The following is a 1,153,433-nucleotide window of genomic DNA, read 5'->3' as shown; positions in this document are numbered from 1 at the left end:
CATGGTTCCCAGAATTGCCCCAAAATGAGTTTGCCTGGCAGTAGAAGTGATTGTCTGACAAGAGGAGACAACCCTATCCCCAAATGTGCCACCATACACAAATTGTTTCATAGTCTCTCCTCTTTGTTGCTCTCATTGCCTGTCACTTTTTCCTGCTAGTCCAAGAACTCCATGAGTGTCGGAACCTTGTCTCTCTCATTCTTGACTGTGTATGACTGTTTTGTCTGAATCTAGAACAGTGCCTGGAATATAATTGGCCCCATAAATACTTGCTGAATGAATGACTGAGCCTCCTTCTTTTCTATTACTGTTACCATCAGGGGCTCTCCTGGTGCTTCGCAGAAGCACGAAGTATGATGGAAACCCCTGACCATGTGTTCTGGCAGTGGCCTTATATATGGGTCACTCTCCTTGATCCTTACGATAGCTTCCCAGCTGTTCTCCTCAGTTCCACTCTCTTGCCTCTCCAATCCATCCTTACTGCTGCCTGAACTACTATCCTAAAGTAAATTTGGGTCATCTCTTTTTCTTAATTGTTGTATCCTCAAAAACCTTCCATGCATCCTCAGTGCCCACAGGATAAAACTCAAACTATGTTGCTGTTCTAGACCCTCCATGAGTTGGCCCTGACATATCTTTCCAGTCTCATGTTCTACTTATGTCACATCTCCTAAGCCCCAATCATAGTGGACTTCCCATCAATCCTCAATTATGCCCTTCTCTCTCCTCTGCCTATTTAACATGTGACTTGGGAAGCGGATATGGCTCAGATGACTGGGCTCCCACCTACCACATGGGTGGTTGCTGGTTTGGATCCTGGTGCCTCCTAAAGAAGACAGGGAGCTGGCATAATGGGCAGGTGTGGCAAGCTGACACAACAAGATATACAAGAAGAAAAAACATAATGAGAGACACAACAAAGCAGGGAGCAGAGGTTCCCACTGCCTCCTTAAGAAGACAGTGAACTGACATGACAGGCAGGTGTGAAGAGCTAACACAACAAGATGATGCAACAAGATGACACAACAAGAGACACAGGGAAGAAAAAACATAATGAGAGACACAACAAAGCAGAGAGCAGAGGTGGCTCAAGCAGTTAGGCTTCTCCCTTCTCCCACATCAGAGGTCCTGGGTTTGGCTCTTGGTGCCTCCTAAAGAAACAACGAAGATGAAGACAAAACAAGTGAAAAACAACAAGGGGGTGGGGTGAAATAAGTAAATAAAATGAGTCTTTTTTTTTAAGTGTTTAATTAAAAAAAAAACCACAAAAATCAAACAACAACAAAAATAACCATTGTTCTTTTTACTCTGTTTCCATAGCCCAATGGCAGTTCTCAAAGTGTGGTTACTGGGAAACGGACTTTGGCCCAGTGGTTAGGGCCTCTGTCTACCATATGGGAGGTCCGCGGTTCAAACCCTGGGCCTCCTTGACCCGTGTGGAGCTGGCCATGCGCAGTGCTGATGCGCGCAAGGAGTGCCGAGCCACGCAAGGGTGTCCCCCGCGTGGGGGAGCCCCACGCGCAAGGAGTGCGCCCGTGAGGAGAGCCGCCCAGCATGAAAAGAAAGAGCAGCCTGCCCAGGAATGGCGCCGCCCACACTTCCCGTGCCGCTGACGACAACAGAAGCAGACAAAGAAACAAGACGCAGCAAATAGACACCAAGAACAGACAACCAGGGGAGGAGGGTGGAATTAAATAAATAAATAAATCTTTAAAAAAAAAAAAAAGTGTGGTTACTGATCAGCAGCAAATTTGCTAAATAAGAAACTTTTCAGGCCCCACCATACACGTACTGAAAAATATTCTGGGTTGGGTCAATCTATGAACAAGGCTTCCAGCAGATTCTAAGGCACAGAAAAGTTTGAGAGCCATTGCCATAGGACCTGCTTTAGGATATTAGACTACCTTAACTTCCGGTTAGTTATTTGCTCTTATTAGAATGCAAACCTGAAGATAACAACCAGATTTTATCTTTTATCTTTTTTATCCCCACTACAATGAAGCGCATTGAAAATGAAACAAATTACTTACTAGTATGTTGGGTAGTTGATTCTACTTCTTCAGTCAATAAAATTTACAGTTTCCTCCTCTGCAAACAAAATTATTTTATTTATTTGGAAAGGAAGAACATGCCTACTCTAGATCATATTATATCATCTATCACATAGGCTTCAGTTCACCTGCAGCATTTCTAAATGATGAATCCTGGACTTGAATCGCAGAAACCCAATAAGAAGAATGTGTTCAAAGGGGAGACTGATTTGTGGAACTAGTTGCCTAGTTAGGACTTAGGATTTACAGCCATGCCTCTCAGACTTTAACTTTGCTAATGAATCACCTAGGAATCTTTTTTTTTTTTTGTCTTTATTTTTTTAATATTACATTAAAAAAATATGAGGTCCCCAAATACCCCCCACCCCCCTCACCCCACTCCTCCCCCCATAGCAACAATCTCCACCATCATCATGAGACATTGATTGCATTTGGTGAATACATCTCTGAGCACCACTGCACCTCATGGTCAATGGTCCACATCATGGTCCACACCATAGCCCACACTCTCCCACAGTCCACCCAGTGGGCCATGGGAGGACATACAATGTCCGGTAACTGTCCCTGCAGCATCACCCAGGACAACTCCAAGTCCCGAAAACGCCCCCACATCTCATCTCTTCCTCCCATTCCCCACACCCAGCAGCCACCATGGCCACTTTCTCCACACCAATACCACATTTTCTTCGATTACTAATCATAATAGTTCATGAATAGAATATCAGTAAGTCCACTCTAATCCTTACTCTCTTCCTCCGTCCTGTGGACCTTGGATTGGTTGTGTCCATTCCACATCTATATCAAGAGGGGGCTTAGATTCCACGTGGGTGCTGGATGCACTCCTCCTGCTTTCATTTGTAGGCACTCTTGGCTCCCTGATGTGGTGGTTGACCTTCTTCAACTCCATGTTAGCTGAGTGGAGTAAGTCCAATAAACCAGAGTGTAGGAGCTGAAGTCTGTTGAGGCTCAGGGCCTGGCTATCATATGGTCAGTGCATAGATTCAGATCCCCTGGGTATATATTAAACCCCAGCACCAACTACAGTTCTGGTAAAAGTAACAGGAGAGGCTTATGAAAAAAGATCACATCTGAGTCCAGCTCCGCCACACAGAAACACAAACTCCAAAGAAGGGCCAACTGACATGGCACTGAACTCCATCTGCCATGACCACAGAACCTGTGGGTCTCTGTAGCCCCACCTGGGAATCTTGTTTCACTGCTGTTTCCGGTTCCGTTTGCAGATTCAGTAGGTCGGCGGAAGGGCCTGAGAGTGCAGTTCTCAGGCCTTCCCAGGTGAGGCTGATTTCTGCTGGTCTGAATGACCTCAGAGAAATTTTTACACATGACCTATCATCCTGCAACTTCCTGGTATGCCGAAAATGGCACAGGGGCATTTTATGTGCAGTACAACTTCTTTGTTTCACTTATATTCATGCATAGGCCAGAGGCCCTGGCCAACAGGGCCTGAAATTCGAATGACCTGGGGGTGCTTTTATTTTTTTAATATATTTTTAATTTATTTTTAAAAGATACTTAGATTACATAAATGTTACATAATAAGAATATAAGGAATTCCCATATGCCCCACTTCCCATACCCCCCACTCCTCCCACACTAACAACTTCTTTCATTAGTGTGGTACAGTCATTGCAATTGATGAACACATTTTGGAGCATTGCCCCTAAGCATGGATTCTAGTTTACATTGTAGTTTTTGCTTTTAAACACGAGCAATGCCCAGGGAGTCTGACTGAATTAACCACTGCCCTAGGCGATGAAGCAAAAGGGGCTTCAATTGTTATGCTCTACACAGCGTGGCTATTAGTCTGCCCTTGAGAAATTTCCGTCTCAGTGCCGAGATGGAAGGATGCCTAGTAAGAAAAGATTTATCATCATTAAAATTATTACGTGAAAAATAAAAGCAAACCTCGATTTTGATCTGAAGTATGACAGGGCACTTCTTAAGATGGAAACTAAAGAGGCCTGCGGATGCATTTACCCTTCCCTGGAAACAGTCCTGTGCCTAAGGCAGCTGTCACTAGGAAAGGGATGGAAGCGCTTGCTTCCCAACCTGTGCGATGCTTATGACGGCAACAACGACACACTTTCAGGAAATACCCTGCAGTGGACGGAAGTATTGCTCCCACTTCTTCATTCCCTCCTAGGAATGGAGTTACAGGTATCCACGCCCTTGCTATGGGACTTCGTCGGCCCACAAGAGTGTGTCCTTGTGTCATCCCTGCTGGGCGGGGCCAGGCGACTTGGCTTGACCAATGGAATGTCATTACTCCAGCAAATGTCATTACTCCAGGGCCTAAATGTGCCCGAGTGACTTTGCTTGGCCTCTTGCGTTGCTGCCATTCCACAACAAGATCGCACCCAGGGCTGATTCGCAGGAGCTGGGGAGCAGCTCAGGTATCTGCATTTGTTAAATACCACAGACCTCCTGGTTTGAAGGGCTGGGAAGTTAAAGAGGTCCCGGAGATGCATTTTGTCCAAATCGTTATGCGATCTTAATTAAACATCTAGAAACGTTCTTATGGAATGATTTCTGTGATGTCACTGTCACCATTTAATTGTGAAACACGAATACTGGTGAGTGCTTCATAAAGTCAAAGGTATTCAGTTTACGGATGTCTTTATTCTCATATCATGGTATTTCCTCCTTTTTTTGGTTAAAATGGTTTTTATGATTGTGGTGATAGCTGATTAACTATGCTTTTTTTTTTTTTTCCTAACTCAGCAAAATTAAAAGTCAGACGTCTTATGTCTATCTCTGATTTTGAGGACTCACGGGGTGAGAGCACAATACTGTTGGTATCTGAACCCAAAAGCTGGGGGAGCCCCTTTATAATCTATTAACTTTGCCCAAGTGGATAAACTGAACATAGAGGCTGAGGATTACACCAACCCACAGTCTAGGGTCCTTCCCAGTGGCTGGTCATATTAGCAAAATATCCCTTAACAGAAACCTATACTAATTAGTTGCTATAATTTAGGGATATAATTTGTCATCATTTTTGTTCAGAACAGCATCTCAAGTCAGTGAGACTTCGCAGAAATCAAGGATGGAGAAAACAGATTTTAGCTAAGCAAATGCAGGGTTTACAATGAACCACACACCAAATCATACAAACATGTCAAAATCCCTCTTCCTAACAGTTAATGCTCTGAGATGTTCTAAAATGATAAGCTGTTAATCCCTTCTTCTGGGGGTTCTAGTGGACTGTCAAAATCCTGGTAGTATCACCTGATGCGTTTTCAATATTAAAAGAAAACAATTGGCGACATCTTCACAAATATGTCGTACTGCTGACCTGAGACAAGCTGTACCAGTTGGCCGTGAACCGGTCGTTCAGGCTGGGAGTGGCATCAACCCCTTCAGTCCCACAAGGCAGCTGTGGTGCAGCCGAAGGCCCTGGGCTGGCAAGGCCTGGGCCCGGTCCTGCCTGTGCCTCTTGCACCTGCATGACCTTGGCCAGGCTGCCTGGGCCTCAGTTTACTTACCTCTACAAGGAAGGGTTTAGCTTACGTGGCTTCAAAGGAGCTTTCCAGATCTGAAATCCTATGGTATTACTTACTTTAGTATAATAACATCTCCAAATAGAGAGGGGAAAATGAGGCCCATTTATTTCTCACCATATCCTTAAGGCAATGTGTTTGCAAATGAGGAAACAGACCCAAGGAAAGATTAGGTAACTTGCCTAAAATCACAGACTTCGTACTTGATCTTTTGAATCCAGAAATTAATATATAGAGATCTACTTTTTTCAAAAAACCATTGTCTAGATTTTACTTTGGGCAGATATTAAAATTATTTTTGCCCTTTTAAATGGATTGTTAGAGCTAGGAGAATTTTTTAAAAATTTGTAATTGAAATAAACTATACCTAAACACTAAGTGCCCTGACTTTGGAAAGTCTTTAAATCTTCCCTTCTAGAGAGAGAAATCAAAACCAGTTCAATGAGCCAAAGGGTGATGGAAAAATGTTGATGATAGATGATGGTGATGGTAGCATAACACAATGAACTAACAGCACTGAAGTATGTATTTCAATGTGGTTAAAGGGGGAAATCTTAGGTTGTATTTATGTTACTGGAATAAAAATTTAAAAACCCATTGGACTACACAACCCAAACTGGGAACCTTAATGTAAATCACGGGCTATAGTTAATAGTACAACATAATAAATTTCATTCATCTGTTGTAACAAATACACCACACTAATGCAAGGTGTTAAAAATGGGAGGAGTATATATGGGAACTTTGTATTTTCCACATTATTTTTCTGTAAACTTACAACTTCTCTTATAAAAACAAAAAAAAACCACAATTCAATGAGCTAAGCAACTCCTTGTTTCTCTCCCCCATGTTACTGTATGCGTGTGGATGTGTACATGTGGAGAAAGAGATTAGTAAATAATCTTGTTTTAAGCCATCATTTTTTACTCATACTCATTATGTTATAGAAATTATCTGTGATTTGTAAAACCTTGCTCAGATGAAACCCTGCCATCCTGAGTTTAAGGAGATTGAAGCACAGAAGGGTTAATTGACTTTCTCAAGGTCACACAGAAAATTACAGTCAAGGGTAGGATTTGAATTTAGGTTTCCTGACTCGGATGCTTTCTCCCACAGTGTCAATTTGGATTACCCCTTCCTTTGAGAGACTTGAGGACTCTTAGGAAATGCATCACTAATAATCACAGCACGCTTGGACATGGGCTCAGGTGGCATTCCCAGGTAACAGATGATGGGTTTTGAACAGAAAGTAGGGTGACTTAGAGCATAAGTTCACAAGCAAATAAACTGTGAGGGTTACCTGGGTTTTTACTAAAAGTCAATCTGGGGGTTCCACACTGGGATTCCATCTTTTTACCTGGACTGACCATTCCCAATGGCCAGCAAGCATTTGTGGTTTTTTTTGTTTTTTAAAAGATTTATTTATTCCCCTCCCCCCCGCCCACCTGCGTTGTCTGCTTTCTGTGTCCATTTGCTGTGTGTTCTTCTGTGTCTGCTTGTCTTCTCATTAGGTTGCTCTGGGAACCGATCCTGGGATCTTCCGGAGTGGGAAAGAGGCGATCACTCTCTTGTGCCACCTCAGCTTCCTGTTCTGCTATCTCTTATTGTCTCTCCTCTGTGTCTCTTGTTGCATCATCTTGCTGCACCAGCGTCCTGTGTCAGCTGGCACTCCTGTGGGGGGGCACTCCTACGCAGGGCAGCATTCCCGGGGTAGCTCTCCCACGTGGGCCAGCACTCTACGTGGGCCAGCTCTCCACATGGGCCAGCTTGCCCTCCCCAGGAGGCCCTGGGCCTTGAACCCTGGACCTCCTATATGGTGGATGGGAGCCCAACTGCTTGAGCCACATCCATTTCCCAGCATTTGTTTTTAATGTGGTGCTATCCCTGGGACTAATACATTCAAGGGCATAAGGACTTTATCCCTTGTGTATGATTTTTATCCCTTTTCTTTTTCTTTTTTTTCTTTTTTTAGTAGAAACAGATTTTGGTATATTTTATAAGAACTCCTCTGATGGTACTGCGTATATCGTATTCAAACAAGTCTCCACAACCCTAATTAGAATATTGTTTTATTACACTGCACATTTCCTAAATCTCACACTAATTAAATGTATATTGTACTTCATTATTACTAACAAACAACTATCTGCAGTCAAGATTTATGGCTGTGTACTGCGGTGGTTGACGACTGTATCAGCATTTCAATTTCAAATGCGTTTCAGGGGTTTAGAGCTTATCTGGAAAATTAATTGCAGCTGAAAACCTGGCACAGCCCATTCCTACTCAGACCAGCCTGGGGCCCCCTGTAGCTCGCAGCTCCTTTTTCTGGAACAGCTGCCAGGGAAGTGGAGTTAGGAGTGGAAGAGGGGGACGTAGAAGGGAGGTGGCTGGGAGCCTGCCATGGCGGCTCTTTCTCAGAGCCCTCCCACCAACCCCTGGAATCTCTCTGGAGGGGAGATGGGAATCCTTCTCTGCCGAATGCGCACGGTAAGTGGATGGGGTCCTACCATGCCCTTAGCAGGCCAGGCAGGTGTTGGCTGCTGGATTTTTGGCATATCTTTTTTCCTTTGTTTATTCTTCTTTAAGCAAAGATTTCAGAGATGTATTGTTTGGTTGTAGCTGATTGCAGCTGTAGGTTTCCAAGCTGTGGACGCGTCTGTTGGCTTACAGGCAGATGGATGACTCTTGAAGGCAACTGGGCTCTTTCCTGCCAGCGTGTCCCTTCCACTTTTCCAAAGGGAAGCAGGAGAATAATGGACAGCGACTCCCACTAGTGGCCTTACAACCCGGCCATTTGACATTTCTGCTTTGTGAGTGTGAGCTCACCCAAAAGCATGAAAAAGCAGTTTTCCAAAGAAGATCCAGAAAGCTTACCTTTTCTTGTTTTTATTAGTTTACCAGAAAGGTCCCTGTAATAGACTAGAAACCCTTTTTACTCACCCTGACCACAAAAAAAAACAAAGAATCCCTGGGTAATTCACAGGCCATTTGTAGCAAGGAGCAGAAGCCCACACAAACCAGCTTAAATAAACCGGGCCTAAGAACTGCGAGTCTAACTGAAGCTAGTTTGGAAGTGGTACCAAGGTCCCTTTTCTTTCGATCTCTCTCCCTGTCCCTCCCTCAGCTTCTCTCTCTCTCTCCAGAGTATTTCAGTTCTCCCTCTCTCAGGACAGGTGCTTTGCCCTCCGCTTGCTCACCCACCCACACGGCCCCAGAGCCACTCCAGCCTGGAGTCCATGCCACCCTCCTATCCCAATAACCACCACTAGTTATTACAGTTTTGCTCTCTCAGTTTAAATGATTAAGAAAGAGACTCTGATTGACTCGACTTGGGTCAGCCGTCCATCAGCTGTAATGAGCGTGGTGGCGCCCCGGCCACTAGCTGGGTACTTCACTTCTGCTGGGGCTGCGTGAGAGGCATTGCCAGAGAAGAGGGAGTTGGCTGGGCCCCACCCCGGGTGTGCATGGATGTGTGTGTATAATACATATGTGTGCACATACATATATATTTGTTGCTGGAAATGGCTTAATGACAAGGACGTGTTGTGTAGACCAATAGCTAATGTAAAATAGCTCAATTCAGTGGCTCTTAAACATTAGAGGGTGTACGTACCCACGGGAACCTATTTAAAATGGAAATGCCAGGGCGCCCCTTAGTGACCTGATTCACTAGGTCTGGTGGAAGCGCTCCCCATGACCTCCTCTTGAGAAGCGCTGCTGGCTGAGCTGAGGGCTTCCTCGCCTCCAGGTGTCGCAGGTGATAAGGGGCGGAGAGGGCCTTCGGGAATGCTTAGCGGTGGTCGCTGCAGAAGGCCTTCTGACTTCCCGCAGGGACTGGGACAGGTCAGGGGGCGAGCTTGCAGGGCACTGCCTCCCACACCTCAGCTTCCACGGGGGTGCTGTACGGCCACGGTTCAGGAGCCTGTTCCGAGAAACCCCAAGTGTTTTCACTACACTAGAGGAGGTTCCTGTCGGAAAGAGAAAGGGTAAGTTAATTAGGAAATAGCATGCTATTAGAAATGCCATCCCAGGCAGCGCTGCGGTGAAATAGGCGGGGCTGGTGGCGTTCGCTTCCCGGGGGCACTGACGATCCGCTGTCACGCGTGACGGGAGAGGAGCCCCTGTGCCTCCATCCCCACCGCACGGGAGCATCGTCGGAAAAGACCATTTAATCTCATTCCTTCTGGTTTCCAGGGTTTCATACCTGGCTGGAAATGCGAATTTTAAGATTATAGACGGGTAGATACATACAGATGTACAATTTTTCATCCCCCCAAGGAAAAAATCCACCATGCTTGCAAGCTTGCCACTTCATGCATGTTTAAAAACAGTTGCAGGTTGACTGCTGGGGCAAACATCTACCCCACAGAGGCCAGGGTTCAGCGTGTTTTATTGTGTGGCATGAACAAAGCAGTCGAGGAAGAACAGAATTAAAAAGAAATTAAGAGACGAGGTTTGTACAGCCAAGTCCATCATCTTCTTTCCACACGAAGCACAGAGGGTGGTTTCTCCAGGAGTACACAGGCGCGTGGCACCTGCGTTCATTTAAATGATCACACATGCAACAGGATTTGAATGTGCGAGGTGCAATCATTTGCATCGCTCATTATGCATTAAAATACACTGACACAAACATGAATCGTTCTCTGCTGCTTTTGAGAAACCAAGTAAATTAAATGAAAGAACAAAACGAAGGAGATGCTAGGCTGAAGAGTTGACATTTTTAAAAAAGTCAGAAAATTCAGAATTGTCTTTGACCAGGATGGGATGACTCTCAGCCCTACCACGCAGGGATAAGAGCAGCCAAAGGAAGGAGAGGGTCTCCTCCCACCTGGACCCCTATACCTGGGACCCCCAGACCACTCGCATCATAGAGGGCTTGGGACACCTAGCCAGTGTACCAAGGAGCCCAAGAGGAAAAGAGGCAGTGGAAGGAGGGACGGGAGTCCTCCGGGGAAATGCTACTGTTTCCCCAGCTTCCCCATCGTGATTGTCCACGGTTGCTCTTTTTTCAATGTTTCACAGCTAACAGTTTCTACAAGCCACCTGAAAGGGGTTTCAGTCCACTAGTACTGTGTTTTCAAGGTTTTCATCTTGCCTTCTTCCTTCTCTTCCTTCGCCTGTCTGCACTTGAGATGGCTCGCCTTTCTCCTCTACCCATAAACCTTCTTCTCTTGCCTTCTGTGATACCACTCTGCTGACTTTCCCCTTTCCTCGTTGAAACCCCTTCCTCCTTCCCTGACCAATGTCTAAATATTGGCAAGTGCCCGATCTTGGTTTTGATGGTTGTCCTTTAAAAAAAAAATTGGGACAGCATATATAGAACATAAAATTGACCATTTTAATCTTTGTTATGCACACAATTCAGTGGTATTAATTGCTCTTACAGTGTTATGCTACCTCACTACCTTATATTACTGTTTTTCATCACTACAAAAAGAAACTGCATCCACTAAGCAAAATCTCCCCCTTCCCCATCCATGAACCCGTGGTAATCTCTGATTTACTCTGTCTCTCTGAATTTGCCAATTGTAGCTATTTCATATAAATGAAATTATAAGAATATTTATCTTTTTGTGTCTGGCCTGTTTCACTTAGCAGAATGTTTTCCAAGGCCTATCCATGTTGTAGCATGTATCAGCTTCATTCCTTCACACTGAGTTAATATTCCATTGCATGTGTATACCACAATTTGTTTATCCATTACCTCTTCATGGACATTTGGGTTATTTCTTCCTTTACGTTATTATGACTATATCTGCTATAAACATTGCTGTAAAATATCTCTTCAAGTCTCTGCCTTCAGTACATTGGGTTATATAGCAAAGAGTAGAATTGCTGGGTCACATGATAATTTCATGTTTAACTTTTTTTAAGAATCGCCAGTTTTCTACAGTGACTGCACCATTTTACATTACAATCAGAAGTGCAATAGAGCTCCAATTTTTCCACATCTTTGCAAACAATTGGTTGTCCTGTTTTTATTTTTTTATTTTAAAAAATTTTTTTGTCTTTATTTTTTTAATATGAGGTCCCCATTTACCCCCCACCCCCTGCACCCCACTCCTCCCCCCATAACAACAACCTCCTCCATCATCATGAGACATTCATTGCATTTGGTGAGTACATCTCTGAGCACCGCTGCACCTCATAGTCAATGGTCCACATCATAGCCCACACTCTCCCACGTTCCACCCAGTGGGCCATGGGAGGACATACAATGTCCAGTAACTGTCCCTGCCCCCACATCTCATCTCTTCCTCCCACTCCCTACCCCCAGCAGCCACCATGGCCACTTTCTCCACACCAATGCCGTATTTTCTTCGATTACTAATCACAATAGTTCATGACTAGAATATCAGTAAGTCCACTCTCATCCATACTGTTTTTAAAGTAATACCCATCCTCGTGGGTATGACACTATCTCATTGTGGTTTTGGTTTTTTTTTCATTATGGTTTTGATTTTCATTTCTGTAATGGTTAATGATGTTGAGCATCTTCTTATGTGCTTGTTGTCCATTTGTATATCTTTGGAGAAATATCTATTAAGTCCTTTGCTCATTTTGTGATTGTGTTGCCTATTTTTTTGTTGATGAGTTGTAGCGGTTCTTTATATATTCTGGATATTAAACACTTATCAGATATGTGGTTTCCAAATATTTTTTCCCAGTTTATAGGTTGACTTTTCACTTTCTAGTAATGTCTTTTGATGCACGAAAATATGTGCATTCTATTGGTCTATATGTCTGTTCTTATGCTATTTTTTAAATTATGGATTGATTTTTATTAAACAAGAGGTTATTGTAAGACTCAATTTGAAGGATTAGGGTTTTTGTGTATGAATCATGATACACTCATGTATTTTTAAATTTTAAGGAGACATTTGACATACAGTAAACTGAACATATTTGAAGTATTCATTTGATGAGGTGTAGCATGTGTACATCTGTGAAGCCATCGCCACAATCAAAGTAGTACAGCAAACACATCCATCACCCCCAAAAGTTTCTTTGTGCCTCTTTGAACTGCCTCCCTGTCAATCCCCCTCTTTCTCTGGACAGATCTGCTGTCTGTCGCTATAGATTAGTTTGTATTTTTTAGAAATTTATATAAATGGAATCATACTGTATATTTTTTTATCTGGCTTATTTCACTCAGCCTAATTATTTTAAGATTCGTTCACATTGTCTGCATCAATAGTTCACTTCTTTCTATTGCTGAGGATTGATTGTATGTCTATATCACAATTGGTTTACCTCTTTTTCTGTTGATGGATATTTTTGGTTGTTTCTGGTATTTTTAGTATTACCAATAAAGCTCCTATAAAAATTTATACACAAGTCTTTCTGTGAATATATGCTTCTGCTTTTGCAGGTAAATACCTAGGACTAGAATGGCTGGAACATATGGTAGATGCACATTTAACTTACCCAGTAACGTCCAAACTCTTTTCCAAAGTAATGTATGAGAGTTCTGGTTCTTCCACATCCTGTTCAGTACTTGGTCTGGTTGGTCTTAATGTTTTTTAAAATTTATTTTATTCCCCGTAAGATGGCTCTCTCTTCTGTCTGCTTGTCTTCCCCAGGAGGCACCGGATACCAGACCCAGGACCTCCCACGTGGCAAACCCAGGACCTCCCACGTGGGTGGCAAGTGCCGAAGCACTTGAGTCACTTCTGTTCCTGGCTCATTGCAGTTCGTTGAGGCTCTTCTTTAGGAAGCACTGGAACCAGGGCCTCCCGTGTGGGAGGCAGGTACCCAGTTGCTTGAGCCACATCACTCCCCTCTCCTTAATTTTTGTAAATATTTTTTAGAGAAGCTGTGAGTTTACAAAACAATCATGTGTAACATGCAGAATTCTCATACGTCACCCCACCATGAACATCTTGCATTGTTGTGTAACATTTGTCACAAATTATGAAAGAACATTATCAAAATATTACTGCCAACTGTGGCCCAGAGCTTACGTTTGGTGTCTTTTTTCCATAAACTACCCTCTTATTAACACCATATGTTGGTATTGTACATTTGCCGTAATTCATGAGAGAACACTCGTGTTTGTCCTGGTAACAACAGTCTACCACCACCTGGTTCGCTGTGCTGTGCAGCTCCATGCCCTGTACGTTGAATCCAAAGTGTACATTCAGTGGCTTTCAGTTTCATCACAGGATTGTGCTCTCATGACTTTGGTCAATTTTAGAAATTTTCCTTACTCTGATAGAAAAAAACCCCATATCCCTCTGTTACTGACCCTTAGCATTGATATAGTACCTTTTTTGCTATTGATACAAGAATATTACAATATTGCTGTTAACTGTAGTCCATACATTAATTATATTTTTCCAATGTATTGCCAGCTTCCTAACACCTTGTAATAGTGATGTACATTTGTTCTAGTGCATAGAAGAACATTCTTATCATTATACTATTAACCACAATCCTCATACACCACCTAATTCACTGTATTATACAGCCCCTAGCTTCTTTCAGTTGACATTTATGTCCCTAGACTTCCCCTTTCAGCTACAAGCACATTTATAAATCCACAGTGTTAGTTATACTCACTATAATGTGTTCCCATAAACTCTACGCATTTCCACACATGTCCAATCAACCTAGTTAAAATGCTATACACGTGAGCATCAGTGCCCTTCCTGAGTCCTCATCTATCACCTAGTAACTACACTCTAGATTTAACTCCTTGTGTCACTCAGCATATTTAGTTCATATTGGTAAGACCATATGATATTTGTCCCTTCGTGTCTGATTTATTTCACTTAACCTAATGTCCTCAAGGTTCATCCACTTTTTAAACACTTTAAAAAAATTTTTTTTTAAAGAAGTTTTAGATTACAGAAAAGTTACATTGAAAATATAGGGAATTCCCATATACCCACCTCCCCCTCTCACATTTTCTCTATTAATAACATCTTACATTAGTGTGGTACATTGGTTATAACTGGTGAACAAATACTGAAGCACTGCTAATAACCGTGGTCTATTGTTTACAATTTGGTTTATCCTTTGTAACACACAATTTTATAGTTTTTGTAAAATATATAATAGCCTGTATCCATCATGGCAATAACATGCAATACAATTCCAGTGACTGAAAAATGCCCAATATTCCACCTATTCTTCCCTCTCCGTCCCCTCAGAACCTCTAGTAATCACATATTTATATCAATGTTGCAAGTTCTTCTGTTACTACAATAATAAGACTACTTTGGTTCATAGTTGCATTTCCCTTCCCACCTCCTAGGGGAGAGAGGCTACCTTTGGGTGTGTGCGCTTTAAAGTTTTATTTAGCAACATCATATTATATTTTATAAAATAATATCCTCTTTTATTTATCCTGTACTTCTATAATATAGAAATTTATTATAATCTTAGTTGGTAGAGTAGAAGTATTGTGATAATCGAGTCCTACAAAGGTTTTTAAATGATGCATTTTTCTGTGAGTGAAGAGAAACTTTGATTTTTTCTCCAGGGGAGAAACAGGAAATGTGTCTGAGGGGGAAAGCTCTAGGTGGGCAGTTGGGAGCTCCTGATCCTAGCTTCTGCACTGACAAGCTTCGTCACTTTTGCTTTTATTAATTCTATTGTTTTTTGTTGTTGCTCTCAATTTCATTTATTTATGTTCTGTTCTTTAATTCTTTCCTTCTGTCTACTTTGGCAATAGTTTGCTGTTCTTCTAATTCCTACAGGTATGTAGTTAGGTCTTTGATTTTAGTTTTCTTCTTTTTTTTAAATTAAAAAAAATTTTTATTGAAGTATATCATTCATACATGAACACACATAAACAAAGCTCTTTCTTCTTTCGTATTTTAAGCATTGAGGGCTATAAATTTCCATCTCAGTGCTGCCTTTGCTGCATCCCATAGCTTTTGATATGTTGCATTCACATTTGTCTTGAGATATTTTCTGATTTCTCTTGCAATTTCTTCTTTGACTCACTGATTATTTCAGAGTGTGTTATTTAATCTCCATATATTTGTGGGTTTTTTTAAGGATTTATTTTTATTTATTTTACTTCCCTTCCCCCCTGTTGTCTGCTTTGTGTCCATTTGCTGTGTGTTCTTCTGTGTCCGCTTGCAATGTCAGGTAGCACTGGGAAACTGCATCTCTTTTTGTTGTGTCATCTTGCTGCATCAGCTCTGTGTGTATGTGGCGCCACTCCTGGGCAGGCTGTGCTTTTTTTTCATACGGGGTGGCTCTCCTTGCGGGGTGCACTCCATGTGTGTGGGGCACTCCTATGTGGGAGCGCCCCTGCGTGGCATGGCACTCCTTGTGCACGTCAGCACTGCACACGAGCCAGCTCACCACACAGGTCAGGAAGCCCTGGGGATTGAACCCTGGACCCTCCATATAGTAGGCAGACGCTCTATCAATTGAGCCATGTCCACTTCCTCCATATATTTGTTAATTTCCCTTTTCTTATGCCTGTTGTTCATTTCCAGCTTCATTCCATTATGGTCAGAGAAAGGGTTTGTATATTTCAGTCTTTTTAAATTTGTTGAGATCTATTTTGTGACCCAACATTTGGTCTATCCTGGAGAAAGATCCATGAGCACTTGAGAAGAATATATATGCTTCTGTTTTGTGGTGCAATGTTCTAATATGTATATTAGATCTAGTTCATTTATCATATTATTCAAGGTCTCTGTTTCTTTATTTATCCTCTGTCCAGATGTTCTATGCAATGGTGAGAGTGGTACATTGAAGTTTCCAACTATTATTGAGGAGACATTTATTTCTCCAGTTTTGCCAGTGTTTGCCTCATGTATTTTGGGGCACCCTGGTTAGGCATATAGATGTTCATGATTGTTATTTCTTCCTGGTGGATTGCTCCTTTTTTTAATATATAATGTCCTTCCTTGTCTCTAATAATGGCTTTACTTTTAAAGTCTATTTTATTCAATATAGTATAGCTACTCCAGCTATTTTGTTGTTGTTATTACTTAATGCATAGAATCTTTCACTCTCAACCTATTTTTATTCTTGGGTATAGGTGGCTCATCTTTTAAAAATCCATTCTGCCAATCTGAGTCTTTTGTTTGGGAGTTTTAATCCACTTAATCCATTAACATTGAATGGTATTATTGTAAAGGCAGTACTTGATCAATTTTGCCATTTGGATTTTATTTTATTTTTATTTTTATTTTTTTTAAGATTTATTTTTTATTTTATTTCTCTTCCCACCCCCTCCTCCCCAGTTGTCTGCTCTCTGTGTCCATTTGCTGCGTGTTCTTCTGTGACCGCTTCTATCCTTATCAGCGGCACGGGAATCTGTGTTTCTTTTTGTTGCATCATCTTGTTGTGTCAGCTCTCCGTGTGTGCGGCACCATTCCTGGGCAGGCTGCGCTTTCTCTCGCACTGGGCGGCTCTCCTTATGGGGCACACTCCTTGCGCGTGGGGCTCCCCTATGCAGGGGACACCCCTGTGTGGCACGGCACTCCTTGCACGCATCAGCACTGCGCATGGGCCAGCTCCACACGGGTCAAAGACACCCGGGGTTTGAACCTTGGACCTCTCATGTGGTAGGTGGACGCCCTATCCGTTGGGCCAAGTCCTCTTCCCTGGATTTTATCTTCACCACTCTTTTTATACTTTTATTTACTTTTACTGATAATGTTCATTTCTAAATTCTCTTCCAACCCTCTCTCTCTTGTCTTTTCTTTTTAGGCTGCATCACCGCCTTTAGTATTTTTTGCAAGGTCAGTCTCGGTGACAATATCCCTCAGTTCTTGTTTATCTATGAATAAGCTAAACTCACCCCTGTTTTTGAAAGATGGTCTTGCCCAATATAACATTCTGGACTACTGTTTTTCAGTATCTTAACTATAGCATACTACTGTCTGCTTGTCTCCATGGTGTCTCCACGCAATCTTATTGGGCATTCCTTGTATGTGATGAATCACTTTCCTCTTGCTGCTTTCAGAATTCTCTATCTTTGGCATTTGACATTTGTGTGTATCTCAGAGTAGGTCTATTCAGGTGTGTATTGTGCTTCTTGGACATGTATATCTATGTCCTTCAAAGAGTTGGGAAATGTTCACCATTGTTTCCTCAAATATTCCTTCTGCCCGTTATCCCTTCTTTTCTCCTTCTGGGACACCATGACATGTATGTTTGCATGCCTCTTGCCATATTCAATTCCCTGAGACCCTTTTCAATATTTTCTATTCTTTTCTTTATCTATTGTTTTGCATGTTTGCTTTCAGAGGCCCTGTCATCAAGCTCACTGATTATTTCTTCTGCCTCTTTAAATCTGCTGTTATATGTCTCCAGTGTCATTTTTCATTTCATTTATTGTGACTTTCATTCCCATAGGATCTGTTATTTGTGTGTTTTCAAATTACTCTTTGTGTTCACCCATTGTCTTCTTGATATTCTTAATCTGTTTAGCTGTCTCACTGAATTTATTTAGGAGATTCGTTTGAACATCTGTGATTAGTTATCTCAACTCCTTGATGTCATCTGGAGGTTTAGTTTGTTCCTTTGGGCCATATCTTCCTGTTTCTTAGTATGGCTTGTAATTTTTTGCTAGCATCTCAGCATCTGCTTCTCTTGATGTGTTTATTCTGGGCCCAGTTTCTCTCTTTAGCATAGGGCTTTCTTGTTGATTGGGTTTGTGATAAAGCCCCTCTTTGATAATTGGTTCGAGTTATTTTGGAACTTTATAATAGCTTGTGTTTTGCCAATGTGACTCTTTTCAGCTCCTATTCGCCTGTTTCTTGCCCTTTCTTCCTTGCCAAGGGCAGAGTAGGAGGGGGGGGTGTGGTTGGTCCTGTAATCTGTGCAGGCTGAAGCTGCTCCTATTGCTCTGGGAACTGATGAGACTCCACCCACTTTCTCCCCTGCTGGGGCAGGAAGGGAGCTGCAGGGGGCAGTGGAAGTCTAAGCAGTGTGGGGCTGACCCCCACAGCAGTTGCCCTGAGAGGCTGATGCAGCTCCACCCCCTTCTTCCCCGTCAGGGGCAGGGCTGGAGCCACAGGTGTGGGTAATGGTCGAAGCAGTGGTGGCCAAAACTGACAGCATGTGCCCAGCAAGACTGATGGAGGTCTGCCCTCATTCCTCCCTGTCAGGAGCAGGGCTGGAGCCCAGGCTGGGGCAGCAATTTGACCTGAATGGAAGGAAGGTACTGTCCAAGAAGTCACTGAGTTTCAATCAGCCCCACTTCCCCTCAGGCCAGGGGCAGAATTAAAATGGAGGCTACTGGCCTCTTTCTGACTTGGACAGATTTGAACATTAGGATTGGACTTTAGCCAGCCAAATTAACTAATCAATAGCCGAACTCAGTGCCTGGCTGTCTTTTCCTTCCCTGTTTTTAGGCAATGGAGCTTCCAACTCTGGCCAGGAAGTAGCTCCCAAGGCATCCTGCCCTGCCTGTGGGGGATAGGCACCAGCCTCCCAGCATTGAGGGTTCTACTCATGAATCTTCACTGCAGGTGGCCAGTCTCCGCCTCTGTTCTTCCAAGGATTTTGCAGGATGCTCTTCTGGTCTCCTGAGCCCCCAAACAGGTGGCGTAGGTAGCTTCTGGCTGATTCCTAGGCGTACAGTAGATTGAGCTGGCTATTGCAACTCCCTACACGGTCACCATCTTGCCTCTTCCCCAGTTCTTTTTTATTTTAACCATTCTAATAGGTGGGTAGTTGTGTTTCATTTCTATTTCAATTATTTTCCTCATAGCTAATGATGTTAAGAATCCTTTCAAGTATTTATATTTTTCTTTGGTTAGGTATCTGTTCAGATCTTTTTGACCATTTTTACTGCATTGTTTTCTTACGAGTTTTGAACATTCTTTATATATCTATGTACAAGTGATTTTAACCTCCAAATATCTTGAGAGAACGAAAAGTCTGTGGCTTGTCTTTTACTTTTCTTAACTGTATCTTTCGAAGAACAAAAGCTTTAATTTTGATGAAGTCCAATTTATCAATTTTTATTATATTGTTATGTCTAAGAGATCTTTGCCCAACCAGGAGTCAAAGATTTTCTCCTGTGTTTTGCTCTAGAAGTCTTATAATTTTATATTTTACATTTAAGTCTGTGATCCACTTTGAGTTAATTTTTGTTTGTGGGGTAAGGTATGGCTCCAAGCTCATGATTTTTTGAATATGAATATCCAATTGTTCCAGTACCAAGTGTAGAAAAGAATATTCTTTCTCCGCTGAATTTTCTTGGCAGTTTTGTTGAAAATCAGTGGTCATATATATATGGATCTATTTCTGAACTCTACATGGGACCACATATATGAGTCTTCATTAGACTCCATAGATGTAATTTTCTATCTTGATGCCAATAACAAACACTTTTTGTTGTTGTTGTTTTCAAATTATTAGATCAGTTGTAGTTTCACAGAAAAATAATGAATAAAGTACAGAGTTTCCATATCCCTCCTCCCCCATACACACATGCAATTTTCCCTATTATTAACATTTTACATAGTGTGGTGCCTTGGTTACAATTAGGGGGATAATTGTATTGTAATTAAATTTTTTTAAAGATTTATTTTATTTATTTCTCTCCCCTTCCCCCACCCCCTGCCCCAGTTGTCTGTTCTCCGTGTCCATTTGCTGCATGTTCTTCTTTGCCCACTTCTGTTGTTGTCAGTGGCCCCGGAATCTGTGTTTCTTTTTGTTGCGTCATCTTGTGGTGTCAGCTCTCCGTGTGTGCGGCGCCATTCCTGGGCAGGCTGCGCTTTCTTTCGCGTTGGGCGGCTCTCCTTACAGAGCACATTCCTTGCGCATGGGGCTCCCCAACGCGGAGGGCACCCCTGCGTGGCATGGCACTCCTTGCGCGCATCAGCACTGTGCATGGGCCAGCTCCACACGGGTCAAGGAGCCTGGGGTTTGAACCGTGGACCTCCCATGTGGTAGACGGACGCCCTATCCACTGGGCCAAGTCTGCTTCCCTAAATTATTAACTATAGTCCATGATTTATATTTTTTCACTCTTTGTATCATACAGTTCTATAGTTTTTGTAAATTTTTATTTGGTAATATATAACTTTGAAGTAACCATTTAATCATTTTCAAGTACACAATTCAGTGATGTTAAATACGTTACAATATTGTGCTTCCATCACCACCATCCATTGCCAAAACTTTTCCATCATCCCAAACAGAAACTCTATGCCAATTAAGCATTAACTCCCCATTCCTTGCCCCCATTCTGCCTCTAGAAACCTATGTTCTAGTTCTATGAATTTGCATATTCTAATTATTTCATATAAGTGAGGTTAAATGATATTTGTCCTTTTGTTTCTGGCTTCTTTCACTCATCATGATGTCTTCAAAATTCATTCATGTTGTTGCATGTATCAGAAGTTTATTCCTTTTCATGACTGAATAGTATGTGTATGTATATACTGCTATTTGTATATCCATTCATTTGTTGATGGACAGTTAGATTATGTCCACCTTTTGGCAACTGTGAATAATACTGCTGTGAAATCAGTGTGCAAATATCTGCTCGAGTCCCTGCTTTCAATTCCTTTGGGTATATACCTAGAAGTAGGACTGCTGGGTGATATACTAATTCTATACTTAATTTTTTGAGGAACTACTAAATTTTTTTTCCACAGTAGCTACACAATTTTACTTTCCCACCCACACCATAGAAGGGTTGTACTTTCTCTACATCCTTGCCAACACTTATTTTCTGGGTTCATTTTTTAAAAAATAGTAGCCAGTGTATTGTGTGAACTCATCTCTCCTTGTGGTTTTAATTTGCATTTCCCTAATGGCCAGTGTTGTTGAGCACCTTTTCACGTGCCTGTTGTCCATATGTATATCTTCTCTGGATAAATGTCTATTGAAATCCCTTGCCCATTTTTTCATTGAATTGGCTTTTTGTTGAGTTGTAGGAGTTCTCTATATATTTTGAATATTAAACCCTTATCAGATATTTGTTTTCCAAATATTTTCTCCCATTCTGTAGGTTGTCTTTTTACTTTCTTGATAATATCCTGTGTACAAATGTTTTTTCCTTTTTTTCTGAAGTCCCCAATTACCATTTTTTTTCCTTTGTTGCTTATGCTTGTGGTGTAAAGTTAAGAAAACTGTTGTCTAATGCAAAGTCCTAAAGATGTTTGCCTTTGTTTTATTCTAGGAATTTTATGGTTTATATTTAGATCTTAGATTCATTTTGGGTTAATTTAATGTGAGGTAGGGGTCCACCTTTATTTTTTCCAATGGAAGTCCAGTTTTCCCAGCACTGTGTATTGAGACTATTCATTCCCCATTGAGTATAATTGTCCAAATCAACAAATTTGGCCATGGATTTGTAGGTTTATTTTGAACTCTCAAGAGTATTCTGTTGGTCTATATGTCTGTCCTTATGCCAGTACCACTCTTTTGATAACTGTAGATTTGCAGTAAGTTTCAAAATTGGGAAGTGCAAATCCTCTAACTTTGTTTTTATTTTTCAAGATGGTTTTGGCTAGTAGGGGTCCCTTCTGATTCCATATGAACTTAATGATTGACTTCTCTCTTTCTGCACAAACAGCTTCTGGAATTTTGATTAGGATTGTATTGAATTTGTAAGTCTCTTTGGGTAGTATTAACTTCTTAAACATACTGTTTTCCAATCCATGAACATGGGATGTCTTGCCATTTATTTGGTGGTTATTTTATTATTTTTTCAGCAGTATTTTGTAGTTTTCAGTGTGCAAGTCTTTTACATCCTTAATTTTTCCCTAGATAATTTATTCTTTTAGATGCTATTGTAAATGAATTGTTTTCTTGATTTCCTCTTTAGATTGTTCATTACTTATGTAAAAAACAACTGATTTCTGTGTGTTGATCTTATAACCTGACACTTTTTAAAATTTGTTTCTTAGCTTTAGTAGCTTTCTTGTTGATTCTTTGAAATTTTCTATATAAGGAATTATGTTGTTTTTTGTTTTTTAGAATTTTTATGCCTTTTATTTCTTTTTCTTGCCAAATTGCCCTGGGTAGAGCTTCCAGGATAATGTTGAATAGCAGAAGTGAAAGTGGGCATCCTTGTTTTGTTCCTAATCTTAGGGAGAAAGTTGCATTCTTTCACCATTAAGTGTGATGTTATTTGTGGGTTGTCCCTTTATCATGTTGAGGAAGTTCCCTTTTCTATTCCTAGTCTTCTGAGTTTTTTGTTTGTCTGTTTGTTTTTTTAATTATGAAATAGTGCTGTATTTTGTCAAATAACTTTTCCGCATCAATTGAGATGATCATGTGGGGTTTTCCCCTTCAAAATATTAATGTGGTGTATTACAATGATTTGTGTATGTGTTTGTGTGTGTGTATGTGTATGTGGTACCAGGGATCAGCAATTGAACCCAGGACCTCATATGTAGGAAGCCAGCAATCAACCACTGAGCTTCATCAGCTCCTCTGAGTTGTTTTTTGTTTGCTTGTTTGCTTGTTTGCTTGTTTGTTTGCTTGTTTTCCCTAGGAGGACCTCCCATTTGGGAAGCAGGTGCTCAACTGCTTGAACCATATCCACTCCCCCGATTTTTGTTTTAAATGTTAAACTGTCCTTGCATTCTTGGAATAAATCCCACATGATTATGTGGCTTATAATCATCTTAATGTGCTGTTATATTTGGTTTGTTAGTGTTTTGTTGAGGATTTTGCATCTGTTTTCATAAGGGAAATTGGTCTATAATTTTCCTTTCTTGTGATATCTGTGTTTGGTATTAGAATGATGCTGCCTTAGAGAATGAGCTATGAAGTGTTCCTTCCTCTTCAGTTTTTGTTTGTTTGATGACTGGTGGTAATTTTTTTTTTTTTTCAGTATTTGGTAAAATTCACCAGAGAAGCCATCTGGTCATGGCCTTTCTTCATTGGGAAGTTTTTGATTACTGATTCAATCTTTTTACTTGTTAGGTGTTTATTCAGATTTTCTCTTTTTCCTTGAGTCAATTTTGGTAATTTGTGTCTAGGAATTTGCCCCTTTCATCTAGGTTATCTGGTTTGTTGGTGTACATGTGTTCATGTTATCCTCTAACAGTCCTTTTAATTTCTGTGAGGCAAGTAGTGAATTTCCCCTTTTGTTTCATATTTTAGTTATTTGCGCCCCTCTCATTTTCTTTGTCAGTGTGTCAATTTTGTTGATATTTTAGAAGAACCAACTTTTTCTTTCATTGATTCACTCTATTGTTTTTCTGTTCTCTATATCATTTATGTCTGATCTATCTTTTCCTTCTTTCTCCTCATGTTGGGTTTAGTTTGTTCATATCTTTCTAGTTTTTCCAGGTGTTCATTCATGTATGGCCTTATACATTCCTCTGTATACACTGATATTTCAAAGCCAGGAAATCTGCAGACTTTCCTCACAGTCCTGGTATACTACATAATATGTCTGAACCCGTAATCCTGTGATCCAAGTAGCTGTGGTTTGACTGTTTTCTTACAGTGTTTTATTGACCTTTCCAGTTACTTCCACATTCAGAGTAAGTTCTAGGACAGGCAGGACAAAGATGAGCATCTTGGATTACTCCTTCAGGCTACTAACAGACAGATTGGTACAGACATATATGCACCCCAATATGCACATACAGTTTCCTCCACTTTCCCTGGTACCCTTAATCAGAGACCCATACTGGAAGTGCAAGATGGCACCATACCAAGCCAGGGAGGGGGTGAGGGAGAGGCTAGTAGAGGAATCATTAGGTTTTCCTACCATTTTAAGTTGCTCTTTTTCTTGAATGGTTATTTGCATAGCTAAGAAAACCCTTTGTTTTCCAGAGCTCTGAGAAAGTTGGTTCTGCCGGTTTCTGCTTGTTTGTCCATTTTTCTATGTCGGAGACGGAATTTTGGAGCTCCTTTCTTGCCTTCATTTCGACATCACCTGGATGGTTTTCTTTTCTTTTTCTACATTTCCTCCCTGGTAATCACATCTAGTCTTATGCATGCAGATGAATCCAAAGTTGAAAGTCAACTCAACTCTACCTTCAATATGTTTCCCAAACATCATCGCTCAACTTGATGACTCTGATAGCAACAGGATTCTCTGCTTTCAGTAGCAGCCAAAATGCTCTTTTCCCTCAGTTTTCTCTGTCTTTACTGACATCACCTTTTTGTCAAACCACCATCATCTTTTTCCTGGCTACTGCAATTGCCTCTTCCCTTATCTCCTACCTCCATAGCCAATGAGTTCTCTAAAAATACAAATCAGGATGAGAGTCTTGGGTGGAAATCTGAGATGGGGAGTTTGGGGCTCTTTCCGTGGTGCCTGTCTACTGTTCTTGTCCATGACCTGGGCTCAGCTGTCATCAGAGAAGTCCTGAAGAGGCCAATGTGGCTCCAGAAGAGGGGTCTGAGGTCATATCGGACATATGTTGGCAGCAGGATGCAGGTAGAGTCCCACTGGGCAAGCTGGTGTGGATGCTGGAATCCCTGGTACTGTTCCAGCATGGGGCTACCAGAAAATCTGTGGGTCAGGCATAAAAGCTGTGTGCCTTGCAGCCAGTCAGTCAGAACAGGAGACTCCAGCATTGTGCTTGTAGGAGGCATGGGGAATATGAGCCAGGCTCCTCGCTTGGTTCACTTGAGAACAGGTATAAAGATGGGTGAGAAGTCACTCATTGTATCCTCTGTCATGGTCTTACAGATGCATTTTGCAACTATCATGTGGATGTTACAGCTGAAAATGTAGACAAAAAAATGGCAAGTGAGTAGAGAAGGTCAAGACAAGGCTGCAGTTCTGTCCCAGAACAGGACAGAGAGTGCACAGAAAGCTGGCTGTTTTGACAAAGAGATTGTACCAGTTTAGTACCTTCCAAAAATGTCCCCCTGAGATTTAAAAAGATGAGCTTCCTTACCACAGAAGCAACATGTAAGGTATGTCCAAGCTAAAGCCTTACTTTCTTACAGATGGAACAGGAACAGTTACCCCAGCTAATGCTTTAGGAATAAATGCTGCTGCTGCAGTTGTGGTTCTTGTGAAGAAGTCATAAGCTGTTACTGTGGTCTTACACCTTTGGCACAGATCATTTCCTGGTTACAAGTAGGTGTGGACCCCTCCGTTGTAGAAACTAGACCAACTTGCAATAAAGCGAGCTTTTGCTAAAGCAGGTTGGTCAGATGAGGATGCTGATGTATTTGAAATCAGTGAAGCCTTAGCAGTTGTCTCTGTTGCAATAGCTAAAGAACCTGGCTTAAACCCAGAGAAGGTCAACATTCAAAGGTCAACATTCGTGGGGAGGACTATGCCTTGGGCCATCCTCTTGGAACATGTGGCTGTCAAATTCTTCTTAGATTTGTTTTACTTTATTCACTACTCCCTTGTTTGTGCTCACTGTCAGCTCTCCATGGCAGGGCAGGCCATCAGCGTCCCATGGTGGAGCAGGCCAGCTTCTCTTCACCAGGAGGCCTGGGGAATCGAACCTGGGTCCTCCCATATGGTAGACGGGAGCCCAATTGCTTGAGCCACATCTGCTTCCCTATAGGCTGTTGAATTCTTGTCACCCTGGTACACGCAATGGAGCGAACTGGTAGAAATCATGGTGTTCCTGCCCTGTGCCACAGGGGTGGGATGGGAATAGCAATGTGTGTTCAAAGAGGATGAAATTGTTCTAACAATCCGTGTAAGATAAACTTGAATCTCATGTCTTTTTTTTCCCAAACAAATAAATTTTATTGATACATGTTCGTTGTACCATAAGGTCAAGCCTGGGAGGGCTGACAAAATACTTCTGATATTCTAAAGAAACCCCAGTGCAGGCCAGCAGCAGCCATGCCATTTATTTACTCACATGTCCTGATGACAACCATTGGGTAGCAGCAGCACCCACGGAGTGGGGAAACGAAGATTACATAGGGCTAGACAGCACAAAGAGGGGGTCTAGTTAATGCACAGAGCAGCTCGAGGGCGAGCGTAGTCTAGTAAATGATTAACAGAGTACATGCATATGGGGGGAATCATGTGGGTTCCCAGAACAGTGATGGGCAGCACATACACAGGTTAATGATTACTATGCCGACGGTCCTGTGTGTGCCTCAGCAGAACCTTCCAGGGTGGCTTGCTCGCCCATTCCACCCCACTCTTTCCAGCAATCTATACAAATAACTAGTGGGAGGGGGAAGCAGGCATTTCATGTCCCCACATTCACATTTCTTTTTCTTTATATTTTTAAAAGATTTTTTATTTATTTATCTCCCCTTCCTCAACCCCCCCCCCCCCCCCCCGTTGTCTGCTCTCTGTGTCCATTCTCTGTGTGTTCTTCTGTGTCCCCTTGGATTCTTGTCAGCAACACCAGGAATCTGTGTCTCTTTTTTGTTGCATCATCTTGCTGCGTCAGCTCTCCATGTGTGCAGCGCTTTCCTGGGCAGGCTGCACTTTTTTCACATGGGGCAGCTCTCCTTATGGGGCACTCCTTGTGCACGGGGTACCCCTGCGTGGGGGACACCCCTGCGCGGCACAGCACTCCTTGCGTGCATCAGCACTGCGTGTGGGCCAGCTCACCACATGGGTCAGAAGGCCCTGGGTTTGTACCCTGACCTCCCATGTGGTAGGTGGACACTCTATCAGTTGACGCAAATCTACTTCCCCACATTTTTTTTACCTGTACTAAGTAATAATATGTGAAAACAGAGGACCAAACTGAAAATGGTAACCATCTTCCACTTCACAAGAACCCAAGAGACGAGTGTTAGTAGAGCTCGTTGTACTTTAATGTGTATATTCAAGGTACAAGACATTTCCATCTAACACTGTTATAAACAAAAGAAAAAAAATCACATCAGAAAAAAATATACAAATCAGATTTTAGCAGTTCCTATGGTAGCTGCCCATTACATTTAAAATAAAATTTGAACTTATCAAGGTCTACAAGGCCCAAAATGATATGATTCTCTATTCTGTGACCATGTTTTCTACAGTTCTTAACCTCACAGTGTGTTCTTTTAAAAACTTAAATCAGATATTGCCATTCTGGCTCCATGTAATGGAAAACCTGACTAATGGTGCTTTAAACAAAAGGGGATTTAGTTTTCTCACAAAACAAGAAATCTCTGGTAGGCAGTTGGTGGTATTTGTGCAGCTGTTCAATGATTCCAAAGAAGTACTCAGAGTCCCATCTTCTCTCTCAGTTGGCTTTTGATCCCAAGCTTGTTGACTCATAGTCCCAAGATGGCTCTTACAGCTCCAGGCATCACATCCGCATGATCCATGTTCAAGACAGGGAAAAGGCAAGCGATAAGAGCTGCCCCAGCAAACTCATTCCTGCTTTATATCCCTTGCATTTCTCATTTCCTGCAGTTGGAGTGCATTTTCCCCAGACTTTCATATGATTTGCTCACGTTGCAAACTTCATCTCAGAGACATGATACACTAATCTAAAGTAGCACCTCCTAGTTGATTTCCATCACTGTCCATATTTTCTTGTAGGACTCCAATATCGAACACTATTTGTTTATTGAATTTCTGTACACACATACCCATTAGAAGAAAATTTCATGATGTCACTGATCTTGCTTGCCTTGCTCACCACTTGATCTGTATAGCCTAGAATTGTCTATGGACATGGTATGTGTTCAGTAAAGAAGTGCTGAATGAATGGATGACTTTTAATCATAACCACCACTTACTGAGTCTTTATAATGGCTAAGTGCTACATAAAGCACATTATATATCCTATTTCCTTTATCTCCCACGATAACCCGACAGAATAGTGCTACATGTATGCCCTGTTTACAAGTGAGGAAATTCTGGAGATGTAGTAAGTGGTATAGTAGTATACCGTATATAGAGAGTAGTATAGCAGAATGCTAACTACCTTGGAAAAAAACAAAGACTAGGATGGCACTAGCAAAATAGTGAGGAAAAAGTCCTTTGAGACTCTTGATTATCTTCGGTCAAATCAGATCATGACTAGATGAGAAGACTGAGAAAAAGAGCATGTTCTCAGGTTTGGCAAACTTTCTTCCATAAAAGGCCAGATAGGAAATATTTTAGGTTTCCAGGTCAAATGGTCTCTGTTTCAACTACTCAACTTTGCCATTGTAGTGTGAAAGCAGCCATAGACAATACATAAACAAATGACTGTGGCTATGCTCCAATAAAACTTTATTTACAGAAGCAGGTAGCAAGCCAAATTTGGCCACTAGACTATTATTGTGCCAATGCCTGGATTAAAGAAATCTTCACTTTGAATTTCTTTGTTTTTCTTCAAGGTAAATTAATTTTGAATTTAGAAAAGTTGTGCTAAATTGCTGCCTGTGAAATGACCAGTGTTTGCTTCCTGGCGATGCTAAACCATTCAAAGCCTAAGAGAAATGCTCAAAAGAATGTCTGCAGATGTCTTCTGTAATGTTCTTTCTCTCTGGGAAATTCTCATGTCACCTCATGCCGCATGTTACAGTATGAACTTACTTCCTCAGTGACGATGGAAGAGAACTGCTGAGATAAGGAGAGTCAAAGGGTCAGGGACAAAGTCTGTCGATGCCTAGTTTAATTCCTAGCTCAGAGGTGGACAAACGTGTATCTTTGGCTCTAGTTATTTCCGTTCTCTATGAATTGTTGTCATTTCTGATGTGGTCAGAAAAAAATCTTACTAATGAAGGAATGTAGTCCTTATTACATCTAAGTGGGAATCTGGATAAAAGCACTTGATAAGTAGGCAGGAAAAGGGTAACTTAATCTAGGGGTGCCAAAAAATTCTACCCCTTTGCTGAACATTTCTATGGTATTTTCAGTTTGTAAGTCCTGATGTGTTTCTTGTATTTTCTTCTGATTATGGGCTGCAAGAACTTAGCCTGACTTTTTCTATTCTCACTATCTGCCTTCCCCAACTGTAGTCCTTGGGGTTTTTCTTTTTTCAGTTCTGAACTCATAGCAAGATGGAATTTCCCATCTCTCTCACCCTCTAGCCCTAGTAACAATGACCTGTGGACCTGAATCTATTTCATTTTAAGTAGAAGCTCTGGGAAACAGATAATAGCAGTAGTGAACATGAGAGTACTCTTCTGACAAAGATTTTACAAAAGTGGATCCTGGTCTAATAGTCCTCCATGTTTTAATTTTCTACTTTTAAGGAAAAAAACCCCCAAAACTTGTTTTCATGTTACAAGAGTAACACATGGGCCTCTATTTTTTGGAAATATGGTAGACTAAATATCCTGAAAAACACCCCAGTACAAAACTCGTAGGAATGCTAGATAAAATCGTTTAAACACATACCTGAAATCCTAAGAAAGTAAGAGAAATCCCTAGTGGCCAAAAAACAAAGGAGTTGGAAACCTGTGTGGCAAGTTCATCTGAAAGCAATGACTTCACTGGAAACATTCATCAATTTTAGAAATCAAGAGATGTTCTTTTTTTTATTTTATGCTAACATGTATTATCATAAAATTTGCCATTTTAACCGTTTTAAGTATACAATTTAGTGGCATTAATTACATTTACAGTGTTGCACTACTATAAATATCCATTACCAAAACTTCTTCATCAACCAAAACAGAAAGTCTGTCCCATTAAGCAATAACTCCCCTTTTCCTGTTCCCCTAATCCCAGTAACCACTAATCCATTTTCTTTCTATGAAATTACTTGTTCTAGATATTTCATATAAGTGGAATCTTACAGTATTTGTCTTATTGTATGTGGCTTATTTTATGTAATGTTTTCAAGGTTCATCCATATTGTTTCACATATCAGAAATTCATTCCTTTTTATGGTTGGATAATTTTCCGTTGTATGTATATACCATGTATTGTTTATTCTTTCATCTGTTGATGGACACTTGGATTGCTTCCACATTTTGGCTATGGTGAATGATTCTGCTGTGAACATTGGTGTGCAAATATCAGTTTGAATCCTTACTTTCAGTTCTTTTGGGTATATGCCTAAGTGTGGAATTACCAAGTCAAATGGTATTTTATGTTTAAAATTTTGGGGAACTACCCAACTATTTTCCACAGTGGTTGCATCAATTTACATTCCCAAAGGCAATCTACAAGGGTTCCAATTTCTCCACATCCTTGCCAACACTATTAATTTTTACTTTTTGAAAATAATAACCACCCTAGTGAGGGCGAAGTGATATCTCATTGTAGTTTTGATTTGTATTTCCCTAGTGACTAAAGATGTTGAGCATCTTTTTCTGTGGTTATTGGCCATTTGTATATAATTTTGGATTAATGTCTATGCAAGTCCTCTGCCCATTTTTGAAATTGAGTTGTTGTCTTGTTGAGCTGTAGGTGTTCTTTATATATTCTGGATAGTAAACCATTATCAGATATACAATATCCAAAGATTTTCTCCCCATTATATAAATTTACTTCTCAGTTTCTCGATAATGCACAAAAGTTCTTAATTTTTATGAAGTCTAATTTATCTAATTTTTCTTTTTTTGTCATGCTTTGGTGTCATATCTAAGAATCTACTGCCAAATTCAATGTCCTGAAGAGTTTCTCCTATGTATTCTTCTATGAATTTTGTAGCTTCAGCTCTTATATTTAGGCTGTTGATTTACCTTGAGTTAATTTTTGTAAATGGTGTGAAGTAGGGTTCCACATTTCCATGTGGCTATCCAGTTTTCTCAGCACCATTTGTTGAAGTGACTATTCTTTCTCATTGAGTGGACCTGGCTGCCTCGTTGAAAATCAGTTGGCCATACCTGTGAGGGCTAAGGGGCTTTCATTTTAAAGGCTGAGGAGGAGGAGGAGATAGGAGATGAGGTTTTGGATATATGCAGAGAATGGAGTTGGAACTTAGAGACACCTCTAAAGCCAGGAACCTCAAAAGATGCATCCTGAGCAAAAGAATAGACTATTTTAAAAAACCCACCTGCTGTCAAAGGGAGATAGCAAGGACACTGGTCTGTCTTGGCCTAAGCTCTAAGTTGGAACTGTATCTTCCCTGATGTAATCAAGGCTTTTCCATGTATGGGTTTGGGGTTTGAATTAATACTACCTGAAAGTCTAGCAAACCCTAGCTTAAGGAATTAAAGTGGCCCCTGTTTGGAGCATCCCAGGACATGTGGCAAAAACAAACGCACAGGAGCCCTAGAGGCATGCGTCCTTAAGTCAGGGCTTTCCCTCAAATCAGACCAAACTCCAAATAAAAGTTCATAATCCACACATGAATCACTATTTATGACAATGTTAGCAAAAAGGACAGACTAAAATTAGATTCTTAAGACCTTCCAATATTGAAATTATTTGCTATAGGATATAAATTAATATGCTTAATATGTTGAACGAAATAAAAGATGTAACAAACATGGAAGGAACAGGATATTATAAAGAAGCTAGGCAGGTTAGGGGAAAAAACTAATAGAACTTTGAAAAATAAGATGTGTAATCATTGAAAACAAGAACTTAATGAAAAAAAAGGACTTAATGGGTGAATGAAATAGCAGATAGGATCTAGCTGATGAGAGAAGTAGTAAACTAGAAAATAGGTCTACGAAATTTATACAGAAAGCAGGATAGAGCAAGAAATTATAAAAATAAAGTACATGTATATAAGAATTAGTAGCATTAATTAATATGTTTAAAGATATTTCCTGAAGAGAATCGAGAGAGTAGATATATTGGCTGATAATTTTACAGATTTTATGAAGGGCTCGAATTTTTACATTCAGGAAACACAAAAAACAAACAAAAGTCATACCTACTTTTATATCAAGAAAAAAAAACACAGGACATCAAAGGAAAAGTGGCCAGATATAAATGACTGTTTACAAAGAACACAGAGACAGAAGATTTTCACCCCTGATAATAGAAGTCAGAAGACAAAGGACTACCTTCAACATGCTAAGAGAAAATAACCCTGTAACTGAATGATTTGCTTGATTAAAACGACTACTTAGGGAAGCAGACTTGGCCCAATGGATGGGGCATCCGCCTACCACACGGGAGGTCCAAGGTTCAAACCCTGGGCCTCCTTGACCCGTGTGGAGCTGTACCATGAGCAGTGCTGATGCGCGCAAGGAGTGCCATGCCATGTAGGGGTGTCCCCTGCGTAGGGAGCCCCACGCACAAGGAGTGCATCCCATAAGGAAAGCCACCCAGTGCAAAAGAAAGTGCAACCTGCCCAAGAATGGTGCTGCACACATGGAGAGCTGACACAACAAGATGACGCAACAAAAAGAAACACAGATTTCCCAGTGCCACTGATAAGGATAGAAACAGTCACAGAAGAACACACAGTGAATGGACACAGAGAAGCAGACAACTGGGGGGGGGGGGAGAATAAATAAATAAATAAATCTTTAAAAAGAAAAACTACTACTTAAGGATGACTGTGCAACAATCCTTCCTTTGAGCTATTCCTTTCCAACCTGGTCCAGTGAGAATGGCTCCTGCAGAAAAGGGTGACGAGAAGAAGAAAGGCCATTCTGCCATCAACAAGGTGGGGCAAGGGAGTACACCATCAACATATATAAGCACATCCAGGGAGTGGGTTCAGGAAGCGTGCTTGGGTACTCAAAGAGATCCAGAAATTAGCTGTGCAGGAGATGGGAATGCCAGATGTGCCTAGTGACACCAGACTCGGCAAAGATGCCTAGGCCAAAGGAATAAGGAATGTCCCATACCAAATCCATGTACAGTTGTCCAGAAAAACAGGAGGAGGACGAAGATTCAACAAACAAGCTATGGTTACCTATGTCCCTATCACCACTTTCAAAAACCTACAGACAGTCCATATGGATGAAAATTAGCAGTTGCTTATCAAATAAAATTATAACAACAATAAAAAGAATGAAAATGGCATAAAGGCATTGCACATAAAAAAACAAAACAAACAAAAACCAAAGCAAGAAAACTTAAGAAATTTTATGCAACCAAAGAGAAAAAAAGAATATATATGTATACACACACACACACACACACACCCCATGTAAAATTAGCCAAACAAAAACTGGTGTAAATACATGTATATACAAAAAAAAAGATGAAAAGTGAGACCAGTATTAGTGATGAAGAGTATTGCTACACAATGATAAAAGATTCAATTGAATAGGAAGATATACTTCTAAACTCATGTGCCAAATAAAATAGGTCAAAAATATGAAGCAAAACTGTACAAAACCCAAGTTGAAATTTAAAAATCCATCATCAAAAGGAGAGACTGCAAGATTTAGGTGTCCCCAAAACCACCTTTACTTCTACACCAACTGTAAATTTGGGGGTTTCCAAGACTATCCTCAGGTTTAATAATTCACTAGGATGGACAGAACTTAGAAAAGCCATTATCCTCATGGTTATAACTTACCACAGCAGAAGGGTGCAGATTAAAATCAGCGGCAGGAAGAGGCGCACAGGACGTGGTCCAGAAGACAGCAAGGGGCAGAGTTGACAGTTGTCCTCTCGCAGTACAGTCATGTGGACAGCACCTATTTCTCCAGGCAACTGCATGTGACAAGAAGGAGTATTGCCCACTATGGAAGCTTACTTAATCCCGCATGTCCTGAGTTTTTATTGGTCAAGTAGACCTGTTGGCCACCTGCATTGCATCCTTGTGTCCACTCCTTCCGGAGTCCAGCTGATACCACACAGCTCAAGTTCATTCTACGGTTTCTTGTACTCCTCAGCACACTGACGCCAGTGCGAGAAGCATAGACATTGAGAAATTCACAATGCTGAGTAATGGGAATGATTAAGCCCCATATTACTGTTTAGGAAATTAGAGCTTAGAGAGGGTAAATAAGTTCTAAAGTTCTGGAGCTAGTCAGTGACAGATGCAGGTCTTGAATCAAAGTCCTTTATTTCTGAATCTTATTTGCATTTCCACCCCCAGGCAGGCTACCTTGAACCTGGGTGAAATAGCCATCAGCACTGTCCTCCTTCCAACTTGCCCCCATTTTTAGAGCCTTTCATTATACCCAAAATGTACCTGTTGGCTCCATTTAAAACTATGCTATAAATATAAATTGACACATACTATATTCTTGAGATTCTTAGCTAAGTAGATTAAAATCTCTACTTTCTACCCCAGGAAACTTTTTTTCCCTTTGTCTTATTTACAATATGTGGAGCGGATGGGGAAGGAGAGGGAATCCATTTGCCCCAGGCCCTGGTTCAAAAATGACAAAGATTTGGTTTAGTTTGGATGATGAAGTATAGTCAGAGAGTTCCAAATAAAATTACTGGAGAACTGAAGAAATGATACATTTCTAACAGACTGGTCATTCAAGCAGAAATGGCCTGCCTGATGGTGGTTTGTGGGAAGGACTCTGGTATGTTGCCTTTCTTGTATCAGGTGACGCAGTGTCGTAGAATTTGAGAGAGGTTCAATTATTTGTGTATAGAAAGGCCAGGACTTGGGAAAGATTTTGAGAAGGAAACATGGTTTATTGATGGCTGGCTGGACTCGGGAGCTTTCTGTTGCAAACCCGAGCCCGAACAAGAATTTTGAGTTCCTTTTATGCAGAGGAAGGGCTAAATTGTTCTTTGTTTCAGTGCTAGATAGGTTTGAATTAGCAAATGTCTTCCACATCCTAGGTAAGCTTTTAGCATGGACTTCATACATTCTAGATAAGCTTTTAACACATTCGGTTTGCATTTTCCCTGAATATTTAAAGTTTATAGAGTTTGCATTGATAAACTGGTTCCTGGGATTGGAGTCATTGCCATGGTTACCAAGGGCAGGGCTGCAGCCTCTTACCCTTCCACACCCACAAGTCAGGACAGACAGTTTAGGTTAAGGTTATCTCCAAAGAGACAAAGAGCCTCCTACTCATAGCCCACATCAGCAGCTATCAGAAAGCAGGGGAAATTATATATCCTGCCATAACCTACTGAATGGATGGGAGAGAATGTAAACTACAATGTAAACTATAATCCATGCTGTGTGGCAATGCTCCAGAATGTGTTCATCAAATGCAATGAAGGTACCACCCTAATGAAAGAAGTTGTTGATATGGGAAAAGTGGGGTGTGGGGTGTGGGGTATATGGGAACCTCTTATATTTTTTAATGTAACACTTTCTGTGATCTATTTATCTTTAAAAAGAAATAATATTAAAAATAAATTTAAAAAAGAAAACAGGAGAAGTAATACTTAGCAGTTTGGGTGCTGGGGAATGAATGGAGACCAAGATTTGGAAAACAGGGAAACAGACTTTGGCCCAGTGGTTAGGGCGTCCGTCTACCATATGGGAGGTCCGCGGTTCAAGCCCCGGGCCTCCTTGACCCGTGTGGAGCTGGCCATGCGCAGCGCTGATGCGTGCAAGGAGTGACGTGCTACACATGGGTGTCCCCTGCGTAGGGGAGCCCCATGCGCAAGGAGTGCACCCATAAGGAGAGCCGCCCAGCGCGAAGGAGGGAGCAGCCTGCCGAGGAATGGCGCCGCCCACACTTCCCGTGCCGCTGACGACAACAGAAGGGGACAAAGAAACAGACAAAGAAACAAGACGCAGCAAAAAGACACAGAAAATAGACAACCGGGGGAGGGGAGGGGAATTAAATAAATAAAAATAAATCTTTAAAAAAAAGATTTGGAAAACAATGATGGCAATGTTATTGTTATTACACTGCAAAAGGTTGGAGCTTTGAGTGCAGTGGAACCCATGGAGAGAGACTTAAAGAGACATCCAAGGGCCATTCCTTTTATATCATGGAATGTCTTGATTAAGGTATTACACTCTTCACGGTAAACAGACAGTGGAGCTCCAAAGGGAGATATGGAATGATATTATGTGAGAAAAGTTTCATTCCAGGCTTTCAGTGCAATCTACTAGATTAAAACAAGGCAGATGATGAGTGATTTATCCTTGCAAAGGAAATTGAAGAAGAGATCCTAAGAAAAATGGGTATTTGTCATGTAAATGTAATTGTTTAACCAAAAGCAGATTGAATGGAAAGTAAATTCATCTCTGGAAAGCAGATTCCATAGGACCATAGTTGAAGGCTCAATGCAATTTATTTGCTTGCATAATTAGAAGCTGCCAGCACAACCCATATGCAAAAACCTGGTCAAGGACCCACAAAACATTTAAAGGTGGAGGATACCAATTTCTAAAATCCATTGGCCTGAGGGCCAGGAGAAGGCAGAGAGGTTCTTTAATAAGGGGTCAAGAGCTGGGCGCCAGGAGGCATCAGTGGAAGTTCCAAAGCTGTGGGTGGGAGGCGCTGGGCACAGTGCAGTGGCTTCAGAACAGCACAGCATTGGAGCTGGAGGCAGAGGGACCAGGTGTCTGCCTGCCTCAACCGGGCGCTCGCCTAAACGGCTTCTGCCCTGGGTTTTTATGTCTCAGTAATATGGCCTGTGCATGAATTCAAACTTATCTTATTCTACATCCAAGTTTGCCTAGTTTCCGGAGAGCCAGTTAAGTGATATAGGCTCTGTAGGCTTTGGATATACAGGGAGGATGCAGATGGAATGTGTATTCAAACTTACATCTAGACGGAAGGTGGGGGAGATGTCAATTCAAGCTTACCTGAAATGTGGGTGATATGTTAACTCAAAACCTATCTGGTATCAAAACTTAAAACTCTGAGAAATTAACAAAGAAAGTCCTTTTCTCATACAAGCACTGTTTGACTCCCCACTCCTACATCCTCTTTATAAAAGGGACCCCAAGACCCTATTCCGGGCTCTGCTTTTTGGACAGGAGTCCACTGGGCCTGGCTGGTTGTAATAAATCTTCCTCCTCAGAGATTTCTCATGTCGTGGCCTTCAATACTGTGATCCCCCGACTTCTCTCTGCCGCAACATCAGAGCTCTGTTCTTCGAAGGGAGTGCCCTGGCAGACGTCACATAAGTCCACATCCTATCCTTGGGTAACGGAGAACTAACTGCGTATGCCTGCAAACCCTATGTACAGAAGAATACTCAACTGTAACCCAGGTGTCTTCCCTTGTAAACCCAAAGGAAGAGATCATTGTGTGACCTTGTGCCTTATCCTGATTTCATAACTTAGTGGTCATGTGATTCTGCCAACAGCCCCTCGTGTTTATTCCTAAGGAAACCTGAGTCATCCCACCCCAGTTCTGGCTTCTCTCCTATGTAAAGCCAGTTTCAGTCAGAACTGGCTCTCTAGACACACAGAGTAATTCAGAGCTGGAGCCTATAGTAAGCTACACTTCGTTATACTACTAAAACTCCTGCCCATTCATTCTCAGTCCAAGGCTGCCGTTTTCACACGTGTCCTAGGACCAAGCATGCCACTAGTGTACACATGTTGTACCAAAACTCCACCCAGATTCTGTTGCCTCAGACCTCCATACTCATTATCATAATCGTGCTGTTGAGCAGGATACTCTAAGACCCTCAGTCTCTCCGGTTGGGGAAACAGACCTGAGGCTCGGCTTTTGCTTCCCATTTCCTTGCCCAGGGCTCTGTATTAAAGCTCTTCTCTCTCTATGAAACCCCAGTCACAGCCTAGCGTTGGTGCATATCAGGCAGGGCACCTGCGTTAGCAACACTTACACAAATGTCCAGTTAGCACTTGGTTACAGAAACACATTTTCTCAGTTTGTTTACCTTCATTTGTGGTCAACATGTTTACAATATTTTGGGGATTCACAATCCTTAATATTATTTCAATACACAACGGTCCTTCTGGATATGAGCCAGAGCTCCTGCGGTCGTGACTGTCCCTCAGCAAGATTTACTGTCCCCTTGCCCCCCCACTCAGTGCTCCTTTCATATGTTTGCTTTTAAATATTTTGGGTGCAAACAGTGGTTTTCTGCATAGCAGAAATGAGGAACACAGAGCCTTCCCACTACTTGCTGGAGTCTCCTGAGAGATTTTCCTCTTGCTTTGTCTTTATTTCTTTGGACTCTGTGTTGCTTCCTTCCTTCATCTTCTATGCAGTCTCGGAAAGAGTGTTGCTTTATGTTGATCTTTATTTTGAAGCTAGAGCCAAGGGACATTGGATATTGATTGTTCCAGAGGAACCAAAACAGTTCAAGGTATTGTCACATAGGAAACATCTCAACTTGGCAAGGAGAGACTTTATCAGAGAGGATGATGCAAAGAGAGAAAGGAGTTTTTGCAACAGAGGGAGGGGGATTTTGCAATAAGGAGGCCACACAGACCACGAGGTCTCCGAGTGTCACCAAAGTTAGGCAGACAGGGTTTTTCTTTCAGAGAGGAAAGAACTGGCTGTAGGGGAAGTGGTATCAAGGGTTGGCATGATCAGATAGTACATCTGAGATTACTTTATGCCAAAGTAGCCAATTTTCTGGGAGGTACCCTGAAAGGTCAGACGCCTGGAGGAATGAAGGAGAGAAACTTAACCAAATTTTGGTTAGCAAGCATTTTATTCAGATTGATCTGTGGGAACAAGCAGTTCAGTAAATCATTAATGAGGTAAAGGAGGAGGATTTGGTGGGTCTGTGTCCAGCCTTGTCATAGGTAAATGGCGGGGGGTGGGGGTGCCTCCGTGGGAGTTTGGTGAGGAAGGGGAGATCTTTATAGGAGGCTGTTTCTTAACCTTCTGTTTTCTAGATCACAGGCTTCAGCTAAAACTTTTAACGTGGCTGGTAACATTTGGTTTGTTGATTTAAAAACAAAGCAGAGGGGAATGATCAGAGAACAAATTTTTCGTGCAATGTAGGATCTCACAGCTTGAGTAATTCATGAATTGAGTCGCAGCCCATTCAGAATGTGGAAGGGGCGCTCCACCGAGGGGGCGAACGGGGAAGACCCTGTAGGGCTGTCCCTGACGCTGGTGTGGGGAGTTCCCTCCCAGGGTTTGGTGTGGTCGGTGCTCGCAGCTCTTCTGGACCGCAGAGCAGGTGGTCTAAGCTCGGTTTCACTGAGAACCATGACTCATCATCACCCTCGCTTCAAGCGACACTGAGAAGAGAAGAAGGAGTGGTCGGGGATTCTGTAGCCATAACTGTGCCTGTCCGGGCTGAACACCAGCGATCACAGTGCACTTGTTCTGTAGTAGTAGAGAGAAGTCGGTGATCGCGGTATGGAGGGCCAGGACAAGAGACTTTTCTGAGAAGGAAGGTTTATTAACGGCCGGCCCGGTGGACTTCTGTCCAAAGACCGAGCCTGGAGCAATATTTCCAGGTCCTTTTTATACAGAGGACCTAGGAGTGGGGGTCAAGGCAGCTCTTCCATGCAAAAAGGACTTTCTTTGTTAGTTTCTTAGAGTTTGGGGGTTTGTTTGGATACCAGGTAAACTTGAATTAACATATCACCCACATTTATCTGGATTTAAGTTCGAATACACATGCAGTCTACATCCTGCCTGAATATTCAAAGCCTATAGAGCCTATATCACTTAATTGGCTCTCCAGAAACTAGGCAAATTTGGATACAGAATTAGATAAGTTTGAATTTATGCACAGGCCATATTAGCTCTAGGGTTCTCATGTGAAGTGGTTCTAATTGCAAGAACTAGGCACCATCAAGGCCAAGTGCCCCACTGAGGAATGAGTTGGGCCAGGGGATCTTGGAGGGCCATTCTGGTAGGTTAAGTGACAAGAAATCAAATCACTCCAGTCCTGCAAAAGATCCCAGGTGTTGGATAGTTTTAGCAAACAGGAGGCAAGGGGTTTTTAAGGCCATCTGCCATATCCTATTTTTTGGTGGGAGATGGAAATGCTCTTCTTTTAAAAGCATTTGCAAAAATCTGTTTCACAACAAAAGGAAGACTTCTCCCCAAAGAAAATGAGCTGCCTCAGGGTCACAGCTGGTTATCCCAGGATTGTTTTTCCTCAATTTACACTTGAATGCCCTTTGGAATCTCCACCTCTCCTCCCTACCCCTCTGGAATGCTGCAAAGCTGCCACCCTACAAGAGAAGTGTCATCAAACTCCTGGAATCTGAGGGTGCCCATGCTCAAAGAGCACCCCAGAGGAGCAAGAGCTTGGAACAGATAGGAGATGACCCTTTTCACCAGGGGCATTAATCAGATTCCTGCTTCCCCTTTGCCTGTCAAATAAAGGCAAAGTTCCCCTGCTCCATTTCTGAAGGTCCAGTCTATATTTCCAGATGATTCATCAGCCATAATTGTCCCAAAATATGACTCAAGGGCAGGAGTTAGCCAAAAAACAGCTTCCCAATGTTGGTCCTACAAGCCCATCACACATCCACCCCACCCCCAAACCTTGCCTCCACAGTATTGAAGGATGGCAAGGGGGAACGCGCAGGCGTTTTAATGACCTAAACCGCTTTCTGAAAGGTGTCCTCTAGAGAGAAGGTAGTAGAAAAAGAATTGGCACTCCAGTTAACACCCTCCTCAGTTATTGTTGGTGGGGAAATGGAAGAACTTAAAAAGGAAATGGGATACACTAAACTTGTCAATGCATTTCAGATATTTTAAAGCATTTCAGTTAGTTTGCCAGTGGAACCAAACCTTCAAAGGCCCTTAAGAAAACGATTGGTAAAATATGCTCAATGGACAGATGGATTAGGATTTGGGCTGAACTTGAAAGCTCTCCTGCTCTGCAACTTGAATACACTGTGATTTTTTTTTTTTTTTTTAAACCAAAGCAAATTTCTGAATAGCGTTTTCTGGGCACAAAGGCCCCAACTCACAATTTTGGGGCCCTCTGGGGAGTGGTCTGGGGCCTCGGGAAAGACTGGGGTTTAGCTTCCCCAGCACCGATCTCTTCTACAGTTTGGGATTATTTTAAAATCATGTTGTGCTTCTCTTATCACCAGGCACTGCTTTTATACATTTTTTTAAAAAGGCGTCTTAAAGATTCTCTGCAATAAAACCACTTTGGCAAGGAGATCCTGAGAAAACACTGGGCACAGTGCAGAGCGGGTGTCAGAAAAAATACCAGTTATTTAGGATCCTATCATTCCCACCAAATGAGAAGGGGAACTTTGCTTAAGAAACAGACTTCTAACTGCCCCTTTGCCAGGCTCATGATGCTTGACGGGAGGAGGGACTTGATCAGTTCCAGTCCCAAGCACTTCACTTAGTGATCACAGAGGCTTCCTGGTGACCCAGCCGTGGAATAGGAGACTTACCGTTTTACGTACTGATGAGATTTAAGAGGTTAAGAAAATCAAAAGATTTAATGAGTTAAGATCTCGATTATATATTTAGAATTTGTATATAAAAAAAAGATTTTTGTAATGAGATTATCCTTGATATTCCTCTGCTTTGCACCTGCCACTTCAGGTCCACACAGAATCTTGGGATGCTGCCCCCGTAATCATGGCTGGGCAAGCAGAGGGCATCTTTATGCAATTAGGAAAGGCACCCCTACCTCCCGGCCGAGGCAGCCCCTCTCCAGGGGCACGCTGAGCAGAGGTGGCTGCCGCCTCCCGGCCTGGCCCCCAGGCTTGGGGCTGTGCCCAGGGCTCGAGCCCAACCCCTGCTGGCAGCAGGCCCCAGCCGAAACCCCATCTCCAACTTTCCTGGGAAAACCACGTTCCAAGGTAACTGCAAGCGTGAAAAATATAACTATTAATGCCCCTGAAGTGTACACTTAAAAATGATTAGAAGAGCAAATTGTCATGTTACCACAATAAAATATAATATATAATATAAAATATATAATTTTAGATAAAATCTATACAGAAGTGCACCTCTGTTATCCAAGTGATACGTAATTGATCACTAGTAAACAGCAGAGCTATTTGCCCTCTCCCTCAGTAAACCTTAAGATAATTAAGTGCCGAGCAGACCACGGTAGTGTTTGTAAAAATGAATTTATTAAAACGTTCACAATTATAAAATATTAAAATGCACAGAAATTAACACATATTAAATACAAACTTTATGAAAAGCATCATGAATATTTCGGTTAAGCTGCTCATAACATTTTTAACTTTTCAAAATCGTGAGATATAATAGGAACATGGAAAAATGGTACAAGTATTTCAATAATAGATAACATGGATTGATGCTTTCTGCAATCAAGATGCACATGCAAGAAAAAGGGAAGAGTCTGGTGGCAGTTTACAAGATGGCCTTGTTTAGTTTTCAAACAAAAAGGACAGTTTCTAATACCTACTATCTGAGGGCTATTTAAGGGACAGTCTCCTGAGAATTTAGGTCTAATGTTTCAAAGGATACGAAACTGAAAAAACTGAAACGTCTCCAGCCGTGGTGAACACCGGGTAGGTCTGAGGCCAGATTCCAGACTCTCCTCCCTCCGTCCACCACCACCCCCAGTCCCTGGCCTGGGGCTTTGGCTCCCTGGGAGCTGGCAGACCCGGCCCACCACTGCCTGCAGGCGGAGCCCCAGGGTGCCGTCCTCTCCAAGGAGTCAGCACCAGACCGCAGCAGCCCCGCCCAGGGCCTGGGCCACCCAGCAAGTGTCCCGGCCCCCACCCCCCACCCCGCCCGGCAGCTCAGCAGTGCCTAACAGTACGTTGGCTCCCTTCAAAAACAAGAAGTGATTCTCTCCTGTCCATGGCAGCACGTTTTAAAGTAGGGAGAGGAGGTTTCTTTCAGCTAGGGAATATGAAAATACGAATCTGCATTTCTTTTGACACTCTATGCTAGATACAAGGAGATAAGGGGGGAAAAGCACACATTCCTTTTCTCCGCTGACATAGTGAGTAACTGAAATCAAACATAGGAGATAGTCATACACTTCAGAGAGAAGAGGTACAAGGAGAGGAAGCTACAGCCGCTTCCAGGAGCAGGACCACGGAGGAGGAGAGAAATAACAGCGGCACTCCATCTCGGCTGTGCGGGAAGGAAGCCATCTCTCCCGCCCAGTGCAGGGTCAGATCCTGTCTTGAGTATTCTCTGACCCCAACACTGGCATTCTCAAGAAAGTTAGTGAAATGTCCCCAACCGCTGGCAAGTTCCAAAGTCCAGGAGCTCATCTCGAGTCCTACATAAATACTGTTTTAAAAAGTGGGTACATTAATGGCAGGCGCACAAAACTGTGATCTGGATGGAAGCTACTCTATTGTTTACAAACTGTCAAAATGTGTTTCACTTTTCTTTGAAACCTGTTAGGCTCTGGAGTAGCTTCAATCCCTGGCCCCTGAGGATTTATTAGCATCACAGAGGTGGCGCCCCATCCAGGTACACCTGGCACAGATCCAGAGCCTCCCAGAGGGCAGCAAAGAGCAGGAAATGCCGCTAGGGGGAACAAAACTGAGTACAAGGCAGGCATGGGGCAAGAGTGGTGGAGGACATGACCTCCAGAGGCTGGGGCCTGGGACCCAACCATTCTCTTTTGTTTTTGCCCTGAACTGCCTGATGGACCCGAGAGGAGGCTAGAAGCTCAGATGAAACCCAGGTCGTCTTTGGATTAGGACTCATCTGGGTATACTCCTGTCTCTGCTGCAGTCCCCGCTCTCCCCAACACTTCCCTTGTACAAAAACATAATGACAAACCTGTACGGGGCCAGGAATAAGAGCACGGAGTGTTCAAGGAGGCCACGTGGACTTTGGCAAATGCTTTGGTGCGTTGGTCGCCTTGGCACACGGCAGTAAAGCCACGCCAGGCAGAGTCGCTGGTGAAGGAAGCTCCCCGGACAGGGACGACAATCAGTGTGGGCTCCCACCAGGGACCTGCCCTCCCTGTACCTCGTACCGCAGCGGCTGTGCAGGGAGCAATGCGTGAGAGGCTGGGGGATGTGTAACACGCTTCATCCTGTGTCTAAGGAGTGAAGGTCAACTGATGGGAGACTGGTGGGCTTATCTCTTCCAGGCCATTAGGTTGATAAAAATGTAACTTCAATCACTAGATTTCATTTCTCTTTTCCAAGAAACTATACCTCTGTAGAAAAGGTAAACTAATTATCCTGGTCAACATGAGTTACGATTCTATGTGAATCTGTAACTTTCCCCACTTTTGGGATCTTAGTCCTCTGAGGTTTGCAAAGCAGTCAATATTGATTAGGCATGGAACATTCTAGGAGTGCTCCTGGAAGGTAAAAGGTGTCACAGTGGGACAGCACAAATATGCCCCAAAACCTTCCTATGGCCATTCTAATCCCATAAGAGTATTATTGCTTTGAGATGGGAAGGCCAAAATGAAGACTGAAGTGAGTTCCTCTTATTAACTGAGGTTTCCCTTTTGGTGGGGAAATAATCATCTGCCTAAATATTGTGAACTCTTGAGTCTATCTGCTACTTAATAGGGAATTCAAACTCCATTCTGAGTTAGTTACTTCTAATCACACAGAAGCTATCATGGTGGTAGCATGTCTGGTCTTTGATGATGGTACTATAAGGGCAAGAACTCTGGAAGAGATCTGACGAAGTGAAGAAATGAAACACTGCCTTAAAAACAAAGGAGATCATGTGCTTGAGGAGAGAATAGAATGAAGAACAATCAAACAGAAACAAAGAGAATTCCTTTTGCTCTAGGAAGGGAGGGCACGTTAAAGAGACTTTCCTGTTACTAAAATTCCAATGTATCAGAAAAAAAAAAAGGTAACATTTTAGGATTTCCAGGTGATTAGTTTTATGTCCTTCTTGATCTAAATTTTGTATTTTCCAGTTCCTGCGTTACTAGCTGAAACTGAAAAATAATCTACATCAGAAGGCAATAGTTAAGACTCATATTTGCCAAGGTGATTTAACCTAAAACATTCCTATTAGTGATTCAAAATATATTTCATCGGAACTAAATTCTTTAAAGTGCGTCTCAGAACATAAAGCTCTTATTCTGATTTTGGTCGTAAATTGTTATCTACACTTTCTATCACCTTGTCAACTATGTATTTTTTCACATCTTTGAGGTGATTTTCACGAAGAAGCTTTTGGGTCAGGTATTTTTCTCTCTTGATCTTGCTCTTCGTGCTTTTTGATACATCTGGAATTGCGTATGAAATGAAAAATTTCACAGAGTAGATGATATGCTGAGAGAGAGAAAAAGGAAAAAGTCAGTCACAGTGAAATGAAGGGAAGCAGTTTCATTCAGTTTTGCTAGTGATGAGGGCAGGATATCTGGACAAGGCTGTGGACCTTCTGCTGTATTCATTAATAAAATAACTGCTCAGGCCACATTGTGCCTAGGAGTTAGAGTTTGTTACTTTATAAATGTAAAAGAATACTATTTGATATGGAGAAAAGAACATATCTAGTACCTTTAGTAGCTATAAAGGATGAAAAGAAGAACAACAAACCCATGATTAAACTTAACAACTAGTAAACACAGAATTACCATGACCTGGCAATCCCACTACTAGGTATATGTCCCAAAGAAATGAAAGCAGGGACTTGAACAGATATTTGTACACCAATGTTTGTAGCAGCAGCATTCACAATTGCCAAAAGATCAAAGCAACCCAAGTGTCCATTAACAGATAAATGGATAAAAAGAATGTGGTATGTATATATAGACAGTGGAATATTATTTAGCCATACAAAGGAATGAAGTTCTGATACATGCAGCAACATAGATGAACCTTGAAGACATGTTGAGTGGAATAAGCCAGGCACAAAAGGACAAATATTGTATGATCTCACAGATATGAAATAATTAGAATAAGCAAACTCGTAAAGTAGCATAGGGAATGGGAAGTTAATGCTTAAGTTGTACCGAGTTTCTTTTTGGGGTGATAGAAAGTTTTGCTAAAGGATAGTGGCAATGGTAGCACAACATTGTGAACATAATTGACACCACTGAGTTATGTATCTGAATATGGTTAAAAGGGGAAATCTTAGGTTGTCTGTATGTTACTGGAATGAAAATGAGAAAATACCACAGGATTATACAACATAAACAGCAAACATTATTGTAAACTAATGACTATAGTTAAAGTATAATCATAATATTCTTTTATCAATTGTAACAAAGGTAGCACACTAATGCAAGGTGCTAATGGGGGGGCGGCATATGGGAACTCTGTATTTCATGCATAATTTTTGTGTAAACCTACTTCTCTAATAAAAGACAAAGGATTTTAAACTTAAAAATCAGGACACTGATAATGCTATTATCTTTTTTTGTTCTCCTGTCCCATCTCATTCCCATACCTCTCCCCAAAGGGTAAACACAGTTCTGTCTGTGCAACGCTTTTTGTGCAACATTCTTTTATTTTTAAAAATAGTTCAACAAAATATATAAAAATACTATTTTTTAGCTTTGCTTGATTTGAGTTTTATAAAAAGAGTATGCTCTTTGTATACAATCTTTTGAAAACAGTTTTTCATTCAAAACTCTAAGATTCATCAATGTTACTGCACATCACTGCAGTCCGTTTTCCTTGCTAATATTCTACTGTGTGAATATACTACAATTATTTCACCTGTTCTCCTATCAGTGGGCATTGGGGCTGTTTCTAGCCTTTGCTATTATAAACCATGCTGTTGTGAATGTTCTTGGGCTTGTATCTGGAGCGCATCTGCAAGAATTTCCCAAGAGTGTACCCCTAGGACTGAAACTGCTGAGATAAATGTTATGGTCATGATTGTTCAATTTTACGAGATAGGACCACAGTATTTTTCGAAGCACTGAAACCAACTTACACTCTTACAGGAGGTGTGAGAAAGTTTCAATTGCTCTAGATCCTTGCTTCTTAATTACTAAGATCTGCTAATTACTTTATACTAATCTAGTGGTTAAGAAATGGATTCTTGCTCTGGTATTACTTTGCATTTTCTTGATTATATTGAGCATATAATTCAACCTTTTCATTTGTTTAATCACCATTCAAAAACCCCTGTCCTAGCAAGGGGAGAGAAACAATATACAATAAACAGAATCATACAATAAATAGGATGAAAAGCAAATCAGTTATACATGGTGTTAAAAGGTGATAGGAAGAGATGTATTCACCAAATGCAATGAATGTCTCATGATGATGGAGGAGATTGTTGTTATGGGGGGAGCAGTGGGATAAGGGGGGTGGGGGGGTATATGGGAACCTCATATTTTTTTAATGTAATATTAAAAAAATAAAGACAAAAAAAAAGTCATAACCAAGACAAAGAAAAAGAAAAAAGAAATAAGAGCCATTAGGATCAGAAAGAAATACAAATGCCTTATTTGCTATAATACAATTACCTGTGTAAAAAATTCAAGAGTATCTACAATTTATTAAACAAATAAAAAACTTCAGCAAGATTGTTGGAATCAAGCTCTGTATGTAAAAATCAAGAGTTCTTGTATGTCAGTCGTATCTAATTTTAAAATGTAATGGAAGCATATACTATTCATAATAAAAAAATGTGCATTAAAAAAAGGTGATAGTAGCTATGGGAAGAAAAGCAAAGCAGTGCTGAGTTAATAGGAGTGCCTTGGTGGGAGGTAAATTTTATATGGATTAGTAAGGATGTGCCTCACTGGGCAAAGGCTCTAAGGAGGTGAGGGAATGAGCCAGGTAGCTATCAGGAGGAAAGACCCTGCAGGCAAAGGGAATGCTGTGCAGTCCATATGTGGCGCCTGCACAGTGTATTCCAGGAATGGCCGGTCTGGAGCAAAGGAAGGGAGGAGGAGAAGGGACATGAGAGAGAAAGGAGCATGGCTAGATTGTCGAAGTCCTGGCCCACCATTGTAAGGACTTTGACTTTCACTCTGAGTGAGATGAAGGAGATGAGAAGAAGTCCAGTTAGGAGACCAATGCCCAAATCCAGCCAAGAAAGGATGGTGGCTCCAATCTGAGAGTTAGCAGTAGGACTGGTAAGAAGTGATCGGATTTATGATCTATACCAAGGGGAAAAGCCTACAGTATTTCTGGTGGGATTGAATGCAGGATGAGAGAGAACGCAAATAAACCAGAGGCCTTTGGGGCCTGGTTAACTGGCAAGATGGAATGGCCGTAACTGAGAAGGGGAAGACTGTGGGTGCAACAGGTTTAGGGCAGGGAGGGAGGGAGAACATTAGGAGTGAATTTAAGAAAATATGGGAGTGTGGGGTAGGAGATTTGATATATCAATTAGATATCCCAGCAGAAATGTCAGGCAGCAGTTGGATTCATGGGTTGAGTCTAGGAGGCAGGTGCTCTGGAGATATCCATTTGTGAGTCATTGGCACACAGACTATTTAGAGCTGGGAGATTGCATGGAATCACCAGGAAAGTAAAGAGAAAAGAACACCGAAGGAATGAGACGCAAGGATCATTAAGAAACAGAGAAGGACCAGAAAAGAAATTGATAAGGCATAATCAGTGAGGTAGGAGGAAAGCTAAAAAAAAACCAAAAAAACAAAAAAGCAAAAAAACAAACCATGTTCTGGGAGTGAGGAAGAGTTTCAGAAAGAAAGTGTCCAATGCTGCTAAGTGAGGCAATATGAGAGTGGAGAAATGAACATAAGAGTTTACCAACAGGCTAAAATGGCTTTGGAAAGAACCATTTCAGTGAGGTGGAGGGGTGAAAGCATGCCTGGAGCAGGCGCAGGAAAGAAAGAGGGAAGGAGGAGTTGTAGACTGCAAGCCCTGACAACTCGTGCAAGAGTATGTGCTGGAAAGAGGAAAAGAGAAGTAGGTATATCTGATGAAGTAAGCAGGAGCAAGAGAATTTTGAGATGAGAGAGATTTGAATGATGGTGGAAAGTAACATAGTAACATGGGGAAATCTGATGTTGTAGGAGAGGATTTTTTTCCCATCTACTTCTGGGTAAGTAATTTTTATAGATATGTAGGTTTTCTGTATTATGCTACCCTTGAATTTTTGGCATAAAGCCAATCTCTTCATGATGTTATCTTTTAAAAATCTATTGCAATGGAAGATCTTATCAGTGATGTAAAGGCAGTGGCCACCAGAGGTTCTGAGGGATGGAAGAGGGAAGAATAGACATAATATGGGGGCATTCTGGGGACACTGCATTTGTCCTGCATGACGCAGCAGAGACAGATATAGGCCATTATATATTTTGTCATAACTTATAAAATAGTGTGGCACAGAGTGTAAACTATAATGTAAACTGTAAATCATGGTTAGTGGCAATGCTTCAATATGTGTTAATCAGTTGTACCACACTAATAAGGGAAGATGTTGATGTGGGAAAGTGTGTGTGGGGGGGAGAGAGGGGGACATATGGGAATCCCCTATATTTTTTTTCTCTAATGTTTATGTAATCTAAAGCTTCTTTAAAAACTAAAAAGAAAAATTATTTTAAAAATCTTTTGTTAGATTCAGTTTGAACATTTTAAAATGAATTAAGATTGCCTTATAATTTTCCTTTCTCTTTCTGTTCTTGTCTGGTTTTAGTAGGTAGGCCTATCTCTAGAAATGATCTGTTCTAGAAAGTTTGGTAAAATTCTCCTGTTGAAACCCTATAACCTGGTATTTGCTCTTAATTCTAGGCTTACAGTTAGGTTCTTTAAGTACTTTGAAGATACTAGACTGCTCTCTTCTGGCTTTCGCTGTTGCTGTTAAAAACTCTACTCCTTGTCTAATTTTAATTTCTTTGTTGACCATCTTTCTTTTTTCCATCGTTAACACTTAAGGTCTTCCCTGCAGTGTGCTGCATTTTCATTACAGTGTGTTTAAGTGTGGATTTCTTTTTTTTTTAATTTATTTTGACTGATATGCTGTGTGTTCTATTCTGTGGACTGATGTCTTTCATCTATTCTGGAAAATTTTCACACATTATCTCTTCAAATATTGTGCCTCATCCAGGCTCTATTTTCTTCTACGAAGCTTTAAGAGTTAGTCCTTCTTATTCTGTCTTCCATATTGCTTAACCTCTTTTTCATGTTTTCCATTTCCTATCTCCCTGTCATATATTAGGGGTAATGTATGCAGCTCTATCTTCCAGTTCACTACTTCTCTCTTCAGATTTGGCTAAACTTGTTTAAGTCACGCGTTGGAATTATGTAAAAATACATAATTCCAACAATTATGTATTTTTATTTCTAAAAGCCCCATTTATTTCCTTTCCAAAATTGCTTTGTAATTTTTTTATAGTTTGTTAGCTTTACTCCATTTACTTACATAAACATTTTTTCGCATGTAGCTAATTTATATTCCTTATCTGATACTTCAAATTCTTGAGGTTATTGAAGGTCTAAAAACGGAGGGAGGGAAGGTGCGAAAGTGAAACTCTCACTCTTTCTTTGCTATTTCCCCTGTCACTGTTGGTCTTTGGCTGTGAACTCATATTTAATTATCTCCATCTGAGAAAAACCTGGGGTCTAAATTAAGGGCACTTTTCTCCAGAGAAGCTAATGCACTCCCTTCTGGTGGGGGCCAGGTGGGGCCACTGACCTGAGCTGGCCCCTTTCTGGGTCCCTGGGCTGAACCTAGGAGTCTCTCACTCTGCTCTCCCACCGACAGGACAGAGGCACGGCTAGCAGCCTTTGTTCCAGGGCACACCTGCCCTTCAGGGTGCTCACTGCTCACTTCTCTCTTTTAGCCCATCATTATCCCCCCCCCCCTTTTAGTAGATTCTCTTTCCCTCAGGGGAGCTCAGAAATGCAAGAGGATTGCGTTCTCAACTAGGTCCAGATGTTCTGTAGCCTTACGGGCCTCTCAGTATTTAGTTCCCCATAATGTCAAAAACCAAAGTCTAATACCATTTCAACTACAAATTTGAATGCAAACTAGTGACTCCTGTGGAAATACCAGATACTGTGATGCAGGAATCCACTTAGGATGGTGAATTAACCATGAATCACTTGTCTTCCCTGTTAATGTTTGGTATAATAGCTATATATATTTTAAGAACCCAAGTCAATATGTCAAAGCCAGGTAGCCTGTCCTGCTTCTTCCTTGATAACATACTGCTTTTATTCAGAGCAAACAGAATACTTCCTGACTTAGCCTCTCTTGGCGGCTGGTAGGACCATGTGCTATCGATCTAGCCAATGAGGGGTGGATGGAGGTCTGCTGTAGGGGCTTTGGGCAGAGCATTTGCTGCCCTGACAGTAAAGAACAGATACGGCTAGTACTGCCCTTCTCCTTCCTGCACTGAAGGTAAATGTGTAACTGGGAATTGCAGCAACCATATTGCAAACGTAAGGTAACAAGCAGGAGAAAAAAGTATAGAGAATCAGAGATATAGGTCCTTACATCGAAGAGCTGATATTGATTCAGGAGCAACTGCTTATTTCTACTGAACTTTGGTTGCGTGAGAAAAACCAACCCTCATTTGTTCAAGCCACCATAGATGGGTCTTTTGCTTCGTGTAGCTAAATGTAATACTAACTGAACACACCAATCAAGCTTCTCAGGCTTTGTAATTCGGTGGTAATTCACACAGGGTAAGAAGTAAAACTGGCTACGAAAATTGCAAATTTATAGCATTTTTGGTCATTTTTCAGAGTTGGTTAATTTTAGAGACATAAAAAAGCTCTTCTAAGAAGTTGGTGTATTCTGACTATTTAAAAGAAATAATAATAACAAGAATAAAACTATTAGAGCAACAAAGTTCCTCAAGGGGAGATAACATAGTATTCATCTTGAATATGCCCCTTTTCCACCCAATGTACAGCCCAGTGTCCCTAATAATCAAATCAAATTAAAAAAAAAAAAAGCACACAATACTGAATTGAATGGAAGTGAATCCCTTTGCACACAACATGCTTTTAACCTTAAAACAGATTACCAACTTCATGTAATTAATCAGTGTTGTAAGTATCTCAGGTCCAACCTGATTAATGCCCTAAAATAATTTTTAGCAAGAGATAAGAAAAAAAGCACACATTTTAAGTATAGAGTTGGCAAGACTTAACGTTAACAGAAGTTCTGCAAACATTCAGCCTCATAAACCATTTCAAAGTATACTTTGCGTACCTCCACGACGATGATAAAAGCCAGCTTGGCAGCGATCACGTGCCAGTAGTAGATGTTGTGTTTATACTCTTGGGGGTGTCCAGGGGGGTACCGGAAATCACGATACCTGGAAACAACACGGGGGCTTATCAGGGGGGAATTCTTCATGACCAAATACGGCAGGCAAGGGCCCACTTAAAAGGAAGCCATACTGGATGTAATGTTCCTTTAAACTGCACATCATATACGTGTTCTTCTAGAGCTCAGTTGGTAACTACTTCAGTAATACTTCACTTAGCAGCTAACAGGAAGATATGATGGATTCTACCCTTGTACAAAGAATCCATCTTGCTAAAAGACAAAAGGTCTAGGCTTCTCTTTGTGACAGAGTTTTATTCCTGCTTTCTTAGGAGTGTAACTAAAACAATTGAGCCTATTTTCAGGATATTTATAAATTTGATTATTTATTGATATCATGGTATCATCAGGGTACACTCAGTTGTATGGGGCTATCTGGCCCTTTACGAAATCGCCCCAGACTACTATTTGCTTTTTAGAATTGTTTGCCTAATTCCTTGTCAAATGTCATGTGTTACTGCTGCTACCATATGTCCCTCAGGCAGCACATCTCTAATTTTCTTCCTGTAACCTATGAGACCTAGCAGAATTATTAGAATTGTGTTAAGTAATAAGCAGATGTGGGGTTCTAAGAGACTCTATGACATGTAACTCTGAACAATTTATTCTGGGCTCATTTTTGGTTTCTTGGTCACATTTTGAATTTTGAATCATTGAAGGCTTTGAGGGGTGGGACTACATGAATTTAAAACCTCCTTTATCTTCAAAACTCTATGACTGAAAAAAAATTTTATGAGCTATAGTTCGCAAACTTTACCCATTGGTAATTTAGTTGATAAACACTAGTCATGGCTGATTTCACCAGCCATGAAAATCTATACAGAGACCTTTGGAATACTTTTAGAGAATACCACTATTAGGATGGGGTATTTACACCTTTGTCTTTGTATTTCTTTGCCAAGTGAGGGTGCCAGTTGGCTGACATTCAATATCTTCCGGTTGTGCTAGAATAGCACCTTTGTTACAACATTCGAATTATCTTTTTAGAACTCTTGGAGTGTCTCCATTTCTAAGGTATAAGACTCTTCTCCCTGAAACCACTGAAACTCTCATCTCTAAATCTTGCTTTGACAGTTCAACCCCATTCTTTTATTAACTTTTATATTTCATCCCTTTTTGAGCTTGACTGAAAAGAAAGCTAGGCAGAAAATGCCTCTAGCACTTTGACTCCACTGATACCGAATAGGATGACATCACAAGGAAAGTCCTAAAGATGAGGTGCCTTTTCAGACACCGGCAAGAGGCACTTGCCTGCACGTGGTATGGTTGCCAAGCCCAAAGTACGGGTTGTCCCTGCTTTTGTTCTTGAAGTCCACGATGTTGAAGATGGACAGGGTGGTGTTGATGTACCCGTCCATGGTGTAGTGGGTGTGCTCCCCATAGGGCGGGACGGAGAAGGACCAGTAATACACCAGGCGGGGGATCATGTCGGAGGTGAAGGCGATGATCATGGCCTGTGCGGGGAGAAGACAAGATGGTTAACAGGTCAGAATTACTGTTCTCGCCTCGTTGGAGTCTTTCCTCTTACTTAAAGCATCAGAAACCTTAATTTAACTGTGAAATGTATACAGTTAGGACTGTCCTAAAATCTCTGAGCAGCTACTCCAAGGTAGAGTGGTACTTTTCTTTTGGTCTTCGATTCTAAGGGAATGTCCAGGTATCCGCCTGCAGGACAAGGGCAAAGGCCTGATGGTTGCCTGTTAAGGACATGAAACGCCCATTCACCTGCAATGGCTGTAGGAGAGGTTCCTGTGGGTTACTCCAGAGCTGCTGCACAGGCTAGTATGTCAATTATTATTTAAAAAAATTACAACATAATAAAATTCAATAAGCCTTAGAGTTTTATATAATTCCTTTGTGAATGAATAAATGACACAACATTATTTTTTTGGTCACTTGTTTCTCATAAAAATCGCCTGGAAATGGTATATTTTCTTTGGTTTAAATGAACTAAATAGCTGCCATCAAATTTACACTTTTTTCCCTATAGTGTCTTGACTTCTTTATTTTAAATCCATATCCTAATCTATTTTAAACTTTCAGCGTATACTTACATCAGTTACTTCCTTAGGGAGCGATATTTTAAAATTAATTTTAATAAAAATGTATGTAGCAAAAAACTATATTGGGATTATTCCATTCACCTGAGTCAAGCAATGATATGTCTTGTTAAATTCAGTGTCAAGCCTCTAAACTTTCAAGAGATTAAATAGATAGTTATGAAAGTTATAAATAACCAAATAATGAGGAAACTTTCATGTGTTCCCAGATAAAAGGAATAAATGAGTTCATCTGAAACCTGAGTTTGGATCAGGCTGACATCTTTTAAAATGTAAAGCTATTATGAATTAAATAAATTTTCTCTAAAATTAGTTAATTTGGGCTTTAAAACTTTCCAACGTGTAAAACTAGGATGAAGGAAGGAGAAAGGAGAGAATATACTTTAAACCAAATTCTATGTGACTAAGCAAAGCTACATGATTCAGTTTTTAATTAAAGCAGAAGAACAGACAAGTTTTTGGCTCTACATGATTTCTTATTATTATTCATGTGCACATACGGTTTAGACACAGTGAGACCATAAACCAAAAAACACAATCTCTGCAAAGCAAGAACAACTAAGGGGCTTTTCTGTTGCAAAATTCCCCCCCTTAGAACCCAGTTTTGTCATTTCCTCTGCAGTGAAAAATTCATGTGTGCGAATGTGTGGTGTGAGGCAAGAATATTTCACTTCTTTACAGATATGAATAGATTAAGGGTCCCTGTTATCCTTTAACTCAACACTATCTTTTTATTCAATCACCTGCAGATGTGCTTCAGGAAGCTACAAAAAATACCAATAAGGTAATTCTCTTGTCTCCTGACAAGATACTTTTGAGTTGCTCTGAGAGACTTGCTGCAAGAGTTCAACTAAATGCAGTGCGCTTCGTTTCCCATGCTGTTTGGAACACAATTTTCCACTTCTATCAAAATAAATTAAAATTGGTCTTCAATAGCAGATACTCTGGCCTGACACAATAGTGTCAACTCGGCATATTTACTGAGCCAGCAGGTTTAAAATGAATGATTTTAGAGCGAACCCTTGCTTGATGCCCACTCTCATTGCCAAAGGCTATTCTCTTTTTCCTAAAAAAACAAAACCTGTCCTCTTGCAAGTTAACCTTTTTTTGGGTACACATTTGATTGTGGAAATGCACATTAGATTTGTGAAGGGCTGAGGCTATCAAGGTGAGGGGATACGAGGTGCATATTTACTTCCTGCATATGGATATATGACTTACACACTTGGAAAGTGTTACAAAATCCTAATGCTATGAAAAAAGGACTGTCCATAGTCTAATCGATGTCACAAATCCGATGAGCAAGTTTTCCTAGGGTATAATAACGTGATGCTTAAGGAATAAGAAAAAGATGGACAAGAATCAGTATCACCAATTAGCTGGTGTGTTTGTATGTACACACATGTAGAGCAGCCTTAGAAAAACAGCAAATCTTCCACCTGTGCGCATGGAACTCAGCCATGGCATGGATCCTGGAGGAAGGTCCTTATACAAGCAAACTGGAATGCCAGAAGAACAAGGAGTTTGTCAACTGAATTTTCTAGTTAGCTGATGGTCAACGAAAGCCCCTTCAGTTTCAAATCTTGTTGCTGAATGTTTTCCTGAAGCACCCACGTCCACATTCCTGCCTTACTTAGTGCAGTATAGCGTATCGAACAGGACAGACTCATTCTTTTATGAGTTTGGAACTTGAAGGCTTCACTGTCTTATTTCTGAACATCAGTCTTCATTTCACAGCACAGTGGATATTTAAGGTGTGGGCTGTTGGGGCAAATGGAAACCTACATACTCAACCAGTTGGTTTTGTGAGTGATTTATACCTTTCTCTAAAAAGTACAGAAATCATGCAATTCAGAAAAAATAAGAGTTCTTGGGTGACAGCTGGCTTCCAGATAATGTGTTTTATGGTATAAAATGGTGGCCATGGTTCAGACAGTGGCACATTCTGTAATTCTTCAGCTTCAGTTGAGGCCCTTGCCAGACGGAGTCCACTGAGTCATTGTTGGTGGATGATGATGATGATGATGAATAATGAAGAGGACACAGTTAACAGCAGCTAACAAACATGTAGTGAGACCAGGCTCCACACATTAACTCATTGACGTCCCCCAACCACTCTCTGTGATAGGCACTATTCTTATAATACGTGGTAGGGAATTACTCATTTTGTGAATGCTAAAATGAAGCTCTGAAATGATAAGGCCTCCCCAAGATCATATAGCTTAGAAGCTGCAGGGCTTAAACCCTTTCTTCATGAGGAGCCTGACCTACAGGCACTGCCAAATTCTGTTCTGCTTCTGCAGATGCTCAGGGGAGAAGACTGGGGACCTAGGGCAAGTGTGGCTTCATTGAGAAAACACACTGGAAAATTATGCTGTTTGGGAAGCTGACCTGGAAGCAAGACTGGTAGTGAAATGGGAGGAACTGGGCCTGGTTGTAAGGACAAGGGAGGGAGGTACTGCAGTGCACGGTGTGGGAATTGCTCCTGCAAGAGTTGTTTGGCCGGTGCAAGAAGAATGAGATTGCTCAGGCCGATCCCGAACTCATGCAGGTGGTAAACAACGGAGTTCTGTCCCCTCCCAGCTTGGACACATGCAGGGCATGAGGCTGCTTCAGCCAATGACATTGATGTGGGTAGCAAAAACCATGGGGTGGGGGGACAGGTAGAGAGATGGGATGCTCCCTAAAACTTCTTTCTTCACTCTCTGCCCTGGAGGTAACAAGGAAGATAACAAATACCCAGGAATGAGCAAACTGTTTACATGGCATCAACAAACAGTTAATGCTTTAGGTTGAAATGTTAGAAAAGACACTAAATTATAGCTTTTTTTGTTTTAGGGCTCTAAAACTCTCAATGTACAGATTTCTATTCACATTATAAATGCACTATTGAATAATTTTTAGTCATCTGAGAAGTGAAAGTGTTAGTATTATTACTATTACTATGTTTCTATTGAATAAAAACTTGAGCAAATGAGGAAGAATAGTACAATGGTAGCTTTTTAGCAACTGCCTCTGGAGATCTTGACTTTGCAAGTCTAGAATAACAATTATAAACAAACAATTAAAATGATATTAAAAACAAGAATAACAATGACAGCTAGAGCTACTATGTTGTTTATATGGATGACAGTCTGGGCATCTATGTCCCGCTTTAAGAAACACCAAACATTTGATTCTTCAGGTAGCAATCTTAAAGCATTTGTGGACTTTGCAGGATCTTTACCCTGTGAAGCCTACATCTACTCACATTGGTCACCACAGCCAGAATTGCTATTCCTTGCATGATGGGCTGCCACGCTCCGATGTCTTGGGCTTTTTCTGGCACCATGCGTCTATACTGGGTAGTCAGTTTCCACGCGTCCACTCTTATTTCCAATATATTGTTCACCAGGGCCAAGAGAGGTGCCAGTGGGAAAGAGGCCACAAACAAGGTGACGAACCCAAACTGAATAACTGTCAATGGAATGGACACACATCATGGGTGGTGGGTGGATGGAAGGACAACACTCTTCTTTACTCTTGTAAAGAAAGAGAACGGCAAACACAGAACTAAATCCCAAAGAGAAAGCATACCCAGGTCAATAGCAACTTAACATTGAACAGTGGAAGAATTCAAACAAAACACAGATATGAAATCTCTGGAAATGAGACTAACTATAGCCTAGTTCTTTAACATGTATACACTTAGTACAAACAATCTATTTTACACCTTTCATTGAGCAGAATTAGTTGCTGGTAAGAAACTTGAGATTGCGCTAAGCATATTTTTGTACTCAGTGTTGAACTCATGGAATGTTGGAAGGCAATTTGTGATTTAGGATCAAAAAAAGGAAAGGAATACTGTGAAAGTATCTAACAAGTTAAAAACACACAAGAAATATACCTTAAAAAAAAAAATAAATATACCTTTGGGAAAGTTGTAGCTTATAGAACGTTTGAGGAAATATGCTGAATGCTGAAAATAGGCAAATGTGTGAGCTCCCCTGAGTCTGTGAATGCAAATGTAGCCTATTCAGAGAATTTATGTTGTTATTACAAATCACAGAAACATATTTGATAAAAGTGCTTCCTAAGTCATAATATAATCCTCCTTCTGGAATCTTTATCTTGACGTTGTGGCAGTCCAATGTGGTCACAGTAAATCAAGATCCTTTTCTCCATATCTGTACTTTACGTGGCTTCACTTACGTGGGACAGCAGAGATTTGGAGTAAACTATACCACAGGGAGAAGAAGTTAGCGATAAGGCCAGCTATCTATTAATACCAGAATCCCTGCTGGCTATAGACCACCCCCCCCCAACTGGCAGGCTGGGAGGTATGCAGAAAAGGGCATGGCTGAGGGGAACTCTGCAGCCCCGTTAGCACTTAAGCTCAGACAAGGGGCAGAGGCCACTCGGCCATGTAGGCAGTGAGTGGCCAGTCTGTGGGCCAAGGGCAAGCTGCAAGGTGAGGGCTGGAAGGAGCCGCGGACCCCATGGGCCAGGTAGGAGCAGCTATTCAGGGAAATCAGGCAAGGACCAGGGTTAGTGATGGCAGAGTCAGCAGGAGCCACAGGCTGTGCTGGCCATGTCTATGACTCATCCGATTCTAGGTACACAGCTCATCCACCTACAGGGGCCGAGCAAGTAACAGAGATGCATGGAGTGGTGCAGACCTGACCCTGGTAAACTGGCAAGTGCATGCCCTACTGAAAGGGGGGAGAGGCTACTTGGCTCCAGCTCACTGGTACCATGTTGGAATGAGGGCCCACGGTTGTCAGAACTCCTGATTGCTCAAGAGAAACCTGATTTGGGGATTTTATCAGCAAACCCAGTTAAAAACCCAAGGGAGAAAGATACCATGACAAAGTATAGACAATTTAGGGAAAAAATGAGAAATGACAGAACTGTTAGGAAACTGACTGAAAAAGTAAAAAAAAAATGAGTGATGGATGGACGGATGTACCCTTGATTGGGCAGACTCAATTTTGGGGCATATCAAGTCCCCACCCCACACCCTACAAAATAATTTCGAAGTCTAAAGCAAATCCAGTTAATAACCCCAAATGGACTTAAGAAAAAAACTCCGAAAGGTGATCAATCTTAAAGTTCTTCAAGAAGTATAAACAAGTAAACAGGTAAAATAATGGGGAGGGATGTTACAATTATAAGACACAATTGTAGGGACATTCTGAAAAAGAATAATAAAATGGGACTAGCTCTAGGAGACACTAAAGTATATTGTAATGCTGTGGCAACTGACACAGTTTAGAAATAGTGCATGGAGAGACAATATGAATTAAACAGGAGATTTTGAGAATAAGATGCAGATATTCATACGATTTTAGTATAAAAGTGATACTTCAAAATCAGTGGATTCAAGTATTGAGACAACTAGCTAAATCACTAAAAAAAGTGGTATGGAGCTTTCACTTTGACACCAAAATAAATCCCAGCGGGATTGAAAGTTTAAATTAAAAAAAACAAAACAAAACACCAGTAAAAAGCAACACGGTATAATCTGTTCTCATAGTTAATTGAGAAGAACTTTCTATTTAACAACTTCTGAAACCAAGAACCGGGCCTCCCCCCCCCCCCCCCCCCCCCCCCGCCCCATGCAATCCATTAATCAATAAAAGGAAAGAAGAAAGCAAAGACTGATCAATTTCAGCAAGCCAAAAAAATACCTATTTGAAAAACAAAAACAATTCTCCGTGATTCTCCACTGCCCTCCAATTACTTTCTAAGCTTTCTTTTATGCTTTATGGTTAAATTTCTTGAAAGAAATCTCTTCACTGACTTCCTCTTTTTCTCCACCACTCATTTCCTCCTCAAAACCCTACCTCCTGCTTCGGCCCTTGCCATTGCATTGAAATGATTTCCGCTCACTTTGCCAGCAAGTTGCACACTCCAAAGCCAACGGACATTTTCAATCCCTATTTATTTGATCTCTAGGCGGCTTTTGACCACTGTCAAACATTCTCCACACTTTTTTCCTTGCTTTTTGTTTTACTTCAATGAATTTAAAAAGCCAAGTTAAATTATATACTGGGGGAGAGAAGAAACACTACCTATCTGTAATACTTCTTCCACTTTCCCCCCCAATTCCAGCAATTAAGTGTGGACTTCAGCTCTACCTCCCGCTCCCCTGTATTTTTCATTATGCTCCTTTCTGTCAATGTTTCAAATCCCTCTTAAGCAACTCTATTGTCCTCCAAGCCTTCCCTCGGTTGACACAACGCTCTCCTAGACTTCTTCCAACTGTTCTGTGGTTCTTCCCTCTCTTTGTGGGCTACTCTTTCCCCATTCATCCTGGAAATGCCCCCTTTCCCCAGGGCTTCATCATCAGTCCTCTGCCAAATCTCTCTTGAAAGTCCTGCCCAGCATGCCAGATGCATTCAGGCTTCACCATGTGTGACTCCTCGGAACTCCTGATTTCTATATCCCGTTTTCTAAGGGACGATATCTCTCTGATGTCCTGTAGGTACCTCACACTCCAAATATCTAACACTGAACCATTTCCTCAGAATCAGCTCTTCTTATATTCTACCTTGCATATTCTGTCTCTGGGAAGTTACCTTAGACAATTCTATTTCTCGCCTGTGATAGGACCAGGCTATCTCTTTGATGCTAATCAAATCTGAATTCCTTATCTCTATTCCTATGCCTGAGGCTTCCATTTAGGCACTTATCACTTGTCTGGGTAGCCTCCCGTACCCTCCTGAAATAAATTATCTCCCTTCCCACCAAAATGTCCTCCCTTCAAAATATTATCTTTTGCTGCTAGAATAATCTGATCTTCCATATAAACATTATTTGATTCTCTTGCTTACAAATATTCTAATGCATCCTTATTTCTTTAAGGATAAAGTTCAAGACCCATCATGATATAGCTTTTGCTTACCTGCTAGTCCCACCTATGGATTCTTTGTTCTGGCCATACTTTACTTGCCCTTCTTTGAGCTTGCCAAGCTGTCTCATGCTTTGTGGTCTTCAATATGTCCACCTCTCTGTATGGAATATCTCTTCCCTTTACTATGATTTAGGTAGCTCATTTCCATTCACCCTTCAAAATCCAGTTCAAATACCACCCGGTCTGGGAAGTCTGGTTTGCACTTAACCTTCTCAACAACGCGCCAAGTGTTGACCCTGCGCTCTTGGCTCCTTCGAGTCTTACTTGTCCTGGCATCATCAACAACTGATACACTGTTTGGCACAAGCTGTTGCTTAATAAAAGCTTACTGGAGGAATGAAGGGAGAAAGGAAGAGATGGAAGGTCTGCAAATCATCCCTATAATTACTTGGTTTCCATTTTGGAAAGGTCATTCTGCAAAGGCTAGAAAATGTCACTGTGAGTTGTGGACAGGAACGGAGCAGAGATGTGGGAATAGGGGAAGGAAGACTGAGTCCTGGAGAGCTCATGGGGTACTTTGGTAGCACAGGAAAGAGAGGAAACAAAAGAGGTGGGTTTGAGGAGATGGTGAAGAATAGTTGATAGTAAATATAGTAAATGAAACAGAAAATAATAGGACAGTTATTGTTTTAGGTTGGAGAATGTAAGGTCAAGTTAACACAGCAAGGATAGAGGAAGCAGTACCAGACATAAACGGAGCCCTCTATGTCACTTTATAATTAATTATGACAGTTACCCACCAGGTTCTCAAGCTAACTGCTTCTGAGCTGTGTAATACTTACTCTATGTATAAAACTGTGTCTTATGGTTTCCAGATTTTAAGGTTGAAAGACTATTTCTCTTATGCTCTGTGTCGACATTCTTGGAAGTCAAAACCAAACACCTGGGGAGGTAATCTTAGTTAATACCCCAAGGTCATGCTAATAATCTCAAAGGATGTGGTGAAATTCACTAAATAAGCACAATTTCCACTCAAAATAAAAAACATATGCCACACAGAACTTTGTGGGGGTGGGTGGGACGATGCTATAAAACCAGTCAACAGTTATGTGTGTGTTGAAACTCCAAATTCAAGTCACTTAAATATGTACAAGCACAAGGCTCCAGGCACTGGTGTTTAGCTGAGGAGTGACAGTTGCAGAACACATGGCAGCCACCTTCCAGGGGTCCAGTTAGGCTGGGACAGAGGCAGGCATGCAATCATGTGCCACGTGCTAAGTACCAGGATCCACGTAGCTCTCAAACATACTTAACGCCCAGAGAAACGAGCAGCAAATCCGTGTCAAGAGTTGAGGAATTCACTGGGTAGAAAAGAGCGGAGAAAAGCGTAAGCAGAGGTGGACAGCTGGATGGCCAGGTGCACGGCCTAAGCAAGGCTGGTTGCTGAAAGATGTTTCCCTTAAGCCACAGGGGGCCGTGATTAAAGAGGTGGAGGGTGGTATCGCTAATGGCTATGGGTGAATGCGGACGAGAGGGCCGGGTGGTGGCCTAAGACCATTATCAAAGGTACTCGGTATTTTTAGAGGAACAAAAATAATTCAGAAGGCACTTGGAAATTCTCTTTTCCAGAGACTAGGACAAAAAATAGATTTCACTCTATGGTTGCATACGGAATAATGGACTTCCTACTCTTAGAAACTGATGAATTTTCTAAGTCATTAAGTATTATTTGGATAATAGAAAAAACAATAAATCTAAACATCTGTATATAACAGCTGTTAATCCATCCTTTCTTGTAGGGTAGGATGAAACCAAATTATTTAGTTAGTAACTATTTTAATGAGACTATGAAATTCTAAAAACCATATCCACTCTCCCCCAAAGCATGACCACATAACTTTTCCTCTAAACACCATTCGTTTGACTAATCAACTACAATAAAATAATTGTGGGGTTTTTTTGGGTGCTATAATAGAAAATGATATTCTGCCACAGGATGGTATAATTATTAATGCTGATAAAAGCTCTAATAAGAAACATTCACAATTAGAACTCATTTTAGAGACATCAGGTAATTGTCTTCCAGTCCTTTTGAAAATAAACGGACTTAGTGTTGCTTCTACAGCTACACCCTTAATAGAATCTAGTCATGAAACATAAAAGCAAAACTGAAATTCAAATCAGACTCCAGGCTGCTGCAAAGTATTGTTGACTGAAGAAGCCATGAGACGAACCTTTCACTCACCAAAGGAAGCAGATGTGCTTCCAGGGGTAATGTATATTTTTAAAAGCAATTATTTTATATATAGAATGTGATTTAATAAAACCACCCTATCTCACAAAGGGGAGTCTCTGCAAACACTCAAACCCCCATGCATAGATATAAGGCCTGCCAACCAAAATGTTTTATCTCCTTTTCTATTCTTCTAAACTGAAAAAAAAGGAAAAAAAAAAATAAAGGAATTAAATGCAGTGGTTAGCTGAAAGGGCACAGACACTAAACATGTAAATTGTTCACCTTCTGTTCGATATAAGAGTGTTATGCATAACAGAGAAATGGTTTCCCATAGAAATCTATTTTGAGATGCATCCATTGAAAGGCAACTTGGAGTTCAAAATCAAGTTGAACTCAAGAGAGATACAGAGCCCAAGCAAATAATACACAAATGGACAAAGACATTCCGGAATGAGGGGAGTGTGCCAAGTCTTAATTCCAGACCGGCAGAATCGTTCTGAATTTAGGTCATGAGGTCACTGAAGGAACCAGACAGAAAGCACTGGCCAGAAGAAACAGACAAGCTGTCAAAGGTGGGAGTGAGATGTGGAAGGGGGGACCTTGCGACCAGTTCTGCCACAAAGCAGTGTGCTCCTACAAGCTTTCTTAAATCCTGGTTCAACGTGTATCAGCCGACAGCTGTGCTGCATTTATCCAGCCCCAAGCTGTAAGCACATCTAATCGTAGTCACGGAGCGCATTCTCAGCATAGTTGGAATGTTTTGAGAATTAATGGTTAAGCTATACCTCAATGAATATTCTGTTTCACTGCTTGGTAAAAAATCTGTAGCTTTGTACAACATCAATATTGACAAAGACACCTTATTTGAAAGCCTGATTATGTAGTTTCACCTGGTGCAGAAACATGCACTCATTATTTCAACATACTAAACAATTAACTCCTTAACAGAGGACTTGAATATTTCGACACGTCTTCTGTCACTCAAAACTTCAACTAACAACTTACTCATTTCAAGATATTCATAAAATAATCCCAGTTTGCCCATGAGCTGTAGATGGTAGTCCTGTTCCCATCGAGGCGTTATCTTTTCTGATCCTGAAACTCTGCGACATCGTCCAATTATATTCATGACCCAGCTGCCAAAGAGATAAAATTATACATTAGAATATTATCTGGTCAAGGCTATAAAAGCATTTTGGCAAAACCTCAAAACCGAATATGTGATCTTCCCCCAAAATTAATTTCTAGTTTGCATGCTAAATGTAGAGCAATAAAAAAATTCCTCCCTCGTTTTGTGGTCCCTATCTCAAAATATTTTGGAAAGTAGAACTATGTACCTGTTTTTATCAAAATTGTAATTGTTACTATTTTTCTCCTACCTCATTTCCATGTGGGCAATTTAATTTTTATAAGATACTTCCCCCTGCATTTGATGAACTTTAGTTTTTTCCTTCTTTTCCATGACCCCCGTTATTCAAAATGGTCTTTCCATTATAAAAATCACCAAGGTTGAAGGTTAGTGATTTTGCTCCATTTGTGAATTCTCAGTCCTGTTAGTGTCATTGATTCTCCTTGTCCTTCACACCCCAGTTTGGATCAAAGGCACGAGTGAAGTAGATAGAACAGGACAAAGCGATTCAATCTAAGAAGAAATAAAGTGCACAAAGGGGAAAGTCCACTTTTATACTCCCCAGTGGTGGAGAGAAGGTGTATATTGGAGTGGAAGGCAAGGCACATGGCTGTAGAAATGGGTTCACTCCTGGAACTCAAAGCTAGACAATGTGAACTTTTCTGAAAGCGAGTTAGCATTACTTATCAAAAGCCTGAAAAGTGGTCACAATTGTGCAGTTTCAATGGTAGAAGATCTGATTCTAAAAAATAAGCAGAAATATAAATAAGGAATATAAAATCCTTACATACAAAACTTTCATTGCAGTATTCCTTATAATAGCAAAACACTGGGAAAAAGAAATGTTTGGCAATAAAAAAAAACAGCACATCATATTACAAAATTTCAGGTAGCCATTACTTTTTCTCCAACAACTTTTAACCACAGGGAAAATGTTCAGGACATACTGTTCAACAAAAAAGCCCATCAGCCAGGTAGTATTTACTTGGCACTCACTGTGTGTTCAGTGCTGGGAAAGGAGCTAGGGACACAGCAGTAAGTGGTCTCCACTTAGATCCTAGCTAGGGTGATAAATGCTAAGAAGGAACTGCCCTGTGCTAGTATATAAAGGGGACCTAATGCAGCCTGGAGAATCAGTGAAATTCCCTGGCGCAGTGAAACTTAATCTGAGACTTGCAGGATGAGCAGGATAAAAGAAAGCACAAAGATCATGATCTCATTCATTCATTCATTCATTCATTCATTCCAGTATCACACCTGTTATACAATACTACTGCTTTCCAAAGTCCTCCTGTTTGAAATATTTCTCTTTGCTCCAGGGGCTCCTCCCACTCTCGCTCTTCTAAGTGCTCCTCGCCTAGATAATCATTCCTCCTCTTGTACCATTTCCCCAAGCTATTGGGCAAGATCTTCCAAAGATGCAATAGTATCCTGACTCCCAGCAAGCACCTTCTTAGTTTTGGGGGCCCATGTAAACCCAAGAGCAGCAGATGATGGCATTGAATAATAGCAGCTGAGGTGGAGAAGAGGGCTGAACCTTTTTTAAAAATTTAAAAAAATTTTTTTAAATTTATTTCTCTCCCCTTCTTCCCCTCCGCTGCTCCAGTTGTCTGTTTTCTATGTCCATTTTGCTGCATGTTCTTCTTTGTCCGCTTCTGTTGTTGTCAGTGGCACAGGAATCTGTGTTTCTTTTTGTTGCATCATCTTGTGTGTCAGCTCTCTGTGTGGGCGGTGCCATTCCTGGGCAGGCTGCACTTTCTTTTGCGCTGGGTGGCTCTCCTTACAGGGCGCACTCCTTGCGCGCATCAGCACTGCGCATGGGCCAGCTCCATACAGGTCAAAGAGGCCCGGGGTTTGAACCACGGACCTCTCATGTGGTAGACAGACGCCCTAACCACTGGGCCAAGTCCGCTTCCCGAGGGCTGAAGCTTAAGTCAGGGGCTGGTTCAGGTTCTAAGTTTGTCCCTTCCAAGCTGTGCCTGGCGGTAAGTCCCTTAACCTATTGTTTTCAGTTCCCTCTTTGGTAAACTGGGGCTAAAACATTTGCTGCATAGGGCTGTTGTCAGTTTTAATTAAAAGCATGACTGTGGTTGTGTTTATAGCCCAGGGCCTAGTATGTAGTTATATTTTAGGCTGCTCAAGCAAATACTACGAAAATGGTCAGGTTAAACAATGGGAATTTATTGGCTCACAGTTGGAAGCTGGGGAAAAAGTCCTGATCAAGTTGCCATCAAGGCTATGCTTTCTTCCTGAAGCTTACAGCACTCTGGGGCTGGCTGCTGGCGTTCTTCGGTCCTTAGCTTGTCACATGGCAAGGCACGTGGTGGTGTCTGTTGGTGTCTTCCTTCTCTTCTAGGTTTCGTTGATTTCAGGTTCTTGCCTCCCATGGCTTTCTCTCTCTCTCTCTCTGAACTTCATTCTCTTATAAAGAACTCCAGTAACAGGATTAAGACCCATCCTGGGCCATGCTGTAACTGACATAACCTCATCAAAAGGTCTACTGACACTGGATTCTCACAATAGGAGCGGATTAGATTTAAGAACACGTTTTTGTGGGGGTCCATGCAGCTTCAGTCACATTACACCGTCTGGACCCCCAAAAGATATGTTCTTTCTATATGCAAAATACATTTGTTCCAACACAATATCCCTAAAGCATTTCAGAAACAATGCTGAGTACAAAGGCTTCATCAAAAGTGGTTATCGGTGTGGTCCATCCTGGGGCACAATTCCCCTCTGTCTGTGGACCAGGGAAACCAGGAGAACAAGTTATCTGCTTCCAATAAACAATGGAGGGACAGGCAGAGGATACACATTTCCAATCCAGAAGAGATTTGGAAGGAAAACAGGGGTCATGGGTCCCAAACCATTTTGAAACCCAGCAGGCAATCATTAGATTGTAAGGGCTGACAGTCATCGATGGACTGATGTTTGGTCCCCCAGGCCTGATGAAGCAGCACCCCCACTCCCTCCCAGCACGTGTACAGCTGTGCTGCTCTTCCAGGCCCAGGGGTGAAGGCTCATCCCATCATCGGGTTGGTGGCCAGGTGGCCACAAACCCAGGGTCCCCACCCCCTGCACACCGGGGTGCTAGCAGTCTTCCTGAACAACTGCTGGAAGGGCTGTGCACCCTCTAAGCACTGGGGCAGACCAGCCCTTTCCGTGCACACGAGTGTGCCCTCTTTCTCCTGGCCCGAGGAGATGTCTTCGGGGCAGGCCTCAGCTTCCTTGGTTCTGCCAGTGAAGCCATTCTTTTCAGTTTGTTCCTTCTCTCTTCCTTTTAGACTGGCCTGGCATTGGTTCTGCTTATAGAAACTTTGCAAAGAAACTTGTTGGTTTTGCATGTAGTTTACTGAAGTCCAAACCATCAGACAGCAGAGCCTTCCATGGATCTTTCCGCACAGCTGCATTTCCAAACTTGACGTCCTATGAAATGGGTGACTGGTCCCATATTCAGTTAAATCCTCCCAGAGAGCACTAATCTCAGGGGACTCACTTTCCAGAAGCTCAGGATTTTCTAAACCATGCAGTCCTGGTTTCCTTATGCCCAGGAGTTCAGTTCTCAGTGTATTCCTTTCCTCTCCTATTTTAGTATAAGCTGCAGTGAGAAACCAGGCTGCATTTTCTGCACTTAGCCTTGAAATCTCAGCTAAACATCCAATTTTGTCACTTCAAGTTCTGCTTTCCATCTGACGTGAGAACTCTATTTCACCACGTTCTCTGCCACTTTAAATCAAGGATCACCTTTCCTCCAGTTTCCAATAACATCATTTCCATCTATGGTCTCCCTGGAAGTACCTTTAGCATCCATATTTTTACCAACCGTCTTCTCAAAGCAATCTAGGCGCTTTCTATCAAGCAGCTCCCGATTCTTCCAGCCTCTGCCCATTACCCAGTTCCAAAGCCATTTCCACCTTTTTTTGGTTATTTGCAATATAGCACCCCACTCTCCTGATACCAAAATCTGTTTTAGTCTCTTAGGCTGCTCAAGTAAGTACCATGAAAATGGTCCGATTAAACAATGGGAATTTACTGGCTCATGGTTTGAGGCTGGGAAAAAGTCCTGATCAAGTCATCAAGGCGATGCTTTCTTCCAGAAAACTGTGGCTTTCCGGGGCTGGCTGTTCTTTGGTTCTTAGCTTGTCACATGGCAAGGCACATGGTGGTGTCTGCTGGTGTCTTCCTTCTCTTCTGGGTTCCGTTAATTTCAGCTTCTTGCTTCTGCAGCTTGCCTTCTCTCTCTCTCTGAATTTCATTCTCTTATGAAGAACTCTGTTAACAGGATTAAGACCCATCCTGGGCCACGCCTTAACTGAAGAAACCTCATTAAAAGGTCTACCAACAATAGGGTGACATCACAGGCATGGATTATATCTAGGAATATATTTTTGTGGGGTACATACAGCTTCAAACCACCACAATTAGGACATGACAAATGTCAGCTGTACCCCAAGGAACGCCTGCTTTTTGCTCTCTCCACAACCTAGGGCGGCAGCTGAGTCAGAGGAAGAGAGGCTGCAGAGGTGGGAGAACCCTTCCCAGGCATGCAGAGTGCCCGAGGACTTCACATCTTCTCTGTACGGACAAGAGCAGAGCGTGGAGTGGGGAGGGGCCAGGCCCTGGTCGACAACAGCATTGCGCCCCCCAAGGAGGGAGAAGGCATTCTATCCTGGCCCCTCCCCATGCAGAGCTCCCGGCAGCTACGACCAAACCCAGCCATCCTTCCCTGGACAGGCACTGGTGAGAAGGTCAAACTCTGCCCTCGCGGGGCACTGTTCTGGTGAGGCATCCAGAAAATAAAATAAATGTACAGTACGGTGAGCTGATGGCAAGTACTGTGGCCAAGAAGAAAGTAGGGCGAGGAATGAAGAGAGCGTGAGTGGAGAGGAAGGAATGGGGGTGGTGGCCAGGGAAGGCCTCATTAGCAGTGACATTGGACGTGAAGGAGATAAAGGGGTGGGCCGAATCGGGGAAGGGCACGCGAGGCAGGGGCTCCTAGCAGGAACCAGGTCTTAGGAGGTTTTGAGAGTGGGCAGCCTGAGCGAGCACTGGGAGGACTTGGGGTTTTGATCTGAGGAAAATGGGGACCATTGGAAGGCACTGCGCAGAAAAGTAGCATCATTTGATAGTAGATAAAACAGGTCCACGTTCCCATTTCAAGGCCTGGAGAAGTGAAACAACCTTCTCAAGACCACAGCGCAGAGGTGGGAGAAACACAGCTTCGACTCCTGGCCCCGAGCGCTGCCCGCTCCCGGGAGCTGCCTGCACGGAGCTGTCTGCAGTCTCTCCTTACAGATTAGGTTTCCTTCCCTCTCCAAGCCTTGTGGGCCAGGTAACTGCTTCCCATTTTCATGGCAATTTGTCCTGAAAAGAAATCCGAGTTGGCAGCGAAACGAGGCGTGTGCCCGTAAAGAACTGCTGTCCCCTGAAGCAAGAGCCGGCTTGCAGTTTACTTGTGGAGTTCACCCGAAGCAGATGAGAACAGCAAACACCTTCAAACGCAGATACAAACGTCTGGCTGAGCCTCGGCGGATTAAACGTGCGAGGGTGGATTTCAGCTATGGATAGTGAGAAACCCGCAAGACAACGGAGCAGAACCCCACGCTGGCCACCGCGGACGTCAACTGTAAGACACAGACGGCAAGTAGTTGTCTACGCTGGGTTTCCCTCGGCTCCCCGTCTCGGTGTGAACTTTTCACTGGGCACTACCCAAGCTTTACTAAGGGGAGACTTCTCTAGGAGAGGACACGTCCCCGGCGCCACACTCTTCTGCTCCTTTCTCATCTCGGACGTTTGGGAGGCAGCAGGAGGCTATGGAATCAGACACCCCTGAATTGAATCCACACGCCATTGCTTACTAGCGACTTAACTTTAGTGAAGTCACTTAAACTGCTTTCCCACCTATGAAGCGGGGGTGATAAAACCTTCCCTCTGAGGTAGGTGGCCCCCGGGAGCAAGCATGTTTAACACGACACCCAAATTGGTTTTGGTTTTTCTGGCTGTTTTTCACAGCCTCAGCCTCTTGCTGAATCATCACCAGGGGCCACAAAAGCAATTACTTTTCTTTCTGGGCCCTGAACCCACCATGATTTGGATTCAGATGAAACTACTGACCTGGCAACCCCTTGCTGCCCACTCCTCTGGCGTTTCCTCCCATGCCGTAGGGCCTCCCCACCTGCCCAAACTAGAAGCTCCCGATGGAAGACTTCCTGGACCCCGTTCTTTGCAGAGCTCCAGACTCGCAGTCTCTCGCTCAGTTCTTCTGAGGCTCACCACACGGGGGTGGTAGGGTATCCGGGATGTATTCCATCCACTCTGTCCTTCGTCTTCTGGGCTGTCTACTGGGCTACGATGCTAGCACAGGGTCTCAACCTTGACTGCACATTGAAGGCACCTGTAGTTGCCCAACTCTCCTTTGGAAATTCCAACTCTGTGAGCTTGGCAGGAACCCTGGCCTTCGTATTTTGACCTGATCCCTTGTTGGCTGCTCTTCCAAACTATCTTTTCTCAGACTTTCAGTTCCACTAAACTGCCAGATAACTCTACCCCTGGCCAAGCCTAGCTAGGCGGTCATTTCCTGAGGCGTTCATCATGCATGTTAGCATAACAATTCATACCGTAAGTAGCTTTGTGCAAAGCACCGCATGAGGTACCATACACCCTTTCCTCTTTGCATCATCGTCATTCTATTTAATCCATAGACTAAAGACAATCACCATTTCCGTTCAGGACATTCCGTTCCATTCCCACTTATTAACTTCAAAAATGCAAGTATCCCTAAGTATTGAAATCTATTTACAATTCCTGAGTTTAAACTGCTCAGAGAATGGGTACGTGGGACTCTCTTCTTGCATGTATCTGGCTTATCTCCTATCCAAATCATATCTTGAAAAAGGGATATTTTCTCTCCTAACAGATACCTTTTCTTATTATATAAATAGTACACATTCATTACGAAAAATATAGAAAATATGTAAAGGAAGAACATATCCATCCATTATGCAAATTCCAAAGAAGGATGCTATTGACATTTTGGCACATTCAATTCTAATTATTTTCCTTAACATTTTATCATAAGTATTTCTCCACAGTTGTTTAATGCAGCAATTATACCAGCCTCTTTTGGAGTACAAAATAAAACCAGGAATGCCTCAAACATCAAAATCCTAGGCAAAGAGACGTCTTACTTTTTCAGCTGTGCTAAGGTCAAAGGGCTCTGAGCTTGTTCTCTGGGCTCAACAAACAATGCTACTACATGACCGATCTTGTGTATTTGAAGCATAGGCCTCATTCCTTTACTCAATTGGTTCTTAGTGAGTACCTACTGTATGCGTAGTACTAGTTTAAATGCTGGAGGGATCTCATAAGCAACCTGTATCACCCTGCTAACAGGTTTCTTCCCCTTTTCTGAGAATCCTCAAAGGGGGGGAGGATGGAGGAAGGTAGGTTTATGGTGAATACATTTTATCAGGTTTCTTTTAAAATACTTAAAATGCACACAAACAGCTGCCGAGTTATAAGGCTCTCACACGGTACCTGGCACTCAACAAATGACTATTCGTCTTTTTTTTTTTTTTTTAAGGAGGTATGGGGGATTGAACCCAGGACCTTGTACTTGGGAAGCAGGCACTCCACCACTGAGCTACACCTGCTCCCCTATTAGTGGTTTTTAAATGCTTAGTATAACGGGAGGAAGCAGCTGTGAAGCTGTGAGACTAGCTGGTCACAGCTCTAGCTTGGGTCATCTCTCAATGTGCAGTGATCAGCCACCAAAGACAAGCTAAGAGTTATAAGCTAAAGGAGGTAGGGATTTAAGCAAAATATAAAGGTTTTTTTTTTTTTAAACGCTGGATATGTCGACATTGTTGCCTGGATGAGCTTCTCCGGGGACTTTTATTAACTGTAGATTTTAATATATCCATGCAGCCACATAGGTAAATGACTCGGATGGGCCGGATGATCCATCTCCAACCCCAGTCCTCCAAGATTACAGAATTTAACACTCACGGAAGCAACACTTCTTGTATATTATTCCAGATTGCTTTTCCTCCCATGATTATTATCAGCTGAGTTGTCAGTTCCAGGAGACAGCCACCTGGATCACACTGGAATTGTAAAAAGAAAATCCCATTTAAATTTTAGATGGGTCTAATTTGAAATAGGTTCATTAATTTTATTTTTCTGATATCTGTTTAGGCTTTAAAAAACCTGGGGAATATACAACAAAGGAACTATTCCTCAGGCAACTGAGAAAAAATATGAAGGAGCTTAAATTATCGAGAGAATGTAATTCTACATCCATACCTCTTCATTTCTGTATTTTCCCAGCCAATAAACTGGATCTCCTGGATAACCTACAAATTTGCCCTTAAAGAACGCTATGTAGAAACATGAAGAGTAGTAGTTGACAAATTGGAATAAGAACATCTTCATGGTGAGGCTGTTCTCATAATCAGTCTGGGTCCTTGGGAGTTCTGCAGTTAAAACCAAGAAAAGTAAGATTTTAAAATGGTGGGCAGCTTTGAGATCCTAATCAAAGACACTGATACCTGAGTTAGCACAGTTTTCATTTAGGTTGAGTTTTCATTTAGGTTGAGTTCTTTAACAGAGTCACTGCATTCGTTCTAAGCTTACACATTGTTATAAGAGTATTTCCCTGCCATGAACAATTCACCAGGTGGCAAAAATAGTCAGCTGTTCCTTAACATTTATAATTACAACGTTATCACTTGGATAAGAACCATCCTCTCTCAGGTCCAAGCTGATAGAAAATTATTTTCGACTAGCTTGCTAAATGATATTCTCTTGCCTTTCTGAATTATCATAAGATAGGTTTGCTGGAGAAAACAAACAAAATGAAGGGTGACTTGCTAAAGGCATTTGGGGAAGACAAGACAGGTTACTCTCCCAGTTTGGAATTTAAATTGGTCTGACCATTTTTAGAAGCTGACCACTGAGCAGACAAGCAGGGAATGACCCAGGCACATGCCAAGTGTGGGAAGTGCTTAGCTTGGCCACGACATAGCTGCCGGGGATAAAAGCCAGGCCTGGTGGGAACGGGGCTACATTAATACACACAGCATGGGGTTGCTTGTCCTCTCAGCAACGGACAGGCATATCTGCCACGGGAGCCGTGACCCTGTTCCACTTATTTGCAATAAAGAGACATTTACTTTTAACAGTAGGGCAACATGATCTAAGGTAATTGAGAATATTAATAGGCACTGATCTGTTGACACAGAGCTTGGGACATCATAAGGATCGTCTGCTTTGTTCCTTTGACCAGGGCAAAGCTGTAGATAATTCATTTCCCATAGTCTAGAGAAAATATGTTTTCACTTGAAAAGGTCTAAAAATTGTAACATACTGGAATACCTAAAAGATACAGTCTCTGTTTTCACTAGGTCCTAAAATGCATCGGAAATTAGCACCTGTTCAGACCTTACCGAAGTTAGTAATCATGATCGCCACTCTCTCATAAATGGTGTTCAGAATCATGATGATGACGAAGCTGATGATGGAGGCGGTAATGGACGTGGCCGTCTGTGGGGTGATGTACTTCTGGATCGTGTCTGTCGCATTAAAGTGCCTGGGAAGTTGGGTAGAGAACACGATGAACACGGAGAGCCTGTAAACAATGATTCCGATGACCGAGGCGATGATCAACAGGATCTGAAAGCACAACACACAGCGGCATGAGACGCACTAACGGCTACATTTTTTTCCTGTTAAAAATTGGCCCTGTGCTGGAATTGACAAGGTGCATGTGGGAAGTGAGATGAATCTCACATCCCTGCCACCGGAGAGGGGGAAAATCAAGCATATCAAATTTCAAAGACAGGAAAAGGAATGGTGGAAATCAAGAGTATTTTCAGACGAGGTAAAAATGGGGTACCTGATAGACACTTTTCCTTCTTCCAGAACAGTCTGTGATAGCAGCACCAGTGAAAACATCCCTTCTACAACTACAAATTATTTAGGTTATGAATTAGTGGGGATTTTTTTTTTTTGCTCAGTTATCATCTATTAAAGGAATATGTTTCCTTCCAATGAAGACCATACTCATTTGGAGGTACTAGCTCCACTAGTACTAGTACAGCAGGTACTAGCTTCTGCCTTAATCCCTGAGGCAGGTGAGATTCTGAACAGGTGCAGTGAAGCTGTGGCAGGGAGGGGCCCTGAGTTAACCGATGGTACCAGCTGCGTGTTTACACTAAAAGCTCACACACTTTTCACACTCAGACCTTCACCTGGGAGCCATCCACCCTCTGCATTTGCACAAGATTCATTTCACTAATGTGTTTGGGAGTATCTGAAGCACAGCCTGTATGCAGGAGAAATTCACTTCCCCATGGGCAGGTTTTCTCTGGCCACTGGACAACGCACATTAAAGGTCCCGTTCATTTCTTACTCGATACACGGGGATGGCTGTTAGACCTTGCAGGAGAGGCATATTTAAGTTGTGTGCCCCCAGCAGCATGCCCTGCACCTACTTTTGGGGCATATCCAGAACCACGTAGTCATGGATCTGACGCGTGGGCACACTGCGCTGAGAGAGAAAAGCTAAAGAGAATTTCAGGATCAAGCAAACCACAGCCTGTCCTGCACAGCAGGGGGGCACTGTTCACCTGGGCGATTAAAAGCTTGGACTCCCGAGCCAGAGGTTGGCATCTGAAGCCCAGTTCAGCCACTAGCTGCGGGACCTCAGCCAAATTCCATAACCTTCTGGGCTCCCATTTCTTCACCTGCACAATGGGGATAATACTAGCACCTAGCTTGTAGGACTGTTGCGAGGATTTAATGAGTCAGTGTAGGGAAAACACTTAAAATATTAAGCCCGGACACATGAAAAGCACTACGTAAATATTTGCTATGATTAGGGGGACCAAAAAAGATTTTTTCTTATTTTGAACCTATCAGTTTGTAGACAAGGCATTTTCCCCTGTAATCTTTCACAGGTTTCCTTTCCCTCACGGTTAGGGCTTAATACTTTTGAAATAAGTAACGTTTTGTGTTTGTGTATGTGTATGCATGAAAATTAGCTAAGGCTGGGAAAAATCTATCAGAGGAGATACAGTGAGTCTTCCTCTCTCACCACAACCCACGGAGGCCTTTTAAATCGTTTTAGTAATCTACACAAATATTTTAATAACTATTAAAGTCATCATGAGAGTTCACATGCTTTAACTGCTTCCTCGTCACCTGGGTCTGGCTCAGCCCTTTACCTGTATTTTTTTAGTCCTCACAACAACCTTGAGAGACAGGTAATATGACATCTCTTTTTACGGATAAAGAAATAGAGGCGCAATGAGATTAAGCAACTTAACCTAAGATTAAGCAACTATTAAGTAAAAAAAACTGGGACACCCAAGTGTATCAGACTCTAAAAGGCGAACCACCCACTTTGTGGCACTGCCTCCCACGTGGCTTAGCCTAAATACTAAGTCATATCAGAGTGCTTATAAATGGCCTCTTTCAGAGTGCTTGATGTGTACAATACTTCTTCATAGGAAGCAGGGACCTTTTGAGTCTCCTTTCCCCAGGTTGCAAAATTTCCTTTCTAATTACAGCTGTAATCCCTATAACACATGGTCACTACAGAACATCTGAAAGCACCCTCTAACGGACATGGGTCAGCTTTGCTGCCATGGTTGTGATTCCCCATCCTAGAGATGAAATCAGCTTTGGGGGAAGAACCACTTCTCTCTTTTTAGCCCTCTAGTCTGGGTGGGATTACCCACCTCACCCCCTGCCCGCTGTGCTCCTGATGTAGATGCAGATTGTTTTAGGCCAATGGTATATCTTATTCCACGGGCCTCAGCAACTAGTTCAGGGATTGACTCAAGAGCCACTGAGATGTGAGGAGACATGTGCTAGTGTCTACAGGAAAGAGCAGCTCTTCTCTATCAAGAAAGGGCCTCTCTCTGCTTGGATGGGATGTGAGGGCTGGAATGTGGCAGCCTTTGTCCCACCATGAGGGGAGTGCCTGGAACCAGGACTGGAAGCCACTTGGGGGCAGAATTAAGACTTGATGTCATTTGGGCTGTCGTAGCTAGCCTTAACCAAAACCACGTCAGTCTGGAATTTTCAGTTACAGAATCTATCTATTCCTTAAAAAAAGAAAAAAAAGAAAAACCACAACTGGAGATGGATCATCTGCCATCCACAACTGAAAGACTCCAATTTATAAAAATAAAACTCACAACCTTCCCCCTGACATGGGGCATGACTCCCGGGGATGAGTCACCCTGGAACTGAGGGATATTACCAAGTGCCAACCAGCGATGCATGTGGAAACAGACCTTGACCAAAAGGGGGAAGCATTAAATAAAAAAGAGTTTTTAATGGCTAAGAGATTTCAAAAAAGTGAGTTGTGAGGTCATTTTGGGGTTTATGCTTACGCAGGTCTCAGGCAGATTTCACTAAATGCCACAATAAAACCTCACACAAAAGTGCTCCCGAGGGCTCTGGGGACGTCTGAACACTACAGGCAAGGCACACAGCCACAAGAAACCAACACTCCTTCGGTGGCCCTGTTTGGGAATATATGATAATCTACTTCCCAACAGAGATAGACTCATTTATAAATTCCCTCCTCATGATTCTCCTACCCCTTTTATTTGAACCTATAATTAGCACTATACCTGTTAAATATATGTCTCAGAGATAAATCTTTGGTCTGCTCATATGCTGGTAGAGCCCTGAATCCCAGCAGAGTTGAATCCCAGCAGAGTTCTTCAGATTCACCCAGGACAACTGACTGACTGGTGATGATGGACAAGACCCACTCCCCCAAAACAGGGAGTATTTACAACTGCAAGTAAAACAGTTCCTTTCATCTGCCCCATAGTATCTAAGGCCCCTCTCAATCCAAAGCAGTCAGAGAGAACATCATCCCAAGTTCCTCAAGATTGAGAAATGAACAAATGTAAGAGGGGAGGGAACCATGGACCAATTTAGATTTAGTGTTATTGTAGGTATTATCATGTGGTAATGGAAGAACTTGTAACACTGACATAAAGGCAGTGGTTATCCGAGGCTCGCGGCAGGAGGGAGGGCAGGATGCAGAGGTGGAACACAGGGCAATCTCAGGGCACTGGAACTGTTCTGTATGATGCGGCAGTGACAGATATATGTCCTTATACGTTTGTCAAAGCCTATAAAGCTGTACAGCACAAAGTGTAAACCATAAACTACAGTCCTTGAGTAGTAGCAATGCTTCAATTTGGTTCATCAATTGTCATAAATGTACCTTATTAATGTGAGATGTGAATAATAGGAGAAAACGTATATGTGGGTGAGTGGGGGTCATATGGGACTCCACTATTCTTTTTTATTTTTTACCCCCACCCCCACCCTTGTGGCTTTTTGCCGTGCTGTGTACTCTCTGTGTCCATTCACTGTGCGTTCATTTTGTGTCTGTATTTATTTATTATTTCCCCTCCCCACCTTGCGGCTTGCTTGCTGTCTGCTCTCTCTGTCCATTCATTGCATGCTCTTCTATGTTTTTGCTTGTCTCTCTTTTTTGTTGCACCACCTTGCTGAGTCAGCAACCCACAGCGTCTGCAGGCCAGGAGCGCCCCACAGTATGAGGGCAAGCCTGCACTCACAAGGAAGCCCCGGGACGCGAACCCAGGACCTCCCACAATGGTAGACGGGAGCCCAGCTGATTGAGCCACAGCCACTTCCCTACCCTAGTCTTTTTTTTTTTTTTAATTTATTGAAGTATATCACCCATATGTAAACATACATAAACAATAAGTGTATAATAATAGTTGTGAACCTACAAAACAAACATACATAACATCATACAGGACTCTCATAACTCACCCTACCACCAATAACTTGCATTGCTGTTAAAACTTTTTAACTAATGATTAAAGAGCATTGTCAAAATATTACTACTAAAGTATTTTTCCCCCAACCAATCCTATTATTATTACCTTTATATCATTTATATATGAACATACATAAACAATTGTGTATAGTAAAAGTCGTGAACTTACAAAGCAAACATGCATAACATCATACACGGGTCCCATACATCAACCCTTCACCAACACCTTGCATTGTCATGAGACGTTCGTTACAAATTATGAAAGAATATTGTCAAAATCTTACTACTAATTATAGTCCTTATCTTACATTTGGTGTATTTTCCCCCCAACCCACCCTATTATTATTTTTTAAATCTATCTTTTTATGACAGAAGTTGTAAACTTATAAAACAATCATGCACATGTGCAGAATTCCCAAACAACACCCCTCCATCAACACATCAATAAGTGGTATGTCATTTGCTACAGATAAAATAATATCATGTCCATAGTGTACATTTGGCTCACATTTTCCATGCTGCCTCAGTATCAACAAAGTACATCTTTCGCATAGATGCAAGAATATTATTACTACTAACCACACTCCATAAGTCACTCCAGCTGTATTTTTCCCATGCTTCTCCACATTCCCAATGTAGTGATATACATTTGCTCTAGCTAACAAAGGACACTCTTGCATCTGTACCATCAACCACAATTCTCATCCACTTCTTGGTTTACTGTGCTATTCAGTTTCTAGATTATTCTCTAGTATTCCATCAATTGGCATTTACATAACTAGACTAACATTTTCAGTCATATCCCCATTTATAAACTAGCTGTTACTCATTGTGTGTTACCATCCACTCTACACATTTCCACACTTTTACAGTAAAGTTAATTAAAACTTCTACATACATTAAGCATCAGTAGTCCACTCAGTCCTCCTCTTATCTCCTGTAAGAATCCACCACCTACCATCAGGTCTTGAAGATATTTTCCAATAATTTCTCCTAGAAGTTTTATGTTTCTTTTATTTTTAGTTTATTTTTTATCCATTTTGAGTTAATTTTTGGATGAGGTGTGAGATAGGGGTCCTCTTTCCTTCTTTCAGCTATGGATATCCAATTCTTTCAGCACCATTTGTTGAATGGATTGTTCTGCCTGAGCTGTGTGAGTTTGACAGGCTAGTCAAAAATCACTTGACCATACCTGTGAGGGTCTGTTTCTGAACCATAAATTTGGTTCTATTGGTTTATTGTGTTTGTCTGTAAGCGGTTTTTACCACTATAGGTAAGGTAGGTACTATGATTTAAAGTCTGGAGCTGAGGATTCACTTTTCCTTTTTATGATGTTCCTGGCTATTCAGGACTCCTTACCCTTCCAAATAACTTTAATGATTGTCTTTTCAATTTTTTCTTTAATGCTGGTAGGATTTTTATCAAGATTGCATTAAATCAAATTGCAAATATCAATTTGAGTAGAATTGACTTCTTAATAATATTGAGTCTTCCAATCCATGAGCATGGAATGTTCTTCAAGTTATTTAGGGCTTTTTTGATTTCTTTTAACATTGAGTTGCAGTTTTCTGAGTACAAGTTCTTTACATCATTGGTTAAGTTTATTCCTGACTATTTGAGTTTTATCTGTCATATTTTATTTTCACCACTCTTTTGACACTTTCAGTTACTTTTATTGATATATTCTTCATTTCTAGACTCTCTTCCAGGCCCCTCTCTCCTGTCTTTTCTTGACAGGCTCTAGCACACCCTTTAGTATTTCCTGAAAACCTGGTCTCTTGCTTAGAAATTCTCTCAGTTTCTGTTTATCTGTGAATATTCTAATTTCATCCTCAATTTTGAAAGACAGTCTTGTTGGATATAAGATTCTTGGCTGGACGTTTTTCTCTTATAGTATCTTATATATATCACACCATATTTTCTTGCCTTCATGGTTTTTTGTGAGAAATCAGCACTTAATCTTATTGGATATCCCTTATATGTTATGCATTGCTTTTCTTTTGCTGCTCTCAGAATTCTCTCTTTGTCTTTGGCCTTTGACATTCCGATGAATATGTGTCTTGGAGTTGGTCTATTTGGATTTTTTCGGATGGGAGTACATTGTGCTTCTTGGATAGGGATATTTATGTCCTTCAATAGGTTTGGGAAATTTTCTACCATTATTTCTTCAAATATTCCTTCTGCCCCTTTTCCCTTCTCTTCTCTTTCTGGGACAACCATGACACGTTTGTTTGCACACCTTTTGCTGTCATTTAGTTCCCTGAGACCTTGTTCAATTTTTTCCATTCTTTTCTTCATCTGTTTTTTTGTATGTTCACTTTCAGAGGCCATTTCTTCAAGCTCACCAATCGTTTCTTCTGCATCCTCAAATCTGTTATTATATGATTCCAATGTTTTTTAAATTTCATTTATTGCAACTTTCATTCCCATAAGATCTGCTATTTTCTATGTATGCTTTCAATTCCTTTGTGCTCACCCAGTGTCTTCTTTTTTTTTTTTTTTATTCAACCCCACCGCCCCCGCCCCCCACTCCCCCCACAGCAACACTCTCTCCCATCATCATGCCAGTGTCTTCTTAATATCCTTAATCTCCTTAGCCATCTCATTGAATTTATTAAGGAGATTTGTTTGAACATCTATGATTAGTGGTCTCAACTCCTTTATGTCATTGGGAGGCTTATCCTGTTCTTTTAACAGGGCCATAGCTTCCTGTGTCTTGATGTGGATTGTAATTTTTGTTGGTGTCTTGGCATCTGGCTTATTAGAGTATTTATTCTGGGTGCAGTTTTTCTCTTTAGTTTAGGGCTTCCTATCGTTTCTCCCTTGCTGGTTATGCAGTAGGAGCTAAGCATGTAGTCGGTGCTGTAAGCTGTGGAGGCTCAAGTTGCCCTCATTGCACGAGGGACCAATGAAGCGTCTTCCAACTTTCTCCTTTGCCAGGGGTAGGGACAGAGTCACAGCTGTGTGGAATAATCCATGTGCAGGCCTAGACTATAGTTGCCCAGAGAGACTGATGAAGCTTCACATCCCTTTCTCCCCTGCCTGGGGTGGGGATGGAGCTGCAGGTGTGGGCAGAAATCTATGCAGTGTGGGTCAAAGATGACTGCAGTTGCCCTGGTAGACTTATGATTTTCAGTCTATGTTAGCCAAAGTTACCTGCAGTTACCTGTATAGGCTGGTGCAGGGCTCCTCAGGCTCCTCTCCACCAGAGGTGGGGCTGAAGCCTAGGCAGGCTGCAGGCTGATCTGCATGAAAGAAACTGGTTCCTGCCAACACTGAGAGTTTCAGTCAGCCTGGCTTCCCCTTAGGCTGGGGTGGAGTCAGAATGGTGGCTTCTGGCCTCTTTCTGACTTGGGCTGGTTCACATCCCCGTTCCCAGGGTTAGCTCTTAGCCAGCCAAGTCTACCAATCAGTAGCTGAAATCGGCACCCAACTGTCTCTTCCTCCCGTTTCTGGGAAATGGAGCTTCCAATTCCAGCCACAGAGCAGCTCCTGGGGAGGCTCGTGCCACCAGAGTAGGACAATCACCAGCCTCCGCTGCTTGGCCAGTAATTTCCCGGAGAGGCTGGCGTGGGTTCCCCCAGCTTCCTCCCTGCTGGAGGTGGCACTGGGGCCTAGGCTAGAGCTGCAATCTGACCTGGATGGAAAGAAGCCGGTCCCCACCAGCCCTGGGATCCTCAGACGCCCCGCTTCCCTTCATGCCAGGCGTGGAGTTAAGATGGTGGCTCCTGGCCTCTTTCTGACTTGGACAGTCTCATACTTTTAGCTGTTCTCAGGATTATACTGTAGCCCACTGAATTTCCTCATCAATAGCTGAAGTTGGTGCCCAAATGTCTCTTTCTCACACTTTTTTGGTAGGTGGAACTTTAAATTCCAGGTGTGGAATAGCTCCTGAGGCGGCTTGTGCCTCCAGTGGAGGATGGGCACTGGCCTCCGGGGCGTGGAGCCTCTACTTGTGAGTCTTCTCTGCAGATGGGCATCTCCTCCTTCCACTCCTTCAAGGATGTTGCAGGATGCTCTTCTGGCCTCCTGGAACCCCCAAACAGGTGCTTCAGCAGCTCCAGAGAGCTCTGGGTGTTTGCTAACTGCCCTGTAGCAGGAGCTGACCCTAGGAGCTCCTTACTCCACCATCATCTTGCTGGTTCTCCCTCCCCTATTCTTTTGCTGTAACTTTTCTGTAATCTAAAACTTCTTTAAAAACCAAGTTTATAATGAAGTGAAAGAAAGAAAAAGAAAAACAAGAACTGCCTACTGTCTACATATAGGCACAATTCCTTTAGAACAATGCATTATTTACATATTTAAAATCATTTTACATATTAATTTATCCTTTTTTTTACTTAGCATAAATCATAAGCATTTATACCCCACAAACCACTTTTCATGAACCTACTCTCTCGTGGGTATCAACATATCACTGAATGGAAGTGTATGGAAATAGGCTATTTATTTACATTATTTATATAATAAATAATGTGATAAATACGTCTGTAAATAAATCTTTCCTCACCATTTTTAAATATTTTCTGAAGATTTCTAAAAGTCAAATTAGTGGATTCATGCATATGAGTATTTTTAAGACTTTTTTTTAAAAGATTTATTTTTTATTTCTCTCTCTTTAAGACTCTTGATACTTGTTGCCAAACCTCTCTCTAGGAAGATTGTACCAGTACAAAATTCCAGTAGCCTGGCATGAAAATAGCTGATCACTGCACTTTACCCTCACATGCTGAGTCAGATCACTTAAAAATGGTTGCTAATTTGAGGTGAAAAATGGTATCTTGTTTTAATATGCCATGACTTAGTGATTTCTGAGACCTGACATTTTCTTGATGCTTACTGGCCATTGCACTTTTTCCTTTGTGAGTGTCTATTCATGTTATCTTTCTCTTCAGCTACTGAGATCTTTGGTGTCATCTTGGAAGTGATTTGGACTCTCTATTTTAAAGGTATTAGCCCTTTGTCCTATACGCTAAATATTTTCTCTGGTGTTTTGCTTAAACTTAGGAACTCCTGAATTATGGAAGTCTTTAGATATTTTCCTTTGAAACTTATTCCATTGTTATTAAGTTTAGAATGTTTTTCTACATTTAGAGATAATACATTTATCATTACTTTTTTCTAGTTTTTATGGTTTTATTTATGTAGTGTTTTAAACTCCCCAGTGCCCCAACTGGCTAACAATTGTTCCATTACCATTTATAGAATCATCTTTACTTATCTCGCTGATTTAGTGTACCTGCTTTTTCTCGTAGGATAAATTATCACTGATATCAGGGCCAATTTCTGGGCTTCATCTCCTGTCGTTTAATCTAGTAGACTGTTCTTGAGCCAATACAACTTCACTAAGTTATCATCTTATTGATATGATTTTATTAATAACAAACCCCATATTCATTTGGTAATATCTGATATTTTAGAAATATCCTCTTCTCATCTTATATCATTCAAGACTATTTTTACATCTTTCTTTAATTTTGAAGTTTTTGTTAATAGTTTCTACATCTTTTTGTTAAGGCAATCCCTAGACATTTTGGTTGTTGCTGTTGGGAAAGTGTAGAATGTTTAACGGCTTCCATTTGTTCTCTTCACCAGAAGCTGGAAAATCATGAGCCACTGAGACTATGAAAACATGAAGTAAAATAAACTAGAAAAACTACTGTGAACAGATAAAGAACCCAGAATACTTTGAAACTTCAGGAGTTGCTCTTAAGTGGTGGCTCAGTAGTTCTCTAAAACTAACTCTCTCTATGAGACTGTAGTTTCCAGGCTCACCTTCTAGTTTCCCTGACATATAAAACTAGGTATTTTTTAAAAATTGACACTCTTACCCAGAATAAGACAGCACTTGTACAAAGGGCTGCACGTATACATTTTCCCCAAACAGTAAATGGAACACGTTCTTCTTCCTAAAAAAAAAAATTAGGCAAACAAGGGATTACTCCAATGAAATTCTATTTCCTGATTTGTCAATAAATCTTAGACTTCATTTAATTTTTTAAATATTAGTTTTTAAACATAGTCTTCTTATTTGTAATTATTAAAAATTATTATTTATAATTAAAATTCTTATTTGTAATAAAAAATTAAAAAAATAATTTCAAGTACACACACCTAACGTGCAATATTAATTTTTAAGTTTCTTGAAAATGCAAGCACAAATAAACCATTTGATCTGCCATGACCTGAGCTCAGGATTCTGGGTGTCTGACAATGCCAAGCTATAAAGCTGCAGTCTTGATCTTTTCTGAGGTTTTAGAAGTTATTGCAAGGATAGAGTGATCAGGCAGGACAAAAAGTTTCACAGATGTCTTCAACTATTAGTTATCCCCTCTTCCTTTCTTGATTAAGTTTTATACATTAATTTTGCATACCTTCAAATTTTTGCCATTTCCATCACTGTTATAAAAGAGTATTCTTAAATACTTAAGAGAAGAAATCATAAATTCTCATGATTTACCTGGATTTTTAAGCAGCTATTGTTATCTGCTTTGGCAGATATTATATTTGGCATTTACTTTGTATCAGGTACTATTTTTTAAAGATTTATTTTATTTATTTCTCCACACCCTGTCGTTGTTTGCACTTACTGTATCTGTTTGTCTTCTTTGTTTCTTTAGGAGGCACTGGGAAGTGAACCCAGGACCGCTGATGGGAGGGAGGCACCTAATCACTTAAGTCACTTCCATTCCCCATTGTGTGTGTCCCTTATTGTGTTCTTCCTATTGTGTCTCTTGTTGTGTCATCTTCTTGCGTCAGTTTGCCATGCCTGCCCCTCGTGTCAGCTTGCTGTCTTCTTTAGGAGGCACCGGGAACCTATGCTCCCTGCTTTATTGTGTCTCTCATCAGGCTTTTTCTTTCGTAATTCTCTTCTTGCGTCATCTTTTTATGTCAGCTTGCCACACCTGCCAGTTGCGCCAGCTTGCTGTCTTCTTTAGGAGGCACAGGGAACTGAGCCCACGACCTCCCATATAGTAGGCAGGAGCTCAATTGCTTGAGCCACATCTGCTTCCCAGGTACTATTCTTTTTTATTTTTTTTAAAGATTTATTTATTTATTTAATTCCCCCCCTCCCCTGGTTGTCTATTCTCTGTGTCTATTTGCTGCGTCTTGTTTCTCTGTCCGCTTCTGTTGTCGTCAGCGGCACAGGAAGCGTGTGCGGTGCCATTCCTGGGCAGGCTGCACTTTCTTTCGCGCTGGGTGGCTCTCCTTATGGGTGCACTCCTTGCGCGTGGGGCTCCCCTACGGAGGGACACCCCTGCGTGGCACGGCACTCCTTGCGCGCATCAGCACTGCACATGGGCCAGCTCCACACGGGTCAAGGAGGCCCAGGGTTTGAACTGCGGACCTCCCATGTGGTAGACGGATGCCCTAACCACTGGGCCAAAGTCCGCTTCCCCCAAGTACTATTCTTAATAGGTTATATATATTAACACAATCCTTATTATAATCCTATGATTATACTCTATCATTTCCATTTTACAGATGAGGAAACTAAGGTTCAGAGAATTTAAATAATTTTTCCAAAGTTACTCAGCTAGTAACTTGCAGTGCTGGGGTTTGAACCAAGACCATCTCATTCCCCAGCCTTCACCACCACACTGGAGGCTTCTCTAAAGCGATAGAGGACAAATAACACTAAAGTAAGATGAAGAATAAAGATAAACAAAAATTAACCTTCCTCTTCCATTTCCTAAAAAAGCAATGCTTCCATGGAAATTTAACTTATTTATCAGCATTTAACTCAAACCAAAGTGGTTTTCTTTGGTATTTTCCTATATTGCTGCTATTTAAAAGCTCTTTTTTTGTTTCTCTGTACTCAAATGACTTTTTGAATATCAAATGTTGTTTAAGTTTCAGCTTTCATTTGTGAATACATAATCTTCCAACACATATGCTTTGACAATGCCTTCCCTAGGAAACAGGAATTAATCACAATGGATTATTTGAAGTTTATTACATTATAAAAGACAAATGCCACCTTCTATTGATAACTGAATCTCGTTTTTTTCATTTGTAAAATGAGGAGGTTGAACTGCTCCCTCCAGCCTCCTTTTAGCTCCAACATTCTATAAACTTTGATTCAATTTATAAAATCTATAGTTGGGGACATTTTCAGACACTCTTGGTAAAAAACCATTTTCTTTCCAAGAACTTTTTGTATTCAGAAGCTAATGTCCTTATGCTGATGATTGCAAGTACAGTCAGTTTCAAATTTTCTGTGTTGATGGAAAGAAGTGGTAATGCAGAGGATTCAAAAATCATCTTTCACTGGCTTTAGAAAAGATAAATGATTTTATTTCATTTTATTTGGTACAGCAGTAGCAGTAGCAGCAGATTGCCCTTTCCAATTACATAAAATGCCTATCCCCGTGCCTAACCATAGTTGGACCTCAATAAACGTTTCCCTCTTGCTCTGTCCCTTCTCCAACTTGAGGCTAAGAGCCACATTAGTTGTGCACATCCAATCCAAAGGTGGAGCAGGACTGAGGCCCGGCACTGGATGATGGGGCAGCTAATCCAGGATGGAGAGGGGGCTGTAATAATGAAGGTGCGTGTGAAAAACTGAGACTCAATCATAAAATCCAATGTGCCTGTCTTTATACATCTATTTCATAGTCTTTGTTGTTGCTGATCTTTTAAAAATTTTTAAAAATTTCTCTCCCCTTCCCCACCCCGCCCCCAGTTGTCTGCTCTCTGTGTCCACTCACTGTGTGTTCTTCTGTGACTGCTTGTATTCTTGTCAGCAGCACCAGGAATCTGTGTTTCTTTTTGTTGCGTCATCTTGTTGTGTCATCTCTCCGTGTGTGCGGCACCGCTCCTGGACAGGCTGAACTTTCTTTCACGCTGGGCGGTTCTCCTTGCGGGGCACACTCCTTGTGCATGGGCCAGCTCCACACGGGTCAAGGAGGCCCGGGGTTTGAACCGCGGACCCCCCATGTGGTAGACGGACGCCCTAACCACTGGGCCAAGTCCGCTTCCCTGTAGTTGCTGCTTTTGTGTTTTTGCCGTTACTACGAAAAAAGGCACCACATTTGTTTCCAGGCCCGCTCCTGTCCTGAGTGGTGCTTCGCCTTGCCTGCACATCAGAATCATCATAGGAGCTTCAAAAAAAATCCATGTCCAGATCACACCCTAGACCAGAACCTAAGCGTCAGCAGAGATGGGACGCAAGCACGAGAATTTAAGTTCCCCGGGTGATGTCACTGTGCGGCCAGGTTCGAGAGCCGCCGCCCCACCCGCCTGGGCCGCACCTGCGCGCCCCCTGCTCACCTGCGTGATCTCGTTGATCACCACGTGAGTGCACCGAGCTTCGTACTCCGGGCGGGGCTGTTCTTCCTGCTGTAACTCGACAGTGTCCCACTCATACTCCAGTTCTGCCTGGCGCCGCTTCCAGAACTCCAGAAACAAGGTCACTAGACAGAGAGACAGACACAACAGCACGCTGCAGACATCAGCCCTGATTCATCCGAATTACGGGTGAGACTCATATTTAAAGGGGAGAAGAGCTGATTTAATGCTTTTTGTTGTTTGAAGAAAAAGTTGGTAAGTTACACAGCTCGTGAAGACAGACTAGAGCTTCCTGGAAAGGGCCGTTCTAGCACTTCATGGCCACCTAAATAAACCCTAAGGAAAAGCAGCTCATGGCGCACCCCCTGGCCTGCCATCCCCGTCACCTGCTCCTCTCTCCCCCATCCCCGGGGCCTGCGGGGCAGGGGAACGCTTAGGACTCCCCAAATCCCCATTTGCCAGCCCCCAAGCCAACCCAAACGGAAAGAGTAACATTCTTCCACATGGAAAACGGCTCTCTTTTTGCACTCCTGTGTGAAGGATAAATCAATTTTAGAAATCTTTATTATTTTTCAGAATTTGTTAAAGTACCAAATCAAAACAACATCAATCAAATATTAATTGAAAATGGAGTCTCGGGATAAATCCCCCCGGCCTCCTTCCGGTCAGACGAGGACCCCTTGGTGCTTCTGACACGGAGACTGGCATTACCAGAGTTCTGGCCACAAGTAATTACGGAGCGTCCACTATGTGCCGGGAATAAAGATTACAAAAGGCAAGTCCCTGCCTCCAAGGGGCTCCTGGGGGCATGGCCATGACCTGACAATGACGGTGCACTAATTTACAGGTGCTCTGGGCGCACTAGGCAGGAAGCTTGAACAGGGATGGCTTGGGGAAGGTTGTCCCAGAGGAGGGGGCCCTGGGGTGAGTGGAGCTGGCAGGGGAAGGTGTGGGAGGGGAGGGAGCTGTGCAAGCAAGGACAAGCAGACCAGAGAGAGCCAGGTGCTTTCCAAGAGCAGCCTGGTAAGGGGTGTGCAGTGTGAAGGGGAGGGCGGGGTAGCCCTCCAGGGGCTCTGCGCGGCTGGTAAGTCACCTAGACCTAAAGGCAACGAGACCACGCCATGTCGGGCAATGAGTTCTACAGTACGCCGCAGCAAGGGTGTTGAGAAAGATTTCCCTGCCTGGGTAGGGAAAGAGTCTTAGTGGAGCGAGACTAGAGGCGAGGAGCCCACTAGGCAGGTAAACGCCCGAGGCCTGCCGGGGCAGGGAGGGAGGGAGGAGTGGCCCAGTGAGGGCTGCTTAGCAGGCGTGCTGCACAGGGCGGGGGAGGTCAGTTTCTGCCTTGGGCGCTATCCTGCATCCTAGGGGCAGTGCTTGACATAGAAGATGCAGCAGGAGGGAGAAGACAAGCTGCTCAGGTATGGTCAGGTACCTGAGGGCCAGTCCAGGAGAGATCCCAGGAGGCAGGTAGAAGCCTAGAGCTCGGGAAAATGATCTGGACTCAGCTGGACTTTCCACTGGTGTAAGTGGTAACGGGAGCCATGAGGGGTGAGACTGCTGAGAGGTAGGGAGGTGGCTGCACAGGAGAAGCACCTGGGGAGATTTTTGTAAAAACTGGCATTAAAAAAATACTGGGGGTAGCGGCTGTGGCTCAACTGATAGAGCGTCCGCCTACCATATGGAAGGTCCAGGGTTCGATGGCCAGGGCCCCCTGAGGTGAGCTGGCCCACGAGCAGTGCTGCTGTGCACACAAGGAGTGCCGTGCCGTGCAGGTGTGTCCCCCGCGTGGGGGTACCCCATGTGCAAGGCATGCAGCCCACAAGAAGAGCCACCGCGTGTGAAAAAAGCACAGTCCTCCCACGAGTGGCACTGAACACGTGGAGAGCTGATGCAGCAAGACAATGCAACAAAAAAGTGATAGTTTCCCAGTGTCACATGACAAGAATGCAAACAGACACAGAAGAACACAGCAAATGGACACAGACAGCAGAAGGGGGGTGGGGTGGGGGAATGAAAAATAAGTCTTAAAAAAAAAAATACTGATGCCCAGAACACACCCCTGAGATTCTGGCCTAGTCTGGAATGGGGCCTGAGCACTGCCACACACATATGGTAGAGAGAGAGGAGCAGGTGCGAGGAAACACTGCAGACACTGCGGTGGGCAGCCTGAGATGCAGGAGAAATCTTGGGCTGTGGCTGGAAGGAGCATGAACTTAACTTTCCCTGATGCTGAAGACAACTGAAATATTTAAGAGCATCCACTTCCTAGTAGAGTTTTGATTTTACTAATTTCTCGATAACAATGGATTGGAGTAGAAATAACCTGGGTGTTGGGATTGGGATCAAATCTGGGTTGTGTGTGACTACTGGGTAAAATGGCTCATCTTTCTGAGCCCAGGGAGGGCAGAATCCACAGAGCCCTGAGGTGTGCTTTCCTTATCATCACATCACCAAATGCTCCAGGCAAACAGCTTGTGTGATACATCTGTGCGAGACTTAGCCAGCGCAGCAGCATCCTCCCGACCCGGATGACTGATGTGTGCCGCTGCTCCAGGAAGGTCTCCCTTCTCTGTCCGTGTCTCTGTGCGTTCCTCTAGAGCTTGGGGAATCACACTGGGTACCTCCCAGACTGAAGGAGCCTGTTGCTCGTCCACGGTTAAAAGGGTACTTGTTCTCCCCAGCCAGAGCCTTCAGAAATAGACGACGTGGTGAGAAGGGAAGCGGGGTTCTCCACGTCTCATCAGCTCGGCTTCCCCACTGCCTCCTGCCCTCGGGCCCAGCCAAGGGAAAAGAGCGTAACTGGGTCCGGTGCGTGGAGCCATGACATTGCCGTCCGTTGTTATGTCCATTGTGCTGAACGGTGCTTAGTGTCCACGCGGAGAGAAAGAGGCCCTGGGTGACTGTGCAAATGATGGGCAGGGCTTTCTGGCTCGCTCTCTTTTGCTCCCTACAATACAATCATTAGTAGAACTCTAGTGGTGAGCACTGCACTTAGGTTCTCTGGCCAAACCGCACACCACGAGGCTCCAGGTGATTTATGGAAAGAGTGAAAACTCTTACACCAGCAAAGAAGAGGCAACTTTGCCTGGGCCCTGGGGACTCAGAGGAGCTTCTTCTCTTACTCATGGTAATCATGGTATTACCGCATCTGGAGAAAGTAAGCATCAGATGAAGAAGATGCCCATATACAAATAAGGGGTCCAGAGCAGTAAAGCTGTGGCAAGGTTACATCCCTAGGGATACGGGGTGTGCTCTGTTAGATGGGAGTTTCCTGGTTGCAACAAGAGTTTGTGGGGAAGGACTGGGATGTTTTCAACATGCCTTGAAACCATCCTCACCTCTTTACTCACAGAGATAGACTATGGCAGATTAATTAGCTCTGCATTTATTCCAACTTTCTAATTAAAAGGTTGGAAAGTTAAAAACTACATCTCTCAGACTCTCGCAGCTAGCATTACAGATGTGATTTTAAAATAATCAACAGGAGCATTTGTGTGCCATAAATTAGAAACCAAGTAGAGGGAAAGCTGGTAGTACCACAGGCGTGAAGTTTACCTTTGTGGCTCCAGGAGGAGTCGTACAGCTCTGGAGCAAACAGTTGAAACAGCTGTTTTCTGATCCCCAAGTGTGACCGGCTGGGCTAATGCTTCCTGACTCCCAGGTCCCTAAGAGAGCCCGTTTTTCCGGAAATCTCGAGACTCAGTCTAGAACTCATCCCTCCAGCATGTCCAATGGTTCAGTAAGCAGGTAATTTTCTGAATTAAATCCTTTTCTAAGTACAACTGCTGAAGTAATTTCTGATATCTACTACTAAATCCCAACCAAGCTTCTCACTTTCAATATGTACCTCCCATGCCATGGACAATTCCAAGGAGTGCTGGGTAGGAAGTGTTTCATTCAGCCACTAAAATGTATTCCTCTCATTGTTAGTTGATACAATCTGGCTTTCACAATGATCTCATGCTCTAGATCACCAAGAAGGTTTATTATTTTGGCTGTCTTATATGAAATTGAGTTTCTGGGTCAGCAAGGCTGGAAATATGAACTTGAACTGTGGTTCATGCAATAAGGTAATACCGCTCCGTCAAATATTTTCACAGCCAGCCTGCTGACTTCCCAAGATGGGAACAACTCCACTGTGCCTTCCTTCTCCCCAAGGCTTCAATCACCCTGATTGTGAGAGACATGTCTCCTCCAGATGTCGTTGCTAGCAAGCTTATCCTGCATGACTTTTCATTGTAATGTGTTAATTTATCAGTCAAGTCCTAAAAGAATGAAATGCATGCATCTGTGGGACAGCAAAGGTAAGAAATAGCTTCGTTTATTTTTCTAGTCTCTAATCAGACACACAGTTATTAAAAAGTTAAACTAGGTATTTAAGAAGGAAACTTTTAGTCTACTTTCCACCCCCTCCCACCCGATCCCGCCTTGTTAAGGGGTGAGGAGCGAGAACCAGCCTCAGGCTGTGAGCAGCCTGGGGGCTGGGGTGGGTGGATGTGGAGCCTTGGTGGGCAGGCAATAGGAAATCTGGGAGTCAGGGGAATGGCCAAAGCCAGAATTGGCAAAAGAAGGCCCGATGCTGTGAAAAGTAAAGATGAATGCCAAGTATGGGAGGTCAAAGGTGGATATTGGAAGTTACAGTCCCGCAGCAAGAGCTTGGAGCCGGAGAAGTAGGTCAGAAGGAACTGGGACGATCACAACAGCACTGTTGACAACAGCCAAACGGTGGAGGCAAGCCAAGTGTATCAAGAGATGAGTGGATAAACAAAACGGGGTATACAATGGAATAGTGTTCAGACATAACAGGAAGGAAGTCCTGACACATGCTAACACAGACGGACGTTGAAATCATTATGCTACGTGAAATTAGACAGCCACAGGACAAACAGACACAAGCCACTGAGCTGGAGAAATCGGTCCTACACAGCTCAGGGAAACACTAGGGAAGCAGAGGGTACAGAGAACTGTATGTTGGCAAGAATGATGCATCTGTGGGCAGCTCCAAGTTGCCAAGTAGACCTGCATTAGTAGCAGCAGGAGGGAGGCGGTGTTACAAAGTCCTTTCAACCTCTCGGGAATGTACCACTGGAGGCTTCTCAGGCCTGTGGAGGCCAGTGAGGAGGAGCTTTGGCATGACTGAGGAATGCACTGTTCATTTAAGCTCCACGGGCATGTTTAGCAGAAAAGTAACAATAACAATAACCATCCCCTACATTTACAGGAGATTGTATCCTGGACGTCCTTTAATCTTTACAATTCCGAGAAATGGGCATTATAAATGAGGTTCAAAGAGGTTAAAAAAAAAGAGAAAGAAAAAGTGTATGATTCCACGTATATGAAATATCCAGAATAAAAAATTTCAAAGAGTCAAAGCAAATTACAGGTTACAGGGGGCTGGGGGAGTTATTGTTAATGGGTACAGAGTTTCTGTTTTAGGTAATGGATGGCAGTATAATGGTAGCACAGCATTGTAATAAACTTCATTAACACCACTGGATTGAAGACTTAAAAATGGCTGAAATGTCAAATTTGATGTTTTATCTACGCTACCACAATTATTTTTGGAACGAAGGAACTGGGGAGGTGGGGGGGGGGGGTGTTCAGAGCCTTTATTTCAGCCATGGGTTGGTGTTCAACACCTTCGAGCAGCATGAAGGGTGTGGGCTGGCTTAGTCCGAAAGGGTGGGACGATTTTCAGGCAATTACAATGGGTACTATATTTACTGTAAGAGGTTTTCCAGTCTCAACTTTTACAATTCCTAGGGGGGTAGAAAAATACTCTAAGTGCCACATACACCTGGACACAAAAGAGATGCTACGAGAATATGACGGTGGTGATAGGAATAATTTTACACCGTCCTCCCACCTGTTCAGTTCTGCAATTTCAGACTCCGTAATGAGGTTCACAGCAGGGGTTCCCAGAAAGCAGAGGTAACAAGGAAGAGATAGAAAGCACTCAAAGAATTCATCGCCCCTACATGTCCTCAAAGGTTTGCAGATGGTGCTCAGAGCCTTGGTGAAGTGTTTTCTGCATTCTAAAACCTGATGACATCAAATCACCAGCCCAGTATCTAAGCCAGTTCTAAAAACAAGGTGTACTCAACAATTACAGAAAGGAAGGTCAGCGAGGAAATTCAAGGTTTGTCTTTCTAGTGTCAAAATTAATTTTTTTCCTTTAGAATGTCTTCCTTAATTAGGGCTAGCAGCAGCCCATTAGCACACGGAGTTCAACAGATGTGAGAGAATTTTAGGAATTATGAAGCTATGCCGAGACTAAGGATTAAGGCAATAGTTACAAGTGCTGACCTATATGTCCAGCACATATGCTGTTACTGGGGGAAAAAAAAAAGATACTTTACAATGGCAGAATACAGAGAATCTTATTCTACCAATAAATGAATCTGACCGGGCTGGATGGCAAACCGTGGGGACCGTCGCTGTAATGGCTCCCCGGGACCCACACCGCGCCGTGCCCAAGCCTCCGGTCAGTCCTTCCACCTCCCCACGCTGAGGACAGCTTGGCCATATGACGTGCTTTGGACAACGGGACATGAGCAAACTTGACCATGCTTTGAAGTTGTACATGGAGCTCTAGGGGTGCCGAAGTTTGGGCAAGCCAAGATTCTAAAGAGTGGGTTACTTTGATGGCCTATAAAACCGTATAACAGTATTAAAGGGGGTGCATTTTGATCTTAGATTTTTTTATGTTGAGGCAAAGTCCTACATAAACTGAAAAAAAGAAGAAAAAAGAACAAAATGACTTACCCCATATTCCCATAAATACTGCAAAGACTAAGGTTCCAAAGCTGTCAAAGATGCACAATTTCTGTAAAATGCAATAATTACATATATGTGAATCATGTTCTCCGTTTACTAGATTTCACCAAATATGCAACGCTTTGTGAATTCTACAGTCTGAAGTTCTACTGAAAGCTGATATCTAGTTTACTAACCACATCTACTATATACTCACAGAAGATTTCTCTTTCTTTCAAAAGCAAACAACCCTTGCTATATTTACCAGAGCACGTTTTCTAACAGAATTATTTCACGTCAAAGGAACATAGCTGTGTAGCTGCGAAGATGGCCCTCTGTTTAAAGCCTCTATCAGGATTTTGAATAACGGCCTCTCCAAAGACTGACATTGGGAATCTGAGGAAGGAATATGGCCTTTACGAGTCTCTCTTCCTATTCGACATCTAAGCTACCTTTGGAATGGACTTACTCATCACCAGCTTAGCCTGGTGGGGAAAGTTTCAGAATTCTTTCTTTTCTAGTTGAGGGAAGTACAAAGGTGGAGTTTGCTCTGAGCGAGCTCTGCACTCCCCACCCCCCAGAGAAAACTCACAGGAATGCGGTTTCCTTAAACCCAGAGGTGGCTTCCTGCTGTCACCGACATGTTCCCATTGGAACAGGAATGCACAGATGCTTTTGCTAACATTAAAACGAGTACAATGATCATCAATGAAATGACAAGCTTGGGTGAAGGAAGGGCTATCCGCCAGTTTGGACAAGTTTCATCCCATCCCATTGCCCACTATGGCTTCCTAGAAAGTCTTTGATTAGTGGGCATTTTTACACAGCCTAAAAAAAAAAAATCAATAAAGTCAACGGGTAAAATGGCAAGCATATATTATAGCAGCTTTATGGTAAATCATATGAAGAAGACAGGGACTGGGAAGAACAAGAAACTACAGGTGAGGAAAAAAGAAACCTTTTCAAATGCTAAAGAAAACTCAAAGCTGCTTCTCAGGAAAATTCTATTTTGTTTTAGGTAACTTTGTGTGTTCCATTTATATTGATGTAAAGTGGGAAAACGTCCATCGAGGAAAAGACATTAGATTACTTTCAAAAAAAGGAGATCCATTAGCCACCTTCTCATCCATTTGGTCTCTTAACAGAAAGCACAACCGCAAGTCATCTTGAGGTTCCAATTCCTCTCAAAAGTTCAGTTCAAGGAAGAGAAAATGAATAAATCAGTGGCTGCTCTGGGGAACAAGGCCTGGGAGTCCATATGCAGAACATTTCTCTTACGGAACCATCTTCTCCCAAGTTGCTTTTTAATGTTATTCTCATCCTTTATTGAAAATTATGACAAGTTCTTTTAAAAAGTCTGTATATGTTATAATGCTATTACCATTTTCTGTCCAATGTTACTCCTTTTTTAGGAATCAATGCCAGCCTCTATTTCATGCCTCCCTACTTGCCCTAACTGGGGGAAAAAAACCTGTTTTCCGTCTTATTATATCTATGTTGAGGGAAAGTCAATGGAAGTATAGTTGTCAAAGCCAGAGAAAAAGCAGGTGTGGCAAGAAAGAGTGTGTTTACTGCCAAGGCCAGCCAACTCGAGTAAGAGACAAGTCTTAACACTCCTGGTTGAAATTACCATTTTTGCTGGAAGTTGGAGGATGGAGGGTGAGAGGGAAATAATGAGATGGCTGGCCTCTTTGCTCTACGAGTCCCATGGGCTACACGGAAGCAGGAGGTAGAGGAGAAAGCAAGCTTAACTTGCCTGGCAGGATGGCGTAAGAGAGGGCAAGACAGCCATGTGAAGAGGGCAGCATCATGGGGAATGGATGTAACTCAAGTGGTTAAGCACCTGCTTCCCAGCTATGAGGTCCCGAGTTCGATCCCCGGTACCTCCTAAAAACAAACAAACAAACAAACAAAAAACCCTCCCTGGAGAGCAGATATAGCTCAGGGTTTGAGTGCCTTTTCCCCATGATGAGGTCCTGGGTTCAACCCCTGGTACTTCCTCAAATTAGAATACTGCTTTATTCACAAAGAGTAAGAAAAAGATTTAAACAGGAGGAGGACGAACCAATAAGAATCTTAAAAAATGACCATTTGTTATACTTCCTCCTTGGAATGGAGTAAAATTAAAATTTTTATAACTCAATATGCTTCTAAGAACTAGTCAGAAAGCTAAAGTCCTTATTCAATGCTCAATCCAAAAAAAAATACATATCCCTATTACTTGTACAATTATTTTTCAAAATTTCCTTGATCCTGATTTAACGTTTCTTTTCTACTTTGTTAGCACTTTTAGCATGCATGTCAATTAGTGAATATCTCACCTCTTTCCTAAAGAGGTAGATATGAATATATAAATACACGTTTGAAAGGAGGAGGGAAGGAAGAAATGATTTGAATTAATCAATAAACAGAAAGCATGAAAGAGTACTCTTCTCCTTTCCTAACATATTTTTCACTTCATCCTTGTATTCATACTCTTTTGTAGTTCAAATCACACTGGCAAGACTGGAGGGATCCTTCAGGGAACTGGAACAGAATCAAACTTACTGATTTCTTCCAAAACAGTGGGGGAAAGAACAGACAAGGACATATTTGGAAGTCATGTGCCTAGGGATGGGTTGGACAGACAGGAGCAGAAGAAAGGAGGAAGAAGTGTTGTGTGGAGAGGGAGAGAACTTTTTCAGGGAAATAGAATTTCCACTTGTACTTATGTGGGGTATCATCTGTCGGGGTGTTATCTTTGGCATTTGCCTTAAATCCAGTGCCTTGGGATGCATGGCTAACTAGTGACCTTAAAATTTATGAGTCATCATCATCGGAAGGCAGCTTCTCTCTTCCTAGCTTTTAAGTCTTTCCTGATGTGTGATCTATGAGAGATATTTATAGCCTAGGATATTTTTTGGTTTGGGAAAGGGCAATGGAAGCTATTTTAATTCATAAATTAAGCATAAAAGCCCACGTTTGACAACACCCAGCAATTGTCTTAACTGGCTGAACAATTTTTCAAGCATAGGGCTGGATGGAGAGCAAAGTGCCTGGTGCCTTAGTCAGCGGGTGAGGAACAGGGTAACGGCAGGAAATGCAGATTTGCTGTCAATTTCTGGCTTTGTCAGTTAGTACGTGGGTGACCTTGGGCAAATTAATCTAACGGTCTTTAGTGTTTTAAAAGCAACAACAACACAAGAACAGGAACTTTGCAAAGTATAAAATATACAGTGGCACAACTTTATATCATAGCAGTGTGTTCAGTTAACGTCTCCCAGGCTTATGTGGAGTAATCAGAACGTTCCAAGGGCTTAAGGATTCCAGACAGAACAAGGGGATAGAGAGATCATGATGAGGTGGAAGAGAGTGTCAGTGTTGTCAGAAAAACTCTTGGATGGAAGCAGACCATCTTTTTTGCTGACTAGAAAGAAGATGGTCTGCTTTTTTAGGAAGCGCTCTCCCATCTCAATGTTTGTCCTAAACCTCTTGGATTTTAGGAAATCGTGGAACTCAAAACCATATGCATGTTTCAGGGTAGCCAGATGGATTCTGTGAGAGTGTTTTGAGGCAGAGTATCTATTATCAGTCATGTACAAAACTTTTCTTATGTGTATTTACAGACACAGTCTAAATCTGACCACCAAACATTTAGGGGCTTTTAAAAATCCAAGCATAGTCTCAATACGTTTTGAAAGTGGGGAACACAAGTACAGATTTCCTCTCACTTGAATTAAGGAAAATCATCGTAGTGGCAATCTTAAACAGCGTTCACAAGACTCAGGTTTGAGGTTTCTGCTCTGAATACTTGCAATACACAAAGAGTTTTGATTCCAACCTCCCACACTGACCCTCCATGAGCCTAGGATATGGCTTTTAATCTCAATTTATTATTTGTAAAAGGAATAAACACATGCATTCTATATCTATCATCAGACTGTTTTGAAATTTAGGTGAAAAATATCTTTCTGAATTGCTCAGAGGGAAAAAATATATAAGTCCTATGTTGAACTAAAGTTACCTTTAGAAGAAAAACACATACAGGTAAATGTTAGGAATGACAAAAAATTACCTTTGAGGACTCGCAAGTGATATTGAGTTTCCAGAATGGACAAAGTTTGTCACACTGAGGACACATTATGATCTGGCCACCAATATCAGGATCACAAACTTCTTTACTATAAGAGAAGATAAAAGTTTAATTTAAAAATATTAATACATCGGACTTTCTAATGGTATTGTAAGATATGACATCCATTCATGATAAAAGCGAAACTAAACAAAACCTCTTAGAAAGCTGGGAATAGAAGGAACTTCAGGAAGCTGGTAACTACCTGCTACATAAAACCAACAGAAAAATGCTGAAAGTATTTTCTTTGATCAGGAACGAGGAAAGCCTACTACCAGCACCACTCCTTTAGGTGGAGGTCCTCCCTAGCACAGCAAGTCAAGGAAAATGAAGATATGAGGATGGGCAAGGAAGAAAGTCAAATTATCAACTAACGATTGAGAACACTGGCTACAGAGACAACTCCGTACAGTCTACAGGTAAATTACTAGAATGAATGTGAGCTCAAAAAGTTTCCTGGACATGAAATTAACATACAAAAAGGAATTGTGTCCCTCTATGCTTGAAACAATTAGAAAACAATTTTTTTAAAAAAGATACCATTTACAATAGATTAAAAATTATAAAAAGCAAGGAGCGAGTTCAGTACATAGGCACTGAGTGGCGTGTCCAGCTTCCAAGCAGGGACCTTTGTGTCGTGCATGATGAGAAAGTGAATTCGAAATGCGTGATGTTAAGACAGGCAAGAAGATTTTTGTTCAGAGGTGTGCCCAGTGGGGAAGGGAGGCAAGCACAAGCATGGGCCAAATCTTATGGTCTGTCTGGGCAGGGGTCAGGTGAGGCCCTGGGATTCTCCTCCACAGGTGCCAACGAGAACAAAAGCATCACTAGGGGAGAGGAGATGCCGATGGAGTACTTGGAGAATTCCAAGAAGTCCAGTCCTGGAACAAAAATGATCTTTGGCATTAAGAAGAAGGCAGAAAGGAAAGGTTTGATGGCATATCTCAAGAAAGCTACTAATGATAATAGTTGGCCACTGTGTTATTTATTACAAAACAGAAATGTCCTGTGGCTTTCTTACATGTACCAAATTTAAATTGATCTCAAACACCAGAATTCAGATCACGAATGGCTGACAGGATATTTTTGTTGGACAGTCCTTTGTTCAAAAAAAAAAAAATTAGCTTATAGTTAAATGAATATTACCACGCTTATTGTCTTTTTAAGTAATTCTGGTTCAGCAAGTGATATCACTATTTCCCCCTTCAAAGGATATAGCTGGACACGAGGCTAGGGTGAGTTAGTAATGTGCAACTTTTCACAAAGATGAGGAATGCCTACTTACAGCCTACGGAAGATTGGTTTTACGTTTAGATTTATGTAACTGGTTTTATGAATATATCTAAATACTAGGTGTAGCAGTTTGGCATTGTTTGTCAATTCTAAAAATATATATTGGATTACGGTTGTAAACTGGTCTATTCCTCTGGGCATTTTAGATTGTATTCAATTCAAGGGTTTCACTTTTACTTGATTAAATTATGATCAAAGCTTTGATTTGGCCATGCCAGTAGGTTGAGTCCATGCCCCCTGCCCCAAGGGGGCAGGGACTCATAGAGAAAATGACAGGGCAAGGAGAGAGTTTGAGTTTTGATGCTGGAGCCCCAGGAAGCAGATATGTGAGGAAAGAGAGAAGGCTCCATTAGATACGGCAGAGGCCCCGGGAGAAGATTGAGCCGATAGTCTACAGCTGACCTTGTGAAGAAAGTAGCGCAGCTGAGCCCAGAAAGACAGGAGCCCTGGAAGGAGAGATGAGCCTTATGTCAGTCTACAGATGAGACTGGAAGAAGCTGGAACCATGGAGCCTTAAGAGGAAGAAGGCAGGCTGAACCCTTGCAGACGTCGCCCGCCATCTTGCTTCAACACGTGGCCAATGACTTTAGGTGAGAAAGTATCTCTTATGGCATCTTGAGCTGGACTCTTTAGGGTCTTGTGACTACAAGCTTTTACCCCAAACAAATACCCTTTATAAAGGCCAACAGAGTAATTCTAGTACTTTGCATCAGCACCCCTTTGGCTGACTAATACACAAGGGAAATCACTTCACTGTCTCATAGAATAGAGCAGACCCATCTGTGTTTCAACGGGTATTCATCAGCCTGTTTAAAGGCCGGTATTGAAAATAAGGTAGCTATGTCGACTTCATCTTTTTGGTTTTAACCACGTCAATCAAATTAAAATTCCCTGTATCTGAAATGTTGCCTTTTAATTAACAAAAGGCATTTTGGGGGAGGGGAGAGGAAGCTCAGTGGTTGAGCGCCTGCCTCCCATGAATGAGGTCCTGGGTTCAATCTCTGGTATTCCCCCCCCAAAAGGCATTTTGGTGTGGTGTATGCACAATACCAAATAAAGAATGCTGAACACTTTATTTATTCCTATACGATAGGATCATCTATATTTATAGATGATCTATGAGGTTGGATATTTTTTAAAGTCTGTGACAAGATATAGTAGCTAGTTAAATTTTGCTTTTTAAATTCTTTACTAAGCCAGACTAAGTTGTAATTCAAGGTAGTCTTTAAACTGCTATTCAAAACCACATAATATAGTAGAGTCACTAAATTATGTGTGGTTGGTCATGGTGCTTTTGCCAACTTATTATAAGGATTTAAGTGGAGGAGACAGACCCTCAGCACAAGTTTTTAAATTATGCGACTGTAAGATTTAAGATGATTAAAAAAAAAAAACCACATCAAAAAAAATTATGAAGACCATAGGAATAAATCTAATTCAAGATGCTTAAGATTTATATGGAGAAAATTATAAAACTATGTCTCTCAACATTGAAAAACTGTATAAATGGACACATAATCTGTTCATGATTTGCAAGAATCAATATTTAAAGATGTCAGTTCTCCTCCATTTGAGATGTTATTGCAACAGAAGAGCAAAGAACTAAGAACAGTCAAAACACTCCTGAAGAACCAGGTGCTATTGGCATAGGTTAAGAAGAACTGATCAACAGAACAAAATGAAGATTTCAGAAACAGATCTCTGCATATACAAAACTGATTTATGGCAGAGATGACACAGTAAATCAGTAAGGTGCAAAAAGACATTTCAATAAAAGGGGCTCATACAATGGAATATCCAAAAGGAAAAACATGAAAGTGAACATAATCATACATAAAAATCAATTCAAGGTGAAAAAAGGCACTGTCAAAGTATAAACCTATTAGAAGAAAATATAAGAGAATAGCTATATAAACTTAGAGTAAGAGAAACTTCTTAAGAGACACCAAAAAACAAATGATAAAGGAAAACCTTGAAAATTTCAAGAACTTTTCCAAGTGTGAATTTATTAAAAGACACTGTAAAGGGAGAGAAAAAAACTAGCAACAAACTGGTGTAAGGTATTTGCAACACATAAAAATGACAAAGGATTATTAGCCAAAGTATTTGCAGAATTCCTATAAATTAATAAGAAATGACAACAAATTAAAACAATAGGTTGCAGATTGTTCCTTCCTAGAAAACCATTCTGGAATTGTGCAGTTAGGTGGCCCTGCAAATAATCAGTAAAATAGAAACGGGCATGGGAAGCATTACTGGAAAGCCTGGATAAGCATGTCTGAAAATCTGTTCCTCTGTAAAAACAATGAGAACACTAATAAAAGTTCTCAAAAATCAACATTTTCGGAACTCTGGAAATTAAAACCAAACACTTAATAGTAATCAGAGAAAAACAGCTGAATTTCTGTAAGAACAGTCAGCTTTGTGGTGTTTTAACTTGCCCTATTTCTATCCCATCTCCCCAGCTTTGCAGCAGCCTTAAAAACCAACAGCATAGCCACCATGGTAGCTGTTAAATAGCAATCTGCCATTGAAGGGGGAGGAAGGGGTTTGAGCTACCCAAAATGCCCATCCCCGGGGAACTATCACTATTTGACCTGCCTGACAGCTCCCTAGAAAAGCTCCATTCCCTAGAAAAGCTCCCTAGAAAAGTTCCATTCTCCTGACCATCACAGAGCTCAGCCTGTGTAAAAAGACTTAACCCCAGCTATCTGGTGAAAACAATTAGCAGGAATTGTTTAACACCACAGCTGCCCGAGGCAATGATGATAATAATAGGGGATAATGAGAGGCTACCAAAAACTTAAAAGGAAAAATTGGAGAATGTTATTGTCCACAGGAGGTTCTAAAGAGCTCTGGCATATTCCTGGGACTGAGGAAGGACACGTGCACCTGTAGGGCTGTATACATGTCCAAGAAACACCTGAGAAAGCCTGAACCTCTCATCCCTGTTTGCTCTTTGCACAAGGAATCAAGACCAAGGCAGAGCTGGAAACTGTACCCAAGATCATTTAAGGCAAGATTCAAAATACATGCAAAGCCCCTTGGCTGAGACAGAACTGAATCCAGGCATTTAAGGAAATAATTGTCCAATCATTAGCTGACAAAATTAAGTTTAACGAGCACAGACTTCAGTGGCCACTCAGGACAAAGCATGCACATTTTACAGAATGAGTTCAGAAAGTTACTAAACAAACAGCGGTAGCAACAACAAGAAACCCCGAGGAGGGGGGAAATCTGATTTCCAGAGTTGTCACATATTGGCATTTTAAATGCTCAGTTTGCAATGACAAATTATGAATGGCCCAAGTATAGGAAATGAAAGGATTCAACAGAAACTGCCCCTGAGGAAGCCTGGATGTTGGAAGTTGGAAGTACTAGACCAAAATTTATAAATAAGCAATTATACATATGCTGAAAGAACTAAAGGAAACCATGTCTAAAGAAATAAAGTATGTAAACAATGTCTCATGCTATAGACAGTATCAATAAAGAGACAAAGTATTTAAACAAATACAAATTCTGGAGTTCAAAAGTATGATAACTGAAATGAAAAACTCCCTGGAGGAGCTCCTCTAAAGTATTGAGCTTATAAGAAGAGTCAGTGAACTTGAAGATGGGTCTACTGAGATGATCAGGTCTGAGGAACAGAAAAAAAAAGAATGGAAAAAAAAAATGACCACAGAGTCAGAGATTTGTGTGACACCATCAAATGTACCAATGTAAATATAATTAGAGTTCCATAGGGGAGGAGAGACAGAAAAGGGCAGAAAGAATATTTGAATAAATAATAGCTGAATACTTTTGAAATTTGAAGTAAAACAATCTGTATCTTCAAGAAGTTTAACAAATTTCAAGTAGCATAAGTGCAAAGTGATTATTTTGAAACCCAGGCGCATCATAGTCACAGTGTCGAAAGACAAAGATAGGGAGAATATCTTGAAAGCAGTCAGAAGGAATCGACTCATCAGATACAAGGGATCCTCAGAAAGATTAACATCTGACTTTTTATCAAAAGCCACAGTGACAAGAAGGCAATGGGTGATATGTGCAAAATGTGGAAAGAAAAAGACTGTCAAGTAAGAATTCTCTATCCAGCAAAATTATCGTTCAAAAACGAAAAAGAAATGAAGATTATAAGTTTACTAAAAGGGTTAGAAGACAGATAACCAAAGGATAAAATAGATGAAGTAAATAATGCCTTTATAGTAATAACATTGAACATTAATGGATTGAACTCCCCAATCAAAAGACATAGACTGACAGAATGGATAAAAAAATAAGAGCCATCTATATGCTGCCTACAAAAGACCCACCTTAGATACAAGGATACAATCAGGCTGAAAGTGCAAAGTTGGAAAAAGTTATTTCATGCAAATAGTAATCAAACAGATCTGGAGTATTGATGGATTTTAAATGCAAGACTGTTATAAGAGATGAAGAAGATCACTCTATTTTAATAAAAGAAGCAATTCACCAAGATGAAATAGCAATAATAAATATGCACCTAATCTAGGTACCACAAAATATATGAGGCAAACAGTGGCAAAACTGAAGGGAGAAATAGATGTCTCTACAATAATAGTTGGAGAATTCAATACACCTCTCTCAGCATTGGACAGAACATCTGGACAAAGGATTAATAAGGAAACAGAAAGCTTGAATAATATGATAAAAGACCTAGACCTAAATGACATTTATGTTAATAAAACATTATACCCCAATATAGTAGAATATACATGCTTCTCAAGGGTTTATGGATCAAGGGTTTATGGATTCTTCTCCAGAGTAGACCATATATTGGGTCATAAATCAAATCGCAGTAAATTTTAAAAGGTTGATCTTATACAAAGCACTTTCTCTGATCATAACAGAATAAAGCCAGAAATCAATTAACAGGCAGAAAAAAGGAAAATTCACAAATACATGGAGATTAAACAATACACTCTTAGGTAATTAGTGGGTCAAAGAAGAGACTGCAAGAGAAATCCATAAGTATCTCAAGATACTGAAAATGAGAACATAACATATCAAAACCTATGGGGGGGGGGAAGCAGATTTGGCTCAACAGAGCATCTGCCTACCACATGGGAGGTCCAGGGTTCAAACCCAGGGCCTCCTGACCCATGTGGAGCTGGCCCATGTGCAGTGCTGATGCGCGCAAGGAGTGCCCTGCCACGCAGGGGTGTCCCCCGCGTAGGGAAGCCCCACATGCAAGGAGTGCACTCCATAAAGAGAGCTGCCCAGTGAGAAAATAGTGCAGCCTGCCCACAGTGGCGCTGCCCACACAGAGAGCTGATGCAGCAAGACGATGCAACAAAAAGAGACACAGATTCCTGGTGCTGCTGACAAGAATACAAGTGGACATAGAAGAACACACAGCACATGGACACAGAGAGCAGACAACTGGGGGTGGGGGCGGGGAAGAGGAGAGAAATAAATATTGAAAAAACAAAAAACAAACAAAAAAAAACCTATGGAGTACAGCAAAGGCAGTGCTAGGAGGGAAATTTATAGACCCCATGCTTACATTAAAAAAATAAGAGGGGAGCACTTACAGCTCAGTGCTTGAGCAGCTGTTTCCCACATATGAGAACCTGGGTTCAATCTCCAGTACCTCCTAAAAAAAAAGAAGAAGAAGAAGAAAGAAGAGAAAGAAAAAGAGGAAGAGGAGGAGGAAGAGGAAGAGGAAGAAGAATGAGCTAAAATTAAAGACCTTACTGCACACGTGGAGGAGCTAGAAAAAAGAAGAGCAAACTATCCCAAACCAAGTAGAAGGAAAGAAAGAAATAGATTAGAGCAGAAATAAATGAAATGGAGAATGAAAATCAATTAAGAGAATTAACAAAACCAAACATTGGTTCTTTAAGAAGATGACCAATTTGATAAGCTCTTAACTAGAGTAACCAAGGGGAAAAAAAAGGGAGAAGATGCAAATGAATAAAATTAGAAATGAGAAAGGGATATTACCACTGACTCTGTAGAAATAAAAAAGAGGATATTATGAACAACTGCACACCCAAACTAGACGATGTTGATGAAATGGACAAATTTCTAGAAACACACGAATAGCCAACACTGACCCTATAAGAGAAGACCTCAACAAACCAATCACAAGCAAAGAAATTGAAATAGTCATTAAAAGCCTCCCCAAAATGAAAAGCATAGCACCAGATGGCTTTACAGGTGAATTCTTCCAATAATTTAAATATCTAATACCAATCTTGCTATAACTCTTCCAAAAAACTGAACAGGAGGGAATGCTACTAGACTCATTCTATGATGCCAACATTATTCTAATAACAAAACTAAATAAAGATATTATGAGGAACAGATGTGACTCAAGCAGTTGAGCACCCGCCTCCCACAAGAGGTCCTGGTTCAGTTCCAAGTGCCTCCAGAAAAACAACAACAACAAACAAAACAAATGAAAATACCAATTCGGGGAAGCTGATCTGGCTCAGTGGTTGAGCACCAACTTCTCACATGAGTTCCTGGGTTCAATCCCCAATATTATGAAAAAAGGAAAATTACAGACCAATTTCTCTAATGAGTATAGAGGCAACAAAATATTTGTGAACCAAATCCAAAAGCACATTAAAAAAAATCATACAATACCAGCAAGCAGGTTTTATTCCAGGTATGCAAGCATGGTTCAACACCAGAAAATCAATCAGTATAATATACATCAAAAGACTGAACAAGAAAAATCACACAATCATCTCAATTGATGCAGAAAAGGCATATGGCAAATACAACATCTTTTCTTGATAAAAATATTCCAAAAGATAGGAATAGAAGGAAATTATCTCAATATGATGAAACGCATATATGAAAAACCCACTGCTAACATTGTACTCAACAGTGAAAGATATACAGCTTTCCTGTTGAGATCAGGAATAAGTCTGCCCACTGTCACCACTGTTACTCAATATTGTGCTAAAAGTTCTAGTTAGAGCAATTAGGCAAGAAAAAATAATAGGCACCAACATAGGAAAAGAAGAAGTAAACTTCCATTATGCCCTGATGACTGATCCTATACCTAGAAAATCCTGAAAAATCCACAAGAAAGCTACAAGAACTAACAGACAAGTTCAGCAAAGTGGCGGGACTCAAGATTAATAAGCAAAAATCAATAGCATTTTAATAGACTACTAATGAGTAAACAGAACAATGTCAGGAAAAAAATTCCATTTACAATAGCAACTAAAAGAATCAAATATTGGGAAGTAGACTTGGCCCAGTGGTTAGGGCGTCTGTCTACCACATGGAAGGTCCGCAGTTCAAACCCTGGGCCTCCTTGACCCGTGTGGAGCTGGCCCATGCGTGGTGCTGACGTGCTCAAGGAGTGCCGTGCCACGCAGGGGTGTCCCCCGCGTAGGGGAGCCCCACGCGCAAGGAGTGCGCCCGGTAAGGAGAGCCGCCCAGTGGGAAAGAAAGTCGGCCTGCCCAATAATGGCGCCGCACACACGGAGAGCTGACAGCAAGATGATGCAACAAAAGGAAACACAGATTCCCAGTGCCGCTGATAAGGATAGAAGTGGTCACAGAAGAACACAGCGAATGGACACAGAGAGCAGACAATTGAGGGGGTGGGAAGGGGAGAGAAATAAATAAAAAATATATCTTAAAAGAATCAAATATTTAGGAATACACTTAATGAAGGACATAAAGGACCTACATTCAGAAAATTACAAAACATTACTAAAAGAAACCAGAGAAAACCTAAATAAATGGAAGAACATTCCATGTTAATGGATTGGAATACTAAATATCCTTAAGATGTCAATTCTACCTAAACTGATTTACAGATTCAACACAATCCCAACAAAAATTCCAACAGCCTTATTTACAAATTAGAAAAGCCAATTATCATATTTATTTGGAAGGGTAAGGGGTCCTGAATTGTCAAAAATACCTTAAAAAAGAATAAAGTTGAAGGACTCTCATTTCCTGACTTTAAAGCATATTACTTAGCAACAGTGGTAAACACCTCATGGTACTGGCATAAAGACAGACATATTGACCAATGGAACCGAAATGAGAATTCTGAAATAGACCCTCACATTTATGGTCAAGTGATTTTTGACAGTTGGGTCAGAACAGTCCATTCAACAAATGGTGCTAGGAGAACTGGATAGCCCTAGATTAAAGAAGGAAGGAGGACCCCTATCTCACACTTTATATAAAAATTAACTTAAAATTGTTCAAGGATCTAAATATAAAAGCTAGAACCATAAAATTCCTAAAAGAAAATGTAGGGAAATATCTTCAAATCTTGTTGTAGTTGGTGGTTTCTTAAACCTTACATGCAAAGCACAAGCAATGAAAGAAAAAATAGATTAATGGGACCTCCTCAAAATAAAATATTTTGTGTTTCATATGACTTTGTTAAGAAGGTAAAAAAGCCACCTAGTCAATGGGAGAAAATTTTCAGAAACCACATATCCAGTAAGAGTTTGGTTTCAATGGTATATATAGAGATCATACAACTCTAATGATAAAAAGACAAGCAACCCAATTAAAAAAATGGTCAAAATGCAACCAGCAAGATGCTGCAATGAGCAGATGCCACAATCAGCAGATGCCACAACTGCCACACACTGCCACAAGCAGATGCTGCAACAAGCAGGAAGTGGAAGTGACTCAAGTGGTTAGCCACTCACCTCCCATATGGGAGGTCCTGGGTTCGTTTCTTGGTGCCTCCTAAAGAAGATGAGCAAGACAGCGAGAAGACAGACAAGGGAGCCAAGGGTGGGGGTGGGTTAAAAATACAAAAAAATGGGCAAAAGACTTGAATAGACATTTTTCCACGAGGAAATACAAATGGCCAAAAAGTGCATGAAAAGATGCTCAACATCCCAAGATATTAGGGAAATACAGATCAAAACTACAGTGAGATATCACTTCCTGCCTTACATAACAGTCATTATTTTACAAAAACAAAACAAAACAAAACCCAGAAAACTTCAAATGCTGGAGAGGATGTGGAAAAACAGGAATACTCCACACTCTGCACTGTTGGTGGGAGCGTAAAGTGGTGCAGCCTCTGTGGAAGACAGTTTTGCATTCCTCACGCAGCTAAATAGAGAACTGCCATATGATCCAGCAATTCCACTACTAGGAATATACTCAGAAGAACTGAAGGCAAGGATGTGAGTGGACGCTTGTATACCAATCATTCATACGTGCTAAAAGACGGAATCGACGTAAGTGCCCGCCAACCCATGAATGGATAAACAAAATGTGGTGTATGCCTGTGATGGGTAATAAGCTGTAAGAGGTAATAAACTTGGGGTACATATGACAACACAGATGAGCCTGGAGGATATTATAGTGAGCGAAACAAGCCAGACACAAGAGGGCGAATATCGTATGGTCTCACTGATAGGAATGAAACACGATGAGTGAAATTATATATGGAGTTAAATACAGAGTATAGGTAGTAGGTGACAGAACGTGGGTTGAGAAGGGGAGGTGATGCTGATGTACGTACAATGTTTAATAAGGTTGATGGTAAATATGTGGAAATGGATGGGTTTGATGGTAACACATTATAATGAGTATAACTTACACTGTTGACTCGTAAATGTGATTGTAGTGGAAAGTGGTAGTCTAGGAAAGTTAATGTTAATTGAAAGACACCTAGAGGGGAATCTAGGGACCATATAATATCATGATTTCAGTGGTAGAAAAGGATTGTGGCTAATAATACAAATATAAGCATGTTCCTCTATTATAATGTGTTAAAAATATGGTGATACATGGGAAAATACAACTGATGTCACACTGTAATATCTTTGTAGTAAATGCAAAGAAGGAAATGTATCAATGTTAAATGTGAAAAAAAAAAGAACATGGAATTTAGTTTTAGGAGCTGTGAATATGAGCAAGCATTTTTTTTTTTTTTTCCACTTTCTTCATTAACAAGGAGACCTTGGTCATGACATTTAAATACTCCACGCTTACTTATTCATCTTTTGGCACACTTGTTTTTAGAATTAAATAAGATAAATGTGTCTGGATAGGAGTTTTTAAAACAATCCTCCATAATTTGTTAAGCTGACCTTTATCTGTTATTTTTTGAAGTTGAAATAAAGTTAAAAAAAAAAAGAAAGAAAGAGAAATTAGGAGTCCCAGAGAAACAAAAACTGAAAAAAGGCTGGCACACCTTCCAAACAAGAAACACTAATAAGGTGTCTTTTGGGCTTAAATAAAAATAGACAAGACAGTAACTTGAATCCACCTGAAGAAATAAAGAGCACTGGGCTAAAGGAAACTACATAGGTAAATATAAAAGAAAGTATAAATACATTTTTTGTATGTAACTCTTTTCTTCTATCTGATTTAAAAGACGACTGCAGGGAAGCGGACTTGGCCCAGTGGTTAGGGCATCCGCCTACTGCACGGGAGGTCCGCGGTTCAAACCCCGGGCCTCCTTGACCCGTGTGCAGCTGGCCCATGCGCAGTGCTGATGAGCGCAAGGAGTGCCCTGCCATGCAGGGGTGTCTCCGCGTAGGGGAGCCCCACGCGCAAGGAGTGCGCCCCGTAAGGAGAGCCGCCCAGCACGAAAGAAAGTGCAGCCTGCCCAAGAATGGCCCCGCACACACAGAGAGCTGACACAACAAGATGATGCAACAAAAAGAGACACAGATTCCCGGTGCCACTGACAAGGATAGAAGTGGTCACAAAAGAACACACAGCAAATGGACACAGAGGGCAGACAACTGGGGGGGGGAGTGAAGGGAAGAGAAATAAATAAAAAATAAATAAATCTAAAAAAAAAGACAACTGCATAATGTAATAATTATAAAACTGTTTATAGACTTATGATTTATAAAATTGTAATTTGTTCGATAACAATGGCAAAAGGAGGTGGAGGAAATGAAGCTATACCAGAGCAAAGTTTTGACATACTTTTGAAATCAAGTTGCCATTAATCTGAACTAGATTGTTTTAAATAAGTGTTCTTTATAATCCCCAGTGCAACAACTGAGAAAATATCTTTAAAAAAAAAATAGGGTAAAAGCAACAACAATGGAATTACCATGGTATATTAGAAAACATCTATTTAACACAAAAGACAATAATGGAGGAACAGGGAAATAGTAAAGACATACAACATGTAGAAAACAAACAGCAAAATGGCAGTCATAAATCCTACCTTATCTTATTAAAATGCAAATAGATTAAAAACTCCCATAAAAGGCAAAAATTGGCAGAAAGGATACAAGCGAATTATGAGTTGTTTAAAAGAGACTCACTGTAGATTCAAAGACAGAAAGAGGTTGAAATAAAAGGAGGAAAGAAGATATACTATGCAAATAGAAGCCAAAACAGAGCTGGAGTGTACAGTAGTACCTTTAAGAAAATGTTTTTAAGAAGGACATTTTATAATGATAAAAATGTCAAGCCATCAGAAAGACATGGCAATTACAAACACACATGCATCTAAAAAGATTCTGTCAGCAGAACCTGACAGAATTAAAGTAATGGACAATTCAGCAGTAACTGGAGATTACAATATCTTACTTTCAACAACGGACAGAACCAAGCTGAAGATCAACACGGAAACAGACGACTTGAGCAACATTACAAACCAACTAGACTTAACGGGCAGCTCTACAACACTGTTCTCAAGTTCACAAGCTTCTATAAATCTAAAGGATTAATGTCCTATTTTCTTTGACCATAATTAAAAGAAATTAGAAACTGGTAACAGAAGAAGGAGACTCAAGAAATCCACAAATATGTGAAACTTGAACAATACACTCCTAAATAACCAAAGGTTCAAGGAAAAAATTAAAAAGGAAATTAGAAATACTTTGAGACTAAATTTAAAAAAACTAAATAAAAAGAGGATATGCCCAAACTTATGGGATATAGTGAAAGCAATACTTAAGAGGGAAATTAATGGATATAAATGCTTACATTAAAATAAAAAGAACTGAAATCAATTAGTTAAACTTCCATCTTAAGAAATTAAAAAAAGAAAACTAAACACAAAGCAAGCAGAAGGAAAGAAATAGTTAGCCTTACAGTAGAAATAAATAGAAAAACAATAGAGAAAAAAATCAACAAAATTTACAAACCTTTAGCTAGACTGGCTAAGGAAAAGACAAGATATGTATAACTAAAATCCAGGAGGAAAAGGGGTACATTGCTACTGACCTTAAAGAAATAAAAAGGGTCATTAGGGGTACAATGAATAATTTTATGCCAACAAATTAAGTAATCTAGGTGGAATGCGTTAATTCCTTGAAAGACATAACCTACTGAAATTGACTCAAGAAGATGCAGAAAATCCACAAGCACCTATACAAGGAAGAGAATTAATTAGTAATAAGAAACATCCCACAAATAAAAGCCCAGGCGTTGACATTCTTCAAAGGAGATATACAAATGGGAAATAAGCACAGCAAAAAGATGTTCAACATCATTAGGCACTAGGGAAATGCAAATGAAAACCACTTCACAACCCCTATATGCACACCCCCTAGGATGGCTAAAATATAAAATAGACAGTAACAAGTGCTGACGAAGATATGGAGAAACTGGAACCCTCACACAGTGCTGGTAGGAATGGAAAATGAGAAATCCATTCTCAAAAACATTTTGGCAGTTCTTCAAAATGTTAAACATAGAGCTACCTTATGTCCCAGCAGTTTCATTCTTCGGTATAATCCCAAGAGAACTGAAAACCTATGCCCACAAAAAAATTGTACTCAAATGTTCAAAGCAGCTTTATTTATAATAACTAAAAAGGTGGGAGGAACCCAAATGTCCATTAACAGACGGATAAACAAAACATAAAATCAAATATTAATCGGCCCCAAGAAGGAATGAAGTACTCATACACACTATGATATGGAAGAACCTTGAAACCCTTATGTGAAGCAGAAGAAGCCAGTCACAAAAGGCCACATAACACATGATTTAATTCATATGAAATGTCCAGAACAGTCAAATCCATAGAGATTGAAAGTAGATCAGTGGTTGCAGGGGGCTAGGAGAAAAGGGCTTTGGGGGTAATTGTCCTGGTTTTTTGGGGGATGATGAAAATATTCTAAAATTAAACAGTGGTGATGGTTGCACAAATATGTGAATGTACTTAAAACCCCTGAATTGTACATCCTAAAAGGTATTATTTTTTTATAGGGGCATACAATTTTAAGAAGAAACATCTATAGCATTCTCCACATATGCATATATATTTTCAAAAACAAATAACTATGTGATAAAAATATAAGTAATGGAATGACAGATAAAAAATTTAGTATAGTTGTTATTTCCAAAGTGTAAGGGAAGTGGTGCAACCAGGCAAATCACTTCAAAATTATCAGTACTGTTGTTTTTCTTAAATTGCTTGGTGGATCATTATCACTTATACTTTAAACATATTTTCTATTCTCATGTATCTATTCAATATCTAATAGTTAACTGAATGTATTAAAATATTGTATATTTTAAATATTGTTAAATGTTTAAATAATAAATATTAAACATTCGAATATTTGAGCACAGGGAATATATCTCCAAAATCTTACCCCAGTTTTCTGTAAATTAAATTGTGCGAAAAGGAAATATGCGATGGGGCTTTCACAGTGATCTTAAAAATGTTATTATAACAAGAACAATAGTCATTCAAGAAACTTATAAAAAATGTAACTTTTACACTTTAAAAGTGTATTTTTAAGATGGAACAATACCCAAAACAATGAAGAACCCAAAGACAAATTAGGTAAAATGTATCATATTCAGCCTTCAAGCCCTAAACTAAACAGTTTTTTAGTGATGAGGGGAAAATGTGCAACTTTCTAGCTAAAAGCCATAATGGGTACAAAATGCCCAGAATCCTCTGTTTAAGTATAATGGATAATTAGGTCTATACATCAGAGCTGCCATGTAAGCATTCTGCCCTGGGAGCCAGGCTGATATGCTCAGAGCTTGAAAAATTTGGTCATCAGCTCATCCATCTCTGTGCCCAGAAATTTTGATCTGGCTGTCACACTTGAATAGAGGCCATATAATCAAGAGAAAATGCCTGGTTCAGGGATGCAGCCCTTCTAGAGGCTGAAAACACCAAAAGCAGTGAAATAAGCACAATACAGATTAGAGATGGCGATATTCAGAGTGCTCTGGCACAAGGTACTTCCTTATAGACAGTGCAGCTGGTGTTTGAATTCTAACATCAAGCATTCATTCTTTATCGCTTTTACCCCTAACACTGTATACAGATAATTTTTAAAAAGGAAAAAAAAAAAATCGAACAAGTATTGTCCCCTTGAGTTGTTAAATATGCATTTCTTAATACATATCTTAAAGTTACTTTCAAAAGAAGAAATTTGGGCAACTAGAAATACCGGTATCTTTGTACTGTAATTTTTGGCATTACATGCCTACAGAGGCTAAAATGCAAATACAAAAATAGTAATGATAAATGTATGGTATTGAACAAACAATGTAGGAAGATAAAATTTGTAATAAATGCAAGAAAAGGTGGGGGATTGGAGGGATATAGGAAGAATATATATATATGCTATAGAAGTCAAGTTGGTATCACGACAAATATGATTGTTATTTATTTCGGATGGTCAATTTTAACCACAAGGAAAATATATGGATAATATCCACATAGAAAAAAAGGACCCAAAATGGTGAAGCACAAAACAGCAAATAAATATGAAAGTAGGCATTAATGTTAAAATTAAGGGGGGAAAAAAGCATAAGATATACAAAGACTATGTTAAATACCAAAAGGCAAAAGAAAGTCCTGCATTATCAATAGTGACTTAAATTAAAAATGGATTAAATCCTATTCAAAAGGCAAAGATTGTCAGAATAGGAAAAATCATGACCTGACTATATGCTGTCTGCAAAAGTCACCTTAAACACAGATTTAAGTACAATGAAAGTGAACAGATGGGGAAAAACACACATATACACACAAAACAAGCCATGGAAATAATAACCAATGAGCTGGAACAGCTACACTAATACCAGATATACTAGACTTTAAAAAAATAAAACCTGTTACAAGCAACAAAGATGGTCATTATATACTGATAAAAGGGTCAATTCAACAAGAAGATGAAACAATTATAATACGTATGCATCTAACAGCAGAGCCTCCCGCCCCCCCCAAAATATATGAAGCAAGATGATTCTGCATTAATAGTAGCAGACTTTAATATACCACTTTCAGTAATGGACAGAGCATCTAGACAGAAGATCAATAAGGAAATACAAGACTTGAACAATACTGTAAACCAACTAGACCTAATAAAAATATATAGAACCTTTCACAAAAAATAGTAGAAAACACATTCTTCTTGAGTGCACCTGGATCATTCCCCAGGATAGACCATATCTTAGGTAAAAATGAAAACAAAACAAAGCAAAAGTGGTTCAATAAATAAATAATGAAATATACGATTGTATCTTTTCCAACCACACAGAATGAAGGCGGAAATCAATAACAGGAAGAAGTAGAAAATTCACAAATATGTGGAAATTAAACAACATACTCTTAAATAACCAACGGGTTACAGAGGAAATCACAAAGCAAATTAGGAAATACACTGAGGCAAATGAATGTGTAAATACAACACACTAAAACTAATGGGATGCAGCAAAGGTAGTACTGAGAGGGAAATTGATAGCTCTAAATGTTTACTTTAAAGAAGAAAGACAGACCAGGTGTAGTTCAGTGGTTGAGTTCCTGCTTTGCAAGTATTAGGTCCTGGGTTCAATCCCTAGTACCTCCTTAAAAAAAAAAAGGGAAGTGGCTGTGGATCAATCAGATGAGCTCCCGTCTACCATATGGGAGGCCCTCAGTTTGTGTCTCGGGGCCTCCTTGTGAAGGCAGGCTTGCCCGCAAGCTGCAGAGCACTGCCCAGCGTGCAGGCCTTGCACAGCGCCGCCCGGCCTGCAGATGCCATGGAGAGCCGACTCAGCAAGGTGATGCAACAAAAAGAAGGGAGACAAACGAGAACACAGAAGAACCTGCAGCGAGTAGACACAGAGAACAGACAGCAAGCAAGCTGCAAAGGGGGAGGGGAAAATAAAAATACAGACAGAGAAGAACATACTGGGAATGGACACAGAGAGCAGGCAACATGCAAAAAGTCACAAGGGGGGGAGGGCGGATAAAATTTTAAAAATAAAGGAGAAAGATTTCGAATTATGGACCTAATGTCAAAACTGGAAGAACTAGAAAAAGAAGAGCAAATTAAATACAAAACAAACAGAAAAAATAAAGATTAGAGCAAAGATGAATGAAATAGAGAAAAAATAAAAAGCAATAATCAAGAAAAACAAAACTTGGATCCTTGAAAATTTCAATAAAATTGACAAACCTTTAGCTAGAATGACAAAGAAAGAAGAGAGAAAATACAAATAAATAAAATTAGAAATGAAAAGGGAGACATTACTACTGACCACAAAGAAATGAAAAGTACAATGAGGACACTATGAGCCACTGTATGCTAACAAATTAGATAACCTAGATGAAATGGACAAATTCCTAGAAACACACAAACTATCAACACAGACTCAAGAAAATATAATCTCAACAAACCAATAATTAGTAGAAAGGTTGAATTAGCAATTAAAACACTCCCAACAAAGGAAAGCACAGGACGAGATGGCTACATAGGGGAGTTTTACCAAACATTCCAAGAAAAATGAACGCCAATCCTCCTCAAACTCTTACGAAAAATTGAAGAGAAGAAAATACCTCTTAATTCGTTCTATGAGGCTAACATCACCATCATACCAAAGCCACATAAAGATACCACAAGAATCTATAATTTTATAGACCAGTATCACTTATGACTATAGATGCAAGACTCCACAACAAAATATCAAATCAAATCCAACAGCACATTAAAAGAATTATATACCGGAAGATGGCAATGGACTAACAGGAAGAGCTGCATGCTCTCACAAAAACAACAGAGAAAGAGTCAAAAGCTGTCTGAGAAACTTGCTTTGGGGGTCAGCAGATCAGGACACTGCTACACAACTCCCAGAAGGGTGAGGGACAGAGAGATGAAGAAGCCGAAAGAATACGTGAGTTACCAAGCCCCCATGGTAGCCGGGCAGGGCTCCCCTCGCCCACCTGTAAGGTATTAAGCTGGGGTAAAACACCTAGCTCACTGTAGCCCACTGACAGGGGAACAGACATTTTCCTCCATCAGCTGTTTCAAGGGAAAAGGGAAGGAAGTCGGGCTGCCATTCTTCAGTGAATTTGAACAAGCGGAGTCTGCTTTGAATCTCGGATCTGGAGACTGAACACAGGAACACAGGAAAGCCAAGACTGAATGAAACACCTCAGTGGAAAGGTGTGCTGACGAGCACCATCTGCTGGCCAGTATGGAAATTGCATGGACAAAGCTGTTCTTGCTCTCTGTCCAACCCTGGGAGAAAATCTGTTCCCCACTAGTGAATCCCTGGTTTGATTTTGAAAACTTAAGCCAGGAAATTTTAAGACTGAGAATAAGTTGAACCAAAAATCAAAGAAGATCTGTGAAAGCAAACAAACAACAGGCAAGAAAGAAATATTAGCCATCAGAGTAAATTCACCCACACATTCAGATGCCTAGACATCAGCAAAAAATTACAAGCCATCCTAGGAAAACAGGAGAGATGGCCCAGCCAAAAGAACAAACCAGATAGCCTCAAGAGATTCAGGATTTAATACAATTAATCAGTGATAATCATGCAACTCTCCTAAATCACTTCAAGGAATTTAAAGAAAATATGACTACAGAAATAAAGGATATTAAGATGACACTGGGAGAGCATAAAGAACAATTTGAAAGCCTACAAAGAAAAGTAACAGATCTTATGGGAATGAAGACACAATGGATGAGATTAAATATCCATTAGAGGCACATAAGAGCAGAACGGAATTTTTTGAAGACAGAATTAGTGATTTTGAAGACAGAACATCTGAACTGGAAAAGGCAGGAGAAAGAGAACAGAATGGACAAAATGGAACAGAGTCTCAGGGAACTTGATGACAGTGTGAAACGCACAAACATTTATATTATTGGTGTCCCAGAAGGAGAAGAGAATGGAAAAGGGGCAGAAGTAATATTTGAGGAAATAATGACCAAAAACTTCCCAACCCTTATAAAGGACATAAATGTCAATATCCAAAAAGGACAATGCACCCCAAACAGAATAAATCTGAATAGACCTACCCCAAGTCACCTACTATTTGCAATGACTAATATCAGAGATAGAGGATTCTGAAAGCAGCAGGAGAAAAGCAAAGCATCACATACAAGGGAAACGCGATAAGATTAAGTGCCAACCTCTCATCAGAAACCATGGAGGAGAGAGGAGAGTGGTAAGATGTATTTAAGGTATTGAAAGAGAAAAACTGCCAGCCAAGAATTCTGTATCCGGCAAAGCTGTTCTTCAAAAATGAGGGCGTGTTCAAGGTCTTCACAGATGGCAAGAGATTCTAAAGGGGGTGCTGCAGCCTGAAAGGAAAAAACAAGAGCGCGAGAACCGGAGAAGAGTTTAGAAATGAAGACTATTAGGAAGGGTAAACTAAAAGATAAGAAGACAAAACGATGTGACAACGAGAGTCAAAGGCAAAATGGATGAAATAAGTAATGCCTTTACAGTAATAACACTGAATGTTAATGTATTGAACTCCCCAATCAAAAGACACAAACAAATAGAATGGATAAAAAAAATATGAGCTGCCTAGATCTCATCTATAAAAGACTCACCTCAGACGTAAGGACACAACCAGATTAAAAGTGAAAGGTTGGAAAAAGGTATTCCATGCAAATAGTAACCAAAAAAAGAACTGGAGTAGACCAGATAAATGTAAAATAACAACATTATAGAATATGAACAATAATTAGTGCAACTGGCAAATTGTTCCTGTGATCAGTATTCTGTAATTTTTTTCCATACAAAATAATACTTGCTTTTAATTGAGGAGGACTGGAGAAGAGATACATTTTTGGATACTTCATTTTTCTTTAACCCTTTCTTACTCATACTCTTTAATTAAAATAATCTATTGGGACCAATAATGATTTAGTGTGACTAATGTTGAACAGGATTTCAAGGTTTTCTGCCCCATAAAATTATGAGTTGGCAAATTGTTATCCGCTGTAATTCATTTCAATAAGATGTGAAGAATTCCCAAATAGGAATTTGATTATCTACAAAGAATTATGGCCTAAATGGAAATTAAATAACTAAACCTATAATTTATTTCATTCTTAAGAGATTATGTCCAATAGTTAGAGCCTTAATATAAAAATTAGAATTGTTATAATTAACTTATATTTGAATTATTTACATTTATAAAGGCTTGTTGCTATAGTATCTATTTTTTATAATTGATTACATTAACTCTAACCTGACCTTGTACTCTCTTTCCATGATCAAGTGGGATTTATACCAGGTATGCAAGGGTGGTTCAACCTAAGACAATCAATTAATGTAACACACTACATTAACAGAATGAAGGGGGAAAAAATCATGTGATCATCTCAATTGATACAGGAAAGGCATTTGACAAAATCCAGCAACCATTCTTGATTAAAAAACAAAAACAGAAAACTATGAATAGAAGGAAACTTCTCACCACGAAAAAGTGCAGCTATGAAGAACCCACAGCTAACATTATACTTAATGGTGAAAGACAGAGATTTCCATCTAAGATCTGGTACAAGAAAAAGATCCCAACTACCACCATTATTATTCAATATTGTACTAGAAGTTCTAGCCTAGACAATTAGGCAAGAAAAAGAAAATAAAGGCATCCAGATTGGAAAAGAAGAAGTAAAACTTTCCCTACTTGCGGATGACATGATGCTATACAGAGAAAATCCTCAGAAATCCCCAGCAAATTGGGGGAAAAATACACCAAATGTAAGATATGGACTATAGTTAACTGTAATAGTTTGATGATGTTTTTGCAGTTTGTAACAAATGTTTCACAACAATGCAAGGTGTTGGGGGTGGGGTGACATATGGGACCCGTGTATGTTATGCATGTTTATTTTATAAGCTCCCAGCTTTTACTACACACTTATTGTTTATGTACGTTCATGTAGGAATTATATACTTCAACAAAATTTTAAAAAAAGCAAAAACAGGAAGCAGACTTGGCAGAGTGGTTAGGGCGTCCGTCTACCACATGGGAGGTCCACGGTTCAAACCCCAGGCCTCCTTGACCCCTGTGGAGCTGGCGCATGTGCAGTGCTGATGCGCGCAAGGTGTGCCCTGCCATGCAGGAGTGTCCCCCGCATAGGGGAGCCCCACGTGCAAGGAGTGCGCCCCGTAAGGAGAGCCACCCAGCGCGAAAGAAAGTGCAGCCTGCCCAAGAATGGCGCTGCCCACACGGAGAGCTGACACAACAAGATGATGCAACAAAAAGAAACACAGATTCCCATGCCACTGACAACAACAGAAGCAGACAAAGCCAACGCAGCAAATAGACACAGAGAACAGACAAGGGTGGGGAGGGGAGATAAATAAATAAATAAATCTTAAAAAAAAAAAAAAAAAGAGGCAAAACCAGAACAAAAATCCCCAGCAAAGCTCCTAGATCTAAAAATGAATTCTGCAAGGTGATGGGGTACAAGATCAACAGTCCAAAATTAGTAGTCTTTTTATCCCTTAGTAATGAACAAATTGGAAGAAAAAAAAATCAAGAAAAAATCCCATTTGTAACAGCAACCAAAAGAATAAAATATCTAGGAATAAATCTAACCAAGGATATAAAGGACTTGCACACAGAAAACTATGAAACACTGCTAAAAGAAATCAAAGAAGACCTAAATGAAGGACCTTCCGTGTTAATGGATTGTAAGAGTAAATATTGTTAAGATGTCAATCCTACCCAAAGCAATTTATAGATTCAATGCATCCCCAATCAAAATTCCAAGAACCTTCTTTGCAGAAATGGAAAAGCCAAAATGAAGGTAGATCCCTATGTCACACCATATACAAATGTCAACTCAAAATCTATCAAAGATCTTAATATAAGAGCCAGAACTATAAAAGTCCTAAACAAAAATGTAGGGAACCATCTTTAGGATTTTGCATTAGGCAATGGTTTCTTAACCTTTATACACAAATCACAAGCAGCAAAAGAAAAAACAGGTAAAAGGAACCTCATCAAAATGTTAAAATGTTTTGCCTCAAAGGACTCTGAAAGTAAAATGACAGACTACAATGGGAGAAAATATTTGCAAGCCACCTATCTGGTAATGGTTTAAATCCAAATATATGAAGAAATTCTCCAACTCAACAATAAAAACCCCATTTAAAAATGAGGGTAAAAAAAGCAAAAAGAAAAAATGAGTAAAAGACTGGAATAGACATTTCGCCAAAGAAGATACACAAATGGCCAAAAAGCACATGAAAAGATGTTCAACATCATTAGGCATGAGGGAAATGCACATCAAAACCACAATGAGATACCATTTCACATCCACTAGAATGGCTACTATTAGAAATAAAAAGAAAGATTCAAATGTTTAAGCAGATGTGGAGATACAGGAGCACACATTGATTATTGGTGGGAATGTAAAATGCTAGTGTTGCTGTGAAAGATATTCTGGCAGTTCCTTGGAAAATTAAGTATGGAATTACTATATGATTCAGCAATCCCACTTCTAGGAATATACCCAAAAGAAATCAAAGCAGGGACTTGAACAGGTATTTGCACACCAACATTCATAGCTGCATTATTCACAATTGCCAAAATATGGAAATAACTCATCAAATGATGAATGGATAAGCAAAATGTGCTATAAACAAAAATGGAATGTTATTCAGTAAAAAAAAAAATGACATTTTGATCCATGAAAAAACATGGATGAATCCTGAAAACATGCTGAAGGAAATAAGCCAGACACAAGAAGACAAATATTGTATGATCTCACGGATATGAAATAATTAGACTATGCAAGCTCACAGAGTCAGCATCAAGAATACAGGCTACTAGGGGATGGGTGGGATAGGAACAGGGAGTCAAAGCTTAAATGCTATACTAGATTTCTATTTGGGATGATGGAAAAATTTTAGTGATGGATGTGGTGTTGGTAGCACAACACTGTGAATGTAACAGCAATGAATCCCACATATGAGTGTGGTTAAAAGTAGAAATTTTAGGTTGTATATATGCTACTAGAATAAAATTTTTTAAAAAATCCACGGAACTGCATAACACACCCAGGGAACTCTAAGTTAAACCATGGGTTTCAGTTAATGTGTACAATTATTAAAATGTGCTTTCATCAATTTTAACAAATGTACCACACCAATGCAAAGTATTAATAATAGGTTGGTATATGGGAATCCATGATTGTTTTGTAATCCCACAACTTCTCTAATAACAATAATTTTTTTAAAAAGAAGGAGCTCGTTTTACCAGTCTTGCCATTGAATTCCTGAAGAGACCAGAGCTGCACTTGTCAACATCTGCAGTGTTGCGTGATGCACTCCTCTGGGAGCCAAAAGTTCAAGGACAATCTTGCCTCCAGACCTCCTTTCTTTTTCAAACTAAGTATTGTCTTAAAATATTGGAGTGTTTCCTAAGGATAATATTCTTGTCAGAGACTGGGCCAGATTATCTAAGAAAAATTTTTTTCCATTTCACTTAGTTATTATACTCAGCACAAAGGAATATATCATCCCAAAGCAGTAAGTGTTCAGTAATGCATCTTCTTTTACTAAAACAGTCTTAAGACCCCTGAAAATAATTTTATGTCTAAACAGCATTTCAGCATGGCAACAAGGATGAAACAGAGTTTACCTCCATGTACAGTTATCTTGATTAAAAAATCCATAGAGAAAGCAAGCCACTCCTACTACTGCCGCCAGAAGCAGCATCTGAGTGTAATAGCCCAGCCAAGCAAAATAGATTCCAATCTTCTCTCCGTAATATTTCCTGAAAAGAGATAGAAATTATATTTAGAAGACACAAATAATCACTATGTAGCTTCATCCTGTTATTAAATTCATTTCAAATAAAGGAAGCTTTAAATTTAAACCTCTGATTCAATTCACACTTAAAAGATATTCATTTCTAGAGCAGACTCTGAATTCCACTGACGAAACAAAAAAATGTATTACATAGCATGCATGTACCGATCACTGGTTAACCTACTGAAGCAAAATAAATTAGAACCAAGCAAGGGAGGGGAAAATGATGAATATGGAGGAAACAGGACTATCATCTTCGCTCTTTGAAAAGACAAGCACAATTTTGCACATTCTCCAAATGATTATTCTTGATATGGTTGAAACAAATGAACATGAACAATTTGCTCGCAGCTATATGCTTTTACTTATCTTTAAAGAACTTCCTTGGAGGAAAGATGTAATGTGAATCACAAATAATAGTAAGAAAATGACAGATAATATTAATTAGTAGTGGAATGTTTCTGTGATCATATTATTTATAAAACTCACTGTGAGAATGGGAGAAGGATGGGTATGATTGAGAAATCCTTCTCTCTTTATTCCTTATACCTAGCACTTCTATATTTTTAAGTTTTTAAAACTTAAAAACTTAAGCTCTGGATAATTTGGGCACAAAACAGAAAAGGCCAGATAGGTGGGATTTGGAAGAGATGGAAACGTGGGCAATGTCCTGAGTGACATTGCAATGGCAGATACAGGCCATTATATATCTCGTCAAAACTTACAAAACTGTGTGGGAGTGTAAACTACAATGTAAACTATAATCCACACTTAGTGGCAGTGCTCCAAAATGTAGTCATCAATTGTAACAAACATACCACACTAATGAAGGATGCTGCTAATGTGGGAAAATGTGGGAGGGGTCGGGAGCAGGGCATATGGGAATCCCCTATATTTTTTATATAACATTTATGTAATCGAACCATCTTTAGAAATATATATATATTAAAAAATATATTGAAAATTAGATTTAAAAAAAGACAGTGAAAGAACTGGTCACGAAAGGGAGACTACACACAGTTAAGCAGAAAGGAAGGGTTTACAGATGAGAAGAAACAAATAATGACTGTTCAGGAGAGCTGCTGGTGCTAACAGTTACCTAGACTTCTGGCTCAGTTCTGGCTCAGTTTTAAGCCCACCAGCAGACTGAGTTAGCTCACAGGCCTCTAGGAGGCTCCAGGAGAAGCCCTGTGCGGAGCTGGGCTGACCCTACTAGGTACAGTCTACGGGACCTGCTCAGAGAAGAGCCGGGGGCCAGGGGGCTCTGACATGAATCACTGTGGTGTGGTAGACCAGAGCTTACGGGGTACTGGCAGGCTGGGGTGGAGGCTTCCTCCGTGGGGAAGGAAGAGCTGGGGTCAAAACGAAACCAGAATACTGTAAGAACACACACACGCAAAACAAAATAAAATGAACCCAGGAGCGGGAGATCCAAGTGCATTATTTTCATGTGACTGAGGCTTTTGGCCTGGTTCCTGGATGGCAGGCTTAGGCCTGGGAGAGGAGAGCCAGGGCAGTGGGTCTGAGATGTCTTGGTCTCTTTGCCGTTTTCCTTTCTGCTGTGACATGTTATAAATCACCCGTCCTGGAAATGCCACACTTAAAACTGGAAATTATCTTAGCGGTTCCTGGTCCAACTTTCCAAGAGTGAAAATATCCTGGCACAGAGCTGCCGGGCAGTTTCTGCTTGGATAGTTACAGGGTCAGGGAGTCCGTTGCTTCCTTAGGAATCCCCTAATTAATGCAGGCAACATGTTCAGAAAGACTTTTCTAATCTAGAATGGAAAACTCCCTCCTAGTCCTTGCTACAAGGTTGGGCATAATGAAGATACCTTCAAATGCAATGTCCTCTGATCGCTGTCTCTATCTGCCAGAAACATCACAACTCTTAACATCAGTTTTTAAAACTTGGTTTTAAATTTATCGAAGTTATAAGTATACGATGACGAAAGAGTCAAAAACTCTACAAGACTATTAAACCGAGTTGTCCAACCACTGTCCCCTTTCCCACTGCCCAGAAGCGCTTCCAGCCCTCTTGGCTGGTGGTTTGACTATTTACCTCCGTATCTCTAATGCCGTGAAGGACTGCTTACTGCTTTCTTCAGTTTTAGATATCAACCATTGACTTTCTACTCTGAAAGCTGAGGATTAAGCTCTCTTTTAACCTCCAGCCTCATCTACCCAACCAAACCTTCATTCTCCCATTTCGCCAACCTTATGATTTTGGTTAGATCAATATTCCTAATTTACATGGTTATGACTCTGTAAACACTATTCGCAGCTGAAATCAAGCCATCTGCTACGATTGCTCTTTTTTCCCTTGCCCAATATTTTGTTTTCTTTGGAATCAATATTGGTTTTGTGTGTTCATTACTTAGTTTCTGTGTACTTATCACCAATTCAACCCCCGGCTCTCCCCCGTTGTGTAACTCTCCCAGCGTGTTCAAGCACAGGAGGTGTTCTATCAAGTTCACCTCCTCCAGTAACTCCCTTGAGACCTCCACAGACCTGCATGAAAGGGCTCTAGTCGTGCTGCAGAGCTGTCCTCTTAGAATCACCCTGCCCCTCTCTTGTGTCACATTCCCTGTTTCCTAAATCTCTCGTCTTCCTCCATTTGAAGGAACACTTCGCCCATCATCTCGCACACCTAAACTGTAAAAATTCCATTCTCACACTTAATTGCCAGTGTGGCCACAAAAAAGATTCTAAATTGAAAAAAAATCACATTTCCTCAGAAACATGAAGATTTCACTCCGTTTTACTCTAGTGGTTTGCAAGTGCTGGTGTTGAGATCCACAATCCTCCGTGTGAAGCGGCTTTCCTCTCTGGGGCGTTGCAGGACCTTCTCTCTGGGCCCGGCATTCTGAGATTTCCTGTTGAGCTGGCTTGATGGCTCCACTGTCATCCTCCGTGCCACACACTCAATAGGCTCTTTCTGTCCGGAAACTCACAACACTCTGTTCTGAGAAATTCTCTTGAAGTGTTTCTTTACCTTCCTCCCTACAGTTTTCTCTGTTCTTGTTTCTGGCACTCCTATTATTTGTTCATTGGACCTTCCAACTTATCTAATTTTCATTTTTTTTCCTCTTTATTTTTTTCTGATTTTCTGCTCCATGTTCTGTACAATGTATTTTACTTTTTTCCTACTATGTTTCTAATTTCCAAGAACTACTTTTTATTCTCATATTTTTTCTTTTAGTAGATTCCTGTCTTTGTCTTATAGATGAAATATCTTCCTTTATTACTCTGGAGGTAATAACGACAGTTTGGGGAGGAAGTTTTCTTTCTTCCCGGGCAAGGTCTTATTTCGTCCAAATTGCGATTTCTGTTTGGTTTGTGCATTTTCCCCTGTGGTCATCCCTGGAACCACAGATGGAGCCAACAGAATAAGTGCTCAAGGGGTTACTAATGGGAAGCAATAAAGAGAAGGAACATAAGGAAATGTGGACCAGCAACTTGTTTCCATTCTTTGAATTGGGAATAGTTAGCAAAATACACTTACAATTGTAGGTAAATTATTTTCTTTACCACAAATCACAAAGAAACATTTAGAATCTATCAGTCCACCACCCAACCATCAGGTGTTATAGGCTTATCATAAAAGGGAATTAATGAAAGGAAAATTAAGCATGAACATTAACTTCAAATATTTACATAGATAAAAATATTCTCCTTTTAAAATCTTTTTCTGCATGGCTCCCAAAGAATTAATTAGAGAAAGTATTTCTTTATGCAGGAAGTCCAACTAATAAATGAAGAAGGAAGGAATTAGAATATCCCCACTTGGCAAATCCCTAAAGTAATCAATCTAGGAAATGGCCATTAATAGCTGTCATCGCAAAATAGAGACAGTTGGACATTATGTGCTGCCTGACAGAGGAACACAAACGCACACTCAAGTGAATCAGATCACAACTCAATATGGGAATCAAATTCCTTATTTAAGGGGAATACATAGAACGTAGGAACATGTTCAATAACACCACATGGCTGATAAAATCAGCAAAATAGAGAATGGGAAAACTAATAAATTGTAAGAGAAAAAGAAGAGGCAAGGGAAATTTAAAACCGACAGAGAGAGGATATGGTTCAAGCAGTTGAGTGCCTGCTTCCCACATAGGAGGTCCCGGGTTTAGTTCCTGGTACCTCCTAAAAACAAAAAACAAACAATGAGCAAACAAATGAAAGGACCAACTCAGGAGAGCCGATGTTGCTCAGTGGTTGAGCACCGGCTTTTCATACACAAGATCTTGGGTTCAATCCCTGGCCCCAGTACCTCAAAAAAAAAAAAAAAATTGAAAGGCATATTAGTTGCACTGTGGACCTTGCTTGGATCCTAATTTGAACCAAAAACTGAAAAATAATTTTTGAGCCTATCAAGGATATTTGAACACTGATTATTTGATTATATTAAGGAATTATTGCGTGTTTGTGTTTTAAAGAGTATTCTGGCTGTGTCTGAGAGAACTTATCAGTTAGGAATTCATGTTAACAAAATGATATATTTGGAATTTGGGTCAAAATGATGCAGTGGAGGGGGAAGAAAGTAGGTGGAGATAAAGAAGAAACAATACTGGCTATGACCTGATAGCACTGGGAGCTGGACAGTAAAGTGCAGATTTGCACGGCTTTTCTTTCTACTTTAGCATACACTTGAAAACATTCCGTAATTAAAACATAAAAACAAAATAAAAAACAACTATTCAAGTGTCTAAACACTCCCACGTTTAAGGTCAAGGGGAAACCAAGTAGGCAAGCACCTGCACGGGACATTGAGACGTTGTGGGAAGAGAGCACGGGCTCCAGGCTGACACGGATGACTTAACTCTCCTCTTCACACCCTCCACCTCAGTGCACAGCCAAATCCTCAAGTCTACTTCCAAATTACACTCCCCATCTTCTGCTCCCACGATCTCTCACCTGGAGCCTCCTATCTGGTTTTGCTGCTTCCTGTGGGCCCCCTACTCCATTCTCCACACTATCTTCATGAAATACAGAGGTATAAACTGCTTAAATGCTTAAAATATTGTACCTCCTTCTCACTGCATTTAGAATAAACTTATAAACTCCTCAGCAGCAGGACCTGGCTCCTGCTGTCCCTTTAACTTCATGTCTTACCCTTAAGACCTTGTTCTGGATTCTTTAGAAGCCTCCTCACAAGGCCTGGGGACCGAGCTCGCTGGAGTGATACCACATTCTTGGAAAGAGGCTCCTGCGGTGCCTCTGCTGCTTTGCTTCTCAGCAGGAAGGGCTGGGAAGCGTTCCTACACCTGCAGGGCGGGCTGGGAGCGGCTGTAGCTCAGCACTGCCCGTTCAAAGCAGGGAAGACACCCCACAGAACATGCAAGGGGGCGTTCTCCTGCCTCCCATCGGGAGCCCTCCACAACTCACCTGATGAGGTCCAGGGGCTGTTTTTTGTAGATGCTGCGAGGGTGAGCCCATTCCCGGTACAGCAGGTACCGCTCGTTAGGGCAGCTGGGATCCTCGGACGGGTGACGGAATTTGCACTGGGAAGCAGAAGGGGAAAAAGTGAGCATCACAATAATCATGTTTCTATAAATTTATGAAATCTCTGCTCCTTTGGGGAGTCTTTGGTACTAACGTTTCACAGTCAATTGTTAAAAAAAAAAAGGAGGGGGGCCCTTATTTGCTGAAGGGGATGGAGCCACCATTTAATTCAGGGACTGTCAGCTGGGAGCGCTGCCGCACGCCTCGAGGGCCGTGTGCGCGGGGGTGGGCGAGGTGGCTGGCTGTTACACTGCTGGGAGCACTGCAGGTATTTGTGAGAGCCCAGGATTGTTCAATGGTCCACAGCGGGGCAGTCCCAAAAGTGAAAAATTGGGCCATACCAGTGCTAAAATCACCACAATAGAAGAACACATAGTCAAGACCGCTTCTCAGACACCTGGGGAGCCAGGACTTTTGCTGGTTGGTGCCGTCCATTCAAAGACCCACGCTCCCTACCCCGTCCCCCTGCCCCAGTCAGCAGCTATTCTAGGACAACCTGCAGAAAGAACAACCAAGCAGCTCCACATCAAGTTCCTCATTTCGCTCACTCAAGAAACAAAATACAAAATCTGCTTCTGCTTAAATTCAGTCCCTCTTTCCCCCTTCTGACCTGTTTTTCTTCTTCCTGCCCCAGAACCAGATTACCACCCAGGTAAGCATTAGCAGGGCCGTGACTTCCACTCACCTCCCTCCCAAAACGCCGCGCAGGCGCCTCCCCCAGCCTGGGCTCGGGGCCGCCGCACATCTCAGGGGCCTTAGTGGGAAGGGCCTGGGCGTGGGCATGTGTCCACTGAGCGCTGTGGAGCCTCCACATCCCTGGCCAACACTCACGATGGCTATGGGCAAGAGTCCCCGAAGTTCATGTCATCCTGTCATCATAATTTTGATGGGGCACACATAAAAAACACACTGCAGCTCCTATCCAGGAACTCAGCAACTGCTTCTGCTCCAGATCTCCTAGTTCTCCACTTAGCCAGGAGTCTCAAGTAGCTGCTTCCTGAAGAGGCTTGCTGAGCTGCTGCAACCAGACTTTATTCTGCTTCTGTCCTAATCTGATATTATCTTGGACATTAAATATTGTCTTATCCACAAATACATGTACTATTAAGTGATAATTATCAATGTTAGTCTCTGCTTCCTTTGGACTTACAGATTCAGGTGGATTGACAGTGAATGTGAAAGAGTAATGAAGTAATATAGTATAGTATTTATTTCAATGACATAATTTATTTTAAAAGCTTAAAATATGATGTTTTTGCATTTATGGAATCATTAAGGGTCTAAGATGACCACATTATCTTTTTATATTACAGAAGCTATAGAATATTCACGAATGAAATACAAAGTTCCCACAGCCACCCTATAATTAGCACCTTGCAGTAGTGTGATACATTTGTTGCAAGTGATGAAAGCACATTTTTATAACTGTACTATTAACTGCAGACCAGAGTTAACAGTAGGGTACAATGTGTTTCACAGTACTACATGCATTTTATTTTTAAATTTTTATTCTAGCAAAAAATATACAACCTAAAATTTTCCCCTTTTAATCACATTCAAATATATAATTTCAGTGCTGTTAATTATGTTCTCAATGATGGGCTACCATTCCACCAGTCACTACCAAAACTTTTCCATCATCCCAAACAGAAACAATGTACCTTTTAAGCTTTAACTCTCCATTCCCTTCTCCCATCATGGGCCCTGCTAACCTATAGTCTAGTTTCTGGTTCTATCAATGTTTATTCTAATTATTTCATATCAGTGAGATCATATAATATTTGTCCTTTTGTGTCTTATTTCACTCAAAATGATGTCTTTAAGGTTCATCCATTTTACTGAATATATCAGAATGTCACTCCTTTTTTTCGATTGAATATTCCATTGTGTATATAGACCATATTTTCTTTATTAATTCACTAGCAAATGGACACTTGGGTTCTTTTCATCTTTTGACAATTGTAAATAACGACACTACGAACACTGATGTGCAAATGACTGAGTCCCTGCTTTCAGTTCTTTGGGATATATACCTAGAAGTGGGATTGACAAGTCATATGGTAATTTTATACTTAACTTTCTGAGGAAATGTAAAACTGTCTTCCCCAGTGGCAGCACCATTTAGTATCCCAACCAAAAATGGCTGAGTATTCCTATTTCTCCACATCCTCTCCAACACTTGTAATCTTCCATTTTTCAGTAGTACCCATTCTACTGAGTGTGGTTTTGATTTGCATTTTTCTAATGGTTAATAATGTTGAGCATTTTTTCATGTGCTTTTTGGCTATCTGTAGATCTTGTTTTTTTTGGGCTACCTGTATATCTTGTTTGGAGAAATGTCTAATTCTCTTGCCCACTTTTTAACTGTGGTTTTTGTCTTTTTATTGTTGAGTTGCAGAATTTCTTTATATATTCTGGATATTAACTCCTTATTAGATATGTGGTTTCTAAAAATTATAGGTCGCTTTACTTTCATAATAAAGTCCTTCAATATGCAAAAGTTTTTAATTTTGATGAGATCCCATTTATAGTTTTTTTCCCTTTTGTTCCTTGTCCTCTGGGTATAAAGTCTAAAAACCAATGATTATTACAAAATCCTGAAGATGCTTCCCTATAATTTCTTCTCGGAGTTTCATAGCTGTGGTTATTTTTTTTTTTTTTTATTCCATTTTGAGTTGATTTTCATATATGGTGTGAGGTCGCGGTCCATCTTCATTCTTTTGCATACGGACAACCAATTTTCTGAGAACCATTTACTGAAGAGACTTTTCTTTCCCAATTGAGTGAATGTCACATTCTTGCCAAAAATAATTTGGCAATAAATATGAGGGTTGATTTCACTTCTGAATTTTTCATTTGTATCCTCTGTCTTTTTTTTTTTTTTTGTCTAGCTAAAGGTTTGACAATTTTATTGATCTTTCCAAAGAACCATTTTTGGTTTGTTGATTCTATTGTGTTTTTTGTTTTTGTTTTTTATTTTCTATTTATCTCTGTTCTAATTTTTATTATTTTTTTGTTTCCTTTGGGTTTAGTTTACTCTTCTTTTTCTTGTTCCTCCAATTTTAAAGTTACTTATTAGTTAATATGATTTGAGATCTTTCTCTTTTTAAATGTGACATTTATAACTAAATGTTCCTCTTAGCACGTCCTTTGCTGCATCTTGTTTTGTTATATGTGTTTTCATTACTTCCTAATTTCCCTTGCGACTTTTTCTTTGAACTATTGGTAGATTAAGAGTCTGTTATTTAATTTCCACATATTTCTGAATTTTCCATTTCTCCTTCTGTTACTGGTTTATAGCTTCATTCCCTTATGGCCATAGAAGGTACATTGTAGGACTTCGATATGTTTGAATTTATTGAGATTTGTTTTGTATCTAATCCGTGGTCTCTCCTGGAGAATGATCTATGTGCACTAGAGAAGAAAGTACATTCTGTTGCTGCTGATTGCTGTATTTCCACTGTGATAAGAACCATGACGTAGGCCTTAAAAAGCCCTGGGATATTCCAGGCTATAGTTTGATAAACAGTATTTCAGAAAGGGGTTTATGTACAGAAAAGATAAATGAGGTCTAACATGTATTTTGCTTACAAATAATTTACGCTTCTCAAGTTGACAATAACACCTGGCAGTAATTATGAAAAGAGCTAACAACATTATACAGCACTTGTTATATACCAGAGACTGCCTTAACATTTCACATGGATCAATTTAATTAATCCACATAACTCTATGAGGGTGGTACGATTATTACCCCCATTTTACGGATGCAATAACTGAGGGACAGAGAGGTTAAATGCCTTTCGCAAAGTGAGCCTCCTAGAAAGCAGTGGAGCAGGCAGTCTGGTGCCAAAGCCCCTGCTTTTAATCTGTTTATAATTGCTAACCTATACAGCTTCACGTGTTAACCGAAGTAGACAGAATGCTCATTCATCCACCCACTTGCTTAAACTGAGTTCCTTCTCTACGCTTGAGATTCAGCAGTGAACAAAACGACACGGTTCCTGCCCCCAGCAAGCTTGTGATCTTACCCTGCCCTAGTGTCGAGGAGGCTAGCTCCCTCCCACTGTCAACACTGGAGTATACAGGAAGCATTTTATCTCATTTTTGCCACTTGACTTACGTCATGGAGAGGAAAAGCTGCTTTGTAGATACCAGAGCTGACAAGTTTGCTAATTCCAAACTTGGGAACGTTGTTGGTTACTTGATACTTGATCCGAGACAGGATGAAGTAAACCTAAAAAGATTCCAAAATAAGAGCATGTAGTGTATACAGTATAACTAACCAATCATTATGTACTACTGTAACAGGAATCTGTGGACGTATTTATTCTTTTCCCCACCCAGCTATTAAAAAAATACAACCATATAAAACCACTAATTATTGAACAGAAGGTTCCAAATCACCCCAAGAGTAACTAATTTTGGTCTAGACTTACAATACGGCTCCTAGTGGCTGGGTTAAAGAAGGTATCTCTATCATGAATGTAAAAATCATTCATCCGGTCCTTCTGAAATGGGGCAGTGAAAAACTCTTGCTCTGGCTTGATGATGTTTTCATCCACTCTGAGAAGTTTGCCAACCCAGTTGAAACCATGGAAGGCTGAGAACCGAGTTTTCAGATCATTGGGTTTCAGAGGCAATTTGATGTGCATTATCTCGGCATATGTACATAATACCTCCCAAGGTGCGTGTACTTTCACAAATACAAGCTTGTCGTCCAAAACCTGTATTAGAAGAATAAAAACACAGATGAGGATGCCAAATCAACTACTTCCACAACAGTTTTAAAGTACATAGATTTTACTTTTGTTGCTGAGAGTTTAGAAAGAAAAAAATACATATAACATGGTAGAAGTGAAGATACAATGAAAAGAGATTTACAAACCATCATAAACTTTGCCCTTAATTTCTCAACTGAAGAATAGTTTCTTGGTTTGAGTTATTGAAAAAGTAATTCAAATCTTTATCGTAATTCTTGCAGGAAACTACTAATATTTTAACTGAAGTCAAACTTGTTAATTTGTCCACTACTTCATCCAAATGAGTGACTAAAAATAAAAGCACTAGGTTATTCATTGCAGTGCTACGATAATGAAAACATTTTAATTTCTTAAACCTAGAAAAGGACTGTTTAAATTATTGTGTCTGTTCCACAGCATTTTATGTAGCCATTAAAAAGAATGTTGACAATCTGTATTTATTGATATAGAAATGCATTTACTAGATCATTTCTATAAGAAATACCTATGATATATAAAAAACTGTGAAATGATAATTCCACTTTTTTAAAGGAAAAAATGTATACATTTGAGCAAAAAAGTTTAGAAAGACTACAAGGTTATTTAGAATAATCTACAGTATTTCTGGATTGTTAAGAAATAGATGATTTTTATTTTTATTCTTTTATTTTCTAATTTTTAAAAACATAATCTGTATTGCTTATGTAATATAAAAAGAAAACCAAAAAAAAAAAACCCCACAAAACTTACTATTTATCAGTTCTTAGAAGAAGAAAACAATCATTTAAACATACATTATTACATTGTTTGGCTATTAAAAAAGATCTGCGGGCTTCTAGAAGCAAATATACATCCTTTAATGCAGATTTTGTTGGATTCCCCTCCCCGTCTCATGGTAAAGGCCGTGTGCTGGGTGGCATGCTTCAAATGCCATCTAGCATTCCAAGTGGCTGGCAGGGTCCAAAGAGCTATGGTCAGCCAAGGGTTCCAAAGAGACAAACATTTACCGATCTTGTTGCTTCTAGCTGCAGGCCATCACAGATGAGGTTAGATTCATAGGCTTGTCTTTTTCTCTGTCAAAAGAAATTGGAATATATCTTAAACCTTTAGTTAATTCCAAGACAGAACAAAGCAGGGCTTTGTTTAAGAATAAAAAATAGCAAGGCCAAACCAGTTTAGACCTGATGAAGAGATGCACCTGCCCCAAACGGAACAGAAGCAATGGACTGGCTCTTGCTTTGGGTGCCTTACGGACACTTGAATTCTCACGTGGAATGCTAAGGTCCCCATCGATTTCTGGCCTTTTGAGGAGCTTAAGTCTCCTGCTTTTGCACAATCCCAGGACCTTTTTTTGGTTCCTGAGAGGTTTTGAACACAAATGGAGCTTTCTGAATACCACGCATGGATGTCATTTTCCAAAGTTAATCAAAGCCCACATCTAACATGCCAGATTTTTAAAATTTTATTTCCATTCCAGACATTCAAATGACTCAAATACTGTGTGTGTATATTTCATCTCTGCATGCCCTGACCAAATACAATTTAATAATACAAGACAATTTTGGCAAGATTCAAAGGAACTTTTCTCCCTAAAAGACTGATATGTTCACAAAGCTATTATACAACCATCAGAACCTACAAGAGTAAGGAACTAGAGAATTCATACTATCTGTTGCAATGGCATATTACACAGCCATTTAAAAAGGCAGAGGCTTGTTTGGCCTTTTAAAAGAGGCCTTTGGATGATGAAGCAGATACGGCCTTCATGAAGTGCAGAACATGGCTGATCTTCAGGGTTCAGAACACCAGCTCTGAGACCAGACTGCTTGGGTTCAAATTCTGGTTGCACGAGTGATTAGCTCTGTGACCCCTGGCAGGAAACAAACTCCTTGTACCTCATTTTCCTCATCTGCCAAATGGGGAAGACTCATTACTCATCTTTTTTAGGTTCTCATGAGGATTACATGAGTTAAACCAACATATAGACCAGGACTTCCATTTCTAGTAATATCAGAAGGTGAACTGGACTAATCCTCCAACTGAAGACAATGGAAAAGCCTGGATGACTTTTTTTTTTTTTTTAACTTCATCAGTTAAAAAGATAGAATTACTGGTGAAGGTCTGGGTGACCGAGTGAGCCCCTGTACCCAAGGAGCATTGGCCAATTGTGAAGAGCCACGGGAGGGGCTGAGCCGCTTTGCCATAAGGAAGACACTTAAATGCTGAAGAGGTGGTGCTTTATGAAGAAGGCCAAAGGTCAAAAGGTGTAAGAAGATACCTGGTATTTGGGTAAATCTGAGCCCAAACAGAATCTCTAATATCAGAAATAGGTATCAGAGGTATCAGAAATAGAATAGTGCATTATTTTCATTTATTTCTATTATAATATGTAATACATAAAAATTTTAAATATATTCTATTTATTTCTATTTATTATATAAAGCACATGTCAGATGTTCTAAGAGATTTACAAACATAACACATATAACCGCTTGCTACAATTTAAGCCTACAATACAGAAACTTAGAGAAAAGCCAGCAAGTGCCACCACTTCCACAAAAATGAAGACACAACTTGCCTAGACGTGCCCGAATCAGACGGGAGTGAGGACAACTAGAGGTACAGCTGTCCCATTCTGCTCCCAGCAGGAGACCGTCCCTTCTGCCTAACCCCACCCCTGCCATCCCTGGGATTCGTCCAGGGAAGCGTTCCAGCCTTTTCTACCCCTGACCCGCCATGTTCCCAAACTCAAATTGGGAAGCGGAACCAGCTTCACCCGGCTTTGTGCCTAAGCAGTATTTCTTCACTCGACATGATGATGATTCTTGCACGGGAGCCCAGAACTTGTTCTTAAATGATTCTTTCTCGACTAGAGTGCAAAAGCACTTCTGACCCTACAAGCAGCATTCGGCATAGCTTGGCACAGAGTAGATGCCCAATACATGTCGGTTGAAATAATATAGTCACCACACACGTAACTAACTCATTCAGCCCACATTTCCAGAGAGCCCACTATTTTCCAAGCATCCTGCCAAGGACTGAAAATGCACCGACGAGTTTGAAATAGTCTGCTATAGAGGAACTACAGAGAAACTTAGCCTCCAGCATCCTGGGGCTCTGATACAGAAGGATGGAGTCGTTTATGCACGTTTCTCTGGCACCATAAAGGACATCTGTCGTTTTCACAGCCCCTCAACATCTGCGCTCCCACCAGTGCCCAGAGGAAAACACTCCCTTTGCTGGCGTCCCGTGGAGTTCGGCCACTGGCACGGGAAGGAGGTCCCGGCTATCACATCACCCACTCTGGACTCCGACTTGGGAGCTGGGATGCAAAGAAGCCAGGGCAATCAGAGCCCATGCTGGGGGGACTGGGAGCGTGGAGGCCACTTGCAGAGAAGGCAGAGGGCAAGGCCGGGGCTTCCAGGAAGCACTGCAGCTCGGCGGTGCCAGCAGGGCTGTGTCCAGGGCGGCAGCTGTGCTTTCCCTCCCAGGCTCGTTCTGCAGTGAGATTTGGGGCACTGTTTCTGTCCATTTGTCCAACTCTTCAGAACAATCGGTGAGCTCCCTATCATTTTTTTTTTAAATTGTGGCAATATAAATAAAACAAGGGAAAGGGACTTGGCCCAGTGGTTAGGGCGTCCGTCTACCACATGGGAGGTCCGCGGCTCAAACCCCGGGCCTCCTTGACCCGTGTGGAGCTGGCCCATGCGCAATGCTGATGCGCACAAGGAGTGCCCTGCCACGTAGGGGTGTCCCCCGCGTAGGGGAGCCCCACGCGCAAGGAGTGCACCCCGTAAGGAGAGCCGCCCAGCGCGAAAGAAAGTGCAGCCTGCCCAGGAATGGCGCCGCCCACACTTCCCGTGCCGCTGACGACAACAGAAGCGGACAAAGAAACAAGACGCAGCAAATAGACACAGAGAACAGACAAACGGGGGAGGGGGGAATTAAATTTAAAAAAAAAATAAATGAATAAATAAATAAATAAAACAAAATTTCCCATCTCAACCATTTTTAAGCTTACATTGTGGTGGGAATAATTATATTGCCAACGTGGTGCTACCATCACCACCATCCATTACCAAGACTTCTATGTGATCCCAAACAGAAACTCTGTACCCGTTAAGCAGTAACTCCCCACTCCTTCCCCTGGTAAGCTGCAACCTACTTTTTGTTTCAAATATTGTAGGATCCTTAACATTCTTTGGATAGGCTCCTTACACCAGAGCTCATTTCTTCTACTCACAAGCAAGAATCCTTACCGCTAGAGGAGCCCCAACTGGGAAAACGTGTACCGACGCCAACAGTGGAGGAAGAAGGTGCTCGGAATGGCCTGGGCACGCAGACGTCCTCTCCTCTGGGGAGGGGAGACTCGCACCCAGGCTGCACAGGAGGCAATCCAGAGCGCTTCACGGGCAGGACGCCCGGCTCCATCCCGCGTGCCTTCTAAAGTGGGAGCGATTTTACAGTTAGAATGGGAAGACTCAGGCACAAGGATTTAGCTCCGAGAGATGCGTCCTTCTAGCTAGGAAAGTAGGGGAGTACTCCAAAGTAGGGCTTCTCCTGTGGCTTAATGAGTATTTTAGCAATTAAGTGCTAGTGGGAAAAATCACAGAAGTGTGTTAATGGACCTGAGCCATTGCCTCCTTCCTGGCCCCTGCTCCAGGCTTTCAGGATGCTGCTCAAGCTCCACACTGCACTCCCAGACCACCATCCTCCGCAGGTGGCCTTGCCTCCCTCCTCCAAGGCAAAATGGCAGCCACTGGCTGGGAACTCCAGCGGGTCTCTTTCTACCTATCGTTAGCTGGGCTCCATCTTCCTTCATGGAGCCAGGTGTCATGCTTTTCACACCGCTTCTTGGGCTTGCTTCAGCAATTCCTTCTCTTTTCGTCTTCATCCCCTTCATTGCTTACCCCTCAGTCAACACAGGTCTCAAATGTTTACTGCCCTTAAGAAAATGAAATCCTTCCAAGAAGAATTGCTTGCTGCTCTTTAATTACCACACACCATCCCCCCAAAGAGATGTCTGCCATTCGCTCTGGATATCCTGAGCTTTCAGAACAGACCTGTACCATAGCAGGCATGCAGTGATGCCCGATCTGTGAATGCATGCAGCGGGGGGATGGATTGATGGCTGCCCTGTCATGTGGGAATGGACAGAAGGGGTATAAATTATCACAGCGTGGCAACTGGGGACCCCTCTCCTGAGTAAAACCCCATGTGCTTTACTTATGGGCATTATGGGATATGACAGAAGGAGAGACGTAATTTAATTCTGCAGAGTGCTAGGACCAGATAACTCAGGGATGTCCAGACACTTCAGACTCTGAATTACCAGATGATAAAAGGGGTAAGGTCCAGAGGGCCAAGGACGAACCAGCCCCACAGGAGGGGAGCTCTAGCCTCAAACATGAGGAGCACAAACCACTGCCACCTTGGTCATAGCAACTCCATCAGCCGTGACCGTGACATGTTCAAGAGTAGAAGACAGACATGTTTCTTGTCTCTATGAGATTTCTACCTTGTGGCTATAAGCCTTATCACCTTCTTGGCATCCTCTCCTCTCAGGTTTGGCTCTACCAAATACCTCCTGGAACTCCTGCCATGTGGGGTTTCTTCTCACTCCTGAGCATGTAGCCAGGTACATGGAGTTAAAATTCAAGTCCTGCCCCTAGCTCTGACACTGGCTAAATTAAACTCTACAAGCATCAGTGACTTCATCTAAAAAACGGGACAGTACATCTTGGGGTTCTTTTAAGGATTAAATGTGATCATGGGTATAAAGCACTCAGCATAATGCCTGGCATGAAATAAGCCCCATGGACATGTCAGCAATTATTATAATCCTCATTCTCTGACTTCGAACACACACAACTTCTGTTAGTATTTTTTGTTAGAACAGTCATAGGTTTACAGAAAAATCATTCAGAAAGTACAGCACTCCCATAACTCTACCACCAAAAAAACTTTTCCATATTATTAACATTTTGCATTAGTGTATTACCTTGGTTACAAATGACAAAATAATATAGCTATATTATTAAAATAGTCCATAGTTTTTATTTGGTTCCCTGTGTATTATACACTTGTAAGGATTTTTTAAAAATTTTTATTCTGGTGACATAGGTACAATCTGAAATATCCTATTTTAACCACTTTCCTGTATACAGTTCAGTGGTGTTAATTATTCACAATGTTTTGCTACCATCCAGTACCAAAGCTGTTCCATCACCCCAGCAAGGACTCGGTACCATTCCCACTCCCACTCCTCCTCTGTTACCTGTATTCTAATTTCTCACTACGAATATTTTTATTATTTCATATCAATGAGTTCACACAATATTTGTCCTTTTGTGTCTGGCTTATTTCATTCAACACGATCTCCTCAAGATTCATTCATGTTGTAGCATGTATCAGAATTTCATTCCTTTTTATGGCTAATAATACTCCATTGTGGGTATATACCATATTTTGTCTATCCAGTCATCCACTGACGGACACTTGAGTTGCTTCCACCTTTTGTTAACTGAATATTGCTGCCATAAACATGTGTGTACAATTATCTGTACGAGTCCCTGTTTCAGTAATTTTGGGTACAAACCTAGAAGCGGGATTGCCAGGTTACACAGCAGTTCTTTATTTAACTTTTTGAGGAACCACCAACCTGTTTCCCAGAGCAGCTACACCATTTCACATTCCCACCAACAATGTAGGAGGGGTACTACTGCTTCCCATCCTTACCTCTTAGAATCAATCCTCATTCTGTGCCTTCAAACATGCCCTTGTTCTTAAAAAAAATCCCCTCCACACTGCCGATCTTGGAGGCTCACCTGCCTTTTTGGAGCTGAACATTTAGGCAATGACACCTACTTTGAATCCACACTGTGCACCCATCGAGCCCTTCATCTCCCCAGGGGTGCCATGGACACCACCGAACAGGAACTCTAGGAAACGGAGGTACATGCTGAACCCTCCCTGCCTCTTGACTCTTCCGCCTCTTGGTCCTTGACTGCTCTGGTCCTCAGACTACTTCCTCTGATATCTGACGGCTATCTATCCTTTCACTCTCTGGAGGATAGGAATACACCTTTATAGGTCCTCTCTGTTGCCCCATTTCTATGTATTGTAAGGGAGGGCGCTGATGAGAGTGTAACACACATGAACACCATAGACGCAGAAAACAGCAGAAATACTTCTCTTCAATCTTACTTTAATGGCTTGATAATATTCTATCATAGAGAGGAGGTGCAATTTATTTAATCAACCTCAAATTGTTGGATACTTAGGTTGTTTCTAATTTTTCACTGTTATGAAAATCCTTATACAGCAATTTTGGGGTATGCTTTATTATTTCCTTTATTATTTCTATGTCTATACATCCTAGGTGTAGAATTATTAAATCAAACAGTACGTGCACTTTTAAATTTTTAAATATGCACTGCCATATTGCCTTCCAGAAAGGTTGTACTAATTTATCCTATTTTAGTTCTTATCTGGTTCTTTACAAAGAACTCCTGAGATATTTACTTGATTTCTCTCAAGATAATTGGTAGACCTTGGAGTTGGTTTATAGTGCCCTCTATTTTACCACTAACTATAAATACTTAAACAGTAGAATCAAAGATAGGACATTTTTATTTGCTTAAACATGCTAATATATCACCTTGGTGTTACTTTAATAAGACAATCCTGGATATTTCCCTTTGGCATGGCTTTTCACAAAGAGCAAGTGAGATATTTTTAAAATTGATCAAACCAGTTTCCTTGGTTTGTCAGGAAGCTAAAGTAAATTTGCATATGTACTATATTTGTCAAACAGGCATATATCAAGAAAAGACTGCTTACTTAAGAAAATATTGCTTAAATCTACTTAATATGAAATCATCATCTTTAATTCTCTGTAGAATTTACACTTGGATAAGTAACAGTGCTCTTGACATTTCAAAAATTAAGGGAGAGCTGTCTTCCATGTTAAAAAATGAAAAATAATTAATACGGCATATTGCCTGACATAGCTATTACTCAGCAAATATATGAAGAACAAATGAATATCTGAGGTCACAAAATTTTTATTTAAACACTATCTAGGTGCCTTGTTGGAAAGCTTCACATTAAGAACCTAAACTATGTTCTATAGTCTATGGTCAGTTGCTAGCAGCATAAAATGATTAAACTATCCTCATTGGTTAAAAAAAAAAAAAAAAAGAGCCCAGTCATAAAATAATGTATACTGTAAATTCCTACATCTCTAGGGGAACAGATTCATCTGTATGGCAACCTGGATCTATTTTATATACACACACACCTATTTTTAGCAAAGCCAAAATGACGGTAGCCATCTAAGACTCTGTATATCACAGAAACATGCATATGATTCTAGTACTATCGGTAGAGAATGGTAGGGGTTCAAAGTTAAAAGGGACAAGGGCGCCTATCAGTCTAGAAGCTGAATTTTATTCATATCTCTTCAGAGAGGTTAATAAAGCTGTCACAGAAATAAAGAATAAAAGCAGTCAAAACCACAAAGGACAGGCTGGCATAATTAGGGACGCTTTCTGTCCCAAAGCACCTTAGGTTGAAATCTCATTGGGTTTTAAAAAGTCGTGGTTGTGAAGGACTTTGTTGTGAATTATACTGTAGTCATACTGATTGTAAACACCACTACCTACCCTTTTCTTTGTGTCGCCCAGCCTAAAATGTAGTTGTAACCTCTTAAGAAGAACTAAAACTACTGACTATACTGTGATGATAATAAAGTACAAATCAATTGGAATTAATGAAATATATGCATAGATAAATTTCAAATATTCTTGCAGCTTTCTTAGGCAAAGTACTGATGTTGCTGTTGTTGTATTTAAAACTTGCCAGTCTTTGAGAAGCCTACATAGCTGCCTGAGAAATAAGTGAAAAGTACTTAACTCACACAAAAATTTACTGTCAAATTATTCTAAGTGCTAGTAGTTATATATCGTGTGCTCAAGAAGGATTGATAAGTGGAATAAATTACTTAATGGGAAATTAATTTAAATTCGCATGTTGGTGTTAAATCATTTAATGTTAGTGGACTGGTCTGATGAAGAATTTATTCAAGTGGGTAACGTTAGTTCATTCAGGGAAAGAACACATGAGCATTTTAAGTGATGTGGAGTGGAAGTGAGTATTTAGCTGAAGTTCACTTCCAACTTTGTTTACATTTTCAGTTAACATTGTTGGTTAAAGGACAAAAGAAATGAAAACTCCCTGAAAAATGGGTATTTTCAGAAAAGAGAGGAAAAAAATCACCAATAGTCCACTGCTGAAATAACCACTACAAACATTTCAGTAGAGTGTTTTCCAAACTTACCTGCTCTTAAGAACAACTTGGAGAGGCTATTTAAAATATAGATTCTTGGGAAACGGACTTTGGCCCAGTGGTTAGGGCGTCCGTCTACCATATGGGAGGTCCGCAGTTCAAACCCCGGGCCTCCTTGACCCGTGTGGAGCTGGCCATGCGCAGTGCTGATGCGCGCAAGGAGTGCCCTGCCACGCAAGGGTGTCCCCCGCGTGCGGGAGCCCCACGCGCAAGGAGTGCGCCCGTGAGGAAAGCCGCCCAGCGTGAAAAGAAAGAGCAGCCTGCCCAGGAATGGCGCCGCCCACACTTCCCGTGCCGCTGACGACAACAGAAGCGGACAAAGAAACAAGACGCAGCAAATAGACACCGAGAACAGACAACCAGGGGAGGGGGGGGGGGGGGAATTAAATAAATAAATAAATCTTTAAAAAAAAATAAAATAAAATAAAATAAAATATAGATTCTTGGGACCCTCCCTTTCAATTCTGACTCAACAGAAGGTGCCTGGACAATCTAATTTTAACAAACAACCCAGGTGATTCTTACTATATAAGTTTAGGAAATAGTGATTTTTACAACACACACCAAATATGTACATGCATGTATATGCATGCACACAGAGCTATTTTTTGTGTGTGGATCCTTTTCCCCCTTCAACCCAGTTCCACATGAGGATTCAGTATAGTTGATTTTACTAAATCTTACACCCTTTTGTAGATAAACCTTTAAAGAGTGAGACACAGTCACTGCTGGGACCGGGTAAATGGCAGTTTCTTCATTCAAACCTACAGCCAGATCCCAGAAGGACCAATGAAGAAAAGGGTTTTCTCTACCTCACGTCTTTGTGACTATGTGGCTTAAGCCAGTAGTGAGATGAAGTGAAAGCATCAGATTTCACTTTCCAGAATTTCATTATTTTCTGTGTTTGCTTGTTTGTATGTCTGCTTTTAAGGTTTGGACCAAAAACACTCCCCATTTTGGAAATAAGTAGCAAGACAGATTCATTAATGTCACACTGAGTACTCAAAAATAAAACCAAATATGCTTATACCAGCAACACATTTCAAAGCCGTAATTTAAAAAAACTGGTTCTAATTTAATTTATTCCTTTTAACCTACAGTCGAAGTGTAAACAAGTAGGATGTAAAGGAAGCAGATAAAAACATAAAGAACTCCATGCCTCAGTCTAAAATATTAAGGAATTGAAGTTAGATCTGAAGTGAGCCACTCAATACTGGATATGATATCATATTCACATATCTTAACATGAATCTCAGTTTTTTAATTAATGGATTATCTGTAGCAAATAAGTAATTCCCAGGAAATGTTTTATACTGTTTTGATTCCTCAAAAAAACCTTGTATCACCCTTTTATTTCTTCAAGTTGGACACTGTAGACCAGTTTTTAATCTATTCAATCATGGCTTCCCTATATGACAGCCCAGGGAAGAAATTTCTCTCCGAAGTGTCCTCACACCAGAAAAGCGTATTTCTTTTGAACAACCAGTTTTGTTTTTACTTTGTTGAAACTTTGGATCATGTCATCAATAACTTCCCCTATTTGTTCTGGCTACTAAGAAACTCAAAAGGCGAATTTGCAGCTGATCTCTAAACCTCAGAAAAAGATGTTAATGGTCTATAATAAACCATTTTGTTGATTAGCCTGACATATAGCTACATTTTATTTGTCTGATCTTTATATTTCTTTCATCCTGATTTCTTCATTTAATTATTTTTATCCTCCCTGTATTTCTGTAAGTGACCTCAAATGATTTTTAATGAATTATAAACAAATAAACCTTTTTTAAATGTACTGCTAGCATACATATAAACAGGGACCTAATGACTATGAAAATCACACATTGCATATTAAAGTCAATAAGGAATGATTTCTGGATTATCCAGACTGTGAGTTACCATCTTAGCCACACATAACCATATACTAACCGCACACAGGACTTACTGAGGACTCAAGCCATGTGATCACCTCAGTAGGGACACATGCACAAAAAGAATTTGATAAAATTTAAAACCCAATTATTAAGAAAACATTTAGCAACCTAGTAATAGAGGAGAACTCCTTTACTTTTTTAAAGGTATCTACTAAAAACTCATAGCAAGTGTGATATTTAATGGTGAAATTTTAGAACATTCCCATTAAAATCAGGAACAAGACAATAATGACCAAGTATGTTACTGTTTTTACCGAAAAGGTCTTAGCCATTTCACTTACAGAAGAAAAAGTATAAAGATGGAAAAGGAAGATAAACATTGTCATCACTTGTAGACAACATGGTCAGCTTTTAAGGAAACTCAAAAGAAGTATTAGAAATGATTAGCACTAAAAAGAATTTATCATGGTTACTAGACCTTATAAAAATCAATAGACTTATTTTTTAGACACAACAATCAATCATAAACTGCAGTTTAAGATGCTTCTGATAACAACAACAACAATTTAAAATAACTAAGAGCAGTCGATAAAAATGTGTAAGATCTTCATGGACATTATTATATCCTTTTGTAAAATTTTATAAGACCTAAAATAAATGGAGTGTTGTGCTATATTCACGTTCCTAGAACTTTTTGATGAACTTTTAAGCTGTCTTCAAGAGATCTCATCTAGGTTCTAAGTTAAAAGTTCTAGTGTTGGGGGAGAGGGTAGGGTAGATGGTATATTTTCAATGTAACTTTTGTGTAATCTAAAACTTCTTTAAAAATAAAGAAAAAAATTGTAAAAGTACATATAAATATATAAAAAAAACAAAGGTCTAGCCTCATGATGATTCATTTGAAACAAGAGGTTAAGAATTTTAAAAACTCACAAGCTCTGTAGCCAATTAAGCAATTGCCTCACAGTATTTGAAAGTTTGGATATAATTTGATCACTAATTTAAAATAAAAATCCTTATTCTACAGCTTCCATTAGTCAGATTCTTCTGCCACATGCTAAAAATTCTTAAGGTCAGTTATGAAATACAAATTTATACTTTCATATATAAACTTTTCATTGACTTCTAGGAAATAAATTGATCATCAACTTCTAGGAATGGATCCAGCTGATAAAAACTAAATAAATAAAACATACTCAGGGTTGCTTATACTATTTTTGTGCTATCTGGAGCACTCCACCCTCTTCACTATGCTCTGAATTATACCATTTCTTGGTCAGGAACATATCTGTTTGAGGGAAGGTAAGTGTCAGCCAAAAAATATCAAAATAGATCCACTTTTGCCACTTGTTAGCAGTTCTAGCAAAAGAAAACAGGAAGAAGGAAATGACTGCTAATGAAAATGAGCTGGAGGATTTGAGGAATAAGATGGGACCTGCTTTATTTAAACACCTTTACTCCTCAAAATACAGATCAACCCTATTTAAATATATTTAATCAGTACTATGCCAGACCCTATTGGATGCCTACACAAAGCCATTCTCCCCTTTTTCATTAATAAGAAAGGCCTGATTTTTTTCAGGTATTGGGTGATCACTGACCCCAGGAAAGCAGGGCTAAGCTGGATTAGTCTGTGATAATGACAGTAATTCTACTCACCTGTCAGTGGTTGGTTTAGGAACAGACTTGCCATATAGTTCTAGAGAAGAATTGTGAAGGCAAGGCGAGTCTGCTAGGAGAGCTTTTTTCCCTCTTAAAAAAAGGACGAGAGGGGAGGAGGTGTAGCTCAGTGGCTGAGCGCCTGCTTCAAATGTATGAGGTCCTGCGTTCAAATCCTCATAATTTCTTAAAAAAAAAAAAAAAAGACCACAAGAAAGGACGAAAGGATATTCCTTCTGCCTCTGCAGCCAACTTGTGCCCATGTCCAGCCAGTTTATGACTAGCCAACATATTGAGGATGGCAGGGCAGAAGGATGGAAGGAACCATTATTCCTGATGACCGCATAAAGCCAACACTGAGTTGACCCAGAATGGCCCTATCTCCAGGCTATTTGTTAATGGAGAGAAAATAACTGTTGCCTCTATCATTTAAGCCATTTCCTATTCCTTGTTGCAAGGGGAAAAACACATTTAAGCTGGTTCAGCCGTCGAGCACAGCAGAGCCCTTGTTGCTGAAGCCACTTACGTACACCCCCGGGAAAAATCCAAACATAAATGGCTTATGCTTTTTACGGGAAGGTGGCATTCATGAAGTTTTCACTAACATACGGCGACAAAGGTGCACGCTACTTGGGAGGTTTTGCTAGAAAAGTAATTTCTCCTGTTCATGGGAGGATGCATTCTTTCACTCCTGTTTCTGAGATTTGTGGCCGTGACACTTTTTTCATTCCTCAGCCCTAAACAAATGTTTAACAATAATCTTTAAATCAGCCCCTGTCACTTTAGGAATTCAATATGACTTAGACATCAAATTTTTCTCTCAGAGAAAATAGGATTTTGACAACAGCCTTTCTTTGGTATTGCACCAAACCCTGAAAAAGGCCTGACAAAAGAGGGTGATGGAACTCACAAATGCTTTTCCAGTTAGTAAAAATGTGGCTCCCAAGCTGAGCTTTGTACTTGAGCAGAGTCTAAGTTAAGTAATTTATACAAACACAGACTCAAGACACTTCACAGCATGGCTGATAAAAACCAAATTCACAGTATATCAATCCATGAGTTCAAGGATTGCCAAAATTAATGATGCTCTTTTATTCCTCCTGATTTATGAGCGTTATCCTGGGACCCATGTTGCTGTCTAAAGCAAATGCGGAGCTTATTAATAATGTAAGCAGCTCCAGGGCCCCTTCGCCATGGCAGTTAAGCTCTTGTCTAAAACCAGAACTGTTTCCTTTATACTTTAATGGATTAGAGCTGTTTAACTTACTTTATAAAGCGTTCAAACCAGCTCCGTGGCATATGGACACTTAATGAATATTTGATGATGGCAACTACGCCGACACAGACTATATCCCAGCGTCCCTAGGAAACTGGTAGAATACGATAAGCTATTTTACTCTGGTGATAAAATTGTATAACAATGGAATGAGAGTCATGTCTTTTCATATATGGTGCACTACTTTAAGAAAACATCAAACAAAAGGGAAAGGTCCATGATGATGGAGGAGGTTGTGGTTATGGGAGGAGGGGGGTGGGGGGAGTGGGGGGTATATGGGACCTCATATTTTTTTAATGTAACATTAAAAATAAATTAATTAATAAAAATAAATAAATAAAAAAGGGAAAGGTACAAGAATTACCATTTATCATCTAAGGTGTGCCGAAAATTTATGTAACAGCTATATAATATACCCTATTTCATTTAATCCTAACTGTATTCCTACAGACTAGGTATTGGGGTTCACATTTTCCTGAAACTAAAGATGCCTTGGAGTGTAAGGTGAACCATTATTTTACCTATAAGAAGAAAAAAATCAACCAATGAAATTATGACACACCATTAGTAAGATGTACCCCCAATTTGATTTCTAAGACGTCAAAATGTGAAAAACTATGCATCTCAAAAAAATAAAATAAAAGACAATATTGGTAAGAAACTGCACTCAAGTCAGTTAGGTGGCTTGACAAAGACAAACGAGCTGTTCACCAAATGCTCACGGTCCCCTCCCACGGGGATCCTTCCTCGGGGAAACGGCTGTCTGGGCAGAAACTACACTCCTCACCCTTCTGACCAACAGACGGTGAACACAACTGATTCAGTCCCTTCCAGGAAAAAGTGGTAAAGAAGCACATGTCCCTTCTCCATGCTCGCTCTTATCCTATCTGCCATTTCCGTGGACGCCCAGGATGACTGTGTCAGCCTGGGTCCCAGCCCAATGCCCACCCCAAAACCCTATGCCCCCTTGGACTCTGACATGACCAATCAATCCACTTTCATTGTGTTAAGCCACTGTAACTTGGGGATATTTTTGTTACAGCAACTGGAATTGTTCTAGCTCATAGAGCGGGGGAGTGAGAATTCAAAAGCTAGGTTCCAGAGCCCGGGCTCATTCTGCTGCACCACACAAATGTAAAGCTCCAAGCTCCCCCTTCCCAACGAAACACCCAAAAGCAAAAAAGTAATGGCCGCTTCCCTTTTCAAAAAGTTTCATCACTTGGTTTGAAAGAATGGGCAGAAATACATAGATTTAAAATGGGTACATTTTAAGGGGGGAAATGCAAAGATGGATAGTTACAATTGTGTGGGAGAGAGAGTGTAACAGCACACATATGAGAAAAGAACAAAAAAATGAGCAGAGGTAGCTCAAGTGGTTGAGCGCCTGCTTCCAATCTCTAAGGTCCCAGGTTCAATCCCCGGAAACCTCCTAAAAACAAAAGAAAACCAACAAACAAAAGAAAAAACCAACTCTCACTGGGGACTGAATGCAGCTTGGTGATAATAAACACCTGCTTCCCATGTACGAGGTCCTGGGTTCAATCTCTGGTACCTCCTTTAAAAAAAAAAAAAAAGGAAGCAATTTCCAAAGTGGACAAAAGTGATGTTTATTTACATGTTATTCTCCATTTTCTTGTTCTCTTTCAGTTTAAAGCAGTTAAGAGCTCAGGTAAAGAAGGTCAAAGCAGTTGTTATAACCCTGGTGGTACAGCTTTAATATCTCAAGATAAAGATGGCCCAGTTAACTGAAAGAGCTTACGATAAAAGGAAAGGGAGAACAGGCAGCTTGACTGAAGAGGATGAAAGGTGGACACAGAAGACAGCGGAAAAACTGAGAGGTTCTGAGCACAGGTTCTAGAGTCAAGACAAGACTAGACTGAACCGAGCTCCACTACTTCCTACAGGAGTCCCTGGTCTTGGACATTTAACCTTTGTAGCATCAACTCTGCCATCATAAAATGGTCTGAATTATAGAGAACACCTCTTAGTTGTAATGAGAATTTTTCTAAATGCATGCGAAGTGCACACACTATGTCTCAGCGAGAGCACTCATTGAATGCTAGTTGTTGTTATACTTATTTTTGTCATTATTAATCATTAGCTTCCTTTCCCCTGTGGTTGCAAATAGGCAAGCGTAAATCTCTTCTACCCCACACAAAGTGGAAATTCTCAAAAAAACTCACTTCAGCTGTGAAACCAGCTGAAATTAAGATACCTGAGGGTTTCTGTTTCAAATTTAAAAAAATTTTTTTTCAATTCGGGGCGCAGATGTGGCTCAAGCTGTTGAGCACCCACTTCCCACATGGGAGGTCCTGGATTTGGTTCCCTGTGCCTCCTAAAGGACAAAAAAAACAACGCACAAAAACAACAAGCAAGCAGACCAAGGAGCCATCTGGGGGGAGAGGGGGAATTTGTTCACATGCCTTGAAGCAATGAAAGTTGAGCAGAGAAAATAAAGTATATTTGGTAGATGATATTTCAAACACCAGCATTCATTTTATTGCTGCAAAAAACAGCACTTTTTTTTTCATGTCACAGTATTATAAGGATTAAAAATAAAGGAAAATAGCATTGACACTTACCTTCTGTTTTTCATTTGAACCCTTTTTATTGTTCTCTCTCTTACTTTCATCTTCATATACAAGAACGAAGTCAATTCGTCGCTGACCATCATTAAAATAGAGGGAGTCAGGCTTTCCATTGAATTCTTCCTGTGTGGATTAGAAAAACAAATTGGAATAAAAAAAGTTTTTAAGTGTCAATTTATAAGTGTTTATTTTCTAGCTCAGCGCGTTCACTGGTGTCACAGACCACACCGAAGGTCAGGGTTCTCCTGAGCTTTACAAGCACTGCCTGTTCTTGGCAAAAGGAAGTCCTTGCAGTGAGCAGTTCAGCACTTCTCTACAAATGCACAGGTACATATCAGAACAATGGACACAGAATCACTCCCACCTCCAACAGTAAAGGGAGTACTTCAAATCTGGAAATGAACACAGTAAAGAGTGGTGTCTACCTGAAGGACTGAAGTTCTTGAAAGAAGAAGAAAAATCGAGGACAAAGATTCATTAGGAACAGGCAGCCCCTGGCCGTACAGAATTCTAGCTACCCTGTCAGTTAGAACTCTGCTTCATCTTCATTTTTGAGGGCTTAACACGGGCAATATTTCCAGCTCAAGGTCTCTCTCAGGGAAGAAGGTGACATAGAAATGTCAGGGTATAATTTTTGTGTTTACTTACAACAAATAGAATACACAAGATCATCTCCCTATGCTTTGTAATTAGAAAGCTATTTTCAGCAACTTCAAAGTTAAAATAGTCTTATTACCCCTTTCGACAATTCACTACTTCTCAGAATATACTTCCCTGCAAAGGGAAAGAGGATGGTGTCAGGGAAGTTTCCAAAAACCTATGTGGGATGTCGGCATTTTTATTTTAAAAAACAATCGAAAGAAAAGTACCCCAATATTTCTTCAGCTTTGGGGTCTATGCAGAAGATCAAATGAGGAAGCATCAGATTATGAGGGTTGAAAACTCTTCTGGTCTACTCTGTTCTCACTCAGTGGTTTTCGTAGGATCAAAACCATCAGCCAGGCAAATGGTCACGGGGCACTGGGAATCTTTTCCTAGCTACTGACATTCCTTTCAGAGACAGAGCATTAAGCCTAGGCACCAAACAGAATTTCTAGAGAAGAAATAAAGATCACAGTGACAACAGCAGACTGGATGACATCCATACTCCACAAATGTTTGCGCTGCTGTACAATTTCTGTAGGTTATTACGTGGAAGTGGCATCTCACCATGGTTCAAAGCCTAGGTTTCTTTAGCCAGGCTACCTGATTCAACTGTCAAGTACACAGTCGGTGGCTGTGTGAAGCAGGAAAGTCACTTAAATTCTGCAAGCCTTAATTTTTCACAGCTGTAAGTTGTTAATAACACCTACACTTCATAGGTTTGTTGTAAGCATTTAAGGAAATAATTCATGTGAAGAGCTTAGCACAGCGCCGGGCATATATAAACTATTCTGACTACTGATCCTCCACTCTTCTTGGTCACATGCTACATATAGTCATTCATTCAGCATGTATGCATTGCCTTCTATAGGGCAGGCACTGTTCAAAGCACTGGAATTACAGCTGCAAGACACAAATGCCTTAGCTTTCATAGAACTGATATTCTTGGGGTAAGAGAGCTGAGAAGGAGGGAGGGGAACATTCCCAGCAGAGGGATCAGTGGCTGCCAAAGTCTTAGGATGTGACGGGTTTTGCTGTAACCAACAGACAGAGAGAACAGGTAGGTTACAGAGTGGTAGGGGAGAAAGAGAGAAGCTGGCCAGCCGGATATGCCAGGAAAGGCATTTAGATTTGTATTGAAGAGCACTGGGAAGCTTGGAAAGTTTTTTTTCTTTCTTTAAAGATTTATTTTATTTATTTCTCCTCTTCCCCGCCCCTGTCCCCCATTCCCATTTCCCCCATTGTCTGCTGCTCCCTGTGTCCATTCGCTGTGTGTTCTTCTGTGTCTGCTTGTCTTCTCGTTAGGCAGCTCGGGGAACCGATCCTGGGACCCTCAGGAGTGGGAGAGAGGTGATCATTCTCTTGCGCCACCTCAACTCCCCGTTCTGCTACGTCTTCTTATTTTCTCTCCTCTGTGTCTCTTGTTCAGTCTCCTGCTGCGCCAGCTCTCAGCATCGGCCGGCACTCCTGCGTGGGGCAGCTTTCCAGTGCTGGGCGGCATTCCCACTCAGGGCGGCACTCGTGCGCGGAGCAGCATTCCAGCATGGGCTGGCACTCAATGTGGACCGGCTTGCCCTCACCAGGAGGCCCTGGGCATCGAACCCTGGACCTCCTATATGGTAGACAGGAGCCCAATTGATTGAGCCACATCTGTTTCCCTTGGAAAGTTTTAAATAAAGGCAAGATACCCCTGACCAGGGTGTGGAGAAAGTTGCAGGACAAAGTGGGAAGCAGGAAGAGTCAGAAGACCATGGCACCAGTACAAGCAGGTCCAAATGGGGGTTCTGGACAGGGTTAGCCGCAGAGAGAAAGGAGAGAAATAGAGGCTGAGACCGTGCACTTCAGATGGTGGTTGGCGGATTTGCTGAAGGTCCACATGGACAGGTACAGAAAGAAAGGACTCCAGGATGTTTCCACCTTCTTGGCTGGAACAATCCAGTGAACTAGGATGCATTTTACTCAGAGGGAGAAGACCTGGAGGGAGAGCCAGTTTTAGGGGTCTGGTGGCGGTGGGGTATTAAGACTTTCCACCTTGGATATACGTGTTTTCAAACATGGAAGAGGAGTGCAGTCTAACACCAAGGGAGCGGTTTTCTCTTGGGAGAGAAGATGGAGAATGGGATCAAGGAGGTACAGAGTGGGAACTCCACTACACCTGTAACTCTTTTATCTCTCAAAAACAGAAAGTGCATGTGGTAAAATAATACGATTAAATCTGGGTGGTGGGCAAAGGGTCTTCATTGTGTTATTCCCTCTAATCTTTGGTAGGTTTAAAAGATTTTATTTTTAAACCAGAAGGGAAAAAAAGAGTTCCCATAGCTCTGGGAAGATTTTCTTAAGTTTATCTTTTTTAATAAGTTAGTTATGCACTAATAGGCAACAAATTATAGTCAGTTTGCTGCCCAGAGGCAAAGCCCCTTTCTTTCAGAAAGACAAGAGCTTTTTGTTAGTTCCCTGAGTTTGCGAATATCCCAGTACCCAAAACTCCGTAGGCTCCTGTTTCTGATTATGAGGAGTAGTTCTGTCTAACCAGCTGCATTATGATGCAGAAGACTTGGAGGTGCTGAGGCCGGGAGGATGCCTAAAGCTTGTTCTGGAACGATCCCCCAGAAGGAGGCTGGCGTTCAGCTTGTGACTGACCTCACACCACAGCCAGGCTTCCTTAGTCTGAAAGGTGCATTCTCAGAGCCTGGGGGGCTGCGGCTGGGTTACCGGCTCTTCTTTCTCCCTTTTGGACTTTTAGACTGAATGCACCAGAAAGAATGCAAGAAAGACCTACGGGTTCTTTTCAGAATTATAATTCTCTACAAGGCAATGTTGTCACTGTGCTTTGTAACATCCTAGCCATATTTTCTGGCCACTTTTGTTTTCCATATTCATAGCCTCCTCCTGAAAACTGCTGGTGGAAATCTCATCTTTCCTATGTCTTATTTTTCTAGACTTCTAATCATTTGTCATTATTTCTCTCAGAACTGCACCACTTTATAAAATGTAAACAAATGCCAGAAGATGTTAGCTAGGAAAGCTAGACTACTGGTTGGTCTCTGTCCCTAAATCCACAATCAAGACCCTCTCATCCCTAACAGATAAATAAAACAAAGCCATGATCCTTTAATTCAAAGCTTAAAAGGCTTACAGGCCTTACAGCTTAAAATCAAAGAGTGGGGTGAACACAGACCTAAAACTGTTTCAAATAATCTCTATTCCCATTTAGATGTGGATAGAATTGTTCTAATTTGCTGAGGAAAGACCTGGGTTTGTGTTCTCATGCAGCTTTTCAGGATCCTTATTTTAATTTTGTTGTTGAAAATTCAGACTGCTTTTTAACGGGAATTTTTTTTTTTCAATTTTTTCATTAAAAACTGGTGGGAAAGCCTGATGGGCAGCGGGGCTGACTGGAAATTACAGTGACTGTAGGGATGAGCTTCTCTCACGCAGATCGGCCTCAGCCCCGCCTCGGACAGGGAGGAGGCTGAGGAGCCCTGCACCAGCGTATCTGGGTAACTGCAGGTACATCTGAATAATCGGAAGTCACATGACCAGGCAACTGTGGCCATCTTGGACCCACACCACCCAGATTGCTGCCCACACCTGAAGCTCCATCCCTGTTCCAGGCAGGGGAGAAAGGGGTGTGAAGCCCCATCAGTCTCCCTGGGCAACTACAGTCTAGGCCTACACGACTTGGATTATTCCACACAGCTATGACTCTGTTCCTACCCCTGGCAAAGGACAGAGTTGGGAGAAACTTCACTGGTCCCTGGGGCAATGAGGGCAGCTTGAGCCTCCACAGCTTACAGCACCAACTACATGCTTAGCTCCTACTGCATAACAAGCAAGGGAGAAACGATAGGAAGCCCTAAACTAAAGAGAAAAACTGCGTCCTGAACAAATACTCTAGTAAGCCAGATGCCAACACACCGACAAAACCTTATAATCCACTCCAAGAAACAGGAAGCTATGGCCCACTTAAAGGAACAAGATAAACCTCCCAATGACATAAAGGAGTTGAGACCACTAATCATAGATGTTCAAACAAATCTCCTTAATAAATCCAATGAGATGGCTAAGGAGATTAAGGATATTAAGAAGACAGTGGTGGGAAGCTCAAGTGATAGGGCTTCCACCTACCATATGGGAGGACCCAGGTTCGATCCCTTGGACTCCTGGTGAAAAAGAAGAGAAAGCATGACTGCATGGCGAGTCAGTGCCTGTGTGGTGAGCCAAGTACCCTGGTGGCGGCCGAGTGCCTGGGTGGCGAGCCAAGTGCCCGCGTGCTGAATCAGTGCCCACATGGTGAGCCAGTGCTCACGCAGTGAGCCAAGTGCCTACGCAGTGAGCCAGTGCCCATGCAAGTGAGTCACACAGCAAGATGATGACACAACAAAAAAGACAGACAAAGAGGAAGAGGGGAGAGTCAAGATGAAGTGCAGCAGAGACCAGGAACTGAGGTGGTGCAGTTGACAGGGAACTTCTCTCCACATCAGAGGTCTCCAGGATTGAATCCTGGTGAATCCTAGAGGAGAAAAAATGAGAAGAGAAAACAAAAAGAGAAAGAGATACAAAAGATCACACAGCAAATGGACACAAACAGCAGAAATAGCAGGGAGGGGGAAGGGGAAGGCAAGGGGGAAATAAACAAAAAACAAATCTTTAAAAAGAAAAAAAAGAAGACATTGGGAGAAGCAGATATAGCCCAAGTGACTGGGCTCCCATTTACCATATGGGAGGTCCTGAGTTCGATTTCTAGAGCCTTCTGGTTAAAGCAAGCGGGCCTGCACAGAGAGCTGGCAGCCCGTGCAAAGAGCGGATACAACAAGATGACACAACAAAAAAGATACAGAGGAAAAAGACAATGAGAGACATAAAAAACCAGGGAGCTGAGGCGGCTCAAGTGATTGAGTGCCTCTTTCCCACCTTGGAAGATCCCAGGATTGAATCCCAGTGTCTCCTAAAGAAAAGACAAGAAGAGAACACAAGCAGACAGAGAAGAACATGCAGCAAATGGACAAAGAAAGCAGAGAGTGAGTGCAAGTGGGGGGGGGGTTAATAAAATAAAATGACTCTTTAAAAATAAAGACATTGGATGAGCACAAGGAAGAATTTGAAAGCATACTTAGAAAACAGATTTTTTTGGGGAATGAAAGGTGTAATAAATGAAATTTAAAATACACTGGAATCATATAACAGCAGATTTGAGGAGGGAGAAGAAAGGATTGCTGAGCTTGAAGAAATGGCCTCTGAAAGCGAACATACAAAAGAACAAATGAAGAAAAGAATGGAAAAAAAATTGAAGGTCTCAGGAAACTAAACAACAGCAAGAGCAAGAGACATGCAAGCATACGTGTCATGGGTGTCCCAGCAGGGGAAGAAAAGGGAAAAGGGGCAGAAGGAATATGTGAAGAAATAATGGTAGAAAATTTCCCAATCCTATTGAAGGACAGAGATATCCATGCCCAAGAAGCACAACATACTCCCATCGAAATAAATCTGAACAGACTAACTCCAAGGCACATACTAATCACAATGACAAACGCCAAAGACAAAGAATTTTTAGAGCAGCAAGAGAAAGCAATGCATAACATATAAGGGCTACCCAATAAGACTAAGTGCTGATTTCTCATCAGAAACCATGGAGGCAAGAAAGCAATGGTATGATATATTTAAGATACTGCAAGAGAGAAAATTCCAGCCAAGAATCTCATATCTGGCAAGACTGTCTTTCAAAAATGAGGGCAAGTTTAGAATATTCACAGATAAACAGAAACAGAGAGTTTGTAACCATGAGACTGGCTTTGCAGGACCTACTCCAGTGTGTGCTTCAGTCTAAAAAGAAAAGAAAGGAGAACAAGGCTTGGAAGAGAGTCTAGAAATGATTATAACAGTAAAAGTAACTAAAAGTGTCAAAAGAATGTAAAAATAAAATATGACATAGAAAACCTCAATATTTAGGAATAAACTTAATCAGCAATGTAAAGCACTTGTATTCAGGAAACTACAACTCATTGCTAAAAGAAAATTTAAGAGACCTAAATAATTGGAAGAACATTCCATGCTCACGGATTGGAAGACTAAATATCATTAAGATGGCAATTCTACTCAAACTGACAGATTCAATGCAATCCCAATAAAATTCCACTAGAATTTTTTAAATAAATGGAAAACACGATTATCAAATTTATCTGGAAGGGTAAGGGATCCCAAACAGCCAGAAGTATCTCAAAAAGGAAAAGCAAAGTTGGAGGACTCTCACTTCTGGACTTGAAATCATATTACCCAGGTACAGTGGTAAAACAGCATGGTACTGGCATAAAGACAGACACATAGACCAATGGAAATGAACTGATGGTTCAGGAACAGAGAGGACCCCTACCTCACACCTTATACAAAAAGTAACTCAAAATGGATCAGAAACTTAAATATAGAAGCAAGAACCACAAAGCTTCTAGAAGAAAATATACCATCCTCAAGACATAGTGGTAGGTGGTAGATTCTTAAAGGGAATAAGAGAAAGACTGAGAAGTTTAATATATGTAAAAAAATTTATTAACTTTACTGTGAAAGTGTGAAAATATATAGAGTTGACAGTAACACATTATAGTAAGTAAGAGCTGGCTTATAAATGAAAATGTGGCTGAAAAGGGTAGTCTAAGGATGTAAATGCCAATTGAAAGCAAGAGAATAATCTAGGGACAGAATAACACAGTAAACCTAGAGGTAGATGAGAACTGTGTTTGATGTACACATACAAGAATGTCCTTCGTGAGCCAATGACAGATGTATATCAGATTGCAGAGTGGTGGGAATGTGGACAAGCACAGGAAAAATACAACTGGAGTAACCTATGGACTGTAGTTAACAGCAATACTGTAATATTCATGCATCTGTGACAAAGTTGTACTGTGCTGATAATAGGGGAGTATCGAAAGTGTATCAAATGTACACTATGGACCTGGTAATAATCTGATTATATTATCTCATAATCTGTAACAAAGTTCCACCTGGTGTAGTTTCTTGATAGAGGGGAGTTGTATGGGAATTCTGGACGTGCGTGACTGTTCTGTTAGTTAACAACTTCTGTCATAAAAATACATTTAAAAAATAATAACAGGGTGGGTTGGGGGAAAATACACCAAATGTAGTAAGATAAAGACTACAGTTAGTAGTACGATTTTGACAATATTCTTTCCTAATACGTAACAAATGTTTCATAAATGCAAGTTGTTGGTGGTGGGTTGATGTCTGGGACCCCTGTATGATGTTACCCCTGTATGATGTTCACAGCTTTTACTACATATTTATTGTTTATGTATGCTCATGTATAAATGATATAAAAATAATAATAGGGTGGGTTGAGGGGCAAATATACCAAATGTAAGATACTTTGGTTGGTAGTAATATTTTGAGGATGCTCTTTAATCATTAGTTAAAAATGTTTTACAACAATGCAAGGTATTGGTGGTAGGATGAGTTATGACAGTCCTGTATGATGTTATATATGTTTGTTTTGTAAGTTCACAACTATTACTATATACCTATTATTTATGTATGTTTATGTATGAGTGATATACTTCAATAAATTTTAAAAAAACCAATGGGGAGATTGTGTTTTACAGTCATTGGGTAGAACCATTTGTATAGTGACATCGTAACATACTTATGTTCATTAAATGTATTTAAAAGTAGAACTGATTCTGCATTCAGCATCACTTAGTACATCACTAATTTTACCACCACCATTTCCTCCCACTCTTCACACTTCTGAGATGTATTTTTTGCTAAGCGTATGAAATTTGCTCTTCCTTTCCTCTTTTCCACCAAGGAGCACGTGAGGGTTTATCACCCCATGGATCCTGCTGATGTAACCTATCTCAGTGAGCATTCATCTACTCTCATTTAATTAGGGATTCCACTTTGCCTTCAGACTTGCCTACCCAGGGCACAGAGGGGCCAGGCAAGCAAAGATGCATCAGTGTCTTACACGCATGCCACTACCCAATTCTTTACTTCTCAATTTCAGACAACCTTTAAGAATATTTAAAGCTATATAAAAATGCTAAGCCCTATCTTTTGAGTTTCAGCCACAGCTCTTTATGCCCCCTACCACTTCTCTTTCTTTCAATTAGGCTTTTACTAATGGTGACAACCAGGACAATTTCTAGAGGAATATTTTTTTGTGGAGGGAATAAATAATAATTTCTCAGAATAGCAAAGGGGAGATAGAGTTGGGGGGAATACATGCACAACACCTGGTGATCATTGCAGATGTCTGAGAAGTATACAAAAGCCACTTGTTCTCTTTGGCCCGCATTCTGTTGCCTTTGGTAGAGTCCAGCAGGAGGTTCACTGAACTTAAGTTCTGAAGAATTAGGCCTGGAATGAAAACCACATCTGTACAGAGCTCGAGGCACTCCTCCCCTGCACGGCCATTCCTCAGCAGCACAGGCTGGCAGCTTGCTCCCAGGTAATCTGGCGGGCGCACGAGGCTTTCATGTGTGATAGAAGACCGTGGCCTTTTGTTGGAGGAAAACCCCATGGAGCTGGCAGGAGTTGTTTGTGTGAAATAACTGGGTCAAACTCTGATAAAGCATTATTAGAACGCGATGTCAGGAAGAAGACGGCAACTTTCCTACTGCTGTGAAATCCGGGTTTCCCATCTCTTGGCCGGAGACATTTTACCAGGAAATAGGGAAAAGGGAAAAACTAAATGCAGGGTTGGAGAGAATTTGTAATAAACAAGGGAAGTGGCCTAAATAGACTGATTTACAAACAAAAATGTGGCAATTTTTTAAAAAAAGTCCAGAACTGGATTTTTCAGTAATAACTTCCATTCCACCATAGGCCTAACTTGCCCACCTTAGAACATGAAAATGACAGAAAACTTAAAAGTATGTACATATTCCTCTGCTAAAGTTTTGCTTTGTATGAAGTAAAATTTTAGTAATTTCTCAGAATACCAACAATCTTACATAAATTACAGATTACTCATAGATGAATTAGTCCATAGACCTACATGCCTTCTCTTAGTATCTACTCAAAATCTGATCTTTAGTCTTTTCTACAAAGTCAAATGGCACCCAGAAAAACCCACCCTGAAACTCAGTTAGCAACTGATATTTAAAAAACACTTGAAGTTTTAGATATTAGGTAAAATTACTTTAGAGATCAGAGCTTATGGGTGGTTACAGACTTTCCCTTTGAGAAATCTATTCTTATTTCTTTTTTTTTCCCAATTAATTCTTAAAATCACCAGAGTAATTGTTACCTCGATAGTCTTAGGCAAATGTCCTCAATGCCAGGGCAATAAACAGATTCCAGTTGTCAATGCTTTCCTTTCTTCTTGGAAAAAACATCAAGCAAATTTCTAATTACCGTCCAGAGTTTCGGTACGTCATGTCTGTTTCTGGCCCCTAGGACACCAGACCCCACTGGTCTAGCAATCATTTACTCACTGGTGACAACATGACCTGGCGTGGTTCTAAAAGATAAGAGCTGCAGTAGGCAAAAGTCCACCTATGCTCACTCGTCCCAACATCAAATAAACTCACGCCACACTGCCAACCACTGGAGAACAGACCTGACCGACTCCGTCGTCAGCTGTTTGGCTTTGACATTTCACACGTGGGACACGGGGGCGAGCAAGGAGGTATCTGAGCAATGAGAGCTTAGCTGAACTATATAGGAGTAAGGTAACTAAAGGAGGTCAGCTAGGATCTACCTATGTAGCGCGTCCCAGTCCTCCCTCCTCACCTGGTGTAGTAGTTTGGCATTGCTTATGAATTCCAAAAATAGGTATTGGATTGTGTTTGCAAACAGGCCTGTTCCTCTGGGTGTATTATTAATAGATTGCATTCAATTCAAAGGTTTCACTTCTCCTTGAGTAAATAACGACTAAGGCTTTGATTGGGCCACGTCAGTAGGACACTGAGTTCCGTGCCCCTGGTGGGTGGGGACTCACAGAGAAAAGACATGGCAGAAGACAGAGTTTGGAATTTTAATGTTGGAGCGCTGGGAAGTAAACACACAGAGAAGCAGATAAGTGAGGAAAAGAAGGAAGGCTCCGTGAGACATGGCAGAGGCCCCAGGAAGAGTGAAGAGCCGTTCGCCTGATAGTCTACAGGTGGCCTTGAGGAGTGAGCAGAGCAGCTGAGCCTGGAGAGAAACAAGCCCCGGGAGAGAGAAGAGACTTATTCCAGGCTACAGCTGATATTGGAAGAAGCTGGGAGAACGGAGCCTTAAAAGGAAGAGGAATAGGAAGCGGATGTGGCTCAGCTGCTAGGGGGTCCACCTACCATACAGGAGGTCCAGGGTTCGAAGCCCCAGGTCTCTTGGCCCATGTGGTGAGCTGGCCCAAGCACAGTACTGCTGCGCGCAAGGAGTGCTGTGCCACACTGGGGTGTCCCTCCCCTAGGGGAGCCCCACATGCAAGGAGTGAGCCCCGCAAGGAGAGCCACCCCGTGTGAAAAAAGCACAGCCTGCCCAGGAGTGGTGCCGCACACGTGGAGTACTAACGCAGCAAGATGACGCAACAAAAAAGAGATACAGTTTTCCAATGCCACCTGACAAGAATGCAAGTGGACACAGAAGAACACACAGCAAATGGACACAGAGAACAGACAACAGGGTGGCGGGGAAAGAAATAAATAAAAATACATATTTAAAAACATACATATTTAAAAAAAGAGGAAGCCTGAACCCTTGTAGACATTGGCAGCCATCTTGCTCCCACGCGTGTCAACAAGCTTTGGTAAAGGAAGTACCTTACGCTCTGTGACTCTGTAACTGTGAGCTTCTACCCCAAATAAATACCCTTTATAAAGGCTAAGAGATTTCGGGTATTTTGCATCAGCACCCCTTTGGCTGACTAATATACCTGGCTTCTCTCCCTTTATTGTGAGCAGTTCCTTCAACTAAAGAGCCCCAGATGACAAGATCCTTCTGACCCAAATCTGGACAAAAATGCAAAATTAATCTGCCCCTGCTTTCAGGCTAGAGTTGTGAGTTGGAGAACACTTTCTATAAATGTTGTTTTGCTCCTAGCTAGAGGCGTATGTGTGCTTTCCTGTCCCTGGAGCTGACTGAGACCCCCAAACTGTAGGGGAAGTAGTTGAGAAAGTATGTCCTAGTGGACAGAAAAAGTCTAAAGATGAGCATTTTCCAGGAATCACTTGGATTTCTTGAATAAGATGCCTCACTTATTTGAAGGGAGAGATTCTATGCTGGTGAGGTCTGCCTTCTGGATGAAAGACAGGGGCTGGGGTAAGAGAGGGTCTAGGAGAAGAGCTGCCTGAGGCTAGTGGCTTGGTGGCATCTAGGTGGGGTACAGCTGAGCACCCCACCTTACTAAACTCCCTGCGGGGATTCTTCAGGGGGGCTCTGGAATCGGCACTTTTTGAGTCCATGAAATGACCTGCTGCTTAACATTCGTCCAATCTCACACTTCTCAAGCATCTCCGAAACGGGTCCTCAAACCACCCTGAAAACTAGGATTGGAAGTTCCATTTTACAACAGAGAAATCTATTCCCATGGTCAAAAATGCTGAATTTAAATCACTTGTCCAAGAACTAGAGAACAATCAGATTAGGATTTCTTACTAAACTTTTGTCTATGTACGGGAGCACTGAAATATACCATTGGAGAGCAAATGGTATTGTCTGATTGTACCCCTAGAATTTCCAAACTACTGTCCTGATACGGCTGTCATTTACTATGAAACTGGAGAGTATTCCAGGCTCACATGGGTTAATTAATGGTCTAAACCTTTACACACAGTATGCTGCAAGAAGGATTTATTGCCAAACAATATAAAGAAATAAACATAATCAAAATAATTATATAAAAAACAACTGAAATATAAACATTGAAAAATACATGACTTTCTACAATTTTTAAGACTAGTAAAACAAAATAGTCAATTCCAAGAACACAAGGAAAGAAAAATTTTAATCATAGTAAGGAACTAAAATGAAAATATAAGATCATCTTCGATTTTACAATAAACCCTGAATCCATGTACACAGTAAGTTCTAAAGAACAAATTAAAGGTTTAAAGCAAAAGCCTTTTGTAAATATTTAGCCCTCACAAAATATGGGATATACTAAAGGGAGTTTTATTTACATGGCATGCAGTTACAAATACGATACATTCCTCAGTGTTTTCCCTGACTACACAGTTTGGGTAGCCTCAAAGCAAAAATGATTAACCGGAATTTTTCTCTCTTATATAATTGTGCAAAAACATAGCAGAGATAGGAAAAACCGGGTCAGATTTTAGTCCTCTTTTATTTAGATCACCTTCTCAGCCTATAAGTACACCCGATAGTAGGAAAACGCAAAGTGCAAAGAAAAATGCAAGAAGTGAGACAAAAAAATGCCAAGAACTGAGCCGCCGGAATATCGGGAAAGATAAGTGCTGTGAGAAGCAAGGAGGAGGTGAGGAAGTAAGAAATTAGTAACTGGGATAAGGGCACAAAGGGGAGCCACACGGGAAGCCTGTTCCAAAAATGCTGTCTTTTGTGGGAGCGAGGGAGAGGGAGGGAGCATATTTTTGACAGGACCAGGCATTCAGAAAAGCAGCAAGATAGAAAGCAGCCCATTCCAGAAGGGGAGCGTGCCCTGAAGTGAGGACTCCAAGTCTCCTGGGGTCAAGTATCTCAGGACGCTGCAAGGGCATCACTGGTGGTGACCATGGCCGTCAGCCTGAGGAGGATGGAGGAGGATTTCGGACAGATCACTCTCTCCTTCCCCACTCGGGGAACCACCCTTCTGAAGGTCTGAGGCCAGGTCTGGTTCACCTTTGAATTCTCCACTGTAGCAGGAGCTCAGTTTATTCTTTTCTTAGAATAAAAGTTGCTACATACTTTTTCTGATTAGAAAAGTAACACGCACTCACAAAAATATTCTGAAGATACCTAAAATATAAAGAAAAAATAAAAGTCCTATTATCCCATCACATGGAGATGAGCTGAGCCCACTACTATTTTGGAGTACCTCCTGCAGGGCTTCACACGCTCACACTCTAACCGAATGCATCATGCTTAACAGCTGTTATACCATTTAGCTAAACAGCCCTTCACCATGCATACAAGTTGCTTCCAATTTTCTGCTTTTACAAACACTGCTGCAACGAGCATCCTTGTACATACATATTCGTGCGCACGTCTCATCACTATTTCCTTGGGCTAAATTCTAGAAGCAGATTTTAAGTGGCATGCCCTTTTATTTTAAAAAAGTATTTGATATCCAGGTTGCTAAACCGTCATCCAAAATATTTACAACAACGAGCACTTCCACCAGCAGATTATGAGAAGGCTTCGTTCTACCCTCACCTATTTCAGTCTTTTTCACTTTTCCCAATATGATTATCAAAATGGGTACCTTTCTTTCATTTGCACTTACTAGAGAGCTCTCACCTATTCATGCTTACCGCCCAACTGAGCTACTTCTTTTGTGCCATGCCTATTAATAGCCTTGACCTAACTGAATTATCGTATGATTTAATCTCTTTTCAGTAGATTCCCTTGGGGTTTTACTGATGAGATCCTGAAGACGACACCAATGAGGCAAGTGGGTGAGATAGAAGAGGCCTCCAGGAGTCGATGCTGTCCAGCCAGGGACCCCTGGCTGCTAGGAGAAGACAGCTACGGAGGGGAGTGCTGCAAGAGCAAGCATTCAGTGTGAGGTCTGCAAGGAGAAACAGTGGGGGGTCCTGGCAGCCCCGACGGATGCACCCACCAAGCCATCTAATGCATTTCAGCAGGAATGGAGATGACGCACAACACCGTGGACCCTGCTATCCATTTGAACAGGCAGAATATGCTGCAGAGGAGACACGACCAGAAGGGGCAGCCACCGCTGGGAAGGGGAGTCCCAGTGCCCTTGTGGGTTGTGTGCTGGCTCAGGAAAAGAGGAGGAGGAATAGTGTCTACAGTGACCTTTGCATAGTTAATATTTACCAAAGAAATTCCAAAAGACAAAGGGACAAATATTCCAGGACACTGTCAGTCAGCCTGGCGTTCAGCAGTGTCAACATGTTTCTGAAATAGAGACTTTTAATTGGATGAGCCAGGCCAGTTTTAGAGGGCACCACCCCCTGCTGATGGACTTCCTGGCATAGTTTACATGCCACCTGGGTAACTGCCAAATACCAGGTATTTACTTTGACTCATACATTTGTTTTTAAAACCTATTACTGATTTAGTTTCTAAATTATTTTTCCGTTACAAGTCAAAATTGATGTACAAAGTCTTGAAAAAAAAGAAAAGTCTTATATGGCTATAACTAGTTCCCAAATAGCTCAACTTGTTATTTTGAGTAATTTCTCATCCAGATTATTGTTCATGTAAAAAATATATATATTTTTTTTAATATTTATTTTTCTCTCTCTCCCCTTCCCACCCCTCAGGTCTGTTCTCTCTGTCCATTTGCTGTGTATTCTGTTTCTGCTTGCATATCAGGTGGCACGGGAAACTGTCTTTTTTGCTGCATCATCTTGCTGCGTCAGCTCTCCGTGTGTGCAGCGCCATTCCTGGGGGGGCTGCGCTTTTTTTTTTTTTAAGATTTATTTTTTATTTATTTCTCTCCCCTCCCCCCACCCCGCCAGTTGTCTGCTCTCTGTGTCCATTCGCTGTGTGTTCTTCTGTGTTCGCTTGCATTCTTGTCAGCGGCACCTGGAATCTGTGTTTCTTTTTGCTGCATCATCTTGCTGTGTCAGCTCTCCGCGTGTGCGGTGCCATTCCTGGGCAGGCTGCACTTTCTTTCACGCTGGGCGGCTCTCCTTACGGGGCGCACTCCTTGTGCATGGGGCTCCCCTACGCAGGGGACACCCCTGTGTGGCACGGCACTCCCTGCACGCATCAGCACTGCGCATGGGCCACCTCCACACGGGTCAAGGAGGCCCGAGGTTTGAACCACAGACCTCCCATGTGGTAGACGGATGCCCTATCCATTGGGCTAACTCCGCTTCTCCGGGCTGCGCTTTTTTCATGCAGGGCGCACTCCTCGCATGTGGGGCTCCCCTACACGGGGGCACCCATGCATGGCACGGCACTCCTTGAGCACTGCAGTGCTGTGCATGGGCCAGCACACCACACAGGTCAGGAGGCCCTGGGTATTGAACCCTGGACCCTCCATATGATAGGCAGATGCTCTACGAGTTGAGCCACATCCGCTTCCCTGTTTATGTAAAATTATCATTAAAGGGGAGCAGATGTAACTCAGTGGTTGAGCATCTGCTTTCCATGTACAAGGTCCTAGATTCAATCCAGTACTCTTAACAATATATATACGTGTATATATGTAAATAATTACATATATCATATATAATTATAGCAGGTATTATATATGATATACAATTATATGCGCTGTGTCATACATAATTATATATGATATATAAATACCATTAGATCATGTCATAAAAACGCGTTTTTGTGTGTTTTTGTTGTTGTTACACATACAAGGGAATGTTCAGATGCCAAAGGCCTCCTGATTTGGTGTATGCATTTTGCCTTTGTTTCCCTTTGCCTGTGTCAAAATAAACTCTAGATTTCCATTATTTGAACATCATATTTGAAGGGCCTGGTGAGAGTGAAGGCATAATGCTTCAAGCATAATTATTGCTAAATATTTCTCCTAGCACATGCCAAGGAAGCAGTCACTGTAGCAAATGGAGTGCTTGTATGATTTTAAATATTATATTCTTAAAATTTTTGAACTAGCTAAAGGAAATATAAAAATAGAACTTTGAAATGACCTTTAAAAGAAAACTTCCTTAAAAGGAGTTAAGATACGAGGGTAGATAACAAGCTTTCTATTGCTGGAAGATGCTAAGTTAGGAGCCGTCTCTTAGGGAATGGATGCTTATTTAACCTTTTTTCTTACACTCACAGAGTTGGGACTGGAATTTTTATTAGCACGATTTCAAGTTTCTTTGCTCTCCTGGTTTCTCCACTGACTTTCCACCCTTTTAAAATCTCACTTTAGCCTTCCTTTAAGGTGGTCTGCAGGAAAGAAGGGGAGAGGTGAAGAAGAGCCAAAAAGCAAAAAGAAAAGTAAAAGTGTGAAAATGCCACTAGTGGTTGTTTTGTACTTTTCCTTTCTTGAAGCCACCACCATCATTTGTACTGTTCTCACCTGGGGGTTGCACTGCTGGTAAAAGGAGCTGGGGAGAAATGAAGCTGTAAGGTATTCCTGACGAATAGAAAAGATGAAGTGAGGGATGTGATAAAACAGGACAGTGGTACAAGAGGACTTTCAAGGGAGAGCATTATCTTCCTCCTTACGGCTTACATTTCAACGTCCCAAAGGGGTCTTGCTTTGCCTTAATATCCTCTTCTGGGTTTAGCATCCATCCATTCACCTAAAACTTTTTTGGAACCTATCAGCATTTTCAGTTTCTACCACATCCTGAGAAAGAATGTTCTGTAAGTTTGCCACCTAGACAAGGTAGGTGTCCTAAATTACATTTCTGGACCTATAGGAAACAGTTCCCAATATTATATTCTGGAATCAGTTAAACCAAATATTGCTACCACCAGATTCTTAATGATCTAATGGGCTTTCATGATAGTCTATCAACAACTTTATTTTAAGCTGTCTAGTTTCAAGGAACAATAATTTTAGTGCTGCACAACCACGGGTTCCCCTCTACCTGCCCTCTCGCTGCACTTTGCTAACCATATTTCAACTGTCTTTAGCGTATTTATTTTGAGTTCTTAGAAGCCCAACTGGTTATGACTCAAAAAAGACTAGCGGTTCTCATTTACCATATCCATATCTGCAAAGTGACCCCTTTTCCCAGTCACCTGGGTCACACGTGAGCCAGGGTATCAGCCCCTCAAATTTCATGCATTTGAATAAAGGGCTGCTCCGACAGAAGGAGACTATAATCTGAGAATGAACAGAAAAGGGAGTTTCATGCACTAGCTATCCAGACTGCTGAGCTGAAGAAGAGAAATAAGGGGTAACGAGGGGCACAACCAAGGTAGCAAGTCTTAAATTCTTTACTCGGTTCCCACAGAATTCTTCTTCTACAGATTCTGTTAATGTCCCAATCCATCACCCCATAGTGACACGTGTTTGACAGTCATCTCAGGGTCTTCCTGGTACAGGAAGGTTTCCTCGGTGAGCTCTTCATTTTTCACAGGAGGTCTCCATTTACAGTCTAAGAGCTGCGCAGAGTTATTTTTAGCTTTTCGGCTGTCGGGTTTGCAGCGCCAGAGCAGAGCCATCACCTGTGGCGCCCTCGTCTGTTCTGTCCTGCCACGCCGCCGGCCACCGCCTTCTCAGACTGCTGCTCTGGGAAAGATGTCTGTGACCCGCTGGGAGCGAGAGGGAGGATGACGAACCAGAGCACCTAGCACTGTATCGGCTGGTTAAGGTGGTTTTTTAATGTAAGTTATTTATAGTACTGTTTCTCCTTTTACTCAAGAAGCAGTTTACAAGAATGCCTGTTCTCTGTGGTATGAAAATGAGGAGGCACAGATGTTTCCAAAACAACAACCAAAAGCCCAATTGCCTCATTGAAAGCAACAGCTCAGAAATGACTTCAACGGACTCTACATAGTAGATAAATAAAAGCGAACAGAAACCCTTCTCCTATTAGTTGACACTGTCAAGAAATGACGTGCTCTGAGGAACTGAATGTTCATAGAGTTAAATTTTGTACCAATCGAAGCACAAAAGAAATTTAAATTTTCTGTGCACAAAATCTTAAATAACAGTATGTAGGGTTTTTTAAAAATATCTTAAAGAGAGGATATTAATCATAACTTAAGCTATCAATTATTATATTATTATTATTATTTAGGAGGTATAAATGAAAGGAGTACAAAATAAGGATAAGGAACAATGGCTCTGGTGTCTGGCAGAACTGGGTTCAAATCCCAACCCTGCCAAGCAAGCTATCCGTGTGTGTGCCTTTGTGTGCATATTTTATCTCTTTAAGATCAATGTGATTTATCTGTAACAAGGAAGGAAACATAGAAAGAAATTCAAGGTTATTGTGGAAATTGAAGAGATAATAAATGCAAAGCAATAGCACAGAACCTGGAATATAACAAAAGCTCAATAAATAAGTAAAAACTGTGGGTGTTCTTTATTTTAACATTTAATAGTTCTTTATTGATTACTTGTTGTGTTGGGTATATTCACACATCTTATAATCATGTATCTTGCTTTTTCTCTCTTCCATCACTCAATCAGGGACACTTCTGGCTACCAATTTACCTGTCTTTAAGATGTATTTCACCACCCTTTTATTTGCTACTTCTAATCTGCTTTGAATTTGGCAATCAGGTTAACTAAATTTGTTGAATTTCTTGAAATTAAGCTTTATTGCTTTGGTTTTTAGACATCAGAGGCCTTTTAGATTTCTTCAAGATCGGAAAACAATTTGATTAAAGTAGAGGGTCCCATTCCACAGATGATTAAAAAGTCTGGTGTTAAGCTGAATTAACACAATACGATCAATGAATTATAAATACAGAGACTGAGGACCAGAGAAAAGTCTGAGGAAGAAAATGCACTAAACCACTGGGACAACTGTAATTGTGATTTTAACATGACGTTTGGCACAAAGCCTCCTGGCAGGAGGACAAAAAGGAAATGTGTTCAATGCCAGAGTCCTTTTATCAGAAGAAAAGGAAGTGTTCTGATTTTTTCTGGGAAGACAGTCTCATGTGCAGCCTCATATCGAAAACACCCAGCTTTTGTGCATTTCACTCACGAATGGGCAATGACCTTGGCAAGAAACTGAGTTATAAAATATAATATACAGATAACCTTTGACATGTCCCCCTTTTTCAGCTCTCATTTTGCTTCCACCTTTGAAGCAATTAGCCCATATTTCACTCTGTTCCCATCCACTGCCACCACTTTAATCTGCGCTCTTGACGGTTACTAATTAAGAGTACAATAAATACCCCAATCAGTCTCCTTGCATCCAGGTCTTCCATTCATCAGTTGCCTTGTAGACTGCCCCCATATGGATTTTCCTAAACCAACGTGTTCATCAAGTTCACAGCATGGGTCAAACCTTCACTATTCCCAGTGACCTCTGGAGAAAGCCCACTCTTTTCAAGGGCCCCCACAAACTAGTTACAGCCTACTGTGAACTAACAACAACTCCCCAATCCCAACCCTCCAGTCCAACCAATCCTCTTTTGTTTTGACTCTGCTATGCCTTTTCCTGTTTCATGTGATTTTCCCTCCTGAAACAGCCTTCTTACCTCTCCCTGCCACCTCCCCAAACCTTTAAGATCCAGCTCGGTTCTTCCTTCATGAAATCTTCCTGTCAAATTGGATCAAGTTTCCTTCACCTTCGCTATACTATCGTCTGTGCCAATGGGTGTGGGTTCCGCAGACCTCGGAGCTCGGTTCAGGGTCACAACCATTTTCATAATACTATGATGTTATCTGCCTTTCTCACTGTTGTAACATCTGCACTGATGGTGCAAACGCCTAGTGGCTAAAACTGCTAAGCCTGAGAACAAACCAAAGCAGAGGCACCAAATTTTACTAACAGTCACTGCATTCGCCGCCTCTGCATGCTCATGCACATGCACAAATAACATATCACTTAAGAATGTTCTTGAGGGGCGGCGGACTTGCGGCGGACTTGGCCCAGTGGATAGGGCGTCCGCCTATTCCGGGCCTCCTTGACCCGTGTGGAGCTGGCCCATGCGCAGCACTGATGCGCACAAGGGGTGTCCCCCGCGTAGGGGAGCCCCACGTGCAAGGAGTGCGCCCCATAAGGAGACCCGCCCCGTGTGAAAGAAAGTGCAGCCTGCCCAGGAATGGCCTTGCACACACGGAGAGCTGACACAGCAAGATGACGCAACAAAAAGAAACACAGATGCCCATGCCTCTGACAACAGAAGCGGACAAAGAAGAAGACACAGCAAATAGACACAGAGAACAGACAACCGGGGTGGGAGGGGAAGGGGAGAGGAATTTTTTTTTAAAATCTTAAAAAAAAAAAAAGAATGTTCTTGAGGAAGTTGTGACAATTTTATTAAATCTTGACCCTTGCGTACACAGCTTTTTAATATCTGTGTGACAAAAAGGAAGTACTCATCGAGCACTTCTGCTGCACATCCAAGTACAAGGGTTGTCTCAAGGAAAAGTGCCTATGCAATTGTTTGAGTTGTGACCTAAACAAATAATACAGCCAACTCCTTCACAGAGCACCATTTTTTACCTGACAGATGACTGACACAAAATTTGGTTATTCAGACTGGTATATGGTAGACCTTTTCTCAAAAATTGAAGAATATACTGATATTAATTGCCAAAGGTAAAATTCAAAGGGTTGAGCAAGTACTAGAATTTAGGACAACTTGCATTTGCCACTGTGAACTTAAGGTTTCCCAATATTCAAAGACTTTTCTGATGAGAATGGAGGTTATGTCAGTGAATGCAATTTTTTTTTTCATATTGTACAATGAAATAAGTCAACATTTGGAAGATCTACTTAACTCAATAAACCAGTATTTTCCAACTCACCAACAATGCACTGATTAAAATCATGCATGGATAAAAGATCTGCTGAAAATGCAAGATAGTTCCACGGTTTTTAATGGACAAAAATTTCACTGATATGTTTTCACATTCCACATTGCAACTAACTTTTAAGAAACTGCCACTTGTCTAGTTTTAGGGTGGGATCAAAGAATATCCACAATTATCTGAAAAGTCTTTAAAATACTTCTCCCTTTCCCAATTACATATCTGTGTGAGGCTAAATCTTCTTAATATACTTCAACCAAAACAACATATTTCAACTTTTGAATGCAGAAGCACTCAAGAGAATGCAGCTGTCTTCTCTTAAAAGAATCTCCAAAAATATGTAAAATAATGCCACTCAATTCTTTTCTTAGAAAATTGTTATTTTTCATAAAGCATCATTAACTGAGTAATGGTGATTGTTACTGGTTATGTTTAAATGGATTAATAAATATTTTTTAAATTTCTCAGTTGAGATTTCTAATATTGTAAATATCAATAAATATACCCACACAAAAAAATCCTTTGGAGTTTTCAAAACTTTATTTAGTACGTAAAATGTAAGACAATATAAAGTTGAGCAGTACAGGGAAACACTATTCATTTTGGCTCTTTATGCATTTTATGATATAATCTAAATTATTATAGTATGATACACTACATATACAATATAATGTTGCCTACTTTTGTCTATTTGTATGTTTTAGTTTGCTGAGGGCTGCCAATGCAAAATACCCGAAATGGGTTGGCTTTTATAATGGGAATTTATTAGGGTAAAATCTCAGTTTTGAGGCTGTTAAAATGTACAAATGAAGGCATCCTCAAGAGACGCTGTCTACCAAATGCCAGCTGCTGGCAGTCCTGGACTCCAGCCACATGGCAAGCCAGAATGGCAGCTGGTCTCTGCCTTCTCATCCAGACTCACTTTCTCCCTGAGCTCAGTGACGGGTTATTAGGCATTTGGTCTCCTCTCTGCCTTCGGGACCATCTCTCTCTCTCTCAGCCTCTAGGCTAGAGGCGAACCTGGAGTCCTCTCTCACATGGCAGGATAAATGCTAGCTCTCTTTCTCTGTGCGTCTCTGCATATTTCTCCCACTTATACAGGGCTCCAGCAAGAGGGCCGAGACCCACCCTGGGTCATGCCTCACTGAAGCAGTCCAATCAAAGGCCCCACACCTGCAGGAACGGATTAACCCCAAGAACATGATCTTTACTGGGAGTCACAAAAAGCTTTAAACCATCACATCATCTTATCATCTCCATTGGATTTTAAGAATGAAAGGGGAAAAAAAACCTGTGGTATGTGTTTTTCTTTTAACCTTTAATACCTAGGAAGGTAACAGATACTTGTTGAATTGACTTGAGTTAATTTATTAAGAGTCAGTGCTTAACATAAACTTTAAAAATATGTATTTTTTTATTTAATCATTTTTTTAAAAGATACATAGATCACAAAAAATGTTACATTAAAAAATATAAGAGGTTCCCATATACCCTACACCCCACCCCACCCCACTCCTCCCACATCAACAACCTCTTTTATCATTGTAGCACATTCATTGCATGTGGTGATTACATTTTGGAGCACTGCTATACCACGTGGATAATAGTTTTTATTGTAGTTTACATTCTCCCCATGTCCATTCAGTGGGTTATGGCAGGATAAATAATGTCCAGCATTTGTCCCTGCAATATCATTCAGGACAACTCCAAGTCCCGAAAATAACCCACATCACACCTCTTCTTTCCTCTCCCTACCCTCAGCAACTACAGTGGCCACTGTCTCCACGTCAATGATACAATTCCTTCCATTGCTAGAGTCACAATAGTTCTTTAGTAGAATACATTTTTGTTAAAGTTTTACAACTAGGTTGCAACAGACTATTAAGGTTGGTTTATCTTGCGGGTTTCTAGAAGCTACTCCAAAAGACTTGGAAATCCAAGGTCCCACCCCATTCCAATAGAGTAGTGCCATTAAAATTGACCATAGCTATACTGCATTTCATCAAGGTAAAGTAGTTACTTCCTATCTTTGTGCAAGTAGTTCCTTTTTCCAAGACTCTCCAACTCTCCTTCCTTCCCCGTCCCAGGCTAACTCCTCTTCAGGGAGCCCTTCCCAGAACTCCCTGGCTGGCTTAGGTCTCCTCCTTTTATACTATCAGAGCACCCTACATTCTTCCCTATACATCGCTTCTCACAATTTTAGTTGTCTAGGAATTTGTACAATTATCTGATTCATATCTGTCTCACACTAGAATCTGTGCCCCAAGGGGACACAGACTGCATCAACTTTTCATCGTTGTTTCCCAATTGAACCTACGTAATAGGGTTTCCACAATATGATGGATAAATATTATTAAACAAATCTACTGAAATTACCCCTTTATCTGGTAACATTTTTATAATACTGTAGATGAAGCAACAGGGGAAAAAATCCATCATACATCCAAGAAGGAATAATGTGATATCTGGTTTTAAAGTAATTGTTTAGAGAATAGAGTAGTGGGTGGCAAAAGTGGTCATGGGAACGATGAGAGAGCAAAGGAGAAAGGCAGTAGCCTATTCTGAGAGGGTAGCAAAGGAAATGGGGAGAAAGAAACAGACGGAAGCTGCAATTTACACTTAAAACAACAAATGAACGGGTGTGTCAAGGGGGTGACAGAAATAAAGTGGTAAGGAGGATTCTTGGGTTTCCGTCGTGAGCTGCTGATAGAATGACAATTACACTTGCCGAAATTCAGAAAACTGGAAGAGAACAATTAGAAGGGGAAGACTAAGAGATCATGAGATTTCCAAGTGAAGTCACCAGGGTTTTGAAGTTGAGAGGAAAGATCTAAGACTGCAAACATACACTTGGGAGCTGCTAATGTAGAATGAGCTTATCAAGGAAGATAATGAAGTTGGGGGTGGGGGAAGACAGAGAAAAAAGGACCAGGACTGAATTCCGAGGAAGTTAACAGAGGGCATGCGCAGAAGAAGTAGGGCAAGCAAGGGAGGTAGAGAAGGAACAGCCCAAGAGATTTCGCATCTCTGCCTCTCTTCCTTTCCTCTTTGACTGCTCCTATCCACCCCACACTGGGATGTTTATTTTAAGTCTACTCACTGGGCTGCTTGCTTTTTCTGTTGCTCCTTCCAATTAATCCTATATACTTTCACCAGATCAATTTCTCTACAGCCGTGCTGTCCAATATAACAGCCACTAGCCACATGCGGCTATTTAAATCTACATTAATTAAAATGTAGTAAGTTACAATTTTAGGTCCTCCCTTTCACTAGCCACACTTCAAGTGTCTCAATAGCTTGATGTGCTAGTGGCTGTGCTGGATAACACAAATAGAGAACATTTCCACCATCACAGAAAGTTCTCCTGGACAGTGGTGTTCCATCATTACTTTGTCTATTCAGCTCAATAGTCCAAACTCTTTAGTTCAAAACTTCCACATTCTGACTCCAAACTATCTTTCCAACTTCATCTCCTCCCACTCCCCTGGACCAACTCTATACTCAAGGCAAACTGGGTACACCTCACTCATTTCCACTCCATTTATTTGTCCATAGAGTGCTACTTGGATACCCTCCTATAATATCTCCAACTACTGAAATGCATTCCCCAAGGTTGAGCCACATACCACCTCCTTCAAAAATAAAACCTGATCACCTAAGACAATGATTCTTAAGCCTGGTTGTTGCATGAAGAGTTACTTTGGGAAGCGGATGTGGCTCAAGCAATGGGGCTCATGACTACCATATGGGAGGACCAGAGTTTGATGCCCAGGACCTCCTGGTGAAGGCAAGCTGGCCCATGTGGCGAGCTGGCCTGTGTGAAGAGGTGGCCCACGTGGAGTACTGCCCCGTACAGGAGTGTTGCCTCTCGCAGGAGTGCTGGCCCACATGGAGAGCTGGCGCAGCAAGATGACACAACAGAAAGAGACACAGAGGAGAGATAATAAGAGACACAGCAGACCAGGGAGCTGAGGTGGTGCAAAAGAATGATCGCCTCTCACCCACTCCGGAAGGTCCCAGGATCAGTTCCCAGAGATGCCTAATGAGAAGACAAGCAGATACAGAAAAACACACAGCAAATGGACACAAAGAGCAGACAAAGGAGAGAGGGGGAGAAATAAATATAAATAAATAAATAAATAAATAAATAAATAAATAAATAAATAAATAAATAAGTTGCCTTTATAAAATTCATTTAGATAAACATGCTTGGTTCTAACCAAATCAAAATTATCACACAACGATGGAGCTTGGGCCTTTCTTTATATTTTAAAAGAGCTCTCTAGGCAAGTCTGATGCACAGCAAGGCTTGAGAACTCCTGCACTAAATGAACTCCTCCAGAACTTTGTGAGCGCCTCTGGAACTTACCATCCACTACACAAAGTCCAGTATTTGTTCATTCAACTACACCTACCAACCAGCATCAGCTGCACAACTAGCATTTGTCAGACAATATGACATGTGCAGAGGACAAAGGTCAACATTCTTGGCCTCGGCAATGTGTTCATTAGTTCCTGAGGCTAAGTCTTGTGATATATTGCTTTGTACTCCTTGAAACACCCTGATTAATAAATATTGAATGAGGGAAAAGACTGAATAAATTAAAATTTTCTTGGAAATCTTAGTCAAGCTGATAGTGGTTTACTTAAAATAGTACATAATTTAAATAGCTTATTTCTAGTTGAATTGAAAATTCTATTAGCAAGCATTGGCAAGAGCATTATTTATATACTGATAGAATGTACTAGTGGTATTTTATAATATTGCTGGGTATGATTAATTCTAAGCCCACTGATAATCTGGGTGGGCACCTAAGTACTGTACGGGCACTTTCCCAGCTGCATGAATCACAAGTGATCTCCTCTGCTCCTCTGACAACAGAGCCAAATTCCTGATAGCAGCACAGTCTGACTTCGTTTGAAAGGGAATAAGAAGAGGTATGGCTGGGTTTAACAACGTAGTGCTACAGCCATTTCCAGGCTGGCCTGATCTCTGCAATGTGCTTAGCCGACTATAAGCATCCATAAATGTTAGATAAGACTCCTCGCTCTGTTATTATTTTATGAATATGCTTTTAAGATCGCTAAAATGCTTTTCAATCACTGTGCAGTCACTGAACAACACTCTGGAGAGGAAATCTGCTGCTGATTTTTCACCTTTTTATACATGAGGGAACGGGTCCTAAAAGAAAAAGCAACTTGCCCACAGGGGAATGAGAGCAGAGCTGTGATGGAGCTTCTCATTTCCTGGAGATCCACCTTGTGCTAACACGGTTTCCTTGGGGGGGACCTTCTGGAATGATTTTCGTTAAAAAAATTTTTTTTAATAAGTAAAAACGCTTTTCCAAGTCTCTGAAGTACTTCACCTCACTCAACACAGTCTCTTCTGCAACCTTCTTACTTCCTATTTCACAGGGCATTATATTTACTTTTTAAAAACACGTATGGCTGATAAAAGTACATGAAAAGGCGGAGATACCATTAGCATGTGCTAAATGATCTCTCAAAATTTCATTAGGCGTTTTTATTTTAGAGGATTCGGACTTAGCAATCAAATTTTACTCCAGCTACAATTATGGCCCTGACTCTAATTCATACGAACATCATAAAGATCCATATTATTGGTTTGCCATAATTAATGAAAATGCTCTTTGATAGCTATTACAATCTGTCGGGTCACATTAATCTACATTTCAAAAAGTAACGTGGGAGAAGGAGCTGCAAATTCATTTTCCTCTTGATGGAGCCACTGGGGTTGTCGGGATAAAAGCATATTAGTAGTTTCTTACCAGAGCCAGACTTAAATATATTTGAGACTTAAGAAAAGATGTACTTTTTCATTATTATTTGTTGAAGTAAGGAAAACAGTTAAATAGTGGGACTTTCAGAAATAAAAGGATTTCAGATTCTCTCTCCAAAGTCCTTAAATCCTTCCAAATTAATTTAATTAAGAGTTCAAAACGTGGGGGCAGCTGCAGGTGAATTTCCCCTGGTCGTCCCTTTCCAAGTTCCCAGGAATCCTGCTAATTTATATTATATGTACTTTCCCAGCCAGTTCAATGTTTCTCTTTAAATTTTTATTACAACTTTTTACATTAATGATTTTTTTTAGGTCATAGCATGGCCAAGTCATTTACCAGCAGACTCTCAACTTTAACTCAATACTTTTGCTTCTGTGGGGTTCTCTGGCCATTATTGTAGCACGCTTCTAGAAGACATAATTAAATGCCATGGTAAATTCTGATATCACATCTTTGTTCGGAATGCCCAGGGATTCCTGCTGTCCTTGTCCATGTTTTTGTCAAATTAACTTTGATATTCTCCAAATAACAGAGAACTCACGGTATTTCTTCAACTCAATATGGATACTTTGTTGGGGCAGGACGCACAAAGCATTTGCAATCAAGAGTTTCTAAAAATAAGGGAATAAAACCAGGTAGAATTAACATCTTTATATGGAGGAAAGAGTTTTAATCAATTACATAATAACTTGGGAAGCAGATGTGGCTCAACTGATGGAGCGTCTGCCTACCATATTGAAAGGTCCAGGGTTCGATACCCAGGGCCTCCTGACCCGTGTGGTGAACTGGCTCATGCACAGTGCTGCCGCATGCAAGGAGTGTCGTACCATGCAGGGGCGTCTTCCATGTAGGGGTGCCCCATGCACAATGAGTGCGCCCCACGAGGAGAGCTGCCCCACGTGATAAAAGCACAGCCTACCCAGGAGTGGCGCCACACACACAGAGAGCTGATGCAGCAAGATGACGCAACAAAAAGAGACACAGATTCCCAGTGCTGCCTAACAAGAATGTGAGCCGACACAGAAGAACACACACAGTGAATGGACACAGAGAGCAGACAACAGTGGGGAAGGGAGAGAAATAAATCTTTTTTTTTTAATTACATAATTTGGCCAATTATGAAAACAATACGTTGAATGAGGAAAAACAAATGGCGGCAACTCAGATTCATCCACAAGGCACATTTAACTCACTTGGGTGATAAATTCACAACTTATCTTCCCTTTCCCTCATTCTCCAATTTCCATCAATTACCAAGTCCTGCTGCCTAGAAAACCCAGGACCCTTCTGTGTGTCCATACCGATGTGTCCTGGTTGGAGTGTTCACTATTTCCTGCCTCGACAGCTAACTGTTCAATCTGCTGGTATGTGAATTCCCCAGTGAGAAGGTATTTAGGAGAATATCTTTCTACTGAAATGAAATATGTCTGCCTATATGTACGTTCTAGTCACGGATTTTTTTTCTTTAATCTGGTTGCATCATCATCTTTTTGGTGCACCGCTTTGCTGCATGGGGGCCTGCACCTCTCCACCTCTCCATGCAGGTCTGGACACCTTTCTTCTTTTTTTTTTTACCAGAAGGTCCCAGAGTTCGAACCTGGTTCCTCTATACGCTTTTTAAGCAGCTCAACAGCTTGAGCCACAGTCACTTCCCAGTCATGGATTTTAATACCATCTTTTGCATTTCCACGACCAATTGCTCTCATTTAAATCTTGTTCTCATGTCCTTGCCTAAGGATCAGGCAGCTCCTCCAAGCTCTCTTTCTCCTCTCAACCTGTTTCCAGTCAGAATGGAGCCCCCCAGAATGGGAGAGGGCTTTACTAAGACTAAACTATTCTGGACACATGGTCCTGAGCAACCTAGATGTGCCTTAACTTTTTGACACTGTGATCACATGCTCAATTCAGACTGAGCTTAATTAGCCAAATACCTAGCCTTTTCATGCGATGAGTTGTTAGCCTTGTCTCTTTCGTCTCTACTTAAGGAACTGATATTTATGAATTGGGGGCAAGAGTTTACTTTAATTCACATCGATTTTTGTCTCCTCTAGAAATTGATTTCAATCCATTATTCCACTAAAAGATCAATCACCCAGACATACATTTTCACTAGGCCCACATTTTTTACTTCTGTATTTAAATGCAATTTTTCCACACACTGTGCCAATCAAAACACACGAAAATACCTATGGCTTTCTCCTGTCTTGCCGATAACCCCATTTAAAAAAAAAAAAAGTAATGTGCTCAGCTTGGCACGTCTTATTTTTATTGACCCAAGTTGGCATCTGATGACCTTTTTCTAAGCCCTTTTCAGATACCATCTGCCTAAAAACCTCATTCTGTTATATTCCTGGAGATTAATCTTCCAGCTTCAATGTCTGCATTTACCAGAATTTAGCCTGAACCCAGCATCTACCCAATCCTTTTTGAAAACTCCATTTGCCCCTCTCACCTTTTTTTTTTTTAAAAGATTTATTTATTTATTTAATTTCCCCCCCTCCCCCGGTTGTCTGTTCTTTGTGTCTATTTGCTGCGTCTTGTTTCTTTGTCCGCTTCTGTTGTCGTCAGCGGCACAGGAAGTGTGGGCGGCGCCATTCCTCGGCAGGCTGCTCTTTCTTTTCATGCTGGGCGGCTTTCCTCACGGGCGCACTCCTTGCACATGGGGCTCCCTACGCGGGGGACACCCTTGCGTGGCACGGCACTCCTTGCGCGCATCAGCGCTGCGCATGGGCCAGCTCCACACGGGTCAAGGAGGCCCGGGGTTTGAACCGCGGACCTCCCATAAGGTAGACGGACACCCTAACCACTGGGCCAAAGTCCGTTTCCCCCCCCCCTCTCACCTTCTAGCACCTGTCCCAGATCCCTTATCTCCTCAAGATTACCAATTGTGTTTCCATGAGCAAATCCACAAGTTCTTTTAAAACCCTGGTTGGTATATAATTTTTCTAGCCAGGATATTTAAGTTAATTTTGAACAACTATATTCTTTTCTAAGATAATCTCCATGCAACATGACCTCCTATACCCCCTTCACCAGGGCTAGAACCATTTCAACCTAAAATTCACCCTCATTAGCAGAAAAAACAAAAGTAATATATAACCAATAAGCTGTTTTCTCTTGTTATTTCTGACCATTCAACTGTCTTCCTTGAGCTGTGGGCCTATCACTGCTTCTTCATGGCCTAACATAGCTCAACTGCTTGCTCTTTATTTTTCAGGCTAAGCATTTTTCACAAGCCCAACTTCCCTCTGGCCTTTAGTTTTACTCTCACATTTTTTCGTAATATTGCAAGATATAAGGTTAGTGGCATGTTTCAGAGTATCATTAGTACAAGATGATTATCTGTTAAAATTCTTGAGTTAAACTGGCTTTAGTAGGTCTAGCATGTCTAGACCTGAAAGCCAGTCTGTTTTGACTCTGTTTCTCTGGGAAAATACTTGCTTATTCCAAAGAAGTGACACAGCAAGAACTTCCTGAATGAGATGCTTGCACATTAGACTATTTTTGCTCCTAGCCCCAATCCACCAATTTAGCTTCTGAATCAGCGGCATAAAGCAAATGACTGGTCCCCTCTCCCCCACGTTCGAAGTACACTTTTCATCACCTTTTATTCTTGACACACAAAAAGCTTTCAATATTGAAAATGCCATGTGAATTCCTACTATAGCAAATGGGCCCATTTAGCAAATTCTGTCTACGAGTTTATCTTTGACCTCGTTTCCTCACTTGGCTCTTTTGACAAATTAATGTGCTTTTGTTTGGTTTCCTTTTTTGGTTGCCTTTCTTTTATCTTTGAGTTTGGTAAACCTAGTGCCAAAAGATACAAGACAAACCGTCATATTTCTGTGTTTACAGAAGTCACGGGAGCGCAAGTCCAAGTAAAGAAATGCTTCCCGCAGGAAAGTCCTGACATATTCCAAATCCTCCGGATTCGAAGACCTTGGGAGGTACAGGCTGAACCTGGAACATTAGTCAGGTTCCTTCAGATGACTGTCTCATACCTTCTCTCTCTTCTGATATCCTCTTTTCTTCTCCTTACTCTCAGCTAATGCCTTGGCTTCCCTAATAAAAGAGAAGCAACTGAAACAAAACTTCAGTCCCACTAGCAAATCTTCTCTTCCACCTGGGCTCCAACACTCTGGCTTTCCTCCTACTTCTAAGAATGAACTGTCCTTATAGCTCTCGCCAACCTCTCCACTTCCAGACCAGAATCCACCCCCTTCTTATCTCAAGGACATTCCAGAAATTCTTCCCTCTCATTCCTGCACCATCAGATTCTCTCTCCCTACTGGATCATTCCTATCACCTTACAAAGAAAGAGTAATTCCTGCCATCTCATTTATTTATATAAATAAATAACTAGCCAAAAAAACCCTCTCCTCACTCTAATTCCCCTTGCAGATACTACCTGTTTTCTCTTCATTATTGTACAGGAAAAAAAAAAAAACTTTGTAGGTGTTATCTTGAATTCTGAGCACTTATTCTCTCATTCTGTTTTAAATCCTCTCCAATGAGGTTTTTTGTTTGTTTGTTTTTACTTGTTTTTATGAGTAACTGGGGATTGAACCTTGTACACCGGAAGCAGGTGCTCAATCACTGAGCTACAGCCACTCCCCTCTAATAAGGTTTTGATCCTACCCCTCAACTGAGACTTTTCTTGTCTCCTCCATATTGCTAAGTCCATTTCTCCATCCTGATCAGTAGCATTTGGTCTCTCTCTTCTACTTTACACTCTTTCTGCACTAGGTTTTCAAGACTTCCCTCCTACCTTGCAGGTTCCTCCTCCTCAGCCTCCCTTGCTGATTCTTTCCCGTCTCTATGACCTGGAAGCATTAGTGCCGGCAGGCCCCCGTCCAGGGTCTCTTCTTTCCTCTGTGGACACTCACTCCCTTGCTGCTCCCACTCACTCCCATGGCTTGAAAACCATTTGGGCGCGAACAAGATCTCTCGCTGAACCCCCTCTCTTTAACTCCAGAGTTACACATTCAACGGCAAATCAACATATCCATTTTGATGTCTCAAACATTTCTAACACAGAATTTTTATTTTCCTCTGGATACCCTCCACTTAAAGTGCTCCTTTGTCTTCCCAGCCAAAAACCGTGGAGTCATTCGTGACTGCTTTCTCTCTCACACCTCACATCTGATCCATTGACAAATTCTATATAGTCTACCTTCAAAATACATCCAGAATTTGAGTATGTCTCATGACTCCTATACTCAACACTCAGGACAATGCCATGCTTATCTCTTAGAGTCGAGTAAAATGTTTAACAGCTGTCCCTGATTCTGCCCTTGCTCTCCCAAAGTCTGTTCTTACTACAGCCAAAGGGACACTGTTAAAATAATAAGAGAGGTCACATGGCTCTGCTCAAAACCTCCCAGTTGATCTTCCAAAGACTTACCCTCCAATGACTTCTCAACTCAGAGAAAAGCAGTGTCTTTACAATGGCCTAAGAGGCCCTCTGCTGCTTGGCTCCCTGCTCCCTACTGTTCTCTTCCATCCTTCACTCAACTCCACCCACACCAGCCTCCCTGCACTTAGACCTACTCTATGCTCTCCTATCTCAAGACCTCAGTCCATGCATGTTCTGCACGGAACGCGCTTCCTCCAGATTTCCAAATACCTTATTCCATACCCCCTTCAGATGTTTTCACGTGCCACCTTCTCAATGAGATGTGCAATCACCCACCACACAGACACACACACACAATCCCAATTTTATTTCTCTCTAAAGGACTTATCATCTGACACACTATGTATTGAGTCTTCCTTGGAAACCATGTATTTTTACCTGCTTAAATATAATAACATTTTAATTTCAGGGAATCAAAAGTATTTCCTGTAAAGCAGTATCTTCTCTCAAAAAGGGAGCCAGCTGCAAAAAGAAAAAGAAAAAAAAAATAAAGAAAAATTTAAAATGGGAGCCAGTTACAGAAAATCCCGAACGGACATAATTACTCTGCCATGTCCAGTGGAGCCTTCTCTCTTTCTTCACGTATCTGCTTCTCTGTGTGTTTACTTGCCGGGGCTCCAGCGTCAGACCTCTGACTCTCTCCTTGGCCGATTTCTCTGTGAGTCCTCGCCCGCCAAGGTGGCAGGGACTCAATGTCCTACTGACATGGCCCAATCAAAGCCTTAATTATAATTTAACCAAGGAAAAGTGAAACCTCCGAATCTAATACAATCTAATATGCCCAGAGGCACAGACCAGTTTACAAACACAATCCAATACCTATTTTTGGAATTCATAAATAATGCCAAACTGCTACGACATCCCTCTCCCTTCATAACCATGAGCGCTGCGTGAAGGATACATATACTTGTTCCACATCAATATTCATCATCCTGAGTCTACTTTTCTAATTTAGTCTTTCTAATCCTGTGGTTTCTCACTGTCTTCCCTGGTTTATCCTAATACTCTTTTGCCAGCACAAACTCTCTCCTATTATTTACTCCAAATATGACAGAAACTAAATACAAGAAAACATCATCAATAGGCAGGAGATAAGGGATGGTAAGAACCTTCCTACCTCTAAAAAGCAAGGAAAGGTACACATAAATCAGAAGTTCTGGAAAGGCCTGTAAAGGGTGTATTACCAGTGAGACTCAGACCATGAAACTATTTCTTTAGCCTTCTCTTTTCTTCCATCACGTGTTCTCATGTTGACCACAACCTTGGCTCCAGCCTGGGCAATATCTCCCAGCGTGCTGCCAGCAGATTCACCACTGTTAGATCCGAGTCATTCCCCTGCCCAGCCCCTCATCCCTGGGTACTCAGGAGTCAGTGCAACACAGGCAGGGGTTCTGAAAGAGCCTGACCACCTCCCAAGCCCCTCTCGCCCATGTGGGCCCTTTAATCCCCTATTTTTTCCCATTCCTTGGGATGTGGAATTAATCTGGTGACCCCTGGGCCTGCCGTGACTGCTGAGCCCCTGGACTGACTCCTCAGATCTCCTTTTCTCTTAACCAGACCTGGGTTTGGGAGCAGCGGGTAAAGCCTCGATGCCCCACATCTGCACTCAACCATGCTGCACAGCAACCCGCATCAGCTCCATCACCACGAGGGCGCCTGCCCCTGCTCAGTTCTAACCCCTTACTCTCTACTTCGGTAGTATCCACTTCTCAGTCAACTCTGCAAGGTTCTCTGGGTCTCTGGGACTCAGCTCCCAGCCTCGCGCTGGCCAATCCCCTTCGCAGGATCGTGATAATCTGTGTTCAGGGTCCGTATACCAGAATGATGGGGACACTCAACATGGTTCCCTGACCATATGGCCATTCCCCTGACAGCATCCCCCTTGAATTGACTGCTTTGAAAATAAGGTTTCACAAATAAATTATGGGGAAGCAGACTTGGTCCAAAGGATAGGGCGTCCGCCTACCACTTGGGAGGTCTGCGGTTCAAACCCGGGCCTCCTTGACCCATGTGGAGCTGGCCCATGCGCAGTGCTGATGCACGCAGGGGTGTCCCCGCGTAGGGGAGCCCCACACGCAAGGAATGCACCCTGTAAGGAGAGCCGCCCAGCACGAAAGAAAGTGCAGCCTGCCCAGGAATGGTGCCACACACATGGAGAGCTGACACAAGATGACGCAACAAAAAGAAACACAGATTCCCAGTGCCACTGATAAGGATAGAAGTGGTCACGGAAGAACACGCAGCAAACAGACACAGAGAGCAGACAACTGGGCGGGGGTGGGGGGGGAGAGAAAAAAATCTATAAAAAAACAACAACAAATAAATTATGGTTCATCAATACAATGGAACTGATAACATTAGAGAAAGTAAGAGAAACGTCAGTGAAGAAAAAAAACAGGGAAAAAAAATGTTCATGATAGAATATTAAGTTAATAGAGCAGGCTACAAAAAGTCCACGAAGTATGTCTTTTGTTGTGCTTAAACAAAACCTGAACTGGGATTGAGATGGTTTCCCACCAAAGCAGGACCACCAAGTTGCTCTCTCTGAGGCCAGCATTTAGCCAGGGGTCTTGCACGCTGACCCCCACCCATACATCCGCCTTATCTCCACGCGGATGTCTAGACTCAACATGCTGGCTCCTCACAGGCTATGAGTTACCAAGAATCCACGTACCTTCTAGCCATCCCTGTTCACCCCTTAACATTTCAACCTGACTCACTTAAACGCACTCGCCTCAGCAAGGTGGGAGGTGGAGAAAGCACCCCAGGGGCAGAGATCGGGTCACAGATCGTCATGGACAAACTGCACTAAGCTAAAGCCAGTGTGAACCCTGTCCAAGCCACAAAGAGGGCTGACAGTGGCATTTATTTGCTCACGATTTACAGAGCCACCAGGGCTGACTGTCTAACTCGTCACAGGACAGATACCTGAGCTGTGGAGGAAAACCTCAATGTGCTGATCAGTCCTGTGACCAAGGCTATTCAGCTCGCACTGCTCTCTGAGGACTTGTTTTAAAGCAAAGAAAAGCAGAAATCCTGCGGGAAACAAACTAATCATGTTAAACATTTTTTCCCTCCCTGTTGGCCAAACTATCTAAATACACTCTGTTGTAGAAAAACACTGGGCTCTTGATCCTTCTAAAATGCGAGCTATTTGAGGAGAAGGCCTCAGTAAACAAAGTTCATGGCTTGCTTTATTTCAGTTCCACTCTGCAAACTGCAGGTGGACCTTCCACAGGGCCAGATGGGAAAAAAATAATAGAATTCTGATTTTTCTGCTCCTATTATTCTCCTCATTCTCCATTCTGTTGTCAGTTTTGCTTAGCCTTTGGCTTCTTTTGCTCCCAGGTTTGTACTGTCATCCTCTGTTTCTGCATTAAGAAACTTAGCTTGGATCAACTTACCCGATTTTGCTCCGGCATCTGCCTATTCCGCTTCGCTATACACCTGGAGCCACCCGCTGACACTGATGCTGTAACCTTCTGCCTACAACAACGGGCACCCTTAAATATAATGCCTGACTCCCTCGGGTGCCCTATTCTCCAGGCACCTTTTCTCCATCTCCTGTTTGTTTACCATGGAGACAGAGTTTGGGTAATGTGTGTTTACTATGGCTGGGAGTACACTGGCTGTAGTGACTCTGAGGGCAGATTATGAGCTGCTATTTAACAAAATACGAGCAGCTCTTTACATGCTACACTGGAAGAGGCATGTCATGAGCAAGAGATGTGAAAATCCATAAAGCACAAGAAAATCACAGATTCCTTCCTAAAGATGATGGGAACACACCATTAAGCGATAGACAACAGCCAGGACATAGAAATCTGATGGTGGCTATACATAAAGGCAAACTGTCATTAACAACCTACATTCTTACAATTCCACCAATGTGGTCTGAGAAATGACTCGATATTCTTAAGGCCATACATTAAAACTAAGGATCTACACCCATCTTGGGTGATGTCAGATTTTTTAAAATTTTCTCTGACTGTGCCATTTTAGCCATTTTTAAGTACACAATTCAGTGGCATTAACTACATTTACGCTGTGTTACCATTGCCACCATACCTTACCAGAACTTTTCATTACCCCAAACAGAAACTCTGTACCCAAAGCACAACTCCCCATCCTACCCTCCCCCAGCTCCTCGCAGCAGCCTTTAGTCTACTTTCTATCTCCAAGAATGTGCTTATTCTAGAAATTTCATATTAGTGGCTGCAGCAGTTTGATATGGTTCATGAATGCCAAAAATAGGTATGGGATTACGTTGTAAACTTCTGTTTGGAGTGATGGGAATTTAATTATGATTTAAATTATGATTAGGGCTTTGACAGGGCCATATCAATAGGGTGTTGACTCCTCACTCCTTGGTGGGTGGGGACTCACAGATAAAAGGCATGGCAAAGGACAGAGCTGGAGTTTTGAGCTGGCACAGGGAAGTGAACACACAGGAGAAGAACAGAGAGGAACAGAGATGGCTCCTTAGACATGGCAGAGGCCCTCGGAAGAGAGAGAGCCTGATAGTCTACAGCTAGATATGTGGAGAGAGGCAAAGCCTAGAGAGCCTCATAGTCTACAGCTGACCTTGTGTAGAAAACAGAGGAGCTGAGCCCAGAAGAACCCAGGAAGCCTGGACCCTCACAGACATTGGCAGCCAATCTTGCTCCAACAGTGGAAATAGACTTGGTGAGGGAAGTAACTTATGCTTTATGGCCTGGTATCTGTAAGCTTCTACCCCAAATAAATACCCTCTATAAAAACCAACCAATTTCTGTATTTTGTATCAGCACCCCTTTGGCTGACTAATACAGTGGTATCATCCAATGTTTGCCCTTTCAGATTAATTTTTAAAACAGGTCTCTCGAAAGGGTAAAAAGTATCCTGTCATCCTTGAGTTTTGCCTTTGATCATTCGAAGACTAGTCACTCTTCACACCCTGAAAACTGTGAATGTGTTAAGTACCACCACTGAATGGTATACTTGAAAGAAATTTAATGATTAATACCAGGTTGTTTGTGTTATGAGAAAAAAATTAATTAATTAAAAACCCATAGTAAGTGTACAATATGAGCAAACCCTAATATAGACTATGGACAAAAGTTTATAAAATAATTATGATAATATTGTTTCATCCATTGTAACAAAAGTACCATGCTAATGCATCATGTTTATAATAGGGAAACCTGTGTGCTGGGGGATGTGATGAAGGATTGAAACTCTGTACCTTTCTGTATGATTTTTCTGTAAATCTACATCTGCTCTAACAAAGAATAAATACCAAAGTTGAAGTACAATATATCTGCACAGTCTGTGGCAAAGGACACTGCTAAAGCACACCAATCTCAATCATAATATACTACAAGCTGTTCTTAAGAAAAATACTTTGATTTTCAGATAAGTAATTGGTATAGACTACATACATGTTTACAAGGCACACCAATACGTTAATGTGCACATCTCTTTTTGGATCAGATATCTGGCTTAAACAGTACTAACAAAAAGCAACTGAATAAATAACAGAAAAAAAGGGGACGGGTTCATGAATCTGTACTAATATCATACTCAAATATGAACTCTCTCTGTCCATTCTGCTTTGGGGCTCTCACTGCTGAAGTCAGAAAAACTGCAGACCTGTCCTACTTTGAAATGCAGGAATATTAGTGAGCATTCACAATTTTCCTTCACTGAAAATCTCATTGAATATAATAGGGAAGTCATTGAATACTATGTCTTTCTATTATGTCCAAGTGATTTTCGCAGTAGGCAATCTGCTAGTACACCACGGGAGTCCCGCGCTTTGAAATAAAATGGCACTGTGGATACAGTTTTATGTGAGATACTTTTTCAGCCCAGAGTATTGCCTAGTTTCCTTACTCTTCGCTGAACTGAGAGCAATCTATAAAAAGTGAGTGAGAAGAGGGAAAGCTTTTTCTGGCTTTATCGATAATACAATTGTTCTCGTCCAATTATAGGAGTGGTGACTGTACATCACATTTTGAAAATAAACCAAAAAAGATCTTTGCATTGCTAAAGTGGCAGACAAGTCATTTGCAGCAGAGGATAAAAATCAGTAAATCTAGGTGGATTCTGGCATGTTTTTCCTACACATCTGGCACAAGAGTCAGAGAAAACATTTCCTTCCAATACCCCTCTCCAAATAAGACTAATACAACATCTATTAGTAAGGCCATTTTTCACAAAACATCCTATGTGCTTAATTTTCTTTAAACAAGGCATTAATAAAAATCACAGCAGCATCTAATAAGATTTTTAATTCCTTAAGGGTAGGAATCATGGCTAATCTTTAATGAGTCTAATTTAGCAGAAGCATTTAGCTCCCCTCTTGGTAGGAACAACCACTGGAATATCCCCGGCCCTACAAGATATGTCTATCGAGCTTGTGTCACCGAAGGCTCCAGAAGGAAACAGGAATCAGTCTGTGTCCACCACTTACGACTAGCACTGGCCACTGTACCTACAGGAGCTTCGTGAAGACCACTTTCCAGAGTTACTATCAGTAGACACTGATAGAAATGGCATCAGTGAATGGAGGGGGAGTTTTAGAAATATGACGCTGTTTTACTGCAGAATGCGGTATGAAGAAGGAGCCTACAGAGCAGGATGCAGAGCAGCTGCCGCTTTGTAACACATTTTTCGAGGACACTGGGGCTTAGAACGAAGGCACTGCCAGCAGGACCCGTGCCAAGCCTAGAGCCACTGACGACAAGAATTTATAAAAAGCCTTTTTCTCCGTTTTAGGAATACTCTCAACCAAGCAACACCAATTTAAGACAGAGTAGTAGTACTCACAAACTCTGGTGTTCGGAAATCCACCTGACTCTCCAGCGATCCAAAACTGGTGACGATTGTCTGGTCACACAAGTTTTCCAACACTGAAATAAACAAACAAATAAATCAAGCAAGCTTAAGCTTTCATTGACTCTTATTCTTTCTTGCCTTTAAATCAGCAGCACTACATTTAGCATTTGTGATGCACTGACAGTTTACATTATTTAATAGTTCACTATCCAGAACACCCAAAATCTTCAGCAGCTGCTTCATCTACTGGACAAACACCACGGCTGGAGAATATTACATCTTAAAATGCTCCAGGCTAGATTTATCATGGAAAATCATTTGGATTCTATATGGAAATTCATAGGTACGGAATGTTATAAAAATGCTCCCCAAGGACTGCTGTTGCTGACTGATGTTCTTTTTTCCACTACATCTCAGGGAACTGATAATGGAGTCATTTCGGGGTAGCAATTTTCTATTTCAAAATCTGTTAAAAGAGCACTGTCTGACAGACATATAATGTGAGCTACATACATCATTTTAAATTTTCTAGTAGTCATGCTAATACATAAAAAGAAACAGGCAAATCTATACTTAATAATTTATTTCTACAATCCAATACATTCAAACTATTATTTCAACATGGAAGCAATGTAAAAGTTAATCATATATTTCACTTTTTTTCCTACTAAGCCTTAGAAATCCAGTGTGTATTATACTCATAGTGTAGCTCGACTCAAAACTAGCCATTTTACAAAGGTTCAATAGTCACATGTGACTACAGTTACCATTGTGGACAATCCCGTGATCCAGGGACAGAAGAAACAAACCCAGAAAGTGGGTTGATCTACAAGACAATGGTCTTACCTTGTTTGGTAAGTTTTTGACACAAGTAAAATAGATTGTTTCGAATTAAAAGCTTCTGAGAGAACAAAACCATTTGCAATGTGTAGTTATACAATGAATCTAGGTTTAAATAAACAAGATGTAAAGGACAAATGGTGGGGGGAGGGATTTGAATATGGATTATTATATAAAGGTATTTATTAAAAATAAAAATATTGGTAAGTATGAAAATAGAATTTTGGCTATGTAGGAAAATGTTCTTACTTGGATTTAAATAAACATTCTTAAATATTTAAACAACACTCAAATTTTTAGGTAAGTTTAAATATGGATTATCAAATGCTTAAATTTAAATAAAATTCTAATTTATCAACAAGTCTAGATTCTTCAACAAGCCAATGACAGAGACTGTTATAGATTTAAAGAGAACTAAGGTTGTTGATGTGGGAGGAGTTGGGGGGTGGGATGTGGGGTAGATGGGAACCCATTATATTTTTTAATGTAACATTTTTTGTGATCTATCTTTTAAAAAATACAATTAAATTTAATTTAATTTAAAAAATAAAAATAAAGAGACCTATGGGACATAATAACCATTAGTAATATGTACTCCTCGACTGGATCCTAAATTGGACAAATCAGCTTTAACGGACATATTTTTTAAGGTGGAGAGATCTGAAGATGGAATAAGTATTAAATTATATTAAGGGATTACTTTTAACTTTATTATGTGCCAGGTGATTTTGGTTTTATAGGGACATGTTCCTTTCTTTTTTAAAAAATGTATACTAATTTTAAAAAGAAATCTATTAAAATTTTTTGTGAAAGAAAAGGCTGGGTTCCTAATGATGCAGAAAAAATCTCCTTCAGTGGCCCAAAAGAGGCAAGCTGGGCAGTTAGAAGGGGAAATTCATAAAGATCTAAATGATTGTTTACAAAATCAAAATAGCAGAGTTGAGCCAATTCAGCCTACTCCCTGCGTTTGGTAGTACACTGAGAAGCCATCCCAACATCTGGATTCGATTTTGAGTTCAGGCAGATTCTAGGAAAAACACATGTATGTCTCCGCTAAACTCACATTGTTGTCTGCCTATGATCTGAAAGGAAATGCCAGTGGAGATGACCGGCACAAAACAAGTGATTCGAACTCTTTTATAAACAGAATTTCTCAGGGTACTCCCTACGTGTGAACCAAAGCAGAGGAGGGGAGCGGAGGAGGCCAGCCAGGTCTGAAGAGCTGCAACCAAGCCAAAACCAAGAATTTGCCTCTGAGAACTCCAGGAGGGCGCAGCAGTTACTACACGGTCTGTTTCACTTACAGCTGTAACCTAATAAACTGGTTATTCTAGTATCGCAACAACAGAAGTCCAAGATAATTATCTTTCCACAGACCACCTTTAAAAACTTGCTAAAAACTGGAAGAAGACCTTGAATAAAAGGGGGAAATGGTAAAAACAAATGAGTTTATATGGCCAAGAGACTTCAAAATGAGTTGGGAGGTCATCATTTTGGGTGGCCCTTGTGCACATCTCAGCAGGATCTCAAAGACAGCCGAAGTAGATACAACCCCTGGTGGTGGTGCTCCTGAGGGCTATGGGGACACTGAGGTCCTTTGGCCAAGGCAGATGGTCAGGAGTCTGGTGCCTTGCCAGTGGGCCTGACTTTGGAGATTGTGCTCCCAGGCGTGACAGAGTTGGACTCAGATGTGACTTCTTTACACATGCCTCTTCTGTCCCTTTCATTGAACCTATCGTTGGTGCTAGAGTTAGGTGAAAGTCCAAGAGACTTGACTCTCTAGGCTGTCCATGTGCCTTGACTCAGCTGGGCCCTGAGCCTCAGCAAAGTTGCAACACCTACTCCCCAGCTCATTGGACTCACCCAGGACAGCTAACAAGGAGGTGAGGATGGACAACCACCACACCAAGGAACCAAGAGAGTCTACAACTGCAAGCAAGAGAGTCCCATCCATCAGCCATGTGGGATCGAAGCCCCCTCTCAATTAGAGGCGGAGTGGGCATCACCATCCTAGAATTCTCAGGATTGGGAAATAAAATATGGACTATAGTGGACTTACTGGTATTCTACTACAAAATTATTGTGATTCTAGCAATGGAAGAAATTATAACATTGATGTAGAGGCAGTGGCCACAGGAGTTGCTGAAGGCAGGGGAGAGGGAAAAAGATGTAATATGGGGGCATTTTCAGGACTTGGAGTTGTCCTGAATGATAGTGCAGGGACAGAGGCAGGACATCATATATCCTGCCATAACCTACTGAATGGACTGGAACAGTGTGTAAACTACAATGTAAACTATAATCCACGCTGTGTAGCAGTGCTCCAAAATGTATTCATCAATTGCAATGAATGTACCACACTAATGAAAGAAGTTGATGTGGGAAAGTGAGGGGTATGGAAAGTGGGGCACATCTAAATCTATTTTTTTTAATATGACATTTTGTGTGATCTATGTATCTTTTAAGAATAAACACAAAATATATATTTTTTTAAAAACCCAGCTTGCTAAAATGTCCTTATATACTAGGCTATGAGAGTTTGTTGTCAATTGATGTTTTGTACCCTGGATTACATTTGCAAGAAAAGACCTAACCTTTAGAGCAGTAAGATAGATATGGAATAAATTGGATCTTGGTATTTATGATACATTGTTTTACAGCAAAATCAGCAAGTCAATGAAACATAATACTGCAGATTTTTTAAAATGAGTATTGTAAATCTGATGGAGTGATATGACTTTCATATCTGGGTTCCTTTATGATTAGATACCCAATTTATCTTGTATCTGGCTGGGGTCAATAGATGAGACAGAGCTACTATGAATAATTTTTTTTATTTTAATTTTTAATGAAAGTACAGGCTTTAAAAGTATGCATTTTGCTTAAACACAGAAGAGAAACAAAATGTATTACCCAAATGTTCTATCGAAGTAAAGGCTTCTATGCAGCTTGAAAAGATTTGTGAGAAAAAATACAGAACTATTTATAGTTTTAGTTATTCCATTAGTAATGGAAACTAATAGATTCACTGGTTAATGTCAACACAAAGGAGAAACTGTAAATTTAAGTGAATAGAAACAGGAATGGCTTTATTGAAACATCATCTAGGTAGAACAAAGCAGCAGCTGTTGCTCTCACGACCTAATATAGTACTGAGAAGCAAATGATTTATGATGTTAATATGATAATTATACTTGCACTACAGAGGAGATCCGGTTATGGCTTGATAGTCTCATTTCTGGTAATCTAACACAGCTGAAAAAGTACATTTCTCAGCAATATAAAATAGTCAAAATGAAGGTGACATTTTGAAGGCTCTTTATTAAAATGGGTACAAGGGGGAAAGTCTGAAAAAGCAAAATAACAGTGATTTTCTAACCTTTATATAAATACTTTGTTCCCTAATGTAATACTTTGAAATGCACTGTAACTATGCATCACTGTACATAACAGAATCACTACCTTGAATGACAGTGGATTAATTCATTTAATTTTAGCACTTGGAATATAAAAATTATTTGGACTTTTATGTTATCTGTTCATGGAAAAGACTGACTAAAGGACTAAGAAGTAGTTATTCTAATCTGATGAAAAAAGCTTTGGTCTTGATATGTCAATGGAATTTTATATGGATGCATGATGAGAGGGCAAGTGAGGGTCAGGTTCAACAACATTCACCGCCTGCTTTATGTTTTGCACAGACTTTGTACTGGAGACACCAAGAACTAGGGAACTCTCTTCTTAAGGAATTAGAGATATGAAAAATGTTGTCTTCAGTGTAACTCAGCAAATTCCATAATTAGTAAAATTAATAGGGCTTTGTAAGAATACTGAAGAAAACACTGTATACACATATATTGGTCAGTTTACTGGGGGTAAAGATCAAATAATTGAGGATGTTAAGTAAAAAGAAACCCACAAAGATCTTGTGATGGTTAGGCTAAAGTGTCAACTTGGCCCGGTAATGGTGCCCAGTTGCCTGCTCAAGCAACCACTGGGCTAACTGTAATACAAGGGCATCTCATAGACTTTAATCATCAGTGAGCTGATTGCATAGATGGCTGGTTACATCTATAATCAACTGAAGAGACTGCTGTGAGCAATGAGTGACATCTCATCCAATCAGCTGAAGGTCTTAGAAGGAGAAGTGAATTCAGCATTCAGAGAAAGAATCCCCATCTCTACTTCAGATAGCCAGCATCTCATTGGGAACTCAAAGAGGACCTCATCTAAGTCACTGGCTTGCAGCCTGCTCTACAGAATTTCGACTTGGGATTCCCCATGGTCGCATGAGACAATTTTATAAAATGTCATACTATTTACAGATATCTCCTGTTGATTCTGTTTCCCTAGAGAACCCTGACTAATATAGCTTGAAACTGGGAGGGCTTCTTCACAAACAGAACCTTGAAAATGGGATTTCTGAATTGGTTCTGGGATTTCTGCAATTGGCTCTCTACTCTGATTAGTTCTAATGATTCTGTTTCCAATAATTAAGAGGCCACTGACAGTCCATGGCCTGGGTTGGCAATACAGATAAGCAAAATATCACCACTGTATACAACTGTTTTCATGCTTATAAGAGTCAAGGATCTGGGTGAGACTGTTTTTTAATACCTTAACACAGTTTTGTGGAGTTAAAAGGTAGAATGTCATTGGCTGACTGTTCCTAAACATGCTAAATACAGTTACAAAAGAAAGGGATGACTGAAGGCTTCAAATCTGCAACTAAAGCACCACATAATGACGTGAAAGTTTCTATGAGTGCTCTGAAAGAAAATCTTGTTCCATGCAGCCAAAAAATTGGATTACTAAAAAATAAAATCTCAACCTTGCAGGGTATCTGCTATTAAAGTGAGACAATTGACTGGAAAGGAGTTGATTCCTGAGGATTGGAATGGAGACATACCAGATGACGATGATGACAGAGGAGATACAGAAACCATAAATTCTGCTGACATTTTGCCAGGTAAATCTGTAATGATCTGCCCTGCCCTGAGGAGACAGTCACCTGGTCTCCTCTGTGACCTGAGAAGATGATAACCCAAACTCCAGCCTGCCTCAAGGAGTGATTAATATCTTCAGATGGGGTTGGATGGTAGACTCCTTTACCATCCAACCCCACCTGAAGATATTAATCCTGTCTTACCTGATAAAACTGCAAAGGAATGTCCTGAGGTAACTGGTTGCATGATACCTCTAACGCTACTCCTTACCCACTACCACTACCCCTCTTTGCTTCCAGACCTATAACTTGAGTAAAGTCAGAATAAATTCCCAAAAGTGAAGTACAAAGTATGACCCATGAGGAAGTTTATCATATTCCAAAAGAATCGCCTGAATTTTCCAATTTATATATACACAGAAATCAGAGGAATATATGTAGGAACAGATATTAAGGGTGTGGGATAATGGTGAAAGGAATATAAAGTTGAAACAGGCTGAATTTCTTGACACGGGTCCACTAAGCAGAGATCCTGGATTCAGTGTTATAGGCCAAGGGGTTAGAAAGGGCTCTAATGGTTTGTTCAGGTGGCTGGCTGAAACATGGACCAAGAGAAGGTCTACAATGCCTGAGGTCAAGATGCCCCATTTACCCTGATATACTATAGATGAGAGGATCCAAAGGCTTTGAGAGACTGTAATGCTACAACACAGTCACCATTTCAGACCTGCCCACCCACCCCAGGAATGTCCAGGGGACACACTTTAAACTAGGACTATAAGGAATAAATTTGCAAGACTAACTCCACCTTCTCTGAAGAGCTCTGTGGTTGCTCTTCTTTGTAGGTCAGATATTACTGTGGGAACTCCTGTCACAGAACTAGGATCCTTAAACACTACGGGGATGATCAGATTCCAGGCAGGTGGAAGTCAAATAGCAGTACTTAAATGCCAAATACAAGATAGGTGTGGCCACCACAATGAAAGGCAGACTCAAAGCAGCAATCAGAGAAGTCTGAGTCACATAGACCAATGGCATTGGCTAATAGATCATGGTATACAATAGATAGGCAGTCTCCTAAATTCCTACTTGATCAGTATAAGCAGAAGAGTTCTAGGTCCAGTGAACAAAACCCTGACTTGAATTACAGAAACAGAGTCACTGACCCTTACTCAATTCCCAGACTTGAGACAGTTTACAGACACACAGCCCCTCGAATGAGGGGAAGGCTGGGTCCCCTTAGAGAAGGATCCTGTTACACTACCATAAATTTATACTATTAATCTTACTCCCAACTTTTCCCAAAGAGACCCACATCCTTTTACCAGGGTAACCATGCACTGGGGAAAAGGAAATCATCAGACATTTGGAGGATTATTAGACACTGGCTTAGAAGTGACTTTAATTCCAAGACACCCAAAATGTCACTGTGGTCTACCAATAGGGGCTTACGGAGGTGAGGTGATCGATGGAGTTTTAGTTCAGGTCTGCTCAAAGTGGGTCCAGTGGGTCCCTGGGCCCATTCTGAGGTTATTTCCTCAGTTTCAGAAAGCATAATTGGTATATACATATTCAGCAACTGGTAGAATTTCCACACTGGTTCTCTAACTTGTGGAGTAAAGGCTATTTATGGTAGGAAAGGCCAAGTGGAAGCCACTAGAAATGCCCCTACATGGCAAAATCGTAAATCAAAAGCAATATCAGATTCCTGGAGGGATTGCAGAGATTAGTGCCACCATCAAGGATCTGAAGGATGCAGGGGTGGTGATTCCCACCACATTCCCATTCAACTCTCCTATCTGGCCTGTGCAGAAAACAGATGGATCTTGGAGGATGACAGTGGATTACCATAAACTAACCAGGTGGTGACTCCAACTGCAGCTGTTGCTCCAGATGTGCAATCATTGCTTGAGAAAATCAACACATCTCCTGTTACCTGGTATAAAGCTACTGCTCTCACAAATGCTTATTCTCAATTGCTGTTAGTAAGGACCAGAAATAGTTTGCTTTTAGCTGGCAAGGTCAGCAGTATACCTTCGCTGTCCTTCCTCACAGGTATATCAACTCTCCAGTCCTATGTCATAATTTTGTCTACAGTGACCTTGATCACCTCTTCCTTCCATGAGATATCACACTGGTCCATTATATTGATGATATCATGCTGACTGGACATAGTGAGCAATACGTAGCAACTACTCTAGTCTTATTTATAAGGCAATTGTGTGAGAGAGAAGGAAATATAAATTCCAACAAAAATACAGGGGCTGTCCACCTTGGTGAAACTTCTGGGTGCCCAGTGGTGTAGGGCCTGTCAGTATATCCCTTCTAAAGTAAAGGGTAAGCTGTTGCATCTGGCCCTTCCTATGATCAAAAAAGAGGCACATGCTTACTTGGCCTCTTTGGGTTTTAGAGACCACATATTCCCCATTTGGGTGTGCTACTCTGGTTCATTTACTGAATGACCAGAAAAGCTGCTCATTTTCAGTGAGAAACAAGGTACCAGAACAAGAGGAGATTCTGCAACAGCCCAGACTGCAGTGCAAGCTGCACTGCCACTTGGGCCATATGATCGAGGAGATCCAATGGTCTTACACCATGGTCCCCATCATCCTGATGCAGCTGGATTGATAAAAGTGTGGGATGGCCTTTTGAAGATTCAATTACAGCACCAACTAGGGGGCAATACCTTGCAGGGCTGGAGCAATGTTCTCCAAGAGACTGTGTATGCTCTAAATCAGCATCCACTCTATGGTCCTGTTTCTTCCATAGCCAGGATTCATGGATCCAGGAATCAAGGGGTGGAAATGGGAGTAGCACTACTCATCATTATCTCTAGTGATCCATTAGGAAAATTTCTGCTTCCTGGCCCTGCATCCTTAAGCTCTGCTGGTCTACAGGTCTTAGTTCCAAAAGGAGGAGTGCTGCCACCAGGGAACACAACAACGATGCCATTGAACTGGAAGTTAAGATTGTCCCCTGGCCATATTGGGCTTCTTAGGCTTCTGAATCAACAGGCAAAGAAGGGAATTACTGTACTGGTTGGGGTGATTGATCCTGACTATCAAGGGAAAATAGGACTGCACCTACACAGTGGAGGTAAAGAAGAGTTTGTCTGGAATATAGGAGATCCCTTAGGGTGTCTGTAATTAAAGTCAATGGAAAATTGCAACCACCCAACACAGGCAAGGACTAACGATGGCCCAGAATCTTTAAGAATGAAGTTTTCGGTCACCCTTACCTGGCAAAGAGCCACGGCCAGCTGAGGTGCTTGCTGAAGGTAAAGGGAACATGGAATGGGTAGTGGAAAAGGGTAGTGGTAAATACCAACTTCACCCATGTGACCAGTTAGAGAAACGAGGACTGTAATGGTCATAAATACTTCTTCCTTGTTTTGTTATGAGTATGTTTGCATATGTTCACAAAACAATTATTTTTGTTTTCTTCTCTATTCCTTCCCTTTACCATATGACAAAAATTGTATTAGTTTCATGTTATATTTAAAGGTGTCAAGTTTAAGAGTGAATATCACCCAATTCTAGAGGGATTTAGTGTGCCTCCAGCTGTATGCAGGATAGCTGAGTTTTGTTAGGCAGGAAAAAAAAATGTATACACATACACACATATATGTTATTTTTTTATTTACAGACCAAGTATGACTTCAGGTAATGTTTACGGCTGTCAAGCTGACAAGAGGTGGACTTTAATGTGTCAACTCTGCTAGGTAATGGTGTCCAGTTGTTGGGTCAAGCAACAACTGGCCTAATTGTAATACAAGAGCATTTTATGGACTTCAATCTTCAGTGATTTGACTGCACAGGTCAGGGTGTTCTTAACAAGGGGTCCGTGAGCTTGACCTGAAATTCAAAAAAACATTTTTCTCGTGGGGACGTGTTGATGGAGGTGTGATATATTCATTACAGAATCCACGGTATAGTGTGGACTCCGTAAGGGGTCTGTGGTTCTCACCTGACTGCCACTAGGCGTGACCATCTCATCCAACCAGCTGGAGGCCTTAGAAGGAGAAGTGACTTCAGCATTCCAGGAGAGCATTCCCATCTCTACTTTGGACAGCCAGTGTCTCCTAAGGCACTCAAGGAGGACTTCGTCCGAGTCCCTGGCTTACAGGCTGCCCTGCACAACTCGGACCTGGGCATCCCCACAGTCACGGGAGTCAATCTTCTAAACTCTCAACCTATTTACAGATATCTCCTGTCAGTTCCCAGAGAACCCTGACGAATACAGATCTCCTTTTCCTAAATTTAATAGCAACCATATAACAGAAATGAAAGAACGAGAGAACGTATTTTAAAACTTATCAATACAGTCAGTAAGGTTAGCACAATAAAGTCCTTGATGGCAGCTATTCTGACGTACCTATTCGTTAGGATAGACTGAAGGGCCCCATAAAAGGAGCTGGAGGCTGGCCACGGCAACTAACAGCACTGGACCTCACCAGGAAGCTCCAGTTCCCGTGACCACTCACCTATCAACTAGAAACGGAGTAACTGACACTTCCTATTTTCACGATTGTGAAATAGGGGGGTAGCTTTTAGAGCACAACTGATTGAGACTTACGTAAACTGGCCAATAAAAGGAGCCCATTATCTCTAATTTTATAACTTAGACCATCTATTATTAACAGAAAACACAAAAGGACCTACTGGGAAATGCATGGGTTGAAAACTCAAAGCACCTGATGAGTGGGGCCCTAGCAATAAAGACCATCAGAATTAGGAGCACCATAGCGGCAGGTGGCTGGATCCAACTGACAAATTTATGATGGTGACTGGTGGCCATTGAAATTATGAGAGACGTAGTGGATATATGAAAAGGAACATGTGAAAATGGACCAGGGCCTAGTACAAAGGGCACTGGGTGAGGACTAAGGGGATTGGGCTGGAGTCCTGATTCTGCAACCTCTTAGCTGGGTTATCAACTTGTCCTCGGTACCTGAAGGCTGATGATAATATTACTTACCCTGCTTATCTCACAGGGTTATGCAGAAGATACAGACGACAATTCAAAAGCATGTTGTAAAAAAATAAAGCACGATATAAACAAATTAAGTACACAGGCTCAATGACATGAAGAAACGGAAATGGGAATTTACTGAGTAAGTGACTTTTTACCTGGCACTTTTAAAAGTCTGATTCTATTTAATCCTATTTTTATCCTTGTTTTCACAAATGAAAACTCCCAGAAGTGACAGAAAGGCAATGTGAATGTCTGCAATTCCAAAACTGTACATCTTTCTGATTAAATGCATTTGCCTCTTGAGATGTTGTGAAAAATCCAAAGGGCCCATTGATGTTAAATGTAAGCTGATAAGGAATTAAAATAGCATTATAAGTATTAATGAAATGTCAGCAAATAACTACTTCAACATACAACCACATACTGATATAACATCCTGATAAACAAACAATGAAAAACACAAGGCGGTGGAACTATAGCTGCCATGAGTAGAATAACTAACAGAAAAGTTCCACAAAATAGATACGGTATCTGGCAAGTGGCTAAAACACATTCGTGTGCCAGGGATGGAGCTAAGTGATGTGAAAACAAATGCCAAAAAGGAGGAGGTACAGAAACTGCCCTCAGGATTTCCACCATCTAGCGAACGCACATCTAAAGAAACGCCACAGGAGCAGCTCAGTGGCTTATCACCTTGGGAATGAGGATGTGTGCATATGGCCAGGTTGGGTGGGAGGTCTAACCATCTTCCAGGCTGCCTTGTACTTGACGCTCTCTCCTCTCACTTGGTTTGAGGTCTCTGAAAGCTGTATCTCACACGTCTTAGGTTTGCCTGAACGGCAGCACTCACATGTCACTGCTCTAAAAGCTACTATTTTCCTATGTCCCATGATTCTAGGTATCTTGCTCAGCCTGCCTGGCCTCATCTCAGCTGCCCGCTTCCCAGCATCCCACAGGGGTCATTTTGATCTCCAGGTTCCAGTGCCTCTTTCTCAGGCATCTAACAGGATCTACTGTCTTTTGGGTGATAATTAGGTAGGAAAAATTCAACTTCCTACATTATCAAGAGGTTGTAAACCCATGGATTATAGGCCTTGTACTATTACAATGGGACTATTCAAAAAGCCATAAATGAAAGTAAAGTCAATAAGGAATCAGGCAACAGAGCTTTTATCAAGGCTGAGATGGGTATGTTTCCCTCAGAGGGCAGTGGTCATTGTTACTGTGGTTAGTCCCCGTTTGCCACCAATAAATGTAGAGTGTAAGACCTACTTCAGAAAGTCATTGTGGAGAATAAGCTAACTCACACATCAACGTCAACTGAAAACTGTGAAGGACGATATAAATATTCACGATTATTTTTACTTCAGTCTTTAATAGGTTCTGGCATTCTTAGCCTTGTTAATTCACCTATTTCTCCTTCTTTTTGCCATCTTGCCTTTTTTTATATAATAAAATGAACATAGCTAAACATAGGAAAGAATAACATGAATTTAGCAAAAAATTTTTTAATAGTTTCAAAGTCGTAAGCACTGTTGGTTGCTGTTTTTCAAAGCAAAGAAATGTGAATCATGAAATGTCTTGTCTCAATTTTCTGAATCTGGGTGGATCAGTATCTTACCCCAACTTGTTATAAGCATGTAAATGCAATGACTATAATATTTTAAGTGAAAAAATTACGACAGTCTCCTCTAATCATTTTTGGGATGCAAATTCCAAATTCAAGTTAGTACATGATTTCCATTAGCGTTTTTTATTTTCCCATCTTGAGAAAGACAAGAGCTTTATCTCTCACTCTCTCTTCTTCAAACAGATTATTCTGGAAGGGGAGCTTTAATGGGAAGAACATTCAAGAAGATGCAAACTTTGTAGGGTAAGAAAACATTTGACTCTTGGCCAGGGCCCAGTAATACCCATTAGGCAAATCAGAAAATTAATAAACATTCTCCCTACACTATGGTTGAAACTACTTTCTACCCAAAGGTTCCTCCAGTTGTGCTTCCCGTCTTGATTAATGAGCTACCTGTCAAGCCCAGTCAGAAGCTAAGGTGATCCTGGACTTTTCTCTCTCCTTCATTATTGACATGTCATCAGTCACCAAGTTTTATCCTTTTTAGTTTCAACCTCATCCTAAGGTTCTTCTACTTGGTATGCACAGCCTCCCAATCCCTATTTTACCCTTTCTTCAAACTTTTTTCCATGTCACCGCTTATGTGCCAGATTAGGTTACTTGCCTCGGCTTCATACTCCTATAGCACTTCGCATGTCTAAGGAAATTTTTTGCATATCACAATAGTAGGACTCCAAAATCCAAACATGTAGAATACAGGGCTGCAATATTAGTTATTAAAGTTTAGTATTTTTCCATTGGTCTTTCATGAAAGTGTGGGGAAAAAATGAGTGATTATCATAGAGAAAATTTGCAACGTACACTCAACAGAGTCCCAAAGAGCCATATGGTAGTTACTTTCTCACATCTGCCCACCACCAGAGAAGATAAAAAGCTGGGAGAAAGACAGGTGTCAATCCCTGTTATCACATCATCTAGTCATTATTTGTTTTTCTTTCCCACTTGTCAGGAGCTCCTGGAGAGCAAGGAATTGTCTTACTGTACTTGGTGTTCTCAGAACCTGAAATGATAGCGAGATGCTCAATATATGTTTGGTACATAAATAAGTGGATGAACGAATTAATGATGGAATGAACTATATGCTCTTTTTCACTCCAGAAAAGTTACTGCGCTCTCAATTCCTTTGTCCAAATGCAAACTAATTACCTATGTAACTATAAGAAAGTTTTCCCAGAAACATACGACATCGGGCTGGAAGGAGACATGCACACACACAACGCAGGCCAACAATGTGGTGTCCCCTCAAGACCATACTCTGCAAACGTTTGGAGAACACATACAGGAGGCAGGTCTGTCAGTCTCCCCTCAGCTCCACCCACTGCTCCAGCAACTTGGCAAACCGCATATGCTCAACAGAGCAAAACACTCAGGCACAACAGAACAAAACACTCAGGGACAGTTCAGTGGGTCCCTCAGGGGGCTTACCCCACAATCCTTACCCCACGCGGCAACTCTGAGGATTTCTTCCATCCACAAATGGCAATTTCCCGGAGAAGAGCTCAGGTAACCACAACGTTCTGTCCACATTGTTACACTTCCAGTGACAATGAGTGTGGCTTTAGCTCTTCTTATAAACTGCCTTTTCCTGTTCTCCCAACCTTCCAGACTCCCCAATAACTCAGCTCTAAAATACACCTAGAAGTTAAACATCTCCTTCTGAAAAGCAAGGAGCAACACAGTACTCATTCTCATACCTCAGTCAGGCTGGCTAATGCTTTTCCAGTTGCAAACCTGTCAGCGTCACACTGGATGCAATTTCTTTGCTATTTAAGTAAATTTTTCCTTTGTGTTTGAAAAATGAATATGTAACATCAACGACAATCCATTACATAACTAAACAGTGATTTCATTTAATTTTACTAATTTGGTATTGTTTTTCAAAACTTGGCTAAAACCGCTGGAGTTCTATAAAGAACTTATGGTACAAATTACAGAAATACTTTCCAATAACATCTCTAGAGGCTATCACTTCACGGTCCAGCTGGCTCAGGCTAAGACCCCTGGGTTCCCAACGGATCGCCACCCTGCCTTTGCAGCGGGCTGTGGTCCAGCTGAAATTTGGTTCTAGTCATTGACCGGTCAGTTCCCAGATTATAGGGACGGTACACGCCCTGGGACTGAAAGAATTCACCACTCTTAAATTTCTATTGTCTTTAAACTTAAGAGACCCTTGAGTCATAACTCAGTGCTTACCCTACCAGAGTAGCCCAGAATTAAAAATCAGCCTCTGAAGCTTGAGGGGGGTGGGGATATAAAAACACAACAACAAAAATCACAGGTCCACATTCCTTTACCCAAATCTTCGATCAGATGAGTTTTAGAATTCAGAATTTTTTTTTAGAATTTAAAAAGTAATTAATTCTTACATGTATATATTATATTTTACTACACACAGAGTCTGGGACAGTTGAGCCTGGGATAGACACTGAAACGTTCCTATTTCTACAGCCCAACATGAAAATTCACTCGGGGGGAGGGGGGAAATAAGTAAAAATATAAATAGCATCATGTAGGTCCAGGTCAGGTTTCTCCAAATAAGTTCAGGTATGTCAGGTTTTACAACCAAATTAATTACCAAAAAAGTTTTTCCAGCATTTTTGGATTTCTGAGCTATGGAAAAGGGACTGTGAATCTGTAACAACTAAGAATGGATTCAGCACACAATCACAGAAAGCTTCAAAATTCCATTGCATCCATCAACAAATAAATGGATAAACACAATGTGGTATAGACAGAAAATGGAATATTATTCAACCATAAAAAGGACTGAAGTTCTGATACATGCTACACCCCAGATGGACCTTGAAGACATCATGCTGAGTGAAGTAAGCCAGGTACAGAAGGACAAATATTGTATGATCTCACTGATAGGAAACAGAATACTCAAATTCACAGAACCAGAAACTAGAATGTAGGTTACTAGGGGTGGGGGTAGGGAATGGGGAAATTAACGCTTAACTGGTACAAAGTTACTGTTTGGGGTGATGGAAAAGTTTCGGTAATGGATGGTGGTGATGGCAGCACAACACTGTGAATGTAATCAATACACTAAATGACATATTTGACTGTGGCTAAAAGGAGAAATTTTAGAATATGTTACTAGAAAAAATTTTTTAAACTACTGAACGGAACAACACAATGAACTCTAACATAAACTATGGACTATCGCTAACAGCATAATTATAATAGTCTTTCATCCACTGTAACAAAGGCACCACACTAATTCAAAGTGTTAATAGTAGGGAAAGGGGGGGGTGGACTCAGTACTTTCTGTATGTTTTTCCTGTAAACCTACGACTTCTCCAAAAAAACTTAAAAGCAGCTTGTCATATACATATAGAACAAAAAACTTACAGTTGCCATACATCAGGGGTTCTTAACAAGGGGTCCATAAGCTTGAATTGAAATTCAAAAACATTTTTTCGTGCGGGGATGTGCTGGTGCAGGTGTGATCTATTTATTAAATAATACACAGTATAGTGTGGCCTTAGTCAGGGGTCCATGCTTTTCACCTGACTGGAAAAAAAGTCCGTGGAACAAAAAAGGTTAAGAAGCCCTGACACAGAATGAGAGACTGTTGGAAGGAGAAGGACCCATGCACCGTCACATCCCCTCTTCTCACAGGCTGAGTATTTACCTGATCAATATGGCTTTCCCCAGTAATCAGCTTCAAATAAATCCCAACTCTGAAAGTGAACCCTAAATTTGGATAAAATGTAAACCAAAATTATGATATTTTTTCATTAACATTATCAATTTGACAGAAGGTATTGATTAATGCCGAACATTAGCAAACATGTAGGCAATACACACATACAGTGCCAGTGTCAGATGATATGAGTTTTCTGGTGGCAACGTGGCAAATGTAACAAAAGCTTTAAAGTACAATATATTTAAGGAAAACGGACTTGCCCAGTGGTTAGGGCGTCTGTCTACCACATGGGAGGGCCGCGGTTCAAACCCCGGGCCTCCTTGACCCGTGTGGAGCTGGCCCATGTGCAGTGCTGATGTGCGCAAGGAGTGCCCTGCCATGCAGGGGTGTCCCCCCGCGCAGCGGAGCCCCACGTGCAAGGAGTGCGCCCGTAAGGAGAGCCGCCCAGCGCGAAAGAAAGTGCAGCCTGCCCAGGAATGGTGCCGCACACACGGAGAGCTGACACAACAAGATGATGCAACAAAAAGAAACACAGATTCCCATGCTGCTGATAAGGATAGAAGCGGTCAGAGAACAACACACAGCAAATGAACACAGAGAGCAGACAACTGGCGGGGGGGGGGGGGGGGGGGAAGAAGGGGAGAGAAATAAATAAATCTTAAAAAAAAATAAAATAAAATATATTTTTGTGAAAAACTCAATTATGAAGCTGTATTTATAGTGTGATCTCAAAATTATGTGGGGGTAAAAATAGCTATAAACAAAAGTCATATGACTTTTATTTTCTTTTTAATACTTGTCTATCTTTTCCAAATTGTCTGCGATGAACATATACAAAACAAGAACATGTCAAGAGGCACCTCAATCCCAAGCTTTGGACTTCTATCCTCCAAAAGAGAGATTTGCTGTCCTCCAGGTCTTCCCCATCTCAGGAAATGGCTCCAGCATCCACTAAATTAATCAGACCAAACATTCTGTCATCTTTCTTGACTCCCCTCTTTACCACATAACCCCACAACCAATTCCTCGCGAAATCCAGGCAGCTGAATGCTCAATCTACCTTGAAACCAGCTACTTCTTACCATACTCAGAAGGCCTAGAATAATAGCAAATGCATAAAGAGCGATCATATATATGCCAGTGCCCATTATATATCAAAGCTCTTTTCATATATGAACTTATTTCATCTCCTTAATAGCCCTATAAGCTAAGATAAGTACTATCATGGGCTTTACATCACAAATGAAGAGGCACAGAGAAGTTCAGTACTTTAGCCATGATCACACAGCTAATGAACAGCAGAATTGGAATACGAACTCAGAAACTCGTAGGTATGCTTTTATCCATTATACTATACTTGGCCTTGAGTAGTTGGCTTTCTCACTATATTCAGGTTTCTTTTTTTTTTTTTAATATATTTTTTATTTATTTTTAAAAGATACATAGATCACACAAAATGTTACATTAAAAAATACAGGAGGTTCCCATATGCCCCACTCCCCACGCCCCCCACTTTTCCCACATCAACAACTTCCTTCATTAGTGTGGTACATTCATTGCAACTGAGGAATACATTTTGGAGCACTGCTTTTTAATATCACTGTGTCAGAGAGGCCACCGCTGAACCCCTCACTTAAACAGCCCCACAACTGCACCATCATTCGCTATCACCTTGCCCTGCAGCAGTTTTCTTTAGTGCTTGCTTAGTAATTACTTAGCTCTTACACATCGAGCATGTGAGCTCCATGAAGCAACTTGCCTTGTTTACTGCCTGTACCCCAAGCACGCAGAGTAGTGCCTGGCCCAGGCTGGGAGCTCCATAATGATTGGTTGAATGACCAAAGGGATGCATAATTCTTAAAAGCTGGCTGCCGAGTCACCAGCCTTGAACTCAGCCCAGGCCGACCACTTCCTGACTGTGGCCCTAGCGCAGCTTACGCGGCCTTTCTGTGCCTCGGTGTCGGCCCCTGGCACATGGGGACAGCAAGAGTCCTTCCTCTCAGAATTGTTCTCAAGATGAAATGAACTGTGGCATGTGAAGTGTTTAGCACCACAGCAGACCCCAGATAAATATTTGCTGATATTACATAATGACAAGGAAAACAAAAGTTATTTTTGAACCTTCCTGAAGATCTTTTCAGTCTTCAGGAGAGGTATAGTATGTTGAGAAATAACGATGTGGACAGCAGTTTATTAAATGCTTGGTTACATTTAAAATACCAAACAAAACAGGATAGCTTATTTGACTTCAGTCTACTCCTGAAAACTAATGGAACAAGAAACATGTTCGCTCTGTCTAAATCCCGTTTTCACACATTTTCTACTGTATGGTTATTTAGATATTTCTAAACCGTGCCCATTACTTAAATTTTGAAGGTATGGGAGCATTTCTAACCCATCAGTTAAATAACACCCTGAGATGACAATTGTTTTCCAAATGTATCAGCTTTATTAGCTCAGGTATTATTTCAGGCTATGTATAACTGAACGCCTAAACTGTCAGGACGACTTCAGGTCATACTCAGCCACCACTGACTGCCACTCCAGGGACAGAAACCAAGCGCGACATCCTCGTCCACCAGACAACAGCCCAGGTGACTTTTTGGAAATAGAGCACCCAGACCTGGCCCCTTCATTCCCTTCTCCTGAAGAAGGGGTTGGGTGGGGAGGGGGATGGTGGTGGCCACCCCAGCTGCTGGGGGTGTCATGAACATGCTAGGAGTACACCGAGGTCTCTGGGGGCACTCGGCCCTTGGCTAGGGGAGGAGTCGTGATGAGAAGCACCCGGCACGGTGCTGGCCGCCCATGGGACAGAGCTCCCTCCTCCAGGACAGCCATGCTCACAGCCACCTCCTCTGCAGGCTGCCGCCTCGACTCCTTTGGCAGTCTGTTGACCTCACTTCTCAGCTATGGGACTAAAGCTTTAGAAGGTTGAACCCAGGCCATTTGCTCCACAGAAAGATAATAAACTCCTTGTGTGCTCTATTAGCTTCCCGTGGCTAAAACGAATACCATACAATGAGCTGGCTTATCAACAGGACTTTATTGGCTCTTGGTTTTGAAGCTGGGAGAGAAGAAATCGAGACCATCGGCAGGACGGTACTTCCTCCTTGAAGGCTGTGTCGGGGCTGCCCGCGTCCACCCTGGAGCCCTTGGTCTTTCCGCCACACGGCAATGCACGTGGTGGCACCTTCTCCTTTCTCCTTACAGTTCTGTGGACTTCCAGTTGCTTTCCCTACGGCTTTTCACCTGGGGCCTTCTCTACAAGGTCTCCAGTACCACAATTACGACCCATCCTGATTCAGGTGGCCACATAATAACTAGAAACAGGAGCATGACAAGAGGTCCTATGGCCAACGGGGTCACACCTCCAGGAACGGATTCAGAACGTAGTTTTTCTGGTGCACATAACTTCATGCCACCGCACGTGTCTTCCTTTATTATGCTTTGATTCTGTAACTTAAATTCTTTTTAAGGGGTCAGTTGGTAATCACCTCTTATTACTGTCTGCAGTAGATGGGGTGGGGGTGAGGGTGACGGGTGGTGATAGAGGGGAGGCAGCAGGTCCAAACGGGGATATTCCATCCCAATTTGGGAGTTCTTTATAAATGGGTCAGAAGGCCATTTCTTCTGGAATCCCCTCAGGGATTGCATTCTCACCGGGAAAGCCTACAATATAATTCTTTAATTGAGATTTAAAAATAAACAAACACTTGAAAACAGCCAGATTACCGTATAGATTCAAGGTATTTAAATGCATTTAACACGTTAATAACAGAAGTAACAATATAAATGGCATTTAAATCAGACTGCCCCTCCCTAAGGAGTAAGTAATAAACCTGAAGTTTGTTCTAGGATCAATGTCTTAAATTACTGGCCCTTTATGGCTTCATCCAATGCATGCTTTCCTCCGTGCCCTTTCTTTTCAAGTCACAAGTTTAAATAAGCACCAGACTTGCACACATAAAAATAACAGCTATTATTTATTCAGCATGTAATGTAAGCGAGGCACTATAGTAAGTCTTAGAAGTATAAAAATGGCCATTAAGTCATTCACATGTGAAGGCATTAAGTAAATAAAACAAACAAATAACTACCCAGGGAGAAAAAATGCTGGCATAGAGCTGGCAGAGCCCAAGAAGAGACTCCTAAACCTGCCTGGGTTGAAGGAAGTGGTCCCTAAAATACGAATCCTGATGAATGCACAAGAGGAAAGGAGAGGCCATCTAAAGGCTCTGTGTTAAGGAAACACAAGCTGTGTACTTTCAGTGGTGGTGGAGGTCAGGATGAACAGAATCCGATGGAGCCCGGTGATATTAAGGATTAAAATCAATGGGTTTGCAGACTGATCAGAGAGGAGGTAAGCGACACCTACACGAGGAGCCCTGTCTCCCTGGGCAGCTGGACTCTCTAAGCAAGAGCGACCTTGGAAATTTCCAGCTGCTCCTTCACCAGCTTCTGCAGAAGTCCTTACCTCCTGCTTTGCAGAGAAAGTAGAAAAACAGATGCGATCAGATGGAAACATCAAAAGCTCCACTGCTGAATCAACCAAACTACATTCACCTGTGCTTTCAACCAGCAGGCGCTTTGTGGGTCCCTGACATGTGCAGACACTGGGCGAGGCTCTGGAGGTGCAGGGGAGCTGGGGACCCGGACCCCAGCCCCCACCCTTCCCAGAGAGGGCAGGAGCTGATCTCAGCCCCGACCTCCTCCTGTGCTGTGGTTCTCGTTCCTGCTGTCTTTCATTATAGATGAGTCACCTTTTTCCCTGGGGCTTCATCCTACTCTTATTTCCTTTTGCACCAACATTTTTACATGCTCAAATTCTCCATCTTAAAAAAAAAAGGCCCTCTTTTGAGGGAATGTGACATTATTAAAATGTCAAACGTGTAAAACCCTTTGACCTTACAATTCCATGTTACATATGCACAAGGAGGATGAGGATCAGTGCAGTAATATATGAGCAAAAATGTCTAAATACAACACAAAGATGCAGAGAATCCTACAGCACAACACAATACTTTGCTTCCACTTGAAGTACTATGTCTAAAATAAACAAAAATACAAGCTTTAGCAAACCGTATGGCATATAAACCCTATTTTTGTACTATGTACACGGTAACATGTGCACAGAAAAATCCTGAAAGATATACCTCAATTATTAGCAGTGGCTATATGTAAGGGAATGAGATTGTGAAGACATATGCATCCTCAGTCATATTTTTTAACGTTTAAAACATTTACAATGAGTATATACTGTTTAGGTAACAATAAAACAATAAAGATAAGAGGTGATCATAAAGAGTAAAAACTTCCATCAGTCCTTTCCACTGCATCCACTGCATTAAAACATAGTCAAAAATCCTTACTACCACTGGCAAGGCTTGAAGGTGAGCTGGCACCCCGCCACTGTGAATTCCGTCTCTACTACCCCCGCTGTGCTCTGGCTAAGGTCATCAATGACGTCCATATTGCTTAATGTCCATTTTACATTTTTGCATAACTTGACAATTTTGGCACAGCTGACCTTGACTTCCTTTGAAGACTCTCTTCTCTTGCTTTCATGATCCCACTTTTCTCTGTTCTCCATCTCCCCAGTCTCCTCTGTGGATGCTTCCTCCCCACATAGACATCTAAAGAGGGTCTTTCAGAGACCCTCTTCTCTACACACCGTCCCATCTCTAGGTTAAAGGCTCCACATTCTGCTCTCTTTTGGATATCTCCTTTGAACTCCCCATTCATATGTCCAGTTGCCCATTGGACACCACCACTTGGAAATCTCCGGCATCTCAGACTCAGTGTTCAAACAGGACTTACAAAGCTGCTATTCCCTCTCCTTTATTTCCCGCCCTCAGTAAGTAGCCATCTCACTAGCTAAAGAATTTGCCGAGCTAGAAACCTGCATGTCATCCTCACTCTCGTTCTCCCTCATCCCTGATGGTCAAATAGCCACTATCCTTGGGTGCTGAATATTCCTGGTACGGGTCCTCCTCTCTCCACCTCCCCCTGGTCCAAGCCCCCAGCAGCTCGTTCTGGACTACTGCACTCATCTCCTCACTGGTCACCCACCAGCAACCTTCTCACCCTTCCAATCCATTCTCCCTCGCAGCCAAAGCGACCTTTTACACATGAAATTCTGACCGGGGCCCTTTTCCGCTTTAAACCCATTAAGAAGTCACTTTCAAATTTATGAGAACAAGAATGTGTTATTTCTGTAATGAGGAAAAATAAGATAAGAAATTTTTAGAGGAACCTGGCTATTAAGAGAGATAAGCATCATGAAAGCGGGGGGTATGTTATTTAGTTTGCTGTAAAATCTTAGGACCTAGGAAAGGTCTTTACACAGTTGACCCCAATAAATATTTACTGAATGAATGAATGAGATAAGGCAGGGCTTTGGATGGCCATGGGGTTCAGGAAGGAATGTTTCTGTTTGTTTTGCAAGATGAAATACATAATTATACATATATATACTCACATACATGTGTGTATATATAAATGATTGTTCACAGAAGAGTGAAAAAATACATTGGAGGGGTTATTGATGGAGAGGCACAGGTGCAATGGGGTAAATGATGTCAAAAACTTCTGAAATTAACTACAATGCTATTCTTTTTTTAAATTATTGTCTTTTTTTAAGGTACATAGATCACAAAAAAGTGTTACATTAAAAAAATATAAGAGGTTCTTACATACCCCACACCCCACGCCCCCACTCCTCCCACATCAACAACCTCTTTCATCTTTGTGGCGCATTCATTGCATTTGGTGAATACATTTTGGAGCACTGCTATACCGCATGGATAGTGGTTTACAATGCAGTTTACACCCTCCCCCAGTTCATTCAGTGGGTTATGGCAAGGTACATAATGTCCAGCATCTGTCCCTGCAATATCATTTAAGGCAACTCCAAGTCCCAAAAATACTCCCACATCTTATCTCTTCTTCCTTCTCCCTGCCCTCAGCAAATACTGTGGCCACTGTCTCCACATCAATGATACAATTTCTTCCATTTCTAGTCACAATAGTTCTACAGTAGAATACCAGTAAATTCACTCTAATCCACATTTTATTCCTCCATCCTGTGGACCCTGGCTTGGTAATGTCCACATCACCTCTATATCGAAAGGGGGCTTAGATCCCACATGGATGATGGGCGCAATTCTGCTTGCGGCTGTAGGCACTCTTGGTTCCCTGGTGTGGTGGTTGACCATCTTCACCTCCCTGTTAGCTGACCTGTGCAAGTCCAACAAAAAAGACAGTAGGAGCTGCAACTCTTTTGAGGCGCAGGGCCCAGCTGGCACATGGCCAGTTCAGAGACTGAAGTCTCCTGAGTATACACCAACCCCAGGAGTTAAGCCACACCCCACAGGTCAATGGCAATCCTCTACGAGGCTGCCCTTCAGACAAGAGCTGCAAGTTTGGCGATTCCCAGGCCACCTGCGCTTCCGACCAAATGACCACAAACTCAGGAGTTCCCACTACTCCCTCAGGTTCAAGAGTTCACTAGAATGACTCACAGGACCCAGGAGAGCACCAAACTTATGATTTTAGTTTCAGCGTAACAAAAAAGGACACACAACAGAAGTCAAAAGTCACAGATGAGACAAGATCTGAGAGGGTCTCAAAGGCAAAGCTTCCACGCCCTGTCCTGTGGCGCTGACTATGTTAGGCTCCCAGCCCATCAAAGCAGGTTATCAAGCATGGACTATCAAGCATGGTTATCAAGCATGGAAGCTCCCGCGCGGTGGGGAACCAGCTTTTATTGGAGTCTCATGTAGGCATGAGTAACTGAATCAAAGACCATGCGGTTGAACCCCTATCTTCAGCTCCCTTCCACTGCCAGAAGGTAAGAGATCTGGCTGATAAGACAGCTCAAAGCCCCAGGCCCCTAATCACATGGGTGGTATTGGGTATTCTAGCATGGCCAGCCCCCTACCCTAGCATAAACTATCAGGTGTGGTCTGGGGTCCACCATGAATAACAAAAGACACTTCTATTAGGGGAAATTCCAACAACATAGAAGTCACTTCCCAGGAACTGGGACAAACCAAGTTCTTTGTTATATTACAAGGAGTTAACCTTAATCAGAAAGCTGAGAGGAGGGAGAAGCAAAGATGAGTGCAGCTATAGTATTGTACGTATCATAGTGTGAAGGTAGAGAGAAAAAAGAAGGCAGGACGATGGTCTCTGAGGTTCCCATTTCCTTGATAATCAAGAAGATCTGTGAAGGTGAGGGAAGAAGGTATGGAGTAGATACTTGAAAAAAGCAGTACAAGTCTAAAATGTTCCTTTGACTGAGACAAAAGCATCAGCTGACTGGCGATGCTGGGCTCAGGTTCCAGGTTCCAGGTTCTGCTCTGCTGCTTTTTTTTCTGAGTTCTGCAAATACTGAGTACTTCTGGTTTTCTTCTGGGCATCCTATCCCTAGGACAAAGGCTCCTCAGGTCAGTCCTTGAATCAAATGTATCAAAACAACAAGGAAAACTTTGATAAAATGATTTCAACGACTTACCCCACAGAGAGTCTGCTTTACTAACTTGGGGGTAGAGGTAGAGGGACAATTAAATTCGTGAAGCACTGCCTTAAGGACCCCCCCATATGGGCCTCCAGGCCACAAGTTCAGTGGCCTCACTGATCACGTTTTCTCCTCAGTCATTGTACTGGCCACTGCTGGGCAGCCTGGATTAGGGATCAAACCTGCCAGTGACTGCGCAATACCCACACTCACTGAGAAACAGGATCTGACTGAGAAACAGAAGTTGGAGGAGAGATAAAAAAGGACGGGGCTATTATCTACTCAGCCATGGCTTTGATGGGAAGGGCACATTTCCTGGTGGGGTGCTACCAGGACCATCGCAGCCAGAGGGTAAAAAGCAAAAAAGACCTCTTTCTCTATTATCTTTTCTGTCTTTCCTACTTCAAAATTTCTACTTTAACTATCATGTACTTGACTCCAAGCATGCCTTGGAGATGAACTGCTATTAGCTGAAAATAGCCCAGGTGGAACAAAAAAAAAAACAACAGAATTCTCAACCTTTTAAAAGTGTCCTGTTCAAGATACGTGAATTGCAACTTTACCCGAGACTTTAAAGATGTCAGTGTTACAAAGACCTAACTGACAAATAAAAGGAGAAATTTAAATTTCACGTTTCTTCAGTTGCCTGCCACAATTCTGCTTCCCACTCTGGTACTGTTACTAGGATTACCCCAAGGTCTTGGAAAGAAGAAGCCTTAAAGTCATCAATTTCAGTTCCCTGGTCTTATAAATAAGGCAATGAAAAGAGGATTAAATAGTCTGTAGCAAAATCTGTAGCAAAAACAGTTTGTAGCTCAGGATTAAATAGTTTGTAGCAAATCTGGAAACAGAACCCAAGTCTCCTAACTCCAGGTCCAGAGAACTTGCCACCATATCCCACCCCAATCTGTATCAATAGGTAGAAACTGAGATCAGTTTATACAGAAGTCTGTTTTGAATATGTGATCAAATGCCTCCTAAACAGCCATTAAAAACTCAGTGGAACTTTTATTTAAAGATGGTGTATTTAAGCCCATGCATTTAGCTCTGCTCCCCCCTCAAATACTACTAGAACAGAGAGAATAGAAGAGGAGACAATACACAATTTTGCAAGCTGGGAAGCAAATAGACAAGTGGCATTTGGATTAGCAGACTGGAGAAAACTTAATCCTAAACTAGGAAAGCCTAAAAGCCATTTCATTAAATTGGAGAACCCACAGGAAGTTGAAGGACTGGCAACACCAGGTACCTCAAAGAATTCGGGCAAGAGAATCTGCTGAAAGTCTGTTTAAGTAGTTAAAGACTCTCAGACTCACTTCCTGAAGACAAGTGATTACCTCCAGCAAAATACCGGCCCCTCTGCCCACCTAGGATATTAGAAACACATTCTCTGCAGAGTCAAGAGAATCTCCAGGCTGGAGGATGATGGAGAAAAGGGAAGATGAGAATTCCACACTGAAAAGAGAGATTAAATGAAAGATTACTGCTGAATGGTCAGATCCCAGATTCTTGGCTTCCTAACTGGTCACATTTCCTCTGGGGAATCTGACTAGCCCAGAGGAAAAGACCCAAAAGTATCAACACCAATGTCACCTTTAACAGTGATGGAGCTGAATGGATGGAGCATGGGGCACTTTTTAGGGCACTGGAATTGTTCTGCACGATCTTGCAATGACAAGTACAGGCCATTATGCATGTTGTTAGAATTTATAAAAGTGTACGGTCCAGAATGGGAACCATGGCATGAACAACTGGCCATGGTTGGTGGCGATGCTTCAGTATTTGTTCATCAATTGTAACAAATGTGCCATACTCATGTAAGAAGATGTTGGTAGGAGTAACTGTGAGATGGGGAGGGGTTTGGGTGTATGGGATCACACTGGGGAACGCACAGAAGAATTTGTCACTGTACATAAAAGACAACAGATCTTACGGGAATGAAAGGCACAACGCAACAATTTTTTTTAATGTGTATATATACTTTTTTGTATTTTTAATTTTTTAAAAAAAGATTTATTTATTTCTCTCCCCTTCCCTCCACCCCACCCCAGTTGTCTGCTCTCTGTGTCCATTCGCTGTATGTTCTTCTTTGTCCGCTTCTGTGGTTGTCGGTGGCTCAGGAATCTGTGTTTCTTTTTGTTGCGTCATCTTGCTGTTTCAGCTCTTCGTGTGTGCGGTGCCATTCCTGGACAGGCTGCACTTTCTTTCGCACTGGGCGGATCTCCTTACAGGGTGCGCTCCTTGCATGTGGGGCTCTCCTACGCGGGGACACCCGTGTGGCATGACACTCCTTGTGCGCATCAGCACTGCGCATGGGCCAGCTCCACACGGGTCAAGGAGGCCCGGGGTTTGAACCGTGGATTCCCATGTGGTAGACAGATGCCCTATCCATTGGGCCAAGTCCACTTCCCTATTTTTAATTTTTATTTATTTACATTTTTCAAAACTTAGAAAATTGTGCAGTACAAAGTGTAAAGTATAATGTACACTATAGACAATGGTTAGTAGCAATGCTTCTATATTTGTACATCGCTTGTAACAAATGTACCACACTAATGAAAGATGTTGTTAATGGAAAGTGTGGGGGTGGTATGAGGTATATGGAAATTCCCTATATTTTAGATGCAACATTTATGTAATCTAAAGCTTCTTAAAAAGAATAATAATAAAAGAAAAAATAAAATGAAGCCAGAGAATGAGAGAGATTGTCATGTGATGAAAGAACTCCAAGGATTTTGGCAAGCCTACCAGCTACAGATGCTGGTAGAAAGCATGGCCAGTGGAGACCTAGATTTTGGACTTCTAGCCTCCACAACCAAAACCATGAGACAATAAATTCTTATTGATGAAGCCGGAAAAAAAAATACACAACAACCCACCTAACCAGGTTACCATGGAGTGAAGCCCATAATTGCCAAACTCCATCCACTATCACAGAATCTTTTTAGATTTCTACTCTCAAACAGGAAACAGCATGATTTTCTAGACATTAAGGAAAGCAACTAACAGCAAAGCAACCTGGAGAAGACAGAGATTCACAAGAAGAAATTTAAAACAAGCAAATCAAAAACCTCTAGCATCCTTAGAAATAAGTACATCCATGAAATGAGGACAAAATGTATACAGAGAGGCAAAAAAAAAAAAATTAAAGCGCTATTAGAAATTAAAATGATAGCAATAATTAATAATTCAATAGAAGGCCTGAAAGATAAAATTCAGGAGAGTCCAAGAAATTGAGCAAAAAGAAAGAACTGGAAAATAGGAAAAATGTAAGATCTGGGGACCAATTCAGGACAGCCAATATTCAAACAGAGGATTCATAATCAAAGAAAATGGAAACATAATTGTTAAAGAAAAAAAATTCCCCAGAAGTAAAGGATTTTCCCTCCCTCCCTCCACCCCCAGAATTAAAGAACATTTGTTTTCCTTTTCCAAAAACGGGGTGCACCAGAGGTGAAGTTTTCGAAGTGAAAAAGCCTACAGTTGTTACTGATCTTCAAAGCAGGGGCTTCTCTGTCCAATGTGTTCAACTGACCAATTCCTGAGACACCAGGGTTCTCAAAGGGAGAGTTTATCGCTAAGCACAAACCAAGGATATCATATGCTTATAGGTCTAAAATCTGTCTCCCTGAATTCCAGGGATTCTGGTAGTTTTATAGTACCAAAAGATAGGCAGATTTATGCTAACAAGTACAGTGGTTAGAGATGAAGTTAGAGATGATCTAATTATTGAGGATCCGCAGATTGATTACTTGCCTAGTCACAGAACTTAGGTAAGAAAATGGCAGCTTTATTATGATGATGGATGGTTTTCAGTATTGTAATAAGATAGAGGTAATTTGTAGGTTAAGGCTTGAGCTCCTATACATGTCATGCAGGCCACTTTTGGTAAGATCTAGCTTCGTCTAGTAAGATAAGGAACTGGAGTGGGTGAGATCTGGGCTGAGCCAAGCTCCTTTTTAAATACATTAGGGGGCTGTCTAGTGATCATAAGACTCACAAGTTGTAAAACAGGAGAAGGGGGTACAAGAGGGGCCTGTCACAAAGTTTTACAATCACAAGATAAAGGTCATACAGTTTCACAACCATTACCAAAGATCAAGGCATCTGGGTTCCAGTTTGGTGAGTTTCAGTAATTTTGGGTATTTACTTTTGGCTATTCTACAATATAGGAGAAATTTAAAAAGCATCTCTCTATATTTAATACGATTCAGTAATCATAATCATTTATTAATTCTTAATGCTCAGTTACACCATGTTCCCAGCATATTAAATGGAAACAGACCTTCGCCAAGGCACATCAGTTTGGAATTTCCAAACATTGAGTTTGAAAGGAAGAGACTAGGAAATTCCAAAGAGAAAGTGAGTTTTCATACAAAGGATCATAAGTCAGAATGGCAGGGACTTCTCAACAGCAACTTTGAAAAGCACAGGCTTCAAAATTCTGAGAGAAGATGATTTTCATCTTAGAATTACAAACCCAGTTGAGCTATCAACTCAAAATAGCTATCAACTAAAAGTCAGGGTATAATAAAGGCACTGGTAGACCGGCAGGTCTCAAAAAATTACCTCTCCTATACTCTTTCTGCATAAGGCATTAGAGAACGTGCTCTGCCAAAATGAACTAGTAAACCAACAAAAAAAGAATACACAGGTTCTAGAAAATTTAGGGGTCCAATAAAAAAAAAAGCAAAAGGAATCCTCAGGGATTCCTAGCTGTGCTGCATTCTAGAGAGCAACCCAGACATATTGCAGAAGGTCAGAAGGTTCTGAGAGGAATTTCCTCAAAGGTGATAAATTCAAATATTCTCTATGTGGCTGACTATATTGAGAGATTTGCAACTGGGGAAAAGCTTGAGGTTGAATTATTTATAAGTACATCAAACACTAAGAAATTTTTTAAAAATCAGTATCAGCTGTGTGGAAGAGGAAAAAGTAATCAATCTATATTACATAGCTCATCTCAGGACAGTATTATATAGTTAAAATAAACACTGAATACTGATCTTATCAAAATTAGTGCAATTAAAATTGGGAGACTAGAGGTTGGGGAAGTTTGTGTGAGAAGGGGAGAGTGGCAGGGGTATAGGAAAGAGAACTGAATGCTCACTTCTGTGTCAATAAATAACATCTAAAACTGAAAAAGGTAAGTAATTATGTAAATAGGCTGAAGATACAGCAGAAATTACTTTAAAAAAACAACTAAAATAAAAAATATTTGCCTTTGGAGAACAGAAAAAGGGTAGATGCTGCTGTTTTTTCATAAGAAATCTTGCAATGCTTTTTGATTTTTTCCTTTTTTACCTTTTTAATAAAAGGGGGGTGGGGGGTGGAAGGGATAACTCATGTCAAACATGCCATGACATGAATACATCTAAACAAAAATTCCTGTTCTGAGTTTGCGCTTATGCATGTCTCAGCAGGATCTCACGGAAAGTCAAAGTAGATACTACCCCAAATAGCAGGGCTCCTGAGGGCTCTGGAGACAGCCAGACAACTGTAGGCAGGGCTGACAGCTCAGTCAGGAGTCTGGTGCCCTGCCAGTGGGCCCTACTTTGAAATTTTATGCTCCCCAGTGTGACAGAGTTGGACTCAGTTGTAGTGTCCCTATGTATGCCTCTATTCCTTCTATTTGAACCTTTAATTGGTACTAGAGTTGGTAAGTGTACGCTCAAGAGACTTAAATCTTTGGGCTGTCCTTGTACCAACTAGGCCCTGAATCTCAACTGAGTTGCAACATCTACTCTCCCGTTCATTGGACTCACCCAGGACGGCTGACAAGGAGGAGATGGTGGACAACCACCACACCAAGGAACCGAGAGAGTCTGCAATGTCAAGCAAGAGAGTCCCATCCATCAGCCCCGTGGGATCAAAGCCCCCTCTCAATTAGAGGTGGAGTGGGCATCACCATCCCAGAATCCTCAGGATTGGGGAATGAACGATGGACTAGAGTGGACTTACTGGTATTCTACTTGGGACTTATTGTGAGTCTACCAATGGAAGACATTATATCATTGACATGGAGGTTGTGGCCACTGAAGGTTCTGAGGGCAGGCTGAAGGAAAAATAGGTGTAATAGGGGGGCATTTTTGGGGTTTTTTGGAATCGCCCTGAATGACACTGCAATGGCAGAAACAGGCCGTTATATATCTTGTCATAACCTACAGAATTGGGTGGGACAGAGTGTAAACTAAAATGTAAACTTTAATCCATGCATAGTGGCAATGCTCCAAAATGTATTCATCAATCTCGATGAACATACCACACTAAAATAATAAATTAAATTAAATTAAATTAAATTAGTAAATGAAAGAATCCCTGTCCTGCCCTACTATGTGACAGGTTCTGTACTAACTACTGAAAGTACATCAATGAACAAAATAATGAAAGTTTTTCAGAGAGTTTATACTCCAAATAGAAAAGTAAATTTCAATGCTTTTTTCCATTACTATTTTTAGTGATAAGGAAATAAAGAGACTGTTATGATCGAGAATGAAAGAGGGAAGTATTTGGGGCAGGGTAGTCGGAAAAGACTCCTTGGGACGTAATATTTAAGTCAAGACCTGGAGGAGGAGATGAAAGCTGGCCAAGCAGGGGTGAAGCAAGAGCGTTCAAGGGACAGAGGAAGAGCAAGCCAATGATTCAGAGGCAGAAAGTGACCTTGGTGTGCTCAAAGGATATGGCAGAAGGAATGATGCCGGGCCTTGAAAAGATGAGAGGCAGGTACAAAACGAGGTTAAAGAGGAGGTGCCACCATAAAGTGGGATGGCATGGTAGCACCGCATCACAGAGTACTCTGCTGTGGCTGGAGTGGAAACTGCAGACCAGTTATCAGCCTGGGTCCAGGAGACAAATGATAAGTTGGTTTAAGATGTGGAGGCGCCTTTGGGACTTGGAGTTGCCCTGGATGGTGCTTCAGGGGCAATCACCGGACATTGTAAATCCTCCCAGGGCTCACTGGATGGAATGGGGGAGAGTGTGGGCCATGATGTGGACCAATGACCATGAGGTGCAGAGATACCCAGAGATGTACTTACCAAATGCAATGGATGTGTCATGATGATGGGAGTGAGTGTTGCTGGGGGGGGAGGGGTGCGGTGGGGGTGGTGGGGTCGAATGGGACCTCATTTTTTTTTAATGTAATATTTTTACAAAATAATAAAAAAAAATAAATGTTAATTAAAAAAAAAAAAAAGATGGGAGGAGAAGAGAAGACTAATTCAAAATACACTTTGGAGGCATAACTGAAAGCAATTGAGGCCAAGGACAATGAAGAAGAAACTAAGTATGATACCCAGGTCCTTTTTGTTTGTTTTCACTTTTTTCCTCATTTTAGAACATTTGCATGTTTACAGAAAAATGCAAGAAGGACAGAGTTTCTATAACCCACACACACATATACAGATTCTCCAATTATTAATATTTTGATTAGTGTGGTATCTTTGTTACAATTGATAAAGCAATATTTTTATAATTATTCTATTAATGGCAGTCTATAGTTTGCAATTCAATTTATTCTTTGTGTTGTACAGTTTTATGTTTTGGTGGTTTTTAAAAAATTTTTATTCTGGTAACAAGCAATTTAAAATTTCCCATTTTAACCACTTTCAAATATACAGTTCAGTGGTGTGAATTACAGTCACAATGTTAAACCACCATCACCAAGATCCATTATCAAAACTCTTTCACTACCCCAAACAGGAACTCTGGACCTACTAAGCATTAACCTCATCAAAAGGTCCTACTTAGAATGGTTCACACCCACAGGAATGGTTTAACTTTAAGAACAAGTTTTTCTGGGATACATATATCTCCAAACCACCACAGATAGATACGGAAAGCAAATCGAGAGTTCTCCCTTGGGCATGAGACATCCATGGGAGCTGTCAAGGACGCAGTTGGATGTTGAAAGTTCAATATTGGAGATACGCCTTTGGGTGTTGGCAGATATTGTGTGGAATTAACAATTCGGGAATAGATAAGCACTTAGATTTCTGCACACCCTATAGAAATCTCAGAAAAATCTCAGAAATCAGAGAAAGAATGAAACACCATCCAAGAATCAAGGAATGGCTAGTAAGGATGGGGTGGAGGCAAGTTAGGAAGAAATTTCAAGAAGGAAATGAAACCCTTGATTAAAGCTACTCAGACATCCAGTAGACAGGACAGGAATGTATCCACCAAAACAGCAACATGCAGATCTTGAATGAACCTGAGGAACTCGAAGAGTAGTTGGAAACCACAACAGATTTTGACAGATTGAAGAGTAATGAGTATTGAAGAGGCTATGGTACATGGTAATAACATCTGAGATGTTACATTTCTAATATTTTTACAAACGCACACTCCCTCACCTCCTCCATCCTCCCTCTCCCCAGTAAACTGATTCGTTTTCTATCTCCATCAATCTATTTCTGGTCATCTCTTGTAAGTGATAAAATATTGTCCTTATGTTTCACTGAGCATAATGTTTTCAAGGTTAATCCATGTTGCAGAATGTCTCATAACTTCACTTTTTCTTATGGCCAAATGATACCCCATTTTGTTCATTCTTTCATTGATGGACACTTGAGTTGGCTTCCAGCTTTTGGCTGTCGTGAAAGATGCCACTATTAACACTGGTGTGCAAATATATATTTGCAACCCTTTTTCCACTCTCTTTGGCTATATACCTAAAAGTGGGGTTGCTGGGTCAAATGGTAATTGTATACTTAACTTTTTGAGGAACCGTTTTATTGCTTTCTACAGTGGCTGTACCAATTTTCATTCTCAGCAACAATGCACAAGAGTTCATTTCAATTTCTGCACATCCTCTCCAGCACTTGTTACTTTTTTATGAGCTTGCTTGCTGTTTAAGTAACAGCCATCCTTGTGGATGTGCAGTGGTACCTTTGCAGATTTAATTTGCATTTCCCTAATGGCTATTGATGTTGAGCATCTTTTCAGGTGTTTATTGGTTATCTGCTTCTCTTCTTTGGAGAAATGTCATTCAAGTCCTTTGTTCATATTTTAATTGGGTTGTCTTTTCATTGCTACATTGTAAATATTCTTTATAGATTCTGGATATTAAACCCCTATCTGATAGATGGTTTGAAACTATTTTCTCCCATTCTGTTGGTTGTCTACATTTGAGAAGTTGTGCTTTAAAAGGGAGAGAGAAAATGGGGTGAGAGATGGAGACAAGGGGCAGTGGGAGGCTGGTGAGGCTGATGCGAGTGAGAGAGGAAGGAGCCAAGAGGTGAGGACAGAGCGAGACAGGGGAGCCTCACATTACGCGGCGGGGATTTGGGATTTTATACAGTCAGTATAAAAGTATAAACCAGAAGGATTACTCTGGCCATTGGATGAATCAGAGATCATGAGATGGAAGACTGGAAGGAAGGTGATTCAGGGAGCGACTGCAGAAGCCCAGGCAAGATGCGGTGGTGGCTGGGCTAAGATTTAGATCTGGGGTTGGGAGACTAAGAGAGATTGGATCTGGGCTGGATCCTAACAGATCTAATACAAGGGGTCGGAGAAACGGGAGGCATCAAGAGTAACTTCAGGTGTTTGGCCTAGGCAATTGGGTGGAGTTACTGCTGAAATGGTAGACAATGGAGGGTGTGTAGGGTTTAGAAAAGAAGTCAAGAATTTGGTTTTGGACCAGTTACTTTTGAAATGTGTACTGCCAGTCAAGTGAAGAAGTTAAAACAGGCAGCTGATAAGCAAGAGAGAGGTAGGGATTGGAGATAAGTATGTGGATGTCACTGACACACAGATGGTATTTAAGGTCCGAGAACTAGGGCCTGAGCGCTCCAAAGTTCAGAGGCCAGGAAGAGGGGGACAAGGATCCAGGGGAAGAGACTGAGAAAGAGCAAGTAAGCTGTGACCAGAGTGAAGATGTAGCTCTATAAGGGAAGGAGAACTAAAAAGGAATTTCAGGAAGGAGGGTGTGGTTACCGGTGCCTGGTACGGCTGAGATAAGCTCCTGGAGAAAGTGCCAAGGGCTGACTCATGATGAATGAACAATGCTCTGAGATAACATTCCTTCCCCCGAAGTATATTTGGACTTCTTAGTTCACCCTCAGTTCACTTAGAACACCCTCCCCTTCAGGATTCTCCTAGGAAGCAACCCAGAGATCCTTACGTGTGAAAAAGAAAAGCCATGAAAAAATGGGAGAGCAGTGCTCACGCCAAGACAGCCACATTTTTTGGGCAGGACAAACTCTACTCCAGGTTTCTGCATTTTTCTAACTCAGCCTGCTAGAGGAAATATAAGGACATTATTCCTCCTGTTTTATATAGTCCCTGAAACTGCAGAAGAGTTGCTGTTCTTGCAACTTCTGATTACTAGTTGTTTCTTTTATTTTAAAAAAGGTTTATTTTTTCATTTATTTCTCTCCCCTTCCCCCACTCCTGTTGTCTGCTCTCTTGTATTCATTTGCTGTGTGTTCTTCTGTGTCCACTTGTGTTCTCAGCGGCACCGGGAATCTGTGTCTCTTTTTGTTGCGTCATCTTGCTGCATCAGCTCTCCGTGAGTGTGGTGGCACTCCTAGGCCGGCTGTGCTATTTTCGCATGGGGCGGCTCTCCTTGCAGGGCGCACTCCTTGCACATGGGACTCCCCTACGTGGGGGACACCCCTGCGTGACAGGGCACTCCTTGCATGTGGCAGCACTGCGCATGGGCCAGCTCACCACACGGGCCAGGAGGCCCTGGGTTTGAACCCTGGACCTCCTATATGGTAGGCGGACACCCTATCAGTTGAGCCATATCTGCTTCCCTACTAATTGTTTCTAACTCCTATTTCTTCAACTATCCTATGTATACATTGCAGCAACTGGCTTTTTTTTTTTTTTTTAACCCAGGATCATTGACATTTAAATGTACATATAATAAAAGTCACCCTTTTTAAATATATAGTTTGATGAGATTTGACAATCATGTACCCTCCACCACAATTAAGACAAAGAGTATTTCTATCACCCAAAAAAACTTCCTCCTGTACCTTTATAGGCAATCCTCTCGCCTTATTTCAAGCCCCTGGAACCACTGATCGGATTCCTGTCCTATACAGGTTTGCCTTTTCCAGAATGTCATATAAACAGAATCCACAGTTTGCGGCACATCGGCACCTCCCACTTGGTGTTAATACTTCTGAGATTGAGCTGTGTTGGTGTCCGTTATCAATAATTCTTTTTTTTTTTTTTTTTTTTTTGCTGCTGATCAGTATTCCATTGTATGGCTACACCACTGCGATTCATTCACCAATGGATGGAAATTTGTGTCGTTCCTGGTTTTTCACTATCATGAATAAAACCCCTATAAACTTTCATTTCCCTTGGGTCAATACCTAGGATTGGGATTCCAGGGCCATGTACCATCCAGCTTTTGTCCACTAATAACACCTGACATTTACTGAACACTAACTTTGCACCAGGAAATGTTCCAAACTCTTTATATGCCTGTCATTCAATTCTTAAACAGTAATCAAGTAACTATTGTTCTTCCCATTTTACTGATGAGGCCGAAAGCAGTTAGGTGGCTTTCCAAAGACCACGCATTAGTGGGTAGAAGGACCGGGACTCAAATTCAGGAATTTAATGGCCAAGTGTGAATTATCAATCATTTTGCATTGCTGCTTCTCCCAAATCCAATGCATGATTTCTGAGAAGCAGATCACAAAATTCTACTTAACGCTAGATTACCTCTGACCAAAACTGGCATTGCTGACTATTCCTTTTCTCCCTTTAAAAATCATGACTATGCTAAACTGGTACTCTCCAGGGCTCATCACAAGAACACGTTATTTGGAAATTAGAATATTATAAGGAATGCTTTTAACTGTTTCACACAAGTTTACAAACATTAACCTAATGTGTTTAATAAGAGAAGCAAAAGTTGGCCAGAATAGTAAATACCCCTAGAAAAAGCAAATCTCAGAGCAGTGTGAAGAGGCGGCAAGAAAGACCCTGGACAATCAAAGCACGCTGGCCACTGCACCCGGCATCCTGCGCCACCGCCGCCACCACGCCCGAGAGAAGGGCTGAAGGGGACGTTAGAGGAGATGAAGCCAAGCTAAAGGACAAACCACAACAAGATCTGCACACTTACCTGCTAAACCTGCTCTCCAAAGCCGGAACCCCTGCAAAGAAGGGAGAGGAGGTCCCCAAGGAGAAAAAGGGAAAGCTGAGGCTGGCCAGGGTGGGAAAACCCTGCGGAGAACGGAGATGCCACACAGACCAGGTGCAGAAAGCTGAGGGTGCTGGAGACCCAGGTGAAGAGCGTGCATTTTTTATAACTGTGTACTTCTGGTGACTGCACAGTTTGAAATACTACTTTTTATCAAGTTTTATAAAAATATGGAATTTTTTTTTAAGCTATGTTGTTAGCCCACCAACATTTTAATATTATTTTGGGAGAAGGGGCAAATGTCACTAATAGAATGTCTCCAAAGCCGGACTGATAGGGAAGAAAATACCTTTCCCCTCTAGTTTTTTGAGAGATTTCCTCTTTATCCCCAAGAGAAGGGAATCCCTGATGCTGATAAGCATTATTTGCCTTGGCACAGATGCCTTGTGATGTGGAAAAACTAAAATTTGTTTTTAAGTCCTCACGACCTCTTCTCTCTCTCTCTGCCTTCAGCATACACTTGACTCTCTTAAATCCAGAAACCTGTTGGGGTCTCACCCAAAAAAAATTGGCTACCAGGGTGTCAGGCAATCTGGACTTTTCAGTGATGCCATCGAAATGGCATCCCTAAAAAGAGTAGCAATTCCTCCTTTAGACTGTGGATAATTCTGCTGGTTTCATTTCATTTCCCGAAAGTCGGGGTCGGCCTCGTGAAAAGGTGTTAAACAGCAACATGCTAAATGTGAATGTCAACCCTCACTCTAAACTTCCCCTGTTCAGAGCATCAGACGAAGACGCCACTGGGTTTTCTAGTGGCTTTCTGATTTGGGTAGTCCATTGAAGAAGGGAGTTTAAAAGGTGTACACTGTTAACGACCGTCTGCCCATGTCCTGCCTGAAATGTCATGATTGTTTATGAAAAGTACTTTTAATAAAAGCTGGATATAGTATGGTTTGGTAAAAAAAAAAAAAAAAAAAAGATCTCTTCTGGAAACTTCTCCCCTCTCAAGACGTAAGAATTTGGAAAAAGACCTAGACCAAAAGGGGGAAATACTAAATACAAACAAGTTTTTATGGCTGAGAGAATTCAAATTGAGTCTGGAGGCCATTCCAGAGTCATGCTTATCTCAGAAGGACCTCACTACCGGGCACAGCAAGCAAAGCCTCAGGCAGAGGTGCTTCTGAGGGCTCTAGAGACATCTGGACACTGCAGGCAGAGGTGCTCCTGAGGGCTCTAGAGACATCTGGACACTGCAGGCAGAGGTGCTCCTGAGGGCTCTAGAGACATCTGGACATGCAAGCAGGGACAACCCCAGAAATCAGGACCCTGCCAGGGGCCTCACCTTGGGATATATGCTAACCCATCTCCCCAGTGGATCAGTGTTGGACTCATTTACAATTTTCCTGCACAAGGTTCTTTTGCCCCTTTTATTTGAACCTATAATTGGCACTATACCCTTTAAGTATTTGCTCCAGAGACTTAAATCTTTGGTCTGTTCATGTGCCCTGAATCTCCGCAGAGTTGCAGTCAATACCTACCCACTCTCCAGTTCATTGGACTCGCCCAGGACAATAAAAGGATGATGATCGACAACGCTCATTCCACAAAAACTGAGAGTATCTACAACTGCAAGCAAGACAGTTCCACCCATCTGCCCCATGGGATCTAAGCCCCCTCGCAATCAGAAGTAGAGCGTCGCCATCCCGAAATCCTCAAGACTGAGGAACAAACAAGCATAAGGTGGGAATGCAACTATGGACCAAAGGAGACATATTATTCTAGTAATGGAAGAACTTGTAACATTGATATAAAGACAGTGGTCACCAGAGGTTCTGAGAGGAGGGAGAAGGAAGAAGAGGTGTAACATGGGGGATTTGGGGGACACTGCAATTGTTCTGCATGATATTGCAGTGACAAATACAAGTCGTTATACATTTTGTCCAAACCTATAAAATTGTGCAGTACAAAGCATAAACCACAATGTAAACTATAAACCATGCTTAGTAACAAAGCTTCAACATGTGTTCATCAATTGTAATGAATGTACCACAGTAATAAGATATTAATGGGAAAAGCGTGTGTGGGGGGAAGACATAAGAGACTATGTTTGGTGGGAAGAAAACACAGGGCCTTTGAAATCAGACAGTAGGATTCAAATTTTGGTTCCGCTCCCTAGTGAATTGGTGCATATATATTTCCTCACATGTAAAAACTGGTATGAACAGTGAATAAGCCCTAATGGGCAGGGTAGTTAAAAAGATGCAGTAGCATAACATGAGTGAATACACTGAACACTGAGCTTACATACTAAATAAACCCCTCCTTTGCCTCCGTCCCCTTCTCTTCCCTCCCAGAATGCTCTGCTGGGACTGGAGTTAGTATGAGAGGAGGTGGTTTCTGTTGGAGAAGAGGGGGCGCTCACCGGGACACGGAGACTGATTGCAGGCAGGAAGTTGACTGGGAAGCTCTGCCAATGGAGGGCTCTGAAGAATAGACTTCAGCTCCCCGCTGACATGGCAGGGTCTGAAGACAGACTTCAGCCCACTTCTGGAAAGGGGGATTTGACTTTACACAGAACTTTCCTAGGCAGGGAAACGATAGAGTGGGAGGGGGTGCAGGGGCCGAGTGAGGTGCAGGGGCCAACAGGAAGCCCTAGAGGTGAAGGTTTTACCTCGTAGGGCTAGAGGGTGGTAGGCTAGGGAGTTAGGTTTTCTTGGGATGCTGGAGGCACAGGTGTTGTTTTGACCTGCAGGGAGCGAGGGTCTCTATCTCCCTGTACTCCCATTTCGGCGTAGTTTCTTTGTTCATCCTTCGGGGAACTGCCCTGCTTTCAGACACGTAGGCTATGGGGTGGGGTGGGGGGGCTGTCTTTCCTCAATGCATGTCAGGAGGAACTGAGTCACATCTTGTTAATTATTGCAAACACAGACAGAGGGCACCTCTAACAGTTAAACCTTTTGTTGGTTTTACTTTTATTGCTTTATTAAATGTTTCACCCAACTGGCAGCAAAGGGAAGAATGTATAGAGGGAGTTGTTTGAAATGTCCTATTTATGCCACCTTATTTCATACCTTAGAAAGTCATCCAAACTTTGCTTGGTATTCCACAATACAATCAAAATGATTTGATATAAAAATGTTTTACATATATGTCCAGCTCAATTACTTAGCTTTCTCCTGAAATGTTTAAGAACCTTTGTTTTTGGAGTACTTTTTTTGATGGCCTCACTTCCATCCTACACAGTGCCCCCTGGCCTGGAGATAAGGTTCCTGCTTGGAAAGCCTGAGCCTAAGAAGCGTTTAAAATGATTCCCCACACACTGATTTCTCCTGTCTGCAACATCTTCACATTCTGGGATCTACCTTACAGTGCAGCCCAGTCTGCAGTGTTGGCTCAAAAAAAAGTTTTAACTCTGAGTTCTCAAACCACAAAACAGGCTACTTCCTAACACCCCCATAAGGAGCTAAAGAGATAAATCTCTGTTCTAGCTATAAGAATAAGTATAAATACTGAAATTCTGGAAATAGTTCTCAAATAAAAATAAGACATTGACCAAGCATGATCTGAAATAAACTGGGAGGGCAGAAGGAGATTGATTTTTTTTTTAAAATCATCTAAAAAGACTTAACATATTAATCCAAAGAAACCAAAAGGTTTAATTCAGCTATCCTAATGGAACATGGCTGATCAGAATTATATATGCAATACAATAAATAACTTGGTCCTTATAAAATATTTTCATGTAATAGCATTATTTTCATCAGAAAACTTTTTGTCTTAAGGTGCTGTCATCTGCTTCCTTTAACTTATGCCATACATACTTGTAAGTATATTACTCCAAGGTCCCTAGATGTTATAAATAACTTGAGAAACATATTACGTTATTGAAATATTGTTTTCATTATTTTGTCATCAAAAATAGCCTTGCCTAGATCATATGGTATGTGTCTATATCTCAATAAGACTGCTTAATAAACAAATAAATAATTGTGCAAGAACAGCCATTAATAGCACCTATGTACAGCAGAGGAAAGAGAGACTGAGAGGTGAGGAATTTTCTTCTTTGTCTGTTTTCTGTTTATGATCAAAATAATGAAAATGGGTTATGAATGCACAACTATGTAATTATATCAAATACCACTGATTGAACACTTCGGATAAATTGTATGCTTTATTAATATGTATCAATGAAAATGAATTGTTTAAAATAATACCCTTGCAAGACATTTCTTTTTGCCAAAACTCTCTCTCCTGGACGGCTAGGATGGGAACTCCTTCTTGGATATGGAATCCTGGAAGTGGCAGTGGGCCACAGGCAGGTAAGAAATAACTTTTGCTTTCAGAACCCAGCACACAAGAACGGACTATTTTTAGCAATCCACACGGACTAAGTGATGAATAAAAAAGTAAGGAACTTCAGCTCAAGGATCACCTGGGACCCCACTACACTCCAGTGAGTGACAGAAGAGGCCGAGGACAAAGAAGATGCATGCCCCAACCTCCTGGAGCGGACAGCCCAAGGAGAGAGGTAAGGGTGCTGGAGGAAGGTAAAGACAGGGCACCTTACCCAGACTGGATGTGTGCACAGTGTGAGGGGTCAGTAAGGGCCTTGCAGGGGCGGGCACGGCGGCGGCACCTGAGGGACGAGGAGGCATCAACAAGCACGTTAGGCAGACAGACGGCGGTGGTGTTCCTTAGACCAGCCACTGGCGGGGCTTAGTTGTCACCAGCTGTGATCTGGGATGACTAGCTTATGTCACAGGATCTTGTCCCCGGCTCTGCACCAGAATCATCTGGGAGCTTTCTAAACAAGCAGGCTCACTCCCCCAGAAATGCGGTTTCAACTGTGGGTGGGCATCAAGGTTTCTTTTAATAAGCTCTCCAAGCAATGCTAATATGAAGGAGGCTGAAAACCACTGCGCGAGATGATTCCTCAAGGGTCTGACATGTTGGGTCTGTGGTTCTCAACCCTTGGTGCACAAAATAACATCCTGTGAGGAGCTGCTAACCAGCCCAAGTACAGGCCCCACCCCACCCACGATGGGGAAGTGAGAGATTTAGAGCTCCACACCCAACTCCCCGAAGCTTTGAACAACCAACAAGAATCAGAAACATCTTTCTCAGAGCTCCAGAAAGCAGTTAATGGACTGCAGAAACAGGGTGAGCACTGAACCAGGAGAAAAAACGCACTTAAAAGCAGGAGGCAGTGGCATCACCATCCCAGAATCCTCAGGATTGGGAATGGACAGTGGACTAGAGTGGACTTACTGGCATTCTACTATAGACTTATTGTGATTGCAAGAACTTACATCATCGATGTGGAGGCAGTGGCCACTGCAGGTTTTGAGGGGAGGGAGAAGGAAGAATAGGGATAGTACAGTGGCATCTTCAGGACTTGGGAATTGTCCTGAATGACACCGCAATGACAGATACAGGCCATTATATATCCGTCATAACTTAGAAAATTAAGGGGGAAAGAGTGTAAACTACAATGTAAACTATAACCCATGCTTAGTGGCAACACTCCAACACGTGCTCATCAATTGTAACAAATGCACCACACTAAAGAAGGATGTTGCTGAGGTGGGAGAGTGTGGGAGGGGGAGGGAGCGGGGCATATGGGAAGGCCCTATATTTTTTATGTAACATTTATGTAATCTAAGTTGTTGGGTTTTTTTTTTTTTCATTTTTTAAAGTATATATATATTTTTAAAAAGCAGTAGGCACTCCTGGTGCCCTGGCCACCCCCCACCTGCACCCCCACCCCTCACGGGCCAGGTGCAGCACCGGCCCACACTCCCAGTGCAGTCTGCTGGTCTTGGAGGGAGCAAAGCAGCCTTCGTGAACACTCTGGCAGCACCTCTGTCTGGCTCAGCCTGTCTGCTGGAGGCCTGGGGGACCCGCCATCTCAGAACTTGTCCTGTGGGGGGGGGGGGGGTAGTTCGCCAAGCTCTCCTACAAAATGCTGTGGGACAGCAGCCAAGGGGCTGCCCGCTGCCGGACACACAGGGCAGTGCCCAGGACCGTGAGGGACAGGGAGGGACGGTGAGGGATGGTGAGGGACCATGAGGGACCGTGAGGGACCGTGAGGGACCATGTGGACGGTAAGGGACCATAAGGGACCGTGAGGAAACTGTTTTGGAGGGGAGAGGGGACATTTCGAACGGTGCAGATGGGGGCGTCGCAGGGCCACATGCATGTGCCCAAGACAGCCACCTGCAGCAGGATCAGCGAGGCCCCCCACGTGGGGCTGGAGCTGTGCTCCAAGCTCACGGTACCGGTAAGCCCTGTGCACTTGCACAGATCAGTCTGCAAAGACTGTGAGAGGAGTTTTATGTTTTTCCTTCCTTTTTTCCCCCCCAGTTACCTCATGGCATTCAATGAAAGCTCTGTCATAACATAAGCTAGATACAAAACAAGCTTAAGGAACAGATGCCTCAAAGTCTGAAGCACACATTAAAATTATCAAAATGTCCAGGTTTCAACAAAAGGTTACAAAACATACAGAGAAACAGCAAACAGTGGCCCAGGTAAAGGAGAAGATTAAATCATTAGAAACCATCAAAGAAAAGAACTACACCTGGGTCATTCCAAAGACTTAAAAAAAAAAAATAGTCCTTAATACGCTCAAAGAGCTAAAGGAAAGCATGGTCAAAGAACCAAAGTACATCAGCAAAACAAGAGATGAACACAAAGAGAATATCAATAAAGAGATGGAAATTAAGAAGAGGAACCAATAGAGCTGAAGACCACAGTAATGGAAATTAAAGGTTCCCCAGAAGGGTTCAACTGCTTGGAGCTGGCAGAAGAAAGAGTAACAAAATTTGAAGATAAGACAATTGAAATCATCCAGTCTGAGGTACAGAAGGAAAGAAGAGTGAAGAAAAGTGAACAAGGTCTGAGGAACCTGTGGCACACTCTCAAGCATGCCAATCTACACACTGTGGGAGTCCCAAAAGGAGCTGAAAGAAAGGGGCACAGAGATAACTCAGAGAAATAAGGGTTTAAAACTTCCCAAATGTAATAAAAGGTGTGAATATACACATCCAAGATGCTCAACAAATTCCAAGCAGGATAAACCCAAATAGATCCTTGTCGCAGCGTATGATAAACTGCAATGGCAAAGATAAAGAGAATACTGAAAGCGGCGGGAGCCTCAGTAAGATTAAGTGCCGATTTCCATCAAAAACGATAGAGACGAGAAGGCAGTGGGATGACTAAGCACAGAAAGCAAAAACTGCCAACCGAGAATCCTGTATCTAGTAAAAGTCTTTTACTAGACAGATTAAGACATTCCCAGGAAAACAAAAGCTGACTCAGCTCGTCAGCACTAGACTGTCCGTAAAAGATGCTATAGAGAGATGTGCAAATTGAAAGGAAAGGGCAACAGAAAATAGTTCAAAGCCTCATGGAAAAAAAAAAAGATCTCCAGGGAGGGTAATGACATGGGTAAATATAAAAGGCCAGTGCTATTCTATTTTTGGTTTGTAACGCTACTTATTTTACTTCCTACAGGATCGAAAAGGCAAATGCATAAAACGTAGTGATAAATCAGTGTTTAGGGACTCATAAGGAAAAACCATGTATGTTATAACAAGAACTACATAAACATAGAGGGAGGAAGGGGTATAGGAACATAGTTTTGTATTCTATTGAAGTAGGTATCACAACAAACGCGATTGTTAGGGGTTTAAGATGTTCAATTTAAGCCCCTTGGCAACCATGAAAAAATATGGGAGAGTATGCAAGCTCACAGAAACAGAAATTAGAGAACAGGCTGCCAGGGATGGTGGAGCAAGAGAAATAGGTAATTAATGTATAACGGGTGTAGGTTCCTGTTTCAGGAGACGGGAAAGTTTAGTAGTGGAAGGTGCTGAGGGTACCGCGGTTTTGTGCATATGATTAATGCATTGAATGGGAAGCTTGGGAGGGTTTGAGATGGGAAAGTTTATGTTGGATATGTGTTCTCACAATTGAAAAAAAAAGCAACTAAAGAAACAATGACAGTTAAGTGCAATACATGCTATGGGATGGAATCTAGCAAGGGAGGAAGAAAGGCTCAAAGGGACATTTTTAGGACACGTGAAAATATTAGAATATGGAGTGTTTTATATCCATGATAAATTTCTTGAACTTGGTAAGGTGGTTACATAACTGAATATCTTTGTACATTGCAAATGTACACAGCAGTGTTAAGTGTTCAAGGAGCACGATGTGTACAACCTACACTCTAGTGTTCAGAAAAAAGACCGGCAGGTAGATGGACAGATAGAATGATACGGCAAATGCGGCAAAATATTAAAACTCGTAGATCTGGGTATGGGGGCGGGGTAGGGGTGTGTTGAAGTTCTCCGTATGGGGTTGGTATTATTGTTGTAACTGTCCTGTAAGTTTGAAGGTATTTCAAAACAAAAGGTTCAAAAGGAAAATCCCAGTACAGGCTGCATTCCTGACAGACCTCTGGGCGGGGGGCCCAGGCACCAGCACTTTCAGAGCTTCCCAGCTGATTGCAGGGTGCAGTCAGGGTGACAGTCACTGCGCGAGACCCTCTTAGTGCTGCATTCCCTGTACTGCCCAGTGAAGGAGGGAAGGCGAGAGGGAGGAGACGCTCATGAGTTTCTCCCTCCCCATTCCTCATGTCAAAGCAAAAGAGAAGGGAATACCAAAAGCGTCCGATGGATTTTCAGTGGGGTTGTACCACACGCTGGGGGTGATTTTGTACATATGCACGATTCACACTGATGCAAGACAGGTGGGAAATGCCCGCGCCAAAACGCTCTCCGTTCTAAATATAAAATTCAGTGGAAAACTTCTATAAAATGGCTCCACGGGGCATTCCCTGAAATACTTTTAGTTAGAATGTGATTTGCATGGTCGACTATAATATGAACATTACACTCCCTACCCCTGAGGTTACTTAAATCCACTTATTAGGCAGTGGTGAACTAAACAAACAGTAATTAGAAACACTCCAAACTGCCTTTTAAATCTGTTGCTAAATTATATTTTTCCTGCACCAAAGCCCGTGCACACAGCATGTCCACAGGCATCCCAAAACCAAAGGCTTAGAAATATTGACATTAATAAGGGCAGCAGCTACCTCTGAGCCATCCCACTGCAGTCTAGAGGGAAGGCAGGGCCCCTGGGAAGAGGCCCTGTCATTACTGCTATTTCTCACTTCTGAGTAAATAAAGTGCTGCCCACATGTGGTTAGAAATCCCCGGTGAACACGAGCCGGGGGGCAGGGTCTGCAGAGGAAGGACACCTCTGCTCCACTGCCTCGTTTCCTGAAATGTGTCAGAAATGAAAGCAACTTCAGAAAAGGACATCTGCTCTGTGGCGCAGCTTCCAAAATGACGCCAGATGCTACCTGCGGCTGAGAGGCTGGGCTGGGGAGCGGGACAGGTTTCTGGGCCCTCCCTCTCGGAGCTGCGGCTGTGAGCTTGGGGGGCCTGCAGATCCAATGAGAGGGGGCTGGGGGCCCTGGGCCGGGCGGTAAGTCTTGGTTAGCAGCCAGGCTGCTCACATTCCATTAGAAAGCTGGCCCCTCTCCAAAGGGTGGAGGCAGCCAGAGAGGATCCAGGCACAACTCTTACAAGAGAAACTGTTTCACTTAACTGAAAGTCATCCATGCCTGATAATGACTCAGAGGAAGAGTACTGTGTAGCAACAGCCTGATGTCACCTAGGGAAGCCTCTTTCACCTTACCCGTGACGGAGGTGTACTGGCAGATGGTCAGGAGCTAGAGGGTAACAGAGCCCGATGGACCTTCCACAAGGCTACTCTAGAAAAGAACAATCAACGGGTAAGTGAAAAGCCAAGCACGTCTCACCAGAATCAGGGCCAGTAATTTTTATTAGGTAGGCACATCACTTTTCTTTCCATCTTGGATCTTTTCATTGTAATGGGGGGTGGGGTAGGAGCCTGAAAACAACCTAAGAGCCCCTTGATAAGTGACTAGTTAAATTAAAATCTTGTATGTCCACAATGGACTACTATGTAGCCATTTAGAGGACGTCTATCTGGGTGTATGGGTGCTGACAATTATTACACTGATACCAAAAAAAAAATGCACAGGGATTCTATGTATGTGAGATTCCTCTTGTCTAAGTGTCTGTAAAGAGGCTGTCTTTCGGTAAGAAGGGGGGCTGGGAGGGACGGTTATTTTTCTATCTACCCCGCCCCCTTTTAGTGGCAATGGGTATTTTTTGTTTTCTTCTTTTCGCTAGTCCCTCCATATAGAATTTAAAATAAATGCTCTTTTAAATAGATACATAGATGGGTGCAATTCAACATAACATGGAGATGGGCACCCAAAACGGCCTCAGAGGAACCAAAGTCCCCCAAGTCTGCTACACAGGCAGGCAGCCTCATTTGCCACAGGAAGACACGGGGCTCATGGTAACTTGACTCAATTAGGATCACTCCACTAAGTGGCTCGAGGCAAGACTAGTCCTGCCCCCTCCCTGGGGACTTTCTCTGCTCATACCACTTATCTTTTACAGTTTTCTTAACAAACCCCATAACGCTAAGGACTAGAGCCCAAGAAGTTTTGTTTATCTGTGCCTTTTTAAGGCTTAGCTTAGATTCTAAAGGTTTTCTTCCTGTGCTGATAGTTACTGAAGAGGAGGATATCAAAGCAATATTATTAGCTCAATACAAAGAAAAAAAAAACCTGCCACTAGGGTTTAAAAAAAAATCCAGAGAAACAAATCATATGCCATATTTGCATGCCAATCTTATTTTTTATACAATTTTATATAATTGGGTCTCAGACCCAATGCAATATATTAAATGAACTATAGTAGGTCAAGATAAATGTCTTTATGAAATTTTACAGATGTTTACAGTTAATTAATTTTCCTTTTAATAACTGGAGGTTGGAGATCCAAAAATATAAAAATCCATAGACTTTGCCTATGGTTGCCTAGGGTCTATTAATTAGGAGAGGCTAAGAATCAGGCATATGAAGAAAAGATCAAACCTGGAAGATAAATATTTGGTAGAGTGAGGCTGCAGGTTTTCAGGCAGAATCATTTTTGCCTTGAGTGGTTGTGAAGATTCAGCAGGGGTACAGGCCCTATGCCAGTCTGGAATTAGACAGCTAAAGGTTAAGGAAATGAGATTTTTGTCCATGTCTGAGTATAAACATTTTGAAGGCAAGAACTATGTCCATAAGAGCCCAACAGAGTGCCTGGAAAATAGGCTTTGGCCAGGGAAACAGGTGGAAATGCACATCATATAGTCACATTAAGGTAGGTCTGTAGTACAGTATTCGTATAAGGAAGTTGTGGAATAGAAGATTAAAGTTGAGACCAGTCTGTACAGATATTGAAGTTTAGGCTTTATCCCTACACAGCAGAGTCTACGAAGGTGTTTCTAAAGGAGAATGCTGTAAAGAACACGGATGTATGAGAAGTGATGTACAGAATGGACTGCAGGTGGAAGGGCAGCCACAAGAGTCGGGGTCACCAATGGCCCATCAGTTGGGAAAAGAGAGGAACAATTCATAAAAGTGGCGATCAGTTCTGAGAGCCTTGCAACTCAAAGTAGCAGCTGCACAGCCATCACCTGGGAGTCTGGAAATGCAGACTCCCATTCCCCCAGCCCCTACCCTGACCTATGGAACCAGAGCCCCAGGAGAGTCTTCCACCCGTGCCCATTTGAGAAACACTGTGTTACTTTGTTTCTACAACTCTAAAATGTTAGCTGTGCAGGCGTCCCCTTCCCAAAACATTTCCAGAAAACTGTCATTATAATCAGGCAAGTTAAATTTGCCTCTGTGTCTGAGTCCTACAATTCGACATGTTTTTAGATAGAATGTATCATACACGTATATGTATCGTTATGCTGTTCATGTTTGTTTTCTTCCTGTATCACCATGTCTCCTAATAGCCCTCCAGAATATCCTACACTTAAATAACTTCCCACAGCAAAACACGAAAGGTGAAGCAGGTCCAGGGAGTATTTTGAATCAGAGGACTTTAGCTTTGCAAAGGATACTGGCGATCACCTAACACAATCCCTTCCTTTTACAAAGGAGGAAACCCAGGCCAGAAGGAAAAAGGCTCTTCCAGGGTCACAGCAAGCTGCTCAGAGTCTGGATTAGGAACGGGGTTCTTCATCCCAGACCAAGATACAGGGCACAGAGCACAGCGGGCCGCTGAACTAGCTGGGCTCAAATACCAGCTTCGCCCCTAGGTTTCTTTAGCTCTTGAAGCTTCAGCGTTCTAATCTGTAAAATGGGCATCATCATACCTGTCTTCATAGGCAGCTGTGACTACCGAATGGGATAAGGAAGGTGCATTCTGACAGCAAGCACTTACACTATAACTGCTGTTACCATCCCACACTCTATAATATAGAAGCAAATGATTATGAGTACAAATGTAAGGCGTAGAGGCAGGGTAGAGGTATTCTTGGGGTCTCTTCAAGTCCTTTAAAACAGAGACAGGAATGTGGTCTATTTATTCCTTAGCTCTGTGAAGTTAATACATCATCAATACAGCAGATCCAAGAGGAAAGGAATGGATGTTTGAAGCGATCTTTAAAATTAAGATATTTCAAAATCTATTTTAAGGTGCTGATATATAAAAGTCCCATTCAGGCTAACACCCATGAGTTCTGAAACACTACGTTAAACAGACTCAGCCAAAAATTAAGGAAAACCATTAACATAATGAAATCGCCAATACCTTTTAAATGGAGTTGCCAACACAGAAGACTGAAGATAAACGAGGAATCATTCCTTTCACTCATTACTGAAAGGGCCTGATAACTCTCAATTGTTTTTGAAATTTTGATCACTAAAGATTAAGAATCTAAGCAAAATGGGATTTTCCAACTACGCAATGATTACTTGATGTTGGGGCTCAGAGTTTATAGTCAGATTTATTGCTGTGGTCTTTTAAGTTCCTTTCACTTATTATTAGGGGCCCCACGGTCCTATATTTAAAGTCATGTAATGACACGGAGGAAGCTCTGTGAAGACAACGGCACCTTGTCGAAAACAAAGCAATGCTTAACGTTTTTGTAAGACTGACCTTAAGGAAGATTTACTACACATTTGAAAAAAAAAAAGGGGGGGGGACATGCACTGCGATGGTTTGAATTCTGTATATCCCATAAAAAGGCTGTGTTCTTGACCTAACCCATTCCTGCGGGTGTGGGGCTCTCTGATTATATTAAATTCAGTTGGGGGAGGCTTTGAATAGATCACTTCATAAGACCGATTTAGGGCTTTTGATTGGCCTATGTCAGTGAGGAGTAAGCCAGCTAGGGTCTCTGCCCTCTTGCTGGGACTGGTATAATCAGAGACACAGGAAAGCGAGCTCTGCCATTTCTGACCCTGCAATGTGAGGGGAGCAGCCAAAGCTCAGGCACCAAGTCCCCAGGAGGCTGGGCCCTGGAGCAGCTTGAGGTTAAGGAGATGAGCCATATGCCTGACAGCTCACAGATGAACTCAGCAAGAAGCCGGAGCAGCCACAGTGAGAGAGGAGGCCCAGGAAGAGACAAGGCCCATGCCAGGCTGCCCACAGCTGGGCCCCGGGAGATGGCAGATTCTGGAGGGGAAGCAGGGACCTCAGCAGAGATCACGGCCATCTTCGCCACCAAGTAGGATCCTGAGAAAACATCTCTGACGGTGCCTTGATTTGACATTTCACAGCCTCAGAACTGTAAGCTTTAACCCTAATAAAGGTCCCATTATAAAAGCCAACCCATTTGCTGTACTTTGAGCAGCCCTCTGGCAAACTAAAAACACGCACCTTTAGACAAATACATACATATGTATTCACATTTGCAAAGCTTTGCCAACCAACTATTATCTATCAGCCATCAAAAAATCAATACATCAAAGGTCTGTGCTAACAGTCATATTCTCAACATTAATAGTCTAATTAAAAGTTGTTTATTTTTTAGTCCAGGGACAGAGTTCCACATTTACTATATTACTAAAGAGTGTATGACTTCATAAAATTAATTAAAAATAAATAAATAACAAAAAGTAGAAATAAAAAACAACCCAAAAAAATTACCTGAAGGGACTAATGATCAAAATAAGTCTTAGCTGATTAGTTTTGTCAAAATCAGCAGAAACACTCCAATGAACTCGGGGGCCAAGATGAAAAGAGAAGTCAGCAGTTAAGCAATTCATAGGCTAAGGACCAAAGTGGAACAAGGACCACAAACTCACCGGCGATGTGTTAGCCAACACATCCATGTATTCAATACCAAAAACCAGTAACATTTTATAGTACAAGGAAACAGCAGAAACCACCAATTAAAAAGCAAGAAGAGGGGAAAACCAGCAAGACGGCGCTGGAGTAAGGGAGGAAGAGACGGTTGGGCACCAACTTCAGCTACAGATGAGGAAATTCAGTGGGCTAAAGTATGATCCTGAGAACAGCTAAGGGTGGAGCCTGTCCAAGTCAGAAAGAGGCCAGGAGCCGCCATCATAACTCCGCGCCTGGCACGAGGGGAGGCGGGGTACACTGAGGATCCCAGTGCTGGTGGGGACCAGCTTCTTCCCATCCAGGTCAGATTGCAGGTCTAGTCTAGGCTCCAGCCCCACCTCCAGCAGGGAGGAAGCTGTGGGGTCCTGCACCAGCCTCTCCAGGAAATTACCAGCCAAGCCTCAGAGGCCAGTGATTGTCCTACTCGGAGGGCACGAGCCGCCCCAGGAGCTGCTCTGTGATGGGAATTGGAAGCTCCATTTCCCAGAAACAGGGGAGGAGGAGACGATTGGCTGCCGATTTCAGCTGCTGAGTGGTAGACTTGGCTGACTAAGAGCTAACCCTGGGAACAGGTGGGGTGAGAACCAGCCCAAGTCAGAAAGAGGCCAGAAGCCGCCATCCTGACTCCACCCCAGCCTGAGGGAAGCCGGGCTGACTGAAACTCTCAGGGTCCCAGGAACCAGTTTCTTTCATGCAGATCAGCCTGCAGCCCGCCTAAGCTTCAGCCGCGCCTCTGGCAGGAAGGAGGCTGAGGAGCCCTGCACCAGCCTATACAGGTAACTGCAGGGAACTCTGGCTGGAATAGACTGAAAATCAGAAGTCTACCAGGGCAATTGCAGTCATCTTCGACCCACACTGCATAGATTTCTGCCCACACCTGCAGCTCTATCCCCGCCCCAGGCAGGGGAGAAAGGGATGTGAAGCTTCATCAGTCTCTCTGGGCAACTAGTCTAGGCCTATATTTGGATTATTCCACATAGCTGTGACTCTGTCCCTACCCCTGGCAAAGGAGAAAGTTGGAAGAAGCCTCATTGGTCTCTGGTGCAATGAGGGCAGCTTGAGCCTCCACAGCTTATAGCACCAACTACATGCTTGACTCTTACTGCACAACCAGCAAGGAGAAATGATAGGAAGCCCTAAACTAAAAATAAAAACTGCACCCAGAATAAATACTCTAGGAAGCCAGATGCCAAGACACCAACAAAAAATTGCAATCCACACCAAGAAACAGGAAGCTATGACCCAGTTAAAGGAACAAGATAAGCCTCCAGATGACATAAAGGAGTTGAGACAACTAATTATAGATGCTCAAACAAATTTCCTAAATAAATTCAATGAGATGGCTAAAGAGATTAAGGATATTAAGAAGACATTAGATGAGCACAAAGAAGAATTTGAAAGCATACATAGAAAAATAGCAGATCTTATGGGAATGCAAGGTACAATAATGAAATTTTTAAAAACACTGGAATCATATAATAGCAGATTTGAGCAGGCAGAAGAAAGAATTGGTGAGCTTGAAGAAATGGCCTTTGAAAGTGAACATACAAAAGAACAGATGAAGAAAAGAATGAAAAAAATTGAACAAGGTCTCAGGGAACTAAATGACAGCAAAAAACATGCAAACATACTTGTCATGGGTATCCCAGAAAGAGAAGGGTAAAGGGGCAGAAGGAATATTTGAAGAAATAATGGTAGAAAATTTCCCAACCCTACTGAAGGACATAGATATCCCTGTCCATGAAGCACAACATACTCCCATCCGAAAAAACCCAAATTGACCAACTCCAAGACACATACTCATCGGAATGTCAAAGGCCAAAGACAGAGAATTCTGAGAGCAGCAAGAGAAAAGCAATGCATAACATATAAGGGATATCCAAAAAGATTAAGTGCTGATTTTTTACCAGAAACCAAGGAAGCAAGAAGACAGTGGTCAGATATATTTAAGATACTACAAGAGAAAAACTTCCAGCCAAGAATCTTATATCCAGCAAGATTGTCTTTCAAAAATGAGGGTGAAATTAGAATATTCACAGATAAACAGAAACTGAGAGAATTTCTAAGCAAGAGACCAGAATTTCAGGAAATACTAAAGGGTGTGCTAGAGCCTGAAAAAAAAAGAAAGGAGAGAGATGCCTGAAAGAGAGTCTAGAAATGAAGACTTTCAATAAAAGTAACTAAAAGTGTCCAAAGAGTAGTGAAAATAAAATATGACAGATAAAACTCAAATAGTCAGGAATAAACGAAACCAATGATGTAAAGCACCTGTATCCAGAAAACTGCAACTCAGTGTTAAAAGAAATTAAAAAAGGCTTAAATAACTGGAAGAACATTCCATGCTCATGGATTGGAAGACTAAATATCATTAAGATGTCAATTCTACTCAAATTGATATACAGATTTTATGCAGTCCTGATAAAAATTCCACCAGCATTAAAGAAAAAATTGAAAACACAATCATTAAATTTATTTGGAAGGGTAAGGAGTCCTGAATAGCCAGAAACATCATAAAAAGGAAACGTGAACCCTTATCTCCAGACTTGAAATCATAATATCTAGCTATAGTGGTAAAAACAACAGGATACTGGCCTAAAGACAGACACAATAGACCAATGGAACCAAATTTACGGTTCAGAAACAGACCCTCACAGGTATGGTCAAGTGATTTTTGTCAAGCCTCTCAAACTCACATAGGTCAGGCAGAACAATCCATTCAACAAAAGGTGCTGAAAGAATTGGACATCAATAGCCGAAAGAAGAAAAGAGGACCCCTATCTCACACCTTTTCCAAAAATTAACTCAAAATGGACCAAAAAACTAAAAATAAAAGAATAAAACTTCTAGAAGAAATTATTGGAAAATATCTTCAAGACCCAGTGGTAGGTGGTGGATTCTTAAAGGAGATAAGAGAAGGACTGAGTGGACTACCGATGTTTAATGTATATAGAAGTTTTAATTAGCTTTACTGTAAAACTGTGGAAATGTATAGACCGGATGGTAACACACAGTGAGTAACAGCTAGTTTATAAATGGGGATGTGACTGAAAATGGTAGTCTAGTTATGTAAATGTCAATTGACAGAATGCTTGAGAATAATCTAGAAACTGGATAGCACAGTAAACCAAGAGGTGGGTGAGAATTGTGGTTGATGGTACAGATGCAAGAGTGTCCTTTGTTAGCTAGAGCAAATGTATATCACTACTGCAGTGTGTTGGGAATGTAGAGAAGCATGGGGAAAATACAGCTGGAGTGACCTATGGACTGTGGTTAGTAGTAATATAATATTCTTGCATCTATGCAAAAGATGTACTGTGCTGATACTGAGGCAGTATGAAAAATGTGAGTCAAATGTACACTATGGACATGGTAACAATCAGATGATAATATTTTATCTGTAGCAAATGACACACCACATTGTGGTGTGTTAATGGAGGGATGTTGTTTGGGAATTCTGCACATGTGCGTGATTGTTTTATAAGTTTACAACTTCTACTATAAAAATATATATTTAAAGGGTTGGGGGAAAAACACATCAAATGAAAGATAAGGACAATTAGTAGTAAGATTTTGACCATGTTCTTTCATAGTTTGTAACAAATGTCTCATGACAATGCAAGGTGTTGGTGGAGGGTTGATGTGTGGGACCCCTGTATGACGTTATGCATGTTTGCTTTGTAAGTTCACGACTTTTACTATACACTTGTTTGTTTATGTATGTTCATATATAAATGATATAAAGATAATAATTGGATTGGTTAGGTGAAAAAGACCTTGTTTAGTATTAATATTTTGGCAATGCTCTTTAATCATTGTTTAAAAAGTTTAAAAACAATGCAAGTTATTGACGGTATGGTGAGATGTTATATATGTTTGTTTGATGTTATATATGTTTGATTTGTAAGTTCACAACTATTACACACTTATTGTTTATGTATGTTTATGTATGAGTGATATATTTCAATAATTTCTTTTTAAAAAGCAAGAAGAAAATCATTTAAGAATAACAAAGGCTAATACAAAATGAAGCATGAGGATCACCACGTTAATCAATACATAGGACTTTTCATCTTCTGTATCCCAACAGTTGGTTTCCCTCAGAAGGTTTTCTTAACTTTTCTAAACTCAAAACCTTAATCTGTAATTTGAGCAGGGAAGGTTTTATTATATCCAAAGGTAGAGTCTTGCAGCTCTGATAATAGACCAGGAGTTTCTGTTCAGATGATAAACAGATTTTTTTTTTTAAGTTATTATAGGCTACTGTTAAATTAGAGTGGCATTCAAGTTCACAAATCATGAATTTTACAGAAAGGAGTCAGTCTCCATCAGCACGCACACAGATCCACAGCCCTAAAAACCATGAGTCAAATCAAGGCCTCCGACATGAGTAAAAGCAGCTAAATGGTGTGTACGTGCCACCCGTGGTAAAACATCATCAGCCCCAGCCACAATCCCTTTGCTTCCGTCTTCTCCAGCTCTTCCCAGTTGTATAAACTTATGTCTCAGCCCCAATTCTTCACACAATCCTCCCGGAAGCAAGTTACACACAAGTTTACATGAAGTCAATAGAATTCATTAGATGAAATAAACAGGGGAAATGTTTCATGGCAGCTCTTAACCTTGAGAACTGCGTTGTGGAAAACAAACTATAACTCCAGGGTTAGGCTCCCCTCCTATGTACTCCCGTAATTCTTGTGTTTATCCCTCAACAGGACTGCTTGTTGGCCATTTCTTCCACCAGATTGAAACAGGAGGGCAAACACCATGTTTTGTTCACTCTCACGGTCGTAGCTCACAGCAGGCACAAAATATGTATCTGTTGAATGTCTGCTAGTCAACGCTGTCAAGCAAATCTACGTGAAGGAATGTTATGTGGCCATTAAATATGGCTTGTGAAGCATTTTCAAAAACAGCAAATGTTCAGGAGCCAAGTTGAATGAAAAGGGAGGATACAGTATCTATGTAAAACTACATTCTGCACAAAGAGAGGCTGGGAAAGAAGCACACAAGTATTCAGAGTGGTTTACCTTTGGGCAGAAGCATTAGGGGTGCTTTTTGTCTTATTTACAGTTTCCTGTATTTTCCTTGCTTTCCACAATGATCCACATGTAACATTTACAATCAGGAAAAGATGTGGCACAGCAGTGGTCAGGGACAGGAAGGTTTCGTTACCAGCAGGTTTAGTCTAGACCGGAATTACTAGTCTTGCTATGATCGTTGATGAAGATTTATGTTTCATATCATTTGGGTTTAGCTTCACTATAGAGACAGTCCAAAAGCATGTCATTTGAATCAAAATTTTATCTTTACTATATTGAGAGACAGTTTCCTTCTTTTTTGCTAGGCCAGAAAGCATACATTTCAGAGTTGTTACCCCTTAAGTATGCTCCGTCCAGACTGAGAAGTAGCAATAGATGGCTGTTTTGTACCTAGAAGCAGCCAGCCTGGACCAAATGCACACTTGTTCTCAGAGGTAAAGGTTTTCACAAACCTGTGACGAGCCAGTCTGCAACCCTTGGAGCGATGGAGGCATTCTGACAGGCTCAGTTTACACTGATTGGTCACACACGAAGATAAATTAGAAGCCAGGGCTATGGAGTCACACAGATTCAGGATCGAAGAAACAGGCTTAGGATACCCACTTACCACCCACATCACCTCACGTCACCTCGAGCGCTGCTGGTTTCAGTTTTCCTGCAAATTAACGAAAATAATTATACCTACCCCTTGAGTGCTATGAGCAGTGAAAACCCAAAGCCTGCTTTCAGTACTCAATTAACGTCCTTAGTGACCTCCCTTTCCCTCTTTAGATCAAGGGTCCAAATTGGGAAGGCAACCATGAAAATAACATGAATGCTAAAAATGAGATCAACAAGTATCTATAATTTAATAATGCTAATATGATAGAAGTGTGGGAAGACAGGAATCCTGTAATTCCTCCCTGAGAAGCCATCATAACAGAGCAATTTCCCTATCCTCGGGGCCTCAGTACAAGGAACATAATACCCACTATCCTCTGCGCCCTTCTTTACCCGGAGACTTAAGTCACCCTTCAGTTTTGTCTTGACCAATTCCCATTTTTTAATCTTGCTTCATTCCTCTGACACGCTGGCAGCTCTTGAGGTGTGTGCTCCCCTCTGCCCCCACATTGTTAGTCGGTAATCTTCTGGAACCAGAGCCGGCTTGAGCGCCGCAGCAAGGCTGGTGCCCGATTCCTGCATCCCAGGGTTAAGCTTTGAAAACTAAAACTAATTTACCAAGCCCGTGAAGGGCCCTGACCCTGCCGACTGACGGGGCATGTGGGTGCCCCTGAAAAAGATCCAAATGGGACCAACAGTGCCCTCCACGTCGGCTCCTGCCGCCTTCGTCCTCTGCTTTGCCTACAGGCCACCAACAATGTTGAACCAGCTGATATCATCCCAGACGGCACCAGATTCAATCATGCACCACCTCCCTCGCTTCAAAAGAAAAGCCTCTTATCGCTGAAAACTATCTGCTCCCTTCCTTGAGGAGCTCTTCTGTTCCAGCGCCCGGCTGAGCGGTGCACCAGGAAAAGAGGTAAGCCTTTGCCCCAAGCCACCTGCCTCAACTCTTTCTTACTCTGCTTCCTCAGCTGAAACGGCTTTCTCCTGGGGGCACATTCTGGGGGGGGCAGCCAGGCAGGAGGAGAGGAGCTTCCCACGTGGGGGTTTTTCCAGCCCGAACAAGGCCAGGGACCCAGTAAGGGAGGGTGGGTCGGTGCGCTAGGAGGACGTGAGGGAGGGCAGGGAGCGGCGCGGGGAGCGTCCCCTGGGTCCCCAGGTGTCCTCCACAGCTCGGGCAAGCGTGCCATCTGCAAATCTCCTCCACCAGGGCCAGGGGGCACGACGGCCGCCCTCGGGGCATCCGAATAGCTAATCGAAAGCTGTGGCCGCCTGTGCCCACCCCCGATCTTGGGAACGTGCATTTTTATGTCTCTTTCTGGCACGAGCCAGCTCCGCCAGGGGCCACACGCGGCGGCTGTCCACCGCGGGGTGGGGGTGGGCGACGGTGCGGCCGTGCCCAGACAGCAAGTCACCGGTTGGCATTCATGGTAATTTATCAGCCTCTTCCTCCCGCTCTTCCCAGGAAGCTGTACAGTGTTCTACTGGACTCCTGAGGTTCAAAACAGTTTTTCCGACAGCCTCTGCCTGTTGGAGAGTTTTTCTGGTGGAGGGACGGACACCTGGCGCTTCCTACTCTGCCATCCCTCCACAATCTAGCTCTGTAATCTTTTTTTTTTCCTACCTGGTTGCATCATTGTCCCTTGGGTGTGTCGCTTCCCTGCACACAGGGCCCGCGCCTCACCTTCCAGGTCTGGGACACCTTTTTTCTTTTTTTTTTTTTTTTTTTACCAGGAAGTCCTGGGGATCGAACCCTGGTCCTCCATATGGTAAAGGGGAGCTCAACTGCTTGAGCACAGCCGCTTCCCTGTAATCTCCTCTTAAGAGGAAGACACAGTCTTCCAAGTCCAAGGCGTAGCAGAGCTGAGATTCAACACGAAGTTTCCTTACAACGCTCCTAAACATTTTTTTTTCTTACTTATTCACACGTGTTCAATTTCTCTCAGGAAAGTCCTCCTGGATTTTGATCAGTGTTGTAATAAACCTAAAAATAAGTCCAGAAGAACGAACACCTTTGCAGCATTGTCTTCCCGTGCAGGAAGCACAGCACAGCCCTGGTATTTCTTCTAACCTTTTTGTAGTCTTGGTAAAAGGTAGCGTTTTCCTCCTTGACACTTGTAAGCAGCAGGGTGACACGTGTTTTGGACAGTTACTCTGGCGTGGAGGAGGAAGGGGGATGGATTTGCAAGGACGAGATGGAAGGCTAAAGTACACACTAGAAATGACGACAGTCCAGCGGAGACACGAAGGCTGGACCCAGGCAGGGGCATATGGGACAGAGCAGAAGAAGTGACAGGGAAAGCACAAAGAGAATCTAACTGGTGATGAAAGGAAGCAGGGTGGTGTGAGGAGAGAAGCAAGTGGTCGAGGCCGTCCCTGGGCGGACGGTGGGTGCCACTCACTGAGAGAGAGTAGGAGGGCGCAGAGGCTGGAGGGTGGGGGCAGACAACGGGTTCAACTAGGGACACAGTCCAGGTGCCTTGCTGGGTGCAGGGCCACCGGTGGTGAGCCAGACTGAGGAGGCCAAGGGAGAGAGAGAAGGCAAGGCGGGGACCCGGCAGACGGCGGGCACGTCTGAAGTTCCAGGGACGAATAAATGAGATTGCTCAGAGAAAACACGAACAGGAGAGAAAGGGACAGAAGTGGGACGCGGCTGGCGCTCTCAGCAAGCCCCGTATTCTAAATCCAGCAGAGCAGAAGGCAGGGTCAGAGCCGAGAGAGCCCAGGTCCCGGAGGGCAAGAGGAGACAGGAAGGAATAAAAACTCATGCCCAGATCCTCTTGTCCTTGGACTTCTCAGGAAGAGTGATTTTTTTTTTTTAATTCAAAGGTCGCTCAGTCAATTTTAAAAATTAAACAAAATCACATAAAAGGTCCATGGCGAGGGTAAGAATTTGCATCCCCTGGTACCTCTCAGTGCTTTATCCACCAGCCATATGGAGTGGATGGTTAATATTCAGTAGGAAGTAAATTTATAATCGTGTGCCTGCCATTCAAACAGGAAATGTTTTTTCTTCCTCATACCCAGTAATACATTAATATATCTCCACTTTAAAATACATTTATGAATAAATTTATACATTTTATAAATTTTCTGGTAAGAATGATAATGGAACAATCTAGTTCACTGCTCTATGAAACAAAAAAGAGAAATGAAAGGCTCAGTTAATCAAGGAATTTAATATGCTTTATAATAAATATCAAACAGTCATTACGTGGGCTGTACAAAGGGTGGCTAAGGTCAAAAAATGATTATAGTAGCAAGAGTTTGGGCCCATATTTATTCTGTCAGTTACTTACATTTGCATAAGAAGTTTCCTCTTTTCATGAATTATTTTCCCACATCTGAATGCTAGAACTCAAATTTTTTTTCCTGATATATGAGCAGTAATAATAAGATTTTGTAATGATTAACAGCAGTAACCACCAAATAAATGGAAAACACTAGCCCTTCCAAAGTACCATGCAATGACAAACCGACAGATAAGAAAATAAATTACCTGCATTGCCTTAAGCAAATGTGGTTTAGAAAGCCAGGAAAGCACCAGAATTTGAAATGCTTACTGCACTGGCAGTGTTTGAAGAGGCCAGCAAAGGCAAGATACTGTGTCTTCTTCATCTTTCATCTCTGTCAACAGTGTGTATGCATATGTATGTGTACACACACACACTGAATTTTAAGGCACACTGATCATAAAAAAGAGATGCAAGTGCTTCAAGAGTATATACTGCAGGGACCTGGGGCCAGAAGCAGAAGCAAGATGTAGCCATCCAGGTAGAGCCGACAGTCGGCTTTCCTTCCAACTCGCGCTGCCAGTTAAGATGTAAGCTGGGACAGTTCCATTAATTCTGCTATGGTCTCCGCTACTGATTCTAGCTCTGGGCAAAGAAAAAGCTTTGTGCTAGGAAGCGGCTGCGGCTCAACTGATTGGGCTCCCGTCTATCAGAGGGAAGGCCCTGGGTTCGAGTCCCGGGGCCTCCTGGTGAGGGCAGGCTGGCGGGTGCGCCGCGAAAGGCCTGGGCGCAGCAAAGAGCTGCTGGCCTGCGATTTGCGGACAGCTGGTGCAAAAAGATGACGCAACAAAGGGAGACAAGCAGACACAGAAAAACGTGCAGCGAATGGACACAGAGAACAGATAACAAAACAAGCCGCGGGCAGGAGGAAAATCAATCAGATCAATCTTTTTAAAAAAGCATTGTGCTAATAAAACAAAAAAAGACTTTGGGGTGAATCTTCTGAAATTAAGGCAGGCCCTCCGATTCCATGACGGTTTCTTTGGTACCAAGGAAAACTGCCCACTGCCACCTCCTCTAACAACATGCCTGCGCTTACGGGAGCAGCAGAGAGAATGCTGTGCTGATGGTTTATCTTCTCCAGTAGGTAACCACGATTAAAAATGTCAATAAATACCAGAGTAACAAAAGAAAGGAAGGAAGGCGAGAGAAGGACAAGGGATATATGAATACATTATGGAAAATAAGACACTATAAAATTAAGAACACGCTGGTCAACAGGAATCAATTTTGAGTTTGGTAATTTGGGCAAATAAAAATTAGGGTAACTTAATTTTTTAGTTACAATGTAAGAGATCTGTATTTACCAATGGTGAAATTAAGACAGCTATTCTCCATTATAAAACAGATGAGGGACTTAAAAATTTGACGAATCAAGTTTTTGATGAGGGTTATGTTAAAATGTGACTATTTCAGGAAGCGGATGTGGCTCAAGTGATTGAGCTCGCACCTACTACAGGAAGGCCATGAGTTCAGTTCCTGGTGCCTCCGGGAGAAAATAAGGAAGACAGCGAGTAGGCGCAACGGGCTGGCATGGTGAGCTGACATAACAAGATGACACAACAAGGAGACATAAAGAGGAAACACAATGATAGAGACAACAAAGCAAGGAATGGAGGTGGCTCAAGCCATTGAAAGCTACTCTCCCACATGGGAGGTCCCAGGTTCGGTTCCCAGTGCCTCCCAAAGAGAAGACAAGGAGAAACAGAGAGCACACAGTGAACAGACACGGAAAGCAGACAGCGAGCACAAACAATGGGGGGGAGGGGATAAATAAAATAAATCTCTTTTAAAAATATGAATATTTCACATCTTGATATTCAGATAAAAATATGTAATAAACAACAGTACCAGGAAAACTTGCTCTTATGCATTGAATGCATGGCGTTTTTGTTTATAGAAAAACCTAGCCATGATGCATAGTTCTACTTCATTTTCAACAGATAATTAGGTCTAACCTTTTATGTTTTTGAAATTTTGGGGGAATTTTTACCATCTCTTTAATCATACATACAGGTAGTAGAAAAATTAAATGTCACCATTTTACGTTTATTCCACCAGAGTGTGACACACAACATTAGCCAAATTTTAAAACACACACAAATCACTAAAACTAAAACTGTATTTATATAATTTTCCAAAAATAAACTTAAAATGTGACAGCAAAGAGTAGATTCTTTAAGTACATGCAATTTAAAATCCACGAAGTCTTCCACTGGGAGACAGGGCTGCACAGCGGCTAAGGACATAGTCTGGTGCTAGGGGTCTCAATCCAGCCTCCACTCATACGCTTGCTAGTTACACGCCTTGGTCAAGGTACTGACGCTGTCTGCACCTCAGTTTCTTCATCTGTTAAAATGGGATAACAGTAACTATGCAGCCAGGTAACAAAAATCAACTCGGGTGTGAGTACATAAAACAATTTTCAGTTACTTCTAAATTCCTTTTTTTTTTAGCATACTACAATTAAAGTGTAAGGTCTGTGCATGCCTTTGGTGAACTGCAAAAGTTAATTATTGGTGTGAAGGCAGTGAGGAGCAGACAAGAGGAGGAATGTTCTCAGGTCCTCTGACACACGCTGCTGCTGCTTCACCTCACGGTGGCCTCCAGCCCCAGCAGGCTTTCAAAAAACAAACACCTCAGGTTCAAAAATGAGGCAAATGAATAAACAGCCCACCAAGTTAAATGTTTTCCCATAGAGCACAGTAAAAACAAAGGAGATCCATTCAGAACATCCAATTTCACAGTTTTGTGACCTACGTTCTTTGATCTGTGTTAGCCTTCTGAAAACATAACCGAAGGGAAGCGGACAGGGCTCGAGTGATTGAGCGCCTGCCTACCACATGGAAAGTCCTGGGTTTGGTAACTCCTGGAGAAGACACACAAGACAGCGACCTGGCATGACAGGCAGTCATAGTGAGATGGCACAACAAGGAGACACCAAGAGGAAAGACAATGAGAGACACAACAAAGCAGAGAGCTGAGGTGGCTCAACCAACTGATTGCCTCTCTCCCATAAGGAAGGTCACTGGTTTGGTTCCCAGTGCTTCCTAAAGAGAAGACAAGCAGACACAGAGAGTACACAGCAAATGGACACAGAGAGCAGACAGCAAGCACAAAACAATGAGCAGGGGAGGGCGGGGGGGGGGGGATAAATATTAATAAAATTAATCTTAAAAAAAAAGATGACAAGAAAAATTATCTTCTTGGGTCAGAGTCATGGATCCAGCAGGGACAGCCTTGCCCAGGCAACAATCAACAAAATCTCTATCTTCTTCTCTCCCCTTATTTGTTGGCCTACCTTCAGGAAGTATGGACAATTATTTTAAATTCTGTGTTTCCTGAATCTTGGAATAACCATCCTTTGGACCTCCAAACTGTAGTTCAAAAGCCTTTCCCTACTGCCGCTTCCTTTCTGTGCCATCCCCTTACTCTTCAGATCAGGGAACGTTCTGGAGAGTTCTAAAGAGCATTTACAAATATCAAGCCTAAATCAAGCATTCCTAGCCTCATTCTAAGGATTAATAATATACAATTAGGGAATCATCAAGTTGGGAGGAATCTTGGCTGGAAATCCATCCAAATCACTAAAGGAAAATCATGATACTGGGGATCACCGATAACCCAAATAACAGACTCAAAGTAACGCATTCATAGATTTCAGAAGAACACCTCAATGATCTGTTTCCACGTTTTGAGATCTTACATCTTTGTAGTAAGAGGTTAATCATTTAAATCCAGGTTCTCGATACTGTATATAATCTGACTTATAATCATGGGCAGATTTAGGGGAAATACTTAAGACTTCTTAAATCCTGTGCTTCTTCCACGGATCCCAATTTCATATTTCATTATCATTAAAGGCATCAACATTACTACCATAAACTATTTTTTAAAAAGCGTTTAATATTTCCGCCTTGTGGTTCCTCTTCTCTGCAGTTGGATCAGTGGTGGGGGCTTGGAGATGACAGGCAAGCTCTGGAATCCCACTGACTTCAAGTCCGCTGGGAATGAGCAGGATGAGGATAATTTAAGTATATGTATCTTTTCAAGAGATGTTTATATTACCTTACATTTACTAAACTGAAATCATCCATTATTTTCAGTTTAACAAGCTAAGTAAAAAGTAATTTCATGCACAAACCAGTAAACAAACCTACTTTTTAAAAAAATTCTGTGGGCTCAACTTCTATTTCTCATTCATAGATTTAAGTTGGTAGCATCAATCTATGAGATCTTCCAGGAGCTTCAGGATTGCCCAATGTAATAAAACTAATTGTTTAAAGTATATACCATGTCAATACATGCGTGGAAAAATATCCAGAGAGATATTACCCAAGACTGACTCTAGGAGGAAGGCATGACTTGGGTATTGGCAGTATCTATTCTGTGTGGTTGGTACTGGGCCTTCTTGGCTGTTAAATATTTTTATTTCATTCCTACCACAAATCAAAATGTTAACAGGCATTACTAGGTGTCGAATTTCTTTTGTTTGGGTTTCTTTTTTTCTTTCTCTGTATATTACCGTTTTCTTCCAATGACAAAACTTGTGCAATTAAATACATGTGACATTAAATAGCCCAAATTATACAATGCCCCTGCTGCCTGTTAAGATATTGATATATGTTATGCTGGTCTGAAAACACCTCACCATCAATAAAGTAAAGGAATTTTTCAGCAAAACAAGAGGAGTTGACAGTTCAAGAAGTATACACAATAAGTCTTTAATAAATATTGCATCTGCAGAGAGTAAACAAGAAAATACAAGGAAGTCTCAGAAGAAAGATATTGTTGTGTGACAGTTTCCACAAATCCTCAAAGTTAACTTAAAGAGATTAATTTAAGACCATATTCTTATTATGATTTGCTCCTCACAGCCCATATCTAAACCTTCATGTAATTATGCTGATGATCAAACTATTTTATACAAATTAAATGAATAACATAAAAAATATACAGAAGTTAAATGCTGTTCGCACCACTACCCCTTCAACTGACTTTGAACCTTGGAAAGTTTCTAAATTGTTTTGGCCTCATAAAAGGGCAAATTGCCTCCTGCAAAGGCTATTTCCAACCTCTGTCCAAGTGCATCACTTTTATAATCTTTTTGTGCTCCAACAGTGCTAAGCTTTATGGGCCACGGTAGCAAAACTCCTTCACAGTAGTGAAATGGATATTTAATGAGAACACGAACTATGGGCCAAATTTCAGCATGTGTCTCTAAAAAACAATGGAGATGTGTCATTTTTATAAACAGATGCTAATTTTTAAAGTGGTTAAAAGAAATCATCCAGACATTTTAAAAAATGATTATGCTTCTTTGGAGATGCAGATATGTTTGTGTTTGGAGTTTTCTGGCAACCTTCCCGTAATATGTGTAAATAATACCTCTAAACCCTTTACCATGCCACCTGTCATATTCAGGATAAACAGTTCTCCAGGAAAAATGAGTTCAAAGTGTTTTACTTAACTTCAAAAATATGGAAATATGATGCATGGAATCAGGTTGTTTCATCGTAAATCGCTATTCTGCTTTCCAAATGCCGATATGTTCTAGTTTTTTGCGTGTGACTATCTGTGTGCTCCGCCAGGTGGAGATGGCACTAGCATCAGCTTCTTTATCTCAGCAACCACATATCAGAAACGAAAATGCTGGAAAATATGCCATGCCCTTTATCCCAAGTCAAGTCCATGGCAAACGCTCATAAACTCTGCTTTTCAAGACTGCAGTATTTTTTATGTTAAATAACACCAATAATAATAATTAACCAAGCAGTGATTAAAGGACCCTAAGATGGAAGCTGAATAAAATGTAAGCTTAAAAAATTAAATATAAAAATTAACTCAAATGGATCAGTGATCTAAATATAAGAACTGAAACTATAAAACTCAGTGAAAACATAGGAAAGTATCTTCTGGACCTTGTATTAGGCAAGAGATCTTTAGACTTTACACCAAAAACATAAGCAACACAGGGAAAAAAATAGTTAAATTGGACTTCATCAAAATCAAAAACATTTGTGCATCTAAGGACATTATCAAGAAAGTGGAAAGACAACCAACAGAATGGGAGAAAACACTTGGAAACCATACATGAGATAAGAATTTAATAGCAAGAGTATGTAAAGAATTCCTACAACTCAACAGAAAGACAACCACCCAATAAAAACATGGGCAAACGACTCGAATAGACATTTCTCCAAAGAAGATATACAAATGGCCAATCGGTTCATGAACAGATGCTCAACATCATTAGCCATTAGGGAAAAGCAAATAAAAGCCACACTGAGATACCACTTCATGCCCATAAGAATGGCTGTTATTTTTAAAAACAGAAAGTTAAGTCCTAACAAGGATGCAGAGAAATAGGAACTGGGGTGCGTTCACTGTTGATGGGAATACAAAAGGGTGCAGCTGCTGTGGAAAACAGGTTGACAGTTCCTCAAAAAGCGAAACACAGCACTACCATAGTACCCAGGAATCCCACTTTGAGGTTCATGCCCAAAAGCAGAAGCAGGAACTCAAACAGATATTTGTGCACCACTGTTCACAGGAGCATTAATCACAACAGCCAAAAGGTGGAAGCAATCCAATGTCTATCAGCAGATGAATGCATAAACAAATTGTGGTATATATTATATGTACATAGAATATTACTAAGCTTTAAAAAGGAATGCCAATACATTATGAACCTTGGAGACAATACTGAGTGAATAAGCAGCATGATTCCACTAATATGAAATAACCAGAACATCCAAACTCTTAGAGACAGGGTTGCCAGGGCATGGGGGATGAGGAGTTTAAATATGAAGTATACAGGGTTTCTGTTTGGGATGACGGAAAAATTACGGTAATAGATGGGGTGAGGAAAGCATAACATTGTGAATGTGATTAATGCAACTGAATGCTATGCTTGGAAGTGGCTGATCTGGGAAAGTTCATGTACTATGTGTTTCCACGATTTAAAAAATATAAAGCAACTAAAGATTCAGTGCCAATTAATGGAATATACATGATCCTGGATGGGATCTAACCACAGGGACTTAAAGGGACAGTACTGGGACAAGGGGGAAAAAATGAGAATACAGACTGCAAGCTTTGTAGTAACGGTATTTACATTAAATTTCTTTAACTTGATACACACTGCTTTAACTTGATAACTGTATCTAAGGTGGTTCTATAAGGAAACATCCTTGTTCTCATGACACTATTGTGTCAAAAGCATGATACATGCAACCTACTCTCAAACGTTCAGAAAACAGACAAAGAATGGTATGGCAAATGTGGCAAAGTGTTAAAACTGGGGGATCTGGGTTTCGGTGGGGTGGAGGAGGCGTGGTACGTTTGAGTTCGCTGTATGTGTTTTGTATCGTTTTTGAGAGGCCACATGTGAGCTCTCTAATGAATCCCCTCCTTTGAGCTCAGTCTCCCAGACATCCCTGTCCAGGTCGGAGAAACATGACTGAAGCCACCTCACACCAGCCCATCTGCCAGCCGAGTACCACTCAGCCGCTGCCAGATCACGAGACATGTTAAAACGGAAGGACAGTTTGCTGTGCAACAACAGAGAATCCCAGAATCCAGAAGGGACTTTAAAGAGCTGCTGGTCAAGCACTTTCGACCTGCTTTTGAGGAAATGGAGACCCAGACTGGCTAAGTGCCTTGCCCAAGGTCACGAATTACCAACAGGTTTAAAACTAACACCTAATGGAGGCACCTTTGGGACTTGGAGCTGCCCTGGATGGTGCTTCGGGGGCAATCACCGGACATTGTAAATCCTCACAGGGCCCACTGGATGGAATGGGGGAGAGTATGGGCCATGATGTGGACCATTGACCATCAGGTGCAGAGGTGCCCAAAGACGTACTTACCAAATGCAATGGATGTGTCATGATGATGGGAATGAGTGTTGCTGGGTGGGGGAGAGGTGGGGTGGGGGTGGTGGGGTTGAATGGGACCTCATATATATATTTTTTTAATGTAATATTATTACAAAGTCAATTAAAAAAAATGCAATTTGAATTAAAAAAAAAAAAAAACTAACACCTAGGTCTCCAGGCTCCCAGCTCTTTTCTTTCAAAGAGCCCATCCCGCCCCCACCTTTTCACCATTACATTTTACCACATGAACTCAAAAAGAACTGGGGCATGTTTTTAAAGGTGTATCTTCTCCCTCTTTTTAAAAGTTACTCAGGATAATTCTGACTTTTTCTTTTCTTAAGGCTGCATCTTACGCATTTACCTGCGCTGAAATTAGGGGAGTATTACTATTTGGAGAGGAACAGAATTAAAACTGCTGACCAAAATTTGCTTCACTGATGCAGACAAGCGGTAGTTACCTCAAAAATACAGGTAGGGTGGGCAGCGGACTTGGCCCAGTGGTTAGGGCGTCCACCTATCACATGGGAGGTCCGCGGTTCAAACCCCGGGCCTCCTTGACCCGTGTGGAGCTGGCCATGCGCAGTGCTGATGCGCGCAGAGTGCCGTGCCACGCAGGGGTGTCCCCCGCGTAGGGGAGCCCCACGCGCAAGAAGTGCACCCCGTAAGGAGAGCCGCCCAGCGTGAAAGAAAGTGCAGCCTGCCCAGGAATGGCGCCGCCCACACTTCCCGTGCCGCTGACGACAACAGAAGCGGACAAAGAAACAAGATGCAGCAAATAGACACCAAGAACAGACAACCGGGGGAAGAGGGGGAATTAAATAAAAATAAATAAATCTTAAAAAAAAAACAAAAACATAATCCTTGGGGAGCAGATGTAGTTCTATGGTTGAGCACCTGCCTTCCATGTAAGGAGGTCCCGCGTTCAATCCCCAGCACCTCCCCCTGCAAAAAAAAAAAAAAAAATACACACAGACACACACATAGACAAGTAAGATTACTTCCACAGTCCTGTTCCATGTGAATTATCTTCAAGTGAACATTACTTTTTTCTAGTACTTAGGTGGCCAATACTTTGCTCCAATTCATTAAGTTCTAGTTTTAGACGAGTAAAATAGTGCTTTAATTTTATTTCCTCAGTTAGCTGAAAGGCAACATTAAGCTTCCCAAGTGTGTTAGTCTGCCAAAGGGGTGCTGATGTAAAGTACCAGAAATCTTTTATACAGGGAATTTACTAGGGGTAAAATCTTACAGTTACAAGGCCCTGAAGAGTCCAACTCAAAGTTGCTTTCTCACCAAAGTCAGCTGCCACGTGTTGCAGCAAGGTGGTGGCAGGTCTTCCAGTCCTCTCTCTTTCCTAGTTAAGGCTCTTCTCTCTGGGCTTTCTTTATCAGTCTCGGCTGTCTTCCCAAGGCCAGCTGTAAGCTCCCAGACAAATGATCCATCTCTTCCTGGGGCCCCAATATCAAACATGACAGCTCTCTCTCTCTTCCTGGGTGTCTTCTTGACTGACTGTTTTTATCAGCCCACCAAGGGGTGGGGACTCAACCTGGTTGAATCAAAGCCTGAATCTTAACAGATAATTTAAAAGACATCTCAGCTGAATCTAATACAATCAAAGGGTATCACACCCAGAGGAGTAGATTGGTTTACAAACCTAATCTCTCTCTTTTTGGGATTCACAAACACAATCTCAAACTGTCGCACCAAGGTTAGCCTTCTGCGTGAGACAGCTGACAGCAAGCATTTCAGGTCCTCTTAAGGCTCACCACCAACTTGAAATTGCAGATTAATGGTCTGCTCAGGAAGCAACTTTCTGGTTAAGTACTGAAGTCTTTCAGGCATTGTGTTCATTAAAGTATTAATTAGTAAAGAAGACAATTTTAAGGATACAGAATTAAGTTCTGCAACTGTTTAAAAAGGAAAAGTAGCTAAACTATCAGCATGTACAAAATTACCAGTGTCTACTATTTTCCTCCAGAAGAAGGAAATATCAATATCAAGATTTTTGAAAGTCAACTTTATTACCTGATGGATACCTTACTCTTTTATCCTCCTGTCCTAGCCTCAACACAACAAAGAGGTCCCTGAAATACTTTAAAATGAGAAAGCTTTGCCCTGCCAACAAATTAGTCCTCAGCAAAGCATACTGATTTTCCAATGGATGACAGCACCTTAGAATTAGACGGGTTCTATTAAGCCAAGGATTTTCCAGGTTTGCACACCTTTATAAGCTTGCATAACATTTTATCAACTAAATACAATTAGGGAGACTGTAATCCAAAGGAATTACAATTACCTCAGACGAATGACTCAAAATGCTGATCACACATTAGGAAATAATATTTGTGACTATCTCAGGAACATGATACAAATTAGATAAATTTCCTGTGTGATGCACTCTCCCCGATTATCAGAGAACAAATTTTAATCATGTATTTTGAAAGTCTCCTTCTTCGATAGGAAAATTACTGTGTTTCAGTTCAAACTAAGGTCCCGTATTTACAAAGCATTCCAGGTACAAGTGGGGGTGAGCCTCTCCATCCCTGGACCACACATATTTTAATATCAGCTTGCCAATCAAAATCTTTCAAAGGAGTTTTAACATCTCCTCGACCATTTCATCTTCACAAAAGTCCTATATGCAGCCACCAAAAGATAACATCACGATTATAAGACAATTCGAGGACCAGAGAGGTCAAGTAACATGCTACATCATTGAACTACAAACCTGACTCGGGGAAACAGCTTCCACTTCCACAGCAGACTCTTTCTCCAACAGCAGGCCTCACTCTGGGGCGAGCCTATCCCTGAACTGGAGCAGCATTCCAAGACTGACTGAGTGGGGACAGGTGGTGGCACGAGCCCTCTTGGTTTAAATGGCTTTGGCCAGGTCTTCCTTACGGTCAATGGACTGCAAATTCCTGGTTTTATTTTTGATTTTCTAAAACGTTTGCATCTTCTGCCGATACATTGGCTATGCTACCTCATCTACATTCCCTCTACACATAAAAGAAAATTCGGCCCAAGGTTTCTAAATCACGTAGCAGAGCAGTCGAACGACAAAAGCGCAGCTGGCTGCACTTGTTCTCATTCATAAAATGGATATCCTGCCAACTCGTTAACATGACTGTTGCAAGAATCAAGTGAGACACAAAGTGCTTTGTTAACGGTGAAGTGGTTCAGCTACACAGTATGAAGTTATCCCACCCACGGGGGTGGGGGACACGGGCAAAGAGGAGTAACTTAAAGGCAACATTCATTAAACTGTTCTTTCAGAAACTCCAAGAACTCCCTGTCATAGGCAGACCAGCCTCTACCTAGGGAGAGCCTTCCAAGACTTCCAAGTCCATAAAGAAAAATTGATTGAAATGAGATGCTACAGACTGTGAAATAAAATTCATAATCCCACAGTATATTAGCTAATCAAATATTAATACTGTCCATTATTATTTTAGTTACTCATATTTGTCTCCTTAACTAGACTATCTGCCCAGGAAACAGCTTCGTGCTTGAGCCAGAGTTGCAGTGCTGCTCTCACCCTTCCCTTGCTGTGTGACTGCAGGCAAATAACTTCCCTAGTCCTCAACTTTATCTTCCATAAAAAGATTATAATAATGGTGCCTACCTAAAAGAACTGTTATGACTATTAAATGTGCTAATATATATAAAGTACTTATAATTGTGCCTGGCACTTACTGAATGTAGCTCTTTTTATGTACCTTCTTAGTTTTTAGCACTGTAAAGCATGATGCAGACAATTTACCCTGCACTGATGGCTTTCATTAAAAGGTATGCTGGAATTGGCCCATTGTAGTCATCTGGTCTACCCCAATCTGAAACATCTTCATCAAAACACTCAGATTACTCATTGCCATGTCTACTTTTAAACACTCTCAGGGAAATAAGTCTATATGTGAACCTAGTTAAGTGCTTAATAAAATATATCATTAAGCTAATTATAAGAATGAATTCCCTGAATCTTCTAGGTTTCCTTCAATATCCACTTCTGTTTGAGAACAGCTGGCCTCTCTACATTATTTGTCTACTGGTCAGCTTTCTCTTTCAAAGCCCAACAAATTCCATCCCACTGCTCTTTCCTCGCAGTTACCAATGTTTATTTTCATTTGAATTCCCGAGCGTAAAAACTTTTAAAGTACTATATTGACCCAGGTTTAAAAAAATCCTGAAGAATTCAAAAAGGATTACACTGGAAAGTGCGAGAAAACCAAAAACCACAAAATAAACTTTCAATAGGTTTCAGTCTTTTACTCAATAACGCCAAAGAAGGTTGCTGATTAATGATTCTAATTGAAATTATTTATTGTAGAAGGTTAATAAATATACTCATTTTTATTCATTCCTATTATAATATTATGAAGAGAGAGCCCCAGGTTTAACTGAATAAAGTCACAAGAGGAATAAAATAAATTAAAAACATACTGTGTACTTATACAACAAACAGACTTGGAAATTCAGTGCTTTAAGCTAATTTCCCTCTTGATAGCTTCAGACCTAATTCAGCAACACAAGTAATGCTTATTAACAATAATAATGTACCATATGCTATCTCTGTCAACTTAATAATCTTCTTGGCTTTTTTAACGAAAACGTCAATCTAACCTCTAAAATCCCACCCAAGAGACTCTGCACAAAATTAAAGTTAACAGATTCATTCTATAAGCATGGTAATTAGCGATGGGACCATTTATGAACTCCCTACTTAAGTTATTTTACATATCACAATTTTACCTGAAATCATGAGATTTGCATTATTTGGCTAATATGAACAGCTACCAGTGTCAGGAACTATACTAAGGTGTAAAATGCATTATCTCATTTTAACTTTATGATGAGAAAAAAGGCTCAGAGAGATTCAACCGCTTAAGATTAGGAAACAGCCTTTTAACATCCTGTGGCAATTCTAACATCAGAGAACCCCCTCATAAGTCTTTTCCATTGCTTTATACTGGAGAGATATTTGGAAAACAAGTAGATTACATCAGGGAAATATCTGTTCTTTAAAGAGAGAGCCACCAATCCAATCCAAGGGGAGGGAACGCCTCTGAAAGACCCCATAAAAAGCAATCTTAAAAATCAGTTGTAATTTTTTCTTTTAAGACAGAACAATGTCTTCCTCCTCCAATTTGTATATTAGGAAAACAGAAAATTATTAAATTATGGATACTGAAAATCACATTTCAGTACACTTAATTGATAAATGACTTCACTGCAGATTTAGTTCTTTAGGAAGAAATAATACCAACGTTCAAAAGAAATGTACCCATTCACCTTTTTCAATCACGTGGCATAAGTGACTCCTCTCCCAGCTAGGGCCAATCGAAATACCCAGTAGCTCCTGTTCACAATGATAGTTTCAGGGGTCGATCGATACACAACCCCATCTGAGCTCTGTGCTGAGCTCTTCCTGCAGACGGCACAGTGGAAAGGAATGAACAGGTAGCAGCAAACTACCACAGCCACTGTGCTCCCACAAGAGGAGAGCTGGCGCTTCCCGGGTGCCTTCTGTGGAGCCTGAGGGCAAGCTGGACCTGAAATTTGATCTACCTCTGAAGCTTTCAGGTCCAGCATCGTTCAGGCCAGTTGATTTGGGTTTTCTGACCACTCCCTGACTGAAGATTCCTAAGTAAAACAGGAGTCATACATTTTACACTCGACCCCCCTTTTAAAAAATTATCGCAATAATAATATTATATGCTTTTTAAGAAAAAGTCAAAATGTTGAAAAAATGGAAAACTAAATCATTCTCCTTCTCTTGTCTTCTCCCAATATCTAGAGGAACTGCTGCACGGCTCATCTCAAAGCAGGTGAACCTTACGAAACATCACTGTAGGAGCTTATGAGGAAAGCACAGGAAAACATTTCTATTTCAAATACAACAGTGTTGGTTAACAATTTTACAGCACTATGCAGTTGACAAACTTTAACTCTTATGAGTTCTGCATTGTAATTATTCCAGTTTTACAACACTTGACAGTTCAGTCCTTTCGAATCAAGCCCCTTTGAGTATCTGATGAACACTATGGAATTCTTTTCAGAGAGCTGCAAGTATGAAAATAAATAAAACATTTGCCATATATTTTGGGGGTTCAAGAACACCCCCAAATCGACACTGTAGATCCATACGCCCCAAGTTAATGACCGCTGTGTGGTACCACTGCGTGTGCAACGGAGCAGCAGTAAGGAAAAAACAATGGGGCAGCCAGCACCTTGTGAGGCAGTTTCTCAAAACGGTTATTGGCTATCACTAGGATTCCTGCGAGTTTCCTCAAAATGCCCAGCAGATATTCTTCTTAAAAAGAGCTTTTCTGCAGATGAGCAGTCTTGCGACTGCTTCCCATATGGGGGTTCCCAGGGTGGTCCCCAGTTCTTCCTAAAAACAAACAACAAGAAAACAGATGAAAAAACCAACTCAGGGGAGCCAATGTGGCTCCGTGATTGAGCACCGGCTTCCCACATACAAGGTCCTGAGTTCAATCTCTGGCCCTGGTACCTTAAAAAAAAAAAAAAAAAAAAAAGCCTTTCTGAAGTCCACAAAACCATGAAGGCTTTCATTCATTCATCTTCTATTGGTGACAATAAAATCAATACCATTAAGGCAGGAATCATAAAGAAAAGAATATGAAGAGAAACTTTTTCTATTTTGTCATCAAATGAGGATTTATATTGTTACTGTGCTTCCCTACTCAATCAGGTTTTTAACTATTTGGAAAGCACTTATATTTGATTAAAGTATTTGTAATTATTTCTATAAAACACAGCAAAAATTAGGATAATTTTCTTTTAAACACTGTACCTATGAGAAAATGAGCTTCAATTTAAGTCATTTTCTCCATTCTGCACATTTCCAGGAGTTAACAGCTGTAAATGAGAAGGGAATCTGTACTATATCTGAACTCCATTTAATCTGCAGCAATTAATTACACTGAAAAAAAAACTTATCTACAAATATCTCTAATGAGACCAAAAAGCAGGTAAATTCAATCTCTGCTTTATATATCAGGAAACAGAGATATGTAGAAAAAAAAGTAAACACTTCAATCCAGGTTGTCATGGCTAGGAAATACTGTGGAAGCGGTGCTTTTAAAAGTTCAAAATGCATGACCAAGGTGACTTCTATATATTAATACAATGAATTAATTTAACCATTACAAAGCTACAAAGCAATTCATCACGATTATTACTTGTTATCCAAATACGATCTCTCACTACTTGCAGACAAATCAAATAAACAAGCAAGAAACAAGCAGAAATTACAGATAATGAATTTTCTCCATATATTTGCAAAATATGAGCACATATATTTCTATTCTAGTTGCAGATGAAAACTCAGTCACTTTTCAGTAAATACAAAGCATGTGAAAAAACTGTAAGCTTCCTTAATTTTTAAAAAACATATATTCAAAAAAGAATCTTTTTCAATCCATTTTGAACTTCATATATAAGAGCTCGTGAAACATAAAATTAACAATAGCTGGGGAGCGGATGTAGCTCAAGCTGTTGAGCGCCTGCTTCTCATGTTCGAGGTCCTGGGTTTGGTCCCCAGTACCTCCTAAAAAGCAAACAAACAAATGAAAAAAAAACTATCATTGGAGAGCGGACGTAGCTCAGTGGTTGAGTGCCTGCTTCACATGTATGAGGTCCTGGGTTCAATCAGCTACCTCCTAAAAAAAGAAAATCAATAATAGCAGCATACACACCAACTCTCTTGGAAAACTGATAACAAACCCCAGCTTACCTTTCACAGCACTTATTACTCCTTTTAATTAAAATGTCTTCTAGTTCCTGTTAAACAGGGTGAGGCTCTTTTGTCTGTGCATCGACCTATAGCTAATTCCCTCTCCTAATGCAGACCTGGTTCCCTTCCCTTCACAGATAGTCTCCTTCACTCCCAAGGGCAGCTCAGCCCATCCGGTGTGGCCCCAGGATGGGTCTTGGAGGATGCCTGAGAGGAACAAGCCCTGCCCCACGGGGGGAGCAGGTGCCGAGGAACAAACCAATCCAGGAGCAGGACCTGGTGACGGAGAAACGAGAGACAGGTGCGAAATTCGGAAGTGCCGTCACCATCGGAGAGGGAGGGGGAAAGACAAGAGTGGTTCTCAACTTTTTGGGTTCTCAGCACATGTTCAAACACTGGAATTTTCCACTAGGAGACTTCTTCTGAAATTGTGCTTGCACAAGACAGAAAATATCCACTTTCCATACTGAAGAATGAGCAGGGGGCGCGGTTTACAGCCTCGCTCCAAAGGATTAAAAGTCTGGAAATCACCAAGCCCTCAAGCACCTTCTTGCGAAGTGCTAGCTCTGCTCAGTCAGCCTGCTCAACCAGGTCACTCCTCAGGAATTCTGAAAAGAATTGTTTACAGCCAGGACAGATTTCTACTGTGCCCAGGAGGTGGTTTCCCCACATTCCATTAAACACTTGATCCTTTTTTTTTTCCTTAAAAGATTTATTTATTTATTTCTCCCCACCCTCGTTGTTTATACTTGCTGTGTCTTCTTGTTTCTTTAGGAGGCACCAGGAGCTGAACCTGGGACCTCCGATGTGGGAGGGAGGCGTCTAATTACTTGAGCCACCTCCACTCCCAGCTTTTGTTGGGTCTCTCATTATGTTTTTCCTCCCCGTGTCTCCTGTTGCGTCAGCTTGCTATCTTCTCTAGGAGGCACTGGGAACCTCTGCTCCCTGCTTTGTTGAATCTTTTGTTATTTTTCTCTTCTTGTGTTTCTTGTTATGTCAGCTTACCATGCCACCCCATCACCCCAACTCACTGTCTTCTTTAGGGGGCACCAGGAACCTCTGCTCCCTGCTTTGTTGTGTCTGTTTTTCTTCTTGTGTCTCTTGTGTTAGCTTGCCATGCCTGCCCATCATGCCAGCCCACTGTCTTCTCCAGGAGGCACTGGAAACCGAACCAAGGACCTCCCATGTGGTAGGCAGGAGCCCAAGTGCTTGAGCCATATCTGCTTCCCAACTCTTGATCTTTCTTAGGTTACAGGCTGAAGTTAAGCCTCGTATCTCTTAGTGCAGGAAATCATACACCACTCTTATTCACAGCTCTACGTACACAACCAGTATTGTATGACTAATGAAGTGTGGTAAAAAATATGACACTCAGATCACAATTTAGGGCACCAGATTTACGGTATAAAAGCTAAAGCAGGGAAGAGAGATACAGCTCACGTTATTAAATTCAGGGACTCAGGGAGGCCACCGCTGCCAAAGTCTGCTACAAGCAGGGACAGCTGGGAGCACGTTATGGGGAGGAGTTTATTTTCAGGAAAGAGGGTCATTAGGCTATAATAAGGCACACAAGCCAGAAGCTGAACAACAGAAGAGACTGGGATTCTAGGCATTTTTCTGAGACAGGAGTCTGAACAACTAGGGGGGAAAAAAAGGCAATCCAAATCAGAGCTGAAACGCAAGGTTAATACTGGACTGATAAATAAATGCTGACTTCTTGAATCCCGCCTCCACTCTGAATTGGCTCCAGGGCCAGGGTGTGGCTGAGCAAGGAGGCGGGAGTCAGTCCAGGGCCTCCCCAGCGGGGGAAAGAGTTCGGTGAGTGCAGAATCCAGACAGAGGCTAAAAGCCCATTTCAAACCAGCCAGAGAGGATGACTAATAGTGGAAACCAGACTCAAGAAAGTGTGAGTCAAAAAAAAAAAAAAGAAATCATGAGTCATCCTTAAGGGGAAACAACACTCTGAGTCAAAAACTTCTCTGGGAACTTGGAACACATGTGCTTGAGCAAATATTCAGGAATCTAATATCCTGCACAACCCTGAACCGTACCTTGCTTTCGGATGGGGCTCTCTTACTTCTCCATTCTCAGGGCTCTTCAGTTACCGAATGGGGTTAATATTTCTTTAAAATATTTTTACCAGTAAAAAACATCAAAAATTCCAGGAAAAAAGGTGACTTTCTGCAAAAATATATTACTATGCCTGAATCCATCACGTGGAAGGAAGGTGTCCAGAAACTGCTGGCCCTGGATTACTGCCTTACTCATTAGTGAACTTGTCAGTGGAATAATTCTCAGACTCAGTGTGTAGCTGAGTTCTACCATCAGAGCAAGGCAATTAAAATCTGAATTTCTATATAATGGGATAAGAGCTAATTTCCCTCACACATTCCCTTTTGACTTAAGAAAATATGTGCTCATTTCCCATTATAGGGAAGGTATTGTGTGAACTGCTAAAGGGATTACAAAAATAAGAGCCCCCCTCCCCCCCAAAAAAAACAACTTGACTTTAAGGTAAAAAATAGAATTAACAGGTTAAGGGTTGTTTAATTTGCTCCCTAGCAGGGATGTAACACTTCAAGACTTAATTCAAAATACTTTTCTAGACATTCTTATAGTTAAAGTACTACTGGACTATTACTAAGAGACTCAACACAGATGGAATTCCAAAAATATGATGTGAAAGCAGCCAGACAAAAAAAAGACTGCATTCTACATACTTTTATTTGTATGAAGTTCTAAAACAGGCAAAACTAATCTATCGCAGTACAAGCCATCAAGTGTTGCTCTGGATTGGGGGGGAGAGGCTGTGACTGGCGAGGTGAACGAAAGTGATGGAACTCTTCCCTGCCTTGTTTTGTGCAGTGGTTATTACAACCGTCAAACCTTACACTGAATAATTAGCTGTGCATTTCACTGTATATTAATATACTTTAAAATGTTAACAGAAAATAACCACTGGACTAAAGAATCACCACTAGAAAGAAAGGGTTCAGATAAAAGTGTGTCACAGAGCAGTGGCACCTGACACTGGGCCTCAATGACCTTTACAAAGAAAATATTCCTAATTTGGAAAGAATTCGGTGTCATGGATATGATAAATTTCATAATATAGTCATATCACCTGCTGGGTTTCAGTCATTCATGCAAGGTCCTAACACAGAAAAGTAACTAGATGGAATTTTTAATGGTAAATGAAACCAGAAACAGAAGGTGCATCTGTTTCTTTCTGTCCTACCAGCTGAAAGCAAAACAAGTTTGCATTTGCATCTTCCCTATTCTCAGAGCACTCTGGCTAATCAAAGGAAAGAAATTCCAGGCAAGGGCTTTCAGGCTTGGCATCTCTCAAAGGAACAAATCCGAACCACCTGCGTGGCTCTTTCAACCTGGGGATTCACACCCCAGGAACCTGGTTCCTAAAGGAGTCACCCGGCAGGAAGGAAGGGAGCGGCGCCCCTGAGAGCAGGGGAGGAGCCACCCGGGACTGGCCCCCGGGCAGAAGCGCCCTCCCGACCCGGCTCCCCAGCCCCTCGCAGTCAGAAGAGGGAAAGGTGGCGTGAGCGACAGCTGCACCCGCTCCAGCTCGCTTTCCTCCTCCCTTCTCACCCCAGGGAAACCACACAGAAGGGCTGGGGTCCAAGCGCTCAGCTGCCTCTCCTGGAAGGACAGGAGACCCGCAAAGGAAGAACGAGGGCGACTGGGAATGACCAAACTGCGGTGCTTTCCAACCCAGTCCTAAATTCTGTATCCTAGCTCCCAAGGAGCAGAGGAGCAGAGGACCATACCGCAACAAGACTACTCGCTTATCTTTGCAAGGCGTGTTAAGACCAGGTCAAATCAATATAAGCAAACCCTGTACAGCAGGGGTCCTTAACCTTTTTTGTTCCACAGACCCCTTTGCCAGTCAGGTGAAAATTCTGGACCTCTTACTAAGTCCACACTATACTGTGTATTACTTAATGAATGTATCACACCTGCACCAACAGGTCCTCACAAGCATGTTTTCTTGAATCTCAATTCAAGCTCCTGGACCCCTTGTTAAGCACCCCTGCTCTCCATGGTGGATTCCCCCAGCATAACTGGAATTATGAGCCTGAAAACATGTGCACAGCTTATATACAGTACAGTTCATATCTTGCCTCCCCATCGCCCTGTTTAGTAAAAGAGATTATACTCGAAGGCTAATGATACTCCGGGATTATGAACATAACAGTGGCACTTGTCAGCCATCCTCCAGTAAGGGCTCATCCCCTTGAAACGGCTTTGGATCCTCCCGAGTGCTGTTTTCAGCTGTGCATTCCTGGTCCGGTTCTCTTTTCCGTCTTTAAATACAAGCTGCTGGTATTCTTTACTGGCATGTTTGTCTTCCCCGCCAGGCTGCCTGCTCGTTGACGACGGAGACTGTTTCTGTCTTGTTTATTGCTGAATTCCTGGTGCCTGCACAAAGCCTCGTACCTCGAAAGTACTGAATAAACACTACTCTCTAACGAGCAGAAGTTATGTGTGGGTTTTGGGTTTTGACCATCACGTATCAGAATATAAGTTCCACTGCAATAGTATCCTCTCTGTCTTGTTCTGCATGTCCCCATGCACATGACCCACTGGAGGCCTTCAATAAACATTTCCTGAATTAAATACTGAGATGAGATCCACCCAGCGCTCTGGGCTAAAAGAAATCTCTAAGTGCATGACTTTTTTAAAGAGCAGTGGACCTGATTTATGAGGTCACTGCTAGCAAATTCCACGGTCAGCTTGCAGAGGAATGTTTTTGCCAAATAAGTCACGGTTGTGTCTGATCTCTTCCCAGTAAGTATTCTGGAGGATAACACAAGCCACTAGCCACAGTTTGGGCAACTGTAACTCGGGAAAACCATCATTACCCCATTGCTCAAAAGCCATTTTCGGTGTTTGCAGACCTCACCATAGACGCCAAGGCCTGTTTGGAAATGTTCACGTCTTCGCTAGGATTTTTGTAGGCTGCGCTGTGTCTGTTACAGGAGCATGTACCTAGGGGGTACTAAATACAAGTTTAAATCTAAATGGAGCCTGAAAATATGAGATGGACTTCCTCTGGATGTCGTGCAGGCGGAAAATCTGGTGGACAAGAACTGCAATTCCAGTGCAGTAACTCAAGGATGGAATCTGGACTTCTATAATACCCTTAAATTCTACTTAATTAGGGAGGTTAAAAACAGCCTTCTTCCCTTCGTTTTGCTCTCACCTACCAAAATATAACAGACTATCTAAATTTTTCTCAGGTCTGATGCTGTCAGATGGGGCCTGCCGACGTTTCTTAAGTTCTAAGGATTGTATAGAGACTGAATCGACCCCCAAACTTCCAGCACACAAAATGAGAAACTTTATTTCAGATATCTATTTTGCAAATTAGTTAACAACGGTTTCCATTTTTATATCATTAAATTTAAAAATAATTCAAGCTCTAAGGGTAGACGCTGTGGGTTATGCCTTCCGTTTTATCCTTTTGTTCTCTATCATAGTCACCTCTTCTTTAAAAAGATTTATTATTTATTTATTTCTCCCCTCCCTCCCGCCCCCGCGTGTTGTTTGTGCCCACTGTCTGCTCGTCTTCCTTTTAGGAGGCACCGGTAACTGAACCCGGGACCTCCCACGTGGGAGGAAGGAGCCCTACTGCTTGAGCCACCTCGGCTCCCTATCACAGTCACCTCTTAGGGTTTAACTGAGCTCAAACTTTTCAATAATCCTCAGTGATTATTGATTATTTTGGGCAAATTAAGTATTTTATCATTTCTTTTCCTTTTAAAATAACTTAACCATTCAAATAAGGAAAAACCAGATTTTTTTAATTAAAAGTTCACATGATCAATATCAAGCTCGTTACTCTTTAAACATTACTACAAAATTTAATTTTTACTAGATTAAGAAATGTTATTTCTTAGACATTTGCTTTAGTCAAAATATTTGCTATTCCATGAAATCTTTATACTTTATTCTCTTACCTTTCTCACTAAAATTAAGCTTTCGAGTGATTTCTTTTGTGAGATGCATTTACTGGAAAATCCAAGTTAAGTCACCCAAGTCACTTGTACTTCTTCCTTTTTAGTGTTTTATAAAGACTAGAACTACTATTTATTGAAAATCAACTATGTGGCAGGAACTGCCCTTTGTATTTTGTATCTATTCATATCTTAAACCTTACAACAATCCTGTCAGGTATCATTATCCCTTCTGTAGTATTAGTCCTACTCTATTTCTCTGATATGAATCCCAGGGCTCCAAAATTACAAGAACCTATCCAGGGACTGATCTTTAAGCCCTTCCATCAAACCACACAAGCTCTTTAATAATCAATATCTTTCATTCAATTACTTGTTCATTCAACCACATTTTATTTATAGCCTAGTATATGCCTGGCACTACACTACTGCCTGAGGTGACAGTTCTCAAGAAGTTTACAGTTTAACGGAAAAGTCAAAAAGTTACAACGGACTGTTGAAATGGAAGGTGTAAACGCAGGAGAAAGGAAATACCTCTAACAAAGAACAAAAAAGGAAAGGCTGAATTAAGATCTAGGTAACAACAGCTATCCTTAGAATGACTAACATCACCTTATAATCACGGAGGGCTAAGTGCATCAGGTACCACACTAAGCAGTTCTTAAAACACATCACGCGTTTGACACAACTACCCTATGAGGCAGGCTGTACGTTACAGATGAGGAAACCCAGGCTCGGGAAAGTTACGTTTCTCACTCAAGGGCAAACTGCTAAAGAATGCCTGAGCCAGGCTTGAACCCACTTCTGTCTAAGCACTGGTGGAACCCACCTCTGTGCAGAACCGATTATCTGAGGAGAATATTGGGAAAGAGGATGAAGGACTCTAAAAAGAGGAACAGACACTCGGGGTACAGGAAAAGGAACCGATGTGGGATAAGTGGGATAAGCGGAAAGGCCACCGGCCAGCATGACAGCAGACTTCTTCCTTGCCACAGACAGCCAGTCTACGCCCTTGGCAAAATCCAGGCGAGGCGACCTGTCGTGGGTGGCTGAGATGGTCTCCCAACGCAGGGTCTTCCTTTCCTTTTACTCTCCAACGTAGGTACCTCTTAATCTCGCTCAAGTTCCATCCTCAAACCCAGACCTCAGGAAAAGCTCGCCTACCCCCTGACTCCCGCTGCCTCCACCTACCCCCATCATGGAGGATGCAGGTGCTCTCAGGAAGAAGGCGGAGGAGAGGCCAGGACAATCGACCCTCTCCTCCTCTCCTGGGAGAGAACCCCGGCATCCCAGAGCCCTCAGGGTGGGTGCAGGGTGGGCCAGACGGCAGGGCGGCTGAGAAGGTCCTCTCTCAAGAGAGGCAAGATAACTTCCAATAATAGAGACATTCAGAAAAACGAGGGCCACAGCTGACACCACCTGCATACGCAATGGTCAAAAACTAGAAGAGGGAAGGGGAAGGATGGGGGAAGAAATGAAACAGGTCTTCAGCATCAGGTCAACGGTCCCCCCGCCTGACCCCTGACTGCCCTCTCTCCACTGGAAGGTGAACTCCAAATGGCTCCTCCGCATTTCCAGAAGTAGCGACGGAATCACGCAGAACCCTCATCACGGAGGACCTTACAGTTAATCTTCCTCTCCTCTTTCCTCCTGAGGTAGTTTAGATTTATTTTAATCTCTCCCCACCCCTCATTGCTTTTGTACTTGCTGTGTCTGTTCTTTCTTGTTTCTTTAGGAGGCACTGGGAACCGAACCCAGGACCTCTGACGTAGGAGGGAGGAGTCTCATTGCTTTAGCCACCTCAGCTCCCTGCTTTGCTATGTTGCTCAGGTTTTTCTTCTTGCGTCTCTCATTGCGTCGTCCTCTTGTGTCAGCTTGTTGCACCCACTCATTGCAACAGCTTGATCTCTTCTTTAGGAGGCACTGGGAACCAAACCAAGGAACTCCGGTGTGGTAGGCAGGAGCTCTGTCATTTGAGCCACGTCCACTTCCCTCTTGAGGTATTTAAAGGCTCACTTTGTAATAAAACTATTCGCTTTTTGCTGAAAAACCTCCTTCCTCCCTTCTTGAATACACGATTAGTCTGCGATACACTGGAGGATGCGCTTTGGTTGGAACTGGCCAAGGGCAGCGGTCTCAGGAGGATGGGTCAAGCCCCAGGGAAATCCCTGGCCCCAAGTGCCACTGATGGCTCAGCAAGCCCACATTCACACATGTGCGAGCCTACTATGCCTGAGCCTCTAGGCCCTTTCACTGGGATTCCCTGAAGGGGTCTCCCTGAAATAGGTTTCCTAAAATTTGGAAAATACCCCCTTTCTGTCCAGAGGTCTGAGAGAGTACAGGGAAAAAACATTCCTGCACACAATAATTATCTCTTCCCCCAAACCGCATGTTCTTCCTCAGCGCCTTAAACTTTAAATACATGTGTCCGTCACTGTTATAATCGTCCTTAACCTGATACTTATCGAGCAGTTCCTGACTCTTGGGGAATGTTCCACAGAGCAACACGAAACGGACAGCAACGCGAGGGGGAAGGCTGGGGAGGTGGAGAACCCGGAGCTCGCGGGGGTCAGCAGCAACTCTCCCCGCTCCTTTCCAGAAAGGACTTGAAGACGACGACATTCTACCTCTCCTGGAGGGTCTATGGAGTGGAGAGACCCTGCGCTCCGCGCTGTGCATAACCACAAAGGGTTGAACAAACAGGCTCAAAGAGACCAGGAAACGTGCCTTAGGTGACAATTCCAGGTGACGGCACAGGCTCCCAGCTCAGGTTCTCTAACTGCAAAGCTGGTCCTTTTCCCTGTGACACGGCTCTGCAGCAACAGCGGCGAGATGCCCTTTACTGGCTTTTCTTTCCTCCTTTACACACACATAGAGAGAGAGAGAGGGTCCTCTTTAGCAATTAATTTCCCCCCAATGAAACCAAGCTCTTCCTTAAAAGCTCCTAGTCTTCTTTCTTCCCAAGCAGCATCTAGAGCAAGTGACCTTTTATCCTGTTTCTTCACTACTTGCTATCACTAAGAAAATAATGATTTTGTTTGTTGTTCTTCTTTTAAAGAGAGTATGCTACGTTTTGCACAAATTAAGCATTCAGGGATTGTTTAATAAGTGATACCAGGACACAAAATGAAACCACAAAGGAATGCAAATATTTCAAATCAACAAAACTAAAAATAGTTCAAGGGTCTCACTGAGTTTTACATGGGGGGGCTATATTATTTTTGTTTAGAATTCAGCGAGGAATATTTTTTTCCTAAAACTTGGCACAGATCAGGAACTTGGACAATGTTAAGATTGTGTCTATATTATGTCAAAACATCTGTGTGACACAGAAAGATTTAGCCTTAATTTTGCCTGTGTAAAGCCAAAGATTATTTTTCAAACATCTGAAGAAATCATGAAAAATTCAGTTACTTACATACAATCTTAGCTTACATAAAACAAGCTTTATAAACAAGTCTATAATCTGCATAATTGCACTTTGTGAAAGAACATGTATTTACATGACTTTGACCCAAGGCCAAAGTTAAAATAAAAATTATAGAAAATAGAATTTTAAAGACCAGTGTCCTTTTTTCCCATTTTATATCAAGTCTTTGTACTTCAAAAAAAAATGTGGGAAATAGTAAAATGCTAATGTCCCTTAATGAAAGCATTAACTATAAAAGCAACAACTGTACTTCACAAAAGAATATATTTTCTTTCACTTGTTTTTTTGACTGCTGAATTTAACTTTATTACAGCAAGTTCTTTCAATTAGTATTCAGACATGTAACCAGGACAATAATAAATACCACAGCAGAGAAAGTTGCCTATTAACCCTTCAACTTTTTTTCTATAAACAAATTCCATCTGATATGTTTTATCTGGATTGCATCTGAATTGCTCTTTGGTGCATGTCAAGAGAGTCTATTGATGACACATTCAGCTAGTATTCTTCAAACTGGCTGCTTCCTGGGAAGGATGCTAACTGATTGTAGTTGTAGTATTAAAAAGCAAAACTAAATTAAAGGAAATACAAAAAAATAAGAATTATTTAACTGCATTAAATTCACACAATCTCTATCTTTACATATGATTTATCAATCAGGCAAGAAATAGATTTCCTTGGTTGAAGGTAATTGGAAATGTTTTTCTGTTCTAAAACAAGACTTTTTCGCACAGACCCAGTTCTGACTGCATTATACCAAAAGCAAATTCAGAGTTTAAATCATATGTGGCACACAAAGCTTCCAATTAAAATCTAAAACACAGTCCCTTAAATATCTGTGAGGTATCTCCGGTGTGAAAAAAAAATGAGATGTCAACTACAGGGTACAAAGGTGAAAAAGACAGAGGCTTCGCCCCACTGTCACCTGGTCCCTATCTTGATTACAGCATTATCACAGATTACTGCAGGTATCTGTTCACCAGCGTGTCTCCTTCCTGGAGAGCAATGTCCTGGCGGTCAAGGACCCCAGAACCCAGGAGACTGCCGAGGACAGCGTGTCCCCGCAGCACTGCCAGAACATCTGCAGAACAGATGAGAGAGCACCAGAGACGAGAAGGCTGCAAGGACCACAAGACCACCAAGCATTATGCCCATCAAATCATTTAAGAGGTAGCAAACTAGCCAAACCCATAAACTTTTTGTTAAAACATAGTGAATTGGCTCTAACACAGAAAACAAACCAATAGGTATGCGGATGAAAGAAAACCTAAAGTATTACCTAAGGTAGAGCAAAAACTTACCAAAAGAATCATTTTAATCTAATTTGCTGCACATACCATTTTGAAAGTTGAATAGCAGCCTTAACTCAAAGCTAGACTGTGGGATTCTTAATAGTACATTCTGGTCCAAATTTCTTGGTCTATAAAAGGGGGAAAAAATATTAATGTAGAGCCATCAACAAACGTGATTGCTGCAACCCCTCAAGAACACAGAAAGGGGTGGGTGTGTAGCAGTTTTATTCTTTTAGCGCTGGGTTCATGTCACATCTAAAGAACAATGTGTCTTCTAAGAGGAGACTGGGGAACCTTTCGGAAAGCAGTTATTTGACCTGAGAGCCAGAACATGGAAGATAAACTGCGACTGTGGATTTGAAACTGAAAATAACAAAAGATTTATGAAAAAGGGTGAAACTATGCTAATATAAAAAGGCTTTAAGGGCGGTTTGCTTTTTAACTGCCATCCCGCTGGAAGAGAATACATCATTGGTGACAAGCCTGCGGTAGTAAGACAAGGGTAGTAGCATCAGCATTAGCATTTACTTTTTATAAAATGACAGCCCTTGAGGCGTGCTCAGAGCCCTCCCCTCTGCTATCCCCATTCCCTCACCTGCCTTCCCAGGCCTTCAGGGTTGGCCCAGCGCCAGCTCTGCACCAACCCCCCCCTCCCCCCCCCCCCCCCTCGTTGGACTTCCTAAGCAACCTTCCGTGCTCTCGCCTCCGCGCCTCTCACGTCATCTGGTCCCTATCTTGATTACAGCATTAATCGCAGATTACAGCAGTATCTGTTCACCAACGTGTCTCCTTCCTCAATAGGAACGTCTGGAGGTCAAGGACCCCAGAACCCAGCAGACTGCCTAGGAGAGCATGGACAGGCAGCACTGCCAGAACATTTGTAGAGCAGATGATGGGGGGACTCTCAGAGCACCACAGAAGGGAATGCTGCAAGCGCGAGACCACTGAGCGTCACGTCCATCAAATCATCTAAAGAGTCGTTCATTCTCTCAGCCGTTACCTGGTAGGGTCCTGCTACGTCAGCCACCATACTCTAGGCACTGGGGATACAGCTTAGAACCAAGTATACAAGGCGTCATCTACCCTCAGAGAGCGTCCATTTTAGAGGAGAGCGAGGAAAAGACACCTGCTTAAAAGTACATACATAATAATGGAGTATCTACAACATTTGGGGATTTTACATGCTCCCTAGAGGATCCAAATGATATAGTTCCAGTCCCCAAGGATTTACAAGCTAGTTGTGGGAATTACAAACACAAAGATAACGAACAGAGACAAAATACAGGATGAATGCTAATCACACAGAACAGGAAAACAAAGACTGAGAATTCACTGGGGCGCACTTTGTGCTAGGAGGCTCAGTTAACCAGAATGGCTGCCTAGGCTTGTGGGGGGCTTGGAAAGAGGGGGAGCCACTGAGAAAAAGAGGAGGTGAGTCTGTTACGCAGAAGGGGAATGGTCTGAGGCAAAGCAGAGCAAATTAGAAGACTTGTTGTAACAACAGAAAATTCTCCCATCCTGCACACCTACCCTCCTCCTCAGCTAATGCCTCCACTTTCCAACCCAGGCTCCAAGATCAAATCAGCAAATCACCCCAGGCTCCTCTCTGCTTACTGGAAGCAATCATTCTTTGAGGCCTCTTTCATGAGCTCTCAGACCCACTGTTCTCACTCCTCTGGTGGCTGGTGAGTGTTCAGGCTCCTACCATTTCTTTTTCTTTTGTTTGGGGTTTTTTTAGGGGGCGTAGGGGGTTCTGGTTGTTTTTTTTTTAGGTACCAAGGCTGGGGATTGAACCCTGGGCCTCTTATGTGGGAAGCCAACACTCAAGCACTGAGCCACATTGGCTCCCCTGAGTTGGCTCTTTCGTTTGCTTGCTTGTTGTTTGCTTTTTTGTTTTTAGGAGGCACGGGGGATCAAACCTGGGACCTCCCATGTGGAAAGCAGGTGCTCAACTGCTTGAGCCACATCCGCTTCCCTCCTAACATTTCTGAACCCGCCGACTGGAAAGGCTCAGCTCTCCCATCTCTCCTCTCCAACCCATTTCCCAACATGCTGCCAGGGAAATCTTTCCAAAAGCAGATTTGATCTTACCACTCTCTTCCTTCAACTCTTGCAGACACTGTACCTCACAGAGTGAAATCCAAAGTCCTTGAAACGTAGGGAAGATTCTTCCCGGTGCAGCCATTCCCTGCCTTTCCAGCCTCGTGACCGCTGTCCTCAACCACGGACAACTCCTCCGTGCTCCCTGACCCTCCTCCTGCCCTCTGTGCCGCTGCACCTGCGTGGTTCTTCGACGCCTGGCCCAACAGTGGCTTCTGTGAAGTTCTCTCGCATCCTCACCCATGGTTTTTATACACCATTCTTAAAAAGGGCACTTGCTGCAAATGTCTGGTCCCTCACAACCAGAGGGGGTGTCTTACTCGTTCTAGTCTTTGCACCTAGCACTGTACCTGATGCAGAAAGAATGCTTAATGAATGCTGATGGTGCAGCACGGGGGCAAAGATCGCGACTGCAGGTCAGGAGGCATCAAGTAGGTCGTGAGGGAGTGGCGGTGGTGGTCTCTCCAAAAACGTGACCGTGAGAAGGCAGCCAAGAAAGAGAGACGCTGCGGGAACCTCGTCCCTCAGAGGGGACGGGCCCAGGCCTCTCTGTCCAGCCCCTGCTGAGAGGTCAAAGAGTAACCTGTGCCATAAAGAGACCGGAACCCAGAACAAAGCACCCCACAAAAACCTGTGTGGCCTGAACTCTCTGGCTTGTTTCTGGTAGCTCCCTACTTTTCTGGGGTCATTTCCAACCAAGTCTGAGCCATGGAGAAGGCACAGGCCACAGCCCGCTATCGGAGGTTCCATTTCTACATTCCGGCTGCAAAGGCCGTTCCATCACTTCCGACGTCACGGAGAGAAGACGGTGACCTCAGTTCCCTGACAACGAGGGGAGGAGGGAGGCTCGAACGCAAGGCTGCCCAGAGCCTCTTCCGCACACCAGGCAGGGCGCAGGGAACACGCCCTCTGGGCTTACAAGGACACAGGAGCTCTGCCGGGGGAGCACGGGACAAGCTGTGCATTTCCCGCCACTGCCCGGGTGGAACCTCACAGCTGGTGGTGGGAGCCCATTGAGGAAACAAATGTCCTTGTGCAAAAACGGGCTCCTGCGAGCAGGGCATCCCTCCCTAGCAGATCTCTGGATAGAGCTTCTGGTGGGCAGGAGTTAAAATAAGGAAAGGACGGCCAGGGTGAAATTTGCCACCCTTAGTTCTCGGCAGTTCATTCCAGACAAGGAGGCAACCCTGACACTGACACTGCTTCAGAAGCAAGGAGGAGCCCACTGCTGAAAGGCCCTGGAGTCCCAGGCTACCAGAAGGCACACTTCCACAAATTAAATAAAATATCCCTATGAATAACCAGAGACCACACCTGCTTAGAAAAGCTTTTCTGTCTTGCGACTATAGCCAATTATGTCAAATGTTTTGGAGCCAGAACTTTTTTCACAATAACTCTTCTGTTCTGAATTATAAAGCTAATATAGAGAGTTCATCGAAATCCTGAGTGAGTTTTAAATTATTATACAACTACAGGTAGTGACAATCAAGTGCTAGGAGAAATGTCAGTCCGTAGCTGTAACCACAGCCCTGCATTTCAAAATTGAGGCGAAGGTTAAAATTACAACCTTTATTGCACCATCGTCTCCTCTCCCATAGTTGGAAATTATAAATATTTTGAAAAAGGCTGTGCACCATTATCAGCCTATTAACCTTTAAAAAGGCTTATTGCTTTACAATAACAAACTTTCCATTGGCATGGTAAAACATTTTCTCTTGATGTACAATCACTGCAACCCACATTAAATTCCTTCCCAAAGATAACAACCAAAAATTACTGAGACCAGTTTAGATAATACTTGTAGGTTGACAAAGCATGTTGAGTTGACCCCCATACACACTACAAGGTACTAATATCAGTAGTGTACAAAGGGTGGGGGTAGGGAAGCGGACTTGGCCCAGTGGTTAGGGCGTCTGCCTACCACATGGGAGGTCCGCGGTTCAAACCCCGGGCCTCCTTGACCCGTGTGGAGCTGGCCCATGCGCAGTGCTGATGCGCACAAGGAGTGCCCTGCCACGCAGGGGTGTCCCCCGTGTAGGGGTGCCCCACGCGCAAGGAGTGTGCCCCATAAGGAGAGCAACCCAGCATGAAAGAAAGTGCAGCCTGCCCAGGAATGGCGCCGCACACACGGAGAGCTGACACAGCAAGATGACGCAACAAAAAGAAACACAGATTCCTGGTGCCACTGATAAGGATGGAAGCCGTCACAGAAGAACACACAGCGAATGGACACAGAGAGCAGACAACCGGGGGAGAAGGGGAGAGAAATAAATAAATAAATAAAAATAAAAAATAAAGGGTGGAGTGAAAAGAGGTAGAGGTATTTAACTTTTTTTTACTAAACATATTTATACTGTTTGACTTGTTAGAACCAGTGTGAATTACACCTATAATTAAAATTAAAAGGAGCGTATTGTCATACACCTAAGATAAATTTTATGATGCCTCATCAGGTAAACACACAGGCTAGACCAAACTAGTCTTCATTCTAAACTGAGATCTACTGATGGCACAGTGGAACAAACAAAGCTCAGAGCCTCTTGCTTCCTTCTATTTCCATCTGGGTTTTTACCCTTATTTATTTACAACACTCAGCATAAACAGCCACACCCCACCATAACGGGGAAGAAGAGTTTCCTATGAAACAGACTACACCAATTTCATTACAACTTTTTAAAGTTTCCTTCTGTGATTTATATTTTTATGCAATCACCACTCAGTACTAGATCCTGGTAAATGACAGCCTAATATATTACCTGACAGCCAAAGTGATCCAGCAGAAGTGTGAGTCTGAACCTGTCTTGCAAGTCAGAAAACTTGGGTTTGAGTCCTAACAGCTGTGAGAAGTTAGGCAGGGAACCCTGGAAGCTTCAGCCTTCCCTCCTTATAAAGGACAACACTATTTGCTCTCTTCCCAAGGACAGACACCTAAGAAACGGTTCTCGATTGGAAGGTAAAGCTAAACTGTAGATTGTAATCGCCTCTATTCAATTCATCCCTGGTCAACTAGGATGTTATCGAGTTCTCTTGATATAAATGAATGCCTAGAATGTGAAAGGAAGAAAAGCCACACCCACCTCCTAAAATTAAGTTACTTTTAAAGTTATTAGGGAAGAACCGGGCTCTCTGACTTCCGCGGCTGCTGTGATGTTTTTAAAACCAATCTGGCCTCCAGGACAACGGCTGGGAGTCTGGTGCACAGACATGTCCTGGTAATTCAATTGCCAGTCTTCTGGAAGGATACGATGCATCGTTCCCAGACCGAGTTCTCTTTAGGTTTGCTCCCTACTCGTCCAATTCCTCCCACCCTTTGTGTTTGTGTTTGTCTAAACAAACAGCTCTCTCTCTATTCCATCTACCACTTTTAGGCGTTTTTAACTCTAACTACATATGGAGTACGCAAAGCTCATTCCCCGAACTCCAAGGCCCCTCTGGAACTGTTGACTCCGAGTCCACCACGAGTAGGAAACCGCCAATGGTCCACCCAGACCGCGTGCTTCCCCCTCTGAGCACCTCCCCTGCGGGCCCTGCGAATGGAAAAAGGATCCCGGCCCGGGCGCGGCTGTCCCACCTCAGTTCCCCGGGGCCGCCCCGCCCGGCCCCAACTCCCCCTCCCACGGCTGTCCACGCGCCTCACCAGACGGAGGATTCGGGCGGATCACACTCCCCGGCTCTCTAAATCCGGTCCCGCTCCCCGCACCCCGCCTACAGGCTCGCAGCCACAGCCCCGGCGCTCCGGAATTCCGAGCGCTGCTTCAGGGCGGAGGAAATGACCCAAAAGTTGCCGCTCCCGAGTCAGTACTTCCGCACCTCGAGGCGCCCCCTTACCTAAAGTGCCTGCTCAGGGGCTGCCCTCCCGGCCCCTCCGGAGGCAGCTCCCCGGGGGCCCTAAGCCCCCGCGCCTCCGGGGACGCTCCTCGGGCCGGCCGCGCCCGGGGCTGGGCCGGGGAGGAGCCCGGGTGGGCGCAGCCGGCTCGCGCGCCCTCGCCCCCGCCCGCGGGCCGAGGGTCCCCGCAACCTCCCCTCCCGCAGGGGAGCGCAGCGCCCACGCGCAACCCCGGGACTCGGCGCTGGGGCTCGGGGGCTCGGGGACGGGCGCGGGGCCCCTCGCCAGCCCACCCTGGCCGGCCGCTCGCTTACCGATGTCCCCCTCCTCCTCGTCGTCCTCCTGCTCCATGTCTAGCAAAATGTCCCTGTTCATCATCGGGAGAGCCCCCCGCAGGCGGCCCCGGGCTGGCGGCGAGCTGGGGGGCGCCCGGGCTGGGGCGCGCGGCGGCGCTCGTGGCGGGGTGGCGGGGGCGCGACCCGCGCGGGCTCCGGCGCCGCAGTGCCCTGCCCGCGCTCCGGGAAGCCTGGCCGCGGCGGCCGCCGACTAGAGCACTGCGCCAAAGGCCACCCGCGGCCCCCCGAGCGCGCCGGGCCACTGAGCATGCCCAGTGCGGCGGGCTCCTGCGGAATGAGCGGACTTCCCCGGGCGTTATCAGCGCGCACAAGGAAGTGGCCCTGGAGAGGGAGCCGCGGCGGGGGCGCGCGGGGGCACGGGGGCGCGCCCCGGCCGGGCGCCCCGAGGCGGCAGCCGCGGCTCCGAGCGCTGCCCTGGGCACGCGTGGGGGCCGCTCTTGCTCGAGGTCTGTTACTGGGGAGGGGGCGAAAAGCGCCGCCGCAGCGCGCGTGGGGAACCCCGAAGGCGCCCACGATTGAACGGGGTTCAGAGGCCCTGCGGAGCTAATGCAAGTTATTACAGTCGATTACTCGGACCCCCAAGGGGGAGGAAGCGCTTCCTTGCCGAAGCGGGGCGTGCCGTTACCCGAAAAAGAAAAAAAAGAGGCAAAAGCAAGTAGATGATAAACAGAAAAAAGAGAGATCTGAAGAAGGTAGGATTTCCGCGTACGGTGAGGTTGAGGAGGCGGGAGAAGCGCCCCCTACCTCCGCCCACGAAGCGAACGCAGCGAGGGGTCGCAGCAATCCCCGAGGCCAGCGGTCCGTTCCATCCAGGAAAACTTAGTCCTCCCTGTCAACGTGGTTTCGGAAGCCAGCAGACCTCCACTGCGGTTAGGCGTGTGCCCTATGTTTTATTAAGATTTTATGATTTCTCCCTCCCTCGTTGTTTGCGCTCAGTGCTCTCAGTGTCTGTTCTCTGCTCGTCTTTTTTTTAAGAGGCATGGGGAATCAAACGGTATCCCCCGTGTGGGAGGAAGGTGCCCAATCGCTTGAGCCACCTCCGCTCTCCGCTTGCTGTGTCTCTCATTGTGTTTCCTCCTTACATTGGCCAGTCCTGTCAGCTCACTGTCTTGTCTTTTTCAGGAGGCATGGCGAACCAAACCCAGGACCCCCCTCATGTGGTAGGCAGGCACCCAACTGCTTGACTCCCACCCACTTCCCTCTATTCTAAAGTAGTGTGGGAAACTGTAGCAACCAGAGGAAACGAAGGAAGTAATGGAATAAAATTAAGGCAAAGGTGGGGCATATGGAAATCCCCTCTATTTTTTACATAACATTTATGTACTCTAAAGCTTCTTTAAGATTAAAAAAAGAATTTAAGGCAAAGTAAAAGTATGCATCCCTGGAGATGTAAAGGAGTAATACGACAATCACAAAGGGATTTCTATTTTTAAGACATGGGGTGGTTTAAACTGCAGGCTTCTTCTGTTGTGTATCTGCAGGACTTTCTTCAAAGGAAGCTGGTGACTGGACCCTGACCCTCAGCAGAGTTGCAACGCCTACTCTCCAGTTCCCTGGACTCGACCAGGACAACTAACGAGGAGGTGAGGAGCGACAACCACCACACCAAGAAGCGAGCGAGTCTACAACTGCAAGCAAGAGCCTCCCACATCAGCCATGTAGGATCGAGGGCCCCTCTCAATTAGAGGAGAGTGGGCATCACCGTCCCAGACTCCTCAGGATTGGGGAATAAAATATGGATTAGAGTGGACTTACTGGTATTCTACTGTAGACTTATTGTGATCCTAGCGATGGAGGAAATTATATCATGGATGTAGAGACAGTGGCTATTGGAGGTGCTGAAGTCAGGAAGAGGGATAAAGAGGTGTAATATGGGGGCAATTTCAGGACTCAGAATTGTCCTCAGTGACATTGCAATGGCAGATACAGGCCATTATATATCCTGCCAGAACCTACGGAATTGAGTGGCAAAGAGTGTAAACTACAATGTAAACTCTAATCCGCAATTGGTGGCAATGTTACAAAATGTGTTCATCAGTTGCAATGAATGTACCACACTAAGGAAAAGAGTTGTTGAAGTAGGGAAGGGTGGGAGGTGTGGGGAGTGGGGCACAAGGGAATCCCTTATATTTTTTAATGTAACATTTCATGTAGTCTAAGTATTTTTTTAAAATAAATTAAAAATGTATTTTAAAAAAGCAGCTGGTGAAATCAGGTGAATCAATTTCCCAAGTGTCAGAAGATGTTTTTGAAATCTTGTTATATCTCAACCTCTGTCTTTAGAACACTTCTCGTGGAAACTTTTTATCTTTTTCCTCTGAAGTACCAGGTTTATATCAATAAAACTAAATCTACCATGCATTTTGTTCTCCCATATCCTTATTTTTAATGTTGTCATGTGGAAAATAAAATGTTGAATCCAATTCAGGTGGGAACATAGCCCTGCATATGCATTAGAAGACATGAGAAGGAGCAGGCGTAGCTCACTGGTTGAGTGCCTGCTTTGCATGTACGAGGTCCAGGTTCAATCCCTGGTACCTCCTTAAATGAATACATAAATAAATAAAATGCATGAGAAAAAAATTTTTAAGAAAATATCTAGGAAACGTTATACTTGCTTCTTAAGGTACTTCTAAAAATAAAGACAATTATTTTTAATATAAGAAGAGGGAAACGGACTTGGCCCAGTGGTTAGGGTGTCCGTCTACCACATGGGTGGTCCACAGTTCAAACCCCGGGCCTCCTTGACCCATGTGGAGCTGGCCCATGCGCAGTGCTGATGCGCACAAGGAGTGCCCTGCCACGCAGGGGTATCCCCTGCGTAGGGGAGCCCCACGCACAAGGAGTGCGCCCCATAAGGAGAGCCACCCAGCGCGAAAGGAAGTGCAGCCTGCCCCGGAATGGCGCTGCACACATGGAGAGCTGACACAACAAGATGACGCAACAAAAAGAAACACAGATTCCCATGCCGTTGACAACAACAGAAGTGGACAAAGAGGAGCACGCAGCAAATGGACACAGAGAACAGACAACTGGGGTGGGGGAAGGGGAGAAAAATTAATAAATCTTAAAAATAATAATATAAGAATAATGCAATACAGTATTCTTAAGATAGAAAGAAAAAGCAAAATAAAGAAAGAGGACAAGAGAATTTTCTTTGTGCATTTTCCCTAGCGCTTGCTTACTAGAGTTGAAATTCTAGAGCTGTTTTGGTTACATGATCAGTTTTCACAATTGGTTACATGATCAGTTTTCACAATTTTTATTTAACAAGTGCTTATGTTGTGCTAAATGTTTTACAAATATTCAGTTATTTAATCCCAAGAGTTATTACTGTCCTATATTCTCACCTAGGATTGTTGAATAACTTGCTTAAAATCCTACAAGGAATAAGTGGCAAAGTTGGGATTCAAATCCAAGCAAACCTATCTACAACCTGAAGTCTCAGCCACTTCCTAAACCACCTCCAGAGACATTTCTGCATCCATAAAAAGATGTCACCATGACACCTTTTTTCTTTACCAGTTCTAAACTCTCAAAGCCCCAACTCTGTGCCACAGCTCTCTTACCAAATGCTCTGTGTGTTTTTTTAAGACCTAAGACTTCATTTAAAGTTATTTGGTCGTTAGAAAATTCTTGTGGTTGATTTTGCAACAGGTTTCGATGAGTCATTTGACATTCTTTCCAGATTTTAGACATCACATTTTTCTTGCTTGATAAATGTTGCAGAGAGACATCAATGACCTGAAATGTCAAGGTGACTCTTGCTGGAAGGGAAATGAATTATTGACTTAGGTGAGCTATGAGTCTGTTATTAGTAAATTCCAGTCTTCCCTTTCATCCACCTTATATCCTGCAGGAATCTCTCAGGCGTTAGTTTCCAACTGAGCAACATAGGCTTAAAAAATAATCATTAGTGAGAACCACACCCCTGGCCCTGAAGAGTTATCCCCCATGTCACAGATGGTTTGTGAAAGAAAGTGTTCCTAACAATACATGGCAAAGTTGCTGTGGGTTGTTTTGTTTTGTTTTGTCTTTGTATTTACAAAGCTTTTCCAATCTGGGCATTACAATTCCGGGATTTTCACGGGACTTCTGATTAGTTACCTTTGTCTCGACACAGGTTGCTCTTCTCTGCCCCTCCCTTAAAAGTCAGTGCTTCTCTGGCTTTCGTCCTCGGGCCTCTTCCTCCCATCCTTCCCATCAAGGTCATTCGGTCCTATAACTTTAGTTACTATCTACTAGAAGAGGACCAGGTTCACGAGCAAGTGAGTAAAGTTTAATCGTCCTGAAATTCTTAATAACACCACCTTTGGTTTTTTGTTTTGTTTTTTTTTTTGGTCAGTGAAGTCCAATGAGCCAACGGAGCATGCCTCAGCAGGTGCAGTCCTGCCTCCCGCTACCTCTCCACCTGCCTGGGATGGTTCCTCAGCGTCTGCTCTCCCACTCGCTAGCACCTCAGCCCTGTCTGACCTCCTCCTTCTCCTCGCCCCATCCGGGACCCCTGTCGCCTGCCAACTCCCCTCTCCATGGGGTCTTCTGCAAAAGCGCAACAAAAATCGAGGTGGGGTGTGTGCAGCCACAGCGTTTTGGGGCAGGGCACAGTCACGGTCCTCCTGCTCTGGACTGGCAGGGCCACCGTGTGCTCGGGGGGAGTCTCTGAGGATGAGCCTCCTGCCCATTCTCTAGGCAAGCGTATCCTGACACGGAAGTTGCAATGCCTTGGGGGTTGGCCATCCATTGTGGCTTGGAGCCATGGTCCACTGGACAAAAGAGACCTGGCTCAACTTCGCCTCCTTATTTAGAGCATGGTTTGTCAGTTTCACACCTGGCAGGAGGGGAACCTGGCAGCTGAGTCTTAGGGAGGACCCGTGGTCACCTGTGAGGGTCTGCATTTGCCCGACAGAGAGCAACATTAAATTTAAAACACCATGGTAGGTTAAGAGAGAAGTGGCAGAAAAAATTAAAAACTTTTATATTGTAGTACCTTTTACAGAACTTCTTCCTGCTCCTTGAACAAGGGGCTCTGCATTTTCATTTTGCACTGGACCCTGCAAATTGCATAACCAGATTCCAAGATCTCTATGGCCAGATCCAGGTCTCTCTTCTGTGTTGCAGTTTGTCAATTTGGGTATCTCCCACACATTTCAAATTCAGGAGGTCCAAAACAATTTTTGTAAAAGATTTATTTTTTATTCCCCCCACCCCCCGCCGTTGTTGTTTTTTTTTTTAATTGTTGTTGTTGTTTTGCACTCACTGTCTGCTCTCTGAGTCCATTTGCTGTGTGTTCTTTGGTGTCTGCTTGTCTTCTCTTTAGGCGGCACTGGAAACTGATCCTGGGACCTTCCAGAGTGGGAGAGAGGTGCTCAATCTCTTGTACCATCTCAGCTCCCTGGTCTGCTACATCTCTTATTGTCTCTCCTCTGTGTCTCTTTGTTGCATCATCTTTCTGCTCCAGCTCTCCATGAGGGCCAGCACTCTGCACGGGCCAGCTCTCCTCTCAGGCCAGCTTGCCGCATAGGCCAGGATGCCTTCACCAGGAGGCCCCGGGAATTGAACCCTGGACCTCCTATGTGGTAGATGGGAGCCCAGTCACTTGAGCCATATCCCCTTCTGCAAAGCTAAATTTATAAATGCATAATCTCTGCTCCAAACCTAATGCCCTAATTCTAGGAAAGACACCAGTTAGTTACACGAGCCAATAATTTAAGAATCATTTTTTTACTTTTCCTCTCCTATCACCCACATCCAATCATTTGCTAAATACTATGGCGTCTACCTCATGGACATCTCAAACACCACCTGTATTAGTTGTCTATTGCTGCAGACGGTGGCATTTTAGCTAAGACTGGAAGGGAGTCAAAGATAAAGCCATGCAAATATCTGGGGGAATGGAGTTTCAGGCAGAAGGAAAAGCAGGTGCAGGAGGCCCAGAGAGGAAAGCAAAGAGGTCATTGTGGCTGTGATATAGGCAAGTACCCCAAATCGTAGCAGCTTAGAACAACAATAAATATTTAGTATCTCACACAGTTTCTACGCGTGAGGAATTCGGGAGCAGCTTAATCTGTCTTGGGGTTCTCTCACGCAATTGTGGTAGAGATGCTGTCCCAAGCAGCAGGCACTTCAAGGATGGACCTAGGTTGGAGACCAATTTCTCATGATGGTTCCCGTCCTGGCTGTTAGCAGGAGCCTCTGTTCCCTCCTGCGCAGCCCTCTCCACCGGCTGCTTGAGAGTCCGCATGACGTCACGCTGGCTTCTCCCACAAGCAGTGGGAGGCCGTGGCAAGGGGAAGCTGCGTGGCTTTTAGGAGCAAGCCTTGGAAGTCCCACACGGTCATTGCCTCTGCTGGTTACACAGGTAGCTCTAGTCCCTGCAGAGGGGCCTCTACGAGGGTGTGAACACCGGAAGGCGGGGGTCATCGGAGCCCTCTTGGAGCTGCTGCCACCCGCCTCCACCGTCCCTCGCCTGCTACACACCACCACTCTTCACCAAACAAACCTTTCCTGAGAACTAATTGGCAGGCACTTTTCTGGGTGTTGGGAATGAAATAGTGGGGAGAAATGTGTCCCTGATCTTCCCTTCTAGTGGACAGAGCCAAATAAAGAAAGACACAACAGGCGAGATAATAGGTGTGCATAAGGAAAATGAAGCAGGGAAAAGGGATATAGAACGATGGGTGGGGGCAGGACCTTACGTGGGTGGTTGGGGGAAAGCCTCTCGGATAAGGGGACATTTTAGCAGGAGCAGAGGGAACATGTTTTAAGAGGAGGGAAGTGCAAGTGTCAAAGCTCTGAGCAGGAATCGCGCACGGTGTCTTCCAGGAAAGCAAAGAGGCCGTGGTGCCTGAGGCCTGGCGGTGCAGCGGGAAAGTGTTAGGTTCAGAGCCAAGCCGAGGAAGGGAGGCGTCTAGAAATCTCACTGATTTAGTTTAAACAAAGGTTGGTTTAAACAAAGCCTTTTATGAGAGAAGGAGTGAGCTTAGCCGGCAGTCTGAGTCAGAATGGACCATAGCCCTGAGGGAGGAAGAGAGTTTTAACCGCCTGTTCTGCGGCAAGACGCCGAAGGGCTAGGCTGTGATGATTTGGGCTAGCCTTGTAGTTTAGGGTCCGGTGATGATAGCTCCTGTGGACTCCGTAGTTCCGCCTGCCTTCTAGGTGTCATCATCCCGCTGGCGTGGGTTGCTACCTTCCCACAGGGAAGTATGCTTCCATAGGTATGCGTACCTTCCTATGCTTAGGGAAGCAAGGGCAGGCAGGAACTCTGGTTTCCTCCCAATTAGGGATACACAGCTGCAGGGAGGGGGGCGGGTGAAGTGGGGTACAGCACCGGAGCCCTGGGCCTAACAGAAAGTAGTATGAGCTCTGTTGGCAAGAGAAAAGAAATGGTGAAAATGCCCTGGGGTTGAGTGGGCCAAGAGAAGGACTTTTGGCTTTTACTCTGATTAATACGGAAAGTCATTAGAAAGCTTTGATAGACAGTTGGCATGATTTAACTTATATTTTAAAAGGATATTTCTGGCTGCTCTGTGAAAAATAGACTGTATAAGAGCAAGTGTGGAAGCTGGGAGACCAGTTAGGAGACTAGTTGTATAATGCAGACAAGAGATGATGATCTCTGAAATTGCAGTTGATTTTCCAGTTTTCATTTAGATTTGTTGTCATTCCTCAAGGTCCATCTTTCTTCTGGCCAGAACAATGTGGTAAGTGAAATGGGAATGTCTTCTTTGATGGGGACAATGATCTTCTTTGAGTCTATGGCCACCTAGGTTCTAAGGAGAAAGGGAAAGAGAGGCTTCTAATTATGAGAAGGCAGAATTTTGAGATCCAAATTTCTTTTTTTAGAAATTTATTTTATTTCTTTCTCTCCACCCCCTTGTCGTTTACATTTGCTGTATCAATTTGTTGTGTGCTAGTCATCTCTTTCTAGGAGGCACTGGGAACCCAACCCAGGACCTCTGATGTGGGAAGGAGGTACCTAATTGCCTGAGCCATCTTCACTACCTGCTTTTGCTGTATCTCTCATTGTATTTCCTTGCTGTCTCTTGGTTATGCCATCTTTTTGTGTCAACTCACTGCACCAGCCTGTAGTGTTAGCTTGCTATCTTGCTCATCTTCTCCAGGAGGCACCAGGGACTGAACCTGGACCTCCCATGTGGTAGATGAGAGCTCAATCACCTGAGCCACGTCCACTTCCTGAGATACAAATAAACAACAACAAAAAAAGAATTTAGGCCAGATTACCTGTAGTCCTGCTTGAAAGGAATAACCAAGTCCATATAATCAGAATTAGGTGTTTTGTTTTTGCCAGGGAAGGTTGGCAAACTCACTCCCCTTGAAGAGTTTGGAATAAAGACTCATCATGTTAGGCACCTTCACCACTCCACCTTGGGGTTTTATTAGGTAGTAACTGTGCAGACTTCTCTGCTTGAATGTGAAAGGCGTAGGATCAAGCCTGACGGCGATGCCCATGTTGTTGGCCAGAACATGGACCTTCCCTTCCCCCTCCAGACTCCTGGTGGAGGAAGTCGTGCAGGGCGCAGGTGCTCTGCCGGTGGTCGTTGTCCAGCTGGTGGAAGCGCAGGCTCAGGCCTTTGTCCAGGAACTTCTGCACGGCTTCCAGATCCTCACCACCTCCTTCCTGGTAACCATCATGTCCCCCAAGAACTGCAGTTCCCTTGGCCCTGGTCACCATGGCCAGGAAACTGCAGAACAGTCATCAGCAGGGACAGGAGACAGGAGAGCACTGCACCTGCACAGAGAGCAGACCCAACCCTGTTTTCAATTATTTCTATTTTCTCAGTAACATAGTAAACAAGGTCATTAGTAGGGGATGAGGAGATAGAAGGAGGTTTACACAGAGAAAAGGTGTGGAGATGTGCAAAGTAAATGGCCTAGGGAAATAGGAGAGCCCCAAAGAGTCACAGGAGGTCATGAATGAAACGGAATCTGTCAGTGTGGTCATGTATTTTTTTTTCCTAGGTGTATTCAGCTAGTCAAGTAGGTACATGGATGAGGTGAGCCATTGCATATAAGTAGGGCTGAATTTTGGCAGGGGAGTTTAACAGAGGGAAGGAATGGAAGAGAGATAAGTATGTGCAAGGGAATGATTCTATGATGTATTATGGGGTCAAAGAGATAAAGAGAACAATGAGTACATGTGGAGTGTGGTGGTTTGAATTATACATACCCCAGAAAACCATGTTTTTAAAGCTAATACATTTCTGTGAGTATAAACCTATTGTAAGTAGTTTCCATGATGTTACTTCAGTTAAGGCATGACCCAGGGTAGGTCTTAATCTTCTTACTGGAGTCCTTTATAAACAGAATGAATGCAGAGAGAGAAAGCCACAGAAGCTGAAAGCAAGGAGGCATGGAAGAGAGGGGAGAGACCAGCAGACACCACCATGTGCCTTGCCATATGGCAGAGGGGTCAAGGATCACCGGCAGCCAGTCTTTGGGAAGACAGCATCGCCTTGATGATGTCCTGATTTGGACATTTTTCTCAGCCTCAAAACTGTAAGCTTGCAAGCTAATAAATTTCCATTGTTAAAGAGAACACATTTCATAGTATCTGCTTTCATCAACCTATCAAACTAAAACTGGGAGTGAAAAGGTGGTAAGATTGGGGAGTGGATGTGGCTCAAGCTGTTGAGCACCTGCTTCCCACATGGGAGGACCTGGGTTCAGTTCCCAGTGCCTCCTAAAAACCAAAAACACCACACAAACAAACAAAAAAACAACTCAGGGGAGCTGATGTGGCTCAGTGAATGAGCGCTGGCTTCCCACATATGAGGTCCCAGGTTCAATCCCTGGTACCTAAAAAAAAAAGGTGGGAAGATCAATCAATTTAGATTCTGATGGGATGGAGTTTTAGAATTGCTGGAGATATTTGTCGTCCGGATTTCTGCTGAATCCTCATTAGTCTTCATAACTCTTTCCAATTCATTCACCTTGCTGTGGTCAGAATGATCCACCTGTTATGAAAATCTGATACAATCCTCATGTCAAACTCCTCAAGAGTTATCCTTCCCACTGCACTGTGGACAGTGGCTAAACCTTTTCATGACTTGAGGCCCTGTCTACATCTCCAGCCTCACCCTCAACACTTCTTTAGCATCTTCAGTACCTCCAGCATCTTCAGTGATGGAAGGTTTCATTCTCTATCCTAGCCTCAATAGTACACATGCTGTGCTCTTTGCTGGGATCACTTCCCACCATCTCACCTGTCCTTCATTTATCTATCAGGTCTCAACTTAAATTTCACTTCTTCCTGGAAGCCTTCCTTGATCTTCCCCTGTCTTTATGAAATGCCCCTGATTTATACTTGCAGAGCATCATATATTTCCCCATGCTAGCATTTGATAGACTTTACTGTTAATGCATATTTGTTTAATTATACTTTATATTTTTATATTATCTGTTGAAGAGAGGAGCCCTGAATGAATAGTCCATCCTGTATATGAAATACCTAAGTGGTTTGTGTGTGTGCTTTTTAAATATTTAAATCTTAACATATAGAAGATGCTTCTTGAAAGTAATCCTCCCCCCTCTTTAAAATTCATCTGATTCCCTCCACACTCAAGGGGTATTTCTCCTCTACCAGACCACTAGTCCTCTAATCTATTTCCTCACTTTCCTGAGGTTATTTCATCTGGTCTCATGGTTTTAAAATATCAACTGTATCTTTTTTTTTAAGATTTTTAAATTTATTTATTTTTCCCCCCTTCCCCCCTGCTCCAGTGGTCTGTTCTCTGTGTCCATTTGCTGTGTGTTCTTCTATGTCTGCTTCTATTCTTGTCAGTGGCACCGGGAATCTGTGTCTCTTGTTGTTGCATCATCTTGCTGCATTAGCTCTCCATGTATGCAGCACCACTCCTGGGCAGTCTGAACTTTCTCTCATGCTGTGTGGCTCTCCTTATGGGGCACACTCCTTGCTCATGGGTCTCCCCTATGCGGGGGACACCCTTGCGTGGCAGGACACTCCTTGCATGCATCAGTACTGCATGTGGGCCAGTTCCACACGGGTCAAGGAGGCCCTGGTTTTGAACCATGGACCTCCCATGTGGTAAGTGGACACTTTAACTGTTGAGCCAAGTCCACTTCCCATCATCTGTATCTTGATGACCTCTAAATCTATATCTCTAGCCCTCTAGCCTAAACGTCTCTCCTTCTTACTCTTTTAGAGTTTTTATAATATTTTTATAACTTTTTTTGTTGTAAGTTGTAACATATGTACAATGTAAAACTTCCCAGTTTGACTATTTTCAAGCCTACAATTCAGTGGCATTAATTACATCCCTAACTTATACTACCATTACCATCATCCATTAGGAAAACTTTTCTATCACCCCAGCCTGGACCTTTCTTGAGTGCTTCAGATTCTTATATGCAACTGTCTATTCTACAATCCTGCTTGGGGAAAACAGAGTTTTTATTACCACTCAAATTCCATTACCCAAGTCTTCCCCACTTAGTGTATAACATCTAAGGCAGATCGTATTTTCTAAACATTGTTGCATCAATATACTTATCTCATTTCCCGTACTCATCTTACAATGTGACTAAAAGGTGGGGTCTGTGTTTCTCTTTGAATCCAGGTAGGGTTTGCTGGGCAATGGAGTACAGAGGAAGTGATTCTATGTGACATCTGAGACTAGACCAACGAAAGGATAGAGTTTCCTCTATCTGGCTTTCTATAGCTCTCAAGATGCTCACCTTTTAAAGCTATGATGTGAAAAAGCTCAGAGCACATGGAGAGACCCCGTGTAGGTTTTCCAGCTGATAACCACAGGTAAGGGTTAAGCTGATGGCCAACACCAACCCTTAGATATAACAGCTGAATGGTCTTCAGATGGTTCACATCCTCTAGCCTTTGAGGCTTCTAGATGAAGCTCCAGATGTAAAACAGAACAAATCATCTCTGCTGTGACCTTTCTAAATTCCTGATCCACAGAAACCATGAAAGATAATAAATTTTTAAATTTTGGGGCTATGTGTTACAAAGCATTAGATATTTAATACAGTATCAAAGGCTGGTCAGTTGCTCAAACATTGGATTTGTTCTTCATTCTTCTTTTCCTTTGTGTCTACAACCAATCTAACCCACAAGTTGAATTCACTCTATCTCCAAAACACAGGAAGCACCTGCCCCTTTCTTACTTGCCTGATACTAGCATCACTGGCTATAACAAGCAGCAACCTCTTCATTAGTCTTCCTCACGCTCCTCTTTCTCCCCCAAAGAGATCCTTTGGAAGTCTCTGTTTCTTCCCTGCTTAAAACCCTCCACACACAATTGAGGAAATTTGAATATCGTCTAGATATTTGATGATGTTAATAAACTATCATGAATTTTAAACGTGCTAATATTATTGTAGTTAAACATTTTGCTATGCATGTAGAACTGTTTATAGATGAAATGATGTGATTTCTGGGATTGCTTCAAAATAATCCAGAGAGAGGAGAAGAGGCTAGGGGTATTGATCAAACACAGGTGGTCACAACTTAGGAGATGGACACATGGAGAGGGGTCAATATACTAGTCTATTTCTGTATGCTTTAAATTTTCCATAATAAAAAGTAAAACAATAACAAAAAAAATCCAATGGCTTTCTCTTCCTCTTTCCCCCCCTTCCATTCCCTTATTTTCTCTTTAAAAATATTCTATGGCCTTCATCCTTTTCCTTTCCTTGACGGAGCCATTACTGGCAGGGCCTGGGGAGCTAGGGGTGAGTATGGCTGAGGAGAGGGTGGGGCCAGCATTCCAAGGTTGAGAAAGTCGCAGGTGGGGTTAAAAGATTCCTTATATGCAGGAGGAATGAGCAAATAAGTAAATATGTTAAGGATAATGGAAGACAGGTTTCTCACTTCTGATAAATGAGGTACAAACATGAAAAGGAGGAAGGCTTAAATGAATCCTGTGGTTTGGATTGGAATTGGAAATACATGGTTTTAAAAAATAGTTATAGCTAGCTAGCTATACACATAGATATATGTGTGTAGGTATGTTACGTGTATATGTTATATACTTAAGTTTTCTATGTTTGTGCATGTACCTGCTACCTCAGTCCACTGAGAGGGCCAAGAAATAATAACCCCCCAAGTAGGCTATGACCATATGCAGCATCAAGATCTTGGATTCTAAATACCATTACCCATCAAAAGGAACCAGGGCTCCTGGGAGAAATGGCTTGTTCCAGTGCTAGGGCAGAGAAAGCACAAGAAGAGGCTGAAACATTTTTTTAGGCCAGTTCAGTTCCTGGTACCTCCTAAAGAAGATGAGAAAGATAGCAAGCTTATGTGATGGGCAGGTGCATTTTGCTGACACAACAAGATGACACAACAAGAGATACCAGAAGATAAACATAATGAAAGACACAACAAAGCAGGGAACAGAGATAGATCAAGCGATTAGGTGCCTGCCTCCCAAATCAGTGGTCTTGGGTTTGGTTCCCTATGCCTCCTAAAGAAACAAGGAAGACAAATAGATACAGCAAGTGTAAAACATTGAGGGGGTAGGGGAAAATAAATAAATAAAATAAATCTTTTTTTAAAAAATGATAGGGACATGTCAAAAGGGCACAGAAGACTGTTTGCAAGGCTCCCACTGGCCAAATCTGGGACAATTTGAGCATCCAAAGAAATAATAAAGTAGCAGATTATAACCCATAGTGACAGTCTGAAGCTTTTGTGACTCCCAGAAAAGATCAAATCTCAGACCTAATCTATTCCTGTGAGTGTGGGACCCTTGATTGCACTATCCAGTTAAGGGACCTTTTGATTAGATCACTTTAGGGCCTTTGATTAGACTACATAAGTAAGGCATGACCCAAGTTGAGTAATGGCCTCTTGCTGGAGTCATAATTAAGTGGAGAACAGAAAGAGAGCTGCCATTTTTACCCTTTCATATGAGGGAGGATTCCAGGACAGAGAACCGCCAAGAGGCTGAGAGAAAGGCTAACAGTTGGAATCAGCAGAGCAGTCTTTTGCTGAAGAGACTAGCCATATGCGTGATCACCCACAGTTGAGCTTGGGGAGAAAGTGAACCTGGAGGCAAAAGCAGAGATTGGCCGCCATTTTGCTTTGTCAGGTGGCAGGAGTCCAGGATCACCAGAAATTGATCTTTGGTAAGAAAGCAGCACTGATGATGCCTTAATTTGGACATTTTCACAGCCTCAGAATTGTAAGCATCTACCCTAATAAATTCCATTTGCAAAAGCCAACACATTTCTAGTATATTGCATTGGCAGCCTGTGGCAAACTAAAATACCCACTGAATAAAATAGGAATCCATGAGTCCACACAGATATAAACGAATGAATGAATGGATGAATGGATGAATAGGGGAAAAGGGAAAACTCATTTTTACAATAGAATGTAACTAATAAATAATGAAGGAATGATGAATTTAGAAAACAATCACTTGACAACCATCATAATAATAACTGATTCAGATACAAAGCTGGATGCTAAAGCCAGTGGGTATAAGTTTGATAAGGAATGAATTAATTTATATAAACTCAGTTTTTCCCCATAAAATAATTCATTATCAAGGTAAATATAATAACTTTAGAGTGGAGAATTCTGATAGACACCACCTTAATCAGAGTTAGCATCACTAGAAATAGGGCAAATTAACATCATGTGCATTTCTGACATGTCACACTGAGAAATTCCTACCAAATATGCACAATCTGAATTTAATCAGGAAGGAACACCAGAAAAACCCAAATTGAAGGACAGTTTATAAAATAATTAGGCTGCAATCTTAAAAATGTCTAGGTCTCAGAAGGCAAGGAATTAGACTGAGAAACTGTTCCAGATTGAAGTAGACTAAAAAGAGATAGGATAATTAAATGCAACCCATGATTCTTGACTGGGTCCTGGGACAAGAGGAAAAAAATTATTATAAGTCATAAAGGAAGGGTCATGTTACACTTTTATATTTTCTCCTCTGTACTTGCAATTCTGAAACTTTGTTTTGCTGTATGCAACCTAGCTTCCTTCACTAAATGTAAGCTCAAAGAGGGCAGACTTTGTCTCTATCATCATGGATACGGAGGACAGTGTCTGGTGCATAGCTGGTGCTTGATAAATACTTCTAATTGGATTAGTAAACATTTGTTAAATTAATGAAATACAGAGCCTTTAAGGAAGTCTTTTGGTTTTCTCCTTGGAATTTTAGTCCTTTGACATGACCTGATTAAAAGGAAAATGAAAAAAAGAAAGAAAGAAAGAAAAGAAAAGAAGGAAGAAAAAGAAAATAGAATTTGGTGACCAAATATATTTAGGAAATGTCCCACACTATATCTTCTCTTTGGGAATCACAAAGCCTCTCAGAAGCCCTCCTATAAAGAATCCTGCTTATCTTTGTTCAAAGAAGCATTTTAAGGGAGCAGGTGTAGCTCAGTGGTTGATCACCTGCTTCCTGTGTATGATGTCCTGGGTTCAATCCCTAGTACCTCCTTAAAAAAAAAAAAGAATTTAAACTATATTTGAACTTGGGATTCTCTTTTCCATTTCATTTGAAAATATACAACACTGTGCTAGAGTCCTCCTACATCCACACTCTGATCAGAGAGACAGAAAAACGATGTGGTATATATTTGTGGAAAAGACTAAAAATCTCTACACATATCAAAGTGTCTATAGTTTGACAGGAGAATGAAGTCATGGAAACCGATTATGTTTCCTGCAAGGTAGGGTTGTCCCGCCTTCTTATAATCAGGTGTGTCTTTTCCCTCCCTCTTCCAACAGCTCCCCGAGTGAAGACTGGCTCTTGAGACAAGGGGGCGTGAAAGCAGGCTGTGGGGTCCAACTCTGCTGCTGCTGCTGGGGAAGAATGGTGTAGCCAACAAGGGACTACTGCAAATTCCTCGGATTCCAGAAATGAGAGCTCAGCTCTCTTAGTCTCCCAGGCTGCTATGACAAATACCACACAATGGGTTGATTTAAACAAGGGGAGTTTATTGTCACATGGTCACAGCCTGGAAGGCTTGTTGCTCCGGGGTCGTAGCCTTCTGGCTTGCTGGCAACCCTTGGACTCCTTTTGGCTTTCCTTGGCTTATCCTCTTCTTTCTCTTCCCAGGTCCCTTGACTTCCAGCTCCTCCCTTTGGCTTTCTCTTTATAAACCCTCCAGGAACAGGATTAATCCTGCCATAACACACTGAATGTACTGGGGGAGAGTGTAAACTACAATGTGAACTATTATCATGTGGTGCAGTAGTGCTCCAAAATATTCACCAAATGCAATGAATGTGCCACGATGAGGAAAGAGGTTGTTGATGTGGGAGGAGTGGGGTGAGGAGGGTAGGGGGTATATGGGAACCACTTATATTTTTTGAATGTAACATTTTTTTGTGATCTATGTATCTTCAAAACACTACAATTAAAAATTGATGGGGGTGGGAAGTGGGGTATATGGGAACCTGTTATGTTTTTTTAAATTATTATTTCTCTCCCCCCCCACCCCAGTTGTCTGTTCTCTTTGTCTATTTGCTGCATATTCTTCTTTGTCTGCTTCTGTTGTTGTCAGCAGCATGGGAATCTGTGTTTCTTTTTGTTGCATCATCTTGTGTGTCAGCTCTCCGTGTGTGCGGCACCATTCCTGGGCAGGCTGCACTTTCTTTTGCGCTGGGTGGCTCTCCTTACGGGGCGCACTCCTTGCGCGTGGGGCTCCCCTACGCGGGGGACACCCCCTTGTGGCACGGCACTCCTTGCGCGCATCAGCACTATGTGTGGGCCAGCTCCACACGGGTCAAGGAGGCCTGGGGTTTGAACCACGGACCTCCCATGTGGTAGGCGAACGTCCTAACCACTGGGCCAAGTCCACTTCCCTGTTAGGTTTTTCAATGTAACGTTTTGTGTAATCTATTAACTTTAAATAAAGATAATTAAAAAAAAGAGAGACCTATCCTGATTCAGTTGGCCACAACTTAACTAAAAGTAACGTCTTTAAAAAAGGTCCTATTTATAATGGGGTCACACCACAGTAATGGGATTAAGAGCATTTTTTTTTTCTCATTTCAACCTATCATATCAGCTACGAAGTATAACTGTAATGTATTATTTAATTTTTTAATCAAAAAATATTCATCTTATAATTTACGTAATGTTTAGTGTTCCTAGACCATATAAATACAGGATTCCTTTACGTTTGAATGACCTCTGAGAATATTCTTTACCTTTCTACATGTGGATTATAATTCTTAGTAAGGAAGTTTACTTTGCATCCATTTTGTACCATGTTTAGCCTGGCTTGTTTTTTTCCATGCATTTGGTGCTATCAGACCTCTTCTACCCTCCAAGTAGAAGATTTGACTAGATTTTTAAAACTGGGTGTATGGGAAGTGGACTTGGCCCAGTGGATAGGGCGTCCGTCTACCACATGGGAGGTCCACAGTTCAAACCCCGGGCCTCCTTGACCCGTGTGGAGCTGGCCCATGTGCAGTGCTGATGCGCGCAAGGAGTGCCCTGCCATGCAGGGGTGTCACTCCCGCATAGGGGAGCCCCATGCACAAGGAGTGCACCCCATAAGGAGAGCCGCCCAGCGCGAAAGAAAGTGCAGCCTGCCCAGGAGTGGTGCCACCCACATGGAGAGCTGACACAACAAGATGACGCAACAAAAAGAAACACAGATTCCCATGCCACTGACAACAACAGAAGCACACAAAAGAAGAATACACAGCAAATGGACACAGAGAACAGACAACTGGGGCGGGGGGGGGCGGGGTGGTGGTGGTGAAGGGGACAGAAATAAATAAAAAATAAATCTTTAAAAAAGAAAAAAAAAAAAACTAGGTGTAAAAGGAAGAAATTACATAGGAATTTCTCTGACCTAATTCTGCTCCCCTCCACTCTTCTTTCTTCGGGCTGCATCCAACCTGCCCTGTCCACCCCTCCCTGCCACCCTCTCCCCTATACATATAGTCAAAACAAAAGCAGAAAAGAAGTTGAGGATTTTTATTAAAGGCACGGATATTCCAGGAGACATTATTGGCTTCGTGATACATTTCCTCTCTGTTCACTATGTTGCCAATTTAAACCCCAATTCATGCCCAAAACACCCCCTCCCCAAGTGCATTTTTGTTCCCTTATTATGTTTCCTTATATGTTCTAATTTTCTATAAGATCTAATCCAAATCTTTGAAGACACCAAATTCAGATGATGGAAAGTTGTGGTGATGGTGGTCGAAGCATCTTCCTTGTTTCTGGATTTCCCTCCCACTGGAGTAGACATGGGCGTGAGCGTCCATGTGGAGAAGCAATTGTGACCGCTGAGAACAAAGCTGGGCTGAAGGCAGAGTCTACTAATCTTCTTTGTGGCTACAGGTTCTCACAAAAGAATATCTACAGGGAGCAGATGTGGCTTAAGCAGTTCAGGGTCTACCTCCCACATGGGAGGTCCCGGGTTTGTTTCCTGGTGCCTCCTGAAAAAACAAAAACAGGGCGGTGGACTTCGCCCAGTGGTTAGGGTGTCCGTCTACCACATGGGAGGTCTGTAGTTCAAATCCTGGGCCTCCTTGACCCGTGTGCAGCTGGCCCATGCGCAGTGCTGATGCGCACAAGGAGTGCCCTGCCACGCAGGGGTTTCCCCTGCGTAGGGGAGCCCCACGCTCAAGGAGTGCACCCCGTAAGGAGAGTCGCCCAGTGCAAAAGAAAGTGCAGCCTGCCCAGGAATGGCGCCACACACATGCAGAACTGACACAACAAGATGACGCAACACACACAGATTCCTGTGCCGCTGACAGCAACAGAAGGGGACAAAGAAGAAGATGCAGCAAATAGACACAGAGGACAGACAACCGGGGTGGGGGTGTGGGGGGAAGGGGAGAGAAAAAAAGAAAGAAAGAAATCTTAAAAAAAAACCTCAAAAACAACAAGCAAAACAAACGATAAAATCAATTCAGGGAAGCTGACATGAGCACCAGCTTCCCACTTACAAGGCCCTGGCTTCAGTCCCAGCCACAGTACCTAAAAAAACAAAAAAGATCTGCAAGTTTGGTTCCAGGATGATAAATGGAGGAGCCTCTTTCTTCCCCACATCCGGGGAGAGATGGGAGAGCAGGAAGGGAACAGACATGGCTTCTAAATGCCCGCTATGAATGGTATCCATTTGGTGTTTCAGGTCAGAGATAAAAAGGACCAAGTGGTAAAAGAAAGAAGTAAAAAAGAATAAAGAAAAAAAAAAAATATATATATATATATAAATGGGAACACACACAAACACGCACGTGTACTCATGTGCATGTAATACGTAATGCAAATAAATACTACTTTTTTTATTGGAGGTGAGTGGGCCCTGAGGAAAAAAACAGGAAGGAGGGTCAATGTCAGGTTTTCATTTTTCAGAAGTCAGTCAGCAGTTCAGATACCAAGGAGAGAGCATTCGGAATGTAAACAGAGAAGAGGGGTTGTAATAGGGCCCCTTTTCTCATACGGAATTTCATTCCTACCCGCTTTTTAACATACAAATAGCTCTGTAGAAACATTGACCTTAGAAACTAGTCAGCTAATACCATTATCAGATAGTTGCTAAAAACAATATGCCTTTGAAAGCAGTAAAGGTTCAAAAGTGGACAGGCTGGGAGGGGAAGATGTGCTGGGCAAAGGGCAATGCAAATCAGCTACAGTAAGAACAAGACAGGTCCACAGACTACTTTCTCTTCTCTTCTCCTCTGTAGTTTAAATACCAACCAGGGCTGAAGGCTGAAGATCTGTTGATCTGGCAATTTAGCGAAGAGTCTTTAAAGAAAATTATTTAAACTTCTTTTCCGTAAGGATGAAAAGTTCTAGCTATGCCATTGGCTGGTGGAAGAAAATGCAACAGGTACGTTAGAACAGTTTACATGCTCTAAGAAGCAAGGCCTGGGAAGCACTACCACTGAAGTAGGCTAGTAAGATGGGAAGTTAAGAGGTGGACCTAGAACCTGGCAGAGAGCCCACATGGACGTCAGCAGCCCCAAGAGGGCGGCCGGAAGGCCTTCCCCAGGATTCTGCCACTCAGAAGAGGACTTCTTCCAGAACCAGGGGTAACTCCCGACACTCCCCCAAGGACTTCATCATTGGGCCCTCCTGGGAGACTGATGGAGGAAATTAGCATTCAAAGTAGCGAACAGCTGGAACTCCTCCCCTACCATTAGCAAAAGGGAAATGATGGAGATAAAAATATCTAATTTGGGAGCAGGGAGATGGTGTTGGATTAGGTACACACTCATCATCTCTCTCACACAAAATGGCTGAGTGGTTGCAAAATCCTGACTGAGTGAGCTGTTTTGGGAACCCAAAAGGCAGGAGGCTTCAGGGCATCAATTTGGAAAGAGCACGACAAAAATTTGATTGCTCAAGGTAAAACCCGGACTTTCCGGGGCTTGAGGCTGGAGCTGTGGGATGGCTAAGCTCCCCCTCAGAGCAGGAAGCTGCAGCAGCCTCAACTCTGCCCAGGAGACCTACTCCGAGAGTAGGAGGGCTCTGGTGGAGAGAGTTCTCCCCTGTGTGGGTCATATTGCCTGGACCCTCTTTTTCTGAGCTTTGAGGAACATACCAGCTGGCTCGAGGTGACACCAGGAAGAGGGGAGAGGCCAATCTGCTGAGGCAGCCTGATTTACCTAACTGCCCTGGGATAGGGAAAACTGTCCTGGAAGAAGGCGGAGTTAGAAAATATACCAGCCCACTGGGGAAAACTATCAACATATTTGTAGGAAGTGCTTAAGAGGCTTCTGAGGGCATATTTGGGGTTCTCTGTGAGGAGCAGGTGCTCTCGAAGAGGGTCGAGAGTCATTTTTTTTCTGCAGTGGGTTAAGTCATCATGGATCCATTTCAATTTCAAAAGGGAACTCTCAGGCAGGCTGTTGTGTCCCGCTGCCCTGGGAGAGAATGCAGTAAGTACAGCAAGGGGGCAGGGATAGACAGACTCCTAATCAGCAAGAATTTATCCAGTTACAGAGTCAAACCTACCCAAGGGCTAGGGATTGGTCTTCTGAACAGCTAATCAACCCAACAAGAAAGTTAAGCTCAGTGGAGGAGTTTCAGCCTTGAATATACAAGGTCTCTAGTTTGATTCCTGGCTTCTCTAAGAATAATGACCCCCAGTCTAAGTGTCTAAATAAATGTCTAAAACATAGACATTATTCTTGTATTAGCTTCTCTTGGGTCTCTTAATTTTCCTTAAGGAAAAAAAAGGTTACTTTTGTTTTATAATTTAACTTAGTTTACTTGCTAAAACCCACTTCAAAATCTGCAGTGGGAAGGCTCCAGGGTAATCGATAAACACTGGCAACCTGAGACGCTCCACAGGGAAGGGGGGAAGGCTGTTTTTTCTTAGTGTTTGTTTGATGGCTTGTTTGTGCGTCTGTCTGTTTTTGTTTTGTTTTGTTTTGTTTTCTTGTCTTTATTTCCTCTACCCCCCTCCCCCTGCCTTTATTTTTTTCTCTCTCTGTCTTTTTAAAATTAGGTGCTGCTGGCTTATTTCTTGTTTGCTGTGTTTCCTTAATTTCTTCTTTCCTGTGTATATTGATTTTGGCTACCAACACTATCTTTTTTCCTTCCTACATCTTTCTAACTTCCACTTTTTGTTGTTGCTCTTACATCCCACCTTTCTTTGTTTAGTCTCCAATTTTTCTGTTTTTTTAATTTCTAGCTCTTCTATTCTGTTTTCTATCTTTTACTGACTTTTTCTTTTTGTCCTTTCTTTTCTCTTTCCCTCCCTCCTCATCCTTCTGGCCTTTTATTTTATTTTATTTTTAAATGTCTCAGGAATTGGCTTTATTTTTTTAGATTTTATTATTTAGTTATTTATTTCTCTGCCCTTCCCCACCCTCCCCCCAGTTGTCTGCTCTCTGTGTCCATTCACTGTGTGTTCTTCTGTGTTGGCTTGTAATTCTTGTCAGGGGCACTGAGAATCTGTGTCTCTTTTTCTGTTGCATCATCTTGCTGTGTCAGCTCTCTGTGTGTGCAGTGCTACTCCTGGGCAGGCTGTACTTTCTTCACTCGGGGTGGCTCTCCTTGAGGGGTACACTCCTTGAGCATGGGGCTCCCCTACATGGGGGACACCCCTGTGTAGTACAGCACTCCTTGCATACATCAGCACTGCGCATCGGCCAGCTCATCACATGGGTCAGGAGGCCCTGGGTTTGACCTTGGACCTCCCATGTGGTAGGTGGATGCCCTATCTGTTGAGCCAAGTCTGGTTCGCCATTCTGGCCTTTTAATTCATTCTATATACTTCTCCATATTTGGTTTCCCATTCATTGTAGGTACTCTGCTTTTTTATTCATATAACTCTACGCTGCTTACATGAGTTAAGTACACATTTTCCTAGATGTTATATGGTTCCTTTGCTAACTTTTACTATCAGTATTACTATTACCCTTTTTCTTTTCTTACCTCTTTGCTTTATCTGGTGCTAATCTTTTTCCTTCAAAGGAAATTATATAAGAGCAAGAAAATAGAATATAAGGAACAAACTGTAAAAAAGAAAACTCACATGTGAAAACAGCAACTAAAAAAAACCCTAGACTAGAGGGAGAAGCTAATCAACTGAAGAAACCCATCAAAATAAAAAGATGACCACACGGCAACAAAAAATTTCAAACCATACCAAGAAACAAGAAGACATGGCCCAGTCCAATGAACAAACTAAAAACCAGGAAGAAAGCAGATCACTGAACCACTAATCAAAGCTGTTGAAACAAATATCATGGGCCAACTTAATGAAGTGAAGGAAGGGATTAAGGATTTTAAGAAAAAACACTGGGAAAGCATGCTGAATAAATTGTTAATATACATAAAAAGATAACAGATACGATGGTGATGAATGTCACAATCTAAGAAACCAAAAATACACTCTCAGCGAATAACAGCAGATTTGAACAGGCAGAGGAAAGAATTAATGATGTGGAAGACAGTACATCTGAAATCAAACAGATAATAGAATAGATAGATAAAAGGATAGAAAAAATCCAGCAGGGACTTAAGGATTTGAATGCTAACATAAAACACACAAACATACACATTATAGGCATCCCAGAAGGAGAAGAGAATGGAAAGGGGACAGAAGGGGTATTGGGGAAAATAATGACTGGAAACTTCCCAAACCTATTGAGGGTGATGGATGTACATGTCCAGGAAGTGCAGTGCACCCCAAACAGTATAAATCCCAACAGGCCTACTCAAAGACATATACTTGTCAAATTATCCAACGCTCAGGACAAAGAGAAAATAATGAAGGCAGCAAGAGAAAAGAGAACCATTACATACAAGGGAAGCTCAATAAGATTAAGTGCTGATTTCTCATCTGAAACCATGGAGGCAAGAAGGCAGTGGTATGACACACTCAAGGTACTAAAAGAAAAAAATTTCCAGCCAAGAATACTCTATCCAGCAAAGCTGGCATTCTGAAATGATGGAGAGTTCAAAATATTCACAGATAAACAGAAACTAAGAGAGTATGCCAATAAGAAACCTGCCCTTCAAGAAATACTAAAGGGAGTCCAACAAGTTGAAAGGAAAAAACAAGAGAGAGAGAGTTGGAAGAGAGTGTAAGAACAACTAAAAAGTCAAAAAGAGAAATAAATACAAAATATGACATATGTAAACCCAAAAAAAAAAAAATATGGCTAACGTAAGTAATTCCTTAAGAGTAATAACACTGGATGTTAATGGATTATTAAAGGCACCAGTCAAGAGACAGACTGGCAGAATGGATAAGGAAATATGACCCATCTATATGCTGTCTACAAGAAACCCACGTTAGACCCAGGGATTCAAGGAGACTGAAAGTAAACAGCTGGAAAACAATCTTACAAGCAAACAATAACCAAAAAGTGGTGGGAGTAGCTATACTAATTGGACAAAATAGACTTTAAATGCAAAACTATTATAAGAGACAAAGACAGACACTATATAGTAGTAAAAGTGGTAATCTTTCAAGAAGAAAGAACAATCATAAACATTTATGCACCTAACCAGGATACCTCAAAATACATGAGGCAAACACTGAAAAAACTAAGTGGAGAAATAGATACCTCTACAATTATAGTGGGGGACTTTAATACACCACTATCACCATTAGACAGAACATCTCAACACAACAGAGAATCAATAAAGAAATAAAGACTTTGAATAATACATCAGAGGATGTGGACCTAATAGACATATACAGAACGCTATACCCAAATACAGCAGGATACACATTCTCCTCAAGTGTACATGGATCATTCTTTAAGACAGACCACATGCTAGGCCACAGAGAGTCTCAATGAACTCAGAAAGATTGAAGTCATACAAAGTAATTTCTCTGACCACAGTGGGATGAAGCTGGAAATCTGCAAGGGCCAGAGAACCAAATTAGGCACAAAGATATGGAAGTTTAGCAACACAGACCTAGACAAACAGTGGATCAAGGAGGAAATCTCAAAAGAAATCAGTAACTACCTTGAAACTAATGAAAATGACAACACAACAGATCAAAACTTATGAGATGCAGCAAAGCTGTAATGAGAGGTAAATTCATAGTCATACATTCATATAGCTATCAAAAAAGAAGAAAGTTCTAAAATCAAAGACCTAGTCACACACTAGGAGGAATTAGAAAAGGAACAACAAACTAACCTTAAAAAAAGTAGAAAGAAAGAAATAACAAAGATCAGAGCAGAAATAAATGAAATAGAAAATAAGAAAGCACTAGAAAAAAACAAACAAATCCAAGAACTGGTTCTTTGAGAAGATCAATAAAATTGACAAACCCTTAGTTAGACAAACAAAGCAAAAAAAGAGATAAGATGCAAATACACACAATAAGAAATGAGGAAGGGCATATCACCACTGACCCCACAGAAAGAGTATCATAAGAGGATGTTTTGAAAAATTATATGTCAACAAGAAGGACAATTTAGAGGAAATGGACAAATGCCTAGAAACACACAAGCAGCCTACATTGATGGAAGAAGAAATTGATGATCTCAACAGAACAATCACAAGTAAAAGAATCAGTTATTTAAAAACTTCCAACTAAGAAGAGTCCAGGACTGGATGAATTCACAGGTGAATTTTACCTAACATATGGAAAGAACTAACACCAGTCCTGCTTAAACTCTTCCAAAAAATTGAAGTAGAAGGAACATTGCCTAACTCTTTCTATGATGCCAACATCACAGTAATATCAAAGCAAAACAAAGATGCTACAAGAAAGGAAAATCACAGACAACCTTTCTAATGAACCTAGATGCTAAAATCCTCAACAAAATACTTGTAAATCATATTCAACAATATATCAAACAAATTATACACCATGACCAAGTGGGTTTCATCCCTGGTATGCAAGGATGGTTCAACATAAGAAAATCAATCAATGTAACACACCACATAAACAGATTGAAAGAAAAAATTACATGAGCATCTCTATAGATGCAGAAAAAGCATTGAACAAAATACAGCACCCTTTCCTGATAAAAACACTGCAAAAGATAGGAATAGAACGAAACTTTCTGAACATGATCAAGGGTATATATGAAAAACCCACAGCTAACATCATATACAACGGTGAAATCCTAGAGGTGAAATCCTAGAAGCTTTCCTTCTAAGATTGGGAACAAGACAAGGATGCTCACTATCACCAATCCTATTTAACATTGTGTTAGAGGTACTTGCGTGAGCACTGAGGCAAGAAACAGATATAAAAGGTATCCAAATTGGAATGAAGTCAAAATTTCCCCCAAATTGAGGAAGAAGTAAAAATTTCACTATTTGCAGACAACATGATCCTATACATAGAAAGCCCTAAGAAATCTACCACACAGCTTCTAGAACTTATAAATGAGTTCAGTAAAGTTGCAGGTTATAAGAACAATGCACAAAAATCAGTAGCATTTCTGCACACCAATAGTGAGCAATCCGAGGAGGAAATCGAGAAAAAAATACTATTTACAATAGTAAATTAAAAAATCAAATATCTAGGAATAAATTTAACTAAAGATGTAAAAGACTTATACACAGAAAACTACACAACACTGTTAAAGGAAATCGAAGAAGACTTAAATAAATAGAAGAATATTCCCTGTTCATGAATAGGAAGACTAAATATCATTAAGATGTCTATCCTACCCAAACTAATCTACAGATTTAATGCAATCCCAATAAAAACCAACACAGTATTTTTTACTGAACTGGAAAAACTAACTATGAAATTTGTTTGGAAGGGAAAGAGGCCCCAAACAGCCAAAGACATTGAAAAAGAAAAACGCAATCAGAGGAATCACATTACCTGAATTTAAAACACTACAATGCTACAGTGGTCAAAACTGCAAGGTATTGGCACAAGGATGGACATACTGACCAATGGAACTGAATTGAGAGTTTTGATATAGATCCTCACACAAACACTCACCTGATATTCAACAAGGCCACCAAGTCCACTCAACTGGGAGAGAATGGCCTCTTCAACATATGGTGCTTGGAGAATAGGATATTCATATGCAAAGGAATGAGAGAGGAACACCATTTTATACCTTATACAAAAATCAACTGAAGATAGATCAAAGATCTAAATATAACAGCCAAGACCATAAAGACCTTGGAAGATAATGTAAGGAAGCATCTACAGGACCTTGTAATAGGAAACAGCTTCATGAACTTCACACTCAAAGCATGAGCAGTGAAAGAGAAAATAGATAAATGGGACTGCCTCAAAATTAAAACCTTTTTCACCTCAAAGGAGTTTGTTAAGACATGAAGACAGCCTACCTACACAACAGGAGAAGATATTTGGTAACCATATATCTGAAAGGAGCCTATTATCCAGCATATGTAAAGAAATTCTATATCTCAAAAATAAACAGACAGACAACCATTTTAAAAAGTGGGCAAGTGATTTGAACAGATACTTCTCCAAAGAAGAAATACAAATGGCTAAAAAGCACATGAAAAGATGTTCAACATTACTAGCTATTAGGGAAATGCAAATCAAAACTACAATGAGATATCATCTAACACCCATTAGACTGGTGGTTATTTAAAAAACTGAGGACTACAAGTGTTGGAGTGGATGTGGAGGAATGGGAACCCTCATCCAGTGCTGGTAGGAGTGTAGAATGGTGTAGCCATTGTGGACAGTTTGGTGGTTCCTCAAAAAACTAACTATAGATTTGCCATATGACCCAGCAATTCCACTGCTGCATATACACCTGGAAGAACTGAAAACAAGGACACAAACAGATAGGCATATATTGTGCATATGCACACCAATGCACAATGATGTTCATAGCAGTATTATTCACTATTGCCAAAAGTTGGAATCGACCCAAATGTCCATCAACAGATGAATGGATAAACAAAATGTGGTATATCCATACAGTGGAACCCTATGCAGCTGTAAGAAGGAATACATGAGATAACATGGATGGGATGTTATCCCAGACACATGGGATAACATGGATGAATATTGAGGACCTTATGTTGAGTGAAGCAAGCTAGGCATTGACGGACAAATACTGTATGACCTCTCTGATATGAATTAAGCAAATCAAGCTATCTCAGAGAGCTAAAGTCTGGAAGATAAGTTTATTGGAAATAGAAAGGGAGAAGAAGTTTGTCAGCCAATGCCCACACGGGCAAGATCTATGATAAGGTGGGATTAACTGTGCAGTGAAGGGATATGACTGGGGTGTAGGGATACTATTGAGTTTGGCAGTGCAAGCTTGATGGCGCCAAGGGTTGGCAGGATGGGTCAGATGTCCATGGAACTGAAGTGAGGAATGGGGGAGGGAGCATGTGAACACAGGGGATTGGTGGGTATGTGGTTGAAACGATAGTGTTCAGAAAACTCTTTTGGCAGTATGATAAAGATGGTTTACTGGTTTAGGGTGTTCAATGGGGGAGGGCATTTGGCATAGGGCACACTTGGGGCAGGCTGCTAGGGAGTGTATGAGTGCTCATCTTGTCATAGTGTGTTATATTGGTGGGTGGAGACCCATACAATGAGCAGGAAGGTGTTGTATCCCCATCCTGGGGAGGCCTGATGTGTTCTCAAACAGAGGGGAGTATGTTTCTCGAGAGCAGGGTGGCTCCTAATAGGGGAGGACAGACTAGTGGGTGAAGCCCTCAGCATTGTTGCATGTATCTATGAATCTTGCCCTTCAAGCAGTGAAGCCTGGTGGTCACTATGGGCCTTGAGGGGAGGGGAAGGGAGGAATAGTATAGATGGAAGAGGGGGTAATTAACGGGCAATGGAAGTATTCTACATGATCCTGCAATGATGAATACAGGCCATGCTGAATTTCACCAAAAATTTATAAAAGTGTATGGTTTAAAATGTAAACCATAATGTAAACTACTGACCATGGTTAGTAGCTATGTTTCAATATTTGCACATCAGTTGTAACAAATGTAACATCCACATGTAAAAAGACCGTTAATAGGAAAGGGGGAAAGGGGAGGATGTTGGGTATATGGGAGTCCCATATATTCTGTATGTGACTTTACTGTGTCCTAAAACTTCTTTGAACACATAATGAAACAACAAAACAAAAAGATAAGACACTGAGGAAGAAATGGAAGAAATTGCCACTGTATATACAGGACAACACCTATTACAGCAATGAAAGACAAAATGTCAAAAAAACTTTTTTTAAGAATATTTTTCACTTTTTTAATACTCCAATTTTTTCTTTTAGTTTTTCTAAATTATTATGTATTTTATTTCTTATATTTAAAACTATCATTACTATTTTATTTTCCTATTAATTGCATTTGGCAATATATTAGGTTTCATTTGAAGAAATTTTGGATCACAGAGGGGTTCAACTATAGCAAGGGAAGAGCATTGGTGTCGGGTGTCATTGATGGGGAATGCAGGGGAGGGAGTTTGCCTGGGTATGCATATAGGGTGTATAGATATGTTTGGATGTTCATTGGGTATTGACATAGTGGTTAGAGATTCACATGACAACTGAGGGAGTGCTGGGCTTCCATCCTGGGGAGCTCTGTCACATTCCGTAATGCAACAACAATCCTGCTAGTACAAGGGCAATGACCAGTGAAGGATGGTCCAACAATGGGTACTTGATACTGATAACTATGCTTATGAATCTTTTACACTTGAAACTTCAAATTGGCCTAGTGTTGTAGGGTGCCTAAGAGATGCCTTCTGAGAGCCCCATGTTGCTCAAATGTGGCCACTCTGTAAGCCAAACCCAGCATGTAAATGCATTACCTTTCCCACTGTGTGGGACATGACTCCTGGGGATGGGCCTCCCTGGCACTGAGGGATTACTACCAAGCACCAGCTCCTGATGCAACTGGAAAAAGACCTTGAATAAAAAGGGGAAATGGTAAAGACAAATGAGCTTACATGGCTAAGATACTTCAAAATGGGTCAGGAGATCAGCAGAGGAGTCACGCTTATGCATGTCTCAGCAGGATCTCAGAGACAGCAAAAGTAGGTACTATCCCAGGTAGTGGTGCTCCTGAGGGGAATGGAGACACCCAGGTTGTATGGTCATGGCACATGGCTCTTGAGTTTGGTGCCTTGCCAGTAGGCCCTACTTTGGAATTCATGCTCCCAAGTGTGGCAGAGTTGGACTCAGATGTGACTTCTCTACCCATGCCTCTTGTTACCTTTTATTGAACCTGTGGTTCACACTATGTTGTTGCATGTCCAAGAGACTTGAATCTCTGGGCTGTCCATGTGCCAGCTGGACCCTGAGCCTCAGTGGAATTGCAACACCTACTCTCCAGTTTATTGGACTCACCCTGGACAACCACCAAGGTGGTGAGGATGGTGAAACACCACACCAAGGAACCAAGAGAGTCAAAACTGCAAACAGGAGAATTCTATCCATTGGTCACATGGGATTGAAGCCCCCTCTCAATTAAGAGGTGGAGTGGACATCACCATCTCAGACTCCTCAGGGCTGAGGAATAATATATGGACTAGCATGGACTTACTGGTATTCTACTACAGAATTATTGTGACTCTAGCAATGGAAGAAATTAAATCATTGATGTGGATACAGTGGCCACTGGAGTTGCTGAAGGCAGGGAGAAGGAAAAAGAGGTATATTATGGGGGCATTTTTGGGACTTGGAATTGTCCTGAATGATATTGCAGGATATTATATATCCTGTCATAACCCACTGAAGGGACTGGGAGAGAGTGTAAACTACAATATAAACTATAATCCATGCTGTATAGCAGTGCTCCAAAATGTATTCCAAATGCAATGAATGTACCACACAAGTCAAAGAATTTGTTAATGTGGGAAAAGTGGGGGGTATGGGGAGTGGGGCATATGGGAATCACCTATATATTTTTTTTTTAAGATTTATTTTTATTTATTTTTCCCCCCTCCCCCATTGTCTGCTCTCTGTGTCCATTCACTGTGTCTTCTTTTGTGTCTGCTTGTATTCCCATTAGGCGGCTCTGGGAACTAATCCTGGGACCTTCTGGAGTGGAAGAAAGGTGATTACTCTCTTGTGCTACCTCAGCTCCCTGTTCTGCTACATCTTCTTATTTCCTCTCCTCTGTGTCTCTTGTTGTGTTATCTTGCTGCATCAGCTCTCCACGTCAGCTGGCACTCCTGTGCAGGTCAGTATTCCTGTGTGGGCTGGCACTCCACATGGGCCAGCTCACCACATGAGCCACCTTGCCTTCACCAGGAGACACTGGGCATTGAACCCTGGACCTCCTATATGGTAGACAGAAGTCCACTTGGTTGAGCCACATCCGTTTCCCTCTCCTATATTTTTTAAGGTAACATTTTGTGTGACCTTTGTATCTTTTAAGAATAAATAAAATTTAAAAAAATCTAATTCATATTTTATGCTAAGTTTCTCTCCTACAACAAATATCTGCTTAGTTCTTACAACATCCTGGGCACTGGGCTGGTACTTGGGATACAGTGGTAAACAAGACACCCAACCAGCCATCACGGAACTCATAGCTGATGAAAACTTTCATTTCAGCGCCAATTACACAGATTTTGTGTATTTGCTAAGGACTTTCACATTGGTTACCACTCAAGATTTCTGACCACTTGCTCACAATCTCAATGACAAATGGTGTGTGGCTGAACAGTTATTCTTTCAATAAATATTTTTTAAAAAGATTTATTTGTTTCTCCCCATCCCCTCATTGTTTGCACTTGATGTGTCTTTTCATCATCCTTGTTTCTTTCGGAGGCACAGGAGACTCAACCTGGGACCTCTGATATGGTAGAGAGGCACCTAATTGCTTGATCCACCTTCATTCACTGCTTTGTTGTATCTCTCATTGTTTTTCTTTTTGAGTCTCTTATTGTGTCATCTTGTTGCGCCAGCTCACTGTCATCTTTGGGAGGCACTGGGAACCAAACCAGGGACCTCCCATGTGGTAGGCAGGAGCTCAATCACTTGAGCCACATCCATTTCCCTCAATAAATATTTATTTAAAGTGTCTACCTACTATATGGCAGGCATTGATAGGCACTGAAGATTTGGTGGGAAACCCTGATAGATTTGACTGGATGTCATCTGATTTGTATGATTATTTCCTGAGTTCATTCAAATGACCCATGGACTGTCTTCGAGTGGGGAGTCACCTGTACAGTGAAAGTCATATTTTTCAGCTCCTCAACATTCAGTTTCTGTATTTTCTAGATTCATTGAAAAGATACATGAAAAACACGTTTCCTAGTGGATAAAGGGAAGAACTCAGATTTTGTTGTATACCGCTCATGTGCCAGGCCTTGGTCTTCCACATGCTTTTTCTCTTTTAGTTTTTATACCAGAGACACAAGGTAGGCAGTGTCCCCAGCTTACAGAAGAGGAAACGGAAGTTCAGAGGAGTTAAACATGAAAAGAACACTTAATAAGTGTATTTGCGAGGTTATAGCCTGAATTAATGTAATAAAGAAACCACAAATAGAGTGCCTTAACTCATTAATTTAAATGTAAGTTTGCTTCCCTTTTTAAAAAAGATTTATTTCATTTCTTTATTTCTCCCCACCACCTCATTGTTTACACTTGCAGTGTCTGTTTACCTTGTTTGTGTCTTTAGGAGGCACCGGGAACTGAACCTGGGACCTCCAATGTGGGAGGGAGGTGCCTAATCATGTGAGCCACCTCCGTTCCTTGCTTTGCTATGTCTTTCATTATGCTTTTTTTCCCCCCTACCCCGCAGCCTGCTGTTTTTGCTGTCTGTGTCCATTCCCTGTGTAATCTTCTGTGTCTGTTTCTTTTCTTTTTGTCTTCTCGTTTTTCTCCTCTAGGCTTCACTGGGATTCAATCCCAGGGACCTCCAATGTGAGAGAGAGATTCCTTGTCACTTGTGCCACCTCAGATGCTGGTTTCTGTTACATCTTGCCTTGACTCTCCCCTGTGTCTCTCTTTTGTTGTGTCATCATCTTGCTGCATTACTTGCTATGCAGGCATGACTTGCCATGTGGGCAAGCCTTTACCAGGAGGCCCCGGGGATTGAACCCAGATCCTCCCATATGGTAGACAGAAGCCCAATCACTTGAGCCACATCCTCTTCCCTCATTATGCTTTTCCTCCTGTGTCTCTTGGTGTGCCATCTTGTTACGTCAGCTTGCCACAACTGCCTATCGTGTCAGCTCACTGTCTTGCTCGTCTTCTTTAGGAGGCACTGGAAACCTCTGCTCCCTGCTTTGTTGTGTCTCTCATTATGTTTTTCTTCTTGTGTCTCTTGTTGCATCATCTTGCCGCATCAGCTAACTGCACCTGCCTTTCGTACCAGCTTGCTGTCTTCTTTAGGAGGTATTGGAACTGAACCACGGAACTCTCGTGTGGTAGAAAGGAGCTTAATAACTGGAACCACACCCAATTCCCTGCATCCCTCTCAAGCAGCTCCAATATAAGCATTCAAGTTTCTCAGGGTAGCTCTAGTCCATGATGTCATTCCAGATCCCAGGTTTCCAACATCTTGCCTCTGCCATCTCCTGCCAAAGCTTAGCTACCATCATATCCATGTTCCAGCCTGTGGGAGGGAGAAAAGGCAATATCCTGAGAAGGTAGCATTGCTCTTAGGAGATGACTTGGAAATCGTGGAAATATCTCTGCTCACATCCTACTGACCTGCACTTAGTTGCATGGTCATATCTAGCTTGAAGGAAGGCTGGAAAATATAGCTTCTGTTTGGTCAGTCATGTGCCCAGCTAAAACTTAGGAGATTTTATTCTAAATTTAAGGCAAGAATGGCACAGCTTATAAGTGATGAAGCAGGAATTCAAACCCAGATTTGCTTGAATCAACTTTTGTACCACTGCCTCTTAGAGATGAGAGCTAGAAAACTAGCTCTGTATCCATTGGTCTGCATGTAAAATAACAATTATAACATCAATAAGAAGAAAACTTTTTTATTATTACACTTTAGGAGGAAGGAATTGGAATTGTATGTCAACCCATTAGAAACAAAGGGAAATTGTTGTTTTTAACTTTTCTTCATGTAGATGTCAATATTATCTTCTAGTTTTCTTGGAAACCCCTCAAATATCTAGCAACCTGGGCTTGAGACTCATGGGACTTACAGGCATTTGTTAAATAAGTTGAGAGAGAGAGAGAGAGAGAAATACAGCCACTTTAAGAAAGAAGAGTGCCATCCTCTTCCCAAATCTATAACAGGAGATATTTTTAAGTCATGTAGTATAGAAAACTATACTTTTGGTTAAAGCTGGCTAATGCAGGAAGAGTCAATCAGGAAGACTAAGTAAAATGTCTTTTTTTTAAAAAAAAACTTTATTTTCCCATTACCAGAGATCTTTAAAACTAGATTCTAGGAAGAAAAAGCAACAAACCATGTTTTCACATTCTTGGCAAAGAAAGTAAGTGATTAATTTTTTTTAAAGGCTCTTTCTAGTTCAGGACAGAAAAAATGCCATGTCCATTTTAAACTACTGTTTTTACAAAATGGCAAGTTTTTTGTTTTCATCTATACAAGTAAATTCAGTTCTTTTGTAGAATGATGTATAGGGCTAAAGGATAACTCAAAAACATGGGTTCCTTAAAAACTGGCCTTATTGTAAAACAAGCACTTTTTCTTTTTTCTCCACACAATGGGTAGTCACTGAATGTGGTTGCCTGGACCACAGTCAACCGTTCCACTTCTTTCATTTGTTTCTTAGTCCCTAAAAACTTATATCCCTGATCTTTGATCCAATCCCTCCAATTGCTTTCTTAAAGCTTGCTAAACATATCCTAATTGCCACATCCAGGGCTTATATCATCCTAGTACTTCGCAGTCTTTGACTCTACTCACCACTCCCTTCCTTTCTGAAACTGTCATTTTTCCAGATCTGAACGTTTTCAAAAATTTTGCATTTCCAGCTCAACATTTATTTGGATGACTCTCCCAAAAGCAACAAGCATGACAGTGAGCACGTTATCTTCTCCACCAAAATCAGTTCCCTCTCTTAACCATAACCCAGGCTGGGCCCCTTGATACTTGGATCCGTTGGTGGACCCATCACTGATCTGTCTTTACCTTAGTCCACATTTCAGAGCAGTCACTGAGCCCTGTCAACTCTTCCTTTGTGATGCCTCTCACATCTGCCACGCCTCATCCTTTCCTTTTTTTTTTTTTCTGCTATCACTACTGTTGAGGACTCAGCATCTAATTTCTGAACAGTAGCAGGAATGAACGTGCTACCTTGTCTCCCTGCCTCAGATCGCTCTCCCTTTCCTGAACACTGCTCCCACATGAATCTGCTTTAAAGCATTATTTTCATTCTATCATTTCTCTACTTAGGGAATCTGCAATAGCTTCCTGATGTCTGAAGATCCCATACCTTAATCTGCCTTTATTTCAGCCCAAACTAGACAGTTTCTAACTGTTGGTTCAGCCATCTCTGCCAAGGCACTGGGCATGTGAGCAACCATCTTGACCGCCTCACCCTAGCGGAGCCCTCAAAGAACTGCAGCCCAGCTGACCTCACGGGAAGCAGAAGTGCCACCACGCAGAGCCCAGTTAACTCACAGAGCCGTGAGAGAGAACATGTGGTTATGGTTTCAAAACACCAAGTTTGTTATGTAGCAAAAGAGAACCGAAACATTTAGAAATGAATCCATCTATCTGGACAGTGGCCTACAGGAGCTCTGTGATCTGGCTGGTGCCATCTTGGATCTCACATATGATTTCACTCATGCATCTTCTTTTCCAAAGAAACAGAATCTCTCTCTCTCTCTGTCTATATATCTATATCTATATATTTATATCTCTATATATATGTTTATATTTATATAAAGAGGTATATTTTAAGGAATTGGCTCATCTAATTGGGGCTAGCATATCTGAAATCTGTGGGGCAGATGGGCAGGCTGGAAATTCAGGCAAGATTTCATCTTAAGGTTTTGTGTCTGACATCCATAGGAGAAGCCAGCAGGTTAGAAACTCAGATAAGAGTTGATATTGTAGCCTTGAGAGGGAATTTCTTCTCCAGGAAGCCTCAGTTTTTTTTTTCATTCTTAAAGCCTTCAACTGATTGGATGAGGCCATCCCCATTATTGAGGGTAATTACCTTCATTTAAAGTCATCTGATTATAGATATTACTCTTATATACAAAAATACCTCCACAGCAACATGGAGACAAGTACTTGGCTAAATAACTAGATATCATAGTCTAGGCAAGTTGGCATATAAAATTAACCATCACAATTTACTATGCTCCACTCTACCAGCTTGTTTCTCAGACATGACAAAAGAGCACCTCCCCCAGGCCCTCTGCCTGTAATTCTGTTCAGTTACCAAAAAGCCCAACAGAAGCTGCTTTCTCTTTTTCCCTCCTCCCTCCACAGGAAAGACATTCTCTATCAGGTTATTTTATTTCCCTGGAAGAACTCATCACACTCTAAAAAACAAAAGTCCAGGAAGATGGAAGATTAGAGAGACACAGTTCTCACTTCTCTCCCAGAAAAATAACTGGAGGATAGGCAGAAACTGCCTGGAAAAAGATTCTAGGGCTTAGGATATCAGGAGAAGGCTGGACACCACCCAGAAGAGAGAGGGGCAAAGAAAAAGCCTTGGGAAAAATCTGGAAGTGAAAGCTGCAGGTCTTGGAAGCAGGTTTGCAATCCATTCCTGGGTCCATGGCCCAGATTTGAGCAACTAAATAGGGATAATCCTAAAGAGCTAGAACAGGTTGAACCAAGAATCAAAAAACAGCAGTAACACACAGCCTCCCAACACTAAATCCCTACACAGGAGAGAGAAATTGAGCATCATAGTAAACTCACCATCCTAATCAGATGCCTAGACATCAGCAAAAAATGTCAAGGCATACTAAGAAAAAGAAAAATATGGTTCGAAGCAAAGAAATATATCAAAGCCCCAGATGAGACACAACTAAATGAAGGAGGTTTATACAAATCTCCTAAATCAAATTCAATGAGTTGAAAGACATTATGGCTAAGCAGATAAAGGACATTAAGAAGACCCTGGGGGAGCACAAAGAAGAATTTGAAAACCTGAATGGAAAAATAGCAGAACTTATGGAATGAAAGATACAATAGGTGAGATTAAAAGCACATTAGGGAAGCAGATGTGGCTCAAGTGATAGGGCTTCCACCCACTGTATGGGAGGACCCAGGCTAGATCCCTGGGGCCTCCTGGTGAAAAAGAAGAGAAGCGTGACTGCGCGGCGAGCCAGTGCCTGTGTGGCAAGCCGAGTGCCCACATCGTGAGTCAAGTGCCTGCACGGCAAGCCGAGTGCCCACGTCAGTGCCTACGCGTTGAGCCAAGAGCATGTGCAGTGAGCCGAGTGCCCGTGTGGTGAGCCGAGTGCCTGCGCAGCGAGTGTACAAATGTGTCACTCAGCAAGATGATGATGCAACAAAAGAGACGAAGGGGAGAGTCAAGGTGAAGCACAGCAGAGACCAGGAACTAAGGTGGCACAGGTGACACATCAGAGGTCCCCAGGATTAAATCTCGGTAATCCTAGAGGAGAAAAATGAGAAGAGAAGACAAAAAGCAAAATAGATACAGGTAATCACACAGCAAATGGACACAGCAGGGCAAATGGACACAGCAGGGCAAAAAAACAGCAGGGCAAAGGGAGGGGGAGGGGAATGAAAAACAAAATGCATTAGAGTGAGTGGATGAGCTCAAGCAGTTGGGCTTCTGCTTCCCACATGGTAGTTTCCTGTTCAGTTCCCGGTGCCTCCTAGAAAACAAAAACAACAAGCAAAAACAAACAAAAACAACTCAGGGAAGCCGATGTGGCTCCATGGCGAGCTCTGGCTTCCTGGCTTCCTACATGGGAGGTCCTGGGTTCAATCCCTTGTACCTTAAAAAAAAAAAATGAGATCATAGGATTTTTGGCAATTGCTGTCATTAATTGATAAAAAGTAAAGTATGATTCCAGTAGGGAATCTTGAATAATTCTAGCCTCCCACATCCTATTCTGGAATAATCCCTTAATATTTCATTTATTTTCATTTATTTTCTTTTTATTTTATGATCTTTTTAGAGGCAGGTTTCAGATTTTAGCAATACAACTTGAAATATTAGGGAAAGCATTGATAAAATATGGGTGAAAACTTGATAAACATCTGAAAGTGATGTTTTAGTTAAAAGATGTTTGAACTGTGAAGTGGCTGTAACTCCATTGATTGGGCTCCCGTCTACCATATGGGAGGCCCTGGGTTCGCGTCCCAGGGCCTCCTTGTGAAGGCAAGCTGGCCCATGCCTATGGAGAGCTTATGGCCCGTGCCCACGGAGAGCTGGTGCAGCAAGATGACACAACAAAGGGAGACAAGTAGACACAGAAGAATGCACAGCAAATGGACACAGCACACAGCAAGCAAGCTGCAAGGGGGGTTGGTTATTTAAAAAAAAAGATGTTTCAACTTGGATTGATTTGGAAGGCCAAAGATTAAAGGGAACAGAAGATTCTCAAGACATCAGGAGTAAGTTGAATGATATAGTGTGCATTTTGTGTGTATGAATGGGAATAAAACAATGTTGTGTTCTAGGCTCTGACAATCATTCAACAGACTATCAAGCTGTAGATATTTATGTTTTAAGGCATAAATTATTATAAAGCTAGTTAAATCTAACAACTAGCTTTAATATTCATGGGTACCTTTTACTTAAGTTACCTTTCATGGTATGTATAAAAGATTGATTTTATGCATAAATTGTTTCAGCAAGATTCTAAAAATTGGCTGCTGGGGAATGCTGAGGTTTCTTATGAATTTCTCATCCAGTTTTTTTAGACTAGAATGTTATATGTAAAAATATGCAGGAAATTAAGCCCCATATTATTGATCTATAAAAACAGTGTTACTGGAAATTGAGCAGGACTTGAGGCCTTCCAGAACATAAGGTCTTGTCAGGCCAATATTAAGTACTGAATCTTAATGCCATGTATTTGTATTTATTGAAAATTGTACTAATGAAAAGCATATTGGTAAAATCAACTTCTGCTCCAGGTCGGAGTTCTTTATTTGAAAAACGTGATATTTTTATGGATGTTTTAGTTTTCTCAGTCTACTTCCTGAAGAACTGAAGGTAGAATATTCCATTTGATAAAGAAGCAACAACAAAAATGAGCATGTTCCTTGTAAATTGAATATTAGTAATTAGTGAGAACTTGATATACTAAAATACATTATAAGCCTAATCCTAGGTAGTCTTACAAAAATGTATCCCTTATAGTCATCTTTGAACATACAGTCACAATGTTTTTTAAGATATTTTGAGTTATTTTTTCCCCCTCTTTTTCAGAGCTGCTTCTTCCTTTTGGGGCTACATTTTTCTTTTTCCTTTTTATTTTTTTTAAAGAGGTGAAATTTACAAGGGGCTAGGTGTTTTGGTAAGGCTTTTTTTTTGGTAAATCTTATAATGGGGTGGATATTCTGCTATAGCCTTCCTGGAAATATTTGTATTTTTTATTTTTGAGTCACTTAAAATGTCATGGTTGAGACAACCAGCAAGATGGTGGTGGAGTAAGGAGCTCCTAGAGTCAGCTCCTGCTACAGGGCAGTTAGTAAACACCCAGAGCTCTCTGGAGCTAGCTGAAGCACCTGTTCGGGGGCTCCAGGAGGACAGAAGAGCATCCTGCAACATCCTTGAAGGAATGGAAGGAGGAGACTGCCCCTCTCCAGAGAAGACTTGTAAGTAGAATACTCCTTGCCACGGAGGCGGGTGCCCATCCTCCACTGGAGGCACAAGCTGCCTCAGGAGCTGTTCCACGGCTGGAATTCAAAGCTCCAGTTCCCAAAAATCGGGGAGGAAGAGATCGTTGGGTACCAACTTGAGCTACTGATGAGTAAATTTAGTGGGCTAAAGTATAATTGTGAGAACAGTGAAAGTTTGAACCTGTCCAAGTCAGAAAGAGGCCGGTAGATGCCATCCTAACTCTTTGCCTGGCACAAGGGTAAGCGGGAGGACTGAAAATCACAGCACTGGTGGGGACCGGCCTCTTTCTGTCCAGATCAGATTGCAGCTCTAGCCTAGGCCCCCGTACCACCTCTGGCAGGGAGAAGCTTATAGCACCAAGTACATCCTTGGTTCCTACTTTACAACCAGCAAGGGAGAAAGGGCAGGAAGCCCTGAACTGAAGAGAAAAACTGCACCCAGAATAAATACTCTAGGAAGCCAGATGCCAAGACACCAACAAAAAATTACAATCCACACCAAGAAACAGGAAGTTATTGCCCAGTTAAAGGAACAAGATAAGCCTCCAGATGACAAAGGAGATGAGAAAACTAATCATCGATTTTCAAACAAATCTTCTTAATAAGTACAATGAGATGGCTAAAGAGATTAAGGATATTAAGAAGACATTGGATGAGCACAAAGAAGAATTTGAAAGCATACATAGAAAAGCAGCAGATCTTACAGGAATGAAAGGCATAATAAATGAAATTAAAAAAACATTGGAATCATATAATAGCAGATTTGAGGAGGCAGAAGAAAAGATTGGTGTGCTTGAAGAAAAGGCCTCTGAAAGTGACCATACAAAAGAACAGATGAAGAAAAAGAATGGAAAAAATTGAACAAGATCTCAGGGAACCTAAAGACAGCAAAAGATGTGGAAACATATGAGTCATGGGTATCCCAGAAGGAGAAGGAAAAAGGGGCAGAAGGAGTATTTGAAGAAATAGTGGTAGAAAATTCCTAACCATATTGAAGGACATAGGTCTCCATGTCCAAGAAGCATAATGCACACCCATCCAAAAAAATTCAAATAGACCAACTCCAAGACACATACTCACCAGAATGTCCAATGCCAAAGACAAAGAGAGAATTCTGAGAACAGCAAGAGAAAAGCAATGCATACTTATAAGGGATATCCAATAAGATTAAGTGCTGATTTTTCACCAGAAATCAAGGAGGCAAGAAGACAGTGGTATGATATATTTAAGATACTACAAGAGAAAAACTTCCAGCCAAGAATCTTATATCCGGCAAGATTGTCTTTCAAAACTGAGGGTGAGATTAGAATATTCATAAATAAACAGCAACTGAGAGAATTTCTAACCAAGAGACCAGATATTCAGGAAATGCTAAAGGGTGTGCTAGAGCCTGAAAAGAAAAAGACAGGAGAGAAAGGCTTGGAAGAGAGTCTAGAAATGAAGAATATATCAATAAAAGTAACCCAAAGTATCAAGAGTGGTGAAAATAAAATATGACAGATAAAACTCAAATAGGAATAAACTTAACCAATGATGTAAAGAACTTGTATTCAGAAAACTGCCACTCAATGTTAAACCAATCAAAAAAGTACTAAATAACTGGATGAACACTCCATGCCCATGGATTGGAAGACTAAATACCATGAAGATGTCAATTCTATTCAAATTGATATACAGATTCAATGCAATCCAGATAAATATTCCACCAGCATTTTTTTTTAATTGAAAACATGATTATCAAATTTATTTGAAAGGGTAAAGGGTCCTGAATAGCCAGAAACATTTTAAAAGGGAAACGTTAACTCTCATCTCCATACTATAAATTATATTACCTAGCTATAATGGTAAAAACAGCATGGTACTGGCATAAAGACAGGCACATAGACCAATGGAACCAAATTTATGGTTCAGAAACAGACCCTCACATCCGTGGTCAGGTGATTTTTTGACTAGCCTGTCAAACTCACACAGCTCGTGCAGAACAGTCCATTGAACAAATGGTGCTGAAAGAACTGGATATCCATAGCCAAAAGAAGGAAAGAGGACCACTTTCTCATACCTTATCCAAAAATTAACTCAAAATGGATCAAAAACCTAAATATAGGCGGTGGACTTGGCCCAGTGGTTAGAGTGTCCATCTACCACATGGGCGGTCCACGGTTCAAAACCCGGGCCTACCTGATCTGTGTGCAGCTGGCCCATGTGCAGTGCTGATGCGTGCAAGAAGTGCTGAGCCATGAAGCAGTGTCCCCTGCATAGGCGAGCCCCATGCGCAAGGAGTGCACCCCGTAAGGAGAGCTGCCCAGCGCGAAAGAAAGTGCAGCCTGCCCAGGAATGGTGACGCACACACGGAGAGCTGACACAACAAGATGACGCAACGAAAAGAAACATACAGCTTCCCATGCCGATGACAAGAACAGAAGTGGACAAAGAAGACGCAGCAAATAGACACAGAGAACAGGCAACCGTGGTGTGAGGGGAGAGAAATAAATAAATAAATCTATAAAAACAAGCAAACAAACCTAAATATAAAAGCAAGAACCATAAAGTTCCTAGAAGAAATTGTAGGAAAATATCTTCAAGTCCTGGTGGTAGGTGGTGGATTCTTAAAGGAGATAAGAGAAGGAATGAGATGGACCATTGATGTTTAATGTATGTGAAGTTTTATTTAGCTTTAATGTCAAAGTGTGTAAATGTATAGAGTGGATGGGAACAAATAGTGAGTAACAGCTACTTTATAAATGGGGATGTGTCTGAAAATGGTAGTCTAGGTATGTAAATTCCAATGGACAGAATGCTAGAGAATAATCTAGGAACTGAATAGCACAGTAAACTAAGAGATGGATGAGAATTGTGGTTGATGGTACAGATGCAAGAGTATCCTTTGTGAGCTAGAGCAGATGTACATCACTACTGCAGGATGTTGGGAATGTGGAGAAGTGTGGGAAAATACAACTGGAGTGACCTATGGACTGCAATTAGTGGTAATAATGTAATATGCTTGCATCTATGCCAAAGATGTACTATGTTGATAATGGGGCAATATGAAGAATGCATGCCAAATATATAGTATGCACATGGTAACAATCAGATGATATTATTTTATCTGTAATGAATGCTCCATCACAGTGTGGTGTATTGATAGATGGATGTTGTTTTGGAATTCTGCACATGTGCATGATTGTTTTATAAGTTTACAACTTGTCACAAAAATACATTTAAAAAATAATAATAGGGTGGTTTGGAGGAAAAATACACCGAATATAAGATAAGGACTATAATTAGTATACGATTTTGACAATATTCTTTCATAATCCATAACAAATGTCTCTTGACAATGCAGGGTGTTGGTGGAGGGTTGATGTATGGGACCCCTGTATAATGTTATGCATGTTTGTTTTGTAAGCTGACAACTTCTACTGTACATTTATTTATGTATATTCATATATAAATGATATAAAGATACTTATAGGGTGGGTTGGGGAAAATTTTTACTAGTAGTCATATTTTGACAATGTTCTTTAATCATTAGTTTAAAATGTTTAACAACAATGCAATTATTGGTGGTAGGATGAGTTATGAGAGTCCTGTGTGACGCTATGTTTGTTTTGTAAATTCACAACTATTACTATACACTTATTGTTTATGTTTATGTGTGAGTGATATACTTCAATAAATTTTTTTAAATGAAAAAGTCATGTGGTCTTTGAACTTTGGGGACTGTTTTGCATGTAAGTGTTGATACGGATTTAAACTTAAGTAAATTGATAGCATGTCACCCCATGAATGTTGACTCTGGAAGGAATACCTTTCTGGTAGGAATAGTTTCATTTCTGGATTGAAAAGTGGGAGCTGAAACTTAATTTTGTTCTTTTTTGTATAAGTTGGCAAAACTTGCACCTGTATGCCAAGTTTCCTTGTTGACCTCAGCAGATAAACTGAGCTGATAGTGTTAATTCAGATTCAAGGAGTTACCTGAGTCTGGGCTTGTGTAGATTTGCAATCTACATGCAATATTATGATAGATTTTACAGTTTTACCATGGTAAGTTACCCATTCCCCTTTTCCCATACCATATTCCTTAGTTACTGAAATTTGTAAGCTGGCATTGAAACATTACAACAGTGTTTTGTTGCACCAATTTAAAAAACTTTTACAGTGAAATATGTGTTATTTTTCTGAAGCAAACCAAAGGGAAATTTCTCATGGTTCTTGCTGTCTGGTATAGCAGCATTTGAAGGAAAATCTTTTATACATTTGTAATAAATTAAAAAATAAACCTGTTTATCAATCCTTTCTTTTAAACAAAAATCTTAAACCATGTACCAAGTTCTTGGTTCAAATTGTATAGCATAAGTTAAACTTTAAATTGCATTCTATTAATCAATATGAGTGTATTTCTGTAAACATAGGTATGTTGAAACAAACTTTTAAAAATTAAAAAAACACATTAGAGACATACAACAACAGCAGACTCAAAATCATAGAAGAAAGAATAAGTGATGTAGAATACAGAACAGCTGAAATTAAGAGAGAGAAGTACAGAGAGAAAAGAATAGAAAACATTGAGCAGGGGTTCAGGGAGTTGAATGATACCATGAAGTGCAATGACATCCATGATGTAGGAGTTCCAGAAGGAAAAGAGAAGGGAAAAGGGGCAGAAAGAGTATTTGAGGAAATAATGGCTGAAAATTTCCCAACTCTCTTGAAAAAAATAAATTTACATGTCCAAGAAGCACAGTGTACTCCAATCAGAATAAACCTGAATAGACCTACTCCAAGACACACACTACTCAGAATGTCAAGCCAATGATAAAGAGAAAATTCTGAGAGCAGCAAGGGAGAAACAAACCATCACATACAAGGGGCTGCCAGGAAGACTTAGTGCAGATTTCTCATCAGAAACCATGGCGGTGAGAGGACAGTGGTATGATATAATTAAGATACTGAAAAAGAAAAATTGCCAGTATAGTATTCTTTATACAGCAAAACTGTCTATCAAATATGAAGGTGAGTTTAAAAATATACACAAATGAATAAAGTAAGAGAGTTTGTGAAATATAATCTGGCCTTGCAGGAAGCACTAAGGGGAGTCCTACAGTCCAAAAGGAAAAGGAGAGAGAGGCTTGAATGAGAGAGTAGAGGGGAAGACTACCAGAAAGGTAACCCAAAGGATAAAATGACAGATGAAAATAAGATGTGATATATGAAAGTCAAAGGATAAAATGGGGAAGCGGACTTGGCCCAGTGGTTAGGACGTCCATCTACTACATGGGAGGTCCAGGGTTCAAACCCCGGGCCTCCTTGACCCGTGTGGAGCTGGCCCACGCACAGGGCTGATGTGCGCAAGGAGTGCCGTGCCACGCAGGGGTGTCCCCCGCATAGGGGAGCCCCATGCACAAGGGGTGTGCCCCGTAAGGAGAGACGCCCAGCACGAAAGAAAGTGCAGCCTGCCCAGGAATGGCACTGCACACACGGAGAGCTGACACAACAAGGTGATGCAACAAAAAGAAACATAGATTCCTGTGCCGCTGACAACAACAGAAACAGACAAAAAGAAGAACATGTAGCAAATGGACACAGAGAACAGACAAGTGGGGTAGGGGGAAAGGGAAGAGAAATAAATAAATAAATCTTTAAAAAAAAAGAATAAAAATGGCTGAAATAAGTAATGACTTTACAGTAACATCATTGAATGTGATTGGATTAAAATCCCCAATCAAAGGATATAGGCTGACAGAATAGATGGAAAAAAAAAGTGAGCTATCCATATGCTGTCTAAAAGAGACTCAGCTTAGATCTACATATACAAATCAGTTGAAAGTGAAAGGTTGGAAAAAGATACACCATGCAAACAATAACCAAAGAAGAGCAGGAGCAGCTATATTAATAATGGATGACCATAAATACAAAAAAAAAAACAAAAACAAAAAACTTATGAGATGCACAAGGCCATTGTATACTAATAAAAGGGACAATCAACCAAGAAGGAGTAACAGTCATAAAAATCTATGTATCCAAGCATGGTGCCCCAAATATATGAGGCAAACTCTGGCAAAATTCAAGCAAGAAGTAAACAGCTCTATAATAATAGCTGGAGACTTCAACATGCTACTCACAGGAATAGACAGAACAACTAAACAGAGTGTCAACAAGTAAGCAGAGAACTTGAACAACAAGATAAATGAGCTAGGGCTAACAGACATATGCAGAACATTGTACCACAAATCAGCAGGTTATACATTCTTTTCAAGTGCTCATGGATCTTTCTCCAGGATAGACTACATATTGGATCTCAAATAATAATAAATAAATATAAAAATATTGAAATTATACAAAGTACCTTCTCAGATCATAATGGAATGAAGCTGGAAATTATTAATAGGCAGGAAAGGGGAAAATTCACAAATGTGTGGACGTAAAACAATACACTGTTAAACAATCAGTGGGCCAAAGAAGAAACTGTAAGAGAAATTAATATAATAAGTATCTCAAGATTAATGAAAATGAGTACACAACTTATCAAAACTTATGGGAAACAGTGAAGGCAGTGCTGAGGGGGAAATTTATAGCCATAAATGCCTATATTAAAAAAGAAGAAAGACCTAAAAATCAAAGAATTAACTGAACACCCGGAGGGCCTAGAAAAAGAACAGACAACTAATCTCAAAGCAAGCATAAGGAAAGAAACACTAAAGATGAGAGCAAAAATAAATGAAATTGAGGGGAAAAAAGAGAGAGAGAAAATCAACAAAACCAAAAGCTGGTTGTTTGAGAGGATCAATACATTTGACAAACCCTTAGCTACACTAACAAAAAAGAGGGAAGCTGCAAATAAAAAATCAGAAATGAAAGGGGGGACATTATATTTTACCTTACAGAAGTAAAAAGGATCATAATAGGATATTATGAGGTGAAGGCAGCCGGTCGGCTGCAGCTCGTGGACCGGTTCTGATGGGGGAGAGGGCCTTCCTCACGCTGCTGGCTTGAGATATGGGTTGTCGGGGCGACTTCTCTTGCCTTGCTCCGGGAATCGCCGCCGGGCCGCAAACCAGCTACGGTGAAGACTGCGCTATGAACTCACACGAACACCGGCCAGAAGAAACAGGAGACTTTAATGGGGGAACCAACACATGTGAGCTCACGCACAATCTGCAGATGAGTTGGGGGAAGAGGAGGGGAAGGAGGAATATATAGGGGTATGGTAATTTAGGGGAGGCGCATGTGCCTTGGCCTTGCCCCATGACTCAGCACTCCTGACTCATCATGACTCAGCACCCCTGACTCACCATGACTCAGCACTCCTGACTCATGAGTCAGCACCTATGACTCAGCATTGTGATGGCACCCAGGCCCACAATATGGCCTAGGCTCCCTACAATGAGGGAAACTCTATGCCAACAAATTGGAAAACCTGGATGAAATGGACAAATTCCTATAAATGCATAAACAGCCTGCATTGACTCTACAAAAAATATAGGAACTCAACAAGCCAATCATATTTAAAGAAATTCAATTAGTCATCAAAAATCTCCCAAAAAAAGAAAGGCCCAGGACCAGATGGCTTCACAGGTGAATTCTATCAAGCATTCTGAAAAAAATTAACAACAAATCCTGTTTAAACTCTTCCAAGCAATTAATAAGGAGGGAAAATTACCCAACATATTTTATGAAACCAACACCCTGCTAATACCAAAGCCAGATAAAGATTCTACAAGAAGAGAAAATTATAGGCCAATCTCTCTAATGAACATAGATGCAAAAATTCTTGACAAAATACTTGCAAACAGAATCAAACAGCACATTAAAAGAATTATACACCATGATCAAGTGGAACTTATTCCTGGTATGCAAGAGTGGCTTTGCACAAGAAAATCAATTATTAGCTAAATATACCACATTAACAAATTGAAGGGGAAAAAAACCACATGATCATCTCAATTGATGCAGAAAAGGCATTTGACAAAATTCAGCATCCTTTCTTGATAAAAAAAAAAACTTCAAAAGATAAGAATAGAAGGATATTTCCTCAATATGATAAAAGGCATATATTAAATCACACAGCCAACATCATACACAATGGGGAGAGGTTAAAAACTTTCCCTCTAAGATCAGGAACAAGACAAAGATGCCCACTGCCACCACTATTATTCAATATTGTGCTAGTAGTTCTAACTAGACCAATTAGAGGAAGGGGAAAAAAGGCATCCAAATTGGAAAAGAGAGAGTAAACTCTCACTATTCACAGATGACTTGATCCTGTATTTAGAAACTTCTGAAATATTTAGAACAAAACTACTTGAGCTAATGTTTAAATGAGTTTAGCAAAGTGGCAGGATACAAGATCAACCTGCAAGAATCAGTAATGTTTCCATACACTAGTATTGAACAATCTGAGGAGGAAATCAGAAAAACTTTTCATTTACAGTAGCAACGAAAAGACTCAAATACATAGGGATCAGTTTAACCAAAAACGTAAATGACCTGCATTCAGAAACCACAAAACACTACTTAAATAAATCAAAGAAGATCTAAACAAATGGATAGACATTCCATGTTCATGGATTGGAAGATTAAATATCATGAAGATATCAATCCTACCCAAATTGATTTAGAGATTCAATGCAATACCAATCAAAATTCCAAAAGCCTACTTTACTGAAAGACAAAGGGCAATTACTAATTTATTTGGAAGGGAAAGAGGACCCGAATAGCCAAAACATCCTAAAAAAGAAGGTGATTGGGAGGACTCTCACTACCTGACTGTGGAACCTATTACAAAGCTACAGTGGTCAAAACAGCATGGTATTGACTCAAAGACAAACACAGTGATAAGTGGAATAGAATTGAATGTTCAGAAATAGACCCTCACATCTATGGTCAACTGAATTTTTGTATAAGCCTTCCAAGTTTACTTTTCAGGGACCAAACAGTCTCTCTAACAAATGGTGCTGGGAGAGCTAGCTATCCATATATGAAAGAATGAAAGAAGACCCCTATCACACTCCCTACAAAGGATCAACTCAAAATGGATCAAAGGCCTAAATGTAAAAGCCAGGACCATCAAACTACTAGAAGAAAATGTACAGAAACATCTTAAAGGCTCTGTGGTAGGTGGTGGTTTCTTGGACCTTATGCCCAAAGCACACGCAATGAAAGAAAAAATAGATAAATAGTACCTCCCCCAAATTAAACACTTTTGCTCCTCACAGGACTTTGTCAAAGGGTGAAAAGGCAGCCAGCTCAATTGGAGAAAACATTTGGAAATAACGTCTGGTAAGGTTTTTAATTTTTTTTTAAGATTTATTATTTATTTATTTCTATCCCCCCCACCCCCGCTCTGGTTGTCTGCTCTCTGTGTCCATTCACTGTATGTTCTTTGTCCACTTGAATTGTTGTCAGCAGCACTGAGAATCTGTGTCTCTTTTCCTTGCATCATCTTGCTGCATCAGCTCTCCATCTGTGCATCAGCCTCCACTCCTGGGCAGGCTGTGCTTTCTTCATGCGGGGTAACTCTTCTTGAGGTGTGCACTCCTTGCGCATGGGGCTCCCCTATGCGAGGGACACCCCTACAGGGCAGGGCATGGCACTCCTTGCGTGCAGCAGCACTGTGCGTGGGCCAGCTCATCACACAGGTCAGGAGGCCCTGGGTTTGAACCCTGGACCTCCTATGTGGTAGGCAGACACTCTATCAGTTGAGCCAAATCCGCTTCTCTGATATGGGTTTAATATTCATGATATATAAAGAAATTCTACAACTCAATGATAAAAAAACAAACAACCTAATAAAAAAATTGAGCAAGACTTGAGTAGACACTTGTCCAAAGAAGAAACAAATGGTGAATAAACACATGAAAAAATGTTCAACATCACTACCGATTAGGGAAATGCAAATTCAAGCTACAGTGAGATCTCACTGGCCACTATTATAAAGAAAACTGGTCATGCCAGAGAAGATAACACTATCTCTCCTAAGCACCCCTTTGCCTCTGGACTTCTCTGGGGCCAGCAGTTGCCTCACCAGGGGCCGGGGGCTGCAGGCTTGGGCAACGACCATGGGCTCCATGTCCAACCAGCAGTTTGCAGGTGGCTGTGCCAAGATGGCAGAGGAGGCCTGGAGTACATGGCCCCGTTGGCAGAGGAGCCACAGCTGCTGCATGGTGCCGGCCTCTGTAAGGGGTTCAACGTGCACATGGGGTGCAGCTTCTTGTCCATGACCGCTGCCCAGCGATCGTGCTGGGTACCCCAGTGGATGTCTTGGTGCATCAGAGTAAGCCACATGAGAAGGGCTTCTGGAGCCTGAAGATGGGCGAGGCAGTGGGGTTCACCTTTAAGAAGACTGCCAACGACCTGGAATCTACCCGTGTCACCGCACCTGGTGGGGTGTTCTGTACTGGCAGTGAGAGGCGGCCGAAGAGGAAGAAACTGCAGAAGTGCAGATCCAAAAGGCACCGGTGCTACAACTCTGGAGGTCTAGACCACCAGGCCAAGGAATGCAACTAGCACCCCAGCCTGCGAAGTGCCACTTCTGCCAGACCATCAGCCAGATGGTGGCCTCATGTCCACTGAAAGCTCAGCAGGCCCCAGCTCCCAGGGAAAGTCCCCCTACTTTCAGGAGGAAGAGGAAGAGATTCTCATCTCTGCACTGCTCCCAGAGGCCCAGAATTGAGCCACAGTGGGGTTGGGGCAATCCTTTTGCCATCAGGAAGTTCTGGGAGCAGGCATCAATCAGCAGAGTACCAAAAGTAGGATTGGGTGGTAGGGGGTCAGCTGGCACTGCCATGGATCTAAGGCGGGGGTCCACAGCATCACCCCCTCTTCCATCTTGGTGGGGGTAAGGGGTGAGGCAAAGGAACTCTAACTATGCTCTATCCAAATGCAAGTGAGGGCTATCAGGAGAAATACCTCGAAAGCCTGCATGAAATAGCTACAGGATCTCTGACTTTTTGACAGTGGACTGGAGAGGGAAGTTGTTTTCCTTTGAAAGAAAGATTTATAAAAATATTTCTCATGCCAGAGTGAAAAGATTAAGTGTGAGAGCAGATTGATGGACCCAACACAGGAGTCACTACATTCTGTGGGAGGGAATCTCAGGGCTGGGGCAGGATTTTACGACGTCTTGTCTTCTGATAACCCATTCTGGGGACAGTGTGCAGGGAACTATCCCAAGCAGTGGGTTGCGGTGACAGCTCCAGACCTGCGGCTCCTAAGCTCATGCCTGCCCCACTCTGGGCCAAAACAATTTTATTTATTTGCTCTCTTGGATCATTGCACCTTGGGCCCGACTTTCTCCAGGATGCCAACTGCACTAGCTGTGTGCAAATGACATAGCTTGTGCCGCCTTTTTTTTTTTTAAGGAAGTACCCGGATTGAACCCGGCACCTTGTACATGGGAAGCAGGTCTCAAATCACTGCGATACACCTGCTCCCCTCTTGTGCATTTTTATACTTTTTTTCCTTAATACAAATATTCTGGTTTTGTATTTTCGTGTATTTTAATCTAAGGCCCTCACTCCAGCACTCTGTTCTCAGGTACATGATCAGTCTCTGGCAGAAGTCGGCAGCAGCTCCCAGCGTGCTCAGCAGGAACACTTTGTTGTTGCCTCTTTATCACCACAAAGAACAGCTATTTGAACTACCTCATTTTTGCCAATTAGCTGGCTTTCCTGCCACAGTGTCCTCTTGAAATCCCTCCACCTGGAATTGCTTCATGGGAGACTAGGTTTTTAATTGGGTCACCCCATGACTTGCTCTCCTACTAGAAGACTGGAAATTAGTCTAAACGGGAAGGTGGTTCAGAGAGGTTAGGAGAGGCTGGGCCAGGTCCAAGTCAAGAGAGGAAGCCACAGGTGAGAGCTATCTAGAGATGTAATAGGGATTCCTGCCCCCAATCTCTGCATCCTATGGCATTGGACTAGCAGGGCACACCAGATCCATCCTTCACTGGGTGAGGCTGGGCTTGCCATGCACAATGAGGGTGTGTGTGTCCAAGAATGGATGTAGGAAACAAAGACTAAAACCCTTAGCATTTCAAAAACCTGGACTTTTCCTGCTTGGCTTCCAGAGAGACCATAAGTGAAGGCTAGTTTGTGGTGCCGGGAGCCAGTGTCCTCCCATTTCGATAGTGATTAGTGTTGTGGAAGCTGAATGAGAAACGGGGTTGTGTTTACATGCTGTAGGATCTCTGCAAACCTACCTCATAGTGTTGAAATGGGGCAAATGCAATAGGATGCATTCGGTGATATGTGTCTGATTTTGGGTTCTTGTCTCCCCCAAATCCTGCCCCCTTCTAGCTATTGTATTTGTCTGGACTTCGTAGAGCTTCATGAGTCACTGATTTGGTGATTGCTAGGTAGTCTAGTTGGTACAAATATAATGTGTTGGTCTTTCTTTGTGTTCTTTGTGTTTTTTCTACTGTTTACAAACTTCTTTTTTTGTGTTGAAAGAAAAATTGCCAAAGCATCTTTGACAGAAGGTTCTGCACCAGGCAAAAAGATCTGAAACATATGCTTGGGGGCCCCTTTTGAAGCAGGGATCTCAAGCCATACTTTCTTTTCTGTTCCCCTTCCCCAGTTCCTATTTTGGACTAGATCTTCTGTCCTGGAAGCTTACCCTATCACCCCTCTCCATCTCCTCCTCCACAACCCCACATACATTAATTTTGGGGGTATCTCCACAACTCTTCAATGATTTGCACAAAAAACCTGAAGAATCTAGGAACATTCTGTCCCTCATCCCCAACCTTCTGAGTAAAGACGATTTCTTGACGTGATTTAAGCCAAAAGACTGACCCTCCTGTATCTGGATGGACTAAATCTACTTAATCATGAGTCCCAGGACAGAAAGAAACAATGGGGAGATCAAGAAAGGGAAGATAAATGTATATACAGATCACTCAGGAACTTTTATGTGGGTGCACAAAACTTTTGTCAAAGTGGCCCCAGGATTGTTTAATAGAAGACTGAAGACTGTAACCCACGTTCACTGCTAGAAACCAAAGCTGTATGTGGAATCTTGAATTTATAGGGAGGAAAGAAGGGTCAGAAGGCGTGTTCCTGTCCTTTCCCTCTGCTATCATTTTGTAACACATGCCAACACTTTCCCCTTCCCTTATTTTCCCTGGGATAATAAAATGAATAATTAAAGACTTATTGGTACCAAAAGAGAGAGAGAGAGAGAACACTACTAGTGTTGGAGAGAATGTGAAGAGATAGAAACACTTATTTATTGTTGGTGGAAATGTAGAATGCTACAGCCACTGTGGAGGACTGTTTGGCATCTGCTAAGGAAGTAGAATATAGATTTGCCACATGACCTGCCAATACCACTATTAGATATATACTCAGAAGAGCTGAGAGTGGTGACATGAACAGACATCTGCACACCCATAGCTGCATTATTAATGATTGCCAAAAGATGGAAATGACCCAGGTGTTCATCAACTGATAAACAGATAAACAAATTGTGGTGTATGTATATGATGGAATATTTTTCAGCTATAAAAGGAAATGAAGTCTTGAAGCATATGACAACGTGGATGGACCTGGAGGACATTATGTTGAGTGAAGCAAGCCAGGTACAAAAGGACGACTACTGGATGACTGTGCTATTGTGAACTAAATATATTGTGTAAACTCATAGAGTTAATAACTAGAACATAGGTCACCAGAAAATAGAATGATGTTAGATTTGGAAAGCTGAAAGTTAATCTGTGCAGAATTGGTAAAAAGTTGATCATAAATCTTTGGAAATGAGTAGAAATGGTGAAAGCACATCACAGTGTTTGTAACTAGCAGTGCATATATGGGTATAAGAATGGTTGAAAAGGAAAGTCTAATATCAGGTATATTATTTAATACCAGAAGAAAAACTAAAAAAGGTAACATGGGATAGTATAGCATAACAAAACCTCATTTGAAACATGAGTATGGGCTATATTGTATATATAAGACTAATTTTCTTTGAAACAGAAAAATGTACATTAATGGTACAATATGTTAATATCAGGCAAAAATCCAACCAAAGCAAACTATGGGCAGAAATGTATAGTAATATATTACTAATTATCCACTAAGGGTAAAAAAGGAAATATACTAAGTGAAAGAAACTAGACAAAATGTGGTACATATTGACTCCATCTATACAAAACATAAATACAAATAAGTTAGAACGACAGAAACAGAATGGCAGGTAAGTATGATAGAGGAAAGATAGAGAAATTGAGAGGTGGTTATTTAGGGGGTAGAGTTTTTTGTTTGTTTTTATTATTATTATTGGAGTAATGAAAACACTTTAATATTGATGGAAGTGATGAATGCATAACTGTGATTATTACAAATACCATTAATTGTACACTTTGGATGGATTGTATGCTTTATGAATATGTATCAATAAAATTGATTAAAATTTTTTCATTTTTTGCTTGCTTATTCCCCATCTCTTCCTCCACCCCCCCCCCCCCAAATCCCTTCTAGAATGTAGGTTTCAATAGAGCAGATACCTCATCTGTCTGTCAGCCAGATGCAGGTCTGCCTTACCCTAATGATGCTTCCACTCTGGGTCCCTCACTTGCAGGGTCCTTACCAAAACCCACATCTAATTTTATGTGTGTAAACTTTTTTTTTTTTTTTTTTTTTTTAATTTTTTAATTTTTTATTGACTTTGTAATAATATTACATTAAAAATATATATGTGAGGTCCCATTCAACCCCACCCCCCCACCCCCCCTCTCCCCCCCCCCAACAACACTCGTTCCCATCATCATGACACATCCATTGGATTTGGTAAGTACATCTTTGGGCACCTCTGCACCTCATATACATTGGTTCACATCATGGCCCATACTCTCCTCTATTCCATCATGTAGGCCCTGTGAGGATTTACAATGTCCGGTGATTACCTCTGAAGCACCATCCAGGGCAGCTCCATGTCCCGAAGACGCCTCCACCTCTCATCTCTTCCTGCCTTTCCCCATACCCTTTGTCCATTATGTCCACTTTTCCCAATCCAATGCCACCTCTTCTATGTGGACACTGGATTGGTTGTGTCCATCGCACCTTTATGTCAAGAGGAGGCTCAGATTCCACCTGGATGCTGGATGCAATCCTCCCATTTTCAGTTGTAATCACTCTAGGCTCCATGGTGTGGTGGTTGTCCTTCTTCACCTCCATCTTAGCTGAGTGTGGTAAGTCCAATAAATCAGATTGTAGGTGCTGGAGTCTGTTGAGGTTCAGGATCTGGCTATCACATTGTCAGTCCAGAGATTCAAATCCCCTAAATATATCTTAAACCCCAACATTAACTGCACCTCCAGCACATTAGCATGAAAGTCTTATGAAGGGAGATCCCATCTGAGTCCAGATTCATCACACATAAACACCATTTCCAAAGAGGGGCCATCTGCCCTGGTAGTTAACCCCATCGGCCATGACCATAACTCCCATGGGTCTCTTTAGCCCTCAAAGGAACCAATATCTGGGGGTTGTATCTGCTTTATCTGTCTCTCTGACTCTGCTCAGTTGTGCATGAGGGCAATCCTTCTGCCAGCCTCCAGACTCTTTTTTAGAAACTCGTAGCCATATAAACTCATTTCTCCTTTCCATTTCCCCCTTACTTTAGGTCAAACAGCATTTTAAAGTCATGGTATTTTATGTAGACATGGATATTCTGCTGATCCGCATTGAACCTTCCGTATAAGGTCATTTTCCAGTTGCATCATCAGTTGGTAGTTGATAGTGGTCCCTCGTTGCCAGGGAGGCTCATCCCCGGGTGTCATGTCCCACGCTGGGGGGAAGGCATTGCATTTACATGCTGAGTTTGGCTTCGAGACTGGCCACATTTGAGTAACATGAAGGCTGACAGAAGGAAATTCCCAGGCACAAAGTTGCTCTAGGCCTTGTTATTATTTTGGGTTTATCAGCTCACAAGCATAGTCATTAGTATCAGGGGCTCACTGTTGAACCCTCACTCCCTCCCGGTCCCCACCACTGTATCTGGGAGACTGTCGCTGCTCCCCTAGGGTATGTGTGTAAACTTTTTATTCTTATTCTTAAAGAAGTTTAAGCTTCAGGTCCCACAAAATATGGATTCACCCTTGTTAATTATCATATCCACATAGCCTGAAATGGTGCCTAAGCACTGATTACATACTCAGTAAATGCTTGTTAAGTAATGAATGTTCCTGGCATATTATCAGAATTCCTACTATGTCTTCCAGTTCTAGGGTAGGGATTCCCATTCCATTTACATTCCTATTTATCTTTTTAAAAAATGGTAATTAAAAAATTTGCTAAAAAAATTAAAAAAAAAAAAATTTAAAAAGAGCCACTACACAGCTACTGCTACCAAAACATTTAAGTAAGACATGAACATAGGACAATGGAATAAAATAAAACATTCAGAAATAAACCCATCATCTAGCTAAATGAAAACAAAAAACAAAATACACACAAAAAAATACCACATATATCCAGTCACTTCCCTATTCCAGAAATCTTCAACAGAGAATAAAGTTCAAATCTCAGCCTGTTATTCAAGGCCTGCCACAACCTCTTTTTTCAACCTTACCAGCCACGTCCTGTCTTCAAACACTCTACCACAACCAGACGGGTCTATTTACTGCTCCATGAACATTCGCTGTCCCTTCTGTCCGCCTAGCCTTCACGTTAGCTATTCGTCTCATCTGGAGATGCACTTTCCTCCAATCTTGGCCACTTGGACACCTTATCCCTACTTCAGCTCTCTTCTCCATGAAGCTTTCCCATAGACCCAGTGCTCTCTCCCTCTTGAACTCTGGCCAGGCACGACATTCATTAGAACTGCCTCATTTTACTAGTTATCTTCTCTTGTCTCTGTGTCCTGCCTGCCCGTCTGTATTTTACAAGTACTTTACCCAGGGACCACAGTCTCATTGGAGCCATCCCAAGTTTAGAGACTCCAGGGGAGATTGAAGAGTTCCTTGGAAGGTCAGTTGGGCCATATATTTGGAGCAAATTGGAAAAAGAAACAAAATTCTACAGCTTCCCTGGAACCAAATAAAATCACCAGAAAAGAGAGAAGAAATAAAGTCATATAAGAATGGCAATATAGTATTTTAAAGTTAAGTTCCAAAATCATAAATTCTTCAAGGGCAGCTCTCTAATAGTTGCCAAAAAGCCACTGGCTTAGGGACATCTGATGCAAGATTGCATTCCTGAAGGTTTTTATAGCAGAGTAATTGATAATGTGGTGATAATAGTGGTGGTGACAATGATGGCAATGCAAAGAAAGCTCTGGTTCTATAAGGTGGGTGGAATGGTATTCTTTGATGGGATCCTGTGTGAGCAGAATTTATTCCATTACTGCATTCTATGTTTGCAAGACTGAAGAAAGCCGAGTTTTTCCAAAGGGAAGTATAATTTATATTTCATTTTTAAAAAATGGTTACATTTTCCCTAAGGCATAAAGAAAGAGTTGCCTTCACACAGTATATTTCTAGAAAAGAAAGTACGTTCAAGAAATGGGGAAAGCTATTGTTTCCTGCTAGCATCAGGTTTCTTTGTCTTCTTTTGTGTGTGTTGCAGTGATAGGGAAAATGACAGTCCTTTAGTAGAAGTTAAAATTATAGTCCTAAAAAATCTACTCAAATACAGTATTTTATTTCAGTTTATGCTCATTTCCAATTGTGCTTAATCTGTTCCAGGCTTGTTATTGCTTTCTCTTACAGTTTCCATTGTGAAATGACATTTTTAGTCTCTCTTGCCCTCTATTGAATTGCCCTGGTAATAACAGTAACTAGCAAAATGCTAGTTCTCTAGAATGTAAGGAAGACATAAATATTTGATCTCAGATCAGTGGTGTGTGTAATTGTTGCTATAGAAGAAATCTTTGCTGCCCAAATCTGGAGGCCTATTAAAATTTAATTTCTAGGTCCACTCCATACATATAAAACTCAAACATTTCATAGCATAAAGGTTAACTCTTTTCTGTTCCTATGGCAAACAATTCTCCATCTCCGCTATCAAGATGAAATGTACCTCACGGATAGAACCAGGATTTAGATATTAGAGAGCAATTCCTTCAATGAAGGCTGAAAATGTCTGGAAAGAAATATCAAAGGACATTGTGAATTGTCTTCCCTAGGAGTCATTAAAAATAGGGTAGATTCTCATTTTTGTGTATATCTGACAATTACTACCTTTACTAATTTCTACAAACTCATAAAAAAAGCAAAATAATAGCAAAAAGTAGATATGAAAGCAATTAATATACTAGCTTGATTTTATTAGCATTCTAAAAGCTGAGATGATACAAAAAATTGAAAGAACGATGGCTTCGTAGCAATTAAATACTATTTATAAACTGTATTTACAGAATTCCAAAACCATAAAAAGGAAACACAAAACAAATGTTTTAAAAGTAACAATGGCAGAGCGATAGCCTGTGAAGTTTTTCCTTCTAATGCTTTCATCACAAATACAAGTGCGATTTAGCTTCTGGCTGACTCATCTCATTATATCCAGATGAGTGAAGTACTAAAGAAGTAGATAATCCTGCAGCTTAATTTTATACATTAGTTTCAAAGTCTCTCAGCCATCCTGAATGCTGTTTGGTAACACAATTAACTGATCTATCTTTCACCTCTTAATTTCCCTCCCTCCCTTCTGATAAAAAATTTAACATGAAGGTAGGTGACCCAAGAGGGTTAAATATACATGTCTGCCCCCACATAATTCAAGATTGACCAAAGGGTAAATGTAAAAAAAAAAAAAAGCACTCTAATGTGTGCTTATAATCTAAGGGACAGGGATTCTCTTGGTGGCATGCATTATGCAGTAATTTCCCTGTTGAAGACCTGAGAGGCTAAAAGTACTAGTTAAGAAATGAGACTCTGGAGTCAAACAATGCAAAAATCTAATTCCAGTAATACCACTTAATTGCTGTGTGAGTTTAAGCAAGTTCCTTAACCCCTCCTGGCCTCAGGTTTCCCATCAATATAATGAGAAAAATAAAACCTCATAGAGTTCTGAAGATTAACTGAGACAATATCTGTAAAGTACTAGGGAAAGCACTGGCCAGAAGAGCCATTTGATTAATGCTAGTCAGCATTAGCATCATCACGACGATTAGAGTTCTCAACAGCATCTCCATCATCCTTAGCATTAATAGTAAAGATAATTTTAATAACCTTAAACAGGTAAAATTTCCCTAAGCATTTGCTGGGAAAGAAAGCCAGGAGAAGCAGCCTGACTTCCATGGGTGTGCCTATCGGGGGCTGCTGTCAATGTCCCACCCAACGCGATAATGTGTTTGAGGCCGTGACCCAGGCCAGGAAAGAACCGACAGCAGGCTCTTTTCTTGGCATCACCCATGGCACGCCTCTGTGGGCCCCTGTACTTTCTCAGCAGGGTTCAGAACTGTTTGGAAAATTGGTCAATCAGGGACCATGGAAGCCTTGAGCTGTCAGTTAGGCGGTTTTTGTTTCAGGTGACCACGGTCCTGGTTTGGGCCACGAATTAGCATGAGAGATTTTTTTTTTTAAAGATTTATTTATGTATTTATTTATTTCCTCTCCCCCTCACCTCCCACCCCGGTTGTCTGTTCTCTGTGTCTATTTGCTGCGTCTTCTTTGTCCGCTTCTGTTGTTGTCAGCGGCAAGCGAATCTGTGTTTCTTTTCACTGCATCATCTTGTTGTGTCAGCTCTCTGTGTGCGCGGCACCATTCCTGGGCAGGCTGCACTTTCTTTCGCGCTGGGCGGCTCTCCTTACGGGGTGCACTCCTTGAGCGTGGGGCTCCCCTACACGGGGGACACCCCTGCGTGGCAGAGCACTCCTTGCGCGCATCAGCACTGCATGTGGGCCAGCTCCACTCGGGTCAAGGAGCCCCGGGGTTTGAACCGTGGACCTCCCATGTGGTAGACGGATGCCCTAACCACTGGGCCAAGTCCGCCGCCCAGCATGAGAGATTTAATTGGCCTTATAACTTTGGTATGGGGAAAACTATTGCTCAACTCTGGGCCCCAAAAAGTCCCGCAGGATGAGATTTGTATTCAGAATAGGGGGATGGGGATTTATAAACTGGAGGTAAGAGGTTCTTTTTCTTTCCAGCTCACACCCTGGTGGTATATCTGTCCCTGATGGGAAAGGAGAGGGCTCCTCTGCTACAGCACACAAACACAAAATAGGGTCTATGTGTAGAAAAATGTGTTGGCCATGGAGTGGGACCTGCTGGCTTGGGGAAACCATCGCCCCCCAGTGAAGCTGACCTTGCTCTGTCTCCAGTCTATGTGAAAAAATATCTTTCCATCAGAACCTGCGTGAGTTGTGCTTTAGCTGGTGACCCCAACACCTGTACTGGAGTGGTTTGACATCTCTTTATGTGTCTCTTCTTTTGACTGACACCTTGGGGTGGTTGGCAGGATCACCAAGAAAGAACACCATGACATGGTGGAGGCATAAGGGATCACCAGCTCCCCATGGGAGGTTGGACTGACTGAGGTCCCTCTGGCAAATGGGGACAAGTCTCCCTGTTAACGGGGATGAAATGGCGCAGGGGATAAGGGTAGAGATGAGGGAAGTGGGTTCCAGGAAGAGTAGGGAACCAGCTCAGCTCCTGGCCGCCTGTGCTCTCCCTCACCACTGCCAATTGCCACGGTGTCTCAAGAGCAGCCGAGGACTCCAGAGGAGAGTCTGGGGTCACCGTGCAGGATGCCTGACCTGGTGTGGGCTGTTTGCAGGCCCAGGTTAGGCATCTTGTCGCTCAGTGCACAACTACGGATGGCATTGCTGAAAACCAAACTATTGAAAGGAGGACTTCTTCTGAAGGTGAAATATGGAAGTTAAAAGAGATACGGGCAGAAGCCAGGGGATGGTTATATGGCTTGGTTGGGGCATCTGTTCGATGAGGAGCCCTGCAGAGTTAGGTGTCCAGGGCTGAGGAAAGTTAACTAGAGAACCTCTGCTCAGAGCATTTTTGCCTGAATCCAACAGAACAACCAACAGGATAAAGATAGAGACACACCCATGCCACTTTTAGTCTTTGTTGCTGGGAGTGTGAAAATGGTTTTCTCAACTGTGTGAGACTCCCCAAGAAGTAAAACCCCATGGGAAACTGTTCGTGAGGCTCCAACCGCCCAGAGGGTGAAGTCGATAGACACTTGGTCATATGACAGGACATGGATGAGACGGACGGCATTGGGGGTATTTGCAAACTGGGGGTCTCCTCCTATGGAAGACTCCCTGTCCCTTTTGTCACCCCCCCCTTACAATGGAGGAGAAAGATGTAGAAAAGCTCCAGCACGATGTCCTGCTCTGCGATGGAAAGCAGGGAGGTATCCGTCATCTTCACCAAGGCTGGTGAAAAGCCCCCTCCCCCCACCAAAGGGCCATAAGGAGCCGCAAAGGAGAATGGGAAGACAAAGGGAGGCATGGGTCCACCCACCAGGCAAGGTGGCTTTTTTACCAAAACAAGGCATAGATAGAGCAGAAATCTATTGGAGTCCTCAGAAGAACACCAATGCAGAAAGGGGTCCCTCTGAGTTAAGGCCCTGGTGTGAGGCATAGAGGGGCAGGAGGAGGAGAGCTCAGCAGACTGGACTTCGACTCCCACATCGCCATCCTCCGAGCCCCTCAACAGCATCAGGGGAAGGGGCACCAGGTGTTGAGGCCACCCTGCACCCCAACCAGGACAGGGAGGAAGAGAATTACGACTGTGAGTGCAATGTGTCGGTTTGGGACGATGATCCTCCTTGCGTGTACCCCAATCTTACCCCTCAAAAAGAATGATTAGGGTTGCGGCCAAGGTCTCTGGGTCACAGCTAGGGAACAGTGGCCCTATGCTCCCATTTGGGTAGAAGAGGCAAAGGGGGGGTGGGAATCCAGACCATCACAGGGCCCTTAGATCCAGGTACCCAAGTGACAGCAAACCTGGGCCTTCGCAGGGTCAAAGGCAAACGCATGGTGGTGCTGAGGAGTTTTGAGCACAGGCAGTGACCCATGGCAGGCAAGGATGCATGCACTTGTGGGAGGCCCTTTGAGCCATTTGGACACCAGTGATCCCGGTTCCCACTGTTGAATACATTTTGGGAATTGACAATTTGGCGACTTTGGCACCACCATTGCCTAAAGGAGTGCGCTCCCTCCTCATGAGGAATACAAGCCATAACCGTGGGCTGTGTCCACTCCTGCCATTCGTCACCAGAGTTGCTGGAGCCCTGTCAGATTGTTCAGCAAAAAGCAATACCACCTCTCAGGTGGAGAAAAGGACATTACTTTGTTGGTTTGGGACTAGCTGCAGGCAGGAATTTTGAGAACTGCCTGTCACAATTTAACAGCCCAGCCTGGCAGGAAAAAAAGATCTCAGGAACCTGGTGATTGCTGATAGATTACTGCAGATTAAATACTAAGGTGCAGCCCTGGGCCACTGCAGTACCTGATATTGCTGTCATCGTGGCAGTGGCAGCTCACACAGGGGACAGGTACAGTGTTCCACTGACACGCCATATGTGACTAAGACCATCACTGCCCATCTCACTAATCTTACTAATAAAGGAGAAGAGGCTGAGCCAAGTGCCATTATTAAATTGAAATGGTATATCCACGACATAGCCCAACCGGTGTCTTAGGAAGTCAGCTGACTCCATGGACAAATGGTTGCTTTGCTGGAGTTGCTGAAGGGCCTGAAGGGGTGCTTCTGCCCTCCCCCATTGGCTAAGTGGAGCCCCCAGTATGGGTATGCTCCAGCTTGATGGTATGGCTTTGTTCACAGGTGAACCTGCAAAAATAATCAAGGCTGATGGAGTCCACTGGGCTGCTGGGGTCATCTGTTCCCAAGGATGGCCACCTACTGACAGACTGGATGAGGGTGCTCTGCCCAATGGGCTGAACTCCATGCATTGTGACGGCTGTGCAGGACACTCCAGTCACAACCTCCTGCGACATATTTTGGACTCTTGGGCCATTGCAAATGGGCTAGCCCTATGGTCTGGTGACTGGAAAATAAAAGATTGGACTATTAGAGATTACACCATATGGGGTCAGGGCAGCAGTTTATAAGCTGGGAGGGAGACCTTTACATCACCCATATTGATGCCCATGGCATAAGGTTATTTGAAAGAGAACATGAACGGAATTCCCCTGCTGACCAAGCATGTGCCCAACAGGTTGACATGATTGCCTATTGGATCCACACAGAAGCCTACCTCAGATGCAAGAGTGGGCTAAACCACAAGGACTCACCCTAGAGGAAGCAGAAGCCAAAGACTCAGTGCAGTTGTTGACTCCTGCCGATGAGACCAGGCCATACAACGTGGTCAGCTGGGCCACATCAGCTGGGGCTAAGGCCTCACACAGGTATGGCAGCTCACCCACACAGGACCACTGCTCCCTAGTCACAGTGGTGTTCCACTGTTATGGCCATGTTCCACTGTTGTAGACACATATCCAGATATAGGACAGAAATTCCCATATATCATGTGGATGCCAGGACCATTGTTGCAGCCTTGGAAATACACCTGTACCATGTATTCGGATACCCAACTGGACTCCAATCAGGGTACCTCATTTACAGTAAGCATATTTCATGGTATAAGATGGACATTTCATGCTTCCTATTGCCCCCAGGCAAATACGGCAATAGAATGCTGGAAAAGAAGATGCAAACAGCAACTACACAAAGACTACCAGGAAGGATAACTTACTAGTTGGGACCCCTATCTAACTGGAGCTATTTGCACTTAAACAATGCTCTCCAGAGGAAGTAAAACATGGCACTGTGGCATATGTTGGGAAACATTGAGTTCAGAGGGGATAGAAGAGCAGGCAGTTGCCTGATTAGGCTATGCCTGAGGAATCCCAATCCCAGGATTTCCAACTGCCCATCTCACGAATCTTACTAATAAGGGAGAAGAGGCTGAGCCAAGTGCCACCATTAAATTGAAATGGTATATCCACGACCTAGCCCAACCAGTGTTTTAGGAAGCCTGCTGACTCCATAAACAAATGGTTGCTTTGCTGAAGGAGGCTGAATGGCCTCTTTCACTTTTTCCTACTAGAGAGCGCTCCCCAGGACCCTAGAGGTTGTTTGTGGTCCTGACGGCAGTAGTATCACAGCAAGGGCCTCCTGATTCCAACCTGGAGGTGATGCTACTCTCAGGTACCTCCCTCTTGTGGACTCCATGGGAACAGGAGAAAGGGTGGCAGAACACTGAGGCACGAGGACTCCTCTGGTTATACCTGGGACTCCCAACACTTCGGAGCAGGTGGGCAACATTATAGGCTATGCCCAATTTGCTCACGTGGCCTCGGGGCTTGGACAGACAGCCTAGGTGGCCATGGGCAATCTTCTCCTCAACTTGGTGGGCAAGAGAATCTTCACTCCCAGGAAGTAAGGGGAGGAAGAATCAGCAAGGTTGTCTCTTTCTCTCCGTAGGCTATCTCACGGTGATGGAGGACACCATCATCCATGGGCCTTAATCATACAGGCTTTTACTAGAGCTACCAACCAGACTAGCTGCTGGCTCTGTTCACCTTTGAAGTGAGATGACCAGCCATCTCTCCACATCATTCCAGCCAACCTGTCAACATGGTGGAACACACTGACCTGCTGGATGTAGAACCTAGTGTCACACCGAAATGACTCTATAGACAAGTACAGTCTACTCCACTGGGCATGGAAGACATTTTTCAAAGTCCAAGTGCTTTCCATATAGGGTGCCCCAACCTTGAAGAGAACGTCTCCTTCTGTACTGAAAACATGATTGGTGCCCCGGGCCCTACTGGGAGAGGTTCCCAAGGATACGGCAACCAAATAATGTAGTTTGATTCTGAGGATAGTACTCTTGAGCCTGAATTTAAAGTTCATATGAGCCACAACACCATTGCAGCATATGACATGGCAGCCCAATGTACAATGGCAGGTGTCTGCTGCTGGCACACTGGGGAATCGAGCATGAGTAGTACTGCTGGGGTATAGAGTGCCACAGGGTTCCCCTAGGACTGGAATACCACACAGTCGCTTGGGGAGACCTTAAGACTGGGCTTACTTGACCTGGCAATGGCAGCACCCTATCTAGGTGCACTGCTAGGAGAGAGAGCCTTCCATACCACCTACCCTGAAATGTATACTATTCATAAAAAGTGATGGACTTTTGCTGAGGGTCATGGATGCTGATGCCCAACTAACTAAAAAAAAGAGAGATGCCTGTTTAATCACTTAACTGGCAGATCAAGGGGACTATATTAACCCTGGCATTAAGGGAAGCTAGACTCTTTATTATATATGGGGATCATCTAGATGAGGCCTTTTGCCCCACAACGGTGGGGGTGATATGGCTTAGTATATGCGGCTCCCAATATCATTCAGGAATGAAACATAACACTCCCTAAAATCCCCAGCCTGGGCCCTTTTCCACATCACAGCTGTTACACAACAGTCAAAGCCCTCCTACAATGCAGCACTCCCTTCTACCTGGCACTAGGTATCCTGGAACTGGGATACATGAAGTAAAAAAAGGCTATATATAGTATGTTCCGTATTATAAAAAGGGCATTTAATTCTACATTTGATTCATTGGGTAGACAGGACAGTGCCCACTGACCTCCAAAACCAGAGTGCTGGGCATTCTGACAGCACAAGCTGGGGGTACATGTGCTATTCTAGGAGTGAAACGTTGCTTTTACATACGTGAATCTGGACAAGTTGTAACATAGAGGCCATAAAAAATGCAGTTCAAGTCCTCCACAAGATTGGGAAAACACAGTCCTTCAACTTATTCACTGGTTTGGGCTAGGCAATGGGTGTGTGGCTGATTGTGATCTTTCTCCAAGAAGGCTGATCACTCTGTTAAGGGTGATATTATTAATTGCCATCCTCAAATATTGCCCAAAGACTTCAGAAAAATAGCGTACACAAGTGACATCCATCAGAGATGTGCACCATACGTCAGAAATGCACTTACCATCTGAAATGGATAATGGGCATACCAAGAAACTTAGTTTTCTACTGGGGCCCCAGGAAAAGTTGGAGGTAGACCGTGGTGGGAGGCAACATTAGTGCAGCCTGCTGCCTTTCCCTGGGACACACAGGACCAGGTGTATAAGCCTGATGTGTACCAGGTGTATAAGCCTGAAAGCCTGGCGGGATAAAACATGATCCCCTAGTAGATAAGGGCACTGCAAGTACATTCTTTGCCCTTTTGTACCAAGCATATGTAAATAGTGACTAGAGACAGTCTGGTTTTGGTGGGCTTACTTTGTGACATTCAGTTCACACCCTGGTGGCAGGGAGGGAGAGAAGTTCCTCCACTACTGCACAAAAACACAAGAGAGGAATGCTGTATGTACAGCAGCTCCCTCTGTTGGCCGTGGATTGAGACCCAGGGGCTATGGGGACCTGATACCATCAGGGAAACTGGCCTTGCTCTGTCTCTTTTCTATGGGAGTAAAACATATTTCCATCGGTGCCTGTGTGAGTTGTACTTTTTTTTTTTTTTTTTATTTTACATGCAGTTTTATTATGCTATAAGCCCATGTTACATTTTTTAGCTTTCCTTCTAGTAATATACATGACCTTAGACTTGCCTTTAAACCACAATCATACCCACATAATAGTACTACTAGTACCAAATTCTATTGTGCTTTCACCTTTTCTTTTCGTTTCCAAAGATGAACACAAATCCTTTTTACCATTCTGCACAAGTTAATCCTCAGCTTTCCATTCTCTAGTGAGTTGTACTTTTGATGCTGATCTGACACCTGTACTAGAGTGGGTTGACAACTCTTTAGGTGTCTCTCCTTCTGACCAACAACTTGCATATATGTAAACAACAAAAGTTGTTGAAAAATAAAATATGTCATCCAAATTCTAGTTGCTGTTTTAGGCAGCTCTAATACTAAATATTTAGATCAGTTTGAAAATAACTTTGAATATAAATGGAAATTCTTAGAAGATAAAATGATATGCCTTAACTGTTTTATGCATGCACACACACACACGGCAAGGATGAAAATATGCATGGATAAATAAGCACATTTTGGAAGGAGAAAGATCTCAAATGAGAGCCCTAACCTCAGAACAGAAGGATCTAGAAAATGATGAGCAAACTAAACCCAAAGCAATGAGAAGGAAAGAAATAGCAAAGGTTAGAGATAAATTTAACCCAGAATAAAAGCACCATAGTGAGAATCAATGAAACCAAAAGCTGGTTCTTTGAAAAGTTCAATAAAATCAACAAACCTTTAACTAGACTGATAAAAAGAGAGAAAAAGAAAGAGAAGATACAAATAACAATAATTAGAAATGAAAGTGAGGCATTACTACAGACCCTATAGCAATTAAAAAGAGTATAAGAGGATACTATGAACAATGTATGCCAACAAAGTAGATAACCCAGATGAGAAGGACAAATTTGTAGAAATAATAAACTACCTATACTGACTCAAGAATAAATAGGAGATTTCAACAGACCAGTAATAAGAGCTTGAATCAGTTATCAAAATTCTCCCAACAAAGAAAAACCTGGGACAGATGGCTCCACAGGTGAATTTTACCAAATATTCCAAGAAGAATTACCAATCCTGCTCATACTCTTCCAAAAATTTTAAGAGGATGGAACACTTCCTTAATCATTTTCTGAGCCCATTATCACCAAAATATAAAGCAAGATAAAGACACCATGAGAAAAGAAAATTAAAGAATACAGATGCAAAAACTCTTAAACAAAATACTAGCAAACTCCAATCCAACAGCACATTAAAAGAATTATACACCAAGATCAATTGGGATTTATTCCAGGTATGCAAGAGTTAACATAAAAATATCAATTAAAGTAAAATATCATGTTAATAGAACAAAGGAAAAAAACACATGTTTATCTTAATTGATGTAGAAAAGCCATTTGACAAAATTCAGCTGCACTTCTTGATAAAAACACTTGGAAAACTAGGAATAGAAGGAAACTTCCTCAACATGATAAAAGGTATATATGAAAAACACACAACTAACATCATACTCAGCAGTGAAAGACTGAATGCTTTCCCTCTAAGATCAGGAAGAAGACAAGGATGCCCACTGTAACCACCATTATTCAAAAGTATATTGGAGCAATTAGGTAATAAAAATAAAAGGCATCCAAATTGAAAAGGAAGACATAAAACTTTCTTCATTTGCTGATGACAGGATCCTATATATATAGAAAATCATGAAAAATCCACAACAAAGTTCTTAGAGCTATATAAACAAATTCAGCAAAATGATGGGGGTACAATATTAACACAAAAAAATCAGTAGCATTTCTGTAAATTACTAATGAGCAACCTGAAGGGAAAACCAAGAAAAAAATTCCATTTACAATAGGATCTGAAAGAATCAAATATCTAGGAATAAATTTAACTAAGGATGAAAAGGATATGTAAACAGAAACTACAAAACATTGCTAAAAGAAATGAAAGAGGACCTAAATAGGTGGAAGGACATTCTGTGACCATGGATTGGAAGACTAAATTTTGTAAAGATGTCAATTCTACCCAAAACAATGTACAGATTCAGTGCAATCCCAGTCAAAATTCTAACAGTTTTACCTGCATAAATGGAAAAGCCAATAATCACATTTGTGTGTCAGGGTAAGGGGTCCTGAATAGACAAATTCATCTTGTAAAGGAAGAATGAAGTTTTAGTTGGAACCCACATATCCAGTAAGTGTTTGATATCCATGTTATATAAAGAGATCAAAGAGAGAAGTGCATGTGACCAAGTGATAGAGCTTCTGCCTACCATATGGGAGGACCTGGGTTTGATCCCTGGGGCCTCCTGGTGAAAAAAAGAAGAGAAACTGTGACTGCATGGCAAGCCAGTGCCTGCGCAAGTGCGCATGTGGCCAACCAGTGTCCATGCGAGTGCCCACGTGGTGAGCCAGTGCCTGCGCGAGTGCCACCTGTGCCTCTGCACAAGTGAGTCCTGTAGCAAGATGATGATGCAACTAAAGAGAGACAAGGGGAGAGTCAAGGTGAAGTGCAGCAGAAACCAGGAACGAGGTGGTGCAATTGACAGGGAACCTCTCTCCTATCACAGGTCTCCAGGATTGAATCCTGGTGAATTCTAGAGGAAAGAAAATGAGAAGACAACACAGACAGCAAAAACATCAGGCAGGAGGAGGGGAAGGGTGGGGTAAATTAAAAAAAAATAGAGAGAGATCAAACAACTCAATGATAAAAAGACAAGCAATCCAGTTAAAAAATGGGCAAAAGATTTGAATAGATATTTTTCCAAAGCGGGAATACAAATGGCCAAAAAGCACATGAAAAAATGTTCAACATCATTAGCTATTAGGGAAATGCAGAACAAAACTACAATGAGATATCACTTCACACCTCACAGAATGGCCATTGTTTAAAAAAAAAGAGAGAAAGAAAACTACAAGTGCTGAAGAGATGTGGAGAAATAAACACTACTTCATTGTCGGTGGGACTATAGAATGGTGCAGTGTCTGTGGAAGTCAGTTTGGTAGTACCTCAAGAACTGCCTTAGAGTCCAGCAATCCTGTTACTAGGAATATATTCAAAAGAACTGAAAGCAAGGCTGCAAACTGACATTTGCACACTGGTGTTCATAACAGCATTATTCACAATTGCTATAATAAAATATGGAAACAATCCAAGAGTTCATCAACTGGATGAAAGGATAAGCAAAATGCCATATATAGGAGTGCAGATGTGGCTTAAGCAATTGGGCATCCACCTCCCACATGGGAGGTCCCATTAGTTCCCGGTGACTTCTAAGGAAGACAAATAGGCACAATAAGTGACATGATACAACGAGCAGATACAATGAGCAGGAAGTGGATGTGGCTCAAGTGGTTGGGCACCTACCTCCTCCCTCATGGAGGTCCTGGGTTTGGTTCCCAGTGCCTCCTAAAGAAGATGAGCAGATGATGAGCAGACAGAACGAGCAGACAACAAGCAGACAGTCAAGGAAGCCATCCTGGGGGCAGGGAGGGATGCCATATATACTTACCATGAAATACTATTCAGCTGTAAGAAAAATGAAATTGGATGCATATGACAAAATGGACGAACCTTGAGGACATTATGTTGAGTGAAATAAGCTAGACACAAAAGGACAAATATTGTATGGTCTCACTAATTTAAACTAAATATGAGGAGTAAACTCACAGGTTAAACTCTAGAGTATAGGTTGCTAGGAGATGGAATGTCAGTTGAGAATGGGCGCTGATGCTTAATGTATGTAGAATTTTTAATAAGGTTTATTGTGAAAGTGTGGAAATGAATAGAGTTGATGGTAACACATTATAGTGAGTATAACTAATACTGTTGATTTATAAATGTGATTGTGGCTGAAAGGGGGGGTAGTCTATGGATGTAAATGTCAATTGAAAGGAAGCTAGAGGATAATCTATGGATTATAACAATGTTTTCAGTGGTGGATAAAGATTGTGGTTAATAGTGTAAATATAAGAATATTCTTTTACAAAGTGTTAAGAATACGGTGATACATGGGAAAATTATGTCTAATATAATTTACGGACAATAGTTAAGAGTAATATTGTAATATATTTGCAACAATGGCAAAAAAGTTATATCAATTCTAAGGGACAATGATCGGGGTATAAGGGATATGGGATGTTTTTCCATTACTCCTTTTGGAGTAATGAAAACATTCTAAAATTGAGGTAATGGCAGCACAACTCTGTGATGAAAATGAGAGCCACTCAATGTACCCTTTGAATGGATTGTACAAGGCATGGGACTGTATAACACAGTGAATCCTGTGGGGGAAGATGGACTGTAGTTAACAGAAGAAATATAAGAATGTTCTCTCATGAACTATAACAAATATATAATACTAATACAGAGTGTTAATAATCAGGTGGGTTGGAGGAAAAATATGTCAAATGTAAGATATGGGCTATAGTTAGTAATAATATTTTGATGATGCTCTTTTATTGTTTATAACAAATGTTTCGCAACAATGCAAGGTGTGGATGGTGAGGTGCTGTATGGGAGCTCTGTATGATGATACAGATGTTCCAGCAGTCCTGTTGCTAGGAATATATTCAAAAGAACTGAAAGCAATTCTGTGGTGCTGCTATAGTAAAAGTTTTACTATACCCTTAAGCTGACAACTTTTACTATACCCTTATTTTGTATGTATGTTCATGTATGAATGATATACCTCAATAAAAATTTTTAAATAAAAAAAAAAAAGAAGTTGGAGGCTTCATACTTCCCAATTTAAAACATGTTGCGAAGAAACAGTCATCAGGGGAGCAGGTGTAACTCAGTGGTTGAGTGCTAGCTTCACCTGTATGAGGTCCCAGTTTCAATTCCCGTTATCCCCTAAAAGAACAAAACAAAAAACAAACAGCATGATACTGGCACAAGGACAAACATACAGACAATGTAATTGAATTGAGGGTAGAGATCTAAACCCTTTCGTCTATGGCCAAGTAATTGTGGACAAGGATGCCATGTCCACTCAATGGGGAAAGAATAGTCTCTTCAGCATGGTGCTGGTAAAACTGGATCTCCATATGCAGAAGAATGAAGGTGGACCTCTACCTCACACCATATACAAAAATTAACTCAAGATGTTCAAAGTCCTAGATCTAAGAACCAAAGCTATAAAACATCTAGAAGAAAACATAGAGAAGCATCTTCAGAACCTTCTGTTAGGCAATGGTTTCTTAGACTTTATACCCAAAGCTTGAGCAACAAAAAGAACAATGGATAAATGGGACTTCATTAAAATTAAAAACTTTTTTTTTGTATCAAAGGACTACATCATGAAAATAAAAACTATGGGCAATACCTGGAAACCAGAATATCCAATAGGGCTTAATTTCTAGAATATATAAAGAAATGCTACAATTGAAAAATGAAAAGACAATGCAATTAATAAATGGGCAAAAGACTTTAACAGATATTTCTCAAAAAATATATAAATGGCCAATAATAGCACATGAAAAGATGCTCAACATATTAGGGAAATGCAAATCAAAACCTACAATAAGGAAAGCAGATGTGGCTCAAGCAATTGGGCTCCCACCTACCACACGGGAGGTCCCTAGTTTGGTCTCAAGAAAGCAAGCTGGTGCAACAGGCAGGCATGGCAAGCCAACACAAGATGATGCAACAAGAGACACAAAAAGAAAAACATAATGAGACAAAACAAAGCTGGGAATGGAGGTAGCTCAAGCAATTAGGCATATCCCTCCCACATTGGAGAACCCAGGTTTGGTTCCCAGTACCTCCTAAAGAAACAAGAAAGATGAACAGACACAGCAAGTGCAAACAGTGAGGGGGTAGGGAGAAATAAATAAAATAAATCTTAATTTAAAAAAACCATAATGAGATACTATAGTAGTTTGGCATTGTTTATGAATTCCAAAAATAGATATTGGATTGTGTTGTAAACCCGTCTGTTTCTCTGGGCATATCTGATTGTATTAAATCCAGAGGTTCACTTTTACTTGATTAAATAAGATTAAGGCTTTGATTGGGCCATGTCAGTGGGATGCTGAGTCCCTGCCCCCTTGGTGGGTGGGGACTCACAGAAAAAACTACACAGTAGAGAAGCTAGTTGGAGCTTTGGATGCTGGAACCCCAGGAAGTAAACACACAAGAGAAGAATACAGAGGAGTAGAGATGGCTCCACAGACATGGCAGAAGCCCCAGGAAGAGAGATGAGCCATTAGCCTGATAGTCTACAGCTGACATTGTGGAGAGACCAGAGCAGCTGAGTCTGGAGAGGAATGAGCCCTGGAAGAGAGACAAGACTTATTCCAGCCCACAGCTGATATTGGAAGAAGCTGGGACCACCAAGCCTTGAGGAAGAGGGAGGCTGAACCTTCGCAGATGATGGCAGCCATCTTGTTCCAACCCGTGGCAACAGACTTCGGTGAGGGGAGTAACTTACTCTTCATGGCCTTGTAACTTTAGCTTCTACCCCAAGTAAATACCCTTTATAAAAGCCAACAGATTTCTGGTATTTTGCATCAGCACCCCTTTGGTTGACTAATACAGACACCATTTCAAACCCACTAGAATAGCTACTATTAAAAAAAATGGAAAATAAGTGTTGCAGAGGATGTTCATTGCTGGTGGAAATGTACAATGGTACGGCTGTTTTACATGGATGGTTCCTCAGAAAGCTAAGTGTAGAATCCCCGTATGAGCTGGTAATCCACTTCTAGGTATGAACCAAAAAGAATTGAAAGCTGAGACTTGAACAGATATTTGCACACCTGTATTCGTAATGGCATTGTTCACAATTGTCAAACCATGGAAGCAATCCAGGTGTCCATCAAGAAGAATGTTTAAACAAAATGTGGTATAGGCATGCAATGGAATATTTTTCAGCCTTAAAAGGTAATGAAATTCTGATACATGAGGCAATATGGATAAACCTTGAAGACATCATGTTGAGTGAAAAAAGCCAGACACAAAAGGACGAATATTGTTGTATCTCACTGCTATGAAATAATTATAATAAGTAAATTCATGAGTCAGAAAGTTGAATACAGGTTACCAGAGGCCTGGGTGGGGAGCTAATGCTTAACTGGGGAGACGAGAAAGTTTTGGTGATAGATGGTGGTGATGTGAGCACATCACTGTGAATGTCATTTACACCACTGAACTATATACTGAGTGTGGTTAAAAGGGGAAATTTTAGGTTGCATACAAGTTACTGGAATAAAGTGTTTTCAAGAAACCATAGGATTTACAGGACAGACACGGAACTCTAATGCCAACTATGGACTATGGTTGATAGTATAATTATAACATTTTGTTTAATCAATTGTAACAAAGGTACACTAATCCAAAATGTGACTAATGGGGAAAACTGTATGTGAGGGAGTATGTGGGAACTCTCTATTTTCTGCATGATTTTTCTTTCAACCTACAACTTTTCTAATAATAAGATTTAAAAAGGAGTGGCTATAATCCAACATTTTAAAAATGTATTAAAACAACATCACACAAACTAGGCTTTTTATTTTCCAAATTTCAAGAATTCATCTTATATTTTTACTAATTTCATATTCTGAAATTACCCAAAGCATTGATCTAAATCTAGCCATGTCATGATAAATTTCACAAAAAGTCATCAAGTCCTTCACAAATTATTTATTTATGTAAAATTTAGTATTATATTGGCTATTATATTCTCTAATAAATCCCATTATCGATTATTTGTTCAAATGATTTACACATTTAACTACATTTTTAGCTTGCTGCCTATTAAGTCTGAAACCCTTAAAAGATGAGATTATAATTATTTTAGGTAATATATTTCCGTGAATTGAATTATTAAAAAACAACTGCAAAAGTAGCAAATCCAACTGAATCTATTTAGAATCACTAAATGAGTTCCATTTATATGGCTTAAAATTGCCCTTTATTTTTACTTTGTAAACTTTTACCCAGTACTCAGCTGACCCTACAGAGGGAATAAGAATAAGATAGCACAAACATGACTGAAACACTTAGGCAGGAAACATGTTGGCCTTTGCTGATGCATACAGAAAGATCCCCTGAGCCTTGCTTTTTCTGGCCTCTTTTCCATGGCACAGTCCTGGAAGTGGTCAATAGGTTTTCCTTCCTTTAAAGGCCATGACTAGTTTAAAAGGACTTCAACTCTAACATGTATTTATTTTGTTTATACCTAAAGAATACATGCTCTTAATGAAAACACAACAGCCATGTTTTATTTTAGCATTGTAACTCATCACAATAATAATAGTAACAATAATAAAAAATTGGATGTCAACTAACTAATCAACATGTGGATATTAAACAGTGTTGTAACACCACAGTTATGGAGCACAGAAGTCATAACTTTTGGTAGACATGCTAAATAAAAAATAAACTGCAAAGGAAATGGGTAAGCGCATCATCGAAACTGCTAAAATGTATTAAATGCCAAGTGCTCTATCAAATGCTTGATGGATATTAACTCTTTTAATCATCATGGCAACTTTGGAAAATAGATACTATTATTCTCCCCATTTTAGAGTTGAAGAAGATAAGAGTTGGGGAAGAGTAAATTGCCAAGCTGGGATGCAGGAGATGGTTAAGACCTGAACTCACGCCATTTGGCTCCCATGCCAGATTCTCAAGGTACACTACTGCTTGGTGATTCCTCAGAACCACGGGCATTAACAGAGAGGAGAAGCCAGGTATCATTTATTTGAGTTTTTTTTAAAGACACAAACCACCGCTTTCCCAGCCTGTGAGTAAATCTGCTGTCATAGTATCAGTGCGCAGTGCACATCCCACTCCAAGAGAGGAGAGGAAGGTTCAGCTACCAGCCGTGAGACGTCCTGGTCCCAGCACCAAGACCAAGCCTGTGGGGAGATGGATGGGCCATATGCTATTCGACAGTCGTCACCCAGCCTCCTTCTGATTATGACTGGACTGTTCATGTGAGTCCGCCTAATGGGCGAGAACGTGCGGATCCCAGGGATGCGAGTCTTCTGATCCATGAGGCAGCGATGGGTCCATGTGACGTAACAGACTGAGTTATCAGCCTGTGTCCTGATCAAAGAATTGACCCCTTCAACATGCTTCTAGCGCCTGGCATTCGTTTGAGGGGGAAGCTCAGGGCCTGTGAGAAGCACATCCCCTGCTGAGCTCAGTCTCCCTTTCCCGCCCCCACTGTGTCTGGACGTACCCAGGTGCCCTGGATTGGGAGAGTGTCCAAGAGGCTTCCTCATTCCTCTTGCAAGTAGACCTTTCCTGCAGCCCCCCTCCCGGGAGCCCAGCCCATGCTCCCCAGCCCTTCAGGTCCATATTGTCACACACACACAAATCCTTAAACGACCATAATAAGTCTATCAGAATCCTGGCACCACCCTCCGAGAGGTTAGGTGACTTGATCAGGGAGACGCAGCTAGAGCCTCCTGACTCCCAGTCCCACGCTGCCCCCCAGTGGTCCTGTCAACGGCGCCGCTTCAAAGTCGCCATGGTGGAAACACTCTCCCCTTTCCTCCCTTCTGGCCTTCGCTGCCAGACCTGCTGTATCATGAACCGCAGACTGGGTGGCTTGAACAACAGGGATTTACTGTCTCACAGTTCTGGTGACCAGAAGTCCAAAATCAAGGAGTCGGCAGGCCAAAGGCTTGTGGTGGTGGCCCGTCAGCCATCCGAAACTCAAGCACAGCCTCCATCTCACCACCCTCTTGTCCTCTCTCCTCCTCCTTCCTACCCTGGGTTCAAAGTTCCTTTGCTTATAAAGACTCCAGATACACTGGATTAAGGTCTACTCTGATTTGGTTTGGCCTCATCTAACAGGATCTTCAAAGGTCCTATTTACACATGAGTTCACACCCACACGGCAAGGGGTTAGGACTTGAACATGACTCAATCCATAACACTTTCCTCCCTCAGAAGAAAAAACAGAAGAAGAGATAAACTACCTGAGCCACGGCATAACTCAAGAGTTGAGTTAGAACTAAATCTTTTAGACCAGGTCTTATTTTTATTTTTATTCAAGAAGCTTTAGATTACATAAATGTTACATTAAAAAATATGGGGGGGGGGGGGGAGAGGCACCCGCCTCTCACATGGGAGGTCCCAGGTTTGATTCCTCGTGCCTCCTAAAGAAGATGAACAAGTGCGAAGAGCTGACGCAATGAGATGATGCAACAAAATGTCACAACAAGGAGACACAAGGAGACAAAACAAGCAGGGAATGGATGTGATTGGGCACCTCCCTCCCACATGGGAAGTCCTGGGTTCAGTTCCCAGAGCCTGCTAAAAGAAAATGAGCAGACACAGAGCACACAATGAACAGACACAGAGAAAAGACAGTGAACACAAGCAATGGGGGGGGGGGGGTGGGGGGGGGGTGGGAGAAATAAGTAAACTTTTCAAAAAAATTTTAAAAACATAGGGGATCCCCATATACCCCCCCGCCTCCATATACTATACATACTTTCTTACCTTAACAACATCTTTCATTACTGTCAGACCAGTTTTCAAACGAGTTCTCCCAAATCTTTTGAGGAAAGATGACTATAAAATATTCTTCTGATTTAACTAAAATGCCAAGACTGCATTACAAATAAATTTTAAAGATCCAGTTAAGGGTCATTTGCTACTTTAAAAGATGAGAAAGGAAGGATAGTGGTTTTTGAAACATGTTGCATTATATGCCACTGGCAAAATTATTAACATTTTTTCTTTCCTTTTTAGGAGGTCCTGGGGATTGAACCTGGAAACTCATATATGCAAAGCAGGCACTCAACCACTGAGATACTTGTGCTCTGTGCAAATTATTTTTGAAGACCCTGGAACCTTATAATTTGCATTTCTAGACTATATTGTTTGTAAGTTCATTGACATGAAATTTCAATGGCAAAATAATAGTGCCACATAAAAGCATTGTTTCTCTTTAAGTATTTCAAAGGAATAGAATGCATTTGGTATGCTTTCTTTCCATTCTCTCCTGACATGTTCCTAATAATAAATGTGCATATAAACATCATGTGGCAATATAAGTGGAATTGCAACTTTCAGTCTGAAGCCTTGAAGGTAAATGTTCAGAACTTGATGGTAAGTATATATTCTCACACATGTGTAATTATATGAGTGTATAAAAATACCTACATATGTATATATATATGTATAATTATATATTCTTTACTGTATTCTATTAAATATTAAAAAGGAACGTGAAGGGAAAGATGTTCTTCTAAAGCACAAACCCATATTATTGTAATTCACAAAATTCTAAGCATAACCTTAGAAACCCTCCTTCCAAATTCTCAAGCCAAGAACAAAGGGTCAATGCTCTGGTTTTTTGTTTTTTGTTTTTGTTGTTTTTGTTGTTCAGTTTACCCTTAGGCACAAAGTTCTGGTCTCAAAATGGCATCTTAAAACACCGCAAAATTTAAATTAAGTCAAGTTCCACAAAGCACTTGCCACAGCAATGAATTTGAACCCAAGAGGAAATAGCTGTTCTGTAAATGCCAACTCTTGTCTTCAATGTGGTTTCAGGACCAACTGTTCTCCACAAGAGGTGCCAGAGATGGCATCACTCGCCAGCGGATGAGGACAGTGAACGCTTCCTTCTGTGAGTTGCGTTCACCCTCTCGAAGGGCTTGAGTTTTGTCTCCCTTTCCAATGGTCTGGTTGCCACTAGTAGAGAGCCCAGGAATTATTCAGGCCATGCTGCTGCCTTCAGGCAGAAGGAAGAAAGAACAGATAAAGTTTTTGCAGCGAAGATCTGGGATTTGTTAAGACACATGCTGGGCTTTGTGGTTTTCCTTTCATAAAATCATCAAAACATGATATCCTCTGCTTTGGAAATTGTGAGAGCTGTCCTAAAGGAGAAGAGACATTCCACTTATTGTCATGGTGATGTCTCCTGTATGCCCTGAGAAAAATCTTCCAAAGGCAGTGACGATGAAAATATTTAGTGAAGGGAATCCAACTGAGCAGGATACAAAAATCCAACCACTTGCTCAATTGTGGAAATCACGTAAGAAAAGTGAGTGGAAGTTTAGAAACAAGATCTATTAAAAAAAATAGGAGGATTTAGAATCCCTGATTTTAAGACTGAAAGAGTTGCCAAATGATTTCAAATGCACGTTTTGGTCATGTCACAGATGTGGACAATCACGAACTTTCTATTTCCCTTACTTGTAAATTATAGGATGGCTTTAAGTTAGAAATTATGCAAAGAAAATCCTTCTTACCATAAACAGTACTATACTTCAATGGTTTACCAAACGAGCAGTTAGTGCAGGGGCAAATCATGATTTTATGATTGTTAAAGTCCCCAGGGAGTTCATAGGAATCCCTTATATAACTTGCCTCACAAACGCTTTCAGTAATAAGAAATCCACTATCTCAGAAGACATGTCATTCTTTTTTTTTTTTTTTTTAAAGATTTATTTATTTATTTAAATCCCCACCCCCACCCCCGGTTGTCTGTGTCTATTTGCTGCGGTTGTCTGTGTCTATTTGCTGCGTCTTGTTTCTTTGTCCGCTTCTGTTGTCGTCAGCGGCACGGGAAGTGTGGGCGGCGCCATTCCTGGGCAGGCTGCTCTTTCTTTCACGCTGGGCGGCTTTTCCTCACGGGCACACTCCTTGCGCGTGGGGCTCCCCTACACGGGGACACCCCTGTGTGGCAGGGCACTCCTTGCGCGCATCAGCACTGCGCATGGGCCAGCTCCACACGGGTCAAGGAGGCCTGGGGTTTGAACCGCGGACCTCCCATGTGGTAGACGGACGCCCTAACCACTGGGCCAAGTCCGTTTCCGACATGGCATTCTGTTTTGAACAACTTGAATCATTAAAATGTTCTTTCTCGTTTTAAGGTAAAATCCCTCCCCTGTAACTTCCACCCTTTAGTCTATAGCTCCCTGGAGCTATAAAAACAAAATTTGTTTATCTCTTCTATATAATAACCCACTAGATCAGGGGTTCTTAATAAGGAGTCAATGAGCTTGAATTTAAATGAAAAAAAAAAAACTTTTATTTATGTGGGGATGTGTTGGTTTGGGTGTGATATATTTATTAAATAATACAGAGTGTAAGTGTGGACTTAGTAAGGGGTCCGTGGTTTTCACCTGACTGGCAAAGGGGGCTGTGGAACAAAACAGGTTAAGAACCCCTGCTCTAGATATTTAAAGTTCACTGTGGTATCCTGCCTAACTTCTCCTTTCTGGACAACTAGCCCCATTTCCCCAAAGCATTCATAATATAATCAATAATCTTTCATTCCTGATTGTGCTCACGTTTGCTCTTTTGAAAACTCCAGCACCTTCATAGATCTTGCAACTCTCTTTTCCTCCCAGTGTTTTATCTCTTAAAACCTAACAAGCAGGTTTATTTATTTGTAGACACACTGCACTACTCTCTAGTTTTCTTTTTCCCCCGTCTTCTTTCTCTCCTCTCTCTTTCAAAGTCAAAGCTTTTGAAAAAGTATTTTGTGCTCACTTTCCCCACTTCTCACTTCCAAAACCTTTGCAGTCTGGTTTCTGTCTTCATGCTCGAAATTGTCTTTTATAATATCACTGGTGATCTTTGAAGGTGTGTTGGCAAAGTGGCCTGAGAAAGAGGCTGGGAGCCAGATAGACGAGGTTTCCTTGCTCTACCAGGAATCTGGTAGTTGTGGAATCTTAGCAAGCTATTTACCTTCCCTGAGTCTTGGTTTCTGTTAGAGGTTTGCAATAATTAACAAGCTGTAGCTCAGTTTCCCCTGATGTGCACTGGGGAAAGGCTAACCCCATCCCCCATAAGGCTACCTGTCCAAGGGCACGGTGCTTCCCCACAGGTTAAATAAAGAAACCACGTAGAGACAGGGTAAAGGGAAATGGAAACCTTCCCTACCTGCCTATCAGAGGGAGATAAAATTCCTACAGAACAAAGAAACATCTGCTCCTGCAGCATGCCAAGAAACCAGAACTCCCTAACCCACTATCTCCTAGTCACTGTCAGGGAAATTGTTCACCTCTAAGGCTTCCCAGTGGCCCCTGCACCTCACTCGGACCCTCAACCCCCTCCCACCAACTATCATTCCCCCGCCCAGGAAAGTTCTGTATAAATTCAAGTCCCCCCTCCCAGGAGTGGGCTGAAGTCTCTCTTCAGACCCCCACCATGCTGGTGAAGGGGCTGGAGTCTGTTCTTCAGACCCCCTCCGTTGGGAGAGCTTCTCCATAAATCTTTCTTTGTCTATAGTCAATCAGTCTCCGTGACCCAGTAAGCGCCGTTTTTCTCCAACAGTTTCCTGATTTGCAAATGGGTTGTTAGGATCAAATGAGGTAAGGTAAGAAAAGGGGTGAGGTGCCTGGCCCCCACGTGGCGACCCACATCACGTGGGCTCATTGTTATTATTTTTGCTCTAACTAGTGGCTCAAACTCCAGCTTGTATCAGAATCACCCGGTGACTGTGTTAACCCACAGCTCGCTGACCCCCCCACCCCAGCGTTTCTGATTCAGTAGGCGTGGAGTAAGGGCTTCAGAATTTGCATTTCTCACAAGTTCCCGGAGATGCTGACTCTGCTGGTTCAGGGTCTGCACCCTGAGAACCACTGCCACTTAATCCTTGGGTTCTGCAGGCGGATCAGTGGCCCCGCATCACCTGGGAGCCGTTTAGAACTGCCCCTCCGCGGACTTTCTGAGTCATCGTCTGCGTGCTGAGAAGACACAAAGGATTCCTATGCTCGTTAAAGGTTGAGAAGCCTACCACTAGACATCACTTGATTCAGTAAGAGCAAACGCTTTGTTTCTCACTTCTTCTTTTTTAAAGATTTATTTATTTATTTATCCCCGCTCCCTCTCTTGTCTGCTCTCTGTGTCCATTCACTGTGTGTTCTTCTGTGTCTGCTTGTATTCTCATTAAGCAGCTCCGGGAACCGATCCTGGGACCTTCTGGAGTGGGAGAGAGGCGATCATTCTCTTGCGCCGCCTCAGCTCCCTGGTCTGCTGCGTCTCTTATTATCTCTCCTCTGTGTCTCAGCTTGCTGCACTGGCTCTATGTGGGCCAGCACTCCTGTGTGGGGCGGCACTCTGAGGAGGCCAGCACTCTGCGTGGGCCAGCACTCTGCGTGGGCCAGCTCGCCACACAGGCCAGCTTGCCCTCACTAGGAGGCCCTGGGCATCAAACCCTGGACCTCCTATATGGTAGACGGGAGCCCAATTGCTTGAGCCACATCTGCTTCCCTCTCACTTCTTTTGGAAACTCTTCTAACTGATCTGATTTAAATTTCCTCCCACCTCTTTGATTATTCCTTCTCAATCGTCTTTCCCTTGTCCATAACAAATATCCTCATCTGGATTCTGTTTTTCTCCTGTTTCCACTCGGCATGCCTGTATTGTTTAAGATTAGATTCAGGCAGTGGACTTGGCCCAGTGGTTTGAACTGCAGACCTCCCATGTGGTAGACCCAGGGCCTCCTTGACCCGTGTGGAGCTGGCCCATGCACGGTGCTGATGCGCGCAAGGAGTGCCCTGCCACGCAGGGGTGTCCCCCGTGTAGGGGAGCCCCACGCGCAAGGAGTGCACCCCATAAGGAAAGCCGCCCAGCGTGAGAGAAAGTGCAGCCTGCCCAAGAATGGTGCCGCACACACGGAGAGCTGACACAGCAAGATGACGCAACAAAAAGAAACACAAATTCCTGTGCCGCTGACAACAACAGAAGCGGACAAAGAAGACACAGCAAATAGACACAGAGAACAGACAACCGGCGTGGGGGAGGGGGGAAGGGGAGAGAAATCAATCAATCAATCAGTCAATCTTAAAAAAAAAAGATTAGATTTGACAGCTAGCAATAGTAAAACCGCAAATAATAATGGTTTAAAGAAGACAGAAGTCTGTTTCTGAGAACGATGTGGGCAGCCCCGTGCTGATAACGATGATTCGTGTCTGCAGAGTTTTTAGTTACCCAGACTCCTTCTCCTTTGGCTCTTCCTTGTTCAAGGCTTCCATTTCCAAGGTTACTCGTGGTTCAAAACAGCCACCTGCAGTCCAGCCTCCAGGACAGACGGAGGGAGGCAGGAAAAGGGGCAAAAGGCAGCTGCCGGCTGTGTTTTAAAAAGGACAGCTGGAACTGCCATCTGATACATCTGATTATAGCTCCTTGGCCAGAACTGAGTCATCTGACCACACCTAGCTGCAGAGAAGGGTGGGAATCCAGTTTGGCTGAGCTAAAAAGCAGGGATTAATTTACTATGGAAGAAAGTGAAATAGCGGTATGCTGTAGTCCACCATGTATTATCTATCTTACCAGACATACAATACACTCAACTCCTCCTCAGGGACATAACCCCTATTTTCTATCCAGTTATGGAAATTAAACCCAAATGTAGGGTCTGGGGTCAAGTGCCCATATCTGTTGGGGTGCCAGAAGGGCATGGGGGGGGACAAGTTACAATCATAATTGCCCGCATTTGCCAGGGGGACAGTAATGATGCTCTAGGTGGCTTCCCTCGGAAGGGACAGTGGTTGTGTTAGGAACATTTGTTCTGTAGATGCGCCTGCCGAATCCTCCATCCGTGCCTCACCGCCTCCTCACTCAAACACAGCCTCATCCACCGCACTTGCTCCTACCTCTGCTGACGGCAGCTTGGCTCTGCGGGTTCACACGGCTCTCTCAGATTCTGCTCAAATATCACCTTCACAGAGAGGTCTTCCTGGACCACCCCCTTTGAAGTAACCCACTCCTCTCCCCTCTCACCGTCTAGCCCCTTACCCTGCTGTGTTTTTCTTTCGTGGCACTTATTATCACCTGGAATTCCATCAAGCCTGTCTTCGTTTTATTCTCTGTCTCCTTCACTAGAAGGTAAACTCCATGAGGGCAGGGACTTTGTGTATTTTACTCACATCTGTAACTCTGAAATCTAAATAAATAAAGTCTTCCAGGTTTTGTTTATTTGGCCTTACACAGATCTCATCATCCGTAGATGAAAAATATTCTGAGAGCAGGAAACTGAGTTTTCTAAATTTTGTCTGGGCTGATGCTTCTATGGTTTTATGATTCCATGACTTGTGAGTTAAGTAAGTATATAGATATAATGGCTGTTTTCGAGGCTTTGCCTGGTTTTGAGGATTCCACTAAAATTTCCCACCTTCTGTGATCTGCCCACTCTAAGCCATAGGTTCAGTGTTCTCCCTGGAGCCGTGTTTTAGATTGTGGGATTAGAGGTCAGCAATTAATTTAGTGGATCCCAACCAGCATTATTTAAAAAGAAAGAAAAGAACTAGACTAGACTAGATGTCTAAGTTTGTCATGTTTCAAGAGTAAATAATGTTTTGTGAAATTTCAGTTTTATATTTCGATGTATGTACATCCATGTTGCAATGTGAGATGTATTTCTTGCTAGGGATCATGGTCAAAAAAGCTAGTGCTTTTGTCTTTAGGGAACAGAAATACAGAGAGTTTATCTAAGTGCAATTTTTTCAGCCATTGAACTTAAAAAATTTTTTTAATTAGAGAAGTTGTAGGTTTCCAGAGAAATTATGTAAAAATCCAGTGTTCCCATATACCGCCCCCATTGTTAATGCTTTGTATTAGTGTGGTGCCTTTGTTACAATTAATAAAATACTGTTAAAATTGTATCAATGACTACATTAGGGTGTATCCCCTCCCATTATATCACCCTATTATTAACACCTTGCATTAGTGTTGTCCATGTGTTATAATTCATGAAAGAACATTTTTATCATTGTACTATTAAAAATCACCCATCATTTACAATAGGGTTAACAGTACAGTTATATGTTTATCTTTTAATTTTTATTCTAGGAACAGCCATTGAATTTTAACTCATTTCTTCAGTTCTTTTGAGGAGAGAACAACCAATTTAGCTAAACACTAATTTGAAAAACTTATTCTAGCTGGGAAAATAGTAATACTACGCAGTGTGGGAGATTCAGCATAAAGCATACTCTTACTGGGAGTCCAGAGCAGGGAACAAATAATTTTGTCAGGATTGTTTCCTAAGAAACGTGTTCACAATTAGATTTGGGAGATGACCATATGTAGTGCTGGTGGGAAAAACACTGATGACAAGTTTTGCCTCTTTTACACTTTTCCTTAGTTCTAGCCTTGGTGGGAAAACAGTCTTGGAATACCAGCTACCGAATCTCTTTTGCTGAAAGCTTGATAATATTTGGATGCATTTTAATATCATATATATTTTTTCCCTTCATAGTTTTGTATATGAAATTCTCCACAGGAGTAATCAGAGAGCATATATTTGTTCTGGCACCCCTAGGAGTATAATAACAATCTTAATGGAGATCTTAGGCACTGTGGTTTAACCCATTTTATCAAAACATTTCCCCCCCCCCTTTTTTTGGAGGAGTAGTCCAATTCTGTGTCTTTCCAAAAGCTGTCTATTGTCTTAAGCACCCTAGATTATGGCACCCCATTTTAACTCAGAGTATTCTGCCAATACATAATTTTCTTCCTTTTAAAAAAGATGATAATATATTAAAAACCATTGAGTGAGTTGTACAGTATGTGAACTATATCTTTTTTTTCCAAATGATTAAGCAAATAATGTTTGAAAGAATATACTTTGGCAAGTCAGGGATGATATTACAAAATACAATTCTTATCTATAAAATATATTATTAAAATGTGCCCGTTTTAGTTTCCTTGGCTCCTTCAGCAAATAGCATACAGGGGGATGGCTTAAATAAGAGGAATTTAATGGCCCGTGGTTTTGAGGTTAGGAAAAAAGTCCAAAACGAGGTATATCATCAAGGCAGTGCTTTCTCCCTGAAGACCGTGGCACTCTGGGGCTGGCTGTTGGCCACCTGTGGTCCTTCGTTTGTCACATGGCAAGGTGCATGGTGACGTCTCCTGGTCTCTCCGTTCTCTCCCAGGTTCTGCTGATGTTCAGCTTCTGGTTGCTCCCTCTGTGGCTTTCTCCCCTGTGTCTGAATTTCATTCTGCTTCTAAAGGACTCCAGTAAGAGAATGAAGACCCATCCTGAGGTGGGCCACATCTTAACCGAAGTAACCTCATGGGAAGGTCCTCCTTACCACGGGCTCACGTGCCCAGGAGTGGGTGGATTACGACCTCCCTTCCGAGCAGAGACAGGGAGGAAAACCATGGGAGCCTCTCATTTCAGGAAAGTGATATTTGATGTGATATATAGCAAAAACAGCTTCCCTCCCCCCCCCCCCCCCCTTATTGCATGCAGAAGTGTGTGGAATCCATGCTGGCCCTTCAGAAGACTCTCTGTTTTTTGAATCACAGTGAAGGACTTTGCCATGGGGAAGATCGTAAAATTGTCTTAAAGAAAGGTCCACCAGAAATAAAAATTGCTGATATGCCTGTGCATTCCCCTCTCTCCAGATACCAAAGTTCCGTGATTTCCCATGGTTTCAGGAGGCCACTGATCCAAGATGTGGATACGGGCATCCTCCAGGCAGAGAGATCGAATTATATCTTAACAAAGCTGTTTTTTTAAAAATACGGTATGTTACGTATTTTACAAAATATCATTTAGCATTTAGACATTTGTAAGAATTTTCATATTGCAAAACCCACAAATGTGAAAAACTTGTTTTCAGACTAGGAGCCCAGATTTGGGGCTTCTAAAATGTGGTCAACAGACTCAAGGTGTTTTTCATTTACTAAGTTTATGTGTCAGCATATAGTAGTCAGAACTTGGGGTTGCAAGTGACAGAACCCAGAAACTCAACTGGTTTTAGGGTCAGCTGGATATGGGCTTGATGCCCTATCTCTCTTCTCTCTGCTTTTTGCTTTCTGTTGGTCCGGTTCTCTCACCCTGGCTTTGACTACACAGCAGGACTCGTAGATGCCAGCAGCTTTCCTCCTCATTCCGCCTGATGTCATCACTGAGGAAGGACCAAAACTCTTGAGTTCCAAGTTAATAAACAAACAAACAAACAGAAACTGTGCTAAGGAAAGGTTTGAATTATCTCAACAGAGGTTGGGAACCCATTCAGACCAATAAACCATGGCCAGGTCATGGCACGCTGTGTTGGATGAGCCTCCCTGAGCAGTTAACCGTGTGGTTAGCTGGGATTTGTAAGAAAATGGCAATTTCCCTTTTACTCCTATGGCTAAGGAGAGTAACCTATCCCAGAAACAGGTGCTATTTTGGGTGGATCAGATTATAAACATCCACCGCCTGGGCATAATGTTAGGTACAGATAATTTTAAGATTAATAAAATCCAGCCGTGGTATGCAAATAATCTTTAAGACTCAGCTCAGTTTACAACCGGATTGTTTTGTCCCAGTGGTTTGGGACCCATCTATGTGTACATTCTTGAAGGGAAGCCTGATGAAATCTGGCTTTCTGGTCTTGTTTGCTCATGGTTCACAGTGATGGACCAACAGGCTTTAAATATTATAGATCCTACAATGAAAAAGCTCAGCAAGTAGGTTTACGTTGAATTATTCAGTGTGAAAATGCCGATTTGACCTACTCTCCCCATATAGAAGGACCCTCACTCTCTCCTGCTCCTAACAGCTGCTCTGAAGGTTACAGAGCTTGCTGCTTACACAGCTGCTTTAGCAGAGAGTGGCCCAAGCCTTCAGAGTGTTTGTTAACCCCTTAACAGCTATTTAAAAGCCTGATGAAAGACGCTTATTTTATAGAGGAGCTTCTGTTTCATCCAGTGGGATTAATGATCTGGAAGCCTCTTCCCTCCCTCCCTCCCTGCCTCCCTCCCTGCCTCCCTCCCTCCCTCCTTCCTTCCTTCCTTTCTTTTTGCTTTTCCCCCTCCTGCCTCCTTCCTTCTTTCATGGCAATTACTACAATTCCTTGCAAATACGGGATAACGGGTTGATTAAAAAAAAATTTTTTTTAAAGATTTATTTATTTATTTAATTCCCCCCTCCCCCGGTTGTCTGTTCTCTGTGTCTCTTTGCTGCGTCTTGTTTCTTTGTCCGCTTCTGTTGTCGTCAGCGGCACGGGAAGTGTGGGCGGCGCCATTCCTGGGCAGGCTGCACTTTCTTTCGCACTGGGCGGCTCTCCTTAGGGGCGCACTCCTTGCGCGTGGGGCTTCCCTATGCGGGGGACACCCCTGTGTGGCAGGGCACTCCTTGCGCGCATCAGCGCTGTGCATGGCCAGCTCCACCCGGGTCAAGGAGGCCCGGGGTTTGAACCGCGGACCTCCCATGTGGTAGACGGATGCCCTAACCACTAGGCCAAGTCCGTTTCCCTTTAAAAATTTTTTATCATTAGCTGGCATCCCTTCTTCCCCATCTTCATAACCCTGGACTCAACTTCAGATGTTTTCACTCTACCCTTCTCCCTTAGCAATGTTTTAGCTTAAAAATGCTTTTACATTAAAAAAAAAAAAAACAAAACCAAACAAACACCTCTGGCATGTTATAATTTCTTTTAATATTTTTGTTTACAAATGGGGTATCACAATTCAATTTGTCAAATGTTACTGCTAGAAATACAACAGGGAAATGGTAGATTACAAGCTGTCATTTTAAACCGGTGACACACTTAGATATATTATAGTGACAAGTATATGAGAAGCAGACTGGATTCTAGAAAGACAAGAAAATTGTCTGCTCAACCAAAACAAACTGCTATGGAAGGGCTCTAAAATAGGATGGTTTTATTGACACCACTTGCTGCCAGATAAACAGTGGGTAAACACTGTTTTAGTCTGCTCGAATCAAGGAAATATGAGTGACTTAAGTTGTTTAGTCAACAAGTATTTATCATGTCAGTCATGTGCTAGTCAGGAAGCGATGGAAGCAAACAAGACCGACATTGTACCTGATACGGAGCTTACCACCTAGTGTAAGAGGCACTAAACAGCTATTTCCTCAAATTAATAAATTACAATTCTTATGAGTGCTGTGAAAGGAATGTGCAGGGCAGGTGGCACTCTATAGGGGGATGAGTCCTTGCCTGGTGTTTGTGTGAGGGGGTAGGGACATATGAGGATAGATGGACGGTGAGTGGAAGAAAGAGAGAAATAGCTCCCCTGCCCGGAGAACGTCATGTGCAGAGATGCCAGGCTGGGAAAATGTTGGCGTCATGGCCTATCTGAAGAACTGAGAGTGGTTAGAAAACTGTGTAGAGAACAAGAGGCGGGAGCACTGCCTAAGGTGAGGAGGAAGAGATCCATAGTGGGTATGTTAAACCCTATTAAGGATTTTGGGGGGGAGGGTACCGGGACCGGGAAGTGAATCCGGTACCTTGTATGTAGGGAGGCTGGCACTCAACCGCTGAGCCACATCGGCTTCCCTGAGTTGGCTCCCTCATCTGTTTGCTTGTGGTTTTGCTTGTTGTTTGTATCCTTGATTGTTTTGTTTTTCTTCTTTGGGAGGCGCCAGGAACTGAGCCTGGGACCTCCCGTGTGGGAGGCAGGGGCTCAACTGCTTGAGCCCCAGCTGCTCCCCAGCTATTAAGGATTTTTAAGTTGATTTCACATAAAGTTGGACAAGGCATTTATTACGGCATAACAAACAACCACCAGATCTCAGGAGCATAAAACAATAACCATTTCTTTTTTCTTAAATCCAGGTTGGCCTGGATTCAGAATGTAGGTTTGAGGGTCAACTCTGCTCCATATGTATCTTCTGGGGCCCAGAGGGAAGGGCTAGTAGCTCCCTGGGGAAGCTTTTCTCATGGTAGCAGCAGAAGCATAAAAAGAGCAAGTCTGAGAGCCTGCAGCAGGCTCAGCTTCTGCTTGTGTCACAGGAGCCATCATTCCATTGGCCAAAGCTAGTCACTCGGCCAAACCCCAAATCCATGGGTGGAGAAGTACATTCATACGAAGCAGGCAGGTAGAGGAGGGTGGGAGCATTTTTTTCTACAACAATCTAATCTAAGGCACTTAGGGTTTTTAACCCAGAAGTGGGAGATATAGGTAGGTTTGGTTTTAAAATGGGCATATAAGCTGGTGTGAAGAATGGACTAGAAGATTCAAGAATGATTATAGGGAAGGAGATAAGGAGAGTAAGGTGTTCTGACAAGACAGAGATCATGGTATCTTGGACCAGATGCAAACGGAGACGGATTGGATAGGTTCAAATATGTGTGTGTGTATATATATACATCTATCTATCTATCCATCTATATACTGTGTGTGTATATATATGTGTACACTGTAGACAGGAATAACAAGCTATGCCGAGAAAAAAGGAAATGTCAACTCACTGGTCTTTGATGTGAGTTCCTGCATGAATGGAGATATTAGTCACTGATAGAATGCAAAAGAGAAGCTTTAGTTGGGGAAGATTTTGAGTTTAGTTTTCTATTTATTCAATTTGGGAAGGCAGATATCCAAGTGCAGAGTCATCTGTCTCATCATTATCAATATTATCTTACACACTCGGTGCTTATTTTCATAATTTCTCCATTATAATATATATTGTCATACTTTCATTTGCTAGAAACCAGAAAGACTACAAGTGGATATTTCAACAACAAGAAATACGGCTTGATGGAGCTCAGAGATAATTTAATCTAAACCCCTCATTTGACAAATAAATTTAAAAAGACCCATAGAAATATTTGATTACTTCTTGTACAGATGTGCTATTTTTAAAAAACATATGTGGATCAATCCATAAAATGTTTTTTACAAACATTTGTGGTATGTTCTATATTATATTAATTGATGCAGGGTTTGCAATATAATTAATGATAATTATAACACCAACAGTAGCAAATATTTCCTAAGCATTTGGAAATTACACAGAGTATTTGTATTTTATATGAAGTATTTTTCATGCATCATCTTATGTCTTCATCACTAAATACCACGAGATTATGAAGAAATTGCAAATTAAAAATGGTGGGAATTTGCCCAATACCCATGTTCTTAACCACTATATTTTATTACTTTGGGCCCTGGCTTCAAACCATCAAAAATATCATTGGAAGGTACACAGGTATTAAAAAACATTATTAAACAGGAAACATTATTAAACACTAAATTCGGGTGTTATAGACTAGAAGCTCCTATGAAATTTTCTAGATTTGAGAATTCAAACTAGAAGGACAGTAATGTCGGTTTTTGGATGGTGATGTTCATTCCTCTTAGGAGCAAGAGAATAATCTTTTCCTGGTTAGAAATCCTAAGGGGATTGTTGAGCATGATACAACTGGGACCTTTTTGCATATATAATTTCTTTTGAGACCACCAGTCCCGTGAGCCTTCTCAGAGCTCCTTGACTCCTTCCTGCTTTCTCTTGTTAGATGCACCAGCTACAGCGGGTCACCTCCACTTCTGAAGTTGGGTGAAAGTCCTCACTGCACAGCCCGGACTCCATTGTCCTGAGCAACTGCCCAGAGAATGGAAGTGTCCAGGAGTTAGATTCCCTGGGGGTAAGCTCAGGAGATAGGAGATGGATAAATTCTTCCTCTCACCCATGGACTGCTCCATGGTCTGATTTCTACTTGCTCCCCTTCCAGAGGGCCACCATGTGCGGAGGGAATCCATCCAATGTTTCCTTTGGGAGTATCATCCTGACCGCTGGAAGGTAATGAATTGCATCGTGCCTGACTGCAGTTTCTCCCTCACCCTCCTTGCTTGTGGCTTGTATCTCCCATATAAAATATTAGCATCTTAATTCTGGCTTCAGGCTCTGTTTTCTACAAGACCTGGGCAAAGAAAATATTTAAGGTTTCAGCTCTTTGAAAGTGACATAATGGCATTCATCTGCAGTAATTCCTAATTTTATTGAGGTAAGAATTTGAATCATGTGTCCATCAAAGTTGGTGGATGGGATCAAGCCATTTAGCTAGTGAGCCTGGAAATGCCACATCGCAGCTTGATTAGCCTATATGCATTCTTCATCACATGTTTTGGACATAAATCATACTATAAAATAGCGTTCTCAAAAAGAATCAGGGTATTAGTGTTGTCTATGATAATGCAAATGTCGATATAACTTGATTGGTGATTGACCTTGAAATCCCTCCCCGGCTCCCCAGAATTCCCAGCCCTGTGGGCTTGAAGTGTCATTTCAATAATCTTGGAATAATGTAACCCTGCATTTCACATAATAGAAATTTTTGGATCCCACTTATAGCGTTATGGCTAGGTTTAAATATGTTTCATTCATTGCTACATATTAAATTAATGGATGCATTATGCAGTGCAATGCAAAAATGTATGTGAATTTTAGAAAACAAAACATGAAGCTCCGAAGAAATAGTGTGCTTGCCATAGGCTGCTTTGAGATAACACACCAGCTGCTCCTGAAGTTGTTACTTGTTTAGATTAATTATGTTGGAGAATTTCAGAAACGCTGCATGGATTTATATATAATACCCCCCCACACCCTGTTAAACATATTTATGCGTCTATAGAGTAAATTAAAAATATTATTTCAAAAACTGCCTCTATATCTGTGTTTTAGGAGGTGATAACCAAATTGTCTTTCAAAAGAACATTTCTCTTTAGTTTGGGAAAAACATTTTACCAGATCTTCTGCTTTGCAAAAGTCAGTACATCCTACAGACTCATCTGGAAGGGAAAGGTTGGAAGGAGGAGTGGAACTCCCTCCTCTAGTAGTGTAAACAGCTGTTGCCAAGTTGCGTACATTGGATAAGTTGGCCACTCTGTTGTGGGTCTACCTAGCTTAGCCCAGGCTGCTGGGGAGTGAGGAAAAAGGAATGTCTGGGCTCTAGGGACAGGAGAAGATGTTGGGCGAGTACCAGACTCATCTGAAATGACATTGGTTCTAACAACACAGCAGCTGGCTGGGTGTTAAGGAGAAGACTGCCAACAGAAGACCCCACTTGAAGGTGATGGCTGATTGCAGAGAGTAGGAGTGAGAGCAATGAGAGCTGAGACCTAAAAATAGGCTGCTTTTGTTCACTGAAATGCTAATAACATTCCTAAGTCTTCAGTTGTGTTTTGAGGCCTTGTGGTCCTTCAGACTGATGGGGTACCATATAAAAATGATGATAAGACCACCAGAAGTGATTAGGGAAATCTGGGGAGCAGCAGTTTGGAATAAGAGGAAACAAAAGATAAGAGAGGAGAGGAAGCGGTCTTGGCCCAGTGGTTAGGGCGTCTGCCTACCACATAGGAGGTCCGTGGTTCAAACCCCGGGCCTCCTTGACCCGTGTGCAGCTGGCCCATGTGCAGTGCTGATGCGCGCAAGGAGTGCCCTGCCACGCAGGGGTGTCCCCCGCGTAGGGGAGCCCCACGCACAAGAGTGCACCCCATAAGGAGAGCCGCCCAGTGCGAAATAAAGTGCAGCCTGCCTAAGAATGGCGCCGCCCACATGGAGAGCTGACACAACGAGATGATGCAACAAAAAGAGACACAGATTCCAGGTGCCGCTGATAAGGATAGAAGCAGTCACAGAAGAACACACAGTGAATGGACACAGAGAAGACAACTGGGGGGGGGGGCGCAGAGAAATAAATAAAAAATAAATAAAACAAAAGACAGGAGAAGAATGTGTCCACTTCCTAAGTACCCTCAGAAGGAATTATGCAGGGCTCTGGATATTGTGGGGCATGGGAGTTGAAATTTGCTTGTTTGGACATTATGGGTATTTAACGATCACAGAGAGAGGGAAGTCCTGAGAGCTGTTACAGATGAATGGTGCTGTAAAGGAAGATATGTCATGTTTATCATTGATAGAGTACGTGGAGTAAAAGAAAACCATGAATGAATGAACGCTTACGTCAAGGTCCCCATCAAGGAGACAGTGGTGCTGCCTCCTGAGGGCGACGTTGGGCATGCAGGAGGGTCATGGGATTTTGACTTAATCAAAGATATCTTCAAGACAGAACACTGTAGAGCAAGGAAAGAGGGGAACAAAGAGTTCAGGACAAAAGGAAGATGAGGAGAACGAAGGCGCTGCTCTTTAGCATCAGCTACAAAAAATTCTAAAGCTAGAGGGATCTTGTAGAAATATAAATGTCATCATGTCACTCATCTACTGAAACACTTCACTGATTTTCTTTTTTTTTTTTAAGATTTATTTTTTATTTATTTCTCTCCTCTGCACCCCCCTCCCCAGTTGTCTGCTCTCTGTGTCCATTCGCTGTGTGTTCTTCTGTGACCGCTTCTATCCTTCTCAGTGGCACAGGAAACTGTGTGTCCTTTTGTTGTGTCATCTTGCTGTGTCAGCTCTCCATGTATGTGGCTCCATTCCTGGGCAGGCTGCACTTTCTTTAGCGCTGGGCAGTTCTCCTTACAGGGCACACTCCTTGCACATGGGGCTCCCCTACGCGGGGGACACCCCTGCCTCGCAGGGCACCCCTTGTGCGCATCAGCACTGCACATGGGCCAGCTCCATACGGGTCAAGGAGGCCCGGGTTTGAACCGGGTAGACGGACGCCCTAACCACTGGGCCAAGTCCGCTTCCCTTTGTTGATTTTCTATTGCCTGTCAGATAAAGTGCAAAAGCCATAGCTTGGTTGATGGACTTTCTGAGCTGGCTTGCAGCTACTCTTCTGGCCCCATCTCTTGCACTCTGCTCCATGCGCCATCAACCTCAGCCATTCTGGGTATTTAGTTATTTATTCATTAACATTTAGTCCTCAGTGGAACTTCAGTTGAACATCTGGGCCGACGACAAGGTTTTCCTTTGCTTGTATCACCCATTCCTGGCATCTCTTCCACTCGTTATTTAGGTAGCAGCAAGAATGCCATTTCTTCAGGATGACGTCCCTCAGCTCCCCGAGCAGGGGCGGCTCGCCGGGCATGCATTCCAGAGCACTCCGTGCTTGTCCTTCGTGCGTTCATTCAGCTGGTCGTTCAGCAGACACTGAGCCGCTACTCTGTGCCTGGCACTGTTGTATGTCTGAGAGACAGAGCAGTGAGGGCAGTACAAAAACCTCTGCCCTCACGGAGCTGACGCTCATCACTCTTGGCGTTACATGTGTAACACTTGCTCTCTCTGTTCGGTTCTCAGGTCCGTGAGGGTGGAGAAATCCTGTCGTCTTTACCGTTTTCTATCAGGATCGAGCACACTGTAGGTGCTTAGTGACTGTTTGCTAACCGAATGAATGCTGTAGAGGTCAGAGCTTCACGGGGGTGGGTATGTCTGTAACCCAGAAGTCTCCAAGGGTCTGATAGAAGGTTTGGGCATAGAAGGGTAGTCAATGGCATAAAGCTATTCACAAAGCTTGGAAAGCTACAAAACTTACCAGGAATTATGATTGACATAGAAAGATGGCTGGACCTGTTAGGTGAATATATTTCAGGCTTCCCAAGCCAAGTATTGATTTTAAATGCTTTAAAAGATCTTGCTATTGAATGGTGTGGGATGGATCAGGGGGTAAAGCACCATGACCCTGGTGGTTTGTCAGACGTTCTGGCAATCGGCAGGCCTCCGTAAATGCTTGTTGCAGGAAATATTTGAAAAACGATCTTACTTTGTTTGGGGGCCAGCCACAGTTGTAGAATTGTTAGTTTGTAGGACGTTGATTTCTTTTACATCCATATCTAGTAGCATGAGAGAACAGAAACGAGTGGGAAAAGGAATTTTACTTTATAAAATATATTCTTTTTCAAATTAGTTTTTAATTACAAATAAATACTAGTGCTGAATGAGAAAAGTTTGAGACAGTGAAAGAGCTTCCATTTTAGACAGTAGATTCCTTGAGACAGGCTCTGTACCACATTCATCTTTTTAAATTTATTTTTATTATTTTTTAAATTTTTTCCTGTATTTGTTTATTTTTTAATGTTACATTAAAAAAATATGAGGTTTCCATATACTCCCCACCCCTGCTCCTCCCACATCAACAACCTCTTTCCTCATTGTGGCATATTCACTGTGTTTGGTGAATACATTTTGGAGCACTGCTGGACCACATGGATTAGAGTTTACATTATAGTTCACACTCTCCCCCAGTCCATTCAGTGGGTTATGGCAGGATATATAATGTCCAGCATCTGTCCCTGCAATATCATTTAGGAAAACTCTAAGTCCCAAAAATGCCCCCATATTACATCTCTTCTTTCCTCTCCCTGCCCTCAGCAATCCTCAATACTGAGTACAGATTCTGGTACATAATAAATTATCCAGATGTATTTTTTTTTCTTTTCATGAGCGAAGAAATACAGTCTCTTGAGAGGAAATGAAACGTCATTTAAATTGCTTATTTTAGTATTATAGCAATCAAAAAGTATTAATTGGTTAAAGTTTTCATTCTTTGTAGATTATTTTGATATTGAGATATAGCCAGGAAAATGCAGTCAACCAAAGCCAAAAGAAAATATTTCAAGTAGATTGCTTTATAATACTTATTTACAGTCTACCTACCTCTATAAGAAAATCATAGCTACAATAAAATAAAACATACAAAGCAAAAGCCAAAGAACAGAAAAACTAGGGAAGAAAATCACAAAAAGAAAACATTTTTGAGAAAAGCCGTAGCTATTTAGCACACTTAGCTCCGAGTTTCCTGTCAGCCAACGCCAAGAGGAAAACATGATGGATATATACTTCTTATAGTTCAGTAGAAGAAAACACTGCAATTCATCAGGAGAAACCTTCTCCTGGCCTCAAGATCTGAGACAATTTATCATAATGGATTTTATAGAGAAGACACCAGGCAAAATATGGACAAGACTGTTAATGTCAAGTTTACAAATATAGATGAAAAGGTGAATACGGGTGAGGCACTTCTTTTTTTCAGCAGTGTGTGACGGAGCGATGAGGACAAAATGGTAAGCCATGGTTCAGCAAAACTATTCTCTGAGAGGGAGATGAGTAATTTTCTGCTTCTCTGGAATGATATGGGATAGAACTTGGGGTGCATTAAGAACTGAATATTTTTTATCACCTGCCCTGACCAAGCACTCCTGATGCCTATTCTCTGCTCTGCTTTTCTCAACATGGACCAACGTTTAACTGACTGTATAATTTAGTTTTTGACTTTGTACTTTACTCAGGGTTACAGCAGGAAACAGCATCCTTGCACTGGGCAATTTGGAGAGAATGTAATGAAAGCACTATTAACAAAGATGTGGGCAAGGTTTCAGGCAGGGGTGCCTAACCTTCTTTGTTCCACGGACCTCTCTGCCAGTCAGCTGAAAACCACAGACCCCTTCTCAGAATGTGGCAGCAGATAGTTTTATGACACTCAACATCGGCATGTCTTTAAATTAACTTTTAGGATGATTCAAAATTACGTTTTAGGAAGCAGCTGTGGCTCAAACAATTGGGCTCCCATCTACCATGTGGGAGGACCCGTGTTCCATTCTCAGGGCCTCCTGGTGAAGGCATGCTGGCCCAAGTGGAGAGCTGGCGCAGCAAGATGATGCAACAAAGAGAGACACAGAGGAGCGACAATAAGAGACACAGCAGACCAGGGAGCTGAGGTGGGGCAAGAGACTGAGCACCTCTCTCCCACTCCGGAAGGTCCCAGGATCGGTTCCCGGTGCTGCCTAAAGAGAAGACAAGCAGACAGAAGAACACACAAATGGACACAGAGAGCAGACAATGGGCGGGGGGTGGGGGGAGAAACCTATCAATCTTTAAAACAAAAGATGTTATTTAAGAGAAAATCACATTTTACAACTTTCTCATAATTTCAATACCTGATAACCTAACACAGTTCAACATCTGTTCAAAAGGTCATTTTCAGCAAACATTTAGAAAGTTGAGTTTTCCCACAGTGTCATTAAACCATCTCCGCCACCTTTACCAACCTTATTGCAGGCAGTTACCCACTGCACCCAGAACAAAACAAAAACCCTGCTCAGTCCACACTCTACTACTGTGTATTATTTAATAAATATACCACGTCCATGCCAACGTGATCCCACGAGAATAATGTTGTTGTTGTTTTTTTAAAAGATTTATTTATTTATTTCTCTCCCCTTCCCCCCCACCCCGCTTGTCTGTTCTCTGTGTCTATTTGCTGCGTCTTCTTTGTCCGCTTCTGTTGTTGTCAGCGGCACGGGCATCTGTGTTTCTTTCTGTTGCGTCATCTTGTTGTGTCAGCTCTCCGTGTGTGTGGCGCCATTCCTGGGCAGGCTGCACTTTCTTTCGCGCTGGGCGGCTCTCCTTACGGGGCGCACTCCTTGCGCGTGGGGCTCCCCTACGCGGGGGACACCCCTGCGTGGCGGGGGACACCCCTGTGTGGCAGGGCACTCCTTGCGCGCATCAGCACTGCACATGGGCCAGCTGCACACGGGTCAAGGAGGCCCGGGGTTTGAACCTTGGACCTCCCATGTGGTAGGCGGACGCCCTAACCACTGGGCCAAGTCTACCACGGAGAACAATTTTTTTAAAAATTTTCATTCAAGCTCACTGACCCCCTGAAATCTTTCCATGGACGCCGGGCTCTGTGCACCCTTGGTTAAGATCCCTTGGTTTAGGGAGTCCAGCAAGGGCTATTCTCACCTTGGGACCAGAGCAAAACCGGGGGGGGGGGGCGGGAAGAAGGGAAGCGGTTGCCACCCTCGGGCTGGAAGGGGTAAAGCGAAGTTGGTTGCTGCCCTCTAGGGGCACAGCAGCGTGGAGAGCGCTATCTTCGGGAGGGGGCCGCAGGTATCCCCTGCTGAATTAACTCCACCTCCCTTCTCCTGCTCTCTGATCCCTGGCGAGCGGCCTCCTCTGCCCAAGTCTAAGCAGAAGCGAGAGGGCCAGCGTGCTCGCCGATGCGGCCCATCGAGAGGCGCCGGCGGGCGCGCAGGTCGGGGAGAAGATTGACAGGGCCTCGGGCGGAGCTTGGGGAGGACACCTGCTAGATCACGTGCACTGCTTCCTCACCCCACCAGAGCGGAAGCCCCACGGCAGCTGGATTTTATCTGCTTGAGTTTGAGTTCCTGCTGTATCCCCTATGCCTGCAACCTAGCCCCGGGTGGGTACTTAATTCATATTTCTTGAATGTAGGAATATCTGTTGTTTTAATGTGCATTAAAAACCTCAACTACAATGGCACAGCAATCAGAAGCTGTTTAATAGATCAAGACTCAAGTTGGTTCTTTTTTGTCCTCCTGATTTACACAAGTAATAAATGGTTAATACTTAATAAGTGTTAGCTATTTAGTTAAGGATATATATTTATAATTAGTGTGTGTGTCTGCAGGCCCAGACTGGCATACTGAGAATTATTTTATGATTAACTCCTTCGAAATGGTTTTCAACTAGATTTTAAATAATAGCATTTAGAAGAAAAACCTACTGCACAGGCATTTTCTGTATATGAATGTAATTCAAATCATTAAATCTTCTTTATTTCATATGCGTCTCATAGAGCCGAGGACAGTATTATCTTCTTAAGTCCTGTACATTTCAACGCAGAAATAATCACAGCATAAAACAAGTACCGTAACATTGATGCTACTAAATGGGCAAAGATTTATTATGGAGGCAACAGTTTTGAACTCCCTTCTGCTAGGACAGAGTAAGAAAGGTTAATGATTTATTTGAATGGACAGATGGGTCCTAATGTATTCCTTCAAAGTGATCTAATTCGGTCTCTGACAGGCTGTGACAAGCAATGGCTCAGAGTACCGTGTCCTTCTGTGACACAAATGTGGAGCTCCAGGAGAGGAGCTTCCCTGCCTACTCTATCCCAGGGGCTGCAGAGGGGTTGAGACCTGCCTCTGTAGGTAATGGATCAGATAGCCCAGGAATGACACAGACCAGGGGTCTCTAGGAAACCAATGTCAACAATGTCAAACAAACTCAACATGGCAGGCAGAGCTGAGAAAACGAGCTCCTCTCTGCCACCCGAGCAGAAGCTTGTGAATGGTCTTTGAGACTTGGGCTCCAGAGATGACATTTCCTTCTAAGAAAATTTGGTGATGCCATGGCAGGTCTCCATCAAAGTGAGTGGGATAGATTTTACTACTGTTCAAAATGTCTGCTGCCCCTCTGTGGACTGCTGCTCCCTGAAGGAGGATTTTATGTTCCCTCTCCATTGATAGAAGGAGCAGCCATGCGACTTGCTTTATTAGTGAACTGGGAGACAGATCTTTTATGAACTAGCTTGGAGATGCAGATGTGGCTCAAATAGCTGGGCATTTGCCTACCACATGGGAAGTCCTGGGTTTGGTTCCCAGGGCCTCCTAAAGAAGATGAGCAAGACAGCATGCTGATGCAGGGAGACCATGTGGTGGGCGGGTGCGGTGAGCTGAAGCAATGAGATGATGCAACGAGATGATGCTGTGAGTAGACACAATAAGCAGAGAACAGAGTTGGCGCAATCGATTGGGCACCTCCTTTCCACATGGGATGTCCTGGGTTCAGGTCCTGATGCCTCCTAAAAAGAAGATGAGCACACAACAAACAGACACAGAGAGCCGACAGCAAGTGCGAACAATGAGGTAGGGGACGGGGCGGGGGAGGAGAAATAAATAAAATAACTCTAAAAAAAAAGAACTAGCTTGTGCTTTGTCATGTTTCATTTTCCTCTGCCATAAACTTAATGTTCCAGAGAGGGAAGCAGACTTGACCCAACAGATCGGGCATCCGCCTACCACATGGGAGGTCCACGGTTCAAACCCCGGGCCTCCTGACCCGTGTGGAGCTGGCCCATGCTCAGTGCTGATGCGCGCAAGGAGTGCTCCATAAGGAGAGCCGTTCAGCATGAAAGAAAGCACCGCACACACGGAAAGCTGACACAACAAGATGACACAACAAAAAGAAACATAGATTCCTGGTGCCGCTGATAAGGATAGAAGTGGTCACAGAAGAACACACAGCGAATGGACACAGAGAGCAGAGAAGTGGGGAGGAGGAGAAGGGGAGAGAAATATAAATAAATAAATAAATTAATTAATTAATTTAAAAAAAGAAAAAAAGAAAAGGCTCTGCTGGCATTAAAAAAAAAAATTCCAAAGAGAGATTGCTCTATCAGCCTGGATACTGGAGTGAAGACAATGTTTGCAGAGCTGAGGCCAACCCCAATGGACATGTAATGTGAAGGAGAAATAAACCTTTGTTACTGAGAGCCACTGACATTTTTGGGGTCGTTTGTTACCACAGCATACCTAGCATATGCCCCCGGATACAAGGAGATCACATCTCTTACTGCTTCTATTCAACTAGTGCTAGAGCAAGCCAGTTGGTTTTCTGAGCACACAGTCTGCCTGCAGAGCTAACCAGCCATGTAGGGTGATGAGGCTGATGAAGGTAAATGGGGCCTGTCACGTTAATGGGAAGTGACGAACACGCAGTGCTTGCCTAGTTTAAAACAGTAACTTTTGCGTGGCCTGAGTGAGGGAATGTTGCTTCTTTCAGTGACTGGCCCGTGCTTCCATTTGGGGCTTCCTGGTTAATAGGGAACGTGATAACTACATCCAAGACGTGGAAACCACTGGCATGTTTGGAAAAAGTGCTGCACAGTGTAACAGTAACATTTGGAATTGGCATTCCAGAAGAAGAAACGCTGGAAGCTGCAGGACGGGGAAGCATTAGTAACTGTCAAGTGCCAGCCGGGCAGGCTAACGGAACGGCGAGCTCGGTCCACTCGGGCTGCTAAGTCCTATCACTCTCCTTCCCACAGTCCCTCTTCCTAGGAGACATATAAATCATATCCAATGACCCAATAAAATAATAAGGTTTGTCTGAGTCTTGACAACAGAAAATAATAGAGGGCCTCAAATTCAGAGGGAGAAAAATAGCAGGCATTTTAAAACGGTTTTCTCACCAGAACAGAGGAAATCTAGAGAGGGGAAAACCGCTATGTGCCATCTACAAGTTGTTAGTCTTCTGAAAGTACCCACAAATCTAAGACACTTTATAGAGCCCCAGAAAAGAGTCAGGTTCAGTGGGATTGTTTTTTTTCCCTCCCAGACATTGTCGCTGGAAGGTGCTTAAATGACCCCTTTCAACAAGACATAACGTTATTGGAGATTAAACATTCCTTTGCATTGTGGCTTGTGAAAAGAGTGGACTCTCAAGCCAGGCGGATCTGACTTTGAATTCCAGCGCTGCTTTCCAGCCCCTTGACCTCGGCAAGTATTTACTTTCTCTGAGTCAGTTTCTTCAATAACCCAGTTGTGAGAAATTAAATGAAACTGTGTTAAGGCACGTGGCACAGAGCCTGACACTTAACTGCTCACTCCTTGCTAATTTCCTTCTTTAATCTTTTAATAATGCTTCAAGGTGGGAGGGGACACTGCTGCAGCTAGCACAGATTAGTCCTGGAATGTTGTCTAACCAGGCACAGTCACTGCAGACTTGGTAATCATTACCATTTTTTAAAGAAAGAGTGCCTACTGAAGATTTCAATTGGTCTGTAGTCAACTGCATGCCTACCCAACCCGGTGTCCTGCTCTAAACACTATATCCGTTGGGAAGCAGATGTGGCTCAAGCAGTTCACTACCCAACTACCACATGGGAGGTCCCAGGTTCAGTTCCCAGTACCTCCTAAAGAAGACAAGCAAGACAGTGAATTGATGCAATAGGCTGGTGCAACAAGATGTCACAACAAAGAGACACAAGGAGGAAAACACAATGAGACACACAACAAGAAGGGAGCAGAGGTGGCTCAAGTGATTAGGTGCCTCCCTCCCACATGGGAGGTCCCAGGTTTGGTTCCCAGTGCCTCCTTAAAAAGAAGATGAGCACACAATGAAAAGACACAGAGAGGAGACTGAGCACAAAGCAGGAGGGGAGAAATAAATAAAATAAATCTTAAAAAAAAATTTCCATGGAGCTGGCTGCTGGGCGATGAGCTTCCATGACACCTTTTCTTGCTCACCAGGGTCTGCTGGTTTGTTCACTATTTAATGTCTGTTGAATTCAGTGAGTACTGGAGCTCCTATTATGTTCCAGCACCAGGTAATTTATCTATGGTTGTCTGTGCTCCCTGTTCTCCCATCGTCTTGGCCTCAGCTGCAGAAGAAGTGTTGTATTCCTGCCCTGAGTTCTCAATTCTAACCTTTCCAGATCCCTTGGGAGCCTGCTTTGTGAATTATTTCTACACTTGCTTGTTGTCAACCTCCTCCTTTCTACCATCTCCTCCTGGTCGGCGCTGAAAGGAGATTCATAAGCACCACCCAAAATATTGATTACATTGAGAAATTCTTGCACAGAAGTAAGGCTCCTTTCTCAGGATGCTTCAGACCTATTCCAGCTCAGGGCCAGCTAATAAGTACAAAGAGCATGAATGGGGAGGGTGTTTGGGGCAATTACCAGGGTAATTAATGAAAGGACTGAAAGGCGCTGGCCATTTGGTCCCCTTTTCCTATCCCTCACACTGAGCAGCTTGTAGCAAGTTATAAAGAAGTTATAAAAGTCATAACAACTTCTTAAATAAAGTGAATGAGTGCTGGTCTAGGATGAGCTCTAGGGCTAGAGACGCTTCTGGAATTCTACAACAACAGAAAGAGGAAGAGGAACGAAAGACAGCATGTTCTAGTAGAAAACCATCATCGAGATCAGTGGGCGTTCTGCCATGGGGACATTTCAGGGGTCCTATAACCAAGAGGGCAGGGAGCCCTTACTTCTAGAAGGCAGATCTCGTGCTGTCAGTTTCTTTCATGACAAGTAAAGAAAATCATCAACCGTGGCCAAATGCTCTACCTTGTGCTATTCGCGTTGTCTTATTAAAAATACCGGTATCTTATTTTCCACGTATTTCAGTCCTAAAGTGGCAGATTCAGGTTATTCAAGATAACTGCATGTAACTCACAAACCATTCAGCATCGTAAAAACGGTTGTTTAAATTCACAAAATACCTTCCATTCTTCATTCAAGATAGTTTTGACTGTTCTAGGGTCTTTACATTTCCTTATACTCACCATGCCAATTATTACTCTTACTCTTTAATAGAACTCTCTTGACCCAATGATCCATTTTATTGAACTTGAGCTACGACAGAAAAATAGCAAAGTACAAATAAAGCAAATATAAACAATCGCATGCAAATAATGTGAAAATAAGCTACCTGAGAAAGGATTTAATTCTATTAATGTAATATTAGCTGCGAGGAATTGACTTATGTCCTTTGAGTATTTGCACAATTTTTAAAAGCACAATGTTTTACCGGGCAGGTTTCACAAACTCCCACGTTAAACAAATACCCAAACAAAAGTGCTCCCGAAGGCTCTCGGGATGTCCAGACACCAGGGGCAAGGCACACGGCCTCAGGAAAGCAGCATCCCCTCTGCGGGCCCGATTTGGAAATATAGGAAAATCGATTCCCCCAATGCAACACAGTTATCATAGTTACATTCATCTATAATTCCCCTAGTCATGATTCTTCTATTCCTTTTTTTGAACCTATAATAGTCAATATACCTGTTAAATATATGTCTCAGAGACTAAAATCTTGGGGATGTTCCTATGCCGGCGAGCCCTGAACCCCAGCAGAGTTTGGCCAACTCTTCCTCTCCAGTTCTTTGGTTGCCCTGGACAACCAACAAAAAGATGGTGATGGACAAGTCCCATCCCCCAAACAAGGATTATCTGCAGTTATAAGCAAAACAATTCCTCCCCTCTGCCCCATGATATCGGAGACCCCTCTCAGTGGGAAGCAGTTGGAATGGGCATCATCCCAAGAGCCTCAAGACTGAGGAACGAGCAAATGTAAGTGGGGAGTGTCACGACCTAAGCAGATGTATTGCGGTTGTAGCTATTATCTTTCATTAATGGAATAACTTGTAACATTGATACAAAGGTAGTGGTTGCTGGGGGCTCAGAGGGGAGGGGGAGTAGTAGGTGGAACACGGGGCATTTTTAGGGCAGTGAAACTGTCCTGTAGGATACTGTAATGATGAATACAGTACAAGACAGTATACACTTGTCAAAACCTATGAAACTGTACAGCACAAAGTGTAAACTATTGACTTTGGTTAGTAGAAATGCGTCAATATTGGTTCGTCAATCATAACAAATGTCCCACACTAATGTAAGGTGTTAATAATAGGGGAAACTATGGGGTGGAGGGATGATAGGGGAATTCTCTATACTTTAGGTGTAAATTTTTCTATAAATCTAAAACTTCTCTAAAGATAAAAACACAATAGGAAGCAGATGTGGCTCGAGTGATAGGACTTCTGCCTGCCATATGGGAGGACCCAGGCTCGATCCCTAGCTCCTGGTGAAAAAGAAGAAGAGAAAGCGTGCCTGTGTGGCAAGTCAGTACACAAGCGAGGGCCAGCGTGGCAAGCCGAGTGCCCACGTGTGAGTCAGTGCTCACTCAAGTGAGTCACGCAGCAAGATGATGGCACAATAAAAGAGGGACGAAGGGGAGAGCAAGGTGAAGCACAGCAGAGACCAGGAACTGAGGTGGTGCAGCTGACAGGGAACCTCTCTCCACATCAGAGATCGAATCCTGGTGAATCCTAGAGGAGAAAAAATGAGAAGAGAAGACAAAAAGAGAAATAGATACAGAAGATCACACAGTGAATGGACATAGACAGCAAAAACAGCAGGGCAGGGGAGCAAAGGGGGGAGGGAAAGGGGGAAATAAATGAAAAAATAAATTTAAAAAACAATGACTATTAAAATGTAGAAGGATTTCTGTGAAAATCATTATTAAATCTTTTATTTCAAAGTGGTTAAATGTAAGTGAAAAAAATTGTGTCATCACTTTTTCCTCTAAAATTGTCAAACCACCTGCAGACCATTTGCCAGGTCCCTGGAGACCACCAGGTGTCAACGACCCACATTTTGGGTACCATCAAAAGTTTAGCGGAGGGTGTTAATTTCAAGCAAGGTGGAATTTAAAGTTGAGAAATGCTGTACTGGAAGAACAGAATTAAGACATATAACCTTCAAAACTAGAGGGGTAAATTGAATGAAGGAAACAACTTTATTTCATAAACATTTTCTCATGTCATAAAAATTCTTCAAACCTTCCCCTTTAATTGGTTGTTTAATATTGTATTGTGCAGTTGGACCAACAGACTAAATTCAGGTGTATAGTAAAAGAATCTTCCACCGCAGTGATGAAAAAAATGATTTATTAGAACATTTATTAATGCTATAAATCAAATCAATGGATTCATAAAAATAATATCAGGCAGTGAAATGGCACTTCATAAAATTCAACACTGATTTCATGTTTTGCAGTGTTCTCTAAAAATATCCTGTAGCACAGAGATTTATATTCTCCTGAATGTTTGAAAGAACTGAGAAAACCCTTCCAAAAGCCTTTTTTTCCCAAAGGTAATGACTTAATAATATTGAATTTCCTATGACCCATCATTCAGATTTTCCTGAATTTCTTAAGTCAATTTCATTGATTTGTATTTTTTATTAAAAATTGTATATTCCTTAAAACTAAACTTTATAGGCATGGAAGTATAAATGGGCCTATACCCTCCTTTCTTCTTTTCTTTTCTAGTTGTTTTGATATTCCTTTTCTGTACCAGGGCAGTAGGGAGGGTGTTTGAAAATGCCCTTAGGCTGTCAGGGCAAACAATGTTGTGGCCACACCCAGACTGGAAGTGTGTACCCCACTGAGGCAGTAGACCAAGTGTGTTGGCCAAAATAGGCTGTGACCACCCCCCTCCCCATCTTGGGCAAGAGGGCCCCTGCAGCCCCCTTGGTTTGTGGCTGCCTGCCTGGGGCTGGAGAACCCAGTGCTGTTTGCTCTGAAGGTGGGGATGGGCGCCAGCTGCTCCTGCTGCTGCAACTTTACTTCTGGGATTTTTCCAGCCAACTGAGACTCTTTTCTTTGCCCCTCTCTTGGTACATTTTAAGCCATAGCTCTCTCATTTCTACACCCACCCCATACTCTGGTAACCTAAATTCTAGATTATGAAACTATGGGTTTGCATATTCTAATTATTTCATATCAGTGAGATCATACAATATTTTTTCCTTTTGTATGTGGCTTATTTCACTCAACAAGATGTCCTCAAGGTTCATCCATGTTGTGACATGTATCAGAGCTTCATTCTTTAATATGGTTGAATGGTGTTCCATTGTGTATTTTTATCACATTTTGTTTATCCATTTATCAGTGAATGGGCACTTGGGTTGCTTTCATCTTTGGGCAATTGTGAATAAAGTTGCTATGGACATCAGCATGCAAATATCTGTAGGAGTCCCTACTTTTAATAATTTTGAGTATATACTTAGAAGTGGGATTGCACAGCTGTATGGTAATTCTATGCTTAACTTTCTAAGGAACTGCCAAACTGTCTTCTGTGGCAGCTGCACCGTTTACATTCCCACCAGCAATGGATAAGTATTTTGATTTCTCCACGTCCACTCCAACACTTGTAATTGTCCATTTTTTAAATAGTAGCCATTCTAATGGGTGTGAAACTATATTGTGGATTTGATTTGCCTTTCCCTAATGGCTAATGATGCTGAACATCTTTTCTTGTGCTTTTTGGCCATTATATATCTTCTTGGAAAAATGTCTATTCAAGTGTTTTTACCACTTTTTAAATCAGGTTGTTTGTCTTTTTGCTGGTGAGTTGAAGGATTTCTTTATATATTCTGGAAATTAAACCCTTATTGGATGTGTGGTTTCCAAATATGTTATCCCATTTTGTAGACTGTTGTTTTACTTTTGTGATAAAATTCTTTGAAGCATAAAAATTTATAATTTTGATGAAGGCCCATTTATCAATTTTTAACTAAAAAAAACCTAGCAGAATAATTTTTCTTAAAACTACAGAAAAGAGTTAAAAGGTTGCAGTAACTGGGTGATTTCTGAATCAAGAAAACAGAGTTTTAAAACTGATAAAAGCGAAGTGCGGTGGCTTGCTCGGTCGGTAGAGGTGGGGTCTGGCTGCGGACAAGGGGTCGGTCCAGCTCGGGACGAGGGGTCGGTCCCGCTCGGGACGAGGGGTCGGTCCCACTTGGGACGAGGGGTCGGTCCGGCAGCAGACGAGGGATCGGTCTCACAAGGGGTTGCGCGGTTCGGCTGACAGGGTCGCCTGGCGAAGCCGGCGACGAAGGGGTCGCCTGGCGAAGCAGGCGACGAAGGGGTCGCCCGGAGAAGCAGGCGATGAACTGGGGACAAGGGAGGCCAGGCCCTTGTCGGGGGCTCTCAGGACTGGAGGGCGCACGGCAGAAGAACTACCGCGGAGACAAGGTAAACACGCAAGTCCACTTTATTGAGGGAGAGGCAACAGTTTTATAGGGGCTGGGGAAGGCTGATTGGTCGAAGCCACGCCCTGTTCTGATTGGTTGCCGGCAAAAGGTCAGTGGGCGGTACTGGATGGGGGAGGGGTGGTGGTTAGGGATTGGCTGTCGCTGTTGCTAGGGGAAGGGGCAGGGTTTAGGGATTGGTGGCTGCTGTTGCTGGGGTGGAGGGCAGACTTGAGTTTCCCGCCCACGCCTGGCTGTTGCTGCTGTCGGGGGAGGGAAAAGGGCAGACTGGATTTTTCCGCCCTGCGCCTGCGCAGGGAGAAGGAAGAAGAAGGGTGCCGCCCCACAGGCATCGTATGGCGCCATCCGGGAGGAGGGGCGGCCGCGGAAGCATGGCTGCCGAGAAGGGGAGACCCGAGGGCACTCTGCGCCCATGCCGAGCTTCCTTCAGGGGTGGCGGTGGGCCCGACCAACCACCCTATTATGGGGGCAGCGGAATTAGGCCTACCGCGGCCGCTCCCCTCGCCAGGCCAGCAAACCACACTTCAGCCCAAGGGGTGACCGCAGCGAAGATCTTGGGAAGGTGGTGGAGTGGGAAGCTCCAGGAATCAGTCCCTCCACCAGAACAATTATTAAATAGGCAGAAACTCTGAATCAACTAGTTTGGAACTCTGGCACCCTGTAAAATTCTGCATGGCCTCCAGGGTACAGCGGGAGGAAGAAGCTGTAAATTACCATAAATACCAGTAAATTGCAGTTCCTTTTGCCCAGACCCCACTCTCACGGCAAGCAGTAATGGGGTCCTGTCCCTGATGTAACTTGCTGAAAGGGATGTAAACACTCACTTCCCCCAAGATATGGGGTGGGCACAGGCCAATCACTGATCACAGAGAGTTTGATCGGCCACTTCAGATCACTGGGGACCTGGCCTGACGGCAGTCTTTGTTACCACCTGCCTTGGACAAAGGTGGCAGAGGAAACGTAAAGGTGGCATACTTGCTCAGGGCTGCAGAGGACAGGCGAAGGGCAGATTGCTGGATAGGACAAGAAAATGCAGCTTTGGGGAGGTGTGGAAGAAGCTGCTGTGCCCTTCCTGGCCCCTCCTCATCTCCTTTCCAGGGCAGTTTGGAGCTGGCCAGCCCTCCCTTGTGGATCCCAGGCTGCAATATGGTGGGAAAGACTGACGTGGGAAACTCTTCTCTGGCATAACCCCCCTACCACAGACAAAATTTGCCTTTCAGCCAAAAGCAGCTTGAGACAATGAAAGCAGTGTCATAACCAATCAAGGAGGACAGCCTGGGATAAAAGTTTACATGCTTAAGTCTGTCATTGGAATACCTGTGAGAGGGAGAAGGTCTATTTCCTCAGAAATAGAAGAGGCATTCTATCTCCCATAAACCAGGGAACTCCTAAGCCACTAGCAAGCACAAGCCAGAAAAGACAGGGAGGACCTAGAACTTTGCATTTGCCTTGGACAGACCTTCCTGAAGGCAGGGCTGACACTCGAGAAAATCTCTTGTCATATCACCAGCTGGTTACGAATTCATGAAGCAGACATCTCAGGGAATAAACCCCAGAGCTAACATTTTAAAACATCAAAATGTATAGTGTGCAACAAAAGATTACCAGACAAGCTAAGAAATAGGAAATGATGGCCCATCCAAAAGTAGAGGATAAAAATTCAGAAAAAAAATCAATGAAGACCATACTATAGACATTCTAGACAAAGACTTTTAAAAAAATGAGCTTTTATGTGCAAGAAGATGAAAGAAATATAAAGTACTAAAGGATATCAGGAAAACAATAAAGGAACAACTTGAGAATCTCAATAAAGATAGAAATTTTAAAAAGGACCCAAACAGAACTATTGGAGTTGAAGACCATAATAAGTGAAATGAAAAATTCCCTGGAGGGTCTCAACAGGACGTTGGAGCTGGCAGAAGAAAGAATCAGTGAAGTGTAAGAGAAGAAAACGGAATTGAATCTGTATGAGGAGTAAAAAGAATTACAAAATGTGAAACTAGCATGAGCCCTCTGGGACATCATCAAGTATACCAACATACAAATTACGGAGATCCTGGAAGGAGAAGAAAGAGAGAAAGGGGCAGAGGAAATATTCAAAGAAATAATGGCAAAAATCCTTAAAAACTTAGCAAGAAACCCAGAGAACACCAAAGAGGATAGACTTGAAGAGAAAATAGGCCCCATCACATACTGACCAAAACTCTCAAATGCAATGCACAAGAAGAGAGTTCTGAAAGCCTGAAGAGAAAAGAAACATGTTACATAAGAGGGAGTCGCTGTTAGATTCAGTACTGATTTCTCATCAGAAACCATGGAAGCAAAGAAGGCAGAGGGTTACTATACTTAAAGTGCTGAAAGAAAACAATTGCCAACCAAGAATTTTATATCAGGTGAGATTTTCTTTCAAAAATGAGGTTGAGATTAAGACATTCCCAGATAAACAAAAGCTGAGAGAGTTCATCACCACTCGATGCATCCAACAAGCAATGCTAAAGGGAGTTCTTCAGAATGAAGAAAAGGACACTAGACAGTAGTTCAAAGCACCATAAAGAAATAAAGAGTTCTGGTAAAGTTTACTACTTGGGTAATTATAAGTCCAGTACTATTGTATTTTTTGATATGTAAGTCCACCTTCTTTCTACAAGTGCTAAAATGCAAATGCATTAAAAGTAATGATAAATCTATGGCTTTGGACATACAATGCACAAAGATATAATTTGTAACAGGTACAAAAAAAGTGGAGATGGGGTATAGGAATAGTGTATGTGTATGCTATTGAAATCAAGTTGCTGTCAAATCAAATAAGATTGCTATATATTTAAGATGTTAAATTTTAGCTCCATGGTAACCACAAGGAAACTATATGAAGACTATTTTCAGATAGAAATGAGAAGGGGCTCAGTAAGGTACAATACAAGAAATCAAGTAAATATGAAATAGGTATTGAGGGATGAATTGAGGGACAAAAAAAGTGATGACTTATGAAGACTAGATAGCAAAATGGTAGAAGAGAGCCTTGCATTATCAGTAGAGATTTTAAATGCAAAGGTATTAAACTCTCCATACGAATGTCAGAGATTGGCAGAATGTATTTAAAAAAAAAAAAACACAACCCGACTATAAGCTATTATTAGAGATTCATCTTCAATTCAAAGACATAAGAAGGTTGAAAGTGAAAGTTGGAAAAAAATATATCATGTAGGTAGCAACCAAAAGAGAATTGGGGTAGCTATATTAATATCAGATAAAATAGACTTTAAGTCAAAAACTGTTACAAGGGACAAAGATGGCCATTATTTACTGATAAAGGGGTCAATTCAACAAGAAGATGTAACACTTATAAATATATATAAACCCAATAGCAAGCCCAAAAATATATGAAGCAAATACTGACATATTTGAAGGAAGAAATAGATAGTTCTACATTAATAATAGGAGACTTTAATACATCACTTTCAGTAATGGATAGAATGCTCAGATAGCAGATCAATAAGGAAATACACAACTTGAAGTACACTCTAAACCAACTAGACCTAATACATGTACATGGAACACTGTACCCAATAATAAATAGAATACATTCTTCTCAAGTACCCATGGATCATTCTCCAGTATAGACCATATCTTAGGTCACAAAACAAGTGTCAATACATTTAAAAATATGGAAATCATACAATGTTTATTGCTCAAACACAATGGTATGAAGCTAGAAATAATAATAGAAGGAAAAATGAAAAATTCACAAAATGTGGAGATTAAAAACCATACTCTTAAACAACCAATGGGTTAAAGAAGAATTTACAAGGGATATTGGAAAATATCTTGAGGTGAATGAAAATGAAAACACAACATACAAAAACTTGTATGCATGTAAGGCAGTGTTTAGAAGGAAATTTAAGCCCTAAATCCTTACCTAACACAAAACTGGAAGGACTAGGAAAACAAAAAACAAAACAAAAAAACAGCAAGCTAAACCCAAAGAGAGCCAAAGGAAGGAAATAACAAAGATTAGAGTGGAGATAAGTGAAATAGAAAGCAAAACAAATAAAAAAAGTTGAGATTCAACAAAACCTAAGTTGGTTCTTTGAAAAGTTCATTAAAATTGACTAACTTAGAGCTAGAAGACAAATAATAAAAGAGAGAGGACACAAATGACTAAAATCAGAAATGAAAAGGGGTATCACTACCAACCCCACTGAAATAAAAAGGAGTATAAAAGGATACTACAAACAAATGTGTGAGAACAAATTCAATAACCTAGATGGAATGGACAAATTCCTAGAAACACATAAACTACCCACAATGACCCTTGAGTTAATAGATCTCAACAAACCAATAACTGTAAAAGAAATTGAATCAGTAATCAAAAACCTCCAATGGGGAAGCAGATGTGCTCAAGCATTTGAGCGCCTACCTCCCACAAGGGACGTGTCGGGTTCAGTTCCGGTGCCCCCTAAAGAGAAAACAGACAGACAATGAGCAAAAAACAAGGAGCAGATGAGCACAAACGACTAGCAAACAGACAAGGGAGTCATCCTGGGGGTGGTGGGGGGGTGGAGAAAGTAATAAAAAACCTCCAATAAGAAAAGCCATGGACCAGAAGGCATCACCATGGAACTTCATCAAATATTCCGAAGCAAATTAATACCAATGCTGCTCAAACTCTTCCAGGAATTTGGAGAGGAGGGGGCTCTCCCTAATTCATTCTGCAAAGCCAACCTCACCTTCATACCAAAGCTAGATAAAGATATGACAAGAAAAGAAATACAGACCAATATCTCTTATGACTATAGATGCAAATATCTTCAAAAATACTAAAAAACAGAATCCAACAGCACATTAAAAGAATTATACACTGTGATCAAGTAGGACAGAATTAGTAAGATATATCTAAGACATTTACTGAACTTCGTACCTTGAAAATAGAAACTGAAAAATAACAGACCATGTATTAGACCATGAAGAAAATTTTAATGAAATAGAGGACAACTTACAATGTGCAATACTCTGCAGTCATAACACACAAAGTAATAGCTTCTATTAAACAAAATAACAAAACAAGAAGCATACAAAAAACAACATAATTTTAACTACATCAAATTTAACATTTGGGGAAATGGACTTGGCCCAGTGGTTAGGGCGTCCGTCTTCCACATGGGAGGTCCGTGGTTCAAACCCCGGGCCTCCTTGACCCATGATGAGCTGGCCCATGCGCAGGGTTGATGCGCACAAGGAGTGCCATGCCATGCAGGGGTGTCCCCCGCTTAGGGGAGCCCCACGCGCAAGGAGTGCGCCCCGTAAGAAGAGCCGCCCAGCGCGAAAGAAAGTGCAGCCTGCCCAGGAATGGCACTGCACACACGGAGAGCTGACATAACAAGATGACACAACAAAAAGAGACACAGATTCCCGGTGCTGCTGATAAGGATAGAAGGGGTCACAGAAGAACACACAGCGAATGGACACAGAAAGCAGACAATTTGGGGGTGGGGGGAAGGGGAGAGAAATAAATAAAAAATAAATCTTAAAAAAAAAATTTAACAATTGCTGCAAAATCATAGACACCATAAAAGAAAGTTTGAAGACAAGCAACAGATTGGGTGAAGAATTAGTATCCAGAATATATAAAGAATTTCTCTAAATAAGAAAAGAAAAAGACAAAAAACTCATAGAACAATGGTCCATGGGTATAAATAAGCAAGTCACCAGAAAATGAAACTTGCATGGCTCAAAAAATATATGAAAAGGAACTCAGCCTAATTTGTAATTAGGGGCATATAAATTTAAACAATGGGATTCCGTTTCATCCTCAATAGATTGGCGAAAATTAAAAGAGATATTTCCAGATGCTGTTGAAGGGAGAAAACTTCCATACATTACTGAGTCAAAGTGTATATTAGCAAACTCCTCTGGGAATTAATTTGGTATGTGCTGTAGTTGAAGTTGAAAATATACATACCCTCTATCTCAGCAAAACTCTTTCTAGATAGACACACTTTAGAGCAATTCTTGCATATGTGCAAAAGGAAACATTTAAGGATGTTCACTTCATTATTAATAGTAACAGCAAAAAAATTGGAAACAGTCCAATGTTCATCAGTAGGGCGGCTTAAACAAACAGGATTTAGCCATACAGCGGGACACAAGAGAGCAATTAAATTGAATTAAATAGTTTTATATTTATCAACAAAGATCGATCTTGAAAACACTGAAAAAAGAGCAGTTTGTAAAAGCATGACACTATTAATACAGACTTTTAAAAAAATGTAATAAACAATGTTGCTTGTGTATACACACATAGTAAAAGCCCAACACATAAACCGAGCACTCACCAAATTCACCAACGGTATTTTACTTGAGAGAGAGAGGGACTTAAATTGAACTGCAGAGTAGTACATAGGGGCTTCCCATTTATCTATCTTTTATTTTTTAAAAAAGACTTGAGAAAATATGACAAATTGTTGAGAGTTGTTCATTCTGAATGGCAAACATACAATTTTTAATTTATCTTTAGAATCTTTTTTCTTTTAATTACTTGAAATATGAGAATAAAGAAAAACAGAATCACCAAAGTAATTAAAAATATGCCTACATATGCCTATACTTATGCCCTCAAGAAAAAGCTAAACATTTTAAAAAAAGATTTATTTACTTTATTTTTTCTTTATCACTCCTCTGCAAACGGTTCTCTCATCTGTGTGCTCATTGTTTGCTCAACTCCTCTAGGAGGCACCAGGAACCAAACCCGGGACCTCCTATGTGGTACGTGCCACCCAACTGGATGAGCCGCATCTCCTTCCCAAATTGAAACATTTTTGTAGCTTCTCATGGGTGATCTCGTTAATACAATATGTAAGACCCTCAGGTTCACTCTTGCCCACCTTCCAGCCTTCACGCCCATGGACACCTCCCTTACTCTTTTCTGCCAGTGGTCTCCAAGCTTCTACTGATCACACAATTAAGAAAAATAAATTTGAACTTACATCTCTTTTATCTTCATATTTAGTTATTTAAAATTGTTACACATGTACCACTGCAGTAATAGATTACACAAATTTAGAGCATACAAAAGTAGAAATGAGATATTAAAATAAAGATTAATGGGAGTTCTAATATTCTCCTATGAGCGCCTTGGGCTGTTAGGCTAGTTGCCAGGAACTTCAGCATTCTTGTTATCTAGGATATGTGGCTTCCCTTGTCCCCTTAAGTCCATTCAAAACCTAGACTGTCTGTAAACCTACCCAAGTACCTGAGACAAACTACATGATTCAATAATCACTCATTCCTTTAATCAATTAGCAAATACATTTCTTAAGCCAGACCCTGCTGGGTACTGGATAGACAAAAGAAAGCAAGATAAGACCCTCAAGAACTTTTCATTCCAGTGGGAGAGGTAAAAAATTAACAAGCAGGTACATAATAATCTAAAGTAACTGTGAATTACTGTGCCTGCTTACAGGGAACAAAAAGGGTGTGGCGCTTATAAATTACAGGGGTAGTTAGATAAAGGCTTTCGGAGCATGTGGCATTTAAATTGATACTTAAAGGATGGGAAGAAAGCAGTCAAGGGAAGATGTAGCATGGCAGGTCCAGGCAGGTAGAACAGCAAAGGCAAATGTCCTGTGGTGGTAAAATTTTCATTTTTTAAGGAGCTACCATGGGACCAAAAGGATTGAAGTGTTGTAAGTGAGGGAAAGTGTACCCTAGATGAGGAAAGGAGGATAGTAGAGGCAGATCCTGCAGGTCCTAGAAGACCCCAGTAAAAAGGCTGGGTTTTATTCCAGGTGAAATGGGAAGTCATGGAGGTTTTCAGCAGGAAAGTGACATCTGATGTAGGTATTTAAAGGGCCCTCCCTCTCTCCATCACATCCCACTGTCTGTCAATGACTCTGCTATTGTTTATGTTCGCTGTCTGCTTGTTGTGTGCTCGTCTTCTTATTTTTTTTCAGGAGGCACCTTGGAAGAAAGAGTTCAATTCCTGGTGAACTGAATCACCGGAGCCACCTCTGCTTCCTGCTTGTTGTGTCTCTCACTGTGTTTTCCTCTTTGTTTCTCTTTGTTGTGTCATCTTGTTGTGTCATATTGTTGCATCAGCTCACTGTGCCAGCCCATCATGCCAGCTTGCTGTCTTGCTCATCTTCTTTAGGAGGTACTGGGACCTCTCATGTGGTAGGCAGGTGCCCAACTGCTTGAGCCACATCTGCTTCCCTACCATTATTTTTACATGAAGATTTATTAAGCCATACATCACTCATGCTTTGTCAATAGATTGATTTGAAAATTGCCAACAATCAACACCATTTATAGTAGGACAATTACATAAATAGATTCCATGGCAGAACAGGGCAGCCCCTCTGGTAAGCTTAGTTGTAAATGGGGCCTGTCCTCTTGGGGCTGGCCTGCCATTTTCTAGCAACTAGGGAATAGGACGCTATAATAATTCTAGATTTCAGTATTGAAATATGTCTATGCTACCTATACAGATCTACCAGTAATACAGCATACCAGGGCTCCAGTCTTCCAGTTGGTGTTTATATCTTGTCTTCTGCCTGGAGGAGACCAACCAGGCCTCTGCTTAATCGTTTCCAGGTGGCTTCCATCTCATACCTGGGTGGCTCTCTGTTGAAACTGTTAATTTGTAATCTTGCGTGCTTATTCTCATTTGCTGTGAGCTTGAGAACTTGTGAGTGTGCACGGATAGCTGGAGGAGACAGCATTTGCTGTGCAAACTGTGATCACAAGGAAACACTTCAAAAATCACTTCATTACACTGTACCTGTTCCTTTCAACAGACTCGTGAAGTTATTAGAATCCCTATTTTATAAAGGCAAAAGCTGCATTTTAGAAAAGGTGTGTGCCTTGCCCTCCGTTTCACTGCTCAAAATGGAAAGGAGCAGAATTCTAAGTTGTTTTCTTACTTTTAGTCCTGTGCTCTGTCCATATAACAAAGCCTCATTTTTTCAAAGTTTCTTGATTGGCTACTCCCTTTCTCTCGAGACTGCAGATGAGAGAAGATAATGCCAGAGTCATTCTTGAGGCTAGAAAGAGAAGAATGGCCTTTTGTGTGTTTCAGAGAATCTGTGTAAAGGTATTCCAGCAGTTAACAGTGTGCGTGCATTCCTTGTTTAATGGTGCTATTATCTTCTTGATGTACAGTGCCCGACAATCCACATTTGGGGTTCACTTCTCTGGGTGTTGACAAATGGGTTGAAGGAGGAACATGCAGTCCACTTCCTGCAGATTCTTTTTTTAAAATTCATAAATCTCCCCGGGGAGGACAGACATTATTTCCATTAAGACTTGGGGAGAGTAGCTTGGTAAATATTTTTCCAAGCTGGAAGGTCTTAGTGCTAATTTCCACGTCATTTCCACCTCATTGACACCCTTACCTGGGCCCGCCTGCCTCAGCTTGAGGCTCAGCCTTGCCTCTTCACAGAATAATCTTTTTAAAAAAATTCATCAACTAGTTTTTTTAATGGTATTTTTTTCTTAATTTCCCCCTCAGATTGCTCATTACTAGGGTGTAGAAACACACCTGATTCCCTCCCCCCACCCTAGTTTTTAAGAAAAAGGTATTCGAAATTTCAGTCATACACACAAGTAGAATAGTACAATTCATGCCCGCATACCCATCAGTCAGAACCAACAATGATCAAAATCAAGCCCCACAGCAATATATAGATAGCTTTTAAAGCACATCCTAGACCTCGGGGCATCTCACCCCTCTATACTTCAGTATGGAGGTAAGCTGTTAAACCAGGTCAATGTTTTTCCAAGTATGAACTTCATTCTGTAGGGGATGATTTACCAAATTATTTCATCTGTATGGAATATTTGATGCCCGGATCCTTAAACTCAACTATACAGATGTATTAATGAATGAGTTAATATGATTAATTGAGTTCATAGATTGCGCCCAACCCTAGTATCTAGAAAGAAAAAAAATCGACATAGCTTTAAAAAGGGACCAGTTGCCTTAGTGTTTGGATGGAGATGCAGGGGAGCGCAGGTGGGACGGCCGCGGCCCCAGCGGCCCCTGCTGTGCAGCAGGACGCCCTGCCCTGCCCTTGCCCTTGCCCTGACCTGCCCTTGCCCTTGCCCTTGCCCTTGCCCTTGCCCTTGCCCTGCCCTTGCCCTGCCCTTGCCCTTGCCCTGCCCTTGCCCTGCCCTTGCCCTTGCCCTTGCATTTGCCCTGCCCTTGCCCTTGCCCTTGCCCTTGCCCTACCCTTGCCCTGCCCTGCCCTTGCCCTTGCCCTGCCCTTGCCCTTGCCCTGCCCTTGCCCTTGCCCTTGCCCAGCCGCCCAGCCAGATGCGGCCGGCAGAGGGCGCGCCCGCGCTGGACGAGCTGCAGCCCGCCGCGACGGGGCGGTTCTGCAAGACCAGCTCTCCTCGCAGAGGCTCTGTGACGGCCTCTTAATTATGGCTTCTAGGCGCACTCTCTTCGCACGCAGTTCAGTATTTGCTGCTTCGCTTCTCTTGTTCCCTCAGGTGGACTGCAAGGACGTCGAGGGTACAGGCTGGGTTCAGCCTTCTTCAAGGTAACTGACGGCGCCCGAGAACTAGGGCATGGCAGGTGCTCAGGCATTTACTGAATAAGGAGCGCGTGCAGCTCAACTGGAGCTGTCATTGAGGCTGATGTTGTTAATGCCATTTTTAAGCTCAGAATCAAATCATAAGAAGAGAAAGAGAGTGGGGGGGGGGGGGGGGGGGGACAAACCAACCCTGGAGGGGAGAGGCGTTTCGGTCTAAGAATGTAGGTAAAAGGCAAGCAGGGTTGGCTTTCATCCAGCCACTCGTTCAACCTGCCCTGCGAGTCCTCTTAAATCCTGCCCGTTTTGTCTTTGCTTGGACAACCTACAAATCCCTTTTTCTTTTTCATCCTTTGAGCAAATGACTAGGGCAATTGTCTGTTTTTGGCTGCTGCTGAGGTATGATCACGTGTTTAAGAATCAGGAAACCCTACGCAAGAACGCAGTCCCTAACTGAACCTATACCCAAATCAACAGGCTCGTTCCTGCAGCAGCACCACGGTGCCACCCAGTGGACGGTTTTGGAACAATTTAAATAAGCGTCACCTGGCAAATCGTTTTGCAACTGGTGTGTTTGTGGCCAGCTCGTTTAATGAGAGGCAGACTTTATACTTTGCATTTTTATACCTTGGATGTTTGATGAATTCTAATCCTTGTTTCACTTAAGGTCCTTAGAATGTTATTTTTGAAACTCCTATTTAGGACTTCTTTAAGAAAATTCTTAAAGCATTTTGACATACAATAACATGAGTGCTGATCTTTTTATTTTACTCTATTTTGAGAGAAAACAAGTCCCTCATTATCTCTGGGCGAACTCTTGAAAATTTAATTCTATTTCCTAGAGAGGTCTATGTGTAGGGAAAGAAAGTGGGCTTATGCAATATGTGCATTCCCTACATGCAATTTTAGTGTTTGGGATTTTCTGGATGCAGTCTCATGTTTTATTATTCAGAATATCAAAAGAATGGTGCTGGAAAAATTGGACATCCATATACAAAAAAACCTACCTCAACTCTTACCTTGCTCTATATAAAAAAATTAACTCAAAATGGTTCTGATCATCATGAACATACCAAGCCCTTCCAATTTGAGAAAAACCCAAAGTAACAGGGCAGCTCCAGCCTATCTTACTTTCTCCTACTCACCTAAGGATTTCTCACCTGCCTTGTCTCAGTTGAGGCCCCTTACGATGGATTTTCTTTCTTGAAAAAAAAGGGTTTGCTTAATTTAATATTTTAGTTTTTGAAAACCTATCATTATAACTTAAGTCTGTGCATATTATTTTTTGCTCTAAATGGGGAATTACAAAAGTTTTGAATTTATTATAATAAAAACAACTGGTAAAAGGTAGCCAGCCAGGAGATCCCAAGTCTGTCACTCACAGGCAGAGTGGGTACTCACAAGACACAGAATACTCTCTCTCTCTTAGTCCCCACATTTGTAAAATGGGGTAGTACTCCCCTCCCATTTAAAAATACTGTGTTTTTAAAATTTTTCCTTAATGAGCTTGTGTTTTGCTGGTAATAAGGAGGTTGGGCAGGATCTCTTGGGGTTCTTCCATGTCTGGTATTTGATTTTTTTTCATAATTGTGTATATTTATGTCAGTATCCTGACAATATGACACTTCATTAAAGTATGGCTGTTCTTGAGATGGCGGATTTAGTGTTGATGAATGCTTATGGAAGTTTTCTCAAAGCTGTATATGTCCTTCAAGTTTGCTAAATGCACATTACAGCAAACATATTTGTATATTTTCACCAAGTTTCAGGTCTGTTTAAATAAGAGTTTTGGACCATATACCCTGAATGTGTCGTTTAAATAGATCTCTGCTATTTTCCAGAAAAGGCAGATTGGCTCCAGTGACCTGTGCCGTGGGAGCAGCAGGGGATTACACAGGTGCTGTAAGGAGCCAGCAAGATGGAGTGCGAAGTACTTGAACAAGCAGCCAGAAGCCTTGGGTATGAGTCTGAGTCCCTCACCCTGCAGGTAACTGATTACGGGGGAAAGCATGTAATGTTCCTGAGCCTCTGTTTCCTTATCTGCAAAGCAGTGATACGTTCTGTCTGACACACTTGGTTGTTCCAAGGTTTAAGGTGGCATCCCGAAAACTCTCAAGGGCAACTCTGGCAGGAATCCATCATTTAGTAGAAAGAAATTAAGGATGTTAGGAAGATGGGGGATACACTGGGACAGTCAGGAAGATTTGGAACTAGAAGGAAAAACTGATGGGTCCTCTTGTGGAGCTAAACTCTCCAAATATGACGACAGCAGAAATGACAAAGAAAGGCTGCAGAAATGTTCCAGATTAAAAGATGCTAAAGAGATGGGAACACTAAAAGCAATATGTGATCTAGGCAGAGTCCTATATCGGAGGATGAAAAAAAAGAGCTTTAATGGACATTATTGGATCAATTGGCAAAATAGGAAAATGGAGAGCAGATTAGACAAAAGTGCTGTGTCGATGCTAAATTTACACAAATCGAAAACGGCTATGGTTTTCTGGGTATGTAAGCAAATACCTCTATTCTCAGGAAACACACACAAAAGTAATGAGGAATTTTGGGTCGTGATGCATGTAAACTATCTTTGAATGGTTCAGGGGAAAAAATACATATCAGGAAGGGAAATGAGGGGTTAAGTCTTATAGCAGTTGAAACTGGGTAAAGGGTATATGGTTTTCTTTGTGCTTTGCTTAATTTTTCTCTAAGTTTGAATTTCCTTCCCAATTAAAAAAAATATGTACAAAGATATTTTAATTTACTGATATTTTATTTAATATTTAATGAATGAACATTTCATTAAACATTGTAGTCATTATTCTTTGTTATTATAACATTTCACATTGGCATGGCTTTGCTCTTTACCATTTAAAAATACTTTAATATACTTTATTTAACCCTCATTAAAAAGCCCCATTTCACAGAGAAGGACACAGATGCAGAGACTTCTTGTGAGATCTTGGTAAATCATCTTTGCATATTCCCTAGAAAACATGACATGCACTAAATGGGATGGAGTGAGCACAAAGTTCTATGGCAGAATTTTTGGTAGGTACCTAACATCCTGCAGTAGGAACTTTACCTCTTTGGGATCAGAGAAGGCTAACGGAGGGAGAAAATAGTTAAGCAGAGCATTGAAGGACACATGAAGGTTAGACAGACGGGAGGAAGGGAATTCCATATGGAGGCGCTAAACTCTTCATGGGTCAGCTGGGTAAAGAGAGCATGGTAGATTTGGGGGATGTAAGAAGGTGGAATAGCTGGCACTAAGGAAGGGCCAGATCCTGACGGTCCTCAAATGCCATGCCAAGAAGTTTGGATTCTTATCCTAGCATTTCTAAGACATTGAAGGGTTGTAAACAAGGAAGTAAAATGATTGAGAGAATGGAGAATGGGTTGACATGGGTGCGAGTCTGGAGGCAAAGATTCTAGCTCAAAAGCTACTGTAAAAATGCCAAGTTGAGGGAGGCAGACTTGGCCCAGTGGTTAGGGCGTCTGTCTACCACATGGGAGGTCCCTGGTTCAAACCCCGGGCCTCCTTGACCCGTGTGAAGCTGGCCCACGCGCAGTGCTGATGTGAGCAAGGAGTGCCCTGCCACGCAGGGGTGTCCCCCGCGTAGGGGAGCCCCACGTGCAAGGAGTGCGCCCTGTAAGGAGAGCCGCCCAGCGCAAAAGAGAGTGCAGCCTGCCCAGGAATGGCGCTGCACACGCGGAGAGCTGACATAAAAAGATGATGCAACAAAAAGAAACACAGATTCCCGTGCCGCTGACAAGGATAGAAGCAGTCACAGAAGAACACACAGCGAATGGACACAGAGAGCAGACAATTGGGGGGGGGGAGGGGGAAGGGGAGAGAAATAAAAAATGAATAAAATCTGAAAAAACAAACAAACAAAAAATGCAAGTTGAGGAGGATGGTGGGGCCAAAACTCAACTCCCAGCATGGCCTGCCTCCTTACAGCTGTGTGCAATGGACAGAAAGGGAGTGAGACAGAGACCAGGTTGCTTTTTTTTTTTTTAATAAATAATAATAAATTTGAGTTTTTAGATTTACAGAAAAATAACACCAGAAGTACAGGGAGTTCTGATCTACCCTGCCACCCCCCACCCCGACACACACATAGTTTCCCTTATTATTAACACCTTAAATGAGTGTGGGACATTCGCCACAATTGATGAACCAATACTGAAGCATTGCTACTAACCAAAGTCTGTAGTTTACATAGTGGTTTACACTTTGTGCTGCACAGTTTTAGAGGCTTCGACAAACACATAATGAAGAGACCAGGGTTTTGAACCCAATTACTTTCTTCGCCCTTCTAAGAGTTGTTCAATCAGGTGCTTTTCCTCTTTAAAGAATCACACACCCAGAATGGTGTGGTCTAAATGATATAATTTGATGGAAGAAAAGCATATTCATGTTATGCAACACTGAAACACTGAGTACTGACACCTGAGCAGGGGATGAAACAAGCGAAGGCACTCATGAGAACTGTCGGATTTCATCAATAATTGCTATTTATAATCTTCATGTTCATCTTGTGAATTTTACACGAAAGGAGTATACACAAATAAACATACTTGTCAGGTAGAGATAAAAATCTCTCCTTTATTATTTCTCAGTGTCAGAGTTAAGAGAAATGTATGTTTTTATTTTGGCAACATCCGGTATGTCAGACAGATAATAAGTATTTAATAGTCAAACATCAAGAATTAAAACCATGCCAACCAAAACAGATTTTCTAGGACATATGATAATTTTCATGAAAATCTAAGAAATTTCTTAACATACAAGCAGATATTAATAGGATATAAAGATAAATCAATACCATTTTCACTTGAGATAAATGTAGCTTCAGATGAGTTTATACAATTTGAAAAAAATCAGTGGGAATTGTGTGGGTGTATCTGAATGAGGAATTTGGTCTTTCAGAATTGTGAGCTGTTTGAAATGAGAAGGACTAAGTGGTTTAAATATACGGAGGGTTAATGGCACCCCCCAAATTCTCTTCTCCTGACTGACTGCAGAATGAGTGTTTTCTAATTTTTTCTTTTTTAAAAAAAAGATTTATTTAATTTCTCCCCCTCCTCATGCCCCCCCATTGTTGTCTGCTCTCTGTGTCCATTTGCTGTGTGTTCTTCTGTGTCTGCTTGTCTTCTCATTAGGTGGCTCTGGGAACCGATCCTGGGACCTTCTGGAGTGGGAGAGAGACAATCATTCTCTTGCGCCACCTCAGCTCCCTGTTTCTCTGTGTCTTCTCTTCTCTGTGTCTCTTGTTGCATCATCTTGCTGTGCCAGCTCTCTGCATCAGCCAGCACTCCTGCATAGGGAGCTTTCCCGCACTGGGTGGCATTCCCACGCAGGGCAGGGCGACATTCCCACATGGACTGGCACTCCGCGTGGGCCAGCTTGCCCTCACCAGGAGGCCCTGGGCATCAAACCCTGGACCTTCTATATGGTAAATGGGGGCCCAATTGGTTGAACCACATCCATTTCCCTCTAACTGCCCCTGAAGATGACGCCAGAACAAGGACGGGGAGGGTCCCTGAATGTAAGTTTTGGAAAAGCCTTATATGGATCTGTATACCTACCCCTTGATTGTGCCCAAATTTTGAGATGCAAATTATAATTTATATATTACTTTATTTAGTTCACATAATTATTTATATATTATAATTTATAAATTAAAACTATTTAAATTGTAAGAAAAATCACATTGTATACTTTAAAGATGCTAGTGTTTCACTTTTTTCCTGGTCATTTGAGTGGTGCTCTCATAATACAAAATCTTTATTTTTGCAGCAAAAGCAAAATATTGCAGCAAGTGGAGTGCAAGTTATACATTTGTACTCTCATTCATGGAAACGTATTTTGCCAATCAAATTCTTTACTAAATCCACGCTATCCTTTCCTTTGCCCTTAAAATTAAAAAAAAAAAATGTTTAGTCATCAGAGTGCTGTAGATGAGGAAGAATATTTTCATAGCTCTCTCTTCCTTGATGTTTAATGGAGACCAATCACTACCAATGCTGCCCCTTCTGTACCTTACCTTTGTAAGAAATGAAGATTAGTTTAGTTTTCACATAAAGGAAGAAAATATTAATTAATGTAACCTGGCAGCCTACTGCCTCAGTTTCCCACTCCCAGGTTAAGCAGGGACAAAGGAAACCAGCTTAAGCCAGTCCTATAGGCAGTGAAAAAGGTGCCCAAGAAAGAGCTAAGTCAATACCAATTCAGCACTAAATTCCATTCCTCATTTGGCAACGGGGAGCAGGTAAAAACTGAAATGGTTGGAATGTGATGGGGGAAGCGGTTAATCACAAACTTTTGCATGGGAAAGTTAGATCTTCTCAGATAGGTTGTAACTTCTGAAGTATCCAATCTGTGGAGAAACAGAGGAAGGGCTTGCGGGCTAGGCTTAGGGATATAAATTGTGTCATTTTTCTTTGTTTGGGGCGCCAGCCACGTTTTCTGGTTGTGCGCCCCTTCTTGCAAGATTGAGAATAAATTCTTTTCTTCTCCACCATCGGGTGAGCCTTATTTTCTTCCAGAAGAAGATTTCTTTCTTAACCTCCAGAGCATCTGCCTTTCCGTCTGTCATTCCAGGTTGCCTTTTTTCTGTTAGAAGATGGCATTTTGCTTTGTTTTAAATTTGTTCCATGCCTCAAAGGAGATCTATTTCATTTTCTTTTTCTTCTGCCCATTCTATGTTTCAGTTTATTTAACAAGAGTTTCAAGTAGGAAAAATGGAGTTTTGGTTTAGGTGGAGATAACGGGATGTGTATTGGCAGCCCTATCTTAATTTGCTTTCTGTGGCTCGTTCAAGGAGGGCTTGGATTGAAAGTGATCTTTATCAAATTGAGCTTTGAGGGGCACTTTGAAAACAGAATGTTTTAAATCAATTAGAAGTACAATAACAAAACTTATATTATATATACATACAGCAAAGCAAGAACTTCATTTTAAGAAAACCAAATAAATAAAATTCACAAAAACAAATGGGTTTAGGAATGGTATATTCACATAACAAAAAACTTTTCTTTCTTTCAAAACTACTACAAAATCCTTTAAAGAGTGAGCATTTCTATTGAACTCAAAATTTGATAGTGACATTTTTTTATGAACTCCACAGCAAAGCATGGCAATTCTGTATAATAGTAGAATGCTTTGCATTTGATAGCTTTTATTTACCCCAGACCTATTACTATCCCTAAACTCAAGTGTGTCTTCTTCCAACCCAGCAAAGGAAACAGAAGGTTAAAAAGGTATAGTGAATTGCCAAACTCACAATCTAGTATAGAACTTTGGACCTGTAACTTTTAATCCAGTATCATTTTCACAAAACTTCATTCCTATGAGGATAGTTTTTTTTGTATCTTAAAGTGGGGACATATGTCTACTGCAAATAAAGTAATTGCTTTTGACACCTGACTGTATACAAAGGTTGAATTTAGTGCATTGTATTCAGGTTTATCTTGTAAATCCTTAAATAATGGACCTTTTGTGTCACATTTAAAAATAGCCTCCCTTTTACAGAAAACATTTTAAGCAAATCTAATATACTCACATTCTGTAAATTTAAGATAGATTACAATCTTAATATGTTGATGAATATTTGACTGATATTTCATCTTACACTCTGGAATAATAATTTGACATTACTTCTCTCTATAATGAAAACTATTCTTTCATCAGTTTCTCATGCCCATTGATTTATTTTGAGGAGCTGTGATAAGCATGCTTTTGATCCAATGGTTTAAAGAAATATGCATAACACACAAGTAGAATGAGTAGAAAAATTTACATTCAGTGTCACCACTTTGATTTAATACAAGGGGCAGAATCTAATTTTATTCTGACAAGAATAAAAGGGGATGAAGATACATGGAAAAGCATAAGGCATTCAGGTTATGTATGTCCAATAGCGTACTCTTAAGCGGAGTAATTTTGTAAAACTAACCAGCAATATGCACATAGGTGATGCTCAGTAATATCAAATTGATATTGAAAACCTATTGATTTGACTGGCTTGTTCTTTTTCTTTTAAAGATTTATTTTATTTATCCCCTCCCCCCCCCCCCTTCCCCTGTTGTCGGCTCTCTGTGTCCATTCCTGTGTGTTCTTCTGTGTCTGCTTCTATTCTCATCAGGCAGCTCCAGAAACCGATCCTGGGAGCTTCTGGAGTGGGAGAGAGGCAATTACTCTCTTATGCCACTTCAACCCCTGTTCTATTATGTCTTCTTATTTTCTCTCCTCAGTCTCTTGTCACATCATCTTGCTGCGCCAGCTCTCCGCATCAGCCGGCATTTCTGTGTGGGGTGACTTTCCCACACTAGGCGGCATTCCCACGCAGGGGCACTCCTGCGCAGGGCGGCATTCCACTTGGGCCGGCACTGCACGGGGGCTAGCTCGCCCTCACCAGGAGGCCCTGGGCATCCAACCCTGGACCTCCTCTATGGTAGATGGGGGCCCAATTGGCTGACTGGTTTGTTCTTTTTCTGTTTTCCTATTTGCTGCATGGTGGGTCCATCTGCTCTAGTTTCCAAGTTCAGGCTAAACCCTTCCCTTGCAATGAACTTTCTTATACTTCTTTTATTTCATTGTTTGGAAATATTCTGGAAAGGGCTCTAATTTTGAGCAACAGAGATGACAGGCTGTGATGAGACTTCTTGTTAAGCTATGTTGTGATAGCTCTGAGGGTGGGAGGGTCATTGAATAGAAACGCTGCTTTGACATGCAGTGATGGTTTCCATATCTTTGTAATGCAGTAGTGATTGGGCAGAAGTTAATAGCCTGAAGGAACATGTAAAATAATTGGTATGGCCCTATGCATTTCCTCTACCAAATCTCCTGGCCCTTGGGTCCTTTTGAGCTATCTGCTTATCAAGTCCCTGCACCCTTCCATTTTCCCTCAATCTCTGATATTCCATTTAACCTAGTCTCTCAGTTGGTGTCCCATTTTCCAAACTATTCCAATCTCCAAGATCAAATTTTAATTTCAATAGGGAGTTTATCAGCAAGCTGTTAGGAAGAAAGTAGCAATTAAACCTATTCACACAAATATGTGCAGTAAAATTTATAAGGGTGTTTGCATTTTAAAAGAATACACTTTAAACCAAAAAAATGAATCCATAATGGCAGAATTTTTATCAGTAAAGATATGTTTGAGCCAGGATTGTCCCAGGTATTTATTAATGGAAGTTTATTCTCATTCTTATTCCACCTAGGTGTAGCAATTTTTTGTGAATTCCAGAAATAGATTATGTTCTTGAACTAATCCATTCAGTGGGTGTAGGGCCCTTTGATTACATTAAATTTGGTTGAGGGCCTTTGATTAGATTGCTTGATAAGATTGATTTAGGGCTTTTGATTAGACTAATTAGTGAGGTATGAGCCAGCTTGGATCTCTGCCCTCTTGTTGGGTCTAATATAAAGGAAGACACAGAGAGAGACAGACACAGAGAGAAGAGAAGCCACTGTTTTGACCCTGCTGAGTGAGAGACAACTCCAGGATTGCCAGCAGCCAAAGCTCATGCATGAAGCCCCCAAGATGCTGGGCCATGGAGCAGCTTGAGGCTGAGGAGCAAAGCCCTATGCCTGGTTGCCCACAGCTGAGCTCCAGGATTTGGAGGGGATCCTGGAGGGAAAGACACAGACCTTGGCAGAGATCTTTGGCCATCTTGCTTTGCCATGTGGCAAGACCCTGAGAAAGCATCTCTGATGGTGTCTTGCTTTGGGCATTTCATAGCCTCAGAGCTTACAGTTCCAACCCATTTCTGGTACTTTGCGTTGGCAACCCTATGGCAAACTAAGACACTAGATCTTTTAAAGAATGAGAAACAATTTATTTGGGTAAAAGCTAATAATTTGGGACTTCTGGTTGACCAAGATGGTACCTTAGGATGCTCCAAAGTTCAGTCCCCACACAGAATCTTTGAACAACTAGCAAAGACTAGCAGTGAAATCTTCCTCAAAACTCTGGAAAACAGTTAAAGGACTTCAGTGACAGGGTGACCACCAAATCAAGAAAACAGCTTAAAAACAGTAGGAGAGGGAAGTGGCTGTGGCTCAATCAGTTGGACTCCTGTCTACCATATGGGAGGCCCTGGGTTCATGTCCTGGGGCCTCTTTGTGAAGGTAGGCTTGCCTGCACACTGCAAAGAGCAACTGGCCTGCAAGCACCACGGAGTACTGCCTGGCCCACTAGCACCACAGAGAGCCAACTCAGCAAGGTGATGGAACAAAAAGAGGGAGACAAGTAGTTGTAAAATTTGAGAGAGGTTCAATTATTTGTGTATAGAGAGGCCAGGACTCAGGAATGATTTTGAGAAGGAAAAATGGTTTATTGATGGCCGGCCAGACTCGGGAGCTTCCTGTTTCAATCCCGAGCCCCGAACAAGACTTTCAAGTTTCTCTTATACGGAGAGGAAAGTTTAAATGGTCCCTTTGTTTCAGTTCTCAATAGGCTTGAATTAGCATATATATCTTCCACATCTTAGGTAAGCTTTTAGCATGGACTTCATATAGTCTAGATAAGCTTTTAGCATATTTTGTTTGTATTTCCCCTGAATACTTAAAGTTTATAGACCTTGTATTGTTAAACTGTTTCCTAGGACTGGAGTCGTTGCCATGGTCACCAAGGGCAGGATTGCAGCCTCTTACCATTCTACACCCACAAGTCAAACAGCTTAGGTTATCTCTGAAGAGACAAAGAGCCTCCCACCCATAGCCCACATCATTTCCCCCCTTTGCCAAAGTTTAACTTGCCAAGCTTTGGCATAATTATTGTTGGAGCTGTGAGGTGGATGGCTGTTTGTTGTTTTGATTGATTATTTATCAATCTTTAGTGTAGCATCCAGGACTGTTTTTAAGAAGTTTAGAAGTTTTCATTCTGGACAGCAGAATCCTGGGGCAGGGGCCCCCTGCAGTCATCCTGGGACCACCGGTGCTCACGTGGATTTCCAGTCAGGCTCCAGATCCATCTATTAATTTTATTTTACCCTTAAAGAGTTTACACCTTTAATCTAAAAGGGGTGCTGAAGGGAGAGGATCTCTTTTCTGTAACTGCTTCCTGCTGGCCATGGGCTATAGTCACTGCCTAACAAGGTGTAAAACTCTTATTTTATTTTAACTGGAGAAAGATGGATCTGGCATTCTGTACAAAGTTGGATGAAGTTTTCATATGGTTAATAAGATATTCACTCTGAAAGAAACAAACTTAATTAAAAATTTGGAATACCCATTTTTAAAAGAGGACATTGGATTACAGAGGTAGACAAGGTTAGGTGCTTATAAAGATGGCACTCCTTTTAAAAACTGGTGGGAACAGTATATATATACTTTTTAAAAGTTATTTATCTTTAGAGAGAAATTGCAATAGATACTTAGCTTTGTTTGAAGACACATTTCAAGCTGTTTAATGATTGGCACTCATGTGCTCTGTCAGACGCTCCTGGTGAACTGGCACCCCTTGGGCAATTGGTTTCATTCAGGATTAGTACACCAAGTTGGAAATTTTCTTAGTTTTTAGCTGTGGGAGTGATCAGAACTACAGAATAAAGGTTTTTTACATTTTGATTTAAATTGTACAATTTCTAGTAATTTCGACTTGTTCAATAAGCGACTCATTATTAGCAAGCAAGCCTCATTTTTGCTACACAGTGGAGTGCAGTAGAATATAGTAAGTTGACTGAGCCTGGCTGAGACTGCCACCTTATTCTATAGACATGTTTATTAACTGTTTAGAAAATGAATTTACTAGGAATTTAACTTGTCTAATATACTTCTGCACTTGATCCAAAATAGAAAAGATAACATTATAATTATTAGGCATATATTTAGTACAGGATTAGAGTACAGAACTTAATATTTATTAATGTATTACTTAATGCAAAGGATTTAGAGTTGCAATTAATAGTTTTAAGTTTCAGGTTTGTAATACTTTACAGGTTATCCCTCCATGAGAGCAGGCCATAATGCCAATTGTGTTTAAGTTTTACTTACAGTATCCTGGTATCATGGCTCCACTTAGCATGTTCTTCACGCAGTGAGCAAGTCACAGCATCCTTGATCCTAGAGAGATTTTCCAGTATTCTACTAGCCTGGTGCATAGTGCTCTCTCTGGCACTATGGAACAGTGCCAGTCTGGAGGCGATATCCATTGTACACTTGGCTGTACCGAATCATCATTGGCTCCTGCAGGAGCTTGAAACTGCAACGTAGTTTCCATTGACTTTAGGAGCAGAACCAGAGGCTGATATAGCAAATATTTTTAATTGAGGGGTCAGTGACCCACCTAGCCAATAACTCACATGGAGAGGCAACCTGCAATGTATTCAAGGCCTGGTTTGAATGCACAAACGAGTTTGACAATGTTAAGGTTTATTCCTTGTTTTTATATATATTTTAAACAATTTAATGGAACACATATATCAAATGACTGTTTACTTATAGAATTTTACCATGAAGATAACAGTAGGTACTTTATTTTAGTAATAGAGGGAAAAAAATATTTTTCATTGTTAAAATGAAAACAGAAGATTCCCAATAGAATCAAGATAACTTTTTATTACCATTTATTTAAATATGCACCTTGTGGTGGCCTTCAGACAGGTTTCATTACCATGAAGTTATTTTTTGCAACCAATACCAATCCAAGTTTTTGTTAATAATGACTTTTAGAACTAGAATTATTTAAATGTTTTCAGTTTGGAAGATGTTTTACAAACTTTTTATAATTGACTATAACCACATTGACTAGCCAACTCATGTTTAAATAAACTTATTAAATTACAATTACCAACCAAAGAAATTTACTTTATTTATTTAAGAGAGCATATCTACAATCTTTTTTCTTTAGCCTAATTTCACCAATGTGAACTTACAATTTCCATTACTCTAAAGATTTTGTACATATAACGTTAATTTAGTTTATAAGTTAACTATAGGAGATTACACTCAAGTTAAATAAAATTGAAACTATTATAGTTTATGCAAGGAATGTTCTCTTTTTTCCTTACAGGAAGCTAAACACGTCTTTTCTTTGTTTAAGTTATGAATTTGTGAATAATTTTTAAAAGCATACTGACTACCAGGTTTTAAAACACATTACACAATTACTTAATTTGTTTAATCATAATCCAGGAAAGATCTCTCCATAGTTTTTATGGACTTTTCTTTACTTACTGATATTTGTCAACAGAGCCACTAATTACCTTTATTTTTGTTGGAAAGAAGTCTTCTTCTGGAAGAAAATAAGGCTCGCCCGATTGTGGAGAAGAAAAGAATTTATTTTCAATCTTGCAAGAAGGGGCACACAATCAGAAAATATGGCTTGTGCCCCGAACAAAGGAAAAAGACACAATTTATACTCTTAAGCCTACCACACAAGCTCTTCCTCTGTTTCTCCATAGATTGGATACTTCAGAAGTTACAGCCTATCTGAGAAGATCTAACTTTCCTGCGCAAAAGTTTGTGATTTAACTGCTTCCTCTATCACATTCCAACCATTTTAGTTTTTACCTGCTCCCCTTTGTCAAATGAGGAATGGAATTTAGTGCTGAATTGGTATTGACTTAGCTCCTTCTTGGGCATCCTTTTATTGCCTATAGGACTGGCTTAAGCTGGTTTCCTTTGTTGCTGTTTAACCCAGAAGTGGGAGACTGAGGGAGTAGGCTGCCAGGTTACATTAATCAATATTTTTCTTCCTTTATGTGAAAACTAACCTAATCTTTGTTTTTTACATTTTATGGCTGAAAAAAGGTTTAAACTGGGAAATTACAGGGCAAACTGATTCTTACTTCTCTAGCCTAGTAAATAGGTTTAACCTGCCACACTTAGTCTTGCCTTTAAAGCCCTTGCAAAGAGGAGGCCCTTTCCCAAGAGTTTCTATAATCAGATTTCTATATGACTTTTTCATCCTGCTTAGTTTAATTTGGGCTTCAAGAATATTTATTCACATATATAACTGTATATTTAATTTTTAACAATTTGAATAGAGCTCTTTTAAGAATTTTCACTTGTTAATTTGATATTATTATCCTGATGTATGAAGACATACACTGAGCAAATGGGCAGACACAAAGAGTTAGACACAGAAACACAACTCATTGATGTTACTTATCATTTGCATTATTTTATATACTGTTTAGCTTAATTTGGGGTCCAGAAATATATATTACTTATATAACTGCATATTTAACCTCAACAATTTGAGCAAATAGGCAGACATGAATAGTTTGACACAAAAACATAACTTTAGTTACTTAAAACTTCCATTTTTTCACAAAATAAGTGTGACTGCAAAACATTTCAAAGACTCCTGAAACTTTTCTTAATCTGCACTGTGACTGTGCAGTTTTACACAAGAATTTTGTTTCTTAACTAATGGCTTATAACCAAAATGTTCCCAATGCTCCAACACAATTTTCTTTTGTTTCAGAACTTTATATTTTACTTTGAATTTAGCAGAATTTTGATAAGCTACAAGACTAATTCTAAGTATATTCACTGAGGCTATTGGAAGCCTCAGGGAGACAAACTGGTTTCTCTCATGAATTTCCACTCCTAGGAACACTGACAGTTAAAGCAGGAGACTTCCTTTATTCCCCCCAGTCCTTGAAGATAATAAAACTCCAGTGGTCATTTTATCTTATGGGCTAAGAATTCCATCAGGCAGCAATTTATTTAGTTTACACTTGAATTCATGAGAGAAAGGGTTACCAATACCAGGACAGGAGACAGTGATGTCCTTGCTCTTGTCTGGCCTGTAGGGGCAGAAGCTATTATGAAATAACCATAGGCAAAGGCAAGGGGTGAGGTTAGACTTGAAGTAACCATAAACAAAGGAAAGGTTAGTTTAGAATTTACACTTAGATAATAGTTTCAGGCTAAATTCACCCAGCTATAATTTCAGTTATTATCTTTTCACTGTTTTATAATATAAATGCATTTATAAATGATCTTAACTCAGTTACAGTTTTTATTAATTTTTTTAACCTCAAGGTGAATTGGATACCTTTATTAATTAAGCTACAAGAATTTTATTAATAACAATTCTTTGAAGTCCTGCCTTTTCTTAGTAATGGAACAAATTCTCATCTGTAAGTTATGCATTTAATTCACCAGCAAGAGAGTATTGGCATTTAAAGATTCATTTTAAACTACCTTTTTACCATGAATTCTTAGGTGCCAGCAACTGACAAAATCCAAATATAGATTTTAAAGTGGCGTTTCATTCCTTTTCTTTTTTTTTTCCTTTGTAGTTTCACAACTCTGAAGTTTCCAGCCAGGCCATTGAAAAGGCTATCAAGTGATTAGTGGTCTATTGTTTCAAGCCATAGCCTCTGTTCTTCAGACAGTTTTACAGTTCTAAAACATTCCAAAGTATTTCTACAGTCTTACAGAGAGAGAGATTTTGGCCTTGACACCCTAGGGAGGGAATTTTACTGCATTTATTTTGATTCTGCTTTTCACCCCCTTCACTTCCCCCCTTCCAGGCAGTTGAGTGCACAACAATCAAATAGGAATGCAGCTTATGAATAGAAGGTGTGGACTCACTCCCTCTTTCCAGCTTTCTGCCAAAATGGGCAGACAGAACCTACTCAAATTTGGCAACTCTCCTGGAGACCCAGCCACCCTGACTGGGGCAGCCCCAACAAACTTGGGTGCATGGCAGGGACACAAATGGCCTCCAAGCCTCAGCAAAGGGGCAGACCAGAGACAAGACAGCAAAGCATGCACAAACATCTAGACTCTGCAAACATCCAGACTCTTCAGTTTTGCCCCATAATCATTTCATCCCCTTGCCAATGGCAAGGGAGGGTTCCAGCTCAACTGAATTCTACTTTACATAACTATACAACTCCAACACTAGCATTGAGCTGACACAGACAGAAGCACAAAGGTTACTAATCTGACCCACAATTTCTATATATATTTTTTCAGCATGACTGCCCCCACAGCCATCACAAACCTTAGAACACTTAACATTTGGTATAAAGTGAATTCATTCACAATTTAGCACCATAACAAAAGATTTCAGCAGACCTTTTTCACTGTTTAACTTTATACCCAGACCATGCTTCACTAGAAAAGCTGATCCATTTTCCTGTAACCAAGGTTTTTTTTTTTTTTTTTTTTTTTTAAATCTAGACCAATTTCCAGGACATTAGGACTCGAACCTATAAACAACCCTTCCTATTATAATCAAGCCTCCACTCCTTTAGTGGATATAAGACCAGTACCAGATTCTAACATGCAGTTAGACAAACCCAAAACACCAGGGTTTTTTCCCAGTTTTTCTCCAGGACATTAGGACTCGAACCTATAAACAGCCCTTCCTATTATAATCAAGCCTCCACTCCTTCAGTGGATGTGAGACCAGTACCAGATTCTAACATGCAGTTAGACAAACCCAAAACACCAGCGCTTTTTCCTGGTTTTTCTCCTTTTTCCAGACCTAGAGAGAATGGCTTCCCCCCAATTTTCTGGGGCTACTAAGGTTCTCTCAGGAGGTGCTCAGACTCCCCCTCCTAGCAATTAAAGCTAGGGCTTTCCAGACTGTGCTCACCCGGGGAGTCTTACCTTCTTCCATGTTCTGAGTTCTTTTACGTTCCCAGAATCTTTCTCTTCAGACCTTCCATTGCCCTCGATTTTCATCGGGAAGATTCCAGTGGAGCCCACATCTTTTTTGGATTAAATTTAACCCAGGGGTGCCCAGATTTGTGGTTCACCCAAGTCTTCCCGGCTTCCTCGGGGAATTGGAAGGGGCAGCAAAATGCTACCATCTCTGGCCTTCATTTGCAATCCCGGATGAGCCCCCATAAATGTTGTAGAATTTGAGAGAGGTTCAATTATTTGCGTATAGAGAGGCCAGGACTCAGAAATGATTTTGAGAAGGAAAAATGGTTTATTGAAGGCTGGCTGGACTCGGGAGCTTTCTGTTTCAATCCTGAGCCCCGAACAAGACTTTCAAGTTTCTCTTATACAGAGAGGAAAGGTTAAACGGTCCCTTTGTTTCAGTTCTCAATAGGCTTGAATTAGCATATATATCTTCCACATCTTAGGTAAGCTTTTAGCATGGACTTCATATATTCTAGATAAACTTTTAGCATATTTGGTTTGCATTTCCCCTGCATAGTTAAAGTTTATAGACCTTGCATTGTTAAACTGTTTCCTGGGACTGGAGTCATTGCCATGGTCACTAAGGGCAGGATTGAAGCCTCTTACTGTCTCACACCCACAAGTCAAACAGCTTAGGTTATCTCTGAAGAGACAAAGAGCCTCCCACCCATAGCCCACATCAAAGTGAAAACACAGAATAGCACACAGCAAATGGACACAGAGAGCAAGCAACAAGCAAGCCACAAGGTGGAGGGAAATAAATAAAAATAAATACAGACACAAAGAAGAATGCACAACGAATGGACACAGAGAGCAGACAGCAAGCAAGTCATGGGTGTGTGTGTTAAAACAACAACAAAAAAAAAAAAAATAGGAGAAGCTCTAGGCAGCATGCTGGCTTCTCCCTTAGTAGCCTCCTAGCATGGTATTGAACCAGCCTGTACTCTCACTGGGGTACCTGAGCCTGAATTAAAGGGCTGCTCTGATTCCCATAAATGGGGGAATTCCTAAGGGAAGCCCAAGAAAGAGTGCATGCTCAGGAAAGATGAAGCAGACTCTGTCACTTTTGCTTTGGGATGATTTTTTTGATAGGAGGGCTACATTCTGAAGGAGAGCACCAGTCAATACAGAGACAATTTTCAAAAACTGTTAAAGATGTTCTTTGCATTGGACTGTGTGTTTTTGTTGACTCCTACCACTCAAGGAATTTGGTCACATCACTATCTGGATAGAAACTTAAGTAACAGACAGTTCTGGGTCTAAATTTCAGAACCAACACATTAAAATATTAAAATATACAGTGTATAATAAAAGATTGCAAGAAGAACCCAAACAAAGGAAATGATGGCTTATCCAAAGGAATACATTAAACTCCAGAAACAATCAGTAAAGAAAACTGGACCTTGGACATACCAGGCAAAGACTTAAAAATAAGATTTTCGGTAGCAAAAAGAGATAAAGGAAAATACAAAGAAAGAACTAAAGGATATCAGGGAAACAATAAATGAACAAAATGAGAATCTCAATACAGATATAGAAATTTTTAAAAGGAACCAAACAGAAATACTGAACTCAAAGAATGCAATAACTGAAATAAAAAATTCCTTAGAAAGTTTCAACAACAGATTGGAGCTGGCAGAATTGAGAATCAGTGAACTGAAGAAGAGACAATTGAAACGGTTCAAGTGAGCACCAGAAAGAAGAAAAAAACAGAGAGAGAGAGAGTGTGAAAAAAAATGTGAACAGAGCCTAAGAGACCTGTGGGATACCATCAAGCTTACCAAAATATGCATAATAGGAGTACCAGACAGAGAAGAAAGAGAGAGAGGGGCAGAAGGAATATTCAAAGAAATAATGGCAGAAAACTTCCTAAATTTAATAAAAGACATGAATATTTATATTCAAGAAGTCCAAGAAAACCCACAGAGGATAAACTCCAGGATAAAAAAGTCCAGACACATTGTAGTCAAACTATCAAAGGCCAAGAACAAGGACAGAGTTCTGAAAAGTGCAAGAGAAAGGCAGTGTGTTATGTGCAAGGGAGCTCCAACAAGAGTAAGTAACAATTTCTCTTCAGAAACTGTGGAGGTAAGAAGGCAGTGGAGATGAAATATTTAAATGCTAAAAGTAAATAATTCCCAACAAAGAATTTTATATCTAGTGATGAATCAGGCTAATAAGATAGGGAATTCATAGATGGATCTGGAACCTAACAGAGAGTCCATGTAAACATCAGAAACCCCCAAGATGGCTGCTGGAGGACCCCCACCCCCAGGATTCTGCTACCCAGAACAAAGACTCCTTCCTGAGAACAAGGAAAAGCCCAGATGTTCCCTGGAAACTTTATCATTGGGTCCTCACTAAGGAATTGATGAGTGGGTAATTAATCCAAACAGCAAACAACTGGAACCCTCTCCCCTTCCATTAGCAAAGGGGTGGAATAATTAACAGTTTAAAAGCCAGGCACAAACCAGAGTGCCGGCTTTTTCGCCCTGCTCTCCTGCCTCTGGACCAGTTCCCTGCCCTCTTTGCACCACTTTCACCATTTTTCCTTTGCCACATGGCCACACGGGAAACCCTGGGGATTTATAATCTATAATTGGGAATTGTAGCCCTCTTCATCACTTTTCAACCCCCTTCCTTTCTACCTGGGACCCTTTCTGTTATTTTCTCCCATTTCTCTTCCCTCCCTATCTGAATAAATTACTGGCCTATCTTACCCGGCATGCTCTTGAAATTCATTTCTGCAGCATAGCCAAGAACCTAGAAAAAATCTGATAACAGTGAGACTATCTTTCAAAAATGAGGGAGAGAAGAAAATGTCAAAGGACTTATGGGAAAATGGAGGATTAGAGAGGTGGAGGAATCATTTCTCTCACAGAAACAATAGCTGAGGAAAGGCAGAGACTGAATGGAGGGCTGCCCCGGGGCTCAGGACACTAAGTGAAGGTGAGACACCACCCAGAGGAGAGAGTGGCAAAGGAAAGGAGTCTCAGCTGACTGAAAAATTCCAGAGCAGAGCTGCAGAAGCAGCAGTGGGAGCCCTTACCTCCACCTATGCAAATAGCAGTCATCTGACTGCAGCGGTTGTGGACTACGGTGGCTGTGGACTGTGGGGATCCTCCTCCCCAAGAAGGGGGGGAGGGAAGGACACGGCCTAGAGCAATTTCAAAATTTCGGCCAGTGAACTTGGTCTGCTGCTTTGGAGGGGACACACACTTCCAGGGAGGATGGGGCCATGACATTGTTTGCCCTGAGAACCAGCAGGGAGCTAAAGATTATTTGCAATCTCAGACACCCTCCTTACTGCCCTAGACTGGTTGCTGAAGAGGCAGAGGGAGGAGGGTGTGGTTGGCCAACGGTGGAGAACAGTGTCTGAGAAAGTTTGTTTGTGAGGCTTGACCAGCCCTGAGGATATGGCTTCTGCTCCAGCCACCCCACCCCTAAGAGTTACACTGAATGCACTCCCCGCCCCTAAAACCTGAAGTCTGAGCTGAGAGGCCTGCCAAAGTATGGCATCTGCTGGCCAGATCAGAAAAGTACATGAAAAAGGAAATAAAAGAAAAAAATAAGAGAGACAAGCAGGTGTGTTTACTGCCCCCCCGATCCAAGGCCCTTGAGTACTGGCCTGCACCCACTGGGTCCTTAGCCTGGTTTAAGCAGTTAAGCAGGGGCAACACTAAATATCTAGAACAAGTTGAACCAAAAGTCAAAGAACAGTGGCAGCACACAGCTACTTAACAGTAAATCCCTAGGCAAGAAAGAGAAACTGAACATCAGAGTAAAATCAGCATCAGAATCAGATGCCTAGACATCAGCAAAAAAACTACAAAACTATAAAATATTAAAAAAAAACTATAAAAAACTATATATATAAAAAAAGGAAGACATGACTCAGGCAAAGGAAAAAAAAAAAAAAATCAAAGCTCCAGAAGACACATAGGACTTGAAACAACTAATCAATGAGATTCATACAAATCTCCTACATTAAATCATAGAGTTGAATGAAAACATGACTAAAGATCTAAAAGACATGAAGAGACACTGAAGGAGCACAAATAAAAATCTGAAATGCTGGACAGAAAAATAACAGAGCTTATTAGAATGAAAGAAAGAATATGTGAGATTAAAAATACAATAGAGGCACAGAGCAAGAGATTTGAAATCATGGAAGAAAGAATAAGTAACATAAAGAACAACTGAAATTGAAGAGAAAGGTGAATATAGAGAGAAAATAATGGAAAGAGTTGAGCAGAGACTCAAGGAGTTGAATGATAACATGAAGCCTACCAACATATATGTTATGGGAGTTCCAGAATGGAGACAAGAAGGGAAAGGGTTTTAGAGGAAATAATGGCCCCAAATTTCCTAACTCTCATGAAAGACGTGAATACACATGTCCATGAAGCACAGCAGGCTCCAATTAGAATAAATCCAAATAGACCTACCCCAGGCATAATATGCAGAATGCCGAAGACAAAGAGAAATTTCTGAAAGTAGCAATGGAAAAGTGAAACATCAATAAAAGGGATGTTCCATAAGACTTAATGTGGATTTCTCTTCAGAAACCATGGAGGCAAAAAGACAGTGGTATGATATAATTATGATACTGAAAGAGAAAAACTGCCAGCCAAGAATTCTTTATCTGGCAAAATTGTCCTTCAAATATGACAGTCAACTTAAAATATTTACAAATAAACAGCAACTAAGAGAGTTCATAAACAAGAATCCAGCTCTGCAGGAAACACTAAAGGGAGTTCTGCATTCAGAAAAGAGAGAGGGGAGGAGAGTGTAGAAGTAAAGACTATCAGAAAGGATAACCATAAAAGGTAAAAAAGATGGAAAAAAATAAGATATGATATAAGAAAACCAAAAGATAGCATGACTGAAGTAAGTAATGCCTTTACAATAATGACATTACATGTTAATGGATTAAACTACCCAATCAAAAGATATAGGCTGACAGAATGGATAAACATGAGCCATCCATATTCTGTCTGAAGATTTCATCTTAAATCCAAGTATGGAAATAGACTGAAAATGAAAGTTTGGAAAAGATATTTCACACAAATAGTGACCAAAAAAGATCAGGGCTAGTTATACTGGGTGTCAGACAAAACAGATTTTAAATGCAAAACAATGATAAGAGAGGGAAGCAGATATGGCTCAAGTGATTGAGCTCCCACCTACCACATGGGAAGTCCATGGTTTGGTTCCTGGTGCTTCCTAAAGAAGACAGCAAGCTGGCAAAATGGGCAGGCATGGCAGGCTGACACAACAAGATGGTGCAACAAGAAACATGAGAAGAAAAACTTGGTGAGATATACAACAAAGCAGGGAGCAGAGGTTCCCAGTACTTCCTAGAGAAGATGGGCAAGATGGCAAGCTGACACAACAAGATGACACAAGAGACACAGAAGGGGGAAGTGGATGTGGCTCAACCAATTGGGCTCCCATCTACCATTTAGGAGGTCCAGAATTTGATGCTTAGGGCCCCTGGGTGAGGGCAAGCTGGCCTGTGAGGCAAGCTGGCCCATGCAAAATGCTGTCCCACGTGGGAGTGCCACCCTGCATGGGAATGCCACCCAGCATGGGAAAGCTGCCCTGTGCAGGAGTGCCAGCTGATGCTGAGAGTTGGTGCAGCATGATGATGTGACAGAGACACAGAGGAGAGAAAATAAGAAGACGTAGCAGAACGGGGAGCTGAGGTGGCGCAAGACGGTAATCGCCTCTCTCCCACTCTGGAAGGTCCCAGGATCAGTTCCTGGAACCACCTAATGAGAATACAAGCAGACACAGAAGAACACACAGCAAATGAACACAGAGAGCAGACAATGGGGGGAACGGCAGGAATGGGTGGTGGGGGGAAATAAATAAAATAAATCTTAAAAAATAAAAGAGACACAGGAGGAAGAACATAATGAGACACACAACAAAGCAGGGAATGGAGGTGGCTTAAGCAATTAAGCACTTTCCTCCCACACCGGAGGTCCTGGGTTCAGTTCCCAATGCCTCCTAAAGAATGCAAAGAAGATGAACAGACACAGGAAGCACAAACAACAAGGGGGTGGGGAGAAATAAATAAATTAATCTTTTTTAAAAAGTGATAGGAGATACAGAAGGCCATTATATATTAATAAAAGTGACAATCTACCAGAAAGGAGTAACAGTTTTAAATAACTACACACCTAACCTGGGTGCCCCAAAATACATGAGGCAAACCCTGGCAAAACTGAAAGGAGAAATAGATGTCTCCAGAATAATAATTGGAAACTTCAACATGTCAAATCCCATCAATATATAGAACAACTAGATGGAAGATCAACAAGGAAACAGAGAACTTGAACAATATGATAAACAAGCTGGACCTGACACACATACACAGAACACTGAACCCCAAATCAGCAGGTTACGTATTCTTCTTAGGTGTTCATGGCTCTTTCTCCAGGATAGACCATATGTTGGGCCACCACACAGTTCTTAAAAAGTTCAAGAAGATCGAAATTATACAAAGCACCTTCTCAGATCATAATGGAATGAATCTGGAAATCAATAATAGGCAGGAAAGGGGAAATTTTGCAAATGTGAGGAGGCTGAACAACACTCTCTTAAGCAATTGGTGTGTCAAAGAAGAAATTGCAAGAGAAATTAGTAGATATCTTGAGACAAATGAAAGCAAGAACACAATATATTAAAATTTATGGGACACAGTGAAAACAGTGCTGAGAGAGAAATTTATAGTCCTAATGCCTATATTTAAAAAGAAGAGTTAAAATCAGAGTTAACCAAACAACTGGAGAAACTAAAAAAGAACAGCAAATCAGTCCCAAAGTAGGTAGAAAGAAATAAATAATGAAGATTAGAGCAGAAGTAAAGGAAGTTGAGAACAAAAAACAATAAAGAAAATCAGCAAAACCAAAAGCTGGTTCTTTGAGAAAGTCAATAAAATCGACAAACACTTAGCTACATTAACAAAGAAAAAAGACAGAAGATGCAGATAAATAAAATCAGGAATGTAAGGGAGGGATATTGTGACTGAACCACAGAAATAAAAAAGGATCATAAGAGGATATTTTGAGGAACTGTATACCAATAAATTAGACAACCTAGATGAAATGGACAAATTCTGAGAAATGCACAGCAATCTACAAGAAATACAGAAACTTGGGAAGTGGATTGGGCTCAACTGATAGAGTGTCTGTCTACCACATGGGATGCCCCAAGCACATGAACATGGGTTCAAACCTAGGGTCTCCTGACCCGTGTGGTGAAGCTGGCCCACGTGCAGTGCTGATGCGTGCAAGGAGTGCCCTGCCATGCAGGGGTGTCCCCTGCATAGGGAAGCCCCAAGCACAAGGAATGTGCCCCACAAGGAGAGCAGCCCTGTGCAAAAAGAAAGCACAGCCTGCCCAGAAGTGGCGCTGCACACACGGAGAGCTGATGCAGCAGGATGACACAACAGAAAGAGACACAGATTCCTGGTGCCACTGACAAGAATACAAGTGGACACAGAAGAACACACAGCGAATGGATGTAGAGAGCAGACAACTGGGGGCAGGGAGGAGAGAGAAATAAAATAAAATATAAATCTTTAATAAAAGATTAAAAAAATACAGAAATTCAACACAAGCACAGAGATTAAATCACTGATCAAAAATCTTCTAACAATGAAAATTCCAGGACCAGATGGCTGCACAGGTGAATTCTTCAAACATTTCAATAAGAATTAATACCAATCCTGTTTAAACTCTTCCAAAAAACTGAAGAAGGAACATTACCCAACACATTTTATGAAGTCAATATCACCCTAATACCAAAGCCAGATAAAGATAATACAAAAAAAGAAAATTACTGACCAAGAACATAGATACAAAAATTCTTCACAAAATACTTGCAAATCGAATCCAATACTATATAAAAAAAGATTATACATCACAATGAGTTTTTTTTTATTCCTGGTAGGCAAGGGTGTTTCAACATAAGAAAATGAATTAACACAATACACCACATTAACAAATAGAAGGAAAAGAACCACATGATCATCTCGATTGATGCAGAAAAGGCATTTGACAAAATCCAGTATTATTTCTTGAAAAAATACTTCAAAAGATAGGTATAGAAAGAAAGTTCCTCAGTATAATAAAAGGCATATATTAAATTCCACAGCCAACACTGTACTCAATGGGGAGAGGTTGAAAGCTTTCCCTCTAAGATCAGGAACAAGAAAAGGATGCCCACTGTTACCACAGTTATTCAACATTGTGCTGGAAGTGGTTTATACACACAATGCTATATTACTCAGCTGTAAGAAGAAAGGTCTATGGCAAGGTGAATATACCTGGTGGACATTATGTTGAGTGAAGCAAGACAGACACAAAAGGACAAATATTGTTTGACTTCATTATTGTGAATTAAATATAATGAACGAACTTATGGAATTAATAGCTAAAACATAAGTCACAGTGAAAATAATGTGGTTAAAGAACGGAAACCTGAGGTTGAATCTGCAGAATTATAAAATGTTTGTAAATGAATAGAAATGGTGAAAGCACACCATGGAATTTATAATTAGTAGTACAAGCACATGGGTATGGTAGTGGTTTTTTCCCCCTAATGAAAATGTTTTAATATTGACCGAAGTGATGAATGCATAACTCAGTGATTATACTAAATACCATGGATTATACACTTTGGGTAAATTGTATGGTTTATGAAAAAAAATTAATACTGTAGGTTGGGGGAAAATACACAAAATGTAAGATACAGACTGTAGTTAGTAATAATGCTCTGATGATGTTCTTTCATAATTTGTTGTAACTGTTTCACAATAATTCAAGATATTTTGTGGTGGGGTGATGTATGGGAGCCCTGCATGATGTTACGCATGTTTGTTTTGTTTTTACTTTACACTTACTGTCTATGTATGTTCATGTGTGAGTGATTTGCTTCAATAAATTGTTTTTAAAATGAACAAAAAAACTGAGGGAGAGGTTAAGACATTACCAGTTAAACAAATGCTGAGGGAGTTTGTTACCATTAGACCTGCCCAACAAGTAATGCTAAGGGAAGTTTTTAGATTGAAAGGAGAGGACAATAGACAGTAAATTCAAATAGCATAAAGAAATGAAGATCTCCAGTAATGGTAACCATAAATATGAACAATATTGTATCATATTTTTGATAATTAACTCCACTTTCTGTTCCTCAAAGGTTCTAAAATGTAAATGCAGAAAAAGTAATGATATATCCATGTTTTTCACAAAACATATAAAGATAAATTTTGGAACAAGTACTACAGTAAGGTGGGTCAATGGAGGAGCATAGAAACATAGCTTGTGTACACTACTGAATTTAAGTTGGGTATCAAATTAAATAGGTTTATTAGAGATTTCAGATATTACATTTAAGTCTGTATTAGTCAGTCAAAGGGATGCTGATGCAAAGTACCAGAAATCTGTTGGATTTTATCAAGGGTATTTATTTGGGGGTAGAAGCTTATAGTTACCAGGCCATAAAGTGTAAGTTACTTCCCTCACCAAAGTCTGTGGCCATGTGTTGGGGCAAGATGGCTGCCAATGTCTGCAATGGTTCAGCCTTCCTCTTTCTCCTAAGGCTCCATGGCCCCAACTCCTTCCTTTTTCAGCTGTAGATTAGCATAAGGCTTGTCTCACTTCCCGGGCTTGTTCCTCTCTGGGCTCAGCTGCTCTGCTTTCTCCACAAGGTCAGCTGTAAACTATCATGTGAATGGTTCATCCCTCTTCCCATGGCCTCTGCTGTGTCTAATGGAGCCCTCTCTCTTTCCTCATGTATCTGCTTCTCTATGTGTTTACTTCCTGGGGCTCCAGCAACAAAAACTCCTACTAACTCCTTTGTCATACAGTTTTCTCTGTGAGTCCCTGCCCACCAATGATGCAGGGACTCAATATCCTACTGACATGGCCCAATCAAAGCCTTAATCATTATTTAATCAAGTAAAAGTGAAACCTCTGAATTTAATACAATCTAATATATTCAGAGGAACAGACCAGTTTACAAGTATAATCCAATACCTATTTTTGGAATTCATAAACTGCTAACCACAAAGAAAATATCTGAAAAATATACACAGAAGGAATAGAGAAAGAGCTCAAAATGGTTCACTACAAAAATCCAATAAATTTGAAAGTAGGCAGTAATGGAAGAATTGAAGGACAAAAAGTGTATAAGACTTATAAGACCAAATAGAAAAATGGCAGAAGAAAGTACTGCATTATCAGTAGTTACTTGAAATGTAAATGGATTAAACTCTCCAGTTAAAAGGCAGAGGTTGGCAGAATGAATATAAAAAGCATGACCCAACTATTGCTGTTTACAAGAGACTCTCCTTAAATTCAAAGACATAAGTAGGTTGAAAGCAAAAATATAGAAAAAAATATATATATATACCATGCAAATAAGTATTCAGAAGAAAGACAAAGTAGCTATACTAGTATTAGATAAAATATTAGTCAAAATATTTTTTGTCAAAAACTCTTATGAGGGACAAAGAAGCTCATTATATATTGTTAAAGAGATCAAGTAAACAATAATATACAATGATTAAAAACATGCGTGTATCTAACAGAAGAGTTCCAAAGTATATGAAGCAAATATTGACAGTTTTGTAGGGAGAAACAGATGGTTCTACATTAATAGTAGGAGATGTCTATAAACAACTTTCGATAATGGATAGAACATCTAGACAGAAGACATTTTTTTTTTTAAATTTACTTCTCTCCCCTTCTCCCTCCCCCAGTTGTCTGATCTCTGTGTCCATTCACTGTGTCTTCTTCTGTGTCCGAGGAATTCTTGTCAGTGGCACTGGGAATCTGTGTCTCTTTTTTGTTGCATCATCTTGCTGCGTCAGCTCTCCATGTGTGCAGCGCCACTCCTGGGACAGCTGCACTTTTTTTGAATGGGGCAGCTCTCCTTACAGGGCACCCTTCTTGCGCATGGGGCTCCTCTACATGGGGAACACACGTGCATGGCATGACACTCCTTGTGCACATCAGCACTGCACATGGGCCAGCTCCACACGGGTCAGGAGACCCAGGGTTTGAAACCTGTACCTCTCATGTGGTAGACGGATGCTCTATCAGTTGAGCTAAATTCACTTCCCCAGAAGATATTTTCTGACTACAGCAGAATGAAGATCGAAATCAATAACACAAAGAGAAATGGAAAATTCAGAAATATGTAGAAATTATAGAACATACTCTTATAAAATCATTTGTCAAAGAAGAAATCACAAAGGAAATTAAGGAAATCTCTTGAGGTGAATGAAAATGAAAACACTACATACAAAAACTTATGGGGTAGCAAAGACAGTGCTGAGAGAGAAATCTATAGCTTTAAAAGCTTATATTAAAAAAGAAGAAAGATCTCAAATCAGAGACCTTACCTCACAGCTGAAGGATCTAGAAAAAGAAGAGCTAAAAGGAGCAGGAGAACAGAAATAACAAAGAAACAGAACAGAAATAACTAAACCTAAAGAAAGCAGAAGAACAGAAATAATAAAGATTAGAGTGGAGATAAATTTAACAGAGAATAAAAATCAATATAGAGAATGAATGAAATCAAAAGCTGGTTTTTTGGAAAGATCAATAATCTCAACAAACCTTTAGCTAGACTGACAAAGAAAAAAACCAAGAGAATAAAAATAACTAAAATCAGAAATAAAAGGGGGTCATTACTACTCAACTCAGAAATAAAATGGGTTATGAAAGGATACTAGGAATAACTGTATGCCAACAATTAGATAACCTAGATGAAATGGAGAAATCCTAGAAAAACATGAACTACCTACACTGACTTAAGGAAAAATAGAAGATGTGAACAGACTGATAAGAAGTAAAGGATGGAATCAATCATCAAAAACTTCCCAACAAAGAAAAGGCCAGGCCCAGGCACCTTCACTGGTGAATTTTATCAAACAGTCCAAGACTAATTAACACCAATTCTTCAAAAAACCAAAGAGGAGGGGACAATTCTTAATACATTCCATGAGGCCAGGAGCACCCCAATACTAAAGCCAGATAAAGATATGCAAAGAAAAGAAAATTATAGATCACTATCTGTCATGAATATGTATGCAAAAGTCCTCAACAAAATACTAGCAAATCATACCCAATAGCATGTTAAAAGAATTATACACCATTATCATGTAGGACTTATCCTTATTATGCAAGGGTGGTCAACTTGAGAAAATCAATTAATGCAACACACCACATTAATAGAATGAAGGTTAAAACACACACAAACACCACATACATGATTATCTCAAATGATGTAGAATAGACATTTGACTAAAATGCAGCACCCCTTCATATAAAAACACATAGAAAACTAGAAATAGAAGGAAACTTCCTCAACGTGATAAAGGGCATATATGAAAAATCTACATCTAACATCATACTCATTGGTGAAAGACTGAAAGATTTCCCTAGAAGATCAAGAATAAGACAAGGCTGCCCACTGTCATCACTGTTACTCAACATTGTACTGAGTGTTCTATCTAGAGCAATTAGATAAGAAAAAGAAATAAAAGATATCCACATTAATGTAAAGATCAACAATAGGGGGCTATAGAGGAACATTGTATTTTTTACATGACATTTTTGTAAACCTACACTTCTCTAACTTAAAAAAAATAATAATACAAAGTACTATATATTTTATGATTCCATCTATATAAAATGTAAATAAAAATAAATTTATAGAGACAGAATTAGATTAGTGGTTATGTAAGGCTGGGAAAGGATAGAGGGATTGAGAGGTGACTGCTAAGGGGTTTGGAGGTTTTCTTTTTGGAGTTGATTGTGGTTATGAATACATAACTCTGTGATTATAACCATTTATTGCATACTTTGGATAGATTATATGCTATGTGAATATATCTCAATAAAACTGCTTTAAAAATAAGAGGAAAAAAACACATCATCCAAATTGGAAAAGAAGTAAAACTTTTCCTATTTGCAGTTGACATTGTCCTATAAATATAAAATCCTGAAATATCCCCAACAAAGCTATGAGAGCTAATGAATGAATTAAACAAAGTGCTGGGTACAAGATCAATGGACAAAATCAGTGATGTTTCTATACATGAGTAATGAACAATCTGAAGAAGAAATCAAGGAAAAAATTCCATTTACAATGGTACCTAAAAGAATGAAATATCTGGGAATGAACTTAACCAAAGATGTAAAGGACTTGCATGTCAAAAAATAAAAAATATTGCTGAAAGAATTAAAGAAGGCCAAAAGAAATGGAAGGACAATGCATGTTTATGGAATGAAAGAGTACATATTAAGATGTCAATTCTACCTAAAGTGATTTACAGATTCAACACAATCCCAATGAAAATTCTAACAACCCTCTTTGCAGAATTGGATAAGTTAATCGTCAAATTTATATGGAAAGGTAATCCATCCTGAATAGCTAAAACCATCTTGAAAAAGAAGAAGAAGTTTGGAGACTCACACTTCCCAAATTTAAAATTATTACAAAGCTACAGTAATCAAAACTGCATGGTCTGGCACAAGGACAGACATAAAGACCAATGGAGTCTAATTGAGAGGTCAGAAAAAGACCCTCACATCTCTGACCAACTTATTTCAGGCAAGGGAGCCAAGTCCACCCAATGGGGAAAGAATAGTCTCTTCAACAAATGGTGTAGGGAAAACTCAACAGCCACATAGAAAAGAATGAAATTGGATTCCTATATTACACCATATACCAAAATTAACACAAAATGGATCTAAGACCTAAATATAAGAATGAAAACTTTAAAACTCCTAGAAGAAAACAAAAAGTCTTTAAGAACTTTTGTTAGATAATGGTTTCTTAGACACTTTACACTGAAAGCATGAGCAACAAAAGAAAAAGTAGATAAATGGAATTTCATCAAAAGTAAAAATGTGCCTCAAGTACTTTATCAAAAGAGTAAAAAGACTACCTACAGAATGAGAGAAAACATTTGGAAACCACGTATCTGATAAGGGTTTAATGTTCAGAATATAAAAATAAATTCTACAATTCAACAACAAAAATGCAAACAACCCAATGAAAAATGGACAAAAGACTTGAATAGATATTTCTCCAAAGAAGATATGCAAATAGTCAAAATGTACATGAAAAGATACTCAACATCATTAGCCATTAAGGAATACAAATCAACACCGTGATGAGATACCATTTATCACCAGCTAGAATGACTACTATTGAAAAATGCAAAACAAGTGTTGAAGAGGATCATACATTGTTGGTGGGAATGAAAAATGGTGCAGCTGTTGCTGTGGAATACAGTTTGAGAGTTCCTCAGAAAGTTAAGTATGGAATTAACATATGCTCCAATAATCCCACTTCTAGGTATATTTGAAAAGAATGAAAGCAGCTATTTGATCAGAGATTTGCACACCGATGTTCATAGTGGCTGTAACAGTTTGATATGGTTATGAATTCCAAAAATAGATATTGGATTATGTTTATAATCTGGTCTGTACTTGGGTGTGATTAAGTTACAACTAGGGCTTTGATTGGGCTACATAATTAAGGCATGAAGGGGTGGGGTCTCACGGATAAAAGGCATGGCAAAGGACAGAGTTGGGGGCTTTTAATGTTGGACTTTTGATGTTGGAGTTTGATGCTGAAGTTGGAGCCCCAGGAAGAGAGACAGAGCCGTTCACCTGATAGTCTACAGCCAACCTTGTGGAGAGAGGCAAAGCCTAGAGAGCTTCTTAGTCTACATCTGACCTTGTGGAGAAAACAGGAGTTGAACAAAGAGGAACCCAGGAAACCTGAACCCATGCAGATATCAGCAGCCATCTTGCTCCAGCACGTGGAAATAGACTTTGGTGAGGGAAGTAACCTATGCTTTGTGGCCTGGTATTTGTAAGCTCCTACCCCAAATAAATACCCTTTATAAAAACGAACCAATTTCTGGTATTTTGCTTCGGCACCCTGTTGGCTGACCAATAAGTGGCATTATTCAAAATTGCCAAAAGGTGGAAGCCACCTAAGCATCCATCAACAATGAATGGATAAATAACATGTGGAATAGTATTCTACTGCAAAAAGGAATGAAGTTCTGATGTATGCTACAACACAGATGAGCCTTGAAGATATATTGCATGAAATAAGCCAGACACAAAAGGACAAATATTGTATGATCTTACTTATATGAAATAATTCAAATATGCAAATTTGAAGAGTCTGGTACTAGAATACAGGTTATTAAGGTTGGTTGAATGCGGTCACCCCTCGGGCTGAAGTGTGGTTTGCTGGCCTGGCGGGGGAGTGGCCGCGGTAGGCCTAATTCCGCTGCCCCCATAATAGGGTGGTTGGTCGGGCCCACCACCACCCCTGAAGGAAGCTCGGCATGGGCGCAGAGTGCCCTCGGGTCTCCCCTTCTCGGCAGCCATGCTTCCGCGGCCGCCCCTCCTTCCGGATGGCGCCACCCGATGCCTTGTGGGGTGGCACCCTTCTTCTTCCTTCTCCCTGCGCAGGCGCAGGGCGGAAAATTCCAGTCTGCCCTTTTCCCCTCCCCTGACAGCAGCAACAGCCAGGCGTGGGCGGGAAACTCCAGTCTGCCCTCCACCCCAGCAACAGCAGCCACCAATCCCTAAACCCTGCCACTTCCCCCAGCAACAGCGACAGCCAATCCCTAACCACCACCCCTCCCCCGTCCAGTACCGCCCACTGACCTTTCGCCGGCAACCAATCAGAACAGGGCGTGGCTTCGACCAATCAGCCTTCCCCAGCCCCTATAAAACTGTTGCCTCTCCCTCAATAAAGTGGACTTGCGTGTTTACCTTGTCTCCGCGGTAGTTCTTCTGCCGTGCGCCCTCCAGTCCTGAGAGCCCCCGACAAGGGCCTGGCCTCCCTTGTCCCCAGTTCGTCGCCTGCTTCGCCGGGCGACCCCTTCGTCGCCGGCTTCGCCGGGCGACCCCGTCAGCCGAACCGCGCAACCCCTGTGAGACCGACCCCTCGTCTGCTGCCGGACCGACCCCTCGTCCCAAGCGGGACCGACCCCTCGTCCCAAGCGGGACCGACCCCTTGTCCTGAGCTGGACCGACCCCTTGTCCGCAGCCAGACCCCACCTCTACCGACCAAGCAAACCGTCGCAGTTGAATGTGGGGAATTAAGAGTTATTGTTTTTGGTACGGAGTTTATGCTTGGGATGATGGAAGAGTTTTGGCAATGGATCTTGAGGATAGTAGCACAACATTGTGAATATAATTAACACCATTGAGTTGGATAATTGAAATTGGATAAAATGGGAAATTTTTGGTTTTATATATATTACCAGAATAAAATTTTTTTACAATAAACAACCACAGACCTGTACAATGCAAGGAATAAACCCACATGTGAACTCTGGATTATAGTTAATAGTATTATTATATTAATATTGTTTCATCAATTATAATAAGTTTACTATACTAATACAAAATGTTAATTGGAGGGAAAATTGCATATATGGGGTGGGGCAGTATATGGCAGCCCCGCTATCTGTGTCTGACAAGCTGGAAAATGTTTAAGCTGCTATGTAGTTAGTTGAAATAAACTCAGTGTTTTAGTTTGCTAAGGCTACAAAGGCAATATACCAAAAATGGGTTGACTTTACAATGGGGACTTATTAGTTTAAAAACTTACAGTTTTGAGGTTGAGAAAAATGTCCAAATTAAGGCTTCATCAAGAGATGCTTTCACCCCGAGCTGCAGGTGTGAGTGGTCAGGCACGTGGCGGGCACAGTGGTGGCTTCCCTGGTCTTTGCCTTCTCCTCCAGGCTCTGTTGCTTTCAGCTTCTGGCTGCACCGTCTGTGGCTTTCTCTCTCAACTTCCAGGAGTTTTTCTCTGTTTCTGCAGCATTCTCTCTCTGTTTATTAAGGACTCCAGGAAGAAGACCAAAACCCACCCAGGGCTGTGCCCCACTGTAGCAACCCAATCAAATGGCCCTCACTGGAATCCAGTCGAATCGCAAGGTCCCACACGCCCTGGAATGGACCAATAACAATCACCTGGAGTCCACAAGAGAATCAACTACCACGCTCAATTATTTATTTAATCATTTTCCCTTTTCAGATATGAATGGAGTGATTAAGGTTGTATATTTTACATCAGAGAGATATGGACTTAAACCAGTTTCTGCCATTTACCAGCTCTGTGGCCATGGGCAAGTTACAGAACCTCTCTAAGATGTATATTTCATGTTGACCTTGTGTGGTTGATACATGTGATTCCTGGATATGAAGCCTTAATATCATTAATATCTCTAAATTTTGTAAATAAATGTAGAGACTGTTGGATCAGAATCATATTGTTGTCATTGTTGTTGCTTTTATCTTGTCAAAATAATTCCAAAATAAATATAGGAGAATAAATGTACTGATATTGTCAGGAAAATTTTGAAAGAAAACAGATAGTGAGGGGGACTTTGCCACATCAATTATTTAAACTTCCTCTATGGCTAACAATGTGAATATTGGCTCTGGAACAAACACATTGATTAATAGACAAACAGAGAGCATAGAAAGAGATTAAAATATTCTTTCATATAAGAACTTAGTATAAGATAATGCTGACATTTCAATTTAGATGGAAAAGGAAGAACTACTAGTAAATAGTGTTAAAATAATGGAATTTTCAACCTGGAAGATAAACAATTCAATTTGTAACTTACAACAAATATAAAAAGAAATTCCAATTCATCCAGTTACCTAAAAGAAAAAATATAAACTACAAAATATTAGAACATAATTAAAGAGACAACAAATAACCTCAGGGATAGGACAAGGTACTTCATGGGCAGGACAGAAAATCCAGAAAACATAAAAAATTGAAAGACTTGACTACATAATCTAAAATTTCTTAATGGCAAAGGCAACATTACAAAGCAGAAAGACAAATGATAGATTGGGAAAGATTTATTTGCAGCACTATGATAAGGTGTTAATTTCCTTTATACCCACTGACTGGCTGGAAATGGATAAAAGACAAGAAATATAATAGTAAAATGGTATATGGGATGACCTAGCAATTCCCAGAAAAGGACTACACATAGCTAATAAACAAATCAGGGATATGCATATTTAAAAATTAATAGTATTTTTCATGTATCAGAGGCACAGAAAGTTTTAAAAAATCATCAAATCCACTTTTGGTAAAAGTGGGGAGAAAATTGATACCTCTTAGGCACTAATGATAAGCATACGAACTGCTAGAATATTTCTGAAAGTTACCTGGTAATATTAAATTTAAATGTGAACATCTTTTATCTAGAAATGCCACTTCTAGGAATCTAGTTTGTATAAGTAAAAGCACTAGTTTTTAAGGAAAAAGAGGAATTAAGCTGTGAACTCATTGACTTAGAAGAGTATCCATCATATGTTGTGTAATGAAAAAGCTTCTAAATACTATGTAGGCGGCAGACTTGGCCCAGTGGTTAGGGCGTCCGTCTACCACATGGGAGGTCCGCGGTTCAAACCCCGGGCCTCCTTGACCCGTGTGGAGCTGGCCCATGGGCAGTGCTGATGCTCAAGGAGTGCCCTGCCACACAGGGGTGTCCCTGTGTAGGGGTGTCCCCGTGTAGGAGAGCCCCACGCGCAAGGAGTACGCCTTGTAAGGAGAGCTGCCCAGCGCGAAAGAAAGTGAAGCCTGCCCAGGAATGGTGCTGCACACACGGAGAGCTGACACAACAAGATGACGCAACAAAAAGAGATACGGATTCCCGGTGCTGCTGACAACAGAAGCAGACAAAGAAGACACAGCAAATAGACACAGAGAATAGACAACTGGGGTGGGGGGAAAGGGGAGAGAAATAAATAAATCTGTAAAAAAATACATATATGATTTAAGTCTTATAAAAAAGAGATTATATAGATTTGCAGTGTATATATATAAATATTTCTATATTAATATTACTGTGTTTGTGTAAGTGTAGAAAGTCTTATGGAAGAATACATTCCAAGAGGTTAGAAAGCAGAGTAATTCAGCTTGGATTGGGGGAGAAAGAGATCATTAATTTTTTTTTTATATCTCTATATTGCTTGAATTATTACAGAATACCTTCAGTACTATTGTAATTCAAAACCAATGAAGTATTTTTGAAAAATGTGAGGAATAAATAAACTATTTTGTAGGCTTATACATTCAAGAAACATTTATGAAGCACCTAAGATGTGCCAGGTATTCTGTATCAATTATTTAAACTTCTAGAGATGCTAGATGATAAGAATTAGAATCTGTATTTTACAGATAAAGAAACTGAAGTTCACAGAGGTTCAGTGACTTTTCCAGCAGCTGACATCTTGGCCTGCACTGTGCCGCTTCTCTGTGCTGAATCCCACTGCTGAATGCCTGACCTCTTCACTGTCCATTTCAAATCTTTAATGAGCACTCCGGAAAAGATAGTTCTTCCTTTCCCCCATGTCTATAATGTCAACATGAGGCACAGAATAAAAATGCTGAAATGACATTGCCTATAATACATGATACCCACTTGGACCTGTTGTAGGGAATTGCCTTTTTATGTGTTATGTTGAAGGGAAAGACAGTGAACAATGGTTATAACCTTATCTTAGCTGTTCTCCACATTTCATGTTCATTTTTATTTTGCCAAGTTGTCTAAGCTAGAGAGCTAAAAAAAAAAAGAAGATGGAAGAAAGGGATATTTCAAAATTCCTATGACTTAATCATAGATGGGCGGTTTGGCTCAATGACATATTTTAAAATTTTATCAAAGATAATCTAATAGAAAATACCCATGACCTTATGAGATAGCTGTTTTACTTTCCAGATCTTTTAGTGTAGTGCAGAAGATTTCTTTGCTGCTCTAATTACTTGGAAAGGGCACTTTGATTACCTTGTCTATTAAGGCTAGTCAGGGTAATTGTGCATGTTGTATGCTTGTTATTTTTTTTGCTATCGTTTATGAATAAATTATTTTTCATCCCTATTATGCAGCTCAGTTAACACTGTCTATCACAATCTCTCAGGTCAAGTTTTTGCATCCTCCTCTTTGAATCAGTAACACCTTTTTACATACAGAATTTATAATGTATTAGTAACAACATTATCATCCTGTATTATTTATTTTTATATCAGAACCTCCTGCTAAATTGTAAATTCCTAAGGGTTTGACCCCTCAATCTGTTGTATCTTCACCAGCATCTCAAAACCTGGCACAGAATAGGTGATCAGGAACCGGAAGAGGATTCTGGGTATCGGAAATGGAAGTATGGTGGTGAAAAGTGCCTTCACCGTCTGGACCTGAGACAACCTCACTCTTCATCTCTCCCACATGCTTGATCCCGGTGTGCAGGACCATAGCTCCGTGGTTTGCAGGCTATTCCCTTTTCCAAATGTACTCTCTTCTTCCCATGCTTCTGTCTCCTCTCTCCCTGGCAAAATCAACTTTACTAGCTGGTAATAGCTAACCCTCATACAGCACTTACGGTGTCAGACACTCAGTTCTTTACAAAGACTAGTTTAATCCTTAAAATGAATCTCTTTGATAGGAGCTGTAAACGGATGATAAACCTAAGGTACACAGCGATGAAATAACTTGCCTAAAGTCACATATCTCTTGAGCGGTGGTGCCATAATTCAACCCAAACGATCTAGTTCAGTCTTTGCTTTTAACCACCATGTATTCTTAGCCAAGAAACTCAGCCTATAATTGATAGGGTGATAGCAAAGAGAATTAATAAAAGATTATATAAGTAAATATATACATATATACATATATACATACAAATATGTGTGCATATATTACTGTTTTCTTTAAAATAAAGGTATCATTTAGTTGTCAAACTTTTAATGTAGAGGCACGACATTTTTCTTTGAGAATGAGCCTGCTGATTGGAGTTTCTTATAATCTACCTGGCATTATCTATGCCCGTTCCAGTTTTGAATTCATTAATGAGCAGCAGAAACCTAAAGGCCCTTGCAGATTAATCTGAGTGCAACATCCATCTAGATGTTTATTTGTCCTTTTCTTCTATTTTTAGGCATTTCACATATACATAATGCAACAACAATTTCAATTTTTTTACAGTGACTAATGTATGGTGCCTTTCCAAATGTCTCTTTTTCAATGAGACCAACAAATCTCTTTCTTTTCATACTAGAATAAAGTTAGTTTACGTAATCTTTAATTTGGTCAAGTAATTGCAATAACAACACCGACTGGCAGAAACATATTTAGGAATCAACACCTCTGATTCTTGATGGGCACAGTCTGAAGCATGACAGAGGGCAGGCTATGACAACTAGCAACGGAGAGCCAGTGGCCATCAAGCAGTATGTCAAACATGGGTGTCTGATGATGTCATGGGTTGGTTAAGTGTTGGTTGATTGACCGAGCTCTAATGGACTTTGTACAGCCCCAGTCGCATGTCCCTCGACTGTATGTCTTCTCCGGCCATCTCCCTGCGGGACACCAAGGTAATTGCTTTCTCTCCTGTGACTCAACAGTACATTTGCTTATTTTTCAGTCATACACATAATTTTTTAAATGTAGTTTTTTTTAATGGTGGCTCCTCCCCACTAGAATTTGAACTGAATAAAAATTTATGTCTTCAATGGCTCACACATTTCTGGCACATAGTCATTAAACAAAGGCTTGTTAAATAGGCTCCACAATAACTAGAAGTTTTCTCTAAGAATGACGTAGAGTTGTAATGAATAACTATGCAATTTGTACTCTGAGAACTACTCAAGCCTGAAGTAAAGTTGTTTGGTGAACTCCGCATGATTCTAAAAGATTGTGATTCTCTGAGGCCTCCTCCCTCCCTCCCATCCTCTCCCTTTTCCCAAAAGTAATTGTACATAGAGTGGTACATGTTTTTGCCCTAGAGCTATGGCATCTGTTCCATTTTCCTAAATGTAGATTCCTGTATTTAAATTCTAGGAGACAGAGTTTTCCTGTAAAACCACAAATCACCATCTATTTATAAAGGAGTCTTTAGTATGAAAACAAGAAATCTCATATTTTTTTTAGGCTTTGATGCCAAGTTTTGGATAACTGCTGAGTGTTTATGTCAACTAACTGATTATCATTACCACTATTAAAAAGTTCAATTTCCAAAGCTTAAAAGAGTGTATGAAACTTTTCTGGAGAGACTATAATTTTTAAAGTAATAAAAAAAGAAAATCCTTTGAAGCTATTGGTATAGGCATATCTTAAGGAGTTGAATGAATACATATTTCAATAGGAAAAGGGAATCAAAGTTTGAAGAGGTTGATTATTGGCTAGGATTGTTTCAAGTAAAGTTCTGTGTTATTAGGGAAGTGTTATCAATAACCCTTTTAATGGAATGAGTACTAATTTTCTGTCCTTCACTGCTATTATATGAAAGTTATATATTTTTATAATGATGACTTCCTTTATGTATTTTTTACAGATATAGTCTACAAGCGAGGGATTCAAAGAACGAGCGAGAGAGACTAAGGGAGTGGAAAAAGAAAAGAGGAAAAAGAAGGCCCTGGAACTAATGGGATAAAGGCCTTGTATTTATGAGAATTCTTCACTAGCAAAATCATTTTCTGGTTGCATTTAGATTGGAGTTTTCTAACTGATTGTTTTTCTGTTTTAGTTTTATTGGGCTGGGACTATGTCCTTATTCTTATAACTTTACATTTTAATATTCAGGAAACATTACTATCACATAAAACAGTTGGAAGGGTAAGGTCCGGGTGTGGTCTTGTGTTTATGCCCTCGTTCAAGGAAGCAAGCAGCAGGGGCCACAGAGGGTAAGGAAGGCCTTCACTGGAAGCTGGCTCGGGGTTTCCAGGGTTCCTGTCTTCCAGTGGGAGCCAAACCACGGTAATGACCAGTGCCGGTGCCGGTAAGACCTCGGAGACCTCAGTGTAAATTATTTGCTATGGCTTTTACAGTTCTAGGATTTTAGACTATTGACCTAAAATAAGGAAGTCTAAAACCCTGAAAGAAAAAAAGAAAAGAAAAAGAAAGGCCTTCAGAGGGCTCCCTCAAGTTCTCAGTACAGGAAACTGAAAGAACTCTGCAAATAAAGCCTGGATTTCTCAGTTCTCAAACTACAGTCCTACCAGAAGCTCCCCTTAGCTTTAATTGTAAACCTACAAATAGGGAAAAAATAGAATTTTATAGTATTTGGGCGAACTGCCCCATGGCAACAGAAAATTGGGTCATTCTCTTGGATTCCTTGCATTATCTTCTTTCTGGCTGATGCCTAGAAACACACACATACCCTACACACACACACATTTCCCAACAGGGATCTAGAGAAGGAAGAAGAAAGGAGCTTTTACTTACAGAGTATTTATATACCGAGCTTATATCCTCGTTGGAGAGACAGACAATAAAAAATTAATAACTAACATGATGTCAGGTAGAAATAAATACTTTGAAGAAAATGAAATCAGGATGAGGATTAGAGAATCTTAAGGGCCTATTCATGTGTGTAGGACATTGCATACATGTGGAGGCACATGTGTGTATGTGAGTGCATGTATGTGTATTTGTGTGTAAATGGTGGCATGACAGAGAACTGAAAGAATTAAAACGAGTGAGTATTTTAATACCACCCTTAGATTCAGGCAAGTGGGCTTCCCTCATTAGCAGCCCCCACATACCACACACACACACACACACACACAATTTATTAAAGAACATGTGGCCTCTTCTGTCACCCAGAGTCTGGCATTCCGTGCTGGCAAAGCATGGCCATTTACTCTAAACATCTTATTTAAAAAAACTGCTCAAGCCCCAGGGAAATACTTGTCAAAATCCCTTGGGCTGTGACCTCAAAACAGAAGGCCACGGTGCGGTAATGCCAAAAGGGTGCGTTCAGGTTGGAGAGGATATGAATAAAAGAGGTGCAAAGACAAAAAAAATTAACTCAAGTGTGCAATCCTTCCTCTCAGAATGGAATCGATTCTTTGCATTTTGAAAAATTCTTCCCCAGTAGTGATGTGTCCATTGACATCCTTCTCCTTGGGTTCTGATTTGTGGCTTGGAGGTACTTACAAATTAATTCGACTGATTACATTGAAAATTAGATGGACATTGTCTTAGTGTCCAAAGGGCTGCTGATGCAATGTACCAGAAATGAGGTGGCTTTTATAGTGGGAAATTGATTAGGGGTCAAAGTTTACCATGCTGAGGCTGTGAAATGGGTCCAAATCAAGGTTCTCTTGCTAAAGTCAGCCCCTGGGGTCCTGCCCTATGGCAAAGCAAGATGGCCGCCAGGCTCTGCTGAGGTCCCTGCCTTCCCTCCAGAATCGACTGTCTCCCAGAGCTCAGCTGTGGACAGCCAGGCATAGGGCTTGTCTCTTCAGACTTGAGCTGCCCGATGGGCCCAGCCTGCTGGGGGCCTCGTGTTAAGCTCTGGCTGCTAGCCATCCTCGAGTCCTCTCTCATACGTCAGGATCAAACGGCAGCTCCCTTTCTCTGTGTCTCTCTCTCCGTGTCTCCATTCATATAAGATCCAGCAAGAGGGTGGACACTCAGCCCGGGTTACACCTCACGGGCGTAGTCCAATCAAAAGGGTCTCACACCTGCAGGAATGGATTAGTCTGGGATTCATAAAAGAATTTCAAATTATCACAGACACTGAACTCTAGAACTGTGCATGGTTTTATATTTGTAAAAATAATTACTATGACATGAATTTTGTACATTTTCACCATTACATTTTCTTTTTAATCCTTTAGATCCTTATTGTCAAAAAACACACACATTGCATAAATATCTTGATAAAAATCTAATTAGTGACTTTGTTGAAATGAGAGTGAGAAAAAAAGTTTAATGGATTAAAACATACAATAATTTTTAAATCATGTAGGTCTTTATTTTGAAACTCATCTAAGCATTACTAGTCTGTCCAGACTGGTACAAGAGTTAAATTTAGAAACTGATATTTTGCCTACTTTATCATTAATAACCATATCTTTACAGTTAAAAATTGTTATCTTGGAGGTTTATTTGTCAAGGTTAGAATATATTAACAATTTGTTGGCTTGCTTTATCACTTTAAACACAAGACATATGGACCTCTATTTTCACTCTTGCCCTGGACCCTGCAAATGTCAAGGGCAGTTCTGGAACCCTACAAAGATTGAGGGAAAGAATGTTCTGGGCTGAGGAAGAGCAGGTGCACAGAACCTGATGTGAGAACAAGCGTGGCATCTTTGAGAATTGGCAAAAAGTCCAGTTTTGGCCAGAATGAAATAAGCAAAAGGTGGAGAGTTAGGGGACAAATGAGACAGGTAGGCAGGGGCCAGATAATCTGGGTATGTCATAATAAGAAAAATGGATTTCATTCTTAGTGTGATAGGAAATCTTTGGAGAATTGAGGGTACTGAAAAAAACGACAACACTCAGGCTGCTGTGGAGGAACAACACAGAAATAGGAGAATAGTCAGTAGCTATTGTAGTATTCAGACAAGAGATGATGGTGATTCGAACTAGGGAGGTAGTGGTGGAATTTATTTTGAAGACAAAGTTGACAGGACCTGTTGGTGAGTTGATTGTAGAATGTGAGGGAAAGAGAGAAGTCATGGGTGACCCCATGGACGGAGCAATTGGGTGAATGGTGATGCTGTTTACTAAGCTGAGAAGTCTGGGAAGAAGCCAGTTTTGGGGAAGAAAATCAAGAACATTGTCTTAGATTAAATTTGAAATGCCTTTTAGACATATGAATGTAGACGTCTAAGAGGGGGTTGGATGCGTGGGTTTGGAGTTCCAGAGAGAAGTCAGGGCTGCTGAAAATCAGTCTTGGGGCTCAGGAGCTGTAGATAGCATTTAAAGTCTGGGAATGAATGTGGCTAGAGAGAGGAAGATGGAGTCCTGGGTGCCTTCAGTGTTTAAAGATTGAGAAGGTGAAGGAGGAGGAACCAGAACAGACAACGGAGAAAGAGCAGCCAGTGAAGGAAAACCAGAAGAGTGTGGTGTCCCAGCAGCCAGGCCAGTAAAGTGTTTCAAAAACAGGGAGTAATTTACGTTCATTATTATAACAATACATTTTTACAGAAATGGCAGGATTTGAATTTCAGTTCATCTCGATGCCTGAAAACATACTAATGGCTGTTCAATGTCCCACAAACATTAGGAGAGTTGGTTTGATCTGACTGTTTTCATTAAGGATGGCCTTCATTTCTGCATAGGGTTTTCTATGTTCTGGATTCATACCTACATGCAGGTTAAGTAATCTTTGCCTGGTGTGTATATGTGTGTGTGTGTGTGTGTGTTACGGGGAGAACAACTTTATTGAGATACAATCCACATACTATACAATTCATCCATTTAGAGTGTATAATTCAATGTCTTTTTTTTTTAGTACATTCACAGAATTGGCAACCATCACCTCTATCTAATTTTATAACACTTTCATCACCTCAAAAAGAAATGTGGTACTTAGGAGCAGTCACTCCTCATTTCCCCCAAATTCCTCTTAGCTCTTGGCAACCACTAATCTACTTTCTATCTCTATGGATTTGTCTGTTCTGGACATTTCACTTAGCCTGGTATATTTGAAAGAAAAAAAAAAAACAACTAAAAAAACAAGCCATAAAATGGTGATAATTACATCAAATTAAAATGTGCAGACATGTTACGTTCGACCGTAAGAATTACTAGGCTGATGCTTTCAGAGTATCCCCAACTGTCAGTGCAGGAATTTCTCATATTCATCCACATTTCTCCATCTCCATTACCACTCCCCACGTTCAGTCCACACTCAACTCTTAATTCAATTACATCATTACTCTTCCACCTATTTTGACTAGTCTTTCCTCTCTGATCCATTTTCGTTTAAACTTCAGCTAAATGACAACCTAAAATCTTCAACTCCCTATCGTCTGTAGAATAAAGTTCAAATTTCTTAACATTGCTTAAAAGCTTTATAGTTTTGCCCCTGCCGGCCTCTTGGTCTTATCTTTTATTTTTTTTTAAAAGATTTATTTATTTATTTTTCTCCCCTTCTCCCCCACCCCGGTTGTCTGTTCTCTGTTTCTAATTGCTGCATCTTCTTTGTCTGCTTCTGTTGTTGTCAGTGACACGGGAATCTGTGCTTCTTTTTGTTGCGTCATCTTGTTGTGTCAGTTGTCTGTGTGTGCGGTGCCATTCCTGGGCAGGCTGCACTTTCTTTCGCACTGGGCGGCTCTCCTTACGGGGCACACTCCTTGCGTGTGGGGCTCCCCTACACGGGGGACACCCCTGCGTGGCAGGGCACTCCGTGCGTGCATCAGCACTGTGCATGGGCCAGCTCCACACAGATCAAGGAGGCCCAGGGTTTGAACTGCGGACCTCCCATGTGGTAGACGGACGCCCTAACCACTGGGCCAAGTCCGTTTCCGTAATTGACTTTTCTACTTCTGTAAAGTCTGCTGTTTTAGCCTTTCAGTCTATGAACATGGAATGTCCTTCCATTTGTTTAGGTTTTCTTTGATTTCTTTTAGCAGTGTTTTGTACTTTTCTGAATACAGATCCTTTACATTCCTGGTTAAACTAATTCCTAGGTATTTGAGTCTTTTTGTTGCTATTGTAAATGGCATTTTTTCCCTCTTCAGCTTGCTCATTACTAGTATATAGAGCAAAATGCTACAGATTTTTGCATGTTGACCTAGTACCTGACACTTTGCTGAACTCATTTATTAGCTCTAATAGCTTTGCTTTAGATATTTCAGGATTTTCTAAATATAGGGTCATGATATCTGAAAATAGTGAGAATTTTACTTCCTCTTTTCCAATTTGGATGCCTTTTATTTATTTATTTATTTATTTTTCTTGTCTCTCTCATTGCCTTAGCTAGACCTTCTAGCACAATGTTGAATAACAATGATGACACTGGGCATCCTTGTCTTGCTCCTGATCTTAGAAGGAAAGCTTTCAACCTCTCCCCAGTGAGTATGATGTTGGCTGTGAGATTTTCATATATGTCCTTTAATATGTTCAGGAACTTTCTTTCTATTCCTATCTTTTGAAGTGTTTTTACCAAGGAAGGATGCTAGATTTTGTCAAATGTTTTTTCTGCACCAATTTAGATGATGGTGTGTTTTTTTTCCTTTGATTTGCTAGTGTGGTTTATTACATTCATTGGTCTTCTTATGTTGAACCATCCTTGCACACCAGGGATAAATCCCACTTGACTGTGAGGTATAATTTTCTTAATGTGCCATTGGATTCGACTTGCAAGAATTTTTTTGAGAATTTTTGCATCTATTTTCATAAGAGCGATTGGTCTGTAATTTTTTTTCTTGTGTTATCTTTATCTGGCTTTGGTATCAAGATGAATTTGGGTTCATAAAATGTGTTGGGTAAATTTTCCAGGGGTGTCTTACTGCACAGTAATGGCTCCAGTAGTAGAAATTCTACACACCCTGACATGTTGGTGGGGGTGATACGTTTAGGTAGGTCAGAATTTTGATGCTTCTGTATCACACATTTGGCTGGACCTTAGTGTCCCTCCTGTAGGGTCAACCTTGTCAATAGATAAGTATGTTTGGCTTTTCCTTTATTAAGAAAAATTGGTTAGTTTCCATTCCTAAATTGCCCTATATTTTCTTTAAAAAATAAATAAAAGTAAAATGATTAATCACTCTTTCCATCCACATTAAAGAGAATAGTCAATATTTCAATGATGTTCTTTAATAATCTGTAACAAGTGTTCCACAACAATGCAAGGTTTTGATGGAGGGGTGATGTATAGGAATTCTGCACATTATGCACAATTGTTTTGTAAGCTCACAACTTCTCTGATAGAAAATACAATAAAAAAATAAAAAGTAAATGACTGTAATTAGCCATGAAACTTAAAGAGCCCAAGAGCATTTTTTTTACGTTTCCTTTGTTTTATGCACTTGAACATTCAAACTAGTTATCTGAAACCCATAAGATTAAAAAAAATAGATTTTTTATTTATCTTAAAAATATATATATATCACACAAAATGTTACCTTAAAAAATATAGGAGATTCCCATATACCCCACTCCCCATACCCCCCCTTTTCTCACATCAACAACTTCTTTCATTAGTGTGGTACATTCATTGCATTTGATGAACACATTTTGGAGCAACACAGCCTGGATCATAGTTTACATTGTATACTCTCTCACAGTCCATTCAGTGGGTTGTGGTGGGATAAGGTTTTCATCTATTAGAACATGGCCTAATTTTACATATATAACAGTAATATTCAAACAACCTTAAAAAATTAGTAGATAGGTCAGACCTCTGGAAACCAAATTAAGAATGCAAAGTAAAATGGAACAATTGCTGCTGGAAGCTCATGATCACATATGTTAGCTAACTAATTTGACAATATACTCCCTGAGTTTCCTATAAATGCCACTTTTCCACTTTTCTGACAATCAAGCCATGGAAAAAAGGGAAGTTGACAAGTAAACAAACAACATTTCTCATATATATATAGATGTATATATTATAAACACACACATATCCATTATGTGTAGAGTGTTTAGAGAATGCCATGGCTATGTGTTGGGGTTGGGGGATAGAAATTTAATATAGCAAAAGTAGAGACAGAGTCCTTGTCCTCAAATACTTTCTAACCAACTTGAATTAGTTCCAAAGAAAAGTAATTAACCCACAGAAAATAAAAACACGGAAGGTGAGCAGCACACCATTATTTTTGCTGGCCCGTAAGGCATACCCTCAGATCTTCCATTCTCATCCCGGTGAGAAGCGACGGTGCCTCTAATGTTAGCTAATGAACACGAGCACGGATGCGGTGATTTCTGACCCCAGGTCTGGGGCTCACGTTGCATCACTTGAACTGAAGTTTCACTGTAATCCCAGACTAGGCTCACTGTGATGAGCCTACAGCTTCGTGGATGAAGGCGTCTGGGGGAAAGGGTCCTATATTTACACAAGTGGTTCTGCCGTATGATCTCATTCTCAGCCGGGTTATGTTTTACTCACTTCAAAGCAAGGGACATCTGTCCTGTCGTAAAGAAACCAGACCACTACGGGAGAAAAACCCTCTGCTTCGTTTGGAGAAAATGCACATTGAAGTTAACAAAACAGGGTAATCAATAGGAAGAATACACCACATTTCCATTATATGAACATTAGATGCTGACAGTATCCCACATATTTACTTCTATGGGCAAGAGAGTTTCAATATCTAAACACTATTGTAAGTACTCACAGCAGTAGCATAGCTTTCTACTGATGTATTATTTGCTGTTAGAAAGCAAATTTGTTTATTGTAACCTAAAGATGTGTTACCGATTTATTTCATAATGGGAGATTTTCAAAGTCCTGCAATGCTGACATTGATATAGTACCCCTACTCTGTTACAACCTTTGTATATTATTTAAGCGTAACAAATACTCCATTCATTGCCTGCCCCAAACTTTGCATTTGGTGACATTCTTGCTGCTGTGTTAATATCAGGTCTATTAAGCTGGACCTCATGGTCCATTACCCTTTCTTTAAGTCTGACCCCATGAAGTTGAGGGGTCTTGAGCACAGTGTGAAAAGGCAAAGGGTTTCACTCTCACCCAAGGAGCTCATTAGGACTTTATAGAAACACAATAAATACTCACACAGTACTAACATTTGCACTGAGGGATGCTCGCCAGACACACAGCCTGGTGTCAGAAGGTGTTCATTGTTCTGTTTTCCAGGCTGCACACTGACTGAGCCCTCTAGCTACAGAGCGTGCTCATTCGCAGTCCCGCATTTTTTCCTTTGTAGGAAAGATTCATTTACTGGTATCTTAGCTTTGTGGGATTTTTTTCCACCTCTCTGTCTGGATCCATTTCTTAATACTCCCACTTAGATTTAATATTGCATATATTTTAAATAGTCTCCATGAGTAGAGTGCACGAAAGAATTCCAATGCTAACTGCTGACAGCAATGTCTGGACTGGAGGCCTTTATTCTCCCATAAACTACACTGTAATTTATTAATCCCATTTGCTTTATTAAGTTCAGTTTATAATGCAAGTAAATATTGTTAGATTTGATTAGGGGAAACATGCCACCCACAGAGCAACTTTAGTTTTAATTTTAATGTCTTGTGTGCATTAACCCTGATATATCTTAAAGTATTTTAAAATTTTATAATAAAGAGTTATGTCATTACACGGACCAGAGAAAATTTACTTACATCTTATTACTACATCCAACCAGCCCTAAAGGCAAGCTTACCTCTTAAGACAAATTTCAGGGTAAAAATCCTGAAATACTTTCTGCCAGGGTTGTATAGGAAGCATGAAATGGGATTTCTATCCAGAAGGAGAAGCAGCTTGTTACTGTGAAGTCATTTTTCTCTAGGGATGGCTTTTATGAGGTACGGTTGGAGACTCAAACTCTACTATTCAAATTAATCAGATTTTCTTGGGTAGAATGCTCTTAGAACTCCCTACAAAGACTCTTTTCCTCCCTCCATCCCCACTCTGCAAATTACTCAATGAAAACACTGGATTATACAAAACAAAAGGGTTTTCTGCTTATGTCAATCAAGCTTTGTTGGTTCTGTTTTTGTTTCTAAAACACGAAAACCAAGGGCCAATTTTGTTCGACAGAGTCTGGATTAATCACCTTACCTCTGCATAACTCTCCACGCAAATCTCACTGAAGACTTGGGAAAAATATTGGCAACTCAACAATCTCCAATTCAAGACCATGTGATAATATAAATACGAGCCAAAATAATCATCCTATTTTACCAAGCAGCTACCTTTTAAAGAGAAAAGTGCCATAAAACACAGGGTATGCCTTGTTTTAGTGTCTGCAAAGAGCATTTACTTTTTACTTTGTGTTAGGAGCTCTGCTATTTATGTTATGGATTATTATTTCTATTATGGATACAAAAATGAGCAAGATTACTCTAGGAGTCAACAGCCTGGTGGGGCTGACTCAGCTAACCATCACACAGGACAGCAACGTGAGCTAGTAATGGAAGTTGGGCTGGAAGCGTGAAATAAGGGGAAGAAGGCTGATTTCCCTAGGCAGTTAGTAAGGGAAAGACGTGCTCATAAGCACCTTGCATAGTGTGGACAAAGACACACAGATGTGAAACTTCATTGTGCATTTAGGAAATAGGTTATACTGAGATAGCTGAAGTAAGAAGTCAGGAGTTGAGAAAATGATGATAAATGTACTTGGAAAAGCAATTTGGGGCCAGAATGTGAAGGGCTCTGGACACCATGCTAAGAAGGAATTTGATATTTCTCTTGATAGCACTGAAGGATTTTAAGGTTCCATTGAAAAGAATTAAAGAAACAACTAATATGATAAGATCGATGCTTTAGAAAGATAATTGATGGCAAACTGGAGGATAATTTGGAGAAGAGGGTAAATGAAAACATGGAGAACCATAAAGAGCCTATTGCAAGAATCCATATAGGAAATTTATGAAGGCCTAAACCAGGGAAGTAGAAAAGGATAAGAAATCCTATATTTAAGAGACATATGGGAAGTAGAATTAGTGTAACTTCACCCACTATACACAGTGGTGGGTAGTGAAAGAGGAAAGTGAAGAGGCGGGAAGTCTTATGGCTGGGTGATTGTGTAAATAGCAATGCCTGAGAGCAGGTTTTATGGGGAGTATGACGACTCTGGTTTTGGTCAAGCTGAGCTTGAAATACCTGTAAGCATCTAGGTGGAGAAGGCCCATAGGCTATTGGAAATATAAATCTAGAACTCAGGAGAAACAGGTTCATTCCCCTGTCTCTAAAATTTGCCAGACCTTTCTTTCTCAAGTCAATTGCATTGCCTGACTCCATACTGTGCACCGACTAAAGCTGTGCTCTTCTTTTAAGGCTCAGTGCAAATCCTCCCTTCTCCAAAGAGGCCTTTCTGTCCCTCTTCCTTTCTCCAATAAAATAAATGTGATTTCTTCTCCCTTTGTACTTTCTTATCTCACCGTATTTATCATATCTGCTGAATATTTTAGTTATTGGTGTTTTTGTCTTAGTGCTTGCTCCCATACCCTACGACCATCCCACCCTATGACGTGCTGCAATCCCAAACGGTTATTCTTAAAGGATAGCAATTCCATACCATTTGCTCCTAAATCCTCTCCATCCTATTCTTTATCCTGCCACACATCTATTAACAGGTTGACCAGTGTTGTACTAATAATTTTGAATGGATGAATTGTTAATTATTTTTAGACTCCAATTTTAGGGGCAAAGTTTCTTCAAATACAAAATACCTGCTTGCAGAACAGTGGTTTTTACCTGCCCACAGCAAGTTGGAAGCATTTGATTGATTTTCTACATTAGGGAAGTAGATGGAGATGTCTTTTGAAACTTGAAAATTTCCACTTTGGAGTGTAAAAGGGAGTATTAAGGTCACTTTTATCTAGATACCTCCCAAATAGTACCTTTCCTTCATTTCCATTTTTTTCTTTAACCATTATTCTTCTACTCCTAATTTCTCAATTATATATTCTACATCAAATCATACAAACTTTCACCCTGTTATTTTTTTTTCCTGTAGCATCATTCCAAAGTCATTTTCGTACACTAGAAAAATTCTACATACTTACTTGAAAAGTGGGAAATGGCATGCTCTTGTGAAGAACACTAATTTCTTTAGCCTAAAGTACTTTGGGACTGCTGCTGACTTTTTATATTGCTCCAATTTGCAGTCTAGTTGTTAACATGACTTTACAAGCTCATGCAGTCCATCAAATGTTTATTGAATATGGCATCCCAGATACTGAATTGGGCACCACAGTGCTATGTACTGACTCTTTTTCCTCCTAACTCTGACTGTTTTTAGTATGTTTTACTAGTACCATCCCCTAACCATGAGTCTCTTCCTTCTCTGTATTGGGAATGTCTGACAACTCACACAGGAACTAAAACTTTCCCTTTTGGAGCCAATGGTTGATACAATTTATTTGTGGTGATCTTTCCCACTGTGCTTAGATGTGACCTTAAATTTCTTCTCCAGGATGGTCAACCTCCACACCAAGGAACCAAGAGTCTACAATTGCAAGCAGGAGAATCCCATCCATCAGTCATGAGGGATCTAAATACTCTCTTAAGATGGAGAGGGCATTGCCATCCCAGAGTCCTTAGGATGGAGGAATAAAATATGGATTAGAGTGGACTTACTGATATTCTACTCTAGAACTATTGTGACTCTAACAATGGAAGAAATCATATCACTGATGTGGAGACGGTGGTCCCGGGAGTTGCTGAAGGCAGGGAGAGGAAAAAAGAGGTGTGACATGGGGGCATTTTCGGGACTTGGAGTTGTCCCGAATGATATTGCAGGGACAGATGGTGGATGTTATATATCCTGCCATCACCCACTGAAGGGACTGGAGAGAGTGTAAACTGCAACATAAACTATAATCCATGCCTCCCTGTCCTCCCTCTGAAGCTGAGTGTCTGGCAACCATTTTGAGAAATCTGACTCTACCCTTCAAGAAAAGCTTTCAGTCTCTGTGGGAATGAATTGACCACAGTATGGTGGGATGCCACATTCCAGCATGGAGATTTGGAAGCAGAGAAAATTGGTAGAAAAAGAGAAATGAGAATGAGACAAGAATGAGAAGAGAGTTGAGAGACAAGATTGTGGATCGGCTAGACATTTCCATCTTCGGAACCCGTTCACCTGTCCTTTCCTTGAATTCTGAGATAACTAAGTCTTTGTAATAAATTCGTCTTTATTTCTGCCTTTCAAAGCTGGCTCCAGAGGGTTTCAGCTCTTCAACCAGAGCCTGACGAGGACTCCACTCATAGCTGGGGCTTCCCAGCGTCAGGGTGTGGAGACTTGTCCTGGCAGAGGGAAGGCTGTTCGCGTTTCTAACAGAAGGCTCTAGAAAACCCAGGCACAACCTCAATTCCGCTTACCTAAGCAGCCAGTGTCCCTGCAGCTCCTTCTGTATCCATTAAGAGTTGGCGGGACTGACTAAACTACAGTTGCTGAACTGGCCAAAGTCCCAGGCTTAATTCTAATGGCAGTTACCTTTTCAATATGTTTTATGGCCAGAAACGTATTCGATGCTCTTAGTCAACTGTATAACTTTAAAAACGTGTCTGCAGTTCTGTGGGAGATTTTTTCCCGCCAAAGCCGTGGTCTTCTGGGAATTTCTGTCTGCAGAAGCAGAGGGATAGAGATCTGACAGAGGCCAGGCTTGAAGAGCGTAAGGATTTCATCTGAATGGCCGACAAAGGAATGATGAGCGCCCTCTTCCGAGGAGTGATGTGTTCTGTATGGGCAACCGGGAGCTCAACTTAGGTGTGATTTGGATAAATGTAAAAGTAGTTTGTAGTCAAAATAGTGAAGCCTGAACACGCCAGTTACACGTCTGCAGTAAGAGAGATTCTGCTTAACTCAGCAGCAGACAGCTGCTGACATAATTTGATATGAAGACTACTCCAAAAAGTAACTCCCTTGTACAGTATATCACCCACTCCTACAGGAAATTCCAATCCTCTTTGATCAGACAACTAAGGGGGAGCTAGGAATTGTCCCCAGAAGGTTAAAATGCAGATGTTATCTAGGAGCAAAGGAGAATCCTGGGAGTTCTATTGATTTCCTCACTGTGCACTGGCAAGCACTGGTTTATTAGACCAACAAATTGTTGCCTAGGAAACCAGAGAAGTGAAGAGCTGGAGGTGAAAGGATTAGGGTGGGGGATAAAGGGCAGAGCATGTTACCAAACAGCTTGGGGTAGACATGGATCCTCAGAGCTGTGCATGGAAGGGTGGCACGATCAGACAACACCCAATAATGCCACTGTGCCTGGGATGGGGAGACAAGAAAAGAGATGAAGGGTGATATAAAGAAATAGCCTCGGTGATGCTACAAAAGCAGAATGGCTCAGGGACATCAAAGGTTTACCTTGGCTATCTTGTTGGCCAGACAAATGACTATTGGGAGAATTTGTATTAATACTTGGAATTATTTTGCTGCATATATCCACCATATTTTACCCGTGAGAATAGAAAGATCAAGTTATCTTTGTTCACCAGCATACTTTCCCCCCAAATATTATTTTCTCCTTATATAACGGCAAATTCACAATGGCAATATATCCATCATGACAGCAGAACTGGGTGGGAACAGATTTAAACCCACACTAATTCACCGTTGCCCAGAAGTTAACCCCGACAATGGTGACATTGGCATGTCTCTGGACTAGGGTTGCCAGATTTAGCAAATAAAAATACAATTATGCCCAATTAAATTTGAATTTTAAATTCAAGTTAAAATTTAACCATGCATCCTGTATTTTATCTGGCAACTGTACTTTGAAACCAATGGGGGGGGGTGTCTTTTCTCACAGTGGAACATGCCATATTTATATGGAAAGCAACTGAAACTGGTAACTTGAGTTTCAATGGAAATTACTGGGAACCTCCTATTTGCAAAACATTGTGCTGGGCTAAGGGGAAAGCAAAGATGGTTAAAATATAGTCACTGTTTCTCATGGTGTTTATAATCCAGTGGGAAAGACATTTGTGTAAATAACTATCAGTAATACAAGGGAGAAGGAAACATGCCAAGCAGATCAAGTGTGGGAGTGATTAAATTCAAAGGAAGAGTCTGAGTAGGTCTTTTGAGGACTATGTAGGATTTCTGTCAATGGAGATGGAAAGAAGGGGCATCCCAGGGTCAGGGAACAGCAAATATAAGCAAAAGCTTAGAGGAGTAAATGCTCATGGTCCATGTTTGAGAAGTAATGAATAGACTAGAGTCTGGATCAGAAAAATGGGGTGAAGACAATGCTAAAAAAGGTGTGTGAGCAGGATGCAGGAGGATCTCAAACGTTATGCCAATGGTTAAGACTTTATTTTATGAATAAAGGTAGGGAGGTGTCAAAAGATCCTAAAATATTCTAAGACAGGAAGAGCATATTCACCCTGTGTTTTAGGGTAACAACTCTGAAGCAATGCTCTGATGGATTGGTGAGGCAGGAGTGCAGAGGCAGGGGGTTTAGTTTAGCAGGATGATTGCAATTATTGCCAAATGAAAAATTAAACCAGTAATTTTATAAAAAATAATCACTCTCTCTTTAATGTGCTGCAAAATTTACTCTCTGGTTTTGAAGTGGAGCAAGAGCCCTTCCATGCCCCCGCCCGGACCTGCACTTTTCTCCCTGTAGCTGGCAGCTTCTGAGCAGTACAGTCTACGGCACTCCCCCTCCTACCCGATAAGTGCACAGGAAACTTCTTGGGATAACAAATATCCCTGCATCCTATGGATTGAGAACTTGCATCCAAACACTCTGTTTGCAAAGTGATGGGAAGTACGAGTATTAGTGATTATGACAGTTATGGGGATTGGAGGGGGCTAGGATAAATTATTTATTGGGCGTTACGTCTCTCCATAGAATTAAAATACCAAGTTCTCCCTGGGAAGGCCAATTGTATTGTAGCATAAATAGTGTAACTTCTGAGTAACAGTAATGTCTTCATTTAAATTCAGTTTCCTTATTGCCATATTTATTTTTCAGATACTAAGAGAAACAAATTAATAGTCAAAGTTTTAACTGAAAGTCATTAACCAATATTACTTAACATTCATGGTATTAAGAACTTTATGTGATTATATCATTTAATTTTCCCACCACCCTTGGAAGGATCAGAGATGGGATTAAGAAGCATTCCATAGGAAAAAGAACAATGAAAGAATCACAAATGTTATTAAAAATGGAGACGTTTTAGTTTGCTAAAGGCTACCAAGGCAATATACCAGGGTTGGCTTTTACAAGGGGGATTTAGTAACTTACAAACTTATACTTCTGAGGCTGAGAATAATGTCCAAATCAAAGCATGAGGTGAGCTCTCTCCCCAAAGACATGGCTGCCTGTGATCCTGGGCTCCTGTCACCCGGCAGGGCACAATGGAGGCATCTGCTCTCTCTCCCTTCCCCAGTTCTCCTTGCTTTCAGCTGCTGGCTTCCTCCAGCTTTCTCATTGCTCCTGTGGCTTTCTCTCTACTCCAGGGGCTTTCTCTCTCCCAGGTCCTGTTAATTTCAGCTTCTGGTTTTGGGGACAACTTTCTCTCTCAGTTTCTGGGTGTTTTTTTCTCTGAGCTCCACCGGCTTTTCTTTCTGTGTCTCTCCATTTATAAAGGACTCCAGTAAGAGGATTAAGACTCACCTGGATCATCCTTACTGAAGTAATCTAATCAAAAGCACTTAACCAAAGTAATTTAATCAAAAGGTCCCACCTACAATAGGCTCACACCCCCAGGAATGGATTAGTTCCAAGGACATGGTCTTTTCTTGGGTAGATACAGTCTCAAACTACCACACATGTCAAGGAAATGCAAATTATTTTTTAACGATGCCATTTTCACTTAATTTGATACAGATTAAAAAGAGATAACACCAAGTGCTGGTTTTGATACAATGTCATATGGTGCTGATAGTAGTGAAAATTGATAAGATGCTCCTGGAAGGCTGTTTGTCATAGTGAAATGTTAATGACCTATGATTTAGAAATTATATGTGTGGGAATTCATCCCAGAGAAATAATTACAAATATGCACACATATTTTGGTATAAAGATGGCTGTTACAATACTGTTGCTGGGAATGAAAAAGACCTGCTTGCTCAACAATTGATTTGTGAACTGTTTTATTTTATTTCAAAATTTTGCATATTTGATTAGGATGATGGGATATGACTTTCTTAGTTGAGCCATTACATTTCCTTGGAAAATGATATTAAAACGTTTAAAAAATGCTCTTCAGGTAACTAAGATATTACAGATTATAATATTTTAAAGATTATTCAAATTTCCTTATTTTTCATTGTACTATACTATACTATACTATACCTATAAAGTGGAAGAATAATTATGGCTTAATAGTTTAGTAATTTTTTTGTCTCCTCAGTCAGCTATTAATAGTCTTCAAAACATTAAAGTAATTATTATATAATAACCTCTGTGATCATATCAGTGTAATTCAGTCCATCAGATAAGCTGTATCATATTATCAATGAATCTTTCTCTTTTTTTCTATAACCTTAATTTAGGTTTTAGGGAACCAATATTTTAAAAACTTTAATTTCTTTTAAAATTCATTTTATTTTTGAGTGAGAAAAGAAGAGATTTGAACACTTAAGCAATTCATCACTGTTTTCCATGTTTAAATGAAATTTTTAAAAAATTATCTTGAGCTCCCCTGCTGCTTTTATTTGCTCCTGTTAATTCTTTAGATTTTATATCTCCCTCAATACAGTTTTTCTTTTTTTTTTTTTTTTTTCAGTCTAGTGGACCTCTAAATTATTTTAGCTACCTGACCATCAAAGGAACTCCTGGTTTCTATAAGGATTAAGTCAGGAAGCCGCCGTTTTTAACTACAACAAATTGAAACGTTTGCACAAGGAAGTGTTGCTTTTATAAGTGATGGGAAACCTCAAATTTGATTACAAGCAACCTTTGGCTTCCTATCTGTTCAACAATAGGCCATGTTGTTAAGGGCAATTTCCATGCACAGCATGTGGGTCCCATTTTTTAATCCTTAGACATGGTTGTTTACTGTTCAGAACTGTTTATGCATTTTAATCAGGCTTTTCAGTCTCCCTTAATAAATCACTACAAAGCAAATGTACCAAAACAAGAACCATTATGCAGTATTGGTTGCCCTTACACATTATTTGCTGCCCTGGAGTTTCACTCAGTACCCAAATTAAAATTTAAAAAAACACAAAAAACAAGAACAAAATCCACAGCCAAGAGTATAATATCTAGAAATTCTGGCTAAATACCCTCTTTGAGCTCCATTCTTTAACAGTAGGAGCCTGACTTTAACATTCAGTTCGAGCAAGAATGACTTAACAATTGGAACCTGCCGTCAGTCCTTGGGACTGAAAGTCTTTTTGACGGGATGAAGCTGACAGCCTAGTTCCTGCTTGGCAGGCAGTCACACGAAATGAGGCTGTATTACTGCAGATAATGTTTAGACATTCAGGTATCTTGCTGTCTGAGAACAGTATTACTGGTTTAGGCTATGGTAGGCAGAAAAAAAGGGGTTTTCAGGCACTTATGCCTGAGTGAGAAAGGACAATGGCTTGTTAGCATCATCTGGCAAGCGGGCAAAAGAAACCAAGTTTGATTTATCTCTCCTCCCTCATTAAAGCTAAACGTTCATTTCATTTGAAATGAACTAAGAAGAAATTGTATTTTTTTTTTCCCTCCAAGAACGTTTTTGTTGTTGAGTTAAATGGATTTTCTTAATGTTGGTTTCTGGCATTAAAGGTAGATCATTGTAAGCTATGATATTTCTAAGTCTGAGCTTAGAGGTAAGAATGCACTGAAGGCTAAGGCTAAGGGTAGATTACAAGGTAGATACAAGGTAGATTTACTTTTTTTTTTAATAAAAATTTTTTCCTTGTTTTTTTTTTTTTAATTCTTCTTAGATTTGCATTTTGAAACATGACTTGGTATTTAGAATTTAGATCCAATAATTGAATGGACATATTTTATAGTAGTTACTGGAAAACAGATAGCATAAATATGTATCACGATGTGAGGTTTAAGGGAGAGTTTACCAAATACAGGAATATTAGAAAAATATTTTAAGCAAATAGTTGGTCCCCAAACCAAGCAATTATTTGGAAAGGTCCATGCTAAACTGCTTTGCAAAACATCTTGCATTACACTTTGGCATCACTTTGTAAAGTCCTCTGGGGTCACATGGAAATCAGCAGAAATAGGTGCTATGCCTAATTCCTCACAAACCCAGCCAGCCGAAGTGCTGGTTGGACAGGGCCAGGAGAAAAACATTTCATGAATGAGAAATCACATTGTCAAGTGTTTCAATAAGAAGTAGATACAAGTGTTTGAGAACTTTTTCTGAATGTACTCTTTGCACACATTTGGAGGTTTCTGATTTTAATTCCCATACATCTAATGGTATAGTCGAAAAATACTCCATCTGAAAAATATGAGCTTAGCATTTAATTTACATGTTTCTGAACTTCATTCTTCACCTATTATTATTATTTTTGCCCACAAACGTTTAGTCTTTTTTTAAAAAAATCATATTTCCCCCATTTCTGTTCTCAAGCTCTGATTCCTTTCTCAAGATGTCTCCCATGTTATCATCTGCACTTGGGGTTAAATGGAAAATGTGGTCTTTGCACAACTGTTTAATTTATTCTTTCAGTAAATTCACTACAACTCTATTTCTTAGTTTAATACCCTTTGACGCATAGACTTCTTGGTACCTCCTAATATTGATTTACCCCTTCCACTTTAGTGAACCTTAATTTTAATTAGGAAAATTTTGCTCAGGTAAAAAATCACACTTTCCAACCTTTCTTGTGGTTGGGTGGGATGATGTGCTTATCTTCTGGCTAATAAAATGTAGGCAGAAAGATTGTGTGGAACCTCCAAGAAGTCTTAAAAGGAAGGAGGAGTGTCTTCCTTCAAACCTGCTTCCGAGTCCATAAATTCAACTGTGAAATGTAGATGGAGACGTTGTAGCTTTAATATCCATTTTGAACCGTGATGATTAAGACCACAACCTAGAGCTAGCAGAGCAATATAATGGAAGGATCCCAAGTCTCTCATACTTTACAAAGCTGTCATTCCAGTCCTGAGCTGCTGTGTTAGGTTCTCTGTTATACACAATTGAAATAATCCTCACCCTGATCCAAGTATGAGAAAAACTTATTTAAAAAATGGAGAATTTTACATGATTAGTAGAAATGTATTAAACCGTAAAAACAAAAAAAGTTACAAGAAATAATTGACATTTTAACCCAATTGGAATTCTTATTTTCAGCAATATTTCCTTTTGGTTAGTTTGTCTTTTGATAGCTAAGTATCTATTTGAACATATAAAAAAGATTGCAATTTTAATAAATTCTTCCTAGGGCTTATGATAAATCATTGACTGACAAATTGTGCACAGACAACTAAGAAAGTTGGGAGGGGGATAAATCATCTAATTGAAAGTATCAGACTCTGATGAGGTAGTAAATAATTAAAAATCCATAAGAACACAGAACTACAGAGTTGGGTTTAGCATTTATGGGGTGTGGTGGTTTGAAATTGTATGTATCCCAGAAAATCATGTTCTTAAAGTTAATCCATCCCTGTGGGTGTAGACCTATTGTAAGTAGGACCTTAAAAGAAAAAAATATATATATATATGTGTATATATATATATATATTTTAAAGATACTTAGATTACATAAATGTTCATAAAAAATAGACGGGATTCCCATGTCCTGCTCCCTATACCTCCTACATTTTGTAGGCTATGGCAAGATATATAATGGCCTGTATCTGTCATTACAAGGTCATTCAGGACAATTCCCAAGTCCTAAAATACCCCAGTATTACAGCTGTTTTTCCCTCTTCCTGCCCTCAGAACCTCCAGTGGCCACTGCCTCCACATCAGTGATATAAGTTCTTTCTTTGCTAGAATCACAATAAGTCTATAGTAGAATACCAATAAGTCTACTGTGGTCCATAGTTCATTACCCAATTCTGAGGAATCTGGAATGATGATGCTCACACCACCTCTAATTGAGAGGGTGTTTCAATCCCATAGGGCAGATGGATGGAACTCTCTTACTTGCAATTATAGACTCTCTCGGTTCCTTGGAATGGTCGTTGTCCATCATCATTTCCTTGTTAGTTGTCCTGGGTGAGTCCAATGAACTGGAGAGTAGGTGTTGCAACTCTGTTGAGATTCAGGGCCCAGCTTTTACATGGACAGCCCAAATATTTAAGTCCAAGAGGATGTACACCTATCAACTCTAGTACTAATTATAGATTCAAATAGAAGGGTCAGAAGAGCCATGTGTAGGGAAACCACAACGGAGTCCAACTCTGTCACACTGGAGAGTGCAAATTCCAAAGTATGGCCCACTGGGAAGGCACCAAACTCCATAACTATCTACCCTGACTATAGTGTCTGGTTGTCTCCAGAGCCCTCAGGAGCCCTATTATTTGAAGTAGTATTTACTTTGGCAATCAATGTGATCCTGCTGAGACTTGCATAAGTGTAACCTCTGGAACAACCTCCTGACTCACTTTGAAGTCTCTTAGCCATACAAACTCATTTGTGTTTGTCTTTCCCCCTTTTGGTCAAGGTCTTTCTCCAGTTGCATTGCTAGCTGGTGCTTAGTAGTAATCCCTCAGTGCCAGGGAGGCTCATCCCTGGGAGTCATGTTCCATGTTGTGGAGAATGTAATGTATTTATATGCTGAGTTCAGCTTAGAGAGAGGCCACATTTAAGCAACAAGGAGGGTCTCAGGAGGTAACTCTTAGGCACCCTATAATAATAGGCTAAGTTTCAATTTCAAAAGTAAAGTTTTGTAAGTACAGTCATCAATGTCAAGAGCCCATCAAAGGACCATCCTACTTCACTAGTCTTTGCCCTTGTACACAGGGGATTCTTGCTGCCCAATTAGAGAATGTGACAGAGCTCCCCAGGATGGGAATTCAATATTCTTTTGGTTATTGTATGAATCTAAGTAGACCTTTTGATTAGGTTACTTCAATTCAGGCATGGCCCATGGTGAGTCTTAGTCTTCTTACTGGAGTTCTTTAAAAGAGAATGAAATTCAGAGAAAGAGAAAGCCATGGAAGCAAGAAGCTGAAAGCAACAAAACCCAGAAGAGAAGGAAAAGACCAGCAGACACTGCCGTGCACCTTGCCATATGACAAAGGCATCGAAGATGTTGGTTTCAGAAAGAAACCAGAGTCTTGATGATGCTTTGATTTGGATATTTTCATGGCTTCAAACTGTAAGCCAGTAAGTTAATAAATTCTCATTGTTAAAGGCCAACTCATTTCTTAATGTATTGCCTTAAGCAGTCTAGCAAACTAAAACATGGGGGTTGGGGAGAGGTATGGGGTATGCAGGAAGAGGAGCATATTTGTCTTGTGGGAGCTTGAAAATTTAGGAAAGATGGCTGAGAAGCTAAGGAGTGATTTTAACAAGCTCATAGAGCTAGGGCAACAAAAGTAGAGGTTTAGAACTTGCCAGTGGTAGAGGTCCTGGTAAACACATGTGGGGTTGGAACCCTGAAGGGTTACATTTTAGCAGTAAAGGTGAACTCTATATAATCTAACCCTCATATCTGTGTGCCCTAAAATACTCAGTTCTTATCCCCATGTACCTGACAAAAGCAAGTGAAAATCCTCTCTCTAGAGAAAGCTAGCATATCTTAGGGCTCAAGTTATTTCAAAAACACATTTTTATTATGATATCTGGCAACAATCAAAGATAACCAGACACATAAGGAGACTAGTTAACATAAAGAGAACCAGTAAAATCAACAGGCAATATAAATAGAACACCAGGAGTTCCAGGTACTAAAATTATAAGACAGTGAGTTAAAAACAATTTGCTTGCTAACTTCAAGGAGATAAAACTGCAAATTTCAATTGTGAGCCAGGTACTACAAAATATGACTCACAGGCCCACCCAAATATAAATTTTACAACTGAAAATGGCAATAATCAAAGTTAAGAAAGTAGGGGATGGAATAAAGAGTATATTGAACACAGATGAAAACCATTACTCAACTGGAAGAGATTTCAGAAGAAAACATGTAGACCTCAGAAGGAGAAAGAAGACAAAATGTGGGGAAAAGAATGAAATATAAGGATAGAATAAAATGGTCTATTTTACACTTAGTTGTAGTGCCAGAAAGTGATAAGGGAGATAATGGGGGCAGAAAAAATATCTGAAGAGATAATGGCAGAATCCCCCCCTTGTCAGACAACAAATCACAGATTCAAAAAGTTCTATGAATCAGATTCACATTAAATAAAGTAATACCCTCACCTAGACATATCATAATAAAATTAAAGAAAACCAATGAATGTAAGGAAAAAAGCCAGGGGGAAAAAGAGATTACAATCAAAGAAACAACAGATAGTCTGAGAACTGATCTATTAAAAGAAACAACAGAAGCCAGGCAACAATAGTATGAAATTTCTAATGTGTTAATCTAGAATTTTTTATCTACTCAACCATGAAGGTTTGAAGCTATATGGACCAAGAAAATCATGTTCTTAAAGCTAATCCATTCCTGTGGGTGTGAGTCTATTGTAAGAAGGGCCTTTTGATTAGGTTACTTCAGTAAGGCATGGCCTATGGTGGGTCTTAATCTTCTTACTGGAGTCCTTTATAAGAAATTCAGACAAAGGGAGGGAAAAAACCATGGAAGCAGGAGGCTGAAGCAACAAAATTCATAAGAGAAGGGAAGAGACCAGCAGACACTACCATTTGCCTTGCTATGTGATGCTGGCAGTTGGTCTTTGTGGAGAAAGCACTGACTAATGATGCCTTGATTTGAACATTTTTCTCAGCCTTTGAACTTTTAGTTTGTAAGCTAATAAATCCCCCTCATAAAACCAACCCATTTCTGGCATATTGCTTTTGGCAATCTAGCAGACTAAAACACCAACCAAAACATCTTTTCAGAGTAAAGTGAAAATAAGCAAAAATGGAGAGAATTAATTACCAGCAGATGCACAGTAAATGAAACCTAAAACATTCTTCAGGAAGAAGAAAAATGATGCCAACTATAAAATAAGTTCTTAAGTGGTTAAGAAAGTGAAGAAGAGTAACAGAAATGGTGGAATGTGGGTAGATATAAAGAAATAATGACTGTATCAAACAATGATTAATCATGACTTATGCAGTTTAAAATATATAGAGAATAAAAATAAGTGACAACAAGAGTATGCAAGTTGGGAGGAAAATTGATGGTGTTAAAATATTCCAAAGTCCTTTCATTGCCTAGGAAGATTATAAAAACATTAATTAAGAGAAATTTTCATAAGTCAAGTACACAAGTATGTATATTGAAATCCCTAGATCACCAGTAAAGAATAACAAGAGTGAATAACTAACTTCCAAGCTAACAGAGGAAAATTATGGAATAACAAAATTGAATCAACCCAAAAGAAGGGATGAAAGGGAAAAAAAGAATAGAAAACAGATGGGACAATTAGAAAAACTGAGTAAAATTCAAATAAATCAATATTTACATTAAATATTAATAGATTAAATGTTCCAGTTAAAAACCAAGATTTTAAGGTTGGATTAAAATATTCATCTATATGTCTTTAAAAGAGACACATCTAAAACATGCATGCCTACTTGGAAAAGCTAAATGCGGCGGCTTGCTCGGTCGGTAGAGGTGGGGTCTGGCTGCGGACGAGGGGTCGGTCCAGCTCAGGACGAGGGGTCGGTCCCACTTGGGACGAGGGGTCGGTCCGGCAGCAGACGAGGGGTCGGTCTCACAGGGGTTGCGCGGTTCGGCTGACGGGGTTGCCCGGCGAAGCCAGTGATGAAGGGGTCGCCCGGAGAAGCAGGCGACGAACTGGGGACAAGGGAGGCCAGGCCCTTGTCAGGGGCTCTCAGGACTGGAGGGCGCATGGCAGAAGAACTACTGCGGAGACGAGGTAAACACGCAGGTCCACTTTATTGAGGGAGAGGCAACAGTTTTATAGGGGCTGGGGAAGGCTGATTGGTCGAAGCCACGCCCTGTTCTGATTGGTTGCCGGAGAAAGGTCAGTGGGCGGTACTGGATGGGGGAGGGGTGGTGATTAGGGATTGGCTGTTGCTGTTGCTGGGGGAAGTGGCAGGGTTTAGTGATTGGTGACTGCTGTTGCTGGGGTAGAGGGCAGACTGGAGTTTCCCACCCACGCCTGGCTGTTGCTGCTGTCGGGGGGAGGGAAGAGGGCAGACTGGAATTTTCTGCCCTGCGCCTGCGCAGGGAGAAAGAAGGCATCATGTGGCGCTATCTGGGAGGAGGGGCGGCCACGGAAGCATGGCTGCCGAGAAGGGGAGACCCGAGGGCACTCTGCGCCCATGCCGAGCTTCCTTCAGGGGTGGCGGTGGGCCCGACCAACCACCCTATTACAGGGGCAGCAGTTTGGAATAGGCCTACCACGGCCGCCGCCCCCCACCAGGTCAGCAAACCACACTTCAGCCCAAGGGGCGACCGCAGCTAAAGGTAAAAGGATGGAAATTGTTTGATTCTGTAGGAAAATGCAACAATTATAAAAGTATATAGGGGAGGATCTGGGTTTGATTGCTGGGGCCTCTTGGTAAAGGTGTGCCCACATGGTGAGTAATGCAGCAAGATGATGACACAACAAAAAAAGAGAGACGTAGGGACGAGTGAAGGCAAGATGCAACAGAATCCAGGAAGTGAGGTGGCGCAAGTGACAGGGAACATCTCTTCCAAATTGAAGGTCCCCAGGATCAGATCCTGGTGAAGCCTAGGGGCAAAAATGAGAAGACAAAAAGAAACAGACACAGAAGATCACACAGTAAATGGATACAGACAGCAAAAGAGCAGAGTTGGGGAGAGGGGGAGAAATAAAAGTGTATAGACTTAATAATGTGATTTGAAAATATACAAAAAATATTGACAGAGCCACAAGTAAAAAAGAGACAAAACTGCAATCACACTGAGTAACTGTTATAAAGAGCAAATCAAATCCAAATCAAAAGAAAATAATTTTTGAAGAACACAAATTACAGATGATTTGAAGAACACAATGATCTAGATCAGGGGTTCTTAACAAGGGGTCTATGAACTTGAATTGAAATTATAAAAAACATATTATTCTTGTGGGGCTGTTTTGGTGCAGGTGTGATATATGTATTAAATAATACACAGCCTAGTGTGAACATAGAAGGAGTCAATGGTTTTCACCTGACTGGTAAAGGGGTCCATGGAACAAAAAAGGTTAAGAACCCCTAAGATAGATATAATGAATATATATGTAATACTCTACCAAACAACTGAAGATTATACATAATTTTCAATATTGAACAGATTATTTATAAAAATTGACCATAGCCTGGATCATAAAACAGGTCTCAACAAATTTCAAAGGATGTTTTCTGACCAAAATACAATTAAGCTAGAAAATAGTAAAAAGGCAACTTGAACTTCCCAAAAGATTAGGCAACTAAAGATTCACTTATAAGTAGACCATCAAAGAATAATTAGATTGGAAATTATAAAATATTCTGAACTAATTGATAATGAAAATACTATGGCTCAAAACTTGTGGATGCAATGAAAGCCATGCTTAGAAATATAGACTTAAGTGCAAATACATGGAAAAAAGAAAGGCTGACATTAATGATCTAATCATCTATTTCAAGAATTAGAAGAGTAGATAAATTTAAAGAAAATAGCAGAAAATAATATATATGAAAGCAGAAATTAATGAAATATAAAACAAAGAGACTGATAAAGAAAAAATAGAGAGGGCATAAATAATATCTGCCAAAAAATAAGAAAAGGGCACATTCCTAAAGATCATGGAGATGTTAAAAAGATAAAAAGAAGATTTTATAAGCAAATTTATATCCATATATTAAAAATATAGATGAAATAGATAATTTCTTGGGAAATATATATTGTCCAATACTGGCCCTCCCAATAAAACAAAATCTGAATATTTAAAAAGCTATTAAATAACTTAACCTGTAATTTAATTTTTTTTCCTATAAAGATCTCTCTAGGCCCAGAAGGTTTAACTGGCAAATTCTAAAAAATATATAAGGAAGATATATTTTCACACTTGCAAAACTCTTCCAGAAAATTGAAAAAAAAAGGAATACTTTACTTTTTTTTTTCACACTTACGAACGCGTTTTATGAAGTCAGCATACCTTCAATACAAAATCTGAGAAGGACATGACAAGAAAGGAAAATTAAAGGCCAATCTTATTTATGAATAGGGATGCTATTAGCAAATAAATTACATCAATATCTAAAATGGATGATACATTAATGACATCAAAACAAAGTTGGGGTTCCAGGAATTCTAGGTTGGATATAATTTGAAAATGAATTAATATAATTTATCACATTAACAATATAAAGGAGAAAATTTATGTGATCATTTCAATAGATGCAGAAAAATTTTAACTCCATTTATGATTTTAAAAATCTTTTAGTTAACTAGGAATGTTTTTCTGATAAAAGGTATATGTAAAACTCTAGATATCATCATACTTAATTACTTATGGGTAAAATGTTGAAAGCTTTCCCTTGAATTAAAAAACATCAAGTATAACAAATGTACCACACTAATGTAAGATGTTAATAATAAGGGAAACTATGAGTATGAATGTGTGTGAGTGGTTATATCGGAATTCCCTATACTTTCAGTGTAATTTCTGTCAATCTAAAACTCCTGTAAAAATAAAGTTTATTATTACAAAAAAAAATCACACACACACAAAACAAAAAACAAGACAAAGTGTTATCTATCTTTTCATCTATGCAACACTGAACTGGAGAGTACATTATTTAGGACACTTTCATGTGCAAGTAATAGAATAATCAAATAAATGAGGACTAAATATTGAGGAAACTTATTATCTCAAAGAACAGGAACTCTGGTGGTAGACTGTTCCAATATTTGCCCAGTGGCTCAGTGATTTCATCAAGGACCCAGATTATTCTGTTTTGTTCCCCTTCACTGGGCGCTTCAGGTTGTGGTTTCATATTTCCCAAGACAGCTGTCATTTCTGAGGACCTGCCAAACTGTCTTCCACAGTGGATTCCCAACAGCAATGTAAGAGTGTTCCTTTTTCTCCATTTCCTCTCTAACACTTGTAATTTTCTGTTTTCTAAATAGCAGCCACTGTAGTGGGTGTGAAATGATATCTCATTGTGCTTTTGATATGCATTTTCCTTAACGCTAGTGATGTTGAGCATCTTCCCATGTTTTTTTAAAATATATTTTTATTGAAGTATATCATTCATACATGAACTTGTAAAAACAGTAAGTGTATAATAAAGACTGTGAACGTACAAAATAAACGTGCATAACATCATACAGGAGTCTCATACATCGCCCCACCACCAGCATTTTGCATTGTTGTGAAACACTTGTTACAAACTATGCAAGAGCATCGTCAAAATAATACTAACTATAGTCGCTCTCTTACATTTGGTGTACTTTCCTCCCAACCCACCCTATTTTTAAAAATATATATTTTTATTACAGAGGTTGTGACCTTACAAAACAATCATATGCATGTGTCGAATTCCCATACAACACCCCTTCACCAACACACCACATGATGGTGGAGCATTTGTTACAGATTATGAGACAATATCATCAGACTATTTTTTTTTTTTTTTTTTAAGATTTATTTATTTATTTAATTCCCCCCCTCCCCTGGTTGTCTGTTCTTGGTGTCTATTTGCTGCGTCTTGTTTCTTTGTCCACTTCTGTTGTCTTCAGCGGCACAGGAAGTGTGGGCGGCGCCATTCCTGGGCAGGCTGCACTTTCTTTTCACGCTGGGCGGCTTTCCTCACGGGCGTACTCCTTGCGCGTGGGGCTCCCCCACGCGGGGGACACCCTTGCGTGGCACGGCACTCCTTGCGCGCATCAGCACTGCGCATGGCCAGCTCCACACGGGTCAAGGAGGCCCGGGGTTTGAACCGCGGACCTCCCATATGGTAGACGGACGCCCTAACCACTGGGCCAAAGTCCGTTTCCCGATCATCAGACTATTATCACCAACCATGGTCCATAGCATACGTTGGGCACACTTTTCCCATCCACCTCCATTACCAACACAATATATCTTTGGCATTGATGCAAGAATATTATAGTATTGCTGTTAACCACAGTCTATAGGGCACACCAATTGTAGTTTCCCTATGCTTCTCCACATTCCCACCACCCTTCAATAGTGATGTGCATCTGCTCGAGCTCACAGGACACCCTTGCATATGTACCATAGACCACCATTCTCATCCACCTCTTGGTTCACTGTGTTATTCAGTCCCTAAATTATTCTTAAGCTTTCTTTCAATTGACATTTACTTCCCCAGACTATCATTTTCAGCCACAATCCCATTTATAAACTAGCTGGTACTCACTATAATGTGTTACCATCAACTCTAGTTATTTCCACACTTTTACAGTCAAGTTAATTAAAACTTCTATATACATTAAGCATCAGTAGTTCTTCTCAACTCTCTTCTTATCTCCTAACAACCTGTTGTCCAGATTTTAACTTCATGTGTTTATTCTTTGTATTTAGTTCATATTAATGAGCCCATGCAATATTTGTCCTTTTGTGTCTAGCTTACTTCATTTAGTATAATGTCTTCAAGATTCATCCAAGTTATCATATGTGTCCCAATTTTATTTCTTCTTATTGCAGTATAGTATTCCATCATATGTATATACCACATTTTGTTTATCCATTCATTGGTTGATGGATATCTTTTGGCAAATGCGAATAATGCCACTCTGAACATTGGTGTGCAGATGTCTGTTTGTGTCACAGTTTTCAGTTCTTCTGGATATATTCCTAGTAGAGGAATTGCTGGATTTTCACGTGTTTTTTTTAGCCATTTGTGTATCCTCTTTTTCAAGCCTTTTACTCATTTTAAAATTGGGGAGTCTGACTTTTTCTTGTTGAGTTGCAGGATTTCTTTATATATTCTGGATATTAAACCTTTATTTGGATATGTGGTTTCCAAGTATTTTCTCCCATTGAGTAGGTTGTCTTTTCACTTTTGTGATAAAGTCCTTTGAGTTACAAAAGATTTCCATTTTGAGGAAGTTCCATTTATCTATTTTTTTCTTTTGTTGCATGTGCTTTGGATGTAAAGTCTAAGAAATCCTTTGCTAACACAAGATCCTGGAGATGCTTCCCTACATTTCCTCTAGGTGTTTTATAGGCCTGTTTCTTACACTTAGGTCTTTGTTCCATTTTGAGTTAATTTTTGCATATGATGTGAGATAGGGGTACTTTTTGTTTCTTTTGGATATGGATATCCACTTCTCCCTGCACCATTTATTGAACAGACTATTCTGACCCAGGTGGGTGGGTTTGACAACCTTGTCAAAATCACTTGACCTTAGATGTAAGATTCTATTTCTGAACTCTCAATTTATTGATATATCTATCCCCTGGTTGATATACCTATCTTTGTGCCAGTACCATGCTGTTTTAACCACTGTAGCTTTATAATATGCTTTAATGTCAGGAAGCGTGAGTCCTCCAAATTCATTTTTCCTTTTCAAGATGTTTTTGGCTTTTGGAGACCCCTTACCCTTCCAAATAAATTTGATAATTGGTTTTTCCATTTCTGCAAAGTAGGCTGTTGGAATATTTATTGGGACTGCTTTGAATCTGTAAATCAATTTGGGTAGAATTGACATCTTAATGATATTTCACCTTTCAATCCATGAACACAGAATTTTCCTTCATCTATTCAATTCTTCTCTGATTTCTTTTAGCAATATTTTGTAGTTTTCTGTGCACAAGCCCTTTACAGCCTTGATTAAATTTATTCCTAGATATTTGATTCCTTTAGTTGCTATTGTAAATGGATTTTTTTTCTTATCTTCAAATTGCTCATTACTCATGTATAGAAGAAACACAACCAATTTTTGCATGTTAAGTTGTACCCTGCCACTTTGCTGAACTCATCTATTATCTCTAGTAGCTCTGTTGTTGATTTCTTGAGACTTTGTATATATAGGATCATGTCTGCAAATAGTTCAAGTTTTAATTTTTCCTTTCCATGTTGGGTGCCTTTTATTTCTTTTTCTTGTTTAACTGTCCTGGCTAAAACTTCCAGTACAATGTTGAATAACGGTGTTGACAGTAGGCATCTTTGTCTTGTTTCTAATCTAAGAGGGAAAGCTTTCAACTTTGACCCATTGAGTATGATGTGGAATTTTCATATATGCCCTTTATTATGTTGAGGAACTTTCCTTCTACACCTATCTTTTGAAGCATTTTTATTTAGAAAGGATGCTGGATTTGATCAAATGCCTCTTCTGCATCAATCGAGATGACTGTAGTTTTTTTCCTTCAATTTGTAATGTATATTACATTAATTGACTTTCTAATGTTGAACCACTTTGCATACCTGGTATAAAACCCACTTGATCATGGCATATAATTCTTTGAATGTACTATTGGATTGGATTTGCAAGCATTTTGTTGAGGATTTTCGCATCTATATGCATATGAGAAATTGGTCTGTGATTTTCTTTTCTTTACATCTTTACCTGGCTTCAGTGTTAGGGTGATGTTAGCCTCACAGAATGAGTTAGGTAGTGTTTCCTTCAATTTTTTGGAAGAGCTTGAACAGGATTGGTATTAATTCTTCTTGGAATGATTGGTAGAATTCACCTGTGAAGCCATCTGTTCCAGTGCTTTTCTTTTTTGGGAGTTTTTGGATGACTGATTCAATCTCTTTACTTGTAATTGGTCTGTTGAAGTCTTCCATTTTTTGTAGGGTCAGGGTAGGTTGTTCATGTATTTCTAGGAATTTGTCCATTTCGTCTAGCTTGTCTAATTTATTGGCATTCAGTTGCTCATAATATTCTCTTATGGTTCTCTTTATTTCTCTGGGGTCAGTAGTAATGTCCCCACTCTGATTACTTATTTGCATTGTCTCTATTTTTTTCTTTGTGAGTCTAGCTAAGTGTTTGTCAGCTTGATTGATCTTTTCAGGCAACGAAATTTTGGTTTTTAATCTCTATATTGCTTTTTTATTCTCACTTTCATTTATTTCAGTCCTAATCTTTGTTATTTCTTTTCTTCTGTTTGCTTTGGGATTTGTTGTTGGTTCTTTTTCTAGTTTCTCCAGGTGTGTGGTCAGGTGTTTGATTTTAGATTTTAGTTCTTTCTCCTTTTTTTTTTTTAGGAGGCACCAGGGATTGAACCTGGGACCTCATACATGGGAAGCAGGCACTCAACCAAGGCACACCCACTCTCTATTTCTTCTTTTTTATTTTTATTTTTTATTTTTTTAAAGATTTATTTATTTATTTAATTCCCCCCTCCCCCGGTTGTCTGTTTTCTGTGTCTTTTTGCTGCGTCTTGTTTCTTTGTCCGCTTCTGTTGTCGTCAGCGGCAAGGGAAGTGTGGGCGGCGCCATTCCTGGGCAGGCTGTACTCTCTTTTGCGCTGGGTGGCTCTCTTTACGGGCGCACTCCTTGCGCGTGGGGCGCCCCTACCCGGGGGACACCCCTGCGTGGCAGGGCACTCCTTGCACGCATCAGCACTGCGCATGGGCCAGCTCCACACAGGTCAAGGAGGCCCGGGGTTTAAACAGCAGACCTCCCATGTAGTAGATGGACGCCCTAACTACTGGGCCAAGTCCGTTTCCCTATTTCTTCTTTTTTAATGTAAACATTTTTGGGCTATAAATTTCCCCCTCAGGACTGCCTTTGCTGCATTCCATAAATTCTGTTCTCATTTTCATTTGCTTCAAGATATTTCCTGATTTCCCATGCAATTTCTACTTTGACCCACTGATTAAGATGGCATAATTTATCCCCCATATATTTGTGGATTTTCCAGTTCTCCATCTATTGATTACTTGCTTCATTACATTATGGTCAGAGAGGATGCTTCATATAATCTCAAACTTATTAAATTTATTGAGACTTGTTTTGTGACCCAACATGTGGTCTAACCTCAAGAATGATCCATGTGCACTTGAGAAGAATGTATAACCCGCTGTTTTGGGGTGCAATGTTCTGAATACATCTGTTAAGTCTAGCATATTTATCATATTATTCAAGCATTATGTTTCTTTACTGAGCCTCTATCTAGAAGTTCTATCAGATGATGAGAGTGGTGCATTGAAATCTCCAGCTATTATTGTACAAGTATCCATTTCTCCCTTCAGTTTTTCCAGAGTTTGCCTCATGTATTTTGGGGCACCACAGTTATGCATTTATGATTGTTAGATCTTCTTGATGGATAGTCCCTTTTATTAATACATAGTGTCCTTCTTTGTCTCTCTCTTTTTTTTAAAGATTTATTTTTTTCTCTCCCCTTCCCCCCGCCCCACCCCAGTTGTCTGTTCTGTATCTATTTGCTGCATCTTCTTTGTCTGCTTCTGGTGTTGTCAGCAGCATGGGAAACTGTGTTTCTTTTGGTTGCGTCATCTTGTTGTGTCAGCTCTCCGTGTGGGCGGCACCATTTTGAGGCAGGCTGCACTTTCTTTCGCGCTGGGTGTCTCTCCTTACGGGGTGCACTCCTTGAGCGTGGGGCTCCCCTACACAAGGGACACCCTTGCGTGGCACAGCACTCCTTGTCCGCATCAGCACTGCGCATGGGCCAGCTCCACAGGGGTCAAGGAGGCCCGGGGTTTGAACTGCGGACCTCCCATGTGGTAGATGGACACCCTAACCACTGGGCCAAGTCCTCCACCTTTCTTCTTTGTCTGTTATAACAGCTTTTGGTTTAAAGTCTATTTTGTCTGATATTAGTATAGCTATCATAGCTCTTTTTTGGCAACTATTTACATTGAATATCTTTGCCAATCTTTCACTTTCAACCTATTTGTGTCTTTGTGTCCAAGGTGAGTCTCTTATAAACAACAAATACTTGGATCATGCTTTTTTATCCATTCTGCCAATCTTTATTTTTTGATTGGGAGTTTAATCCATTAACATTCAGTGTTATTTCTCTAAAGACTATTTATTATTTTGTCCTTTCTTTTTATAAGTCTTATCTTTTTTGTCCCTTTTTTCCCTTTATTGCAATCTCCTCTTATGATCATTTGTGATTTTTGTGATGTATCTGACTGACCCCTTTCTTACTTCTGTTTCTATATTTAAAAAAAGAAAAGCTCTCTGTGTTTACCCTCAGTGTATATTGTACAACCTACATTTATAATCTACTTACTTACTAACTTAGCTTCAATAGCATACAGGTTTTCTGAATCTCCCTTTCTTCATACTACTACAAATCACTCTCTCCTGTCTTTTCCTTTCAACCTGCAAAACTTCTTTTAGTAAATATTGTAAGGCAGGCCTTTGGTTGACAAAATGTCTTAGTTTCTGTTGATCTGTGAATATTTTAAACTCTCCCTCATTTTTGAAGGACAGTTTTGCTGGATAAAAAATTATTGGCTGGCAGTTTTTCTCTTTCAGTATCTTAAACATGTACTGCTACATTCTCACTTCCATGGTTTCTGATGAGAAATCATCACTTAGTCTTATTGAGGATACCTTGTATATAATTAATCACTTCTTTTTTTTACTGTTTCAGAATCCTCTCTTTATCTTTGGCATTTAGGTTTCTGATTAATATGTAGTAGATCTATTAGGATTTATTTTGTTTGGAGTAAGCTGTGCTTCTTGGACAAGAATATTCATTTCTTTCGTAAGAGTTGTGAAATTTCTGGCCATTTTTTCCTCAAATATTCTTTCCGTCCCTTTTCCCTCTCTCGTCCTTCTGGGATTCTCATGACATGTAAGTTTGTGTTCTTTGAGCTGTCACTCAAACCCCTGAGACAATCCTCAATTTTTTCTATTCTTTTCTCTATCTGTTCTTCTGACTGTATGGTTTTAATTGTCCTTCATTCTAGTTTGTTGATTTTTCCCTTCAATTTGTTAAAATCTGCTATTGTATGCTTCTAGTGTATTTTTAATCTCTACCATTGTGCCATCTTGCCCATAATTTCTGTTTTTTAAACTTTCAAATTCTTCTTTATGCTCACAGATTGTCTTATTAATACCTTTTAGTTCTATATCCATATTTTCCTTCATCTCCTTGAATTGATTTAGGAGGTTTTGCTTGAAATTCTTTCTTGAGTTCTCCCAAATTCTGTATCTCCACTGAAGTTCCAATTTGTTCCCTTGATTGAACCATATCTTCATATTTCTTAGTATGGCTTATAATCTTTTGCTGATGTCTAGGCATCCAATTATCTTTATGAGCTAACCTGGAAGGTCAGTTTATTCTTGCTGCATAGGGTTGTATTTTTGTTTGACTTTGTGTTAAGTCACAGCACTTGGTCCAACATGTTCTAGATCTTTAGACCAGTCTGAGTTTAACTGATCAGATTTTCTGTTTTTCTTCATCTGGTTCCTGTCCTGGATATTTGGTATAATTTTTAAGATTGCAGTTTTTGTGTAATTGTTTCACCTCTAGAAGAAAGCTTCCATTCTTTTGTTCCTTCTCTGGGAATCTTGATATGTTCTATTTGTTTCTTACAGAATTTATTTAAATTCTCTCTTCCACTCAGTGCCCCATTTTCCTTGCACTTTCAGTTCTGGCATCCTCCAGTCTTACAGCAATTCTGCTTAACCTCACCTTTTTTTCTGTGGGGTCTTTTTGCCTCTTGTTTCTTCCCTGTTAGGTTCTCTCTTCCCGGGGAGCCAGATCGGATCAATCCAGAAAGGTGGTCACTCCAGAAAAGTCATTTTGCATTTTGTGAGTCCTACAGACAGTAAATGGATTGAGTTCGCTTGGCTGCCACTGTTCTGCTGCATTTGTTCTCTCCTCCATCCATGCGGATCCTTTCGTGTGCAGCACTACTCAGTAAGTGGCTTGAGCTCCACCCTCGGTCTCTGTGGACTTAGGTTCCTGTGCCTGGATATGCATGAGGTTCTAACTCACTGCTGTGAGTGCCTCTGTAGCCTGTGTCCTGATGGGAGGCACCTGGTCCTTTGCCTCTAGAGAACTCCCAAACTTTGTGCAGGACTGAGTGAGGCGGGGGAGAAGAGGACAAGCCAGTCCCAGACCAAAGTTTCCTACCTGAGATTTCTTTCTTTCTTTGAGTGCTTCTCCAGTCTCCATTGTCCTCCACAGTTTTAACCAAGTGGAACTTTTCCTTATAGTTGCTGAATCTCTGTGTATGCTCTTTCAGGGGATGTCTTACTTTGCCATGTTGATGACATCACCTGCATTGTCTCTTATTCTTCTCTATTCAGTAGGGAGGAAAATCTGTCCTAGAATATCTCTGGCAGACTTTCTTCATATCCCACAGGATAGATTGGGTCACAGGCCAATAACGTGACTTCAAGAGAATTCAGGAAAACAGCTGGCATTTGGCCTCTGTAGGGGTGTGAAGGCTCTGTCAACAAGGGAAAAGACAGGAAAGTAAGTAGAGGATGTCTTTTGTTAGGGAATAATAAATATTATCTACCAGAAACAGCTTATGTAACAATTTAAGGTCATTTTAGTAAGTGGTAGAGCAGGGATTTGAACGTAGACAGGCTGACCGGAGAGACCACACTCTGCACCCCAGTTGCATTTTTAGCCTAGGGTATGATTAAGTTTAACTTAGTTCTTCACCCAGAACCATAAAATAATCTCGTCACATTGTCTCTCAAGGTCACGCTTAGAATCTGTATTACAGTATTCACAGCAAACAAATTGACAATAACTGAGGAGCTTAAATAAGCTAAAAATTTGTCAGTTTTCCACAGACAGTTTTTAATTTCACATAGACTTCTTTTTAGAAATAATTTATAACATTTGGGAATTTAAAAATCAAATCTCTAATGTGTGTTTGAAAGAATGTGAGAACAGCTCATCAACTTTGAAAAGTAGTAATATGCATACAAATCACATAAAAGGTTTATAATAAGAAGATTAAGTGTCATTAAGCAGAAAAAGAAACACAAAATACAAGGACACATTTAAAAATAAAGTGGGTACATCTCAAAATAAATCGTTTCAGCAAAGTAAAAACTGTAAAATATGCTTATGTAGGGAAAACATTTTTACATTGTGAAATGTCACATTTTCACTTCACAGTGCATTTTAAATTATATGCAGATTATTAGATTACAGTATAACAGAACAATTATACCTATTTATCACCTGCTGTAACAAAAACATATATAGCTAATTGATTCAGAATGTCCTTATAATAGTTCTGATTATATAAACAAAAAATTAGTTTTTATAAGTATATGAATGTATGTATTTGTGTATGTGCATGTATTTAGACTTGGTAAACAAAGTAACTTTGTGAAATTAAGTTACCCATAGCTGTAGCCATGATTATGATATCAGAGTTGTTTGGCCTCCATAGTTTTATTTTTATATTTAAAAATGAGCTTTTAAATAATAGGGTTTTCCAGTTTTCTGTCCAAATCAGGCAATATTTAGTTTTCCCAACTTGCATGGATACTGCCATGGTTCACAAATCAAAAATGACCATTCTAGGAGAGGATGTGACTCAAGCAGTTGAGTGCCCACCTCCCACATGGGAGCTCCTGGGTTTGGTAAAGCAAACAATGAGCAGACGATGAGCAAAATCAAACAAGAAGGGAGCAGCTGTGGCTCGAGCAGTTGAGCATCTGCCTCCCATATGGGAGATCACAGGTTCAGGTCCCGGTGCCTCCTAAAGAAAAACAGACAATGAGCAAAAACAATGAGCAGACAACAAGCAAAAAAGAAAAAGAGAAAAAGGTGGCCGTTCCAGCCCTGTGCTGTTTGTCCCTGAAAGGCACTGGCCAGGCTTGTTTGGGACTGGGGGAATGAGGTAGAAGCAGCAGGACACCTCCCTTGGGGTCTTCTGTGGGTGGTCTCCCACCGTCTGGAGTCTGGAGGTCTCAGGATGAAGAAGGGGGAGAATTTAATTAATCGCAATTTTAGTGACCTCTGAGTTCCTATTGTAAGGCACAGTGCTAGGTACTATGGGAAATATAAACCACCCCATTTTGCAGTACAGAAGCTCATCTATTGTGGGAGAAGTAATCATACATAAATTATGTAATCATGCATAAATTAATAGGTAAATGGCAGATTATGTTAGGTGTAAGAGGTGTGAGGAGAGGTGAACTCTGACTGGGTGAGATTTTTTAGTGGAAACAGGAGAAGGGAGGGAGTGGTAAAGGCTTATGAAGCAGAAAGACGAGCTTGAGCAAAGGCTGGGCCTTCAGGACATTTTTTGGCAACTGGTGGGAGATTTTAAATTGAGTGGGTGTCAGATTTCAGGGGAGAAGCTGAGCTCAGACTGGAAAAAGTAGGCACTAAATCCTCTACCCAATTCCTCTTATGCCATGGTTCCTCGGTTAGGGAAGTAACCTGTGTTTTATGGCCTGGTATCTGTAAGCTCCTACCCCCAAGAAATACCCTTTCTAAAAGCCCACAGGCTTCTGGTATTTTGCATCACCACACCTTTGGCTGACTAAGACAGCCTCTGAGACTTCGAAGAAACCACTGGCAAACTCCTGGGTTTGGAGGTGTGATAGATGCCCCTACCCCTTTTTTACTCCTCATTGCTGTTTTCTAACCATTGTTATTATTGCTTTGCTTTAAAAATTTCCTGTTCCTCTGAAGCATGATTTTTGACTATCACTCTCCACCCCACCATGTTGCAATCCTCCACCATCCTATCCTCGTGGTCACTTTTCTGCATTCATTGAAAATTTTAACACTTCCCTTACTGCTTTTCCTTCTGTCACTAGCCAGCTGTCATCGTCTTGGTCATTTCCATTCCCACATGAACGCTTCACTCAAAACCCTGGGCCTTTAGTCCCTTGACCCCTTACTTCCAGTGACCTTGTTCTTCACTCCACTCCAGTGACTTGCTTGTACACGTATTGTCACTACCAATAATAATTTTAAAAAGCACTCCAATGGTTTCATAGCAAGCATCCCAATCTCTAGAGAGTAATGTTTTCCATCATGTTAGCTCAGTTCTTCTAATACTCTGACTTCAACAATTCTTTATCCCACGGGGACTTCCAATTTATTGACCCAGCCAATTTTTTTGGTATATCATCCATTTTATATACTGACATCTTGCTTAATCCAGCTTAGACCCCATGGGTCATCACTATCATCACTCATTCCATCTAACTCCAGCTCTCCCTACCCCATCTTTTCCTCTGACATTCTCACTGGGAAAACCTCAACTGTGATTAGAGCCAACTCTCTGCTTGCTCTGCTCCTTCTCTGGTGTAGCTAAACCCACACCTATATAGAATGTTCTCATTTTACACTTATTAACACAAATCTCAAGGGTGGTTTCCAACATTTACCTAGCTAAATTCATTTTCCATTCTCTGAGAATACTTTTTTTAAAAAAATCCTTTACTTTCTCTTTGAATATAACATTAACTTTCTCCCCACTCATTCATCATTGATATCTTTATTTTACTAAACAAAAAATTATGTATTCTATTTCTAATCTTTAAACCTATCATTACAATTTCATTTTCCTATTAATTGAATTTGGCAATATATTAGACTTCATTTTTTAAGATGTTTTGGATCACAGAGGGGTCCAACTATGGCAGGGGAGGAGCATTGATGTGGGTGTCTTGATGGGGGATGTATGGGTGGGAGGGAGTTCTCCAGGGCATGCACATAGGGTATATAGATATATTTGGATGTTTATTGGATATTCACATGGGGGTAGAGTTTCACATGACAACCAAAGGAGGGCCGAGTTTCCATTTTGGGAAACTCTGTTGCGCTCCCCAATGGAGCAGCAACAATTCCCCATGTACAAAGGCAAAGACCAGTGAAGAAGGATAATCGAATGATGGGTCCTTAATACTGTTGACTATGCTTATGAGACTGTGTGTTTGAAATTTCAACTAGGTCTAGAGCTGCAGAGTGCCTAAGAGTTACCTCCTGAGAGCCTCCATATTGCTCAAATGTGGCCTCTCTCTAAGCCAAACTCAGCATGTAAATGCATTATCCTTCCCCCAGAATGGGACACAACTCCCGGGAAGGAGCCTCCCTGTTGCTGAGGGATTACTACCAAGCACCAGCTGGTGATGCAACCAGAAAAACATCTTGAATAAAAGGGGGAAATGGTAAAGACAAATGAGTTTATATGGCTAAGAGACTCCAAAATGAGTTGGGAGGTCATCAGAGGGGTCATGCTTACACACATCTCAGCAGGATCTCATAGATAGCCAAAGTAGATACAACCGTAGAGAGTGGTGTTACTGAAGGCTATGGAGACACCCTGGTTCTATGATCACGACAGATGGCTCTGGATTTCTGTGCCTTGCCAGTGGGCCCTACTTTGGAATTTGTGCTCCTGAGTGTGATGGATTTGGACTCAGATGTGACCTCTCTACACATGCCTCTTCTGTCACTTTTACTGAAACTGTGGTTAGAGCTGGGGTTGACATATGCTCAGGAAATTTGAATCACTGGACTGTCTATGTGCCAGCTGGGCCCAGAACCTCAGCAGAGTTGCAACACCTACTCTACGGTTTGTTGGACTTACCCAGGTCAGCTAAGAAGGAGGTGAGGATGGTCAACCACCACACCAGGGAACCAAGAGAGTCTACAACTGCAAGCAGGAGAATCCCATCCATCAGCCATGTGGGATCTAAGCCCCCTCTCAATTTAGAGGTGGAGTGGACATTGCCATCCATAGGTCCTCAGGGTGGAGGAATAAAGTATGGATTAGAATGGACTTACTAGTATTCTACTATAGACTTATTGTGATTCTATCAATGGAAGAAATTGTATCATTGATGTGGAGACAGTGGCCACAGAAGTTATTGAAGGCAGGGAGAGGGAAAAAGAGGTGTGATATTGGGGTATTTTCGGTACTTGGAGTTGCCCTGTATGATATTGCAGGGACAGATGCAGGACATTATATACCCTGCCATAACCCACTGAAAGGACTGGGAGAGAGTGTAAACTACAACATAAACTATAGTCTATGCTGTGTAGCATTGTTCCAAAATGTACTCATCAAATGCAATGAATATACCACATTAATGAAAGAAGCTGTTGATGTGGGAGGAGTGGGGGGTGTAGGGAGTGAGGTATATGGGAACCTCTTATATTTTTTAATGTAACATTTTGTGTGATCTATGTATCTTTTAAAAAAAAGATAATAAAAATGTTTTTTAAAAGGCAAAAAATAATCAGGGAGCAGATGTGGATCAAGTGCTTGAGCACACACGTCCCCATGGGGGGTCCTGGGTTCAGTTTCTGGTACCTCCTGAAAAAACAAAAGCAAACAAATGAATAAACCAATTCAGGGCAGCTGATGTGGCTCAGTGGCTGAGCTCCGGCTTCCCATACACGAGGTCCTGGGTTCAATCCCTGGCACCCAGTACCTCAAAAAAAAAAAAAAGTCATTAGTTAAGATGATGTTAATTATCAGTTAAGATGACTTTTTCACCTATTAATCTACAAGCCTATTTATATATGTACTCATAGTCTCTTTCTGCTTGTTCAAATGGATGAACTGTCCATGCTCCTATATAAGCCTAAGTAATTCATTTGTGTAGGCACCTTATCTCATTTAACCTACCCTTGGATGGTAACTATCCCTATTTATCCTGAAATAGCATTTCATTCTTTTCATTGGTTATTTTTATTAGCTCTAAGAGGTCCCTTTAAAAAGAACCCTCACATATTTCCACTAAAGTACTGCCCCATTTCTCTGCTGCCCTTTGTAGCCAAATTCAAGAAAGTTCATTAAACTGTCCCTGCCTTAATCGCCTATACTCTCTCAACCCATTCCAATGAGGCTTTCATCATTATTAATTATAATTACTAAAATAAATGTTAAGATTCTTAAAAATCTCCATTGTGCCAAATCTAATAGTTAATTCCTGGACTTCATCTTACTCAACTTTCTGTAGCAACTGACAAGTTGATTCTCCTCGCTTCTTGAATCAGTTTCTTTACTTGGCTTCTGGGATGCTACGTGGTCCTGATTTTTCTCCTACCTTACCTGCAACTCCTGTCTCTTTTGCCAAATCCTCTTGCACTTCTTGACCCCTAAACGTTGGAGTGCTCTGTGATATGCCTTCTTTTTACTATAATCCTAACCAGTGTAAACACGTGGGTCATAAGTAATTCCAAGATATAATTCCTGGAGATTCTGAGCCATCACCTTTAGCTTCAGGAAGCTTTGTCTGTTTACCTCATCAAGCTGTACAAATATTATAATTTTCTATGTGGACCATGTTGTGAAAAAGATTGGAAAGGACTGCTCTGGATGATCTCATCCAGTTGCATGACTTTAAAAACACTTATATGCTGATGATTTCTAAATTTATATTTCCAGGTGCACAGTCTCACCTCCAGTCCAAATTCCTCTATCGAATTCCCTAAGCAGTATCTGCATCTGAATGTGTAACAGACATCCCAAACCAAAAATATCAGAAATCGATCTCATAGCATCTTATGTCATGTTGTTGCATTCAGGTTTAAAAAAAGGGGACTAATCTTGAATTCCTAATCCATCAGCAAATCTAGGAGCTGCACTCTGATCCGACCACTTCTCATTGTTGCTACCACTTCTACTCTAGTCTAAGCCACACTTTTATGTTACTTGGACCACTTCAATTCCCTCCTAAGTCCCCCACTTAGAGACCAGAGTGATTGTTCTACAACATAAACCAAATCATGTCACTCTCCTGCTCCCAATCTTCCAGTGGTTGCCCAACACACTTGCAAGAAAACTCAAAGTCCTTTCGATGAGGTATAAAGCGCTAAATGATCTGATCCCAGGCTCTTTCTCCAACATTTCTTCCTTCCTCCCAGCTAGTCATGCTCCATCCACAATGGCCTCTTTGTTGTTCTTCGAACCCACCGAATATGCACTCGCTTCAGGCCCTTGTACTTGGCTGCTCTTCAGGTTTTAATTATCTTCCTCCTATGTTTTCATGACTTGCACCAAAATCATTCCATTTTCTGCCTGAATATTACCTCCTCAGAGTGGCCTTTTTCTGAAAAATCCCAACTCAAACAGAAGTCCTTGACACTCTATTCCCTTACTCTGCTTTATTTTCTTCATAGCAGTGATTTCTCCCTGCCAATACAATTTATATTTATTTGTTCATCTCTTTGTTGTCTGCTCCCTGGAGAAAATAAGTTCTGTGAAGTCAGAGGAGCACTTGTTTTGTTCACTCCTGGGCCCTTAGAACCTAAAACAATACCAGGCACACAGGGGCTCAGTAACTATTCATTTACTGAACTTCGAATGAATAAATGTTGGAAATGTATATGATATACTGGCATGGTGAGGTGGTTGGAGAAAACAGACAAGAGGCAAGGAAAATGGCTGAGAAGTGTTTGCACTAATTCAGGTCAGTGATAAGAACCAGTGCTGAAACAGTGCCTTGGGAATAGTTTTCAGAAGAAAGCAGAGGAAAAAGGATGCAAGCTAAAGGACACAAGAAGAATCATTCTGGTGTTTTCTTGGGAGTAAAATTTAGAATAAGGTCTAATCAACCATTACAGATTGCATTCAAAACATTTGTTAATCATTTATTCAGCATGTGTTTACTGAGCACCTAAAATGTGGCATATATGCCAACAAAGAAAGAAAAAATATGAAATCAGAAAGATGAGTATCCCTTTAAGTAGTAAACCAGCTTTCATAAAAGGAGGACAATGAAGAAAATCACTTGAATGAAAGAGTACTTTGTTTATTCACATGCTTTTTTGTAAAATGACTGTATTAAGGTGGCTAAATTTGGTTAGCTAACTAAATACATTTTAAGATTAAATTTTACTTTCTCTGTGCTTTATAATAAATGATAGATTTTTTTGTTGTTGAGCTACATTGTCATTCAATGTAAAGAAAGGGGACTTTAAAAAATTAGATAGTATCATTATTCTAACAATGCCTATATTAAAAGGAAAGTATTTGTTAATATTTTTATGCATGTCAAGATTTAGGAAACAGAACATATAATAAAAAATTATTCACCTTGGCCAGTGTAGGCAATAGTAATAGTTTATAAGTTTTACCTATCATGGATTACTTCAGAAGCAGTGAATTTACCTTGAAATTACTACTTTAAGAAAATATTTTCCTGCCTAGAATTCACCGACATTCTAAAACTTTCAATGCAATGCCTTGCATTTGAAACTAAAGTTTAAATTTCCCAATATAGCTCTTTGCAGCAAGCTTAAATGAAATAAAAGTACATCTGTTTGTTTCAAAACAAAATACAATGGTAAGCTTTGTTTGGTTTATTCTTCAGCAGAGGCAATGGGCTAATTGCTAGGAATGAACAAGGCTGCCCTAGCCTCATTCACATGGGGCTTATTCCGGTCAAGACAACCAATGAATCAAAGGAATTTACGATAATGATTTAATTACAGTTAAAAGACATCCTGGCAGTGCTCTGAGAGTGAATAATAATATGAGACTCTAACCTCCCTCTCCCTGTCCCCCACTTCTCTAAGGGGCACCCCATAGCCCAGGGCCCCTTCGGTTGTATTGAATTCAGAGGTTTCACTTTCACTTGATTAAACTATGACTAGGGCTTTGATTGGGCCACGTCAGTAGGATGAGTCCCCGCCCCCTTGGTGGGCAGGGACTCACAAAGAAAATGACAAAGTGAAGGAGACAGTAGAGTTTTGATATTGGAACACCGGAAAGGAAACACATAGAGAAGCAAATATGTGAGGAAGGAGAGAGGCCTCCATTAGACAAAGGCAGAGGCCACGGGAAGAGAGTCGAGCTGTCAGCTTGATAGTCTATAGCTTGCCTTGTGGTGATAGCAGAGCAGCTGAGCCTGGAGAGAAGTGAGCCCCAGGAGAGCGATGAGACTTATCCCAGCCTATATTGGAAGAAGCTGGGATCATGGAGCCTTAAGAGAAGAAGCCTGAACCTTTGCAGGTATCAGTGGCCATCTTGCTCCAACATGTGGCAACAGACTGGTGAGGGAAGTAACTTAAGCTTTATGGCCTGACAACTGTAAGCTCCTAGCCCAAATAAATACCCTTTATAAAAGCCAACAGATTTCTGCTTCTTTGCATCAGCACCCCTTTGGTTAATATATACACACACATAAAATTTGCCATTTTAATTCTTTAATGTATGATTCAGTGGCATTAATGACATTTACAATGCTGTGCAACCATCACCACTTTCTATTTCCAATTTTTTTCATCATATCAAACCAAAACTCTGGTACCCACTAAGCAATAACTCCTCATTCTCCCCTCCCTCCAACTCTTGGTAACCTCTAATCCACTTTCTGTCTCTATGAACTTGCCTATTCTAGCCGTTTCATACACATGGAAACATACAATATTTATCCTTTTATATCTGGCTTATTTCACTTAGCATGTTTTTAAGATTCATCTATGCTATACCATGTGTCAGAACATTATTTCTCTTTATGGTTGAATAATATTCCATTGTATTTATAGATCACATTTTGTTTATCCATTCATCTGTTAATGGACACTTGCGTTGTTTCCACCTTTTGGGTGTTGTGATAAATGCTGCTATGTACACTGCTGTGAGTCTCTGTTTTCAATTATTTTGTGTATATTATATATATCTGGAAGGGGGTTGACTGTGTGTACATTTCACTTTTTGAGGAACCAACAAACTTATTTTCCACAGTGACTATGTGATTTTACATTCCTACTAGCAATATAAGAAGTTTCCAATTTCTCCACATCTTCTCCAACATTTGTTATTTTCTGGGTTTTTTTTTTTTTTTTAATTATAGCCATCCAAGTAGGCATGAAAGGATTATCTCATTGTGGTTTAATTTATATTTCCCTAGTGATTAATGTTGTTGAATATTCTTTCATGTGCCTATTGATCATTTATATATCTTTGGAGAAAGGTCTATTCATATCTTTTGCCTAATTTTTAATTGGGTTATTTGTCTTTTTGTCATTGATTTGTAGGAATTTTTTATTTATTATGGATATTAGATCCTTAAAAGATATATAATTACCAAGTATTTACTCCCATTCTGGGTGCTGCCTTCTCATTCTCTTGATAGTGTTCCTTCATACATAAAAGTTTCTAATTTTTTCTTTTTTGAGGAGGTCCTGGGGAATTGAATCTGGGAACTCATACATGAAAAGCAGGCACTCAACCACTGAGCCACACCTGCTCTCCCAAAAGTTGTTAATTTTATTGAAGTCCAAGTTACCTATTTTTTCTTTTATTTCCTGTGCTTTTGTTGTCATATTTAAGAAACCATTGCCAGATCCAAGGTCATGAAGATTTCCCCCTATGTTTTCTTCTATGAGTCTTATAGTTTTAGCTTGATCCACTCAGAGTTAATTCTTGTGGACATCCAGATTTTTGTTGGAGAGATTGTTCTTTCTTCATTGAATGGTCTGGAAAACAACTCACCATAAATGTGAGGGTTTAATTCTGTGCTCTCAATTCTATTCCATTGATCTATATTTGTATCTATCAGTATACCACACTGTTTTGATTACTGAAGCTTTGTAGTAAGTTTTGAAACTGGGTAGCATTGAGTCTTCCAACTCTTTTGTTTTTCAAGATAGTTTTGGCTAGTTTGGGTCACTTGAAACTCTATATGAATTTTAGGATGGGTTTTCCATTTCTTTTAAAACACTTTTGGGATTTTCATAGGGATTGCATTGAATCTTTATATCTCTTTGGGTAGTACTGTCATCTTAATATTGTTACAATCCATGAACACAGGCTGTCTTTCCATTTATTTCGGTCTTCTTTAATTTCACTCAGTGATGTCTGATAGTTTCCAGTGTATGAGCCTTGTGCTGCCTTGGCTAAATTTATTCCTAAGTATTTTATTCTTTTTGGTGCTATTGTGAATAGAACTGTTTTCTTAATTTCTTTTTGGGATTGTTCATTGCTAGTATGTTGAAATTCAACTGAGTTTTGAATGCTGATTTTGTATCCTGTAAATTTACTGAATTCATTTATTAGCTCTAACAGTTTTTTGTATGGATTCTTGGGGATTTTTTAGATGTAAGATTATATCATCTGTGAATAGAGATAGCTTTACTTCTTCTTCTCTTAATTTTTATGTCTTTATTTCTTTTTCTTGCCTAATTGTCTTGTGAGCATTTCTACTTATGTTATTTTAAAGATTGAGGAAATGAAGATTATAGTTTCTATAGAACAATGTATAAGCCACTGTTTAAAATTTATAAAAATTTAATGTCAATTATCTGTATATTATAAATATATGACTGAACAGTCTGGAATTTTTCAACTTTGCCTCAATTAACAGTTGTAGAAAGCAAAGTAAGAAAAATCAAGACAATAGATATAAAAAATACCTACAAAGGTATCTGAGTCAATAATTTAATTGCATCTAATTCGAGCCTTGTTACGGTTCAGCCAAACTCCAGATAATTCCTTACATGATAAAACAGAATCTATTGTTTTATATCATTAAATTTTCCTTTAATTTTACCACCCAGTTGTAGCGTATTCATATTCTTCTTTCTACATGATGCACTATATTCTTTCATTAGGCATAGTAGAAGACTCTGTTACTGTTTGCAAATATACAGTGTCTCTCTCTGTGGAAAGATTTTATTTATTCCTATCTAACTCAGATATGGACATATGATTCACTTTATCCAACAAAGTGAGAGCAGAAGTAACAGGTGTCACTTCTGGGCAGAGACTCTAAGAGTCAGTGTGTACTTTGCTACATTTTCTTTTCCTTCTACCAAAAAGTTAGAAATGTTTCAGATAGAAGTTACTCTGTAAGTCTGAGTACAGGAATGAATGCTATGTGGAGTAGTGGTAGCCAATCCAGGATGGACATAAACTTTAATTGCTTTAAGTCATTAAGATTTTGGAGTCGTTTATTATGAGAGAAAAATCTAGTCTATTGCTACCTTTGAACATTATACATATTTGGAATAAGTATAGTAAAATTTTCCTTATGATAACTATTGATGGGAGAAGGCATTTCTGAATTAATAAAAAGTCAGAGTTGCAGAATATTTTGAAGAAATGAAAACTTAACATTTTCAAATATAACAAGAACCCCAAATGGAGGGTTGGAAAGCATTGCCAAGTACAAACTATACTCTGTTAAAAAGATAAGACACTTGGAAACCCCATCTAATTAAATAATGAAATCTGTTAGATGCAATATTACAATCTAACAAGAAATGAAAGATAGTGGTGTGCCAATCACAGAAGCAGGGCGATGTTCAACAAATCCATTGTTGAAATGACTGGTCAGGGTGTTTAGGCCAAAAGAAGAAAGCACAGTTGAAGCAGAGGTGTTAGGCTGGGACTTGGGGAAAGTTAGTAGATGAAATGATGATGAAGACGACAGTGGAATATATGTACAAATTTTAAAAAAAAGGAGAAGGTATTCAAGTGACATAAGGAATGTCACTTGAGAATTACACCAATTTTAAATAGGTGACTGCCAAGCAAAGCTTACTTCCATAGCTTTGTAATATTACTCTAATGTGTGATTAATAAGTAAATCAAAACTGTAAAAGGTTGTGCACTAGGGACTAGAAAGAAGCCCTAGGGCTGCATATTTGTTTGTGAGCCTAAAATGCCTATTGTATTTCACATGAGGCAAATTCCGACCCGAGACAGCAAGCGAACAGATTAACACCCCTAAATTCAACCCAGAAACTGGATTCATATCCTCAGAGCAGAGTTCACAAGGGATTAATTCTGAGTGTATTGCGCAATTCTGTTAAACACTTTTCAACGTTCATCTGAAGGGCCTCTTCTGGGGTAAAATCTGGGGACTATGACAATATTCATTATGCAATGTGCAACCTCACTTTTGTCCAAAGCAGTAATGCGGGTCAAACCAGAAAAACTTTGTAGGATTTCAATACGAATGCAAAGCACCTGTGACTCTGACGAGACCAACAGTGAGAAATGGTTGAAAAGGCTGCTGTGCAGCAGTGTCCAGAGTAATTTCCTCAAAATCTTTCAGTAGTCTCACATTTCACTTTGGACCAAGCCGTACAAGTGGAAAAGTGGTTAGAAATGATCAATGAGCAAGTAATGCCAAAGAAGCTGAATGGCCTGGGGAAAAACTGGGAAGTCTCCCAGTTACAGAAGAAAGTCGATAAAAGAGAACTTGAAGGTAGAATGCAGGGCACGGAGATGAACAATGCTGAGGCATGGCAAAATAATACACAAAAAGCCAAACAGGGCCAGCCAGAACAGACATGTGCAGGAAAAGCAGGACAATAAGAGTATGAGTCCTGCCAGAGTCAAATTGAAAACATATTTATAAATGTCTTTCAGAGGTGAGCCAGATTTTTAGAATTTGTTTCAAAGATCTGAAAGAGTATTTGGGGGTGGAGTGGGGTGGAAGGAATGAGAAATGTTTAAGAAAGTATAGAATTTAACTGATCCATGATTTCTCAAATGCTTGAATATACTTAGCTCTTAACACGATCCCATACTTTTCTTTAAACTATGACTTTTTCCCCCTCTTGAAGAGAAAAGCACTCGAAGACTAGGATATAATCTGCCCAAGGTTCTGTCCGGTGAGCGTTGGACTGTGGAGAGAATCCACACAATAGCAGTTACTGGGAAATACTTGTTTCCCCCTGAGGAACCATGCAGCAGGCGGATTTCCAGTGGGTTTCTGAAAAGGCCTCAGTGATTCCCTTGAATCTTCTTCTTGCAGTTGAGAACAGAAGTTAAATCAGGCGTTCTTAACCAGGGGTCCATGAGCTTGAATTGAAATTCAAAAAAACATTATTCTTGTGGGGATGTGTTGGTGCGGGTGTGATGTATTTATTAAACAATATACTGTGTAGTGTGGACTTAGTAAGGGGCCCGTGGTCTTCACCTGACTGGCAAAGGGGTCCATGCAGAAAAGGGTAAGAGCCCCTGTACTAGATGCTCCCCATCTCATCTTTTTAGAAAAGGCTGATGGTTGGAGCAGGTGTGGAGGCTGCAGGTAGAAGGTCAGCAATGCCTCCCTAGAGTTCACCCTCCAGAGTGCTAAAGACAGGGCTATGAGAGCAGGTGCTCTCTCCATCAAGTACAGAGAAGTTTCTGCCCAAAGGGAAGAACTCAGCTGACTTTGGAAAATAGGGAAGAGCTTCTTCAGATTCCATTACAGAAGGTCAAGTCTTAGAGGAACTATCGTGCGCATGTGCTGTTTTAGGGGAAAAACATCCAAACAGTTTGTTGTACTTGCTTACTACTTACAGGATTTGAGAGGGGACCTCTTAATGGAGGCACATACAATAGAACCATCAAAATAAACATAAAAGATCTAAAGTGAAATAATGGAGAGGATAGAGATGAAAGAAATACAAGCTACAAGAGTGGCTACAACTGAACTCTAAAATTACCTCCACTTCTTGGCAGACAAAACACATCACGAAACTCAATGGGCTACAGAGTTCTCACAGTCTGATAAAATTAAGCACAATGGTTCTTTGCAAGAGACAATATTTTCTTAGATCCTAAATTCACAGAAGATCCTATCAAATTCATTCTCTTTTCTCTAACACTGCTACAAGCCCAGCCCCAAACACCAGGATTTCTTTAACAGTCTCCCACCAGCATCTATTCCAGCTCCAAACATAGTTTCCACACCACAAGAATGGTCTTTTAAAATGCCAGTCTGGAGAAGTGGATATGGCTCAAGTGATTGGGCTCCCATCTACCATGTGGGAGGTCCTGGGTTCAATTCCTGGGGCCTCCTGGTGAAGGCAAGCTGGCCTGCACAGTGAGCTGATGCAACAAGATGATGCAACAACAAAAAAAGAGACACAGAGGAAAAAGACAATGAGAGACACACCAAACCAGGCAGCTGTTGTGGCTCAAGTGATTGAGTGCCTCTCCACCACATCAGAAGTTCCCAGGATTGATTCCCGGCACGTCCTAAAGAGAAGATGAGAAGAAGACAAGCAGACACAGAAGAATGTGCAGTGAATGGACACAGAGAGCAGGCAGGGAGTACAAGTGGCAAAGGAGGGGGGAATAAATAAAATTAAATAAATCTTAAAAAAAAAATGCCAGTCTGATCATATCTCATTGGTCTAAGGATAAAAATCCAAAATCCTGAGTGCTGCACACAGGTTCTGCCTGCTCTGGCCCCAGCCTGTTCTTGAGCTCAATGAAAACATAAGTCTAGGCATTGCTTTGCTGGGAAAGCTCTCTCCCCTGTACTCCTTCCTTTCCATTGCTCTCCTTTTTAATAGGTAACTCCCATTCCCTATTATTTCACAGCTGGCTACCTCATAGTTTTACCCAACTGACCCTGAAGGCATTTGAGTTGGCAATGGTGCTCTGTTTGGACCAGATCCCAGCACAGGCCAAAGTGGTTCTTTAAGGAATAAAAACGTTGCAGCAAAATTACCTGTTCAGACAGTCTCAATTCTGAGGTTCTTTTTCATAAATACCCGTAGCCTCTAATAGTTAACGATAACTAAGGGATAGAGGCCCCCACACATAACTCCCCAATGAGTTGTGAAAGCAAATGTTAGACTGAACTCGGTGACACGTTCAGACATTTTTGTACAAGCAGGCACAGAAACAGTCATTTAACATGTTTTGTAAGGTCAATGATATCCCAGCTCTCTGGGCTTTCAGGTTCACACCCTGTCTGAAAGAGTCACTTGAAGAAAATGTGACAGTATTCCAGCCCTGGGATGCTGCTAACATCACGGCTGGAGTTAGGCAACAAAAATTCTCCAAGTCAGGGGCTGAACACAGGACCTTAGCATTAAGCCTTGGGCTCGGTTCCACCCACCCACCTTGGGCTCTGTTTTGGAGGGTTTAGGCTTTTGGGGAAAGGTGGGAAGGCTCTTCTCCACATCTTTAAACACCACTCATTTTTCCAAAGAAAGAGTCTTTTTCTTTTTTTTTTTTTAAGATTTATTTATTTATTGCTCCCCAAGCCCTTGTTGTTTGCACTTGCTGTGTCTGTTCATCTTTGTTTCTTTGGGAGGCACTGGGAGCCGAACCCAGGACATCTGATGGGGGAGGGAGCTGCCTAATAGCTTGAGCCACATCGTCTTCCAGCTTTGCTGTGTGTCTCATGTTTTTTCCTCCCCGTGTCTCTTGTTGCATCATTGTTGCATCATCTTTTTTTTTTTTTTTTATGTTACAATAATAAATTTTTTTTTATTTTTTTATTTTTATTTTTATTGACTTTGTAATAATATTACATTAAAAATATATATGTGAGGTCCCATTCAACCCCACCCCCCCACCCCCCCTCTCCCCCCCCAACAACACTCGTTCCCATCATCATGACACATCCATTGGATTTGGTAAGTACATCTTTGGGCACCTCTGCACCTCATAGACAATGGTCCACATCATGGCCCATACTCTCCTCCATTCCATCCAGTGGGCCCTGTGAGGATCCACGATGTCCGGTGATCACCCCTGAGGCGCCATCCAGGGCAGCTCCACGTCCCAAATACGCCCCCACCTCTCATCTCTTCCTGCCCTTCCCCATACCCATCGTCCACCATGTCCACTTTTCCCAATCCAATGCCACCTCTTCTATGTGGACATTGGATTGGTTGTGTCCATTGCACCTCTATGTCAAGAGGAGGCTCAGATTCCACATGGATGCTGGTTGCCATCCTCCCATTTTCAGTTGTAATCACTCTAGGCTCCATGGTGTGGTGATTGTCCTTCTTCAACTCCATCTTAGCTGAGTGTGGTAAGTCCAATAAATCAGATTGTAGGTGCTGGAGTCTGTTGAGGCTCAGGACCTGGCTATCACATTATCAGTCCAGAGATTCAAATCCCCTAACTATATCTTAAACCCCAACGTTAACTGCACCTCCAGCAGATTAGTATGAGAGTCTCATGAAGGGAGATCCCATCTGAGTCCAGATTCATCACACATAAACACCATTTCCAGAGAGGGGCCATCTGCCCTGGTAGTAAACCCCATCGGCCATGACCATAACTCTCATGGGTCTCTTTAGCCTTCATAGGAACCAATATCTGGGGGTTGTATCTGCTTTATCTGTCTCTCTGACTCTGCTCAGTTGTGCATGAGGGCAATCCTTCTGCCAGCCTCCAGACTCTTTTTTAGAAACTCGTAGCCATATAAACTCATTTCTCCTTTCCATTTCCCCCTTACTTTAGGTCAAACAGCATTTTAAAGTCATGGTATTTTATGTAGACATGGATATTCTGCTGATCCGCATTGAACCTTCCATATAAGGTCCTTTTCCAGTTGCATCATCAGTTGGTAGTTGATAGTGGTCCCTCGTTGCCAGGGAGGCTCATCCCCGGGTGTCATGTCCCACGCTGGAGGGAAGGCATTGCATTTACATGCTGAGTTTGGCTTCGAGACTGGCCACATTTGAGTAACATGAAGGCTGACAGGAGGAAATTCCCAGGCACAATGTTGCTCTAGGCCTTGTTCTTATTTTAGGTTTATCAGCTCACCAGCATAGTCATTAGCATCAGGGGCTCACTGTTGAACCCTCACTCCCTCCCGGTCCCTGCCGCTGTACCTGGGAGACTATCGCTGCTCCCCTAGGGACCACGACAGAGCACCACTGGCCAGGAACCCAGTACCCCCCCTGCTGGGTTTTTAATTGTTGCCACTATGAGTATATCCAATCGTTACCATGCACCCTGGACATATGTTCTGTACAGCTCCCTGACAGCCATATATCACCTGTCATTGGTATCCCATACCAGTATCCCTCCATTGCCATTGTTGAAACACTCTGTGATCCAGAACTCCCCGAAATTTGAAGCCCAATATAATGTCATGGTCCCTTACTAGGGAATGGCATATAGCGATGGGTTTAAAGGATAGATAAAGAACTTGGATAAAGTTAGATAAAGAACTTAGATAAAGAATGTTGACTTGAAAAAATTCCACATCCTATCCTTTTCCCCCCCCCCCCCTAATTATTCAGCGTTTCTTCGTAGGAGTCCTAGACCACAGCAATGCATATATATAATATACAGCACTCCCATACATCCACCACAACACCTTTTTCCTTCCACAGCGATACTCTTACACCCTATTCACATCATATTTACTTAAGGTGATGTACAGAGTCTGAGATATTAGCTTTCTAACATAGCTCACTGTCTTCTCTAGGAGGCACCGGGAGCCTCTGCCCCTGGCTTTGTTGGGTCCCTCATTTTGTTTTTTCTTCTTGTGTCTCTTGTAGTGTCAGCTTGCCACACCTGCCCATCACACCAGCTTGCTGTCTTCTTTAGGAGGCACCAGAATCTGAGCCAGTGACCTCTCATATGGTAGGCGGTAGCCCAGTTGCCATAGCCACATCCATTTCCCGAAAGAGTATTTCTAATGTCCATTTCGTTAACTAAAAAATCACCTCGTATTAATTGAAGATACACATAAATGAAGTGCTTTAGTAGCCCCATCTGGAGTGTTGACTTTTGATTAAATGCCAACTAACAAGCCTTGAGGAATGGATAACCAACATCACTAGAATGTAGGTTAGAACCAAATAACATATATTTACATATGACAGTTTCTTAGGTTCAAGAATTTTAAAATAATAGTTACAGACCATGTTACAGAAACATAGCATTCCAGAGAGCTAAAATAATGTCAGACTAGAACTTAGAAAATACAGAGAAATGGAGTTTTCCTTCTTAGGCACACTATCCAATATACTTTTTCTCATCTACAATTTTGACAGAGTTTGGAAAGCCATCCATTCAAAACTGAATTCGCAAGGAGATATTCTGCTCTATGTGGCGAAAAATGATTTGTTTGCTTTATATACCAACTATGCTGGTAGTAATGTTGATATTTAGCTATACAAATCTAAGAGAATGATTTGTACTTTTGACTGAATAGAGGGCTGAGCTATGAGCTACAAGATTTTCCTACAGCAACAGGATGATATTGCTCAAGAGCTTGTACCAGTAATCAGGCAGCACAGACATCTGAGCGATGGGGTATGGAAGACAGGTTTGGCCTGAACTTTTAAATTGTTTTTACTTGAAGAAAAGTATTAGAGAAGTTGTAGGTTTTGCCTGGACTCTTTTAAGAGCGAATATTACACTTGGCCTTGGTAAATAAAGAAGCTTCCTGTGGTTTTCAGAGAATGTCTGATTTTGAACAATGTTGCTTCCAATTGGATGATTTGCTGTCAAGTTGATTTTGCCATGCTGGTCATTACATAAATTACTTAGGACCTACATTTTCTTCTCTTCCTCTTCCTCCTCCTTCTCCTCCTCCTCCCTCCATCCCCCTCCTCAACTTCACGCTCATTATCAACTTCATATCAGATGTGATGACCTATTTATCAAATGCTTCCTGAGTATAGTGCTATATATATAGGTTTGTATAGAGCAGGAGTTCTTAACAAGGGGTCCGTGAGCTTGAATGGAAATTCAAAGAAAACATTCTAGTGGGATGTGTTGGTGCGGGTGTGATATATTCATTAAATAATACACAGTATAGTATGGACTTAGTAAGAGGTCCATGGTTTTCACCTGGCAAAGGGGTTTGTGGAACAAAAAAGGTTAAAAACCCCTGGTATAGAGGTTTACAGAATAAGCTAAAAACATGAATTTTGAGGGACTTTTGGTAAAAGCACATTTAAACTTTTGCTTCCTCAAGCAAGTATTTCAGAACTCTCCTACACACAAGTATCTATTAAACAGTTATTTGGTGGTAGGAAAATATCCAAACCCTGTTTTTATGAATCCAAACTATTTATTATTTAATTTTTAAAAGTATATATATATAGGGAAACGGACTTTGGCCCAGTGGTTAGGGCGTCCGTCTACCATATGGGAGGTCCGCGGTTCAAACCCCGGGCCTCCTTGACCCGTGTGGAGCTGGCCATGTGCAGTGCTGATGCGCGCAAGGAGTGCCGTGCCACGCAAGGGTGTCCCCCGCTTGGGGGAGCCCCACATGCAAGGAGTGCGCCCGTGAGGAAAGCTGCCCAGCATGAAAAGAAAGAGCAGCCTGCCCAGGAATGGCGCTGCCCACACTTCCCGTGCTGCTGACGACAACAGAAGCGGACAAAGAAACAAGACGCAGCAAATAGACACCAAGAACAGACAACCGGGGGAGGGGGGGATTTAAATAAATAAATAAATCTTAAAAAAAAAAAAAAGTATATTTAAGGTTATATACTTAAGCTATTCTTATTAATGAAAAAAATAATTCCATTGTATTTTTGAAATCACTAATCAAACCTGAGAGGCTATATTTATAGATGTCAACGCTGTTCCTCCAAAGAATCCAATATACTTATATTAATGTAAATATTCAGATATTTGATATTATGTAGACAAAGTCTTATGCAGTATGATTCCGTCATATTAAAAATTATATATACCACATGTACATATATACCCACACACAAATTTGCCTTGTACATGGAAAATGGATGGAAAATATATAGGAAACTATTAATGGTGGTTACTTCTGGGAAAGAGTTGATGGGTGATAAAGGACTTTTCTGGATTATTTTTAGTATGAAAAAGATATTTTAAACCATTTTAAAGCTCAAGAATCTACATATAGACAACAGTATAATCTTATGTATGTGGTGGGCAACCAGTTTTTGTTTGTTTGTTTTTAGCGTACCAAGCCCTACCTCATTCTCCTGGGAAGAGCATCCCCACCTTTCTCTCACTCCAATCATATGTCTCTGTAACTGTACCCCTGCCTCTGGAGGTCCAAGTGCAGGGATGTCAGTAAAGTCCTCTGCCAGCAGCTTTTGAAATGGAACTGGAAAAGGAATTAGATTACCAACAAAATTTTGAGAGTGAGGCTCTGGAGTTGTCATTGGCCACATGTTCTGCCAGATGTAGAAAGCTGGTTTGATGTCCTTGGTAACTTCAGGGTCTATGTGGACATTCCATATAATAACTTGGCCTCAGGTAGCTCTAATTTCTCAAACTTCCTGCTACTTTAGCCTCTCATTCCCAAAGCTCTAATCTTGGAATGTTTCATCAACTGGAACTGCTCTGTCTCTGAAATCTTAACTCTTAGAGCCCTCTCATTGAGCACAATGATTTCTTTCATAGTACTGTCACTGTGGTATTCTTAATACACATATTCTCATAGGAGATTACTAGTCTCCTAACCTCTAATCTTAATACACCTCCAGGTGTGTTAACTTCCTCCTATGTTTCCCTCTCCAGACTAAATTATAAGATTCCTACTTTTAGCTATCCCTATTGCTCCTTGGTCCTTTGACCACAGTCTACCTGCAGAACTGTCATTATGAGTCAGTCCAACTATTTCCCTTTTACTCAGAGATCCTTTCAGAGAAAATCAGACAACAGTATGTGCCTAATAAGGAGCCACCACAATTCATGGTCTGCAGCCTTAGCTAGATAGATCTTCAGTGCTGCCTGGCACTTTACTCTCCTATTCCTGCAATGGCTATTCCAAACCTCCCCCTAATTCCTTTCCTCAAGCCCTGTCTCTCCTCTTTTGTCCTCATTCTCAGCAAACTCGTTTATAATTTTGTGTTAATAATCATTCTATCCCCCGAGCACATGGGCATGTCTAGTGACAGACCCTTATACCAGACCCTTGATATTGAAAGTTGTACTTATGAACCTTGTTCTTGTGAAATTGAAACTTAGGCTAGTATTATAAATTGTCTAAGAGTTACCTTCCAACAGTCTCCTTGTTGCTCAAATGTGGCCTCTCTTTAAGCCAACTCAGCATATAAACACATTATCTTCCCTCCAGCATGGGACATGACTCCCAGGGACAAGCCTCCCTGGCACTGAGGGATTATTGCCAAGCATCAAATAGCAATGCATTTGGAAAAAGACCTTGACCAATAGGGGGAAATATTAAATACAAATGGGTTTTCATGGCTAAGAGATTTCAAACTCATTAGAAAGTCATTCCAGAGGTTACGCTTATACACATCTCAGCAGGATCTCATTGACTGCCATGGTAAACAGTGCCTCAAAGAGTGGGGCTCCTGAGGATTCCAGAGACTTTAGACACTATATGCAGAGCAGATAATCTCAGGAATTCTGCACCTTGTCAGTGGGCCTTACTTTGGAATACATGTTCCGCAGTGTAGCAGAGTTAGACTCATTCAAAATTTCCCCACACATGAATCTCTCTCCCTACCTTCAGCAGCTACCGTGGCCACTTTCTCCACATCAATGCTACAATTTCTTCCATTACTAATCACAATAGTTCCATAGTAGAATATCAGTAAGTCCACTCTAATCCATACTCTATTCCTCCATCCTGTGGACCCTGGGATGGTTATGTCCACTCCACCTCTACATCGAGAGGGGGCTTAGATTCCACATGGATGATGGATGCAATTCTCCTACTTGCAGTTGTAGGCACTCTTGGCTCCCTGGTGTGGTGGTTGACCTTCTTCACCTCCCTGTTTGCTGACTGGGGTAAGTCCAATAAGCCAGAGGTAGGAGTTGCAAGTCTGCTGAGGCTCACGGCCTGGCTGTCACATGGACAGTTCAGAGATTCAGGTCTCCTGAGTATACATCAACCCCAGTACCAACCACAGGTCCAGTAAAAGTGAGAGAAGAGGCATGTGTAGAAAGGTCACATCTAATCCAACTCCATCACACTCAGGAACACAAATTCCAAAGAGGGTCAACTAATATGGCACTGAACTCCAGAGCCATCTGCCATGACCAAAGAACCTGTGGGTCTCTGTAGCCCAGGAGAACAAGTACCTGGGGTTGCATCTACTTTGGCTATCTCTGGGACCCTGCTGAGGCATGCATAAGCACAATCCCTCTGAAGACCTCCTGACTCTTTTGGAAACTCATAGCCATATAAATTCATTTGTCCTTTCCATTTCCCCCTTTTATTCAAGGTCAAAAAGCAGTTTTTAACACCTGATATTACATGAAGGCTGAGATATTTTGCTGGTCTGAGTTGATGCTTTTATTCAAGGTCTTTTTCTAATTACATCATCAGCTGGTGCTTGGTAGTAATCTCTTGGTGCCAGGGAGGCTCATCCCCAGGAGTCATGTCCTACATTGAAGGGAAGGTAATGCATTTACATACTGAATTTGGCTTAGAGAGTGGCCACATTTGAGCAACATGGAGGCTCTCAGGAGGTAACTCTTAGGCACCCTGCAGCTCTAGGCCTAGTTCATATTTCAGGTGCACAGGCTCATAAGCAAATTCATCAGTATCAAGCGCTCATTGTTGGACCATCCTTCTTTATTGGACTTTGCCATTGCACTTGGTGGATTGTTGCTGTTCCATTGGAGAATGTGATAGAGCTCCCCTGGCAAGGAACTCAGCACTCCCTCAGTTGTCGTTTTTAACTGTAACCATTATGAAAATATCCAAACATTTTTAAGTACCCTGTATACATGCCCTGGAGAACTCCCTTCCAACCATGTGCCCCCCATCAAAAGATTCTAATTTGATTCCCTATTAAGTGCTAGGCTTTAGGCAAGATGCTTTGAATACACTAATTCATTTACATGTCACAACAGTTCTATGAGTTAGGGATAATATCCATTTTGCCAAGGAGGAAACTGCTTCTAAGAGAGGTTAAATGATTTGCCCATGATTGTTTAGTGTATGAGTTATGTGTTTTTAAATAATGAACCATCCCAACTCATTGGCTTAAAATTAACATTTACTATTGTCCACAAGTTTTGGGTCCATTGGCTGATTCTGCTGCTTTGGGATGGGTTCACTCATGTTTCTGTTGTCATCTGGCAAGTCAGCTGGGATCTGGTTAGTCTAGGATGGCCCAGTTCAGACAGTTCAGCTGTGCTCCATGTACTCTTTTTTCAGCTACCCTAGGTTTATTTTCCTGGGGATTGCAGGGGTCCAAGAAAGGAAGTGTAAACACATAAGTGCTTTCTCAAGTCTCTGCTGGCTGTCCCACAGGGCAAAGTTAAGTCACATTTGCACCCAGAGTCAGAGTAGGATGGGACTACAGAGTTGCAAGGCAAAGGGAACCCATTAATCTGGACTATGAGTGAAACCAGTCTACCACATATAGCTAATAAATGGTAGAGATGAATTTCAAACCTAGATCTCTCTTAACATGGAGTCCACTTTCTTTCCTCTATTCTTCACAGCCTCTTCACCAAGAAAATTGAAATTACTAGGCAAAACTCCATGCCTTTTCCTCCCATCACCAACAAATCTATCTGCACCCACCCATTCTTATCTCCTTTCCTCTCATCTCAGGGGAAAAGTTGTCTCTTCAGTTTTAATGGCCCCACGTGGATCCTGGATCATACCTTCCTCCTGCTTCCTCAAGGACTTTGCTCCATCAACCATTCCCATCTCTCCTTTATCCTTAGCCTCCTCTTAGCAGTACTTCTTTTCTCTCATCATATAAATATACCCTCTGAGTCCCTTAACTTTACCCTCTCTGTTTCTTCAGTCCCTACTTCCTCACTTTCTTACCACCTATTGACCCTCAACTCGCCACAAACTGGTTTCTGCTTCCTTCCCCCCCACCAAAAGGTTCTTGTCCAAGTCACTAATGATCAGGTTACTGTTTTTGGTCTTAAGCATTTACAGAATTAGTATATTAGTTAAGGTAGGGGACAATAACCTGTGGAAATCAATTCTTATATTTCAATGGCATACCCAATGAAAGGTTTTTTACTCTATGCCATGATCTAATCATGTACTTGTTTCTTGGCTTTCCACGAGGTGATTCATGAGACATGCACCTCTTTTATCTTGTGGATCTACCAGGCCCTAGGAACTTTGGGTCCTCTGTTCTGCATTTGACAGCTGAAGAGCAAAGTGTGTGGAGGCCTGTATGGACTGTTAGTAGAGGAGGGATACATGTATCACTTCTACTCTTACTCCATTGGCTGGAACAGAGTCCGCGAGGTAGTCAGGTAAATCTATTGTCTGTGCAGATGGAAAAAACTGCAAACTGCTGAGTCTCTTAACCATAGAGTGCCATCCCTTCTGTTCTCTCCTTTGTCTTCAATGACATTATTCTCTTAGTTTGCTTCTTTTCATCCTGCTTGTTTTTTGTTTGTTTGTTTGTTTGTTTTTGAGGTACTGGGGCCAGGGATTGAACCTCGGACCTCATATAAGGGGAGCCCGTGCTCAACCACTGAGCCACATTGGTTCCCCAGAGTTTTTTCATTTGTTTGTTGTTTTTTGTTTTGTTTTGTTTTGTTTTTAGGAGGCACTGGGTACTGAACCCAAGACCTCCCATGTGGGAAGCAGATGCTCAACCACTTGACCCAATTGGCTCCCTCATCCTTCTTGTTTCCATTCTCCTTCTCAGCTCCTTTTTCTTTCCCCATTCCGTTAACTGTTGCTGTTTTCTAGCATTCTGTCCTTGACTCATTTCTCAAGAACTACAGCATCTATCTCTATGTTTTTGTTTGTACCCTCATGTAAAACCTGCTCCTTTTCCCATAAGTCCCCATCTTAGTAAATGGCATTACCATCCATCCAGTTACTAAGCCAGAAAACTGGAAATGTTCTTACATTCCTGCCCTCATCCTCTGTAAGTGAGGTTTCTCAACCTTGACATTACTGACATTTTGGGCTAGATAATTTTTTGCTATAAGGAGCTGTCCTGTGCATTGTAGGATGTTTAGCAGCTTGCATGGCTCCTACCTACTAGATGCCAGTAGAATATCCTCCAGTTGTGATGACCCAAAATGTCTCCAAACCTTGCCAGATATCCCTTGGCTGGAGTGGGGGTTGGGTGGCAGGGATCCCCCCCTGGTTGAGAATGATTGCTCTATATCATCATCAAGTCCTAGAGATTTGACTCTCTCAACATCTATCCCCTCCATTTCATTCTTCTTGACACAAATTTTAGTAAATCTCACATTATTTTGTGTCGGGACTTCTCCAACAGCCTCTGGCAGACCCAGCAGTCATTCCCAATTCACACATCCTTGCCACCTTCCACTAAGGAAACGTGGAGAACTTGTTTTTCTCCTTTGCATCTAGGGATAGCCAGGTGACACAACTTAACATGGAAAACCAGGGTCTTGAAGAGGGAGAGCGTTTAACTTGAAAGCTAAGAGCCAAGCTTTGGAGTCATCCAGGCTGGGTTTTATCATCGCCTCACCACTCTCACAGCTATGGAGCCTTAGGAATGTTCTTAAATTGCGTCCCATTATTAACACTAGGATAAGACAACAGCACCTACCTTACAGGATTTTATGAAGATATACGAGTTACTACATGTAAAGTGTTTAATAGTGTGCCTGGCTGAACAGAAACAGTGGACAAATGGTGGCAGTGATGATGGGGATGATAGTGCTTTTACATCTATCCCAGCCACTATCCACCTTTCAGGACTTCCTAGAAGTTCTCTCTCACACATGTTCCTACCAAATTAGAAGCCAGGTGTTCCTTTTCTTCTCCCCCACTAACCCCTTCTTCTCTCTCTCTCTCTCCAGGAGCACAGCACAATGACCAATAAATATGAAATGCTGATTAAATGCTGACGAAGTGAATGATATTGGTAGTATACATCAGCCTTGAAAATAACTTCCTTTTTTATTTAGCTGGAAGCAATAAAACTGTACATCAGATTAGAAAAAACTTCTAACTTTATTGATTTAGCTACCCATGCTCCTCTTTGGGAAGGATGGACCTTTAAAAAGCTTTGGACAAAGCTAGTGTAAAATTAAGTGATTCATCAAAAGGTGATTTTTTAAAACGGAAATTTATTTCATCTGAAAGTATCACGAGCCTGGCAACTCCAGTCAGTTGGTAAGTAAATTGAAGCCAAGGACCAGATTTTTTCTTCGAAAAAAGAGGGAAAAAGAGAAAAACATACATACATACATACATATATAATGCCTCCCAAATATTCTTAAAAATCGTATTCTAAATAATTCACCTAAATTTGGAGAGGAGAGTGATAATTGGGAGTGTTAACTGACAGAGATATCATAGTTTTAACACTCCATTGACATATATAGACTTTCCAAAAGGAGGAGCTTTTAAAGTTGCCTTGTGGTTAAAAGGGCTTTTAATTGACTGCACACGCACACACTTATGCTTTTCATCTATCCAGTCTCCATGTAATGAACTGTTACTAATACATTGAAAAATACGTAAATTACCAGAGGAGAAAAAGAACAACTGTAATAGCCAGTAAAGCAGGATTTCCGTCTCCCCGCCTGTGGGGAGGAAGGAGTACCCAACCATGGCTGGTTAGGAGACTTTGTTGGGCTTTCCTTCTTGGATTTTGGACCTACCGTCCTATGGCATTTGCTCAGCCCCCCTTCTCTAGATCAAAATTTATCGGAGCACCTCTTTTGGAGTCAAGGAGGTGTAGGCATCTCTCCAGATTCCTTAAACAAATATTCTTAAACGTAACGAAAAATCACCGAAAATTTCTTATAAGGTCTCCAGGAGAAGCACATTTCCATTCCTTTTTTAAAAAAAAGAGGGGCCCCGTTTAATAGGCAAACAACCCACTCTTTTAAAAGGCACCTTTCATCCAGCAGGCTCGATGATACTTGGAACTTTCCCTGATGACAAAAGACTTTCAAGACCCTAGCGACTCTGCTCATTTCCTGCCGTCGGTTTCTGCAGCACTGACACTAACACGAACGAGCAGGGGTCGCCCACGCGACCTTCTGAGGCGAGGGTCGTCCTTGCGCACAGCGTCCCATCCCGGCGTCCGCGCGACATCGCGCGTCGGGGGCTGCCCAGGCTGCAGGGTGAGGGCCACCGCCCGGCGCCGCCTCCGAGAGGGCCGAAGCGCGCCTCGTTCCCGGCGCCTCCACGCCCACCCCCTCCCGCTGCGAGTCCCCTCCCCTTGCCAAAGCACGGACTCCCAGGGCAGCACTTATTGTTGGCCGCGTCTGTCACTTCGCGGGCCGTGTGACAGGAATGTATGGGCTGGACACACCTTCCAGCCTCCCAGAAGAAAGTGGTCCAGATCTGCATAGAAGGCGTCCCCAGAACCTACTCCCGGGGGCCGGGGCAACGGACAGCGCCCCCCTCCCCGCCTCACTCCTCCCATCCCTTCGACAAACGCCCAATCCCAATAAATAATATCGTCCCCAGCCTCCCGTCGGTCCCCTCTCCTCGCCTCCGGCTCAGCGCGCTCCAGCCCCGCGGGAGGCAGCGGACACAGGCTGCGGCGCCGGCCGGGTGCGGGAGCGCGAGCCCGAGGCGCGCGCGCAGCAAGCCCGCCAGCCCCGCACCATGTTCCCCAGCGCGGTGGCCGCCCACGCCGGCGCGTACTGGGACGTGGTGGCTTCCAACGCCCTCTTTAATTTTCCCGCAGCGCCAGGCTTTGGCAATTTGGGCAAGAGTTTCCTCATCGAGAACTTGCTGCGCGCCGGGGGCGCCCCGCCGCCCGGGCTGCAGCCGTCCCCGCCGCACGGCCCGGCCGCCGCGGCCGCGCACGTCCGGCCCCTGCCCGCCAGCCCGGTTCCCCTCAAGCTGGGCCCCGCGTCCCAACCAGTCAGCCCCGCTGGGGCGCCCTACGGCACGCGGTGGGCTTTCCAAGTTCTCAGCCCCTCGGCGGAGAGCGCGAGGCTGCCGGGCCGGCCTCCGGGGGACCGCGCCTGTACCTTCCAGCCTTCAGCTCCAGGTGAGCCAGCGGCCCCCACCCCGGGCGCGCCCCGCACCCTCCCAGCCCTCGGCCGCGGGCTGCGGGCGCGCCGCGGGCCGTGCGTAAAGCACCGAGGGCGCGGCGGATTCCTGCGCGCAGAGTTCGGCGAGGGGAAGGGGTGCGCCCAGGGCATCTTGGGCTCTAAAGGAGGTGCCGTCTTTGGAGTCAGGAGGGCACCACGACTTGTAATTATTTTCCGCCACTCCATACCACCAGCTTCTTTCCTGTCTCCTCCTTTCCGGGAAAACCTGGGGCGCACGCCGGAGTTGGTGGGAAAGGGCCGCTCCAGCCCCGAGTTCCGTGGGCTTGCTGGAGCAGTTTCCCGGCCTTTCCCCCCTGGAGCATTTCTGGGTGGCGCGCCGTCGGCCCGCAGGCCGCGAGACCCCCGCTCCCTGGAAGATTCTCGCGAAGGAGAGCCTCGCGCAGCCCGCTTTTGCCTCTCTGGTCGTAGGGCGGTGGGAGCCACTCAGGAACGCGCACGGATCCGCCGAAGGAGAGTTGCGCAAAGTTTTGGCTGCGTCCTCTTTTACATTTCGGATTGCTTAAAGCTCAAAGAAATCAAGGCAGACTTTTTCTTCGTGCACAGCAGAGATAGCCGAGTTGGCAACTGGATTAGGAAGGACACCAAGAAATAGGAATTTATCGACAGAAGGGCCGATTTGGTTTGATTTAATTACTGCCTAAAGCTTAACCAGAGGGCCTGGGCAGAAGGGATGCTGGCCGTTTAGACAAATATTAGCCAAAGCTTAAGGAGGGACTGCTGAAGTTAGCTATGATAAAAGGGAAGAATCGCTTAGAGACTCAGAAACCGAGAGCCAGTTGTTTTTTTTTCCTTTTCGCTGCGTCCTTAGACGATCTTAAACTCATTCTCTTAATCCCGATAGGTTTGTCCAGAATGACTTAACAGACGCTTTTCCAGCACATTCCAGCATCCCTGCAAACCGCCAGATCAAATCTATTGCTAATGGCTGTATATAATTTAGCATGTTAAAAACTGCCCCGTCTTTCATTTTGAAGTGGTTGTTGCTAATAGAATGAAACAACTATAATCTAATTATATGAGCACCGGTCTCATTCATATAGTGTAAAACTTAAATTCTCCGAACCCTTTTGCACCCCGGGAGAGGGAAAAAGTTAAGGGAAATTTTTTGTGCCTCGAAATTTTGGCCATTCGTCTCTTTTGGAAGTGTTAGGAAAATGAGAACTGTGTAAGGCAGACTCATGAAGGGAATAATTAGTAAATAATGTTGTCTCACAAAAATAACATTTTCAAGATAATTTGGGGATTTGTATATCTTTTTGGTTACTTGCCATTGTGTTCATAGAAGTTATTTTTCGAGAATTCTTAAATTGTAACTAATCAGGATTGGCTACACAACAGTGAAAAGTTTTAACCTATGAAGATTTTACAGATTAAATTTAACTAAACCAAAGGTGAAGCAAATGTAGGTGTTTCCATAATCCTCAGAAATAATTTCATATACCTATTCATTTCATTCAAAATACTTAAATTAATGGATAAAGCACTTCCTAACTGTGGTCTTTATTTTGAAGAACATATTCATTCTTGTACATTTATTAAAGATGGTTTCTTGGAATAATTAGGAGTATATAATGAGTTATATTATTTTGCTCAACAGTTGAAGATTAGATGTTCTCCTAGGTTTAATTTTCATTCGAATAGCCTTTTGTTTAAAAAAAAATCATTCTTGTAAAGAATGTATAGTTTTTGAAACTAGAAAAGTATTTAAAGAAAATGAAAAAGCCATAAATTTGTGCCCACAAATATTTGGCTTAAAACCTGCCTTTACATTCATTTCTTCTTATAATTTAACAAGAGTATTTTCTGCATGTTACCTCAGTTCATTTAAATGATAAATTCTTGTCTTACTAAATGTGGGAATCTTTTTGTAGTGTAGAATTATGCCAGCAATTTTAGCTGTCATCTGGAAATTAGGTGAAGATGGTATAGTGATTGATGTGCTATAGGGAGTAGAAAAGAGATAGAGAAACTGTTGTTTTCAGATAAATAATCTCTCTCTGAAATGTCTATGGGCAGTCAGTTCTGATTTTTTAAGCACTAACTTGGGAGAAGGTCACAGAATGACATTTTAATTTTAACACTGACTACTCATTTTTTCCTCTTTAAATGCACCAGTTTAAGTATTAAATAAGATATATAATAAACCCCCAGACCAATGATGGAGTCATTTTTAAGTTCATCTGTGAAACGGAGCACCATTTATCTATGTGTTCTGTGCCTCCACATGCATTTCGGTGTCATTATTTTCGTCACCCACTATTAATTATACCCTCTTTCATTCATTCAGCAAATGCTTACTGAGTTTCTCTTCTATGTCAGGCTCTGTTCTAGGCCTCAGGATAGTATGTTAACAAAACAGATACTTTCCCTGCCCTTGTGGGGCTTATATTCCATGTTCTGTACTACTTGGGAGTTTACCAAGGATGTCACAATTGCTGGCTTCTTTAGACCTCATAATAGGCTGATGAGGTAGCTATTGGGAACCCAGTATTTTTCTTTAAAGATTATTTCAGCTGCTAAGTTTGTTTCTTAGAAGTATCAGTATAAATTTCTGTGGACATGTGCAAGAGAAAAAAAAAATGGCCCCAAATCTTCATGCTTCTACCTTAGATTAGTCTTTCATTGCATATGAGCAACTAATAAGGGATGATGGGATAACCAATTACATATTATCACAATAATAAGTGGGATTGTGATTTTGTATCTCAGCCCATAAGGAAAGAAATTAGCTTTCTCCTTCAATCTTGTTATAAGACATGTCTGAAAAGTGGCGACAGTTAAACAGTAACACGGATTTACAAACGGGTCATGGATCAAAGTGCAGCTGTCAGTGCTTTATCCCTAAAAATTGGCAAGTCTGACTATTTAGGGCAAGAAAAGGAACACTTCATAGTTATATGTTCTCCAGGTTTTTTATGTAGTACAGTTTAAGAATTTTACTTTAAAAATCAAAGGGCATTTTTCAGGGCTTGAAAGTGGTACTTTTAGCACAATTGTGGGTAGTAGGAAGTTCACCTCCAGGGATTGTATCTGAAAAAAAAAAGCTTTGAATCAATTATAGTTTATTAGTGGAAGCCAGGAGATTTTGCACATAAATTCTAATCATTGGAGATCCTGCTTGAGAAGTTCATTTACATTGCTATTAGCTAGATTAAAAACAGTTATGCTTTTAAAAATATATATATAAAAGAGGGTCTTGAATTTTTACCAACTATTAAGTGAGTAAATGTGAAAAGCTGAATAAATATAAATTTCTTTTGGCTATGCTATCAGTTTTCCTCAAAATAGGTAGAACAAAGAGTCTTGCTTTTAAAAGAATATTTTTATTGTTAAACATTTTAGAAAATGTTTGATATAAAAATAATTTCCTGAATATGTTTTCCTTTACAGCTTATTAAATCTACTCCTTGTGTTACATATTGGTTCTTTAGGGCAAAATAAAGGGATTGGAAAGCAAACGTTCACTCTGTGTAGGCAAGTTGTACTATACTTTTTTAAAAAAAGTAATATTGTGAAGTAAATCGTACAGTGTAGTGTTGAAATGGAACCAGAATGATGCAATTTCTTCTTGTCACTTGCCATTAATTCTTCATGTGCGGTCTAGTTTTTCTTGTCCATTGCCCAGTCCTAGGTTACTGTTTACCTAATAATCCTTGACTCTCTCTTAAACTACTTGTGCTTAATGTTTTAGGTTCCAACTGGTAGGTTTTCCTTCTTCATTGAGACATATTGAAAGTGTGAAATAAAAATAGCTTCTCTAACACTTTAGGGACTTGGGAGATGGAAGCGTGGCTCAAAGGGGCATTCCAGTTTGACTGGACTTTATTATCTGATTTATTAAGGCAGGGTTTGTTTTTTCACTAGCAACATGCTGCAGGTTTGTTTTGGCAAATTAAAATAAAATCTTAAATGTTGGTGATGCTGATCCAGAACCAGGACAATACTGGAAACCATTCTAGTGATTGCTTGCTCAGGCTGTCACCCCAGTCTTGCTTTGGGGGAATTGGTAGAACCTACCAAATCCATATTTGTACTATATTTGCATGTCCTTTGTAATCTGTTTGACATACTTTGTATTGAAATTTTTTAAATTAACCTATTAAAAACATTCATGAGTAACCAGCTCTGAACAAACTGTTACATGGTCTCTAATAAGCTCCTTCTGGTTGAAGGAGTTCTTGAGTGACTAGAACCAGGAGAACTTGTCGACAGTCCTTTTACTTCTGGTTCTGGTTGACTAAGCCACAGTCCTTACAAAATGAGTAGCCACTGCTGTGTATTTAACTTACCGCAGCCTTTAGAACCTGTTCCTCTAGCACCCGGCGACACACACTTCCCTGTTTCGCTTGAACCAGGCAATATATATTAACGTGTATTGAAGATTGAAGCGTTGAGGCTTAATAACAAAGCAGGAGTAAATCCTGCAGGAACATTTTAGAACGTTCCACTTACTTCTTGTCACTTTAGGGATTTGAGAGTTATTTTAAGAGGCGTGATGGTTTGAATGCTCAGAAATCCGAGCGTGGATTTATGTAGATTTAAATTTAGGACTCAGAGGGCACAGGGTTACATACACGAAGCCAAAGAATGCCGTATGTTATGGGCAATTTAAAGGGATTGTCAAGGATGAATCCAGGTACATTAGTTTGCCAATAAATGTGGCCCAGATATTGGAACCTAATTTCGTATTCCTCTTTGGGTGTGCCACCCCCCGACCTGTACTTGTGTCCACTAGAAAAAAGTTTCTGTCTGCTGTAAGAAGGTGTTTTACAATAAGGTTTGTTGCTGAACAACAGTGGGGTGGTAGCAAAACGAAGGTAAAGGAGGCACGTTCCATGCCTAGTTTCTATTTGATAGCTGTGTTCATAAAATGCTTTGAGGTATTCCTCTCTGAAAAGTTTTTACTCAAGTAAAATGTTATCCTCTTAAAAATATTTAAGCAAATGTGTCCTTATGTTAGAATCGGCGGTAGCGCCTTCATTTACTCCAAACTCAATCTGTTTTCTACCACCGGATTTCTGTTGTTGACATTGCCCGTAACTTTAGATCCATCTTCTTAGATCTTTCAGCAGGACTTGATTTGAACCCTTGACACAGTGTCGATCCATTTACTATTGGACTAACAGAGGTGCTATGTAAAGGGTTTTTTTTTTTTAAATTAAGTTGATTTTTTTTTTTCTATAATGAAAGTACAAAACTTGTAACTTAATTGGAGTAACTTCAAGTTTTCACTCAAATGCACCTGGAGACTGCCAGGAATAAAAAGGCAAATTGTAAAAAGAAACAATATGATTTTTATCTAGGAGTGCTTGTTAGAATCCTCATTTAAGACTTCATTAGAGCATGTTTCTACTTTATTCTTTCTTAGTAAGAAATTGGATTTTTGCCTTAATGCATAACATGCTTACCAGACCTTTGTATATTTTATTCCAAAATATTTTGTTTTACTTTCAGTAATGTTTCCACTTTTAATGAAATCTCTGCCTTTCATTCTTTTTAGCCTCCAGTCAATACTTGATTTGGCAATGCTAAGTGATTCATCACTTTATATAAAGTTACAATAACTGATTTCATTTTTAACAGCATTCATTTTGTCAGCTAGCTATTAGCTGAGAATATTTCAGGGGCACACTTTTGTGAGTTATGTGAATAGTAAATTTAAGACACTAAAGTTCCCTCTGAAGTCAAAGATCAAAAAGCCTCCATAAGTTTTCAGACTTTTAGTACTAGAGCATTCAAGGAAAGGGAAAAAAAAGTTCACTCAGTCTTCTGGGTGTCTTTTTGTACGTACTGCTTTATCTTTAATTGCATTTGTATTTATAAGTATCTTGAGGATCAACTAGGATTTTCACTTTTTTTGGTCACATGTTCAGGCAGCATGCCATGACAACCTTAATTTTATTAATTTTAAGTCATTATCAGAAATAGAATATTTGGTCTACACATTTTACCAGTCCTCTTGAAAAGAGCAAGTTTCTTCTTTAAAACTTTAAATCTCTAATACTTTTTAAATTAAAACATGTAAAGAAGTTAGTAAGTTATTCTTTGAGAAAATTTATGTCCAATAAGAAGAGAATAAAAAGCATGCCTGCTGGCAATATTTTAATAGACTAACCTAACTCTGGCTTGAATGTAGGTGCTTTGAGCCAATTCCTTAGTCATATTGGGTCTGAGAGGAAAAGACAGTGTGATTCTTCAATGCAGGAACACAGCCTCACCTATTTGTTTACATATTTTCTATAGCTGCTTTTGTACTCCAGTGGCAGAATTGAGTAGCTGCCTCAGAGCCTGTATGGCTTGCAAAGCCTAAATTATTTATTTTCTAGCCCTTGATAATGAAAGTTTGCCAATGTCTGCTCTAAAGCCAAATGGCAAATTGGGTAAATTTTAAAATACTGTATAGTCTTCTAAAATATTATGTAGGCTCTAGCAGCATTTCTGTAATTTTAAAGTTTAAAGTCTATGGTCTTGTGTTATCACTTGTATAATCCTAAACAATTCATATATCCTCCTTGAGCCATCTCTGTTTCCTAATTTCAAAATGAGAGCAGCTCTTAGGGTTAGCATTTGACTTCCAAGTACATCCCTTAAAAAGCCCATTAATATGATACAGGAAAAGCTGTGAAAGGCTCCCTTCTACTGTTTCTCCATCAGTAAAATATTGGAAAAGGGGGTTTGGCTATGGAAGAAACTATCCCAAAACTTCATGGCTTAAGGGAACGGTTTTTCTTTCTTTCTCACAGTTCTCTGGGTAGACTGGGCTCAGCAGGGCGGTTCTCACTTGGAATCGCATGCCTTTGCAGCCGGATGCTGGACTGGGCTGGTGTCCAAGACGGCTCACTTATTTGGCCGGCAGTTGATTCTGGCTGTTGGCTGGCTGCTCATCCAGAGCTGTTCATTGCAGCACCCACTGCTGGCCTCTCCACGGGAGGAGTACCGGATAATTTGCAGCCATTATAAATATGCCAAAGGGTGAAATCGAGTTAAGCACATGAGGCACATTTCCAGCTAGGTCTGTCTCTTGCTGGAGTAGACCAGTGCAAAATTAACCACACAGATTGGTACAGCTGGAAGTGCAAGGAGCCTTTACATAAGCTATTTTGTCATGATGGTCTCTTCTGTGACATTGATTTTATAATAAAAGGAGCAAGGGATTTCCCCAAAATGAGCTTATTTTTTTTTTCAGAACTGGCTGCTTAAAGAGAGCAGAGGTGCTGACCTGGGCACTTGTGATGGTCACAATGAACTAGGGTTCCCCCAGCTTGCGGAGAACCCCCTGAACACTGGCCAGACCCCCTCCTCCTGTTGTTGTCACCGTGAGAAGAGACAGAAGACACTGGTGGAACATCCAAACAAATAGTCCTTGTTATCCCTTGGCACATTATGCTGCAATAGCTCCCTTCCCTTTGGCCCCTCCTCATTCTGCTACATCTCATCCAACACTGCCAGATGAACTTTCCTAAAACAGAGCTTTCATATTACCAAGTTACTCAGGAAAGCCATGGAGGAGGGTCCTGGGTTCAACCCCCGCATCTCCTGGAAAAAAAAAAGCCCCCAGTGATCCTAATGTGTTTTCAGGATTGAGAACCCCTGGCTAGGGAAACTGGCTGTAGGAATTTTTTCAGATCTCATCTCCTTCTTGGTGACTACCTGGCATTTGACAGAACAAAATTGGAGTTGGAGTATTGAAGCATACTCAGAAATTTAGATTTCATTTCTTTGACCAGCAGATATGAATCAGTTGCATTAGTCAGGGTTCTCTAGGGCAACAGAATCAACAGAATCAATAGTATGAGATTTTATAAAATTCTCTCATTTGACCATGGGGATGCAAGTCCAGTGAAGGTCCTTTATGAGTCCCTGGGAGATGTTGGCTGTCCAGAGACAAGCTGGGAAATTCTCCCTGAATGGTGAAATCACTTCTCCTTTTAAGGCATTCAGCTGATTGTATAAAACGTCACTCATTGCTGACTGCAGTCATAGATGTAATCAGCCATCTATGCAGTAAACTCACTGATGACTAAAGTTCATAAATGTCTTTCTATTACATTTAGCCCAGTGCTTGCTTGACCAAACAGTGGGGCAAAATTACCTGACTGAGTTGACACATTAGCCTAACCATCATATCTGTATGTTAAGGAACATTAAAGTATATTCCTCGAAGGAGAGAAACTGTCCTTTTTCGTCTTTGTAGTCCCTGCACATAGTGCAATACTTGGCACTTTAATAGATATGCAGTAAATATTATTTGCATGGAATTAAAAGGGCAGAGTCCAACAAGTAGGCATTCCCCTTGTTTTATCTTCCCATTAGCCCTTTGCTCTTGCCTCTGAATTATACTCGAGGCAAACAAACAAACAAAAAGCAGACTTTTGTTGTTTTCTGATGAGCAGACAGGTAAAGGATAAATTTACCTAACTTGGTTCCCTTGCAATTGAAGGCAAGATTTGCAATTGGATCACATAAGTGAAAAATTAACATCCAGTGTGTGATAAAATAAATCAATTAAATAACTGATACCCCTTAGGGTCCAATCATTCAAGACAGGTGATTGCCATTCTTCAAAGTTTCCTTTTTTGGATCTACCCTATTCCAGATAAAGTCTATTCAATTTTGTATTATTTTCAGGTCATAAGTTTTGTTTTGTTTTTTTTATTCCCAGTGACCATGTACCTGACACTTGAAGTAGGTTATTAAAACCATCCTTTAGAAATTAATGAGTTCCCTGTTTTTCTTCCCCAGAGGTATTTTTTTGACCATTTGGTTGCCATCATAGGACATCTTAGAATTTTCTTTCATTTCTGTTCATCTGCCTTAAAATGTGCTGCCAACTCTGCATAGCATTGCTGTGGGTTCCCAAAATTTATTTTAAGGTTTAATTTGTGATCTTTAGTATTCTTTTTTTTGCAATATCAACTCAAGTCAGTATTGCATTTTGCATTGACAATTAAAATAATGTGGTTTCACCCCATCCAGATACCATTTATTCTTTTCCATCAGTAAAGAAAAGGATGACAAAAAAGTTTTAAATGTATTATTTTCTGGATAACACAATTTTGAAATTAATTTTTCTGTCATTATGCTTACAATCATCCTTGGGTCTAGTTATATTTTAGAACCTCTAGTTAGTTAAGAAACATGAGGCCAGCTCACCATTAGGTTGGTTACAAAGTTCCCATCTTCTAAATATTAAAAATAATAGGTATTTTGATTCTGTATCTTCAGATAAGTGAAAACATCTGATCAAGAAGTGAAACATGCATGAAGTTTTCTGTGAATAAGTGATTTTCATTATTTGGATTCAGAATGGCCCCAGTTTAGTGCCAAAAATTTTGAGTCATTTGTTTGTAACTTGTAAAAGTTTCCCAGGGAAACTGAAAGGTTTGTTGGCAGTGCACAAAATTTGGAGTATCCAGAAGTGTTGTACTAATAGAACCTAATGTCAGCCTGGCCAGTGTGTGTTTTTCCATAGGAAAGGGTATGTGTTTTTCTTTCATTTTTTATTTTTGGAAATACTGGAGATTGAACCCAGGACCTCATACATGGGAAGCAGGTGCTCAACCACTTGTGCTACATCTGCTCCCTGTTTTTTTCTTATGAGGGCTTGGGAGATTTGTCCCCCCAGAAGGGCTCCAACTCTTACTGAATAACTGGCAAAGCATCTCTATGAAATCCCCGTCACTCATAGCTAATTACTAAATAGTATACCAAGATTGTTAAGTCTCTCCTGCCTTTCTTTTTGAAGCTAGTTGAAAGCAGTCATCACATTGCACATGCATGCCCATCTAAGGTTGAATAATAATGAGTGGATGAACTATTACGTGTTACACAGGTCACCAGGGCAGTGCCTGACAGAGGGTAGGCATTCGCTAAATATTATTATCCTTCTCAGTGTTGTTTGGTAGGCCTATGATGTATCTTTCCTAACATGGTACATGATAAAGTAATCTTATTGAGATTGCATTCATGGGTATTGAAATGCATATCATCCAGGATGAAATTGCCTTGTTATCTGCCTTTTTCAGAGCATCTTCAAAGTTTTTAATGGCTTATGAAAGTTTTAAATATCTGTCAACCTGTCACTTTGTTTTCATCAAATTTGAGTTTCCCCTTTTGCTTGTTGCTTTAAAAAGCATGTGGTTTACAAACGTTTAAAAATATGATTAACACACAGACAGGAATATATGAAATATATATATTAAAAAATACGTTTAATGCATTGCCCTGTGTTAAGGCTTACTTCCTAAGGCCATTCAGTGCTCCTGCAATCACATGCTCAGTTGGATTAGCATTTGATTTATGTCAAAGTTGAAGCACGTTAAAAAAAAAATGGAGCACTTAATTGGAATTTCACAGCGATTTCTCCATAAATCAGTTTAAACAAGGTGTATTTGTGTATAGCAATCAGGAGTTGACTAATCTCCTGTGTAAATATATGTGTATCAAAGAGGTGATTTAGAATGGTGAAGAGATTCTACGTAATAGAACTTCAAGCCAGAACTTGTCACAAAATATAAGAAACAGTTATTTAACCAAAATGAGTTGTTACTCTAGATAGCATGTTATTTTGATTACAGCATTAAGATAGGGTAATAAAGCACAATTTAACAGGCTGGTCATTTAATACTGTTTTTTCATTAAACTTAACATTAAGAGCATGCGTAGCATACATTTCAGAAACTCATTTATCACAACTATTTAGATTTATCTTTCCATTTTTAAGTCCATAGGTCCGGACTCTGAAAAACATCCTGGCTAGCATAGAAAAAGTTGCAATTTATGCATATTTCAATGTTATCACTAGGGTAGTATTTTATTTTCTATGCTCTATATTTGGCGAAAACGCTTCTCTATTTGTGTTTCTAGCTATCATGGTAAATGCTTAACTTTTTGTGAATCTATGTAAATGCAACATTACTACCTTTGTTTTTCCCTTCAATCTCAGTTTGAAAAATGCCAAACAGCATAGCCACCAGAACTTTATTATCTTTGGAATGTTTATTTTGGAGTTGAAATAAGTTAGCTAACAGAAATGCTTGCGAATAAACATAATGAAAGAACTTTTATATTTAGAAATGTATTTTCATTTTAAAGTCCTTCCAGATATCCATGGAAATAATGGAAAATATAAATCTGCCTAAATAATCCTATACTCTTGTAATATAATTTAGGATATTAAATTTATTGAAATGACATCATTTCTCTGATGGTTTTATAGTCAGTGTAAAACAAATTATGAAAAATCATACTTCCTGAAAAATTATTATAGAACTTCTCAAACGCAGATTTGGGTCTTCTTTTCATACCATTGCTTAGTTGCCATATTTTAAAAACAGCATGGAAACAGACAATTTACTCTTTGGAAATCTAGATATTAAAAGACTTACATTAATATTGACAACTTTGCATTTTTTCCATAGGAAGAAAGCAGTATTTTTAATTAGTTTGTAATTTTAAGGCATCCAGGACCTTGAGGCACTATAAAATTATTACTGGGCAATACATTTATTTTGATATATCCTTCAATGATATTGGTGAAATAGACACTTATTAGTTGGTTAAAATACAATCCTGAAATTACTGTGTTCTTGAAAAAGGTATGTATTCATATTGAAAAATGCTTACTGTTTGTGCTTAAGAAAAGGAAATAGGTGCCATTTGAATATGAAGGGAGAGTAATAAAAATATTTATTTTCAAGTCATGTTCTAGATCACAAGGTCATCTGTTAGAGAAGATACCACATTGCAGGAGGTGGTGAGCAGGGGAGGGGCTGATTCCTGATCTTTATTCTTTATCTTAGAAGAACAATAACTTAATTTGCAGATCATTTGTCCATTTTCTGAAAATGTGTTGACTGTTTGGAATGTGCCAGGCACTCTGCTGGGTATGCTATGGGAAAAGCACGTGCCTACCTTCAATGACTCTCAACCCATACTTACATTGTATTAAATCCATTCTTTTAAAGGACATGGTGCATTTAAAGCACTTAACCAAAGCCTGGCATATAATAGGTGTTCAGTACAGGAGAACTTTCATTAAAGTTCTATGCCATCCTCCCTAACTATTTTTTCATCAACTGAGAAAGGGGAAGTTTAAAGTTTCACATACTATATTTACAAGAGTAATGATAATTATTCCAGTGCATCTATTGAAAATTTTATTAATAGCATAGTTTAACAAAATGAGCAGAACAGAATTATGTGGTAACTCTCTATACAAATGCTTTCACGTTAAACCAGATTTCTCTAGAGAGGAAATGTTAGTATTCCTAAATACTTTTAACATGTAAATGTGATCAAAACTGTATTTGTAAAATACTTCTTTTTGTTTATGGGATTGCTTTGTAAATGAACTGCTTGGGAATCCAGCTAAGTATATATTCCCAAAGAACTTCTGAAAATGAACCATAGAGTGCTAACTCTTTTTAAAAAATTAAATGTGAGCACATAACATTCAGATTGTTTCTTGGTAAGCATAAAACCTAGTGCTCTGCTGTTCAATATGATAGCCCTCGCCATGTGTACCTATTTAAATTTAAACTAATTTAAATGAAAATTTCATTTACCCAGGCACCCTAGCCGCATTTCAAGTAGCCACTTTGGACTGTGCTGATAGAGAACATTTCCCTCATCGCAGATAGTTCCATTGGACAGTTCTTATTCAGAATATTTTAAATAAAGGAATATTTAATATTTATAATCATGGCCACGCAGAAAATGAACCAGTAAGTTTGGTATTTGATTATTTGAGTCTTCACATTGCATCTCCCAACTCTTGATAAAATGATTTGGCCAGCTCTTTGACAGACGCTATTTAAAATGATTTTAATTTCAGGACCAGTTACAGCTAACTTGCCAGCCGACTGACTAATGACTGGGAGAATGAAGGGCTTTTATGCGGGGGTGCTTAGGAAGCTGGAGTTTTGAATATTGTCTGAAAGAAATGGCTAATCAATGAGATCCGTGCTTTTTCTGCAGCGCCTTCCAAACCCTTTCTTGTGAGCACCCCGCCGTTCTACTCGGCTTGCTGCGGTGGGTCCTGCCGGCGCCCTGCATCCCCCACTGCTTTTCCAAGTAAGTTTTTATGCTTCATCAGCAATGCCTCAGTCACTCTGTAAACCAAAGCAGCAGGATTTAATGTGCTCTGGAAAACTAATTGGTAATGCAATGGCAAAGAGCTAACTCCTCACTAGAAATCACAGCAATCCTATTCAGGAGGTTTCCAGAGATTTATCAGACCTCAGCACACTGAGCGATTGTGAGTGGTTTCTAATGGCATTGAAACCCAGGGCTGACGCACCGAGGAAAGCAACTTGTTTTCCATTTGATATAAAAGATCCCTGAGGCACCAGTTTGGCTCTTTTTGCAATGTGTAGCGATACTCGTTGAAAGAAGAAAAAAGGAAGGAAGGAAAAGGCTAAAGAAATTGTGCTGTGCAAAATTTGCATTCAGCTTAAAATATGACCCTGAAAATCATTAAGAGTCTCCCGAGAGTAATCGAACACTTACAGGATTTTAAAAGAAGATACACCTCCTCTGTATCATCTTGAAGATAACTATCCGTAACTTTACAGCCTTAGGAAATATTTTGAAGGGAACTTCTCTCCAAGTATTAGTAAAGCAAAATTTGAAGAGTTTAGTTTCTAGCGGTGTAGTGAGAATGACAAGCTTGCCGAAACTTGCAGAGCACACACATACACACATGTCCAAAGAAATAAATACCTCACTAAAGGAAATAAAGTTCACCATGGTCTTGCAGTTTCAAGGTCAGATAGGAATCTGTAGGCAGAGGATTTGATGTGACGATAAAGGAGTCCAGTGGAGAGGGGTGTGTTTATTTCAACCGCTCAAGAGAAAACATTTATTCGGGTTAACAGCTCTGTCAGGTGAAAAGTGAAAGAGGGGTGAATCATTCTGAAGTCCTGAGCTCTAATGCAGTTGAATTCAGGTCCCTGCTCTGCCACTGTGCGTGTATTTTATGAATGTTTCAGGAGAATGGTTGCTCAACAGAATGATTCCTGACAAGTGAGGCAGCAAATGCTGGCCGTTTAATGAGCTGCGAGCTTCTGAGCATCTCTTTAGGGGGCTGATACTTTCCCACAGAGAACTTTACATGGCTGGGGCCAGTCACAATGGATGACAGAACCGTGTCCAATCGTCACTTTCACTTGACTCATCCACACGCGACCTCACCACGATTTTTCACTGTGCAGATGAACTTTAGGAACCATTTCACATGGAAAAGGCTTGGGCAAGGGTCAGTTGCCCTTTTGTATGGTCATAAAGCAAGGCTCTGTGTGTCAGTCTTTTCTCCTGTCTCACATTCCAAGTGAATTTCTGGACACCATTTAAAGCCCTTGACTGAAAAATAAAGCAGTGAATGAAACTGACTTTTATAGACTCATTCTAGCTCATCTTCCCATCTAACCCTGTCCACCTGAAAAGGGATTTAGTGGATGAGCTGAGTGTATACAGGGACTTGCTGAATACATAGGGCCCATTATCAGCTGTGGGGATTGTTTATTAACCAGGGCTGATACACTACTATTTTGGAAGTGACCTATTAATTGTCCATTTAATGAGAATGTATTGAATTCAAATGGAAAAATAGAAACCATGACTAAACCTTTTACTCGCTCCTTCAAGGTGGTCTCCGATGAGGGCAATGGAAAGCTGTTGTGCAAATTACGGAGACATTTATCACCATAAATTAGAGTATCAGGAAAAGACTTCTGGTGTGGAGACTAAAAATCCAGATATCTGAAGCCTCATCTTCGTGGCATCTGCAGGGAATTAAATCTTTTGGTGTTAAATTCCAGGGGTTAAGATGAAAAGAGGACTGAATTGTTTTCAGTTATTTCATTCTGATATAGTACTGGTGTTTTACTTTAGAAAATCTCTGGCAATGTAGTTCAGGTAAGTGGAAATGGAAAAAAAAATTCCATGTAACAGGTGGACATTCATGTGTGTGTGTGTGTATTTTTATAGTGGTGTTTTAAGAGTCACAAAGCCATAAAAGTAAATTAATGTGTGAGCCAGCTTAATAAACAGAGATCATAAAAGTAGTCGTAGAGATACTCTCTAGATGACTTGGTCATCACAACTGCTTGAGCAAATACTTGAACCAAGTGTCATTTTCCTCCATCTGCTTCTTAGTTCTTCCTGTTTTGTGCCTTTGCATCACTGCTGTAAATTGTGGTGTCTGTCCCTGGAGGCTTATCAAATTCCGCATTTATCTTTATTTTTAAATAAAATGTACAAGCTGAAAATCAATACATTTTAAATATACATTTCTAAAGTTGGCATTTAAAAATAGTTTAGAGATGCCACATTTATTTCTTAAACTGTGGGGTCTCATTAGTTATACCTCGAAAATGAATTTCTTATTTTTTTAAATTTATAATGCTTGTTCTTAGTGACAGCAAATAATAGTGAAATGGCAGAATTATGATATCAAATAAAGAATTTTACATAAATAAACATGATACCAAGGAACAGTTAATAGTATTTATATCTGTAATCTTTTGTACTTAAGGCATTTACTAGATTTTTTTCTTTTTCTTTTGTTATAAGAATGATCTTTTAATGCCGAAACATTTAAACTTTTTTTCCATTGCACAAAAGAAGGAAAATGAACTGTCCAAGTAAACTTGTATTAAGTTTTAGCAGGAACAGCCAAAAGTAAGTTTATACAAAAATTTTAATAACTGATGCAGTTTCTCAATATTGAATTCACTCTTTCCAAAAGAGTAGGATCAGATCAACATCTGTAACTACGCAAGGGAAATATCATCTTGACTCTTTCAACATGATTCATTTGTTTAATATTGATTTAGTGCTCCTTGTTAACTTCTTAGATTTATAATTGACTCATTGCAACATGGAAACAATCGTTCATCCAGTGCCCTTCTCACATATAGCAAATAGTTTAACAGGCTATTTAAGCAGAACTCTTACTTAATTTTTTACAGTGGGGAAAAATTAAAAGGTGGTAGTAAAAGTCTCCCTAAAATCCCAACTCCCCCACAGCAATGTACAGGAAGCCTCTGATATTATATCCATAAGGTTCTTTTCAAAATAACACATTTCTCCTTGGCTAAAATGAAATGGAAAGTTGTGGAAATTATGCAGGTAATAACCTTAAAAGAATCTACTTGAAAAAGAAGGGGAGTCTTAATTGTGTCAACTAGCTAATTGGAATAATCAAGCCATTCTTTCCATTTATCTTTGAAGGCCCAGCTTGAATCTGACGTTTCAAGACTTCTATACCTTAAAAGCCAAAGCTTAACTCTGGAACAGCATTATAAAAATCTGAGCATGGAAAATTTACTTCTGGGACAAACTGGTTGGCTTTTTTCGAAGGAGAGAGACTGATATTATACATTTTGAAGTCGTTTGCCATCTTCCATTCCTTGTTAAAACGTAAAAGAGGATAATATATAGCCCAAGCTTGAATTTAGGACTTTTGTTGAAGAAACTAGGGAAAAGACATCATTTTTAAGATTGTGCATCTGGGTTGGTCCTGTGAGTTTCATTGTCAAGGGCAGGTCAAGAGATGATTGGTATTCTTGCCACGTGGCCTGTCTGGGTTCTCTTTACTGCTCTAGCTGGATTGGTGAGTGTGCCGAGGACGCTGACCAAGACATATGGGAAATCATAAAAGGTGGCGTGAAAGTTTCCTTATGCGGATTTAACTTTCTCACGCTAAGATCTCAGGGGGCTGTGGTGTTTTGTTCTTATAGAGAAAGAAGCCTAATTATATTGCCTAAAACGTAGTGGAGTTTGTGCAGTAAGTTGAGAATAGGTGTTGACTTCTCAGTGGTGAAGAGAGGGATGTTTCAAGGATAAATGACATTTGGTCAACCAGAAAAATGTTTAAAGGAGTAAAGACAATAGGTTTTCCAAGTTGATGGCTCTGTCCAGCAGCGCTAGAGAGGCAGTAGAGTGACGACCCTTCCTCCCCGAATGCTCATGAACAGTTGGGGCTGGGGGACTGCTTGGTGATACAGGGGTGCTAGTCCCCGAGCTTAGCTATAGCCCTTGTCCAACCCTGGCATGAATTCTAATAGGGCTGCTTATAAAGTCCTGGTTTCAGGTTCCCCCAGCCAAATGCACAAGTGCAGAATAGGAGAGAATTGGCTGAATCAAACAGGGTAGGCAAACAGGGTAGGAAAGGGATGTAGGATGTACTGCCAGCCCACTCTGCATCTACAGAGTGATATGGGGGTGTCAGGTTGTGCTTCTTTTTTTATCCCCCCCCCCCTTGCAGCTTGCTTATTTTTTGCTCTCTGTGTCGTTCGTTGTATGTTCTTCTGTGTGTCTGTATTTATTTAATTTATTTCCCCTACCCCTTGCGGCTTGCTCATTGTCTGTTCTCTGTGTCCATTCTCTGCGTGCTCTTCTGTGTTTTTACTTGTCTCCCTTTTCGTTATGTCACCCTGCTGAGTCGGCTCTCCACGGCGCCTGTGGGCCAGGCAGCCCTCCGCGGCATGTGGGCAAGCCAGCCTAAACAAGGAGGCCTCGGGACGTGAACCCAGGGCCTCCCATGTGGTAGACAGGAGTCCCCCTGATTGAGCCACAGCTACGTCTCAGGTTGTGCTTTTAAAAAAGGAATATCCAGAACGAGGGAGATCATAGTCCTACCGGATTCTGGAATGGTCCTACTGCCTACACCTGTCCAGTTCTGGAGGCCCCCCCCTTAAAACTTAGAGTATAAAATCAGGAGGTAGGCTGCAACCGAAATGGTGAGGGATCTGTTTGATTGGTTAGGAATATTGGAAAGAAATTGAATATGTTTGGCCTGGAGAAGAAAAGTGTTAGGGACAACACCAGCTTTACCTTAAAAATTAGATATACTGTATACAATACAGATATAGTGAGTAGAATTGGTGGAGTTTAGGGAAAGTTAAATTTAGGGTCAATATGGGGAAAATTTTTCTAGCAAATCAAGTTGTGTGGCAATGAAGTATTATCACACAGTGTTCCCAAATACTAAATTTTATAGAGACTGAAGGATGGACTTCTAGTTTAAATAGTGCATCTTCTCTCTCCAAACCTCAAATCCACAGAAATTACGTAAAAATACAAGTAAACAGACATTCACATACACACAGTCACACCATCCCCAGGCCACATCCCCAAACATGAAAAATAGGGAAGTGTAGCAGAGCTCTTCATGAAAGAGAAATGGAAAAATCCCTGTAAGATCAATGACAAAAAGTTGGGTTGGGAGAGCTGCTGCAGAAAATGATGAGCTCACAAAGAACCCTCCCATAGTTGACAAAAGCTGACTCTCAGTAGGAGAGACGCAGACTCGAGGTTTGAAATAACTTACATTTGAGGAAATAGTTAATGGATGCTAACAGGGTCTTAGCTGGCCTGTTGGAGAGGCCTGGACTAAACAGGCGGTCGTTTGTGTCTTCTAGCTCGGAGCTGCCATTGAATTTATGTAAAAGGATGAAAGCATTCTGTTTCTGAAAGGTTAGTTGGTAACCACTAGCTTGGGTTCTCACAAAATCGTCTTTTTTTAAAAAAGATTTATTTTATTTATTTCTCTTCCCCCGTCATCTGCTCTCTTGTGTCCATTCGCTGTGTGTTTTTCTGTGTCCACTTGCATTCTCGGCAGCCCTGGGAATCTGTGTCTCTTTTTTTGTTGCGTCATCTTGCTGCATCCGCTCTCTGTGTGTGCGGCGCCACTCCTGGGCGGGCTGTGCTTTTCCCACAGGGTGGCTCTCCTTGTGGGGCACGCTCCTTGCACGTGGGGCTCCCCTATGTGGGGGACACCCTTGTGTGGCACGGCACTCCTTCCACGCATCAGCACTGCATGTGGGCCAGCTCCACACGGGTCAGGAGGTCTTGGGTTTGAACCCTGGACCTCCCATGTGGTAGGCAGACGCTATCAGTTGAGCCACATCCGCTTACAACAAAATAATCTTATATATTATTTTACTGAAGGCCTTGGTAGATCTAGATTCAGTGGTGCCTATAGACTTGTGCTATAACCTCCCTTCCAACATCAGAAGGACATTGGGACATATATTACTTTTTAATACTGACAGACCAGGTAAAATCAGAAATGACATCTTTTTTTTTTAAATTTGTGTCTTTTTTAAAAAAAGTTTTATTATTTATTTCTCTCTCCTTCCTCCGCTCTCGATTGTCTGCTCTTGTCCATTTGCTGTGTGTTCTTCTGTGTCCTCTTGTATTCTTGTCAGCAGCACCGGGAATCTGTGTCTCATTTTTTTTTGTTGCGTCATCTTGCTGCATCAGCTCTCCGTGTATGCGGCGCCATTACTGGCAGGCTGCACTTTTTTCACGCTGGGCGGCTTTCCTTACAGGGTGCACTCCTTGGGCATGGGGCTCCCCTACGCGGGGGACACCCCTGCATGGCACGGCACTCCTTGCGCTCATTAGCACTGCGCATGGGCCAGCTCCACACGGGTCAAGGAGGCCCGGGGTTTGAACCTTGGACCTCCCATGTGGTAGGCAGATGCCCTATCCACTGGGCCAAGTCTGCTTCCCCAGAAATGGCATCCTAATCAAGATGACTTATTGGGAGGGACCTTCATATAATACTCTTCCTTTGGCTGGTGTAATTCCAAGGTAGTCTTGATTGGGAGGGAGAGGCTGGAGCAGGAGAAAGGAACTGAGAGCAAGTTCAGGACCATGATGAGGCCCAGTGACCACAGCGGAGCAAAGGGAAGCACTGGGCATGAGTGGTCTGGAAACATTTTCAGAGCTTCCTGAAGCAATAAGGTGAATGGAGATGGGATGAAGGATGCCGTCCAAAATGGGATCACTAATCCAGAGATGGAAATGAGTCCAGACAAATCTAAGCATCACACAAATGGCTGGCGTACTCTTCCTGGCCATTCTCTGTAGGACAGCAGTGTAACAAGACTGGGCAGAGCTGCAGCTATTTGCTCTTTTTGGATCTATGTCCAGAAAGTGACTTTATCAGGTCCCGCTTCATTCTCTAGGCCTTCCTAGCTGCTGTAAATGGCAGTGCCCTGTCTTTAGAGTTAAACATGTTTTCTGGAGGTCAGGGCAACAGAAAGAGTCAGAAACTTCCACTAGTTCATCTAATGCTCTGTTTCTCTCCCCTGACCCAATGTTATTCACACACAGCAGATTTCGATTGGTAACATTTCCCACGAGGCCTATTACACACAAGGAATCTCTGGGGGCTGGGGCTGGGAGGAGCATCTCAGGATCCAGGAAAACATGCCTTTGAAAAGTTTCTATCCCAGGTCATTCTGCCATTTTAATATGTCTCTCTTCTCCTTCCCAAGTCTTTCCTTCCCCACTCATAAATCTGATCTGTCTTTGGTGTCATTTTCAAGAGCATGAGCCTCAGTTGACATGTGACCACAGTAGCACTTTGTAACTTTCTGGAGCCTCAGTTTTCTTCCTGTGGAAAATGGGTATGATATCGACCTCTGAGGATTGTCGTAAAGATTACATGAGATGAGGTGTGCACTTGGCACCTACATCAGCACGTTGAGCCTACACTATATTTGTAAGCTGTATTATAAAATAATAGTAATAATAATGATATTCCCAAATTGGTTGAGCCTGTAGCACCTTGAACTGTTGGTCCCAGATCCTTATTCATTTATTTAAATTTTAATTTGAAATACATGCAAATTTACAAGGCCGTTACAAAAATTATACAAACCCCATACAGAAAACTCCAGCCTACTCCCTCACAGATACCCAGATCCATCAATTTTAACTTTTGCCGCGTTTGCCATTATCGTTCTATCTGTTTTCTTAACACTTGAGTGTAGGTTGTGTACATCATCCTCCTTGAACCCATAATACTTCCATGTATATTTCTTAAGACCAAGGACATTCGCTTATGTAGCCACTTGAAGTACAATTATCAAGTTCAAGCAATTTAGCATGGATAGAGAGCTCATAGTTTGTATTCCAATTTTTTCCACATGGTCCAATAATGCCCTGTTTTGTTTGTTTTGTTTTCTTTATTAGAGAATTTGATTTTCTCCTCCCTTGCTAGAGCCTATCTGGGTTCATGTATTACATTTAATTGCCATTGTCTCTTTAGTTGCTCTCTCTTTTTAATTGTGGGAACATACGTTGAATACAAATTTTCCCATCTCAAGCACTCCCAAACCTCAATGGTATTAATTACATTTACAGTATTGTAGTGCCCTCACCACCTTCCATTACTAAAGCTTTTCCATCTCCCCAAACAGAAACCCTATACCTATTATGAATTAATGCCCTATTTCCCTGCCCTCACCTCTGGCAGCCTGTTACTCTAATTTCAGACTCTGTGAACATGCATATTTTCTCGTGTTGTCTTTGTAGTTACTATGGGGCTTAAATTTAACGCCCTAAATCTGTAACAATCGTGTTTGCTTTGATAGCAACTTAATTTCAATAGTATACACAAACTATGTTCTTATATATCATGCCCCCCCCTGCACTTTTATGTCGTTCTTGTCACAAATTATATGTTTATACATCATGAGTCCAAAACCACTGATTTATTATATTTTATGTATTTACCTTTTAGATCCTATACAATTAAGTTTGGAGTTACAAACCAAAAGTACAATAGTGCTGGAATTTATGTTCACCCGTGTCATTACCCTCACCAGCAATCTTTATTTCATCATGTGGTTTTGGTGTCTTGTCTATTGTCCTTTCCTTTCAACCCATAGAACTCCCTTAGCATCCCCTTGTGGGGCTGGTCTAGTGGTGACAAACTGCCTCAGCTTTTGTTTATTTGGGATTGTCTTAATCTCTCCTTAATTTTTTTTATCTCCCCCCGCCCCTTTGTGGCTTTTTGCATGCTGTCTGCTTTTTGTGTCCATGCTGTGTGTTCTTCTATGTCTGTATTTATTTTTATTTATCACCCCCTTGCAGCTTGCTTGCTCTCTGCTCTCTGTGCCCATTCACTGCATGCTCTTCTGCATTTTTTTTGCTTGTCTCCCCTTTTTTGTTGTTGTTGCATCACCTTACTGAGTTGACTCTCTGTGGTGTCTGTGGGCTGGCGGCACTCCGTGGCACATGAGCCAGTGGCTCTCCACAGTATGCAGGTGAGCCTGCTCCCACAAAGAGGCCCTGAGACACGAACCCAGGTTCTCCCATATGGTAGACGGGAGCCCAACTGATTGAGACACAGCCACTTCCCTCCTTAATTTTTAAAAGACATTTTTGCTGGATATCAAATTTTTGGTTCGCAAATTTTTGCTTTCAGCACTTTGTGCCATATACTGCCTTCTTGCCTCCATGGTTTCAAATGAGAAATTGGCATTTAATTTTATTGAGGATCCATTGCATGGGACATGTTGCTTCTCTCTTGGAGTTTTCAGAATTCCCTCTTTATCCTTGACATTTGACAGTGATTATAATATGTTGTGCCGTGAATCTGTTTGGGTTTATTCTGTTTGGAGTTCATTGAGCATCTGGGAGGTGCACGTTCTTGCCTTTTGTTAAATTTGGAAAGTTTTCAACGATTGTTCTTTGACTCTTCTCTCTATCATTTTCTCTCTCTTCCTTTTGGTACTCCCATGATGCGTACTCCCACTTGACAGTGGCCCACAGGTTCCTCAGGCTGTGTTTACTTTCTCACTCATTTTCTTTCTCTTCTTCAGGTTGAACGATTTAAGTAGTTTTATCTTAAGTTCTCAGGTTCTTTTTCCTGCCAGTTCCGATCTGCAGAACCCCTCTATGGAATTTTTTATTTCTGTTACTGCGGTCTTTAGGTCTGTTTGGTTCCTGTTCATAATTTCCATCTCTCTATTAATATTGTTTGTGATCATCTATTTTCTTGATTACCTTCAATTTTTTATCTATGTTTTACTTGAGCACTTTGAACCTGTTTAGGACAATATGGGTTTGGAACTGTGTACCCCAGGAAAACATGTTCTTAAACTTAACGCATTCCTGTGGGTGTGAACCCATTGTCAACAGAAACTTTTGAAGTGATTACTTAAGTTAAAGAATTGCCCACCTCAATCAGATTGGGCTCAATCCTCTTCCTGGAGTCCTTTATAAGTGGGATGAAATTCATACAGAGAGAAAGCCACAGGAAGCAACAAGCTGAAGGTCAGTGGCACCTGCAAGAGAAGGGAGTGGTCAGAAGACGCTGCCTGTGCATTGCCATGTGACAGAGGAGCCCAGGACCTAGGACTGCCGACAGCCAGCCCTAGAAGACCAGTCATTGGGAATAAAGCATTGCCTTGATGATGCCCTGATTTGGATTTTTTCCCTAACCTCAAAACCATGAACTATTAAATTCCCATTACTTAAGCCAACCCATTCTATGGTATTATATTTACATGAGCAGTCATGGAAAACTAAAGCAAGGACCTTTTTTCCCCATTCTTTTTTCAAAGTATCAAAGTATTTTTTTAGCAAATCAATTTTATTGGTACATATTAAAACATAAATCCATCCAAAGTGTATAATCAGTGGTATTTGGTGTAATCACATAGCTCTGCATTCCTCATGTCAATCATTATTAGAGCATTATTCCAATAATCATAAAAAACAAAAAACAGACACACAAAGAAACAAAAATCATTACCTCTCAATCTCTCTATGCTTCCCCTGCCATACAGAGCTGCTATTCTGTTTCCATCTCTCTAGATTATTTGTATTTATATTTTGTAAAAACAGTCTTATATATGCAATATTACTCATGTTTGTATTTCACATGAGGTTTCACTATGTTATACAGCAAGGACCATTATTTAAAAGTCTTTGTCTGATATGTCACAGGTCTGATCCTGTGCTTTAACCTTCTCCTTTGCCTGGGCCATTGCTTCCTGCTTCTTTGTACATTTTATACCTTTTTATTGAAACCGAGACACTTTGATATTTTGATGTCTTATTGATGAAATATGGACTCTGCAGTTAGGGTTATGACCAAATTTCTCTTGAATGCCAGAAGAAAGGGAAAAAAAAGAAAGAAAGAAAGTACCTTTTACAGTCTTTGCAGATTGATCTGTGTGTGTTTTCCTTTAGAGCTTATCTATACAATGGGTTGTATGAAAATGTAGGGGCCTTCCTGATCCCTCCTGCATATGTGTCTTGTGTTTGGACATGTGCTTGTGGCCCAAGGAATATCTCCATTTACACGGTTCAGAATGTCCCTTCTTCCCTTGGAAACAGTTTCCCCACTGTCCAGAGCACTGCACTGTACATCGTACATCCTACAGCCACCAATCCCTTGCCCCAGGCATACGACTCGGCTACTCTTCCACAGTATTCCATAGGAGAATTCCACGAGCTGCCTTCTGTGCAGGGCAAGATCTGGAAGGTGCGTTTTTCAGGCCACTACCAGACATACATGCTGCTAGCATGTGCACGAGGGCCACTCTGCTCCCCCTGGAACTGGGACCAGGGATCTACACGGGGAGCTTGCACGGAGCTGGTGATGGGTGGGGGAGCGGCCGGCCAGAGCACCACAGTATCCAACCACTTTTAAAAAGAAGCCTTTTCTTGATTCAGCACTTACCCTGTTACTGCCATCCTTTAATTATTGTCTGGAGCCATGAGAAAGAAATTTCTGGCAGTTCTTGCTGGTTGTTCAAAACTTAGGTTGGGGACAGAGCCCTGAAGCACCTCACTCCACCATCCTGATCTAGGTGATTCTTGCCCCAGTATTTAAAATTTCTTTTCTGCTCTGTTCCTTGCTCTCCAAATCTGCTTATTACTTGTTTGTTGTTTGTTTTTTTCTTGCTACCTGGACATTTCCAAACAGGTCAGACATTTGTCTGGAATTTAGGAATAGTTGGAGATCCTTGCTCCTAAATGAAATTGCTTAGTAGCTTATGAGAGATTCTCAAGGCATCGACAAGTTCTTGAGGTCCATACGTTTGTTTTGCAGGTATAAATCTGAGCATTTACTCATGGATTTAGAAAACTTGAAAAGTAGTATAGCTTCATCAACTTGATGATTAGATCCAGGGAGCTCCCAAAAGCCCCACTGATGAGACATGGAGGACACTCGTAGTATAATAGTTATAACTAACATCATGTTATGCTTTTTGGAGGAACCTGAGGCAAGTCGCTTTATGAAAGCAAGCCTGCTAAGAGAAACCAGACAGCTGATAAAGAAAAAATTTACTATTCTTTATCTTTGTAATATATTTTGCTTGTGCTTTGGTTGTATTCATTGTTCGTTATAGGGCACTGGAATCTGAGGGCCAGAGCTGGGTGTTAACCCTTTGGTCCTCACAACCGCTTTAGAAACTGAGGTCTGGTTTGAGTCCATTCCTCCCAAAATGTTAGTGTTTACTATATCGGGGAGAATAATTTATTTATAGATTCCCTTGATGGGAATTTTCTTTCTCCATAAAAATAACTCACTAGGAAAACCTATTGGTTTCTATTAAAAATTTCAGAGGCACTTAAATGTGTTTTATTTCCCTATTGTTTCATTTTCATGCACAGATCTTGGTGAAGAAGAGATTAAAAAGAGTAAAATCATGAACCCTCAACATAAAACCTCTACTTAAAAAAGAGATATATGTAGATTTTTTTGCCTAGCTTTATAGGTTCTGTAGTTTGTTTTGGAATTTCTAGATCGATATGAAGTTTTATTAACTCAGAAAATATTTGCCTTTCTAAAATGCTCCGTTGGTCAGGTTCTTAAACCTGGTCAGGTTCTTAAAAGGCTTCCCACTGTGACAAGTTATAACCTACAATTGTTTTGGTCACACCTGGCCCCGTTCTACTTTCCCAGCTTATCTGTTGCCATCTATCTTCCCACGGATACCCGACAATCTGGAAATACCACTCTAGGAGAGATTTCACACTTGTCTTCAGCCTCTGCACATGCGATCCCTGTCTGCCTCTCCCTAGGTTGCCAGCCAGAGCTATTCTTCTAGAAGCTCTGTCTCTGAGATCCTACTCTGTTGGCCTCCCAGGCTCAGCAGCCTCTTACCTGGTGGCATAAATGCCCTCTTCGCTGTAGTGTGCTGATTGTGGCTGTTTTCTTCTCGGGCCTCTTCATCAACTGTGAGCACCTTTAGGATTGATGGGCTTGGTCTTTGATGGTCATGTAGCTGCTACTCAGTAACTCAAGCTACTGCCAGATTAGTTCCCCAAAAGGCTGTTATAATGTTTGTTTGCTTTTGTTAGTAAATAGAACCAGACTTAAAATGTTGACCTTGGAGATGAATCATTTGTCCATAATGTGACAGCAATAGCCCATCTAAGTGCTTATTTTTGCCATTTCAGTGTTTTTTTCTCTGCAGTTTTACTTAATTGTAAGCATAATATATATCTTATGTACCGTATTTTAAAAAATTATAGTGTAAGTACATTCTTTGCTGCTGCCTGATCTCCATAGTCCTCCTCTTTAAGGGCTCTTCAAAATTTCACGGAATGTAGATAATATAATTTATTTATGCCATTTCTTTATTTTTGGATACTTGGGGATTCCCCCCCCCCCCAATTTTTAATACAGTACTAGGAGCTGTAATAATGGTAGTGTGCATACATTTACACATTAAGAATGTCAGAATTAAATATCAAAGAAAAGGAGCACCAGGATATTTGGCAAATGCCATTTAGTCCAGGCTCGTAGATTGAACCAGGACAGGGTGCAGAAGTCTATAATCACAGACAGGAGACCCAGTGTGTTTCTCAATATTTCTTCCTGCCCTTTCTTGACCAGTTACGCCTGAGTAAAGCAGTACGGAGCAGAGGAAGGAGCCTAGAAGGTCTTAGTACAGCTGAGCTCTGTGAGCTCTGGTAGCTTTGGACCTTAACCACTCCCACACTTCTCCATCGGCAGTAGAGAGTGTGTGTGCTGCATGTGATTGTTGAAGGACCAAATGAAATCCAGTAAGGGGAAGGCAAATAGGTTTGTGGGGTTCTTACTGTGAGCCAGCACTGAAATTTTCTTAGGCTATATCATTGACTCCTTTGATAGCCTATAAAATAAGCTCAGAGAGCTCAGTAACTGGCCCATGTCACAGAGGTAAGTGTGAAGATCCAAACCCAGTTCTTCCATACTCCAAAGTCCTTTGTTCTGAGGCTTTCCAAGGAGGCATAATCTCAGTAGGTGACTCTGTACTCTGAAATAAGGCAAAAGGGCAAATTCCAGGATCTCTAACAAAAGTTCAGAGAAGAAAAGTATTTAGAAAAAAGGGTGAACATATCGAGATATTCAGAATATTTTTTTTTATTGACTGATATTTCTTAAAATTACTTTCATCTCTGGTAAAGAAACAGTAAATCCATTTGTCAAGACCTGACTTCAAAATATGACCTTGGCACGAGATGGCTAAATAGAATTGGTATGATAGATGAGGAAATAAGCAAGATTCCTTTGAGGATGAATGGAAAGGGCATTAAAGAAAGGAGACCTGTCTAAGGAGATCCAAAGCTTACAGAGCTTGGAGGAAAGAGGTCAGTCATTCTTGTTGCAATGTGAGGATAAACTGGAAAATGAGGTGTAATTGCAGACTGAAAGATTAGCCAGGATGTTTGCAATCTTTTAGACAAATAGGAAAGGAGGCGTTACTACGACAAAAGTAGAATTGATGAGACTTGCTCATTTATTGGTATTTTCTTTCCAAAACATAAATTGAATCATGGCAGATTGTGTACGGTTAAGAGTTGGTATTCCTAGGTTTAGAACCCTAGCCATGTGACCTTGGACAAGTTACTTAAAGTTCCTGAGCTTCAGTCTATTCACCTGTAAAATGGGGAGAATAAAAGAGCATTCATGACTTAGATTTGTTATGGGGATTAAAGAAAATAATGCACAGCAAGGGCTTAACAAAGGTGTGTGGTGTCAAGTAAGTGCTCAGTGTACATTTATTATCATGACATGCCTGTTTAAGCATCTTCTATTGACCTCCATTCCTACTAGACAATGTCCCAGACCCTTGCAGTTCTTTATGATCCTTTATGATCTGCCTCCTGTCCAACCTCATCTTTCTAATAGAGGTTCAAATGCCTTCAGAGTGTGGCAGATAAAAAGCAAGCTACGAGGGGCCTGGGGCAATCTGGGGTCCACGTGCCCTGTCTAAAGGGGCTCCTGCTACTTACTTCTAGTAGCCCTTTGCTTTGTGGGAAGGTGAGCCCAATGTAGTTACCTTCAAAGAGACTTTAGAAACCTGAACTTCACACGAACTCACCCAATTATGGACAACTAAATCAGTATTCTTAACAATCCTTCCAAGATTAAATAAAGCCCATCCGCAGGCTGAATGTGTTTTCAACTTGCACCCTATGCTTTGTGCCCTTCCCCAGCTTTGCAGACAGCTTACTTTTCCTTGGATAGACTTTACTCCTTAGAGCCTGAGTGCATTTAGACATGCTAGTCACTCTGCTTGGAATTGCTTTGGTTCTTTCCCTGTGTAACTGGATCGTTCTTTTAGACTTGGCTCAACCTGACTATTCTCACTAAATTCATCATTGTGAAGCCAGAGTGCCTTGTAGATCATTCTGTTCCAGTACTTAAGGCATTAATTTACTTGTTTATTCAGCAAATAATTATTCAGCACCTAAATGCATACCAACTACAACTATGATGTGAGCAGATTCCCTGCTCTCTCAGCACCTGCATTCTGGAGTTAATGTTCATCTGGTGGTCCTCCCATGAGAAGGTGTGCTCTCTTAGAGCTGGTTGTCTGGCTTCTTCAGTGATTAGCCCAGAGAGTCTAGTACCCTATATATTCATTTTCTATTGTTGCTATAACAAATTATCACAAATTTCATGGCTGAAAACAACACAAATTTATTCTCTGACAGTTCTGGAAGTTAGAAGACTGAAATGGGTCTCATTGGGCTAAAATCAAGGTATCAACAGGTGCTTTGGAGACTCTAGGGGAGAAAATGTTTCTTCGCCTTGTCCAAATTCCAGAAGCTGCCTCCATTCTTTGTTTGTGGCCCCTTCCTCCGTCTTCAAAGCCAGCAGGGGAGCAACATCAAATCTCTCTCAAACTGTAACCTCTTCTGGGGCCCACCTGGGTAATCCAGGATAATCTCTTTATTTCATGGTCAGTTGACTAGTCACCTTAATTCCCCTTGCAACCTTAATTCCCCTTTGCCATTAATTTAATTCACAGGTTCTGGGGATTAGGACATGGGTATCTTTGGGAGGGTTGTAATTCAGCCAACTATTCCCAAGAAGCAGAATGAATGAATGGATGAAAGAATGAATGAATAAACCATGAATGTATGTAAACTCTCAGAGGGTGGGAACCAGTACTGTGCAAGACACATAAAGGCAGAAATGGTAGTAAATGTCTCTGATATTAAGGGGCTCAGCTGAACTGAGGGGGTGGTAACCGGGAGTACTGCAGCTCTCTCTTCATTTCTCAGATTCAACGCCTCTGAGTCTTGCCAACTTTCCCTGACATCCCGAATTAAGATAGGACTCCTCACTGAGTGCTCCCAAAGCACCTTCCTTAGGTATAATCATCGCATTTGTGATGCTAGTTCAGTAAATGCCCTTCAGCGAGATTATACAGGTAATGAGGACAGTAAAGCATGCTAGCTTTATGTCTCCCTGTGTAGTATTGAGCAAGAGTGCCTGGCATAAGGTTAATGTTGAAATATCTGTTGAAAGAATGAATGAACAACTGATAGCTGGAAAATATGTTTATTAAAATTTCTGCACTTAAGCAGCTCTGAAAATTCTGAAACTAATTGAGCTGGTTTTCTATTAATCTAATTCTACAAGTTTTGCTCTTTGTACTTAGCTCTATGAAGGATATTAACCAGACCTCAGTTTTGCTTAGAGGAATAAGGTAACCTCTCAAAGCAAAACCAGACAGGATGGTGTAAATCGGTAACTTTTCTTAGAGACAAAAAGCTTGATATCCTTGAGCGGTTGGCTGGGAAAGGAGCCACGAAGACCTTGCACCTGCACAACAATATCCAAACTGGTTTATTTTGTCACTGAAACCAAGGACAAGTTGCACATGCTTGAGACAACACAGGACTGACAAATTGCATAGACCTTCCTCACAAGACCCCTGGCATCACTTGTTTTTCTTCTAAACTAACCCCCTTCCCCCCGCGTTTCTGTCTAGGAAAACCCCAGCTCCCATTTTCACTTTGAACTGGTTTTGGGAAGATTCCCCCCATTTCCTTGCTTGTGCACGCGCAATAAATTGCCTCACTGGGAGACGCGTTGCTCCTTTGTGGTGCCCTGTTGGGACGGCCCTTCTGTTGTACATACCCATGCTTACAGCGGCATAACCAGGTGAAGAATTAGAAGTGTGTGGAGTTCAGAGAAGTGACCTTTTGACCATGGTACCGAGTAGGAGGATTCCGTCTCGGTAAGATGATCAACTTCTCTCTCACTCCAACAACTGGGCTTTACCTCTTTCTCTCCCCTCTAGGAGAAGAGATCGGGCTGCCTCTTCTGACACAGGACTCGAATTCCAAAGCTCGCAGGGGCATTTTAAGAAGAGCTGTCTTCTCTGAGGAGCAAAGAAAGGCTCTGGAGAGAATGTTTCAGAAGCAGAAATATATCAGCAAAACAGACCGAAAGAAGCTTGCTATCACTTTGGGACTAAAGGAATCACAGGTACTAGTGAGCAGGAAGATATCTAGTGCTCCTGATTTCTGAAGGAATATACTGAAATCTGTGCATTCGACAAGTGTTTATTGTACTGGGCACTGTGCAGGTCCTTGAGATGATATTGAAATGATTTTCATAATATTATAATGGGTGGAAATATATGTTACAATTCCTATTTGGAAATAAGTTCATTTGTTGATTGGGCTAGGTTTTGCCATTGGGCTGGTTAATTCTTCCCAAATGAAGAGAGAAATGCTAAGGATATGGCACTTACATCATTAAATTGTTTGCTCTGATTTCATAGAAGCGGGCTAAATAATCCCTTACAAAAGCAGGAACCAATTTTCCTGTCTTGCTTTTAGTTTCCAATCCAAAATCAAAGCATGAATAGATGACTCATAAATACCTCTTAATGGGCTTCATTATTTTGGACTTCGGGTTTATATCAAATACAGTTAAGTAAGTTCACATTTACGAATGTTTGTTGTACAACGATGTTTCATATACGTTGAATGAGATTTTTTTGGCCTTGGGGGGGGTGCAGAATAGTCCATGTAAAGGTTGTCCTACTTACTGTAAATAATTCTGTAAACCAGTGGCATCTTCCAATTTAATTCTTAATATCACCATATGAAATAAGCACTATAATCATTCCCATGTTCTAGATAAGGAAATGTAGGAAGTGTTCATAGGCCCAGTGTCACATAGTGAAGCGCCTTTGGAGCTGGGCTCCCAGCCCATGCAGCCTGACTGTGGGGTTTATGTTCTCATCATACAGTTATGCAGGATGTTTAATCTGCAAGGGCACCTAGCCAAGGAAGCCAGTGGCTGCTGAAATGCAGCAGGTTCTTTGCTTGTGAGGCTGGTACCCATATCTGATACTTCTCATTGATGTTTTCTAATACTTTCATCTTTGCCTTGGTCTGTGCCATCACCCTGTTTCTTTGTATATTTTGTAACCTTTTATCAAAACTTCGACATTTTGATGTTTTCCTGTGTTACCACTGGAATTTTGACTCTGAGGTATCATTTCCTTAAGTTTGTATCCAACAAGTGCTATGACAGAGTTTTCCTTGATTGCCAGGGCTAACAAAAAGAAGAAAGAGGAGGAGGAAATAAAACACCTTTCCTAGGCTTTGCAGATTGACCAGTGCAAGTGCTATGCTCCAGGGCTTATCCATACAATGAGTTTAGAGAATCACTCCAGGCCAAAGCATAGGGGCCTCCTGATCCTTTCTGCCTATGTGTTTTGTGCATGTGGCCCTAGGAATTCCCCCTTTTACATAGTTCAGAATTCCCCTCTTCTCTAGGAAATGATTTCCTCATAGTCCAGGGTACTGCACTGTGTATGCTACAACCATCAATCCCTTGCGCTGGTGGATGAGTTGACTCCTGTTGCACAGCATACTACTGGAGTGTTCTCTGAGCTGCCTTCTTTGTGCAGGGCGGGTTCTGGGTTGGTGATTTCTTCAGGGACCACCAGGCAGATTGGGCCGGGCATGCAGGCTCCAAGCATGTGCATGAGACTTATTCTGCTCCCTCTGGATCTGAGTCCAGGAATCGACATGGGGAGCATGTGCCAGATCCGCTATGCATATATTTTGACATTTTTCTGAAACACAATACAATCGCATGTATAACAAGAAGTAGAATGTTACCTCCAGGTCTGAAGCCTTCTGCATCTCCCTCCCAGTCACTGCTCAGTAATTCCAAGAGCATCCACGACCCTAACTTTTAATAGTATAGATTAGTTTGCCTGTGTTTTTACTTTATGTAAACAGAAAAATTTAGTACATATTCTTTTGCAGATGGTCTCTTTTCCTTAACATTGTTTGTGGGCTTCATGTAGGTTGTGTTTGGAAATAGCTCATTCCTGCTCATTGTTATGTAGTATTCTCTTAAGTAGTATTCCACCTTGAAGTCATTCCACTGAAGATGGGTATTTGGATTATTTCCAGCTGGCTGTTATGAATAGTGCTTCTGACAATGCCCTGTATTAAATTAAATACTGAATTATATCAAGTATTCACTTATGCTAACAAGCCATCCCCTTTTTATATCATTTTTAAAATGTTTCCAGTCTCATGTGCAATGATATTTACTATTTTTTATTTAAATTTTCTTACTTACCAGAACGTTTGAGGGTCTTTTAATTGTTTTTTCTGGCCATTTGTAGTCTGCGGATTGACTTTTCCATAACTCTACTATTTTTTTTCTATCATGTCTTTTTGTTGACATGTAGCAATTATTTTGGCTGTTAAAATATTTGGGATATTAATAGCTATTAACGTTTTCCTGTAGCAGCTGTAATAAAGTTCTCTCCAAGTTGTGACTTTTTTCATATGTTTATCATATCATTAGTTGGACAAAAATTTTAATATATTATGTCACTTAAAACCTCAGTGTTTTTGTTATGCTTAAGAAAACATCTCCTCAAGACTATAAAGATAATTTCTTATATTTTCTACTAGAACTTTCATAGGTTTGCTTTTATGTTTAGCTCTTTAATCCATGTAACATTTGTTTTTGTTATTAATTGAGAGGTTGAACTTTTATTTTATTTCCCCCTAAATATATATTATACATTTGTCCCAAAATCCTTAAGAATTTTTTTTTTAACTGAGATACCATTCAGCAAAGATTGCTAGCTGTGCAGAAAAGATGAAGGGAGGAGAAAATATCAAATGTGATAAGAAAGATAAGAACCACTAATGTGACCAAATAATTTTGTGAAAATCCTTTAGAAATATTGACACTTTCTGCCAGTAAATGCCTGTTGCAGATAAATGAATGCATTAATAGAACCAATATGCTTTGGTAAGTATACATTAATTTTGTTTTTTGTATTTTTTTTGTTTTAGGAAAACCTTAAATCACAGGATTATAGCTTATATGGTGGCCTTTAGGATTTAGTGGCCATGGGTAAATTTCTTTGGTAGTCACTTTGAACATTATCAATAATTGGAAGGACCAATCTGGAAAGTCCATCAGAGATAACATTTTTCCTTCATTGAGACAATATCTGATTGATATAACTTAATAATTATCATATCTCTAGTAAAAATTTTTCCAATTTTCATTTAAAAAATACAACTCTACTAAATATTATAGTATAAGAATACAATGTGTGGGGAGTAGATGTAGCTCCAGTTGTTGGGTGCCTGTTTCCTATGTACAAGGTCCTGGGTTCGAGTTCTGGTATCTCCTAAAAACAAGCAAATGAAAAAACCAGCTGTCATTGGGGAGCTGATGTAGTTCAGTGGTTGAGTACCTGCTTATAGTTCATAATTTGCAATAGGGCTCGCTGTTTGTTGTAGAGTTCTGTGGTGTTTTTCATTTCTTTGTTCTTATCCTGCTAACATATGTACAACCCAAAATTTTGCCTTTTAACCACTTTCAAATATACAATTCAGTGCTGTTTTATATACACAGTGTTTGCTACCATCACTACCATCTATTACCAAAACATATGTACATGTATATGGTGCACGTGTATATATTTACCAATTTTGTTTATACCTTCATCAGTTGATGGACATTTGTGTTGCTTCCATCTTTTGGCATTTGTGAATGATTCCACTATGAACATCAGTGTGCAAATATCTATTTGAGTCCCTGCTTTCAATTCTTTTGGGTATATACCAAGAAGTGAGATTGCCATATCATATAGTAATTCTGTACTTAACTTTCTGAGAAACCACCAAACTGCTTTCCATAGCAGCTGCACCATTTTACATTCCCACCAAAAATGAATGAATGTTCCTATTCTTCATCCTCTCCAATATTTGTTATTTTCCATTTTTATTTTTGAATAGCAGCCATTCTAGTATCTCATTTTCATTTCGATTTGCATTTCCCTAATGGCTAATGATATTGAGCATCTTTTCATGTGCTCTTTTGCCATTTAAATATCTTCTTTGGAGAAATGTCTATTTAATTCTTCTGCCCATTTTTACCTGTTGCTTTTGTTGTTGTTGTTATTGAGTTGTAGGATTTCATTATATACTTTGGATTATAAGCCCTTATCAAATATGTGGCTTCCAAATATTTTCTCCCAGTATGTAGGTTGTCTTTTTACTTGATGAAGTTCTTTGCACAAAAGTTTTTAATTTTGATGAAGTTCCATTTAACTATTTTTTATTTTGTTCCTCAAGCCTTTGGTAGAAAGTCTAAGAAATCATTTCCTAGCACAAGGTCCTGCAGTTGCTTCCCTATGTTTTCTTCTGGTAGGTTTTACAGTTTTGATTCTTATATTTCAGCCTTTGATCCATTTTGAGTTAATTGTGGAATATAGTGTGAGTTAGGGGCCCACCCTCTTTCTTTTGACTATAGATACCATCTTTTCTCAGCACCATTTGTTGAAGAGTATTATTTCCCACTGAGTAGACTTGACACCCTTGCCAAAAATCAGTTGGCCATAGATGTAAGGGTTTGTTTCTGAACTCTCAATTCAATTTATGTTTGTCCTTATGCCAGTACCATTTGTTTGGATTACTCTAGCTTTGTGGTAAGTTTTAAATTGGGAATTATGAGTCCTCCACCTTCATTCTTCTTTTTCAAAGTGGTTTTGGCTATTCAGGTCATCTTACCCTTCCATGTAAATTTGATGATTGGTTTCTCCATTTTTGCAAAGAAGGCTTTTGGAGTTTTGATTGGAATTGCACTGAATCTGTAAATCGCATTGGATAAAATCGACATCTTAATGATATGTAGACTTCCAATCCATGAACACAGAATGTTCTTCCATTTATTTAGGTCTTTGATTTCTTTTAACAATGGTAGTTTTCCATATTCAAATCCTTTACATCCTTGGTTAAATTTATTCCTAGTTATTTGATTCTTTTAGTTGCTATTGTAAATGGATTTTTTCTTGACTTCCTTGAGATAGTTCATTACCAGCGTATAGAAACACTGCTAGTTTTTAAAAACACATAAGTTCTTTTAATTATACATTTGAAAAGTGTCACAAATCCAAAAATCAGATTCCAGTCCAGTTCAGGAAATTCTTCAAACCTGGAGGGTGGAAGCTGCTTCCCTCTTTCTCTCTCTGCCCCATGAGGGGCCCCTTGTCCATTTTGGCCTTGCAGAAAGACCCAACAGGCTTGTAGTTTTCTATGCTTCATGTTTCATAGTATTTGGTCAGAGCCTTAAAACCAGCCCACCCGTTACTCTGAAATTTCTAGGAAATAGCTGATTCAGTTAAATAATAATCCTGAGGTAGCAGGGATCTATTAAGTGGTCACTTACTTCAACCCAGAGCCTGCTATTCTGTACAAAGCTGCTGATACACATGAAGGGGGGGCACACCCACCCTGAGTCCCCAACATGTCCTGACAGGTGCAGGGGGCAGGACATGTGGCTGCATCCAGCACTCACAGAACTCTTCTAAGAACACCTTTAACCAATATTCCTGCCAACCCAGTCAGCCAGCAGGTACCTACTAAGTCACCAAATTGGTCAGCACAGGTCCTGGGCCCATTTCTAGTTCTAAAAGAGGTTACCTCTCACCTTGACCTTAGGAGAAGGAAAAGAACTAGTCTTACCTCCAGTGGATGGTCAAGGGGGCGCAGAGATGGGGCCCCATTCAGAAAGGGTCAGGGTGGCGCTGGGAAACCAGGGCTGCTCACAAACACTGAGGAACTCAGACTTGGCTGTTTACTCCTGTGTCCCTGCTGAACTGACTCAGAACTAAGCTTTCACCCTCGGCTGCAGAACAGTCAGAAGTTTCAGGCCGAGTGGACTTTCTCTGAACAAAAGGTAGATCCCAAATTCTTTGTGTCCATGAAGCAGTGAATGTTTGTTGTTGACTCTGTAGTGAGAAGGCGGGAGGGGCAGTACTAGTTTTGAGTGTTGCTCTTGTAGCTTGCCACTTGGCTGAATTTTTTTATGAGTTATAATAGCTTTGCTGTGGATTTTTCAGGGTTTTGTATACATGGGATCATATCATCCACAAATAGGGAACGTTTTACTTCTTTCTAATTTCAATGTGTTTTGTTTCTTTTTTCTTGCCTAACTTCTCTGGCTAGAACTCCAGGACAAAGTTGAAAATCAGTGATGATAGTGGGCATCTGTGTCTTGTTCCTGATCTTAGAGAAAAACAGTCTTTCACCATTAAGTATGAGATTAGCTCTGGGTATATCATATATGCCCTTTATCATTTTAAGGAAGTTGCTAGTTTTCTAGGTGTTTTTGTCAAGGAGGGGAGGTCTATTGTGCTAAATATCTTTTCTGTATCAATTGAAATGATCATGTGATTTTTGTGCCTTTGTTCTGTTAATGTGGTGTATTGCAATAACTGATTTTCTCATTTCGAACAGCCGTTACATTGCTGGGATAACACCTTCTTGATCACAGTTTATAGTTATTTTAATGTGCTGTTTCATTCAGGTTGCAAATATTTTGTGAATGATTTTACATCTATATTCATAAGAAATTTTCATTTGTAATTTCTTTTCTTGTGTTATCTTTATTTGGTTTTGGTATTAAGGTTTTTCTGTCTTATAGAATACACTAGGAGGTGTTTCTGTCTCTTTAATTTTTTTTTTTGGAAAAGTTTGATCAGGATGGGTATTTTTTTCTCCTGGAATGTTTAGTAAAATTAAGCAAGAGAGTTATCTGGTCCTGGACTTCTCTTTACAGGGAGGTTTTTGATGACTGATTCAGACTTCTTACTTTTGTTACTGTTCTGGTGCAATCTTCTATTTCTTGAGTCAGTGTAGATCGTTTGTGTGTTTCTAGAAATTTGTCCATTTTACCTAGGTTATCTAATTTTTTGGCATACCGAGTGTCCTCATACACTTTTTTAAAAAATTTCTGTGGGGTCAGTAGTAATGTACTCTCTTTCATTTCTGATTTCAGATATTTATAGTCTCTCTTTTTCTCTTTGTCAGTCTATCTGAAGGTTTGTTGATTTTATTGATCCTTTAAGAGAACCAACTTTTGGTTTTGTTGATTGTCTCTATTGTTTTTATTCTATATTTTGTTTATCTCTCTTCTGTACTTTGTTCTTATTTCCTTTCTTCTGATTGTTTGCTTTGAGTTTAGTTTGATCATCTCTTTTAAATACTTCAAGTATGAGGTTAAGTCTCTGATTTGAGACCTTTCTTTTTTTTTAATGTGAGCATTTGGAACTATAGATTTCCCTCTTAACATTGCCTTTGCTATATCCTGTAAGTTTTAAAAATGTCTTCCTGTTTTTGTTCCTGTAAGTTTTTGTATATTGTATTTTCATTTTCATTCATCTCAAGATATTTCCTAATTTCCCTTGTGATTTCTCCTTTGACCCATTGTATGTTTGTGTGTTCTCTGATTTCCACATATTTGTGACTTTTCCTGTTCTCCCTGGGTTATTTATTTCTAACTTCATTCCACTAGGTCAGGGAAGATTGTATAATTTCAACACTTTTCATATATTTAGGGGTTTGCTATTAGGTACACATATGTTTTTAATTGTTACTTCTTCTTGTTGATGGACTCCTTTATCAGTATATTGTGGCTTTATTTGTTCTTCATAGCAGTTTCTGGCTTATAGTCTATTTTATATTATATGAATATAGCTAACCCATTTCTCTTTTGGTTACTGTTTACATGGTATATTTTTCCTATCCTTTCATTTTTAGCATTGTTTCTTTGAATTTAAGGTGAGTTTCTTTTATACAGCATACAGTTGGGTCATGATTTTTTATCCATTTTGCCAATCTCTGCATTTTCACTGGAGAATTTAATCCTTTTAAGTTTAAAGTAACTACTGGTAATTCAGGACTTTCTCCTGCCATTTTGCTCTTTGGTCTTTGTAAATCATATCTTTTTTGCCCTTTAATTCATCTTTTAGTGCCTATGCTTATATTTATTTGCTTCTTTGTAGTGTGCCAGTTTTTACTCCCTTCTCATTTCCTTGTTTATATATTTTTAAGATCTTTTCTTTGTGGTTACCAGGGCTCTTGAATTCAACATTCTAAATCTATAACAATCACATTTGATTTGATGTGAACTTAACCTCAGTAGCATACAAAATCCCTGTTCCTATACCTCTTCATCCCCCATCCTTTTGTTTTACATGTTACAAATTATATTTTTAACAAATGTATGTCCAAAACCATAGATTAACTTTACTTATTATGCATTTGCATTTTAGAACCTGTAAGAAGTAAAAAGTGGAGTTATATGCCAAACAATGCAATACATTGGCAAACAGTACAATACAGTGGCATTTATAATTACCCATGTGGTTACTCTCCCCCAGAGATCTTTATGTCTTTATGCTGCTTCAGTGCTCTGTTTAGTGATCTTTCCTCTCAATCTAAAGAATTCCTGTTAGCATTGCTAGTAGGGCATGTCTAGTGGTGACAGACTCCCTCAGCCATTATGTTTTGGCTATAACATTTTCCGCCATTATTTCTTTGAGTAATCTTTCTGCTCTTTTCTCTCTTGCATCTCTTTCTGGGACACCCATAATGCCTATATTGGTATGCTTGATGGCAGTACTGCAGATCTCTTAGAGTCTGTTCACATGTTTTCATTCTTTTTTCTTTCTGCTCTTCAGCCTGAATCACTTCAATTTTCTGTCTTCAAGTTCATGGGTTCTTTAATCTGCTACCTCCAATCGGCTATGGAACCAACCCTTCTAGGGAAATTTTCATTTCAATTATTGTGGTCTTCAACTCCATTATTTCTGTTTGGTTCTTTTTTAAAATTTCTACTTCTTTTTTGATATTCTCATGTTGCTCACTCATCAGTTTCCTGATGGCTGTCGTTCTTTCTCCATGTTTTCTTTTATCTCCTTGAACATATTATCATTTTTAAAAGTCTTTTCTAGTATGTCCAAAATCTGGCCTTTCTCGTTGAAGCTTTCTATTTTATTTTATTTTTTTTAAAGATTTGTTTATTTATTTATTTCTCTCCCCCTCCCCCCCGCCCCACCCCGGTTGTCTGTTCTCTGTGTGTATTTGTTGCAGTCTTCTTCTTTGTCCGCTTCTGTTGTTGTCAGCGGCATGGGAATCTGTGTTTCTTTTTGTTGTGTCACGTCGTGTCAGCGCTCCGTGTGTGCGGTGCCATTCCCGGGCAGTTTGCACAACTTTCTTTTGCGCTGGGCGGCTCTCCTTACAGGGCGCACTCCTTGCGCGTGGGACTCCCCTACGCGGGGGACACCCCTACGTGGCAGGGCACTCCCTGCGTGCATCAGCACTGCACATGGGCCAGCTCCACACGGGTCAAGGAGGCCTGGCGTTTGAACCGCGGACCTCCCATGTGGTAGACGGACACCCTAACCACTGGGCCAAGTCCGCTGCCATCTCGATGAAGGTTTCTAAATATTTATCTTGCCCGTTGGATGGACCATCATCTCATATTTATTTGTTTGTCTTATAATCTTTGTTGCACGTTGTACATTTTCATATTTTAATATGTTAACTTTAGTATTTTGTCCCTTAGCTGTGTGTTACTTGAGTTTGTATCCAGCTACTGATAAGACAGTTTCCTTGAGGTTCAGGAGATAAAAATTAAGAAACCAATGTGAAAACCCCTTTCACAGTCTTTTAAAATTGACTCTGCTTTGGCTGTTGCTGTCTTTCAGGGTTTAGCCTTCCTGTCAAGCCCATCAGCCTGAGGTCAAAGTGATGTGCAGGGTCCTCTCAGTCTTTTTCTGAGCTTGTGTCTTGTCCTGGGTTTCTGCTTGTTTGTGACCTTAGGAACTCACCCATTCACTGTAATCCAAATGTCCCCTGTGTTCCCCATGAAGTAGATTTCACCTCCTCTCATGAGCTCCATTGTATGTCTTAAACCTGGCAATCCTTGGCCCCAGGCCACTTTATACTTATTTGTTTCTTACATTGCTTTAGCTGCCTCTAAGCTGCTTCTGCCTGCCAGACAAGTTCTGGGAAGGTGAGCCTGAGTTGAGTTTCTTGGTTTAGTCTTTCAGGCTGCCACCTGATAAACTGGCACTAATATACAGACACCCCAATATGTGCATCGGGGTTACTCTGCTCCTTCCAGAATAGGGCCAGGGACCTACAATGGGAGCACAGGATGGTTCCACACAGTGTGTGTCGGGAGCTGCTCCTACCATTTTTAAAACTGTGTTTTCTTAATTCAGCACTTGTCTAGTTACCCTGTTTTCCAGAGTTTTGAGGAAGATGGCTCTGCTAGTTTTCCCTAGTTGTTTAAAGATTCTGTGGGTGAATGTCTCCCTGGAGTATGTTACGCCACCATCTCAATTGACGAGTCATTTGTGATTGGCTTTAACGATATCAGGAAACCGATTGTGAAGTTTTCTGCTAGGTTGCAGTTGACTACACAGTGGATAAAGTGGGAGGTTAATAGTAAAGAGAAACTCAAGTGGAGTTGGGTGGATGGGAAGTATGACTCAAATTAGGAACAATCATCATATGCACTTTTTGCTTAATTGCAATGATTTATTCCTTATCAAGCCTGATTCTCCAAGGCTGATAAATTCTGGGACTGATCCAGACTTGGAAACTGTTTAAAGCCTGCAGTTTATCAAAGCATTTTAAATTGTATTCTCAATTTAGTCTCCAAAAGCTCCATATGTGGTCTGGATGTTTGTTTATAAGAGCCTCAGCACTGGAGTCGGACAGTTGTAGATTCTAGTTTCAGTGCTTCCATTTTACTAGCTGGATGACCTTGTGCTGGTTTATCTCCCTGAGCCTCAGTTTTCTCAAGTGTGAAATGAGGACTTCTTGCAGTTATTGTGAGGCTCAAATTAATAATCCATGTAGAGTGCATGGCCTGATGTCTGGCATATCATAAACACTCAGGTGCTCTTACTAGCCAATGCATTTCCTTTGAATAAATAATTTAGCACAGGCTAAATGATGTTGTAAAATATCTAGGAGAGTTAAATCTGTTTTGAAAGATGTCAGGCTTGCAGTATGTAACCAATTTAGCACAGCTGTTTTGCTTCACAAATTTCTATGACGATATTATAATCAAGTAATTTCTCAGGTATTTTTTGCAGGAATCCGTGTGAAAAGCCACAAGAGCTTTCCAGGTTGGCTCTTATAATACAGTATTTTCTAGATGGTACAGTAGAAGAAATTACAGTTTAAAATGTGGAGTGAAATAATCTGGACTAAGTGTTCATTTTGTCCAATTGTTTTATCAATAGGTGAAAATTTGGTTTCAGAACAGAAGGATGAAATGGCGAAATTCCAAAGAAAAGGAAGTGCTTTCCAACAGGTGTATCCAAGAAGCAGGCCTCCAAGAGGATTCCCTGTCAACATCTGCTCTCGGTTTTCCGTGTCCTTCAATATGGGAAGTCTCCCAACAGCACTCAAGTCCACGGTGGAGGGAGAAGTCGCCAGAATCTTCAGAAAGACTAATGCAGGAGAGTTCAGGGGCCCCAGCCTCGGAAGCCAGGTCACTGCAAGACACCTTGTATTTGTGTCCTGGAGAAGAACCTGGAGACAAGAACGCACTTACCGCAGCTGTGTGAAAGGAAGCAAGTCCTCCATGTGATTTTAAAAGGACACTTAACGAATAACATTTGGACTCTAGAGCCAGCTAGCTAAAACCTAACACCTTGGGGATGATGCATGAACTAATGCTTTAGGAAATCCTCTCCCCTCTTCACACATTTGACCCTAGGTTTAGGCTTAATTTGTAAGTGAGATAGATTTGCCCAGGAGGTGCGATGGAACTGAAAAGAGGGAGAGCAATAGTTGGCTCAGTCCCTATTCTGAGTATTATGTGTATATATGCATGTGTCTGTGTGTGTGTGTGTATATATATAAATATTCATGAAAATACCCTAGTAGAAACTAGTTCCTCTTTAAATATTACATTGATACAAATGCATCTCCTTTTATATGAAGAAAAATAAGCTATTGACTAAACGATATTAATTTTTTTAAAAAGAATGTAAAATTTGGACTTTAGCCCAAACTTTTATACCACACAGACATGTTTTTAAAAATTCTCTATTTTTTGATTTCTTTTGCTATCCAGCAGTAAATGAATTTTAATGACTCAGCTCTTCAATTCTAAACAAATGAGTCACTGTTATATACATACACTGAAAGTATATTTAAAATTAATAAATTAACAAATGAGAAGAATCTCTGAGTGTAACTATTAGTATCCTCAGTTTCCCAGGCCCTACACTTTATCAGGTCATCAGTGAGTTAAGATATCTTCTTAACTTAATGATTTAAATCTCTTCTCTGTAATGATGGGCCTGTGCTGGAGTTTGCCAAATAAAATGTCTTTAAGTGCCTGTCAGGTAAATAGAGAGCATAGCACACCTGAAGATCTTTGAGTTCAATATATTTTAAAAATACTGTGCTGGCCAAATAAAACATCTGTGCTAAGCAGTTTGTGACCTGTGGCCTAGACTAAAGAAAGCTCTAGTGTCACAGTTTATAAAATGCTCCCAGCTAAATTTCAAAACACAATACTGATGGACTCTATATTGATTTCTGTTTGTACTTCTACTTATAAATTCAATTTTTCAAGTATGTAGCATGCACTATATATATTTATTAGGTTATTTTTATATATTAACTCATACCACACAGATGTTTTATGTTTTTTGACTACCCTGAAATAGTATTATTATAAAATTACATTTCTGGTAATGTTTTGCTCAGTTAATACAGAAATTTTTACTCCAGATCCAAGAAGAAATTGTTTCACTTTGAAGGAAATGAAGCAGAAAAAGGAAGTGATGTGGTTTTGAATTAGGCTATTATTAAACTGTGGACAAGAAGCATTATTAGAAGTTCCTTATGTGGCATTTTGTTAGAAAGCTACATAGTTATAGTGGCTTCTAATTTGCTTACCTTCTTAGCTATTGACTTTGAAGGTTTAGTGTTTAGAAAAGGTAATATTTCAGAAGATAACAGTTTTAATCAATATCAGGAAATTATTTTATACAAATAGAATTTGAATTGGTATATGTTAGCCTGTGTCTTTATCACATGATCTTAAAAATCTCCAAGGCTTGTGTTGTGGGGAATTAGAGAAGGGGTCTGCTGACAACAATTTAAACTTTAAAACCTGTCTTAAGGTATGGTCTCTTTTCCTTATATGCTATTAATACCTGTTTACATTGATCAGATGCTTTCCATGCGGAAGGATTATGCTGAGCCTTTGGGGTGGATTAGCACATTTGATTGTCATGGCAACAGCCTCTAAGATGGGCATGATTGCTGTCACGGTTCCTGTTACCCGACAAGGGGACTGAGGCAGAATCTGGTTTGGGTAATTGACCAAGGTCATGAGGTTAGCAAATGGTTCTTGACTCCTTGCAGTGAAGTTTCAAATGTTGTAATGTTATGAATCATGCCGGGGGTTTACCATTGTGGAATTGAATTCACTCAACTAGGGGATATGTTGTAAGGACACGTTTTGGGGAATGTAATGAGATTTATTAAAGAATTTCAGAAGAGTGTTGTACTTTCCAAGTCTCTTTCACTTTGTGAATGGGTTTCTCTGGAGTGTTCCCTTCACTATTAGATTTTGCAGGTTAGGGAAAGTAAGGGATTGCAAAAACTTGCAGCCGTGAAGCCTGTATAGGGAATAGTTCTACCAGAGTGTTTAATAAGTGTGAATTGGAAATGTATTTTGTTTATCACTCGCTACCAAAATTTATACTTATCTATGATCAGTCTTTCTTGAAAGTAACTTAAAAATCGAGTGAGAGACACCTATGTCGAGGCCACCTGACTGCCCAGGTGTTTGAAGTGGGCTCACTGGGGCTTAAATGATCTTCCCCAAAGGTTTTACCTGGGAGGCCCTAGAAACAGCAGAGGTCATTCCACTGCCAGCGTTCTTTGCACAAGATTGACTGATATTTGAATACACACATCAATATTTTAATGGGCTTTCACTTTGGAATGTGTTATGGCCTACGGAAAGTATACTTTGGATGAATGTGTTAGTGGTATTCTGGAAACACAAACCATACACACAGTACACACACATGCCTGTTTTGCTGGCAGTTTGCCTTCACTTGACCAACTTGCTGAGGGAACTGCTGAGTCCCATTACCCTTAATGTCAAGGCAGGTCCTTTCTTAACTTTTGCTCTTCTAATCATCCTTCCACCCCTCCTCTACTTGTATATTTTTCCTACATTATCGAGATGCAGACTACTTTTTTACATGACATCACATATTATTATATTTGATGTCTGCTCTCCAGACAAGTAATGCACTAATAAGCATGAGAATCTTAGAAGCCTGGAGGCAGAAGCATTTTAAATTTTTTTAAGAAAGAAATTGTCAAACACCCTGAGCATAGGAGAAGAAATACATGCTGAGTACCATTTCCTAAGCTTTTATAAAGGTAAATATTTAGGGTTGACAGTATACAAGCAGTTTAGAGATGCTCAATGGTTCTGGAGACCATTAAGTCCAATGGCATTGACGCATAATGGGTAGCTTTATTTTCTTAGTAATAAGGTGGTTTTAATGAAGAACCTAGTTGGTTAGCCCAGTATTTCTCACACTGTAAAAATCCATACACGTGAGTAAACTTTATAACCAGTTTTGTTTTTTTTTAATGTGCTCAGATTTGGAATATACCCCGTATACTCTCCTTCAACATCCAAGAATCATCGATACACAATTGTTTTCACTTTTTAAATATCACATCATAATTAAATATGCTTGTACTAATTATCTGTGTCCTTTCTGGCTCCCCATCATCCCATTTTCTGATGTATCCCTTTAAAAGAGGCTACATATGCCTCAGTGTATTCCATACTCCAACCCTTGATGACCAATGATTTCATCAAGCTCAATTGGCCTTTACGTACAACAAAGATCATTCTACAGTTTTTTTTTTTAAATTTCTCTCCCCTTACCCCCACCCCACCCCACCCCACCCCACCCCACCCCACCCCACCCTACCCCACCCCACCCCAGTTGTCTGTTTTCTGGGTCTATTTGCTGCGTCGTCGTCTTTGTCCGCTTCTGTTGCCAGCGGCATCAGCACGGCGCATGGGCCAGCTCCACAGATCAAGGAGGCCCGGGGTTTGAACCACTGACCTCCCATGTGGTAGACGGACGCCCTAACCACTGGGCCAAGTCCGCAGCCCCATTCTACAGTTTTGATAAGACTGCTAGACCCTCTACCTGCAGTCATCTGAAATCCACAAAAACATTTTCCTCTATATATTTCAACACTTGTTGGGCATGATATGTGTCACTATCTTAGGCTACGGAGTCTAGGAGGGAAGTCTTGGTCCTTTTTTTTTTAAGGAGCTTCTAGGATAGTCTTGTGCCCAAGCAACTTCTGAAATATCCCATGCTGCCTATGAATTTGGGGCAAAAAATAGTTTTTTGTAATCTTCTGAAAACCCTCTCTTACCATTTTCAGTGAGAGGGTTTATTAAATGCTCCAGTATGCAGAAAAACACAAGCTGCTCAGTATGCTATCCCTCCTCCATTCAAGTTGCAGTGGACCCAAGAGGACCTGGAAAGAGGATAGGGGCAGTTTCCAGGAATTTCCTTTGGTTCATAGCATACTCTTTTTTTTTTTCTTTCTACCCATTCATCCTCTGATTAACCTATACCCACGGGGGTTAGCAAGAGAAAATAAAAATAATGCAAGTGAGGGAAAATCAGAATGAGTGACGTATTCTTGAATATATAGGGGGAAATTGTGGAATTAGTTTAGATCCTTGACAAACCGTTCTGAAATAGGCAACTACCCTAGCAACATAGTATTAACCCCAAAAGGTGAGTATTAACTTCCAGCAGTCAGTTGGATTCCATTGCATTATTATTATTTACAAAAGTATTACATGCTCATTATAAAGAAAAACACTTGAAAATATAAATAACAGTAAAATTCCTGTTAATTTCACCATTTAGCAATAGTCCACAGCTTTTATTCTGAAAATTTTCCATTTTTATGTGTGTTTTTTAGTTTGCTAGGCTGATTCAAGCAAATACCATGTATTGGGGTGGCTTAAACAATGGGAATTTATTAACTTATAGTTTGAGGCTGTGAAAATGTCCAAAGCAAGACATCAAGGTGATGTTTTCTTCCTGAAGACCAGCTGCCCATGTTCCTTGGCTCCTTTGCCAAATGGCAAGGCACAAGGCAGCATCTGCTGGTCTCTTCTTCTCTTCTGGGGTTTTGTTGATTCCAGCTTCTTCCTTCCATGGTTCTCTCTCTCTCTCTCTCTCTCTCTCTCTCTCTCTCTCTCTCTCTCTCTCTCTCTCTCCTCTCTCTCCTCTCTCTCTCCTCTCTCTCTCTCTCTCTTCATTCCATTTACAAAGGACTCCTGTAATAGGATTAAGACCCATCATGAATGAGGTGGGCCACACCTTAACTGAAGTAGTCTCATCCAAAGTTCCTATTCACAAATAATTTGCACCCTCAGGAATGGATGAGATTTAAGAACATGTTTTTCTGGGGGTACATACAGCTTCAAGCCACCACAGTGTGTCTATGTGTATGTGCATATGTTTAAACAAATTTGGATCATAGTGTATAGCCTGTTTATACTGCTTTTTTACACAACTTTATACAGAGAACATTTTCCCATGTTATTAAAAACTCTTTGAAAATATTTATGATGGCTGCATATGCAGGCGCTTGTAGCTCCTGCACTTCTTGAAATGGATCCAGGGCTAAGGGGCAGGTGATGGCAGGGCATGGAAAGAATGATCATGGCACTTGCACCATAGAATTTAAAAAAATAATGCTTATTATCTTTTAATTAAATTAAGTCTCATCAGACATAAGACTTAAAATGAAAATCGGGGAAGTTTGGGGTTATAATTCCAGTGACGGTGAATATCAAGGAGCATCAACCATACAAAGAGGAGGGCGTCTTCCAAAACACCACCATGAAGCTTATCAAAACATACCCCACAGTTCTACAATCTAAGGGAGTATACTCAAACTTTCTATGAACGTAGTATAATATTCTACCTCTCTTTAAATGCTCTCTACTGTCAGACTGACACTTTGGTTCAGCTATTTCAGGTACCTAGGATTATCCATGAAATAGACAGGAGTGAAGGAAACGAATGGGGATCTGGCATCTGTCACTCCTTTGAAGGCTGAGTTAATAGGGTTGATTTGCCTCTTTAGTCTAGAATCCCCCCACTCTCACAACTCTACGTATTTCATTCAAGTTTACTTAAACAACTATGGGAGAGTGTTTTGGGATCAGAGGAAAAAAGGGAGCTAGGAAATCCTTAATGCGATTTGAACCCAAAGCAGAACTATAAAGTGCTAATCAAACAGTCATGTTTCAAGCTTGATTAAAACACAGTGATAGAAATAATTCATAATGTATATCTAATTCTTTTACTATTAATTTCATTTTGACTAAATGCTGAATAACAATATTCTACAATATTGGAGCAAAAGTCTATAACAGACAAAAACAAATGATTTAGTCTCCTTGGTATTCCATGTAATGGAATTTACCTTATATTGCTTTGATTTAAACTATTGTACCAAATTAAATCATGAACTACTTGAAAGAATATTGGGACAGGGACATTTTTGAAAGGGAAAATAAAGCCTCCATTTTGGATTTCTACACTAAGAAAACACAACACTAATTTTTTAAAGCCCTCATATGGATTCCAGATGTTGACCATTTAATCCCAGAAGGTGTTTTCTTTTTATACAAATATGGTGCACATCAAAAAATTGGCATTGTTTAATTTATGGCTCACACATAAACCATTGTTTTTTGTAATGTAGTTATTTTAAGTGATTCATAAACTAAACAATGCCGATATTTAAGACATATACGATATTTGTATAATGAGGAAACACCTTTTTGCATTAAATGGTCAACATCTGGGATCCATGTGGGAACTTCTCTGAAATTTTGAATAAAGACAAATTAGCATGACGTACATGTTCTCAGAGATGCAACTAGCTGGTAATCTAAAGATCAGCTAAGCATGGTAGGCATTGTGGTTAAGAAAATGGGAATGTTGTTGATAGGAACATCCAAGAGTATTTTTACAATGTTGCTTTGAGGAAGGGGTAAATAGAGGTGGAGTGAAATGCAGTATGGCCAGTGCTGAGTCAGGGATCAAAGATCAACTCCAGTGTACTCAAACACTCTGCAAGAGTGTGAGTTATTAAAAACTTTCTGGAGGGCATATCAACAACTTGTTAAATGATAATACCCTTTGACTAGACATTTCCACTTGCTGGAATTCATCTTAAGGAAACAATCAGAAATGTATACAAAGATGTTCATCATAGTAGACTTTTGATAACAATAAGGAATGGTTTAAATCAATTTTGACAAATTCATGTCAAGAAATCCTATGCAGCCATTGAAAATAATGTTGTAAAAGAAAGATGATTTGTAAAATTGTCCATGACTCATTCTTATGGAGTAATACAGATTATAAATCAGTATAATAATAGTCTAATTGTGTACGTATAGGTCTAAGAAAAAAGAATATACACGAATGTGTTAATTGTAGCTGTGTCTGGGTAATGGGATTAAAGATGAGGTTTGCTTTATTTTCCATGTTCTCTATTTTCCAAATAATCTACTACAAACCCATATTACTGTTTAAATAAGAAAACACATGCATCTCAACTTGAATGTCTCACAGAACCCACAAATTCAAGTGAACTCTTTTCACTTCAAATCGATTTTACCAGTATTTCTTCTTCCAGTAAATAGAAAACTAGAATAACCAGTTGCGAATTCCCTCTCTCCCCTGATATATAATCAATTACCTTGTCTCATCTATACAATCCCCTAACATCTCTTCATCTCTCTAAGCTCTTTTTATCCATCTCCACATCCACAGCTGCATTTTAGACCACCATTTTCTCTTGCTTGCACTTGGTTTCCCAGAAGTCTCTTTACATTCCTTCTAGCTTCCTCCCAACCCCCTCTTCAGACTGTAGTTAGAGTGATCCTTCTAAAATGCACATCTTATTGTGCCACTCCTCTGATGAAAATCTCTCTAGGAAGATGGCGGAGTAGCAATGTAACGTGGTTAGGACTTTGGTCCAACTTCAGTTCCCACGTCGGCAGCCACAGCAATCCCTGAGTGAAGCGTTCCTAAGGTAGCTGGCCCAGATGCTGAATATCAAAATCGTCAGTGGCAGTTCCCACCAGGGCTCATCCCAGAAGATTGCCCACCGCCTCCACCTGGAGCTCAGTAATCCCATGAAAAATATTTGTTGAATTAACTTGAAATGAAAGGGAACTCGAGATTTTTTTCTTTCATTTGCCACATGCATTTGTCTTATACACAGGGCTCATGTTAAATGAAAGTAAGGTATGTGTGAGTAAGAAAAGTGGCAAGGAGAGGACCTGCTTCCATGAGCCTAGGGACGGTCATGGAAATTTCCAAAGGATGGCAGTCACGGGGTGAACTGTTTATAGTGTTACACAGTCCTGTATTTTTCTCGTGCTGTTTAACAGTGATCACAAACTCGAATTATGTAAGCCATGCTAAGCAATTAGTCTTAACATGTCTTAATCAATAATAAGGCAAATGGCTTTCTGACGAAGGTAAAGTCAAAAGAGTATTATCTGTCGTGTCGTTTTATTCTATGTGAATAAAATTGAAACTTTATATTTAAATACACATATCTTTAAAATATTATAGTGTGATAGTTTCCTTTATTTGAGGGACAAATTTCCACCAACTTGTTGATTTAAAACAACATGAATTTATTCTGTTATCGCTCTAGGTGTCAGAAGCCTGAGATCAGAATCGCTGGACCAAAACCAAGGTGTTGGCAGGGCCACGTTGCTTCTGGAGAGTCCATTTCTTGCCTCTTCCAGCTTTGGGTGGCTGCTGGCATTCCTTGGCATGTGGCCACATCACTCCAATCTCTTCCTCCATGGCCACAGTGCCTCCTCCTCTGTCTGTATTAACTCTCTCTCAAACTCCCTCTCATACATGCTATTGCATTCAGGGCCCATCTGGATAACCCAGGATAATCTCCTCATCTCAAAATCTTTGGTCAATCTGCAAAGACCCCTTTTCCCAATTAGGTAACATTTATAGTTTCCAAGGATTAGGATATGATACCTTTGGGGGTCATTTTTCAGCCTACCACAACTAGTATCTCAAAATACCCTAGTCTTTTACAGTTAATCCTTGCTTTTAAAGGGCAGTTACTCTGGGTCAAAAGTATATTTTCATATTGCAGCCCTATAAAAATATATAAATACTCTTCATGATGAAGAACTTCAAGTAAAAAAATCAGAGATAAAATCAGAAGCTCTAATACTAGTGTTTTAAATACTAAACTATTTTCTTATTTCTCTATATTTTAGTACTTTTATTTACTTTCATGCAAAAACTAGAAATTGTTGCATTGCTCACTTTACACATGGAATTAAATTTCTCCAACCTCTTTATTGCTCTTTCTTATTTTAAGTTCAATTTTTTATATTTTGTTCTATTATCCTTTCAGTTATTTTCTCTGGGTATTTTTAATCACTGCATTTCTGAAGTTTTATTTATTTTTTACCTAATTTAATGTTATTCTTTTTTTCCTGTTATGAAATATCTGTAGTAAGTATACCACATTCAATATATTTGTGCCATATTGTTTTCACCTTTATAAGATTTATCTTGATTTATCTCTGGGAATTTATATCTTGTGTTTTTTAGTTTAGCACTGGAATTTGTTGACCTTTTCTTGTGAGCACCATAACCATTTAACTTCATGGTTCATTCAAAGCTGACTGCATCTTCCTCTCCAAATGAACTCCACTTTCTATGCAGTTGGACTCAATGAATGCTCTATTTTTATTTAAAGATTTCAGCTGGGAGTAATCCTGGATACTTCTGCCCCCACGTCTTTCTACCCCATATAGCTACCACTAAGTAGTCAGCTCTACCTCCGAAGCATTTATTCATTCATCTCCATACCACATGTACTACTCTGTTCCAAGCCATCTTTTCTCTCTTGGAACAGTCTTTAACGGGTCCACTCACTGCCATTTAAGGAAGAGCCTTACTGGCAATACTCCATCCTGATCTTTCTAAAACAGGTTTCTAAATCTCAGCACTATTGGGATTTGGGGCTGGATAATTTTTTCCTTGTTGTGAGGAGCTGTCTTGTGCATTGTAGGAAGTTTAGCGGCATCCCCGGCCTCTGTTCATTATCAAATCCCCACACCCCTGTGACAACAATCAAAAATGTCTCCAGACTTTGCCACAATGTCCTCATTGGTGGTGGTGGGGGGTCGGGGGATTAGGAGGAGCAAGATTGCCCCCAGTTGAGGACCACTACCCTAAAACATGGATGTGGTATCATTTTCCTCCTAATATTTCACTGATTCTTTGTTTAATTCATTCAACAAGTATGAATTATGTAGAGCTATGTGTTAGGTTATAGGAATACAATGGTGAACAAGGCAGATAAGAACACTGCTCACAAAGATGATATTCTATTTCAGTAAACAGACAAATCTAAGTAAACAATAAATTATAAATTGCAATTAATTTTACAAAAGAAATGAAGTGGGGTGTACAAACTCTACTTTGAGTGTGGACATTTCAGGTGCATCCTGACAAATGAGCAGCTGGTCATGCAAAGAGTGGTGGGAGGAAAGTTCCAGGAGGAGGAAAGATCATGTGCACATGCTTTGAAGCAGGAAAACTTGCTGCATCTGAGGACATAGGGCAAGACCTGTATGGATAAGTTTGGTCAGCAACAGGGAAAAGTCTATAGAGTTTGGCAAGGGATGGATCATGCTAAACAGAATAAGATAGGTAAGGAGCCTGGATTTATTCTTGTGTAATAGGAAGCTATGGAATAACTTTACTATTATTTTGGGGAAAAAAACACTTCCTGCAAAGTGGGAAATGGAGTGAGAAGTGAAGGGCAAGCATGTAAAAGGAGACCAAGAAACAAAAAAAGAGGCTACTAGAGTAGATTAGATAAGAAATGATGGTGCCCTAGACAAGGTTGGTGGCATCATAGATGGAAAAACATAGACATAATTGAGATATCTCTTGAAGCTATAATGAATAGGACTTTCTGATGGATTAAAAGTGATGGATGACAGAAATGAAAAGATCAAGGAGATTCTGAGGATTTAAGGTTGAGTGATGAGATGGTAAAATCAGTTACTGAGAGGCTGCAGGTAATAGAGGACAAGTTTGGATTGGAAATTCAATTTTAGACTCATTAAGTTGGTGAGACATTCACTTGGACATTGGTTAAAATTGGTTATGGGATAGATATTGGAGATACAAATTTGGGAGTCATCAAAACATAGATGATATTTGAAACTACCGAATGGGATCATCTAAAGAAGATTATAAAAAGAAAAGAGGTGCTAGAGTGATTCTAAGGAACACCAACAGGTAGAGTTTACAAAAGAGATAGCAAAAGAGAGTGAGAAGTCACCATAGTCAGATAAGAGGAAAAGCAGGAATGTGTTGTGTCAGGGAAGCCAAGAGAGATTATTTCAAGAAGGAGAAGGTTAGCTTAGGTTGGAATTCTGCTGAGAAGTAAAATAAGGCAGAGAAAGATCATTTGGATTTGACAACAGAGAGGATGATAATGACTTTGGCAAAAAATAGCCTTAATGGGAACGGTAAGGAATGAAAACCAGACTGGAAGGGGTTGAAGGGAGAATGAAAAGTGTGAAAGAGGAAATGGTTGAATATAGAAGCTTCATAAAGCTTTACATAAAGCTTCTTAAAGAAGGTTTTCTATAAAGGGGAGTGGAGAGATTGGGTGGAAAAAGGAGGGATTTATGTAAGAAAGTGAGTGCCTTTTTAATTTGGGAGCTGCTAGAGAATATTAGGATAACAATGGAATGATTTAAAACTGAGAGGGAATAAGCAAGAGGTAGGAAAGAGAGAGAAGGAGCCAGTATGTTGAGATGGGTCCTCTTTAAGGAGAAGGAACACGTCTCCACCAGAATCATAGAGAGGAACGGTACTGGTGCAGGTCAGTATGTAAGTAGAGGGTGAGAAGGATAATCTTTTCACTTATGTGCTTCTCAGTGAAATATGAGGCCAAGTCATCAACTGAGAGAGAAGGCTGAGGAGGAGTATAAGAGGTTAGAGGAAAAAGGAGATAAAATGAAAAGGGGTGGGAAAGTAAGTCTATTAGAGAAAGAGAGTAGGATTTGTGAGTCTTACTGAGTGTCCATTTGTAGTCTGTGATGAGAATTTAAAGTAAAATAAGTAAGTTTGTATGTATGATTTTTCTCTACCAATGTTAAGATGCTAGTGCATATATGAGGAAATCAGCTATTGTAGCAACTGGGGTTTTTTTTCAGGAGAGAGGTTCAGAGGGATAAGAGGAAGGGAGCTGAGGGTGTTTGTAAACAGTGGTTATGACAGTGGACCGTAGGATGTGGGCTAGGCAAGGAAGATATGAGGCAGACAGGGGCTGGCTGTTGGTGCAAAAGCACTGGGCTCAGTGTATGGGAGGTCTTGGAGAAAGTAAAGATTTTGCACAGTGCAAATACATAAACAAAAGGTCTGGTGTTAGGAAAATGTAATATTAGAAATTAAGATATCAGAACGGATGCAGCTTCTTTGTTAATGAGATCTAAGATGGAACCATGGGGTTGGGTGGCTAATAGCATTAAGAGAAAGGTTATTGGAGATAAAGAGGTCAAGGAACCCAGAGACTGGAAGGTTCCAGGCAGAGGAAAAATCCTGTGTAAATGCTTTAAAACAGGAGAGGTTGTTATGAGGTAAGACCTATAGAGCTATTAGCATTGATTTTAGGATGAAGTCTAAATTCTTTAATAGAGCCTACATAGATCTTTGTGAAATGGTCCTTTCTTGCTTTTTTCATTTAACCTTGTCATTCCCAACCATCTCACGGCACAGACGTCTTTCATTTTATGTGCTTTCTAAGTCTATTGCTTCCAGGTCTTAGCCCAAATTTTTGCATTTTGCCTGGAACACTTTAAATCCATGGCATTTCATCTCCCATGTCCAAATAGTACACATCTTTAAAATTTCCCAGATATTGCTTTTTTCATTAATATGGCCCTGAACATAAAATTCTGGTTGAAGTCTTTCTTCTTCTTGCTGTTGGACAGACCCTGTACTTCCTCAATTGTAATTGCAAATGTGTTTCCACGATAGTCTGTATGATGGAGATGTTCTTTTACATTTGTTTAAACTTGCTTCGAGGATAGTATGTGCTATAATTTTGTAATTACATCATTTGTTCTTTGAGAAGACTATGTATCCCTAACTTGTTTGATGTAGAGCTCTATACGCTTATTCATTCATTAATTTAACAAATATCTACTAAGTGTGTACAATGTGCCAGGAACTCTTTGAGGTGCCTGGAATACATAAGTGAACAACAGAGAGACATCTATGCTCTTCTGGAGCTCACATTCTAGCGAGGGAAGACAGATAATAAACAATGAATGTAGTAAATAAGTAAATTAGGAGTGTTTTAGAAGGTGAGAAAGGATAAAGCAGAAAAATTATTATAGGATAAGAGGGATATGGTAGGCTAAGGGTGGATCTTGCAATTGTATATTTGGTGGTCATGGAAGATCTCTCTGACAAGATGACATTTGAACAAAATCTTGAAAAAAGTGAAGAAATTATTCACACAGTTGTCTAGGGAAGAGAATTTCAGGCAGAGGAAATAGTACAAAAACTCTCAGAGGGAAGGCAGAGTATAAGGATGCATATGTGGCGTCAGTTTGTGAGGTTTGTTCAAAGGACAGCAAAGAGGAAGTATGACTGGGAGGGGTGTGAACAAGAAAGAGGGTTGTAAGAGATGAGGTGTTTGGATTTTACTTTGAATGAGAGGGGAAGAAGAGAAGTAACATGATTTACATTTTCAAAGAGTCACTGAGACTACTCTATTGAGAATAGTCTGAAAGAGAAAAGATGGAAGCAGGAAGACCAGTTAGAAGAGTGTAACAATCCAGGGAAGAGGTGATGGTAGCTTGGACCATGGCAGTGGTGGTATAGGTAGAGAGATGTAGTTGAGTTCTGGATGTATTTTAAAGATAGAGCCAAAGTATCTCCTGAAGAAATGGAAGTGGTATGAGATAGAAGGGTCAAGGGTGACTCCAAGTTTTTTCACCTGGGCCTGTGGAGGTATGGAATCATCCTATAGATGGGAATTGTGTAAGTATGGGGTGGTGGGTAAGATAAGAAGTTAAGATTTAAAGATGTATTTATTTCCCCCATCCTTGCCACTTGTGCTTATTGTCTGTTCTCTATGTCCATTCACTGCATGTTCTTCTGTGTCTGCTTGCCTTCTCTTCCGCAGGTACCAGAAACTGATCCCAGGACCTTCCAACATGGGAGAGAGACACTCAATTGCTTAAGCCACCTTAACTCCCTAGTTTGTTGTATCTCTCATTGTCTTTTCCTCTGTGTCTCTTTTTTGTTGTATCATCTTGTTGCATCAGCTCTCCATGTGGGCCTGCTTGCTTCATAGGCCAGCTTACCTTCACCAGGAGGCCCTGGGAACCGAACCTGGGACCTCCCATATGGTAGATGGGAGCCCAATCACTTGAGCCACATCTGCCTCCTGGAAGTCAGGATTTAGACATGTTGAGTTTAGACATGGCTCTCTAAGTGGAGACATTTAAAAGGTAATTGAACTAGGATTTCAGGAGCCAGGACTGGGCAGGAGACATACATTTGGGAGTCATTAGCATTTAATAGTATTTAAGCCCTGAACCTGGATGAAATCACCAAGAGGATGAGTATAGGATGAGGAGAGAAGATGCTCAAGGGCTGAGCCACTAGGCTTTCCTAAGTTAAGTGGTCTGGTAGGAGATAAGGAACCAGGACAAAAAAGACCCAGAAGGAGCAGCCCTTGAGATGGCAGAAAGTCTAGGGAATGTGGTATCCTAGAAGTCAAGTGAAGAAAGTTTATAAAGGAGGAAGGAGCGATCCATGGCTCAATGCTGATGATAGTCCAGTAAGATGGAAACTCAGAAATGACCACTGGAAATTTTTAGGAGACCTTTACAAGAACAGTTTTAGTAGAGTCATGGGGGTAAATGTTTGAGTAGAGTTGAAAGTTATCAGAGGAGAGGCATTTGGAGACAGTTCCTAGTTTTACTGCAAAGAAGAACAGAGAAAGAGGCATTGTTTAACTGGGAGACTGGGTTATGCTAATGGGAATGCTAACAGAATGATCCAACAGAATGAAATATGAGAAAAAGGACTATTGAAGAAAGTAGGCTGGAAAGGAAGGGATCTGCTGCATAAGGGCAGGAACTGGCTTTACAAAGGAGAACAAATAGTTCACTTAAGTAAACGTGGAAAGACAGAGTGTATTAATGCAGGTGCTGCTAAGGGGGTTGATATATTCGAGGAAGTTGGAGAAAAATTTATTACTTGAAATTTTTCTGTGAAGTAGCAAAGGAAATCACCAGCTGAGAGAGAAGACAAGGAGATAACCAGAGGAATTCATGTGAAATATTTTCTTGGAGAGTAAAATATTTGGAGAAAGTTTGAAATGCATACTTATATTAGATCAAGCATGTTAGCAGTATGGACAAATCTCTATATATTTACTAATTTGAGTTTGACCCAATTACTGAGAAAGTTATAAAATTTTACTGTGTTAGAGGATTTGTCAAGTTCTTCTTGTAGTTCTAACTTTGCTTTACATATTTTAAAGTTTTTTGATTAGATACATTTAAGTTTAGATTTGTATTTCCAGTGAATTGAGTCTTTTGTTGTTATGCAGAAAATTTCTTCATATAGCAGTTTGCCATGGTTTATGAATTGCAAAAATAGATTTTGGATTACGTTTGTAAACTGGTCTGTTCCTCTGGGTGTATTGGATTGTTTTAGATTCAGAGGTTTCACTTTTACTTGAATGAATTAAGATTGGGGTTTTGACTCAGCCATGTCAGTAGGATGTTGAGTCCCAGTGCCCTTGGTGGGTCGGGACTCACAGAGAAAACCACACAGCAGAGGAGAGAGTTGGATTTTTGAGGTTGGAGCCCCAGGAAGTAAATACACAGAGAAGCAGATACGTGAGGAAAGAGAGAAGGCTCTATTACACAGGGCAGGGCCCAGGGAAGAGAATGAGCTGATAGTCTACAGCTGACCTTGGGAGGAGAGCAGAGCAACTGAGCCAAGAAAGAAATGAGCCCAGGGAAGAGAGACAAGCCTTATGCTAACCTATAGCTGAGAATGGAAGGAGCTGGAACCACAGAGCCTCCGGAGGAAAAGGAAGGCTGAACCCTCACAGAGACCAGCTGCCATTTTGCTCCAACACATGGCAACAGACTTTGGTGAGGGAAGTAACCTATGCATTATGGCCTTATGAATGTAAGCTTCTACCCAAAATAAATACCCTTTATAAAAGCCAACAGATTTCTTGTACTTTGCATCAGCACCCCATTAGCTGACTAATACACTTTGATAATGCTAATTGTCTTTAAGTCACTTTTGTTACATCATCTTTCTTTTGGACGGTATTTCAAACTTTTATTTTTTTTCCTACTTTATGTGCCCTTTATTATATTTCCAGTAGTATACCTTAATAAAGTTGTTAAAATCAAACTTTCACTTTTAATTTTTTAATATTCTTATGTTTTAGGTGTGTCTTTTGTAAGCAGTATGCAACAGAGTTTTGTTTTGTTTAATAGAATTTGACGATCACTGTCTTTTATATTTATCATTTTACTGATAATTTTTTATTTATTTATGTGTCATTTGCCACTTGTCCTGCCTTTTCTAAGATCTTTTTTCTCCCTTCAAATTGTGAATATTGTCATGTTTTCTAGATGCTTAGAACCTCTGTAAACCTTGACTGTGTTTGAACCCACGTCTAGTCTTACGAGTCATATCTCTCTAAAGATAAACCAGAAGGCTTGTTTTCCTAGCATCTGTGTGGGAAGCAATGTGACCAGAACATTCCTAATCAAATTCAGCCCTGCAAGACTTCTGCTGCACCAGTCTGTGGAGGACTATACAGCATCCATTTTTATTGGACAGGGTAGAAACAGAAGAATCTGACTTTTGATGGAGACGGCAGATACATGATCACTTCCCACACACTGTGAAGTCAAATTCCTTTCAGCAGTACAAACTGTAATATCTAGTGGCAACAGTGCGGTTTCTTCATATCAGATCACTGAGGGTCTCAAACCTGGTTCTCTAGCCCTCTCAAAAACATATGAGCTATCTCAAGTCCCTTAATAGAGATTTCTACTGCTCACCAAACTCCATGGTCTTCTCGTCTTTCTAAGTACACAAGAAGGCAACATTTCCCTGTCTACCTCTCAATCTGGTGTGTCATGTGACAGAGTTCTAGCCAATAAAAAATGCGTTACTTCCAAGCCTGACCTACATACACCTCTCACATATGCTCTTTCCTCTTATACAGAATGAATGGAGACAACCTCGTTGACCTTGGAAGCTCTATATTGGAGGCTGCAGGATTTTTGTCAGCCTGTGTTCCGGAATGACCCTGTGGAAATCACTCTCCCTCTTTCCCCTTCAGCAGTTTAAGGTGTTCAAATTCTGGCTCATTTGGCCACTTGGTCTGGATTGGGGCTGGAATTTGTACTTTTTAAAAATTTTTTATTTTTTACTGGAGTATATCATTCATATAAGAACACGCATAAACAATAAGTGTATAATAAAGATTGTGAACTTACAAAATAAACATATATAACATCACAAAGGGGTCTCATACATCACCCTTCCACCAACTCTTTGCATTGTTGTGAAACATTTGTTACAAACTATGCAAGAGCATCATCAAAATAGTACTACCAGCTGTAGTCCTTTACTTATATTTGGTGTATTTTCCCCCAACCCATACTATTTTTTTAAAAATATATTTTTGTTACAGATATTGAGAACTTGCAAGACAGTCATACAGATGTGTAGATTTCCCATACAACTCCACACCCTGGTGGAACATTTGTTACAGATTATAAGACAATATCATCAGACTATTACCACCAATCATGGTCCATAGCATACATTTGGCACACTTTTTCCATACACCTCCACTATCATCACAGTACAGCTTTGGCATTGATGCAAGAATGTTATAGTATTGCTGTTAACCACAGTCTATAGGTCACACCAATTGTAGTTTTCCCATGCTTCTCCATATTCCCATCACCCTGCAATAGTGATGTGCATCTGCTCTAGCTCAGAGAAGGACTCTTGCATTTGTACCCTTAACCATAATTCTCAACTGCCGCTGGGTTCACTGTGCTATTCGGTCCCTAGAGTATTCTTTAGCTTTCTTTCTATTGACATTTACTTTCCCATACTACCTTTTTCAGCCACAATCCCATTTATAAACAAGTTGCTATTCACTATAATGTGTTACTATCAACTCTATCCATCTCCATACTTTTACAGTCAAGTTAATTAAAACTTCTACATACATTAAGCATGCATAGTTCTTCTCAGCCCTTCTCTTATCTCCTAATAACCTATACTCCAGTTTTTTATTCCATGTACTTATTATTTGTATTTAGTTCATATTAACGAGACTATCCAATATTTTTCAAACTCCTAGATAATTGTGATGCTTCACATTTATGGTCCATCATTTGCAAGCTGCAGATCTAGACAGTGGTTAACTAGAGAGCATGTTGCAATGCCCTAAGACATTTTAATTGCCATGATTAGGGTTGTGCTATTGGCATCTGGTGGATTGAGGTCAGAAATGCTGATAAACTTGCTATAATGCACAGTCATTTCACACATACACATATACCCTGCAGAAAAAAAATTATCTAGTCCCAACTGCCAATATTGCAAAGACTGAGAAACACTGCTCTAGATAAAGGCATGCCTATGTATGCACACAAAACTTTGAGCACAATTTCAGGGGGTTAGGGACTTCCTAAAGTATATGCATAGTGGATGCATTGGGGTTAAGTGGTAGAATTCTGGCCTTCCCTAAAGTATATGCATAGACACATTAAATCAATGGATCTTAGGTCAAAATCCCAGTTGGAAGGCTCTGTGCAGTCCATTTTTAGGAAGAAAGTCAGACTTCTCTGAATTTTGTTTCAAACAATTGAATTCTATTTCAGAAGGGTATCAGAAATGTGTTTAATGGTTTGGATTCTTTGAAATAAAACACACATTTTAACAAAATCTTTCCACTTTATTTTCAAATCAATGCATATTTAAAACCAAACATGATACAGATGTTTCTGATTTTTATACTAACACATCAAGATGTTGTTTTGTATGGGTCATTTGATGTTAGCAAAATTGGGTGAACTTTCTTTTTAGTAAGTCTCTAAAGGGTCATTTAATTTTTAAAGGGAGGAGGTCATATTTTTCCATTAGGAAATTCACTAACATGGGTTCAAATTATGTTCAAGTACACAGTGCCATTAGGATTTGGTGGAAACAAGTCATCCCTTCCTTATTTCATCATGCTTATTCAACAAGCAAGTGCTTGGTGAGTGACTTATGTGGCAGCTAAATGGATCTTTGTTCTATTATACTGCCAATAAAGTTTAGGCTATAAGCCTCTTATAACTGTTGCCTCATTAAAGCAGTTGAAAGGCTCAGGAAATGGTGTAAAGTTCTTAGGTGAACAAGTGTGCTAATAACTTTCATATAAATCTCACTAATTTGGAATTGAAAAAACTTTCTGCTGCAATCTGGAGGTTCGTTAAAAAGCTGATGATATCAGCCTGCATGCATGTATGGTAAAAGACATTTTATGATCATTCAATAATATGTTCTACCTTCAGAGCATATTATTAAATACATGCTACTTATTATTCATCATACTGGGATTGAAATGAAATGAAGACAAGTTTAAGAAAAATGGACTCCAAACCATTGTGGAATCTTTACATTTTTAATGCCATTGACCAATATAAATGTCATTCCTTATGTGTTTAACTTTAGTTTGCATATGTTTTTGATTGAATGTGAAGATATATTATTTGTACCATTCCCCACCCACCCCTGAATATGTAGCTTAAAATTCTAGGAATGATGATTAAGATTGCAGTAAAAAAATGTTCATTCACTACTATATTAGTGTTTGGAAAGTGAAATGGAGTACTGAGGTTTTTATCAATTTAGACTATCACTTAACAAATTCTTATTTTTTGTAGGTTCTGGGCTAGAAATTTAGGGTAATATAAAAATGAATTTGTCATGGGTCATCTCTGCAATGAGGCAATGATTTAGGGTGGGAGAGAAGGCAAGCCATTTATCCATTCAACAGTTTACTCAGCACATTGTATTACAAGCACAGTTCTAGTCCTGGGAGTTCATATCCATAAGTGGATAATACAGCTAGAATCTCTGCTTTTATCAAGCCTACCATTGACTGAGGAGAGTATTGGCAGTATTTGACAAGGGAATAGTAGGCAGGCTGTTTCTGTGGAAGAAATAGATGAGCAATGATATTAACAATACTTAGATGTTTATTATTCAGGGTTCTCTAGGGAAACAGAACCAACAGGAGACATCTGTAAATAGTATGAAATTTTATAAAATTCTCTCACATGACTGTGAGGATGCACAAGTCCAAATTCTGTAGGGCAGGTTGCAAACCAGGGCCTCTGCTTCAAGTCCTTGATGAGTTCCCAGGATATGCTTGCTGTCTGAAGTAGAGATGGGAATGCTCTCTCTGAACGCTGAAATCACTTCCCCTTTTAAGTCCTTCATCTGATGGGATGAGATGTCTCTTATTGCTGATGGTAGTCTTATTTGATTGTAGATCTAGCCAGTCATCTATGCAATCAACTCACTGGTGATTAAAGCCCATGAAATTCCCTTGTATTATAATTAGCCCAGTGCTTGCTTGATGAAAAAGACAACTGAGCAGCAGTACCTGGCCAAGTTGACACATCAGCCTAACCATTAAGTCCAACCATTGTCAACTTCACAACCATACACGTCACCTTAAACCATATCTGGTCTCTAATAATAACAGTGACATATACATAAAAACTATGCGTAACAATATCCAACTGTCCTGCATATAACGGGAAATGCACTAAATCCCTCCAGATAGGGTGCAAGATCTTGGGTAATCACTCTTAAACTTGACATCTTTAAATTCTATGACACATAACTAATATAACTTATAAGATACGATGAAAAGTTAGGGAAGAAATGATATTTATTTTATACACATTCAAACATAGTCATAACAAAACAGGGACAAAATATTCATGACTTTACATTCCTTATTTCTATATCTGGTCATGTGGTCAAAGTCTGTCTTTATCACTACCATCTTCCACTACCCATTCCATGTTACCTTTACTCTCAGAAAGCGCCTCAGCTGGTCATGGTTCTTCGTCTGGTGGGATGACCTGAACTTTCATTCCTGAAGATTCTGGGCCATCATTAGTCCTGGATTGGGTTGTTACAATTTTCCATTGACTTTAATCACAGGGCATAGTAGCATTAAGAGATGCCCTAGTGGATCTCCTGTAGGACTTGCCTATATTCCAGGCAAACTCTTCTTTACCTCCATTTTGCAGATGCAGTCCTATTTCCCCTTTACAGTCAGCATCAATCACCCCAACCAGTACAATAATTCCCCTCTTTACCTGTTGATTCAGAGGCATGAGGACCTCAATATGGCCAGGAGGTAGTCTTAACTTTCATTTCGATGGAATCATAGTTGTGTTCCCCAGGGAAGCACTCCCCCTTTTGGAACTAAGACCTGCAGACCAGCAGAACTTAAGGTTGCAGGACAGGAAGCAAAAATTTCCCTAGTATCATTACGGGTAATATTGAGTAGTGCCACTCCCATTTCCACCCATTGATTCCTGGTCCGTCAATCCTGGAAATGAGAGAAACTGCACCATAGAGTGGACACTGATTTAGAGTATACACAGCCTTCTGGAGAACACCTGCAAGATATTGCCACCTAATTAGTACTTTGAGTCTTTAAAAGGCCATTCCAAGAGAACCAGCAAGATGGCAGTGGAGTAACGAGCTCCTAGAGTCAGCTCCTGATATAGGGCAGTTAGCAAACACCCAGAACTCTCTGGAGCTAGCTGAAACACCTGTCTGGGAGCTCCAGGAGGCCAGAAGAGCATCCTGCCACATCCTTGAAGGAAAGGAAGGAGGAGATGCCCATCTGCAGAGAAGACATGTAAGTAGAGGCTCCATGCTGCGGAGGCTGGTGCCCATCCTCCACTAGAAGCTGCCTCGGAAGCTGTTCCACGACTGAAATTGAAAGCTCCACCTCCCCGAAATGGGCGAGGAAGAGACAGTGGGGCACCAATTTCAGCTATTGATGAGGAAATTCAGCAGGCAACAGTATAATCCTGAGAACAGCTAAAGTCTGAGCTGTCCACGTAAGAAAGAGGCTGGGAGCCGCCATCTTGACTCCATGCCTGGCACGAGGGGAAGCGGTGAGGACTGAAAATCCCAGTGCTGGTTTCTTTCCATCCAGATCTGATTGCAGCTCTAGCCTAGGTTCCAGTGCCACCTCCAGCAGGGAGGAGGCCATGGGAATCTGTGCCAGCCTCTCTGGGAAATTATCAGCCAAGCCGCAGAGGCCAGTGATCATCCTACTCTGATGGCACGACCTGCCCCAGGAGCTGTTCTGTGATGGGAATTGGAAGCTCCATTTCATAGAAACAGGGGAGGAGGAGATGGTTGGCTGCTGAGTTCAGCTACTGATTGGTAGAATTGGCTGACTAAGATATAACTCTGGGAACAGCTGGGCTGTGAACCAGCCCAAGTCAGAAAGAGGTCAGTAGCTGCCATCCTGACTCCACCCCCAGTCTGAGGGGAAGCCGAGCTGACTGAAACTCTCAGTGCCCACAGGAACCAGTTTCCTTCATGAAGATCAGCCTGCAGCCTGCCTAGGCTTCAGCCCTGCCTCTGGTGGGGAGGAGACTGAGGAAACTGCACCAGCCTATACAGATAACTGCAGGTAACTTTGGCTCACATAGACTGAAAATCAGAAGTCTACCAGTACAAGTGTGGTCATCTTGGACCCGCACTGCATAGATTGCTGCTCACACCTGCAGCTCCATCCCTGCTCCAGGCAGGGGAGAAAGGGATGTGAAGCTTCATCAGTCTCTCTGGGCAACTATAGTCTATGCCTGCACGTGGGTTATTCCACATAGCTGTGACTCTGTCCCTACCCCTGGCAAAGGAGATAGTTGGAAGACGCTTCGTTGGTCCCTGGCGCAATGAGGGCAGCTTGAGCTTCCACAGCTTACAGCATCAACTACATGCTTGGTTCCTACTGCACAAGGGAGAAAGGATAGGAAACCCTAAACTAAAGAGAAAAAACTACACCCAGAGTAAATACTCTAGTAAGCCAGATGCTAAGACACCAACAAAGAATTACAATCCACACCAAGAAACAGGAAGCTATGGCCCAGCTAAAGGAAGAAGATTAGTATCCCAATGACATAAAGGAGTTGAGACAACTAATTACAGATGTTCAAACAAATCTCCTTAATAAATTCAATGAGATGGCTAAAGAGAATAAGGATATTAAGAAGACATTGGATGAGCACAAAGAAGAATTTGAAAGCACACATAGAAAAATAGCAGATCTTATGTGAATGAAAGGTGCAATCAATGAAATTTAGAAAACACTGGAATCATATAATAGCAGATTTGAGGAGGCAGAAGAAAGGATTGCTGAGCTTGAAGAAATGGCTTCTGAAAGTAAACATACAAAAGAACAGATAAAGTAAAGAATGGAAAAAATTGAACAAGGTCTCAGGGAAATAATGACAGCAAAAGACATGCAAACATGTGTCATGGATGTCCCGGAAGGAGAAGAGAAGGGAAAAGGGGAATATTTAAAGAAATAATGGTAGAAATTTCCCAACCCTATTCAAGGATATAGATATCCATGTCCATGAAGCACAACGTACTCCCATCTGAAAAAATCCAAGTGGACCAACTCTAAGACACATACTCATCAGAATGTCAAACGCCAAAGACAAAGAGAGAATTCTGAGAGCAGCAAGAGAAAAGCAATGTATAATATATAAGGGATATCCAATAAGATTAAGTGCTGATTTCTCACCAGAAACCACGGAGGCAAGAAGACAGTGGTCTGATATATTTAAGATACTACAAGAGAAAAACTTGTAGCCAAGAATCTTATATCAGCAAGGCTGTCTTTCAAAAATGAGGGCAAAATTAGAATATTCACAGATAAACAGAAACTAAGAGAATTTCTAAGCAAGAGACGAAAAATTCAGGAAATACTAAAGCGTGTGTCCTAGAGCCTGAAAAGAAAAGACAGGAGAGAGGGGCCTGGAAGGGAGTCTAGAAATGAAGATTATATCAATAAAAGTAATTAAAAGTGTCAAAAGAGTGTTGAAAATAAAATATCACAGATAAAACTCAAAGAGTGAGGAATAAATTTAACCAACGATATAAAGCACTTGTATTCAGAACACTACAATTCAATGTTAAATTTTAAAAAGCCCTAAATAACTGGAAGAACATTCCATGCTCATGGATTAGAAGACTAAATATCACTAAGATGTCAATTCTACTCAAATTGATATACAGATTTAATGAAATCCTGATAAAAATTCCACAAGCATTTTTTAAAAAATGAAAACATGATCATTAAATTTATTTGGAAGGGTAAGGTGTCCTGAATAGCCAGAACATCATAAAAAGGAAAAGTGAATCCTCATCTTCAGACTTTAAATCATAATACCTACCTATAGTGGTAAAAACAGCATGGTACTGGCCTAAAGACAGACACAATAGACCAATGGAACCAAATTTATAGTTCAGAAACAGACCCTCACAGGTATGGTCAAGTGATTTTTGACTAGCCTGTCAAACTCACACGGCTCAGGCAGAACAATTGATTCAACAAATGGTGCTGAAAGAATTGGACATCCATAGCTGAAAGAAGGAAAGAGGACCCCTATCTCATACCTTCTCCAAAAATTAACTCAAAATGGATCAAAAAACTAAAAATAAAAGCAAGAACCATAAAACTTCTAGAAGAAATTATTGGAAAATATCTTCAAGACCTGGTGGTACATGGTGGATTCTTAAAGAAGATAAGAGAAGGACTGAGTGGACTACTGATGTTTAGTGTATGTAGAAGTTTTAATTAGCTTTACTGTAAAATTGTGGAAATGTGTAGAGTGGATGGTAACACACAGTGAGTAACAGCTAGTTTATAAATGGGGATGTGACTGATTAAAAATGGTAGTCTAGTTATGTAAATGCCATTTGACAGAATGCTTGAGAATAATCTATCAAATGGATAGCACAGTAAACCAAGAGGTGGGTAAGAATTGTGGTTGATGGTACAGATGCAAGAGTGTCCTTTGTTAGCTCGAACAAATGTATATCACTACTGCAGGGTGTTGGAAATGTGGAGAAGCATGGGAAAAATACAGCTGGAGTGACTTATGGACTGTGGTTAGGAGTAATAATATAGTATTCTTGCATCTATGCAAAAGATGTACTGTGTTGATACTGAGGCAGAATGGAAAATGTGAGCCAAATGTACACTATGGACATGGTAATAATTCAGATGATATTTTATCTGTAGCAAATGACATACCACATTGTTGGTATGTTGATGGAGAGGTGTTATTTGGGAATTGGGCACATGTGCAGGATTGTTTTATAAGTTTACAACTTCTGTCATAAAAAATATATATTTAAAAAATAATAATAGTGTGGGGTGGGGGGAAAACACACCAAATAATAAGTAAGGGCTATGATAAGTAGTAAGAATTTGACAGTGTTCTTTCACAGTTTGTAAGAAACATCTGATGACAATGCAAGGTGTTGGTGGAGGGTTGATGTAGGGGACTCCTGTATGATGTTATGCATGTTTGCTTTGTAAGTTCACAACTTTTACTATACACTTAATTGTTTATTAATGTTCATATATAAATGATATAAAGATAATAATAATCAGATTGGTTAGGGGAAAAATACCTTATTTAGTAGTAATATTTTGACATGCTCTTTAATCATTATTTTAAGAGTTTTAAAAACAATGCAAGTTATTGTTGGTTGGGTGAGATGTTATATATGTTTATTTTGTAAGGTCACAACTATTATACACTTACTGTTTATGTATTTTTATGTATGAATGATATATTTCAATAAATTTTAAATGAATTAAAAAAAACAAAACAAAACAAACAAGGCCATTCCACCATTTTGTCAATCCAGCTGCTTCAGGATGATGGGGAACACAGAAGACAGAAAATGCCCATTCCCACACATCATTTGCTGTGAAGTGGGTTCCTTGATAGCATGCAATGCTGTGTGGAATACCATGGCAGTGAATAAGACATTCAGTAAGTCCATGGATGATAGTTTTGGAAGAAACATTGCATTCAGGGAAGGCAAATCCATATTCGGTGTATGTGTCCATTCAAAGAACAGTTAGAGCAAATTGCTGCCTCTTCCATGGTGGAAGTGGTCCAATGTAATCAGCCAGCCACCAGGTAGCAGGTTGGTCACCATGGGGAATGGTGACATTTCAGGGGCTGAATGTGGGTCTCTGCTGCTGGTAGACTGGGCACTCAGCAGTGGCTGTAGTCAAGTCAGCCTTGGTGAGGGAAGGCTCATGTTACTGAGCCCATGCATAACCTCTGTCCCAACCACCATGGCCACTTGGTTCATCCATCCATTGGGCAGTGACTGGAGTGGCTGGGGAAATAGACTAAATGCTAGCCACAGAGCAGGTCATCTTATCCACTTGATTATTAAAATCTTCCTCTGCTGAAGTTACCCTCTGGTAAGCATTCACATAGGACAAAATATTTTTAAGGTTTTTAACCCCCTCAGAAAGGTCTATCCATATATAAATCTTCCTTTTGTGGACTGTGACAAGTCCAAATTCTTTAGGGCAGGCTGCAGAGCAGGGCTCCAATGAAGGTTTTGATGAGTTCCCAGGAGCTGTTGCCTGTCTGAAGTAGAGATGCAAATTCTCTCTCTGAATGCTGAAGTCACATCCCATTTTAAGGCCTTCAGCTGATTGGATGAGACCTCACTCGTTGCTGACAGCAATCTCCTTAGTTGATTGTAGGTGTAACCAACCATCTATGCGATCAACTCACTGATCATTAAAGTCCATGAAATGCTCCTGTATTACAATGAGCCCAGTGCTTGCTTGACCAGATAACTGGGCACCATTACCTGGCCGAGTTGACACATTAGCCTAACTGTTGTACTACAATTTGTTTAGCATCTATTAATACTACGTGCCATATACTTGATTGGCTCACTTAATTCTACTTCCAATGAAGTAGGTATCATATTTTCATTGTACAGATGGGTAAACTAAGGATCAAAATGGCTAGATAATTTGTTTGAGGTCACAACCTATATGTATTATTGACTGAATTTGAATAGAATTTTGTCTGACAATCTTCAGACCAAGTTGTGTGCACTTTATTATGTTGTTATCGAGGACCCACAATAGATTCTTGATTGGAAATTTAGAGAGCTTGATTTAGCAGCATTATGTAGGATAAATAACAAGGAGGAATACAAAGACTATGTTTTTCTCAATGGCTCTCTCCAAGAGTTATCTGGTTATCTATGGGTATTAATAAAGTTTGTCTTCTATTAGGTTGGGATCTTAGTATAGTTCATATTTTATTTCATATTATCTTATATATATGTCTTCAAGAACACTGGCATCTTCTTGAAAATCTATACAAAAGATCTGTTTTGTCTGTCAAGGATCCCTCGTGTCTGTTGACAAATCCCATCTATTCCTGAGGAAGCCCATTCCATGTGATATAAGCGTGGTTGACCTCATCTACCAAATGAAGTAGAGGACACATGCCCCAACCCTGATTAATTTGAACACCTCAATCCCTGACCATAGTGCTTAGTTGAAGAATAGTTATCACTGATAATTGTCCGCCAGAATTATTGGGAAAGTTGCCCTCTTTCTATGGGGGTTGTTAAGCTAGCATGATATGGGTCTTTGGGGGCTGTAGCTATTCATCATAAGTAAAAGAACTGTCTGAAAAAAGGGAGAGAGAGATCCATATATGAGCATTTGGTTCTTGTGGTGCCTGAAGCTAAAAAGTTACAAACATTTCATTTACTTAAGCTCATAATGAAGTCTCTATTTCACTTGAGCTACGTTGACACAGGGTTTTATCACTAGCAATTCAGAGTCCTGACCAAGAGGATGACCATGTCATTGATCTCATTCACAAAACTGAGTTGGTGAGCCCCAAAATTGTTGAATTCAATTAATAGAAATACATAGATAAAAATGCAAAAACGCTTAATGCTTTAAAACCTGGACCACTGTCTTAGTTATCTACTTCATATTCAAGGGAAAACCCCACATCTTAGAATTATATAGCAGTTAATATTCAGTGGTTTCCTTCCTTCAGCATCTTTGAGATTCATCTTTGTTGTAATGTGTTCATTCTTATTTATTGCTAAGAAGTGCCTCATTGTATGAATATCTCACTGTTTCCTTTTGCATTCACATGTTGCAACATGTTATAAACAAGTGCAAGATGTTATAAACAAGTGCTTACGTGGCTATGTGCTTTCATTTTTCTTGGGTAAACGCCTATGAGTAAAATGGCTGGATTATAAGGTGGGTATACACTTAACTTTTTTTTTTTAAAGATTTATTTTTTATTTATTTCTCTCCCCTTCCCCTCCCTACCCCCGCCCCCCCCCTGTTGTCTGCTCTGTGTCCATTCGCTGTGTATTCTTCTGTGTCCGCTTATATTCTTGTCAGTGGCACCAGGAATCTGTGGCTCTTTTTGTTGTATCATCTTACTGCATCAGCTCTCCGTGTGTGTGGCACCATTCCTGGGCAGGCTGCACTTTTATTTTTTCGTGCTGGGTGGCTCTCCTAATGGGGCGCCCTCCTTGCATGTGGGGCTCTCCTATGCAGGGAACACCCCTGCACGGCACGGCACTCCTTGCATGGATCAGCACTGTGCATGGGCCAGCTCGTCACATGGGTCAGGAGGCCCTAGGTTTGAACCCTGGACCTCCCATGTGGTAGGTGGATGCTCTATCCATTGAGTCGGATTTGCTTCTTACATTTAACTTTTTAAGAAACTGCAATCTATTTTCCAAAGCAGTCATACATTCCCACCAGCAGTGTGTGAGAGTTCCAGTTTCTCTATATCCTTGACAACACTTGGTTCGGTCTTTAATTTTAGACATTTTAAAAGGTGTATAGTGGTAGCTCATTGTGCTTTTACTTTATATTTCTGCAATGTCTAATTATATTGCACATTTTTTCCTGTGCTCATTTCCCATTCAGATATCTTTCTTAGTTGAATTGTCTTTTCAAATCTCTTGCTCATTTTTAAAAATTGTGTTGTTTTGTTAGAGTTTTGAGGGCTCTTTAAATATCCTGGCTAAAAGTCTTTTTTATCAGATAAGTGTTTTGCAAATACTTTCTATCTGTCTGTGGCTTATCATTTCATTCTCTGAATAGAGTCTTTTGAAAAGCAGAAGGACTTTGTTGTGTTTTGTAGTGGATTCAAATTGAGCCAATTGTTTATTTATGGATTGTGTTTTTGGTATATATAATAAATTTTTGCCTAACCCAAGATCCCCAAAACTTTCCCCATGCTTTCTTCTATTATTAGGTGCTTTATAATTTTAGGTATTACATTTATGTATATGATGCAGTTTTACTTATTTTTGCATATGTTGCATGGTAAGAAGCAAGTTAATTTTTTAAAAATATGGAATCCAATTGTTCTAGCACCATTTGTTGAAAAGACTATCTTTACTTAATTGCCTTTGCATCTTCATAAAAAATAAGTTGTGCATAAATGAGAATTTTTTTTCTAACTTTTTATTTTAAAATAACTTCAAACTTATAGGATGACGGCAACAATAATACAAACTCCATAAAGAGAAATCCAACATAACCCCACCCATCCAGATATCCAGATCTGCCAATTACAACATTTTTGCCATCTTCCGTATTATCTGTCACATAACAATCATTTATTTTTTAAATTTTATGAACAGTTGCACACACCATATTCCTTTACCACATTTTACTTGCATGTACATTTCCTACAAGCAAGGATATTCACTTATAAAATTATGTTAAGTGCACTTAACAAGTTCAAGACATTTAACATTGATAGATAGTTTACATTCTACATTCCAAATTTTTCTTATGGCCCAATAATGCCCTTTGAACCCTTTCTCCCACATTCTTAGATCCCATCCAGTATCATATATTGCATTTAAGTGTCAGTATCTCTTTAGTTTACCCCACTTTTATGTAGTTCTTGTCTCAAATTACATATTTATATATTATGAGCCCCAAACTATTGATTTATCATTAATTTGTCTTTTAGGTACTATAGAAAGCAAGAAGTGGAGTTACAAATGAAGTTGATACTGGTATTTCTATTTACCCATGACACAACCTTTGCTGGACATCTTTCCTTCTTCATGTGGCTTTGATCTATTGTGGAGTAGCCCCTCCTTTCAACCTGAAGAAGTCCTTTAGCATTCTTGTGGGGCTGGTCTAGTGGTGGCGGAGTCCGCCAGCTTTCGCTTATGTTGGAGTGTCTTAATCTCTCCCTCAGTTTTGAAAGATAGTTTTGCCAGATACAGAATACTTGGTTGGCATTCTTTTGCTTTCAGCACTTTGCATATGTCTTCTAACTGCCTTCTGGCCTCTATAGTTTCTGAGGAGAAATCAGCATTTAATCTTATTGATTAAATGCTCCCTTGTATGTGACATATTGCTTCTCTCTTCTGGTGTTTAGAATTCTCTCCTAATCTATGGCATTTGACATATTGACAGTTTGATTTAACAGGGGACGGTGTGTGTCTATTTAGGTTTATCCAGTTTTGGGTTCATCGAACATCTCGGATGTGTATATTCATGTCTTTCACTAAATTTGGGGAAAATTCAGCTATTATTTCTTTGAATGTGCTCTCCCTTCTTCTGTGAGTCCCATACATTGGTATGATTGATGGTGACTCATAGGTTGCTTATGTCTGTTCACTTTTCTCCATTCTTTCTTCTTTCTGCTCCTCAGGCTGGGTGATTTCAATAGTCTTCTCTGATTTTTCTGCCAGCTCCAATCTGCCGTTGAATCCTTCCAAGGAATTTTAAATTTCTATTCCTATGATCTTTAACTCTGTTTGGTTCCTTTATTAACTCTGTTTAGTTCATTTATCTTTGTGCTCATCTATCATTTTCCTGATTTCCTTTAGATCTTTGTGCATATTTTCCTGTAGCTTTTTGAGCACGTTTAGGATCATTAAAAAAAAAATATTCCTTGCCTGGAATGTCCCAGGTCTGATTCTTCTCATTGATGGTTTCCAAAGCTTTAATAATCTCCTCTTCCCAGGTCATCACCTCCTGTTACTTTGTATGCTTTGTGATCTTTTGTTGATATATGGACATTTTGATATTTTAGTGTGTCGTTGCTAGAGTTTAGACTCTGAAGCGTCTGTTCCTTAAGTTTGCACCGAGCTAGTGTTATGACAGAGATTTCCTTGAATGCCAGGAGCTAACAAAAAGGAGAAGAAGGATAAGGAAAAGGAGGACTGGAGGGAGGAGGAGGAGGAGAGGGAGGGGGAAGGAGAAGGCAGGGGTGGAGGGGGAGGGGGCAGGGGAGGGGGAGGGGACCCTTGTGGCCTGGGCACTGTACTGGCTGTCCTTCAATCAGCAACCCCTTGCCCCAGGCAGGATGCCTTGACTGCTCTCTCACGATGTTCTGCAGAAGAGCTCGGTGAGCCACCTTGTACATTCTGGGAAACTTCTGGGACAGCGAGTCCCTCAGGCCAACACCCGACTGACTGGGCCAGACATTCAGGATCCCAGTGTGTGCAGGAGGGTCACTCTGCCGCCCCCAGAACCAGGTCCAGGGCTACGCACTGGGGGGCGCAGGCCGGCTCCACGCAAAATCGTTGAGGGGGTGGCGGAAGGGCCTGTCAGGGCACTGCAAGATTCTACAGCTTTGTAAAAAAAATTCATTTAAGGTTTTCTTTCTTTATTTTGTTAGAGAAGTGGTAAGTTTTCAGAAAAATCATGCATGAAATACAGAGTTACTGTGTACGGCCTTATTATTAACCCCTTCCATTCATGGGGTCCAATTGCTGTAAGAACATTTTTATAATTCTATTGTTAACTATAGTCAATTGTTTATAACAGGGTTCACTGTGTTGCACAGTGATTTGTTTGGTTTTCCCTAATGCTTTTAAGAGGACTTTTTCTTAATTTGGCGCTCGCCCTATTGCTGGAAACCTTTAACTCTTTTCTGGGGCCTCTGGAAAGAAGATTCTGCCAGCTCTTGCTGGTTGTTCACAGTTTCTGTAAGGGATAGAGCCCTGTAGTCTCTCATTTTACCATCTTAATTGGGGCAGTGTGTGAGTCTCTTTCTTACTCTATTTTTTCCCATTGATCTACTGTCTCTCTGGACAATGCCACACTGCCTTCATTATTCCAGCTTTGCAGTCTTGAGGTTAACCAGTGCTTATCCTCCATCCTTGTTCTATTTCAAAGAAATCTAGCTACTCTAGAGCCTTTGCATTTCCATATTAATTTGAGAATAAGTTTGTAAATTTCTGCATAAAAGGCTTCTGGGATTTTGACTGAGATTACACTGAATCTAAATATCGATTTGGGTTGAATTGACATCTTTGGACCATGCCATGATTTATTTTTCCATTTATTGAGATCTTTAATTTATCTCAGCAATGAGTTACAATTTTCAGTGTACTGGTCTTTCACAAACTTAATCATATTTATTCCCATGTATTTAATAATTTTAAATTCTGTTAATAGTACTTTTTAAAACTTCGGTTTCTGATTGTTTAGTGGTGGTGTATTGACATACGATTGGTTTTTTGTATATTCATCTTGTATTCTGCAACCTTGATAAACTAATTCATTAGTTTTCACAGAGTTTTGCAGATTCAATTGGAATTTCCACATACATGATTATGCCTTCTGCATATGAATACAGGTAAATTCTTCTTTTCCAGTATGGGTGCCTTTTATTTCTTTTGCTTCTTTTATTTCTCTGCCACGTACCTGTGGCAGAGGCTAGAACCTCCAGTACCAGGCTGACCAGAAGTGCTGAGAGTGGACATCATTCTTGTTTCTGATCTTAGGGGAAAGCACTTAGCCCTGTGCCATTAATGTGAGGTTATGTTTTTCATAGATGCCCTTTATCAGAAAAAGGAAGTTTCCTTTTATTTCTGTTTTGCTGAGAGACTTTTATCAGGAATGGATATTTGATTTTGCCAAACACTTTTAATGCATCTGCTAAGGAGATCATATGAGTTTTAAAAATCTGTTAGTGGTGAATTACATTGATTGTTTTTGAATGTGAAATCAACCTTGCATTCCTGGAATAAACCTCATTTGGTCAGGATGTGTATTTTTGTATATTGTTGAATTTAACTTGCTAGAGTTTTCTTTAGGATTTGTGCATCTATGTTTGTGAGGAATATTGGTCTGTAGTTTTCTTTTGTTGCAATGAATTTGTCTGCCTGGTATCAGGACAATCCCAGCCTCATGGAAGGAGTTGTAAAATCTCTCTTCTTCAATTTTCTGGAATCATCTGTGCAGGATTGTTATTTCTTCTTTAAATATGCGGTAGAATACACCAGTGAAACTATTTGTGCCTGGAGTTTTCTTTGTGGGAAGGATTTTAACTGCAAAATTAATTGCTTTAATAGATATAGGGTTCTTCAGTTTAGCTGTTTTCTTCTTGTGTGAACTATAATACTTTGTGTTATTCAAAGTATTTGAACCTTTCAGCTAAATTCTTGAATTTATCGGAATAACATTGTTCATAATATTTTCTTATGATATTTTTAATATTCATAGACTATGTAGTGATGTCACCTCTTTTATCCTTGGTGTTACTATTTTGTGTCCTCTCTCTTTTTTCTTGATTAGTCTGGTTAGATATTTTTAACTTTATCCATCTTCTTATGCACTACTTTTTTTTCTTTCCAGTTTTTCTACCATTTTTTTTCATTTTCTATATCATTTTTCTATCTGCTCAAGTATTTATTACTTCCTCTCTTTCACTTAGAGTTAGCTTTGCTTATCTGTTAATATTTTTAAAAATAGTTTTTAAATTTTAACCACTTTTAAGCAGTCAATTCAGTACCATTAATTACAGATACAATGTTTTATGCTACCCTCACTGCCAGTCATTACTAAAACTGTTTTGCTACCCAAAACAAAAACTTTGTACCCATTAAACAACAACTTCTCATTCCTGCCCCAACCCCCAGTCCTGAAAATCTGTAATCTACTATCTGTCTCTACAAATTTGCTTATTCTAGGTATTTCATATAAATGGAATCACAGAGTACATGTCTTTTTGTGTCTGGCTTATTTCACTCAACCTGATATTTTCAAGGTTCATCTTATGTGTAGCATGTATCGGAAATTCTTTTTATTGTTGAATAATACTCCATGTTATATACCATATTTGTTTTTTCCCGTTCTTCTGTTAACGGACACTTATGCTGTTTCCACCCTTTGGCAATTGTGAATAATGTTGCTATGAACACTAGCTAACAATGATCTGTTTTGAGGAACTGCCCAACTGTTTTCGAAAGCACCTACAACATTTTATATTCATATCACCAATTCACACTAGTTTCAACTTCTCCTCATCCTTGCCAACATTTGTTATTTTCCATGTTTTAAAATAATAGCTATCCTAGTGAGTGTGAAGTGATATCTCATTGGGGTTTTTATTTGCATTTCCCTAATGGCTAATGATTTTGAGCATCTTTTCCTGTGCTTCTTGGCTTCTTGTATCTCTTCTTTGGAGAAATGCCTATTTAAGTCCTTAGCCCATTTCTAAATTGGGTTGTTTGTTTGTTTTTGTTGTTGAATTATAAGAGTTCTTTATATATTATGGACATTAAACTCTTAGCTGATAGATGATTTGCAACTATTGTTTTCCCATTCTGTTGGTTGTCTACTTATTTTTTTGATAATGCCCTTTGATGTACAAAGTTCTAATTTTTTAAATGAAATCCATTTTATCTGTCTTTTTTTTTTTGGTTGCCTATGCATTTGGTGTCATATCTAAGAATTTATTGCTAAATGCAACGTCCTGATGATTTTCACCTATGTTTTTTTAAGTTGTATGGTTTTAGAGCTTGCATTTAGGCCATTGATCCATTTTGAGTTAGCTTTTATATATGGTGCATGGTAGATCCAATTTCATTCTTTTGCATGTGCATATCCAGTTTTTCCAGCACCATTTGTTGAAGGTACAAATCTTTCCCCATTGAGTGTACCTGGCACCCTTGAAGAAAGCTGACTGTATGTTGTTCATCTTTTTTCTAGTGTGTTTAGGGAGGATCTGAGATTATTTATATGAAACTTTTCTTCTTTTCTATTATAGGAATTTAGTGCCATAAATTTACCCCAGAGAACTTCTTTTGTAACATTCCACTGATTTATATATGTTATGTTTCATTGTCATTCAGTTAAAATACTTTCTAATTTCCTTTTTTATTTCTTTTTGACCAATGGACTTTTAAGATATGTGTTATAAAGTTTCTAATTTTGTGTGGGATAACCCAGAATTTAATTCCATTGTGGTCAGAAAACATACTTTGCATGACTTAAGTCCTTTTAAATTTATCAAAAAATAGTTTTACAGTGTAGAATATGGCCTATTTTTGTACATGTTCCATGTGCTCTTGAAAAAAAAAGTATATTTTCCTTTTGTTTGAGTATAGAGTTCCATAAATTTCAACTGCTTATAATTTCAAGTAAGCTCTTAGAGCCTTACTGACTTCAGTCTACTTGCTTACATCTTTGAGGAGTGACCGTCCAACTCCTTAAACGCCTTGAAATTGCTGTCATATGGCTGTAAGAGTGATGTTTTCATCTATTGTCCCCATATCAGTTTGGTTCTGTCTAGCCCTACTTTTGGAACAATTTCTAAGTTATAACCATTTTAGGGTTGTACTAAAGTACTCAGTATATCTCAGCTAATGGGTGGTTACTTTAAGGAAACATGGGAAATTTTTAGAAATAGCAGCAAGCCAGGCCTTATGGAAACTAGAACATGGTTTCTGTGCTGCTCAGCATGTAACAGTGTGTCTGAGAGCCGAAAGACTGCTTTTATGTCCAAACAGCAACCCGAGCTCCTGCCACGCTTGTGACGTGGTTCCTCTGCCTCAGTCCGCTTCCTATCTGCTCTTTATATTCTCTGATACTAAATAAACCATTCCTTATTTTCTCTCTGTGACTCAATCTTTCTTCTTACACATGTCTCCTATTTCTTCATTGTTTCTTCTTTCTACCCTCCCTGGGAGTGTCTTTCTACTTCTGGGCTACTGTATCATTTGTATTCCTCTCAGTCCTTCTCATTCAGACACTTGCAAAGAGTCTCTTGACTGGCTTATTTGTCACCGTTTGTATAGCTCATTCCTCTTGCACAGAGCTCCCATTCCCATTCATCACATAGGTCACCAGTTTCAGAAAATACTTTTTTATTATTAACTGCCAATTACCTCCTTTTGTGACTGAACCACCATTTAGTGCCCACTATCAGTATAAAATTCTGTCAATATTTTAGTGGAAAAGATTGATAAACTTTTATTGTTTAGGGTATTTTAACTTTCTTTTACCCTAAAGAGGATTCTAGAGAATTGTTTCAAAACAACATTTAAGGAGATAAGTTCTACGAATTCAAAATATAAATTCCAAGTATTGAATATTACCAATAAAAAGCTGTGAAAATAAAACTTCCTTTAGTTCAAATATCTTTTAACCACACCATGTTTACTTGCTTCTCACAAGAAATTTAGCTAGTTCACTTTATGGAAGTAACATGAGATTCGAAATACAAATAATTTCCTCCTACTACTCTGTAACTACTGCATTTAAGATTCAATATTTCAACTTCCATTTCCAGCCAAGATGTAGTAACCAGGGCTTGATTTACCCTTTTGTCTGAACAACAACAACAACAACAAGGAAAACCACAACAGACAAAATAACACGAAATAATGATTGTCATGGGCAACAAGCAACAAAAGACCATGATACATGAGAGACTGGAAAGAAATGAAGTGAGTCCCAGAGTTTCCTTGCTTAATGCCTTGAGAAAATTTCCAGGGAGCAGCACAGGGCGTAGGAGCTGAAGTGAGGTCTGGCAGACGCCCTGGATTGAGCTGTTAGGGCTGAGGGACTGGGGAGACCCCGGCAGCCTGAGCCTGTGGACAGAGCCCTGAAGAGGAGAGGGCGGCACAGAGAGAGGGAGAGCTCTGGAGAGCGACTGAGAATTCCCCTTGAGTCTTCAGCAGAGTGCTGATGTGCACACACTTGTGAGAACACTACCTGAGGCAGGGAAAGAACAGTCAACATGGTGCAGAGGGAATGAAGAGCAGGAACATGCCTGCTCCCCTCGGCCAGCTGGAAAACCTCATGACTCACAGGGCCTTCGGACCATCCTGCCAAAGTGGCGGGGGATAATGACCCCTAGACTGCTCTGAACCCCCCTAACAAACCCCAAAAGCAAGACCCGAAAGAATCAAATGGTGTCCCCACAGCCTAACTATATCCCAGAACAACACTCAAGCTCATTTACAGGACTAGAAAAAGAAGCTGCACCCCATGAGGTAAAATTCACAATATCAGGTAAGCCAGCGAAGATCGCCAGGCACGCAGTAAAGCTGGATGCGGGATCCGTAATGAAGGGAACATTCACCCCCGCAGGCTCGTGTAGAAATTGACAAGCTGACTCTGAAAGTCCCATGGAAATGCAAAGGACCTAGACTAGCCCAAATCATTCTGAATTAGAAGAACAAAGTTAGGGGGTTAACTGACCTGATTTCAAAAGGTATTACAGGGAAGCGGACGTGGCTCAAGTGATAAGGCCTCCCCCGACCATATGGGAGGACCCAGGTTTGATCCCTGGGGCCTCCTGGTGAAAAAGAAGAAGAGAAAGTGTGCCTGCGTGGGAGCCAGTGCCTGTGTGGTGAGCTGAGTGCCCGCATGGTGAACTGAGTGCCCGTGTGAGTGCCTGCATGGTGAGCCAGTGCCCGTGTGGTGAGCCAGTGCCCGCATGGTGAGCCAGTGCCCGTGTGGTGAGCTGAGTGCCCGCATGGTGAGCCAGTGCCTGTGTAGTGAGCTGAGTGCCCACATGGTGAGCTGAGTGCCCATGTGAGTGCCCGCGTGGTGAGCCAGTGCCCGCGTGGTGAGCTGAGTGCCCACATGGTGAGCTGAGTGCCCATGTGAGTGCCCGCGTGGTGAGCCAGTGCCTGTGTGGTGAGCTGAGTGCCCACATGGTGAGCTGAGTGCCCATGTGAGTGCCCGCGTGGTGAGCCAGTGCCTGTGTGGTGAGCCAGTGCCTGCACAAGTGAGTCACGCAGCAAGATGATGACACAACAAAAGATGGATGAGGGGCAGAGTCAAGGTGAAGCTAAGCAGAGACCAGGAACTGAGGTGGTGCAATTGACAGGGAACCCCTCTCCACATCAGAGGTCCCCAGGATGGAATACCAGTGAATCCTAGAGGAGAAAGATGAGAAGAGAAGACAAGCAGAGAAAATAGATGCAGAAGATCACACAGCGAAGGGACACAGACAGCAAAAACAGGGTGCTGGGGCGGGGGTGGGGGAGGAAAATTTATTATAAAGCTACAATAATCAAACTGTGTTATTAGTGTAAATCTAGACAAAGAGATCAATTAAACAGAATAGGATAGTCTAGAAATACACTCATACACATATGAACAAGTGGTGCAAAAGCAATGCATCAAGAAAGGGTAACGTTTTCAACAAATGGTGTTTTAAATGGTTGGATGTAGTTTTTATTCATTTTTTCCTGTATTTTCTAAATCTTCTATAATGAACTCATTTATATTATCTTTAAAACAGGGTACAAAAGTTACTAAAAAAAAAAATACACCACAGGAAGCAGACTTGGGCCAGTGGTTAGGGCATCCGCCTACCACATGGGAGGTCCGCGGTTCGAACCCCAGGCCTCGCTGACCCGTGTGGAGCTGGCCCATGTGCAGTGCTGATGTGCGCAAGGAGTGCCCTGCCACGCAGGGGTGTCCCCCGCGTAGGGGTGCCCCACGCGCAAGGAGTGCGCCCTGTAAGGAGAGCCGCCCAGCGTGAAAGAAAGTGCAGCCTGCCCAGGAATGGCACCACACATACGGAGAGCTGACACAGCAAGATGACGCAACAAAAAGAAACACAGATTCCCGTGCCGCTGACAACAACAGAAGCGGACAAGAACACGTAGCAAATGGACACAGAGAACAGACAGCTGGGGGGCGGGGTCTCGGAGGGGAGGGGAGAGAAATAAATAAAATAAACCTTTAAAAAAAATATATACCATATACTCTCAAAGGAGACCAAGTCCAAAATGTGTACACTTACTTGTTTTCATTTGCATTATCAAAAGAAAGGAGGCTACTATTTTTTTTTGCCTTGGGGAGTTCTTTTTAACGGAGTCCTGCTTATTCATTTCATTTGTCATCCTTTTGGGGTTTGCTGTTAAACCTGGATGTTTTCCCCCTGAGGGATGCTTGACTGGTTTTCAATACAGGGTTCTTCCATTGGCTGGAGCTGGATCTCCAGCTGCTTTGGCAATTTTCATGACTTCTTCTGCTGATAGGTCTCCCTTTTTGAAAACCACCACTCGGGACCATTCATCTTCTTTGTTACTGTCATCACCATCTGTGTCTGGGAGGTGAGGCTGGATTTTTGGTCTCAACTGTGGGCCCTTCTCTGTAGCTGACCCTTTCCTTGAAGCGAGCCAGGAGTGCTGGCTTGGTGGACTGCCCAAACTATACCTGGTTCGGCTTGCTCACTGCAGCTTCCATATTTTTTTTTTTTTAAATGAGCTTACATCCATACCTCTTATCAGAGAAAAATTATCTAAAAATGGATTATGTCCTAAATGTAAAACTAAAAACTATAAACATTTTAGGAGAAAACATAGAAGAAAAACTTTGTGACCTTGTGTCTTAGGTTGCCAAAGGGGTGCCGATGGAGCCTCTTGGCTTTATAATGGGGACTTATTTGGGGGGTAAAAGCTTACCGTTCCAAGGCCAAGAAATGTCCAGATCAAGGCATCAGCAGAAATCTTTTCTCCCCACAGTCAGCCACTGCTGATCCCGGTGTGTTGCCACATGGTGAAGTAAGATGGCCACCAATCTCTGTGAGGTTTCTGCCTTCCCCTGCAGGCTCATCCGCTGCTCTTGAGTGGCCCCATGGGCATAGCTCTTGGGGCTTCATCTTAAGTAATCCTGTAGTCCTCTGTCACCTGGCAGAGGCTTTGTCTCTTAGGACTTCTGTCCTTGCAGCTCAGCTGTGGGCAAAACTGAAGTCTTGTCTCTCACATGACAGTTCCCTTTTCCCTGTCTGTCTGTCTGTGTGAATTTATATCAGACCCAGCAAGGGGGTGGGGATCAAGCTGAGTCCTGTCTCCCTGACATAGTCCAATAAAAGGCCCTACAGCAATCTTAACAGGTAATCTAATCAAAGGCCCCCCAACTGAATTTAATACAGAATAGTCAAAGGGCATCACACCCAGAGGAATAGACTAGTTTACAAACAGAATTCTTCTCTTTTTGGGATTCATAACATAATCTCAACCTGCCTCACCTGGGTTAGGCAAAAATTTCTTGGATATGACATAACAGGAATAATCTATAAAAGAACAAATGGATAAATTGGACTTCATCCAATTCTTCTAAAAAGTCCCCCCACTCCCTCGATACAGAGGTAGAGTGGACATAACCATCCCAGGGTCCACAGGATGAGCAATAGAGTATGGACTAGAGTGGACTTACTGATATTCTACTACGGAACTACTGTGATTAGTAATGGGAGAAATTGTAGTATTGATGTGGAGAAAGTGGCCATGGTAGCTGCTGAGGGTAGGGAGAGGGAAGAAGAGATGTGGAGGTATTTTCAGGACTTGGAGTTGTCCTGCGTGGTGCTGCAGGGACAGATACTGGACAATGTATGTCCTGCCATGGCCCACTGGGTGGACTGGGGGGAGTGTAAACTACAATGTAAACCACTATCCATGTGGTGCAGCAGTGCTCCAAAATGTATTCACCAAATGCAATGAATGTGCCACGATGATGAAAGAGGTTGTTGATTTGGGAGGAGTGGGGTGAAGGGTGTGGGGGGTATATGGGGACCTCTTATATTTTTTGAATGTAACATTTAAAAAAAATAAAGAGAGAGGGGGGGAAAAGTCCCCTCTTTTAAGAGAATGAAAATATAAGCTATAGACTGGGAAAAATATTTGCAAAACACATATCTGACAAAGGACTTACCTTCAGAATATATAAAGATTCTCAAAATTTAAAAATAAGAGAATGAATAGGATAATTTTTCAATGGGCATTACAGGATATTGTCAAGAAAGTGAGAAGACAACCCAAAGATTGGGAAAAATAGCTGAAAATTATATATTTGACAAGGATTTAATATCCAGGTTACATAAAGAACTCATACAACTGAACAACAAAAAGACAACCCAATTAAGAAATGGGCAAAGGGGTTGAACGGACATTTCTCCAAAGAAGATATACAAATGGCCAATATCCTTCTTTGGAGTTGGTGTCGCTGCATGATGGAGCTGGACTCAGATGTGATCTCTTTTCACAAGCCTTCCCTGTTACTTTACTGGAATTGTAGTTGATGCTAAGGTTTAAGATATATCTAGGGGATCTGAATCCCTGGACTGACAATAGGATAGCCAGGCCCTGAGCCTCAACAGACTTCAGCTCCTACACTCCGGTTTATTGGACTTACCCCACTCAGCTAACATGGAGTTGAAGAAGGTCAACCACCACACCATGGAGCCTAGAGTGCCTACAACTGAAAGCAGGAGGATTGCATCCAGCATCCATGTGGAATCTAAGCCCCCTCTTGACATAGATGTGGAATGGACACGACCAAGCCAAGGTCCACAGGAAGGAGGAACACAGTAAGGATTAGAGTGGACTTATTGATATTCTATTCATGAACTATTGTGGTTAGTAATCGAGAAAATGTGGCATTGGTGTGGAGAAAGTGGCCATGGTGGCTGCAGGGTGCAGGGAATGGGAGGAAGAGATGAGATGTGGAGGCATTTTTGGGACTTGGAGTTGTCCTGGGTGGTGCTGTAGGGACAATTACCGGACATTGTATGTCCTCCCATGGCCCACTGGATGGAACGTGGGAGAGTATGGGCTATGATGTGGACCATTGACCATGAGATGCAGTGAAGCCCAGAGATGTACTCACCAAATGCACTGGATGTGTCATGATGATGGGGGAGAGTGTTGCTGTGGGGGGAGTGGTGGGGTGGGGGCAGTGGGGGTGAATGGGACCTCATATTTTTTTAATGTAATATTTTTTTAAAAATGAAAATAAAATAAAATAAAATAGATATACGCTATTTTTCTGGGGGGGAAAAAAAGTATAGGGGGTTCCCATATACCCCTTCCTGTTCCTCTCTCACATTTTCCCCTATTAATATCAAATGACATTACATATCCTGTCATAACCCACTGAATGGACTGGGGAAAGTGTAAACTACAATGTAAACTATTATCCATGTGGCGCAGCAGTGCTCCAAAATGTAGTCACCAAATGCAATGAATGTGCCACAAGGATGAAAGCGGTTGTTGATGTGGGAGGAGTGGGGGGGGCCGGTTATGGGAACCTCTTATATTTTTTAATTTAACATTTTTTTGTGATCTATGTGTCTTTAAAAAAAAAAGACAATTTTAATTTAAAAAATAAATTAAAAAAACCAAAAAAAACTAAAAAAAAAAAACAAAAATAAACAAATGGCCAATAAGCTCATGAAAGATGCTCAACATCATTAGCCATTAGGGCAATGCAAATAAAAACCACAATAAGATATTGCCTATACCCTCTGGGATGGCTATTATTTAAAAAGAAAAAGAAAAAGGAAAATAACAAGTGCTGGCAAGGATGTGGAGAAATAGGAGCCCTCACGTATTGCTGGTGGGAATGTAAAATGGTGTAGCCACTGTGGAAAGGTCTGTCAGTTCTTCAAAAGTTGTATGTAGATTTATAAAGATTTCCATTTCTAGTATATACCAAAAACAATTGAAAATAAGAACTCACAAAGATAGTTGTACATCAATGTTCATAGCAGCATTTTTTATAATAGCCAAAGAGTGAAAACAACCCAAATGTTCACCAACAGATGAATGGGTAAATAAAATATTGCACATGCATACAATGGAAATTATTTAGCCATAAAAAGGAGCAAAGCTCTCATACATGTTACAACATGGAAGAATCTTGAAAATATTGTGTTGGATGAAATAAGCCAAACACCAAAGGACAAATACTGTATAATTTCACTTATTCAAAATACCTAAAATAAGGAAATTCATGGATGAAAGTAGATTACAGTTTATCATGGGCTGAGGGGTAGGCAGCAAGGGGAAGTTAATGCTAAACAGATACAGTTCCTGTTTGGGATGATGAAAAATTTTGGTCATGGTTGTTGGTGGTGGTAGTACAAAATTGGGGATGTAATTAATACCACTGAATTATACACATGAAAGTGGTTAAAGTGGGGAATTTTGTGTTTTAAATACATTATCAAAATAATTTTTTTAATGGGCAAAGATTTAAACACTTCACCAAATAAGATACACAAATGGGAAATAAGCACATGAAAAGATACTCAACACTATTACTACAATTTTTAATTAAGGAAATGCAAATCAAAACTACAATGAGATATCTGTGTATACCTAGTAGGATGACTACAATTTTAAAAATTAATCATACCCAGTGCTGTCAGGCAAGTGGAAGAACTGGAAATCCCATATACTGGTGGAAGGAATTTAATATGGTACAACTGATTTGGCAAGCAGTTTCTTAAAAATTAAGTATGTACCTTTTGTTCCAGCCATTCTACTCCTAAGTATTTACTTATAAGAAATGGAAATATTGTTCATACTAAGATTTGTACATACATGTTCATAACAGTTTTGTTTGTAATAGCCAAAAAGAGGAAACAACTTAAATGTCCATCAACAAATGGATCAACTAATTGAGTCATGTCCATATAAGGGAATAGTACTTAACAATAATATTCAGGGAAACGGACTTTGGCCCAGTGGTTAGGGCGTCCGTCTACCATATGGGAGGTCCGCGGTTCAAACCCCGGGCCTCCTTGACCCGTGTGGAGCTGGCCCATGCGCAGCGCTGATGCGCTCAAGGAGTGCCGTGCCACACAGGGGTGTCCCCCGCGTAGGGGAGCCCCACGCGCAAGGACTGCACCCATAAGGAGAGCCGCCCAGCGCGAAGGAGGGAGCAGCCTGCCCAGGAATGGCGCCGCCCACACTTCCCGTGCAGCTGACGACAACAGAAGCGGACTAAGAAACAAGACGCAGCAAACAGACACAGAAAACAGACAACCGGGGGAGGGGAGGGGAATTAAATAAAAATAAAAACAAAAATCTTAAAAAAAAACAAAAAAAACAAAAAAAAAAACAATAATATTCAGCACTATTACTCAACAATAAAAAGAAATGAATTATTGATACTTATTACAACATGGTTGAATCTCAAAATGATTATGCTGGATGAAAGAAATCAGCTAAGAAAAGTATATCCCAAAAGATTCCATTTATATAAAATAAAAGTAACATTTAGTGTCAGAAACATAACAATGGTTGCTTGAGGATTGGGGATGCAGAGGGGCAGACAGAATGGACTACAGGATGCCATGGTATGGAATTACATATATGATTATCTGAACTGTCACTTGTTTTCAGGGTAATTGATCTACATCCTTTACAATATTTAAGTACTCAGCTGTCACATAAAAATAAATGGGACGTGCTCTTTTCCTTTCTTAGTTTTCCAGTGGGATGGCTTAGACAATGGGGATTTATTGTCTCGCAGTTTCAGAGGCCAGAAGTTCCAAATCAAGGCACTAGAGAAGTCATGCTTTCTCCCAGGAGCGGTAGCATTCTGCGGCTGGCTTCCACCATCCTTGGGGCTCCTTGTCTTGCATCTCTGCCCCCAGTCACCTGGCACTCTCTCTTTCCCCTTGTGTCTGCTCTTCCAGTTTCCACTGCCTTCTGGCTTCAGGCTCCTCCCTGGGGCTTTCTCTGACTTCTGGTTTATTCTCCTTTCAATGCCTCCATAATATGAATTAAGACCTCCATATTTCAAATGGGCCACAACTTAAGTAAAATCTTCAAAAGATCTTATTTCCAGTGGGGTTCACTCCCACGGGAAAGCAGATTAAGAACACGTTTTTTTTGGGGGGCTACATAATTCAATCTACCACACCTACCAAAGATATTTTCATCCTGAGAGGGGGGCTAGTCGTGTGTAGTGGGTTGAATATGGTGCCCCAAAGAGATCAGGCCCTAATCCCTGGAACCTGTAAATATTACTTTATTTGGACAAAAAGCCTTTGCAGCTGTGATGAAGAATTGTAAGATGAGCTTATCCTGGATTATCTGAGTGGGCTTTAAATGCAATCACATTTAAGGTAATATAAGATATCCTCTGAAGGGAGACACATGAAGACTAGACAGAGAAAAAGGCAATGTGAAGACAGAGGCAGAGTTTGGACTGACGAGCTTGCAAGCCAAGGGAGGCCAGAGGCACCTGAAAGTGGACATCAAGGGCCAAATTCTCCCCTGGAGCCTCCAGAAGGGGTGCAGCCTTGCAGACAACTTGGTTTTAGACCAGTGATACTGATTTTGGATTTCTGGTCTCTAGAACTGTGAGAGAATCAGTTTCTGTCATTTCAAGCCACCAATTGTGTGGTAATTTTGTCACAACAGCCATGGGTAATGACTGTGCCATGGATAAATGGTGTTTGGCAATTTAATAAAGCAAATAGAAGCAAATAACTTCTATACAATGGGGCAAACTAGGATTTTAAGCTCTTCTTCATTCCTCAAGACCGTCTCTCATTCTTTAAGACCTCATTCTTCTAGAACGTCTTTCTTGAACCCCAAGATTGGGTTTATGGTCTCGTCTATGCACCCTCAGACTGTATGCATAAGTCTCTCAAATCTTTACCGTATTTCATTGAAATAACTCCCCTATGTTTCTCTTTCCCATTCAACTGTAAGCTCCTTGAGAGCAGGAGCTTTGTGCTTATTTAACTTTGTATTCCCAGTACCTAGCATACTGTCTGGAAAAAAGAGAGTTCTTAAGAAGTGTCTTAGTTTTCTAGGGCTGCTGTAACAAAGTAACACACATAGAGCATCTTAAAACAACAGAAATGTATAGTGTTAGGGTTCTGGAGGCTGGACATCTAACGCCTGGCATGGGCAGGTCCCTGCTTCCTCCTCTGAAGTCTACAGGGCTCTGGCTTGCTGGCCGTCGACGGCACTACCTCCACTCCTGCCTCTGTCCCTTGGCTGACTTCTCTGTCCGTATCTCTGTGTCCAAACGCCCTCTGCTAATAAGAACACCAGGCATTTTGGATTAGGGTCCACCTTCATCCAGAGTGGCCTCATCTTAAATAAGAACATTTTCAAAGATCCTGTTTCCAAAGGGGGTCACATTGATGAAAGCTGGGGTTAGGATGTGAACATATCTTTTGGGGGGACACAGTTCCATCCATAATAATAAGTGATTCCTGATCTGATAATAATTGAAATGGATGACATTTTATAAAATTATATTGCTGTATAATACCATGAAGTTCATAAAATTTTTTTTACCTTCCTTATTTCACCTTCACAACAACTATGAAATCCAGATCCTGTTATTATTTCCATTTTATAGATGGGGAAAAAGAGACTTAAAAAACTAGCAAAAAGCTAGCCAAGGAAAATCTCGCATGGTAGAACATTGTGTTTTTTTTTTTTACAAGTTAACATAAAAGTGCTTTATAAAGTGCATATCAACATTAGTGTCATGCTTATACTGTGTCACTTTAAATTTTCTCTCTGCTTCTATTTGCTTGGATGTTTTGTCACCCTCCTTTCCGTTCCTTGGCAGTGTGTGAAGAGGTTACTTTTACCACTTCAATACCTATTAAGAAATGAGAGCGTTCTCACTCTAACTAGATGAAGTACTCCTAACCAAGCCAGGCGCAATGAATTTTCAAGACAATGAAATGAAAATTTGAATTACACATAGAGATTAAAAAGCTACCTTTTAAATGAGGTTTTTCGGATGACAGCAGGGACCTGAACACAATGAGGGCTGGTTAGCTTATCCGCAGGCTTCTTCTGAGGAAAGCTGCCTTTTGGAGAAGAGTGGTTGCAGCCTGTTTCTTAAACGCTGACTGCTCTACTTTGTACCACGTGGCTCTGGCACTTGGGCTTCGAGTGATAAGCTGAAGGATCAGTATTCCACCCAGAGCTGGACGCTCAGCAGCTCGTCACGGCGTCGAGAGTGGCCCTGTATTTATTGACTGGCCAGTGGGCGCTCAATGAGGTCCTTAGTGAATCTGAAATGCAGGTGTGCAGCATTTTATCTCAACCCATTCCTTGCTGGCTTTCTATCTGTTCTTTCCTATTAACTAGAAGACAGCCTGTCACACTATCGAAATTTAAGTGTGCTGCCGCGGCAGCCATCTCGCTGCCCCTAAACTACATGGGTCAAGTTCACGCACAGCTTCCCTTTCCAGCCCAAACCCGAATCTGCGGCCACCACTCACACACACACCTCACCCCAGACCCTCAGCTGGTTCCAAGGGATAAGTTAACCACCCCCACTGTCCTGGGAACCCCCAGTTCTTTCCCTTTTCACGTGTTTGCTTTAAACTAACCAACACCCTACTCCCTTGGGAAGTCTACTGACCTCCACCCAGGAGCACAGGCGAGTCGCCAGCCCACGGGGCCCTCTCTCTCTGCTTCTGTGCTCCTCTCCTGGGGCTTGAGCCAACCGAGCTGACTGACCGTCCTGGTGACCCCTCAGGGCACCCCTTTCTCCCTGGGACCTGAATAACAAACTATCTTTCCTCAGGCATTATTGTCTAGGTTTCCCATTGTGTCACCCCTGATGTCCACCCAGACTCAAATTAAAAATCCAATTTAGCTAGTTAGTTTGAAACACTTCTCCATACCAGAAGCAGAAAAACCAAGATTTGAAGTTTCCGACTCTTGCACAAAGAGCCTTCTTTTTTCTGCTCTGAAAGAGGAACTAAATCTGGGGAACAGGAGGAGGAAAGGAAAGGTGTAGATGGATGAATCGGAGGAGAGAGGAATACACGTGAGTGGCAAGTTTCTCCAATTGAGAAGAAAAAGGGTGACAAGCAATGGGCAGAGGGGCAGGTTGGATGATGCACCCTGATTCAGACACGTCCTTAGTGGGCATCCTCGTGGGCGTGAGCCCCCTGTAAAGAGGACCTTTCGAGGGTGTTCATTTTGGTTCAAGTGTGGCCTACCGAAGCGGGGTGGGCTCTATCTTTACCATGGGAGTCCTCTTCAAGCAGAGGAAATGGAGATGCTGCGGGAGAAAGCACAGGGGAGGAGCCAGGAGCCCCAAGTCAGCTGGAACCAGGAAGGGAAAATAGAGGACAAGGCCCTCTGATGTGGAGGCAGGGGATCACGCCCAGGAACCTGCCAGACTGGGGTGAGGCAGCCCTGGAATGCTCCTGAACCAGGAAGGAAGAAGTGGGTAAGTCGTCTAGCCTCCGAAACAGTGAGACAATCCATACCCACTGTGTAAGCCAACCCACAGTGTTTGTCAGCCTGGCCAACTAAGGCAGAGACGTGAGAGACTCAAGCCAAGCTGCCCTCTCACTGATGGGTGGTTTGAAGTTAAATCGAGGTTCGAGAATCTTGGACACTTGCTAGACCTCCAGAACTTGGGGGCTCACACTTCTTGAGTGTGGATGGAAGTACACTGTGATGTAACTGAAGCCAGCAGTTGGGAACTTCCTTGTGAGCTGGGGCAATGGTTTACTCATTGTCACAGAAATCTTAGAGGTAGACAGCTGTTGCAGGGATGGTAGAAGCAGAGGGGTGGAGGGTAAATGAGTCGCCATTGTGTGAAAGCATTTGCCTGTCAATCACGAGGTGACTGATGGGAGAGGACCATAAAGAAACCAAGTGCTGCCTTGTAGCCTGGGCTGCAGGCTACTGGGCTGCTTTCTCTACCTTCTTACTTCTTTCTGTATATATGTACCATAATAATAAATGCCCATCAGCAGGTAACTAGAGCGTCTCTCTCTATTCCTTGCAAACATCAAAAGCCTTACTAGCATAGTCATCTTGAATAAAATATGGCAGGAGTGCTAGTCAGAATAGTCTTGGTTAGGCTGTGGTGACCAAGAAACAACCCTGAAACACTAATGGTATAAAACCACAGGGTTTATCTCTTGCTGTATATGCCCGTTGCGGGGAGTGTGCGGGCTCTACTCTGCATTACATTCTCTCCAGGACTCAGATTGATGAAGCGGCCACAGTTGGTGGTCGCTGGTCTCTGTCGCAGAAGGAAAGGGAAACAGAAACTATTATTATGGCCTGGCTCTTGAAGCTTCTGCCTGGTACTTTTGATCACATTTCATTGGCCAAAGCAAGGCCCGTGGTCACATGAACTTCGGTCATGGAAGGGAACTCTTTTATATGCCCAGGAGTTTAACGAGAAATGTTTCTTGGACAGCAGTGGTGACTTGAGAAGCAACAGGACATGTAGTAGGATTCCAATGAATTTTAAATTCTTTTTAGACAATGGGATATTATCATATTGGATATTCATTTTTAAAAGTGCCATTTGTGCTACAGCTTATAGATCTTTTGACCTATAAGGTTTTTTTCTTGAAAAAATACACTTGTATTAGGATGGTATTTTGCAAGGAAATATATGAATAAGCTTTCTTTGCTAACATCTCATTTCTAGAGGACCAAGGAACCTCTGCAGCGACAGACGGAAAAACTGTGAATATGTGGTCATGGTCTATTTTCCTAGTACATTTAGTTTACTATGTAACAGATTTTAAATGAACATTTTATCATCTTTACATTTTGAAATCTCAGCACAGTGGCTAGAATTCTGAGATATGGCCAAAAATCTTCTCAAAGAGGGATATGATTAAATAAGCACTCTTTCTCCCTAAGAAAATTCATTGCAGTTCATTTAGCACTTTATGAATGACATCCTGAAGAATTGTTGAGTCACTCAAGATTTAAGCAGATACTTCATAGAAGTATCATATTGTCTTAGTTTGCCACAGGGCTGCTGATGCAAATTACCAGAAATGTGTTGGCTTTTATAAGGGGGATTTTATTTGGGGTAAAAGCCTACAACTCCGTGGTTGTGAAATGTTTAGATCAAAGCACCATCAGAGATGCTTTCTCACCAAACCAGCTACGGGTGAGCCTGGGTTCCTGCCAGGTGGTGAAACAAGATGGCCGCCAATCTCGGCCAAGGTCCCTGCCTTGCCCTTCAGAGTCTACCCTTGCCCAGAGCTCAGCTGTGGGCAACCAGGCTTAGCGCTTGTCTCTTTCCGAGTCCTCTCTCACATGGAAGTATCCAAAGTGATAGTTTCCTTTCTCTGTGTCTTTCTCACTGTCTCTGTTTATGTAAGACTCAGCAAGAGGGCAGAGACTCAACCTGAGTCACATCTCACTGCTGTAGTCCAACCAAAAAGGAACGGATTGGTTCAAAAACAGTCTTTTCCTTTTGGGGATTCATAAAAGAACTTCAAACTGTCACACATACATTTACACATTTTGAAAAATATTTTTATAGTGTGAAGATCTAGAAAGTTATTATAATATAAAGCAATTGAACAAACTAGCTTTCAAACATATTTTCAAATCCCACAATAAAGTCAAAATTTAATAGTGGTCATGAGAATTCCACTGTGGGGAGAATAGGGTTTTTTTCCTTCTGTCCACTGTTCAGATGTGTTCAATGATTATAGTTCTGAAATTTTTTTTCCTAGCTCCAAACCAATTCATCATCACCAGAAGAAGTCATGATTTGAGAATCAAAGATTCAGGCTTATACATGTTATATCTTTAGCAGACCCCTCACTAATTGCCACCCTCTTTACTGGGTGTGCCAGATGTTGCCTGGATGTATAAACCTTATGGGTATCATAATGTTTTACAGTAACAAATTCTTGGCACACACATTGTCCTTTCTTCTGTAGGAGAGCTGTAGGGAGAAAAGAACAGAAATGAATTTCTAAAGAGTGAAATTCTTGGAGATTTTCTGCATAATCATTTTTATACAAATCCTCCCCACTTGCCCATCCCATTCTTGCAGAGATTACTGAAGAAAAATTAACCTTAATCCTTATAAAAAGCCACAGGAATATATGGTTAAGTATTTCAAAGCTCTTCCATTAATGCTGGAAACTGTTAGTGTGGTTTGAACATTCACGGCTTAGTTTTCTAATGATTTCAGTTTGTGTTTTGAAGGTTCACACAAATGTTAAAGCACACAATTGGCCTAATGATATAGGGAGCCGTGGTGGTGTTGGATATTTTCATACTGTTAATAAGAACTTTCCAAGTTGTTGATAATTTAGCAAAGAGATATTTCCGTTAGTATGTTTGTCTGTTTACACTCTAAATATGACTCATATTTAGCTGTAATGCTCTCTGCCTTTCTAGGATGATGACTTTTTAAATGTTCTTATTGTGAAAAATGTCCAAGTTGAAAGAATAGCACAATGAACTCTTAAATAACATGACTTAAGTTCATCAGCTAATAACATCAACACTTTTCTTTCTCTTTCTCTCTTTCACTTCATATATATGTAGTGTGTGTGTGTGTATTTATTTCACAGATTCATTTAAAAGTAAGTTGCAGGTTAGCATGCCACTGCATTCCCATTTCAACATTATCTCCTAAGAACGAGGGCATTTCCCTATATAGCCACAATAATATCATTATACCAATTTTTTTGTGATCCACTTATTTTTTTATTAGAAAAATTGTAGGTTTACAGAAAAACCATGCAGAAAATATAGAACTTCCATACACCCCTCTCACACATGCAGGTTTCCCTATTATTAAAACTTGGAATTAGTGTGATTATTTTGTCACAATTGATTAAACAATATTATTATAATTATGGTATTAACTATAGTCCACAGTTTACATTAAGATTCAGTGTAGTGTCATATAGTTTTAAAAAACTTTTATTCTATTAACTTATATGCCATCTAAAATTTCCCCTTTTAATCATATTCAAATATATAATTCAGCAGTGTTAATTACATTCACAGTGATGTGATGCCATCACCACTATCCATTACCAAATCTTCTCTATCACTCCAAATGGAAACTCGTTACCAATTCAGCATTAACTCCCCACTTCCTGCTACCACTCCAGCCCATGGTAACCTGTGTTCTCGTTTTGGACTCTTTAAATCTACTTATTATAATTATTTCATATTAATGTCCTTTGGTGTCTGGCTTATTTCACTCAACATGATGTCATGAAGGTTCATCCGTATTTTTGCATGAATCAGAACTTCATGCCTTTTTATAGCTGAAAAAGTCTATTATACGTATATACCACATTTTAAAATCCATTCATCAGTTAATGGACACTTGGGTTGCTTCCATGTTCTGGCAATTTTGAATAATACTCCTGTCAAAATTGCTGTGGGTATATCTGTTTAAGCCCCTGCTTTCAATTCTTTTAGGTATATACATAGAAGTGAGGTTGTTATACTTAATTTTCTGAGGAACTACCAACTTGTTTTTAGAAGAGTTTGAGCAGGATCGGTGTTAAGTCTTGGAATGTTTGGTAAAATTCACCTGTGAAGCCATCTTTTCCTGCGTTTTTCTTTGTTGGAAGGTTTTGGGTGACTAATTCAATTTCTTTACTTTTTATTGATCTGCTGAGATTTTCTATTTCTTCTTGAGTCAGTATAAGTAGTTCGTGCATTTCTAGGAATTTTTCCATTTCATCTAGGTTGTCTAATTGGTTGGCATACAGTTATTCATGCTATCCTCTTTTATTTTTCTTTTATTTCTGTGGGTTCAGTAGTCATGTCCTGCCTTTCATTTCTTATTTTAGTATTTGCATCCTCTCTGCTTTTTTCTTCACCAGTATAGCTAAAGACTAATTGAATTTATCAATCTTTTCAAAGAACAAAATTTGGTTTCAATATTCTCTGTATTATTTTTGTATTCTCTATTTCATTTCTTTCATCTATAACCTTTGCTGTTTCCTTCCTTCTGTTCCCATTGGGTTTAATTTCTTGTTTTGTGCGTGTGTGACCTCCAATTTTAAGGTTGGGTCTCTGATTTGAAATCTTTTTTTATTTTTTAATTTAAGTATTTGGAGCTATAAATTTTCCTCTGAGCATGTCCTTTGCTTTATCCTGTGACTTTTAGAATGTTATGTTTTCATTTTCTTTCACTTAAAGATATTTCCTAATATCATTAATTTCTTTCTTGACCTATTGGTTAAGATTGTGTTCTTTAATTTCCTCATGCTTGTCAGTTTTCCATTTCTAGTTTCATTCCATTATGGAGGAGAATATACATAGTATGATTTCAGTATTTTTAAACTTATTTAGACTTGTTTTGTGACCTAATATATGGCCTATACTAGAGAATGATCCATGTGCACTCAAGAAGAATGTGTCTTCTCTTGTTGGGTAAAGTGTTCTGTATACGTCTATGTATATGTATATGTTAGGTTGTTTTAGTTTTTCGGGCTGCTCATGCAAATGCTTTCAAATGGGTGCGGTTAAACAATAGGGGTTTATTTGCTTAGGGTTTTGAGGTTAAGAGAAAGTCCAAATCAAGATGTCATCAAGGTGATGCTTTCTTTCCAAGGACCCTGGCGGTCTGGGGACTTGATCCTTAGTTTGTCACATGGCAAGGCACATGACAGTGTCTCCTGGTCTCTCCCTTCTCTTCCAGGTTCTGTTGATTTCAGCTTCTGGCTGCTCTGTGGCTTTCTCTGTCTCTGTCTGAATTTTACTCCTCTTTTAAAGGTGCTCAGTAACAGTATTAAACCCATCCTGAATTAAGTGGCCATACCTTAACTGAAGTAACCTCATCAAAATGTCCTACTCACACCCACAGGCATGGATTAACTTTAAGAACACGTTTTCTGGGGTATATAGCCCCAAACCACCACAGTCCTAAACAGGCTCAAAGCACTAAAGGAAAACATAGACAAAGAATTGAAAGTAAGCAAGAAAACAATATATGAACACAAATGAGGAGGAACCCAACAGAGCTAGAAAACACAGTAACAGAAATTTAAAATTCCTTACAGGGATTTAACAGCAGATTGGAGCTGGCAGGAGAAAGAATCAGAGAACCTGAAGACAAAGCAATTTAAATCATTCAGTCTGAAGAACAGAAAGAAAACAATGAAGAAAAACAAACAGAGCCTGAGGAACCTGTGGGGCACCATTGAGAGAGAGAAAGGGTCAAAGAGCACATTCAAAGAAATAATGGCTGAATTTAACATCTTAAATAAGTAACAATCATACTTGATTTGATACCATATTGTCTTCAGTGGAATACACAGTCACTGTTCTTGTACCCCTCTCCCCCAACCTTTTTTTGTACTCTCTTCTGCCTACCTCAGAAGTGCAAGGAGGATGAAGGTAATCACCATGAAGAGAGAAAAATTTAATGGTATTTACTGCAATCCACCAGTCTCTTCCTTTGCATTTCCCTGGATGCTCTGCAGTTCTACGGGACTCTGGAATTTTGAAATATTGACTCAGACAGTTCCTGCCTATTTAATAGTTTTTCTGGTGGAGGGATGGATTCCTGGAGCTTCCTACTCCACCATCTTCCCACAATCCCCTCTTGTACACATTTCCTAATCTCTTCAAACTTGTTTCTTCATCTGAAAAATCACAGGATTAATTGGGATTATTGTGATGACTAAATGAAACAATGCATATGAAGCAAAATATAAATAATAATAAATCATTATAAGTGATAGCCATTAGTGATATGGTACATATATGATAAATCATAACATAATTATAAATCATTATTCTGGCTTCTTATTGTCAGTAGTCTTAAATTCTTGTTCTTAAGCCTGACTGTTGATTCTCTATATATCCGTATGACCTCCACTCTAACCATATATCTTTGTCTCCAGCTATTTCCATCTCTCACAGTCCTTTTAATCATTGTACCTGATGCATAGCAGGAATTATGTAAGTGGTGGATGAGTGAATGAATATATTAATTTTCATCCTTATTTCTTTGCTCTTGTTGCCCAAAAATCATTTTTCCTTTTGTCAACTAATTAATCATTAAAATATCCTGATTAAATATCTAGCAATGTGTTATAGGTGCTGGGCTATGTACTTTAGCAGATGCAAGGATTAATCAGGTATAGATTCTTTCCCTTCTGCTCTGAATGAGTTACAATCTGGTTGAGATGATAGGATATATTTCCCATATAACAGTAACTCAACAGAGAAAGTGATGGGCTATAAGATAGATACAGAAAATCTTCTGAGAAAATTAGGAGGAGGAATATATTATTTTGTGATGGTGGCGGCCCTTGAGATATGCCTTGAAGGGTGGATGGGACTGAGTCAGAGATTGGGCAGTGGTGGCGGGACTGGAAGTCGAGAGTGAATGGTTGAAGTGCTAGGTAGAAGAATCACTGGGATGAACAAAGGTACAGAGGTGGAGAGAACAAGTAGTCTAGTTTAGCTGGAGCAAAGTGTTCTTGAACAGGAGCAGTGAAACGTGGGATGGAAAGTCAGATTGGAACCTATCCTGCTTGATTCCACCTAGTGTCCTTATGATGAATTATCCAAATTGGAAGGAAGAAAGGAAGGAAGGAGGGAGGGAAGTCGGGCTGACCAGCTTTTAAATTGGACCAAGTGAATATCTTTTATACTAAATTTGTGTAATAATGTTTGCATCCATTCTTTAATTCACTGACTGCTGTTTACCTTGTTGCTCTTAGGGCCGTTTTCATGCTTAATGTGAAAAATATAAGCAAAAATCTTACAACTAATGAATTAAATTACTTTTTTTCTTATATTCTCCACAGAATGGTTAGCAGCAAATGCAGATATATATATATAAGCTTCAGGTTCTTTCATAAAATACACCTTATCTCTCTGGCATCTGTTCCTATCATAGGTAAATAAATGCATATGAAATATTTAAACATACATTATAAGATCATGGACTACTGTATTCAGAGTTCATAATCTAGTGTGGGAAATAAATATGAATTAAAAAAAATACAAGGTTGGGAAGCAGACGTGGCTCAACTGATAGAGCGTCCACGTCTAGTTTCGATACCCAGGGCCTCCTGACCCGTGTGGTGGGCTGGCCCACTCGCAGTGCTACGGCCAAGGAGTGCCCCGCCATGCAGGGGCGCCCCTACGTAGGGGATCCCCACGTGCAAGGAGTGCTCCCTGCAGGAGAGCCACCCCGCGTGAAAAAAGTGCAGCCCACCCAGGAGTGGCGCTGCACACAGGGAGCACTGATGCAGCAAGATGACACAACAAAAAAGAGACGCAGTTTCCTGGTACTGCCTGATAATGCAAGCAGATGCAGAAGAACACGCAGCGAATGGACACAGAGCAGACAATTGGGGGGGGGGGGGAGGGAGAGGGAGAGAAATAAATAAAATAAATCTTTTTAAAAAATACAAGGTGGAAACAATAGATTCAAGGCATAATATAGATCAAATTGTTGAAGGAGTAGAAAAATGGGAGAACCCTGTGGGCTAAATCTAAAAATTGTATATATAGGCTGGTTCTCAACCTTTTCAAGTCTCCTTGATGTCCATTTATGACATAGTAGTACTGTAGGAACTTTAAATGGCTATCAATTATGGAGTGCCTACATTGTGCCCAGCATTTTACATATATTTTTTTCTTTACAATGACTTTTCTTTTTTTATTTTATTTTATTTTATTTATTTATTTTTTATTGACTTTGTAATAATATTACATTAAAAATATATATGTGAGGTCCCATTCAACCCCACCCCCACCCCCCCCTCTCCCCCCCCCCAACAACACTCGTTCCCATCATCATGACACATCCATTGGATTTGGTAAGTACATCTTTGGGCACCTCTGCACCTCATAGACAATGGTCCACATCATGGCCCATACTCTCCTCCATTCCATCCAGTGGGCCCTGTGAGGATCCACGATGTCCGGTGATCATCCCCAAGGCGCCATCCAGGGCAGCTCCACGTCCCAAATACGCCCCCACCTCTCATCTCTTCCTGCCCTTCCCCATACCCATCGTCCGCCATGTCCACTTTTCCCAATCCAATGCCACCTCTTCTATGTGGACATTGGATTGGTTGTGTCCATTGCACCTCTATGTCAAGAGGAGGCTCAGATTCCACATGGATGCTGGCTGCCATCCTCCCATTTTCAGTTGTAATCACTCTAGGCTCCATGGTGTGGTGATTGTCCTTCTTCAACTCCATCTTAGCTGAGTGTGGTAAGTCCAATAAATCAGATTGTAGGTGCTGGAGTCTGTTGAGGCTCAGGACCTGGCTATCACATTATCAGTCCAGAGAGTCAAATCCCCTAACTATATCTTAAACCCCAACATTAACTGCACCTCCAGCAGATTAGTATGAAAGTCTTATGAAGGGAGATCCCATCTGAGTCCAGATTCATCTCACATAAACACCATTTCCAGAGAGGGGCCATCTGCCCTGGTAGTAAACCCCATCGGCCATGACCATAACTCTCATGGGTCTCTTTAGCCTTCATAGGAACCAATATCTGGGGGTTGTATCTGCTTTATCTGTCTCTCTGACTCTGCTCAGTTGTGCATGAGGGCAATCCTTCTGCCAGCCTCCAGACTCTTTTTTAGAAACTCGTAGCCATATAAACTCATTTCTCCTTTCCATTTCCCCCTTACTTTAGGTCAAACAGCATTTTAAAGTCATGTTATTTTATGTAGACATGGATATTCTGCTGATCCGCATTGAACCTTCCATATAAGGTCCTTTTCCAGTTGCATCATCAGTTGGTATTTGATAGTGGTCCCTCGTTGCCAGGGAGGCTCATCCCCGGGTGTCATGTCCCACGCTGGAGGGAAGGCATTGCATTTATACAATGACTTTTCAATGGCTATATTAATATTCTAATATTCTCTTTTCCAGAAGAGGGAACCAAGGTTCTCTGGTTTATATGACTAGTAAGTAGCTAAGCAGGGATTTACAGTCAGTTCCACCTGGCTTCCTGATATGTATTTATTCTTCCATCTTGCATTATGCTTCAGGTGTAATTTATCCCCCAGGGTTTCCCATCCTGACGCTTGTGATGTTAGAATAAGGATATTCCAAATTGTTTAGATGGCCAAGGTCTCGGCAGAATGGCTTGTCTTGAGCAGTCTGATTTCTGTGCTTTGTTTCTTTTGTGGTGGCAATGTCATCCTGAGCCCACATTGTCTTCATTTTGGGCTTCAGGCATTTTGCAATGCCTTTGTTGATCTGGTGGGACAATCCAGCAGCAGTTTATTTGCATGGAGACCCAGAAGTTTCTTGGGAAATAACTCAGCTATGTGTCCATTTGCAAGGGTTGAGATTCATAAGTGAGAATGACTTTTTTCCCTTGTGAGAGAATTCCTAAGACAGTGGTAATGTCTTATGCCTCAGAAGAGAGACCTGATTCTGAAAATAGCTTAGTGACTGTAACTTCACTCACTATTGGTATGAATCACGGACTCAGCCACCGTACCTATGTCTGACATCCACACTCATGTTTACAACTATCAGCTTTCCTCCTCTGTCAATATGTGAACACCATGAGTCACAGAAACCAAGTTCAGGGAAACTCACCCCTGGTCTTCACCTTATGAATAACAAACCCTTCAACACCTGCTCTGAAACCAGTTAAACTCTCATGAATAGCTATACACTGAGTGCCTCATATTATTTTTATTCAAAAAATTTAGCATCTCGTTTTCATCACAGATGGTGAGATGTTTTTGCAAAGAATTCTTACGAAATATTTTTCAATATTTTAAAAAACAACCTATGTATTTTTCTTTTGATTTTCTTTTTCAATAAAAAATAATACATGCTTGTGATAATAACAATTAACATATGCACAAGTAGAAGGAAGAAAATAAAATGACCGCATCTTATACAGACATAATTGATATTAACTTTTTGGTATATTAGGTTAATGTTTTCTCCATGGATTTTTATTATACACAGTATCATATTGTATGTGTGTATGTAAAACACATGTACACACAAAAATTATCACAGGAAAATTCTCAGTCTTAGATAAAAAGATAATAAGAAGAGAGATTTCTTGAGATATTGTCTTTCTTACCTTTTTATTAATATTTCTTAATTTAAAAAAATAGGTTATTAAATCTGTGTTTCAAAGATACAGAAAATAATTATTTTATTCCTTGAGAAGGAAATAAGAATGATGTTTTGTTTTTTAAAGATTTATTTATTTATTTCTCCCCTCTCCCCACCCCCACCCTGGTTGTCTGTTCTCTGTGTCTATTTGCTGTGTCTTCTTTGTCCACTTTTGTTGTCAGTGGCACGGGACTTTGTGTTTCTTTTTGTTGTGTCATCTTGTGTAGCTCTCCGTTTGTGTGGCGCCATTCCTGGGCAGGCTGCACTTTCTTTCGCACTGGGCAGCTCTCCTTATGGGGCGCACTCCTTGCACATGGGGCTCCCCTACGCAAGGGGACACCCCTGAGTGGCATGGCACTCCTTGTGCGCATCAGCACTGCACATGGGCCAGCGCCATACGGGTCAAGGAGGCCCGGGGTTTGAACCGCAGACCTTCCGTGTGGTAGGCGGACGCCCTAACCACTGGGCCAAGTCCGCTGCCAGAATGATGTTATCTATGCATTTCTAATTTTGTAAAGGGAATATCTCTTTCTTGTTACCTGAAAATAAAGTTTCTGACAGATAATTTAAAACATTCTGTTAGGTGTTGAAACATGTTCCCCAACAAAGAAATGTCCAAGGCCTAAGCTCTGGTCCTGTGAATGAACTCCTTTGTACGTAGGATTTTTGTAGAGCCCATTAATTAAGAGGAACCCAGGCTGAATCGGGGTGGGCCTTCATCCAGTATGACTGAGTCCTTGTAAGCAAAGGAAATTTGGACAGATGGGGAGAATGACAGCCACATGATGGAGGGAGAGACTGAACGTACCAGGATACTACAGGATTTTGGATTTCTAACCTCCCAAACTCTAAGACAATAAATTCCTATTCCTTAAGCCAACCAGTCTGTGTGACTTTTTGGAGTAGCCCTGGCAAACTAGGACATAACTTACACACTAAATCTTATAAGAAATGAAGAAAATTAGGAGATTTGTTCTATTAGATTTTTCAGAAAGACAGTCCTAACTCCTTTCCCCCCCCCCATATTGTAGTTAATAAAGAACATTTAAATTACTTCTGGGGAAATTGAATTTATGAAAAGATTATGAAATAACCAAAAAATCATGGACAAGGTTTCTTCTTTTCTTCTTTATGTAGATTTTTTGCATTCAACATCATTGTCATGCTTGATGATGGTCTAGATTCATCCTATTAAAGTGTGGGGACATGTCACATTTTTCGGATTATTATTTCACTAGAGTAAAAAGATGATCAGCGTCGGTGATTTTTTTTTTAATGGCTCTGATAATTTCTGCCTTTGCTGTTTCTTCCTCTGAAGTCCTTGCCTTGAGGTTAACTGATTTCCTCCCATCATAATTTTTGCTTATAAGCTTAGACTATACTCATGAAACACCAAAGCTCAGATGGTAGGATTTCAGAATCTCTCAGCAGTTCAGTATTGCACTCTAGTGGTCCAGGAGGATGGTTACTGGGAAACTGCCTTCAGCACTCTTGAATATCAAGTCTAAATTTCAGTGCTGCTCATTCATCTTTTTTTCAGACTTTTCATTATTATTTTTGTGAGGAATTAGGAACGAATATTTCATAGATCATTACCAGAAGTAGCATTGAAAGTCATAAGGCTGGTGATTTTTCTTTTCACTGTAAAAGTGGTAAATGCACATTTTAGTGAATTTGGACAATACAGAGAAGTAAAAGGAAAAGAAAGAAAAAAGAAGTGAAAGTAAAAAGAAATAAATAGTCCCGTATTATCCCGCCCAGATAAAACACTAATATTTTGATGTCTTTTCTTTGAATTTTTTTTTAATCAATGCTCACAGATAATAGTAAACTCTACATTAAAGGTACTTAGAACAATTTACTTTTAGATTTTATAAAAGTCAGCATTTGGAAATTTGTAATCATGCATTCACTAAAGTTGTTGATATAATTAATTTAATTCAGTTATTTTGGGTAAGAGATGTTCATTTCTTGACATAAATCAATTTTACAGGAATTCGAATTTCAGTCAGCAAAGTAATTTAAAAGTAAGCAATACAACCATTCCAAGGTCCACAGGATGGAGGAATAGACTATGGATTAGAGTGGACTTACTGATACTATGTTCATGAACTATTGTGATTAGTAATCGAAGAAAATGTGGCCTTGGTGTGGAGAAAGTGGCCATGGTGGCTGCTGGGGGTAGGGAGTGGGAGGAAGAGATGAGATGTGGGGGCATTTTTGGGACTTGGAGTTGTCCTGGGTGGTGCTGCAGGGACAGTTACCGGACATTGTATGTCCCCCCATGGCCCACTGGGTGGACTGTGGTAGAGTGTGGGCTATGGTGTGGACCATTGACCATGAGGTGCAGTGGTGCTTAGAGATGTATTCACCAAGTGCAATGAATGTCTCATGATGATGGAGGAGGTTGTTGTTATGGGCGGAGGAGTGTGGTGAGGGGAGTGGGGGGTATAGGGGGCCTCATGTTTTTTTGAATGTAATATTAAAAAAAAAAGACAAAAAATAAAATAAAAGATAAAAGTAAGCAATAGGGCGGTGGACTTGGCCCAGTGGTTAGGGCATCCATCTACCACATGGGAGGTCTGCATTTCAAACCCCAGGGCTTCTTGACCCATGTGGAGCTGGCCAATGTGCAGTACTGATGCATGCAACAGTGCCACGCCGGGGTGTCCCCGCATAGAGGAGCCCCACGTGCAAGGAGTGTGCCCCGTAAGGAGAGCCACCCAGTGCAACAGAAAGTGCAGCCTGCCCAGGAATGGCACCGCACACACGGAGAGCTGACACAACAAGATGACGCAACAAAAAGAAACACAGATTCCTGCTCACAGCAACAGAAGCAGACAAAGAAGACGCAGCAAATAGACACAGAGAACAGACAACTGGGGTGGGGGGGAAGGGGAGAGAAATAAATAAATCTTTAAAAAAATAAAAATAAAAAATAAAAGTAAGCAATAAATATCAATCATGGAGTTTACTCTTGACAAAACCCTGTTACGCCACTGAATAAATTGTCTTTGAAATAATAAGACTGGGTTTGGGAAAAGAGGACAGTTTTGTAAAGATCAAGATAGAAAAACAATATGGAATATTCATACCCAAACTTCTTTCTTCTATCCAGTCTTCTACCTGACTCTTCTTTTCCCCCTTCTTCCCCTCTCTCCTTCAGCTACCACCTCTTGCAGGGACTTGGGACTACACTTTATGCTGCTTGAAGGAAGATAATGACTTTGTTGAGTCTCCCCAACCCCTCTTTTTTTCCCTTCCCCTGAGAGGCAGTGTGTCTTGGGAACAACAGTCATGAAATTCAGCATCTGGGTTTCTGTAACTGGCCATTGGTGAATTCTCTGGGATTTTGCCTTATGCTAGTGGATTGGGTACCTGAACTAGTTTGGGGATAACAGTGATTCAGTAGAGGTACAGAGGAGGATGCATGGGCCTAGGGGTCACAATGACCTAAATTAAAATCTGTTTCTGTCACTTATCAGCTTCTTGATCCTGGACAAGGTACTGGAGCATTCCATGCCTTGCTTGACTTACTTGTAGAAGAGGAGAAGCATACCTGCCTAGTTAAGAGGCCCTGGCAGACTGCCAACCCTGTTTCACTATTAATGCTAGCAGCACGCTCTGAGGATTCCTTGGCACAGCCCCTCACACTCCATCGTCTCCAGAGTCCAAGAAATCCACCACTGTGACCAGTGGGCTCCACTGCTCATTTCCTTCTCATGCTGATCTGGCTTATATATGGTGGAAGACTGAGAGTGACACCTGAACTCTAAATTCCCACCCAGTAACATCTCTTTCTGTATGATGCTGTGTGACCAATCCCCTGCTTGGTCCCTCTAATTAGCAGCTAGACCCAGGAGGATGTCTTTAGCACGGGTGTCATGAGCCTATATTTTATTACCCCTTGTCCTACAGTGTATCAGTGAAAGAATGGTGAGAGTAAGGCACACAGGTTTAGTCCTCCGCCTAAACATATCAACTCCAAGGGTCAGTTGCTGACATGCCAAAGCTGTCTTTGAGATATTTTTATTAGGCATTGGAATCTACCATTCGTTAGCTGTGGGTCCTTGGGCAAGTAATTTTAACTGCCCGAGGCTCAATTTTATTCTTAGAGCTGTGAGGAGTAAATACATCCTCAGTTTAGCCTTTACAACTTCCCCGCCCTATTAAGGAAAAGTACTTTAAAAAAATTCTAATACCCTTGATCAGCAGAATCCAATAACCTAAGTAGAAAATAAATGTTAAGGCCAGTGAGTTTATCAGAGTGGTTAAGAGCAACAGGCTTTGTTTCCTTAGGGGATTGTTTTCTTTCCATTCTACTAGTCACTGGCATTCTTACTACCGCAGTCATCTCCAAACAGGTCCCTTCTCACCAGTGCCTCTAGACTATATTCCTCATATGAGCCAGAGCAACTTAAAAAAGGCCAATCCGATCACGTCTCCCTTTTAAAAATTATTTGATTATACAGTATTTTTCTGTTATTCACCAACTCCTCCCGGGTCTCTCCCTTTTCCTTCACTCTCATCGAAGCAGAGAATGATTCGTTTTGTATTCTCTGCTTTAGGGAAGGGCTATGGCAGGAAGGAAAGGAGAAAAATGACTTCTGGTTTTTTTTGTTTTTCTTTAATATACTTCTTTTTTTTTTTAAAGATGTACTATGTTTTTTTAAAATTTATTTCTCTCCCTTTCCGCCCCTCCCCACCCCAGTTGTCTGTGCTCTGTGTCCATTTGCTGCATGTTCTTCTTTTTGTCCACTTCTGTTGTTGTCAGCAGCACGGGAATCTGTCTCTTTGTTGTTGCATCATCTTGCTGCATCAGCTCTCCGTGTGTGCGGCGCCATTCTTGGGCAGGCTGCACTTCTTCACACCGGGCAGCTCTCCTTATGGGGTGCACTCCTTGCGTGTGGGGCTCCCCTACTCAGGGGACACCCCTGCGTGGCAGGGCATTCTCTGATGTGCGTGGGCCAGCTCCACATGGATCAGGAGGCCCGGGGTTTGAACCTTGGACCTCCCATGTGGTAGGCGGACTCCCTATCCATTGGGCCAAGCCCGCTTCCCTAATATACTTCTTAATTTTCTAAGAAAGATACTTAGATTACATAAATGTTATATAAAAATTAGAGGGGATTCCCCTTGCCCCACTCTCACCTCTCCCACATTTTCCCACATGAACAACATCCTTCATCAGCACAGTATGCTTGTTACAATTGATGACCACACGTCCTCCCTGGTTTTGGATTTCCAAAAGTCCACTCTTAATAAGGAAATCACAGTAGGTCCCTCAAAGAAGAATGAGAGGGAAGAAGCATAAAATCGAGAGAAGGGGCTTTCCCTCCCCACTTAGAAATGATTTTTTGGGGTAGGGTGGGTGGAGACCCACTAACATCGGATCCATCAGGGGTTTCTGAAAAGATGGATGCTACTAAGCCTTGCTTTCAGCAGGACAGAATCCCAGGGAGCTGTCAAGTCCTCAAAGAAGGAAGTGAGTCCATAAAACTAGGCAGATATTCCTGTGCCCCAGCAGAGTGCATAGACAGCCAAAGAGCTCCTACTTCTTTACGCCTGGCAAGAAATCACGTGGCAGGAATAGGGGGCATGTCATGGCAGCGACTTCCCTTAGCATGAACTGTGGGGAAGAGAAGACGCGGGAGGGTGATGGTTGAAAAACTGGACTTAATAAATTAATTTTGCAGCACTCTGGGGAAATAACACCTTAAATCAGGAAATGAGTTATGTTTTTATTCAAGTATTAAAGGCAAACATGTTTTAAATGCAAAGAGTGTTAAAAGACTGATTTTTTAAAGTCTCTTCTTTTCTCCTCCTTCCTTTTCCTGTCCCCTTACCCCCAGGCAATCACTTAGTTTCTTGTAGCTGTTCTGTCCGCCCACCTCGGTTCATATTTTTTAAAAAAATAATTTTACTGAAGAATAATTTTAAGTATACAATCTGATGAGTTTTGGCAGATGTATACACCCATGGACCAACCTCCATCCCAAGATAGAGTACGTATCTCTCACCCCCAAATATTCCCTTTTGCCCCTTCCCGGTTATCTCCAGCCCCCATTCCTGGCCCCTGGCAACCACCGGTCTGCTTTCTATCAGCATAAATTACATTCATATAGAGTTTCCTAATACGTTATTATCTGTTGTGTCTGGCTTCTTTTGCTCAGCTGCATGATGTTTTTGAGATTCATTCATATTGTTGAATATGTCAATTGGCTTTGTTTCTTTTTATTGCCAAGCAGTATGCCCAAGTGTGCATATACCACAATTTGCTTATTCAGTGATTAATGAACACTTAGGTTGTTTTAATTTTGCTAGTATAGATGAAGCTGCTATCAAGATTTATGTACAAAACTTTGCGTGGACAACTGCTTTAATTCTTTTTGCATATATTTCTAGGAAAATGTAAATGCTGGGTCATGTGGGGAGTACGTGTTTAGCTTTATAAGAAACTGCCAAACTGTTTCCAAATGTCCCACTTTACATTTCCACGTGCAGTGTATGAGAATTCTAGTTGCTCCACCTTCTCACCAGCTCTGAGAATTTGAGCAATTTATTGAATGCCGAAGGCACCGTTTACTCTGGTGCAAAAAGGGTTAATCACAAGTCTCTGACATATATGTATATGTGTATATGTATGTATGCAGATGTGTGCAACAGGATGTTAACATGGAAACTTTGAGGCAATAGAAGATAAAACTGATGCTGCAAACTAAAATGAGATGCCACCTAAAAATGCACATTTTTGAAGCATGTGAACAAAAGCCAGCTTCATGGATGAAAGCAGCTTTCATCCGCAGACAGGGTTACCAACTGACACACGTTGCCCAGACCGAGAGATTTCCTGGGAGGCAACACTTTCCTGGGACAGTCCTGGGCACACTGGGAAGGTTGATGATCCTATTAAGGATATAAAATGGTAGAAAGAGTGAAAAATGGAGAGGATTCGTGAAAATCTCTCTTAAGGAAAGAAATTCTGTCATGTTATTTGACCATCTGTCTTCCGAGGAGGTAAGAGAAGGGACTTTTTCCTCTTCGATCTCAAGCTGGGAGAGGGGCCTTCCGGGGAACCATTCTCAGAGCCTGAGATGTGTGTATCATTGATTAGGGGAGACTCAGGGTCTGAGTTGGCCTGATTCCTACCCCGGAGATCTTAAGTGCAGGAGAGTCTGGCTGTGAGCCACTTTGTGGGAGAGTGAGCAAAAAGTTACTGCGCCCAGGAATTAAGTGCCCTCCTCTCCAGCTGTGGGTTCAAAGATGTGTGAAGGTTCCCTGAGGACTAGCTATGGCCCAAGTAGCAGAAAGAGCTTTCTCCAGCGATTTCAAGTTCTGTCTGAGAGCATTTCTTGGAAGAGATTCTGAGTGAAGCATAAACCCAAAAGCCAGGGCTGAGGGGAGAGGGACCCATGGAAGGAGAGACACTGCCCGGTTCATTGAGGTTGCAGCCACAGGAACCCAGGAGAGTGGCTTGAGGAAGCGAACGTGTCATCTGTAAATACTTACCTGGCTCAGAGAACTGAATCCCTTCAAAGACAGATGTCTCTATCTTTTACTCCCCTGGGGACAAAAGTGTAGGACTGAATTGGGGCAAGGTGGACCTATGAAGAGTATACCAAGGACCAAGGACCACGCTAGGAAGTATGGGAAAGTAGGAAAAGGAAACTAGCACCCACGGGTGGAAGGAGGGCACTTCTAGGGAAGCTACAAAGACCATCAAACAAACTTGAACTATCCCCTTATTGACCTCTTGGTTAATCAGTCAGTCAATCAATCAATTAATTAGACATTTATTGAGGGTCTACTTACAGTGACAGGAACTGTGCATGGTACCAAGGGCACAGCACCAAACAGGCTACCCAAGGAGATCACAGTTCAATTTAAAGGGTAGACTTATATACATATAATTATAATGTAGTTATAATGTAAATACTTACAATTATAATGCCTTCACCCTCTAGGTAGAATATTCAATTTCTTTTACATACTGGGGGACCCAAGCTTTCATCTTTCATAATGCCAAGCCAGTAATTCTCCAAGTACCAGGTTTTCTGGTAACTCTGGAATGGGGGATGTGGTTTGGGCCTGAGACCAGAATGGACCTTCGTGCTCTGGGTCTCTTGTAATGAAAAGCCAACCTGACTTATCGCCCAGACCCAAGTGGGGAAGCCAGACCTGTCAAGCCTTATACCCAAGCACCCAACTTGGGAGGCAGATCGCCTCGAGCCTGGAAAAGCTAGACTATCTGTTTTAAATCTGAATTAAGACCCTTACAAATCAACTGTAGTTCTATTCATTATGTTCACTTAATAAGGCCCTACATGCTTACCTTTATCACTAAAGTTTATCATGACTTTTTTCCCCCTGTACAGCTAATACCTGCACAAATACAACTAGATAAGGGTTAGATGAAAGATTTGGCATTTTGAGAGCAACACTGAAGAAGTGATAGTCCCTGCTTTAAATGAGTGTGGGAAAGCATTGTGGGAAAGTGGCAGCTAGGATTTGGAAGACAAAGACTAAAGACAAAATGAAGGGAGAAGACCCAAAACCTGAAGCTGAGCAAGAGTTTGAACAGAAGAAACGATCTCTAAATTACAGTTTTAAATTATATAAGACTATGTGAGTACCAGTTTCCTACTGCTATGGTAATAAATTACCACAAACTGTGTGGCTTGAAATAACACCGATTTATTATCTTCAGTTCTGGAGGCCAGGAGTCTGTCATGGTCTTCACTGAGCTAAAAAACAAGGCGTTGGCAGGGCTGCCTTCCTTCCTGGAAGCTCTAGGGAGAACCCATCCCCTCCCTCACCACTCTCCAGCTCCTAGAAGGTGCCTGCATTCCCTGGCTTGTGTTTCCCTTCCATGTCAGAGCCAGCACGGCAGCTCAAGTCCTTCTCAAAATGCCATTCCTCTGGCTCTCTAACAACAAGCAGGAAAGGTTCTCCACTTCTAAAGATGTGGAGGATTAGATTGGACCCACCCACCTGGGTAATCCAGGATACTGTCTCCCTCTCAAGGTCCTTAACCTGTCAAGTCCCTTTTGCTGTGCAAGGAAACATATTCACTGATTCTGGGGATTAGGGTAAGGTCATCCTTGAGGAGCGGAGACTTCATTCTTCTACCACTGGATAATAACAGCTGTCATTGAGGTTGTCAGTTAAAATCAAATAAGATGCATTTATGTAAGTACCTAGCCAAATGTACTTGGCACAGAAAAGAAACTGAACGAATGGGGGTAGCAATGAAGACCATGATTTACCAGGTGAACTGTGAGGGTATAACCAAAAGTTAGCCGCTCTAGGTAAACCCATAAATCAGGATAAAATCTACCTTTAAAGGATGCCTAATATGTATTTTCTGTTGAAATAGAAATCATCTAAATAATCATTTAGGTAATCAGGGGTTGTCCTATCTGGGAACGTGCATAGAGAAAAGTTGGCAGGATTGGAAAATTTGGGGTTAAAGGGAAGCTCAGAGCCTAATATCCAGGAGACTGGGAAAATGATGGCATCTTCAGTGAGTGGAAGGTAACTACACATCTACCTCTACATCTGAAAGATAATATTGCTGATATTAAAAATAGCCAACATTTATGAGAAACCTGAGGTTTCGAGAGCTTAAGTAGCTGGCTTAAGGTCACACAGCTGGTACGGGATGGGCAGGGACTCAAACCCAATACTGCCTGCTTGAAAGTCTGGATTCAGAGCTTCTGGATACTTTTCTCCCATATTTTGAAACTAATATTAAAAAGAATCTTTACAAAAACCACTTACTTTTTTCAATATCCTTAGGAATCAGTTTTTGAAGAACTAGTGATTTAAGTCACTCTATTAATATAATCTGTCCCTGGGGGTCAGCATCTGACCATGTCCTCAGACTAGCTGAATGAAAACAGGGCTGGTACTTTCTTAAAGTGGCAATAAGGTCATTTCCTCACTTTCTTTGTTCTTTAATACACTTTATTGTTTTTTAGAAGAAACTTAGATTACATAAATGTTACAAAAAAAATATAGGGAATTCCCATATGTCCCGCTCCCTAGCCCTCCCACCTCTTCCCACATCAACAACATCCTTCATTAGTGTGGTACATTTGCTACAACTGATGAACGCATCTTGGAACTTTGCCAATAAGCAATGATTATAGTTTACATTCTCTCCTGCACATTTTTATAAGTTATTACAATATATACAATGGCCTGTATTTGTCACTGCAATATCGTTCAGCATAATTCCCAAGTCCCGAAAATGCCCCCAAATTATACCTATTTTTCCCTCTCCCTCCCCTCAGAACCCCCAGTAGCCCCTGCCTCCATATCCATGATAAAAGTTCTTCTATTACTAGGATCACAACAAGTCTACAGTAGAACAATTGAAAGTCTAATCTAGTCTGTTGTTCGTTCCCCAATCCTGAGGATTCTGGGATGGTGATGCCCACTCCATCTCTAATTGAGAGGGGGCTTAGATCCCATGGGGCAGATGGATGACACTTCCTTGCTTGCAGTTGCAGACTCTTTCTGTTCCTGGAGATGGTCATTGTCAGTTATCATCTCCTTGTTAGCTGTCCTCAGTGAGTCCAATGCACTGGAGAGTAGATGTTGTAAGTCTGTTGAGATTCACATTTTCTTACTTTAGAAGCCTACACTGTTTAAAGGATGACTGTTGTATTTTAGAAAATGTTTTCAGTTGAGAATTAGTAATTCTCCAAGGACTAGCAAGGATATAAGTAGTTTGGAAAAAATAAGTATATTAGTATCTGGCTTAGGTTTGACCATATGTAATTTAAGTAAAATTTTACATGATTAGTAAATTTTGTGCTAAAATAAAAAACCCAATACATTTTTTTTCATAAAGTTGTTAAAACCTAAGATCACTAAGACATCGAAAAACTGAGACATTTAGTTATTAAAGCATTAGACCTTTTGTTTTAGTTTTCTGGCTGCAAAAACAAGCACCATACAATGGGTTGGCTTAAGCACCAGAAATTCATTTGCTCATGGTTTTGAGGCGAGGAGAAGTCCAAAATGAGGTTTAAGCAAGGCCTTTCTTCTTCTCTTTGAAGACTGTGGCGTTCCAGGCTGGCCACTGGCGATCCTTGGTCCTTGGCTTCTCTGTCACATGGCAATGCATGTGGCAGTGCCATCGCCTTTCTCTTCTGGATTCCGTTGACTTCTAGTTTCTGGCTTCTCTCTGTGGCTTTTCTCTCCATCTGATGTTAACCACTTTATTTTTTTAAAATTTATTGACATATATCACTCACACATAAACAAGAAGTATATAATAGTTGTGAACGTACAAAACAAACATATATAATATCAAACAAACATATATAACATCTCACCCTACCACCAATAACTTGCATTGTTTTTAAACCTTTTCAACTATTAAAGAGCATTGCCAAAATATTACTACTAAACAAAATATTTTTCCCCTAACCAATCCTAGTATTATCTTTATATCATTTATATATGAACATACATAAACAATTAAGTGTATAGTAAAAGTTGTGAACTTACAGAGCAAACATGCATAACAGCATACAGGGGTCCCATACATCAACCCTCCACCAACACCTTGAATTGTCATGAGACATTTGTTACAAATTATGAAAGAATATTGTCAAAATCTTACTACTCATCATAGTCCTTATCTTACGTTTGGTGTGTTTATCCCCCAACCCACCTTATTATTTTTCTTTTAATACAGTTTTTATGATGGAGGTTGTAAACTTATAAAACAATCTTGCACATGTGCAGAATTTCCAAACAACACCCCTCCATCAACACACCACAATGTGGTGTGTCACTTGCTACAGATAAAATAATATCATCTGATTGTTACCATGTCCATAGTGTACATTTGGCTCACATTTTCCATACTGCCTCAACATCAACACAATACATCTTTCACATAGATGCAAGAATATTACATTATGACTGCTAACCACAGTCCATAGGTCACTCCAGCTGCATTTTTCCCATGCTTCTCCACATTCCCATCACCCTGCAGTAGTGATATACATTTGTTCTAGCTAACAAAGAAAACTCTTGCATCTGTACCATCAACCACAATTCTCATCCACCTCTTGGTTTACTGTGCTATCCATTTGATAGATTATTCTCAAGCATTCTTTCAAATGGTGTTTACATAACTAGACTACCATTTTTAGTCACATCCCCATTTATAAACTAGCTGTTACTCACTGTGTGTTACCATCCACTCTATACATTTCCACAATTTTACAATAAAGCTAATTAAAACTTCTACATACTTTAAACATTAGTAGTCCACTCAGTCCTTCTCTTATCTTCTTTAAGAATCCACCACCTACCACCAGGTATTGAAGATATTTTCCAATAATTTCTTCTAGAAGTTTTATGTTTCTTGCTTTTATTTTTAGTTTTTTGATCCATTTTGAGTTAATTTTTGGATAAGGTGTGCGATAGGGGTCCTCTTTCCTTCTTTCAGCTATGGGTGTCCAATTTTTCAGCACCTTTTGTTGAATGGATTGTTCTGCTCAAGCTGTGTGACTTTGACAGGCTAGTCAAAAATCACTTGACCATACCTTTAAGTGTCTGTTTCTGAACCATATATCTGATTCCTTTGGTCTACTGTGTTTGTCTTTAGGCTAGTACCATGCTGTTTTTACCACTATAGGTAGGTATTATGATTTAAAGTCTGGAGATGAGGGTTCACTTTTCCTTTTCATAATGTTTCTGGCTATTCAGGACACCTTACCCTTCCAAATAAATTTAATGATCATGTTTTCAATTTTTTCCTTAATGCTGGTAGGATTTTTATCAGGATTGCATTAAATCTGTATATCAATTTGAGTAGAATTGACATCTTGATGATATTTAGTCTTCCAATCCATGAGCATGGAATATTCTTCCAGTTATTTAGGGCTTTTTTGATTTGTTTTAATGTTGAGTTGCAGTTTTCTGAATACAGGTGTTTTACATCATTGGTTAAATTTATTCCTGACTATTTGAGTTATCTGTCATATTTTATTTTCACCGCTCTTTTGACACTTTTAGTTACTTTTATTGATATATTCTTCATTTCTAGACTCTCTTCCAGGCCCCTCTCTCCTGTCTTTACATTTCAGGCTCTAGCACACCCTTACTATTTCCTGAAAATCTGGTCTCTTGCTTAGAATTTCTCTCAGCTTTCTGTTTATATGGGAATATTCTAATTTCACCCTCATTTTTGAAAGACAATCTTGCTGGATATAAGATTCTTGGCTGGAAGTTTTTCTCTTATAGTATCTTAAATTTATTAGACCACTGTCTTCTTGCCTCCATGGTTTCTGGTGAGAAATCAGCACTTAATCTGATTGGATATCTCTTATATGTTATACTTTGCTTTTCTCTTGCTGCTCTCAGAATTCTCTCTTTGTCTTTGGCCTTTGACATTCTGATGAGAATGTGTCTTGGAGTTGGTCTATTTGGATTTTTTTCGATGGGAGAATGTTGTGCTTCTTGGACAGGGATATCTATGTCCTTCAATAGGGTTGGGAAATTTTCTACCATTATTTCTTCAAATATTCATTCTGCCCCTTTTCCCTTCTCATCTCCTTCTGGGACACCATGACATGTATGTTTGCATGCCTTTTGCTGTCATTTAGTTCCCTGAGGCCTTGTTCAATTTTTTCCATTCTTTTCTTCATTTGTTCTTTTGTATGTTCATTTTCAGAAGCCATTTCTTCAAGCTCAGCAATCCTTTCTTCTGCCTCCTCAAATCTGCTATTATATGATTCCATTTTTTAAAAAATTTCATTGATTGCACCTTTCATTCCCATAAGATCTGCTATTTTTCTATGTATGCTTTCAAATTCTTCTTTGTGCTTATCCAATGTCTTCTTAATATCCTTAATCTCTTTGGCCATCTCATTGAATTTATTAAAGAGATTTGTTTGAACATCTACAATTAGTTGTCTCAACTCCTTTATGTAATTGGGAGGCTTACCTTGTTCCTTTAACCGGGCCATAGCTTCCTATTTCTTGGTGTGGATTGTAATTTTTGTTTGGTGTCTTGGCATCTGGCTTACTAGAGTATTTTTTCTGGGTGTAGTTTTTCTCTTTAGTTTAGGGCTTCCTGTTTTTTCTCCCTTGCTGGTTGCACAGTAGGAGCCAAGCATGTAGTTGGTGCTGTAAGCTGTGGAGGCTCAAGCTGTCCTCATTGCTCCAGGGACCATTGAAACTTCTTCCAACTTTCTCCTTTGCCAGGGGTAGGGACAGAGTCACAGTCATGTGTAATAATCCAAGTCGTGCAGGCCTGGACTGTAGTTGCACAGAGAGCTGATGAAGCTTCACATCCCTTTCTCCCCTACCTGGGGCAGGGATGGAGCTGCAGGTGTGGGCAGCAATCTATGCAGTGCAGGTCGAAGATGACCACAATTGCCCTGGTAGACTTCTGATTTTCAGTCTATGCCAGCCAAAGTTCCCTGCAGTTACCTGGATAGACTGGTACAGGGCTCCTCAGCCTCCTTCCTGCCAGAGGCGTGGCTGAAGCCTAGGCGGGCTGCAGGCTGATCTGCATGAAAAAAAACTGGTTCCTGCCGACACTGATAGTTTCAGTCAGCCCAGCTTCCCCCAGGCTGGGGTGGAGTCAGGATGGTGGCTCCTGGCCTCTTTCTGACTTGGGCTGGTTCACACCCCAGCCATTCCCAGGGTTATATCTTAGTCAGCTAAGTCTACCCCTCAGTAGCTAAAATCTGCAGCCAACTGTCTCCTCCTGCCCTGTTTCTGGGAAATGGAGCTTCCAATTCCTGTCACAAAACAGCTCCTGGGTGGCTCGTGCTGCAAGAGTAGGACAATCACCGGCCTCTGTGACTTGGCTGGTAATTTCTCGAAGAGGCTGGTGCAGGTTCCCGCAACTTCCTCCCTGCTGAAGGTGTCACTGGGGCCTAGGCTAGAGCTTCCATCTGACCTGGATGGAAAGAAGCTGGTCCCCACCAGCAATGGGATCCTCATTCCGCCCCGCTTCCCCTTGTGCCAGGTGCAGAGTTAAGATGGTAGCTCCTGGCCTCTTTCTGACTTGCATAGGCTTAAACTTCAGCTCTTCTCAGGATTATACTTTAGCCCACTGAATTTTACTCATCAGTAGCTGTAGTTGGTGCCCGACCATCTCTTCCTCCCCCGTTTTTGGAAAATGGCGCTTTCAATTCCAGGAGCGGAACAGCTCCCAAGGCGGCTTGTGCCTCTGGTGGAGGATGGGCACCAGCTTCCAGGACATGGAGTGCTCTACTTACGAGTCTTCTCAGTAGATGGGCAGTCTTCTCCTTCCATTCCTTCAAGCATGTTGCAGAATACCCTTCTGGCCTCCTGAAGCCCCCAAACAGGTGCTTCCGCTAGCTCCAGAGAGCTCTGGGTGTTTGCTAACTGCCCTGTAGCAGGAGCTGACTCTAGGAGCTCCTTACCCCGCTGCCCTCTTGCTGGTTCTCTCGTTAACCCTTTTTTTTTTAAAAAGGACTCCATTCGTCTGGGTTAAAGCCCAGTCTGATTTAGTTGGGCCACACTGCAACCAAAGGAACATCGGAAGAGTTCTTATTTACAGTGGTTCCACACACACCAGAAGGCAGACCAAGACCAAGACCATGTCCAAACTGGATACACAACCTAATCCAAGCACCTTTCATAAAAGGAAACGTGCAAACGCACAAGTTAACTTTATTCTGAACAATTTCCGCATCTCTCACTCTTTCAGTCTTAGCATAGAGTACACTTCTCACCCCCCTGCCAGTGCCATCCTGAGCCAAACTACCTTCATTTCTCCCGGAATCTCTGCAACAGCTCCTGTGTCTTCTGGCTTCCCTTCCTGCCCCTCAGTCTATTCTGCACACAGCAGCGGGGGTGTCCCTTTTAAAATGTCAGTCAGACTATGGCACTTCTCTCCTTCAAGCCCTCTAGTGATCTCCCAAGCCCGGTGAGTCTCTGAGTTCTCTTCTACCAGTCTGCTCCCCACTCAGTGAGCTTCTCGCCATGCCCCTAAAATGCCAAGCACACTTCTTCATGGCTCACTGTCCCCTCTGCTCCAGTGCTCCTCCCACAGATATCAGCTGGTTCATCCTTCCCTCCTCGCAGGCCTCTCTCTAGGCAACCAGGTGTTGCCTTATCAGTAAAACCTTCCCTAAACCCTGTAAAATCACACTTCCATGTTCCCTGTATTTCTCCTTCCCCTTAAACTACGTTTTACCACTTCACTTGTCACCATCTAACATTCTATTTATTTACATGTTTATATGTTTGTTGTCCATCTCTCCCACTAGATAAACGTAAGTTCCACAATTGCTGTGAGCCCAGTGTCTAAGAAACTTTATTTATTTTTTCTTTTTTCAGGAGGTACTGGGGATTGAACCCAGGACCTTGTACATAGGAAGCAGGCACTCAACCCACTGAGCTACATCTGCTCCCCTAGCCCAGTGTCTAGAACAGTGCCTGACACATAGTAGGTGCTCAATAAACACGTGTTTAATAAAGGAATGTTATTGTTTTCCTGAAAATAGAATGAACATTTATGGTAGGGAATGGAAAAATACACATAGACATAAAGAAAGAAAGAAAGAAAATGAATCCCCAAAGAGATATCTATTGTTAGACTTTTATGGATTTTTTTCAGGTTTTTCTAAGAGTTTTTTCTTTGAGTGAAATCAGGATTATTTATTTAATCTCTATATCCAGCTTTTTAATGTCAAACTATATTGTAAGAATTTTCATATTAGGCATCATTTTTGGTTTGAGTTATTTTCCCTGCTAAATTATAAAATTGTGGCTTTGTTGTGTGTTTCTCAATCATTCATATAACTTAATAAAGTAATAATTGTATATGTCCATTTATATAAAAGGGTATGCAGTGGCTGGCACCATTTTAGGAAATTTAAGATTAAAATAGAAATTCTATTCATAAAGTATTAAATACTTGGTGTATTAGATACAGTCCATGATGGCCAGCATAATTTTCAGAAGAAGTAATTTCCTAGATAAAATTTATTGTGTTGGCATGTTACTATTTCAGGCACTATGACTAACAAGGTTGTGCTAGTATACTTTAAAATTGCTTTATATTCAGTCCTTGTCTCATTGAAATAGCAGCTTGTGTTTAGTTACCTAGAAAAACAGTCTGTTATTAAAATACTCTTATAGGAACTCTGGGAGCATAGCCCATGCATAATGTATTTATTAAAAGTTCTTGTTTTGCAGCTTATCACATAATATGGTATAAGGAAGTAGAGTTCTGACGCATTCAATTAAATTACGCTTCTCATTTTGGCAGAGTGGGGAAATACATTCATAGGAGTGAACAAACGCAACTCAAGCTGCCTAATTTTTTGAGAAGGCAGAGAGAAACACGTTAACATTATTCTGATATTAAAACATCTACAGCAGTAGACTTTTTGGACATTTAATACCTGATTGTTTCCAGAATTGTGTGCCTGAAATGCCTTATGTCAAAACCTGATGACAGTGACTCTAGAAAACAGTAAATTCCTAAAAAAAAAGCCCTTTTCAGAGGTGCAGTTTTATAATGTGGATATGGGGGGGCGGGATCTGTTGTTGCTTGTTTTCACATTGGTTCCTTTGGTGTTTAATTCAAAGTAACTCAAAGATTAGTTTTGTAATTGACTGGTGCAGCAAATTCTGTGGTATTTCTCATATGGTCAGAGATAGTGCTTGATTTTGTTGGACAGAATGCACCACCAGTACAGCATTTGGGCATTTTTCTCACAGAAATATTCACAAAGATTTAATCAAACTAATTTTCCTTCCTCAACTAATTCATTAATTTACAAATCAGGAAATAGAAAGGATAGCATGCTAAACAGAGTCGAGAGAGGAAATGAGAGAGATTCTATAGTTCTTTAAGGTGACTATCAGTTTCCCTCTATCATGACACATTTTAAAAAGGAGGTCTAACTTCTCGTGTAATGTCTGTGTGAACCATTTAGTATCCCTTGCAATTCTTGGACCACTGATGAATTCCTGAACCCCTCCTCCCATCTTGCTAGCCTGGAAATACATGTCCTAGGGCACAAAGGATTCCAGAGGAGAAAGCAGATGGGTCAGTGGAAATCCGTCATTATTACCAGGGAAAAAAGAGGGGCAGGGAAAACCTCAGCTCCGAAACTCCAAGAACGTGCGCTGCTATAGAGACTAGATAACAGTCACTCTATTAGTTACAAACAGCGCAGTAACTATTTCTTGATTAGAGGATGCAGAACTCTCTTTTATAGCTATTGCTGTGTAATAAGAATATTAACAGAAATGAATGGAAAAATTGACAGTGATGTACTCAGGGTGACTCTTTTCTGTAGCCACATCCCACATTAGGAATCGGAGTGCTAGTTCAGTGTCTCCAGAAAATAACTTGTGCTCTCATCTTTTCTTATTAAAAAAATACAGTCCAAACGTTGTGGTCTGTTGAGAGCTGCCAGGGAGAAAGGCACAATCTGGGACTAAGGTAGGATATTTGTAGGGTGAGAGCTGGGGAAAATTGAATGTAAAGAAATCTAAAGTTTAAAACCTAGGCTGAGGGTTTAACACAATTTATTTATTTATTTTTAAAGATTTATTTATTTATTCCCCACCCCCCACCCCTGTTGTTGGCGCTCGCCGTCTGCTCTCTGTGTCTGTTCATTGTGCACTCTCTATGTCTGCTTGTCTTCTCTTTAGGAGGCACTGGGAGCCAAACCCAGGACCTCCCATGTGGAAGGGAGGCTCTCAATTGCTTTATCAACCTCCATGCTCTGCTTTGTTGTGTCTCCCGCTGTGTTTCCTCTTTGTGTTTCCTTGTTGCATCATCTTGTTGCATCAGCTCACCGCACAAACCCATCAGGTAAGCTTGCCATCTTGTTCATTTTCTCTAGGATGCACTGGGAACCAAACCAATCCCATGTGATAGGCAGGTGCCCAAATGCTTGAGCCACATGTGCTTTCCAATAACAATTAAAATGCAGATTAAAATCAGGGTCCAAGGAGTCCAATGCGAAGTCGACTAGACAGGGAAACTTTTGGATGGCAGCTGAGCCTTAGTGTTAGGTGGAGCGGTGGTTTGGAGATCTGTAGTCCAGGAAAAAATATGTTCTTAAACTTAATCTATTGCTGCAGTGTAAACCCACTGTAATTAGGACCTTTTGATGAGGTTACTTCAGCTGTCTTGTGGCCCAGCTCCATCAGGATGGGTTTAATCGTATTTCCAGACTACTTTATAAGCAGGATGAAATTCAGTCAGAGAGAAAGCCATGGGAAGCAAGAAGTGGAAAGTCAACAGAACATGGAAGGAAAGGGAGAGGCCAGGAAAGGCTGCCATGTTCATTTTCATGTGACGGAAGAGCCCACGACCAAGGATCACCAGCAAACATCCCCACCATGCCAATCTCTGGGGAGAAAGCACTGCCTTCATGATGCCTTGATATGGATTTTCCTAATAGCCTCAAAACTATGAGCCAATAAACGTCCATTGTTTAGGCCAGGCTACTGCATAGTATTTGCTTTAACGAAAGGAAACTAAAAGAGGTGGGATTGGAATCACTGAACAGGGAGTTGTCTGTGCATGATGTTGGGATGTTCAACAGGTGGAGTCTCGAAGCAAAGATCACCACCAGGGAAAGGGACTGGCCAGGGTTAGCTGGGTCCATTGCCCCTTTAATTACATCTCTTCCCCACCAAGCCCATTCTAGAGACTCATTTGGTTCCCCTTAGGGAACCAAAGATACAGCCATGTAGATGAGAGTGTCATTTAGACATATTTAGCAAGTACAACATCCTTGTGTTCCATACATTCTATTTTTGGAGCACTATTTATACCAAGCACTTTACATTCTCCAGATAAGGAAGCTAAAGCTTAGAGGGATCATCTCATGCTAGTTAGTGGCAATTCTGGAATTTCTATTCAAGTCTGTCTGATCTCAAAGCTTGTACATGCTTTACTGCTTTCTCTCTCTCTTTTTTTTAAGGTACCTCAGAATGAACCCAAGACCTTATATGGGGAAAACTGGCAATCAATCACTGAGCCACATGGGCTTCCCTGAGTGGGTTTTCTTTCTTTCTTTCTTTCTTTTTTTTTTCTCATTCATTTTGCTTATTGCTTGTTTTTGATTTTTCAGGAGGCACTGGGAACCAAACCCAGGACCTCTCAATTAGAGCCACATCTGCTCCTCTGCTTTCTCATTCTTTCATCTAAAACGTTTTTCCTTCAGGGTAACATACTTCTTTGGATATGTATGAAAAGCTAAAAACCTCTCGGGAGGAAGCCATTCCTCTTCTAAGAACGCTTTAGTATCAGTGACCTAGGCAGCACCTTCATACAGCTCCAAATAGCCACGGTCTATGCCCTACATCCCTAGCCTCTCTTTTAGCTACAGTGACGGGTGCTGGTTGGTGCTCAGGATGTGAACTTCATCACGTCGCTGGAGCTGTTCCCTGGTAGGGCCCCCCGGAGGGCAATGTGCAGCACTGGTGCCCCGGAGCCCTCTGCTGGTCACGAGGAAGCTCAGTGTTCCTAGGAACATTCTCAAAGCCCTGCGAGTGTTGCCCAGGGGAGCAAGGCTGTGTGACACCGCCTCGAGTCACCCTTATAGCGTCCCTTTAAGTGCTTCTGGGGTATGTCCACTAGCATTGCCTCAACTCAAGATGACTTCTCAAACCTGCCAAGCCTGCCATTTCAGATGCTGCAGGGTAGAGTCGATCACTAAATTTCAGGAAGAATCAAATACAGGTATCTAGAGGACGTGGCAGCAAGTCCAAAATTTATTTTTGTATGTCCCTCAAAATGCACAGCGTGGTTTATTTAAATTGACTCCCAGAAGCAGCCCTGGATATTTTTTACTCCCCCAAGGTAAATATTTAAATAACTCTAGTAATGATCTCAGGTTAATTAGTGTAGTATAATCATAATTTTCTGGGATGATTATGGTTATATTTATAGGGTATATTTAAATAACACTGGCAAACCATACATAGTTTAATGCAGGAATGCTATCAGTTTGTTTTTCATGATTTTAATGTAATTATTACATTAAACATATTACATTAGTTTTTCCTTGTTCTTGAATATAATAACTCTAGATAATACTTATTATTTTGAATATAAATATATAAGCTTGTATTTAAATGCAAAAATATTTGAACAGGTATATTTTGGTTATCAAAAATAGATACTATATCTATTTCATTGCCTTTGCTGGAATTTACTGATGTTATTTTTTTATTGTTTTAAAAACAGACCAATTTATTTGGGGAAAAAAAGCTGTTTTTTATAATTGCAATAGAAAAGACTTTGTAGTCATAGAAAAAGATATAGATTCTTAATAAAATGGGAAATAACTTCTATTAGGCATATTTTGTTAAAAACCACCCTGTTAACCACTTAACTATTACAAACAAATCAGTTACAATAAACTGATTTGTTGAGGAAATACATATGGGGTGACTCAGTACAGTGTTAAGTGCCATAGAAGATGCAAATAGGAATATGACATGATTCTTATTCTCAGAGTTGAGGGTGAGAAGTAAAGGCAAGTCTCTAACTTTTAAAGAAGACAAATAAGAGTAGAATTCCATCTTCTTAGAACAACGAAAGCAAGCCAACAATCCCAGAAATCAAAAAGAGAGAGAAGTTACAGTTTAAATAGTGTTGGCAATACTGCCCACCATTCCTTTCAGTGATTGCTTGGAGTGAGCATGACAGGAAAGACATGTCTGGTTCCCTTGGTCTGTCTCTGTCCTGAGTGCCTCTCAAGTGCAAGCATATCACTGAGCTGAGTGTGAGTCTAATTTTTAAAGATATGCATATATACATTTTTCCATATAAAATGGATCCTAAAAGCAAACCAACTGCTTCACGTGGTGCTCTGCCAAAGAAACAGGAGCCTGTTCCATCCAATGCTGGAGGAAAAAGTGCCTGTGCTGAACCAGCTCGTGGTCTCCAGTGGAATGCTTTTCAAAGGACTCCTCCAGGGTAATGTTAATTATTCATGATTTTCTCATTTCTATTTTAGAATCCAAGAGGTATGACTCTATTGTAAGATAAATATCCTCAGAGAGATATAAACAGCCTGGAAGGGCTCAGATGCCAAGTTAGGTAGTTTGACTTCATTTTATTTTATTTTTCCCACCCCCCCTTGCGGCTTGCTTGCTGTCTGCTCTCTGTGTCCATTCGCTGTGCGTTCTTCTGTTTTTTTTAAGTTTTTTTATTCCCCTACCCCGCCCCCGCAGCTTGCTTGTTGTCTAATCTCTGTGTCCACTTGCTGCATGCTCTTTTGTGTTTTTACTTGTCTCCCTTTTAGTTGCATCACCTCACTGAGTCAGCTATCCATGACGCTTGTGGACTGGCAGCTCTCCACAGCATGCGGGCCAGCCTGCCTTCACAAGGAGGCCCTGGTACGCGAACCCAGGGCTTCCCATGTGGTAGATGGGAGCCCAACTGATTGAGCCATAGTCGCTTCCCTTGACTTTATTTTGATATACAATAGGATGCTCTTAAGGGATTCTGAATATAGAAGGTCATGGCATTAGGTGTTGGAAGATTCATTTGGCAATAATATTTTAGATGGACTGGAAGGTAAAGAAACCTGAGGCATGGAGGAAATTAAAGCTGCAATGATTGCAGAGGTGAATAAGAGGTAATGATTGTCAGACCTAGGATGGAAGTAGAATAAATTATTCCTTTTAACTGATTAGAATGATTGACAAAATAGAGATTTTAAGTTGGGTAATTATGAGATTGATAGCTCCTTTAATTAGAATTAGGGAAATCAGGAGAAGAACTGGTTTTAGTTAGGAAGATGAATATGATTTTGGGAGGAGTGAGAGGTTAACGGTGGACATCAGGTGGAGATGTTCAGCAAGGGATCTGATGTAGGAAAGGATTTTAAACATGTTTGATTTGGTGATATAGTATGTTGAGGAATGGCAATTTAAATCATGAGAGTAGACAAAATGGCTAATGGAGACCAATCTTACAGAAAGAAGGGAGAAGTCTAAGTGTAGATTCTTGGGAATTACCTACTTTTGAAAACCAGAGGAAGAAAAGAAGGCACTAAGGGAGCCAAAGAAAGAATATTGAGGACAAACATTCAGGGGAGAATTTTAGAAGGAGAGGTGATATTAACTGTTGCTGAAAGTCCAAGAATTAAATAGAAAATAATGAACTAATTGTGGAGGTAGCAAAGACTATAATAGGAAAATAAGAGTTTAAAAAAAAATAGGACAGGGATGAGATAATTTCAGGAAGAAGAAATAGCAAATGATTTAAGTGTTGCTGCAATTTCAAGGAGAGATGGAAAATGAATTAGGAAAATTGGGATTTAAAACCCCAAATTAAGATATATAGTCCATAAAAGGATTTTTTCTCCTGATTTATAAATTTGTGAGACTAACAAACGTATAAAAATCACTTCATATTTAATTTTACAGTTCCTTCTGTACCTTTCAAGATAATAAAAGTATAGGAAGCTGAGATTTTCTCAGAAATAAACATCAGCATTGTCATTAGTGACCTACAAGAGCGTGGGCTGAAAATAGATTGCCAGCCAAGGAGTAAATGGGAGTTAAGAAATATAGGCTTAGAGTTCATCTTTTTTTTGTATATTTTTTCAACCTTTTTATATGCCATGCTATTTGGAAATCATTTCATATATCACAGATTTTACCTATGACTAGTACTAAAAAGATCAAAAAGTATCATTTGCTGCCGTGTGAAACTGGAAATATATGGAAACTACATTTTAGTGCATAATCTGGAGAGTTCTTACAAGGGTTCAGTAGAAGAAATGGGTTCCATGATTCTTTAGTAACTTCTAAGGTATCTTTAATGTTCCTCCTATTTGTGAAATGCTATGCTTCCCTATACCCTAGGCCCAAAAGTCTTTGAAATAGTGGGATAGAAGATGGGGTCACTTCTGCATGAGAGATTTCCCATATCAGGCATCACCAGTCCTTCTCTGAGTACTTAGGCTCTATTTGTGAGATATGACTTTCTCACCTGAGCAATATTTATTTTCCATTGGGACTCTTCAGGCACTTAAAACACAAATCATAGAGAATTAGCTATAGCATTTAGAGCCTATTAGGCTTAATTAGATAGGAAATATGATCACTATTGTTTAGGAATCAAGAAAGCACAAAATGGCAGAGAAATGAGTTGGAAATTTTTGGTCTCAAACGAATCCCGTAACGTGAGCAAAACATTCTATTCTGAGATGAGCTACAAATATAATAATGGTAATTTCTGCCACTTGTCAGGGTTCTACCTACATTTTCTTGTTTAAAATTTATAACATCCATATCACACAGAGCCTGGAGATGGAGTTAGTTCCATCTTTCTCATTTCTTCTTCCAGAAGAAGAGTTTCTTTCTTCCAGAAAGTATTTCTTCCTTATTCCTTTCTCAAAAATACAAGCTCATAGAGGTCCAGGATGTGGACTTTTAGCACTAAAAAACTCAAAGTTCTGGATAAACCAGGACAAGTTGTTCACCCCTGTTTATAGAAAGATCACCTTCAGTAATCTACCAATCTCCTGGTCACTATTCCTAATTTGGTGAAGATTTTAACACTTGATTTATATCCTTTCCATTGCTACCCTTGGTTCATGGAGACAATCCCTTCAGCCCCTGATTTTTTTTTTAGTTCCCTGCCCTTTTCCCTTAAAATCTTTTTCTCTTACCCTTAATCTTAGCTACCAGTTTTCATGATCAAACCTTAGACTTTGTCAGTAAGAGTAATTGTACCACCCTCAAAATCTCAATTTCTAACATCCTAGTCACCAACCATCACCCCTGTCTCTTCAGCTCACTGCCTCTATGACAATTATTTCACCACACTGGGGCTTCCAACGCACTGACTCCCACCATGTTTACTGTCCACCCCCTCCAGTTCCTGTCCTCGCTGCCTTCTTATCCAGCGTGAATTCCACTGTCCAGTTACTGCCTGCAAGCATTCTCACTTGCCTTGCCTTACTCTCTGTCTTACTCAAATGGCAGAACACCAACTATTTGCAGATAGGTAGTAAAGTTTAGTGGTTCAGTGAGTGAGCTCTGGACCCACACTGCTTGGATTTGGAGTCCAACATTTACTATTATGTGGCCTTTGGCAAGTTCCTTAACAGCTCTGCATCGCAGTCTACCTATTTCACATGTACCTATCTCAAGGGATGATTGTGAGCTTAAATATTCTGTTCCAAGGTAAGTGCTTGGAACAGTGCTTGGCACATAATAAGCACTCAATATATGTTTTCCAAATTTGTAGTTGGTGGCTGAATAAAACAAAAACAAAAAAACAAAACAGCAGCACATAATTGTCCTGTGGATGTCTTTTTAAATTTCCTGACCGTATGTCTTCAGTGGGCCCTTAGTACTACCATGCAATTCAGTCAACCACATTTCCCATTTCCTTATTGATTTACTCTCTTAGGATCAGAGATTACTATTTCATACCATCTTTATTCTCACACTTCCAATACTTCCTCCCTGTTTTTCACGCTCAGTTGATGACTTTGCTCTTATTTGAGAAAACATATACAATCAGAGGACAACCAACCTATGAACCAGCAAACAGCCTCTCTATATCTGTATCCTTCTGTTACAATGGAAGTGTCTCCACACTCACGTTAGGACAATCCCTTTACTTGTATACTGGATTCCATCTTTTGTCACCTCAAGAATTTTGCTGCCTTTTTTCCTATTGCATCATTACATTTATCCTTATAATGTTAATCAATAATCTTAAAAGCAGAAAGAAAAGAAACCTTCCTTACTTCTATATTCCCTATAGCTACCACAAACATGTTTATCATCCTTTATAACAAATCTCACTGTCTCCACAGCTTCACTTCCCATCTCCATGACCAATTCAATCAGGCTTTCACTCCTACTGTTACACTGGAATCATGCCTGTGAGGGCCATTGGCAACCTCCATCTCGTCAAATGTGAGGATAGATTCTCAGTCCTGATCTTTCTCTGCTTATCAATGGCATTTAACATAGTTGATTGCTCCTCATTCTTGAAACTTTTTTCATTTGGTTTGGGGACACCACACCTTCCTGATTTATTTCCTATCTTTCTTCTCATTCTCCCTGACTGAATTATTATCAGGATCTTTAAATGTTGACTTTTAAATAATGAAGTATTGCACTGACAGAATAATAATGTCTGTTATTCAACGATAAGTTATCCATTGCCAGGTAACAATGTTATCATTGATATAAGGGCAGGCCACCAGAGGTGGCACCGGGCGAAAGAGAAGAATAGGTGTAGTATGGGGGCATTTCCAGGACATTGGAATTGTCCTACATGACATTGCAATGACTTATACAGGCCATTATATATTTTGTCATAACCTACAAAATTGTGCAGGACAGTGTAAACTATAATGTAAACTATAGTCCACAGTTAGTACAATGCTTCAATATGTGTTCATCAATTTTAGCAAATGTACCTCACTAATGAAGGTTGTTATTAATGTGGAAAAGTGTGGGAGGGGAGAGGAGGGGGCATATGGGAATCCCCCATATTTTTTATGTAAAGCATCTTTTTAAAAAATTAAAAATTAAAAAAAGGAGTGTTCCAAAGTACAATCTGAAATGACTGAAGTGACGGAAATAGGAGAAATTAGTGTCAAAATTTTCATAAAAGGCTATTAGGAATATGGTAGAAGAAGGGAATGAGCATAGTTTGTAGGAAATTGGGAAGGCATTTATGTTTATGCAGAATATCAGATCTTTTAATGGATTATCTACTATATATCAGATTGCTTACTTGTGATAAATTCAGTTCCACAAATGTTTTCTGAGCACTGGCAGTGGAAAGGGGAGAGGAGACTCAAAGATGAAGCAGTTAGAGTCCGTGATAACATTGTTCTGAAGAGTCAGGTTATTTTCTTATTTTAATTAATTGAATATCTAGGACTGAATCAATACTAGAACTAGAACCATAATTCTTGGTGTTTACAGGTCTCTGAGTAAGTTATTTGCCACTACAGATTGAACACAATAAAGAACAAAGTGTGGCTAAATTACAGGTTTAAAGGGAATTCAAGTGGAAAATTGCTAGAAATGGTAGTAAAATAACAACCACAAGAAAACAACTGTATTTGGCATTTTCAGTTTAACTACCTCAAAACTTCTAGAAAACCAATTTATGTCTTTTCACCCAGATCTACTGTTTCCCAGTCAGCCAGTACTGGAATTTTTGAATTGGTGTAATTTGGATTTTCTTTTTGGAAACTGAAGTTGTTATGAAGAAAAAACTAGATTGTGGATGGATTATTATACTTTATTATTAGAACCCCAAAGCTAACACTTTGGGCAAACTCATGATTTTAAAATATCTTAATAATAAGGCTGCTTAGAGGTTTTATGGACAGCACCAACAATATTCAAACATAATTTGTCTATTTAGATTGGGGTTTTGGTGGATGTTACAAAACTCAGAGGTTGGCGTATACAGTTTATAGCAAACCACTCTAAGTAATAATACAAAAATGATAGTGCTAATAATGACAGCTACTTTCTATTGAGCAACTACTTACACTTAGCTATTTACATATATCTTTTATTCCTTGTAATGATTTGATGCAACCATTTCGTTGCCCTTCACTAGAAGAAACTGAGATTCAGAGGTTTAATAATTTTTTCCAAGGAATTTAGAAATATGCGCACAGTCCTCTTACTTCCAAAGGGAAAAGAGAAAAAAACAGTTAACTACCAGATACTACAATTGGATCTTTTGTGTTACTATCTTTAATCAAAAATAGGAGTTAAGAAATAAAATAGCAATATGAATTTCATGCTTAGCACTTTGTACTGCATCAATATAAGTCTACAGTGCCTTCCTTTTTTTTAAAGATTTATTTTATTTATTTCTGCCCCCCCCCCCCCCCGTTGTCTGCTCTCTGTGTCCATTCGCTGTGTGTTCTTCTGCATCTGCCGGCATTATCAGATGGCATACAGTGCCTTGTAATGACTTTTCCCTATTTCAACATTGCATTTTATATGCAATGCTTAAATCCTTGACCCTATAGAGAGCTAAAAGAGTGTTATTTCATGTCAAGATTTTCCCTCTTATTTATTGGCTGTTGAAGTATTTCTTTGCAATTAAATTTATAAAACTATTAGCCCTAATTTTAAAATACAGCTGCTGGGATCAGGTTCTCAATTTGTATACATAAGACATAGTCATGTTATTAACCTCCCCTATTTCAGCATCCAAGCACATAGCAATTGCAGGATATTTTGAGCTTCTCATTTAACAGTGCTTTCTTTAGAGATCTTTACACCCATCTGCTAGTTAAAAGTTAGTGCGTGATACTTGTTTTTCCCTGTGGTCAAGCACATCAATGTGAGCATCTTGAGATGAAGGCTTAGCTCTTCCGTGGACATGATAAGCACCCTCATGGCCGAGAGGACAGAGCTGCTGCTCACATGCCCTAAAGCTGGTCAAATGACACAGAAGCAACAGTTAGTCAGATAAAACAGAAACTGGATTTTGCATTTCTCCTTGTTAACGATCTATCACAATTTCCCTTCCTGTAACCTCTGTTAACTCTGCTGTAATTAGGTGTTAATAATGTTTCCGGTAAAAAATAAAGCCCAGGCAGGTGTGAGAGTAGAAGGTAAGAGAGAACAGGGGGAAGAAGAGGGAAGTGAGAACAAATGTACCGCACTGGGAAATTTAAATAATCTTTTTGGATAATATTAAGTGTTTTTGCTTTATTTGTTTTAGTTCTCTGTCAGGTAAGCAAACTGTTTCTTGAGATATTTTTTTGCTTAACGAAAGTAAATACAGACAATTTTAGAGAAAAACTCACCCCCGGCCAAATCTTGACAAATTAAAAACAAATACATGATACAGACATAGTTTTCTTTTATCCACTGTCCTTGTTTGTTTAGGAGATGGAATTATAAAAATAGATTCTGGGCTGAAAGTGCCCAGATAACAGCTTGGTTAATGAAAACCTTGGAATTAAATCAGCATCACTGTGGTTCAGTGTTGGTCTAGGTGTCTTAAGGAATACTCACGTGATTCCATACCCAAGAACTACCATTTTAGCCAAACACAAATAATACTGTAAAATATAACTGATTGAATTCAGTGAATATGTTGAATGCCAAATATATGCTGTGTTAAGTATAAAAAGATGAGTTAGGCAGTGGGTGTAGCACAGTGGTTTGAGCGCCTGCTTCCCATGTATGAGGTCCCAGGTTTAATCCCGGTACCGCCTTAAAAAATAAAAAAAAGATAAATTAGGCAGCCTCTGTTCTGAGAGAGCTTACAATCTTTTATGAGAACCAGACGGGCTAATAATTTTATTTTATTTTTTTAATTTATTTTTAAAAGATACATAATCACATGAAATGTTACAGTAAAAATTATAGGAGGTTCCCATACGCCCCACTCCACACATACCCCACTTTTCCCACATCAACAACTTCTTTCATCAGTGTGGTACCTTCATTGCATTTGATGAATGCATTTTGGGGCACTGCTACACAGCATGCAGTTTACACTCTCTCCCAGTCCATTCAGTGGGTTATGGCAGGATATGTAATGTCCTGCACCTGTCCCTGCACTATCATTCAGGACAACTCCAAGTTCCAGAAATGCCCCTAATAATTATTAGCAAATGGTAATAGCTATTAATAACTACTCATAAGGAGGTAAGGTCTATATTTAGATTATAGACAAAATATGGGCACACAGAAGAAGGCAAGAGTGTTTAATTCTACAAAAGGGGCATTCTTTACTCTGTATGCTTTCTTTGGCTTGTATGGGATGAAAAGTTCTTTGAAAAGTATGCTGGAATACAGGGTTTAATCCAGCGTTTCACCAGTTAGTGCAACCAACTAATTTGGGAGAGCGAATGAAAACTTTCTTACCTCACAGGACTCAGTTCACCGTCCTCCAGACGTCCTTCAAGATTGACCTAAGGGGCCCCCCATGACCTTTCTGAGTATGTCCTCCACCTTGAAATGACAGGGGTGCTTCACTAATCTCAAGTCTTAAGAGAGGGACTCTGAGTATTATTCAACTTATTATATTTAGTGCCCAGAAAGTGCTTGGCACGTTGTTGCCTTCAAATGTGGTGAAGTGAACTAGGAAGAAGAGAGATATGATCTGTTTTGATCCCACCCAAACAAACTTACCTGCCCCCCTCCCCCCACCAACTTACTCTTTTTTTGGTCTTTAAAAATATGGAATGCATCACGAATTTGCATGTCATCCTTGTGCAGGGGCCATGCTAATCTTCTCTGTATCGTTCCAATTTTAGTATATGTGCTGCCTAAGTAAGCACCCAACTTACTCTTTTCTATGTGATTATGGGTATTAAAGAGTATGCTTTCTTAATAAATTCTGTAGAAAATGTGCCTCAGCTATTTTAAGTATTTCCTATTTCCTGTCCATTAGAAAAGAAGGATGGAAAATCCAAACCTCCATCCCTTTCTCTTTTATCAGATTCTTGTCTTCCAATAAAGATATTAACCTTGTGTTAATATGTAGACATATTTAGATATCAGTCACCTGGTTTCTATATTTTATCCATTAGCCTTGTAAGTAGTGTACTTTGAAAGATATTCCAGAGTAAAGCACTGTGAAATAATGTATCATTAAATGAAACTAGAGTTGGTGCAAGAAATTAAATTACATTTCATTTCAAAGGTGTGGAATAAAAGCATGTTGCAAAGCATAATACTTTCTCCCACAAGATGGCGTTGTAGTTCTTCTGATTATTTGGAGTGCACCAGCCCAAGGTTTTATTTTATTTTTGAAAATATTTCCCCCTCCTTCCTTTTCCTTGCATATAAAAGAGACATAGAGCAAAGAATATAAGATTTTTACTTCATAAAAGCCTAGATTTACTGTCTAATTTTACAGAGGTCCATAGCAATGGAAGAAAGAATAATTAATAATAATTATTACACAACAAATAATCATCAGAAATGAGAGGCAATAGGGGCAATAGTTCCCCCCACCCCAATTTTTTCTTTAACTGTTTCTCAAGAGAAATGAAAATTTAAAAACATAATGTAGTCTGTGTATGACTAGGAATCATTTTTAAAAGATGTATGAATGGGATTTTTGTGTTTTTTAATATTACTTGCCGATTGGGTTTCTGAAAATGAGTGACGTTTAATTCACTGAATATTTTTAGAAGTCGTTTATGTTATTTCCCGTAAGTCTCACGCCTATGGGATTCCCATAGGTATCAAGTCCATTTCTTCATGAAAACAGCAATGCCAGTTTAGCTGTGTCTGATCCAAGAGCAAGGTCTTGAAAATGGTCAATTCTCTTAAAAATTTTTTTTTCAATTCATTTAGCCTTATGTAGGAAAACATCTTAGATTAGGGGTTCTTAACCTTTTTTGTTCCATGGACCCCTTTGCCAGTCAGGTGAAAATCACAGATCCCTTACTAAGTTCACACTATACTGTGTATTAATTAATAAATAGATCACACTCATACCTGTATGTCTCCACAAGAATAATTTTTTTTTAAAATTTCAATTCAAGCTCACGGACCCCTTGTTAAGAACCCCTGTCTTATGTGTTAGGACTGATTTTTGGACTAAATATTTTGGTGTTTAATTGCATCCTCAGATTTATTCTAAGTATTTCTAGGTCTATTTTTTGAAGTTTAGACTTCAAAATTTTGTAAATAAATTTGCAAATGCATTAGTTTATAATAATAATTTTGAACACCCTTTATATGTGCAAAACAATTTCAAATGGATCTACAGAGGAAAACAAAGTTTCGCTATCACTTTCTTATGATTCACTAAGTATGAAAAGAATATATTGCCTAAAATATGTTCAGAAGACTTAGATTTAAAATACGTTGAGAGTGAATTATTTTTGAGATTCACTTTGACAATGCTGCATCCATTTAATGAAAATTACATGTTGACCCAAAATACTAAAAATTTTAATCAAGACCTTAACATAGTTTCCTTGTTAGACTCAGATATTTATTAAATAAAAAAAGTCCAAGCATCAAGAGAAAACAAATTAGTGTTTGCAGTTCCTAATTATGTTTAATTACAATGAGTATGTAATGCATTCACATTCATAAAATCACTTAAGTTATCAATGTCTGAGAAAACAGTTTGTGTTTATGAATTGCGCATTTATATGGAGTGAATTAGTTAATGTGCTAATTAGAATACTCTGGCAAAGCGGAAGCCAGGTTGTAGTTTGGTTCCCTTTTATCTATGTACCTCTGCTTGGATCTCTTAATGGTGAGTGGGTGGGAAAGCCATGGTTAAGTTTGAAATCGCTGAATGCATATTCGCAAATGTGTTCATGCTTTTAGTTGGTGCATGAAATACTATATAAAGCCAATTATATTGTTAACTCTACTACTAAGCCATTTTAATAACTACTTTTATCAAAGGCCTACTATGTGTTAGGCTCATCAAGCATTTATTTAATTCATGCAATATTCCTATGGAGTAGGTCTATTATTTCTTTCTCAGATGAAAACACTGAGAAATTAGATAATTTCCAGAGAGTCCAGGCAGCTGGTGAGTGGGGTTTGGATCTGAATGCATGTTCTTCAGACTCCAAAACCTGTGTTTTCCACCACTAAACTATATTGTGTGTTTAACTCCCAGGTCATGTAACTGTTAGTGACATCTATCAACTTAATCTGAAATATCATATTTTCAGTATGTAAGGAATAGTTTAGGCTTTCTAATTGTGTTGCCTAGAGCTAAATAGGGCCTTTTGTGAAAGGGATTGGTCAGGTTAACATGATTCAGGCAGTAAGGCAGAGCCAAGTAAGTGGGTTCTAGACTTTTCACAAGAAAGCGATGTAGCCAGGTTTCCTGGGGGCAAAATGGAATCTCTCCTTTCCTCCTCTTAATCCTCTAACTTTCTTGTCTCTCACTTTGTGGATGTTCAAAGTACAAACTAACGTAAGCTCTCCTGGGTGAAACTTGATTATATTAGTTTAAGGCTACTTAAAAAACACTTAACACCCACAAAATTCATTCCCTCCCAACACTTAGTCAAAAGATAAAATGTTTCTATTCCAAAATACTCTTAAAAGAAAAGAATGAGATTTCTTTATACTTGATCAATTAAATTGCAGCTGAAGACATTTTTTTTGTCCTTTATTAGGGAGGATTTTCCACACATTTTGTTGCTAAAGTGTCCAGAAGTTATTCACTTACAGCCAGGAACATCTTTTAAAAGAGTGGCTAGATGACCATCTGGGTGAGATAGGTTTGGGTAAAGTGAAGTCTTCATAGAGAAATCAAATTCATAAGATTTATTTTAACCTCAAATTAACCCCAACCCTGGGTTGTCTGACTCCTTGATTGATGCCAGAAAGATAACTTGGGCCGTGGAGATCACTGCCAGAAGCTAGATGAGAGATGCTGAACCGAGGAGCACACAGACCTGATGAGAGAAGGTTTCGTGAATTGAATCACTGATGGGCTGATTCATTTTTCCACTCAGTCAGTCGTTCTTCCCCACCACTGTTTGATGGGACTTAGTAATTGTATCACATTCAGTTCAATAGTTATTGACCCCTGTGTTGCAGGCACTGTGTGAGGTACCACAAGCCCTAACTTATGTGGAAAATTAAATAATCAATTCAATGTGTTTGCCTCAGCACATGGTTGTGTCTTTTGTGGTACTGCTGATTCAACCATTTGGGGCTGCAGCTCTTGTTTTTTAATTCTCAGCTTGTTCAAGCAATTGATAAAGAGTCAGTGGAATTTAGGTATTTGGGGACTGAATTGACCATTTAATTGCTTTTAAAGGATTTGGTAGGTGTTTTAGACATAGCCATTCCTGTATTTAGGAAACAAAGTGCTATATCACATCCACAGAGTAGTCTCTGGAAGTGGTAATAGTAACAATAAGATAATGTTTATAATTATAAAAATAAGTTCTACTTCATGGGTTAGTGCTTTAAATATTCCACTGATGGTCTGAATCAGCAATTCCTTTTTTCTAGAAACACATGAAACATGTGTTATTGTAGATAAACCCCTATAATCTCTGCTCCTCAGTTCCCTCTTAAATAAGACAAAAAAGGTACACTAGATGATCTCTAAGTTCAAGATCAATAATTGATAATTTTAGGATTTTAGATTTCCTCCTGACCTTGGGAATTGGAAGAATTCTATTTTTAGAATTATCTATTAGATAATGCCTAGCAAGGTATCTTACACAGAGCAGACAATAAATACAGTTGAGTGAATAAAAGGCTTATACAGCATTAGACCGATATCAACTTTATGTTCCTATCCAACGTAAAACCTATTAATTGAGCATCAACTGACCTGTGTGCCTGGGGGACCTAGCAGTAAATTAAAACTAAGGTCCCTATTTTCATGTAGTGGGAAAAGATGGATGAAAACCTTGGAAAACGGCAATAATTTTGGATAGTAATAAGGACTGTGCAGGGGAGTGGGAGAGATGTGAGGTGGGCAAAGAAGTCTGTGGACGGGATAGTCAGGGCAGGTCACTCTGACAAGTGACGGTAAAGGGCCAGAATGTTGCAGGCATTGATTAGGGCTAAAGCAAAGGTCAGGTGGGTTGTCATTTTCAAGGAACATGGTGGCTGACAGATAGTCAGTGAAGAGGTAGTCCGAGTTGAGGCTGAAGTTAGGCAATGCTGACTGATGTTGGATCTTCTCCAGTTTAGTAAAGCATTTGGATTTTATTCAATTTTTAGTGAAAACATGGAGAAGTGTTCAATATAAACCTCATTCTCCTGTTATAGAAATGTGTATTCTGAGATTGTGGATGTCAAGGTACACTAAACCTAAAAATTCCTTTTCCATCTCTTGCGTCCATGGAGATCTTGTATGACTGCTTTTGAAACTTTTTCCTGAAATTACTTCATTAAAGCGGGAATGGCTTTCCTTTTATGAATTGAGAATTGCAATAATTTAAAAGGTTACTTTGAGAAACAGGAAGCAAATACAATAAACAAGAGGAGATGAAAAATTGTGTTTGTAATCTATTGTGAGAAAATTCAGCATTTACAAACACTTTTTATTCAGTGAGCTATCTGGAACTGAAGGAGCCAATCCCTGTTTTTGTGATTAGAAATTATAGATCTGTAATTTTACCATTAATATACTTGATATTACAAAATAAGGAAGAGTAAAGAAACATTCATCACAGAAATGCAGAATTTACTTTACACTGAGGTAAAGGAACATTCTAAACATTATCTCCTAGGGCAACAAAGAGAAGTAAAGTTGTGAACTGAAGCGCACTGATATATTTTTTTATAGGAGATTTACTCTATGAGATGCTAGTAACCTTTGAAAGATGTATTGGGAAGTTGATTCATGTCGACTATTAAAGTGTAGCTTACCTATAGTGGGATAAAACTTGTGTATGAGGATAATGTCAAGCTCACAAAATTCCCCTCCCCCCAAATATGAAAAGATGAATTATTACAAAGAAATTGTAGAGTACTAGTTCGAACCAAAGAAAAGTAAAACCAAGTTATATATTTTGCTTTTGAGGAGGTCAATATCTTTGTACTTTGTTTTCCTCGCCTATGAAATAAAATTGGACTAAGGAACTTTGTAGTCCCCAAATTTCTATGATTCAAGGTGATAAGCACTAGGTTTTAAATTTTGTAAATGATAAGAGGATTAACATAGAGAGAGTGTTTATTTTATAACTTTATGATCAATTTTTGAATAAAGGATGGTGGGAAAGGAATAGAATAAGTAAATTTATGATGCAAGACTCTTCAAAGGTGAATTGGTTAGAAATAACCAATGAGCTTTTGTTTTGTAAGTAATAAGGAGACATCTTAAAATTGGAAATTCTTTTTCTGAATTAAGTGGAAATTGAATTCCATAAACATTTCCTAATAGTGGCCATTTGAAAGCAGTTTCTGGACAGAAAATGCTGTACTTGTTATTGCCTGCTGCATGTGTTTTCACACTCTTATGACCTGATGTTAATTTTGTGAATTAGTCATGGCATTAAATCTTTGCTCTGTTTCTTCCACTCTTCTACTCATGAAGTTCCACATCCAAAGGCATATCCAAAAATGAAAGGGTATTTCAAAGAAGGGAATGAGAACTCAGTGTGGTTGCAATCACTTTCCTTGAATTTGGGTGTGTATCGAAGACATTCATATAGGGAGCTTGAGTATTACAAGAGGAGATGATTGCTTGAATGGGAAATATTTATCTACAACTAACTGGGAGTTGAAAAATGCACAGAATAAATGCCACATCGTTTAATTGCTATACATTTACTAAGGATAGGTACATATAAAGCAAATTATGTGGTATAATCCCCATTGAGTGAAATTTAGGACTCAGGATTAAAAATGAAATTCAGAGGGCTTGGTGTTTTCCAGTATGTGTTTAATAATTTTTAAAAAACCAAGTTAGATACTCAAGAATTTAAGATCAGGAAAATAAAAAAACTCTCTATTTTCTACATTCTCTAGATTGTAGAATTTCTCAAGACACAGTCCAAGACCCCTTTTTCTTCTCCCTAAATAATTTCCTAAGTGCCCAAAGGCTTCAGTGACCATCCCTAGGTCTACGATTCCTCAAACCCATGTCTCTGGCCCAGGCCTCTCTAATGTGACCTTGCCTCCTCAGCATCTGCATGTGATGTCTCATTGGCACCTCAGCTCAACGTGGTCAAAACTAACCTCTATCCATCCCCTACCACCTGATTCTCCTCCAATTCCTTATCTGGAAACACGATACTCCATTTACTCAGTTTCATGAGGCAGAAACCTTATTCTCACCCTCTTCCATCTCCATCATGATCTCCTGTTGTTGTTTTGACCACTAACACCACCTTTGAATCGGTCTACTTCATCTTATTTCCTGCTTTGAGCTACCCTTATTTTTCATCCAGTTTGCTATAATAGCACTAATTCATCCCTCTATGTCCATTTTCTCTTGCTTCCAATATATAGTCAGGAGACAGAGACCCATTTTTTGAAGTGCAAATAGGTTCATTTGCTCTCCTTCTTAAAACCCTACAAAGATTTCCCATTCTCTTGGAATAAGGCATAATAATGCATAACCTGGCTTCGACACTGTACATGATCTGGCCCTCTGCCTGCTTCACCAAACTCACCTTGATTTAGCCTCGCCTTCACTCTTTGGGGCCCAGTCACTTTGACCTAGGGATTTCTTAAATGTGTTGTGCTCTTTTCTACCCCAAGGCTTTCATAAGTGTTATTTTTCTTTGTCTAGAATACTTTTCCCTGTCTGCTTTTCAAATTAACTCTTATTAGTCCTTGGTGAGCAGATAATTCCCATTTACTATTCTATCTAAACATCATTTCCTCAGGGAAGCCCACTTTGATTTCCTAGAAAACACTCTTTAAAAACACTCTTAATCCCCTGTAAGTTTTTTCTTTCTTTCATTCATTCAGTAATTATTGGGTAAGTACAATGTCCTGTACTCTTCTAAAAGCTGGGGAAGGAGTGAGGAGAGACTGACTACAATCATAGGTCAAAACAAAAAGGGTAATTACAAAGTGTGATGAGGATTCTAAAGAAAATAAGACAAACTACTGTGTCAGAGAATGACTTTAAAAAGGTACTTCGGTTAGGTTGTTCACAATTACAGTTAAATGAGTAATGATGTATTTTGTTTGTTTAATGTTCATCTTCTCCACAAAACTGTAAATGCCCCAAGAGCTGGACTTTGCCTCCCTCACCCCTGTGATATCCGCAGCACTTGGTAGAGTGCCTACTATGTACATAGTAGACTCATGAGTGAATGAATTAACATATTTCCTAAATTTAAAAAAATTTTAATATTAATATTTTAATAATTAACATACTATAATTTTTAAAAGACTTATTAAAATTATTTTATTTTTAAAGAAGCTTTAAATTACATAAATGTTACATAAAAAATAAAGGGGATTCCCATATACTCCACCCCCTCCCCCTCCTATAATTTCCCATTAACAACATCTTTCATTAGTGTGGTACATTTGTTACAATTGAAGAACACATATCGAAGCATTGCTACTGATCCAGGACTATGGTTTACATTATAATTTACACTCTGTCCGGCACAATTTTGTAGGTTATGACAAAATATATAATGGCCTGTATCCATCATTGCAGTGCCATGCAGAAGAATTCCAATATCCTGGAAAATCCCCCAGATTATACCTATTCTTCCCTCTCCCTCCCCTCATACCCTCCTTATATCAATGATAAAAGTTCTTCCATTGCTAGAATAAGTAAGTTGTACATATTGTATAATACAAACATTTGAAAAGGCATTACCTGTTTACTTTGTGTTCTTGTGTAAGTATTATAAACTCTTTGCATTTCTTCTAACCATACAATATCATGCCTTTCTAAAATATCAAAACTATAATATGAACCAATTCATCACATGTACTCTATTCCCTGAGTAGATGAGAGCTTACTTCTTCATATATTAAAAATAAATGAATGTGGAAGGATATTCATGGCACTAGCATCATAAGAATTCACCCTGACATTTTTGCAAAGAGTGTATGTGGGATGTTGACATATTTTTGTTATAAAAATGACAGTTTTAGTTCAAGTTGTTCTCACTGTGACCAAGGAGAAAGAGCAAACAAAGAGAAAAGAATATGTTACAGTACTGTCCACATGTGAAATGAAACTGTCGGATAACAGAAGACAGAATTACTTTCTGAAAAGGTGGGGAAGTACTTTTGTGTATGGTGAGGAGCAAAAGGGTCACCGAAATTGTCTGCTTTATGCTTTCTACCTTAGAAAAGTCATTCCTGATATTTCCATCAAATGCCATCTTGCCCTCCCTTGAACTGAATTAGCACTTAAAATAATGTCTTCTCCAATGACCTTCACCTAATACTTACATATTGCTTGCAATGGTGTAAGAACTTTATATATGCGGACTCAATTAGTCTTCACAATAACCCTACAAGATAGACATGTTATTGTTATTCCCATTGCACAGTTGAGGAACTGAGGTGCACAGAGGTTGCCTAATGTATAAATTGGAGTTACAACTTAAACCAGTCAGTCTAGCTCTGGAGTCCATACTCTTACTCATGGAGTCATACTGCCTATATAGTTAGTGAAGTGAATTTTAAACTTATTTTATACATCTGCCAGGTTGTTAGCTTCTGAGAACTCAGCCACCGTGTCTTCCTTATTTCTATTTCCCATAAATCTTAGCTTGACATCTTATGCCTAATAGGTACTCAATGTTTGCAAATGGGGTTGAATTGAAATTAGACCATGGTTTGTACAAGTCTGTCCAATATGTAGCCCCTGACAGCTAGATCATGGTTTAAATAAGAAGATGCATTTGGAAAAATACAATCTTGAGTAGATAAAATAGGGAAATGACAAGTGTTGGTTTGGTGCCTCCAGCTTCCATTGAGTGTGCTCCTTTCCTTTACTACCCCAAACCTCCCGACTGCTAGCTATTAAAAATTTCTTTCTGGGGGAGGGATATGTCAAAGGTTTCCACTGAGAAGACACACTATATTGTTACACACTATGAGAGTATTTATATTTTCAGAGGCATCAGTCACTTTAATGATTTTTGCCATCAGTCAGTGGGGATTCATTTGAGCAGTAGAGCCACCTTTGAGCTGAAAAATAATACCCATTTTTAGGTAAAGCATATTTAAAAGGTCTGTTGGCAACTTTTGTACTTGTTTGTGCATTCTCTCTATTTGTATAAATATAATATTAAATAAAAGACAATTATGAACTTTTTAAAAAAAGATTTATTTATTTATTTATTTCTCTCCCCTTACACCCACCCCACCCCACCCCACCCCTTGTCTGTTCTCTGTGTCTATTTGCTGTGTGTTCTTCTTTGTCCGCCTCTGTTGTCAGCGGCATGGGAATCTGTGTTTCTTTTTGTTGTGTCAGCTCTCCGTGTGGGCGGCGCCATTCCTGGGCAGGCTGCACTTTCTTTCGCGCTGGGCGGCTCTCCTTACGGGGTGCACTCCTTGCGTGTGGGGCTCCCCTACGCGGGGGACACCCACCCCTGCATGACAGGGCACTCCTTGCACGCATTAGCACTGTGCACGGGCCAGCTCCATACGGGTCAAGGAGGCCCGGGGTTTGAACCGCGGACCTCCCATGTGGTAGACGGATGCCCTAACCACTGGGCCAAGTCCGCTTCCCAATTATGAACTTTAATCTTCAGTTTAAAGTCTGGCAGTTATGAAATAATGTCTTCATGTTGGTATTCATTTGCTCGTAGAAAATTCTGCTATATAAGAATTTAATTTTGCCTTTTCATTACATAATACATACTCTGCAAGCCTGTGGGCTGAATAGATGAGCTTTAATAAAACTAAAAATAAATAAAATGGGACTGTTAAGAAAACTTGTGGTTCATTAAACCTTTGAGTTCTCTGAGTATATATCTAAAATTTTAGATGAGAATACATTAGGAAACCTTTGTTACATAAAGGTTGTAATTAAGTGAATAATATATTCAAATTCAATACAAAACATCTTTCACATCTTTTTTACTGACAATTCTTTAGTAAGAAATTTCAGGGAATTGAAAAGACTTAAAAAGTATGATTAAACATGGAAATATAACAATTTATAGTTCTTTCTAAAGAATTAGAATTTAAAGGTTATGTCCAAATGGATTCTCTTCTCACATCTCATTATCTTCTTAATCTATTTTAGCATTTGTGATTTCATCATTTTATTAAGAAAGTGCTCTTATCTCTTAATCCTCTTCATTGTTCTGCTCCATTTGTATTTCTGAAAATTCTCCCTTGGATTTTCTGTTTCCTCATTCTATTAAAATATATTACATACCCTCTAAATTATTCCTTTTTTTTTCTCTTGGGATATTAAATATTCTTCTTTCCTTTAAGAATCTCTCCAGTTTCTAACCTTAAAATCCATGTGTGAAGACTTTATTTTGAGACTCCTTTTTTGTACAACTATCAATTATCCATGAAAATAAGCATCAATTTATGAATGTATGACTATAAAAAATAGGAACCTTCATTTTATATTCCTTTTTTGTTTGGTTTCCTTTGGAATTTGTGTTTATTTTTAGCATTGACTATATTTAATGCAGTTACATTCGACATAGAGTTATTAGTTGCCTGTGTAAGTTTGTGTTACATTAATATTGTTATATTAAGATTAATAATATGACTAATAGTTTATTATTATTGCATACTTACTATGTGCTGAGCACTCAAGATTCATTCTGTCACTGAATTTCTTTAGTAATAAATATTTTTTTCCATTTTTATTGCTGATAAAAAGGCTTAGAGAGGTTAAACATGTTAGAGATGGGCAAGTATATTGTTTATAGCTACAAGTAATTGACTACTCAGAAGTGTCTCACATAAAGCATTTATTCCCTCACTTTTGAAGAAATCTGGCACTTGGGAGTTGAAGGTCTGGTTAACTCAGTGGCTGAGCAGTGTCATCGAAGACTCAAGCACGTTCTGTCTTTTCACTCGGCCATTCTTAGCCTCTTGACTGATTCTGTCAGGTCCCTTAGGGCCATCTGTTCATGCGCTCCTGCAAGGGAAGTAGAAAGTATATGCAGTGTGTGGCCTTAGCAACCTCTACATTTGGATTTCAGGACTGCCTCCAGGCAGAAGAGGGAAGCAGTGAATGACTGCCATGGAGGGGTATCTTTAACCATTCAAAAGGGTTTGTTACCGTACAAACATGTCACCGTACAAAAGATGTATAGAAAAGCACCTTTTGGAAGTTAAAGACAGACCATACATATAGTCAGACATAAAATCATTAGTGAACAAGGATGGAAAAATGAGGCGTCATGTTGTGTTTGGATAGGAATTGTTTAGAGGTTTTTTCCTTTCTTTCTTTCTTGAAAGTAGTTTCCCTGTAACTACTCATGGGTTTTATTTCTGCTCTTTGGGACCAAATAAAACTAGCATAATACTATCATGCCTGACCATTCAATATTTGAAGGCATCCATCCCTACTCATCTTTTCACTCCTTGAAGCTTTGTTTCCTGGGCTAAAAGTCCCTATTTCCTCTAATTATTCATATGCCATGGTTTAGAATTCCATGGCTGTGCTGGTTGCTTCATTCTGGTTCAACTATGAATTTTTAATCTCTCTCCACATGTGGAGCTTAGAAATAAATACAATATTACAGATTTTGCCTGCTCAAAATACAGCAATGTAGGCCTTTGGGTAATTTTTAAATATCCTTGGGTTGTGCAAATATGCAAGTAAAAAAACAAGGACTCTGAGCTTCTCATTGGCAGGAGAATCTACACATTCACACACATGTACAAGTATGGTAAATTAACATATGAATAATGAGGTCATTTTATAGATCCTTTGAGAAACACGAATGGTAATAGATTCATGTAAACTATAGTAGAAATGTTTATGACTTTATGTAAATATTCAAAACATATTTTACAAGCTTTTGAGTTAATACAAGCTTCAGATTTAATGGGTGACATTCCAGATGGAAAAAGGGAGGCTCATTGGTGAAAGAATTTGATAACAAATGAGTCCTTTTTTTTTTACTCTGAATGTGAGACTAACACAACAGAGAGGATCTGTACCTTCTGAGAGCAAATAGCATATAATCAAATTTATTCATAAATATGTTTCTCATCAAATTTCTACTATGGTGGATGCCTCCACTTATTTATTTATAAATTTATTTTGGGGAGTGGATGTAGCTCAATTGGTTGAGTACCTGCTTCCCATATACGAGGTCCCAGGTTTCATCTCTGGTACCTCCTATATCAAGCAAGCAGGCAAATGAAAAAAACAACATTTATTGGGGAGTAGATGTAGCTCAGTGGTTGAGCGCCTCCTTCCCATGTATGAGGACCTGGGTTCAATCCCTGTACCTCCTAAAAAAAAATTCACATAGCATAATATACCTACTTTAAAATGAAACGTTATAATGGAGATTTAGCCAAAGTGGAGCAGAGGAGTTAGTTGGAGTTTTGATGTTAGAGATTCGATGTTGGAGTTTTTATGCTGGAGTCTTGAGCTGCAGCCCTGGGAAGTAAGCACACAGAGGAGCTTGGTCATGAGAAAAGAGAAAAGGCCCTGGGAAGAGAAATAAGCCATTCAGCTAATAATCTACAGTTGGCCTTGTGGAGAGAGGCAAAGCCTAGAGAGCCTCATAGTCTACAGCTGACCTTGTGGAGAAAACAGAAGCACTGAGCCTGGAGAGAAATCAACCCTGGAAAAGAGAGGAACCCAGGAAGCCTGAGCCCTGGCAGACATCAGCAGCCATCTTGTTCCAACATGTGGCAAAAGACTTTGGTGAGGGAAGTAACTTAACACTTTATGTCCTGGTAACTCTAAGTTTCTACCCCAAATAAATACCCTTTATAAAAATCAACCAATTTCTAGTATTTTGCATCAGCACCCCTTTGGCTAACGAGTACAGTGTACCTGGGTTTAGTGCAATCCTGAATGCATGCTAAAAACATCTGGGGAATTTTAAAAATATACTGATTTTCAGGCTTTCCCCAATAGACCAATAAAATCAGAAGTGCTGCAGGGAGAGTCCCAGTCACTTTGGTATTTTTATGTTTTGTTACCAATAAATATTTTACCATCTCAGGTAAAATGCTTAGTTTGAGTGGCATAATGATGAATGAAATAACCAGTTGAAATGATATTTGGAAGTGAAATGGACACTTTCGGAAGATCAGATGGCGGATTCTCTGATGATGAACATGTTTCAGTAAAATTAATCAGGTTTCTTGGTAGGAATGTTAAGAAATCTGAGCATGGATGCTTGGTTAGACTAGAGAACTTCAGAAACTCTTCTGAATTTAGACTCTGACTCTGATACTGATGTTCAGTAAGTGTTCAATATGACTTAAAATGGTTCTACCTGAAGGGTGTAGCAGTTTGGTATTATTTATGAATTCCAAAAATAGGTTTTGGGTTATGTTTGTAAACTGGTCTGTTCCTCTGAGCATTTTAGATTATATTAGATTCAGAGGTTTCACTTTTACTTGATTAAATTATGAGTCAGTAAAATGACATGGCAAAGGAGAGAGTTGGAGTTTTGATGCTGAAGCCCAGGAAGTAAATACACAGAGAAGTAGATATGTAAGGAAAGAGGGAAGGCTGCATTAGACATGGCAGAGGCCCTAGGAAGTCAGAGAGCCTGACAGTCTACAGCAGACCTGTGGAGAGAACAAAGCAGCTGAGCCTGGAGAGAAACGAGCCCTGGGAGGTGAGACAAACCTTTTGCTAACTTAGAACTGAGACTGGAAGGAGATGGAACCACGGAGCCTTAGGAGGAAGAGGAAGACTGAACCCTTGCAGAGACCATCAGACATTTTTTTCTAACACGTGGCAATAGACTTTGGTGAGGGAAGTAACTTACACTTATGGCCTTGTGACTGTAAGCTTCTACCCCAAATAAATACTCTTTATAAAAGCCAACAGAGTTCTGGTACTTTGCATCAGTATCCTTTAGGCTGACTAATACAAAAGGTTTCAAATTTTGTCATTTTCTTGATTTTTGTACTCTATACAAATTTCTTCAAGGAAAATAGGTGTGCTATGGTGAGGAAGATGGGATTTGTGACCTAACGCTATATGTAATGAGGAGTGCTAGGGAGATGTTATGGAATAAAAAAGGCTCTAGGAATTTTATGGGAAAGACTAAGAAAAACTTACAATAATGACCTATTTAATATTTGTTTCCACAATATTCTAGGCATTCTCTTGGTTCCTTTATTCCACCTCAGGTACAATAATTCTCATTTTAAGAAATGTGGGTCTAGGGTAATAGTTGATTAATACCAATTTTTTTCTAGCTTAGTCAGATTTTGAACTTGTTTCATTGATCTGCTTTTCTACTGCACTTACTATTGTGATTGTTTTTATATTTTCAACTTTCTTTCCTCTGTACTTTTTCTTTTCTTCATTTTATTTCCTTCATCTATTTCCTTTATAAAATTTTAATTTATTTCTCAGCCCCTTCATCTTTGTAACTTGAAACCTGCAGTTATTTGCAGTTTTTGTACTGTTAAGGTTACTGTGTTGATCGCTTGTCATCTGCTGAGTCAGTACCTCTAATACATGTTACTTGCTGAATTATGTAAGCTTTTCCAGTACTTTAACTTTGATTTAAAACATACTTGAAATATATGATGCAGACTTTAGAGATTTAAATATAGTAGGTGATGAAATATTATATTTTGGAAAGTGGTGGCTGTGAATATGCATTAAAGGTGTTTGAAAAGCTTTTGCATTACTCTGAAGCTAGGCATCTTCCAGCCCAACTCTATTTTTATCATGCTGAAACAAACCACAGAGATTGATGAGTGATGTCATTTAAGAAGTACAATGGGCTGACAACTTTATGCATACAATTAACACAAATTACTAGGCAGCAGTGGTGGTTATTTTATAATACATCCCCACTTTTGCATCTGTTGCCACAAAATGCAGACAGCAGAGGCTGTGAGGGGAACATTCTGCATTCTAATGGCTGATGCTCAGTGAAGAGTTGTCTGACCTTGGGCTCTGCATTTTTTTTTTTCAATAAGTTTCAAAATAAGTTTCAAATTATTGGAGAGCTGTAATCTTCATTTACTTCTAACTGTATCACTTTCAATTCCCACATGTCTTCCCAGACACCACTGCAATTCATAAAAGATGAATAGAGATGGGAATTCTTTAGAAACTAATACATTCCATGTGCTTTGATTCCTTATTAGTGTGCCATGGCCATTGTTTAAGATCTGATGGTGAACAGAAGGATGAGAAGGCACCCATAGCTTTCATTCATTAAGACAAGATAACTTTGAATATTAAATAAAACAAAATACACTTAGAAAGCAATAAAAAAATTGACTCAGTCTTCTGAAATTTATTATATATTTTGATCTTTTTAAACACCTTCATTTTGGGTAAAGTTTGCTAATTTGAAATTTGAAACATAATGCTTTTCCAGGAAATATTGTAAAATCAACTTCTTTTTCAAAAGTTTCTTTTTTAGTGAATCTATCCAGTCTCACTGTTTAGATTCACTGACTCCTTACCCTGAAGTTATATCTCCTATCCAGGCCTCTCTCCCGACTTCAGGCTTGTATATGTAATACCCTACCCAACACCTCTATTTTCATTTAACATCTGCCAAATATTTTTTTAAAGTAGCTGCTATGTGCCAATCACTGTTTTAGCCTCTGGGGGATACATTAGAGAACAAGACAGAGAAAAATTCCATCCTCACAAGTCTACCATTTTATTGAGGAGAGATAGTGAGATAAAATAGGAAAATGGATGGGATGTTAGATGATGTTAAATGCAGTAAAGAGAAAAGGGGAATATAGAATAGGTCTGTGGGGGTAGTTTGTGATTTTAAAAGAGGAGGTCAGGGAAAGCCTTATTGAGATGGTAACATTTGAGCAAAGACCTGAAGTAGGTAAGGGAGTGTATTAGTCAGCCAAAGAGGTGCTAATACAAAATCCCAGAAATTGGTTGGTTTTTATACAGGGTATTTATTTGGGGTAGGAGATCAGTTTACAAATATAATCCAATATTTCTTTTTGGAGTTCATCAATAATACCAAACTACTACACTCCACCCTCTGAATTCCAAAAAGACATTACAATATTTTTTTTAAAAAACCTTAACTCAGTTACAACACAAGTACTAAATCATATCACAATCAATTTAAAGAAATACAGTTTGTTTTGGGGCAAAGCCCTGTCTGCTATAGACCTCTGAAATTTATAGTACAATTCATCTCCTTCCAACACACAAATGGACAAAGGAAAACATTTTCATTACAATAAGGAGAAATTGGGAGGGAAACATGAGTCGCAATTTTTCTACAGTTCAGTAGACCTGCAGGGAATCCTCTGTTTGATTTCAAAGTTTGAGAGTTATTCTTAAGAAGATAGTTTTTTCCTCCTTGGGGCTATATGGGGACCCACCCTTTCCACCGGCTTGCCCAACGGCCCTTTTCTTAGTTCCACCCTCACCAATCACCTCATCTCTGTGTCAACCGAGCTCCAGACCTCTCTCTCCAAGAGTGTTGCGGTGATTGCCACACCTTATGCAATCTCTGGGTTAGAGTGTTAACTCTCCTAGCACAGTGATGTGAAGACAACAGTCCCCCTAACCTTTGGCATACAGGCTCAACCCTTTCAGAGCAAGGAGTTGACCACCTGGCCTTCCCTAACCTTTGGGGGATAGGTCCACCCCTCTCAAACCTGTGGGGTGCTGACCTTAACTGCCCTAATCCTCAGGAATGTGCTCCACCTTTTCTGTACCCCGGGACAGCAAAACTCTCCCAGACAGGAACATCATCAGACAGGAACATCCACCCTCTTCAACTGCCGGAGCAAACTCACCCTCTCTGTACACATGGGTGGGGTTCCTCCCTTGGCCCAAGGTGATGTCCTAATTTCAGATCTCAGCTTTCATAGTTTTCCTCTTAAAACTGTTTCTCCTTCAATCTCTCCTTTCCATGTCCTTTTTATTCCAGGTTGACAGTGGTTTTATTAATACAGCTCTCTCAAAAACCTTGTTGGTTTAGCATGCAGGAAGCAGGGGTCTAAACCATAAGACAGTCAGACTTTCCACAAGTCTTTCCTAGATAACTGCATCTTCAATCTTGATTTACCAGTTTAAAGTTCAGTTATGTCCTCCAATGGGGCACTTTTATCTGGGAACTTGATTTCCAGAGACTTGGAATTTCCAGAATTGTTTCTGTTTTCTTTGTGTGTGACAGGTCAGTCCTCAGCATATCCCTCTCATCTAGTATTTTGCTATAAGCTTCAAGCAGAAGCCAAGCTGCATACCCCAGATTTACTTTGGAAATTTCTTCAGCTAAATGCCCACACTCACCATTTTCAAATTCTGCCTTGCATAAAACAACAGGAGTTAATCTTGCTAAGTTTTCTGTAACTTTAAAACATGGATCGCCTTTCCTCCAGTTTCCAATAATAGTTTCATCTTTTACATCGTAGTCATCATAAAAAGTCCCTTTAGCATCCATATTCTTATCAAGTCTCTTCAAAGCACTGTAGGTCTTTTCTTCCAAGCATCTCACAATTCCTCCAAAAAATACCCCTTACCCATTTATAGAACTTTTCCAGCATTTTGGTAATTGCAAAAGCTCTACCCCATTTCTGATACCAAATTCTATGTTAGTCAGCCAAAAGGGTGCTGATGCAAAATACTAGAAATTATTGTTTTTTATAAAGGGTATTTATTCGGGGTAGGAGCTTGCGGTTCCCAGGCCATAAAGCAGAAGTTACTTCCCTCACCAAAGTTTATTTTCACTTGTTGGAGCAAGATGGCTGCTGATGTCTGTGATGATTCAGGCTTCCTGGATTACTCTCTTCTTGGGGTTTGCTTCTCTTCCCTCTGTGTGTTTACTTCCTGGGGCTCAAGCTTAAGGCTTCAGCATCAAACTCCAACATCAAAACTCCAACATCAAAAACCCCTAACTCTGTCCTATGCCATGCCTTTTATCTGTGAGTTCCCACCCACCAAAGGTTGGGACTCAATCCCCTACTGGCACAAGAGGTTTACATAATTACTTAATCAAGTAAACCTCTGAATCCAATATAATCTAATATGCCCAGAGGAAAAGATCAGTTTACAAACATAATCCAATATTTCTTTTTGGAATTCATCAATAATATCAAACTGCTGTAGGGAGTAAGTAAGATGGACTTTTATAAGAAGAGCATTGGAAATGGAAGGAACAGCATGTGCCAAGGCCTGACTGGCTTTCTCTGGGAACAGCAAGAAGGCCAGGGAGCCTGGAATGGAATGAGGAGAAGGATCAGAGGGGTAACATGGAGCAGATTGTGGAAGGTTCTTTAAGGACTTTAGCTTTGACTTCAGGTAAGACTGAAAATCACTAAGGGTTTTGGGTAGAGGAGTGACACAATCTGACTTATGCTTTAATGGGATCATTCCTTTGGGTGCTATTCTGAGCAAGGATTGAAAAGGGAAACCAATTCGGATAGTTTGGGACCAAGGTGGTTGAGGTCATTGGTCAGCTTCTGTATATATATATGGAAGAAGAGCAGGCAGGATATACTGAGAGATTGGATGCAGGATATGAGAGAAATGGCTGCAAGGATTTTGGCCTGAGTAATTAGAAGGATGGCTCTAGCCTTTACTGAAATGGTGAATATGTTTTTGTTTAATCTGGAGGAAAAAATCTTTTAGAGTATATATTATGAAATAGCTATAAGAAGGCTTCTCATTTTTAGTCCTCAAAATGTGAGTTGTTAAATTCTTTCCTTACCATTTTAATTTAAGCTAAGTCTGAACACCATTTTTTTCCAGTAAAGAAGGCAGAATGACCTGAATATTCAAGCAGCTATAATTTCTATGTGAGTTGTACATTTTTTAATTAACTGATTTTTATTTGCCAGACACTTTATTTTATTTTTTTTGTCTTTTCATTTTTTAAAAAATTTAAAATGATACTTAGAATACATAAATGTTACAGAGAATATGTAGGGGATCTCCCTATGCCCCACTCCCCACACCTCCCACATTTTTCCATGTTAACAACATCTTTCTTTAGTGTGGTACATTCACTGCAATTGATATACACATTTTGGAACATTGCCATTAAGCATGGATTATAGTTTACATTGTAGTTTACACTCTCTCCCACTCACTACTGTAGGTTATGACAAGATATATAATGGCCTGTATCTGTCATTGTAATGTCACTCAGAGCAATTTCCAAGTCCCAAAAATGCCCCTATGTTATACCTGTTTTTCCCTCTCCATACCCTCAGAACCTCCAGTGGCCACTGCCTCCACATCAGTGATAGTTCTTCCATTGCTAGAATCACAATAAATATATAGTAGAATACCAGTAAGTCTATTTTAGTCCCAATACTGAGGGATCTGAGCTGATGATGCCCACTCTACCTTTATTGGGGGGGGGGGGGATTCAATTTCATATGGCTGATGAATGGGACTCTCTTGCATGTGCTTGCAGTTGTAAACACTCTGGGTTCCTTGCCATGATGGTTATCCACCATCTCCTCCTTGGTAGTTGTCCTGGGTAAATCCAATTACCTGGAGAGTAGGTGTTGCACCTCCATTGAGATTCAGGGACCAGCTGGTACATGGGCAGCCCAAAGATTTAAGTCTCCTGGGTGTACACCTCTACTACTAATTATAGGTTCAAATAGGAAGAAGAGCTGTGTGTAGGGAAACCACAACCAAGCCAAACTCTGTGACGCTGGGGAGCATAAATTCCAAAGTAGGGCCCCCTGGCAAGGCACCAAACTCCTAAGCATCTGCCTGACTGTGGTGTCTGGATGTCTCCAGAGCCCTCAGGAGCCCTGCTATTTGGAGTAGTAGCTACTTTGGCGGTCAAGGAGATCCTGCTGAGATACACATAAATGTTACTTCTGGGATGACCTCCTGACTCACTTTGAAGTCACTTAGCCATATAAACTGAGTTGTCTTTACCCTTTCCTCCTTTTGGTCAAGGTCATTTAAAAAAATTTTTTTATTTTCCAACTACATTGCTTGTTGGTACTTGGTAGGAATCCCTCGGTGCTGGGGAGGCTCATGTCCCACGCTGGGGGGAAGTTATTGCATTTATATGCTGCGTTTAGCTTAGAGAGAGGACCCATTTGAGCAAGAAGAAGGCTCCCAATAGGTAACTCTTAGGCACCCTACAATACTAGGCTGTTTGAATTTCAGGAGAAAAGGCTCATAAGCATAGTCATCAATATGAAGGGCCCATCAATGGACCTTCCATTGAAGGTCTTGGCCCAGTGGGTAAGTCATCCGTCTACCACATGGGAGGTTCGTGGTTCAAACCCCGGGCCTCCTTGACCCGTCTGGAGCTGGCCCACGCACAGTGCTGATGTGTGCAAGGAGTGCCCTGCCACGCAGGGGTGTCCCTGCGTAGGGGAGCCCAATGCGCAAGGAGTGCGCCCCGTAAGGAGAGCAGCCCAGCGCGAAAGAAAATGCAGCCTGCCCAAGAATGGTGCCACCCACACGGAGAGCTGACACAACAAGATGACGCAACAAAAAGAGACAAAGATTCCCGTGCCGCTGACAACAATAGAAGCAGACAAAGAAGAACATGCACATAGCAAATGGACACAGAGAGCAGACAACGGCGAGGGGGGGTGGGGTTGGGGGGGAAGGAGAGAGAAATAAATAAACCTTTAAAAAAAAATGGATCATCCTCCTTTACTAGTCATTGCCCTTGTATTTGGGGGATTGTTGCTCTTCCATTAAATATTTTTTCTTTAATATTAATATTCATGAAAGTCTTTAGTCTGTTAAGATTTCTGGAATTTCTTTGGTAAATTCACAACAATATCTAATTTGAAACAATGTTGACTCCTACCTTGACCTCCCATTATCTGTTTTGGGGCTAGGAAAGAGAAAAGTTAATTGTATTCATCCTTGGTTCTAACCCTAGTTTGAAAGCTGACTTTTAAAATATCTATTTTTCCCCTGCATGTAAAATAATACCTACCCATTGTGGAAAATCTTGAAAACATGAAGAAGTATAAAGAAGAAACTAGCAATCAACTTTATTCCTTCATCGTGCTGTTAATTTTTTTATATCTTGACTTTTTTCAGTCAGGAATGTGGATAAAATAAGGAGACCATGGCTCATTACCTAAGGTGAAGATGGCTGTTTCAGTAAAGTTTCCTACTTAGGGAAAGAGCTCAAATGGTCTTGTTTTATCTCATTTTCACCAGTATCTAAGCAGTTTATTGATTTATTACAAAAATTTTCCATGTGAAATGTGCACTAAAGTACTTTAGGAAAGGAAAGAAAAACACTTACCCTGACCCTAACATTTATTTACTTATTTAACAAAAAGACACTTGGCACTTACTACATGCCAACCACTGTTTTAAGCATGTCATAAATATTAACTTATTCAATTTATATGATCACTAGTACAACCCCTGAGTTAGGTAACTCTATAACTCCCGAGTTACACAAGAGAAATATGAGGCAAAAGAGGGGTTAAGCAATTTAGTGAGTAGGGTAACTAGGATTTAAATCCAGGCATCTGGTTTCTGAGTCTCTGCTACCACCTACTACACTATGAAGAACTCAGCTCCTTTACAGTAAGAATCCATCCAAGTTCATTTTTGTTTTGTTCAGAGTGACCCAGTAAAAATCTAATTATATTTATTCATATAACTGTAATTTGAATTTATAAAGTTGTATGCTCTTATGCACGATTAGACTTGGCTTGCAGAAGATTCTGTAATCAAGTGTTCTGTGATCAAATTAGTTTGGAAAACTGCATATTCTATTCCCTTTCTGAGATAAACAGTGTGTATTAGTATATTAAAAAGTGCAGAGAAGTCCTATAAAAAGAAATCCTTTACATTTTTTCTAACACAATTTATCAGAGATGACATCTCTTTAATATAATTAAATGTAATTCTTCAAGATCCCATAGAACTATTAATAGTATTCTGTGGAACACACTTTGGCAAATGCTACTTTATAGGATGAAGTCTAAATTCTTGAAAATAAATTACAAGGTTATATTTCCAATTTCATCTTACAAATCAATTCATTGCCTATCCTTATAAACCCTAGATTTTAACCACACCTCTTTCCTCACAATTAACTGAATGTCCTGTGTATTTTTATTCCTGTAGGTTTTCCTTAGGCTTTTCCCTCTGCATGGAATTCTCCCTTCCCAATATATCCATGCCCTATACACAAATGCACTTAGACCTTCTTCCATCTTAATTCCAATTCAATTCAAGACTCAGTTCACTTATCACCTGTAACACTCATCTGACTTACAAAGACTTAACCATCCCCTCCCTCTGGTCCATAGCATTTTATATTCACCTTTATTGTCCATATATATTTTGTTTAAATGTGTGTCTTTTTCTCTAGCTTCAGGTGATTTTTAGGCAGGGATTTTTTTTTAATTCATTTTTGTTTCTCTAGTACCTAACACATAGTAAATATTTAGCCATGATAGAGCAGCTATCTTGTAAAGCTGCTCGAGTTTTCATTTATTCATGAAGAGTCATGATACATTCACCCAAACCAAGTCACCCAAAGAGCTTTGTAGTTATCTTTTTCAGGAAGGTAGAGATTAAGCTGATGAATTTACTTACTTTTTATGGTGTTTCATCCATTTTTCTTTGTGAAATATTGTAATTTGTGAAGATAATTTAGAATAGTGTTTACTACTGAATCACAGTACTATCATATAAAAGATCACATCTAGAAATATATGGTATTTCTTAATAGAATATAATAAATTTCTTGAGTTTAAACAAATGCAATCAATGTTCAGGATGATTTGGAACAATTTTATAAAATCTGTGTATTCCTCAGTTGACTTGTAATAGAATACTCAGGGGAAAACTAATAGCATGTTAAATGGCCCAGGTATTTTCTTCCTTATGACTTCCTTCCACCCCCACATTTGGAAAAAGTACTTTATTTTTAAAGGTAACTAATAATCCACTTTTTAACCTTACTTAATAGAACTTTATATTGATTTCATAATTGTTCTCTTTTCTTATGTGCTCTGTGAATAGATATTTTTTAAGGACAAAAACTTTTAAAGTAAGTCTAAATAAAAAAATTGTTTACTGACTCTTCTTTCGGAGAAAGCTGAAATACATTAGTCTCTTTGGTTCTTTTCTGAAGGAATCCTCCTACAGAATGAAAAGGCATGATCCAGCCTTAAACATGTCATGATGATTTACCCACTACTCCATAGATTCCGTTTTAATCTTGATATTGAGATAGCTTTCAATTTTTTGTCTTTCTGAGTGTCATCATTAATCCACTGTAAAAGGCAAAAGGTGGTTCCTTTTTCTTCTGACGAATGCCTTATTTTAGTAGCATAAACATTCATCATTTATGCTACTCATTAAATTTAATTTCCTTGTTGAAAATAACTTCATTTGTTGAATATTTTTATTTCTTGCTCACTATCACTCCTCCAACACTATTCCTGTCATAATTGGTAAAGACTTTAATATCCCATGGATGGTCCTTCCATGACTGTAGACATCTAATTCCTTCACCTCCTTCAGTGATCTTGTCCTCCATCCTTTCTTGGATATGCACTTCTATGGCCATCCAAGACAATCATAACTGATAACTGCAATCTTATTACCATAATCTCAATTCCAAGCATCCTGTCTGACTACAATTTCTTTTCTTTCCCATTCATCCTCTAATCCTGACTCAACAATCTTTTGACACCCACTTACCTGGTGTCCTCATTTCTCTTGTCTATCACCTTTCCTTCCCATCTTAAAGTTTGTAATTGATCACTGTAATCGTTCCCTTCTACATACCCTCTATTCCTTGGCTAAATCATAATACTGGTTAAATCTCTCTCCTTCTCTTCCTTATCTATCCTCCTTGGCTTCCCAGGCTGATTGGTCTCACTTCAAATTCTTGGTCACTACACTCAAGAAGATTTTTAATGCTACCTAGAAATCCTATTCCCATATGCCACTCATACTTCTATCTCCTAGATGTCTACTGAATACCTTTCTCCCTCTTCCCAGGCTTCCAACCTTTCTACTGCTTTTCTAATTCTCACCAGTTGATCTTGCTTCCTATTTCACTGGGAAAGTAGAAACAACCAGAAGAGGGAAGCGGACTTGGCCCAATGTATAGGGCATCTGCCTACCACATGGGAGGTCTGCGGTTCAAACTCCAGGCCTCCTTGACCCGTTGGAGTTGGCCCATGCGCAGTGGTGATGCACATAAGGAGTGCCCTGCCACACAGGGGTGTCCCCCGCGTAGGAGATCCTCCTTGCACCCCGTAAGGAGAGCTGCCCAGCACGAAAGAAAGTTCAGCCTACCCAGGGATGGTGCTGCACACATGGAGAGCTGACACAACAAGATGATGCAACAAAGGAAAACACAGATTCCCGGTGCCGCTGATAAGGATAGAAGCAGTCACAGAAGAACGCACAATGGGTGGACACAGAGAGCAGACAACTGGGGAGGGGGGAGTGGAAGGGGAGAGAAAAAAAATCTTAAAAAAAAAAAAAAGGAAACAATCAGAAGAGAATGTCCTTAAGCTTGTACCACCATATCTATACATCTTCTGCCTTTGTGTGACTAAGCTCTTTTACTATGGATGAAGAACTGCCCAGATTCCTAATAAATGCCAGTGCTGTACCTATGTACTAACCCTATTTCTCAAATGCACTCAAGAACATCCCTCTAATGATTCACCCTCCTTTCTCCTCTTCTACCTCTCTAAATTCTCCTCTCTAATGGTTCTTTCCCACCACCATATATGCATGATATTGTACTTCCTATATTAAAACAAAAATAAAAACAGCCTCCTTTGAGCATACTATGCCTTCTCCCCAGCTACCACTGCTTTTCTTTTCTTCCCTTCTTAGCAAAATTATTCTGAAGACTTATCTATCTTCACTGTCTCTAATTTCACTGTTCTCATTTTCTCTTAAACATTGCAAATGGACTTCTGCCTCCATCATTCAACTGAAGTAGCTCTGGTCAAGCTTGGTAATGACCTCCACATTGCTAAATCCAACGGTTAAATATCAATTCTCATTTTACTTGACCTACAAACTGCACTTGATGCTTAGATGACACAGCCCTTCTTTTGGTTTTGCTCTTAATTCACTGGTTTATGCTGCTTAGTCCTTTGATAGTTTTTTCTTTTCTCCTAAAGCTCTTAGCATTGGGGTGGCCCAGAATGCTTATTCTTCTCTTTTTTGTCTATTTTCATAGCCTTTGTGAGCTCATGTAATCTTATGGGCTTGGAATGCCATCTACATACTGATCACTCTAAGCTTTATATTTCCTCAGTGTACCTCTTCTCTGAATCTCCATAATGTATCTCCAGCTGCCAGCTCAGTATCTCCATTTGGACACCTGACGGTCACCTCAGTGTTAATGTGTCCCACCCAGACTGATTTGATTGTTGCTTTTCTTTCGAACCTGCTCTTCCTCTAGTTTTTTTCCCCACCTCAGGAAATGTGAGTTTTATTCTTCTAGTTATTTGGGCAAAAAACCTTGGAATCCTCCTTGATTCCTCTCTTTTTCTTTTACTCCAGTCTATTCTGTCAGTAAATTCTATCTGTTCTGAATACAGTAGATATGCAGAGTTTCATATCGTCATCATTTGAGCCATCATCATTCTCACCATCATCATTCTCACCTTGATTATTGCAATGGTCTCTTAATTGCTCTATTCTTTCTCCTTTAGTCTATCCTCAACAAAAGAAGCAGAATTAAGCATTTAAAAGATGTCATATAATAACACTGAAAGGTATATAATCTAATACTCTTTAAAATCCTCCAGTTACTTTCCATTTGACATAAAGAAAAAGTCAAAGTTCTTACAAGGACTTACAAGGCTCGTGTGACTTGGCATCCTGTTACATCTTTGACTTAACTCCTCTGAATCTCCCCCTACCTCCAGTCATGCAACTGCTTCTTCTGACACACTGACTTCCTTGCTCTTCCTCAGATATGCCTAGAATGTTCCTTGTGGGGTCTTTCCTGACCATTCTATTTAAAATTCTAACCTCTCTGTAGACCTTCTATTTACCATTCCTATTTTATTATTTCTGTAGCATTTATTGCCATGTACCATACTGTGTAGTTAATTAAGTATAGTTGATTTGGTTTATTGTTTATATCTCCTTACCAGAAGTAAGTCACTTAAGAGGGTAGCAATTTTTGCCATTTTTTTTTTTTTACTGTTGTATCACCAGTGCTTAGGATAGTGTCTGGTGCATGGTAGGCCTTTACTATACATTTATTAAATGGTTATGTGAATGATGATCACATCAAGGGGATATTTATATGTGATGATTGGACCAAAGGGATCACTCTGGGGCTATAAGAACTGGTCACGGGAAGTGGACTTGACCCAATGGATAGGGTGCCCACCTACCACATGGGAGGTCTGCAGTTCAAACCCCGGGCCTCCTTGACCCGTGTGGAGCTGGCCCATGCGCAGTGCTGATGGATGCAAGGAGTGCCATGCCACGCAGGGTGTCCCCCACGTAGGGGAGCCCCACACGCAAGGAGTGCACCCCGTAAGGAGTGCAGAGAAAGAAAGTGCAACCTGCCCAGGAATGGCTCCGCACACAAGGAGAGTTGGCACAACAAGATGACACAACAAAAGGAAACACAGAGTCCCGGTGCCGCTGATAAGGATAGAAGCCGTCACAGAAGAATACACAGCAAATGAACACAGAGAGCAGACAACTGGGGGGAGGGGAAGGGGAGAAGAAATAAACAAAAAATAAATCTTTAAAAAAAAGAGCTGGTCACATGGTGTATGATCAATCTGTGGGTTGCAGCTATTCTGATAATCAGATAAATGTATGAAATAATTAATTTATCTTATAAAAGTGATTAGAACGAGATGCTAAGTTTTCCTTCATGCTCAGATGACCAGATATTAAAGCAGAAATTTGTATCTATTGACTCCTTACCCATTTTATGATCCCTATATTTTGGCTTGATCATTTTTGCTTCAGTAAAAACTGACTTTAAGAATCTTTACTACTGAAAGCAAGCATATCTTAGAAAAGAAACATATTTGGAAATTAGAGTTAGATAAATTTTATAAACAGTTAGGAGGACTTACATGCTTAGAACAATAAAAAGTATCAAGAGAAAAAAATTTAAGTACAAAAAGCACCACATTAAAAATAAAATTATCAAGAAACAAAGATGACATTAAAAGAGATCATGAGAAGATGCCAGTTTACAAATAGAAATACAATAAAAGACATAATAAAGATTATCCTGGGAAATACATAAGATTAAACTCATATGAAAGTATAAGGAAAAAGTCTATATTATCAAAACTCTTAAAAATTAGAAACTTTTTTAAGCTCATAAAGCTGGAGAAAATTTGTTCCAGTCATTTAATGTCCAGGGTCCTTGTGTCTCATCTCCAAACTCTGACTCTCAGCTGCCAGTGCCCACTGGAGGTATCAACATGGAATAACCAAGCCCCTAGTGAGCAACCAGGCCACCTTGTTTCAATTTGTTATGATTAGTGCTTCTATTCCTTTTCCCTTATTTTTTAGTATACTAGAAATTTGATTATATTTATAACATCATGCTTCAAGGAAGTTAGAATGTAAATTGTATAACCCATCTCATTTTTAAAATATGTAAACTGTTGGGAGTCTCTTTTAGTCAGGATGTGCTATCTGCTATGACAAACAATCCCAAATCTCAGAGCTTTTGTTTCTAGCTCATGTCATGATGCAATGTGGGTTGTTGGGAGGCAGTCATTCTCATGGTCATTCAGGTAGCTAGTCTCCTTCCACAGTGTGACATTGTGTGTGTGTGGGTGTGATGTGGCCAGCATTAAGGAAAGAGTGAGAATAAGGTGTGTTAAGTCGCCAGACCTGGGAGTGTCAAATATCATGTCTATCCATATTCTATTAGCCGCAACTTAGTCAAGGGCTCCACTTAACTATACAAGGGAGGCTGGGAAATGTATTCTTGCTGCGTCTCCATAATAAAAGAAAATGGGGTTTGTTGAACACATAGTATTGTTTCTGTCACAGTGATATATCTTCCCCATTTTTTATATTTGAGATTATTAATGCAATGAAACAAAACATGGGTTTTCTAAAATAACCCCTGTTCTTTTAATTTGCTATCTTTATAAGCTAGTGATCCAAAGAGCCCTAGACATTTGATAGATTTGTTTTGAATGCTCCTGACCATACATATTCATTTGCCCAGATTTTGAAGATGGTAAGTTTTGACACTGGAAAACACTCCTCCTTTCTGTGTCTTATTCCCTGAGGGTGAATCTTCATTAGTTTTCTATTGTCTCTGAGAATGTTATGATCAATTCCTGCATTGTGTTCTGTGATCTGGCAACCCTTGACAGATATTTCTACCAACCTCAGTAGGTGCTTATTACTCACAGTCATCTTGTCAAATTTGAGTGGGTATACAGCTTCTTTTAGACATTTCAATTTCTTTGGCACTGTATAGATGGGTCTTTGCATGAAATCATGTCAATAATATATTTAGTATTTATTTGCATGAAAGAGTACACAAACATTAAGCAATTCTCCTCTGACTGATCACGCCTGTGCTTAAAAACCTTCACTGGTTTCCTCTTGTCTTCAAAATAATGTCCTGAATCACCATGACTTTCAAAGTTGTGGGCTATACTTACGTGTTCATCCTTATTTCTTTCTTGCCCACCTTGTGATTCTACCTAGCCTTTCATGGCCATCTATCTGAAATGTCCCTCATTCCCTTCTCTGCCTTTTAAAAATCAACTTATTTACTTCAAAACCCAAATCAAACCCTACTTGCTCTGCGAAATTTCCCTGGTCCCCCAGTTATTCTCTCTTCCTCTTCCTCCACGCTTCTGTAACACTTTGAGTCATATCTCTGTTATAGAACAAGTTACCTATTATTTTTCACTATAATTTTCAAGTGTGTGCATATATATCTCCATTAGATTACACTTTCCTTAAGCACATATGCTTTCAGAAATATGCATCATAGTAGCTTCCACAGCTCTTTTATATACCTTGACCATAAACAATTCCTTTAAGAAATATTAGTTGATTTTGAGTAAAATAAAAACTGTTACTTTCTTTCATTTATTAACAAAGAACAATTAACTAAGAGTGGAGATGTTAGAAATCTCCTGCCAGTTTATTTAAGGAAGCCAAGCCAAGAAAGCTAACCTCAGCTGGATATCTAGACTAAGATGTACATTTTCTTTTTTTTTTTTTTTTAAATCTTGCTGTGTATTTCATATTAGCTTATGCTAGCATATATATTTAGCAACCATCAAGAATTGCTTAGTTGGATGATTTTTGTGAAGTGGCACAACTTTTAGCCTTTGAAAAATGTCTCCTTGCTTTATGATTTAGCCAAACTAAGACCTGTCCTGATAGCCTCTCTTCCTGTCTTAGTGAATGATCATCTCTTTTACCTACTTTGACCCAAATGGAAATCTCTGACTCTTTTGCCTTATTCTTTCTTCATAGCATACTAAATGCTTTATTTTCCCTAGCCTAGTCAGGCTATCACATTTTATAAAACCAAAGATAGCGAAGTATTTTATATAATTATGTATATAATTATGGCTTTTTTTAAAAAAAAGATTTATTTATTTTATTTATTATCTCCCCTTGCCGCACCCCCCCCCCCCCCGTGGGGGTCTGCTCTCTGTCTATTTACTGCATCTTCTTTGTCCGCTTCTGTTGTTGTCAGAGGCACGGGAATCTGTGTTTCTTTTTGTTGCATCCATCATCTTGTTGTGTCTGCTCTCCATGTGTGCGGCGCCATTCCTGGGCAGGCTGCACTTTCTTTCGCGCTGGGCAGCTCTCTTTACGGGGCACACTCCTTGCGCATGGGGCTCCCCTATGCGGGGGACACCCTTGTGTGGCACGGCACTCCTTGCACGCATCAGCACTGCACATGGGCCAGCTCCACACGGGTCAAGGAGGCCCGGGGTTTGAACCGCGGACCTCCCATGAGGTAGGCGGACGCCCTAACCACTGGGCCAAGTCTGTTTCCCAATTATGGTTTATTAATTGTTTAAATGCTACTCACCAGTGTAGACATGTCAGGTGATGATGTAACTTGGATATTGTCCATGTATTTTCCTAAAATGTTAAACAATTCCTTTAAGGATGTGAGTCCCAAGGTGGAAAGATATGCCGCTGGTATGGAGGTAGGGTGTGGTGTTAGGTCAAATTAGGGATGAAAGGTGATATATAAATATGATGTAAACTACAGAAGAGATAATTCAACAAAAATCTCATTGGCTTTTGTGGATACAAACTGGAATCCCTTTAGGGTGTATTTTTATCATTGGGAACAGAGTTCATGTACCATGGCTTTAAGCCTTCTAATTCAAGTTCATGGTAGGGTCTCAAATGCATAGCAGATGTTTGCTCCACGTGTTTGTAATGGAGATTTAGATTAAATTGTGATTTTACATTTATCTGCAAAAATGCATTTTTAATTTAATCATCAGTATGAATTCTAAGCTATAATGAAACTAGATGTAGCGAATGAAAAACTGATTTTAAGAAAGGTTAAGATAAATAAGGTTTTGGATCCAAATTGGGGTTTCCTTTTTACACTTCAGCTATTCCATTTTGTTCCTTTCAACTGAGCTCATGGCTCAGTTTTGTTGTGATTTTACCATATCACCCTCTGATCAGAGTTGACTCTCACCCACCCTGGGAAACTAATGCTCTTCTATCACTTCAGCCAGAACCCATCCTGCTTGTGCTCTCTAAGTGCCCAGGAGAAAAGCTGCAGGAGAAAACTTCCTTTTTCCATAAAACTTTCCTTTTCTCCTGGCAAACTCCAACCAATCAGATAAGGGTACAAATATTACCTTTTCTCCCACCTTCCCATGTAGTCAGTGTGCATTAGATCTTTCAGTGCCCCTCTCTGTTATTTAACTCTTTTATATCTGTCATCACAGCTCCTAACCTGGGTCATCACCAGAATTTATTATGTAAGGGGTCGAAAACTTTTCCTTCTCTATTGATCCTCCTCAAGATGACTTTGAGTTATAGAAACATAGCAGGTAGTATCCAATAGTCACTGAAAATTCAGTATGCAGTACAGTTTATACTACATCATATCATAATCTGTTTCAGAAACCAGAATGTAATTGAGGTTTAATGCTTTTTTTCAAAAATCTAAACTTTTTGAACAAAAATGAACATAAACACGTATTTTACTTATATGCACTAAATAATTTCAAACAAATAGAGCTTATAAATTATGATATATTAATTTTCATCAGATTACCAATTTTAAAAATCACATTTCTCACTGAAGACCTTAGATGTCAAATTTTGGAGTGCTTCAGTGATGGCAGTAATGCAGATATTGACCTTAGTCAATCAAGTTCACATAGATATATTGCATGAGATATATTTATGAAACCATGTCATAAATTCAAGACAAAATATTAGCAAAGTAAAATTAACAAATTAAGAAATCAGTAACTTCCTTATTGCAAATGATGTTGAAAAATCATTTACCTATCTGGTAAGCTTTAGAAGATACTTTACTGCAGAAGGCTTAGGTATTTTTGTTGTTGTTGTTAATACTGATTAAAGACAAAACTCTAAATTTGAAGACTGAGAAATATGAAAAGACATTCTAAGCCATAGAATGTTTTTTCATCTCCAATAGCATTTGGGAACCCACCTCAGGAAAAGCCTGACAAATCATGAGTCCATTCTCTGAATTAGGAACTGAAAGGGATCTCTATGCAGAGTCTGGCATGTCACATACCTTTCTTTCTGCCTTTATTCTATTCTATGTAAATTTTTAGTCTTGTTTTCACCATTCTGTATCCTAAATATTTGCTTATTAGCTTAGTCCTAGATGTTCATTTTCATAGAACTTAGCACACCACCTTCTATATGATTGTTGAAAACAATGGGGGAAGTGGTGGTCCAAGCAATTGAGCTCCCACCTACCACACAGGAGGTCCTGGGTTCAGTTCCTGGTGCCTACTAAAAAAAAGGAAGACGAGCACACAATGAACCAACACAGCAAATGCAAACAATGCAGAGGTGGGGAAAAATAAATAAAAATCTAAAAGAAAAAAGAAAGAAAACAACAAATAAGCAAAAGAACAAAGACATTCAAGTAAAGAGAAAACAAAAAACAAAAAAAAATAAAATAAAATTCCACAGAATACTAAAGTGGTTTTTGAAATAACTCAAACTGATATTTTGTGCCTCCTTTTCTTATCTGTGCTTTCTCCCATGTCTCTGTCCTTGCTTACTTCACCTTTAAGGGTTCCCGTTACTGCCATCTGGCCTAATTTCCTCCTCCCCAATCCCCATGCCACACACACACTTTTTTTTCCCTTTTCTCCCCTTATCCTCCACTTGTAAATACTTAATGGCCATTATAAGTACTTAAGATTAAGATTAGACATGCATCTTATTCATTCATTATATCAGCAAACATATTGAAATCTACACTGGATCATGGGTCAGGCACTAAACTAAATGGTGAACAAGAATTCCTCCCTTAGCACACTAATAAAGGATGTTGTTAATGTGGGAAAGTGTGGAAGGAAGAGGGTCAGGGGCATATGGGAATTCCTTATATTTTTAATGTAACATTTATGTAACCTAAAGCTTCCTTAAAAAATTATATATAAAAAAGAAAGATATGACTAGATAGAAGGAAGATAGACAAGGAAACAATCTCGCAAAACGTTGTGATATGGGTTACAATAGAGGCAACTACTGAGTGCTATGGATTTGAAGAATATGGTAAAGAGGTGGGAATATCCAACTCAGCCTTTGTGTGCGTTTGTGTAGGGGTGGTGTGGTAAGTTGAATTATGTATCCCCAAAACACACATATTCTTGGTCTTAAGGTGCATTCCTGTGGGTGTGAACCTTTTGAAAATGGGATCTCTTTAAGAAGTTTAGTTAAGAGGTGACCCAACTGAATGAAGGTGGGCCTTAATCAAATTACTGCAGTCCTTTATAAGCCAAAAATTAAGAAATAGTAAGAGAAAAAGCCATGGAGAGGACCTGGAAGCCAGAAGTCAGTGGGAATGTAGAAGAGAAAGGAGAGGACATCACCATGTAATGGGAAAGTCAAGGAACCCAAGGATTGCCAGCCCACCAGAACACTTCCAATTTTTCAAGCCATGAGCCAATTAGGTCCTGTTGCTTAAGCCAACCCATTATGTGTTATTTGTTGTAGCAGCCTGGAAAATAGGAGATGATAATGACATGAATCTTGAAGGCTGAATGGTTCACCAGGCAGGGTGTAGGATGAGAGCAGGGGTGCAGTATGAGATGGAATCATAATACAGCATACTACAGAAAAGTTAGCTGCTTTCCATACACTTACTTCACCCTTAAGGGTTCCCATTACTGCCATCTGGCCTAATTTCCTCCTCCCCCGACCCCCATGCCACACACACTCTTTTTTTTCTCTTTTCTTCCCTTATCCTCCACTTGTAAATACCTATGGCCATTGTAAGTACTTAAGATTAAGAATACAATTAGACACATATCCTATTCATTCATTATATCAGCAAATATTTGAAATCTACACTGGATCATGAATCAGGCACTTAGTTTCCTCCTTCATTTGCTTCTGCCCTTCCTCCCATCCCATCATACCCTATTTCCCCTTTATTCCTTTTCTTTTTCTGTCTCTAGAAGGCTCATGGCCAAATTGTTCCTAGAAGGAGGCTGGTTGTATTCTCAAAGGGAGTGGTCATTTTTCACTTTTGCTACTTGATGCATCTGAAAATGTTATTTGGTGTTTTACCCTAAAGATGTGAGACATTTTTTATGGCTGTATTCATAAACTACTATGGAAAAAATTAGTTCAGTGAGTATTTAGTAAACACCTGCATTGTACCTGACACTGGAGATTTCATATAAAAGAAAGTAGACATAAGCAGTCTCTGTCCTTATGGTGATTACATCCTAGAAGAGAACACAGATATTAAACAAATTGTTTTTTAAGTATTAAAAAATCTAATAGGAGAGCAAAGAACATGCTGGAAGAGAACATGCTATATTTGTATGTGACCAGAGTATAGACAGTGAGGGAGACAGTGGTATGAGATGAGGTGGGAGAGGTAAACAAGGATTGGCTTATGTAAGATCTTGGAGACCGAGACTACTCAAAGTGTGTTGCCAGTCTGCAAACTGTAATGGTCCACATGAGTTAATGAGCAAGTGTTTAGAAACTTTTCAAGCATTTTGACCTTACCACCACAACATGTAAGCATGTGATCAATATCAGCTAATGTGACTTGCTATTTCAGTTTTATGTAGAAGTATCCTCTAACGGTGCAACTACAATTAGAGGGTAATATTCTCAAATAAATACACAAATTATGAAGCTTGTTTCAGTGTAATTTGACACACTTCTTCATCAACAATGTCTTGTTAAGAAAAAATGTCAGTTGAACTAACCAGTGTGCTTGGTGACAGTAAAAAGTATCAGTTAAGTAAAGGGTAATTTGTTAAAGTCTACCTTATTCTTTTTTTTATGTGTAGATATGAAAGTTGATCATAAGAAACTGTTTTAGCATGTTTAATTATGATGATTGTAGAGGGAGAAAAATCTGTTTAGAACATTTTAACCACAAAATAATCAGACTTTCTGCAACATACAAAATCAGTTTTATCCCAACATTTTAAAGTTGTGAATTAGGGAGCATAGATTTGTTTACATATCTGGCATCTTTGATGTTTTCAGTGATCTCAATAGCTCCCTGTAAAAATGAATACAACGTATTTTTCAATACTAGATAAAAACCAAAGGGTATGATTGAGATTTGGAAGCTTGGAAGAATGGTTTCTATAGATTGTTGTGATATATTCTATAATTTAACAAAAGTTATCAATCAGATGAATGATGATCTTAGATTTGTCCATCTATGAGAAGTTATCACTGAATGCCTTACAAATTTGATAGAGGGTTTAGAATTTAGTTTTTATCAAAAGAAGATCCACGCATGAGAAAATAGTGACTCCAACATCCCTTTCAAGTTTTAAAGGTAATATAAATTTAACCATAACTTTACATGAAGAATTTTTGTAATTGCTTACTGATAAAAAAATTAAAGACAAATTTAAGGATTAAAGTGTTATATTTATAGCATCACTTGCCTCAGTTTGAATAAAAATTAAAAACAAATATCCTGAGTTTACTGAATTTCCTTTCTTCTGTTCCTAATTTACCCCTGTGAGACTGGTTTCTCTATATGAGTGTTAATAAAACAAAACATAGATGTATGTTTTTCCCTGAGAGTAGCATGCTATCAGTCCAACCTAGGTAAATTAACAAGCAAAGAGCAAGCTCAACTATTGATATACACTATATGCATTCAAAGTGCATTTAAAGACATCTAACAGGGAATTGCTATTTGCTTCATAACTTTGTTTTTTTAATGTTGGCAGAATGACAGAAGTTATGGGCATAATAAGCAAGTCTCCATTTTAATCTCCTATATGCACACTTTCAATGAACAATATATACAGTTTCCGTAAATTTTTTCCTGTTATGTTTGTGCTGATTAGATTTATTAAAATGTAATTTTGGGTCTGTTGAGTTTATACGTTTTTTTTCATTTCCTTTTTCTAGTAATTTATTTTATTATATTTTACAAACATGCATTTTAAAATTTCTAAACCATCAACTCACAGTGGATTAGAGATTAAAAATCAATTAGACTGTCTTTAAAGAGGGTTTAAGAAGCATTTCTATAGGCCAGGTTTAGAATTTTGGACTCTGCCCTAACGGTAGGAAGAAGCCTTTGAAAGTTCAATGAAAGCTGTTATTCTTATTATGTCGGATGCTACATGAACATTCACAATTAGGAGGCTGGAAGACTCCCGCTGCTTAGGTGCTTGTAACAGGAGCATAGCTAAACTCAAGTGCTGTAGCCAGCTTGGTTTGAGTCAGTGCAGCTGCCTCCTCTGCAGTCACTCCTGTTGTGCAATGAGAAAGCAAGACACAGTTATAGGCCTTTCTTATACCGGCTCTGAATAGTAAAGAGGTACCAACCAGATATTCAATTTAGCTGTTAAAATAACGTGAAAAATTGTCATTTGAGTGGGTGGCTGAATTATTATTTGAAAATAATAATGAGGGAAGCAGATGTGGCTCAAGTGATAAGGCTTCTGCCTACCATATGGGAGGACCCAGCTTCGATCTCTGGGGCCTCCTGGTGAAAAAGAAGAGAAAGTGAGCCTGCCCAGTGAGTTAGTGCCCACGTGACAAGCTAGTGCCCACATGGTGAGCTGAGTGCCCCTACAAGTGAGCTAAGCAGCAAGATGGTGATGCAACAAAAGAGAGATGAAGGGGAGAGTCAAGGTAGCCAAGGTGAAGTGCAGCAGAACCCAGGAACTGAGGTGGCGCAGCTGACAGGGAAATTCTCCTCATATCAGAGGTCTCCAGGATCAAATCCTGGTGAATCCTAGAGGAGAAAAAATAAGAGAAGACCAAAAAGAGAAATAGATACAGAAAATCACACAGCGAAAGGATACAGACAGCAAAAACAGCAGGGAGGGGGGAAGAGAAAAGGGGGGAAAGGAAAGGGGGAGGGGGGGAGTGAAAATAAAATAAATGAATAAATAAATCATTAAAAAAATGATTATATTACTACAAAATATTGATTATATGATCATGTATATTACTAAAGATACTAAGGGTTAATTTGGCTAAGTTTAATTTAGAATAATAGAATTTTGGAGCTGATAGGGATCTGAGTATTTAATTTAACCTTTTAAAGAGAACATTGATGAAGGTCTGTAGCAGTTTGACCCATGGTTAGGAATTACAAAAATAGATATTGGATTATGTCTGTATCTGTGCATGATTAAATTATGATTAGGGCTTTGATTGGGCCAGGTCTCTAGTGTGTTGAGTCCCCACCCCTTGGTTGGTGTGGAGTCACAAATAAAACGTATGGCAAAGGACAGAGTTGGAGATTTTGATGTTGGAGTTATGATTTACAGTTTGATGCTAAAGTCTTAAGCTAGAGCCCTGGCAAGTTAGCACAAAAGGAAAGAGAAGTAAACCCTGGGAAGGGAGGACCTGAGCCAGAAGAAGAACACAGAGGAATAGAGATGATTCCTTAGACATGGCCGAAACCCCAGGGAGAGAGACAGAGCCATTTGCCTGATAGTCTACGGCTGACCTTGTGGAGAGAGGCAAAGCCTAGAGAGCCTCAGAGTCTACAGCTGACCTTGTGGAGAAAACAAAGGAGCTGAGCCCAGAGAGAAGCAAGGCCCAGGAAGAGAGGAACCCAGGAAGCCTGAAACCTGGCAGACGTCAGCAACCATCTTGCTCCAGCACGTGGCAAACGGCTTTGGTGAGGGAAGTAAGGTATGCTTTATGGCCTGGGAACTGGAAGCTTCTACCCCAAATAAATACCCTTTATAAAAACCCACCAATCTCTAGTATTTTGCATTGGCATCCTTTGGCTGACTAATACAGGCTCTGAGAGATTCAAGAGAAAGAACTAAGAGTTTGGGTCTTGGAATCTAATTGTTGAGGTGCAGAACCAGCTCCAGAATAATGCAGACTTTGCTGGTTGTGTGAGTCAATCCATTGTGTAGGATTGTCATAACAGGTGGCAAACTAAGATATTTTGGTAGCAGAATGCCTGCTGCTATTACAAATATCTGAAAATGTGGATGTAGTTTTGGAATTGGTTAACAACTGGAGGCTGGAAGAATTTTGAGGCACTTGATATCAAAAGCCTAGTTTGCTTTGAAAAGACTTTAAGTAGAGATATGGACATTATAGCTGTTTCTGTGAGACCTGCAAAGAAAATGATGACTGTGTTTTTGGAAAGTGGAAGAAAGGCTAGCCTCATTATAAAGTGACAGAGAACTTGGTGAAATTATGTTCTCATGTAGGAGGAAGGTAGAATTTGTAAGCAATGAACTCGGATATTTAGCTGAGGAAATTTGCAAGCTAAGTGTGGAAGGTGAAGCCTGGTTTCTCTTTGCAGCTTATGGTAAAGTGTGCGAAGAAAGGGGTAAACTGAGAACCAAATTCTTATGCACAAAGGAACTAGGAGTTGATAATTTGGAAAATTCTTAGTCTATCCAGATGTCATGAGCTGAGAGTAGGGTAGGGTGAGAAGTGGCTCTATCAGGGGCCCTTCCTGAACTCCCGGGAGGTTAGCTCTGAGAGAACAGTCATACATTCATACAAGGATGTAGCTGAACGACCCTTCACTAATGAAATTATACATATGTAGAAGCACTGCCAGCCTGCACTGAAAGGGACAATGAGGGGACAAATCAAAGGAAGAATGGCTTTAAGGGCAGGACTATGAAAGCAGAGGTCTGGACCTAAAGATCTCCTAGGACCAAGAGAGAGGAGGGCCTACCTATGTACGGAAGAGAAGGTTCTGGTCCAGGGCTTGGAGGTGCAGGTCTTCCGCTCTGGTGTTCGGAGGAGTGAAGCCACCACCAGTGTTCAGATAGGGCGGTGCCTACACTCCATGCACAAAGAGCCTGGCCACTGCCCCGGAGCCGGGAAAGGTGGCACTGCCTCTCCAGCAGGCCCAGAGGACAAAGCCTCAATCCACAGATGACTCGGAGACCTTGAAGTCTAATGGAGTTTACCCTGCTGGATTTGGGGCCTGCTTTTTACCTGTGATCCCAGTTTTCTTTCCAATTTCTCCTTTTTGGAATGGGAATGCCCATCCTATGCCCATTCCCCATTGTACTTTCAAAACAGATAACTGGTTTTCTAGGTTTTACAGGTCCACAGATGACATTTTGCCCCAGGATGGGGCACACTCATAAATGATTTTAGTTTGGACATCGAGTTGAAATGATCTAAGGCTTTTGGGATATTGGGGTGGGATGAATGTATTTTGCATTTCGGAAGAACCTGCCATTTTGGGTTCCAGGGATAGACTGTGGTAGATTGAATTACGTACCTAGCAAAGACATGTTCTTAGTCTTAATCCACATTCCTGTGGGTGTTAACTCATTCGTAAATAGGACCCCTTGAATATGTATTATTAGTTATGATGTGGCCCAACTGAATCAGAGTGGCCTTTTATCCAAATTACTAGAGTCCTTTATAATCAGAAGAAATTTTTAGATGCAGTGAGCCAGGGAAGCCAGAAGCTGGAAACTGATGGAAACCAGAAGAGCAGACACAAGGAGAAAGAGATTGTCCTGTGATGGGAGGCAGAGATACAAGACAAGGTACCCTAGGAATTGCTGCAAGCCAGAACCAGAATGCTACAGATTTTGGGGAGGAAGAATGGCCTTGCCAGTGCCATGATTTTAGAATTCTAGCCTCTAAAACCTTGAACCAGTAAATGCTTATTGTTTCAACCAAACTATTGTGTGGTATTTTTCATAGCAACTTGAAAACTAGACAACACTTTATTAGTGTTTACTTTACTGTTGACCTTAATAAAGACATTAGTGCTTTTGTTTTTTCATCTGTAATAATTCGATGGTGGTAATAATGGTGTTTACCTTTGACTTAGCTTCCTAGGGCTGCCATAACAAAGTACCACAAACTTGGTGGTTTAAAACAACAGAAACTTATTGTCTGGAGACTAGAAGCCCAACATCAAGGTGTCAGCAGGATCACGCTTCCTCTGAAACCTGCAGAGGAGAATCCTTCTTTGTCTCTTCCTAGCTTCTGGTGGTTTCTGGGCATTCCTTGGCTTACAACTTCAGTACTTCAATCTCTGCCTCCACTGTCACATGGCCATCTTCTCTGCATCTGTGTCTTCTCCTTGTCTTATAAGGACACCAGTCATATTGCAATAGGGGCCTGCCCTATTCCAGTATGACCTAATATTAATTTAACTAATTCCATTTGCTACGACCCTATTTCCATATAAGGGCACATTCTGAGGTACTGGGGGTGATCTTTTGGGGGGACACAATTCTAACCACAACTTTATAGGGATTTGGTGATGATTAAATAAAGTAATCCATTAAACCTTTCAAGCACAGTGCTGAAGACTGGTATGTGTTAGCTACTATAATTATGATGATGGTGGTGGCCTGGTAGTATTGATGGAGAAGATCCTTGTCCAGTTGAATGGTGGCAGAAATGGAAGTAGAAATCTGGGATGCTGTCTGTCAGTCTGGTGATCTTTCTACCTGTACTCTAGTAATCCCATTCAACTGTTCATTCTTGTACCTTTGTGAATTGTTCTTCACATACTGATTCCTTTTTCAAATACATCTTTAGAAAGAAAATAAACCTACTCCCAACCATGCCCACCTTCTCTCAGTTGAGTAGTAGCCTCACAAGTTTTCCAGATGTCTCACTCTGTGCAATTACGAGGAGTTAGAAAGGAAACCACAGCATCATGCACATGCTGTAGGAATAGGACCATTCAATTACTGAGACATATTTGAAAACAAGTCTTCAGTCTTTAAATTATAGTGTATTTTACCAATACATTGGGTAAATATATCTACATAAGTAGTAAAATATATTGCTCTGAGTTCCTCTCAAGACAGAATATGGTACCACATTCTAAGCAATTCAGTAAGAAGAGAAAGAGGGAATTCATTTCAATTTAATTAAACACATATGCCTTGAGTCTCTACTTTCTGCCTGACTTTATGCTTGGCCCTGAATATGCAGCCATGAAGAAAACAGACACAAGCCCTGCTCTTAGCTTTAAGGCTAGTGAGAGGGTGAAAAACCTTTTTCTATACAAGATCCTAGTCCTCAAGAAGGAAAAAAAAATCAGTCTTGGAAATAAAAATAAAATTCTAAAGAAAAATATAGAACATAACCACTTTAAAAAGTAAGATTGAGGGCAAATTCAATAATAAATAAAATAAAATAAAAATAATAGAAAAGACCTTGGCTCTCAAGGGACATGGCCTTGATGAACCTGAGCCATAGCAATGGCAGTGGCTGAGCCAAGAGCAGAGGGCCCTTTGCCCAGATGCTCCTGTGGGACAACAGGACCTGACCTCTCATGTGGTGTGTATTGCATATGGACTTGCCAAGTATTGGAGCATGGAGAATTTTAGCAAGATACGCTCCCAAGCATTCAATTATCATCCTGGGACCAGCCCAAACTTCTCCACTTAGCACCAGTCTATTTGATGTTTTTACCTGAATAGCTCACAGGTACCTCAAACTCAACATATTCCCAAACTGAACCGAAAAATACATATAAGAGTGAGAAGGAGAAAGGGAAATGAGGAGAGTGGGAAGGAGTTAGGCTGTAGAGATTTGGAAAGAGAAAAAGACTGGGACAGGGTGAGACAAGAAGTGGCAGACACACACACCAATACAGAGCAAGAAATGCATGTTTCAGACTCAGCAGGCAAGAGATCAGCACTGCCATCTCATGGACTTCAGGTTATTAAAGGCTGCTAAAGCCATATTGGATATCTGCAGTTATTGCTATTAGTGACAATAGCACTGTTTATACTTGCCTTGGTTTGCGGAAAGACTGTGGATGCAAGGTACCAGAAATGGGTTGGCTTTTGTAATGGAAATTTTATTTGGGGTAAAGGCTTAGAATTCTGAGGCTGTGAAATGTCCAAATCAAGGCACCATCAGAGATGCTTTCTCACCCAAGTCAGCTACTGGTGATCTTGGCGTCCTGCCATTTGACGATCAGGCACATGGCAGGGCTTGCTCCTCAGCCTTGAGCTGTGCCTTGGGTCTGGCCCCTCAGGGACCTCTTTCAGTACGTCTGTGCTCTGCCAATTCCAGACTGCGGGACCTCTGTGTCAGGGCTTCTCTGCCTTTCTGCAGTCGTAGGAAATCCTGGAGTCCTCTCTCACATGGCTGAGCCAAAATGGCAGAGGTCCCTTTTCCTGTGTGTCTTTTCCTTTGTGTCTCCATTTATATAAGGCCCAGCAAGAGGGGAGAAACCCAGCCTATGTCATGCCTCACTGACGTAGTCCAGTCAGAAGGGCCCCACACCCACAGGAATGGATTAGTTCAGGAACAGAATCTTTTTTCTTTTTGGGATTCATAAAAGAACTTCAAACTGTTGCAATACTCATCCATGGACAGGATGAAATTATGATAGGAAAAGAAGCTAGTGTGTTAGGTAATTGTTGTTTTCTTTATTATTCCATGTTGTCTTGTGTTTTTGGTAAAGTAGTCCCTTTCAAATGACAAGCAATAGAGGTACACTCACATCACTCAGATGATGTGTTTTGACTTACAGACACAGACCCAGGGAAATAAGGGAGGATGGAAACCATCAAACAAGTCTAGCCTGAAGTCTGAAGGAATAGGATAATCATTTAAGGAAAGGCATAGCCTTAATGAACTCTTTATTTTGTATCCCAGGTCACTCATGCTGCCATTATGGTGTCATGGCTAGTGTCTGCCTCGCCCACTGTGGACCAAGCCTCCTTTTGTTTCATATCCAGACTTCTCCAGAGACAGCGTCTGATGGGTTTGATCTGATATGCTGTCTAGTTTTCACCTAATGCCAGTTCATAAATGGATTAGGTACCTCGTAGGTGCCTCGACCTCAAAGCACTGTGGCCAGAGTGTCAGGGTATAGGGGGGAAGTATGGGGTCTTCTGATGAGGAAGCCCATGGAAAGGACAAATGACCAATGACTAAGGAGAGTTTGGACATCAGTAGCAGACACTAACCTGGAGGAGTGATGCTGGCTAAGAACTAGACGCCTTTGTCACCACCGTCATGATGAAATGCATGCATCCCTAGGGGCAATGATGGGAGGGGAAGAATTTTTAACTGAATTTACACTGTTAGTGACCTATGGAAAATATAGAAGTGATGGAATTCACTTGATTAAATCTTTTAGCAGCCTTTAAATGAGATTCCTCTAGTATAGTGGTTAAGAGAATAAACTCTGGTGTCATACTATTTATGTTTGAACTTTGGCTCTGCCACTATTAGTTGTAAGATTCTGGTAAAGTTGTTTAACCTCTTTGTTTCTCATTTTCCTCACCTGTACTATGGGTACCTCATTGAATTGTTATGAGGATTAATGATTTAATGAATTCAAATACTTAGAAAAACGTCTGACACATAATAAGCACTTGATACAAAATAGTTATTATTTCATCAGTAAAAATTGAGGTCTCAAGTTTAAGATGATATATAGAAAATAAAATTACATTTTTGCACTTAAGTTTTGTCAACTAAAATAAAAATATCATTTACGGAAGGAAACAAGGTAAATGTAGTCGACTCAAAGAGGGATAATAATTTGATGCGTGGATAAAGGTAGTAGAAAAGCAAAAAGTTGAAAATGTACCTGTAATAATTGCCAGCCAGATTGATATAATTTTCTGTGGGAAAAGGAAGAACTAAAAGGAAACGAAAAGAAAGCCAGTGTTTTATCTTAAGTTTGAGGCACATTCTTGTGTACAATCAATAAGAACTTGAAATACTGAGATAAATAACAAGTGAAAATAAGTTGTCAATTTTTCTTGATTGCTAAACTATTACATTTCAAAGCAGTTACAAATTTGACACAGGAGAGTGTGCTCAGAAACTTTGATCCCCATAAAAATTATTTGTTGAGCACATTTTGAATGTATAGTAGTACTCTAGAGAGGAAAGCGGTATACTTCTTGCCATAGTCTTGGACTAGGTAGACTATTTTGTAGACGTTAACAAAGAAATTTTGCCTGCTTGGAGAGTTGAGCTCTCTCTGGATGCTTGCATACTTTAATGCTCTTAAATTCTAGTGATAACAATTACCATTTATTGTATATCTACTATGTGCCAGACGTATACTAGGGGCATTTATATACATTATTTTTACTTTTAATAAATGACAGACTCCTACAGTGAGCCAGGCTATGTTGTAGGTATTAAGAACCATACCTATGAAAATTGGAGCATACTTCCTGGAGTAGGGGGGCATAGAAAATAAATAAGTAACTTTACATAATAAAATATATAAATAAAATAAAACTAGGAGGTGGGCTAGGGTATGCTGAGTATGTGTAGAGGGTTTGCAATTTTAAACAGGGTGGTTTGGGAAGGCTTCATTGAGAAGGTGACGTCTGAAAGAGGTGAAGAAGCAAGGCATGTGACTAGAGGAAAAAGACCATTTTAGATCAAGAAAACTGGTTGTGCAAAGTCCTTGAGGTAGGAGCATAGTTGAATTGTTCAAGGAATAGCCAGGAAGTCAGAGTGGCTGGAATAGAGTGAATGGAAGAGCGGTAGGGAGAGATTTGGTCTGAGAGGTATAGTTGGGGCTATGAGAACAGTGCATCGTTTTCTTGGAAGATCTATATAGAAAGCTGTTATCTTTTTGGATTAATCTGTGGCCCTTCAGAAGGATTCCTTAGTTGTAGGGACCTTGTTTGCATTCCACTGATCTAAGGCACAGAGCGTGGTGCTCATCACCTAGTGGCACCTCCACAAATACGTGTTGAGGACATGAATGGCACGAGAATGAGGCTCAAGCGTCAACTCTGAAGTTAATTAGTTCCATGATTTTGGACAGATAATTTGACTAGGTTCACAAAATGAGAACTTTTACAGTTTCCTACTGCGTGGTTATAAGAGATGGCCAGTCTTCCCAACAGCACCCTTACTTAGTGCTATGAATATTGACAGACTGTATAGGGAGAGGATTGACCACTAACATTTATTTACTTGATCACTCAAAGGCTTTGCCTTTCTGTTTAATTCCCTTTGGCCAAGACAGTAAAGCTGGAGATAGAAGCTGGCCTGGCATGGTGACAGAACTTTTGGGACATTTCTTTCTTCAGAAGATTGGGTGATATGTGTGAATAGACACTTTGGCTGTGTGAAGGCTGAATCTGGGTTCCTGCCAGCCTCTCAAGATACTAAAATCTTATCCTTGTTCTTCAAACTTTGCATTTGAGAGCCTGGTCTGGTCCTTCTGCCTAGCAACCACATGTTTATCAAAAAAAGCTTCTAGAGACAGTAGCTCGACATTGGCAAGAATTAAGTGGTCAGTCAGGAAAGATTTTGAGTTATTATGTCTTGAGTTTTGCAATTAAACTTTCTTTAGAGTTTGTATAGCCTTAGAAAAAGAGAATTATTTTTGGTGATAGCAGGAGCAGAATCAAATAAAAATCTTCCTTTGAAATTGGAATTTTTAATGATTTCTATGTTTACCATTTTTGATAAGTTTACAGGATGAAGGGAGAAATCTGATAAAAGTAAAATTGTTTTCTGGACATCTCTAAGAATATTCTGGCTTTTAGCCTTTCAGGGGAGGATTGTATATCTCCTAATGTTGCTAAGCAAATTTCTGTCCTTTAGTAGCATACCCTTAAACAAGGCTGGAATCCAGCAGACTGAGTCAACGGGGATGCTTCCTTCTATTCAGATTGAACACTAAGTACTCAGATGAATTGGCAAGAGCAGCATCTCTCTTTGCTTGTCTATTGGCAGTTAAAAATAAGGGCTGCATGGTGGGATGAGTTTTTAAGCTGATGACTCATGGCTCTTGAAGACTGATACATTTGATTAGCCAGTAAGTACTGTGCTTAGAACACTATTTTTTTTTTAACCCAATGAGGCTCACTAGCTGACACTGCTAGATAACTGTATTAGTCAGCCAAAAGGGTGCTGATAAAAAATACCAGAAATTGATTGGTTTTTATAAAGGGTATTTATCTGGGGTAGGAGCTTACAGATACCAGGCCATAGATCATATGTTACTTCCCTTACCAAAGTCTATTTTCATGAGTTGGAGCAGCCGATAGCTGCGAATTTCTCCTTTCCAGGGTCTTGCTTCTCTCTGGATTCAGGGTTCCTTACTTCCCAGGGCTCCAGCTTAAGGCTTCAGCATCAAAGTCCAACATCAAAACTCCAATATCAAAAACCCTCAACTCTGTCCTTTGCCCTGCCTTTTATCTGTGAGTCTCTACCCAACAAGGGGTGGGGACACAACACCCTAATGACATGGCCCAATCAAAACCCTAATCATAACTTAATCATGCCCAGGTTCAGACCAGATTACAAAAATAATCCAATATCTGTTTTTGGAATTCATAACTATATCAAACTGCTACACTCCACCCTCTGAATTCTAAAATGACATTATATATTTGGAAAAAACCTTAAATCAGTAACAATGCAAGTAGTAAATCATATCACAATCAATTTAAAGAAATACAGTTTGTTCTGAGGCAAAGTCCTGTCTGCTTCAGACCTCTGAAACTTACAAAACAATTTATCTGTTTCCAGTACAAATGGACAGACAGGATAAACATTTTCATTACAATAAGGAGAAATTGGGAGGGAAACATGAGTCATGGGTCCTCTACAGTTCCGTACACCTACAGAGCATCCTCCATTTGATTTCAAAGTCTGAAAGTCATTCTTAAGAAGATGGTTTCTTCTCCTTGGGGCCATATGGGGACCCACCCTTTCCACCAGCCTGCCCAATGGCTGTTTCCTTGGTTCCACCCTCATCAAGCATGTGGGTGATAACCAAGCTCCAGACCTCTCCCTTTAAGAGTGTTGGGGCAATTGCCACACCTTATCCAATCTTTGGATTAGTCTTAATCCACCTAGTACAGTAACATGAAGACAACATTCCCCCTAACCTTTATCATACAGGCTCAACCCTCTCAGAGCAACGAGTTGACCACCTGGCCTTCCCTAACCTTAGGGGGACAGGTCCACCCCGCTCAGACATGTGGGGTGCTGACCTTAACTGCCCTATTCCTTTGGGAATGTGCTCTACCCTATTTGTACCCTGGGGTGGCAAAACTCTCCCCGAACATCAACAGGAACATCCACTCTCTTCAACTGCTGGGGGAAACTCACCCTCTCTGTACACATGGGTGGAGTTCCTCTCTTGGCCCGAGGTGATGTCATAATCCCAGATCTCAGCTTCCACGGTTTTCCTCTTGAAGTCATTTCCCCTTCAATCTCTCCCTTCCATGTCCCTTTTATTTCAGCTGACAGTGGTTTTGTTCATAAAGCTCTCTCAAAAAGTCTGTTGGCTTAGCATGAAGGAAGCAGGGGTCCAAGCCATCAGACACTAAGTTTTTCCAAAATAACTGCATCTTCAATCCTGATTTACAAGTTTAAAATTTAGTTAAGTCCTCCAAGGGGGTACTTTCATCTGGGAGCTTGATTTCCAGAGGCTTGGAATTTCCAGAATCAGTTTCTGTTTACCTTGTGCCTAACAGTTCAATCTTCAGCATATCTTTCTCATCTAGCATTTTGCTCTAAGGTACAAGCAGAAGCCAAGCCACATTCTCTGGGTTTACTTTGGACATTTCTTCAGCTAAATGCCCGGGCTTGCCATTTTCAAATTTTACCTGCCATAAAGCACCAGGAGTTAATCTTGCTGAGTTCTCTGCAACTTTAAAACACGGATTGCCTTTCCTCCAATTTCCAATAATAGTTTCATCATTTATTTCTAAGGCATCATAAAAAGTTTCTTTAGCATCCATATTGTTATCAACAGTCCCCTCAAAGTGATCTAGGCCTTTTCCTAGCATCTCACAATTTCTCCAAAAAATACCCCTTACCCATTTAAAAGCCATTCCAGCATTTCAATAATTGCAAAAGTTCTACCCCACTCCTGGTACCAAATTCTGTATTAGTCAGCCAAAGGGATGCTGATGCAAAATACCAGAAATTGGTGGGTTTTTATAAAGGATATTTATTCAGGGTAGGAGCTTACAGATACCAGGCCGTAAAGCATACATTACTTCCCTCACCAAAGTCTATTTTCATGTGTTGGAGCAAAATGGCTGCCAACATCTGCAAGAGTTCAGGCTTCCTGGGTTCCTCCCTTCCAGGGTCTTGCTTCTCTCTGAGTTCAGAGTTCGTCATGTCCCAGGGCTCCAGCTTAAGGCTTCAGCATCAAAGTCCAACATCAAAACTCCAACATTGGAAACCCTCAACTCTGTCCTTTGCCATGCTTTTTATCTGTGAGCCCCAACCCACCAAGGGGTGGGGACTGAACCCCCTAATGATGTGGCCCAATCAAAGCCCTAATCATATACAGACCAGATTATGAACATAATCCAATATCTATTTTTGGAATTCATAACTGTATCAAACTGCTACATTAACCTTATTCACATTTTCAGTTCTCTTATCCTGGCTTATTCCTACAGACTGATTTTTTAAAAAAACTTTTCATTGTAGTAGCAAATATACAACTCCAAATTTCCCATTTTGACCACAGTTGTACACCCAAGGATACAATTTAGTAGTGTTAATTACACTCACAAAATTGTGCCAACATCACCACTATATATTACCCCTACTATTTCATCACCTCAACAGAAACTCATTACCCATTGCCTGTTACCCATTACTCATTACCTGTTACCCATAAACTATAACTTTTCTCCTCCCCATAATCTATAAACTACTATCTGTCTTGATGAAGTTTGCTGCTTCTCAGTGTTTTATATTCTATTTGTCTCTCTCTCTTTTTTTGGGGGGGGGGAGGGCTTATTTCACTCAGTGTGATGTCTTTCAGGTTCATCCATGTTGTAGCATGCAGAACTTCATTCCTTTTTACAGCTGAATAATATTCCATTGAATGTATATTCTACAGTTTGTTTATCCATTCATCTGTTGATAGACATTTGGGTTGCTTTCTCCTTTTGGCTACGGTGAATAATCTTGCAATGAACATTGGTGTACAAATATCTGTTTGAGTCCCTACTTTCAGTTCTTTAGTGTATATTCCAAGAAGTAAGATTGCCAGGTCATGTGGTAATTTTTTTTTTTCCTATTCTCCACATCCTTGTCAGCACTTATTATGTTCTATAGTTTTAGTTATAGCCTTATGTTTTCATTTTCTATCTGCCAGAACAAATACCATGCATTTGACCTAACAGTAGGAATTTATTGGCTCATGGTTTCGAGACTAGGGGAAGTCCAAATCAAGGCATCATCAAAGTGATGCTTTCTCCCAGAAGACAATGGAATTCTGGGGCTGACTGGGGCGATCCTTGGCGCTTGGCTTTTCTCTCACGTGGCAATGCACATGGCAGCCTTTCCTGTCTTCTTTCTCTTCCAGTTCTCTTGACTTTTAGCTTCTGGCTGCTCCCTCTAGCTTGTCTCTTCCTCCTATGCTATCTCTCTTTTTATAAAGGACTCCAGTAATCTGCATTGTAGTCCACCCAAATTCATTTGGGCCACACCTTAACTGAAGTAACATCTTGAAGAGATCTTACTTACAATAGGTCCACACCAAAGGAATGGATTAAGTTTAAGAACATGTTTTTTCTGGAGTTCATTGCTCAAAGCCACCATATCATCCTATTGGTATTTCATTATTTGGATTTGCTTTTCTCTGATGATGAATGATGTTGAGTATCTTTTCATATTCTTATTGGCCATCTGCATATCTTTTTTAGAGAAATGTCTATTCAAGTCCATCGCTCATTTTTAAATGGGGTTATTTGTCTTTTTATTGTTGAGTTGCAACATTTTAAAAAATATTCAGGCTATTAAGCCCTTTTCAGATACATGTTTCATAATTATTTTCTTCCATTTTCTAGGTTGTCTTTTTACTTTTCTTGCTAGTGTCTTTCGAGGCACAAAAGTTTTTCAATTTTGACAAAGTCTATTTTATAATTTTCTTTTGTTGCATGTGCTTTTGGTGTCCTATACTACCAAATCCCAGGTTATGAACATTCTGCCTTATATCTTCTTCCAGAAGTTTTATGGATTTAGCTCTTACATTTAAGTACTTGATCCATTTAGGGTTCATTTTTATGAGGTAGGAACTAAATTCATTCTTTTACAAGTGGATATCAAGTTTTCCCAAAACTATTTGTTGAAGAGACTTACTCTTTCCCCAATTAATGTACTTGGAAATTTTGTAAAAGATCAGTTGACTGTAGATATTTGGGCTTATTTCTGAATTCTGAATTCTATTCTATTTGTCTATTTTTATGCCAGTACCACACAGTTTTGATTACTATGGCTTTGTAATAAGTTTTGAAATTGGAAAGTGTGATACCTTCAACTTTATTCTTCTTGTGATTCTTTATGAATTTGAGTATCAGCTTTTCCAATTCTGCAAAAATGCTGCTGGGATTTTGAAAGGTTTTGTGTTAAACATGAGATGCCTTGTCATTTATTTCGGTCTTGTTTTATTTCTTTTGGCAATGTTTTGCAGTTTTCAGGGAACAAGACCTTCACTTCCTTGGTTAAAGTTATTCCTAAGTATTTTATTCTTTTAGGAGCTATTGTAAATGAAGTATTTTTTAAAACTTCCACTTCAGAATATTCTTGACTGATGTATAGAAGAAACACAACTGATTTTTGCATGTTTATCATGTAGTCTAAATTTGCTGAATGTGTTTATCTGTACTAGTAGGTTTCTTGTGGATTATCTGCAATTTTTTATATTAAGGGTCTTGCCATCTGTGAATGGAAAGAGTTTTATGTCTCACTTTCCAATTTGGATGGATTCTATTTCTTTTTTTATCCTCTAGCTTTCTTTCTATTGACATTTTCATCCCTAGACTATACCTTTCTGTTACAATCACATTTATAAATCAGTGGTGGCATCTGTTTCTTATTTTTGCTAATTGCTCTGGCAAGGACTTCAGTACAATGTTGAATAGGATTTGTGAGAGCAGCCATCTTTGCCTTATTACTGACCTCAGGAAGAATGCTTTCAGTCTTTCACCATTAAGGATAATATTTGCTGTGAATTTTCCTTATATCCCCTTTACCATGTTATGGAAGTTAACTTTATTCCTTTATTTCCTAAATGTTTTTTATCATGGAAGGGTGTAGGATTTTGTCAAATGTCTTTTCTGTATCAATTGAGATGATCCTGTGATTTTTTTCCATTCTTTCTGTTAATGTAGTGTACTGCATTATTTCATTTTCTTATATTGGATCATCCTTGCACTCCTGGGATAAATCCCACTTGGTCATGGTGTCTGATACTTTTAATGTGCCCTATACCCTGATTTTAAATACCATTTTTTTGCATTGTGATAATGAAATAATAAAGGAGAGTGACAGGCCAACCCTGATGTGACATAATTTAATATGACAACAACAAGGAAAACTAGCATTTGTATACTGCGTTGCAATTTTTCTAGTGGACTTGTACTTTGGCAGCCTGGGATAGATAGACACTAGTTATTATGCTATTCTGATAACAGGTATAGTGAAGTTGTGTTTAGGCCAGGTGAGAAGTGGGACAGGGACTTAATGCCAGAGCTCTTGACTAAGCCCAAAGCTTATTTCTTTTTGTTATGCAAAAGGACATGCCTTTTTTAAATGTAAAATTTTAACATTTTTAAAAGATACTTAGCTTATATAAAGGTTACATAAAAAATATAGGGAATTCCCAAATACCCAACATCCTCCTGCTTATCCCCTTTCCCTTATTAATAACATTTTACATGTGGTTGATACATTTGTTACATTTGATGTATAAATATTGAAGCATTTCTCTTAACCATGGACAATGATTTACACTGTGGTTTATATTTTGGATGATATACTTTTTAAAAAAATTTTTATTATTATTATTTTATTTATTTCTCTCCCCTTACCCCCGTTGTCTGCTCTCTTGTGTCCATTCACTGTGTGCTTCTGTGTCCACTTGCATTCTCAGTGGCACTGGGAATCTGTGTCTCTCTTTTTGTTGTATCATCTTGCTGCATCAGCTCTCCGTGTGTGTGGCGCCACTCCTGCGTGGGCTGCGCTTTTTTCGCATGGGGCAGCTCTCCTTGTGGGGCACATTCCTTGTGAATGGGACACCCCTACAGGGGGGCATCCCTGCATGGCATGGTACTCCTTGTGAGTGAGTGACAGCACTGCACATGGGCCAGCTCACCACATGGGCCAGGAGGCCCTGGGTTTGAACCCTGCACCTCCTACATGGTAGGCAGATGCTCTATCAGTTGAGCCATATCTGCTTCCCCATACACTTTTATAAATTTTGATGAAATTTACCATGGCCTGTATCCATCATTGCAGGATCATGTAGAACAATTCCATCACCCCCAAAATACCCCTGTTCCATCTATTCTATTCTGCTCTCCCACCCCCTCCCCCTGGGACCCACAGCGACCACTAAGCATCACTCCTTGAAGAAAAAGATTCATAGTTACTTACGGTGATGCTTTTGGGTTGGGCAGTGCTGGTCTGTGAAGGAGGTGGGAACTGGGAGGGAGCAGATGAACTCTGGCGATTTATGGTTAAAACTACAACATTGGGAATGTTCTCTTCGCAAATGTGGCAGGGGAGGGTTACTGGTATAGGTTGTTGGATGTGGGGAGCAGGAGCATGCTGGACAGTGTGCACCTGGGGCAGGCTTCTAGGGAGTGTGTGAGTGTTCATCTTGTCATAGCGCACTTTATCAGTGGGTGGAGACCCACACAGTGAGCAGGACGGTGTTGGACTCCCATCCTGGTGAATCCTATGTTCTCAAATAGAGGGCAGGAGTCTCTCGAGAAGATAGGCAGTGCCTAATAGGGGAGGCCCGACCAATATATCAAGCCCACACTGTTGTTGCAAGGAAGACATTTCTTTTAAAGCACACTTTTATTTTTTGGAGTTTCAGCTGACTTATGTGAGTAGGTCAAAATATGTGGAGACTGCAAAGAATGTTGACTGAAATCTAACTTCCTCCCACGTTTGAAATGCGCATCTGTTTCATATTGAGCTATCAAGTGAGTAAGTGTGCTTTGGAAGGGAAGGTACCTTTGCTAAACAAATTCTCTTCTCCCACATTCTTTTTTTCCATAGTATATACTTAATCATTCTCATTTTGATGTTTTACTTTTTTAATGTAATCTTTTTTTTCTTTTATACTTTTTCTTCTTGCCATTCTTTTAATTTTGTCAATCTCTTTTTATCTCTTTGTGCCCTTCCTGGTCAAATTCTAGTTTCAGAATTATTCTGTTATTTTATGTGGTTCTAAGGTTTAAGCAGTTTCACAAATACAGTCTTGAAATTTTAGACCCTTATAAATTGCATGTGGGGTAAAGGAGAAATCAGAGCATGTATTAGGTTAAATAAATCTGAGCCATTTTGACTTGACCTCTGGAGTGGAAACTGAAGTGGTTTCTGTTACTTTGGTGATGGTTATGTATAATAAAGGGAATAGGAAAAGGAGTCAACATTCACTATCACCATTTCAAGTTTTGTAAAAGGAAATGTGAAAAAAGCATGTTGTTGAATATATTAGTAGTTGCTCTCTATACCTGAGTAGTGTTCCATTGTATGAATGTATCACAACTAGTTTATCCATTTACCATCCAATGGACATTTGGACTATTCCTAGCATTTAATTAAAATGAATAAAACTGCAATAGACATTCAAAAATGAGTCTTTGTGGCAATATATGTTTTCTTTTTTCTTTTTTTTTCCAAGATTTATTTTATTTATTTCTCTCCCCTTCCCCACCTTTGTCCGCTCTCTGTGTCCACTCGCTGTGTTTTCTTCTGCGCCCACTTGCATTCTTGTCATGTGGCACTGGGAAACTTGTTTTTTTTTGTTGCATCATCTTGCCACATCAGTTCTCCATGTGTGCAGCGCCACTCCTGGGAGGGCTGCGCTTTTCTTGTGTGGGACGGCTCTCCTTGTAGGGCACACTCCTTTTGCGTGGGGCACCCCTACATGGGGGACACCCCTGCTTAGCCGGGCACTCCTTGCGCACGGCAGCACTGCATATGAGCCAACTCACCACATAGGTCAGGAGACCATGGGTATCAAACCCTGGACCCTCCATATGGTCGGTGGATGCTCTGTCAGTTGAGCCATAACCACTTCCCGATATATGTTTTCATTTCTCTAGGATAAATACTTAGGACTGGATGTTTTACTTTATAAGAAGCTTCCAGTTTTTCAAAGTACCTTGCTTTTCTGATTCTCAATAGCAAAGAATGAATTCATGTTATTTTGCATCCTTGTAGCTCTAGGAATGGACAATCTTTTTTAATTTTAGCCATTCTGAGAGTGTTATCTATTTTGTTGTGATTTTAATTTGGATTTTCTTTTTCTTTTTTTTTTTTTTAAAGATTTATTTATTTATTTAATTTCCCCCCTCCCCTGGTTGTCTGTTCTTGGTGTCTATTTCCTGCGTCTTGTTTCTTTGTCCGCTTCTGTTGTCGTCAGTGGCACGGGAAGTGTGGGCGGCGCCATTCCTGGGCAGGCTGCTCTTTCTTTTCACGCTGGGCAAAGCCGCCCTCACGGGCGCACTCCTTGCGCGTGGGGCTCCCCCACGCGGGGGACACCCTTGCGTGGCACGGCACTCCTTGCGCGCATCAGCACTGCGCATGGCCAGCTCCATATGGGTCAAGGAGGCCCGGGGTTTGAACCGCGGACCTCCCATATGGTAGACGGACGCCCTAACCACTGGGCCAAAGTCCATTTCCCAATTTGGATTTTCATAATAACTACTGCTGATATTGGCTACTTTTCACAACTCTTTTTGGTGAAGTGTCAGTTCAAATATTTCCTGACCTTTTTTTTTGAATATTTTTGTCTTATTGAATTGAAAAGTTCTTTGTATAATATGAATGCAAATCTTTTATCAGTTATCTTTCTTGCAAATATTTTCTCCTATTTTGTAGCTTATCTTAATTTCTGTTGTCTGACAAAGACCTGGAGGTTTTAACATTGTGATGAAGTACAATTTATCAGGTTTTTTTCCTTTAAAGTTTGTGCATTTTGTGTCCTGCCTAGGATATCTTTACCTAATCTAAGTCACAAAGATTTTCACCTCTATTTTCCTTTATACGTTTTATAGTTTATACTTAAATTTATGACCCATTTCAGGCTAATTATTGTACAAGGTTGGGAACCTTCCTCCTTTATTTTCTTCTTTCCTCTCTCCCATCTTTCCCTCCCTTCCTCTCTTTTTCCTTTCCTCTCTCTTGCTCTTTCTTTCTTAGCTTTTAAGTTTATCTTTTTCAAATTTGTTTTGTATTTCCTATTTCCTTTGCTTTTCCATATTAATTTAGAATCAATTGCTACAAAATAACTGGGTGGGATCTTGATTAGAATTCTATTTAATCTTCAGATCAATATGTGGGTAATTGATACCTTAATAATAAATATTCTTACCCAGTGTATATCTTTGTATTTATTTAGGTCTCTTGAATTTCACTCAGCAATTTTTCATAACTTTCATTGTAAAATCTTGCCTATATTTTGCTAGATTTTTCCATAAATATTTTCTGTTTTTTTAAATGCTATTCTAAATGGTATTTTTAATTTTTTTATTTCCAATTATTCATTGTTAGCAATTGGTAATAAATGGATTTCTGTATATCGACCTTGTATCCCACAGTCTTGCTAAACTCACTGATTAGTTCTAGTGACTTTTTTCACAGGCTTTGGGACTTATTAAATTACTGACCATCATAACACCTGAGGTAAAAAGACAGGTTTCTTTCTTCCTTTTCAATCTGAATGGCGTTGACTAAAATCTCCAATATAGTGTTGCCTTATTAGCTGTGGGATTTTTAAAGCAGAGCTTTGTCAGGTTGAGGAAGCTCTCTTCTACTTTTTACTTTGAATTTATTTATTTATTTAATCATGTATGGTTGTTGAATTTTGTCAAATACTTTTCTTATATCAGTTGATATAATATCATGATTTTTCTTCTTTAGGTTATAAATGTGGTAGATTATTTGACTGATTTTCAAATATTGAGCCAACCTGTTTTCCTGTATGGAACCCACTTGTTCTTAATATATATATATATAAATATAAATATTTATATTTATATAAGTACACATTGCTGGATTTGAGTTACAAATATTTTGTTGAGGATTTTGCATCTATGTTGAAAAGCCATATTTTGCTTGTATGTTCTAGTTTTCTTTTTATTTTGTTCTGTCTTTGCCTGTTTTTGGTTTAAGAATGATGATAGTCTTATAAAAAGAGATGGGAAGTATTCTCTCTTCTCCTTTTTTTTTTAGAAGATTTGTATATAATTAATGTTATTTCTTCTTTAAATGTTTGCTGGAATTTGGCAGTGAATCCACCTGGGAATAGCGATTTCTACTAGTTCTATTGGTTTTTAGAGAGGAATGTGGGAGTTTCCAACTATTTCTGGGTTTGTCTATTTCTTACTTCAGTTTGTCCATTTTGTTTCACATATTTTGAAGCTCTGTTGTTAGATGCATATATATAGATGGCTATTATGTCTTCTTTGTAAATTAACCCTTTCATTAGTATATAATGTCCCTATTTATCCCTGGAAATTTTCTTTGCTTTGAAGTTTTCTTTTTTTGATATTAATGTAGCCACTCCGGATTAATTTTGATTCATGTTAAAAATTCTTTTACCTTTAACCTGCCTCATTGTATTTGAAATGGTTTCTTTATACTTTTAAAATATATTCTGACAATCTGTCTTTTCATTTTTATGTTTAGACCATTTACATATAGTGTAATTATTGATATGTTTGGATTAGGACTAGCATACTTTTTTTTTGTTACTTGTAGTTTTCATTCTTTTCTATTCCCTTTCCTGTTTTTATTTAAGTTATCTGAATATTTTTAGTATTTGAGTTTTTAAAATTTATTGTGTTTTAATAGTAAATCTCTGTGTAGCTTTAAAAATTGGTGTTTTAGGGATTACAATATATATAACTTCTCAGCATATACATGGAGTTCATATTCCACGACTTTGATTGGAATGTAGAAACCTTACTGCCATATGTGTCCTTTTGTCTTCACCCTTTTATATTGTAGTTGTCTTATCTATTGAGTCATTATACATTGGAATTCTCCTTAGACAATGTTAAAAATTTTTTCAATAGTGGTAGGTATAATAATGTCTTCCACTGATGTTCATGTGCTAATTCCCAGACCCTGTTAATATGTTAACTTACTTGGCAAAAAGTACTTTACAGATGTGATAAAGGTTAAGGAACTTGAGATGGAGAGATTATGTTGGATTATCTAAGTGAGCCAAATCTAATCCCATAAATCCTTAAAATTCAAAGAACCAGAGAAATGGCAGTTAGAGAAGGACTTGGCCTGTTGTTGCTAGCTTTGAAGACAGAAGAAGGAGACTATGATCCAACCAATGCAGTTGCCCCTGAGCAGATGGAAAAGGTAAGGAAACTGATTCTCCCCAAGAGCCTCAGGAAGGAAGACTTTTGTCAATACTGTGATCTTAGCCTGCTGAGGTCAGTATCAGACTTATCACCAATAAAACTCTAAGATCATAAGTTTGTGGTGTTTTCAAGCCATGAAATTTGTGGTAGTTTGTAAACTGATAGTTGAAAATCGATAGTTGGAAACAAATGCCCCTATCAGACATGTTTTACAGAATTCAGTAGAAGAATAGTCTGTTATGTTTATACAGATATTTGCCATTTCTGTTGTTCTTCCTTCATCCCCCATGTTCTAGCTGTCTTTTTGGTATCATTTCTTCAATCTGAAGAACATCCTTTACCAATTCTTTTAAGCTAGGCTTGCTGACAACCAGATCTCTTGGGTTTTCTTCATCTCAGAATATCTTTCTTTCGTCTTCATTTCTGAAGGATATTTTCACTGGATGTAGAATTAGGGGATAGCAGTTCTTTGTTCTGAGCCCTTTAAAAGATATTCTTTTACTTCTCATGAAAAGTCCACATTGATACAAATTATTGCTCCCCTATACATAATGTGTCAGTTTTCTCTGCTGCTTTCAAGTTTATTTTGTCATTATTTTTATTTTCCTGTTGTTTTCAACAGTTTGATTATAATATACCTGATTGTGGATTTCTTTGGGTTTCTCTGTCTGGGGTTCAATGAGCTACTTGTATCTGTAAATTTATGTCTTTTGACAAACTTGGGAAGTTTTCAACCATTATTTCCCCAAATAATTTTTCTCTATTTTACTCTCTCCTTTCCTTCTTGGATTCTGATGACATGCAGATTCTTTAATTTTGACCCACAAGCTCCTGGGAATTCTACTCATTTTTTTTTTATTGTTCCTTCTGTTATTCAGATTGGGTAATTTGCATTGATCTATATTCAAAGTTACTGACACTTTTCTCTCTCATGTCCATTATGTTATTGAGCTCATGCTAAAAAAAATTTTAAATTACAAGTATTGTATTTTCCAGTTCTAAAATTTCTACCTCTTGCTTCTTTTTCTTCTTCTTCTTCTTTTTTTTAGGTACCATGAACCCTGGACCGCATATGTGGGAAGCCAACATTCAATCACTGAACCGCATTGGCTCCCCTGAGTTGGTTTTTTGTTTGTTTGCTTTTGTTTTTTTGGTTTTTAGGAGGCACCGAGGTCTGAACCTGGGATTTCCCATACAGGAAGCAGGTGCTCAACTGCTTCTACCTGTATCTTCTATTTCTTTGCTGCTATGCTCTGTCTTTTCATTTGTTTCAAGAGTGATTGCCCTTATTTTTAGGAGCATTTTTATAATAGGTGCTTTAGTCTCTGTCAGAAAATGCCAACATCTGTGTTGGCTTTGATGTCTATTGTCTTTTTTGCATGTGAATTGAAGTTTTCTTGGTGTTTATGCCAAAAAAATTTGGATTATATACTGAAATTTTTAACATTATAAGACTTCAGAGTCTACTATGAATAAAGTTTATTTTTTAAAAAATCAGACATTTGACCCAGTTAGATTCAAATTGTGAGCTCTGATTAGCCTTCTTTTGCTGTGTTTCAAAGTCTGTGTAGTGCTATTTGAATCTGTCACACACCTGCATCACCCAGATGACAGTCTACAATCTGAAAGGTAGTTTATTTTTTAGAAATACTCAACCTGTTTGGTGGCATTTCAAGTTCTGGTCTTCTTTTCCAATTTGCATACTAATATTTAATTTTCAGAGCCCCAAAGTAGTTGCTGCATATATTTTTTCCAGGTTGTATAGCATTCAGTAAGAGAGAAAAGGTGGAGTTTGAATGTTGTGATCTCATCTTCAGCAGGAATTTTCCTCTTGTGTGTTTGAGGTTGTGGAAGGCCCTATCACAGAAGTTTTTTATTTTCTTCTTCAGGAGACCCTAGTGCTTCATGCTATTTTCTTAGTTTAGAATTCCTATACCAGTGGGGAATGTAATCTTTGACTTTATATCTACATGTGGCAACACTTAAGATTTGACATTTGTTGTAGATAACTTTGTTTTCCCCATATGGCCATCTGTGTGCACTTGACTAACATTTTGGTAACTTTTCTTTTTTCTTTTTAGTGATGGTATAATCTTTCCAAGCTCCTTACTTTTATTAAGAACTCAGTAACTTCTTTACTGTTCTTGTTTTGGCCATAATGCATTGCCTCCTGTTCTGGTGCGGATGTTAAAACTCTACTCCATTACCTTAGGGCTCTTATAGATTCTGAAACCGTTGCCTTTACCCCCAGTCATTGCACCAGTTATTACTTTCTCCTCCAGTCTCAAGCTACCACATTTCCCCTAGCATCTGGGAATTTTCTCCCCTCCTCCCCTCCCCTCCCCTCCCCTCTCTTCCTCTCCCCTCTCCTCCCCTCTCCTCTCCTCTCCTCTCCTCTCCTCTCCTCTCCTCTCCTCTCCTCTCCTCTCCTCTCCTCTCCTCTCCTCTCCTCTCCTCTCCTCTCCTCTCCTTTTCTCCTTTAAAGCTAAGCAATCAGTAAAAAATTGCTGGATAGTTCACTTAGCTTTGTTATGTGTTTTCGGTAGGAGGCGTTGCTGACAGGGTTGGTAGAGTCTACTATTTAGGTTACTATTTAGGTTAGTTTTCCATAGCTGCTGTAACAAATTGCCACAAACTTAGGGGCTTAAAACAATACAAATTTATATTCTTATAGTTATGTCATCAGAATTCCTAAATGGTTATCCCTGGGATAAAATCAAAGTATCACCAGGGCTGTATTCCTTTTTGGAAGCTCTTGAGGAGAATCCTTTTCTTTGAACTTTCCCTATTTCTAGAGGACACCCACATTCTTTGGCTTGTGGCATTTATTTTCCGTCTTCAAATCCCCAAAACATTGAAGTTTATCATATTCTATCACTTCAACCTCTTCTTCTGCCTCCCTTTTCCACATTTAAGGGACTCTTGTGATTACACTGGACCCACACAGGTAATCCAGGATAATCTCCCTATTTTAAGGTTAACTAACTAGCAAACTTAATTCCATCTGCCTTTCTTTTTGCCATGTAAGGTAACATATTCACACGTTCCAGGGATTAGGGTATGGGCATCTTCAGGGTAGCTTTATTCTGCATACCACAGTTTATTTTCTTTTAACTTTTAAAATAGCTACCCATTTAACTATAATAGAAACATTTTTTATCTACAAAATGAGGGCTGGCAATTGGTTGGATCATCAAAAATTAGTAAAAGTGGAGAACTGCAAATGTTAATGCATTCATAAAAGGTTATCTTAACTTAAAATATATAAGTGCATTTTTATAAAGCTATACTTGTGATAGGGAGCTTTTTTTCTGTTTTCTTCTTTGTTATTTTTACATTATTGGTCTGCCATTTAAAGTTCTCCTTGATCTTTCTTGCATAATTTAGGGAGTTAGTTCTTTTAAAATGACACGAGATCTTAGAATTTTCAAACAATCTAAATGCATTATCCTTCCAAATTTTTATGCTTTTTTCATTCCAATCTTCGACTGTTGTTTTGCCCAGTCCCAGTTGGACACTAGTGAAAATGTGAGTAGAAGAAATGGCTACAGTTTACCAGAATTTAAGGAGGCCCCCTTCTTCCATACTATAGAATTGCTTCTGGAAAGTGGCTTCCAGCTCGGGTCTATATGTATTAAATACTTTGCATCTAAGGGAATCCAGGTGACTAGAAATTACCACTAGTGCCACTCACACTAGTGGAGTGTGAGAAGAAATCATGTGCATGACTTTAAAGCTAAGGAGTTTAAGAAGTGTGCATGCCTTTCTTTAATCTCTCTTTCCCAATCTCCTTGCTCAATCCAGAAGACTTCAGGGCTCTAGCATATGGGAGATTTATAAGATGGAAGAAGCCTGGGGCCCTGAATTATAATATGGAGGAAGGCCAACTACTCACTAGGACACATCTGTATTGAACTGTTGTGTGAATAAGAAATAAATTTCTATAAACCACTGACATTTCTGGATTTATTTGTTATAGCAGGTGGAATTATCCTAACTCAGTGGTTCTCAACCAAGAGTGATTTTACTACCCAAGGGACAGTTGGCAATGCCTGGAGATAGTTTGGGTGGTTACAGCTGGGTGTGGAATGTTGCTTCTGGCACCTAGTGGGTAACAGATATGCTGCTAAGCACTCCACACTGCATGTGACAGCCCCCAAAACAAAGAATTGTCCATTTCAAAATGTCAGCAGGGTTGAGGTTGAGGAACCTTGCCCTAATAATACTATGACTCACCTTTGTCTTGACTTTCCAAAGCTTTAAACTTTAGTTTTATAGAAACACACACTTGCTCTTTTTGTACTTACATTTTAATGCTTTAGGTAATATTTAATTAGGTCATGCAATTACAGTATCAGGCTCAACTGGGAAAAATAATTTTAAGAACAAAATAACACTCTTTTGGAGGGATCATAAGGGTGTATGAGGGGGTACTATAGAGAAACCTACTAACCACCAGCTTTTAGCATGTGATGGGCATGAGTCAGAGGGAAAGGAGAGAATCATTAAGTCTTTTGGTTGAGAGCAAGCAGGTTAGGAGAGTGTCTACATGTATGTATACTCGAGTGTATATATAGATTCTCATTCTGTCTTCCATAGAAATTTTAAATAGCATTATTTAAAATTAATTTTATGTAACTTTTGTAGATACTTATTACAATTTAATATTTTGGGCATGCTGCTATAGAAGGCTATTTTTATAACATACTTTTTTGTTTTATTTTTAAAGATATTAGATTACATAAATGTTACATAAAAAATATAGGAGATTCCTATATGCGCCATTCCCTAGCCATCCCACATTTTCCCATATTAACAACATCCTTCTTTAATGTGGTACATTGGTTAAAATTGATAAAACACATCTTGGAGCATTGCCACTAAGCGTGGATTATAGTTCACATTGTAGTTTACACTCTTTCGCACATTTTTGTAAGTTATTACGAGATATATAATGGCCTGTATATATTATGCAATGTCATTCAGGATGATTCCCAAGTCCTGAAAATGCCCCCAAATTAACACCTGTTTTTCCCTCTCCCTCTCCTCAGAACTTCAGTGGCCACAGCCTCCACATCAATGATAACAGTTCTTCCATTGCTAGAATAACAATAAGTCTATAGTAGAATAACAGTAAGTCTACTCTAGTCCATCATTCACTCCCCAATCCTGAGGATTCTGGGATGGTGATGCCCACTCCACCTCTAATTGAGAGGGCGCTTAGATCCCATGGTGCAAATGGATGGGGTTATCTTGCTTGCAGTTGCAGACTCTCCCTGTTCCTTGGGATGGTTGTTGTCCATCATCATCTCCTTGTTAGTTGTCCTGGGTGAGTCCAGCAAACTGGAGAGTAGGTGTTGCGAATCTGTTGAGATTCAGAAGTCTCTTTTATTCCTTGATATATAATTTCCTTTGAATTAATTTGACTAAATTATATTAATTTTATTTTGTGTAGTCTTGCAAATTTGGGAATTTTCATACAACAGTACTCTGCCAGATTAAGTATAGGAATATATCGAAAAATTTACAAAATTACATATGGAATTAAAATGAAAAATGTGATGAGAAAGAAAAATTAATTTGGAAAGTTCCCAGATTCTGATTCTTTTTCTAAAAATTCCCAAGGATAGAACTTAAAATTGTTTCTTTCTTTAAATTCCCCTGGACTGTAGTAGAATATATTTCCTGGAATAAACATAGTATATATTACTTTGTAGAAACCTCAGACTCTACCCAGTAAGTATTTGGTAACTCTAGCTGTATAGGGTCCAGGTGGAGAATTTGGGATCCACCTGTTTTGAGTGAAAGTTAAGAAACTCGAACGACCTCTGTCCAGATTGGCATTTCAATTGCTTCTGAAAACTCTTATTTTAAAAATATAGGAGTTGAATGTCTTTACTCAAAGCATGCCTTTGAAATTTTAGGGCTATGTTGAAAAATATTATGCGCCCATGTGCCATTGAATAGACTTTTGCCGGCTGAGAAATAGATCTCAAATGGATTTGTCTAAGGTGCTGGCTGACTCCAGCACGTGTGTGGTGAAGGGCGTGAGTGTGGTCAACAATGGTAGGCTCTTCTTTCTCACCCGGCCTTGGTCCTCTCTTTCTGCAGTTGTCTATCATCTACTGTCTGTCATCTAACTAGTTAACTAGCTGTCTAGCGATTTAGCTATTGTCTACCTATTCTTTGGGTTTGGGCAGGGACCCTGGTTCTGTTTCCATAGCCTCTTGCTGTGTACTTGTCCCAGAGGCCTGGAGGCCGGGTCTCAGCACGGTGTTTGACAGGGGGCGCACGAGGTCCCCGAGATGCCCAGCATCTCCCGGCCAAGTTCTTGCCTGCGCTGTCCGCGCGCGGGAACCTCTCCAGCGCCCCGCCCCGGGCAGGGAACCTCTCCCCGAGGGCTCCCAGTGCTTCCCAGTCTCGCCACCCGTCTCTGCCAGTCTCTCTCCACTTTGTCAGCACCCACCATTGGAGTCCAGGGCGCTTGGGTAGCTTTCTCCTTACGCCCGGGAGAGGGGAGTTTCCTGCGCCCCGGGGCCGCTCAGGAGCCGTGTCCGGGATTGTGCTCGGACTCCCCTCCTTTGCCTTAAGGGTGGGCGAGGGCGCCCTTCTCTAGCCTCTCCTCCTGCAGCTGGAGCTCCCCTCGCCCTTTCCGTAAGTCTTTGAAGACACGCGCCCGAAATGCTGGGTGCGAGGAGAGACCGCGCGTCAACTTGGCACCTGGAATTCCGATTCTTCGGGTGCCGAGAGGAGGCCGGCCTTGCCCGGGGTTAGCGAGCGAGGGAGGACGGGAGGCGGAGGCTGCCGCGGCCCCGCGGCTCCTCAGACCCGGCCTGCAGCCGAGGCGCGGTTGCGGAAGGGGACCCCGAGCGCGCGGGCCTCGCCCTTCTCCGCCTCCCGCGCCGCCCCGCCCGCCCCCAGCAGTCTCTCCGCTGCGCGTCTCAGCGCGCTCTCTCCATTGTCTCTGCCTCCGCCACAGGTTCGCGCGGCGGGGGCGGCGGGGCCGCCGCGAGCCCCCCGCCTGGTGGGAGCCGCCTCTCTTCCGGGTGTGCGTGGACCCGGCTGCTCTGCTGCTCGCGAGCTCAGTCCCCGCGAGCAGCCCAGGGCGAGCCGACCCCTCCCCGCGGGGCGCCCTCGCCGCGCCTCGCCTCTGCGCGTGGGGACGAGGTGCGCCTGGCAGGCTCCAAGTTCCTCAGGCGCCCGGGGGGGCCTGGCTTTTCTGGCTTAGGGAACCAAATCGCGTGAATCCGAGTCGTCAGGAAACCCCCGGCAGCGGCAGGAGAAGCAGACGCCGGTTTCCCGCTTTATTCCAAGCAGCTTCTCGGTTTTTATTTTTAAAGAGGGAGACGATGGACTGAGCAGATCCACACCATGGAGTCGCGGGGCTTGCTGAGAACATTCTGTCTGATCTTCGGGCTCGGAGCAGGTGAGCGGCCGCACGGCTGGGGAGGTGGGGTGAGCGGCCCCCGCGCTGGCTCGGCACGCCTCGCTTCTCCCCGGCCCCGAAGTAGGTCTGGAGTGGGGCGCTTGGCGGGGGAGCAGGGTGGGATTTGGGTTTTGTTCTGCGTTTGGCTTGGAGACGCCTGCGTGGATTACGCCCCCGGCCCGGGGTTCGGGGCCGAGCGGGAAGTTTGCACCGAGAGGGATTTTCAAGTAGGTCACGGAAATGGGACTGGGTGCTCGGCTATTTAAAGCTTGGCTGGTGATGGCAGGTGAGGCTCCGGGCGGCGGCGGGGAGGCGCCGGTTCCCGGTACTGTCCCGAAGGCGCGACGGTTTGCTGCCTTTCAGGAAGGGCTTGCGTTTTGACGGGGCTTTCTCTTTCTCTCCCCGCGCCCCACCTCCCGCCAGTTTGGGGGCTTGGTGTGGACCCCTCCTTGCAGATTGACGTCTTAACAGAGTTAGAACTTGGGGAGTCCACGACCGGAGTGCGCCAGGTCCCCGGGCTGCACAATGGGACGAAAGCCTTTCTCTTTCAAGGTAAGAAGAGCGTGCTGGTTTCAATTCGGGTAACCCCGGGAGGGCTGGTCCTGCCGCTCCTCCCAACTTAGGTGTCGCCTGATACGGACGGTATCTTAGCAGAGGTGTGGAGGGGTCCTTGGGAGACACACGCCTCCCGTCCCTTCTCAAGCGGCTGGGTGCCCTCCTCCCGCCCCTCCCTCCTTCTTACCTTGAATTCTCGCCAGTTCTAATGGATAGTCTCTTAATTGTCCTGCAGAAACTCCTATGGCAGATGGTTGATTTTAGAGTCTGGGGAACAATGAATTACAACACAAACGCCTCATTTGGGTGATATTGATTTAGGTAAGAAACAGGCCAGCTTAATTTTAGTTAAGACACTGCTCCCTGAAAGTTTCAGGTACAATGGTGTCCTGCTGGGAGGAATTTCTTTTTGTGGGTGCCACTCTGGAAAAAATAACATCACTATTTTTTCCCTACTGTATATCACAAATACCAAATTTGATGAGACAGAATTCATCATCAAAAGAGCATGATTCTTCCTTCTTCACCAATGATAACAAAGGGTATAGTAGTTCCTTAAAAATTATTTTGAAATTATTTCAAGTAAGTGTTAATCAAAACGTATACCTAGTATCATTATTAATTGTATATGTAGGCTTTTTTAAGCTTTTATAAACGCTAGTGGACATTTGCTATGCACATGTCCGCATTTTGAAATATATTTAAATATGTGGTACAGTCAGAAGCAAATTCCAATGAATCAAGCCTTCAGTTTCGATTTAATGAGGCTTTTGACGATTGCTTGGTTTATGGAAAGATGCTTAATATGAACTTATAAAAGTAGCTAAACAAGTACGGAAAGTCTAGGGTCGCATATGGTAAAACAGAGATGAAGGCAAAAGAGAAATAGACTCTGTTTAACATATCTGGTGGACTAAAAGCATCTTCTCCCCATCCATCCAGATTTTTCTCTTGTGATTTTGTGGCAGCTTCAAAAGAAGTGCAACTCATAATTATTAAAGAGTTAGATATGCAAAATAAAACCACTTTAGCAAATCGAAATAGGCATAAAATAAAACTTGAGTGTTTTTTAATGGTGTCGTTGCCTGCTACAGCCAGTGTGTGTCACCATGGACAGCAACACCAAAGCAGACAGTTGAGCAAGGAGGAAATTGATGTGTTGCATTTATTTGGAATAAGTTCACTCTTACAAGATAGCAACTGTAACTTTTTGCTTTAATTATTATGAATCCACTAAATAAGTTTATTGTGACAAATATTTATGATAATATTTTGCTTAAAGATTTTTAAAATTTTATTGTGTCCTCAATCCTTTGTAAACAAGTACCAAATCTAATAAAGGAAGTATAGCTAGACTGTCAGCAGAATTTCACAGAGTTGAATAGAAGGGTCAATAGGGCTAAATTTCCTTTTTTCCCCCCTCTCTCTGATTTTCTCTGTGACCTGGAAACAAAGTTATTTCAGAACTGCCAATTTGAGTAACAGGAAAGCTATACAGAAGCTAAAAGCTCCCAATAAGGAAATAGTGTTAAAGTACCCTTAAACATTCCAGAGTTCCTTTAAATTTTATTAGTGTCCTCCCTAGCTTCCTCTGAAGAGTGTCTGAGCTGTCACAAATAGAAACCTTCGGGACTATGCATTTTATGTTTTGTTGTTTGACAGTTCGACAATTAGTAGGAAATAGTCTCAAGCAACCACTATCTTTTCTTGGTTAATTTTTTAAAAGAATGTTTAGTGTTCATTTTGATTTACATTGCCAGCTTTTTTGAGGTGGTATTGTGTTCCAAATAGATAAGGGACATGAAATACGATTTTTAACATTTTCCACAGATACAGTACATCAATACATTTGATTCGTTGGTTGGTTGTTGCCTTGTTATTACCAAGCCCAATGTTTGCACAGAATAACTGCCTATCAAATATAGTTTACTGAATTTGAAGATGTAAAATTTCATTACCTGCCAAATTATGAAGTTTATTTCCTGCAGCCAATCAGTGAGCATTTACTGCTTGCTGTGTTCTCAGTAGGCATATATTACTGATGTGTTGACTATGTCTTAATAATTTCTTTTGTTCTAAGACTTGGATTCTAAAAGTGACATTAGGTGGACCTTTGGCTCTGCTTGGTTACCTTGCAAAGGTTTGCTGTTAGGATGTGGAAACTGTCATTAGAAAGCCAGTTTTGGCTCCTGCTGCTTCACTGGGATTCTGTGGGTTTCAGAGACAAAAGCTTTTAGACTTCTGGAGATTTTATAGATTCAGTTTACAGTAAATTGAGGGTGCTGCAGATATTTTTGTAGAGTGTGTAAAATGTTACAGCAGGAGTAGTAACAAATTACAAAAGGTTGAGATGCTCTCAGATTTTATATGAACCTATGACCCTACCATATATGGGTATGTATGTGCTATCATATATATTTTAAATAAATGGAAGAGAATTTGAACAATCATATTTCTCCTGTAGTAATATAAACATCTTTCCTCAATCTGTTAGCTTTAAAATAAATAAGAATATTTACATTTTTCAATTTTTTTTGCTCTGTTTGGCCACTTCATTCTTTTCTTTGATAGTGTTTGAGATGATTTCCATTCAGTACTTTTTGAAACTATAGTTTTTGTAAATTATTGTAAAATATGAGTCTAATAATACTAATTTTAGTTTTTTATAATATGTGTATAATAAATGATATTGAAATATATTTCAAAATTATACCTGGTTTTTATCATAACAACAGTCATAGTGACACTAAAGTTATTTTTGTTATTGAAATTTTATTTAAAGCTGCTTAGGAAATTTAAATAATAACATGCTGAAGACAGCATCTATTAATAAAAGAGGTTTTTGATCTGTGCCACTTGTAATGTTCAAAAGAAAAAAGTGTCCAGGAAACAGTTTGAAATCTCTATCAAGATCTTCAAATCATCAACTTTGTGTAGTTTTTTTTTGCATACTATCTGACTCATAGTCATTAAACTTTGCTTATTATGTGAAAAATAGAGGCCTGAATGCTGATAATGAAAAGAAAATCTATGACAGATGTGGTTTTTTGAAACGGTATTTATCTTGGAAAAGCATGTTCTTAAAGCTAATCCATTCCTCTGGGTGTAAACTTTTTGTAAGTAGGACCTTCTGATGAGGTGACTTCAGTTAAGACATGGCCCAGGGTAGGTCTTAATCCTCTTATTGGAGTCCTTTATAAGAGAATAAAATTCAGACAGAGAGAGAGAAAGCTGTTGAAAGAAGCTGAAAACATTGAAACCTGGAAGAGAAGTGAGAGACCAGCAGACCCTGCCAGGTGCCTTGCCATGTGGCAGAGGAACAAGGATGGCCTTGGGAAGAAAGCATCACCTTAATTTGGATATTCACACAGCCTTAACTGTAAGCTAATAAATTCCCATTGTTTAAGGACAACTCATTTCATGGTCTGTGCTTTAGGCAGTCTAGCAAACTAAAACAAAAGACTAGAGAGAATTCTGAAATCTTGAAGACTAGCCTAATAATAAATAGAATTCGACCTATGTTGTTTAAAGTCCAGGGAATATTTTTCAAGATAATGATCATGATAATATTCTGCTGTCTTTAAAAATGAGAGACCAAGAATGAGAGTATAAACAAGCACTGTTCTAGGATTTTAGTATGAGTTTTAGATATCTGGTTTTAACCATTCATCTAGCCAGGTTCCCAAAGTGAATAGTTTCCTCTGTTGGTTTAAAAAAACTGTTTCTGAAATGTTCATAAATTTTATAATCTCATTAATCCCCACCAAAGAAGTGGATAAAACCAAAGCACATTTTTTCCCCTGCGTTGGTAATTTGAAAAAAAAAGTTTAGCGATTTAAAGAACCTTTGCGTTTTAAAGGAAGAAGTGTACCCAGGTCCACCTCCAAGGCCATGTGTTAAACAGGAATAAATAGATTATTTGATGGTGGGCCTTTGGCTTTATTTTTCTTTTTTTAAATTTTATTTTCATTCTTCTGTTTCTGGCCTTTGACTTTAGTAGGCGAAGGTAACTGTATTAAGGAAGGTGAGGGGGCAGTGAGGGCTGGTCTTCAGTATGGTGGTCAGTGAGCATCTGTGGACCAGGGATACTCCCCAGTGGAGCGGAAGAACACAGCGATTAAGAGCACGAGCTTAGGAACAGACCGATGCAGGCAGAAGCTCATTGTTGTGTTACTCACCATGGAGAGGTAGCTTAATTTTTCTGAGCGTTAGTACCCTCAATTATAAAATGAATGTTGTTGTGAGGATTAAATGAGACATGTTCATTCATGGAAATGAATTTTTATTTTGTAACTGCTGTTCTTCTAGGTGGGGGTATATAACAAATTAATTTAGAACATTGTTTTGCTTTTGTTGTGCTTTAAAAACAGCCATTAAATAATTACACACATAATCATTTAGATACCATGAAGATAAATGATTTGAAAAAAAATTAAGAGTGTAGTGGGAATCTATATTCTGGTTTAAGGATTCATGGGATCAAGGAAGCCTTCTTTGAAGAAGAGGATTTAAGCTGATAGCTGAAGGATAAATAACAGTAATCTGGAGAAGAGTTGCTGTGGGGATTAGGAGAGGAAGGGTAAGACTGGCAAAGGAAGCAGCATGTGCAAAGGTCCTGGGCCTAAACTGAGTTTGGTGCATTTGAGAAACAGGAAGGAGTCCAAAGTAGGGAAAATATAACATTGTGATGTGGCATGAAACAAATGAGGAAGGCAGAGGCAGGTTATATAGTTGTCCATATTAATATAGCTCAGTGGGACATTTATCATTTTACAAAGATACATTGTGTAGGAAGATTAATGGTCCCCCAACAATGATATATCCCAATCTCTGGGACCTTTGAAGATGAATATCGAGGTTGCTAGTTGGCTGAACGTTAAATAGGGAGACTATCTTGGATTGTTTGGGTGGGCTACATAAAGGTGCTTTAAATGTGGAAGAGAAGGGCTGAAGAGTCAGTATCCAAGGCATGTGATATGGGAAAGATTAGTCCAGTCGTTGCTGATGTTGAAAGTGGAAAGAGGACAAGAGGCAAGGGATGTGGGCAGCCTCTAGAAAGTGGAAAAGGCAGGAAAACAGACTGTCTCCTGAAACTTCCAGAAGGAATACAGTCCTGCTGACCCCTTGATTTTATTTTATTGAGATTTATTTTAGACTTCTGACTGCCATAACCTTAACTTAACTCACCCGTTTTAAGCCACTAAGTTTGTGGTTATTCGTTACAGCAGAACTAGGAAGCAATGCAGGTTTTGGTACCTGGAAGAGGGATGCTGCTGTAACAAATATCTAAAATTGTAGAAGTGGCTTTGGAATAGGGCACTGGGCAGAGACTAGAAGAATTTTGAGAAGCAAGATAGGAAAAGCCTTGATTTCCTTGACCAGACTTTAGTAGAAATGTAAATGTTAGCAGCTCTGCTAATAAGGACCCAGAAGGAAGTAAAGAGCATGGTAGAGAATACCTAAATCACCATAGAGAATATCTTCATTGTTTGAATAGACTAGTGGTAGAAATATGGACATTAAAGGTACTGCTGGTTAGGGCTCAGGTGGAAAAGAGAGAATATATTATTGAAAACGGGGAAATAGATCCTTGTCATATGGTGGCAGAAAGCTTAGTTGAATGTGCCCTGTAGTTACGGGAAAAGCAAAACTTGTAAATAATGAATTTTTATATTTAGTGGAGACAATTTTCAAGTAGTGTTAAAGGTTTGGCCTGACTTATTCTTGTTGCTTATGGTAAAATAGAAAAGGAAAGAGCTCAGTTGAGGGAAGAACTGTTACGTGAAAAGGAACCATGACTTGATGATCTTGGAATTCCCAGTCTACCCAGATTGCAAAAGTTGATAAAATTAGGAGATCCAGTGTCAGGAAAGTACACTCTGGAGAGAAAGTCAAGGATATGGTTTGAAATCTTTAAGCTAGTGGTTTGGAAGAATCAAAATGTCAGCGTTTCAGTCACACAGAGGGTTCTTTGAAGAGATTAGGCACAAGGGTGATGGATCTTCTTATTTGTCTCAGTAGAAGCCAGGAACAGAGATGGGATTATACATACAAGATCTGTGGAGGAGCTTTTTGTCTAATGGTATGAATCCCTGCGACATACATAGGAGACCCACAAGTTTCTTGAGACTATTATATCATTAAGAACATTGCCATCTTGGACCACAAGGGACAGAGAGATGAAATGAAAGAAGGCTGCCAGATCCTCCAACTTCTACAGGCAAGAGTCAGGCTGATGAGTTTACTCAGCTGTAACTACATGCTATTTTCCATGAAAGAGGAAGAATGACTTAGAGGACAGTATCAAGAGGACAGAGGGCAGAGATGGGAGTGGAGAGGGTAGTGCTGAGAGTCACTGAGCTTTAGTCCCAGGTCTTGAAACCAAATGGAGTTTCCTTTGCTAGGTTTTCTAAATTGCTTGGCACTAGTAATTCCTTTTGTCCTCCCATTTCTCCATTTTTGAATGAAATATCTATAACTTTCATCCTATGTCTGTTTCACTATTGTATTTTGGGAGCAGATAATTTGTTTCTTGAAATTCACAGGTTCACAGATGGAGAGAAATTTTGCCTCAGGATATATGATACTCAACACCTCATCCATATCTGGTTTAGATGTTGAAATTTGGGAATTTTCAGTTGATAAGATTTAGATGAGACATTGGGCTTTGAGTTGTTAGTGTAATGGGTTGAGACCTTGGAGGCTCTTGGCATGTGGTGATGCATTTTGCCTATGGGATGGATGTGAATCTTTGGGGGCCAGAGGGTGGACTGTGGAAGGCAGAATAATAGTCTCACAAAGACGTGTACTTCCTAATCCCTAGAAATTGTGAATATGTTATGCTACATGGCAAGGGGTTATTAGGGTTGCAGATGGAATTAAGGTTGCCAGTCAGATGATCTTAACATAAAGAGGTTATCCTAGATTTCTGAGTGGGCCCCATGTAACCATAAGGGTCCTTTAAATGTGGAAGGAGGGAGACTAATCAGTCAGAGTGATGTGATGTGAGACTAGAACAGCCATTGCTGGCTTTGTAGATAAAAACGGGTCATGAGCCAAGGAATATGGGCATCTTCTAGAAGCTGGGAAAAGCAAGAAAATGCTTTTCCTCCTAGAATTTCCAGAAAGAACATAGCCCAGCTATGCCTTAGTTTTACCTCCTTGAGACTCATTTCAGACTTCTGGCCTCCAGGACTATAAGAGAATAAATTTGTGTTGATGTAAGGCACTGAGTTTATGGTGATTTATTACAGTAGCAATAAGCAGTTAATACGTATGTTAAATATTAACATGCATCATTTTTGTAAGTGAATTATACTTTCTTATTAGGCCCCATCCAACTGTCTAGTGAGCATTTTGTGGGATGGTTGAAAACTTGAACTTGTGTCCTCAGGGCAAGAGGTGAGAGATTCTTCTATCTACAGTGGTCCTTGTTATTCACTGGGTATTCTCTAGACTTCGTTATTAAAGCCTGTGGCTGGTTAAATTTGTGGAGTGTTCTTTTGGTCAGGAAAGTTGCTCCCAGGCAGTGTGGCCATTTCACCTCTTCAAAATCACCATTTCACCTTCACAGCCTGTGATGGCACCAAAGATCCCCCTCAAACCTGGCTGCAATTTCACTCCTAACCTTGTCTAGATGGTGGCTACCTCTCTGCTCCCTCAAAGAGCAAGTGAGAATTTCTGGATAGCTTCCTTTCTACATGGGAGAGTCCACATGGGAGATTCTGGAGCACCAGCTAGATCCCTTTCCACTCCTACACATCCACATCACCACTTTTATTCTGAAGTAGTCACTCATTCTCTTTTGCTGTGGGCTCTCCTCTAAGATGACACCTCCTTAATTAATAATAAACAGGAAACAGGAAAAAAGACTCTTTCCTGCTATTCCCCCTTTCTATTATTTTCCTGTCCACACTCTTCCTCTCCCAATTGTTTATTTAACTCAGAAGTTGAAGGGGGATAATTAGAAATCACAAATATTTTGGAAGTTGGATGGATAGCAGTAGTGTGGCGTTTGGCACCCAGTGAGTGTGATAGCTGTAGTTACAGACCGGGGCAAGTGTAACTGGAAGTCTCCTATCAGAAGTGCCAGGGATCTTGGTTGGATGCTAACCAGGATTGATTTGGGAGGAGCTGGAGCAGTTTTGACAGGCTCTGGTGAGTGGATGGCTTTGAGTATTGTGGCTGCATTGCACCCTGGGTAAGAACTCACGTTAACAGCCTCTGCTTCTCTTTGGCGTTCTTACACTTCCCATGGACTCATTTTCCTCATGCTGGTTCCAGACCCCATTCTTGCAGATACTTAGCTTTCTTCCATTCTTTTTATTTTCTGTCCGTAATTCAGTAACTGCTAAGATGCTAACTGAAAACTTGGGTTTAGACAGGAAGGCTTTGTGGTGTGATACATAACCTGATTTTACTTCAATTTAACCAATGTTTATTGCACTGCTTCTATGTGTAAGTATGACACTCACAGTATAATGAAGAAAAGAAAATATGTACATAAATTATTACAGGGTATAAAACAGGAGCCATATTTCATTGTAAATAATGAAAAAGGAAGATATTTGATTGGGACATTAGCTTAAAGAATGAAGCTAGATACTATGAAAATTAGTTTATCCTAGTCTATATGATAAAATGTAGGTAATCATTTCAGTATAAGTTAATTTTGAGAGCAGAATGTGGCAATTTGAGATTATTTATGAATTCAAGAAAGAGATACTGATTGTGTTTGTAAACTGGTCTGTTCCTTTGGGCATGATACCATTTGATTGATCTAAATTCAAAGTCTTGATTAAATCAAGATTAGGGCTTTGATTCGACCATAACATTGGGCCACAGGGTTGGGTCCCTGCCTCCTTGGTGGGCTATATTAACGATACTTAATCAAGAACACAGAAGTGGATACGTGAGAAAAGAGAGAAAGCTCCATAGACATGAAAGAGGACCCTGAGGTCCTGGGAAGAGAAATGAGCCATTCACCTTATAGTTTACAGCCAACCTTGTGAAGAGATCAGAGCAGCTGAGCCTGAAAAGAAACTAGCCCTGGGAAGAGAGACTAGGCTTTTGCTGAGACTGGAAGAAGCTGGAACCATGGAGCCTTAAGTGGGAAGGGGAAGGCTGAACCCTCGTAGACATCACCTGCCATCTTGCGTCAACACATGGCAACAGACTTTGGGTGAGAAAGTACCTCTTATGGTACCTTAAGCTGGACTCTTTAGGGCTTGGTTACTTTTACCCCAAATAAATACCCTGTATAAAAGCCAACACATTTCTGGTACTTTGCATCAGCATCCCATTTGCTGACCAAGACACAGAGTAAAATCAAGTGTTGGGTTTTGGCTGTATTTTTTTTTTTTCCAAAATTATCTGAATGCTCTCTATTAATCCTTTAATGCAAAATCATTCTGTTTTGAATAACCTATAATTCTTATCAACTTTTTCTTTTTCATTTTATCTACCTCTGTCACATCATTGTAAGGTAGTGCCCTTGTATGTGATTTGAGCACTTCTCTTACATTGCTTTAACTGACTTCACGAAATTTTCCATCTTTTGCCAGATTTCAGTCTCCCTTTGCCATTCATTTGTTTTGTATTGACAGTGTGTTTTCAGTAAGTGTCTGAATGACATTGAAGCATGTGCAAAGATAGATGCTAGTCTTATGTGGCTACCAATTTTATAGCAAGTAGTTTATTAGTGGATATTTTTGTGGTGATGATTTTGGTTTTGCTATGTGAAATCACATTTGTCAGGATTCAGGTGTTGACCATTATAATTGAAATGGGTTTGGGAGAAAGCTGACAGGAAGAACAGTGAGCATGACTCCTCCCTCGTCTGCTCTGCTGCCAGGACCTGGGCACATTCTGGGGAAGGGCTGTGGACCCAGGCAGCCATGTCTCTCCTCATAATGGGAACACAGGGGATGAAGCCTTAGCACACCTCTGTTCTGAGAGGTAACACGGTACTTCTGAAGAAAAAGGAAGAAATGATGGCGGCGAGGCCGAGGCCATATTGATATGCAGTGTAGTTAAGAGCATGGGCTCTGGAGCTAGATATCTGGGATTAGTTGTGTGAATTGGTTTTGTTACTTAACTCATCTCTGCATCAATTAGGAGCTAATAACAGTACCTGATTTTTAGGGATAATTGAAAGATTACATTGCCCGAAATTTATGCAGTATTCAATGAATGTCAACTATTATTTTTATTTTAGAGTTAGCCTAGCACGAGGTCATATTCCCTTGGGACTTTAGGACCTCTCAAGTAGAAATGATCGATTTTATAGAGGAGCTAAGGCAAAGGCTACATTCATGTGATGATGAGAGGTTAGGCGAGGGTAATCTGGGAGGGGTGGAGAAGAAAAGGCCATGAAACATCTTCTGTTCTGTTTTGGCTGCTTTTAGCTTTATTGGGGAGAGAAGGAGATGCTGATTTGAGATGTAAATGGAGATGAGAATAAATAACAAAAATATAATCTGCCTTGTTGCACCACTGTTTTAGAAGTGAGGGGGCATAGGTAAAACCAACAAAAGAAGATGCAGAAAGTAGCTCTTTGCTATTGTCACCCCAAAAAACATTACTTTGAATGTTTAGCTTAGGTTTTGAGTTACATGTTCTGGGGAGAAATGTTAGATGTTCTGGAAACAGACAACATAATCATTTTACCTGGCTCTGTCTGGATAAAGTTGTTGTCCCCTGGCAAGCTCCTAGTGGTGTGAACTGGTTGTGGAGTATAAAATTTCAGGGAACCCTGAATGGTGGCCAGTATCATGTTGATGGAACCATTAGGATGGTCTTTGGACTGTGAATTGTGGTCAGCTTCCTTGCATTTTCTGCTCTTTCCTTGGCATCTTCTCCTGAATATTTTGCTAGCATTAATGTTTCTGCAGTCCAGAGTCCCTCTGCTGCTGTTGACTCTGGGTTTTAAGTGATTTACTGTCTTGTCTCTGTAGTGAAACTCTAAATTCCCTAATGGGACATGTCATGCCCTATATTTCACTTGGTCACAAAGAACTCCATGCTGGTTTTCTTCTCTGGATTGTCCTTCCTGCTTCTTTTCCTGGTGAATTCTTACTTATCCTCCAAGACTCAGTTAAGTTGTCACTTTGACTATAAATCCTTCCTTTGGTAGAATTATTGTTCCTTTCTCTTCGCATTCTTAGCATCCTCTTTTTTTCTTTAAGATTTATTTATCCCCCCTTCCCCTCCTTCTCCCCATTTTGTGCTGTGTCCATTTGCTGTGTGTTCTTCTGTGTCTGCTTGTATTCTCATTAGGCGGCTCTGGGAACCAATCCTGGGAGCTTCTGGAGTGGGAGAGAGGTGATTATTCTCTTGCGCCACCTCAACTCCCTGTTCTGCTACGTCTTCTTATTTTCTCTACTTGTGTCATCTTGCTGCACCAGCTCTCTGCATTGGCCAGCACTCCTGTGCGGGGCAGCTTTCCCATGCTCAGTGGCATTCCCACGCAGGGTGGTACTCATGTGCGGGGCGGCATTCCCGTGGAGGTCGACACTCTGCGTGGGCCAGTTCACCACATGGACCAACTTGCCCTCACCAGGAGGCCCTGGGCATCGAACCCTGGACCTCCTATATGGTAGACAGGAGCCCAATTGGTTGAGCCGCATCCATTTCCCCTTAGCATCCTCTATTAAAACATCTTTATTATAGCCTACTTTAAAAATCATTATAAACTTTAATTTTAGAGAAATTTTAGATTACAGAAAAGTTATATCAAAAGTATAGGGGATTACCATATTACCCCCACCCACACTCATATATATTTTCCCTATTATTCACATCTTAACATTAGTGAGGTACATTTGTTACAATTGATGAACCGAATTGAAGCACTGCCTCTAATGAAGGTCTATAGTTTGTAGTTTTCACTTTGTACTGTACAGTTTTATAGGCTTTGAAAAATGTATAGTGTCAAATATCAACCATTGCAGTAAAATACAGAACAATTCCAATGCCCTGAAAATGCCCTGTGTTCCATCTCTTCATCCCTCCCTCTCCCGTCTGCACCTCTGGTTACCACTATCTTTATATCCATGTTACATGTTCTGTTACCACATGATGATACCTACAATAACAATACATCTACATCGGTCCATGGTTACCCTCCCCCCTTATTTGTTCATTCCCCAGTCTTGAGGTATTTGGGATGATGTCTGCTCCAACTGCTTTGGATTGAGAGGGGGCTTAGATATTATGGAACAGAAGGAAGGAGCTGTTTTGTTCACGGTTGTAGATTCTCCCTGTTTTTCTGGGATGGGGATTAGATAACTTTTCTATATCCACAATCTGGTTGCTTCTCTTTGCCTCACTGCATCTCCCTGTCCAGGAGACCGTCACCTCTCACGTGGATCACTGCTTTAGCCTCCCCGGGGTCTTCCTGCTCACACTCTTGCTCTCCTGCGGTCTACTCTCAGCATAGATACCATGCCAGAGGGTTCCTTTTGAAACATAGTGTGCACAATGCCACTGCTTTGCCTTAGTGGTTCCCCATTTCACTAAAGATAAACAATGAAGTCCTGATCTTGTCCCGTAGAGTCCAACATGAACTTGCCTAGTCCCACCCCATTGCTTTTCTGACCTAATCTCTCTCCCTTGTTCACTTTGTTGCAGCTCCACTGGCCAGGCATTCCTGCCTCAGGGCCTTTGCAGTGGCTGGTCATTCTGTCTGGAACGCTCTTTCCCCAAATATCTGCATGCTTTTTCTCTTATCTCCTTCAAATCTTTACTTAAATATCAATTTTTAAAAAAAGACCTAAAAATATCAACTTCTCTTCCATCTCTGCCAGTATTCTTGACACCCTTACTATGATTTATTGATTTCCATAACATTTATCATGTATTACAGCATTCTATATAATATACTTCCTTATCATTTTATTGTTTATTGTCCATCTCCATGCTGGAATATAACTTCCACTAGAGAAGGGAGTTTTGAATGTTTTATTCATTGTTGTAGTTTCCAAGTTTCTAGCATCATAGTAGGAATACCATAAATATTGGTTAAGCGAATATGTTATGGTCCTGTCTAGATTGTGAACTCCTCAAGGCTGGGGACTCTGAATTCTTCCTCCTTGCAGCCTCGTAGCTTACCATGGTGGCACATGTAATGTGTTCAGTAAACCATTGGCTAGTGGATAAGTGTGGTATTGAATTGAGTCCATTTATTCATGGCAAGGCTAATTTTCTTTTCGTGTGACATTATTATGTTTTTATATTTATGTAACTTTAAAGGAGGTTGAAGAGCCCTTCTTTCAAATCAAAACACCTACCTTTCTAGTCATAAACAAAAACAAGAAAGTAGAGAGGCATTAGTTAAAAGGTAGTTTTGTTTGAAGTAGTGCTTTGAATTATTCCGAGATGGGCTCATCTCTGTTCTAAAATAAAATGTGCCCAGAGGAAATAGCAACATGATGGAGAATGTGGACATCCTTGAGCACTTTTTGACAGTGAGAGTTTCACATTTTCCTTGGAAGTATTGTGAATTCAGAGTTCAGCAGACAGAGTCATATTCATGTGAAAGTGATGAGAAACATTTCAAAGGCAAATAAGGATTCATTTGGATTATCTGTGCTATGGTACAGTTCTATTATTGCAAATAAACAGTCCAGAGGACCGCAACCAGGGAGAAGAAAGGTATAGAAACCATGTTAGATGAAGAATGGTGGAATGAACTTAGAATTTTTATCCTGGAGAATAAAAGACCTAGTGAAGATGTGACTATCTCTTTTAAATATTGGAAGGGCAGTCATGTAAAGGAGAACTTAGATTTCTTCTGCATTGTTCTAGAGCAGGGATTCCGAATGCTGAATTGATACTGGTTAGAAATACGGAATCTCTGACCTTCCTAAAATTACTGAATCAGAATCTCCAGGGGATGAGTCCCCAGGAATCTAAATTCTGAAAATGTTTTCTTGTGATTCTGATGCTCAGTCAGGTTTTTGAACTTCTGTCTAGAACGAGTTGGCCAATACAGTAGCTACTAGCCACATTTGACCATTGCGTACTTAAACATGGCTAGTCCAAACTGAGATACAATGTAAGTATAAAAATGCATACTGGATTTAGAAGACTTAGTACCAAAAAGGAATGCAAAATTTCAATATTTTAAATGGTGATTATATATTGAATAATATTATTTTAGATATAGTGGATTAAATTCAATCTATTATGAACATTCATTTCATCTGTGTCTTTTTTATTTTTTTAATATTGGCTACCAGAAATTTAAAATTGCTTATGTGACTTGCATTTGTGGTCCTTATTATACTTCTGATGGACAACAGTGCTTGAGAGTGCAAAATTCGAATCTATAAAGAAAGCTAGATTGAGTTAATATAAGAAAAACATTTTCAACAAACACAGTTTCCAAAAATTAAGTTACTTAAGGAATAACCATCCATCCATCTATCCGCCCATCCATCCATCCATCCATCCATCCATCCATCCAAACATCTGTCTATCCGTCTGTCCGATAAACATGCTTCTAATAATAGTCAAGTAGTGATTACATGGCCTTATTACAGGGAAAATGTTTTAGTGGAATAGGGGGATGGTTTGGACTAAATGATTTCTAAGGTTACTTGTATTGCAACTGAAAGTAAATTCTTCTTTTCCCTTTTAATTAACTTTTCTTTTTATTGTAACTTCTGCTGTGCAGAGGCTCCTCTTTTTCCATCTATATGACAATTCCTAACAGTCTCTTCAAAACAATTTTCTAAAAGAAGAAAAGATGTTTTTCTATGGAGAGAGATCCTATCATTTACTATGGTACTGTACATAGTGTATCTGTTTTATAAATATTCATTCTTAATGGTAGTGATCCACTTTTTGTCCATGTAGACTTCTTACCCAGGGTTTTAGTGTTTAATCTATTTTGCTTGTCTGTTTAAATTGAGAATCCCCTAGGCAAGCACTGTGCCTAATTCTATGGACATACAGTCTAACACATTGTACTGATGGACCATTAAATGTCCCAGAAAAAAATGCCACTAGATTAAGTATTTCAGAGTGGAACATAACATATTTTTAGAACTATTTAAATTTCCAGCAGTAATTGCTAACTGAACATCTTCACTATGAGATGTGTTTGTTGACATATACTTGTAACTGAGCAGAGTACTTCTGGAGACTGACAGATTGTTAAAATGTAAATTAAAAAGGCATATAAAAATGGTTGCTCTAGGCTACCATGAGATGAAGTGCTCTTAGTAACTGAATGATGAACCCGGATGTTTCCTGAAAGCCTGATGGCTTTGTTTGGAGGAAGACATGCCGTTCACTGACATGCTTTGGTATATTCTTACTACATTTCATCAAATTGCTAATTATACTATAAATATAGATTTATTTAAAGTGTATGAGTACTCTAGAGAGGCAGCTTATTTTATGATACTACCAATCATATGTTTGTTCTTCCTTCTGAGAATGATTTTTAGAAGTTCTGTTGTAATGCCTGCATTAAGTGTTATTGCTTTTCTTAATATTTTCTATCCCCTGATGTTCAGAGTGAATTTATATAGGATACTTAATAGAAAATTTAATTCAAGTACCTTATAAAAGGCTTTATGTTTTTGTCTTTCAAATGAAAACAGAGGGATTTTTCACCCTGGGAAAAGAAACACCACACCACAAATTAAAGGAAGAAATGCTTTAAAATGTTTAAGAATGTTTTAAAGGGAGGGATTGTTGAGTTACCAACCTGAAATTGAAGGATCGGAAATTGGAATTCCTTTTATTTGGACTTTTCACATTTCTAACTCAAATCTGGATTGCCTTTCTCAAATCTCTTACCAAATTCTTTCTGAAGTTTATTGTTCATGTCTATGATTAACAATAATCCTGAAGAGATAGGATACTTGAAATAATATATTTTTATTACAGAAGTTGTGAACTTATAAAACAATCATGCACATGTGTAGAATTCCCATACAACACCCCTTCACCAACACAACACAGTGGTGGAACATTTGTTATAGGTTGTGAGATAATATCATCAGACTGTTACCACTAACTATGGTCCATAGCATATATTTGGCATATTTTTTCCACACCCCTCTATTATTAACATGGGACATCTTTGGCATTGAGGCAAGACTATTACAGTTTTGCTGTTAACTATAGTCCATAGGTTACATTGTTTGTATTTTTCCCATGCTTCTCCACATCCCTACCACCCTGGAATAGTGATGTACCTCTGTTCTAGTCCACAGAAGGGCATTTTTGCATTAGTACTATCAACCACAGTTCTCATCCACTTTTGGTTTCACTGTGTTATTCAGTCCCTAGATTATTCTCTAGCTTTCTTTCAGTTGACATTTACATCCTTAAACTACCCTTTCCAGCCGCAATCCCATTTATAAACCAGCTGCTACCTACTATAATATGTTACCATCAGCTCTATCCATTTCCACATGTTTACAGTCAAGTTAACTAAAACTTCTACATGCATTAAGCATCAGAACTCCTTCACAGCCCTCCTATCTTCTACCCTTATCTCCTAATAACCTGTACTCTAGGTTTTAATTCCATGCATTTATTCTTCATATTTAGTTCATAGTAGTGAGACCATGTAATATTTATCCTTTTTGTCTGGCTAGACATAGTGTACTTTTTAAGTCATAGTTTTTATAAGCCTATTATACTATGGGTTAAAATTATGAATTATTTGAAGTTGAAGTGAAGTAGATATAAGAACTTAAACTGGATTACAAAATTGGAGCATGGATGTGATTTCACAAGAAATGAGACCCTGTAAAATGAAGAACACAGAATAGATGTTTGTTTTTGCCACTCACCTTGCAGATACTAATACTTTGGTGCAGAGGTCAATATTTTTTAAAGTAGTTGCAAAAATTTCATTATCCTTATCATAGGTGCCTCTGTAGAACAAAGCATCTCATAGTACATTTTCATCCTTTCACTGCCATGGGTCTGGATTTTAATAATTGGGTTGCATTTCCAGTGAATATAGTGTAATTTAAATTGTTCTCTGATAACATACTTTCAAATTAGAAATGTTTCAGAAGCTAATGGAAAAAAATGAGTGTTCCCTCTGTGAATCATTGACTGGCCTGGAAAATGCCAAGTGGGGAGAACCCACCTATTTAATGGATGATTACTTTTGCTATTTTGTTTAGCAAATTACTATAGTCAGAGGATCAAATTGGACAAAGCCAGTTAGACTGTGGAAACTTGCAGACTCAGTCTTACTTCTAAAAGTTTCCAAGACTGATGTTAATTACACAGCCATCAGACAAGCAAAAGAAGGATTTTATGTAAACACTTTCTTAGCTGCCTCATGAGGAAACTAGAGGGAATGTTTAAACCAAACCCATTTGTGTGTAACGAAGGTTTCTCTCGTGGGAAAAAGTCAGATTAGAGTGCAAATGCAGAACCATTTCATTTCAGACTTTTTGAGGTTTTATAACTATATAACAAACACAAAAGGATTCATTTCTTTTCCACACTGCCTTTATAGAAGATTTAGGTAAGGAACATATAATTTGTTAGAAAAAAAATTTTCAACAGTGTGGAGATATGAGTCCTTGGAAAGAAATTCTTCAAACCATTAATCTGAGAAATAAAATTTCAGGCCAAAGGCTCTCAGTCAAGAAAAAGAGTAAAACAAAATTCTCCATTCATATTGACGTCATTAGCAGTTAATACATTTATATTTTAGTGGATTTGATGGAGAGGACTCATTGTACAATAAATCTGTAAAAATATGGGTGAGGACAATGAAAAGTGTGAAATAAATGTTTTTTCTGAGTTCTTTCTGTGAAGAGACTTTTTTTTTTTAATTTGAGAAGGTAGAACACAATGTGCTTAAAAACAAAATATCAACTGTTTTTGAAGGGCAAAATCTGTCCTTGTGGCTTTGTAGGTGTTGAGGAAGAACAGGATATGGCATATGACACCACAGAACAGATTCAGCTGTCAGTATGTGAGGCACGGAAAGACCTCGGTGCTTCTGGCTCTGGAGCTGGATTTTGCTGGTGCAGATTGCTGCCACTGTTTGAAACGGAAATAGGCCACTTTGCACATGGTGCATCATCTCTCTGTAGGAGGAACGGGGTTTATAAATGTTAGTCAGACACTATTCCCTCCTCCAGATAGAGCCGCTTAGCTTTTTGCATTTTGATTTTGAAAGCATTCTTGGTTTTGGTGCTGTAGTTTAATCCTACTGCTATAGCCTTAGCAGTAAATAAACAAATCACTGGTAAAACGTGAATATGATAGCAAAGTATAAGCGGGATGCTAGGAAAGATGGGAACAAGATAATATTTGACTTCATCTGTATCACTCTGTTTAGCATTGCCATGTTCCGTGTTTGATAATAATCTATTTCCTTTTTTGTATGTGCATATATTCTTATTGTCGTTCAGTTGTATTAATAAATAAAGAAACCGACTTTGGGCTTGCCAGGGGTTTTGGTACACTTCGTGTTTCATTATTATTCTGAAAGAAAAATACATAGAAATGACTTTACCAATTCACTTACCAATTTTTTCCTGAAGTTTACGATTTATATATATATATGGATATGAGTTAATTACTTTTCTTGATATATTTTGGCTGGGAATGGGTTGGTGATTTGGAAGACTAACCCAATCAGATATTATCTACTAGTTCCAGGACCAGTTGTATGCTACCAAATGGATTCAGGTATATAAACAATAACTGTGTAGAGTTCTCTTGTTGATTGTTAGAATAAAAAATCGTTCTCTTGTTGATTGTTTGAATGACATGATTACTAAAATATGATAGCATTCTAGCCTAATTTTATTCATAGTAAACAAAATATATACATCTAGATATTTTGAGTATGCTGTATATGAGATCATTTTAGACCACCACATCTTCCTGATTAGTCCCAAGAGCCAAATCAGATCTGTCTTTTCTTCTAATACCTTCATCTGGACTCACCAATTGCTTCCTAAGTTACACTTTATCTTTCCTGATCTGGTTGGCTGTTCTCTTTAACTTGACATCTACATTATTATCATTGTTGCAAAAGGTCTATGGAGTCCCTGTGGGAGTTGGTTGCACTTATTTAATGGTATTGCTAGGACTTTGTTGCAGGTCCCTATCATTTGATTATTTATTCATTTTATTCATGTTGTTGTTTAGACTATACTTCAATTTGGCAAAATTTGCAATGACTCTGAGGAACTTTAATTTCATAAACTGTCTTATTTTTTAATTTTTTTTAATAGCAGTTACTTATTTTTTTAATTACTTTATTTTTTAAAGATTTATTTATTTATTTCTCTCCCCTTCCCCCCACACCCTGGTTGTCTGTTCTCTGTGTCTATTTGCTGTGTGCTCTTTTTCTGCTTCTGTTGTCAGCAGCATGGGAATCTGTGTCTCTTTTTGTTGCGTCATCTTGTTGTGTCAGCTCTCCGTGTGTGCGGCACCATTCCTGGGCAGCCTGCACTTTCTTTCACGCTGGGCGGCTCTCCTTATGGGGCGCACTCCTTGCGCGTGGGGCTCCCCTACCCGGGGACACCCCTGCGTGGCTCGGCACTCCTTTCACGCATCAACACTGCACATGGGCCGGTTCCACACGGGTCAAGGAGGCCCGGGGTTTGAACCGTGGACCTCCCATGTGGTAGACGGACGCCCTAACCACTGGGCCAAGTCTGCCGCCCATAAATTGTCTTATTAAACTAGCACTATCAATTGGTTTAGCCTATGCTTCTGATATTAACTTTTTATAGAAAAACAATTACTGTTTTGTATTTTTTTTTATTCATTTTTAAAAAAAATATTACATTAAAAAAATATGAAGTCCCATTCAACCCCACCACCCCCACCCCCCACTCCCCCCACAGCAACACTCTCTCCCATCATCATGACACATCCATTGCATTTGGTAAGTACATCTCTGGGCATCGCTGCACCTCATAGTTAATGGTCCACATCACAGCCCACACTCTCCCACGTTCCATCCAGTGGGACCTGGGGGAATCTACAGTGTCCTGTAATTGTCCGTGAAGCACCAGGACAACTCCAAGTCCCAAAAACGCCTCCACATCTCATCTCTATCTCCCATTCCCCGCACCCAGCAGCCACCATGGCCACTCTTCCCACACCAATGCCACATTTTCTCTGTGGACATTGGATTGGTTGTGTCCATTGCACATCTATGTCAAGAGGGGGCTTAGATTCCACATGGATACTGGACGCAATCCTCCTGCTTTCAGTTGTAGGCACTCTAGGCTCCATGGTGTGGTGGTTGACATTCTTCAACTCCATGTTAGCTGAGTGGGGTAAGTCCAATAAATCAGAGTGTAGAAGTTGAAGTCTGTTGAGGTTGAGGGCGTGGCTCTCATATTGTCAGTCCAGAGATTCAAATCCCCTAAATATATCTTAAACCCCAACACCAACTACAATTCCAGTAAAGTAGCATGAAAATCTTGTGAATAGAGATCCCATCTGAGCCCAGTTCCATCACGCAGAAACACCGGCTCCAAAGAAGGGCCAACTGGCATGGCAGTGAACCCCATCTGCTGTGACCATAGAACCCGTGGGTCTCTTTAGCCCTCAACAGAACCAATACCTGGGGTTGTATATACTTTATCTGTCTCTGAGACTCTGCTCAGGTGTGCATAAGGGCAATCCTTCTGACAACCTCCAGACTCTTTTTTAGAGACTCATAGCCATATAAACTCATTTCTCCTTTCCATTTCCCCCTTAAATTAGGTCAAACAGCATTTTAAAATCATGTTATTATATGTAGACAGGGATATTCTGCTGATCCACGTTGAACTTTTAATTCAAGGTCATTTTCTAGTTGCATCTTCAGCTGGTATTTGGTAGTGATCCCTCGGTGCCAGGGAGGCTCATCCCCGGGTGTCATGTCCCACGCTGGGGGGAATGCACTGCATCTACATGCTGAGTTTGGCTTCGAGACTGGCCACATTTGAGTAACATGAAGGCTATCAGGAGGAAGCTCCCAGGCACAATGCTGCTCTAGGCCTTGTTCTTATTTCAGGCGTATAGGCTCACAAGCATAGTCATTAGTATCAGGAGCCCACTGTTGGACCCTCATTCCTTCCTGGTTCTTACCGTTGCACCTGGGGGACTGCCGCTGCTCCCCTAGGGACCATGACAGAGCACCCCTGGCCAGGAACCCAGTACCCCCCCCCCCAGCTGTTGTTTTTAATTGTTTCCACTATGAGTATATCCAAACATTACCATGCACCCTGGACATATGCCCTGTATAACTCCCTGTCAACCATATATAGCCTGTCAATAACATCCCATACCAGTATTCTTCCGCTGCCATTGTTGAACCACTCTGTGATCCAAAACTTCCTGTAAAGTGAAGCCCAATATAATGTCAGGTTCCCTTACTAGTAAAATGGAATATAGCGATGAGTTTAAAGGTTAGATCTAGAGTACTGAGTATTGATTTGGAAAAATTCTACATCCTATCTTTTTCTTTTCTTTTTTCCTAATTATTGAGCTTCTCTTCACAAGAGTCTTAGATCACAGTAATTCATATATACAATATACAGTACTCCCACACATCCACCATAAAACCTTTTCCCTTCCACAGAGATAATCTTTTAACTTATTCATATCATATTTACTGAAACTGATGTTCAGACTCCAAAACAATAGCTTTCAAACAAGGTGATATCTGTGCTTACAATGTGGTCCATACTTTAGGATATACAGTTTTCTAAATTTTTCAGTTATCCTATGTTTTACATTATGGTTTACATTATTAGTCTGTCGTCCCCTATATGTTTTTGGTGTAATATTACATGTTTTATATTCATCCTCATGTACTCTCGCGAAACTCCTCTCTTGCCCCCACATTTACCTTGGTTCCATCGATTCAACATCCATTTTCCCCTCCCCTTGGGGCCCACAGCGACAGCCAATCTCCATTTCCTGAGGAGCCATGTCCAGAGATACTTGCAACAGTGTTCAGGGCCTGACTTGCTCAACTGCCCTAATGCCCTGGGAGCCACCCTTTCTCTCGAGAGATACAGTTCCCTCTATTTGATGGCATAAATTCTCCCCAGGATGTGGGTCCACCCCAACTCTCACTTCTTGAGTCTCTACCCAATGGTACAACCCACCCTGGCAAAATGAGCATTCAGACATTCCCCAGGAGTCTGTCCCACATCAGACCATCCCCTCCGAGCATCCTAAACAGGTAACCCTCCTAATTATATTTTGATACGATTTTCTCAGCATTTTAATCTCAACCAACACCTGGCACTCTCCTATTTTCGTATGTTTCCCCTCCCTCCCCCCAATTTTTTGGGCAATATTACCCATCCGCCCATCCCCAGCCCCCTTCAAACCCGCAAAGCCCCACGCAAAGGCAACCCCTTGCCCCCATTTTATCTCTTCTTTGTGCTCATACTTACCGCCAGCTCATCATAGATTCCACCCCTGCAGATGTCGGCTCACATCCTTCCTCCACCCCCGATTTCCTGTAAGCCTATTTTCCAGTCTCTAGCTCTCTGAGGCAGCTTGCTTATTTCATATCATTGAGGTCATGTAGTATTTGTCCTTCAGTGCCTGGGTTGCTTCACTCAACATAAGGTTCTCAAGATTCATCCATGTTATCACGTGTGTTTGTAGTGTATTTGTTCTTACAGCCGAGTAAAGTATTCCATTGTGTGTATATACCACAATTTATTGATCCACTCATCTGTTGATGGGCATTTGGGTTGATTCCAACTTTTGGCGATAGTGAACAATGCTGCTATGAACATTGGTGTACATATATCGGTTTGTGTCCTTGTTTTCAGTTCTGCTGGGTATATACCCAGCAGTGGTATTGCTGGGTCATATGGCAAATCTATGGTTAGTTTTTTGAGGAACCACCAAACTGTCCTCCAGAATGGTTGGATCCTTCTGCATTCCCACCAGCAGTGGATGAGTGTTCCCCTTTCTTCACATCCTCTCCAGCATTTGTATTCTTCTGTTTTTTTCATAGCTGCCAATCTTATGGGAGTAAGATGGTATCTCATTGTAGTTTTGATTTGCATTTCCCCGATAGCTAGAGATTTGGAGCATTTTTTCATGGGCTTTTTAGCCATTTTTATTTCTTCTTTGGAGAAGTGTCTGTTTAAATCTTTTTCCCATTTTTTAAATGGGTTGTTTATCTTTTTATTTTCAAGATATAGGAGTTCTTTATATATGCAAGTTATAAGTCTCTTATCAGATATATGGTTGCCAAATATTTTCTCCCATTGTGTGGGTTCCCTTTTTACTTTCTTGACAAACTCCTTTGAGGTGCAGAAGGCTTTAATTTTATCTATTTGTTCTTTTGCTGCTCGTGCTTTTGGTGTGATATTCATGAAGCCATTTTCTATTACAGGGTCCTGTAGATGTTTCCCTACACTGCTTTCCAAAATCTTTATGGTCTTGGCTCTTATATTTAGGTCTTTGATCCATCTTGAGTTGATCTTTGTATAAGGTGTGAGATGGTAATCCTCTTTCATTCTACTACATATGGCTATCCAGTTCTCCAGGCACCATTTGTTGAATAGGCCATTCTCTCCCAGTTGAGAGGGTTTGGTGGCTTTATCAAATATTATATGGCTATATATATGAGGTTCTATATCCGAACTTTCAATTCGATTCCATTGGTCTGTGTGTCTCTCCTTATGCCAATACCATGCTGTTTTCACTACTGTAGCTTTGTAGTATGTTTTGAAGTCAGGAAGTGTGATTCCTCCAATTTCGTTTTTCTTTTTCAATATGTCTTTGGATATTCGGGGCCTCTTTCCTTTCCAAATAAATTCCATAGTTAGTTTTTCTAGTTCCTTAAAGAAGGCTGTGTTGATTTTTATTGGGACTGCATTGAGTGTGTAGATCAGTTTTGGTAGGATAGACATCTTAATAATGTTCAGTCTTCCTATCCATGAACAAGGAATATTCTTCCATTTATTTAGGTCTTCTTTGATTTCCTTGAACAGTCTTGTATAGTTCTCAGTGTATAAGTTTTTTACCTCTTTAGTTAAATTTATTCCTAAGTATTTGATTTTTTTATTTACTATTGTGAATGGTATTTGTTTCTTGATTTCCTCCTGATCTTGCTCATTATTAGTGTACAGAAATGCTACTGATTTTTGCGCATTGATCTTATAACCTGCGACTTTACTAAACTCATTTATGAGTTCTAGAAGCTTTGTTCTAGATCTCTTAGGGTTTTCTATGTATAGGATCATGTCATCTGCAAATAATGAAATTTTGACTTCTTCTTTTCCAATTCGAATGCCTTTTATATCTGGTTCTTGCCTCAGTGCTAAAGCAAGTACTTCTAAAACAATGTTAAATAGAAGGGGAGACAATGGGCATCCTTGTCTTGTTCCTGAGTTTAGAGGGAAGGATTTTAGAATTTCTCCATTGTAAACAATGTTGGCTGTAGGTTTTTCATATATACTCTTGATCATGTTCAAAAAATTTCCTTGTATTCCAATCTTTTGGAGTGTTTTTTTCAAGAAAGGGTGCTGTATTTTGTCAAATGCTTTTTCTGCATCTATAGATATAATCATGTGATTTTTTTCCTTCAGTCTGTTTATATGGTGTATTACATTGATTGATTTTCTTATGTTGAACCATCCTTGCATACCTGGAATAAATCCCAGTTGGTCGTGGTGTATAATTCGTTTAATGTGTTGTTGAATACGATTAGCACCTATTTTGTTGAGGATTTTTGCGTCTAGGTTCATTAGAGAAATTGGTCTGTCATTTTCCTTTCTTGTTGTGTCTTTGTTTGGCTTTGGTACTAGGGTAATGTTGGCATCAGAGGAGTTAGGCAGTGTTTCTTCTGTTTCGATTTTTTGGAATAGTTTCAGCAGGATTGGTGTTAGTTCTTTCCGGAATGTTTTGTAGAATTCACCTGTGAAACCGTCTAGCCCTGGGCTCTTCTTAGTTGGGAGGTTTTTAATGACTGATTCTATCTCTTTGCTTGTGATTGGTTTGTTAAGATCATCAATTTCTTCTTTCATCAATATGGGCTGCTTATGTGTTTCTAGGAATTTGTCCATTTCCTCTGAATTGTCATTTTTGTTGGAATATAGTTTTTCAAAGTATCCTCATGATAGTCTTTATTTCTGTGGGGTCAGTGGTGATATCGCCTTTCTCATTTCTTATTTTGTGTACTTGCATCTTCTCTCTTTTTTTCTTTGTTAGTCTCGCTAAAGGTTTGTCAATTTTGTTGATCTTCTCAAAAAACCAGCTCTTGGTCTTGTTTATCTTTTCAAGTGCTTTCTTATTTTCTATTTCATTTAGTTCTGCTCTTATCTTTGTTATTTCCTTCCTTCTTCTTCCTGTTGGATTACTTTGTTGTTGTTTTTCTAATTCCTTCAAATGTGCAGTTCTTCAATTTTTGCTCTTTCTTCTTTTTTGATATATGAATTTATGGCTATAAATTTCCCTCTCAGTACTGCTTTTGCTGCATCCCATAAATTTTGGTATGTTGTGTTATCATTATCATTTGTTTCAAGGTAGTCATTGATTTCTTTTGAGATTTCCTCTTTGACCCACTGTTTTTCTAAGAGTGTGCTGTTTAATTTCCAAATCGTGGTGTGAAATCTGGGCCTCTGTCCCTTGCAAATTTCCAGCTTCACTCCACTGTGGTCAGAGATATTGTTTTGTATGATTTTAATCTTTCTGAATTTATTAAGCCTTTCTTTGTGGCCTAGCATATGGTCTATCTTGGAGAATGATCCATGTGCGCTTGAGAAAAATGTATATCCTGCTGTGTTTGGGTGTAATGATCTATATATGTCTATTAGATCCAGCTCCTCTAATATTCTGTTCAAATGTTTTGTTTCTTTAGTGATTCTCTTTTGAGATGTTCTGTCAAGAATTGATAGTAGTGTATTAAAATCCCCCACTAAAATTGTAGATGTATCTATTTTTTCACTTAGTTTTTCCAGCGTTTGCCTCACATATTTAGAGGCGCCCTTGTTAGGAGCATAAATATTTATGATTGTTTGATCTTCTTGACAGATTGTCCCTTTCACTAAAATGTAGCATCCTTCTTTGTCTCTCACAATTGTTTCACATTTAAAGTCTATTTTGTCTGATATTAATATAGCTACTCCTGCCTTTTTTTGGTTATTGTTTGCTTGTATGATTGTTTTCCAGCCATTCACTTTCAACCTCCATGAGTCTCTGGATCTAAGATGTGTCTCTTGTAGACAGCATATAGATGGGTCAGATTTCCTTATCCAGTGTCCCAGTCTGAATCTTTTGATAGGTGAGTTTAATCCATTGACATTCAGTGTTATTACTTTCAAGGAATTATTTGTGTTAGCCATATTTTGATTGGATTTGTGTTTGTCATATTTTGTTTGCATTTTTTTCCCTTCTATTTTTGTCTTTTTTGTTGTTCTTACACTCTCCTCCAACTCTGCCTGGCCTGTTTTTTCCTTTCTTCCTGCAGAACTCCCTTTAGAATTTCTTGAAGGGGAGGTTTCTTGTTGGCATACTCTTTCAGTTTCTGTTTATCTGCGAATATTTTGAACTCTCCATCATTTTTGAATGCTAGTTTAGCTGGATAGAGTATTCTTGGTTGGAAATTTTTTTCCTTTAGTACCTTGACTATATCATACCACTGCCTTCTTGCCTCCATGGTTTCAGATGAGAAATCAGCACTTAATTTTATGGAGCTTTCCTTGTATGTGATGTTTTTCTTTTCTCTTGCTGCTTTTAGAATTTTCTCTTTGTCTTGAGCATTGGATAATTTGACAAGTATATGTCTTGGGGTGGGCCTGTTGGGGTTTATGACCAGTGGGGTGCGCTGTGCTTCTTGGATATGTACATCTGTCTCTTTCAGTTGATTTGGGAAGTTTTCAGCCATTATTTCCTGCAACACTCCTTCTGACCCCTTTCCCTTCTCTTCTCCTTCTGGAATGCCTATAATACATATGTTTGAGCATTTTGCATTATCATTCAGGTCCCTAAGTTCTAGCTGGATTTTTTCTATCTTTTTATCGACCACTTCTACTATCTGTTTGATTTCTGATGTACTGTCTTCCACATCACTAATTCTCTGCTCTGCCTCTTCTAGTTTGCTGATATTTGCTGCAGGTGTATTTTTGATTTCTTAAACTGTGGTGTTCATTCCCATCATATCTGTTATCTTTTTGCATATGTCTGCAATTTCCCCTCCAAGTGTTGTCTTCATGTAGTTAACCTCTTCCTTTTCTTCATTAAATTTGCCCGTGATACATGTTCTGAGATCTTTCATTGCTTGTGCAAAGTTCTGCTCCCCTTCCTGATTTTTGGTTTGTTGATTGGATTCAGCCATGTTTTCCTGATTACTGGTTTGGTTTGTAGATTTTTGTTGCTGTCTGGTCGTCATTTTATCTTGACGGGTTTAATCAGTTCCTTAGCTTCTTTGTCTAGTCTTGGAGATTAATTAGCTGTTGTTTTTGCATAAGTGTTATATCTTCTCTTTGTCACTTTGTTCTTCTTATTCTAATTTCTTATTGCTGGTTGAGTTCACTTTAAAGGAAAGTATTAGTGCCGGGGAAAGGCAATTGTGTAAGCAAGGAAAAAGTGTAAAGTAGTATTGGTAATATATGTTAACAAAGCAACAATATGAGATCTGGGAGGATGGAGGTTAGATTCATGTAAATTGTGTAGAATTATAGCAGTAGGTAGAGTACCTATAATGAGGTAGTCAACTGAATAAGGGAGGAATATGGTATGAATTGAAAAGCTCCTGTCCTGCAAAAATCCTGAAAAAGGCTGGTCCCGAAGAGCCTCCAACGCTGTCCAGCCGCTTCTTTCTACTGTTTTGTATTGATACCCTCTTTGATAAGTGAAGGCTCACCCTCTAATTAGATATAATCTTTAAAAAATCTAAATGGTAATTTTAATAATCTTTAACTTAAGGGTGGTTAACAAAACCCATTAGTATACTGTTTTGGAGCAAATTGAGATATTTATGAAATGGCTTTACCTGATACTTTTTTTTTAATACCAAGAAATGCATAGACTAGACTTGTTACTCCATCGCTAACACTATTCCCTTAACACAGAGACTGTTATTTCAAATTAATTCATTTTTATATTGTTGGAATTATTTACATGTCTGTATTATTTTTATTATCATGAAAATGTAATAATTTAAAAACTCTTTATTTTAGGACCACTAGATTAGAAGTTCTGGCCCTCAAAATTATCAATATTCCCTTTGGATCTAAGTCAGCTTTTAATTTGTACATATTTTTTATTGAGACATAATTAACATATAATTTAATGCAGAAATCTGAAGTCTTTGGCTTGATGAGTTTGACAATTGTATACAATCATGGAACCACTACCTAAATCAAGTGTAGAATGTTACCACTCCCCCAGAATGTTCCCTTATGTTCCTTTGCAGCCAATTCTTCATTCCATCTCCCACAGATACTCTCAGATTTCTAATATGATAGATGAATTTTACCCATATTTGGATTGCATACCAGTGGAATCATGCAGTATGTATTCCTTTGTGTCTGGCTTCTTTCATTTTTACATAATGTTTTTGAAATTTATCCTTAATCCTTTATTTATTTTTCCTTTTGTTTTTGTAGTGTGTATTAGTAATGCATTCTTTTTGTTGCTAAGTGTTATTCCCTGATATGAATATACAATTTGATAATCCATTCTCCCATTGATAAACATTTGGGTTATTTTTAGTTTTTGGCTAGTATGAGTAAGACTGCCATAAATATTCTTGTTCAAGTCTCTTGGACATTTGCTTTCATTTCTCCTGGTTAAATATCTAGGGGAGGAATTGCTGGGTAGATGTATATTTAACTTTTTAAGAAACTGACAGAAAGTTCTCCAGAGTGGTGGTGCAGTTTATACCATTCTATAGTTGAACAGAAATGTATTAGAGTTCCAGTTGCTCCACGTCCTCACCAACATTTTTTTTGTGGTCTTTTTGATTTTAGCCATTTTAGTGGTTATCAAGGGGAATCTCATTTTGGCCTAAATTTGCATTTCCCTGATATCTCACTGGTCATCATATATTTTCTTTTCGTGAAATGTCTGTTCAGTTGTTTTGCCCATTTTTTAAAATGAGTTGTTCATCTTTTTATAATTGGTCTGTACGATTTCTTTGTATATTGTGGATACAGTCATTTGCCAGGTATTTATCTTGTAAATATTTTTACCCAGTCAGTGGCTTGTCTATTCATTTTCTTAATGGAATCCTTTGATGAGCAGGGATATTTTATTTTGATGAAATCTAATTTATCTTCTATGATTTGTGCCTTTTGAGTCCTGCCCATGAAATCTTAGTTCTATCTAATTTTAAAAACCTCTTTTAACTTGTGAGATTCTCTTTCTCAACCTGTAAATTTGGCAGAAAGAAACAAATAGAACTAAGTAATCTTAAAATGTTAAAGCAGCTTGTCACAAAATCACTGTTTATATGGGCCAGACCAGTAACATAAATGAATCAGGTATGACATTATGAAGAGTAGTAAGGTTAGTGGCTTAGTGGACAGTGTGGGTGTCACTTAAAGCTATTTAAATTCAGGTTTACATGATGGATGGGTCAGTGTGGGTTACCAGCCTGTGACTCCTGAGTAAAGTAATTCTTGAAATATATTCTTGCTGAACAATTTTAGTCCAGTGACCTCTGCTTAAAACATGAGCTCTTTTCAGATGAGAAATAGTGATCAGTCTATTAACAAAAAGTCCAGTGTCTTAGATAGTCCCCCCTTCTCCTGCTTTTATCTAAAATGATGGTTTATGAGGGGAGTGGTGTGGCTGTGATGACCTCATACCTAAAGGAGAGACTTGACACCTCTGGGAGGAGTACCCCGCCTTCCTCTGCCTGCGAGGTCGGTATTCTCTGTCCCTCTCTCTGCTGCTCTTCTGCGTCCCTTGCCCACCTGTTGCTACTCATTTTGCTGGTGGCGCAAGTCTCTGGTTGCTGTTGTTATACTGCCTTTTGTTAGCTCCGTCGAAGGCCATTGCCACTGCTTGACTGACTGTGCCCTAGTTTGGCTGGCACTGGTGCTACAGAGCCTTGTGGGTCTGACTCTCGCTCCCCTCAGACCCTAGACCGGGAGCTCCCCTTCAGCGTCCCTGTCTGTAAAGCTTCCTCACTGGCTCTCTGATGCACCCTCTGCCAAGGCCCCGTCCTGACTTTGGAAAGGGTAAATCTCAGGACCTCCTCTCTCCCTAACCTGCTGCACTTCCTAGTTTATTTTGCTGTATCTGTTCCCTAGGTTGATACAGTGTAGACAGAAAAGCCACATGCCCCCGGCAAGAGCCCTCTGCTCTCTTTATTACCCTGACTTACTTAATGCAAGCCAGGCGGAAGCTCCAGGACTCCACACTCTCTTCTTTTCATTTCAGTTTTTCTTTCTTCACAACTTCTTCCAGTTTTAAAAAAATGTGTTGTTTTTTTTTTCCTGGATTTCCTTATTGGTAAAATGGGGATATGATAATTTTTTTGGTCTTTATTTATTTTTTTAATGTTACTAATTCTTCTCTCTTCTGCCCCCTTGCTGTCATTGGTGGAAGGGGTGTATTTTATATACTGCTAGGGAATTTGATGAGCCACATGCAGCATGCTTGGCCCTTGCTATATTCAAGGAAGATATTAAGAAATCTGTCATATTGTCTCTGGAAATAATAACAGGCTTAAAATGCTTTAGACCTCTTGTAAAATCCTAGATTTGAAATATGGAAGTTTAAATATTGCTTAGGCCTTTTGTTCTTTGCAGGCTTTCTATATTGGGTCAACATTTTCCTCCCAGGCAGAAGGATGCTTAGGATAGCTAAGGTGAATGCATTCTGAAAGCACACTCGTAATTTATAAAACACTATCCCTGTTACACATAAGAAAATAGAAATAAATTTATTATGGTAAATATACTGTATTAGTCTTGGTGGAGTTAAACAGTATGTAGTATTAGGAAATATGTTTGCAGTACTTAAAAAAATGTGCACTTTACTTTGGAAGGTAGGATTAATAGAAAAAATATACATACAAACAAGAGTGAGGAGTCTACTATTGCCTTCGTAGCTCTGCTCGTCGTATCCTGACTGCACTGTGAGCCTGGCGCGGGGTGAGCCGTGGCCCTGCCAATGGCAATAACGAACGGTGGTGGTGGTGACTGTACCAGCCGAGTCCTTAGCCCATCCCTGTGTCCTTTTCCTCTACTATCTTTTCAGCCCCGGAGCTATTAGACGTATAGAGTATTAGATGGTATTCTGAGTTCTCGTAGCAGGCATGGTATAGTATGGGGACAGAAAACTTTAGTGATAATCAGCTGTTCTCTCTTATTCTCCCACAAAATATTCTGAGATTAAAAAGTACTTTCAAAAGACCTGTGATGATACTGACTTCAGGACATTATCGTTTGCGCAGTGTCAGAATACTGTGTATATAGATGGACTGTTTTAAATTTTGGAACGCGGTGTAACTGAAAAATCCTAAGTAACATTTGTATTTATCATACCTAGAGGCAGATGGACCCTGATAGATCATTTGGGTATCTTAAACATTATTGACCCAGGCAAAAATCAGAAAAATACATTTTAGGATTTATTTCACATTGATGAGCTTAAATGGGTTATATTGCTTACTATAAAAGCCATAATGTTTAGCCTATTGTCTGAAAGGGGAGGCAGTGGAAGAAAAATTAATTTTTTTCACCTGGAACCTTGGATACTCTAATATTGCAGCAATTTAAAATACAGTAGGTCACAGTAGCAACAATATTGACATGACAAATGATAATGGCTCCAGAGGAGCCATGCTGATCAATATTGCTAGTGATCCATAAACGGAGGCCTCCTGAACGGGGTTTGATATGATTAGACCACAGTGGCACTGAGGAAGCCTTTCCCGGCTGCTGCGTCAAGGACCTTCGTAAAAAAAGAATATTGCTGCTGACACCATTAGCTCCTTGGCAATGCTGGGATTGTTCCTTAATGTAAATGCATCGTTAACTATGATGGGTCCAAAGGAACTTTTGTGATCTTTGGGGGTCAATAATCCCTAAATATATACTTGCAAAATGAACCACAGATGCTGCGAGAGCACTTTTACTGGCATCTGGCCTGTAACTTGTCTCCTAAATGGCCTAAATCATGTACATGACCACGTCGGTAACTTCAAGGGATCCATTCCAATCATTAGTCCATATGGTTATTAGTGCTCCTGGTGTAAAGCTTCCAAGTCCATTTTGAGTATATTAGCATTTTCTAAGTCCAGAAGAAGCACTGCCTTAGCATGGAGCTAAAGTCATCTTCTCAATCTAAAGTCTTGAATTTTAAACGCCCTTAAGACTGCTCCCTTGACATAAATGTATGCCTTAGCTCAAAGACTTTCCCTGGAAGTGAAGGCTAATCAAATTTTGGTGCTACAAGTTCTTTGGGGTGACTCTCATGTGACTTGGGAAAATAAAACTGATTGTCATTTAATTTTTAACATAGGGCTTTATGTGTGTGTGTTTCATTTTTGTGCTTATGAAAAATCTATGCTTCACAAAGTTCCAAGTCTTAATCTGTACCACTTTAGAATACCAAGCTTCCATTGAATTTAAAATGTGGTTCTGCTTGAGAACTGCCTCTTTTCTCCAATTCTCTTTCTCTCTAAATCAGAGCTACCAAAAGAATGTTCTAAGTAATGGGGATATCCAATATGGTAACTACTAGTTACAAGTGTCTACTGAGTGCATGAACTATGACTAATGTGAATGAGGAACTGAATTTTAAAATTTTATTTAATTTTAATCATTATAATTTAAGTTAAAGTAGCCCCATGCAGCTATTGTAGGGATCTCGTCGCTGTACACTGTGCTGTACAATACACTGACAGTATTGAAGAGCACGGCTGTAAATACTATTCCCTATTTCTATTCCTGTCCATGTAGGTGGACTTTAAGTCAAGACTCACAATACTTGATTAGGAAAGGCTATCTTTGTCCAGTTAGTGGTCTTTATCCTTTTATATATACCCACATTTATGATGGGGAAAACTTTTTGTTCAACATGTACATGCTTTAATAGGACAGCTAACTAGTTTTTTAGAATAAAATTTGGGGCATGTATTATTTTATTTATTAAGTTTTTTTTTTTTTTTGAGCCTGTATTATTTATTCACAATTTCCTTAAGTTATAAAGTGATCAAAGACTTTCAATTTTTCTAGAAAAGAAACTTCACTCCAGATTTTGGGAACTTTATTGGACCTATGGGATTCTCATTTTCATGTCTGAACAGAAAATGTAGGGCTTAAGAGGATACGTCCCAAAATATTCAGTAAGCAAATTGCCAGCACAAAATGGCAGAGAAGAAAATTTTACAGATTGTTCCATATACTAAGAAAATGAATGAATGGGGAAAAGAGATTGGAATTAAGTAGGTGGTAATCCTGGAACCAGATTGGACATTGAGAACAACTACAGGAATGCAAGAAGAAGTGAGAGGCTGCTGAGAGTTCCACCTCTGCCAGTCAAAGTGGGAAGCTGGAACCAGACCCTCATTCCTTGGCCCCAGGCAGCAGCCAGAAAGGGCAGTGGCTTCAGGAATGCACTGGGATTCCGGGAGTGGCGGGCTGGGGCCAGGTTGGGCAGAGGAAACCACCCCCTTCAAAACTTGAGTGTTAAGATTGATGGAGGGATACCTGAGAAACCAGAGAAGATGCTGGCTTCAGTTTTGGCTCTCTGGGCAGCAGTGACCTCTGGCCTTTCACCAGCACACACCAGGAAGTAAAGAGCCTCGTGTACCTTCTTTGGCTATTTTTCCTTTATTTTTTTTCCCCTTCTTGTCTGTGTGGGTATTTCCTGGTCTGGCAGATTCCTGAGGGGCCAGGCAGACATTGGCTTCTGAGCAGTAGTGGCTTCTGGCCTTCTACTAGCATCCATCAGGAAGTAAGGAGCCAGTCATCCTTTCTTTTTCTTGGTTTTATCCTTTTGCATATAAGTGTTTGTTGGTCTGGTAGATCCCTAACTGCCTATTATAGATACAAGCTTGTTTTGGCCCTTTTGCCTGCAGCAAGTTCTGGTCTTCAACTAGCACCTACTGGAAGAGAGCTGGTGCCTCTTTTCTTTTTTTGTTAGGTTTCTTTTTTCTCATGCTTAGTTCTTGGGTCTGGCAGCTCCCTGTAGGACCAGCGTGGGTGCTGGTATGGATTTTCGTCTCAAACAGCAGCAGCTGCTGGCTTCTCACTGACATTTAAAGAGAGACTTGGAGAGTTGGAGAGGCAGTACACATCCTTTTATTTTTATTATTATTGTTTGCTTTGTGTGTGTGTGTGTGTGTGTATGTATGAGAGAAGTTTTTTGTCTACTGGTATTTTTTTTCCTCTTTTTACTCCCTTTCCTATTTTTTCTATTTTCCTTCTTTATTTTCTTGTTCTTGGTCTGGCAGACTAGGGAGTGGGAGAACTAGATTTCCAGAGTGACCACAACATAAAAACTCAGAACACCTGGTACTCAACAAAAATTATGGAACTGATAAGGGCACAGGTAAGTATGGCCAAGACATGGAAAAAAGAATTTGATATTAACTCTTCTGGAGGAAGCTCAGTCTCTGGAATTACTAATCAAAGATCTCACATCAACTCTCTTTAATAGGGTCTTTGAACTAAATGAAAACAGGGGCAGAGAACTAAGGAAATCAGGAAAACAATGTATGAACAAAATGAGACTTTCAATAATGAGATAAAAACTACAAAGAATTACAAAATGGTTATCCTGGCACTGAAAGTACAATACTTGAAATGAGAAATTCAGTAGAGGGGTTCAACAGCAGATTAGAAGCAGCATAAAGGATCAGTGAATTAAGGATAAGATAATTGAAAATGTACAGTATAAGGATTAGAAAGAAAAAAGAATGAAAGAAAATGAACACAGCCTGAGGAAACTGTGGGACAGCATTCCTACCATAGGAGTCCCAAAAGGAGAAGAGAAGAGAGATAAAGGGGAATGAAAAATATTTGAAGAAATAATGGCTGAAAATTTCATTTCTCAAACCTGATGAAAGATACGAATATACAAATCCAAGATAGTCAATGAACACTAGACAAGATGATTTCAAAGACATCTTCACTGAGATACATTATAATCAAACTTTTAAATGTCAAAGATGGAGACCAGGAGCAGTAGGAGGACATATTTAAACAGTTGAAAGAAAAGAAAATTGTGGTACAAGCATTATATATCTGACAAAGCTGTCCTTCTAAAATGAGAGAGAAATTAAAGACATTTCCAGACAAACAAAAGAGAGTTCATTAGTAGACCTGTCTTATAGAAAATGCTAAAGGGAGTCCATCATGTTAAAAGAAAGATCACTTAGTACTTCAAAGTTGTATGAAGAGAAAAACCTGTAGTGTAGGTAACTATATGAGTAAATATTAAAGCCAGTATTATTGCATTTGTTATTTGTGATGCTACCTTTATTTCTTATCTGACTTAAAATTAGAATGCATAAAAAGCAAGCATAAATATTTATTACTGGTCACATAATGCATTAAGATGCAATTTGTGACAAGAACAAAATAAAAGGGAGGGATGGAGGAATATAGCAACAGAGTATGTGTAGGCTATTAAAGTCAAGTTGGTTTAATATAAACTAAATTGTAAAGATTTAGGATGTTAAATGTACTCCCATGGTAACCATAAAGAAATTATCTAAATGATCTACACAAAAGGAAATGAGAAATGAGTCAAATGGCTCATTACAAAAACATCTAAACCAAAAGGAAGGCAGTAATGTAAGGAAGAAGGATGAAATTGGTGTAACACTTAAAAAAAACTTTAAAAATTGCATAAGTAAGTCCTGCCTTATCAGTAATTATCTTAAATGTAAATGGACTAAACTCTCAATCTAAAGGCAGAGATTGGCAGAATGGAAAAAGAAGCATGACCCAAATGTATGTTGTCTTCAAGCGACTCATCTTGGATTCAAAGATACAAACAGGTTGAAAGTGAAAGGATGGGAAAAACTTTCATGCAAATAGTAACCCAAAGAGAGCAGGGGTGGCTATATTAATACCAGACAAAATAAACTTTAAGTCAAGAGGAGTTTCAGGATACAAAGAAGGTAGTTACATGTTTATAAAAGGATGAGTAGAAGAGGATTTTAGCAATTGTAAACACATATTAACCTAACAATGGAGTCCTAAAATATATGATAAAACATTGACAGAATTGAAAGGAAGAAATTGACAGGTCCTCTATGGGTAGTTGGAGATTTCAATACTGGATAGAACATCTAACCAGATGATCTATAAGGAAAAAGACTACCTGAACAACACTATAAGTCCACTAGATCTAACAGTCATATATAGAACATTTCACCCAACAACAGCAGAATATTCATTCTTTTCAAATGCACATGGATCATTCTCCAGGATAGACCACATGCTAGAGCACAAAAGAAGTCTCAATACATTTTTAACAAATGTTGAAATCATACAAACTAACTTCTGCTGTAATTGAATGAAGCTAGAACTCAGCAACAGAAAGAAAACTGGAAAATTGTTTAAATGTGTGAAAATTAAATAGCACACTTTCAAACAATCAATGGTTTAAAGAAGAAATTATAAGAGAAATTAGAAAATACTAGAGATGATTGAAAATGAAGACAGAACATACTAGAACTTTTTGAGATGCAGTGACGGGAGTATTCAAAGGGAGATATATAACTATGAAATTTATGTGAGTGAAATTTATAGCTTTTCTCTATATGAGAAAAGTAGGTGTCAGGTTCATAACCTAATGTCACATCTTGAGAATCTAGAAAAAATAGCAAAGTAGACCCAAAGATAGCAAAAGGAAGGAAATTATTAAGGTTAAAGTGGAAGTAAAAAAAAAGAATAAAAAAACAATTGATTCAACAAAACCAATAAAATTGACAAAACTTTGGCTTGACTGACAAAAAAGAAAAGATATAAATAAATAAATCAGAAATGAAAATGATAATATCACTACTGATGTTACAGAAATAAAATGATTATAAGAGAATATTATGAGCAATTTTATACCAAAAAATTAGGTAATCTAGATGAAATAGAAAAATTCCCAGAAATACACATGTTATGTAAATTGGTTCAAGAAGAAATAGAAAACCTCAACAAAGCTATCAAGTATAGAGATTATGTCAATAATCAAAAACCTTCCACCAAATAAAAGCTCAGGACTGGTTGGCTTCACTCATGAATTATACTGAACTTCCAAGATGAATTAACACCAATCCTGCTCACATTCTTTCAAAATATTGAAGAGGAGGGAACAATTCCTACCTCATTCTATGAGGCCAACATCATCCAAATACCATAGCCAGGTAAAGATACCACAAGAAAGGAACATTGTAGACCAATCTTCTTTATAAATATAGATGTAAAAATCCTCAACAAAATGCTAGCAAGCCAAATCCAACAATACGTTAATAGATTATATATCATTACAAAGTGAGATTTATCACAGGAATGTATAGGTGGTTCAACATATGAAAATCAATTGAAGTGACACACACATAAGTAGAACAAAGGATAAAGTCATCTCAATAGACACACAAAAGGCCTTTGACAAAACCCAGCACCCTTTCTTTATAAAACACTGAGAAAATGAGGAATACGAAGGAATTTCACCAACATCACAAAGGCCATTTATGAAAATCCCACAGCTAACACTGGATTCAGTGTTAAAAGGCTAAAGGTTGCCCCCTAAGATCAGGAACAAGACAAGGATGCCTGCTTTCACAACTATTTATTAACAATTTACTAGACATTCTAACTAGAGCAATTAGGCAAATTAATAAATAAACATTATCCCAATTGGAAAGGAAGAAGTAAAATTCTCTCTCTTTACAAACAACATGCTTTTATATGTAGACAATGAAAGGAATCCACAAGAAAACTACTGAAGCTAAGAAATAACTCAGCAAAGCGTCAGGCCCAAGAGCAACACTCAAAAATCAATTATGTTCGTATATACTAGCAAAAAAAGCAACGAACAAGCTAAAATGGAAATTAAGAAAACAATTCTATTCACAATAGTATTTAAAAGAATAAAATACCTGGGAATATATTTAACCAAGTATATAAAAGACTTATACCCTGAAAACTGAAGAACGCCTTGGAAAGAAATTTAAAAAAAACTAAAAAAGAGGCATGAGAGCCTGTGTTCATGGATTGAAAGAGTTAATATTGTTAGGATGTCAATATTACCTGAAATAATCTACAGATTATGCAGTTCCTATCAAAAGTCCACTAGTCATTTTGCAGAAATGGAGAAAATGATCCTCAAATTCATATAGAACTACAAGGGACCATGAATAGCCAGAACAATTTTGGAATGGACAAAGTTGGGGACTCACAATTTCTGATTTCATATTGCACTATGTTACAGTAATGAAATGAAAGTTACAGTAATGAAAACAGTATGGTACTGGTGTAAAGGTAGACAAATAAACCAAGGAATAGAGAAAGTCTAGAAATAGACTCATACATCTATGAGCAGTTGATTTTAACAGTGTGTTAAGTAAGGTGAATGGATAAGAAATAGTCTCTTCAACAAATAGTCCTGGGAAGACTGGATATCCACATGAAAAAGAATGAAGTTAGATCCCTGCCTCATACCATATACAAAACTTTACTCAAAATAAATCGAAGACTTAAATAAAAGAGCTAATAATGCTTTAAAGCTCTTAGAAGATAACTTAAGAGCACATCTTCATGATTGGGATTTGGCAATGGATTCTTAGATATCACACCAAAAGTATGACCAACAAAAGAAACAATAGATAAATTTGACTTTGTCAAATTAAAAACTTTTGTGCATGAAAGGAAATTATCAAGAAAGTGAATCAAAAGTCCACAGAATGGGTGAGAATATTTGCAAACTAGATATCAGATGAGGACTTAATGTCCAGAATATATCAAGAACTTTTACAATGCAGCAACAAAAAGACAAACAAGCCGATTAAAAAATGGGCAAAGGATATGAGTAGACATTTCTCCAAAGAAGATCTAAAAATTGACCAATAAGCATTTGAAAGATGGTCAACATCATTAGTCATTAGGGAAATGCAAATCAGAACCACAATGAGATATCACAAGGATGGCTATTATTAAAAAAAATGGAAAACAATAAGGGTTGAAGAGGATGTAGACAAATTAGAATTGCAGTGCTTTGTTGGTGGGAATGTAAAATGCTGCAGCCACTGTGGAACGGAATGCGGTGGTTCCTCAAAAGTTAAATAAAATTACTATATGATTTGACAATTCCACATCTAGGTATATACCCAAAGAAAATAGAAACAAGGTCTCAAACAGATACTTGTTTATAGTGGCCTTATTTATAATAACCAAAAGATGAAAACAGCCCAAGTGTTGATCAACAAGTGGATGGATAAACTGTGGTACATAAACACAATGGAATATTATTTAGCCTTGTGAAGAAAGACTGAAGTAATGAGACATGCTGCAACATGGAAAAACTTTGAAAACATTATGGTCAGTGAAATAAGCAAGGTACATGAGGAAAAACATTGTACGATATCACTCATAAGAGATTGTAAGAAATAGCAAATTTGCAAGAATAGAGAGTAGATTAGAAGTCCCAGGAGATGGGTAAGAAGGGAGAGGGGAGTGTTTATTTGGATAAATAAATAAATAAATAAATGGCTGGTTGGAATTATCTGGCCATTAATTGCTTGCCATAGCTGTGATATTAGGATGGTACCAATTGTAATTTAAAAATATTATATTCCTTTTACAACAACTTTACACAATAATAAATTCTGTACTAATGTATTATTCTTTGCTAATAGGAGAAAAGGAAAATGGAGTTTTGCTCTGTTCAGGGCTCTAGAAATCATTATTTCCTACTAAATTAATGATTGAGATATTTGAAATAGATTTTAGAGTAGACTTATGTTTATGCTCCTCTTTAAAAATATTTTTTTATTTCTAATTTATATACCATGAAATGCACAGACTTTAAGTGTATGTTCAATGAGTTTTTAAATTAGTTTTATTAGAGATGTTGTAGGTTTATAGAAATATTGTGCTTAAAATACATAAAATACAAGTTCACATATACCACCCTAATATGAACACCTTGCATTAATGTGGTACATTTGATATAATTCATGAAAGAACATTTTTATAATTGTACTATTAACCATAGTTCACAGTTTACAATATTGTAACTGTATTGTATAGTCCTATGTTTTTAAAAAAATTTATTCTAGTAACATATATGACGTAAAATTTCCCTTTTTAAACACATGCACATATATAATTCAACGCTGTTAATTACATTCACAATGTTTTGATACCATCACCACCATCCAAAACTTGGCAACCAACCCAAATAGAAACTCTGTACAATTTAAGTGTTAATTCCCCATTCCCTACCCCCAACCCAGGTCCTATATTCTAGATTCTGATTCTGTGAGTTTGCTTATTCTAATTATTTCATATCAGTGCAATCATACAATATTTGTTCTTTTGTGTCTGGCTTATTTCACTCATTTGATGACTTCAGAGTTCATCCATGTAGGTGTATGAATCAGAACTTCATTCCCTTTTTTTAAAAGATTTATTTATTATCCCCTACCCTCTCATTTTTGTGTTCACTGTGTCTGTTTTGTGTTTATCTTCCTTTTAGGAGGCACTGGGAACCGAACCTAGGACTTCCCATGTGGGAGGGAGGTACCTAATTGCTTGAGCCACCTCTGCTCCCTGCTTTGTTGTGTCTCTCATTATGTTTCCCTCCTTGTGTCTCTTGTTGTATCAGCTCACCATGCCAGTCCATCATGTCTGCTTGCTGTCTTGTTTGTCTTCCTTAAGAGGCACCAGGAACTGAACCCAGGACCTCCCATGTGGTAGGTGGGCGCTCAATCTCCTGAGCCACATTTGCTTCCCTCCTGAGCCACATCTGCTTCCCTCATTCCTTTTTTCTTCTTTTAAAAGATTTATTTATTTCTCTTCCTCCCCCCCCTCATTGTTGTGTGTTCTTCTGTGTCCACTTGTGTTCTCAGTGGCACCTGGAATCTGTGTCTCTTTTTGGTTGTGTCATCTTGCTGCATCAGCTCTCCATGTGTGCGGCACCACTCCCGGGCAGGCTGTGCCTTTCTGTGCCAGGCAGCTCAATGTGGGGTGCACTCCTTGTGTATGGGGCTCCCCTATGTGGGGGACACCTCTGCATGGCACGGCACTCCTTGCGTGCAGCAGCACCGTGCGTGACACAGCTCATCACACGGGTCAGGAGGCCCTGGGTTTGAACTCTGGACCTCCCATATGGTAGGAGGATGCTGTATCAGTTGAGCCTCGTCCGCTGCCCCTCATTCTGTTTTAATGCTGAATAACATTCCTTTGTATGTATAGTCCACATTTTGTTTATCCATTCATCTGTTGATGAATAATTCATTTGCTTCCATCTTTTGACAATTTAGTTCAGTGAATTTTGACAAAAACATATACCCATGTGTCCCATACCTCATCATTCCATCTACTCCAACATTTCCCATAAAGAAAAAGTTCCAAGCACCCACGTACCTCTTCCAGGCAATCCCTGCCACCTTCCTAACCACCCTGTGTGCTCTGCCACTATCATTGAAGAAGTTCAGGTTTCTATATCTGTAGCTTAATTTTGCCCGTTCTAGTGCTTCACAGAGATGGACTCATACAATGTCTAGTTTTTCTGTGTGTGACCTTTTTTGTCCCTGGTAGGCAGCCACTGTACTGGGGGATTATCATCATCTTGTGAAGACTCCATTTTGGGATTTGTTGAGGTGTCTCTGGAGTAGTCCTTACTCTAGAGCTAAAGTAGCTCCACTCCCAAGCCATGGCCTACCTGGCATAGACCATTCTCAGTGTTCATAATCCAATGTCTCCCAGCATTGTGTGACCTCTGGAATCTCTGTTTGGCTCACAATCCAAGGAGCTGTTCTCTGCCAACCTAGTAGAATCTTACTCTGCACAAACATGGCTTAGTTATTGGCCCAAGACTTTTGGGAAACCCTATGCAGGTTCCTGCAGTTCCCGATTAGTACATCCCTCTTCTGCCTCTGCCCAAAAAAGACTGCTGATCTCTCTTTGAGCTCTGTATACTTTCCTGTGCCTCAGTTTGGAATGTGCTCTCAGGTGTAGGTGGAGCTTGCCTGTACTTTCTGTTGTCCAATGCATACAAATAGTTGTTTAATTACATAGTTTTATGTAGTGGTGGTAAGTCTGATAGTCACTATCTCTTTGTGGCTGTGTTATCCTTTTGGGAAAAAAATTTTAATTAGGAATACCAGTCAATTATGTTCCTGAAGACATCTAATATTTAAGGAAATGTTCTATAGAAAGTTGAGAAAAAGTGTATGATATGAAATAAAGAATGTGGAAAGACCACAGGGTATGCTTAAAGAAGCTCAGTTACTTCTGGCAATAAGGGAGACTGCTGCAATTTTGAAATGTCTTCCCATATAGCCTGCCAATTGTGTTCATGCCTGTCCATTGTATTTTCAGTTAATAGATTTCTGAGGCATTGCCCAGTGCACAAGTGGGTATGGGTCTATTTAGTTTTAAACTGTTGAATTTTAATAAAATTATTATTGTTTTCCCCCAATAGGTTGTTATGCCACAAAAAGCACTACTTTCAGAATATTAAAAATATCAAGCTTTGGAGTCTTCCTGCTCACAGTGTTTTACAAAACTACTCATTATCTCTTCAAATTCAGATACACAAACAACTGAAAGATATTTTCAGCCTTTCAAATGGCATCTCTTCTCTGTGCATTTGATGGAACTCTGCCTTGGAACATTTTTCCAAAAATTTCTTCATTCCTTGGAGTATTTTGACTATTCATAGTATAATATGTTTTAAGTTTGCAATCTGTAAAAAAAAAGTGGTTGAATTATCTGTTTGCCAGGGAACCCCCATGTTTAATTACTTATTGGTTTCCTAAGAACCAGTATAATATATATTATGCTATTTAGTAGAAAGAAAAAAAAAATCTTTGCTTTAAAAAGTGAAAGTCAACAAGAAGGCAGTAGATAAGGACTTCATACATACTCTGTGCCAATTTCGATTTTGCCTTTTTGTGATGGAGAAGACATTAGCTATGTATAAAAGGCCACTACTTGAAATGCCAGGGATGTTTTTGTCAATATTTCTCAAGCAAGTGTACTGTATAAACCTTTCTCAAAGGAAAAAACTTGCTGACTCCCATTATAATTGTTTTATATTGTTCCTTAGAGTTATATAAATGTAAAACCAGGTATAAATTTTTTTGTGCTAATAGCACTTAATACTCCTTTTAAATCAAAGGAAATTTACAATTAAAATTCAAACAAGGCTGTAAATGCAAATTAACAGTATTAGTTTAACATGGTAGATGATGCTTTGCAGAAAAGCTAAATTGTTGCTTGCAATCTCCATGCAGGTTCTTTTAAGCCTAATTCATGTACTGTGGGATGACTCAATTCTTAAATCACTTTGCTGTGAACCACTGCAAAATCTTTCTTCTTACAGCATTCAGTGATGTAACTCAGTTCTCTCATGGTGTGAAGCCATCATTTATGTTTGTTATTCACATATATATTTTTTGCATGTCTGTGACAATTAAAATGGTACTGCTGGGTCAGTGTAATTATTAGCAAAAAAACAAAGGCAGACATTGAAGTTTCAGGACCGTCCTCCACTAGAAAGTGTTTTACCAGATGTTTAAGAGTGTATTATACTAATCCTTAAAAATTATTATCATATGTTACAAAATGATAAAATTCCTGTAGGTAACCTATAGACTCTTAAAAATGCATACATGGAAATACAGGTTAAAAAACAGCCTTCTGGAATGGATTTGAAAAGGCAATAATAGGATAGGAGACTAGGAGAATATTACAAAAATCTAGAAGTGGGATATCAAGAGCTTGAACTAGCATGGAAGTGGTGGAAATGGAAGGGTGGTGGCTGATCATCAGACCCAATATTCCAGTCAACATGAAAGATTTTATTTCTTCATTCAGTCCTTTATTCCTTCATTTGTTTATTCATCACTGGGAGGCTGTAATCTATGATGACTAAGAATCTCATTTTTGTCATCTGTCATTTTCTCATGGGATTGTTGAATGAGATAAAAAAATTTTAAATCTTGGTAAATAGTGGGTTCTCAGTAAATGAGGGTTATTGCTAATCGACTTATATGAGTTTTGAATTATGTCAGGGAGTAGTAGTGAGGAAGATTGACAAGAACTAAGTAAATACCCTCCAACATGCTAAGAACTAAGGAAATACCCTCCAACAGCATTCAGTGGAATGTCACTCTGAGTGAGTCACCAGTTCTACCAATTCTACCTGGGTCTCCAGGACTGCCTCCAGGGAACTTGATAGAACTTGAAAACTGTTTAGGTGTTTGTTTGCCAGGTCAGCAAGGAGGACCATTCAAACAGAGTCACACATTTGCAAAATTATGGAGAGTTCAAGAGCTTGTTGCATTTGGAAACTGGCAAATGGTTTGCTGTTGATAGAATACAGCACACAGGTGGTAGAGTGGCCTGGGGTGAGGTTGAGGGGTAGCAATAAGCAGACAAGATTGAATTTTGAGAATCATAAAGGAGACCTGACCTGATGCATCTATCTTGCAAGTGTATGCTATTGGTCTTGAGAGGAATTGACTGAGAAAGCCTGAGTTAAGAAGTGTAAATGAGCCCAAATACTAGGAAAACAATACAAATCTGTGTCCTCAGATGGCAGGCAGTAGAATTATCATGGAAATGAAGAGCAGAATTATTATGGTCTTTTTGCAGTAGAGTCATTATTAGAACTTCTCACCATGATCATAGTTTTGTCATGGCAAACTGAGGGAATGATAGTCCTCAAGTGAAGACTTCACTGAGTAGTTCTGTCAGAGTGTGAAAGAAAATTCTAAAAGAAGAAACAGCTTGGAATTAGATTATTACAAGTACACATTTCATATTAGAATTTCTGCATATAACCGAAGGGTTGATTCTGAAAAGTATTTTTGTTGATATACTGTGAGGATAGCACAGAACATTTTTGGTTTTATATACTGCTTCCGTTTCCTGGCTGCTAAAACAAATATCATACAATGGGTTACCTTAAGCAATGGGAATTTATTGCTTCACAGTTTTGAGGCTAGGAGAGGTCCAAAATTGAGATGTCAGCAAGGTGATGCTTTCTCTCCAAAGACTGTGGTGTTCTGGGGCTGGATGCTAGAGATCCTTGGTACTTGGTTTTTCCGTCTCATGGCAGCACATTTCCTTTCTCTTCTGGGTTCTGTTGACTTTCGGCTTCTGGCTGCTTCCCTGGTTGGGTCTCGTTCTGTCTAACTTTCATTCTGCCTATCAAAGACCTCCAGTATACCAGATTAAAGCCCAGCCTGACCCAGTTGGGTCGTGCTTTCACTGAAGTCACATGGTGAAAAGATCTTATTTACAGTGGGTCCACACCCACCAGCCTGCAGACCAAGACCGAAACCATGGCCAGATGGGTATACTGTTCAGTCCATCAGCTATGCCTAATGCTCATGTGCTTAACTGATATTCATGAAGAGAAACAGAGCTGCTTGAAAACTGATCCTGGTCATCGTTACAAATAATTCTTTTTTATGAGTTATATTGCCTATCATTTACAGATCTGTATGTTTAGATAGTCTCTGTTTCTTCGAATATAATTTTCCTTTACTACCATTGTCATAAGTAATATGAAAACCGTGAAAATATATTTATTTTTAAAATAATGATTCTTATGCCTTAATTTTCTAAAAAAAATATTTGTTTGGGGTTACTAAGGTTACCAAAGGGGCAGGTAAGTATTCTGCAGAAGTATAGATAGTATAATGATAGAGACTATCCATTCACAGATGGTATAAAGGAATAAGAGAAAAAATTTACAAAGATCATAATGAGAACAGGAAATGGTGTAACAAATTCACTCATGTGGCACAGATTGAAGCATGTGTGGGGAGGTGTGGGAGATACACAAAATTAAACCCTCTCATCACACTCTGAAAATTGCCATCTTGCAGTCATCAGGTCCTCCCCCTTCTCAGATGTTGTAGATTTTCTCCCAGATCATCAGAAGGAAAATTTCATAGTTTAACACAGTCCCACCTAGTTGATGAAATCATTTACAATTGTGGCTATTAAGAGCTGAAGATGTGCATGCTGAAGTGACTGTTCATATCCTAATCTATTAGAGAAGTGTTCTCTTCTTCCCTTGATTTTTCCATCCTTCATTCTGTAGTAAAAAATACAAGTATTTTGTTTTAGTTCTGTTAGAAGAACTGTAGACATCTCCTTAGGCATTGAGGGCTTGGCTGTTTATTTAGTCAACTTGTTAACAAGCACTGTTCTAAGTGATCGACATATACTACCTCATTTAGTACTGCCAAAGACCTTAAGTACTATTAGTAATTCTATTTTCCAGATGTGGTAATTGAGGCCCAGAGAGGTGAAGTAACCTGCTAAAGCTAGAAAACAGTGAAATTGGCATAGAAACTCAGTATCCACTGACTCCAAAGTGGACATGTTTATTTTAAATGTAGGCATATTTATGCAACGAAGGATTGATACTCACAGTTTATATGTTATCTAAGTAATTCATTCTGACATTATTTGCAAAGACTATTTTTCACAGTTGTTCTACATGAGTAGTAGTGGCGTTTTTTTAAAAAATAGTCAACAACATAAGTGCTCTTACTGACCTTTCAGGTTATCTCCTGTTGACATAATTTTGAGACATCCGTTTTGTGCTTTGTGGCACACCATGATACCAAATTCTGCTACCGTATTTTTCGGCAGATTTCATTACCTTTTTAAAGGGATATTTTCATGCTGCATCTTCTAAGTACTAAAAAATAGGAAGAGGATTTGAAATTGATCCTACTGGGCTTCAGTTTCTAGATACATTTAAAAAGTGAGAAAGTGATGCTCTGTAGACTGTGATTTGTTTTGTTTTGCTCTGAGCGCGTCCAGGCTTCAGTGAAGTGCATTTGCAATATTACATTAAAGTAAAACCCTGTGCAGGTTTCACAAAGGCCATTTTACTCTTGGCACTCACATCTTTAGGGAGCTACTCTCCAGTGATTTCCGCGTCTACTTTTGGGTGATTTTAGGATATTATAATAAAAACGGCACAGTATAAGTCCTTAATACTGCATAGAAATCAGAATTGTTTTTAATGTGGACAATTTAATCCATTTTTTTAGTTCTTTGAGGAACATTGCTATTGTCAGTTCTGGGACAGAAGAATCAGAGTTTTAGCAACCAGAAAAACAAAGTGTAGTTCTGAGCTCTGCAGAAATATTTGAAAAAGTATCTGGCAGATAAAAATCCATGTGTTGAGAAAAAAATTCAACTTTATTTTTAATAGTATTTGTTTTCAAAGATGACCATCCAGATGCAAGGCTGTGTGGTGCTAATTAAATAGCATGATGTGTGAGAGTTCCGGCCGCAGGGCAGCTGCAGTGCAGACTTAAGAGCACCGTCCCTGGACGTGACTGCCTGGGCTACTCAGCAGCGGGGCAACCTAAGCAGTGCTTCTTAACCACGGGCAGTTTTATCCCTGACGGTGCCTTCAGCAATATCTGGAGCCATTTTAAATCGTGACACTTGGGCTTGGAGACCTGCCGGCCTCTGTAGGGTAGAGGCCAGAGATGCTGTTCCACATCCCACAGAACAGTCGCCCCCATCAGAGAATCACCTGGCGCAAACTGTCCCCACTGCTAAGTTTAAGGAATCCTGATGGCGGGCGAGTAACTCCATCACTCTGTAAAATGGGACACTGCTAGTACCTACTTAGCTAATACAAAGAAAGCACGTAAAACAGGGCCCATACGCACTCACACCGGAAACGCTAGCTCTTGTTATTCCTTCAACAAGTCTGTGTAGAATAGGCAGTGTGGGAGATGCTCAGTATACAGTGGGAGCCAAATAGGCATGGTCCTTGCCCTTAAGGAGCCTGCTGTTTATGACTGCAGGGTCACTGCCGGGGTGACCACTGCTTTCTAGGGACAGCAGCATCTGCCACCGCTTGCTCTATCGCTCTCCTTCCTGTCAAAACAGTGCTCTTCCCTCATCTTTTCTTTTTCTAAATCTCTCTTGTAGGCTTGGAAGAAACCACAGTTATATTCCGAAAGAAGGAATGTCTTAGCCCAGCTTCCCCAGCACACTCATCTGAACTTGGCATCGCAAACACCTTACCCCGATCCAAGCATGTGTTTTCGCGTGGGAAGGTCTCTTTAGTACTTGCCACTCTCCACTTGGGCTTCCTCTTTGTTCTAAGGCTGCCCCTCTTCCTTCCCCATTGGTCAAAGTGTTTCTTGTCTTTCTTCAATGGTTCTGGGATCCCTGAGATCCTTCTATACGCTTCTCCCTTCATTGCTTCAGAACAGCCGTGAGTATCACGGACCTAAGCCCTTGCTCCTGTAGCCTCGTGTGGTCCCGGGAGGGGGAGCCTCTGCTCCCTTTGCAGTGCTCTGAGGGAGGAGGTGTCCTTGGGGTCCTAGTGGGACCTTGAATATGGTCCTTCCTGCTATCAATGGGGACTGTGCCAGCACTTCGAGGCTGGGGTGACCGAGGCTCCACTTAACAACCATTTGTCGTTCCTGAGCCCGTTCTGACCAGGACACAGAATACATTGGGACCTCACGCCACCAGCGTGAGGGCAGCACGGGCTGGAACTCCCTGTGCCAATGACTGATACCTGGCGCACCTAGGAAAAGCCCTGCCTACTGTGCTGACCGAGCCATAGCTTTTTCCTTACACCACACTCCGTGCGTGCAATTCCTATGCCTAGGCTTCGGCTTTGGCTTCCTCTTAGTCCTGCAGTTCTCGGAGTAGCACAGTGTCCCTGAAAAGGCCTATCACAGAAGCATGTTCTGCACCTAACCACCTGCTCAGACTTCTACTCCCCACCGCCCTCGCTCCCACCCATCTGATATTGCAGCAATATAAAATCCTGGTAGAACCTTGAACGTACCATGCTTCTTCACACTTCCATGCTTTCCACATACCGCTTCCTTCCTGGGCTTCGATTTTCCAACTTGAACCAAACCTGAGTTTCCCCTTATCCCTTCAATTAGTAGGTATTTCCCTACTGGCCCCCTTCGTTAGTATTTAGCCTACTGCTTGGCCAGTTACCCCATCCCTCTTTCTCATCTTGGCTTCCAGCTTTCTCCCCACTGAGGTGCCAGGTGCTGCTGAGTTCATCCTGCTGGATTCATGAAACCAGAATCTGTTGAATTTAAATCAATCACCGCATGAATCTTCTGAGGACCTAACCTTCATGTATGATATTGCTTCTATGTCAGAATTCAGACCAAGGTCCTAAAAGCTGATGGCCAATGATGTTTTTTACATAGGCACATTTATAAATTGTGGATTGACCATAATAAAAATGAGTGTATATGTCTGTTTATGTATATGTGTATACACATATAATGTATATATACACACACATGCACACATACATAATGCATATATATTTATATATGTATTTTTATCTTTATTCCTGCATTTATGCATTAACTTTTGAAGTGAGAAGAATGAACAAAATTGCTAAAAATAATAATACAAGAATAAACAAAATTAGAGTATGAGTCCAGTGAGAAGAAGGAAAGAAGTTATGGGAATAAGTGAATATATGAATTAAGCACTGGATTGTCAGTGTTTTAAATATGAAATAGAATATTGACATTTAGACCTAATTTTCCAAATTAAAAATGGAAGTATGTATTTTGTGTATCTATATGTAATTTAGGGCTGTATCTAAGTGTCCTAATAAGGTAGAGATATATATTTTGTCTCCCAAATTCTAAAAAGAAAATGATTTTGGACAAGTGGAATATGAAACACAGAGGGAGAAATATATGATTTGGAATAGCATCCAAATAAGAAATGCTGGGAAGAAACAACACAGCTTGTTTTAAACTCCTCTCAAGTATTATGGTTTCAATAGAATTTTAAATCCTAACAACTAACGAGATGCCTGGACCTGGTGATTAGTGTGGGCCGTGTCCTAGGACCTCTCCATAAACCTCTGTGCAGGATAAATCATGTTTCATGTGAGATTATCAGGTATTGCCTGCAGCTCTGCAGTAAGTCCATGGTGGTAAACCTTGCTTCAGTGGAGCATTTGGAGAAGAGGGGAGTAACTCATCCTTGCACAGCCAAGGAAGGCATGTTGTTTTAGCTTCTAAACTTTGAAAAGGAAAATTGATTCAACTCTGTTCAACATTTATCTCTTGAATATCTTCTTTTCCTCTTGAGCTGTATTTGTTGGTGGTTGCTGGAGTAGGAGAGAGGTATAATATACAGTTCTTGCCCTCAAGGAGATTAAAATCAGTCTTTCTGAAGATGTCAGACTCGCATAAAAAGCAATTAGAAAAGAAGCAGCACAAAGTGCTACCCTGAAAAATAATGAGTGTGTATGTAGTAAACAATCAGCTATGGACAATCATGAAGGAAATACATTGTAAACAAGGTGGGCTATGAGATGTTAAATCCTAACTGCAATGTAAATGCCAAGATTTAAAAAATTTTTTTATTTTCTTGTTCAATTTTTTCCATTCTTTCCTTCATCTGTTCTTTTGTATGTTCACTTTCAGAGGCCATTTCTTCAAGCTCACCAATTCTTTCTTCTGCCTCCTCAAGTCTGCTATTATATGATTCCAATGTTCTTTTAATTTCATTTATTGCACCTTTCATTCCCATAAGATCTACTCTATTTCTATGTATGCTTTCAAATTGGTCTTTGTGCTAATCCAGTGTCTTCTTTTTCTTTCTTAAAAAGATTTATTTTTTATTTATTTCTCCCTCCCTCCCACTGTCTGTGTCCATTTGCTGTGTATTCTTCTGTGTACACATCCATTCTTGTCAGTGGCATGGGAATCTGTGTTTCTTTTTGTTGCATCATCTTGCTGTGTCAGCTCTCCATGTGTGGCGCCACTCCTGGGCAGGCTGCACTTCTTTCATGTGGGGCAGCTCTCCATAAGGGGTGCACTCCTTGCGCGTGGGGCTCCCCCACTCAGGGGACACCCCAGTGTGGCACGGCATTTCTTGCGTGCATCAGTACTGTGCATAGACCAGCTCACCACAGGGGCCAGGAGGCCCTGGGTTTGAGCCCTGGTAGGCAGACACTCTAGCAGTTGAGCTAAATCTGCTTCCCCCAGAGTCTTAATATCCTTAATCTCTTCAGCCATCCCACTGAATTTATTAAGGAGATTTGTTTGAACATCTATGATTAGTTGTCTCAACTCCTTTATGTCATCTGGAGGCTTATCTTGTTCCTTTAACTGGGCCTTAGCTTCCTGTTTCTTCATGTGGATTGTAATTTTCTGTTGGTGTCTTGGCATCTGGCTTACTAGAGTATTTATTCTGGATGCAGTTTTTCTCTTTAGTTTAGGGCTTCCAGTCATTTCTCCCTTGCTGGTTGTGCAGTAGGAGCCAAGGATGTAGTTGGTGCTATAAGGTGTGGAGGCTCAAGCTGCCCTCATTGCACCAGGGACTGACTGCTTCCAGCTTTCTCCTTTGGCAGGGGTAGGGACAGAATCACAGCCCTGTGGAATAATACAAGTCGTGCAGTCCTAGACTGTAGTTGCCCAGAGAGACTGATGAAGCTTCACACCTCTTTCTCCCCTACCTGGGGCAGGGATGGAGCTGCAGGTGTGGGCAGAAATCTATGCAATGTGGATCCAAGATGACCGCAGTTGCCCTGGTACACTTTTGATTATTCAGTCTGTGCCAGCCAAATGTACCTGCAGTTACCTGGATAGGTGGGTGCAGGGCCTGATGGCCTCATCCCTGTCAGAGATGGGGCTGAAGCCTACTCTTGGGCTGCAGACCAATCTGGGTGAAAGAAACCAGTTCCTCTATCACTGTGATTTTCAGTCAGCTTGGCTTCCCCTCAGTCTGGGGGCAGGGTCAAAATGGCAACCACCAGTCTCTTTCTGACTTGGGCAGATTCACACCCCAGCTGTTCCCAGGATTATATCTTAGCCAGCTGATTACACCCATCAGTAGCCGAAATCGGCAGCCAACTGTCTCCTCCTCCCCATTTCTGGGAAATGGAGCTTCCAATTCCAGCCACAGAGCAGCTCCTGGGGCGGTTCATGCCACCAAAGTAGGACAATCACCAGCCTCTGCATCTTGGCCGGTAATTTCCTGGAGAGGCTGCCGCAGGTCCCCACAGCTTCCTCCCTGCTGGAGGTGGGGCTGGAGCCTAGGCTAGAGCTTCAATCTGACCTGGATAGAAAGAAGCCTGTCCCCACCAGCTTTGGGATTTTCAGTCCACCCACTTCCCCTTGTGCCAGGTGTGTAGTTATGATGGCAGCTCCTGGCCTCTTTCTGACTTGGACAGGCTCAAGCTTTAGCTGTTCTCAGGATTATGCTTTAGCCTGCACAATTTACTCACCAGTAGCTGGAGTTGGTGCCCAACCGTTTCTTCCTCCCCATTTTTGGGAAGTGGCGCTTTCAATTCCAGCTGCGGAATAGCTCCTGAGGCGGCTTGTGCCTCCAGTGGAGGTTGGGCACCAGCCTCCATGGCGTGAAGCGCTCTACTTACGACTCTTTTCTGCAAATGGGCAGTCTCCTCCTGCCTTTCCTTCAAGGATGTGTCAGGATGCTCTTCTGGCCTCCTGGAGCCCCCAAACAGGTGCTTCAGCTAGCTCCAGATACTTCTGGGTGTTTACTAACGTTTGTCCTGTAGCAGGAGCTGACTCTAGGAGCTCCTTACTCTGCCGCCATCTTTCTGGTTGTCTCAAATGCCAGGATTTTAATGCCCAGTTCTCCTTTATTTTATAAAATATGGTAAAGAAATTATCTGTACACTACTGTGTAGACCTCACAAATTATGACTTTGTTTTTTTTTAAATTTAATCTTAAATAAAAGGAAAAGTTAAGAATATTTAATTATATGGGTTCTGAACATTTTATGTACATCAACTCACAACAACCCCCAAAACTGATAGCAGAACTGAAATCAGGAAATCCAAATGTTTTAATTTTGCTTGAGAGTCGGTTTCTGACTATTCAATGAGAAATTAAAATTTTTGATATAACAGAAGTTAATATTTCTAAAAAACATCCCAAGCCACTCTGTTATCATCTGAGGGGAAAATTTTTTTACCCCCCATTAACTAAGGCCCTCCATTATCCCTTTTTCTAGGAACATGCTCGTATCAGAATGATACAAAGGACTAAGTTCTCTTCATAATTCTGGGAGCCCCAGGTAGATGCTTCAGTTCGTATCTTCAGGGGAAAGGAGAGAATCCTCTGCTTTAAAAGACTTGTCCCTTAAACTCCTGCTAGGCCTTATAAATAACCATGCAAAACACTACTGAATAATATTTTTGTATGTATCCTAGTTTAGTTCATTAGAATTATAACCTACTATATTTTTTCATCAAAATGCAATCATTGTATGAAAATAGGTGACAATGCCAAGAAATATTTGAAGGCAAAATAAATCTGTAATTTTACTTAGTTATTTGTGGAGACAACAATATGGTCTTTGTCATGAAAGCGCCTGGGAACAGTGGCAAAGTTGTCAATGAACCAGACAATTGGTCACACTTATAGATTTTTTTATATATGCAGCCCACTGTGCTGAAAGAATTACAAAATTGCTCCTTGCACTCAGAAAGCTTATCACACTCTGAGGCAGGATAGGATACACTAAAAATATATGCATATAGAAACTTGTCACCAGGAATCATTCACCTTCCATAGTATGTAGTACTCTAATTCTTTCATCAAATTGTTTTGTACTTGTTAATTTTGGTCTCCCTTTCTAGACTAAAATAAGGCCAACTAAAGAGATAAAAGAATTACAATTTATCTAGGAAATTGTATTTGTTCCTTCTAGAAGTTGGCATACTCCAGCCCCACTGGCCAAACTTAGGGGTTGTTTATACATGGCCCCTTGAACTAAGAGTGGTTTTTTACATTTTTACAGGAATTTTTTTTTTTTTAAAGAATATGCTACAGATGCTTGTAGTCTGCAAATCCTAAAATGTTTATGCAGGAAAACCTTGCTGATCCTTGTTTTAAAGAATGGCATTCCAGAGGAATACCTGAAAGAATCAGGGGAAACTTTGGGAGCATATTAGTTAGGGAATAGGCTAAGTTCCTTTAAGAAAGGAAGTTGAATTCTCTCTCACATAATAACCTGGTGGTAGGCAGATTGTCCAGGGCAGATGGGCAGCACTGCCTCTGGAGCTCGTTCAAGGACCCAGCTTTTCTTCTGACTTCTAGCTCCACAACACCCTGTCCTCACCCTTCCGCCACATCCCGCTCCGATTCTGAGGGCAAGGAGGGTGGAAGGCAATCAGTTTCCTTTTTAATCATATGATCTAGATTGTACCAAATATCACTTTTGCTCACATCCGATTGGTCAGAACTATGTCACCTGGTCACTTTAGCTGCAAAGAGGACTGGACAGGTTAGTTTCTAAACTGGCAACAATGTACCTTGATAAAAGGAGAGAGTTCCATTACTAAAAGGAAGATAAGCTCTCTTTGCCCAGAGGGCCTGCACCAAATCTTGGTGTGTATTTCTGTCTCTCTCCCATTTCCCCCCATTTCCCAAATAAATTCTTTTTATTGGCCTAAAAAAAAAAAAAAAAAGAAAGATAATTAGCAGTTTGCCACGGTGAGCTAGATAGTTCATAGTACTGGATCATTCCTGTTTTCAGTGCTGAATTTCCGTTGTCATTATATATGTATATACACACACACACACACATACACATATATATAGTAATATTTTGTTATACATTACATTACATATATATATTCCAAGCTTATAGTAAGTGTATATTAGTATATATTTGTTGAATTAATTTAAGTAAGTAGGAAACTTCAGGCAATCCTTAGCCAAGGAATGGGTGCTTACAGAGAAATCCAAGCCTTAAAACGGGGAGAGGCACAAGACCGATGGGATCAGGCATAAGGCTTCTGGTAATCAGTAAATCAGCCCTGGAAAGTATATAGCTTCTAGTAAGGTGAAGTCCAGAGATTACCTTAGATAGTAAGTGAATCTCCTGAATTTACCCAGGGGTAGTATCAGCATTTACATAGTGCATTTAGTTCTGAAAAATTTACAGGTATGTGAAAAACGTCAAGAGGGGGAAGGTGGGAGTTGCAACAGAGTAGGGAGGCTGAGTGGGAGTTGGGTGGTACCAGCCTGATATGAGAGCAAGTCAAGCGGCCCCCAAAGCTCAGAGTCAGGCAGGCATCATTTGGTAAGTCTAGCTTTCTGATATTTTCTAGTAGGATTCATCCTTTCCTGTGGGGCAGCAGGGAGAGATTTGGCAAGATCCTGGCAAAGCAGCAGAGCCTCAGCCAAGCAGATGGGTGTGCAGGGCAGAATGTAGAGTTCTAGGCTGCGAAACTGAAGCAGAAGCTCAACTTTGTAGATGTGGCCAACACAATGGGGCTGGGACATGCTTTATTTTAGGGGCTGCACAAATGCCCAGAGCTTGCTCTTGTTGAAATTCTGAGGAACAATACTTAAATTCCAAATCCCACTCCTGATTTTCATCATAACTGGGTCAGAAACTAAGGGACGGTGAAGGCAGAGGTAGTGCCAAGGGACACAAGGCAGGGGCAGACATGAGGGCAAGTGTCTGAAAAGCTGGATTGAGAAAAAGGATTATAATATGTTTTTGTATTTTTAAATAATTTTTTGCATCTTCTTGTGAAAATAATAAAAAAATCTTGTCAATTTTGGTAGGGCAATTAATCATGATAACTGATATTTTGGTACCTTGTTATTTTGAAATTACTTGACTATTTTAATTAAAGAAGGATAAAAGCAGAGTAAATTCCCCAAATTGATGTCTCAGGTCAAATTGTGCATTTCAGCATTCCACTGCTGCATAATTGATGGGGCACCACATACTATCTCTGGCTAGTCAGCAAAGAATCCTTGAAAATCTGCTTTTGCATTCCAAGGGTGCGCAATTCATAACCTTCACATTTTTTTTTTTACATTAAAAATTGTAAGGAGTTTCCATATCCCCCACTCCCCACACCCCCTACTCCTCCCACATAAACAACTTCTTTCATTAGTGGGGTAAATTCATTGCATTTGATGAATATATTTTGGGGCACTGCTACATAGCATGGATTATAGTTTACATTGTACTTTATGCTCTCTCCCAGTCCATTTAGTGGGTTGTGGCAGGATATTAATATCCTGCATCTGTCCCAGCAGTATCATTCAGGACAACTCCAAATCCTGAGAATGCCCCCATATCACATCTCTTCTTCCCTTCTGCCCTCCGCAACTCCCATGGCCACTATCTCCACATCAATGATATAATTTCTTCCATTGCTAGAGTCACAATAATTCTGTAGTAGAATACCAATAAGTCCACTCTACTCCATATTTTATTCCTCCATCCTGAGGATCCTGGGATGGTGATGCCCACTCTACCTCTAAATCAAGAGAGGGCTTAGATCCCACATGACTGATGGATGGGATTCTCTTGCTTCCACTTGTAGACTCTCTCAGTACTTTGGTATGATGGTTGACCATACTCACCTCCCTCTTAGCTGACCTGGGTAAGTCCAGTGAACCGGAGCTTAGGTGTTGCAGTTCTGATGAGGCTCAGGGCCCAGTTGGCACATGGACAGTCCAGAGATTCAAGTCTCCTGGGCATACACCAACCCCAGCACCAACCACAGGTTCAGTAAAAGTTACAGAAGAGGCAGGTGTGGAGAAGTCACATCTGAGTCCAGCTCCATCATACTCAGGAGCACAAATTCCAAAGTAGGGCCCACTGGCAAGGCCCTGAACTCCAGAGCCATCTGCCATGACCATAGGATCTGGGTATCTCCAAAGCCCTCAGGAGCACCATTGCCTGGAGTTGTATCTGCTTTGGCTGTCTCTAAGATCCTGCTGAGATGTGCATAAGCGCGACCCCTCTGATGACCTCCTGACTCCTTTTCAAGTCTCTTAGCCATATAAACTCATTTGTCTTTACCGTTTCCCCCTTTTATTCAAGGTCTTTTTCTAATTGTATTACCAGCAGCCAGTGCTTAGTAGTAATCCCCCAGTGCCAGGGAAGCTGATCCCCAGGAGTCATGTCCCATGCTGGGAGAAAGGTAATGCATTTTTATGCTGAGTTTGTCTTAGAGAGTGGCCACATTTGAGCAACATAGAGGCTCTCAGGAGGTAACTCTTTAGCACCCTGCAGCTCTAGGACTAGTTGAAATTTCAAGCACACAGGCTCACAAGCATAGTCATCAGTATCAAGGGCCCATCATTGGACTATCCTTCTTCACTGGTCTTTGCTCATGCACCTGGGGGATTGTTGCTGTTCCACTGGGGAATGCAACAGAGCTCCCCAGGATGGGATCTCAGCGCTCCCTCAGTTCTTGTGTGAAACTCTGCCCACTATGATGTCAATACCTAACAAACATCCGAACATATCCAAAGCCTAATGTATTGCCAAATTCAATTAATAGGAAAAATGAAATAGTAGTGGTTTAAAGATCAGTTATAAAATACGTAATAGTTTAGAAAAACTAAAATAAAGTAAAAAAAATTAATTGGGGTATTAAAAAAATGAAAAATACCATAAAATTTTTTTTGGTATTTTGTGTTTCATCACTGGAATATGTGTTGTCCAGTATGTACAGTGGCAAGGCAATCTCTTCCATTTCTTCCTCAGATCTTACATCTTTTTTTTTTTTTATTATGTCTTCAAAAGAGTTTTAGGTCACAGTAAAGTCAGATATAGAATATAGGGGTCTCCCATGTACCCCAACATTCTCCCCCTTTTCCCTTTTTCCCAGCAATGATCTTTTTACATGTGGATGTTACATTTGCTACAACTGATGTGCAAATATTGAAACATAGTTACTAACCATAGTTATATTATGGTTTACATTTTAGACTATACGCTTTTATAAATTTTTGGTGAAATTTAATGTGGCCTGCATCTATAATTGCACTATCATGCAGAACACTTCCATTGCCCCCTGGTTATCCCCTCTTCCATCTATTCTATTCCTCTCTCCCCCTCCCCTCAGGGCCCGCAGTGACACCCAAGCTTCACTGCTTGAAGGACAAGATTCATAGATATACTTGCAACAATGCTGAGGGCTTGACACACTAGTTTGTCCTCTCCCATTGGGAGTCACCCATGTTCTGTAGAGACACCCTCCCTTCTGTTTGAGAACATCGGGCCTCCCCAGGATGGGAGTACAACACCTTCCCGCTCATTGTATGGGCCTCTACCCATTGAGAGATGTAAAAATGTTTTATAGAGCTTCATTCTTTCCTTATTTCTGTCAATAGGAATCAATCAAATGTTAAAGATGTACATACATATGTATGTGTATATATGTATATATATGTATATAGATATAAAATAGAAATCTCTCCTTGATCCTGTTATGTCTTCTTCTTTCTTTCTACACTAATCATTCTGGTAAAAACCAAGGAAAAAAACTGGGAAATATTTTGAATGGACATGTTTTTTCCATCTTAACCTTCTCAGGGACTGTATATATATTTGATCAAACCTCAAAGAAATAAAAGAATGACTTGTAGTTCAGTTTTCATTCTAAAGAATTTTCTCTTTTGAGTTTATGGTTACTTTTTTACCAAAGTAGCTCTTTAAAAACAGTAATTATATATGTGTTTAAGTTATAGCTAGTTACTACATTTGTGATAATTTACAAGAGAGAGAAAAACCTGAAATTCATGCAATTATACACTTACATGTTAAGGTAAGTAATTTTTTAATTTAAGGAATAACTTGTGCACCGATAACTGGTGTCAGTGTATGAAGGCGCAGTTGAGCCTTTTCATCTGCTGTTAAGGGTAGGACTTGGGTGACAATGTAAGATTTTTGTTTGTTTTTAAAAATTCAAATATTTCAGTTATTCAGGGTTTCAATGGCTTTACTCAAGAAGGGAGTATAACCTGTAAATTATGATCATTCATGAATTTGTTCATTTTACTTCTGTATTTAAGACATTTACCCATGATATTAGTTGAAAATTGGTGGACATCCGGTCTGGGTTCAATTTGATATAACTTTTGGATTCATTTGAATGAAGGTCTACTGAATTAATGATTCTTAAATCTGCTACATAGGTTCAAATGGTGTTGTAGAGGCTGCAGTACACAGGTAATGAGGCAGGATCAACAGAGGAGTGCAGCCAGTCCATTGGGTGTGGATGAAGTCATCATCATCTCTATCCCCGTCATCATTGTCATCATCATCGTTACTTTCATTTGCTTAATACTTATTTGAGTCTATTCTTGAGCAGTTTTGCAGTTAGAAGAAGAGATGATAAAGAGGAAGACTGTTTATGCTGGTTTGCCCTCTCTGTTGGGATCAAAACTGCTGGTAACTTCACTGATGAGGTTTTGAGGGACTGCTTCCCACTAGCCAATAGCATTAATCTGATTATAAACTCAAGCGCAAATTTTAATTTGAATCTACAGTGAGAATGATAATACTGAACTGAACCAGAATTCTCATACTAGTTTATCAATGCTGCTTTCTCTGAAGGAGACTGTACCCAGGAATCCAAATTAGTATCAGAAGGGAGCTTGTCAAGAAAGTTCCATCCATCTGCCCCATGGATCCAAGCCCCCTCTCAGTTAGAGGCATGGGCATCACCATCACAAAATCCTCAAAATGAGTCAGGAGGTCATCAGAGGGGTTGCACTTAAACATGTCTCAGCAGGATCTCAGAGACAACCAAAGTAGATACAACCCCAGACAGTGGTGCTCCTGAGGACTATGGAGACATCCAGGTCCCACGGTCATGACAGATGGCTCTGGAGTTCAGAGCCTTGCCAGTGGGCCCTACTTTGGAGTTTGTGCTCCTGAGTGTGATGGGGTTGGACTCAGATGAGACCTCTCTACACATGCCTCTTCTGCCACTTTTACTGAACCCATGGTTGGCGCTAGGGTTGGTATATGCTCAGGAGACTGAACCTCTGGATTGTCCATGTACCAACTGGGCCCTGAGCCTCAGCAGAGTTGCAACACCTACTCTCCAGTTCATTGGACTTACCTAGGTCAGCTAAGAGGGAGGTGAGGTTGATCAACCAAGAGAGTCCACAAGTGGAAGCAGGAGAATCCCATCCATCAGCCATATGGGATCTAAGCCCTCTCTTGATTTAGAGGTGGAGTGGACATTGCCATCCAAGGATCCTCAGGATGGAGGAATAAAATATGGATTAGAATGGACTTACTGGTATTCTACTATAGAGTTTTGTGATTCTAGGAATGGGAGAAACTGTATCATTGATGTGGTGATAATGGCCACAGGAGTTGCTGAGGGCTGGGAAAGGGAAGAAGAGGTGTGATATGGGGGCATTTTTGGGACTTAAAGTTCTTCTGAATGATACTGCAGGGACACAAGGAGGACATCATATAACCTGCCATAACCCACTGACTGGACTGGGAGAGAGTGTAAAGTACAGTGTAAACTATAATCCATGCTGTGCAGCAGTGCTCCAAAATGTGTTCATTAAATGCAATGAATGTGCCACACTGATGAAAAAAGTTGTTGATGTGAGAGGAGTGTGGGTGGGGAGTGGAGTTATATGGAACCCCTTATATTTTTTAATGTAACATTTTGCATGATCTATGTATCTTCTAAAAAAAAAGAGGAAAGATAATAAAAAAAGATTGGGAAATGAACAATGGACTAAAGTAGATGATTATTCTATTATAGACATTATTACTCTAGCAATAGAAGAACTTGTATCATTGATATGAAGGCAGTGGCCACTGATAATTCTGAGGCAAAGGAGAGGAAAAAATAGGGGCATTTTCGAGACATTGAACTTGTCCTGCATGACATTGCAATGATGGATACAGGCCATTATACATTTTGTCATAACCTGTAAAATTGTGTAGGGCAGAGTGTAAACTATTAATATAATGTAAACTAAGTCCACGGTTAGTGACAGTGCTTCAATATGTGTACATCAGTTGTAACAAATGTACTATATTAATGAAAGATGTTAATGTGGCAAAGTGTGGGAGGGGGAAAGGATGAGGAATGAAGGAATCCCCTATATTTTTAAAGTAACATTTATGTAATCTAAAGCATCTTTAGAAGTGAGAGAAAAAAGAAGTTGTTTGTTAGCATGGTATCAAAATAAGGAAGGTAGAATCATCTTAATAATTTGTATTATATGTCAAATTTTAATGCCTTGATTTTGAGCTCCCAAAGAGAGAGGTCTTTTTTTACTTGTAGCTCCTTTATATCCTGACTACATTTTGTTCTATTTTATTAATGAATGTTCTAACAAGCAAGTCATATTGACTTACATTTTGTTTATTTGCTAGGTGCTCAAGTAGAGTCTGGTTGGTTTTTTTTTTTTTGCTTGTTTGCCTTTGTTTCTTTGCTTGGTTAATGCTTACAATTCTGATTTTTAATTGTATTATGCATGCATGCTTTTATGTTGTTGGGTATTAACATTAAGCCTACAGTTATTTTTGTAAATGGTATCTGAAAATACATATACTTATTATGCATTGAAAAAATTATAATTAGTTGCAGATTTGAAAGAAACTTTTTTTTAAAAAAGATTTATTTATTTATTTCTTCCCCCTTCTTCCACTGTCTGCTGTCTGTGTCCATTTGCTGTGTGTTCTTCTGTGTCTGCTTGTATTCACATTGGGCAGCTCCAGGAACCGATCCTGGGACCTTCCGGAGTGGTAGAGAGGTGATCGTTCTCTTGCACCACCTACCACCCCAGTCTAATGCATCTCTTATTCTCTCTCCTTTGTGTCTCTTTTTGTTGTGTCATCTTACTGTGCCAGCTCTCTGTGTGGGCCAGCACTCCTGTGTGGGGCAGCACTCCACATGGGCCAGCTTGACTTTACCATGAGACCCTGGGTATCAAACCCTGGATCTCCTGTATGGTGGACGGGAGCCCAATTGCTTGAGCCATATCCCCTTTCTGAAAGAAACTTTTGAGGCTTTTGTTGGTACCCCAGGTGGTTTAATGGAAATAAAAACTTAGAAGGAGAATGTTCAAGTTGTGTTTTCTAAGGGTGTGTACCCTTGCACTCTTTTGACCTAGTAATGTAAGAGTACATAGATATCTAGTGTGACAATGAGGTATCATTAGATGTGGATTTGGATCACTCATACGTTTTGCCCAATTACCTTGTAACAAAATCTGAAACATCAACTTTACTTTTTAGGCATAGTGTTTTAAAATCCAGTACAGTTTACATCCCAATAGTTTAGATTAGGGTGTCTAACTGAGGGATTACCTGATGGGAGTGGTTTTGCAGATTTTGTAGTTTTAATATATTTGAAATGCCTGATCTGGAGAGCAACAGAAATTGGTTTCTTTGTCTTCCAAATATATTGATATAGCCATTAACTTAGAATGAGGTTATCTGTCCCCATGGTGTGCTTCACTGTGGTGGTGGTGGGACAGTCCCCTGTAAAAGGAAGCACATGGGTCTGGGGTGGGAGCCTGGCTCTGCCATTTGAATTTGGGGGGTTTATCCCTATATCTTGTTGTTGCTTTTGATATTTCCTAATATAGTAAGTTCATAGAAATAAACCCTGATTTTGAGCCACTTAGGGTGATTATTGGAGGTGTTTTGACTTCCTTATGCCTCTGTTTCCTCATCTGCAGTTTCTTTTATTATGGAACTAATAATACCATATATTTAAAGTAACTGGGAGGCTTGCTGCAAGCAGGAGAATCCATCATCCATGTGGAATTTAAACCCCCTCTTGATGTAGAGGGGGACTGGACATAGCCATCCCAGGGTCCAGAGGATGGAGGAATAGAGTATGGATTAGAGTGGACTTACTGGTGTTCTGCTGGGGAACTATTGTGATTAGTAAGGGAAGAAATTGTAGTAGTGATGTGTGGAGGGTGGCCATGGCGGCTGCTGATGGTCGAAAGAGGGAAGAAGAGATATGGTGTGGAGGTATTTTCAGGATTTCGAGTTGTCCTGGGTGGTGTTGAAGGGACAGATGCTGGACGTTGTGTGTCCTGTTGTGGCCCACTGGGTGGACGGGGGGAGAGTGTGGACTACAATGTGGACCACTGTCCATGTGCTGCAGCGGTTTTCCAGAACGTATTCGCTGGGTGCAGTGGATGTGCCACAATGATGGAAGAGTTTATTGATGTGGGAGGGGTGGTGTGGGTGGGGTGGGGGGTATATGGGGACCTCATATTTTTTGAATGTAACATTTAAAAGAAAATAAAGAAGAAAAAAAATAAAACAAAAAAATAAAGTAACTGTGAGGCTTAAATTATTTTGTTCATATTTGAAGGCTTTACAAACTGTATAGTGTTAATCAAATTTTACTGGCTTTAAATTGTCATTATTTTCCTTGGGAATTTAGCACTATAAAGGAATATATTCATTAAAGAGAGAGTAATAACAATAGAAAATAACTATAATAATAGTACTAACAGTATATTTGTAACCCGATTTAGAAGGCAACAAATTTTCATAGTTAAAGACTGAAAAAATGGTAATTTGGTATCTTTGGAACATTCTAAATCAACTCGTTCTACATCTGAAATTAGAAAGATTTATAATTGAATTTGCATTGGTAATTTTATTAGTCTGGTTGTGCAGGAACAAATCAAATTCAGGTTTTTACACACTGCAGATGGGATAGAGAACTGCCAGTGGGAACAGACTTATTTGATTCATGATGGCAATTGTAGTGATACCGTTTAAGTACAAAAGGAAGAACTAATTCTTACCTATTTCTTTGTTATTGGACGATGGACAAATACTTTCTCATTATTTGTACTACTGACTCACTAAAAATATTTGAAGAAGCTCCAGCCTGACCCTGCTTTTCAGTAAATGCACATATACAAATGCACTAAGCTATGGTCTCGTTTAGAAATAACTTTCTTTCCCCTTTCTCCCTTTTTTTCATCCTCTCTTGCATCTTTCTTCTTTTAACAATGTTTATGGGGAATACATAGCACATTGTTTAAATCCCTAGAAATTTTTAACACATCCACATACAAACTCACCACTGCATCCTGGTAGTCCCTTGACTGAAACTGAGTATTTTGATGTAATTTCTTCTGAGCTTCTTCATTATTTATTAATAGTTGCTTTAAAATTCCACTAGTTGGTTGCTTAGTGGGACTTTTTTGCTTAACCTCACACAGTTCTCCAATTAAAAAGACCCAGTGCAGCATGGGTGTGTTAATAAGTTTTTCCATAGGACTTAGTAGCAACTTCTCAAGTCTCCCTTTCTCAGCTTCTTTTTCTCTGAAGAGGCAATTCAAATGATCCTTTCCTGCTTTAAAAAGAAATTCAGTTTACAATGGTTTTGCCCATAAATGAATCATCATTCATAGTTCTTTAGAAACAGAGAGTGGTGGGCTGAGCTTTATTTAAGATTCCATTTTACTCTTAATGGAACTTGGCAATATATTAGGCTTCATTTTTGAAGAAGTTTTGGACCACGCAGAAGTTCAACTATGGCAGGGGAGGAATACTGGTGTGGGGTGTTATTGATGAGGGACACATGGTTGGGAAGGAGTTCTCCACGGCATGTATACAGGGTACATAAAAATATTTAGATATTTTCATAGTAGTTCTAGTTAAAAATGACAACTGAGGGAGTGCTGAGTTCCTAGCCAGGGGAGCTCTATCAAATTCCCCAATGGAACAGCAACAATCCCCCAAGTGCAATGGCAAAGACCAATAAAGAAGGATGGTTCAATAATGATCCCTTGATACTGATGACTATGCTTATGAGTCTGTGTGCCTTAAATTTCAACTAGGCCTAGAGCTGCAGGGTGCCTAAGAGTTACCTCCTGAGAGCCTCCATGTTGCTCAAATGTGGCCACTCTCTAAGCCAAACTCAGCATGTAAATGCATTACCTTCCCCCCACCCCCACCCCCCCAGTGTGGGCCATGACTCCTGAGGATAAGCCTCCCTGGCACTGAGGAATTATTACCGTGCCCCAGCTGATGATGTAACTAGAAAAAGACTTTGAATAAAAGAGTCAACTCAGACCAGCAGAATGTCTCAGCCTACATGTATTATCAGGTGTTAAAAACTGCTTTTTGACCTTGAATAAAAGGGGGAAATGGAAAGGACAAATGAGTTTATATGGTTATGAGTCTCTGAAAAAGAGTTGGGAGGGCATCAGAGGGGTCACACTTACGCACACCTTAGCAGGGTCCCAGAGACAGCCAAAGTAGATACAACTTCAGGTACTGGTTCTCCTGAGGGCTACAGAGACCCACAGGTTCTATGGTCAAGGCAGATGGCTCTGGAGTTCAGTGCCATGTCAGTTGGCTCTACTTTGGAGTTTGTGCTCCTAAGTGTGATGGAGTTGGGCTCAGATGTGACCTTTCTACACTTACCTCTTCTGTCACTTTTACTGGACCTGTGGTTGGTGCTGGGGTTGGTGTATACTCAGGAGACCTGAATCTCTGGACATGTGACAGCCAGGCCCTGAGCCTCAGCAGACTTGCAACTCCTATCCTCTGGTTTATTGAATTTACCCTGGCCAGCTAACAGGGAGGTGAAGGTCAGCCACCACACCAGAGAGCCAAGAGTGCCTACAACTGCAAGCAGGAGAATTACATCCATCATCCATGTGGAATCTAAGCCTCCTCTCGATATAGAGGTGGAGTAGACATAACCATTCCAGGGTCCACAGGATGGAGGAATAGAGTATGGATTAGAGTTGATTTACTGATATTATACTATGGAACTATTGTGATTAGTAAGGGAAGAAATTGTAGCATTGATGTGGAGAAAATGGTAACGGTAGCTGCTGAGGGTAGAGAGAGGGAAGAAGAGATATGATGTGGGGGCATTTTCAGGACTTGGAGTTGTCCTAGATGGTGCTGCAGGGACAGATGCTGGACATTGTATGTCCTGCCATGGCCCACTAGGTGGACTGGGGAGAGTGTAAACTACAATGTAAACCATTATCTATGTGGTACAGCAGTGTACCAAAATGTATTCACCAAATGCAATGAAAGTGCCACGATGCTGAAAGACGTTGTTGATGTGGGAGGAGTGGGGTGATAGTGGTTTGAGGTATATGGGAACCTCTTATATTTTTTGAATGCAACATTTAAAAAAAATAAAGAGAGAGAAAAAAAGAATACTTTGATTGCCAGAAATGTTTACATTAATTATTAAAACTTGGAAACTGGTATTTTGTGGCTGACTTTGGGTTACTTAAAATCACCACAAAGGCGTTACAGGTCTTGATAATTTTAATGGGTTCCACAGTCTCTTTACTTGTTTTGTGGACTAACAATAAGTATCATAATCCTAAGAGCCAACACATAGTATTTCGTACATGCCAGGCATAGCTAATAATTTGCAAAGCTGGAATTGAAATCTTTGGTTTTGGATTCAGAGTTTTTTCTTGTAACTACTACTATTTTTTTTCTTCTTCTATGTTTTGTTTATAACAGGAAGCCTTGCTGAGAAGTTTCTTAATAAATATTTTAATCACATTTTTGCTTCTGAAATCTTAAATCATAGCAAAGATAAAATAAAGTTAATTCTCACACAATGGCTTATTTGAACTGATTTTCTGGTGTGTACCAGAATTAGGTCCTATAATAATAAGAAGGGAAACTAGAAGTCTTTCTGAATATTATGTAATCCTAAAGATGAACATAGAAGGCAGGAAAGTTAAGTTTACAGATTGGCAAATGAAAATGCAAATGAAGAAAGTGACCTTTCTTAAAAATCAATGTAATCTAGTCACTTAAGAAACTGAAAATGTTATCTTATGTAATTGCTTTTTTCTGGATTACTTTGTGTTGGTGCTCTCTTATTTGCTGATTTGTATGTGGCAGTTAAACATGGATAAAGGAGCTGTGTTCAGGAAGCAGTGCAATTTAGTGGAAAGAATACTTGACCAGAAATTGTCATCTCTATTAGATCTTTCACTCACTGGGTGTCTTTGGGTGACTCTCAGGTTTTTTCCCATGGCTTGTTTTATGCATTGAAAAAGGAAGTAGTAATAGTTACCCCTGTCACCTATCTAGAACTGTGTGAGGATAAAATAAAATATGTGTTCAAAGGAGAAAAATGTAGTATTACACAATTTTGACTTCTAACCTATATCTCCAATCTTGACCTCATGAGATCAAATTTTGTAGCTGTCAGCTCCTATTGGACACTTCCACATCATGTCCTATACCACCTCAAACTTAGTCTTTCTAAAACTGAAATTGCATCTGGGCTCCATCATGCTCCTGCTGCATTTCCTTTCACCTAGTCTCTGAAGCTAGACACTTTGGATCCACCTTCATCTTTCCTCTTTTCTTTTACTACTTGCATGCGTTTTATCAGTGATCAAGTTCTTTAAATATGTTTTGACTTGCTAAAAGGCTGTCACTGCAATATACCAAATATGGTTAGCGTTTACAATGGGGATTTATTAACTGATAGGCTTACAGTTCTGAGGCTGTGAAAGTGTCCAGATCAAGGCTTCATCAGGAGATGCTTTCTTCCTGGACTGCAGCTGTGGGTGATCAGGCACATGGTGGCATCTACCAGTCTCTGCCTTCTCTTCTGGGCTCTGTTGCCTTCAGCTTCTGGCTTCCACTCTCCTGGGTTCTGTTGATTTCAGCTCCTTGTTCTCTGGCTTTCTCTCTCAGCTGCTGTGGGTTCCTCTCTGTCTCTGGAGCCTTCTTTCTCTGTAGATTTATCCCATTCTAAAGGACTACAGTAAGAAGATTAAGACCCACCCTGGACTATACCTTACTCAAGTGATCTAATAAAAATGAAGGTCCCACCTACAATAGGTATACACCCACAGGAATGGGTAAGCTTATGAACATAATTTTCTGGGTTCCATAAAAGACTCAGACCACCACATCTACTTTCTAAATATCTCCTGAATCTAACCTCTCCTTTTGTTCTGATGACACTCACAAATTTCAGGCCCCAGTCAAGCCCTTCCTGGGCTCAGACATAATGAATTTCTGAAAAAACATGTTCCTAAGGGGAAAACAGATTTCAGTGTTATTAGGGTGGGGGTGGAGGTGGGTGGGAGATAGTGTTCTGTTGACAGATAGCTGAAAGTTATTATGTAATCATGACCTGTAGTGCCTGTAGGTGCTCATCTTGTCACATCCAACTTAAAAACCTATGTACTGGGCCCCTGAACTGGAAATACCAGGTAAGGAGACCACCCTGGGCAAATGGGGCTTCTGCTGGCCATGTCTGTGCCAAGGGCCCCTTCTTTGTTCAAGTCACCTGATTTCACAGAGGGAGCAAAACAGGAAGGTTATGGGCTGGGAGAAGAAGTTAGACAGGGTAAGTTATCCTATCCTCAGTGAATTAAGCTTCAAATCCAATGCTCCATGGCATACCACTGACTACTCTGGGGGATGGAGAAAGGTTCTTCTCTCAGGAGTTCTTAGGGACTTCCTTAAGCACCTCAATTAAAAACCCCTGCTACCTTGGTGTTCACTCAGCCTGCCTAGCAGTTCAAGGACCCACAGCTCTGCATCACCCTTATCTATAAAGGCTACAAAAATCAACTGAACATAGGAAAAATTAGTTTAGGGATGTCAAAATGGGATGTTTAAAATATGTGAAATATAAAAGCCAATTATCACCTTAATTTCCAAGCTTCTCAAGTATACTCTCTATTTCCATGTTTTTTTATCCAAGTAATCTTCCAGAGAAGAAATGTCCACCAGAGAAAAATTTCAAAATGCAAAGTGATCAGGTTTTATTTATTTAATGGTTTCTTTCCATGTCTGGTTTCCTTTACCATGTTTTCAATCATGGTGTTTTAGATTTTTACTAATGATACTCAAATGCAACCCATTCTTTTAGATTCTTATTCATTTCCCTTTAAAGCCAATCTCCCCATGTCATTTCATCTGAAAACAAACCAAAATGAATAAAAATCATACAACATCCCCACTATCTCCAAATTTGACTCCTAAAGCAATGGAACATAATATAGAAATTTACTGAAGGTTTTCTATGCATATCAAACCACCAAACTTCCCAAAACTCTTTAAGCATCACTTTGTAAGGCAGCTGCCACACAGTTCTGTATTTCTTTTCTCTAGCCATATGGGCTCAAGCTCTTTGGGCCACATCCTTGGATCTCCCTGTGGATCTCATCATTGTTTAAGTACTCAATCTAGTCCTTTCTCTATTTTTTTCATGTGCATCCCCATCTATCATCCTGCTCAGCAAGACAAAGGCTGCTGTTCAAGCTCTCCTTGCTTGAAATGGGAAAGTCATAATAAATATTTATAATTTAATTTGTTTTTACCTATCAGATTAAAATGAAGGAATGAAGTTTGTGCATGATTCACTTTTATAAAATTAGAATGGATTAAAATTTAACATTAGATTAAATCATTCGCACAGAATTACATTCTTAGGATTTCTTGGGAAAGGAGAAAGTTGCGGACCCAGGAAGAATTTTATGGAATCTACTACACCACCTCTTATCCCTGATAGAGCCTCAGGAGATACTATTATGTTGACCATGGCAGAAATTGCAGATTATTGTCATGCTAGTGAGTTGTGAATGTCCAATGGAAAGGAAGAAGTTTCTTTTTTGGCAACAAAAGCATTACTTTTCCTAAAACCTGGAATGTATATCCTGAGCCTGATTCCATTGCTCTAGATTGGGTGGGTGCCTGTTCCTGAACCAGTTCATGTGAAATGCAATAGGTAATGCTCTGATTGTGTAGGCCTGTGTCACATGACCAAGTGTAACATGGAGGAATTCAGAGACTGAGAGTGGGGAAGGGTCTTTTCCCAGTAACAAAGATGTTTGATTGCTTTAACAAAAGGGTAAATCAATGTTAGTGACGGAAACAGCAGTATCTATTGCATGTGTATTGGCATACAGGACCCTGCATCATCCTGTCCAGCATTCCTATCTAGCCCCACTGGCAATGGTTCCTATTTACCATGTCTGCCATGTTGCACTTCCTCGGCTTTTTTTGCAAGCTATTCCTGTTAATAGAGTGCTCTTTCCTTCTTTATCTCCCTGGTGAACTCCTGATCAAATGTCCTGTTTTATGAGACATCCCTTCAGAAGATGTTAGCTTTTCTTTCTGTGATCTAGCGATACTTCATACCTATTTGGATGATAACTTTCATGGTATTGCATTGGGTTTATTTGTCTCTTCTATTTTGTGAGTGTCTTCAGAGCTTCTCCATGTCTTATTTGTCTGTGAATTCAGGAACATAGAGTAGGAGGATTGCATTTCCCCCTATAAATCTGTGGGCCTGGAAGGATGGGGAACTTTGGATTAATTCCACAGATTCTGTTTCACCAAGGCTGTGGTTCTCTATGGTTTCTGCTGTACCACCGTCCAGGGAATGGTTGGAAATGCAGGGGATCATCACAGGGACTGGTAGTGGAGTGGAGTTGTTGCTACTGACGGTCACTGATCAGGGACCTAGGAGTGCTAAGTGTCCTGCAATGCACAGGACAGTCCTGCCCAAGGACTGATTGTGCCTCTCCAAATGCCAGTAGTTCCCTATCAAGAACTCTTTACTTAGGCTAAAGTATAGAAATGCAGAGAATGATTTGATCACACCAAAAATTGTGTTCTGATTCCCATCAGCCCTTTGCATACACTGTGAACGGGAGAAACTTATGCTTAGTAAGTGTATGGCTTGAAATACAGGTTTTTTCTGCCCTCTGAATCCAGCCTCATTTCTATCCCTACCTCTTTCCCTGTGTCCTCTGAGTCCTGACATTGGAGTACAAGATTAAATCATGCAGAAAGATGGGGTAAAAAGTTTCTCTTCTCCAAGCAAACCTCCCTTGGCTATGCTTTCTCTAATCATGGGGAGAGGGAGATGGGAATTAAGTCTAGCTATTTCTTTCAACAAATACAGTGAGATAATTTGATCTGAATGTTTCATACACTGCACAGAAGGCTGAGAGTGACTAATTTCAGTGATCTTTTAAAAAATCTATTTATAGCAAGCCTTCTGGCTAAAAGACACCAATGTGGAAGGTGGCACAAAGATTTAAATCCTTTTCTGTCATGAGGTGTCAAAAAAGCTTAATGGCTCAAATGTAGTCCTTTAAATACTATTCTAGCAAGTAAATCTTTTTTGCTTATTGTATACACTGACATGGTTATGGTACCTAGGATACAGGAGGTGTGTAAAAAGAAAACTTGGGAGTGTTTTTCTTCAAATAAGACTGATTCTGTGGCATTTTGGAAAAAAAGATTTCTGAAACTCAAGATAAACTCAGTAATTCATGTGATTTTACTCTCCTGGATTATATGTAGCAACTTGTTGAAATAATTTATAAGAGAGTCTGAAACTTGGTATTTATGAATTATTACCTGATCAAGTTTTTTTTTTTTTTGAAAGATTTTACTTGTAAAGGGTACTTTATAAAACCAGATTCCAGTCTCTTCTTAATGTACTTTTTTTTTCTTTTTAGATACTCCCAGAAGTATAAAAGCATCCACTGGTACAGCTGAACAGTTTTTTCAGAAGCTGAGAAACAAACATGAGTTTACTGTTTTGGTGACCCTAAAACAGACCCACTTAAATTCGGGAGTTATTCTATCCATTCATCACCTAGATCACAGGTAAGTGTGGCTAATTGAGTTTCCCATGTTTTCATTGTGTATGATTAAATGAACACATTAAAGAGAAGTAAACAAAAGCTCATGATATGTGCAATATTGGTTTAAAATGGCAAGAATGATATCACTGCATTATGCAAAATCACAAACACAAATAATCAAGGTCTGTCTAAAAGGAGAAGGAGCTCAGCTTTTCAGGTTGCTAAGAGCACACAGAAGTCATAATTCCTCAAGCAAGTTCATTAATCAAAACACTTTTCATGAGATCTCTTTCTCAGTGTTCAAGTCAGACATATTTCTTCTTAATTTGTGAATCATTTTCCATGAAAATACTATGTTCTCTTCTTCCAGGAAATTGCCTGGGTTTAGAGTTTAATAGCCTTATAATTTTAATTACTGACAGATAACTTCTTTTTCAATGCATCTCTTAGATTGAAGAGCAGCAGCTGTATTCTTGGATGTGTGTTGAATGAAAATGCTGTCTAACATATTCCAGCTTGTCTCATGTTAGAAGCATGGTTAGCAAAGCTGGTGGGAGTAAGGATCAGGAGGGATGAAAAGGGAGAAGCACGTCATTATGACACTTGGCATACACATAAATTGCTATTAAATAAATACCAAATAGCTTAAAGTAATTCCTTCCTGAAAGAATAACCACAGTTCTGTCAAGGAATGTTCCTTCAGGTCCATACTTTGAATACCCTGCTCTACCACTTAGTATATGTGGACTTTGGACAAGTCACATAATCTCTCTGCATCTCAATTTCCTCATCTAAAAAGTGAGGATAACAACAGTACCTACTTCATAAGTTACGCTATGTAAAGTGTTGTACCCCTGTAAAGGCTCTAATGATCCTGTTCAGGTGTAGATAGAAATCTCTTTTCTTGGTTTCTCTTATCAGAGGTGAAGTACCCTGGAACTTTGCAAATGTTTACTAAATTCTAAAGGGCAAACACAAGGAAATACATGTGGAGAACAAAATATAGCAAGCCTGTTAGGGAGCAAGGTTCTCAGTCACACTCCACCTGATGTGCTTCCGGGGCTCGGAGGCCCCGTCGTATTGCGCCTTCAGCCCTCAAGGATTGGCGTCGTTTCTAGGTCCCTGATTTCTGGCCTGGGTCTGAGGATGCCATCCTAACAACACTCACCCAGTACCTGGCTTCTAGGCTCGGGACCGTCTCAACGAGGGCAGAGCGAGCGAGAGAGAAATGCTGTCTCCAAGGGCTCATGGGGGCTTTTCTCCTCAGTCTTTCTGGGCCTAGCAAGAGGCCAGACTTCAGGTGAGCACCTTGCTTTTAGCATTGGGCTTCTGTCCGTCTCTGTCAGCTTTTAGGCAGCACGGGTAGCATGTAGTAAAAGGAAGATTGCTCCTTCACAGAGTTGCCTGAATTATTGCTGTTTAATTGTTAGGAAATTCTTGCCTGTGTTTTTGGCAGTAGATTTTTCTGCCTGTAACTTTCCTGCACTGCCCTATTTTTAGAGACATGGAACTCTTCCATCCTTCTTCCAGACGGCATTCCCCTCACATGTGTGATGACCACTGCCACATCACCTCGTACCCCTCTTGTCTCTGGGCTGCCTGGTGATAAATACTCCATCTGCTCCTCTTGAGACTTGACTGTCAACACTTCACTTGCCAGTTGCCCTCATCTACTTGCATCCCAGATGGATCAGTGTTTTTGTTGGTCCCCACATTTGAACATAGAAGTCTACACTCATCTGACCAGCATGGATTTCTTTTAATCTGCATATTTTCTGTCTAATACATATTAAAAGAGTTTAAATTTATTTTAGCTCTTCAAACACATTATTGTTTATGGACAACCAAAATACCCAGGCCTTCATCACATGACTTGCTGTCAGATAGATCCTTTCTTGTTTTTTCTAGGAAATAGATTTGTTGAAGTTATATGCAGGGCCTTCTGTTGACTTATTACGTTGAAAAGTAATGTCTGTTTTTTTTTTTTCCAAATTATTGTAGGAATAGATTTTCATTGGAGAACATTTGGAAAAGTTTTACAAGTATAAAGAAACCATCAAAATCATGTAAAATCATATTACCAAGAGGAGACCAATGTTGACATTCTGTCACATTTTAATCCAGGCCTTTTGTCTTTGTGTGCAGATATGTCATTTTTTTGTTTGATTGACCCCTTATTTTTAGATATTTAACTCATTTCTTTTTTTGGCTTTAATAGTCTCATGATAGATATATTTATAAATCAATCTTAGTTCTCAGTCTCATGCTTTCTAGCTATGTTTAATAAATTTAACATTAATTCTGTAATTTATCTACTTATGAATTCTATCCTTTTATCATTTATAAATTTGATAACAGTTACCTAAGTGAATACCATATTTGAGATACAGTTTATCTTCCCTTGATAGAAAAATAATTTATATTTGTAGGTGTATTAGTCAGTCAAAGGGGTGCTGATGCAAAATACCAGAAGCCTGCTGGCTTTCATAAAGGGTATTTATTTGGGGTAGGAGCTTACAGATACCAGGCCATAAAGAAAAAGTTACTTCTCTCATCAAAGTCTATTTCCACGTGTTGGAGCAAAATGACTGCCAACATCTGCCAGGGTTCAAGCTTCCTGGATTCCTCTGGGCTCAGCTCCTCTGGTTTCTCAGATCAGCTGTAGACTATCATGTGCATGGCTCTGTCTCTCTCCCTGGGGTTTCTGCTGTGCCTCAGGAGCCATCTCTATTCCTCTGTGCTCTTCTCCTGGCTTAGGTTCTCTCTTCCCGGGGCTTGCTTCTCTTTCCTCTGCATGCTGATTTCCTGGGGCTCTAGCTTAAGATGTCAGCATCAAACTCCAGCTTCAAAACTCCAACATCAGAAACCTTCAACTCTGTCCTTTGCCATGCCTTTTTATGTGAGTCCCCACCCACCAAGGGGTGGGTTCTCAAAACCCTAATGTCATGGCCCAGTCAAAGCCCTAATCATAACTTAATCACACCCAGGTACAGACCAGTTTACAAACATAATCTGATATCTGTTTTTGGAATTCATAACCATATCAAACTGCTATAGTAGGGCACCTTCCATTTGGTCAGTAAGCTAACCAGTATGAAAGCTTGCCATGCTCAGTGTATTACACACGTTTGTTCATTTTGTCACCAGAATTCAAAGGTGTTTATGGGTGGGAGCTCTGAGATGGACTCTGTGCCTCCGGTCATACTTAGTGCCTTTGAGACCTTGTGTAAATTGTTTAATTCTCCTGTACCTTAGGTTCGTTCCTCATCTGTAATCCATGTAAAGTGCTTAAGTGTACTAACAAAAGCAAAAACGAAGGTCCCATAACTGTACAAGGTCAGTATTCTTATTCCCGTTTTACAAATGGGAAACATGAGCCTTAGAGTGTTTGAGTAGTTGTCAAGTTTCCTCAAGAGTAAGTGACTTAAGAGTAGGGTTTAAGCTCCGGTAGTGTGATTATAGAGCCAGCCTGCTGAACTGTGCTATGCATTCTTCAGCTCTATGAGAGTTTGTTAGACTAGTTTCTCTTGTGCCCATTTTCTCACAACAGCACTTAGCTAGTGAGCAAACAAGTCAGGACCCAAGCCCAGTTCTCTGGTTCTTGATTTTGGTGTGTTACCAGTGCACTGTGATATCTGTGAACTTCCTAGCATGGGACAGACGTCATGTTACAATCTGTGTTGTTTCGTTTCCTGTTATTGTTCCTGAAGTTATCTTTCTTCTTTTGTCCTCCTCTCACCCATGTCTTTAGTAATTTCTGCACATTTATTTATTATTTGTTTTCTTTCACAAAGAATTTAAGGTGGTTTATGGAGATATCTCCAAGACAAGATAAAAATAAAGTAAAATATGCAAATTAGGGTAAAGAAAAAAATATATAAACCCAGTTCAAAGATCAAGAGAAGTACAACTATTTTTGCTACTGAGGTCAGAGACCTATTTCTCCAATGATGTTTGATAGCAAAATGTAGAGTACGTCCTTAGAGAAACAAGTTCAGAGAGCTTCATGTTGATGGGTGGCATCTGCCATAATGCACTGCAAATAAAGCAAATTTCTAGTGATAACAGCAATTTGAACATTCTCCAGATCCTATTTCCTCACTCCCAGGTGTGAGGGTCTTTAAAACAGATTTGCAACCCTTGGAGGCACTTGGTAACGTGCAGGACAGTCCTGTGCAACCCTAAGAGTTTTCCTGCTGAAAAATATGAATAGTGCCGCCATGTGAAAGATTGATAGACCATGTCCTTCATTTATACTTCATGGAAACTGCTTTTCTCAAGCTATTCTTGAGAAAAATATTGAATAAAAAAATACATTGAATTCAAGTTTGACTTCTCTGATATGTATCTGACTTGAAGCTATTCTTTGTCGACTGTTAAGTGAGAGTCCTGAGCGTCAGCATGGTTGAGTTGGAGGAAACACTGTCATCCTCTTATAAAGACTGAGGAGCCTAACAAGAACATGCCTCAATGGAAGGCACCCGCCTCTGCCTGTCAGGGCTGAAGTGGTGGTTCCCAAGAGTGGGGCCAAGATTTTCCTCAGGAAGTATTTAGAGTTCTATTCTTATATATAGTTGGATGGATCCTTGAGGCCTCTTTTAACCCAGAGAACTTGGAAATTTTAATTACATTAAACATTTCAAATGCATCACATAATAGTCATAGTAAACTTGGCAGGTTAGAGAAATCACAAAGAAGAAAATAAATATCATCCTTACTTTTACCTTTTAGGAACAATCGATAACATTTTCAGGTTTATTACTTCTAAAAATGTTTAGATAAGATTTTTATTTAAAAATGGAACCATACTGTACATAGTGTTTTTTAGCTTACTTTAAAAAAAATTTATCAAAATATTTTTAGCATTTTCCCATGCCAGTCAGTCTTCTTTTAACCTAAATTTTAATTACCAAAAAATATTCCATCATTGAATACAAATTAAAGCAGGAGTGATCAAATTCTCACATCTGTCATTAAAAATCCAAACAAAGTGTCCATAAAATGTCAAATTTTGAGCAGTGTAACTATATACTTGAGGTATCTGCTAAGATGAACTGGTTTCCAAAATATGTGCCTCAGATAAGTGAAGTGCTGCATGTGCTCCACAGAATGGCTGATTATAAAACAGTGAAATGTTGGAAAACATCTATTAGAAAGAATAATAGATCTGTCATTCTTCTAACTGCTGTGATTAGATGCAGGTATAGCTGTCTACAAGGTCCTTCCTAGTTCGCTATTGTAAGAGCTCTTCTGCATAGGGAAGGATGCTCATTTTCCTTTTTTTTGGCGGGGAGGGCTGTGGTTCCTCTGAGCACATGTTCTCAGTTGGAGTACATGGTAGAAAGCACAGGAGCAAGACCTTGAGTTATTCCTCTATGCATTTAGATGCTGAGAGTTAGACCACAGAATGTCTGCTACAGAGCAAACACTCAATAAGCATTGATATTGCTGTTAGCGATAATATGAGATTTCTTTTCTCCTCTTTATGTCAGTCCCTGACTCCAATTTTATCTCCGTTCCTGTTAATTGCAGTGAGCACCTGGCTATCTTGCAGGCTGCTCTGAAGCCTAATTAAGTAGGGAGACAGTAGTAAGTGATGGAGACTGTGGGGAATGTCAGCTCTAGCCCTGGCAGTGATGGAGAAAAGTGAGATCATGCAGTAGGAGTATAAATAAAATGAAAATGCACAGTGGCCAGTATGGCCAGCAACTTCATGTCACACCCTTCTTGTCTTTCTGCTTTCCCAAATCCTGCTTATACTCAGGACCTCGCTCATATCTTCACAAAGATTTTCCTGGACTTTGCAGTTTATATTAATTTCTTTTAACCTTCTGTGCATTCTTTCATTCGTGCCACTTCTTTTGGCATTCTACCATATAATTGTTATTTTAATGTTTTATGTGTATAGATGTGTTAGTCACATGCAAGGCATTAAAATATCACTTTGTGTTTTTGTAACAAATGTTTGAGAATTAAAAAAATATATAATTATATATAATTAGTAATAGATCCCATGGCTTAAAATTTAAAAGGAACAATAGAGAGTATATAGAAAAAAAAATCTACCTCCATCCTCGTTCCCAGTCACCAGTTTCTATCCCTGTATTCACTGTTACCATTGAAGACATTTGGAAATAAGAAAAGTATAAAGAAGAAAATGCAACCTGTTTGATCAAGTGGTGTGCCAGAGCTGGCTTACAATAGTTGATGGTTAAATTTTCAGGAACTTTGTGAGCTGGTTGATATTACTTTAGTAATATCAAATCGATCAGTGTGTGAGTATTTACACCATGGAAATCAGCAAATGCTGCAAAGCAGGACATTTTTCCCTCCATCGAGTCAAGTGTTAAACCTTTACCAGCACACCACTGCTTGAAATCCTGGCAACTAGAGATTACCACCATTATTAACACTCTAGGATAGTGCTTTCTTATCCTTTTCCCAGAACAATGTGTGTATGTGTAATTTTACATAGTCAACAACAAAATTTTTTTTTTAAGATTTATTTATTTATTTATTTCTCTCCCTTTTCCCCCCACCCCCGCCCCGGTTGTCTGTTCTCTGTGTCTATTTGCTGCATCTTTTTCTTTGCCCGCTTCTGTTGTTGTCAGTGGCATGGGAATCTGTGTCTCTTTTTTGTTGCGTCATCTTGTTGTGTCAGCTCTCCGTGTGGGCAGTGCCATTCTTGGGCAGGCTGCACTTTAATTCATGCTGGGTGGCTCTCCATGTGGGGCGCACTCATTGCGCATGGGGCTCCCCTACACGGGGGACACCCCTGTGTGGCATGGCACTCCTTGCACGCATCAGCACTGCACATGGGCCAGCTGCATACGGGTCAAAGAGGCCTGGGGTTTGAACCACGGACCTCCCATGTGGTAGACGGACTCCCTAACCACTGGGCCAAGTTTGCTTCCAGACAAAATTTTTTGATTGCAAGTTTTTTTGCTGTCAAGCATTGTTCATTACACTTGCAAACTCCGCTTTATCTATCATGCAGACATAGATATTTAGATACTAAACAAATATTTGTTGGATGAAGAAATGAGTTGAAAATCAAAAGAAAGATCATCACGAGTGGGCCAGGAATCACAAATCACATCACAAAACACTCACAGTCTTGGGAAATAGGATCTGGAGACTGTTCAAATTGCCCTATTGATGTTGGGTGCCTAATCTATCCTGAAATGTCATTAGCTCTGGTGAGAGAATTTCGCTAACTGGCATTCACTTCCTTGAAACAGCTATACCTCAAACTCTTAGAGAATAATGACACCTGTAATGAGCTATATAGTCAAATCTCAGCCATTGTGTTAAAGCTGGGAACCTAATCATACAACTTTATTGGTTTGGACGTATGAGACTAATGGACATGCCCTGAAATTTGGAGTATCTAAAATAAGCTAAGAGAAAGATGGAAGTAGGGAGGACAGACAGTCAAAATATTTTGGAATTGGGAAGGGGCTTCCAAACCTTGGCACTGAAACATGATTTCAAACAAAGTGACATAGTTATGAGACTACTGGAAACCTTCTCAGTGGTGTCCTGGTAATTTATACTTTGTGCCAAGGCTCTTTTGGCCTCACAATCTGAAAGGCTAGTATCAAATGATACTCTTCAAGTAGAGGTTGATATTAAAATTAAAAAACAAACTTCAAGTGAGTACAGTGTAAAAAAGACTGTAGACTCTTTAGCTATTGTGTTTTTATAAAATGCTTTTTATTTATTTTTAAAAGGTACTTAGATTCCATAAAATGTTACATAAAAGAATATAAGGGATTCCCATATGCCATACTCCCCACACTCCCACCCTTCCCCACATCAACAACTTCTTTCATTAGTGTGGTACATTCATTGCAATTGAGGCACACGTTTTGGAACATTACCACCAGTCATGGATTACAGTTTACATTGTAGTTTATACTCTTTCCCACTCAGTCCTGTAGGTTATGCCCATATATATAATGACCCATATCTGTCATGGCAGTGTCGCTCAGGATAATTCCAAGTCCTGAAATTGCCCCTGCATTACACCTCTTTGTCCCTCTCCCTGACTTCAGCACCTCCAGTGGCCACTGTCTCCATATCAATGATACAATTTCCCTCCATTTCTAGAATCACAATAAGTCTACAGTATAATACCAGTAAGTCCACTCTAGTCCATCTTTTTTGTTCCCCAATCCTGAGGATTCTGGGATGGTGATGCATGCTCCACCTCCAATTGAAGAGGGGATTCAGTCACATATGGCTGATGGATGGGAATCTCCTGCTTGCATATGTAGACTCTCTTGGATCTTGATGTGGTGTTTGTCCATCCCCACCTCCTTTTTAGTTGTCCTGGGTGAGTACAATGAACTGGAGAGTAAGTGTTGCAATTCTGCTGAGGCTCAGGGCCCAGCTGGCACTTGGACTGCCCAGAGATTCAAGTCTCTTGGATGTACATCTACCAACACCAGCACCAGCTATAAGTTCAAATAAAGGGGACAGAAGTGGCATGTGTAGAGAAGTCATATCTGAGTCCAACTCTGTCACACCAGGGAGCATAAACTCCAAAGTAGCTCCCACTGGCGAGGCACCAACCAATGGAGCTATCTGCCATGACTGTAGGACCTGGGTGTCTCCAGTGCCCTCAGGAGCCCCACTATTTGGGGTACTATTTACTCTGACTGTCTATGAGATCCAGCTGAGACGTGCATAAGTGTTACTTCTGGGAAGACCACCCGACTCATTTTGAAATCTCTTAGCCCTATAAACTCAATTTGTCTTTATCCTTTCCATCCTTTATTCAAGGTTTTTTTCCAGTTGCATTTTCTCTTTGGTGTTTGGTAGTACTCCCTTGGTGCCAGGGAGGCTCATCCCTGGGAGTTATGTCCCACACTGGGGGGAAGATAATGCATTTATATGCTGAGTTTGACTCAGAGAGAGGCCACATTTGAGCAACAAGGAGGTTCCCAGGAGGCAACTCTTGGGCACTTTACAACATCAAGCTATGTTGCAACTTCAAGGTCAAAGGTTCATAAGGATAGTTGTAATAATCAAGGACCCATCAGTGTACTTGTACTTGGGTGATTGTTACTGTTCAATTAGAGAATGTGGCAGAGCTCCCCAGGATGGAAATTCAATATTCTTTCAATTGTTGTGTGAAACTCTACCCACTGTGACAATGCCCCATCGACACCTGAACACATTCATGTACCCTATATGTATGCCCAGGCAAACCTCCTCCCATGCATCCCCCATCACTGACACCCCACACCAGTGATCCTCTCCTGCCACAGCTGCAACACCTCTGTGATCCAAAACCTCCTCAAAAATGAAGCCCAGAATATTGCCAAATACAATAATTAGGAAAATGAAACAACAGTAACAGGTCCAAACACAAGAAACAAAGTACCTAATAATTTAGAAAAATTGAAACTGAAAGTAAGAAAAAAATTGGGATATTAAAAAATAACAAAAAATATTAAAATTTTTTTTTTGATATTTTGCCTTTCATCACTGTAATATCTGTTGTCCTGTTTGTGCAGTGGGATTTTCTTCCATTTCTTCCCTGGTGTCTTACTTTTTAAAAAAAATTTTGTCTTCACAGAAGTTTTAGATCACAGTACAGTCACATACAGAATACAGGGGACTCCCATACACCCATCATCCTCTCCCCTTTCCCCACTCTTGAATCAACACTGTTTTTGCATGTGGATGGTACATTTGCCACAACTGGTGCACAAATATTGATTCATAGCTGCCAGCCATGGTCAATGGTTCAGATTATGGTTCATACTTTAGACCATATACTTTTATAAAATTTATGATAAAATTTAACATATCCTGTATCCATCATTTCAGGATCATGGAGAACACCTACAGCTATTGTGTTCTGAAGGGGAAAGAATAGAGATAGAGTAATAATTCTAAGGTATTGGCTCACTTACCCATTTGTGTAGGAAAGCTAGAAGAGAAATATGAAAAAGTAAAGGCTTATTGAGAAAAAGAAAAAGTACATTTAGCAGTAAAAATAAGTAAAAATTTCCCCCCAAATTCCAAAAGGTCACAGGTGTATTCTCAAATGTTTTACAAAACTGCATTTTCATCAGGACAAATAAAATCCTTTTGTTATCCCTTGGTGTAGATTTAGTGTAGCCCTTAGATTATACTTTATAATGTAATATTTCTCCTTTATTTAAAATGATCTTGGGCTTTAAGTATATAAATTGGTTCTCATAGGGTTATTATTGGAAAATTTCCTAATAACCAAACATTATTTATGCTTCTAACTTTGAATGCTTTGCTGAGAGCAAACATTGGAATTATTTTGTAGCAGTAGCTTTGCAAATAAATATAAAACTGTCTTGTAATTTGCCATCCTCTTCTGTGTTAATAAACTCGAGGTAAAATAAATAAGATATTTTTTGGCTCTACTCTCCCAGCATTAATAATTATACATTCTGGGTAAATAAGAATGTATTTATGTATGAGGTTGATAAAATATATCTTCATATTTGTGAATGCTTGTCATTTAATAAGCTATTCCTCTTTTTTGACATTAGTAAGTAAAATTAAACTTGTTTGCAATATTGGCTTGGCTTAATGGTTCTGAACTAAAAGATGACTGTTTATTATGGATAAAATTAATAGACTGACAAATGCTACTACAGTCTTTACTTTTTGGTTGTACTTTAATTAATATACAACATTAAAGATAATAGGATTTATAAATTAAAAATTTAAACCCCAACTTCTACATAATTAAAAAAACTTAGGTTTTATTTTCTTAAAATGTGTTTCTGTATAGTTTTTTCTCAAACAATGTTGCATTTTCACGTGCATTTTAATACGCCCTATTATTGGGAAATTTGCAATATATATTCTACTGTGGTTAAACATACAGATGTCATTACTGTACGACAAGAGTAAACAGGTATGGTGAGAGGCTGACCAAAGAAGAAATAGAATTAAAAATAAGCAAAGGGAATTTCTCATGTTTCTTATTTGTATCATATTTTCATATAGGTGAAGTGATGGAAAGCAGTAGACATTTTACTGTAGAGGTCATTTCATGGAACACAAATCTTACTTTCATGCTGAAGAAGCAAGGCATTCTTTTCCTTCCTGTCAGCATTCCTCTCTTTCTGTGGGGCCAAGGAATGAATCTTTCTGTGAGGGCCATAGACTCACCAACCCATATCTGCTTCCATCTCATAATTTGGGGATTTACTCCCTAGACAGGGATGAAGAGGACCAGGCATATTTCTAGGCCTCCATCCTATTGTGACCATGTCCAATTATCAGGCCCCAAATATCTTAGGCCATTGCAAGACCTTCTGCTGCATCCATCTTGCTGCTCCTTTGCATCTACTCTCTTCACTCCACATGACAGAGCACCAGTGCCTTGGCTGCTGTGTGGGAAGATCTTATTGGGGAGCAAACCTCCAGGGTTGTGGGGAACAGACTTGTTTATCTTTGTTTGAATATTTTCATGTTTTCCATATATATGCAACCATTTCCTTTCTCTTTAACTGATAGTAAATCTAACTTGTTCATTAGAAGTAATTGGCTTCTGTACCTTAGTGATCAGTTTGCTATGTAGTTATATTTTGCTGTGTATTTTTTAAAGATTTATTCTGTCATTAAAAATCTTTCTAATTTAAGAGCTTTTCTAAATACTATGTCTTTTCTTTTGAATGGTAAGTTTGAGGGTGGTATTTTAATTATTTTCTTTGATAAGTACTTTGACTTTATTATTTGCCGTTTCACTATTTTTGAAGATATTTCCATGTCTAAATTTTAGAGGCCAGTAGTTCTCCCTGATTCTTTTAAATTATAAACTACTCATTACTAAATTACTTAATATCTAATATCATGTTTCATATAGTTTTTAATATATGAGGAATTTTTTTCATTCATTAGCCCAGAATTTTTTGTTTTTAGAAGAACATATTTTGTTGTTTCTTTTTTTTTAAAGATTCATTTATTTATTTATTTATTTCTCTCCCCTTCCCCCCACCCCCACCCCGGTTGTCTGTTCTCTGTGTCTATTTGCTGTGTCTTCTTTGTCCGCTTCTGTTGTTGTCAGCGGCACGGGAATCTGTGTTTCTTTTTGTTGCGTCATCTTGTTGTGTCAGCTCTCCGTGTGGGCGGCACCATTCCTGGGCAGGCTGCACTTTCTTTCGTGCTGGGCGACTCTCCTTACGGGGCGCACTCCTTGCACGTGGGGCTCCCTACGCGGGGGACACCCCTGCGTGGCACAGCACTCGCTGCGCGCATCAGCACTGCCCATGGGCCAGCTCCACACGGGTCAAGGAGGCCCGGGGTTTGAACCGCAGACCTCCCATGTGGTAGACGGATGCCCTAACCACTGGGCCAAGTCCGCTGCCCTTTGTTGTTTCTTTTATTTCTTATAAATGATGACTGGTAATTAAATGCAACACCATTAGATCTTAAACTTTTCTGAGAACATTTTTTAAAGTGAATTTTTGTATTCTTAATTTTAAGGGAAGAAAACAGTTTTCTAAGCATGATTTAGGCTTTCCTTGGCAACTAATATACTGTGCTTGCTAAAAACAGAGCCTAAACTTTTTTCAACCTTCCGCCTAAATTTTAACTCATATTTAAAATGTGTTCTTATGAATCAATGCCCTCACATATGGAAATAAGATACTGACATTTATTTTCCATGTGGCCTCTTTGTGTAAGTTCAACTAAGGTTGTAGCAGTATGGGGGGTGCATTTATTCATTTTGTTTCAGAGTCAGGTTAAAAAAAAAGGCTGTAATTTTTCACTTTGGAGTTTCTATATTTATAAAAAACTTTATCCGAAGTCAATGTTTGAAAAAGAAACAAATTAATATTATTATTATTATTTGTAAATATGGCAATCATAGAATTCTTTTGAAAATCCCTTTCAAAAGAGAAGACATTTTTCCTTCATTTATAAACCATTTAAGATCACCTAGACTATGTGCGAGGCCCTGGGTGTTTGGTATTGAAATACACAGACCCTGATGTTTAAGAGTTCGTTGGATGGTAGGGGAATAGGTAAGGGCAAAACAATTACTCTACAGTGCAAGCAATGCTATAGTAGTTAGAGCATGCATGATTGCTGTGATACTGACCTTTCTCCAAGCTTGCATTGTCAAAGACTGCTAAATACTTTTGGATGAACATTATATGCACAGCTTTGTGTGTGGGTTGCTCTGTGGGTGCATTGGACCGAGCAAGGGCTTGGAGCCAGAATGCCTTGAGATGGGTTTCAGTTCCATCTTTACCACTTCCTCATGCAATGGCCCAGGGCAAGTCCCTCTTTGAATCCCAGTTACTCAAAGATGGCTATTAATACCCAATCCTGACATTTGTTTTGAGGCTGATGCCATATTATAAGGGTAAGTTTCCTGTATACTCTCCCATTGCTTTGTTTTTTAAAGCAACATTTACAATTTTTCGAGTTTTATAGGTAATCCATTTCTTTGGACAACATTTGAAGAATAGGGGAATGTAAAAGGAAAAAAAATAATCTTAATCCCTTTACCTGAATAATCACTGTTAACATTTTATTTTCTTAAAATCTTTTAGATGTATACACTTTGAGATCATGAGATCATTCTAAACAGGTAAAATATACCACATTTTCAAATGTCATTAAATATGTTTCTAAAATCAGTTTATTGGTCTCATGATATTTTATCTTATTGACATTCTATAATTTACTTACCTGGCTCTTTATTTTTAGACATTTTTACATTATTTTCAATTTTCCAAAATAACAATTCTAGAAGCTATTATAATGCAGCTACTACCATTGTGTCTGGCATATAGGATGTGCTCAATCTCTAAATTTTCTTAGACAAACTTCAGGAAATACAATTGTTGGATAATAGATTATAATATTTTTTCTATATTTTTCAAGATTTTTTAAAGTGTACATTTTTCCATTACCCACAAGGAAACTTGTACCAATGTAAAGTATCACAAACCATATTAGAGAATGTCACTTTCACTCCACCCTGGCTAAAATTGAGTATTATCAAATTAGATAAATGCTTACCAGTTTGGGTTGGAAAGTTGTGCATAGCGTTTCTTTGATCGCCAATGAGACTGAGCATTTAAATAATTTTCTTTTTATGGACATTATTTTTCTATAAAGTATTATAATAGTTTATGATTTTCTTATATAATTATGGCTAATAATCTCCTATATGCCATACTTTGCATTGTTGTTTTCCTTTGTTATTCTCTGCCCTTTAATTTTATTTGTTGTAATTTTTATATCCTGGAGCTAAAGGATTTTATTTTTTCCTCATTTAATCCTTCAGTGTTCACACAAGTCCTATCTTCTAGCAACTGTTTTTAGCCCCTTTTCACAGATGAGATAACTTTGGTGCAAAGGTTTAATACTTTGATTAAGTTCTCACAGTCAATGGATGAGCCAGGCTTTTCACGTAAAACTTTGACTTCAGAACAGTTCTTATTCACATGTGTATTGTTATTTGGCTGTTTCTTTCTTGTAGATTATTACTTTGTTTAAAATGTTTTTATCTACTGTGATTTTGGGTAATTTTGCTTTTGGATGATTTTCATTTCTTTCTAACTTTTGAAATCACTTAAAATTTATCTTAGTGTAGGTAAGAAATGAGGCTCTAATTTTTTTTTTTCAACCAGATAACTAATTATCCCAACATTTATTTATCTTTTCCTCCCATTTGGAGCTCCTCCCTTTATCATAAACCAAATCTTATTTTTTCTGTTAAATACCATTTTTTGTTTCTCCTGTTTTGTATGTCTCTTTTCGTACTAGAAATATACTTACATAAACATCTTTTTAAATGTTATAATATGGCTTTTCAGTGTGCAAGACTTAAAAATACAAATGCAGAAAAAGATAAATTAAAAATCATTGCTCAGATATAATGGTGTGCTCATGGGTGATATTAAACATATATAACAACTAGTAGGACATGGTTACTGAATAATCAAAATGGGGTGGTGGCTTATTAGAATGTACCCTGACTATAATCAACCATTACAGCTATTTCTGTGTGCAGTGGGTGTACATACTACTGAATTTTATGATTTTGGATAGTTATAGATATAGGAGTAGCCATCCAATAGGGTGTGTGCACAATTTTCTATGTACCATGAAACCTTTGACTATCTCTTTTTCTCCACATTATTTTACAGTGGGACAAAATATCATTGAATGACACTTTGAATTTACCCAGTTTTACTTGTTGATTTTCCAACCTATATTTTATTATTAAAAATAATTCTGCAGTCAATATCTTTGTGGCTAGATCTTTGTTTATAGCTGTTCTTAGAGTTCCTAGTAATGGGATTACCAGGCTAAAGGGAAATAACATTTTTAAGGTTTTTGATAAAATGTGCTAAATTACTTCTAGAAGGGGTTTAACATTTTTGCGATCTCATTAGCACTTTAAAGTGCCTACTTATCTATTTTTCCAATAAAGATTTAAAAATATTTGCCAATCCACTGGCACAAAGTTACACTTTGTTGATGAGGTTGAATACTTTTTCATGTTTATTGGCCTTTCATATGTCTTCTTTGATAAATTACCTGTTTAGATACAGTGAACATTTTTCTACATTTTCTTAATGATTTTAATGAGGTCCTTTTAAATAAGGATGTTAACTCCTTATCATCTGCATTTTTCCATTTGCCTTAAAGTATTTAGGACATTTTTGAAGTATTGAATTTTCTTGTTTGATATGCAGTCAAATCAATCATTTCTGTTTTCTAAAGGGAGGATTGAGTTAGTGACACAGTGAAGAAATGTTTTTTTTCCCCTCCCAACAAGAAACGAGAAAGCTGATTAAAAAATTCAAGAAAAGGAACACAAAAATAATCCTATTTGAGGAAGTCATGGTCAAACATATGAAATAAAACAAAATTTAGCGTGATTCTGGGCAATTGTTGCAAAGTGAGAAAAAAGTCATCTGTTGTTTGGATGTTAAAGACTTTGTGTCCTGAACAAATATGAAAGGAGAGGTTATCTAAGCACATGAATACTGCACAAGTAGACATAAAATCAGATATGGTTTATTGGTTTCCTATTGATCTTTTAATTGGGTATCTGGAAAGGTGGTAATAGTATGTTTGTATTTAAATTTCCCTTTAATCTACACCACTATATTCAGTGAAAGATCTATTTTAATACCTGTAGTCTCTGTCTAATAAGAGGAATAAATTAACATTTTGGACTTAGCTCTAGAAATACGTACATAGTGTGATATTCAACAGACCAACCCAGTATTCCTAATGCATTTGCTGTACAATCTGTCCTTCCATCACAGATTTGTAATACCACCTCCTGTACCAAATATATATCAACACAGAGAGGTCTGTTTCAGGACCCTGAATTCTGTTTCAATGATCTGTTGTTGATTTCTAGAACAATGCCACACTGCTCTGTGTAACGTAGGTTTATAGTAAGAATCGATATTTAATAGTACAAGTCTCTTCTTCCTCCTTGGAATTTTCCATTATGTGTGAAACTTCACTTTTGCCTAAACATCAGAATCAGTTTGTCAAGTTATTCGAAAAAATCCCATTGAGATTTGGGTTAGAATTATATCACACTTATAGATTACTATGTGTTGAGTTGATGTTTTTATATTTCGTCTTCCTTTCCAGGAATATGGTTTATATCTCCATTTTTTTGGTGTGTTTTCTTTTTATCTTCTTTATAATTATCTCAATAAAGGATGCACATGCCTTGTTAGAGTTATTCTCATGAACCTTACAGATTGTGCTACTACTGAGATGGGAGCTTTATTATTATTGTTTTTTGATGACAGTTTATAATTTGTAGAAGAATAGTAACTTGCTATATTTCTAGAAAAATGGATTTTGATTTTTATCAAAGTAACATCTCCCATAATATAGAAATTGCTTTCTCTTTTGTCTTTGGGGACAAAGTTGGATTCTTCGGATGCAATGGAGAGTACAATAAGAAAATTTCCAGTGGGCCATTAAAGGTCATTTAATTCTCTTTTCTTAATCTGTCATACATTGATAGACAGTGACATTTCAGTGATCTTTTCCAGTATGAATATTGAGGGATTGTTGTAATAGATGGTAATTTTTTGGCATTCCAACTCTTTCCCTTTTAGTTTTCTGATGTAAGTACGAAACTTCCCAAATGCTCTACAGACCCTTGATGAGTTGCTTAAAATGGTTTTACAAAGGAGTCATTTAAAAATTATTATGATCTTTCTGCAATTTATTGTTAAAAGACAGGAAATAGAATTCAGCTTATTTTTAATTTGTTATTTCTTTTTGTTATGGGAAGATTGTATCTTAAGAAGTCCATGTGAAATGTTATTTTGGTGTTTTTATTGACAATGGAATTTGTGTTATAAGAAATTTTATTTACCCTGCTGTTTGTACTCTAGAATTCCATTGCTCTTGGAGAGAAGTTCTGTATTTTTGTGTTTGAAACAGTGTATTGATGTTTCATAACAGCTGAATAATATTCATTTATATTTTAACTCTTCTATTCAGTGATTTTTTTCCATTGAGCATTTTGAAAGAAGGAGATGATTGCCATGCTGTCATTTTTCTTTGTACTTTAACCTTTGGTTATTTTAAACTCTAGCTATTGTAAAAATTATGTTCGATTGTAGGATGACACATTCTTAGAATATTGAATGCACCAGCAGAATTTATGAATTACTAAATATTTCAGTTTAAACCCATTTAAGTCAATCAATAAAAATGTCACAGCATCAAACAACCAAACATGAAGTAAGAAAGGTGTTTTGTGTGTTTTGAGTGAACTATATGGAAACAATTTGCTTTGCAAATGACTTAAAGTTTAAACCACACAGTTTCAATCATTGGGCATTATATTTAAACTACCTTTGTTTTGCTAATAAGCTGTGAAAAATGATTATTTCTAAAATTGGATCTTTGATTATTAGTGAATATGAACATTTTTCATATAATTGTTAGTAAGTTGTGGTGTCTGAATATCTTTGAAATAGCCTTTTTCATTCTTCTCTAGGAGTCTGGACATTTTTCTTGCTTATTTGTAAGAATTCTTTATATCTTAAGGATGTTAATTCGCTGTTATATATACAGCAGTTTCCAAAGGTAACATTTTCTTTTCATTAAAAAATGTTTTTATGAAATAGTTTCAAGCCTACAGAAAAGTTTCAAGAAGAGTACAAAGATCTCCCACATTTGCTCTAGTCAGATTTCCTAATTGATAATAGTTTAAGCTCATTTATTCCTTCTTCCCTCTCTAGTCTTTTACTGATAATATGTTCCATCATTTATAAATACTCTAGTATGTATTTTTTCAAAACAAGGACACTCTCCTTTTTTGCCAGCATATAGCCTTCCTACAAGGCAGTGAACCTTGACACCACACCACTGTTCAATCCCCAGGCCCCATGCCAATTTCACTACCTCCCTATCCAGTCGCTTTTTCCTTAATTGGTCCAGGAGTCCATCCAAGAACATAGGCTGCATTTGGCTGTCATGTCTCATCATATCCTTTAATCGGGAATAGTTCCTCCAGTCCTTCCCTTTCTCCATATCCTTTGTGGTCTTGACGAGTGCAGGCCTTCCATTTTTTTATGAAGACCTTCAACCTGAGACCATCTGCTGTTTCTTCACACCTCAGGGCAAGCATTCTTGTCAGGAATACCACAAAAAATGAAACTAGCTCCACCTGGAGGTGCCCTGTGCCATACCATCCTATGGCTGGTGGTGTTCACCTTGATCACCTGGTCAAGTTGGTGAATGCTGGATTCTCCACTGTTTTTTCCCTCTAATTTTGACTAGTATTTTGTGGGAGAATACTCTGATTTTATTCCAACATCCTGTTCCCAGTACCCCTAGCATCCCTAGACCAAGCACACCTATTTCAGCTGCTATTTTCTAGTGTCATGAATAAAATCATAAGATTGAGAATTGAACCTCATCCGTGCTCTCATATTCATTTTCTAGTAATATCAAAACCTTGAGGAATATATATTTATGTAAAAATGTATTACTGAAATATTATAATTCACACATTTTGCATCTCATTTTAAATGCACATCAGCATTCACTATGTAAGACATCTTTAAATTAACTGCTGTGTTTTTCTTTTTTGAAAATTATTTATTTATACTGAATAAAATTCAAAGAACATGACAGCTTATTACCATAAAGGTGATTTGCTTAGCTTTTCTACCTCTTGACTTGATCATTTCGTATATAAATATATGGTATTGCATTTATTGAACTAAAATATCACAGGCTTTTATAAAAACAAGATCAGAATATATATAATATATGTTAAAGGGAAATACATTTTGCTGAGGAACTTTTACATTTGGCCTGATATGACTTTTATTTACAGTGTCTCAATTTTTAAAATTTTTTTCTTAAATTTTTTTTCAGAGGTACTGGAGATTGAATCCAGGACCTTGTACATGGTAAACAGATGCTCAACCACTGAGCTACATCCATTGCCTAATGAGAATTGGTTTTTTCATTTGCTTGTTTTTAGGAGGTATGGGGGAGTGAACCCAGGACCTTGTACATGGGAAGCAGGCACTCAACTACTTCAGCTACATCTGCTCCTCAAATCTTTCATTTAATTTTAGTTATTGGTAAACAATAAATGAAATATTGATTCTAATTTTCCTGGCATTACACATAGGTTCAAATGCATGCTTTCTTCATTAAAAAATGTATGACAACGTCGTTCCATCCTCCACCTTATCAGAATTCAAGATTGATTTCAGGAATTTTGCTTGATCACATTAAGAAAAATTATACTTTTATTTTAGCTCTCCATTTCATTTTTCAATAATTAGCATAATGTACAATAATTAATATGAAGTCAGTGCAAATATGTTTGGTATTATAAAATGAAGATTTGGCAGAAATATTGAAATTCTAGACATGAAAAAAGAAGGTCTACTATTAGAGTATCTTGGGAATGGGGGTGATTCAGAAAAATGATCAAATTTTGGAAGCTTTTTGAGGGTCTGAACTCTGTCCCTGTATTTGAATCTCTGTGCTTAGTGCTGTGACTCCCACATAGAAGGCTAATAAATATTTGCTAAATAAAGAACTTAATGAGAAACTCAGAGCGTCTTGCTCATATCAGGTCTTGTGGTAGCTGGCTGACTTCTAAAGGTGCATTGAAATGTTTTATTTTTTGGGGGGGAGAGTTTAACACTTTATTAAGTGCCTATGCTGTGTCAGGCACTTTTCATTACGTGGATTAATCGCATTAAATCCTCATCAAAATCTGGAAGGTAGGTACCGTCATTTCTATTTTACAAGTAAAGTAAAGGGGCCTGAGAGGTTAAATCTAAGTTTACACAGGAAGTGGCAGAGCCAAGATTTGAACCAGGCTGCTGGCACCAGAGCCCATTCCATTAACCACATCTTACCTTCTCTGTCTGCTAATTTCAAAACAGCACTGTAGCCTTTTTCCCCTCAAAACCCAGAGTCTATTGACAGGTTTAGCACCATTGCCTTACATTGTTTTCGAAGAAGGTGATCATATATTTTTTCTTCTGTTAGACTTTTTGTTTATACCAGATATTTTAAATTCAGAACGTTTCATCTTCAGTTTACTCCTTCATTTCAACAGCATCATCATTACCTTTTGAATTTGATGCAATATAAATAAAGTTAGTTAGTCATATATACGTTATTGGGAAACTAGTTTTAATCTTTTAATTTTCTAATTGCATTGCTGTGAAAAGTGTATGGTAAAACTTTTAAAAATAACTTTCCTAGCTATTGTGCATCCCCATAATAGCTAGAATTTGCGACCAGGTTGGTTTTTATATTTCCTTTAGTCAGGAAAGTTTCATGCCCTTTTTATTTGGGAAGTCTTGTGGGAAAAGGCCCACTAGGAGCAAAATTTCACTTTATTGGGTGACCCATGAATCCTGTTGCCTTCTTCCTTGGCTCTTATTTAACTGAACAGTAGGGGAGACATGATGACCCATGAAGCGTGCCAGAAAGCAGATGCTGCAGCGTTGACAGCTTACTTTCCCTGTGACTAATTCCTTTTTTTCAAAGGCGTCTGTCTAGAACTTCTAGCTGTCTTACATGCATTGATGCTTTTCCTTTATTGTCTGTCTGTTGTTTCAAAATGTGCTACATATAAAGCTGGCAAAAATTCCTACACAGGCCAACCTCTGTTGGCCTAAAAAATTCCAATTGGTGTTTAGGATCTTGGGGAAGCAAATTATTCACTTCAGAGGAAGGCTTGAAACTAGGTAAAATACTTCATAGAATCATAGGTACTGAGGGTCTTTCAGAGTTATTTATAATCACTTCAGATAATGGATCCCTAAAAGCATGAGGATCATTTTTAGATGAAGATGAAGATGAACAGCTACCATTTGGGGAATATAGTTTTTAAAAAACCAAATTCTTTGGTGTTTATTCTTTGAAAGAATCCAATTGTATGCAAGCCTTAATAGACTTGTAAAACCACTTGGGTGTCTGGAAATCAAACAGAATATTAGTATCATCTCTTGGGATCACAAACACATGTGCACATACACACAACACACTCTTCTCCTTAAAGTCTTTCAAAACAGAGAACAGAGGGCTGGTGCTTTTATTTAAATGACCATCCTTTTCTAACTTTCCTCTCATATATTAACCTGAATTATATGGAAAACTCTGACCATTTCTGGAAAATAGAAGAATGTAATATAGTACACTAGAGTAATAAATTAGAAAAGTTTTGGAAAGAAAGAGTAGGTGACCCTTTCTCAATCCACCACACTTCAGTGTAAACCCACTTGGAGAGTTAGTAAGTGTTTCCCTCTTCCTCCTCCCTTTCAGACATCAACCCTGCCTGAAATGGAGCAGAGTCTAGAGGAAGAGAAGCTTTGGAGCTGCCGTCAGGGGAGGGCTGGAATGAAGGAGGGCTGGAATGAATGCAGTCTCCATAGCTATGCATGAATTTTCAGGAAGTGGTGATCTCACTGTACTGCACATAGCTTGTACTCATAGGTGAGGGGGATTCCTTGCAGAGATCTTTTTTGCAGAGTTTATTGATAGGACCAACTTTTTAATTTTGATAAACTACAGTTTATCTGTTTTTTCTTTTTTGCTTGTTCTTCTGGAACCATATCTAAGAATCCGTTTGCCTAATACATGATCCTGAAGATTTTCACTTATGTTTTCTTCTAAGAACTTTAGTAGCCCCTAAATTTAGGGCAGTGGTTCATTTTGAGTAAATTTTTGTATATAGTGTGAGGTAGGGGCCCAATTTCATGTTTTGCATGTGGATGCCCGGTTTTCCCTGTACCATTTGTTGAAGAAACTATGCTTCCCCCATTGAGGGTACTTGGCACCCTCGTTGTAAATCAATTGGCCATACACATAAGGGTTTGTTTCTGAAATTTTAGTTCTATTCCTTTGGTCTATTTGTCTTTCCTTATGCCAGTTGCATTTTGAATACTATAGTAAATTTTGAATTCAGGAACTGTGAATCCTCCAACTTTGTTCTTCTTTTTCAAAATAGTTTGGGCTATTTGGAGCCCTTTGTCATTCTATATGTATATCATCATATACATATACTGGAAAAAAGGCTGTTGTATTTTGATCAGGATTGTGTAGAATCTGTAAATTCCTTTGGGTAATTATTGACATCTTGACAATATTAGTTTTTCTAGTTCATGAGCACAGGATGTCTTTCCGTTCATTTCAGTCTTCTTTAATTTATTTCAGCAATGTTTTGTAGTTTTCAGTGAACAAGACATTTACATCCTTGGTTAAATTTATTCCTGAATATTTTACTTTTAGATGCTATTGCAAATGAAATTGTTTTCTTGACTTCCTTTTTGGATTGTTCATTTTTGGTAAATAGAATCATTACTGAACTTTGCGTTTTTGTATGTTAATCTGTACCCACAACTTTGCTCAAGTTGTTTATTTGCTCTAGTGCCTTTCTTGCAGATTCTTTGGGATTTTTTGTATTTTTAGGATCATGTCATCTGCAAATAGAGATAATTTTACTTCTTCCTTCCAATTTGAAGGTCTTTTGTTTTTCTTTTTTTTTTTTATTACCTAATTTCTCTGGCTAGAACTTTCAGTACAGTGTTGAGTAGCAGTGGTGAAAACAAGCCTCCTCTTCTTGTTTCTGATCTGAGGGGGACAATTTTCAGGCTTTTATCTTTGATCATGATGTTAGCTGTGGCTTTTTTCATATATGCCTTTTATCAAGTTAATAATATTCCCTTTATTTCTATTTCACTGTTTTATTAAGAAAGGATTGCTGAATTTTGTCAAATGCCTTTGCTGCATCAGTTGAGATGATCATGCATTTCCCCCCCCCTTTCATTCTATTATTGTGGTATTTTACATTGATTGATTTTTTATATTGAACCATTCTTGCATTTCTGGGATAAACCCCACTTAGTTATAGTGTATACTCTTTTTTTAATGTGCTATTAGATTTGTTTTACTAATTTTATTTGGTAAATTAATATTGTTGGGGATTTTTGCTTTTATATTTATAAGGATTACTAGTCTGTAGTTTTCTTTTTTTGTGGATATCATTATCTGGCTTTGGTATTAGGAAGATGGTGGCCAGAATAAGTTGGGAAGTGTTCCTTCCTCTTCAGCTTTTTGGAAGAGTTTGAGCAGGATTGGTGTTAATTCTTCTTGAACTTTTGGTAAAATGTACCAGTGAAGCCATCTGATGGTCCTGGGCTTTCCTATGTTGGAAGGTTTTTCACCTAATTCAATCTTTACTTGTCATTGGTCTGTTGAGATTGTCTATTTCTTTTTGAGTCAGTTTAGATAATTTGTGTACTTCTAGATTTTGTCCATTTTATACAGGTTATCTAATTTGTTAGCATGCAGTTGTTCATAGTAGCCTTACAATCCTGTTTATTTCTATAAGGTTTTTAGTAATGACCCCATTTTTATTCTGATTCTAATTTTTTCCTCTTTTTTCTTTGTCAGTCTTGCTAAAAGTTTGTCAACTTTATTGATCTTTTAAAAAAAAACAAAAACTTTTGGCTTTGTTTTTCTATTCTCTATTTCATTTATCTCCACTCTAATCTTTATTATTTTCTTCCTTCTGATCACTTTGAATTTAGTTTGCTCTTCTTCGGTTGTGTTTTTTGGTAACTGATTTGAGATCTTTTCCTTTAATTTTTTTATGGCTATAAATTTCCCTCTGAGCACTGCTGAAACTTATATATATTAAGTTTGGTATGTTGTGCTTTTGTGTTGATTCATCTCAAGATATTTTCTAATTTCCCTTGCAATTTCATCTTTGACCCATTTGTTGTTTATGTTGCTTTTTCCCACATATTTGTGATTTTTTTTCTCTTTTTATTCTGTTGATTTCTAGCTTTGTTTCACATGACCTGAGAACATACTTCGTATGATTGCAATTTTTAAAAATTTGAGACTTGTTTTGTGAGCTAACAAATCATCTGTCCTGGACAATGATTATACTTGTGCATTTGAGAAGAATGTATATTTTGCTGTTGTTGGTTGAAGTGTTCTATTTATGCATGTTAGGTCTAGTTGGATTATAGTATTATTTAAGGCCTCTGTTTCCTTATTGTGCTTCTGTCTAAATGTTCTGTCCGCTATTGAAAATGGTGTATTGGGGGCTGAAGTCTCTCTTCAGACCCCTGCCATGCTGGTGGGGAGGCTGAAGTCTATTCTTCAGACACCCTCCATTGGGAGAACTTCCCAGTAAACTTCCAGCCTGAAAAAAAAAAAAAAGAAAATGGTACACTGAAATCTCCTACTATTAATACTAAACTGCCTATTTCACCCCTCAAATCTGTCAAGGTTTGCTTCATATATTTTAGTCCAGTTTTTAGATGCATATTTGTTTTTGTTATATCTTCTTGGTAAATTGATCCTTTTGTCAATAAATAGTGTTCTGTCTTGTCCCTTTTAACAGTTTTTGACATAAAGTCTGTTTTGTCTGATATTAGAATAACCACTCCTGCTCTTTTTGGTTACTATTTGCATGGAATATTTTTGTTCATTCTTTCACTTTCAAACTACCTATATGCCTGAATTTAATGTAAGTCTCTTATAAGTAACATAGAGTTAGATTGTGTATTTTATCCATTCTGCCCATCTCTGCCTTTTGACTGGATAATCAAAATAGGGAAAAGGCAGCCCACTGAATGGGAAAAAATATTTAGAAAGCACATATCCGATAAGGATTTGTTTTCCATGCTATATAAAGAGATCATTCAACTCAACAATAAAAGAGCAAGCAATCTAATTAAAAAATGGTTAAATAGACATTTCGCCAAAGAGGAAGTACAAATGGTGATGAAGTACATGAAAAAGTATTCAATATCTGTAGCTATTAGGGAAATGCAAATCAAAACTACAATGAAATATCATTTCACACCTTATAAATGACCATTATTAGAAAAAGGAAACAAGTGCTAGAGAGAATGTGGAGAAACAGGAACACTTCTTCACTGTTGGTGAGAATGTAAATGATGCATCCTCCATGGAAGACAGTTTGGCGGGTCCTCAGGAAGCTAAATATAGAACTGTCATATGATCTGGCAATCAGTCTACTGGGAATATATCCAGAAGAACTGAGAACAGTGATACAAACAGACATTTGCCCACCAGTGTTCATAGAAGTGTTAGTCACAGTTGCCAAAAGATGGAAACAATCCAAGTGTCCATCAACTGATGAATGGATAAAAAAATGTGATATATGCACACGATGGAATACTATTCAGCAGTAAGAAGAAATGAATTTGAAACATCTATGATAAATGGATGAACCTTGAGAAATTATGCTGAGTAAAATAAGCCAGGAACAAAGGACAAATATTGTATGGTCTCACTAATATGAACTAAATATGAAGAATAAACACATGGAGTTAAAATGCTGGGTGTAGGTAGCTCAGAGGTAGGGATGAGAAGGGGTACTGATGCTTAATGTATGTAGAATTCTTAATTAGTTTGATGGTTAAAGTGTAGAAATGGGCAGAGTTGATGGTAACACATTATAGTAAATATAACTAACACAACTGCTCTTTAAATGGGATTGTAGCTGAAAGGGGTAGTTTAGGGACATAAATGTCAACTGAAAGAAAACTAGAGAATAATTTAGGGGCTGAATAACATAGTGAATCCAGAGGTGGAGGAGGATTGTGGTTAATAGTACAAATACAAGAATGTATGTCTATGAGCTAGAACAAATGTACGTAACTATTACAAGGTGGTAGGAATATGGTGATGCATGGGGAAAATACAATATTCTAAACTTGCTTTCATTTTTGAAAGATTCTTGGTTTGCAGTTTTTCTTTTTAAGTATCTTAAATATATCCTACCTCTGCCTTCTTGCCTCCATGATTTCAGATAAGAAATCAGCACTTAATCTTATTGGGCATTCCTTGTATGTGATGAATTACTTTTCTTTTGCTGCTCTCAGGATTCTCTATCTTTGGCATTTGACATTTTATCAATATGTGTTTCAGAGTAGTTTTATTCAGATTTACTCAGATGGTTCATGTTGTACTTCTTGGGCATAGATATGTATGTCCTTCAATAGGGTTGAGAAATTTTCTACCATTATTTCCTCAAATATCCTTCTACTCCTTTTCCCTTCTTTTCTCCTTCTAGGACACCCATGACACATATGTTTGTTTGTCTCTTGCTGTCATTTAGTTCTCTGAGGCCCTGTTCCATTTTTTTTCCATTCTTTTCTCTGTTCTTTCATGTGTTCACTTTCAGAGGTCCTGTCTTCAAGTCTACTGATACTTTCTTCTGCTTCCTCAAATCTGCTGTATACCTCTAATGTGTGTTTTTTTTTAAAGATTTATTTTTTTATTTACTTCTCTCCTCCCCCTGCCCCTCCCCCTCCATTTTCTGCTCTCTGTGTCCATTTGCTGTGTGTTCTTCTGGGTCTGCTTGCATTCTTATCAGCAGCACTGGGAATCTGTGTCTCTTTTTGTTGCATCATCTTGCTGCATCAACCCTCCGTGTGTGTGGTGCCATGCCTGGGCAGGCTGCACTTTTTTTGCACAGGGCTCTTCTTCTTGTGGGGCACACTCCTTGTGCGTGGGGTTCCCCTTCGTGGGGACACCCATGTGGCATGGCACTCCTTGCATACATCAGCACTGTGCATGGGCCAGCTCACCACTTGGGTCAGGAATCCCTGGGTATCGAACCCTGGACCTTCCTTATGGTAGGTGGATGCTCTATCAGTTGAGCCAAATCTGTTTCCTTCTAGTGTATTTTTAATTTCATTTATTGTGCCTTTCAGTCTCATAAGGCCTGCTATTTTTCTATGTATGCTTTCAAATTCTGCCTTGTGCTCACCCCATGTCTTTTTAATATTGGTAATCTCTTTAGCCATATTCCTTCAGTTCTTCCAAGGATCTTGCAGGATACTCTTCTGGTCTCCTGGGCCTCCCAAACTAGTGATTTAGATAGCTTTGGCTGTTTACTAATGGACTATAGGATGAACTGACTTTTGGTGCTCCCTACTCTGCTGTCATTTTGCCCCTCATGCTCTTCCTTCTATTTTTAAGTTTCCTTTTTCTTGATTCAATACTCCCCCAGTTGCTGTAGCCATTTTGCCATTTTCTAGAGCTCTGAGAAAGTTGATTTTGCCAGTTTCTGCAGTTTTTTTTTTTCATTGTTGCAGAGGGGCAAAGGAACCCTGGAAATTCTCATTCCACCATCTTCCTGATGTCACCTGCCAGAATGTGGCTTTACCTTTGTTGACATTTTAAGAAGTTCACAATATGTGGTTAAGTAAAAAGTACTGCAAAGGAGATCGACATAAATGGGCAGCAGGACCATTGATGATCTTAATTTTCTTCTTCATGCTTTTGTTTATTTTCTGAATTTCTAGCCATCATTTATTATTTTGTATCAGAAAAATTATATATGTATGTATGAATAGATGTATAAAATTTTCAATATTTATGCATATTTAAAGTTATGTATTTTATATATGTAAATTGATTTATTAGAGGAGAAACTATGTAGGATCAGGTTGTTAAGTCTTTCACTGGAAGCTTTCATGAAATCTGGAAGCTTTACTCTTTCTACTTGTTCTTCCTGCAAGGCAGGAATACTTAGCTTTGAGTCCATGGAATCTGAAGCCTCTGAAATTGTAAACCAAGTTTTCTACACACTTGCATTTCAGATCATTAAAGAAGTCCATATTCCAGCCGATCTTCCCCGACTTTACCAGTGTACCCTGGCATTTATCCTTAAGAGAATAGAGAATGCTCATCTTCTTTGAGCATCTTCCTCTTTGAACCCTTTCTCTGGATGTCTTTCTCTGATTTCCACCTGTCTTTAATTGCAACTAAGTGAGTTGTAGTGAGAAGACCTAGTAACAAGTAGGTTCTCACCTTTATCCATTGGCTTATTTCAACTGCTCAACTCTAATGGATACCTCTGTGCTATGGAGAATCCCACTTATTATCAGTGCTGTTTTATTCCCAATCATTGTATAAGACATGTCTCAAATTGATATTTTTGAATACATATAATGCTACTAAATCTTCCAAGGAAAGAATGTCTGAATGTTAGGTAGGGTTTATCATATACAGGAAGAAGGAGGTTTTGACCCCTTTGCTTTTGAAATGAAAAAGAGAGACAATATTTACTGTCTTTGTGAGTTCTTCCAGGACCATAGCTCAAGGTGTTGTTTCTTGGAATTTCTTTGTGTCTTACTGGCCGCATCATTAATATTACATTACCTTCCGTTCATGAGTGGCCATTTTTCCTCTTATTTTATTACAAGCACTGTTATGTAGGATAATAAGATTGAGAGGCTGTTATTTAAATGACCATGTTGGATGCCAGGGCTTCAATCATGAATTAATTCCATTTACCACTGATCTTTCCCGTTGGTGATATAATTTTGGCTCCTAGCTATAGTTTTCATGAAGAAGCTTTGCTACCTTGACTGATCTGTCTACATTCCTCTTTGCAGCAAGACTTTTATAGAAGTATTGCTGTGAATTTTGAAATGTCAAAGCTTAATTTTAACTTACTAATGTGGTTATTATTAAGGCTCTCTAAGCTTCAGTGTTTGGCCTTGTGCATTGACACATACTTGGTGCCCATTGTAAATGTTTGCTGGAATAAATGAACAAATGAATTATTATTAAAAACACCTAATTCTTCTATGCTTTAATATAAGGCAAGTCTTTATTTCATCAAAGTTAAATGGTTAACCTAGGAAGTTGTGAATTTTTGGTTGTCGCATGCATGTATTTAAACAGATTGGGGGACCATTTGATGGGAATACCATAGAGGAGATTCAAGCATCACCATTTGGGAAAATTCTCATTAAAATACTTTCTGTCCGTGCAATTCATGCTTGCTAAATTAAAATCTACTGTGAAAAGTTTGCTGATTGATGTTTAAAAATAATGCATAAATGCCTCACAGAAGATATAAACCATAATAAAGACATTTATGGAAGTCTAACTCTTAAAGGATCTATGCAAAATAAACATTTACATCCCTTATTTCACTTACTTAATTCTTTTTTGGTCATTATCTTGCTGAGTTTAGTATGTTGTATGTATAATTATAATGCCATTAATAACACACATATATGTATATATATTAATACAAACACATATACATTATTTTGAACCATTTGAGAATAAGTTGCTGTACTCATGTCCTTTTTTAGGTGAACAATTGCCCTGGTTTGCCCAGAAATTTCCTGGTTTTAGCACTGAAAGTCCAGGAAACTCTTCAGTCCTGGGAGAACCAGGGACATTGGCTATTAAATATTTCATGTGCATTTCTTAATTACAAGAGAAACTTCTTACATATCCTCAGTACAATGATCAAAATGAGGAATTTCCATCGATATTCTAATTGGTATCACAGCCCTGCTTAAATTCCAAATGTCCTGATACTGTCCCTAATAACTATTTTCCATTCTCATCTCTGGACCTAAACCCTAATTCAGGATCATGCATTGAATTTATCTGTCATGCTTATTTAATTCTTAAAACAACAATATAATGTTACAACTTATTATCCTTATTTGGTAGGGGAGGAAACTGAGGCTTATAGACAATTCTTAACTTGACTGTTATCACAGTTAGTAAATTGTGGAGTCACAACTAAATTGCCACATTATGCTACCTCGTTGAATACCAAGTACCATTAAAAACAAACAAGCCAGCAAAAATAGAATAAATATGGTTCTCTTGAGGGATGCCCCACATGCACCTAGTTCTTTCCATCCTCCCAGGTCCCTGAGTACCCTCAGTAACTTTTTCGTATGGACATATTTGTTATTTATCATTACTACACAGTTGAAGGTGAGCAACAGTCTAGAGAGTCCTCCCCATTTCGAATTTTCTAATGGGTCTACCTGAAGGAATCACTGGAAATGGCAAGGTGAAACATAGAGTAAATTTTTTATAATGAATGAACAAAACCACTCAACAATTTTGGCCTTATTGCTGCATTCCACTTTTCCTATTTTGTTGCCTATGTCAGAACCTCCATAACACCGGAGCTGTCAGCTAGTTTCCACTAAGTGGATTAATCACCTGTTTTTTGCCTCCAAGTTCTGTCTTCTGGTTTCTGCCTTCTTCCACATAAAAATAAGTTCAAGTTGCTTGTTATTCACAGAATTCTCTAGAGCTGGACTTTATAAATGATGCTTTATTGGATTTATTGACTAATAATAAAAATTAGCATTTATCAAGTGCTTACTCTTGTTTCAGGCACCCGGCTTTATATGAATTATCACATACGAATCCTTATTTCAGACATGGCGAAACTGAGATGTTGAGAGGTTGGGTGATCTTTCCCAAATCATAGGTGGTAGTGAGAGGCTGAGTTTGGTTTCAGTTCCAAAGCCTGTGCATGTCACTACTTTGCAGTTGTGCCATTCAGGAGCTATGCTAATGATATACTTGGCACTAGGAGTGCATGTGGCTTTTCTTTAGGTGACTAATTTACAGCCAGGTTGTAACTTCATGTACAGAGATGAGTCAATCATTTTTCTATTTAGGTTTAATTTAAGGCAGCAAAAATTTTCTCATTTCATGTTGTGTGCAACCTGTTTGCCAGATGAGACGTGACCTTATTTTTATCCTTTGATCTGTAGTTATGAAGGAGGTTGTTAAAATGAATGATATTCTGCCACTCTTGCCTATTTCTCAGAGGCCTATTCTTAAATTAGTTTATATTTCTGCCATTACAAAGGATATTTGAATAACAAGGGCATATATTATTATTATAAAGGTGACCTTTATTTCTGATATCAATTACCTCTCGAAATTATGAATAACAAATCAGAAAGACATGATATGCTCAATTTTGGCAAATTATCTTCTTGGATTTTATAATTTGATTTTAAATTTAAGATAGCAAATGCTTATGAAGTATGCCAGGGAAAACAAAGGAAAGTAAAAGGCTGAATGTCACTTACAGTTTTATCACTTAAATATAATGTAAAAATATTGGTACATTTTATTCCAGTTTATACTTTTTCCACATGGTTGCCATTGTAATGTATCAGCTAGGATTCTTGGTTGTAAGGTGATTTTTGGAGGTGATGGGCCAGAGGGCAACATACAAAACTGATGGGAGATCGAGGAATCAGAATTCAGAGCAGGCAATAACCAAAGAAGGTCTGGTGGGCCAGCAAACTGGAAGCAAGATGCACAGTGACCCTAACATAGCTGTTCAGAATGCTTCTGCCACTAGTGCAACGCAAGAGTAACCAATTGCTCTCCTCTTGCTCACTGCACTCCATCGAGATTCTGAGTCCCAGGAAAGAGGGTCTAAATGATAGGGTATGCCACGGGGCTGCCTTTGGCTGTACCAAAGGAAGGAAGTGGGGGGATATGACCTTTGTTCTTTGAAATGAAAAGACAGCTGATATTTGTTATATTTATTCAGGGTTTTTATCTGTAGAACACTCTTCTGAATGCTTTTTTAAATTAACATATTCAAATTTCTCACAAAAATCCTCGTAAACAAGTACTGTTATTATGCCCATTTTATAGTTGAGTAATCAGGTGAGACAGAGAAATCGAGTAGCTTCCACTGCTAGGATGTGAGCCCAGTGGTCTGGCTCTTAGGGTGTCTGTGTTTAGCCACTATCCTATGGGGCAGAGATAGGCTACCTCCGACTTAGACCCCATCCACTGGGGGACAGTGGATTTACTGAAATGAATACGACTGTTATTGGAGAAATGACTGATCAAACTATGCCAAATGTTCAGTACAAATACTTTTGACTTCTAATATGCAATAGCCATATTTCCATGTAGTTGTGTATCTTTGTATGGTTTTGTGCATCTTAATAATTTTGAAGACATTCTATTTTATAAAATTCATAATCAAGGCATGAATTGACTCCTTTCATCCTGCCTTCCCTTCTATTAATGAGAGCTGATATTTATTGAGTACTACCATGAGCCAGGCACACTGCTAATTGCTTTGCATCATTACTACATTTTCTCCCTATAAAATGATTTTTTTGTGAATTACATATATATATATATTTTTAAACCTGAATGAATGACGATTATGACTCTGTGACTTTTGTTAGGATTTTTGATTTCCAAAAGGTTGCTCTTGTTGGTAAAGCACATTGTCATCCTTACTGTTATTGAAAGCCACTGTCATTGGCTCAAGTTTAGAAATTCAGTACAGGTCATATTTCTAATATGTAAATGTCAGACGATTTAGACAGCATTAATAGGGTTCTTGTTTCATTATCTTAAGAGGTTGTTGATTTGGGAGGAGTGTGGTGAGGGGGTGGGGGGTATGTGGGGACTTCATATTTTTTTAATGTAACATTTAAAAAAAATAAAGAGAGAAAAAAAGAAAAAAAGGAACTGACAAGTTATAGCAGTGGGGTGGTATATTTACTGAAGTTATATTTTTAAAATGCAAACAACTGCCATTATAGAATTCACTAGTTGAATTGATTAAATGATAAATACTTGTTTCAAATCATAAGATAGTAAGTATTCAGTAGTTAGTGTCTTCTGGAACAAAAACCAAACAAATTGTTACTGTATTTATTTATTTATTTTTACTTTTAAAAAAAATTTATTAAAATATATCACTCATATATAAACATACATAAACAACAAGTGTATAATAGTTGTGAACTTACAAAACATACATATATAACATCAAACATACATATATAACATCTCACCCTACCACCAATAACTTGCATTGTTTTTAAACTTTTTTAACTAATGATTAAAGAGCATTATCAAAATATTACTACTAAACAAAGTTGTTTTCCCCTAACCAATCCGATTGATATTATCTTTATATCATTTATATATGAGCATACATAAACAATTAAGTGTATAAAAAGTTGTGAACTTACACAGCAAACATGCATAACACCATACAGGGTTCCCATACATCAACCCTCTACCAACACCTCGCACTGTCATGAGATGCCTGCTACAAACTATGAAAGAACACCATCAAAATCCCACTACCAATTATAGTCCTTAGCTTACCTTTGGTGTGTTTTCCCCCCAACCTACCCTATTATTATTTTTAAAATATATATATTTTTATGACAGAAGTTGTAAACTTAAAGAACAATCATGTACATGTTCAGAATTCCCAAACAACACCCCTCCATCAACACACCAAAATGTGGTGTCATTTGCTACAGATAAAATAATGTCATCTGATTGTTACCATGTCCATAGTGTACATTTGGCTGACATTTTCCTTACTGCCTCTGTATCAACACATTACATCACTACATTATATTATTACTGCTAACCACAGTCCATAGGTCACTCCAGCTGTATTTTTCCCATGCTTCTCCACATTCCCATCATCCTGCAGTAGTGATATACATTTGTTTTAGCTAACAGAGGACACTCTTGCATCTGTACCATCAACCACAATTCTTACCCACCTCTTGGTTTACTGTGTTATCCAGTTCCTAGATTATTCTCAACCATTCTGTCAACTGGCATTTATGTAACTAGACTACCATTTTCAGTTACATCCCCATTTATAAACTAGCTGTTACTCACGGTGTGTTACCATCCACTCTATACATTTCCACAATTTTACAGTAAAGCTAATTAAACTTCTACATACTTTAAACATCAGTAGTCCCCTCGGTCCTCTTATTTCCTTTAAGAATCCACCACCTACCACCAGGTCTTGAAGATATTTTCCAATAATTTCTTCTAGAAGTTTTATGGTTCTTGCTTTTATTTTTAGTTTTTTGATCCATTGTGAGTTAATTTTTGGATAAGGTGTGAGATAAGGGTCCTCTTTCCTTCTTTTAGCTATGGATGTCCAATTCTTTCAGCACCATTTCTTGAATGGATTATTCTGCCCGAGCTGTGTGGGTTTGACAGGCTAGTCAAAAATCACTTGACCATACCTGTGATGGTCTTTTAATGAACCATGTTTGGTTCCATTGGTCTATTGTGTCTGTCTTTAGGCCAGTACCATGTTGTTTTTACCACTATAGGTAGGTATTATGATTTAAAGTCTGGAGATAAGGGTTCACTTTTCCTTTTTTATGATGTTTCTGGCTATTCAGGATTCCTTAGCCTTCCAAATAAATTTAATGATCGTGTTTTAAATTTTTTTCTTTAATGCTGGTTTATTTTTGTCAGGCTTGCATTAAATCTGTATATCAATTTGAGTAGAATTGACATCTTAATGATATTTAGTCTTCCAATCCATGAGCGTGAAATGTTTTCTTCCAGTTATTTAGGGCTTTTTTGATTTGTTTTAACATTGAGTTGCAGTTTTCTGAATACAGGTGCTTTGCATCATTGGTTAAGTTTATTCCTATTTGAGTTTTATCTGTCATATTTTATTTTCCCCTCTCTTTTGATATTTTTAGTTACTTTTATTGATATAATTTTCATTTCTAGACTCTCTTCCGGGCTGCTCTATCCTGTCTTTTCTTTTCAGGCTCTAGTACACCCTTTAGTATTTCCTGAAATTCTGGTCTCTTGCATAGAAATTCTCTCAGTTTCTGTTTATCTGTGAATATTCTAATTTCGCCCTCATTTTTGAAAGGCAGTCTTGCTGGATGTAAGATTCTTGGCTGAAAGTTTTTCTCTTGTAGTATCTTAAATATATCCGACCGCTGTCTTTTTGCCTCCATGGTTTCTGGTGAGAAATCAGCACTTAATCTTATTGGATATCCCTTATATGTTATGCATTGCTTTTCTCTTGCTGCTCTCAGAATTCTCTGTCTTTGGCCTTTGACATTATGATGAGTATGTGTCTTGGAGTTGGTCAATTTCGATTTTTTCGGATGGGAGTGTGTTGTGCTTCATGGACATGGATATCTATGTCCTTCAATAGAGTTGGGAAATTTCCTACCATTATTTCTTTAAATATTCCTTCTGCCCCTTTTCCCTTCTCTTTCTGGGACACCCATGACACGTATGTTTGCATGTCTTTTGCTGTCATTTAGTTCCTTGAAACCTTGTTCAATTTTTTCCATTCTTTTCTTCATCTGTTCTTTTGTATGTTCACTTCTACAGGCCATTTCTTCAAGCTCATCAATCCTTACTTCTGCCTCCTCAAATCTGCTATTATATGATTCCAATGTTTTTTAAATTTCATTGATTGCACCTTTCATTCCCATAAGATCTGCTATTTTTCTATGTATGCTTTCAAATTCTTCTTTGTACTCATCCCATGTCTTTTTTTTCTTTTTTTAAAAGATTTATTTTTTATTTGTTTCTCTCCCCTTCTCCCCCACCCCAGTTGTCTGCTCTCTGTGTCCATTTGCAGTGTGTTCTTCTGTGACCACTTCTATCCTTATCAGCGGCACTGGGAATCTGTGTTTCTTTTTGTTGCGTCATCTTGTTGTGTCAGCTCTCCGTGTGTTCGGCCCCATTCCTGGGCAGGCTGCACTTTATTTTTTCTGCACCGGGTGGCTCTCCTTAAGGGGTGCACTCCTTGCGTGTGGAGCTCCCCTACACAGGGGACACCCTTGTGTGGCACGGCACTCTTTGTGCACATCAGCACTGCACATGGGCCAGCTCTACATGGGTCAAGGAGGCCCGGGGTTTGAACCGCGGACTTCCCATGTGGTAGGCGGACGCCCTATCCATTTGGCCAAGTTCACTTCCCTCCAATGACTTCTTAATATCCTTAATCTCTTTAGCCAGCTCATTGAATTTATTAAGGAGATTTGTTTGAACATCTATAATTAGTTGTCTCAACTCCTTTATGTCATCTGGAGGCTTATCTTGTTCCTTTAACTGGGCAATAGCTTCCTGTTTCTTCATGTGGATTGTAATTTTTTATTGGTGTTTTCACTTCTGGCTTGGTAGAGTATTTATTCTTGGTGCAGTTTTTCTCTTTAGTTTAGGACTTCTTATCCTTTCTCCCTTGCTGGTTGTGCAGTAAGAGCCAAGCATGTAGTTGGTGCTTTAAGCTGTGGAGACTCAAGCTGCCCTCATTGCACCAGGGACCAATGAGGCTGCTTCCAGCTTTCTCCTTTGCCAGTGGTGGGGACAGAGTCACAGCTATGTGGAATAATCCACGTGCGGGCCTAGATTATAGTTGCCCAGAGAGATTGACGAAGCTTCACACCCCTCTCTCCCCTGCCTGGGGCAGGGATAGAGCTGCAGGTGTGGGCAGCAATCTATGCAGTGCGGGTCTAAGATGACTGCAATTGCCCTGGTAGACTTCTGATTTTCAGTTTATGACAGCAAAAGTTACCTGTAGTTACCTGTATAGGCTGGTGCAGGGCTCCTCAGCCTCCTTCCTGCCAGGGGCGGGGCTGAAGCCTAGGCAGGCTGCAGGCTGATCTGCATGAAAGAAACTGGTTCCTGCCAACACTGAGAGTTTCAGTCAGCCCGGCTTCCCCTCAGGCTGGGGGTGGAGTCAGAATGGCATCCACCTTTCTTTCTGACTTTCTTTCTGTTCCCAGGGTTATCTCTTAACCAGCCAAGTCTACCAATTAGTAGCTGAAATCGGCAGCCAACCATCTCCTCCTCCCCTGTTTATGGGGAATGGAGCCTCCAATTCCAGTCACAGAACAGCTCCTGGGGCAGCTCATGCTAACAGATTAGGACAATCACCGGCCTCTGCGGCTTGGCCAGTAATTTCCCGGAGAGGCTGGCGCAGGTCCCCACAGCTTCCTCCCTGCTGGAGGTGGCACTGGGGCCTAGGCTAGAGCTGCAATCTGACCTGGATGGGAAGAAGCTGGTCCCCACCAGCACTGGGATCCTCATTCAACCCGCTTCCCCTCATGCTAGGCATGGAGTTACGATGGCGGCTCCTGGCCTCTTCTGACTTGGACAGGCTCAAGCTTTAGCTGTTCACAGGTTTATGCTTCAGCCCACTGAATTTAACTTACTGGTAGCTGGAGTTGGTGCCCAACTGTTTCTTCCTCCCCATTTTTGGGAAGTGGAGCTTTCAATTCCAGCCATGGAACAGCTCTCGAGGTGGCTGGTGCACCAACCTCCGTGGCATGGAGCGAGTGCGCTACTTATGAGTCTTCTCTGCAGATGGGCAGTCTCCTCCTTCCACTCCTTCAAGGACATTGCAGGATGCTCTTCTGGCCTCCTGGAGCCCCCAAACAGGTGCTTCAGCAGCTCCAGAGAGCTCTGGGTGTTTGGTAACTGCCGTGTAGAAGGAGCTGACTCTAGGAACTCTTTACTCTGCTGCCTTCTTGCTGGTTGTCCTCTATGGTATTTTATTTTTAATTTTTAAAGATTGTTTACATTCTTAATATGTAGTTTATCTTTTTGCTTTTTTATCTTAAAATAGAATTTTACTATATATATCTTTTGCATTACAGAAATAATATCTAATTAATGAATAAAATACAAATATATAAAAATATTTGGGAAAAGCCTCACTTCTTGTCCCCTAATTGTACTCCTATGAAGTAACCACTGTTAAATTTTGCATGCATCCTTCTTGACCTTTTTCTTTCTAATCAGAATGCATGTGCGCACACGCACACACAGAATTTTACCAAACAAATGGGATTATATAGAGTTTTCTTTTTTGTATTCTTAATAGTATTAATACATCATGTTATTGTTTTATGTCAGAACCTATTTTTTTTGTATGGTGGTGTAGTCTTCCATAGTATTGGTGATCATAGTGCCTCTGTGAATAGTTACTTTAACAGTTTTTCACACTTTAAATAAAATCTGAGTGTACACATTCTGCATATATCATTGCTAATTTATGCTATTATTTTAGTAGGATAGATTTATAGATTTGGAGTTGCTAGTTTAAAGAGAATGCAACTTAAGAGTGTGATAGTTGTGACATACTGCCTTTTAAGAAACTCATATTAATTATTATGTTGCTGTAAATAGTGTATCAGAGGGCTTGTTTCCAGACTTTTTTTCTTTTTGCAGTTCTGGGGACTGGGGAGTGAATCTGGAACCTCGTACGTGGAGAAGCCGATGTTCAACCACTGAGGCACTTCGGCTCCCCTGAGCTGTTTTTCTCTTTTCTTTTGCTTGTTGTTTGTTTTTGTTTTTACAGGAAGCCCTGGGAACTGAACCCAGAACTGCCTATGTGGGAGGCAGGTACTCAACTGCCTCTCCCCAGATATTCTGTTTTCAGATGTTATTAAGCTTTAAAATCTTTGCTAATCTGACTGGTAAATTCATTGAGGTGCCTTTTCTTAGTGATTTCTAGGATCTCTTCACATAATTGTGGAAATTAACCCCTGGTTTATTATATATTTCATAGTGTCTTACATAATATCATTTTTTGGTCTAATTTTATTTATGATGTATTTTTTCACTGATACATTTTTGAGTTTTATGTAGTTAAAACGGAGTCTATTTTTACTTTATGGCTTCTGATTTTTATTCACCTTTCTCCCGTTTCTTAATTTATGGTTAGATTTTTTCTTAGGTAGCATTATTCCCATAAGCATGCAACATGTTTAGCATTTCTCACCAATATAGAAAAGGAAAACCTCTCTTGAGTACATGCCCTTCTGCATCTCGGCAGCCGCCTCCCCATTTCTCCAACACTGTTTCTTCTCATTGTCTCTTATGTCTCACTCATCAGTCTCTCATGAACCCACTTCCCTATAGGGTAGGGCCTTCCTTCCCTATAAAGTTTTCTGAACTAGCATTAGTCACTGTCAACATTGACCTTCATCTTGCTAAATTCTGTGGTTAAATCTTCTTCTCACTTGACCCATCAGTGATATTTGATGTAATTGATCACTTCCTCTTTCTTGAGGTGTGCTTTTCATTAAGGCTTTGGGACAACCCTCTCACTTTTTCCTCCTCACGTTCACTGGTCACTCTTTCTTATTTTTCTATTAATTTCTCCTGAAAATGTTGAAGGGTCTATCTTCTTAATTATCTAGATAATCCCTATACTTCATAGCTTAAAACACAATCTTTATTCCTATGAATCCCACATTCCTATTTCTATTATGGACCTCTCTCCATTCAAGACTTATAGATATAATGGCCCTCTCTTGAGGATTATTAGGGACTTTAAAAATAGCATATTTAATTTTTTTCTTTAAATTTTTTGTTTTTTTATTTTTAAAGAAGCTTTAGATTACATAAAAATATAGGGGCTTCCCATATAACACACTCCCTCCCCCTCCCACACTTTCCTACATTAACAACATCCCTCGTTAGTGTGGTACATTTGTTACAATTGATGAGCACATGCTGAAGCATTGCTACTAACCGTGGACTATAGTTTATCTTATAGTTTGCCCTCTGTCCCATACAATTTTGTAAGTTCCAATAAAATGTACAATAGCCTGTATCCATCATTACAAGGTCTTGCAGGACAGTTCCAATGTCCAGAAAATGCCCGCCTGTTATACCTATTCTTCCCTCAGAACCTCTGGTGGCAACTGCCTTTTTATCAATGCCAAAAATTCTTCCATTGTTATAATAATAATAATAAGTCTATAACAGAATAATAAGTCTACTTTAGTCCATTGTTAACTCCCCAAACTTGAGGATTTGGGAATGGTGATGGCTACTCTGTTTCTGAATGAAAGGGGGTTAGAGCTCATGGGGCAGAAGGATGGAACTATCTTGCTTGCAGTTGCAGACACTCTCTGTTCCTTGGTATGGGTGTTGTCCATCATCATCTCCTTGTTAATTGTCCTGGGTGAGTCCAGTGAACTGGAGAGTAGGTGTTTCAACTCCTAAATGAGTCTAACTCTATTACACTGGGGAGTGTAAGTAAGGCCCACTAACAGGGTGCCGAATTCCTGAGCTTGACTGCCCTGCTTGAAGTGTCTAGATGTCTCTAGAGCCCTCAGGAGCCCTACCTTTTGAGGCACTATTTACTTTGGCAGTCAATGAGATCCTGCTGAGTCATGCATAAGCATAACCTCTGGAATGATTTCCTTACTTACCTTGAAATCTCTTAGCCATTAAAACTCATTTGTATTTACCATTCACCCCTTTTTGGTCAAGGTCTTTTTCCAGCATTGCTAGTTGATGCTTGATAATAATCCCTCACTGCCAGGGAGGCTCTTCCCTTGGAGTCATGTGCCACACTAGGCAGAAGGTAGTGTGTTTATATGCTGAGTTTGGCTTAGGGAGAGGCCACATTTAAACAACAAAGAAACTTTCAGGAGATAACTCTTAGGCAATATATAATACTAGGCTAAGTTTCAATTTTACAAGAAAAGGTTCATAAGTACAATCATCAATATCAAAGGCCTGGCATAATGCTATATCTTCCTTCACTAGGCACTGCCCTGTACTTGGGGGATTTTTGCTATCCTATTAGAGAATGCAGCAGAACTACCCAGAATGAGAATTCATTATTCTTTTGGTTATTGTATGGGTCTCCACCCACTGAGACAATGCCCCATGACCACTTGAACATATTCATATGCCTTAGAGGCATGCCCCAGGTGCACCCCTCCACACGCATCACTGACACCACATACCAGTAATCCCTGCCACAGTTGTGACCCTTCTGTGATCCAAAATCTCTTAAAAAATGAAGCCAACAAAACAACCAAATAAATTAGTAAAAAAGTGAAATAATAATAGTTTTAAAATAACAAATAAAATACAAAAAATTAAAAAATATTAAAATATAAAAAATTTGAAATAATAAAAATATTTTAGACATTGTCTCTTTCATCACTGTAACCTGTTGTCTTGTATGTACAGTGACATTTTCTTCCATATATTCTCCCACTGTCTTATTTTTTTCAGTTTATCTTGAAAGAAGCTTTAGATTACAGAAAAGTAATAGAGAATATAGGGTGTTCCTATATAAGCAATGCCCTCCCCCTTTTCCCCTCTCCCCATTAATAGAATTTTATGTGTGGATGGTACATTTGTTAACAATAGATGTGCAAATATTGAAGCATTGCTGCTAATCATGGTCAATGGTTTACATTGTGGCTTACATTTTGGACGTTTTGGACTGTACACTTTTATAGGTTTTGATGAAATTTAAAATGGCCTGTATCTGTTATTTGCAACATCATGCAGAACAATTTTAATGCCCTAAAAATGCCCTATGTTCCTTCTATTCCATTGTTCCCTCCCACTTCCCTCAGAACCTGTGGTAACCATTGAGTTTCAATTTTTGAAGAATAAGATTCATGGAAACTTTCGATAATATTGAGTGCTTGGCATATTGGTCTGTTTCATTTCATTAAACACTGCCTATGTTCTAGAGGGATTCTTGTCCCTCTAACTGAGAACATAGCAGGACTCCCTAGAATAGGAGCTTAATATTTTCTTGTTTAGTGTGTGGGTCTCCACCCCCTGCAATAACACAGTGTGACAAGGTGAACACTTACATATTCCATGGTGCACCCTGTCTGGTAACCCCTGCACCCTGGGTTCAAGGTGAGTTTCTTACAGACAGCATATAGATGGGTTGTATTTCCTTATTCATTCTGCCAATCTGTCTCTTGGTTGAAAAGTTTAATCTGTTAACATTCAGTGTTTTTTCTGTCAAAGCATTACTAACATTATCCATATATTCTTTGGGTTTGTACATGTCATATTGTTTTTATTTCTCCTTTTATCTTTTTAGTTATTCGTACCAATAATCTTCCTTCCCTATGCTCTCTTTCAATCCTCTTTCATGTTTTTCTCCTCTCAACCTGCAGAACTCCCTTTAGTATTTCTTGAAGGACAGGTTACTTCTTGACAAACATTTAGTTTCTGTTTATCTGTGAATATACTCTCCTTCGTTTTGGAATCCCAGCTTTGCTGGATACAGAATTCTTGACTGACATTTTTTTCTTTTAGTACCATAACTGTGTTATAACACTGCCTTCTTGCCTCCATTGTTTCAGTTGAGAAATCAGTGTTTACTGTTTTTGAGCTTCCCTTGTATGTGATGGATCTTTTTTATTTTACTTTCAATATTCTCTTTTTGTCTTGAGCATTGAGCAATTTGATAAGTATATGTCTTGGGGTAGACCTGTTAGGATTTATACTGTTCGGGGTATACTGTGCTTTTTGGACATCTACATCTATGTCCCTCAAAAGAGTTGGGAAATTTTCAGCCATTATTTCCTCCAACACTCCTTTTGCCCCTTTCCCTTCTTTTCTCCCTCTGGGATGCCTATAATGCATATATTTGTGCCTTTCATGTTGTCATTCAAATCCCTGAGTGCCTGATGGATTTTTTTCTAACTTTTTATCTATTTGTTCTATTATGTATCTGATTTCAGATGCGCTGTCTTTGACACCACTGATTCTTTCCTCTGCCCATTCAGATCTGTGGTTATGTGCATCTAGTGTATTTTGATTTCTTGCATTGTGCCATTCTATCACCTTCAGATGTTATCTTTTTATGTATGTTTACAGTTTCTTCAGTATATTCCCCCAGTGTCTTCTCAATAGCATTTGTCTCTTCCTTCATTTCATTAAGTTGATACATGATATTTGTTTGGACAGCCTTGATTAGTTGTTCCATGTTCTGCATCTCCTCCTGTTTTTTATTCTGTTTGTTAGACTGGGCCTTGTCTTCCTGTTTCTTAGTGTGGCCTGTAATTTTTTGTTGGATAAACAGGCATCTGTTTATCTTGATGGGCCCATTTGGTTGGTTTGCTTCTTTTTTTACTTTAGGGGTTTATTTTATTGTTTTTTTTTCAGTGTGTGTGTGTGTTAAGGTACCTTTTTGACACTTGCTTTCTCTTATTCTATATCCTTGCAGTTGTCTGTGTTCTCTTGAAAAAAAAAATTAGGACCAGAGAAAAACAAAGAGATAAGAAGATGAAAAGAATAATAGTAATAATAATTAACAAATGTAGAAGACGAATCATGCAAGAAGCAGGAAAATAAATAAGAAACCTGAGTAAAAAATCATAAAAAATTCAAAGGAGTAAGAATAAAAAAGGTGGAATAGAAAATATGGAATACAAAACAAAATAGAGAAAAAATAGAATATATTAAAAAAGCCAGAAATATAAGAAGAAAAAAAGAGAGAGAAAAAGAAAAATGCAGATCAAACAAGAAGAGGTGAAATGAAAGAAAATTAACAGAAGACAGAAGATAGAAAAATCAAGCTAAGAAAATAAATAAATAAAGCAGAAAAAGTAAGTAAAAGAAAGAAGAAAACAAAGAAAAGGAAAAGAGAACAGAAAAAGTAAGTAAAAGAAAGAAGAAAACAAAGAAAAGGAAAAGAGAACAAAGAAGAAACAAAACGACAACAAAAAACAGCCCAAGAAAAACAAGCTTCCCTCTTAGGCTCCTGGGAGCTTCTCAGGCCATCAGTCCTCATCGGTCAATCACCTTGCAGCCTGCCCTCTGCAGATGATGTACCCAGATTTAGTGAATAAAATAAAGAGAATAAAAAGAAAAAAAAAAGAATCAATATAAAATAAAAACAACAGATCTAATGAAACCTATAACAAACAAAATCTGTCTATTCATTCCCTGTCATTAAGTGACGCCTGGATGCCTTATAACACAGTGGATCACTCTCTCGATCCCTTCTCTTGGGGGGTACTAGGAGTGGAACCAGTTTGTTGAGCCAGGCTGGATAGGCACCTGTCTCCACCCCCTCCCTGACCTAGTTCTTTTCTGTCTCAGGGGAGCTGGGTGTGACAGCCTGCCTTATCAGATTTCCCCCTCCCTTCTCCCTGGGGCCACTTCAGTGCTGGTTGGGGTCTTTTTTGAGATTCAAAGGGGGCTCAGCTGGCCAAACTAACTGAAAAGAAACCACTTTCCACCCTCTGCCAGACCCCTCTTCCTTCCTGGGAACACTCCCATGCACTAAATTGTCTCCAGGGAGCCAGGGGGTTTACCAAGGCTATTTGCCTTGAGGGTGGGGTATATGTGTCGTTTCTGGCTGCAGAGGTGAGTGACTCACGGTTTTCCTTTGGCCTCTTTATCTCTCTGTCTTGCTTTCTTCTGGAAGATATGCAGCCTTTCCTGTTCTGTAGATCCCTAAAGTAGTTCCCTTGGGTAGGTTTTTGCCCTTTCTTCATTGTTTTTTGTGAGAGAGTTGAATTATGCCTACCTACTTCGATACCATCTTCCCCAGAGTTCCGTATTTAATTTTAAACTCTGGATTCACTTTTCCCAAACTTACTTCTTCTATAATCTTTATCTCTATGTATCGTACATCCTATCTTCCATTTGTGTCAAGTCCAAAACAATGGAGGGGAAAACTGACCCCCCATTTGTTTGTTTTCTCAACACTCCACAATAGCAAATTCCTTTGGCTCTACTCTCCTAATATTTCCAGAATAGGACCACTTCCTACCACATCCACCACTACCATCCTAGTCCAAAATGCCATCCTGTCTCCTGTGGATTACTGCAACACCCCCAACTGACTTAACTCCGTTTCAGTCCCCATTATACCTTGATATTAGTCTAATATCAACACAGTGACCAAAGTATTCTTTAAAATCTAAACTGGATCATGCCACTTATTTTCTGAAAATTATCCCATTTCTTTTAGAGTAAAAGCTGAAATCTTTATATGGCCTCAAGTTCCTACATGATCTCATCTCATCTCCTCTTCTCCTCTCTTTGCTCTCTAGCTCTGGTAGCACTGCCACCTTGCTGGACCTTGAATACAATATGCATCTGCTTCAGAGCCTCTGTATTTTCTGCTTCATTTTCCAGACCACTCTGTTCCCTGATGTTTTCATTGCTTGTTTACTCTCTTCCGTTAGGTCTCTGTTCAATATCACTTTATCAGTGAGGACTTTTTTAGACCCTTCTACATGAAACAGCACCCCTCCTTCCACCACACTCCATCTCCCACCCTATCTATTTATCTCTAAAACATTTATTGCCGTCTGAAAGTCTATCTTTTCCTTTCTTATTTGAATGTTAGCTGCCCTCCATCACTCAATTCCAAAAGCAAGAACTTTTTTTGTTTTGCTTACTGTAGTATCCCTGGTATTTAGATCAGTACCTTGAACAAAATAAGTACCATTCCATGGTATGTATGTTTGTTTAACCATTCACCAGTTGAAGTACATCTGGATTATTTCCAGTTTTGGACTATTATGAATAAAGCTCCTATAAAATTTTATTTACAAACTTTTGTGTCTTCATTTCTCTTGGATAAATATCCAGGAGTTCAATTGCTGAATGATAATACATCTTCAAATGGTCTTATTTACATATGGGTTTGTACTCCCAGGAATACTGATTAAGATTAAGAACATGTCTTTTGTAGGGGTACATGATTCATTTTACCATAGTCCACCTTCTGGATTGCAAAAGACATGTTCTTCCCACATGAAAAATATATTCACCCCTTCCCAATACTTCAAAAGTCCTAAGTCATTTCAGGAACAACTATAAGTACAAAATCTCTTCAAAATTAGTTATGGGTACAGTCCATCATGGGGCAAAATTCCTCTGCCTATGGACCTGTGAAATCTAGAAAACAAGTTATCTGCTTCTGAAATACAATGAAGTATAGGTATAGGAATAGGATAGAGATTCTTATCCAGAAGGGAGACTTTGGGAGGAAAACAGGGATCATGAAACCCAGCAAGACAAAGCCCATTAGATTCTAAGTTCTGGGAGTCATCAGTAGATCAATGCCTTGTCTTCCAGACCTAAGTGCTGGGCAGTGGACACGCTCTTCCCAAATACAAAGGCATAGGCCTAGCCTCTCTGAGCATGGTACTGGCAGCCATGCTCTTCCTGAGTGCTGGGGCATAAGCTCCACCCTCCATAAGAATTGGGATGGTGGCCTCACTCCTGTGGACTCTGGACCCTAAGACCTGCCCTCTCTAACCACCAGGAAAGAAGCCCCACTTTATGCAAAGGCATGGGTGGACCCCCTCTCTCTTGACCTAAGGAGATCTCTTCAGTCCAGAGTTTGGTTAACCACATGGTTCTGTCCTTAAAATCAGTTTTTCCTTCATTTTGTCTTTTCTCTAGGCTGGCAGTGTTTATGCATATACAAAAATTCTCAAAAAAACTTTGTTGATTTGCATGCAGTCCAAGGGGGTGCAAGTAATCAGACAAAAGGATTTTGCACAGATCCTTCCTGGATTAGTGCCTTTCCAGTCCTTACTTCCTCTGAGATGGTTGAGTGGATCTTTGAGTCATGTGCTTAATTTCTTAGCAAAGGGTGGTTCGAGCTATACCCTCATTTAAGTGATCCTATTCACCTTAACTGATAATACATCTTCAAAGGGTCCTGTTTGCAAATGGGTTCATACCTGCAGGAACACAGATTAAGATGAAAAAAAAAAAGCCTTTTCTTGAAGTCTGCCACACTGGATCTTATACTTGTTGCATGTTTAGTTTTGTATTTTTTTTAAGGTACCAGGCCTGGGGATTGAATCCAGGACCTTGTATGTGGGAAGCTGGTGCTGCTCAAACACTGAGCTGCATTGGCTCCCCTGAGTTGGTCTTTTCATTTGTTTGCTTGTTTTTTTTTAGAAGGCACAGGAGACCAAACCTGTGTGGGAATCAGGTCTAAGAACTGCTTGCCTAGCCCTACATCCTGAATATTTTCTCCTATGTTTTTCTCTAAAAATTGTATAGTTGTATATTTTGTATTTAAGCTCATGATCCGTTTTTGTCAATTTTTCTGTAAGATGTGAGATATAAGTTGAGTTTTAAGTTTTGCTTATGGATGTCCACTTGATTGCTCCAGCACCATTTGTTAAAAAGAATATCTTTTCTCCTTTGAATTTCTTTTGCACCTATGTAAAAAATCAGCTGGTCATATTTGTGGGTCTGTATCTGGGTTCTCCATCTACATGCAGTATGTGCCTATCCCTCTGCCAGTAGCACACAGTCTTGATTACTATGGTTATATAGTAAGTCTTGAAATTGGGTAGAGTGATTCTGCCTACTTTTTCTTCTTTTTTAAAAAAATTGTTTTAGCTATTCTAGTTTGTCTTTCCTTATAAATTTTAGCAGAATCTTGACTATACCTGCAAGAAATCTTACCAGTTTGATAGTGTCATGAAAACTGCACATCAGTATGGTGAGAAATGACTTCATTACTGTTATTTAGTTTTCAGCATACAGTTCTTACACGTTTTGTTAGAATTGCATATAACTGTTTCATTATTTCATTTTTTGAACACTTTTAAATTATACTATATTTTTAATTTTCATGTCTTCGCGTCCATTGCTGGTACATAGATATAAAATTGATTTTTTGTGCATTCATATTGTGGTCTATGACCTTGCTTAAGTTACTTATTAATTGTAGGAGTGTTTTTGGTAGATTCATGGGGATTTTCTTTTTTTCTTTTTTTATTTTTTTATTGACTTTGTAATAATATTACATTAAAAATATATATATGAGGTCCCATTCATCCCCACCCCCCCCCCACCTCTCCCCCCCCCCCCCCCAGCAACGCTCGTTCCCATCATCATGACACATCCATTGCATTTGGTAAGTACATCTCTGGGCACCTCTGCACCTCATGGTCAACGGTCCACATCATGGCCCACACTCTCCTCCATTCCATCCAGTGGGCCCTGTGAGGATTTACAATGTCCGGTGATTGCCCCTGAAGCACCATCCAGGGCATCTCCATGTCCCAAAGACGCCCCCACCTCTCATCTCTTCCTGCCTCTCCCCATACCCATCAGCCACCATGTCCACTTTTCCCACTCCAATGCCACCTTTTCTCTGTGGACATTGGATTGATTGTGTCCATTGCACCTCTATGTCAAGAGGAGGCTCAGATTCCACATGGATGCTGGATGCAATCCTCCCACTTTCAGTTGTAATCAATCTAGGCTCCATGGTGTGGTGGTTGTCCTTCTTCAACTCCATCTTAGCTGATGGGGATTTTCTATGTAAACAATTATAATTCTGCAAGTAGGAATAGTTTTATATCTTCCTTTCTAATCAGTATGCCTTTTATTTCCTTGTTTCATTGCACTGACTAGAACTTCTACTGCTAATTTGAATAAGAATGGTGAGAATGGATATCCTTGCCTTATTCCTGGTGTTAGGGGGAAAGTATTAAGTATAATATTAGCTGAGGGTTTTTGTGTATGCTCTTTATAAAGTTGAGGAATTTTCGATCTATTCTTATTTTTTGGAGAGTTTTATAATGAATTGGTGTTGAATTTTGTCAAGTATTTTTTTCTGAATCAAACTCTTCACAATCTCTTTCAAGAAATAGAAGAGGGAACACTTTCCAATATATTTTAATGTATATTTTATTACCTTGATACCAAAGTTAGGCAAAAGTATATATGGGAACTCTGTACTTTCTGCATGATTTTTCTGAAAACCTAAAAGTTCTCTAACAGAAATGTTACCAGGCAAAGACTGCAAAAAAAAAAAAAAATTAAACTACAGACCAGTATCTCCCATGTGAATATGACATAAAAATCCTTAACAACTTATTGGTAAATAGAATTTGGCAATATGTAAAAGAGAATGATATGCTATGACCCAAATGGAATTTATTCTAGGGATGCAAGACTGGTTCAATATTCAAAAGCCAATCAATGTAATCTACCATATTAACTACCTAAAGACGAAAAATCGCATGACCATATAGCTTGATGCAGAAAAACCATTTAAAAGAAGAGATTTTTCTTCTTTATATGTATCTTCTAGTTAATGAATTATTTTTTTTGGTTCCCTCCTTTCTGCTTTTCAGACCACTCCTTCAGCTTTTTATTTCAGTTATTTTTTTCAATTCTAAAATCCATATTTGGTTCTTCTTTACATCTTCTTTTTCTTTGCTAAGACGTTCATTTTAAAATCTTTTCAAGTATATTCATAATTTCTTATTTTCTTGCTCCCTTAAAAATATTTGTCTGATAATTCTAACATCTCTGTGATCTTGGTGTTGGTATCTATTGATTGATTACCTTTTTTTCTTTAAGTTTGAGATATTTTGGGTTCTTGGTATGATGAGTGATTGAAACCCAGACATTTTTGTGGTGTGTTTTGAAGCTTTTGATCTTATTTAAATCCGCTGTTTTGCCTGGCTTTCTCTGGTACCACCCTGTTGTCTTATTACTACCAAGTGGAGGCGGGAGTTCGGGTTCCTCACGTGGCCTCATTGAGGGCAGAGTTCTTACAATTTTGGCCAAGGTGGAAGTTCCAGCTCTGCGCCTGGTCTTCACTGCTGCTGTGGTGGGGTGGTCTCGTTACTGCTGGCTGATGGTTGAAGTCCTGACTCCGCTGAGTTTCCTCTGATACTACACTTGGGGAGGGATAGGTGTGCTCCGTTATTGCCATGTGAGGATGGAGGTTCAGGCCGCCCACGTGGTCTCCGTTGATGCAGAGCCTTGTCTGGCCGGCAGGGGTGAAAATACTGGCTCCCTACTTGGACTTCTGTGACTCTGCTCTGACAGAGGTGTTGGGGTGCCTTTTTGCTGCCTTATGAGGATGGAACTATAGACTCCCCACTTGGCCTTTGCTGATGTGGGTGGGGTTAGAGCTGCAGTTTATCTTATCTTATTTTGTTTTATTTATTTATTTTTTGCTTGGCTAGAGTAGAAAGCTCATTTTATAAAATTTTTCTATCTTGCTTTGCTGCACCTTTCCTGGTTTTTAGAAGAGAGAACACGCTTTTTATTGGAACTTTTTTTTTTGCCCTGTGCCTGTTAGTATTTCCAGGTTGCCAGCTTCTTTAGCTACAAGTCCAGAATATGTAAAGCAAGAAGAAAAGCCAGGAAACTCATCGTTGTTGTTCCTCAGGTCTAAGGTTCTCAGCCAGTTTCCCAACCCCACCTCATCTTTTGTTCGCTTAAGTTGTGCTTACTTGGAGGAAGAGGAAGAAGTGTTCCTATTCCATTTTCCAGAGGCAGAGGTCGTCGCCTCATTGTTGAACTTTGTTTTCTGACCATGACGGGCCCCTGTGGCCCTTCCTTTCTGCGCAGGTACCTGGAACTGGAAAGCAGTGGCCATCGGAACGAAGTCAGGCTGCATTACCGCTCAGGCAGTCACCGCCCTCACACGGAAGTGTTTCCGTATATTTTGGCTGATGACAAGTGGCACAAGCTCTCCTTAGCCATCAGTGCCTCCCATCTGGTTTTACACATTGACTGCAATAAGTAAGTGAAACAGGATCAGTCCAGGAAATGGGAGATTCTGAGAAGTGATTGTCTACTCATGTTCTTTCTCTGATATTTATTTTTGCAGAATTTATGAAAGAGTGGTTGAAAAGCCCTCCATGGACTTGCCTCTGGGCACAGCGTTTTGGCTGGGACAGAGAAATAATGCACATGGGTATTTTAAGGTATCTTTTGATTAAAATCTGAGCATAAAGTATAAATGTAAATGCATTCTAAGGAGTTTGAAATGTATATATATATATTTGGTGTAAAATGAAATAATTCAATTTATTTATTTTTTTATATTTTTATATTTATTTATTTCTCTCCCTGCTCCCCACCCGATTGTCTGTTCTCTGTGTCTATTTGCTGCGTGTTCTTCTTTGTCCACTTCTGTTGATGTCAGTGGCACGAGAATCTGTGTTTCTTTTTGTTGCGTCATCTTGTTGTGTCAGTTCTCCATGTGTGTGGTGCCATTCCTGGGCAGGCTGCACTTTTTTTCACGCTGGGTGGCTCTCCTTACGGGGTGCACTCCTTGCGCATGCGGCTCCCCTACCCGGGGGACACCCCTGCGTGGCACAGCACTACTTGCGCGCATCAGCACTGTGCATGGGCCAGCTCCACACTGGTCAAGGAGGCTCGGGGTTTGAACCGTGGACCTCCCATTTGGTAGATGGACACCCTAACCTCTGGGCTAAGTCCGTTTCCCGAAATAATTCAATTTAAATAGTTTTTCTTTTTTTTTTTTTCTTTGTGCCTATTTCTATTTGTTTTCTGTGATTTTTAACACTGACATTTTATTTAGTCAGCAAAAACTATTTTCTTTTTTTTCCCAATTGCATTTGATCTTCAGATATTGCAGAGATGCTCACAAGACTGCAATCAGGACATTTAATATACCATTCTTGAAATCAGCCATTCAATGAAAAATCTAAAATGTTAATATGCAAATAAACTCTCCGCCACTGATATATAACCTTTGATGATACTTTTATAAGGATTGTTAATAATAGAGCATTGAAAGCTTTTTGATATTCATTATTCATGGTCTCCTTGTACTCTAGGAATTGAGAAAGGAATACATACAGATGAACAAGTCCATCAAAACTAGAACGTGGTTATAATTTAGTTCTTTTTCTTTTGTGTCTACTTGGAGACAGCACTCCACAGAATTTGCAGAGGCTATAAATGATATCCCATTTTGCTATCTGTATTTTAAGGTTGAAAAAATAAAGCCCAGAAAATTACTTGCCTGCACAGTCGTAGTGTAATCGTTCTCCCCTCCCCGGTACTATGATAGTGCCTGCGATACCAGTGTGGCTCAGTAAACAGTTGTTAAATGAAAGAATGATAGCTGATGTGTGCAACTCATGGATTTCGAAATAGAATAGGTATGAAAAGTTTATAATCCCAGAAAGTATTTTAAAAACTTATTTAAATATTGTCCATTATGTACCAGCTGCTTTGAATATGTTATTTCATTTACTCATAGCCTTGCCAGCCTTAATGCAGTGTCTTTTGCGTATGCATTAACCTGCTAAGAGTGACTTGCCCAAAGCCAGGCAGCTACATAAGGGCAAAGATTGGGGACTGATTCCTTGCTTGCAAATCCTGAAAAAACAAAATCAGTGCTCTTTCTCCATGTAGAGGATGGCAGATGTGTTGAGTTCCAGTTCTCTTCTCTCGGTATGACAAAGCTAGTTAATCATCATAGCCTTTCCTGTGGAGTTCAGATGTGCCCTCAGAATTCTCCTCATATCTCTAGGGGTCATAATTTTTAACTTAGTATATGAATGATGCCTTCTTCAGCTGTGCATTTCACAAACTCTATAACTATACATGGTAGTCCTGTTTTCGTGTTGCCTCTTCCAAGTAATAGGAATTTGTATACATGTTGCTTTCCCAATCCAAACCCAAAGAAACAACAAATTCAGCAATTGCTGCTTCTAAATACTGAAATAATTATTATTCACCTTGACACTCCTTTTGTCACTCTTTTGTGTCATACTGTTAACCAGATTAAAAATGTAGATGATATATAGGCCAGTATTTGACTGGTGAATCTGCATAGGTATATTCAGAATTGTCCTGCCAACATGGGGTTCTATTACCCTATCATTTGACGTTCTGTTTGCATTTCTCAAGGGGATAAAGTGAAATATCAATTAAAGGAAATATATAAAGTTGATGAAGAAGGAGAGAAGTAGTAGATGAAAGGGACAGCTGGAATGTGTTGGTGAAAATTACTTCTGAGCTACCATTTGGATTTTGTTTTAAACAGCCCAGGAAGTTGGAAACTAATTAAACCTCAGTGACAAAGAATGCATGTAAATTTTGCCTATATACATGCAGTGTGGCCCTCTGTGTAAAGTGGGTCATTTCCAGCTGGCATTTAAAAAATTTAAGGTTAAAACTTTCTGTACTCCTCAGAACTTGTCATTATATATTATTATACCTGTTTAATAAACCCATTGTTCTTTTTGAATTGAGAAATTAATTTTAAAAGATAATTGAAAAATGAGAAATGCTCATTGCTCTCATGTCTCAGTTTTCCTGTCCTTTTCCTTTTGATCATTGCAGTTAATTTAAAATTGGCATCAGTTTCAGTGTTGCTGAAACCAGAACTGATTTTCAGGTTAATTTTTAAAGGTCATTTTCAAGCCTTATTTCAGCACTAACTAAAAATAACATCTCAAAATAACATGACTATTGCCTCTTAATTATATCTTGACATTTAATCTTAAGGCTTTAAAGTATTATCAATAAGAGAGTACATGGGCAATCATCTATTTTGCTGGTGTATTTCTTTCCTTTTGGTATGAATTGGAAGTAATGTATTCAAAAAGGCTCTTTTCTCAGTCATTTGGTAAGTCTATCCTGTAATGTTTTCCTTCATGAACTTGACTGTTGAACATAATTGTGGTAGATGAAAGTAATATGTCTCTTTTTAAATTTTTCACACACAGGGTATAATGCAAGATGTGCAATTACTTGTCATGCCCCAAGGATTTATTGCTCAGTGCCCAGATCTTAATCGCAGTAAGTCTATTAGTTCTTGCACTGTATGATGAAAAGTGTGCTTTTTGCTTACGTTTGTCCATAATGTCAGTTTGAAATTAGAGTTCCCATATATTAGTTGTTAGCATAGACTTAACCAGGTTGAACCCTTTATAACTACATTTTGACCAAAATAGTGTTTGTAATTCCAGCCTGTCCAACTTGCAATGACTTTCATGGACTCGTGCAGAAAATCATGGAGCTGCAAGACATTTTAGCCAAAACATCAGCCAAGGTAAAAGCCACTCAGAAATACAGTGGGGGACATTCCAAAGTCCTTGGATTCCTTATAGTTCCCTTTATTTATTTATTTATTTGTTAAGATTTCTTTCTCTCCCCTCCCCCCCTCCACCCCAGTTGTCTTTTCTCTCTATTTGCTGCGTGTTCTTCTTTGTCCACTTCTCTTGTTGTCAGCAGCATGGGAATCTGTGTTTCTTTTTGTTGCTTCATCTTGCTGTGTCAGCAATGGTGTGTGTGGCACCATTCCTGGGCAGGCTGTACTTTCTTTCGCACTGGGCGACTCTCCTTACGGGGTGCACTCCTTGCGCGTGGGGCTCCCGTACGCCGGGACGCCCCTGTGTGGCAGGGCACTCCTTGCGTGCATCAGCCCTGTGCGTGGGCCAGCTCCACATGGGTCAAGGAGGCCCGGGATTTGAACCGCAGACCTTCCATGTGGTAGACCGATGTCCTAACCACTGGGCCAAGTCCACTGCCCTATAGTTCCTTTTATAATCACAAATGTTCACCTTTGAGCATGTTCCTATACTATGTTGTTGGCTGAGAACTGTAAGCTTTAGCCATCACTGACTCTAAATCAAAAATATTCCATGAATCTAATTATTCAGATCCTCTCTGTCTGTATAAAAAATGATTTAGCAAATCAGGAATAAGGCATATTACCTGGTTTATACACTGTTTACTACAAGAGAACTTACTGTTTAGTTTAATTCTTAGTGTTATTCCTTTTATTTAGTTTTTCATTACAAGGGTGGAGGTAGAGAGGACATTGTGAAGAATATGGACACCAAAATTGTGTCATGAATGTGGTCCCACCAAGTATTTGCTACCAATGTGTCACAAGTATAGTATTGTTCACTAATATGAAATATGAGTTTTCGCTACAATTTCACAAATCTGTTGTCATTTTACAAAGTAGTTACTGATAACCCAAAGGTTATGCTATGGGTTGTATACTGTTGTATTGATTTCTTAATATAAATTTAAAACTTTATTTTTTCAATTGAGTAAACATTCATGAAATTAAACCTTTTCAAAAAATGGAAATTCTTTGTGGGTGGTGCTCTTTTGAATTAGCCTTCAATTTATGTCTTACAAATTATGCTCCAAAGGCAGGGAGCAAAAAGCAGAGGGGAAAAGCCTCTTCTTTTGAACTAAAGGCTTAAGTATTTTTATAAACACTGGTTGATGGGCATAGCCGTCATTACGGCTGTGTACTTGAGAAAGGTGAGATCCAACAGGAGTGCTGTGCCTTTCTGTGTCGCTGGCCTGGGGAACAACGTAGACCCCTTTCTTTGTGCCACAGCTGTCTCGAGCGGAACAGCGAATGAATAGATTGGATCAGTGCTATTGTGAAAGGACTTGCACCACGAAGGGAGTCACCTACCGAGAATTTGAGTCCTGGACAGACGGCTGTAAGAACTGCACATGCCTGGTATGGCTTTTGTTTGCGTTCAGACTGAGGGGACTCGGAGGCCTCCACTCTAAAATGTGTTAAAGCAATGTAATCATGAAAAATTTCAGGAGCCATTTCCGTAAGACTAGAGTGCCAGCCAGCCGGGTCTAATCTAAAGAAGTGGGTATTGCACTGTTAAAAACACTCTCCAGTCTATAAAGATGACTATGGTTGAGGAATGCCATGAAGTTTTATATTTATTGGTACACACAAGAAGTTAGCAATTTACATTATGGTGGTTAGGGGTGCTTCCCAAAAGGATTCAGTCCTATTATCCTTAGTATTTCCAGTGATTTTCCCCTCATGTTTTTATTAATGTATTTTTATGAAGGTAAATTATATGCATTGTTAAATATGGTGACTGGATTGGGCCATATAAACAAATAATGGAATTTAAATAACCAAGATTTCTCTCATTCTTTACTAATAAAGTGAAATGTATTTGTTCATTATTATTTTAGAATATGTTCTTTTTCAAAAGAGAGTTTAAAACTAGTTTGGTTTTGAAATTTTAAATTCCATATAAAGCTAGTTGACTGGAAAGAAAAGTGCTATGTGAATTAGCCTTTTTGAAAAAGTGTCCCTCTATTCTACAAGTTTATTCAAAAGCAGAATATTATGCGTACAAAAGGGCAAAATAAATCTTGGAAATGCCCATGTGTGTATTATACTATTTGAATTTAGGAACATATTGTAACTCTACCAAAATAATGGAACTTTACAAATACACTAAAGCCTCCCCAGACTTGGAAAATGGGAGCCAAAAATTGAACTGAGTGAAATATGGGGATGTGACATAATGAGGTCAATAGAATGACTAGGAAAGCTTGAGCAGCCTAGAGTTCTGGGTGACCTTCTGGAATCAAATTCCTTGTGATCCTGTCTGCAGTTTGGTGCTTTCTCATGGTGTTCACCTGCCACAACTTAATATCCAGGGGGAAATTCTGGGTCATATTTTGGTATGAGCCTTTCTAGGAATCTCCTGGTTGTTGATGCTTGTTTTGTGACCTCATCTGACCTGACCTCAGTGTGCTATTTCCTGTCCAAGTGGTGCCCTGCACTGCACTTCTGTCTTCTCTACCTCCCTACTGAAGATGAGAACTCTAGCTCAGTTTAGTGCAGTGGCTATGCAAAAGGTGGGAGCCTATCACCAACTGTGTTAAAATACAATTTATATAACTGTGGGTATCTGTATCATGGGATTTTATTGTATATAAGAAAGAGAATCATTTGTGACATTTTAAGTGGGGTAAAAACATTGAGAAAGAGATAAAAAAATACTTGAAGACTACCAAACTGCAACTTGGAAATTCTTTAAATATTGTTTTCTTCTCAGAATGGCACCATCCAGTGTGAAACTCTGACCTGCCCAATTCCAGATTGCCCGCTTAAGTCTGCTCTTGCATACGTGGATGGCAAGTGCTGTAAGGAATGCAAATGTAAGAATAACTTTTAAGATGAATACATTTTTTTAAAAAGTAAACCTTGCTCAAACCACAGAATTCCATGTTGTTATATGGTTATCCATTGTGGGAAAGGGCTATAGCCTTAATTCAGAAAAACAAGACTCCTACCATTGAGAGAGAAAGCTTTCCTGCCTTTTATTAATAGCAGTCATTATATACAGTTACTTCTTTGACTCGTCTGTAGCTATTCTCAAATGGGTTCTTCTATATCATTCATTCAATAACAGTAAAACATTTCATCTATGTTACTTATGCTTTAAAAGAATTGTACTAAGAAATAGCAACATGTAAGGAAAGTTGGGTTGTTATGATAATGTTTGAAGAATAGATTGGGGTTGTTGCATATGAAAATATATTCATACGTGTGTATATACACCTACACCCAGAGAACCAATGGCTACTTTTATTAGTTTATGTTTACCCTGCTCTTACATCATTGTCTACACAGTATACAATGTGCTACTGCTGGTGAGAGTGACAAGTTATCAGAGTAAAATTGGGTTGTCACTTTGTAGTCCATTGAATTAATTCCCTCAGGAGCTCATTTATATTTGATTTTATTAGGCTTTATATTGAAGACAGTCCATTTTATGGACATGTATTAGCCTAGTCAAGTAGATGGTGGGATCAGGAAGAACTGAATGCAATTGTTACTACACATGTTACAATCTAATTTCCTTGGTGAGAAGTAATCTGACGTTTTCCTTAGGCTTCTCTTAATAACTAGAAGCTTGTGGTGGCGTTCTGTAGTTTCCTTTGCAGGTGACTGGCAGTAGGAGGAAAAACGGCCCTACACTGAGCTTTGTGTTTGACAATAGCAGGGATCATACTTTTTGCTTTGACTTCTTTTATCCTTCATTCCACCCATAAAATGGTTGTGACTTATAAATCTGAGAGATTTACATTAAGTGATGTCAGTTTTATTAGAGAGAGGGTGATTGAAATAATGGACTATTGTGATAGTGCATTAGTCAGAGATGGTGAATTTCAATTATGATCTTACAATTTGCTTTTGTTACCGATAGTAAGCTACCTACTAAATCAGGCTAGTGCTTGAAATCTTCCTCAAAAGTATGCAGTGAGAATTAATGAATTGGTAAAATATCCTGAGATTCATTAATGCAAAATGTTTCTGGCAGACTTTTATTGTAATAATTGAAAATCGACGTTTTTGCCTCATATATAAAATAGTGAGAACTGGAAGTAAATGGTGAGGGAACCACAACATCATTGAAAAAAACCCCCAGAATTGTTGATTTGAGTCTCTCTTTTTATATGGATAAAAATAATAAAGATAAAGTGACTTTGTCTTTCTGATCATATCCAACAATATGTCAGATAAGTGCCATAGAATATAGAGTGTTTGTGACTTTATTTGTTAGTATTTAGATTATTTGAACCCTAGTTCTGATAAATTCAACATTTTACAATAGGTAGCAAGATAGTTTCAGTAAACACCCATAGAATCTTTTCTCCAAGGGAAATAAGCTTTTAGTTAATACAGAAAGTATTCTTAGAGATATTTGGGAATGAGTCTCCTCAAAGCACAATTTTGAAACAAGTTACTAAAAACATTTCAGGTAATGTACTTCTTAAAAGTTTTGCAAAAATTTATTTTATAAAAGGCAAATAACATTTGAAATGAGTTTACTAAGCATCCCTTAACTGGCAGATTTTCACATGTACTTTAATGTGGGAAAAAGCAAGAGTTACACATATCCATGAAGTCTCTCTTAGATGTATGTGGATATTTCTCTTTCTGTTATGTGTGAGGGAAAGCAGTCTCATTTTCCTTTGTTAGTTTACCAAGTGTTATCACTGTTGTAATTTATGAGAACTTCATTTCAGTGGAGTAAAAGTGAAGTCCTGTGTTTTTCACTTTTTTTTAAACATAAACATGAGCCTTCTTCCCAGGGCCTGCACTCATTTTAACTGTCCTTTAAACTCTTCTGCTCAGTTACCTTTTAAATGACATAAAATGAATAAAATGCATTATTTAGTGAGCACTGTTTAAAGATATGGATTGTTTCTCACTTCTGAAGCCCTGGGAAGGTAAAACACATAAAGTCCCCTATCAAGATTGAAATGAGCAAAGCAAGTGCATGTGGCCAGTCGATTTTTGGTCTTTATTTAGTGCTTTCAGGCTTGCTCCATCTCAGTTGTTGATGTAATTCTAAGCAGTCCTACTTTGCATCTTGCTTTATATTTTCCCTCAGTAACTTTGGCTCCAGTCTTTTGTCCTAATGTAAATACTGATGAATAGTAAGAAGGTGGTTGTTCTGGGAAAGAAGTCAGAGAGAATCCGGCCTGTGAGTTTTCTTTATTTGAATCTATATAGGCAAAGTGTCAGGAGGAGGGGCTTAACTTTCCTCCGCCTGCCATTGAGCTGCTGTGGTGGCGTGAATCAGAGTCAGGATAAAATCCAAAGTCGATGCCAAATTATTAAAGTAATTAGGATCACAGCTATAGTGACGTCATATCACTTCCATAGGTTACAAGGCCAGTACTTTGTTTCTCATTTAATTTCTTTAAGCCTGTATGGAAGCCATTGTCTTCATCTTCCTAATAAGAGGGATTATTTGACTTGCTTGGGAAAACACAGTTCCAGAGACGTTCCCTCTGAAGGGGCTATGCTTTGCCACCTTGCTTTCTTCTGTCAAACTATCCTTTACAATGACATCTATTAATGTATCACAGCCTAGTCTACTACTGAAGTGCCATTAGGAAGTTTCCGGTTTGGGGCTATATGAATACTCCTTCTAAAAAATTCTTCACATGTCTTTTGGCATAAAGAGGCATGCATATGTCTGATGAGTATATACCTATGAGTGGAATTGTTTCATTGGGTAAAACTGTTTTGCTCTGTGAGAAAACTTCTTTACCTTTAGGCAAAACTGTGTTCCAAACATTTTTCTGAAGTGGTTATACCAGTTTACTCTCCCACCAAGTGGATGAGAGTTCTGGTTGCTACATACCCTCTCCTACACTTGACATTTTGGGTCCTTTTAATTTTAGCCCTTCTAATACATGATAATGGTAAATAAGAATGTATTATAGTTTTAATTTGCATTTCCCTGAGGACTAATGAAGATGAGCACCTTTCTATTTGTTTTTGGGCCACTTTCATTAACTTTAAATAATAGGAAGTAAGAGTAATTATTTTGATATAAACACTTACCCAAAGAGAATTTTGTTTGTGCTTTTGGCAAGAGGTGGTAGTTTAGTTGGTTTGATTTTTTTTGCTTTCATTTATATATTGGCATGCAAGTCTGGATGGTTTTTGCCTTGTTTCTTTAAATGCATAGCAAGGAAGGAGTGGAGATTAAAGGATTGGCATTCAAGTGATTGGTGGATTTTTAAAAAGTGGATGACAATCTAATAAAATTGATTAAGACAATTTTGAACAAGTGATCATAGGGTGAGGAATAAAAGCCAGTGGGATATAATTCACCAAGAATCTTTTTTTTTTTATTTTAAGGAAACACATTTATATAAATTACATAGGCTATGTTAAAGGGAAAATAAATTTAGAGCCAAGAAATCAATAAACTTGTTTGCCTCTGTAGGAATGCTGGAAGCATGGGCATAGGTTGAACTTGGGGGTTCTCATGGGTGAACACAGCTGTAAATTAGTTGGCATCCTAGAGACACAAGGGGCGACATGACTGCAGTACCGAGGCTGAGTGAGATCTATGCAATAATGAAAAGGTAGGAATAGCAATCCAAAGGAAGGCGTGCTGGTTTACACAGCAGATGCAATGCTTCTGGAAAGCTCCCTGAAAGCTCGTAGTTATTAAAGACAGTTCTGTCACAGCAAACAATTGGATGATCTGAAAGCTGATGGTGTTGCTGTAACTCATGTGTATGGCTTTGGTCGGGATTCAGTCTTTCCTCACTGAAATTATCCTAACTTGGTATTTCAAATAATACTGGATAAATCATAGTCTCAGGGCACTTTTCTAATTCTGTGGGTCTGTGTGAAAAAATGGGCATGACTTAGTTAAAATAATTGAGCTTATGATAGGGAATATTTTCACTAAAGAGAAATAGCAATGTTTTTTTAAAGAGAGGTTTCATCAACATAATCCTGTAGGCTGCTTAGATACTATCATTAATTTTATGCTGGTATTTTTTTTTTCATAAACTCCTCAAAAGGCATTTGGCATACTGCTACCTTTTAAATATTAATATTGGTAAACATCAAATCAGAGAAGAAATAATGAACTGGCAATATATTAATACAAGAATAATTAACAATATAGCCTTCAGATTAATTACTCTGTAAAACACCACATAACATTTTAATGATCTTTAGAAAGATTTAAATCTATTGTTAGTCAACTCAACTAAGCAGAGCTGAATGCCAGGAAAATGAAGGGCCGAATCGTAAGGTGATGACAGTGTCACGGTGATTAGCCCTGTGTCCTGTATGTCACTGACCTGAGTGATATAACTTGTTTAACTCTCACTATCATTATTTCCTTCTAATCTTAGTATAATATTTTTAATGTTTTAACTAAAAATAAGGTATACCTATAGTAGTCAAACCATACGATATATAACTCTCTTTTTCTCTCCTCCAAACTCCTATTGCCTTGTGTATCTTTTCAGATGATGCATCCATTCACATTTGTGTGTTTAGGCTTTTTACCTATGGTAAATTATATCAGGCATTTTTCCTGGACCTTTCATTTTTATTAGTAATACATCTTGGAAACCTTCCATACCACTTAACTTTAAAAAATGGTTGCATGTTATTCCACTGAATAGTTTATAATTGTATTTCTTACCTCTCAGAGGATATTTGGTTATTTCCAATTAGTTGTGTGAAATACAATATTGTATGAAAAACAATATTGCAGGATGTCCTTTATACATAATCTTGATGTACTTTTATATGACTTTACTTATAGTATAAATTGTTAATGGTGAAATTCTTGGGTCAGACTATGGCACTTAAAATATTGCCTTCTCTTGCCAAACGTCTCCAAAAGGTGGCCCTGGGTGTTTTTTCCTCTTTAGCGAGGGAACATGAAATGGCAGTGCTAAGGGAAACTTGAAAAACAGTGTTTTTCTCTTGTTTTCGCCAGGTCTTTAGAAAGGGCGTTAGGGAAGCTGTTTTCTCATTTACCAAGCAACCTTGACAGGGTAATGTAACATTTCATGGGAGCCCTTCCGATGGTAGATGGTGTATAGAAGCCTGAACATCCTTGTTTTACCACAAACAATGTTATATTGTCTTGTGAGCTCCCGTGAAATTATTGTTAAAATTAATTGCTGTTCTGCACTTTCAGTAAATTCCATGGATGGCATAAGAATACACTGCATTTATTTTTTTCTGAAATGAAAGTGGCTTTCCAGAAGACATAACACGGGATACTGCTCTCTGATTCTGAGGCATTATGCTGTGCCTATTTAATCAAGTTTTATTTTAAAATAATAGAGAGTTTTCAGCTTCTAGTTCTTCACTCTGAATTGTAATTTCTCTTCATTATTAAAATCCTTGAATAAAAGTATTTGTGGATATTTTTATTTTGCACGCCCCATTACCTTTTCTCAAAAGAATTTCTTTGTCCATATAATGACATTTCTTAAATGCCTAGAACTCTTCAGAAGAAAGCATTATGCAAATCTGTCTAATAATAATGAAAGCAAACTGTCTAGCACAGTTATGGGGGACTGAAAATGAAACTCTTTAGGTGAGCAATAGCTGTTCCTCCTTCTTAGTATATTGCATAAGACTTTGAGACAAGTAAGAGGATTTCAGATTTTTACCAAAGCAGAATGATAATCTAGGTATCACTCATAGGAGACCCGATTAAAGACAGAAGAAAAGCACTTACCTTTGGCAGAAAATGCAGCTTCCTATCTGCAGTGTTGTTAGTAATTGTTTTAAAAATGAGCTTATTTTCTTCTCAATAGATATCAGACCAAATAGCATTTGGAATCAGAAAAGGGAACAATACGAGCTATGCAATTTATAGCATCTTTTGATTTTGGCAGCTATGCGGAAGGTAGTAACTCGGAAGACCAGCTGAGTAATAAAGGTGAATGGACATGTGGTGCCTTTAGGAGGTTTCAAGCCACAGCACCCACCATTCCCAACAAAAGGTACAAAGCGCAACTCTTCTGCCCTGGATTCGCCACTGCATGCCTTGAATAGTATATGTGTCAAACATTTACAGATTGTATAAAATTATTGTCAATTAAAAATTAAATGAAGAAATCACAATGATAGAGGAGTTCAGTGTGAGGAGGGGACAGAAGAGTAATTATCTCCAGCTTAGAGATGGTTGCAATAGAGTCCAATTCACTTGCATTTCTTTTATGCAAAAGCCTGCCTCAAATTCAAAATTATTTAACTATAAAAATTCATGTGAATATGAAATTACTTTAAAAGAATTGTTCCTGGAATGGGTGGTGATAAGAATGGAGCCGCATCCAACTCAGGAACATTAGGCTGATAAAGTTCTATTTGTAGGAATGGCTTCCATTACCCCAAGACTTGGTTCTAGAATCTTCCACCCACATTATATATGAGAACCTCTGCTTAGATTTTGCTGGTAAATGGCAGCAGCTCCTGTCCACACCCCCTTTTCATCCCAGTTGCTGGAGTGCTGCCTATACTGGGAAACTGGCTACGCGGTCTGGGGTTTGGGCCTAAGCAGTGGGGTCACACTGGGTGTTTAGATTAGAGGCTCAGATCCTGGGGTTAATGTGCTTGTGTCTATGGCTATTTTTTTTTTTTTTTTAAAGGAGGTACTGGGGATTGAATCTGAATCTGGGACCTTGCACGTGGGAAGCAGGCGCTTAATCACTGAGCTATACCTGCCCCCTATTGTGTGTTTTATACTTTAGTTAACATTGCAGGTGTAAAAAATTCTGGGCTGGCTTCAGAATGGCCCTCACTTATAAATATTATTTCAAGTCGTAAAAAGGGTCTCAGAAATTCTTGTGCAACAAATTCAGCAACTCAGAAAAGAGAATTTTGATTCTAGTTTAATACAGTAGATGATATATAGCTATAATAGCTATGATTTTAAATGTTGGCAAGTGACCCCAATGGTCCATGACACTTCATTTGTAATTTTGCTGAGACTTGAATTTCAGTCACATAAGCAGGAGCATTTGCACTCAGCTCAGTACTTCTCAAATTTTAGTGAGAATATGATTTATCTAGTGATCTTTTAAAAATGAAGATTCTCATTCAGTGGTTTTGGGATGGGGCCTGAGATTTTGCACTTTCTAAACAGCTCCCAGGTGATACCAGCACTGATTAGCAAAAACTTAGCTCGTAGAAGTGCTTCCCTGGCTATCCAGGATCTGAACGAAGCTTTATTTTCCTCTCTTTGAACTCAAGTATGCAGTAAGCAGTTAAGGTCTCAGACACATACACACACACACACAGTCTGTATTTTAAGCCGACATTTATGACATATTTTCTCAGTGCAGGGCCTTGGCATGAATCATCTCCCTTGCTTCTCATAATGACTCTGCTTTTACAGATAAGGAGACTGAAGCTTAGGGTGTTTAACTCACTTACCCAAGATAATCCAGCCCAGTCAAGTCACAGCATGACAGTTTGAACATATGCAGTATTTCTCTGTAGCTCATATACTACCTTAGTGATACATATTTCCTTAGTGGAAACAGAAAATAACAGTTTGAATGAAGATGTAAAAAAGTTTGTGATGTTCAAGAGGCAGTAAGGACTGTAAGTTCAAAGGATAAGTATTCAGGAAATACAATTTTTAATATTCATTTCTATATGAAATAAGTAAAAAGAAAATCAAACATGCGTTATCCAATATTCATTGTTCAAAAGAAATGTCTGCATCTCTTTTATTTATTTATTTTATTTAAAGATTTATCTATTTATTTCTCTCCCCTTCCCCCCTCCCACCCCCCATTGTGTGCTCTCTGTGTCTATTTGCTGTGTGTTATTCTTTGTTCACTTCTGTGGTTAGTGGCACGGGAATCTGTGTTTCTTTTTATTGCATCATCTTGTTGTGTCAGCTCTCCGTGTGTGCGGCGCCATTCCTGGGCAGGCTGCACTTTCTTTCGCACTGGGCGGCTCTCCTTATGGGGCACACTTCTTGTGCATGGGGCTCCCCTACGCGGAGACACCCCTGTGTCTCCTTGCGTGCATCAGCACTGCGCATGGGCCAGCTCCTCACAGGTCAAGGAGGCCCAGGGTTTGAACTGTGGACCTCCCATGTGGTAGACAGATACCCTAACCACTGGGCCAAGTCTGCTTCCCTGCATCTCTTTTAGAAATCACAACTTTTCATTGCTTTGTAGTACCTCATTGTACACAGATCAGAAACTGTTGATTCCAATAGTTAAGGCAAATAAATTTTAAAAGCAGATATCCTCTGGTTGGACTTTTATTTCATTTTCGTGAAGAAAGAATAGAGAAAGCAAGCTGAATTAAAACTTTAAAAGTATCTACTCTATAGGTCCAAGCACAGCTGGATTACTAACTAGAGTTTTTGAAAGCCAGTGGCCCTGGAGAATTCTTCTTTGGCCTCCAAACTGTTATTTATTTATTTATTTTTTTAAGTTTTCTTTGAATTTCCATCAGATGAGGTCTTTTTGTAAATATTGGTGGTGGAATAATTGACATTCCTCTTATTTGCCAGGTCTTTTGCAGATTGCTACATTCTCATTAAATACATAGTTTTCGTTGCTATCAGGTGGTTCTGCTGAGATGAATTGTGCTCTCTTAATGTTAAATTAAGCTGTTCTTGTTCAGCTTTTAACTATTAGTGCCTCAAATACATGGAAGCCTTTATTTTAGGCCATGTCAAAATAATAATAAAAATAATAAAATCAACCCAGTATTAGGAAACTGTAGGACAATGTATTTTCCACAAGCTTAATTTCCTTTCTCCCTTACAAAAATTCCCTTGTTAATCTATGCCTTTAGGATTGTGGCTCATGCCACTTGATTCTTAGGGTTATTTCAAAGATGGAGATCTGGGAGGCATTTGGTGAGCCTGCACCAATGTATCCCATGATGCTAAGAATGAGTGTGCAGATGGCTTTGGATGTTCTCTCAGCTCTTAGTCTATTCAAGCTTTTTATTTTGAGTTAATTTTTATTTTTAAAGAAACTTTAGATTACATAAATATTACATCAGAAATATATGGGATTCCTATATACCCCACCCCCTGCCCCTCCCACACTTTCCTCCATTAACAACATCTTTCATTAGTGTGGCACATTTGTTACAATTGATGAACACATATTGAAGCATTGCTGCTAACCATGGACCACAGTTACATTATAGTTTACACTTCGTACTGCACAATTTTATAGGTTTTGACAAAATACATAATGACCTATATCCATCATTGCAGTGTTATGCAGGACACTGCCAATGTCCCCAAAGTATCCCATGTTATACCTTTTCTTCCCTCTCCCTCTCCTCAGAACCTCTCGTGGCCATTGCCTTTATATTGATGATACAGGTTCTTCCATTGCTAGAATAATAATAAGTCTACATTAGGCCAGAGTTGCATTCCCTCCTTGTTTTGTTCATTCCTCAATCTTGAGAATTTTGGGATGGTGATGCCCATTTTGTTTCTGATTGAGAGGGGGCTTTGACTTTTCTGCCCCTTTTATTTAAACTTGTAATTAGCACTATACTTGTTAACTGTGTCCCAGAGCCTTTAATCTTCAGTCTGTTCATATGCCTGTTGAACCCTCAATCTCAGCAGAGTTTAACACCTACCTTCTAGTTCATCAGACTCACCCAGGACAACTAACAAAAGGAGGATGACGGACAAAACATAGAGCATCTACAACTGCAAGCAAGACAGTTCTTTCCAAGTCTTTTTTGACCAATTTCAGGTCCTCAGATATTATTGTAGCATCATTGTAAGGAGACATGAACCATTATTTTTTTTTGTCTCAGTCTTTGTTATTAGATTTGGGGAGTTAATTCTTTATTATTCTTGGCGTAGGAGAGAGGAAAAAAACATAGTGGGTAGGACTTTTTCTGGCTATTTTGTGGATAAGCATCATGTTTTTTTAAAGCCTTTTTAAAACTGAGCTTTTCTGGTCACAGATTAGGTCAATTTACTGCAATGCAGGATTAAGAGTTTTTCCTAAATATTTTTTTGCCCGTAGTCTACATTCAGTTTTCTCAGGCCCTGAAACTCAGAAGGTCACTACTTATATTTTTTGGTTGGAAAGAAGGGAGGGGGAAGGCTAGGGTAAAGCTAAATGGACATTGTACTTGTTCACTGATTCGTTTTATTTATTAATGCTCCCTTAGATCACCATTTCTAGGTGCTGAAGAATTTAGTTCTGGGGGAGATGAACAGTAGCATGTAAAGTAGTGTGTAAGATTTGGATTAACTGCCCTGGCTGAGTTTTCCATATGCCCTGGAATGAAAATGGGAGCTGGAGAGCTTGGAAGAATCCTGGAAATATTAGTATGGGGTTGATTGTTCTACACATGTAAAAATAGAGTAAAATCAAGGTGTCTTACCTCTGAGTCTCTTTTCTATTATTTTCATTCACTTGACAAATAGTTATTAAGTATTTTCTGAGACTTAGACTCCACTAGACACTGGGGATTCAGTGGTGAACAGAAAAATTTGGTCTCTGCCCTCAGGGACCTACTCATTGAATCAGGGAGATAGATATTAATCATTAATCATATAATGATCAACATGCAAAGCAATGGTACAGTAATAAGGCATTGGTAAAACCTCTGTGGTGAGGGAAATTCACTTAGCAGGGAGATCAGCAACGGCACCCCTGAGAAAATGATGCTGTAGTTGATGAACAAATAACATTGAACTAGGTGAAGAAAGGAAGGAAGAAATGTTGGTGCCAAAAGAATTGAGTCTGCAAAGGGTCCATGGAGAAAGGGAGCATGTTGTGAAAGGAACTGGAGTAACTGGTGTGCAGAGAATTTAGAGCATGATGTAAGCTGTAGCTGGGGAAGCAAGGAGGAGACTCATTAATGAGTTTTACTTCTACACCAAGAACAATGTGATGCAAATTATTAATATATCTTTTAAGTTAGATAGGTGTGTTTTGCAGTTATCCAGGAAAGAGATGATGGCTGTTCCATTAGATGGAGGTGATGGGTAGTGATTAGATTCTGGATATGTTTTGAAGGTAGAGCCTAGAGGACTTTCTCATGGCTTGAACATGGAATTTATGTGAAAGAGATGAGAGTAAGCACTTGGATATATGAGTCTGAAGTATGGAACTGGAGATAAAAATCTGGAAGGTTGAATTTTTTTTCATATACTTCTTGGCCATTTGCATTTATTTTTAATGAGTTTTTTTAATACATTGTCCATTTTAAAATTCAGTTCTTTTCTTTTTGCTTATTGATTTTTAAGAGGCCTTTATATAATAAAAGTATTCATATTTATTAGACTTTTATTTTCATAGTGTTGCTTCTTTAAATTTCATTTAGTGTTTTTCAACTTAAAGTACACTTATAAAAATTTCATGTAGTTGAATCTGTTAGTCTTTTCTTAATAATGGTGCATTCAGTGTTGTCATGATTTTAAAGACTTTTTCCTCTTTATATTCATAAAAATAATTACCTTCTAACTTTTGCATGGCCCCTCTGTTTTCTTCCTTTAAAGCTTAAAGAATCTGTGGTTTATTCTTTTGTATATGAGATAATAATTCGAGTTAACTTTGTCAAAAAGTTAGCCAATAATTCCAGTACTGTTTGTTGAATACTTCTTTTGTTCACCGATTAAAATGCCACCTTTATTTTACATTAAATATTTACATGTATTTGAGTCTGTTTCTAGGATTTCTGTTACTCTCTATTAATCTATTTATCTCTTATGGCACTGGTTCTACAGTATTATAACTATTGTAGCTTTCTAGAATGATTTATTCTCTGGGAGAGCAATTCTATTATTTTTTTTTTCAAAATTATCTTGGTTGTTTTCTCCCATTTGTGCTTCCAGATGACTCTTATAAATTATGAGAATTATCTGTACCTATATGGTTTTAAAAACTCAGTTATATGAATGGCTGAGTCTGACATCTTTTTTGAGTTGATTTTTTGATGGAAATCATGAAGGTATTTTTTGTTATTCTTCTCTATTTGTTCATTATTTTGTATATATTAGTGAATGCAGACTCATGGTTTAAGATTTAAATGTTTCAGAGGTGGAGTAACTTTGGATATCAATAAGTTCAAAGATATTTCCTATGGAAATAGGATACTTAAATGGAGAGGGCATGAAATTCACTGAATGCAAGGAGGCAAACAAACGTGTGGTGTTGTAACAAGTTTCCAAAGGCCATTTGAAGTTTCCTAAGACACTAAGACATAATCTAGCTTTGGCTGGAAATGTGCAAGTTCCAAAGCCTCCAATGAATCATAGATAGATGGTAGTAATAAGAAGAGGTGGTAGTGACTGAAGGATAGAGTCACAAATACTAAAAGTGAGTGGGTTCTTCCATGAGGATGGGAGAGTGGTATTTTGGAAGTGGCACCCCTTCCTATTGCTAGCATCCATGTGCTGTGGGAAAAGGAGCAAGCTAAAGATATAGCTTTAGAGAAAGCATGTCTATCTTGCTGAAAATCTGAGCTTTGATCAGAGTAGGGAGGTGGAGGGAGCATTTCGTGGCGTTGAAGATTGTGGAGGATACACATTGGCAATGGTTGACATGGAGGATTGGAAGCAGATAGCAACTGGCTTTTGTTGTGTTGCAAAACATCCCAAAACTTAGTGATGTAAAACATTGGTTCAATAGTAGGAAATTTGGACTGGGTTAAGCTGGGCACTTTTTTGTGTGTAGGTCTAGTTTGTCTAATTTTGGCTGGGCTTGTTTATGCATCGGTAGTTAGCTGGTGGGTTGGCTCAGCTTGTTAGTTTATCATGACTTCATGATGACTGGAGTCTCTTCCCATGTTTTCTGTCAACGTAGCAAGTAAGCCCAGGCGTCTTCATATGACATTTGCAGATTTTTAAGAAAGTAGAAGCTTGCAAAACCCCCTGGTACCTAGGCTAGGAACTTGGACAATGTACTTTTACCATATTCTACTAGCCAAATGAAGTCATGAGGCCAGTAAAGATGATGGAGGACCTGTACAGTCACATTGAAAGAGGCATAGAAGCAGGGAGGGGCAAACTTGTAGATGTTTCTGCAGTGTTCTCTACCTTGCAAAGATGATCGTGGGGAAAATAAACCAAGGGAAATATGAAGTTGAGAGCAGGAGAGATGTATTTGGAGCTGCTTGGGTGGTTGTGATTAAGAATAAGGACCTGAGGTGTGATGGATTTCAGTGATCTCTAGGTTTTGATACTTACTGTTGTGCTAACCGTTCTACCATTGGTGCAGTGTGCCTTTTCAGGTGGTATCAAGAGCCATGTTTGAGGCCCTTTCTGGTGGAAACAATAGATGGTATGTCAGAAGCATGAAGTTTTACTTTTTGGGCAGTGTTTCAAATAGAATAGAATAAAAAATAATACAGTGCCTTTAAGGAATACTAGCCTGGAAACTCAGGAGTCAGAAACGGTAAAGTCCTCGGATTTCAGTCTGAAGGTAGATGTAACAGAGGCCCCAGGTGAGTGGGAAGCTTCGTGAGGTTTCTGAGGAAATTCGAATGTAGGTATGTGTGGTTATTCTGTTTCATGCAAAGTCAGGTCCATGTGCCATTTATTTTTGTATTTCCACCACTTTATACAGTATCTAATTCCCAAGAGATGCTCAGTCAATGTTTGTTGCATCAATTGTTTAATAAATTGTTTCATAATTTGACCTTTTTTCCAAGAATTTTTATTGTAGTCCTTCTCATCTGTACCCATTTACAGTAAGTTTAAACTATTGTACTTGTGCATCTTCTGCAAAAGGAATAGGTGTGTCACTTTTCTTCATTGTATGAAGTATATTCTTTCTATATTTTGAAATGGGACTTTAATAAAGCAGAGTAGCAAGGGGTTATGTTTGGAAGCAACTGACAAAGCTTGTATCTTCACAAAAAAATAACATCCTGGAAAGAATAGAAAGAACTGCCTTTTCCAAATTGTTTACTTTGTCATGAATGTTACAAATTTTCACTCAGTTAAGATGTTTCCAGACTTTGAATATATTAAGGATAAAAAATTACCCAGTGATCCAATTATCAATGGTTGTAGTACAGATATATTAAAAATGTTTAATGGGGACATCTTTTTAGACTGTGTTAAACACAATGATGAGTTTTCATATATACAGTGTTAAAATTGAGTCAGTATCTATCATATGTCTATTTATATCTATCTGTCTCCTATATGGAGAGACATTTTCCTTAGATAAAATATGTTTTATCAGTTTAAAAAAAACAATGCTCATTTGTTTTAACATTTCACTGTAAAAATACTACAGTAATTATTACATCAATTTGAATTCTAAAAGAGGGGTATTTATAGGTCAAATATGATTCAAAATATTTGGAATTTTTATATAAATTTCCAAACTCTTCCTCTGAAATGTTTACCAATTTATACTTTAGCAATATATGAGATTACCTGTTTCTCTATACCCACTCCAGAACACTGTATTATCATCATTAGAAAGAAAATATTTTCTAATTTGATGTTATGGTATCTTATTCAGTGTGACCTGATCATAGTCGATGGTTCAGGAATACAAGTGGAGAATTTGGGGATGGGAGGTTAGAGAGATAAGCAGTGGTCAGATAATATAGGGCCTTTCCAGTGATTTGAAAGATTCTGATATTTTTTCTCAAAGCATTAGGATTTGAAATGATTTGAAGTATGATTTATTGCTTTTTAGAAAGATGACTCTGCAGCTGTGTGGACCATAAGTTGAAAGGATCATAAGTGAAACCTTAATATTAGTTGAGTTGAGAGAAGATGCAGTCTGGGTTGGATAATGGAAAGAAGAGAGTGGATTTGAGAAAAATATAGGAAGTAGAATAGATTACACATGATGATTGGATTTTAGGGGATGAGGGAGAGGGATGTGGCATGGAAGAGTTTTGTATTCCAGACTTGTGCAAATGGGTGAATGACAAGTTATTGAGAAGAAGGGTCAGAAGTAGAGTGGAGATGGGTTGAAAATAGGGTTCTAAAAATGTAATGAAATGGCCAGTTTTGAGAACCTAAATAAAATTATTAACCAGAAATTGTGCTATTCATCCATCCAGTTGTACAATTTTTTCTAACCTTTTGGCAATCCAGATGCAGGCATGAGAAAAGGAAATAGACTTATTCATCCAAAGCTGATATTTTGCTTTCTGGATAAAAAGTTTGTGGTATTGGCCAAAAAACTGATCGTCTTACAGACTTAAGGAGTCTAAATTGGAGAGAGGTAAAGGTAAGGGAGGTTGAAGGCTAACCAATAAGAGAAAGGTGGTTCATACTGAACAAGAAGCACTAATGAGTGATGTTCAGGAATAAATGCAGTGTGTAATTGAGTAGGCAACCTGGAACCAGAAGGAGATGGAGAGTAAGGATGTTTGATTTAGAGCTTTTGGAGGTGCAATAGTTTTGAGTGATGACAATGTTCAGAGTGTGACTTTGCAGGTTGGGAGGGGGAAGGGGATGGGTGGAAGAATTAAGGAAGCAAGAGGCCAGGGTGCTGCTGGAATGATCAACCAAAGAGATGTTGAAATCTTCCAGAATGTTTCAGACACTAGAATAGAGAGAAAGATTGTGACTCCAGTTTCAAAGCCACAATGAGTGAGAAGGCATGCCCAACTGTGTGTGTGTGTGTATGTGAACAGTAGGAAAGCTGGTGATATGAAACTCTAAGAGTAGGTATTTTTTATGAGGGTAGAGAAGTAAAACCAACTGTACCTCTTGACTCTTAAATATATGGTGGGTAAGAGAATAAACCTGCTCCATGAGAGGTCCATGGAACAGGTAGTATTTTCATGGGAAAGCCAGGACTTGGTTAAGTCTAAAAGGCAAAGAGGTTGAGGCTATAGAAAGATTAGATTTAGAATTCTGGAGTACCTGGTGAAAGCTTAGAAAGCTTTGAAAGCTGTAAGGGGAAGATTTGTGGAGTGTGGGTAGGTGTGTAAAAGGAGAATCAGTGCATTATGAGAGTTACAATTTAGGAATGAATGATAAGAGTGTCTGGCTGGTTCACAAAGGGAGAAGAAAAAGATTTCACCTTTTGTTGCATTAACTGCCACACATAGTGTTGTCAAAAGTAAATCCTGATGAGAAAATGGTAGGTTTTCAGTACTTTACCAAGTATTTTACATTTATTTTTGTGAATAGATTTTTTACTTTATATTTTTCAATAGATTATTATTTCATAAAGTAAAGCCATTGAATTGATTTACTTATTTTATAGCCCACTTATTAGTTTAAGTAATTTTTCAGGAATGCTTTTTTCCTAGGTTGTCATTCATGTCTTCCATTAATAGTGATAGTTTTGTCTCCTTCCAGTATACTTCTAATCATATTAATTTAATAATAGTGGTGATTCTGAAATACTTGTCATATAGTGCTTTTTGGGCCATGGTAGAGACTATGGATTTTATTCTTAGAAAGCTTATGCAGTAGTTGAGGTAAAAATTAACTGAACTTAAACCAAGATGGTGACAGTGAAAATGAAAGAAAAAGAAGAATAGTTACAGTAATCAAATACTTGGCACTTGATTGAATATAGAGTCTGGAGAAGAGAATTAAAGATGCTTCCGACATTTCTATTTAGGTAACAGCGAAACACAGAAAGTATGACTCTTGTGTTTCACCTAGAAGTAACGGATTCATTCCTTAAAATAAATGTTTGGAAGGTAACAGCTGGGCCAAAGACCATTCATCATTTTAAGACTTTTGCCAAAAATTATCAAATAGTATCCACTTGTTCCAGCTGTGTTATCATACCCCTTCACCATTTTAAAGGTTTATTGTTGTTGTTATATTGCAAGGAATAAAATGGTATCTCATTGTGCCTGTGTCAATTCTTAAAATGACCTTCTCTAACTTGAGATCAGAAAAATGCTCTCTTAATTTTTCTTCTGGTATATATATTTTTTTAAATATATTTTTTATTTATTTTTAAAAGATACATAGATCACACAAAATGTTACATTAAAAAATTATAGGAGATTCCCATATGCCCCACTCCCCACACCCCCACTTTTCCCACATCAACAACTTCTTTCATTAGCATAGTACATTCATTGCAATTGATGAATACATTTTGGAGCACTGCTATGCAGCATGAATTATAGTTTACATTGTAGTTTGCACTTTCTTCCAGTCCATTCAGTAGATTATGGTAGGATATGTAATGTCCCTGTAGTATCATTCAGAACAACTCTAACTCTGAAAATTCCCCTGTATTATACCTCTTTTTCCCTCTCCCTGCCTTCAGCAACTCCAGTGGCCCCTGCTCCACATCAGTGATATGATTTCTTCCATTGCTAGTATCATAGTAATTCTATAGTAGAATACCAGTAAGTCCACTCTGGTCCATATTTTATTCCTTTTGGTACTTAAATACATTTGGGATTTATCTTGTATATGGTGTGAGGTATATAGATGATTTTTCCTCCCTGAAAAGTGAGCTAGTTTTTGTAAGTGGATGGTAGCATTTTGAAAGGAAAAAACGTGACCTGGAACTCCATTTGAAGAAAATAATATGAAACAAAACATGGAGTTGGTAAAATATAAGGCATTTTTAGGAATGTGTAAATAGATTGGTCAAGTACACTATAAATTGTGGCCCACGACTTGGTGTGTGACCTTGAAAACTTTACTTTCTGTTTCCTCATCTGTAAAATGGGAATAATACTAATTCTTACCTTCTAGAACTGTCTTAGGTTTTTAATGAGATAACATGTATAAGTTTATATAAAACCACTGCTACAAGGTCTGGTATGTAGTAAGCATTCTGCTAATATCATCTAGATAATAATGACTTGCTTGTTGCCACTTTTCCATGGCTAGTTTAGGGCTTTAAATGTCATTTAGTACTAATGAATTAAAAGCCTTTGGAGTATTTTGGGCAGGAATGTGTGATTTGAGCCATACCGGAAACACTGCAAATAATAAGTCGGAGAGGAAAAGAGAGTGGGAAAAAAACCACAATTCATCCATTCATTCAGCAAACACCTCAGTGCCTCAGTGGTCCGTGCAGTGGTTGAAGGGCAGGGGAAAAGGTAGGGAATAAAAGAGACTGAACTTTCTCAGTCTCTGGCCTGAGGAGAGCTTACTTTCTGTGGGGAAGAGAGGCACTGAATCAGCAATACGTAAGAATAACAACATGGGATTAAAGGTACCATGAGGGAAAACAGTCAGGGCAAGAGAACAGAGCGTGATGGGGAAAATGTGCTGCGGTCTCTTCAGGAGGCGATACTTGATCTGAGACCTTAAGCAAGTAAGTGAGGGAGCCAGCAGTGTGGCTATTGGGAAACGTAAGTGCAAAGACTCTAGGGCAGGCGTGTAAATGGCCCAGTGCGTTCCGTGACTACAAGAAGCCTAGTACGGCTGGCTGAGGGAGACTGAGAGGCGAGATGGGAAGCAAGGAGCCAGGGCCCGATCCGTAGGGCCTTGTAAGCCATGGCAAGAACTTGAGATTTTATTCTCAACATGTTTATGGAGGTTCAGGGGATACCGTTGAGAACTTAGACCCGGGTGGTGGCAGTGAGTGGGACACCACTGTGGTTGTGCAAGTCTTGGCTACAGGAGTCAATAATGTATGATTTTTAAATGAGATAACCATGAGAATGATGGTGCTATGCAGAGAGGAAAAGATGATTTTCAGGAGAAAGTAGGAATGTAGGGAATATTATATATTACATTTATTATGAATATGTAGAAGAGGTATAATTAGAGTGATAGGAGGGAAACTAAGATAGTGCTGGGTCCTGGGTGGAGTCATGGGGTGCTTTTTAGGATTCTCTGAATTTAATTTTACTGGTCTTCTAAGAGCGTCGTTGGCCTTTGTGGTGGAGTAAAAGCGGTAGTGGGGTGGTGATTAATTGCACTTGAAATCAGGAGAGCTGGTTGGGAGTCTAGTGTCTCGTTCATGACTTGTGAACCTGGGCAAGTTATTTAAGCTAACCCCAGTTTCTTTATTTGTACAATGGTGATAAAATCTTCCTTACAGGTTTGTTGTTGTGAGCTTAAATGGGATCCTGTAGGTCTCTACTGTTGGAGCAAAATAAGCCCTCCTTAAATGGTTGCTCTTATGGTACTTATTAAAATATTGGGCCATTATTTTCGATAATGTGTATGAAGTACCATGTGAGTATGAAAAGAACTAAAAGTGTGAGGTGTTACTATGTCAATCAAATGGGAGTTCTAAGTCTCTTTTGCACTGTTTCTAACTGTTGTAATACTTGTGCTGATTTTATAATTTGCGACGATCAATATCAGTCAGTGTTTGCTACAAATGTGTGGAGAAAACAGAGTGGTGGTCTTACCTTTTTGCAAGAAAGTTCAAATTGAGGGCTCATGCAATGCCCCATTTGACTGAAGCTCAGGATGATTTCTTTTTGTAATTTTATAATAAAGTTACAAGGTCACCTATTTCAAACTTTGATGAACTCATTATTTTTACCTCCAATTTCAGTAAATTAAGTAAGTTGATAATGGTTTATAATGTATAGAGTTTTAGAAATATAGACTCAAAAGTAAGTATAGGAAAAATATGAACTGATATCTTGGCCAGGGATACAGATATTTAATCTTAACAGCTTCTGGTTTTGTTGTTTTGCAGATTTGTTTCTTGAAAATAAATGTTGAAATTAAATGTGTTCCTATATTTTTGTAGCTAAATAGCTGATTTGAATGACTATTTTAAAAAAGAAGATAAAACTCAGATGTTTTTAGTGTCTGAGCCTCTCCCTTGAGACCATCAGGATCTCAATGTAAAACGGAATATAAAGAATAAAATATAATTGAAAAAATAATCTGTTTGTCTGTGAATGTCTTTAAAGAACAAATGATTCATCCAAAACTAAAAAAATGTTTATAAATACATCTGCTTTTCCTTCCTTCTCCTTTTTACTTACTCTGTATTTATACTTTAGTTCCTATTACCTTGTCCCTCATAACATAATGACCCCAATTTTCTGATTGGCCCTCTTTGACCTACAGAAAAGCCTGCTTATGCATTCAATGAATTTTTTATGAAATTCAGTGGTAATTTAATCCACTCTTTGAGATCCTTTTAGGAGCTTTGTGCTACTCTCTAACTTTAAGATAGAAGACTGTTTTCAAGTCCTGATTTTCTTTTTCCTCCTGTTAGTCGTATATTACAGAGAACCTTGATACCTTCCCAAATATTGCCCCCTCTCTCTTTTTTTATTCCTCTTGTCATAATTTTCTTTTGATGTCAGATCACCTTTGGAAATTCAGCATTCAATTCAGTCATCTGAATTAATTGCATTCAGCACCTGTTCCTTTCATTTTTTCATTTAAACTATTTTAGTGTTTGCTGTCTAGCCTTATGATGTGTGTGGCATGTCCAAGCCTGGGTACACAGAAACATAACAGAAGCAGCTTGCCTAGAGTTTTGATCTACCCTGTTGTCTTTGGCTGTTATCACTGTATCCTGGGAGTGTGGCACCTGAGAAAGGAAGGAGACATCCATGTCAATGAGCAGTGCTCACCTGAATCTAGAGAACTTTCTGGTAGTGCGAGTTTCTGGTTATTCTGTCTTAGTTCAGTTTGGCCCTCGTGAGCTACACCTGATCATTGAATAAACTGATTTTTAGAATTGCTTGATTTTTGTTTGCCTTTTGCTGTATAATCACATGAAATCATACAAGCTAATGACATCCATAAAATGTGTTGTTTCCTATCAGTGAATCCTCCAGCATTAATATATTAGGAAATATTTATTTTCTTATGGAAGTCTTTAAATAATTTGTCCTATCATGATTTTAAAAAAAATGCTCATCTCTCTGCTCTGCTAGGTAATTATGGGCTTCTCAGGTGCACTGTAGTGACCATGAAGGAGTGTACATCTGTTCTCATTTGATCTTCAGCAAAATGCCCTTGTGGACTTTTATTTTATTTTTGAAAATTATAAAAGGAAAAACAAGGCTCCTCTGGCTGGCTTTCCTTCCCTTTGAAGAATGACACCTCTCTCTAGTTCCAACCCCATGTGGAGGAGGGTGCTTTTCTGGGAATGTGCACTACAGAGCTTGGTATACATACTTGGAATCGCTTCCGTCATTTTCCATTTTCTCTTCCTGCCAGTATCCTGCTGTTTTTCATGGTTTGCATAATTTCTTTCCCTCTCTTGTGGTAATAATCTTGCTGCTGGAGAATACTTCCCTCCACTCCTGTCTTTTGTACACTCACTGCATGACGGATTTTACACAGCGTGCAAATAGTCCTTCCATTGCGGCCACTTCTCTTTGTTGTGGCTAATTTGCCCTCCTCCACAATGACATTCCACCTGATGCCTTTGCCTCGCCCTTTCTCCTGCTCAGTCTTCAGGTGCTTGAAGAATGGCCTCATGATCCCTCTCTACTTTCCCTCTCCAATGGGGGCATTACCATTATTCTTGTTAGGGAAGGATAATGGCATCTTGGAAATGAATGTGATAATCCCCAAATCATACATGCTCATTCTTACTCTTTCTTTTGAAGAGGTGACAAATAATTTCTCCTATAGAGGATGGAAATGTTAAACCAAACATATATATATATATATATATGAGCAAGAAGAGGTGTCATCGATATGCTTCAGCACTGCAGCAATTTTTGATGTGTGTTACACATGTCCAGGCTGGAAAAAGCAACAAAGAAAGACATATGATCAAAAGTATATTGAAATTGAGCCAGCAAAATAATAGGACAATGACAAAAAGTTGCATTCTTTATTCTCATATATCAGTACACTTCACAAAAAGCATAAGGAAATTTATAGAGAAATGGAGAGAACGTTGAAGAATATTATATAAGTGTAATAAATAATTTTTAAGGTGCTTATAATGCATTATTTATCTTTTCACCTTTACACTAGCTCTTGCTGTACTGAATCCCCCAGGGAAATTTCTTTTGCAGTTTGCTTTTAGCGAAACCTGTTGGGAGAGACCTAAATGAAGTAACAGGCAGATTCTTGATGGTCATTACCTGTCAATCTTTGATTCAAACCCTTGCCAGTATTAAAGGAATATCAGAATTAGTTCTTTTGGAGTCTTCTTTTGTTTTGTTGAGAGGACAGATTTCATCATGCAAGGTTAATATGGCATGAAGTGATATTAATTTAATGCCGAGATCTTTATTTGTATCAGAACCATATTGCCATTTTGTAGTCTCTAAGTTATTTATGAGTGAGTACAAATGTGCCATAATATAATTGTAATAACATGGAATAAAATTAACTTAAATTTTTAAAATCTCTTCCTCTCTCTTTGCTAGCCTTTAACACTCTCTCTTTGGTATTTGATTTTATTGCTTGAATACTTAATTCAGGAAGTTGATCTTAAAGTCTGACTATTTTAATTTGATAAATGGATAGATATTTTTATTGCTGTACTACTGTCCAATTTTGAAGAATTTGGTTTGAGTAAGCTAAAGCGGCCCTGTTATTTCCAATTCTGTTTAGTAAGCAAACTAGTCTCTATTTAATTATATCCCCATGGAAACTAGGCATTTTGCAATGGTCAGTCTTTTATGTGATCCCATTTAAGCCATGTTATAGGTATGGTGATGATAATACCCAAATTGCTTTAGTTAGATTTCCTTCCTTTGTATGAGTAGTACTTAGTCTTTTAAATATTTAAGAAAAGATAACAAAGTCTGTTTAATATTTTGAATTGAATCTATATGTTTATTATTTCTATAAAACAGTATTAAGAGGAAATGCAAAAGGAGTGATTCCTTGTCTATACTGATTAAAGAGGAGAAAAATATACATATCAATGACTTTTTTCCATAGTATTTATTTTTTTTAAAGATACATAGATCACACAAAATGTTACATTAAAAAATACGAGGTTCCCATATACCCCACTCCCCACACCCCCCATTCCTCCCACATCAACAGCTTCTTTCATTAGTGTGGTACATTCATTGCATTTGATGAACACATTTTGGAGCACTGCTACACAGCATGGATTATATTTCACATTGTAGTTTACACTCTCTCCCAGTCCATTCAGTGTGTTATAGCAGGATATATAATGTCCTGCATCTGTCCCTGCAGTATCATTCAGGACAACTCCAAGTCCTGAAAATGCCCCCATATCACACTTCTTTTTCCCTCTCCCTGCCTTCAGCAACTCCAGTGGCCACTGTCTCCCATCAATGATAAAATTTTTTCCATTGCTAGAGTCACAAAATTCTATAGTAGAATACTAGTAAGTCCACTCCAATCCATATTTTATTCCTCCATCTTGAGGATCCTGGGATGGTGATGCCCATTCTACCTCTAAATGGAGAGGGGGCTTAAATCCCACATGGCTGTTGGATGGGATTTTTCTGCTTGCAGTTGTAGACTCTCTTGGTTCCTTGGTGTGGTGGTTGAGCATCCTCACCTCTTTGTTAGCTGACCTGGGTAGGTCCAACGAACCGGAGAGCAGGAGTTGCATCTCTGCTGAGACTCAGGGCCCAGCTGGCACATGGACAGTCCAGAGATTCAATTCTTCTGGGCATACACCAACCCCAGTGCCAACCACAGGTTCAGTGTAAGTGACAGAAGAGGCATGTTTAGAGAAGTCACATCTGAATCCAACTCCATCACACCCAGGAGCACAAATTCCAAAGTAGAGCCCACTGGTAAGACACTGAAATAGCTGACTTTTTTCATTGTTTAATACATTTCAGACATAAGTATAAAGGCCCAATTTTATTTATATATTAGGTATAATATGTAAGTAATGTATTTTGTATATAATATGTTATATTTACCTAGTATAAATGCCAATGTTATTTGTATTATACAATGACAGTATTGACAAATGTGCTTATCAGATTGAAGTTTCTGAAAATGGCTGGTACAACTTTGAATCTTTTGCGTTCTACATGCTGGTAATTTTTTTTGGTCTATATTTCATGGATTCTGCTGCTCTTCTGATGAGCAATCCTTATGTGACAAATGAGAAAACTGAGAGATAAAGGACAGTATAAGGTATTGGTTAAAAGCCTGGACTCTGGAGCAAGATGACCTGATTTCAGATCTTGGCATTTCTACTTACCAGTTGTGTGACCTTGGTTAGTTAGTCATTTAATTTCTCTGTGCCTTAGTTTCTTCAAGTGCAATATGGGCATAATAATAGTATTTAGAATAGATTTACTGTTAAAAGTAAAAAAGCTAATATATGTAAAGTACTTTGAAACAGTGCTTGACATAATAAGCTCCATATGTATTAGCTATTATTATTGCTTTAATTTTTATTTCTGTTATGTGACTCCTCCTGTGAAGACCCTGTTTAATGATATGGGTGACTTATACCATCTCTTAGCTATTAATTTTCTGTAAAGGACCAGACACTATATTTTTTTGACTTTGTAGGCCATACACTCTGCCACAACTATTCAACTCTGCCTTTGTGGCATGGAAGTGATTGTAGAAAATGCACAAACAAGTAAACATGGCTATGTTCCAATAAAACTTTGTTTATTGACACTGAAATTTGAAATTTCATATAATTTTTACATCATAAAATATTATTATTCTTTCCAGTTTTTCAAACATTTAAAAATGTAAAACCATTTTAGCTCCCAGGCTGTAAAAAAATGCTGGGTGGATGCATTTGGCCTATGGGCAATTTTTTGCCAACCCCTGAATCAAACTCCATGACTGCTACAAGATATATTGTTTTTTAAATTTTACTGAAGTGTATCATTCATACATGAACATACATAAACAATAAGTGTACAGTAAAAGTTGTGAACTTACAACACAAACATGCATCACATCATACAGGGGTCTCAGACATCAACCCGCCACCACCATCTTGCATTTGTTGTGAAACATTTGTTACAATTTATGGAAGAATATTGTCAAAATCTTACTATTAACTATAGTCCATATCTTACATTTGGTGTATTTTCTCCCTAACCCAACCTACAAGCTCTTTTGACCAAAGAAATTCTAAAAATTTTGACATTTGTTCATTTTCTAGGACCTTCATATTTCATGCCATTTAGATATATAAAGAATAGTCCTTTTTCTGCTCTGAAACTATCTTTAGAAAATGCTCATGGGACTTTGTTTATATTTCTTATTTGGTGCTTTGGTTTAGTGATTAAGAACATATGCCCATGCACACACACATATATCATTACAAATTATGGTTCGTACAATATAGGAAAAACATAAGGTGCTATAAGAGACAAAGTTAGTACTTAATTTATGCTATATTTCAAGAAGGCTGCTCTAAGAAACTACCATTTAAAATCAGAAGGAATTGTGGGGAAATGGCAGAGCAGGAAGCTTCAGGAATCAGATCCTCTGCCAGAACAACTGGCAAACAGGCAGGAATGGTCTGAATAAACTATTTCAAAACTCCAGAGTCCAGTAGAGCACTGTACAGCATCCAGGGAAGAGCATAAATAAGAGGCTGGTAAATAGCAGTAAATTGTTCTTTACGCATGGTGGTTACTGTTGCCCACACCCCACTCTTTTGGCAGGCAGCAGTGGGGTCCAGCCCTGACATAGCTTGCTGGTACCGAAGAGGATATTTAAAAACCCCTCTACCCAAGATGAAGGGGAGGGCAGGGGGCTGCGGCTGATGCTGATCACTGCTTTTGGTTAGCTACTTTGGATTGCTGGGGACCTGGCTCTCAGGCTGGCCATTGACCCATATCATGTAGGGAGGAGACTTGAAGATGGCACCCTTCCTCAGAGATGTGAAGGACAGTTGAAGGTTTGCTTTTGCTGGGCAGGGCCTAGTCAAGAAAGTGCAGCTTTGGGGAGTCCTGAAAAAGTGCCTGGTGCCATTCATGGCCCTTTCCTCATCCCCTCCCCAGGGCAATTTGGAGCAGGCCTGTGATCCCATTATGGGTCCCTGGCCTTGTTCCAGCTGGGAAAAACTGGCTTGGGAAATTACTCTCAGGAGGGTCTGCCCTCCCGCAATTTTCCCTCCAACTTGAGGCAATGAAAGCAGGGTAAGATATAATGAGGTAGAGCAAAGGCTTACCTGGTTTAAGTCCCACAGTAGAACATACTGGAGAGGGAGATCTGTTTCCTGGGAAAGAGAGGGGGAATTCAAACTCCTATAATAGGGGAACTGTTTAGGACACCAGCAGACACAAACTCAGAAAAAGACACAGGCCCAGAAGAGACAGAGGACCCTGTACTTTACAATACGTTGGGCAGACTTCCTGAGAGAAGCCCAGAACTCTGACAGAAGGCCCCAGCCAATGCAAAACTAATTTGCAGAGACAGTGAAAAGTGTTCTTTGTTTGGGTGTGCTGGGGTTTGTTAGCAGCTGACATTCAAAAAAATCTCTGTCATCTCACTAGCTGGTTACAAAATCAAGAAAGAAACAACTCAGTGAATACCTCCCAGAGTTAATATTTTAAAATATTAAAATGTGCATTGTGCACCGATGTTTGTAGTGGCATTATTCATGATTGTCAAAAGTTGGAAACAACCCAGGTGTCCACCAACTGAAGAATGAATGAAGAAATTGCAGTGTATACTGCGGTGGAATATTATGCAGCAGTAAGAAGAAATGAAGTCATGAAGCATATGATAACATGGAAGAACTTGGAGGACATTATGTTGAATGAAGCAAGCCAGACACAAAAGGACAAATACTGTATGACTTCTGTATTATGAACTAAATATATTGTGTAAACTCATGGAGTTAATAATTAGAATATAGGTTACCAGAAAATAGAAGAAGGGTAGAGAATGGAAAGCTGAGGTTTAATCTGTGCAGAATTAGTAAAAAGGTTGTTTGTAAATCTTAGAAATGAACGGAAATGGTGAAAACTTATCTTGTAGTTTGTAACTAACAGGGCATGGATATGACAGTGGTTGAAAAAGAAAGTCTAAAGTCATGTTTATTACTAGAAGGAAAGCTAAAAACTAACATGGTACTGTGTATGACAAAACCTCATGTAAAACATGAATATGTATGATACTACATATATAAGATGGTTTTTGCAAAATATAAATATAAATATACTAGAGGGAAAGAAAACGAATAGCAGCTATGTAAAGTAGGGGAAGCATAGAGAGATTGAGAGGCGATGAGTTTTGTTTTTGTTTATTATTATTAGAGTAATGAAAGTGCTCTAAGAATGATTGAAGTGATGAATGCACAAATATGTGATTATACTGAATACTATTGATTGTACACTTTGGATGGATTTTTGCTTTGTTAATATGTAAAAATAAAATTGATTTATTAAAAAAATGTGCAGTGTTCAACAGAAGATTAAAAGACAAAGAAACAGTAAACAGTGGCCCAAAGGAAGAGGACAAAAATCCAGAAAACACAAAAGAAGAAGACCCGACTGCAGAAACCAAAGACTTTGAAAAAGTATTCTTCCATATGCTCAAGGAAATGAAGGAAAATGCAAAGAAAGAACTAAAGGAAACCAGGAAAACATTCAGTATAATCAAGGAGATGAAAGAAAATATAGAGAAAAGCTAAAGGATATTAGGAAAACAATGAATAAGCAATATGAGAAAATCAATAAAAAGATAACAATTTTAAAGAACTACTGGAGTTGAAGACCACAATAACTGAAATGAAAAACTCCCAGAAGTAATACTCAAAGGTGGTTTAAAGAAGAAATCACAAGGGAAATTAGGAAATATCTTGAGGCTTATGAAAATGAAAACAGAACATACCAAAATATGTAGGATATAACAAAGTCAATGGTGAGAGGAAAATTTATAACTCTAAATGCTTACATTAAAAAAGAAGAAAGATTTCAAATCAGGGACCTAACCTCAAACCTGGAAGTACTAGAAAAAGAAGAGCAAACTAATCAATACAGAGAATCAACAAAACCAAAAGTTGGTTTTTAAAAAGATCAATGAAATTGACAAATGTTTACTTAGAATGACAAAGAAAAAGGAAGAGGACACAAATAAAATCAGAAATAAAAATGGGGACATTATCATCAACCCCACCTAAATAAGACTGTCTATAAGAGGACACTGAGAAAACATCACTTACCACAAGATCTTGAAGAAGTTTTCCTACATTTTCTTCAAGGAATTTTATGGTTTTATATGTAGGTCTCTGAGCCATTTTGAGTTAATTTTTGTGTAAGGTGTGAAATAGGGATCTTCCTTCTTTCTTTTGGATATAAATATCCATTTCTCCAAGCACCATTTGTTGGATATAGTGTTCTGGATCAACTGGGTACTTGACAGACTTGTCAAAAATCACTTAGCCATAAATTTGAGTATCTATTTCTGAACACTCAGTTCTAGTCCATTAGTGAACATATCTATCTTTACGCCAGTACCAGGCTCATTTTACCACTGTAGTTAAGTAATATGCTTTAAAGTCAGGAAGTGAATATCCTCCAACTTCTTTTTTCTTTTTAAATTTTTGGCTATTTGGAACCTATTACCCTTCAAATAATTCTGTAAAAAAAGGATGTTGGCAGTTTTAATGGAATTGTATTGAATTTGTAGATAAATCTGGGGAGAACTGACATATTAAAGACTTCTAATCCGTGAACATGGAATGTCCTTACATTTATTTAGGTCTTCTTTTGTTTCTTTTAGGAATGTTTTTTAGTTTTCTGAACAAGTACTTTATATCCTAGGTTAAGTTTATTCCTAAATATTTTATTATTTTAGTTTCTATTATAAACGGGATTTTTTCTTGACTTTCTCTTTGGATTACTTATCAGTAGTTTATAGTATTAATATTGTACCCTTCCACTTTACTGAACTTGTCTATTGAATTTAGTAGCTTTGTTGTAGTTTATTTTGGATTTTCTAAATATAGGATAATGTCATCAGCAAATAGTAAAAGTTTCACTTCTTCCTTTCCTATTTGGATGCCTTTTATTTATCTTTTTTGCCTAATTGCACTAGCTAAAACTTTTAGCACAATATTGAATAACAGTGGTGATAGTGGGCATCCTTGTCTTGTTCCTGATCACAGCAGGAAAACTTTCAGTTTTTCTCCATTAAGTACAATGTTAGCTGTGGGCTTTTCATATATGCACTTTATCACATTGAGAAAGTTTTTTTCTATTCCTATCTTTCAGAGTGTTTTCATGAAAAAAGGATGTCATTTTTGTCAAATGCCCTTTCCATGTCAATTGAGATGATCATGTGATTTTCTTCCTCAATTTACTAACATGATGTAACATTGATTTTCTTGAGTTGAAACACCCTTGTATACCTGGCATAAAACCCACTTGATCATGATGTATCATTCTTTTAATGTACTGTTGGATTACATTAGCCAGTGTTTTTTAAGGATTTTTACGTATACATTCATTAGAGAATTGGTCTATAATTTTCTTTTTTCACGTTACCTTTATCTGGCTTTGGTATTAGGGTGATGTTGGCTTCATAAAATGACTCTGATTGTGTTCCCTCTGTTCTATTTTTTGGAAGAGTTTAGTAAGAATGGTAATAGTTCTTCTTTGAATGATTGGTAAATTCACCTGTGAATCCATCTGGTCCTGGCCTTTACAGCTTTGGGAGGTTTATGATGATTATTTCAGTCTCCTTACTTGTGATTGGTTTGTTGAGGTCTTCTATTTTTCTAGGGTCAGTGTAGGTTGTATGTGTTTCTAGGAATTTGTCCAGTTCCTCTACGTTGTTTAATTTGTTGGTGTATAGTTGTTCATAGTATCCTATCATGATCTCTCTTATTTCTGTGAGGTCAGTAGCACTATTTGTCCTCTCATTTCTGATTTTAATTATATCTTCTCTCTTTTTTACTTTGTCAGTTTAGCTAAGGGTTTGTTGATTTTGTTGATCTTTTCAAAGAAACAACTTTTGGGTTTTGCTGATTCTCTGTTGTTTTTGTTGTTGTTCTCAATTTGATTTATTTTTGCTCTAATCTTTGTTATTTCTTTCTTTTTGCTTACTTTGGGATTAATTTGCTATTCTTTTTCTGGTTCCTGCAGAGGTTTGGTTAGAACTTTGATTAAATTGTAAATTGCCCTCTCAGCACTGTTTTTAGTGCATCTTATATATTTTGATATGTCGTGTTCTCATATTCATTTGTATCAAGATATTTAGTGATTTCTCTTTCTCCACCTGTTGTTAATTTACAACTTTATTCCATTATGATGAGATAGTGTGCCCTGTATAATTTTAATCTTTTAAAATTCTTTGAGACTCTTTTTGTGATTCAACATATGGCCTACCCTGGACAAAGATTCATGAGCACATGAGAGAATGTATATACTGATGTTTTGGGGTACAGTGTTCTATATATGTCTGTGAAGTCTAGTTCATTTATTATATTACTCAAGTTTGCTGTTTCCTTATTAATCCTTTGTCCAGTTGCTCTATCAAAGGATGAGAGTGTTGTATTGAAGTCTCCAGATATTTTTGTAGAGACATCTATTTCTATCTTCAGTTTTGCAAGTGTGTGCTTCATGTATTTTGGGGCACCTTCATTAGGTACATAAATATTACTGTCATTTATTTTTGGTGAATTGCTTCTTTTATTAATTTATAATGCCTTTCATCTCTTCTAGCAGTTTTATATTTAAGGTCTATTTTGTCTGATATTAGTATTTTTACTACAGCTCTTTTTTGATTACTGTTTGCATGGAATATCTTTTCCTTAACTTTTTCTTTCAGTCTATTTGTGTCCTTGTGTGTAAGGTGAGTCTCTGTAGACAGCATATAGATGGCTGATATTTTTTATCTATTCTAACAGTCTATGTCTTTTGCTTGGGGAGTCAATCCATTAACATTTAACATTATTACTATAAAAGCATTACTACTTTGTCCATTATATCATTTGATTTTCCATTGATCTGTCTTCTTCATATCTGTCTTTTTACCCTTTTTGTTACTCTTACTAATAGTCTTCATTTCTAAACTCTTCTCCAGGTCTCACTCTGTCCTGTCTTTTCCTTTCAAGTTTCAGCACTCCCTTTAGTATTTCTTGTAAATCTGGTCTCTTGGTGACATACTTTTTTGGTTTTTGTTTATGTTTGAAGACTTTAAACTCACCCTCAGTTTTGAAGGATAATTCTGCCAGATAAAGAAATCTTTGCTGGCAGTTTTTCTCTTTCAGAACCTTTAATATATCATACAAATGCCTTTTCACTTCCATGATTTCTGTTAAGAAATCAGTACTTAGTCTTATTGAGTGACCCTTGTATGTGATGAATTCCCTGAGATCCTATTCCATTTTATCCTTTCTTTTCTCTTTCTATTCTCCTGTCTTTTCAAATTTAAATGCTCTGTCCTCCAATCACTTATTCTGTCCTAAACCAATTCAAATGTGCTATTATATGCCCCAAATATATTTTTAATCTCTTCCATTGTGCCTTTCATCCCATAAAATCTGTTACTTTTCTCTGAAAACTTTCATATTCTTCTTTGTGTTCAACCAGTATCTTCTTAATATCATTAATCTAATTAGCCTTCTCATTGAATTTACGAAGGATATTTGTTTTCATATCTGTGATTAGTTGTCTCAACTCCTAAACCTTACAACCAAAGCATGAGTAATAAAAGAAAAAATAAGAGGGAACTCCTCAAACTCAAACACTTTTGTGATTCAAAGGACTTTGTCAAAAAAGTGAAAGCACTCTAGTCAATGAGAGAAAATATTTGGAAACAGTATCTGATAAGGATTTAATATCCATGTTATATAAAGAGATCATATAACCCAATGATAAAAAGACAAGCAATGCAATTAAAAAATGGGTCAAAGACTTAAAAAGACATCTCTAAAGAGTAAATACAAATGGCCAAAAAGCACATGAAAAAATATTCAACATCATTAGCTATTAGGGAAATGCAGATCAAAACTACACTGAGATACCATTTCACATCTTATTGAATGGCCATTATTAGAAAAACAGAAAACTGTAAGTACTGGAGAGGATGTGGAGAAATAGGAGCATTTCTTCACTATCAGTGGGAATGTAGAATGCTGCAGTCTTTTTGGAAGACAGTTGGTGGTTACTGAAGAAACTAAATATGGAACTGCTGTATGATCCAGCACTCTCCTTACTAGGATTATATTCAGAAGAACTGAAAGCAAGGTCATGAAGTGACATTTGCACACCAATGTTCATAGCAGAATTACTCATACTTGCTAAAATATGGATACAATCCCAGTGTCCATCAATCAATGAGTGTTTAAACAAAATGTGGTAATACATACAATGGAATATATTTAGCTGTAAGAAGAAATAAAATTGGGATACATATGACACCATGGATGGAACCTTGAGAACATTATGTTGAGTGAAATAAGTCAGACACAAAAGGACAAATATTGCATGGTTTCTCTAATATCAACTAAAATGAGGAGTAAACACAGATGTGATCTCTAGAGTATAGGTTACTAGGAAGTTGAATGTGTGTTGAGAATGGGAGCTGAATATGTTCTGAAATTGACTGAGGTGGTAACAGCACAACTCTGTGATGAATATGAGAGCCACTGAGTGCACACTTTGAATGGACTGTACAAAGCCTGGCACTGCCTAACACAATGAACCCTGTGGTGGAAGGTGGACTGTGGTTAACAGAACAAATATGAGAACATTCTCTCATGAACTATACCAAGTATGTAATATTAATACAGCATGGCAATAACTGGGTGGGTTGGGGGAAAATTCACCAAATAGAAGATATTGGCTATAGTTAGTAGTAATGTTTTGTCTGTGCTCTTTCATAGTTTGTAGCAATTGTTTCACAACAATGCAAGGTGTTGGTGGTGGGGTGATGTATGGGAGATCTGTATGATTGATTATATGCATGTTTGTTTTGTAAGTTTGCAACTTATACTATATATTTATTGTCCATTAATGTTCATGTATGAATGATAAATTTCAATTTTAAAAAGTTAAAAAATAATTATGATAAAAAAGCGTAATTATCACGATTATGCTCTTTTGTTTCAAAAAAGGGGACACTGAACAACTGTATGCCAGCAAGTTAGATAACCTAAATGAATTGGACATATTGACGAATTCCTAGAAACACACAAACTACATACACTGATTCAAGAAAAATAGATTTCAAAAATAAACCAGTTCAATACTAGTATAGTCATGGAATCAGTAATCAAAACCCTCCCAACAAAGGAAAGCTCATTTGAGATGCATTCTTAGAGGACTTTTATCAAACATTCCAAGAAGCATTTAACGCCAGTCCTGCTCAAGGTCTTCCAAAAAATTGAAGAGGAAGGAATACTTGCTAACTCATTCTTTGAGGCCAACATCACCTTCATATGAAAGTCTTTGTGCATCAAACTTTGTGCATCAAAGGACTTCATCATGAAAGAAAATGGATGACTTATAGAATGGAAGAAATTATTTAGAAACAGCATATTTTATAAGGGTTTAATATCCCAGTATTTATTTTAATAACCCTACATCTCAACAACCAAAAGACAAAGTAACCAATTAAAAAATGGGCAAAAGATTTGAATAGACATTTCTCCAACAAATATAAACAAATGATCAAAACACACATGAAAAAATGTTCAACATCATTAGCCATTAGAGAAATGCAAATCAAAACCACATGATATGTCATTTCACACCCACTAGAATGGCTACTATTAAAGAACAGAAAAGTATAAGTGTTGGAGAGAATGTGGAGAAATGGGAACTCTCATTCATTGCTGGTGGGAATGTGTAATGATGTGGCCACTGTGGAAGACAGTTTAGTTCCTCAGAATGTTAAGTTTAGAACTGCTATATGACATAGCAATCCCACACAATTCTAGGTATTATCCAAAATAATTGAAAGCAGGGAATCAAATAGATTTTTGTACACTGGTGTTCATAGCTGCATTATTCACAATTGCCAAAAAGATCGAAGTATCCATCATCTGATAAATGGATTAAAAAAAGTTGTATAAAATCACAGTGGAATATTATTCAGCCTTGGAAAGTAATGAAATTCTGATAAATGTGGTAACATGGATGAAATTTGAAGGCATTATATTGAGTTAAATAAGCCAGACACAAAAAGACAAATATTGTATTGTAAATATTTCATATCTCACTGATATGAAATAATTAGAATAAGCAAACTTATAAAGTCAAAATCTAGAATATAGATTACCAGGTGCTGGGGTGGAGGTAGGGAATATGGAGTTAAGGATTAAAATATAAAGATTTTATAGTTAGGACAATGTCAAATTTTTGGTAATGGATGGTGGTGATGGTACATTGTGAGTTGTGAGTGTAATTAACAGCCCTGAATTATGTATTTGAATGTAGTTAAAAAGGGAAATTTAGGTTGTGTATATTTTGCTAGAATGAAAATTAAATTAAAAATTCATGGTAAAATTCATGGAACTGCACAACTCACACAGTGAACCCTAAATTAAACCATGGACTATTGTTAATAGTATAACTAGAAAAATGTGCCTCCATTACTTGTGCAAATATACCTCATAAATGCAACTTGTTCATAATAGGGTGGAATATAGCTACCCTGAATGTTATGCATGATTTTTCTATAAACACCAGCTTCTCTATTTTTCAAAAAGAAATCAGGAGGATTTCTTTTGAAAATTATGGAAATGTTTTTTGTATGTGTTTGCATGTGTATGTGTGTGTGTATGGTGGAGAGACTCTTCTGAGAAAGATGGAATAGCAGGTGCTGAGGCCTCAAAGCCAGAAAAAACTTGGACTTCCAAGGACAGTGAACCTGAATCATTGTAGTAGAGGCGTGAGAAAGAGATGAGAAATTGGGATTGTTTATTCATTGAACAAACTCTCATATTCCTGGGGCTAGATGATGGAAATATAACCACAATAATGCAGTCCTGCTTCCACTTCTCAATAATGTTATAGTACACTGAGGAATTATATATATATATATATATATATATATTAAATAAATAAATATATATATACAATGTACTCCTTGCCATGTTAGTGATATGACAAAAATGTTATGAATCCATAGAGCAAAGAGAAACTTCCTCATTTGGGGGAATTAAGGGAAGGCTTCTCAAAGGAGATCATATTCGAATTAATCAGAGCTTTGTTCTTTGTGGCATCTTCCTTGGATAGTACCAACTCTCTCCTGTGACTTCATTATTAAGTCTCTCAGCAGCTGGTATATATTTTTATCTTGTTAATTTGTAGTTGGTCACACAATTCATTGTAGCTATCCCTTTGTCTTTTTTTCCCCCTCATTTGTACGTGGGTTTTAATTAGATCATGAGGTCCCTGAGAGCAAGAAATCTCTCTTGGTTGGATACCAAGGGGAGGATATGCTGAGCTGGAGAGGAAGATTTACTTTAATAATTAAATGATGATATGGAATTAATGAAGAGCAAAGCTGATGTATAATAGCCAGCAAAAGAGTAGAAGAATGATTCTCTGTGGACCAATACTCATTTAGTGATGGAGGTTCATCAAAATTGTTATGCAGTCAGGTAGCAGTGCTCTAAGTGCTGAACTCATGCATTTATTGTGAAGGATTATTACAGCACAACAAGAAGTATGTGCCAGAAACACAGGAAATGAGATGATTTAGAAATAAAATAACAGTAGCAATACCTGTAGAAATATCTTGCATGACAAACTAGAAAGGAATGGGGAGAAGTGGTCAAACAAATAAAAGGCTGCCTATTAAACATGCATAATTTCGTCAACAAAAGAACATGTGTTTTGTTATAACAGATTATTGATCGTAAGCTAAATGTATACTGGTTGACATTGTTTGTTAGTGCCAGTTATTACAATGGCCAATACTGCTGTATTCTAAACAATTATGTGTGACCAGGAAAACTTATGGGACTTAGAGTAAAATAAAATACCTCAAAATTGTGCATGCTTTTTGTTAACCAAGCAAATGCACTGTAGATTTTAGAAATGTAGTAATTGTGGTATAAATGGGGTACTTTGCTTATATAACTTTTTTAGAATAGAAAAAATGACATATGTTGTTAGCTATAAATATTTTTATAAGAGTTTGAATAACTAAGAAATAAGCCTGCCTTTTATATAATTAATTATCATTAAGTAAAACTTGACAGTAAATTGGTAAATAGGTATAATATATTACATTTGTTCAATAAATGCATAAATTTATAGAATAAATTAGGGAAATTTTCCATTACTTTTAATAAAAATTAACTATGCTTACATAGATAAATTTGAAGGCATTAATATACTCTGCATAATTTTCCTTTTAACTTGATTGGGTGGGAACACTGTGTAAATCAGACATTTCCTGATTCTATACTTTTTATATAAAATCATTATTTTAAAATACCCTTTGAAAATATTAGCAATAAAATTAATTAACATTAATGTTTAAATTGTCTTTAGTGTCAGTTGGGAAAAATTTCCAGTAGTTGACTTCTTTTTTGGTATCTCTCGGGCTATTCTTGTATATTTTAGAGCCATGTGCTAGCAAGGAGTGGCTTAATTTAGAAAATACCTAAGAAAGATCCTAATGTTTACTTCTGAATACTACTTACTGTTTTTCTTATTTTTATTTCTTAAATAGGGCTGATACTAGTGTAAGATTGATATTGAACACTATTTAGTCTGATGTACACTTTGGACTTTAGAACTCTAAATCATCGTGTTTGCTTTCAATTTCTGTGTTGTGAGGCATCAGGAGGAATCCAGAATTTTTTTGTTTTAGCAACCCTTAGAGTTGCCGACTTCTTTCTCTGTTTTGTGTAACTGTGTGTGTGTATTTAATTGAGTGATTTAAATTTGGGCTGTATATTTACTGTTGACTTATTTGAACTTCAGATTAATCTGAATTACAGAGTCTCAGTTTTCATCAATAGGCTATAGTCTTCTAGTTTCAATTAATTAAAAAGATGAAAGCTGAGAATGATAGTTCCTGTTTCTGATAAAGGCAGATTACATTATTTGAAACTAACACCATCAGAAAGCAACTAATAAAGGAAGATAAAAATACTTTAGGATTCTTAAAAGCATTAAAAAGGTAAAAAACTATTGCAAGGGATTACCAGAACAAAAATTGAAGAAAAACCCAGAGAAGAGAGCACAATGAGGTCATCAATGTAGCTCTTTTTCCTATGAGAATATTGCTACATTTCTGGAAAATTTGAGCTTTCCCTTCCTTAGCCTTATGGGGGAGAGGAACAGAAATAAGAACCCAGACATATGTAAGTTAGGAGTATATAGGTATTGCTCATCACAATAAACTTGGATTCACAAAAGGCTGCACCTTCATGGTGAGGGTGAACTAGGAATAAACTAGACCTTACATTGACATGAAGCCTGAATTGTACAGGCATACCTCAGAGATACTGCAGGTTTGGTTCCAGATAAAGCAAATATCACAATAAAATGAGTCACAAGAATTTTTTGGTTTCCCAGTTGCAGATAAAATTATGTTTACAGTATACTGCAGTCTGTTAGGTGTACAATAGCATTATGTCTAAAAAATAATGTACGTATCTTAATTAAAAATAATGTATGGCAAAAAAAATGATAACCATCATCTGTATCTTCAGTGAGTCATAATCTTTGTCTGATAGGTGGTCTTGCCTTGCTGTGATGGCTGCTGACTGACACATCTTTGGGCTCCGTTTCTAATTCTAGTTCTCTTGCTATTTCCACCATGTATACGTTACTTCTTCCGCTGAAGTCTTTTATTTTTTTTTAATTAATTTATTTTAAAGAAACTTTAGATTACATAAATATTACATAAAAAACATAGGGGATTCCAATAGACCCCGCCACTGAAGTTTTAAACCCCTCAAAGTCAGCCGAAAGGCTTGGAATCAACTTCTTCCAAACTCCTGCTTATGTTCATATTTTTGCCTTCTCACATGAATCACAAATGGTTTTAATGGCATCTAGGATGGTGAATCCTTTGCCTAGAAACTATAACTTTACAAAATATATTTCTTACATAATAAGATTTGAAAGTTGAAATGACTCCTTGATCCATGGGCTGCAGAATGAATGTTGTTAGCAGGCATGAAAACAACATGAATTTCATTGTATAGCTCCATGGTAACTCTTGGGTAACTAGGTGCATTGTCAATGAGCAGTCATATCTTGATTCCTTTTTTTCCTGATCAGTAGGTCTCAACAGTGGGCTTAAAGTATTCAGTAAACTATGTTATAAATAGATGTGCTATAACCCAGGCTTTGTTCTTCCACTTATAAAGCACAGGCAAAGTAGGTCTAGCATAATTCTGAAGGGCCCTAGGATTTTAAGAATGGTAAATTGAGCCTTGGCTTCAACTTAAAGTCACCTGCTGCATTAGACCTTAATGAGATTTAGTCAGGCCTTTGAAGGTTTGTAGCCAGGGGCATTGACCTTTCCTCTCTGCCTATGAAAGTACTAGCTGGCATCTTCTTCCAATATAAAGTTGTTTGGTCTACATTGAAAATATATTGTTTAATGTAGCCATCTTCACTAATCATCTTAGCTAGATTTTCTGGATAACTTGCTGCAGCATCTACATCAGGGCTTGCTGCTTCATCTTGCACTTTGATGTTGTGGGGATGGCTTCTTTCCTTAAACCTCATGAACCAACTTCTAGCTTCAAACTTTTCTTCTGCATTTTTCTCACCTCTCTCAGTCTTCATACAATTGAAGAGAGTTAGGGCCTTGCTCTGGATTAGGCTTTGGCTTAAGATAATGTTGTGACTAGTTTGATCTTCTATTCATACCACTTAAGTGTTCTCCATATCAGCAATAAGACAGTTTCACATTCTTATCATTGGTGAGTTCACTGAAGTAACACTTGTAATTTCCTTTAAGAATTTTTCTTTTCCATTTGCAACTTGGCTAACTGATGCAAGAGGCCTACGCTTTCGGCCTATCTTGGCTTTCAATGTGCCTTCCTCACTATGCTTAATAATTTCTAGCTTTTGATTTGAAGTGAGAGACATGTGACTCTTCCTTTCACATGAACACTTTGAGGCCATTATAGGGTTATTAATTGGCCTAATGCCAATGTTGTTGTGTCTTAGGGAATAAGGAAGCCTAATGAAAGGGAGAGAGATGGGAAAATGGATGGTCTGTGGTGCAGTCAGAACATGCACAAAATATATAATTAAGTGCACGGTATGTGGCACCTGAAAAAATTACAATAGTAATACCAAAGATCACTGATCACAGATCACCATAAAAGATATAATAATAATGAAAAAATTTGAAATATTGTGAGAGAAATAACAAAATGTGACACAGACACAAAGTGAGCACATGCTGTTGGATAAATTGTGCTGATATACTTGCTTAATGCAGGGTGGCCATAAACCTACAATTTGTAAAAAACACAATATCTGTAAAGCTATAGAAAGCAAAGTGCAATAGAACAAGCTGCTGTGATCAACTCAGTGATAGGTTGGCTCAAAGGGAAGGCAACACAGAACTTACAGAAATAAAAGGTTAGAGAGAGGAGATAAAGACGGAACCAGGGGACTCACAGCTTCTGAAACTGAGAGCCTTGACCCTAGTTTCCACCTTGTATTTATTGGAAACTACCAAGCTGCTGTTTGCTATTAGAACTGCAATATCATCTACAATAATAGGGAACAACTGCAATATCTAACAACTGCAACATCTAGAATAGAACAGGCATATCATTTAGAATAAGAAATAGGTAAGCCAGTTTCCCACAACAGCAAGCTATGCCTGTTATCATCTTGGTTGTCCAGGGAACTTCAAGTCTTGAATTTAGTTTAAAATTTATGCCTTATTCACTTGACAAAAGAAAATGAATATCCATTCTGAAAGCATCTACTGTTATCCTAGATATAAAGTTATTCTTAGATATTTATTTTCAAGTCCTACAAGGTACCTAAGGAAATGAAACACTAAGAATGAGACCTGGCAGAAACATAGACAATAGAAACAGACTGCAAAGATGATAGATTAGAATTAAATAGTATGTAATATAATATAAGTATGCTTATCATAATATGTTTAAATAACAAGATAAGTCGGGGTATATCATGATATGTTTAAATAACAAGATAAGTCGGGGAACAGGAAAATATAAGATAGTCAATTTGTAAAAGAAACAAACTCTAGAAATAAAAATACAATAACTGGAGAAACACAACTTAACTGATGGGTTTAAGAGCAGAGTAGACAGTGGTATATAGAGAATTGTAAACTAGAAAATAAATAAGAAGGGATTATCCAGAGGTCAGGAACGAAGTTTTTTTTTTTAATTTTAATTTTTTTAAAAGATGGAATGTACCAAAGAAATTGAGAATGGAGGAGAGGTTTTAACCTATATTTCAACTAAATCTCAAAAGGAGAGGAGAGAAAAATGGCCAAGAATTTTTTTAGAAGTGGTAAAGACAAAAATCTGCAGAATTCAAATGACACAGTGAATTCCATGAAAGGTAATTAAACATAAATCCACATCTAGACACAATATGGTGAAACTTTAGAGTAAAAAGAACAAAGAAAAAATCTAAAAATGAGCCAAAGACAATATTACTTTAAAGTAATAATGGACAGATTGATCACACTGACTTGCCAACAGTAATTGAAGCCAGAAAGGAATGAAAGGTATCTTCAATATACAGAAGCAAAATCATTTCTGACCTCGAATTCTACACCAAATAAAAATACAGTTCAAAAATTAAGTAAAATATGTCTTTTCACCAGATAGCACCACACATACCAGCAGAAACAAGATTTGAACGTTTGCCTGTATTACTAGAATACCAGCTCTCTCTCCACTTAACCACAAATGCAAAATGTTGAAAACAGGGGCAGATATAAGAGAACTGTATGTTGCACATGATCTTTCTGTACATCTAGAATTTTTCCAATTAGGAAAAAAGTGGAGGTAGGGAGACCAGTTTGGGGTTATTGAAGTAGCTTAGACTAAGGAGGTACTGAGATGGAAAGAAGAAAATACAATTCAAATATAGTCGCAGGTAGTGCTGATAGGATTTGTGAAGGACCTAGATTTAGGGTATATGAAAGAGGAATCAAGGATGACTCCCAGGTTTCAGGATTAAACCTCTGGGAGATGATGGTGCCAGTACACATGGAGAAGATCGGGGAGGAAGGGATTTGAAGAAAAAACTGAGAGCTTGGTTTTAGACATGATAAATTTGAAATACCTATAGATTATATAAGGGGTTATATGTAGCAAGTAGGCAGTTAACAATGTAGGGCAATATTTTCCTTTGAAAATATTGAGAAATATTGAGAATGGGCAATATGTCCTAGGTTGATAGTGTGAAAAGAGAAGAAAAGAGAGCCCAGGACTGAGTTTGGAGAGTTAGCCAGGTGAATAATTGTACCATTAAAAGAAATACTGGTATAAACTAAGAGGAGTATGTGGTTTGAGGAGGAAATTGATGACATATTTGGAACTTGTTGAATTTGAGATACTGATGGAATTCCTGTCATTTCTAGTTGCGGTGCCTGGGAAAAATTTATAGTACCCCCTTCATAATGTTCACACTATATTTACACTTTTTCAGTCTTATTATGAGATCTCTATAAATTTTCAAAGTTAAATATTTCTAATCAAGGAAAAAAGAATGAAATAGAGTAAAAACATTTCAGAAAAAGAAAAAGTTGGAAAAGTAAAATATTGCATGGTGAGTAAACCTAAATGAACATTGGTAGAATAAGAAAATTGTTATCATTGTCCTCATAATATCTTCTGATTTAAAAATACATAGACATTTAAGAAATACAATAATAATGTTATAATAGAGTGGTTGGTAAAATGTTTGAAAATGTTTAAAATCCTTGTATTGTCCAAGAGGACCCTAAAGATGTTGACTCAACTTCAATTTTTACTGGTTAAGGATGCAGCATGTAAAACATCTGAACTTTTGAGTAGGTATAGGGGAAAATGGGATGATGAAGAAATACTCAAATCCAAAAACATTTTAAAAGGAGGAGAAAAAGAAACAGCATTGACAGGAAAAAGAGGAAGCACACAAGGCAATTGATTTAAAAATTAATTATTGTTACCTTTAATATAAATGGGCTAAATAATCCAGTTTAAAAGTAACTATTTTGAGACAATTAAAGAAATCCAGCTCTATGCTATTTATAAGCCATACCTCAAAAACATAAGGATGCAGAAAGGGTAGAAATGAAAGAACAGTAAAGGACCAAGCAAAAGAAAGCTGGTTTCTTCTGATTAATATCAGATAAAGTGGACTTGGAGACAAAAAGTATTACTAGAGTTACTTCAGAATGATAAAACTTAAAATCACAAGTAAGATATAGCAATTTAAATTTGTATATGCCTAATAATATAGCCTTAAAACGTATTACTAAAGTTATTTCAGAATGATAAAACTTAAAAATCACAAGATATAGCAATTTAAATTTGTATATGCCTAATAATATAGCCTTAAAATATGTATAAAGCAAAATTGACCTAAGCAATGGATGAATCTACATTCAGAGTGAAGTTGCAGTAATTGACAGAATACAATCACACAAAACAATCTTTAGGAATACAGAGCACTTGAATGTGATTAGCAATCCAAAACTAATGAACATAGACTGTTAATATCCCCAGTATTCAGGTTACATATTCCTTTTAAGCACCCATGAGAGTTACACATATTGACTGTATTCTGGGCCATAAAACTTGTCTCAACACATTTCTAAGAATTGAAATTATACAGAGTATATTGTCTGTTTACAATGCAATTAAGCTAGAAATCAACGGTAATCAATAAGAGGAAAATTCTGTGCTGGAATTCATTCAGTTTCTCAAAGAAACCAAGCTCATTCCCATCACTGCCTGGACATTTTTTATATCATTCTTCCCTATACCATACTAGCTCCTCGCATCCTTGGTCTCAGCTATGCTTCATCTCCCCAGAGAAGCATTCCCTGGTCAATACAAAAGAGCCCTCTCAGTGCTGTGTCCCCAGCACTGAGTGCAGTGCCTGGCATATGGTACCCATCAAGGAATATGTTTTGAATGAGAGAATCAGCATGAGCATTTCCATAATTTTCTTCTCAATAAATGGAGGTGAGGAGAAATGTGCCGAAACATGTGATTATATCTTTGAAGGTATGAAAAAATATGGGAAGGCCCGTCAATTTGTATTTAATTCCAGAGGCTTTTAGGAAAACTGAAAAAAATTTCACATTATAAGAAGGTTGAGTTTGGGGTAATGTAAATTTTTTTTTTTAAAGATTTATTTCTTTATTTAATTCCTTCCCCACCCCCCCCCCCCACTTGTCTGTTCTCTGTGTCTATTTGCTGCGTCTTGTTTCTTTTCCACTTCTGTTGTCATCAGCGGCACGGGAAGTGTGGGCGGCACCATTCCTGGGCAGGCTGCACTTTCTTTCCTGCTGGGCGGCTTTCCTTATGGGCGCACTCCTTGCACGTGGGGCTCCCCTACGTGGGGGACACCCCTGCGTGGCAGGGCACTCCTTGCGCGCATCAGCACTGCGCATGGGCCAGCTCCACACGGGTCAAGGAGGCCCCGAGGTTTGAACCGCGGACCTCCCATGTGGTAGATGGATGCCCTAACCACTGGGCCAAGTCCGTTACCCTAATTTTTAATATCTACACTTAACAAAATATATTTAACATTTTAACCTCTAAGTTTCATTTAGTATACCTTTAAAAGATTTTACTTAATTGACCCCTCCAAGGAAAAAAAAAACATCTGAAAAGGGGAAAAAGTGATGTATTTCAGCAAATATTTTGTACCAAACTACTACAAGTGTGACTCTATTTAATTTGATGTAATCTCCAGTTTTACAAAGTATAGGGATTCTGCTTTAACTTTCTTTCTCTTTCTCTTTCTCTCCTCCCTTGCTCTTCCTGCTTCTCTTTTTCTTTCTTCTCTTCCTTTCTCTTCACTTCCATTATTCCTCTGCCTTTTTTTTTGAGTTATAAACATAAGCAAATGATTGAGAAGTTAAGAAGCCACTGGAAATAGAACTTCAGGTTTATAATACCTCCACCTTGTCCTTCACCAGCGGGGCCAGCTGTCAGATGAGCCGCTGCTGCCGCCGGCACACCTGGGCCCCGCAGGAGCAAGGTCGCTGCAGGTAGGCCTAGGGAGCCACTCATGCCCGCTGGAGCCCTACCAGGGCAAGCATATTTGATAACCACTGACCACTGATGTACAACCTTGTTACTCAAAGTGTGCTCCTTGAATCAGCAGCAGCATCACCTGGGAGTTGGTTAGACATGTGGAATCTCAGGCCCTTTCCAGATCGACAGAATCAAAATCTGCATTAAATAAGATCTCCAAGAGATTCATATGTGCATTAAAATTTGGGAAGCCCTTGTCTACAATTTCTTTTGGCTTTATTTTTAAAAAAATGCAGCTGAGCTTAGGCTAAGCCTATGTGTGCACTTATGCTCCCACTGCATGATTTGAATGCTAATTAAGAAGTATGTGTTTGTTCCCAAACCTGTTTATGTCAGTTGTATTTGTATGGTAATTTTAGTATTATTGAATTGCTATAAATAAATATAAATATATATATGTATAGATACATAATATATAAACGATGAAATATGAATGTGAAAGTAAAGAATTTTTGTTTTATAAAAATTGAATGCTTTGAAAAAAGATGAAAAACTCGAATTGCTAAATATTTTGTGGTGGAACTTGGTGTTGATTAACAACAAATTTGTGGGAAAAGAAAGTAGAGATGGAGTGAAACACTTCAGGGTTCCATCCCTCTACAGAAACTTTGAACAAACAGCAAAAACTGGCAGAAACAGCTTTCTTAACACACCAGAAAACAGTTAATATACTGCTCAAACAAGGAAAACACTACTTTAAAGTGGCAGGACATCATGGTACCCTCGCTAGCCCCTCTGCCATCCCTCACTGGCTCAGCTTAGAGCCAGTCCCTGTTCTCAGTGTGGGCCTACGGCCCTGGTTCTGAAGGGAACAGAGTAACTCTTGGGCACACAGTGGAAACGTGAATGGCTGGCTCAGTCTATCTGGTGTTGGTCTGAGGGGCTTGCCACCCCAGAACTTGCCCTGCATGTATAAGGCAGCTCAGAGAGCACTCCTACAGAACTCTGTGGGAAGCCAGTCAAATTATGCTACCTGGGGCAAGAGATTGCTGGCTGTAGGACATACAGTGTGATGCCCAAGAACATGAGAAAAGTGTTTTCCAGGAAACTGGGAACATTTCTAACCAAATAAACTGGGGAATTCTAGAGCAGCATGCACATGCCTAAGACAAGATGCATTGATTGTACAGAAAAAATCAGGGAGACACCTGTATTTTTGCCTGGAGCTATTTCCTAAACTCACTATAAGGATGAACCCTGAAGGAAAGCACTCATACATGTCAGTCTGCAAACTGGGAAAATTGTTTTATTTCTTTTTGTTTGTTTGTTTGTCAGTTCCTGGCATTCAGGGAAAAGCTCTTTCATAATACTAGCTGGAAGCAAGATGCCTTAGAGTCTACATTCCAGCGATAACACCCTAAGATATCAAAATGTCTAGGTTTCAACAAATGGTTGCAAAACATACAGAGAAACAGGAAGGAATGGCCCAAGCAAAGGAAACCACCAATGAGGAGGACCAGACCTGGGACATACTAAAAAAAACCAAAAAACTAAAAGGCCCTAAATAGTCTCAGAGAGCTAAGGGAAACCAGGAAAATGATAGATGAACACAAAGAGAATACCAATAGAGAGATTGAAATTATGAAAAGGAAACAAACAGAGCTGAAGACCTCAGTAAAGGAAATTAAAAATTCCCTAGAGGGGTTCAACAGCAAATTGGAGCTGGGAGAAGGAAGAATCAGAGAACTTGAAGATAAGATAGTTGAAATCATTCAATCTGAGGAATAGGAAGAAGGAAGAATGAAGAAAAGTGAACAGAGCCTGAGGAAACCGTGAGACACAGTGAAGAGTACAAATATACACATTATGTGAGTCTCAGAAGGACAAAAGAGGGCAAAAAGGGCAGAAAGAGTGCTCAAAGAAATAATAGCTGAAGATGTCCCAAATTTAATGAAAGACATGAATTTACATATCCAAGGTGCTCAGTGAACTTGAAACAGGATAAACCCAAACAGACCTACACTGTGATATATTATTTTCAAACTATTGCATGTCAGAAATAAGAGAATTCTGAAAACCACAAGAGAGAGCTGTGTAGTACACACCAGGAACCTTCAATAAGATTAAGTGCTGATTTCTCATCAGAAACCATGGAATCAAAAAGGCAGTGGGATGCCATATTTAAAGTGCTGAAAGCAAAAGGTTGCCAATTAAGAATTCTATATCCAGCAAAAATATAATTCAAAAATAAGGCAGAGGTTAACACATTTCTGGATAAAAAGAAGCTGAATGAGTCTGAACCATTATTCTGGCCCTACAAGAGATGCTAAAGAGAGTTCTGGTTGCAAGGAAAGGAAATAGACAATAGATTGAAGCTTCTTGAAGAAATAAAGATCTCTGGTAAGGGTAATGAAAGGGTAAATATAAATGCCAGTTCTATTGTATTTTTGGTTTGTTTCTCCCCTTCTTACTTCTACAGAATCTAAAAGTCAAATGCCTAAAATGTAATGATAAGTCAGTGGTTTTAGACTCATAGTGTAGAAACATGTAATTTATGATGAGAATTACGTAACAATGAGGGGATGGAGTGGTACAGGAACATAGTTTTTGTAAACATTTGAAGTCAGGTTGTTATCAAGGAAAATATGACTGTTATAGATTTAGGATGTTAAGTTTAAGCTGCATGGTAACTACAAAGAAAATACTGGAGAATATGCAAGCTCTGGAGAATATGCAAGCTCTAGAGATAGAAATTAGAGTACAGGTTGGGAGAGGTGGGGGGCATGGGGAATGGGGAGTTAATACATAATGCATATAGGGTTTCCATTTGGGGAGATGGGGAAGTTTTAGTAGAGGAAGGTGGAGAGGGTATTGCAATATTGTGACTGTGATTAATCCCATTGAATGGTATGCTTGGGAGTGGTTGTGGTGAAAAGTTTATATTGTATGTGTTTCTACAATTAAAAAAAAAGAAAGGAACTAAGGAGATAATGACAATTAAATGCAATACATAATCCTGGATAATATCTAGTAAGGGAGGAAAACCAGCTCAAAGGGTCATTATTGAGATATATATATATATATATATATATATTTTTTTTTTTTTTAAAAGAAATAAGGACTGTGAGCTTTATACCAACATTAAATTTCTTGAACTTGATGACTGTACTTAAGATGGTTACCTAAGTGAATATCCTTGTTCTTGGGAAATTATCCTCTTTGGTCAGTCCCCTAAAGAGGCAAACTGCTCAGTTCAGGGCCAGTGGATGGGAGCTCCCCCTTTCTTCCTGTCGGAGGTGAGGGATCAATTGCGGTTGGTCCCCTGGGAGGCTAACTGATGGGCAGCTCCACGTACCTATCTTCATATCAGAGATGATGGACACCTAACCCGAGTGAGTTCTGGGCTTCAGGTGATAGGGGATTTGTCTATGAACAACCTTCGTGCCCTGGCAAGTAGCTCATGCTAGTTAAGATTTAATAGCTCCCTGGCTACCTGTGGTCCCTTGTGAATAGAAACATATGGGACACCTGTATGCAAACAAGCAAGAGTGGAAACATAGCAAACACCTGCATGCAAACAAGAACAGGAGGAAAAGGAGGGGGGATAGGCCAGGGCTGGAGGTGGCCACTGAATGTGTCCTTGACTTCCCCAATGGATAGAATGGTATAGCAATTTTGGCAAATTTCTAAAATTGGTGGAAATGGGTATCTAGGGGGTATGTTAGTGTTCTCTGTATGAGCTTTGTATTATTTTTGTAATTGTCTTGTAAGTTTGAAAGTATTTCAAAATAAAAAGTTAAAACAACAAAATATAAGATTAGAAAGATTCCTTTCCAATTGCTTGGCAGGTATCTATCTTACTCTACTTAAAAGAAAATCATCCTGGCAATTATAGGCAATCCATTATAAGTTTTATTGTACAATCAAGGCAACAATGAATCATAATCAAGGAATCCATACTAAAGAAATGTGTTCTTCATAAAAACCTTGAATGTTGAATGAGTGTAGATTTGTGTGTTTTAAATTAAAATGTTTAAAGTCCCTATTTATTGTTGTCTATGATTTCTCACTTATACTGATTTTTTCAAACAATGGACCAAATACCTATCCATATATTATAACATAAAAAAAAGTCTACTACACTTTATCTATGCTACTTTCCCCATTCTAATGTTAATTTTGTTTTCCTGTTTCCTTTTCGCCTGTATAGTAAACTAGTTTTCATGCTTAGATCTATACCTGGACATACATAAAAAAATAAAGAGGCCCATGTCTGATTGTCAGAGATTCTTATTAATTGATATTACATGCAGCTGGGATATAGAGATTCTTAGATGTTCTTCAAGTGAATCTAATATGTATCCAAGGTTGAGACCAGTTAGAATAGTAGGCTAGGAGTATGAGTAAAACCAATTTTTAATAATCACTTCCAGCTTATCTAGGTATTCTAATTGGTTGTTCGTTAGAATCCAGGTACTAAATTTATTATTAATATAATTATGGATAGCAGTGGGGGTGATGTAAAAAGCCATGCAGTATTGGGTTAAAAACATCAGGATTCTGAAGTCAAGACAAAATTTAACTTTTGTTTTCACCACTTAGCATTTGTGATAATTTGGGGAATTTTCCTTTTTGAGAGTGTTTATTCACTTTAAAATTGGAATAATCATAGCAACTACTTTGCAGAATTGCCAGGAGCATTCAGTGACAGAATGCATATAAAAGTTTACCTACTTAGCACAATGACTGTCATAATGTGATCCATAGATATTACTATGATGATGTATGATCATGTTGTTAGTCATAAAACCACTATGTAGTTGGTATTTCTTCCCATTAAAATCATTATCTCCTCACTAATTTTCTATCATCTCTTTTGTCTTTGAGATCTGTAGTCCCAATCTAAGATACAAACTCCTCTCCATCCGTGGATTCTAATTCCTTTCTACTGTTCTTTGATGATACTACTCTTACCCTCTTCACTTTTTGATATCTTCTACTTCTACCCTATAGAATTTCCTTTCTAGGTTAAGTAGTGTCCTTATTATCTCAGTTTTCTATATAAACTCTGTTCTACTTCCTTGCCATTACTGAATTTCTGGTGATGTGATGATCTTTAAAAATTTCTGAAATAAACTCATTCTACAATGGCCTTTCTATGCTGGGAGTGGAGAAAATCACTACTTCTACTTCCATTTCCAGATTTTGATCCCATTACCAAGAGTACAGTGCTTATGTTCATTTTCTTTTACCTTTAGTCTCATAGACTATGTATTTCCAGTGTTAATTAGCTCAGTACCTTTCTTTTCAACATTCTTCTCTGAAGTTTCTTAATACACTTGTAAAACAGTTATTTTGAATACACTTGTAATACAGTTATTTTGAATACACTTGTAATACAGTTATTTTGTTTTGCCACATTCTCATTCCACTTGGAATTTGTACACATTAGGTTCACTCTTTGTATTATTAAGTTTTAGAGGTTTTGACAAATGCATAGTGTCATGTATCCATGATCTCAGGGTCATACAGAATAGTTTCACTGCTCTAAATGTCCCCTGTGCTTCACCTCTTCATCCCCATAGGTCCATTTTTTTAGTCCCCCTAAAACTTCAGTTGTCTCACCAACTCCAATCTTCTAAATTAGTGAACCTACTCCAGGTTCCCCTTTCCTGCCCAATTAAACTGCATTCTATAATCTGCTTCCTTAAGGGTGCAAATACAAATACCCCAGATGCTCTCTAATCCTGACAGTTATAGCCAATTCTAATCTTAAATAAAACTATCCTTTGCCTCACTTCACCCCCCCCCCCCCAACTCAACCAGGCCATCCACGGGTTTGGTAACATCTTTCTAAATTCATACGCTTCTTTCTCATCTGAGTTCTCAGTGCTCCTTGCTAATGCTTGTATTCATCCCCAGTTAACTTCCTATTACCCTTTCTTCAATTGTTCTTCTAAGTATTTTCCAGTCTTCCTATTTTCCCACCCTACATTTAGCCTTTTCACATATTTGCATCAGTCAGGTTCTTGACATGAAGTAGAATTCATCTCAGATGGTTCAGATGAATGGTGTGTAGAGTCTTCACTGAAGAGACTCAAGAGGGGAGGGCCCGGAATTGGGTGTGGGGGTCAAGGAGTGATGAAACACCCAGAGACTAGCAACTACAGAAAACTATTTTGCTATATTGATAATTCTCTGACTTCTGCCTGATCTTAAATTTTCAATTGGCTGCCAGAGAGCAACACATGGTTCTCTGATTGGCTACACGAAGTGAGTGTTGTTCTCCTCACCCCCTAAATTGCTTCATTCTCTGTTAATAGAATTGTCGTATTTCTCAATCTTCCAACTGCCTTATACTTTTTCAGAGGCATTTACTTTTTCTATTTTACCTACCATGTCCTTTTATTTGTTAAATTCTTTCCACTGCCACAAGTGTATCCAATATTCATTCTTTTGAAAGCACATATTTCTTGCTTGGATTGTTGCGATAAAGACCTAACTCATCTCCTTGTGCTTTATTTCTCAGCCACAGAGTTGTTGTCTTAAAACACAAGTTAGTTTTGTCATATCATTCGCCTTCTCAGAATGTCATGATGGCTTAAATATTCCCTGTAGTGTTAAGTATAAACTCCTTATTTTGTAACTGGATGTTCTTCAAAACCTGTTTCCATCATCGTTTTTCTACTAACTTTTTAATATTAGTTCTCTGACAGTCTATATCCATGTCCCATAAAGAACTTTCTTTTCTTTGACTATGTAATGAGTATTCTTTCCCTTCTTGAAATCCCAAGAAATACTTGTCCTTTAGTGCTCATTTTCAAACGCTTCTCTGTGAAGCATTTCCTGTTCCACCCTTGTAAGATTTTGCTCTTTCCCTCTGTTTCCACACAACTTCTGAGCTGTATATCACTAATTGTGTGTTTGCCTATGCTTCCCACACTAGACAGAATGCTGCTTGAAGTCAGAGATGGTGCCTTCCTGGTTCAGTAGGTTGTCAATGAATGCTTCTTTTTTCCACCAGGTTTTGCCACTCTTGCCACAAGTCTTTATGGACTTATTTTCTTTCTCTTGTTTATCCTTCTGTTGTTTTCCACTTTTCATTCTCCTGCTCCATTTCAAGTATAATTTAAAATTTCTTTCTGGTCCTTTTTGCTTCTTTGTTTTCCAAGGAGCTTCCTCTCTTTAGCCTTGTGCTCCTTCTCTTCCCTCAGCTCATATTCTTTATATAATGGAAGATGTTATTAATATACCTACTCAGAAAGCTGAATTAAAAATACCTTCCTAATTCTGTCACTCCCCCAGTACTTTTTCCAGCAAGATCACATAACTCTTTCCCTCATCTTTGCTGTGCCCATTCACCAGAGCCTGTTCTAAAACAGTGCAATCAAAGCTTCAGGGTCTTTCCTTGTAATATGTTAACTGAGCACTAATGTGTGGCTTATAATGAAAAGTATTAACCCTTACAATTCACAAAGAACTTTATGCTCAACATTTCCTTCACTATAGCATAGAAACAACTTGTGTCTAAATGCATGTGCCAGTTATTTTGGGGGAAAAAAAATTCCACAAAATTAACCCAAATATTAGATGTTCAAGTTTTGACTGAATTCATTCGATTTTTATTGGTAAGAAAAGATACACAGAAGGACTGTCAGATGGAATCTAGTCCTGCCTTTGAAATGGACAGTGTGCGAACTTTTCCTTATTATATTATGCATTGTATTTTCTTTGTAAAGTGGTAATGAAACCTATGAACTCATGCATGTTCCTCTTCTGTAACTTTAATAGTATCCGTGTATTGATAACCAAAGTTTTCCCTTCAAAACTTTATTTCCCCACACTACATTTACTTATTTGTTTGTTTATTTATTCATCCATCCATCCATCCCTCCATCCTAGGGAACTGGAGGAATTGGCTACATTTTTTTTTTCATTAGAGAAGTTGTGGGTTTATAGAATAATCATACATAAAATACAAGAGTCCTATATACCACCCCACCACCAATTACTTGCCTTGGTGTGAAACATTTCTTAATATTGATGATAGCACTTTTTTATAATTGTACTATTTTTTTAAATAGAAGTTAACTTTATTAAAATTGATGAAGTATTATTAAAATAGTACTATTAACTATCATCCACAGTTTATGTAAAGTATATTTTTCCATATACCACCTTATTATTAACACCTTGTTTTGGTGTCATACATTTGTTAATATCCATGGAAGAACATTCTTATACTATTGACTATAGTCTATAATCTATAATAAGGCTCACTGTTAAGCAGTGACCTATATTTTATTTTTTAATTTCTTCTCCAGTTACATGTATGACCTGAAGTTTCCCTTTTAACCACGTTCACCCTATAATTTGGTGCTGTTATTTGCACTCACATATTGTGCTACCATAACTATCATCCATATAACTGAGATCATATAATATTTGTCCTTTTATGTTTGACTTATTTTACTTAGCATAATATCCTCAAGGTTCATCCACGTTGTTGCATGCATCAGGAATGATATTCCATCGTATGTCTATGGCACATTTTGTTTACCCATTTTTTGACTGATGGACACTTGGGTTGCTACCGTCTTTTGGCAATTATGAATAATGCTACTATGAACATAGATGTGCAAATATCTGAATCCCTAGTAGCATGACTGCTTGGACATATGGCAAGACATCAAACTGCCTTCCACAGCAGCTGTACCATTTTACATTCCCACCAGGAATGAATGAGTGTTCCTATTTCCACATCCTCTACAACAATTGTAATTTTCTATTTTATTTTTAGTAGTAGCCTTTCTAGTGGGTGTGAAAATCTATTTCATTGTGGTTTTGATTTGCGATGATGTTGAAATCTTTCCATATGCTTTTTAACCATATATATGTCCTCTTTGGAGAAATTCTATTTAAGTTTCTTGCCCATTTTTTAATTGGATTGTTTGTCATTTTATTGTTTAGGTGAAGGATTTATTTATATATTCTGGATATTAAGCCCTTATCAGATATGTGGTTTCCACATATTTTCTCATTGGGCAGTTTTTGATGACTGATTCAATCTCTTTACTTGTCACTGGTTCATTGAGGTCTTCTCCTTCTTCTAAAGGGTAGGTTGTTCATGTATTTCTAGGAATTTGTCCATCTAATATAGGTTATCTACTTTTCTCACACAGTTGTTCATGGTATCCTCTTATGATTCTTTTTATTTCTGTGCAGTCAGTAGTAATGTCCCTCCTCTCATTTCTGAAGTTTTTATTTGTGTCTTCTCTCTGTTCTTATTTGTCAGTCTAGCTAAGGGTTTGTCAATTTTATTGATCTTTTCAAAGAACCAACTTTTGGCTTTGTCAATTCTCTCTCTCTGTTTTTTTAAAAAGATTTATTTTATTTATCTCTCCATACCCCCTCATTTTTTTGCACTTACTGTGTCTCTTTGTCTTCTTTGTTTCTTTAGGAGGCACCAGGAACTGAACCTGGGACCTCCAATATGGGAGGGAGGTGTCTAATCACTTAAGCCATCTCTGTTCCCTGCTTTTGTTGTGTCTTTCATTATGTTTTCCCTCGTGTCTCTTGTATCATGTAGTTGCATCAGCTCACTGTGCCTGCCAGTTGCCTCAGCTTGCTGTCCTGCTCTTCCTCTTTAGGAGGCACCAGGAACCTCTGCTCCCTGCTGTTGTGTCTCTCATTATGTCTTTTCTTCTTCTTGTGCCTCTTGTTGTGTCATCTTGTTGTATCAGCTTGCCATGCCTGCCTATCACACCAACTCACTATTTTCTTTAGGAGGCACCTAGAACCAAACCATGGACTTCCCATGTGGAAGGCAGGAGCCCAATTGATTGAGCCACATCTGCTTCCCTCTTTGCTTTTTCATTCTCAATTTCATTTATTTCTGGTCTTATCTTTTTGTTCCAGTCAAACTCCTGAAGGACATGAGTTGGTGCAACTGCAAGACCAAAGAACACACCTGGTATTTAGTCAGGCATAAGCTTTATTGGGACTTAAGACAGACAAGTCTCTCTGATGACAGCAGTTCAGAGAATAAAGATAGTGCTTTGCAAAGAGATGAGAAAATGGGGGTGATATATAAGGGGTTTCAGAACAAGGACATTTTATAGGGTATGAGAACAGTTTCTGCTAGGGTCATGTGGGGTCTGGTGATGTTTTCACACCTTGTAGGAAGGATATTTACCAAGGACATTTACTGCTTTGAAAGATTATAGTTTACTATAACATCTATAATTCTCTCCCCACTGGGGAGGGTTGTTAACCTTTAACTTATGTCTAGGTCATGCAGGTGGCTACATGCTGAGCACTTGGGGCGGCCCTGGGTGTCCACAATCCACCCCCATGTAGCAGCATACATTGACCACAGAACAAGCATTGCATCCACATTCCACAGCAGTGATGTAAAAGACAACAGAAATATGGGAGTAATATATACACAACACAATGTTAGTGAGGGCACAGTAAGAATATCTAAAGCCATCCTATTTTGTAAAACTGCCTTTTATAGTTGGGTAGTTTCTTCATTTCCTGAGGACGTGGAGTCATTAAGGACTTGAGCAGTTTGATTGGCTAAAGCTGTTATGTGTTTTTCAGTGACAGTTGTAGCTCCACATGGTTCAAAAACGGCTGATGGGTAGAAACACCTGGGGGTGTACTTTACTCTGTATCTAGCCTTGATATTAAAATCATACAACTCGGAGTAACCACCCCACATTATGGATTCCCTCTTTTTATTCCATGCAGACAGGAGCAATGAGATCTGTGTGACAGACTCAGCTGTTAACCATCCTAAACCATTATATACAGCATATGCTAATAAAGGCCTGGGCTTATTCACCTGCTCCCTTACAAGGGAAAAAAATATAATGGCAAGTCTCATTGAAAACCTGCAGCTGAATCTCAGTCTTAAATGAGAAGGTCTTGTTCCAGACTTGTCAATGGGTCATTTTCTTCCACGCCAGCAAGGTGTTCCACACTGTCCAATGTGCAGGAGTTATGGTCCAAGGAAGGCCAGTAGCACCCATGGATGGTACGTCTGTGAAAACTGAACATTGGATCTGATTGTGGGTATGAGTTACTGCTGAAGCCCACGGTAGAGAGGTATTGGCTAGGGCACTATGGGTGAAAAGAAAGCTCCTTATTATTAAGAGGAGCTGAAGGGCAATGGTCATTCTTCTGCAGTGGCTTACTGCTGGTTAGGGGAAGTAGAGCCTGCCTGACAACGTGTAAGATTGTCTGGCTATTCTATTGAAGATGAGGGAAGGTGGGTCTGGTGCCATGTTTGGAACTGGATGAAATCCCCACATGATTAATACCTTGTTCTGGAAGACATTGATTCTGGAAGAAAGAACCTTATGTTAGAATGTTGAGGACACATGGTCCTACTAAAAGGATAAAGAAAATGATGGTAAATGACCCCCTAAAGGGGGCCAGCCGTGATATACTTGACCATCAGAGTGAGAAAAGCCAGGTGCCTCCAGATGTTGCATCCTCTTGAAGCTGATGGACTTGATCTTGTTTTAAGTTTCAAATGCTGTTTAGGAAACTGTCACCACCAGTTTCGACAGCGGTGGTTATACTTAGGACAGCGAGGAGAAGTATGGGAAGAGGAACAATCCTAGACATAAACTTACAAGACAATAAAGGCAACAACAACCAAATAAGCATATGGCAAGGAAAATAAAGACAATACTTAAGGGAGCCATTTTTGTCTTACAGGCGTATTCACTAATTACTTAGCAAATGAATTAAGTTTACAAACACTTTTTTTTTCAACAAATCAATGTTATTGATACATCATAATAAAGCATAAATAAAACCAAATAATTTCTCCCATTGAGTCGGCTGTCTTTTCACCCCCACTTTTTTTTAGGTTGGTATTATAACATTTATTAATGCTAAACGGTTAATAGAAACACTTTTGACAAAGTTCTTTGAGGTACAAAAGTGTTTATTTTGAGGAGGTCCCATTTATCTATTTTTTTCTTTTGTTGCTTGTGCTTTGGATGTAAGGTTTAAGAAACTACTGCCTTCTACTACATCTTGAAGATGTTTTCCTACATTTTCTTCTAGGAGTTTTATGATTGTCACTTTTATATTTAGGTCCTTGATCCATTTTGAGTTAATTTTTGCATAAGGTGTGAAATAGGGGTCTTCTTTCTTTACAATTTGGATATCCAGTTCTTCCAGCACCATTTGTTGAATAGACTCTTCAGGCCCAGCTGGGAGGGCTTAACCAACTTGTCAAAAATCACTTGGCTGTAGATGTAAGGGGCTATTTCTGAATTCTCAGTTCAGTTCCATTGGTCATTGTGTCTGTCTTTATGTCAGTATCATGCTACTTTTTTTTTTTTTTACCACTGTAACTAAGTAATAAGCTTTAAAGTAAAGAAATGAGAGTCCTCCAACTTCATTCTTTCTAAAGATCTTTCTGGTTATTCACATCCTCTTACCATTACAAATAAATTTGATAATTGATTTTTACACTTTTGTAAAAAAGGCTGGTAGGATTTTTATTGAAATTTCATTGAATCTGTATCTCAGTTTGGGTAAAATTGACATTTTAGCAATACTTAGTTTTCTAGTCCATGAACACGGAATGTCCATCCATTTATTTAAGTCATCTTCAGTTTTTTTTTAGCAATGTTTTGTGGGTTTCTGAATACAAGCCCTTTATGTCCTTGATTAAGTTTATTCCTAAATATTTTATTGTTTTAGTTGATATCATAAACGGAATTTTTTTCTTATTTCCTCCTCAGATTGTACATCAGTAGTGCATAGAAATGCTATTGATTTTTGCATATTAATCTTGTACCCTGCAACTTTGCTGAACTAATCTATTAGTTCTAGTAGCTTTGTTGTGGATTTCTCAGGAAATTCTAGATATAGGATCATATCGTTAGTGAATACTGAATGTATGACTTTTTCCTTTCCTAGTTGGGTCCCTTTTATTTCTTTATCTAGCCTAATTGCTCAAGCTAGAACCTCTAGCACAATATTGAATAACAGTGGTGGCAGTGTGCATTTTTGTCAAGTTCCTGATCTCAGAGTGAAAGCTTTCAGTCTTTCACCATTGAGTAACATATCAGCTGTAGGTTTTTCATATATGCACTTTACCATATTGAGAAAGCTTCCTTCTATTCCTATGTTTTGGAGTGTTTTTATAAAAAAAGGGTGCTGTGTTTATCAAATACTTTTTCTGCATAAATTGAGAGGATTGTGTGATTTTTCTTCTTCAGTTTATCGACGTGATTTATTATAATAATTGATTTTCTTGTGTTCAAACACCCTTGCATACTGGGGATAAGACCCACTTGATCGTGGTGTATAATTCTTTTACGTGGTGTATAATTCTTTGGATTCTGTTTGCAAGTATTTTGCGGGGGGGGGGGGCGGTTTGCATCTGTATTCATTAGAGATATTGGTCTGTAATTCTCTTTTCTTTTTTGTAGTATCTTTATCCGGTTTTGGTATTAAGGTGATGTTGGCTTCATAGAATGTGTTTGGTAGCATTCCTTCATGTTCAGTTTTTTGGAAGAGCTTGAGCAACTTTGGTATTAGATTGTCTTTGAATGATTGGTAAATTCACCTGTGAAGCCATCTGGTCCCAGGCTTTTCATCTTTGGGAGAATTTTGATGAGTGTTTCAGTCTCTTCACTTCTGATTGGTTTGCTGAGGTCTTCTATTTCTTCTAGGCTCAGTGTAGTTAGTTTGTGTGTTTGTAGGAATTTGTCCATCTCTACATTGTCTAGTTTTTTTGGCATACACTTGTTCAAAGTATCCTCTAATCATGGCTCTTATTTCTACAGTCAGTGGTAATGCCCCCCCTCTCATTTCTGATTTTATTTGCTTCTTCCCTCATTTTTCTTATGTCAGTCTACCTAAGAGTTTGTTGATTTGGTTGATCTTATGGGAGAACCAAATTTTGGTTTTTAACTCTCTCTATTGATTTTTTTTTAACCTAAATATTCATGTCATGCATACTTCTTTATTTATTTACTTATTTTGTCATCATGGCTCATTCATTGCATTTGGCGAATACATTTTGGAGCACTGCTATGCCACATGGACAATGGTTTACATTGTAGTTTACACTCTCCCCTAGTCCACCCAGTGAACCAAGGCAGGCATACAGTGTCCAGCATCTGTCCCTGCAGCACCACCCAGGACAACTCCAAGTCCTGAAAAAGCCCCCACATCATATCTCTTCTTCCCTCTCCCTGCTCTCAGCAGCTACGGTAGCCACTTTCTCCACATCAATGCTACAAAATCTTCCATTACTAATCAAAATAGTTCCATAGTAGAATATCAGCAAGTCCACTCTAATTCATACGCTATTCCTCCATCCTGTGGACCCTGGGATGGTTATGTCCACTCCACCTCTATCTCGAGAAGGGGCTTAGATTCCACATGGATGATGGGGTACAATTCTCTTGTTTGCAGTTGTAGGCACTCTTGGCTCCTTGGTGTGGTGGTTGACCTTCTTGACCTCCCTGTTAGCTGGCCGGGGTAAGTCCAATAAACCAAGGGTAGGAGTTACAAGTCCGCTGAGGCTCAGAGTCTGGCAGTCACATTGACAGTCCAGAGATTCAGGTTTCCTGTGTATATACCAAACTCAACGCCATTTTTTTGTTCTCAATTTCATTTATTTCTGCTATGATCATTACTGTTTCCTTTGGCTTGGTTTGGGATTAATTTGCACTTCTTTTTCTATGTTCTTCCAGGTGTGTAGTTAGGTCTTCAATTTTAGCTCTTTCTTATTTTTTAATGTAAGCCTTGTTTATAAGTTTCCCTCTCAGCACTGCCTTTGCAGGTTTTGTTATATTGTGTTCTCATTTTCTTTCAACTCAAGATATTTGCTGAATTCTGCTGCAATTTCTTCTTTGACCCACTGATTATTTAAGAGTGTGTTGTTTAATCCCATATATTTATGATTTTCTGATTCCTGTCACAGAACAGCTCCTGGGGCGGTTCATGCCGCCAGAGTAGAACAATCACCGGCCTCCACGGCTTGGCTGGTAATTTCCTGGAGAGGCTGGCGCAGGTCCCCACAGCTTCCTCCCTGCTGGAGATGGCACTGGGGCCTAAGCTAGAGCCACAGTCTGACCTGAATGTGAAGAAGCCGGTCCCCACCAGCACTGGGATATTCAGCCCGCTCCACCTCCCCTCATGCCAGGCGCAAAGTTAAGATGGCGGCTCCTGGCCTTTTTCTGCCTTGGACAGGCTCAAACTTCAGCTATTCTCAGGATTATACTGTAGCCCACTGAGTTTCTTCATCAATAGCTGAAATTGGTGCCCAACCATCTCTTCCTCCCCCGTTTTGGGGAAGTGGAGCTTTCAATTCCAGCTTTGGAACAGCTCCCGAGGTGGCTTGTGCCTCCAGTGGAGGATGGGCATCGGCCTCTGCGGCATGGAGCCTCTACTTATGAGTCTTCTTTGCAGATGGGCATCTCCTCCTTCCACTCCTTCAAGTATGTTGCAGGATGCTCTTCTGGCCTCCTGGAGCCCCCGAACAGGTGCTTCAGCTAGCTCAGAGAGCTCTGGGTGTTTGCTAACTGCCCTGTGCAGGAGCTGACTCTAGGAGCACCTTACTCCACCGCCATCTTGCTGGTTGTCCAATATGATACAATTTTTAAGACAGTAGTTTTTGTGTAATTGTTTGACCTCCAGAAGAAAACTTCCCTTCTTCTGTTCATTCTCCAGGACTCTTGATCTATTCTGTTTTTACATAGAATTTTCTTCCTAGCTCCTATGGTTTGTTTAAATTCTCTCTTTCACTAAGTGCCCTGTTTTCCTCATACCTTTTAGTTCTGCGATGCTCTAGTTATTCAGTAGTTTAGTTTAACCCACTTTTATTATTCTTTTTCCCTCAGTGAGAGTTTTCTGCCTCCTGTTTCTTCCCTGTTAAGGTATCCCATCCTGGGGAACCAGATAAGTTCAATTCAGAAAGTTGGGTCACTCCAGGAAAATCTGTTTTGCAATTACGGAGGCCAGCTGCAGGAACTGGCTTGAGTGAGTATAGCATTTGGCCACCTTTCTGCTATGGTTTCTCATTCTTTTTTCCCCCTTGGGCCCCTTTTTGTGTGCAGCACTCCTCAGTGGCTAGTGTTCTTTTGGGGTCTCTGTGGACTTGTTTCCCTATGCCTGAATATGCATGGGGTTCTAATTCACTGCTGGGAACTCCTCTTTTGTCTGTGACCCTGGTGGGAGAGACCCAGGCCACAGTCTCTGGAAAATGTCAAGCTGTACACAGGACTGAGTGAGGGGGAAAGAAGAGCTACGTTTACTTTTTTAAAGACTCAGTTTTACAGTATTTAAGCTAGGATCAAATATAAGGCTAGTGATGGAAAGGTAGCTAAATCAGAAGAATTTCAGAATGTATTTCAATAGATTGCAGTTTAAATGGGTAAAATTAAATTAGGGTCAAAAAAGTTCTGGATCTCTACTTCCATCAGTAGATTTGGCCTTTTTGCTGTTATCCTCTAAATATCCAATTCTTAATTCCTCATCATACAACTTTTCTAACCAAAAGGCTGATCTGGACAGGGTGTTTGAATTTTTGCTCTTGTTCTATTCTGGAAGTTATTTTTATCCTCTTTTGCCTCCTAACCCCTCACTACTGCTAGATTTATGGTATTTCAGGGCCTGTTCTCTTATTGTAAGAATAGCCTGCTGACCTGAATTGAGGCCCCCGAGGAGAAGCACTCTTTTGGTCCTTTAGAAGCCCAAGGATATTACATGTATAAAATGGGAAAAAAGGGTTGCACAACTTCTCTCATGGTCTCATTTCCTAAACTCTAATATTAGTTTTGCAAACAACTAAATTCCCAAACAATTAATGAGATTTAGTTAAAGCAAGTGACCATGTATAATTAATGACTTCGTAAATTTTTTAAACACTCCGAAATTTAATCATGTTAAACAGCATTGACTCACAAAAATTGGTTTTTACTAGGGGAAAGAGAAAGTTTTGTCATCACATTGTCCAAGCAGACTTTTTTTGTACATGCTAATTTGTATTATTCATATTAATAAGTTACTGCTATGATAATAGCCAACTACTTTTTCACTAAATGTTGGAAAAACGCACAATTTCAAATGCTGCAAATTGCTCAGATGGAAAGTGAGCTCACTTTACAGAAAGGACAAAATCTTTCCTTGAGACCCGATTCATAGAACCTTTACTACAGAGATACAAAAAACAAAGATAAGACAAAATATAAAGGGAAAAGGGAGACTGAGAGAGGTATAAGTTATTTGACTTCAGGTTTTTCATCAAACAGCAAGCTGAAAGAGAAATTTACCAAAATTTACCAAAAAAACTTAACAAACCTCCAAAGTTTATTTTTTTTATTTTTTAAATTTTTTAAAGATTTATTTATTTATTTAATTCCCCCCTCTCCCCCAGTTGTCTGTTCTCTGTGTCTATTTGCTGCGTCTTGTTTCTTTGTCTGCTTCTGTTGTCGTCAGTGGCATGGGATGTGTGGGCGGTGCCATTCCTGGGAAGGCTGCACTTTCTTTCGCGCTGGGCAGCTCTCCTTATGGGCGCACTCCTTGCGTGTGGGGCTCCCCTACGTGGGGGACACCCCTGCGTGGCAGGGCACTCCTTGCGCGCATCAGTACGGCGCATGGGCCAGCTCCACACGGGTCAAGGAGGCCCGGGGTTTGAACCGCGGACCTCCCATGTGGTAGATGGATGCCCTAACCACTGGGCCAAGTCCATTTCCAACCTCCAAAGTTTATTATGTAGTACTAGTATTGGATGCTGAATAATATCCAAAATACAGGGTCCCTGTTCTCATTTAGGAAAGGTAAACAAGAGCACAACTAACTAGAGAAGAGGCAAAATATGTTAAGTGCTGTACTAGAGATTTGAATATTGTTGAGGAGGGGGAGATTGATTTATATATTAGTGCTTAAGACTTTCATTACAACTATATTGTTAAGAATTGTCTCCAAGTGAGTACGGATTACAAAAAAAAAATTGTGGCTGGGTAAATACAATATGGGTGAGTTGAGATTCTTAAGAATATTGCAATCATTTCAGGCATTTTCATTTGACTCCACAGAATCTTAGCATGCCTAATGAATGCATTTATTGCACATTATTAACTAAAAGTTAAAATATAAATATACATAATTAAAATTAGTGAGATTTTATCATTCAATAGCTTTGATTTGTGTATCACTAATAAATAGCAATCAAGTTGATTCAGAATGAAATTCCTGCCTTTCTTTATACATGAGATTTTAAGAGCTTTTCCAAAAGAAATCAAGATTTCAAAGAATACCATATAAAAGCCATTATTATATAAAACTCCCTTTAACAAATAGCTTTATCAATTCAAGGATACTGACACCTGGTGTTTCAAAAAAGAATTTTAAAAAATCATAAATCCTATTTCTCAACTGCAGGAATTATATTCATTTTCTTTCTTGGTGTCTATAACTTTTAATTTTTAGTTGGGTCATTTTTCAGGGTGTTGATACCAACTGGGAAGTTTGAAATAGACTCATGCATTTTCAGTTCATTAATGAAAAGGAAAAGCTAAATATGTAATGAGTGAGGAAATGTTTCAAAGAGAAATATGATATGCCTTTTTTGCTTATATATTCTAAAATATTTTTAGATAGATTTGGAGAATCCTTTCTACAGAGGTTTGTAGAAGTTGATTTAGGTCTCATTAGAGTGATCTGCAGTTGCTATCTCTGCATTAACGACCAGTAAATCAGGATTTTAATGTACAGTTTAGGACTTTCAGACTTTTACTGTCTTCTTATCCATTTCTCAATCTGTGCTATAAATTACTTTTCACATTTTAACACCTGATGACTTTCAAATTTGCATCTGTATGGTTTCCTTTCTTTTATTTGCTGTTTGTTGAATTTACTTTGAAGAATGGGGAAAATGAAGTGAAAATAATTCTTTAATTTCTTTTGCATATTTTCTCATAATTAAGGTACTAGAAACTATGTAATTGATGATGTTTAACCTGGCCTGGAAAAACATACAGCAACTCTTCTGTCATCCCTTTGAATTTCTGCAAATTCTTCTTCTTAATGTCCTCACCTATCAGGAAACAGGTTGTGCATCTGACAGCTGTGGGTGACGCAATTCACACAGCCCATGATGTGAATGGTGTGCCCTTAGGCTCATGAGAACAGTAATGTGTACCTGAGTCCTGGTAAATATGCATTTGACATTGTTTACAGTTAGTAACTAAAGAGTAGCTGCAGTGTTCTGGCTTAATCTGCTTTCATGGAAGCCTCACTTCTTAGTCTGCAAAGTGGTAAGTATAAAAAAATGAATTAATTATTATGTATTTGCACAAACTCAGTCACTTAGATTGGGGTCTTTGAACATATGGCCTGATTGATATAATTCTTCTTTAAGTTGGTAAATAGCTTGGGGCATAGGAATCCAGAGTATATGTCACAAGCAACTTAATGATGTATATATAAATACTTAGAATCACGTAAACATACCCCAAACTAAAAAGAAATGAAGCCTCTGACTCAGGACATGTGAATGCAGTTGAATTAACAGAAGAAATCAGTTAGGCAAAAATGATTATTCCTTTATTGTTTTATTAAGGATTTTTTGTACTTAATTGGGGGAAAATAAGCTAGCAGATTCTTTTCAGTTAGGGAATTGCAGAGACCATCCTGTAGCCACAGCAATTATTGTTATCGCTAGGTTTTGCCTCAATGCCTGCTGAGGCTGGCCTTGGTTAAAGTCAGGGTATAAGCCTAATCTGCTTTCCCTCTTCTGTTTCAACCCTTGATTTTCCCAGGGCTCTGTTCCTTCATCTAGCCCTCTGTGTGCCTCGGGACCTCACTTGATACGCTGTCTAGATTTTTTTCTAAAAGCAGATCTCTATTTTAAGAACATTTCTCTGTTTTCCCTCTTCAGTATTTATTTGTTCTATGCCCTACTTTCCTGTGTTCTAAGCAACCTAGCCTTGTGAACTAGACCCTGAAATCTAGACCTTTTAATGGTCTAAGTTAATATGACAACCACCTCTGCTGGACTTTTCTTCTTGGGCACCACATGCTCCCAGTTCCATTCTGTCTCATTCTCTTCCCTGCTCTGTGTCCCAGGTGGCTGACTTCTGCAGACCACATCACTCTGGTCCTCTTGCCAGTGGGAGGCACTGGCAGGAAATTGGAGGGCAGGGAGAGAGAGAATTGGCTGTGTTTATTCCCTGCTCTTTCCTTGCACCAGGCTGCATCTCTGGCAGGAAATGATTACTGTTTTCATTCTGCATTCTGTCTGCCAGGTCTCAGGCTCACCGTGGGCTCCAGTAAAACCATTTCCTCCCCTAGCTTCTTAGCTCTAGGGTGATGATGACTTCTGACTGTTGCCAGAGTCTGGGTCCTTCACCTTTTTTTGCTCCCTTTCCCAGTTCACCACTCAGTCCCCTGTGTTCCCATATAACTTAATGAATTCCTCAATTACAGAACTTAAGTTTGGCTTTTATTTAGTTTTGTATATGTCTGATGCCTTACTAAACAGTGGGGACATGAATTATGTTTCATTCATTTTTGAAGCCTAGTACCTAGTTGAGCACCTGCCACATACTAGGAACTCAGTAAAGGTTTGTTAAATGTTTGGAAAGATTTATGTGACTATAATGCCTAACCACCGTCTGACCCTGGGAGCTTCCAGAGCCATTCTAACTGTACTTTCAGGTTTCCTCGAGGTGTTTTCAGGAAAGATTGTGGCTTTGCTGAGTTTCTTTTTTTTTTTTTCCCTAAAGAGTCTAGGTAAGGCACACCCTGTGAGCATTACTGAGTATTTGGAGTGAACCTCAGAATTATGGAGAATCACAGCAACTCATCAAAAAAGGAATGAAACAAAAATCGTTCACATTTGGCTCTTTTTAAGCCACATTGACCCTGTTTATTCTCGTTGCTTGAAAGGGAATGAAGCAAATGTGATCTCATTCATTTCTGAGCTTTTTTTCTCTCTGCCAAGCTCCATTTGGTGCCCTATTGTCCCACAAGTTGTCTATTTGAGTCTTTTGAATTAAGAGTTTGGAACAGAAGGTCCATCTGCTCTATGTGAATATTAAATTATCGTAAGATTTTCTGTAAGGAGAACTTGCCCTTGTGTGTGTGTGTGTTTTTTTTTTTACCATGTTTCCTTTCTCCTCTATTGCAAGAGAGATTTGGAGCATCAGTTTTTCTCTTCAGCATATTCTTTGACTTGAATAGGCTACAGTGATCAAGTCAAATAAAATAATAGGCTCAGAACCTTAGAGTGGCAGGTACTGAAAGGAGGAAGAAGGGATTCATTTATTAATTTATTCTCATTATCTGGTAAACTGTAATATTTATTAACTATAATTGAAACATGTAAAATGCCACATCTTGCTGTTTTGAGGTTACTGGATCTCATAAGGAAAAAATTGCACTGTAAAAATTACATGTTGGAGAGTTGTATTTTATAATCAATCAGGTTCATTTAAATAAATAAACATGCTATTTTAATTCATAATATGATAGTATGCACCTGACAAGTCTTAGTTTCATTTTTGTATTCATGAAAGGATAAGTTTCAGCCAGCTTTTAAACAATATAATTTATGCAAGTAAGTTGTATTCTTTTGCAGCAAGCTCCGAAAATGTAAAATCAATTTTCTGGTAGATATATATTATGTAGTGAAAATTGTTAATAAAAGCTGAGTAAGGAGATGCGTTGAAGAGTGACATTTAAAAATTGTGCATGCTTTCAATTATTTAAGTGTCCAGTTTCAAATAATAATTTATTTTGCAGTAATGGTGAAAGTTGGGTTACACTTTGGGTATGAATATTTGTACAATCATATATATGTACATATTTCAATAGTATTAATAGAAGTATGCCTTATTTATTTGTTACCCATTATTATTGGCAATTTGATACTTTTAAAGATAATGAGAACATAGAAATTCCAGAGGGAAAGATTTACTTCTAATCTATACAACAAAATTAAAAGGAAATGTATACATTCACTTTGTAAAATCTGTGTAGTTAAAATTTAAAAACTGGATTTAATTAAAAAGGGGAACAATAATCTGCCTGAATCTGTTTGGGTTCCTATAAGTTGATTATATCTCCTGGTTTTTGGAAGTAATTCGCTCAGAGTGGATCAAGGTGTATGGGACTCTAAAGCATGTTCAGTACTGGGTAATTTTTCAAAGAAAACCAATACAAAATTGTGAAAACAAAACTTAGTCCAGTGTCTTAGAAAGGGCCTAAGTCAGAAAAGGCACTAAAGTTAAGTTTCATTAGCTTCAGGATAAATCTGCCTCTGTTGAGATGAGTCAATATTAGCAATGTGACACATTCATAATAAAAAATAATAATTCAAGCATACAATTTCTGTGGACAGAAAGTTTGTGTGAATAGTAAATACTTTGCAATTTTCAGGAAAAAAAACATTTTATGCTCTGTATGCATTTTCAGTAAAATATGTTTTCCTCATTGAATCTGAAGTTATATTTTAAAATTTTATTTAATTGAGATAGAAGCAAGGTAGGCTCAGGTTAAGACCTTTCAACCAATATCCTAAGTAGGGCGCCTCAACCCGTGCTACTGACAAATAAAACAATGCTAAACCATGAGACATAACACTTAGTATGTATGCTGAAATTAGAGTAGTTTCGTTCTAATTTTATGTTGTAAAATCCTGTTGTAAAATGTTCTGTAATGGTATGTGTATTAGTCAGGGTTCTCTAGGGAAACAGAACAGAACAGGTAATATCTATAAGTAGTATGAAATTTTATAAAATTCTCTCATGTGACCATGGGGATGCACAAGTCCAGATTCTGCAGGCAAGCTGCAAACCAGGAGCTCTGACGAAGGTCCTTGATGAGTTCCCAGGAGACGCTGGGATGAACTTTTCTCATAATTGTATTACCCCTGATTTGCTGCTGCCCTAAGCACCTGCTTCATATGCCTGTTGAGAGCAGCATCCCAAGTGGGACCTCATCTAGTAGGCAGTTAACTGGCTTGCTATCAGCATTGCTTTTTCGGAGTCTAATTCTGACTTGCCATTGTCCCTTGTCCTTTTTGTGCCTTATTTTACTCTCTAAACTAATGTCCATGGCAGTAACCTGAGCCTACATGTACCTTATAGTCGATTGAATTGAGGTTTATAGTCATTCAAATGCCTTAAAAATGTCTGAGAACATGTGAAATATTATTACAGAATGATCTGAACACCTTTAAGCTATTTTTCCTAATAAAAAATAAATACATATGTGTTTTTTCTTCCAAAGCAATATGCCAATTTCAAGGAAGAACCTACTTTGAAGGAGAAAGAAATACGGTCTATTCCTCTTCTGGAGTATGTGTTCTCTATGAGTGCAAGGTAAGGTAATTCTTTATGAGCCTTTTACATTTTTTTTTCCCCATTATACCTACTTTTCTATAGAAACTTATCTATAAAACTCACCCTTGTAATCTCTTTTCACATTTTAAGGTGAATAGAACCTTCACACTGTTAATTTTTGCTTAAGTGTAAATACATCCCCATTAGTTTTTGCAAACATAAAAGTGTTTGAAAAATAATTTTTACAATAAATAAAAACATTCCTTTGTCAAATTAAAGTTGTATGAAGTTGTCATGTTTCCAAATTCAAAATAGCTTCTTGTCTGCTATTGTAAAGCCTGTTGTCACTCATGGCATTGACCCAGGTGAGAAATATCTCAGTCCATTTAAAATCAAAATAGAAAAATTACCTAAGGAAAAGAGCTGTTTAATGCAGATGAGACTGATACTGCTCTTAGTCTCTTTGAGAGGAGAATTTTAAATTACTTGAAGGGGAATTCCTCCTGAATTTACTTGCTCTGGTCCTTTAAAATATTTCTTTGAAGCAAATCTGATTTCCTTGACTTCTGATCTTTGGCCTTCTCATTCATAAACTAAATATATGTCATGACACTTTTCATATTTGCCTTTCATAAACTGTATTTCTTGACCATAAAACTGTATTTCAATCTGTGTTCTATCTGAAGGAAACTCTCTACATATACAGATTTTGCTTGAGGGTTCCATTTGCAACCAGTCCTTCCTTAATCTTCCTCTTTAAATGTCTCCCTTTCTTGGGTTTGGGGATAATTTATCATATCTCTGTTTTGTAGAAAATTAAGTTAGGTGATTTACTTTGCAGGTATCATCAATAAACTAAGCATTTATATGATTACTAAGAATTGGGAAAGGGGAATCCTAAGAATTTTGCCAAGATAAATAGAATCTGAGAGAAATCAGCTATAATCCTTATATATTTTAAGTTGGAAGTTCTTTGATACAACCAAGGAGGAGTGTAAAGAGGCAAGACTGTGGTTTGGTTTCTAGAGCATGAAAGGTCTGATTTATTCAAGTCCATTTCAAAGTATTCTAGCTGCTTCTTTTGATTTAAATAGGCTCTCCTATGATGTCAATTACCATCTTAAAGATAAGAGATCTGAGGCCTAGGAACATTAAAATGGATTGCTGAATCTGTAATTCAAGATGGATTTTTCTTTATCAGCATCCCTATACCAGTCCTGTTTGGAGTTTAGTAGCTCCCACTATTGATATTAGGAGTGGAAGTCTTAGAATGAGATGTGGTACTTCCAAAATGAGAAAAGAAAATAGAGAAGTTACTTCAAAGAAGGCAATGACTTTTGTCACTGGTTTCTAATGGTAAACTATAACTTTAACACATATCAGCTTTAAATTTAAAATTCTTGAGGGTATCTGAGCTTCACTACTTCTGTATATGTATATGGGGGGAAGTTGTAGTAATACAATATATCATATATATGACATATCTACATGGATGATATATATGTATGCCATATATATGCTATGCATACACATTTGAACATGCCCACATGTACAGTTTTCATTTAATCAGAGTGTGTTCTATAATGCTGATAATTATGATTTAGAAATTTATTGAGATAGTTGCCTGTTCAACATTAAAGTAGTTACAAAATTATTGATTTTGAATTAGTTTAGTTAGAAATCTATATATAGAAAACACTGCAAGTACTTGATAAATTTTTGGTAAATGAATGAATTTTTCCTTTTATTTACTTAAATGTAAGGCACTGTTTTCTGTCTCTCAGGTAGTGTTGTCTAATATAAATGAGTTATAAGACGTATGTAATTTTTATTGGGCTAAAATTTCTATATTTAACCCTATATATGTGAAATATGATCATTTCAACATATATGCAATAGAAATATTATTAAGTATTTTACATTCTTGTACTAACTTTTCAAAATCTTATGTGACTTTTATGCTTACAAGTGCTCAAGGACCACATGTAACTAGTGGTTATTGATTGGGCAGCAATGCTCTGTCAGCTTATCATAAGCTGTTTTATTCTTGAATGATGTCTTGACATTCAGAACGTCCATTGTTTCTTTTTCCTTCATTGTTTTTTTCCCCCATCGCTCCTGTATTGACACCTTTATATAACTGACAGCTCTCTCAGTCTTCTCAGGACTGTCAATTCTAGCCCCCCCCCCCTTTTTTTTTTTCCTTATTGTCAGTTTTGTGACCTTGAAAATGTGCCCTGGGAATCTGTCACTTCTACAGTAACACAGAAAACAATAATGTGGTTCTGAAAATAAGATTAACAGACCTAATATTACTGTCAAACCAAAAGACTAGCCCTTGTCTCCACTGTATACTTTCTCCTGCTGCTTTCTTCATAAGCTATTAGGATGTCTTTGAGAATATCCTTTACATAAATAAGTCAGGAAAAGTTTTATGCTGAAATGCATACTTATTCCATGAATGCAGTACTTATAGAAATTACATCTATAAAAACTAAACTATTGAGCAGATGTTAAATAGAAATCTTCAAGTTCCCAGACTTATTTAATTACTTATGTATTAGTAAGCATAATATCACAATGTTAATAACCCTTGTTCTTAAGAGATTGGTGATTTACAGTATTGAAGGCAAATGTTTGTTTCCAGGGGAAGCTACTACAATTATCAGAAAAGTATTTCATATTTTGATTTCTCCTTGAGAAGGATTTTATTTTAATAATCATTTTACATTTATTCATTCAATAAAATTTTTCGACTGCCAACTATGTGTCAGAAAATGTGCTGGATATTCACTCACAGGAGAGACAGGGATCCTGCCCTCATTTTCTTGAGTTTTGTGGATGATCCAGAATACTCTTAACTAGAACCAGCTATGAGAATCTTTAATAGTTTAGAAAACTTTGAAATGAGCATGTTTAAAAAGCTCAGTTTTTACTTACTGTTTTTTTTTCCCCCCAAAGGGAGCTATAGAGTCAATGTCTTTTTGCCACATTTGCCACCAGAATTTGAAAATAAGTGTAAAACTAATAGGTTTTTCCAGATTTATCATCTTAGGCATAATGTAGACAGGACTGCAATGGTATGGTACAGTGTACAGGGCTGCTTGTCCAGTTGTGACTGAAGATAATTTTAGAAATGAGCCTGTACGTGTGCAGAGGCTCTCTGAATTAAAATCTCACTCTCAGAGTGGAAGAGACTCTGCTGGACCTGGAAATGTCTCAGTAAGCCCTGGTTTAAAAGTTGAAGCATTTCTTTTCTGTTGCCCAACAGGACCAGACCATGAAGCTTGTTGAGAGTTCAGGCTGTCCAGTGTTGGATTGCCCAGATTCTCATCAGATTACCTTGTCTCACAGCTGCTGCAGAGTTTGTAAAGGTAAGATATTTTTAAAGTGAGCATCACGTATATGAGTCATTCCAGGAGGCTAGTACGACCAATGCTAAATGGGATTTCTATGAGCAAGTTATTCCCAAAACTGTTAGGAGTTCCCTAAATGTCTTCCTAATTTGTCACGCATTAGGTAGTCATGAAATATGTACTGATTTGAATGAAAACCCACATGTCCCCAGGCATTTCTGTCAGGTGTCGTGTACCTGCCTCAGGCTCTGGATCTGTACACTTCTTTGTGCACTTGTTCCGAGTCACCACAACAGTTCTGGAGAAAATTACACAGCAGTGCTGTTATTTTATCCACAGTCACTGCTGCTTGGCGACAGTATTTTTCTTTCGGTTTTGTTTCCTCTTCTTCTCTATGTCTTTGCGCAATTTCCACTGTGAGTACTTCAAAGCATTATCTTCTCAGTTCTACTCTCCTTCACTCTTAGGTTTCTAGTTTTCTCAGAAGATAGAGGCCATCAGACAGCATTGCTTGCTCTGTGGACTTCTATGACCAATAGGTGGAAGGTACTTAGGCTTTCAGTTCAATGTAAGAAAACCCTAAAATTAGAGCAAATCAGAAATGCAATAGGCCGCCTCAGGAGGCAGTGAGTCCCCATCACAAAAGGATCTTAAGCTTAGTGTTTTATTATAGATTCAAGTATTAAGCAAAAATATTGATTGTATTCAGGTTTTTCAGGCCTCTTCCAATTCTAAAACAATATGTGCCTGCCTGTGTTATATTGAAATTACATGTTTATAAATCCATCTTCTTCATTAAACTTTGCACCTGGAGGGCAGTGCTGGGTTTTCATATCCTTCTTTATATCCCTAATACCTAGTAGGACACTCGGATTGTAGTTCTTGCTCATTAAATGAACTGGTAGCACTTGCTTGATTGGTATTCTTTACTTCAAGTACAAAAAAAAGCTTAAATAGAAAAATGGAGAAAAAGAAACTTTATAAAACATATACCATTTTGTTTCCTTTAACCTAATCTTTTAAAAAAGTAGTCATAAGATCCCCTTTTCCTATTTTTATCAGGATTGTGTAGGATTGTTTTGTTTTGTCTTATTGTGTGTGTGTGTGTTTAGAGTTCTTTCTTCCTTTCATTCAGTTAAAGGCTCTTTGGGAATTACAAAGTGGTTTAAGACTTGGTCTGCCCTTCAAGGAGTTTTCAGGGTAATTCTTAGGAATTAAGGAGCACTTATATCTACAAATAACTAGTCAAATAGACATGTCATAAAGTGTTTTCCCCCTCATGGTGCCTGAGCCAATGCTTGCACAGAGCACATGTGGAATTTTATGAATCAAGACTGCGCATTTTAGTCATTTGATTTGGGAGCTGGACCCCTCGTCTACAGCTTCAGTAGAGTGTCTTCGGCAGCCAAAGATAAGCTGTATCTGTACTTCTTAGACTTAAAGGTGCGTATAATAAACTAGGGGTCTTATTAAAATGTAGATCCTGATTCTGCAGGTCTGGGGTGGGGCCAAAGAATCTGCATTTCTAACAAGCTCCCAGGTACTGTTGAGGCTGTTGGTCAGTGGGAGCACAGTTTGAGTAATGCTGTGGGGTGAATTGTGTTCCCCTAAAGGTTCAAGTCTTAACCCCTGGTTCCAGGAATGTGACCTCATTTGGAAATCGGGCTTTTGAGGGTGTGATTAGTTGAGATGAGACCAAAGGTGATTAGGGTGGGCTCTTAGCCAATATAACTGGTGGCTTTGTAAGAAGAAGGAAATTTGGACCCAGGATCAGCAGACATGAAAGAGAATGCCATGTGAAAATAGAGGCAGAGATTGAGTGCTGCAGCTGCAAGCCAAAGAACACTCAGGGTTGCCACAAACCACTAGAGCTGGGAAGTGGCAGGGAAGGATGGTCCCCCACCTACTTCAGAAGGAGCATGGCCCTGCTGACACCTTGATTCCAAACTTCCAGCCTCCAGATCTGTGAGACATTAAGTTTCTATGGTTTTAAGCCACCTCTTTATGGTATATTTTCATGTGGCATCCCTCAAAACCTAAGATGAGTAGTTATCTGTCACTGCATAACAAACTGTTCCAAAATTCAGTGGCTTGAAACAACAACCATTTGATTCCTTATCACAATATCGTGGGTAGGAATTCAGACGGGGCTTGTCCAGGCAACTCTTCTGCTCCATGCGGTGTTGAATGCGGTCCCTCGGGGGTACGCAGGCGGTAGCAGGGATGGCCTGGAAGGTTCAGGATGGCCTCACACACAGCTGGCCCCCTGGGGGGATGGCTGGAAGCGTGGGCCCAGCTGGGGCTTCCTCCCTCTGATGTGCTCTCAGGAGCAGTCCTCAAGCGCTGTCCAACAGGAGAGTCAGACCTTGAAGTATGGCGCAGGGATCTTACAGGCACCACTTCTGACACATTCCATTTGGTCCAAGCCGTCATAGGCCAGCCCAGGTACAAGGGGAGGGGAAGTAGACCCACCATGCACGGGAGGTGTGTTAAAGTCCAATACTGGTGTCCGGGGCTACTTAGAGAATAGAGGCTAATAGCTCAGACTCAGGCAAATCCAAATCAGACCTGATCGGACCTGATCTGGGTGAGAAGCTGGGATAGGGCCTTGCTAGCGTTACGTTAAGCCCTGACCACATCCATTTCTCTTTAAAAGCCCCTGATATATTACAAAAAAGCAAATTAAGAAATGGGAAATCTGGTCACAGAAATTGTGGAACACTTCAGGTCTGTCTGGACGCCAAGGACTCGTCCTTCTCAGAAGGCTGAAGGCAGAGGCCTTGGCACGTCCCACTGCCTCAGAACTCTCAGGCCCGTGGGCCAACTGTGAGACAGAGCAGAGGTAGCTTGGCCAAAACAGTAATATGATAGGGGTGTGATTGTGACCCGCTTGTTTCTCTGACAAATTTTTTCTCTTCCCTTCACAAATAAAAACGAACTGCTGTCCCAGTGAGGTTGTGATCAGGTGGCATTTGTAGGGCCCAGCTGGTTTCCTTAGGGTCAAGCTGCAGTCTTTCAAAAATAAGGGTCAAGGGTTTTTTTTTGTTTTTGTTTTTGTTTTGTTTTTAATTTATTGAAGTATATCTCTCATACATAAACATAGATAAACAATAAGTGAACAGTAATAGTTGTGAACTTACAAAACAAACATATAAAACATCATACAGGACTCTCACACCTCACTCTACCACAAATATCTTGCATTGTTAAACCTTTTTAACTAATGACTAAAGAGCATTGTCGAAATATTACTACTAAGCAAAGTACTTTTCCCCAACCACCTGTATTATTATTATTATCTTTATATCATTTATATATGAACATACATAAACAATAAGTGTATAGTAAAAGTTGTAAACTTACAAACCAACATGCATAACATCATACAGGGGTCCCATTCATCGATCCTCCACCAACACCTCTCATTGTTGTGAGATGTTTTGTTACAAATTATGATTTTCAAAATCTTACTACTAATTATAGTCCTTATCTGATATTGGTGTATTTTCCCCCAACTCACCCTATTATGATTTTTTAAATATATTTTTTATGACAGAAGTTGTAAACTTATAAAACAATCATGCACATGTGCAGAATTCTCAAGCAACACTCCTCTATCAACACACCACACTGGTGGAACATTTTTTACAAATAATATAATATCATCTGATTGTTACCATGTCCATAGAGTACATTTGGCACACATTTTCCATACTGCCCCATTATCAACACAGTACATCTTTGGCATGGATGCAAGAATATTATATTATTACTGCTAACCACAGGCCATAGGTCACTCCAGTGGTATCTTTCCCATGCTTCTCCACATTCCTACCACCCTGCAATAGTGATGTACATTTTCTCTATCTCACAAAGGACACTCTTGCATCTGTAACATCAGCCACAGTTCTCATCCAACTCTTGGTTTACTGTGCTATTCTGTTCCAAGAATATTCTCTAGCATTTTGTTAATTGGCTTTTATATACCTAGACTACCATTTTTAGCCACATGCCCATTTATAAACTAGCTGTTACTTTGTGTTAGCAACCACTCTATATATTTCCAAACTTTTACAGTAAAGCTAATTAAAACTGCCATGTACATTAAACATCAGTAATCCATCTTAGTCCTCCTCTTACCACCTTTATGAATCCACCACCTTCCACCAGGTTTTGAAGCTATTTTCCTAAAAATTCTTCTATAAACCTTATGGTTCTTGCTTTTGTTTTTGGGTTTTTGATCCATTTTGAGTTAATTTTTGGATAAGATGTGAGATAGGGGTCCTCTTCCTTGTTTCGGCTATGGATATCCAGTTCTTTCAGCACCATTTGTTGAATGGACTGCCCTGCCTGAGATGTGTGAGTTTGACAGGCTAGTCAAAAATCACTTGACCACACCTGTGAGGGTCTGTTTCTGTGCCATCAGTTTGGTTCCATTGGTCTATGTGCCTGTCTTTATGCCAGTACCATGCTGTTTTTACCACTATAGCTAGGTAATATAATTTAAAGTCTAGAGAGGAGAGTTATTTTTCCTTTTTAAGAGGTTTCTGGCTATTCAGGACCACTTAACCCTTCTAAATAAATTTAATAATTGTGTTTTCAATAAAAAAAATACTGGTGGACTTTTTATTGGGATTGCATTGAATCTGTATATCAATTTGAATGGAACTGACATCTCAATGATATGTAGTGTTCCAATCTCTGAGCATGAAATGTTCTTCCAGTTATTTAGGCCTTTTTTGATTTCTTTTAACATTGAGTTGCAGTTTTCTGAATACAAGTGCTTTATATTGTAGGATAAGTTTAGTCCTATTTGAGTTTTATCTGTCATATTTTATTTTCACCACTATTTTGACACTTTTAGTTACTTTCATTGATAAAACCTTCATTTCTAGACTCTTGTCCAGGCCTCTCTCTCCTTTCTTTTCTTTTCAGGATCTAGCACGTCCTATAGTATTTCCTGAAAATCTGTTCTCTTGGTTAGAAATTCTCTCAGTTTCTGTTTATCCATGAATATTCTAAACTCACCCTCATTTTTGAAAGACAGTCTTGCCGGACGTAAGATTCTTGGCTGGAAGTTTTTCTCTTGTGTCTTAAATATAACAGACTGCTGTCTTCTTGCCTCCGTGGTTTCTGGTGAGAAATCAGCACTTAATCTTATTGGATATCCCTTATATATTATGCATTGGTTTTCTCTTGCTGCTCTCAGAATTCTTGTCTTTGGCATTTGATGTTCTGATGAGTATGTGCCTCAGAGTTGGTCTATTTGGATTTTTTCGGATGGGAATACATTGTGCTTCTTGGACATGGATATCTATTTCCTTCAATAGGGTTGGAAATTTTCTACCATTATTTCTTTAAATATTCCTTCTGCCCCTTTTTCTTTCTCTTCTTCTGGGACACCCATGATATGTATGTTTACATGTCTTTTGCTGTCATTTAGTTTCCTGAGACCTTGTTCAATTTTTCTATTCTTTTCTTCATCTCTTCTTTTGTATATTCCCTTTCAGAGGCCATGTTTTCAAGCTCACCAACCCTTTTTTCTGCCTCTTCAATTCTGCTATTATATGATTCCAATATTTTTTAAAATTTCATTTATTGCATCTTTCTTTCCCATAAGATCTATTTTTCTATGTATGCTTTCAGATTCTTTTTTGTGCTCATCCAATGTCTTCTTAATATCCAAAATTTCTTTAGCCATATCATTGTATTTATTAAGGAGATTTGTTTGAACATCTATAATTAGTTGTCTCAACTTCTTTATGTCATCTGCAAGCTTATCTCGTTCCTTTAACTGAGCCATAGCTTCTTATTTCTTGGTGTGGATTGTAATTTTTTGTTGGTGTCTTGGCACCTGGGTTACTGGAGTATTTATTCTGGGTGCAGTTTTTCTCTTTAGTTCAGGGCTTCCTGCCCTTTCTCCCTTGCTGGTTGTACAGTAGGAACCAAGGATGTAGTTTGTGCTATAAACTGTGGAGGCTCAAGCTGCCCTCATTGCCCCAGGGACTGATGAAGCTTCTCTCAACTTTCTCCTTTGCCAGGGTAAGGGACAGAGTCAGACCTGTGTGAAATAAGCCAGGTCATGCAGGACTAGACTGTAGTTGCTCAGGGAGATTAATTATGCTTCATGCCTCTTTCTCCTCTGCCTGGGTGGGGATGGTGCTGCAGGTGTGGCAGCAAGCTATGCAGTGTGGGTCCAAGATGACTGAGGTTGTCCCAGTAGACTTCTGAATATTCTGTCTCTGCCAGCCAAATGTACCTGCAGTTACCTGGCTAGGCTGGTGAAGTGCCCACCAGCCTCCTCCCTGCCAGAGTCAGGGCTAATGCCTAGGCTGGGGCTGCAGGCCCATGTGGGTGAAGGAAACTGGTTCCTACTATGAGTGTGATTTTGTTACCCTGGCTTCCCCTCAGGCTGAGGGCGGAGTCAAAATGGCAGCCAATGACCTCGTTCCGACCTGGACATATTCAAAGTTTAGCTTTTCTTAGGGTTATACTATAGCCAGTCAAATTCACCAATCAGTTCCTAAAATCAGTGAACAACCATCTTTTCCTCCCCTGTTTTTGGGAAATGGAGCTTCAAATCCCAGCCACAGAATAGTTCCTGGGGCAGCTTGTGCTCCCAAGTAGGACAATCACTGGCCTCTGCGGCCTGGCCAGTAATTTCCTGGAGAGGCTGGCGCAGGTCCCTGTAGCTTCCTCCCTGCTGGAGGTGGCACTGGGGCCTAAGCTAGAGCTGCAATCTGACCTGGATGGAAAGAAGCTGGTCTCCACCAGCACTGGGGTTTTCAGCCCGCCCCGCTTCTCCTTGTACCAGGCACGGAGTTAAGATGGAGGTTCCAGCCTCTCTCTGACTTAGACAGGCTCAAGCTTCAGCTGTTCTCAGGATTATACTTTAGCCCACCAAATTTACTCATCAATAGCTGAAGTTGGTGCCCAACCGTCTCTTCCTCTCTGTTTTGGGAAAGTGGAGGTTTCAATTCCAGGTGTGGAATAGCTCCCGAGGCCGCTGTGCCTGCAGTGGAGGATGGGCATCTGCCCCCTTGGCATGGAGCACTCTACTTACAAGTCTTCTCTGCAGATGAGCATCTCCTCCTTCCACTCCTTCAAGGATGTTGCAGGATGCTCTTCTGGGTTCTTGGAGCCCCCAAATAGGTGCTTCAGCTAGCTCCAGAGAGCTCTGGGTGTTGACTAACTGCCCTGTAGCAGGAGCTGACTCTAGGAGCTCCTTACACCACTGCCATCTTGCTGGTTGTCCTAAGGATCAAGTGTTAAATATTCTTTACTCCTTTTTTCCCCTTAGAATTAAAATGGCAGGATTTTCCTTTTTTCCCCCCACTTGCTACCCTTTTGTGGCCCTAAAAAAGAGTTCTAAGACTAACTTAAGCTGCTCCTTGACCTTGTTAGATTGTTAGATTTTGTGTCAAAGAAATGACTGCCCCAGTGTCTTGTCTTCACTTGGTCATTGGCAGAGCAGAGAGTTGCATTGAGCAGTCCCAGCTTCTTTTCACTGATGGATTCTCTCTTCTGATCTCCAGGTCCTGAAAGAAGCCAGGGAAGAGTCCCCATGTTATGTGTGAACTTAGCACCCATGATTGTTGGAGTGTGGATGGGTGTATGCAAGGGTGTGTGTGTGTGTGTGGCAGGTTCTGAAGAGTTGGGGACTGTCTGTATAGTCCCTAGTGTTACTGAAATGAGCTCACTCCTAAGTGTGACTTTAAAAAAAAAATTAATGTATTGAAATATATCACCCACACACAAACATACATAAACAATAAGTGTATAGTAATAGTTGTGAACTTACAAAACAAACATATATAACATCATACAGGACTCTCATAACTCACCCTACCACCAACACCTTACATTGTTGTTAAACCTTTTTAACTAATGATTAAAGAGCATTGTCAAAATATTACTACTAACCAAAGTATTTTCCCCCAACGCTCCCTATTATTATTATCTTTATGTCATTTGTATGTGAACATACATAAACAATTAAGTGTATAGTAAACGTTCTGAACTTATAAAGCAAATATGCATAACATCATATAGGGGTCCCATACATTAACCCTCCACCAATACCTTGCATTGTTGTGAGATGTTTGTTACAAATTATGAAAGAATATTGTCAAAATCTTATTACTAATTATAGTCCTTATCTGATATTTGGTGTATTTTCCCCCAACTCACCCTATTATTATTTTTTAAATATATTTTTTATGACAGAAGTTCAAAATTCCCAAGCAACACCCCTCTATCAAAACACCATGCTGTCGTGGAACATTTGCTACAGATAAGATAATATCATCTGATTATTAGTGTGTTCATGGTGTACACTTGGCTCACATTTTCCATTATCAACACAGTACATCTTTGGCATAGATACAAGAATATTATATAATTCCTGCTAACCACAGTCCATAGATCATTCCAATTGTATTTTTCCCATGTTTTCCCAACACCCTGCAGTAGGGATATACATTTGCTCTAGCTCACAAAGGACACTCTTGGATCTGTACCATCAACCACAACTCTCATCCACCTCTCGGTTTAATGTGCTATTCAGTTCCCAGATTATCCTCTAACATTCTGTCAATTGGCATTTACATCCCTAGACTACCATTTTCAGCCGCATCTCCTTTATAAACTAGCTATTGCTCACTATTTGTTACCATCCATTCTATACATATCCACACTTTTACAGTAAAGCTCATTAAAACTGCCACATACATTAAACATCAGTAGTCCACTCAGTCCTTCTCTTATCTCCTTTAAGAATCCACCATCTACCACCAGGTCTTTAAGATATTTTCCTACAATTTCTTCTGGAAGTTTTATGGTTCTTGCTTTTATTTTTAGTTTTTTTATCCATTTTGAGTTAATTTTTGGATAAGGTGTGAGATAGGGGTCCTCTTTCCTTGTTTCGGCTATGGATATACAGTTCTTTCAACACCATTTGTTGAATGGACTGTTCTGCCTGAGCTGTGTGGGTATGACAGGCTAGTCAAAAATCACTTGACCACACCTGTGAGGGTCTGTTTCTGAGCCATCAGTTTGGTTCCATTGGTCTATGTATCTGTCTTTATGACAGTACCATGCTGTTTTTATGACTATAGCTTGGTAGTATAATTTAAAGTCTAGAGATGAGGGTTCACTTTTCCTTTTAAGATGTTTCTGGCTATTCAGAACCCCTTATCCTTCCAAATAAATTTAATAATTGTGTTTTCAAGTTTTAAAAAAATGCTGGTGGAATTTTTATCAGGGTTGCATTGAATCTGTATATAAATTTGAGTAAAATTGACATCCTAGTCATATTTAGTCTTCTAATCCATGAGCATGGACTGTTCTTCCAGTCATTTAGGACTTTTTGATTTTTGTTAACATTGGGTTGCAGTTTTCTGAATACAAGTACTTGTAGGTTAAGTTTAGTTCTATTGGAGTTTTATCTGCCATATTTTATTTTCACCACTCTTTTGACACTTTTAGTTACTTTTATTGATAAAACCTTCATTTCTAGACTCTCTTCCAGGCCTCTCTCTTCTTTCTTTACTTTTCAGGATCTAGCACACCCTTTAGTATTTCCTGAAAATCTGTTCTCTTGGTTAGAAATTCTCTGTTCCTATTTTTCTGTGAGTATTCTGATCTTGCCCTCATTTTTGAAAGACAGTCTTGCTGGATATAAAATTAATGACTGGAAGTTTTTCTCTCATAGTATCTTAAATATATCAGACCTCTGTCTTCTTGCCTCCATGGTTTCTGGTGAGAAATCAGCACCTAATCTTATTGGATATCCCTTATATGTTATGCATTGGTTTTCTCTTGCTGCTCTCAGAATTCTTGTCTTTGGCATTTGATGTTCTGATGAGTATGTGCCTCAGAGTTGGTCTATTTGGATTTTTTCGGATGGGAATACATTGTACTTCTTGGACATGGATATCTATTTCCTTCAATAGGGTTGGAAATTTTCTACCATTATTTCTTTAAATATTCCTTCTGCCCCTTTTCCCTTCTCTTCTCCTTCTGGGACACCCATGACATGTATATTTACATGTCTTTTGCTGTCATTTAGTTTCCTGAAACTTTGTTCAGTTTTTTCCATTCTTTTCTTCATCTATTCTCTGATATGTTCCCTTTCAGAGACCATTTGTTCAAACTCATCAATTCTTTCCTCTGCCTCCTTAAATCTGCTATTATATAATGCCAATGTTTTTAAAATTTCATTCATTGAGCCTTTCATTCCTGTAAGATCCGCTATTTTTCTGTGTATGCTTTCAGATTCTTCTTTGTGCTCATCCAATGTCTTAATATCCTTAATCTCTTTAGCCATCTCATTGAATTTATTAAGGAGATTTGTTTGAACATCTATAATTAGTTGTCTCAGCTCCTTTATGTCATCAGCAGGCTTATCTTTTTCCTTTAACTGGGGCATATATCCTGTTTCTTGGTGTGGATTGTAATTTTTGGTTGGTGTCTTGCCACCTGGCTTACTAGAGTATTTATTCTGGGTGCAGTTTTCTCTTTAGTTTAGGGCTTCCTGCCCTTTCTCCCTTGCTGGTTGTGCAGTCTGAGCCAAGTATGTAATTGGTGCTATAAACTGTTGAGGCTGAAGCAGCCCTCATTGTTCCAGGGACAGATGAAGTTTCTCCCAACTTTCTCCTTTCCCAGAGCTAGGGACACAGAGTAAGAGTTGTGCGGAATAATCCAAGTCATGCAGGCCCAGACTGTAGTTGCCCAGAGAGGCTGATGAAGCTTCATGCCCCTTTTTCTCCTGCCTGGGGCATGGATGGAGCTACAGGTGTGGGCAGCAATCTATGTAGTGCAGGTCCAAGATGACCACAGTTGCCCCAGTAGACTTCCGATTATTCAGTTTGTGCCAGCCAGGGTACTTTCGGTTACCTGGATAGACTGGTGCAGAGCTAGCCAGCCTCCTCCCTGCCAGAGGTGGACCTGAAGCCTAGGCTAGGACTGCAGGCTGATCTGAGTGAAAGAAACTGGCTCCTACTGTCATTGTGATATTTGGTCAGGCCGGCTTCCCCTCAGGCTGGCGTGGATTCAAAATGGAGCTACCAGCCTCTTTCCAACTTGGACAAATTCACACCCCAGCTTTTCTAGGGTTATTCCTTAGCCATCCGAGTCTACCATTCAGTAGCTGCAATTGGCAGCCAGCCGTCTCCTGCTCCCCTGTTTTTGGGAATTGGAGGTTCCAATTCCAGTCACAGAACAGCTCCTGGGGTGGCTCGTGCCGCCAGAGTAGGACAATCACCAGCCTCTGCTGCTTGGTCGGCAGTTTCCCAGAGAGGCTGGCACAGGTCCCCACAGCTTCCTCCCTGCTGGAGGTGGCACTGGGGCTTAGGCTAGACCTGCAATATGATATGGATGGAAAGAAGCTGGTCTCCGCCAGCACTGGGATCCTCAGTCTGCCCTGCTTCCCCTCGTGCCAAGCATGGAGTGAAGATGGTGGCTCTCAGCCTCTTTCTGACTTGGACAGGCTCAAACTTTAGCTGTTCTCAGGATTATACTTTAGCCCTCTGAATTTTACTCATCAGTACCTGAAGGTGGTGCCCAACTGTCTCTTCCTCCCCTGTTTTGGGGAAGTGGAGCTTTCAATTCCAGCTGTGGAATAGCTCCTGAGGTGGCTTGTGCCTGTAGTGGCAGATGGGCACCTGCCTCCAGGGCATGGAGGGCTGTACTTACGAGTTTTCTCTGCAGATGGGCAGCCTCCTCCTTCCACTCCTTCAAGGATGTTGCAGGGTGCCCTTCTGGCCTCCTGAAGCCCCCAAACAGGTGCTTCAGCAGCTCAGATAGCTCTGGGTGTTTGCCAACTGCCCTATAGCAGGAACTGACTCTAGGAGCTCCTTACTCTGCCGCCATCTTGCTGTAATCTCCTAACTGCGACATTTTAATCAAACGTGAGTAAATATGTAAAGATTAGTAGAAAAAATTTGTTTTATATTTAAATTGTTGCCATGGTTAAAACTTAGTGTATTTATGCAGCACACTAAAAAATACAACTGTGATCAATAACCCCTCTAACTGAGATTCTGATATAATTGATGTGAGATGGGGCCTTGTTATCACTATTTTAAAAAGTAAGCTCCTGTATGGGAATCCCATATATTTTTGATGAAATCTTTATGTAATCTAAAGCTTCTTTAAAAATTATATATATATATATAAAAAGAGGTAAGCTCCTTCATGAATTCTTTTACATGGCCTGGATTGAGAACCATTAGCCTAGATAATATTCATACTGATATTGAGCAAGTTGGCCCTTCTTATTTTTTTAAAGATTTTTTTTTTTAAGATTTTTTTTTTTAAATTTCTCTCCCCTTCGCCCCCCTTCTGTGACCACTTCTATCCTTATCAGCGGCACCTGGAATCAGTGTTTGTGTTTTTTTTGTTGCGTCATCTTGTTGGGTCAGCTCTCAGTGTGTGCGGCACCACTCCAGGGCAGGCAGTGCTTTCTTTTGTGCTGGGCGGCTCTCCTTCCAGGGTGCACTCCTTGCGCGTGGGGCTCCCCTACATGGGCGACACCTCTGCGTGTCATGGCACTCCTTGCGCCCATCAGCACAGTGCATGGGCCAGCTCCACACGGGTCAAGGAGGCCTGGGGTTTGAACTGTGGACCCCCCATGTGGTAGGCGGACACCCTATCCTTGGAGCAAATCTGCTTCCCAGGTTGGCCCTTCTTGAAACATTTAGCCCCATTTATAATAAAAATTGCTTCAGTTTTATACATCAAATATGAGTAAAATTATGTCCTTTAAAACTAGAAAAAAGTGAAATTTCTATGGCTTAACTTTTGAGGCAGCTTCTACACATAAACTGTGACAAATTCACTTATAATAAAATTGGCCTCCAGTTTCCAATGTTTTCATAGTGTTAAAGCTGCTCTTTTCACTTTTGCAAGAGTAAGTTGTTGAACAGCATTTTGTAAATGTTCTCTAAGGGCAGAGCATTTGAATAAAGCATTAACCTTTCATTGACCAGTGGCTGGAAACCAAACTGTGCACTGAAATAAAGCTCTAAATCACGATCCCCAAATAAAATCCAATCAAGACTTTTCTAGGTGCTCTGCAGCTGACTATCTAATGTGGTAGCAAGTCTGAAGTAATGTAGCAGCAATGTTTTTTTACTTTTTTCCCATTTGAGAGTCCATTCAAGGAAGCTTATAACAAAATTACAATGTGACAGAGGCTTAGCAATACAGTAAGAACTGTACTTAGATACAGAAATAATGTAATATAGCCTTCCAATCTGCATCCCTTCTCATTCACCTTCTCCAGCCTTTTATGCCCTTTCTCTGCCTGCACAGTCCCCAAGTCTTATTCAATGGATATCCCACTTTCATTTACTGTATTTACTTGAGCATGCCTCATAATTATCTTATAAGTACTAAGGGTATACATATGCAGAGTGTTGAGTTGGTGTAACTCATTCTCCTCTCCCAACTTTTGGATAAGCCATACTTCCCTAAATTATTCAGTTATTATCATCATGATTCTTATCTCTGTATGATTAATAATAGAATAGTAATTTTACTATTACTTGTTAATTACTAACTTAGTTAAATATTTTAAAATCTGTTACTCAAGTCACTTTTTAAATTTAGTTTCCTTCCTAAGTAATGGTATCCATGCAAAAACAGGGTTATTTGCTAGGTTGGTATATTTCTCATACACATTAAAAGAAATATTTTGCTATTGGTATATTTTTTAATATTCATCCATGTGCATGAATCACACTTTGGGAAACACCATATAATTCCTCATTTTGCAAAACAACACCTAAATAAATTAGTATTCTTTTAGGTGCAAGTGAGCAAACATCAATCCAAAGTGGCTTAAGCAATAAATTGGAATATGTTGGCTCCAGTAAGTAGAAGGCAAATTGTCTTCAAGTGCAGCTTGATTCCGATCTCATAGCATGATCTATCTCCAAAAATGCAAGCTGGCTTTCTTTTCTTTTTTTAAATAATTAATTTTTTTTTTGTTTTTAAAGAGGCTTTAATAATATATGTAATATAAATATTATGTAAAAGATGGAATTCCCATACGTGCCTCTCCCTCACCCTCCCACATTTTTGCACATCAACAACATCCTTCATTAGTGTGGTACATTCGTTACAATTGATGAACCCATATTGAAATATTGCTACTAACCATGGACTACAGTTCACCTTATAGTTTACACTTTGTCCTGCACAATTTTGCAAGCTATGACAAAATGTACAATAACCTGTTTTCAAGTTCTGTGTTTAAGATAGGCTCCAGATAGCCTATTGCTCACATATTATGATACCCAGTAAAGTGAAAGAGAAGTTCAGTATTCTCAGGAGTTGAACAAAGTTCCAGATTTGAGTTACAGTGGTCTTTAATAACCTGAACTGGATCATATGCCCAGACTAGAACAAACTGTTGTGCATAGGCCTTTGAAATGCAATAATTTGGATCATCAAGACAGGGGATGGAGGAAGAGTCCATTTTTCTAATAAGAACCTGGACTGACAATAGGGGTGAGTGGTTCATCCAAAGTATGACTTAGTTACTTTTTTCCTGCAGAAAGAAGGAATAGATACTTGTAGGCAAAAGTAACACATATTCACCATGAAATTATTGTATTCGTTATCTCATGGATATTATGTATGACCATTAGTCAAACTAATGCTTTTACATTGGTTTTACTTACTCATAATCCTTTGTATCCACCTTTCTCTACTTATCCAGTTACAGAGAAATATATCCATAGATTATAGAAAGATCTCCACTTAATAGAAGAAACAGAACTTCATATAAGTTTATAAAACTTATAAAGGGAATAAAAGACTTGGCATTATTGAGGTTAAAACCCTAAGAAGAAAATAAGATAGAGGCTAGGCTCTGTTAGATCATTGGTCCTTTCATTTATAATAAATATTTGAATTCCCTTCTATGATATGAATTTCAACATACTTGGTTTGTAGCTTATTAGTAATAATCTAATACCTTTAGTTATTAACACATGCTATACTTATTCTTTTACATGTATCTCATTTGAACCTCACATTTTTGTAAGATAGATTTAAGCCCAAATTTGCAGGTGAGAAAAATCGAAGGTTTAGAAAGTTTAATTAACTTATACAGTTAATAACTCAGCCTAGTAAGTGGCAGAGATTGGATGTAAACCCAGGTCTGGCAACACCAAAAGCTAAGTGCATATGAATAGAAATATCACTATGTTGGTAATAGGAATATGCCTTCTTGCCAATCCATATTCTGTTTCTTTGAAGCTATTCCCTATAGATTGGTAAAAACTCATTTTGAGTCTGAATTTTCTGTCAGTAATTAGCATTTGACCCTGGCATTTTGAGCAACAAAACAACCAGTAAAGTCAATCAATTTATTTGTTGAGAGAATAAATCATAACAGTTATTTGACAATGTCATTAGAGTACATTAGAATTTGATTGATTGAAATGTTTAGTTTTTAAGTGTCTGGGTTAATGAAATCCGTCTGATAAAAAGTGAAGCAGTTCCTAACTTTTACCTAAAACAGTGAAAGGCAGACCTCACTGTGGTTTCATAGTTGAAAAGTTCTTAGAGTAAGCACTGCAAGGTGTGTTCGAGTGGTGTTTGATGCTGAGGTGTGTCATCTCACCATTAATAAGGCAGAACTGAAGACAGATTATCAAAGAGGAAGCATATTGCATAGGCAGTATTGGAAGGAGTCTGAAAAATGAGAGAAGAAAAAGGGCCACAAAGTGAAACATTGAGATATAGTTTTGAAATATATGAACGTGTAAAAGGAAAAAGAAAAATGCATCATGAATTATACTCATTCTTAGTTACAGCCCTCTAAAAGTTGTTTACAATGTTACAGGTAACGTTATACGGAGATTTAGCACTACGTTAGAACATGATCTCTTGATTTTCCATGTATCTTAAAGAGCAGACAATGTTTTTTAGTAACTTTGTTTTAATGTAGAGTAAGTATGAAGTGGTTTTTGAAGCTTTTTCATTTTAGTCTGATGATGCGCTGAGCTATTGGGATAGAGTGAAGATGGTTTTTAACTTAAATCATTCCCCCTCAGGCATTGTAAAAAGACAATGGAATATATTTCAAGAAATATGACCTCAATTTAGCTACTTGAAGAAGGAAATAAAAAACCTTAGGAGAAAACAGTTTTTAACTTTTCCTCTTCTTAAGAATGAGCTTTTCACTTGTAAATGTTCAATCCTAATCATGAGAATTTAGATAGTGAAAAATCTCATTAAAGGAGAAATTGCGTTGCCAAATGATTTAAAATGCTGTTACGGGATCTGTTTTTCTGGTCTTATTAATAATAACCTGTCTTCTATTTTATTTTTTTTAGAAATCACTAATTCATTTGATTTTCTTTTTACCTTTTTAAATCCCATCTTGCATTTTGGGAGAATCATGGTCCTTAAGGCTCATTGAATTGTTTCGATAGGATCTTACTATATATCATAGTTGCATTTCATGGGTATAATGTTTTAACCCTGGGGGGGTGATATTCAACATAGTCAGTATGGGCAGCAGTCAGACTGGATGCTAGCCAGCCATTATGCTGTACCAGAGTATACCTGTTGGCCAAGAATAGTTTTGTCCACTCTTTCACTGAACCAGTGTTCTACAGAAATTTTGTTACCAAATAAGAGGAACTGCTTTAGAACCTCCATTTTCATGATTTTCTCAAGTAAAATGAAATAGTAATTCATTTGACAATATAAAACTAGATAGATAACTTATGCATCAGGCAATTTGAAAATTGAATGATGTAAAATCATGTAATTTCCATTAAATATGGATTTCAGTGTTCAAGCTTTTCATTTCAGTATCTTAATATGATCTTTGAACAATGGGTTCAGGCAGAAAAAGAGATCTTGCAAAATTGCACATGATTGGTGCCACTGCTTATATAAAGTGCCATTTTTCTTTCCTCTCATAAAGACTCTGGGATATGTGAAATCTTTTTTATTCGTAAAAATGGTCTTCTTCCTTTGAGTGGACATACTTTGCCTTGCAGATTTCTAGAGAAAATTGGTTTAAAGTAATGTAATTTTTACTTTTTAACATATTTAGAAAAATTTGTTAAGGATGCCAAGCTGTCTGTTACATTTCTAAAATATACAACGTGCACATTTCATCTGGCCTGGTCTGCATTAGCTATAGTTTTTACCCATAGTTTTTGATAATGTTCAACTGCTTGTTCTTGTATTACTTTTGCACTGTATCTTTCTGTATTGTAGGTCTTTTCTTGGATTCCAAGAATCCTTGTTTTGGATATATAGCAGACTCTAATTCAAATATTAGGAACTATATAACATCTATAAAGTAAAAAACAAAGAAGACAATTAACTTGAAGTAGAAATTGAGTTAAACATGAAAAATTATTGGTACTCATACTATTGCCATTGGCTGGAGACTATTAATTTAAAAAAAAAGATCATTAAGGGAGAAATAGCTTCAAAATCAAAGGAAGCTATAGAATAGACAATGTGTTTTGTCATAGTTTCATTTACCTTACTAAGTTCATGTTTTCTTGCAGGTTATGACTTTTGTTCTGAAAGGCATAACTGCATGGAGAATTCTGTCTGCAGAAATCTGAATGACAGGGCTGTTTGTAGCTGTCGAGATGGTTTCAGAGCCCTTCGAGAAGACAATGCCTACTGTGAAGGTAATCCTTGTCATGATGTGTAGCTCAGCCGTGTAAATTTCCTAGGATTACTGCATGCAAAATTTATTAATTTCCCAGGTTGTCAAGTTGATGGGCCCATTAAAAGCAGTGAATTTAATGTGAAGCATATTAATCAGCTAAAAATAATTATCTTTCAAATTAAAGTTTTCTAGATATCTGCTTTATGTCAGAGTAATAAGTTAATATGGCTGATTTCTTGAATTAGAACAATGCTTCCACTGTGAAATTGCCTTCTTTTTTTCATAATTAGATATCCAAATAGCTCACATATTGATATGATTACTGTAGCTTGCAGTTAGATCTGTTCAGATTTTTCCAGACAATGTTGTATAACAAAGGGAATCAATTAACAGGAAGATAAAGTGCCCACTGCTATTTTTGTTTTTTGTGTTTTTTTTGCTAGAGTAAGTAATTTCTGTATTTGTATTTACGTGTTATGGAATTTATAAATAACCCCAGTGAGATAAATAGTTTCCTAGTAATTTTTTAAAAGTCTTAATTAATATTCAAGGTGGCTTATTCTCTCATGGAAACAATCCAAAAACAGTGAGTAGGCCCTTGGCATTCTCAAATTCTGTGACTTTGACTATTCATGAAGACCCAATAGGTCCATGACACACAGTAATTAATGATTTCCATGCTAAGGCATGGATCTGAATCTTTCCCACTAAGTGTGTGATCAAGGTTCTGAGCAACTTACATATCTAGTAGACTTGCAAGTAATAATACTGATTTGGTGGTCTTTTTGCCTTTAGGAGGTTTGGAGGGTTCTAGGGTTACCTCTTTCAAATGTCAAGCATGTGCCATAGCTCCTTGGAGACTGAAAACGTCAGGTATAAACACGCAGCCTATATTTAGTTACGCGATGATTTGTTGTCTCTTGGGAAGCTAACTCCTGCTGTTTCCTTTATGTTTAAATAGATTTCCTCTGCCTTAAAAATCGATATCTGTTATTTTAATTGACCTTTGGATCAAAGTATTTCCTTAAGTACTTCTAATTCAATCCTAAAGGGACCATTTCATTTTTGCCGTATTAATCTTTGATGAAGGAAAGACACATCGATTTCTCCTATTCATAGGCTTTCACCTATTCACAATGAAGATTTTTTAAAATTACCCATTTTGAAAGGTTTTATGTAAGAAATGGATTTCAACCTGATGGTTTTTATCCTTACCTAATGCAGAGTTAGACTTTCTCATGAAAGAATCCATTTTCATTATAATAGGTGATACGTCTTTTTAAATCTTAATTTTATGATCATCATATCAGTTTTTAGCTGCTGCTTTTATTAAAGTTGCTTTAAGTGTATTCACTCATGAATAATGATTGCATGAGTACCTATTATAACCAAGCACTTTTCTAGAGACTGGACAGTAAATGGTGAAAAATTAAATAGTGAGATTCATATGCTCAGAAGTTTACATTCTAGGGGGCAAGCCAGACAATAAGTGCATAAGCATAGATATAGAGAATGTATACACAATAGGAATTTAAAAAAGACTGATTTTATAGCGCTTGATGGGGGTTAGTTTAGAAGGGATGGTCAAGGGAGGCCTCTTGGAGGAAATAATAGTTGACATGGAAACTTGAGGACAAGGAAATCGCTATGAAAAGACCTGGGACAGAGTATTCCAAGCAGAGAGAACAGCAGGTGGAATGTCCTGAATGGGAATTAGCTTCACATATTCTAGGAGCAGAAAGAAGGACAATGTGATGGAGCAGATGAGTCAGAGGAGATTGCAGTTGATTAGGGAGGGGTCAAGTAATGTAGGTCGGCCAAGTACTGTAGGATTTTAGATTTATTTTAAGTATGGGAGTGACATGATCAGACTTGTATTGATTAGGATAGCGCTGACTTCATTTCGGTGTGTTAAATGAACATTGGGGTTGGGTGTAGCGAGGAAAATATAATTATTAACAGCAAGACAAGTTGGAAGGCTACTGCAGAAGTCAGGCAAAGATATTTGTGGCCTGGCCTAGAAAAGTGATCGGGGAGGTAAGGAGGAGGCAGTATATTCATGGTATGTTTTGAAAGTAGAGCCAACAGTACTTGTAGATGATATAATGTGGAGGAGACTTGAAGAAAGGATTGAGGGGAGTATTGGAGTTGGAGCAATGTATGGATGATGCTTTTGCCATTTATTGAGATGGAAAAGAATGAAAGAGAAGAGGGCACAGATGTAGAATAAATTATTTCTTTAAATTATTGAAAAAAATTTATCAATGTAACCTATTCAAAATTGGTTTAATCATAAAGACTAGATCAGTCAGTTTTTACCTACAAGTTTTATGTGTCACACAGATCAGCAACTTCTTTCTCATCTTGAATGAATCATATGGAAAAATGGTTTATAACTTTCTTTGTTATATATTTGTCATTTAAAATGATAAATCTTCAAAGGTTAAGGTAACGATGAAAAAACCTGTTGATTTATTTTAGAGATCTTGAATTTTTGGTATATAAGGTCTTCTGATATCTGATATTATTAGACCTTTTATTAATTCATTCCTTGTTACAGGTTTTGAAGGGTTCTTATATTCTTAAGTTTGGTTTTCTTTTTTTATTCTGGCCTTGTTGTTGCTTACTTTAAGGATGTTTTGACTTCTTAGAAGCAACTCTTTCTATATTATGCAATTGTCTGTGTTAAATATCAGCCTCAGGGAAATTATATGTGTCATTATATACAAAAATAAATGATAGAAGTAACAAGTTTTGTTTACCTTAATTCTGCAGGGTTGTTTTAATGGTATGACTGCAATTGAGATTTGATTTTTACTGTAGTTTGCTTGATCAAGGTTACTATAGCTCTGGTGAATGCTGGAGTTCATTTATTCATTTGGCAAAATCGTTATGTGTACCTACTGTGTAATGCTAGAAGCTAGTGGTGAAGCAGTAAATAAGAGGTACCTGATTGAAATTCTTTCAGGGAAGGAAGACAGTAAACAGATCAGTACAACAAATAACACTTAATTGCAAGTATGATGAGCATCCTGAAAGAGAAACAGACTATTAGAAGAGGTCTGATTTAGTGTGGTAGTGGGTGATGGAATCAGGAAACATTTTGCTTGAGGAAAAGAGTTTATTCTGAAATCTGAAGGGCTGGTAAAAATCAAGTAGGCATGGAAGTACAGTTGGAAAGGAAAATAATTGCCTAGGTGGAGGATTGAACATGTCCAAAAGACTGAGGGTAGAAAGAAGCACTTTGTAAGATCTACAGGAAGGCCAGAGGCTGGAAGACAGAGCGAGGGAGAGATGCATGCATGGGAGTTTACGTAAAGAGCAAAGGGAAGTGGATGAAAGGTGTTAAACGTTTATAATCATATTTGTGTTTTTGAATAGATCACTGTAGTTGCAGGTTGATTAGGGGAAGATCAGATGCAGGGAAGCCAGTGGATGAGAAACCGCCATGGCTTGCACTAAAGAATGGAGATGGAGCTGTCAGTGCATTTGAGAGCATTCGTGAGACAAAACCATGTGGACTTCATCAGTAATTGGCAGTGCTGGATGAGGAAGAGAGAGGATTCAAGCTTGATTTCCATGTTGCTGGCTGAGAAATAAGCAGATGTTGGTGCTGTTTACTTAGGGAACAGATTGTATGGGAATATCATAGTATCGGGTTTTTAGTGTTCCCGGGATATCTGTGCTGATTGGCCAGTTGAACATACTTGGATGTAGAGTTCAGAGAAGTTTAAATTGGATTTAAAATTTGGAATTCTTTGGAATATAGATGGTAGTTGAGGCAATTGGGGCAGAAGAGATTATTTAGGGAGTTTTGAAAAACTCCAACATTTGAGTTTCTTATAGAATAGGAAAGGATCATTTAGTGATGGAGACAACAAAGTCATGCCTGTAATGTGGGAAGAAAGAGAAGAGAAGATGATGTCATGGATATCAAGGAAAAGACAGAATTCAAGAAAAAAGTAGAATGCATCTGAGAGCGCAATGAAGATGAAGACTTGCAAGATGTCTTTTGCATTTAGCTTCAAAGATAGCACTGATGTTGTCAGTGTTTTTGGTGATTTGGGTGATTTTTGTGCCATGGTGGGGCCAAAAATCAATTTGGAGTAGATTTGAGATTGCATAAGGAGAGCAAAATGGATCTGGCGAAGAGAGAGAACTCATTCCGGATGCCTCCCTTTTACGTTCTGCTCCTTTTTTTCGAAAACGTATCTTAGCTATGCAAATGATAACTTCTTGGTCAATGAGTTTTTCAATCCCTTAGATATTTATAATGTGGTTTAATGTTAGAATTTTATGCCTAGATGGCTTGTCCAAGTTTTAGATAAAAAGGATCTAAAATACCTTTAAGTACCTTGGCCTGTTTTTTGTTTCTTATGAACTATATACTACCTATATTTCTCTTTTAAAATTATATATTCATCTCTGATCATTTAGTGTCCTTAATCTCTTACAGATTCTTAACTAATTTTTTTTATTACTCATCCTTTCTTTTGGCTTCTTGTCAGTACATATAATGTGTAAAATTTGTCAAAAATCATGCTTTTCAGAATGGTTTTGTGCTACATGTCTTCATGTTACTGAAAATAGAGAAAATTTTGTTGTTTTGACTGTATCTTCCTTCTTTTTTTTTTTTAGGAGGGAGGTATTAGGGATTGAACCCAGGACCTTGTAAATGGAAAGCAGGTGCTCAACTGCTGAGTTACACTTGCCCCAGTATCTTCCTTCTTGACATCCTATTATTCATTATTATCTTAGGGTCCTCTTGGTATTCCTTTTTTAGGTAGTGTCTACAGAAGTCATTCATTTGGTGAGTTTCTCCCTTCCATGCTTAATAGTTGTCAGGGAATACAGCCATGTCAGTCCAACAACACATTACAGTGGAGAAGCCTTTCCCATATCCCCAAACCCTTAAAATCTTTGGTGCTGTTGCTTTCTAAGCCTTTGATATATTACACTAAGTACATGAAAGGATTTCTATACAAGTGAGTCATTTATATAATTGCATATCACATATAATTACTTAAATTGGTAAATGATGCCTTGTTAGGGAATTCTAAAGTAAGTTTTTGAGACAATTCTTCCAATTAACCAGAATGAGAAACCATTTGGAATAACCTGAACCTCCTAAAAGTACATAATTCCTTACTGACAGACCAGCTTCCTTTAATCTTTTTTGTTCTAATTCCTGCCATTTTTCACTTCACATTTCCTTCTGTTTAATCCTTACGTGCCCAGTGTCTCGGCCCAACTTTTAACTAACTAGGACCCATTTTCCAGATTGATGGTCACCATTTTTTCTACTTGAGAGCACAGTACCTTCTTGTCACTCTCTACATGAAGCTCAAACTCCTTTACCTAGGTTTCAAGGCCTTCTGTTGCCTGGCCCTTCATAGCAACTCATCCGTTAGACCCAGCTAGATCCCTCTTTAGTCCTGCAGATCTCTCTACACTAGCTTGATCGCTTCCTTAGATCATGATGCTTCATCTAGAAAAAAAGCTTTTTATTTTTTGGTCCAAATTTCCATGATTTAATCATCATTCTAGACCCTGCTTGATTTTTATTTTATCTGTGAAGATTTCCCTTATGAATTCAGCAGACATTGATTTAAATTTTCAGATTCTTTTTTTGACTTTTCATTTGACTTAGAATCAGTACCTTATTCTCCCTATTGATTTATATCTGATTGTCCAATTGTAGTATACTTTATTATATCTGTTTTATTTGCTATGGGTTTCAAATATGTGAATATGTGTATATATATTTCTCAAACCTATGAGTATCGTAGTTTCTTTATTTTCTTTGAATTTTTCCACACTTCTAAAATAGAGACAGACAATAGAAAGTTTAGGAAATAATTGTTGATTGATGATTTGACTTGTTTATATGTATTGAACATATGGGCAACTTTAGGTCACCTCATCACAAAAGAATTATTCAAATGAAGCATTGAACTTATTTGGTTGTGTTTATATTATATATAAGAATGTCTAATTATATTGATTAAAGCTAAAAGGGAATTCAGATGTTTCAAATGTGTATGTATTAGGCTTTAAGAATTATTTGAGTAGTGTAAAGAAAAGGAATTTATTAATTCATAGCATTCATTCTTTTTTTATCATATGTGTACTCATATATGACATGAATACTAAAAGTATCACAAGGCCCAGAAGTTTTCCAGTCTCCACCATTAATTTAATGAAGACTTTATATTTTTACCTAAGACTTGAATTCTCTCCGTCCATAATTTACAAACCAACTCACATACACATCAAATATCTGGTATGTAGAGGATAATAAATGTTGGTTGAACCTGGAGATTGGAATCTTAACATTTGTTTGGCACCAGTTATATGCCAGCTACAGTAAAACCCTCTAACTTAAATTATAAGTTATTATATTTGGACATCCAGTTCAAATATCTATTTTCTTTTTTATATCACCCTTCATATCAAAAGAAACACTGTCTTCTTCCACCCCACTTATTTTTAATGTTATCCTTCGGCTAATGATACCTCTTCTCTGTTCTTTCTTGTTCTTCTGTAAATCAGGGGATTCTAGCCCCTGTAAAAAGTAATGCAAGCATAATTCTTAATGAAAACAAGTAATTACTCTATTCTTTTCTATTTTATATTCGTCTTCCTGCTATAGGTTGTCAGTAGGGCTATGATAAAAAACACACCAACTACTAATAACCATATGGTTCTTTGGCGGTGTCTAAGTTGCTCTTCATATACATCATCTTATTTTATCCAACAGTCTTATGATACAGTCATTTTTATAATATCCTGTTTTATAAGATCAAAAACTGAAGAATTTGGAAATCAAATGACTTGCCTGAATTTACCTATTCTAATAGCAACAGCACACCCATATCATTTGTCTCCAAACTTTTTTTTTACTTTTAATTTACTTATTATATGTGTAATCTAATTCTTATTTTTATGTACATCAGTAGCATATAGAGTTTTCTTTACATAATTTTTTTTTAGTGGTAAACTGGATTTAAAAATGGAAAGTTTCTATAAAGAAATCAAATCTGTAGTCCATCCAGAGATCAGCAGCTCACTGGCATTGCAGGAGTTATTATGAGTTGGGTTCATGTAAATAAGCCAAACAAGAAGACAATGGGAAAACAACTCTTTTTCTTTCTTTCTCCTCTTTCTCTCTCTTCCTCATTCTCTCTTTTTCTCTTATCACAGTTGCTTGCCTCTCCCAACTAAGTCATTCAGTGGTGATTTGCTGACATAGCTGGTATCTGGCCGTCATTAACTATGGAATATAGAGAGCCCTCTAAGAGTAAAAGAGAATGATAGCTTCACAGAATTGCTCCAAGAGATTGAAAGGGAACTACTTGGACAAGCTCTGTTTTCTGTTTGCAAACCCAGCACACAAGCCCCCACCAAAGCTGACAGGAGTTCTACTCACTAAGCAGGGATAAATAACCAGAGGGGCAAGCCCTGTGGGATTAATTAGGGACTTGTAGCAGACTAGCTTTCCAAACTATGGTTAATGAGGCATTCCCTGTGGTGTGCTGTGGTAGAGTTACTTAAATAAAAATACCCAAGGTTGCAAATTAAAAAAAGAGTAAAAACGTTTTACTAATGTTTCCAAATATGAATTGGATTATAATTGGCATCTTCTATCCATGTGACCAAGTGAAAAAGTTGCCACATAAAACAGCCCTCAGGATTAATATGATAAAAGGCAGCATGAAAGTATTTTCAGGCATTAAGGACATAGACTTTACATGTTTACAATGCTGAGCAAAAATGGCTTTTTTTCCAACGGAATCATTTCTTCTCCAATTGAAAGTTCGGTACATAATTTTTGAAAATCCCTTCCAATGACACAGCTAAATTTGAACTTGCATTAGCAATTCTTCAGGGTTCATTCATCATTTACTTTTTGAGTTAGTTGACTTCAGCTTTCTCCTAAGCAAAACCAATTTCCATTCATTTGTAAATTGAACATCATTATGCAATTCAAATCAGAAGAATTTGAAGCAAGAGTCTCCTCTGATATATGATGCAAAGGACTTTTAAATTTTAAAATAAAACCTAATAAAGATGAAACCTCCCTGAATTTCTTCTTAGGAAGGTTTCTTATGCAAAGGAAATTGAGGAAGCAATCAATGCTGTCCCTTACATTATCCTTTTGAACAAACACACTCCAGTTGTTTGATCTATGTGATTGGCTGCTTTTTTCACCCTTAGGACTACACTTCTCTAGAAAATACTCTTATTATGTCTCTTGTTATTCATGATTGCTTTGGATGCAATTTAGAGAGGAAATAATAAATTCAGTCATCGTTTAATAATACATCTATGTGTTAGGATTAAGAACATCCACTCTCTTCCCTCTGAGGCAGATCTACAGGCTCTTCTTGGGGTTTTGGTTTATATTGGCTTCTGGCATCAGACCTTATTTAGAGAATCTTTGTTTGGCGCTCATTCATTCACAATATTTGTGGACCATGTGCTATGTGCCCAGCATATAGTAGGTGCCAGTAATATAGCTCTGAGCAAAACAGCCTAAGCTCCTGCTCTACTGGAGCTGACTTTCTACTGGAGGCAATATTAAAGCCTATGCCCATTTTCCCAATTAAAATAAGTAATCCTGTTTTATTTGTTTTTAGGAGGTACCAGGGACTGAACCCAGGGCCTCATACATGGGAGGCAGGCACTTAACCACTAGTACTCCTCATTTTATATTCTTTTGGGAGTTGTTTCCTAGACCTTAGTGTTCAATGTGTGGTCCCTGGACCAGCAATATGAGCATCACCTGGGAGCTTGCTAGAACTGCAGAATCTCAGAGTTAACCCCAGACCTAATGAATCAGAATCTGCAGGTTAACAAGATCTCCAGGTGATTCCTATGCATATGAAAATTTGAAGAGCCCTGGTTGATGGGATAGAGGTTTTTTTCCTTAATCATCTTAATGATTTGGTAGCTATCCAACATATTTCAGCCATATGCTCAACTGGAGAGGAATTTTAATGTTCATATTCTCAGGTTTCTTTTTAAACAGTGAACAGTTGGTTTCTTTAATATTGTTTCTCAGACAATATTGTCAAAATTGTTGATATTGTACATATTCCTTGTTAAGAATACAGATTCCTGCTTCCACCCTTAATTCCGCCTAAGTAGGGCAAGGTTGGATTTCAAGAATCTGCATTTTTAGAAGGTTCCCAGGTTATTCTTTTTTTTTTTTTAAGATTTATTTTATTTATTTCTCTCCCATTCCTCCGCCCTGCCCCCCCCAGTTGTCTGCTCTCTGTGTCTATTTGCTGCATGTTCTTCTTTGTCCACTTCTGTTGTCAGTGGCACAGGAATCTGTGTCTCTTCTTGTTGCGTCATCTTGTTGTGTCAGCTCTCTGTGCAGCACCATTCCTGGGCAGGCTGCACTTTCTTTTGTGCTGGGCGGCTCTCCTTATGGGGCACATTCTTTGCGCGTGGGGCTCCCCTACACGGGGGACACCCCTGCGTGGCACGGCACTCCTTGCGCGCAATAGCACTGCGCATGGGCCAGCTCCACACGGGTCAAGGAGGCCCGGGGTTTGAACCGCGGACCTCCCATGTGGTAGACAGACGCCCTAACCACTGGGCCAAGTCCACTTCCCCCAGGTTATTCTTAATCATATTGAATTTGAAAGGAACTATTCTAGGCCAGTTTTATATTCAGATCCTGCTAAAGATAGATTTTCAAATACTTTCATATTATTCTTGAATCTTTAGTTAATATGCTCCTACCTAGAAAGATGAATTATTCAACCAGTGGTCATATATTTCTGTGTATCAGTGGTTTTAATTTAAACCAGCGGTTTTCAACCTTGATACTACTGACATTTCAGTCCAGAAAATTCTTTGTAATGGGGGCTCTCTTGTACCTCATAGGCTGGTTAGCAACATCCCTCACCTCATTTACTACATGCCAGTAGTACCTGCCCCCTAAACTTGTGACAACCAAAAACATCTCCAGACATTGCCAGATATTCCCAAATATTGGAAAGCATTGTTTTAAACCAAGTAAAGAATAGGAGCGTGGCAGTATGTGAGGGCTGACCCCCAACCCCAGTGTTTCTGTTTCTGTTATCTGATGCCCTTGAGGGCTTCTGTCTGTGCCAAGGGCGATGACAGTTTTATATATGAACATTACAGTAGAGCCATCTACCACCTGCCTGGCCTTTTGGGGGGTGGATTTCACATTGTATGGTGGAAGAGGCACAATGTAGTGATAGGGAAGGGGGATAAACTGTTGTATTTATGACATAAATAGGACTACTGTAGGGCTTAGGGACCAAAGAACAAAATGGAGTTAGGGAAAATAACATTTTCTCCAGATTTGAGTAGCTCTGAACATCTGAAAACTGATGATACTTTATGGTGTCTCAAGAGTTTTGTAGCTTTGGGATGGGGCATTTCCCAAAGGGACAAAGGTAGGGATAGAGGAGTATGTATCAGATTTGACAGAGGCTCAGAAGGCATGGAAAATGCCCAGGGCATGCCTGGGCAGATGCGGGATAGTAAATATGCATTGACTTATTCCTGAACCCACAGGAAAACCCTGGGCACATGCTGAAATAAATGGGAAGATGTTGAAGGGGGACCTGAGATCCTTTGGCCGCCAGGAAAATTTGTATGCATAACCTGTAACATTATGTAATATCTGGTATGATTTTGAGTTTAGTTTGGCCCACTACTTTCACCAGATCACTTATCTTTGCATTTCTTTGTAGTATGATAGAGACATTTACTGCCTGCCAATGTATGTCTGAATGGACCAAGTCAAAATCTTCCCATTCTTGACAAATGGTGGCAGCTCCAATGTTATGGAATGAACACTGCGCAGGAAGATATTTACTAGCTGTGGGAACTTGTGAAAGTCACATAAGTCTCAGAGCCTCAATATCTTCCTCTATTAAATAGGGAGAATTAGTCTCAGGAGGTTGTGGGGAGAGTGGAGTTTAAATAAGATTAAGTATGTAAAAATGCCTAGCAGAAAAATAACCCCTTGGTAAATGTTTGTTGCTCAATGTGTGATGTTCACCTGTATTTATTACTGCCCATGTGTCAGTTCAAGCAAAAAGAATTTATTCTTGGAATTAAAATATTATACCATTAGTTTATTGAAAATGTGGGATAACAATACTCTTGGAGCCCATGTGATGGTATTGTCTTATATTTCAAACCAATTATAATAAGGTCTTTAGCTACTTTAGGAACTAAGTTAGAATGGGTTATTTCCAGAACGAAACAATCTTATACCAAATTCCTTTCTTGTCTGAATAATATTCTGTGAAGTTACATGACAACATTTTAAAGTAACAATAGGGATTCATGTTATTTTTCTGGAAATTAATAGCAGGGTTAAATAGCTGATAATTACATATGCATGTAGTTGTTTTAATATTAAGGGGAAAACTTCAGCTTAGAATTAAGTAATTAATTTTAAACAAATCAGCTGCAGGTGTCTTATATGAAGCAGCAGTTCAATATCATATTTACGTTAGAAAAATGCAAATTATTAAAAAATACAAACCACCTTTCTGGAATAGACTTGAAGTGGCATGTGAGGTACCATATGATTAACATTTTTAAAAATTTAATTAATGGAAAAAGTCTTTGGCAATTCCATTAAGTTCTAGGTCAGATACACTTAGAGACTAAATTTTAAATAGCAGCTTTATTTTCCTTTCCAAGTAATTGAAGTCACATGTTCCAGTTTTATTTGTTAAAAAGGTGGAAGTCAATTAACAAATGCTTGCTTGGAATGAAACACAACTTATTAGCATTCCTTTTACATTCTCGTCCTTTCCTTATTAATTCCTCAAGTTTTCAAAAAGAAGAACCAGCTCCAACATATAATAAGTTTATCATGTGCATCAAGAATATCTGAATTATGTTTTGAAGACAGGTCTTAAGATAGGAGCTTCAGCATGGTTAATGGTCGAGAAATAACATCGCTAGAGATATGTAAAGGTTATGCTAATAAAACAAATCTATCTTCGATTCACTGGGTCTAAGATTATATGTGGGGACCTGTTGTGAAAATATCTTATGCTGTGAGGAAAAAAAAAAGGGAATGACATGTTCAAAGCAATAGGAATTGAAGTAAATATTAATTTCATTATGTTAAACCTATTTTGTCTTGAAGAAAGGTCAAATCTAGGAGTAAGAATTTAGGGGACAACAATAACCATGTATTGTGGCACGTATCTAAAGACAAGTTAGATGCGCGAGGCAGAAAGCAGTAGAGATTTGAGTTATGTGAAAAGACATGGCTAGTTTGGGCCTCTTCCAGAGCAAGAAGTTCTTATGTATCTTGACACAAGGAACAGTTAAGAAATTCATGGAACCCTTAACAGTTGTGAAGCGTTGGTGAAGAGACAAGGGTATTACAGTTCTAAATTGCATATCTTCATCATTAGTGTGTGTTTTAGTTTGCCAAAGGGCTGCCAATGCAAAGTACCAGAAATGGGTTGACTTTTATAAAGGGGATTTATTTGGGGTAAAAGCTTACAGTTCTAAGACTGTGAAAAACCCATCTCAAGGCACCATAAGAGGTGCTTTCTCACCAAAGTCAGCAACCGCATGGTAAAGCAATATGGTTGCCAGTCTCTGCCGAGGTCTTAGCCTTCTACGCTAGGCTCACTGTTTCCCAGAGCTCAGCCATGAGCAACCAGGCATAGGGCTCGTCTCTTTCTGGGCCTCCTCTATCAGTCTTGGCTGCTCCACTTTCTTCCCAAGATCAGCTGCAAACTCTCATGCATATGGCTTATCTCTCCCTGGGCCTCTCTTTTTTGAAGCCTCACTAGGGCTTCTTTCCTTGCAGCGCAGCTGTGGGTGAAACTGGAGTCCTTTCCTTATTATGGCAGGATCAAATATGGCAGCTCCATTTTCCTGTGTCTCCTTTTTTATCAGACCTAACAAGAAGGCAGAGACTCAACCTGAGTCACACCTCACTGATGTAGTCCAATTGAAAGGGTCTTACACCACAGGAATGGCTTATTTCACAAACATAATCTTCCTCTTTTTGGGATTCATAAAATAATTTCAAACTGCCATAGTATGATATGAAAATAGATCTCTGGGAAGTGGACTTGGCCCAATGGATAGGGCGTCCGCCTACCACGGTTCAAACCCCCGGACCTCCTTGTCCCGTGTGGAGCTGGCCCATGCGCAGTGCTGATGCACGCAAGGAGTGCCCTGCCACGGCAGGGGTGTACCCCATGTAGGGGAGCCCCACACACAAGGAGTGCACTCTGTAAGGAGAGCCGCCCAGCGCGGAAGAAAGTGCAGTCTGCCCAAGAATGGCGCCACACACACACGGAGAGCTGACACAATAAGATGACACAACAAAAAGAAACACAGATTCCCGGTGTCACTGATAATGATAGAAGCATCATAGAAGAACACACAGCAAATGGACACAGAGAGCAGACAACTGGGGCGGGGGTGTGTGTAAATAAATAAATAAATAAATAAATCTTTTTAAAAAAATGAAAATAGATCTCTGAACTTTAAATAATATGGAAGATTTTCATTTTTACTTGAAATTCAAAAACAACTATTTTTCCATTTTAAATGTTCTCCAAGTAATTTTTCTTTAATGTGAAGCAATTGGGAATTGGAGCGACTCCATATCTTTCATGAAAACAATGGAATGGGTAGTCATTTGGCTAATGCCATGACTGAAATCCTTGTTTTCTAGATATATATATGTAACCATATATATATATATAATTTGTTCTTAATATTTAAAAATAATAATCTGCCTTGTTGAAAAGAATCCTATTCAACTGCTGAATTTTCAAACCCAACATGACAAGACAATAAAATGAGCCTATCAGTTCCTTAGTCACGAGTAATTTGGATTCAGCCAAATCACCTACTAATTAGTCATGAATAAGTACAGACAAGAAGTATTAAAGTAGAGACAGATGGATTTCCCATGGCCAAAGAGGTTAGGAAAAACACTGGTGAACTGGGACTTTATCTGGGACTTGAATTATGAAGCCAATTTAGATTAGCAGAGAAGAATGAGCAAAAAAGTACAAGACATGTTTTGGAGTTTTTCTGCACCAGGAGATTTGTATCAAGGAATGTCAGTAGATTAAACTACAAAAATAGGGCTGGATTGGAAAGAACACTGGGTAATGTGGGGAGATTCTACTTAAGATTTGACAACCACTAATTTCCAGTAGGTATTTGGGAAACTTTTCAACTTTACAAAGGTTCCTTGTCTGTGAAAATGTGTTAAGTATCTATTCTCCCTAGGTCACAGATTATTATTAAAATTAACATATAATACATATGAAAATGTACTATGGAAACCAAAAGACACTTTCCAGAACACTTAGATCTAAATTTTTCATCCCATATTCCTTCCAAACTACTCTTACCAAGGTCATCGATAACTTTCATATTATTCTAATGGACACCTTTTAGCGGATTTCTTGCTTGACCTCTAGGCAGCAATTAATTCTTTTGATGGCTCTTTCCTTAAAATACTTATTTACTTTGTCTTCATGATACCACACACTATTGACCAGTGTTCTCTCTTGCAAACAACAAAATTTACTCTGGCAGTTTAAACAGAAAAGGAATGTACTGAGGCTTGTTAGACATAAGACAGAATATGTGGGAGGGCTGGAGAACAGGCTTAGATGACATTCAGACAAGAAAACATCTATCTCCCCTTTGCATAAATCCCACTACTTCAGCCTCTTAGTGGCAATACCATAACTCACACAAATGTAGCACATCTTCACTGATGACACCCTGGACTGAACTAGAGAAGCTTTGCCACTGCTACCACCACCCTAAGTGCTGTCTTGTCTACTATTCTTGCTATAATATATCACATCCTTGCCTAGTCATGAAGTTCTCTTCTGAATTAGAGGTCTGTGAAGTAGGTGCAAAGGAGACTGAAAAACTGAATTGAGACTTCTGTTTTGGAAAGGTGGGAATTTCCATAAATATAGAAAGTGTATACAAAAGATGATGGTGAGGGATTATGGGAAAATTGCATCAGATTAGGCAGACAAAGCTCAGCTATCTCACAAAAACAATGGAGGAAGAGCCAAACACTGCCCAGGAGAACTGCTTTGGGGGTCAGCAAACCAGAACAGTGCTTCACAATACCCAGGAGGGTGAGGGACAGGGAGATGAAGAACCCAAAACAACAAATGGTGAGTTACTAAACCTCCTGGCCACTGGCCCTTCCCCACCCCAAGATATTGAGCTGGGATAAAACCCTAGCTCATTGCAGCTGACTTAGAGGGGAGCAGATGTCTTCCTTCCTGTCAGCTGTTACAACAGAAGAGGAAGGAGGAGTCAGGAGGCTTTTCTTGGGTAAATTCAGCCAGAAAAGCCAACTTTTCATCTTGACTCCAGCCAGACCAAAACAAAGGAAAACTGAGAGAAACCCCTCCATGGAAAGGGGTTCCAATGAGCACCATCTGCTGACTGGTCTTGAAATTGCATGGATAAAAACTGCAGTTGGATCCCACTGTTCTCTAATTTCTGAGAGAAAATCTGCACCCTATTAGTGAGCCTTGGCATGATTTTGTAACTTAAGCCGGACAATTTTAAAGACTTAGGATAAGTTGAACCAAGTATCAAAGAGAAGCTGTGAAAAAATAATAGGTGAGAGAGAAATTGTCCATAAGATTAAATTCACCAACATATTCAGATGCCTAGATATGAGCAAAAAATTACAAGCCATACTAGGAAAGAGGAAGAGATGGCACAGCCAAAGGAACAAACCAAATATCCTGAAGAGATTCAGGATGTACAACAATTAATCAATGATAATCACACAATGCACCTAAATCAATAAAAAGAATTTTTTAAAATATGAAAAAAGAGATAAAGTATATAAATAAGATACTTGGTGAGCATAAAGAACAATTTGAAAGTCTGCAAGGAAAAGTAACAGACCTTGAGGGAATGAAAGATATGATGGATGAGATAGAAAATACATTAGAGACACATAAAAGCAGATTTGAATTGCTCAAAGACAGAATTAGTGATTTTGAAGACAAAAAAATCTGAACTGGAAAAGACAGGAGAACAGAAAGAAAAGAAAATGGAAAAAATGGAACAGGATCTCTGGGAACACAAAAACGTATTATGTATTATTAGTGTCCCAGAAGGAGAGGAAAATGGAAAAGGGGCAGAATATTTGAGGAAATGATGACTGAGAATTTCCCTACTCGTATGAAAGACATAAATATCAATATCCAAGAAGGACAATGCACCCCAAACAGAATAAATCTGAGTAGACCTACCCCAAGACACCTGCTATTCAGAATGAAAAATGTCAAAGATAGAAGATTCTGAAAGCAGCAAGGGAAAAGTAAAGCATCACATACAAGGGAAACTCAATAAAATTAAGTGCCAACTTCTCGTCAGAAACATGGAGGACACCTCTGCACCTCATATACATTGGTTCACTTACCAAATCCAATGGATGTGTCATGATGATGGGAACGAGTGTTGTTGGGGGGGGGGGAGAGGGGGGGTGGGGGGGTGGGGTTGAATGGGACCTCACATATATATTTTTAATGTAATATTATTACAAATTCAATAAAAAAAAAAAAAAAAAAAGAAACATGGAGGACAGAAGAAAGTAGTATGATGTATTTAAAGTACTGAATGAGAAAAACTGCCAGCTAAGAATTCTGTATCTGGCAAAGCTGTCCTTCAAAAATGAAGGGGACTTCAGAGACCTTTGCAGTCAGATAAAAACTGATAGACTATGTTACCAAAAGAACAGAATTATAATATTCTTACATTAAATTCTTTCATTAAAAAAGAACAAAGAGCTAAAATTAAAGGCCTAATTGCAAATCTGAAGGAACTAGAAAAAGAACAGCAAAGTAATCTCTAACCAAGCTGAAGGAAAGAAATTGTAAAGATCAGAACAGAAATGAATGATATCAAGAACAAGAAAACAATAGAATCAACAAAACCAAAAGTTGGTTCTTTGAGAAGATCAACAAAATCTACAACACTTAGCTAGACTGACAAAGAGAAAAAGAGGGAAGATGCAAATAAATAAAATCAGAAACGAGAGGGGAAACATTACCACTGATGCCGCAGAAATAAGAGAGTTCCTATGAGGATACTATGAACAAGTGTATGCCAAAAAACTAGACAACGTAGAGGAGATGGACAAATTCCTAGAAACACATAAACTAGCTATGCTGATCCTAGAAGAAACAGAAGACTTCAACAAACCAATCAGAAATGAAGAGATTGAAACAGACATCAAAAATTTCCCAAAGATGAAAAGCACAGGACTAGATGGCTTCACAGGTAAATTCTACCAATCATTAAAGAAGAACTAATACCGATCTTGCTCAAGCTCTTCCAAAAATTGAACAGGAAAGAATGTTCCCAAACTCATTCAATGAAGCCAACAACACCCTAATACCAAAACCAGCTAAAGATACTACAAAAAAAGAAAAATTATAGACCAATATCTCTAATAAATATAGATGTAAAAATCCTCAATAACATAACATGCAAACAATTATATATCCTGCCATAACCCACTGAATGGAATAGATATGTAAAATATATTTCATCCTGTGTAGCAGTGCTCCAAAATGTTTTCAACAAATGCAATGAATGTACCACACTAATGAAAGAAGTTGTTGATATGGGAGGAGTGGGTAGAGTAGGGAGTGGTATATATGGGAACCTCTTATATATTTTTAAATTTCTCGCCCCCCCCCCCCCGGTTGTCTGCTCTCTGTGTCTATTTGCTGCGTGTTCTTCTGTGATTGCTTCTATCCTTATCAGCGGCACTGGGAATCTGTGTTTCTTTTTGTTGCGTCATCTTGTTGTGTCAGCTCTCCGTGTGTGCAGCACCATTCTGGGGCAGGCTGCACTTTCTTTCATGCTGGGCGGTTCTCCTTATGGGGCGCACTCCTTGCGAATGGGGCTCCCCTATGCGGGGGACACCCCTGCGTGGCACGGCACTCCTTGCACACATCAGCGCTGCACATGGGCCAGCTCCACACGGGTCAAGGAGGCCCGGGGTTTGAACTGCAGACCTCCCATGTGGTAGGCAAACACCATAGCCATTGGGCCAAGTCCTCTTCCCCTCTTATATTTTTTAATGTAACATTTTGTGTGATCTATGTATCATTAAAAAAAAGAAGATAAAAAATTTAAGAAAAGAATTATAAACCAGTGTTCAAGTGGGTTTATCCTAGATATGCAAGGGTGGTTCAATACAAGAAAATCAATTAGTGTAATAAACCACATTGATAAATTGAAGAAGAAAAATCATATGATCCTCTCTATTGATGCAGAAAGGCATTTGACAAAATACAACACCCTTTCTTGATAAAAGCTCCAAAAGATAGGAATAGAAGAAAACTTTTTCAATATGGTAAAGTGCATATATGAAAACCCTACAGCTAGCATAGTACTCAATAGTGAAAGACTGAAAGCTTTCCTGCTGAAATCAGGAACAAGGCAAGGAGGCCCACTGTCACCATTATTGTTCAATATTGTGCTAGAAGTTGTAGCTAGAGAAATTAGGCTAAGGTAAAGAAATAAAATTCACCCAAATTGGAAAGGAAATAAAACTTTCATTATTTGCTGATGACGTGATCCTATATCTAGAAAATCCTGAAGTCTATAACAAAGCTACTGGAATTAATAGATTAGTTCGGAAAAGTGTTGGGATGCAAGATTAATATGCAAAATATCAATAGCATTTCTATACACTACAGATATATAATCTGAGGAGGAAATCAGAAAAAAAAATTCATTTATAATAGCAATTAAAAAAATTAAATATTTGGGAATAAACTTAACCTAGGACATAAAGGACCTGTATTCAGAAAACTACAAAATATTGCTAAAAAAAATAAAGAAGATTTAAATAAATGGAAGGACATTCTGTGTTCATGGATTGGAAGACTAAATGTCATTAAGATGTCAATTCAGATTCAATGCAATCCCAATAAAAATCTCAAAAGCTTTTTTCCAGAAATCAAAATTTATTTGGAAGGGTAAGGGGCACTGAATAGCCAAAAATGTCTAAAAATAGAAGAATGAAGTTGGAGGACTCTCACTTCCTGACTTTAAAGCATATTACTTAGCTACATTGGTAGAAACAGCATGGTATTGGCTTACAGACAGATTAACCAGTGGAACCAAATCAAAAACTCAGAAATTGACCCCTACATCTACAGTCCAGTGATTTTTGACAAGCCTGTTAAACCCACTCAGCTGGGCCAGAACAGTCTATTCAACAAGTGGTGAAGAACTGGATAGCCATATCCAAAAGAAAGAAAGAAGACCCCCTATCTCATACCTTATACAAAAATCAACTAAAAATGGATCAAGGACCTAAATATAAAAACATCAACCATAAAATTCCTGGAAGAAAATATAAGAAAAATCTTCAAGATCTTGTGTCAGGCAGTAGTTTCTTAAACCTTACACCCAAAGCATGCAACAAAAGAAATAATAGATAAATGGAACCTCCTCAAAATTAAACACTTTTGTTCCTCAAAGGACTTTGTTGAAAGAGTAAAAAGGCCACTGACTCAATGGGAGAAAATATTTGGCAATCACATATCTGATAAGGGTTTAACATTCATGATACATAAGGAGATCATATCCTGCCAAACCCACTGAATGGACTAGGAGAGAGTGTAAACTACAACAAAAACTATAATCCATGCTATGTAGAAATGCTCCAAAATGTACTCATCAAATGCAATGAATGTACTACCCTAATGAAAGAAGATGTCAATGTGGGAAGTATGGGGATGTGGGGAGTGGGGCATATGGGAACCTCTTATATTTTTTAATGTAACATTTTGTGTTATCTATGTATCTTTAAAAAGTAATTTTTAAAAATTATCAGTGCTGGAAAGAAACAAGGAAAGAAAAAAAAAAGACAAACTATCCAATTAAAAAATGTGTGAAAGACTTGAAAAGACAGCCATCCAAAGAAGAAATACAAATGGCAAAGAAACACATGAAAAAATGTTCATTATTAATGATTAGGGAAATGCAAATCAAACTACAAGATATCATTTCACACCTCTTAAACTGGCTGCTATTAAAATGTTAGAAAACTGTAAATGTTGGAGAGGAGGTGGAGTGATAGGAATGCTTATTCACAGTTGGTGGCAATGTAGAATGGTACACCCACTGTGGAAGTCTGTTTGGCAGTTCCTAAGAAAGTTGAGTATAGACTAGTCATGGAACCTGGCAGTACCATTGCTAGGTATATACCAGGAGAACTGAGAGCAGTGATATGGATAGACATTTGCACACCGATGTTCATAGCAGAATTATTTAATATAGCCAAAAATTGCAAACAACCCAAGTGTCCATCAACTTATGAATGGATAAACAAATTGTGGTGTATGTACACAGTGGAATATTGTGCAGGGGTAAGAAGAAATGAAGTCATAAAACATATGACAACAAGGATGAACCTGGAGGACATTATATTGAGTGAAGCAAGCAGACACAAAAGGACAAATACTGTATGATTGCCTTATTATGAACTAAATATATTATGTGAAATATAAATATGTGAATAATGAATGAGTAAAATTGCATATATAATACTGTTTTTCTCTGAAGCTGTATAAATGTAGATTAATACTACAAAATGTTAATATCAGACAAAAAAATCCCACATTATACTTAGTGAAGGAGACCAGACACAGAGTACTGTATATTGTATGATTCATTTATAAAAAGCAAGTATATATATCTCAATTTATAAAGATGAAATTAGATTTCTGGTTATGTAGGACTGAGGAAGTAATGTTCAGTGTATGGAATCTTTCTTTTTGGAGTAGTGAAATTGTCATAAAATTTTGGAGACAATGAATGTACATTGTTGTGATTATACTAAAAGCCATTGCTTATGTACTTTGTATAGATCATATGGTATGTGAATATATTTCAATAAAATTGCTTAATAAACAAATAATTGTGCAGAATATCCCAAAATAGTGTCTATCTGCACAGGGGAAACAGAGAGAATTGAGAGGTGAGGAATTGTCTTGTGTGTTTGTCTGTTTATTATTATTATTATTATTGAAATAATGAAAATTCTTTAATAATGATTGAAGTGATGAATGCACAACTATGTGATTATACCAGATACAATTGATTGTACACTTTGGGTGAATTGTATGCTTTATTAATATGTGTTAATAAAATTGATTTTTTTTTTTAGAGGTGATAGTCAACCACTATTTTGACAGTTACCTACCTCCAATATCCTTGTGATTTTGCTGCTACCTCTCTGAGCAATCTTTCTTGGTCTCCTTTCATGACTTGCCTCTTAAATGTTGAAGTTCCTCAGGGTGCCTTTTAAATTTTTTTCTTCACATTCTGCACCTGTCCATGGGTATCCTTGTCTAACAACGTAGCTTTACTTACTGTCTCTGTAATTATGACTCCCACCTATTTCTCTCTGGTGCAGTCATCTTCTAGACCCACATACCTAACAGCTTCTTGGACACTTCTACTTGAACACATCATACACTGCAAATTCAATGTGTCTACAATCATAGTCCTCTGTGACCCAAATATATTTCTTGAGTTACCCAGTTGTTCAGGTAAGAAATGACGTTATCCTCGGGAGGTTCCCTTCCTCAATGCCAGGCATCCAGTTAGTCTTAGAGTGCAATCAATTCTAGCTCCTGAGTGTTTTCTTAAATCTGCCATAGTGCCTTGCCACTGACATATGAACCCAAACTGCCGAGTGAGCTTTTTTCTAGCCTGCTGTTTTGTTTATCTCCAATCCATCCTCTACCCTGCAGTGAAAAGATCTTGCTTAGAAATGTCTATGATCTCATTTCCCTGCTGAACAGCCTTGAAGGGAAAGCACACACTCCCCCACACATACACATACCCCACCATGCATAAGCTCACATTTGGATAGAATATCTCTGGAAGGTTGCATAAGAAACTGGTAACAATGGTTGTCTCAAAGATTAGGAGTGGGGCAACTGAGTGGCTGAAGGTCATACTTATTTTCATCGTACATTCTATTGCATCTTTTCATTTTTATGCCATATGTATATATGACATTAAAAATTCATAAAAATCTTCTGTGGATTCCCGTTGTTCATAAAATAACATCAGACTGCTTCACATGTTTGCAAGTCTTCCACACAAAATCGCCCTGGCTTCTTTAGCTATATTAAATGTTTTTCTTCTCTTCAAAGGTATCAGGTTCTCTCACCTCCCAGTATTTACATATATTTCCTTTGTTTGTAATGCTGTCTCCTTTCCCACTTTACTGGGCTTAATCTACTTCCTCTTCAATCCTTTGCATAGATGTCACATCCCGGGGGAAGCCTTTATACTAAGTTGGGAACAATGATGCTGCCCTTATCAAACTCCCATTACATTTATTATTATTATTATTATTATTATTATTATTAGTCTCTCTTTTCAGAGAGACTGTAAGCTCTGCAAGGACAGATACCACATTTGTCAAGACTGCCACTGATGTCTAACTTAGTGCCTTGGACATAATAGGAATTCAAGATGTATTCGTTTTTGGGAAGAACTATTAATGCTTATGCTGTTTTCCTTTAATATTCCAAACTCTGTCATCTTTGCCTATAGAAATTATTTTACAACCCACTCTCAACCCTGTCTCAAATTTTCCCACTGCACATCTTCCATATTCTTTTTTTTCCTCCCTCTTTCCATGCCACCTCCTCACCCCCGCCCTGCTAGTTTTTGCTGTCTCTGTCCATTTGCTGTGTGATCTTCTGTATCTATTTCTCCTTTTGTCTTCTCTCATCATTTTTCTCCTCTAGGATTCACTGGGATTCGATCCTGGGGACCTCTGATGTGGAGAGAGGTTCTCTATCACTTGCACCACAGTTCCTGGTTCCTGTTGTGCCTCGCCTTGACTTTTCCCTTAGCCTCTCTTTTGTTGCATCATCATCTTGTGGTGTGACACTCTCACGTGGGTACCCAGCTTGCCGCATGGGCATCTGGTTCACCACACAGGCACGTTTCTTTTTTACCAGGAGACTGTAGGAATGGAACCTGGGTCCTTCTGTATGGAAGGCAGAAACCCAATCACTTGAGCCACATCCTCTTCCCTCCATATTCTTTTTAAATTCAGGAGTCCCAGAGCTAAAATAATATTTTCTATTAAGAGTAAGAGGAATAATATGATAATTTCACTCTTCTTGAAGAAAGTTTATACTTTACAATGAATGAATTTAAAAAGATGGATGAAGAAAACATGTGACCATTATTTTAAGATCCCAATAAATCATGTTTCATTAGTGTATGATAGAAAATAATTTAGTACAGAAAAGTCAATGATATTTGGTAAACAAATTCATTAATGTCACTGATTTTAAAACATATGATTGCTGGTAATTCCCTAAATGTTAGCCTATTTGTAAATGACATTTTAATTTATTCTATACTGATATTTCACTGAGCAGCCTACTTCTACTTGCAATTTTTTTTTTTTACTTTTAAAGTACTCTATCCTTCCCAAATGTTATTTTCAAATCTCTTTCCAGAATTACATATCTCAGAATTTAGCCCTCTTTCTGGCTTGAGAATTAAGTTATTGATCTTTTACCAAGTTTTTGCCCAATCAGTTTTCACGGCTTGTGGGCCAATGCTTAACAATAACCTGTACTGATCGGTATTATTTTTCAACATGTGCGAGTCCTTGGATTTCAGCTGCCTGGCTTCACGATTTTATTGGCTAAGCAAGAAGGCATTCATGTTCATTAATGTGCTAATCTAATCCTTTCACAGGGTAAATGAGATGAATGATGTGGCCTTAGAAACACACTATGCTTTTATTTTTTAAAATATGCATCAGTGACATCCACGGTGTTCAAGTAAGGGCAGCTTGCCCCTGTGACAGGAGAGAAGACCCATGCCTGAGTGCCCAGTGCCTCTGGGAAAGTCTAGAGGCAAACAGGAGATTGAGTTTGGACCTGTGGTCTGGAAACCTTGTTCTAGTTATGACTGCCACTCACTGCGTAAGCTTGTGCAAGAGGGACCTTCTGAAAAACACAGATCTGATTAAATGAATCCCCTCTTTAAAACCTTTCCCATTTCTCATAGGATGAAGTCCACATTTTTAAAGGAGGCTCACAAAAGTTTCATGATCTGATTCCCACCACCTCTTTCATATGTTTCTGGCTTCTCTATGCCTCCATTTCTTCAATTGTAAGTGGACAGGGTTAGGTTAGATGATTTCTAAAGTACCTTTCACATCTAAAAACCTATGATTCTCAGTAATGACAAAGTCTCCCTCAGCTTTCAAAGAAAATAAAAGGGAATTTATAAATTTCTAAAGTCCTGCATCTAAAATAGACTGCCTTGAGTTATTCTGGAGCAAGAGAAGTTGTTCATGTAGAAGAAACACAGTTTACTTCTGCTTTTTAAGTTTAGTAGATTGACTGTTTTCTATAAAGTCCTGGAATCAGATTCTCCACTAATTCACATGTATCATGCCTTCTCTTTTTAAAGAAATGTAATGTTTGAGGGCTAGTAGTAACTTAGAAAACCTCTAACCTTTGTTTTTATAGATGAAATTATGGCCCACATTTTAAATACCTGTCAGATTTGTCACAGATCCAGGACTAGAAATCAGGGTTCTTTATTCCCATCCCAGTATTCTTCCACAATGTTGTTTCACTCTAATGACTTATATCATGGTACATACAGAAAACCCACGTCTAAGAAAATGCCTAGGCGGTGCACTCGGAAAGTGGGTTCACTCTGCCAAGCTGAGTTCCAAGTCACACCAGTGTGAATGGATGGCGAGCCATTTCCCTTTTCCTCTAGATGAAAAGTCACGATAGCATTCATTGATTTATTCAACAAATATTTAGTGAGGGCCAGCCATTATTTTGGACAAGGTCCTGAATCTTGAATTCCAAATAAACAACAGATATATTACCGAACATCCTAGTGGGATTCTTACTGATAGTGGTAAGTACTATGGAGAAAATAAGGAAGGTGATGGGATACAAAATCACTGGGACTGAGGAGGCTACTTTGGATTTAGTGACCACCTGAAACTCATACCTTCATTACTTTGTAAATTGTCTCCTCCCCTCAATTGCAACTCATACTAATCCTCAGTGACACCATCTTTCCAACTGTGAGATTGGCTATGCTGCCTTCTTATCCCTCCCTTCCATATGTTTTCATGTCTTCATGTCACTGCAAAGAAGACGTCTGCCTTCTCTTTGTTGGGCATTTAAAAGCACTCACATAATGTCTCCCATAATTGTTGTATTAGTCAGCCAAAGGGGTGCTGATGCAATATACTAGAAATCTTTCGGCTTTTATAAAGGGTTTATGTTGGGTAGAAGCTTACAAGGCTATAAAGAGTTCAACTCATATACCATAAGAGGTACTTCCTCACCAAAATCTGTTGCCAAGTGCTAAAACAAGATAGTGGTGATGTCTGCAAGGGTTCAGCTTTCCTCTTTCCTCTTAAGTTCTGTAGGCCTAGCTTCTTCCAATCTCAGGTGTAGGCTGGAGGGCTCATTTCTTTCTGGGCTCAGCTGCTCTGGTCTCTTCACAAAGTCAGCTGTAAACTGTAAGGCAAATGGCTCATCTTTTTTCCTGGGGCTATGGATCAAAACTGACAAGTTCTCTTCACTTCTGTGTCTATAGAGCTCTCTTAATCCTTTTGTACCTTCTCTGTGTATCTACTTCTGTGTGTCTCCTTGATTGAGTTACTGTTTATATAGCCCATAAAGGGGACAGGGACTCAAACAGAGTCATCCTAATGATGTGGTTGAATCAAAGCCCTAATCTTAATATAATTTAATCAAAGGCTTCTCAGCTCAATCTAATGCAACCAAAGGGTATCGCACCCAGAGGAATAGACCAGTTTCAAAACATAATCAAATATATTTTTTTGGCATTCATAAATAATATCAAACTGCTACAACTGTATTGGCATTTTCCCTGCACAAATGCTAATTAAATGGATGATTCATTGTTCCTCACCATTTCATGTTATTTCTGCCTGGGGTGCCTACCCTAAGCTTGAATTTCTGCAGTATTCATGCTCATCTTTGAACACTTCCAATTGACCGGAAACCCTCTTCTGTGGCAGCACCTTCTAACTTTGTGCAGGTCCTTCACATTAAGCCTACTTTTTTTTCACAATTCACCTCAGGCTCTGCCATACCGTAAAAATTTCCCTTTGTTGCCTCTGTGCCTAGTTGTCAGCCCAAATATTCAGAAATGTGTGGCTAATTCAATTGTGATAATTTGGCTCATCTGAATACCAGTCCTGTGGTGGTGTTTTATGGCACTTAGAATATCATCATTCATGTGAGTATGTCCTGGCTTCTTAGATTTATTATGGGCTCCTCAAATTGGGGACAGGGCAGAGTTATAAAATCATTTATATCACAGAACCTAAAATATAAATTCTCAAATGGGTTTTTCATTATTAGGTGCTCAGAACAAAAAAAGGAAGTTGGTGTTCCCCATTCAATGCACATTGTATATGTTTCTGTTGTAATATATACCACTTCATAACATTATCATTTATGTGCCAATTTCTCCAGCTATAATTTATCTCTGTTGCCTAATGCAGTACTTAGAATATAGTGCATACGCATTATATACTTTTTGAATAAATGCATGAAGATTTTAAAAAGCACAACCAGGTATCTCAGGGCTTATGATTTTCTTAAGGAGGGTAAAAGAGGGAAATATAATAGTAATATGATGATCCTGAAACTTATTTGACCATGTAATATTCTCTGTTCAAGGAACTATGAAACTCTCTTAATGATTTTGCTCTCTAAAACGCAGCTTGTGAAATGCTGGCTTAAAACATGAAAAGAACCTAGCTGGATGATGATGATATTTCTCTTTCCTGAATTGCAAGCCATTTTAGGTCAGGGTCTATGCTTTAACTCTCTTTATATTAAATTTTTGAAGGGCCATTAAAGGCCACATGGTTCATCGATGCACCCTTTGTTTGAATCTCTGCAACATTATAATATTCCCAGTTCATGTTTGAGTATTTCCATTTGGCAGGAAGCTATCTTCTGTGGTAGCTCTTTCCAACTTTTTGCAGTTTTTTGTTTAGTGGAAAGTTACATTGAGGCAAATTTTGTCCCTCATACTATCCACCCATAGTTATAGTTCTACCTCTTAGGGCATAAATATCTGACCAAAAATCTGGTAAAGTCCCTTGTACATAGAAGACATTCAGAAATGTGTGGAGAATTGAATTGAATTGTGAGAATTTGACTCTTTAAGTTTCTGAATTGGGATTTGAAACTGAAATACACTCTGGACTAAATGTGAACATGATTTTCCACCAGATTACTTTTTAGTCATGCCATTTTTGTGCCTGTGCGTATATGCACTTGTAAATGGAAATGACATTTATGCCGCTTTGCAGTTTTAGAAAGTAAATTCAGCTCTTTGGGGAGTTCTTCCTCTGAAGATGGGGCATGAGAAATCAGAAAAGGCAAGTTTCAATTAGGAATAGTGTTATGATGGTAGTTTTTTGTATTTTTCTTCTTTCCCCTGATAGCATTGCTCTGAGAACTAGGCCTGGACCCTCTGCATCTCTTGGTCATGGACCAATAGGTCTGCGTGATTCAAATGATTGAAAAGCAAGAAGCTTTTGCTTTACAACCCTACATCGAGTTTTCTCTGGTATATGATAGCTTGAAAGGGAAACATCCACAAAAGAAAATTTGATGGGTCAAGGTCCCCCAACCCTCCGGGATAGACACCCAAAAATGGACAATAGTAAGAGACAATATTATAGAAGGCCAACTTATCCTTCCTATATAAATTATTCCTCATTATCTTTATAAACCAAATTAGCCACTCACTTATGGCTACAAGTAGGGCCACATAGACAGAAATAACAGCATTTCACTGGCTCTTTCCCCCACTACCTCCAATAGGATTTTAATGCTATCAAAGTTCCCATCCCTCAGGTAGTCTTGGGAGGTGTTTGGAGTTTTTCACAGGTGCTTATGAGATCTACTGGCCAGGTGTGGATGCTCATCCTGCGGGATATTGCTTTTTCTTTGGAAAGGCTGTGTGCCAGCATGACTCAGTGCCTATTCCAGCTGGGGCTCCCAGCCCTGTTCTGGGCACTGAAGCTGTTTTTCTGCCTTTACCAAACACCATGCTCTCTCAGCAGGAACTACTCTTGTTTTGAGAAAATGCCACTGTGTGCTCAGAATAATTCTTCCCTCTGTTAACCAAGCTGTTGTCACTGAGTTATGTTCCTTATTTTCTGGCTCTTTCATCCCCAAAGGTAAATTCTTCATGCTTTTGTGTACATGGTCTCCTCTCCAGTTCACAAGCTCCTTCTAGGGCTTTTAATAACTTTCACCTCTGTGCAGCACCCTCTCATAGAGGCCAGGTTAAAGACCACTGAGCCAACTGATCACTTTAATAACCCCACAGGATTCCTAACATGATTTTTTCTTTTTTTGCAAATGCCAGGGCCTATACCAGATAGAAGGAACACTATACCAAAGGTCAGGAAATAGGGATTCCATTCCTTCTGGGCTCATTGTTTACTTTCCATGCAATTTGCATTTCTTTCTGCTTTGTTGAGATATTGTAAATTAATGTTATTAAGAATAAAATGCTCTAAATTATAAGGACATGAAGTAGTATGGAAGTACATATGCAAAAATGATATTATAGAGAAAAATCTTTCTTGTAACCTGAGTATTACATACAGAATTCATAAATAACTTTTCTATGGTAATTCAGATACTGTGCTCTATACATGGAAGAGTATCATTTCCTTTCACTTGATTTAAAATAATAGTAATGCTTGACAGTTGAAAAATGATTTCCAGATTTTTAAGCACTTTCTCATTCTAAACTCATGTAATCCTTACAAAAGTTCCAAAAGTTAGCCTATTACTGTGTGAGTTCATGGAAAGGAGATGATAATCTTCAAAAAAAATTTTCTTTTTAAATTAGAGATGTGGGTTTACAGAACAATCCTGCATAAAATACAGGATTCCCATATACCATCCTATTATTAACACCTTGCCCTATTATGATCTTAGGACCTTAGATAAAAATGAATTTTTATCATATTCCCACAGGGTGCTTACAGTTTGATTTCTTAGCTATAATTGAATTTTTCTTTGCAGACCAGTGCAAGTAATGTGGTATCATGAGGAGAATATTATTTATGTTAGAAGTCAGAAAATCTGTGATCCATTCTTGGATCGTCCATAAACCAGCCTTCAGGCATTTATTCATTTATACTGTAGCATTTGTGGACTTCATGACTTTCCAGACATCCTACAAGATATTGTGCATACTGAAATAAATTATATACTCAATGATTCAAAACTTTGATTATGCATTAGACTAGGGGTCATCAACTATGGCCCACAGACCAAATCTGTTTTTATAAATAAACTTTTATTGGAATACTGAGAAGCTCATTCATTTATGTATTGTTTATGGCTCCTTTTGTACTAAAACAGTAGAGTCTAATATTTGTGGTAGAGACATTAAGACCTTCAAAACCTAAAATATTTACTGACTGGCCCTTTGTTGAAAATGTTTGCTGTTCTCTGCATTATATTCACCATAGAGAAGATTAATATAAATACAGATAATATATGCTTATCTATCTACCTATCATCTATCTATCTACCTATCATCTATCTATCTATCTATGGCTTCAGTTCCTCCTCAGTTTTCCCATCTGTAAAACTGTATTACCTTAGATGATTTCTAGGAGTCCTACAGCTCTAAAATATAGGTTCCTGGGATTATGTCAATTACTTCTTTGTAGCCCCTTACGACTGGAAACAATAGTCAGGGTTATATGAATAGCATGACCCCTGTAGCATGACCCTTGACATCTATGCTATCTTATGGGTTCCCCATAGGGATTTGATAAAACAAACCTCTGGAAGGGAAATACCTTGTCTGGTCCAGTAGTACCTATTGGTAGAATACCTGTAAAATACTTAATGTTCTGCACAGAATTGCTATAAAAGGGAGGCAGTTCAATTTTCAGTATTCACATTCTTCACAATTAATACTTAGGCCTATTATGGTTTGCTATGTATAAGTTTTTGCCCTCAAAACTTGGTTTGTGAATCACTATGGCAAATCTTCAATATGATGGCTTGTTTTTCTATTTTATGACTTCTCATCCATATCAGATCTACACTGTAATTTCATCTTTGTTGAGACACATAGCTATATCTCTACTTCTATCTCTAATAAACTACATGTTATTGGCTTCATATATTTAGCGAAGTTTTTCAAGGACTAGTGTGTATTGAATGCTTTATTTACTTCTTGCAGGGTCTCTCCATGTGTACAGAATAGCTGGCAAATAAAAAAATAAAATATATGGTAGACTCAGTGATTAAAGCTTTTATGATGCTACAGCAGCCCAGTCTCTACGATCTGATTCATTTTTATCAAAATAGGTAGATGAATGCACTGAAAATTTCAAAAGATATTGGAATAATGCAAGTTGAAGTAGACAGGCCTTTTTGAAACTCTAGCAAGAGCTGGTGGGGAAAATTCACATGGTTTTTGTCATTTACACATCAAACATTCCTATTAAGGGAGATGTTTTGAATGCTTTTTAAAAGTGCTATCCAATTAATCACAATTCCTTTCTCTCCACCAAAGAGAATTACAGAGAAACTCTGGAATATTGGCCACTGTTGACCTCTTGGCCCTGCTTTTTCTTCCCAGACATTGATGAGTGTGCTGAAGGGCGCCATTACTGCCGGGAGAATACGATGTGTGTCAACACCCCGGGTTCTTTCATGTGCATCTGCAAAACTGGGTACATCAGAATTGATGACTATTCATGTACAGGTAAATGGTGGCTGTTTATGAAATAACCTCTTTCTATGCCTTGTTTACTTTTAAAGTTTATCCTTTAAAATAAACTCTAATTTTTGATCAGTATTCCAAAAGTACTCCCATGTAACGAAGCAAGTCATAAGCAGAATCATACCTTTTTGATTTGGTTGAAAATTCTGAATCTGTTCTAAGGAAAGGAATGCCTCCTCGATCTGGATGAGTTTTTTACCCTCTGCTAGGAAGGTAAAGAAAAACTAAGGAATCAAAGCAATGTAATAACAGATTTATACTTTAACGATATTTATACTCAAAACTTGTGTGAATTATTATAGCAAATCTGAGAAACAACCCCTAAATGATATTTCCTTTATATTGCAGTAGATTTCTGAATGGATGCATAGTGATATAAATGATGTGATAAGGGATATGTTTTTCAGAAATAGGTTCTTCAAGTGCTAGGAAACGGAAATATTAAGGAGAACTGAGCTCATTTACACCTCTGAGAAAGGCAGTTGGGTGACATAACAGAATTCCACTTATGTTTGCTTTATGAAATACCACTCCCTCTAGTACCATCCAGAGTTGTGTTTCAGGGAAGTCTTGAATCTTAGTAATTCCTAAAGTAACTGTAAAACCAAGTTGGTCCTGGGATATTTTATGGGTTCCTACCTATAGATCATGAAAGACAATGGTGCCAGAAGAGTAGCTTGAAGACTATGGGATTTCAGGAAATGTGCATTTAAAATAGGACATTCCTTGGGATTTCTATATTTTTTAACTGGAGGAACATTAAAAAAACATTTTAGAAAAACATATAGAATCATAAAACTAGAGAGCACCTAAAATGTTATTCCTCTAACATTTTACTCTACCTCCAACTTTATGGTCTTTATCGGATAGATGTATAAACCAAACTTAGAGTTTTCCAGGAAAAGAAACTCAGTAACACTCCCCAGTAAAATATTAGTCTATAAAAAAGGTGTTATTTTATGCCCATGTATTGATATGTCCATTTCTAAATCTTATAGTGACTATACTGTGTACTAATTGATAACCTCTTTACTAATTAGAGCAGGTAGAAGGACCCTCCTCTAAATTCAAATATGGTATTTATATGAAAATGGAATGATGGAAATCAGATATAATGAGAAGTGACTTCCCAATCTATGAGAAATAATCAAAGATATCCTGAAGTTGATACCTTTTCCAGTAGCGATTAATATAATTCCTCCTTGTTTGTGTTTTTTTGTCAGTTTATCCTAAACATTTACAAACTATGGGAACAATTCTTTAAAGTTTAAGTTATTTTGTTAGGCAAAATTTAATCACATTGAGAAGTAGAGTGTCTTGAAGGAGAACTGCAGAACCATTTTCTTTTTTTCCTTCACTCAGAGATGTCTTTCAACATAAAAGAACAAGTCTTAGTAAGTAGAGAATAAAAATACCTGGCTTACTGTAATTTTAGTAATATCAATAAGCCTGACGCCCAATTTTAACAGTTAGCAAAATACAATCTTAGATAAAACTACTGTATCTCAGAGAGTTACTGTGCTAATTTTTTGAAGAATCTGCTGATTCTTTGGCATTAGAGACTTAAAAAGCTGAGTACATTTTAATACATTCTAGACAGTTTTTTATTCTTACATCCTTAAATTTTTAGAAATTTTAGATTGAGAGTACAAGACACACAATTTGGTCTAGTGTTAAATGAGGTGTTTTCCTTCAGGGAAAGCTGCTTTCAAGAGATTCACTCCCTTTCTGAGTCTGTCTATTGGATGTAAATTCAAGGACTGGTTTAGCTTTCATCTATTACAGAGAATCTGCTGCTTTGGCTTTTCCCAATGCATTTCCCCTCTAAATAAAATCCCACAAATTACTGTTGTTGTTTTTTTAAACTTGGGAAGAATTCTCCCTTAGGATTGCAAAGTTTCTAATGATATAAATGAAATATCCTTTTATAGGAATGCCAGACAAGGCCATAATCATTTTAAGAAAAGCTGTTCAGGACGCCATGGTTTTTGTGCCTAAGGAACCAGAGTCAAGAATTTCAAGACCTGGCAGATGATGCAATGCATTTCCTTAATGAGGAACCAGTGTTTCAATGAATACCCTTTACTTTTATGCTTCCACTTAAAGAATAGAGACTTTCTTGCTCTTAAACTTCCCATCTCCTAAGACTAGGTGTGAATATTTGAAAATTTGAATCTGTACACAGAAGTTGGATTTTCTGGGGAATATATATGGATTTTATTTTGTAGTCCAGAGTCAGGTGGTCATTTCCAAAGCATCTCTTCATGTTAGGTCATTTAGGCTTGGCACATACTCAGGGTTTTTGCAAAGGACATGAATGTTTAGGTTCCCCACAATTTGATGTTCACTTCCATGTAAAAAGGATTACTTTGTCACAAGGGTCTAAGAAATGACTGCTTTTCTGGGGGTTTGCCTTGTGACTAAAGGTATCTAGGCTATACCATCTCAAGAACCCTTACAAGACCAGAGCTGGACTGTATTTCTCTGTATTTTCTATGAATTCTGATAACAGACACCCACACACTTGCAGGAGAAGGCCTTCCAGAATAAATGTTAGGGCACTGCTGCAGAGCCAGTTCCTGATGCTTGTCACTGAGTTCTTGGAATTCAGAATTTGTTTTGCTTCTGTATGCCTGCCCTGTTTGCTTTTCAAAAGCTTCTCTGCCTAATATAATACAGTGATACTCTCAACCCTATACCCAGTAGACTCTCAAGGTTGCTTACTCCATCTGAAATGTAATCATAGACATTCTGATTTAAAGAAGAATCTAAGAGCAATAGACATTACTTTATAGTCAAGAGCTTTGATCAATAACAGAAATCTTTTATAACCCTGTAGCTCTGACATAGAAATTACCTATGCTACAGAGGAATTACCTTCTGAAGTAATTGCATGTTTTTTACTCTCAGTTTCAGATATTTTGAGTTATATTTTCCCCATGATCATACAGTTTTGGAGATGGAAGAGTTCTTAAAGATAATCTAGCCCAGTCCCTTCACTTTCACAAGTGAGGAAACTGAGAAATGGGTTGTCATACCCAGGTCATACCATTAGTGAGAGCCTCTTTACTCTTCTTAGTTCTTAAACTATTCTCCATCTGTCTAATTTGCAACCATACCAAAATAATTTAAGGGAAATGATTCATATTTTATAGAGAAATGCATTATTCAATCTAAAATGCTCATTAATTAAACTGCCTTTCATATAGGTGATTTCAGTTCACTAGCTTCAACCTTAAGAGGAATTTTTCCCCTACAGATCCTATAGTAATAGTCCTAAATCAGAAGCAAGTAGAAGAAATATGAAGCACAATTTTCTGGGCTTCTGACTCTATTACATAGTTACACTGTAACTTAGTTTGCACAAACGATATAGCAGTTTATACTCTTCTAAACTCATTAAGATGATTTTCCTTAGAGAGTGTTATATTTTTACTAATTAATGCTTCATTGTTTCTCTCCTCCTCATATCTTTTCCTGCACTCATAAAGGAACACCTGGATTTATCTACATTGTAAGGAAGGAGGGATAGATGGAAGGAAGAAAACAAGAAAGAAGGGAAGGAGGGAGGGAGAGGGGAAGGAAGCCGGAGTCGATGGAGAGAAAAGAAGAAAGAAAAACAAAAAGGAAAGTATAGGATAGGATAGGAAAGGAAAAGAAAGGAAAAGAAAAAGATTGTGTTCACATGGGCCAAAATATTGGAAGTCCATTCTTTGGAATCTCTGATTACAAAAAAACCCTCAGTATTCATGCATAACAAAAATTCTACATTATTCATATCAGCACTAATGGCTTTCTTGGATCACTGAAATAGACATTAATTAAATTGGGTAAATCTTCTTGCGTCTTACTGGACATCTCTTCTTGGAACTGGTCTTATATAATGGACAAGGGGAAAAAACACTCCTAGAAACATTGGTGGAGTTGAGAATGCTGGATTTTGGAGCTATCAAAGGATAAAGTTCTTCTGAGTGAAGAGGCACTCATTTCAAACTGATGAACTCAAATTGATAGTTACGATGAAAGGGACTTCTGATTCTTCTTCTGTGCTGATGAGCTTGTTATCTTCCTGCTGTTCTGTGGCCCCTCAGAGTAGGGAGGAGAGAATGGAAAGGGTTATCATCAGAATGGATGTGTAGTGGTCTTGCCTAGCTAATGGTTTTGCCAAGTGTAGGGAGTAAATTGATCCTTTAGGCAGTGGTTCTCAAAGGGGGGCAACACAACTCCTCCCCAGAGGTTATTTGACAATTTCAGGAGATATTTTTTTTTTTTCCTATCCTGAAGGATGTACTACTGACATCTGTTGGGTAGAAGCCAGGAATGCTGCTAAAAATCCTGCAATGTACAGCACAGCCCCCACAACAGAGAATTATATAGCCCCAAATGAGAAACTGATTTAGAGGGACCTGTGCAAAATTGTCATTGTACAGTTTCTTTTTAACTCCTCCTCTTCTTCCTTTAGTCTCCTTATAATGATGTCTTCTCTTATTTCTTATGGAACCCATTGTCCTTTTATTGCCCTCTGGCTCCACAAGGGACCTCCTGCTCACTAAGGCCCACCCTTACTCAAGTTCTCTATCCTTTCTCCTATTAAAAACCTATTCTTAGCTTACCCTAGGGGAATGATTCTCCAAAGAAAATTTCAGGCCTCAGTACAGAAGATAGGTGGCATGGTTTAGGGGCCCTCACATTTGTCCTGATGCCTGCCTCCTATTTCTGCTCATCCTGTTGACTTTATTATTGGAAGGTCTTCTCATCCTGGCTTTGATCCATGTCCCATAGCACAGGAGGCTGGTCCATTAGTGACTCAAGCATGTAGGAACTCTACTGGGCTCTTGATTGTTGTTGTTAAGCAAAGATCCTCCTCTGGTGTTCCCAAGGGGTTTTCACTTCTGAATGAACTTAGCTTTTTATGGTTATTGAATACTCCTAGTGCTGACATTTTCTGATCTTATCATTGTGGTCACTTTTTCCTAACATCATCAATATTGACTTTTTTTCTCCCTATCTGGTTTTGTCACTGTCTTTTTTTGGTGCATCGCTTTGCCGTGGGTGGGGGTGGGGAGGGCTGCAACTCACCATGCAGGACACCTTTTTTCTTTTTTACCCGGAGGTCCTGGGGATTGAACCTGGGTCCTCCATATGGTAAATGGGAGCTCAATTGCTTGAGCCGCAGGGGCTTCCCATCAATACCAATTTTAAAAAAAATCATCACCATTAGCATACCATTTATCAGGTTTGCCTAATTTGGTGATTGTAGAGAAATAGTAATGAATTTTATGAGATTAACGTTTCTTCACTTTTTTTCCTTTGTCAGTGTTTACTCTAGCATGTGAAAGAGTCTTGGCTGCTGTTGTCATGCTCCAAAGGTTACAGAGGACTATTTACTCTGTGCAGCCAAAGCCGTCATTGGAAGCCAGTAGTAACCCAGGCATGCCCTCCTCAGATAGCTGCCTCCTCTATGTTTCTTTAAAGTTCCATACCAACCAAAGCAAAAGGAAATTTTGCTTAATGAAAGTATTTAAAGAAAAGTTTTGGAAAGGCAGCAATAACATTACCTCTTTACCTCCCACCTTCTTCCCAAGACTTGAAATTGAAATTAGTCATATATTGTGTGGATGGACACTAACCTCATTATCAGGTATTAAAAATTTGCTTTCCATGGACTTACCAAAATCATGAGCGTTGAACAAGATAAATAATTCAGTGTGTATATGTGTGTGTGCACCATGGTAATTACTAGTATATAAATGGTAAGGAAAGAGAGGCTATAGAGCCCAAAGGCAGAGAGGATAAAGGGCCACAGGAAGCATAGATCAGAGAGAATAGGAAGTGAAAAATATGCATGACAGCTTTCACAAAAATTCCTAAATAAACAATGTGATTTTCATTGAATCATGCCTTGGACATTTTATCTTTACTAAAATGCCTAGAATAGAAGAAATGTCAACAAATGTTAACTGCGTTGTTATTGTTATTTTTGTTGTTGTTATTAGGTAAGTTGTCCTCCTGAGGAAATGTCTTACTTCCTTGGGAACCTTTCAACTGGGTGCTTTTCTGTGGTTGCTTTTCTACTGAGTCATTAATTTTCATAAAATAGACAGTTTTGTTGGAGCAAGCATGGACTCGATGTATTTTTGTTTACTCAACTGTACTTTTTATGTACCTTGCAAAAAGACAGGGAAACCATGTTGTAACTAAATAGCACTGTTTCCGGAAGACACAAAAATTCCTTCAGTAGGAGAATTTGATGTGCTTCCAGGGGTGGAGGAGTTTCCTGTTATTCTTGTGAATGAGCATTAGATTGTGATACACGAGACTAGATGGATGCCTCTTGGAAACTACTGTGGATACTAATCTGCCCAGAGAGAGAGAATGTTACCTCTTAAGAATCAGTGAGTCTGGTCTGTTGTCAAGCAGGGCAGATTTTATGACTTGGCTGCTTCCATGTGGATTTCTTTTCTAAAGAACCACAGTCAGGCCATCAGACAATCCTACCATCTGGCCACTAGTTGCCATGACTATTGGGAAAGACTTAATGCATTTTTGTGAACATCCACTCCGAACTTTTTTTCCCCTGGAATCAGCACTATATAAGATATAATAAAATCAATGTTTTTTAGAAAACATGAAAATCAGATGTTAGGTTTTAAAATTTAAAACATGGCCCCTAAAGCTAAAAGATACCCCATTCATTTCCTGGAGTTCATTACATATTATGACACTGTGTAGTTATTATTGAGTAATTGGAAAAAAAAAAAAAATGATCACAAAAGCAAATTAAACTACCAAGCCCCAAGACTCAAAGAATTAATGATGAAAAGCTCTTTTTAAACCAACACACTCAAGGAATCATCTCTAGAGGAGCATGTACTGTGGTTACCAGGAAGGGTTAATGTTTAGCAACTTCAGGCCATGTTAGGAGAGTTGCAGAGAACAGAAGTGACATGTGCCTGCACAGTGAGCAAGGAGGCCAAGGCAGTGAGCTTATTGCTTTCCTGAAACACATCTGTGCACACATACAATTAGCAGGCAGCTCTAAATGCAAAAGGCCCAAAGGCTTTGGGAGCCAGCACTGCCTTTTTAAAAATGAAAAGCTTGGAAAGGAGCCTGTGCTCTACTGAGTGGGGGAAGCACACCGGCTCCAGTGGAGCAGTCTCCTGGCTTATCAGAGCCCTTGTGCAGCAGCTCCGCACGGCTGTCTTCTCCATGTGCAACCTGGGCCCGATGGTCTGCTCATCAGAGCCCCCGCCGGTATGCTTCTGTGCAAGCCCCCCTCTTTGTAAGCTCACCCGAGCCCCGAGAGGATGGGGGCTGCCTCCTTAGCCAGGCTCACCTGCTTTGACCTAGTCAGTAAACCCTGATTCACCTTCATCCCAAATAGATGTATAATATTACTTGAGTTTTATTTTGAGATTTTTTTTTTTAAATGTGAAAAGCATAGAGTTGAAAACTCACATAGGGGAATAAAAAGATTATCTATGTCAGGCGTGTAATAATAGCGGTATCTTAGCAACAGACAACTGTGGAGGACAGGATTACTGAAGTTTCAGCTCAGTGGATGCCTTTCGTTTACTTTCTTGATTGTTGACTTTGACATATTAGCCGGGGTGAAAATTTGACCTTCCTCAGGCCTCCACACTGTTCCAGGGACCCATGGAACACAGTTCATCTGGTCTGCTGTGGTTCTCATCTCGCAGTGGGTGTGGAACTTCCCAGTGACATTCCTGCATCTTGTTGCTCTCCTTTCCTGCCCAGCCTTGGCTGCCTCTGCAGATCCAGATCATGGGTTTTGGGTTCTGAGGTGGTTTCTTCTCCCAAATCAGGCGTTTGCTCTCTCTTGTGTGCTTTAGCTGGGGTGAGGCAGAGTCAGGCTGACTGCTTGGATGGTGCTTTTGCTGCCTGTACTTGTGAGTGGTACTTTCTTCATCTAACTTCTGACACCAAAGAAGAGGTTTCCTTTTGCTGAAACCAAGTTCTTTTATCGAAGGGAATGATACCATTTTGGCTATCTACTGCTGTGTTACAAATTACCCCAACATTTAGCAGCTTAAAGCAACGCACCTCTACGTTCTCCCGGTGTCTGTGGGTCGGGAGTCTGGGCATGACAAACTTGGTCCTCTGCTCTAGGATCCCTAGCAAGGCTGAAATCAAGGTGTTGTCTAGGGCTATGGAAGGACTCATTTCCAAGCTTGCCTGTGTGGGCGTTGGCAGGATTCACTTCCTCGAGGATTGTTCGACCAAGGGCCACAGTTCCTCACTGGCTGCTGTCCTCAGTTCTTTGTCACACGGGCCTCTCAAACATGGCTGCCTGCATCATCAAAGCCAGTTCAGGAGAGAACTTTCTAGCAGGATGGTAGCCACCAACTTCTGTAATGTAACCACTGACGTGACCATTGCTGTGTTCTGTTGGTTAGAGGCACATCATTAGGTTGTGCCCACACTCAAGGGGATGCAGTTATATGGGGTCTGAAAGCGAGGAATTGGGGTTCATTGGGGGCCATCGTAGAGGCTGCCTACCACAGGTATTGAGTACTGTGTGTGGTTAACCAAACCACTTCTGCAAGTACTGAAAACAGTCCTGGGTGGAAGAATAAGAGGAAAAAAAATAGAGTAGTAAAGATGTATGGTATAAGAACTGTGTGTGAGTGAGTGTGAAGAACTCGTGAGATGCAACAGATTTCTTCCACTTTTCTTCACACCAGAGATTTGCTACAGCTGCATGGTACAATTAGTGTTCCCAAAAAATGGATGGAGATAGTGTGACTGAATGACTACAATACAATGGGGTACATTCTCTTAACAGATAAATGTGCAGAGAGCTGTGGGGAGCCCTGAAGAGAAAGTGGCCAATCTGGCTTAAGCCTGCGCATGGGCAGTACCACTGAATGAGAGACATTTAAATTAAGGTTTTTAGAATGAATAGCTATTTCAGGAGAGGAACAAGTCAGAACATTTCGAGAGGAAGGAATATAAATATAAAAGCATAGAGCATAGATTGTTGTAAAATAGCAAATTTAGTGTGAATGGAATTGTAAGAGAGAAGGCTAGAATGTCCTGTTGAAAATGCTAAGGTATATTAAGGTATATATCTCTGAAACATTTCAGCCTGAGTACATTCTAATTAAGATATTTACTTTCAGAGTGGCAGGGCTTTATTTTGTTTTTGTTTTATCTTATTTTACTTACTGAAAAATTGTTTACTAAATTGATGATATTTGCAACAGTCAATGCAGGCTTAGAATCAGGTGTTATGGTATTTCATTTCAGAGAAGACAAAAGCTTTGTCAATATTCTTGGAAGCTCCTGAAAGCAAATTTTCAATGTGGCCTAATGAGAACTGATTTTAGAATTCTCTAGAATGACCTCATAGCCGTTAAGTCACCAATTGCCTGAGGCATTATCTGAATACATTTGCATGGGTATTTCTAATGTATTTGGTGAAATGCAACAAAGCAGCAACAACAACTACAAAAGGAAATGGCCAAGAGGTCTGTGGAATCTCTCTTGTTTGTCCAAATCTAACCATAGTCTTGTCTTTGGCCCCATCTTCTCCATGAACATTTTGTGACATTTTTAACTTATGAATATTAGCTTGTCTTCTTGGATTTGAACCTTGCTCTATGACCAACTAGCTGTGATTTTTAGCAACTTACCTGACCTCTCTAGCCATTTTAAGGATCCCTATCTGTGAAATAGAATAACATTACATACCTCGTGTATTAGTTTTAGAATTAAATAGAATGAAGTGTGCAAAGTCATTAGCATGGTAGCTGGCACATAAAGTACTATGTATAAAGTAAGTAATCAATAACCAATAGTTGCTATTTGTGGCAGGCAGAATAATGGCATCCCAAAGATGTCCATTCTAATCCCTAGAATCTGTGCCTATGTAACATGCAAAAAGAGATTTTGTCGATATGACTAATGTTAAAGACCTTTAAATAAAGAGAGTGCTCTGGATTAGCTAGGTGGGGCCAGTCTAATTGCATGGGTCCTTAAAAGTGGAGAACCTTTCTAGACTGTAGTCAGAGTAAGATGTAACTATGGAGGAAGGCTCAGAGAGATGCCCTGTTGTAGGCCTGGAAGATGGAGGAAGGAGACAATGGGCCAAGGATGCAAGTGGCCTTTATAAGCTGGAAAAGTCAAGGAAATATTCGCCTATAAAACCTCCAAAAAGGAAGTCAGCCATGCTGACACACCGATTTCAGCCTGGTGAAGCCTGAGGTGAATTTCTGGCCTTATAGAACTGTAAAATGAGAACGTTGTATTATTTCAAGCCAACAAGTTTGTGATAATACAGTATTATTAGCTAATGCTGTTAGATTGTCCAAAACTATATTTCAAAATTATTATTTAACACTCCAGAGTACTTAGCTCAGTTTTTTTTTTTTTTCTCTTTTCTCGTTGTTGGGTATAACCAAAAAACTTGGAGCAAGTCTGGTATTTGTGGGAAGAGATTAGATGGGTAGACTGTTGAGAATCAGGGGGATCCACTTCATGTTTGTGCCCCAATTCCTCACTTTAATCTTAACAACTGGGTTTCATGTTTTAATAGTTGGTTTATAGCATAAAAGTTAAGGGTGCTTATTATTTTTTAAATGTTTTCCTTTTTTCTTCTGGTAAATGCAAAAATACACACACATGCACACTCACACAGACAAAATCATACAGAAATACATAAGTAATTATACATTTACCCAGAATTTAGTGTTTTAAATGATTATGTAGTATAGTACTCATTTCTCTCTCTTATGGGTTGAGCTGTGCCCACAAAAGACATATTCAAGCACTAACTCCCAGTCCCATGAATATGGCCTTTTTTGGAAACAGAAACCTTAAAGATGTTATTAGTCAAGATGAGATCAAACTGAATTAGGATTGGCCCTAATCCAAAATGCCTGGTGTCCTTCTAAGAAAGGAGAGTTGGGCACAGACAGAAAGACACAAAGAAGAATGCCATCTGATGAGTGAGGCAGAGAATGCCATGGATTGTCAGCAAACCATCAGGAGCTAGAAGAGTCAAGGAAGCATGGCCCTGATGACACCTGGATTTTGGAATCCTTGCCTACAGAACTCTTGAGTCAAATTTCTGCTGTTGTTTTAAGCTACCCAGTTTGTGGTACTTTGTTATGGCAGCCTTAGGAAACTAAGACAACCTCCTTTTTAAAAGTTCCTGGGTCATTCTGGATGTTATGATTATGCACATCAGGAGGATCCCACTGACTGCCATAGTAAACATGCTTCAAGGAGGAGGCTCCTGAAGGCTCTAGAGGTATCTGGACACTATAGGAAGGGCAGATAACACCTGGAAATCGGCGCCCCATTGGTGGACCTTACCTTGGAATATGTAACTGTCCCCCAGTGTATCAGAGTCAGACTCATTTATGATTTTACTACCTATGGTTCTTAAATCTTCTTTATTTGAACCTTTAATTAGCATAATACCTATTAAGTATGTGTCCCAGAGACTTAAATCTGGCTGTTCATTTGACAATTGAGCCCTGAGTCTCAGCAGAGTTGTAGCCAATGTTTACTCTCCAGTTCATTAGACTTGCCAGGACGACTAACAAAAGGATGATGATGGACAACGCCCATCCCAAAAAACAAGAGACTCTACAACTGCAAATAAGATAGTTCCATCCATCTGCCCCCATGGGATCTAAGCTCTCTCTCTATCAGAAACAGAGTTGGCATCACCATCCCAAAATCCTCAAAAGTGAGAAATGGATGGTCTCTCCTGCGAAGAGGTGGCTGAGTGGGGTTGGAGTGGAGCAGATGTCTTGGGAGCTTGCAGGGCGGAGGGTGTGTGGACATCGATTTGGAAAGAAAGTGGCGGAGTTGGTGCTTGCTAAAGGTAAAATTGTGGCTTACAAGTATAGAGGTGGGAAGCTGTAGGCTGGCAGGACCCTTCCCCATGGGGCTGGCAGCCGCCGTGTTTCCTGAGAACTGTTAGCTGTGTGGTGGTGTTCCTGGGCCCCGAGGTTCCCAGATGCCTGGTCCCCAGGTCATTGTCCCCTGAGCCCCCATAGCCCATGTTCCACGGACCTGCGTGCCCTGGGTCTGCTGAATCCCGGACTTCCCTTTCCCAAGTCCAGCGCTCCCGGAGGTCAGGGATTGCCCTAACCCTCTGGTTTTGGACTGACTCTGTGGGTGGGAGCAATTCGGTAGGCGGGCCTGGATAGTATGGGTTCAATTTTCTGGTGTTCTCCCCCCACCCCCTTTTTCCTTTTCGTTTTTTGCACTTGGAGGAGCATACCGGCTGGCGTGGGGAGAGTCTGGGAAGAGAGGAGTGGCGAATCAGCTGAGAAAGCCTGATTCACCTAAATACCCTGAGATAGGAAACTTTGCCTGGGAGAAGGTGAAGTCAGAAAATCAACAAGCCCTCTCATAGCACACCTAAAGGAGAGGGACTATAGGAGCTGCTTTCCAAGCCTCCAATAGCATACATGGGGTTCCTGGTGAGGTATGGGTGCTCTCTCTCTGGAAATTAAAAGTCATTATTTTTTGTGCGGAGCTGATTCAACAAGGACCCACTTGAATCTCCTACCGGACCTCTCAGGCAGCTTTCTTGCTGCCTGGGAGAGAGGGAAGTGAGGAAGGGAGAAAAGGGGGAACGTCAGATCCCTAAGCATTTTATTTAACTACAAACAGGATTCCTTGCTTGAGACTTTCCCTAGTATTTGGATGGTTTTTCCTTGTTTTTCCTTCCTCTTTATATCCCCCCAAGGGCCTTTTTTCTTTGTTTTTTCTTTCTCTTTTTCTTTTTTGTGCTTACTTCCCCACTCCCTTTTGTCCCCCCTTTTTTCTCTCTTTCTTTCTCTGCTTTCTTATTCTTCTTACATTAGGTGCTGCAGGGAGAGCTTCACATTTGCTATGTTTCCTCATCCTCCATTTACTCTTTTCTGTGTGTTGATTTTGGCTACCAACACTATTCCCTTTCCTCTACATCTTTCTATCCTCCATCATTGATTGTTTCTCTTACATTATACCTCACTCTGTTTGCCCCCCTATTTTTTTTTACTTTTTATTACTAATACCTTTGTTCTGTTTTCTGCCTTGTATTCACTCTTTATATTATTGTTCTCTCTTTTCTCTTTCCCTCTCTCCTGAACACACAGGCCTTTTAGTTCGCACTGTATTCCTCCCCATATTCAGATTTCAATCTACTTTTCTTACTATTATAACTCTACATACCTTACGTGAGTCTAATATCCATTCTCCTTTATCTCACATGGTTCCTCTGTTAATATTTACTATCAATACTACTATTATTCATTTTCTTTTCTTACTCCTTTTGTTCCTCTGGCCCTAATATTTTCCTTCAAGTGAACTTAGTCAACAACAAGGAAATAGAATAAGAAGAACAAAGTGACAAAGAGAAGACTTAACATGCGCACAAAAACAACAACTAATTTAACTCCAAACTGGATAAAGAAGCTAAGCAACTGACTAAACCCATCAAGATAAAATGATGACCAAAAACAGCAACAAAACACTACAAACCAAACCAATAATCAGGAAAACATGCCCCAATCCCATGAACAAACTAAAAACCAGGAAGAGGAGCAGAACATCAAACAAGTAATTAAAGATCTCAAAACATATATTAGGGACCAGTTTGATGAGGTGAAGAAGAGATTAAGAATATGAAGAAAACAATTGGAGGCAATACAAAAGAAACTGCAATCATACACAGAAATATAACGGATATGATGGTGATGAACAGCACAATTCAAGAAATCAAAAATACACTCTCAGCAAATAACAGCAGACTCAAAGAGGCAGAGGAGAGATTAAGTGATGTGGAAGACAGTATATCAGAAATCAAACAGCAGAACTGGTCAATAAAAAGATAGGAAAAATCCAGCAGGGGCTTAGGGACTTGAATGACAATGCAAAACATGCAAACATACCTATTATAGGCATCCCAGAAGGAGAAGAGAAGGGAAAGGGGACAGAACAGGTGTTGGAGGAAATAATGGCTGAAAACTTTCAAAACCTATTGAGGGAGATGGATGTACATGTCCAGGAAGCACAATGCACCCCGAACAGCATAAATCCCAACAGGCCTACCCCAAGACATATACTTGTCAAGTTATCCAATGCTGAAGACAAAGAGAAAATACTAAAAGCAGCAAGAGAAAAGAGACCATCACATACAAAGGAGGCTCCATAAGATTAATTGTTGATTTCTCATCTGAAACCATGGAGGCAAGAAGAAAGTGGTATGACATAGTCAAGGTACTAAAAGAAAAAAAATTCCAACCAAGAATACTCTATCCAGCAAAGTTAGCATTCAAAAATGATGGAGAGTTCAAAATATTCACAGATAAACAGAAACTAAGAGAGTATGCCAACAAGAATCCTGCCCTTCAAGAAATACTAAAGGGAGTTCTGAAGGAAGAAAGAAAAAAACAAGAGAGACAGAGTTGGAGGAGAGTGTAAGGGCAACTAAAAAGACAAAAACAGAAAAAGAAAATCAAACAGAATATGACAAACACAAATCCAAAGAAAATGTGGCTAATATAAGTAATTCCTTGAAAGTAATAACACTGAATATCAATGGATTAAACTCGCCTGTCAATAGACTCAGACTGGAAGATTGGATAAGGAAATATGACCCATCTATATACTGTCTGCAAGAAATACATCTTAGACCCAGGGATTCAAAGAGGTTGAAAGTGAAGGGCTGGAAAACAATCTTACAAGCAAACAATAACCAAAAAAGGGCAGGAGTAGCTATATTAATATAAGAAAAAATAGTCTTTAAATGCAAAACAATTGTGAGAGACAAAGATGGACACTACATATTAGTGAAAGGGATAATATTTCAAGAAGAAAGAACAATTATAAACATTTATGCTCCTAACAAGGGTGCCTCCGAATACATGAGGCAAACACTGGAAAAACTAAGTGAAGGAATAGATGCCTCTACAATTATAGTGGGGGACTTTAATACACCTCTGTCAACTTTGGACAGAACATCTCAAAAGACAATTAATAAAGAAACAAAGACTTTGAACAATATATTAGAGGAGCTGGACTTAATAGACATTTACAGAACATTACACCCAAATACAGCAGGATAAACATTCTTCTCAAGTGCACATGGATCATTCTCCAAGATAGACCACATGCTAGGCCACAGAAAAAGTCTCAATGAATTCAGAAAGGTAGAAATCATACAAAATAATTTCTCTGACCACAGTGAAATGAAGCTGGAAATCTGCAAGGGCCAGAGACTCAGATTTTGCACCAAGATAAGGAAGTTAAACAACACACTTTTAGAAAAACAGTGGGTCAAGGAGGAAATCTCAAAAGAAATTGATAACTACCTTGAAACTAATGAAAATGATAATACAACATATCCAAAATTCTGGGAAAAGCAGTACTGAGAGGGAAATTTATAGCCATAAATTCATACATCAAAAAAGAAGAAAGAGCTAAAGTTGAAGAACTAAATGTGCATTTGGAGGAATTAGTTTAAAAACAACAAACTAACCCCAAAGGAAGAAGAAAAAAAGAAATAACAAAGATCAGGAGCAGAATTAAATGAAATAGAAAAGAAGACAGCACTTGGAAAAATAAACAAAACCAAGCGCTGGTTCTTTGAGAAAATCAATAAAATTGACAAACCCTTAGCTAGATTAACAAAGGAAAAAAAAAAAGAGAAGGTGCAAATAAACAAAATAAGAAATGAGAAAGAAGGTATCACCACTGCTCCCACAGAAATAAAGATTATCATAAGAGGATACTTTGAAAAACTATATTCCAACAAAAACAACAATTTAGAGGAAATGGACAAATTCCTAGAAACACATAAGCAGCCTACATTGACAAAAGAAGTTGACGATCTAACAAACCAATCACAAGTAAAGAGAATCAGTCATTAAAAACCTCCCAACTGAAAAGAGTCCTGGGCCAGATGGCTTCACACGTGAATTCTACAAAACATTCAGGAAAGAACTATCACCAATCTTGCTTAAACTCTTCCAAAAAATTGAAACAGAAGAAACATTGCATAACTTATTCTATGATGCCAACATTACTCTAGCACCAAAGCCAAACAAAGACACTACAAGAAGGAAAATTACAGATCAATCTCTCTAATGGATCTTGACGCTAAAATTCTCAAAAAATACTTGCTAATCGTATTCAACAACACATTAAACAAATTATACACCATGACCAAGTGGGGTTCATTCCTGGTATGCAAGGATGGTTCAACATAAGAAAATCAATTAATGTAATACACCACATAAACAGATTGAAGGAAAAAAATCACATGATCATATTTATAGATGCAGAAAAAGCATTTGACAAAATACAGCACCCTTTCTTGATAAAAACACTGCAAAAGATCAGAATAAAGGAAACTTTCTGAACACGATAAAAAGTATATATGAAAAACCCACAGCTAACATCATTTACAATGGTGAAATCCTAAAATCTTTCTTTTATTTATTTATTTATTTATTTATTTCTCTCCCTTTCCCCCCCACACCCCAGTTGTCTGTTCTCTGTGTCTATTTGCTGCGTGTTCTTCTTTCTCCACTTCTGTTGTTGTCAGTGGCACGGGAATCTGTGTTTCTTTTTGTTGCATCATCTGGTTGTGTCAGCTCTCCATGTGCACATTGCCATTCTTGGGCAGGCTGAACTTTCTTTCGCACTGGGCAGCTCTCCTTAAAGGACGCACTCCTTGCACATGGGGCTCCCCTACACGGGGACACCCCTGTGTGGCAAGGCACTCCTTGCACGCATCAGCACTGCATGTGGGCCAGCTCCACACAGGTCAAGGAGGCCCAGGGTTTGAACCACAGACCTTCCATGTGGTAGATGGATGCCCTAACCACTGGGCCAAGTCCACTTCCCTAAAATCTTTCCCTCTAAGATCAGGAACAAGACAAGGATGCCCACTATCACCCCTCCAATTTAACATAGTCTTAGAAGTACTTGCTCGAGCACTGAGGCAAGAACCAGACATAAAATATATCCAAATTGGAAAGGAAGATGTCAAAATTTCACTATTTGCAGATGATATGATCCTATACATAGAACCCTGAGAGAAGTCTATAACAAAGCTTCTAGAACTTATAAATGAGTTCAGTAAAGTCACAGGTTACAAGATAAATGCACAAAAATCAGTAACATTTCTGTACACCAATAATGAGCAATCTGAGGAGGAAATCAGAAATCAAATACCATTTACAATAGTAAATTAAAAAATCAAATACCTAAGAATAAATTTAACTAAAGAGGTAAACGGCATACACAGAAAACTACACAACACTGGTCAAGAAAGTCAAAGAAGACCTCAATAAATGGAAGAATATTCCCTGTTCATGGATAGGAAGACTAAATATTATTAAGATGTCTAGCCTACCAAAACTGATCTACAGATTCAATGCAATCCCAATAAAAATCAACACAACATTCTTTAACGAACTAGAGAAACTAACTATGAAATTTATTTGGAAAGGAAAGAGGCCCCAAATATCCAAAGACATATTGAAAAAGAAAAATGAAATTGGAGGAATCACACTACCTGACTTCAAAACATACTACAAAGCTATAGTAGTGAAAACAGCATGGTATTGGCACAAGGATAGACACACTGACCAATGGAACCAAATTGAGAGTTCTGATATAGATCCTCATATATACAGCCATATGGTATTTGACAAGGCCACCAAACCCTCTCAACTGGGAGAGAATGGCTCTTCAACAAATGGTGCCTGGAGAACTGGATATCCATACGAGCCCTTGATACTGAGGACTATGCTTATGACCCTGTGTGCTTGAAATATGAACTAGGCCTGGAGCTGCAGCATGCCTAAGAGTTACCTCCTGAGAGCCTTTGTGTTGCTCAAATGTGGCCACTGTCTAAGCCAAACTCAGCATGTAGATGCATTGCCTTCCCCCTAGCATGGGACATGACTCCCAGGGATGAGCCTCCCTGGCACAGAGGGATTACTACCAAGCACCAGCTGATGATGTAACTACAAAAAGAACATGACCAAAAAGGTCAATTCAGACTGGCAGAATATCTCAGCCTACATGTAATATCAGGTGTTAAAAATTGCTTTTTGACTTTGGATAAAAAGGGGGAAATGGAAAGGACAAGTGAGTTTATATGGCGAAGAGTCTCCAAAAAAGAGTTGGAGGTCATCAGGGGGTGATGCTTATGCATGCCTCAGCAGGGTACCAGAGACAGCCAAGGTAGATGGAAACCCAGGTGCTGGTTCTCCTGAGGACTGTAATAACCCACAGGTTCTATGGTCAAGGCAGATGGCTCTAGAGTTCCATGTCAATTGGCCCTACTTTGGAGTTTGTGTTCCTGAGTGTGATGGAGTTGGACTCATATATAACCTTTCTCCACATGCCTCTTCTGTTACTTTTACCAGACCTGTGGTTAGCATTTGGGTTGTTGTATACCCAGGAGACCTGAATCTCTGAACTGTCCATGTGACAGCCAGACCCTGGGCCTCAGCAGACTTGCAGCTCCTACCCTTTGGTTTCTTGGACTTACCCTGGCCAGCTGACAGGGAGGTGAAGAGGGTCAACCAACACACCAGGGAGCCAAGAGTGCCTACAGCTGCAAGCAGGAGAATTACATCCATCATCCATGTGGAATCTGAACCCCCTCTTGATGTAGAGGGGGACAGGACATAGCCATCCCAGGTCCACAAGATGGAGGAATAGAGTGTGGATTAGAGTGGACTTACTGGTGTTCTACTGTGGAACTATTGTGATTAGTAAGGGAACAAATTGTAGTAGGAATGTAGAGAGGGTGGCCACGGTGGTTGCTGATGGTTGGGAGGGGGAAGAAGAGATATGGTGTGGGGGCATTTTCAGGATTTGGAGTTGTCCTAGGTGCTGCTGCAGGGACAGATGGTCTTATTCAGATGGTTAGCTTCTCCTTCTACTCTAGGGCTTTATTTTGTTTTGTGTTAAGGTTCCTTTTTAACACTTGGTTCCAGTTATTGTATATTCTTGTATGTCTATATTTTCTTAAAAAACTATTAAGACCATAGAACAGTAAAGAGAGAAGAGAAAAAGAATAATAGTAATGATTTTAAAAGATGCTGGACGTTGTGTGTCCTGTCGAGGTCCACTGGGTGGACTAGGGGAGAGTGTGGACTACAATGTGGACCACTCTCCATGTGCTGCAGTGATTCTCCAGAATGTATTCACCGGGTGCAGTGGATGTGCCACAGTGATGGAAGAGTTTGTTGATGTGGGAGGGGTGGCGTGGGTGGGGTGGGGGGTAAAAGGGGACCTCATTTTTTTAAATGTAAAATTTAAAAGAAAATAAAGAAGAAGAAAAAAAGTGAGAAATGAACAAACATAATGGGGGAATGCAACTATGGAATAAAGTAGATTTATTAATATTCTAGTAATCAAAGATCGTGTATCATTGATATAAAGGTAGTGGTCACCATAGATTCTGAAGGGAGGGAGAGGGAAAATAGATGTAACATGGGGTATTTTGGGGACGGTGGAATTGTCATGCATGACATTGCAATGATGGATATGGACAATCTGTATATTGTCAAAACCTATAAAATTGTTCATTGCAAAGTATAAATCATTATGTAAACTATAGACAGTGGGTAATATAATGCTTGAAGATGTGTTCATCAATTGCAACAAAGGTACCATGCTAATGAAAGATGTCATTAACAGGGGAAAGTATGGGAGGGGAAGGGATGGGGTATATGGGAACCACTTACATTTTTGATGTAATATTTATGTAATCTAAAGCATCTTTTAAAAAAATAAAAATGTCTATAATTTGTCTATTTAAAAAAAGTTCCCAAATCTAGAGAAATGATGGAAGTTGTCAGATAATAATTCTAAAAGTAACATTAAAAATGCATTTTTAGACTTAGGTGGTTGTCGGGAGATTGCTGCTGTCCTAGATTTCCAGATTGTGGCTTTGTTAGAATGGACTTTTATTTTAGGGAGACTCCATGCCAGCAAGATTATATCTGAGTCACAAATTAGTGACCTATGGATTACAGTTGGCTTTCAGTGGCAATTTATTTGGCTTTTGGGGCCATTTTAATGATTCAACATTTAAATAGACCGAAGATTTCATTATGAAAGATGGATTTTCAGCTAGATTTCCAGGTTGTTCTCTGCATTGCAGCACTACAACTATGAGCTGCAGTTGAGTAAGTCTGCCTTCTGAGAAGAGTAGGGTGTCTCCAATTTACCACAGCTCTCATCTCCCAGACACTGAGAACAGAAGCTCCAGTAAGAAACTTATGTTCAAGTACCAAAGTTCTTATACCCAGTAGGCTTCGGTCATTTACTTTGTCTGGCCTACAAATTGGAGTACTTTTAGTTTGCAACTCATGATTTATATTATTAAAGTAATCATAAATATGGTCATATTTCAAGCCAGAGAGATTTTAATATAGAAATAATGTCAAAGGTTTGACTTCTTTATGAGTCATGTCCCTACTAAATTCATTTATCACATTGAAATATACCCCCCAAAAAACCAGCAGATGCTTCAAGAAATGTAAAAATCATATGGATTGGCTTTCCCTGTGAAATTAAATTATAATTGCTCTAAACAGCATATATACTATTATATTGTAAGTATGTATACCATTATAGTGTACTATCAGTTGGCCATTTTTTAATCCTTAAAATTTAGTCCATTTCAAAGTTTATAGAAGAATAAATTGTTTAGACCAAAGAACACAATTTTTTAAAATAAACTAGAAAGAATCCAGAGAGGCGAAACAGTTGAGTACTAGATGCTGTTTTGTGCGTGCTGGCCTATCAGTGAGACATGTAATTTCTTTCTAAAAGGGATAGGTGTCAGGGTCTTATACGGAGGTAAAATATAGACTACCTTTATACGGAGGTAAAAGAACATTACATAGAAATTAAATGCCATCATCCAAGAAAATGGAACACTTAGGCTCAGTTTGCAGGATTTCACTGTGAGCTAATCAGTGAAAGAGGGTATGTTCCTGTTTGCAAATTGTCTGTAAGAGGAGTTGGTTCGGGAGCTTGGCTGGCATTAATGATTTTTTTTTATTTTATTCAGCTTCTCTTTGCACACTTTCCCTCTTTCAGAAGTAATTCTGTACATACTCCTAGGTAGTATCTGATGAGTACAATGATATACACCTGATACAACACAGTGGGACGAAGCCATGCAGCTGCCTGCCCACCGCCCTTGTCATCACAGGCAACATCAGCCTTTTTGAATCTCACTTTCCTATCAGCAAACAGGAAATTTTCATTTGTATGCAGCTAAGGCATTTAGTTGCAAGTAATAGAAAAATGCCTGACTGTCTTTAAGTTTCAGGAGATTTCCTGCAAAGGTGTAGGTGGCTTAAAGAACACATACAAGGCCGAGGAGCAGGTTGGAAAATGTGCGGAGAGCCTCTGAAGCATTCTGCTCAGGATGCAGCAGTCATAGGATGTGGCTACCCCCAGCCACTGTGTGCCATCACCACATGCTGAAAATGAATTTGAACTACTCTTTGGCTTCCATTCACTCAGTCCCTGTTCAAAATTCCTGGGCATATAGTTATAAACCATTTAATTGTCTTGGCTTACGCTATATGGCATTGTATTTGCTAAAAAGATTGGTGGTGAAGAAAGGATCTTGCCTTCTTTTGGGGCAGGAGGGGTGGCACCTCCAACCTAGGATCACACAATGGGTGAGGTTTCCAAAAAAAGAGAGCAGTTCAAATATTGATTAGGCCTTTTAAAAAAGACAAAGTCTACATTGCCCTTCTTTATCTGCTTGGCTGGTAAGGTAAAACTATACATAAAAGAATGCTGAGTAACTTTCAAAACATTTTAACAATATAGTGTGGTGGTATTATTATTCTCACTGTCACTTTCCCAGTTCAGACCTACATTAGTCAGCTAAAGGGGTGCTGATACAAAGTACCAGAAATCTGTTGGCTTTTATAAAGGGTGTTTATTTGGGCTAGAAGCTTACAGTTATAAGGCCCTAAAGAGTCCAACTCAAGGAACCATATGAGTACTTTCTCACTCAAAGTCTGTTGTCATGTGTTGATGCAAGATGGTGGACAGTGTCTGTGAGGGTTCAGCCTCCCTCTTCCCTCTTAAGGCTCCATGGTCGAGCTTCTTCCTATCTCAGCCATAGGCTGGAATAGGGCTCATCTCTCTTCCCAGGGTTGGTTTCTTTCTGGGCTCAACTGCTCTGTTCTCTTTACAATGTCAGCTACAAACTATCAGGCGAATGTCTCAGCTCTCTTCCTAGGGCCACAGAAGGATCCTCTTCCATATCTGCTTCCATGTTCTTAATTGAGCACCCATTTATAAAGCCCACCAAGGGGGTGGATACTCAACCCTGCATGCCCAAATGAAGTGTTCAAATCAAAGCCCTGATCTTAACATAATCAAAGATGCCTCAGCAGAATCTAATACAATCAAAGGGCATCACACCCAGAGGAATAGATAAGTTTACAAACTTAATCTCTCTTTTTTGAATTCATAAATAATCTCAAACTGCAACATATTCGTTGATTTTTTTTTAACTGGAATTTCTTGGTAGTCTATTGACTGTCTCACCGTCTAATTTTTTAGTCTCTTCACTCCTCCCTCAACTTTGTTGCTGGCTTTTTCTTTCTGTCCGGCGTAGTCATTTCCCTCCAGGAAATTTTAGAGATGCCTCATTGCTCACAGAATTACACTCACACAGCTTGATGACGCAGCCTATCTTTCCATCTTCATTTATATCCTTCTGTGTACCACAGGATTCTGTTTTGCAAAACTATTATAGTAGACTTTGATAAGGTACCACACCAGATTGCAAATGTTACACTATCAAAAAGGACTGAGCTGAAAATCTTAGCTTTGGGGGTGAAAGAGGGGGAAAGAGTGAAAGGAAGTGACTTCTCAGGGTCATCTGAGACATTAGTAATTCAATTCAAAGTATATTTAACTTTGCAAGGTTTCAGCAGAGGGCACACCTCAAAGCCTTCCAGGGGGAAAAGGCTGCAATGCTCCTGATATGTCAATCCCAGAGCCCAGCCCTATAACTCTCCCATCCATGGGGTCACATCCAAACCTAGTATACTGTGTATAGATTTGCCAGCTCCTAGTCTTAGTTTTCATGAAAATTGATTAGGTACATTGTCCCAAACAGAAATGGCAGCAACAACTATTCCCTCCCCCCCCCCCCCCAACCATACAGTACATCCATAACATAACTAGTCAATCAATTGAAAATGTTGTTTTTCACTAACTTCATCATGTTACTACCTTTATTTGACTCTATTGGATTTTTGGACCCCACTTATCTCATTACGGCAGATTTTATTAAACCATTTTCTGGGACAGTCTTTGCTGATGTGGTTTCCATTGGCCAGAGCAGCCTTCTTCTCCTTTTCATCACCTATTGAAATGTACCATGCACAACTCAGAAAAAAAGTGGTCTAACCTATATGAAGTTTTTGTGAGTCCTCATTAGAAAGTGTGAGTAGCCAATGGAGTGGAGCCCAAGTGAGTTTAGCACTCACCTTCTGTATTAGTCAGCCAAAAGGGGTGTTGTTACAAAGTACCAGAAATCTGTTGGTTTTTATAAAGGGTATTTATTTGGGGTGGAGGCGTACAGTTTACAAGGCCCTAAAGAGTCCAACTCAAAGTTATTTCCTCAACAAAGTATGTTGCCACATGCTGAAGCAGGATGGCGGGTGACCTCCGTGAGGGTTCCGCCTTCCTCTTTCTTCTTAAGGATCCCTGGGCCCAGCCTCTTCCATCTCAGCTGTAAACTATTAGGTAAATGGCTCATCCCTCTTCCTGGGGCCTCTGCCATGTCTACAGAGCTGTCTCTCTTCTTGTGTTCTTCTCTCTGTATCTACTTTGGGTTCTTGATTGATTGTCTATTTATATAGCCCACTAAGGGGGCGGGAACGCAACCCTGCACACCCTAATGATGTGGCCAAATCAAAGCCCTAATCTTGATTTAATAAAGTAAAAGTGAAATGTCTGAATTTAATACAATCAAAGGGGTATCACAGCCAGAGGAACAGACCGGTTTACAAACATAATCAATATCTCCTTTTGGAGTTCATAAATAATATCAAACTGCCACATGTTCCTGCTCAAAATTTAACATTTTCAGTAGATTTCCTCATCTGCATTTCTATAGCTTTTAATTACATCTGTTTGGTTTTTCAAAAATTGTTTTTTATTTTTAAAAAAGTTTTAGATTATGTGAATGTTACATCAAAAATATAGGGGCTTCCCAAATGCCTCCCTCTCCCCCTTCCACACTTTCTCCCATTAAGAACATCTTTCATTAGTGGGGTACATTTGTTACAATTGATGAACACATATTGAAGGATTTCTTCTAATCATGAACTAGAGTTTACATTATACTTTACACTTTCCACCACACAATTTTATAGGTTTTTGATGAAATGTGTAATGGTCTGTATCCATCATCGCAATGTTATTCAGAACAACTCCAATGTCTCAAAACTGCCCCCATGTTATACCTATTCTTCCCTCTCCCTCCTCTCAGAACCTCAGTTGACCATTGCCCTTATATCAATGGTTTAAGTTCTTCCATTGCTAGAAAATCATAAGTCTACTTTAGTCCATAGTTGCATTCGCCCATTACTTTTGTTCATTCCTTAATCTTGAGGATTTGGGGATGGTGAGGGTGATGTCCACTGTGTTTCTCATTGAGTGCAGACTTAGCTTCCATGGGGCAGATGGGTGGAACTGTCTTGCTTGCAGTTGTAGATACTCTGTTTTGGGGGATGGGCATGGTGCATCATCATCATTTTGTTAGTTATCCTGGGTGAGTCCAATGAACTGGAGAATATGTGTTGCTACTCTGAGGAGATTCAGGGCTCAACCAGCATATGAACAGAATGAAGATTTAAGTCTCTGGGACATATATTTAATGAGTACAGTGCAATTTATAAGTTCAATTAAAAGGGGCAGAAGAGCCATGTGTATATAAATGAGTCTAATTCTGTTACATTGGGGAGCATATATTCCAAAGTAAGGCCCACTGACAGGGTGCTGAATTCTTGAGTTTGTCTTCCCTGCCTATAGTTTCTAGATGTTTCTAGATCCCTCAGGAGTTCCACTGTTTGAGGTACTGTTTACTGTAGCAGTCAATAAGTTCCTGCTGAGATGTGCATAAGTGTAACCTCTGGAATCACTTCCTGACTCACTTCGAAATGTCTTAGCCATAAAAACTCATTTGTATTTGTTATTTCCCCCTTTTGGTCAAGGACTTTTTCCAAATGCATTGCTAGTTGGCACTTGGTAATAATCCTTTGGTGCCAGGGAGGCTCATCCCCAGTAGTCATGTCCCACACTAGGTGAAGATTAATGGTCTGCCCTCTTCTGCTAGGGACTGCCAATGTACTCACAGGATTCTTGCCACTCTATTAGAGAATGTAGAAGATCTTCCCAGGATGGGAATTCACCATTCTTTTGATCATCGTGTGAGTCTCCACTCACTGAGATAATGCCCCATGACCACTTGAACATATTCCTATGCCAGAGGCATGCCCCAGGTGCACCCCTACCCACACATTCCCCCATCACTGACACAGCCATACCAGTGATCCTCCCCTGCAGCAGTTGTGACCCTTCTGACATCCAAAACTTCCTCCCAAACAAAGCCAAAAATTAAATAAAAATAGTAAGAAAATAAAATAAAAATGAAAATAACAAATAGAATACAACAATAAAAAAGAATAAAATAAAAATTTTTCATCATGTCTTTCATCACTGTAAGATCTATTATCTTTTATGTATTAGTGACAGTTTCTTCCATATGTTCCACCAGTGTTTTATTTATTTATTTATTTTTGCTTTCTCTTCAAAGAAGCTATAGGCTAAAGAAAAGTCACATAGAAAATATAGGGGATTCCCATATATACCCAACTTCCTCCCCCATCCCACTCTCGCTTATTTATAACATTTTACATTATATGGTGCATTTGTTACAATTCATGTACAAATATTGAAACATTGCTACTAACCATGATCAATGGTTTACATTATGGTTTGCATTTTGCACCATATACTCTTATAGTTTTCAACAAACTTTAAAATGGCCTGTATCTATCTTTACAAGGTAATGTAGAACAATTCCAGTGCCCTAAATTGCCCTATGTTCCATCTATTCTGTTCTTTCCTCCCCCTCCCCTTGGTACCTATAGTAATCTCTACATTTCAATTATTGAAGAAAAACGTTCCTAGTTCCATGCAATAACATTGAGGGCTTGACATATTGGTCTGTTTTCTTTTATTAGACACTGCCTATGTACTCAAGATGTTCTTGCCCTTCTAATTGAGAACATAACAGGACTCCCCAGGATTGGAGTTTAATATTTTCTTGTTTATTGTGTGTGTCTCCTCCACCCGCTGAGATAACACTCTCTGACAAGATGAACATTTTCATATTCCATAGAATCATGCCGCATGTGTGTCCTCTCCCGTATAGCTTCCCACCCCTGATGCCCTGTACCAGTAACCCTCTCCTGCCATATTTGCCAAAAGAACATCCCCACAATTGTCATTTTAACCACAGACCTAAAAATCCCCAGAATTTCCCTACTCCCTCCTCTAGGCCTCCCCCCATTTCCATAGATAATTCAACGTATCCCCTATCCCCCTCACATTGCAGCACCACTGAACCTCATTACATGACTTCAGTGCTATCTCCCCCATCCACTCTCCAACCACCACCTTCCTCATCATCATAGATTTTGCTTATATTGAACATAGGCTTACCACCCTCTACTCCCTTTCTGTCTGCTGATAACCTATCTTCCAGAATTTGCTTGGGTCATATTAGTGAGGTCATGTAATATTTGTCCTCCAGTGACTGGCTTTTTCACTAAACATAAGGTCCTCAAGATTCATCCATCTTTTCCCATATGTTAGTATTGCATTCCTTCTTACAGCTGAGTAATATTCCATTGTATGTGTATACCACAGTTTGCTTATCCACTCATCTGTTGATGGACAAGTGGGTTGCTTCTAACTTTTGACAATAGTGAATGAACAAAGCCACTATGAATATTGGTGTGCATTATCTGTTCATATTCTTGCTTTCAGTTCTTCTGGGTATATACCCAGCAGTGGGATTGCTGGATCATATGACAGTTCTATAGTTAGCTTCCTGAGGAACAAACCATCCTCCACAAGGACTGCATCATTCTACATTCCCACCAGCAGTGGATAAGTGTTCCCATTCCTCTACATTCTTTCCAACACTTGAAGTACTCTGGGTTGTTGTTTTTTTTTTTTAATTGCCACTAGTCAAATAGATACAAGATGATATCTCATTGTAGTTTTGATTTGCATTTCCCTAATAGCCACTGATGCTAAGCATCTTTTCATGTGCTTTTTAGCCATTTGTATTTCTGCTTTGGAGAAGTGTCTATTCAAATCACTTGCCCATTTTTAAAATACGTTAGTTTTTTTTCTATTTTTGAGATGTAGGATTTCTTTATATATGCTGGATATTAGGCCCTTATTGTATATATTGTTACCAAATATTTTCTGCTATTGAGTTGGCTGCCTTTTCAGTTTCTTGACAAACTCCTTTGAAGCACAAAAGTTTTAAATTTTGAGTAGGTCCCATTTATCTATTTTTATATTTCGTTGCTCACACTTTTTGTGTAAAGTTTATGAAACATTTTCTACTAAAATATCTTATAGATGCTTCTCTATATAATCATCTAGTAGCTTTATGGTGTTGGCTCTTATATTTAGATCTTTGATCCATCTTGAGTTACGTTTTGTATAGGGTGTGAGATGGTGATCCTCACTCATTCCTTTTGATAATGGACATCCAGTTCTCCAAGCACCGTTTGTTGAAGAGGCCATTCTGTCCCAGTTGAGTGGACTTGGCGGCCTTGTTGAATATCAGTTAACTGTATATGTGAGGATCTATATCAGAACTCTCAGTTTGGTTTCATTACCCAGTATATCTCTCCTTGTGCCAATACCATGTGGTTTTGACCACTGTAGCTTTGTAGTATGTTTTTTATTTATTTTTTATAATTTCTTAAAAAACACTTAGATTACATAAATGTTAAAGAACACATAAAGATTCCCATATGTCCCTCTCCCCACACTTCCTGCATTTTCCTACATTGGCAATGTCTTTCATTAGTGTGGTACATTCATTGCAATTGATAAACCCATTTTAGAGCATTGCCACACATGGATTATAGTTTACATTGTAGTTTATAAGTCAGGTAGTGTGATTCCTCCAGTTTCATTTTTCTTTTTCAGTAGGTTTTTGGCTATTCAGGACCTATTTCCCTTCTAAATATATTTCTTAATTAGCTTTTCCATTCAGTGAAAAATGCTGTTGTAATTTCAGGTGGGATTCCATTAAATCTGTAAATCAGTTTGGCTAGGATAGACTCTTAATGATGTTTAGTCTTCCAATCCATGACCATGGAATATTCTTCCATTTATTTGGGTCTTCTTTGATTTCCTTTACAATGTTGTGTAGTTTTCTGTGTACAAGTCCTATATATCTTAGGTTTATTCCTATGGTATTTGATTGTTTTAGTTGCTATTGTACATGGAATTTTTTTCTTGATTTCCTCCTCAGATTGCTCATTTGGTGTACAGAAATGCTACTGATTTTTGCGTGTTGATCTTATATCCTGCCCCTTTAGCAAACTCATTTATCAACTCTTGAAGCTATGTTGTAGATTTCTCAGGGCTTTCTACGTACAGGATTATGTCATCTGAATATAGTGAAATTTTGACTTCTTCCTTTCCAATTTGGATGCCTTTTATATCTTTGTCTTGCCTAAGTGCTCGAGCAAGGACTTCTAATACAGTGTTAAATAAGAGCAGTGACATTGGGCTTTGTTATCTTGTTCAGATCTTAGAGGGAAAGCCTTTAGCATTTCACCATTAAATACGATGTTAGCTCTGGATTTTTCATATTAACCCTTTATCATGTTGAGGAAGTTTCCTTCTATTCTTATCTTTTGAAGTGGTTTTTTTATCAAGAAAAAATGCCATATTTTGTCAAATGCTTTTTCTGCATCAATGGTGACAATCATGATTTTTTTTTTCTTTCAGTCTGTTGATGTGGTGCATTGCATTGTTTGTTTTTCTTATGTTGAACCAACCTTGCATACCAGGAATGAAACTCACTTGGTCATGGTGTATAATTCATTTGCTCTGTTGTTGAAAATGATTAATAATTTTTTTGTTGAGGATTTTAGCATCCACGTTAATTAGAGAGATTTGCCTGTAGTTTTCTTTTCTTGTGTCATCCTTATGTGGCTTTGGTATTAGGGTAATGTTGGCGTCATAGAATAAGTTATGCAGTGCCCCCTCCACTTCTATTTTTGGAACTATTGAAGCAGGATCAGAGTTAATTCTTTCTGGAATGATTGGTCAAATTCACCTGTTTTTTCCTTGGCTCTTCTTTTTTTTTTTTTGGAGGTTTTTTTTTGTTTGTTTGCTTTGTTTTGTTTTTAGATGGTACCAGGAATTGAAACCAGGATCTCATGGGAAGCAGGTACTCAACCACTTGAGCTACATGCATTCTCCAAGGGAGATGTTTGATGAGTAAATCAATCTTGTTACTTGTGATTGGTCTATTGGGTTATTCAGTTTCTTCTTTCATCAATGTAGGCTGCTTGTGTGTTTCTAGAAATTTGTCCATTTCATCTAAGTTATACATCGTGTTGGCATACAATTTTCAAAGTATCTTCTTACAATACACTTTATTTCTGTGGGATCAGGGATGATATCCCCTCCATCAATTTTTTACTTATTTGATTAGTCTATCTAAGGGTTTGTCAATTTTATTAATCATCTCAAAGAATTAGCTTTTGGTTTTGTTAATTTTTTGTAGTTTTTCTTTTTAATTCTCATTTTAACTTAACTCTGCTTCAATCCTTGTTATTTCCTTCTTTCTACTTGCTTTGGAATTAGTTGTTCTTTTTGCAATTCCTCCAGGTGTGCAGTCAGGTCTTTGATTTTATCTTTTTCCTCTTTATTAATGTAGGCATTTATGGCAGTGAATTTCCCTCTCAGTTCTGCTTTTGCTGCGTCTCATAGGTTTTGATATGTCTTGTTCTCATTTTTATTCATTTCAAGGTAGTTACTGATTAATCCTGCAATTTCTTCCTTGACCCACTGATTGTCTAAGAGTGTGTTGTTTACCTTCCATATCTTTGTGCCTATTCTGGTTCTCTGCCCATTACTGATTTTCAGCTTCATTTCATTGTGGTAAAAGAAATTACTTTGTATAATTTCAATCTTTCTGAATTCATTAAAGCTTGTTCTATGACCTAGCATGTGGTCTATCCTGGAGTATGATCCCTGTGCACATGAGAAGAATGTATTTCCCACTACATTTGGGTGTAATGTTCATATATGTCTATCAGGTCTAGATCTTTAAACATATTATTCAACATCTCTGCCTCTTTATCGACCCTCTGTCAAGATGTTTTGTCGAATGGTGATAATGATATATTAAAGGCTCTCTGTATAATTGTAGTGGCATCTATTTCTTCACTTAGTTTTTCCAATATTTGCCTCATGTTCTTTGGGGCATCCTGGTTAGGTGCTTAAATGCTTATAATTGTCCTTTCTCCTTAATAGATTATGCCTTTTGTTAATATATAGTGTCTTTCTTTGTCTCTTACAATAGTTTTACCTCTAAAGTCTATTTTGTCTGATATTTGTATAGCTACTCCTGCCCTTTTTTTTTTTTTTTTTTGGTTATTGTTTGCATGTAAAATTGTTTTCATCCATTCACTTGCAACTTCCTTGTGTCCCTAGTTCTGAGGTGAATTTCTTGTAGACAACTTATGTATAAGTCATACTTCTTTATCCATTCTGCTAATCTGTGTTTCTTGATTGGAGAGTTTAATTCATTAACATTCAATGCTTTTACTGTCAAGGAATTACTTACAGTAGCCATACTTTCTCTAGATGTATATATGTCATATTTTGTTTATATTTCTTTTTATCTTTTTAGTTTTTCTTACTAATAATCTTCCTTCCTATGCTCTCCTGCAACCCCCTCTCTCTGTTTTTTCCCTTTCAACCTGCAGAACTCCCTTTGGTATTTTATGAAGGGAAGTTTTCTTGTTCACAAACTCTCTTAATTTCTGTTTATCTGTGACTATTTTGAACTCTCCCTCATTTGTTAATGCTGGCTTTGCTGGCTACAGAGTTCTTGGCTTACAGTCTTTCCTCTTAATACCTTAACTATGTCATACCCCTGCCTTCTCGCCTCCACAGTTTCAGATCAGAAATCCTTTATCACTTCCTTCGCTTCATTAAGTTGTTCATGACATCTGTTTGTACATTCTTGATTAGTTGTTCCATGTTCTTCATCTCCTCCTAATTTTTAGTTTGTTCATTAGATTGGGCCATGTCTTTCTGTTTCTTAGTATGGCTTGTAATCTTTTGTTAGCGTCTAGACATCTGTTTATCTTGATGGTCTTATTCAGATGGTTAGCTTCTCCTTCTACTCTAGGGCTTTATTTTGTTTTGTGTTAAGGTTCCTTTTTAACACTTGGTTCCAGTTATTGTATATTCTTGTATGTCTATATTTTCTTTAAAAACTATTAAGACCATAGAACAGTAAAGAGAGAAGAGAAAAAGAATAATAGTAATGATTTTAAAAGATAGAAAAGGAGCCATAAAAGAGTCAGGAAAATAAATAAGTAATGAGTGAAAAATCATGAAAAATACAAAAGAATAAGAATAAAAATGATGAATAAGAAAATGAAAATAGAAAAAAATAGAATAAAATATAAGACTGGAAAGATGAGAAGAGAAGAAAAAAGAAGAGACCAAACAAGAAAAGATGGAATGAAAGAAAAACAATGGAAGAGGGGAAAATGAAAGAAAGAAAAGAAATAAAGACATCAAGGAGAAAAAATAAGTAAAGAAAAAAAGGATACAAAAGAAAGAGAAAAGACAACAAAGAACAAAAAAACACCCCAGTTAGTACTTTTCATCTCCATATTCAGAGAGTAAAGATTGGTGAACTTCATAAATATTTATTGAATCAGTTTAGTAAAATTGATATTCTTCTATATTTGAGTGAGAGCAAACTGGAGATCGGCTAATGCACTCACATGAGAAGTGCTTTTATGTGTTTTCAGAAGTAATCTTATCACCAGAATCCAAGAATACACCTCATGGCTAAACATTACAAGTCAGTACTTTTGTATCTTCATTTTGCATATGAAGAAACTGAAGCTTAAGTTTAGGAAAGTTACCAAATTTGTACATTTATAATTGTAAAATTAATTTAATTTAAAATTTTCACCATTCAAAGAGGTAAAAAATTGAGTGTCCCAAAAGTACTCTGATTTAGCAATGAAGATAGCCGCAGGGACCAAGAGTGATTTTAAGCTGCATCCATCCAAGGGTTTCCCTGGCCTCTGCCTTCGCCTGAACTCTTCACTTGGTATTCACAGGTTGGTGCTGTTCACAAGCCTCACCCTGGAGCCTGACCTCCTAGGTTGAATTCTGGTTCTGCAGCTTACTATGTGACATTGGGAAAATTACTTAACTCTTAGTGCCTCCGTTTCCTCTTCTATAAAATGGAATTGGAAAAAATAATACTTATCTCACACTCACAGAGGATTAGATGTTAATATATGTGTAAGAAATTTACAACAGATTCTGGAACATATACATGTTTTGGTTTTTAAAAATTTCCAATAACTGCTATTTGGCAAGCATATACTTGATGCTGTAGATGGTGCAAATATAAATAAGATACGACCTAAACCCTTGGGGATATTATAACCTATGAAGGGAGACAAAAATATATTCAACCGAAATTAACTAAAAACGCCAATGAATTATTTCAAAATAGAGTTTTAAGCAATGTAATTACGTTTTTTTACTTGCATAAAATTACAGGAATTTGTGAAATGAGGGTATAAAGTGTGACATTGGAAAAATATTGTCTGGGAGTTGGGTAGTGAGGGTGTACAGACTTACTAGCAGAAGAACTCAACCAGTTACAGAACCTGTCTACTTTATAAAAGTACTAAAATGGATAAATTATACCAACCTTAGAAAGGTATTATAAGAATTAAAAGGATATAATGTTCAAAGTGCCAACAACAATGGCAGTCCATCATGCTGTGATCTTGGGCAGATCAGTTAACCTTTTCTGCACTTCAGTTTCTTAGGCTGTGAAATAATATGTATTAGCTAGATAATATGAAACTCTATTCTATTATGCAACCATAAAAGAGATCATTGTACCTAACACAAAAGTTGAAATTAAGAATAAGAAAGCATTTCTCTACCAGTTTTACCAATTTTTGCCTCTGCCACCAGTCAATTGCACAAGGCAAGACCATCATGCTGCCCTTGATTCCTGGCTGACTCCCCACACCCATTCATGAGTCCTTTGTTTTATTTTTAAAATCAGAGCTCAAATCTAGACCATTGTCTCTGTCTGCACTGCTGTGATTTAAATCCAAGCCACAGGACTGTTAACTTCCTCATTGCCTTCTCGCTTTGGCTCTTGTGCTCTACAATCTTTTCTGCACACACAGCAGCCACATCAGTCATCTGAAAGCACAAATTGGCCTATGATAAGCCTTGCTTTTTATCATTCTTTGGTCCCTTCCTACCTTCTCTGGTTTGTCTCATTCCACTCTGCCTTGGCTCCTCTCATTTCCCAGATGAAACACCAAGCCCATTCCATCTTTTTGGCTCTCCTGTATTCTGTCCTTTTACTTGGAGCACTCTTCCTCATTTTTCACAGGTGGTCCTTCCCATTTTTTACGATTTGACTTAAATATTAACCTCAGAGTCCTTTTTGCCCACTTTGTCCAGATAACCTTGCCCTGGTTCACTGTGGTTCTTCATCATTTAACCTAATATGTTTCCTTTGAAGGGTAATTCTCTCTTTCTCTCTCTTTCTCTCTTTCTTTTGCACTCCTGTGTATGTTTTGCTTAATTGTCTTCCCCTCTGTTCCAGTAAGCTCCACAAATGTAGGCATAATGTCTGCAGTTTCTGCTTTGTTCACTGGATACCTAGAATGGTTTCTGAGACAAAGTAGACATTTGGGTCCATTCATTCATTCCACAAATATTTGTTCAGTAGCTACCAAGAGCACATCACATCAACTTTTTAACAGAACCAAAGATATATAATAGAGTGTGTATTGCGTCTGTATATACTTTACCTTGTCTGGCATGTGATGTATGTGGGATTTGTTAGTTCCTTTGGAAGATCGACAAACAAATAGTTCTTTAGCAGAAAGCTGAGCCTGCATTAAATGAAGATATTTCTTCCTTTGTCACAATCATTTGTAGTACTTGCCTGATTCTACTTGAGGGGAAGTTTAGGGTATACCTTTTAAACACTAGTAGGTGGTTGCCATGACTCTTTTTCATTTCTTAATTACATTTCGTAGGATTTATCTCTGATATATTATACAAAATTACAGTTACATGTCGTACAATTGAGCTCATCTCTGTCAGCACTGCAACATAATGACTTTAATGAGTTATTCCAAGATTGTCTCAGGAGAGGAAAGAATGAGGCTGTTAATATCCCTGCTCTGGCCTCTGTGTTCATGGCATATTATTAGCTGAATCTTCTTTTGTAACAGTAGTAAATGTAAGTTTGAGACACTTTCAATTCAGATGTTTTTCCAGAATTATTCTTTTCCAGTTTGTCTTATCAAAGATCTCTGTCATTAGATTAGTTTTTTTCCTGGCAAAATGATTGGTATTATTCCAAGTAGAACTTTTACCCACATTTTTAACCCATTGTAAGGTGTTCTATGTATTTTCAAAAGTTCAGACAAGCTTTTTTGTTCTTGTTAATTTTCCTAAATCTCTGCATCCTTATGCACATAATGAAATCATCCAAGCAAAAATTAATTTGGGTAATATTTATCAATAGAAGTCTTACTGAAATTCATGGGAAAACAAACAAACACAGTTTTAAAAGCTTGATATGGGTTAACTTAAATATACCCCATTTAAATGAAATTCTCAATTTGCTTCTTTAAATGGCTACATGTTCTTGTATATTTGTGTCATTTTTTTTTCTGATACGGATGTCATAGATGTACCCAGAATAATAGATACAGAAAAGCCCAAAGAATAAAATTTAAATCTATTAGTATCCCATTTCCTGTTAATAGTTTGAAGTAACTTTTTATTCTTTTATCTATGCATGCAATGTATATGTATACTTTCAAAATAAATTGGAATCATACTATCATACTGTCACATAATCCTTTAAAATTATCAATTTAGTATGATACTTTCTCCTATCAATATTATTTCACATCATAATTTCTAATGGTATATCATTCTAGAAAATAGACAAACTGTAATTCATTTAACTAGTCATATATGGTTGAAAGTTTAGGCTCTTTCCAAAATTTCACTCTTATAGATAATGTGTTTTGCAAGAATCTTTGTATACCTCTCTAATAATTCCCTTAGGATACAGTTCTAGTTGGAGACATTAGGCCCAAGTTATGCACATTTAAAGACTTTTAGGTATATTTTATCAAATTGTTCTCTGAAACTTTGTACCAATTTACACTACCACCAGCAGTGTGTGAAAGGTTGGGTCTCTGAACTCTTACTTGTACTGATACTCTTTTCCTTTGCTATTATCTGTCAATTTCTTAAATTTGACACACACACAGATATATTTTTTTAAATAATGTATTTTAAGAGCAATTATGTATATCTTGGTGCTTTCAATATTTTTTAGAACCAGCAAATTATGGATATTTTGTTTGTTAGTTTGTTTTAATGTGAGTATTGGGCTTTTTTTTTCCTTCCATGAATTTCTTGTTCATGTCCACTGACCCATTTATCTGTTCTGGTATTGAGGGTCTCCTTATTGATTTCTCATGAATTATATATGCTTTCAATGTCTTTCTCAGATTGGATAAAATAATTATCAGGTTAAAAGTCATCTAGACACATTTGCCTAGAAGACAGGCTAGCATCGTGCTCTGCCCGTCCACACCAATCCCTGGGACGCATAAGCTGAGTTCTGGGAAGTGCAGTAGTGACACCATCAATTTATTCCAGCATCACAAAAACCTGTGAATTAGGCAAAGGAGGTAATATTATCCCCATTTTGCAGAGGAGAACACTGTGATTCCAAAAATTAAGAAATTTGGACAAGGCCTCACTGTTAAAAACAAGGCCACAACTGGATTTATAGATGCTGAAACCTGGGCTCTTTCTGGTCTATCACCATTTATGTTTATGATTTCCTCATTCTATTCCTTTTCATTATAATTTGTTTTACTCTTGCTGTTTTATTTTTGCAGTGTATCAGCACTAACAGGGGGATTATAATCAACATTTATTTAAGTTGCCTCTCAAATTTTGAAGTGAGACTGGACATTTAGTTCTCTTACAAATAGTGAATGATCTCATTAAGCTTCAGGTTTCCAAATGAACTAAATGTGATTGAAATTTACAGTTTATTTTACTTCCTATGCCTAGAAATAATTTTTTAAATAAATAGGCTGAGGGAAAAGAAGTATGATCTAGCGGACTAAGAATTGAGATCCCATTTGCATTATTCTCAGGTTCATGCTTTGGATGCGTTTTATGTACTTGTTGACTTTCCCCTTAACAGGATGTCACTAATTTATTTTTCATATGAGAAGAGGATAATATTACAGCCAGTAATTTTTTTTTTTTTGATATGTGCTTAAATTTGGGTTTTTACTAGTGGTGATGACTCTGTATAGAGCTCACCATATGCTCCTTTTCAATTACATCTGCTTCTAAGAGAATGCAGCTGTGAGAATTCTGGAAAGGATCTGGTATCTGTGGAGCAGTTTTTCCCTCTGTATAAAGAAAACATAGTTCTATCCAACACTACTGCTTTTAATTGGTTCAATTCTAAAGTTTTAATACCTTCAGTTCCATATTGTTACCCCTAACCATGTTGGATTCCAAATACATTTGATGACTGAAAGAAGTATTTGGAAACAAGTGCATTCCTGAACAGAAGAAGAGTCACATTATTGTCTTTTTTGTAGAGTTACTGCTTTATAGTATGTAATACTAAAATTGCTCACCTCCTTCCTCAGCTTTTTTCCCTATGAATAATATGATAACCATATGATAACAAGTAAAATACAATCTGGAAGATCATTCCATCTAATAATGCTTGTTGCTATGCAACCATATTCCCAAAATAGCAACTGAAGCAGTGCATTGTCAGCATATCTAAACAATATAGAATATAGAAACTGATAGCATGTGTAGATTTTTACAATTTTTGACTTCCTGTTGTGATTGTTTATCAAATTTAGAGAAAAATTAACTGCTTAATTTAAAGCTTTGGACAATGCAGGGGAAGAATAGGTAATTATTTTTGGAGACAGACAAGGTTCAAATCCTATATCTGTTGCTTAATTGCCAGATGACAAAGGTAAAATATTTACTCCATCATCCTTGGTTTTATCCTCCTCTTGGGATTTTATATTCCTCTTGGGATATTAGCACCAACCTTAAGGGCTGTGAAAACTATATAAGAGACCCAGTGTAAAGGGCTTCATATAGTTCCTGATGCATAGTAATTGTCCAATAAATTAAAATTGTGATGATGATGATGATGATGATGGTAGTTTGAGACGGTATAAGAACAGTTTTTATCTCTTTCATACTGGTGAAGCAATTAATAAATATTTATTGAGCACTAGCCTTGGGTGATAAAATACACAAATACGTCCTTACCCTAAATCCTCAAAGATTTTACAGTTTCAGTTGGGAGACAGATATCCATATGAGAAGTGAGACAGATATCCATATGAGACAAGATAATTACTGCCAGCCACACGCAAGGCTCTTAGTTGGGATAAAAGGTTGGTGTACTTGAAGGAATGAAAAGAACATTCATTGGTATCTATGATATGATGACGTTCATTAATAGAGTCGTGATGACATTATAGTAAACTCAAGTGAATGATTTCTGTAGCATACAAGAAGTCAGAGGTGTTGTGAATCTGGTTGGCACAGAAAATGCCTCACAGTTGGCTCTGTTTTTCATTAATGGTGAAAGTCTACAAGAAAGAGGTGGGGTTTCAGGAGTTGTGAAATAGATAGAGTTTGACAAATTGAGGTATGCATGATAAAGGATGTTACATAAAACTGTAGAGTAAGAAACTATTCTGGTAAGAATGAAAGAGCCACGAGGACTAGTAAAGAAGAGGAATGAGGTAAGTAGAGAGGCTGCAAAAGCCTGACGAAGGGCTTTTGAGATAAGTAAGAGTCTGAGACTCCTGATTCATATCATAAACTTTAACCAATGAAAGAGGTTAAAGTAATTGGTGAAAAGAAACAGTATAGTAGTGCTTTTGAAAATCAGTTAACTAAAACTAGCATCATAAGAATGAACTAATTTCATTTCTATACCTACTGTTTTTCTCATAAGGATGAATTTGATTTTTATATCAGCTTCTTTCTGAATTTGTAAGGCTTTGTTTGGTACAAGGTCTTGCCCAAAGTAAGGTATATGCACTTAGTCATTGAGAATCATTGATACTTTGAAAGATTTTGTTTTAAACCAATGAGACAATCATGTGAATAACTTCCCTCTTAACATATCCACTTAAATGTCCCCTGAACACATCAAATTTAACATTCCCAGTTGCTCAAGCTAGAAATCTAGATGCAATCCTTGATTTACCCCCTCTTGCCCTAACATCCAATACACCAGCAAGTTCTATCAATTATACCTCCAAAATAAATTTTCTCTCTCTATTTCTCCATCTCCCATGCTCCCACTTACAGTGGGATCCCACTCTCACAGGACATCTGCGGCAATCTCTTTAACACTCTCTGCTTCTACACTTGCCTTTCTCCAACCCATTCTCCATATTGAAAAGTGGTTTTTTTAAATCCTTAATACTTTTCAGTGGCTTCCCATTGATTTTAGGGTTAAAAAATAATCACTCCTTAAGGGAAGCAGATGTGGCTCAGCAGATAGAGCATCTGCCTATCATAGAGGAGATCCAAGGATTTGATACCCAAGACCTCCTGGCTCAAGTGGTGAGCTGGCCCACGTGGAGTACTGCTGCATGCAAGAGTGCCAGCCCACACAGGGATGCCCCCATGTAAGGGTCCCCCCCCGCCCCCACACAAGGAGTGGCCCCTGCGCAAGGAGAGCCGCCTTGCGTGAAACCACAGCCCACCCAGGAGCGGTGCCACACACACACAGAGCTGACGCAGCAAGACAACACAACAAAAAGAGACACAGCTCCCCAGTGCCACCTGATGAGAATACAAGCAGACAGAGAAGAATACACAGTGAATGGAAACAGGACATAGAGAGCAGACAGTGGGGCAGGGAAGAAATACATAAAGCCTTAAAATAATAATAATAATAATCACTCCTTAATGTGTTTCAAGGACCCTGGGTGATCTGATTTCTGCCTACCTCACCTCATACCAGTCCCTCTGTGTCTCACTTCCTTCCAGCTACACTCAGTTCTCAGATCACCTGGGGAATAATACCCCTGCATTCAGATCTTTGCGCACCATATTCCCTCTGCCTGCAACAATTCTTTCTCCTTTTTTGCTGGTCTGATTGTATGTTATTCTTTAGATCTCACCTAAAAATCCCATCGTCAAAGGTGTATCCAGGATCCCCTGATTTAATATCGGTCTCTCCTGTTATTCCCTCACTAAATATCCAAAACTTCTTTCTTCCTAACACTTACTGCAACTTGTATATCCATTTGTTTTATCTGTTTCCCTCATTATATTGTGTGCTCCACAAGTGCAGAAAAAAATGCCTATTTTTTCACCAGAATACATTCAGTGCCTAGCACAGTGTCTGGTATAGACTAGGTGGTCAACAAATATTTATTGGGTAAACAGAAGTTTTATAAGGTGAATGGAAGGTGGTATAACTATTTCTTACATCTAATATAACCACCCTTGCTTTTATAAAATGCTTTGCAGTTTTCACAATAATTTCATATACATTTAATTATTTAAAGTAGCTCTTCAAGTTGTATAATAGAAGGAACTGGATCAATTAAATATGGTAAATAGAAGGAAATATGGTCAATTATAAGTTATATTTTAAGACAGAGCTTTCTAGCCAGCAACTTTTAGAAGTTCGGAATGATTTTCCCATGGAAAAAGAACTGTTCAGGATAGTTATGAGAGCAGGAAGAGAGGTAGCAATTTTCCCTATACAGTAGAAGCTCTTTTAACCCACTTTGATTTAACCAAATTATCGGATGAACTGTTATTTTCCAAGAAGATATTTCCAAACTGTTGTTTTATTTAAAAAAATAATAATCAACTGAATATATAGAAAAATTTGATAAGATCCGTCACCAAAAAATGTGTTATCAAATTAAATGTGGTATGGAATCTACATATGGGGGAGGGGTGGAAATCACAGAAATCTACTCATCTTCATTTGGATTGCTCTGCAAGAGACTTTAATTTCTCACTCCATTTTAGATAAATTAAAACTGAAAATGATACAGAACGCAGTGTCGGTGTGATTTAAAAAGAAAGACTTTGAGAAACTCAAAGCAAAAACTTGGCCCTCTATTAGAGACTGACAAATAATCCATTGGTATATTTTCAATTAAAGAGTTTAAGATGTGTGTGTATTGCTTTTTATGACTTTTCTCTTCCCCTCATCATAGCACTCTGAATTATATGGGGTGAGAGAGATTCTATGGAACTGATATTCTGTGTAATGGGGAGGACCCTGTGCTAGCTAACATCCTAACTAATGACAGACCGTGTGAAGAGCATGATTCAATACTCAGTGCTTCTCCCCGTACTTCTTTAGCACTTGTTCACTTCTTGTAAACTGGCTTCTTCCTCCCCTCTTCTTAATTTATCGTGAAAATCACCAGCAACTTCTTAAATGCCTACAGGAAATCCCTTTTCTTGTGGCTCTCTAGCAATTTATTCTGCTGCCCTTGCCTCTTAGTCAAAGCTCTCTTCCTCTTGATTCCTATTAACCAAACTATTCTGGCTTTTCTTTCCCTCCTATTGTCATGGTAATTTTTTTTTCTCTGACTCCTTTATTGACTCATTTCTTCTTCCTGTTTTCCTATTTTCTCTTCCAATTTCTTATTCTTATTATTTTAATTTCTTTCTACACACATTTTTCACTAATAGTCCCATCTCCTCACCCAGTCATGTTCTCTGTGGTTTAATTGCTATGTTTGTTCTTCTTCAGTACAAACACTAAGGCTAAATGAATTAAAATTAGAGCAAAAAGGATCAATGAGATGTTTCTCATGAGACTGAGATCCTTGTGTATTTGGTCAGTTACTCCTTCCTTAGATAATGAAGGTAATATGTAACCAAATTCTACTTCTATGTACTTTCCTTTTCTGGGCTTCATATAGACAGTATCATCTTCTTCATTTAGATATGAAAATGTCATTGATTAAATGATGGTCAGCATCCCTTCATCACTTCAGTCTTTTGTGGTGGGGGATAACAGCATTTAAAAAGACTGCCTCTTCAACAGATGGTGCTATAAAGCTGAATATGCATATGTAAAAAGAAAAAAGAACCTAGACACAATTCTTACACCTTTAAAATTAACTCAAACTGGATCATAAGCATAAATATAAAATGCAAAACCATACCAGTTCTAGAAGGTAACAGGAGAAAATCTAGGTGACCTTGGGTTTCCTGGTGCAATCCATGAAGGAAAAATGGTAAGCTGGACTTCATTAAAATTTAAAACTTCTGATTTGTGAAGGACACTGTTAAGAGAATGAAAAGACAGGCCATAGACTAGAAGAAAATATTTGTAAAACATTATTTATAAAGAATCTGTATCTAATACATACAAAGAACTATTAAAACTCAACAATATGAAAACAAAGAACCCAAATGCAAAACTGGCAAAAGATATGAATAGACACCTCACCAAAGAAGGTATACAGATGAAAAATAAGGATATGGAAAGATATATAACAACATGTCATGAGGGAATTGCAAATTAAAACAACAATGAGATCCTAGTACACTCCTCTTACAATAGGTAAAATCCCAAACTCTGGCAATGCTAAATGCTAGTAAAGATGTGGTGCAACAATAACTCTTATTTATTAGTAGTGGGAGTACAAAATGGTCCAACCACTTTGGAAGGCAGTGTGACAGTTTATTTTAATGCTTAACATAGGTTTATCATTCAATCCAGCAACTGTGCTCCTACCCAAATGAGTTGAAAAGTTGTATCAGTACAAAAACCTGTGCATGAATGTTTAGAGCCACTTTATTCATAATTGCCCCAAATTGGAGGCCACCACAATATCCTTCCACAAGTGAATGGATGAACAAACTATAGTATATACATATCATGCAGTATGATTCAGTGATAAAAATGAAATGAGCCATCAAGCCATGAGAAGACATAGAGGAACCTTAAGTGCATATTGCTAACTGAAAGAAGCCAGTCTGAAAAAGTTACATACTGTATGATTCCAAAAGGCAAAAACAGAGACAGTAAGAAGTTCAGTGATTGCCAGGGATTCAGGAAGAGGTGGGTAGGGATGAAATAGTTGGTGTACAAGAGATTTATAAGGCAGTGAAACTATTCTGTATGATACTGTCATGGTCAATACATAAAACCCTAAGTATTTGTCAAACCCCACAGAACTGAACAACAGAGTGAACCCTGATGTAAGTTATGGACTATAGTTAATAATAATCTGTCAGTATTGGTTCAACAATTGTAATAAATGTACCACACTTTTGCAAGACTCTGTGTGCATGTGTGTTGGGAGGAGAGATGGTTTATATTGGAACTGTCTGTACTTGCTGCACAATTTTTCTGTAAATCTGAAAATGCTCTAAAATTAATCTATCATACATATAAATTTAGGTATCTAATGTAGATATGTGTATATATGTCTGTATGTGAGTATAATTGCCTCCAGTATGTCAAACATGTCTCCAGATGCTTTAATTATGCTATTTATATTCGCAAAATGACAAGTTTATTATTATCCCTATTGCATATGGACCCAATTCTCAAAGGAGGTTAATCTGGTTGAACATTTTTATAACAAATAAAAGCCACCAAATAAAAATGACCAACAGGAGCCATTATATAATAATAATCTGAGTTCTAAAGATGAGAATTTCAGTGGGGTTGTCTGAACCAGACACATATTCTTGAAAGAGATGGAATGTGAGTTAGGTCTTCCAGGAAGGATAGAATTAGGGCGAATTGGGTGAGGGAAGGGAATTTTAGGTAAAAAGGCCAAGACAAATGATGTTATCAAGGCAGAAATACTATATTATTGGATTATCGACTAGGCCATGCCTATTTTACCCTCCAGAGCACAAGAACATAAATCTTACTTTGTTCTACACACCAACACTTTACATAATGTTCATAAAAGCCATTACAAGTGAAATTTGGTTACAGAATTTCTGTTAGAGGTAATAAAAGAAGTTTTTGTGCTAAACAGTTGTGATGGTAGAATAATATATATGTATAATTAATATCACTGAATTGTACACATGAAAGTGGTTAGGATGGGAAATTTTGTGTTTATATATGAAAGCACAATAAAAATTGAAAGAAAAAAAGACATGGTATAGGAAAATCTACTGTGCAAGGATTGCTTTATCAATGGTTCTAATTCAGTCTTTAATAAACATTATGCTTCTGTAAGCATCAGCTACAACTGAAAAAGCTACTAAATCTCTGGGAATATCCTATTTTTATAAGCCAACTTTTCCTTCAGATATTATTCCTAATGGGTCTTTTCATCATTATGACGAGTATACTAGTTAATTCTTATCCTTCTTAAAGTAGGGCCCTTATAACTGCTTATGGCTCATGACTTCTTAAAGGTTGATTTCCAGAGTGAAAACTATAAGAAGCATGAACTATGACATCTTGAATATAGTAAAGCATCTTAACTTTTCAAAAGAGATAATGTTTTAAGTGAAGATCAATTAGATCAATTAATAATGATTTTATTTTAGTGCTTAACTCTTCAGACTTTGAATTCAGTAGACCTGACTTTGAATCCTAGATCCTTCACTTGAAGTTGTATGACCTTGGATGAGTTTATTTAACTTCTTCTTGTTTCATTTGCTTCATTCTATAAAACCTAGCTCATAAGGTGTTGTGCAAATTAAACCAAAGTACAAAGAAGAGGGAGGATTAAAGAAGCAGAGGGATCACTTCTCTCAGCAAAATAGCTAGAAGACAGGTAGAGACTGTCTAGATGGCTCTTCTGGTGTTTAAGGACACCAGGGAAAGGCTTGACACCACCCAGAAGAGAAAGGGGTGAAGGAAAGGAGTGTCAGCTGGCTGGAAAAATCCCATGAGTAAAGCAGCAGCAGCACCTGCTGGTGCCCATCCCTTCAACCTTGAAGCAAACAGCATTCTGCAAACTGCAGCAGCTGAGGACTGAGGGTGTTGCAGGGGTCCTCTTACTCAGGAGAAGAAAGAGGGAGGGGCACAGCCTATAGCAAATTCAGATTTTGTCCAGCAAATTTGGTGTACTGCATTGGAGAGGTCCCACACTTACAGCCAGGTGGGGCTGTGACATTGTTTGCCCTGAGAACCTGAGAATGAGCAGGGAGCTAAAGATAATTTGCCTTCTCAAACAGCCTCCCTATTGTCTTGGGCTGGTTGCTGAGGAGGCAGAGGGAGTGAAGGTATGGGCCAAGGGAGGAGAACAACTTCTGAGAAACTTGGTTTGAGCAACTTAGCCCACCCTGAGGTCATTGCTTCTGCATCTTCTACCAGGGCAGAGATACAGTGAATCCATTACCCACCTAGATTCTTGGGTCTAAGATGAGAATTCTCCCAAAGTATACCCTTTGCTGGCAGAGCAGAAAAGTGCACAAAAAGAAGGGAAAATGCTAGTAAATAAAAGAGGCAATTAGGTGCCTAAAGCCCCCTCTCCAAGGCCCTTGGAAATTGGCCTGCACCCTATTACTGGGTCCTTAGCCCCAGTTTGAGCAGTTAAACAGGGGCAATCTTAAATATTTAAACAAGTTGAACCAAGAATCAGAGAACAGTTGTAGCACACAGCTGCTTAACAGTAGATCCCTAGGCAAGAGAGAGAAACTGAGCTTCAGAGTAAAATCAGCATCATAATCTGATGTCCAGACATCAGCAAAAAATTACAATCCATACTAGAAAAAGGATGTTATAACTCAGGCAAAAGAACAAACCAAAGCTCTAGACAAGACACAGGACTTGAAGCAAAACTAATCAATGAGGTTCATACAAATCTCCTAAATCAAATCGTGAAGTTGAAGGACAACGAGTCTAAAGGAATAAAAGACATTAAGAAGATGCTGGGTACAACAACAACAACAAAAACAACTTAAACTTTAGGTAGGGAAATACAGAGCTTATGGGAATGAGAGATATGATAAGTGAGATTTAAAGTCCAAATGAGGCATACAACAGCAGATTTTAAATCATGGAAGAAAGAATCAGCAACAAAGAGGATAAAATAACCAAAATTGAAGAGAGAAAAGAAGAGAACAAGAAAAGAATGGAAAAAATTGAGCAGAGGTTCAGGTAGTTGAATGATGGCGTGGAGCACACCAGCATACATGCTATGGGAGTTCCAGAAGGAGAAGAGAAGGAAAAGGGGGCAGAAAGATTATGTAAGGAAATAAGGGCTGAAAATTTCCTATTTCTCATGAAAGACATGAATATATGTGTCCAGGAAACACAGCACATTCCAATTAGAATAAATCCAAATAGACCTACACAAAGACATAATGTTCAGAATGCCAAAGATAAAAATAAAAATCTGAAAGCAGCAAGGGAGAAGCAAAAATCACATACAGGGGACATCTAATAAGCCAGTGCGGATTTCTCTTCAGAAATGATGGAGGTGAAAATGTAGTGGTATGATATAATTAAGGTATTAAAAGAGAAAAACTGCCCACCAAGAATTCATTATCTGGTAAAACTGTCCCTCAGTTGTGACAGTGAGTTTTAAATATTCACAAATAAATAGAAACTGAGAGAGTTCATAAACAAGATCCACCTCTGCAGGAAACAATAAAGGGTGTCAGCAGCCAAAAAAGACAAGACGGAGAGACGCTTGGAGGAGACTGTAGGAGTAAAGACAATCAGAAAGGGTAGTCAAAGGAGTAAAAAGACAGACAAAAGTAAGATATGACATATAAAGCCCAAAGGATAAAATGTTTGAAGTAAACAATGCCTTTACAGTAATAACATTGAGTGTTAATGGATTAAACTCCCCTATCAAAAGATATAAGCTGATGGAATGGATAAACATGAACCATCCATATGCTATCTGCAGGAGACTTACCTTAGACCCAAGGATGCATGTAAATAGACTGAAAATGAAAGGTTGGAAAAGTATATTTCACACAAATAATAACCAAAAGAGAGCAGGGGTAAGTATACTGATGTCAGACTAATCAGACTTTTAATGTAAAAAAGTGATGAGATGCAGAAAGCCATTATATATTAATAAAAGGGGCAATCCACCAGGAAAGAGAACAGTCATAAATATCTATGCACCTAACCAGGGTGCCCCAAAATACATGAGGCAAAATCTGGCAAAACTAAAAGAAGAAATAGATAGAAATAGTTGGAGACTTCAGCATGCCACTCACATCAATAGGTAGTACAACTAGACAGACAATCAATAAGGAAACAGAGAACATGAACAGTATGATAAACAAGCTGGACCTGGCAGACATATACAGAACATTGCACTCCAGATGAGCAGGTTATACATTCTTCTCAAGTGCTCATGGATCCTTCTCCAGGATAAACCACATGTTGGGCCACAAACAGCTGTCAATAAATTTAAGATGATGGGAATTATACAAAGCATCTTCTCTGATCATAGTGGAATGAAACTGGAAATTGATAATAGGCAGGAAGGGATAAAATTCACAAATATGTGGATGCTAAACACAAAATCCTTAAAAATCAGTGGGTCAAGGAAGAAATTGCAAGAGAAATTTTGAGGCAAATGAAAATGAGAACACAACTTATCAAAACTTACAGGACACAGCAAATGCAGTGCTGAGAGAAAAATTTATAGCCTATATTTAAAAAAAAAAGAAGAGCTAACATAAAAGACCTAATAGAACACCCGAAGAAACTAGAAAAAGAACAGCAAACCAATCCCAAAGCAAGCAGAAAGAAATAACAAATACTAGAGCAGAAATAAATGAAATTAAGAACCAAAAAAAAAGAAAGAAAGAAAATCAACAAAACTAAAAGCTAGCTCTTTAAGAAGATCAATAAAATCAGCAAACCCTTAGCTAAACTAACAAAAAGAAAAAGATAGAAAGAAGATAGCAAATAAAATTAGGAATGAAAGGGGGGAATGTTACAACTGACCCAAAAAATAAAAATGATCGTAAGAGGAGAGTATGAGAAACTGTATGCTAATAAATTAGATAATCTAGATGAAATGGACAAATTCCTAGAAATGCACAAACAACCTACATTCACTCTACAAGAAATACAGGAACTCAACAAACCAATCACAAGTAAAGAGATTGACTCAGTCATCAAAAATCTTCCAAAAAAGAAAAGTGCAGGATCAGATGGATTCACAGATGAATTCTGCCAAGTGTTTTGGGAAGGATTAAGATGAATCCTGTTTAAAATCTTCCAAAAAACTGAAAAGGAGGGAAAATTACCCAACATATTTTATGAAACCAACATTACCCTAATACCAAAACCAGATAAAGATACTACAAGAAAAGAAAATTATAGATCAATCTGTTAATGAACATAGATGCAAAAATTTGCAACAAAATACTTGCAAATCAAATCCAACAGCATACTAAAAGAATTATACACCACAATCAAGTGGATTTTATTTTTGGTATGCAAGGGTGGTTCAACATAAGAAAATCAATTAATGTAATACTCCACATTAACAAATTGAAGGGAAAAAAAATCATTTTGATTGATACCTAAAAGGCATTTGACAAAATCCAGCATCTTTTCTTGATAAAACTCTTCAAAAAAAGGTATAGAAGAAAAGTTCCTCAACATAATAAAAGGCATATATGAATATCCCATAACTAACATCATGCTCAATGGGGAGAGGTTGAAAGCTTTCCCTCTAATATCAGGAACAAGACAAGGATGCCCAGTGTCACCACTGTTATTCAATATTGTGCTAGAAGTTTGAGCTAGAGCAGTTAGGCAAGAAAAAGAAATAAAAGGCATCCAGGTTGGAAAAGAGGGAGTAACACTCTATTTGCAGATGACGTGATTCTATTTTTAGAAAACATAGAAATACCTACCAAAGCTATTAGAGGTAATATATAAATTCAGTAAAGTGGCTGAATTCAAGATCAACATGGAAAAATCATTAGTGTTTATATAAACTAATAATAAACAAGCTATCGAGAAAATCTAAGAAAAGATTTCATTACAATTGCAACAAAAAGACTCAAATATCTAGGAAATGATTTATCCAGGAATATAAAGGATCTGTGTTCAGAAAACTACAGAACACTGCTAAAAGAAAGAAGACCTAAACAAATGGAAGGGCATTCTATTCATGGATTGGAAGACTAAACACCATCAAGATGTCCATTCTACTGAAACTGATATATAAATTCAACACAATCCCCATTAAAATTCCAACTGGCTACTTTACAGAAATAGAAAAGTCAAATACCAAATTTATTTGGAAATGAAATGTGTTCTGAATAACCAAAAACATCCTAAAAAAGATAAGTGAAGTTGGAGAACTCATGCTTCCTGACATTGAAATGTATCATAAAGCTACAGTGGTCAAAACAGCGTGGTATTGGCATAAAGGTAGACACATTGATCAATGGAAATGAATTGTGTTCAGAAATAGACCCTTACTCTGTGGTCAACTGATTTTTGATAGGCCTAACAATTCCACTTCTCTGGGACACAACAGTCTCTTCAACAAATGGTGCTGGCAAACTGGATATCCATAACCAAAAGAATGAAAGAGGACCCCTATCTCACTCACTACACAAAAAATCAACTCATAATGGATCAAAGACCTAAACATAAAAGCCAGGAAATGAAACTCCTAGAAGTTAATATAAGGAAACAGCTACAAACTGGCATCTCTTAGTAGGTGGCATCTCTTAAACCTTACACCTGAAACATGAGCAACAAAAGAAAAAATAAATAAATGGGACCACCTCAAAATTAAACACTTCTGCAGCTCAAAGGACTTTGTGAAGATGGTAAAAAAAAGACAGCCTGCTCAAAGGGAGAAAATATTTAGAAATCACACATCCAAAAGAGTCTAATAGCCATGATATATCAATAGATGCTACAATTCAACAATAAAAAGACAACTGAACTAATTTAAAAATGGGCAAAATACCTGAAGAGACATTTTTCTAAAGAAGAAATACAAATGCAAAAAAAAAAACCACTTGAAGAAATGCTCAACATCACTGGCAGTTAGGGAAATGCTAATCAAAGCTGCAATGAGATGTTTCACATCTACTAGAATGGCTACTCTTAAAAAAAGACAGAAAATGACAAGTGTGAGAATGTAGAGGAATAGGAACACTTTTCACAGTTGGCAGAGATGTTTCACATCTACTAGAATGGCTACTCTTAAAAAAAGACAGAAAATGACAAGTGTGAGAATGTAGAGGAATAGGAACACTTTTCACAGTTGGCAGAAATGTAGAATAGTACAGGCACTGTGGAAGTCTGTTTGATGGTTCCTAAGGAAGTTAGATAGAAATCTGCCATGTGACCCACCAATACCACCTCTCAGTATATACCCAGAAGAACTGAGAGCAGTGACATGAACGGACATCTGCACGCCGATATTCATAGTGACATTAGTCACAATGGCTAAATGATAGAGGCAGCCCAGTGTCCATCAGCTGACAAATAGATAAACTGGTATATACACACAATTGAATATTATTCAGCTGTGAGGAGAAATGAAGTTGTGAAATGTATGACAATGTGGATGAACCCGGAGGCCATTATGTTGAGTAAAGCAAGCCGGGCACAAAAAGACAAATGTATAATTTTGCTATTATGAGCTAAATATAATGAGCAAAATCACAGAGTTAATAGCTAGAATATAAGTCACTAGAGAATAGAATGTGGTTAGAGAATGGAAAGCTGAGGTTGAATCTGTGCAGAATTGGTTAAAAATTGTAAATATTTGTAAATGAATAGCACATCATTGGTTTTGTAATTAGTAGCACTGACATATGGGTATGATGGTAGTTTGTTTTTCCTTTTTTTTGAGCAAGGAAAATGCTCTAATATTGACTGAAGTGATAAATGCACAACTCTGTGATTATACCAAATGCCATTTATTGTGCACTTTAGATAAATTGTATGGTTTATGAACAAAACAAATGATAGTGTTGGGGGAATACACACCAAATATAAGCTATAGACTATCACTATTAGTAATACTTTGATGATGCCCTTTCATAATTTGTTACTAATGTTTTTCAACAATGCTCAGTGTTGGTGGTGAGATGATGTATGGGAGCCCTGTATGATGTTTTGCATATTTGTTTTATAAGTTCACAACTTTTACTATACAGTTATATTGTTTATGTATATTCATGTGTGAATGATAAACTTCAATTACTTTTTAATAAGAAAAAGAACAAAGTAAAGCACATGTTATGGTACTTGGCATATTGTAAGTTCTCAATAAATAACTAAATAGAAACTTGAATATAAATGCCAACCAAATGATGAGGTACTTTCTTGTTCATATCAACTCTACGTGATACAAATACAAATTATATATCCTGCAAGTGGTAGAATGTTAAATATGCAATTATATTGGTATTACCTCTGTATGGATAATGACATATCTCAATATGATTAATAGGGCTGTCAGTAACATAAGACAAAGTAATAGTGCCCAACTATTTACTAGAATATGTAACCAACATCTAATCTAATCTAACCAACATCTGTTTAAAGAAACATCTGTTTCTTTAAAAGGTACATCTTTTAGTTGAGTCAGTGCTATTTATGGGATTTTTTCAGAAAAGAAAGTAATCTAGAGTAAAAAATACTATTGTAAAACCTTTCATGTACTTTTAGCTTTAGGTTTTAAAATAACAATTTCTGCGTAGTTGAAAATATATGAGTGTTGGCAAATATATGGCAGAATACAAGCCAGCTTCTGTGGATGGTGATGATGTCCAGAGACAGATGATTTGCTAATAAATATATTTGGTCTGCATTTTGAGTCAATTACCATTATATGAATAAAAATGAATGAGAAAAATAACCCACAAATACCAGAGAGATTTACCACTATATTTTTTCATTTTAGTATACCCAACCCGTCTCTGAGATGCAGTCTTTCCATGAACACTGTTAATATATGTGACTCTGAAGGAGGCATCCTTATATTTTCAAACAAGCTTGCCTCTGACATCTTTCTGATGCTCTTGCCTCTGATTCATTACTTCAAGGGAAACAGCCCTGCATCTGACTCCCAAACACAATATTTCTTTAACTGGGTCATATTTTAATTCCCCCAAATCAGTCTTGTTTTAGATAACTCTGATGACTAGGTAATCCTATCAATAGGGAAAAATGTTTTCAATAAATTTTTGTTTTTTTCCCCTAAGACTATTTCAAATGAGTTTTTGAAGATAACTCTGCTGCCCTGATATTTTTGCCTTTGTAGTGGACTCTTACTAGGCTAGAACTGAAATTATACCCTTTCATGTTTCATTTTGAAAGTAACAATTTAGACCATTTGTATAGAAATAGGTCTCACTCATAACTAAAATTAATATGGTAGAATGAAATCATATCATTGGACTCCTTTTTGCCTAAATTGAAACACCTTTATATAATATCATGTCTCTTGAAATGTAACTGCATTCAAATAAAACCTGTCATTACACAGTTATTCTACATTGAATAGAGAAACTGTTAGACCTGTCCCTCAACTGCATATTTCCCCAGACCTGGAGAATTTCAAATTTAGAGTTTTGCTGTGTGGGAAAAAAAGGCATGCATGGGGTGGGGGGGTGGTAAAAACACCTTTAATCAGATTTACATTCATCTATTACATAGTTATTAAGAGCTTGCTCTGGGCTGGGCATAGTGCTAGTCATAATGATACCTGCTCTCATTGGCTTTATAATCTAGGAGCTCAGAAGACTAAACAAGCAAGTTAAACAGGTGTTGTAAAGGGAAGCTCTAGAGACCAGCATTGGCGATCTACTTAGATTGTATGGTCAGACTGGGGTTCTGGGGGATGGAAAGCCTGGGGGAAAACATCACAGGGTGGAGAAAACAGCAGATCCAAAGACCCCAAAACAAGATGGTTACCAATTTACAGAGGGCAGGTCCCAAGGCTAGCAAAGTTCTGTGGAACCCAAGGGAGATGGAGGGTAGAACAGATTTAATCACTTTGATTTCAGCTTATATGAGACCACATTTTCAGTTGGATTGTGTTGTATTATAGCAGCTCAGTGGGTTAACATTGTCTTCCACTTGGGTGTCTATGCTGCTCTTCAGTCACCATTGGACAACTGCAAAGTCTAAGACGTTCAGAGAGGATTTACTGATTTCCCATTACTTTCCTTTCCAAACATAATACTACAATATTAACTGTATTATTAGGTAACATTGCATGTTACACTTAAAATGCAAATATTGACCCCCTCACCCATTTGTTCATTGGTTTCTGCTGATGATGGCAACCTATGTGAGAACATGTGAACCCAATACGGACATGATTAGTTCCATTTAATGATAATCAGCCTTCTGGTATGGTTTCCAGGAATATATTGCATCATTAAAACAGAAACCACTTATTTGCAAAATCAAAATCATCTGGTTGCTAATAAACTTCTGTTAGCATATTGGTATTATCAGATGGGGAATAAAAAATATGCTCCATAAATGAGCTTACAGAAAGAGCTTGTGCAATTTCTCATATGTGGGCTGCTTTTTCATACTATGTTTAAGATATTCCATCTGCTAATTCTACTCCTAGAATTGGAATTTGGTAAATTGTTCCTTTTTTAAAAGAAAAAGGAAGTGAATTATATCTGCAGGCAAGTATGTCACTGTGAGTTCTTTTTTTCTTTTTTTTTTTTTCATTCTGACAGCCTACCTGTAACTTGCAAAAGATTTTGGCTGGCAGCCAAACTCAGAGCATTCAACTATTACCATTGTTTGTGTCTGTATGTATTCTCAAGTGTCTTTATAGTTGAAATGAAATAAGTAACAAGTTTGGTGTACAGCAGACCCCTCTAGACCAGGGATTTTGCTGGATTCTTTATTTATGCAGTTCTCCTGACTTTTTTGGAGCATTTGCTTTTCTATAAAGTATTTTGTTCATCTTTATAACAAGTGAGAACAGATTCATGATTTAAAGCAAAACTTTATTAGATTTACATTTCAATGTAAAAAATAGATTAAAGCAGAATGCAGACAAAACACTTGAATTATTCTAAGTAATAAATGTCCACTTGGATTTGGAGTCCACTTTTTAAACTTTTATTTAGTAGAATATTGCCTGAAATACGTAGGCAGAGATTTTGATTGGATTGACAAGAAAAGCAGTCGTGAATTTCATAAAGTATTCACCAGGGAGACTGTACTGTCAGCAGCAGTAATTACATCAGGTAATTGTGTCATTTACCCTGTTACAGACCACTGACTGTGACGAGCGAGGGACATACCAGCTGTCACACCCTGTTAGCTTTCACGTTCTGGGATTTGCAAAATCACACTAGTGCCCGCTCTTGGTGGATAGAAGGAAAACAAAAATAAGCCAATATTAAAAATATTTATTACACTTTTAGAGTCTTTTCTAAGGGGAAGAAAGTGTAAAATTCTTTAAAGGTTGAATTTCAGCATGGGTATTTCTTTCCTTCATGTTTGTTTGCTGTAGAAGCTCAGGCTAGAAGTAAAGGCAACTAAGATCCAATTCTGCCATTTATTAACTGATCTTGGGTTGGTCATTTAATTTGCTTGAGCCTCAGTTTCTTCAGTGGTCAATAAAAAAGTTGAAGGGTATCATCATGAATGTCCATTTTTTAAAATATGTATTTTTAAAAATTCTTCTAAAATTTTCTGCTATTACAGTGAATAAATCCACCTTTATGTGCAGTGAGTATAATAGTTAACAAATAAGAGTTCCTGCCCTCATGGAACTTTTATTCTAATGAGGAAGATAGGCCATAAATGCATAAGTGCTGTAATAAAAGACATCAGGGAAAGGGGAGGATGTCAGACAAAGCCTTCCTAAGGAGGTGCCCTTTGAGCACAGTCGTAAAATAAGTGAGAGAGAAAGCCATGAAAATATGTGGGTTAGTAGCATCTCAAGAAAGGGCAGCATGATGTTTTACCTGCCCAAGGAATAGCAGGAGACCAGTGTGGCTGGAAGGACGAGAAAGGTAGAAGGTGACTTCCCTGGGGCACCTTGAGGCCACAGCAGGGACTTTGGATTTTATTCAAAGGATTGAAAGAAGCCAGGAAAGGGTTGAGAGCACAAGAATATCATGATCTATTTTATGTTTTGAAAAGATCATTGTGCCTGCTGTATGAAATAGAAAGCTATAGGTGGGTAAATCTGCATTTTTAACAGAATACATTCAAATACATGGCCACTTTTAAAAAGTTATGTAATCCAAACTTATGGGGACAATTTTTGGTAGAGGCATTAGAAAAGGCTAATGAACATAACTGAGAGTCTTCTGATAGCTTTTGATATGTTTTAATTACCTTTTGATTTTCATTTTACCTTAGATAATGTAGAATTGTCAAGAATAATCACAAATAAAGAGAAAAAGCATATCTTCATTTGTGTTGGTAAGCTTGAGTCTTTCAACCCCATTCAGGATATATTCAGAATTAAGATAATGTGCTGGTATATGTTTCCGTTTCTTGGCTGCTAAGGGTTGGCTTATGCAATGCAAGTTTATTAGCTCAAGGTTTTGAAACTAGGAGAAGTCCAAAATCAAGGCATCATCAAGGCAATGCTTTCTACCTGAAGACTCTGGCGTTCTGGTCCTGGCTGCTGGTGATCCTTGGTCCTTGGTTTTTCTGTCCCATTGCAGTGCATGTGGTGGCCTCTCCTGGCTTCTCTCTTCCCTTCTGGGTTCCGTTGACTTTCAGTTTCTGGCTGCTCCCTCAGGGTTTTTCTTTCTCTGTGTCCTTCCCACCCTTTCAGTAAAAGGATTAAGACCCGTCCTGATCAGCTGGGCCACACCTTCACTGAAGGAACCTCATCAAAAGCTCCAAAACACCATACTAAATTTGGTTAAACACAGAATAATGAATACTTTTCTAGAGATTTTTCTTGAGAACAGTTGAGTGAGGACTGAGAGAGGGGAGTTGAGGGGTATAAATCTAATTAGACCTGAAGAAAAGCCTTCCATTGCAAGTATTTGGTTTCATACCAGGAGCTTCTTCTAACATCAGAGAAGGAATTTTTTCTTCTGTTGGTGCACATGCCAGACTGGTTCAGTTTTTCATGCATTGAAACATTCAATCAACAAACATAGATGGCCTAAGTGCCAGTTAGACACTCTGCCAAACACTCAGGATATAGCAGGGGTACCTGCAGAAGGTCTGGAGGCGGTAATACATGGAACTAGGGGTCTCCTCTTATAGTTACATTTATATATCAAACATACATAGTACTTTTATTTAGATATCTAGGGTAGTTGGAGAATTGATTATGGAGGGCTAATTCCCTTTCAACCATTCTTTGTTATGTCAATTGTGGTATAAAAACAAAACACATTATCCTTGTCAACAAGGAGTTCACAAACAGAAGTGAAGATTGGTAAGGAGATAGAAAACCAGATTCCAAAGTTCAGTTCCATAGTAGAGAGAAACACAGCAGTCTAAGAAAATATGTTAGTTTGGGCAAAGATGCTGAGTGATGAGGTGGTAGGCAAAGGAAATGGCAGTTTAAAAAACAGGACAAATCCCACATAGAAGAGGTGGCATTGGATTGGGAAAAGTGGACATAATGGACAAAGGGTATGGGGAAAGGCAGGAAGAGATGAGAGGTGGAGGCGTCTTCGGGACATGGAGCTGCCCTGGATGGTGCTTCAGAGGTAATCACCGGACGTTGTAAATCCTCACAGGGCCCACTTGATGGAATAGAGGAGAGTATGGGCCATGATGTGAACCAATGTATATGAGGTGCAGAGGTGCCCAAAGATGTACTTACCAAATCCAATGGATGTGTCATGATGATGGGAACGAGTGTTGTTGGGGGGGGGGGAGGGGGGGGGGGTGGGGTTGAATGGGACCTCACATATATATTTTTAATGTAATATTATTACAAAGTCAATAAAAAATAAAAAAATTAAAAAAAAAAAACAGGACAAATCAATCTCTGCATTTTTACCTTCCCATTCTCAAAATAAATCAATAATTAACATATGTAGTGTATTTTCCCTAATACTCAATTGTTCAGAGTCATATATATGTAGTCAAATGATTTCTATCCTCTCTTTTAGAGAATTCTGTTCCTCAAAAGTTTCAAATCATGAGCTGTCATTCTGTTTCTCCCAGCTCCAGTAATTTTTGCAATGATTATGTTTCACTTTTGAAAGAATCAATTTGATTTAGTTTATCATTTTATCTTAGAGGTCCAATGGGTTGGGGGTGGAGAATGGATGGCAGGGAATCAGGAACATTAGTGAGTCAAGGTCAACTCTGTCAAACTGAGGTCATGATCTAGGAGGTGACTTGAACAATTTAGTCTTCGCAAGACTTTTCCATCGTGCCTCCTTGCCTCCCACTGTTTTCACATCTTACCTTAACAGGGCATTATGATGAATGGATGGATTTGAAGATACGTGGAACACGTTTAACACAAAAGAGGAAGCCCTTTTATGCCTACTGTCCAGTTGTACTAGATCTGGGTCCCCAGAGAAAGGAGAGGGAGGAAAGAAGACATGATGAGGGAGATGCCAGACAGAATTAGAGGAAGTTAAAATAAGAGAAGTGACTACAAAGAGAAAGTTTTTTCTCCAGAGCAACACTTTGCTGATTGTAATTAAACTATACACTTGCAGTCAGGGAAAAGATCACAAGTTACTCTTAAAAAAAAAATGAATTGATATTGTGGAAGAATGAAAGAAAGTGAAATAAGTAAACTTGAGTGGGACTAAGTGAAGCTTGTAGCTGAAAAGCAAAGCAAAGAAGCAGATATAAGAAGGCAAGTAGTGAAATGAGAGGGCAAAGTAAAGGAAGCTGGGATCAGAAGTCATCCCCTTCAGTTGTTATTCACTCATCACTTAAGCCCCACATCTGGTTCTGGAGATCACATTTGTATTCATCTTCAAGCAGCAAGCACCTTGGGATCCCAGAGGCCAAGGGCTTAAGAAAAGTGATAGACATCAGGGGGAGGGAAGAGGTGTTAGCTTGTTAAGGTGGGATGCAAACTATTCAGGGAGAATCAATTATGTTTGGCAGATTCAGGTCTTTTCCAAACTTCTCTGGAAACTTTCAGTGATTCCTGGGGGCCAGAACACCCTCTGTGAGAAGCAGTGAGAAAAAAAAATAATGCTTTGAAGGAATTTCAACAACTAGAAGTGAGTGATTTAGAAAGAGGTTTACAATAAAAGCCATTCTAAATTCTAAGAAAAAAACATGTTAAAAGAAAAGGCACTCTAACCATATTATCAGAAGAGAAAATCCTTTTTGGATTTAAAATGAAGTGGCTTTCTAAATGACAAAGAAAAGATGTTAATATACTCCTAAATTGATTCTTGCCACTCAAAAACTCAACAAAATTCAGGTATAAATAAGCCAGCAACTTGCTATATTTTTATATATAGCTAGTACATATAAGTTAAATATATATATAGTCACATAGATACATAAACATGCATAAACATACATGTGCACACACATGAAGAGATGCATGTATTTGTATTATTTTATGAGGCAGAAACATCTGTAATTATCTTTAGAACAGGGATTCTGCCTTATTCATCTTATAACAACCACTACTCTTACTCAAGCATATTAGACTGTAAAAGATATCTAGCATCAATAACATATCATTGCAAATAGAAATATTAGAGGAAGCAGTATAAATGCTAAGTAATCCAAAACACAGTTAATGCTCTGAGGCACATAATTCACATGCCAGTATGAAAGGAAAGTTCAAAAAAGATACTTTGACGTGTGTCTGTATGTGTTATCAAGGACAATGGGCACTATATATAATCCTTTGTTATAGAAAGGTTTCATACCTAATATTTTGCTATGATAGAGACCCAGGTAACATCCTATGGGAAAGATGATTTTTAATGAATGTTATTTATATAAATTAAGTTCTGAGTTAAAATGTTGATGGAACTCCTTTGCCCCATAGTTTCACTCCTTTAAAACCTTAGGAATTATTATATTTTCTGTAAGCTAGAAAATCAAAAGTTGGAATGTAGTGTCTGATTCAAGTGTTGAAATCTTCTCATATCTTCTTAAAATGCACTGGAAAGAGTGACTAGGTAGTTGTTTTTCTCAGATAATTGTATATTTCAAAAGTTCGTTTTTATATTGCATTTTGTTTTGAGATACTTTTTCTGGTGTAATTTGTTCAATATACTATCTAATCCTATATGTATTTATTTGTAGGTATTAAAACAGAGCAGGTCTTAGAGCTTTCAATACAGTATTACTCATATGGAGTCAGATAGGGATGATTTCTTTTTCTCCAGCAGAGATTTTCACAAGCTTAATGAAAGACTTTTCCTTCTTTCAAATAAATGACAATAAACAGGAAAGCATGCCTCTTGCCAAATTTGAGGGTCAACACTGACATGAAAGCATAAGACACAACAGCATACTTTTGTCTTGGTAAGTTTAAGCATCATCATCCCTTAAACAATGCATAAGTACTATTCTAAATGTTAAATCTCAGCTGTGTTATGCAGGTTTTGAGTGACTACATTAACTCCAGATGTTAAATACTCAAGAGACTGAAAATCGTTGACCTCATACAGAGTGGAGACTGAACATTACTCTTTCATCTACATTTACCATGTGCAGGAACTGAGGATTCAAAGATCTATAATAAAAATTCCCTGTTCTAGTAGCATACGGATTAATGGGAGGTGGGGGGCAGATAAGAGAAGTAACAATCCCTGACAATGTGATAATGGCTAGTCTAATAATAACACACAAAGCACTCACCTGTGCCAAACTGTGCTTTTCCTATATTACCTCATTTAATCCTCACAAGTCTATGAGGAACCTATAGAGCCACAATCCCTTATCCATGATTATGAAATCCAAAAATCCACAAACCTCTGGAAATCAAACGTTTAACTTTTAAATTCATTTGCAGTAAAATTTGATCTCACATCAGGCTATTTATCATCTTTAACCCATTCAATATGAATAGTCATACCTTCATTACAGAAATATTTGTTTGATTACTGAGAACTCTTACTCATTCTGCTGGGGATTTTACTCCAGTATTGTTATTAGGCTCATTTTATAGAGGAGGAAACTGGTTTAAGAGAGATTGACTAATTGTACGCCATCTCAAAGTGAAGTAGAAGGCAAAGCTAGGGTTTGAGCTGAGGCAGCCTCACTCCAAAGTCTTTTTTTTCTTTTATTGACTTTGTAATAATATTACATTAAAAATATATATATGAGGTCCCATTCAACCCCACCACCCCCACCCCACCTCTCTCCGCCCCCCAGCAACACTCATTCCCATCATCATGACACATCCATTGCATTTGGTAAGTGTATCTTACACACTCCAAAGTCTTAATCACTGCACATTCTGACTTTCAAATGTTCTGATGGAATTAAGCACAAGGTTCTATGTGTTCAAGTAGGCTTATTTAAATTAGGTTGGCAGAGTTTTAACAAAGGTTTTCTGAAGGAGGAGGCATTGTTTGATCTGTGTGGGAGGTGAGTAGGAGACTTAGGCAAAGAAAGTGAGGAAGGGTTTTCTGGGCAGAAAACAGCATGTGAAAGTAGGGAAGCATATGTTAACATGTACAAGAGATGGCTGATATGGTCCTTGGCCCTCAGTAGATTCTCAATAGATGATATTAATAAAAGGATGCAATGGAGAGCTTAAATGGTGCAGTTTGGCTAGAACAAAGGGTGGTGATAAGAGTCTTCTTAGTAGGTGATGACTTGATGGCTAGTAAAAGCAATGATGTACCACTAATTTGAAGAGAGAGGGCTAGAGAATGGCGGGGTTGGGGGGAGGGAGATAAAGAAGAGATCTGATTTTATTTGGGAGGTCATCCTGATACCAGTTTGGATGTGGACTGGGCAAGGTTATCTTCATGAGACCATCACAATAATCTGAACAAGAGATGTTTGGTGCCCAAATTTGGGCAGCAGAAGAGCAGTGGGGATGGAAATGGAGTGAAGGAAGTGAGAACTGACAAGGAGGTAGAACCTGGACTGTTTGGTTCCTGGATATGGTGGTTAGACGGAAGGGAGGGAGAAGTCTCTGGTGGTTCCCAGGTGGTTCGGGAGGAAGAGGAGCCTAAGGATAGATGTAGCTACAGAGTCATTTGGGTGGGAAATCGGAAGATGTTCTCTTCTGAATACCTCAGTTTTTTTCATGTGAAATAGCAGGGTTATGTGCTAAGAATGAGAGATGGGAAGGGGGCAGCTGTTTGAGGAGAGAGTTAAAAATTTGGCATAGTGGATGAGGGGAATCCAAGAGAAAGTAGCAGATGTACAGGCTTGTGAGTATACAAAATCTTGAATATTTTGCATTACCAGGTCTCTAAATGTTTTGCATGTTAGAGACACACTTTACAATGATTGATTCACTCTTTAACAAATAATGACCAGGAGGCCAATTTTGTACCTAGCAGATAAAATCATGTTGTATCCTTAACACTACCAAAACTTATTTCTTAGTCTTCTCTCTTGATCATTACTATGTGCCAAATCAAGCACGTCATAGCTCTACCAATACCCTATGCTTTTATTTTTTGCACCTGTTATTTCTCCATGTTGGATACTCTTTCCATTCTTTACCCTTCCTATTTTTCAAACTCCATCTGCTTGACCTATTTCCCACCTAAACCCCTTGGTCAGTCTTCACCTCTTCCTCTTTAAGCCTCATGAGTTCTTTGTTTACATGTTTTAATTAGTTTTTTGTTTTGTGTTGTTTCATTTTGTTTTGTTTTTTAAGTGCTGAGGCAAATCCTGACCTTATCACTTCATAGCTATGTGATGTTGGACAAGATACATAATTGCTCAGAAAAAGTATAGTATTCCCATTTAAAGACAGGGGTAGTTCATTGTACTCACCCAGGACAACAAACAAGAAGATGATGACGGGACAACAATATCCCAAGAACCGAGAGAGTCTACAACTACAAGCAAGAGAGTCCCATCCATCTGCCCCATGGGATCAAAACCCACCTAAATTAGAGGTGGAGTGGGCATCACCATCTCAGAATCCTCAGGATTGGGGAATGAACAATGAACCAGTATACTTACTGGTATTCTACTATAGACTTGTTATTCTAGCAATGGAAGAACATTTTATCACTGATGTGGAACCAGTGGCCACTGGAGGTTCTGAGAGTAGGAAAAGGGAAAAACAGGAGTAATATTGGGACATTTTCGGGACTTGGGAATTATTCTGAATGACGTTACAATGACAGATATAGGACATTTCATATCTTGCCATAACCTACAAAATTGTGCAGGAGAGAGTGTAAACTAAAATGTACACTATAATCTTTAGTGGCAATGATCCAAAATGTTTTCATCAATTGTAACAAATACACCCCACAAATGAAGGGTGTTGTTACTGTGGAAAAATGTGGGAGATGTAGGGAGCGCAGCATATGGAAATCCCTTATATTTTTATATAACATTTATGTAATCTAAGTATCTTTTAAAAAATAAAAATAAAAAATACATTAAAAAAATAAAGATAGGGATAATAATAACTGGAAAGTTGTTTTAAAGACTGAAGGAGATAATACATATAAAGCAGCAAGTAGTAAGCACTCAAAAATTAGTTACTGCCATTATTATTTTCTTTTATATCAATTAAGTCTCTTCATTATGTTATAGTTAGTTATCTGTTCATCACACTAATACTTCAGAGCACTAGAATACATAGCAGAAGCATCATAAACCTGTGTTGAGAGAACAAATGTAAATTATATGGCTATTAGAATATGTTCAGACAAAGTTTATTTCAAGAAGCTCTAAATAAAAAAGCTTTTGCCGTAAAGTCAAGATTTTAGATGACCTTATGAAATTATTGTAAGGATAGAGAGGAAATTTCTGTGTGCTTCATTTGTTCAAATTCTTGATCAGATAAGAATTAGGAAAGGAGGCTTGGCATACCAGTAAAAGACTAGAAGAAAATTAACCAAGCCTGTCAGAGGAAGGAAATTCCTAGTGGCCAAATACGCTGAAGAATAACACAAAGTCAATATGGAACCGGTGTGGTCAGTGAACAGGAAACTCGAATAGTGAACAAAAAATGTTTGGGTATTAAAAATAAGTTGGGGAAATGGACTTTGGCCCAGTGGTTAGGGCGTCCGTCTACCATATGGGAGGTCCGCGGTTCAAACCCCGGGCCTCCTTGACCCGTGTGGAGCTGGCCCATGAGCAGCGCTGATGTGCGCAAGGAGTGCCGTGCCACGCAAGGGTGTCCCCCGCGTGGGGGAGCCCCACGCGCAAGGAGTGCGCCCGTGAGGAAAGCCGCCCAGCGTGAAAAGAAAGAGCAGCCTGCCCAGGAATGGCGCCGCCCACACTTCCCGTGCCGCTGACGACAACAGAAGCGGACAAAGAAACAAGACTCAGCAAATAGACACCAAGAACAGACAGCCAGGGGAGGGGGGGAATTAAATAAATAAATAAATCTTTAAAAAAATAAAAAATAAAAAATAAGTTGTAGTGGGTCTGCTGTTCATACCACATCAGGCAGATTTAAAGTATGATTTCTTATAGTCCCTCTAAGGGCACTGCAAGCAGAGTTCTGATAAAATGACATCATAGTGAATAGGTTTTTTTTCCTGTAATATAAAGGGAGTAAATAAAGTAATCGTAAGAAACAAATGAATAGCTTTTGGTCAGTATCATAGCAGACATTTTTCCCTTAATGTAACTATTGAAAGTAGTGGATTTAGCATTTGGGAAACTAGAAAAAAATATCCAAAATGTGTTTGATTTCAGAAAAGATTTTGAAGAGGGCAAACTCTGGGACATTTTAGTGATTTCCTTAACCAAAATAAAATGAAATAGAAAATAGAGGAAATTAACTACCTAATAATAGTAAAACACATTATTCTAATGAAATACATAATAATATGAGACGGTAACTAGTATTTATTGTCTATTACTTGCCAGGATGTTTACAGTTATCATTTACATTTATTCTTCACAACACTCTATAATATAGATATAAATGTCTACATTAAACTTGAAAGATTAGCCTATACCAACAGGGCCACAGAATTAGGATAAAAGGTCATCTAAAATCAAACCTGTCTTGAAATCAGAATATTTCAAAATTCTGATTTCAAGAATAAATTTAAATTGATGTACTATATCTCCCTGCCTCCCTCATTAAAATAGCTATGTATTTTCCTCACTTTTTATACTTTTATCCTTCATATTTCCTTATGGTCCTACTGCAGAACAGTTGATTGAGGATATTTTAAATCATTTAATGAAATGTAACAGTGTTCCCCAAGAATCAGTAATCATTAGAACATTAGAAGGGATTATATGACAGGTGACAATGGGCACAGTGTTTTCATATGCCAAATCGCTAAGTATCTGGAGGGAAATGAAGGAGGGAGGAAGGAGAAAGAAGGAACAATTTCTAATTCTTTTTTATAGACCCCCAAACTACCTAGAAATTGTTAAGTTGCTAATAAAGAACATTCTTTAGGCTCTGCTTATACGTATTTTTAGAAGATCTGCAGTAAAACAATTATCTTATAAACATACAAGGGAACTGTGGGCAAGTTCATAGAGTTATTAAGTTTGGTAGAGTAGAGAGTTAATTTTGTGTGAGAGCTCACAGGTTGTTGCCATTCTTTTATAGATCAAAAAAAGATGTCCCAGTATTGCAGACTAAAGGGCTGTATTGGTTGATGCCCTTCACTGGTCAATAGAGCTGACTACCTATTTCCTTGGGAGGGGGTACATAGAAGTGAAACTCAAGAACAAGCCTCTGCAAACCCCATAGATAGCTTCAGGCTGCAATTCTGTTCTACAGAAATCTGAGGAAAATGATGAAGCAGCTATATATTTTTGAGGTAATCCATTACTCTAAACACATAGTTGTAGTTGCATGTTGCTATAAGCGCCACATAAGTAATTTACATTTCTTTTGTGCTCCTCCTTGCTCCAGGATATAGTCAACCTTAAACATTAGGGCACTCATTCTTAGGTTTCTAATAGTCATGTAATAGTTAAAACCAGAAAGCAGATTGCTGTTGAGTTTAGGGCCATATCCTGCCACACTGTTAGAAGTTACTCATCATGCAATTTATATTCCAGAAAACAGTGTATCAGGGAAAGTAATGCAGCTTTCTTTGTGGAACGTACACCTGCTAGGGCTGCTGTTTGCTCAACATCTCTGGTAAAGACTATATAGAGAGAGAGAAAGAGAGAGAGGCTGGAGAAACCCATGAGAGGTGAAGAAATGTTCCCTGAGGGTGGTAGCTGGCCAGCTATGAAGATCTATTAAGTTCTGTTAGTAGAAGACTAGGATCTGCTGTATAAGGTGTCAGCCAGAGGGTCAAGATTTGGTAGTGAATGTGAAGTGGAGTTATCAAGGAGCAATGGACCAGGTCACCAAGGGCTAACTACTGGCATAAGAGGAGAGATTTAGTGTTGAGCTGTAAGAGATTTATTGGTTGGGGAAATTATTGCTGAAGCCTAAGCTCTGTGAACTGATAGTTTGTTTTGCAGGGATTTGTACTTTATCACATTGGTATGTTCTTCTTTTTTAAAAAATTCCTCTGAACCTTGTGATAAACTGGATTACAGTATGAACAGAAAGTAACTCAGTTCTTTGCCCTAAGTGTTCTATAATTTTAATAAAATACCTTTTGAACAGGGTTAATAAATAGTAGAAAATACAATTAAGTGATGATAGCTTCCTAATTGTTAAGGAAAAGAAGAAACCACATACAATAAAAACATTAAACTGTATAAAAGTCACCTAAATTAGAAAGGAAAATAAACTTTCCCTATTAGCAGATGACATGATCCTATATACAAAATCCTGAAAAATCCACAACAAAGCTCCCAAAGGTAATAAATAAGTTTAGGAAATTTGGGGGATACAGGAAGTTGTAGGTATATAAAACAATCATGCATAAAATACAAGATTCCCATATACCACCCATTATTAATACCTTGCATTGATGTGGTACATTTGTTACAATTCAGGAAAGTGCACTGTTATGAATTTACTATTAACAATGGTCCATGGTTTAACTTAGGCTTCACTGTTTGTGTTTTGCAGTTTATGAATTTTTTGTTTAATTTTTATTCTCTTACTAGATATGAAACCTTATTTCTTTTTCCTGCCTAATAGCTCTGGCTAGTACTTCCAGTACAATGTAAAATAAAAGTGGTGACAATGGGCATCCTTGTATTGTTCCTGATCAAGGGAGAATGCTTTCAGTCTTCCACCATAACATATGATACTGTCTTTTATTACATTAAGGAAGTTTTCTTCTCCTCCTTGTTTTCTAAGTGTTTTTATCAAGACAGGGCACTGGATTTTGTCAAATGCCTTTCCTGCATCAATTGAGATGGTCATGTGTTTTTTACTTTCATTCTCTTAATGTGGTGTATTACATTAATTAGTTTTCGTATACTGAACCACCTTTTTATATATGGGATAAATACCAATTGAACATGGTGTATAATTCTTTTAATGTGCACTTGGATTTGGTTTACTTATATTTTTTGAGGACTTTTTCATCTATATTTATAAGAGCTATTAATCTGTAATTTTCTTTTCTTGTGATTTCTTTATCTGACATTTGGTATGAGAGCAATGTTGGCTTTGCAGAATGAATAAGGAAGTGTTCTCCCCTCTGTTCAATGTTTTTGGAAGTGTGAGCAAGATTGGTGTTAATTCTTCTTGTAATTTTTGGTAAAATTTTCCTGTCAAGCCATCTCCTGCGTTTTTCTTATTGAGAGGTTTTGGATTACTTACTCAATTTTTTTCTAAGTTATTTGTTTATTGAGACCTATTTCTTCTTGAGTTTCTGTAAGAAGTTAATGTGTTTCTAGGAATTTGTCTTTTCATCTAGGTTATCTAATTTGTTGGCAAAAAGTTTCTCATGTGTTTTCTTATACTCCTTTTTATTTCAGTGGAGTAAGTAGTAACATACCCTTTTCATTTCTGATTTTAGTTATTTGTGTCTTCTCTTTTTTCTTTGTCAGTCTTATTAAAGCTTTGTCAATTTTATTGACCTTTCCAAAGAACTAACTTTTGGTGTTACTGATGCTCTCTATTGTTTTTTAATTCTCTGTGTTATTTATCTTCATTCTAATCTTTTTTATTTCCTTCCTTCTACTCATTTGGGTTTAGTTTGCTCTTCTTTTTCTAGTTCTTCTAGTTTTCAGGTTAAGTCTGATGTGAAATCTTTCTTCTTTTTAAATGTAAGTATTTAGAGTTGTAACATTCTCTGGCATCACTATTGTTGCTTGCAGCCTATAAGTTTTGGTATGTTGTTTTTTCATTTTTATCCACCTCAAGATATTTTCTGATTTCCCTTTTGAGTTCTTCTTTGATTACCCATTGTTTAAGAGAATGTTACTTAATTTCTACATATTTATTAATTTTCCATTTCTCCCTCTGTTATGATTTCTAGCTTCTTTCCATTGTGGTTGGAGCATGATTACAATACTTTTGAATTTATTTAAACTTGTTTTGTGGCCTAAGATATGGTCTATCCTGGAGACTGTTCCATGTGCACTTGAGAATAATGTGTATTCTGGATTTGTTTTTTTTTTTTTTCATTAAGTGTGCTGTATATGCCTGTTTGTTCATTCACTTATTGTTTTGGGTTTTTCTGGGCTCAGCACTTGTTGTCTGAGTGTTGTTTTTTGTTTTGTTTTGTTTTTTGTTTTTTGTTTTTGTTCTTGGTTTTTTTTGCTGTTGTTTTAGGTCATTTGCTTCTTTTTTTCCTTTTCTTAAGGAAGCATCAAACCTGGGACCTCCCTGTGGGAGGCAGGTGCTCAACTTCTTGAGCCACCTCTACTCCCTAAGCAACACTTTTTTATCTATTCTGCCAGTCTCTGCCTTTTGACTGAAGAGTTTAACCCATTTCCATTTAAAGTCACTACTGATAATGCAGGTCTTTCTTCTGCCATTTTGCTATTTAGTCTTTGTAAGTCTTACACCTTTTTTTATATTATTTTTTATTAGCAAAGTTGTGAGCTTACAAAAAGATCATGCATAATGTGCAGAATTTCCATATGTCACCCCTCCACCAACACCTTGCTTGTTGTGGAACATTTGTTACAGATTATAAAAGAGCATCATCAAAATATTATTACTAACTGTGGTCCATAGCTTATATTTGTATACATACATATATAGTTCAGCTTTATAAATTGAACTTTATGATTCATTCATGAACATCCATAAATAATAATTGTATAGTAAAAGTTGCGAACTTATAACACAAGCATGCATATCATCCTACAGCGCTCCCATACATTACCCCACCACCAACACCTTGCATTTTTGTGAAACAATTTTTACAAACTATGAGAGGCCATCATCAAAACATTATTACTGGGAAGCAGACTTGGCCCAGTGGTTAGGGCGTCTGTCTACCACATGGGAGGTCCGTGGTTCAAACCCTGGGCCTCCTAGACCCGTGTGGAGCTGGCCCATGCGCAGTACTGATGCACACAGAGAGCGCCGTGCCATGCAGGTGTGTCCCCCGCATAAGGGAACCCCACACACAAGGAGTGTGCCCCATACAGAGAGCCGCCCAGTGCAAAAGAAAGTTCAGCCTGCCCAGGAATGGTGCTGCACACGCAGAGAGCTGACACAACAAGGTGACGCAACGAAAAGAGACACAGATTCCCGTGCCGCTGACAACAACAGAAGAGGACAAAGAAGAACACGCAGTAAATAGACACAGAGAACAGACAACTCGGGAGGGGGGAGGGGAGAGAAATAAATAAATAAATCTTTAAAACAAACAAACAAAAAACCATTATTACTAACTACATTTGGTATACTTTTCCCCCAATCCATGTGGTTATTGACATGCTGTATTAGTATTACATGCTTGTTATTGTTCAGGAAAGTGTTCTTATATTTGTTAGTTAACCACAGTCAACCTTCTGCCATGAATTCATTGTGTTATACAACCCCATGCTTTGTATAACCCATTCAAAATTTACACTTAGTAGCTTTCATTTTCATCACAGACTTGTGCTGTTATGAGCTTAGTCAATTTGAGAATGTTTTCATTGCTCCAAGAGGAAAAGTCCCTTATCCCCTTATATCCCCTTATTGTTATCCTAGAATTGATGTAATATCTTCTTTATTATTGCTGCAAAAACATTGCACTGTTGCTATAGCTCACCCTATCCTTAACACTTTGAAAAGAAGAACATTCTTATATATTAACCACGATCTTCATCCACCACAGAAATCACAATGTTACACAGTTGCTACATTCTCTAGCTTCCTTTAAATTAAAATATGACATCTGCAGACTGTCCCTTTCAGCCACAATCGCATTTTCAAATTAACAGTGTTAGTTATACTCACTATACTGTATTACCATCAACTCTATTCTATTTCTACACATTTACAATAAACCTTATTAAAAATTCTACATAAAGTATCAGCTCCCATTCTCAACCCACATTCAATTTCCTAGTAACCTATACTCTAGAGTTTACCTCCATGCCATTACTCATGATTTTAGTACATATTAGTGAGACCATATAGTATTTGTCCTTTTGTGGCTGACATTTTAGTCAACATAATATCCTCAAGGTTTATCCATGTTATCATATGCATCCTGATTTCCTTTCTTCTTACAGCTGAAAAATATTCCATTTAATGTATAGACCACATTTTGTTTATATACTTCCTAGTTGTTGGACACTTGGATTGTTTCCATATTTTAGCAATTGTGAATAATGCTTTTAAGAACATCACCCTGCAAATGTTAGTTCATGTCCTTGCTTTCAGTTCTTTTGAATATATTCCTAATAACAACTTTACTGGATCATACAGTAGTTCTATATTTAGTTTCTTAAGTAACCACCAGACTGTCCTCCACAAAGGTGGCAACATTCTACATTCCAACCAATAATGAAGGAGTGTTCTTGTTTTTCCACATTCTCTCCAGCACTTACAGTTTTCTGTTTTGATTTTTAAATAATGGCCATTTTGTAAAATGTGAAATGATATCTCAGTGTAGTTTTGATCTGCATTTCCCTAATAGCTAATGAAGTTGAAGAATTTTTCATGTGCTTCCACCATTTATATTTCCTCTTTGGAGAAATGTATATTCAAGTTTTTTGCCCATTTTTAAATTGGGTTGCTTGTCTTTTTACCATTTAGTTGTTTGATCTCTTTATACAGCATTAGTAGTAAACCCTTATCAGATATGGGGTTTCCAAATATTTTCTCCCATTGAGTAGGCTGCCTTTTCACCTTCTTGATAAAGTCATTTGATGCACCAAAGTGCTTAATTCTGAGGAGATATCATTTATCTATTCTTTTGTTGCTTGTGCTTTGGGTGTAAGGTTTAAGAAACCACCATCTACCACAAGATCTTGAAGATGTTTCCCTATATTTCCTTCTTGGAGTTTTATGGTTGTAGATTTTATTTACCTCTTTGATCCATTTTGAATTAACTTTTTTTATAAGGGGTGAGATAGGGGTCCTCCTTCTTTCTTTTAGATATGGATATCCAGTTCTCCCAGCACCATTTGTTGAATAGACTGTTTTAGCCCACCTGGGTAGGCTTAACAGACTTGTCAAATCTATAATTTTCTATTTTCATGTTATCTTTATTTGGCTTTGGTGTAAGCATGATTTTGGCTTCATTGAATGAGTTTTGGTAGTGTTCCCTCCTGATCTATTTTTTGGAAGAGTTTGAACAAGAATGGTATTAATTCTTTGAATGTTTGGTAAAATGTTTTGTTGGATGTCTTTGTGAAGACATCTGGTCCTGGGCTTTCCATCTTTGGGAGGTTTCTGATGAAAATTTCAGTCTCCTTACTTGTGATTGGTTTGTTGAACCCTTCTAATTTTCTAGGTCAATGTAGATTGTACATGTGTTTCTAGTAATTTGTCCATTTCATCTACATTGTCTAGTTTGTGTACAGTTGTTCATAGTGTCCAGTTATGATCTCTCTTATTCTGTAGGGTTAGGAGTAATTTTCCCCCTCTCATTTCTGATTTATTAATTTGTGTCTCCTCTCTTTTTGTCTTTATCAGTCTAGCTAAGGGTTTATCAATTTTGTTGGTCTTTTCAAAGAAACAGCTTTTGGTTTTGTTAATTCTATTGGGGTTTTTTGTTCTCAAGTTCATTTATTTCTGCTCTAATCTTTGTTCTTTCTTTCTGCTTACTTTGGGATTCATTTGCTGTGCTTTTTCTAGTTCCTGTGTTCATTTAAGTCTTTGATTTTAGCCCTTCTTTATTAATGTAAGCATTGAGGGCTATAAATTTCCTCCTCAGAATTGCCTTTGCTACATCCCACGTATTTTAAGATGTTGTGTTCTCATTTTCATTCATCCCAAGATATTTACTGATTTCTCATGTGATTTCTTCTTTGACCCACTGATTGTTTAAGAATGTGTTTTTAATCTCCATATATTTGTGACTTTTCTCTATCTTCACCTGGTATTGCGTTCCATCTTCATTCCATTATGATAAGAGATAGTGCATTGTATAATTCCAATCTTTTTAAATTTATTAAGACTTGTTTTGTGACCCAACTTACAGTCCATCCTGGGGAAAAATCCATTAGCACTTGAGAAGAATTTATATACTGCTGTTTTGGTGTGCAGTGTTCTATATATGTCTGTGAGGTCTAGTTCATTTATCATATTATTCAGGTTCTCTGTTTCCCTATTAATCCATTGTCCAGTTGTTCTATCCAAAGATGAGAGTGTTTTATTGAAATCTCCAACTATTATTGTAGAGATGTCTATTCTCTCTTCAGTTTTGCAAGTGCGTACTTCATGTATTTTTGAGTTCCTGGTTAGGTGCATAAATATTTATTATTGCTATTTCTTATTAAGATAAAATGTTCTCCTTCATCTTCAAGAGCAGTTTTGTATTTTGTCCAATATTAGTATCAGTACTCCAGCTCTTATTTGATTATTGTTTGTGATGGAATATCTTTTTCCTTGTGTCCTTGCATGTATCATGAGCATCTTGTAGACAGCATATAGATGGCTGATATTTTTTATCCATTTTGTGAGTCTATGTCTTTTGATTGGGGAATCCTATTCATTAACATTCAGTGTTATTACTGTAAAGACATTACTTACTTCATCCATTGTATCTTTTGGCTTTCCATTGATCTATCTTACTATCATCTGTCTTTTTACCCTTTTTTTCCCCCATTACTAATAAACTTCATTTCTGTACTCTTCTCCAGACCTCTCTCTCCTGCTTCCTTGCAGTACTCCCTTTAGTATCTCTTGAAAATCCAGTCTCTTGGTGACATACTCTCTTAGTTTTTGTTTGTCTGTGGACACTTTAAACTCACCCTCAGTTTTGATGGACAGTTTTTCTGGATAAAGAATTCTTGGCTGGCAGTTTTTCTCTTTCAGAAACGTTAATATATCATACTACTGCCTTCTCACCTCCAGGGTTTCTAATGAGAAATTTGTACTTAGTCTTATTGAGCATCCCTTGTATACAATGAGTTGTGTTTCTCTTGCAACTTTCAGAATTCTCTCTTTATATTGGTATTTGACATTCTAAATAGTAGATCTGTCAAAGTAGATCTATATGGATTTATTTTCTTTGGTGTGCATTGTTCTGATATTTATGTCTTTCATAAGGGTTGGGAAGTTTTGGGTCATTATTTCCTCAGATATTTTTTCCACCTCTTTTCCATTCTCTTCTCCTTCTGGGACACCAGAAATGCATAGGTTTATGCATTTCATCTTTTCATTCAATTCCCTGAGACTCTTTTCCAGTTTTTTCATTCTTTTCCCTTTCTGTTCTTCAGTCTTCTCAAATTTAGATGCTCTATTCTCCAATGTACATATTCTGTCCTCAACCAATTCAAATTTGCTATTTTATGCCTTCAGTGTATTTTAAATCTCTTCCATTATATCTCACATTTCTGTAAGATCTGTTACTTTTCTTTGCAAACTTTCAAATTCTTTGTTTTCAGCCAGTGTTTTCTTAATATCAATCTCTTTAGCTATCTATATTTATCTATTAAGGAGATTTGTTTGGATATCTATGATAAGTTGTCTCAAATCTTGCATTTTGTGTGAAGGTTTAATTTGTTCCTTTAGTTGGGATATATCTTCCTGTTTCTTAGTATGGCTTGTGATTTTTTGCTGGTGTCTTGGCATATGATCTTTTTATGTATTCTGTGCTCAGTTTCTCTCTTTAGCCTATGGTGTTCTTATTAGTTTGCACTTTTCCGAAGCTTCCCCTGTTCCTCCTTTGTGAATTTTACCTGTTATAAACATATTTTCCTCTGTATCTTTTTTAATACTCCTCTTGTCTTCTCTCACTCCTATTTCCTATAGGGATAATTTTGATAGAATTGTCCCCTTGGAGAAAACTATCTCAGCTCTGGTTTTCCAGTCTAACAGGCTCATGGGACCTATGAAGGTAGTATAGATCGATTCCAGTATGCTCTGGAGAAGAGACCCTAAACACCCCCAAACTTCTCTTTGAAACCTACCCCATTGTAGGCTTTCCTATCATACTCAGCAGGAAACATTCTTTATCCAGTTGTTCCCTGCTGCACTAAGGTTATTTTTGTGCCTTTAATTCTCAGTTGACTTAGCTCCTGGTGGGGGCATGATTGAGCTAATGTTGCTAGCCTACCCAGTATGAAATTGTTTTACAGCTCTGAGTTCTCTGATCAACTTTCACCCTATGTATTGCTCCCCCAATGGGTGGAGTGACTCTTCCTGTGCTGTCCTGAGAGAGTATGATCAGAAGGCCCTTGGTTCCTCTCCTTCCTGGGGCATCTTGAGGATAAGAGTGCAGCAGCTTTTTAGGGTGGGTGGGGTGTATTTGCCAGCATTGCATGCAGAAAGAGTGCATGCTTCTTCTCTTTCCAGGAGGTTTTGTGGCCAAGTGTACAGCAGCCCTTTTAAGGTAGACTGGATGAATCTGCCTGCACTGCCCATGAGAGAGTACAGGGTTCCTCTCCATCCAGAGGCATGTTGGTGGTCAGTGTGTAGCAGCCTTTCAGTGTGAGCTGGATGAATCTGCCCACACTTTTTGATAGAGAATGTGCACTTCCCCTCCTTCCAGGGGCATTGTGAATCTGCCTGCTCTGCCTGTAGAAAGTGTTCAAACTGTACCCAAATTCCACTTCTTCTTTGTGTGGGGTCTTAAGCAGTGGCTTTCGAAACTGAACACACTGGGTCTATTTCCTACCAGCAGCACCTTGGGGAACCAATGTGTTTTTCAGTCACCCCTGCTTCTACTCGACACAAATGCTTCTGGCTTCTTTGTGGCTTGGATAGTTTTATACCTCAGCTGTGCTCAAGATTAGAATCCATTTAGCAGTATTTTCCAGTCAACAGCTGTAGTTGGTGCCAGGCCACTTCCCCTCCCCGGCCTTTGGGAAAGAGACCTGCTGCTTCCTGCTGGGGAGTGGGTCTGGAGGTGGCCCTCCTAGCCAGTGGGGAATGGGAAACTGCCTCTGCAACATAAAGGAGTCTACTCAAGAATCTTCACCTTAGATGGTCAGCCTCCTTTTCCTTTCTTCCCTGGATTGTGCACAGTGTTTCTGGAGTTCCCTGAACTGTTTATCTGAACAGATCCTAGCTGATTATTAGTTGCCCTGTGGGATGAGCTATTGTTCAAGCCTCCTACTCTGTCACCATCATGGGTCTTTATATGTGTATGGTCCATCACTTCTTCCATTAATGCCAACTTTCATATTTATTTGATTTTTATACCATACTGAGTCCCTTCTCATTTCTATCTGGATATACTTTTCATATAAATTTTCCTTGTTGTGATCATGGGGTTAAAATTTAACATTCTAAATATGTAACAATCATATTTCATTTGATACCAACCTGACTTCAATAGCTTTCACATAGACTGTTCCTATACCTCTCTGTCTCCCACCATTTTTGCAATTATAACAAATTATATCTTTGTACATAATTATATCCGAAAGCATAGATTTATCTCTCCTTTTACACTTTTGCATTTTAGCACCTGTAGGAAGTAAGACATGGAATCACATACCAAAAAAATAAAATACAATAGTAGTGGTATTTATAATCTCCCAATGGTTACCTTTACTCTAATTCTTATTAAGATCTCTATTTCTTTATGCTGCTTTGAACCACTGTCTAATGTCCTTTACTTTCAATCTGAAGAACTCCCTTTAACATTGCTTGTAGGGTAGGTCTAGTGGTGATGATCTTCCTCAGCTTTTGCTTATCTGGCAATGGCTTAACCTCACTCTTATTTTGAAAAGAAAGTCTAACCTAATATAAAATTCTTGGTTAAGAGTTTTTGTTTTTTTTTTAGCACTTAAGTATTTTAGCCCACTGCATTCTTGCCTCCACAGTTTCTGATGAGGAATCAGCACTCAATCTACTTGGGACTCCTTCGTACATAACATGTTGCTTTTCTCTTGCAGCGTTCAGGACTCTCTTGTCCTTTGCATTCAACAGTTTAGTCAATATATGACTAGGCATTATGTTTCTTCAGGTTAATTCTGTTTGCTGTTCTCTGTGCTTTTTGGATGTACATGCTCATGTCGTTTGTGAAAGTTGGGAAGTTTTCTGTTATTGTTTCTTTGAATATTCCTGCCCAGAATATTCAAAGAATGTCCCAGAGGCTCTTAGGTTATATTCGGTATTTTGGTTTTTTTCCCTTTATTTCTGCTCCTCAGCCTGACATATTTCAATTGTCTTGTCTTCAAGTTAACTGATTTTTTTTTTTTCTGCCAGCTCCAATCTATTGTTGGAACACTACTGGAAATTTCCATTCCAGTTATTATGGTCTTCAACTCCAATAGTTCCTTTTGGTTCCTATTTAAAATTTCCTTCTTTTTATTGAGATTTTCATACTGTTAATTCATTGTTTTCTTGATATCCTTTAGTTCTTTCTCTGTATTTTGCTTCATCTCCTTGAGCTTATTAAAGATCAATTTTTAAATCTTTGTCTGGTATATCCACTCTCTGGTCTTTTTCCATGGTGTTTTCTACATCCTTATCCTCTTCCATTGGCTATACCATCATTTCCTGTTTGTCTTTTACTCTTCTGTTGTACACTGCAATTTTTATATTTTAAAATGTAAACTCTTGGATTCATTCCCAGAGATGTCTGTTTCTTGATTTTGTAACCAACTAGTAAGAATACAGAGATTTTCTTGAGGGTCAGGAGTTAAAAAAACCAAGCACACCCAAGCAAAAACACCTTTCACTATCTTTGCAAATTCATTTTGCTTTGACTGGGGCTCTCTGTCAGAGTTCTGCCTTCCTGTCAGGAAGTCTGCCCAAGACTAACACAAAGTGCAGGGTCCTCCCTGTCTTTCCTTTGTCTGTGTCTTGCCCTGAGCTTTTGCTTGTTGGTGGCCTTAGTAGTTACCCTGCTACATGAGTTTGAATCCCCTCCCCCCACCTCTACTTCTCAGGAAACAGACAACCTCCCTTTCCAGGCTGTTGTAGTGCAGGTAAGCCTTTGCCATCTGTCTCAATTGTTTCTTATACTGCTTTGATGTCCCAAGTTGCAGCCTGGAGAGAAAATTTGGGAGGGCAGACACTTCTGAAAGGAGTTTCCCAAGTCAGTCTTTTCCAAGGCCAGGGACCCATAATGGGAGCCCAGACCAGCTCCAAACTCCCCTGGGGAGGGGTCAAGGCAGAGGCTGGAAAGGGCACATGGAGTTCTTTCCAGGACTCCCCAAAGCTGTACTTTCTTGATTTGACTCCTGCCCAGCAAATGTGCTTCTTTAACTGTCCACTGTAGCTCTGAGCAGGGTACCACCTTCAGGTCTCCTCCCTGCCTTGTCTGGAGCAGGTTGGAGCAATGGCCACCCTCAGAGAAGCCCCAAGCAATGTCCAAAGTGAAGAACCCAAAGCAGTGATCAAGTCGTTGGCCCATTTTTAAATTAGGTCGCTGGTTGTCTTTCTTTTTATCATCAAGTTGTATGATCTCTTTATAGAACTTGGAGATCAGACTCTTATCAGATATGTGGTTTAATTTTGAGAAGGCCCCATATGTCTTTTTTTTTCATTGCTTATGCTTTGGATACAAGGTTTAAGAAACCACAACCTACCACAAGATCTTGAAGCTGTTTCTCTTTTCTTCTAGGAGTTTTATGGTTCTAGTTTTTATCTTTAGTTCCTTGATCTATTTTGAGTTAAATTTTTGTATGAGGTATGAAATAGGAATCCTCCTTCTTTCTTTTAGTTATGGAAATCCTGTTCTCCCAACACTATTTGTTGAAGAGATTGTTATGACCCAGCTGGGTGGGTCTTCTTTGATTTCTTTTAGCAATTAAAAAAAAGTTTCTGGCCTTCATTATATTTTTGTTTAACACACTAATTGTAGTATGGTGCTATACATGCCAACCTGTTGGTGAACTTCCATTCCCGGTCTCTAGCCAAACACCTTATTGTTTTTTTAACTTTTTTAAAATTGAAGTTTATCATTTATTCACAAACATACATGAACAGTAAGTGTATAGTAACGGTTGTGAGCTTACAAAACAAATATGCATGTCCTCATACACAGCTCCCATGCTTTACCCCACCACCAACACCTTTCATTATTGTGGCACATTTGTTTAGCAGTGTTTGGTAGTTTTCTGAATACAAGTCATTTATGTGCTGGGTTAAATTTATTCCTAAATATTTGATTCTTTTTTTTTTTTACTTGACTTTTTTTAGAATACATAAATGTTACATAAAAAATATAAGGAATTCCCAAATGCCCCATTCCCTCCCCCTCCCATGCTTTCCCACATGAACAACCTCCTTCATTCGTGTGGTATGTTTCTTACAATTGATGAACCCATATTGAAGCATTGCTACCAACTCTGGACTACAGTTTGTGTTATAGTTTATACTCTGTCCCACACAATTTTGTATATATGGCCTGTATCCATCTTTGCAGTGTCATGCAAAACAAATCCAATGTCCTGAAAATGCCCCCATAGTACACCTATTCTTCCCTCCCCCTCCCTTCAGAACCTCTGGTGGTCACTGCCTTTACATCAGTGATAAGAGTTCTTTGGGGAAACGGACTGTGGCCCAGTGGTTAGGGCGTCCGTCTACCATATGGGAGGTCCGCGGTTCAAACCCCGGGCCTCCTTGACCTGTGTGGAGCTGGCCATGCGCAGTGCTGATGCACGCAAAGAGTGCCGTGCCACGCAAAGGTGACCCCCGCGTGGGGGAGCCCCACGCGCAAGGAGTTGCGCCCATGAGGAGAGCCGCCCAGCGTGAAAAGAAAGTGCAGCCTGCCCAGGAATGGCGCCGCCCACACTTCCCGTGCCGCCAACGACAACAGAAGCGGACAAAGAAACAAGACGCAGCAAATAGACACCAAGAACAGACAACCAGGGGAGGGGGGGAAATTAAATAAATAAATAAAATCTTAAAAAAAAAAAAAAAAAGAGTTCTTTTAACCTTGAGGACATTACATTGACTGAAACAGCCAGACAGAAAAGGAAAAATATTGTATGGTCCCATTAATATTAGCTAAATATGATGAGTAATCTCTTAGAATTATCTATAGAGTATAGGTTAATACAAGAAAGAATGTGGGTTGAGAAGGGGAAGCTTATGCTGAATGTTTGAAGAATGTTTAACGAAGGGAGTTGTAAATATGTGGAAATGGTTAGAGTTAATGGTAACACATTATAGTGAGTATAATCAACACTGCTGATTTATAGGTAGGATTGTGGCTGAAAGGTATGGTCTAGGGAGGTTAATGTCAATTGAAAGAAAGCTGGAGTATAATCTAGGGGATGTATAACAGTGATTTCATTGGTGGAGGATGATTGTGGTTAATATTACAAATACAAGAATGTTCCTCTACTACAAGGTGTTAATATGAAGATAAATGGGAAAAATATAACTAATGTAACATATAGATTATAGTTAACTGTAATATTGAAAAAACTTTACATCAATGGCAAAGAAGGTTCTATATCAATTCTAAGGGTCCGTAATGGGTAGTATGGGATTTTTTCCTTTTGGAGTAATGAAAACATACTGAAATGAACTGAGCTGATGACAGCACAACTCTGTGATGAAACTGAGAGCCACTGAGTGTAAGTTTGGGTGGACGGTATAAGGCAGGGAAACATATATCACAGTGAACCCTGTGGTGAATGATGGACTATGGTTAACAGTACAAATATGAAAATGTTCTCTCATGGACTATAACAAATATACAATACTTATGCATGATGTTTATAATAGGGTGTTGTGTGTGGACAAATATGCCAAAATAGAAGCTATGGACTCTAGAATGAGAAAAGAACAGACAAAGCAGTGATCAACAGCAGCTACAGCCTCTCCCCTGTCTTGGGAAGTAGATTTTTATGTCCTCTCTGGTACCAGCACCCTATTCCAGGAACTGGACCCCAGTGCTGCCTGCTGTGGGAGTGGGGGCTGAGTGCTAGTACTCATCACACACATAGAGCACTATTCTGGTATTTACCATAAGTTGGCAGCCTCTTCCTCCTGCTCTCCCTTGGCTGTTGTACAGTGTTCTTTTACACTCTAGAGTTTCCAGATAGGTGATTGAGATAGTTCCTTCCAGTTAATAGTTGTTCTAGTGAGGAACTGATTTCTAGAGCTCCCTACTCTGCCATTTTCCCACAATTCTCCCTAAATCTTTATTATTTTAATTTAATGCTGCTTAATGATAGTGTTTTCTTTCTGGGTTTAATTTTTTCCAGTTTCATTTAAATTTCAAGTTCCTAGATATAAAAAATGATGTACTTTTTTCTTTTAATCTTCCTCACTTTAAAAAAAAAATTTTATTAGAGAAATTGAGTTTGTAGAACAATCATGCATAATATAAAATATTCCAATACACCGCCCCACCACCAACACCTTGCATTAATGTGGAACATTTGTTAAAATTGATGAAAAATATCAAAATATTGCTACTAACTAAAGTGCATCACTTACAGTAGGTGTATTTTTGCCAAATGCATGATACTGTTATGCATGATACTATTAATAATAGAGTGGTTTATGGGAAGAATGATGTACTTTAATTTAAATAAATATGTGCTAATATTTTAATGAAGAAGAGTTAGGAAGAGGTGCCTTTGGTTCCAATCCCAGCTGCTATTAATACTTGAACTATCACATCACATGAAAAATAAAATTTTTACTGAAGATGGAAAAATAGCATTCATTCTTATGGGTTGGATGTTTTGAATATCAGGTCTAAAATATTTGTTTCCAACATATGTAAAATGATACTTAGAATTCATTCCTTTGTACATACTAACATACTCTTGTCAAACATTGGAACATAATGTTGATTTAAATATTATTTTAAAATTTCCATCCCTATTATATTTAGTTTTACTTATTATGTCTGGAAAATGTTGAAAGAAGTATTAAAATAGTCTAGGATAGGCTGATTGGTGGGTTAGCTGTGGAGTCTCCAAGGATGTGTGAGTCAGGTAAAGGTTAAGATGTTGGCATTTGACCAAAAGACTGGATGTGGAGCCCTAGTCATTGACTATTTATTGCAGTGAATTCACAGAGTTCTTGCTGAGTGCTTCTATTTTGTGTAGGACTATCAAATGAAAATGAATTCTTCTGTGAGATTATAAGCTCTGTCAAACACTTTTTCTAAGGTGGCAGTTTACTCTGGTTGAAAATTGTGAGTATAATTACAATCAACTTTTTAAAGAAGCTTGAAATATACTAAAGTTATATTGTTAAGGAGTTAGAATATCTTCTGTTTTCAAACTATGTCCTGGCATCTTAATTAATATTTGAAATATCCCAATTAAATAAAATACCACCACAGTAAAATTAATGTTTAAAAAAAAAAAGTTAACAGCTCAATGGAGTGGGTTTTCCTCGGTGACTGAGCACCTGCTTCACATTGACAAGGTCCCGGGTTCAATCCCTGGTTCCTTCTAAAAAAAACAGCAACAAAACAAAATTTAAAAAAAAACTGCTCAAGTTTTTATTTGCTTTTTGCTCAACATCTAGTATACTGTTAAACAAATTGGGATTGACTTAAATAATGACAGGGAATAGTTTTGCTTTATCCATTCATTTATTCAGTCACTTATTCAAGAAACATTCCTTGAATGCCAAAATGAAATACAATGAAAAATGCATAATGATAATGTCCAAAAATCAGGCTCCCAGGGTGGGGTGTTGAGGATGGAGGAGTACAGAGAAGCAGAAAATTTTCATAAAATACAACAGAGCCTTGTATAAGGTGCTAAGGAAAGTGACAGTAGCCCTTAAGTCTGCAAGTGGGAAAGAATAAAGTATTTTCTCAGGACATGACATTTTATTGTAATCTTTAAAAATGACAGTGAGTTTTTCAGGAGACCCCATGGGGCACTTGTGGGGAAGGGTGGGAGGTGAGGGGAGTGGGGCATATGGGAATGCCTTATATTTTTGTATGTAACATTTTGTGTAATCTAAGTATCTTTCAAAAAAATAAAAAATATATTTTAAAAAAAGGTCCAGGGGCCCAGATTTGTAAAGTCACAGATGCATTTAAAAACTTGAAAACGGCCTTTACCCTTGAGCAGCTTAGAAACACAAGGACTCATTTCAGTAACCATGAGAAAAAATGACAGCAGACTAAACCAGATCCCAGGTTGTATAACTATTTAACATTTATTGAACATTACCAAACTGGGTGCTAAACTGAATCTTGTTAGGCACTTCCTTTACCCAGTTAGCACAGTCTAATAAGAAAACCAAGGCAGGAATGAAAACAGCATCAAATCAATCAGCAGCTGTCTTTAAAGGGCCCAAGACTTTCCATATAGAGATTTATAGATTAATTGCAACACTTTGAATTGCACTGGGAAGAAAATTGGCAACAGGTGCAAATTTCAGAGTATGGATTTCTTTGCTTCGGGCAGCTGACCCCAAAGGTAGGTGGGCTGCCCATCCTGGTTCCTCTGAAATTTCCTAGTGGTCCTCAAGGGTAGCCCCAATTAGGAGACCCATGTGTAATCCAGCTGTTTTCCTGAGCTACAATAATAAGCATGAATTTGTAAAAACTATGAAATGATCTGTACTGGATTATAAGGATGAAATTTTATAAATTTTGAGAAATTTTGCCAGGAATATGGAAAATAAGAACCATTCTAAAATCTCGGTGATTAAAATCTCTCTTTCCTCTGAAGGGTTACTGGGGATAATCTCTAAGAATTGTATGACATGGCTATAGTTAAAACTATCAAAACATTGTGCCTCCAAAGCATTGGACATAATGTTGTAATGGAAAGTTATTTTTTATTTTTCTAAAAATAAACCATGAGGCGTTCTATTTTAATAGTTGAAATAAGTGGTTTTAGTTGAATTATACCTGTCTATGCCAAATGCAATTTTATTCAGAGTTACAAGTCTTCAGCATTATAATGTCCAGAATAAAAAGACTTCTAAAATGGAAAGCAAATATTTCTTTTCACATTAATGATTTATACCATAGTGAATTAATGGCTTGATCAGTGGGTATATTAAAATGTATTTAACTTCAGACCTAAGTAATATTTATGTGAGAGCCTGAGTAATAAGTAGGGTCCCCCTAGGGATTTTAGATGACTGAATTAATTTGTATGCTTTTCCTCACTTATATTTAATTTCCTACTCATCTTAATTTTGATGTGAGATCTGTTTTCTTTCTCATGTCCACTGTATTTATTCTTTGCTTTTACATTTTTACTGAACTGGAATTCTGAATTTACCTAATATTCCAGTGAACCTGGGCAGGCTGCTTAAACACTCTGAGTCTCCATTGACTTACCTTTAAAATGTTGATAATGGCATACATTCTGCCTCTCCTACAGCGGTGCTGGCAGGATCAGATCATTTAATGCTTTCAAAAGTGTCAAGTGATAAACAGTTTAAGGAGGAGTCATATTGACTGCATATTTTATTTTCTGCTTACCCATACTGTAAAAGATACTTTCTTTGACTAGGAAAGGCACTTAGTAAGGAAGTCACTTATTCCCCCAACAGTTTGCATTCATGTCTTTATACCTGCAAGTGTAGATGTAGTTGTAAACTGCTGGCCCCTAACTCCCAAAGCTTCGACTCCATTATCTCATGCGCAGGACTTATCAAGCAATGCAATTTCATATCCTTCCCTGTCACTCTTATCAGGCTACAAGAAAAAGTCAGGTAGCATATTTACTTCCTGAGGATAACTTCCCAATTATTAACCACAGAGATATATACCACTGGCCCTGCAATCTACTTCTGAGAGTTACTGCAGTTAACGAAAGTCTTCCCGCCTGCTGTCACCGCCCTATGGTCCCATCCTTGCCTCCCTTCCCTTTCTAGTCTGTCTACCATTGGTGGGTCTTCATCAGAATCCTTTTGCATTCAAAGTTGTGAATGTGTAAACTGTACATGTAATTCAAGAGGATTATGCAACACTACAAAATATGAGCTCTTCTTTACTTTTTAAATTGTGTATGTCTGTGTTCAAAAGAAATACCATATGTTAACAAAGACATGGGGGCAGCATACAATGTGGTGTCTGAAAATATACCTTTGAGTAACAAAATTGTATTCCTAATTTCAGAACATGATGAGTGCCTCACAAATCAGCACAACTGTGATGAAAATGCTTTATGCTTCAACACTGTTGGAGGACACAACTGTGTCTGCAAGCCAGGCTATACTGGAAATGGAACTGCGTGCAAAGGTAAAAGGTTCTTCCATTAGGGATAATGCAATACATCCCTACCTCCTGCTATCCCTTCTCATCACTTTTATCTACCTTGTGGGCACATTCCACAGTTATTGAGAACTGTGACGTGTGGTTCCCCTCAGATTATTTTGCCATCCCCCTGGATTACTTAAGTGTTTGCATGGCCAAAATGTTCAAATCCTTCAACTCAACCTTTGAAATCTTTTTTTTTTTAAGATTTATTTTTTACTTATTTCTCTCCCTACCCCACCCCCCATTGTCTGCTTTCTGTGTCCATTTACTATATGTTCTTCTGTGTCTGCTTGTATTCTTGTCAGCGGCACTGGGAATCTGTGTCTCTTTTTGTTGTGTCATCTTGCTGCTTCAGGTCTCCATGTGTGCAGTGCCACTCCTGGGCAGGCTGCACTTTTTTTTTGCATTGGGTGGCTGCGGGGTACACTCCTTGTGCATGGAGCTCCTCTACACGGGGGTGGCACAGCACTTCTTGAGTGCATCAGCACTAGCACTATATGTGGGCCAGTTCATCACATGGGTCAAGGAGGCCCTGGGTTTGAACCCTGGACCTTACATGTGGTAGGCAGAAGCTCCGTCCATTGAGCCAAATCCACTTCCCCAACCTTTGAAATCTTAAACTTCAATATGTTGTTGTTTTGACTACAAGTTCCTTTCCTTCCAGTTTGCCCACTCTTTTCTTTCCACAATTCTCAATCTTCTCTTCTTTGACCCTTCCTTTTCATCCTGTTTACCCATTTCCTCCCAGATTCAGATGTTTCTCTTTTAGCCCAAATATATATATATAGTGGGAGGTCAGTACTGTCAACGCTTTTTGTCCTACTGCAAAATATCTCCACCTCACTGTACAGTATCTTCCTTTTGTGTCAGCCTGAGGGTTTTTCTTCTTTTTTTTTCTCTTGAACTCTTGGTACTACTGTTGAGAATTAATTAACTATGCCTATTAGGTCTTGTGTGTTGTAGTTTCTCATTTTAGCTGACTTGTGTATACCAATTGATATTCTTTTAAATGTCCTATCAAATTCAGATTTCCATTTCCATCATTCGATATTCCAGTTGTACTTTGTACCATTTATAGGCTTACTCTTTCACCACCCTAGTCTTCTCTTGCATGAGATGTGCTTATCACCCATTTTCCAAGAAAAATAGAGGTTCTGTTTTGGAAACCATACCAACTCTCATAGGATAAAATTCATATACCTTATTATCTCATGTAGATTTATTTGTGATTTGTCTATCTTAGGCACTTTAAGCTTTCCTCAAAGGCACTGTCCTACTTGGCATTCACCAAAATCAATTTGCTGTGATACTGTATATGTGAGATGTAAGAAATAACAGGAATGATTATTAATGCACTGTCCCCATTAGAATGGATCTTAAAGCCTTGTTTACAATAAATGAGAACCAAATGTGAAGGCCCACAGAATAACTCCTGTTTGCAAAAGTCTATGGAAATCTTTAATGTAGATCATTGTGAAGGTGGTCTGTGCATTTTGTAGCTGAAATCACTTGACGATTACCTTGGAGAAACTAGACAAATCCTGAGAAAAAAACAGACTTTTATAGTCTATAACATAGTATAACTGAACTCTTAGGTATTCCCAAAAGCATCCAGATTTTCTTAGATTTGTTTGGTCTAAGATTTCATCTGGGAGCCCTGCAGCCTCTCTCTCTTATTTCTACTTGACTCTAACTCCTATTTAATAGCAAAAGTGGAGCATTTGGCATAACGAACTCTTGAAGTCATGAACAGATGCAGACAAATAATTCCTATCTCTGAAGGAAGGAGAACTTTCAAGGATCTATAAATTCTTCCTGGAAATTATGACCACAAGGTGTCTGAATAGAAAATCTCTAGTTGCTCTGTGCATGTCTGTTGGGAATGGATAACCTGAAAGATAAGTAACTTAGATGTATAATATAAGTCATTGAGTCCTGTGCTCTATTAACAAGCTGCAACCTTGCAAATTACTCCAGGAAAGATAGACACATGGTATGATAGATGTATCCTCTGATATGTATAAGACTTGAATTCCAAATCCCTTTGCAAGTCCTTGGTGAGCTAGGTATTCTTTTAACATCGGATGAAAAAAGACTTAAGACCTAGAACCAAAGAAATGGGCTTCTTGGGCCCATTACTTTAACACAACATTAAAATCTCAGATTTCTACATTTCACTGTTCTGAGAAAGTGCATCTTAGCTAATTAGAAGAAGCACGTGCCAGAAAACTAGAACAAAAGCCTTTCTCCCCGTACCTAGAACTAAGCTGGTCTAGTTCATCCATGGAAGTCTTTTTCAAGCTAGAGGAACAGCCCCTGAACCTCCCAAAACCAAAGAATAAGTTGAAGTGGAAGCAGAAGATCCTACATGAACACAGTCTCACCCCTCTTGTTTTTCTCACTTTCTTTAATGGCAACACATCCCAAAAGATGACCATTGCAAGGGCTCAGAACTCGACCCCCTTCTCCTACTCACAGAAAAATTTCTCTCCTCCCCCAAAACCACTATAATAGATGAGCTATACAATGCCTTTATCCTGGATTCTGGATCTTGACCAATCCTTAGCAGAAGGTTCTCCCTGAAGACTCAATGCTAAATTCTTCTTACTGTTGGGTAATTCATCACCAGGACTGGTTTAGAAACAATTGTAAGATGGGACATTTCCATAATAATTTGTTACTTTGACTAGTGGGAAGAATGGTCAGAGCCTCATGAGATTCAACCATTTCCTATTTCTTAGTTTCATTCTCTTGGTGGTTTGCTCCTTAAGGAATCTTCCAGGATAGCTTCCACTTTTTTTTTTTATAAGTTTTATTTTCAGGCTGGATTGTTACAATGAGATACAATCTGCCTTTTAGTGCTCTTTTATTGTGTAAGGTTACCTTTTTTTACAAAATAAAACCACTTTTTAAAAAAATTTTAGAGGTGAAATATTTCTTTTCCATTGGAAAGAATACTGTTTTACCAAATTATGTTGAGGTTTCTAACTTGGATGAAAGTATATGAATATAAATTTTAATAACTTCTATAAGTTAATGTCCACATCTAAGAAAAAAAAAGAAAAGCAGTTTTTTTAGTATCTTTATTTACTTCTAAGGTACTAAAATAATCTATCTGGATTATTTTAGCATTTTGCAGAAATGGCTGCAGGAATGGAGGAGCCTGTATTGCTGCTAACGTGTGTGCCTGCCCTCAAGGCTTCACTGGACCCAGCTGCGAAACAGGTAAAAATGTCATTTTTTCTCCTAGAAAATGAATTTTATACCAATGAATAAAGTAATCCATGAGGAAAATAATGTTTCAAGTTTCAAGTGGGCTCTTTAAGCCTGGAGCTATTAATAAGGAACGGCTAGGAAGGAGGTAGGAGGCTTAAGTGATGCATATTCACTGGTTGATTCACCAAAGTCACTCTAAGGGGGTTTTGCAACTATTGTAGCTAGAAGCATGTTCAGAAAGATGTGTGGGATTGTCCAAGATTGCATGATTTCATCATTTATTTTACTCACTGGTAGTTCATTTTTCCTGGAATCTGTATGATTTAAGTCGAGTGTAGGCATCAAGGTTAAGGCCAACTGAGTTCCTCAGACCCACTATTTCTTGCATTCCTACTTGAGAACTTTTTATAATTTTATCTGACCTGTTCAGTATTCATTTTTGTTTTTTAATTGAAAAAGTCTTTTAAGTCTTCTACTCCTTAATTATGCCTCATCCATGTTCATTCTGAGCTTATTCTCTGTTATGGATATCAGTCCCAGAAACTTTAAAATATATTTTAAAATATTTATAGTCTGTATAATAGTTTATGACCCAAAGTAAAATACTTTATTGGATGAATAACATACCTTGAAAGTAAAAAAAAAATTGACGCTTTTGTTGCTGTTGGTTAAGTGGATTCCAGTAGCAGATGACCTCAGAGCATCTGGTTATTTTCCCTAAGAAAAGGCTACTGCCACAAGTGATTGACAGTTGTCATCCCATATTGTTTCTATAAGTCCCAGTGCAGTAGATGCAGTGTCAGGTCTACCTCCATTCTACTTGCGGAGTCATCTGCTTTAACAAAAACACTGATGAGAATTTGAGACAAAAAATGTTTCTAGTCTACATTAGCACTGTGCACAGAAGAGGGATGCTCACAAAAAGGCTTGCAGATGCATCCCTAGATCATCTCTTTCTACAAGTACCTCTTAGTGGTTTGTTGTTTTCAAATTTCAGTGATTAATTAATTGGCTTCAAAGGTCTCTAATAAAAAATGCATAGTGGTTTTCTTTTATATGTGGGTCTCTTTTATACATGGCCACTCAGGATATGTAACCTCTCAGAAGTTCTCCAAACTTACTGTGCATGTGAATCACCCATGGAGATTGTTAACTTTTTAAAAATACAGATTTCTGATAATTAACTATTATGGAATTTAGTAGATCAAAATCTGGCACTTCTAAAGCAGTGGTTCTCCATTGTTTTCATGCTGAGATATTCCCCACCAGTGCACCTACATACGTCATGGCCCGCTGTGTATCTCTTGTACCTCAGTACCTATGGTGACATTGCTTTCTGAATATAGTGTTGTGTGCTCTTCTGGTTCAGAGTCTTGAAGCTGAAATATTGTCTTTCTCAGGGTATTTCAATGATGTGGGGATAATGGTGCAGAATTTTGTCATAAATTCAAAAGGCTGTCCCCAAAAAATCTGCCCTATCCTTCTTCCACTAGAGTATCATTCTACCACTAGAAAAATTATATGATAATGTGAAAATTTGCAATGGCATAAAATTAATCTGAGAAATGTAAAATTTAAGACTGGAGTTAAAAATAACCCAGCAGGATATTTTCCTTTCTCTATTTAATTATTCTTGAACTTCCAGTCTGTAAATCAGTCCCAGATTTAATCTAGGTCACTGTCTGTAGCATCCAAAGGCTTTGAGAAAGACAAAATCCAGTTCTACCTCTTACTTGTTATATGACCTTGGGTAAGTTACAAAACTTCTCAGTATCTTCTTACCTATATATATCACCTTTACACTTTTACAGCTCTCTACGATGGTAGGTATTAACTCCATTAACATACAAAATACTGGGTTCAGAGAGATTAAATTTTTTCCTAACGTCACAGAGTTAGCAGCTGAGTATATAGTTCATTATATAGGGAAACGGACTTGGCCCAGTGGTTAGGGCGTCCGTCTACCACATGGGAGGTCCGCGGTTCAAACCCTGGGCCTCCTTGACCAGTGTGGAGCTGGCCCACGTGCAGTGCTGATGCACGCAAGGAGTGCCCTGCTATGCAGGGGTGTCCCCCACGTAGGGGAGCCCCACGCACAAAGAGTGCACCCCGTAAGGAGAGCCGCCCAGCGCGAAAGAAAGTGCAGCCTGCCCAGGAATGGCACCACCCACACTTTCTGTGCCGCTGACGACAACAGAAGTGGACAAAGAAACAAGACGCAGCAAATAGACACAGAGAACAGACAACCGGGGGAGGGGGGGGAATTAAATAAATAAATAAGTCTTTAAAAAAAAAAACAACATAGTTCATTATATAGAACTCCCAAATCCAAACTTTTTTTTTCCTTTTAATCTGTATTAGTACATCTGTACTTTTCAAAGTTTCCTCTGGAGTCACTCTTATTAAACAGGAGAGAGAGAACACCTCCATTCCAAGCGGTCCTGAAATGGCCCAACACATGGCAGGTTTTATGTTCTATCCTAAAAATTGTTTAGGTGCCATATTTCTACTCCATAGTATATGGAAATATTTTACTTCCCATTGAGTAAAGCTGGTACTCTAAGACAAAGGGTGATATTTTACTTCTGCCTTGTAGCATCTCTTGTCACATGACCAAATGTCACTACTTAAAAAGTATAGCATTTTCACCTCCTGAGAAGGTATATTAATATTAATACTTGAAAAGTTGTCTCAAAGCATCTTTCACAAGTTTATTCATCCAAGTTAGATCCTCTGCCTGCCCATCCAACACTAACACTTTTGCTCCTATAAAATAGGAGTTTTTTTTAATTATATTTTTAGATGAGAAGAGACCCACATGAAATAACACATTAATTCATTAACCCATTTAGACATTTATTCAACATTCAGTCATTTATTTAGGGCCTGTTATAGGGTGGGGAGTGAACTAGAATTGCATTATAGTGGTAAGGCCCTATCTATGTTGAGCTTCTTGTCTAGTAGGGTAGAAAGAGAATCAATAGGAAACTAAATAAGTATGTAAAATAATGCCAAGTATATTTCTATGCTATAAAGGAAACTAAAGCAAATAACATGAAATTAGTTTATTAAATGATGATCCTTAAACACATGATGTGTATTATTGGTCTTATAGTCTATTAAGTAAGTAACACCAGCTTCCATATCAAGGAAGGCCCAGAATTTCAGTGGCCAACACGAAAAGAGTATTGCTCACTCACATCTCTGTTCAATGTGTCAGATGTGGTGCTGGTGGTGGGGTGGGGATTTAGTGAGGATTGGGATGACCCATGCTGTTATTCAGAGACCAGGGCTGTTGCCATCTTAGGAAGAAGCCATGCTCAGGAAATGGCCTCCAAGGCCATCAATGAAGAGGATGACAGCGAAAACATGGAGAGGGAATAGCCACTGTTACTGCTTCAGGTTAGAAGTGATACATCACCACGTCTTCTCACATACCATTGGTAGGAACTTATCACTTGAATTCAAGGGAGATGAAAAATGTAGTTTAGCTGAGTGTCCAGGAAGACTGAATAGGTTTAGTGAACATCAAACCAGTTGTCCGCCACATCTGATATCTGGAAATACGGGTACTTTTTACTCTAAAAAATCAAATTATTTTCTACATTTCTCTCACCCACCCAGTGAGGAACTCCGTTATTTCCTATGAATCACTGCCTTCTTTCCATTTCCATCAGGGATCCTTATTAACCAGAATCCCAGGACCCCAGAAAGTCCACAGATGGACATTATGGTCCATAAATCCCCTGAATGTTTGTGCATATGTACATTTTTCTGCAGAAGAACCCAGGGCTTTTAAAGATTTCATGTAGATTTTAAAAATTCAAAAAAGTAAGAACCACTAGTGAGAGAATCTCCCATGAGTCATAAAGAAAACCAACTGCCATTTCATTCTGAGAAGGGTAATCCCTACTCAGATAACCAGTGCCTCCCAGGATGATGTTTCCTTGGGTATCTTAAATCCGAAAACCCCAAACTGAATTCATCATCTCCTTCATGACTCATGTTCTCTCCTCCCTTCCTCCCGCCAAAACCTGCATTTTCACTTCTGTTCTTTATTTCAGTGAATGGCAGCCTTATCCATCCATTTTTCTAGGCTAGTATTCAAGGAGTCATCTTCTTCTCATCAGCTTCCATATTCAGTCACCTGCCCAGTCCTTTGCATTCCATCTCTTTACTGTTAGTCCATATTTTTCTATTTTGGCTGGATTCAGGGCTCTCAGCTTTGTCCCTTTGTCCCTTTCTAGTTTGGTCTCCACATAGTATCAGAACCCCATAATGAAAAATGCTTCACCTTACTTCATTGCCCTCAGGATAAAGCCACATTTCTTACCATGACATGTAAGGCCCATCAGAATTTGACCCTGCTTCTCTACCCAGCTTCACCTCTTGTCCTTCTTTCACCTCACCTCATTCCTGTCCCCAGGCATTAAAATTCTTGGGGGTATAGGGAGTATCTTTTTCACTCGTTGTATCCTTAAGGCATAATATGAGACCTACAAATTAGTCAGTATTCAATAAATAAAATAAACAAAGGTATAAATGACCAATTAAATGAAGAGGAAAAAGTTGATGTGGTGGTTTCTGTATTTGATGGACATTTTAAAATATAAGTTTAAAGAAAAGTCTCAGGGTCATCTGGTCCTGCACTTTCATTGGCAGGTAAGATGATCAAGGCACAGAGAACTGAAGTATCTCACATAAGGTATTTCACTGTAGATCCAAGAACTGGAATTTAGAACTCAGGTCTTCTGATTCCCATCCAGTGTGTGTGTGTGTTTTTTTTTCCTTTGCCCTGAGTCATGGTATCTGTCCAGAAATTCACCGTAATAATTCCTCATTAGGCTTGTGCCTTTTGTTAAGTCCACATCTTTAGCTGCCAACTCGTCCTATTGTCTTTAACAGTGGACACAATGGCAGGTTTTCACTCCCAAAGTAAGGAAAGCATCAAGATTGTCAAGATTTCCTAAGTAGGGTGGCGGACTTGGCCCAGTGGTTAGGGCGTCCGTCTACCACATGGGAGGTCCGCGGTTCAAACCCCGGGCCTCCTTAACCCGTGTGGAGCTGGCCCATGCGCAGTGCTGATGCGCGCAGGGAGTGCCCTGCCACACAGGGGTGTCCCCGCATAGGGGAGCCCCACGTGCAAGGAGTGCACCGCATAAGGAGAGCTGCCCAGCGCGAAAGAAAGTGCAGCCTGCCCAGGAATGGCGCCGCCCACACTTCCCGTGCTGCTGATGACAACAGAAGCGGACAAAGAAACAAGATGCAGCAAAAAGACACAGAGAACAGACATCCGGGGGAGGGGAATTAAATAAATAAATAAATCTTTAAAAAAAAAAAAAAAGATTTCCTAAGTATAGGAATTTCCTAGATTTTACCTTCTGGAACTGAATGCTTCCCGATAGCTTAGAAAGAAGATAATTCCTGGCCCCAGTGGCCATCTGTTGAACTCTCACAGTGGACTCACTGAGGATAAAGTGAGAGGATTTATTGGTGGTTTGAAAGACAATCTTCAGGTATTTGTTATGTACCATGTCTTGTTACTTTGATTGAGAAGATCTCTCCTGTACACTGTATCTCTCTTCCCACGTTTATTTAGTCTTTTCCTGCATGATTGCGTATCTTAGTAGAAATGGCTGAAGCCATTTACTAACTTCACAAAAGCGCTATCTGTATGCATTTTATCAAGTAAAATTAATTTTTCATGGACTTCATTTTTAGCCAGTATGTAAAAGCACCTACATGTTCAGTGTAACTCCACTTTTAATTAAATATCCTAATATTTCATCAGATGTTTAACTTGGATTTAGCATGGTGATTATTTCTTGGATAACTCAATAAAATGTATTAAAATCTGTGTGCTGAGGTTTAACTGCCCTATCACTCCATACTGTATTTATTATACAATTGCCGAACCTCAGTAAACATGTGTCTCATGATCTAATTAATATGCAAAGCTGTCTTATTATACTAAAAGTAAACATTTCAGTCATGATTTAAAGCATAGCTTTAAAAGATTTGATAGTTCTTTATAAGCAATTGCTGACTTAAATCAAATTAAAATGTTTATAACTGGGAAAAAGTTGACATTAAATGACAAAGTGAAAAAAAAAAAGCTGCAATATCAAAAAAAGGAGACCAAACATTTTGGTGATAAATGGCATCTTTTTTCCCATATATAAAATAATGGGTTTCTTAGTACTTAAGTGAATATAAATTTCAGTTGCATTCCTGTATGTTTTTGTAGCTTTGAAGTATCTATAGTTTCAAAATGATAAAATGAGGTATGAGGCATATATGTGTATTACTTTACTTCAACAGAAACTTCAAGTTGAGGAGGTTTATGAATGAACAAAAAGTTTATATTATTACTGTTATAGGTAATATATATCCTTTACAAAATCCTTTTGCTAATAGTATGTATAGCTAGAATTTATTATTAATATAAAATAATATCGTGTTTCCTGATATAGTTGAATTGGCACAGTTTTCATCATAAAGGGAATATATTCTTTAATTTTTAAAATATATTTTTTATTTATTTTTCATAAATACATGGATGGCATAAAATTCTACATAAAAAAATATAGGGGATTCCCATATGCACCACTCCCCACACCTTCTACTTTTCCCACATTAACAACTTCTTTCATTAGTGTGATACATTCATTGCAATTGATTAACACATTTTGGAGCATTGCCACACAGCATGGATTATAGTTTACATTATAGTTTGCGCTCTCTCCCGCTCCATTCTGTAGGTTATGGCAGGATATATGTCCTGTATCTCTCTTTGCAATGTCATACAGGACAATTCCAAGTCCCAAAAGTGCCCCTCTTTTCCCTCTCCCTGCCTTCAGCAACTCCAGTGGCCACTGTCTCTACATTTAGTGATGTAATTTCTTCCATTGCTAGACTCACAATAAGTCTATAGTAGAATACCAGTAAGTCCACTCTAGTCCATATTTTATTCCCCAATCCTGAGGATTCTGAAATGGTGATGCCCGTTTCACCTCTAATTGAGAAGGGATTTCGATCCCATAGACCAATGGATGGGACTCTTGCTTACAGTTGTAGACTCTCTTGGTTGCTTGGTGTGGATTTTGTTCATCCTCACCTCCTTCCTAGTTGTCCTGGGTGAGTCCAATGAACTGGAGAGTAGGTGTTGCTACTCCATTGAGGCTCAGGGCCCAGCTGGGACATGGATAGCCCAGAGATTCAAATCTCTTAGACATATAACCACCAACTCCAGCACCAACTATAGTTCAATAAAAGGGGCAGAAGAGGCATATGTAGAGATTTCACATCTGAGTCCAAGTCTGTCACACTCAGGAGTACAAACTCCAAAGTAGGGCCTACTGGCAAGGCACCTGATCACTTGGCCTTTTTTTAAAGACATATTCTTCAGAAGCTTGCATTATTTTATATCATTTTACATAGGAAGACTGAAAGAAATTCAGAAGCAAAAGAAGATTCTCCAAACCTTTCTGACTAGCATACATTCTCTTACCCAAATAACTCATGGTGGAATTCCATTACCAAAATATATATCTTTTTTTGTGTGTGGGAAAAGAAGAGAATTTGTGTAAAATATCCAAGAAAACTTGACAAATACAGTTTAAAAAAAGGGAAATTTAGATTTTTTTGCCTTACCAGTACGGGTAAACTTTTTTTACTTTTATTTTGAACTTAGTCTGCTGTAGCTGAACATATAAATACTTTAATTGAAGAATCACTAAACTTTATGGTAGAGTTAGATGAAGAAAGCTCTGTTTCTGATCTGTCACTGTCTATTAAAGGTCACTTTCTGTATCTGAATTTCTCAAGTGAAATGACACAGTGAAGATTATTTGATGGTTTTTTAAAATTTTGCACTACCCACGGGGCATCTGTTAATCTGCCTAAAATAGGATCTCCACTTATACCTGATAAGACCACATCTGATCTTGAAACTCAATCCCTAATGATAAAAACAATTAAATTACATTTGGTGAATGAATGTGTATTAATGAACTCTGTATGATTTAGGGGTTTAGATCCTAATGACACTTTCCCGTTACATAATTAAGAAAAGGTAGAAAGGATAAAACACTCTCACCTAAGGCTTTTTTACAATACCTTGAACATGAATAAACTTAGGTACTTAAGACCTATCTTTTCTTTATGTTGGTGATGCTTAGTTTCTTTTAAGTTACACTTTCATTGCTTAATGTTATTCCAAACCCTGATCCTCTCTGAAAAATTGAACATACAGTGATAATAATACAAATTTGAAATTAAAGAGACACTGGACTGAGCCCTGAGTTTCCTGATGACTATTTGTGTGAATGAACATAACAGTATTGACCTTTGGGCTTGTTCTGGGGATTAAATGAAGTATTGTAAGTAAGGCGTTTTCCTTACAGTTAAGTACCAGTCTGGCTTAGGCTAACTACTCAATAAATGATACCTGATGTGATTATATTATAAATATTAAAGTAAATTATGAGCATAAAATTTTGTGTACAGAACTGTTTGAGGTTTGGGACATCCCTTGAGTTAGCTGGTGATACCCCGAGATATTATAGAAGAAGGGTTAAGAATAATCAATCATTCGAGCTTTCCCAGTTCATATATAAACAAGCATTAAATATTTCATTATACGTTAGTGGTTTAAAATGTTCAATTTAGCAATTTACATTCTTTACATTTACCTAAAATTGTTTTAATTTAATGCAGATCCTTAAAAATTAATGTTTTATGGAAACCTAAGGCTTTGTACTATTCGAAAAGTAGTTAAAAGCTCTCGGTGTTAAATCTCTAAGTCATTCTTCCAAGTCCTTCAGGTTAATTGGGAAAAAAATCTTACGCTTCCCATGTATCAGTCATATATAATAGATAACAACTGTGATGGGAAAATTTTTCATTCTTTTTTTGGTAAGACTTTGCTAATTAACACAGGAGATGAGGACACATCATGGAGTTAATGTAAGGGTGAAAAATGCTGTCAAGCTATCAGAGGGCAGGTCTCAAAAAAAGTAAGTGCAATTATTTTGGAAATTTGAAAAAGGCCTTCACTTTTGTTTAAAAAATATTGGTATTATTTTTCAACAAATCTGTCACTGTTGTAAAATAACTTGTATTGTACCTTTGAGCCCTCCCCTTTTTTATTCCAGTTCTACCAAATAAAGTGACTTTTTAGATTTTTGTTTTTGTTCTAAAATTAATTAAACACCTTATTAATATTTTGAGTAAGCAATATTTATGTACAAGGTATATGATTTAAAGGGACCAAAGTACACATAATGAAAAACAAATCTCCTGTATATCCCTTCCCCCACCATTGCAGTTTTCTTTTAACAATATATCCTGGATATCATACCATTGACCACTCATTAGGAAAGTGGTTCACATAGGAAGGCCAGTCTTTAGGGATCTGCTGCATTCAAATATTCATCTTTAAATTTGTAAGTCTTTGATTGCCAGTGTGAATATATGTTTTGGGGAAAAGATATTTCTCTTCCTTGGGGCTCCCCAAACTTTGCTGGGAATGTTTTGCAATTTTCTCACTCGTAAGTTCTAAAATTTTTAAACATAGATAACCTGATGAACTTTAATTCATCAGAAGTATGATAGGAGGAGTTATAGCCTTGGTATCCTGGAGAAATATTAGAAAGAGATAAAGATATGAATGCCTCTCATATGCTCTCAGCTTCTGGTTCTTAGTGTGCTCTATCATATATCAAAATATATCCAGGATAAAAGAGTTTACTTACACTCAGTTAATTGTCTTCCCTTCTTCCATTCCATTTCTTCCTTCTATGTTTCATTTCTTTCTTCCTGAAAGACATACTTTTTAGTACTCTCTTAGAATAGGTCAATTAGTGGAAAGTTTTCAGTCTTGATCTGGAAAGAGCTTTATACCATTCTCACTCTTAGGTGAAGAATTCTTTGGGGAAACGGACTTTGGCCCAGTGGTTAGGGCGTCCGTCTACCACATGGGAGGCCCGCAGTTCAAGCCCCGGGCCTCCTTGACCCGTGTGGAGCTGGCCCATGCGCAGTGCTGATGCGCACAAGGAGAGCCGCGCCACGCAGGGTGTCCCCCGCGTAGGGGAGCCCCACGTGCAAGGAGTGCACCCATAAGGAGAGCCGCCCAGCGCGAAGGAGGGAGCAGCCTGCCGAGGAATGGTGCCGCCCACACTTCCCGTGCCGCTGACGACAACAGAAGCGGACAAAGAAACAAGAAACAAGACGCAGCAAAAAGACACAGAAAATAGACAACCGGGGGAGGGGAGGGGAATTAAATAAATAAAAAATAAAAATAAATCTTTAAAAAAAAAAAAAAAGAATTCTTTGGTTTTTCACTAAGCAGCATGAAGAAAGTATTCCATTGTTTTCAGCCCTCTGAGGTTTCTGTTTAAGTCTGTTGTCAGTTCAATTATAATTCCTTTGAAAATATTCTATTTTGAAATCACTGCTTTTAAAATTCCCTTTTCTTTGGGGGTTATGGTTTCAACACATTTTGTCTGAGTATGAATTTATTAGTATTTATCCTGTTTGGGGTTCCTTTGGATTATTGAATCTGAGGAGTCAATTTTTATATTTTTGGGAAATATCCAGTCATTGACTATTGCTTCTCTCCCATTCTTTTTATTCTTTTCTCATGGACCTCTTCTTGGATACTTGTTGATCCTTATCTGTCTATGTTTCATGTTTCTTTAACTTCCTTTTCTCTTTATCTTTTTCACTCTCAGTACTGTGCTCTTTGCAATATCTTCCAATCTATTAATTATCTTCTCAACTGTGTCTCATCCTCTGTTTAGCTTATGCGTTGGTTTTTTCATTAATTTCCGTAATTATTTTAATTTATGGTAGTCTCCTTTCCAAATATTTTGATTCTTACCTTTCTTAGTTCTTATCTTTTTCTTATGGTTGTGATTCCATCTTTTATGTCATTAAAATTTTTAGAGGTATTTATTATAAACTTTATCACGTTGTTTTATGGTCTAAGGTTCCAGGGTATCTAAATCTGCTTTCTGTTAATGTTTGCTGACTCTTGCCCATGATGAATGGAGTATTTTCTCATGTTTTGTACTTTTGGTTTCTGACCTTATTGTCATTGAAGCTTTATCTGTGAAGGCTGAGGACTGTTCCCTATAGATAAATTTTACATATGCTTCTATAGGTATATTGGGAGTATTGCAAACAATACAACTGTTAATTTTTATGCCAAGTGGTATACCGTGTATATAAATTTGAAGCACAGCACCAAGTACAAAACAGGCCTTTCATTCTCCTCACCCAGAATATAAGCAAAATCTGACAGTCTCATCTTCTTCTCCTGTGCTGGTATGTATTTTATTTGTGTGTGTGTTTTTTCTACCCTATACTTAAACTGGGAGATGCCTCCCAAGGATCCTGAACCTTCTACAGGCCCAAGTCCTCTCTGCTGTTTGCATATGAAACTTAAAATCCACATCTGGTGTTCAGTTTATTCTTCTTGTGCCATATGGATTTTTAAATCTTTAATTATGAGCATAGTTGTGAATTTAAAATGATCTTTTTAAGTCATATATTTATAGAAATGTTTTCCCTTTTTTAGACATAAATATGATTTTATTGACACATTATGGCTTCTGAGAATGATGAACTCTGGTTGCTCCTAAATATGAATCTGCAGACCGTGAGGTAAAGTTCATGGTAGTAGAAGGAAAATGGGGCAGAACATAGGAAGATGCAATAACAATACAAATGGACTTTTTCATGGAATTTACTGGGTATCCAGCTGCTGCTTTCTTCACTAAATTTCTAATTCTTCTAAAGAGAGCCTATACTTTTGCATAGAGCAGGGGTTTTTAACAAGTAAGCTTGAGTTTAAATTTAAAAACACATTATTCTTGTAGGGACATGTTAGAGTGGTGCAATATATTTATTAAATAATACACAGTATAGTGTAGACATAGTAAGGGGCCCTGGTTTCCACCTGATTGGCAAAGGGGTCCATGGAACAAAAAGTTAACTCCTGTCATAGAGGGTTCTCTTCTGCAGTTAGTTTTCATTTCTTTCTGTGATGTAAGCTTTTGGGAAGAAGTGCAGCAATTTAGATAAAACAAACCCATAGTAGCACAGCTTTATTCAACTAATAAATGACTCCTTAAGAACACACAGTTTTTTGAGAGAATAAAATGCATTGTTCTAGGTAAGTTTTTTAAAGATTTAAGCTAAAATGCTATATACAAGGATGGAGTTAGAAGTCGAATATAGGTATGGAATCAAGTCAAAAACCAGCAAAACTGCACATGACACATTGGGAAATGTAGCTAATATGATGGAAGACAAAAATCAAGATTCAGTTATTCAAATTGCAGCAGCTAGGGAATCAACAAAACCCTATGGCGTTTAACAGACGTTGTCCCTACAGTAATCCTGCCGAGTAGTTATTATCACGAGTTGAGGAAAGTGAGATTCAGAAATATTAAGTAATTCGCTCTGGGTCTTACGGCCAGTGAAGTGGATCGAATAAGTAAGCATGCCCAGGGGGGTCAGATGCCAATCATCCGTGCAGTGTCTGCTCTGCTGCGTGGCTTCCACCACTCATGACTGAATGCTTTTGAAACGGCAGCAAACTTGGTGGAACATCGATGCCAAGTTATCTGAATGAAGCATTTATTAAGCTCCTGTGCATGCATGACACAATGTGATATGTGTATGTATATGCAGAAAATACAGTGCAGTTCTTTTCCCTTGGGTGTTTACGCCTCAGGCTAGTGGACAGGAAAGCATTTTACCTAAATGACAGGAGAGACAACAAGTAGGTACAAAAATAATAGCGATACCTTTTGAGTGATTGCTAACTGCTAATCTTCTATAGCATGGTTTCACCAGAAGAAATTGCACCCAGGAAGAATGAATTCTGGAGCTGTTACAATTTACAGGGAAAGGCTTCATGATAAGCTCCTACTGGTGGGGCCTAGGAGGCAAGCAGACAGCTGATTAAATGTGTGAAAAGTATCCTCTCAAGTGTTAGACAGTGTTTCCATTGCCAGATCTCTCAATATTCATATCTGAAGATAATTATAAGGCTGAATAAGAATGAACTTGGACCTCTTGTTTAATCAAAAGCCTTAACAAGTTAAAGGAACTGTCTGTATTTCTTAGTCTTTTAAGATGTAGAATTCTTGTCTTTTCTAGATGAGGTGTTTTCATTTGCCTTAAGCAGCCTATAAAAATATACATTAATCTCACTCAAGCTTTTTTTTTTAGATCTTAAAAGGCCCAACTCCAGTCTCAAAAATTAACTTTTTTGTGTAAAGTCAAATATAATTTTACTACTTGTTATCATTTTCTTGAAAAAAAATTTAATTCAAGGAAAATAAAATCAGTTGACTGCAACCGTTTGTGTTTCTCTTTGCTTGAAAATCAAGCAATCTAAGGAAATGGTAAATATGACAGTTTATATTATGATGATCCCATTTTTGATGACTTATAGCAAAAAGAAATTAAAACACAGATGCCTGTAAGTAGTTCCCAGTGGCACAAATCAAGAATAAGTTACATGTTACCGGATGTCAAAACTCCTTGAATTATGGAAAGGGGAATCTTTCCATAAATCATAAAACTTAATTGCAAAGCAAGAAGTACTGACTCTCTGTTACACAAATAATTTTGAATCCTACATTGAGTGAAGCGCAAGATTTAGTATCTAAAATCTATTAGTTTAGAATCAACCAACTGATATCAGCTTCTGTAGGAGCGGAATGGGGATATATATATTAGATTCTATTGAAATCATTAATAAATATTCATGCTATATGATCTGAGGTCAGAGGTTTATATTCAAGGTGCTTACATTCTTGAAACACAAATAAAAGTGAGAAATTTCTCTTTAAAATATGTCTTATATTTGCTATAGCCATTTGTTTTAGCCCAACCTTTCCCCTGGAATTGTTCTCTTGGAAATCAACTATAACTTCCTAATCACTAGTTCCAAAGTGTTCAAATTTCTTGACCTTTCTATAGTATTGGACATTATTAATCATATTCTTTCTAGAAAATCTCTTTTCTTTTGGTTTCCTTGACATGACAGTTTCACCAGTCTTTCCTATTGCAAGAACCCTCTGTGGTGGGTATTTTTACTCACGTAGGTATTTTAACTCATATTTTTGGAGAAAAAGATAGAGGACTAAGTGAATTACTCAAGGTGACACAGCTCTCAAATTGAGAGCCTGGAGCTAAACACAGGACTGCATAAATCCAAAGCCCATACATAAAACACTACACTATTCTCCCCACATGGCATCTCATACACAAATGAGCTCTTAGAGTTATTACTCTCTTACCTGTCTGATTGCCTTTGATTGCATTTTTCTTTCTTCTCTTCATCTCCTGAATGTGGACATTGCACAAGATTACATACTTGATCTATCTCTCCTCTTCTGTGCCAACACCTCTCCAAAACTTAGCTCCCACATCCCAAGGAGCTACTCTCTGTTTCCTTTTGGACATTTTGTACTACATTGAAGTCTGCCTCCATATATTACCAGATTCTGAATGCTTTCCTTTTTTCATATTGGAATAGCCTAGGCATCAGAGACCACTCATCTCCCTTCATTTCCTTCATTCTCCTCAAAACAACACCAGTACAAGTCAGTTGTAGCAGAAGTTTATCCAAAGCTCTTTGAGAATACTGGAGGAGAATTAAAGTAGAACAAAGCATAGGCAAAAAAGCTAAAAAGAAAGAGATTCCACTTTTCTAAAAATATTTTAACTATTTCTTACCATAGAGTCAGTGGCAGATTGTCCATTAAGCTAACAAAGTTCAGCATTCCTCATTTCAACCGCGTTCTCCAAGGCTTTGGGAGGAGCCCTAACAATGGGTTCATGTGGCCAAATATTTTTGTAAAAATTGCAATAGTAATATATTTTAGTAATCTCTTTCTCCTGAAGGGGCCCACAAATCCATACCTGCACAGAGCAATTCTTACCAGCTGGAGGGTCTTTCACCTTAAGTCCTGGCATATTTCCATTCTTTCTAGGCACTCTCTCTTCCTGAGACCCTCTTCTCTCTTTGTAGCTATCAATTTCAAATCTTTAGACTCTCTCTCTTTCTCTCTCTCTGTTGGTGTCTTTCTCTTTCTTTCTGCTCCACTGTGCTCTGGGAGAAGGAAGAACAAGCATCTCCTTTCATACCCAAAGAAGCTATCAAGGTATTTTCTTAAACCAACAACTTCTCTATTATGTTGCATGCCACTATTATTGTGCAAAAACAACACCAATTATTATTTTGAACTGCCCTTTAAAATTTCCTGACATATCAGCTGACCATTATTAAAAACTTACCAAATATGCAAATTGCTTCACATTTATCAAATTAATACAACCCTCTGAGATGGATATAACACTTTCCATGGCTGCTTTAGAAATCAATACTAAGAGAGGTTAAGTAACATGTCCAAGGTCACACAGTGGTTATATAGTAGAATCTTATTTTGAATAGCTATGCCTGGCCCCAGATGTGTATTTGTAACCCCATATCCATTTACTATGCATATACGACTGTTCGGTGAAATTTTACTTGATTAGTCCAACCAGCAGTATTCTCATCTTCGTCTGAACTCGTTTGGTATAATGCGTATGGCAGTCAATGCAGACATCATTTATGGAATGCTTTTTATGGCTACAAATAAATTTGGGCTATATCCAGATATAGGAAATAATTATTATGAAATTCATAACTAGACCACTTTAACAAACTCTGTTCAAAAGGATAATCATTCATTACCTTAAGGAAGATATAATCTATTTTTCCTCTATTTCTTAAGTGATGAATTTCAACTGCATTATGGAAAATGTATGCCTGTGTCATTCACAGGGACTTGAAAATATGGTAGTGTCATCTTTTCTAATGGGCCATGTTGGCTCTAACAAAAGAGAGGCTTTTGTTGGAAGAAAGCAGGTGTTCATAGTTGACAAGGGAAGTAACTATAACCCTAATTAATGACTGACTAAAAATATCTCTCCCCTGATTCTGAGGAATTTGGCTACTGACATATGCAAAAAGGAATAAATCAGTTCTTACTTATAGATTGGATTGGGGTGAGTACACTATTAACTCTGAGTTATGAGTTGGATTGACATTAATGTGACTCAATGAAGGGTGTGTGAAGAGGGGGAGACAGGAGTATTTTACCAGATAGAACAATACACGAACAAAATGAGCAATTTTGCAGCAATCATGCCAGTAACAGAGAATAGACAAAAGTATGTATTTATTGGGCTGGAGTGAGCAGGCAGTTTCCAACCTAAGCATAGATTATGCTCAAAGTTTCTGGGAGAAGAATTTAAACAACTATTCTGGTAAAGAAATTTTGGTTTGCCTCTGTTGTGACAAACAAAATCAAGAATATTTCTCATAGCAACTCCAAAGGTTGTTATTTTTCACAACCATTGCTTAAAATTAGTGCCTCTTTGTGCTTGAAAGGACTGTCTAAACACACTTTGTCCCCTTCCTTCTCTTTGACTTTAAATGCATAAAAGGAGGATTTTGGTGTCCAGCAGTTCTTTTGGCCCTGGGCTGAAAGGGAGGAATGAGCATAAACTATAAGATAAGGTAGGCTTCAGAATGAGTGTGCACAATGTGGTAGAGCAGCAGCATGGTCCAAAGTGTGAGTTTTGGAATCAGGATGCTGGAGTTCATTGTCCCAGCTCCACCACATAGTATCACACTTACAGTGGGGTCCTGGGCAAGTGACTGGCCCTCTCTAAATCTCAGTCTTCTCCTCTGTGAAAAGGAGTTAATGATATTACTCCTTATGGTGACTGTGAGTATTTAACAAGCCACTTCATGCAAAACACTTAGCACAGTGCCTGGCACATGTTATGTACTTGAAAATGTTAACTATTCTTATTAAAAGTAACTGAAAGAGAAGAACCAGCAAGATGGCAGCCGAGTAAGGAGCTCCTAGAGTCAGCTCCTGCTACAGGGCAGTTGGCAAATACCCAGAGCTCTCTGGAGCTAGCAGAAGCACTTGTTTGGGGGCTCCAGGAGGCCAGAAGAGCATCCTGCAACATCCTTGAAGGAGTGGAAGGAGTAGATGCCCGTCTGCAGAGAAGACCCATAAGTAGAGGCTCCACGCCATGGAGGTCAGTACCCATCCTCCCCTGGAGGCACAAGCCACCTTGAAAGCTGTTCCACAGCTGGAGTCGAAAGCTCCACTTCCCAAAAATGGGGGAGGAAGAGATGGTTGGGCACCAATTTCAGCTACTCTTCAGTAAATTCAGCAGGCTACAGTACAATCCTGAGAACAGCTAAAGCTTGAGCCTGTCCAGGTCAGAAAGAGGCCAGGAGCCGCCATCTTAACTCCGCGCCTGGCACGAGGGAAAGCAGGGTGGACTGAGGATCTTGGTTCTGGTGGGGATCGGCTTCTTTCCCTCCAGATCATATTGCAGGTCTAGCCTAGGCCCCAGTGCCACCTCCAGCAGGGAGGAAGCTGCGGGGACCTGCGTTAGCGTCTCCGGGAAATTACTGGCCAATCCATGGAGGCCGGTGATTGTCCTACTCTGGTGGCACAAGCCACCCGAGGAGCTGCTCTGTGGCTGGAGTTGGAAGCTCCATTTCCCAGAAACAGGGCAGGAGGAGACGGTTGGCTGCTGATTTCGGCTACTGATTGGTAGCCTCAGCTAGCTAAGAGATAACCCTGGAAACAGCTGGGGTGTGAACCAACCCAAGTCAGAAAGAGGCCAGTAGCCCATCCTGCCTCTGCCCCCAGCCTGAGGGGAAGCCAGGCTGACTGAAACTCTCAGTATCGGCAGGAACCAGTTTCTTTAATGCAGATCAGCCTGCAGCCCGCCTAGGCATCAGCCATACCTATGGCAGGGAGGAGGCTGAGGAGCCCTGCATGAGTCTATACAGGTAACTACAGGTAACGTTGGCTGGAATAGACTGAAATCAGAAGTCTACCAGGGCAACTGTGGTCATCTTGGACCTGCACTGCATAGATTGCTGCCCACACCTGTAGCTCCATACCCACTCCTGGCAGGGGAGAAAGGGATGTGAAGCTTCATCAGCCTCTCTGGGCAACTACAGTCTGGGCCTGCAAGAGAAAAGCAAAGCATAACATATAAGGGATATCCGATAAGATTAAGTGCTGATTTCTCACCAGAAACCATGGAGGCAAGAAGACAGTGGTTTGATATATTTAAGATACTACAAGAAAAAAACTTCCAGCCAAGAATCTTATATCCAGAAAGACTGTCTTTCAAAAATGAGGGTGAAAGTAGAATATACACAGATAAACAGAAACTGAGAGAATTTCTAAGCAAGAGACCAGAGTTTCAGGAAGTGGTAAAGGGTGTGCTAGAGCCTGAAAAGAAAAGACAGGAGAGAAAGACCTGGAAGAGAGTCTTGAAATGAAGATTATATCAATAAAAGTAACTAAAATTGTCAAAAGAGTGGTGAAAATAAAATATGACAGATAAAACTCAAATAGGAATAAACTTAACCAATGATGTAAAGCACTTGTAGTCAGAAAACTGCAACTCAATGTTAAAACAAATTCAAAAAGGCCTAAATAACTGGAAGAATATTCCATGCTCATGGATTGGAAGACTAAATAACATCATGATGTCAATTCTACTCAAACTGATATGCAGATTTAATGTAATCCAAATAAAAATTTCACCAGCATTAAAGAAAAAATTGAAAACATGACCATTAAGTTTATTTGAAAGGGTAAGGAGGCCTGAATAGCCAGAAACATCACAAAAAGTAACAGTGAACCCTCTTCTCCAGACTTTAAATAATAGTACCTACCTATAGTGATAAAAACAGCATGTTTCTAGCCTAAAGACAGACACAATAGACCAATGGAACCAAATGTATGGTTCAGTAACAGATCCTCACAGGTATGGTCAAGTGATTTTTTACTAGCCTGTCAAACTCATACAGCTTGGGCAGAACAATCCATTCAACAAATGATGCTGAAAGAATTGGCTATCCATAGCTGAAAGAAGGAAAGAGGACCCCTATCTCATGCCTTATCCAAAAATTAACTCAAAATGGATCAAAAACTAAAAATAAAAGCAAGAATCATAAAACTTCTAGAAAAAATTATTGGAAAATATCTTTAAGACCTGGTGGTAGGTGGTGGATTCTTAAAGGAGATAAGAGAAGGACTGAGGGGACTACTGATGCTTAATGTATGCAGAAGTTTTAATTAGCTATACTATAAAAATGTGGAAATGTATAGAGTGGATGGTAACACACAGTAACAGCTAGTTTATAAATGGGGATGTGACTGAAAATGGTAGTCTTGTTATGTAAATGCCATTTGACAGAATGGCTAGAAAATAATCTAGGAACTGGATAGCACAGTAAACCAAGAGGTGGATGAGAATTGTGGTTGATGGTACAGATGCAAGAGTATCTTTTGGGAAGTGGACTTGGCCGAGTGGTTAGGGCGTCCATCTACCACATGGGAAGTCCACGGTTCAAACCCTGGGACTCCTTGACCTGTGTGGAGCTGGCCCATGCGCAGTGCTGATGCACACAAGGAGTGCCCTGCCACGCAGGGGTGTCCCCCGCGTAGGGGAGCGCCACGCACAAGGAGCACACCCCGTCTGGAGAGTCGCCCAGCGCGAAAGAAAGTGCAGACTGCCCAGGAATGGCGCCGCACACACAGAGAGCTGACACAAGATGACGCAACAAAAAGAAACACAGATCTCTGTTCCGTTGATAACAACAGAAGCAGACAAAGAAGACGATGCAGCAAATAGACACAGAGAACAGACAATCAGGACGGGGGGAAGGGGAGAGAAATAAATTAAAAATATATATATGTATTTTTTAAAAAAGGATGTCTTTTGTTAGCTAGAGCAAATGTATATCACTACTGCAGGGTGTTGGGAATGTGGAGAAGCATGGGAAAAATACAGTTGGAGTGGCCTATGGATGTGGTTAGTAGTAATAATATAATATTCTTGCATCTATGCAAAAGACGTACTGTGTTGATACTGAGGCAGTATGGAAAATGTGAACCAAATGTACACTATGGACATGGTAACAATCAGATGATATTATTTTTATCTGTGGCAAATAATACACCACATTGTGGTGTGTTGATGGAGGGGTGATGTTTGGGTATTCTGCAAATGTGCATGATTGTTTTGTAAGTTTACAACTTCTGTTATTAAAAAATATATTTTAAAAATAATAATAGGGTGGGTTGGGGGGAAAACACAGCAAATGTAAGATAAGGACTATGATTAGTAGTCAGATTTTGACACTATTCTTTCATAATTTGTAACAAACATCTCATGACAATGAGAAGTGTTAGTAGAGGGTTGATGTATGGGACTCCTGTACAGTGTTATGCATGTTTGCTGTGTAAGTTCACAACTTTTACTATACACTTGTTTATGTATGCTCATATATAAATGATATAAAGATAATAATAATAGGATTGGTTGGGGGAAAATACTTTGTTTAGTAGTAATATTTTGACACTGCTTTTTAATCATTAGTTAAAAAGGTTTAACAACAATGCAAGTTATTGGTGGTAGGGTGAGTTATGAGAGTCCTGTATGATGTTATATATGTTTGTTTTGTAAGTTCACAACTATTATTATACACCTATTGTTTATGTATGAGTGATATACTTTAAGAAATTTTTCTTTAAAAATCAAAAAAAAAAGTAACTGAAAGGAAGCTTTTTTTTTTTTTAAGATTTATTTTATTTTTTTCTCTCCCCTTCTTCCCCGCCCCAGTTGTTTGTTCTCTGTGTCCATCTGCTGCATGTTCTTGTTTTTGTCCGCGTCTGTTGTTGTCAGCGCACAGGAATCTGAGTTTCTTGTTGTTGTGTCATCTTGTGTCAGCTCTCTGTGTGTGCGGCGCCATTCCTGGGCAAACTGCACTTTCTTTCGGGCTGGGCGGCTCTCCTTATGGGGCGCACTCCTTGCGCGTTAGGCTCCCCTACACAGGGGACACCCCTGCGTGACAGGGCACTCCTTTTGCGCATCAGCACTGCATGTGGGCCAGCTCCACACGGGTCAAGGAGGCCCCGGGTTTGAACCGCGGACCTCCCATGTGGTAGACGGACGCCCTAACCACTGGGCCAAGTCCACTTCCCAAAAGATACTCTTGCATCTGTACCATCAACCACAATTCTCATCCACCTCTTGGTTTACTGTGCTATCTTCCTAGATTATTTTCTAGCCATTCTGTCAAATGGCATTTATCAAACACACCAACTACTTTCATTTCCACCTCTTGTGTTCTGTGGCTGTAAAAGAGAGATCCTTGAGGAGGGCACACTCCAAAGTGTCCCCTAAGGGGACTCGGAGTTCATCTTGGCAGCTTGAGTGGCCCCTATATGAAGGTTGGAAGAGAGACAATTGTACCAACACATTTCCCAAGTCTCGCAGCAGCAGAGCCTGGCGTGGGAGAGCGTTCCCTATGCTTCCCGATCCCCCAGGTCAGAGACGCAAGCCACGGCTTTATGAAGCTAACTCAGCCATGGTGTATATCAGTTACCACCGCAAGGGCCAGCTGTTTCCTCTCCACTCCATCTAGGCCAAGCCATCAAACACAGGGATTCAAAATTTAGACCAAATCTTACAGCATTGTAAAAAGTGCTTATCGTTTTACATCTGGATATTTTCCTAATTTCGCCATAGACTGGTGCCCATCAAGGAAGCTCATTTGTGTGGTACATGAAAGACAAGGAAACCAGACCCAGGGAGGACATTTTTGGCCTGAGATTTCTTTCCACTACATTGTAGATTTTGGAAACTATCGAGTTTAAAAACAAAAACAACTCTTCACTACTTTGGAGTTCATTAAGCATAAAATCTAATAACCATACTTGAAACATAGGGGTAGACTATATGATTTCAATAGTTCTTTTCACCGCTTTGATTCTTACAGTTGTACCACCCTGCATCCTTAGACATGAAAAGAAAAGAGACACCATCACAAATCAGTCCCTTTACCAGGCAATGAAAGTACACAAACATGTGATGACCATTTTGTAGTGTAATATGCATTTAATGGGTTTAGATGATTATTAAACTTCATAGTTATTTTAAGTGCCTGTTTACCAGTAATAATCATGATTAGTTGTAGTTTCATTTCATTCTGATTAGGGAATAACTATGTATATAACTTTATACTTGAATGCTGAATCACCACCTGGTGCTTTAAATGATATCTATGTACTTTGCATTGTGTGTGAGGTCTTCATGCATTTAGACGTTTATCATATAGGTATTGATCACCTACTTTGCTGACTTAGGACACTCCTCTAGGTACTGGAAATATAGCAGAGAAAAGAATTGGGCAACATGCTTCCCTTCATAGGGCTTCTTCTAACCCCCTCCAGAAAAATTTCCCTTATTTCTTAGTAATTTAGATGCTAATATGCTACAAAACAAAATGAGGAAAAATAATTGCCACAATGTGTCTACAGTTGTACTTGGCAAAGCAACCCTGTTAAATATTTTTATTATCCCTGTTTTATAGGAGATGAAATTGCCTTAAGACACTTCCAGGACATCTTAATAGGACAGGGTTTGTTATCATAGTCATGATTTGATAAATACTATATAATTATTTTAAATGTGTTCACAGAAATGTGGAGAAATTGAGAACTATATAGGTAGACAAATAATGCTACTCTGTTTAAGCAGAACCCATGAGAATAATAATTCATTTTATAAAAAATTATCAAAGTAATCAAAGAATGTTTAAGAAAGCAGAAACTTGCAATAAATATACATATTTATATATGTGTGTATGAATTAATATATACACATATGTACATACACATGCTCCTCAAAGTCCTTTTAAAACTCTTCTCCAGTGTTAGTCTGCTCACTAACATGGTTCTCAGTAAGAGGTGATGTTCCCCAAGGAATACATGACTATATTGCAATGTCTAGAGACATTTTTGGTTATCATAACTAGGGGAGGGGATTACTATTTGCATTTATTGGCTAAAGGCCAAGTAAGTTGCTGTTTGTACAATGCGTAAGATATCTCCCCTGACAAAAAAAATTATTTGACTCAAGATTTTAAAATCCTGCATTAGGGGCAACCACACTTAATTCTCGTGTGTATATACTGATAGATCTTGTTCAATGTTTTCATCTACACATGTAACACTCAGGTTCACATGATGTGCAAATGGGTTACTATTGTACATATTATTCTATGACTTACTATTTCTACTTCCTACAAATCGGAAGTCTTTCACTCAGTATGTTTAGTTCTATCTCATTCTTAAGAATTGCATAGCATTCTGTTGTATAAATGTTTCATAATTGATTGAACTCTTCTCTCATTAACAGCCATTTAGATTGTTTTCTGTTGTTTCGCTATTTCAAATGGTTGCAGTGAACATACTCATATGTACAGTTTCACACAAATGTGGAAGCATTTCTGTAGGACTGTATCCTAGAAGCAAAATTGCTGAGTCAAACTGTATGCACATTTTAAAATTTGGCAGATACTGCCAAATTGTCTAGAAAGTATGCACCCAAATCATACTCCTACCAACTGTATGGAATGGCAGGAATATTTTGAACATGGCAAGTGTGTTTCACTGAAAAAGAATATTACATAAGCAGATAAAAGTGTGCTTGATTTCGAGACTGTTTAGACAAAGCCACAGAAGCCCATCAAGCTGTACCAAAGAATATAATAATAGTCGTTAGAAAGTCAGATGCAATGATCACAGAAATTATTCTCTTACAAAAGCAGTAACACTGAGAGGACTAACCCCCATAGAATGTATATCATATACTGTCTACTTTGTGCTGGGAAAACTTACCAGCGAGCTAATGGATTCTGGCTGCCTTGTTAATATGATCCACTGTGTCATCTGCCTTCACCTAACTGCCTGGTAACTGAAGCCACAGCGATTGTCCACAGGACTTATCACTAACTTGGCTTTTCAGTAAGGCAGAGAAAAAAGCAATCAGGAAACAAGTCACCCTCAGAGATCATTAACAAAGGAACGATGAAGAAAGGAATTTTAAAGAATGAGATTTTTTTGGCTAGGAATGGAATCAATACAATGTGAATAACCTCTTCCCCTAACCTTTCCCAAGCAAAACAGCTATATAAATAAGGCCCAGATATAAACTACAAGAAAGCACTTAACCCACTACTTTCCATATGATGCTGAAGGAACCAGTTGTAAACTACAATAGATTTGTTGGCTGAAAGATTGTCAGGTCACAAAACATACAATAATTGCACAATTGTTTTGTCCACTAAGCTTACGAAAAGCTCTGTCATTTACATAGCATTTCTCTCACACTGCTGTGTCATTGAAAGGAGGTCACTCTGACTACCCAGATATAGTTATCTATGAACAGGTGCTGGGGTTACAGTGGTTTTAATAAGGTAGGTGCTTCCTCTCCTCACAGAGTTTACATTTTAGGAGGGGGAACATACGTTTAAAAGTCAGTTGTATATAGTATAAATATAAGAATGTTCTTTCATAACCTAGAAAGTTATTATTACAAGGTGTTAATAGTAGGGTGGTATATGGGGGGAAATACACCCAATGCAGACTATGGAATAGAGTTAACAGTAATATTATATTCCTTCATCATCTCTAGCAAAGGTGCCTCACCAATGCTAAGTGGCAATAACAGGGGAATATAAGGAGTATGGGGTTTTTCTTGGAGGAGTGAAAGTGTTCTAAAATTGATTAGGGTGATGAATGCACAACTCTGCGATTGTACTGAAAGCCATTGATTGTACACTTTGGAGGGACTGTATGATATGTGAATTTTTAAAAAGTTGTATAATTAATTAATTAACAACCATTGTGGTAAGTGTTGAAGATGCTATGAAAAGATGTAACAGGCAACCAAACCTAGATGGGGAACGGGTGGAGAAGGCATCCCTAAATGAGTAACATTTGAGCTAAGACGGAGGTACTACATTGCTTTACCTTTGAATACCTACAGTTTTTGTGTCACGTGTGGGCCCTATTCATATATTTCCTAGTGTTGTGGTCTTTTTGAAAATTAAGCTCCCCTGTAAAGTGAAAGCTCCATAAAAAAAAAGATAATCTCTTAAGTCTTTTTTTTCCCCATTAATAATTAGTACAGGTCATGACATATGGTAAAATACTTAATAAATGGTTTCAGCAAATATTACATTATGCTAGGCACTATTCTGAGCACCAGCTTCCCTGCCCTCATGAAGCTTATGTTCTGTTGGGCATGCAGAAAACATACAAATAAATAATATTGCATAGTATGAAGTACAATGAAGAAAATAAAATATAGTAGAGAGTGAGAATTAGTGGTTAGGGAAGACTTTTTTAAAAAGATGAAGTTTAAGATTTGACTTTTATGCCATCACATTATACAAACGTCCACCCTTCCTTGATGTTCACTCCTTTTCAGTCACTGCCCATTTCTACATCTGTGTTCTTTTACCATACCCCTCCTGGCTCTTTCACTCTGCATGTGGGTGGCCCAGTCAATATTCTGGCTTTTTCAGTTATTTGACTTTCTCATCTCCCTCCTCCTACTTCAGCCACACACTCTTACAATTTTAACTTTGACTTTGTCCTCACCTCTGCATACACCATTCCTAACATCTCACTTTCAAGCACCCTACTCTTTGGCCACCACCTCCTGTCCTTCTATATTACATACTCTAGTATTTTACTCTGTTAATTATTTGACTTTATTGAGAATGTTAATTCTTTTATCTAAACACTTTCTAATACCCAGCCTGAATCCAGGTAATCAATCTAAACACCCTTTCATGAATATCCTTAATTCTCTTGCTTTTCTCCCAACATTGCATTAGCTGATATAACTCAGTCCTTTGTCCAATACAACTATTGGCCTCCTCCGCTCTGCCTTTTAGCAGGAACTGTGGCTTGGGAAAAACACACAACTGCACTGACTGCTCTTTCGATTCATGAACTTCAAAAGGGAATGTAAAGCTACCATTTTTTAGAATGTCCCTCTCCTCTCCAAAATAATTACTCTAGGCCCATTTCTGCCTCCTCCAAAGTCTAACAGCGCCCCACATTTGCCCATCCCCTCTTATTGATGACCTTGTATCTAACTTCTCTGAGACCTAAATGAAAAGGAAGAATCAGCTCTGCAAAGATTTGGAAAAACGGAAGAACAAAATTGTTTTGTAGTTCTTTCTCGACATCCCTTCTAAAAAATGCCTATTCTAAGTTTGAGCGAATGTCCTATTTTCAATAATAATTTTCAATTGACTTTTATTGCATTGTTGTAATCCCTCAGGGGGCAAATGGCTCCAAGGCATTTAGGAACCCTAGCTTTCTCTTCAAAAAGAACTCTGATTTTTTTTTCAAATGGAATGTATATTTTATTCTCTAAATCAATATGTAAAATGAAAAGTAGTTAAAAAGGAGCTAATTAATTGTCCTGCACATAATTTTTAAAAGTATTAACTGTAACTTTATAGCTAATACTCCTACTAGAAAGTTTCCTTAAATCCATAGGTTGATTGTCAATATTTTAGTAACTATAAGAAAACTGTTTCACTTATTTAGAAGAATGTTTTACAACATGATCCTTAAGGAACAGATGCCTTTTAAGTTATGACTCCAGTTATAACCCTTTATTAGTTTATTCTGACCTTCAATTTGTCAAGTGACAATATAATTTGCATTTTTTCTTTACATTAAATACTTGTAAGATGAAGAGATCTAAGTACCTTAGACCGGTAAATACCAGAATAGTTTTCCATTAGTGCACATTGGTAAGTAAAAACTCATGCCTTTAAGTTTAGGCTTTAGTCTAGAACTACTAGAAAGTTTTATTTATTCACTGGGAGAACTAAAATTATACACATATGGAAATCACCTAAAATGTAAATGGAATCACTTATAAAATTGACTGAAAAACTGGAAAATCAAAAATGTAAATATGGGGAAGCGGGTATGATTGAAGTGATAGAGCTTCCGCCTACCATATGGGAGGCCCTGGGTTTGATCCCTGGGACCTCCTGGTGAAAAAGAAGAAGAGAAAGGGTGTGCCCATGCAGCGAGCCAGTGCCCGTGCAGTTGCCCATGTGGTGAGCCAGTGCCTGCATGAGTGTCCGGGAGTACCCACGTGGTGAGCCAGTGCCCTGCACAAGCGAGCCACGCAGCAAGATGGTGATGTAACTAAAGAGAGACAAGGGAGAGTCAAGGTGAAGTGCAGCAGAGACCAGGAACTGAGGTGGTGCAAAGTTTTTCTAAGGAAGTAAATTTCTTATGACTTAAAATTTAATTGGGGGAAGCAAACTTGGCCCAGCGGTTAGGGCGTCCATCTACCACATGGGAGGTTTGCGGTTCAAATCCCGGGCCTCCTTGACCCGTGTGCAGCTGGCCCATGCGCAGTGCTGATGCTTGCAATAAGTGCCGTGCCACGCAGGGGTGTCCCCCGCATAAGAGAGCCCCACGCGCAAGGAGTGCGCCCCTCAAGGAGAGCTGCCCAGCGCAAAAGAAAGTGCGATCTGCCCAGGAATGGCACCGCACACACGAAGAGCTGACACAGCAAGATGACACAGCAAAAAGAAACACAGATTCACGGTGCCACTGATAAGGATAGAAGCAGTCACAGAGGAACACACAGTGAATGGACACAGAGAGCAGACAACGGGGGTGGGGGGCGGGGGGAGTGAATTTCGGGGAAGCGGATTTGGCTTAACTGATAGAGTGCCCACCTACCACATAGGAGGTCCAGGGTTCAAACCCAGGGCTTCCTGACCCACCTGGTGAGCTGGCCCACACACAGTGCTGATGGACGCAAGGAGTACTGTGTCATGCAGGGGTGTTTCCTACGTAGGGGAGCCCCCCACACAAGGAGTATGCCCCATAAGGAGAGCCGCCCTGCGTGAAAGAAGCGCAGCCTGTCCAAGAGTGGCACCGCACACACAGAGAGCTGACATAGCAAGATGACACAAGAAAGAGACACAAGATTCCCAGTGCCACTGACAAGAATGCAGGTGGACACAGAAGAACACACAGCAAATGGAACAGAGAGCAGACAATGAGGGGGGGGAGGGAGGGAAAGGAGAGAAATAAATAAAAAATAAATCTTAAAAAGTGAGAGGTTTTTATGTGATTACTAGGGAATAATATACATCTGAGGCATACAGTTGTGCATTGGGATCACTATTGTATTGACAAATTGACACCAAATTGATTTTATATAGGTTTAATTATATATGTGCTATCCATATCTTATTACACAGGTATTAAAAATTGAGTGTGAGATATCTTGTGAATATTGGAAGGCAATTTTTGAGGTTGACTCTACCTTGTATTCTTGAGACGAACCAGTTTCTATGGAACTTTGGAAGATGCACAGAGGCCACATTATTCTGAGGGACAAGTCCATGTTACATGAGGAGAGGAAGATGGGAAAGAGAGCATTGGAGGTCCATGGAATGGCATCCATCCTTCCTCTGCACCCCAAGAGTTCTTCCTGCCATTCTGTGGCGCTTTGCTTTGGGCCCTCCTGAGCCATCACCCCTGTGAAGAGAGGGTGTGAGGATAGCTGGCTGCCCTTCACTCCCAACTCAGTTCCAACAGACTGCCTTGTTTTCCTTAGATCACTGTGTATCTTCCACATAACTATTTTCTACCATGATGAACCCACAATATTAAAATAAAATTATGCATTTTAAGAAGGTTATGACCAAGTAGGAGTCTCTAAGTAAAAATTAGTCTTAAAATGAAGTGGGTTCAAAGACCACTCAGACTGACATCTGAAGAGACTTAATCTCTAAGCATATACCATCATAGCAAGTTTTAAAAACCATTCTTTGTGGGAAGCGATTTGGCTCAACTGATAGAGTGTCCACCTACCATATGGGAGGTCCAGGATTCAAACCCAGGGTGTGAACTGGCCCATGCGTAGTGCTGCTGTGTGGAGTGTCCCCCATATAGGGGAGCCCCATGCACAAGGAGTGCACCCCTTAAGGAGAGCTGCCCAGCAAAAAGCACAGCCTACCCAGGAGTTGCGCTGCACACACGGAGAGCTGACACAGCAAGATGACACAACAAAAAGAGACATAGATTCCCTTGGCCACTGACAAGAATGCAAGTAGACACAGAAGAACACACATCGAATGGATGCAGAGAGCAGACACGGGGCGGGGGGGGGGGGATGCAGGGAGAAATAAATATTTTTAAAAAATAAATCTTAAAAAAAAAAACAGCCATTCTTTGCCATCCTGAGAGTCTCTTTTTAGGTTCCATAAACCCTTCTGGCTAGTTCAAGTAATCCTTTACAAATAAAAATGATGATGCTGTTACAAGCATTTGAATGTGGTCTAAGAATTTCACAGAACTTGACATACATATGTCTTCTGATGCTTTCAGAAAGCCCTTGAGATACATATAACAGAGACTACATTTTAGAGTGAGGTTATTGAGGCTTAAAGGTTTTTTGGTTTACTTTTGTTTTTCTGGTTTTTCATATCCAGAAAGTGACAGAACCAGAAATCAAAGTCTTGTCACCTGGTTCCAAATATGTGTTCTAAAGCAACTAACCCCTTTGATTTAATACTGTAAGAAAAAGAGCAGTTTAATTATCAAACTAAACAGGGTAAAAACTAAACATAGTTTGCAGACATTCCTCAACTTTGAGGGCAGTACTAAATAAATCTTTATTTAGTAAGAAATCCAACTAGCTGAGAACTTAAATTTTGAAGCCAACATTCTATAAGTCCTACTGGAATATGGGCCTACTCAAAATTTAACTTCAGCTATTTTGAAATTCCTTCTGTGAACAGGTGGGAGGTCAGGGTGCTAACTGTTTCAGAACAAAGTGGTTAATTTTAAGCCTTTTGGTATACCAAGCTGGAATCTCACTTTCATACTTGCCCATGCTCTTGAGCAGAATAAAACAAACTTTCTTTAAAAAAAAAAAATTTTTTTATTTTACTTGTAAATAACCCTAAGGTATACCTGCAAGGTAAGTGAGCTCTGTGAGCTAAACCAAGCTTCTGATTTTTAATGAAAACTCATCAAGTGGCCTGCCCATGTGATTAAATCTAAAGCAATGTGTTCTCTCCTTAATCAGCAAAGCAAAATTATAGCATTTCAGGGACTGATCAGAAAAGTAAACTTCCAAGTGATTTTCATCTAGCACTTACCAAAAGCCCCTAAAACCTCTGATATTTCAGAGAATGAGAATCAAAAGGACATATTAAAATCCCTTCCTCTGAATTCTCTGAACTTCATCCCCAATTGAGTAAAGTAATTTTCATATACTGCCTCCGAGAAAGTTATGATTTAACTGAAGGGACACACAGGAAACAGGCTTTTGAAGACATTTTCTGTCTCTTTAAAAAACAATAATAAGACGTTGACCATCACCTTAGATATTTCTCTTATAAATAGTTCTTAGAATTCAAAACTGGAGTCTCCTTATTCTTGGGAAATGTGACTGCACCATTTTGGTTGTTAAAAGCTCTCCATGTTTCCCTTGGTGACTTTGTTGCCAGGAGATTAAATTGCTGAACACCTGGTACACCTTACTCTCTCCTGGGAGGTTTCTGCTGCCTTCGTTTTAATCTTAATGTTTTTAATTATCTATAATCCTTTTGGGGAAAATGCTTTAATTAAATATACATACATCTCTAGAATTTGAATAAAATCAAACCAAAGTCTAGAAGAGGGAAAGTGAAGTTAGCCTTCTGGCTTCAGTGTGGAATTTTCAATGGTTTTAAGGTATTTTCTGCCCCCTTCTATGTATCTTTAGGGCTTTTTCCATCTTGACCAATTTCTTCACTTTAAATTTCTCTAAAAAATTGAAAATGTATTTTGATTTCTCTACCAATACTTGAAATAATTTATTGTGGGACATAATTAAATTAGATAGGCTCTATTTTTAAGACTTTTTATGTTTAAAATGAAAGGGTATGACACCTTAAAGTAAATTAGTAAAACAATGCTGGTAAAGAGAGAGACTAAGAATAACGAGAAAGCAATTATGGGTTAAAAGAAAAATAACTTAAATATATACTTACTGAACATCTACATCTAAGAGATAATGCTTGGTATATTAGTCAGCCAAAGGGGTGCTGATGCAAAATACCAGAAATTGGTTAGTTTTTATAAAGGATATTTATTTGGGGTAGGAGCTTATAGATACCAGGCCATAAAGTATAAGTTACTTCCCTCACAAAGTCTATTTCCACTGTTGGAGCAGATGGCTGCCGAAGTCTGTGAGGGTTCAGGCTTCCTGGGTTCCTCTGGGCTCAGCGCCTCTCTTTTCTTCACAAGGTCAGCTGTAGACTATGAGGCTCTCTAGATGTTGCCTCTCTCTCCACAAGGTCACCTGTAGACTATCAGGTGAACAACTCTGTCTCCCTGGGATTTCTGCCATGTCTAAGGAGCGTCTCTATTCCTCTGTGCTCTTCTCCGGGCTCAGGTCCTCTCTTCTCAGGGCTTGCTTCTCTTCCCTCTGCATGCTGATTTTCTGGGGCTCCAGCTTAAGACTTCAGCATCAAACTCCAACATCAAAACTCCCAACATCAGAAACCCTAACTCTGTCCTTTGCCATGCCTTTTAATGATGTGGCCCAGTCAATCCCTAATCATAAATTAATCATGGCCAGGTACAGACCAGATTACAAACATAATCCAGTATCTCTTTTTGGAATTCATAACCATATCAAACTGCTACACTTGGTATTGCAGAGTATTCAAAGATAGACGCAGCCCAGCTCTTAATCTCTAGGGAATATAAAATCCAGTAGAGAAGAGTGAAAATACATTAATTACTTTCTTTGTGGGGATTCAAAAGAATCAAAGAGTAGAAATTACCTCTAGTTGGAAGATATAGACCAAATTCAATAATGCATGTTCAATTTGTTTAGGTTATATATGATGGGTCAAGGGAAGTGGAATTGTGATTATGTAAGTACCATTATCAAATATGTGCTGATTCTGTTGGAGCTAGTTTCAAGAGAAGGTAGACTCTAGTAATAAACCATAAGAAAGGTGTTCTAGGGAAGATGATGATGATGGCGATAATGATGCATCTTTCAATCATTCAACATATACCTGCTATTAGAATAGGCACTAAGATGGCACTGGCCATTTAAAAGTCAAAAAGACTACCTACCATTAAGGAGCTCATGGTTCAGGGAAAAAAACAGACTTAACCAAACAATCCAACTGATAATTTACAAGTTCAACTCTGATAAGTCCTGCAGAGGGCAGAACCTTCTGTACCACACATCTGTAAAAACCTCTGTTCACATGGTGAATGAAGTGGTGAGGTGGGAGGAATTGTCCTGAGAGATGTCCAAAGTGCTTCAATGAAGGAATAGGATTGAGTTGAGATCTAAAGGAAAGATAAGAATTAAGGGAGAGGGGAAGCGTGTTGTGTATAAATGGAAAGAGCACATTTGAAGAATGGAGAAAGGCGGCCAATGTGCCTCGAGCACAGAGACCTGGGAGAGCCTGGTGTGAGACAAGGCTTTGGGAGTAGTTAGGGGCAAAACCATGAGGACTTGCTGGTCACTAACATTTTGGCCTTTATCTTTCAACCAAAGAGCAACTATGGTCAGTTTTGAGTAACTTGTTTGAGTGTGGGTAAGAAGAAAAGATTGGAAGAGAGTAAAAGTGGGGGTGGAAAGATTATTTAGGAAGCTATTCAAGAAGAGAGATGATGGGAACTGGGATGTTAATGAAGAGAAAACTAAAATGTATTGAGCTGTAACTGTATAGCAGACACTATGCTGAGTGTTTTATATGGGTCAGTGAGAATGTGCCTGGGAAAATGAGGTGTTCTGTCAAAGTAAGTTCACATTTCCATTTTCCTTCCAGTTCCACTGCATTGGACAAGAACAATTTAGTTCTACTTAGACATTAGGCAAATGTGAGAGCTAGCTGGATGCCCAAAACGCAGGACACTTTGTCTTACAACATTTCTTTATAAATCAGCCTTGTACTTCATATCATTCTGATGCCAGGTATAGGTAGGTTTACTTTGTAGCAAAGATACAACAAATCAAAAAGTGCAGATGCTTCTAAGCCTCCATGACCAAAACTGCTAGGAGTCTGCAGAATTATCGGTCTGTAAATATCTAACTGAGGAAATTGTGGTAACATGTCATCGGATTAGCAGATAAAGCCCAGTGCTCTCACAAAAACAATGGAGTCTAAACCTGCCAGAGGGCCCTGCTTTGGGGGTCAGCAGACAGGGCAGTGCTTCACAACTCCCTGGAGGTTGAAGGACAGAGAGACGAAGAAGCTGAAACTACAGTGAGTTACTAAAGGCCTCCAGGAAGGGCTCTGCTGCCCAACCCCCAAGATACTCAGTGGCAGTAAAACCTGCAGTGCATGAAGCTGACTGTCAGGGTATCAGATGTCTTTCTCCCTGACAGCTGTTACAGGGAAAAGGGAGGGGGAATTGGAGGGCTTTTCTTCAGTGAATTTGGCTGCAGAGCCCACTTTCAATCCTGGCTCTGGCCAGATAAAAACAAAGGAATACCTAGAGGGATACACCTCTGTGGAAATGTGTACCAACAAGTACCATCTGAAGGCCGGTCTGGAAATTACATGGACAGACACTGATTTTAGAGCTTTACTTACCCCATCCCTGGGAGAAAGTCTGCACCCCATTAGTGAGTCCCTAGCATGGTTTTTTGTAACTTAAGCTGGGCAATTTTAAAGACTTAGGGTAAGTTGAACCAAATATCAAAGAGCTGTGGGAAAAATAATAACAATTAAAAAAGAGAGAGAAATTGGCCCTCAGAGTAAATTCACCACCATATCAGATGTCTAGACATCAGCAAAAAATTATGAACTATACTAGGAGCCAGGAAGAGATGGCCCAGCCAAAGGAATAAGCCAAATATCCTAAAGAGATTCAGGATTTGAGACAATTAATAATAATCATACAACTATCATAAATCATTTTAAAGAATTGAAAGAATATATGACTAAAGAGATAAAGGATATTAAGAAAACACTGGATGAGCAGAAAGAACAATTTGAAAGTCTGTAAAGAAAAGTAACTGACCTTTGGGAATGAAAAACATGATAGATGATATTAAAAATACATTAGAGGCACACCATGATGATGGGGGAGGTTGTTGATGTAGGAGGAGTGGGGTGAGGGGGTTGGGGGTATATGGGGATCTCTTATATTTTTTGAATGTAACATTTAAAAAATAAAGATATAATAAATAAAATAAAATAAAAACTAAAAGATTATTTCAAAAAAGAGCAGATTTGAAATGCTTGAAGACAGAATTAGTGATTTTGAAGACAACATCTGAAATGGAAAAGACAGAAGAGAAAGAGAAGGAAATGGAATAAATGGAACAAAGTCTCAGGGATTTGAACGACAGCATGAAATGCAAAACTTATGTATTTTCAGCATCCCAGAAGAAGAGAATGGAAAAGGGGCAGAAAGAATATTGAGGAAATAATGACTGAAAACTTCCCTACCCTTATGAAAGACATAAATATCAATGTCCAAGAAAGAAAACGCACCCCAAAAAGAATAAACACAAATAGACCTACCCCAAGATAACTTCTATTCAGAATGACAAATATCAGAGATAAAGAGAAGATTTTGAAAGCAGCAAGAGAAAATTACACACAAGGGAAACTCGGTAAGATTAAGTGCTGATCTCACATCAGAAACTACGGAGAGAAGAAAGTCACATGATGTATTTAAGGTATTAATAAAGGAAAACTGTCAGCCAAGAATTCTGTATCTGGCAGAGCTGTCCTTCAAAAATTGGGTGAGTGCAAAGTCTTCACAGACAAACAAAAACTGATAGAATATGTACCAAAAGAACAGAATTTACACAATAGATATTAAAGGGAGTGCTGCATCCTGAAAGGAAAAACAAGGATGAGATGGACAAGAGTGTAGAAAAGAAGAATATTAGAAAGCATAAAAAAAATACACTGTAATATTATATGACAGCTGAAAGCCAAAGGTCAAAATGGATGAAGTAAGTAATGACTACAGTTGTAACATTGGTGTTAACGGCTTACATTCCCCAATCAAAAGACACAGACTGATGGGTCAAATAAGACCCATCTATATGTTGTCTACAAGACACTCACCTCAGAGGTAAGGACACAACCAGGCTAAAAGTGAAAGGATATTCCATGCAAATAGGAACCAAAAAAGAGCTGAAGTAGCATTACTAATGCCAAACAAAATAGATTTTAAATGCAAAACTGTTACAAGGGATGAGGAGGGCCATTATACATTAATAAAGGGGGCAATTCAATTAGAAGAAATAAATGTTCTAACTATTTATGCACCTAATCTCAGTGCCCCAAGATACAGGAGGCACACACTGACAAGCTGAAGGAAGAAATAGATGTCCTTACAGAAATAGTTGGAGACTTCAGTACAACACTCTCAGTACTGGATAGAACATCTGGACAGAGGACAAATGAAGAAACAAAGAACTTTAATAATATAATACATAAACTAGACCTAACAGACATCTATGGAGCATTACATCCCAAGACAGCAGGATATACATTCTTTTCAAGTGCTCATGGATCCTTCTCCAGGATAGACCATATGTTGGGTCACAAGACAAGTTCTCAATAAATTTAAAAAGGTTGAAATTATAAAAAACACTTTCTCTGATCATAACAGAATGAAACTGGATATCAATAATGGACACAAAGAGGGAAAATTCATAAATACATGATGATTAGAGAACACACTCTTAAACAATCAGTGGGTCAAAGAAGAAATTGCAAGATAATTCAGCAAATATCTTGAGATGAATGAAAATAACAACACAATGTAGCAAAACCTATGGGACATTGCAAAGACAGTACTGAGAGGAAAATTGATAGCCCTCAGTGCTTACATTAAAAAAGAAGAGCTAAAATTGAGATCTAACTGCACATCTGGAAGAACTAGAAAAAAGAAGAGCAAACTAATCCCAAACCAAACCAAAGGAAAGAAGTAGTAAAGATCAGAGCAGAAATAAATGAAATCGAGAACAATAAAACAATAAGAGAATCAACAAAACCAAAAGTTGGTTCTTTGAGAAGATCAACAAAATCTACAAACCCTTAGCTAGACTGACAAAAAAAAAAAAAAGAGAGAGAGACAACACAAATAAATAAAATCAGAAATGAGAGGGGGGACATTACCACTGACCCTGTAGGAATAAGAGAGATCATAAGAGGATACTATGAACAACTGTCTGCCAAAAAACTAGAAAATGTAGATGAGATGGACAAATTCCAGGAAACATATGAACCACCTACACTGACTTTAGAAGAAATGTAAGACCTCAAAGAACCAGTCACAAGTGAAGAGATTGAAACAGTCATCAAAAACCTCCCAGGGAAGCGGATGTGGCTCAACTGATAGAGCATCCATCTACCATATGGAGGGTCCAGGATTCAATCCCCAGGGCCTCCTGACCCATGTGGTGAGCTGGCCCACACTCAGTACTGCTACATTCAAGGAGTCCCATGCCACACAGGGGCACCCCCACATAGGGAAGCCCCATGCACAAGGAGTGCACCCCAGAAGGAGAGCTGCTCCATGTGAAAAAAATCACAGCCCACCCAGGAGTGGCACCACACACACGGAGAGCTGACGCAGCAAAATGATGCAACAAAAATGAGACACGGTTTCCCAGTCCCACCTGACAATGCAAGTGGACTCAGAAGAACACACAGTGAATGGGCACAGAGAGCAGATAATGGGGGGGAAGGGAGAGAAATAAATAAAAAAACAAATCTTAAAAACAGAAAAAAAACTCCCAAAGATGAAAAGACTGGAACCAGATGGCTTCACAGGTGAATTCTATGAATCATTCAAAGACCACCTAATACCAATCTGATCAAGCTTTTCCAAAAAATTGAACAGGAAAGAATTCTACAAAACTCATTCTGTGAAGCCAACATCACCCTAATACCAAAATCAGATAAAGATACTACGAAAAAAGAAAATAACAGGCCAATATCTCTAATGAATATAGATGCAAAAATCCTCAACAAAATATTTGCTAACAGAATCCAAAAGCACATTAAAAGAATTATACACCATGATCAAGTAGGTTTTATCCCAGATATGCAAGGGTAGTTCAACACAAGTATACCAATTAGTGTAATAAACCACATTGATAAATTGAAGAAGAAAAATCACATAATCCTTTCAATTGATGCATAAGAGGCATTTGACAAAATACAGCACCCTTCCTTGATTTAAAAAAAAAAAACACTCCAAAAGAGAGGAATAGAAGGAAGCTTTCTCAATATGGTAAAGTACACATATGAAAAACATGGTTAAACATTATACTCAATGGTGAAAGACTGAAAGCTTTCTTGCTGAGATTAGGAACATGGCAAAGATACCCACTGTCAACATTATTATTCAATATTTTGCTGGAAGTTCTATCTAGAGAACTAGATAAAGGTTAGGTAAAGAAATAAAAGGCACTGAAATAGGAAAGAAGTAAAACTTTCACTATTCTTTGATAACATGACATATCTAGAAAATCCTGAAAAATCCACAACACATCTACTAGAATTAATAAACAAGTTCAGGGAAACGTATGTGGCTCAACTGATAGAGCATCTGTCTACCATATGGAGGGTCCAGGATTCAATCCCCAGGGCCTCCTGACTCATGTGGTAAGCTGGCCCATGTGCAGTGCTGCTGCGCTCAAGGAAGCCATGCCATGCAGGTGTGCCCCCATGTAGGGGTGCCCCATGCGCAAGGAGTGTGCCCCACAAGGAGAGCCACCCTGCATGAAAACAGTGCAGCCTGCCCAGGAGTGGAACCACACACATGGAGAGCTGATGCAGCAAAATGACGCAACAAAGAAGAGACACAGTTTCCCATTGCCACCAGATAATGCAAACAGATGCAGAAGAATACACAACAAATGGACACAGAAAGCAGACAACAGGGGGAAAGGGAGGGAAATAAAGTAAATCTTTAAAAATATAAAAAATAAAAATAAACGAGTTCAGCAGAGTGGTGGGATACAAGGTTAATACACAAAAGTCAATAGTGTTCCTATAAACTGATGTGCAATCTGAGGAGGAAATCAGAAAAAAATTTCACTTAAAATAGCAACTAAAACAATAAAATATTTAGGAATAAACTTAAACAAGGACATAAAAGACCTGTATTCAGAAAACTGCAAAACATTGCTAAAAGAAACTGAAGACTTAAATAAATGGAAAGACATTTCCATGTTCATGGGTTGGAAGACTAAATATCATTAAGATATGAATTCTACTAAAATTGATTTACAAATTCAACACAATCCCAATAAAAATCCCAACAACCTTTTTTGTAGAAATCATAAAGCCAATAATCAAATTTATTTGGAAGGGTAAAGGACCTTGAATAGCAAAAAATGTCTTTAAAAAGAAGAACAAAGTAGGAGGACTCTCACTCCCTGACTTTAAAGCATATTACTTAGCTACAGTGGTAAAAACAACATGGTACTGGCATAAAGATAGACAGATTGACCATTGGAACTGAATTGGGAACTCAGAAATTGGCCCTCACATCTAGTTTAGTGACTTTTGACAAGGCTGTTAAGCCCACCCAGCTGGCCCAGAACAGGCTATTCAACAAATGGTGCTGGGAGAACTGGATAGCCACATCCAAAAGAAAGAAAGAGGATCACTATCTCTTAACCTTATGCAAAAATTAACTCAAAATGGATCAAGGATTTAAATATAAAAACAACAACCAAAAAACTCTTAGAAGAAAACATCTTTAAGATCTTGTAGTAGGCAGTAGTTTCTTAAATCTTACACCCAAAGCACAAGCAACAAAAGAAAAAAAGATAAATGGGACCTCTTCAAAATTCAACACTTTTGCACCTCAAAGGACTCTGTCAAAGGATGAAAAGGCAGATGACTCAATGGGAGAAAATATTTGGTAATTACATATCTGATAAGGGTTCAGTATCCTTACAAGGATATCATACAACTCAACAATAAAAAGACAAAGTATCCCAGTTTAAAATGGGCAAAAGACTTGAAAAGACAACTGTCCAAAGAAGAAATACAAATGGTAAAAGAAACACATGAAAAGATATTCAGCATCACTAGCCATCAGGGAAATGCAGATTAAAGCTACAGTGCAATATCATGTCACACCTATTAGATTGGCTGCTATTAAAAAGTCAGAAAACTGTAAATGTTGGAGGGGATGTGGAGAGATGGGAACACTTTTCACTGTTGGTGGGAATGCAGAATGGTGCAGCCACTGTGGAGGACTATTTGGCTGTTCCTACGAAGTTGAATAGAGACTTGCCATGGGATCTAGCAATACCATTTCTAAGTATATACCCAAAAAAACCTGAGAGCAGTGACACGAATAGGTATCTGTACAGATGTTCATAGCAGCATTATTCATGATAGCCGAAAGTTGGAAACAACCCAGGTGTCCATCAACTAATGAATGGATAAACAAATTGTGGAGTATACACACAATAGAATGTTATGCAGCAGTAAGAAGAAATGAAGTCATGAAACCTGATAGCATGGATGAACCTGAAGGACATTATATTGAGTAAAACAAGCCAGTCACAAAGGGGAAAATAATGTATGATTGCCCTATTATGAACTAAATATATTAAATGAAATATGAATATATTGTAAAATATGAATTTGGGTAGAATTGCATATGTAAAACCATTTTTCCGGGTTGAAGTTGAACAAATATGTTAATACTATGCTATGTTAATAGGTGCAATGTTAATAGCAGACCAAAAGAAACCATTATACTAAGTAAAGGAGCTCTGATACCAGAGTACTTCATTTTTCATGATCCCATTTATATAAAATGTAAATATAAAGCAATTCATAAAGATGAAAGATGAGTTTATATGTAGGTCCAAGGAAGGAATGCTAAGGGTTTTGGAGTCTTTCTTTTTAGAGTAATGAAATTGTTCTAGAATTTTTAAGATGATGAATGTACAACATTGTGATTATACTAAAAGCTATTGATATACACTTGGGATAAAATAGCCAGAAACAGCAGTTATGTACAGTCAGAGAAGCATAGAGAGACTGAAAGATGAGGAATTTTCTTGTTTGTTTGTCTGTTTTTTGTTTTATTATTTTTATTGAAATAAAATGCTCTAATAACAATTGACATGATGAATGCACAACTATGTGATTATAGCAAATAGCAGTGATTGTACACCTTGCTTTATTAATATGTATCAATAAAATTGATTTAAAAAAATATAACTGGAAGTATATACTCAAATTTCAAAAAAGTCCTAAATATGATATCTCCTTTTACTTAAAGTTCAAAGTTTTAAGTAAGTTTAAAAGAGATTATAATAATAGCTTAAAAGGTAATGCTCAAGGGAAGTGGATTTGCTCAATGGATAGAGCATCCGCCTACTACATGGGAGGTCCAAGGTTCAAACCCACCTCCTGACAGGTGTGGTGAGCTGGCCCATGCACAGTGCTGATGCACGCAACGAGTGCCGTGCCATACAGGGGTGTCCCCGCGTAGAGGAGTCCCACATGCAAGGAGTGCACCCTGTAAGGAGAGCTGCCCCACGTGAAAAAAGTGCAGCCTGCCCAGGAGTGGAGCTGCACGCACGGAGAGCTGACACAGCAAGATGACGCAGCAAAAAGAGACACAGATTCCCGGTGCCACTGACAAGAATACAAGCGGATGCAGAAGAACACACAGTGAATGGACATAGAAAGCATGGAAAGCATAGAAAGGGGGTGGGGGGAAGGGGAGAGAAATAAATAAAAAATAAATCTTTAAAAAAAAAAAGGTAATGCTCAATTGTACTCACTTATTACTGTTTCTTTTCTGAGTCATTTGTTCATTGTAAAAATATTTGTTTTAGTGATCACTATGTGCAAGACCCTGTACCTTGACACCAAAGATATAATCCTTAAGAAAACAGATGAAAATTCCTGTCCACTAGGAAGGAGAGACAGACCATGAACAAGATATATAGGTAAAAAGTATATTAGTTGAAATATAGGGAGAAAACAGAATGTGTCCTATAATTCACACTAAATTTATACTATAATTTAATAAGGATCCTATATATATAGTGTATGTCTTAAAGAGAAAAGTATATCAGAGAAGGAGAGATTGTTGTGACAAGATACATTTGGAGGTTGCAATTCTAAATGTCTAAGGAGGGCTAGAGTGGACGCTATCATAAATACCTAAAGAGATAAGGGAGCTAGTCATGCAAATATCTGGGGGAAAGAACATTCGTGACGGAGGTAACATAAGTTCATAATTTCAGAAGCACTAGTGTCTCAGTATTTTTTTCTTAATACTGATTTACAAATATAAATAATCAACTTTTAATAATTAATAAAAATTAATATTATCCCAGAATAAACAGCTTCTTTGCTTTATCTCTTCCTACCATATTTAACATGATATACATGGTACTTAGTGGTTGTTTTGGGTTTGTTTGTTTTTTTACTAGATATATAATGTTTTATAAGTTTCTTCTATGATTAAAGAAAGATTTTGAAAAATATTAAGGAAGTGAGGATATTTTAACGACAATTTAAGACAATATTGGAAAAATCCCTGTTTTCAAAGATGAGCATCTCACCCCTGCCTCCAGATTTTTGTCCATTTTTATTTTATAGATTTTTCAAGACTTATGAAATTTGTGTTTTATTTTTGTGGCCAGAATTTGCAGTTTTTTTAGATAGTGAAAATATGATGAAGTCAAAACAAAACAAAACTGGATGATGTGAGAGAAAATGACTGGAGAGCTTTTTGAATTGCATGATCTGGGAAGGATCCCAAGATAACAGCCATGCAAGATTTGAGTGCAGAGTGCCTCTATGTTAGGCATTCTGTATTAAATTTCCTAGAAAGTGATGTGGTCTTTCTATATACAATTAAAATCTTCCTTCATTGCTGGGAATTCTTATATTAAATATTTTTAAAACACATTTCCTCTTGCATTTATTAAGGTCTCTATTTCAGAGACCCCAATTACCCTTGAGCTGAATTATGTTTGCCAGTCCTCCATATCTATTAGCTTCATCCTAATTGCTTGGATCTTTTTTTTTTCTTCCAAATATATATTCTATGATTATTACTCTTCTTTCTTTTAAGTTGGGAACTTTAAGTCCCTCTATATTCTGTTCTTTGCTGTTTGTAATTAAGTACTGCTTAAGTGGAGATGCCATTTTGTTCTTCAATTTTATTTCCTTAGATCTACAATTTTCTTTGCCTATTTATGTTTGTGTTTTATTATCTGGCCTTGAATCATATATAATTAATGTATTCCTATTAAGCACTTGTGGGGACTTTTCTTCTGTTTTGAGGTATGCTTTTTTCCAAACTGAATATTTTTCCTCTTTCTGTGCTGCTTTTTTTTTGTTGTTTTCCCTAGTTCTTGCATGTTGATTCTATTCTCTTTTCTTATATTTTACTCATACTTGGGAAGTTTAGTTTAGATTTTCTATTTGACTTCTTTCTGCTCTATCTGAAAACCATTCATTGTCCCCTTCTGAGCTGTGGTTTGAGGACTGGGTATTTTCTCCGGCTTGGGGGCCTGATAGGGTAAGGGGAAAGGTCAGCTGATGTAGTATCTTAGGTCTTAGTTCTGCCCTCACTTCTGAGATTGCATTAAATATTCACTATTAGAGTTCAACTCATGTAGTTGGAGAACTCTCCCATTTCTCCATAGATTAACCCTCAGGTTTTGAGTCAGCCACTTGGTACATCACTCTGTCACCTTCACTCTTCTTCAAGCCTCAGCCTTGTTTGGCACATTTCTCCCCAGCTACTGCGTTCTCCACTCCCTAGACGGAAGAGAATACTGTTTTTTGTTTTTTGTTTTTTTTTTTTATTGACTTTGTAATAATATTACATTAAAAATATATATGTGAGGTCCCATTCAACCCCACCCCCCCCACCCCCCCTCCCCCCCCCCAACAACACTCGTTCCCATCATCATGACACATCCATTGGATTTGGTAAGTACATCTTTGGGCACCTCTGCACCTCATAGACAATGGTCCACATCATGGCCCATACTCTCCTCCATTCCATCCAGTGGGCCCTGTGAGGATTTACAATGTCCGGTGATTACCTCTGAAGCACCATCCAGGGCAGCTCCATGTCCCAAAGACGCCTCCACCTCTCATCTCTTCCTGCCTTTCCCCATACCCATCGTCCACCATGTCCACTTTTCCCAATCCAATGCCACCTCTTCGATGTGGACATTGGGTTGGTTGTGTCCATTGCACCTCTATGTCAAGAGGAGGCTCAGATTCCACATGGATGCTGGATGCAATCCTCCCATTTTCAGTTGTAATCACTCTAGGCTCCATGGTGTGGTGGTTGTCCTTCTTCAACTCCATCTTAGCTGAGTGTGGTAAGTCCAATAAATCAGATTGTAGGTGCTGGAGTCTGTTGAGGCTCAGGACCTGGCTATCACATTGTCAGGAGAATACTGTTTTCATCTTGCCCTATCTGAGAATGTCATTGAGAAATTTCAGAATCTGGTCTATTTTCCAACATGGCTTCCTGGAAATCGAGTGTGATGAGGAATTTGACCGTGTCACATGGTTCCAGTTGGTTACAGATATTTAAGTTTCTTTAAAGAAATTGAATTGTGCCTCTTTGCTTGGTTAATTGGTGGTGATGTTTTTTATTGTTGTTGTTAGTTTTAATTAGATATAGTTTCTTTTGTTCAGTATTGGAAGAAAGAGATTCTGTTCTGTTGTTCAACTCTGCCATCTAAACTGTAAATCTCCCATCACCTATATATGACTCTGTTGAACTCTCTCACTTACATATGGACAAACAGACTCAAAAGCAAACAACATCAAAATACACTTGCCCAGAAATTATCTTAAAATTGTAGAATATTAACTGTTTTTTATATTTGCTAAAATAAAATCTAGTATATTTCCTAATTGGTCAGGCTTTGTATTTATCATATTTCTTAAGAAAATTGCCTCTTTCATATTATTATTAAAAATAACAAACATTTGAATTATTTGGTCTTAAAAGTATTATGTGTAAATAAAAAATTTAATGATGGATTGTGGAAAAATGAATTTATTTCAAAAGAGGAAGAAAATTAGAAATGACCTTCATAAACCATGCAGTTATTTCCTTTTTGTTTTATACTAATATTTTTAAAATCCACTTTGCTTTTTTAATGGTCTCTGTCTTCCTCATTTCCTTCCTCATTTCCTTCCTCCCTCCTTCCTTCCTTTCTTCCTTCCTTGCTATTGTATATGTGATAGCTATAATCTATATACATGAGTAGGAAATTCTTGTTAAGATTAAGCCGTAAGTTCCTACTAAAATAAATTAGAAACTTAGAAGCTGTTTTAGGCTTTAGTCAGGAGAAATGTCACACTTTTTGTTAGAGTATAGAATGGCATTTTGTGTGATTATTTATCGTGTAGCCATGGTGCCCCAAGAGAAGATCTGTCCAAGGCTGAGAATAACATGTGTTATGCTGAAATTCTTCAACATTCATTTTGATATTTCAATTAAAATATTTACCAAATATGGGAATATCAACATTGTGCATGAAATTAATTTATTCTTCTGCTAAATAATTATTGAATGTGTACCATATGGTGGAAATGGTGATACTGTGATGAACGAGATAAAAATATTTTCCCTTACAGAGCTTTACATTAGAATTAAAGAGTTGGACAATAAACCAATGAACAACCAAGTAATTACCTCACCAGGTTTTCAATAAGCGTTCTCAGCTTTTCCCATTTAGCCTTTCAACTTAAATCATTGCTAATCTGAAGTGCACACTAATTGCTAGCTTGTGCCTGAATTACGTGCTCTGGGTAACAGATCCATTCATATTCTACTAAGCCAGGGAGGCACCATTATGCATAAAAGTATACCAAGAAGTGAGAATGTAGAGCTGAGACTCTTTATAAAGACTGCCCCCATTTACTACCTCATCATCTAAAGAGACGAAATGCTTGTAAGGGCTATTATAAGGTTGACCTTCATGGTAGATTTTCCTCTGTCTGCTAAAGTGGCTTTTGTTCACACAGCTGTTTCCAGAATACTTCTTTATACAATTCTACCTGGCTTTTTTCTCTGAATATATAGTGTGTGCTATGCTTCCAGCACGCACTTTATATATTCAGAGAAACATTTCATTTATTGGGTTAATAAAGAACAATGGGGTTGTTCTGACCTTGATTTCTTATGGAAGAACCTCAGTAGGGGTCTCAGTGCAGCTTCTGCAGCTGGATTGAGAATATTAGCTGTCTTTACAAGATAAGAAAGTGATGCAACACAATATTTTGCTAAATTTGGTTTGGACAAATGTACTTCCTTCCAACTTTTTTAGAACATGTAGACTGGCATTCACTAACTGATACAACATGTACGGACTACTGATAATAATTGCATCCCAAATCTGAGGTGTGGGAAAATGAAGTAATGTAGTTTCCAAAGATAAGTTGGCAGGGAGAAAAATAAGGCATTATATTTTTAAAGAGCTAATCCTTATAAATGGCAGAAAATCAAGGTGCAATTCTCAAAGCTAGCACCCAAAATTGTAATCATGTTCTATCAATTAGATTAAAATAATTTTAGTTTACATGTTAATGGGCATTGACATACCCCATGGCATTGATACCAACAGGAAAATACATTGCATAGAAGTTTTTTTAAAAAAAGATTGAAAAATACATCCAATGCATCATGCTTATTAACTGTTCTGAATTATCAGCTTCAATTGTTACAAGTGTCATCTCGTTTGATGGCATTGGCCACATAACAGGAGGCTGTGACAGTCACAGTTGTCTGTGGGTCTGTGATTGATCAATTTTTGACAACAAAGAAATGTTAATAGGGCTTCGTGGTGAAGCAGTCACTGGAAAAATCCCTTTCACAATGTTTCTACCTAATTGTGGAGTACCATCGTCGCCACACACGATATACCAACACAATTAAATTTCCTTTTGCTCACATTTAGTGGGACCTCTGGGGGTGTGCAGAAATCAATGGAGGAGCAGGAACCTGGAAAATTACATACTTGAGGAATTAATGAACTATAATTCCGTATTACATTCTCAATCACATTGTGCTTCCTTTTCATTAATAGAATTAAATTGGTTTTCCATAGAAGGGTACTTTTAAAAAATGCAATCATGCTTTTGCTCAGGTTAAAAAAAAAAAGTTACCTGCTTTACAGATGGGACTTGTTCTATCAAGAAATATGTCAGTAGGAAATTTATAGAGAAGAACTTATCTGCTGTGTTAACTCAACCTGTTGAAGTGTCTTGAAATTGGCCTTTAAATCCCTGGCTGGAAATTGTAACTAATTTCCCAGTCCTTGTTCTTTTTAAGGAGAAAAATGTTTTTCAGTTAGATAGTGCTACCCTAATAGAGTGATACTCAGAGTCTTCTCCAGAGAGAATGGTATCTTCTCATAAAAATGTTCATAGATCAAAATTTAGGTAGGATTCAGAGTGCTTTTAATATCTCAATACATATTTCGGTTCCTTCATATTTTTTCTAGGTCCCAAAGCATAAAAGCTATCGGACATAGTCTTCTTACTTTATAAAACTGCGGTCTAAATATAACTTTAAAAATCTTTAGAGAGATCTAAACAAAAAGAGTCATTTATAAATTCAAATTAATATTATTTTCATTATATTTGGCAGTGATTAGTTTAAACAAAAAAAGTTGTACATCCTGCCAGGCATACTGCAGCTATTGCTTTCTAATTAGCAGGCTACTATATCACAGTGTGATATGCACGCACGCACACACACACATTCATTTCAGAATCACAGCTGAGCATGTGGCAGCTTAACCTTGCAAAAATGAACTCTATTTGTCAGGATTCATATGTCAGAACTAATTTCGGTAATTTCTGGTAATATCATTATCATGTACACATCCCTCAAATTCTAACCATTAAGAATCAGTTCATATAACTTTCCTCTCTAGATAATTCTCTTTTAAATATTACAGTGAGAATCTGATGAACCATGAAAGTGTAGAATATAATACCTTACTCTAGCTGAACCAAATCCAAAGGCTTTTGTGCTCCCATGCTCCTACAATATTGTGTTTCATTTCATGATCTCAAATCTCAAATCAAAATTCAATCTGTATAGAACTAAACCATCCCAAAGGTGGAAATAACACAATCACATAAAACCAATGCATAGTTTCTGTTATAAAGTAAGCCATTATTTAAGGCTGTTTCCTCACTATGTGATCCTCCACTCCTTTTCCTGAAATTGTAATAACCTGCTAGGTTTGTATGTTTTTCTTTTACCAAACATATGTGTCATTCCTTACATACACTGAGCTACATTCCCTACTACCCATCCAATTCATATGTTATTTCTTTTACAGTTGTATGTCAAATCAAGTCTCTTTCATTTCTTATCTTTCTTTCGTCCATAAAGATTTTAATGAAGTCTTGCCATTCAGGCCAACCATGTCTAATATTTTACTTTTTTACTTCCATAACTATTTAGTATTCACGTCTTCAATTCTTTTTGGATTAGTGTAATTTTTTTAATAAAGAAAGTTTTATTAAGATATAAACCATACACCATAAATTTCATCTATTTAAAGCATATAATTGAATTGTTATTTTTTATGCAGAAATATGTTACCAACACCCGAGTCTATATTAGAATATTTTCATTAACTCATAAAGAAAAAGCATACACTCTACTTAACATCCTCCTATATTTCTACCTCCCATTTATCCCCAATAAACAATAAATCTACTTTATATCTCTAGAGTTATTCTTGTAATTGATATGAAAGTAAATAAATTATAATTCATGACTGACTTCTTTTGGTTATCATATTGTTTTCAAGGTTCATCCAGGTGATAACAAGTATCAATACTTCATTTCTATTTTATAACAAAATTAATTATTCATGTGACATTCATCCAATACAACATTCTAACACTAACCACTCTTTTTAATACCTCCAATGTAGTTTTAATTATATTTTTATTACAGTAGTTATGAACAATCATGCACATTATGTGTTTTATTTATGTTTGCCTAAATCCTCTTTTCCAATTTTAAAAATTTCCAAATCTACTGAAAGCTTTTGCAGCATTCCTAAATTTCCTAATTAAATGACTATAGACTACGGAGAAGTTCTCATTTGTAAAGGGAGGCAATAAGTATTTTGCAAGATTACAGTAAAAATTAAATGAGGTAACTGATATAAAACACAGAGCATAAAGCCTGGAACATTTAATCCCTTTCCCTTTTCTATGCCCATTGACATTTTCTCTCATGCTCTATATTCTAATTCATTCTGTCTCTTGTCTACTCTTAGCCAATCAAAAGGATCCTAATATGATTCCACTTCAGGGCGTTGTCCTGCTTGATTCTTCCCCTCCATCCATTCCCATAACTACTTCACTGAGGCAGAATCTCTTTTAGATTATTGTGACAGTCCTATCTCTGTGCCTGTCTGCCTGCCTTCTGCTACCTCTCCAAGAATGCTTTTTCTCAAACACATTCGATGGTGTTGTTTCCTTGCCTAAAACTCTTCAATGGTTTCTTCCTAACTTTAAAGAAAGACAGAAAGACCAAGCTCGTCGATGTCACCTTTACGTTCGTTCCTAATCTGGCTCCTGTTTGCTTCTTCAGCTTTGGCTACTTCCCCGCCCCTCCTCCCAAGACATGCACACAAGCACGTGCACACACACCACTCGTGTAATTACTTACCATCCCTTAAGCAGCCAGGTTTTCTCAGCTCCCTAACCTCTACACGTGTTTCTATCTCTGTCATTCCTCTTCTTCTGGCTAACTCCTACATATTTCTTTTTCAACTTAAATATATCTTCCTCTGGGAAGCCTTCTGGGCTCCTAATGTTCAGAATTTACGATTTTCAAAATACTTTCATAGAAGTTCTTCAAAATAGGTAACATTTTCCCCAGTTTTACAGATGATAAAACTGGACCAGCAAAACTAGTTAATTTGCTGAAGATCACAGAAATATCCAATGGCCAATGCCAATAGTTGAACACAGATTTTCTATTTCCAGTTCCAAGACTACCCCTAACTGAATCATAAAACAAAGTCTAATACAAATATTTATATATATATATTGCAAAGAAATGCAGTCACTATTGCTATTCATAAAACATTTTTTGTGCAATCCCTACTAGACTAGATGCCAAAAAGCATGTATGAACTCTGTAATGAATATCTTTTCTTTTCCTAATTAACTTCATCTATTCCTGATAATACTAACCTACCATCCATGCCATTTCTTCTCTCTGACGTTATCAATCTTTTTATTTAGTGGTGTCTTTGAAAACCAATTATATATTTTATCATTCAAACCTCTAAAGTTTTCCATTTGAATTTTAATTTTCTTAAGGGCAAAGGCTATTGCGAATATCTAAAATATACATATTTTTCTAAAAGTAACTCTCTATGCTTGTACAAAAATGTAGAAAACATCCATGATTTCTTCTTCTCACTCACTCATTATGTCAAATTAGCCACCTCTTTACCTTGAATAGCTTTTGAATCTATCCAGGAAGTCTTCCCTAACCTCTATGCCTTTGTCACTGCCCTTATCTCTCACCTGAAAATACTGCCAGAGATTTTCCTAAATGTCTTCCTTCCCTCCCTGTCCCTCCACTCAAAACTATTGTCCAAACTGACACCAGAGAAATGGATCTAAAATGCAATTAGACCAGTCACTGCCTTTCAGTGATTCCATATTGCCTATAGGGCAAATCTTCCTAGGGATAAACGACCATCAGAATCTGGTTCCCAGTCAGCTTCAACATCTTCCACGTCCTATTCCCCTTCCACTAGACTGTTCACCCTAGGAATAATAATAACAACACCAATAACTATACTTGGGAATTTGCTCTGTGTATTGCACACAGTCCATTCGTATTCTTATAACTCTTTGAAGGAGGTGCTATTATTAATTTTGTTTTTCAAATAAGTAAATAGAGGCCCAAAAAGGTTTAAAATAGGTTGCCCCAATGTCATTCAACTGGGAAGTGTCAAGGAAGATATTGGAACCCAAGTATTCTGATTTATAAACCCAATGAAGACCAGGCTGTGCACTTTATGTACTTCTGTCTTTACTCTTCCTCTTCCCACTGCCTGAAAGTTCACACACACACACACACACACAGCTTCCAGCAAACATGCATTAATTTCTCAAAATCTTTTCATTTTGACGATTGTATTAGTCTGGGTTTTCAAGGGAAACAGAACCAACAAGAGATATCTGTAAATATTAAGATTCTATAAAATTATCTCACATGACTGTGGGGACACACAGTAAGGCAGTAATTCAGTAAGGCAGTTCCCTGCAAGCTGGGAACTCCGATGAAGGTTTTTGATGAATTCTCCAGGAGATATAGGCTGGCTGAAGTAGAGATGGAAATTATCCCTTCTGACTGCTGAAATCATTCCTTTTAAGGCCTTCAACTGATTGGATGAGACATCACTCATTGCTGAAGGCAATCTCCAGAGTTGATTGTAGATGTAATCAGCCATAGATACAATGAACTTACTAGTGATTTAAGTCCATGAAATGTTCTCACAGTAACAATTAGGCCAGTGCTTGCTTGACCACAGAACTGGGCACCATTACTTGACCAAGTTGACACATGAGCCTAACCATCACAGTTGACCCCTTGTCAAATTGACTGCCGTACACATCATCTTAAATGTACTTAATCTCTAAATAAAATCAATAACAGACATTTTTTCACCTAACAATACTCACCTGTCCTGCATACAACCGGAAATGTACTAAATCCCTCTAGAATAGGGTGCAAGTCCTTAGATAATGTTCACTTTTAAACTTGATATCCTATAACTTAAATATTATGGCATTAAACTAATGCAACTTATGTTATATAATAATGGGATAAGTTAGGGAAAAAACAAAGATATTTTCTTTATGTGCATCTATACAAACATATGTATAACAAAACAAGGAAGAAATACTCATAACCATTATAGTCCTCATTTCTTTAACTGATCATGTGGTCAGGTAGTTTGTTTTATCACTACCATCTTCCACTACCTATTCCATGTTCCCTTTACCCTTTGCTACTTCTTGCTCCCTGGGTCTAGTCAAGATGATATCATCAGTATAATGGACCAGTGTGTTATATTGTGGGAGGGACTGATGATCAAGTTTCCTGCAGACAATATTTTGATACAGGACTAGAGAGTTAGTATATACCTGAGGTAGGAGAGTGAAGACATATTTCTGGCCTTGCCAGCTGAAAGCAAAATATTTTTGGTGATCCTTACAAACAACAATTGAGAAAAAAGCATTTTCCAGTTCCATAACTGCATACCAGGTACCAGGGGATGTGTTGATTTGCTTAAGCAATGATACCACATCTGGAACAGCAGCTGCAATTGGAGTCACCACCTGGTTAAGTTTTGATACTCCACTGTCATTCTCCAAGAACCATCTGTTTTCTGCACAGGTCAAATAGGAGAGTTGAATGGAGATTTGGTGGGAATCACCACTCCTGCAGCCTTCAAGGCCTCGATAGTGGCACTGACCTCTGCAATCCCTTCAGGAAGCTGGTATTGCTTTTGATTTACTATTTTGCTAGGTAGAATCAGTTCTAATGGCTTCTATCTGGCCTTTCCTACCATAATAGCCCTCACTCCACAAGTCAGGGAACCAGTGTGGGGATTCTGCCACTTATTGTGTATGTCTGTTCCAGTTATGCATTCTGGAACTGGTTCCAGAATAACCACAGAATGAGTCTGGAGATCCACTGGGCCCACTGTGAGATGGACTTGAGCTAAAACTCCATCAGTCACCTGATCTCTGTAAGCCCTTAAACTGACTGATGGACCACAGTGATGTTTTGGGTCTCCTGAAATTAATGTCACTTCTGAGCCAATGTCTAATAATTCCTGAAATGTTTGATCATTTCCTTTTCCCCAGTGGTAAAATGCTACAGGGCTCTTTGGGGAAGGCCGGGAGAAAGATAACAGTATAAATTTCGGCAGTATGGCAGGGTCCTTTCCCCAAGGGGACCCAGCCTTCCCCTCATTCAAGGGCCTCTGAGTCTGTAAACTATCTCAAGTCTGGGAATTGATTAAGTGGCTATGAATCTCTATTTTTGCAATTCAAGTTAGAGTCTTGTTTACGTGACATCAAAGTCGTCTGCTTATACAGATCAAGTAGGAATTTAGTAGACTGCACATCTGTTTTACTTCTAGGTACCCCGTGATCTATTAGCCAATGTCATAGGTTTCTGCAACTCTGACTATTTTGATTGCTGCTTTGAGTCTGCTGTTCATTGTGGTAGCCATGCCCACCTTGTCTTTGGAAATTAAGTGCTGCCACTTGGCTTGTGCCACTCCAGGATCCAATCATCCCCATCGTGTTTAAGGATCCCAGTTCAGTGACAGCAGTTTCCGTGGTAATATCTGACCTACAGAGAAGAGTAACCCCAGAGCTCTTCAAGGATGATGGCATTAGTCTCACGAATTTATTCCTCCCAGTCCTGGTGAAAGGTATGTCCTCCGGACATTCCTGGGGTGAGTGAGCAGGACTCTAGCATTGCAGTCTCTCTCAGCCTTTGGATCCCCTCATCTACTTTATACCAGGGCAGTTCTGGTATTTTCAGCTCCAGAATGTCTTTGGTCCATGTTTCAGCCAGCCATCCAAACAAACTGTTAGTCCTTTCTAACCCCTCTGGCCACAACACGGAATCCAGGATCTCTGCTTAGCAAGCCTATTTCCATAAATTCACCCTGGTTCAACTTTATATTCCTTCCATCATTATCCCATACCATTAATATCCATTCCCCCTGGTTTCTGTCTATATAAATTGGGAAAACTCATGCTGTTCTTTTGGAGTATAGTGTACTTCCTCATACGTCACACTTTTTACCTTACCCTTTGGGGTCTGTTGGGACTTCAATCTAGTTATAGGTCTGGAAGGGGGGGCGGGTGTAGGCAACAAGAAGGATTAGAAGTTTCTTGCAAGCCACTTACCTCCGGGCATTTCACTGCGGTTTCATGTGGTGGGAGAGGATTAATCTCTTCTGTCGGGGGTTGGATGGCAGACTCTTTGGGTCAGGGTGGAGGTCAGGGGGGTGTTTCCTCATGGCCAGCAGGATGTCTGGTGGCTGTTTCCTCAAGGCAGATCATTACAGATTTATCTGGCAAAGAGCTAGCAGAATTTAGGGTGTCATTGTCCCCACTGCTGTCATTATCAACCTGTATGTCCCCATTTCCAGTTTTCAGGACTGCATTCCTTTTCATCCAGGCCCTCGCTTTGACAGCAGACACGGTGCAAGGTTGAGATTTCACTTTCCATTGTAATTGCTCTTTGCACAAGGAGACTCTGGGTCTTGTTTTTAGAGATCTCAAGTCTGTGATTGCAGGAAAGAAAATTTTTTTTCAGGGCACACGTAGAAACTTTCACATCCTTCCTGTGGCACTTAAGTTGCAAATTTGAAACCTTCCACCCATCCCTTTCTTTTATAACTGTATCCAGTGTATTTAGGAGCAAACAGCCAACATTATTATAATTTTTAACTCCACAGAACTGTTCAGGTGTTAGAAACACTCTCACTGAGAGCCTTGCCTCTTATAAGCATGTGAGTAGCCATTCCAGTGGTAATATTTGTGTATCTCTATTGCCAGTTCATGCCCTGGATCCATCAGTAGCATCTTGATTATTGGAAATAGAGTCATTAATGCCTTTGAATCTAGTCAGAGAGCAAATTTCAAAAACCCCATGCAGAAATCCCATTTTTTAAAGTTTCTTTCTCCAGAATTACTCCTGTTACCAAGCAATATTAGGGTTCTGTAGAGAAACAGAAGTGATAGGAGATATCTGTAAATATTATGAACTTTTACTAAATTGTTTCACACAACTGTAAGGACACATGAATTCAAATTCCACAGGGCAGGCTGCAAGCTGGGAACTCCAATGAAAATTTTCAGTGAATTCTCCAGGAGATACTGGCTGGCTGAAGTAGAGAGAAAAATTCTCTCTTCTGACTGCTGAAATTGTCACTTCTCTTTTTTTTTTTTAACTTTAATTAATATTTTTATTTCCTTTTTTTAAAAAAGATACATATATCATGCAAAATGTTACATTAAAAAATATGAAGTTCCCATATACCCCACTCCCCACCTCACCCTCTACCCTTCCCACATCAACAACCTCTTTCATCAGTGTGGCACATTCATTGCATTTGATGAATGCATTTTGGTTTTTGGTTTTCTATTACACTTTTTTTTAAATTAAAGTTAATAGATCACACAGAACGTTACATTAAAAAACTTAAGAGGGAAGCGGACTTGGCCCAGTGGTTAGGGCGTCCGTCTACCACATGGGAGGTCCGCGGTTCAAACCCCGGGCCTCCTTGACCCGTGTGGAGCTTGCCCATGCGCAGTGCTGATGCGCGCAAGGAGTGCCTGCCATGCAGGGGTGTCCCATGTGCAAGCAGTGCACCCTGTATGGAGAGCCACCCAGCATGAAAGAAAGTGCAGCCTGCCTAGGAATGACGCCACACACATGGAGAGCTGACACAACAAGATGACACAACAAAAAGAAATAAATTCCCGTGCCACTGACAACAACAGAAGGGAACAAAGAAGAACACACAGCAAAATGGACACAGAGAACAGACAACTGGGGGGGTGGGAGGAGAGAGAAAAAAAAAGTGCCAAAATTTAAAAAAAAAAATGTAAGAGGTTCCCATATAACCCACTCCCCACCCACCCCCATCATTTTTGTAAATTTTATTTTTTGAAGATATATACCTCACAAAAAATGATACATTAAAAATCATAAGAGGGAAATGGACTTGGCCCAGTGGTTAGGGCGGTTCAAACCCCGGGCCTCCTTGACCCGTGTGGAGCTGGCCCACGCACAGTGCTGATGCGCGCAAGGAGTGTCCTGCCATGGGGGTGTCCCCGCGTAGGAGAGCCCCACACGCGAGGAGTGAGCCCTGTAAGGAGAGCTGCCCAGCGTGAAGGAAAGTGCAGCCTGCCCAGGAATGGTGCCGCCCACACTTCCCGTGCTGCTGACGACAACAGAAGCGGACAAAGAAACAAGACGCAGCAAATAGACACAGAGAACAAACAACCGGGGGAGGGGGGGTGAATTAAATAAATAAATAAATCTTTGAAAATAAATAAATAAAAATCATAAGGGGTTCCCATATACCTCCCACCACCACCCACCCCACTCCTCCCACACCAACAACCTCCCTCATCATTGTGGCACACTCATCGCACTCGGCAAACACATTATGGAGCACTGCTGCACCATGTGGATAATAGTTTATCCTATAGTTCACACTCTCCCCCGGTACATTCAGTGGGTTATAGCAGGATATATAAAGTCCAGCTTCTTGACCCTGCAATATCATTTAGGACAACTCCAAGTCCAAAAAATGCCCCCACATCACATCTCTTCTTCCCTTTCCCTGCCCTCAGCTACTACTGTCGTGACTTTCTCCACATCAGTGCTACAATTTCTTCTATTACTAGTCAGAATAGTTTTATAGTAGAATATCAGTAAGTCCACTCTAACCCATATTTTATTCCTCCGTTCTGTGGACCTTGGGATGGTGATGTCCACACCATTTCTAAATTGAGAGGGGGCTTAGATCCCACATGGATGATGGATGGGATTCTCCTGCTTGCAGTTATAGACTCTCTTGCTTCCCTGATTGGTGGTTGACCATTCTCACCTCCCTGTTTGGTAACCTGGGTAAGTCTAACAAACCAGAGAGTAGGTTTTGCAACTCTGCTGAAGCCCAGGGCCCAGTTGGCACATGGACCGTCTGGAGATTCAAGTCTCCTGAGCATACACAAACCCCAGCGCCAGCTACAGGTTCAGTAAAAGTGACAGAAAGGCATGTGTAGAGAGGTCATATCTGAGTCCAATTTCATCACAATCAGGAGCACAAATTCCAAAGTAGGGCCTACTGGCAAGGCACTGAACTCCAGAGCTATCTGCCATGACCATAGGACCTGGGTGTCTCCATAGCTCTCAGGAGCACCAGTACCTGGTTGTATCTACTTTGGCTGTCTCTGGGATCATGATGAGACATGCATAAGTGTGACCCCTCTGATGACCTCCCAACTCATTTTGAAGTCTCTTAGCCAATCAAACTCACTTGTATTTACCATTTCCCCCTTTTATTCAAGGTCTTTTTCTAGTTGCATCTCCAGCTGGTGCTTGGTAGTAATCCCTGGGCATGAGGGAGGTTCATCCTCCATGCTGGGGGGAAGGTAATACATTTACATGCTGAGTTTGGTTTAGAGAGTGAGGCCTTTGACTAAGTGAATGAGATGTCTCTCATTGCTGAAGTCAGTCTCCTTAGTTGATTGTAGATGTAATCAGACAAATGCAATCAACTCACTGAGGATTTAAGTCTACAAAATTTCCTCACAGTAACAATTAGTCCAGTGCTTGCTTGACCAACAAACCAGGCAAGTTGACCTGTCCAAGTTGACACATGAGCTTAACCATCACAACAGTGTCTCCTGGAAGAGTTTGTTTCCTCTTCTTTTCCTGCATGCCTACCTCCTTGTATTGCACATATTCCTCAATATTATTTTTCAATACTCTATCTCATTCCAAGAATGGTAAAATAAAAATGTAAAATTAAAAACCATGATCAGGAGTTGAGGAATGGAGAGGGAAATAGAATACAAAAATGCAGGTGATAACAGTCTATAGATCATATTTCATCAATTCTAAGATGCATGTATTTCACATTTTAAATTACTGAAACCAGGGTGCATCTTGCAATCAATATAGTATGCCATTGTATAGGTGGCAGAATTTTTTCCTTAGTGATGCAAGAAATAATAATGTCTCAACTTATAGTTAACGAAAAGTCTTGGATTTTTCTAAAATATGACAGTTGTTAATAACTATAGTAGCTGAAAATTAATTTTGACACTAAGCCTCTTAAAGGCTGATGCAAAAAGGGAAGGAATCCATTTCACAGATGTTACTGCTGGAGGGGAGAACATTCCCTGGCTCCTTAGGACAGTAACTTTCTAACTTAAGGTTCACAAAATTCAACTGGGGAGTATACAAAAAATGCAGGTTATCAGACTCCATGTCTGGAATTCTGATTTCAAAGGATGAGGCCAGAGATCAGAAGTCGGTGTCTTTGTCAGGCATCCTCATGATTCTGATGCAGGTGGTCCACACTTTGAGAGTCCCTGCTCTGAGGGCTGCAGAGGTTTTCAGTGTGTACCTGGCGAATGGAGTTTCAGCCCTCGGACTGGGTGTGGAATGATAGAGGGAATAATACCAAGAACGCCCTCCTTCCACGGCAGATGTGAAGTAGCAAGGAACGCATCTGATGAAAGGAAAAATGAGGACCTAATCTGAACACATCTGAATTTCCTAGAAAGTGGTTGGGGGAAAACCAAAATAACACAATCTAATGTGCCTCTTGTATCTGAAATAATAGATGGATGGATTACCAATAAGCTGTGTGTCCTTCGGGCAGTGTTATTATATTGTGAAACTAAAGTGGCACAGCCTGTGTTGTTCAGCCCTCAGAGCCAGCCCAGTGCCCAGCATATCATATATACACAACAAAGTGCCTTCGCAAACATAATTTCATAAAAATAAATAAAATGAACAACCTCAAAAACACTGAATCTCCTTGGGAGCACTATATAAACACTGAGAAAATAAGCAGCCAGCCCAGAAAACTGATAAAATATTTATATCATTTAGCTTTTCCTTTGATAATGGCAATTATAAATCATATTCAATATTTCTGCTCTGTTTTTTCCCTCTGTAAAGAATCGCCCAAACGTAGCTTGTTTTGCTGCCCCCATTACAAGAAATCACAGACACATTTTTGCTCTCTAGTAGTTTCTTCTGCAGGTACAACTCAACTCAAATGTATTAATACCGTTTTCTTATTGACTTTAATTTATTTTTCAACTGACTAACAACTTTAGGGACAACTTTTAGTTTCAATTGGAAAGTCAACTATTACATCATTTCATTACTGAAATGATACAGTTGGAAGAATATGGAAAGAGAAATGTTTCCTAAAGTGTAATCACAAAGTAGTTCATTAAATCATGGAAATATGTTAACAATAGTAATTCTATGGACATATTATAAATATATAAACATATTCCTGACCTGTAGAAAATTCATTAAAATAAAAATTACTGTTAACCATGTTGAAAAGTTTTCAACTGGGGATAATTATAGCATTGTAGGAACCAGAAGTAAATTGGAATTCTCTGCATTTTGTAATATCTGTGACATTAACCTTTTATTTCTTCCAACCTGTCAATTTAGCAAGGCTAAAATTAGAAAAGACCATTTATACTAGAAAATATCATTGAACTGACAGTTCTGTATTTTCAATGGGAATTAATATTTATAATTATGGCCCTGGGGCAACATAAAATCCTTCCAAATCAGTAAAGAAAGATTGAGTTATGCTCAGCATAGTTTTAATAGCTAATGAGTTTTCTTATCTTGTAGTTAGTAGAAATTATATAACTGAATGGTTTATAAGATGATCTATTTAATTAGACCCACTCTTCAGGTAGGTAGGGTTACTCTTTCCCCCAAAAATATGGATGAATGTGATTTATGGGATTAGTAATAGTACATTTATGCATATGCAAATAAGATATCACCTTCAAAGCAGTGATCTCTGCTTTAAATTCAAGGCCTTGGAGTTTTGTTGATGGGAGAGGCAGGGACAAGAGAAAAATAATTCCACCTGTAACATTTCTTTCTAATCTAAAGCCCCCCTTTTCCCCTTCTATCTTAAAGGGAACATTGGAGAACAAAATAATCTGTTTTCCTCATGCACACAGAAGTAGTGAAATGGAATTCAAGCTAAGCCAATTATCCATTCCATATTTTGTATCATTAATCTCTCCCTTTTTACTGGTTCCATTTCTTTCCCTTATAAATACACTCAAATTTCATTACCTTCAAAAATTCCTTGAATCTTTTCTTTTGCTTCCTTCTCAAAACAGCAATTTATCCTCTCCTTTTCTTCATAGTCAAACTTTTAAAAATGAAATCTATATTCAGTGTCTCTACTTTCCTGACCTTTCATTCACTTTCCAACTTACTTCAATTTGTTCTCCTTTTACTCTCATCTAAATTGCTGTATCCACTGGCCTCTCTTCCGTTTTCATTTGGCTTAACCAATGTGACCCTGTTGACAATTCTATTTCTTGAAATCCTTTCCTCTTTTACAGTTGAGAATGCTCTTTCTTGGCTGTTCTTTTTCAGTCTCTTTTCCTACTTTGAATTCTTTCTTTTAGCATTCTCATCCTTTCATCCATTTCCATTTACAATGGTATCTATTAAACTATGGCAAATCTGCAGTTGTTCCTCAGACCTCTATTTTCAATGATTGATTAGACATCTAGATGTCTCAAAAGTACCTAAAGCCCAACATGGCCCAAAATGATCTTCCAGTATTCTTTCCTGTTACCTACAATTGTGAACACACAATTGGTCACCAAGTCTTTTTGACTCTACCTGTCCAGTATCTCTGGCATCCATCCTTTCTGCTACTATGTCATTATCCCTATTATCCCTCCAATTTAACTTTCTCCCTCCCTTCTTGTCCATTCTTCATATTCATGTGGGCCATGCTACTGCCCTGTCTCAATGCTTGATTACTGGATGACCAGCATTCCAGCGGTTAGGAAAAGGCAAGGCTATCTTGGCTCTTTTCCTTTGTTTTACCGCACCATTTTGGTAGTCAGTGGGAGTGGTGGCCCCTTAAGGAAGTGCTAGATCAGAGTTTGGTAAATAATCTGTAACCCAAAAGGAACTAGGCAAATAGGGACAGGGATCAAGGGAAATACTCCCCAAAGTAGAGATTGAGGACCTAGGTTCAAAGCTGGGGTGGGCATTTCCTGGGAGGATGTACAAGGGACAGTGGAAGACCATTATCTGCTTCCTGCAGCCATCAGCATATTGGGAGAGCTTCAACTCTCCCTCGACTCCCAGGCTTGGCTCTACATTGCTTTCAGGATAATATCTATAATTTCAGGCCCATCAAACAAATGCCTTTACCACCTGGCCTTCAACGTTGTCTCTTGCTACTTCCCCTCACATAAATATGCACCTGCCATACTGAATCACTCACTTTTCTTCAATCATTGTCATTCTCCCTTATCTATACACAGACCAACTAATCTGCCTAATCAGTTTAGAAGTCACTTGCTTCACATGGATTTTCTGGCACAGCACCTACCTCTATTATGGCATTTGCCAATTCATTTCTAGTAATTCATTAGTATGTTTGCACCCCCATGAACTAACTTCTGAAAAAAAGGCATGAGCAAGAGATCAATTATTAATTGCCAAGAGCAGTGCTGCCCCTGCTGAGTTTGGGCATCTTTCTCCTGCAGCACCCCTCAGAGAAGGGGCATGTGCAGAGAACATGGTCCTGTTTCCTCAGGATTAAAACGCGTGAGTGAGAGATTGTAGAGTACTGGTGAGGTCACAGTTACAGTGGTTGACAGGGTGTCCAGGCCGATGAAGGAGGCATGTGCAGATAAGTATTTAAACATGTTACAGCTCAATTTGTGAACCTGCAACCTGTGAACAAGATGGCTCATTGAAAACTTTACAATATGAAATCTTCTAAAATTTCTACATCAGAATGTTTTAGCATCTCCTAGCCCAAGTTTGAAGCCTATCCTGAAGATTACCTATACTGATAGAGTGACATCCCTTTAGCAAGCACCTAAAGTGGTAGTTTCCTACACATAGCACACAGTATCTATAATCTAAAGTCTGTCCTGTCATGTTAGTTCCTCTACCATGTTAGAGGCTAATTAAGTCATAAAATACTTTGCACCTAGCTAAATCTTATTTGTGTGGAGCAAACGTGTATATTAGCTAGGATGCTCAGGCATTTGGTTATAGATTTAAATTTTTAAAACTAAATAAATAAAGCTCTATTGTATGTATTTGTATCTATGTATATGTGTGTGTTTATGTGTAAAATTATGTGCGTGTAGAAATCAGCTCTGTCTTTATTATGGAATACTTAAATCCCTTTATTTTCACAATTTCAAAATTGTTACCCTTAGTCGTACTTCATAATCTATTTTCTAAAATATGCTACTTATTTTAAGTAATCATAGTTTGTAAAATCACTATATATTTACTTTTTTAATCATCTGCATTATACTTAGTTGTAATATGGTTGTTTTAGTGCTTCTTTTTGTTATTATTGTTTTTGTGTATGTGGAGAAAAAAAAGCATTTTATATATTTACTGAGGTAGAAATTCTCCTGTGTTTAGTAGGGTTACCTGACTATGATAAGAAACCATATAGCAGTCTAAACCTAGCAGCTATTCTCTTAGAAATCTGCCTTCTTGGGGCTAAAGGTTATATTAGGCCATGAATCAACCTGGGAAATAGAAGTGAAAAGACTTATTTACAGGAAATGTTCGCCTTTAGCCACTCTGACCCTCCACATGGCCCAGCTGGAATGGGGAGATAGAGGAGATGATAGACACCAACCAAATAAAGCCTCAAAGATGAGAATCCCAAATTATAGGTCATGTTTTATGGTGCATTTGGGATCCTTGGCCTATGGCAAAATAAGATTTGAAAGTCACAGCAATAACTTTAAGATATTGAAAAAAAAACCACTATTATTAATGTGGGGATTTGGGGATAGTTTCCTTAAAATGTAAACACAATATAACTGGGTCACTTTGGGCCTCTTTCCATGTTTTTATGTTGTCTTAACATCATGTCTTAATATCATTTGGTAAATGCCTTCTTTGTGGAGATATTCTATAAAGTATGAAGAGAGCTCGTTATAATAATAATAACTATTTGCAGAAGTCTAAAACAAAAACAAGGAAAAGGCAAGAACTGCATGTGAAATTTTGGAATAATTATCTTCACCATAAAGGACCCTGTAATTGAAGTTTGCTGTGAAATTCTAGATATACAATCAATCTGAGTGGAAGAGGTCATTTTGGTCAATGTGAGAAAATATAATTCTTTTGAGGAAAATGTGTGGCAGCTTTTCACATCTTTAAGGCTCAGAAACACTTGTAGGAGTTGATTATAAGACTTTAATTTTACAGTCATATTTAAAATTAACAAGCTAGAAGGGATACCATCCATCTGCTTAATTAAAGAATGAAGAATCTTGTGGGAAACCAAGTCAAAATTACCAATGAACCCTTTAGTAACATTAATCTTTTGGAGAAATTCATGTTTACTCTACCTAAAAATGTTTTCATATTACATGTAGTGAATAAAATACCTAATGATCTCATTAAATGATCTAAAAGTAATCTTCAAAAATTGTATAACTTTATATCCTGGAATTCACCACAGAAGCCATTTTTGCAGCAATAGCCCAAGACTCTGCACCGTGAACCCCTGATGTTTAGCAACCAGCTCAGTCGTTTTCTGGGATAAGTATTCCAGTATTCCCAGAGTACACATAGAGGTGCTTTATACATACAGCCTGTGTTGCCTTGGGCCCTCCAGTTTGTCCAAAGGGATTCTTGTAAGGAATGTTATAAGAGGTTGCTTTGTCCCATGAATAATTAAAACTTTCATTTGTTTCATATTACTTGATAAAAAAAAAAAAGGTCATTGTGTTTAAGTCCTTAATTCATTTGAGTTAAGTTTTGTATATGGTGTGAAGTAGGGGTCCAACTTCCTTCTTTTGCATGTGACCATCCAGTTTTCCCAGCGCCATTTGTTGAAGAGACCATTCTTTCCCACCTTTAATGTACTTCACACCCTTGTTGAAAATAGGTTAGCCACAGACACGTAGGTTCATTTCTGGAATTTTAATTCTATTACATTGGCCCATATATTTATTTTTATGCCAGTACCACACTGTTTTGATAAGTGTGGCTTTGTAGTAAGTGGGGTATAGTATTGAAATAAGGGAATATTAGCAGCAATAACAAACAAAGCCAAAGTGCATTATTGACTTAATCACAATAGAGGTTTATTTTTCACATAACTTTCCAAAATAAGTGTTTCTGGTAGGTGCAAAGCTTAGGGGCTCAAGACTCCTTTTATCTTGAGGTTACGCCATTTCCTGGAACCTTATTCACTGCATGGAGCCAACAGAAGGGGAAGAAAGAGTATGGAGGTGGCACGCCTTCTGTCTAAAAGTCTTAGATTCTGGTGACAACCTCATGGCCTCTAGTTGTGTGCCAAGGAGATAGGAGAAAGAGAGTTCTGCGAATTATTAGTAATCACTGCCAAATTAACGTAAGTATATATTTTTATTCTTTCTAAGACATTATCTTATTCATAGGTACTGTAACTGTTTTCTTTACTATCACAGGAAATTAAATATTCAGACAGAAAAATTTTATAGCCATTGAGTTAGAATTCATTAATTAATTATCCCTGCCTGTCTAATAAATTTCACTTTTCCAGTTAAACAAATTTTTCTTGTTCTACGGCATACTTGATAATAGAGTGGAAAGAATTACAGAGGGCATCTCCACAGTTTCAGGAGAACATGCCTCTATGGTATAAATAAAAGTGATTTAACAGATGATTTTCTATTTTTTAGTCATCTGCCATAGGAAGTTAGAAATATAGGGCACTTAATATTATAATGTTGTGCATTACAGCTATTTTTATGCATTATCTTTTAAATAGTTCCAGTTAAAGGTGGAAAACTTTAATATTCATGGTTTAGCTTTAAAATCCCAAATTTAAATTTCAAAGTGGATATTGGTGGTGTAATTCTAAAAGAAAGTGCCAATTAATTGAAAATAAAATGAGAGGTATCAGTGTACATCATATTCTTTGAACCACCCCCCAAAAAATGGGAAGCTTAATCTTTCAGACCAGCCTCCTGATATTTTGCCTTTGAATTTCAAGTCCAAAATCCTTCTTGTTTGATACTGTTACTATGAGCCAAAGTTTAAAAGATGAACACTGACATTATGTTCTTAAATCCATTTCAGAGTCATTTCCTTTGAAGAAATATGATTGCTTAAATAAGTTTCTATCATTAATGCACTTTCAATTACATTGAAACCCCTGTGGCAGTTTGATATAGTTATGAATTCCAAAAATAGATATTGGATTACACTTGTAAACTGGTCTGTACCTGGGCATGATTAAATTATGATTAGGGCTTTGATTGAGCCACATCAGTAGTGTGTTCAGAGTCCCCATCTCTTGGTGGGTGGAGACTCACAGATAAAAGGCATGGCAAAGGTCAGAGTTGGAGATTTTGATGTTGGAGTTTGATGCTGGAGTCTTGAGCTGGAGCCTCAGGAAGTAAGCAAACAGAAGAAAGAGAACAAGCCCCAGGAAGAGAGGAACCCTAAGCCCGGAAAGAAGCAAGACCCAGGAAGAGAGAAACCCAGGGAGCTTGAACCCTGGCAGACATCAGCAGCCATCTTGCTCCAATACATGGAAATAGACTTTGGTGAGGGAAATAACTTATGCTTTATGACCTGGTATCTGTAAGTTCCTACCCCAAGTAAATACCCATTATGAAGGCCAACAGACTTCTGGTATTTTGCATCAGCATCCCTTTGGCTGACTAATACAGCCCCCATATGTGAACCCAATTATAGCCCACTCATGAGTCAGTCCTGTGGTTGAGGATTAATTTATCAGAGTTCAACAATATTTACTGAGACTTGCTGTGCACCAGACTGTCTCCTAGAAACAAAGGGACTCACAGATCAAAGATGCATGAATCTTGCCCATTAGGGGCCCTCACTCTGCTTTGATAAGACTAACAGGTGAACAGCAGACTGCGATAAATTCAGCAATATACATGCAACAGGAGAACTAAAACTCAGAGAATTTGGAATGGCATCATTCAAGAAGAGCCTTGAAAATAAGATTTTGGTAAGTCAAAAGGAAGGGAATTTATATTCCAGAAAGAGAGAGCCTTACAGGCACTGAGGCAGGGAATGTGAGGACCACTATGACCTTCAGAATATAGTATTTGTGGAAGGGGTACAGATGGAGATGGGATTGAATGGCCTTGACCATGTTCTTGAGATACTAATTTATGTCAAGTGTGTATATGGTCTACTCTTCTAATTTATTTGGTTTTATTCATGTATTCCATGTCTTTTTAAATTATAAAAGTACTGTATATTTAATTGTAGAAAATGTATAAAGTGAAGGAAAGTATATGAAGCAAAATGAAAATAATCTGTAATCATACCAACTAGAGATATTCATGAATTCATCTGCATGTTCACATAATGAAATCAAATTCCATTCATAATTTCTGTCCTACTTTTTTAACATGACATATTGTCATGAACATTTTTTCATGTCATTACAAATTTTCAAAAACATTTTAAGAGGGTGAATAACATTGCATTTTATGCATGTACCATCATATATTTAATCACTCCCTCATCATTGTATATTTAGATCATTTCCTTTACCGCAGCAGGTTAATACAGAGACCAAGTAGATAAAATTGAGCTTCAAAATTCTTCCTATTGTTGACTAATGCACTGAAACTACTAGAAGTACAACCTGCTTATCAAGCTTTCAAAAATGTTGGAAGCTGCCTCCAAGCAGCAGCAGAATGAATTCCTGAGAAACACATGTTCTACCACAGAAAAGCAAGAAGTAGCTGTGATGGCTCTGTTCATATAGAGATTGTTTTTCCTTTGGGTCCTTCTGTACCATTTCTCCTATCACCATATAAATCTTAAAAATAAAAGAAATGTGTATGAAAAAACATTACAGAGAAATAACAAAATCAAAAGTTGTTTCTTCAAGATGATAAACAAAACTGACAAATCCTTAGCTAGACTGACAAAGAAAAAAAGAGAAGATGCACATAAATGAAATCAAAAATTAAAATGGGGACAATGCTACTGGCCCCACAGAAATAAGAGATACTAAGAGGATGCTAGGAACAACTGTATGCCAATAAACGAGACAATGTAGATGAAGTGGAAAAATTCCTAGGAACATAGGATCAACCTACACTGACTCTAGAATGAATAGAAGACCTCAACAAACCAATCACAAGAAAGGAGATTGAAAGAGTCATCGAACAACTACCCAAAATGAAAACCCAGGAACAGATGGCTTCACAGGTGAATTCTACCAGTCATTTAAGGATTATTCAACTCTACCAAAAAATTTAGTAGGAAGGATGACTACCAAACTCATTCTATGAAGACAATATAACTCTAATATCAAAGCCAGATAAAGATAACATGAAAAAAGAAAATTATAGATCCATTTCCCTAAGGAATACAGATACAATAATCCACAACAAAATATTCGCTAATAGAATCCAACAATGCATCAAAAGAATTATTCATCATGATCAAGTGGGTTTTATCTCAGGCATGCAACATGCTTCAATGCAAAATAATCAGTCAGCATAATAGACCACACTAATAAATCAAAGAAAAAAAGTGCATGATCATCTCGATTGGTGCGGAAAAGGCATTTGACAAAATTCAGCATCCTTTCTTGATAAAAACACTCCAAAAGATAGGAATCAAAGGAAACTTTCTGAACATGATAAAGGGTATATATGAAAAACCCACAGCTAACATTGTACTCAATGGTGAAAGATTGACTGCTTCCCCATTGAGATTAGGAAGAAGACAAATATGGCAATTATCACCACTGTTGTTTAATATAGTGCTAGAGGGTCTAGCTTGAGCAATCAGACAAGAAAAACAAATAAAAGGCATCCATATTGGAAAGGAAGAAGTAAAATTTCCTTTATTCACAGATGATATGATCCTGTATCTAGAAAATCCAAAAAAATTGACAACAAAATTACTCGACCTAATAAATTCAGAAGAGTGGCAGAATATAAGATTAATATGCAAAAATCAGTAGTGTTCTATATACTAATAATGAGCAACCTGAGGAGGAAGTCAGGCAAAATTCCATTCAAAATAGAAAAAAAAAATCAAATATTTAGAAATAAACTTAACCAAGGAGGTAAGGCACTTACATTCAGAAAACTACAATGCATTGCTAAAAGAGATCAAAGATGACTAAATAAAGGGAAAAGCATTCCATGTTCCTTGATGGGAAGACTAACATTGTTAAGATGTCAAGTCTACCCAAATTGATATACAAATTCAATGCAATCCCAATAAAAATTCCAACAGCCTTTTTTAAAGAAATGGAAAATCCTATTAACAAATTTATTTGGAAGAATAAGGCGCCCCAAATAGCCAGAAACATCTTAAAAAGAAAGAACGAAGTCGAAGGACTCTCACTTCCAGACTTTAAATCATATTACATAGCTACAGTAGTAAAAACAGCATGGAGTTACTGACACAAAGATAAACATATTGACCAATGGAACTGAATTGATGGTTCATAAACACACCCTCACATCTATGGTCAAGTGATTTTTAACAAGTCTGTCAAACCCACCTAGTTGGGGCAAAACAGTCTATTCAACAAATGGTGCTGGGAGAACTGGATATCCATATCCAAAAGAAATAAAGAGGACCCTTATTACACATCTTATACAAAAATTAATGCAAAATGGGTCAAAGACCTAAATATAAAAGTGAGAACCATAAAACTCCTAAAAAAATATGTAGGGAAACATCTTCAAGACCTGGTGTTAGGTGGGGGTTTCTTAAACCTTACACCAAAAGCATGAGCAATGAAAGAAAAAATGGATAAATGAGAGCTCCTCAAACTTAAACACTATTGTGCCTCAAAGGGCTTTGTCAAGAAGGTGAAAAGCAACCCACTCAATGGGAGAAAATATTTGGTAACCACATATCTGATAAGGGTTTGATTTCCACGCTATATAGAGATCATACAACTCGACAAGAAAAGAACAAACAATCCAATTTTAAAATGGGCAAAAGACTTACATAGACATTTCTCCCAAGAGGAAATACAAATGGCAAAAAAGCACATGAAAAATATGTTCCATATCACTAGATGTTAGGGAAATGCAAGTGAAAATTACAATGAAAGTGGAGCAGGTGTAGCTTAGTTGTCTGAGCATCTGCTATCCATGTATGAGGTCCCAGGTTCAAGCCCCAGTGCCTCCTAATAGAAAAAAATACTTACAATGATATTCATGTCTCATAGAATGGCCATTATTTAAAAAACAGAAAATAATAAATGCTGGAGAGGATGTATAGAAACAGGAGTACTCTTTCACTGTTTGTGGGAATATGGTATGGTACAGCCTTCATGAAGGAGTTAGGCAGTTCCTCAGGAAGCTAGATATAGGACTACTATATGATCCAGTAATCTCTCTTCTAGGAACGTATCCAGAAGAACTGAAAATAGTGGCACAAACAGACATTTGTACTTGGATGTTCATAGTGGCATTGTTCACAATTGCCAGAAGATGGAAACAAACCAAGTGTCCATCAACCAGTGAATGGATAAACAAAATGTGCTATATACATATGATGGAATACTATGCTGTTATAAGAAAAAATGAAACTGGGACACATGTGGTAACATGGATGAACCTTGAGGACATTATGCTGAGTGAAATAAGCCAGACAAAAAAGGACAAATATTGTATGGTCTCACTATGAACTGAATATGAAGAATAACACATGGAGTTGAAACCTAAACTCTAGGTTGCTCGGAGATAGGATGAGGACTGAGAAGGTGTACTTATGCTTAATGTAGGTAGACTTTTCAATTGGCTTGGCTGTTCAAGTGTGGAAAGGGATAAAGATGATGGTAACACATTATAGAGAATATATATAGCATGACTGGTTTATAAATGGGATTGTGACTGAAACGGGGAGCCTAGGGATGTAAATGTCAACTGAAAGAAAACTAGAGAATTACCTAGGGACTGAATAATATAGTGAACCCAGAGGTGGATAAGGATTGTGGTTAATAATACAAATACAAGAATGTTCTTCTATGAACTAGAACAAAAGTGCATCACTATTACAAGTTGGTAAGAATATAGTCATGCATGGGAAAAATACAGTTAATGTAACTTGTGGACTGTAGTTCACAGCAATATTGTAATACTCTTGCATCATTGCCAAAGGAGTTACTATATGAACACTAGAGTCAATAATAGCGGGTATGGGATTTTTTCTTTTGAACTAAGGAAATCATTCAAAGGTTTACTGGGTCGGTGACTGCAGAGCTCCGATGAAAGTGGGAGCCACTGAATGTACACTTTGGATAGAACATACAAGGCATGGGACTGAATAACACAGTGAAACATGTGGTGGAAGATGGACTGTGGTGAACTGTACAAATATGAGAATGTTCTCTCATGAACTGTAACAAATGTACAGTACTAATAGCAGTGTTAATAACAGAGGGTATATGGAAAAATACATACGAAGTGTATGCTATGGAGCATAGTTTGTGGTCATAGACCAATTATGTTCTTCCATAATCTCTAACAAATTTTCCACATTTGTTTTGGTGGAGGGGTGATGTATGGGAATTCTGCGCATCATGTGTGATTTTTGTAAGCTCACAACTTCTCTAAAAAAAATGAAAAAAAAGTGTGTATGTGTATAAACAATAATGCTGTTGAAATTAGATGTAAAAGATAAATACCTATCATATAGTAGACAAATAAAAACTGCCACCTCACCTGTCCTACTCCCTTCATTATGTAAGAAAATCATAAAAATGCAGTGTAAAGGATTTTTTTTTCCTTCTTAGATATATTTCCCAAGTACGAAATTAGTCTGGACCTGTAAAATAAGAAAACTCAGGATTGGAAACCCTTGGATATAATATTAGGGATTAGTGATAAAATCAGATCATACAATTAATCTGATTGTGCAAAACTAGTTTGGTAAAGTGAATAAAAAACATAATTAGTCTGGAAAAGTTTAGTGACCTTATATTGATAGAACCAGATGATTGCCATCAGTCTGTGTGGTTAAGAGGTTTTAGAGCCCCATTGGAGAGCAAACCTGCCCTTAAGAAACCCGTAGGCTTTTTCACTTAATTGTAATTGGAAGAGGTTATCAGTTTGCTCCATTGCTTTCTTTTTGGTATTTTTTCCTTTCAATTATCTATGTGGGAGAGATGCGGTGTTTTGTTACTGACTGAAAAACCTGTGTCAAGCTAATGGGTGTTTCTGCAGAGATGGAAGCTGTTGTTATAATAAAATGGGCTGAAAGTAGACAGTCCATCAGGGATATGACACTTGCTCAAAGCCAATAGAAATATATTTCATGGTTAGGACCCGCTCAGTGCTCTAACTGACAACTTCTTATTCAGATATATGAAAACTGTAGTGTTGCATTTCTTTGTTTATTGGCATCAGTAAGCCCATTTCACTCAAAGCAGTATTTCTTATGATACAGGTTTGTCAGTTAGTTTGCAAATAAATACAGAATAGCTACTTTGGCTGTCATCTTACCATTCCTGACATGTCATTCAAAGCGTGTTTTCTTGAATAACCAGTAAGTAAGCTTATCAAAATATATAAAGCCTTTTGGGGTGTTATTTTAATAATTAGAAAGTTTGCAGTAAATTATTGTACAAAGACACTCTAGCCCTCTTATTTCATTGGATAGTTTGAGGAAACCAGCTTCTTCCTTCTCCTTCTGAAAATAATCTTCAAGTTGTTCAAGTAAACAATCTAATCCTCGCTATTAGAAAGTTACTCTGGGAAGCATGGGAATTCAGAATTTCCTGTTTCAACACTGATTAAGAGCAGTCTATTTAATATAGTAGAGCTAGCATATGCTTTATATTCATACTATCAAGGGAGTCTCATTATCATCTAATGTATTAGAAAGGATGACTAGGAAAGCAGATGTGGCTCAAGCTCTTGGGTTCCTGCCTACCACATGGGAGGTCCCTGGTTTGGTTTCAGGTGCCTCCTAAAGAAGACAGCAAGCAGCTGGCACTACAGGTAGGCACAGTGAGCTGACACAACAAGATGACACACAAGGGACACAGGAAGAAAAAACATGAGAGACACAACAAAGCATTGTTGAGCAGAGGTAGCTCAAGCAATTAAATGCCTCCTTCCTCTATTGGAGGTCCCAGGTTCAGTTCCCAGTGCCTCCTAGAGAAATAAGGAAGACGAACAGACATAGCAAGTGCCAACAATGAGGGGGTGGAGAGAAATAAATAAAAATTAAAAATAAAAAAAAAAAAAGGAGTCCTACTTGTCTTAGTTTGCCAACAGGACTGCCAATGCAAATTACGAGAAATGGGTTGGCTTTTACAATAAGGATTTATTAGGGGAAATTTTTATATAATAGTTCTGAGGCTGTGAAATGTCCAAATCAAGGCATCATCAGAGATGCAACCAAAGGTTGGCTGCTAGCAGATCCTGGAGTCCTGCCGTGTGGTAAGGCAAGATGTTGAGTCTGTCGGTCTCTCTCTCCTTTCTCCTGAAACTCAGCTGGGAGTGATCAGGCATCTCTCTCTGGGCCTCACTTCCTTGAGCCTCAAGTTTTTGCTCAATCTTGTTTCACTCCGATGGGTTTATCTATCATTGAACTTTCATTGATTAGAATTTCAGAGTGAGGGGAAGCGACTGTGGCTCAATAGATTGGGCTTCCGTCTACCATAAGGGAGGCCCTGGGTTAGCTTCCCAGGGCCTCCTTGTGAAGGCAGGCTGGCCCGTGCCCGCAGAGAGCTGACGGCCTGCACCTGCAGAGAGCTGGTGCAGCAAAATGACACAACAAAGGGAGACAAGCAGACACAGAAGAACATGCAGCAAGCAGACAGCAAGCAAGCCACATGGGTGGGGAGGGAGATAAATAAAAATAAAATAAATATTTTTAAAAATTTCTTTTTCAGAGTGAGGCTGTCTTCCTTTCCTGAATTCATGTATTTCTTCATCTGCACTACCCATAGGCCTAATGATATCCACCCTGTATCTGAGTTATTTATGCTCATGCTGTATCTTTCTTATTACACTATGAGCTCTTGAATAAGTGTCCAGCATGTGCTTTTTGTATGATAGACACTGGATAAATACTTGTTAAATTCATGAATGAGTAAAAGTCTTCTAAAATTTCACATCCTAAACAGCAATCTGGTGAAAGGGGTAGAAGCTACAAAGATTTTTGAGTTTTAAAGCATTTTCAGAATTCCATTTTATTAAACACTTGTGAACTTGTTCACACCTTAGAAGGACTTTTGGTTCTATGTTAAACCAGAAGCTACTTATTCACAAGTCTGTATCAAGAGGCAGTTGGAGATGCTCCTTAGCGCTGCTGTCAGCCCTCTCTTCCTTGACACTCGAGACTTCCTTCATCCTTGTGTTTAGACGTGTGAACTTTTCACCTTGCTGTTAATAATTCCTCATGCTGTTGCTCTTCCATTCCCACCCTGCTCAATTTTCTCCAAGGACTGTTCTTGGTTCTTTCTTATCCCTCTATAATTTAAACCTTAGTAGTTTCCTCCAATCAGTTTCAATTTTAGTAGCATCTTGCATTATCAGTTCTGCTGCAATCTCCAGCCCTGATATCTTTTTCCAGAGCTTCTGTCTCATTTTCCTTTGTCATCTAGGCATCACTACTAGCTGAACTGCTCTCTTATTATACTCAGCATTTCTGAAATGAAGCTTCTGAGTGTTCTTTAAAAATAATTTTATGTATACAAAAAGCAAAGTACACTCATGGTTAAAAAATATCAAACAACATAGGATAGAAACCCTGAATGAAAAGCAATAACCCCCTGTATTAATCAGCCAGAGGGGTGCTGATGCAAAGTACCAGAAATCTGTTGGCTTTTATAAAGGATATTTATTGGGGTAAAAGCTTGGAGTTCCAAGGCCCTAATAAGTCCAACTCGAGGTTGATTTCTCACCAAAATCAGTTGCCCTGTATTGAAGCAAGATCATTGCTAGTCTCTGTGAGGGTCCAGCCTTTCCCTCTCTCTCAGCCCCAGGCTGGCATAGGACTTGTTTTTTTTTTCTGGGCTTTCTCAGCACTGTAGATTTTCAGGTGAAGGTCCCATCTCTCTTCCCTGGGCTGCAGGATCAAAGTTCTCTCCTTGCCATCTCTATAAAGCTCTCTCTTTTCCACTTGTGTTTCTTCTTCTGTGTGTCTTCTTGAACGAGTGTCTGTTTCTATCAGCCCACCAAGGGGACAGACCCTCAACCCTGAGTCATGCTATACTGACATGGTCAAATCAACGCCCTCATCTTTACATAATTTAATCAAAGCCATCTCAGCTCAATCTAATACAAACAAAGGAATCACACCCAGAGGAACAGACCAGTTTATAAACATCATCCTTACCTTTTTGGGGTTCATAAAAATCTCAACAGGTGCTGATCCACTTCCTGCACATTCTAGCACTCTTCCTTAAAAGTAGTTCCTGGGAAGCGGACTTGGCCCAGTGGATAGGGCGTCCGTCTACCACATGGATGGTCTGCAGTTCAAACCCCGGGCCTCCTTGGCCCATGTGGAGCCGGCCCTGTGCAGTGTTGATGCACACAAGGAGTGCCCTGCCATGCAGGGGTGTGCCCGCATAGGGGAGCCCCATGCGCAGGGAGAATCACCCAGTGTGAAAGAAAGTGCAGCCGGCCCAAGAATGGCACCACACATGCGGAGAGCTGACACAGCAAGATGACGCAACAAAAAGAAACACAGATTCCTGGTGCCATCTGATAAGGATAGAAGTGATCACAGAAGAACACACAGTGAATGGACACAGATACAGACAACTGGGGGGGAAGGGGAGAGAAATAAATAAAAAACAAATCTTTAAAAAAATTTTTTTAAATTAAAAATAAAAAAGTAGTTCCTCATCTGAACCACAAAAAAACCCAGAAAATGACTTGAAGGGCTATTTTCTTATATATTCCAAGGGTGACGCATAACTAGTACCAGGCAAAATATGCAGGTGAGAATTTAATTCAGGATTATACCAGGTGCCTTGGAGCATGAGGGCTAAATTTTCTAATGAAACCTTAGTTGAGACAAGCTGCTAGGAGTAACCACTTTTAATTCATTTAATATGTTTACACAATATTTTGCATGATCGGTCAATTTTAGACATTACCAGTAGACTGCTTGCTATGATGATTTACGTCCCTTATACCATCACCCGTTCCTAAGCCCATCACTCCATTATAGTTATTTCACTAGTTTCAATTCCTCTGAATATATTTTTCAGCCATAGACAATATATATTTCCTCCTTCAATTCTTGTTTCATCAATTAAAGACAGTTTTCTTGATTTCACACAATGTAGGATAAAGACGTTTGTTCTGCTGCTCACTTCCATCTGCCAGCCTCTGTCTTCTGTTTTCTCCCAGCTTCTCTCTCACATATGCATCCCCAATTTCTATCTTGTCTTTTTACATTATCAAGTCAGGTGTTCAAATTCTCTTCAATAACCGCAATTCAACCCTCCATGGCTACTATGGATTGGGTCTAAAATTTGGAAATCCATTGTGTTTGCATCTTTGTGACAGATAGTATATGCATAGCATAATTACATTTCTTATCTTCGAAAAATCAGAAATTTCTAATTGACATTCATTTTTCTTTTACACACCATCATATATTCATTATTTAAAATCAGGCTTTCCAGCATGTCTTCTGGACTAGAAACTGTCCTGTATTATTCTTTATTCAGTCCGGAAAACAGAGCCACTACAGGTACTAGAGAATAAGGAGTTGTATCTAGAAACTAGAGTTTACACAGATGTAGAAGGAACTGAGGAGTGAAAGTCTCCAAGGCCACAGCCAGAGTATTAGTGAAACAGTCACTAATAACTTCAGACTGATGCACTAGAATAGGTAGAGAAAACAGAGCACACAGAAAACTGCTGGCACAGATCAACGAGAACTCCCAAGCCTTCTGCCTTACATTTCTCTGACAAATCTCAGCAGTTGCCCTCGTTGTTAAATTACACAGAATACAGGGGAAGGGCTTCTGGGATATGTAGTTCCCAGTTTTATAAGTAGAAAGGCATTGATAACAGCATATGTCCACCACAGCTTTTCCCTAAACTATCTCCCTCCTAAAATCTTCTATGAATGAGAGATAGGATCTGAGCAGATATGATATAATCTGACATATATTTTAAAGAAACATTGTTTTTGCTGTGAGTTCATACTGGACTGTAGGAGGGGAAAAGAAGAATTAGGGAGAGAGGTAATGATGACTTGAACTGGAGTGGTAAGCATGAAAGAAGGTGGAAGTGATTATTAGGTAAAGGATATATTTTGAAGGCATTGCCAATGGGATTTGCAGATGGATTTAATAGTGTGTGTGAGTAAAAGAGAGACTAAGAATATATCTAAGACTTTTGCCCTGAGCAACTAGAGAGTATTGCTATTTTCTAAGAAAGGGAACACTAGTATTTGAGTGCAAGTATGAGTGAGAAATTGAATATATGAATCTAGAATAGGGAGAGATCTGCGATGAAACAATAACTGAGGTATTATTTTCCTAGGACTTCCATAACTAAAAACACAAACTGGATAGCTTAAAACAACAGAAGTCTTTTCTATCATAGAATAATTAGGAGTCTGAAATCAAGGTGTCATCAGGGCCTTGCTCCCTTTGAAGGCTCTTAAGAAGTATCCTAGTAGCCCCATGTACTCCTTGATTTGTGGCAGCTTAACTCCAATCTCTGCTTCCATCTTCTCATGGTCTTCTCTGTGTGCCTGTGTCCTCTCCTCTTCTTACATGAACAACAGCCATTGGACTTAGGACCTACCCTAAATCCAGCATGATTTCATCTAAGATCCTTACCTAATTATATCTATAAAGACCCTATTTCCAAATTAGGTCACATTCTGTGGTTTGGGATGGACATGAATTTTAGAAGCTACTATCCAACCCACTGCAGGTAGTTTTTAGTGTATTGGTGTAGCTTAGGAATTTAAAGCCCTAGACTAGATGAAATAACCTAAGAAGTTAGTCAATACAAAGGAAAGCTGTAGAGAAAAGGTTTGATGCTGGATTACCAGGGTACTCAAAACTTTAGGCATTGAAAAGATGAGCTCTGAAGAGGAGACAAAGATATAGAAGCCAAGAAAGTAAGACTAGAACTAAGAGAGAGGGGTTATACCCTTAGAAAGCAAAGAATGTATTTCAAGAACGAGAGTGATGAACCAACTAAGTCTTCCTCTATCTTGATTTAGTCCTTTATTTTACAAGACACTATCTGTAAAAACTTTAAAAAGTATATTGCAGGGGGCATAAACTTTTTAAGGAATTACATTTCTTAAAATATCTTTATTCTGCTTTCATAGGTGCTTGATAGTTTTGCAGGGTATAGAATTCTAGGTTCAAAATCATTACTTCAGTGTTTAAGTCTTGAGTATTTAAGTTCAAATCCCAGCTCTTCCCCTCAATAACCTTAGGAAAAGTCACTCATACTCTCAATGTCTAAGTTCCCTCCAGTTTAAAAATGGGGACATTTTTATTATTAATAAAAGTTCCTAACTCATGGAACTTCTGCCAGCATTAAATGAGTAAATATGGGTAAATTTCATGCAATGACTGCCATATAGAGGCAATCAGTAAGTATTAGTAATCATATCATTATTCATTATTTGGAGTTCTTGCTAGGTAGGCTTTTTAATCTGAAAACTTCAGTTCTTGGTAAATCTCTTCAATTATTATTATTATTAAAGATATTTTCCTCCCATTGTGTTTTTTCTTTTCTTGGTATGAAATTTCTCTATCCTCATAGTTGGATCTTTGGATTGGTGCTCTTTGATTTTTTAATCATTTCTTCATCAATTTTCTATATATTCTACTTTTGGAGACACTTCTACTTGATCTTCCAACCCTTCTGTTGCATTTTTTAAGATTTCAGTCATCTTATTTTTAATTTTCAAGATGTCTTTCCTATTTTCTGAGTACTTCTTTCTTATAGTACTGTGTCCTTTTCTTATAGATAAAAATTCTCTCAAATCTATTTGAAGTTATTAATTAGAAATGTGTAACATTTTTGTTCTATGAAGTATCTATTTCCATCAGGGTCAGTTTTCTGATGTTATATTTTAGTAATTCTCTTAAATGTTATTGACATTTCTCAAATATCTTGTGATCCTTGATTGCACATTCATGTTTAGGAGTGAATAAGTAGAAAAACTGATTTTGAGCTTTAATGAGAGTGTAGGGTTTTTTTGATTGCCAGGCTTACCTTAGGTGAGCTAAAAGGGAATAGGTTATTACACTTCAAGTTCTCTCAACACTGAAAACCATGGGACTTTGTTGCAAAGTCTGATGACTCTTATACTAGCTGCCTTAGTTTTCTCCAAATATTTAGTTTATTTTTGTTACAAAAGAACCATCCATTCTGGCTTTTGAGGTAATTGTGTTCTCTTGGGATTCTGCTGAAGGCAGAATGGGTGGGTGACTATTATTCTATCAGTAGATTTTTTAGTTAATCCATTTGCATTCAGCTCTATGTCTCCTCTCAGCTAAATATGGCATTTCCAATTTCTAGGTCTTTTCAGATTACTACTACTCCCATCAACCCATTATTCCATAAATTCTAGCCTCTGCCTCATCAGTCACCACCCCATCTATGTTCTTTTTTCCAAGAAGAGACAAGAACTTATTGAACTTTCTTCTGTTATGATTGTGTACATTGTCCTTGTTATCAAATTCTTTTTATTCCTTTTACATAATGTTTATATGTTTGGGAGGGAGAAGAATTTTAGAATATCTTAACTCCTCCATCTTTAATCAGAAGTGTTGATATGCTCCTTTTATGATATATTTAAAATTAACATATTCTCCTTACCAGTTCTACTTCATTTAATGTTATGGTCAACTTTTTTGACATAAATGTTTGAAGGAGGATGAGAAAATGCCATCTCTAGCATTTGTTATTGCATGCTAATGAATGCTTTCAGCTGACAACCCTTTCTGCTCTCCCTTCTGACTTGACAGGACACTGAGAGAGTAGCATGGTGAGCTTGCCATTTAGTTACTTGATAGTACAAAAAGCATTCATTCATTCAGAAAATATTTATAAATCTCTAACCAACAAAGTTAGTATTAAAAAAGGGGAAAAAAAGGAAAACATCTGGGAATAAGTCTAGGTAAAATATGCCAAGATATCCATTCTGAAATCTATAAATAGTAGAGAAGAAGGAAATAAACCATATGTATGAATTAAAACACTCAATCATGTAAAAATGCCAATTCTCCCAAAATCAATATACAAAATTAATGAAACCCAAACAAAAGCTTAACAGATTTCCCTTTCCCACCCCTATACCTGTTCCTTTTGGTGAGAAAATTCACAAGCTGAACCTAATATTTAGGAGTAAACACAAAATCCCAAGGTCAAGATACTTATGAAAAGTGAAAAAACTTTTTGAAAAGGGGGAGGACTTTCTGTAGAATTAAGTCAGGGTAGTATTTGTACAAGATTAGATTTATGAAAAAGAAGAAAAATCTTGTGATAAGTGCTTTGAAGATAAAATACAAGGAAACTATGGGGTAAAGTACAAAAAAGAAATGAGCAATAGGAAATCTAACAGAGCCTTTGGTGTCAAGGAAGACTTCCCCAAAGAAATTACTTTTAGTATGAGTCCCAGAAAGACGAGGAGTAGTTAATCAGGTGAAGAGATGAGAAAGAAAAGAAGAGAGTCAGCAAATGCAAAGATTCTGCCTCAAAAAAAAAAAAAAAAAAAAAAAGATAAGCTTCAGGGACCAAAAGAGGCTTCAGATTGTCCTAATCCTCATCTTTCTCTGGTATTTCCCCTTTATGTGGACCATGAACTTGGCTGGCCCGACATCAACATAGGGATGTGACAGAGACTTGTACACTGACTGAAGATAAGCATTCAGGAAGATATGTTTCTTGATCCCTATTTCTGTTGTTTTTACCCTAGCTCAGCTCTTCACTAGCTTTTGCCTAGATCCTGAAGATCAGCCTCTTATGGCTGTTCCTGCCTCTAGTCCTGCCCCATCCTGTCTGTCTGCCACATTGGTAGCTGCCCTGACCTTTCCAAAATGTACCTTATTCAAAGCCGTATTTGTGCATATTGAGATATGCACCGAGAAATACCAGAGCAAATGCTGTTTCTGACTGGCCAAATGTGGGCCTTGAGAGACCACTTACTGCAAGGAAGAAATTACTGGACAGGCATTGAAAGACATTGCGAGTCTATTGTGTGACCTTGGGCAATGTATTTGATCTTGCAGCTTTGTTATCTGTAATTTATGGATAAGAATATCTCATACGGTTGTTTTAAGGATTAAAGGATATGGTGAAGGGAAGCAGATATGGCTTAAGCAGTTGGGCACCTGCCTACCACATGGGAAGTCCCAGGTTTGGTTCCTAGGGCCTTCTAAAGAAGATGAGTAAGACAGTGAGCTGATGCAATGGCTGGCATGGTGAGCTGACACAACAAGATGATGTAATGAGATGATCCAAGAAGGAGACACAACGAGGAAACACAATGAGAGACACTACAGGCGGGAGCAGAGGTTGCTCAAGCCATTGGGTTCCTCCCTCCCACATGGGAGGTCCCGGGTTCAGTTCCCAATGCCTCCTAAAAATAAGACAAGCACACAACGAACAGAGAGAGAGCAGACAGCAAGCACAGACGAGAGGGGGAATAAATAAAAATAAATATTTTAAAAAATTATTTTAAAAAATAGGATACAATGAAGACATTTTACCTATTCTTTTTCTATTTTTTATTCCCCCACCCCCACCCCACCCCACCCCTTGGCTCCCTCATCTGTCTGCTTGTTGTCTGCTCATCTTCTTTAGGAGGCACCAAGAACTGAACCCAGGACCTCCCATGTGGGTGTCAGGCACCCAATTGCTTGAGCCACGTCCACTCCCACTTATTTTTTTTTAAGAGCCACTTTAACTTCCTACTCATGAACTGTGATAAAGTAATGAGGTGATCAAAACAATTTGCACTAAATCTGCAAATTTTTCAGAGCATTTTATGGTTTTCAAAGTGTCTTTACATATATTGTCATACTGTATTTTCAAAACATTCATATGAGAAAATCTCTTAAATAAAATCTTAGACAATATTTTATTCCCAAACTTGGCATAGTTTATTAAAAATAATATATGCTCAAATGAGTTTGTATTGCTTGAGCACTCTACAACTAAATGTTGGGAAGCTCAACAAAAGGCAAGGGAAATGACCTTGCTATTGAAAAAAAAAATGTTGCAGATAATCTAGAAGCAAATAGCCCACATGTGTGTAATCAGGAGTTGATTAATTGTTTTCAGGATCTTTAATTGCCTGCTGTTTATCAATATAATTTAACCACCAGTGCATAGGATGGTGATATAAATAGACCAAGTACTATTTTTATGAGAAATGATATCATTTTTTTATTAATGATAAACCATATGAATGATGTCCTCTTATCATTTGACTTTGCCTTTAAAAAAATGTGGCTTTCTTTTTTTCTTTGTACATAATACTTGAGCAGCAACTAATCATTTTTCTCTTATTTAATAGGGATAAGGTTAAAGTAATAGTTAGGATCTACTTTGGATATGGATGGTTCTAGATTTTTGCACATTTTTTATTGTTTTTAGCTATATTGTTTTGTGACAAAACTGCTACTATGTATGAGAAATAGGTGACATCCTGTGTGTCTCATTCTATAACTACATTTCATCATACCAAGAAAATAATCCGTCATTTTCTAAAATGACCCTTTAAAAGCTGATGAGGGAGAGTGTAAATTACAATGTAAACTATAATCCATGCGGCGCAGCAGTGCTCCAACATGTATTCACCAAATGCAGTGAAATGTGCCACAATGATGGAAGAGTTTGTTGATGTAGGAGGAGTGGGGGAGTGGGGGGTGGGGTATGTGGTAACCTCTTATATTTTTTTAGTGTAACATTTTGTGTGATCTATGTATCTTTTAAAAGAAAAAGAATAAAAAATTTGCTTAAAAAAAAGCTGGCGGCAAAAGCCAATTTCAGGTTGCTATATCTGAAGACTTTCTTGTTTTTTGCTTATTGTTTTATTTTTTAATGACTGCCTCAAACGTATCTACTTTTAAAGAAAATCTATCCTTAACAGTGCCTTTCATTTTTATTATTTAACTGGATTCAAGTCCCTGGAATATGACTACTATTCATGACTCTTTTGGATGGCTAAAAGTTTTTTAGATGGTCTATTTTCTGTGCTTTGGTACAGCATCTTCATACCATCACTAAGCAACCAGGAACTAGTACCTTTCTAAGACAGTATATAATGAAATCATAGATTTCCAAAAAAATTATTTTTAGTTTTTTTATATAATGTCCCTATAGAATATAAAATTAAGGCTCTTATAATCAAGACTATATCATAAGAACCTATCCATTCTGTACTAATCTTTTTAAATATTTTTATTCAGTTGGGAAAATAATTTGTTCAAACTTGGTAGTTCTTACATGAAATGAAATGATAACACTTTCCTTTCCTAGGCCTGCTGTTCTCTGTGTATCTAACTCATTTAGGTAATACAGAGTTTGGTTCTAACTTACTGCATTAGTCAGGGTTCTCTAGGGAAACAGAATCAACAGGAGATATCTGTAAATAGTAAGAGATTTTATAAAATTCTGTCACGTGACCATGGGGATGCACAAGTCCAGATTCCACAGGCAGGCCGCAAACCAGGATATGTTGATGAGTTCCCAGGAGACATTGGCTGAACGAAGGCAAGCTGGAAATCTCTCTGAATGCTGAAATCACTTCCCCTTTAAGGCATTCAGCTCTTTGGATAAAAAGGTCACTCATTGCTAACAGCAATCTCCCTGGTTGTGCGTAGATATAAACGGCCACCTTTGCAGTAAACTCACTAATAACTAAAGTCCATAAATGTCCCTGTATTACAAATAGCCCAGTGCTTGCTTGACCAAACAACTGGAAACAATTACCTGGCTGAGTTGACACATTAGCCTAACCATCACACCTTCTGGTGGGAAATGCAAATTTTAGCAGTTCAAGCACACTTTCATTTTCTAAAGACTCTAACCAAAGCAGAAAAATTCACAAAAACTAATGAAAATTAGCAGGAAAACAAAAATATAAAATGAAGTAATATACGTTATTTGGCTAGTTTCCCTTCCCTATCCTACCTGTTAGTGAGTATGTAATATTGAGCCATGACATATGTCTACATTTGTGCATATGCACCTGTTCTTACATCTTTTATAAATTGAATCCTATTTTAGGTGAACTAAGTCATTTCAATACATAAGCAATTACTCAGAAAATCCTTCTGTAATGTGGATAATCGCACCAAACTGTACATTTGTGTTTCCAAACCTTCAATCATTTGGGCATGAACTATGTAATTTTAGTCTTATTCATATATCAATTACACCAATATTTACTTAACATTGTTTCTATAATTCCTCTCACTTTTTAAATTTAAGTACAACTTCACTTTGTGCTATTAGTATCACTTGGTCTAAATGGAAATAACTTAGAAAAAAAAAGTATTTGCCCAATATCATCTAAAATCTTGTCCCATACCCCTAGTGGCTGATATATCACATGCTGGAAAACACTGTTTTATTTTATTACAGGTTCAGATTTTCATAAATTTAATTTTCTTAAAACAAAGCCCAATGTAAATAGATGATAAACTCAGGGAGGGCAGAAACTGCTTGTCTTCTACAGCCTTATCTCTCAGGGCTCAGTGCCTGTCACATAACAGGTACTCAGTCAATGTTGAATGGTAAATTAATGAATGCTGCAGATATCTGCATATCCGTCTTCTAAGATATTACCTAGTAATAATAATTAAAGAAATATGCTCAAATCACATGTGAAAATACATTTTCAGATGTGTTTATATCCTGTCTTCAAAACACTATGTAATATAATGCCCTTGCATTTCTATTAAACTTTAATGAGTATGCCTACAAATCAAGGAAGGTTGCTATAATATAAACACAGACGAGGATGAGTCAGTACAGGAATGGGCCTGATGATTGGAAAAGAAGTGAAAAGAGAGAAAAGAAGTAAGGAGTAACAATTGAAATATGTATTTATGTCATGGGTCAGAAGTAACACTAAAACTGTGTTAAAGCAAGAAGAAAAAAATCAAATATAAGGCTAAGTATATATAGGGAAAGTTGTTTAGATGGAAAAGGCTCTGTTCCATAATAGTTACATTTAAATTACCAACCCTAATGACCAAACCCTTCTAAAATGACAGATTTTAATTGTTCCATGGCTTTCTTCCAATAAAACTCACTACTAAGACTTACATCCCAACCTGTTTACTTTTGTCCATGCACTTAAGAAATGACATAATCAATTTTCTGCATCATTTGAATAAGAAGAAAAGACTGTATAAAGCTGAAATGAGCGTAACGTTCTGGACCCATTTATAATCAGAGGTTCATCAGTTAGAGAGGCCCCTGAAACACAAATCGGCTGTTTCCTAAAACCTATGAGTCTTTAGTAGATGGAAGCAGTCCATATCAGCCATGTGTCAGGAAGCCAATGGTTAGGTGATTTGGCAGCTAACAATTATTTTGAGAGTAGGAAATACTGACAGTAGGAATTGACTTTTAAGAAGGGAAACCACAATGGAAAAACCACTCATAGTTAAGAAATAATATTGAAATGTTGCAGTGGCATCAAATATTTCTCTTTTGGCCTATTCCCTAATCTGAGAGAACAGTTTGCATAATTTTACTGAAGGATCTTAGGGCTTATCAAGAAGCAAATGAGGGAAGCAGATTTGGCTCAATGGATAGTGCATCTTCCTACCACATGAGAGCTCCAGGGTTCAAACCCAGGGCCTCCTCACCCATGTGATGAGCTGGCCCACGTGCAGTGCTGATGTGCACAAGGAGTGCCCTGCCATGCAGGGGTGTCCCCCACATAGGGGAGCCCCATGAGCAAGGAGTGTACCCTGTAAGGAGAGCCGCCCAGTGCAAAAGTGCAGCCTGCCCAGGAGTGGTGCCGCACACATGGAGAGCTGATGCAGCAAGATGACGCAACAAAAAGAAACACAGATTCCCAGTGCTGCTGACAAGAATACAAGTGAACAGAGAAGAACACACAGCAAATGGACACAGAGAGCAGACAACAGGCGGGAGGGGCGGGGAAGGGGAGAGAAATAAATAAATAAATAGATGGATAGATAAATAAATAAATCTTTTTTTAAAATGAAGCAAATGAGTGGTGGTTTATTTCTCTTTTAAAATATTTATCCATTATTCATCTGCTTTTTTCTAAATTGAACATCAGAAAAGATAAAATTAAAAAACAAAACAAAACATAGAATATGTGCTTCCAGGAACTTGGAGGCAGAATCTGACTCCAGGAAGAGCCTGAAGTGGAAAGAGGTGAATTCTGCCCAACGATGTGGACTGTCTCAGGGTAGACGACTCCAGTAAGCAGCGTGTCTTGCCTTCAGCACGAAGGTTGTCGCTGTGTGTGTCACTGCAGCAGGGAATATGCCCCAGCATGGGAAGCATACACGCAAGGACAGGACCCTGCCCTGGCAGGGGGAATCTTCAAGGGTGGCTGGCGGCTTTAGAGATGGAGGCGGGGCAGTGCCTGTTGAATGCTTTTGGCAGCCATATCAGAGTTGAGTCATCAGATAATGTAGCAGGGTCTGAATGAACCCAAAGCACCCAGAAAATCATAAGGTGTATGAGCAAGAAGGGGGTACCATGTAAGGAAATGCTTGGGATTCTTTTGCCCTCTTGGTTGGGGTTGGACGTTTCCGCCATTCAGCAAACTGAACAAAGTATATAGGGCTGTATCATTTGGGAAGAGTAATAAGCCTCTGAAGGAAATATCTGAGTCTCAATATACAAAGCTATGCATTGGGCAGAACTTTTGCCAATTTCATCCTGGGTTTACTTGCATGAAGGAACACACACCTGAAAGACAACTGTGAACTTTTAGAGGACCTTAGTTAAATCCCATGATATCCTTTTACCTTCATTTTTGCATGTGTCCATAGGTTACCTACTTAGCACTATATACTGTGAGGTAATATATATGAGACACATTAAAAAGTGGCCTAAATGGTATATATTTTTGAAAGTATGAAGCAAGTTGAAGCTGCTATTGCCGTATATTAGAGATGAAGGTGTATTGGGTTGAGATAGATTGTACTGATGGCCGTTAAAAACTGTCTCAGTGGCTTAAAGTCGCGAAGGTTTATCTCCTGCTTGCCCTCTGTGTCCATCCCAGGTAGGTGAGGAATGCGCTCCACCTCATCCTCCCCCAGGAACTCAGGAAGTGCAGTCCTCAGCCTCTGAAACTTGCTGTGATGGGGACCATATGACTCTTCTAAAGGCTGTGCCTACCAGTGTCCCAAATCCTGCCCTAATTAGCAAGTCACATGGCCACACTTAACTTGAAGTGACCAGGTAGCTGCAATCTTAGCTTGTTTCCAAAAGAGCTGGAAATATTTGGTGAGCAGCACTAAGGACTATCACAGATGTTTCTTTCTGTTTTCTGCAGTTGAATGACTTCTGCCACAGAGAAGACTTCTCTCTGTTTCCTCTATTCCTAATACCTTTTCGTTCTTACCACATAGCTCTTAACAACTAAGTGGACTTTCTTGATTTTGTATGTTCTCAGTTTTAAGGATTTGCTGGCCTTAAAATTTTCGGTAACCTTGTAGCTACTGTGAGGAAACAAAGGAGCAACTGTGTAACCCCATTTACGTTTTCTTTTCCAAACAGATATTGATGAATGTTCTGACGGCTTTGTTCAGTGTGACAGCCGTGCCAGCTGCATTAACCTCCCTGGCTGGTACCACTGTGAGTGCAGAGACGGCTACCATGACAATGGGATGTTTTCACCCAGTGGAGAATCATGTGAAGGTCAGTACAAAAAAAGACCCAGAGTTAAAGAACTTGGGGAATCTAGAGTAAGATGTAAACAGTAGACATTCAGCTAAATGCTAAATTTATTGCTAATTTTTGTCGTGTTAACCCAACAGTTATTGAAACCATGTCAACATCTAAGCTGTGCTTGTTAATTGTGATAAGTAGTTGATTTTTAGATAAAGTTTGTGACACTAAGCAAATTTTCTGTGCGTACTTGCAACTGTTGAAGGCTTTTTTTTTGAATGAGTGAACCTTTGAATCGCATTTTTTTCCCAGTGCCAGCAAATAAAAATCTGATATGCATACAGGTAGAAAAAAAAATAAGTGAGAAAGCAAAATAGAGGAAAAATGGGGACACGGGAAATATAATATGGTCACGGGTAACATACATAATATGTGCTACTCAGAGATATTTGAGCAGAGCACTTGCCTGGGAAAGTAGGAGATGTTTAGTAAATATTGAATGTTGTATAAAAAAGATATGGGGGTAGCGGACTTGGCCCAGTGGTTAGGGCGTCCGTCTACCACACGGGAGGTCCGTGGTTCAAACCCCGGGCCTCCTTGACCCGTGTACAACTGGCCCATGCGCAGTGCTGATGCGCGCAAGGAGTGCCCTGCCACGCAGGGGTGTCCCCACGTAGGGGAGCCCCAAGCGCAAGGAGTGCGCCCATAAGGAGAGCCGCCCAGCGCGAAGGAAAGTGCAGCCTGCCCAGGAATGGCGCTGCACACATGGAGAGCTGACACAACAAGATGATGCAACAAAAAGAAACACAGATTCCCGTGCCGCTGACAACAACAGAAGCACACGCAGCAAATAGACATGGAGAACAGACAAGTGGGGCAGGGGGGCGGGAATAAATAAATAAATCTTTTAAAAAGGAGATATGGTCTCTGCCTTCAAGTAGTTTTCAATATAATAGGAGCAGACAATTCAAGCAGATTATATTAAATCTTTTACCATTAATTTTGGGTTATTTTTAGTTGGTTAACTATTAAACAACTGTGTACATCTATGCTCTCTATTATGCAGCAAAATTTTTAGAAAGTGGGCAGAGGAAGCAGAGCCAAGAGAATAATTGTCAGGGAAACCACCCACACAAAAGGGTTTGCCATTGGAAGTCTTGGCACAAAAATGGAAAGAAAACAAAACTCAAGGACTCATTGTTTTCTCCATTTATGTTTATACCTTCATAGAGGTAACATCCTAAGAGAGTAAAGTGTCTTAAATGGCAGGCAATGAAAACCTTTGGGAATCTAGCTTAACCGTACTTGACACCTGAATGATAAGATGTCTTTTCTCCTTGGGCCTCAAAGAGTTTTGACACAAGGAAAAGTAAAACAGACTTGGTGACGGATGCCAAGGCTCTAGGCGCTTTGCCTGTAGCAGAGACGTCAGAATCTGAACCACAAAGCTCTGGCCCCTTGGTGGAGACCCACCTGAATTTTCACATAGGAATGGCAGGGTTGTTAAAGTACCAGGGGCTAAAACCTGATATTTTCTGATTGCCACTACACTGTGGTCTGAGGGCTTCACTCACTGTGAAGTTTCCAGGATGAATTCTCCGAGCCCTGGAGGAAATGCCAGGAGCCATACATTGCAGTTGTGGAGGCAGATCAAACAGTATGGGTAGGCTTCTTTGCTTATAGTGAAGAAGTCTTCCAAACTATTTTTTTGTTTTTCAAATCATCTTTTTACAAAGCTATACCCAGGGAAACCGATGTGGCTCAGGCGACTGGGTTCCCACCTACCACATGGGAGGTTGCTGGTTTGGATCTCAGTGCTTCCTAAAGAAGAGAGTGAGCTGGCATGACGAGCAGGCATGTCAAGCTGACACAAGAAGAAAAAACATATTGAGAGACACAACAAAAGGAGAGGGCAGAGTTTCCTGGTGCCTCCTAAAGAAAACAGTGAGCTAATGCGACAAGCAAGCACGGCGAGCTGATACAAAATGACACAACAAGAGATGCAGAGAGGAAAAAGCATAATGAGAGACACAACAAAGCAGGGAGCAAAGGTGGCTCAATCAATTAGGTGCCTGTCCCCCACATCAGAGTTCCCAGGTTCAGCTCCCTGTGCCTCCTAAAGAAACAAGGAAGACAACAGGCACAGCATGTGAAAAACAAGTGGGTGGGGAGAAATAAATAAATAAAATTAACCTTCCAAAAAAAAGCTAGGTACAAAGAATGAAAATAAGCTGATTATAAATAGTTCAAATCATACAGAAATATAGAGAGTAAAGCTGAAACTCCATCTTCATTTCATGTGCCTCTTTCCCTATCCCTTCCACTTCTCCTCAAGAGGTAACTTGTGTTTAATTCTGGTTGGTTTCCTTGCACATCTTTTTCTGGGCATTATGAATGTGAATAAAAGAGAAGCACATGCCTCTGCTGATTATCTTGCTTTAAATTTATACCTTCACTGACTAGCTTATATTAAATTTATGGCCACAGTTCCCAAGAGAGCTGTATTACTTATCTATTGATGCATAACAAATTACCACAACATTTGGCAGATAAAAATAACAATCATTTATTGTCTAATCGTTTTTATGGATCAAGAACCTTGGAGCAGCTTAGTTGGGTGTGTCTGGCTTAAGATCTCTCAAGACGTTGCAGTCCAGTGCTCAGCTGGGGCTGAGGTTTCATCTTGAAGCCTCCTGTAAATTCTGCTTCCAGGCTTACCCCTGTGGTTGTTGGCCAGCCTCAGGACCTCAGCACCTGGGCCACTCCCCTGGACTGCCTCAAGACGTGGGAGCCAATTCCCCCAGAGTGTGCAGTCCAAGAGGGAATAAGCACCCAAGACAAGAGCCCAGGGATTCGATCTTTTCCATTCAATCTCTAAATCAACTAGTTCTATGATTTAAAATGCTGCCTGTTTGTCCTGGATTCCTAAATTTACATTCCTAACTCAAACCTCTTCCCTAGCTCCAGATTCATATATCTAGTTGCCTACATCTCAATTTGGATTTCTAATAGGCCATTTAAACTTAATAGGACTAAAACAGAGCTTTTGTTTTGTTCTTTAAATCCTACAGGTTCCTAAATAGAGTTGCCTAGACCAAGATCTAGTAGTCATTTTTTTCTTTCTTTCTGTTCCTCACACTTTACTTCCAATACATTAACAAGTCTTGCAGGTTCGACTTTCAAAATGCATTCCAAATTCGACCATCTCTCACCACCTCTACTCTTACCATCTTGCTCTAAGCCCACATTGTCTTTTGCCTGAACTACTATAGCAGCTTCCAAATTGGTCTTCCGACTTCTACTCTTAACTCCCCTACAGTCTATTTTTTTTTCTATAGCACCAGGAATGATCCTTCTAAAACGGAAGCCAGAGCGTGTTATTCATACTCTTTTCAAACTCATGGAGCATTTTCGTCTCAGATTAAAATGCAAACCCTGACAAGTGACTGTATGAGGTGGTCCTTGGCTTTCTTGCTCTTTCTCAAATACATCACACTGATTCTCTCTGAATGTGTTGCCACTTTTGTCTGGCATGCCCTTCTCCAGATATTGGCGTAATTCTTTTTTCATTCAGTTTAAAGTTCCTCTCAAATACATCTCTTGGACATCTGATTTAAAATAGCCTTCCACCCCTCACATTCCATGCACTTACTATTTCACTTTTCATGTAAATTACAAATTCTTCTGAAATTCTAGTAGATATTTGTTTACTTGCTTATTATCTTCTTATTAGAATTTACGCTCCACCAATCATGGGTTGTATGTGCTTGTCAGCCACCATGTCTCCAGTGCCTGACATATAGCAGATGATAAATGTATTTGCCTCATTGAAAAGATTGAAATGGATGCTACATAAATTGATACTTAGATAATCTTTTCATCAGAAGTAAGTAATCACTATCTCCTTCTACCCAAAATTGAATATGTTAGCAGCAGATATATAACATGTAAATAGGAGAAAACTTCATCAGTTTATTCATGACTATGAAGTACAAGAAGTAACTAGGACAATGAAAACTAGCCATTAAAATAACACATGCTAAATATTAAGCTAGGGAATTGAAGGATTCTATGAGAACCCTACACAGAGGAGGCTTTTTAAGGATATACCACAAAAACAGTAGAAATTCTTACTTTTAAAAAATTACAGTCCTGGAGATGATTCTACCATTGTCTACCAATAGAAGTTATAAATATTATCAGAAAAAATCTACCCTTTCAGAACACAACATACTCTCCAAGATTCTCTTAAATGAACCTACCTATAATAAAAGACTAAACTGTCCATGCATTGCAATTTCAAAGATTTGTAGAATTGAAATATTAGTATTTAGAAGGATGCAGTTTTAAGAGATGATTATATCTGAGCAGGTGCCATTTTTCTGTTGCCCAAAAAAACCCACAACATTTCAAAATGGACAAAACCATGGCAGTAGGTATACAATTATTTTGAAGTGTAAGATTCATATTTGATGACCACGCACTACTTCACTACTTTTTAGAATACAGTTATGTACTGCACAAAATATCTGTTTATAAGCTACATTTATACAAATTGTGTGTTATTTTGTCATCCATTTATCTCAGAGGTATAGATATTTAATCCCCAGGTAACATGCCAGAGTATCATTTTCCCAATCCATACCATAATTTCTTCTGTGCCTGAAAAGTTGTCTCTCTCTGGGAATAAATCCCAGGATTTTATTATTTTTCCACATAAGAATCTTTTCTTATCTGTATTTCCCTTTATTGCTTTAATTTCTGAATGATCTTTAAGCTCTATAAAGTTCTCTTTCTGTAAAAATCATCAACTAGATTTTCCAAGCCAGAAATCATTTCCCTCCTCATTGAAACAGGGGAATCACTAAGTCTTGGGCAGTCTGTCTTCTTTCTCTCTTTCTATCCAACCCCATCCAGTACAACACTGTGCTTAAGAGCAAGGACTAATTTTTGGGTTCCCATCTGGGCTCCACACCTCACTGCCTGTGTGGCCTTGGGAAAGTTATGCAACATTTCTATGATCTATGAAATGGAGATCTATAAAATGCGGGTAATAATTGTACCTAGAAAGGTTGTTGTGAGGATTAAATGAGAAATTATATTAAAAAGTGCTTAGAGTCTCATACATACCAAGTAATATATAAGTGTTTGCCTTTATTAGATGATCATCTTTCACCTGAACTACTGATACAGCCTATAATTGATTTCCTGGCTTCAAGGTTTTTTTGTTTTTTGTTTGTTCGTTTTTGTTTGTTTTTTTAATTTATTGAAATATATCACTCATACATAAACATACATAAACAGTAAATGTATAATAGTTGTGAACTTACAAACCAAACATATATAACATCATACAAACATATATAACATCTCGCCCTACCACCAATAACTTGCATTGTTTTTAAACTTTTTTAACTATTGATTAAAGAGCATTGTCAAAATATTACTACTAAACAAAGTAGTTTGCCCCTAACCAATCCAATTATTATTATCTTTATATCATTTATATATGAACATACATAAACAAGTGTATAGTAAAAGTTGTGAACTTTCAAGGCAAACATGCATAATATCATACAGGGGTCCCCTATATCAACCCTCCACCAATACCTTGCATTGTCATGAGACGTTTGTTACAAATTATGAAAGAATACTGTCAAAATCTGACTACTAATCATAGTCCTTATCTTACATTTGGTGTGTTTTTCCCCTAACCCACCCTATTATTTTTTTTAAATATATTTTTTATTTAAAATTTTAAAATTGTAAAAAAAAAAAAGTTGTAAACTTATAAAACAATCATGCACATGAGCAAAATTCCCAAACAACATCCCTCCATCAACACACCACAATGTGGTGTGTCATTTGCTACAGATAAAATAATATCATCTGATTGTTACCATGTCCATAGTGTAAATTTGGGTCATATTTTCCATACTGCCTCAGTATCAACACACTACATCACTATATTATATTATTACTACTAACCACAGTCCATAGGTCACTCCAGCTGTATTTTTCCCATGCTTCTCCACATTTCCAACACCCTGCAGTAGTGATATACATTTGTTCTAGCTCACAAAGGACACTCTTGTATCTGTACCATCAACCACAATTCTCACCCACTTCTTGGTTTACTGTGCTATCCAGTTCCAGATTATTCTCAAGTATTCTATCAATTGGCATTTACATAACAAGACTACCATATTCAGTCACATCCCCATTTATAAACTAGCTGTTACTCACGGTGTGTTACCATCCACTCTATACATTTCCACAATTTTACAGTAAAGCTAATTAAACTTCTACATACTTTAAACATCAGTAGTCCCCTCAGTCTTCTTATTTCCTTTAAGAATCCACCACCTACCACCAGGTCTTGAAGATATTTTCCAATAATTTATTCTAGAAGTTTTATGGTTCTTGCTTTTATTTTTAGTTTTTTGATCCATTTTGAGTTAATTTTTGGAAAGGTATGAGATAGGGGTCCTTTTTCCTTCTTTCAGCTCTGGATGTCCAATTTTTTAAGCACCATTTGTTGAATGGATTGTTCTGCCTGACCTGTTTGAGTTTGACAGGCTAGTCAAAAATCACTTGACCATACCTGTGAGGGTCTGTTTCTGAACCATTAATTTGGTTCCATTGTTCTATTGTGTCTGTGGTGAGGCCAGTACAATGCTGTTTTTACCACTATAGGTAAGTATTCTGATTTAAAGTCTGGAGATGAGTGTTCACTTTTCCTTTTTATGATGTTTCTGGCTTTCAGGACTCCTTAGCCTTCCAAATAAATTTAATGATTGTTTTCAATTTTTTCTTTAATGCTGGTGTTACTTTTATCGGGATTGCATAAAATCTGTATATCAATTTGAGTAGAATTGACATCTTAATGATATTTAGTCTTCTAATCCATGAGCATGGAAGGTTCTTCCAGTTACTTAGGGCTTTTTTGATTTGTTTTAACATTGAGTTGCAGTTTTCTGAATACAAGTGCTTTACCTCATTGGTTAAGTTTATTCCTATTTGAGTTTTATCTGTTATATTTTATTTTCAACACTCTTTTGACACTTTTACTTACTTTTATTGAAATAATCTTCATTTCTAGACTCCCTTCCAGGCCCCTCTCTCCTGTCTTTTCTTTTCAGATTCTAATACACCCTTTAGTATTTCCTGAATTTTTGGTCTCTTGCTTAGAAATTCTCTCAGTTTCTGTTTATCTGTGAATATTCTAATTTCACCCTCATTTTTGAAAGACAGTCTTGCTGATATACGATTCTTGGCTGGAAGTTTTTCTCTTGTAATATCTTAAATATATCAGACCACTGTCTCTTGCCTCCATGGTTTCTCGTGAGAAATCAGCACTTAATCTTATTGGATTGCCCTTATATGTTATGCATTGCTTTTCTCTTGCTGCTCTCAGAATTTTCTCTTTGTCTTTGGCATTTGACATTCTGATGATTAGGTGTCTTGGAGTTGGTCTATCTGGATTTTTTCAGATGGGAGTACGTTGTGCTTCTTGGACAGGGATATCTATTTCCTTCAATAGGGTTGGGAAATTTTCTACCATTATTTCTTCAAATATTCTTTCTGCCCCTTTTTCCTTCTCTTCTCCTTCTGGAACACCCATGATACGTATGTCCACATGCCTTTTGCTGTGATTTAGTTCCATGAAAACTTGTTCAATTTTTTCCATTCTTTTCTTCATCTGTTCTTTTGTACGTTCACTTTCAGAGGCCATTTCTTCAAACTCACCAATCCTTTCTTATGCCTCCTCAAAGCTGCTATTATATGATTCCAATTTTTAAAAATTTCATTGATTGCACCTTTCATTCCCATAAGATTTGCTATTTTTCTATGTATGCTTTCAGATTCTTCTTTGTGCTCATCCAATGTCTTCTTAATATCCATAATCTCTTCAGCCATCTCATTGAATTAATTTAGGAGATTTATTTGAACATCTATGATTAATTGTCTCAACTCCTTTTTGTCACCTGGAAGCTTATCTTGTTCCTTTAACTGGGCCATAGCTTCCTGTTTCTTCATGTGGATTGTAATATTTTATTGGTGTCTTCCCATGTGACTTACTAGAGTATTTATTCTAGGTGCAGTTTTTCTCTCTAGTTTAGGGCTTCCTATCATTTCTCCCTTTCTGGTTGTGCAGTAGGAGCCAAGCATGTAGTTGGTGCTGTAAGCTGTGGAGGCTCAAGCTGCCCTCATTGCACCAGGGACCAATGAGGCTTCTTCCCAACTTTCTCATCTGCCAGGGCTAGGGACAGAGTCACAGCTGTGTGGAATAATCCACATGCAGGCCTAGACTGTAGTTGCCCAGAGAGACTGATGAAGCTTCACATCCCTTTCTCCCCTGCCTGGGGCAGGGATGGAGCTGCAGGTGTGGGCAGCAATCTATGCAGTGCGGGTCCAAGATGACTGCAGTTGCCCTGATAGACTTCTGATTTTCAGTCTATGGCAGTCAAAGTTACCTGCAGTTACCTATACAGACTGGTGCAGAGCTCCTCAGCCTCCTTCCCACCAGAGGTGAGGCTGAAGCCTAGGTAGGCTGCAGGCTGATCTTCCTGAAAGAAGCTGGTTCCTGCTGACACTGAGTTTCAGTCAGCCCGGCTTCCCCTCCAGCTGTGGCGGAGTCAGAATGGCCACTTCTGGTCTCTTTCTGACTTGGGCTGATTCACACCCCCTGTTCCCAGGGTTATCTCTTAGGCAGCCAAGTCTACCAATCAGTAGCCGAAACCAGAGCCAACTGTCTCCTCCTCCCCTGTTTCTGAGAAATGGAGCTTCCAATTCCCATCACAGAGCAGCTCCTGGGGCAGCTCGTGCCGCCAGAGTAGGACAATCACCAGCCTCCACAGCTTGTCCCTTGGCTGGTAATTTCCCAGAGAGGCTGACACAGGTTCTCACAGCTTCCTCCCTGCTGGAGGTGGCATTGGGGCCTAGGCTAGAGCTGCAATATGACCTGGATGGGAAGAAGCTGGTCCCCCCCAGCACTGGGATCCTCAGTCTGCCCTGCTTCCCTTCATGCCAGGCACGGAGTTAAGATGGCAGCTCCTGGCCTCTTTCTGGCTTGGACAGGTTCAAATCTTAGCTGTTCTTAGGATTATACTGTAGCCCACTGAATTCTCTCAACAATAGCTGAAATTGGTGCCCAGCCATCTCTTCCTCCCCCGTTTTGGGGAAGTGGAGCTTTCCAGCAGCAAAACAGCTCCCAAGGTGGCTTGTGCCTCCAGTGGAGGATGGGCCCTGGCCTCCGGGGTGTGGAGCCTCTACTTGCTAGTCTTCTCTGCAGATGGGCAGTCTCTCCTTCAAAGACATTGCAGGATGCTCTTCTGGTCTCCTGGAGCCCCCAAACAGGTGCTTCAGCTAGCTCCAGAGAGCTCTGTGTGTTTACTAATTGCCCTGTAGCAGGAGCTGACTCTAGGAGCTCCTCACTCCACCACCATCTTGCTGGTTCCTGACTTCAAGTTTTGATCCACATAATCCTTTTTCCAAAATAAAGTTAAAAAATCTTTTGAAAATGGAAAACTGATTCTAATTTATTCATTTCCCTAAAATGGCATTTTATTGCCTTTATTGCAAAGTGCACATTTCTTTACATGGCCTTTACCTATGCCATGCACACCTCTTCACTTTGTATCTCTGCTAGGGAAGTCTCAGCCACACTCAGAAACTCGCTCCCAGACCCCGTCTACCCACTCCATTCCCCTCCTTTTCCTCTTAGGCTTGGTTTTGCTTACAGGTGTTAGGTATACTTACATTTGGGACAAGCAGCCCCAGCTGCTTACATGGGAGGAAATTCTGTACAAAGTTTGCTTGATGCATGGTCTTTGCTTAGTGGTAGAGTTCCCTCCCTCTGGGGTGTATAAAAACCCAACACTCAGGCAGCACATGTGTCCCTCATCTCTGAGAAGTGGGGTATGCAGAGCCACCATCCACCAACCCTGACCCAAACAGCCTCCTGTGGGACCAGCCATGATAGGCCCCTACCCCAGCTCTTTTGGACCCTATGTGCTATGTAAGTGATAAAGTGGTCACTGGCTGAAAATCTCTGTTGTAGTTGAGTCTGTGTTCCCAGTATGCACTGTATAGCAACTTACTCTGCAGTCTAATTTGCTCTCTTTCTAGACTGTCCAGCTATTGGCTTTCTCTTCTCCTACCACATCCTTTTTTTTTTAAAGATTTATTTATTTATTTCTCTCCTCTTACCCCCCTTCACCCCCATTGTCTGTTCTCTGTTGTCTATTTGCATCTTCTTCTTTGTCCGCTTCTGTTGTTGTCAGCAGCATGGGAATCTGTGTTTCTTTTGTTGCTTCATCTTGTTGTGTCAGCTCTCCATGTGTGCAGCGCCATTCCTAGGCAGGCTGCACTTTCTTTCGCGCTGGGCGACTCTCCTTACGTGGTGCAGTCCTTGCGCGTGGGGCTCCCTTACGTGGGGACACCCCTGCGTGGCAGGGCACTCCTTGTGCGCATCAGCGCTGCACATGGGCCAGCTCCACGTGGGCAAGGAGGCCCAGTGTTTGAACTGCGGACCTCCCATGTGGTATACGGACGCCCTAACCACTGGGCCAAGTCCACCGCCCCTACCACATTTTGGTAACACTAAACTCTAGGCCTTCAAACACACCCTTTCCTCTGACTAGAATGCTCTTCCCCTCCTCTTTGGCTAATTCATAATTGCCCTACCTGGAGAAATGTATAGGCAGAAGAAAGATTTGGAAAGTGCTACCAGTATGATAGGAAGCAATAAAGAAAATTTTTCAAGGAGAGGGAGTGTACTCTGTCAAATGCCACTAGATCAAGGAAAATGAGCTCTGGCCAATGGATTTAGCAACATCATTTATTCAATAATTACTCGCTAATGGAATGATCAGTATTTTATACCATAGCAGGCTAAAACTTAACTTATACCTTTATGTATTTTTAATTTGGGAATTGTATTTATATTAAAGCTACATTTAAAAATGAATTCCACAATTCTATACTACCAGTCAATTGGGAAGAGGTTCTGCATTGTGAAACCAAGTGTAGATAACAAGCAGGAAAGGGAAGATAAATTCAAACTAATTCAAATCCCACTGGACAGCAAAAAAGTCATAATTAGGCCATTATAATGTTTCTGCCTACACATTTCTCCAGATATGGCAAGTACATGCAAACCATCGTTGTGAGCAACTTTTTATTCTATTTCTCTCTTATAAATGAAATTTAAAAACAGAGATTCTTCTTGTGCCTTGACATATTATCTTCTTTGTCTGCTGCAGTAAATAAAAAAAATGCTCTGTCTTTGTTTTTAAAAAATGCATTACATGATACAGAGCTTTCATTTTTAAATGTGAGGCAAAATGAAATGATTGTAAAAATCTAGCCATTGCCATTTATGGGATAATGTTTTTATAGTGGATGTTAAAAGAGTTTTGAAAAAAGGGGTATTTGTAGTTTGTGGTCAGACAAACCAGGTAACTAGGGTTAATGTTTTTCCTATTCATTATAATTCCTAATTATAAGAATATTCAGTGAAAGATTGTTTTAGTTTCCCAAAAGACTGCTGAAGCAAAGTGCCAGAAATGGGTTGCCCTTTTTTTTTTTTAGGCTATACTGAGGATTGAACCCAAAACCTCATATGTGGGAAGCAGCCACTCAACCACTGAGCTACATCCACTCCCCAATGAGAATTTTTTTTTTTCATTTATTTGTTTGTTTTTAGGCAGTACTGGGGATCAAACCCAGGACCTCGTACATGGGAAGCAGGCACTCAACCACTTGAGCTACATCCGTTCCCTGGCTTACTTTTAAAAGGGGGTTTATTTGGAGTAAAAGCTTACAGTTCCAAGGTGGTGAAAAGTCCAACATAAGGCACCATAAGAGGTGCTTTCTCACCAAAGTTAGCTATCACATGGTGAAGCGAGCCGGCCACCAATCTCTGCCGAAGTCTCTGTCTTCCCTTTCAGAACCTGCCATCTCCCAGAGGTGAGCCGAGGGCAGCCTGGCGTGGGGCTTGCCTCTCACCACGCATCCTCGCAGTCTCGGCGGCCCCGCCTTCTTCCTGGGCTCAGCTGGAGGCTACCAGGCATATGACTCATCTCTTCCAGGGCCTCAGCTCTTGTGCCTCTCAGGGTCTTCTCTCCTTGCACCTCAGCTGTGGGTGAAACTTGTCCTTTCTGTCCCAGGCCAAATCAAATTTGGCAGCTTCCGTCATCTGTGTCCGTGTCTGTCTCTCTTTGTGTCTCAGCCAGACCCAGCCAGAGGGTAGAGACTCCAGCTAGCTCGTGCTTCACTGATATAGTCCAATGAAAAATGTTCTTGTCAAGTAATCTACTCAAAGGACCCTCAGCTGGATTTAATGCAGTCATACTGTATGATACCCACAAGGACAGATCAGTTTAAAAACATAGTCTTTCTCTTTTGGGGATTCATAAAATAATCTCAAACTGATACAGAGATAAAGATTAACTCATCAAATATACCGTATTATTCTGAATAGATCAAATATAAAGCCAATTTATAAAATTTAATTTCCCTTCCAAGAAAAAGGGAAATTTTTCTCTGATGAGAAAGAAATATGTACTAACCAATATACTTTTAAAATACCTTGTTTTACAATATCCTCATACTGGATAATAGTTCTGTTTTTTATCATAGTCTATAATTATAAACTGTATTATCTTTGACTAATCAAGCTCTAATAAGGTTCCCTGTAGTTACAATAAAAACATTTTCAACCACTGTCTCAGTTCATTTGTTTCATTAAGATGGAACTAATAAAAACCAAGGTAAAAAGAGAAAAATGCATATGATATGGCTTATTTGATTTTTCAGGAATTCATTTATGACAGAATTGCAGTATTTAAGAATAAGTATGGCTAAGATATAATCTTGACTATTCCAAGTCTTTAATGTTGAAATCAAACCACTGAAGAAAGATATTTACTAAACTCTATCTTTAAGATCCTCAAAGAAAATCAATCTACAGTTCCCCTAATTAAAAGCTATACATTCCTTCTTCTTTCTAATCCACTTCCCCTGTTATGATTTAATTATTTCTTTCTTTCTTGACCTTTACTCACAGAGAACAGAGGAAATGGGAAATAACTGCTTATTCCCACTCATGCAATATCTCTGAAATGTATTTTGGCTTGTGACCTTTAAATTATGGGGATGAATAAAATGAATTTTAACTCCTCTTATGGACCTGATCTGTGGGGTCAAGATATGTTTGCTTTTCATCTGTATGGAAGTGCCTAAGGCTGTGATTTCCAGGGACTAGGTGAGGTCGCGTGAAGAATGGGCAGTTGGCCAGGAAAAATACAATAATCTGAAATGAAAAGGTAAAATGTAGGAGACTCTCTGTGAGGGAAATAGAAATTGCTCGTGGTCACTTACCCTTCCGTGGATGAGGGGCAGTGTCTAAGGATGGTATAAAACTGCTTGAACTGTGAGGAAAGAGTATCTAGGCAGAACACTGCAAAGGGCTTGCGTGTAGGGTACTGGTGGTGAGAAAGGGGTTTGAAATTGAATAAAATGCCTCAGGGGTCCCTTGACATTCCATCAACCACTAAGAAAGGACTTTCTGTAAACACCATTTTAACACTGGGGTTGTTAAACATCATAGACAGTTTTAAGATTTCACCACCAACTGTTTTTGTTTGATAAATTGAGGTATAGTCTTCCTTTCAAAAAAATATAACTCTTTGATAAAGCCTAATGGTGTTTACAGAGATATGAAAGGTGAAACCGTCGACCAGGTTTTCTCGTTTTTCAAATGAAACATGGTAATATTTTCCTGTGAAAACCCCAGATCCCTGAAATCGCTTTAGTCAGCATTTCTTATTTAAGGCATGCACACCAGTAAGATGAAAATTAATTTACGATTGAATATTTAGATGCCAAGAGACAACTTTCCCTGATTGTAGTGTTTGAACTGAGCATATTCTAAGCACTTAACGTGCTGCTTTTGCTTGGCTGTAGATATTGACGAGTGTGGGACCGGGAGGCACAGCTGTGCCAATGATACCATTTGCTTTAACTTGGATGGTGGATACGATTGCCGGTGTCCTCACGGAAAGAACTGCACAGGGGACTGCATACACGATGGAAAAATTAAACACAGCGGTCAGATTTGGGTGTTGGAAAATGACCGGTGCTCTGTGTGCTCATGCCAGGTTGGTATAACTATAAAAATTAATTAATTTTATTGAGGCATCATTTTCATACATTGGAAGTTTTAAAAATTTTAAAACTGTATACATCCATTTAACCACCATCACAATTAATATAACAATATTTCCATCAATCCAAAGTACTCTCTTATGTCCTTTGCTAGTTAATCCTGTTCTCCCAGCTGCAGGAAACCACTGCTTCCAAGCAGGATCAGCTAGATTGCTATTTTGTAGAGCCTAGTATAGATAGGATTATATAGCGTATATTCTCTTGTGGCTAGCTTCTTTCTCTCAGCATTATGATTTTGAGATTCATTTGTATTGTTACATATATCAGAAATCTGTTCTTTTTAATTGCTGAGTAGTATTCCATTGTATGGATCTGCCTCAATGTGTTTATTCAGGTGTTGATAAAATTTTATTACTGACTATGCTAATGTGCCATAGTCAAATATAAGATTTGGATGAATGCATAAATGAAGTCAGAATGGGCCTATGACTTAAGAGTGAAAACTATCTGTTTGAACCATATTTCAGTTGTATGTCCACCAAATTCATCATAGACATTTAAATTGTAGTTAAATAAATAATTCTAAATACACAGGACTCGATTTTTATGAAGGAAATTAATGAGCATTTGTACAAAAATATAAGTTCCTAAAGATTCCAGAAACTTAGCAAGATAGAAAACTTATTGACTACCCAAATACAAGCATACGATTTCATACAAAACAAAATATAGTTTGTATTCAAATTACTATGCAATATACGAATACATAAATATTTTTATATATATATATGTATATGCATATATACACACACATAAGAGTCATTCAGTGGGTAAAATTTTATGCTTGTTCTTTCTTGAAAATTTCCTCCCATGCAAGTCATTTGAGGAAAAGCGTGTAGGAAATAAGAGAAGTTGTCAACATTGGTTAACTTCTATATGTTAGTGACAAAATGGAACTTTAAAGAAAATTAATTATATTGGGTAAACTCTATGAATTAATTCAACTTTCAAATAAATATCTGTTTAAGATGTATATGATTTTAGCATTGTGAGAAATGAGGTTTGTGGTAACTGCTGGTTTTTCTTCCCACAAAGAATGGATTTGTGATGTGTCGACGGATGGTCTGTGACTGCGAGAATCCCACGGTTGATCTTTTCTGCTGTCCCGAGTGTGACCCAAGGCTTAGCAGTCAGTGCCTCCATCAAAATGGGGAAACCTTGTACAACAGTGGGGACACCTGGGTCCAGAATTGCCAGCAGTGCCGCTGCTTGGTAAGTGTAGCCACGTGAAGGGGAGAAGTTAAGGCAGAGAATCTAAACAGGAAAGCAGCATTTCTCTTCTCCCACCCTCCAGTTCCCAATAACTTGTCATAGAATTGGCAGTTTCGAAAAAGCTTAGGGAAGCAGAGGTGGCTGAAGCCATTGGGCTCCTCCCTCCCACTGGAGTTCCTTGGTTTGGTTTCGGCTCCTCCTAAAAAGAAGCCGAACAGACAGCAAGTGCAAAACAACGAGATGGGGAGGGGATAAATAAATAAATAATAAATCTTTAAAAACAGAAAAAGCTTGTAAAATGATGAGATGATGGCTTTGTAATTGGGACCAAGAAGGAATCTCCTGAGGTAGGCATTTTGCCCCTGTTGTGTTTTCTTTGTCTGAGAGCGTATCTCTTTCAGGAGTATTTCCTTGTTCCAAAGAAGAAAAGGTTCCCTTAGCTTCCCCATCCAATCTGGCATAAATTACTAAGAGACAATCATGAATGGAAAATGACATTTCTGAAAAGTAATCATATTTCCCAGGCAGAACTTTTGTCAACCCATTTCAATCATGCTCAGTCTTAAAAACATACCCACACACATTTTTGCTTTTTCTGCTACAGATTATTATGGAAACCTTCTTTCTGTACCTAATACATATATGCTATAAATATTTGTTGAAATTGAATTTCTATATATTTTTATGAAACTTCTAGTGGAAACAATAAGTAAAAAATAAAGTAAAAGACTTCATGATAAAGAAAATGCCAGGCTTTTTTCATTTGACCAAATCTCTTGTTCCCTTCTAGCAGTATAAGTGACAAGGAAAATTGGTCTATGTGTCTTTACGGCAGAAAGTTTCATAGAGATGCTACTTTCAAAGTTACAAATAGTTTCCTTTATATTTGTGTGAGGATTTTTTTAAGGCAGCGCTTTTTTGTTACTTCGTTTTTATACTTTCCACCCAAAAATCGATTTGTAGAGCAAGGTCAGTTTCTGTGCCTGAAGGCTACTTTCATCTCCAAAACCATGAGATTTAGAATTATGAAGAAAATAGGAAACAGGTGGGAAATACATTTAAAAAAAAAAATCCAATTCACACAATTTTCCCATGTGGAATAAAAAAACTGAAATCAGGTCCTAAGTCTGTTTGTCTGTTTTCAGGTTCCTACACTGATATATAAATGAACAAAGAAAAAAATGTCAGATTCCCATCATATTTCAGTTTATTTTCTTGTCAGTGGATAAAACTTTATGCAGAAGGGAATAAATGAGAAGGTAGAAAAAAAGATCAAAAGAAGGAAAAATGCATCTCATAGGCAAAAAGTTAAATAAAAACCTCTTCCATATTAAATAATCCTCCTTTGTCATGGGGAAGACAGGGACATGCAAATTTTATTGTTTTAAAATAAAGGGTTTACGCCTTTGTTTTATTGTTGTTCTTCTGTTGTCTTTGAAGATAGTTTTAAAAAATCCAACTGCAATAGAGATCTCATGGCTCTGATAGGGCTTTTGTAAATTCCTTACAGGAATCATGCTTTGAAGGTCTGAGTATAAATAGCCATCAAATAAGTTGAGTGTTGAGTAAACGCTGTGCTCCCTCTCTGCCTCCCTTCTCCTCTGTTCTCGTCATTCCTTTCCATTTTCCTTGTAGCAGGGGGAAGTCGACTGTTGGCCCTTGCCTTGCCCAGAGGTGGAATGTGAATTCAGTGTCCTGCCAGAGAACGAGTGCTGCCGGCGCTGTGTCACCGACCCTTGCCAGGCGGACACCATCCGCAACGACATCACCAAAACTTGCCTGGATGAAATGAATATGGTTCGCTTCACTGGGTCCTCTTGGATCAAACATGGCACCGAGTGCAGTCTCTGCCAGTGTAAGGTAAATCCCGTTAAATTCAAGTAGGAAGCTCTTTGCCAGCTGCACTCAAGTTTCATAAACATTGATGAGCTTACCTGGGACAATGGGAAACATTGTTTTCTATTTATTGTGCAAGCAGTTAGAAGTAGCACCGCTCAGCTTTGTCAGTATCCCGGCTCACTGTCATACAACATCCTCTAATTCAGATTCAGGAAGAGCGAGGAGACATGGTCCGAAACCCCAACAATCAGTTATTTATGACACCAGAATAAAAGCAGCCTACTTAAATTACACTCATGTATCTGTACGCATCGTAAAAGATCTACAACAAACCTCATTTTTTTCTTTCTCGATGCAAGACAGTATTATTTTATTGATTTTTATCTGGTCCTCTTATGAAGTCTGTAGAGTTTATCAATGAAGTAGCTATATTACATTTTCCAAAGTGGAAATCGATATGACAAAATGGGCATATTTCTTGGTTTGTTGTGGTCAGTTAGATTGAGTTGAAAAATTAGAGATCTATTGTTTACCATATATTATTCCTACAGTTGGAGAAAAATCGTTATAAAGACTTTTCCATTTTTCTCCTTGTTCTCATAGGAAAATAGAGCATTGTGCTTTTTATTTCAGTGAGAGCAAAATTTAAACAGAGTAAACAGCATATATAGAGAGTTCATAGTAGATAATGACAGTTGAAAGCATGCTACTTTGATTATGATTCCTATAAAAAGTTAATTTAATAGTAATTGTACTTAATAGCCATAATTTTATAATTCAAAAATAAAACTAAATGAATAACTTTAAAGGCTTAAACAACTACAACTAAAACAGAGATGTCACTTTTTTCCCAACATAGCACAGTTGGAAATCTGTAACTGGTCTGTTTTTTTTTTTAAGTGAGCATTTCCAGTTGCTGTTGTTTTTAATTTTATCAAGAGAGCTATTTAATCTAGATTCACTCAGTAAAACTTCTTGCTGGTGCAGCTTGAGGTATTGAGGCAACAGGAAAAAGAAATATAAAATTCTCTAAGCTTTGTGATACCACTTTTATCTATTTTAACCTCAAATTTCTGCTTCTTTCAATCAGTGCAATTTGTCAGTCAAGCAAAGTTTTTTGAGTAAACCTACAGCTGTTTTCTGAAAGTACATTAGCAAATATAAAAGATGCTACTACTGATAAAAGTTACTAATAATGTGTATGCCGTGTTCTTTTCACATGTTTAATATGAATTCACTTAAAAATCCAGATTGCCAAATTTCAGCCCTAATGACCAAAAGAGAAATACATGACAGTGAATTACCAAATAAAGTTGAGCCCCCTTGCACTCTTCATCTAAATGAGATGCCTATCATTGTTCTTATCTGTGAAAACAAAAATATGTACCTGGTGATGGGGTGAAAAACACACCAAATAGACATGTACTTCCATTAAGAAAAATGCATTCGGAAATACGCAGAAACACATTAGCATGTTTTCTGGGGTAAAGAGCATAAATGAGCTTGTCATTCATTGTCTTGTACACAGCTCCTAGGATCTTCTGACTGTTGGCAGAGAGTGGATTTTGACAATCATTTCTTTTCAGAGCAGTGCTGATTCTCAGAAGTTTCTGTTTGGTGCCATTTCCCTTTTCCCTTCTTATTAAACTTGTGTTATAGAAATATGCTCAATTTCACTAAATTTATCCAAAATATGCATTTTATTACATTTGCTTTAGATTAATTTTTAAGACAAACTTTATGCAAAGCAAAATTTCACTTTGGAGGTGAAATTCTTCCCAATTCACTGTTTTCAAAGGACTGTTTTTTTCACTTATCTTCTCTCCATTCCACCCCTGTCAAGATTACTCATTCTTGTCAATAAATATAAATTGTGGGGGTATTGTGATAGCTATCAGGGGTACAGGGATAAGCAAAAACAGTCACCGTCCTTCTGGAAAATATTGTATTATCTAGCATCTTATTATTTAAGCTATGCTGTCTAATATGGTAGTCGGTAGCCACATGTGGCTGTTTAAATTTTAAACTAATTTGGAATGAAGTAAATTAAAAATTTAACTCAGTTGCACTAGCCACATTTCAAGTTCTCAAGTGTCTCGGGACTAGTGGCAATTACATTGGACAGCACACATAGAGAACATTATGTCATCGCAGACCATTCTATTGGACAGTGCTGGTCTAGAGGTCAAGAATGGGACCGCTGGGAGTGGGAGAGGGAGAATGGGACCTCTGGAATCAGAGCAAAGATGCAAAGCCTGGTTCATGCACTCCGCACTGTGTGACCTCAGCAAATGTTCCTCAATCTCTCCGAGGCTTAGTTTGTTCACCTGAAAAGTGGGAATGATGATAGAGCCTATGTGAGAATAGTAATAGTACCTACATCAGAGGGTTACTATAAGAATTGAGATGCTCTGAAGATAAAGTGTCAGACGGTGCCCAGCAAAGTCATAACAAGTAGTAAAAGTAGGCTGTTGTCATTGTTAGTCGTGGAGTGAATAGACATTAAGGAAGTGATGAAACAGATAAAGACAACATTATAAACTTATGAACCGTGATGAAAGCTCTGAAGGAAAGGCGTACTGTATTGAGACTGTACAACTTGTGAATTACCTGCCAAGGAAATGACAGTGTAGAAGAGTTCCTGAGGAACCAGGAGTTAGCTGGGTGAAACATGGTAAGATTTTTTCCCTTCCATTTTAAAGCCTTCTTCAAATTTAATTTGTTTCCAAAAAAAAAAAAAAAAAAAAGCACTCAGAAGTTAAACACTTGAATCAAACTGTATTAATAAGATTGAGAAATAAAGAGGATAGAGAGATTAGAGGGTAATCACTGAGCAGGAAACTTTGAAAACTGAAAACCAGGGTCCACTTTTTAACTCCCAGGGAGACTCTATATGTAATACTGAAATAATTGAGGTATAGAAAAAACTGGGGATTTTTAAGGATGAAGTTCCTGACTTCCTAAATGCTGCATTTGTCAAAAACTGCTAACTTGAAGTTGTCATCTGTACTAAAGTTAGCATAGATAACTAGATCAATGTAACAAATATCCCATAAATGGGCAACATTATAAAAGAGAATTTAATGATCAGGGGAACTCCGTATCTGTAAATCAATAGAGAAGGAAAGGATTATTCCATACATGTTGGAATTACTGGATAGTAATTTGGGGGAAATAATTTTAGATACCTTTATATTGTACATCCAAGTAAATTCCACATGGACAAAGTGTTAATATTAAAATAAAATAAAACAAATCAAATACAATGAAATAGTTATCAAAATACTAGAAGGAGAGTGACATTTCTAAGCTTAGAAGTAATAAAATAAACTTCAAAGAAAAATGTAGAGCTTCTTTAGATAAACACAATAAGCAAAATTAAAAATCATAACTAGAGACTTGGATAATTTTAACAACAGATATGAATTCTTTTTTCAATTAAAACCACATAAAATTAATAGAAAGACAATTTCTTTCCCCATAAGTAAATCAGCAAAGGATATTTAAAAATTCACTAAAAAGTGCAGCTATTAAAATAAAGGAATTAAACATTCACATTTTAAATAATTGAAACTGAAATGTCAACTAACATAAAGAATATTATTTTTATATACTAACTGTCCAAAAAAAGTTTCTTGATAATTTCCAAGGCTGACAGAGATGTACTGGAGTTGTTATTCTTATGCTTTGGTAGTGATATTGAAAAATACATATCAGCAGCTACATAATAAGCCCACACACCCACAAACATCTTTTGTCCCATTAATCACATGTGAGAATCTAATCTAAAGAAATAATCTAAAATAGATGACAAATAGTATGCATGATAGTATTCGTCTCAACATTATTTCTAATGCAGAATTGAGAAAGAAACCAAAATGTTCCACAGTAGAACAATGGCTGAATAAATTATGGTAATTACAGGATGAAATTTATGGTATGGTATGGCATGGCATGTTGTGGTATGTTATAGTATGTTATGTTGCATTATGTTATGCTATAGCTACATATATTTATTGTAATAACTTATTCAGTCATTAAAGTGATAAAATACTTAAAATATTGTATATAATTATATATGCATCTTTGCGAGTAGGTAAGTATGAAAATAGTCATAAGAAAATATTTAAAAATATTGATAATAGTTGGATTTTAAAATACTTTTTACAATACTAAAAATTTAAAGTTGACTGTCTTCTAATCTTAATATTTAAAGGTTAGCATGTAAAGAGTGGATATTATTTCCTTAACAATAAAGATAGCCAAAAATACCAGGAATTTAGGAGATATATTTTAGCATATTTGTTGCTTTTTAAAAATAGTTTTTATCATTAGTTTTTTGTATTGTTCTGTTTTGTTTTGAGAAAAATATGTTTATTGTCTCTTTTTAATGTTACATTAAAAAACTATGAGGTCCCCATATACCCCCCACCCCTCTCGCCCCACTCCTCCCCCCATAACAACAACCTCCTCCATCATCATGAGACATTCATTGCACTTGGTGAATACATCTCTGAGCACTGCTGCACCTCATGGACAATGGTCCACATCATAGCCCACACTCTCCCAGAGTCCAACCAGTGGGCCATGGGAGGACATACAATGTCCAGTAACTGTCCCTGCAGCACCACCCAGGACAACTCCAACCCCCGAAAATGCCCCCACATCTCATCTCTTCCTCCCACTCCCTACCCCCAGCAGCCACCATGGCCACTTTCTCCACACCAATACCACATTTTCTTTGATTATTAATCACAATAGTTCATGAATAGAATATCAGTAAGTCCACTCTAATCCATACTCCATCCTGTGGACCTTAGAATGGCTATGTCACTCCACATCTATATCAAGAGGGTTCCACATGGATGCTGGATGCAATTCTCCTGCTTTCAGTTGTAGGCACTCTTGGCTCCCTGGTGTGGTGGTTGACCTTCTTCAACTCCATGTTAGCTGAGTGGGGAAGTCCAATAAACCAGAGTGTAGGAGTTGCAAGTCTGTTGAGGCTCAGGGCCTGGCTATCACATGGTCAGTCCAGAGATTCAGGTCCCTTGGGTATACATTAAACCCCAGCACCAACTACAGTTCCAGTAAAAGTAACAGGAGAGACTTGTGGACAAAGATCACATCTGAGTCCAGCTCCATCACACAGAAACACAAACTCCAAAGTAGGGCCAACTGACATGGCACTGAACTCCATCTGCCATGACCATAAACCTTTGGGTCTCTGTAGCCCTTAGAAGAATCAGTACCTGGGGTTGTATCTACTTTATCTGCCTTTGGGACTCTGCTGAGGTGTGCATAAGGGCAACCCCTCTGATAACCTCCCAGCTCTTTTTGGAGACTCATAGCCATATAAACTCATTTGTCCTTCCCATTTCCCCCTTTTATTCAGGTCAAAAGGCATTTTTAACTCCTGGTGGTATATGTAGACTGAGATATTCTGCTGGTCCGAGTTGACCCTTTTATTCAAGGTTACTTTCTAGTTGCATGATCAGCTGTATTTGGTAGTAATCCCTAGGCACCAGGGAGGCTCATCCCAGGAGTCATGTCCCATGCTGGGGGGAAGGCAACACATTTACATGCTGAGTTTGGCTTCGAGACTGGCCACATTTGAGCAACACGGAGGCTCTCAGGAGGTAACTCTTAGGCACCCTGCAGCTCTGGGCCTTGTTCTTATTTCAGGTGCACAGGCTTACAAGCGTAGTCATTAGTATCAAGGGCTCATTGTTGGACCTTCCTTCTTTTTTGGTCTTTGCCATTGCACTTGGGGGATTGTTGCTGTTTCTTTAGGGACTGTGATAGAGCTCCCCTGGCTAGGAACTCAACACTCCCTCAGTTGTTGTTTTTTATTGTAACCACTATGAAAATATCCAAACATTTTTATGTACCCTGGATATATGCCCTAGAGAACTCCCTGCCAACCGTGTGTCCCCTGTCAATAACATCCCACACCACTATTCCTCCCCTGCCATTGTTGAAACTCTCTGTGATCCAAAACTTCTTCAAAAATGAAGCCCAATATATTGCCAGGTTCCATTAATAGTAAAATGGAATATAGTGATGAGTTTAAAGGTTAGATATAGAATACATATTAATTTAGAAAAATTAAGGTAAAAAATAAATTGGGGTATCAAAACATTTAAAAATACAAAAGCTTTGTTTTTGATGTTTTGCCTTCCATCACTGCAATAAGTGTTGCCCTGTGTGCAAATTGGCAAGGCAACTTCTTCCATCTTTTCCTCAGTGTCTACGTCCTTTCTTTTTCTTTTTTTTTCCTAATTATTAAGCTTATCTTCACAAAAGTTTTAGATCACAGTAATTCGTATATACAATATGCAGTACTCCACATATCCAGCATAAAACCCTTTTCCCTTCCACAGCAATAATCTTTTTACATATTCATACTGTATTTACTGAAACTGATGTACATATATTGAGACAATAACTTTCAAACAAGGTAACATTTGGGTTTACATTGTGGTTTATATTTTAGACTATACAATTTTCTAAATTTTTAGTTATCTTATATTTTATGTTATGATTTACATTTTAGCCTATCAGCCCCTATACATTTTTGGTGTAATTTAACATGTGTTATATCCATCCTTGCATAATCCTGTGGAACACTTCTATTGCCCACACAGTTACATTGATTCCATCTATTCAATACATCTTTCCCCCTCCCCTTAGGGCCCACAGTGACAGTCAGTCTTCATTACTTGAAGAGCCATGTTCAGAGATACTTGCAACAATGTTGAGGGCTTGACATGCTCAACTGCCCTAATGCATTAGGAGTCACCATTTCTCTTGAGAAATACAATTCCCTCTATTTGAGAACATCAGTCCTCCCCAGGGTATACCTTCACTCTCATTATATGGGTCTCTATCCAATGATATAACCCACTATGGCAAAATGAGTACTCACACACTCCCTAGAAGCCTGTCCTGTGTCAGATTATCCCCTTTAAGCATCTTAAACAGGTAACCTTCCTATTATATTTTTGAAAAAGTTTTCTCAGCATTATACTCTCAACCAAATATCTGACAATCTCCTATGTTCATATGTTCTCCCACACTCCCCCCAATTTCTTGGGCAATATTACCCATCCTCCCATCCCTAGCCTCCCTCAAGCCCGCAAAGCCCCACCCAAAGATAACCCTATGTCCCCATTTTATCCCTTCCTTTTACAAATACTTACCTCTATCTTATCATAGATTTCACCCATGTGGGTATCAGCTTACATATTTCCTTACCCCCCAATTTCCTTTAAGCCTATCATCCAGTCTCTAGCTCTCTGAGGCAGTTCGATTTACTTATTTCATATCAATGAGGTCATGTAGTATTTGTCCTTCAATGCCTGGGTTGCTTCACTCAACATAATGTTCTCAAGATTCATCCATGTTATCACGTGTATTTGTAGTGTATTCATTCTTAAAGCTGAGTAGTATTCCATTGTATGTATATACCACATTTTATTTATCAGTTCATCAGTTGATGGACATTTGGGTTGATTCCAACTTTTGACAATAGTGTCCAATGCTGCTATGAACATTAGTGTGCATATATTGGTTTGTGTCCTTGTTTTCAGTTCTACTGGGCATAGTCCCAGCAGTGGAATTGCTGGGTCATATGGCAAATCTATAGCTAGTTTTTTGAGAAACTGCCAAACTGTCCTACAGAATGGCTGGATCCTTCTGCATTCCCACCAGCAGTGGATGAGTGTTCCCATTCCTCCACATCCTCTCCAGCATTTGTAGTCTTCTGTTTTTTTCATAGCTGCCAATCCTATGGGAGTAAGATGGTATCTCATTGTAGTTTTGATTTGCATTTCCCTAATAGCTAGAGATTTGGAGCATTTTTTCATGTGCTTTCTGGCCATTTGTATTTCTTCTTTGGAGAAGTGTCTTTTTTAAATGGGTTGTTTGTCCTTTTGTTTTCAAGACATAGTAGTTCTTTATATATGCAGGTTATAAGTCTCCTATCAGATATATGGTTACCAAATATTTTCTCCCATTGTGTAGGCTCTCTTATCATTAGTTTTGACAGTCAGTGATTACTCTTCCTAGGAGTCAGACCAAGATTTGTGGGTCATGATATTTTATTTTGTTTTTTATCAAGATAACAGTTATGTACAGTGTAATGCACAGTTGAGTATATAATTTCATGAATTTGATAAATCAAAATTAGAATATTTCTAACACTTGAGAGAATACCATGGTGTCTCCTTCCATTCAATCCCTCTTTCCTATAGGCAACCTCTATTTCATTTTCTTCATAGTTTTGCCTATTGTAAAATTGCATATACAGTTTGTACGCTTTTTGTCTAATTTCTTTCATTCAATATAATGTTTTTGACATTTAGCTTTTTGCTGTGGGTGTCCGTAGTTCATTATTTTTTATTGCTAAGTCAAATTCCATTGCATGGAACTATCACAATTTATTTATTCATCTATTAATGGATATTTGGGATGTTTCAGTTTTGGCTATTATGAATAAAGCTGCTGTGAACATTCTTTTTATTTTTATTCAGATTTGATGAATTGTACATATTTCAGTGAATTTTTCTCCCTTTCAAACACATTGTCAACTTTGTTGGCATAGTTGTTGATGTTTTTCCATTATTATCCTTTTAATGCTCATGTTCCTTCTTTAATCTGGATATTGGTAGTTGTGTTTTATCTCTCTTTTGATTTACTTATTAGTCTGGCTATATCTATTATGGTTACAATCTACACGCACTTGAAAGGAATATATGTTTTTCAGTTATTGCGTATGAACTATGTGAAGTTTCTTGACAGTGTTTTTCAGTTATTCTTTACCTTACTAATTGCTACATAGTTGTTAATATGAATTACTGAGTTAGGAGTATTAAAATTTTTTTCCAACTATTATTTTGGGTTTACCTATACCCCACTTTTCTTTCATCAGTTTTTGTTCATGCAATTTGAATTTCTGTTATTAGAGGAATACACATTTATGATTTAATGCCTTCTTAAGAATTTATCCTGTTGTCATTACAAAGTGTCCCTCTGGATTTCTAGCAACTTGAAATAAATTCTGTCCGATAATTCATTTAACCACACAGTATATTGTTTTGATTTATCTACTTTCAACCTATGGTTTTATATTTAAGGTGCATTTTTATGTATAGTTTATGTATAGTTAATTCTTACCTTTTTAATTCAGTTTGACAATCTCTGCCTTTTACCTGAAGGGTTTATTTGTATTTAATTTAATTTTTAACATTGTGGGATTTAGGGCTACATTGTGCCTTTTGCTTTCTCCTTGTCCCTTCTATGTTTTATGTCCCTATGTTTCCATTCCTCCCTAATTTTTGTTTAATAACAATTTTTATATTCCATTTTAATTGTCCTCTTGGATATTTAACTATAATTATTTATATTATTATTTTAGTTCTTGCTCTAGGAATTGCAGTATATATCATTAACCCATGTGCCATTATAAGCACATATTTTATAGCCATACACTATAAATCCTATCATCCCATATTATGATTTTTGCTTTTAAACAGTCAGTTGTCTTTTAAGTAAATTGTGAATAAAAATATATTTTATATTCATTCACATTTCGAGCATTTCCATATTTCTTCATTTCTTCCTGCATATTTGAGTCCTCCTTGGTGTCATTTTCATTCAGCTTGAATAACTGCCTTTATTTAGTATTCTCTTTATTGCAGGTATGCTGGTAACAAATTCTCTCAAATTTCATTCATCTGAAAATGTCTTTATTTTTTATGAATTTTTTACTGGATATAGAATTCAAAATTTTCCCAGCACTTTAAAAGTGATAGTCTATTGTTCTAGTCTCTATAGTTTGTGACGAAGATTTAAGCATCATTCATATCTTTGTTTCCCTGTGAGCAAAGTACTCCCAACGCCCACCACCTACTGGCTTTCAAGATTCTGTCTTTGAGTTTTAGCAGCTAAACTGTGATGCACTTAGGTCTAATATTTGTAGGGGATGTCTTTATTTTCTTTGAGACTTTCTTTGCTGGGCTTTTTGGATATCTAAACTGATGTTTTTAACCAAATTTGGTAAAGTTTGGCCATTTTTTTCTTCAAGTATTTTGTCTGCCACATTTTCTGTCTTGTTCTTCTGCACCTCCAGTTATATGTTGGATGGTTTAATATTATCCTGAAGGTCACTAATGCTGTATTTATTTATCCCTCCACCCCTGGATGGCTCCCTCATCTGTTTGCTCATTGTTTGCATGTTGTTTTGCTTGTTGTCTGCTCATTGTTTTTTGCTCATTTTTTGCTTACTGTCTGCTCATTGTCTGTTGGTTTTTTTCTTTAGGAGGCACCGGGAACTGAATCTGGGACCTCCTATGTGGAACGTGGGTGCTCATCTGCTTGAGCCACCTCTGCTCCCTGCTTGTTTTTGTTCATTGTCTTCTCATTGTTTGCCATTATCTTGCTCATTGCTTTTTGCTCACAGCCTCCTCATTGTGTTTGCTCATTGTCTGTTTATTGTTTGTTTGTCTACTTTAGGCGGCATCGGGAACCAAACCCAGGACCTCCCATCTGGGAGGCAGGTACTCAACTGCTTGAACCACATCCGCTCCCCTGCTCTATTTATTTTAATTTCAACCTTTTCCTTTCTATTTCATAGATTATTTAATTTCTATTGCTCTATTTTCAAATTTACTGAGTCTTTCTTTTGCCACTTCTGATCCTCTATTATGCCCATCCATTGAATTTTTCATTTCATCAGGAAACAGGTGAAAGAACAGGTGAGGGTATGTGTCATGTATTTGATGCATCATGGGGGGTAAGAATGAATTTGCTTAAAGAGTGCAAGGTTAGGTACTTCAGCTGCTGGCATGCAGGCAGTGTCCCAGTTTGAATGTTCTGCGGTTGGAGTGATCACTCAAGTTTCTGGAACAGCTGAGGCTGCCTTACATGAAGATTTTAGGTGCCTCCCACCCATAACTTTTTATTTGGAATATTTTCAAATCTACAGTTAGTTGAAATAATAGTACTTAATAATTAATACCCTCTTAGCTTTCATCTAGAACCACCAGAGGCTGACACTTGGTCATATTTGCTTTCTCTCTTTCTCCACATACATTTTTAAATTACTTTGTACATTTAATAGTTGAAAATATAAACAATTAAAAACGAAAACACAGTTGAATAAAAACATACATTTCTTAATTAAATGTACTGGATACCTGTACATTTTTTTAAATCATACAATATGTTACACAATAAATTTGGTTCATAGTAACACAATCAGATAATTGTACTTTTCAGTTCTATAATTCCCATTTAGTTATTTTTATAGTTTCCATTTCTCCGGTGATATTTTCCATTTGTTCACTCATTATGACCATCTTTTCTTTTACATCTTTAACACATTTATAATAAATACGTTAAAATCATTGTCTGCTAATTTCAACTCTTTCTTTTGGCTAGGGCATTTTCTCCTGCTTTTCTTCACATTTCTGTTAGCTTTTATGGTTTATTGGATATTATGGATGAAGTGTTATAAGGACTCTGTATTCTATTATCTTCCTCTGAAGTGTCTACTTTATTTTGGCAGGTTGTAAATTATAAGCCAATCATCTTGCTCTTGAGGAGGGTTGCCTGTGCAGTTGTTATGTGGGTCTAGTCCAGATTTGCCCGTGCCTTTAGGGTAAATATCTTAGTCTTAAGGCATTGTTTTATCTACTAAGTCATGGCCTTTTGGGGGTTTTAATGGAATTTAATTGCTTATTAGTACTTTCTAACTTGGCAGGAGAGAGATTCTACACTCTCCTCCCCATGCAGTAAATGATGTCTGAAATCTCTGCTCAAATCTTTGAGACTTCAAACTGTGGTTCTCTGAGGTGCTCTTTGGAATCTCCTTTGCAAATCAAGGGCCAGCCAACGATGTGAGAGGAGTCTGTCTGCTGACATGCTCTCCCCTCTCTAGATATTTCTCCTTAATTTCCAGCCACTATGAAAGCCCCAAGAGCTGTCCTCTGACTCCTCAGGCCTTCAGAATTCTGGCTTTCTGCTTGATAACTAGCTGTCCTAAACTGCACTGGCCAGTAGGGGATGCCTCCAGTGGAAACCCCAAATGAAAAGGAATGTCACTCAGTACATTTCCCTTCTTCCAAAGGTGAAATTCCATCGCTGTCTGTCTGATTTTAGTCACTCTCTATTGATTTCAAATAACCAGTTTTACATTTTATCCAGAGTTTACAGTTATCTCACACAAACAACTCTGCCATTACTGAAACTGAAATGATCTTTCACATATGAACTGTTGGTGTTTTCCTAATTGAGGAGCTGGCAATGATACAGTTTGTAGAGCATTTAGCTTATTATAGCAGAACATACTATTATGGAATAAGGCAAACCTTCCTAGAGGAACAATATTTGGGGAAAAAAACAGTAATTTCCTAAAATATGCTCATGGGAATCATGCTAATGATCCCCCCCCCCACTCACCCTCTCAAGTTTCTAATGCTATTTTCACATATTTAGTGGCAGAGACTCCAGAAATTCTCTTTCTGCTCAGAAGCCAGACAATTTAGAAACCGATATTCTCAGGAGCTGGTATAACCCATCACTTCAATGGGTCTCTGGGTCAGGAAGGATCCCTGTAACCAGGTTAGGGTCAGGAAGCCTCTGCCTCTGAGCGTGGTGACTAAGTTTTAAGATGCCTCTAGAGATCCAACAGATTGTTGAATCTTTCTTTTGCAGCCAGACAAAGAAGTCATCTTAATAACAGTTTACAAAGGAAGAGGATTAGGTTAAATTGATAATATACTTTGTCGGTATAGACTGACTTTTCCCTTATTTGGTATGCTTCAACAAGGCTATATAGTTTCATATTCTCTTAAAATAAAAAAAGTTTTGTTTTATTATAGAATCAGACACTTTCTCATTTCTATTATATTAAAGTATAATACATTTCAATCATGTGAAGTCAATTATCTGACAGAAAATATAGAATAGAGGATGAGCCTCAGTGTCAGATTAACCTGAGTTTTAATCCCAGCTCTACCTTTTCTCAGTTGTGCAATTTTAGACGTGATCCTCACACATGATTTAAGCTTTCTGATCTTCAGTTTCTGAGTCTATAAGTGTGGCTAATAATAGTGATCCCAGTGGGAATGCTGTGAGATTGAAATGAGATCATGTATTTTAAGTGCCAGGCAAAGTATCTGACACAGAGTACACACTCAAGAAAGGATATTCTCCTAATAATTGTAGTAACACTATCATTGTTATCAGCTGGTTGAGAAAAGTAAGAGTGCATGGAATCAGAAGAATAAACGAATAGTTTTCCTTCTTTGTAATACACTATATTATTTTCACCCTTTAAAAAACTACTGGTGCATGTCTGGTTCTTCCCCTCCCATTCCTCCTATTTCGTTTCGTTCACTGTTTCCTCACCAATTTAAAATCCTTACCCAGGACTTTTGTCAGTTTCTTGACTGCACAAAGCTTGTCTCACCTCACAGCCTTTCCTCATGCTGTTTCCTGTGCCTTTAGCCTCCCTTGTCCTATTATCTGTCTATAACCATAACTGCCACAGAGAAGTCTATCCTAGCAACCCAATCTAAGTAGCCGTTCTTTTATTAATCTCCTCACACCACCCAGGTTGTGTCCTTTCTGATGCTGTTAACAGTTTGTGAATCCGTCATTTACTTGGTACTTACTAATGTTCTCTCCCAAGCACTATAAGCCCGATAGCCCTATGAGGGAAAGGATCATGTCTTCTTTACTCATCAATGTTCTCAGTACTCAGTATATTCAATAAAAATTCTGTGAATGAATAAATAAAAGAACAAATGTGATCCAAGAGAACGCCATACGGGTAAATAGCGCCACAAATAAATGGGCATAATAACTATTTCTGCAATAGTAAAGACATGAAAACTGACTGAACCTTCGCGCTCTCAAGGGTGCAGCATAACCAACCAACAAGCCGTGTGGTACGATCATGCGTGCCGGTCAGTTAAGGGTGAGCATCTACCAAGGGCTTTCAGAATTCCTACCTAAACTTTTCTTTCCACTCTTCTCTCTAGAATGGCCACATCTGTTGCTCAGTGGACCCACAGTGCCTTCAGGAACTGTGAAGTTAACTGCCTCATGCGAGATTTCTGTTTGAAGAATGTTCTTTCACTAAAAAGACCAAAAAGAAAAAAGAAAAAAGTTAAAACTTAAATTGGATGATTTGTGGGCAGCTAAGTACAGCTTTGTTCATCGCTAAGTGAACTTTCAATTATGAAATTTGTGGAGCTTGAGAAAACTACAAGAGGAAAATTCTTGGGACAAAATTAGACCGCAGTTCTGCGGCGTTGGCCCTCACCGTGGAGAAGAATGAGTGTGGGTGCACACCGTGGCATCATGACCCCTGGGTTAAAACCGGAGCCCGTCGGATCTTAGAAAGCCTCTAGCTTCACTGGTGCGAAAATTTTAATCTAGCTCAGAATCTTCATGAATCGGTTAGGTTCCTCACTGCCACAGAAACCCTAAATGTGTCAGGGCGGTGAATGAATTATATTTTCAGAAGCATAGCGAGGAAGCTGTTAACACGTAATGTACAGTACACACTCTGAAAAGAAACCTGCAACAAGTTTATTGTAATGGTAAAAATGTAATGCACAGGCATGGTTACTTAATATTTTCTAACAGGAAAAGTCATCTCTATTTCCTTGTTTTACTGCACTTAATATTTGGTTGAATTTGTTCAGTATGAGCTCGTTCTTGTGCAAAATGAAATAAATTTTTCTCTTACCTTACAACACTTGCGAGTCTTTGAGTGTCTTGTTGAATGCATCCTTTTTCCTCACAGGTAGTTCAACACACAAACTGATTTCTAACTCTGCTGGTGAAAACATCCCACTGTGCTATTTCCAAACTGAATGGGAATTTTCACGAAATTATGTGCCTAAGTGGGGAAAATGGGGGATGCCTCTGGGCTGCCTCTCCTGCTCTCTCTCTCCCTTCGCCACTCTGCCCTGTAGCCCGGGGGCTGACCTGCTTAGCCTGTACTCGTGGCTCCCTTGCCTTCTGTACCTCTTTGCTTCCAGGCAATGGGGAACACGAGCAGTGTGTCAGGAGGTGAAGTTCAAATGTTTGTGCTGTTGGCTGCCTCGCTGTGAGATCCCTGCCGTGCTTGGCGCATCACCCTGTGGAAAGCTCCCTCTCCTCACAGGCTGTCCTCTCTGGTACAGCTGCCTTCTCCAAGTCCTGAGGACATCTCCTCCCTGGGACCCTTCTGGCCTCAGGATAGCAACAGCTCTGGCCGTTCTATCCTCGGGCGGCACTTGCATCATCTCCTTCTGGTCTCCCCATCTCCAGTCACATCTTTATAAATACTCCCTTGGTTCAGCTCTGATTAATTAGCCAGCTTGCCTGTGTCGCCTGCTTCCTGCCAGGATGCTGACTGATGCACTTAGGCAGAGGAGCATGGGATGGCCCAGAGTGTCTTTAAGAATTTGTCTTTCACATTTTGCTAGAAGATTTTAAAGAGCCCCAATAATAGTAGTGGTTATGATATTATATGTTAACTTTTTGGGTAGCCAGGATCTTGGGGGGAAATTAAGTAAACAGGCTAGTGCCCAATAAAAATAGCTAATCCAATATTGCTTTGTTCTTTTAACTTACAGTAGAGTGAAAAGAAAATACAAATATTGTCAAATTATTTTTTAAATGTTGCGCATAGGCATTTTCCTTTAGTGAAAAAAAAAAGACTGAAATGGACAATATATGACGAACACTAGCTACAGAAATGGTGAGGTGGCTTTTAACCACCCCCTCAGCTTTGCTACGGAAGCAGACTAGCAGGCGCTGGGATGAAGGCTAGTTCATGAATGTCTCAATCCATTGTCATGTGTAATACTGAATGCGGAAATTCAAATATCTCTCTATTCTATTTCCTGGATTCAGATTTTTTTCTGCAGCCTTTTTATATTTAATTGGAAATTTCAGCAGAGCTTAAAGTTTGTTTTCATCAGCTGTATGATTATTGCAAATAGCAATTTAATCTCCAAGAGACTATCTGTTAATTTGAAGGTCTTTCCTCACGTTTTTTTCTCCTTATATGGTTTAGGAATTCATATTAAATCTTCCTGAAAAAAAAATTTAGTACTCATTCTTTTGAGTTAGTAACATATAGTGTGCACACACACCTTTTTTTCATCATTTAGCTACTATATTGTATGCTTGTCTGAAAGAAGCAGCAAGGCTGGTTTGCATACTCCAAAATCTTTGTAACTCTTTGTTACAGAGTATATTGGTGGCTTGATAGACCCTTGGTTTCTATAAACCACTGAATGAAGCAAAACTCTTATAATGTTGAGGAAAAATAATAGCAAGTTCTTCCAAGGAGCATTAAAAAAAATGAATGTTTTCATATTGAATTTTTCCCCTTCAAGGTTTATCCCATAAATAATAGATCCCCAGGAGAATTACTGTTTTATCTGCAGACCTCAGCAAGCAGTAATCAATTGTTCCTTAAGAACTTTGTCCCTTGAAGAAGAGGTAGTTAATGTGCTTTTTCTCACCCTGGCAATAACTGGCAAAATGCCATCGTTGAATTATGTCAGTGCTATGAGAATGTCAGAACTCTAAGAAGCATGGATTAATTTGGGAGCTGCCCTTGGCAATGGCCTTTTCTCCATTTCCTTTATTTCCCCTTTTCAGGGGTGGGGGGGGGCAGGGACCACTAGAGCATTTAAATATGATTCTTTGGTAATTAAGGCACAGTAACTCATATCATTTTTCTCCTCTTTCAAAAGACTGCCCCTCCACCTTAAATGCTGACAAAGAAAATAATAGGCTTGTTCAGTTATAACTTCAGTATCATGAAACTTCTTTCAGCCTCCCAATAACTTGGTTATCTATAACCCAGCTTAAGACACCCTGTAATTGATGCTATCAAAATGAGCAGTATTTCAAAGCTCTAAAACAGCAGATAATACTCTGAGTGTTGGAGTATACGGTTGAACAAAGCTGAGGTTACAAGTGATGAATAAAAGATGACCTTCGGTTCATAAGCATTACCTCGGCTATCAAAACTCCTCCTCATTAACTAGTTAGGGGATTTTCTGAGATCAGCAGATCCACAGACACCTGCATAGGCTCAGACCTGTTGATCTAGCACTTAAGCGCTGATGACGTCAATTGTTTTTAGAGAACTGTTTTATTTTTTCTAATGTCAGGCATTAATGGTACAACAGTAAATTGATCTCGGGGAGATTCATGCTGAAAGAATTCCTGAAGGCAATAAATGAATGCTTAGAGTCTGTCCATATTTTATTCTCAGTGGTACCCATGACAGTAAAGTTGGCTCATTGTATTCTTACTGCATTTTCATTATTGATACACTGTTTTCAGCCCTAGAATTCAATATCTAAAAGGATTGTCACTCTTTTTCAGAATAATTGCCCTTAATAGACCTGCAGGTAGAAAGGCAAGAGTATCTTGAGCTTTAGTGGCTCTAGATCTGTGGCAAAATAAATTGGCAAAGAATAAAAGAAGCACTGAAGCAGTTTTGAATAGGCTTAATTCAGTTGCAGGTTCCTGCGTGCCTTGTATTTGCCAGGAGGCTGGGACAACTCCCCCATGCCTCTTGACTTTGTACTGGAGTTAAGTCATTGTCCTTAGAGGTTGTTTGTATGACAAAATCTGAGATTCTTCATCTTGAATAACAGATGGCACAATATATTATTATCACCACCAAAATGCTGTATTTAAAATGTCCTCTTTTATTCCCCCTCTCCACCATAATAGGTGCTCTAAAACCACTCTGGATTAAGAGTATGCCTGTATGAAAGTAGAAATGATCTCAATGAGTTTATTTTTGCATAATTTTATTCCTCTGTAACAAAACCAAAGATAGAAATAGGGGAAAAAGAAAAGAAATAGAAAAGGTAATTTTCTAAAAAGAATAAGTCTATCAAAAGAAATACAAGGCCTTACGGAAAAAATATAAAACCATATTCAACAAATATATTGGAGGGTATACCATGTAGCAGGCACCGTTCTAAGAATGATGTGAAGAAAACACACAAAGGCCCTGTGTCACGCAGCAGGATATGAACCCTAATGGGGAAAATGGAAAGTTAACAAATATCAAGTGATGCTAAATGCTACGAAGAAAAGTTAATTTGCTGCATGGAGGTAGAGTGACGGAGTTCCAGGAGGGATTTTGGGTAGGGTGGGCAGGAAGCCCTCCAGGGTGGGATTGGAGCAAGACTTGAAACTGAGGAAGCAGGCTGTCTGCATACGTGGAGGGAGAGGGTGCAGACAGAGGCGCAGTGCGAGTGCGAGCCTGCGGTGGAAGCATGCTTGCGCTGGGCTGACGTGGACAGAGCGGGCTGAGACTTGCTGAAGGAGTGGTCAGAAGAACGGCCAAACCACACCACGTAGGGCTTCCTAGGCAACGGCTAGGGGTTGAATAGTTTTGCTGAGATGGAAGTCGTTAAAGAGTTGTGAGCACGGTGGTGACATAATCTGACAGGTTGGAAGGATCCCTCTGTCACTGTGTGATATATATAAAATCATAAGTGGTGGCAACCAGAATATAAAAAAAGAAACTCTGAAAAATAAGGAACATATGATAGAAAAATTAGGTGAAGATATAAACGCTTCATTCACAAGAAAAGAAGTGCCTAATAAATAATATGAAAAGTTACTTTGGACACACTAGTAATCAAGTGGATATATAATAAAACCATAATGATAAAACTGGAAACAAATAACAAAATTACTTAGTAGGACAACACGAATTGGTAATGAGGATATGAAACAGCAGGGACTTGTGCACCCCAGGAGAGGTTTATACATGGGAATAAACACCTTGGAGGGCAATTTGTAATATTTAAAATTGAGGATGACCTAGAGCTGTGCTGTCCAAAACAGTGGCGACAAGCAATTTGTGGATATTCCAGCTTCAATTAATTAAAATTAAATTAAAATTCACATTTCAAGGGCTAGTGGCTACTATATTGAACAGCACAATGAACACTTCCATCACTGCAGAAAGTTCTATTGAACAGAACTTGTCTCAAGTAAATCTCACCCACGTGCACAAGGAGATATATAAAAGATATTCATAGTAGCCTTGTTTGTAACAACAAAATGCTAGAAACTACTCAGATGCTAATCAATAGGATCACCGGTAAACAAAATGCAGTATATTTATATTTTGGGATACTCTACAGCATTGAAAATGAATAAGAATTACATATAGCAACATGGATGAGGCCCAGAACAATAATGTCTAGGAAAAAATAAAGATGCAGAAAAATGCATGCATAACACAGCATTTACATAAAGTTTAAAATGTGCAAAACCATCTATGAACTGTGTACGGATCTATTTATGCAAGTATATGTACTTAAAAATGCACGGGGAGAAAATCACCAAATTCAATAGTGGTTATCCCAAGTAGGTCCTTAACTTGTCGGTAATACTTATATTATTATGTATTTTTGAAATGTTTCAAAATAATACTGGCTAGTGCTGACATTCAGGAAAATCAAGTGACAAATTGATTAAACATGTATTTATTTTATATTCCCAAAACTAAGCCAGGCAGTTTTTCACATGCATGTATGAATGTCACAAGATTTGTTGAAGCAGTGCTTTAAAAAGATTGTACATGGCAGTACCTAAATGGTTTTCATTCCTATTTATTCATTTAA

The 1,153,433-nt window shown here is 39.4% G+C and overlaps 3 protein-coding genes, 3 long non-coding RNA genes, 1 other non-coding gene and 2 pseudogenes across 14 annotated transcripts; 6 read left to right on the top strand and 3 right to left on the bottom strand.

Annotated features, from left to right (window-relative positions):
- The first annotated feature begins 24,761 nt into the window (after positions 1 to 24,761).
- LOC101418203 (acetyl-CoA acetyltransferase, cytosolic pseudogene) lies at positions 24,762 to 26,126 on the top strand (annotated as a pseudogene).
- Positions 26,127 to 42,113: 15,987 nt separating this feature from the next.
- On the bottom strand, positions 42,114 to 281,519 carry ANO6 (anoctamin 6). Of its 2 annotated transcripts, none has more exons than XM_004447893.3 (20): positions 281,293 to 281,519; positions 188,874 to 188,956; positions 149,696 to 149,824; positions 133,966 to 134,031; positions 132,656 to 132,943; positions 132,340 to 132,453; positions 128,100 to 128,215; positions 122,539 to 122,673; positions 98,388 to 98,493; positions 94,343 to 94,403; positions 87,560 to 87,702; positions 84,118 to 84,195; positions 73,896 to 74,121; positions 72,754 to 72,923; positions 72,457 to 72,554; positions 64,326 to 64,456; positions 57,500 to 57,705; positions 53,441 to 53,643; positions 52,073 to 52,178; positions 42,114 to 45,252 (listed from the first exon to the last, which is right to left on the bottom strand). In XM_004447893.3, the coding sequence occupies exons 1-20, from the start codon at positions 281,354 to 281,356 to the stop codon at positions 45,055 to 45,057; spliced, it is 2,721 nt and encodes a 906-aa protein (XP_004447950.1). In that variant the 5' UTR covers positions 281,357 to 281,519; the 3' UTR covers positions 42,114 to 45,054. The 2 variants fall into 2 exon arrangements, with proteins under 2 accessions (XP_004447950.1, XP_071074889.1); XM_071218788.1 differs by lacking the exon at positions 281,293 to 281,519 and adding an exon at positions 280,981 to 281,064.
- Positions 281,520 to 281,643: 124 nt separating this feature from the next.
- On the top strand, positions 281,644 to 283,695 carry LOC101444616 (uncharacterized). Of its 2 annotated transcripts, none has more exons than XR_009188175.2 (3): positions 281,644 to 282,203; positions 282,457 to 282,610; positions 282,816 to 283,695. It is a non-coding gene; the product is annotated as an uncharacterized lncRNA (long non-coding RNA). The 2 variants fall into 2 exon arrangements; XR_011650204.1 differs by having other exon boundaries at positions 281,644 to 282,208.
- A 46,816-nt stretch (positions 283,696 to 330,511) lies between these two features.
- On the top strand, positions 330,512 to 331,125 carry LOC101444922 (protein lin-28 homolog A pseudogene; annotated as a pseudogene).
- Positions 331,126 to 398,201: 67,076 nt separating this feature from the next.
- LOC101445367 (uncharacterized) lies at positions 398,202 to 437,594 on the top strand. Of its 3 annotated transcripts, none has more exons than XR_001118896.4 (3): positions 398,202 to 398,403; positions 400,236 to 400,381; positions 437,440 to 437,594. It is a non-coding gene; the product is annotated as an uncharacterized lncRNA (long non-coding RNA). The 3 variants fall into 3 exon arrangements; XR_009188174.2 differs by lacking the exon at positions 437,440 to 437,594 and adding an exon at positions 435,203 to 435,742; XR_187782.5 differs by lacking the exon at positions 437,440 to 437,594 and adding an exon at positions 431,925 to 432,351.
- Positions 437,595 to 499,998: 62,404 nt separating this feature from the next.
- Positions 499,999 to 544,917, top strand: DBX2 (developing brain homeobox 2). Its single transcript, XM_004447894.3, has 4 exons — positions 499,999 to 500,917; positions 513,960 to 514,055; positions 531,326 to 531,513; positions 542,630 to 544,917. The coding sequence occupies exons 1-4, from the start codon at positions 500,527 to 500,529 to the stop codon at positions 542,954 to 542,956; spliced, it is 1,002 nt and encodes a 333-aa protein (XP_004447951.2). The 5' UTR covers positions 499,999 to 500,526; the 3' UTR covers positions 542,957 to 544,917.
- Positions 544,918 to 622,214: 77,297 nt separating this feature from the next.
- NELL2 (neural EGFL like 2) lies at positions 622,215 to 1,148,527 on the top strand. 4 transcript variants are annotated; one of them, XM_004447896.5, is made up of 22 exons: positions 622,215 to 622,453; positions 623,444 to 623,575; positions 696,429 to 696,514; positions 696,938 to 697,066; positions 768,472 to 768,622; positions 818,860 to 819,033; positions 819,122 to 819,218; positions 822,000 to 822,072; positions 822,243 to 822,325; positions 823,634 to 823,762; positions 825,120 to 825,222; positions 892,549 to 892,640; positions 895,873 to 895,975; positions 913,504 to 913,632; positions 944,370 to 944,495; positions 1,027,449 to 1,027,571; positions 1,030,719 to 1,030,814; positions 1,116,367 to 1,116,507; positions 1,130,449 to 1,130,642; positions 1,131,745 to 1,131,921; positions 1,133,557 to 1,133,781; positions 1,147,806 to 1,148,527. In XM_004447896.5, exons 3-22 carry the CDS (start codon positions 696,460 to 696,462, stop codon positions 1,147,854 to 1,147,856), a joined length of 2,451 nt encoding a protein of 816 aa, XP_004447953.2. In that variant the 5' UTR covers positions 622,215 to 622,453; positions 623,444 to 623,575; positions 696,429 to 696,459; the 3' UTR covers positions 1,147,857 to 1,148,527. The 4 variants fall into 4 exon arrangements, with proteins under 4 accessions (XP_004447953.2, XP_058163835.1, XP_004447952.2 ...); XM_058307852.2 differs by lacking the exon at positions 623,444 to 623,575 and having other exon boundaries at positions 622,375 to 622,453; XM_004447895.4 differs by lacking the exons at positions 622,215 to 622,453; positions 623,444 to 623,575 and adding an exon at positions 695,281 to 695,742.
- On the bottom strand, positions 631,801 to 631,907 carry LOC111765335 (U6 spliceosomal RNA). Its single transcript, XR_002797708.1, has one exon. It is a non-coding gene; the product is annotated as a U6 spliceosomal RNA (small nuclear RNA).
- LOC131280557 (uncharacterized) lies at positions 642,934 to 666,039 on the bottom strand. Its single transcript, XR_009188173.1, has 3 exons — positions 665,963 to 666,039; positions 644,483 to 644,599; positions 642,934 to 643,120 (listed from the first exon to the last, which is right to left on the bottom strand). It is a non-coding gene; the product is annotated as an uncharacterized lncRNA (long non-coding RNA).
- Positions 1,148,528 to 1,153,433: the final 4,906 nt, after the last annotated feature.

This window comes from Dasypus novemcinctus, chromosome 12 (genome assembly GCF_030445035.2).
Source record: "Dasypus novemcinctus isolate mDasNov1 chromosome 12, mDasNov1.1.hap2, whole genome shotgun sequence".
In the NCBI taxonomy this organism is placed as follows: Eukaryota; Metazoa; Chordata; class Mammalia; order Cingulata; family Dasypodidae; genus Dasypus; species Dasypus novemcinctus.
This window is presented reverse-complemented; position numbering and strand designations above follow the sequence as displayed.

What these genes read in the sequence shown, in the direction of transcription:
- NELL2 (XM_004447896.5), top strand. Translation starts at nt 696,460, where the DNA reads ATGGAGTCGCGGGGCTTGCTGAGAACATTCTGTCTGATCTTCGGGCTC. An exon ending in TTACACATTGACTGCAATAA is followed by an intron (nt 819,034 to 819,121) that starts GTAAGTGAAACA and finishes TTATTTTTGCAG; the next exon opens with AATTTATGAAAGAGTGGTTG. An exon ending in GTGCTGTAAGGAATGCAAAT is followed by an intron (nt 825,223 to 892,548) that starts GTAAGAATAACT and finishes TTTCTTCCAAAG; the next exon opens with CAATATGCCAATTTCAAGGA.
- ANO6 (XM_004447893.3), bottom strand. Translation starts at nt 281,356, where the DNA reads ATGATGAACAGGGACATTTTGCTAGACATGGAGCAGGAGGACGACGAG. An exon ending in TTATGAATATCTTGAAATGA is followed by an intron (nt 57,706 to 64,325) that starts GTAAGTTGTTAG and finishes TTCCATTGACAG; the next exon opens with TTATTCAGTTTGGGTTCGTC. An exon ending in TTCTGGCTGTGGTGACCAAT is followed by an intron (nt 53,644 to 57,499) that starts GTGAGTAGATGT and finishes CTCCCCGCACAG; the next exon opens with GCCATGATCATCGCCTTCAC.
- DBX2 (XM_004447894.3), top strand. Translation starts at nt 500,527, where the DNA reads ATGTTCCCCAGCGCGGTGGCCGCCCACGCCGGCGCGTACTGGGACGTG. An exon ending in CTTCCAGCCTTCAGCTCCAG is followed by an intron (nt 500,918 to 513,959) that starts GTGAGCCAGCGG and finishes CTTTTTCTGCAG; the next exon opens with CGCCTTCCAAACCCTTTCTT. An exon ending in ATCCCCCACTGCTTTTCCAA is followed by an intron (nt 514,056 to 531,325) that starts GTAAGTTTTTAT and finishes TCTCCCCTCTAG; the next exon opens with GAGAAGAGATCGGGCTGCCT.